At 44.5% G+C, this 947,800-nt stretch overlaps 114 protein-coding genes, 12 long non-coding RNA genes and 6 other non-coding genes across 305 annotated transcripts; 62 read left to right on the top strand and 70 right to left on the bottom strand.

Annotated features, from left to right (window-relative positions):
• The first annotated feature begins 288 nt into the window (after nt 1-288).
• Nucleotides 289-4,220, top strand: sost (sclerostin). The gene is made up of 2 exons (XM_088359589.1): nt 289-591; nt 2,832-4,220. The coding sequence occupies exons 1-2, from the start codon at nt 381-383 to the stop codon at nt 3,245-3,247; spliced, it is 627 nt and encodes a 208-aa protein (XP_088215715.1). The 5' UTR covers nt 289-380; the 3' UTR covers nt 3,248-4,220.
• A 21,083-nt stretch (nt 4,221-25,303) lies between these two features.
• On the top strand, nt 25,304-35,529 carry meox1 (mesenchyme homeobox 1). Its single transcript, XM_088359587.1, has 3 exons — nt 25,304-31,841; nt 33,697-33,869; nt 35,108-35,529. The coding sequence occupies exons 1-3, from the start codon at nt 31,352-31,354 to the stop codon at nt 35,228-35,230; spliced, it is 786 nt and encodes a 261-aa protein (XP_088215713.1). The 5' UTR covers nt 25,304-31,351; the 3' UTR covers nt 35,231-35,529.
• An 11,501-nt stretch (nt 35,530-47,030) lies between these two features.
• On the bottom strand, nt 47,031-70,126 carry usp54b (ubiquitin specific peptidase 54b). Of its 2 annotated transcripts, XR_015853985.1 has the most exons (21): nt 69,952-70,126; nt 64,642-65,115; nt 63,458-63,550; nt 61,565-61,699; nt 61,344-61,457; nt 61,180-61,262; nt 61,013-61,118; nt 58,704-58,850; nt 56,687-56,836; nt 56,216-56,408; nt 55,453-55,635; nt 55,078-55,297; nt 54,618-54,995; nt 54,418-54,545; nt 54,026-54,178; nt 51,912-52,065; nt 49,655-50,334; nt 49,443-49,570; nt 49,222-49,359; nt 48,950-49,095; nt 47,031-48,834 (listed from the first exon to the last, which is right to left on the bottom strand). XR_015853985.1 is itself a non-coding variant. In XM_088359630.1 (20 exons), exons 2-20 carry the CDS (start codon nt 64,795-64,797, stop codon nt 48,748-48,750), a joined length of 3,426 nt encoding a protein of 1,141 aa, XP_088215756.1. In that variant the 5' UTR covers nt 64,798-65,115; nt 69,952-70,123; the 3' UTR covers nt 47,031-48,747. The 2 variants fall into 2 exon arrangements, 1 of the variants encoding a protein (XP_088215756.1); XM_088359630.1 differs by lacking the exon at nt 48,950-49,095 and having other exon boundaries at nt 69,952-70,123.
• A 452-nt stretch (nt 70,127-70,578) lies between these two features.
• On the bottom strand, nt 70,579-74,502 carry myoz1b (myozenin 1b). 3 transcript variants are annotated; one of them, XM_088359633.1, is made up of 6 exons: nt 74,202-74,502; nt 72,983-73,069; nt 71,880-72,046; nt 71,749-71,818; nt 71,455-71,635; nt 70,579-71,035 (listed from the first exon to the last, which is right to left on the bottom strand). In XM_088359633.1, exons 2-6 carry the CDS (start codon nt 73,065-73,067, stop codon nt 70,801-70,803), a joined length of 738 nt encoding a protein of 245 aa, XP_088215759.1. In that variant the 5' UTR covers nt 73,068-73,069; nt 74,202-74,502; the 3' UTR covers nt 70,579-70,800. The 3 variants fall into 3 exon arrangements, with proteins under 3 accessions (XP_088215759.1, XP_088215760.1, XP_088215758.1); XM_088359634.1 differs by having other exon boundaries at nt 71,749-71,815; XM_088359632.1 differs by lacking the exon at nt 74,202-74,502 and having other exon boundaries at nt 72,983-73,127.
• Nucleotides 74,503-76,033: 1,531 nt separating this feature from the next.
• Nucleotides 76,034-82,890, bottom strand: LOC148382603 (synaptopodin 2-like protein). Its single transcript, XM_088359631.1, has 4 exons — nt 82,635-82,890; nt 81,068-81,453; nt 80,517-80,884; nt 76,034-78,674 (listed from the first exon to the last, which is right to left on the bottom strand). The coding sequence occupies exons 1-4, from the start codon at nt 82,734-82,736 to the stop codon at nt 76,336-76,338; spliced, it is 3,195 nt and encodes a 1,064-aa protein (XP_088215757.1). The 5' UTR covers nt 82,737-82,890; the 3' UTR covers nt 76,034-76,335.
• Nucleotides 76,652-83,232, top strand: LOC148382602 (uncharacterized). The gene is made up of 4 exons (XR_015853986.1): nt 76,652-80,749; nt 81,081-81,272; nt 81,741-81,838; nt 82,650-83,232. It is a non-coding gene; the product is annotated as an uncharacterized LOC148382602 (long non-coding RNA).
• A 234-nt stretch (nt 83,233-83,466) lies between these two features.
• sec24c (SEC24 homolog C, COPII coat complex component) lies at nt 83,467-93,290 on the top strand. 5 transcript variants are annotated; one of them, XR_015854158.1, is made up of 26 exons: nt 83,467-83,652; nt 84,700-84,876; nt 85,104-85,184; nt 85,339-85,468; nt 85,547-85,713; nt 85,898-86,479; nt 86,554-86,696; nt 86,946-87,014; nt 87,537-87,645; nt 87,719-87,846; nt 87,934-88,072; nt 88,143-88,258; nt 88,327-88,451; nt 88,638-88,829; nt 88,905-88,998; nt 89,070-89,186; nt 89,285-89,455; nt 89,536-89,632; nt 89,923-90,068; nt 90,144-90,282; nt 90,364-90,482; nt 90,643-90,822; nt 90,895-91,080; nt 91,190-91,279; nt 91,494-91,882; nt 93,218-93,290. XR_015854158.1 is itself a non-coding variant. In XM_088360670.1 (25 exons), exons 2-25 carry the CDS (start codon nt 84,708-84,710, stop codon nt 91,632-91,634), a joined length of 3,630 nt encoding a protein of 1,209 aa, XP_088216796.1. In that variant the 5' UTR covers nt 83,467-83,652; nt 84,700-84,707; the 3' UTR covers nt 91,635-93,290. The 5 variants fall into 5 exon arrangements, 4 of the variants coding, with proteins under 4 accessions (XP_088216796.1, XP_088216798.1, XP_088216797.1 ...); XM_088360670.1 differs by having other exon boundaries at nt 91,494-93,290; XM_088360672.1 differs by lacking the exon at nt 85,104-85,184 and having other exon boundaries at nt 91,494-93,290.
• Nucleotides 93,291-93,345: 55 nt separating this feature from the next.
• Nucleotides 93,346-120,534, top strand: LOC148382600 (calcium/calmodulin-dependent protein kinase type II subunit gamma). 17 transcript variants are annotated; one of them, XM_088360676.1, is made up of 25 exons: nt 93,346-93,389; nt 94,580-94,679; nt 97,069-97,288; nt 99,064-99,158; nt 103,314-103,373; nt 104,255-104,309; nt 104,450-104,515; nt 105,481-105,553; nt 106,655-106,757; nt 107,368-107,451; nt 107,821-107,915; nt 108,206-108,328; nt 108,441-108,524; nt 108,847-108,889; nt 109,494-109,556; nt 112,091-112,131; nt 112,622-112,705; nt 113,804-113,848; nt 113,932-113,977; nt 114,143-114,223; nt 115,970-116,113; nt 116,669-116,744; nt 116,829-116,923; nt 117,110-117,346; nt 117,677-120,534. In XM_088360676.1, exons 3-24 carry the CDS (start codon nt 97,224-97,226, stop codon nt 117,340-117,342), a joined length of 1,854 nt encoding a protein of 617 aa, XP_088216802.1. In that variant the 5' UTR covers nt 93,346-93,389; nt 94,580-94,679; nt 97,069-97,223; the 3' UTR covers nt 117,343-117,346; nt 117,677-120,534. The 17 variants fall into 17 exon arrangements, with proteins under 17 accessions (XP_088216802.1, XP_088216801.1, XP_088216803.1 ...); XM_088360675.1 differs by having other exon boundaries at nt 113,932-113,986; XM_088360677.1 differs by lacking the exon at nt 109,494-109,556 and having other exon boundaries at nt 113,932-113,986.
• A 402-nt stretch (nt 120,535-120,936) lies between these two features.
• On the top strand, nt 120,937-135,772 carry LOC148382598 (cerebellar degeneration-related protein 2-like). 6 transcript variants are annotated; one of them, XM_088360697.1, is made up of 24 exons: nt 120,937-121,460; nt 121,988-122,021; nt 122,738-123,067; nt 123,179-123,418; nt 123,497-123,619; nt 123,700-124,496; nt 124,565-125,532; nt 125,605-125,795; nt 125,912-126,111; nt 126,182-126,322; nt 126,412-126,515; nt 127,595-127,812; nt 128,431-128,505; nt 128,730-128,840; nt 129,848-130,465; nt 130,570-130,667; nt 130,953-131,050; nt 131,132-131,164; nt 132,001-132,094; nt 132,568-132,680; nt 133,273-133,421; nt 133,541-133,690; nt 134,451-134,679; nt 134,766-135,772. In XM_088360697.1, exons 17-24 carry the CDS (start codon nt 130,970-130,972, stop codon nt 135,297-135,299), a joined length of 1,383 nt encoding a protein of 460 aa, XP_088216823.1. In that variant the 5' UTR covers nt 120,937-121,460; nt 121,988-122,021; nt 122,738-123,067; nt 123,179-123,418; nt 123,497-123,619; nt 123,700-124,496; nt 124,565-125,532; nt 125,605-125,795; nt 125,912-126,111; nt 126,182-126,322; nt 126,412-126,515; nt 127,595-127,812; nt 128,431-128,505; nt 128,730-128,840; nt 129,848-130,465; nt 130,570-130,667; nt 130,953-130,969; the 3' UTR covers nt 135,300-135,772. The 6 variants fall into 6 exon arrangements, with proteins under 6 accessions (XP_088216823.1, XP_088216819.1, XP_088216822.1 ...); XM_088360693.1 differs by lacking the exon at nt 130,570-130,667 and having other exon boundaries at nt 129,848-129,907; nt 130,948-131,050; XM_088360696.1 differs by having other exon boundaries at nt 129,848-130,667.
• LOC148382599 (neurotrypsin) lies at nt 121,520-129,505 on the bottom strand. The gene is made up of 14 exons (XM_088360674.1): nt 129,205-129,505; nt 127,791-127,833; nt 126,395-126,637; nt 126,161-126,299; nt 125,906-126,084; nt 125,612-125,759; nt 125,306-125,484; nt 124,924-125,065; nt 124,575-124,795; nt 124,286-124,427; nt 123,829-124,119; nt 123,485-123,607; nt 123,141-123,403; nt 121,520-123,040 (listed from the first exon to the last, which is right to left on the bottom strand). The coding sequence occupies exons 1-14, from the start codon at nt 129,280-129,282 to the stop codon at nt 122,652-122,654; spliced, it is 2,580 nt and encodes an 859-aa protein (XP_088216800.1). The 5' UTR covers nt 129,283-129,505; the 3' UTR covers nt 121,520-122,651.
• A 135-nt stretch (nt 135,773-135,907) lies between the features above and the next one.
• LOC148382597 (uncharacterized) lies at nt 135,908-142,130 on the top strand. 6 transcript variants are annotated; one of them, XR_015854165.1, is made up of 6 exons: nt 135,908-136,425; nt 136,496-137,518; nt 137,627-139,221; nt 139,313-140,268; nt 140,347-140,584; nt 141,348-142,130. It is a non-coding gene; the product is annotated as an uncharacterized LOC148382597 (long non-coding RNA). The 6 variants fall into 6 exon arrangements; XR_015854163.1 differs by lacking the exon at nt 141,348-142,130 and having other exon boundaries at nt 136,496-136,530; nt 136,950-137,518; nt 140,347-141,268; XR_015854162.1 differs by lacking the exon at nt 141,348-142,130 and having other exon boundaries at nt 136,496-137,088; nt 137,382-137,518; nt 140,347-141,268.
• A 3,839-nt stretch (nt 142,131-145,969) lies between these two features.
• mpp2b (MAGUK p55 scaffold protein 2b) lies at nt 145,970-162,605 on the bottom strand. Its single transcript, XM_088359420.1, has 19 exons — nt 162,272-162,605; nt 159,598-159,698; nt 158,950-159,102; nt 158,705-158,860; nt 158,400-158,627; nt 157,521-157,652; nt 157,343-157,445; nt 156,460-156,528; nt 156,226-156,387; nt 155,947-156,149; nt 155,742-155,870; nt 153,953-155,669; nt 153,593-153,801; nt 153,488-153,524; nt 149,279-149,396; nt 149,175-149,208; nt 147,630-148,835; nt 146,492-147,538; nt 145,970-146,416 (listed from the first exon to the last, which is right to left on the bottom strand). Exons 1-12 carry the CDS (start codon nt 162,360-162,362, stop codon nt 155,493-155,495), a joined length of 1,704 nt encoding a protein of 567 aa, XP_088215546.1. The 5' UTR covers nt 162,363-162,605; the 3' UTR covers nt 145,970-146,416; nt 146,492-147,538; nt 147,630-148,835; nt 149,175-149,208; nt 149,279-149,396; nt 153,488-153,524; nt 153,593-153,801; nt 153,953-155,492.
• On the top strand, nt 149,959-152,314 carry LOC148382596 (abl interactor 1-like). Its single transcript, XM_088359421.1, has 5 exons — nt 149,959-150,417; nt 150,646-150,813; nt 150,910-151,089; nt 151,165-151,235; nt 151,316-152,314. Exons 1-5 carry the CDS (start codon nt 150,283-150,285, stop codon nt 151,731-151,733), a joined length of 972 nt encoding a protein of 323 aa, XP_088215547.1. The 5' UTR covers nt 149,959-150,282; the 3' UTR covers nt 151,734-152,314.
• A 4,125-nt stretch (nt 162,606-166,730) lies between the features above and the next one.
• pyyb (peptide YYb) lies at nt 166,731-170,920 on the bottom strand. The gene is made up of 4 exons (XM_088359422.1): nt 168,201-170,920; nt 167,910-168,100; nt 167,311-167,391; nt 166,731-166,998 (listed from the first exon to the last, which is right to left on the bottom strand). Exons 2-4 carry the CDS (start codon nt 168,086-168,088, stop codon nt 166,974-166,976), a joined length of 285 nt encoding a protein of 94 aa, XP_088215548.1. The 5' UTR covers nt 168,089-168,100; nt 168,201-170,920; the 3' UTR covers nt 166,731-166,973.
• A 1,644-nt stretch (nt 170,921-172,564) lies between these two features.
• tut1 (terminal uridylyl transferase 1, U6 snRNA-specific) lies at nt 172,565-177,847 on the bottom strand. The gene is made up of 10 exons (XM_088359419.1): nt 177,617-177,847; nt 177,198-177,388; nt 176,913-177,119; nt 176,681-176,795; nt 176,419-176,543; nt 176,126-176,352; nt 175,928-176,037; nt 175,168-175,290; nt 174,857-174,949; nt 172,565-174,517 (listed from the first exon to the last, which is right to left on the bottom strand). The coding sequence occupies exons 1-10, from the start codon at nt 177,690-177,692 to the stop codon at nt 173,436-173,438; spliced, it is 2,349 nt and encodes a 782-aa protein (XP_088215545.1). The 5' UTR covers nt 177,693-177,847; the 3' UTR covers nt 172,565-173,435.
• Nucleotides 177,848-178,186: 339 nt separating this feature from the next.
• Nucleotides 178,187-185,218, bottom strand: mki67 (marker of proliferation Ki-67). 4 transcript variants are annotated; one of them, XM_088359416.1, is made up of 15 exons: nt 185,036-185,216; nt 184,644-184,746; nt 184,366-184,447; nt 184,102-184,217; nt 183,677-183,822; nt 183,191-183,403; nt 182,886-183,112; nt 182,227-182,803; nt 181,976-182,106; nt 181,731-181,908; nt 181,519-181,662; nt 180,663-181,438; nt 180,454-180,577; nt 180,049-180,375; nt 178,187-179,958 (listed from the first exon to the last, which is right to left on the bottom strand). In XM_088359416.1, exons 2-15 carry the CDS (start codon nt 184,730-184,732, stop codon nt 178,445-178,447), a joined length of 4,644 nt encoding a protein of 1,547 aa, XP_088215542.1. In that variant the 5' UTR covers nt 184,733-184,746; nt 185,036-185,216; the 3' UTR covers nt 178,187-178,444. The 4 variants fall into 4 exon arrangements, with proteins under 4 accessions (XP_088215542.1, XP_088215541.1, XP_088215540.1 ...); XM_088359415.1 differs by having other exon boundaries at nt 180,049-180,372; nt 183,191-183,822; nt 185,036-185,218; XM_088359414.1 differs by having other exon boundaries at nt 183,191-183,822; nt 185,036-185,217.
• Nucleotides 185,219-185,887: 669 nt separating this feature from the next.
• Nucleotides 185,888-255,001, bottom strand: LOC148382591 (retinoic acid receptor alpha). Of its 5 annotated transcripts, XM_088360071.1 has the most exons (12): nt 254,606-255,001; nt 245,960-246,029; nt 236,658-236,783; nt 226,773-227,002; nt 226,458-226,629; nt 195,733-195,881; nt 192,107-192,248; nt 188,958-189,118; nt 188,707-188,883; nt 188,393-188,597; nt 188,157-188,315; nt 185,888-188,069 (listed from the first exon to the last, which is right to left on the bottom strand). In XM_088360071.1, the coding sequence occupies exons 5-12, from the start codon at nt 226,609-226,611 to the stop codon at nt 187,873-187,875; spliced, it is 1,344 nt and encodes a 447-aa protein (XP_088216197.1). In that variant the 5' UTR covers nt 226,612-226,629; nt 226,773-227,002; nt 236,658-236,783; nt 245,960-246,029; nt 254,606-255,001; the 3' UTR covers nt 185,888-187,872. The 5 variants fall into 5 exon arrangements, with proteins under 5 accessions (XP_088216197.1, XP_088216196.1, XP_088216199.1 ...); XM_088360070.1 differs by lacking the exon at nt 245,960-246,029; XM_088360073.1 differs by lacking the exons at nt 236,658-236,783; nt 245,960-246,029.
• Nucleotides 255,002-265,681: 10,680 nt separating this feature from the next.
• LOC148382590 (uncharacterized) lies at nt 265,682-270,462 on the top strand. Its single transcript, XR_015854249.1, has 3 exons — nt 265,682-265,767; nt 269,723-269,796; nt 270,016-270,462. It is a non-coding gene; the product is annotated as an uncharacterized LOC148382590 (long non-coding RNA).
• Nucleotides 270,463-274,623: 4,161 nt separating this feature from the next.
• Nucleotides 274,624-275,853, top strand: gpx9 (glutathione peroxidase 9). The gene is made up of 5 exons (XM_088359839.1): nt 274,624-274,852; nt 275,037-275,130; nt 275,215-275,345; nt 275,420-275,550; nt 275,621-275,853. The coding sequence occupies exons 1-5, from the start codon at nt 274,703-274,705 to the stop codon at nt 275,676-275,678; spliced, it is 564 nt and encodes a 187-aa protein (XP_088215965.1). The 5' UTR covers nt 274,624-274,702; the 3' UTR covers nt 275,679-275,853.
• A 250-nt stretch (nt 275,854-276,103) lies between these two features.
• ndufb8 (NADH:ubiquinone oxidoreductase subunit B8) lies at nt 276,104-277,450 on the top strand. Its single transcript, XM_088360326.1, has 5 exons — nt 276,104-276,249; nt 276,464-276,590; nt 276,773-276,872; nt 276,972-277,127; nt 277,301-277,450. The coding sequence occupies exons 1-5, from the start codon at nt 276,159-276,161 to the stop codon at nt 277,391-277,393; spliced, it is 567 nt and encodes a 188-aa protein (XP_088216452.1). The 5' UTR covers nt 276,104-276,158; the 3' UTR covers nt 277,394-277,450.
• Nucleotides 277,451-277,575: 125 nt separating this feature from the next.
• Nucleotides 277,576-286,162, top strand: sec31b (SEC31 homolog B, COPII coat complex component). 2 transcript variants are annotated; one of them, XM_088360324.1, is made up of 27 exons: nt 277,576-277,730; nt 278,423-278,519; nt 278,605-278,728; nt 278,810-279,005; nt 279,099-279,194; nt 279,270-279,410; nt 279,491-279,633; nt 279,718-279,817; nt 279,891-280,052; nt 280,121-280,273; nt 280,348-280,578; nt 280,668-280,742; nt 281,054-281,146; nt 281,266-281,377; nt 281,452-281,630; nt 281,716-281,842; nt 281,916-282,061; nt 282,434-282,607; nt 282,690-282,818; nt 282,948-283,128; nt 283,199-283,591; nt 283,699-283,737; nt 284,089-284,147; nt 284,221-284,346; nt 284,418-284,537; nt 284,805-284,876; nt 285,338-286,162. In XM_088360324.1, exons 2-27 carry the CDS (start codon nt 278,441-278,443, stop codon nt 285,515-285,517), a joined length of 3,630 nt encoding a protein of 1,209 aa, XP_088216450.1. In that variant the 5' UTR covers nt 277,576-277,730; nt 278,423-278,440; the 3' UTR covers nt 285,518-286,162. The 2 variants fall into 2 exon arrangements, with proteins under 2 accessions (XP_088216450.1, XP_088216451.1); XM_088360325.1 differs by lacking the exon at nt 283,699-283,737.
• A 2,451-nt stretch (nt 286,163-288,613) lies between these two features.
• scd (stearoyl-CoA desaturase (delta-9-desaturase)) lies at nt 288,614-293,148 on the bottom strand. 3 transcript variants are annotated; one of them, XM_088360103.1, is made up of 6 exons: nt 292,986-293,148; nt 291,567-291,838; nt 290,198-290,328; nt 289,920-290,125; nt 289,288-289,520; nt 288,614-289,099 (listed from the first exon to the last, which is right to left on the bottom strand). In XM_088360103.1, exons 1-6 carry the CDS (start codon nt 293,051-293,053, stop codon nt 288,900-288,902), a joined length of 1,110 nt encoding a protein of 369 aa, XP_088216229.1. In that variant the 5' UTR covers nt 293,054-293,148; the 3' UTR covers nt 288,614-288,899. The 3 variants fall into 3 exon arrangements, with proteins under 3 accessions (XP_088216229.1, XP_088216231.1, XP_088216230.1); XM_088360105.1 differs by lacking the exon at nt 292,986-293,148 and adding an exon at nt 292,009-292,176; XM_088360104.1 differs by lacking the exon at nt 292,986-293,148 and having other exon boundaries at nt 291,567-291,969.
• Nucleotides 293,121-297,123, top strand: dnajb12b (DnaJ heat shock protein family (Hsp40) member B12b). Of its 2 annotated transcripts, XR_015854043.1 has the most exons (10): nt 293,121-293,434; nt 294,060-294,228; nt 294,314-294,459; nt 294,534-294,701; nt 294,772-294,842; nt 295,085-295,194; nt 295,271-295,443; nt 295,511-295,664; nt 295,955-296,069; nt 296,466-297,123. XR_015854043.1 is itself a non-coding variant. In XM_088360106.1 (9 exons), the coding sequence occupies exons 1-8, from the start codon at nt 293,302-293,304 to the stop codon at nt 295,630-295,632; spliced, it is 1,092 nt and encodes a 363-aa protein (XP_088216232.1). In that variant the 5' UTR covers nt 293,121-293,301; the 3' UTR covers nt 295,633-295,664; nt 295,955-297,123. The 2 variants fall into 2 exon arrangements, 1 of the variants encoding a protein (XP_088216232.1); XM_088360106.1 differs by having other exon boundaries at nt 295,955-297,123.
• A 724-nt stretch (nt 297,124-297,847) lies between these two features.
• On the bottom strand, nt 297,848-299,699 carry ddit4 (DNA-damage-inducible transcript 4). The gene is made up of 3 exons (XM_088360746.1): nt 299,545-299,699; nt 298,744-298,906; nt 297,848-298,648 (listed from the first exon to the last, which is right to left on the bottom strand). Exons 2-3 carry the CDS (start codon nt 298,901-298,903, stop codon nt 298,176-298,178), a joined length of 633 nt encoding a protein of 210 aa, XP_088216872.1. The 5' UTR covers nt 298,904-298,906; nt 299,545-299,699; the 3' UTR covers nt 297,848-298,175.
• Nucleotides 299,700-306,511: 6,812 nt separating this feature from the next.
• Nucleotides 306,512-307,664, bottom strand: anapc16 (anaphase promoting complex subunit 16). Its single transcript, XM_088360643.1, has 4 exons — nt 307,457-307,664; nt 307,132-307,276; nt 306,791-306,865; nt 306,512-306,722 (listed from the first exon to the last, which is right to left on the bottom strand). Exons 2-4 carry the CDS (start codon nt 307,271-307,273, stop codon nt 306,613-306,615), a joined length of 327 nt encoding a protein of 108 aa, XP_088216769.1. The 5' UTR covers nt 307,274-307,276; nt 307,457-307,664; the 3' UTR covers nt 306,512-306,612.
• Nucleotides 307,149-313,591, top strand: ascc1 (activating signal cointegrator 1 complex subunit 1). Of its 7 annotated transcripts, none has more exons than XM_088360631.1 (15): nt 307,149-307,827; nt 307,912-308,014; nt 308,093-308,190; nt 308,284-308,462; nt 308,531-308,664; nt 308,734-308,853; nt 308,918-309,042; nt 309,760-309,833; nt 310,072-310,189; nt 310,289-310,366; nt 311,851-311,992; nt 312,067-312,116; nt 312,186-312,414; nt 312,480-312,818; nt 312,903-313,591. In XM_088360631.1, the coding sequence occupies exons 1-9, from the start codon at nt 307,713-307,715 to the stop codon at nt 310,186-310,188; spliced, it is 1,065 nt and encodes a 354-aa protein (XP_088216757.1). In that variant the 5' UTR covers nt 307,149-307,712; the 3' UTR covers nt 310,189; nt 310,289-310,366; nt 311,851-311,992; nt 312,067-312,116; nt 312,186-312,414; nt 312,480-312,818; nt 312,903-313,591. The 7 variants fall into 7 exon arrangements, with proteins under 7 accessions (XP_088216757.1, XP_088216756.1, XP_088216758.1 ...); XM_088360630.1 differs by having other exon boundaries at nt 310,289-310,534; XM_088360632.1 differs by lacking the exon at nt 310,289-310,366.
• LOC148382581 (nuclear distribution protein nudE-like 1-A) lies at nt 310,642-316,804 on the bottom strand. Of its 6 annotated transcripts, XM_088360636.1 has the most exons (10): nt 316,743-316,804; nt 316,638-316,672; nt 313,408-313,504; nt 313,005-313,158; nt 312,695-312,843; nt 312,487-312,623; nt 312,213-312,380; nt 312,052-312,146; nt 311,836-311,978; nt 310,642-311,656 (listed from the first exon to the last, which is right to left on the bottom strand). In XM_088360636.1, the coding sequence occupies exons 3-10, from the start codon at nt 313,491-313,493 to the stop codon at nt 311,563-311,565; spliced, it is 1,026 nt and encodes a 341-aa protein (XP_088216762.1). In that variant the 5' UTR covers nt 313,494-313,504; nt 316,638-316,672; nt 316,743-316,804; the 3' UTR covers nt 310,642-311,562. The 6 variants fall into 6 exon arrangements, with proteins under 6 accessions (XP_088216762.1, XP_088216764.1, XP_088216763.1 ...); XM_088360638.1 differs by lacking the exons at nt 316,638-316,672; nt 316,743-316,804 and adding an exon at nt 313,953-314,189 and having other exon boundaries at nt 312,246-312,380; XM_088360637.1 differs by lacking the exons at nt 316,638-316,672; nt 316,743-316,804 and adding an exon at nt 313,953-314,188 and having other exon boundaries at nt 310,642-311,653.
• Nucleotides 316,805-317,218: 414 nt separating this feature from the next.
• Nucleotides 317,219-332,618, bottom strand: arhgap44b (Rho GTPase activating protein 44b). Of its 2 annotated transcripts, XM_088360625.1 has the most exons (24): nt 332,537-332,618; nt 331,535-331,926; nt 326,553-326,592; nt 326,344-326,463; nt 326,103-326,179; nt 325,903-326,014; nt 325,624-325,700; nt 325,422-325,539; nt 325,278-325,346; nt 325,123-325,204; nt 324,906-325,033; nt 324,698-324,809; nt 324,540-324,621; nt 324,380-324,460; nt 323,809-323,922; nt 323,278-323,369; nt 323,028-323,208; nt 322,541-322,558; nt 322,105-322,296; nt 321,522-321,578; nt 320,929-321,417; nt 320,161-320,267; nt 319,703-320,086; nt 317,219-318,700 (listed from the first exon to the last, which is right to left on the bottom strand). In XM_088360625.1, the coding sequence occupies exons 2-24, from the start codon at nt 331,585-331,587 to the stop codon at nt 318,534-318,536; spliced, it is 2,952 nt and encodes a 983-aa protein (XP_088216751.1). In that variant the 5' UTR covers nt 331,588-331,926; nt 332,537-332,618; the 3' UTR covers nt 317,219-318,533. The 2 variants fall into 2 exon arrangements, with proteins under 2 accessions (XP_088216751.1, XP_088216752.1); XM_088360626.1 differs by lacking the exon at nt 332,537-332,618 and having other exon boundaries at nt 331,535-332,523.
• On the top strand, nt 332,139-335,380 carry stx4 (syntaxin 4). The gene is made up of 10 exons (XM_088360641.1): nt 332,139-332,375; nt 332,928-333,032; nt 333,108-333,207; nt 333,299-333,373; nt 333,550-333,620; nt 333,712-333,820; nt 333,905-333,978; nt 334,227-334,364; nt 334,526-334,636; nt 334,702-335,380. Exons 1-10 carry the CDS (start codon nt 332,346-332,348, stop codon nt 334,777-334,779), a joined length of 891 nt encoding a protein of 296 aa, XP_088216767.1. The 5' UTR covers nt 332,139-332,345; the 3' UTR covers nt 334,780-335,380.
• Nucleotides 334,177-354,421, bottom strand: srcap (Snf2-related CREBBP activator protein). 3 transcript variants are annotated; one of them, XR_015854148.1, is made up of 34 exons: nt 354,183-354,421; nt 352,807-352,883; nt 350,292-352,615; nt 349,782-350,012; nt 349,368-349,694; nt 349,054-349,246; nt 348,418-348,587; nt 348,165-348,258; nt 347,936-348,025; nt 347,614-347,793; nt 347,326-347,537; nt 347,058-347,235; nt 346,831-346,967; nt 346,589-346,758; nt 346,144-346,473; nt 345,886-346,072; nt 345,614-345,783; nt 345,321-345,517; nt 344,868-345,083; nt 344,432-344,590; nt 344,221-344,349; nt 343,762-344,079; nt 343,314-343,534; nt 342,757-343,073; nt 342,356-342,558; nt 342,000-342,169; nt 341,634-341,830; nt 341,365-341,479; nt 341,159-341,284; nt 340,854-341,030; nt 340,633-340,716; nt 338,322-340,544; nt 334,678-334,883; nt 334,177-334,572 (listed from the first exon to the last, which is right to left on the bottom strand). XR_015854148.1 is itself a non-coding variant. In XM_088360624.1 (33 exons), exons 3-33 carry the CDS (start codon nt 352,398-352,400, stop codon nt 336,549-336,551), a joined length of 11,331 nt encoding a protein of 3,776 aa, XP_088216750.1. In that variant the 5' UTR covers nt 352,401-352,615; nt 352,807-352,883; nt 354,183-354,420; the 3' UTR covers nt 335,082-336,548. The 3 variants fall into 3 exon arrangements, 2 of the variants coding, with proteins under 2 accessions (XP_088216750.1, XP_088216749.1); XM_088360624.1 differs by lacking the exons at nt 334,177-334,572; nt 334,678-334,883 and having other exon boundaries at nt 335,082-340,544; nt 350,292-351,005; nt 351,078-352,615; nt 354,183-354,420; XM_088360623.1 differs by lacking the exons at nt 334,177-334,572; nt 334,678-334,883 and having other exon boundaries at nt 335,082-340,544; nt 354,183-354,420.
• A 632-nt stretch (nt 354,422-355,053) lies between these two features.
• Nucleotides 355,054-365,730, bottom strand: fbrs (fibrosin). Of its 3 annotated transcripts, none has more exons than XM_088360319.1 (18): nt 363,984-365,730; nt 362,865-363,041; nt 362,617-362,643; nt 362,476-362,505; nt 362,358-362,406; nt 361,772-362,111; nt 361,482-361,705; nt 361,093-361,391; nt 360,980-361,024; nt 360,319-360,420; nt 359,991-360,074; nt 359,792-359,830; nt 359,231-359,302; nt 358,994-359,147; nt 358,703-358,783; nt 358,537-358,620; nt 358,185-358,404; nt 355,054-358,075 (listed from the first exon to the last, which is right to left on the bottom strand). In XM_088360319.1, exons 1-18 carry the CDS (start codon nt 364,284-364,286, stop codon nt 356,506-356,508), a joined length of 3,900 nt encoding a protein of 1,299 aa, XP_088216445.1. In that variant the 5' UTR covers nt 364,287-365,730; the 3' UTR covers nt 355,054-356,505. The 3 variants fall into 3 exon arrangements, with proteins under 3 accessions (XP_088216445.1, XP_088216446.1, XP_088216447.1); XM_088360320.1 differs by having other exon boundaries at nt 358,185-358,401; XM_088360321.1 differs by lacking the exon at nt 359,792-359,830.
• Nucleotides 365,731-365,966: 236 nt separating this feature from the next.
• Nucleotides 365,967-367,835, bottom strand: mrm1 (mitochondrial rRNA methyltransferase 1 homolog (S. cerevisiae)). Its single transcript, XM_088359042.1, has one exon. It carries the CDS (start codon nt 367,620-367,622, stop codon nt 366,576-366,578), a length of 1,047 nt encoding a protein of 348 aa, XP_088215168.1. The 5' UTR covers nt 367,623-367,835; the 3' UTR covers nt 365,967-366,575.
• On the top strand, nt 366,127-370,113 carry chmp2a (charged multivesicular body protein 2A). Of its 2 annotated transcripts, none has more exons than XM_088359052.1 (6): nt 366,127-366,294; nt 368,685-368,852; nt 368,939-369,118; nt 369,206-369,336; nt 369,397-369,458; nt 369,581-370,113. In XM_088359052.1, the coding sequence occupies exons 1-6, from the start codon at nt 366,265-366,267 to the stop codon at nt 369,700-369,702; spliced, it is 693 nt and encodes a 230-aa protein (XP_088215178.1). In that variant the 5' UTR covers nt 366,127-366,264; the 3' UTR covers nt 369,703-370,113. The 2 variants fall into 2 exon arrangements, with proteins under 2 accessions (XP_088215178.1, XP_088215179.1); XM_088359053.1 differs by lacking the exon at nt 366,127-366,294 and adding an exon at nt 367,997-368,153.
• Nucleotides 369,980-374,882, bottom strand: msl1b (MSL complex subunit 1b). Of its 3 annotated transcripts, XM_088359039.1 has the most exons (10): nt 374,030-374,184; nt 373,888-373,945; nt 373,210-373,816; nt 372,513-372,712; nt 372,072-372,376; nt 371,882-372,006; nt 371,733-371,800; nt 371,373-371,497; nt 371,231-371,303; nt 369,980-371,112 (listed from the first exon to the last, which is right to left on the bottom strand). In XM_088359039.1, the coding sequence occupies exons 3-10, from the start codon at nt 373,777-373,779 to the stop codon at nt 371,022-371,024; spliced, it is 1,557 nt and encodes a 518-aa protein (XP_088215165.1). In that variant the 5' UTR covers nt 373,780-373,816; nt 373,888-373,945; nt 374,030-374,184; the 3' UTR covers nt 369,980-371,021. The 3 variants fall into 3 exon arrangements, with proteins under 3 accessions (XP_088215165.1, XP_088215162.1, XP_088215164.1); XM_088359036.1 differs by lacking the exons at nt 373,888-373,945; nt 374,030-374,184 and adding an exon at nt 374,725-374,882; XM_088359038.1 differs by lacking the exon at nt 373,888-373,945 and having other exon boundaries at nt 374,030-374,187.
• A 261-nt stretch (nt 374,883-375,143) lies between these two features.
• Nucleotides 375,144-377,379, top strand: snf8 (SNF8 subunit of ESCRT-II). Its single transcript, XM_088359049.1, has 8 exons — nt 375,144-375,521; nt 375,767-375,817; nt 375,910-376,048; nt 376,131-376,235; nt 376,308-376,380; nt 376,464-376,605; nt 376,680-376,754; nt 376,815-377,379. Exons 1-8 carry the CDS (start codon nt 375,468-375,470, stop codon nt 376,950-376,952), a joined length of 777 nt encoding a protein of 258 aa, XP_088215175.1. The 5' UTR covers nt 375,144-375,467; the 3' UTR covers nt 376,953-377,379.
• On the bottom strand, nt 377,271-381,021 carry calcoco2 (calcium binding and coiled-coil domain 2). 2 transcript variants are annotated; one of them, XM_088359041.1, is made up of 11 exons: nt 380,827-381,021; nt 380,358-380,533; nt 380,051-380,153; nt 379,397-379,566; nt 378,510-378,635; nt 378,342-378,446; nt 378,172-378,282; nt 377,961-378,077; nt 377,770-377,893; nt 377,674-377,705; nt 377,271-377,606 (listed from the first exon to the last, which is right to left on the bottom strand). In XM_088359041.1, exons 2-11 carry the CDS (start codon nt 380,499-380,501, stop codon nt 377,442-377,444), a joined length of 1,197 nt encoding a protein of 398 aa, XP_088215167.1. In that variant the 5' UTR covers nt 380,502-380,533; nt 380,827-381,021; the 3' UTR covers nt 377,271-377,441. The 2 variants fall into 2 exon arrangements, with proteins under 2 accessions (XP_088215167.1, XP_088215166.1); XM_088359040.1 differs by having other exon boundaries at nt 380,358-380,502.
• Nucleotides 378,728-378,799, bottom strand: trnaw-cca (transfer RNA tryptophan (anticodon CCA)). The gene has a single exon. It is a non-coding gene; the product is annotated as a tRNA-Trp (tRNA).
• Nucleotides 378,973-379,044, bottom strand: trnaw-cca (transfer RNA tryptophan (anticodon CCA)). Its single transcript has one exon. It is a non-coding gene; the product is annotated as a tRNA-Trp (tRNA).
• On the bottom strand, nt 379,235-379,306 carry trnaw-cca (transfer RNA tryptophan (anticodon CCA)). Its single transcript has one exon. It is a non-coding gene; the product is annotated as a tRNA-Trp (tRNA).
• Nucleotides 381,022-381,924: 903 nt separating the features above from the next.
• On the top strand, nt 381,925-388,374 carry ttll6 (tubulin tyrosine ligase-like family, member 6). The gene is made up of 18 exons (XM_088359035.1): nt 381,925-382,096; nt 382,786-382,971; nt 383,118-383,249; nt 383,429-383,548; nt 383,608-383,648; nt 383,711-383,826; nt 383,931-384,061; nt 384,132-384,288; nt 384,388-384,531; nt 384,596-384,681; nt 384,751-384,976; nt 385,037-385,215; nt 385,301-385,489; nt 385,715-385,856; nt 386,365-386,571; nt 386,640-386,705; nt 387,478-387,592; nt 387,983-388,374. Exons 2-18 carry the CDS (start codon nt 382,961-382,963, stop codon nt 388,171-388,173), a joined length of 2,253 nt encoding a protein of 750 aa, XP_088215161.1. The 5' UTR covers nt 381,925-382,096; nt 382,786-382,960; the 3' UTR covers nt 388,174-388,374.
• LOC148382565 (uncharacterized) lies at nt 387,443-394,836 on the bottom strand. The gene is made up of 3 exons (XR_015853869.1): nt 394,724-394,836; nt 393,010-393,092; nt 387,443-388,169 (listed from the first exon to the last, which is right to left on the bottom strand). It is a non-coding gene; the product is annotated as an uncharacterized LOC148382565 (long non-coding RNA).
• Nucleotides 389,542-392,727, top strand: hoxb6b (homeobox B6b). Of its 2 annotated transcripts, XM_088359051.1 has the most exons (3): nt 389,542-389,842; nt 391,041-391,449; nt 392,124-392,727. In XM_088359051.1, the coding sequence occupies exons 1-3, from the start codon at nt 389,747-389,749 to the stop codon at nt 392,384-392,386; spliced, it is 768 nt and encodes a 255-aa protein (XP_088215177.1). In that variant the 5' UTR covers nt 389,542-389,746; the 3' UTR covers nt 392,387-392,727. The 2 variants fall into 2 exon arrangements, with proteins under 2 accessions (XP_088215177.1, XP_088215176.1); XM_088359050.1 differs by lacking the exon at nt 389,542-389,842 and having other exon boundaries at nt 390,865-391,449.
• Nucleotides 392,803-394,809, top strand: hoxb5b (homeobox B5b). Its single transcript, XM_088359043.1, has 2 exons — nt 392,803-393,810; nt 393,877-394,809. Exons 1-2 carry the CDS (start codon nt 393,213-393,215, stop codon nt 394,122-394,124), a joined length of 846 nt encoding a protein of 281 aa, XP_088215169.1. The 5' UTR covers nt 392,803-393,212; the 3' UTR covers nt 394,125-394,809.
• A 2,774-nt stretch (nt 394,837-397,610) lies between the features above and the next one.
• Nucleotides 397,611-400,627, top strand: LOC148382564 (homeobox protein Hox-D3-like). 2 transcript variants are annotated; one of them, XM_088359045.1, is made up of 3 exons: nt 397,611-397,701; nt 399,329-399,580; nt 399,661-400,627. In XM_088359045.1, the coding sequence occupies exons 2-3, from the start codon at nt 399,409-399,411 to the stop codon at nt 400,194-400,196; spliced, it is 708 nt and encodes a 235-aa protein (XP_088215171.1). In that variant the 5' UTR covers nt 397,611-397,701; nt 399,329-399,408; the 3' UTR covers nt 400,197-400,627. The 2 variants fall into 2 exon arrangements, with proteins under 2 accessions (XP_088215171.1, XP_088215170.1); XM_088359044.1 differs by lacking the exon at nt 397,611-397,701 and adding an exon at nt 397,917-398,195.
• A 454-nt stretch (nt 400,628-401,081) lies between these two features.
• hoxb1b (homeobox B1b) lies at nt 401,082-402,518 on the top strand. Of its 2 annotated transcripts, none has more exons than XM_088359047.1 (2): nt 401,082-401,779; nt 401,907-402,518. In XM_088359047.1, exons 1-2 carry the CDS (start codon nt 401,290-401,292, stop codon nt 402,215-402,217), a joined length of 801 nt encoding a protein of 266 aa, XP_088215173.1. In that variant the 5' UTR covers nt 401,082-401,289; the 3' UTR covers nt 402,218-402,518. The 2 variants fall into 2 exon arrangements, with proteins under 2 accessions (XP_088215173.1, XP_088215174.1); XM_088359048.1 differs by having other exon boundaries at nt 401,083-401,779; nt 401,910-402,518.
• A 5,323-nt stretch (nt 402,519-407,841) lies between these two features.
• Nucleotides 407,842-433,129, top strand: skap1 (src kinase associated phosphoprotein 1). 3 transcript variants are annotated; one of them, XM_088360946.1, is made up of 15 exons: nt 407,842-407,981; nt 408,450-408,539; nt 408,636-408,755; nt 409,403-409,508; nt 409,845-409,870; nt 410,161-410,277; nt 420,038-420,118; nt 420,262-420,345; nt 420,422-420,546; nt 420,643-420,706; nt 421,410-421,628; nt 423,223-423,276; nt 423,352-423,455; nt 429,988-430,090; nt 432,519-433,129. In XM_088360946.1, exons 3-14 carry the CDS (start codon nt 408,716-408,718, stop codon nt 430,078-430,080), a joined length of 1,113 nt encoding a protein of 370 aa, XP_088217072.1. In that variant the 5' UTR covers nt 407,842-407,981; nt 408,450-408,539; nt 408,636-408,715; the 3' UTR covers nt 430,081-430,090; nt 432,519-433,129. The 3 variants fall into 3 exon arrangements, with proteins under 3 accessions (XP_088217072.1, XP_088217070.1, XP_088217071.1); XM_088360944.1 differs by having other exon boundaries at nt 423,349-423,455; XM_088360945.1 differs by having other exon boundaries at nt 408,596-408,755; nt 423,349-423,455.
• snx11 (sorting nexin 11) lies at nt 430,924-434,200 on the bottom strand. Of its 3 annotated transcripts, none has more exons than XM_088360943.1 (8): nt 433,998-434,200; nt 433,800-433,905; nt 433,221-433,325; nt 432,835-432,921; nt 432,280-432,380; nt 432,053-432,148; nt 431,759-431,986; nt 430,924-431,628 (listed from the first exon to the last, which is right to left on the bottom strand). In XM_088360943.1, exons 3-8 carry the CDS (start codon nt 433,239-433,241, stop codon nt 431,022-431,024), a joined length of 1,140 nt encoding a protein of 379 aa, XP_088217069.1. In that variant the 5' UTR covers nt 433,242-433,325; nt 433,800-433,905; nt 433,998-434,200; the 3' UTR covers nt 430,924-431,021. The 3 variants fall into 3 exon arrangements, with proteins under 3 accessions (XP_088217069.1, XP_088217068.1, XP_088217067.1); XM_088360942.1 differs by having other exon boundaries at nt 433,800-433,865; XM_088360941.1 differs by lacking the exon at nt 433,800-433,905 and having other exon boundaries at nt 433,998-434,198.
• A 429-nt stretch (nt 434,201-434,629) lies between these two features.
• On the top strand, nt 434,630-438,860 carry cbx1b (chromobox homolog 1b (HP1 beta homolog Drosophila)). The gene is made up of 7 exons (XM_088360947.1): nt 434,630-434,832; nt 435,643-435,730; nt 435,894-435,964; nt 436,171-436,327; nt 436,402-436,555; nt 437,519-437,613; nt 438,413-438,860. The coding sequence occupies exons 3-7, from the start codon at nt 435,916-435,918 to the stop codon at nt 438,552-438,554; spliced, it is 597 nt and encodes a 198-aa protein (XP_088217073.1). The 5' UTR covers nt 434,630-434,832; nt 435,643-435,730; nt 435,894-435,915; the 3' UTR covers nt 438,555-438,860.
• A 174-nt stretch (nt 438,861-439,034) lies between these two features.
• Nucleotides 439,035-445,735, bottom strand: nfe2l1b (nfe2 like bZIP transcription factor 1b). Of its 3 annotated transcripts, none has more exons than XM_088360938.1 (7): nt 445,421-445,735; nt 443,833-444,581; nt 443,476-443,670; nt 443,223-443,312; nt 442,919-443,050; nt 442,157-442,798; nt 439,035-442,063 (listed from the first exon to the last, which is right to left on the bottom strand). In XM_088360938.1, exons 2-7 carry the CDS (start codon nt 444,379-444,381, stop codon nt 441,419-441,421), a joined length of 2,253 nt encoding a protein of 750 aa, XP_088217064.1. In that variant the 5' UTR covers nt 444,382-444,581; nt 445,421-445,735; the 3' UTR covers nt 439,035-441,418. The 3 variants fall into 3 exon arrangements, with proteins under 3 accessions (XP_088217064.1, XP_088217063.1, XP_088217065.1); XM_088360937.1 differs by having other exon boundaries at nt 443,476-443,703; nt 445,421-445,731; XM_088360939.1 differs by having other exon boundaries at nt 443,223-443,273; nt 443,476-443,703; nt 445,421-445,729.
• Nucleotides 445,619-451,950, top strand: LOC148382557 (proline-rich protein 15-like protein A). Its single transcript, XM_088360949.1, has 8 exons — nt 445,619-445,773; nt 446,477-447,009; nt 447,120-447,227; nt 447,328-447,615; nt 447,691-447,819; nt 449,777-449,898; nt 450,066-450,431; nt 451,382-451,950. The coding sequence occupies exon 8, from the start codon at nt 451,407-451,409 to the stop codon at nt 451,704-451,706; it is 300 nt and encodes a 99-aa protein (XP_088217075.1). The 5' UTR covers nt 445,619-445,773; nt 446,477-447,009; nt 447,120-447,227; nt 447,328-447,615; nt 447,691-447,819; nt 449,777-449,898; nt 450,066-450,431; nt 451,382-451,406; the 3' UTR covers nt 451,707-451,950.
• Nucleotides 446,208-449,353, bottom strand: cdk5rap3 (CDK5 regulatory subunit associated protein 3). Its single transcript, XM_088360940.1, has 14 exons — nt 449,196-449,353; nt 449,058-449,103; nt 448,704-448,835; nt 448,484-448,584; nt 448,358-448,406; nt 448,087-448,265; nt 447,883-448,019; nt 447,665-447,809; nt 447,496-447,591; nt 447,292-447,370; nt 447,129-447,217; nt 446,743-446,948; nt 446,444-446,615; nt 446,208-446,314 (listed from the first exon to the last, which is right to left on the bottom strand). Exons 1-14 carry the CDS (start codon nt 449,199-449,201, stop codon nt 446,249-446,251), a joined length of 1,503 nt encoding a protein of 500 aa, XP_088217066.1. The 5' UTR covers nt 449,202-449,353; the 3' UTR covers nt 446,208-446,248.
• An 879-nt stretch (nt 451,951-452,829) lies between the features above and the next one.
• On the bottom strand, nt 452,830-458,073 carry LOC148382556 (uncharacterized). 3 transcript variants are annotated; one of them, XM_088360936.1, is made up of 13 exons: nt 457,929-458,073; nt 456,846-457,382; nt 456,434-456,729; nt 456,181-456,361; nt 455,706-455,845; nt 454,950-455,518; nt 454,604-454,877; nt 454,340-454,532; nt 454,085-454,269; nt 453,912-454,007; nt 453,690-453,848; nt 453,522-453,615; nt 452,830-453,429 (listed from the first exon to the last, which is right to left on the bottom strand). In XM_088360936.1, the coding sequence occupies exons 2-13, from the start codon at nt 457,370-457,372 to the stop codon at nt 453,366-453,368; spliced, it is 2,778 nt and encodes a 925-aa protein (XP_088217062.1). In that variant the 5' UTR covers nt 457,373-457,382; nt 457,929-458,073; the 3' UTR covers nt 452,830-453,365. The 3 variants fall into 3 exon arrangements, with proteins under 3 accessions (XP_088217062.1, XP_088217059.1, XP_088217060.1); XM_088360933.1 differs by lacking the exon at nt 457,929-458,073 and having other exon boundaries at nt 456,846-457,481; XM_088360934.1 differs by lacking the exon at nt 457,929-458,073 and having other exon boundaries at nt 454,950-455,515; nt 456,846-457,473.
• LOC148382555 (uncharacterized) lies at nt 453,867-458,284 on the top strand. The gene is made up of 7 exons (XR_015854244.1): nt 453,867-454,290; nt 454,371-454,570; nt 454,664-454,881; nt 454,966-455,221; nt 455,320-455,483; nt 456,537-456,737; nt 456,872-458,284. It is a non-coding gene; the product is annotated as an uncharacterized LOC148382555 (long non-coding RNA).
• A 3,072-nt stretch (nt 458,285-461,356) lies between these two features.
• Nucleotides 461,357-475,798, top strand: LOC148382553 (retinol dehydrogenase 13-like). Of its 5 annotated transcripts, none has more exons than XM_088360137.1 (11): nt 461,357-461,430; nt 465,832-465,878; nt 467,257-467,458; nt 468,687-468,832; nt 472,071-472,328; nt 474,148-474,266; nt 474,377-474,532; nt 474,604-474,708; nt 474,802-475,014; nt 475,119-475,220; nt 475,361-475,798. In XM_088360137.1, the coding sequence occupies exons 5-11, from the start codon at nt 472,309-472,311 to the stop codon at nt 475,666-475,668; spliced, it is 1,023 nt and encodes a 340-aa protein (XP_088216263.1). In that variant the 5' UTR covers nt 461,357-461,430; nt 465,832-465,878; nt 467,257-467,458; nt 468,687-468,832; nt 472,071-472,308; the 3' UTR covers nt 475,669-475,798. The 5 variants fall into 5 exon arrangements, with proteins under 5 accessions (XP_088216263.1, XP_088216262.1, XP_088216260.1 ...); XM_088360136.1 differs by having other exon boundaries at nt 467,558-468,832; XM_088360134.1 differs by having other exon boundaries at nt 467,257-468,588.
• sbk1 (SH3 domain binding kinase 1) lies at nt 465,254-472,395 on the bottom strand. Its single transcript, XM_088360132.1, has 4 exons — nt 471,835-472,395; nt 468,555-468,808; nt 468,277-468,479; nt 465,254-468,016 (listed from the first exon to the last, which is right to left on the bottom strand). Exons 1-4 carry the CDS (start codon nt 471,867-471,869, stop codon nt 467,192-467,194), a joined length of 1,317 nt encoding a protein of 438 aa, XP_088216258.1. The 5' UTR covers nt 471,870-472,395; the 3' UTR covers nt 465,254-467,191.
• A 586-nt stretch (nt 475,799-476,384) lies between the features above and the next one.
• Nucleotides 476,385-479,001, top strand: decr2 (2,4-dienoyl CoA reductase 2, peroxisomal). 2 transcript variants are annotated; one of them, XM_088359745.1, is made up of 10 exons: nt 476,385-476,539; nt 476,811-476,912; nt 476,994-477,062; nt 477,154-477,205; nt 477,266-477,401; nt 477,583-477,707; nt 477,789-477,882; nt 477,951-478,055; nt 478,127-478,315; nt 478,650-479,001. In XM_088359745.1, exons 2-10 carry the CDS (start codon nt 476,812-476,814, stop codon nt 478,679-478,681), a joined length of 903 nt encoding a protein of 300 aa, XP_088215871.1. In that variant the 5' UTR covers nt 476,385-476,539; nt 476,811; the 3' UTR covers nt 478,682-479,001. The 2 variants fall into 2 exon arrangements, with proteins under 2 accessions (XP_088215871.1, XP_088215870.1); XM_088359744.1 differs by having other exon boundaries at nt 478,127-478,379.
• On the bottom strand, nt 476,967-488,922 carry LOC148382551 (uncharacterized). Of its 2 annotated transcripts, XR_015853995.1 has the most exons (4): nt 488,592-488,922; nt 485,855-485,981; nt 481,473-484,162; nt 476,967-481,397 (listed from the first exon to the last, which is right to left on the bottom strand). It is a non-coding gene; the product is annotated as an uncharacterized LOC148382551 (long non-coding RNA). The 2 variants fall into 2 exon arrangements; XR_015853996.1 differs by lacking the exon at nt 481,473-484,162 and having other exon boundaries at nt 476,967-478,661; nt 488,592-488,868.
• rab11fip3 (RAB11 family interacting protein 3 (class II)) lies at nt 479,713-493,340 on the top strand. 2 transcript variants are annotated; one of them, XM_088359742.1, is made up of 14 exons: nt 479,713-482,116; nt 483,881-483,974; nt 484,502-484,578; nt 485,828-486,000; nt 487,708-487,908; nt 488,632-488,769; nt 489,345-489,380; nt 489,455-489,548; nt 489,622-489,866; nt 489,989-490,070; nt 490,145-490,282; nt 490,354-490,509; nt 490,574-490,714; nt 490,781-493,340. In XM_088359742.1, exons 1-14 carry the CDS (start codon nt 480,743-480,745, stop codon nt 490,892-490,894), a joined length of 3,063 nt encoding a protein of 1,020 aa, XP_088215868.1. In that variant the 5' UTR covers nt 479,713-480,742; the 3' UTR covers nt 490,895-493,340. The 2 variants fall into 2 exon arrangements, with proteins under 2 accessions (XP_088215868.1, XP_088215869.1); XM_088359743.1 differs by lacking the exon at nt 488,632-488,769 and having other exon boundaries at nt 479,715-482,116.
• A 268-nt stretch (nt 493,341-493,608) lies between these two features.
• telo2 (TEL2, telomere maintenance 2, homolog (S. cerevisiae)) lies at nt 493,609-499,309 on the top strand. The gene is made up of 21 exons (XM_088360198.1): nt 493,609-493,759; nt 494,228-494,584; nt 494,671-494,948; nt 495,049-495,117; nt 495,332-495,479; nt 495,561-495,663; nt 495,730-495,798; nt 495,904-496,045; nt 496,126-496,262; nt 496,333-496,418; nt 496,549-496,659; nt 496,806-496,894; nt 496,963-497,054; nt 497,287-497,403; nt 497,503-497,574; nt 497,650-497,808; nt 497,894-497,985; nt 498,069-498,168; nt 498,244-498,308; nt 498,381-498,496; nt 498,785-499,309. The coding sequence occupies exons 2-21, from the start codon at nt 494,244-494,246 to the stop codon at nt 498,904-498,906; spliced, it is 2,508 nt and encodes an 835-aa protein (XP_088216324.1). The 5' UTR covers nt 493,609-493,759; nt 494,228-494,243; the 3' UTR covers nt 498,907-499,309.
• Nucleotides 499,310-499,695: 386 nt separating this feature from the next.
• On the top strand, nt 499,696-514,371 carry ift140 (intraflagellar transport 140 homolog (Chlamydomonas)). Its single transcript, XM_088360197.1, has 30 exons — nt 499,696-500,044; nt 500,471-500,630; nt 500,723-500,944; nt 501,063-501,184; nt 501,254-501,384; nt 501,516-501,691; nt 501,776-501,867; nt 501,940-502,046; nt 502,131-502,273; nt 502,339-502,542; nt 502,678-502,750; nt 502,949-503,040; nt 503,126-503,253; nt 503,321-503,438; nt 503,513-503,634; nt 503,706-503,841; nt 503,954-504,085; nt 504,708-504,922; nt 510,906-511,083; nt 511,166-511,356; nt 511,699-511,794; nt 511,866-511,998; nt 512,064-512,207; nt 512,300-512,428; nt 512,616-512,798; nt 512,859-513,062; nt 513,221-513,430; nt 513,510-513,673; nt 513,756-513,897; nt 513,974-514,371. The coding sequence occupies exons 2-30, from the start codon at nt 500,484-500,486 to the stop codon at nt 514,151-514,153; spliced, it is 4,314 nt and encodes a 1,437-aa protein (XP_088216323.1). The 5' UTR covers nt 499,696-500,044; nt 500,471-500,483; the 3' UTR covers nt 514,154-514,371.
• On the bottom strand, nt 505,507-510,290 carry tmem204 (transmembrane protein 204). The gene is made up of 3 exons (XM_088360199.1): nt 509,271-510,290; nt 508,891-509,046; nt 505,507-506,468 (listed from the first exon to the last, which is right to left on the bottom strand). The coding sequence occupies exons 1-3, from the start codon at nt 509,548-509,550 to the stop codon at nt 506,224-506,226; spliced, it is 681 nt and encodes a 226-aa protein (XP_088216325.1). The 5' UTR covers nt 509,551-510,290; the 3' UTR covers nt 505,507-506,223.
• Nucleotides 514,372-520,667: 6,296 nt separating the features above from the next.
• On the bottom strand, nt 520,668-525,167 carry metrn (meteorin, glial cell differentiation regulator). Its single transcript, XM_088359605.1, has 4 exons — nt 524,871-525,167; nt 523,708-524,150; nt 522,343-522,402; nt 520,668-522,036 (listed from the first exon to the last, which is right to left on the bottom strand). The coding sequence occupies exons 1-4, from the start codon at nt 524,957-524,959 to the stop codon at nt 521,723-521,725; spliced, it is 906 nt and encodes a 301-aa protein (XP_088215731.1). The 5' UTR covers nt 524,960-525,167; the 3' UTR covers nt 520,668-521,722.
• On the top strand, nt 521,483-532,160 carry LOC148382545 (uncharacterized). 2 transcript variants are annotated; one of them, XR_015853967.1, is made up of 8 exons: nt 521,483-522,075; nt 522,145-522,250; nt 525,474-525,524; nt 526,195-526,305; nt 527,549-527,631; nt 529,334-529,412; nt 530,381-530,562; nt 532,058-532,160. It is a non-coding gene; the product is annotated as an uncharacterized LOC148382545 (long non-coding RNA). The 2 variants fall into 2 exon arrangements; XR_015853968.1 differs by having other exon boundaries at nt 530,381-530,441; nt 532,058-532,144.
• A 1,470-nt stretch (nt 532,161-533,630) lies between these two features.
• On the top strand, nt 533,631-537,980 carry stub1 (STIP1 homology and U-Box containing protein 1). Its single transcript, XM_088359606.1, has 8 exons — nt 533,631-533,788; nt 534,362-534,593; nt 534,668-534,866; nt 534,959-535,124; nt 535,210-535,285; nt 535,363-535,419; nt 535,575-535,691; nt 536,400-537,980. The coding sequence occupies exons 2-8, from the start codon at nt 534,480-534,482 to the stop codon at nt 536,523-536,525; spliced, it is 855 nt and encodes a 284-aa protein (XP_088215732.1). The 5' UTR covers nt 533,631-533,788; nt 534,362-534,479; the 3' UTR covers nt 536,526-537,980.
• A 155-nt stretch (nt 537,981-538,135) lies between these two features.
• Nucleotides 538,136-548,182, top strand: crp1 (C-reactive protein 1). The gene is made up of 3 exons (XM_088359607.1): nt 538,136-538,919; nt 538,984-539,047; nt 539,216-548,182. Exons 1-3 carry the CDS (start codon nt 538,908-538,910, stop codon nt 539,824-539,826), a joined length of 687 nt encoding a protein of 228 aa, XP_088215733.1. The 5' UTR covers nt 538,136-538,907; the 3' UTR covers nt 539,827-548,182.
• Nucleotides 548,183-549,257: 1,075 nt separating this feature from the next.
• Nucleotides 549,258-555,892, top strand: prr35 (proline rich 35). The gene is made up of 4 exons (XM_088359604.1): nt 549,258-550,673; nt 551,378-551,424; nt 552,806-554,230; nt 554,375-555,892. The coding sequence occupies exons 3-4, from the start codon at nt 552,936-552,938 to the stop codon at nt 555,147-555,149; spliced, it is 2,070 nt and encodes a 689-aa protein (XP_088215730.1). The 5' UTR covers nt 549,258-550,673; nt 551,378-551,424; nt 552,806-552,935; the 3' UTR covers nt 555,150-555,892.
• A 621-nt stretch (nt 555,893-556,513) lies between these two features.
• On the top strand, nt 556,514-562,373 carry LOC148382541 (uncharacterized). Of its 2 annotated transcripts, XR_015854209.1 has the most exons (7): nt 556,514-556,639; nt 556,710-556,744; nt 557,592-559,251; nt 559,349-560,384; nt 560,462-560,527; nt 560,590-560,893; nt 561,716-562,373. It is a non-coding gene; the product is annotated as an uncharacterized LOC148382541 (long non-coding RNA). The 2 variants fall into 2 exon arrangements; XR_015854208.1 differs by lacking the exon at nt 561,716-562,373 and having other exon boundaries at nt 560,590-561,585.
• Nucleotides 562,374-564,651: 2,278 nt separating this feature from the next.
• On the bottom strand, nt 564,652-569,903 carry LOC148382540 (uncharacterized). 4 transcript variants are annotated; one of them, XR_015854108.1, is made up of 7 exons: nt 569,708-569,903; nt 569,556-569,639; nt 568,680-568,773; nt 567,472-568,599; nt 566,489-567,411; nt 566,166-566,405; nt 564,652-565,354 (listed from the first exon to the last, which is right to left on the bottom strand). It is a non-coding gene; the product is annotated as an uncharacterized LOC148382540 (long non-coding RNA). The 4 variants fall into 4 exon arrangements; XR_015854106.1 differs by lacking the exon at nt 564,652-565,354 and having other exon boundaries at nt 565,404-566,405; nt 569,708-569,901; XR_015854107.1 differs by lacking the exons at nt 564,652-565,354; nt 568,680-568,773 and having other exon boundaries at nt 565,404-566,405; nt 567,472-567,545; nt 569,708-569,900.
• Nucleotides 569,904-569,945: 42 nt separating this feature from the next.
• On the bottom strand, nt 569,946-576,248 carry polr3e (polymerase (RNA) III (DNA directed) polypeptide E). Of its 3 annotated transcripts, none has more exons than XM_088360463.1 (21): nt 576,082-576,248; nt 575,131-575,206; nt 575,001-575,051; nt 574,794-574,871; nt 574,606-574,721; nt 574,237-574,319; nt 574,013-574,120; nt 573,890-573,939; nt 573,682-573,801; nt 573,519-573,604; nt 573,156-573,200; nt 572,979-573,070; nt 572,701-572,821; nt 572,548-572,629; nt 572,353-572,412; nt 572,070-572,227; nt 571,938-571,999; nt 571,249-571,712; nt 570,870-570,947; nt 570,627-570,749; nt 569,946-570,529 (listed from the first exon to the last, which is right to left on the bottom strand). In XM_088360463.1, the coding sequence occupies exons 2-21, from the start codon at nt 575,167-575,169 to the stop codon at nt 570,473-570,475; spliced, it is 2,073 nt and encodes a 690-aa protein (XP_088216589.1). In that variant the 5' UTR covers nt 575,170-575,206; nt 576,082-576,248; the 3' UTR covers nt 569,946-570,472. The 3 variants fall into 3 exon arrangements, with proteins under 3 accessions (XP_088216589.1, XP_088216590.1, XP_088216591.1); XM_088360464.1 differs by lacking the exon at nt 576,082-576,248 and adding an exon at nt 575,968-576,000; XM_088360465.1 differs by lacking the exon at nt 576,082-576,248 and adding an exon at nt 575,850-575,974.
• A 130-nt stretch (nt 576,249-576,378) lies between these two features.
• On the bottom strand, nt 576,379-576,460 carry trnal-aag (transfer RNA leucine (anticodon AAG)). Its single transcript has one exon. It is a non-coding gene; the product is annotated as a tRNA-Leu (tRNA).
• Nucleotides 576,461-576,748: 288 nt separating this feature from the next.
• eef2k (eukaryotic elongation factor 2 kinase) lies at nt 576,749-584,257 on the bottom strand. Of its 3 annotated transcripts, XM_088360530.1 has the most exons (20): nt 584,161-584,257; nt 583,748-584,018; nt 582,792-583,050; nt 582,261-582,317; nt 581,492-581,592; nt 580,565-580,625; nt 580,455-580,492; nt 580,216-580,387; nt 579,995-580,144; nt 579,794-579,926; nt 579,603-579,730; nt 579,331-579,529; nt 579,162-579,229; nt 579,019-579,096; nt 578,835-578,891; nt 578,190-578,321; nt 577,913-578,101; nt 577,715-577,839; nt 577,393-577,571; nt 576,749-577,212 (listed from the first exon to the last, which is right to left on the bottom strand). In XM_088360530.1, the coding sequence occupies exons 3-20, from the start codon at nt 583,032-583,034 to the stop codon at nt 577,103-577,105; spliced, it is 2,220 nt and encodes a 739-aa protein (XP_088216656.1). In that variant the 5' UTR covers nt 583,035-583,050; nt 583,748-584,018; nt 584,161-584,257; the 3' UTR covers nt 576,749-577,102. The 3 variants fall into 3 exon arrangements, with proteins under 3 accessions (XP_088216656.1, XP_088216657.1, XP_088216658.1); XM_088360531.1 differs by lacking the exon at nt 584,161-584,257 and having other exon boundaries at nt 583,753-584,155; XM_088360532.1 differs by lacking the exons at nt 578,835-578,891; nt 584,161-584,257 and having other exon boundaries at nt 583,748-584,155.
• Nucleotides 584,258-584,524: 267 nt separating this feature from the next.
• trnal-uag (transfer RNA leucine (anticodon UAG)) lies at nt 584,525-584,606 on the top strand. Its single transcript has one exon. It is a non-coding gene; the product is annotated as a tRNA-Leu (tRNA).
• Nucleotides 584,607-585,084: 478 nt separating this feature from the next.
• LOC148382535 (uncharacterized) lies at nt 585,085-587,279 on the bottom strand. Its single transcript, XM_088360612.1, is given in 8 exon segments — nt 585,085-585,401; nt 585,473-585,665; nt 585,762-585,899; nt 585,987-586,172; nt 586,285-586,373; nt 586,470-586,553; nt 586,969-587,227; nt 587,229-587,279. Coding segments are annotated over 8 exon segments (1,296 nt in total). The 3' UTR covers nt 585,085-585,105.
• A 470-nt stretch (nt 587,280-587,749) lies between these two features.
• Nucleotides 587,750-589,878, bottom strand: LOC148382534 (uncharacterized). The gene is given in 8 exon segments (XM_088360613.1): nt 587,750-588,064; nt 588,136-588,328; nt 588,409-588,546; nt 588,634-588,819; nt 588,940-589,028; nt 589,121-589,204; nt 589,562-589,815; nt 589,817-589,878. Coding segments are annotated over 8 exon segments (1,287 nt in total). The 5' UTR covers nt 589,864-589,878; the 3' UTR covers nt 587,750-587,768.
• A 3,721-nt stretch (nt 589,879-593,599) lies between these two features.
• On the bottom strand, nt 593,600-605,086 carry socs3b (suppressor of cytokine signaling 3b). Of its 6 annotated transcripts, XM_088359617.1 has the most exons (7): nt 604,271-605,086; nt 603,721-603,840; nt 602,308-602,404; nt 601,003-601,100; nt 599,637-600,769; nt 597,271-597,556; nt 593,600-596,665 (listed from the first exon to the last, which is right to left on the bottom strand). In XM_088359617.1, exons 6-7 carry the CDS (start codon nt 597,397-597,399, stop codon nt 596,150-596,152), a joined length of 645 nt encoding a protein of 214 aa, XP_088215743.1. In that variant the 5' UTR covers nt 597,400-597,556; nt 599,637-600,769; nt 601,003-601,100; nt 602,308-602,404; nt 603,721-603,840; nt 604,271-605,086; the 3' UTR covers nt 593,600-596,149. The 6 variants fall into 6 exon arrangements, with proteins under 6 accessions (XP_088215743.1, XP_088215744.1, XP_088215745.1 ...); XM_088359618.1 differs by lacking the exons at nt 603,721-603,840; nt 604,271-605,086 and having other exon boundaries at nt 602,308-602,462; XM_088359619.1 differs by lacking the exons at nt 602,308-602,404; nt 603,721-603,840; nt 604,271-605,086 and adding an exon at nt 601,238-601,372.
• Nucleotides 599,561-607,055, top strand: pgs1 (phosphatidylglycerophosphate synthase 1). The gene is made up of 11 exons (XM_088359612.1): nt 599,561-599,852; nt 600,590-600,785; nt 601,026-601,103; nt 602,849-602,948; nt 603,032-603,221; nt 603,298-603,476; nt 604,309-604,505; nt 604,749-605,040; nt 605,219-605,367; nt 605,456-605,576; nt 606,674-607,055. The coding sequence occupies exons 1-10, from the start codon at nt 599,719-599,721 to the stop codon at nt 605,573-605,575; spliced, it is 1,635 nt and encodes a 544-aa protein (XP_088215738.1). The 5' UTR covers nt 599,561-599,718; the 3' UTR covers nt 605,576; nt 606,674-607,055.
• On the bottom strand, nt 606,988-614,668 carry LOC148382531 (cytohesin-1-like). Of its 3 annotated transcripts, none has more exons than XM_088359613.1 (12): nt 614,419-614,668; nt 610,828-610,910; nt 609,903-609,967; nt 609,614-609,680; nt 609,364-609,482; nt 609,048-609,241; nt 608,824-608,972; nt 608,443-608,554; nt 607,985-608,061; nt 607,847-607,918; nt 607,612-607,766; nt 606,988-607,455 (listed from the first exon to the last, which is right to left on the bottom strand). In XM_088359613.1, the coding sequence occupies exons 1-12, from the start codon at nt 614,513-614,515 to the stop codon at nt 607,377-607,379; spliced, it is 1,269 nt and encodes a 422-aa protein (XP_088215739.1). In that variant the 5' UTR covers nt 614,516-614,668; the 3' UTR covers nt 606,988-607,376. The 3 variants fall into 3 exon arrangements, with proteins under 3 accessions (XP_088215739.1, XP_088215741.1, XP_088215740.1); XM_088359615.1 differs by lacking the exon at nt 614,419-614,668 and adding an exon at nt 612,989-613,199; XM_088359614.1 differs by lacking the exon at nt 614,419-614,668 and adding an exon at nt 611,561-611,630 and having other exon boundaries at nt 607,985-608,063; nt 608,442-608,554.
• A 1,841-nt stretch (nt 614,669-616,509) lies between these two features.
• timp2a (TIMP metallopeptidase inhibitor 2a) lies at nt 616,510-623,192 on the bottom strand. Its single transcript, XM_088359674.1, has 5 exons — nt 622,834-623,192; nt 619,110-619,210; nt 618,937-619,045; nt 618,620-618,744; nt 616,510-618,553 (listed from the first exon to the last, which is right to left on the bottom strand). The coding sequence occupies exons 1-5, from the start codon at nt 622,961-622,963 to the stop codon at nt 618,356-618,358; spliced, it is 663 nt and encodes a 220-aa protein (XP_088215800.1). The 5' UTR covers nt 622,964-623,192; the 3' UTR covers nt 616,510-618,355.
• A 185-nt stretch (nt 623,193-623,377) lies between these two features.
• On the bottom strand, nt 623,378-627,717 carry sfxn2 (sideroflexin 2). 4 transcript variants are annotated; one of them, XM_088359671.1, is made up of 14 exons: nt 627,319-627,572; nt 626,976-627,011; nt 626,188-626,263; nt 625,665-625,867; nt 625,419-625,589; nt 625,246-625,344; nt 625,098-625,173; nt 624,955-625,040; nt 624,734-624,794; nt 624,596-624,662; nt 624,474-624,523; nt 624,347-624,396; nt 624,207-624,254; nt 623,378-623,969 (listed from the first exon to the last, which is right to left on the bottom strand). In XM_088359671.1, the coding sequence occupies exons 4-14, from the start codon at nt 625,820-625,822 to the stop codon at nt 623,870-623,872; spliced, it is 966 nt and encodes a 321-aa protein (XP_088215797.1). In that variant the 5' UTR covers nt 625,823-625,867; nt 626,188-626,263; nt 626,976-627,011; nt 627,319-627,572; the 3' UTR covers nt 623,378-623,869. The 4 variants fall into 4 exon arrangements, with proteins under 4 accessions (XP_088215797.1, XP_088215798.1, XP_088215796.1 ...); XM_088359672.1 differs by lacking the exons at nt 626,976-627,011; nt 627,319-627,572 and adding an exon at nt 627,593-627,717; XM_088359670.1 differs by lacking the exon at nt 627,319-627,572 and having other exon boundaries at nt 626,976-627,191.
• Nucleotides 627,718-628,158: 441 nt separating this feature from the next.
• arl3b (ARF like GTPase 3b) lies at nt 628,159-630,354 on the top strand. The gene is made up of 6 exons (XM_088359675.1): nt 628,159-628,319; nt 628,767-628,910; nt 629,047-629,163; nt 629,238-629,288; nt 629,425-629,610; nt 629,700-630,354. The coding sequence occupies exons 1-6, from the start codon at nt 628,317-628,319 to the stop codon at nt 629,745-629,747; spliced, it is 549 nt and encodes a 182-aa protein (XP_088215801.1). The 5' UTR covers nt 628,159-628,316; the 3' UTR covers nt 629,748-630,354.
• A 782-nt stretch (nt 630,355-631,136) lies between these two features.
• Nucleotides 631,137-638,087, bottom strand: trim8b (tripartite motif containing 8b). The gene is made up of 5 exons (XM_088360379.1): nt 635,830-638,087; nt 633,610-633,705; nt 633,269-633,534; nt 633,086-633,201; nt 631,137-633,010 (listed from the first exon to the last, which is right to left on the bottom strand). Exons 1-5 carry the CDS (start codon nt 636,433-636,435, stop codon nt 632,349-632,351), a joined length of 1,746 nt encoding a protein of 581 aa, XP_088216505.1. The 5' UTR covers nt 636,436-638,087; the 3' UTR covers nt 631,137-632,348.
• A 415-nt stretch (nt 638,088-638,502) lies between these two features.
• LOC148382526 (U5 spliceosomal RNA) lies at nt 638,503-638,616 on the bottom strand. The gene has a single exon (XR_015854251.1). It is a non-coding gene; the product is annotated as a U5 spliceosomal RNA (small nuclear RNA).
• A 28-nt stretch (nt 638,617-638,644) lies between these two features.
• On the bottom strand, nt 638,645-642,093 carry LOC148382525 (alpha-N-acetylgalactosaminide alpha-2,6-sialyltransferase 2-like). Its single transcript, XM_088360229.1, has 9 exons — nt 641,925-642,093; nt 641,236-641,476; nt 641,014-641,176; nt 640,788-640,950; nt 639,895-640,033; nt 639,726-639,829; nt 639,433-639,516; nt 639,259-639,358; nt 638,645-639,188 (listed from the first exon to the last, which is right to left on the bottom strand). Exons 1-9 carry the CDS (start codon nt 642,020-642,022, stop codon nt 638,973-638,975), a joined length of 1,308 nt encoding a protein of 435 aa, XP_088216355.1. The 5' UTR covers nt 642,023-642,093; the 3' UTR covers nt 638,645-638,972.
• Nucleotides 642,094-643,233: 1,140 nt separating this feature from the next.
• On the bottom strand, nt 643,234-646,127 carry LOC148382524 (alpha-N-acetylgalactosaminide alpha-2,6-sialyltransferase 2-like). Of its 4 annotated transcripts, XM_088360234.1 has the most exons (11): nt 645,982-646,127; nt 645,740-645,900; nt 645,146-645,283; nt 644,974-645,076; nt 644,728-644,890; nt 644,423-644,585; nt 644,216-644,354; nt 644,053-644,156; nt 643,772-643,855; nt 643,584-643,683; nt 643,234-643,481 (listed from the first exon to the last, which is right to left on the bottom strand). In XM_088360234.1, exons 2-11 carry the CDS (start codon nt 645,838-645,840, stop codon nt 643,308-643,310), a joined length of 1,269 nt encoding a protein of 422 aa, XP_088216360.1. In that variant the 5' UTR covers nt 645,841-645,900; nt 645,982-646,127; the 3' UTR covers nt 643,234-643,307. The 4 variants fall into 4 exon arrangements, with proteins under 4 accessions (XP_088216360.1, XP_088216357.1, XP_088216359.1 ...); XM_088360231.1 differs by having other exon boundaries at nt 644,974-645,283; XM_088360233.1 differs by having other exon boundaries at nt 644,423-644,522; nt 644,974-645,283.
• On the bottom strand, nt 645,902-648,667 carry mxra7 (matrix-remodelling associated 7). 2 transcript variants are annotated; one of them, XM_088360236.1, is made up of 5 exons: nt 648,040-648,667; nt 647,324-647,476; nt 647,209-647,242; nt 646,896-647,004; nt 645,902-646,255 (listed from the first exon to the last, which is right to left on the bottom strand). In XM_088360236.1, the coding sequence occupies exons 1-5, from the start codon at nt 648,313-648,315 to the stop codon at nt 646,141-646,143; spliced, it is 687 nt and encodes a 228-aa protein (XP_088216362.1). In that variant the 5' UTR covers nt 648,316-648,667; the 3' UTR covers nt 645,902-646,140. The 2 variants fall into 2 exon arrangements, with proteins under 2 accessions (XP_088216362.1, XP_088216361.1); XM_088360235.1 differs by having other exon boundaries at nt 647,209-647,476; nt 648,040-648,665.
• A 564-nt stretch (nt 648,668-649,231) lies between these two features.
• On the bottom strand, nt 649,232-652,017 carry srsf2a (serine and arginine rich splicing factor 2a). 2 transcript variants are annotated; one of them, XR_015854045.1, is made up of 4 exons: nt 651,486-652,017; nt 650,868-651,180; nt 650,049-650,145; nt 649,232-649,645 (listed from the first exon to the last, which is right to left on the bottom strand). XR_015854045.1 is itself a non-coding variant. In XM_088360127.1 (3 exons), the coding sequence occupies exons 1-2, from the start codon at nt 651,809-651,811 to the stop codon at nt 650,892-650,894; spliced, it is 615 nt and encodes a 204-aa protein (XP_088216253.1). In that variant the 5' UTR covers nt 651,812-652,017; the 3' UTR covers nt 649,232-650,145; nt 650,868-650,891. The 2 variants fall into 2 exon arrangements, 1 of the variants encoding a protein (XP_088216253.1); XM_088360127.1 differs by having other exon boundaries at nt 649,232-650,145.
• A 376-nt stretch (nt 652,018-652,393) lies between these two features.
• On the top strand, nt 652,394-660,741 carry rnf157 (ring finger protein 157). Of its 3 annotated transcripts, XM_088360121.1 has the most exons (20): nt 652,394-652,877; nt 653,781-653,899; nt 654,944-655,032; nt 655,214-655,363; nt 655,436-655,553; nt 655,638-655,704; nt 655,782-655,825; nt 655,895-655,942; nt 656,017-656,088; nt 656,157-656,316; nt 656,388-656,500; nt 656,567-656,796; nt 656,867-656,969; nt 657,040-657,148; nt 657,495-657,712; nt 657,844-657,894; nt 657,965-658,013; nt 658,260-658,370; nt 658,821-658,855; nt 658,999-660,741. In XM_088360121.1, the coding sequence occupies exons 1-19, from the start codon at nt 652,790-652,792 to the stop codon at nt 658,853-658,855; spliced, it is 1,974 nt and encodes a 657-aa protein (XP_088216247.1). In that variant the 5' UTR covers nt 652,394-652,789; the 3' UTR covers nt 658,999-660,741. The 3 variants fall into 3 exon arrangements, with proteins under 3 accessions (XP_088216247.1, XP_088216248.1, XP_088216246.1); XM_088360122.1 differs by lacking the exon at nt 658,821-658,855 and having other exon boundaries at nt 657,594-657,712; XM_088360120.1 differs by lacking the exon at nt 658,821-658,855 and having other exon boundaries at nt 652,395-652,877.
• A 149-nt stretch (nt 660,742-660,890) lies between these two features.
• On the top strand, nt 660,891-663,768 carry LOC148382520 (5-hydroxytryptamine receptor 3A). 3 transcript variants are annotated; one of them, XM_088360124.1, is made up of 10 exons: nt 660,891-661,251; nt 661,328-661,488; nt 661,892-661,936; nt 662,023-662,132; nt 662,271-662,440; nt 662,557-662,717; nt 662,783-662,993; nt 663,070-663,198; nt 663,302-663,372; nt 663,442-663,768. In XM_088360124.1, exons 1-10 carry the CDS (start codon nt 661,110-661,112, stop codon nt 663,673-663,675), a joined length of 1,434 nt encoding a protein of 477 aa, XP_088216250.1. In that variant the 5' UTR covers nt 660,891-661,109; the 3' UTR covers nt 663,676-663,768. The 3 variants fall into 3 exon arrangements, with proteins under 3 accessions (XP_088216250.1, XP_088216249.1, XP_088216251.1); XM_088360123.1 differs by having other exon boundaries at nt 662,253-662,440; XM_088360125.1 differs by having other exon boundaries at nt 660,891-661,488; nt 662,253-662,440.
• Nucleotides 663,769-664,008: 240 nt separating this feature from the next.
• Nucleotides 664,009-666,241, top strand: lrrc59 (leucine rich repeat containing 59). 3 transcript variants are annotated; one of them, XM_088360209.1, is made up of 8 exons: nt 664,009-664,191; nt 664,289-664,395; nt 664,499-664,558; nt 664,819-664,977; nt 665,066-665,170; nt 665,244-665,316; nt 665,378-665,587; nt 665,795-666,241. In XM_088360209.1, exons 2-8 carry the CDS (start codon nt 664,294-664,296, stop codon nt 666,076-666,078), a joined length of 993 nt encoding a protein of 330 aa, XP_088216335.1. In that variant the 5' UTR covers nt 664,009-664,191; nt 664,289-664,293; the 3' UTR covers nt 666,079-666,241. The 3 variants fall into 3 exon arrangements, with proteins under 3 accessions (XP_088216335.1, XP_088216337.1, XP_088216334.1); XM_088360211.1 differs by having other exon boundaries at nt 664,285-664,395; nt 665,798-666,241; XM_088360208.1 differs by having other exon boundaries at nt 664,010-664,191; nt 664,285-664,395.
• nat9 (N-acetyltransferase 9) lies at nt 665,678-667,758 on the bottom strand. Of its 3 annotated transcripts, none has more exons than XM_088360214.1 (6): nt 667,575-667,758; nt 667,164-667,273; nt 666,959-667,099; nt 666,837-666,896; nt 666,586-666,680; nt 665,678-666,486 (listed from the first exon to the last, which is right to left on the bottom strand). In XM_088360214.1, the coding sequence occupies exons 1-6, from the start codon at nt 667,649-667,651 to the stop codon at nt 666,316-666,318; spliced, it is 654 nt and encodes a 217-aa protein (XP_088216340.1). In that variant the 5' UTR covers nt 667,652-667,758; the 3' UTR covers nt 665,678-666,315. The 3 variants fall into 3 exon arrangements, with proteins under 3 accessions (XP_088216340.1, XP_088216341.1, XP_088216342.1); XM_088360215.1 differs by having other exon boundaries at nt 667,714-667,753; XM_088360216.1 differs by lacking the exon at nt 667,575-667,758 and adding an exon at nt 667,339-667,485.
• A 151-nt stretch (nt 667,759-667,909) lies between these two features.
• On the bottom strand, nt 667,910-671,779 carry syt15 (synaptotagmin XV). Its single transcript, XM_088360207.1, has 7 exons — nt 669,487-671,779; nt 669,297-669,427; nt 668,952-669,232; nt 668,719-668,886; nt 668,524-668,632; nt 668,273-668,458; nt 667,910-668,145 (listed from the first exon to the last, which is right to left on the bottom strand). The coding sequence occupies exons 1-7, from the start codon at nt 669,684-669,686 to the stop codon at nt 668,006-668,008; spliced, it is 1,215 nt and encodes a 404-aa protein (XP_088216333.1). The 5' UTR covers nt 669,687-671,779; the 3' UTR covers nt 667,910-668,005.
• On the top strand, nt 669,993-671,976 carry LOC148382516 (uncharacterized). The gene is made up of 2 exons (XM_088360206.1): nt 669,993-670,151; nt 670,252-671,976. The coding sequence occupies exon 2, from the start codon at nt 670,272-670,274 to the stop codon at nt 671,967-671,969; it is 1,698 nt and encodes a 565-aa protein (XP_088216332.1). The 5' UTR covers nt 669,993-670,151; nt 670,252-670,271; the 3' UTR covers nt 671,970-671,976.
• A 1,386-nt stretch (nt 671,977-673,362) lies between these two features.
• LOC148382515 (chymotrypsin-like elastase family member 2A) lies at nt 673,363-674,720 on the top strand. 2 transcript variants are annotated; one of them, XM_088360212.1, is made up of 6 exons: nt 673,363-673,496; nt 673,566-673,675; nt 673,748-673,842; nt 673,912-674,192; nt 674,266-674,429; nt 674,502-674,720. In XM_088360212.1, the coding sequence occupies exons 1-6, from the start codon at nt 673,373-673,375 to the stop codon at nt 674,679-674,681; spliced, it is 954 nt and encodes a 317-aa protein (XP_088216338.1). In that variant the 5' UTR covers nt 673,363-673,372; the 3' UTR covers nt 674,682-674,720. The 2 variants fall into 2 exon arrangements, with proteins under 2 accessions (XP_088216338.1, XP_088216339.1); XM_088360213.1 differs by having other exon boundaries at nt 673,386-673,483.
• Nucleotides 674,701-676,492, bottom strand: timm23a (translocase of inner mitochondrial membrane 23 homolog a (yeast)). Its single transcript, XM_088360217.1, has 7 exons — nt 675,964-676,492; nt 675,812-675,870; nt 675,640-675,733; nt 675,438-675,522; nt 675,290-675,348; nt 675,112-675,222; nt 674,701-675,039 (listed from the first exon to the last, which is right to left on the bottom strand). Exons 1-7 carry the CDS (start codon nt 676,067-676,069, stop codon nt 674,915-674,917), a joined length of 639 nt encoding a protein of 212 aa, XP_088216343.1. The 5' UTR covers nt 676,070-676,492; the 3' UTR covers nt 674,701-674,914.
• A 3,633-nt stretch (nt 676,493-680,125) lies between these two features.
• qki2 (QKI, KH domain containing, RNA binding 2) lies at nt 680,126-692,000 on the bottom strand. 5 transcript variants are annotated; one of them, XM_088360655.1, is made up of 9 exons: nt 691,399-692,000; nt 690,139-690,287; nt 688,916-689,032; nt 686,799-686,942; nt 685,791-685,878; nt 685,318-685,602; nt 685,010-685,033; nt 683,674-683,751; nt 680,126-681,780 (listed from the first exon to the last, which is right to left on the bottom strand). In XM_088360655.1, the coding sequence occupies exons 1-9, from the start codon at nt 691,538-691,540 to the stop codon at nt 681,758-681,760; spliced, it is 1,050 nt and encodes a 349-aa protein (XP_088216781.1). In that variant the 5' UTR covers nt 691,541-692,000; the 3' UTR covers nt 680,126-681,757. The 5 variants fall into 5 exon arrangements, with proteins under 5 accessions (XP_088216781.1, XP_088216782.1, XP_088216784.1 ...); XM_088360656.1 differs by lacking the exon at nt 685,010-685,033; XM_088360658.1 differs by lacking the exon at nt 683,674-683,751 and having other exon boundaries at nt 691,399-691,999.
• Nucleotides 692,001-692,219: 219 nt separating this feature from the next.
• Nucleotides 692,220-708,435, top strand: bicral (BICRA like chromatin remodeling complex associated protein). Of its 6 annotated transcripts, XM_088360645.1 has the most exons (15): nt 692,220-692,384; nt 692,914-693,061; nt 694,236-694,334; nt 696,525-696,734; nt 701,160-701,344; nt 703,086-703,151; nt 703,514-703,559; nt 703,640-703,688; nt 703,809-703,874; nt 704,063-705,217; nt 705,325-705,407; nt 705,489-705,634; nt 705,711-705,805; nt 705,877-705,982; nt 706,048-708,435. In XM_088360645.1, the coding sequence occupies exons 7-15, from the start codon at nt 703,519-703,521 to the stop codon at nt 706,407-706,409; spliced, it is 2,103 nt and encodes a 700-aa protein (XP_088216771.1). In that variant the 5' UTR covers nt 692,220-692,384; nt 692,914-693,061; nt 694,236-694,334; nt 696,525-696,734; nt 701,160-701,344; nt 703,086-703,151; nt 703,514-703,518; the 3' UTR covers nt 706,410-708,435. The 6 variants fall into 6 exon arrangements, with proteins under 6 accessions (XP_088216771.1, XP_088216775.1, XP_088216774.1 ...); XM_088360649.1 differs by lacking the exons at nt 692,220-692,384; nt 692,914-693,061; nt 694,236-694,334; nt 696,525-696,734 and adding an exon at nt 700,653-700,744 and having other exon boundaries at nt 703,640-703,684; XM_088360648.1 differs by lacking the exons at nt 692,220-692,384; nt 692,914-693,061; nt 694,236-694,334; nt 696,525-696,734 and adding an exon at nt 700,653-700,744 and having other exon boundaries at nt 705,880-705,982.
• Nucleotides 695,278-698,677, bottom strand: prph2a (peripherin 2a (retinal degeneration, slow)). The gene is made up of 3 exons (XM_088360663.1): nt 697,826-698,677; nt 696,519-696,765; nt 695,278-696,038 (listed from the first exon to the last, which is right to left on the bottom strand). Exons 1-3 carry the CDS (start codon nt 698,404-698,406, stop codon nt 695,832-695,834), a joined length of 1,035 nt encoding a protein of 344 aa, XP_088216789.1. The 5' UTR covers nt 698,407-698,677; the 3' UTR covers nt 695,278-695,831.
• tbcc (tubulin folding cofactor C) lies at nt 699,155-700,583 on the bottom strand. The gene has a single exon (XM_088360664.1). It carries the CDS (start codon nt 700,296-700,298, stop codon nt 699,282-699,284), a length of 1,017 nt encoding a protein of 338 aa, XP_088216790.1. The 5' UTR covers nt 700,299-700,583; the 3' UTR covers nt 699,155-699,281.
• A 296-nt stretch (nt 708,436-708,731) lies between the features above and the next one.
• Nucleotides 708,732-710,770, bottom strand: LOC148382509 (uncharacterized). Of its 2 annotated transcripts, none has more exons than XM_088360660.1 (5): nt 710,578-710,770; nt 709,467-710,249; nt 709,112-709,213; nt 708,916-709,032; nt 708,732-708,834 (listed from the first exon to the last, which is right to left on the bottom strand). In XM_088360660.1, the coding sequence occupies exons 1-5, from the start codon at nt 710,585-710,587 to the stop codon at nt 708,806-708,808; spliced, it is 1,041 nt and encodes a 346-aa protein (XP_088216786.1). In that variant the 5' UTR covers nt 710,588-710,770; the 3' UTR covers nt 708,732-708,805. The 2 variants fall into 2 exon arrangements, with proteins under 2 accessions (XP_088216786.1, XP_088216787.1); XM_088360661.1 differs by having other exon boundaries at nt 709,112-709,210.
• A 269-nt stretch (nt 710,771-711,039) lies between these two features.
• On the bottom strand, nt 711,040-716,309 carry LOC148382508 (guanine nucleotide-binding protein subunit alpha-13-like). Of its 2 annotated transcripts, XM_088360654.1 has the most exons (5): nt 715,900-716,226; nt 714,635-714,861; nt 713,136-713,186; nt 712,860-713,060; nt 711,040-712,779 (listed from the first exon to the last, which is right to left on the bottom strand). In XM_088360654.1, the coding sequence occupies exons 1-5, from the start codon at nt 716,180-716,182 to the stop codon at nt 712,408-712,410; spliced, it is 1,134 nt and encodes a 377-aa protein (XP_088216780.1). In that variant the 5' UTR covers nt 716,183-716,226; the 3' UTR covers nt 711,040-712,407. The 2 variants fall into 2 exon arrangements, with proteins under 2 accessions (XP_088216780.1, XP_088216779.1); XM_088360653.1 differs by having other exon boundaries at nt 712,860-713,186; nt 715,900-716,309.
• rgs9b (regulator of G protein signaling 9b) lies at nt 715,015-723,246 on the top strand. 2 transcript variants are annotated; one of them, XM_088360651.1, is made up of 19 exons: nt 715,015-715,122; nt 717,775-717,871; nt 718,234-718,284; nt 718,351-718,457; nt 718,736-718,787; nt 718,856-718,914; nt 718,994-719,070; nt 719,161-719,242; nt 719,515-719,577; nt 719,779-719,808; nt 719,886-719,947; nt 720,036-720,149; nt 720,208-720,323; nt 720,390-720,477; nt 720,550-720,688; nt 720,752-720,834; nt 720,905-721,028; nt 721,748-722,115; nt 722,186-723,246. In XM_088360651.1, the coding sequence occupies exons 2-19, from the start codon at nt 717,796-717,798 to the stop codon at nt 722,346-722,348; spliced, it is 1,854 nt and encodes a 617-aa protein (XP_088216777.1). In that variant the 5' UTR covers nt 715,015-715,122; nt 717,775-717,795; the 3' UTR covers nt 722,349-723,246. The 2 variants fall into 2 exon arrangements, with proteins under 2 accessions (XP_088216777.1, XP_088216776.1); XM_088360650.1 differs by lacking the exon at nt 715,015-715,122 and adding an exon at nt 715,152-717,055.
• On the bottom strand, nt 721,373-723,321 carry LOC148382506 (uncharacterized). The gene is made up of 3 exons (XR_015854149.1): nt 721,778-723,321; nt 721,645-721,703; nt 721,373-721,559 (listed from the first exon to the last, which is right to left on the bottom strand). It is a non-coding gene; the product is annotated as an uncharacterized LOC148382506 (long non-coding RNA).
• An 893-nt stretch (nt 723,322-724,214) lies between these two features.
• LOC148382505 (parvalbumin, thymic-like) lies at nt 724,215-725,967 on the top strand. Of its 3 annotated transcripts, none has more exons than XM_088359472.1 (5): nt 724,215-724,302; nt 725,103-725,195; nt 725,274-725,406; nt 725,483-725,592; nt 725,757-725,967. In XM_088359472.1, the coding sequence occupies exons 2-5, from the start codon at nt 725,135-725,137 to the stop codon at nt 725,783-725,785; spliced, it is 333 nt and encodes a 110-aa protein (XP_088215598.1). In that variant the 5' UTR covers nt 724,215-724,302; nt 725,103-725,134; the 3' UTR covers nt 725,786-725,967. The 3 variants fall into 3 exon arrangements, with proteins under 3 accessions (XP_088215598.1, XP_088215595.1, XP_088215597.1); XM_088359469.1 differs by lacking the exon at nt 724,215-724,302 and adding an exon at nt 724,345-724,447; XM_088359471.1 differs by lacking the exon at nt 724,215-724,302 and adding an exon at nt 724,361-724,444.
• A 1,078-nt stretch (nt 725,968-727,045) lies between these two features.
• Nucleotides 727,046-729,887, top strand: LOC148382504 (parvalbumin beta-like). The gene is made up of 5 exons (XM_088359437.1): nt 727,046-727,187; nt 727,355-727,421; nt 727,615-727,747; nt 729,239-729,348; nt 729,505-729,887. The coding sequence occupies exons 2-5, from the start codon at nt 727,361-727,363 to the stop codon at nt 729,525-729,527; spliced, it is 327 nt and encodes a 108-aa protein (XP_088215563.1). The 5' UTR covers nt 727,046-727,187; nt 727,355-727,360; the 3' UTR covers nt 729,528-729,887.
• A 1,195-nt stretch (nt 729,888-731,082) lies between these two features.
• On the top strand, nt 731,083-733,133 carry pvalb9 (parvalbumin 9). The gene is made up of 5 exons (XM_088360462.1): nt 731,083-731,281; nt 731,760-731,827; nt 732,163-732,295; nt 732,577-732,686; nt 732,936-733,133. Exons 2-5 carry the CDS (start codon nt 731,767-731,769, stop codon nt 732,959-732,961), a joined length of 330 nt encoding a protein of 109 aa, XP_088216588.1. The 5' UTR covers nt 731,083-731,281; nt 731,760-731,766; the 3' UTR covers nt 732,962-733,133.
• Nucleotides 733,134-733,709: 576 nt separating this feature from the next.
• Nucleotides 733,710-738,438, top strand: ccz1 (CCZ1 vacuolar protein trafficking and biogenesis associated). Its single transcript, XM_088360394.1, has 17 exons — nt 733,710-733,865; nt 734,185-734,260; nt 734,342-734,438; nt 734,534-734,631; nt 734,709-734,802; nt 734,912-734,992; nt 735,078-735,125; nt 735,275-735,358; nt 735,500-735,675; nt 735,749-735,830; nt 735,903-735,964; nt 736,670-736,781; nt 737,138-737,171; nt 737,238-737,355; nt 737,548-737,706; nt 737,773-737,900; nt 737,970-738,438. Exons 2-17 carry the CDS (start codon nt 734,247-734,249, stop codon nt 738,023-738,025), a joined length of 1,443 nt encoding a protein of 480 aa, XP_088216520.1. The 5' UTR covers nt 733,710-733,865; nt 734,185-734,246; the 3' UTR covers nt 738,026-738,438.
• Nucleotides 738,439-738,841: 403 nt separating this feature from the next.
• On the top strand, nt 738,842-743,152 carry dlgap5 (discs, large (Drosophila) homolog-associated protein 5). 3 transcript variants are annotated; one of them, XM_088360391.1, is made up of 16 exons: nt 738,842-738,969; nt 739,437-739,675; nt 739,788-739,969; nt 740,174-740,254; nt 740,330-740,369; nt 740,500-740,574; nt 740,660-740,737; nt 740,803-740,874; nt 740,944-740,981; nt 741,074-741,453; nt 741,521-741,609; nt 741,672-741,832; nt 741,906-742,010; nt 742,088-742,625; nt 742,793-742,833; nt 742,930-743,152. In XM_088360391.1, the coding sequence occupies exons 2-16, from the start codon at nt 739,447-739,449 to the stop codon at nt 743,035-743,037; spliced, it is 2,217 nt and encodes a 738-aa protein (XP_088216517.1). In that variant the 5' UTR covers nt 738,842-738,969; nt 739,437-739,446; the 3' UTR covers nt 743,038-743,152. The 3 variants fall into 3 exon arrangements, with proteins under 3 accessions (XP_088216517.1, XP_088216518.1, XP_088216516.1); XM_088360392.1 differs by having other exon boundaries at nt 739,427-739,675; nt 741,077-741,453; XM_088360390.1 differs by having other exon boundaries at nt 739,427-739,675.
• rsph10b (radial spoke head 10 homolog B) lies at nt 742,902-746,736 on the bottom strand. The gene is made up of 17 exons (XM_088360393.1): nt 746,467-746,736; nt 746,314-746,389; nt 746,025-746,093; nt 745,787-745,954; nt 745,596-745,681; nt 745,379-745,499; nt 745,055-745,234; nt 744,888-744,990; nt 744,699-744,796; nt 744,450-744,639; nt 744,276-744,384; nt 744,128-744,207; nt 743,891-744,039; nt 743,714-743,818; nt 743,574-743,633; nt 743,446-743,491; nt 742,902-743,359 (listed from the first exon to the last, which is right to left on the bottom strand). The coding sequence occupies exons 1-17, from the start codon at nt 746,592-746,594 to the stop codon at nt 743,235-743,237; spliced, it is 1,893 nt and encodes a 630-aa protein (XP_088216519.1). The 5' UTR covers nt 746,595-746,736; the 3' UTR covers nt 742,902-743,234.
• Nucleotides 746,737-746,861: 125 nt separating this feature from the next.
• Nucleotides 746,862-750,948, bottom strand: pms2 (PMS1 homolog 2, mismatch repair system component). Of its 4 annotated transcripts, none has more exons than XM_088360336.1 (16): nt 750,753-750,948; nt 750,533-750,612; nt 750,320-750,462; nt 750,166-750,252; nt 749,997-750,099; nt 749,735-749,918; nt 749,480-749,647; nt 749,313-749,410; nt 749,151-749,250; nt 749,003-749,087; nt 748,778-748,930; nt 747,951-748,713; nt 747,707-747,874; nt 747,518-747,618; nt 747,263-747,432; nt 746,862-747,197 (listed from the first exon to the last, which is right to left on the bottom strand). In XM_088360336.1, the coding sequence occupies exons 2-16, from the start codon at nt 750,544-750,546 to the stop codon at nt 747,054-747,056; spliced, it is 2,481 nt and encodes an 826-aa protein (XP_088216462.1). In that variant the 5' UTR covers nt 750,547-750,612; nt 750,753-750,948; the 3' UTR covers nt 746,862-747,053. The 4 variants fall into 4 exon arrangements, with proteins under 4 accessions (XP_088216462.1, XP_088216464.1, XP_088216461.1 ...); XM_088360338.1 differs by having other exon boundaries at nt 750,320-750,459; XM_088360335.1 differs by lacking the exon at nt 750,753-750,948 and having other exon boundaries at nt 750,533-750,746.
• Nucleotides 750,949-751,160: 212 nt separating this feature from the next.
• eif2ak1 (eukaryotic translation initiation factor 2-alpha kinase 1) lies at nt 751,161-755,382 on the top strand. Of its 2 annotated transcripts, none has more exons than XM_088360339.1 (15): nt 751,161-751,496; nt 752,186-752,353; nt 752,425-752,561; nt 752,660-752,703; nt 752,799-752,898; nt 752,979-753,059; nt 753,145-753,238; nt 753,320-753,362; nt 753,433-753,823; nt 753,904-754,012; nt 754,092-754,198; nt 754,274-754,388; nt 754,469-754,548; nt 754,625-754,858; nt 754,963-755,382. In XM_088360339.1, the coding sequence occupies exons 1-15, from the start codon at nt 751,328-751,330 to the stop codon at nt 755,077-755,079; spliced, it is 1,989 nt and encodes a 662-aa protein (XP_088216465.1). In that variant the 5' UTR covers nt 751,161-751,327; the 3' UTR covers nt 755,080-755,382. The 2 variants fall into 2 exon arrangements, with proteins under 2 accessions (XP_088216465.1, XP_088216466.1); XM_088360340.1 differs by lacking the exon at nt 751,161-751,496 and adding an exon at nt 751,892-752,050.
• A 549-nt stretch (nt 755,383-755,931) lies between these two features.
• On the top strand, nt 755,932-763,588 carry usp42 (ubiquitin specific peptidase 42). 3 transcript variants are annotated; one of them, XR_015854081.1, is made up of 19 exons: nt 755,932-756,095; nt 757,289-757,535; nt 757,843-758,049; nt 758,154-758,264; nt 758,399-758,498; nt 758,599-758,666; nt 758,737-758,807; nt 758,896-758,978; nt 759,069-759,180; nt 759,262-759,402; nt 759,502-759,602; nt 759,715-759,883; nt 760,000-760,635; nt 760,754-760,836; nt 760,987-761,952; nt 762,082-762,347; nt 762,421-762,496; nt 762,609-762,653; nt 762,739-763,588. XR_015854081.1 is itself a non-coding variant. In XM_088360333.1 (18 exons), the coding sequence occupies exons 2-17, from the start codon at nt 757,298-757,300 to the stop codon at nt 762,456-762,458; spliced, it is 3,390 nt and encodes a 1,129-aa protein (XP_088216459.1). In that variant the 5' UTR covers nt 755,932-756,095; nt 757,289-757,297; the 3' UTR covers nt 762,459-762,496; nt 762,609-763,588. The 3 variants fall into 3 exon arrangements, 2 of the variants coding, with proteins under 2 accessions (XP_088216459.1, XP_088216460.1); XM_088360333.1 differs by having other exon boundaries at nt 762,609-763,588; XM_088360334.1 differs by having other exon boundaries at nt 755,969-756,095; nt 757,315-757,535; nt 762,609-763,588.
• Nucleotides 763,589-764,739: 1,151 nt separating this feature from the next.
• LOC148382496 (cytohesin-3-like) lies at nt 764,740-777,974 on the bottom strand. The gene is made up of 13 exons (XM_088360343.1): nt 777,631-777,974; nt 770,980-771,062; nt 770,807-770,871; nt 770,396-770,462; nt 770,190-770,308; nt 769,536-769,616; nt 769,349-769,461; nt 768,768-768,916; nt 768,538-768,649; nt 767,486-767,562; nt 766,612-766,683; nt 766,372-766,526; nt 764,740-765,506 (listed from the first exon to the last, which is right to left on the bottom strand). The coding sequence occupies exons 1-13, from the start codon at nt 777,647-777,649 to the stop codon at nt 765,434-765,436; spliced, it is 1,185 nt and encodes a 394-aa protein (XP_088216469.1). The 5' UTR covers nt 777,650-777,974; the 3' UTR covers nt 764,740-765,433.
• A 2,815-nt stretch (nt 777,975-780,789) lies between these two features.
• LOC148382495 (ras-related C3 botulinum toxin substrate 1-like) lies at nt 780,790-784,005 on the top strand. 2 transcript variants are annotated; one of them, XM_088360347.1, is made up of 7 exons: nt 780,790-780,901; nt 780,999-781,088; nt 781,567-781,638; nt 781,714-781,831; nt 782,541-782,603; nt 782,702-782,861; nt 782,969-784,005. In XM_088360347.1, the coding sequence occupies exons 2-7, from the start codon at nt 781,054-781,056 to the stop codon at nt 783,097-783,099; spliced, it is 579 nt and encodes a 192-aa protein (XP_088216473.1). In that variant the 5' UTR covers nt 780,790-780,901; nt 780,999-781,053; the 3' UTR covers nt 783,100-784,005. The 2 variants fall into 2 exon arrangements, with proteins under 2 accessions (XP_088216473.1, XP_088216472.1); XM_088360346.1 differs by having other exon boundaries at nt 780,797-781,088.
• Nucleotides 783,390-786,414, bottom strand: crym (crystallin, mu). The gene is made up of 8 exons (XM_088360345.1): nt 786,200-786,414; nt 785,647-785,797; nt 785,515-785,577; nt 785,343-785,444; nt 784,538-784,721; nt 784,347-784,468; nt 784,180-784,264; nt 783,390-784,113 (listed from the first exon to the last, which is right to left on the bottom strand). The coding sequence occupies exons 1-8, from the start codon at nt 786,364-786,366 to the stop codon at nt 784,046-784,048; spliced, it is 942 nt and encodes a 313-aa protein (XP_088216471.1). The 5' UTR covers nt 786,367-786,414; the 3' UTR covers nt 783,390-784,045.
• A 392-nt stretch (nt 786,415-786,806) lies between these two features.
• On the bottom strand, nt 786,807-787,912 carry LOC148382493 (NHP2-like protein 1). Its single transcript, XM_088360349.1, has 3 exons — nt 787,688-787,912; nt 787,416-787,536; nt 786,807-787,213 (listed from the first exon to the last, which is right to left on the bottom strand). Exons 1-3 carry the CDS (start codon nt 787,688-787,690, stop codon nt 786,951-786,953), a joined length of 387 nt encoding a protein of 128 aa, XP_088216475.1. The 5' UTR covers nt 787,691-787,912; the 3' UTR covers nt 786,807-786,950.
• Nucleotides 787,913-788,149: 237 nt separating this feature from the next.
• uqcrc2b (ubiquinol-cytochrome c reductase core protein 2b) lies at nt 788,150-792,353 on the top strand. Of its 2 annotated transcripts, none has more exons than XM_088360341.1 (14): nt 788,150-788,311; nt 788,844-788,945; nt 789,098-789,247; nt 789,417-789,481; nt 789,574-789,630; nt 789,766-789,890; nt 789,967-790,064; nt 790,146-790,203; nt 790,289-790,384; nt 790,540-790,739; nt 790,850-790,930; nt 791,021-791,097; nt 791,296-791,449; nt 791,751-792,353. In XM_088360341.1, exons 1-14 carry the CDS (start codon nt 788,279-788,281, stop codon nt 791,832-791,834), a joined length of 1,380 nt encoding a protein of 459 aa, XP_088216467.1. In that variant the 5' UTR covers nt 788,150-788,278; the 3' UTR covers nt 791,835-792,353. The 2 variants fall into 2 exon arrangements, with proteins under 2 accessions (XP_088216467.1, XP_088216468.1); XM_088360342.1 differs by lacking the exon at nt 788,844-788,945 and adding an exon at nt 788,721-788,807.
• A 295-nt stretch (nt 792,354-792,648) lies between these two features.
• Nucleotides 792,649-795,392, top strand: LOC148382491 (uncharacterized protein C16orf52 homolog B-like). Its single transcript, XM_088360348.1, has 3 exons — nt 792,649-793,305; nt 793,960-794,172; nt 794,455-795,392. Exons 1-3 carry the CDS (start codon nt 793,200-793,202, stop codon nt 794,637-794,639), a joined length of 504 nt encoding a protein of 167 aa, XP_088216474.1. The 5' UTR covers nt 792,649-793,199; the 3' UTR covers nt 794,640-795,392.
• Nucleotides 795,393-796,324: 932 nt separating this feature from the next.
• Nucleotides 796,325-797,400, bottom strand: birc5a (baculoviral IAP repeat containing 5a). Its single transcript, XM_088360332.1, has 4 exons — nt 797,213-797,400; nt 797,000-797,109; nt 796,666-796,783; nt 796,325-796,583 (listed from the first exon to the last, which is right to left on the bottom strand). The coding sequence occupies exons 1-4, from the start codon at nt 797,318-797,320 to the stop codon at nt 796,491-796,493; spliced, it is 429 nt and encodes a 142-aa protein (XP_088216458.1). The 5' UTR covers nt 797,321-797,400; the 3' UTR covers nt 796,325-796,490.
• Nucleotides 797,401-797,884: 484 nt separating this feature from the next.
• On the top strand, nt 797,885-822,775 carry faap100 (FA core complex associated protein 100). 12 transcript variants are annotated; one of them, XR_015854066.1, is made up of 24 exons: nt 797,885-798,164; nt 798,339-798,457; nt 798,664-799,493; nt 799,607-799,763; nt 799,874-800,729; nt 800,854-800,976; nt 801,117-801,203; nt 801,358-801,426; nt 802,447-802,490; nt 802,566-802,727; nt 802,812-802,934; nt 804,279-804,461; nt 804,621-804,813; nt 814,705-814,821; nt 815,240-815,303; nt 817,518-817,553; nt 819,471-819,558; nt 819,675-819,860; nt 819,929-820,377; nt 820,723-820,819; nt 820,897-821,977; nt 822,037-822,170; nt 822,266-822,322; nt 822,398-822,775. XR_015854066.1 is itself a non-coding variant. In XM_088360315.1 (8 exons), exons 1-8 carry the CDS (start codon nt 798,015-798,017, stop codon nt 801,493-801,495), a joined length of 2,460 nt encoding a protein of 819 aa, XP_088216441.1. In that variant the 5' UTR covers nt 797,885-798,014; the 3' UTR covers nt 801,496-801,577. The 12 variants fall into 12 exon arrangements, 1 of the variants encoding a protein (XP_088216441.1); XR_015854070.1 differs by having other exon boundaries at nt 814,705-815,303; nt 819,929-819,986; nt 820,197-820,377; XR_015854063.1 differs by adding an exon at nt 813,707-813,773 and having other exon boundaries at nt 814,705-815,303.
• fscn2b (fascin actin-bundling protein 2b, retinal) lies at nt 801,779-808,874 on the bottom strand. Of its 2 annotated transcripts, XM_088360317.1 has the most exons (7): nt 808,280-808,874; nt 807,641-807,739; nt 806,757-807,483; nt 803,280-803,436; nt 803,047-803,168; nt 802,798-802,965; nt 801,862-802,720 (listed from the first exon to the last, which is right to left on the bottom strand). In XM_088360317.1, exons 2-7 carry the CDS (start codon nt 807,731-807,733, stop codon nt 802,515-802,517), a joined length of 1,473 nt encoding a protein of 490 aa, XP_088216443.1. In that variant the 5' UTR covers nt 807,734-807,739; nt 808,280-808,874; the 3' UTR covers nt 801,862-802,514. The 2 variants fall into 2 exon arrangements, with proteins under 2 accessions (XP_088216442.1, XP_088216443.1); XM_088360316.1 differs by having other exon boundaries at nt 801,779-802,720; nt 802,798-803,168.
• Nucleotides 822,776-826,913: 4,138 nt separating the features above from the next.
• On the bottom strand, nt 826,914-831,107 carry LOC148382487 (uncharacterized). 6 transcript variants are annotated; one of them, XR_015854153.1, is made up of 9 exons: nt 831,006-831,107; nt 830,450-830,935; nt 830,004-830,100; nt 828,964-829,923; nt 828,789-828,899; nt 827,863-828,022; nt 827,729-827,778; nt 827,534-827,653; nt 826,914-826,999 (listed from the first exon to the last, which is right to left on the bottom strand). It is a non-coding gene; the product is annotated as an uncharacterized LOC148382487 (long non-coding RNA). The 6 variants fall into 6 exon arrangements; XR_015854156.1 differs by lacking the exon at nt 826,914-826,999 and having other exon boundaries at nt 827,056-827,653; nt 830,450-830,505; nt 830,895-830,935; nt 831,006-831,070; XR_015854157.1 differs by lacking the exon at nt 826,914-826,999 and having other exon boundaries at nt 827,056-827,653; nt 830,450-830,505; nt 830,887-830,935; nt 831,006-831,060.
• Nucleotides 831,108-838,592: 7,485 nt separating this feature from the next.
• Nucleotides 838,593-907,949, bottom strand: bahcc1b (BAH domain and coiled-coil containing 1b). 6 transcript variants are annotated; one of them, XM_088359195.1, is made up of 30 exons: nt 907,819-907,949; nt 906,910-906,979; nt 906,554-906,681; nt 875,872-876,203; nt 861,582-861,740; nt 858,189-858,299; nt 856,204-858,117; nt 855,534-855,645; nt 854,909-855,096; nt 854,696-854,836; nt 853,667-853,839; nt 853,231-853,579; nt 851,243-852,094; nt 849,335-849,501; nt 849,072-849,208; nt 848,761-848,865; nt 846,749-846,821; nt 846,256-846,442; nt 845,992-846,153; nt 844,994-845,158; nt 844,684-844,907; nt 843,559-843,727; nt 843,337-843,454; nt 843,180-843,255; nt 842,977-843,085; nt 842,792-842,905; nt 842,595-842,723; nt 840,791-842,154; nt 840,482-840,718; nt 838,594-840,324 (listed from the first exon to the last, which is right to left on the bottom strand). In XM_088359195.1, exons 4-30 carry the CDS (start codon nt 876,041-876,043, stop codon nt 840,115-840,117), a joined length of 7,917 nt encoding a protein of 2,638 aa, XP_088215321.1. In that variant the 5' UTR covers nt 876,044-876,203; nt 906,554-906,681; nt 906,910-906,979; nt 907,819-907,949; the 3' UTR covers nt 838,594-840,114. The 6 variants fall into 6 exon arrangements, with proteins under 6 accessions (XP_088215325.1, XP_088215321.1, XP_088215324.1 ...); XM_088359199.1 differs by lacking the exons at nt 906,554-906,681; nt 906,910-906,979; nt 907,819-907,949 and adding an exon at nt 878,694-878,950 and having other exon boundaries at nt 838,593-840,324; nt 844,994-845,155; XM_088359198.1 differs by lacking the exons at nt 906,554-906,681; nt 906,910-906,979; nt 907,819-907,949 and adding an exon at nt 886,322-886,552.
• Nucleotides 844,190-846,902, top strand: LOC148382486 (uncharacterized). Of its 3 annotated transcripts, none has more exons than XR_015853897.1 (3): nt 844,190-844,275; nt 844,756-845,196; nt 846,651-846,902. It is a non-coding gene; the product is annotated as an uncharacterized LOC148382486 (long non-coding RNA). The 3 variants fall into 3 exon arrangements; XR_015853896.1 differs by lacking the exon at nt 844,190-844,275 and adding an exon at nt 844,308-844,416; XR_015853895.1 differs by lacking the exon at nt 844,190-844,275 and adding an exon at nt 844,415-844,547.
• slc38a10 (solute carrier family 38 member 10) lies at nt 907,362-918,154 on the top strand. 4 transcript variants are annotated; one of them, XM_088359203.1, is made up of 19 exons: nt 907,362-907,567; nt 907,689-907,938; nt 908,892-909,009; nt 909,330-909,375; nt 909,456-909,549; nt 909,624-909,767; nt 910,092-910,216; nt 910,697-910,821; nt 912,208-912,310; nt 912,377-912,559; nt 912,848-912,959; nt 913,766-913,872; nt 913,937-914,087; nt 914,791-914,961; nt 915,022-915,402; nt 915,485-915,553; nt 915,877-915,897; nt 916,154-916,294; nt 916,371-918,154. In XM_088359203.1, exons 3-19 carry the CDS (start codon nt 908,951-908,953, stop codon nt 917,459-917,461), a joined length of 3,123 nt encoding a protein of 1,040 aa, XP_088215329.1. In that variant the 5' UTR covers nt 907,362-907,567; nt 907,689-907,938; nt 908,892-908,950; the 3' UTR covers nt 917,462-918,154. The 4 variants fall into 4 exon arrangements, with proteins under 4 accessions (XP_088215329.1, XP_088215327.1, XP_088215326.1 ...); XM_088359201.1 differs by lacking the exon at nt 910,092-910,216 and having other exon boundaries at nt 907,363-907,567; XM_088359200.1 differs by lacking the exon at nt 910,697-910,821 and having other exon boundaries at nt 907,363-907,567.
• A 151-nt stretch (nt 918,155-918,305) lies between these two features.
• ndufaf8 (NADH:ubiquinone oxidoreductase complex assembly factor 8) lies at nt 918,306-919,048 on the bottom strand. The gene is made up of 3 exons (XM_088359204.1): nt 918,759-919,048; nt 918,492-918,602; nt 918,306-918,429 (listed from the first exon to the last, which is right to left on the bottom strand). Exons 1-3 carry the CDS (start codon nt 918,837-918,839, stop codon nt 918,409-918,411), a joined length of 213 nt encoding a protein of 70 aa, XP_088215330.1. The 5' UTR covers nt 918,840-919,048; the 3' UTR covers nt 918,306-918,408.
• Nucleotides 919,049-919,348: 300 nt separating this feature from the next.
• On the top strand, nt 919,349-922,635 carry tepsin (TEPSIN adaptor related protein complex 4 accessory protein). Of its 3 annotated transcripts, none has more exons than XM_088359665.1 (13): nt 919,349-919,461; nt 919,771-919,843; nt 919,934-920,025; nt 920,087-920,180; nt 920,251-920,318; nt 920,384-920,465; nt 920,537-920,608; nt 920,689-920,877; nt 920,951-921,137; nt 921,209-921,322; nt 921,406-921,484; nt 921,565-921,699; nt 921,766-922,635. In XM_088359665.1, exons 1-13 carry the CDS (start codon nt 919,423-919,425, stop codon nt 922,141-922,143), a joined length of 1,602 nt encoding a protein of 533 aa, XP_088215791.1. In that variant the 5' UTR covers nt 919,349-919,422; the 3' UTR covers nt 922,144-922,635. The 3 variants fall into 3 exon arrangements, with proteins under 3 accessions (XP_088215791.1, XP_088215790.1, XP_088215789.1); XM_088359664.1 differs by having other exon boundaries at nt 920,942-921,137; XM_088359663.1 differs by having other exon boundaries at nt 921,565-922,635.
• Nucleotides 922,636-922,676: 41 nt separating this feature from the next.
• LOC148382481 (uncharacterized) lies at nt 922,677-924,366 on the bottom strand. Its single transcript, XM_088359669.1, has 3 exons — nt 923,764-924,366; nt 923,387-923,492; nt 922,677-923,311 (listed from the first exon to the last, which is right to left on the bottom strand). Exons 1-3 carry the CDS (start codon nt 923,778-923,780, stop codon nt 923,054-923,056), a joined length of 381 nt encoding a protein of 126 aa, XP_088215795.1. The 5' UTR covers nt 923,781-924,366; the 3' UTR covers nt 922,677-923,053.
• arsg (arylsulfatase G) lies at nt 924,303-933,926 on the top strand. Of its 6 annotated transcripts, XM_088359659.1 has the most exons (18): nt 924,356-924,407; nt 924,800-924,873; nt 924,959-925,247; nt 925,336-925,509; nt 925,604-925,732; nt 925,996-926,159; nt 926,226-926,402; nt 926,633-926,766; nt 930,537-930,773; nt 930,833-931,068; nt 931,170-931,284; nt 931,686-931,838; nt 932,063-932,238; nt 932,299-932,379; nt 932,445-932,553; nt 932,704-932,824; nt 932,955-933,045; nt 933,159-933,926. In XM_088359659.1, the coding sequence occupies exons 3-18, from the start codon at nt 924,959-924,961 to the stop codon at nt 933,437-933,439; spliced, it is 2,667 nt and encodes an 888-aa protein (XP_088215785.1). In that variant the 5' UTR covers nt 924,356-924,407; nt 924,800-924,873; the 3' UTR covers nt 933,440-933,926. The 6 variants fall into 6 exon arrangements, with proteins under 6 accessions (XP_088215783.1, XP_088215786.1, XP_088215787.1 ...); XM_088359657.1 differs by lacking the exon at nt 924,800-924,873 and having other exon boundaries at nt 924,303-924,407; XM_088359660.1 differs by lacking the exon at nt 924,800-924,873 and having other exon boundaries at nt 924,353-924,549.
• On the bottom strand, nt 926,855-930,020 carry LOC148382480 (monocarboxylate transporter 7-like). The gene is made up of 6 exons (XM_088359666.1): nt 929,831-930,020; nt 929,053-929,283; nt 928,794-928,937; nt 928,583-928,711; nt 927,680-928,525; nt 926,855-927,589 (listed from the first exon to the last, which is right to left on the bottom strand). Exons 2-6 carry the CDS (start codon nt 929,279-929,281, stop codon nt 927,321-927,323), a joined length of 1,617 nt encoding a protein of 538 aa, XP_088215792.1. The 5' UTR covers nt 929,282-929,283; nt 929,831-930,020; the 3' UTR covers nt 926,855-927,320.
• LOC148382478 (WD repeat domain phosphoinositide-interacting protein 1-like) lies at nt 933,693-937,725 on the bottom strand. Its single transcript, XM_088359668.1, has 12 exons — nt 937,284-937,725; nt 936,893-936,975; nt 936,547-936,716; nt 936,386-936,482; nt 936,227-936,324; nt 936,061-936,153; nt 935,921-935,991; nt 935,730-935,837; nt 935,264-935,428; nt 935,089-935,196; nt 934,868-935,007; nt 933,693-934,794 (listed from the first exon to the last, which is right to left on the bottom strand). Exons 1-12 carry the CDS (start codon nt 937,361-937,363, stop codon nt 934,682-934,684), a joined length of 1,326 nt encoding a protein of 441 aa, XP_088215794.1. The 5' UTR covers nt 937,364-937,725; the 3' UTR covers nt 933,693-934,681.
• A 569-nt stretch (nt 937,726-938,294) lies between these two features.
• On the top strand, nt 938,295-943,145 carry prkar1ab (protein kinase, cAMP-dependent, regulatory, type I, alpha (tissue specific extinguisher 1) b). Its single transcript, XM_088360370.1, has 11 exons — nt 938,295-938,456; nt 939,441-939,650; nt 939,739-939,906; nt 939,972-940,063; nt 940,218-940,279; nt 940,341-940,387; nt 940,458-940,616; nt 940,689-940,749; nt 940,826-940,947; nt 941,036-941,117; nt 941,365-943,145. Exons 2-11 carry the CDS (start codon nt 939,477-939,479, stop codon nt 941,535-941,537), a joined length of 1,140 nt encoding a protein of 379 aa, XP_088216496.1. The 5' UTR covers nt 938,295-938,456; nt 939,441-939,476; the 3' UTR covers nt 941,538-943,145.
• fam20a (FAM20A golgi associated secretory pathway pseudokinase) lies at nt 943,146-946,668 on the bottom strand. The gene is made up of 11 exons (XM_088360368.1): nt 946,147-946,668; nt 945,635-945,828; nt 945,523-945,573; nt 945,361-945,439; nt 945,205-945,297; nt 944,861-944,976; nt 944,323-944,503; nt 944,137-944,246; nt 943,984-944,065; nt 943,854-943,913; nt 943,146-943,779 (listed from the first exon to the last, which is right to left on the bottom strand). The coding sequence occupies exons 1-11, from the start codon at nt 946,488-946,490 to the stop codon at nt 943,509-943,511; spliced, it is 1,581 nt and encodes a 526-aa protein (XP_088216494.1). The 5' UTR covers nt 946,491-946,668; the 3' UTR covers nt 943,146-943,508.
• Nucleotides 946,669-947,800: the final 1,132 nt, after the last annotated feature.

Below are 947,800 nucleotides of genomic sequence, written 5' to 3'. Positions count from 1 at the left end.
GGGTCAATTTGACCCGACTTTCTGGGTTGGTCCAAGTTTTCACCCTGCAGTTTTAAGGGTGTAGTAAGACGACAAACATCTGGGGCAAAAATAAGACCAGAAGAAAAGCCATGGTGCCAGGATTTTGAAGGACTCGCAATGCGGTGACGCAACAGCGTGGCCCACCAAAAGGAAAAACCTGCAACATCATGAATTCACTCTGAGGCCTTGGTGCCCTCCCTCTCCCTCTACGTCACCGCCTAATTGGCAGCCTCTTGCCAGAGGCTTTAAAAGGCGTGAGCGCGTCTCTCAGCTCTCCACAACAAGCCCACCCACCCATCCACCGAGCACCACCACCTCCCCCAGTTGCCCCACTTCGCTGTCGTCCTCCTGGCTGCAGCATGCACGCTGCTCCCCCGCTGCTCCTCAGCCTGCTGCTGCTGCTCCGCGGATGCTGCTGCGCCTCCGGAGCCGCCGCCAAGGCTTGGAGGCAGGTGTCCAACGACGGCACGGAATTCATACGGGACTACTCTCACAACAGCAATAACAACACCATGAATAACAACAACAGGGCCAAAACAGGAGGAAGAACAAGCAACTCAGTCTCTTACAGTAAGTGATTATTATTCCTCATGCCTGTACATTTTTCAGTACCCAGACAAAGATAGGAAATCTCAGCTAGTGTCATCCACGGTGTGTTTATTTGAAATGTTTGATTGTTGGAAAGCCCACAGGCGAAAGGATAAAAGAGCTGAAATCCACCAGATTTTTTTCCAAGTAGAATATTCCTGTTCAAAGCTTTGACAATCAAATTTAAATACTCGTTAAATCTAGACAGTGATTAAAAATCATTACAAGCGTTTAACAATATAATAAAGTCATTTCAGCATAAGGCAAGATCATTTTTAAAATTATATTGATACCTTCTCTATTTTAGTTATCAAAAATGCTTCAACTTTAGGTTGCTTATCAGCAAAAATTTTTGGAACATCACATTTTGACTATTTGAAATATTTAACAAAAAAACATCTTAGTTATCACACTTCAACTCTATTTTTTTTAATTGGATTTGATTATGTCAGAATCAGATTTACACGCGCAATCCTGCGGTTTCTTTTCTGACACAAGGGGAAGTGGAGCCTACACACAGATATCGGAAACCCCTTATTTGTTCATCAGTTCATTGCCCGTCTCGCTTGACACTATTAGTCAAGCTCCGCTTAGGGATGCAAGCTTCTGATTGCGGTAACATGTCGGCCTTAATAGAAAACACCGGCCCTCTTCTGGCTGCGTATTTCCATGAGGGAGTCTGGAAATTGCTTTTTTAACGCTACGCTGCCTTTGAGAATGATTCCCACCTGTGGCCTGAGAAGGGAAAATGAAGATATAACCAAATGCCAGGTGTCAGATTTGAGGTCTTCTTTCGCCTGTGTGCTTTCCAAAACACTACATTGCCGTTTTCAGTCAGCTCACAAGGTTTTAACTTTTCCCTGACGACTTTGTAGTTTTACTTTTAGACAGATATTTTTACAACAGGATAGCAGCATCATAGAAGAATGCCACTAGGGAGCTTTAACAACAATGACAACAGTATTGGCGAATTCCCCATCTATGGCTTTACTTAAGAAAATTCTTTGTCAGCTACAAGCATAATTCATGACAAATCCGTAGTGTCAACCTAAAGTCCTCAATATTTTAAAATCGTATCATACCCCCTGAATCGAGAATCGTTATCAAATCGTCTCTTAGTAGCAATGCACACCCGTAATTATTTTAAGGTAATAAAAACAACCCTAAATTGAAGCTACATCTTCAACATGCCCTGAAATGCCTGTGGGTCATGACTTTTTCCTTAAACGTCCAGAGTCATTAAAAATGCGGATACCGAGCGATCGTGCGAGCCGTCGTTGTGTACTGCAGCCATAGAAAGAACATCGGGATCGGGTTTTCTCTAGGAGAATAAAACGGAGGTTACTTCTCATGCATCTTTTTGTGAAGTGGGCCCACAGGAAAGCAGATCCCTCGCCCGTTGTTTGGTCCTTTTAATACACCGCTAAAAGAAACTCACAAAACAACAACACAATAGCCCTTGCATGCGTCCGTTGAAAAGATGCGGCCGAAACTGGAGATGACATTGTTTTCTCCGTTGTGTTTGTTGCTTTAGACGGCCTTTTAGTCTTTAGTTCGAACATTACCGAAGGCCAGCACGACTGTATGTGCCAGGCTCAGAGCTCCATTAATTTTGATGGAGTGCTTAACTGGCTCCTCCGCATCAGCTGATGGCTGCCAGCTGGACGTCTGCGCCTGGAGGCCGTAGCCACCAGGGAGCGTGGATGAAATTGAATTAACAAACACTTGACTAAATATGGTTGTTTTTGAATCTCGAAAAGCAAATCGCGCTTTAATGTTCTGACCTACTTTTGCAATTAGGGATGGGTATTGACATTGAGAATTACCAGTAGGCGTCAAGCCATTTCCATTTAGAAAAAAAATCCTATTAATTTTTGATACACCTTGAGCCATGGGTAACTGGAGCCATGAGCGTATTAAAATTCTAATTCTAGTGTTTTTTAGGCTGGCCCAACACATTTGCTCGAATAAAGCCATGGATGGAAAATATATTTGTTTTTCAAATCTGTTGTTGATGTCAATGCTCCTGCTGCATGTTCCGCCCCCAAGATCTCAATAAGTCACAAACTTAGCAGAGGTCGACTTTACCACTCTATTTAAACTAAGTACTGTTGAGTCATTGAGCATCAGGTTAGTCAGTGATGAGGCAGTTAGCCGATGTATTTTTCCAGTGTTTGTCTTGTAAGCGAGCGTAACGGCAATATCCCGCTGTTGTTTCTCAGGCGCCTCGGAGCTCAGCTGCAGGGAGCTGCTTTCTACCCGCTACATCACAGACGGATCCTGTCGTAGCGCCAAGCCGGTGAAAGAGCTAGTGTGCTCGGGCCAGTGTCTACCCTCACACCTCATGCCCAACTCAATCGGCCGTGGCAAGTGGTGGAGGACCAGCGGCGGAACCTCAGACTACCGTTGCATCCCGGCGCACTCGCGAACGCGCCGGGTGCAGCTGCACTGTTCCAACGGCAACACTCGGACTTACAAGATCCGCATGATCACATCTTGCAAGTGCAAGCGCTTCCGGCCGCACCACAACCAGTCCGAGGCTAAGGAGGTCCCGCGGTTGCCCCGCAAGAAGAAGCACGGCCGCTCGTCCCAGGACCGAAACAAGAACAACACGCCCTTGACAGACAACTCGTATTAAGAATCTCCCGAGTACACACAAACCTGACCGATCTCCGAGGAAATGCAAGAGCGATTTCACCCCAGAGCGATTTCACAAGCTGAGCTGACTTCAAGTGTTTTTCTGCCAATCTCAGTTTACTTTTCTGCATGACAAACCTTAAATGTCCGGGACTCGCTATGAGGGGACGTCGCAGTGGGTCCTCGTCCTGATATAAATGCATCTCAAGCGTAGCAAACATCCTCCCCGCCGGGCCCTCAAAGCCATCTGTACAAACACACGACGCTAGCTCCCCTGCTGCATTTAAGACCGACAAGGTGCACCAAAGGGGCCGTAATCCATCTACATCTGTCTAAACGGGACACTGGCAGCTCATGAGGGTGAAGGGGTTCCAAAGGAGGGATGGTGACAGCTTCGCAAAGAGGCCTCCCACCTCTTTGCCCCCCCCCCCAAGGCCTCAATAGCCCCGTGGCGCTCTCACGTGATGACGAGCACTCGGCATTCCTTGGATTTACCAATTCAGTGAGCCCACGAATGGACCTGATAGAAGAGTGATCCTCCTCCTGCCATTCTGTAAATACGCCAAGAACACGCTTCGCCATTTTTCTTGTGGACGAGGTGGGCATTTATCCAGACATACCCCCCCCTTTACCAACGCACGTGTCATTCCCCACCGATTTCAAAGCATCCTGATGATGTTTGCTTGTTTTGGGGGACTTTTAAAAAGAAGCAAGTGGAAAACATTTGTCACTCGTTGTGCATACCTGAGTGTTGCCCTTACCAGGCTGGGGGGAATCAGGTGGGAACCAGTGACTGGCGAGAGGGGACGATTTCCACTAACGAAAGAACTGCATATTTATTTTTTTCCACATTTAAATTATTTATGCAACCTTTTTTGTAGTATATAATAATCGCCATTATTGTCATATAGTACGACAGCGCAATGAAATACTGTGCAGTACATGAATAAAGCCAACGCAGATACATTTGAAAAGTGGTGTGCTTGTTTTATTCAAATGTCATGCGTCGAATGTGTCTCACTGACTTTCACGTTGGATCTCGTGACAAACTTTCTTTACCGTAAGTACCTGTGACTCACAAATTTACAGGTAAGTCAAAAACTGTCATACTGTTGTCTATCGCTAATGTAAAAATTTAATTTTGTCATAATCCAGGGACTCCCTGTAAATGCCATATGGCCATTGAAATCAGTTCATTTAGGAATTTTTATTCAGTCTTTCAAAAATATAAGGTGCACGCACAAAACGTAACTCTAGCGTGGGCGTTATCTGGGAGCATTTGATTTCACCACATCATCCCGAGCGGGTGGTCATTATGTCATTGCCAAGTCTTGTTTTCCTGGAGAGAACAGACATGCCCCCCATTCGTTTGCTCGTTTGGCCAGAGTAAAGAATGTGTCCCTTAGGAAACCTTAGACTACGGCGCGGTGACGCTGACAAAGCATCTGTCCCGTGTTAACGTGCGCACAACACCGCAAACTCCCAGTGACCCTTTCCCAACCGCGGTGTAGGAGACGTCAAGCGCAATCTACTCCCAACCAATGCATCATGTCCACCGCGCTCGCTCTAAGTGTCATCGGAGGCGCTCGGAACTCCAGGTGCACGCGTCCCATAGGTCCCGCTCGGAAAACCGGCTCCTCATATCGCCGCAAATGCTGTCGGCCTTGAGAAAATATTTATAGAACTGACACGTTGACCACAATAAATGCTCACGGGCTTCCTTTGTCCTGATCTGGGAACGCAAGTGAGAGAAGTGGGAGGAATTCAGTCGGTCCCAAAGCTGTCGGCGGGCTTTCAATCACGCCTCCATTGTACCATTTGTAACTCCAGACAAACGTACAAAACATGCTCCTGCAAAAAAGCCTTGCTCCCAAAGTTGTTTATTTAGAACCTGGGGTTTTGTTTAACCACCTCAAAAAAATCTTTGGTCAATACTGCCAATCAATTATCGTTTTGGTGTCATGATGTCATAATGTGAACTGCACGATGATTGCTCTTATTGAACCAAGAAATGTATTGGTCAATTTATGGATCTAACACCTGCTGTGAATTTTGCCTTGTTGAGAACAACAAGGGCGTAGTCTTGAAACTCTAAACACGTTTGAAAGTTTCTTTCACATATTTAGAAAAGGTCAAATGAAATTCATCTATCATGTTCTAGTGCATTTAAGGTTCATCCTGAAATTTCACCTAAAAGCCAAATCTCCCCTGCAGCATCTGTTTTATAAGTAGCATAAATCCTTTACATTGGGTCTCATTTTTGGGGGAGTGATTCCTAAAATCTGAAGACCTCTAGAGAATTGGAGCTAGGAATTCTTGAACATTTTTGGCGCTAGGGAGCACTTTCGTCTGAAGAAGATTGAATCAGATTTGAGCTCTTTTGTTTCAGCCACTTGCTTGATTTGTTTTTAGGCCAGATGAGAAAATCTTCCCATTAATCCGGTTTCTGCCCTCCATTGGCAGGGTTTTGGCGCACTGCGAAAGAATTTGGCTTACGCTGCTACATGAAAGGTAGCAGCGTGTACCGCTTTGATACCATACTTCTTATTTGGAAAAGAACTCTTTGAGGTGAAAGGAGGCTTCGTAGCACTAACTAGACCTGCCAGAATTTTCTTTATTAGCCTATCATCAAATGCATGCCTTGCTAGAGTTATTTAACTCGTAAAAGCGAGTACGTCAACAAAGTGACGTCCACATGAAACGGGATCGATCAAAAACATTTTTACACAACAATTCCTGCGGCCTGCCAAAGGCTAACCTAATAAAAGTTGGTAATGTGTCAAATATCTTCATCGACAGCTTGTGCAAGCAAGAGCTCTCCAGGAGGCTTTGCGTAGATGAAAAACATTTTACTGGAACTGCAAACACGCCGACCTTCGATGGCGATTACGCCACGTCAAGATGATTCCGCCCCCGCAGTAGTTTTCAATCACGCTTTTCCCAAGACTGCAAACGACAGCTGGAATCAAAGACGTGTGTACGGTGAAGGATGATCAAACTGAGTTTCTTGCGGCAAAACATTGAATTTGAGAATCCTCAGCGTCTTAGACAGGAGTTGAGGAAGTGGCTGTCAACGGGAGAGTTCTTACTCTGAAGTTCTTCAGGAATTTCCGCGTCGTTACTCATCATCACCTGATAGGGATCCTGTTAAAAACGTAACGCTTCTAAGTGAAATATGTTCAGTGCGGGATTAGACAAGCACAGTTTGTTTTACTCGTCGACATGTTTGACCTGAAAAGCGGCTCGGAGCTTCGGCGTGACGTGTTTACTTGCGGCAATCCTGGATAAGCTTCAAAAGTAGCAACGGGAGTTTACACAATGTCACTCGGCAGTTCGCGTACTGAGCGGATGTTGACTCTGCAGAGATCAGTCCGACCATACACACAACGTCCCTAAAGAGAGTTTGTAACTTGCTTCTTGAGACTATTCGATAACTGTGTTTGTCTTTCTCTACTGTTGTTTCTGAATTCTTATCATCTAAGATCATCTAAGTAATTGTTCTTTAAAAATTCCTTGGGTTCTAACGGCTTTCGCAACGTAACCGTAATCAAGTTTCATTAGGGGTGGTTAGATGCTGCACCCATCTGAGGTCAGGTCCAGCCTAGGCGCTGCCTCGTAACACACCTCCGAAAAGCCGCTTCAACTCTTGTTAAAAGGTCTTGACAGTTGGGCCTTCCCCAGGGAAAATTCCTGGTTGTGTTCCCACCCTTTTGCCTTGCGTCACGAGCTAAGTGGCTAGCAGGTTAGCATTTAATCGGGATGAAAGGGCTCCATTCATATATTAGAATTCAGGATTGAGCAGTGGTTTCAGCTTGAGTCAATCATGGAAGATTTAAAGGGAAGCAGCACGTGTGTGGGCGGCGGTCTGGCTTGTTTTGACAGGAGATCGTCCGACGCCCGACCAAAACCTCTCCTCCCGTTTTGAATGGCGAGCAAATGATGAGTCAAACGGTTCGTCTCCATGTCATCAGTGTTAACCGCGATGACGCTGGAGCCAGACAGGCTGCGACTGGCGAACCTTCCCCGCCATCACACTGCTTGGCCTAATGCTTCACGACGCCTCTGGCACGTAAAGACACTTTGGAAAGTGACGAGCAACCTCAACTAGTTTGTGTTTGGACTTGATTATTAATAGAGGAGACAAACGTATTCTCAGTTTGTACTGAAAAAACACTTTGCTAAAAGTCAAAGTGAAGTATACTTCAAGTTTGTAGTTTTAAAGCTGTTAGCAAAAATTTTATGTAGCCTCACTTTATGTGCTCTGTAAAGAAGCTGACATTAGCTTAGGTTGCTACATATGCAGCATGACTTGCTTCTTATTTCTGCTATGGTTGGCATCTTACCCCACTCTCCCCTAAATTAGTTTGGAGCTTGGTCCCAAAACGAATTTGGGACGCTGCCAATAGCCTTAATCTAAAAAATTACAGACGCCACGTTAGCTCGTCTGCGATATCGAAGGAGACGGTAACCAGTGGCGTAGGGCGCCTCTCAAAACAACAAACCCCGAAGGCGTCGTGTCCGCCCGCGCAGACAGGCCGGTGCCTTTGTGCTTGTTTGTATGTTTGTCGCAGCGTTTTCCTCTTTCCCACTTGATAATATTTCCCGTTCCCATAAGCACGCTGGCTCTTGGGCCCACATGGAAACGGTTTTAGTTTCACTTGATCCTAACCCGCCTTTGGATGAGGATTCAGCGCAATCAGCTCCAAAGATTGCCTCCCATCCTTGTGGCTGAGGCTACATGACCCGGGAGATATCTCCTCCATCTCCACAGCTTAGGAGATCACGATCACTCCCGCAACTCCCCCACAAACCTTAAACACCCTGTCCCGGTGTTGACCCCGCCCGCAAAAACGCGGCGGCGATATTTTCAGTTGTCATTAAACTGTCGTTCCACCAGATTAAGTGCTAGGAAGAATATTGCAATTCTTTCTGCATTTTCTTCATTTTTTTTTGGGTGAGGGGAAATGTGATTCCTCCCCCGAGTCCCCAAATTCGTAAACGACATCATGACATTGACATGTAAATAAATGACTGACTTTTTTACTCTAACAATAACAGAAGCCTTTTCCAATTTTCAGGACCCACAAAATTTTGTTGACCCTAAATTTGGGAAATTCAGAAAACGTTGATGTCGACTTTATGTTGACTATTTTTACTCCATATGATAAAATGACAGTACAGTAGCATTTATATGATTTAAAATCATTTCATTTGTAATGTGAAACTAAAAGCTATGACCCTAACTTGACAGGAAGTCCCCTACCATTAGCATCTCCTCACCAACAAATTTGTCTAAGAGCGTTCGACGCGGGATGAAATACGGCTTGCGGAGTACCGCGCCAAGCGTCTCCTCGCAAAAGTGGCGGACGAGGCTGTTTTTACGATGCCATCAGTCATCTTTTTTTGCTGCCACTTGGCAAGCGCGCCAGGCACTTTAAGAAATAGAAGCAATTAAATATAAAGAGGGGACAGCGGTGGTGTCACCAGTTAATCAGCCGCACCATTTTTTTTTTGGGTCGCTCCAAACTGGAAAGTGAGTTGTCTGCATGAATCTGGACGCTGATCAAACGAAAGGATTATAAACCCAAAGAAAAGTCACATGAAGCTCTGGTGCTAAAATGTTTAATTCCAGTCATAGGTTCTATTAGGGGCTTTTTTTTGCGATATCAACAGAAGTGCACAAATAGTTCACTTTTTGTGGAGGAGCAATCGAATCGTGCTTCCTGTTGATTTGTATCAGCATAAACTACAACATATTTATAGATTATGATAGATTACCACGCATGCTTTTCATTGGACGGAGTTGATATATAAATCAAATGACATCATCAGTGCACCTGCTCGGCCGCTGTAGATAACAAACGAGAATATTTGCAGTTGATAAATGTCTTCTTTTCGGGCCTTTAAGTTCAGTTTTCCTGAATCGCATGATGATGATTAAAAACGAGCCATGAGCGCTGATGACCGAAACAGACCGGATCGGGATCCTTGGGCTGGAGTCCACCTCTGGGATGTCCCCGCGTTGACCTTCAGTCTGAACTGTTACAAGTTGAGCCATGGCATTCAAACGCGGCACATGTGGCCACGTGTGCGCGCCCATAAATATTCCCCGTGTAGATGGCTGGTTCATCCATCAGCGGAGGGCCCGGAAGCCTCCGTGTTCCCAGCAGTGTGGGAACCTCCCAAAAGGTCCTCGTGTACACGTCAACAGGTTTTTCAATTAAAGCTTTTAGTCCGCAACTCGGGAACATTATCATCCTGATTTAAGACAACTTCTTCTGTGGATTAAATCGTCAATGAGAGAGGTTCGCATGGGAAAATTGCCCATTGTTTTTATTTTTGTTGGTTTCCGGGGTCAAACTGTCATTGTCATAAAATCTTTATAGACTGTACAAGCAATGTTTGAAGGAACATTCTCAACGGTCCTTATTCTACCTCTGGTAACAGTCCTTGGTGGTTTAGCTTGTTGGCTTCCATTCCTTCCAATAGGAGTTAGGTTATAGGTCACAATGATAAATACACATTTTTAAAGTATTTGTCAGTCTCAAGTTTAAAAAAAATGACATTTGAACAGGGGTGTTTACACGTCGCCTTTCATCGTCTGGACCACCTCATTGTCGAAGCCCCCATTTATGTCATCGCTAGGTGAGCTTTTCCGTGTTCTTCCTGAGAGGGTTGAGATGTCACACGTGTCAACAACTAGCCCCAAGAGCAACATGTGTACCCGAGCCAAGGATAAAAGCGAAAGAGGTCGCGGCTGTTTCCTCCGTCGAGCCAGAGACATAATTTGACACTGACCATCCTCTTCTTCTTTTTTTCTTCTCTTTCATGATCTTGCGTTTGATGTGCTCCACGATTGTCTTCACTGCAACCGTCAACAGCTGGCGTCAATTTACGGAGGAGCGATGAGGCGTCCGTCAGAGGTGAGCAACAAGACACAAACAGCAGGACATACAGTTGGAAAAAATCAAATCTTTCCTTAACAAACAGTTAACTGTATTTTTATGATCGTACTTAATACAATAGACTTAAAAAAAATGAATGATGAAAAATAAAGCATGTGATTTTAATAAAAGAACACAACTCCAGTCAAGCCGAGTGTTTCGCCAGCCTGGAGATCCCAAACAAAGGTTTTCAGGTCGATTTCATGTTTCAAATTTAAACTAAAAAGAGAGCCAGCAAATTTCATCAAGCTACAAGTGTCAAAATAGCTAAGCAAACATTCCCGTTGATGTTCCAAACACGCGTCCTCTGGTGAGCGACAGTATGACGCCGTTCAAGACAGAAACCGGAGATCCCCCAGATGGGAAACCATCGCATCTTTGCTTTGGGCGGGGACGAGAAACCGAGTGCAATCGGACTCCTCCTGTATCCTCCGAAGCTCGCAACGGGGATGGGACTGACGTTCCCGGCCACCGTCGTTCCGCGTCGCTGCAGGATCCATTAGGAAAGGCGGACGAGCAGAGGAAGATGGCACATCAGTTAAACATCGTCAAGAGAATCGTTCTCCTTGTTGGATGGCTTGTCGAGCTCTGCAGCATCTGTTTTCCAACAAAAAGTCTTTTGTAGCCTCCCTCATTACAAGATCTGGCACATAAAATATCGGATCCAAAGCGCAAAACCAAGTATCTTGTCCCGGTCCAGTATTCTGGAAGCCGCTCCAAAATGGAGCATATTTCCCCGAGGTGCCTTCATGGATCTTCAGTGAAGCCATACTGCGTCAAAAACATACGCGAGGGTCATAAAAGTGTCCACCTGATGTTTATGTAGCGGATAAAGCAGGCGTGACACGACATCCAGAATCGAAACTCCTTCCTGACCACCAGCATCTGTTGCTCTGTTTTCCAGGATAACTTATTTTGTAGCCTCTATCGATCATACAAGTATATCTGATACAAAGTAAAAAATAAATAAATAAAAATAAATCCCCTTCTAGTCTTCTGTAAGCTGCTTCAAAACTGAACTCAAAGAATTCAATGATGTTCTTCATCTAAGCTAATGTAGCGTAGCCAGCTAACCAAGCGTGACGCAAAGTCCACAACAGGCTAATACAAAGAACATAACTCATCCGCGACTGTGACCTGACAGACTGACGCCATTGTGCACCTGCAGAACCGAGGTGGGGTGGTGTCCCCCGTTGTAGCAAGGCCTCCGGGAACCCCGTCAGGTCTAGTGTATGTGAAGTTTGTCTCCCTGTAGATTTGCCTCCAGGGGTCTGATTAAAGTGGTCAGCTGTGCTTGAGGTCGAAAGACTTCATTAGTGTATTATGGAGCTTATATATATTTTTTTATACATTGTTATAGCACGAGTCGGTTTCACTTCATCCAGATATGTGTGCTGTAAAAATGAGCAAAGCTTCCCTTGTTGGATTCCACCGCCAGCTTCTTCCCTTCACATTCCCGTCTGATGATCCCCATTCATCAAAAACGTCGGAAATCTTTCCCTTTTTCTTTGGAGGAGGGGTTGTGGAAACAAAAACACGCAGATAAATGAGGAAGAATTTTGGATCAGCTCGCTTGTGTTCTTGGATCGCCATCCAATGTGCAGGTGTTTCCACGGCAACAAGCCATCCATTTTCCATATGCCGTTCAGGGTCACCTAACCCCAGATGAATAGATCCCGAACTGGTCGCCAGTGGATGGCTTTGATATTTACAGTACATCTGATAAAGTTTCAAGATGGGACTCGGGTTTCACATGAAGCGGATTCAACTACATTCAAACTCTACTTCAAATCCCAAACCCTTGAAACCTTTAACCTATTTTGGAACCTTAACTCGGACTTGAAGTCTTCATTTAAAATCTCAACTCTGTTGTAATCCCGGAAAAAAAAGGACCCTGTGTTTGAATTGTAACCCACGGCAACGGCCTCAAAGTCAACGATGTGAAAAAACTTTTTTCGTGACAATCCAACAAGTGAATTTAGCGGCACCCTGGCCTGAACTACGAAAGGAATGAAGAACAAAAGCACATCAAAGATTTAAATGGATGCGATGGCTCATTTTTATGATAACTTCCATATTTCACTTTGAAAAAGACGCTGGGAATTGATGCGTCTGCATGTCGCTTATTGGACGTATTTAACGTGCTTATTTTGGCAAAGCTTCCTGTGAAGTGCGTCCAGAGTGCAGTTGATTAAACAACGACGGGTAATAAAGGATGGGAAGCAACCCCCCCCCCCAAAAAAAAAAAGCAGAACAAAGACCAGCACACGTCAAGTATTTCAACCCGCTGGTCTGCCGATGACATTTATGCGTCTTTGTTGTGCATTTGCAGCTCTTTTGCAAGACATCCTGCTGGCTGCTGGCCAGCACCGCCACACGAAGACCCCCCACCACTGCACCCCCCATTGATGTGATATCATACCCCCTTTTGAAAAGAAGACCCCCCTCCTCTTCTCCATCATATCACAATAACAAGGTTAGTTTTGCTAACAACGTGCACGGCACACTTGAGCTAGCAACATGTTATTACTACGGCTCTATTTATTTATGAATTAATTATTTTATTTATCTATTAATTACTGGCTACAAAAAATAATTTTGCATGTTTTTAAGCCACAAACAATTAATTTGATGTCTCAAACGGACAACCCCCTTTCCCCAAATCCCTCCGAGGTTCCACCGAAGCGGCTAAAAATAAATCCCGTCACGCGTAGCGATGCTCTCTCGACTGCCACGATGACATCGCTCGCGGTCCCGGCGTTTCCATCTCAGGAAGTTTGCTTCCTGGCAGGACGTGTTTACACTCGTCTGTCAGCTCCGGTGATTTATTTGTACTCTGACTTTGTCCCAGAAGAGTTGTAACAGCAACAAGCTGCCTGCCCGCCCGCCCGCACACGCTAGATGATCACTGACATCCATCTCAAACAATTAAATGTGTTTATTTTTCCCTTTGAGAGGAGAATTATGACTTTAGAAAAACATTTACGGCACATCTAGCTAATGTTTTATGCTAATGCGTCCCATGTTAGCCATGCATCTCAAGAGTCCCTTGTCCCTGAAATTATAATTTAAAACCATGGCTCGAAATCCAAGTCCCAACTTGAAAGCTTTATTTGAAACCTTATCTCTGTCTTGATACCCCAATCCTGAACAATGTAGATCAGAAAATGCAGTAATTGAACCTAAGAATGTCATCTAATACCTAACAGGGCAAGGATCAGCCAACCAAATGTCGTTTACACGTCACACCATTCCACATCATTCAATCAGTCAATCCCGTTTTTTCATTTGTCGACGCCTTGCTGGCAAATGAAGTGTTTAACGTTGCGTCGCTGCTAAGCGTGTCGAAACGATTGTGTTACATCACGCTGGCCCCTAGGCTCCTCAGTGGCTAAAACGACAGCTGGGATTTGGAATCACATCCTCCACCTCCTCTTCCTATGCGTTCGCGAGCGTGTTAAAATGCCGAAGTCAAAGCAAAAAAAAAAAAAAACGCGAGGTTGTTTTGAATTTTGTCAGACGCAAAACAGCTCAAAGCTTTTTAACGATCGCATTTATCATCACAATCATAATTAGGGGGGAAAAATGTTCAGGCCCATGGGAGGGATTGGACTGGTGTTCTTCATTTGGCTAAAGAGCTCGGATTCTTGCATCTTACGTACGCACACACATACACACGTGCGCACCGTGGTCCAGGGCGTGTCTTCACTTTGTTCAAGTCGAGCACCTGATTGGAAACATCGGGATTCATATCCTAACTAGGCCGTTTTAAACACTCTCATCTGTGCGTGTGCGTGTAGAGCAGGTGAACTGTGAAAATGCAGACACACACACTCACAAGCACACACCGGGAGTGAAGGATGCTTCCTCTGACTCAGGCGTTTCCATGGATTATCATAAATCGTATTGCAGGAAATCCGATTCTGCATTTCATCCGTGCTCTGGTATCGGTCTAAAAAAAAGTGTAAATTAGAGATTAGAAAACCAAGAAAGACCTGGAAACCTTTTGCGCAGGTGCTTGGATTCTTTCATCGCCCCCTACAGTACATTAAGATGTAGTGCAGATACTATTTAAGGTACCGTACACATCAGACTGACATCAGGTGAAAACTTGCGCAACAAAAATACTCAACTACAACAGCAACAAAAAAAAAAGGAGCGAACGCTCAACGCGAGCCAATCTTTGCTCCGGGGCGTGTCCTAAATATGCTTCCAATCAGTGTATCTCATCAAAAAAGAAAAGCATCTTTAATCAGCGCAATCGTTTCGGAATCAAACAACATGTTTGTAATCAGTACGCACTCGCGCACGCAATACGCTGACACGGGTGACATGATGGAACCTTCACGTCATTGTACATGTACAACAGATGTTATATTCAATATAATCATGCCCTGACAATGATTAATGCTATCAATTCATTTCCCTGCTGCTCTGTGTGCGCCTGCGGTGACACTTAGGCCAGTCAGCGTGAGGTTGGCGATGCTGACGCATACAATCCATGATGGATGGACGGACGGATGGAAATTCTGCTTTCGCAAAAGTCCCCGGCTGCCATCCCGTGCAGTGTCCATGGTGATGCGGCCACTCGCATTCCCAGGCCAAGGGTAAGGTTTTAATTCAGGCCAATTCAATTCAAGCCTTGGATTAGCGTTTTAAACAGGATTCGATTTTTAAATTTTGGCTCTCAAACTAGTTTGAAATTGGGTTTTTTAATGAGGGTTGAAATTTTGAAAATTGTTTCAAATAAGCGTTCCCAGATAAAGGTAAGTTTCAAAACTGGGGTCTCAAACAAGATGCTAGTTGTTTGCTACTTCTCCTCTGGAGGGGCTTTAAATTGTAATCAGGTTGCCATTGTTGTGGAGCTTTTTTTTTGGGGGGGGTTCGAGTGCCACCCAAGTGGTCTTGAGTCCTCGTCGAAACGCTGTGGAACGCTCCCAATCCTCCCCAAGTGTTTGAATTCAGACGCCGCCATCACGTAAATTCCTGGCAGGCGCCGCTTTGAGAGGAGGCTCGTTTATTGGAGGGCGTGTCCCCGCGGAGACGCTCGGACGGGCTTTTTAAAGGATTTGGAGCTATGTGAGGGGGCTTTGAAGTAGCCCCTTTATCATTTTAAGTTTGCATCCACTAGTGGGCCAGTAGTGACGCATGCCTGGATTGTCTTAAATTGGTTTCCACCCAGCAGTTTAAGTTGACAAAGGTGGTATTAACGTTTCTTATCCAAATCTGGTTGACCACATTGTGGATCATCGTCTCATTTCAGCTTAGCATCCATTAGCAAGCCTCGGTTATGAGAAATCATGTTCAGAGTAATGTCTCACCAACAAACAAAAAATAAACTGCCGGGTATAAAATGAGAAAAATGTTGTTTATCCAGAAAACAAACCACATCGCTCAAATGAGAGTTGTGCCCACGCTTAGCACAAATATTTTGCTCCAAGTCTCACTGGGAGCCTTAAACGGACAAAAGCTATTTCGCCATCCGGGCTCCCGGAATGTGATTGTTTCATTAGGGGGACCTTAAGTACCCCACCATCACCCCCCCCCCCCCCCCCCCCCCCCTATTTTTAATTTCTGCTCCCAGTGGCACTCCTGCCTGGGGCCGGCCCGTCTCGGAGGTGCCACGCTGCCAAAGGTTAGCGGGGCCGGCCGGTTCTCAGACGGCGTGAGTGCCAAGGCCAACAGTCTGGTCCTAACGGGACCCCCTCATAACGCCCCCGTGCCAGGATACTTGATGTTTCCTAATATGGTCCCAGCCCTCCTTGCTGTAATTTGGATTTGTAATTTGGAGAAAGTTTGTGGACTTGGCTACTTTGATCCCATCTGCAGTCATGTGGTCTGTAAGCAGCAATATTGTGACATGACTGGATTAGCTGTCAACTGAAGTACGCAATGAAAACCCTTCATCATCCCATCAATCAAACCTTCCCTTGAGTCACTCGGTCATCTTGAGTGACACTTGTAAGGACTCAAGCAGGCGGCTCAGACTCGAACATGGGACCTGACCACAAAACTGTCAATCATCCTTTGCTGGAACGGATGAACATAAATAAATATATTTGATGTCCGAACAGTATCTTGATATCCTGAAATAAATCTGTAAAAGAAGTTCTAGAATAATGACAGGTCTTGGGGCAAAATCCGATGACACCGTATCTTTGTTTGTTTCCACTTCCTCCGTTAAAGCCTCAAGTGACAAAATGAGGCGTCAGTGAGGTGAAAAATAATCCCCGGTGAGCGGAAGTGGCCACCGAGGAAGAGGAGGCCCAAGCTTTGTGTGCGTTCAACACAATGAACGAGCGTAAAGTGAGCGTTGAGTTGATTCATTGTTCGGCCCCTCAAACGTGCCGCTTGAAGGCGGCAGGTCGGGTAACATCCGAGAAGAGGACGAGGTGCGGAGTTGTTGACTTTTTACAATTGTCGCTTCTAATGTTGTTGGCGATTGTTACCGTTGTAGACACTTGAACTTGTCACTTTATCTTCCCAAACTTCAGATATTTATTTTCTTTCTGTCTTTCGATTTAGCGCTTGATTATATAATCCCGTATATTGTACTCGTATATAATAACCGTCATTATTTTGCATTCAGGAGCCTTGGGAAAAAATCTATCAGCGCTACAACTGCAGCTATCAATCAGCGCTTTTCTTCATTGAGGCAAACTGAAAGACATTTCGAGTAAAAGTGCTCAAGGCACTGAGAACCAAATCTCATCGCGCTTGTGTTGCTGATTAGTGGGATGTCCCGGAGGAAATGAGAACATGAGAACCAACTGTTTGGCCGCAACTTTTCTCTCTTGTCTTTACTGCTTTTTTTTTTTGATTGGAAACAAATTCCAGTTCAACTCCTGTTGACTTCAAGGAACTACCTGCCAGGTAGATAAGAAACTGGAAAGTCTTCCATCGCCACGTTTGCATCATTTGGCGTGCGTATTTCCTGTCGGCTTTTGTTTGTGCGTCGTCAACAAAGCGGCTCGCCCCTCGCCGCCGCTTTTGATCTTGCCGCCAGCCGCCGCCCGGACGCTTCATTGCCATGTGGAGTCAGCGCAGAAACATTTGTGTGTTAAATGTGAGACGACACCGAGAGCCGCCGCCGCTGCTTTATGTTTCCCTCGTTTGAGAGGGAGGAATCCGGAATCCAAAAGAACAAAGAGAAGCTTTCCAAGGGATTTTTTTCCCCCCACTTAAAAACCACAACATTGCTCTTGATTGACTTAATGGAAGATGTCATGTTAGTGTTCGTCGTGGCCTTTTGGCTTCCAATCAAGACGTGATCCCATTTGATCCCTGCTTGATGAGCGCCTTCAAAGCCAGCAAGACAGACAAAAGTAATGAGACAGTCAATTAATGAATGGAGCCGAGGTTGGATGACAGCCTGAATCTCAATTGGTCATCCTAGCAAGACATATTAGGCACGTTGTTTTTGCGCTTTGGGCGAGTTCCTTTTCTGTTTGCGGAGAAAGCAACTCTGACATCCATTGGGACATGATTGGGGCAAGCAAAAAAAATAAAAATAAAAAGGAGCTTTAGAACCCGTTTATTATTTAGAGCAGAGAACAAAAAGAGCGAGGGCCATGCGCAGCTAAAGTGTTCTGCAAAGTGTTTCCATGGAGATAATATAGAGCCTCCTTTGTGTACGTGAAAGAGAAGACCGCACGGCTTCACTCGTGACAAAGACAAGCCATCATTTTTGGACTAAACATGTCACAAAGCAGGAAGGAAGGAAGGCCCCACCCTTTTGCTCTACCTGACTGCCATTGAGGCGTTTGGGGAGGGTGTCACGGTGCAGGATATTGTTACTAATAAAGACGAAAAGGAGGTTAAGCGCTGCCAGCCAGCTGTAATTAATCATGAATACTGTGATTGTGTTGGTAGGCCGAGGCGGGCGGGACCTGACTTGATTCACGGAATCCCCGACGACACGGATCCCCGATAGGTGGCTCGTCTTGGCCGATTTATTTTAATCATACCATCAGAAAACAAACTTTTTGGGGGAGAAATGCCAAGAATCCAAAAGGCGTTGCCACGTTTCTCCCCTTCCCGTCCAATCTCTCGCCCGGAGGTCCGAGTCCGCTCTCTCCTGGTGTAAACAGGAAAGCTTGGACGGACTCCATTTAACACGCAAGCGGCCGTCCACGTGTTTATAGTCTTATAGTCCTGCCTCCTTTTGATCCTTTCGCCACGCCTGGCGCGGGCGTGAGGATCCGCACGGCACGCTTCTCGCTGAAGATGCTGACTTTACCAGTCACGTGTGCTAAATGCTAAACGAACAGCCCGAGGGCGCGCCGACCTTCGTAATCGCTAAATGCCATCGTTTGGCGGTACCTTTGCTTACTTTTGCTGTTCCTGCGATTAGTCCAGGAAATGGATGATTATAATTTGGGCCAAATATTTAATGTTCCCATTATTTGAGCGTGAGTGCGTCATGGCCAGCCCACCACGTGTACAATAACACTGGGCTGGATTCCCACAGTTAGGTTGGAGACACACACACATAGCCGGTTTCACTTAGCAACATCAAAATAAGTAGGCATGTCAATCTGAAGTAAAACAACAAAAAAAGTCAGAAGGAGCCCAAAATGACAAATAATGCCTTCCATTATGGTTTTAAAGTTTCGCTTGGCGTGTTTTTAAAATTTAGGAGAAATTTAGGCCTGGAAGCTAATAAGTTAGCTTTGTCTTATAATGCTACAAAGTACTCCCAGTGATTATTGGCAACAAAATTGACAGATGTCACATGGCTCAAATTCCCTTTCACATTCGGGGTTCCGGAATCCTCAAGCCTCGGGAACGTCACCGCTTGCAGTGCCCCAACTCACTCAGCAGAAAGCGGCCATGTCGCTCGCAGGGACTGAAGCGCAACATCTGTTTCTCGGCACTTTGTGGCGCACATGTGGTCTCTTAACCTTAACAAAGACGTCTTCATGTGGTTGACCATTTATTTTCCCAGCCAGCAAAGCAGCACATACGTGCCATATTTTCTAATCAAACCAAAATGCTCTTTTTTTGTCTGATGTGAGGGGAAACCACATGAAGATCCATGAGAAGCTCTTTTAATTCCCTGAGTAAACTCAGGTGGAGCTCGGCGACGTCGGCGAGCAAATCCGCGCCGACTCGCCGGGATTAACGAGCGCGCCGCAGCCACTCGGAGCGCGTCGGCATATTGTTGTGTGTGCTGTCAAAGGGTCACAAGAATTCCCGCTGTGCTGCTGAGGCTGCAAATAACAGTTGTGTCTGCACATCACCTGGGATGTAAAACGCTCCAGAGCCTTAATTCAACACGCTCATGGACATACGAGACCACTTAGACTACATTAGGGATGGAGTCGTACTTAAAAAGGAAAGTCAAAAATTATTTTTCCCACGTGGACGTTGCTTCGGTGATTTTGCAATTTGACATGAGGCTTATTGGCGTTTGCTGTGAAACAACTTCATTGATAGCAGCACAAGCGTGTGTGTGTGTGTTGTGACTCGATGGGCGATATTTCCTCTTGCCAGCTTGCTATTTACAGAACGTCTGTAATGACTGGACGGCCGATAGCAATCTGCACGTTCTGGCCCGCGGCCAGTCCGAGACGCTCGAGCGTGACCGCCCCGCTGCAGTCTTCCACGAAGACAATGCATTAAGTAGTCGTGGGATTCCCGACGAGTCGCAAGGAATCTCTTGCGACATCTGCAAACCACTACGGGTGCATCGTCTTTTTAAAACATCAATCATGTTGTCTTCTTTTTAATCAATTATGAAATAGTTCAGCCCTGTCTTCCGAGAAAAACGCAGCTCTATTTTTCTTATTACGAAACTTCAATAGAAATTTGCAACGGTGTTGAATTCCGAAAAGCGCCACATTCATTTTTTTCTTCTTTTTAGGAAATAAAGGCTGCAGACAAGAGTGGCAATACCAGTTTTCCACAGACTATTGTCATGGTGGATATGGATAAAGTGGTCTCATGCGACCCGGCGTCTCGCCTCCAATCCAAAACCAGCGGCCGACTCGCAGCTCATACTTCACCTCCACTTCCTCCCTCATTTCCTGCTCAGCTGCCAGTTGAGTGCAGCACATGTAATTGCCCTGCGCTTTTCTCCATTCGGGCGCACGGGGACTCATCGGCGGTGAACCCAAACGGGCCTAATGATGGCGCTGTATCTAAATGACCCCCTCAGCACCTCAATGTGTTTATGTCTGCTGGCCAGTAAGTAAACTCTGGCGTTTGGTGGAGAATGCAGCAGATCTCTATCGGCCCCTCTGTTCAAATTTGCGCAATCCAGAGCACATGAAAATACATCATTGGAGGGAGAGGTATGACCTAACTCCTCTCTGGGAGGTGGACGACATGGACACGGCAAACTTGTGCACTCACAGCCAGAGGGGATTTAGTGAGACTGAACACTGCAAGCTAACTGGGTGCGATCCAACAAGAAAGTGATGGAAGGAGGCGAGCGAGCCAGCAAACCAAACTAACTGCACCCAAAATGTCAGCAGACACAAATATTAAGAATAATATTTACAAAAAGGTCCACCTCCCCATAAGAGCGGGAAAAACATACTACTTAGCATGTGCTTCTGCAAATATATCAGCTCAGGCTGATTGTTCCTGACACCATCAAACCATCAGAAGTGCCAGCCAATGACATCACGGTCATCATTGGTGGACATCGACGATTATCTTGTGGAGAAAGTTGGGAAAAAAAATCTCGTGAAATGCCTGCTGGAGAGACTGTCGACGTAAAAGTAAGAGGCAATTTTATTCCCTTTCAAGCTTTAACACACACCCACGCACACAAACACACACAAAGACCAGGTCATTTAGCTAGCTAAACATTTCCCATTTAGAGGCCATTTTACCTCCAACCCTTGCCCACACATTCACATTGAACATCACAAAGCAGACAAACTGTCAAGACTTTCAACGTAAAGGTAAGTGCATCATCTTCTCATCCAGGCTTGAAGACACACACAAAGACCCAGGTCATTTAGTTAGCTAAACATTTCTCATTTGGAGGCCATTTTACCTCTAACCCTTGCCCGCATGTTCACATTGAACAAAGCAAGGGGTCTCAAGACCCAAACCATCAAGACTTTCGACGTAAAGGTAAGTGCATCATCTTCCCATCCAGGCATGAAGACACCTGCACACAACCACAAAGACTAGGTCATTCAGCTAGCTAAACATTTCCCATTTGGAAGCCATCTTGCCTCCAACTCTTGCCCAAACATTCACATTGAACATATAAAGCAGGGGTGTCAAATTTAAGGTCCGTGGGCTAGAACCAGTCCGTGTAGATATGACACAAATAGACCAAATAGAATGTGTTGTTAATTTTGCCCACAGGAGGGCGCACTGACACCCAGCTAACTAACAACCTACCTGAACTAAAATGAGTTTGACACCCCTGATTTAAAGAACTTCCTCACTCTTTCCCTCCTATCTATTCATGTTTTTGCTGGTGGTTGCTGTCATTGCCACTGATGTCATTGTTGTTGCCACTGCTGCTATTAGGGCCCGACCGATTAATCATTCTGCCAATTAAATCAACCAATTATAGATCTTTTCAAAATATTCAACATCGGCCCAAATTTGGCTGATTATTGTGTTAGTCTTGCATAAAACATTTCGTACATGCTGAATGGTGTCCTTACACTGTTTGTCCACTAAGTGAATGGAACATCCCAACAGGTAAGTTTGGGAATGGAGCATTCCAACAGGTAAGTTTGTGAATGGAGCATTCCAACAGGTAAGTTTATGAAATGAACAGTGGCTCAACACTTTGGTTTTTTTCTTTGAAATTTCGGCATCGGCCTAAAAAAATTCATATCGGTCGGGCCCTAGTTTCATGTTTATACAGTATATTTTTATTCTTGCCTTTGATGTTGCTTTTTCTGCTTCTATTGCTTCTACTATTCAATGTATGCCTTTTTGCCTTTCTCTGCTCATGCAGAACTCTTGACACAAACTCACATCAAATGAAAATATGCCTTTAAAGCAGCATGTACTAAAACCCAAAATGTTCTTATGTCTCGAGGGGAATTTAAAAATCCGACGTGAGCGAGTGAACTTCTTATGTGAAGTTTCATTTCAATCTTGCGCTCCCCTAGAGTGATTAGATCACCACTTTTTCGACGGCCAAAATCTCTTTTCAAAGGCATGCTGTTTAGTGATGTATTAATCATATGACTTTTTATTTATTATTTTATTACTTAAAAGGCAATTAACCTCTAAAATAATGTTGCAATCTACTTTTGGAGTTAATGTGTATGCAAAATTAGTAATTAATTACCCTGCGGTGAACATGATTAGACCGTGCTAATGTACTTCTATTAGCTGCGTGTCTGCCAGGTTCCTTACATGGTTCCCATCAAGTAAAGTCACCAACAGTCTAATTTGAAACCCAAATAATACTTCCGACCCCAGCGAGAATGCAAACAAATCCGCCGCGCCCGCCAAAACTAGGGAAAGCGGCGCTGACGGACATGATGTGAAGGCCCCCATCGGCGGCTTGTTCCGGCTGGTTGGGACGGGGAAGAAAATTTCCTTTTGTTGAATTTGTGTGTCCGACACGCCGAGTAATTTCTCCCACGCTGCTTTGCCCCTCGTTTGGTGAAGTGTCAGTCTTCCTGTGTGGTTTTGGATAGTTGATATAGATATCAATGGATTGATATTTCCTCTTCCTTTTTGCCCCTGGGATGGTTTTCCCTTCTCAGTGTTGGCACCAGTTGCTCTCTCAGAACCTGCAGCCTTGTAGCGCAAGGTGATTAAAACCATGTGAGAGATGAGGCAAGTTCTGGAATCGTTTTTCCGAATGAGCTAAGACCACTAAAGTCCGCCCCTGAATAGAGCCTGCAGCAGGTGCCAGAACGGCAATGTTCCCCTTACAATGTCACCTGACTCTGGGGGTCCGCCAGTTGCCATGGCGATGCTGGCCCCGGACTACGTTTGTAGTAGAGGTGGACTGAAGTACACATTGTTGCGACTTTACTCTTTGAAGGAAGCCACATCCCTGCACAGCCAATGATGCTGCGGCTTGCTCGAAAGTGTCATGTGATTACCTCAACTGACCTGAGATGATGTCAGCGAGTGCCATTAGCATCATCATCAGTCACGCTGGTGTTCAAACTGTCAAACTTGTCGCTCCTCAAGCGCACCATCCAGTCAGCAGGAAACGCCGCCAACGCCGCACCGCGCTGTTGACATGATGGCGTTTGTTGGCGGGGGATTGGTTGAGGGAGGGGTCAAGGGGCAGTTGAGGGGGGTACTGTACATGCCGAGCGGAGGGGAAGTCAAAGCGAGCCGTCGGGGTGACTAAGAGGAAATTGTCGCGCTATCAGAGGAACACAAGCCTGATTAGAAGTGGGCCATTATAGTGCAAGGCGCAGATAAGAGCGCTAAAGGCTTTGGGCCAACCATACACTGCAGATTTGCAAGATTGTGTCTCACACAGCATTTAAACCAAACGCAACACTCCATCATGCTCAATTGAAACACCTGGACACTTCATTAGGTACACTATCTCAAACCCTGCCGATTCAGGGTTAAAATCCCCAAGTGTAATTCACATTTGATATTTATATGACGTGTATCTAATGTGTTCACTTTATGAATTTGCACGTAACAGAAGCCAAATATGCCATCAAATTCTTTTAAGAACACTAAATCACTTGAACGGCCTACTCTTTGTACTCTTATCAAGAACATGAAGACGATTTATTCAAAGGCTCATCATCGGTCTGCTGTATTATTCACATTTATGGCTCGTTTTAGTGTTATCTGGCGCAGACTAAGGACCACTTAGTCAATTAAATTGATCTGGGAGGGCCATCTCATTGGAAAAAGGCCTTTTTTATCACCTCAATGTCCATAGTGATGCGTGTTACACAGACTGGCTTTGAGTGTGTGGATAATTGAAATTAGTATCATTAGTGACGCCACGTTTGAGATATTCCCACGCTCTTAATCTAAAGTAAAAGATTCATTTTAACAATTTTATTGTTTTCATTTGTACCTTCTCTATTAGGATAGACTTAGCCTGTGTATTTAAAAAACAAAATGCCCTTGAACACAAAAGTTTGCCCACAGCTCCCACTGGTGGCGCTGTGTGCAAACATGCATCAGAATCCAAGTTGGGAATAAAAACAAAGCTCGCGAGCCACCAGGAAGTCCACTTGGGAGGAAATGGCACCGCACTGTTTCGTAATGTCGGCCCTTCCTGGCGCCGGTGGGGTATTGGGGGCCTCGTGCGTCCAACGGCGTTAAACAAACATGATACACAAATTGTGTGTACGATGCGGTCGCGCTCGGCTTGCCATCGATTGGAGTCAGATGTTTGTGGCCAGAAGACGAGGACACCGTCATAGGTGGCTGGCCAGAAACCTGGAGCCTATTTCAGCTAGTTTTGCTCGAAAATGATTATAGAAAATAAATAACAAAATTAATAAAATGAGTAAGTATAATTGGAGTTCCTGCCATCCCCTCCCTCCCTTTTATATCAAGAGAATAGTTTTATTGGACGAAATAAAAGTCACTCTCACTCGCGTTATCTTAATTGTGTTCCCTCAAACATATTTGTCCGTTCTCCAAGGTTTCACAAAGCTAATAATAAACACAAGACATAAAACACCAACATGCACTTTTTATGCTAATTGCACCTTTAACTGTGCCAACACGTGCACAACACATGCAGGAGACCAACAATTGTGCGCCACTGCGCCCCCTGCTGTACAAATGCGTATTTTCTCACAATTTCAGTGGATAGACAAAAGTATTGGGACACAGCTTGCAGTCGCGCACTGAATAATTGTCCTCCAATGGCTGTTAGATGGCCAGCTGGCTTGTTTGTTGTTTTTTCCAATTTTTTTTTTTTTAATGATTAGCTGTTTTAGTTGAAAATGAGGACAGCTAACATTGGATAAATGTTACATTATATTGACCCTATTGGGGACAAGCAGTGAAGAGATGGACGTGTCATTCCATTACTTAAAAAATACATTTAAAGCACATCATTTAAATGATGGTTGATAAATGTCCCGTTTTAAAAACTTACTTGAGGCCACATTTGACCTCTAGGTGGCAGTGCTGTCCTCCAATCTGCCTTCAATGCAGTTTTTTGAAATATGAAATATATTTTTCCAACTATAAAATAATTTCTATTCAAATAAGTTTTATGGCATAATTATTTTTCTCATGCTGCATGTTTATCCAAATTAATGTAGTCTGCATCGTTTAACCGTTTAACCTTACAAATGAGTTACCAAAAAATAGGTCTCAATAGTGCAAGGTGTGAATACATAAATCATTTTTTTAAAACTACAACCAACAATTCTCTCACAGATTTCTGCTATTTTGTCCAAGTCCTATGATATTTCAAACTTTACGAATTCTCACATTGCACATTTATAGGTCATTTATTTCTACCGAATTTCAGTTCAGCATCGTCATGTCAGCAGACAGAAAATACATCCAGGACTTTTCTTGAAAATATAACATTGCACAATTTGAAATGTTTTGTACCCTCATGATGACCTGTGCGCCGTGTATCAGGTTAGATCTTACATCATATGCGTTTACCGGTCGTCTCTCGTCTCCACACGGGCCTCATGGCACCGCCGCCGACACACGAGCCCGTGGGCGAGCTGTGTCTGCTTCTGCTCAGGTCAAAGTGAAAATGATGCCGGACATGTTGTCCTCTCGAGGGGGGGGGGAGTTGCGGTTGTGCTGCTGATAGAGCCAAAGGCAGGAAGTGAAAACCTTTCAAATGATGTTTTATTACATTTATTCAAGTTTTCTACTTCTACTTGTTTTAATTTTATGTTTTTTAATTGCTTAAAAGTGACCTATAATCTCTCTTTAAGCACAAAAGCTTATCAGTCCATATATTATTTATTTGGGTTAAATAAATACACCAAAAAGTAAAGTTGGGTTATTTTTTTTACCCGTAGCTGTGACCAGCAAGGAGCTATTTTACAAAAGCACCGTCAGTGCTGCCAAGTCTGCGACTTTTCCGACCCCTCTCGCGGCCATTTTTCAAAAAAGCAACTAGCAACTCAAATTCCTGCTGAGAAATGGACAACACAAGCGGAATCAGTTTTCACATTGTTTTCCATATGACAAGAAATGAGCCTATTGCGAAAGACATTTATTTATACATTGTAAAAACGGTCATTTATCCACAAGTTGGCCCGGAGTATTTGCTTCCTACCCGCAAATATTTTGTTGAGGTTGCCTTGCCACCAGCTCTACACATTAAGACCAGGAAAGACGCAACATTAGCCTAATCATTATATCATTAGCTTAATGGCTTGAATGGTTTGGGAAAACCAGGAATAAACAACTTTTAGCAAGTGTAAGTGTTTTGTAGTTTCATAAATTATGCTGATACGCTTACGATAGCACAGTTAGCATTGTAGCTGCTGTGCAGGTGTGCTGTACCCAACGAAGCGGTAGTTGTTGTTTCCAAAAAGGACGTGGAAGATGTGGATTTGAAAGTCTTCCCAGAATTCTTTGCTGCCCGGCCAGCTAATGCGTTTAGCAGCATCATATACACGCAAAGCTCCAGTGGCCTCAAACCGGACGGACTTGGACGAACTTTACTGTTGACATCTGGAATATTCTTTGCTTTCCCTCCTCCTCGTCTTCTTCATCTTCTGTGAAAGCATCAGACAGATAAATGTTTGAGTGCACAAGATGGCGAGCGTTAACGGCGGGCGTCACTCGTCATTGACATCAACTCATGTCACACTGTTACTATCCTATCAAAATCACTTAAGTCTTCATTGCCCAAATGACATCATGACTTCTAATTGTAGCTTCTACACAGTGTCAAGCATAAACTGGTGTTCTGTTGCAGACCTTTTTCGGTGCCTTTTGGGGAATTTTCCAGTTCTTGCTGCCGTGGTTCTCTTCTTCTTAAGTCTTTTAAGTCCTCACGACTTGCCTGCCTATTTGAGCTTTCTGCTCTGAACTCTGATTGGACGATGCAGGCTACCATGGCGATTTCTTGCCTATCTGCCCGTCCGCCTGGATGAACCAAAAATTTCCTAAGCTAAACCAAAAAAAGTTTGAGGTAATTTTTGTATCTTTGAATATTGAACCACAAATATTTGTACACTACGTATGAGTGTATTTTAGGCCTACTCTTTCCTAACTGTAAATTCTTTATGTCTGACATGGATTTTTATGGGAAATCATTCCATTGGGGGTCAGGATTTTTGAAGAAGAAAGGTTTTTGAGTACCTTTGTAGACTTGGCTTAAAAAGAGACACTTCCCGTCTCTTTGTGGCACTTTAGGGTGTCCTATACATTGCGTGCGAGCAGCCCGATGACTGAAACTCAGCCGGCGTGTCTGCAAGGCGCCTCGGGAACCCCTCAAAGATGATGCGCTTCTGTTTGAGGGGTTCTGCCGAGCAACCCCTCTGAGAGGCGGCTCGCTCAATGCGGGCCTCTTCAAAGAGTGACTGCTCCCCAAGCAGGAAGTCCAGCCCTGTGCTGCTGCTTGGGAGCGGGAAGGAAGGTGATCTGTGATCATGTCACAACGCCAAAGCCCACGCATGCCAGTGGTCTGGAGACACCTCCCAGCAATCACTCTTTTAATAATAAAATAGGATCTGGATTACGACATAATAGCAGAGAGCTACAAAACATACAAATGCATTATTGGTATTTTAAAATGGTCTGCCTCGTTGGACCAGAGATATGCGTCAGCGATGCTGTCCTACTGTGCAGCCCCTGTTGTATTGTAATATAACAAATGAAGTGAACATTATGAATGTGAGCTCATGGATGAGAAGAAGTGCATCTTGGGAGATTCCCCCCTTAAGCCAGTTGTGAGCATGAACTCCACAAGGAAGCTGTTTCACTGGAAAAGAAGAAAGGTTCCAATCAGTCCAATCAGTTGCTAAAATCAACTCATTTGTCCCGAAGAGCCACAAAGCTGTTCCAAGTACAAACCGCTAGAGAGCAGTCTTTGCGGAGCAGCTATTAAGTCATTACGTGTTTGGAAGAAAAACCGAAACGGCTGCCAGGAACATCTCAGCGTGCCGCAGCAGGCCGGGGAAAAAAGAGATCTTGTGGCGCAGTGTCAATGAGATGTTTTCATTGTTGTAACTCAAAACAACACGGACTACACTCGCATACACGATTGTGGTCAGTGTGCTGAGGGGTGACGTCGTCTTTGTTTTTTTTTTATTTCTTCCTAAAACAAACTACAGTCCTAACTCATGTCTGAGTTTGTACATTGTTGTGTTAGCACTTTTAGGTCACGTTAGCACTTCTTCACAATGCACAAGATTGTGTCATCACTTCCCTCGTCAGTGTAAAAGGTCATTTTAGCACTTTACACACGTACAAAGTCATTTGAGGCACTTTATCGAAAATTTATTTCGAAAGAAACGCTGCTGCTGTTGCATTCACATCCATAATTTTATCAAAACACATCGCCAGCTACTGGCCTGGCATGCTTATTACAGAATGTCAGTGTGAACTGTGATCGGATATAGTAACTGTGAATATGCAAAGTAGCAAAAAAAAACAGTTTGAGGAAAAGTTGGCCCGGTCGATATTATCTTGCGCAAAGTTGCGGGCGAACTCTCACTAACGTCACTTAGCCTTGGATGCGTGACACGCCACTAATGTACCTCCACTACGTGCACTCTGAAGGAACCTTTGCCTGCACATGATTGCAATCATGCATGATCGTTTGCACGTGTGAGTGCTTTATCTCCCCTGCCACACGTACGCACACGTAGCGTTTAATGTGGGTAATGTAAACACAGCGGAGTGAATATGCATATGTTTAATTGAATCCCACATGGAGCCTTGGGGCTAATAAAGCAAATTATAGTAAGTAGTAGTGTTTTCACATTTTATGAAGCTACAGTAGTCTCGGTAGCCAACTCTCGGACCATTATGGTAATTATGTTGTCTCTGTTTGGCTAAACGTCGTTTCCAAGCGAGACGTGATGTCGTGCTTGCGTAATTTCTACTCGAGACTTTTGGGCTTTCTTGAGGGGGTTGTGATGTCATAGAAAGTGAAATGTCGGCACTGGTCATGGTTGAGGTATTCGACCACGTGGATAGTTTGTGACCTCATCTCCCACTTCCTCAGTTACGTTTAAAGAAAAGTAACTATATGGCTAGCGCACAATGGGAACGTGCTATCCAAATGCACAATAATAAGCTCCCAATGACAAACACATGGCCTGCTTTGTTATTGTTGGTTTTGAAGGACAAAACCACCAAAGCACATTACTACTGGAAAGTTTTAACCCCCCCAATAGAGTTGTTATACTAACTTGTCGAACTTTTTAAATTCTAATTCATATTATTCCGGGAGTATCTATGACCCTCTCCCCTTCCATTTTTTTAACTGGACCTTCCCGGCACAGTAGTCCAGTCGGATGCGTCAGTTCCCAGGTGAAGATATTTTCACCAGGGGTTCTAACTGTCAGACGGTCGAGATGAATGGAGACTCCTAATCTTGACACTGTGACGGAATACGTACACATGCACACAGGCGAGCTGAGAGTGACAGTAACAGGTTGTGGGCCTGGCAGGGGATTTGGAGATGTGACTCATGGCCAGTTCATTTATTTATAATGCGTCACACGTATTACTGAGGTGTGTTTCTCTTAAAAGAAACACGTGCACAATAAATTGAGATAAACACCCAAAATATAGTTTGGTCGTTCAAAAATAATCGGTGATCAGCAGCTGACAAAATCAACATCAGTTTCATCCTGTGCTTGCTAGCTGGCTTATAAGCTTAGCATTGTATGTTGTGGAACAGTTTCACATTTACCAGATGACATCACGGCATTTATTTTGCCGCTTTGCAGGTCATCCTTATGAGATTAACATTAGTTATGGTTTATTTTCATGGCTTCTAATTGGTATTTGTTGACGACAGATCATGACAGGAGCGGTGTGGAACTTATCAACACAAATAGACCCAGACTCCCATCACACGCTGACACACACACACACACTGCGGCTTGTGTGTATTTACTCAGCACACACGGAGGGAGGCGTTCTAATTGATGGCGACACACAGATGGCCGGCGGCCTGCGTGACCACAAGAGTAGTGGAGGCTGGCTCCCCGCCGTGCGGCCAGTAAAAAGAGGGAGCGATGCTTCATGGCTCAACAATTCACCGGGTGAACGCAAAGGCCGTCCTCCCATTTGCCTCAGACTTTGGAACCTTTTCCACTTTTTGTGGGAACGCGGCAAAGCCCGAGTTCACAACAATTAAAAAGTAAGCTTTACAAGGGCATGTGGTGCGAAGGCTGAAAATGACTGAACTGGACAATTCTGAAAAAAATTACAGATGGCGATTCATTGCGGCACATCAGGCGATTGAGTCATGCGTATTACAACATCCAGCGATTGAGTGCTTTAAAATTTGGTGATACTTGCGGGAAGTACGTGATTGTGACACGGGTTTGGGTAAGCAAATTTGGTTCATGCGGCCACAGCTGTTTGCTGTGTGTTGAAAAAAGTCAGGAAGCATCCACCAGAAGACTTTCCTTTTTCCCCAAGCCAACATCCCACTCATGTTGTTGAATCACAGCCTTGAATTTCCATATCGTGCATGTCATCGATGTGGGAGAGAAAAAAGGGAATGCCGCCAGGTGGATTTGCGCGCGATCGAAACACAGAGGACAGCATCCGGGTGTCAAAAAGCAACTTAAGGGGGGTGTCCATGAGCACGAAGGAGCTGGAAAGGAGTCGGCTGGACTGCTCCCATGTGGGTGGCTGCTTTCTCGCCGGCAGACAATGTCCCTTTTAAAATGGCCGCGTCTGGAAAGCCCATTAGATGTGCATATAAAATTTCCCTTGTGATTAATACTAGTGGATGCGGCAGGCCAGCTACTCCAACATGTGGCCGAAGGCCTGCAGACTCCGCCTCCGGGGTGTCGCGTTTCCCTCTACCATAAACTGGCTGTGCTTTCCCACCTTGAGGAGGAGGGCTCACTGTCAAGGAGGCCTCACCAGACCTGTGAAAAGGGCCGGCCCCAGCGCCTCAGCCCAGCAGTTGAGCATCCAGCTCTAGCAAGCCAGTCCCAGAAAGCACCCGAGGACCCCGCAGGAGTGCGAGCGACGACGGGGGGGTCACAGAGGCGTCGCGTCCTCACGCCGTCAAGAGGGACTTCATTGACTTTTTTCCAAGTGCCACCATGGACCAGCCGGCCAGCAGCTGCATGAGGAGCGCCCACCCCAGCAGCCCCATCTGGGGGTGCATGCGGAACCCTCACTCGGGCGTCCCAGGCGCCAACCTGCAATCACCCTACCAGCAAGCCCCTTTTTCCCTGCACCAGAAGCCAGAGTTTCTGGCCTACACGGACTTCTCCGGCTCCTGTCTGTTGCCGCATGCCGCCGCCTATCCCCGTGACGACAGGCTCTACCCGGACAGCCAGGGAGGCTACCAAAGGCCCGACTGGCACTTCAACCCTTGCGAAACGCGGGGTCGGGCCCTTGAGGCCTGCCCGCCCGTGGTCGCCTCCGCCGCGGTGGGGGAGGGCGCGGGGTCCGAGCTGGACAGTGTGGGAGCCGAGCGACTGCCGGGGAACTTGCCTGGGTGCCCCGAGGGGGAATACTCGCCTCAGAGCGTGGCATCGGGCGACTCCGACAAGAAGAGCGGCGGCAAGAGGAAGAGAGATGGCACAGGTGAGGAGACACATCATATTAGTTTCTCCACATGTGTAGAAATTGTAACAGTTGTACGATTTAATTGCAAACGGAAAATTTATCTTTAATATTGATAGCTAGATTCTATTGTATATCTAGCTAGAAATACATATGTAGCAAATATATATGATCTATAAAATATCTGTAAATGTATTTAAAATACTGCTATATTCTATTGCTAGCTCGATAGCTAGCTACTGTAGCTAGATAAATAGATAGCATCATTAAACTGTTATTCTTTTAATCAGTTTTTAATCACTCATGTAAAGGTCCTAATGCGTATTAATTGTAAAATTTCCAAATGTGCATATAATAGTAAGTCTGTTATTGAGCTGTCTTAATGCAAAAAGAGCAATGGTAGTTTTCTCCTCACAATGTCATAAGAACGGCAGCTAATTTATTTTAATTAATTGGCAGCAACGGTTGTAAAATTACCCCTGCATAGGTAATCTGTGAAGTCACGCTTCTGTGCTTGGCTGTCAAATGATGTTAATTGGTCCACAGACAATTTGTGGCTTCCACTCAAACAGTTTGCGTGCCCCTCCGCCGCCCGCTTGCTTTTACAGCAGCTGGCTGTGCGGAATATTTATTGGGGGTGGGGTGTCGGAAGGTCCCACCAGGTGTTCGGTCCCGCAAGGACGTTGCCGGCCGACCTGAACGCCATTAAGCGCCGACACCTAAACTTAAGTGTGACATTTCTGGCGATTTGTTTTGTTTAAGTGCACCATCTGCACTTACACATGTATTAAATGCACATCTGGATTTGCAGAAGTTCACTTTCTGGCTAGAACTTCTGGCAAAGCTAACAGTTGTCAAATTAGCGTTGTTTGAAAGTTAAATACGATGACGTCATTTTGTTGTAGTCCGTAATATTCCATCACTCGTGATTTGTTTACACATTTAATAGTCACTGCAGACCGAAGAGCTGCTGTTTAACGGTTTAAATGCAGTATTTGTAAAAAGGAAAAGATAAAAACAAATTTAATATAAATTCTTGCGCACATAAAGAAACTCCAAAATTTAGAGAGAGAATGATGTGGTGTTAATAATAATATTAATAATGAAAAAAAGGCGACGATTAAAATTTTTAACAGACAGTTTTTTTCAGGGAGGAACATTTCATTAAATGATTTCTTGTTGACAGCTTAAGTTTTTAGATTTTTGTTTTCATTCGAAACAAATTTGTCATTGAAACTTTATTTTTGGAGAACTTTTTTAGAGTTTTTTTGGGGGGGAGGAAGATTTGTTTTTTTATAGATTTTTTGAGAAAATCATTAGAATTTTTTGCCACTAAGTTGCTCTTATAGAATTGAATAATAACATTGTCACAGGATCAGCTTCAAATTGCAAATAATGATAACAATCTTATATTGATGCGACTATTATGTTCTAAATATATTTTTAAAACTGCAATTTTTACTGCGGCTTTTTCTGCCTTAAAGTGACATTGTTAAAATATGCCAACCCCTGTGGAGACGTTTGAGGCATCTCCTGATGGATGTGTTGTCAGGTAGAGTTGAGTTAATGTAGGGGTCTCCGCGGGACTCACACACACAAACACACACACGCTCATCTCTGTTCCTTTGTTGGCAGCTTTAACGATGTTCCGCCGCATTCCTCCACTAAGTCGGTCCCCGTGTGGCTTGCATGGCCAAATGGACAAATTAGCCAAATGTCGACCCCGCTGTGTGCGATTCTCGGTGGTCCTAAAATTAGCGTGCCCTGACCGTTAAAGTTTGTTGGTGTCATAAAAATTAAAGGCGCTATTTTTTTTTTTTGTCTTGCTTGAAAAAATGTCCCAGCCCAATGAGTTTCTCTTCTGATCCTCTCCCAGACACACCGGAGTCAGGGTGCAAGGCCGACACTAACTGCAAGGCCCGCAAGGAGCGCACGGCCTTCACCAAGGAGCAGCTGAGGGAACTGGAGGCCGAGTTCACCCACCATAACTACCTGACCCGCTTGCGCCGCTACGAGATTGCAGTCAACCTGGACCTCACAGAAAGACAGGTATAAGACCATAAACAATATGTTGGTATTCTGCATACGTGGGAAAGGAGAGAAGCTCATGAAGAGCTGCTGTCAGCCACAGCTCACGGCCAGACACTCACATGCAGACTTGCGGTCATCACATTCAATGCAACAGGCCCCGCCTCTTAAAGGCACTTAAACAAATTGCATCACATCGCCTACAATTACGTACTATGCTAGCGGTTTGTTTCAATCAAATGCAGGAGGACGAAAGCTAAAAAAAATAATTGACTTATTCGGTCTGTTTTTCCCAGTTTGTACTAAAAATTGTTTTTGCACAAATTGATGAAAACTTCATTCGTACAAAATGAAGTTTGGCCAGTATTCCTTTTGCAATGCAACTGGAATCGGCGAAAATAAAACCTCCCGCTCCTTCCGTCACACGAAGTCATTGCCGTCGTCCAAATTACAATGAGCAGATGTTTTCCTGCCCGGACTCTTGCGGTTCTCTTCGCATGACGTGAGGCTTTAGTGAGGGGGCGCCATCAAACCGGGCCGGCTATATTAAAAAGTCCGGTGTCCCGGCTAATGAGACAGCGGTGCCACGGTGACCGCACGGAACGGCCGTCTGCTTCTCAAAATGGAATTCCCAGACAGCTGGAACGCGACGGCGGCCGTGTTCCATCCTCGACGTTGTTGTGATGTCCTTTCCATCAGTCGTCATGAAGGACAGTGGACGGCAAAGAAGGGGGATCAGGATGTTGGAACACATCATATGAGGATGGATGAGGAAGTGTCCATGTCCAACTTCTACAAACTTGATCCAAAAAAATGAGGGGAAAAAAATAAAAAGGATGATCAAGTTCTAGTTTTCCATAAAAAAGAGGACAGCGAATTGCCTTCTTGTTTTGATTTGGCATATTTCACTTTAAACGCTATTTTTAGATGCTCGGTTTTTCATAATTAAAAAAAAAAAAAAAGCAAGCACGAGTCGAAGCAAGAAGCGCTTGAGTGTCACCATCCACTCATTTGTTGTGATCCATTATGAAGAACTTCCTGCCGTTCCCTGCTATTCTCGGTGTCAAAGTATTTCCTATTGACGAGTAAGGAAGATGAGTGAACCGACATCCTGTGTCGGTAAACGAGATATGTTGAAATAGTCTGACTGAAAGGCTTTTGAAAAAAAAGTCAAAACTGAACAAAATTCAGATTCTGTCATAATACGGCGATACAAAAAAAAACAATTACTAATAATATATCTTGTATCTTTTCTCCAGGTGAAAGTTTGGTTCCAAAACCGGCGGATGAAGTGGAAGCGGGTGAAAGGCGGACAGTCGTCGTCACCCAACGACCTGGAGAACGACGACATGGACTCGGCCGCCTCGCCCAGCTCTGACTGAGAGGCGGCAGAAAGAAAAAAAGGCACCAAGACGGAACGCTGGTCAAGTCTGACCTCGCTACGAAGGAATCCAACAATTCCAAAGACTATTTTTAATTTGTGTTCCCAGGAAGAGAAGTATGTGTGCTTTTCCAATGTACATAGTTGATTGATGTCCACCATGATCTCAGTTTTGTTTGTGAGCCATCCATCTTGAATATTGTGAGAAGCCTCCTGGATGGGCAAGACTGGATGTCATCGCCATTTTTGTCACGTGACTGCAACAATCTGCAGAGACTCAATAAAAAAAAGTGCATTTTTTTTTCTGTGTTTTTTTTATACTGTTTGAATGTTAGCGATAAAAACAGATGTTGACTGGTTTTTTTTTGCGCAACTAGAATAAATCCTCTGCAATAAAACTGGCAAAATATCTTCAGCATTTATTTCAAATGCTGCACAAACAGAAGCAAAATGAGTTTCATGAAATTATTTTTTAGCTTACACTGTCCTTATTTTTTCCGTAAGAGAATAATACATAAGATTTCAGTTGCACACCATCCATTGTCCGTGTCAGATCTGTACCTCCTGGACATTCCAGGTCGGGTATAACAGCCAAGTCTTCCTGTGTGGGGGTCACGTGAACTCATCCTGCCTAATGGGGACCATGGCTGTCCAAGGCGTCACATAAATCCCTGCCCATGGTGGCGTAATTATCATTAGTGATGTCACGCAATCCTCTCAGAATGAGTGCTCATCAAGTCGCCGTCATCCTGTAATGCGTCTTAATCCCAGGAAATGTTTTCACGCTGCAACAAGCATTACTCACACCTGACAGTGCACCCTATAGTTAGCAATAGTGTCCTCCAATGACATCATTCTTTCTTGTTTAAAGTTAGATTTATTATAAAAGGTATTCATTTATATATATATGTGTGTCTGTCAATTCTATATGGCATAGTGGGGTCTTGTGGCCTGACCTTGAGGGTGTTGCTACTTCCTGTCCTAAAAAGTACCTCTGAGGCTGTTACGTCATCGTTTAGAAAGAAAACTTGGATGGAGAAATAAAATAAAATCTTGCGTATGTGTGTTGCGTCTGATAGCATCATTCCGGGCAGCGTCTGACTCCCAAAACTGAAGCCGCCGCACACTCTTTAGTACGGAAGCATCTGGATGAGGCCAATTTGATCTCAACCTGAGTGAAACTAGACAAGCCCACGCACAAGGGAGGGGGGAGTGCGAGGTGGGTCGGCACCAGAGGGAGATTTAAAAAAGAATCTTTCTGCCTGACCACTTGCGTATGATGGAAAAGGGAAATAATAGGTGGGTATGGGCGAGAGGACGGCTTCTCAAGTACAGGATGTTGTTGTAGCAGGTAGCCAGTCATCCAATTTCCTGCTTCCCAAAGAAAACAAGCTTTTGAACGGCGCGATCGTACAATAGTGGGCCTATGCTCGCCCCGCGGACCACCAAACAAAGCCTTTGGAGGTTACTGCCCTTTGGCTCCGTCTGCAGGGACCGTGTTGGCGGGAGGGGGATGAATACACGCACACAGCAGAGGTCAAGTGTTACTGTACGCCTGACCGGTGCAAGCCCCCCCCACCCCCTTTGCAGCTGCTGGGGGTAGATCCTGTGCCCACCCCCACATCTGAACCTCTTTCAGACTCTATTATTGTATTAGGGCTAATAGTAGTCCAAATAAACCGTGTCCAATTGTAATCATAGTATTAATATCAGCAGTGTAAACTAATGAGGCTGGAATGTTGTTCTTGCGCCGTGGAGGCTCCTCTTAAAGGCGTAGCGCGGTCAAATTAATGGATTAGTTGAGTTTGGCGGTTTGTGTGATTGCTGCATGTTGAGGTAGGCATAACATTGGTTTCCTCTTCCATTTAGCTGCGGGAGAGACTAAATATTATCTCATAGCTTCGTTTTTTTTTTTTTTACACTGATTTGTAATGACCTCATTTAAATGAAAAGGCCGTGTGATCATCTTTATTTAACCCGCCTGCTAAATTGTGGCTCACAATTGACCTATGGTGAAGTCATTGGTGTAATCAAGTGTGAATATTGATTGAAATTGTGAATAATGGTTAATAATAAGGTGTGATTGGTTTAATGATTTCCCCCAAACTAAAAATATTGCTTGTAATGGTGAATAATGAGGTAATAATGTCTAAGTCATTTTTATTAGACCTCACCATTCCTTGATACTTAATAATATACTCATCCTCTCACATCATCTTAATTGCTTTTGAATAGACGGCTGAAAATGTCGCGTTTGTGGCGGCAAACGTATGTTGCAGTTGTGAGAGCAGCTGCGCACTTTCCATTTAAAAAAAAAAAAAAAGTTTCCAGTGATGAATGATTCATACCGAGCAAGTCGCTTTCATGACAAGGCGTCAAAGGCCGCTGCAAAGTTGAAAAGACTGAAAATTACTGGAACAAATTATGAATATTTCACAACATGTACTTCTGATTTGATTTGTTGGCAGCAACGATCTCGTAGTGCTACTTCAGATTTTGTTTGCGGTCAAAAACATTTCAAACCAAAAATAGCCCGAAAGTGGCTACAAACTCAAAACCAAATCATTTTTCTTACATTTAAAGGCTATAAAAGTAGTTAGGGAAGACCCCTATTTAAAATTTTTACCCTCCGTTTCTCATTGATTTGTACTATGTACGCTTTCATCCTCCCACACATGTTAGACAGAACTCAGCCAAGTGCAGGCGTGACAGGGGTTGCTGGGGGGCAGTTAGTGTATGGCGTGTCGGCCGCACATCCTCCCAAGATGGCCGTTGAGTCCAAGGGAAGCATATCAGGAGCATGTGTTTGCGTGTGTCTGCATGCCATTGAGCTTCTTTTGTGGCTCATGTGTTTCTGAGTACCTGCGGGCAAAAAATCCAACCTGATGAGTGGACCCTCGCACATAATGCAGAAGGATCCCGCCATCACCCCCCAACTCTATCGTCTCATGTGATTGGCGAGTCCCTCAGGAGGAATAAATACTACACTTTCCGCAGCGCAATCCGTCAAAGCTTAGAAGCCGAAACCTTAAATTATCAGACTTCCTGCCAAATACTGCTTTTTGGACGTCGTGTCCCGCCCACTCCGGCGTTTGCTGATGCTGACCCGACACCCCCGGAAGTTCGACCGACGGTTCTACTCTGCGAAGCATCACGCGACCGACCGCTCCATCACCGCGTGAAAACACTGAAGGCCTTGTTCGACAGGAAGCTCACACGCCGGCTACTGCTCAGTGTCCGACTTCGAAATATTCCCAAATGTCATTGTAATTTTTTTTTACTTTTTGGACCATTCCAGTGTCCCATCCCTGGTCTCGCTGCTTCTTAAGTAGAAGTTTGGAACGTGCCCAAAATGGGCTCCAAACCAACATGGCCAACTTTCCGTTCCATTTCAAGCTTGGGTCCTTGAGACTTTTTACAATGACAGATGTCTCCCGCACTGCTGGAGACTTCAGGAGCCCTGAGTATTTTTTTTTTACGCAGTCAGCTTCCAGTCAAGAGGCCGTGTTAGTCTTTAGTTGTCCCAGGCTCTCTCCGGCAGCCGTGACACTTTTATGATGGCAATCCCCAGTAGCCCCAGTGCACTCTGGGAGCTGACGGGTGATGGATGAGTCCTCTGCTACCCCATGGCACCCCCCACCACCACCATCACCACCAGGACTGCCAGTAAAGGTCGTCCTGTTTAGATAACAAAGTTGAAGAGGTCAGGCTTGGATTCTTTACTGTCCACTCTTCTGAATTGTCTTTTTGGGCACCTTTGCCGATTATATTGTAACACCTGACAGAATAAAAGTATTGTCACTATAGTTGGTGTACAAGATTAAATTTCCGTAAATTGCTTTTATTAAAATTGGATATATTGAATGTGAGTTATTAGTGTCCCACCTCTTTTTTGCTTCATAGTCTCGGCATGCAGGTGGACCGTTTGACGTGCTGTTCAACAACAGCACAGTAAAGAACCCAATACGTGATTTTCCCTGACGTATTGTTCACGTATGATGTCACCAGTCGGAGTTAATCACCAATTAACCTTTTACGTTAGCATGAAAGGCAGTTTAACGCGTTTCAGGGCTGCTCACGGTTGCTGAGCATCAGCCGCACGTTTAACGGCCCCCCTTGTAATAAATTCCAGGGATTTGGGTTTCCACAGAAACTTTCGGACCCTGAGAAGGCAGCTATTCCAGTACAGGTGTTGTCATTAAAAAAAAAAAAAAAAGAGGAGGAGGACCCAAGGCTGCATGAGGTCATGCTGTCAAAAAAAAGCTGCAAGTAGGTTTACATTTTTTGTTTGAGGTGAAAATGTGCTGCCGGGCTTCGGAGCACAGTAAACACACTTTAGTCATGGGAACAGTGAGGCAAAGCTTTTATAATGTCCTCAGCCATATTTTTATGTCTGCATGTGGACTCACGCCAGCTTCTTCCATTGGGATTCTAACCACGTTTATAAATAATTGGCAGCGCTGAGAACTTAGGTCAATTTTCCAGGTATCTGTACTCCCTTTTTTTTTCCGGACTATTTACTTTAACTCCTTGCATTTGAAAACTCATATCTGTACTTTCTACAACTTACTTTATCAAAATGTGCTTGGAATGCTAACACTTGTTTGGAAGGATTTTGTAAAGTTGTTGTGTAAAACCTAAAGGACTGCACGTTAAAGCGTTTAGTAAATAAACAACTTAAATAAATTAGCTTTCATATAAATTCATGGTTCATTTGTCTTTATTTGTGCGTAAGCCGAACCTAAAAGAAAAATATTTTTGTATTGTCAATGTGATTTAATTTATTGTTTGTTAAAAAGAAACACATGGGGAGAAAAAAAAGTAATATTAAGTTGCAATTGCAGTATATAAAAGATCCCACGTTTTATCAATTATTTAAAAAAAATTCAGTCTCTGTGCTTTTTCATTCTGATTTGGTAAAGGAGTTAAATCAGTACTTCAACTATTACCCTCCACTTTTTTACATAACTCACGTCTGTTTAAGAACAAAGTGTGAGTACTTTTGCCACCTCTGGTAATTGGCTGTATTGGGGAATAATACCTCACCGGCGTTGCAGCTGACTTCAATAAACGGACATGCAGTCACCCACTTGAAAGGGCGCAGACGCTCGCTTTCTTTTTTTTTTATAATGGCGTGCAAGCCAATAGGGCGCACCAGCTCTCGGCCTGGCTTCCATCCAAAGCAGCCTCAGGAGAACCAGGCGGCTGTGTCCCACCCACCTCCAGCCCCGCATCCGTCTGCCCGTCCACCAGCCGGGGCCCCGCGAGGCCTTTGCAAAGCCTCTCGCGTGACTTTCGAATGTGTGCGGGAGCCTGGCGTTTGTTATTTTTCCCCGCACTCACACTGTCTTTCATCAGAACGTCGTCCTGCAGCCCACAGACTCTCTCTCGCTCTTACTCGGTATACGGTTTCATGGTCTCGGGCCCCCGTCGGCTGCAGCACGTGGGCGGATGATTTCTACCACATGGGAGCCCCGCGAGCCCACGCACTCGCTGGAACAATAGCCGAGCTGTCAGTATCGGCCTCGAGCCGGAGGAGGACGACGAGACGGGCGGGAATGAGGTCAGCATCCTTCACACCCGCAAAGAGTAAAAACACATTACGTCGCTTCCATGCGTGGCGGCGTACACATGAACCCTCAAATCTCATCTGTTGCACTACAGCCAAAAGCCTTAAGTACCAATACCTAATATTGGCAACCTCCACCGGTACCCAATAAATTGAGACAGCCCGATAATGGAGATGCTGGTTAATTTTTTTTTTTTTAATTCACGTGATGTGGATTAAACCAATGACAAAGCAGAGTGGGCAGTCAAACACTCGCCAGACTTTCTTTTTTACCCCTTTGGCATAACTAAGAACAGCAGCATCAAATTTTCACTGAAGTCCTCTTTTCAACATCTTTATGAAGCCGGAAGCGCTTTTTTCTCCGACGACCCAAATCCTAGTTAAAACCCCAAGGATTAAGCCCTCAGAGCGCAGCCGTCAGCCAGCTGCAGGGCCGTTGGAATCGCACTCCGACTTCCTGTGACACCTCAGCCTCCCCGACAAGTGAGACACGGCGTTCCAGACACGTGTGCGCTCTGCGGATACTTTGCGTGTTAGCGAATTGGCGGGTGAGCCTCCCCCATCTTGGATACGGTTTTATCCCGCCGTGACATTGTTTGTCAGGTCGGATGTGGATTCTGCCGGGGTTGAGGAACGCCAAGTTTTTGTTGGACAAAGGGCAAGACGATAGCCCTCCACCGTCTACTCTTGGTGTCTGTTTCTGGACAGACATTTGGCTCACGTCCTCTTAATTGTCTGGAAGCAAATTGAGGAAAATAGCAACAGGCAATGGGATGGGAAATGGGAAGTAGGGAGAGGGAGGGGGGAAAGGTGAGTGAAGGTAGTCTGGGTGAGGAACAACGAGCAGGAAAGCTGGCCGGAGAGCGTGGAAGGTAATTCCACTGTAGGGGGTTCACAATGGGTCAAAGCGTAACAATATGCGTCTAAGGCCATTGTGTGATGCTGCTAACATCCACGCCCAATGATTGCACTGGGAAAAAAGTCCTCACACACTCCCAGAGAGAGCGAGAGTTCATTTTTGTTCCCTCTCTTGTTTCTTTTAGCATGCAATAGACACGTTACAATTATATCATCTGATGGTAGCCTGAACGACCCGACAGTTTGTTATGCCAGTCAGCAGGAGTTAGCTCCAACCAAAACAAGCGCGGGATCACATTGGTGTTTGTTTCACTGTTTTCCCTGGACATGGTTTTTACCCCACTGCCCCCGAGCGATAGCAACACGAGCCATTAGCACCAACCATCTGTGAACGTGGATTCACGTTGACCCACCGCGCCGAAAACAGCGCCGTGCTCCGTCCAGAGGGAAGCAAAGACAACATGGCCGCGGAGGAAGCGTGCTGTCGGCAGTTCCTGGAGGCCCGTTTAACGTCGAGTCACGTCAGCCGTGAATAACACCATCAAACATAACATTTTTCATCTCAAAGCAGTCAACCGCTTCATCCTCTCTGCACTTTCTTCCTCTCTAAGCTCTCACAACATGCATTTTTGTACTAAATGTTGTCGTACAGTACCCCTAAATTATTTGCAATTTTTTTAAGAGCGCTGAATTAACCCCGCATCAAAAGGTAACGGGCCCAGAGGCGGGCACCAGCTGACGGGACACCAAAAGGCCATATCGGGTTCCACGGTGCCGTCCCCGCAGAGGGCAGAACTTTCACCAAGGCTGTCGGCACCTCTGGGTGACTCCCCCCCCCCCAACCACGAACACCCCCCCTCAATCTCTGCGTACTGTCATCATCACCAATGTTCATAAGCTTGCACTCTGCACAGTGCGGCTCCCCCGCTCCATCATCCTCGGCCACTCTGTTCACACAAACACCGAGAACGGGAACACCGATCGCATTCCGTGCTGACTTTGGTCTGAACGGGAAGTCTCAGCTAGTCAACTAATTCCTGCCAGGCTATCATCTTACAACCCCAGTCTTTTAGTTATTACAACACGCCTGTTCAGCCCGACGTGGTCTGCTTTGGACCAACCCCCCTTGCCCCCTCCAATCAAAGAGAGCTTCCGCCGCAGGTGTCTGGACCTGGCTGGTCCTCCTGCTGTCAGTCCTGCTCTCCTTTGACGAGCGCTGAAACTATGGCGGCCTCCCACGCTCCCTCTCCGGCGTCCAGCCCGAACAGATTGTTCTCATTTGGACCGGTTCGGGTCGAGGGCTACATATACTCACACCCACACGTGCACACATGAATTTTACAAGTGTGAGCAGCTGGTTTGGGCCGCAAACCTCAGTGGGGAGTTGAGATGCTTCGATATACCAAAACCAATGCTGTATAGGCCTCAACATCAATGTTAACAGGGCATCCAAAGCAAGACCCAAATCAGTACTTGGACCAAAATGTAAACATTGAAAGGTTCTACTCAAAACATTCATCAGCCACCTGAGCCCGGAACCTTAATCAAGACCCAGGATGACATCTTAAGCCTAAAACTAGACACAGAGTATACCTAAACTAAGACCTCACCCCTTATGTGTGGAAAGTGGAGACAACATGAAGGCTTTTGTAGTAATTAAAGGTAGAAAGGAATGAAGCAACCTTTTGATAAAAGCAAAAACTAATTCCACTGTGACATGAAGATCAGAAAGGAGGACTTGCTCCAGCACGGTAGCTCCAACACCAGCACCACGACCTCGTCTTCCACCACCTCCTCCTGGCCTCGCATGGGAGACCATGTTGTTTGTCTTGCATAAATGGTTTCAGAGCGTGACAAAATCACAGTCTCCAGTTCCATATTTGCCTCAGACTAATCCCTGCCGTGCTTTATCTTGGACGAGACACGGGCAAAAGGAAAAGCGGGACAGTGGTGTTGTTGAGGGACTGGGGGGGGGTTATAATACAGTTGGAGGGGGTGGACGTCTCGTCTGGACACACTCTGAAAAACACTTTTTTGAAGAAACCCGATCAGCAGCGAAAACAAGAATGAAGTCAGATCTTTATTGAAGGTGGCCAGCAGGATGTGAGATCTCCAGAGGAGAGAAGACGAGGAGGTCGAAGGGTGGAACCCAAGACCCCCACCATCCCCCCTCACCGCCCTCCTTCCCCCATCCCAAACTGTTTTCTGAACGCTTGCCAGGAAAGTTTAATGGCTGTGGAATTTTGACAGGAAAAAGCAGCACTGGAAGTTTGACAGGAAGTGGGAATTTGTGTCTCACCAAGGCAAGAACGCGCAGGAGAGGAAGAGCGTCAGTGCGCGTTTCCAACGGCGTCCCCCGGGAGAGATGGAGGGGGGGTGCTTTGGGTTTTTGCGGGAGGCTGCAGACTGACAGGACGTGATCATCTGGCCTCAAACATACATGAACGCCCGTGAAACAATGCGCATACGCAAAGAGCACACACATCATTTACATCGCATGCGGAGCTGAAACAAGATCTTGAGTTCGACGCACACTCATGTGGAAGCTCGCAGCAGCTGCTTCTGACTCACGGCTCCCACCGCAGAAGAACCTCCGCTCTACTCTACTTCAACATACACCAAACGTCAACCTACTACGAGGAAAACATCAGCGTCAATCACATCCAGCGACGGTGGCGGCGCGGCGCTCTCGCAGCCTCTCACCATGTCACCACTTAATGTCGGCACATGTGCTCCACTCCCCATCCTTCAACCCACACCTCCCCGCCGCCTGGCCTCCAGAGACAGATGCCGAGACATGGGGACAGACGGGCCCGGCGACCCCCCACCCACACCGACCGTCCAGACGATCGCAGAACTCAGCATCAGAGTGGGCGCTGTCTTAAAAAAGTGTTCAAGTTGAGTTTCCCATATCTGTAAAGAAATACAAGTCTTTATTGAGTGTGATGCTGCTCACTTTGAAAGCAATTACACAAAACGGCCTCACCAAATGGTCCCAAAGGTCGGCCCGGCACTAAAATGTTGCCGTCGGAGGCATGTGTAACATTTGACACGGCAGACGCAAACTTTTGGCACTGTTGTACAAACGGTGAGCTCAGCTGGACGTTGAAGGAGACTCGAGGCTACTCAGCACAAATTTGTTGTACACAATGGGACATTTTGAACACAATCAATGTGAAACTTGAAATGGTCATGCAGGCATGAAATGAAGTCAATGAAGTTATATGTAAGATCAAAAAATATGTCAATACAATGGATAATAAAAGTCTACACACCCTTTTGTGCACTCATGTTTTGCATTTGTATACTACAAAGGTTTTTAGTATTAATATTGATCATCAACTAAAAAGTAAAATAAAAAAATGATAATATTGATGTTTCGAAATTGGAAAAGACAAAGCCGTATTTCAGCAATGAGAGAGATTATGCACAAATTGCTTGTGTTTCCTAATGGCAAGTCCAAGTCTGACTATCAAATCCTTATAATAAAAATATCGTATAAAAATGTCTTTCCTCATTTGTTTTTATGCTGTGTGATCTTTTCCATGATTTTACTTTTATTTTGTGGCTGTTGGGATTGAATTTAAAGTGTATAAAAGTATGTGTTTTATAATGAATGTTGGGGATCATCGTATCCACATATCTCATTTGTGTCCTTCACTTTGAATCAGGAAGCATAAATTTGAAAAATATTTTATACCATTGCGTGCATGTCTCCTCCTGCCAGTTGGCCTGCAGTGTATACAGGTGTGTAATCCAGTTTGGAATGTCAGAGACACTTGGGCCAAACTTTTGAATTTCTTATTCGTTTTCCTTGTGCTCCTATTTTTTTTTTATCGTCATGGCGCATCACACGGCAAATCTCAGCACAGGATCAGTTGCTACCTGTCGCCAGGTTCGGGGGCACGAGGGGGGGAGGGTCTCGGCGGGCCCGGGACGGCGTCCACGGTAGCGGAGGGTCCTGTTTACTCAGCTGCGCAACTCCAGAGAGAAGAGAGGATGTGTTTGGGGCATCATTAATCACGGCCGCTGCGGAAGAGATAAACAGGCCCGACCCAGCAGGGATGCTGCGGCTACCACCGTTAAGATGGGGTGTAGCGGGGAGGTCACGCACGGGATGGGGGGAGGTAGGGGAGTGGGAGGGGAGTGTTGTGCACACCAGGGGTTTGACCATAACACTTGCTCTTTGGTTCCACATCTGCATGCCTGTGCAAGCTTGTAAATCTGCATTCCTGCTCTGCAGCGGCTGCAAGTGCATGAACCTAAAACAGCCTTTTTTCCTCCTTAACAGCTTTGCCGTTAAACTGCACCTCATCTAATCAATATGCATTTTATTTATGTATTTTTTAGACATTTAATTAAGTAAGAACCCCCTTCCACCCACCCATCCATCCATCCATCAATCTAAAGTTCAGTAGTCGTCAAGAGTGTTATTTGACACCGAGCAGCTTCAGGGTTGGTTCCAAAAAGCCCCATTAATATTGCAATATTAGTGCTCCAAAAGCCCCCTATTACCACTAATATTTTTATATTATATGTCAAAACTTCCTCACAGATGCTGCGCTGAAAACTTGGCCAAGCGAGCAACGAGCCAATCAGTTCGGGAGCGCTGACAAATGCAATAAGCCAAAGGCTCCTTCCAAATGGGTTTTAAGATATTGTATTACTCTGTTTATGTAAGACTACTTCTTAATTATAGCGCGTGTGTGCGCGCCAGAGTCCTTGTGCGGCCGTCTAATTGCTCTTGATAGGCTTGGAAAAGTGACATCATCGCTGCCGCAGTCTGCAGAGGTCATGCTGGGGGTGAAAAGTGAAAAGGGAGTGAAACAAGCAAAAAAAAATGACTGCAGACATCATAGACATACATATACAGTACGTTTGGATTTAAAAAAAAAATAATAATGGGGTTATTTACTTGCTGTAATAACTTATAAAACATTGATTAATTAATTTGTTAATGCCTAATTTAACAGCAAAAATAAGAACAAAAGTTTTTGTTTAGCTTATTTATAGATAACATTTTGTATGTATGTTTTATATGACGTTAAATAGTTTTGCTTTTACTCTGCAAGCTGATGCTGGGCTGGGTAATACAAAAAGGAGGTCACCTTTGCCACCTAGTGGTCACTTTGTTGTAGTACAAGGCATTTTTCATATAAAGTTGATTCGCTAATACATAATTGTAATGATGATAACATATATTTGCTGGCGGTTTGGAGGAACTTGGAGGTGCATTGGACAGATTTTGTATTTTGTAACGCAAAGACACAGCAATAGAGGCCTTGTTATGGTGGTTATACTCCCTGTGGGAGTGCATTAGTAATAACTTTATTGCAAAAATACAGGTTCCTTTTTTAACCCCTTTGACCACCCTACTATCCCCCCCCCCCTTAATTTGACAAACACACACACACACACACACACACAAACATCGGCTTCTTTTGCTTCCTCGTGCGCTCTGATCCTTTAGTTTACATTCATTCCCTCTCTTTCTCCCTTTTCTCTTTTAGCGTATTTTGTTTTTGCATTCCATTGGTTGAAACTATAGCGTAAATAGATGCAGAACAACAAAGTTCACCAGCAGCATTAAACATGAAATCTTGTGGTGGGTGGTGGGCGTTTTGTTGTGAGGGTCCTCCTGAGGAGGCTCGACTTGCATAGCGGACTGAAGCGCTACAATTGGGCTACATTCTCCCGCAACCTCAAAACAACATTGAAAATAAAATAGAGAAATGAAAACATCTCTGGTAAATAATGCCAACCTTTGGTTTAGTTACAACGATCTATTTTCACTTTTTTTTTTTTACTTTACATGAACAGCATAAAGCATAATAATGTAGCTTAGTAAAGGGGGGGCGTGACTGTACAACTGCTTGACATCTCAGCGCGTCACCGGCTGAAAATAGACCTCTTAATACAGCGTATAAAGCAACGTGTATATCTTAGCCTATTCAGTATAATAAAGTTTATCACGGATTTTTTTTTTAACCTGAGGACCATTTAAAAGTGAAACAAGCATCCCCTTTTCATTCAAGCAGCCTTCCTGAAAAAAGTGCACTTCTTCTACCATCGCATCCGCTTCGCAAAGTGCACTAGAGTCAAAGCTTGGTTCCGTTAAGAAAGCCCATGCTACATTCTCACCTGGTCACGCCTCGCTACTACGGTTAAGGTTCACCCAGACTGACAAACACAGAGTGGAAATAAAAAGTCTACACACCCCTGATCAACTTATTACATTAAAACTCCTGTAAATCTTAATTTATCTTCATCTATTTTTCATATCGTGAAAAAATGGCATTTAAAGAAGGGTGTGAAGACTAATTATATCCATAGTACGTAACCCTAGACTGTTTTTATGCAACCTTAACCCAAAGCCTAACATTAGTCTGACATATCCCCTCCTATTTGGACGAAAATAGAGCAAAAATTCAAAAAGGTGTCAGAAATGATAAGATTTAACAGAAGAGGCGCTTTTCTTGTTCAATCTCCCGGTAGAAACGGGAGAGCTGTCATTCAGGTAGGTGAGCTTGGGGGGAAAGTCAGAAAGAGGAGGAGGGCGGCGGGGTTGGGGAGGGGGGGGGGGCAAACAATGTCCTGCTTCGACACTTGTGAAGTGCACCCCCACTTCTATGTTGAATATTCTTTAACATTCCATAAGGTCTTATTTGTTAACATAGTTCATACATGTTCTGTACACGGCCTCGGGCAAAAAAAAACATAACAAAAAGAGAAATTATGGCTGTCTATCAGATATACAGTTCCGCTGCTACGTGTGTGCGTCCACCAGGAAATGCCCGTGGAGAAAGAGGAAGAGGCGTGGCTACTCGGAGCGTCCCCACATCTGCCCCAGAAAAGTGTCGTAAGGGGAGCAACATCAGGAGAAGTTTGAGGTTGTCAGGGTCAACTGTGACTGCATAGACAGAGTAGTGGGGCAAGGGACGAAGGTGTGGCGGGGGAGGGGGCAAAGCAGGGGGTCTCTACGTTGCGTTGCAGGTGGGTGTGCGCGTGCGTGGGTGTTTGCGTGTTAGCGGCATTCCGGGAGAGGAGCATCTTTCGTCCGATCCACACCCGTCAAAGCGGGCTGTTAGGGTTCAGTGACGCTGAGCACGACCCTGGTTGGAGGACAGTTTGACCCCGGTCAGACACAGCCAGAAACTCCCAGCGCTGCCCGACAACTCCTGAAATCACAAACGTTCCAAATATAGACACTAGAAAGTCACAAGTTTTTGAAAAATAGAAAATAGAATCTACATTGTTCAGGATTAGAAAGCGGCAACACAGTGTGATGTTTACCTGTGAGGTAAAGAAGGGAGGTGGTGATGACAGGGTTTTGGTGATGAAGAGGATGGAGGAGGTGATGGCAGTGGAATAGCAACAGGGACTCAGGACAGAGGAAGCAAGCAATGGGAGGAGGAGGCACTGACATCAGCCTGCTTTGCCTTGGAGACAAGACAGACAGAAGAAGAAGAAGAGGAAGAAGGAAAAGACACGAGACGAAGAAACCAGGCGAGTGGCAGTGTGTCGTCATGCTGAGCCACAAGGGGGCGACAGAGCGCGGTACTCACGAAGCTGCGGGTGGCGGTCAGACGTGCGTGTCTTGGAGTCACCACTACTGTGCCGCTCAGGCTGCGTCCCATTCTCCTCGGGTTGTCCCCCTCCTCGTTTGGCCCCGGCCCCAAACGCAGTCCCTGCAACATCATTGGCTGCAGGGAGAGAGGAAGAGGACATGTCAGACACGTAGATGAAAATCGTGACAAGGTTGGTGAGGGCATGGGGAAAGGATCACCTTGTTGAGGTAGGTGGGGGTGCTGGCGCCGTCTGGCCCAAACACGCTCCTCTCCATGTCTGCGTTGGGGGTTCTAGAGCGAGTTGGCCCTCCAACCCTGGAGATGAGTCGCTCTGATGGGCTGCAGCCTGCACCGGAAGAACAACCATATGAGGAGTGTCAGTAAATTAGTAAGGCTTTTAAACCTTACCCTAATTGGCCAAGGTCTGTACCTGTCCTCCCAGCCTGCAGACTGGCCTGGTAAAGGGTGTCAAGCTCCGTGAGCTCTGTTAGTTCCGGCTCCTCACGGTCACAGCCGTGTTGCCCCGAGGCATACTGGGAGCCGTAGTTCCCCCGAGTGGGGTACCGACCGGGCCTGGGCGCTTGCAAAGGGATGGCGGCGTAGCGGTCCGGTGGGGTGTCGTAGGGTGTCACCATGGCATCAGGGCGATCTAGACTCCAGGAGGACCAATGGCGGGTGGCTCCGTCGGAGGGCGGCCAATGCTGAGGGGCTGAGGTGGAACTGGGCTGGGGGGGCTGCCAGAGAGGCGTGATAGGTTTGGTGATGGGAGGCGGCGGAGGCGGGGGGAGCGTAACCGGCGCCTCCCAAAAGCACAGCGGAAGCGACGGCAGGGAAATAGCCAAGTGCCTCCCCAACGGTCTGACGCTCACCCCCCCAGCTTGGAGAAACTCACACAGCCTCACCCCCCCACTGACGTCACTAGAGGGGGCGCACGGGTGGGTGATGCTGAGGGTAAGCGCTGGATGGGGAGGAGTCACCGGATGGCGATAGGGTGGAGGTGGAGGCAGAGGAGGCGGGTCTTGGCTCAGAGCTACGTCCTCTTCCTGGTCATGGTCCTCTTCCTCCTTCTGATTGGGTGTCAGCAGTACTTGGACCGGGCCTGGCTGTTCACTGGAGGGAGGGGGGACACAAAGAGTTGTTTGGCTGTCAGCTGGTTTGTGGAAAGGTCACAACAAGCACACAACAGGGTAAACAAGCCGGCAACACACACGCAGCCTGGTGATGTATGGCGAGGGTTCTCAATCTATTTCGGTCCAGGATTATTTTTTTCCAAGGACCCTCTCATCATACAAACTATTGTGTCTTAATTATAAAAACATACAATAATAAGAAATTTAACAGGACGTAAGGGATGAAATAGTCATAGTTGATTAATTGCGTGGCTGCTTTTATGTGCCTTTACCACCAGGGAGCAGTATAACACAAAGATAGGAATATACATGGAGATGGTCACAACTGCTGAGTAAGCTGCAGTAACAACACCAACCCACACACACACTTACACACATCCTGATGCCAGCATATCATGCGCTGTAATCAGACTTTCCAAACAGCCATTTTAGAGCAGCGCGTCGTACGTCAACGCCGCGTAAAGTAATTCGCTCTCAGCAGGCCGCCATACCATTTCATTGATTTACATGCAGGCAAATGATGTATGTGCAACATTAGTGGATCCTATTTGCGCCTTATCTGTGTATGTGTGCGCGCGTGTGTGTGAACAGCTCGTGCATCAATTTTTGCTCCTGTGTTTGTGTCTGCACGTGCACACACACATTCCAGCACCCCTATCAACTCTTTTCAGCCTTAGTAATTACCCAGAAGGCTTTGCAGCAGCGGCTATAAATCAGACCCTAGTGTTGATCAATAGAAAAGAGGTGTGATGTCAAATTAAAAAAAAAAAAGGAGAGCGAGGCAGAGAGCACTGAACATTTCACCCCCTCTTCCTTTCTGCAAGCAGTTTGGCTTGAACAGTAAATGGGGGGCTTTTAATAGAAGAGGAAACTAGGGCTACACTTTTGAGGCAGTAGAACCATCAATTCCTGCCCATCTGCAAAAGCTTTGAAATATTTTCAGTTCAAATGTAAATGACATTTTTGATTTTTTTCAGATACATCAGAAAAATCTGTTTTGTTGATTATTTTTACTGAGGAAAATAAATTGAAATTTAAAAAAATCATTAAAAAAATAAAAAACAATTTCATGCAGAATAATCAGAAAAATCAATGTTTTGTCAATTATTTTTACTGAGGAAAATAAATAGAAATAAAAAAAATCCTTTAAAAAAGTTTTAAAAATTTCAGATTAATCAGAAAAATCTATTTTTTGTTATTTTTACTGAGGAAAATAAATAGAAATTAAAAAATCATTTAAAAAAAGTAAAAAAAAAAAGCTGTAGATCCAGCCATCTCATGTCTACCCCTTCTAGGTCTCTGCAGGCTAACACCCTGTAGCCCTGAAGCACAGCAGCATAACGTACAACACAACACGAAACAAATGCAACCGCCATGGCACGGCACAGAGTGCTACAAAGAGGGAAAGCAGAAAAAACAAACATACACAACTCTCTTTCTTAGCCCAGCCAAGCTACACAACAGGTCACACACACACTGACACAAAGACGAGGTGTCCAGCAGGGTTGCGGTGGGAGGCAGGTGGGTCTTTGTGGGTCACAGTGGCGGCGTGTATACCTGCGAGGCCCCTGTGGGCAGGGGGTGCTTCCTGACTCCCGCTGTTGCGCTTCCTGTTCCTGCCTGCCTTTGAGCGGGCCGCCAGCGCTCCTCATGCACACGGCTACGGTCGAGCCGCTCGGAGCGCTAGCCTCATGCAGGGGTCTGAGCACAGCTGAACCCGCCACGTAGGAGGACAAAGTGATGAGGAAAAAGAGAAGAAGAGGATGACAAAAGAGGAGAAAGAAGCAGGTAGAGTGGTTATGATGTTATACGCAGAAGGCGGGGTGATGCAGGTGTACCTAATCAAGCGCCCGGCGAGTAGTGACGCATCATCATGTAGCCTGCGGTTAGTAAGTCAAAAAATTCAAGGTCAAGGGACAAGAGACTGTTTTGAACGAGGGGCCTTGAACGCATCGGATGCTGCACGGCGGAGCAAAGGCTTATGTAGGCGCGCTGATAGTGAAGCCATCTGTCCACTCGCTTGTCGTCCTCGCACTTCATCAAGGTTACTTGTACTCGTAGAGGTGTGTGTGTTTTAGTTTCATCAACACGCTAAAGCATACGCACATAAACACGCGCACGCACACAGGAGGACAGACAGGACATAAATCTAATAAGCCCACGTACAGGTTTACTTAGTGCTGAGCCGGGGAGGGAGGGGAGGACCTTCACACCTGCAGTTCAGAGAAGGCACATACACACACGCACAACAATCTCAGTGATGACTACTTGTGCAGGCTACAAACACACACATGGCATGTCCGTATTTTGCCACTTCTTTGCTGTGTGGGCCACAAAGACACATTCATACACATCCTTGGGGATGACGTTTTGCAATCTCGATGCTGTGAGCCTCAAACTTTTTATGTCGCTGTGAAGACCACAAAAAAAATGAAATTCCCGTGTGCCACAAACACACACAATATTTATTTATATTCCTTTGAGGGCTGCATTTTTTAAATTCTCTGCTGTGGGCTACAAACGCGTAAATAAACTCGTCTTTTAGCTAGAGCGGCGCAAAACCAAAAGTTGTCATTAGAGGGGAGTAGAGCACTATCGCGCATTTCCAATCACACACACAAATCCATAATGTCCTCCAAAAATGGATACCAGGATGGAGAACATGCATTTCCTCGCCACTCCGAGTCTAGTCAAATTTTTTCATGATTATTTTTGCTTAATTAATTCATGCCGTCTCACATCCTTTTTAATGAACTCTTGCAAATGTAATGCCAGAGTGCTGCGTGCAATTTATTATTCAGCCATTCTGCATTTTAAAGGGAGTACTCAAGGAATTATAGCGTGTTCCAGAATATTTCATATCTGTGGCAATTAAAGTATATGCAAATTCATCAACTACAGAGACCAAGTTGAGTTTGTTTGAAGCTTTGAAGGGATTTTTCTCTTTTCCATTTAAAGCAGTTACCAAGTGCCTTAAAAACACGTGGCACACTTTTTCCAAAATACCTCAAGGATCAAGACCTATTTTTCCAGCATATTTCATATGTGATTAAATCTGCTCGTTTTAGGGGCGGCTCTGTCTCACGCTGAGCCAGCCACCATCTTGCCCCACATACTGCTTGGCCAATGGCAAGCACAGCTTTCATTAGATTGGCAGACAGTGGGTTGCATTTTGCTGGCTCGTTCCTGCTGGCATTTGGCCATCTCCTCTTCCGCCTTGCTCTACCGAGAATGTTCACTGCGGCCAGCTGCTTGCTTCTAATAGCCGAGGCCGAGCCCAGAGTGTGGAAAACAAACAAGCAACCAATAATGTGAAATCATTTTTCTCCTGCATGGAAACATCTCCAAATTCAAATAATGCTGCCCATCCAACCACTTCGAGGAGTAACTGCAGTTCAAACGAAGCTAATGCTGTTATCTCCCTGCGAATCTTAATCTCGATCGGCAGATGTGTGTGTCACGGTAACAAAAAGATAAGCGTTGGTTGGTTACCAAATGGAAGAGACAGACGAGCAGATGGGAATGGGGACCGGAGAGCCTGCGGAGCTCAGACAGAGACATTTACATATGTGAGTGACCTCGCAGTGACATCACACAAGCCAAAATTCATCAGGCTGAATTATCCGATTAGAGGCCCTACTGCTACCCCACAGACGTGGAGTTAGTCTTACCCTGGTGCTGGAGCTGATCCAGGTCCATGTATTTGCTAGGTTTGGGGTTGAAGCCCATGGCCGCCTCTTGCTCTGCCTCCTTGCGCTTCTGCTGCTCCTGCTGGCGGGCTCTCCTGGCCACTTCCTCCTGGAGCTCATCCAGCTCGCTGCGTCCTGAGACCCACAAATGAAGTCACTTGATGAGAATCTTTGGGAAAATGGTTGGGAAGACTTACAGTAAGTTGTAAATTTTATGACTTGGGGATCTGCTTGGCTAAAACATGTGAATGCAAAATGCTCTTCCTTCTCTTTGGGCTTGAGGTTTTCAGAGAAGGCTAAATCAGTCTTGGTTAGGCTTGAAAATGTTCACTTTGAGTTAGTGTAACTGAACGTGAGACGAGTATGAGCGTTACCAGGGTTGGCGGTGCGACACCAGCCAGGTGAAGGTGACTCCTGTAGGATAGCGCCGGTGCTCTTTGACTTGGGCACTGAGCGCCATGATGGTCCGGACATTAGCGCCCGTTTTTGTTGCCCCACCTCCCTGAGGAGTAGAAAATTAAAAAGCTGATAATTGAGTTGTTTAGACGGCTGCGTTAGGCGAGTACTTTGCTACCTGTCAGGGCTGCTGCTGTTTCTCTCGCTGCTTTCGTAGCCGCTCTCCATCCTCTGTATCAGGCGAGGTTGGTGCTCCACCCCCCTCAGAGGCGGAGGAGCAGGGGGGCCCATCGTAGATCTGGGCTGCCCAATCAGCCTGGATCTGGCCTCCAGCACTGCAGCCTCCCTGCCCTCCGAGGGTTGTGAGCTCCGCGGTGTAGGCGTGGTGGGCCGCAGGCAGGGTATGGCCGGCTGGGGTGGAGGTGGGTGAGAGGGTCCCGGCAGGGTGTGGTAGCCCTGAGAGCAGATCCGTTGACTGTGGCCCGAAAAGATGCTGTCGATGTTCAGAGCTTCTCTCCTGGGCCTCCAGGTGGGGCGATAGCAGCCACCAGAGGAACTGAACCACAAATAGAAGTCTTATTTAAAAATGCTTTATTTCAAGCATTGCTTTCCAGGACTTCCTACAAGACGATCAGTACCTGGACTTGCTTTCGCTGCTGGTGCTCTCATTCTCCCAGTGAGGCCCCCCAACCCCACTCTCACAGCCCCCCACCCCCGAAGAGGAAGAGGAGGACAGGGGCCGAGAGGAGGATGAAGAGGAAGTGAGCGGCCGCCGTGATGAGAGCAGGAAGACGGCCGTCTCCTTGTACTCTTGCAGGGGGGGTGAGGGAGGCCGGGGAGGGCCCTCCACTGCTAACGCTGGGGGGAGGCAGAGTTATGTCGGGAAAGGGGAGGAAGGATCTTAAATGTCGTTTAATCTTTCATAGATCAAAATTCTCTAAAATGTTAAGATGGCTTCAAGATTGGGTTAGAGTAAGCAACATGCTATCGTTCAACAAATAATGAAACAGTACCTCCTGTGTCGGCAGTGTGTGACGGTGTTCCGAGATCGTAATTGGGGACCACGGTGGTCTGAGAGTCGCTGGACAGGTGGCTGCCCGTGGACTGGTGCAGCGGCCGGCTGCGGTAGGCGCGGTGGCTTGAGCTGTCCGTCGATGAGTCCGTGCGGGTGTCGCTAGAAATGGAGGGCTCTCGACCTAAAGACAGACCTTTGGCGCTTAATCCCCGACTCCAATATGTTTGGGAGAAATGATCCCGAGGGGATTAGGAGGTTGAAGGTTGACCTCCGGATGATCAATGCACATGTGTAATCCAGGGGTGGCAAATGTTTGAGATCAAGCACATTTTTATTCACTTTTCTACAATATCTACAGTTAGACCATTTGAAGAAGACGTATGAAATGATACATTATGACAAGCTGTTTATTATCCAAATAACTGCTACACCATGAATGGGTCACCAGTCCTGCAATGGGCTCTTCCTGTAATGTCCTAAATGCCACAAGATGGCGCCAAAGTCTTGTCTTATTGGAGTAATTGTCAAAGAAGTAGGTTGTCTTGACTGTTTAAGACCTTTACGTGTCGAGGAGCCAAAGTTATGGAGAGTCTTTGCTGCATTTGTGTAGTGGCAGTGATTTCTAAGGTGTTTGAATATATATCATAGTTGTTTGGGATGATCGTCTGTGGTAGGTTTGCTGTTTGAATGAAACATGTTTGAGTCCGTAACTCTAGTTTATTTGCGTTTCCCTGTGATGCGATGTGTGGCAGCGCATGTACCCGAGTCTTCGCTGTCGTAGCCGGCCTTGCTGCTGCCGTGCTGGAGCTCCAGTTGCGGGTCGGTGCCGGCGTAGGGGCTTGCGCTCTCTTGCAGTATCACCGGCGTCCCACGGGGGTCGGCGTAGAGCAGAAGCAGTGGCTGATAATGGCCTTTGATACAGCGGGACACCACGTCCTTCCACTTAGGGCCAATCTGAAGATACATAGGAACACCCCCCCCACCGCCACCCGCCCATAGACACACATATGTAAGGCGCGTAAATGAATCCATAATAAGAAAGACCGTGTTGAATTTATCGCCTGAAGCAGAAGGTCAGAGACATCTGCAGTGTTGCCATCATGTGAACAAGGACGTATAGCTTCACTTCCACTCACTGGCACATTCCTTCATACCACACATCTAAATGACCTTAACACGCAATCATGTGTGGACAACAACACGCATACACGGGCACACACAGCCGGAGTCACCTCTTTGACGTGGGCATCGTCGAAGTACATCCATTTGCGTATCTTGGTCTGGAAGAAGAAGGTGGAGTAGTGCTTGCCGTAGTAGCACACCATGCCCACCAAGTAGAGCTCTGCCTGGCGAGCTCGCTCCTCTGTCACACGGTAGAACAACTACAGCGAGGGAGGGAGGGAGGGAGGCAGAGGGAGGGATGCGGGGAAGAGAGGGAGAGGTGTGCAGCGTGAGACAGATGAGTTCACGTGAATGCCAGCAGCAATTTTTTTTCCTCTGCTTTTCTTTGCACCACAATGCCGTATGCAGTAATCCTGCGCAGTCTTTCCAATTGTTTGTTATATTTTGGTTTTATTTCTCTAACAGGAATAATCATCTATTTGTAATATTTGTAAATAACTATAGACATATTTTCTGTTACGATTATATTCATGCAGTTTAGAAAATGAATGGCTGGATTGATTGATGAATGTTTTTAGTTGTAATCAATACAGTACATGGGTCAATAATTGCTGTTAATGTTGTCATTGTACCTGTGTTTTATTTTTTTATGAGTATAAAATCAAAATATGTAAACCATCTCAATGTGAAGGAGTCTCATAATTTAGTAGCATTCTCAGTTAGATTTGATGTAAAAAACACACAGACACACATCAGTGACCTTCAACCTCAAAAATGTGCAGCTGCAAAATTCGGTTGTCTTTCCAGAAGAGTAGAAGCTGTTATAGTAATTCCCCAGGTGTCCTGATTCATATATATTTCATGAATATTCCAAATGAGCCAAATTCTACCGCTTCCTTTTGTCTGAAAACCCGATGCGATTCCGTCAAATAGCGTGTTAAGCGGCACACTGTCTCTCATTCAAGAGGCACGACGCACATGATTATCTAAATTGTCTTCTATTTATCGCAAATGGGCTAATCGTCTCGGCGACGGAGAAAAGACGTAAGAAACGGTGACAGGAAGTGGAGGCAGCGCTGCGGGGGGGAAATGGATCCAGTATTTGTGATATAAAAGCACAAAAGGCATCACGCCTGCTTCATCTCAGGGTTGAGGAATGACAGACAGCAGGCGGAGAAAAGCCGACATGATGGAAGGAGGAGTTGGCAACAGTGGTGGTGTTGGGGGGCAGTAGAAGAATTTGACACGCTATAATGCTGACTCATGCATTATTCATGGGAATCACTTCAGAATGAGTGTTCCTGAGATGCTACAGCGGCATTGAAATGCAACGACATTGCTCGGTCATGACACTTTGCAACACGTGTGCACGTGTTGTGTGAGGGCCGCCCGAGGAAGTCCCTGAATCATGATGGTGCCATTTCTTCAGTGATATGTCTGAGGGTGGTCATAACAATCACTTCCTCAGTAGAGCCAAAGGGTATGTCCATCACAATTATGTGATATGTTTTAAACAATCATTCTATGTCTAAAGGTGTTTTTAAAAAAACAAAGCCCTACCTCAGGGTATATATGGGTTGAATTGATTCACTGGCCTCATCAGACAAGCTCCCAAAATGTGTCAAAAGCCAACTGGACAGCGGGTGAAAAAAAAGATGCCCTGTTGGCATGACAACCACATCCCCTCCTCCCATGCCACAATGTCCACCAGGGTTTTATCAGCTCAGGCCACTAACCACCTCCCTGTCCTCAATTTCAAGGTTAGGGAAGCGCCGCCTCTGCTGACAGGTCCTCTGGAGGTCAGAAGAAGAACTTTTTCATATTGAGATAGAATGAGTGGAGCATGTCAGGAAAACCAAATCCGGTTTAGCTACAACAAACACTCCCCCAGGAGTATGTCTTAGGTTGCAGGAAAGAAATCTTGACTAGTTGACCATAGTGGTATCTTCAGGTAGACCAAAGTAGACACAACAAGCCCTTCCCTTCAGTGATATCGGTTTGCACTGAAGCCAAGTTGTGGCAGCAAACCAGCAGTTCGCTGAAAAAGCAGTGTGACACTGTCAGCCCCTAGCATTGTACTGCACATTACTGCCACCTACTGGACTGGAGTGGAAGAACCTCACTTACGTCTCCCAGGCGCAGGCAGGTGCCCAGGCTGTGTATGACGTCCTCAGCCAGGTCCGAGTGGTCCGAGTCCCACACCAGCCCGATGGAGACGATCTCTGGCGAGTTCATCAGCACGCGGCGGATGCGTAACACCTCTCCGCAGTTACTCTGGGAAATCAAAAAGTCAGTGAGAAAAGGACAAAAGTATTAGAAGAGTCTTCCTTTTCACTCCCTGTATGTCGTTTTGCGCATGTCATGTGACGTGTGCGGATCGCGGCGATGTTAATAATGGTGAAAGGGTGCGGACGTCGCAGGGACATATTTGTCCCTGGAGGTCGTTGCCAGGTTCGGAACTGCATGTACTGGATGCTTCCTTTTGAGTCATGACCTACCACAGAGTTAGAACACACAAATAAACACACACACACATGCAAACATACACACAGAGCGTTGGCATAGCCACCACGGAAGCAGCCTGAGAACACCCCGGCGACCGTTGGGCTTTGCCAAAACAATCCTCCCACACACACATATGCAGTACACAGTGGACTCTCTTTGAGGAATTGTGGGGCTCGTGTGGCGTGGTTGGCGGCGGGGAGCTTGCTTGGCTGATCTTTTTCCAGGGTCTACCTCTCCATTCGCAAGAGGACCTTTCCAGCATGTTATATAATTACACTGGCGGTCAAATGAAAGTGTTGGTCTGCAGAATACTGATCATGGAAACTCCTCGCAACTCATTAGACACCACAGCGAGGAGATAATCCACATTTAATCAATCACGAAACGAAGGAGCACTAATGATGATTTATTATCTTCAAAGCAGCCAATTGTAACTATAGAGCACGTCAAATATTCAAATTTATATCGAACTAATACAGTTGGTTGCACAAAACCTATGCAGCCACACTTTAGATTTTTTTTTTTTAAATAATGCATAGGACACTTCATTAATTAGTACTTAGCTATAGTTTCAAGGTGAGCCAAACAAGCACTTCCCTAAATAATGACCTAAGGTGCTTGGCCATCTTAAGCCGCTGCAAAGTCTTCAGGTCGGCAAAACAAACGCGCCCTCAGTGATATCATAAGGTGGGCATAACAATCACTCCCTGAGTAGGCCAAACTGTCATGCCCTCAGTGAAATATCTTAGTGTAAGCATAACAAGCCTTGTGATGTATTCAGGTGGGCAGAACAAGCACTCTGTCAGCGATATGTCTTAAGTTATGCAAAACAAGCGCTCCTTAAGGGATACGTCCTAAACTATACCAAAAAAAAACCTCTCCTTCAGTGAGGACTTCATTAGGCAGAATAGAGACTCAGCCATGTCTTCAGATAGTCAAAACAAGCGCTCCCTGATTGATGCGCTGCCTCATGATGTCCTTACTGATGTCTTAAGGTAAAGAAAACAAGTGCTCCCCGAGTCATAAGTCTTAAGGCAAGCCAAACAAGCAGCCCCCCTGCTATTACTTGAGCGGGGCAAAACGAGCCTCACTGGTGTCTTCAGTCGGGCAAAACAAGCACTCCATCAGTGATATGTCCTAAAGTGGACAAAAACAAACATTCTCGCAGTCATTTCTCAAGGTGCTCGAAACAAGCGTTCCCTCAGTGATATCTTAAGGTCGCAGTTGCTGCTTCTAACATTAATCCCTTAAACTTATCATTACAAGTGTCAATCAAAAGTGCGCATTATTTTTCCCAGCATTTTTGGAGAGTTGGTGCAGCAGCAGCTCAAGATGAAGGCAGGATGGATGGGAGGGGGGGGGATAGTCCAGGGGGTTCCAGAGCTTTGTAAAAAAGCCCACAGAGGAGCCTCTTTGTGGGGGACACTTTTTGGCAGCGAAGGGCTGCCGCCGCTTGAAGCCAAGCTGGATCCATTCGCTTCCCCAATGTGGCAGCACAACACACGCCATCCTCATGGAGTCCCTTTAGCAATCTATTCCAAAATTCTCTGCTAAATTCAACAACAACACTTGAATGTTCTCCTTCCAAATTGTCTCCAAACATATATAGAGCCTCGCTTTACAGCAGACCGGCGGGTCGATGAGGACAGGTCCGGAAAAAAAATGCTTACGGTGACAAAAGCGGCGGAGAAATTTGTCGAACGTGCAAATGAGCGGTTGGTTATGTAAGCAACACAAAAAAAAAATCTGCGATTACATTATATAATGCACACGTTATTATTTCATGGTCTTTATTATTAAACGCATGTAGATAAAATGGATGACTTTTCTGCAAACTCAATTAAGTGCGTTAAAATGGGGTGCAACCGCTGGTGAATGTGTGTGTGTGTGTGTGTGTGTGCGTGTGTGTGTGTGTGGCGAGGCGCTCTCACAGGGCAGTTGCGCAGATCTCCCATGTTGCTGGCGTTGCGAAGAAGTTCCCCGAACATATCCGGTGTGGCTTTCTCACGACACTCCAGCATCTTCACCGCTTGGTTACTACGGCAACACACAACCGTTACATCATTACTTATTTGTGCATGTGTGTGTGCGTTCTTACCATAGGGACGTGGTAGATATGTAATGAACCATCTGAATGAAAGGTAGCGGGTCCGACGTGGCGCCGCAACTGGTACACACGCACTGCGGGTTGAATCACAGTCGCTCAGTTAATATACGTAGATATTAAGATGTTAGCGTGTGTGTGTATGTGTGTGCACACGCCTGCTCAAAAAGGGTCATGGCAAACTTCTGGTGCGGGATGCAGTGTTTGGCCGTGCAGATATCTTCTCGGCTTTCCGCGCTGATGTGGAAGTGAATCCGCATCAGAAGATTTTCCTAACAAGACAAAAATGGTATTGGTAATTCTCGCCGCAGCACAATTTTGAGTGCATCACCGGGTCTCCTTCAATCTAACTTTGCCGCAAGCTTATTGTGTGACTCACAAAGCACTCCGCCGCGTCGTCCATGATACCCAGCTGGAAGCGCTGCTCGTCCTGGAAGGTCTTGGCCAGGGCGCTCCGAAGCGCGTCGGACGGTAACACCCGCTCGCTGCTGAACTGGAACTGGGCAAAGATGCTCTGTGGATTTGAAATCAGATGGAGTCCAAAAAATATCACCGTGTAAAAGATAGTGGAGCCCAAACTGATTAGGTTAGGCCATGCCGTATATATTTCTCGTAAAAGCTCAGACCAGTATGATTCAGGAACCGAAGCGGAGGAACAACCCGTCAGAGTGCCGAGCAACAAATGTGTAGACCACGGAGGCGGCCGGGCCTCCGTAGCAGACACCATCAATAATACATTTGCGCTTATTCTCCCGACAAAAACAGACCGCAGAGTGCTTTGTGGTGGCAAAATAGAAAAGCGAAGCAAACTGTTGCAAGGCGAAAAAGTATCTTTAGAAGCCAGACACACAAAAATAAACACCGCTTTACAACAGACTTTATCTGACCCCAAATCATGGCAGTGGCTACAAACGTGAAGTGAAGTTCATCGCCAGATCTAAAATGGATGCCTGGAAAAGATGTGTTTTTTCCACAATTAAAAAGATTTCCAGTTATTTTGTGCTTTTGTCAAAATACTTTTAATCTCAACTTTGTCCACAATCACTCCACTAGCAACTAATAGCTAGCTTTAGCTACAATCTCTGCTAGGTGACGCTCCATTAATAAACATTTGGGAGGCAGCGGAACAAGATGGCCGCAGTCATAGTACAGGAAGACGACATTAGAAAGCAGTTGAGGGGCTTAGCTGGCATTGGGAAAAGTAATGTCGTCGTGCTGATACTGTGTGTATGTGTGTGTGTGTGTGTGTGTGTGTGTGTGTGTGTGTGTGTGTGTGTGTGTGTGTGTGTGTGTGTGTGTTATGACTGCAGCAATGCGCCAAGGAGAATGGAGGGGGAATATACCCTACAGAGAGAAAGGGAGATGGAGGGAGGTTGAAGAGGAGGGGAACAAGGAAGGGAAGGGGTGGAGTGAGTGAGCGTGCATGTGTGTGTATGTGCGTGCGTGTGTGTCTGTGTGCGTGTGTACACGCGGCAGTCCAATTGCAAAGTTTGCAGCCATCTACAACAACTCCCACATTCATTCATCTTTCTCCTTCACTCCCCTCCTCCTCCTCCTCCTCCCATCCCATTCTCCTTCTCTAGTGGAAAGAGATGAAGTGTTGCAGCAATTTCCAGTGGGCCAAACGCCACGGGATGCTAGCCTTTTTGGCTAGCTCCCGCGTGACTTTTTCAACTTTTTCATCGATAGCTCGCGAAAATATGAATCCATCGCCCCGAAATATAAATTTGGTCCGGAGGGATTAAATGTATCGTTCATTTTCACACACAAAAGTGGATGCGCGTGGACTGATTTGTGTGTGGAAGAGGCAAAGTGTGTGCGTGCGTGGGTTCTGCTTAGCTCAGCGCTTTCGGTCAGGCCAATTAATTACAGTGGAGTGCTGTGGAGACCCACCAGTGTGTTGCTGCCGCACTACAGCACATTAGTCACGGCGCTACGCCTTCGCTCGGGCCACATGTTGGTCACCACTGGAGCAACAAATGTCTTATTGAGCAGCTATAGTAACATTTTAAACATCTTCTTTTGAAATTGTAAATGCTCTTTATTCATTTTCATCCACTCTGTACCCAAATAATATTTTCTAGCATGTTCTAGTAACCAAGACGTAGTTTACCAGAAGAAGCAAACTAATTGCCCGCCATCACTGACCATCCTCATCACTTAGAGTGAGTCACTGTCACTGTGGTTTGAAATGCATTATGGGCAGAAAAAAAATAATGTATTTCAAACCACAGTATAAATATATGATATAAATACTTTTTTTTTTTTTTACCTTGAGTGCACAGAAGATGCAAGAATCCTCCATGCATTTGTGCGTGGTCAGCTGGCGAAAGCTCCTGCGGAAGATGTCAAGATGCCACAAAACCTAAAGAACAAAACAAATGCAAAATAGTTTTATCGTGGCATTCAAATGTGATCATTTTCAGGATTCACCATGAGGTGTGCCAACCCATTTTATTTTCCTTGTGTCTTCTTTTTAGAAATGCCAAAGATAGGGAGCTATTACATGCGCTTCTTTCAACAGTAATCAAATGTAAACATCTAAAAACCTTTGCCGCTGTGGCTTGATGCTGGCACACAGTTGCCGTGGAAACACGACATGCTTTTTCCCAGCACGTTGCCTGTCCAGGTGCGTTTTGCTGTAGTCAAAAAATAGCAAGCGAGGAAGCCAGAGAGAGGCGGAACTACTCGAGGGGATCATTTGTTCCGACAAGCGGCGGCCATTATCAGTGGAATTTCTGGCGATAAATAAAGAAATAAAAATGACAATGAGATCAGATAACAAATAGAGCAAAACAAGCCCAATTTGCTGGTGGATATTTTTAATTGATAAGAAAAAAATATCCGCCGAACATCAAGTAGTTGCGCTGGACTGACTGTGACCTGAATGGCCAATCAACACTCTTCCTCCTCATCCCTCTTTTTTTTTTTCTCCCTCCTCCTTCAACAGCTCGTCTGCACTCTCTCCAACTTCCACTAAGCTTCTGCTTTAGCTTATCACTGCATCCTCCATCTCCTCATCTGGAGCATGGAGGTGTGTGTGCGCGTGCCAGCTGGACGTCTTGAGAGGTCCACGTGTGTGTGTGTGTTTGCGCGCACGCACGAGCTGAGTAAGCATCTCCGCAAACAAACACACAGTCGCTTGAATGGTGCCAAAAGCAAAGCAAAACATGCAAACACTCATTAATACGAAGCTTATCTGGCTGCCATGTTTAATTATAAGTTAACGGCAATGTGTGTGTGTGTGTCTTAGTTGGAGTTGTCACACTTGCAATGAAGTAAGCTAGATGTTGTCATTATGGTGAACATCCAGCAATTTTACTAAAGGCAACAAAGTGCTGCATTATTGTAGAAAACAAACACAGGTAAGGCTTTGAGTTTTGGGTTAGGAATTAGTTCGGGTGAAAGGTCATTGTAGGTGAGGGCTTATGGTTTCCGAGTCACCGCGTCACTGACCTGCAGGGCACTGTTCAGGAAGCAGCTGTTCTGTCCCGGCTCATTGCTCAGGCCTTTGCTGGGCGCGATAGAGGTCATGGTTCTTGGGGTCGCCAGCCCCTGCACCCCGCTGACCGCTCCGCCGCCGGACGCAAAGTAGTTCCTTTTCCACGACATCCCTACGTGGACGCCCCCGTTCCTTCGGAGGCTTCTATGTCACTCCCATGAGAGTGACAGAAGGCGAATGGGAGAAAAGAGGAGGGAGGACGGAGGCGGTGGACGGAGGCGCAGCAGTGTGTCTTGGACGGGGATTTGGCCCCCATACAAGCCGGCCCCTCTCCAGCCGTGCTTTACTTCTTCAGAATCCGCCTGCTCCCTGCCAGAGCCGCTGTTGGCATCTGTTTGTCACTTGTCCTTTGGCAAGACGTCCTCTGGCGGCTCCTGTCAAACGAATGCTGTTTGCGCCGGCCAGACGCTCCCATGTCCTTTCCTGCCCTGCGAGACACAAAGAAGACCCAGCTGTCAGGCCGCATGGGTCAAACGCTGTCTACTTTGTGCAGGTAAACAACAACAGACACCGGAATTCCCACAGGCGGGTCGATGATTTGAAAGGTGAATGGAGGAATCAACTGGCACTCGCCACCATGACTAATGCAGACCTCTATTGTGAAAGTCTTTAAACAGGAAGTTGTCCATTTTGGACCAATTCCAGAGCGTGTGCTTTAATTAAGTCCTACACAGGAATTTGGTCAAATGAGCCCCAAATGGAAGCAGGTAACCTTGACGGATGGTTAGTTAAGTTTAATAGCTCATCGGGCCATCCAATCGCCTGCATCCAGCAAGCAGACTCTGCTCTGAAAAATGACCACCTTATTGCTCATTATCAACTCAAAATAGTAACTAAAACATTGCGTCCGTTATACTACACTGATAGAATGTTTATTAAAACAATAACATCATGATTCTTGCCATAGCTGTGTTGCTCCACCGTTGGTGAGGTCTGAAGTGGACTGATCTGTTTAATGGACACTGTTGGCAGCCAGTGGAGTTTTCATTCGTCATTCCGCTATGCATATTTGACAGTACAAACAGAGAACAGCTTTCTTGGTCTGATTTGGAATCTTATGAGGTCTAAAATTGCATCAGTAATGGGACACGGAAATCAAAATCTATTCATAATCACGATTTAATGACAAACCTGGAGCTTCTGCCAGCGAGTGTGTGTGTGTGTGTGTGTGTGTGTGCACAGTAAGCACACAAGTGCACACAATTGCATAACACCACGGGGCAGCAAGCTAGCAGAGCCGCAGTGCCTTTCGCCACTTTTGGCAAAGTTCCCTTCCGTCTTTTTGCCAGCTTGCAGTGCGGCCACAGCACCCTACTTTTCTTTGAAAGAGGCCAGAGGGCTATTTAGCTAGATAACCAGTTACCCCGCTAGCTAGCTATAACTAATTAGTTTGCTAGATATATCCATCTAGAAAAAAAAAAATCACATTCAGTGCAGCTGTGCATAAACACACAAAATCCAACTTGCCAAACGGATTTATGGAGGGATTTGGCAGCCAGTGCTCTGTTTTTCCATTTTTCCTCTCCCAAACAGAATCACTAACTTCTGTTTTAGCATACAGTGACTGTTTGTGCATGTGTGTGTGTCACCAAATAAGTGTAGAGAGTGCAATCACACATCTTCTTTTTGACTGCACCCTACAATCTCACACAACCAAGATCACTCGAGTGCTGTTATTTATGGCCCTTATGTGTGTGTGTGTGTGTGTGTGTGTGTGTGTGTGTGTGTGTGTGTGTGTGTGTGTGTGTGTGTGTGTGCGCGTGAGCATGCGGGTCCCCGCTGAGAGGGTGTGGAAACTGCGATCACACATCCTCTTTCTGACGCTACCCTACAGCCTCGCGCAACGCACAAGTGCTGTTATAAACGATGGCCTGTGTGCGTGCGCGTGTATGTATTCCAGTATTTGGCTCGTTACCATGGAAATAGGCCAAGCAGCAGGCACGCGGGAGGAAAAGCCGAACCATGTGATATTAACACAAACACACTCGGATACACACGGGCACACACACAGACACATGGGGCCGGCGAATGATGATGATGTGTATTGATGGTGGAGAGTTCCTGGAAGCCAAAGCGAGTCAAGGCGCTAGTCAATCAAATTCCCTGACCCTGCACTGGCGGCCATTAGGAAAGCAGAGGAGCGGCGGCAAATTTACCCAATGAAGCATTCGGGATCGCCTTTGTTGCTATTAAGCCAGACGGGATCCGAAGAGTCCACGTCCGTGGCTTTTTTTGCGAAGCTTGCGCTTTTTCAGAATCATCCAGGACTTTGATTGATAAAAGCTGTCAAGTTCAAACCGAACAGAAAGTTATTTGCTTCTGATGTGTGATATTCTTAACCGTATGTGATTAAACGCCAGGCGGCCTCATGATGACGTTCACACCCGTGAAGAGCAATCAGCACGGCCGGCGTGAGTCACACCGCAGAGTCGTGACGCCGCCTTGGGATGTCAGAATAATCCCGGGCGCTTTGTCAGGACAACCGATGATTACTCGCCGATCGATAGGAGCCGGCGAGGGCACGGCCGGGAGCGCTGAGGAAAGACATCTGTTTCTAAACCGTCACAAGTGCCGCTAGCACGAACACCGCGTCGCAAACGTACGTGTGCTGCAGGTGTGACAAGCTACACCTGTGCTATTTAATCACATTCCATAAAAAGTACACAACACTAAGGACGGACATGATCGTTGTCAGTAACATCTGACTTCGGCCATTGTTTTCAACGTTTGGGTCAGCGTGTCAGTGTACCAGTGTCGCCGGGAACAAAAGCTCTTTGACACGCGCACGAAAAAAAAATAAACAATCAACCTGAATTGAAGCTCTCCGTGTTGCTTCGTTCACTTTTCTCTCCAGTGACCTCTACTCCCCGCATTCATCTTTCTTTTCCGAAAAGAAAACTTCACGTGTGACCTCACGTGGATTTCCTTGTAAGTGGGTTATGTGTAACTTCAAATAGCCCCTTTTGACAATAGCGAGAGAGCTTCAAGTTCATCCTCCCCTCCCACTTTTATATCAACTTATACATCCACGTGCAGCGTGTAGGCGTGTGAACGAACGTGCAGCCAGAGTCTGGGATTTTCTTCAAGGTCATTTTCCCGCATAGACGGCGTGACCGCACGACACAAGCGAGACGCAGCAAATCGCGGCACGTCCAATCACACGGGCAGCAAATCGAAAACGGCCAAAGAATGCGTTTAATACACAGGCCGTTACATAACGGGACGTCACGTGAAGATGTTGGGGTCGCGCAGAAAACAAATCGAAGAGGAGGACAATAGGAATGAGCGGGGTGTTAGATTCAACCTGTCGTGATTGGTGGGGTGGAGAGAGTTAAGGTCAAAGGAGACGTTGAAGCATGCTTTCCTTATCCCTCACCCCTACATCATCCTCTCACTATTGTCTAATCTGCTCCCTCTTAAACCAAAACGTCTGTGTAATCCCGTGCATGCAGACTGGGTGTGTGTGGAAGGGGGGGGGGGGGGGTCCACCATCGAGGCAGGAATGCTGCAGTTTGAAATGTCAACAAAGGGGGGGATACGCACGACAAGTCGTATCCGTGTGACTGATTTTACACGCTGAAATATGAAAGCAATGTCGAGATTTGACAAATAGATCCATTACAATTTGCAAACATAAAAAAGCATGGACCATAGAAACACCCGACTCAGACTTTGAAGGACATTCAAGCTCACGACTAAGCATTTGGGAAGAAGTATTAGACTTTACCCCTGCACAACTTTCTGTTTTAGTAAGAATCGGCGTACTGCTGAAACAGCCAAAATCCAGCCTCAGACTCTTTCTGATGTTTTAAAAGGACACGGCTGGTATTGTTGGAAAGTTCACCTCTCAGAATGCAAAGGTGGATCCATTACTTCCCTGACAACTTCTCGAAATGGAAGAGCTGAAACACACATTTTCAGCGTCAAAACAATGCCTGCTATATCGTATTGACTTAAACTCCAACGGCAGCTTGTAAAAGACGACGATCGTGTGTTCGAGGTCCATGCCGTCCTTCGTTAACGGTCTGTTAATTGTGTTTAATATTAGATGAGGTAAACGGCATAAAACCGCAAGGCCACAGCGGGAATATTTTCTTACCACAGATAACAGGGACCACAAAACAACAAAATAATAAGTCTTGTAAAAGTCAGTTAAAATGATAGTTTCCAAGACCCCCCCCCAAAGGGCATCTGACAGTAAGGTTGTTTGAGTAGGCCCGGCCGGCCCGCACTACATCAAAACAATGTTCCCGGTGACCACGGAGAAGTCGTTTAATAGGCTGATTACATCTCGGCAGGCTGTAAAAACATACAGTAAATTCACCGAGCCATTATGTTGGTGTTAAAAGAAGACGCTCATAAAACAGCTCAGGTGGCTTTTAAAATACTTTTTTGTCATCCGTCATCGGCTTCACGCAAGCTGTTGAAACTTTCCTTACAAAGGCGTTTCGCCGCGTACTCAGACTGTCAGCAGTCACTGTTAGTCTAATCAAGTGAATCGCTCCTAAAGCTGGAATATTTTTAGGATTAAACTCCCTCCCCACCTCCTGGATACTTTCCGCCGGATGAGCCATAGTAGCAACAACATTTGTCCAATTAAAAAAAAAAGATGACACTATTATTATTATTATTATGCAGCAGCAGCAATGGCGTCCAAAGTCATCAATCTCAGAACCGCAACGTTAAATCAATGAAGCAGCCACCCGGCAGCGTGTGACAGCGTAGCGTGAATTGGGCCCCGGTAAGAGGCTGCGGTTTGTTGCCCATCCATCAACAAGTCCAACTCCTCACAACCTCACATCTAGCGATGCAGGAGACGGACTGGACGTGAGGGTGAACTTGAAAGGATGCCGGTGTAGAAATGAGCATGCGCACGAGAAAGTAGTGACCCTGCAACCTGCACCTTCCCCGCCTACCACACACATACACACACATTGCTGGTAAAAGATTTGTCGCTCATCCATCAACAAGTCCAGCCCCCCCTTGCATCCCTCCAACTAAAAGCAAGACCGACCCATAAGCGTAAGAACATGACTGGACACCTGTGACAGGATGAACTTGAAAAGGATGCTCATGCACGTTTAAGGGGAAATGCGCTTGCACCAAGATGAAATAGTGACCCTGAAACACACACACGCACTTACAATGATGATGGGCAACACACAGACTAAATCCCCATTACACGCGTGTACCTCCGCAGCATCAGCCATAGAGCCAAGTGCGCACACACACACGCACATCCACAATCTGTTAATATTACTCACCCCGGATGCAGTCGACAACAGTCCGCTCGCGTGTCCCACCGTGTGATTTAACGGCGGAGAGGAGGCTGAGCCGTGGGCGTATCCGCTCAGCTCGGCTCCACGCAGCCCCCACCGGCGCCATCCATCCAGCGCTGCGGTCGCGCGGTACGCCGCTGCTCTCGCGATACCTCCTCCCCCTGCTCCTGCTATCCTCCAGTGTGCACTCATCGCGATGCCGCCGCCTACCGGGCAAGCTGAGGTGCTCAAATATGCGAGGGGTGACGTCATCGCCCTGGGTTACCTGCGTAGCCTTCACTCACAGTGGCAGTTTAAGGGGACATGTGTGTGCGCTTGCCACTACTTCTCTCTCTCTCACACACTGATTGGAGCTGCTGACAGCGACATGCAGAGGACATCTGTCCAAAATTTGACACCCGCCAGCCTCGCTTTGCAGCCACAGCCTGAGCCGCCGAGCGTGAGAGGTCACGCGTACCATAATACTCCTCGATTTGGATCCTGTTTCCATCACCATTTGCTGGCCTGTCATTTAATAATGCCGGTGGGTGATTATCTTAGGCACAGTCTCAACCTTTTTTCGACTAAGGCAGAAAAATGTCACTGCACACACAGATAAACATTCTAGACAGTGGCAGGGTATTTTTATTTTCAAATAAATGTGTGGGGCAGGTTCGGCAGAGTTCACCACAGGGCCCGCCAATAATGTGTTATTTTTCCTCTCAGATTGCCCCCACCAAAAACACTCCACGATTCTTTTTTTTTTTTTAAGAAAAATAGTATTGAGTACGTTTCATTCCCATGCATTAAACAGAAAACAGCGCTATTCTGTTTGATATAAACAAATGTGTAAGTTCAGAGATCGTCACTCTCTCCGTCAAAGGGGATGGCGTCCAGATCCATGTGGATGTGCGTGTTGTCCTCGCTGCACACCCAGCCGATGGGCGTTCGGTTGAACGAGGGTCGCAAGCGGATGTCGGCCTGTAGGAGGGGCAGCGGCTCAAGCTCGTCAAGATCGGCGCCGAGGTCGGGCAGCTTGAACGGCATCAACTTGTAGCGCTTTTCCGCACCGTCAAAGGGCAGCGCAGTCCTGTCGTGAAAAGAACTTCTTTATTATGATACTATTATATACGGTATTTATTTTACGTACAGGGCAAAGATGTTAAATTTGAGGGAGCAAAAAAGTTAAGTCTAATTAATCAATGAGCAGTTTTGTCCCAATACTTTTGTCCACCTCCTGTCCTTTAAATGTCATTGTACGCCTGCTGCGATTCTTAATGCCACAGCGTGGTTCTCACCCACATCCACCATTAAGAGCCTTAGGAGAAGATCAAGGGATCACATTAGGTTTGAGTTAATCACGTCTGGGTCGTACATGCTGTCTCGGTGGGAAACCTCATTACAGGTGTGTTTGCGCTGCACCGACAAAAAAGCTTTTCTCTCTGTTGTCTTAGCAACGCATACAGATTGGCGGCAATGTAAACAATGACTAGTTATTTTGGGATGTACCTGTTAAAGCTCTTGTACTGAGGAAACTGGAGCCTGCTAGGTCCAGGCATACTGGCTCTCATGGTTTCCATCAGTTCCTGATTGCCCTTCATGGCTCGTTCCCATGGCGACACATAGGTGCGAACATACTCCCTCCTCCTTCGCTCCTTCTCGGATTCCTTGGCCTCATCTTCAGGAACCGCTGAGGACGAGCGATAAGACAAATGGACTGAGAAAAAAATATGTTTTCTCAAAGCTTATCGAAAAAAAACGATTTATTGGTCAGTCCATGAAAAGCAGTCCATGTAGCCTCACCGTCTTGCTTTGGCATCTCAGGCTTTGGCGGGACAGGGGGAGGTGACATCAGAAGGTTCTGCAGGTTCTGCTAGAATACAGAAAAGAACATTTAGTCCCAGCCTGCCAACAACTCCATACTTTTCTCCCACCATGTTCTCGTTGGTCGTGATGAACTTGTCGACCCGCTGCTGCCTTTTGCGGAACATCTTGGAGCCCTTGTTAGTAAGCAGCGAGAGCTCCTCCAGCATCACGTCTTTTGGAGTCTTGATCTTGGTGCCCAGGTTCAGCTCGGAAGCCTCGGGGTCAGACTCGTCATCTAACATTCAGCAGAGGAACACAACCAATCTCTTTATCATGACGTAAAACAACACTAAGATGGCGCCAAAGGAACACTTTTATTGTCTTGGCCTGAGCACAAAACCAAGATGACATAATTTTAGAAGCTTTTTTTCGCTGTAAATTCATCTGCCTTGTTCTGACTGAATTATAGCAAAAACCTGTCAGATGACGTTAGGGGATGTAGACTTGTGATACCGGGGGGAACACTAGGAATCAGTAGGTCAAAGTAATCAGAAGGTTGGGGAGGGGATGTCATGGTTTGGTTTTCATGCTTGGACGGTGGGAAATCCTGAACCACGCCGCCACTCTCTCTCTCTCCAAGGGATGTGATGGATTTTTCCGCTTCCTACAAAACAGGGAGTTGGCATTGCAATGCTGCGGAGAGCCGTTCGCCGGGGGGCTCGTAAATCAGACCTGTGCAAGTGGGTGTCTATGGAGTGTGTGTCTGTGTGTGTGTGAGGTGAGAGAGAAAATAATTGAGGCTGCTGAGCAAAGTGAACTCTCCCGTGGGGATATTGATTTGAGCGTTAATTCAGAAGAATGTGAAAGCGGAGCTTGACTGCTGACTGTGAGGAAAATGGACAGACGGGTGGAGGTAGGGGGTTTTGTTTAGGGGGTTTCAGACAGACGGACAGCGTGGAGGCGGTGGGGGGGGTGGTGAAAGGCCTTGCAGTGACAAGAGATGATGGATGGATGAGTGGGCATTAGCTGGAGCAAAATACGAGGATAAAGCGGGATAAGCCGCCGCATGAGCGAAAACACACAAATGTCGTGTCGGCGCAGATGTGATGACAATGAGAAGACGTAAAGAAACAGCAGGTCACTACCAAAGTACGTATTTGATGTTAGATACATTGCATGCCACCCAAAAAAAAAAAATGGCACAAAAAATATACTACAGAAAGATATTTACCATTCTGGCTGATGTTGGTCAAGTCCGTGATAATCTTATTGGCCTTCTTCCTCTTGTTGGAGGAGGCCGCACTTGTCAGCGACATGGCTGAGGAAGCACACAAAAAAAAGTCTTTAAGCGCGTTGTTTTGCCTGCATGCACTCATTCATCCTCTTCTTGGAGCTAAACTCATTTGGAGACAAGCATTTAAAGCAATTAGAGAGACACAGGGGAGTAAATAGTGGGCTTGACTCTTTTGGGAGGCGATTTGTCACCAGCAACAAGGAGATGTAAAACAACACTAAGAATATCAGCAATTATTATTGGTTAAATGTTGACTTGCGTTTTTGCGATTGGGGCTGGGGGTAAATCAAGGGAGAGGGGGTGTCATGACAGAATTAGCAACATGGTGCTAGTGAAATGTGATCCAATTAAGACTGGAATGTGGCTACAGCGATAATAAATATAACAGCACATTGTTGATGATAATGTTACACAACTTGTTGCCAACTCCGCCATGATTATGTCGAGGACGCTGGTAGGGTTGTCGGTCGAAAGCAATTACGTACGACTGGAGGTGAGTCCCTGTTAGCGGTAGAAGGGGTCTGGTCCACAGGGAGACCGCTTAATGTAATTGCGTTTCATCCTCTGTAATTGAAGCCATTTCCCAAGCCTGCGATTCAGCTACTTGTTCGTGTGCGTTAAGACGAACACACCATAATGACTGCTTTTTTTGCTTTTCAGTAATATTCGGCTTTGAGCGAGGTGCGAGGAGTGAGGAGAGGTCTTGTTACCACATAACCCTTCCACCGCACTTAACACCCGCCCACCCAGGTACTTGTTTTAGCTCCGAGATAATTCTTGGAAGGGGACAGCTGGGGTCGCATAAAGTCAGGCATGGAAACTTATATTTTCACTGGTATGAGTCCACTCCAATCTCTAAAAGTTCGACTTCCTACTATTGGCCTACGTTTGGTGTCTTTTGAAATAAACCTGAGCGTCGGTCATTTCCTTATTTCCGAATACATAAACCGCATATGAGATGAAATTGGTAGCGGTGGGGTTGTCTCTTTCAAGGCCTTGCCAAAATTTGCTGACCGCACAAATCAAATGCATCTGACTGTAAACAAGTCCTTGAACTTAAACTGGCTCTTGAATTATTCAACAGCTCCAATTGCATCAGTGCCAGATCAGCGCTCGAGGCCTCTGTCGCCCACACATACAAACACGTACGTCTTACCTAAGAATTTTGATGTAAAACACAGGAAGTCTCAGGTCCCGTGAGGTTTTCCCCACTTCCAGGTTGACTGGATTGTTCGAGTCTTGCGCTGCCAATGGACAGAGTGAAACCTTATCGGAAGGGTCGCTCTTTAGCTGTGGACATGTGTCCTCCTGTGGATGGTGTGAAAGAGGGGTGGGGTCGCCCAGGGTGGTGGGTGTGTTGTTTCAAGTTCAGAAGCAGGTTACTGATGTCTCACTCAAGGAAACGCCAGTGGAAGCCCGTCGTCAGATTTGACTTGATCAAAATGATCACGTGTGTTCCATATATATTTAAAAAAATCTGCTGGCACTTCTAGAACGTTCCAAAAGTTCTACTGCTCAAGACGCAAATGACAAATTGCACGTACGATATCCCTGTTATATTTATTTAAACAATTAATGACATGAAAACAGTTGCGTGAGGACAGAGGGAAACGTAGGGACGAAATGAGTCCCCTCACCCCTTCGTTCTCAACCATGGCGCGAAAAAGCCATCAGAATTAAGAGTTTAACACCGTGCCAAATAGCCGCAGATTAACGGCTCCAAAAATAGGTGAAATGGCCGATTGTGCGCAAGGCAGTGAGCCGTGATTTAATAGGGAAGAGCATAGCGCTTAAAAAAAAAAAAAAAAAAAGTGGTTCAAGAAGCCAGCCGGTCCCTTGACATGTTTAATTTCAGCCCATTTTGGTGCCAATCACGCGGTAGCAAAACCAGGAGCCAAACTTAGCCCCAAAGTCACCTGATCCCAGTCAAAGGTTGTATCCCCTTTTTTATTTCCACTGGTCTGCTTGGCTTTCACAACTTTGAGACCATCCAGTAAAATGTAGGCCAGCTACGTTTTAACTTCTTTTATAACACTCCAAGGCGAATTTCATCTTTTAGTGGGGGAATCATCAAACGTGGTCTCACCCAAAGATGAAAACTCACAGCTTTCTCAACTGCCATCCATTCGTCTAGCAAATCCAGGTTCTCCATTCACAGCATAGGTTTTCTATTGATTTTTGCGACTCATGTTTTGGTGTGAATTGGACACCCTTGTGTATGATAAAAATATTTTCTCTCTTCTGTGATTGGGCCCCAATAAACAGTGAGTCCAAGCTTCTGTGCCAAAGGCTGTGTTGAAGCATATAGCAGTGAGCTTCAAGTCTCTGAACAATCTTACACTGCCCCCATGTGGTGGTGATCGGAAAAAATCCTCAAGGCCTCCAAATTAATAGGCATTAAAGTACAGTACAATTAAAACTGTGCTGTCAAATTAAGTTTGCACCTATTACGTGAGAAAGAAATAAAGAGATGAGGAGGATTGATGACAGATCCGGTGTAAAAGGGGCCGATGACGTAGGTAACAGGAAAAAAAAAAAGAGTGACAGCTGAGGTGAGTCATGTCTATTTTTATTTAGCCGTCTTGTCTCGGTGGGCAAGAAACAAAAAGGACACATCTTGTTCCACATAGGTGCAATTAGCGCTTTTTGTGTGACATTTATGGAAAACAGTACAGAAGACAGAGGTGGGAGTAAGTCACGTTCCGTCGTTTTCATAAATTTTAGCCAGGATAGTCCCAGTTTCCAAACTTGGTGACTCACCTTTAACAGAAACCAAAGCTATCATATCAATACTTCATAACATTAGAAAGAAAATAACAGCATGTGTTTGGATAATTACAAGCAAGGTGCAAAAGGTATGACTACTTGGTGCTTCTACTTTGAATGTTGCTACAACATGAAGTTCATTAGACTTCATTGGATCTTATCGTATTTCATCCACCTTCTGATCCTCAACTAAAATTCTCCTGAAATAAACTCAAAATCTCCTTCCCACATCCTCCACACTTGATTCAACATCTTTACATTGACTTTCAAATCTGCTCATCTTTTAATCTCATCTCCGGTACATTTGCAAAACTACCATGTTGCCTTTAAATGTCAACAAACGGCATCAAGATGCCAAAGTATGCCAGAAAGAAAGTGGATCATATTCTCTACCTTGTTGCCAGTCGAAATTGCTTCTTAGATCAAACACGTGTCCACAGAACAACTGTTACCAAACTCAAAACATGTGGACTCCATTTTGAAATGAAATGGTTTATATTCAATCCAGACTAGAATGTGTGAGCTCAGTGCGCGGTGGAGCCGGGGCGCCACACGCAAGGCTGTAGGCCCAGGTTGGAAGTGCTGAATCTGGGTCTGGGAACCCTGGTGTACTGGCTGCCAGTGGATGTCTGCCGGGTAATGCCAGGGGGTCCATGAGGGCTCAGATCTGGGGCGCTTTTAAACTGCCTGTCAGCTTGCTGGGGGTAGGAGAACATGGGGGACTGGACTGCATTTGGAGGTGATGCAAAAGTAGGGAGCTGAGGGAGGGGAGCTGTGGGGGCAGGGGGAGGTGGAGGGGATAAAGGCCCTGGGCACCACTGAGATTGGTAGGTGGTGGGAGGCGTTTGAGGATGACAGGGGATTTGGGGTGGCGGGGAGGCGACGTCGGAACGCCACAGTGGTTCTCCGAGAGTCGTGGCTGATCGAGGTACGATCACCTTCAAGGCGGGGCTGGTGGCTTTCGGAGGGGGTGTGGAGAAGCGTTTCACCTCATACACTCGTGCCGTTTTCTGAGGACCACCACTCTGCTGCTGACTGGCAGACACATCCGGTGGACCCCCGTAGGTAAACAGAGACGAGTTAAGCTGGTAGGGCTGGTGGTTCATGACATCCACCTGCTTTTTGGTGCCTTTCTTCCCTTTGGATCCAGCTGGTCCTGACTTTGTCACCTCCACCTTCTTTTGGGCTTTGAGAGGGCACGAGGGTGACAGAAGAGGATTGTAGCTGATGGGAGGAGGGGCACGGATGTTGGAAGAGTACTTCCAGGTAGCTGGGAGTGACGGTGTGGGTGAAGGCTCCCTGGTCTGGGAAGGAGAGAATGGTGCCGGGGCAGCGGAGGGACTCCGTTCAACAACATAGCGATCCATCCGATTCTGTCGGCGGGCAAACAGTTGACCCCCTTTCCCTCCCAGTTGAGGTGTCTGAGGGGTGGTCGGTTTTGGAGCCACAGGGGGCGGTCTAGGTCTCCGCTGAGCCTGCATAAAGTTGCAAGCCTCTGCCCCCAGCCGCATCCAGTCCTCCTCAGGTCCGGACTCATGGCCGGCCTCACCACCTGTTACAACAGTTGACTCCACGCCCGCTGTTCTCACAAAGCGGTCATCCATGTTTTGCACCATGGACATCAAGGCAGGGTTGGGAGACACTTCTTTGCTTCGAATGGCACTGAACATTGGCTTGTTGTTGCTGCGACCGCGGGCGTTATGCAGGATGCCAGTGCGAGCAGCTGGCACCGAGATGCGCTGCTCGCGAGTAGCCAGTGAATCAGAGGCTGAGATTTGAGGGGTTGATGCTGTATTCTTGGCAGCTAGGATGCAGGGATGGGCCGCTGGGGAAAGTTGAGTAGGGGGAATCGTGGACACTTGGACCGGGGAAGTTGGAGACAGTGCAGAGGTGGGAGGTGTTTGAAAGGAAGGAGGGGAGTGAAATGGCTGCGGAGGGGAGAAGGGTTGAGCAGCGTGGATTGGGGAATCATGAGGAGTGACGAGGCCAGATGGACACAAAGACGAAGGAGGGGAGAGGGCCGAGGAGCCGGCCGAGGGTGCAACGCCATTGTTGCGAGGCGGGATATAGAGTGAAGCGCTGGACACCGCTCTCCTCCCATCCACTGCTGGGTAGTGAGTAGGCGTGATGGTCACCATGGAGACGGCCGCTGCCGGTTTGGGCTGTGGAGGGCGGAACATCACAGAGGTCACGGACGATCCGGGCGTCGTAGGACCGGAGGTGAAGGGGCGAGCCGTGCGATTGAGAGCAGCAGGACTTAATTGGTGATCAAGGTTTGGACTGAGATCGACATGTCTGCCGTTTTGAATAAGCGGGGGTGTCAAAGGGGGGCTTAATGTAACACTGGCCCGGCTTATGGCAACTGGACCCCCATTAACAAGAGGTACGTTTGGAGCTGAAGACATAGCCGTGTCTGGTTGCTTCATGGTCTCCAGGTCGAACACCTCCAAGCTTGGAATTTGACTGACAGGTGCCACAAAGGTCAAGTTATCTAGCCCCGGGCTGTGATTAACAGTGGCAGACGGGCAGGCGGCACTCCTCCTGTCCAGCAGGTCTAAGTAACCACTATCCCACGTGGGGTCAAACGAGGCTGAGAAACCCTCCTCGTCCACTTCGGAGCTCTGGATGGAGCTCCCACCTTCCTCTTCCGTCTCCCCTTCAGTGCTCTCACCCCCTTGGTCGTCCTCAGCCTTGCCAAAGCAGGTCAGCGTGTACTTCTTGGCTCTTTGCCGCCGCTTCTTGAACATAAGCACCCCCTTGGAGTTTGGATTGGGTGCATCAGTCAGCAGCGAGGCAATAGAGCGGCATTTGGTGCGAGCTTCTTTAACCTGCTTCTCCACCAAACTCTCCCCACGCTGCAGCTCTGTGTAAGAACAAAGTAAAAGGTCAGGACAGGCAAAAGTAGTTACAAAAGCCACAAATACTATTGTGGTAGTATTGTTATTGTATTGCAGTATTGGTGGCTGGTATCGGAAGCTGCCCCCAGTCCCCGATACCTTAAAATAAAGTCGTATCGGCCTGATACCGATACCTGGTATTAGTACACGCCCATCCCTAATCCGGCTTCCTGGTTCTGAACGGTGACAGGGAGCTTAGTGGTGACAGACAGCCATATGTATTTAGGATTTACAAAAAAGAATTCCTGCTGCTCTCCAACGATGAGCCACACAGTCCAGGATGGTTAGATCACAGACTCCATTCTGTTTTGTCCCGTGTACAGAATGTAACCCTGTTGAGTCCGACACTATTTAAAACTATGATAACATTTTGCTAGTTTCACGTGGATTACAATCAAAATAATACAATAGATACTAATTTAAACACAAAAAACTTAAATATTGTCACTGCCCAATTAGTTTTTTGAATTTTTTTTCTTCCTGAACTCAAATCTTACAAGGATGAAAACAGAAACGCCAAATTGTATGGTTACTATTCTGAAAGAATTGGTCTTAAAATACTATGAACAGAAATTTACAAAACTTTAAGAAAAACTATTAGTCGCAATTTTTTTTAACATAAATAATTTATATATATTTATTAAATCACAAAATTTAGAGCTATATGTTTTTAATTGAACAGCAACAAAATTATGCATGGGCTGTTATTTAAACAATATGCTGGTTTAATTCTATTTTGGGATGTATCCCTAAAGCTCTAAATACAAATATTAAATAAAAACCGTGACTAAATCAAAATAATGCAACATGAAACTTTCGATTTCATAAACATTGATAGATCGTTTTTATCTTACCTTTGTGTCGCCTTGTGTGTCCAAGTTCTGAATGAGATGTCGGGTCCCTCATTTTTCAAGACTAACTTTATGTGTGTGTATGTTTAACCTCCCCCGGGACCTCCTACAGCACTCACACACACACATTCACACACTGTGCTACCCTGAGACACTTAGTGGCTACTCCCTCTCTCGGTGTTAAAGACCTTTTGTTGTCTCCGTCCCGCCACCCAAAGCCACGAATGATGTCAAGCCACTATTCCTGTCCGCCTGACCAGCATTAAACACCTGTCACACACATAGAACCAGGAGACCCCCTCACCCGGAAATATTTAAGGAGCCATGTCATCATTGGGCATGCATACAAATAAGAATCTAATACAGTATGCCGGGAGAGGTGTGCCAAAATGTTTTGCATTGTTAACTCAAATATGTGAGCCATAATTTGGATTTTAAAAGGCCCTGTTTGTTTCATTGCTTAATTTAAATACTAGTCACTTACTATCAAAGACATGCTGACTCCCACATTGCTGAATGTGTAATGTGTAACACGAGAAACGGCCTGTCCCTGAACGCCTCGCGCAATATTTTACCCCTACTTACGTCATATATATTCAGCATTTTATGACACATGAAGTCACATCTATCAACTATCACAACATGACTGCCTAAGATGAGGTTTATCACACTCATTGTAAACCTAAACATCCCAAATGTAAACAAGATGATACATATTTATGATCATGGAGAATATGTGCATTCATGTGGCTTCGGGGTGTGATTCTATAAATACATTTATGTAAATAAGGCTTAGCATAGTACTACAAAATCACTCAGGCCTGGAATAGACCTTGACGTCATGCGGTAACTGCAGTGAATGGCCAGTAGAGGGCAGTCAGGAAACATTTGTTGTTTTGTCACTCCTACATGTTTATATGTCTGAAATAAACGGTTGATTGCATTTTATTTACTCACTGGCTTGCCGAGCTTTGTCCATGTAGGTGGTGGTGAGCTCCTCGCTCACGGGCCCCTGCTGGGGTCCCACCATGGGTACCAGCTGACTCCCAGACCCCAGCATCAGGGCCTCTTTGGCCCGCTCGGGAGACACCAAAGGTGGGCAGGCGGCGAGACCCACGGAGGCCCCCGCGTCCTGGAACCCGCTGTCTCCTTCGCCCTCAGTCTCCGCCAGGGCCCGCTCCGGAGTTGGGGTCAGTGAGTGCGGGGTGACGCTGGAGGTTGGGGTGGTCCATCCCAGCAGCGGGGGCTGGTAGATGAAGTCCTTATGTGGAACACCGTGCCACTGGCCCTGCATTGGTCCCCCAGCGTCGTTAGCACTCTCATAGCTTCAAGGTCAAAAGGGCAAATCAGGAATGGAATGAATGGAAATGCAATTAATCCTCCAAAATAATGTTCTCACAAAGCGGCAAATGTTAAAAAGCTGTGCACCATTTTAATATGCATGATTTTATCAGAATATATTTTCTGAATTGACTTTGACCGTGATCCTACTATCCTTTCTTCCTTACCCACTCATCTCAGATGTCTCCTCTTCTTCCCCGCGGTTGTCGTAACGGGCGGGTGAGCGAGCGTGAGGAGACGTGCGGCGCTGGCGGCGGTGCGCTTGCGAGAGCGTGTCGGCATCGCTATCCGTCTCTCCGTAGTAGGCCTCGCTGTCCGGCGGCGAGGTCACACCGCTGGGTTCGGTGGAGGAACTCACAGAGAGAAGCGGAGGTGAGCAGCGAGCCGGGTACGATGTAGACCTTTTGACCCTCAGGTGCAGCGTAGCAGTCTGAGTATCGATAAGGATCATGGCCTGGGCGTGGCTGAGGTCAGCGCACGGGTGGTCGCCGATGGCAACCAGCTCGTCGTGCTCCTTCAGCCCCGCCTTGCATGCTTTGCTGCGACGGCGTACCTGCAAGAACAACTGCATCTCGAATGTTTGCAATGTTACACCCACGCTCACAATCTATTGGCATGCAGCACATGTGAGCATAATGGACAGCTGCATCATCCGTAAAGCCCAGAGAGGGGCATGCCTGTCATTCAACCATATGTCGCCCGCATACCCAGAATAAAGCCTATTTGGGAGAAATCAAAAGCAAATGTAGAAAGTAACATGAGTAAAATACAGGAACATGTATATGTGCTGTGCTGTGTGATGTGTGTGCATGATGTGTCTATCTTTGTGTGTGTGAACAGGAGGCCTTTTTCCATGACTGGCTTCCAACTCCTCTTAAAGAGGCTATTCTTATCCTGCAGCTCTGTGACCCATCAGTCCCCGACCAGGCTTATCTGAGGTATGCCCCCCCACCACCCCCCCCACACACACATCAACAGCTGGATGCACGCTTAGCGTCGGAGGGCGGGAGCAAGGTCACAATCCAAATGTCCTTATTACAGAGAACCCAAAAGGCATTGAGATGATTAAACTTCATTTTCAGACTAGCATGGAATGCATGAAATCCAAAGCACGTTCACGATCGAAGGTCGAACAGCTACCACTGTACGTGGCTCAGTTTGAAACTTGACTCCACCAACGTGTGCAACACACACTGTTTTGTGACCCACAAATGAATCACACGGGGGGGGTTAGATATTGAGTTGTGTTGAGTAGCACTTCATGATTCATTTTTCAGTCTCTTTGAGAATAACTGGCTGATATATCGTCTCATTGGTCCTAGTCGCATTAACAGTGTGTCTATACGGGGCGTCGGATTGAGGGCGGATGCTATTTTAATAAAATGGCAAATAAACACCCTTGGACCTAGAGAACATAGCCAGAAGATTCAAAATAAAGAGAACCAGTCATGTTTCTCAATCTTTCCTACTACTTCTTGTTTTGTTCTCAATGCTGCAAAAAAAACAACCTCATTAAAACAACAAAGCTTGTAAGCAACTGAACAATCTGGAAAAATGAATTACTGATATGTTAATAGATCGGTTCCTTAGGGTCACCTGAGTTTTTGGAGATTCAAGCAATGAAAGAATTTAAAAATTATTCTAAAAGAGCCTTCAAGCTGTTTGTCACTCCCAGTTGAAATTTACTTGCAAATAATTAGTAGCGTACATCTAAAATGGATGCCTGTGCCATACCTTTGCCACCTGCAGAGGCTTCTGCTGCTCCCTTCCTCCCTGGAGCCTGAACCCCCACGGGACGCCCCCAGAAAGGGAGACCACGATCTCCTCCGCCACCATCCCTGCTCCAGGTCTTCTTGTGGGGGTGTGAGGGTCTTCGCTTGCTCACACTTTGCGAGGAACGACAGGCGTTGGGGCCTTGCTGGCTTGCATCTGCTTCCACGGGAATGCGTCGTTGGAGGGTAAGCAGCGTGTGTGTGTCTGTGTAAGTGTGTGTGCCTTCATCACACCCTTCTATTCAACACATGCCATGTCATTCTCTGAGGGGATGCTTGCTTGTACACCATCCAGAAATAACCCTCCCCACCCACGCACACACACACTCATACTTTGTGGGGGGGCTCAGCAAGAGTGGGCCTGGGTAGGGGTGGGTCTAAAATTTCTCTGGGTGTATTGTCTTTTGGGCTATCTTAGATAATGCCGTCAAACTGTTTTCTTGAATAGAACCATGAATATTTTGTCATTAATGCAGTTGACTTTATTTCACTCACAAAAGGAGCATGGCTATTTACGAAACTATAGGTTTGTTGGTCAGTAATAAAAGTAAAAAAGACAAATAAATGTGCCAAAAAAGTACCTGAAAAATCTACTTAATTAATTTGAAATTGTTACTTTCCACCACAGGTGCATAGACGTTTTTTTTTTTATTAGTTAGTAAAACGGCTATTGTAAAAATGCCATTTGTTTTTATCTTTTTACATTTATTTTAACACAAATATCTACATAAATAATATTGACACTTCAATCACCTCTGAATGAGGTGAAATTGGGACCTGGAGGCGGAAGTGGCTCCGCGCAGTCCGGAAGTGGACGTGGCATACCGCTGCAGCAGTTCCGCTGAATGTCCGCTTCTCGTTCCAAGGGATTAGGGAGAAACACCCGGGGACGACATCCATTTTTCCTTTAGCTCCAGTTGCTAAACCGAGTCAGCGGTTCACGACGAGGAAAGTGACGCCTTACTATTCACACATTGGAGGTAGGTTTTGATGTGAAAAAATGGTGTAACATGTGAGCGTGACATCCATGTCCGGCTTTTTTTTTTTTTTGCCTTGTTAGCTTGCTATTGCTAATTAGCATTGGCTAAAGTAGTTGCGGTGTAAGCAAATGGATGTCACTTGGGTCTAGCTAGCATGCTAATGTGCTAGCTCCGGTGGTGGTGGTGCGCACAGCTGATTGCAACGCCGCTGTCATACGCGACTTGGCCGAGTAGCACGAGTTAGCCAGTTCCATCACTCTGGACTTTTGGTAAGTCAACAGTGCAGTACTTTGTACCCGTCGTCGCCAGTCAAAGTATGTATTAGCTTGTGTATGTTGTGGCTACGGTTCTGTCAGGTTCGCCGGGCTAGCGAATTAGCCGTAATGCCGCAGTAAAGCAAGCACGCTGTTAGCCTCAATAGCATTCTCAATTGTTGTGTTTACCTCATCAGCCACTTCCCATATTTCGAAATTACTTGTGTTTTTATTTTAACACGCCCTCAAAAGTCCCAACACTGTGTCTCTGGCTACAGGCCCCGACACGCTCCAAAATAACAACACGGCGATTGTGTTTCTTGCCGTAGTTGAATTATTTAAAACCCCGCTCATTTATCCCGTGTTTGTCTCGATAGATGATACCCTGGTGTAAAAGTTAGTTCTCCAGTTGAAGTGCCTAAATGTCCGCCATTGGAGCACATTTGTTTGCTGAGTGATTGACACTGAATAGATTGTAATGATTTTTGTGTGTCTGTTGTATGTGTTAGATTAAACAAAGTACTCTGAACCATTTGTTAGCACATCTTTCTCACAGTGATGAGGTTCATGGTTTGATTCTTGTCTCCATCATACAACGCAAATATGGCTTTCTTTGACCTGGAAATGTGAGTGGCATTCAGTGGAGACTGTGTGTTCCAGTCTAAGCAAATAAAGGTGTTGTCAGAGAATTTATAAAAGTAGCATATTATGCTAAGCTAGTTTGGAGATAGTTGACGTGTCTTATCATAGCTGCCATCTATACGGTTGATAATGTTGTCTCGGTGTCATCCAGATTTAGGGATGAAGGAGAATGTAAACCAGCACACTCCCATGGCCTCTCCTTACGTCCAGCCTCAGCCTGGTTACGGGCAGCAGCCCGCCTTTGCACCCTTGGACGGCGGGTGCCCGCCGCCCTACGCACCTTACAATGGCCCTATGTCGGCCTACCAGCCTGGAGTGCCACCGCAAGGTAAAACTCGGCACACGCTTGGCTAGGGTAATTTTACTAGGTCCTTATTTTACTGATGTTTAATTTTAGATGATGGCGCTTTCACACCAGTAACCTTGTTCTGCTGTCTCCTATCACACTAACCACAATCTGAGTTGCCTTCACTTGGCCTGATATTTTCACCCCATCATTTCTCCCGCCATTACCAACCTTTTTTTCCCCCCTGTTGTTCGACTCTTGTATTTCAGGTTATTCATCTTTCACCACCTTCCCTTCTAAGGCTGTACCAGCCAACCCCGTCTCAGAGCTGTCCTCTCCTCTTGACCTAGGTAACGCCCTTCTGTCACTCTTCTCACTCTGCCATCATTCAGTCCTCGCCTTACCTGTTGGCATAGTCATGTGCTCCACAAAATCAGACTTTAGGGACAGATGAGGGTTTTGTTGTTATTTTAATCTCAAATGGAATTTCTACTCCTTTTCCAGGTCACGGCAGGGCTCCTCCCACTTCGGGGCCAGCGCCTGTATCTGCTCCTCAAGCGTACAATCAGTATGGCGGTCATCATCAAGGTGACATGCAGAACGGACCCCCGCCCTTGACACAGGCGCCCCCAAGGTACCGATTCTATTTTCTCATTCCAATAGTCATTGTGAAAAAAGGCACAGGGATTCTAATGTTTTGTGTTGTTTCCAGGCCAGTTGCATCCCAGTCGTACAACCAAGGAGCAGCCAATCTGTCAGGGCCGCCCACTTCTTACTCCCAAAACTACGGACCCCCACCCACAATGCAACACTTCTCGAGTCAGATGAGCGGCTTGCAAATTAACGCCGGGCCGCCCAACGCCGCCGGGCCCGGATACGGTACGAATACTTATCTGTGCACCCAACAACATTGCCGCCTAAGTTATTTCAGTTTAAACTTCTTTGGTCAAAATTACGTAAAGAAGTCAAAGTATGATGAGGGGATTAAATCATTACTTTTGAAACTCTGCTCATTTGAATATTGCCTTTGTCGATTGACACCCCTTGGCGTGTGTCTCCTCAGCGTCACCTCACAGCTCCCAGCCTCCCATCAGTCGGTCCTTCTCAGCCGCGCCTCCGCCCACCTACACGCAAGCTCCACCCCCTGCATCATCCGCTCCCACCCAGGGGCCACCTGCCGTGTCTCAGCAGTACTACGGAGGCCCCCCTCCGCCTTCCCATTCATTTTTGCCTGCTACTTCTCAACAGCAATTCACCTCCCCTGCTCCTCCTCTGCCTAGCAATCAGCCATCCTTTGCTCCTCCTCCCGCGTACTCGGCTCCCCCGCCGGCTCAGGCTCCCTCCCCGTCCATGTCGCAGCCTCAGCAGTCCTTCGCCCCCACCCAGCCACCCACCTCCACTCAGTATCTTCCGACGTCAGCCCCCTCCAGCCAGTACCCAGGCCCCTTGCCACCTCAGCAGCAACCCCCGTTCCCCTCAGGTCCCCTTCCCCCCAGACCCCAGATGCCCCCCTCGTCCATGTCTCAGAGCAACCACTTACCTCCAGGACCACAGGGCCCGCTAGGTCCTCCTGGACCGCTGCAGCCGCAGCAGATGCCCCCACCCCAACCTGGCATGCCAGGAGGGTACCCTCCCCAACAGAATGGTGAGCAGACTGAGTGCATATCACCTCTCTACTGTACATGTGTGTTTATCTGCTCTCTATTCTTCTCCCATCAGGTGCATTTGGTCAGCCAAGAGGGCCTCAGCCCGGTTTCATGGGACCTTATCCTGGCCAACCCAATTACGGCGCTCCGGGACCGGCGCCTGGCTCTGCCCCACCTGCACAGAAAAGACTGGACCCGGATGCCATTCCTAGCCCAGTAAGAAGCCACAATACACATTTTCCACGCAAGCTCTCTCGCCACTGTATTATTTCTCTCTACTTGCGCATGACGGACAGTATCAATAGCCACTTCGACTGACCACTTTCTGTCTGAATAACAATTCTTGCAACATCTCGCTACGTTTTCACACTGCTGCTCCTTTTTTGCGTCTTTCAATCTGTGGTGTTGATTAACTGTTGTCCTGTTTTGCACAACCTTGCCGGACAAACTTTTTTGAATGTAAAGCAAGCGTCTGACATGCCGGCCGTGCAGAAATCAAGACATAGAATAGACCCAGACGCAATTCCCAGTCCAGTAAGTGTCCACGTGTGGCTCTTTCCCTCGCCCTCGTGCTGGCTTTCCAAACGCATCCCCACCACCGCTTGACCTCGCGCCTCCTGTCAGTGAAAAGGGACACTGCTTTTTGCGTGTGTGTGTTTTGGATCTCTTGGTTTTCACATGCTTTTATTTTTAGAGTCTTATCAGTGTTTTGCCCGCCCCCTGCTCCCCTCACCTACATTCTCTCCATTTGCTGCATGTTAGTCTTCACTTGCATGCCTGTGGGGATTTACCCTCTTTCTTCGGGATGGAATTTGTTTTATGTCAACATTCTTAACTGTGTCCTTGGAAGCTCAAAGACTGAGAGCAGAATTGTGTGGATGATTGTGTGCGTGCGTGTGATAGAGGGAGGTCATGTAAGGGAGGCTGCGTAAGACTTTGGATTTTTCATTATAGCTAATTTAAGTTTGACTTACTAAGTCAATGCGGCATGTTTGTTCAAAGTTGCCGCTGTATTATTTTTTTTTCTTCTTCACAATCTTTTTGTCCATCTTGTAGATCCAAGTAATCGAAGATGACAAAGCCAAGAGCACAGAGCCATTCAGCACAGGCGTCAGGGGTCAAGCGCCGCCACTGGTCACCACCGACTTCCACGTCCAAGACCAAGGTGAGACCTCCAACATCCCCCGAGCTGGTCATCACTCAGAAGATGCGATTGTGACGTTTGTGTGAATTTTTAGGGAACGCCAGCCCCAGGTTTATCCGCTGCACCGCGTACAACATGCCCTGCACGGCAGACATGGCCAAGCAGTCTCAGGTGCCGCTGGCCGCAGTCATCAAGCCCCTCGCCACGCTGCCGCCGGATGAGGTCAGGAGTGCAGTTCAGATTTTTTTTGTGCATGTCAAAAAAGAGAACCGTACAAAGCATCTCACTACACAATTTTTTGTGTGATAGGTGCCTCCATACCTGGTGGACCATGGTGAAGGAGGTCCCATCCGCTGCAACCGCTGCAAGGCCTACATGTGCCCATACATGCAATTCATCGAGGGAGGCCGCCGCTTCCAGTGCGGCTTTTGCACTTGTGTCACAGAAGGTGAGTGTGTGCGCGTTATGCCTTTAATGCAAGTTGCTGATGTTCTTTGTGGATATGTGTGTGTGTCTAGTCCCTCCTCATTACTTCCAGCATCTGGACCACACTGGCAAGAGAGTGGACTTCTACGACAGACCGGAGCTTTCGCTGGGTAGCTACGAGTTCCTGGCCACCGTTGACTACTGTAAAGTGAGTGCTCCGCTCTTGCGACATCCTAACATACTCGACAAGTCACTCACCTGGCTTTTTGGTTTTAGAACAACAAAATTCCTCAGCCCCCGGCCTTCATCTTCCTCATTGATGTGTCCTACAACGCCGTTAAGAGCGGCATGGTTAAGATTGTCTGCCAAGAACTCAAGACGCTTCTGGACCAGCTGCCCAGGTCGGTGCTCATCGAAGAAAACCTCCTGTTAACCATTCGACTATATTTATAGAATGCATTGAAACAAATATATTCCTGGCACAAAACCCTTTCAGCATCTAATTTGTAGATCAGAGAAAAAAAATATTTTCAGCAATTACCTATTTGGCAGCAGTTTGCTCTCAATGTCATGGTTTTGTTCTCCAGGGAGAACCCAGACTTGGACTCGGCAGTGCGAGTCGGTTTCGTGACCTACAACAAGGTGTTGCACTTCTACAATGTCAAGTCCAGCCTGGCCCAGCCTCAGATGCTGGTGGTGTCGGATGTGTCCGAAATGTTCGTGCCACTGCTGGACGGCTTCCTCGTTAACGTTGGGGAGAGCCGGCAGGTCATTGAGAGGTGGGCAAAAAGAACAAATGTTTTGTAATGACTTTTAAATGGATCATGTGACATAATTTCTTTCATCTTCTGCAGTTTGCTGGATCACATCCCGGAAATGTTTGCAGACACTCGAGAGACTGAGACAGTCTTTGGACCTGTTATACAGGCCGGACTGGAGGCGCTTAAGGTAATTTTTGTTTGTCCGGGTTTCGGTGGTTCTGCGCCGTGACGGGTGTAATACTTCATGATGTTCCTCAGGCGGCAGACTGCTCTGGGAAGCTGTTTATGTTCCACACCTCGTTGCCCATTGCCGAGGCCCCCGGCAAACTCAAGAACAGAGAAGACAAGAAGCTGATTGGCAGTGATAAGGAAAAGGTAAGAAGTTCAATATTTCCCTGACCTACTATATAAATGTGTGTGGCCCTCCTCATCTCCAAATACTTCTGAAATCTGATGTTTGGTGTCTTGTCCAGTCTTTGTTTCAGCCTCAGGTGGCCTTCTACAACACACTGGCAAAAGAGTGCGTGGCACAGGGCTGCTGCGTGGACCTCTTCCTCTTCCCCAACCAGTACGTGGACGTGGCGACACTCGCCGTGGTTCCCGTCTCCACCGGAGGCTCAGTCTACAAGTACACCTACTTCCAGGTTGGACATTCTTCAGGCTACACCCTGAAAAGTATTCTTCAGATCTTGTAAGCTTTAATTTATTATTTCTATCTTTCCAGGCTCAGTCGGACCAGGAGAGGTTCCTAAACGACCTTCGACGAGACGTTCAGAAGCCGATGGGCTTTGATGCTGTCATGAGGGTTCGAACCAGCACAGGTGAGTCACTATTTTCATTTGTTATTTGGGGGGGATGAGGCTTGAGCCCTTTCATGAATAAGATGGCGGGAAAACTTTGCAATCAGACATGGCTACGGACTGATGAAAAGAAGTTCCTTTGCCCACTTCAACATAGTTATTTAACATCATGATGCCACATGATAGCGGCAAAGACAAGGCTTGAGCACAAAAACATGAAATTATTTATCAAATACCAAATCGATTCCAAATTTTTATTTACGTTTCTTTTTAGAAATACATTTGTTTTCTTCATTTCTTGTTTTCCTCAGGAATACGAGCAACTGACTTCTTTGGCTCGTTCTACATGAGCAACACCACCGACGTCGAGCTCGCCGGGCTCGACTGCGACAAGGCAGTCACGGTGGAGTTCAAGCACGACGATAAGCTCAGTGAGGAGACCGGGGCGCTCATGCAGGCGAGTTGTAATTCTTCCCGGGGAGCTGCTCCTTGTTTCTTTCATTCTAAACTCGTTGCTTGTGCCCCCCTGCAGTGCGCCGTGTTGTACACCAACTGCGGCGGCCAAAGGCGCCTACGTGTCCACAACATGGCTGTCAACTGCTGCTCCCAACTGTCCGACCTTTACCGCAATTGTGAGACGGACACCATCATCAACTTTCTCTCTAAATATGGTGAGGACCCGCAATCTCTCTTGAACTCTTTTGAGCTCATTTTTTGCGATTGTCACATATCACGTTTGTCTTTTATCACAGCTTTCCGCGGCATCCTTAACAATCCCACGAAGGCGGTGAGGGACACTCTGGTCAACCAGTGTGCCCAGATCCTGGCCTGCTATCGCAAGAACTGTGCCAGTCCCTCGTCGGCTGGTCAGGTACGAGTCTAAAATGTCCACTGTAAGATATTCTTAAAAATCCCTCGTCCCTTTGAAGGAATGCTATAAATCTAAACTGTTATAATTGAGTCCCCTCATGGAATACATAAATCTGTCTATAGCTTCTCCACCAACGTTTTGAATAATTTTCTTTCTCTAGTTGATCCTCCCCGAGTGCATGAAACTGCTGCCCGTCTACCTTAATTGCGTGCTGAAGAGCGACCTGCTGCTGCCCGCCGCCGACGTGTCGCTGGATGACAGGGCCTACTTACGACAGCTCATCAGCTGCATGGACGTGTCCGAGACGCACGTGTTTTTCTACCCACGCCTGCTGCCGCTGGTATGTAATTTGAAGGAGAAAAAAAAAAATTAGCATTGTGGAAATCTCTAAGAGTGGTTACTTTTTCCATAGATGAAGCTGGAGAGCGGCTCGTTGCCAGTGGCGGTGCGGGCGTCGGAGGAGAGGCTGTCTAAAGGGGGCGTATACTTGTTGGAGACGGGCCTGCACCTCTTCCTGTGGGTGGGGGCCAACGCGCAGCAGGAGCTGCTGCTCAACATTTTTGGAACATCTAATTTTGGCCAGATCGACGCGTCAATGGTGAGACAATGCTGGTGGTGTTTTCATTTTGGATGTTTCTCTTCTACAGCATGGTATTTTGAACCAGATATGTGTTACCTGGAGAAATTATATTTTTTAAATGTTTCAGACGTGTCTACCTGTCTTGGATAATCCTTTCTCGCTAAGACTCAGAGAGATGATCGACTCCTTCAGAGCACAGCGGTCACGATACATGAAGGTATACCTCTAGATTTAGAACCCAAGTATGAGGCACTCGCCATTTTTATGATTATTCATTTGAAGTCATGGCCATTTCCAGGGTGTCCCTCAAACATTTTAGAGATTTTGTCTGGGGTTTAACAAAAATGCAAAACTTAAATAACAGCCGAAATTTAATAAATTAATATGATGCATTTGTGCTGTTCCACCACACACACACTCTGCTGTCACAGCTGGTGGTAGTGAAGCAGGAGGACCGCTCTGAGCTCATCTTCCGACACTTCCTGATGGAGGACAAAAGCGCCAGTGGCGGCGCTTCCTACGTGGACTTCCTGTGTCACATGCACAAGGAAATCCGCCAGCTCCTCAGCTAGATTGGTCTACGCCGCCATTTTCTTCTTTCCTTCTATTCTGCCCCTTCTTCCCATGTCTTTTTTTTTTTTTTTTTTTCACCTAATGATCTCTTCATTGTCAGCGGAGCACCACAGCTGGCACATTACATTGTGTGAGCGTATGAGGAAATTTGTGTGGGTGTGAGATAATCTGGTGTTAATAGAGCTTCACTCTGCCTCAAATCGACTGCGAGGGAGGACGAAGAAGAGGGGGAGGAAGGGAGGGTGATGTATGTATATACACACACACACATACACACACACACACACACACACACACACACACACACAATGAAGAATAATGTATGCAACCGGACTGTATGTATTGACTAGCACTGACTAGAGGCTGTTTAAAGCGCCCTCTCTCATATATGGCTTTTTATATAGAATCCAATCCCGTTCTATAGGAGGTCTCCGTGCTAGCAAGACACCAATGAAATCAAATAAATGCTGTAACCTGATCTCCGCCACTCCCCTTAATCATTTATCGCCTTAGAGCAATCCGCTTCCTCTGTATGTGTGTGTGTGCGCCTGTTACTGTATTTATTAAAAAAAAAAAAAAAAGGTTCAGATAAATGCCACAGTAATTAACATTGGCTCTCTTTAATGTCACCAAAATTGAGCTTTATCTTTCATAATGGCCCTTGTGCTGGATTTTGCAGCCATGTTAATGAAGTGTCTTCACCTTTACAGACTAATAGGAGTTTCTGATTGAGGCAAAGGTAGTTAACAAGTTGATCATTGACAACACTCGATTATTAGCGTTCATTAAGTGTACCTAATGAAGTGTCCCCACTTTCTGTAGCTAGGGCTTGTTTATTAATGCGACGGGAAGCATCGGCTAATGGAAACACCTTTGCTCGTACTTAATCGTCCTCCGCTTTCACGCGTTGACCGACCGTGATCAATTCGTCACGCCACAACCACATTTTGTGTGTGTGACGCCCCCTTGTGTCTGATTGTCCTGACTGAGGTGTACCACTTGACACATGGAGGAAACTGCAATAATTAACGAAAAATAAACAAACTAAGCGTTTTATTTTTTGCAAAGCTCCAGGTTGGTAGATCCGATTGGTGGTGTCCCTAATAGTTCTCACTTCCTGTGGGGAAGCTGCAGGCCTTCTCACACCATAATTTCTATGTGGTGTGAGTAAAGCGAACGAATGGACCTGCACTGAGTAGTCTGTGTGTTTATATATATATATATATACATAAATTTATATCAAATATATAATTTGTACAGAATTCATAGAGAAGAAGCCTTCTGATGGATTGTTTTGCCATCATAAACAGAAAATGGCTTTTACTAATGAAAGGGGTTTAATGTCACGACTGATTTATTTTAGTGAGTGAGTGCATGCATGCGTGTGTCGGTCCTGGTGAAATTTCGCCTGAGGAACAGAGGGACCCTCTAACGAACCTACCAAAATTCAAGTCAAAATCACCTTGTGTTCCTTTGCAAACAAAAAGATGTACAAATGTGTTTGAAATCTTTTGTTCTCTGTTATTTTGATTGATCTTCACTGTATAATCTTGCTTGTTTTGTTCCCTTTTTTTTTTTGTAGCCCCCGCCACCCCCGTTTCTCATTGCCTCTCGGGACTGCTAATAAAAATGATTGTTTCAAAAGTGAAATTCAACACGCGTCTTCCCAAGCTGGCTTCATTTTGAGAACTGTACATGGCAGCCACCAACCTAAAATGGATGCAGTACTGTAAGGCTGGAAAAAGAACCATGAGGTATACCCCCAAATCAATATAACATAATCCTTTTGAATTATAAATCAGAACTATTTATGATAAAATGTCTTACTGTTATCAATATTTCTTGTCTGATTTGAGAAAATATTCTAGCAATCAAATATAGAGCAGATAAATACATATACAAAAATAGCAATATGAAAATGTCAAAATTACAGATGTAAAAATAGTCTTACCTTAATTGTAAGGCACTCGACAGGATTTCTCCCAAACAATGTACGTATTTTTAACAATGAAATAGCTTGATTTTAAATGTATATACTTAGAAATAAATTACAATTAGGTCAAATGAATCAGCAATTTCCCCTAATTAGCCTATTTTAAAAAATTAAGGCTTACATTATCACCCCCATTCCTTTGAGAAGCTATAAAAAAAAAAATTCACATTGCCACATTTCAAAGTGCACGATGATACCGTCCTCTTAAATAATACAACTGGGATAGAATTCCCCTCAAATAGGTCATTCAAACTTGCACTTGGCAGAGGACCCAAACCCGCTAAGCCGCAGTGACGGGAAATAAACAAATCACTCAAACCCTTATCAGTTAAAAAAAAAAAACAAAGAAAAAAAATGGATTAATTTTGACTCTCCTGATTTTCAACCAAGCGGGTATTTATGGTGCATCTGTCAGGTTGTTGTTCCAGCTCAGTGAGCATGGCTGACATTGGTCAGGATTTGACCGCACGCCACAACTAAATGTGTGTGTGGGTCCAGTCACTTCCAATCTTTTTAAAGGAGACATTCTGGATTTAAAACTGTTCTATTAAAATTGATGTGCCTTGAATTTTTTTCCATTTTGAAAATATACTCATCATATCCTGATGAAATTGGCTGACTGAGTTGTTTAATTGCACACTTGATGGCTTTACAGGCAGCCCAGAGACTCCAGACACAACGATTTGTATACAAAACATTTAAAAAGTCAATTTTCCATAATAAATAAGAAAAATAGCAGCATTTGGCTACCTCAGCAGAAAAACCACCGGAGGTCAGCAAAAGCACACTTTTCATTGTTGATAAATCACTCCCAACTTTCCAAATGGCATTTTGAAATCAATAAAACACTTTTTCCTCCTTACGATAATGGAGTCAATCAGTGAGTAGCAAGCTTTTTATGTGCTTAATTTTTTTTTTTTTCTTTTTCCTTCCTTGCTGCTGTTTTGACAGTCCATCAGTGGGAAGAAGCGGACGCATAGACTGGACAAATAAATTGGGACACATTCCAGCCAGCGTCATTCAACATATGAAGAACCAGCCAACGCTACAGGTCTTTTACTTCCACACACTCAGTCACAATAAAACGTGATGATGGCGAACCCAAATGTTCAAAAATAATGTTATTTAATACAAAATTAAATGTCCTCCTCATATTTGGTAGAATATGTCACGTTAAACAATTCCGACAACTTATTTTTCACTCCGCCCCTTGTTCTCATTGTCTTCAAAGTAGTACATCTAAACTTAAGAAAAAAAAAAAACAAGAGGCAGGAGCGAAGGAAGCGTGTTATGACTCAGTCCAGTGGCCCCGTCCACCCTCTCATTATTATCATCGTCATGTGGTGATGTAACGTGCAGATTGCGTCGTGGCCCCTAATATCAGTCACAATGTTTTATTTTTTAGAAACCCATAAAAGACACAAAGGTAATGATCAAATAAAATGCCATGTCGATCATGACGCTGTGCTTCAAAACGATTACTACTTTTCATTTCGACGCCTCCTCTTATAGCTAATAATAGCCGTGGACTACGCACACACGCAGACTGGAGGACTTATGTGATTCATTAAATGACTATTTGCCAAAAAGAACTGTTACTCTTGCTCATATCCAAATGTGCTTGCCTTTGCATATGCAGCCAGTCTGTGTATATGACAATTTATAATCCGACTGAGGAAAGATAAGCGTATCGCAAACAAATGTCGAGAGTAGAGGGTGTGTTGAATAATGTCTGCTACTTCAGTACCACGGACAGCTCCATAGATTTATTGATAGGCCATTGCAGAAAGCACCCTAATGAAGACGCTCGCTTTACAAAGTGGATGGATGGCTAAACAAAACCATCACTCTTCTTGTGCTTGTCTGTTGACTTAGTGCTCAAATTTCCTACTCTGTGTCAGTCTTTGAACGCAGCGTGCGAGCATCCTCTGTGTGCCTGCTCAGCACTCTGAAAAAGAGCAAAATGCTGATTTTTTTTTTTTTTCCCGAGGCTTGTCAGCACGCAAACACAAAAAGAAAAGCCGCAACATGGAAAAGTTCAAATATGAAGTGGTAGCTGCGTGCGCGCGATGCAGAAAAGAAGGCCGACTCTCTCGCACGCGGCTGTGTGTGTGCGTGAAGACAAATGAGCTGCGCGCAGAAAACGTAGGCTGATGGCCTCGCTCCTGCCCTCCTTTTCCTACGTGCGAACCCGGCCGCCTCGCCTCCTCTTCCGCCACCTCCTCAGCCTCCACACGTTGTTACATAATGCTCAACTCCTCAGCCCTTTGTTAGCGCTCGACGACCACACACTGCATGCCTCGGCCTCGCTCGACGTTAGATGGAGGAACCACAAGTCTCCAAAAGTCAGAAGGGAGGGGTAGTTGGTAACTAGAGCCAAAATGGACACTGCATGCTGCACTATAAGCAGCGAAGCATGTGAGTTGCGGGGGCATCATGATCCCCCTCCAGAGCTCCACAGCCCCACCCACCCTGGCCAGCAATGGCCTCCTGCTCACGCCACATTAAACATTTAGCAAGGCACTCTGACAGCGCGCGACGGCGTCTTTTAGAGCCGGCCAGCTCACGGTGCTGCAGCCCATTTGCGTGTTGCTAGCTTGCCCCCCCCAATCCATTTTCCGAACTTTGCCCCCCTACTTCCCCTCCCTGACTGACACAGAACCATATGCAAAAGCAAAGTCAATGACTTGGAAAAGGGCAACTATGTTCAGAGCAAGACCTGCATTAATCAATATTGATCCATGCTGTGTGTATCTCTATCTGCCTATACTTATGCAATGTGTGTGCGGATGTGTGTTTGAGCAGGAGGCCGCCTTGCTACAGCAGTCAAGTGTGACAGAAAACAGTTGGACACTCAGGAAATGTGTGAATGGTTGGCTCTCTACCTTTATAAGCATTAGCATTATGATAAAAGTTGACCTCTCAGCATTTATAACATACATTAGCAAGAGTCTGACTGCTTGTCTTGGCATTCACTTGCTTTTACAAGCATTAACATTAGACTGAACATTTGCAACATTCAGCCATTTTTATACCCAAATAAAATTGGTGCAATTGTAATACTAGTGCATCAAAATGTTAACATTATTTTAAAAGGAATCAAAATTCATATGAATGTCTCTCCGCATTCATTCAAATTAGGTTTCCCACTCATTTCGTGGGAATGCTTGTCTCTCAACTTGCATACAGATTTCTTTTTAATGTCAGTGTGAACATTCATCTCTTTGCAGTATTCGTGATGTGACAGGATTAAATGAAATAGTCGATTCTCCGTATTAATAAAGCAAAGAACTAAGCCTTACACATGTTCACAGTTTATTTTTTGGGTTGGGGGGGTTATTTCCTCACATCTCGCGAGAACTCCTCCGCTCGGCTCACACGCGCAACTCGCGTCACTCCTCCTCTCAATAGCCCCTCCCTTTCTGTGTGTGCGTGTGCAGGGCTCTGCTCCTCAGACTTGCCTGCCTGTCACTTCGCTTGTGTCGGAAAGCTAGGCTACGCACCCCTCTGTCGGACCACCGCACGGAGAGCCAGCCGCCGTCGAACCCCCACCCCCTTCCCCCGAGGCTTGGGCTTGCCCCTCACGGCACCAACCATGGCGACCACCGGAACGTCCACCCGGTTTACTGACGAGTACCAGCTGTACGAGGAGCTCGGGAAGTAAGCGGCACACACAAATGCACCGTGTTCGTCTTCCAGTCTCCCCCACCCCTGCAACAACCTCGTCTCACTGTAATGCAAGGCTGGCCGGCTTGCAGGCCAACGTTTTCGGGTAGCTTCGGGAGGGACCTCCGGGGCTTTTGCAATATGTCGCGCTCGCTCGCTTGTCCGCCCCCGCTAATGGCTGCAGCTAGACGGGCTAGCCGCTCGAGAGCGCTTGTGTTCGGTCACCAGCCCCGCTGCTATAGCGGTGCTCCACTAGCCGCGTTAGCCTCTCTTCAAAATTTTAAACGCCCCCGAATGTTGGTTCGTGAACATAGAGTCAACCACCATTTTGTGCCCTCGCGGAGCCCCCTTCAGCCGCTGACACCCCCCTCCCCCCCCTTTACCCCCACCCCTGGCCCAAGGCTTCTTTTTGACAGCTCCGCGCGGGCTCCCTCGTCCGGAGGCTGTACTCGCAAGGCCGATCTCTTCTTCTGCCCCCCCCCCCCTTCCCCCCCCACCCGGACCACCACTACCCACCCACCCCCAATGAGCAGCTGCAGATGATTTGTGCTCCCGTGTTGAGTAACGTTACATAGCCCTGGATCACCTAATGAGGAAGTCATGCGGTCCCGGCCGCTTGTATTAATGTTTGCGCCGTAACGCCCCGCGCACCAGCTGTTCCCCCCCCCACCCCCCTGGCGCAGGTCTGTGAACACATCACGGTGCCTCCCTCTCTTCTCTCACTTTTTAAAATTGGAGCTAATAATCACGCGCACGTTAAGAAGCGGTGACGCGCGTTTTCTCGGTATTTTGATGACGACATCACAACTGCTGCTGTTTCATCATCATCCTCTTCCACATCATCATCACCACCCTTCCCTAAAAAGGCAGCATCAGCCATGTCTTTGCAGATCTCGAATAGTGGCTCTCCTTCAACACTGACCACTGTTTTTTTGAACCCTAAAGCCGTCTTTTCCGCCATCTGTCATTATCATCAACTTGTTTCACGTGGGGCCTCTTGTCAGCCGTCACCTCTCATTTGCTGCTAAATAATTGAAAGCAAGAGGAGAGTGCTGGTGGCGGTGGCGGGGGAGTTGAGTGTGGCGGCGGCGGCGGCAGTGGTGGACGCTTTCATGGAGTGACAGGTCGCCCGAAGCCCCCCTCCCCTGCAACAGAGTGCTTGCGCAGGAGATGATAGTGCTCGGAAAATGATGGCGCAGAATTGCACTGTGGTAGACCGTGAGGGGGGCGGGGGGGTGCAGTTTCCATCTGGGGTTCGTGTGTAGAATAAACATTGGGCAGTATGATTGTGACAAATGTAATTCCATCGTAGCATTGTAGTTGCGTGTCTATGGAAGATTAGTATTTGGTCGTCCATGAGAGGTCCGGTTCATTTCATGGCGGCGGCATGGTGCGGAGTGGTTAAATCCTGACCTAAGCTCAACGACAGCCCTTCGACTGTCTACACTTTGGTATGATCAAATTTGAGCCAGGAAAAACCTTGAAAGTTAAAATGCAATGTCCCTCCAAAAGTTCCCTGATCAGATGTTAAAGTTTTCATACTAGTTTTTGCTGTCCTTATGTTGAGATTTCACCAAGCTTGGGATGTTAACTCAAGGTTAGCAGTGTAATCCTTTTTAACCCCGATAAAGCAGCCCAGAACTGAATTTTACAAGTGGTCCTGATAGATAAAAGCTATATTTGCAATTGTTTCGGCTTTTAAGAAGTTTTGGTTCGTCGAGTCTATTGTGAAGTGCCTATTTCATAACACTGTGGTCTTGTTTTCATAGGGGAGCTTTTTCAGTGGTGCGCCGATGTGTCAAGAAATCCTCCGGGCAGGAATACGCCGCCAAAATCATCAACACCAAGAAGCTATCTGCACGAGGTATGCTAACACACACTCGCGCAGAAATACACGCATTACATCTTTGCTCTGTTTGTCGAGTTTCAACGGTGCATTCAAGCCCGATTAATCCCCCTTGAATTAGAACTCGAGCTCTTAAAGATGTTTTTTTTTTTCTTTTAATATAATCCCTTGTTTCACGCATACTGGTTTGTTAAATGTGAAAATGTGCCAGTGTGCCAGCATGTACAGTATTTGTGTGTTGGATGTGCCTTTAAGGGGTGTGACCTAGTCAGGAGCCCGATCAGCTAATTGGCTGAAATGAAATACATGATTATTAAAGAAAGCTTCAGCCATATGGAATCGGTTTTCACTGAATCCACTCAGATCATTCCGGTTGGAAATGTTCGGTCCTTAAATCGTGTCGCACTGCAATTGTTTTTTATTGGAGGGATGCACACCAATACAAAACGGCATTGTGACTCTCGCGGTCTTGGTTTTTGTTTAGATTTACTTGTTTTGAACAGGCAGACTGCACTGCATCACGCCACGAAGAAATTGAATATTTTGTTTAGCCGATTCAAACGGCGTTAGCTCGCTGACTGTGTCAATCAGAACAGATGAGAGGATGCCATTAAGGTGGTGCGGGTGTACCTAATGAATTGTCCAGTGAGTGCCGCATGTTTCAACGCAGCGCGCTTGTGTCCATAATTCCAACAGCCGAGGCGATATCCAATTCAATCACAAGGTCTTGTGATCACTTTAATGATCCTGCATTTATTTTTTTGCAAATGTCCGTATTAAATAACTCAGTTTCTCTCAACATCCTCTGTGCCGTCAATTGATCCAAATTTCCAGCGCGGGTTGGGTGTGTGTGTGTGTGTGTTGTCGACTGGGCTTGCGAGGATGAAATAAAAAACCGCAGCGGTAGCGGCGGAGGGGCAGGATGTGAATCAATGTAATTGTTGCTGTGGCGTCTTTGCGTAGCACTGCAGCTCTCGGGGCCTGAATTTTATATGCCGCCGCATCGCCGCGCAGCTCCACGCCCACGTGCGTGCACACACGCCTGCTGCTGCCATGCTGTACGTGTGACGCGGACTTGTGTGGCACCTCCCCTGGCAAACCTAATTGCCCCCCCCCCAACCCACCACCACCCAATTAGGCTTCTTGCGAGCATTAACACACAGACACACGTCTCCCTTTGTTCTCATCAAGTCCGTCGTTCACTTGTCTTCCTCGTGGCCTCGCTCTTGTCTTGCTGTAAAAGGGGGATTGAGGCTAATCCACTTATGCTAAATGTATCTCGTCAAACACTAAGACCCCACAGATTCCATAGGCGCCTCCCCGTTTGCCCTCCCGTCGTCTGACGGTATGCGTGAAGTAACACGAATATAGCATGCATCGGCGTGCGCATGTCGCCACAGTTATTGTTCCATCTCTGGTGTCCAGCGACGGCCATCTTGGTGCGGGGCCGGGCGATATGGCCTTAAGATAAAATCTTGTTTCAATTGTTTGCGTAAAGCTAAGTCGACTTGCCTAAGGCAAAGCTTTGTGGTTGTTTTATCTATACAACCTAATCATCGTCTTTATTTAGGTTTGGTTTGACGCTAAGCTTTAACTGGCAGTGGCATTAAACAGCTTGAAGGCTCTTTATTGAAGAATCGTTTACTATCTGCAAAATCGCTGCTTGTTGAGTCGTAAGTTATTTTCACTGTCACCATAAAGCTGGTATCTAAAATACTAGTCAAAGTAAAAATGTAAAAGTTGTCATGTCATTAGTATGCTCAGTCAACAGGGGATAGTTTTGCCTCACGGCCATTATGCACATTTAGAGTTAACAAATTTTTTTTTCAGTGCTCCTTGTCGCTCTCACTTGCACAGTTCTGCAAATAAGAAGACAAGTGTGCTTGCTTCAAGCTGTTCGCCACTCCCAGTCAAACTGACTCGTAAAACCAAATGAACTAAACAGCGTTTATTTGAAAACAAATGTTTAACCAGACCATGTCATTTCATTTCGCGAGAGTTTGTTAGCTTAATGCTAACGTAACACAAAGCCATAGACAGGCTCATGAAAGTGGTTGTTGGAGGTTTCACCCGATTATTAATTGATTTATTAAATATTTTGGTCCTCATTCAATGACGCTGGGGCACCTAATATTTTGTCTGGTGAGTTTAGAAAGGGCAGATCATTGGCTCGTCGCAGTGGGACATCAAGGTGAAGCGGGACACACAATAGAGTCAAGTGGAGAAACAAACACACACATGCACACACACACATAGCAACGCAGCGTGTGCGGCTGCAGTGAAATTCACCTACACGCACTACGGCAAACACAACATGTACTAGTGACTCCCAGGCAGGCTCTGCATGAGGATTTGACTGGTAGGGGTTTTTTGTTTTTGTTTTTTTTTTAGCCTGATGGGGCAAGTGTGACCTCACGCGTGGCCTGGTGGGTAAGTCTCTCAAAGCTCTGGTAAACACTGCAGTAATCTGAGGAGAGGAAAGGGGGGGGGGCTGAGCAGCGAGGCAAACGGAAGCGATGGAAACAGAAAGGAAGTGCTGTTAAAGACTCACGATTTTTTTTTTCGCTGTACTTTCTGTGAGCGCTTCCTGACTAAAGGCATTCAGGGAGGCACGTCATTTCCAAGTTTGGCGCAGTTTCACAATCCAGTAAAATCTCCAAAAAGATGTTTGCGTGTTTCCGAAATAATTATATTATATGGGGATTTTTTTAAAAAATATTTGCCAGAATCATTTACACAATTTTTTGCTCAAAAGTAGATCGGGCGCCTCCGATCGTCCGTGATGTAAGATGGCCGCGGGGCCCGCCCCCTGGCATCGCAGATGGCCAATTAGAGAGCAGCAGGAAGTGCCAGTGTAATTACCCTCCATCCCTCTCTTTTCCCCATCTTTTACCCCCCCCACACACAACAAATAGGGGAGATTGAATGAATTAGTGAATGCTGCAATGACACTGCACCACGCGGGACACACACACACACACACACTCAGGGGAGCGTGTGATCCTCTTCTAGCAAATGGACGCTGCGTGTAATCCTCCCTCCTTCTCGCTATCGGTCTCGGCGTCCTGCGTCAGCGGTGTAATTAGGCAGCGCTTCGGGTCTCTCCCTCCATCTCTGGAAATCTACACCTTGCGGGGAGGAAGGCAAAGAAAAAAAAGAGAGACAGCTTCGAAATAACAGACTGCGGCTTTAAAAGCTCTCCGACGGAGCAACAGGTCGGACGAAGCGAAACAAAGAAGCCACATGACAGCTGGAGAGTGTGGAGGAGTGGCTCTTGTTTTATTTTTTATTTGTCATACCATACCGCTCTTATTGCGCCCCTTTAAATATGCCTGTTGTCTCCCCGCATTCGGTTCAGGTGATCGAAAGTGAACGCCAGACAAGAAGCGAATGCAAATATTTGTGTGCGGAGGCCTTGGGGGGGCACATTTAGCTGCAGCGTATAACATGCACACGCCTACTCTGACTCATACCGGATCCGGTTACCCCCGGTCACCCGTCGCTACATGTTTTAGTGGTAACATCTCAAGCCGTCACGGGCAGGAGGTCATTTAAAAAAAACTCGTGTACAGTGAGCCCTCGACAGGCACCTTACACGAATAGCACAAAAAATCCAAGTCATGGACACGCCCCCTTATATTGTGAATTAAAAATGACTATCAAAGTGGAAGGGGCTTAGAAGGGATCCCTGATCCAGTCCCACCTTCACCTTTAATTCTTTTGTCACGCCCGCAGCACGCTTGATCACAGTCCTGCAGATCTCATGATAGTCCTTTCCGAACATAAAAAAAAATGTGAAAGGAGTTTTCCGAATTAGCAAGGATTTATTGTACTCATACAACATACAAACATCGAGTAAAATCTGTAAAATCCTTAAGCCTATGTGTGCCTTCCCATCCAAAACGTGCAAACACAGCAATATTCCACATGGGGACGGTACACGCCCTCATTAATTTCCACTTAGCGTTAAATTAGCTTAAATGAGAGCGCACGTTCAAACCTCCGCTTCAGTGCACCTTTTCCTCAGCTGCATGATTGCGATATTAATTATCTGCAATATTTGCCTTTACGCACGTGAAATATGTCACAAGTCATCTGATGATTATTTTTTTAATAGTATTTTAACAGTCGATGAGATTGTGTGAAGTAAAACCCTCCATCTTGTCTCCTCAGACCACCAGAAGCTGGAGCGCGAGGCTCGCATCTGCCGGCTCCTCAAACACCCCAACATCGGTGAGTTTGCTCCAGTGACTCGCACACCAAATAGACGCCTCGCCTCTAATGGAGATGTTAAAAGGGCAAGGAAGGAGGAAATGACTAAATCAATGACACCTTTCTGGTGGCGCTTGTCGCTCACGTCCTCCTGTCCCACTTTTTTTTGTGTCCTCCTTTCCTGTTTTCGCTCGATGGATTTTTGCTCTTTCACTCTCCGTTTTGACACATTTTGGCACGGCCGCGTTGAAAGTTAGGACAAAAGAGGGCACAAGAAAGAGACAGATGGAGAGACGCGAGCGAGGAGATGGAGACAGATGGAGGAAGGAGCGAGAAGATGGAGGAGGAGAAGGAATGAGCAGCCACTCTAGTTTCTCGCCGCGGGGCCAGCCATCCTACTTGGCCATATTATACAAGTGATATTTTTATTTTTTTTTACGTAACCAAAAGCCTCGATAGGCTGACACAAGCCCTCCGCCATGTCTCGGCCTGGCTGTCGGATGGCTGCGTGTGGCTTGAACGATCCGCACAATTTCAGCTTGGATGGCGGGAGCTGTACCAGCGACGTCATAGCAGCGCAGGGAAAGAGGAGGAAGTTGACACGGTAAACGTGCTAACCACTTGGAACAAAATCGAATAAGCAAGCTCTGTAATGACTCAAGGGGCAAGCTGCCAAAACCACAAAGGAGTTCATCAGGTTTGAAGTCTTAAACATGCTCAGTCAGTGTCCAGACTTAAACCCCATAGAGAATGTTTTACCCGCTTGAATGGAGTCAAAAGTACAATTCATAATTTTAAGGAAGTTTTATTGTTACAAATAATAGTGTCTCCTCTTGAAGTGTGAATTGTGCTAATCCACAAGTGTGAACATAACAGTCACCCCCCCCGCATGTGTCTTTCAGTGCGACTGCATGACAGCATTTCAGAAGAGGGCTTTCATTACCTCGTCTTTGACCTGTGAGTATATTGTGAATACACACACCCGCGCACACACGTTGACATTTTGTCCATGCGCGTGACTGCGGCTTGTTTGTGTATGCTAAGCGCACGCTCTCCCTGCTAACCTTCCCCCTCGCCCCCTCTACTCTCCCCCCCAGGGTGACAGGAGGGGAGCTTTTTGAAGATATCGTAGCCAGGGAGTACTACAGCGAGGCCGACGCCAGGTACGCACGGGCGCTTCATCAATGGCGTCATTTATATTTCATGCCCGCCTCTCTTTTATAGGCCTTGTAAATTCAACGTCGCCATTCACGATGACAAATGAGGCGTTTCCGAGGCCGGGCCGGGGCCACCCTGTTCGCGCGCGCTGGCCGCCTTGAATATATTTCGCCGCGCTTTCCTGCCATTTTGGTTGACATTTAACTCCTCGAGTTTCCTCTCCCGCTGTCTGGGTGGTGCGCAGCTTAGAGACTTTGCTGGACAACCCGATTAGCGCTTTTTGTGTGTCCCTGCACACCAGTAGGGAGTTTAAGATACAACCCCCCCCCCCCCCCCCCCGCACTCTCTTACATTCGAATTAGGCCTGAGCCGCTGTTCTCCGGCGACCTTGCCGACGCTGACCTTTTACAGAGACGTGACACAAACACGAGCCCGGAGCACGGGGACTCGCCGAGGCCTGACACTGCAATCCGCGTAGGGCGGTCGTAATAAGGCGATCGGGGCTGCTGGCCAGAGGGTTTTTTTTTTTCTTACTTCTTTCTTTTTTGTCCTCACGAGGCGAGTGTGAAAACGCGGAATAACGGCAGCTTGCGCGGACGCCCCCGTTATTAAGATGGCTTCCCACACGCGTTCCGGGAGTATCGATTGTTTAAACTGCAGCGCCTGTGTTATGTCTCCGAGGGAGAACGCCTTGTTTGCTAAAGGCTCGTTACGCAACTTAGTGCAGAGTGCACTCTTTCTTTCTTCTTCTTGCGTTTGGACATGATTTCATGCGCATTACCGCCATTAACGTTGCGGCCCATTACGGTTCATTGCGCCCGCAGTTGCGCCAGTGAAAACTCCCATTCTTCGATTTCTTTGAATATTTGACAAATGCGAAGTCATGCATCTGTGAGATGAACATTTTTGTTTTACCGCATCTGACGTGTCTCTTTGCCCCTTTTTTTTCTCCCCCCCCCTCCCCCCACAGTCATTGCATTAGTCAGATCTTGGAGAGTGTCAATCATATCCACCAGCATGATATTGTGCACAGAGACCTCAAGGTGAGTGGCTGCCCGTTTCCGTGACAACCGCGCTCTCTTACACACGCACGCACATGCACACACACCTCTGCTCGTGGCCATGGCAACACACAGATGGCTCCCGGTTGCTCCATCGCTCGCTTTCTATGGCTCGTCTTTTTTTTTTTTTTTTTTTTTCCCCCGTCCTGCTTTTTCTTCTTCTTCCCTTTCGCATCCGCTGGTTCATCCTCCATATTTGTTCTCGCAGTTGATGAGTCATGGCCACGTGACTAGTGCGCGTGTGTGTGCGTGCGTGTGTGTGTGTGTCACCTATGGCAAGGAAAAAACAAGGACACACATACACATTACACTGACGTGGGTGGGTGCTGGCGATATAGATGAACCCCTGAAGTTGCCAGGACAACTCGAATGACATCACGCCACCCGCGGAGTAAGCGGGGGGGAGGGGCTTAGTGTCTCGTCGGCGTGCTGATTGACTTACACGGCTCCTTTTGCCTGTCAACCTACTTTGAGACGATGATGACAACGTGGCCTCGAGTAAGGATTGTTAAAATAATAATAATTTTGCGGTAAAAAAAAGTGATTTTTTTTTTTTTTCCTCCCCTTGGAGCGCAACGCTATTATCCCAATGCGGTCTGGTCGTCTGATTTGTTGGCCTTTTATCCTGAGTGGGCTTTTACCGCAGGCCCTTTATGTCCTCCTGCCCAAACAACGGCCATTTAGAGCGCCGCCACACTCGCCGCCTCTCGCTAAGTACACTTTCCATTTAGCATGCCGTCTACGGCGCTGCCTAAATAACTCCCCGGTGGTTTCTATGGCGACGGGCTCACATCCATATAAGGCTGCTGTTGCGGCTGCTGCTGTGGAGATTCTCAACCCACCCGTCCGCTCTCCGCTCGTGCCCACCCTTTTTTCCCTGCCATCACTGCGCGCTCTCGCACCTTTACCGCCCCCAACACACACACACACACACACACACGAGCCACATTGAATTCATCAAATATGTTTGAAAAATGGCTTCGGTGGAGAGCGGCTGTCACTTGCTGTCTCTCACAGTCTTGATCTTCTGTCCTGCATTCTGCTTCACCATGTGTGTGTGTGTCTGTGTGCTCCTTTCCCCAGCCTGAGAACCTGTTGTTGGCCAGTAAGATGAAGGGAGCTGCAGTGAAGCTGGCAGACTTCGGCCTGGCTATTGAGGTGCAGGGAGACCAGCAGGCTTGGTTTGGTGAGAAAGCACAAACGGAAACGCTCATCTCGGCAATGCGGGGAATCAAAAAAAACAAGCTTGCCCAGTATTGTTCAAGACACACGTGAACGCATTTTCATAAAATATGCAAATGGATTCATCCTGGTTGACTAAGTGTTCCATTTAAATGACATGTAAAGTAAAAAAATGAATAAATAAGTTGTATATTTACAAGTCGTATGATAAGTTTAGTCAGGAGATTTAAATGCCAACGAGGGCCCCGGTGACCGCGTTGCACGAGGAGCATTTGATCAAAACTTGATGTGAGCAAATTGGTGTGAATGTTTGTTTCTTCACGCGCACACACACACACTGATTCCAGTTCACGCTCAGTTCACTGTGTCTTGGCGCGGGGCCGATCGGCCAGCATTTGGCTGACTTTTAAGCACAGGCCAGATGATTAACGGGCGTTCGCTTGTGACTCGGCGCCGTCATAAGCTGGCCTTGCATTAGATTCCGGGAGGGTCAGCGAGGTAGTACGACCCTCCCCCCCCTCTCGCTCCTCAGAAACGCACAGTAAAATATTCTTGATGAGCAATAAAAAAAGATCTTGCTTCGTTGTGTCCGCTGACATTTTTTTGTCTGGCAGGCTTTGCGGGCACGCCTGGCTATCTGTCCCCGGAAGTCCTTCGGAAGGACCCCTACGGCAAGCCCGTGGACATATGGGCTTGCGGTGAGTCGTCTTCCATGAGTAATGGCTTTTAATTTTTGCAGCGACAAGATGGTTTGCTTGCTCCGATGACGTTAAATGGGGACAGCATACTACCAGTCACCAGTCCAGCCCAACAACAAGCACACGCTTACTAAACTCAGTGATCTATGCTACTAGCAATGAATGCATGACTTTTAAATTCCATCTATCAATTTCATTCCCTTTTAGCGGCCACAATTCACGAGTGGAATTGTCACTTTTAGTTACCGCAATAGATTTTGGTGTAAATGACTGTTATTTATCGCGCCGCTCTTTTAGGGACTTATTGATCAAGTGTCTTTAATCAAATGAAGGAATTGCATCTAACAGTGCTTCTCCGTTTTCTGGCAGGTGTTATTCTCTATATCTTGTTAGTTGGTTATCCTCCATTCTGGGATGAGGATCAGCACAAGCTATATCAGCAGATCAAAGCCGGAGCCTACGACGTAAGTGTCCGTCGTCGTGTGTAACGGGGGAGATGTTGCACGGGTGCAGTGCAGGGCTTTGCTAAGCAGTTTTGGAATGTTTAATAGTGTCCAATTGAGCATTGGTCCAAAGCTATTGATCCAGTCAGCCTCCCTGACGCATTGCAGAGGCGTGTGTGGTCGCTCGCTCTATCTTAACCCCCCCCCCCCCCAAAACGCGCACTCAATTTAAATTCTATACATTTGAATGTGTATAAATTCTCAAATACACATTGCATCGGTTATTAGTCACCTCTTGTCATTCTTTTTAGTTTCCTTCTCCCGAGTGGGACACGGTGACCCCCGAGGCCAAGAACCTGATCAACCAGATGTTGACCATCAACCCGGCCAAGAGAATCACTGCCGAGCAGGCTCTCAAGCACCCGTGGGTCTGCGTAAGTAACTCTGAATCACCCGCTCATCGAAAAAAATTCTGAATGGATGCCCAAGATATTTATAACACCCTTGTTATATGTGTAATCTTTTTTTCTTGCTCCACCTTTGCAGCACCGCTCCACAGTGGCATCCATGATGCACAGACAGGAAACTGTCGAGTGCCTCCGCAAGTTTAACGCTCGCCGAAAACTCAAGGTACGCTCGCTCTATTTTGCATTCTTCATGATGACTTAAAATATGGCCCACAGTCATCTGTAATTGTCTGTCTTTATTTAGCTTTTCACTTCACAATATATCCCGAACAAAGTTCATTTGACTCAGCTAGAAGTTGGTACCGCCACCGAGGCAGCTTTGAACAAATCCAGCGCGTCTAAAAACATTTCAAAGCCGCCGCGGTAGTCACTTTAATCACATAAGCGTCCCGAGTCACATTTGGAAATGGAACACAGAGAGGTAGGAAGGAGAAGAAGCATCGGCTGCTTTTAATGTCCTCCCTCGCCTCTTCCTCCTCCTGCAGGGAGCCATCCTCACCACCATGCTGGTGTCCAGAAACTTCTCAGGTGGGTGTGCCCTTCGCCCTCTGCTCCCCACGCAGCACAGAGCAAGGAGAGTTGGATAGTCGGAGTCCTCCTCACCCCCCACCTCCCTCCCTCCCTAACACACACATGCACACACTAATGCATAAAGATAATGTATGGTAGTAGACATCGTGTTATTGACTGTATGTGGACACCACTTGTATCTTTGTCCATGCTAATATGTTTCTCCCTTTGTGTGTGAGTGAGTGTGTGTGTGTCCCTCTTTCTCTGCTGCCTGTGGAGAATTTGCATGTTTGCGAGATAGTCTAGATAATCTTTTTTTTTGTTTTTAATGTATATACATAGGGACAAGTGTGATGCCGTCAAAACAAGATTAGGATTTTTATCTGAGCCTGCTGCTGAGGTTGGCTTGTTTTGGGGCCTTTTATTTATTCCATGGGTAACATTTCGACTCCGGGCCTAGGAATCCACGGGGTGCACATCTTTTTTAATTTCAGTCCAAGTCCACATCTATGATGTAGTTGGGCTTGAATCCACGCGCCCCCCGTGGCTTCCTAGGCCCCCCCACGGTCAAAAAGTATCATTTTCATAGCCCCTCCCAACTGTAGCGTTTCTCGTCCAATAGTGGGCCGGCAGCATACCAACTCTGCTGCTGCCGCCTCCTCCACTGCCTCACTGGCTCAGGAAGGTACGTCCCAGAAGACACGCCCATCCACCTCCTCTCTAAACTCACTCACACAGACACGCACTTTTTTTTTTGGTTTGTTTCATGGGGCTGGTGCATGGGGCTTCACCCTCCGCTGGCATCTTCAGGACCACACATCTGCATGCGCAAACATTAAGCTCGTCTGAAAAATATCCACTCATATGTGCATCTCGATAAATTAGAATATTGGTTCAGTGTCGTGGGGATTCTAATTCATTGAGATGTGCGTTAGATGATTGAAGCCATATGGCCCTCTCCAAATGTCACATTTGATAAGTGCGAGGCCTTTAAAAGTGACTTTTTTAAAACTCGCAGATGCCCTTTCCACAAGCAAATGGTTATCCAATTTGATTTAATGCGCCAAAAACACATTTATTGCTCATCAGTTCACCTCTAGAGCACTTTCTTTTTTTTTTTTTTTTTTTTTTTCCACATCGACAACTCACCTCACCTCTGCCTCCTCATCCCCCCTCACCCCCGCCCCTTTCCCACCACGCCAATTCCATCCCCAGAAACGAGCCATGTCACCACAAGCTCCATTCCGACCTCCTGCTGACCCCCAGACCTCGGGGGCGGGAGGGGATGAGGAGGGGCGATGTATCCTGGGGGCGGGTAACTGAAACTGCAGGGGGCCGGCAAGAGCTGGGTTGGCGTGCTGCCATCGTCGGACCTGGGTTTTCCAGGGGAGGGATAAGGTGCGGATGACGGAAAGGGGGAGGGGGTTTCTGGGGAAGTCAGACGGAAGACAGGCTTCCGGATGATTCTCTTGTTCCCCCACCCTTTCCCCCCCTCCTGTGGTCTGTTTTTAGTACTTGCCCCACATGCCGCCATGAAGGAATGCTTCAATCTTGGGCTGAATGTGATTCATTCATGCCCAACTGCAACCCAACATGGACTACACACAACGGCATGGATTGTCTTGAATCGGCGAGTACTGAAATCAGACAGCTCTCATCCCGCCGGGTGGGAATGTGCGCTGAAGGTCGGCGATTCCGATGGTGGCTCCATTAGATTTGAGCGCAGGAACAGTGTAGAGCGCAGCGGGTTCTCCGTCATCGTTGTCTGCCACACGGGAGGGTCTGCTCTGCTCTACACTGCATGAATCAGAGTGCGTATGAAGGCGGATTCTAAAAGGGAGGCAGGTGCAGGTGCGGCTTTGGGAAATGTCTGAATGGTGATTCTAGTGGGTGCTTGTGAAGGTTTGGTTGTCAGCTGTGCAGCCCTTTAAAGGTTTGCGGGCTCCCTGGATCAAGTTTTGTAAGTTGTTTTTTTTTTTTCCTCAATATCAAGTTTGACATGAGCTCTCCTGTTGTTTAGCTCTTGCTTTTCTTTCCCCACGGATGCTATCACTCATCACTGATACTCTAAACTGCTTCCTTGCACCCCCTTTTTGCAGACGCAGGGTGTGACAGCTTGAGCATCATGTTGCCTTAATTATTATTATTTATTTTTTGCCTCAATGCCACACGAGTGTGTATTATGTTCCATGCAGGAGTGTTTTGCCTTGCTGCTTCTCGCATGCGCGGTACGGCGGAACCTTTAAGGTCAAATGCAATCAGTTCGAGACGCCGCGGACGTAATCCTCGTCTAATTTGACTTATTTGGTGGGAAATTTTTTAACTCGCTACTAATTCAACAGAATACCCGTTAGCTGGTTTGCATTTCACATTGACTAAATCAGAGCGAGAGTTATTCCACCTGCGCTACTTTTGGGACATTTGACGTTTAGAGGTTCCCGTGTGTTTTATGGAATGTTCTCCGGAGGCAATATCTTTGCCGCTGTCCACCCTTCGCCGCCGCCGCCTTCTTAACTTTGGCACGGGTGAAGGGGTGGCCCCGGATGGCTGAAGAATGCCCTGACCCTGGTTATCAGGAATGTTTTTCTGTGCTTGCTGCATGGCAAGGTTCAGATAAAGACAATTTAAAAGCAGCTAAGAATACAAAAGCATGACTTTCCTTTTTTTTTTTTTTTTTTGGCCATCTTTCAACTCTGTGCCCCTTATCTTTGTTCTGCTGTGTCCACCCCCCACCTCCTCCCCACCCCTCTCCCTTACTTTTTCTTCTGGAAGGTAAGAAACACAAGATTGTTTTTTTTTTAATTTGTGTGTGTGAATTTTAACATTGTGTCGGTTGAAAGGTGACCAGGGCCCTTTAAGAGAAATCGATGAGTATACATTAAGCCAGCTTACGGCTTTCCTTTTAGTTGTGCTGGGGTCCTTCCTTCCAGACAGGAAATGGATTCAGGAAGTTTACACTGCGCTCAGGTTTCTTCTCGTATCCCCAGCTGACAATGAATGGATTATGATGGGAATGGATTGAAAAGAGGTTCGCCAATTTATGTAGCTGAAGGGGGGGGGAAAAATCCGCCCGGTCGACACGTTTTGTAGGTTCCACATGGGTGACATCGTCCTGTCGACCGTTCATTCCATGGCCAAATGTGAAACTCAATTTTTCTGCCCGTTTCTCTCCCTTTCTATCCTTCTCTTTTTTTCCCCCTTTTCTCCTTCTTTTTGCAGCATGCAAAAGTTTACTCAACAAGAAATCCGACTCTGCTAAGGTAAGAGTCCTTTGAATTATTCTTGAGTCGATTGTTCCTGTTCCTGTTTTTAGCTCGCGTGTCCACTCGTTTTAAGTGGACTCCTGAAAATCCTTCGTGTCCCAAAACGGGATTTTATTTCCTACCCCTTTGATGTATCAATCTAGTCTTTTTTTAAATATTCCTATTTTTTCGGAAGCTTTTTCACCGCTTCTCTTTCAAGAAATCCATCTTTGTCCACTATTACGCATCATTCCCTCCTCCTGCCTACCTCTCGTCCTCCTCTTCCTGCCCCTGGGGTCTCTGTGCAGTTAAGTGGTCGAAGCATAGAGAGTTATTGAGGCAGTAAAAAGGATGATCTAAAGGCCATTCTGTGGCACTCACCCGCTCATTTGCCCTGTTAGCTCTCAACAGCTCGCCAGCCTTGACTAACATTAGCCCTCCATTTCCTAAAAGGAGCACCATTCTAATCCGTGTGTGTTCACTTTGAGTGTTTGCGTTCTTGTCCCAGCCTTCCACCAACAACAGTAAGAACAGTATAGTGAGCGCCATCAATGCCCTGAAAGACAGCAACATGGCAACCAACGCCCAGATGGTACAGTAGGCCCGCCGCAGTCTTGTTGGTCCCTGCATTTTAACACCAAACCCCCAGTAGATGTTTGAGCGCCATTGTCATCGTGTTTGTGACTGTCGTCGTCCCTGTTCAGCCACCATTTAGAAAGTGTTGCACGCGTCCTCCATAGGTTCCCCTGCTGAGGTGCGCATGTGCTTCCTGAATTCAAAATACAGACAAATCTTAAAGCACTTTTTTTTTTTTTTTTTTTTTTAGTAAGTCTTTTTTTTTCCCCCCTTCCACAGCGCTCAAGTTTAATGATGCGTATGATGAATAAAAGTGTAGTACAGGGGGAGATCAGCAAGAAAGGTGAAGAAGAACCAGAGATTGGAAAATACTTGGTCAGCGCGTGCAACTCTTGTACGGGCAACATTCCGACTAGGCCCGAGCGTTGCTCCTCCAAGCACTCAGGGATGGGAGGAGGGGGCCAACTAAAAATTGGAAAGGAGTTGGTGAGCATATGCATCCGACCTGAGGCAAACTTTGGCTGGGCAACATTCCAAGTAGGCCTGACTGGTCCCTGTAGACTTCCACCAGCAAAGACAAAAATGTATGTTGAATCTCATGGTGACCTGTTAGGACATAGAAAAACGTAGTAGGGCCGCCTGGCTCCAACTCCTCTGGGAAAAATTTGTTGGAATTATCTATCAAGTCATCCAGAAGAATAGCATTACCATTACTTTCTTTCCACTGATGACATTTAAATGTCAGGATGCACATGTTCACCTCGTTTCGACGTCACCGGGTTCAACTCGCCACGCCCTGCTTATTTTTATTCTACAACGTGAGCCCGATCAGTTTCTATCCAGTTTGATAAATAACCCTTTCCTAAGCATCTGCTAACGTCATCCTCCACATTTCGGTGCTTGCCTAGCATTCCTCCTCTCAGTAACCTGCTAAACCTGACTGTTGTGTTGCTACGATGTTGGGACTTTTTTGGGGGAGTAGCTGGCTATTAGCTTAAGGGCTCTAACAGTACATGTGTTCATGTATGCTAGCAGTTTCATTTTGGATGTTGTAAATGAAGCAAGCTTTTGTTGCCTAACGTGTTTGCATGAATGACTTTGTTTTGCGTGGCAGGAATCTCAAAGCACGGTGGTCCACAACCCTCCTGATGGCATCAAGGTGAGACGCAAGCTAAAAACTCAGATATTTGTCACCTGGAACCGGTTGCAGTTCTAACTTTTTTTTTTTGGGCGTTACTTCAGGGGTCAACAGAGAGCAACGCCACCAACGACGAGGAAGAAATGAAAGGTAAGCAAGGTAGTCCCTTTTTGCTTTTTGACTCGCTTTAATTTGCTCTCCCATCCTTCGAGGCGCGGTTATTTGGGGGAGACACGCTCTTGATCGTGTCTTTGTACATGTTGTGTGTCTGGCTGCGTCCGTACGCGCATGTGCGCGCGTTTGTGTGTGTTCTAGCGGACAGTTCAGCGCTGAGTCTGAGCAGCGCCACCGAGGAGATGCCCCCACTTCTGCCCTCACCTCAAAGCTCACCTGCCAGTAAGTTTGCTTTAAAACAGGAAGCTTTCTGGTGGAGCTAACAAGCAAGACCCCCCCCCCCCCCCTGCCCTCCCCTTAACTTAAACCTTAAAACCTCCCACCCAACACTGTCACTTCTTCCTGCGGTCACCAGCAGCGATTTCGTGCACATTCACTCACTCACCCGCCAAGCTGCGGGTTCCCACTGTTATGGCGTTTTTCTTTTGATTTATTTTACGCTTCGGACAACCCTGGGATCAATTTGTTTTGTCTCGGCTTTCGTGATTCCGTACAAAACGAATGCGACGGTTGAGTAAACCGGATGAAGTTGACAGTCAGTCTACAATTTGGATGCCAAGCACAGATGTCAGTCCTCACCCAGTTTAATCCGCCGGTTAATAATTTGGATTTGATCAAGGCCAAATGTACAGACTGGCTTTAATAGCCGAGTTCACTTTCCCCTCACTTGTGCGATGCCGCTGCGTGGAATACAATAATTGGATCTTCCCGCCGAGGCCGGAGTTGTCCGGCGGTGTCAGCATGTTCCCAAATCGTGTCATGAAATGTCATCTTGACCAACTCTGGCTGCTTGAAAATTATATGGAAGAAGGAAAAAAAAAAGTTGGGACCCTAACTTGTGTTGAGCCCCCCTAGAATTGTGAGTACTCCCAGCTTTGGCATACACTCCAGGCACAAAGCAATTGAAGCCATCAGGGCCACTGTGGGAACCCTGAAGTGTGTGTGTGTTTTGAGTGTGTGTGTGTGTGTGTTGTGTTATCCCTGCATTTTCCCCTCTTGTTCCTAATGTGACAGCTCCAGCTGGACGACGCCCTTGCTCCCCTTGCACCCACGTGCTTGTGAATCTTTTCACACTCACTCTTTCTTACACTTTATACCCCAAACATGTCTGATTCCTTTCTATATTTGTATTTGTTGTATTTTATTTTCGGGATGATACGTTCCTGCAATACTATTTCCTGCTCACTTGTTGCTAGGCGGACTTCACATCCGATAACCGCTGTAGGTTTTCGAGGGAGCCGTAGCCTATTGCAGTGATTTGCTACTCTGTATTATTTATAAACGACATAGTGTGCTGAAGTGAAAGTTAAAAGAGGTCACCGAAGGCGCATTTTGCCGATTCGCATTTGGTTTTAATGTAACGACCTTGTGGTTGATAGCGCCACCTGCTGCATGGGCATCATTTTAGGATGTAGCCTTAATCTTGTAACCCACCTCTATTGTATTCTAAGAGCTCCTTCCTAATCTTCCCCCGTCTTGTCAGAAAAAGCTGCACGATCGTCCCCATCACCCCACCCCACCCTTACCCGCAGGCAACGCCGACGTCGCCTTCTGTCCTTTCTCCTCAGAGGACACTGTTGCGTCGTGGCGAGCATTAAGAGCAGAGTGCGCAGGGCCAGCAGTTGCATGACTCGCACGTCATAATCGGAGCCGCACTCATCCTGCTACCAGCTGCCATCTTGCCCTCCCTCTCCCCTTGAGTCTGTCTATCATTTGTTCTTTCAATTGGCAAATTAAAAACTTGTCATCATCAAAGTTTAAAAGCAAAATTCACGTTGTCATTTTTTTTTAATTGCCAATTGAAGATGGACCGAACAAATGTTTCTCCTGGTGACCTGCTTGTTTTGAACAAATCTCAGTCTTGCTCTTAACTGCATGGGATGAGCATTTGGATGATCTCCATGACCTCTCCCCAGTGTCTGTCCTTCCATGCATGTGTGGGTGTTGACCATCCATTGTTTGTTTCAGTACCACCGCATGACGTAAAGCGCATGGCTTGGAACAGCACGGGCAACAGCGACTCGGAACTGTCCTGCGCGCCCGCCGTCGCCGCCACCGTCGCTCCAGTAGGGGGCAACAACTCTGCCGCTGCTCAAAGCAACGTTAAGCAGAGTAAGAGCACATCAGACACTAACCAACCGGTCGACCACCCGTCTGCCACTTACTAACTCCACCCCCTGCTGGCCATTGTAATGCTCACCAACCACTTCATGCTTTGAAACAAGTTAAGCCCGACTTGAAAGCATATTTAAAAATCCTAACCCTAATTCCAAACCAACACATGATTGAAATTCCTTCCCCTTTGCTAGCTTGCTTGAAACGTGAACGCTGGCCGACTGATCCTATGAATTGTGAAGCATACACTTGTCTGAAATGATCGATTCAGTTTATTTGTGGGATGACCGCATGTTCAACTTGACAATGAGTAGTGTCCAAATACTTTTGTGCATTTCCCGACTGGTTCCCGCCGCCCTTGCGTGAGTATAGTTGTGATGTACGGTGGCGCCCTTTGCAGCTGGAGGCCTGCTGGCGATCGTCTGCCAGACGGGATATCGCAGAGAGCGAGTTCAGTTGACACTTGTCTCGCGTTGTTTTCGAGACAAGCGGCAAACTTGTTAGCGCTCGGTTAGCATTTGTCACCCAGTCTGTCCACCCCTGCGTCCTCAGGCCGCAAGCAGGAGATCATCAAGATCACTGAGCAGCTGATTGAAGCCATCAACAACGGCGACTTTGACGCCTACACGTAAGTGACAGCGCGCTCTGTGGCTTTACTACTTACCGTCTTCTTAATTCGCACACCTCTTTGCTTTGGTCATTCCCCGCGCAGGAGGATTTGTGATCCCGGGCTCACTTCCTTCGAACCCGAGGCTTTGGGAAACCTGGTGGAGGGCATGGACTTCCACAAGTTCTACTTTGAAAACTGTGAGGTCACAGTCACAAATGGATAACACGTCACACACGTTTTATCAAAACTATTTTTTGAAACACTGACTGTACATTTTGGAAGCTCCTCTTGGGATTTAGTCTTTAGGTTGAGCAGTCACTAGTTGAGAGCAGCACTAACAACCCTGCCGCGTGTTCGAACCCCGTCTGTCCGCATGAGCGCAGTGCTGAGCAAGAACAACAAGCCGGTGCACACCACCCTGCTCAACCCGCACGTGCACCTGATCGGCGAGGACGCGGCGTGCATCGCGTACATCCGCCTCACGCAGTTCGTGGACTCGGGCGGCCGCCCGCGCTCCAGCCAATCGGAGGAGACCCGCGTGTGGCACCGCCGCGACAGCAAGTGGCTCAACGTTCACTTCCACTGCTCGGGAGCGCCCGCCGCGCCACTACAGTGATCAGGTAAGCCTCATGGGACCACGCCTACACGTTACCTGGCTCCACTTACAAGGGAACTAAGATGTCAAAACTGGGTGGCATTTTCAATGTGCACATCTTTATTTGAAGCTTTTCACGCAAGGGTAAGTCAAGTCAAAACATGAATTAAGCAGAAAAACCCTTTTTATTTATTTTCATCCCCGGGGCGGCCGTAATGACATCATACCACCACCGTCTGCTGTCAACTTAAATGGCAGTGTCCCTCCCAATTGACCCTACTTTGATATCCGTTGATTGAATTTTTCGTAAAGATTTCATGGTGACGTTGCGTCCCGGTGTCGTTTGTCCCCTCAGTGGTCCTGAGCCTCCACTGTGCCGGTGGAGGCGTTTTGGGGGGCAGTTTTTTTCCGGCGAGTGTGTTTGGGGGGGCCCCAACGCCCCCGCGTGGATCGGCTAGCGCCAGGAGCCCGGCCGGGCCAGACGGCATCCCTCTCCGCGACCACCAACCGACCCCCCCCGTGTCCTCCTTTGACCCCGCGGGGGGGCGCCGGCCGAGCACAAGACAACGCCCGGCCCCCCCTGCCGCCCGCCCCCTCCTCCCACGTGGGATGTGATGCATGCATCTTGGCGCCCGCCTGACCGCGGAGGGCGTGTCTTTGCCCTCTCGCGCCTCCCCTCGGCGGCCATCTTTGTTCAGCCCCGCCCGCGCCGGACGAGGCGTCGCGGGGGAGGAGGCGACTTACACTTGTGACAGTTTATGAGTATGAGTTATGAATATACTATGTAAATTATGACTTAGATGTTCCAGAAACCCACCAAAACCCCAGCAAGCATTTATCTCGTCTGTGTAATGAGGGAGAAGCAGAGACGTTGGATTTTGTCGCGGCGTAAAAAGCACTTGTGGCTTATGAAAGGGAACGGGGGAGCGTGTGGACGAGTCTGAGTGGGTGATGACGAAACTTGATATCATGAAGCACCAAAGTGTAGAACTTTAGGCGTTCTGCGTGTTTTGACCGTTTTCTCACCCCCACACTTTGGAAAGCCGATTTAAGCTCGTGTTGTTTTTAGAGTTCTGTGACGAGCCTCGTTTTATTTTATTTTTTGTCCTGTTGTGTTTGTCTGACTGGCTACTTTTCAAAAAGTGCTTTTTAGAAGGGAAAAAAAAAATCAGAAGAGGTGTTTTTATCGTGAGTTTGAAAACGCTTCCCGCGTACGTCCTGTCCTGTCTTGTCCGTATGCCGCAATGGGGTGGATGGGTTTGATAATGCGGCAGATAGAGGGCGCCGCTGAGAAAGGGACTGCCTCGCGTGAGGCGATCGCATGCGCGCCCTGACCGCCTCGTCCGTCCTTCGCCTTCCAGTCTGTTATTTTCCTGTTGGGCCTGGTTTGTTCCTTTTCACTGTGTAAATACAGTGTGTGTATAGATGTATGTAGAAATGTGTATCATATGTACATGCATCCTGTGCACCTCAGCAGTTTCTTCGAGTTTGCAGGTTTCCATTCATTTTTTTTTTTCTGTTTTGGGCGGCCCAAAGTTTTGTGTCCTACCACTTTTTCAACGTCATAACGCGCACGCCTGGTGCTGTTTGACGTATCCGCCCCACAATGTTGTTTGATTTGCACCTGCACCTCTCTGTAGTGCGGCCCCCCCACCCACTGCAATGTTTTCATCACCCCACTGTTGTGAGCCACACCACCACATTCTTGTGTGATTTGAGCTCACCCCACAAAGTTGTGATCCCCATCACAACACTTAATGTTGTCATCTGCACACGCCTCACAATCTTGTGTGATCTTCAGCCACCAAAGTATGTTGTGTAATCTTGACTGCTCCCATCATTGTGGTCCACTTCACCCCAAAATGTGGTCTTCTACCCCCCCCCCCCCCCACAATGTTGTGTGATCCCCAGCCATCCCATAATTTTGTGATCTTCACTTGTCCAATGTTGTGTAATCTACACTCCCACAATCTTGTATAATCCTCCCATCTGTCCCACACTTTTTTTTTTTTGGTGATCTGTACCTAACCCATAATGTTGTGGTCCACTGCTTCTCACTAAGTTTTAGTCTCCTCCCGTCCAAGAATGTTGTGATTGTTATCCGCCCTACAATGTTGCGTGATCTGCACCCACCCAACTGCGTTAGGTGCGCACACCCCACAGTGTTGTCATCCAAAGCACTCCAAAATGTTGTGATACACACTGGCCCAAAAAGTTTTGATCAGCACCCCACTCCACAATGTGACGTGTTCCATCCCCACAGTGTTGTCCTCCAAACTGGGCCGGAACATTGTGATGGACACCGCCTCATTATTTGGTGTGATTTGCACTCGACCCACTATGTTGTATGCCCCCCCCCCTCAAGCTTAGCACTTGTCTGCCCCTCCTGAACTTTGATGTTGCCTCCATTCTCTTGGCAATGTTTTGTCAGTGGCTGTCAATTTTTTGTCTTTTTTTTTTTTAATTGCCAAGTTGCCAAGCTGGAGTTCTGCACGCGACCCGCAGGAAGTTGGGCTAGGAAGTGATTGCGACATACACACACATGCACGTATTTGATTACGATTGCAACCGAGAAAAACGACCTCTGGTGGTTTTAAAAAGAATTGTGCCTGCTCTGTTCTGGACGGGTGGGGGAGTCTCTAAAAGAGAGAGCGAGCAAGAGCACTAGTTACTATTATGCATGTTTCAGTTACGCATTTCTACCATGTACCTACCTGAATGAGGACGGAGCTCTACTAGTGTTAATAATATTATGACGATACTTGCATCTTTTGAGATTTCCTCCATCTCGAATGTTGACTAGGTGACATGATAAATAAACTTTTTTTTTTTTTAAATCAAAAAGAAAAAAAACAAAGGGAAAAAAAGGATGCCGGAGCCGACGCTTGGTATGAGGCCCTCGATGTTTTTTCCCCCTGCGTTGTTTATGGTATGATATTTGGGCTGCGCTTATTTTCTCCCCTTGCCCTTCCACCCTCCCCGCCACCCTTTACCTTACCTTTCCTTACCTTACCCAGCCTTCACGCGGACGCTGGACTTTTTTTTTTTTTTTTTTTTTTTTTGCATGATCATGATGTACAATGAAATAACAACCATTTGAATTGACGACTATAAAGTGTTTGTCTGAGTGTTAGTTGGTCTTCATCCTAGCTTTGTTATTCTTCAGACTTGGATCTTGAAAGTATTTAATAAAAATACTATTTCAGCACCCCGCTCCGGACCCGCCCGCCTCATTTGCGCTGCCTTTGCTTCTTCTTTTCAATCACAATGCCTTTGACATGTTTTTGTCAAATGATCGGGAATTATTAAATTATGTTTACATCCTCAGACACACACTTAGAGAGTGCCAATAAACATTTAATAGCATTATCACATGCAGCATTTTTTCACCAAGCACTTGTCAAATAATGTAGCTGTGTGGCGCATGACCAAAGACAAACACCCACGAAGTCTACAACTTGGCCGAACATTCGACCAGAAACTAATGCTAATGCAGCTCTGCTTACCTATGAGCTTTGAAGAGACAGGGCTTACACCACAAGCTAACCATTAAGCCATAACCTCAGCAATTACAAAAATCATTTTTCCCCATAAATTAATACTGAAAGACTGCAAAACAACAACTAATCCCCTTAAATAACCCCTGTGAGGCCTCAACCACTGACAGTTTGTTCATCACTCGCTGCTCCTCTTCTCAGATCTTGAGTAATGGGGTGGGCTTTTTTTTTCTTTATAAAGATGTTATTTATGACAGCGGTCCAAGCGATGTAGGACAGCTCCCCCTGGTTCATCTGGCGTCCGTGATTAATGAGCCACGGCGCTCTTTTTTTTCCTCTCTCAAAGACACCCAAAGTCAATGAAGTCTGCAGGGACACGCTCTGGTTAGCTCGCGGTGAACTCCAAGTCAGGGAAAGGTCGCTGATTGGGAAACCGAGAAACTGCAACAGAAATAGTTCAACGATTGAAAAATCATCAGAGTTCTTGCTTTGGCTGATCGGGCACAGATCTTTTAACCATTTAAAATCAAAGGAGTTTAATGTTTCTTTAAACACTCCATTAAAATCAGTAGAGTTCTTGTTTCAGTGCCAAAAGATCCCACAAAGTGAAGACCTCCACCTCACCCTCCCATTTCCAAAGAGGTAAGACACACAACTCTCATCTATGGAAGCTTTAATGTTGATGAATCAAACACTGTTGATTATGTTCAGAATTGAAATGTTTATTATTTACAGTTCACCAGACGTAATTAGCATGATCTTTGCCGACCTGCTGTTGGAAGCTTGTATGTACAGAATCGTAAGAGAATATCACCTTTGACCTGCTGATGGAAGCATTAATGTTTATTATGTCCACGATCAGAAATACCGGTTGTCTCCGGTGACGAGATGTTGGACGACATAATGAGTCACAGCACAGGATGCACAAAGTCCAAACAAGTAGCGTACAGTTTACAGTAGAAAAGAAAAGGCGATTGAGCCATCTAGTGTTCAGAAGCAATATTGTCATTGAAAATGTTCACAGTCCACATTCACACACAAAAATGTCGCTCTACTCTAGCTGCACCATCAGAAACACTGTCAATGGCTTTTCGTCACATTCTGTACATTTAAGGACCGTGCCAGTGTTTGTATTGATCATGATTACACCTTTCATGATTACCTTCCAGATACCTGCCTGCTTCATAGACCACCAGCTTAAAGGTAAGTGAGGCAAAGCCAAATGATTGTCTGTCATAAATCTCATGCAACGCAGTTAAGCAGCTTTTAAGCCTTGTTATTTCAAGTAAATACAAAAATGAAATAACATGTTAATCATGGCAATATGATACATTCTATATTGTACAATCGATCACCAATACTGCAATTATGCCAACCTTGATTACTCACTTGCCACAATTTTACGTTAGTGCTTTGGGCGAGAGGGAGGGTACTCCCATCAAGTTTCCTATTTAAAAGATAAAATGCATTCTCTGTAGGGTTTGAGTCTGGAGATTGACTTGAACTAGAAAATGGCTGGTTGTTTGTCATTTATGGTGTCGAAAACACTGGCACGGTCCATATTGGAACTCAGTCATTCGTTATGAGCCTGTTAAGAAGAGCCCTTTTTTTGTTGACGTCGTTGCATGTTTACCAGCTTTACATGAATTAGCTGTTAGCGGCGATGCTAATTGTTCTTAATTGAGCACCCTGATAGATAATTTACCGATAATTTAGGATGCGAAAACACATGCTGATCGCCCGTCTTTGTTTGGCCTTGTTGGGAAGGAAGGCATCCACCAATCAGTCACAATTTTATTCTGGTGTCCCGTGGCACAGCCAATGAGGTCTCGATCAAACCACCACCTGCGAGTGATGTGTGTGTTTTACATGTCCAATGTCGTTTGTTTCCTCCCCTCGGCGGCCATTTTGGGAATCAGCCTGGATGGCGTCGTCGATCCAGCTGCGGAAGCGGCTGACGCGCGTGTACAGTGCCGGAGTAGAGGGGTCCTCGCAGCCGTAGGCCCCCGCGACCACCCCAGTCAGCACCCATCGGCCGGCCTCGCCCTGACAGAGCAGGCCGCCTCCGGAGTTGCCACGGCAGCTGTCACCGGTGCCATGGAGCAGACTGGTGTCCGGGGGGCTGCCAGCGCACACGGTGCCGTGGCTGGAAAAGCTGTCGCCGTGACGCTTCTTGCATTGCCACGACGACATGATGGGAACCCACGACGCCAGGACAGAGTCTAGGACACAAAATGTTCGGTTCAAAAGTAAGCTTCAACATTAGCTTTCAGTGTTAGCTACTGCTTGCCTTCAATGTTGGAATTTAATTGTGCAACCCACCCGGTGTGCTCCATCGTGTGGTCACCATGACAACACAGGCACCCGGCATGCTGCTGTGGTCGTCATCAGGCAGACACGCGGCATTGACGTGGGGGTCAAACGTGAAGCAGTGACCCTTCTGGGCACCGGGCAGCTTGAGCAAGGCCAGGTCGTGACCTCCACTCTGACCTTTGAACTTCTTGTGGACCACAATACGCTCCGGGGCCAAGGTCCGATCAGATGCCCCTACCCGTATAATGTACTTGGACGGCTCCGTTCCAAACCTGATGGAGGGTCATGTATGTTAGATGCTCATCACTGATATTTGTAGTTAATGCTCTGGTGTTTACATATGTGTGTGTTACCTGGCGAAACAGGTGGCGGACGTGAGCGCCCAGCACGAGCCAATCAGAGTGGCGCTGCAGAGAGGGCCGCCGTCTTGACTTTGAGACTGAAGCCACACAGACGCCTGCCAAGGCCATGACGTCCTGCAATAAGAGGTTAGCATGATATCAAAATATCTGTTGGTGTATATTATTTAATATGTTTTCTATTTTTTATTTTTTTTTTCCCAATCCAGGATTTTTTTGGGGTATTTTTTCCAAATGTAGCTGAATAAGGAACATTTGTGAAACATGTAGTGACCCAATAGATCCACCAGATGAAGCCATGGTTTAAAAACTGCAAACTCAAATGGAATAGCTCCAACCTGAGCATGTTTCCGTCTCCCTCTTGGGTCTTGGTCTCACTGGCCTCCTCTTGAAGCTTCCTCGCACCGCAGCTGTCTTCCAAGTGGCGGACTTGAGCCATTGAGTCGTGCACTGAAGCAGCGGAGGCGTCACACTTGACCCCCGCTGCTTGCCCCCGCCTACAACCCATGATGTTCAGGCCCAGCGAGGGACACTCGCCCAGGAACTCCTCCTTGCCGGTGCATCTCACTTGGTCCAGGTGGACCGGTCCTTTACCCTGGCCGAAGCCCCCAGCTGCCAGACCTCCGCCACTAGAGAAAAAGGAAGACCCGTACGGGTTAGCTTCAAATCTGAAGTTAGCCTCCAATGTTAGCTGCTAATGCAACCCTACCATGGAAAACTAAGACTCAGAGGTTATGTTGGAAGCTAACATCAAAAGCTAAAGCTGAAACTAGCAGCTGCAGTATTGCTAGTCACCTGTGGCCTAGCTGCCTGCACACTACGGCAGCATTTAGGTCATTCCACCCTGAGTCACAAATGATCCCCCAGTCACCATGAAGATAGACTTCCACCCGCCCCTCCTTTCTGGTGAGGCCCCCGGCAAGACGCAGCAGCGGACCTGACAACATTGGGGAAAAAAATATGAGCTTCTATTGCAGTGGGGAAAGAAGGCTACAACTACAAGAGGGTTAGTAAATATTTTGTTTGAATTTTTTATTGCTAGCTTATATCGACATGCCATATGCTCTTCCGCAGCCAGCCTCACCTGTAGATGGTGCGACGACGGGCACGTCGTTGGTCTCGTCTTCAGGCTTCCCTCTGCAGCGCACGCCGACGTCCTCGGCGTGGGAGCAGTCGGTGTGACCCCAGATGCCGTGATTGCAGTCCAACAGGGACGTCTCTGAGCCGGTACAGTGGACGTCATCCAGCAGGATGAGACCAGCGCCCTCACCGAACGTCCCGCCCGACATCACCTCAGCGTGACCCCTTCGAGGAGAGAGAAGGGATGGTGAACTCCTTGAAATATAGATAACTGTAGAAAAAGATTGACCTGGCAAATAATTTACACTAATAGTGTCTAGCCAACCCTAATATTCACATATGTGTACAAATACCTGTATCCAAGTTGTCCACACACCACCTGGGCGTGCTGTTGCGTCCAGTGGTCGTCACACACCGTCCCCCAGTCCCCGTTGTGGCGCACCTCTACGCGGCCCTCCCAGGGGTCGTCGCCTCCCACCAGACGCACCACCCCATCTGAAATTGTTACAATCAAAAATTGATCATTTTTTAACCTACATTCCTGTATACTGTTTTCATCTATGGGCCATCGCTCTGAGGACAATGTAACCTGAGATTTTGTGTGTGCGTTGTTAAGCAGCCAGTCTATCACGAGAGCTGTTCTTTGCTTGGTAATGATTTATTGATGTGCAGAGGGTATAAATAGAAACTTTTAAAGCTGAGCGTATGCATTGTGCGTGGGTGTGTGCGTCATGCCTGTGTACGGGCTGCAGGAGACTCCGGCGTCCTCCATGTGGTCGCAGTTGTGCTGCTCCCAGTGTCCATGTGGACACTCATCCAGGAACAGTTCGTTTCCCGTGCACTTGACGGCGTCCAGCAGGATGGGACCTGAACCCTGACCAAAGTGAGCCCATGACCACGCCTTGGCCACGCCGCTAAAGCGCACACACATACACACCAAAAAATTGTTGAGCCTTCACTGGGTAGGTTTTGAGTAGATTAGATACTTTTACCGATTTTTGGCATGGTTGTAATCCTAGTGAGTGAATTGGCAGCACCCACCTGAAGCCCAGCTGTCGGCACACCACCTCCGCGTCTCTGTCATCCCATTGGTCGTCACAGACGGAGCCCCACCTCCCGCTGTGGAACACCTCCACGCGTCCTTCAAAGTCTTCGTCACCTCCAACCAGTCGTAGCGGAGGTCCGCTGCCTGCCAAATGACACGGTGTACATCGTTATAGTTAAGGTTAGTATTTTGCGTGACCAACCATTGAGACAAACTAGTGAGCTCATTGATGATGATGAAATTATTTGCCTGTGTGTAGGTGAGTGTGTGAGAGAATTTTGCTATCTGACCTTCAGGAGGGGCACACAAGACAGCCGCCTCGTTTCCATGGTTACAGTCCCCTGTGACGAACGTCCTGCTCCTGCAGGCGCTTACGCTGTTCTCGTCGCCGCGGCAACCCAGACGCTCATAGTGGAAGAGGCCAGAACCTGAGGCCAACTGAGAGTGCCGCAATGTCGTGCCAATGTCGCTGCCCGGACCAAAAAAAAACGCCCCGGTGAGTCTGACATCCCTGATGTGGACGTGACAAGATGGAAGCATCCTACCTTAAGCCCACCTGCCTGCAGACCACGCTCGCATCCCGGTCGGTCCAGTGAGAGTCACACACCGCTCCCCACTGGCCGTTCAGATACACTTCAACACGCCCACTGTTGGACGACGAGCCACCGACAAGCCTGGTGGCACCTAGTGGATGAGAATGATGGAAGGTATGTAAACATCAGACATTTACAACCTTCAATGAACCATTGTTGTTTGCTAACATCAGAAACGTTTCATACCCTGGTGACAATCGCAGTAGGCCCATCCGATGGCGCCCGAGTTCTGCCGGAAAAAGCACCAGGGGTTGGACTCACGATCCGGGTTCCGGCAGTAGCTGTGTTCGCCCAGACCACGGCCCGGGTACTGCACCACGTAGTCGGGGAACTCGGTCCACCTGAGGCACGGGGCACCCGAGTCCGTCTGGGACACGGTGCCGTTGTAGTAACCCAATTCGGTGAAACCCTCAGAGCAGGACAGAGGGACTGGGGGGGATGACAACATGAAAATTGACATTTAATGGATTCTTCTCCAAGTAGACCACTATTGGCTATTAGTCTTCCTTTCATGCGACATTGCATTTCGGTGTTCTTTTTTTGTTTGTTCTGCAGCCAGACTGCATCGAAACTGTGATTAATGGCGTTTGTCTTATCACACTCACACACACACACAGACACAAGTTAGCAGAAGAGGAAGCAAGTGAATCAGAGAGAAACAAGGAAAGAAAGAACCAAAAGCGAAGATCAATAGACGGTACGCAAACAGGAGGAGACAATGAATCGTTCTCGGCTTGCAAAGTTAATGAGGATTGAATGAACAACTCCACGAAAGGGGAAGGCGTTGCGATTGTTTGGTATTGTCGCACAGTCACGTAGCTTGTATTTTCAGCAGCAGCTTGTGTCCCGCTAGAATTCGACTGTTTACGTATCACTCGACTATCTTGCACTTCATCATTAATTCATGTCAGGCTGCTCCTCTAACAAAGTACAATGTGAGTGCAACTTTTAAATGGTTCTCGGACTCTTAAGAGTGATTTTTTTAATACATCCTAAAACTAATGTATTTTTAAAAAGAGGAAAAAACACAATTACCAGACCTAAATCTTCCACCTCCCCCATCCTGCAAAACACACACATTCTCGCTCTCCATCATCGCCACGACAACAGCCCTCTCCTCATCGCCATGGGAACACTCAGCCTCCCTGCTCGTATAATCCATTTCCCCGCCACAAAGCACATTTGACACGCTCCACACTTGCTGTATTAACGGGGAGTCTTTAGCTCAAGGCGAGGGGGTGCATTTGATTTGGGTTGGGTGTTTATCCACCACCCGAAACCACACACCACAATGTGTATTAATGGCTTCACTCGCAAATACCTGCAGGTGTACATTAAACTGAGTGTGAAAGCGTTTACGAGCTTCTCTCCCTACCCCCATCACAGACCACCACCCCCTTCGAGATGCGGCTCACCCCCCTCCTCCAAGAGAAGAGAGAAATTAAAAAATGGTGGAAGGCTTCCAGCTGGAGGGGAAGGAGAAAGAAGAGCAGCCTCCTTGAGTCCAAACAATGCAAGAATAGGAAATGGCGGCAAGGTGAATTGAGGGGGAATGGAGATCATCATCCGTGCGGTTACGTACCTGAGTTCTGGACCTCGTTTAAGTACGTGTCGTCAGCTACCACCTGAACACACACACACGACAATAAATTAGAGCAAAAATAGTCCAGTTTCTAATTTTCATCTTGCATTTTATGTGTTTTTCATTATGATGTTGATGATGTTCCGATTTGATAAACACGCATACCAGCACAGCTATAATAGCATGAGAGCAGGAACTTGTGACCCATGCTGGTGAGAACACGGATGGCAATATCGCCAATCATGTCAATCACACGCCTCCGCTACCAACCTAATGTGCTCAGATGCACTTGCACCTGCTACCTCCACACACACACACACACACACACACATACACATGCAAGCACCTGATTCAATTTAAGGTCCCAGAAGGGACGCAGAGTAATAGTAAAAAAATATATATATATAAAAAATATATTTATAATTTGATTTTGAATGGCTAATAGAAATATTGTATTCCTTCTCTGTATTTTAAAAACATTATACATTTATACTCAAAATATGTATCTTAAAAACATATTTTTTTATTGAATTCAACTTCGGCCTAAAAAAATAAACTGAATAAAAATCATATTCACAAGGAAGTCTATTGAAATGAAACACATTCCCAAAGAGTCAAACTAATGTGTGTTTATTTGTAGAAACATCTTGAGCGGGTTGTTGTTGTCTTCATTAGCGACACCGTGGAAATCTACCCGACTGCCGTCTTCTATTTGGTGAGTATCATTAATTTCCCGCACCATGTTCTCTGCTAATGATTACACACACACGCACTTGTACAGCACCAGCACCAAAGCGAAAATGAATATTATCTCCCGATTAATTGACTCCTTGATCGTTTGCTAATGTCGTCTCAAGTAAATTCAAACATTTTGTAGCCCCGGGGTGAAAATCTGCAGCTTGACTTGTCTCATTCCCAACCTGTCGTGATTTCACACAGATGGGGTCGACCGGGGGAAGGAAGAAGGAGGAGGAAGAGATGGAGGATCTCCAACTGGGAGCGTTCAAAAGCATAAATGTGACCTTAATTGGACCATGTGGAGAAACCACGGTGAGAAAATACTGTAGCATGGAAAAAATATTTAAATAGAAGAAAAAGACAGTTACCACGGCACCACACAGACGTGTGTGGCACATTTAAAGTCAATAAAAGCAACCATTTTTGTGTTCACACCCACAGCAGCGCAAACTACTCTTAGTTTGATATGCTAGTTTTGAATCAAAATCAATTTTACTGCCATCGTCAGTGAAAGTTGCAACCCCACTTAGGATTTTTAGATCAATCCATGAGCTAGTTTTCCTCTTTTCCTTCCTCCCCTCTATTGGTTTGTCACAGAACACGGATCATCATGCTCCTCATCCTCAATCGACATACGTACTGGACGTACACATATAATAAGAGGGCTCGATCGTACCTGAGCGTGCAGCGGGGAGGGCAGCCCCAGGCAGGCAGCCCCAATCAGGAACAAAAACGGGCGGCTGCTCGTAGACATCGTTTCCCGCCTTGCGTGGCCGCCTCCGCGTCCGTCGCTGGCAGACAACAACACGCCAAGTGACGTGTGACGACGACGACGTGAAGGATGCTGGTGGCGGTGGAGAGCTCTAGACCGAGCAGAGGGTGCGGCACCAGAAGGAGATGCAAGAGTGCACGCGCACACACATCCAATCTGGATGGGAATAGTGTTGAGCTCTGCAGAAAGCACCCTCTCCCCCTTACATCGCTCGCTCCCTCCCCTTGTGTGTGAATGAGGGTGGGGGGTTCGGACTAGTCTATAAAAAATAAATTATTAACCTGAATATATTTGCATTCATTACACCAAAGTGAGTAAGTTAAAAGGGGGTGAGCTTTAATGCTTTTCTGAATGGGTCACACTGATAGGAACTCATTCATGAATGGTATGTGGTGAAGCATAAATCATGTGCGTACAGAAATTTAATTCAATGGTCACAGAAATATGAATTTGTTGTACATTTCCCATGTATCGTTGCATTTTCGAATATTTGCAGTCGTTGCAAGAATATTGTTTTTATGTTTGTGACCTTGTTTTGTCTTTTTAGATGACGCCTGTGCAATCAAATGATCAACTTCTTCCTGCTGTTCCTTCCTTCAGGTGGCTAGTAGGTCAAAAACTCATCCATATTCAGAAGCCACATCTTTGTTGTTCCTTTTTCTTATCTCTCTTTCTGCATGCCGCGATGCCTTCGAGCTGTGAGCTTAACTCAACTCATCCGTTTCACACATTTTGCTTGTACCCACTCGCTGCAGGCTGGGAGATTAACTTTTGTGATTTTCTTTTTAAGTTTCATAGGGATTTTTTCCCCCCTGCCAATGCAAACAAGCGCATTGGCAAACCCAAATTGTTTCAACTTCCATGCTCTGATTATCTCGCCTGGGTGCCATTTAGTATATTTTTCATGTTAGCAGTTATTATGCTAATATACAGCAAGATAACAGTTTGGGTAAAGGAAACACTACGGCAGATTTTACTTACTATCTCTAATGTGGATTGATAAAATGATAACATGCTAATGGCTTAAACTGCTAACATATACAGCAACAAGATAGCAACCCATGTGTGTTTAGATTAGTCTCTTTCATGTTTTCAGGTCATACCCCACCCAAAAAAAGAAGCTGGTTGCCACGACAACATGCCAGCCTCCCTTCAAACTGAGCCTGTACTGTATATCTCCAACAAAATCTATAAATGTGTCATAAATTAGTTTGTTGCACACACACACACACTGTGTTGACGCTCGAGGCCTTTTTATCGCCAATCCAGTTACACGCTCCTTGTCCCGTGATGCTTGTTGCCACGGCAACCGGCATGGCGACGCAGCAAATTCTGCCGTAACCGTCAATGTCGGTGAGAGGAACAATGTGAGTGTGAGAGGTACACATTGTGACACACACACACACAAGATGTGCTACCCCTCGCTGTGCTCTGTGATGTTTCAATTTTCTTCCCTGGTGTTTATCGGACTTCCTCTCCCTTGAAGATACATCAGATAGCATTCTCTCTCTGTCACACACATACACACACAAATGTATCAAATAAAGAGTGCCTGTCGGTGACTTTGTCGTTTTGAGTGGAAACAAGAGGGCGTTCGCAGATCAGTAATGTGCTTTCTCTCACTATCCCCTCTCATGTGTCTCAAAGCACAGATGGAGGAGGACAGAAGATGGATGGAGGACTGACAAATGGGTGCTGGCGTCCAAAGCGGCATGTTGTTGATTATTTTCACATTCAAAGCATGATTAAGGTTTGAACACTGTTTGTAATGAATTATAAACACACAAGGTCACTGATGGCGTAGTGGTCCATTGGCCTGACTTTTGTGCAGGCAGAGTGGCTTCAGTTCCAGCACAGTGACAGGGTGAGTGTGAATGGATTGTCCATCTCTATATGTGCCATGTGATTGACTGATGACCACTCTGAGGTGTCGTCTGCCTTTCGCCTGAAGTCAGCTGGGGCAGGCTCCAACTATCGACTACAAGGTGTAGAAAAAAATGAAATGTAGATTAAACCAAATTTTTAGACAATTCTCCCCTTTCATATAAAATGGATAAAGTGATGTATGTCTCGCCATAGATTTAATTGACTGCATTTTGAAGTATGTATGTACAGCTTGATTTGCTGCTTCAGCATCTATTCCTTTGTCATTGTAGCAGCGCCCTCCTGTGGACAAACAGACTTAGTGCACAGTTAATGATGCACCTACATGACTGCAGTTGCCGGCGACCTGAACGTTAAGTTTATCTATTGGCACTGCAATACCGGAAAATAAAGCCAAACCTTCAGCGTAAAAGCAAATGCTAATAATATGGATACACCTTTTTTAAAAAAACTCATGATATACGTCAATAAAGATGTAAGTATTGTAATAATACTGTTGTGGATACTAAGTCGGGCCTACAAGTTTTGCTTTTAAACATATTTGAAGTGATTTACCATGCCTGTTTAAGCGGTTTGTATTATAAACTTTTAATTTGAAGTCGCCTAACAAGACGCGCTAGTTCTTGACACAAATTATTTTTATCGTTATCCGGTGATGTTCGGACAACCGTGCACCGGCTGCAGCGAGCCGGAATAGCGAGTCGCCACCCTAAAATCATCATCATTAAAAAAAAAAGAAGTCCCGCTTTCGCCATGCTATTTCGGAGAAGTAATTGACACGAAACGAAGTCTATTTTTTTTTTTTTGTAATCGTAGGCGTCCGCCGAGATGTTAACGGACATGAGCGTGGAAGAGGAGTTCGAGTTGAAGGAGGAAGAACCCTGGTACGACAAGCATGACCTCGAACACGGTAACCTTTTGCAACCTTTATATAATTAACTCACTTAATCACGCCTGCACAAATGGATCTCATTTCATTTGTCACCTTTTTAATTTAATGCTTTTATTATGCAATGTGGATGCTTTTGCTTGACTTCAGCATGGTTTTATCTGAAAAGATCTACTGGAGGAGAAATGACACCTCAACCATGCTTTTTTTGTTTATTAGTTATTTGACTATAATTTAATTTGAGGAACGCTTAGTTTTGTGCCAATGGGCCTAATTAGGTCCTGCACATTAGTACTAGTGGGTCAGTGGATCACATTTGTGTCTGTATTGATGTCCAAACATTAGGTGTCCATATTGTTTGTGATCAAATTGTAACAGTGTCCACATCCATGTTTTGTTTTGGTTTACGTGTGGCATAGCGTCTCAATCTGATATCGAGCCATCCCCCTGGGCCCAATCGCTGTCTGTATCTAAGCGTGTTTTCCCTCCCATAGACCTCCAGCTGGCTGCAGAGCTGGGCAAGTCGCTGCTGGAAAGGAACCACGAGCTGGAGCAGGGACTCCAGCAGATGTACTCCACCAATCAGGAGCAAGTGCAAGAGATCGAGGTAAGACCCCCTAGAGAGACCCTGATTACGTTGCGTCGACAACAAGAGCAGATGATCCACCTCCCTGTTTGAAGGCGGAAGTGAATATTTAGCGGCATGTTTGGACTGGTGTGGATTACTTTAATGTCCTTAAATCGGCTTTGTCTGAGTGAAGAGGCCTTTTCCACGCTGACATGTTCAAGTAATCCACGTCCTAACAGTTGACGTCAAAGCGCACACAGTGTTGGTGCTTCTTGAGCTTGTGTTGTTGGCTGAGTGAAGGCAATGTCCCTAATTGCTATCTGATAAGATAAAAGTTTATCCGTCCTCTGTACTGCTAATGCTCAGTCGACGCGTTTTGTCAATAATCTTAATCGCTTAAATATTTTTATGTACCTAATGACCTGGAACCTTATATTGTCTTTGTTTTTTTGTTTTTATTATTTCAATCTGTGTGTGGCTTTTCCCCCCCCATTACTTTATTTATTTATTTATTTATTTATTTTTGTTCAAGTTGTGTTTTTGCTAAATCCTGCATCCAAAACTAGACACACAGTAGTTTTGTGTCTTTTTATGGCAATTTATTTTTTCTGGTTTTGTTGTTGCCGTGCAGTACCTGGCAAAGCAGGTGGAGCTCCTGCGGCAGGTGAACGACCAGCACGCCAAAGTGTACGAGCAGCTGGACGTGGCGTCTCGCGAGCTGGAGCATAGCAACCGCAAGCTAACTCAGGACGACCGCAGTGCCCAGCACAAGATCCGCGGGTTCGAGCACAATGCAACACAATGCCATCTTTTGTTGGATTTAAAAGGAGAGCTCAAATCAGATTTATAATTTCAAACGATTGATGAGAAAGTGTCCTAAGTGTCTTTTGTCAACGCAGGCTGATGGAAACAGTAGAAGTGTTGCAGACGCGCGTGGACGAGCTGCAGCGGCAGGTTGACGACATGAAACTGGGACCCTCGCAGCTGGCCCAGGGGGGCCGGCGGAGGTGGCCCGGCGCCCAGAGTCTGGAGGAACTGCAAAAACTCAGGTTTGATCATGCTCGCCTGTGACTGACCTGTTGGAAGTCCACTGTGTCAGCGTGTCTGGCTAATTCTCTGTGAGTGTAATCAGGGGCTAAAAGAAGCCAGGTCACGCTGAAAGACACGGACTATGGAAAAGTGGATGTTTGTTTGTTTTCTAAAATACATAGAAAACAAACTTGGTTTGGCATAATTTGGGAATTTCAAATGGGTGCCAGACACATTGGAATAACACTGGAAAAAAGCGACGTGAATGCTTTGCGGTTGCACTCTCAATGTTACGTCAGCAGCTTATCGCCTCCTGCTTGTCAGGACATGGGAGATAAAACTTAAATACGATGGTTGTTATGCTGTATAATATGGAAAATGGTGTTACCTCAAGAGTGCAAAGTGCTTGCTTCATCATCTCCCTTCCCTGGACTTTCACTTTCAGCTTCCAAACCAAGTTCCTATCATTTCTTTGTTTGATTAGTACACATTTGAGATTTTGAACCAAATGTAGCTCAGTAATAGAACCACAAGATAAAAGAGCGAGCCTACTTTTAGATAAGATATTAAAATATTTTTGTAATTTTCAATTATTGCACATTTGAGATATATATAAAACTTCAACTTAAAAGTCTTGTTAATATTAATATTTTTGTATTGTGATTTTCAGCCTGTCCTATTAGTTACAAAAGATTTTTGTAAAAAGGATATTTTTTTTTTAGATGTTTTTATCTGTGTATTTAGTAATGCTCTGTGCTTTGCTCTTCGACAATGGTGCAGGCAGTGTGACGGTGATCCGGAAGAACCTCGTCTTAGTGTTGAGGGGCACGACGGTGTGCAGCAGTGGCACGAAGAGCAGCAGACGTCGCTGCGCCGCTCACTACGCAGCCTCCAGGCCCAGTACGCAGGAGAACGCGCCCGGCGGGAGGAGGCGGAGCGTGAGGCCGGGCTACTGAGCCGGGAGAGAGCCGTACTCGAGCGGCAGCTGGCTGGCATGGAGACGTGCAGGGTACATCAGAGTCACGTTTAAATTTTATGCATGGATGGATATGGATATGTATGCCTTTCTCACTCGGTTTGTGTTTGTGCACGCAGATGCGAGTGTCTGAGTTGGAGCGAGAGGCCGAGGAACTTCGCCACCTCTGGAAGTCGGAATCCTTTTCCCGCCTGAACGTGGCGTACGCTCTCCCAGAGGAGGAGGAGGCGGAAGAGGAGCGTGACGGGGAAGCCAGTGGGCCGTTCCTCCGAAGCCAGCGACCCCTCAAGCGATGGGCAAGCGAGCGTCTCCTCAAGACCAAACACAGCGCCGACCTCGCAGGTGAGCACGAGTGCTGGTGCGCCCAGAGGGCCGGGAAAGCGGAACGTGGCGGTATCTCGCTGCTCAACGAGGTGGACGCGCAGTACAGCGCCTTGCAGGTCAAATATGAGAAGCTGCTCAGGCGCTTTGGATTACAGCAACATCAAGAAGAAGAAGAGCACGAGCAGCTAAGTCACAAGACTGTCCAGACAGTGGACTACAACGGCAGCTTTCACCAGCCTGAGTACAAGGAACTATTCCGAGAGATTTTTGCTCGCATCCAGAAGACCAAAGAGGACCTGGAGAAAAGGGCCAGGCCACCTTGCACCTGATGCAATATGCTGAAGCACTTGCTAGGGAAAGGGGGCAGGTAGGTGGGGTGCAGTTGAGTGAAGTCTTCTAGTCTTCAGCACATTGGACACTCTATGAATTCCAATGGAAACCTTTATTTATTGCCGTTTCATTTGGCTCAGGGGATCTGGCCTAAATGTAAACTGCTATATTATTCCTGCTATTTTTTTTGTTGTTCCACAACATACAGTTGAGCACCGTGTCTTTGTCAATGACTCCATGGTTGCCTTTCTCCAGGCTCCTTTTTTTGACATATGCAAAGTAACAGTTGCTCCATGGAGCGAGCAACTTAAGTTAGAAACTGCTTTTTTAGATGAGCTGTTTACACCGAGTTTGTTATTGGAACCAGTGCATGTCGGTAAAGACTTTTTTTTTTTACATTGCTTAGTGTCATGATATCTAATTGAGCATATTTACTGAATCGGTGTCGCATTAAAAAAATAAAATTAAAAAATGACCAATTAATTACCTTTAGCCACTGCAGTACCCTTTTCAAGATAGGTGTGGTTCATGACGTGACCAAGTATATCATGAATTACACAGGCTGCGTCTCTTTTGGTCATTGAATATTCTGTTTGGATGCAGACGTTAAACATTGAAAAATGACTGGTTATTAGAGTTACGTTATAAGCACCAAAATATAAATATCACTTAATTTTATTGTTTGTAAAGGAGGAAAACTCAATCCACAGATTCATTTTTAATTTTAATCCTTAAACAAAAATGGAAAAACGGCTCTATTTGCTTGGAATTCCCAAAAATTGTCACCGCCTGCATTTTACATACTGACCAGAAGATGGCGAAAGCGCGGTGTCGGAAGACAGTTCTGTAATAATACGATATGATGCCGTAATTTATGGCACGGTATGTGCTTTTATTCTGTGCCCTGAAAGCAAACATTTCCAGGTTAAACCAACGCAGTTATCATAAGAAGCCGCCGGGTGGCGCCAGTGTGCAAAATGCTGTTTACTCAGCAGGTGGAGAAGGTTGCCTTGGATTAGGGAAGTGACGTCAGGCACTCAGGTGAATTGATGACCGGTGTGCACAAGAGGAGTCATCAAGTACTGGCGAAGCAAGATGGCGGGCGGCAGCGCGGCATTCTCTCAGGTAAGCGGGCACACGAGCAAATGTTTGTCGTCCGTTGTCGTTTTTCACGACGTCTTTTTGCTTGTTGCAGGATTTTCGCCCTTGGAGGACGCAGGAGCGTTTGAGGTTTGAGCATAGCACGTCACAATTCACTTTCTTTTGCTTCATTCAGCACGGTACTTGGGTTCTTTTGCCGCTAGTATTTATTTTATTTTTTCCCTCATGCTAGCTAGCGCGTTTGCATTCTTGCATTTTAAGAACTATAAAAGTTTTGTTTGAATGTTTCACAAATTATCTTATGAAGTTAACTGTGCAAGCAAAACGTTTTTTCACTCCCTTATATGAAAAAGGCCTACAGCATTTGAGTGTTCCATTTTGCCAATTCATGTGTTTTTTGTCAAATCCTTGACGCTCCAAAGCCCTTCCGCCCCAAATAAAGCCATAAGTAAATGCATAAATACATTAACCATTAAAAAATACATAAATGAATAAATGCATAGATAAATAAATACATGAAAACACCAATAAATATATACCCAAAATAGATTCCTCCCTGCCGGTTGGTACATGGCCAATACAAACTTTTGCGAGCACTCCGGTGTCCGGTCGGAAGGGATGCATCATTTTTCGGACCCCAAAACTCAACTCGTGGACTGCAAACTTGGATCATCTGTCTACTGTGAGGTAAGTTAAGTGCAGAAAAAAAGTATGTCCCTCCTTATTCCCCTCCTTATTCTGTATGTCATGGCCCCTCTAGTTAGTATCTGTAATTAAATAAGTTTAAAAAAACATGTCGAGTTTAAAATGGCATTACTGATTATTTCAGTTTTTATTATACAGATGAAAATACGTCCCTCCTAATTCTGTATGTAATGGTAGTAATGGCCACTCTAGTTAGTATCTGTAATTGAATAAATATTAACGTGCTGAGTTAATGTTATTTCATATGATTTCAGTTTATTTTATTGTTTTTGTAGACTTGGAAATGAACACGCAGTGCTTCTACCCAAAGTCAGCAGCAATGGCCCTCTAAACCAGGGCTGCTGGTGTGGGCACTGATGGGCAAGGTCACAGTGAGAATGGGAACGGTGATGAGAAACGGGCTCCGCAACAGGTGAAAATAAGTTTGTCGAGTTGAAGCTTGTGTGTGACATTTAGAAACCTAATACGTGTGCAAAAGATGTTCCCAGCACAGGCTTAATGGCGCATGTGTGTTTTGCAGGCTGGAAGAGGAGCCAAAGTGGATGTGGATAAAGGACTAGTTTTGAAGGCTGGAAGAGGAGCCAAAGGGGATGTGGAAATGGAACACTTTTGCAGACTGGCATAGGAGCCAAAGGGGATCTGGAAAGGGAACAGTTCTACTCCAAGTCAAGAATCAAGCAGGATGCCAGCGTGGAAATGTCATGTGTGACCAGGAGGGGGCAGTGTTTTGCTGTGGTTGCCTTTGGTTATGGGTGCACGCTGGAAAGGTTGCCTTGAAATGAGAGCAGGTGTTTGGGGGGTCTGATGGTTGGACTTGCTTAAGAGGTGCGCTGTAGTTGTGGTTGAGGTTGTGGCTTGTCTGGATCCAGAGCAGCTTTGTCTTGTGCGAGGATCGCGGTTGAAAGCCGGCCGGCGCATTGGAGGCTTTGGGGGAGGCCCTTTGAGACTTGACTGTGATTTGGGGCAATAGAAATGAGCTTGACTTGACTCGGTCCGTCACACCGATCGACACAACCAAATCCTTGTCGTGTTTTACCCCTTTTATGTTTCAGGTTTTGTGCAGGAACCAGCTTGGGTACCACAAGCAGAAGCCCAATCTTGCTATAAGAGCAGCGTTGTCTTGTGCTAGGATTGCCATTGACGGTGCATTGTAACCTTTGGGGGAGGACGGTGTCACGTTGATGGACACAAACAAAACTTTGATGTGGAGCCGAATGTCTAATTTTGCAATATGACTTGTTGACCATTGTAACATTTTGTCTTTTCTAACCTACCACTGTTGTATTTGCATTCTTTATTCTCCCTATGGTGTAGGGTGATGTTGGAGCGAGCCGGTTAACAAGCTGCTGGAAACACAGAATTTTGACGCGGAGCCGAATGTCCAATTTTGCAATATGACTAACTGTAACATTTTGTCTTTTTCCTAATCTACTACCACTGCCGTACTTTCATTCGTTGTTCTCCCCTCAGTGTAGGGCGGCGTTGGAGGGAGCCGGTCCACAAGGTGATGGAAACACAAACAAAAGTTTAATGTGAAGGATGTCCAATTTTACAATCTGACTTGTAACATTTTGTCGTTTTCTAACCTACCACTGTCGTACTTGCGTTCTTGTTCTCCCCTCGGTGTAGGGCGGCGTTGGAGCGAGCTGGTCCAAATGTCCAATTTTGCAATGTAATTTGTAACATTTTGTCATTTTCTAACCTACCACTGTCATACTTGCGTTCTTTGTTCTCCCCTCAGTGTAGGGCAGCGTTGGAGCGAGCTGGTCCCGAATGTCCAATTTTGCAATGTCATTTGTAACATTTTTGTCTTTTTCTAACCTACTACCACTGTCACACTCGTGTTCTTTGTTCTCCCCTCAGTGTAGGGCAGCGTTGGAACGAGCTGGTCCCGAATGTCCAATTTTGCAATGTAATTTGTAACATTTTGTGTTTTTCTAACCTACCACTGTGGTACTTGGTTCTTTGTTCTCCCCTCAGTGTAGGACTGCGTGGGAGTGAGGAACCACCGCTCAAGACATAATGATGCGAGCAGCACACAGCTCTTAGCCTGCCTTAGATCTGCCTTTTGCAGGCTGAATGCAAAAGGGGGACGCACGGCCTGACCCGGCGACGGTAACAAAGAGTAGCTAGCCGCTGTGATCTAGTAAGCAAGTGACCTCCAACTTTGGTTGCTCTTTGAGTTTGACATTGTGTCTGTGTGCAGATGGTGACCGGGACATGACACAATCTGATCCGAGGTGGACCGCTTTCCCGGCTGGTCGGGTGGCATCACTCCGCAGCCAGGTTCTGAGGGAGACCCGCTTCCCTGGAGACGTCGACCTGCGCAGCTTCAATGCGTGAAATGGAGTTTTTTTTCTTCAATTCACACCAGTGGTGTCCGAATGTTTGTTTGAGGGCCTCCTACTGAAACCAATTCAAAATTCTTTGACAAAAATTCATTAGATTCTAATAAATTGAGATTTTTCTATTGTTAAAATGTTGTGCTACCGCTACAAAACGGTGTGTTAATTTTGAAAGTCAATCATGAGGTGTCTTGATAAATCTGACACCGCAAAAATGAGGCTAAACTACTGTGAGTGAAATTTTGAACAGAGGATTTGACTTGTAAACAGCGTATCTTAATATTCTGACGCCCTTACTCAGTCGAATTTTGGCGCTCCCCTAGTGGCCCGTGTCCAATGGCCTTTTGTCACAGAGCCCCCATGCCGCAGTCTGGACACCAATGGTGAAGTGTGTGTGTGTGTGTGTGTAGGGCTGCACGTGTATTGGAAAACTGCCATATGGTGGTATACGTTATTGGCATGAAAAGAAGTCACTGATCCAAGTTAACATCTAACTGATCTCATTCAGTTCAAATAGTTCATATCCATCCCAAGTTTTTGCATAACTTTGCACAATGCAATAGTCTGGCCCAATCGTGCCATACCACTGATTTTCCAATATGTTGTGCAGCCTTGATTGAGTGCAAACGCACAGCGACGGCGCAAGCGAGACTTTGGTGCTTGTGTCTTGCAAGGTGGAAGAGAAGCTGCACAAAACGAAGAGCCAGCAGACAGAGGCCATAAGACCCGGGATTGGCGAGTGGGGCGGCCGCAAAGGACGAAATCACCTCAAGAAAAGCAGTCGCCATGATGCATGACTGGCCAAGACGGGCCAGAGGTGACATGGCAATCAAATATTCAAGGATAGTGTACACACTTCTTTTTTTAATCGCATTTCCTTATTTGTCTGTCGCAGGGCTCGCTCGCGTGGCGTTGGAGGGACGGGAGCAGTTCCTCAAATGAAGATGAGTACCATCTGCTAGTCAGTATGTCTACAGAAGTGAACCGCATGCAACTGAGTGCTGTCTGTCTTTTTGCAGTTGTGCGAGGAAGAGGATGAGTCCAACGACCCTTCAGCAGACCGTCGCCTTGCCGAGCGGCCTACATGAGGCGGGTGCAAATGCGGCGAGGGCGAAGCAGCCACCATTTAGGGAGTATGACTTTGTTGTTCCCTTCCGCACTTGCTTTCCTTCCCTCCCTCCACTTTTTCACTGGGTGTGCACACTGTCTGCATGATGCCTCTTTCTTCTCAGTGCTGTCATTGTGCAATATTGTTTTAAAGTGTTTTTTTTTTTTAAATACATGGAGTGAACTGTAAAGTTTATACTGTATTAAATTGTGAACTGAATTCAAGTGGTCCATTTTCAACATTGGCATGTAAAGTCTATCCATGCATATTTTGAGTTAAATGACAACATACAAACTGTAATACTTTGAAACATTCTCTATAAGGCAATTGAAAAATTAGTCTCAAACAAGTCAAAATAAGTAATATGAAACCTGCAGTGTCAGGCATTTCTTTTTAGAGTGTAAAGAAATGCTGTATGCTTTCAAAATTGTTGACAAAAGCCAAGTAGCCTGACAGAGATAAATGCAAATGACAAGCTGTTGAGTAAGCATCAAACCGGACTGCGTTGCGACCAATGAAATTAATCTTTGGCAAACCTTTTAGCAACCCTGCCATAAAATGGCCACTGAATTCAAAATCTTGCTCAATGTAGGTGCATTTCTTTTTGTACGAGTCTGAACCTTTGTTTTTGCGGTTGAATCGTCGTGGGTGATTTTGTGAATAAAGTTGACTGTCTTGTTCCTGTGGGTGGCCTTTGAAAATAAAACCAACTTTGTCGTGTCAGTCATTCATGATGCAGTTGATTCTGCATCTCTTGGAACTTAAACTTATTACATGTTTTGTTGCAGGTGTTGAAGTCTTCGTTTGCAGTCTGACTACAACGGCCTGTTGCTATACACTGGAGACGGAAGCTAAAGTAAAATTTTAAACCTAACATGCAACTTCTAGGATGTTAGCCTTCAATTCAAAGTACTTGTTACATGTTGCTTAACAACACTGCCAACTTTGGTACCAGTCCTGCATAATACCATCCAGTTAAACGTTAAACCATCACAAATGTGAGTGAAGGCCACACCGCAACCTGCTTAGGTGGTATGCAAGTGGGCCAGAAAGCTACTCAATACCGGCATCTTTATTAAATTGTCCTTTTCAGACAGGTTAGAGGAATTCCAAGTGCTGCCATCTAGTGGCGGCAAATTTGCCCCGTCTGACGCACCATTACTATGCGAAAATACTTCATTTTTAACTTTAAACAACATGGGTAAAAATAATAGGTGCCCTAATTGGGCGGCTGGGTTAATGCGACCTATCTTTCGTAATTTGTTTTACCCAAAAGAGTATAACAACACATAAATACTGCCGCTGTCTCTCCAATGTGCATGTGTGTAAAACGTACAAAATAATTTGCATCATTTATAGACCACATGCTAAAAATATGACCTTCATGCAGCTGGTCTTGTAATCCACAGCTTGGTAAAGTGCTTCCGGTTGAGCATGGCCGTCCGTACTCGAACCCGAGTCTGCGGTTTGATCTCCCGCCCTGTCGCGCACCAAACAGCGCGTCCATCAGTGATTTAAATATATATATATATATACATATACACACACACACACACACACACACACACACACACACACACATACATACATACATACACATCCACCTATGACATGTCCTCAGCACTAACGTTTTGTGCCGGTACGTACACTATATGAAGTAAATGACGGGATTGTTTTCACCTCATTTAATATGCATCAACCATACGAGTTGGTGTTTTAGAAAAGCCTAAACTAGTAAGTCACAAAAAAGTTTTAAAAAAAAAAAAACTTGCTAAAATTCTAAAAAGTTAATTGTCCTTTTCTATTGAGAGAAGCGTCCAATGAAATGTGGTTAATTCGGTTGGGGGAGAGAGATGTGATTAGCGTTAGTACATGCATGGTTAGTGGTATGGTCGGTCAGTACAGCGTTTGGATAGAGCAGTGCATGGGTTAGTGCATTCATGGTTATCACACGACAGAACATTTCGCGGCGGCGGGGAGTCGAACCCTGGGTCTCAGGTGTTCTAGCGCAGCGATCGAGCCACTCGCCCATCGTGGCGAGCTCGGCGGTCACCCCGCTTTTTCCTCGAGTCATTCTTATCCGTTCAGTATTTCGTTCCGCGCGCGTTGGGTAAGTACAAAAGAGTGCAAACGGCCGAGAGCTGCCAGGTCGACATAGCCGTGTGGTCTATGACACGGCCTCTTGCCCCGAAAGAACCTGGTTCGATCCCAGGCCTCAGCTCATGCTTGGCGGTGCTTTTGCAATTGGAACCTCGCTCACGATAACAGTACGCATATGCAAATAACATTGCATATGCAAGTATTTATGTGTAAATACACGAGGTGGCCCCGCCCCCGAGTGGGCGGAGCCACCCAACGGGCCACGCCCACTGGCCACGCCCCTGGAAGGCGCTACAAGCCCCGCCCCTGGGAGGCGCTACAAGCCCCGCCCCCTACCCTAGCGTAATTAAAAATGAGTAGAAATCTAGTCGTGTAGGGGGCGGGGCGAAGCCCCGCCCCCTACACGACTAGATTTCTACTCATTTTTAATATAAATGATAATATAAATATATATATATATATATATATATACAATATATATATATATATATATACAATATATATATATATATATATATATATATATATATATATATATATATATACAATATATATATATATATATATATATATATATATATATATATATATATACAATACAATACACATACATATACAATATATATATATATATATATATATATATATATATATATATATATATATATATATATATATATATATATATATATATATATATATATACAATACAATACACATACATATATATACATACAGTATATATATATATATATATATATATATATATATATATATATATATATATATATATATATATATATATATATATATATATATATATATATACAGTATATATATATATACTGTATATATATATATATACAGTATATATATATATACAGTATATATATATATACAGTATATATATATATACAGTATATATATATATATATATACATATATATATATACTGTATATATATATATATATACTGTATATATATATATATATATATATATATATTTATATTATATATATAATATAATTCGCCCCGCCCCCTACACTACTAGATTTCTACTCATTTTTAATTACGCTAGGGTAGGGGGCGGGGCTTGTAGCGCCTCCCAGGGGCGGGGCTTGTAGCGCCTCCCAGGGGCGGGGCTTGTAGCACCTCCCAGGGGCGTGGCCAGTGGGCGTGGCCCGTTGGGTGGCTCCGCCCACTCGGGGCGGGGCCACCTCGTGTATTTACACATAAATACTTGCATATGCAATGTTATTTGCATATGCGTACTGTTATCGTGAGCGAGGTTCCAATTGCAAAAGCACCGCCAAGCATGTGCTAAGGCCTGGGATCGAACCAGGTTCTTTCGGGGTAAGAGGCCGTGTCATAGACCACACGGCTATGTCGACCTGGCAGCTCTCGGCCGTTTGCACTCTTTTGTACTTACACAACGCGCGCGGAACGAAATACTGAACGGATAAGAATGACTCGAGGAAAAAGCGGGGTGACCGCCGAGCTCGCCACGATGGGCGAGTGGCTCGATCGCTGCGCTAGAACACCTGAGATCCAGGGTTCGACTCCCCGCCGCCGTGAAATGTTCTGTCGTGTGATAACCATGAATGCACTAACCCATGCACTGCTCTATCCACACGCTGTACTGACCGACCATACCACTAACCATGCATGTACTAACGCTAATCACATCTCTCTCCCTCAACCGAATTAACCACATTTCATTGGACGCTTCTCTCAATAGAAAAGGACAATTAACTTTTTAGAATTTTAGCAAGTTTTTTTTTTTTTAAACTTTTTTGTGACTTACTAGTTTAGGCTTTTCTAAAACATCGACTCGTATGGTTGATGCATATTAAATGAGGTGAAAACAATCCCGTCATTTACTTCATATAGTGTACGTACCGGCACAAAACGTTAGTGCTGAGGACATGTCATAGGTGGATGTGTGTATGTATGTGTGTGTGTGTGTGTGTGTGTGTGTGTGTGTGTGTATATATATTTTTTTTTTTTTTTAAATCACTGATGGACGCGCGGTTTGTGCGCGACAGGGCGGGAGGTCAAACCGCAGACTCGGGTTCGTGTACGGACGGCCATGCTCAACCGGAAGCACTTTACCAAGCTGTGGACTACAAGACCAGCTGCATGAACGTCATATTTCTAGCATTTGGTCTATAAATGATGCAAATTTTGTACGTTTTACACACATGCACATTGGAGAGACAGCAGCAGTATTTATGTGGTATGATTGCTTAGGGCAAAACAAACTACGAAAGATGGGTCGCATTAACCCAGCCGCCCAATTAGGGCACCTATTAGTTTTAATCATGTTTAAAGTTAAAAATTATCGCATACAGTTAAATGGTGCGGATAAATTTACCGCCACTAGATGGCAGCACTTGGAATTCATCTAACCTGTCTGAAAAGGATAATTTAATAAAGACGCCGGTATTGAGTAGCTCTCTGGCTCACTTACATACCACCTAAGCAGGTTGCGGTGTGGCCTTTACTCACATTTATGCAGGCTTAATGTTGAACTGGGTAATATTACGCAGTTCTGGTACCAAGGTTGGCAGTGTTAAGCAACATGCAACGAATGCTTTGAATTGAAGACCAAAATCCTAGAAGTTGCATGTAATGTTTAAAATTTTACTTTAGCATCCCTCTCCACTGCATAGCAACAGGTCTTTCTCAGACAGACTGCATATGAAGACATCAAGACCTGTAACAAAACATGCAATAAGTTTGAGTTTCACAACATGCATCAACTGAGGCCCATCGTGAATGACTGCTGACACCAAAGTTGACTTTTTCTTTTTTTCCACAAAGACCACCCACAGGAACAAAACACACCAAAGTCAACTTTATTCACACACTGACCCACATGACTGAACCGAAAAAGAAAAAGTTCAGACAAAATAAAGGCTTTTACTCTTACAAAAAAACGCACCAACATGGAGCAAGATTCTGAATTCAGTGGTCATTTTACAGCAGGGTTGCAAAAAGGTTTGCCAAAGATTAATTTCATTGGTCGCAACGCAGTCTGGTTTGATGCTTACTCAACAGCTTGTCATTTGCATTTATCTGTGTCAGGCTACTTGGCTTTTGGCAACAATTTTGAAAGCATATAGCATTTCTTTACACTGTAAAAAGAAATGCCTGACACTGCAGGTTTCATATTACTTATTTGGACTTGTTTGAGACTAATTTTTCAATTGCCTTATGTTTCATAGTATTACAGTTTGCATGTTGTCATTTAACTCAAAATATGCACAATAGATTTTACATGCCAATGTTGAAAATGGACCACTTGAATTCAGTTAACAATTTAATTCCGGTACAGAGACACAGTTACAGTATAAACTTTACAGTTCACTTCATGTATTTAAAAAAAAAAAAACACTAAAACAATATTGCACAATGACAGCACTGAGAAGAAAGGCATCATGCAGATAGTGCACACCCAGTGAAAAAGTGGAGGGAGGGAGGAAAGGAAAGCAAGTGCGGAAGGGGAAAAACAAAATCATACTCTCCCTAAATGCTGACTGCTTCGCCCTCGCCGCATCTGCACCCGCCTCATGTAGGCCGCTCGTCTCGGGCGAAGGTCTGCTGAAGATTTGTTGGACTCATCTGCCTCGCACAACTGCAAAAAGACAGCACTCAGTTGCATGCGGTTCACTTCTGTAGACACTCACTGACTAGCAGATAGTACTCATCTTCATTTGAGGAACTGCTCCCGTCCCTCCGCCACGCGAGCGAGCCCTGCGACAGACAAATAAGGAAATGTGATTAAAAGAAGTGTGTACACTCTCCTTGTACATTTGATTGCCACGTCACCTCTGGCCAGTCTTGGCCAGTCATGCATCAGGCTCCTTCCTCTTCATCACATGGCAACTGCTTTTCTTGGGGTGATTTCTTCCCTTGCTCCCCAATCCCAGGTCTAGTGACCTCCGTCCGCTGGCGGTTTTGTGCAGCTTCTCTTCCACCTTGCAAGACACAAGCACCAAAGTCTCGCTTGCGCCGTCGCTGTGCGTTTGCACTCAATCAAGGCTGCACAACATATTGGAAAATGAGTGATATGGCAGGATTGGGCCAAACTATTGCATTGTGCAAAGTTATGCAAAAACTTGGGATGGAAATGAACTTTTTGAACTGAACGAGATCAATTGGATGTTAACTTGGATCAGTGACTTCTCTTCTAAGATAATTTGGCAAGAAAACAGTGCTTATTTCATTAGGCCAAATGACAAAGAAAATCTTTCGTTTCCTAAAGTGCATGCCATTAACGTATACCACCATGTGGCAGTTTTCCAATACACGTGCAGCCCTATATACACACACACACACACACTTCACCATTGGTGTCCAAACTGCGGCATGGGGGCTCTTTGTGACAAAAGGCCATTGACACGGGCCACTAGGGGAGCGCCAAAATTCGACTGATCAAGGGCATCGGAATATTAAGATACGCTGTTTACAAGTCAAATCCTCTGTTCAAAATTTCACTCAACACAGTAGTTTAGCCTCATTTTTGCTGTGTCAGATTTATCAAGACACCTCATGATTGACTTTCAAAATTAACACACCGTTTTGTAGCTGGAGCACAACATTTTAACAATAGAAAAATCTCATGATTGATTAGAATCTAATGAATTTTTGTCAAAGAATTTTGAATTTGTTTCAGTATGAGGCCCTCAAACAAACATTCGGACACCACTGGTGTGAATTGAAAAAGAAAAACTCCATTTCACGCATTGAAGCTGTGCAGGTCGACGTCTCCAGGGAAGCGGGTCTCCCTCAGAACCTGGCTGCGGAGTGATGCCACCCGACCAGCCGGGAAAGCGGTCCACCTCGGATCAGATTGTGTCGTGTCCCGGTCACCATCTGCACACAGACACAATGTCAAACTCAAAGAGCAACCAAAGTTGGAGGTCACTTGCTTACTAGATCACAGCGGTTAGCTACTCTTTGTTACCGTCGCCGGGTCAGGCCGTGCGTCCCCCTTTTGCATCCAGCCTGCAAAAGGCAGCTCATGCTAAGAGCTGTCCGCTGCTCGCGTCATGTCTTGAGCACCTTCGAGCGGTGGTTCCTCGTAGACCGACTCGCTCCCACGCAGTCCTACACTGAGAGGAGAACAAAGAACCAAGTACCACAGTGGTAGGTTAGAAAAACACAAAATTACATTGCAAAATTGGACATTCGGAACCGGCTCGCTCCAACGCTGCCCTACGCTGAGGGGAAAACAAAGGACGCGAGAATGGCAGTGGTAGTCGGTTAGAAAAAGACAAAAATGTTACAAATGACATTGCAAATTTGGACATTCGGGACCAGCTCGCTCCAACGCTGCCCTACACTGAGGGGAGAACAAAGAACGCAAGAACAGTGGTAGGTTAGAAAATGACAAAATATTACAAATGACATTGCAAAATTGGACCGGCTCGCTCCAACGCCGCCCTACACCGAGGGGAGAACAAGAACGCAAGTACGACCGTAGAGAGAATAAAGAACGCAAATACGACAGTGGTAGGTTAGAAAAGACAAAATGTTACAATAGTCAACAAGTCCTATTGTAAAATTAGACAGTCGGCTCCACATCAAAGTTTCATTTGTGTCCATCAACGTGACACCATCCTCCCCCAAAGGTTACAATGCACCGTCAATGGCAATCCTAGCACAAGACAACGCTGCTCTTATAGCAAGATTGGGCTTCTGCTTGTGGTACCCAAGCTGGTTCCTCCACAAAACCTGAAACATAAAAGGGGTGAAACACAAGGATTTGGTTTTGTCGATCGGTGTGACGGACCGAGTCAAGTCAAGCTCATTTCTATTGTCCAAAATCACAGTCAAGTCTCAAAGGGCCTCCCCCAAAGCCTCCAATGCGCCGGCCGGCTTTCAACCGCTATCCTCGCACAAGACAAAGCTGCTCTGGATCCAGAAAAGCCACAACCTCAACCACAACTACAGCGCACCTCTTAAGCAAGTCCAACCATCAGACCCCCAAACACCTGCCCTCATTTCAAGGCAACCTTTCCGGCGTGCACCCATAACCAAAGGCAACCACAGCAAAACACTGCCCCCTCCTGGTCACACGATCCCCACACGTGACATGTCCACGTTGGCATCCTGCTTGATTCTTGACTGGTTGTGGAATTGGTCCTTTCCTCATTGCTTCTCTTCAACCCTGGAAAAACATGTCAACCGGCAGGCAGTGGAGGAATTCAGATACAACTTTTTGGGCTATATTTGCAGCCGAAGTGTTTGGTGGTATTTTGTCACATTCGATGTTTACACAAATTTACAAACATTAAAAAAATGAATTGCATTAGAATAAACAAGCTACCACAAATAGGAAAATGGGGGTGAGCAATTGACATGCATATATAACATTTGAAATACATAATCAGGGGGGGAAAAAAAAGCTGGGCAGCACAAAAAAAGAAACACTTCAATGGAAAAAGAAACAAGCTCAATGTGCTAAATCAAATAAATGGAAATAAATTGTGACAAGATACACTCAAACCTCAAACGCTATTGTGTCCCTCAGTGTGAAAATCCTGCAAAAAGCAAAATCATATTGTGAGAAACGGCAATAAACGCCAAACATTTACTTGTGTGCTCATTTACCTGAGTAGGTCCCACGCGGTCGAGCGGTCGCACCTGTGCACTGCTGCACTTGATGAATCTGCCCAGGGCGTGGCGTGAGGTCCACCAATCCAAGCCAACCTTTTTCTGCGCATGCTCGCTGGAAGCCATATAAAAAAAAAAAAAAAAATCACGCATAATTTGCTGGATATATATATATATAAAAAGAAACACTTCAAAATCGCGCATACGTTTGTGAATCTCAAAATCACATCAAAATTACGCATCAGTTTTAGATGCACCAAATGTTTGAAAGTGTGCGAAAGCTGCAGAATTTGAACGGCGCGTGTTACGTCATATACTTACCGCCATGTTGGATATGCCTCAACGAACACGGCGACGACCGGTGCTATTTTTTAAGGCAGTTGGGGTGCTTAAATTGAATTTTAAATTTCAATAGAGTGACTGTAAAGTAAAATCTCGTGCTCGGGTTTCCAGTCGATGGCAGCTATTTCACCTATTGCACTAATTTACGGCACCTGCGCCAGGTACTGCGCACGCGCAGATGATCTCTCCTGGACGGCAATCACATTGGGACAAAAATCTAGGTGACTACAAAAGACAAGTAAAAGTTTGTGATTTGGAATTCATTTTAAATGTAATAGCATAGAAGATGCTAGTTCGACATTTACAATCAAAAAGACATTGTTTTTCAAGACATGAAAAGTGTACGTGACCGTTGATCCGCAAACGTCCATCCAAAAATTCACAAGCAAAATTAAATATTTGCAAATGCTCACACGAGATTAACAAATTGTAAATGTCACATATTTGTCAATCTCAAAAACACATGCCAAACATGAATATATATGTGTAAATTGAAGTTGAAGTTATCTTAAAATTCCTTCAAGGAGAGCAAAATCCCTCCCCCCTTAGTCCCACCTTCCTCAGCCAGTCAGAACCTAGAACCACAACCATCCTCCTCCTTCAAGTAGCAACATGAAGTAGTCTGAAGTAAAGGATTTTAAAAACACTTTTAAAGGGCAATGGCGGACACGAAAAACGTTTCTCAGGTTATTTCTCAAATTTTTGAAGAGGCACCAACGGCCAGGAAGAAGCTGATTGAGAACCAGAGCAACCTGCAACAAGTTGCAGACTACTGCGAAAACAACTACCTGCAGGTGACAAATGAGCTTTTACCATCCACTCAAACATGCAGGACACTTCATTAGGTACACACAAGATAGGTCTTTAACAAATACATGATGCTTGATGCTTCCTTTTGAGGCAGACTGTCAATCCATTAAGTTCATGGAATATGATGTAGTGTATAAATAAAACGACGGCATTTCAAAGTAATTGGAGTCGACTTGTAAGGCAATTGAGGTGTTTTTAATGAAATTCTGCAGGCAGATGAGCCAACAAAGGCTCTTGAGGAGGCCAAAGCTTTGACCACTCAGGCATTGGCAAGCGTCACCTATCAAATCAACAGCGTGGCCACTTTGCTGCTCCGACTTCTCGACTCTCAGGCCATTCAGGTCAAGAACATGGAGTCCTCAGTTAATCTCATGTCACTGGTAAGAAGCGCCGTTAGCCATGCAAACATCATTTCCAGTGCCTGCTTTCCACCAGTCCTACTCAAAGTTCAGTGTTTTTCCCCGCCTTTGGTCCAGGCTGCTTCCATCCACTACGAGAAAGTAGCCAGGAGAGAAATCAGCATCTTCACTACGTCCAAAAAAACCACACATGCCGCTCTTGTGGCTCCGCCCACTTCGGGAAGGGAACTGGAGAGAGGCTATTCACGACTCCCCATATCATACTCTTGCTTGGACACCACTGGACACAGTTTCCAGGTAACCCTAAAGGTCACATATCGAGTGTCATATGTTGCCTGTATGGCGGAACATCTTCTGGTGACCCCCACACAGGTCTCTCAAGAGACCCCCGGAAGCAGGACAGGGACTACTGACAGCATACAGAGAAATGCAGATGCCCCCATGTATGTCAACAATTTTTTTTTTTTTTTATGCATGTGCCAAGGTTGAATACAATACAATGAATGTATTTCTGTTTGTTTAGATCCAACCAAGGCATCGCTGTGCCTCTGCCATCAGTCCCCACCTTGCCTGCTGAAGCTAACCTCCCTGATGACCTCCCACCACCTCCTCCTCAAGCTACAATTGACGCCGGTTCATCTGCTCCTCCACCCCCTCCTCCTCCTCCTCCTCCTACCAGTTTGGACAGCGGACTGCCCCCTCAACCTTCTTTGACCTCACCAACATGTCTGCCACCACCACCACCACCACCACCACCACCAAGCAACCTCTGCTCACCGGACTCACTTCCCCCTCCACCTCCTCCAGTTGCAGGAGCTTTTTCTCTTCCTTCTCCATCTGTGGCGGGAGCTGCCACTCTTCCTCCTCCTCCACCACCACCGCCCACTGCCACTTCTAGTATTTTGCCCCCACCTCCTCCCCCTCCCCCTCTGCTACATTAACATTTTTTTTTTAATAGCGTTTGTTCGTGGATGAGCTGTCGCAATAATTGTTTGAAAGTTTTACAATATACAGTATGACAATGTACACGTCTTCATAGACTTGTTCTATAGAGCAGCAGCAGAGATACCTTCAACATGTTTCAACACCGGCCCCTTAACATTCCAAAACGACAAGTTCAAACGGATTCCTCACTTTCTCCTTCATTGACTTATTCCTTCCTTATTAGGTCTCTGTTAGAATCATTTCTATTCAGCAAGTCCTTAAAAAAACCTGTGATGACAAGTGACAGAGATAATATACTTGTTAAATGCTTATCTCGGCAAGTCATGATTACTTTTTACATGCCGTGCAGGGGCTGAGCCTAAAGGCAATCGGTCATTATCATACAATCACTATTTGGTAATTTAGGAACATATTATGTTTAGTTGTCCCAGGAATGAAAGCTGATTATAAGCTTTTATTTGCCAAAGGGTATTGATTTACAATGCTTTTTTGTGGTTGTACTTTTTATCACAAGGATATCCTGCTACATAATTTTATATATGGATAATTTCTCTAGCAAAATAAATTGCAACAAACATTTGTTTATCTTATTTCCAGAGCAAAAATATTAAGTTTGCCATCAATGCCTCTGATGTCATCACCTATACTGCTTACAACCACTAGAAGGCGTATTTTAATGGCATCTAGCACATTTACTGCTACTGCAATGTCTTAGGCCAGGATTATACAGTAATGCAATTGAGTCAATGCACCTTAGTTGCATCAAACAGGATGATGAGCATTTTTTTTTTGTTTTGTTAAAGTGGGGCAGTTACACATTCATTGAGCAACATAAACTTCTGACATCCACCCAGGATATGTCCTAAACAGGAAGTTAAAAGTCCTGCGGCTTTAAATGAGACAATAACGCTATAAAAATCAGTTTTATGCTTGGAACACATTACCTTTTTGGAGCCACGCACAGAACAAAAACATTTTAGGTTATGTGAAAAATTCCTCGACAAGGTAAGACTCAATATAAGTAGTGCATATATATTGTCAAATATATTTTGTTTCAATTTGGTTTCAAGTTTTTCATAGAGTTATAAAAACTCAGCGGATACTGAAAGGCACAATGAGCTACCAATTTATAGGATGAAGGTCCAAAGAGTATGTTGCTCATTTCTGTTACAAACACATTTCCAATGGTACACCTATCTTAGTGTTTTGAATATAATTGTCATTGTAAAGCCTGGAGGGTCATTGTGGGGTCACAAAAATATGATCTGTTCTAGTTTGTTTGCATAAAAGGAGGCGTGACACAATGTTGAGACATTGAATAACCTGCAAGGCTGTGTAGTGTTTACATTTTTGCAGCACGCTTGATTTATTTTGTTATGTAAAGTTAACATTGCAAAGAAAATCCAATTTATAGTTTTTTTTTTGTTTGTTTTCAACAGTGTGCGGGACCATGACCATTGTGAATATATTTCAATATGTGTAAGTAGCCGCCATGACGAATAACACAGCAGTGTCTTGAGATACGAGTGTGCCAACTTAGTTTTACGAGACGTTAGTTGTCATTTAGATGATTTTAAAAAAATATATATATATATGAGCAAAATTTTGAAATGCGAGTGCTATATGATGGCAGTGAATGCAACACTCTCCCAGATTAACTTGATTTCTAAACTAACGAGTAGCGTTTATGTGACGGTGTTGCAATGCTTTAACGAACAAACTTTTTAACATAAAATAAATTCATACTCACAGACATATATTCTTGCTCTTCTTTTCGATTCATTTCACTGGGGGGGGGACCATTTCAGAGTGTTTCAAGTTAGGAGCTTGGTCACAGAATGAATTCAACTCGTACCTCAAGACAGTGCAGAACACAAAAGTAATCACATGATCCTAGTAGACCAGAACTTGTTCCCAGATTCCCGAGCTTGGTGGTGTCCATCGCCGTGGTGCTGCTCTGCTTCTACTTGCACGCCAGGAAGAAGAGAGCCGTGTATGACATCACCGTGGCGAGCACTCAGGAGGACAGCGGCATTTCCATCCAAGCCATTTCGCTAACAGAACCTCAGGAGGGGACGGCGAGACATTACGAGAGACTCCCACCGAGCTACAGCACCATTGATTTTCCGCCACCTTACTCACTGGTGGGTAAACCTTAAATGAACAACTTTGGACTAGGGACTTTATTTGTGAAGAATGAGAGTGTTGAACTCACCAGTGTCGGTCTCCTCATCTGCTGCCATGATGGTTTCAAAAAGCACTCCTGGTGCTTGATAAGGATCTGTAAAATATAGCTTATCAGATTGCACATGGATTTCATTTTGGACTAGCCTATGCTTGAGCCGCAAACTAATAAGCCGTTAAATTGTCAAGAATTCTTGTGCGGTTTATATAATGTTGAAATTTCTTTCAGTTTGACCCCAAACTGACAAACGTTTGGCCAGGGGGCCCGCCTCCCGCCTACGAGATGTATCCCATCACGCTGCCTCTGGCTCCTCATCACTGGAGGACCCCCTCGACCAGCACTTGCGCACACCCACCAGCGTTTCTATGACCAATAGATTTTTGTTACTGTGCATCAAAGTTTAAATGTAAAAAGCTACACCGACACTTGTCTGAGTGATGGTATAGTTTTTATTACGCTACTTAAAATAAATATGAAGACGTTGCCAGTATTGGTGGAACAAGTATTTAAATATTCAGTAAATCCTTGGCTTTTTAAAACAATATTAAGGCAAAATATGTACTGAACTGCTTGTATGTGACAAATAACGACATCAGCTCTGATTGAAATTTGTCTTCAAATTCATTTGTCTACTTTCTGCTTCGCTCATGTTTACTTGCTTTGCAATTCTCAGTAAACCAAACAGGTTGTAGTCAATATTGGCTAGTTTGTTGATATTGATAACTGTCGTATTGTGTCAATAGGATTCTATTGCTGTCTATTTTCCAGATGAGTGACGAAATACAAATAAAGCACATTTCTTAACAAATACAATTATACTAGTAAATGGTGCTAGGGTGGGAAAATACATGGAATTTCATACAAATATCACATTTGGTATGTTACCGTCTGTCTTGTAATAATTCAATGTAAACATGACACTACGTTAGGTATTTGAAATTTGGAAGGCTAAAAGATTTCGACCCATGACTGACCTACCTAAAATACATGACTCTTTACAAGAACTGGCCATTCCACTACATTTTCTTGGTCAACTACTAGTAACAATCAATACTGATTAAATGTTCATCTTAAAATATTTGTAATGCCAATCTTTGAATGTTCCGAACTCCTGCGCAAAGGTAACGTGGATAGCGCTTAACGTCCTATCGCTTCTTGCCGTTGTTGCCGGAACCAACAGCGCCCCTGCTGGCTACAGTCAAGTAGTACGCTCCAATTTGCCCCAGATGCATCAAGATGTGTTTAGCGTATTTCAGATAGTTTTTTCTTTTGCCTCCCTATAGGACAGAACAAATTGTGGGGGTCATCGCCAACAAGTCCCACATCATGGAGCAAATTATGTCCCGCCTCTATACTATACATTTCTTAGCAAGTTGGCGCTTAGCACACACCCACTCACACGACGCCGCTAAAAACCGAGAGCCAAACTGCTTCAATATCGACAGAATGATGACAAATTAAGTACAACACCAAGTCGGTCCAAAGAAACCACTTCACATTTATGCCCCCCTGAATGAGGGGAGGAGGCGTCAACGGGAATGGTCCGCTGTTCTATAGCTTTTGCTGAAACTCAAAAGACCCAGCTGACAGGCACCCACTGTTGCTCGTTTGAGAGTTTTTCCATGGCGGAGCGTAGACTTCGGAACGTGGCTTCTAGGCTGTCGTTGATGATGCAGAGGTCAAAGTAATGTCCGTAAGCCCTCTTGATGCGCTCGCTCTCATCCACCGTCCTCTTGAGCTCCGAGTCCTGAAGGGAGCACGTCAAAAGGGGGATGCGTATAGGCCGTTTGGTTGTCTTGAGTTTTACATCGGCACTCACCGTTAACTGTTTTGTGACCACTCCTGACTCGATCGCCGACCTGTTCATGGCCTTGAGGACCTCAAAATCGGGAGCCTCGATGAACACCACGTAGGGCAGGAACTCAGACGTCCGTAGGATTTTGAGAGCCTTGGAGAAAATTACCGCTGTTGTCAAAGAGTTCACGTTATCCTGAAAAGTAACTTTCGTGCATGATTCCACCTACCTGGGGGTTGACATCCAGGATGCAGATCTTTCCCGTTTCCGTCACCTCGTGTATGGAGTTGATTTTCGTACCGTACAAGTTGCCGTCGTATTCGCCGTGCTCCAGGAAACGGCCGTTTTTAATGTCGCACTCCATTTCGCTGCGTGTCATGAAGGAATACATCTGACCGTCTCTCTCGTCAACCTTTGGTTTTCGGCTGGTGACTGGAGACACAAAAGTCAACTCAAGAGATGAAACATCATGATCAGGACATGCACTTGATTGCACATTTGCACTCACATGGGATGGTGGTGCCGTATCGCTGAGGATCGAGCACCAGCAGCTTGTTCTTGAGACTGCGACGCCCGACACCCTGCGCACCAATCAGAACCAGCGTCTTCCTTCTGAAAGGGGGCACCTTGGCGACCTCCTCATAGATCCGCAGTTCGTGACGATCAAATTCTTTCAAAGATTAATACTTGTAATTAACACGCAGCCCAGTCCAAGACCCTCTTATGTTGGGATTTCAAGTACCTGCGTTCTTGGTGGTTAAATACATCATCTTTTTCTTCTTCTTGCCACCCATTCCAGCACACAAAGGTCCTGTGAGAAACCAAAACAGATTGCTTGTTTTTGCCAGCTCGTTTCATAAAGTGTCAGCTGTTATAAGATCAGATGTTATATGCATATATGACCACTAGATGTCGCTGCACAAACGCTCTGTACTGTCCTTTTGTGTTAGCTAGTTAGATCCAGGGAATGGTATCCTTTGTGTTTCCAGCTTTCCTTCCCCCACTGGAACGACATTGGAAATATTTGGAATTTGTTGCTTTTAGATCAAGAATGGACAACGATGCGTCCTTCCCTGGTTCTGAGAGCTCTTAGAGTCTGTCAGTGGCTGTTCTCCAAAAAGTGTAGCGCAATTTTGTGACTCACCGCACAGCTTGGCTTTACTCTGTTGATGACTGCAAAATTTTTAAACAAGACCGGGCAAGGTTTGTGCTTAAGGGCCATATTTAAATTTGAAAATGAACAGATGGAGCAGGTCGTTCATTATTTGAAAGGTGTATATAGTACGTCACATATTTTTTTTTATCAATAAAATGATAAAATGCCAGCCAATTTTTATTTGTGAAAAGATGCACATCGTCCGTCAATGCAAAATCCTAGCTCTGCGGATTTTAATAACCGCCATCTTTAAGTCCTGCTGGTGCTCATTACCAGAATTCGGGGCGCTCGCAGACAGACTGGAGAGGTGACAGCGCGGGTGAAAAATGCACGCATGTCGTCGAGTGGAACAGATGTTGTCTTTGTTCCCTGTGTGTTTATGCAGCAAGGGGTCAAATCTGCATAATTAAAAAGCGTTCGCTTTGTTGTTTGGGCGCCGCCGAGAGGAGGCGTGTCGTCTCGGCCGTACCTGAGGTAACGAGCTCCAGATCTCGTTTCACAAACGCTTTCCTCTTCTCCTCGAGGAGCTGACTCGGAATCAAACCGGCGCTCCCTCCCTGGATGTGGCAGGCCTGAGAAAAGACACGAGTTGAGAGCAACAAACGGGGCCCCCCTGTCGTGTCGCATATGTGGGAGGCTGTACCGACCTGCCACCAGTTCAGGTCTTCCTGATTGAAAATCTGCAGAATGTCTCCGCTGCAGAATCTCAGTCCAGCCTCTTTACATGGAATCAGCGTATCGTGCGACGGGTCATAGTCAAAGTGACATTTGACAAAAGCCTGGAAAGACATATGGGATGATCTACAAATGAGTTTAAAACAAACTGGCACATACTTTGCATGCTGTTTAATTAATTCCGTGCATGACTGAGCGTTATTAAATTTGGCAGAAGAACAATCAAATCTACTCTCCGTCACAGTTTAAGGCTGATAAGCGCAACGTTCAATGATAGGACACCAACAGAGAGAAACAAGGAGAGAGGCGCCAGAGAACTCCAGCCAGAGTGAGCCAAAACGCATCGCCATGGAAACCATTCCCTCCCCTTTCTGCACTTGACGCCTTTTCTAAAACTCCAATGATGTATGATCATTATTAAAATAAAAAAAACAAAAAAAAACACACACAAACTATATTGGTGGAGGTTCAGCTCAGGACAAAAAGAGGCTTTTTAAGCAGAGCGCTGATGCTAATTGGCTGACCAGACACAATTGGCAGCCACTTTCCTCTTCGCTGAAAAAATGCTAATATTAAAACGCTGGCTGCATATTTGATCACATGGGAGTAAATGTCAGACAACGAGTACAATGCCAAGTGAATTGGATAACTGTCTGTTTTGTAAACTGCAATTTCTGGGCCATTAAAAGGTCACTTTGCGTTTGGTTAAGTGACAAAAAAAAATACAATTCAGATATCAGAACATCGCACTCCAGAATTAGATTTTGTGAGGCTACTCAAATAAATGCCTAACTCATTCTCCATCCCTCCCAAGAAATGTCCTACCTAAGATTCCAACAGTCTGGACTGACCTGTCTGGGTGTGTGTGGCTCCTGATAGCTGGGCAGGATCTTCAGGACCACGCTGCCGCTCGCCTCCTTCAGCATCTCCTGCAGGACTTTGGGGTCGTTGCCCACCTCCTTGCCGTTCACCTCCTTGATGATGTCCCCCACGTGGAGCAGACCTTGCTGGTCGATCATGCCGCCGTGGAGGATTCTGGCGATCACCAGCTCGCCGCTCTCCACGCGGAAGGTCACTCCCTTTGCACGCAAGCGTTTTGTACTGAGCAAAATGTAATTGCGTCAGAAAATCCAGTGCAGGTTTCTCATCCACTCACCAGGTGCTCGCCAGCCACCTTGCGGATGCCCACCATCCTCACGGCGTCAGGTGGCACCGGTTGGTTGTTGAGGGCTGCGTCCATGAAAGTACAAGGGCTGGGAGGCGGAGTCTCGTAGTTTTTAGAGGCCACGGAGTCATGAGTCTCCAGGAGCGACTTTTAAGGTGGCGAGGGATGACAGAAAATGTTGATGGCTCCAACACTATCTCCAAATCAATCATCACGGTGAAATTTCCTTTCCACACCTGAAAGTGAGGCTCCTTCAGGATGCGGACCAGCTCGTCGGCTGCCTGGCTCCTGTGCGCCAGTGGGCTGAGCTCCTTGAGGATGTCCTGGACCAGCTCCACGTTGTTCTCCCTCACCGCCTCCAGCTTGGGCTCCTCAAAGCGCTCGTGAGCCTTGGCACGGATGAGGAGAAAGCAGATGGCATCCACACATTTGTCATGACATTATTGACACAGGATAGCTCTCATGTTGCGCTTCTGATGACTCCAATCACTGATCTGATTCTCTACACGGTTAGATTGCTTGATTCTATCAAGAGCGCCGGGCAATCAATGCAATTCACCATCGCGCACGAAATCACTTTTTTTCCTTCCATCTGGCTTCCTCGCTCGGCACGCAACAGTGTTTATGGATTTACCAGTGATGTCAAAAGTGCCTGTATCAATCAACGAGCCGCTTTCATTCACGGCATGCCTGAGCAGATTAGCCTCTTTCGGTTAATCGCTAAATTTCCTCCAAGGTGCTACTACACTGCTAAGCCTTTAATGGCCCATTTTAACTGGATTGTAGAAATAAACAATCATCATTACTCACAAAGAAGACTTCTCATAAACAAACGTCGTACCAAACTGCATCTAACTTCCTGGCAACTATGATTTGGCTCTCACCACTGGGCTCTCCATGATGCCTTTGAGGAAGATGAGGTCCAGGTCGTTGGCAGTTGTCGAGCTGATGCTGTCACTCAGCGTGTCCAAAGCCTGATGCATGACTGCAAACAAGACACAAAGAAGAAAAGAACTCATTCCCGCTCCAAATGATTCAAACAGTTTGGGGTCCTTTCAGTGTAAACACATAATGGTATAATTCCCAATGAAATGAATTTACAGCTACGCAGTCGAGACAAATATTGGTTGTTTACTGAGCCTGTCACCTCAAAGCACTACATATAACTAGAAAATATTGACTGGAAGGAAAATTCAGAATCCATGTACAAGAAAAAATTACAGCGCTATTCTACCCGGCGCAATTCCCAACAGAGGAAATGAGGAGACTGACACTTTATTCGACAAAATTTCTTGAGTGATTACAAGCACGTGAACAATGCCCGCTTCTCTTCCGAAGCGCATCTTAAGCTGCCTCTCAAAGTCGGAATAAGGACACAAGTCACATCTTGGCTCCGTCTCCAAGCGAGACACAAGCCAGGCGGGCAATAACAGTGACGGAAGCTGACGACCTTGATCGTTCATCATTACGCAGCGCTTCCTTTCGTTTCAAAGTAAATTAAGTTACTAATTGCACGAGGCTTCTGCAGTGAAGTCTTTTTCTTTCTGCTTGGCCTCCTCTGACAAGAGTTCTGCTCCATATTGCCAGATTTGCACCTTGCAGAGCACATCAGAGCGCCAGACTCCGTTTTAAAGTCTCTTTAATCACATTAGCCTCTTTCTAATCACACTTTTTGTGTGACGCTCTCTGCTCCACCCAACAAACGTGACAACGTAAATCACTTTTTACCAATACCCTATTCTATCTTCTATCAGCTCAGCGATTAAGAAGTAAAACCACCAATAAACGCATGATTCATAAACACCCTCGAAGGAAGGATCGCTAATAATAATGATGATAAAACAGCGGGATGTCCTCTGGCATCACTCAGCAATTACAAGCAAGGCAAATTAAAGGGAGCCGTTGTGCCCTCCGAGAAGGGCTACAATTAAAGCCAATGTCACGGAGGCCGCTAAACGTTATTGTTTGTGCAGGAGGGGAAGACCGTGAACCTCTTACAAAGCATTTAGTGAAGGTTGCCTTGTTGCTATGGAGTGCTGTGAAGGGACTCCGAGAGGTGCGCAGGGCTGATTCTCAAGGGGGCCTCGCATCCACGATGGGGTGCAGAGTGTCATTCTCTTGTTGTACGTTTCGAACTGACAAGATAACGTGATTAATAACTCAGCTTAGCTTCTTTGAGATGGATGTCGAAGAGAGAGGCCGTAACATTTTATTGTGGTTTGAGTCACCGGATGAGTCATTTCTGACTTAATGAGGTGTTGAGACTTTCCATGCTGATGCCAATCGATCGGGAGCTGAAATACAAAAGAATTACAAGTGGAGGCCTTCAAAAGTTATTTATGGCCATTTTGAGGTCATATAATAAGTTAGTTCCCCCAAAAATGTGAGGCAACTGGAAACATTTAAAGGAGGACTGGCTGACTCCAAAATTAGCTATACGCTAACTCAAGGTCAGCCACATCTGCCATTAAAGCCGCCCGACACGACAATGCGGCCACAAATGTCACAATAAAAATTTCATCCCCACCAAGGCGTAACTTTTTTGTTACAAGCCTGTCCAGTTTTGTGTGCAGCTCGAGCGCTATAATATATTGCCCCGCGGACAAATGTGGGCGAAATAATTGTAAGTGTCAGCACATTATCACGTAGACTGAGCCCAAGCCCATTTCAATTGTCCCGTTCTCAAGAGAGCCCGCAACGATCTCAGATGGGCTAAACCGACAAAGTGAAAGCAAAGCGAGCGGCCTGAGTTACACCCTGAGAATTGTATGATTTCAAACAGATGTAAACAATGTGACCTGGTGTCTGATTACAGCATGATGGCGTATGAATGAGCTCATCAGACGCTCCCACCCTCCCCTCCTGAAAACCGGATTCATTATGGCTGTCCCTGCTGTCAAGTCCCATTACAATTGACAGGCTTTGTCGCAAGCCAGCACCCAGTGTGGCACATGCACTTTCAACAATGTAACTTCATGCGTATTTAAATGGACGCCGTGAGCCGTGACACCACCTAACTTCATCTGGCAACCACCTTTAACAATTTATGGCAACCCATACATGGGTCACGCGAGCCAATTTATGGATGCATAAATAACACAGCGGTATGAAACAATATGTAATATTAATGAACTTTGTCAATTAGGAATGGCGTGTCTATGGAACTCCAATGTAGTTCAACATTTCATTTTTGAAATGACCGAAGATCTCAATCCAGCCGTACAGTTGAAACAGTCTTTGGAGGAGAGATCAGAACTTTCCACAAGCACACGCTAACCTTCTGTCTCGACACAATCAACGCAATGCAACCACCTCTGACTCCGATCTTGCCATCTTTCTGCATCCACGGCCGCCCTTGTACTTTTGCTCCTCCCGTGCATTCCAATGCCGCCCTGGGGCCTATTCTGTCGGGACTTGTCATCGTCACCGAAGATGTGCCGACAGACTCCCCCTGGTGATTGACTTAACCGTGATTTGCTGCATTTATATCATGTACTAATTAAATCCATCCAGGTCATCCTGATGAACATGTCGCAAAGTAGACAACTGTGGTCTTACCTTCTTCCCCAAGCTTCATCTCCAGGCCCTCCAACGAGAAGGCCGAGCCCCCCTCCTCAAGGGAGAGTCTTCCAAACAGACTGCCAGCCATAGTGACCAACACCTCACTACACCGTGCCGACACACACTCATACACTCGCGGCAAGACGCCCAATACTGTGTGTGAGGCTGCGCTCCTCCTCCTCCTCCTGCCAAACGGCTCCTGGCTCTTTTTCCTCCCTCTCCACCTGCTCTTGACGTGAAAGTGTGTGAGCTACGCACGCCTGACTGAACGTCCTCTTCTCCGCATGAATGAATGCGGACGACAGGCTTGTGTGCAGGAGTAGACCGGAGAGAGAGAGAGAGAGAGAGAGCGAACGACACGTAAAAGGGGAGCGTGCAAGAAAATAGAAAGTGTGACGCTTACTCTGGGAGGAGGGGGGGGGCAATTTTCCTGGAGGCTTCCCTGTGGGGGTTAGCTGGGCAGAAGAGTAGCACTGAGCTGGCTTGTGAAGAATCATAAATGAGTAATAAACAAACAAGGCAGACGTCAACGCTAATCGTGAGCCTTGAGGAATTTAAGTGAAGGCGGAGAATAGGTGACCATTTCTCCAATTCTCCCTTCAAGTCTGTGTCAAAAAAAAAAAAGCTTTGTGAAATATAAAAAAGTACTTACTCTGGCTTGTTTTGTAATGCCAAGCTGAGTCCTTGGCTCGAGGACAACTCACATTTTAAGCGGCTCCCTCTGAACCTGACTGCTTTGTGTGAATACTTAAGAGCAAAACAATACACAGAGTACTCAGAAACATTAGAATGCGGATCGAATGGATTTTTTTGTTTTCTAATACTACAGGATAAGCGGCAGGGAGAATTGATGGGTGGCGCCATGTTTTTGTGGTTCAACAAACTCGAATCAGATGTCTCTCAGTCTACCTGTGACGTAGACTGGATCAGAAAAATCCTCCTTGAGGCATGACTAATTTAAGACGGGAGTTGAAGCGAACCATTCGCCAGTTCATTAAGTCACATTAGAACTGGTGAGATGAAATCCACGTCTGGAGTGTGGGATTAGCTCCAAAGCTTTCACTATCACTCGGGCTCTTTTGACGTCTTCATAGCTCCTCAAGGCACTCAACGTGATAGCTACCGCTGCGTTGTCAAGATCTTCTCCGACAGTGACCGTTATATCGCGAGTATAATTTTAGTCTCGTTTTAGCCGATGTTGACAAAGCCACTTACCGGTATCAGAAAAAGTCGTTGCCACGGGCATTTTAGGACGTCTTCCTTGTGTCCTCCGCCAAATTTGCTAGGTGACCTGCAAAAGCAAACAGACTTTAGAGGGGGAAAAACTCCAGACAAAACTGAAGTATTGATTAGCAAACGATTGCAACATCTCCGGCAGGAAGGCACTTTTGCAGAAAATAATTTCCTTCCATCATGGAGGGCCCAACTATCGTGTTTTCAATCTGCCTAAACAAGCTTCCCACCCACATTAACTGCAATCCAACTCACTTAGGAACTATTAATAGACGTCCCTGCAGTTAGTGCCTTTGTGTCCGTGGGGGGAATATTACGAACAGATGGAAAGATTGAACAAGCGGGTGAGTGAGCAGGCCAGCCAACGTTTGGCTTAGAGAGGATCTGTTGATTCTAATTGATCCATTTAACATCAGGCACCATGAGAACCAAAACCGGGAGTTCCAAAACTGGACTGTCAGGTGACCTGGTAATGTAGGAATGTAAACAGAGAATAGTCACGTGATCGGGGGGGGGAAGAAAAAAAAAGACTGCTAGTAGTGGCAATATGTCAAGTGGGCGGGTCGAATACGAGTGGGTTTCAATAACAGGGATGAAGAAAGTGCACAGCTGTTGAACTGGAGATGCCGGCATGAGAAGATGCTAATTTTTGGTTGCTATGACAACATATCGCAATGGTAAAAGCAGTGCTACGGCAGCCCCGGCAATGTCACTGTAGGGTCACACTTGTGTACATATCTGAACCTCAGATTAAAATTTAAAATGATTGTGCGCACTGAATCGCACAACAAGGAATACAGTTTGACAGATGTGTTTACACTACAAGTATTGATTATCATTATCACATGCTTAAAGAGCTTTGGGGGATAAATAATCAATATGGATTTGCTCTTTAATGCCACATGAGCCTTCCTTCCGCCCGAGGGATGTTGTGTTTGCGCAGGGAAATGCGGAGCTTGTTAAAAGTATAAATACAAGGATTTCTATGAATTCTTTTTTTTTTTTAATGCCCTCATTTTAGCATTATGGTAAAATGAATTGGATTCTGATTGCTTGCTCTTTGTTGGTGACACATTTTGGCTTGTATTTTTTTTATGACCTTTGCAAGTTTCCATACAACAACCACCTAAAGGCGGCAGCATGTAAACACGCAACACACATGCACAAAAGCACCGGCCAAACAAGACTTAATCCACATATGGAGCTTGGCGTCAGGCCTAAAAATAACCCCGTGCTCCCACAGGTTCAACTCCTCTCATTACTTTACAGGGAAAACTGCCGTATCCAAGACAACTGTGAGCGGCTCCTCACTGCCCCCCCCTCCCTGTGCATTGCCATGGCAACAGGGGAAATGGCGTAAAATAATGACGGAATTAAAACTCATGCTATTTAAAGATGTGACGAGCTTAATTAGAGTTGATCAGATTTACAGTACATGGAATATTCGCATAGCAGCCACAAAAAGCTCAAATATCAAGAATTGTACATTTAAGTGGGAAATTAAAAACTAAATAATGAACCAGATAAACACATAGCATCACCACACATTAAGTAACCGCCATAAAATATGAGGAGCTAATAAAAAATGAAAGTCATGTATACTGAATAGCACCATCTGGCTCAAGGAAACAAGCTGAGAATCCCCCTAGGAGAATTTGTTTTGTATTCACCAACCACGACTAATGCCCCCATGACAGACCATCCATTAGTTGCTGAGATGTTTTGGTGTGTGTGAGCGTATGGGGCGTTTGAATAATTTTAGCATTTTCTAAAAGTAAACGTGCTATTTTTAACTGCGTATAGCACGTAAATAAGAGATGATTCAGTCAGAAGGAGGTTCAAGCGATGCTGACGACTGTTATGAATAACACCAAAACATGGCGCTATAAAAAGGTACCTCTATGATTAAATCGAATGTATTTAAATCTTACGGTGGCAATCTGAGGTCAAGAACACACTTTTTAAGTACTGCATTAAGAATACACACGAGTCATGGAAAATTGTAACATTGCACTCAGGAGATTTCTGAGCCAATTTGACTTAAAACCTTAAACATCCAAATTAAAAACTGATAGGAAATATCTTTAGTATCGGGTCTTTAAAATGAAATTTATGAAATATATGTTGAATATAGGATCATTTTTGTGCTTTTCAAACATTGAATACAACTGAGATCATATGGTTGCACAAGTGCGCACACCCTCTTATAACCGAGATGTGACCTGTGTTCACATTCAAACTCAGGTGACTCAGTTTAAGGATGACCACTTATGAATTCGTTTTTCGTCGACCCCAATGTTTGCAATGGGGGTCCAAAACAACTGTGCACGTGCCCTGCAGGCGCGCATGCGCACACTCCAGCGTTATTAAAAATACTTTGGATATTCAAATATCGACGTTTACAGATGAAAAAAAACGTAATAATGTAAAATACCACTAAACTGCCAATGTTGCAATTGGATAATGAATACTGTACTTCACGGTAAAGGCGACACATGACGTCACTGGACAGGTGCAATGAGGGCAGTTATGCTCACACAATACATATTTATTATTTATTACGGCCACTATTTAGCGTGTTTATAAGCATTGGGCGGAATCTATGTAGCTATTTGTGCGTTACTGTGGACTTATAGGTTCGGTAAAACACAATTACTGAGAGAAAAAAAAAAAAAAAAAGACAAAAAAAAAAAAAAAAGACAAAAACGCATTGATAACAAATTGGCCGTTTTTGTGTTCGACGTTCCCTCCATGGAAGGGACTTGCCCGCTCACCTTGATCCCGGAGTCGCGTTCCTGAGAGCGGCTTGTGAATGCAACTCGGCTCGGTGCAGCTGGTGTCGGCGGCAGGTCTTGGTTAATCCTCGCAGTTACTTCCAGACGTCAACCGCAACCCACTCAGCGCGCTTGCCTTAAGACGAAGAAAAACACTTATTTGATCTTTGAATCGTACCGTTTCTTCGATCTTCTTCAATAAGGTTTGCAGATGGAGAATAAACGTCACGGTGCAGTACAACAATACACACACATACACGAGTCGACAATGGATCGGAACCTCCTGTCAGCGAAATTAATGAGCTGCCTCTTGGTAGAACAGTGACCTCTTGTGGCGCTATTTTGCATCACACCCATTATAGATTACAACTAACCAGTTTTAAACTGACAGACCGTAATTAAAGAACAGAGTATGAACAATCCAAAATAAAACTGGATTGACTCATAACTTTTATGCCATTATTTCCTTTATTGTAAACTTATTTTTCTCATACAAATTATTTACAATGTAGGCCACAAAAACAAAGAGGTGTACAAAGAGAAGCAATGCAGACAAATAGAACAAAAAACATGCATGCATATCGATCAATTGAAATAGATTATTTAGATGCAGGGTGACCCTCCAGGAAAATCACAGCTTTGATTGTTGTTGGATTTTTTTTTTTAGGAGGACGAGTCAGCGTTTTCATCAATTACCATCCACTGTTATAGTCTAAACTGTAAAAAAAAAAAAAAAAAAGAGAATGGTTAGGCACACTGCAACCACATTCATTGTGCCTGTGCTTCCATAAGTGTAATGCAATTGAATAAAATTAAAACAATATTTAGATGGACAGTGAGCCCTGACATATCGTGGTGGATAAGCATACTCCAAATGTTTTTGAACATTAAAAATTTAAATGTATATTTAAAATAAAAAACTATTGCATGGAATTCTGAGATGAAACATGATACATCTGGAGCCCACTGTGATTAAATTAGGATGATATTTGATGGAATTTAGTGATGATCTGAATCTTGATCACTCACCGTGGTTCAGTGTCTTGGCTTGGATCTGCACCAAACAGCAGCCATGCCATCGCCTGCTCAGGGGATGACCTTTTCCCATATCTGAACAAAATAAAAAATATTACAGGATACTATCATATAGTAAGGACTCATTTTCGGCACAGATTCGGACAAGCTTGTCTGCCATTGTCTAGCTTCCAGAAATCAATGCTTGACTACTGAGGAGTAAAAGCCGCATGACACTATGATAAATCTAGCCTGTGTAATTACACAGCAGGAGTATAAATGATGCCTAGTGTACTAAATAACACCCCATTGTGTGTGTGTGTGTGTACACTCTTGTACCCGTGCGACCAGTTTCCACTTAATGACTCGAATCGGTGATGTAATGTTTGGCAAAGCTGAAATATGAGACTTTGTATTTGATCAGGGAGCCGTTAACCTTTTAGACGAAGACACTTTATCACAAATTGCTCCTATAAGACGTCAAGCGGTAAAATGACAAAGCTGCTACACAAAGTTTGTAAAAAAAAAAATAATCAAATACTGTGTAGAGGAGGGAAATACGTTTTGTAGCTTTCTTCTAATTATGCAGAAAAGTACAACATGTTGTGTGTCACCTCTGCCTGGTGATGAGGTTGACATAATGCCTGACGGCGGCCTGGTACTTGGCCCAGTCCTCCGGAGAAGCGTTGGTGCCGGGACTCTCGGGTTTGGGAGGGTAGGCGTCGGCCAAGCCGCTCCAAAACACCAACAAGCACACGAGGAGTGCGGCGAGCATCATGCACGGTCTCAGCATGTTGGATGGACCCTTGAAGAGGAACAACGCAGCAGTCATGCACAGTCCTTCTGGGTCGCATGGTTGTATTAATATATCATCACATAATTATCAAAACAAAATGAAAACCTACTTGTTGGAAGTCTCCTGGAGAGTATTGGATGGTTGATAATGATGCTGGTGGTGGTGGTGGTGGTGATGCTGGTGCCCCGACTTGCTCCTCTCCTCCGTTTGCCGCCCTTTTATAGTGAGGCGCGCATACCTGATGCGTGCTGCTGAGTAACACTAAACCACACCTCTTACTTTTCCCGCTACTCTGCCACGCGGCATTGCGTAACTTGGAATCATCCGTTCATTAAAGATTATGTATGCTATTGCTCATCATTTTTTTTTTAAGTATTTTGGTGACCATATTAGCTCAACATATTTTAAAAAGCTTTCAGTACAGTGTACTATTTATGAACGATTGTACATTCTGCCCTCTAGTGGACGAACATGGAATTGTTCTGCCTGTCACTATATGTCACTATCATAAATATATGAATAATCCATCCATTTTCTGTACATCAATGATGAACACATTTAGATTTTTTCTTTTTACAAAAAAAAAAATACAATATCAATTTGTGCTTAGGGTTCATTTTGAGGGAGATTGTTGTCGTCAGGATCACTAAATTGTTTTGACTAATCTGATCTGCAAAGACTGAATATATTTCTCTGGGTGGTAATGAAATGATGCAAAGGATCAAATCTCTCTCAGGTGGTCAAACTAGTCGATTATGTTTTTTATGACCTTTGCAGAAGCTCCAGTTTATCTTGGATCTTCACAGTCTGCTGTTCAGGTTGCTTATCGTTGCGCGCGTTCATCTGTTTGCGTTCGCGACAGAGATAGATATGCGCATCGATGCTTTTGTTATTTGTCTTTTTTTTTATTGCTTAATCGCTTGGTGCCATTTCGCGGGGTTTATTTGCTTGCTGTGTTGGGGACACTTGCTATTGCGTTTTTTGTTAAAATGATGCTATGGAAGCAGGAGCACGTTTTTCTTATGTCACCTCACATGTCACAAAAAGTATAGAAATTAAGGCAAAAAACTGCGGTCACTATACACCAGTGGCATAGAAAAGATGAACAAAGAAACAACTCATTTGTATCATTTCAAACTATATTATCATATTATCTGGAGTAAAAGACTAATGATTTTCAGACCAATTAAATCAAATTGGACAATTTCCCTCGGCACATTAGTGGAGCGCTGACGAGACGCACACCACCTCTAATGGGATCGACACAAAAGTCGCCGTAAAAATTCTGCCATTAGGAAGATATTAATGTTCACTGCCGAGTGACGCCATCGGAGGTATTGCAATAACGAAACACGTTTATTGTTGTGGTTGGAGGTGCTTTAGGGCTAGGAAGGATGATTTTATGAATTCACACCACGCGGAGTTTAAGATCAATATTACGGGAAAAATGTGGTTGTTTAAGTTAGTTTGTGTATTTATTAAACTATCAAGTAGCAGCTGAAATGGGCCTAATTATGTTACAAAAATAGTCGTTTTTAACTAATTGTCCATTTATATTTGAGCGAGTAATACACATGTTGCAAATGCAACTTTAAAAATGAATTTTAAGGGATAAAATCATGTTGCTTAGTAAATGAAGGACACGTGTTGGTCGGGGGCTCCCATGAGACATGAGACAGTTCTACAGTCATGAGCTGTTTATAGAATAGTAAAAAAACATTTTTTTTTTTTCTTTCTCAAGGCTTGTCCCCAAGCGCTTGTCAAAAACACAAGTCGATTTGGGCCGAACTCCCAGCTGGTGGCCTCTGTGGACCTCCTGCTGGCAATAAACAAGCAGTGCCATAAAAGGCTGGAAGTGGATTCTAAGATTACTGATTGATTGCTCGGACCATCTCTCAGCAATTATTGTACCATCGTTCAAAGTATGATTAGAGGAAAGCCCAACTGAAGTGAAAATGGATTAAAAAAATACATTTTGAGTAGTCCCGGGGTGAAGTCGCCCTGTTGTAACTATCTGATCCTTAACGGTGGCCTTTCCGGAACATTTCAATTCTACTCCAGTAATCAACATCTCAGCGTTGACTTTCCGGTGCTATAAAAGTCAATGGGAAGAAACAACGATGTGCACAGGACAAACTCATTAGCTGTCCGCAGTGTTTGCATGTGAACAAGTCAGATAAGAGCAAAGAGGCAACAGTTCAATTTTTCACACGCCGCTAGCGCTTAGTTAAAACCCTCCCGTGGAGAAGCTCTGATAGAAGGAAACTTTACTTGATCGCCAACTTTGCCATGCCTTGTCTGAAATTTGACCTTTTTCTTAGCCGTCAAAGTTCCACTCCGGATAAAACATCTATTTGCCTTACTCAAGCAGTTTACACACGCAAGCATGATGGAAGCGCAATCTCCCGGGAGAAAATCCGACTCCTTCCTGTCAAACGCGTGGAAAAGGGGGGTAATGATGTGTTTTTATTCCGTCTTATCTCTGTCAGTGAGACACTTATCTGAACAGAGTGCTTTTTAGTCGGACATGACATGAGGGAGGGGGAAAAAAAATTAAATAATTGCCAGAATCGTTATTACATGCACATACAATGATGAATTGGAGAATTTCAAATGGTAAAATTCACTCTGGTGTTTCGCTACCCTACATTTAACTTAGCATCGTCAGTGTTGCATTATTAGCTAGTCATTGTCCACCATTAGCAATAACAATATTTGTCATTATGTACCCCAATTGAGGCAAGGATTAGCTAGCCAGATGCAGCTCACATAGGAAACGTTAGTTTAGTACCTAGTATTACCCCATTTGTGCTTTTAGTGACCACATTTGATTTTTTTTTTTTTTTACATAATGAGGCATTGGGAGACAAACTGGAGAACTGTTGATAATTTGTTGCTGTATACTCTATGTTGTCTAAATGGATCCTCTGAGCGTCAGTGAGGAGCGACCGCTGGGGGGGAAAAAACTCGTCATATTTCTCCGGGCTAGTATGTTATGGACACTGGCTATTTACTGGCATAAAGACTGAGACCGTGCACGTCAGTTGTTTTCCCAAATAGCGGCGTCTCGTGTGATTCTCCCGTCCCAAGAGGAGCGCGGCTACTCAAGTCTGCTTCTGACTAAGAACCATTTGTCTTTGCCGGGAAGCAGAGCGGGCCAATTACAGCGGCGGGCCCGACTTACTGATGCTTTCATGAGCAGGCCGGCAGCTTCAGGTAACTCTGATGGATGACGCAGGCGACCGGCCTTACGAGGCTTCAGGAAAAAGGTTGATTTGATTTCGAGGGCGGTTCTAGGTTTTCACTCGTCAGTACCATTTTTAAGAGACTATTTGAAGGATGGAATCAGCTTTTGATATCTTCTCCATCAACCTGTTATGATTCCCTGGCAACTTAGTATTTGCGTTTTGCTAGTAAGAAATGCACCTATTCAGATTTCTTTGCAAGCTGCCACAAGATGGCGCCACATCTAAGTCTAATAGTAAAAATTGAATTGATAGAATGGAAGGGGGGGCTGGAGTGACCATCTCATTTCATCTAAAATCTTTACATGTAGAGGAGCTAAGTTTGGCCCGGGTTGTTAGCGGAAGATAGTCTATATCAAGATTGTAACAATATCTACAAGAACAGAATAACACGCCTCGATCTCGATCAGAAATGGCGTGCAGCTTGTGATAGTAAAATCAGGTCAATTTTTACTAAAAGTGGAGAAAAAGATTGACGTTACCTGTTAGAAGCCACGAAAACCTCGAGTGTTTCTTTTTTCCTCTTCCCTTGCTGATGGATCTAGCAAAAATCGATTCTGGGAAGTAATTACAACAAGTGTGATCCACTCAACACTGAACGTCGTTAACAATGTTCAATAAGAGCAACTTACCCTTTTCCCTTTCTATTCCAAGTGGCAAATTGATTCATTCTGGTTGAAAGCAAAACTCAAGGACTTTTGTATGGATCAACATTGGTAGTTAAGATCTGCTTTCTTGTTTTGTGTCACCTGAAACACACTCATAGTTTGATATCAATCACTTTGACTCTGGCTTGGAGGTACGAGTGTACCCGACTGGTCTTATATCATTAGTGGCTTTAAAGAAACACAGACAGGTAATATCAGAGTAGCCAGAAGCGAGTTTGACAGATACTTGCCTGAGAGATAAACAGAAAAATATTGAGAATTCAGTCCATGAAGATGAACTGTTGGGAAGCATTTATATACTTATATTTAAGTGGTTCAACTTCTTTTTCTTGTAACTTTAGATATTCCTCTATTTTCCTGATCGGCAAATTTAAAATGCAAATAAGCATCCCGTCAGTTGCCTCGTGTGTGCACTTACGTAAAAGATGAATGATATAAATCGGGCCGGGCATCTTTCACTTGCACCAATAAAAATGTCTGCTTGAGTAAGTAATGACTCTCATTTGTCTGTGCTGGATCAGCGGCCGAGCTCGCTGGCGAAAAAGTTATCACGCTGCCAATACCACAACCAATCAACCGCTTTATAAAGTGAGACATCACGTTACAAATGTTTAATTCTTTTCAAAGACCGCTTCAAATAAGTTTTCCTCAGAGCAGCAAAATTTATGAGCATTATTTCTACCAACATAAATGCACATAATAATAACAGAAAACTATCAAACTAAGCAGCGAAATATACATACTCTTTGACTGGCCATGATTATTCTTGTTTTTAATTTGTTTTGTTGTTTTTAATTGTGTAAAATACACGGTCACAAAATTTGCCATTCAATTCCTTGTGAGACAACACCGAGCTGGGAAGAGAAAAAAATTGAAACAGTTGGACGTGCATTTAAAAGTTTAGAGAAGGTCAAATTAACAAATTAATTACATTCGTATATATACATAGCTCTCGGACATGATTTTATAGCAAGGTCTTTAAATATACTTTTAAAACAACAAGAACACAATCAAATTGAGAGCGCGAGAGCGATTGATAAGACAAAAATATTGACGGAGCAGTAACTCTGTTTCAGCAGTTTTTACAAGCTAACAAACTTCTCACAAATAAGCCCAAAAATGAAAATTTAAAATTAACCTACAGCAGTTTCGGTCAGCTTAAAAAGCAGGATTAGAGTGGACGGTCATTTTCAATTACTACTAGGTTGCGTCGAAATACTTCCTAATTTGTTTGTCTTTCAAAATGTACACCTTCTCAAACTAAATAGGCCTGAAATTGCGCGTGAAAGCCCGATAGCTCAAACTTTTTGCAAGTAGTGTATTATGAAAAATGGCCAGTCAAAGAGTGAGTTCATATGGATGAGACACCTTGTGGCTGTGCACAATAAAAGCGGCTCATTCTGGCTGTCCATTCTGCAGCCAAAACAAAATTTAACAGTGATGTCCCATTTTCTCCGCTTCTTCAGCTTCTTTCTCCAACAGCGACTCCACCATCTTGGGAAGGAAAACTTCAAGAAAATGAACCAAGTCCTGAAAAACTCCAGATGGGTCGCTGCACGGCTCCAAGCTCAACACTACCTTTGTGCTTTCTGCCTCACCCACCATGTGGGGCTGAATCTTGAACTCCAGCGGTCTCTCGATCGCCACTTCTTTCTCAATGATGCGATCTGTGACTTGGGCCTCGAGCTGCATGCAGCTGCCTTCGGGCCTCAGGTCGGTGTCTTTGATTAGTTCTCGCCGTACTTTTCTCCTGCCGGCCCACACGGCGTGTTTCTGGCCCCACAGCCAGTAGGGCTTGCCCCTTTTGGACATCCTTGGTTTTTTGCCTTGAGGGGAAACCGACATGTCGTCGTCGGCAGCAGAGAGTCGCCGCTTGGCGCCCACCGCGGCGAGATTCTCCATGCTGCCGTTTACAGACATGTTGAGGGAGTCTGAACTGGTCTCCATTTCTGCTGAGACGTCTGCGGCCGAATCCCCAGAAAAGCCAAAACCCGATGAGACAGTGAGGTCACATCTGAGGACACTTTGGAAGATCTGCTCCACAGCAGCGCACACCTTTTCGAACCACACCGGGCGGAAATCATCTTTGGCCGTGCGGAGGGCTTTGGGAAGCGTGGATGGTTTGAACGGAATGCTGATTTTCAGCTCGTCTTCTTTGGTTTGCGCCACTCCGCCGCTGGGGGTGAATAAACGTACAAGGCCCCAGGACTTTCCTTTGGTGGACTTCTGCAAGTACTGGAGGCTGCGGCAGTACTTCTCGGCGTCCTGGCAAGCCTTCTGGAAACATCTCTGGGAGCGCTCATTCAAGTTCCCTGCTACGTTGTGGGAAAGCTCAAAGGGATCCAAAACATTGAGGGGGCCTAGTTTAGGTCCACGCTTGGTGGGGCTTTCCTCCTCGTTATTTTTGTGACTCAAGTCTGTGACTGGGATTGCATGCCCCTCCCGCAATGATATAACACTACTTGCAAAATCAAACTTGGCATAGAAGGAGAAGAAACCAGCCAAAAGGGTGCCTGGCAGAAACGACATCGAAATTCATCTTAGGACTGAACGAGTTTGAAAAACCATCTAATTGCGATTGTTTTCTGCAGTTGCATTCTAATATGTAATTTTTTTTCAAGGTTCTCTTTCAACGTGTTATTTTAATAATCACGAGGACTAAATTCATTTGTATTGCGATAAACTATATCAGAAAAACTAATCTGTTGTTCCTTGTGGAGTGAGTCGAGTTCATTGCCACCACATACTAGTCAAATTGCAACTCGTACCTTAAAAAAACTTGCGAATTGGGTCTTATCCCAAGGCACCATTGTATATTAAAATAATGACGGAATCACGATGGATGGACTTACAGAGATCCTGGCTGTTTCCACTGGGGGGCACCGCGATGGGCTGACTGGGGAAGGTGCAGTTCCATCCTTCAATCACACATTCCTCTTCCTCACCTACAAGGTCAACAAACCTTTCACACATTGGAACTGGTACATGCCAGCCACACTTGCTTTTCCAATGTAAATACAAGACTAAATCAACTTGACTTGTTCAGAAACATTTGTGTATGACTTAAAAATGTTGCATTAGCATTTTATTATTTACATTATGAGACACAGCAAATACGTTACTATGATGAGCTCACTATTTGGCAGAGCCAGTCATCACTTACAGGCCATGTCTTTGAGGCGCTCCACAGTGGGGAGAACGGGAGGCTCACAATTTTGCAGGAAGAAGATGACAAGCAGCGTCAAAGCATAGTTGTTGAGCAGTGGACCGGAACCGCTGGGGTTACCTTTGGGTTACAACACAAACCTTGTGACAGGAGATTTTACTGGAATAATACGTTATCAGCAAAATCAGAGTGACTGATATTAGAAAGTTCTTCAGGCAAGGACAATGACTTCTCAGCAGGACTTTTAATTAGGTTGTAGGCTGTGCCTTTCACTTCGAAAATGAGAATATTGTGATTTTTATTAATCCTGTAAATCAGGGGAGGTTTTGTGTTGTAAAACGTGATTAAATACGGTAGTTTATTTGAATTGGGGAGTGGGGCTGTCATTTTTTACTTTACCAATTTAATATAAGTTTAAACAAAACATTTACTAGTAATACAAATGTATACAAATGTCTTCATTTTGTATAGTATGTATTATAAACAAAAATATTTAACCTGTTTTTAATGTACTACATGAAAAAATATGTAAAATGACTTATTTTAAAGGGGAAAACATTTTAATGCAACACACAGCACAGGATTTCTGATCATGTAAAATGCCCGGTGGGCCAGATAGAATCCAAAATAACAAGTAAACAGAAGTGAATTTCTACTGACATCTAGTGGCCAAATATAAAACAAAACCTAAAGAGAAGAATCAAATCAATGTGTGTATGTAATCCACTTAAAATTCTCACTGAATTGGAAATTTTACCTGCCAGTTGGTTCTGTTTGGCCCAGTAGCGTATTGTGAACACCAGAGGCCTCAGTCTCTCGTCTATTCCTGAGCATAGCTGAAGGAAGCGGGTGTTCCTTACGGCCAGACTGAGGAGGCAAAACAAGTTTTTAAAAATATTACATTAATATTAAGAAAAATAATAAAAGAGCATGAAATATAATCATGTAAATCAACCTGTTGTTGATCGTGATGTCCCCTTGCAAGTTGAGCTCGCGGTGATGAAATTTGACCACCGGGAGGCGGGCACTGCTGACCACATGGACTTTGTGCACACTGGGCACGCAGCGCCTCAAGATGGTCGCCACCAGGTCCAGAATCTCGGCGGGGGAGGCCGCGGACAGGTCGATGTCAGACAGGATGGAGTCCTCCGAGTGGCCATCGTCTGACATGCACTCAACTGCCTGATACCGGAGGATGACAAATCAATCCAAAGTAGAAGACGGACAACTATTTAAATTATGTCGCACCTCTGATGTACACTTGGCCCGGGCCTGGAAGACTTTTGTGTTCTCCAAGTCCAGAACCAAGTCCAGGTCACAGGCGTGAATGCCAAATGTGTTGACAGATGAGCCGAATGGGAAAATCTGGCTATCTGTAAATTGCACATGACAGGAGACTTATAAAAATAAAGTTGGGGGATGTTTTTATAATATAACTTTTTTGAGTTGAGCCTTTTTCATTGCCAACTCAAGCTGAAACAAAGAAAAATAATAAAAGGATTTTGGATACCTGGAAAAAACTCCACAAAGACCTCCTGCAAGAGTTGCACCAGCAAGTTTCGAGCCTTTTTCTCAGTATCTGCAAGCTGGAACCGGTCCTCAATGTACTGCATCTGAGCATTAACCTAACGGAGACCACATTAGTTAAAAAAAATCAAGTCTAAAGAGGAACTAACCTGTTTAAGAAATCCTTGCTTTGGCCTCACTCGTGAGTTTAAGGATAGATTTTTAACATTACTTACAGAAGGAAGCTGACAGAGTTGTGGTTTTAGGTGATCCAGAACTTGCTGCAAGTTCTGCATGTCACACTTATTTTTGGGGATGTACTTGAATTCCTTCTTCTCCCGGGGTTTGACACGCAGCTTGAGTCCTTTCATTTTATGCTCGACGCAGGTCAAGGCTGCCTGAATGCTCTCTGTCTCATTGAATTGCACAATGGCAAACACACCCTGGAGATGCAGAAGGTCACCGCGTAAACAATTTGAACTCAGTTTATGAAAAAGATCAAATAAAAACAATCGCCTGACTTTGTCTTTGTCCACGATAACGTCGGAAACGGCTCCAAATTGCTGGAAGTAGTCCACCAGGTCAGCCTCTGAGATCTCTGGTTTTATGCCGCTGACAAACACGCTGTGCTGCTCCTGGTTCTTCCTGGTGGTTCGCACATTGCTTAATGTTTGGTGCTTTCGCCCTTTGACATGCTGATCCACGCTTGATTCTAAAGATGGAGCACCACAAACAGAAATTAAAGGGAGAAATACAGAACAGGAATACATGGCAACTAGGCTTCTAACTATGAGAATTAGTTCCACATGGCTTAAATTTCACCACCCAGTACTAGTTATTTGTAAATTTGTTATTTTACTTTCACTTCAAGTTTATATTTAGACATTGCTGTGTAAAAAGCTAGCTAAAGTAACGAAGCTCATTTAGTGGCGTTGCTTACGGTTTGGTAGGTTGACGTTGCATAAGACACAGTGAAAACCCCTAGGCGTCGTTTTAATGTCACTTTTGGATTCCATAACTTATTTAAAAAAAAGAAACTGAATTACAATTATCTTATTAAATACAAAAAAATGATGACAGGAATACTCAGTGTTCCATGTGTCGCTCAAATCTCCCTCCAACGCGGGACAAACGTTAGTTCCGGGTTTACCTCCAAAAGCTTCCGGGTTGTTCCAACTGCGCTTGAAAAGGTTCCGTGAATTTAAAATCTCAAGGACAAACAAAAACGCATCTTTTAAGTACTTATACATAAAACATATACACACACCCATACATAAAATTATGTATAAACACTTTTTTTCTTAAAGGTGTAGCTCATACTGTGAGAAAATCATAATTATTGCCAATCACATGAGTCTTAAGAGAAAGCTTCATTTTGTTTTTAAAAATTCTTGCTCTCTGAAATTGCAATTTTTCACAATAAATGAAAATGATTCAAATAAACGCCCACCAATTTTACAGGTGGAAAACCTCTAATTCAAGTGAAAGACATTGTAAATCAGAAAAAAAATACACAAAAACGCAATTTTATTTTCTGCCACAATTATAACACAGCTCAAAATCATGTCATGACAGAAATACGTTTGAAACGTAATTTAATTAAATTCCCTGATGTTAAAAACAACAACATAACACAATGCTTAACTTTTCCTGATAAAAATTCAACATAAGACATAATAGTGCCAACTAAAACACTTAAGATTAAAAAAATAAGAACTCATTCTGAAAAATTGCTCTAAACAGAGGCGCTCATTTCTACTGCTTTTACTCATTTCTTAGCTGATCTTCCTCTTCTATTTTTCGGCTGAGCCTCCGTCTCATCAGTGTTGACCTTGCTGGTGGACTCATTTGCGACCTTTGCCCCTCGCCTAGCTCTCTTGGCAGGCTGAGGCTCCACTGCTTTTTCTGGGAGGTCATCTTCAGTTTTATCTGCACTTTCAGACTGGCTTTGCGTCTCGGTGTGCACACGAGGGTTTGACCTCTTGCCTCTGACCACTCTCGTGGCTCTTTTAGGGATCTCTTGGACTTGGACCTCCATGTTCCATTTCACTGTTTTTTGTGGTTCTTGCACAGTGGCGTTTGAATGGCTGGTGGCACTTGACTCTTTTTTGTCGATTTGAGCCATTTCTGTTGAGGATTTAGCAACTGGCCGTCTCCCCCTTTTGACTGGTTCTACTGGAGCTGGAGCTGACTCTGGAGCTTTTTGGGCCTCCTCGCAGGCAGAGGCCAGCCCTCGTCGCACTCTCTTAACCGGAACGGCTTGTTTCACGTCATCTTTCAAACTGGTTTTGATTCTTCTCCCCCTTTCTTGCTTGTGTTCATCTTCCGTTTTATCTTCTGGCACCTCTGAGATGGGAGCATCTTCGGCAGGTTTTGCTCTGCTGCTTCTGTGGGATTTTTTGGGTGGGTCATCTTGGTTCTCTGCGGGAGGAGGCTCAAGTGCCGCTTGCTTTGGTTTTCGCACGGCTCGTTTTGTTTTTGCAGAAGCAGGTTGACTTATCTGCTCTGGTTCAGAAGCCTGTGGTGCTTCTGCTTCAACTGGGTTAAGATTTTCTCCATCAACATTTTTCTCAACCTTTCTGCCTCTCCTCAAAGTTTTTGGAAGCTGCGGGGTTCCAGGCTGTGCTACCATGGAAGTCTGCTCGAGCTCTTTTTCACGCTTGGCGTTCCGTCCTCTGGTTCCTCTGGCAAGAGGCTTGGACTGAGTATCTGTTTCCTCAGAGGTGACTTTGAGTTCCTCTGGCTCAACCGTCTCAGCGATGACTTTCCTGCCTCTTCCTTTTTTGTTCGTGGGTGCTGGTAGCGGAGCTTGTTCCATGTCAAGTGTTTCTCCTGGCTCGGTTAGATCAACGGGCTCTTGCTTCGTTTTCCTGCCCCGGCTAGGCTTCACGATCGAGTTCTCTGCGGGAGTCTTGGAATCCTCTTGGCTGGTGTTAGTTTCTGAAGTTTCGGTCACCGCATCTTTCTCTGGCACTATTTCAGGCGGAGCGTCACAAGTTTCTGCCTTGGTCTTCCGACTTCTGGTAGTTTGCCTCCCCGCGGTCGGGGCGGTTGCTTGAATTCTCGTCTTTCTTACGGCCCTGATTGGAGCAGAGAGGACCTCTTCCTCCACCGGTTTGCTTCTTCTCCCCCGAACAGACTTCTTTTGAACAACAGGGACGTCTTCCTCTGCTGCAGTCTCCACTTGTTGCAAACTCTCGGTGGAATTTATGGCTTCCGTTTCATGGTGTTCAGTTGCCATCTGCTCCTGGTGGTCATCACTAAGTTCCTTGATATCTAAACCTGGTGAATGCAAATGAGAAACGTCGGCGTAATTTAACTTAAGGAAAAAAAACATGTTAGGTCTTGAATGATAATGCAACGTAGGCTCACCTTTGGGCTCTGGCAAAGCTTCGGCGGCAGCTTCAACTTTTTTAGCATATCTTCCTCTTTTAGGCTTGGGGGCAGCTTTCGGTTCTTCAGCGGGTGGTTCAGTTGGCTCTACCTTTCTCCCCCTTCTTCCTCTGACAGGAGCAGAGACAACGGGTTCCTGAGATGGTTCCACTATTACCGGTTCTGCCGCTTTGGTTCTTCTGCCACGGACGGGTTTCTTGGGTTTGGTTGAATCCATGGAGGCCGTGTCCATTTCCGTCACTCCGGAAACTTCAGAAGACTCACAACTAACGGTTGGAACAGCTGCTAAAATCTCAGTTGTCTCTGCTGAAACAAGATGGGGGTGGAAAATATTAGACATCTTTAATTTGTGCGAGTCAATTTTATGATTATGACGTGCCGTACCTTTAATGATGTCCGTTTGACAAGCGCTATGGTTCACACCTGCTAAACTGTTGTCCTGTGCTTGGACAGAAAGTACCGTACCTTCTGCTACGTCCATCTCATGACTCACAAGCTGTTCTCTAAACTGTAAGAGATGCATAAAATTGAGAAATTAGCAATGCATGCAGCCAGATATCACTATAAATTCTGTCCCTCATTCCATCCTTCACCTCAGCAGGTTCCTCCATGAGCTCTTGAAGCCCCTCAAAGTCCTCCACGGGATCAATACCCCGCAGTCTGGGTGACCTCATGAGCCGCTTGATGCCAAAGTGCTCATCCACCGGTTCACTTCGCACTTTGGGAGTCTTCATGAGCCTGTCGATTCCGAGGGGGCCTTCAATGGGAGCGTGTTTTTGCTTCGGTGTTTTCATGATTCTCTTGCTAGCTAAGAGGCATTCCGCAGGGGAGCTGGTCACTTTAAGAGTTGACGGCTCTTGAATTTCTTCAGCTGTTGTTGGTAGCTCCTGCAAGGCTTTTGTCGGTGTCTCCAGAAGGTTTACCACCCCAGTGAAGGAAGCATCGGCAACTTCAGTTTTGAGGACTTTCTCTTGTAGGTCATTGGCTTCACTCTGTTTTGGAGTGGTGAAAATTCTTCTGACTCCAGTGAGGCATTCTTGTTGCTCAGCTTTCTTCTGCTTTGGTGTTTTCAGGAGGTTCCCTCTCAGATCCTCCAGAGGTTCAGCCTTCTGTTTTGGGGTCTTCAGGAGTCTCTTCACACCTGTGAGACACTCTGGGAGCTGCAACTTCTGCTTCGGGGTCGTTACGGCACTCGTCTTCATTTCGGTGCTTGGCTGTTTGGCGAAATCGGTCATCATCTCCATAGATGAGGCACCACTGATGAAGCTGGAGTCTTGACTGCCATTAAGGAGGCGTTTCACCGCCTCTTTGTTGTATCGGCCCACTTTTACCTTCGATCCGAGAGAGAGCGGCGACACGGCCATCTCACCTGAAAATGGGTCGAGTCGTGATTTTCTTTTCTCCTCCCACTTGTTCCGAGTTCACATTCGGTCAAAGTGGACACCATACCTGGCTCCTCGGGAGTGTTCAACACAGAAGGATCAAATCCAGGTTGTTCATCAAGTATCAACGGAGCCGTCACGGAGCTGCTGCGGTTGACTTCCGATCTTCTCTTGCTCTCTTTTGAAGGCGTTTTAAACATTTCCGAGATTCCTAAAACAAAACATGGGATATAAAATGGAGGCCCAAGAAAACAAGACCAGGCGTAAGAATGTAATTACCTGACAAATCCTCATCCATATTCAGTTTTTCTCTTGAGATTGCCGTGTTGAAGATGAGTTTTGGTGCAGCGGCAACTGGGTGCGGAACTTTCTGCGTGAACGCTCGGCCCACAACAATGGTAGCAGGCGAGTCGGCATGTCCGGTGCTCGCGTGGCCCGGCTGCTTTCTCAGCGGAGTCTTCGAAAGTCAGACTAAGGTCAGCGCATGAAAAGATAACCATGCTTTGCTTGGACAGTAAATTTACCTGTGCTGTGGCCGCCGTCTTCTTCGCAATCCTTTTTGTCGGGACAGTACTTGTGACTGCATTTCTAACAGGCACAGGCGCTTGAACTTTGGCTCGGCCGAACTTGACCGTGTCAGCCCAAGACATCGTAGCTGAAAAAAATGTGGAAAAGATTTGACGAGGAAAAAAAAACAGTATGATGTAAATAAAACAGCAAGTTGTTTTGATGACATCATCATCATGTTTTTGTTCTTAATGCAAGTTAGCGATACCTTTCAGCGATGCTCGGGAAATGCCGCTTCTCCTTAAGAATTTAATGGCACTGTTCGTCAAGGGAGTCTTGCATGACTTTCTCTTCATGCTCTTCCTTCTCAAAGGGATTTTGGGCGTCGCCGTGACAGACTGCACCGGATCACTGGCGGCGGCGGCGTCTTTGGCAATCGGTGACGGGGTTTTGATGCGAGACACAGAAAACCGTCCTTTCAAGGATGGAATCTTCTTTTGGGAGCCCTGGGGTGTTTTTTGGTTGACATTTTCCTGAGGGGTAGGCCTGGGGGACATCCTTTTCACACTGGTGGGTGTTTCCTTGTTAGTTGAGCCCTTGGGCAAAGGCGTTTCCAATTTATTGCCGGAGGTCGGTGTGTTGGGTTTTGGTGACTTCACAGAGGGAGATTTATCTTTTGAAGAAGCCTGGGCCGAATTTGGCGACTTACGAGGAGAAGGTGTCCTGGGTTTTGGAGTCTTCTTTAAAGCAGATGGCTCGTTGGAGGATGGGGATTTTCCCTTTGGAGAGTTTTTGACAGGTGTTTTAGGAGATCGAGGGCTCTTCTTTGCACGACTTTCAGGATCCTGCAAAAAAACAAATTGGATTGTCAAAAAATAAAAAGAATCGCACCATGCACATTTTAAGGTTCAACCACAAGAGTCTCACATTTGGCAGGCCGATGACTGACGCTCGTCTCAGCAGCGATTGTTTGGCTTGAGTAAGACAGAAGCTTCTTCTTGGATTCTCGCCTTTACGCAAGGGAGTATCCGGGGGCAATTTTTTGTCAAACAACTCGGGAACAAGGTAGCTTCCGAAAGAAACGCGTTTCTTTTTCATCCGTGATGCCGGAAGATTGAGCAAAAGCTCTTCGCTTTTGCGTTTTCTTGAGACTCCTTGAAGAATAAAAACAAATTGAATGAATATCAGTTTGATCGGGAGCGGGGATAAATTGTCAATAATATAACGTTTACCTTTTTCAGTAGTTCTTGGTGAATTTTTATTTCGTGGACTCGGCATCACTTTGTCATCCTGGGTTGGTGTGACCTCCTTACTCCTACGTCTCATAGGCGACTTGGGTGTTGGAGTACAAATTTGCTGAACAGCGTCACTGCTGCTCAACTTCTGAGTATTGACATTCTGACCCGTCTGGAGTGAGCTCACTTCACACTTGAGATTTTCTGTACCTGGAGTCACCACATCAGAGACAAGAACCCGAGGGCAACTCTTACACTTTTTGTCAGACATCGGGGTGACAATTGTACTCTTAGTCTCTGCTGTGACTTCGCCATTAGAGACTTCGGCCGTTGATGTGTTTTGATTTGTGGAAACATTGCTTTTTCTCGGGGTCTGGAGGAAGGTGGCAGAAGATTTCTGAGGGGTCTTAACGTCCAGAGATTTTCTGATCATTTGATAGAGATCACTAAAAGGAGACGCCGTCTTGCTTTGCTGCACTTTACCATCTCCCTTGGGGTCCTCCCCCTTAGCCTGCTCCAGTGACCGCTGGATGCCGCGGTTGGTTCCATCTTTTAGATGGGGGTTGGGGGTTCCGGGTTTGCTCCCTTTGGCAAATTTCTTCGGTGTGGGAGGCGGAGGGTATTCAAACCTGAAATTAAAATCCATTCAGTATAGACCATCCGTTATCCATTTGGACTTTGCTGCTTTGTAATGTAGTTTGCCAAGGTATTGGCGCCACCTTGTGGCTACTTGCCAAATCACAAGATACACTGTTTAAAAAGTGAGTTCCTGGAGATTTAAATAATGGCCAACATTTTAAGGTACAATCATAGCCGCAGGCTCAGCGAGTACTTAAACAGATGCAGGCACAAAAACAAAAGAATGATAAGGAGTTAAAATATTTATGCCACCATTTTGTATAACGCACCTGAAAGAACGATCAACAATGGTTATGACATCTCCACCCTTTAAACGCTCAGACTTTTGTAGCACCTCCCCATTGATACGGGTCGGGTTCACTGAGCTCAGATTGGTTAAAATAACCTAGGAGAAAGAAAGGAAAAATTAAAATGCTTATTTTTAGCATTAGGACCCCAATTCAATGAGGAATAAAATAAGATGTATTGAAAATAATTTCAAATGCAACAACAGCAATAGCCCAGGCATGCACGTTCAGTGTCACTTGTGTTACCTCTTTATTTTCATTCAAATCAATTCTGCAGTGTTCCTTAGAAACTTGGGGAAGCTGAATACGAATGTCACAGTCAGCTTTCCTGTTGCAAAATGGACGCGTTGATAAAAATAAGTCAAACTACATAAAGGACTTGACAATATTTATAAAGTTGGAAACTTGAGTCAATTATGAAAAAAAATCACGATTATTTTGAATGATACTGAAATTATGTTTAGAAATAACATAAAATGAATGGTACAGTACAATGAATAATCAAATTGTGCATTTGAGCTCACCTTCCAAACAAGCACGATGCAGTAAGAGGAAATTCAGTGCCATCTCCTCCAGTCCGCTTAACCACGACTATCTTTCCATGCAGTGGCATTCTGGCAACGTTACCTTTAACCGAGAGAAAGATATTTGTAATCGTTAAACAAAACCTGCGCTAATCGGGGGAAACAAGAAAACACCAACAAATGAACAATCATCGATCGAATTATAACCTCGTGTACATTACAGTACGTGTTAGGAATTATTTGCTTCAACTCGAAACATCGCTCTACATTTCGCACAGAATCTTCAACAGGCAATTTAAATCAAAAATGATTTATAAAATATTAGCAGAAAGACAATAAGTGAAACTTCGTCAGCCATGGTATATTTAATAAATAATAAAAAGTAGGCTTACCTGGATTCTTTTAATTACACGTCGACCTCGGAAAATCCATACACGTACACACGGGGTTGTTGCGTAAATAAATGGTTAGTAAAATACTAATATCATTACAATAAGAGATTAAAGCCAAAACAGGTTAACCACGCGTAGCTAACGCAAAACTACTTACTACGAGGCATGCACCGGTTTTCTTTTTTTCTGAGCGAAGCTGTAGTATCCCTCCGCTTGTCTGTACAAAAAGCAATCTTAACATCAATATAACACGTCGACGTATGTATCAAGATGATTTAGAGAATGATTGTTTTTAAAAAATTAATTTAAAATCATTTTAGGTAGTCTTTCTACAATTCTATCGTTCTTTGAAGAACAGAACTATATTGTTTACAAATTTCGCGGAGGGATAACCCTTGTCTTATAGCGCTATCATTTTAAAACATTTGAAATTCCGCGCGAAGGACTCTGATTGGTCAAAACGCCACAATATCTGGTAGGCGGGGCCTGTCAGATAGCAGGTTTTTTTTTTAAAACGTGACGCATAAAGGACGTGACGCATTTATGCACAATATTTAGATTGTTACGACAAGATTACAGGTATAAACAAAGATAAAACTGATCTCATCTAGAGAGCAATTTTACCATTGACTGAATGAATGCATGAATGTAAACACAATTTAGCCAAATGATTTGTAGTTTTAATCGTGAATGGGGTTGGAAGGGGGAAAAAAGCATTGAAGGAGTTGTTGAAAGAGAAAAAATACACATTTCTGACACACACTGACCACACACACATTGTATTATTATTAAATGTTGGTTTTATTTTATTTATATTTTTTTATATTTTTTAAAATTTTCTTTCTTCTTCCCCCCCCCAAATCGCTTGATAATCTTGACAAAAAAATGCAACATATTCCATATTTCTGTCGTAATCCAGATAAGCCACAGAGTCAAGTTGCACGCTCTTTCGGGCAGTCCTGCATGTCGAGGGAAGCAGCTTGGACCATATGGATGTCGCTGGGTCGCTTTCAGTTTTTTTTATGTGTGACTGAAGGAAAATATCAGGGCTCAGTAGCAGAGTCTGTATGTGATGGAGGGGAGTGCAGTACAGAACATATACAAAGGACAGGCCAAGCATACAAAATGATTCCTTCCTGAGACGTTGGCGTGCGTGTGTGTGTACAGTAATGATAATCTAATCATGATGGAAGTGAAGGCGTTTTGGCGTAAAGTGATCACAGGGTGCAGGGTTGGTTAAAAAGTCATTCTACAAATCAGGTATCGGGACTTTAATGGAGTCTTTGGACACCCACTATAGCAGGGGTAGGGAACCTATGCCCTGTGGGAACATTTTAACCAGCCAATTCTAGAAAATAAACCCTCTCAAGGCACCACTGCATCAGAAAAAAGTTCCCTACCCTTGCACCACTGATGCAAATCAGCAATAAGTGAGACTCCCTTGTTTTTTCAATACAGTGTGTACAGTCCACCACTCTTCACATTTGAACTCTGAAGCTGCAAACCTGAGCCTGAAAAGCTACAAGTGGCATCCATGTTTTTTTTTTTCAAGAGCAAAAGAAACCACCACATTTGTTTCTGCTACATGGCCCAAAAAATGCTGGAGTGCTACTGTTATGAATACACACGCAAAGGTGGACAGCCAGTGATGTGGAGTGTGTGTGTGTGTGGGGTGGGGGTGTTAAGGGTCTGTCCAGTATTTAGTCGGACACAACATGAAAGAAATTCCTTCAGTAAAGTGTGCTCAAAATGTATTTTTTTCTTGAATCACAAACCCATGAACAAAACACATAAAAGGTATTCTTTAAAAAACAAATCATGTGAAGCCTAAAACTCTTCATAGTTTTAAAGAAATTAATACAGCTTATATACACAAACTCAAAAGGCTACTTAACCTTAATAATGAATCTTCATTAATTGGATTTCTTGAAAGGACCTGTGACCATATCATACAACCGAGTTCATACAATCATTTGTTTCCATGTTCCTGGAGGCAATAAAATAAGAAAGAACCTGGAAGAATAGGAAGAGATGCTCATTGCAACTTGTTTTCTGTGCATATTAGTGTGTGCGTGTTTGCATGTGTGTATGTGTGTGTCGTCATCTGAGGACTGGAAGGAAATGTCATTCTCTTTTGCTTTTTTTTTTTGTTAATTAGAATAATGTACACGTGTGATCAAACTATTTTTTTCCTCTCATGATGGATAAAACAGTGAGGGGAGTACAACAATCTGTAATCTCAGAAAACACACCCTCGTTACGGCCTCCCATTCAATCACGATAATTCCTGAACTTTTCTATATATTTATATATATCTGTGTACGAAATCTGTTTTATTTTTTTTATTTTTTGAAGCTGGGAAAAGAGAAAAGACCCAGAGTCTCTGAGGTGGAAGAAGGAGGCAGAAGAGGAGGAGGGTCTTTTGACAAGTCCCGAGCTTGTAGTCTGCATCTTCAACAGCAACGACAACAACAACGAAAAAAAAAAAAAAAAGTGTCTTGTGTTGGTCAAATCTGTCCAAAAGTCTGTCACATCCCATCCTGGCTGCTCTCACTTCCTGTGCTGCTTCAGGCGACTTTCCAACAGCCTTCTGGAGAAAGATGGAGGAGCAGCGGGAGGATGGGAGGGGGATGTGGGGGTCATCAGCAGAGTTTACGGTGTTGTCTCTGGGAGGCGGCGCGGCGATCCCCCGGCCGTACCTCCCCTCACACGAGGAAAAGCAGACCAGGGGGAAGGTCTCCATCTGGCATCAGTCAAGAACTTCTCCTTCACACCTTCTCTGACTGACCGGCGTGTGTGAAAACAAACAAAAACAAAAACCCCAACGTGGGCCGTTACTACGGCGATTGTGTGGCTGGACTGCTTTGGGCGGAGCTCGGGGACAAACTGGGGCTGCAGCTGCCCGGCGGAGTGGCGCAGGGACGGCCCCCCGAGGCGCCGCTCTCCAGGCCCTCGGAGTTCTCCAGCATCTCCTGGATGAGGGGAGGCATGGAGCCCGGGATCTCCATCTTTAGCGTGATGACACGCTCAGCACCTATTGAAAATAAAATAAAATAAAATTAAATTAAAATTAAATTAAATTAAAAGAAGGATTGAGGTATCCCTCATGTTGGGTACGCACCTTTAGCGCTGATGCTCCTCAAATCGGTTATCTTCATCAGCATCTTGGGGAACATGTGCGGTTTGTGTGGCCTCCTCTTCCTCACATAGATCTTCAGTGCCTCCAGGAGAGGTTCCTGCAGGACGTCCACCTTCTCTGCTTGTTCCAGATCCTGACGATCTGTCCAGAGAAAACAAATTGGTCATGTCTCCAGAAGGCCACCAGATCTGCGATGACTTGGGATGAATGTCGCGTACCACCACACAGCAGGCAGATGGCGCTGAGTAGCCCGGTCTCAGCATCGTCCATCTCCAGAGGGATCAGCTGGTTGGCGAAGGCGAAGACCAGGTCGGTGAGCGGTCCGAAGCCGGCGTTGTGCATCTGGGTTCGGTTTAGCGTGAGTCCGTCTGAGAAGGTCATGGTGTCTTGCTCTGGCGTGTAGCGCGTACAGATCCGGAGTATCTGTGGGGACAGAGCTTTGAATGAGGTTCAAAGTAGGACAGCCTGACATTGAGGTTCATGAATATTTCAAACGTGCGCTCATCATCCAGTAGCAGGCTGTCGTCCTCACCAGGATGTCCAGACAGGCGGCTTTGAGCAGGGTGATCTGATCGGCGATGGTGAGCGTGGTGAAGCCGGGAAGCTGCTTGGCGAATTCCACCGTCTTGATGATGCATTTGGTGGACAGCTCGCTGAACTTGTCCCAGAGGTCCACGTCCAAGGACACGCGTCGCTCTGAGCTGTTGTTCTATCCGGACATTAATACAACAATTAATTCCACGCTCGCACTTATTACGACATCACCGGCGTCACGTGACCGACCGTAGTGTATTTGCCGAGCTGGCAGAGGGAAGGGAACGTTTCCTTGTGGGCCTTGCGCACCCTGTCGATCATCTGCTCCGTGTCGGGACTCAGCACGTAGCTTTCCGTACATTCCTGCTTCTTTTCGTCCTTCTTCTTCTTGTTCCGGTCGTTTCTAACAGCTTCAGAAAAAAAACAGGGAGAAATCATGAGGAGGGGGGGGAAGCGGCGTGCACCCTAGAGGCCCAAAAACACGAGATAGGGTGTTTAGCATTGGAATCCCATTACCCCCCCCCCCTACCCCAAGGCGTCCAGAACGTGGTGAAGCTTAGCCTGTGCGTGGGTGGTTTGGGTGCTGCTTGATAAATAGTGCTGGGGGATGAAGCTATCCATAAGGCTGACAAATCACCGCAGCTTTCATTAGTGGGTGCCGGCTAATCTAATAACATGATATGACAAATATCCCGCCTCTAATGGTTTTCCAAGGGTTGGCTTTTGGAGGCGAGAGCGGCTAAAGCCTTCCAGCGCCTCGCTCTTAATGTGACGGCGGGTGCCAATGGTAACAGACTTACAGTATATTCAAGATAGAATCATTTGAGTGAATCAGGTTTGTCTCTTCTGCCCTCCAGGAAGCTAACCTTGGATCAGATTTGCTCGTTTTAATCCTAACCTTGATTGTTAAGGGGCAGAACATTGGGGCCGATGGGAGATCAGTGACAGAAGGGCCTGGCCCGGGGCCACGGAGGAAAGCGCTCCTCTGTGCCGCGACTCGTTCATCAGCCCGCCAGGAAGAACACGAAGACGGGTACGACTCTTATTGTGTATCTTATTGTAATTCGGTTTTTAAAGATCATCCCTGCTCCCCTGTTACATAAAAATGGAGAAAAGCAAACCAAATTTGGGTCAGCAGCCTCAATGTCCAATTAATTCCCAAATTAAAGTGGGGCAGCCCTTAGTGCGCACGGACATTACCCACGTTGACAAATTGGCGGCGCCATCATAAGCCGCACAACACAATTTAATGAAGTCATTAAAGAACTATTAGGACTGACTGGCAATCTGTCACGCTGAATTGCCACGTGCAATAACTTGAGGAGGAAGGCGGGAATGAAAGAAATATGGCCTATTGTTTCCCATTGTTTTTGCCAGTGCGAGCGATACATCGTATGAAATTAACAATGCTAATCGAGAAACTTTATGCATAAGGACTTTTTGTGGCGGAAATGATTTACAGTAGCAGCCGAGGACGGAATGCGCTAACACACGTCATTCCATCATTTGTTCTGATGCGAATCTTGCCTGAGCCTTTAGTTAATAGACAATTCCTGTTAGCGCTCGTGTGTGTGTGACAGTGAGAGGTGTGCAGACGGGGATAATTCGAGTGAGGGGAAAATTAAAGCGCTGGCAGCTCGTCCATCACGCAGATTAAATTCAATGAAAAGATAAAAATGTCAGCGTTCCCGCAGTGCGCCGACAATAATGACACTTTCCCTCTCTTTATCCTCCAAAGCTCGCGAGGTTTCTTCTCACGCATTCAGTAGGCTGAAAAATGCCATTTTGTGAAAAGAATTAATAATAATGATTTTTCTTTAACGTCAATGATGAAAGGCAGTCATACCAATCCCATAATAGTGATTTTTTTAAATTTATTTTACACCCCCTCCTCCAATTCTGTTCTCTTTGGCACGGCCACCTGGCCGCAGGCCTGGCGCTGTCGTCTGGAGCTGTCTGCCGTCGGACACAAGGTCACCCAGACGTCCCCTGGCTCTCGCAGGAGCTTCACCTTCTGTGCTCGAGGAGGATAGGGGGGCATTGTCATCGAGCCTGTGCCGCCTTGAGCCGTTTGAAGCGATATCTTTATTCATAGACACCTTTTTATTTGTGCGTGCAACGTGAAGTGCGTTAATGTGTGCGTGACAGGCGGAGACAGATCGAGACTCCCTACTGTGCCCAGATGGCATGCCTCTCCTTCCTCACCACCCCAAATTCACTTGCCAAAGTCACTGCTGAGGACACGGGATAAGCAATCTGCACAATTTACAATAAGTGACCCAAAAAAAAAAAAAGGCGAACACAAAAAGGCAGGAGAAATCAAGCAAGCAATCTTGTTTCTATTTCAGATCTCAATTTGAGCCATTGATAGAAATATCCACCACTAGGTGGCTCTCTAGCTCCATTTGAGAGCAAGCTGGCTGCTGAGCTCCCTCTAACCATGATTAATGGCCCCATTCAAAGGTAAGTAGCTCAGAGGATAACTTCTTTTACTGTAAGCCACAGAGCGGTGGCATGGGGAGTGCCCTCGCCCACAATGTGACAGAGAAACGAGCTAAATAGCACAGGGAAGACGGGAAAATGACCATGTAAGGGAGTGGTGTCAAATTCTGGCCTGCAAGCCAAATTTGGCTCACAGTGTGATCATATTTGGCCCGCAAAGACAAATTATGCAATTATTGCAAATTGTCTTCCCGTTTTAAAAATACAGATGTTGCAAAAAAATACATACCATTTTTAAAAATTTAAAAAGTTCTTATTGATTTCAAAACTAGTAAGTCATCATTTTGTTGTGTAGCCTATATATGCATGAATTATAATTAATCGACAGTAATAATGGTCCTCCAAAAAAACAATCTTTGACACCCCTGAGTCGTAAGCTGATTAGAATTGAAGTGTGTTAATCAGTACAAATGGGTGGTGCACACACATTGGGGTCATGTATAAAATGTCATCAGCTCTCTGTTGATCACACCTCAGACAATTATTTCATCGGGTCGAGATGTGGATGTGTGTGTTGTCACACAACCCCCACCCCCCATTACACGCCTGCTCATCCGCTCTCGGCAGGTGAGAACATATTCATCAGCGGCTTGCCAAGCCTGGCGTCACCCTGACGGTGACTGCCAGACTGCATCACGTTTACGCTGAATATTCTCGGCGAGGCGCGTTCACTCCAACCGGAGCATTATGGGATGTTGGGATAAATTTCAGGGTGAACTTAAAATGCTAGTAAACTTCATTTGACCTTGAAAGGTATTATTTTAAATATGATTATTAAGTGTATGGGTGGGGCTGGTGAGTGACGTGGGTGTCAGCCAATGAACGCAAACCCATGTCAACGACAAATCCTTCTCCCCCTGCGAGCCAGATGTGTCAGCGGGTCATCGTGTACTCACACTCCTTGGACATTCCGACTTCCAGGCACTTCTGAAGCCGACAGTACTGGCAGCGATTTCGGGTGACTTTGTTGATGATGCAGTTCTTCTCGCGATGACAAGTGTACACCATGTTCTTCTGGATGCTTCTCCGGAAGAAGCCCTTGTGTGGTGAGGGGAAAAAAGAGATGAATGAAAAAAAGGATTAGCACTATTGTTTTCCCCTTTTCAACACGAGCCGACAAAAAAGTCCCGGGTGACATTTATAAATATTCCAGTAAATAGGCCAAGTAGAGCGGATATGGCAGCTGCAGTTAAAAGGCGATGAACATTTTTTTTTTTTTTTTACATTTTAACATCATAATCATATTATACCAATAAAGCCTACAATGATGAAAACCGAATGTCCTTGTCTCGATGCAATGATGTCATGTAAAATAATCCAAAGGCTCAAGGTCACGTCAACATTGTGATTGTGCGGAACAGAGGGAGAAAAAAAAAAGTTCCATTTCCTGTATTTCTCCTTTAGAAGGGGACAGGATATAAACAAGTGATTCGTTAAACAATTCAATGAGATCATCCAGCTTGGTTCGATAAAAAAAAAAAAGATGACAGCCGAGACGTTGATCAGTTTTGTAATTCAAAGGAAAGCCTTTTTGCACACGGCGTGGGGTTGTAAGCCGCTCATCAGTGCTACGAGCCCCCAATAAAATCAATGTTCACCTCAGTGGCTGCATTATTGCGGTGTCAAAAAGATAAAAAGAGGTTAATGCAGATCAGCCACAAGTGAGTGAGCCCTCAGTAGTGATGCAAACACGCCGCTGCACACATGCAAAACAGTTCAATGTCGCTATTGATCACACGCAACGGGACGCTAGTCTTTGGAGGGGCGACTGGTGGTTGGGTGGGGCAGTTTCCAGCCAGCCCCCCCATCACGCTACGGGATTAGCGTCACTTGCCAACAGATGGCCGCTGGACCTAAACCCGCAACTTGCTTTTAACGGATGGCGTGAATCCCGGCGGAGCGATTCATGTTTCGGAGCGTGGCGAGCGGTCGGAATGAATAAACATCAGTCCACTAGATGGAGTAACTTGCACGGGCTGAGAAAAATGTGTGTGTGTGTATTTTGACCTATTTGATCCAACGGTGCCCTGACCCTGACCTCGTTGTCAGTAGGGGATTGACCTAGTCCCTCTCGACAACACCAGGCTCAGGTGCCCTCTGACAGGACCGCCCCCACTCGTGAGCCAGTTAATTGTCCCCGCCCCCTCCCCCCTCCTTTTCTTTCAGGAGTCATTGCTTCCTGCGGCCCATAAGCCTCTTTTTGTATCCGCGCTTAATCCAGCCGGCGACAAGAGCCCTCGACGGGCCTGTCAGCCACCCTGCAGTTTTAGAGCAGATGAACGCCGCGAGGAAAGGGACGGCGAAGGGGGCGGGGCTTGCCAACGGTTCAAAAACGACTTTCACGACCTCGGTACCTGATGTGCGTTTACGAGCCTTCGCCTGGCGTGTGTGTGTGTGGGAGGAGAGGGGGAGCGTGGAAGGGGTTGGCGAGTTCACGAAGGAATCCTCTCTTACGTGACTTTCGCATTGTTGCCAGATTAAGAGTGCTTCCCAGCCACCTACTGCGTTTTTCACATGTGCGTTTTTATGCTCCGGGGTGTCAGTCAGCGTTCTCGCAGCCACGGCGGAAAAGTCACGCTTTAAGAATGCTAAAAATGGATGACGGATTTGGAGGCCAAGAAGTAGTCAGACGACTTGAGAAACACGAGAAATATGAGTCGTTTACTTGATTTATGATAGGGGAGGGAATTAAGAGTGAAAGAGAGTGAGGGAAAAAAAAAGATTTTTAATTTTATTGCAAATTAACACTTTTGTTGAAACAAAAAGACAACAACCTTTATGGTCGTGCCCTCATTATTGTAAACGGGAATAAATCGCCCCACTACTGATTGCATCATTATAATTTCGAGATTAGAGGTAGACATAAACCAGCTTTGTTGACATAAAACAGCTGAAGTTTTTTTTTTATGACTTACAAAACCAATCAATAAATCAAAAGTGTCATGCCAAGTGCTTGTGGAAAGAGTTGATTTGCTGCTCTGCCGGCGGACACGAGGAAGCGAGTTCTCCTGCTCGCCGTCATGCCCCCGAGACAAAACCATAACTGTGACGGTGTAAGCATGCATATTTAATGTTCAAGTCTTAATATCTAAAGGTGCAATGCCGTCGAGTGTGTGCTGGCAGAGGGAGTTGAACAACAAACAAGCCAGCTGTCTCCAAGTAAGAGAGCTCAACCCTCCCTTCCCTCCCTCCTCCATCAGCATCTCACTCCCGTATTCGCTGCAGCCCGCAGGAAATGCCTTTGTAGTTTGGCACGCTGCAGCAAAGTCGACGCGGCTAACCCTCAACTTACCCCAGTCTCAAATGAGACAAGCATATACGTTCTCGCCTCGCGTTGAATTATTGAATACGCTTTGCCAAGTCATCTCCTCTGTAGTCAGAGATACGGAGGAGGCATCCTGAATTTTTCAAATTAGCACTGCGGATGTGCACCATGTAGGCGGACGGCTAGCAAACAGGGGGCGCTATGTAGCGGGACGAAAATTGTATTTATTTAAGGAGGCAATTCAGTTTTTGTTTAGCGCACTGATTCCTAACCACCCGGGGGATGATCCAGTTTGACTTAATTGGTCTGAAAAAGTATTTATTCAATTATTTATTACGATAAATAATGTACGATTGTTTATCTATTTATGCCAGTGGCGTATGAATGTCGCCACCCGTTAAAAATAGCTTTGTTTTCAACTACAAAGGCAAATGTCAAATTGTGAGGAAACTCAGGCAAGAGTTTAATATTAGTTTAAACTCATTTAAATGCCTCCCCCCCCCTCACACCATATGGTACATCCTTCCGTGATGTCATCGGGTTCAACTGCGGCCCCTCGACCCCAACTAACTGATTTGCAACCCTTCAAACCATCCCCATTTCCTTTCTTCCTTCCTTTCTGCGTGTCTGTCCACCACAATCCCATCGTCCGTGCCATCTAAGTGTCTTTTTTGTGAAAGTTTTATTTTATTGTGTCTTTTTATTTGGTAGCTTTATAGACTCGGGGTGGAGGTTGTTCCCAAAGCCAAAACACCTGGTACTTACATTACATATGAGTGAACACAAATAACGAAAAACCAGAATGCCAAAGGCTATTTTTTTTTTCTTCTTGCCATTTAAAATCTCTAAAAATCTTACCAAGAGCGAAAACATGTCATCTAAGACTTTTGCACCACTGTACCTTTGACAGCAAGTGATAACACAGCAAGTGAGAACACTGATCCGCACACATCAGCAAAAAAAAAAAAATCGACTTGATTGCGTGCAAATGTACACACGTACTGTATATGATGATAAGATAAGGATTTTATCTCATTTTTGAAAATTCCATCTGTTTGCATTATATACTTGAAGACTCTGTAACTTCCTCTAACAACACAGATTAATTTAGGATCTTATCACACAAGAAAAAAATTGCACTTCCAAGTATTGTATGACACCCCCCCCCCGCCCGTCAAGACTTCAAATGACGGTTATGAGTCAGTCAAATAAAATTGCTGGCGAAGCAGATTGCGAGAAAAGGGCCCTGAATCTCACCTTGCAGCCTTCGCAGGCGCTGACACCATAGTGGTACCCTGAGGACTTGTCCTGGCACACAAAGCAGGGCTTGTAGACGCGGGGCGGCGGGGGAGGCGAGGGTGGGCTTGGCACTATCTCCTCCGAGCTGGTACTCTGCGTCTCTATCGCTGCGGGGAGAGAAAAAGCAACAAGATGAGGCGAGGGGGGGACTGGGGGGGGGCTAAGCCAAAAAGCGCTTAATCGATAAACGGTGACATTCACGGAGCGGCACCTTGAACACGCACACACTGCTTGAATGTTCGTTTTGAAATGCGGCACGCACCAACACACCCCCGGATCATCAAAGAAATAGCGAGCCCACCCTTTGCAGTTTTTTTCTCCCCCCTTGGAGCTAAAATGATGTCTTGATGCGAGGAACTGCATTGCTGGCAGGGTTCAAACAAAGTGCTTCCCTCTGATACACGGCCTGCAGTTGCTCTTTTATTTATTCTTATATAATCAAGCCTTTAAGTAGGGATGCTTAGCAACTCGTCGGATGAAGGGGGGGAAAAGAAACTGCAAGCGAGTCTAATTGCATCCCCCACCTCCACATCTAGAACGGGAAAACTTGAATAGAGCCTACAAGTCATAAGAATAAAACATATATGCTTAGCTGTTGTCTTCATGTAATATGTATTGGACTTTGACCTCAATATCCGGCGCGAGTGTTGACAGATTTTGTGCACGGCGGAACACGGATGTCAAATATGAAAGAAGCCACACACTGTGGTAGAGCAAATAATGCCATAATCCCCGCTAGAGCTCAGTGCACGAATGCAACTAGGCCATGTTGTCTTCCACTTTTATTCACATGCCAATATGATGCCTTGGAATGACGTCACGCTCAATACGACGTCGGATGGGATAGACACGCGAGACCACCTTCCTGTCAGATCTGCACCAACGTTTCAGCCCAGCTTGCCAACCTCCGTGTCGGCGAGGCAGATGGTGCGCGGACGCGAGATTATGTTCGCCGCTACTAAAATAAACACTGCCCAGATCTATTTGCGGTTTTCCTAGAAGAAAAACATCTTGCCTGCTCAGCATCAAACAATGAGAAATATATTTTTTAAAATAATTCAGCCCTAATTTGGAGACCGCAGGCAGGAAGTGTCCGTCCTTTGCCTTTCATTGCACCTCTGTGGGTGTCATCCGGAGCCCACGGCGCCCGTCACGCCGCCGGGCCGCGCGGCCACTACACCCATGTCAAACAAATTAAACCCCAAATAGAGCATGTCTTACATAACGTGGCATATTCTCTCATTAGCAAGCGGCCATTCACAGTTTTTGAAGTGGACTAATTAAAGCGCGGCTTTATTCCAGCAAGAGCGGGCCTCTTCATGCACATTAAAAGCTGCCTTGATTAGAAACATACAGACAAACATACGCTGTGACCCCCCCACCCCCCACCCCCGCCTCACATCAAAATGACATCTTCATCGACACATGCATGGGATTTTCCTTATCAGTGGACTCTCTCTCTTCCTGTCTCTCGCACAGTCTTAATGAGAGCATCCATGGAAATCTGGGACACGAGGACATGAGTCTGTGAAGGGGAGGGGGGGCTGGCAACTGTAATTAAATACAATGGCTGGCTTCTGGAGTCCCGTCAGGCCGAGACATGAAGCAAAACAATGGCAGGCCTGTGGCTGCAGAAGCTTCTCGCCCAGCCTGCAGCTCTCCACCGGCTATTATTCAACACCATCCAGTCTCTCAATCAACACTGCCTATTATTGTCCGAGCCGCACAATCATACAACGGGGGAAGTGACTCACGTCGCCCGGAAATCAGCTTTCCGGGTTCTTGCAACATGCTAAAAACGCTTCAAATGTACACAGGCGGACTTGAACATGAGTCAAAAAACCGGTAGATACGGTCTTTCACTCTCTACCGCGCAGCTAGCATGCTAGCTTAATGGAATGTGCTGCATTCGAAGCAATTATTTAATTACGTTCATGTGTGAGCGGTTTGTAATGGCGGTTTTAAGATTCACTCGACTAGCCACAAGCGCACTTAAGGGGGTGGTGGGGTTGGGGTTGTAGGGTTTGCACTCAGCCACATCCTCCTAAAACAATTACGGCATAACTCCGCGCAAACGGACAAACATGCGCCAGACATCCCGATGATGAAGCGGCGCGTGCAGTCGTTCCGTCGTTGGAGTAGTCTGGCGAGCGTCAAGCACTTCAAAAGGAATCAAAACACACACACACACACATAGAAGAAATCCCCAGACTGATGTCTGTCTCGGTCCTGTGCTGCCGAGCAGTTCTGGAGGTTCAGCTTTGGGTTAGCCCGTGGAGATTTGATTAGCTTTCATCCCCACTGGTGACCGGGTCCAGCTGTCCGCCATATTGATGACATTTCACCGTCATTAGGGGCCGGCTAACTACGTTAAGCAGGCTGGCTGCTGGGCTGGCGGGACTCTGGACGAGAGACTTGAGGGGTCTTGAACTGGGGTCGTCCACTTGTCTTGTATTAGGTTATGTGAACACACACACACACACAAGTGTGGGATACGTAGAAGAATATAAAGAGGTCCATTTGTCTTGCAATGCAGCGAGTGCACGATAGAAGAGATCCTAGACAGACCCCCACGCCAAAGGCTTGTAAGTCGACTCAAAATAATGAAGTGGGACAGCCAATGAAAAAGCCTCAGGGGTGCAAAAGAGTCCAATGAAAGGCAGCCAGTCGTGGGCTCATGCATCAAACAATTGGCGGACATTTTTTTGCTTTTATACGTGATGAAAGTGCAACAAGTGAGCAGCGAAGGCCATTAGTCATTCATTGACTGTGTTTGAAAATATTTTTTTTGGGTCAATCAAGATGAATCAACAAATATGCACATTTGGGTTTCCGTGAAGGCGAGTTAGGAAGATTAACAAAGACCTCCCCCACCATTTTCGTGCTCCACCTAAGCCGCTACATGTTTATCTTGCAGTCTACCTTCTCAGGATAGTGACGTCAACAATAGCAGCATTCAATGCCCTGAGAATAAAAAAATTGTCATCGATGAATGTTATATTAATTTTGATTTCAGTTTACTGATAGAGTGGTCATATCACGGCAGCCAATTATTCTGACTTTTTTTTCCCGTGGCAAATGACACATCATGTTTGACGTTTCAAAGAAATGACAGTTTGTTTTGCAAGCGCTGCACTTTGCGCATATTGCAGCAGGAGCACAAATGGATGTGACAGCTCGACTTGTTAAAGGCCCCCGCGCAGTATGTTTGAAGACCACGCAAGCCCCGACACCTAAATTTTGATGGATAGTGCGGCAGATTGGTTCCAAATGATTAATGCCTCCCACTATGAGCATGGAAAAGCACATGTGTGAGTGATAGATGAGGGTCCGAGCAGAGGCCGAAGGGCAGGGCGTTCTGGGCTAAGGAGTTTTTCTAGCCTGTTACCGCCATCCCAGGAAGTGGAGATGTTTGTGTTGGGCCTGAAGCAGGAGAGGAGGGTGGGGGGGTCGTTTAGCCAGGACACGTGTGCTTAAAATATGGCGAAGATGTGCAATAAATATTCTGTTTGCATGCTGTAGGTATGAAATCTTGCAAATCAACATCGGCATGCTCCGAAGGGCTCCCAGATAACTTCCAGAGCTCTGAAATAACAACATAGCTATCAGCACCGCCCCGGCAAATGGGGGCCGCAACCAAGAACATGTGTGGATGAACTGGGGGAGGGGGCACCAAGTGGAGCAGATGGCAAAGGTGAGGTCTGCAAGGACTCAATGTTGTGCAACAATCGCTGCTGCTGCCTTGTGAGTAAATTTTTAAAGACAATAAAGCGCTGAGCATGTTGGACGCAAATGCAAGAAATGAATTATAAACACCAGCCGGTCGGTTGTGTGTTGTTGGTGGGGGGGGGGGGTGCAGTAAGTTCCCTGGCAACAACGCGAGGAACATGGTGCAACTCTAACCGGCAGCTGTTTCGAGTGTGCTGAGTGACAGAGAGTCGATGCCAGTTGGCATTTGCCCCCGGGCGGCTGAGGACACTTGGCCGGAGCTGATGAAGCGGTGGGCACACCATGTGGACACACACACATGACTGTATTTTTGTAAGCTATACAATATGGGTACACAAACCTGTCAAGCTAGAAGACTTCCTTCACATTCCTGCAAATGGACGCTAGCAAATATTTCAAAAAGAAAGTCTCCCCCCCCCTCCTCCCCTCCCCAAACAAAGCTGTGCACGCCGACTTGTTTGCTCTCTGACACGCACACACGCTCGGCTGGCAGAAGGCGTAACCTCCCTTTGTCAACTCTCGGCAAGTGAATAAATCGGCCGTTGGTAAATCAAACTCAGGTTCGTCGCTGGATTATAACGCAAATCCCGCTGCCTTTTCACAATGTTTTGAATCTTAAAAAATGAAACATTAAAGCCTCTCGGTTAAATTGCCTTAATTGTAGAATATTATAGCTGCACCAGGGGCGGCGCTAGAATAAAAAAAATCAAGATCATCTCTGTATAGAACATGACCTTTACTTGTACGCAATGTCGACCTAGCGCTGCACTGCCATCCGTACACATTAACCAAACTCTATTCATCTTTATCGGGCTGGGTGTCACACACAGTGCCTCTCTGTTTCATGGGGGGGCCAAAGGGCCTTCGTGAATACTCCCACTTGAGTGTTTGCTCTCCACTCACTCTAACAGAGAGGTTATCAGCACATTGATACTCGCTAATCCGACGTGACTGACAGCATTGAAAGCCTTCGTCCTGATTCTTAAGCGCATATTCAGCACGAGTCATAAATATGAGGAGCTATTTTACATGAGAGGGCTGAAGTGGACCTGGAGAGGAAGCTCTGGGAAGCTCATCAGAGATATGGAGAGAAGAGAAGATCACCGGGGACAGGCTTTGTCATGTTAAAGCACTTCTTTGGACTCGGTTCTCCCTTTGCCCTCCTCGCTCTTTCCCCCGCTCCCCCGCTCACACTCTGGGCGGATAACACAATAGTCAATCACAAGGGGAATAGATTACCGAGGTTTGATCTTCTCGACTTCAGAGCGGAGGCATGACAGTGGAAATGAGGGAGAGGTCAGGAGTGCAGCGTGTGCGTGACTCCCGACGACACTGTGTGCAACGATGCTAAATAATGGGCTAGCACGGGCCTTTTCTCTTAAACGCGCTCGTGTTTGTTACCACGGATTCATCAACGCTCGCCGGGCAACATGGAGGTACAAGCCCTGACAGGCTGAAACGCATTCCATCCCCTAATGATAGCATGTCCCTTCATAAATTAGCTCAAAGTGTCACGCTCGGAGTTGAAAGCATATCATTGCGCATGTAAATGGAAGTATTTGCGCAGGTGCAGACACGGAGATGCGGCAAACATAGAATTATCTTGTCACTACTTTGTTAAAGCGCTTCTTGATGCCAGAAAGTTTGTACGCCATTAAAAATGTGTCGACAAGATGTACAAAATACATTGCTACGCATCAAAACAAATGACCTGATCATTTTTTTATTTTTTTTTTCTAATTATTTGAATTAATTTTTTTTAATTTTTCCAAATTCAATTTTATTACATTGGTTTTTAATTATTTTTTTTTAAATAATTACTTGAATTATTCTTTTTTAAATTAAGTTTTTCCAAATTACATTTTATTACATTGTTTTTGATTAATCCTAAAAAATTATTTGAATAATTTTTTTTAAATTAAGTTTTTCAAATTAAATTTTATTAAATTGTTTTTTAAAAAACATTATTATTAACTGCTAAAAAAAAGTGCATTGTTTTTCATTAATTTAAAAAAATATATTTGAATACATTTTTTTAAATTAAGTTTTTCCCAAATTAAATTTGATTAAATTGTTTTTTAAAAAACATTAACTGCTAAAAAAAAGTGCTGCCTTCTTTAATATATATAATTGATTGTACACACACAGAAAAAAATAAACTACAGCTGTCATCACGCAACCAAGCAAGTGTATTCTTTTCAGGCTGCGGCCGCAACGTGAGCAAATCTTGGCAGCATAACGAACCGCAGCTAAAAGCATCAGGATCCCCACGATACCTTTTGCCGGCAGCCGGCCACCCCTCTCCTAATGATGACTGATGACACGCAGTTGCCTCCGCTGTCTGATGTGCAGTGTCAGGGGGCTCCTTAGCGGAAAATTTAAAAAAAAAAAAAAGCAAGAGACAGACTCATTTGTCTTTAGTCACGTTGGTATTTGAGACCATCGGATTTTGTAGACAACATCGGGAGGCTAAGTTAGCAGCTAGCGGAGTCATCAAGAAAGCACAGTGGGATGTTACCCGAATTTAATGAAGGACAAGTTAAGCTTCTCGTCTGTCTGTGTGTGTGTTGTCTGTGCTTCTGCAGACACCAATTTCCTGCATGAATCCCTGACCTTTCCGTGTAGCCTGGAGGGAGCCATTTGATCATTTCCAACACACACAATTTTCTAGCCTCCATACGACGACTGGTTTTCGTCAGCCGTGATATTTTGGGTGAGCCTCGGCAGGAAGTCGGTCAAATTCCGCCACCTCGGAGGAGCGCTGATTTAAAGTCACTCGTGTGGCTTCTTCCAAATATTCTGTCAGAACCATAAAATGGCCGATTTACCGACGGGCTTTTTTGCAAATAACTTCAACCGAGGTGTCAGGTGAGCTTCCACTTCTCTCCTTTGTCCCTCAAGGGTCCAGTTAACCCCAGCCGGCCTCTGTTGACTGTTCCGTCTCTCGGCCTTACGACCGGGGTCCTCATTCCGACCTTGTGGGAAAGCATTTATTGTGACCCACTTGGACGACCAATAGGAGTTCCCAGTTAACTCTGTCCATTAAGCTAAGTGGGGCCCATCATTTATTCAGCAGTTGTCGATGCATAATTCAGGGAACAAAGAGGACTGTCATGAATCGGGCAACACACAGGTGAGGCTTTGCACGCATCTGCAAACACTTGCCACTCATGACTCTGCAGGAAAATAAGTGTTTAACTGGAAGCAAATTCAAGTGAGGGAAAGCCAATTTGAAGTGCTCCCCTCCTTCTCTCTCTACTCACGAGCACGGGTCCTGTGGGAGCCACTGATGTTAATACAGTTATTAAGCCTCTCCACTGAAGCTGACTCCACCTCTTCAACCCTGGGCATGAAGGGTTTCTCTCTCGCTCTGCCTGCCAGGCAGCAGGCAAGCTCACTCGCTTCCACAATAAGATCAAAGAGTCGGAGCGGAGCAGCTCAAGGGGAGTCTGTGATGGGGTTTCCCACTGAGCGCTGAAGCAGGTTGGGGTCGGATGCATCGAGCCCACGGTGCATCCCAGCAGGCTTTATGGAGGGAGGCGGGGAGGGCTTCCTCCATCCTTTTAAGTCATCTGACAGAGATTCCCATGCATGTCTTCTAAGGTGTTGGGGATTAGAGTCATGAAAGGCTTCGACGAGTGAGTACTCGCCAGTGGATCTTACCGGCATCGAAGTTGATCGCAAGTGGAATAAGGGGTGGCCAGGTGAATAGGTAAAGCTGTCCTGAAGGGAAAAGCTTTTTCATCAAATGTGGCATGGGTTTGATCATCTACATTACGTGCAATGATTTATTTACATGAGTGGAGCAACTTTGCACATTTGGGCAGCCATGCACACTGCACGCACTGTGCTTGATATAAAAGGGCCGACTGCTCACATATTAGACGAGCCTCTTTTATCAGCAGCATGACCTCATTTCAAGAAGGCGAAAGGTAATGAGGGGTTTCCCATGAAAACTGGGCCACACACTGGCAAAATGGCAGCATTCATGCCGGCTTTTCGGTTTAATCTTGACGTTATAAAAGGGACGGACGGACGGAGGCAAATACTTTGCATGGTTTTAATAGGACGAGGATTTGGGTCATTTTGTACCAGCCTGTTGGTAGCCATGGAATGCAGGCCAAGTCTGTCACACTTGGAAAAAAAAGATTTCAAGCCAACCTCCTGTCTACCTTTACTCCGTTTGCTAAAAATATATCCACAGATATTATCATTTGAAAATACCAGGCCTCCCAAGGATCAGCTCCCCCCCTCCCTCCCTTGCTGCCTGAGATCTCTGTCCTCGCTCTCGTGTTTTCTTTCGGCTGAGAGGTGCCGACAGCCCAGACACAATAATCCAACTCTATTGTAAGACTGCAGGCAGCACTGTGAACACGGTTCCCAGAAATGGCGAAAAAGAGCCATGAGAAGATGGAGCCGGATTATCGAGCGCCGCCAAATATTTTGGTTCAATTTACAAGCGATGGGCATAGTCGATTTCCTCAATTAATGGATTGCAAAGGATTTGCTTAAATGCCTGAAACATAAAATTCATTAGTGGTGTCCCTCAAGGATCAACCTTAGGTCCACTTTAGTTTATTTTTATGAATGACCAACACATTCATACAATACAAGAGCATTTCTTCTATATTTTATGGATTTCATATATAATATGTGTATGTTTTAATAAGTATAAATGGTTGCCTTGTCTGTGCTCTTAACAGGAGCCATTTTGGCTTGCAATGCGGGGTGTATGAAGACAAAGCACAACATTAAGAATTCAAGCATGCACAGAGGATCTATGACAACAAAAAGAAAGGGGCCCACAATTACCAAATAAATATTTCAAACATATACTTGAGATTAAGTGTCGTGTTTCCTATCAAGCATTTATCTATTTGGCTAAACATGAAAAGCTTGGGCTGCTGCATACAAAAGTCCCCTTATCACCAAGTGGCTCTATTCATAAACATAATCCCCCTTCTCCGGTGTCCTGTTTTAACCTACATGTGTTTGGAGTAGTCAAGCTTCAGGCCATCTCTCAGTTGACACAATAGTTCTATCACAAACAAGCGGGCCGGCCGGTAACCCGATCGCGTCTGCCTCCGTCGTCGCGACAGACCGTCCAATCTATCACGAAGCGCTTATGCACTCCTCCTTTCCATCTCTTCATGTTGGCAGTCTATTTCATCTGGGTCCCAGGTGGGCCTTTAAGAGTCAAATGTCGGGAGGCCGAGTTCCAGACGTACAAGTAATGAATATGAAATGATTGAAAAGGGGCTGTGGGAGCAGAGCGACATTTCGGAGGGATTGAATCAAGATGGGCCAGTCTGCTCTGGTCTGGTCTTGTCCCGTGATGGAGCCAAAAAGATGAAGATACACAGTATGTATATCTAAAGTTACATTACAAAAAAAAAAAAAGGCTCCATAAATCCAGACATAGAGGAGGTCCTTGTCTTCCTCCAGGAAGGCACTTAGACCAGATATTACGATAGCCGGCCTAAATCAGGACAGTAATGAGATTATCTGGCAGAGAGCAGTTATCTTGTCTATCTTAGAAGGAGGAATGCTAGCTAATCAAAACCACAATTGTAGCAAGGGGGGTTTGTTGCACAAATAAAGATTAAGCTTTGAGTAATCCCGTATGCGCTTTTGTTTCTTATAAAAGACACAAGCCAGGAAAAGGGCCACGGCGGTTGGTTCTTGTGCCTGCTGACTGACTGAGACGGGCGCAGTAACGCCGTGCTATTTTCTGCGCAGACAGCAAAAGAACCGCCGGAGCTTCAGTATTTTTAGCACGCTAAGCTCGAGCCCATTTTCTTGGCTTCCCCACTCTCTAAACAGGATGGCATTCCATTGTGGTGTTTGCGTAGGTACACCCGACAGTCATGTGACCACTCCTGCTTTTAATGTAGATGATTTCCCAGTCTTATTTATTAAATACAGAAAATTAAAAGGTGTGCATTTAAGGATTTATAGTGACACTGACTGCCGAGCTTACAGCCTGGCAGGTTGCAAATTTTACCATATAGATACGCGGTGGGTGGGTTGGAGGGGGGGAGATAAAGTGAGCCGGAGAAAGGAGACACTTTGGGAATGAAAATGCCTCGCAGATGAATTCTGCGGTGATGAATGTACCAGGTTCAATAGCCAGATGAATTTATATGTGTTCCATTATGAGGGGATGGCTATGGAACATGGAGATGGGAGAGGGGGGTGGAGAGAGCCCTCCGTGGGTGTACTGAGGAGCTAGCCATGCACGGCGCGTTGCGAGCAAGCCATCTGTAGAGATAAGTAAAGAAGTGATTACAACAGGGCCAGCTCCATTTCTGACAGTTGACGCTTGGCTGCGCCCACGCTGCGAATTGATTTAAATGAAGAAGCTATGAATATTTTAAAGGGCACAACCCTCAAACACCCGAACCCCCCCCACCTGCACAACACCAACAGACACAAGGGGGGAAAGTAATTATTGAAAGTGAGATTACAGTTATTTCCAGTCCCTCGATGATGAATCAGGTATACTGTCACATAAAAATAACTTTTCATACAATTTAACGCACGTTTTTGGAATGTGGGATGGAGAAAAGCCACTCAATTGTGAACAGGAGAGCCTGAGCTGAGATTCGAACCCAGAACCTCTCTACGAGGCATAAACGCTAATCACAAGTCTGCTAAAATTCCCCCCAAAAAACTGAAAAATATATCAATAAGATATAAAACTGCAATATTAATGCTATTCGTTAGCCTGTCTATGGCATTTTACATAGTTTTTTAGCATTAAGCTAAACAAAACGACGGTCTCATTAAAAAGGTGCAGCGAGCAATCTTGAAGGTTGGTGACAAGGTGCTGTTCCGGGAGCGAGTGATGGCAGGTTGCGAAACGTCGCCCCGCAGCCTTTACGGCAAGAGAACAGTTGAACTCCCTTCAACCTTTTGCTATTCCGAACATACCCCGATGACAAAAATGGATTATTGACGTTCGGCCGCAGGTGAAAGCAGGTGTGTTTCTGTGGACATAACTTGAGCCCACTCTCTCTTTCTGTCAAGTGTTTGCAGCGTTGCAAGCAAACTAAATCACTGTCGCCAATGGCTGAAAAACAGCTCGGGCATGTTGCACAATAAGGGGCCTGTCTGACGCCCCCCTCCACCCCACCCTCCGGAAGAATAGAAGACCTTGTCTCAATGCCACTTCAACATCTGCGACCGTCCACGGGTCGCTCTCTCAATATGGATGCAAAAGAAAATCTTCGAAGGCCGAGGCACTAATAGCGCAGTTTAGAATATTCATTTTGGGGGATTTCCCGACTTTATGTCAACACAGTCGCAGATTGCAATTTTCCTCATGTAGAAAGCTGCTTTGCCAAGAAACCCTTAAGTGGATTAATGACGACAAGCAAGTACATATTAAATGACCTCTTAGTCCGGATGTTTGGGATAGCGAAATTCCCATCAATGTCAACGAACTGAGCGTGCAATCACTGTTCCTAATAATATGAAATAGAGGGAATGGGGGGATGTAATGTTCACAGTTTGTTTGCATGCTTGACACTAATCTGTCGCCCGAGTCTAAACACATCACCCGCCGCCTTTCCATGTTTCCGTCTGTCAACCGTGAACAAAAGGACACTTAAGATACAAATCTTTTTTTTCCTGACGGAAAAAAAATGTCGGACTGACCTCACTTGGCAGAAGAAAACAAACTTTTTTGTTCTTGCCTCCCGCAATGCTACTTCTATCCTTAAATAGCACATGAGTCAGATTAAGCCACGATTCATTTGACCTCCCCCCTCCTCCTCCCAAGCTACCCGCTAGCCCACTTGGCACTCTTAACTTCAGAAAACAACCTAGCTAAAGCCCCGGAACACTCTCGATGAAAAATCCCTGGTGAGCACTTTGTTGTCATTCACAGGACAAAGGCTTGGAAAGATATTAAAATAAATAAATAAGACAAAGCACAAGACGCCTATGCGCTGTTGAGCCCACCATGCAGCATAACCCCCGTTTGTGAGTGTGACAGTCATGTGAACAAGGCCACGCACATTCTTTCATGCATGAGTCCGTAATTGCTGGAAGGTTTTTGACGGGCATTTTAATCTGCAAGTCCAGCCTTTCATTCCACACATTCAGCATTATGATGCTTTGGGTTTGAGTTGACAATTGACATTTATTCAACTGTTGGTCAATTCAAACTGTGGTTTTGATATCAACCATCTCGAGGCTTGTCCTGTGCTTCTTATCTGAGCAACAAGAAACCAGCACGTCTGAGGAAAAACAACAAATCAGAAAAGGGGGTGTGGCTTATGAGGTGTTCGCCATTATCTGTTGGACATGCAAAATCAAACTTTTGTAGTAGCACAGCACTATGAAAAATCTTCTGAAGCCCGATGTAGCAGGTCATATTTTTTTCTATACATTCCCACATATATTAAAATTAAATGCAATCATTACAACACTCACTAAATAGAACTAAAAACCTTGACTCCCTAAAATTAAAACAGAACATAACATTACCCAGAGACAAGTGGTATTTTAAGCATCAGCTTTTTACAAAGAAAAAAAAAAAATAAGGGAAGGCCAGAAAACCAGAATACCAGTTTTGGGAAATTGTTTTTGAACCTGGCTGCTTGGAATTCCTGCTTAAGAAGCAGGGTGACGACAGAGAGCTGCTCTGTTTTGTTTTGTGGGTCTTCTGATCTAATGAGTCCCGCAACCATGTGATGACACCCTTGCTGTCTCCACTAAACCCACCACCGCCTGTCCCCAGTCGCCCACTATTTTTTTATTACCTGTGAGGCAAACCGAGGCTATAACGCCCCACATCGACCCACCCAAGCTCTGACGCGCAGCGAATGCACAGCAGAGCTAAACAATGTGGACTGAAGCGAGGGATCAGAGGTCTTTTCCTGGGCCAAACCCCCACACGGTCTCGACCGAGCTCACATGGTTCGAATCAATGCTGCCACTAAAGCTGTTTAGTGGGCCAATTCAATAATGACTATCAAGCTCGGAGCGTATCATGTTGGCCAGAGGGCGCTTATTTGCGATATTAGGCAAACACAAGATAGTAGCAGAGTAGTTGTGCGGGCTTTTATTGCTCCCACCACACATCAGAAAGTCCCTTTTAAAAAAAAAAAATCCCTTTGTCATGTGGTTCTAAAGTCTCGAGTCAAGGAGGAAATTGGCCCTTAAGAGCCTGTGGAGATTCCTGCCTTTTTTTTTTTTTACACTCCTTCAGCTGTGAAAGACAACAGAGCCATCTCTGGTTTAAAGGTCTCGGTTTTGCAGAGCTGCCAAAAACACTTTGTTGTTGCAATAAAACTCGATTGCAGCACCACAAAAAAAAAAAACTTGCAATGCACATACAACACAAACTATTCCCTTAAACTCGGACACCGTAATATGTTCATTTGCGTGTTTTTGGAACACGTGAAAGCCACAGGATCGCTCGGGAAGTGTGACTTGTGGCCACGGAGATTACCAAGAGGTTGCAGACAGGCAGCTAGGAGCGGTTTGATCTAATTAAAGTCGGCATGCCTTGCTGAACCATGTTTGTATGAAGTGCATATTTCAACCTTGTGGCCCCAGACTGAGGAAAAAGAGCCAACGCGGATGCACACACACAAGAAGGGGAGGGGGGGGGGATAGAAAGTGGGTCAAGTATATATAATGCAGATATGAAGCTCGGGATTAGTGTGAAAGGGTGCACTTGTGGAAATAAAATCAAAATGTAAAGGCTCTGGATTAAATTCCATCACGTGAAAGGTAATCCACACAATTCAATAGAAGTGTGAGGGGGAGAGGGGGGGGGGGGGGGTACCTACAGTGATTGGAACCGTTCCAATGCTGGTTTCTGACGGACGAGCTGTAAGGATGAGGAGCCCCAGGCACCAGTCCTTTCTCCGGGAGCAAACACCCTCTGCTCTGGTTGTAGTAATCCATCATCAAAAAGGGGTTCGGGCTGGGGTTCAGTCCCACTACGTCCACGCTTTCGTACATCATACGGACCAAACAGGGGGGTCGTTATCCCACCCCCCCTGCCCTCCCAAAAAAAAAAAAAAAAAAGGTATCAAACTAGTGCGCGCACCAGCCGAGGTAGAAACAGAGAGCACCAAACGGGATCAGAGCAAAAGTGATAGATCCATTTGTTGTTTTTGACGCGATGTGAAGCTACTGGAGGACATTTAGATCATTCTGCATGCTGCGACAGCTACGCGCAAAAAAAAAAAAAAAACATGCGCGCAATAAAATCCCAAAGAGGACCGCGCACGCAAAATAGTCAAGGGAACCCCGTCCAATTGCAGCTTTTGTTTTATTCTAATTATTTCTTAACAGTCCGAGTCTCCCAGCCTGGCGCGCGTCGTCCACTGCGCGAGCCCGCAATTCAGCAAGCCGACCCGACCCGGCGTCCGTCCGCGGATTCCTCAGTATCAGCGCGTCGTTTGCGTCCGTGCGCGTACAAGGATCAAGCCTGCACGGAGGGAGCGTGTCGCCGCTATCATGTTCTGCAGCAATGTGACAAGGCGCAGCAGCTGAGGGCTGAGGCTCCACCCCCCCCCACACACACACTAGCCCCCCTCTCCATCACCCCCTCCCCTCCGCATCCGTTGCACCTCCTCCGTTTTAACCCATTCAACGCGTCACGGCGCTTCTCCACAGAGCATCCCGAGAGAGGCACCACCGCAAAAGCGGCCTCCTTTCGGTCTACTCAAAGTTCTTAAAAACATGTGATACTTTCCAACATATTTCCCATCCTGGTCCTGTCCGTCTATCTGGTTCAACCCGGTCCCCCCACCTCCTACCATCCTCTCGTCACTCCCAACCCTCACATTTTTTCCCCCAGTCTCCCTCATTTGCCTAATGCTATGCAGCTGAACTTTTCCTGAACCCCGGCAAGTAGGCAGCCTCACCTCCTGGTGACCCGCCGGATGACTTGGATTCGCCTCTCCGGCTCGCTCTCATCTCACCATTATTCAAGAGTTCCCACCTTCAACACTCAATGCAACACTATTACACCTTTTTTTTTTTTTTCCTCGAGTGTGAGGCGCCTCACTCGGGAGACCCGAGCATTTAGCATCTAGAGTCAAGGTGACCGACGCTTTTTTTTTTTTCTCACAGTAATTACAGCCTCGGTCCAATCCAGCTGCTTTCCATCGGGCCGCCAACTTGCGTCACATCCCTGAAAGCCTTGTCGCTCCTCCTCGACATTGCAGCATTCCATACGACATTGTTGCTACTTGTTATGCGTAACTTTAGGAACAACCAGACATTTAGATATGGAAAAGCACTTTTTCCCAGAAATAATCTTAATCAGGGTCAAACAGTCACCATTATAAAACCATTCTAGATGCTGGATTTTCAATCTCTCTGTGTGTCATGTGATCCAAAGTACAGTTGCTGGTTGGTACAGCTCATGCGTGCAAAGGTATTTATTCCATATTTCACATCCACATACTTAATATTTTCTGTACTATGAAAGACGTTAAGCCTGGACACTGGGATGCTTCTTCGCTTTATCAGCACGACTGAATCACCTATCCCATTACCTCGACAATGCCCCCCACCCTCCTTGACCAGAACCACAGCTGGCTCTCACCAACAGCATTTGGGATTATCTGCAGAGGGGTGTGTACGTGTGGGGGATGTGCTCCGCCCCCCACTCGCTGTGACACTTCATTCAATGCAGGCCGGGCTGTGTTTACTCAATGCGATAAGAGCACAGTGTGCAGGCCTGAGCTGTGGCGACAACCCCCCCCCCCCCACCCCCACCTGCACAGATAGCACACTCATGGATTCCTTGACAGTATTAACAGAAGATGCTAATTTTCCGTATCATGCCTAAGAAGGTGAAACGGCTTCAAGCAAAGTCTGATAGTGTGAGATTAAAATCTTGATCTGCTAGATTGATAGGAGATGGTCAGCATCAGTTGGGTGGAAAGTTCAAGCAACGCAACGGGTCCCTCCCGATTAAAGCATCCATCAAACGTGCGGCAATCGGCGCTTATGTAAGCGATCTGGAGCAAAGCTGAAAATGAGTCTTTGGTGGAGAGCGAGGGGGGAGGGAGGGAGAATGGAACGACGAGGAGGTGGCGGGATTTTAGAATTCAAAAGGGTTTTATGAGCAAGGGTGGTGAGGAGATTGCTGGCTGGACCTTGAGGGTGTCAAACTATTTTTACTACTCCTTCTCGCTGCCTTTCTTCAGGGGTGCGAGGGAGCAGTAAAGAGCGCTCCCAAAAACCATTCCTCTGACGAGGAGATGAGCCGTCAGGTTAAAACAAACAATAGGTCGTTATGTCATCTGGATTATTGTGCGTGGTAAAAAAAAAAAAAAGTGGAGGAAGAGCAGACCAAGAAGATCTCGGGAGACCCGTCAAAGCGCTCAACACTTGGTTAGACTAAACACCGTCCCGTGACCAGATAAGGCCGGACGCTTTTGAATTCGACGAGGACTTATTTTGGACTTCCTGTGCTCCCCCCCCCCACCCCTGTCGAGCTCATGTGCCTGCAGATGGCTAATGCCCAGGCGCTAAAGACATTGGGGCAAGCCCTAGCAAAGCCTTCCTATCTTCCCTAAATCTTCGCAGCGGCCTAATAAAGAAGCTCAGTGGGGCAACATCGGGAAAGAAAAGTAGCGAAGGAAGTCATAGAATGGAATGAAGTCAGAAAAGCATGCCACCAGTGTGTACTTAACAGGTACGGGCATGTCCTCCATTTTCCGGCAAGTGCTGTCAGTATAGATGGAATTGATAATGGTGTCATTCAAAAAAAGCCACTTCGCATCCAGTTGTCAGTTGAAACTTTTTCGGTTTTCGTGCGTGTACTGTCCGTGTTTGTTTACACAGCTGATTTTGGTGCTACGGCCAAACTCGACAGCTGTGCCGTCGTGTAATGAGAACGAGAAACGTTCTGTCAATCTACTCAACAGCATATTCACACCAAAAGGGAAGAAAAAAAAAAAACACAGGGATTGAAGCCAAAATGCTTTACGGACCTCTTTGCCATAATTTCCTTGGCGACCTTCTTTGGAAAGCTCCTCCCTGTCATTATCCCTTTAATGCTGCAGATTCCAGCATTTATGGTACAGGCCTATATCTGCCCATAAAGCCTTTTATTGTTAAGTCCAACTCTGTGGTGACCGTAACCTGGTTTTCCCATTTTTTATGGGGACCTTCACTATATCACACCGGAGGAGGACAAAGCCGTCCACCATCGGTGTTTACCAAAGTATGGCCCGCTCATAAATCCATCAGGGCCGGCGGCATTCTGGAAATACCTCAGCGGAACGAGGGAGGGGGAGGTGTGTGTGTGTGTGTGTGTGGAGGGGGGGTTATATAGCTTATTGTATTGCTTGTAATCTTCCACACTCTGCGGCCTTGAGTTGGAGAGTCCATCTCGGCGATGATCATTTAGGTTTCTTTGAGACCATCACTCAGCAAATCAAAGAGAAAATTGCTACGGAGGAATAATAGCTCAGGCCATGCGGGACTTGGAAAGCCCCGCCCCCATCCAGTTGGCAAGTTTACATATGAAGAAACAACAAGATATCTAGATATGGAAACGAAAGAAAAACACTAAAAAGTCCCACGTTGGTGTTAATTCCATGGACTCAGAGTGACTTGCAAAAAGACGGAACTGATGCAACCGACACATATGCATGGGTCGAAAATGGAGAAAGGCTGGAATGGATGAAGCCTGGAATTCAATCTGACCTTCCCTGACTCATAAAACACTCAGTTGACGTGCACAGTGGAAGCTTTCTCTGATGTATTCCGAGTTTCCATTCTCTCAGTCTTGACAACGTTCCTTCCAAAGTTTCTTGAAGGTATCCAGTTAGTTGAAGAAATGATAGAAGCGGAAGAAGATTTTTTTTTTTGTACGCCCCCCCAAAATGCAGAGCTGGTTCAAATGTTAATGAAATGTGAAAGGCCCTCTGCTTAGCCAGCAAGTTGGGATGGGGGACAACAAAGGCCATTGGGTGGGGGGTGAGCGACAGAGCGCCACGACTGCGAGCATGACAAATGCCCCTGCCATCGCCGCCGCTGTGGCCTCTGTTGCCCTGCATCATCCAGCAGGGCGGTTAAGGGAGGGGGGGTTGTTTGGGGGTCCGCCTCATTCGGACCCGGGGAGGCCAGCAGGAGCAGGATTAATGGAATGGATGACTCTGCCGCTTTAAAAAGAGAAGGTGATGACGGTGAGGGAGGAGGAGGAGGAGTGATCAGCATTTCAAAAGGGAGGACCGCTGAGAATGGAGATGGAGCAGCTCAACTCTTCTGTTTGTGTGTGTATTGTTGTTGTTGGTTGCATATGAAAGGAGACCTAGTGTGTGTGAAGGTCATCTGGGAGTCCCGCACTGACAATGGAAGTTGTGGCAAGAGCGTTTCATACAGGAACTAATTCAAAGATGGAAAAAGGAAGTGGAAAGCAGCCATCGACGTGCGGCGTGTTGTGTCAAAACGTGAATCCGCTTCTGTCAACACCAGATGATTGATATGCCGTTGCTCAACAATGTTGCACATACCTTCGCCCACTGCCAAGGGCAACATTTTATCTGCCCAATCAGTCTTCTCTGACATTATTGCGTCTCCATTTCAAAATCTGAAGCTCCACTCCAGTTATAAATTACAACACACGTCGGCCAAGGCTGAAGTGTTCCAGGGAAAATAAATAAATTATAAACGGCTTCACTTTGTGTATTTGTTTGTCCATCTGGTCAAGTTAGGATGACAACATAAGATGTTTGAATTCCATTTGTGGCCAAACTTCCCAGAAAGTGAAAAGAAGCACAGAGGGGCTCTGGGGCTGACAGAAATGAAGCTGTGCAGTTACTATGGCGACCCGAACCATCTGTGTTGTGAACCCATCGAGAGGGGGAGCGCCTCAATAGTAAGTAAATAGGCTAATGCGAAAAGTGAATGGCTCTGAAGGGCAGATCATTAGCGGGCCGCGTCTCCGCCATTCTCTCGGCGTTACCACGACGGGTGGGGGGCCCGATCGCCAGAAAGAGCCCTGATAATATTTAACCAACGCAGATCTATCATCAATCTGGACCCCCTCCCAGTCCTCACCCCCCCTAAATCTGGCCTATTGTCATTCACACCCCGACTCCCTTTCACTCCTTATTCAATAATTTTGAGCCATTGTTCCACCTTACATGCCCCCTCTGAACTACATTACTTCTCCCACTCAACTATGAAAGGAGCGAGGGCGGCGGTCGGAAAAAAAAAAAAAAAACATCATACGTTACAATGTCAAGCCGAACAAAAACGTCAGCCGGCCATGGCTTTTCTCAAGACTTTGACTATATCCCAGCATAAATCGTTATTTGCAACATGACGTTCTCCATTCCATCTTTTTTTTCCCCAATGCTCCCAGTGAGCCTTGAAGACACGAGAATATTTGCGCTGAGTAAATAGAGAATGAATCCTATTTGAAAACACTGTAGCCCGACTGTCTAGACCACATGTAAGAAGAAATTGAATGCTTTCAAGTCTGTGTTTATCTGCTATGCAAAATTTGGATGAGACAAAGCTGGCAACATCACGATAACCTGAGTACGCTTCTCGCTTTTTTTCCCCCCTCCTGGATCCAAAATACTCGATGGCAGAACCACATAAGTAAACCATTATCTTCATTGCAGCATTCCCGACTGCTGATAAGTTACTATATAGGACTATTCCGCTGATAAGAAGTCATTTACGTCCTCCGAGACATAATAACGTGAACAAATGACAAGGGTCATGTCAACAAAACATTTGAATTGGGAGACGGAAGACTCAACCCTCACCATCCTTATCCGGAATCATGTTCTTGTTGCGAAATGGCTGTACGCAACCCAACTCAATGACGCAATACAGTATAGGCAATACACAGAAAGACGTCAACACAACTTGCTCATGAGCAAAAACAGTGTCACAATGTCTTGACTTCCTCTCTGGTCTCAATATATTTTGCAAAATTCAGAAGTGGACTCTAGTCACGCATAAAACACAAAAATACTCCAATAAGGAGCCATTAAAGTGGATTAAAATAATTAAAATACCAATACTCAAGGAAAAAACAGCCTCCCTTAATACAAAGGTCTTAACTAGAAAAGCACCAAATAAATTATGGAGGTAGATATTTGCATATTAGAAGATAAAATGTTTCTAGTACATTAAATATTGTTGATACTGGCTTGAAAGCAAAGCGTGGGGAGTCTCTGTCACCAATGTCCAATCAGAGGTTCTGCTTCATCCTTGACAATGGCGCCATGTTTTTGTGCTTTAAGTATATTTTACGTGGAGTTTCGAATCAACACGGCAACATCCATTCATCTTTAGATGTGACGTGAAGGGATTCACCTCCTGGGCTCATGCAGAAATCCTCCCTTAGCGAGATTACGGATTCCAATTTGGGAATGGGTCAATATCGCATCTGGCTAATCAGTTGGAACGCAAAGGACTGCCCTGCACGTTCCTGGGAGGCGTTGCTTTGCTGACGTATTTCCTAATCTATAACTTAACAGATGAACATCACGTCGTCGAATTTCCTGACGCTAACGATTACCATGTGACATAGCACTTCAAACCGCGTGATAAGACGAGCCTGCTCCCGGTGTCCGGGTAGACCAGATTAAAACAGAGTCGTCAATACAAGAGCTCAAACAATCAATGATGTTATTGAGCCGCAAGCCGCAAAGGAATAGACCCCCCCCCCCCACCCGTGCCGGGCGACCTCATTTCAAACACTGTAAATCGTTTCAAAGTGAGCCTTCATGTTTCAGATTGGAGTGCGGCTTGTCATGAAGCCACGTAAGGTACTTTGTTACAATCCGCCGCTATCGCACGCGGGCACTCGCACACTTACGGACGACAAATGCCATCATCAGCACAATGCAGGTGCCCGATTATTCCAGCAAAGGAGGCAACAATGGTGGCCGCCCGCTGTCTGCCTGTGCCAAAAAAAATTCAGCCGTCTGGCAAAAAAAAGCTGAGTACGGGCCGCATCGTCCAAGGTATTTCTGTTGTGCCAAACAATGGTTGACCGCTTGTCAACATTGAAACGACCGCTCACGCTGTTCCCTCTAACACAAAATTGTGGTAGAACCAAACTGAAGGAATATATCACACTATCTCAACGTGGCAGGTTCTTATTTATAAAAAATGTTAAAAATTATAAAAAATACATTCCTAAAAATTTGCAATATTTATTATCATGTAATATGGAGACCAATAAAAATTTACGATGGCGTTACGATTATACAGCTTCCATTCCCTTCCCCCTCCGAGAGCTCCATTGGTCCCTCGTGCCGGTGCCCGCCCTGAGGAAGCCTCCAACTCTATATAATCAACTTAAGCGCTTTGCCGTATGCCGCTATGCTGAGCCGCCATGAGGTTTGCTGGTCACAGGACCGCACTGGCTCGGCTTATCTCGCGCGGCGCAGCAGTCAAGTGGTAGCGAAAGAGGAGCCGGCCCTCTCGGTGGTTACGCCGATTGAGCGGCGAACAAAAGAGCGTATGACAGCGTGTGTGTTTATGTGTGTGTTAAGAAACACTATATTTAACCATGCGTTGCTTTTTAAAAAGAAACAAAAAGCCAATTCTGGATTTTCTCTTTTAACCATGTAAGTGCATGACGGTGGCAGCACTAATGCTTTTTTTAAGTCCTGAATGACCTAAGGGTATGAAGACAACTTTCGACCCCTTATTTAAATACAGCAAACCTTCCAAATTGCACAAATCAACCTGTATTTGCATCATACGGTTATGAAATAAGATCCGTTTGCTGTTTGCTTGGTAATACAAGTGCCAAAAATAACTCGGGCAACATTTGTTCTCTGCTGTCGTATTTCATCGAAAGGAAACGCTGGTGAAGGTCTGGTTTCCGTTCTCTGTTATTGTTGCCAAGTTGCAAAATACTGCCAGCATTACAAAGCACACCCAGTTTCCTAATAATGAAAGCCACCTTTTATAGGCGAGGGGAGGGGGGGGGGGTGCTTCTGCTGTGGTAGCACGAAAGACATTTTGTATCATGGCGGGGTAAATTACAGTTTGTAATAACAAGACTGCAACAGGATGTCCCTCCAAAAAATGTGCATGACGAAAAAAGTTTGCTTCACATATCGTTCCCTCCGTCCTTTTCGATTCACTCGGCCCAAAACTTTATTGGCTCTGTGTCCTTTTCCGCCTCTTTTGTCACATTCTCTGGAAGCCCAGTAAAATACCTTTATCTCTACCACCCGCTCTCACCCGCCTCGCTTTTGGGGGAAGATCAGTGCCGGCGAGGAGGTTTATTTGTGTAATTTACATCCTCTTCGACAGCCTTGCGCGGCCCCCTACAAACCCTTGGCTTTTACAGCAGCCAGACCCCCTCGTAAAGCAGCGGTTCTTTGTGATGGGCGGGCGGGCCTGGCTGACGGAGCTGCGATCCAGAGAAAGCTGGTTGTAAAAAAAAAAAATAAAAAAAAACAACGGTATTGCTTGGCTTCCTGTCTAGCCCGGTGTGTGCGTTCGTACACGTGTGTGTGGGCCGTTCGTGCCGAGCCGGCCCCATACGACCGAGGCGGGTGGGTTACTTGAATAAGCTTTAGTACAGTAGATCCAGCGATCAGGCTTTAATCCTCCAGCCATCAGACACCATCTGTACTAGGCCACCTCGCAGCACTGGCGAAAGGTCAAACGTTAATCCCATTAACAGGTGATACGGGCTCACCTGGAGAACCGGCATCAAGCACAGGAGGGAAAACAAATGAGAAACATGTGGACACATGCTTTTTATGGAATCTATCCTCAGCTGATTGGGAAATAGCTACGCATAAAAAAGAGATAATTTCAATATTGTGTTCATTTTGCCTTTCATTCTGCTATCTTAATGCTAATGAGCTAACAATTAGCATCCGTGTTCCATGTGATGGCGTTTTTAAGGAACAGATATTTAGACATAAAACACAGACAAACTAACAATGCTCACAGGCATATATTCTTTATCATCTGCAAAAAAATCTATTACCGCAGATTCTTGAGTCACTTACAGTAGTTGAGTGATACTCTTCATATGTCTGCATACTGATAGCCAGTGCTAGCATATTCTATCCAATTACGTTCTTACTATGGGTGTCGAAATTAGCACGTTATCAATGAGTGGCAACTGCAAAAATAGTTTTGCGCTTCGCCCCCCCCGAATATACATCGAGATTCAAAGCGAGGTTGGATTAAAGAAAAAAAATCATCAAAAGGAGCTGAAAGATACGATCGTGAACGAGAGCTCCGCTAACAAGTACGAAGATGTTGCGAGAGAAAGCGGAATGGAACACAGTAATGAGGGCAAAAAGACGCACGTCAATGAGAGCTAGATGAAGAATTGGGGTGACCTTGTGGAGAGGAGAGAAGGAGACAAAAGCCTCCGTGAATACAAAAAGTAAAGACGTAATACCCCTGAAAAATTTAAATGGGGGGAACCGATGAGCACATTATCAAAAAGCAGTGACCCAATCACCGGCCTTGCGCCAAATCCCTCAAAGTGATGCGTTAATGAGCCAGTCAAAATACACACACAAGCGGAGCATCGTATCACTGGACCTCGGGGAGAACAATGACCTCCAGTGGCTGTACTGATTTACAGGAGCAAAAAAAAAAAAAAACTCATTAACAGTATTTGGATGCTCAGCTCAGAGCGTCTAAAAGCGGTAAACAAGTTGCGCGCCCGCTCGACAATGTCACGCACACACGCGGCTCGGCGCAGCCCGCCTTCTTCTGCAGGCGACGACATATCAAAAGCAAGTGCGGCTAATTAAAACAGTGCAGACAGCGCCATATGCATCCTCCTTTCATTACCCCGCGTTCAAATCGGTCTCGGCAATGTAAGGGATCGGGTAGCAAAAGTAAATGTTGCAACATTTCTGTAATGGCCGTGAGGGGGCAATGGCAAAGACATTACAAGTACACACAAACAAAGTTCTGTGTCAACATCTACCTCTGCTTAAGGCTAGCTTAATGCTAATGTAGACAGACAATAAACACACTCTATTCTTTATCCTCTACGTAGAAGTATTAGTGCCGTACTGATGAGCTGAGATGCCTCAGTAAACTGTATATCAGGCTTATACTGCCCCCAGGTGGCCGCAATGTTCATTAAATCCATGCACCGGTTTGTTTTTATTCAATTTAGTTTAGTCATTACTTTTCACACTTGATGTTGCCTGTTGATACTTGACTCGCTGCAAAATGTCATTGTGGCGCACACACAAACTTAATTACAGCTAATCTAAAAAAATGAGTGTCCCCTCACATTAACATCACAGCGGAGCCATGTGTCCCCCCCCCCCCCACCACCCTCGCCGGATGTATTATTTTATTCCGCCCGGCCTGCTCCGATTAATTATTCATCAGGCAGGTGAATTGGGACGCCCACAGGTAGAAAAAAGGGAGGAACACAAAGTCCCTCTGATTGAAAGCTTTAGGGAGAAAAAGAGACGAACCCAATTGAAGGCGATGAAGGGCGTGCCTGTCCTAGTTTTATCATTTTAATATAGTAATACACACACACACATGCGCAGAGCGAGGCCTGTGTGTGTGTGTGAGTGAACGAGCACGTGTGCCTAAGCAGCTTTCAGAGCGGAGACAGAAGGCAAAACAGAGCGCCCCCGCTGGCATTCTCAGTGGTGTGACACAGAAAGCTTGTTGGTCGGGGCATTAAATCTTAATGCACAGCAGTGCCAGCGAGAGGATGGAGCAAATGAGAAGATGAGTGGGAGAAAGTGGAAGGAAAGGAGTAAGAGGTAGAAAAAGTCGAGTCGAAAAAGCCCAAGATACAAAGCCTCGCCATTTGATGCGCTTTCAAGATCCAGAAATGGTTCTTGTTCTATATGCAAATGAATCCCTCTCTCGACTTTTCCCTTTCCCCGCCTTCCTCGGCTGAGTGATAAACGCCGTCTACGGGTTATAAATCCAGAGGGAGTCCCGACAGGCGTCCCAATAAAGCGCTCTATTTTCTCCCTGTTTGTCGGCGGCCTAGAGGAAGTGAGATAACATTAAGGGGGATGAAGAGGAGGAGGAAGAGTGAAATTTCATCAGTGGGACACACACACAGGCAGGCACAGGCACACAAAGGCCGAGCGACAAACAAACGGAGGGGAGAACAAAAGAAGATGCATGAGTCGGCGGTGTCCAGTTCGCAAAACGCAAGCTCCTTGTCGTCAAGCCATCCGAGTTGGAATGAAAGTAGAAAGTAGATTGACCTTTTTTTTTTTTGTAGTCAAATAATTCAAGTTATTAGCAGCATTGACAGCTAAAAATGTTCAAACTTTCCTGTACAGTGTAGGGGACAGTTTGATCTATTTTCCAAATCCTTAAAGGGGAAAAAATCGTATCAAATTTCGAACAAGTCCGAAAGACTTTTTTTTTGGCTCCATCACTTGTGACAATATGAAAATTCCAGCAATGCATGTCAAAGTATTTGATGTTCTGGCAGCCTTTCTATAATGGCTGCAGCAAGCTTTGGCGTCCGTTGAGTCGTTCAGCCCGCTGCCAAGTACATCTTTAAAAGTTATTAAAAAAGTTTGGAGAAGGCTGAAAAGCAGTATCGGAGTGAAAACGATTAGCTGGTGTGAATGTTTAGTTGTTGCCGATCGGCGTTTGCAAAGTCATGTGTTTGCAGTTATGCATCCCCACGCAGAGATTTTATCTTAAGAGGTTGAGATATGAGCAAGGGTGAAAGCTCCGAGGATTCATTCCGAGTCCTCCCCTGCTCCAAAGAGGATTCCCACCTGGTAACAATTGAACCTCGGCCCGGTGGAGCGGACCCCGATGAGCGAAAAAAAAAAATGTCTGTCGGGAAAGCGGTTTCATTTTTCAATCAAATAAATCATGACCTTACAGAAAATAATTTTTGTCTTTTAATGGGCTCCCTCGCGTTTGAAGTTTGTCGGGGGACAGCTCAGCTTTGAAGTTCGTGAGGAGGCGGAGCAAACTTCCCACTAAGCGAGTGTGTGTTTGAGAGCGAGCGAGCGAGTGAGCAATCATATCGGCCTCCTCCACACGTCTTGCAAAAACGAGAAGTCCTCGGCACATGATAGTTACCCCGGCATATAATTTGCCTTCACGTTCCGGGAGACAAAAACACAAGCAATAATCAGAGTAGTCCGATACCAAGCCCCGAGTCCAATAAGCCAATCTAACTTTACGTCTTATCTCGAAACCATGAGTAAAAATGGCCCATTGTGGTTTTTCTGAGAGATGACCAAGTGGAAGCCAAAGATCTTTTTTGACCCACAAAGCTCTCCGTCCATTCATAAGCGCTGTATTTTTGTTCGCTACCAAGCTACAATTTGAGAAAAGCTTTGCATAAGAAGTACCAAAATATGGACAGTAGCAATCCTTTCATGTCTACATTTTGGCAAAATGGCCAGAAGCACATTTATGGAGCGGACAGATGTGCAAACGGTGCGCTAATCCACGCAAGCAACAAGACAAACTTGTGGGAATAAAGTACAAAGAGTCATCCGGGCGTGCCTTCCCGATAAAGACTTAAATATCCCTTCAAAAACGTTTCCCCTGGAGCGCTCGCACTACTTTCCGTGTGTACCTTCAGTCCAAGCGATCTGCTTTTGACATAAAGGCGATTCTTCAAAGGTCTGGAAGCGGCCCACTTTGACAGCACATCTGCCCGGGACGGAGACGCCCTCGCTTGTCTGCGTTGTGGGAGGAGCGCGGCGGCTATATACTTCGAGCTAATTCACTCCCCATAGCAAGCCTGCACTTGCCGTTGGGGCAGGAGTCACGCTTCGGATAGAAGTAGTATACGGCGCCGGCTTCACAAAGACTGACACGCAGTAATTTATAGACTTTGGGTAAGAGAGGGGGAGATGTCCATTGAAGATAAAAAGATTTTGAAAAATGAAAAGCAGATGATGAAAAGGGGAGACCTTGAGGAGATAAAATAAAAGTAAAAGGAGGGCAAAGAAAGTAAGCTAAAGTGCTGACAGGAAATAGTCGTGTTTGGTGGGTAAATATTGAATCGGCGAGATGTCAACTGTTTCCCTCCAGAGTCGTCTGTGTCAACGGCAAATAGACGCTTTGGCATCAAAACATAACGTGTCAACACGTTTATTTACCGAAGCGTCTGGCTCGGGTGTTGGCGACACAAAGGAAGGGTGAAAATTAGAACGGTATTCTTTTTTTTTCCGTCAGCACATGTCTGGAATTCGTGTGTGCGCTTATCGGTTAGATTTTATCTCGACAGCGGCTGATCAGTCAATGCCACCGACCGTGGAATTCCTTCGTCCGACATCTGTCGACAGTTTCGGCGCAAAAACAACACGAGGATTGCTGGACTTGAATGTTGCGTCAGCTTTTTTCTGTTTTAGTTTTGTCCAAATGTAAAGGTGATGAAACACGTGACATGCTGTTGAAAAACCACTGCAAAGGTTTTTATGTTCAAAAAGTGTCAACTTATTACAATTTTTGTGTGTGTTTATTATATGCACATACATATAATTATAATAAAAGGGACATTTGGGCGCCAGAAGGGAAAAAGAGGAGCGAGTCGCTTTCATGTGCCTCGCAGCACAGATCGCAGTGCTCAACAGCTGTTTGCCTCTCATCGTAAATGAACAGAAAATGGGAAGAAAAAAAAAAGACCGTGAAATGAAGAAACGAAAAAAGATCAAGTGAAAATTAATTACAATGAGAGAAAAAAAGCAACGATTTCTGAGTTTCCTTTTATTGAAAGCAATTATTATTATTTTTTTTTAAACTGCAAATATTGATGCTAATGCTATTGCTAGCCGCGTGATTACGTGTGGTGGCCGCTGCCAAGATAAAGCCGGTGGCCCCATAAGCTGCAAGCCTGGCCGAGCTCCTTTAGAACTTTTTGCACAACACAGCCCGCCATTGTGCTACAAAAAAAAAAAAAAAAAAAAAGCGCATTAGCTGCTGAGAAAAGGGCTTTCCCCTCTCAAACCCCCTCGGACAACAAGCTTGATAATTCAATCGCTCTCCGAGGCCGAGGATCCATGAAACCGCTCGGAATCCACTCCCCCCTCCCATCAGCTAAAAACTCCTTTCCCTTCCTCCATCATCTCCTCCATTAGGTAAGCGGCCTATATTTTGATCGATGTCGTCATTCCCGGCTTATCAAAGGACAATAGAGGAACGCCGCCTCATTGACATTTGAATGTACGGGTGAATTATGACGGGCGTCGCTTAAAGGCCGCTAAGGAGATAGCCATATATATTTGTGTGCGGACGAGAGATAAAAAAGGAGAAAGGGGGTCAACGTTGAGAAAGGGTTGAAGGAAAGGATACACGCTGAAGGAGAGGGGGATGAGAAGAAAAAGGAGTTCTTATCGCGTTGCCCTTGTCTTGACTTCCTCGCGGGGGCTTTGATGAGAAGAGAGAGAAAAAAAAAAATACTCTCGCTGGCACATCAGATTGAGATGATGCCAGCGTTTAGCCAAGTGAGCGCCGCGAGGCCGCTAGCGACAGCCTGCTGTTTTTCAACCAATCGCGGCCCAACCACGGCTTAGCCTCTCCTCGTGTGAATGTTCACCATAGATACGATACCTAATAGACGATGGCGTCCGGCTCGGAATGAAGCCGTCCGCCGGATTACGAGTAGACAGGATTTGCATAAGCGGCCGTGGATGTAACAAAAAAAATGAAAGAAAGACGAGGAAAGGAAACACAGAGAAGGGGGCTTAGAGAGTGGACCACACTTGCCAAGCCACTCGGGGATAAATCCTGCGGTTAGGATCAAGTATTCCCGGCAGCGATTTGGCCCCAGGTTGCCTCAAAGCAAAATGGAAAATAACAGGCTGGGAGTAAATAGGTGGCCGGGTAATGATAGCTCTGTCTAAAGTGGAAGAGTGCGGACAGATGAGGAGAATATCGGGAAGGAAAGAGGAAAGTGTGGGCCGAGGAAATGCGGCGGGGGATGACAAAAATGGGATGCGCTTCATTTTTCAAGCTTCCGATAACGGTTAATTAACAAGGTCAATAAGCGAGATGGGCGGCCATATTGGCACGCCGTCTTTAATAAGCTTCCGTTGTCGCTATCGGACGTATCGGCGGCCTTCCAATGGCTTTCCGATAATGACAAGCACCTCCTCCAGCTGGGTTCTTCTTCTTGGGTCAATCACATAAGACACACACACACATTGGACAGCTGCCAACGGGGAGCACCTCACGAGCATCATTAAATCCCGAGTGTTTGTATATTTTCGCCACCCACGGAGCTCGCTTGCATGTCCCCCCCGCTTGAGTCGTGCGGACCACCGAGGCAGAGAGGAACCACCTGTCCATCCAGGAAGCAGCACACACACACACACTCCAGCCAATATTAGCATATCCATATTTACTCACAGCTACCGCGTGCCTCGATGGGTTTCTTAATGGCTTCGCTTCCTTAAAGTCTGAAAAGTACGTTTCTTAAATCGTTTTGAAAACAGGTTCCCTTGCTCATCTAATCGCGACAGACAATGGAAGGCATTAATGATAAGAACGGGGATCAATAGCCGGGTCGGGTTATTGCCCGCAGGCTCCGTTTTCATCAGGGCGAGCGTCTGGAAAGCTTTTTAATTGAAAACGCTGCGCCCGTGGTGTGTAATGAGACATTTGATTGGCTGTGTAATAATATTTGTTGAAGTTCGATACCAGCGTGACGGCTCCCCGGCGATGATACTCTGTTAAGCGTTAAAGCTCCGGGCAATAAATGTGATATCAATACCTGCTCCAGAGTGTAACCCGAGCCCATGATGACTATCAGATAATGTAAAGACGTAAGACGGGATGCTCGAGATGCTGACAAATAGCGACAGGGGGAGACTGGCCAAAGCCTCGGCTCAATCTGTCGGATTGAAAATCCCTCTCTCGGAAACGTCGAGAAACGACTGGCTCGGAACTCGAGTGTCTTTCGTCGCTTCTCAGCGGCGGATTAGCTTGGAGATGGCTTAGGTGTGACGGAATATGGGGAGGGGGGGGGGTATGTCTGAAGTGGGCAAAGACTGTTGACGCTTTCGTGTGTGGCAGAAGAAATGTGCGAGGAAGTGTCCCAAGCTCTCTCTGGTGTTTACTGACAGGAAATGTTTGTCCAGGCATACGAGAGGGGAAGCTCGCCGCCCCGTATCGCAAACACTGGGAAAGTGGCCCAGCACACACACATATACACACAAGCGTGTAAAAAGGGGAATCTGACGGAAGCGCCAGTCTTTGTGAGGGAGGCGCGGCGGGGAAATGGAAGCGGGAGCTCGGGCTACTATTGCCGCGTTCCAGAAAAGCGGGAAGTCGGAAATTTCCGACCTCTGAGAAGGAAACATGGAATGGAATGTCAGTGGCAGTTGAAAGAATGCCCAAAATAGCAGTATGGATAATTTTTCAAAAGTCTCAAATGTATCAAACTATTATCACTCGTTATTGCCTTCAAAATATCTTTCAATCTTGAATAATGCTGCATAGCTGAGAGGCAAGATTTTTGTTGAAAACTTTCAATGGGTTCATAATGTGAGGAAATGACAGTCGACATGCACGTCCTCCCTTATTAGATTTGTTTTGATCATCCTAAAAGTTGGATTTCGCAGCACGGCGAGAAGAGCAGGCCTAACTTTTGAGTCAGCGCACGACTGCAGCGACAATCTCTTTTGAAAACAAACTTTCTCACCTACTTAGACGAGAAACTTTGCGCGACACTTCTCCCGGCTTATGATTGATTGCAAAAAAAGAAGTTGGCAACAATGATCGCGCCCGCGCGTGCGTGTGTGTGTGAGAGGTTTATTCCGGGAGCGCTTGCCAGTTTTTGTCTTCTCGGCTGTCCTGGCTGATGTTTTGATTTGTGTGTGTGTGGCTCGTAAACTAAAGGACAGCCCTTGAGGCCGTGTGAGCACGTGGGCGTGCATTCGTGCCGTTTACCGACACACATCTCTCTATCAGTGACGAGAGGACGCTCACGTGTGTGAGCTCGGTCGCACGCGCGTCACGGTGAGACAAAAGAAAATCGGACTTACTGGCAGGCGACGGCGTGCTGTAGCCGCTGAGAGGAAGTCCTGGCAGAGCCGGGGGCGACAAACTCCCCAACATGTGAGGGAAGAAGTAGGAGTAGGTGGGCATTGGGAAGCCGTTGAGGTGCGGGCCCGGCATGGGGTTGCCCTTCCCAGCCATGACGCGTGTCAAACCCCCCTGCAGTTTGTAACAGAGCCAAAAAGTGAGTCAGTGTCGTTCACTGGGCTGCTTTAATCCCCCCCCATGGGAATGCGGGATTAGTAGCGCGTAATCCAACAGTGTCCGGCGAAGGTCGGCGGAGGTTAAAATCCCGTACTTACTGAGGGAACAATGGTTGGGGTCTAAAAAGCAGCGCCAGGGTGTTTTGATCCTTGTGTGCCGCGCTGGCTCATGAGGAGGTCGGGTCCGTCGCTTCGACAAGGTGATGCTGATGTTGCACGCTTTCTCTACGGGGTTCCTTCCTCGCTCAGATCACATGATGCCACCATGTTCTCCCGGGACGGGCCTCCTCCTCCTCCTCCTCCTTCCCTCCCTCCCTCCTCCGCAGCCTCTGTCGAGAGAAATCAAACAAAAAGGGATCATTCGTTTTTTTGTTTTTTGTTTTTTGTAGACAGAGAGCTAAACCGTGCTTTTGTTTGGACGCTAATTAACGGTAATGTCTCGTCTGAAACCTTACGAAAACAACCCATCTGCCTTAATTACCTAATGGCGTGTTAAAAGTGAGGGGAGCGGCGGGCGCGAGATGTTTCCTCGCAGCTTTTGCGCCCCGCTCATTAACAGTGACAGGCTGCAAAATAGTACGTGAGACGAGCAAAAAAAAACAAAAAAACACACAAACGCCAACACAAAAGGAAAAACTTGGCTAATTACACGAGTTGCCGAAGCCAGAGGTGAGACCCAAGGTGCCACTCTGGGACCATCAGAGATTTGTTGCTGCAGAGTTTACTTTCAAAACAAAGACGCCGAATTGTTATCGGCGCAAGAGAGCGAACGTAATTGCTATCGAGAGGTACGTCGACACGGCGGCGTAAACAAGATTAAGAGAGTAGCGGGGCTTCAAAACAGCTTGTCACAACACAAGCGAGGTTTATTCTTTCCCGTAATGAGCCGTTTACGAGTCAGTATGAGGCAAAGTGGAATTATTGGTGAGGGGCGGATATGGCTTTGCATGAACATTGTTGCGTTGGAGCATGAATCACAAATGAACTCCCGGGAAGGGGGAGAGGTCAAGGCAGACATGTTGCCGCTTGTTTGGAGTGCGTAAAGCATCGGGATGTGACAGCGGCGTGTACAGATGGGAAAGCGACACATCGGGGAGCGTCAATCACTTGGAGACGATAAAAGGGAATGAATTTCAATCGACGTTGCAATTTTGTGACGTCATTTTCCAGCTGCGACATATACATGGTTACAATAAGAGTGATGTGTCAGCTCTAATAAGTCTCTTAATCAAACTGAGAGGTGACTTTACGAGCTTGGCCCTTTCTACTCATCGAGTTATTTTTATTGATTGTTTTGCTAGAGTACTCTTGTCACTTTGTCAGGGCGAGGTGGTGTGCGCCCCGGTCAGGCTAGAGGCGGAGCTTGTATTAGTCTGAAAGCTTAAACGCCATTTTTTTTTTTTAAATATAACCCATGGGAGGTGGTTATTGTAGTATTTGCTTTTAAAAGCCACTCTGTCTGCTGCCATTAAATCAAAAGTGAGCTGAGTGAAGTGATGCTAGCGTACTTTCAAAGCAGAAATGTTAAAAGCAACATGCTATAGGATTCAAATGAGCAATTGTGATTCAGCCTATAGTTGCCCGAGGGCTCGATTTATGCATTGAAGATTTTCAACTCTATTTTTAAAGCACTATCTTTGTCTAGCACATGTTATCTTCATTTCTGTATATGTTCCTGTAAGTGCACAACTGTACGGCGGCGAGCTCCAGGGGGATCCTAAGTGATCACTAACAGTAGGGGAAAAATAAACAAACAATCTGGGTCACTTGGTCTTTACTGTGGCGGTGGCATGTAACAGCCAGAGAAGAGGAAGGTTCAGAGGTCGCGTGGCACCGGAGAGCGTAATTGCTTGTGACAGCAAACTTTGAATTAATCATCGGCCAAGCAGCAAATGGCAGAGCGAGGTCGGGGGTGGACGGGTGGACAATACGGAGAGCGGAGCCACGGGGGACGACCGATGCAACGCATGACATACAGTATATGGCGCGGATATAAATAGACATGAGCAGAAAGCTTATACAATCCTGACTGAAACTGACATGAAAAAATAACAGCAGATGCGCTAACCTGCCTGTTGCTGGACAAAAGGCCCGCTTAGCAAGCGATGAATGAAATATGAAATATCGTCCTTAGGTTTTAAAGCGACATCTGGCGATACTCTCGTGAGACGACGTAGCGAAACCCGCCGGATGACTTTGAATTTCACTTTGAAGGCTTAAGTGTAAAACAGCCGGTGGGGGAGAGCACAAAAGGCTGTTGAACTTTTTTTTTTTTTACATGTGCTCCATCATCCATGTATGGCAAAGGTGCTAGTAATGGAAGTCGCTCAGGCATGACACCTTCAAATTTTCATGAGGATCGCTTTTGTGCGCTTCGATACATGTCACTGGATTCAGTCGCGAACGCACGGATGTCCAACAAGTCTAGATTTTTTTTTTATATTATTCAATAACATATTTTTGTCCCTCGTGGAGATTCACTGCAAGAGCAGCAAGTGTGGGAGGGGGGGGGCTGGCGAGTATGCGAAAGTGTGCTAAGTGCACATCCAAGCCGGTGAGAAACGTCAGCTCTTTTGCCAAAGCCCCCCCCTGTGGCTTGGATGCACTTGTCAGCGAGGCAGGCAGGGTGACATTTGTGCCTCACCTCAGAAAGGTCACACGCTAATTATCTCAAAGGACAGCGAGTGGCCGGACCTGCAAAGAATAAAAGCCCGTGTAGAAATTGACCATCTGCACCGCCCTGGATACACACATGATATCATATTGAGGTATACTCGGTCAATATTTGCAAGAGGCTATGGTTACGGAAAGCTCACGTGCTCATAAACACACAAGCCTGGAAGGTGTATACACAAAAAGTCCCACTTGTGCTCAAAGAAGGTCGGAGTTACAAAATGCCATAGATCAGCGATAGCAACGGCCCGCGGCAAGCTCCTTGTGTCTCGCTCTTCTGGACATTTTTCCAGCTCTGTAAAAACATGAAGGGCTGGGCTCCATTGTTTACACAGCTGGCTCTACCGAGCCGCTTGCTTAATATGAAATATGAAAAGAGCGGAGAGGTGAGAGGGGGAGAAAGAACGACGAGGAGAGCCAGGGTAGAAAGGCGGGCTTTTTCGGAGGGGCAATCCAAATGACCGTGATGAAGCGCTGACCCGATTCTGACACGATAAATGTATAAAAATTCTCTTCAATAATCGTTTGATCTGACCTACATACCAGAAAATTGAATTATATTCTACTCACGGAGAAAACAAACAAATGTTTGTTATTTGCTTGACCTTTTTTTTTAATGACATTTCCGATAAAGATTTTAGATTCAGACAAAGTGTCCGCGTCAACCCGAAAAGGCAGAACATGATAAACATGTGACGTTTATCCAATATGTTGTGACCTTATTAAGACATGTCATTTTTGAAAAAGTGCTTTTTTGCGTCAAACAGACTATGAAGTCATCAGAGGCCATTTGTAAACACTCCACAAAGTTAATAACCACGAGGTCAAGCCAGCTTTTTGCAAAACCCTCGCAACAACACTCAACCCAGCTCATATTAAGCTCGTGTTTCTCACGAGAGCGTTAGCAAGGCGACACCATCGCTAACCTTGTTCCAGTTAGCCGGAGAGGCCCTACGTAAATGAAGACCACATTTCTGACCTGGACTCCAAATATACAGTACCGAGTCAAAACACTTTTTCATACACACCTCCGAGCCAGATATTTACACGACTTTGGAGTCTCACGGGGGGTGAACACAACACGGATTGTTCAACACACATGCGTCAGGCGCGCTCACGCAATCAACATACATCCGCGTCGGCACACAAGGTTGTGTCACCTTTGAATACCTCCATCCAGGATGTCAAGCTAACAATGTTTTGAGAAGGACCTGAGCACATATTTCAACACAGAAGATCCGATGACACGAGAGTGAATGACGCACTTGAAGGCAGGGCCCCCTTCCTGTTTATGCCGCCGCTCGCCCGCTTGAGGATCAAAAAAGAAGCGGCTGTGCACTCTTGAAGGAACGACTGCAAATAACCTTTTTTTTTTGCATCACGGAAAAAAAAAAATCACTGTGATTAGTTTTTAATCATCATGCTTTTGCTACGCTTAGTAAAATGGAAATAGAATTGCAGCAATATGAGTAACATGCCAACATAACACGTGCTCACATAACACACTGTGACCTTTCTAGGACATACACGCAAAGGCTAGTAAACACAAACAGCAAGGATCCGATTGAGTGACCCAGAGGTCACAGATCCAAATAGAAAAGCTTTGAGATTAAGAGCACGCATTAAGCACATATATCTACTCTATATTTGTTTACATACATACGGTATAACGCTGAGATCGTGCCAGCTGGAAGCATGCAAAATAAAATTCAATCATTCGATCGCAGCAGCTGGATGGCGCCAAGTACGACCGAGGGGGCTTTAAAAGGCGGCTGCGCGGGAAAATCGTGTCTTTTTTTTTTTTTAATCTCGCGTGAGTGTGAGCGGTGACTCTCAACAGCTCCTGCGTGACTATTTATATTGTCTGTCTACAAATGTTGCTGCACCATTTGTGTTGAGCCATCCTAAAAAGGCTCAATGTAGGACTCTGAAGAGCAAGTGGGACACTCATCTGGCCACAGTTAATCCCCCTCTAATAGAAAGACATCAACAAAGACGAATCTCTCCTTGTCCTCCCTCGGCTTCGCTCGCAGAGTCATAAAACTCCCATTTGAAAATGCATGGGCGCCATAAGCTGCCAAGCCTTTCTATTAACCGCGTTATAGCGTAGGTGACTATAGCTGCTGACGACAGCCGGGGAATTCGGCTTTCCATTAGGATAGGGGGAGGGAGGGGGCGAGGTGGGGGTAGATGAGATGCGAGGATGAGAAATGAGACAGAATTGAGTCATTTTTCTCTTTGGCGCGGCGCTGCAATCCGACGCCTGGATGCTTGAGCGCGTGGAAAATGGCAGCGCTTATGAAATAAGCTTAGCAGCACATTTGCTAATCGTTAAAACGTGCGTATTTATCGGCGCGTATTTACGAAGTCTCGCGTACCTCTCCGGCGACGGCAAAGATGGATTGATTGGAGGGTTCCTCTGAGATCACCCCCCCCCCCCCTTCCCCGACACCCTCACAGTGTCCTTAGGCGCTCACCAGATGACTATTGATCGGTTAATTGATTGATTGGCATCTGGCCGACAATGAGTCAACAACATCATCGCTCTTCCGTGGACTCGGGCGCTCAGCCCCCCGCGCGACAAGAAATTTAAACAGCTACATCCTGAAGACAAACGTCTGCACGAAATTTCTTTCCCCTCAGGATGACGTTCAATAACTCTTTGATGCCAAACTCGTGGAGATAGTATCTTCCCCGAAACCACACTAGACTTCCCCGGCAACTTCAGATACATAAAAGGTACTATTTACTTACCCATAAATCTTTTATAATCCAAGGCAATTTCTCACGTCCTTGAACGTGACACTAAACATCAACCTGCACTTGATAAGAGCATCTGCTTAATGTCTTTGAATTAAAATGTAAATGAGATTTCAATGGTTTGGGTGAAACTCCGACATGCCAGCCTGGATTTTTCCCCTCATAGTTCACCTCGTCTCATCCCCGCCTCCCTTTGGCGCTCGAGTCAAACACGGACTATGAAAATTAATGAGGGAGCTGCTAAAGCAGGGTTGACACTCGAGAACAAGGCTCCCGTCCCCTCTAATGGACCATATAGACAATGTCGGACGCATTTCAATTAACAGACAATGGGATTACATGATATTGTAACACATAGGGAGGGTCATGTGACTTAATAGGACGACGTAAAGGGGTGAGTGACACCGAGGAGAGAACATCTTAATGCACCGTCGCCACGGCGATGAATCGGGTCCGGCGATGGGGGGGGGGGCGGTATCCGAAGGCCGCTAACGGCCGCCGCCGCTGTCAGACTCGCATTAACCTTGAGAACAGCCAGGGGAGCGTATTAGCCCCGCTGACCTCTCCGCTTCACAAACACACAACCTCTGTTGTGTATGAGTGAAGGGTGTGTGCGCGCTTTGTCAATCCGCTCGCCAGTGTCTTATAAGCGCCATCAGTGGGATTAAATCAGTCCATCAAAGGCTGTCTGGGTTGAAGTGAATTCGCCTAAGTCTTTCCTTTTGCCCCCGAGGTGAAGGTCTGTGTCGAGCAGTAATAGCACTCCCAAAGCTAATTTTGTGTACACAGGTGCGCCCGCCGGCCACCAGATGCGCTCACGGTTTGACAAAGACGATGACGAACATTTGTCCGAAGTCTATGGAATACAAACAAAAACTTCCATCTGATCCCGAGATGACTTTGAATTCAATTGAGCTGTGATAATATTTGGATTTTCACTGGCCTATGCAGAGGAAAAGAAAGTAAATATTTTGGGAATATTTTTTTTTGCTCCGACGGACATCAAGGCTTGTTGTCGACTTCCAACAAAATACATGGACGCTTTTGTGCCAGCCTTGACATATTTTTGCCCACCAGACTGTCCTTCACTCACACTCCCAAGGCCTTGGGGGGGGTGCAAAAAGCTTTTAAAGTGCATTTGTGCCTGAGTGGCCAGAACATTGCGCTGCTGTCGCTTCACCACGCCGGACGGCGCTAGTGCGCATCCGCACGGATCCGAACGGTATTTTTAGAAAGCTGCTGACAATATCATGTCCCCGAATGGGTGTAATTGTATTATGCTGGAGGTGCTAAAAGCTTTGACTTGGGGAAAACGCGTCACAGTTCTCAAGATGAGAAGCTTTGAAGAAAAGTCAGGAGCGGCGCGTGGAGGACATACATACAAAGTCAGCATTAAAAAGAAAAAAATACTCCGGGAGGAGGAAGAAAGAATCCTAAGGGGCCAGTTTTCTAAGAACTCGAGAAGACAAAGGAGGATGATTTTCCATTTTGTGTAGGGGAGTAGGGGGGGCACGTGTTGGATGGCGCTTTTGGTATCGGCAGCTCTTGAAGGTTCTTAACGGCCCTGTGATGATAGATGAAAGACTGAACTTTAATCAGAATGGTGCCTGAAGCATTTTCAGGGAGGTAAACAGATTATCAGTCAAGCCCTCCTTCCATCTTCCCTCTCATTCTGCCGTCCTCCTTCCTCGGCACATGACCACTTCTGACACCGGCGTGCCATTAGTCTCTTTCCCATCAGCACCTTCCCTCCTCCACCATATGCCCCTCATTTTTACCTCCACGCTACTTGTCAGGAGAAGAGACCACCTCCCTCCCCCTTGCAGTCCGTCGGAACTTCAAAGCGCCTGCCTCATCATCCGATTTTTATATCTCATAGCTTCATCCACCATGAAATTATAAGGTGCGAAATCTGTATGAAAACACGGGCTATTCATAGGTTGTTGTAATGGATTATTGTCATTTTTTTATTCCCCACTTGCCCGGATTATGTGTTGGAGCTAATCTGCAAGGATGTACATTTAAAAAAAAAAAGCTGTATTGAAGCTTGTTTAAAGTTTCCTCTCCAAAAGGATCAATAAAAACTTTACAGGCAAGCTAGCTGTGCGTGAGAAGAAAGCTCCACGTTCTAATTTGGGAGCTGTCAAAATGTGTCTTCTTCTTCTACCCACCATCATTTTGTCATGCAAAGAATTGCACATGTTGCCTTGCATAACGACGCCGGCATCCGTGTTCCTCGTTTGAATCGTACACAAAAGCACCTCAGGAGAAGGAAAATGCTAATAAAGCTATTAATGATAGATCCGCACGTAATTCAAAGTGGCAGCGTGCGAGGAGGAAGACAAGATGGGGAGCATCGTCTTAAGAGAAAACCGGCGGGAAAAAAGGGAACGTGTGGGAGTCTAGAGAATGCCGGATTGGGAAGAAAAAAAAAAATCGCTTGTCGGGAAATTGAAAAGCTCGTTAAGCACTCACATGCTCGGAGATAATGCACTTGTACATTTAACGTACACATCAGAAGGGGAGGGGGGGGGAGTGTGAATTGAGGCCATTACCTCTTTTTCAACAACTTCCCTCTCAAAGCATTAATTGTTTTTTCATTATCTGGTACATTCCAACGAGCGCAGTCTAATGAAGGATGCCAGATCAGAAACTCACAGAATGTCCACCTTGGAGATAAAATGCGGCCATTTCTCAATTGAACGCCGCTAATACGAGAAATGCTATCGCTATTCTACATGTATTTATTTAAGAGGACCATAAGACAATCCTGACTCAGGGAGAAAGGCTGAGGAACATAATCTGCAGAACAGTAACGAGTTTGCCGATTCGTTGGAAAGTTTCCGACCCTTCCTGTTCCCTTTAAAACAACATAGCTGTCTTATTTGATTTTTTTTATTTTTTGAAGCGGATGAAGTCTGTTAAGAAAATGAACGAAGACTTTGGTGACTGCGGGAAACTACTCAAGTGGAGCTGAAAAGGAGAATAATAGGTGGCTCTTAAGAAGGGAGGAAATGAACAACTGAAAATCAATAAAGCTCCAGAAAGAGAGAATAGGAGAGCGACAGCAGATGAGACACGCATTGATTTTTGTAACGAGGCCGAGCGGCGGGCCGGCGTGAGCGATGACGGCCGAACCCGGCCCTAAACAACCAAAGTGAAACGGACAAGATGAAAACAAAAGAGAACACAGGAGAGTAACAAAGAGAGACAGGAGGGGAGGGGTGGAGCCAACGAGTGAGAAAAAGGTACCTCCTTTACCTCCGTCTCAATTTGCACAAAACTTTCATTACTACCAATTTGGACCAGGAGCCGGAGGCCGGGCCATTAGGCAAACTCGGCATCAATCAGCCTAATCGCCCTCCCAGGCTGCTAAATTACAGCACCCGCTTGCTTATTAAAATTTGTCGCCTGTCTTCTAACGCTGTTGGAGATGAGATGCCCCCCCCCCCCCCCGCCTCAGACAAATGGCTTCTAAAGAAGAAGAAGCGAGAAGGAAGGATGGGACAGGAGAAGGTTATAAAAAAAAAAGAAGAATGGGCTCGCTGGGACTGAGAGGATCACAGAGCGAGTTGGGGGGGGGCGATTATCTGGCTTGATTTATACACTCAAGTAGATGCGCTGTGGGTTCGCACACACACACACACATTCTCCCAAATTCATGCTTGTCAAAAGCAACACACACACATTTGTAAAGGAGCTTTGCCTATTGCACACTCAATCAAAGGCGCTCGACAGATAAGACACATGATGAATGGTGTAATTGAAGGCGGCGGTGGCGGGGTAATGCCGAATCGCTCCAGGTTCAGGCGGGAGGGTGGAGAAGAGCGTTGAGTAAATGATTAGCCGGCGGGATTTATTTTTATTGCCCGGTATTATTATAAAATAGTGACACCGCCTGCCTCGCCTATTGTATCACGCCTCCGGATTCACTTTTGGGATGTGAGGTCGGATCAACAAATCACAAGGTCATTTAGTAGAGTGGAAGGAGGCTTGCTCCATCATCGAAATAATATTTAATATCTGATCTGTCCATTTGTCACGTGCTGGACTGTCCACGCGGTTCTTCTGTAGAGGGACTCGCTCTTCATCTGTCCTCTACTTGTCTGGTCCACGGGATGACCCTGATTTACGGCGCTATACTTGTCGGCGCTTAATCGCTCTTAATGGATCTTGATTTGTGGCACATGAGGAGATCATCTCGATTAAGGAAGCACGCTAAGTTGTTGACCTTCTTGCATCATTTGAACTAGTCAGTCTGAGGTGGCCAATTATTTACGCATTTTGGACTAAGGGGGAAAAAAAAAGTTCATTTTGGTCGGACGTGGGTGATGTCACATGACACGATGATTTGCAAATCAATTGCAGAAGCACTGGCGGGACAAAAATACAAGCGTTAGCTGGTGCAAGCGTGCTGCGGTTGCAAGAAGCGTGTCGAGCATCAACACGTACAGGACACGGTAAACAGAACGAGGGGGGGAGAAAACCACATCGCCCTCTGTGTGCCAACCGTGACCTCACACAAGCGGAATCATCACACGGCATTTCTACCTCTGTTGGTCTGCAGCGGCCTTTTTTCTGTGTTGAAGTTCACACTGATTAAGAGGCACTCTGTTCAGCCAAGTGGGCATCCGGCCGGCAGACTACCCGCATCGATTGCTCGGACCGCCTCGCCTCCTGGAAGTAGATGGAAGGGGGGGGAAGACGAAAAAGGGGCAATATTAGCTTAAATGAAAGTTTATTAGCTGCATCAGTCAGTCAGGTGGAGGGGAGGGGGGGTGCCCCAGGCTGTTCTCTCTCAATCTATTTCCCACTCGCCCCCTCCTTTCTCATGTGTGAGGGGAGGGGCAGGCATGACGGGAAAACATTAGCTCGTTGGCAAGCCGCTGGTATACCATCCAGTAATTGGCTTGGGTAATGCTCCTGTCCAAACAAATGGTGTGCGGCCTAACCTTGTTACCAGCGACCCGCCCTCATCGTGCAATCGGTGAGCGCTGACGTTTTTCTGTTGACATCTTTTATTCAAACATACCCAAATTGCATTTGAGGGAGGAGGCGCCATCGAGACGGAGGAAGAGGGAGAAGTGCCATTTTTTTTTTTTTTTTTATGCTCTGCATCTCATCACCCGGCTGTCTGCCTGATCGCAAGCTGAGACGCTAATGTCTGTTGTGTGTGTGTGTGTGTGTGTCTATGAGTCATCTCCATCTTATCATCCGGATAGTACGTGAATGAAAAGAAGACAAATAACGGGCATAGAGTGCAACGTTGTATGCAGAGCCATGTGTGTGTGTGTGTGTCATGGCAGCCCTTCACTCAACCAGCTATCATCTCCCACCAGACGGGCCCCACCAAGCTGACCCAGCTGGATAATGAGATCCATTATGATTTACGTGCCAAGAGGACAGCGAGACAGAACAAAGACACACACACACATCGTCGGGGTGTACATGTCAAGGTGTGCGCCGATCTTCCGCTGGATGTGCTGATGAGCTCTGCCGCAGTTTCATATTTCACTTTTCCATTGTGTGCGAGTGTTAAGAGCGCAAGTCTGGTACTTGGACGACTCGGTGCCGGTGAAACCGGAGAAGTGAGACTCCACAATGCAAATTCACCCTCACACATTGCCCAAGGGGTCTTAGAGGCCAAAAGGAAAAAAAAAGGAAGCGGGGATGTGTTCCTGCCAGGTATTTGTGTGTGTGTGTGTGTGGTCGAATTTGTTGGCGCTGCAGCGGCTGTCAAGCAAATTTCACAAAAGCAGTCGGCACATTCCGAGAATGGAAGCCGACGATTTGATCTAAAATTCCTCAAGTCGTTTCAATGTGAAAACAAAGAGTGTACACAAAGATGATTACGAAACTGATGATTATTATGAAACACAAATGACCCCCCCCACACACCATTCTTGGTTGCGGGAATCCCCTCCTCGCACAAAAACATCAGCGCTTTGAGAGCAGGGCAAAGAAAACAATGGCAGGATTCTCTGCTGTTCCTGCTTTGCTCGGGATTCAAATGACGCCAACTCAATTAGTGAGCCCAAATGTCAGGAGATGAACACTGCCGGGGAGCAATAAGGACACCAAAAAAAAAAAAAAAAGTACAAACACCTCACATTCCTGCAGCTCAATATTGAATTTTTGGACGAGGTGAAAACAAGGTAGATGAGAAGGAGCTGACAAGCTTCAATAAAAAAGTCAAACAAATTAAAATAACATCAAAGTGAATGAGGATGAACAACGCGTTGGCTCAGAGGGTGTGTTGTCGCTAAGAAAATATGAGGCGTGATAATTGCTGTTAATTGAATTTTAGCTTTATTGCTCTATTGGCGTGGATTCAACTCATACGTGAAGGTATCACGAGATGGCAAACATTTGTTCAGTAGCAACTTTTTATGTATCCCCACTAGGACAAATTTCAATATCCTCAAATATTCAAAGCTTCATTTCGCCAAGTATATATATTTTGACATGACTTAAAAGTGATTTGGAGAGCAGGCTATGTTAGTTTCATAGGATTTAAAAAAAAAAAAAAAGGTATGTGGTATTTTTCTATGATTTACAAGAAGCCCGTGATGGATTTCCACGAGATGTTTTTTGGATTAGAGTCTTAGAATACTCATAAATAGCATGTGAATTGTATCTTGTGTTTTTGGCTGGCGCAAAAGAAGCATACTGAATTTCATTGGATGTTTTTATGTTCCAAAAAACACGCAGCAATAAAAACTCGCAACCCATCTAGTCATTATCTCAGTTCTGCGTGCGTATGCAGCGATACGCTATCCCGAAACGGTCAGCTGCTCGCGCTGCTATTTTCAAAGTGTTTAGTCTGCTGGGGGACTTTTGGAAGCCACATTCACGCTGTTATGGCACCGCTCGGGCCTAAGTGCGCACGCTGCGACCAAAATAAGTCCCCCGGTGACCGAGCGCAACAAAACAGATCTCGGGGAAAGGTGCGTCAATACCCCCCCCCCCCCCTCATCCTCCGCCGCTTAAGAAAACTCACAGTGGTGCCAAATCTAATCGGTTCCTTCAGCGCCAGGTGGTTTTCATTGACGGAGGTCCGACGCTCGGACGGAGGAAATTGGCTCCTCAGCGCGCGTTTATCGCTCGCCCAATCCGGAGAATGTGTTCCAAACACCTTTTTCCTATTACGCCCCACCATTAAGCGCCATTGTGCGGAATTAGACGCAGTCTACAGAATAAGTGGAATCTAATTCATGGCCTCTTTTTCACGGCCAGTGGCTGTGCTAATGAAGAGGATGAAAGAGAAGTGTTAATCAAACTGAGCATCTCATCTGTGGAGAAGAAGGAGTGGAGGAGAGATCTCAAAGTGGCTCCTCGGGGATGTTTGCAGGGGGGGAGGTGCGAAGGATCCCCGGCATATTTATCTGTTGTGTTATTATCTTGCTAAATGAATACTAGCTTTGTAAACTGAGCTGTCGGTTCAACAAAATCTAAATAAAACAAGTCCCCGGGCCCTGCCGCTAATAATTGCGCGGCGAGATCTCCACGGGGGCCGTCCCTGTCCGCTCGCCGCCATTGAATCCCTCCCGGGCTCGTCTGTTTTGGAATACCAGCGCTAACGAGGAGGGTCTGATTAGATTGAAATGTCAAGAGAGATAGGGACAATACAGTTATCTTCCGAATTATGGCCTATTAAAGGGCCCGAGCGGCGCACCTCCCTTTTCGACTAACTAATCACCGAGTCCATTCATCATCCGCAGACAGGGGCGTCGTTTTTGGAGGGCACATTCCTTTATTCCGCCCCGTCATGTTCAACCTGGTTGAACGTATAGAAGGAATCATATTGGAACGAGTTGCAAAAGCACGTGATGTTGCAACCGAGGCCCGAAGTCTCCAAAAAAACTGCCAGAGAGGGAGAGGAGGAGCTTGGAGTGTCATTTCTCTCTCTGTCAGCTCCCTGCCGCCCCCGTTGTCCCCCTCTTCCTAAGTCCCCCATCACCCCCGTGAGATGTGGCTGCTTGGTGGGGACAATTACCGACTGACACTTCATCATGGGCCGCCCGACAGGCGCTGACGGCCCTCGTCCAAACAAATGATGCCGGGGTCGAGGTTGCGGGCCTGCCTCCGAGTCTGCCTGCCTCCAAGCCCCGAAGCGCGGCCCTGCGCCGCATTAGCAAACACGCACACACACTAACATTAAGAGAGACTCCTTTAAGAAAAACACATTTATCAGCATGTGTGTGGGGGGGGGTGATGGAGAACGGGGCGCTCGGGGCGCTACACCGCCGTCAACTCCCATCCTCCGCCGCATTTATACGCACCCGGCGAGATTACACATTTAAATGTAATCATATGATGGGGTTAAAAAAGCCAACAAGGTAAGATGGCCATCAATCAGCGGCGCTGCGACAAATGCAGGAATCAATTAGCCTTGACATCCCTCTCCCCAGGCAAACCATCCACTCAGCCATTCGCCTTGGGTGAGGAGCCGTCACCTTTATGCTCAAAGTGGGTCAACAGCTAATTGTCAAAGGAGGAATATTGCGGTTTAGAGCTAAACATGAGCTCACAAAAAAAAAAACAGGACTGAGAAGAAGCCTATGATGGGGAAAACTAGACGCAACAGGTATCGACACATACTAGTGGTATCGGTACTTGGTATCGGCGACGACTCAACAATAACTCAAACTAATACCAGTGGAAAAAAACTAAAACAACTATCATCATTCATACAAAACAAAACACCGCCATCTAGGGGGCTCTGTTAATTATTACAAACATGAATCCCAAAGACACAATTATCAAGACCCTCTTCTACGCACACGTTGAAAAACTCCATGAAGAAACCCCTGTCTAGATGCCTTCAACATACTTCCTTGAGACCAATTACTACTTTCCTACGAGTCCAGGGTTTTGGCGCCATCTTGTGACAGCAGGGTGTAAGTTCAAGAGTAACAAGCAAACCACATTTTCCACATCCGAATGCGCTTTCATACGTCTTTTCTCATTATTCTGCGATTTTCCCCCCGTTTTTATTATCACATTCTTTTCATCTGTGTAACTGATGTTTTCCCAATTGATAAATGTGTTTATGTGTTTACAAGCCACTGTCGAAGATAAATAAAAAGCCGAGGTACTGCGGTGGGAGGGTAAAAATGAAGGGCGAGGGAGGAGGGGGGGGGAACCAGAGTCATGCGTCATGTTGGAGCGGCCCTTGAGAACACTCTCAATCTTTCTGTCAATATTCAAGCGCGCCGGATTGTGTACGCCATCATTAAAAAACGGACACGTCCCTGTTTATTCATCATAAGGACAAGCCCTTGTAAACAAGTTGGGTGTTGCCAGTGTGTGTGTGTGTTTAAAAATGGCCGCTCGTTGGACAGTAATGTGACGCTCGTTAGTCATGTCGGCGAGACAAAGCTACCGCTCGCCTACCACATGTGAATTTAAATACGATGACATCATACAATTGCTTACTTAAAGAACAACAGGTGAGAGCGGCCGCGGAGAAACAATCAGGGGGGGGGGTCGTGCTTGACATATACGATTCATGTGGTGGTGATGTTGACCTGCCAGGGTCACTGCTGGCTCATTCCTGCACACACAGCCCCATCATCCGTGTAACTGGACACTAGCAAAACAGTGACACACACATACATCAGTCACAGAAAGGAAGACAAGCGGAGCATCCCACAGGTTGGACCACATAGGTGGGCTTGGGAAAAAAAAAAAAGACAAATGTGTTCAGTATGTGGTGTCAGTGCGAGAGCTACAAGTTGTCTTTAAATATTATGCAGGTGGGTGCATTTTTTTTGTCCACCACTTCAAAAGCAATTGTTCAGCCCGTGTTCACCTCGCACTCAGCAACAGGAGGCGACTTCATACGCTGACAGCTTTGTGGTAATAATAGAGCACGGGCAGGCGGGCGGGTGGGCGGTTGGGCTTGGGCCCCTTGCTAGTACGAGTGGCATGCTCAGTCAAGCGGAGACTTTGCCTAAGAGAACCCGCATGGACTGTAATGAGAACGCGGGGAGACGAGAAGGTTGGGACAGTAGAGGAGAGACCAATATTTGGGAAGAAACCAGGCCAAAGTTTTGAGGTTTGGGATTGGATGATGCTGTGATTTAAAACATTGTCAGTGCAATTAGTAAAGTCAACAAGATTACTTCTATTGCTCTGGAAAAATAAATTGACTTCCTAAACTGAAGTTTCCACATTAGAGGTGAACCTCGATGGTTGAACAAGAGTTAAAGCGTTATCCAATACAAGGCCGTTAAGGCCTTAGGCCAGACACTAAATCTGACATTGAAGCAAAGAGAAAAGAGAACAAGGCAGGCAAATCCAGTAAATTATAAAGTGAATAGCTCCGCCCCCCTCGGGGATAGGCGATAAAGACTAGATTGGACGCATAGTATCTTTGGGTAACTAGAAGAGGAGGCTGATAAAAACTATGACTGTGGAAAAGTGAAACAAACCACAAAACTAAAAAGCCTTTCAGTGTGAATTATTAACATGTTCACAGTTTAATTCAAGAAACACAACGGCCGTTGTCCCATTTGACCGTCAATCCTAATCAGCGTGTCTATTGTTAACAGTCCCCAGCGTATTTTCCACATCAGCTTTTAAAACCACACCAATGTGTGTCAAACATTCGGGGATTTGGATGACGATGAATGCGAACCGCAATATCGGCGCGACCCTGTTAGTCAATTTCGAGATTTGTTGAAACCTAAAAACACATGCAAAGTGTTACGAGCGCCTCATTGTCAGCCCCGAGTGTAATACGGTGAAGAAGTCACTAGGTTCTTGAGGGGGGAAAAAAAAAAAAAAGCAAAAGTAAACATGGCAAGTGTGAACACAACCTAACTGGATCAACAACAATAACTTTCTGTTGGACGGCTTCAGTTTCTGCATGGCTGCTCGCTGCCTGACTCCTCGCTCGGCTCCCCGCAAGCCACAGTTAATCCCCGTAGAGCCAAAGGAAGGCCTCAAGATCATCCCGCGGGAAAGCCGAGAGAGGGAAAAAAGGCCGGCGAACGACTCTTCTGAAGTCCTCCGTCTTTCCTCTGGTGTTGCTGTTGGATGGTGACCTTGCTGACCAGCTGCATCGTCTCCCGGATGGGTCGGCCGAGCTAACCCGCACCGCGTCCCTGCTTACACTGGCACGAGCCTTGAATGTTGGGCGGAGGCGCTATTCGTGTAACGTTGAGGTTTTTTCGACAGGAACATCTCGTTCTCAATCAAAGCGGGAGGAATATTTGGATTCGGAATTATTAGGAGGCCTGTTTCAGGTCTTCATCAATGTATGGACAACTTGTGACTACTGCAGTTTCTGTCCGTCCTCTCCTTCTCCCCTCAGGGATTCCCCGGGGTTGTCCGGAGCACATGTGTTTTGGTTTAGCTCCATCGGAGTCCTATCTCAAACCCGGAGCGGGCCAGAGGCTTTGTCAGTGGCACCATTAATCAAGTGTCCTTTAACAAAAACAGAAAACCAGATGAGAGACAAAAGGAAGAGGCATGGGGGTGGGGGGGGGCGCTTATTTAGGTGGGGGAGGAAGGGGGGATGCTTGACCCAGATAGACGCCTTTAATAAATCAAGCAGTAACAATAATAAGCAAAAGTTTTCACGTAGCTCGAGGAGGTATTAATGTGGGAGTCTTACAGTAATTGTGAAAAAGCTCTGGAGAAAACCGGTTTAGGTTTAGGATCTCAGTGCCTGTTTGGATTAATTAAGGAATTCGTCTCTGCAGAGTCTGTCCAAACGCCAATATAAATTGCCATCCAGCCAAAAAAGTATTTCGAGACGTCGAAGCCTTAGCTAAATTTTCCGCTAGCCGTAGAGCTTGCAAGCTAGGATCACATGCACGCTATTTCATCAAATAGGTATCAGCATATTTTACACACACACACACGTGAGTGCCTTCTTTCTCCGTTCCCAGTAGTCCCATCTCAATAATGGCCCCCCCATCGATCCTGAAACCTCCTTGTCCGCACTCATTGCCCATCGATCGGCACCTTGCAAAGAGTCTCCGAGGCCTCCTTCACATCCTCACCTTGTGTGTGTGTGTGTGTGCATGTGTGTGTGCTCATCACTTGATGCTGTCTCGGATGGTGGGAGGTTTTACTTGATGCGAGTGAGCACACTCGGTAACAAAGGCATGTCGGGGATATACAGTGCACGTGGAAGCTAATGGCGTCTCTGGGGAACAGGTGGCAACCCCCCCCCCCCCCCCCTTCCTGGCTTGTGTTCCCAATATCTGTTTTAGCTCCTTCAAAAGACCTATTTTTATTTGTAATTGTGTTTTTGGGTACAAATCACAGCGTGAGGTCGCTTTTATTATAAGAATATATTCTGTTTTATGGAGAATGAACGTCGTGTTCGTATTAACGGTTTACAAGCTAGGCGAGATGTTCTCCCGTCGTTGTAACCACGATAGGCCGGCTGGTTTTCTGTTTGAGCAATCTGGGTTCTCTTTGGCTTTGGATCGGCACCAAGTCAGGCTGCACAATACTCTACTGTGTTTGGCGAGCGGCAAAGTGTACGGCGGAGACATATGTTACGGGACCTGGATGGCATGCGGGAGTGTATTTTTGTTTGGACGCCATTCCGAGAACGTGTGTTATGGATTGGAAAGCCGTCGCTAGTTACATCATGATCGCCGTGGATTTTCGCATATGCTTTTTGGGACACTTGGCAGAAGGTTCTTCCCCCTGAGGCGGCGGTAGATCGCGGGAGATGAATGACAAGTGCAAGGAGAATCTGGGAGTCCAATAGCTGACATGTATGGCAACATGTGGGAGGGAAGGGGAGGGGGGGAGTGCGCCGCCCAGCCTGCTTGCCCACCACAAGGAGTTTGTTTTTGTTTCTGGCTGCCAAGTTCCTGTCAGGAGGCGCCCCGAAGAGCAACTGCAGACTACTCCGGCTACACCCTCTCGTCTACACCGTCGAGCTGATTTTCGGGCGCTTGCTTTATAACAACGCTCTGATTTAAAAAAGATTCCAGATTTGCTATCAAGGCGTACTTTGAAGAACTCCCCCGTTTTGTTTGGCGGCTTCATTCATAAGTTATAACGAAATGCGATTCCAGCTCGTTAAAAGATTTACACTAATTTACACGTGGGGATAAAACTGCACTTTACGACGCCATTTGTTATGTTGCGGCTATCGTAAAAAAACGGCGAGCACTGAATTAAACTATACAAGAGGTTTCTGGCTATTGTAAAAATGGAGCAGCACTACATAAACGCATATTTAGTCAAGTGATTATGGTGAAGAAAAAGCGGAATGATTCAATTATTCAGTAATCGTTTTGTTTCGGGTGCCACATGGAAAAATTTTACTGTAATTGAAAGCATGACAGCAGTTAGCGGGATGCGCACATATGTGTTTGTGTGAGTGAAGGAGAGGTCAGACGTGGTCACATAAGAAGCCGAGCCACCCGAGTAGGCGAGACAAGAGGAATCGCTTCCGCTGTCTGTATAGAGAGAAAAAAAAAATTGGAGCAAGAAGAGGGGAAAAGATGGTGGCTGCGGTTGATGGCACAAGGCGGAAGAAAAAAAACTTGATCAAAAACAAATATGGAGTGCCACGCGAGACAACGAGGTGGGCAGGCGAGGCAGACCGCCGTGACCTAAAGCGCGCCGAGTGTGAATCACTGGAGGCATGTGTTCCACATCAACCGCCGGGGCCACTTCCCAACCCACTTACAAGTCCCCATCTAAATCATGACTGGAAGGAAGGAGTGAGATGGGCTGGATGGAAGAGCGGTGAAGATAAAAAAAATTCAAGCCAATGTTTGAAACAAAAACCTCACAATGCTGAAGATGGAGTTTGATACAGAGGGGGGGATCCAATTATGTGGAGTTGACAGGAGCGACAAATTCGAGCTTACCCCCAAAACGTCAATCTGGCCGTCTTTGGATGTGGAAATCTCCCCTCCAATCGATTGCGGCTTTTAAGCTCTGAGAGATGGGAAGAAAGAAAGGGGAAGATGTGAAGAGCTTTGTGTGCTTCTTTAGCCACGTGTTTCAGCTTTAGTGACTCTGCCGGAAATCACCCTGTCGGGTTTTCCAATCGCTCGGACCTTCTCGCGCCTCTTATTGGGACTCCTGGAGTCATGACCTCATTTCCTTCCTTTACTTCCTGTTTGTGGATCTTAAGTGTATGTCGACTATACTTGATGGCGTGAAGCCATTTTGTGCAATGGGGTGGTCTCTGCACGATGATTGGAGTGGACAGGAATGGAGTCTTGGGGGAATCACATCTTCATCCCTGATGATCGGTGAAAGCAACGTGCTGCAGACGTTCACCTTTAATGCACACATAAGTAGAAAATGGGGCCCCATCGCTGCTGGATCCCAGCCAGCTAGGTCCATCTGCTTTTCAAACGCGACACCATTTACCACATGTGAAGGTCTCAATTGCGGCGAGCGGAGAGCGGTATCTCATGATACTCAATGTCAGACCCATCACTGGCACCCGAGACTGTGATTTGTGTTCCTCAAGAGCTTCTGGTTAAAAGGGTTTCATCGTAGCCGCTTTCACACTCAAGTGAAATCAATCATCAGTTGCGGGACATACTGTTAGTCATTGTGACAGCGCTAACCCGCCACTGCCAATCAGGAACCGGGAGAGCGCAGGTGTCAGGTCACGGCAGCCCATCAACATGGAAAGCCGCAATTTCAATTTCACCCGACCCCCACTAACAATCTGGCTTCAGTAAAACGCTATCAGCAACTATAAACAATCCGAGCCTGCCTCTGGATCTCAGCAGTGGAAACCCCCTTTAGTCACATATGGATCACATGACCTTTCTTGACATAGAAGATCCCAATGGAAGGATGCAAATTCACACACGCTCCATCCAGACTCGCCTTTGTCCTTTTAGTCAGCCGAACAGAACAATGAGGAGGGTCACGCAATCCTTCCCAGCGGGATGGAGCACATCCACACTGAGAAGAGGAAGAGGCAGATGTCACATGGTTGCCAAAAAAGAACGACTTATTTGTCATCAAATATGCAATGGCGGGGTCATCGAAACAAAATGAAAATCATCAATTATTAATCGATGAGCTCTTTCTATGCAGCAATGTGCCATATTATGAATTATAACATCCTAAAAGAAGGAAAAGCAACTTTATTTGTGGTGATGTGAATCACTCATTACTGCTGACTAATGCTTATTTCATGACGATCTTTGTTGCCATTATTCATCCACCACAAAACGTAATGTAGCCGCAAAGTGTTGACAATAGATTTAAAAAAGACAGCGGTCCTCTAAACTCTCTTTCATATGCAAATGAGGCTTTACAGGCTTGGTTGGAAATGATTTAGGGTGGCAACCAAGCTCGGGGTCTTTATGTTTGGTCTAGTCGCGGACGCTCGTATATCACTCCTGATCATTCATCAATTAGCATCTCGCGGCCACCTGTCGGACACATCCTAGCATAAAACATTCCTCGCTCGGGCAGTTGCTATACGAGAAAACACACCGATGGATTACGTAACCGACATCCCAATGAGAAATACTTGGAGTTGTTACTGATTTTCAAAATGTGGAGCCTACACAACCTCAAAAGTTGTCTAGCTTGGAAAGCAACTGTTGTGGAAAATTACACAGCACCAAGTATGTGAAAGGTAAAGTGTTAAAAAAAAAAAAAAGTTGTGTTTTGATGTTCCACCAGGCTTTATGATCTCAGCGCCCGGAGCCTCCCGAGACACTCCGTGATGGGAGCAAAGGCAAATAAAACATTTCTCAAAGACTTGAGGAATTTTAACTGCTGCCTGCCCAAGCTACACAGATCCCCATTTTTAGAGATTTGTATGCAAATTTGAACTTTCATGCAAAGCCCTTCGCTGGCACTAGACAATACCTTCAATCTCAAAACCGCCCCATAAAAGCCCTTCAAACTTTTTTTTGCGTTATTTAGAAATACTAAAAATGTCGATAAATGGCCGAAAAATCCAGGCTCAATCATCAAAGCGCAATGTAAGGACAAAATAGATTTGCCAAGTCTTCATCAAACATTATTTAAGTCACGCTATTAGCAGTGAAATTGCGCAATCAGTCTCGAATGAGACATTAAAGTTGAGAAGAGGAAGGGAAAGGAAGAGCATGCTTGGACTTCATCCAGGAAACTTGACGGTGGAAGCAAGATTCATCATACCTGAGATAGAGTTGCCCTTGAAAACGACTTAGGCAATAATTGGGCATTAAATATGACAAATAAAAGATTAATATTGTGGTAAAATTAGATTTTTTTGTTTTTACACTGGAATTAGATTCATTCATCTTGTGCGTCACGGCTGTGTTAGCATTAGGAGCACATGAGCGCTACACACAAAGCCACCGATTGTGCAAGCAAATGTAATTTACCGAGCAGTACATTCGGTGATATTAATTACAAATAGACAATCGGACATTTGTGCTGCTAGCAATCAAAAGTGCCTTCACACCAACGTGTCACCTCCTGAGTCAAGTCTGTACGCTGAGAAACATCTGAAGGTCTGCCGCAACATTGCACCATGCCTTGAAACCGGATGGAAAATTCCAGTGACTGGTCGACCACACCCCGGACTGGTCGCCGGGAACATAAAAATTCCCGCTGTGATTCTCCAAATGGAATCACTTTTCGAATCAATGAATTTCCAGAGGCTACGTGGAAGATAAACAATCTCACACTTGGCTGCAGACAAGGAAAGTGCATAGCGGTGTCATCTGGACAAAATATTGCCCGAGCAAGATAAAGGCTATCCGCGGGGTGCTGTTTGAAGACAGCAGGAAGGAGGGGGGTGATGGGTGACCAGGAAAAGGCTTGACCTTTGGGGCCAATAGGTGATTAGTAACATTTATCATACCTGCAAATCTGCTAAACGAGCAGCCGGACAGCTTCTCTCGGAATGATTCCGCCACATGTCAAAGTACAAAAAGGAGCCCACCACTGGCAACCCGTGTTTATGAGACGGACAAATATTGGAATCCCTTAAGTGGAAAAATATGTCTTGCTGGCTGGCACACAGCAGCGGCAGCGTTACATCATTGACACCATTTTGAGAGCCTGGGTTGGATCACGGGTTTCAACAGTGCCAAGCGAAAGCCGTGTATTTCATGCATGGTGAGCCAGGCTTCAAACTTGCGTTCATTGGAAATGAAAACAATAGTCGGAGGATGAAGAGACTTTGCTTTGTGGTTAAATAGGAGGCTTACGTCTAATGAAAGCCAGGCAAGGTATTCGCATCTGCACACAAGCGAGCCACAGAGACACGGTTCAGTCACATGGAGGAAATGACAAAGAGCCAATTGAGTGCAGGAACCAGTTTTGGCTCCACCCCCCCACCAGCAGCACCCCTGATACCCACCCGCTAAATTCATGGATTCTTGGGCTCGGTGCCAAACAAGAATGAGAAAATCCTCCCGACGTGGGGCACTAATAACAAACTTACGCAACGAGCATCCTTCAAATGATTTTGTAATTAAAACAAACACAGTGGCGCAATTAAACACTTGCGCTATCCTACTGGACATAAATTAAACAAATTGGAAGTGACAGTTCGATGTCATTTCCCACACTCCGACATACATATAAAAAAAAAATAATAATAATAGGAACGGCTGAATGCAAGTCAAATCACCGTGGAGGAAAAAGGAGCCCCGCCTGGAAGCGAGTCAACATATTTCATACATGTAAGGTGTAGAAACAACACACTCGGGGGCGCCCGCCTTCATTTAGATGAAAATACACCTCGACATGAGGAAATAAAAGCATTTTGAAGCCCCCTCTTGCTACCGAGCGGCCTCCCGTAATGTGCCCAGTCAATGGACTGTGGGTCTATTCAAGTGCAGACGGGCCTCAGCACAGCTATAAATAATGTCGGGCGGCTCGCGTGAAACCCTAATCACCATTGTGCTGTCAGGCAGCAGACAGGACCGCTTGTTTAATTTACTGCGACACATCTGTCTCAGTTCTGCCCAATTTAATTCGGCAATTTCAACGAGTAACTTTTGCAGCCATTGATCAATATCCGTTACTGCGGCGAATCAACAAAAGTGCAATCTTCATGTATCTTCGTCGGATGTACTAATGCTTAGGTGTCAAACTCAAGGCCCCGGGGGCCAGATATGGCCCGCCAGATTAAATTCGTGTGTCATTACTAGAATTGCAAATTGTCTTCACTTTTAATAATATGTTTTTTTTTTATATTTGACCAGTTTTTACTCGTCTGATTTGAAAACGAGTTATTTGTCAATTTGTTTTGTAGCTTTTACTGTAAATAATGAAGTGCTCATACATTTATTTGGGTTGACAGTCATAATGGCCCTCCGAAAAAGCTACGACGACAATGCGGCTCGGCAAAAAAATGAGTTTGACACCCCTGTACTAATGGTTTCGTAGCGAACCGGTTGTCATGCGGCGAGAAGCGAAAACAACAAAAAGGCGAGACTGCCGCCATCAACGCTCGATAACCACACCTCATTATTGGTCATATTACCCGCACGTCATTACATTACGATTCCATTAGCGTGGCTGCATTTGCATACCGCAGTCACCTCTTTATGGACGCCACGATAAAAAATGATTACCGCAATACAAAGGTGAAATTGTGATGCCAAATAAATGTATGGCCGGAGTATTTGAAGGCATCCACACAGGTAACAAGTTGCACACCAGCGATCATTTCACTCAATCGTATGAGGCGGTAATTCAGGCTCGGCAGCTGGGAGCGGAGAAATCCAGCCATCCAAAAGACTCTTCAGTGCAAGATGACAGTGATAAGGCCTGATGGCTCATCACCCAGTCTGGCTGCACCATGACGACAGCCCGCACGGACAAAATAAGTGGCTCACTAGCTTTATAGTCGTGACACTCACGAGCCGAGGCAGCGGTGCAGTACGGGTGGGAGGAGGAGGGGGGGACACGCTGCCGCCGAAGACATGCTAGCTGCCGCGGCTAGCAAGGACTCATCCCGGACCCATTATCTCCCCCCGCCGCCGTGCTCGCTCGGTTCTGATGAATGCAAGCGCGCAACTTGAGCTAATATGCAAGCAGCTGCGACTGCACCAGCTGGCTAACACACAGTCAACGCACAGGAGGCATAATGGAGAGGATTTGTTCCAGGGTCGGAATGCTTTGCACTGCGTCGTGATTGGAAACTGTGCACGTGTGTTATGTTTTTGCAAGGTCTTACAGAGGCTTTACGAAGATGAAGGATAATGCAATCCAGACAATAACTGACGCCATCCGGTGCAAAAATATCTTGTCTTTTGCAATTCCACTTTAATACGTGGCCCCGATCTCAAATTCCATTGTATATTAAAAATTCATGGCCCTGTTGGCTTTCTGATAACACAACATCATAACACCAATAGAGCTCTTTCACTTGATCAAGCTAGGCTAGCCTTTTGTGTATGGAAAAAATAACACAAATTCTTTATCCTCTGCGAAGAACGACTATTATTACAAAGCTGCTGCATTGTACTGCCCCCTGGTGGCTATGACAAAACAGCAGGGATGAATGTTTCAAGTTACGAGTGTGGCGGCAGAAGAGAATTTGTATCTTAAGGGCATCGCTTTCATGAGTGGATCCGTTCGACTGACAGAAAAGCAATACAACAACTCAAGGCAACTAAATGTGTCAATGATTTCAAGGTCGAGAAAAGCAATTTATGCCGTGGAACGCAGTCCCAATCGATAAAAGGATAATGTGTTATATGGGTCTTTATCTCAACCTCATTAGGGGGAGGGGGGGGGAACGTGGCCTGATTCTTGAGGCAAATTAACATAGTTGAAGAACCTAAAATATCGCCAGCGACGATCCATTCTGGGACACTTTGTCACCAGACATGCAATGGAGAGATTAGCCATGGAAACGCAGACTCTTGCCGTGTATTGATGAGCTTCGACATTTATCTCTTAAGGCTTCATGGGAATTATCTTCTAATTTGTGCATATGAGCCGCCTCCATCTATAGAAACGATTTGATGAAGTCATTTAGAAGCAAAAAGGAGATAAATGTAATTTCCACAATGTTATATAATTTACAGTATGCAAATTTGGGCATGACTCTCATATATGTTGTTAAAGGTTATCTTTCTAAAAATAACCTGGATTGACCGTAAAAATCTTTCAAATTAATCAGACATTCCTTGGAAAGACACAAGGTTCTTTCAGCGTGTGCTTGGATAACCTCGCCGGCCTCGGACCGCTTTGCAAGCGACCCTCTCCGGGCTTGAGGTGAATATCAAGCACGAGGTGTCCTGCCGCTTTAAGGCCGGGATGAAACGGTTATTCTACCAGCCTGACCTAATTGCGCTCTCGCTCCGCTGACGCGAACACTGCGAGCGGTGCACTCTGACACGTAAAGATTATTTAATACCATCAAAGCCATCAAAAGAGGAATGGAAGGAGAGTTAAAAGAGAGGAGAGTTTTAACCCTGGCGTGTCTGAAAAATAATCGGAAAAAAAAACAAAAACACATCAGTATGCACAAGTGGGCCTGCCTAAGTGCCGCCGGCCAACATGAGTGGAGCTTTCACATCTCAACATCACAGACTCTTCTCCTCTTCCCAAAAAAAAAAAAAAAAAAATCCCACTCGGCTGCAGCTACATTCTCTTGGTATCAGCTCCCGCCCTTCTTCCCTCTCACTTTTCCCACACTCACCCCAGTCCCTGAGGCTCTGACGACGTCATTGGACACCACAGCCAAACCACTGTAATATAGCAATTTATTTTAACTTACTCGGGCAAAGTCGGCCTTGTTTCGTTTCGTCTGCCTTATTAGCGTGGAATACTTTTACTTCGATTTGAACTTTTGCAAGTGATGCTTTGAGTGAAAACAAAGAGGAACCAAAATAGTACATTTTGACAACGTGGGGGCAGGACTGGGTGGAGGTGTTTACCATTAAACAAGCTCTAGGTGACATCTCTGTAGGGAGCACGTCTCACCTGTCAGTGCTTGGTGTGTTTGTGCTGCATGGCCACAGCTTTGGGCTTGTCAAAAAAAAAAAAAAGCAGGCGAGCTGTGGCGAGGAGACGCGTCGAGCGCTGCAGGCCAAATTAAACCAAAGCACCTGTCACTGGGCGAGACAAAAAAATGAGAGGGGGCTTTTCCACCTCCATCCAAACTTTACCACTAGTTCAACGAACGCTTCCTGTTTTGCGAGTTCGAGCTGCACGACAATGTGACAAAATGTCATCGGGGGAGATTTGTGCCAAGCCAGATGAGGGTACAAGATATGTAAACAAAAAACGTGAAGAAAAAATGTCCAGTAGTGGAGAAAAATATGGCAGGCCAGTAGGAAGACATGAGTGGGCACTTCCAGTGTGACACAGACGCCACCCTGATGACACATTTCGTCCAACGTGATAACCAAGGCGACCAACGACACCTCGTTGATGCATGTCAAAGAGGCCCAGATGTATGAACTCGATTTACTCCCAACTCAGAAGGGCAATATCGTGAAATATTCGTGGAGAAAACACATTTCCGTGATAATCGAACGGCATAACTACGAGCGACACCCACCAGGAAAAATGACAAGGTAGGAAAACCCTCAAAGACACTAAACTTCCCAAAATATGACAAGCTGTCAACCGCATCTTGTCTGAATGTCACCGGCTGTCAAAGGAAACAGGAAGTGGGCTGAGGTGTCATTTCGTGTGTCGCAGGAACGTTACAATTCAATAAATCAAACGTCATACAGTGTGTGAGGTGAGGTGTGTAAACACAGCACAAGTGCTTGTTACACTTGTTTAATAAAATCTCCACAGACTATAATCTGTACTTTTTACGAGATGGAATTTTACAAGATAACTCTGCCGGGTTACAAAACTACAAACAGTGCTGACATGTTGGCAGGGTTTAATACGAGGTGTTTACAAATTGGAATTGGGATTTGGAGCCAAGTCACTGATGCAAGAGTGCGTTTCGGGACTTGACTAACTTTCACCCAGTTCAAAATTGCACATTGTATATTTGAGTAGCTTGAAATAATGCTAGCTTAATGCTAACACAATGCACTGCAGAATAGGGCGGCACCAAATTGGAAAAACCTGCAATATGGTAGTTGAATATCACAATATTGATATTATTGCAATATATTTATTACTGTTATTATTATTACATGCTGCAAAACAAGAAAGCTACAAATATTCTTACCTTATTAATTGGAATTAACCTTGATAATGTTCAACTACTAGATGAATACAATTGTATGCCCAGAATTTATTGACTTCAGGGACAATGCATATAAAATATTCCCAAATATAGTGAGCATTTTGTTTGTGCAACCAAGATTACATCTCCATGCCAAGCTTGCTGACAAACAAACCAATCGACGCCGGAAAATATTCGACAATAAAAGTCCAATTTTCGCCGACTTTCACACAAAGCAAGCCGGTGCACGAATGTTTATTATTTTTAAATAAAACACACGTCAAATTAGCGAGTGTCAGTCTGGAGCGCGAGGTGATGGAGGTGGCCGGCGGCGTTGAGCCGCGCGTTATCAAGTGTTGACAAGCTGTCAGAGTTGGAGAACTACCTGGGACCTGTTGGCTCCTCCTCGATAGTCCTCCTCCTCCTGATCCCTTCCGGGGCTGTTCGGTGGAAGTTCGGTCACGCAGCTTTGCCTCCACCCCCGCTTGTCCTTCAAACTTTGCCGGCTGGGGCTCGATATTCTCCTCCCGAGCGGATCGGTTCGGTCCCCGTGCGTAATGAGAACCAGTCGGTGCGTAACGGTGCGTTTAGGGCCGGCGCACCGCGTTGGGAGAACAGACGAGTTTGGAGCGCAGCTCCTCTCGATAGCAACCATCGGCGACTCGCTTCGGTTCGGAAAGCCAACCCCGGCGTTGAGCCCGCCCCTTTCCTCTCATGAGGTCCAGTGGTGGAGAGTGGACGTCCTGCACTTCTTTGCTCCACTCCAGATGTGCACGGTGCTCTGCACGAATAATAATATTCATAACAAAAATCATAATATTAAACCTTTGCACATTATGCGCGGTTTTTTTCCCACAATTTAAAGCGATAGAGCACTTATTTGGCTATTTTCCGCAGTAAAAAGTTCATATTTATACCATAATTATTTTTGCTTACGTCACAGAACAGCTCATACACGCTCATTTTCAGAAAAGCCTGAGATTTTGGTTGTTGTTTAATTTCATGCTTGATGGGAGGGTCGGCACTCCAGAGACCCAGCTATTTATACACAAAAGTCAATTTTTCCATAATATGTCCCCTTTGACATTCCCACAATCATATTAGGTTTTGAGTCAAAGGGTTGTTGTGTAGCTAGAAAATGTAAACACAAGTTAAATGTGTATTACTCTGCAGGCTATGTAAGCGAGCTGAAAAAAAAAAAAGATTATATCCACCCATCATCATAAAATGGAGAAAATAAGTCAGGGAGTGTTCCGAATGTCTAAAGTACGGGTGGGAAAACTTAACTCACTGTACATGCAATGTTTTAAATTATGGCAAATTGTCTTTTTTATGTTTGTATGCAAACAGTTGGGTCTCTGGAGAGGACGCCCACCCATCAAGAAGGAAATTAAACATCTGCCTCTGCCTTATGCAGACCACAAATATCGAATGCACCACACAAGTTATAAAATATCTAAATGAAAGCCTTTTGTTCACAAAACTTGGTCAATATCGACTCTGGCTGAAAATCAAGCCCAAAGAAATGGGAACAAAAGCAGGGAGCCTGCGCTTCTAAAAACAAATAAATTCTCAGAGCAACTGCCAGAAATAGCCACAAATGCTTACAATATATAACATTGCAATATTTATTTTGCCATTGAATCATTATTTTCATGAATTTAGTAGGGTTTCTCATTTCTGGCTTCAACCCAAACAATAAGATTTTGTCGGTTGTCATAATAAGTTCCCGATGCCATTCCACTTTGGAGCCCAAAAGCCGAGAAACGACCACTTTGGAACGGCGAGATGCCTGGCTAGCGTTATGGCTCTATTCAAATACGTAGGAAATGTTTTGCATTAAATTTTAAACAACCTGGTCCCTCCTCTGTTGCGTGACTGTGCCGCTGTGTCCTGCTGAGAGTGCCATTAAAGCTGAAAATATCCTCCACAGATTCTGCGGTGTGACTTTGACACAATGTGCCTTTGGCTTTTCTCCCATTCTGTGTTCTTATAACGAATACACTAACACAGTTGTTCTTTTTTCTGCGTACATTCATTCAAAGATTTGTTCAAAGATGGCATCTGGCTGACGTCAGTTGGGTTTAGTTAAGTCGTCAATGCTTCAAATAAATAAATAAATAAATATATAAATGAAAGATACATTCTCATTCCTTGACACCCGCGGCACTCACCGGACCTTTTAAAGCCGTACACACTCAAAGTCACAGGTACAATATAAGAATGGTAACCTCAAGTAGACAAAAAATGTTTATTGTATCTAAAATGCACATTGTGCAAATTTTATTATCGTGTTGATACGGCTACAGAGAGCGTCTTGTTTCTTTTGCCGTCTTAAGAGGCTCTTATGCTGTGAGTGGCACTAAACTATGTCAGTTGTCACACATCACCATGTATGTGTGGAATGCGGCGCTCGAGGGGGTGGAGAGCGTTGAGGTGACAGGGCACGCACACACACACACACACAAGTAATGTAACATCAATGCTAAAAGCACACACTGGTAGAAGTGCTTGCTTTACTTTGACTTGCTAGCATTGAGTTCCAACCTAGCTTGATCTCCTAAAGCGCCAGTCAAATGAAGGAGATGAGTTTCCTATAAACACATCATGTTCATCGGTTGAAGATATAACCGCAGATAGATCCCGGTTAGTTGAACTCAAGGGGACGTACGCAATTATATCTCTGTGGCTTCAACTAAAACATGCAGCGACGGTTAGATCTGAAAAAAAAATGGCGGGGGCACCAACCACTTTGGTGGGGCACGTACCACAAAAACTGCACAACTCTGATGTGCTTCATAAAATCTGGTTTCAAAAGCATTCAATGCACATAAATTAAAATAATCATATATTAAAATATTATTTTTCCTGCTCAATTTTGATTGGCTCTGAAACTGCAGTTCTATTCGATTTATTTTTAATAACAAAATTTGAGTGATTCAAAACAAACCTTCTCACCTTTCACTTTACAAGCTTCCTTACACGATCCACTTTGCTCCCAACCGCGAAACGGCCTCGGCACGCATTTACTATCCGGTACGAAAGTGCAGAACTATTTTCAAAGCGTTGTAACACTAGCCGACCCGATCGATTCTTTCACCCCCCCAGCATGGAGCCGCATACCACATGTGACAAGGTGGCAGAGATGGAGAGGGGGCTTTCCCCTCTGTGCAGCCAACAAAAAAGTCACCAGCTCCCTTAATGTCAGTAAACAGCGGGGCATCCAATGCAAAAATCTCGGCTGGAATAATAGCAGGTGTCAATCTTCTCTGGAGTGAGTGCGGCCATAGTTGTGGCAAGCTTATGTAAAGATTTGTCGGATAACTTGAGGTTGAGGTCATGCCAAGGTTTGGTGGTCAATCACCATCCTCTGTGAATTTTCATTCCTAGTGTCTGCCACTGTCTGTTTAAAGCCGCATATTTATTTCAAACTCCAGACAGCCTACTATTCATCACACTGTAAACTCGCTTTTATTAGTTTGTCATTCAAACTATAAGGGGGTGGGGGGTGTCACTATTCTCTGTGGTAAGACCCAAGGCCACAAAATAAACTAAAAAGATATATGGACAAGTTGCACTGAAAAGCTACTTGAATTTCAACTTGTTCCTTCTTATAGCATTGGAGTGCCAAGATTAAGAATAATTGATGAGATTGCACGGAAATGCCCCGAAAGTTACCTTTGAACTGTGTGAAGCAGGCCACAAAAACATGTTTGCAAACATTTTACCACACGCAAAGTATCCACCCAATCACCTGCAAGAGGGAAAAAAAAAAAAAGCCATTATATGGTTTAATTTTCTCATTTTTTCCCTTCCCGGTAAAAAAAAAAAAAAAAAAAGAAAAGAAAAAAAAAAGATTTTTCAAACCTCTGACAGCCGAGTCTTTCGCAGGATTTAGTCCATCTGAAAACATGTGGTAAGCCTTGTGGAATGTTTCAAATGATTCCCAGATGTGGCTCACAGACAGGTTTAACCCATTCTTTTCCGGTTCAACGGCAACGAGGAAGGAATCCGGGACGTCTTGCACGAAGAAAGTCTGAGCCGTATCAAAAATGTTTATCCCGTATTATCTCCAACTTTGTTGGGGCCCGCTGAGCTGTTCTCAAACGGCGTAAACGAAGCTAAAAATGTCATCTTATGCTGGATTACTCAGGACCGAGTGCAAAGTCATTCCTTTTTTTTTTTTTTCCAGATGACTCAGCAATTGCAGGGTTCCGGTAAAGTACTACAAATCAATTTTATAACGAACAAAGTGACACTTTCTCACTGTATTGCTTATTTTCCCCTCCACAGCAAGCAACAAGTAAAATCACATCTCTCATGTATGCCATTATTAAGATATGTTTTTTAGCTTATGCAAGACTTTTTAAAGGCTTTTTTTTTTTTCAAGGTGCAGACTTCGAATTGCCGTGATGGATTATTACTGCTGTAGGAACACCCCCAAAGATGGCAATTTCAAGATAGGGAGGGCGATTAGAATCGTGCCAAGTGAGCTGCGAGATATGAGCAAGAAACTCGTATGAACTCCCCCCCCCTCCCCCCTCCACGCTGCCTCTCACCAACCCAGCCATCTATAAAGTAGTTGGCCTACATAGCCGTCAAGCAACATATTGGGGAGGCCGATTGTTAACTCGTGAATTGGACTGCGCACAATCATCCGTATTTGATTGACAAGTAAGGCGGAGCTTATCCCAGATGACATAGTTTCGGACTAAAGTGAAATCGATTAAAAATTGGTTACAAAATATTAAGCCTATTTTTGCAGATTGTTTGATGCGGAACTAAGCTAGCTGCAGAAAAAAAAAAAACGGAGAACATGGTAGCTGTCACTGGAGAAGCAGGATACTGTAGGCCATATGAGGCCACAGCAGGCTGGGAAAGCTTGTTACTGCTTTGAGCTTCCACATGTAAATGCACCACAACTCCCCCCCTCCCCTCCTTTTCTCCCTTTTAAACCCCCCCCCCCTCCCACAAGCCTCCCTGAGGAAAAGAACTGTGTTTTAAAAGAAGCGCAAACAGCTGCCAACTCATTTGCCGCTGCCGTTTTTCTATTTTCTGAAGGAGAATCGAGATGTAATTCATGCAGAATGTCTTCATATGGAGATGAACTTGGATGATGCAAAAGACATCTTTTCATATTCGTCACAGATATATATTTGGCACATGAAAATACAAAAAGTAACCATTTGAGCACAAACGCCGAAGCAACACATGTAGACGGATAAAATCATAATATGTATTGTTACGATATCTGGATTTAAAGGTTTCTGCATGTATTTTGTGTATCAGTGAACTTTATCAGCACAGGTGGGTGTTGTTTTCTTTTAAATCCAGTCAAGCCAGCATTTTCCCGAGGGCGTCGGTGTTTATGTACGATTGAAACCAAATGAGTGAAAGTATTCTGGCTCCATACGCGTTGCCTTACGGTGTTCTTGGCAAAAAATCCGTCCGCTTCCATATTAGCTTCTGCTAAATCTGGCAGAGATGAACACAACGCGGCAATGAAAAAGATCCTCCTCCCGGGCATCAATCCCAAACAACCATGTCATATGATAATGTCCTCCCATAAAACATGACTAGACGTCTTTCCCAAACAGCCCCCTGGCAACCTCGTATCACACAAAACGTTAAGTTACCGACTTTCCCATTTTGGATCACCGGGGTGCCAGATGCCAACACGTCCCCCTTCCCAGCATCTCATCCGAGGAAACCCAGTGAGTATGTCCCTTTAATTAGGCCGCCCGTGAAAATAATGGTGCATTAATGACATTTCTAGGGGGGCCAATGAGCTGGAACAACTGAGAAAAAACTAAATCACAAATCAATTCCAACAAATGTAATTAAGGTTTAATTAGCCCCAAGGGTGCCCGCGGGAAGCTGGGGATGGGCACAACGTGGAGGAAGAGCTAGAGGGAAAAGAAATTTCGGGAAAAGGGAAAGAAAGCAGCATCCGTGCGGGTCATGAATTGCTTGGTTTCTATTCCAGTAGTGTGGCGCAATATTGACCGGACAATGGTTGAAATCATAGCTTCCGTATGCTAAATGTGTGGCTGTTGGCACGTGCCTGGTCGGGGGGGGGGATTTAAAAGCGCTGCGTTGGAACGTGCTAATTCTCCATAAAAAAAAAAAAAAAAAACAGCAGCGTGTACGCTTAAAGCGCAGCAACATTGTGGTGTTAAAAAAGAAAGCAAGGGGGTAGAGGGAAAGAAAGAACAAGAGGGGGGAAAAAAAACATGCAAAAACCACAGGGAGGTTTGGAGAGGACTTGGTCCGCCTCTCGAGATGCCAGATCACACAACCTCACACTCCCACGCCAATGAATGAGCTTCATAAACTGCAATTAAAACCCCGGGCACTAATTAAGTGGAAATGGAAGGCTGTGATAAAAAATAAAAAAATATATCGAAAGACAAGGGAATGAGGTGCTAGCGCTTAAATAGGCTAAACATTAGCTCATATCCCAGGACAACAATGTAAACTGTGAAGTGATACAGTTAATATGCTCATCAGGCATGAATGCTTGTGTCATGTGACTGCTCTCTCGATGCTAAAAAATCAGCACTCTGGAAAAACTGCGTCTATTCCGTGCAAGAATTCCTTGTAAAAGAGCCGCTATTCCTTCACACAGGATGGGTGGTTTCAGCACCTCTTCCTGCTTTAGGTTATTGCCAAGTATCGTCTGACATCGGGCGAGCTCGTCTTCCCCCTTAAAGGGCTGATTATAACCCACGAGGCTTTATTATAAGCTCTATTTCTTCATGCTACTTGCACGTGGAACTTACTCAAATGTCATCTGTAAAATTACAAATAGCTCCGTGAAGTCAATAAAAAAGATCAAGTATCCCTAGCTGAGTGAGGTTTTTTTTTAAATCGTGGAATCTGAGCAGGATTGACTCGCTTTAATAGCAGCCCGACGTGGTGTCCCAGGTCACCTTTCTGCTACAGGTTGTTTAATTGATTATTGATTACTGTGTCCTATTGTGGCACTAATTTAATGGCCCAATGAAGATTGCTGATCATAATATGTCTGACTGTCAAGGCAGCCAGACTTGACAATAAAAATAACTGCATAAAAGGTTCTGTAAAATTGTTTTGAATGAAATTGTTTCTCAAAATCTAATGTATTATGATTTGGTGTGCCACAAGGCTCTTTCCTAAGCCCTTTCCTATTCAAGCAAAAATACATTGTTTTATTTTGCTGTTATTTCTAAACTATTCTCACATTAGAGCACTACAAAATATAATATATTTTGATCCTAAAAACGGTATGCCACAAGGCTCTATCCTCTACCCCCACTCATTCTTGCTAAGACATATTTTGTATTATATTTTTCATAGCTGCCTCAGGGAGAAATAGGTCTTTGTCTGATTAATAATGTAAGGTGTGCATTAGGAGGCGGCTGGTACAACACACCGGGATCATCACGTCGACAAGGCGAGGTGCGAAGGAGGCCGCCATGACCGTGCATCTGGAGTTGACCAGATGCATTCGGAGCTCAGTGACAGGCGTAGAGATTAAGGTCACACTGTCTCACTTGGATGAGCGCCACGCGTCACATGATGCTAATGGCTCGGCAGAGGCGAGGCGTAGGTAGGCTGGCAGATGTCCACGCCAGGCTCCATGTCTCCTCCGCAAGCCAGCTCTTCTCAAGCCAAACAGATGGATAATGATATACAGAACCTCAGCCAGAGCTTTGAAAAGTCCTAAAATATTCCAACCAGCCTTTCCTTTATTATAGTACACCACTGCATTACTTTTGTTTCCCCACTTAGCTGCAAAAACACTAGTGTGCGGACAAAAAGAGGAAACAGTGAGGGGAAGTCAATTTAAAACAGCACACGACAACAATAAAATACAAGTAATATAAATAGTAAACAGTGTGTCTAAGCGGGCATTGCTGCTTAAAGAATAATCCTAAATTTACTTTGGGATATATTTAAAGACGTGCTGTGGTGTAATGCTCACTTGCGCTTCAGTGATCCTAAAAGCAGACGTTAAACAACACGAGAGGCGGCTAGCAGGACAGCGGAAGCGGCCGGTGGGCAGAACTGAACCGACTGCGCTTGTAGTAAGCAGCCTCCCGGGAATCACTGGAAACAAGATCATGAGTCCACGTTTCTCGACAGTGACTGTCCTAGTTTCAAGGATATAGTCTATCCATTCTCTCTCAGCCCCCCCCCTCTCTCATTTTTTCCTGTTTTGTGTCATTGTTAGCGGCTACATGAAGTTGGCTATCAAAGGTCACTGGATCACACAACTGATGATAATCCAAATTTTGAGAATTTGGTACCTTCTCTCTCTCTGCCTCTCACTTCCTGTCTTGTCCACAATTTCTTTACGATATTACGGTTGGCATGGAAAAGAAAAAATAATTACATCTGTATTTTTTTCAGGTAATTGATTCCAGTAGTTGTGAAACTCTTCTATGATTGTTTCGGCATTAGTGCTCTATACTGCCCCTTAGTGGCCAAGTCGGCACGCCAGCATTGTATTACATTGACATTCTATTTCCAAAGGCTTGTTTTCTTATTATAACACATTCCAATTTTTTTATTGTTTTTGGCAAGGAGGCTGGAAATGATTGCTGTAATGGCATCCATTTATTTCAACTTTTTTTTTTCAAAATTGTCACAATTGTGCAACTTTTTTTTTTCACTGTGGCTCAAATGCTCCTGCAAAGGGGATATGTTGAGCAAAAAAAAAAATGAAAAGATAGAAAAATCCATCCAGTCCAGGCAGGCAGCATTAGCGCGCTTTTCTGTCAGTCTTTCCCTCCTTTTTAAGGATGTGAGAAAAACCAGCCAGAAGAGAGGGTTTAAAAATCCAAGCGTGGAAGGCGCCAGGAGAGTTTTTCGAAACAGCTTGGGTAAAAAGAAACACTCAACCTAAAAACTCCGCCGAGGTTACACGAGGACTGAAATATTCACAGCGTGTTCTAGTTTAGCTTATAAAACTAAAAAGAGGGGAAGGGAGGACAACAGGTTTGTTCATTTGTTAATCCCCTAAAGCTCTCGCTACCTCTCATCTGTTCATCCTCTCGCTCCGCGAAGACCCCCAACCCACTTTAGTATGATAAGATTTCCCCGGAGATGCTTAAAAATTCAAGGTCACCTCTTCACAAAGTATCACAAAGCATTTTGCGGCCATTTTGATATGTGGGATAAATTGTTTCAAATAAGCTCTTATGCAATTGTGATATGATATGAAACTCTTATTTGGACACGTTAGCCACTGACAGTGACGTACGATTTGGGGCCGTCAGCCAAGTGAACATCGATCAGCGCCGGCTGTCGGCAACACACCAGCCAATCAATCACGTCTATTGATCGAGCCCTCGTTGGAGGAAAATATGTGTATAGTCCAAAATGGCCGCTGTCTGCTGGTATAAACAGGATATAATTTGAGTGTCAGGTTTAAAATGACAAGAAATGAGTTGCTGAGAGATCCAAATAATCGGCAAGAGGGATTTCAAGCACGGGTGAACACATCAAGGCCTTACTCAAGGTCTCCATACATACGTGATGTATGCAGGTTATTATCTGGGACAAGGACGCTCCGTTTCCCCATTAAAGGAAATATCACATGACCTACAAGTGAGGCCCAACTCAGTGAGAAGAACCAAAATTGAATATGAGCCCATCGTTCATCTTCAAAATTCCAATATCAACACAAAACACCAGGATCGGATCTTAACCCATCCAAATCATATCTTATGAGCTGCTCCGCTCAGATTCGAGCGAACTCGGTATTGCGACGTGATGAATGATAAATAAAATTTTATTGGAACAGCAGTGGAAAAAAAGATTATGCGATTTGGGCCAGAGACTGCAAATTGCGATTATCTTGCCTCATGCCCCAAAACAAATTAGAGCCAATACTTCTCTTGGCGCCTCCGGAGTGTGCAATGAGAAAGACAGAGTGAGAGAAAAGATAGAAAGACGAGGAAGAAAACACAAATGATGGCTCGCTAGCGGGGGTGAAGTGCACACCGGCTCATTTTATGCATCCGAGGGGGGGGGGGGGGGCAAGGAAAACGCAGCAATCAAGCACGGGGCCTTAAAAAAATGCAGGAGGGGAAAATTAGAAGACCTTCCCTTTCTTGAAAAGGCCAGAGGAGAAAAGCCCGTCTTTTATGGGTCGTGAACAATATCCTGCATTCTTTCTGAGAACTGCAAGACAAGGCGCTTTGGCGTACTCCCCCCCCCCCCCCCTCCCCCCTCCCTTCCCGGGTATCCTCACACATATGTTGCAGCACATAGGTGTACACACACAAAAAGGCACGTCACACATGAAAGGATGTGGGCTGTCTGTGAGAGTCTGTGTCTTTTTATCAGGTGAGGGCCAAGCAGGGAGGGGGCGGTGTAAGATTTATCTGCTGCTGTCGGAAAACTTTGACCCCAAAGTTGTAAATCTGTCAAAGGAGTCTAGCCAGCTCAACAGGAAACACGGAGAGGAAAGGGGGAGGGTGTGGAGGGGGGAGGGCACTGGGGGGCAAAAGGCACACCCACGGGCTCAAGCGTTTCAAAAGGGCCACCTTTCAGAGTGTCCCTCCCGCCATGTTTACAATCCTGAAAGTGATCTCACACAGCTGGCAAAAAACACCCCGTTGCCTCCAGGCACCCCCCCCCCCCCCCCTCGCCCACCTTCAGATTCAGCACAGATTCATTTCCATTGAGTCAAGTACAGGACAGAGAATGAGGTTAGTAAACAACTCAACTGCGATCACACCCACAACGGCGCAAACGCTCCTTTCTGTCTATACCAAAAGACGCATGTTTAGTAACGAGAAAATTTCACCGTCAAGGCGTTGAATGGAAACACCCCACTCGGCCCCTCCCACTGTGGAAATCCAAAAGTACAGTTCCAAACAATTGCACGGGGGAGCTCATTTTACTTGGGCGGAGTTGCGGCACGGGTGGCGTGTTATGACAGGCTGACGGGACCCGGCATCTTTCTGTGCCAGCTGTGCGGGCCAATGTTACACATTCGTTGGGGGAATAACAACATTTATGAGTGTGTCCTGGGAAACCTCTGCACCATGGCAAAGAGTGGCATGCGGCCTGGGAATAGTTCAGTTAACCATCTGGCCGCAAGCTCCACTTTACAATAGTGAGTCTGTGGGCAGTCACCGAGTTGCAGATTTCCCTCAAAATCATTTACTGAGATCATCCCAGAGCGATTGCTCAACATTAACCTTCACATTGCATCACCTCCATCCCCTCCCGAGAACAAAACGACAATGAAAATCTATCGTGTCACCGAGTTCAACGGAGGACATAAAGTGTGGCGGCCCGGTGGGATTGCACATAAACGAAGCTGTGAAGTCCAACAAACAATGGCCCGCTGTTTGCTCTGCCTTAATTTGGATTGACATGGCTGCCTGCTGACAAACAAGGGGGTGGGTGGGTGGGTGGCTGGGGGGGGGGGGGGGGGAGTCCACGGCGGCGGCTATTTCTGCAAGTGCGTGCATGCACAGTACAGTTAGTGTGTAAATGACAAATAGAGAAGCCAAAGCGGGTCAGAGCTCAGCTAGACAGACACTGAATGTAAGCGCACACACACACACACACACTTCTCACATGACTGTGCACGAGGGATTTTCATGCTTTCACTGACTGAAAGAGAGAAAGAGAGGTGTGAAGCCTCAGTCACGCGATGCCACTCTGTCTGGCCTGGTTTGCTGCGTGTGTGTGTGTGTGTGTGTGTGTTTGTGTGTAAGTAAGGGTGGTGCAAATTCAGCAATACGACACATGCACACAGGAAACCATCATTTTGACACCACCTTTTTTATTCTTGTAAAAAAATCAAAAGTAGCAAGAATTTGCACGACCAAAAAAAAAAAAAAAAAAAAAAAAAAAAGAAAAGGGGGTTTATTATGATTAAAGTTTGCTGCCCAAGTCAAATTAAAATACGCCATTTAGCAAAAAATCACCACGACTAGTTCTTCCTCCAGACTTGTCGGCAGCAGACTTGGAGCATGTAAGCGTGTACACAGGCACATGTGTTGGCACGGCGGGAGCGACGGAGCTACAGAGGGCATTAGAGGCCACGTTTGGGGAACTTGTTATGGTAACAGATACATGTGTGCTTTCATACGAGGGGAAGTGAAAGCTGAAGGCTGCAGCTGTTGGCTTCTCTGCGGTTTCTGCATGCGTTAGTGTGTGCGTGCATGTGCGTGTGTGTGTGTCACCCACAAGAGAAAGGAAGTGAAGAGCAGAAATTGCTCATGTGCCACAATTATTGGGATCTGGGTATGACACTTCTGTTTTTTTTTTTTCTTTGGGTGAGCACATTGGACGGCCACCAGAACGAAGACATCAGCTCCATGTAGGCATGAGTCATCTGTGCTCTGAAATTTTTAGTACTTCATAAGGTCATAATGACTGCTACTTACAAGCAAACCCCCCCTGAGAAAAAAAAAATGACCCCATTGTTTTTTCTGTGCCCCTCATTTATAGGAGCAAACACGATTGTAGACAGAGAAAGAAAACACGCTTGCATTTGCACGAAAAAAAAAAAAAAAAAGCAGACACACAACGCAGACTAGTTGAGCGAGGTGGAGGTTGACGTTGGCTTGAACCCAAATACCCCCGCATTTTACAACCCCCCCCTCAGACTCCCACTCTTAAGCCCCGAGCTCCACTATGAAATCAACAACGGGGCTTGCAGGAAATGAGAGATCTCCACAGGAGATAGTGAAGGAGGAGACGGCTCGAAAAAAAAAATATAGCCCGACTTTTCACGATTTGGCATGCAAATGCAAAACTGTTTATAATGTGCTTGATGTGCGTCTGGCCTTCTTCTTGTTTTTTCTGGCCGTTGAAGTCAAAGTGGGCGAGCGAGCGAGATTTTCCAACATCTCGAAGAAGAGGTGGGGGACTCAAGTCACATGACTGGACTTACTTCTATGTAAAGCGCTTTATTGCAGCTATTGCAGGCCTACTCCTGCTTTTACTCTCCCGCCTCAACGACGTGAATTCCGGGTATGGGAGATATGATTATAATCTTTCCCGTAACTCTCACACGCAGTGGTTCCGTGTTGTAATTTTCATGTATGCGCCAGTGTTTGCAGCCGCAGATAAGCAAGCACCCACGCACTTGGGAGGGGGGTGGGGGGGGAGGCTTGGGGGCTCGCTTAATGGCTTTTTAAATTTCCACCGAGTGAGTGACTTACAACTTTGGAGGAGAACAGCTGTTCCTGATTTGGGGAACAAAGAAAGGGGGGGGAAGGCAGCGATCTGAAACTGGACTGGCCTCTACTTTAATGGCCTAAAATCCGCCTGTGTGTGTGTGTGTCTGTGGTCATCTTTCATGCTCTGACTCTGCTGTGTAATCTCTCCTGTGTGTGTGTTTGTGCACGTGTACACGTTGGAGGGCAACAGGATACAAGTCCGCAGCCATAGATTACCGTCACAGAGCGAGCGAAAGCAGAATTACGGCCAAGCGACACTGAAGGTCAACTCATTTGGGGCTGAAAAGAGAGAGAGGAGAGGAAACAAGAGGGAAGGCGAGATGCTAAGCAGGGGAGGGGGGTAAAAGGGAGATGAGGAGAGATTAAGGCCATCCGAGCATTGAAAAATCTAACGTCAGCCAGGTGGAAAAAGTCCAAGTTGTTTTGATCCAAGTCGAGCGAGGCTACGGGGCGGCAAGTTGAAACGTCGTCTCGCCGGCTTTTTGGAGTCGAACCTTTTATGGCCCGGTTCCATCTCCTGAAATACTGCGGCGTGACCCCACCCAGCTCACGCTCACTCGCTCATTTTGGGATTTTTCAGAGGCTTACAGTCATTTCCGGGAAAGTAACCTTAACTATTTACTTGCTCAGACCGTGACTCTCTCCTCATTGCGGTCACTTTATCCAGCGGGGGTCCTTGGTTTACGACAGCGTGCCGTTTCCATGGCGACAATGTTTTTATACCTAAGTCATAATTAAGTGTATGAAAAACATTTTAAATGACTCTAACTCTGACCAGTCAACCTCCTACTAATTGTACATTCTCTAATTAAACTGCATGCATTTTAGATTTAATACAGAGCAGAAGTCTGCATCGCCAATAACAGCCGATTCGATCCATTTATATTAACGAGCTTTCGATAATTTGCTGAAATTTATTGCCTACTCTTAAATATATACCTAATGTGTAATTAAGTGCTTGGTCGAAAAATAAAAGTGACCAAACGTCTAGCACGCTCCAAAAACGGAGACCCACAAGTGAACAAGCTGTCCCTAATTAAATGCACGTTGGTTTGAAACATGTCCATGAAAGTCACACACACCCCACGCTCGGTTTCCTGCCGCTTGCTTTTCCTCCAAGGCCCCCTTGTAAAACATAGTAGGTCATGTCCATTTTTTGTACATTTTCCACTTTGTGTAGTTGAAATCACTCTAATGTGTTTGAGGTGCTTCAAACCCAGTGAGTGATGACGCTCCCTTTTCGAGACACCCGCCTCTGACTTATGAGAGCTGACGTGCATATGGCACACACTCATCCTGGTAGTACTCAAAGAAAACAAGAGAGTACATTATGTAGAAAAAAAAATCACTCGTATGTCAAGGCAGCACTTTGTGACCTTACAAAGGTCACGGGCTGTCCCTTCAACGTCAATGCGGTTACTCGTCTGTGTCACGCATGTCCTCTTTCGAGTATGCACCACTTTGTCAAGATGAAGTCTGTCAATGTCACGCCGGTGATGCTGAAGTGTCCTTTGCAAATACCTTAACCCCGGCGTCCACCTCCTCCTCTCGCTTCATCTTGCTCGTCCCACATGTCAAATCGTATTTTTTTCAAGCAGCTCCTTTAAAAGGGCAGAAGCTCGGTGAATTGATGCGGGTCGCTCACACGGGGGGGGCAAGGACGAGAACACTTGAGCGAGCATCGGGGGAGGGGAGAATAGGTGGACAAAGACGATGCGGAAAAAAAATCTAAATGCATACAAAAAAAAAAGTAGAGGACTCACTCAAGCTGATGCCTCTTATTATTTAGTTTGCAGTCAAGCTGTGCAAGGACAACCCCTGTTGGTGGATAATGTGCACTGTTCTAAAATGGCAACTGGATTATATTTTTGAATTCCTTGAAATCTTCTGCCAGGCTTTTCTGCCATCTAATTGGTTAATGGAGGGAAGAAGGGCTTGGTGTCAAAAGGGAAATCCCATGCGCCTCTCAGGCTTGCTCCATGCCCACTGGACTGGAACAAGGCCAAAATACAGTAGAGGCAGCCTCACATGCCATCCACCCACGCGTCCACTGGACTGGAGAAGATCCAAGATGGATGCCTCCGGCGGGTGGCAGTGCTGTGAAATGCACACTATTAGACATGGAAGTGGCCAGACAAGGTCATAGCGCGTTTAAATCGAGCACTTTACATAAACCCCCTGCGTCAACAAAATGCTCTGACTGGTGACGCCAGATTCCACAAGTGGCGCCGCCAGCGTGTTGGCTTTTAGCAAAAGTAAAAACACAGGAGTTGTTTTTTTAAGATGCTGCCTTTTTTTTTTTTTTCAAGCGCACTGATCCACAATGCTCGCAAGACGTCCCCCGAGGAGAGAGAAAAACACACAAGATGGATGCAAGGAGGAGGTAGGGAGAAAATATAGACAGGGTGTTCCGTCTTAATATAGATTTGTCTGCATGAAAGGTCAAAATTGGAAGCACGCTTCAGCCATGACACAAAATAACTTCAATAAGCATTGGATTTAAAATGTGCACAATTTCTGATATATTTGTGGTTTAAATGTGTGGTGAGAATTTTTTTCATGCCCTCTGTGTGGTGCAATAACAAGATGTCTTCTTGCATAGGAAAATCTACAACAGGCTGCAAAATATTGAAAGTAAACTTTCAGTAAAGCTTGTTAAAAAAAGACGGCAATATGAGGCGAAGTGTTGCACCATCACTCAGCTTTGACCAGACACTCGCCGCCAGCTTCAAAACTTCTCCTTGTCTGGTGTGAATATATAAAATACAGAAAGAAGAGAGCGAGAGAGAAGATGGTGTTGAAAAATCCCTCTCTCCTCATCTGACCATCAATGAAGGAGCAGAGGTTAAAGATGAATCGGGGACACCCCCCAAAATGTCAAAAGCCTGAATACCGAGAGGAAGAAGTGGGGAAGTGAAGAAGAAGATGTCTCGAGAGGCCGGGTGGATGAAGATATTAAAAAAAAAAAGAAATCTTGCATAACAGGATGTTGCATAATGCGTCCCACTTCTTACAACGTCACTCTCGGATGCACGTTAGTACCCCACGCGAGACGGCGAAATGGGGGTTTGCAAGGGAGGGTGGGCTGAGGGGAATATGGAGTCTTCTGTCTCCGAGCAGAAGATGTGGAGTGACGGAAGTCGACAGCCAATAGGGTGAGGGCGCCGTGCAACACAACGGTGTGTGTGTGCGTGTGTGTGTGTGTGTGACGGTGGGTGGGCAAGTATGGTCCGTACTGGTATTTCTGCCCTGTCACATCGTGTTAGTGGCCAGCCGTGCACAACGCAGCACTCTGCACACAAACACACACACACACACACACTGTAGATACCACAGGAGGACATCCAAAGCACCAACTTCCCTCCCATCCATCCACTCATTTATCCATCAATATGGCAGCCCATAATAATCCTCATGCACAAGTATTTTGCCCCAGTTGGGAGTCATGTCAAATTCTTCACGCGTCATTAAAAAATAAAATAAAATTACATTTTGTGGCACTCTAATTCTATTTTATTCTTATTTTTTGCATTATTTTATTTTGTATTTATTTAATTTTAAATTTCCCTTTGAGGGATTTTAAATTCTTATAAAACAAGTATACAATATTCTAAGTTGGGATACTGAAAATCAAAATTAAGCCTTAAAAAATGCTGAATATTTACATAGCATTTAAAAAAAAAAGGAATGCGGCTGTTTGCAGAGAAACGAACACGGTGTAAACAGGAATATTTTATGGAAATTCATTTTCCACCTGCTGTATACAACTTTTTTTTAATATATATATTGCATGAATTACCCCACGCATGACAAATGAATTGCAGATAAATGAGAAAGACCAGTGAAATATGGAAATTTGCAAAGGCGGGTAATCACCACAAATTCATCAGTTGACAAGGAAATATTACTGCATACATAAAATCACTCAATTATTTGCAAATTGACTTCAATTATTTAAACATCTTATAATTAAATATAGTTTTTCCCACCGTGCTGATTGGCTCATACTCAAAAAAGTCCCGCAAGCAGTTTGGTGCCAAAGAATGAGGCGGCAAAACCTTCTTCATCATAAGACTGCAGAATTTGTACGAGTGGGCAGAAAGGTTTAATGTCAGCTTGGGGAGGCAGGTAGGCAGGCTCTTAATGTCTCATTCGAGTTGGAAGCAAAAGAAAGAGAGCGAGAGACACTTCCAGAAGGATTTCATCACTTCCATCTCCCGCTGCATGTCGTTTTGAAAGAAGGCGACGACGCATGACCTACATTTTTGAGGCGGGCTCCGGTGGCAAGGCCCTGCGCGCAATACAACAAAAATAAAATAAAATAAAAACACACCACCAAAGTGTCATCATAGGGGAAAGAGTTTTTTTTTTTTGATGAGTGGGGGAAAAAGGTAGAGAAGCAGACGAGACAAGGAGGAAGTTTTTGACGCTAATCCTCCTTCTCCTGTTTATATAACGCACATCTCCTATTCTATTCCGTGCACTTCATAGCTTTGCTAATCTGCATATATGATTCATCCAGGGAACAGCAGGAGGTGTGTGTGCTCATGCAAGTGTGTGTCTGTGTGTGTTTACTTGTGGGAAGAACGTTTGAAGAGTCTTAAGCTTCTTTGCAGCGTATTTAGACGACTTTGGATGCGTGACTGTTCAAATCTCCTGTAAAGATTTGCAAATAAAATAGTCAATTGAGAAAGATTGACGCCAATGAAATGAAAGTATCAGAGGTAATAATTGACATTCAAGAACAGGCACATTTGATTTTTGTAGAGATTTCTCAAAATTTGAAAGTTTGGAAAGGAGAATTTGTTTTGAGGCTACTACATTAGCAGGAATATGCTCACATAGCCACTAGGTGGTGCTCAAGTATGAACGACCGAAAGGTTTGATAAAACAAATGTCGAATTAATGAATGAAATGTTTCATTTATCAATTAAATATGAAATATGAAAGTTCTGGGGGTTTTTTTTTTACTTCTTAGTCATAAAACCTGTCCTGAATTTAATGAACACTTAGGCCTACTATGCTACTATTCTAGTTGAGGTAAAGGGTTGGAAAAGTCTTGCTATCGCTGCACACTGACTTGATTGCTGACTTCACACAAGATTTAACTTTTTGTTTAACTATTCCCCTTTCCTTCCTGGAACGATTGGAAAAAGATAAATCAAAACCCAATTTGTCCATCCTTCCATGATAATTCATTCCACTGTGTGTTCAAGTTGGAGCCATATCATACATAAGCCGATGTTCTTGGCGCCACGCTTTGATCAAAACAGGAAATCTCTTGTTATGAGAAGAAGCCCTTTAAACACAGATGTTGCACTGACGCGCGAAGCAGCACACTAAGCATAACAATTTACTTAATGGACGCGTAAAATGCAGAGCCAAGACGAGCAGCCAAGAAGCATTGTTTGGTGATTGTCTTCGTCCCTTCTGCTCTTCCTACACGCACACACAAAACGAGGTTTAGTGGGGCCTAGCCCGAAGGCCTCATGCAATATTTTTCTTGAGAAATTGAGGGAGACAGCAAGAGAGGCAGTGGCAATATGTCACTGTAAATGCTGCCATCACAAAGCACACCCTGTGGCGAGAGAAACGGAGGAGAGGTGGGGAAGGGTTGCGGGCTGGAGGTGTGATGTGCGGTGACGTCGTTCACTTAAGAAATGACATTAGGGCGGAGAGAGGGGGGAGGTATTTCGGGTCCTGTACTCTGGTTTCACAGTCCAAAAAGATTCATGACAGGCTTTAAAGGCTAAATTCTCCAACCATTCTCCACTTTGGTTTATTCTGCTTGGTGCCATGTACTGGAAAATATAAATATAAATAGCGCTCACTTTCTTCAGAGCCACGCTGCGGGGCAAAATGCCACATACACGTAAGGTACTGGACTGCGTAATCGGGTGAAATAATGACTGAAATGATGTTTTGCATTGTACTGTCGCCCCCTTGTGGTTAAAGTCTGAAACACATGTTTAAACCATCAAATACATATAACTAATGAAACTATAATTATAACTATAACAAGATAAATATAAATATAAATATAAATCGCCCTCACTTTCTTCAGAGCTATGCTGCGGGGCAAAATGCCACAAACAGGCACTGGTCTGCGTATCCGGGTGAAATAATGACTGAAATTATGTTTTGCATTGTACTGTCGCCCCTTTGTGGTTAAAGTCTGAAACACATGCTCAAACCATCAAATACATATAAATAATATAACTAGTGTAACTATAATTATGACTATAACAAGATAAATATATGAATATACATATTTTATATGTGGATATGTATATATGGATATAAATACAAGTATGCGTAACCATGTGAAATGATGAATGATGATAACTAATAATATAACTACAACTATATAAATATAAATATTTTAACTCGTCGCGGGGGTTAGTGATGCGTTCATGGTCATGATCGTGGGTTGGCAAATGAAAATTGATTTTGTTATTTATTCATATATCTACCTAAATATAACCATAAATATAAATATAGTATATGTATAAGTGTAAGTATGAGTTTATATTTATATATTATTATTATTATTATTATATCATTATAATATAGTATTATTATATAATAATATGTTTTATTATTATGTGATATATCATTATATAATAATATAATAATATTATTATAATATTATAGTAATATAATAATATATTGTTATATATTATATATTTTTATATATATTTATATATTTACCTTGTTAGTGTTATAATTATAGTTACATTAGTTAAATTTGTTACATGTATTTGAGTGATGTATTTAAGCATTTGTTTCAGACTCTCACCACAAGAGGGCGACAGTACAATGCGAAACATCATTTCAGTCATTATTTCACCCGGTCACGCAGTCCAGTGACTTATGTGGACGTGTCATTTTGCCCCGCAGCATGGCTCTGAAGAAAGTGAGAGCTAAGAACGACGTGTGCAGAACAAGCGTACTAGTTTACGGTACTCCATATAGGCTATACTAATATTTATATTTATAGACCCCCTATAATCTGGCCCTAAATGGAGTTGTCAATGCTTTGTGAGTATAGTAGATTTAAATTCTCCAATATAGTCTACATTTATTTTGATATGGTTTGCACCCCATGCAGATGTTATTGTCCTATTCCTGAACAAATGACCAATGTCCTGCTTGCTCACCTCTTCCCACAAGAACAAAACATTCAGTCACGCCGAACATTTGCTGACCCATGTGTTTGTTTCAGTGAATGGAGTCGCTTAGTAGAACTCCTCACTCCCGGGCCAGTGTGTGCTAGCAAAAACATTTGCATGAACTCAAATAGGAACATGGCGAATAAATCGATCTACGATTTTTCTGCCGAGACTCTTGACGGAGTGACTGTGCCGCTGGGCGATTTCCGGGGTAAGGTGCTTCTCGTTGTCAACGTGGCCACCTTCTGAGGGTCAACTATAGAGGAGGTAATCAATCTTCCGGACTCCGTTTGATAGATTTTTGTTGTCCATCTTCTGTGTTCAGCTAATCTTCCAAAGTGCTTCAGAATCAGTCGCACTGGCTGATGTAACTTAATACACAATATTAGCAATGGAAATGTTTCATTAACCAATCTAAAGTCGATTTTTTTAATCCTCTGGTTGGTTTTAGTACCATCGACTTAATGCACTCATGGACATGTTTGGTGACCTCAACTTCACCGTGCTGGCCTTCTCCTGCAACCAGTTCGGCCTTCAGTCGCCTGGTAGGTCCACTCATTCTATTGGGGCCATGTCAGTCCTCCTCACCAGCATGACTCTTCTGTATTTGTGCTTTTTGTTTTTTTTAGAGGTGAATCATGAAACATTAAACCTCCTTAAGTATGTGAGACCTGGAGGGGGATTTGTGCCAAAGTTTCCCATATTTGGTAAGGTGGAGGTGAATGGAGTCAATGAGGAACCGCTGTTCTCCTACCTTAAGGTATTACGAATGAGTCAATCCGTTGAGATATTTATTGTAAAATGGCAGCTTTTATCATTTACCTGATCTCACAGGAATCATTGCCCTTTGTGAATCCTGTCATTGGGGACATAAAGAAGTTCTACTGGTCACCAATTACGGTCAATGATATCCGATGGAATTTTGAAAAGTTTCTAATCACTGCTGACGGCAAGCCCTTCAACAGGTAAAGTTGCTTCAAGTTGTTTAGAGATAATAATAATTTTCACAAGAGTGCTTAATTCACTTTGCCACAGATATGAACTTCATTGTCCCATTGACAAAGTTGAGATGGACATCGCCGAGCTTCTCTAACCGACTCTTGTCAGTCTATCAGCGGTGGCAGCGTGACGATCCCTCGGTAAATGCACATTTGTGCCCCTGAGTTGGATCTGATGATGAGGAGGAACAGGTCTCGGAGCTAGAGTGCATTCACTTTGGGAACAAATTCCTCTCCACCACCAATAAAAGACTATTAAATATGAATAAATCAATGCTCTGCTTTCTTTTATGACACTCAGAAAATAATTATTATTTTTATATTATACTATAAAACAATAATAATTCTATTATTAGATTTATTATAATAAACACTCAATTATTTGAATTTGTGTCATAATTGTCTTAGTATTGTAGTAAAACAATCGACTTTAACTTGCATAAATAAAACATAATTACAGTACTGTACTGCATAGCGTTATATCGGACTATTAGTTTTGGCTCTGATGGAGACCCGTACTTCGGCCTCGCGCATGCGCATTTTTTTCCCCGTCGGTCTACAAGGCAACAGTAAACATGGCCGTCGTCGGTTTACGGCGATGGGCCCAAGCTCTTTCAAAAGGGCGAGGGTCCGGAATTTCAGCTCTTCTTTCTGGATCAAGAGCAGGTAAGATTAGCTGTTGCGTTTAATCATGTGAACTTGATTATTGTAATCAAATAAACGCGTTTTGTCCACTGTTTGGGAACCTAAATCGACATAACCTTGACATGCTAACGTCAGTTTGAGCTAAGCAGTTAGCGACGTCTGAGGGTGAAGAATTACAATAGTTATTCAGCGTATTTTGAATCATGTTAATGTTTTTTATTTTTTATTTCTTCAGCATCTGGTGCTTCAAAGGCCGATCTACCCGGCGCGTACCCTAAGACTGCAGAGGAGAGAGCTGCTGCAGCAAAGAAGTACAACTTGAGGGTTGAGGACTATGAGCCGTATCCAGACAAAGGAGAGGGGTACGCCTTGATTACTGCAATATTAATTTAATTTGGTTGAATGTAACTTTTATTTATGGGATTTTACAGTATACTCCACTGTATTGTGGGAAAGTAGGCCTACTGCCACCAGTGCAGTTTTCAATGCCATTTTGTTAAACGTTTTCTCATCCTGATCTCTTAAATTTGTTTGATTCTTGCAGCTATGGTGATTACCCTAAACTTCCTGACCGATCTCAGCATGAGAGGGACCCCTGGTATCAATGGGACCACCAAGACCTGAGGAGGAACTGGGGAGAGCCGGTAAAAAGCACAAGATGATTAGCAACTTTTTGTTCTTCCACATGGAAGTTGTGTGTTACAGTCAATCAAGCATTTCTTTCTTTCTATATATATTTCTAGCTACACTGGGATTTTGACATGTACATCAGGAATCGTGTGGATACATCTCCCACTCCTGTGTCCTGGAACAGCATGTGTAAACAGCTGTTTGGTTTCATCGGCTTCATGTTGTTCATGTTTTACGTCGGGGAGAAATTTCCTTGTTACCAGCCTGTTGTAAGTACAAACCACAGCACTTCAATATTTACTTTATCATGTGCCAATAGACCCTTCTACTGTGTTGTTACTGTAAAATTGTTGTCTTGTTTTATGAAAAGTTTAATGATGTATTGTAATTAGTGGTATTTTTAAGTGTTTATTTAATTAAACAGTGATTTTCTCCATTCCAGGCACCGAAACAGTATCCCTACAACAACTTGTACTTGGAGAACGGTGGAGATCCTGAAAAACAGCCTGAGGAAGTGAAGAATTATGAAATATAAATGCTATTGTCCTCCATGTGTATATACATTGTCAAGAATAAAAACTTCTACCTAGTACACATTTTTTCCTGTCGTTAGTTTACCATTTTGCTTGTCGTACCAGTAATTTTAATATGGTAATGTAATTTGTGTCAAGTGCAAAGTGACTTCATTTTAAGAAGTGTAAATGTGGTTTTGAACAGGTTTGCGTATGGGCAACCTTTTGCTCCATGTCGGCCGCCGTAGCCGAGTGACAACTCGTCAACACTCGGGTCAGACTCCGGCTGCTAAACGATTAGCTCGGCTACAGCTAACGTCAGCTCTGCTTGTGGGCTGTCCGGCTGGCATACAAACTGTTGTAAGTGACAGTTACATGAATTATTAATGTATTTTGTTTGGCGAGTTTAACATTTTAGGCACGCGTCGTTTATTTTTTTATGTGAAACGGAGCAACAAGGGTGTTGGCTTCTTAGCTGTGCTGTCATTAGCCGCATAGTGATAGTCGGCTCAGGTTTAGCGTGGAATTATGAATACGGCGCTAGCTCGTAGCGAAATGTCCACGACTATGTATAATTTCTTGAACAATTAGTTTTTAAATGCGTTGCTTCTTAGCTACCAATTATTAGCTACTACTCCTGTCTGAAGCTAATGCTAATCACTAGCCTGCATTGACTTCGACTTTACTCAAGCGAAGGTATTCTTCGCCACTCTCCGCGGCCTTATGATACATTTTCTTATTAATTGCAAAAATGTGCTCACAAACACAACGTTTTGCGTCCTTGTCATTTTTGCCGCTATTTAAATGACTCGCCAGTTTGCCCACATTTTTTAAGGAATTATCCTTTCGCTAGCAGTCGTAGGTGTGACTGAGTCCGGTTTATTGTGCAACAAAATGTGTTGAGTCAAATACTCAGTTAATGTCTAATATCATTTAATAACCACTCATGATACTCTAGTTTTTTTGTCTGAACAAACAGTGGTCATTCAAAGACCCACTGTAGTAGGTTATCTCAAATGTACCTAATTACAAATAAGGTCATATATTTTAAGTGTTCAAGGTAGAGGAAGATGCGGCTGAAAGAGATTCAGAGGACTGCCCAGCAGGCGTGGAGTCCGGCCGGACACCATCCCATCTGCTTGGCGTTAGGTACTTGAACAGTCTTTAAGAATAATTAGCATTCTGTCAGTGGATGTTTTGGTCAACTGAGCATGCTGCGGTTTCTCTTCAACAGGGACGTCGGCGCAGCAACTCGACGCTTCGTTCAACACCACGGCGGCCTTGGAGATCTTTGAACAGGATTTTGCTGACCCATCTCTAGACATGAAGCTGAGAGGGTCACTGTGCATTACAAATAGGTAAATTGTAATAATGGTCATGGAGGAATGTGCCTTAAATGTTGCCCAAGCATGTTTTATCTACTGTACCAATTTCTACAGGTTGCACAGTCTGGTGTGGGTCAATTTTGGGATGGGTGAGGATGCCACTGGAGGGAGGCTGGTTGCAGGCAGCGAGAATGGCACATTAACAGTTTATGACCCGGAGGCCATCTTAAACTCCGGTGCTGAGGCTGTGGTCGGACAGTGCGATAAGCACACAGGACCCGTGCGAGCACTTGACTTCAACCCTTTCCAGGTTTGTTTTCCCGCTGAATACAGCAATGCATGTTTTTGAAAAGGTCTTAATGTATTACCATATGGAAATAATTTTGCCCGTGTTATCCCTCAGAGCAACCTTCTTGCATCTGGAGCGAATGATTCCGAGATATATATTTGGGATCTCAACAACTTCAGCAGTCCAATGACACCGGGTACAAAAGCGCAGGTGAAAATGTTATTACGAGCATTTGAAAAAGTTGAAACTACTTACTGGAGTTACTGTAACCTTCTCACTTTCCAGCCTGCAGAGGACATCAGTGTGGTGTCATGGAACCGGCAAGTGCAGCATATCTTGGCCTCGGCCAACCCCAGCGGCAAAGCTGTCGTGTGGGACCTGAGAAAGAACGAGCCCATCATCAAGATCAGCGACCACAGCAACCGGGTTTGTAGGCCCCTTGGATTTGAAAGCTCCTCGCAGTTCAGCAATCGTTTTAAAAATGTGTCTGGTGTGTCCGACTCCAGATGCATTGTTCCGGGATGGTGTGGCACCCCGAGGTGGCCACTCAGTTGGTGCTGGCCTCCGAGGACGACCGCTTACCCGTCATCCAGATGTGGGACCTCCGTTTTGCCACGTCTCCTTTTAAAGTGCTTGAGAATCACACACGGTGAGGTTAAAATGGATTGTAAAAAAAAAAAAAAAAAAATCATCTTTTTCCAAAAGACTAATTGTTTCCATGGTTTCCTCAAAGTGGGATTTTGTCCGTCTCCTGGAGCCAGGCGGACCCTGAGCTCCTCCTGAGCAGCGCTAAGGACAACCGCATCCTCTGCTGGAATCCAAACACTGCAGAAGTATGGGAACAGATAATTTACTGCCCTGTTAATTAAGTTAGGTAAGTTAATGTTTTTTTTTTTTTTTTTTTAGGTCATCTACGAGCTTCCTACGACTAACCAGTGGTGTTTCGACGTCCAGTGGTGTCCCAGGAATCCCGCCCTGCTTTCGGCAGCCTCCTTTGATGGGAGAATTACCGTTTATTCTGTGATGGGCGGAAGCTTGAAGGCTCAGCACCAAAGTACCGCTGATAAGGTAGAAGGCTCTGTCATACAAAGTGTGCAATGTATTTCATATTTTTTGACACTTCTTTTTTTTTCCAGATTTCGTCCTCATTTGATACAATGGATCCCTTCGGTACAGGGCAGGTGCTCCCTCCCCTGCAGGTTCCTCAGCCTACAGTGCAGGACACCATAGTTTCACCTTTGAAGAAGCCGCCCAAGTGGGTGCGCAGGCCAGCGGGGGCCTCTTTTGCTGTAAGTGGAAAAGCTCCTCGAGTGCAAAGCTGCGTGTCGCCGTTGCTCCCGATTCAACCTTTGTTCTGTCGCAGTTTGGCGGCAAGCTGATCACATTTGAGAACCCCAAGATGGCGCCCGTGCAGACTCCCCAGCCCGTCCCCAGGCAGGTGTTTATCAGCCAGGTCACCACGGAAACGGAGTTCCTGCAGCGGTCCAGGGAGCTGCAGGTGGCACTACAGTCTGGTTCTTTTAACAATTACTGCCAGGCCAAAATCCACAGCGCCAAGTCCGAGGCCGAGCAGGACATATGGAAGTTCCTTCTGGTAGGGCGCACTTTATCCATCTATGTGGAGACTTTACATCACTGTTAAGTTACTGTTTGAACCTAATTTTGGGGGACGGGGGTTAACAGGTGAATTTTGAAGATGAAGCGCGTATCAAATTCCTGCGACTTTTGGGTTTCAATAAAGATGACCTGGAGCAAAAGGTAGCGAACCTTACTGCGACATCTGGAAAGTATTCACAGAGCTTTTTTTTTTGTCAAGACTTGAATTCAAAATTGAAGAAAAAAAACCCTACACAAAACACCCACAGAGTTCAATTTTGAGCTTTATGGAAAAAACGAAAGAAAACATTTTCCTTCTGGGGTGTATCATCTACTTTGGAATCAGGCTGTTACATAAAACTAAAGGGCTGTGGATACTTTATGGATCCATTACAATCTATATTTTATTGTAAAACTGAGAGGTGTTAAATACCACAATGTCATTAACAAGCATGCACACTAATATCCAACAGATTTCTAAATGCTTGGGGAAGAATTTTCAACCCAATGGACACGCCGTGGATGCTGAGGACCTAGCTAAAAAAATGCTGCAGCTCTCCACTGAGGTCTGTAACTCACTCACTAGAACTTCCAAAAATTCAGAATAATTCTTTGGACTTGAACTACAAAGTTCTGGTTGTAAAACTCTCTTGTAATCTTTTCACTCTTCCTGTTTTGTTCTCAGCGGTCCAAAGAAGCAGAAGGCGACGTCAGGACGTCAGGCTCCGTTTCACCTGCCGACTTTTTCAGCCAGGATCGGCACGAAATCTCCAACTTTCAGATTCCCGTTTCATGCGGTGCGCTCAAGCAGATCTGGTGATGGCAGCAGACGAGCGGCGTGTGGCTGACGAGCAACATTCCTTTTCATCAGATACGGACGGTTTGATAAGCCAGGCGCTGCTGGTAGGCAACTTTGAGGGGGCGGTGGATTTGTGTCTGAGCGACGGCCGCTACGCCGAAGCCATCCTGCTTTCCATCAGTGGTGGAGAGGAGCTGCTCAAGAAAACCCAGCAGAAATACCTGAGCAAGCAGAAAAACAGCATCTCCATGGTGAGACATAAAATACATCCTATTGTAAGAGTTCTATTATGTAAAATATGAGAATTGTTTGAATGGGTGTGGTGTTTCTCCATAGCTCATATCGTCAGTGGTGACACAGAACTGGAGAGACATCGTGCAAAGCTGTGAGCTGGACAACTGGAAGGAAGCGCTTGCCGCTCTTTTGACCTATGCTCACCCTGAAGAATTCGCCCAGCTGTGTGGTAAGGTGACGCGGCCTTGGCAAAAATGGCGTCTGGGCTTGAGACATTACGTAATTGTGTGTGGCCGGGCTAGATACCCTGGGGGGCCGCTTGGAGCGTGGGGGGACAGAGAAACGCTGCCTGCAGGCGTGCTTGTGTTACATCTGCTCTGGAAACATCGAGAGGCTTGTGGAATGTTGGGCCTTGCACAGGGATTGCACATCTCCTCTTGGCCTGGAGGTAAAAAAAAAAAAAAAAAAGTTGGAAATGTTTATTATATAACATTTATTTTTACTTCATTAATTTAATAAACTTTTTAATGTAGCTGTACACACATCTCGAGTCATGTACAATTGAATATTCCAATTCTCATTAATATGTTTTTTTAGTCCATGCATAAATTATTTTAGGAATTTATTTGTTGTTTAATTCTAAATAGAAAACACTTTTATTACTGTCCTGATAATTGTTTGAAAATGAATCAAATTACAGGATAAACATTTTTACGCACCTTCTGTTTTAACTACTTTAGATTCACTTCAGATTTTGGAATTGTTTTGGTTGAATCCTTTAACTCTGAGTGCGTTGTGTTTTGTCCTTTTTTTTCTTCAGGATCTGGTGGAAAAAGTCATGATGCTGCGCAAGTCCATCGAGCGCCTCCGCAACAGCGAGGTGGCGGTGCAGAGCCCCGTCCTGGCTGAGAAACTGACATGCTACGCCGGCATCCTCGCTGCAGAAGGCAGCCTGGCCACTGCCATGTCCTACCTGCCCGACAATTCCGATCAAGTAAGGTTTGATCCTCATTTCCGCACCAAGTCAAATTTGATTTGGGTTCTGATTTATGTATGTGCGTGTCTTGCCTCCCCAGCCTGGAATTAGCATGCTGAGAAACAGACTGTTCCATGCTCAGGGAGAGGTTACCAGCCCACAGCAACCTCCAAGCACAGCCAAGACAATTGCTGCATCTCGCACTCCTACACAGAAAGCACAAATCATGGTAGGGATTTGCTCCATTTCTGTATTGCACTTTATCATTTGCGTCCTTGCTCCGTACAGTCTGCCTCTTAAAGGCAGATGCGTGGACATTGATGCTAAAATCAATACGTTATTGTTCTCTTAAACTAAGGATCAGTACCGAGCTCCTCCTGCTGCTCATCACCAGCAGCATCAGCAGCCTCCCATGCCGACATCAGTGCTATTCCAGCCTCAAGTTGCTCCAAGCAGCTCCGGCCCTGGCCTGCCCCCCTCTTCTCATGTGCTGCCGTCCTCAACCATGAGGCCCCCGTACCCACAGCAGCCAGCACCAGGTATGGGCAGACGCTGATTCATCTGTCACATTTTCAGTTTCTTATAATTGAATTCATTTGTGTCTTCTAGGTTTTCTTCCACATCAGCCATTCCAGCCGTCCCCCATGGGCGGACCCACAGCCTTCTCCCCTCCAGGCCCTTCCATGCCAGCAGCTAACTTGTCAGGACCTCCGCTGCTGCAGCCGTCGTCGGCCCCCGGCGGCCTCCCGGCCATGCCCAGCCCCGGTGTACCGATGACGAGCTTCATGCCTTCTACCTCCATGCCGGCGGGCCCCATGCCATCTAGCTCCCAGCCTGGAGCCCCCGTCCCCATGTACCCCGGGGGGCTCCACAGCCAGGGGCCCATGCCCCCCATGACAAACGCTCCCTATGCCCCTCTTGGAACAGGTTACCCACAAGGGGGCCCCGGCGCTCCTGCAGCAAAGCCCTTTGCGGCTTCAGCTGTGGCTCCTCCTTCTGCAGGTTGGTGCCCCGTCGCTCACCTCAGCTTCAATCTTTCTCACCTCAGCCCATGTACGTATCATTAGAGACAGCTATGTTACACTCAGCTGTCCTCATGTGACTTGCAGGATTCTTTCCATGGCTGAATATCGAGTCTGCCCCTCAAGGTGACAGTGTTAGCAATGCATCTGGGATAATAGTTTAAGTGAAGCCAGAAAAATAGAAACAAATCTGACAATTCGCTATAATTTACTAATTTTTCTTGACTTTGGCATTGAAAGCTCTATTTTTCTGGACAAATATCGTACGTTTGCCGCCGCTTGCTTTTGCTGCTGGAAATTCAAAATAATAGACATTCTAAAGTAGCTGCTTGATTGCTGTTGGGTGATTATTAAGCAGGCGCACCAAATGTTCTCGCCAGCTTATTTGTTTCTTTATTGCTTGTTAAGATTTTTTTTCCCCCCAATTGAATTTAACAGGATGTTCTCAACATACAATTTTTATTGTCTTTGTTTTAGCGTCTCAAGAAGGCTGGAATGATCCACCAGCAGTACGAGGTGGACCCAGAAAAAAGAAGGTCAACTTGAAATCACACAAATAAAAAATTCCAAATATACCTTGCCATTTTAATAGTAGCGTGTTTCAAACAGGTCCCTGACAACTACACTCCACCCGCCCCCATCACCGCCCCTGTGATGGGTTTCCCAGTGGAGGCCCCTCAACCGCACAACAACGCCCAGGTGCCCCCCGGAGCTCCCCAGGAGCCCAACATGCAGGTCAGTGTTGGTGTCCTGCAGCATACCGCAAGCAATCATACAAATTCCACCTGACCCTGTGTTTGCTACAGCTCCTCCAGCAGTTCCCAGCAGAGCGAGTGGAGCAGAAGGAGATCCCCGCCGAGCACATGGTCCTCAAATCCACCTTTGACAGTCTGGTGCAGCGCTGCCAGCATGCAGCAGGAGACCCAGTAAGTCTGCCCAATTATTCACCTGAAGGAATTTATAATATAGAGTGACCCTAACCCTTCGCTTTGATGTACGCCAGCCTAACCCATGAGACCGGACCGTTTATCTGTTAAAAATCGGATATTGTTAGTTGTGATACAGATTTTGTCGTTTCAGTTTATTCCACCAAAGAAAATCGATTTCATACTTAAGTAAATGGAGTTGTTTGGAATGAGGTAAATTTGTAAGTCAAGTTGTCATTGTATTTATCGAATTGCTCTCTTTCACAGCAAACAAAAAGGAAGCTCGATGACGCAGCCAAGCGTTTGGGATGCCTGTACGACAAGCTGAGGGAGCAGTCGGTAAGAAAAGGATAAATGCATAAAGTCGTTTTGCCTACTTCCATAAATTGTCTTGAAAAATCGGCTGAATAATCCAGAACCATTGTTAAAAATGTTGCCAATCGTGAAGGCTTAATTAGCGCCTACATTGAATTATATTTCCGGGCAGCATATGGTGCCATCAAGATTTACTAGAAATTCAAAGTAAACATTTAAAAGTTAGGTGCTACCGCACATTTCTAAATAATGAATGTAAAGAGTATTTTTTTTTTTTATTACAATCATTGAAATTGGGGCGGGGGTTGCTTAATCTTGAACCAACGGGATCCTTTTGACGCTGTCGGATCTTTCGCGACTTGATCTCCAATCCCCCAAACGGAAGCTTCATCTTTCTCGTCACCGCCATCAACGTCATCTTCTTGCGCTCTTAACGTGTTCCCCCCCCCCGCTTGTCTTGTTGTGCGTCGGCGACCTCTTCTCAGCTCTCGCCCAACATCCTGAACGGCCTGCATGAGATCAGCCGCTGCGTGGCCGGCCAGCACTACCAGCGCGGCCTGGAAGTCCACACGCTCGTGGTGAGCAGCAGCAACTTCAGCGAGATCTCCGCCTTCATGCCCGTCCTCAAAGTAGTCATGACCATCGCCAACAAACTAGGCGTCTGAGTAAACCAACCAATATCATATTTATTTCCGTTTCTTACGTGAGCGGATCTCATCGAGGGATGGGTCAGATGAATGTATCCTGAAAGACGCGGCGGCATAAACGCAAAGCTCGATGTACAAAATGCGAAACATTTGTGTGCTTAAATGCGTTTTTTTTTTTTTTGGGTAGTCGCCAGATGATTTTATAGTGACTCAAAAAGGCAGGCATAGCAGGACGTATGAAATAAAAACAATGCGAGCACATCAGTAACGATGCGCGGATCCGGTCATGAATTGTGCCATTATCTCTTTCACCCCGTTCAGTTCGTTATTTAGCAGTGTATAAATCACAAGCGTATTCATTTCATTCAACGTTCCTGCTGTAATCCCCACCCGGGTGTGTCTTCTCTCTCTCTCTCTCCCTTTTTTTTTTTTGTAACGCATTCCTACAGTAAATGGCCTCGTTGGAAAGCAGTGTGTATTCTGGTGGGATTGTTTGCCGTATTGTGGAAGCAGAAGGCAGTAAAGTGCCTCCCTGTGTGATTGAGTGCTCATTTTTTTGTCGCACAAATGTTTATACAATACAATCCATTGCGCTTATTTAACGCGGGTAAGACTTTTTTTTTCCCCCCCTTTTCAAATAAAATGTACCTTCTTCAATTTCAAGGGTCGTCGCTCTTCAATCATGCAGCAAACAAGTTATTAGTTCAGAATGTTTATAATTCAAAAAGTTTAATTTTTGCATAGCGGTGCCTCGATGTGAGATTGCAATAGGAAAATTTAAATTACTTTGTGGAGACAACTCTAATTATAATTCAAGAAACTACCATTAAATTTGAAATATTTAAATATTGCTTCTAAATTTCATTTTTTAAATGCTTTATCCCAAATACCATTATTAGATCAATTACTTTGAGTATAAATAAAAATATGTAAATGTCACTAAATAGCATTATACCCATTTTATTTTTTAAATGCTTTTAAAAAGTGACATTTTTGTGATTTTGTAATTGATTTAAACTAAAAACTAAGCTATAAAAAGACATTTTTTGTTTAAAGTAATTTTTTAAAAGTCAATACATTGTTTACAAAGTTCAAAATGTAAAAAAAATCTGACCAGTTTTTATAGAATCATTTTTAGATTATTTGTAGGTGTGTCATCACTGTAGTAAAAATGGCAATTAAATTTCTGTTTGCATTCGTCTAATCCAGTCACTTAAAATTGCAGTGATATTTGTAGTTGTTTAATGTTCGACAAATTTTAAATGACGCATGAGTACAATCGTAGTTTGCACTTGAAAAATATCAGCCACACCATTTTTTTTTTCCTTCTCCCAAATACTTTCCCATTTCACACCTCGCTTGAAGGTGCTTCACTGCACCACCTGCGGGATGGCACAGTGTGCCGACTTCGAGGTCCTATTACGTAACCAACATTGTGCACTTAGGGTACGTTGAGACAAAAGTGCTCTGCTGCCATTGGTGAGAGTCTGATCATATGTCAGGAACTCAATTCCTCATTGGCCACTTGCAGCCAGACTGTGAACGACGATGGCACGTGTGTTCATTTTGGAACACTGAACTGTAGTAACCTCCAGTCATAAAGGCGTGGAGGTGGGTTAATATCCCCAAACATCACGCCACACGGAGCAGCAGTCTGAGTCATGCGTTTCCTCTCAGACTGCAAACACTCAATTATGAACCCAGAAAGAGGTCATCATATTAAAATCTCAAATGCTAAACCAGAGCAGGAAAATTATTGTTGATTAGGGAAAATGCAAAAAATCACTGCTCTAGACTGAGCTGTTGCATTATCAATTATTTTTAGCATTGTTTCCAAAAAAGTAGTTAACTAAATATGTGGTCCTTGATACCCAGATGCCCCCCCCCCACCCCCCCCCCCCGCCTGAAATTTTGGACACAAGCACTGTATTCATCAGTCTGTCAGGGGTGTTACAAAATAATGTTACAAAATGTGCGCCCTCTTGCATGCACCAAGGCCTCCCTCACATTCCTCTCTGTCTTGTAAAACCATTAATGTCATTTTTAGATTTCTTCCTTCGCTGGCAAGCTAATGCACCATGAAATATTTTTAAGTAGCCTATTCAAGTCGGTTTCTACAAAAAAAAAATATTTATTTTGTGCTCATCGTTTTTCAGCCTAAGAAATTTCACAAAATTCCCAATGGACACAAATAAGAATGACACACGCCTTGAAAATATTGTGAACTTTATTCCCAAAATGAGCAGTTTGACAAAACAATTCAAGAATTCCAACCTGTCTGTGATCTTTGTCACTTTTGGGACGATGTAAATTTGGGGCGGGATCTGCTTGCGCAACGTGTGGCATTGCTAAACAGTTGGTACATTCGTTCTGAGCGATGCGGAGGGCAGAATTTTGTACGTGACCTTTGATTAGTAATAGAAATTTTCCCCCCTCCCCCAGTTATACAAGTGCTACTTTTAATTGTAGTGCCAACTATGTCTCTGTAAACATGGACTTTCAGTTTTGTGGGTTTTTTTTGTCGGGACAGAATGTGTAACCATCAGGAATGAATTCAAGTCATAAGGCATTTGGTTGTTTCCTGACTTTTGTAAAAGGGGGGAACGGGAGGGAACAAACTAAACAAGCGCTCCAATTTCAGATAGAAGATACGAAACGGGTTACAAAGGCTAGCGTTGATCCATTTCAGCCAGTAGAAGAAAAAAAAAAAACCTCTGCAACAATAAATACATAAATAAGACCGTAGATGCATTCTGTAAAACCAGACACTCGAAAAAGGGGCTTGAGGTTAACGCCGCTCCCCGAGAACAAGTACGGTATACCATCATCCTCATCATGCATGGATGGTCACATGACTCGGCTGCTACATCTACCGGTGGGGATGTTGCATGAAACGCCGTGTGAGACGAAGCGAAGCCACGGACGCCACGAGAATATTCAAAAACATCCACAAAGCGCACTGAAAAGGAAAACCAAAATAAAATTGGCACTAAATAAATGGCTTGATCGTTAAATTTCACAACAAAAGGAACCATTTGGTTTCGTTGTCGTCGCGGGACTATATATGGGGTCAAATGTGTGGATTGTCGTTTTTTTTTTTAAGCAACCTTTGAATACACAGCAAAGAATTTTTTTTTTATTCACTTCAAATCCAAAAAACATTAGAAAGTTGAGAGCTTAACTAGAACGTGTATATATTATTTTCTTAATTGGCTTCACAAATTTTAGTAACAGCTACGAAAAAACCACAAAAACAAGCAAAAATGTGGTCGCGGCCCCGTCGTGAAGCGACTTAAGACTCCACGTGGTGGATGAAGAGATGAAACGCCGTCCAAAAAAAAATTACTTGTGGAGGTTTTTATTTTCCGTCTCAAGCTCGGCAAGGTCGCTCGTTGGGGTTTTAGCCACTGCGGTAGCTGCCGTCGCCCGTACGCTGCGCTCTCGCCAGCACCATCTCGTGGGTCACTCGTTTGCGGTCCTTGGCGAGGCCCAGGAAGCACATCGCGTCGATGAAGCAGGTGGTCAGGTTCATCTTGCAGCCGAACTCGCTGGTGGCATAGTCGTACGGGAAGGTGTGGTGGTAGTTGTGAAATCCTTCTCCTGGACCAAAATACATTAGGGCACTTTATGAGAACAGTAGGCTGATCAGAATAGTAAAATAAAAATATTCAGATAATGATGAATAAAAACAAGCGCTGATTTTAAATCCATTCAAAAATGACTTAAATGGAAAGCCCAAATCAATTTTGAATTTGTGGAATTTAGCATTTGTTTGTATTGTTCCATACCTATGGCGCTGAACGTGACAAACTTGTTCTCCCGGGGGTTGATGCTCTGGTCGTACGGCCGGTTGCCCCACATGTGCGCGGCGCTGTTGACCAGCCAGGTAGCGTTGAGCACTAGCGTGTAGCGCAGCAACGCCGGCACAAAGTAGGCCACCCACAGGGACTCGCCCCAAAAGTACCAAGGCACGAACATGGGCACCAAGAAGCACATGACCAGCACTGACAGCTTGTAGTGGCTGTTGGGAGAAAAGAAATGTGTCATCCAAACTAAAAATCACATTTTATAAGTTTGAAAAGCAACAATTATCAATTTTGCCTTGGCTTAACCCAAAAATATTAATTTACACTACTTACATAAAAATATCCCAAATCAAAAGCTCTTAAAATTTAACGCAATTGCTCATTTTTGTGACTTTCTAACTTGGTTAACTAGATGGGGAAACAATGATTCTTGAAGGGCACAGAGGACATTCTAAATTTTGTATTATCATCAATCAATGCATGTTTTTCTTATCCAATCGATGAACTTCTGCCCAAAAATTCGTCCCCACCAATAAGCGTGTCTACAAGCAACCATAGCAACACGGAATGAGATAATCCCCTCAAAAGCCAAGTGTTTTCCCTGAAGTACTCACTTCCTCTGAAACATGACCACCTTGTCGGCCAGCAGGTCATGAAGCTCCAGTTTGCGTCCCTTCTCGATGACATCGGGGTGTTTGCGCACCAGCAGCCAGCCGATGTGGGCGAAAAAGAAGCCGCGCACGGCGTTGTGAGGGTCGGCGTCCGTTTCAGAGTACTTGTGGTGGACCCTGTGATCGCGAGCCCACTCGTAGATGTCGTTCTGCCCAGCGGGGGGAAAATCTTATTAACAGCCGAAACGTGATAATAGATTTGAATTATTTTGGGAGGGTACCTGAAAGGACATGGAGTTGGCCATGGCCAGGAAGATTTTTAAAGGTAGAGTAGCCTTGTAGGACCTGTGACTCCACAGGCGGTGAGCACCTGCCGTCACTCCTAAAGCACTTATCAAAAAGCAAAATGTGGCTGCAAAGAGACAAAATGCACATAAATACAAATTCATACCTCTCAAAAAGCTTTGTCTGAAAATCTGCACCTTTCAAAAATATGCAAAATATTTTTGGGCTCAACAAATTACTCAAAACCGTATGTTAACATCTATTGACAAAAATAATTAATTGAAGCCCTAGTCAAGTTATAAACTTTTTTCAAGTTACATAACTAGTTTTTTTTAAACAGCAAACCGTGTTTCACATGCAACTGAATAAGCGGCGAGCGCGTCAAGGCATGTTACGCAGTAGTGTGACCTGAGTCATACAGCACATGATCACTATTAATAATTTTATTCAATTTTAACAAACAACTTCTGCAACGTGCATGTGGACACTTACTTAGAAATTAATTTGTATTTTACAATATTAGATTCTGATAACTGCGCAAAAGATACTGCAACATTACGTCATTAGAATTAGCGCTCTAAGATGACCTTTCATGAAACATTTGGGTAAATAACCTCAAGGATGTCACAAAATCTTACTTGAAGGACCCTTTGAAGCTTTGGTTAAAAGGTGCAAAGGACCTTTGTTATCATCAAAGTCTAGAAAGCAATGCTATTCCAGTTTGGATCAGATTACTTCCAGGATCTTATTATTTCATAAATACAACTTTGAGCAAAGTGAAAAGACTACTACGACTTCTTATAAGGTCTAGTTTCCTTCATTTGCGATGGATAATTTTTGATTTTTTTCTTTTAAACCCTACGTAAAACTCACACAACCAGTTTTATTGCCCCTGGGACAAAATTAGATAAAAAAATTAAAATAATCACCTGAAAAATTGGCAACAACAATACGCCCTATTTCAAACTTCTGTTTCCCATGAAGAAAAATTGAGCATGATATATATTAAGCCGCACTCGTTTGTCATTAAAGTCAAGAGTAGGTGTTTTGACTTTTCCATTAATAATTCCAAATTTCCATCAAAGTCAAAATAGTGTCAAAGTGTTTTAATGGCCAGAGTTTGGTCATTCCAAGTCCCCTAAGGCAATTGGACTGAAATGGGAGCGTGGCATTCACCTTTGACGGTTTCCACTGAAGTACAAAACATCTCCTGTCCCGTCAATATTTCGTATTTATGAATTTGTGTCCGTCTCAAATCGTGCACGTTGGTGCTATTAAACCAAGTTTTGATTCACTGCCGGTGTTAGGAACGGACGGAACACATGATAGTGAACAAACGATATGGCGCGACAGTTGTGCACTTACACCAGAGCAGCGTAGAGAGACTGGCGCTGGGGATGAGGAGAACGCCGTACAGCGCGCCTATATGCAACAGGGTCATGAGGACGACGTTCCTCCATACGACGATCGTCGGCGGCTTGGGGCCTTGCTTCTCTTCGTACGTGTGGTCGAACGCGTCTTCCGTGGCCTCCATCGGAGAGCCGTTGCAGGATGCGGGCTGTTGTTGTTGCTTTTCCGTTTGCTCCCCCTCCTCCGTCATCGCGGTGCTGTCGGTTTGGTTTGACTGCAGAAATGCTCTTCGAATCAAAAAATACAAAATGATGACAGGCGTTAGAGTGGTGGCGAGTCCAACGGAGGCAAGAGGCGACAGAGACGGTGATGCTCAGACCACTAGGAAACGTTGCATAACGTCAGTATGACAGGCTCCTTGAAATCAAGCGAGGGGGTGGGCACTTTAGCAACTCACCGGAAATGGGATTAAAGAGGTCTTTGATGCAGCGACAGCTAGACGATCGTCTTGTTTTAAACGCAAAATTAAAGAGGACGAGAAGTGTGTCGCATCAAAACCAAAAGGGATGGGGAAGCGCGAGGTGCCTCAGCGGCTTCCCAGCCAATAGGCACGGAGCTCCCTCCCACTCGCCACTCTCTGAATGGCTGCAGGCACATCTGCTGTTCGCCACCACTTTAGCTCTCGATCCAGATGTTTAATCGTGTGCCCCCAGTCCCCCCACACACCCACTTATGCCCCACTGTCACAGCACCGGAGTTAGATGTGGGAACGGAAAAGTTTGTTTAAATTGGGAACGGCTCCAACAGTACGTCCATGCAAACTGACGTACAAGTTTGGTATACCTGCACGATCCAATCAGATTTGAAATGAAAGACGTACTGTTGCATTGTTTGTTGAAAATTTCTTATTGGCATATTTTATTGTCAATTTGACCCAACTTCCTTGGGTTGTTTTGCACAAAACAGCCCATTTTTTGATCAAAACCACGCAAAACATTTTTAGTTTGGTAAAATGTCAACAGGATAATGAGAGGACTGTTTAAATGCAAATTCGAACTGAACCGTGAAATGTATTGGTCAATTAGAGCGGCTCAAACTGCTTCTGTGATTTTTTTTTTTTTAGCCTCTTTGGGAATAGCAAGGTGAGCAAAAACTATTAAATCAGCGTACAGTTGTGTATCCAAAATTACGAGGTCAAAATAAGTTAACTTCTTAAGGTAATAGTGTATTTTAGGTTCTCCATGAAATTTCACTTGAAGAAATATCCTTAGCTTTTTTTGAATAGTACAAATAGAAATTGAAAATAAAATGAAATACATCCCAGTTAGAACAAATGAAATCAACTCAAAGAATGAATAATATACCTACACAATTATATGATTAAATAAAACAACATATAAACAACAAATAAAACAAGTACTAGTTTCACTATACCTTGTCAATGAATTAATTGGATATTTTTTAAAGTCCTCACTGGGTGCCAACCGCTGTAAATTCAGCATTCTTTGACCTATAGATATTTTTAAAGATTTGTCTCCCTCTAGTGGACAACCTAATCCACCACACCATCGGTCATCCCTCGCTAACTGTGCTAAACCATTTCTTTAAATCCCGTTATACGTTTAAAGGGTTGCAAAAAAAAAAGACGTCAACTCCACTGCGTTTACCAACGTCAGCATCTGTATGACGTCACCATCACGTCGCTGTCGACTTCCGGTCCTGCTGCTAACCACCGAGGTCCACCACCACCATGGAGGTGAACCGGGATGAGGCGGAGCGGTGCATCGACATCGCCGCTGCGGCGCTGGGCAACGACCAGCCGGATAAGGCGAGGAGATTCCTGGAGAAAGCCCAGAGGCTCTTCCCCACCGAGAAGGCGAGGGGTGAGTCGAATCTGCTGTCACTTGAACGCATCATCTGTTTTTTGTTGTTGTTTTTTGCATGGATGTCGATGTGAACATACAGTATGATGTACAGTACATGTAAGAGAGGGGGCGCTTGGTATTATAAGACTGCAAGCTAAAGCTATCACAACCAATGAATCACCTGCAATACACATAAATGCATATTTTAAAAACAATTCATTCAAAATTAGTGCTTGGACCAGAGGCCATTTTGGACAGTTCAGTTGGAACAGATCAGGTTGTGGAAGAACAAGCTAAACAAATAGCATTCCCAACCTTTATTAATTTATACTGGGGGGGGGGAAACCGTTACCAGAGAGTCTGTTGGTAAATAACCAAAATAAAGAATTATACATAAATTACAAGTTAAAAAAAAACAAAAGTGACCCTTTCTGTTTATTTCACTGCGTTGCGAATATTTCTGAAATCCTAGTCGTCAATATTTACTGAAAATCTTGGCTATGAAATACCCAAAAATGACACAAGGAGGCGTCAAAGTCTTGGCTAATTAAAGAGTCGTCCATGTCCATAGTTTTTCCCCCTTTGTGGAGCAAGATCAAGAGTGAACAAGACAAAAACTGTCCGCAATGTTGTTTGTCCATAGTGCTACTGAAGCTCATCTCCAAGAATGGCTTCACACCCAGACATGCGGACTTGAATGGAGACTCAGGACCTCGTCTACGACAGAACCAAAGTGACCATGACGGAGGTGAAGAGAAACCCTCTGAAACTTCAAATTCCTACACCGCAGAGCAGATGGATTCTGTGCGAAGGTATCTAATAAAAAAAAAATTAAGATGCAAAAATATCACTCCTAGCACAAGACTTGTTTGATGAATCCCCGCGTTCTAATTGCAGGATCAAGAAATGCAAAGATTTCTACGAGATCCTCGGCGTACAGAAGGACGCCTCTGAGGACGAGCTCAAAAGATCATATCGGAAGCTGGCGTTAAAATTCCATCCAGATAAAAATCATGCTCCCGGTGCAACGGATGCATTTAAAGGTAACACGTCTTTTTATAAACTTTGCACAACCATAATAAATAATTAGGTCTGTTACTGTTTTTCAACTGAGCAGCCATCGGGAACGCGTACGGCGTGTTGAGCAACGCAAACAAAAGACGACAGTATGACTCGTGCGGTGAGGAGAAACGCCATCCTTCCCGACAATCGGAAGCCAACTTTGACGCGGATATTTCTCCTGAGGACCTCTTCAACATGTTCTTTGGAGGAGGTTATCCAGCAAGTGCGTCTCACCTCTATCACCTTTCAAATTTTATTGACCGTTTCGTTATTCAGTTTGTATTATGATTTAGGTAGTAACCACGCGTACACAAACGGGAGGATGCGTCAACAGAGGCCACAAAGAAGAGAGCGACCACGAGACGTGAGTATGCTTTGGACATTAGGAGGCGTTATTGAGTCATGTTTATATATACTTTGGCCACCAGGGGTCAGTATAATGAAGCTATTCATAATAAACGAGTTTCAGATCTGAGTAACCCAGCATAGGAGTTGTTTTATTGAAAGGATAAACAATATATATTCTTTGGAGAGCGACATGAGGCTTTGTAGGTCTAATTTGCAAGCTAATTGCTATGATCATCATTTTTGTTATTGTTTCCTCAGGGGGGCCTCGCCCTCTTTGTGCAAGTCATGCCCATCCTCATCCTGGTTATTGTGTCAGCTCTCAGCCAAATCATGGTCAAAAGTCCCGTCTACAGTCTCAGCTATCGCCCGTGAGTTAGAAAAGGAAAGAAGCTTTATTTTGCCCTAGATTCGTCACCTCATATCTCCTTATCACGCACGTGCTAGGTCAGCAGGCCACACACAAAAGCGGCTGACGGAAAACCTGAAAGTGGCCTACTATGTGGCAGAGCACTTTCCCAAAGATGTCACCGATGGGAATCTCAAGCACTTGGAGCAGACGGTGGAGGATGATTATATCTCCAACCTGCGTAACAATTGCTGGAAAGAAAAACAGCAAAGTAGGTTGTAAACTCAAAAACCAGGTAGCTCCTTTAGGTTCATATTTGCATTCTCTGTCTTGCACAGAGGAAGGCATGCTCTACCGAGCACGCTATTTCGGTGACACGGATCTGTACCAGAGGGCGCAGAGGGCCCGAACGCCGAGCTGCGCCAAGCTGTCAGAGATCACCGCGTCCGTACACGGCTGATGTCGCCCTCGCCGTCCTCCTTATTTTGACAAGTAAGCATTGGATCTGTCGATTAATATACACTTTGGGGTTCCAAAAGTTGCTATACACAAATTATTTATCTGGCGATTTGTGAAAGTGCTCAAAATATCAACAAGTCATAAAGGGTGTGCACGTTTGGGATTGTCGACTTTTTGATTGACGTCCATTTCGTCCAATGACAGCGGTCGATCCACTGAAGGCGGGGCTTCATATCAACAATGATTTATGTCGGGCAAAAAGACAACAAAAGGAAACAATTATCTGTTTGTATTTGCTGTATTGATCTATTTGTTTTTTCTAGGCTGACCTGGCTGTAAATATCAGCTTACCTTCTAGACAAGACAATTTGACATGCAACACAAGACAAAGCAGCGCCTGCTAAACTGGTTAAAAGCGACGAAGCATTGCGAAAAACGGTAAGGATTAGCTCTAGGCCACTAAACTAAAGTTTCATGAGCCTGTGGCGCGGGACTTCTTTTTGGGGCCGTTTAATTGAATCGACAAGAAAGTTTGAGGCATTCAGTTGTACCTTGGAAGCAACTTTTTAAATCTATGCAGAAGTCATGGGAAAACACACTCGTGTATTGTCCGTCACGTCAACTCTGATGTCTCTTCTACAGTAATGTGCAAAGGTTTTATGAAATGCACTCTTGCCGATTATCACATTAGTAACATTAACGATAAACCTAATCCTGGAACTCCAAGCCCTAAAAACCCAACGCTAACCTTTAACCAGCGGTTGTCCTATCTCCACCACTAACAACCTACATCCATACACGGGCCCATCATCTCTTCTCGCATCTATTTGACAGAAGGTTATTCCAGAAGGCGACAGAAGGGTGCAAATTCCCCATACAACCGCCAATGATTCACATGCCGCCGATACCAATAGAAAATTTGTTGCACGTGTCTTGGCATCCACAACAGACGCCTCGCTGAAAGCAACCGCCCCGCAAACAAGCATGTGGAAATGTTTAACTAAAAATGAGGCCAGTATCCAGAAGTCTTTCCTTAAGTATAGTAGAAACAAGGTGGAATGATAGTTGACATGTTACTATTGACTATTTATTAACTTGCTACTTAAGCTTTACTGTCATTTTTTGTTTTTTAACCTCAATCAGAATTGTGTTATTCAGTTCTTTGTTCGTTTCCACCTGATCATCTTGTCTTAACCCAACCTCAACCCTAACACTCTTAAATCCTTAACCCCTAACCTTAACCCTCTAACACAAACCTAACCGTTAACCCAGCTCTAACCTTTGGGTTAATCACTCTTACTGCAAAAAAAAAAAAGTCATTCAAATGAGTCTATTGGCGGCTTGAGACTTTTGCACAATACTTGTTTTTAATGTTTTTAATGATTATTTGGGTTGAGAAAAATGGTATGATAAGCCCCGCTTGAAACTCTTCCCACCATGTTTTTACTGCGCGATACGGGAAAATAAAATAAAAAGTGGAAATGCTCAACAACGACGTGGCCGCTTTGTGTTTCGGAGCTGAACAAACAAGAGTTAAAGCAAAGCACGCAGTCAGCACTTTTTTCAAGGCCGCAGCTGGGATCGCTGCTCCCCGCACGTTCACATTACTTGGCCGACGTGCCGCATGTGCTCGGCAGGAAGTGCGGTGTCATATTCTCAAAAAGGCCTTCCTCCTGTGTCGCCAGGCAGACTTTGACTTCAGGTGGTTATAGTGGGGGTGAAGCGGACACACATCAATCTAATCCTAACTTCTTTTTTTTTTTAATTATTATTTATACGTGTATACACAGGCTAGAAATGTTTGATACCACTTTTTATATATACTATGTATATATAAAATAAAATAAAAAAATAAAATATATATACTATATACATATATATATATATATATATATATATATATATATATATATATATATATATATATACACATACATATATATATACACATACATATATATATATACACATACATATATATATACACATACACGTATATATATGATATATATACTTCATGAGTAGTCCACTAGTGTTTTAGATCCATAAAATTTCCCAAAATATACAAATAATTTTAAAGAAAGACCAATATATCCCAATATTTTTTTTTTCTATTTTAATTAAGTCAACCATCATCAAGAGTATATATGAGTGTTAAACAGTGTGTTGCGCTTTAAAATCACTGATAGAATGCAGGAATAACAACAAGGACTCAATTTATTAAAAAAAATAATTTATTCTTTGCGTCTGTGAAAATACAAAAAGCAAAACAAAATTTGTGCAAACAAACTGCAATGTCATGAGTATTTGAATATCAAATAAATAAGCGTCCACACTGGTATGGAATGATGTCTGATGAGAAGCTGTTATGGCAAATGATATGGTTTTGTTTTCTTCTTCTTTTTTTTTTTTTTTTTTTTTAAATGACCATATATAGCTGTAGCTGCCATTTGGGCGGTTTCCATAGAAACTGAGGTACACACTTGAGAAAGCTTCACTCGTACCAGGTTGACATCCTTCTTTTTTAGAAGGTTACAGTCATCTTCAGCATTCCTCAATCAGCAGATCCTCGGAACAATACAGTTTTTTCTTGATGACGCGGAACCCGGTGCTCAGCTTGATGGCTTGCCTTCCCGCTGGCACTTTGGAACTAAAAAGTCCTTGGATCTTGGGCCACAGCCCACCGGACTCTAACCTTAGCACCAGAGTCAGTTGAAAGGTGGGCACCAGGTAGGGGTCTGCCGAGAGCTGCGCCACGCTCTCGCACAGTGCCCCCCGCTCCACGCACAGGTCCACCAGGGCGCCACGCAGGCCGCACGGCTCGCTGGCCGCCAGGTGCAGGAGTTCACCCCCAATACGCTCCAGGAGCCGGTCGGGGATGAGGAGCTTGGCGCAGCGCAGGGCGCACGCCGAGTCCTTTGCCTCGCGCAGGCTTCGCTCGATCAGCTCCACCACCTTCTTCAAGACGGCCTCCTCGGTGGGGTCATAGAAAAGATCCTCCTCTGACAGGTCAGACGCTGTTAGGATCAGAAGGATAACGACATTAGAACCCAGTGAGTGGAAAAAAACAACCCCGGAGTTCCCCCTGAAGTCCTCAGCGCGTTTTACCCACCTGAGTCAGAGAGGTCGCTCCTGCTGCTGTTGTTGGACCTGGACTCCATACTGTCAGTCAGTCTTTGCACCAGGTTGCCCCAAGATAACCTCCTGGGACTGCTGTCCACCGGAGACGGGGGCAAGCTGCCGGTTTGCACGTTTGAGGCACTCGAATGCATCGCCTGTGTTGAAAAAGAGGCCACCAAACAAGAGGATGAGATCACTGTCGAATTTGCAGACAAAGGAAACTTGAGCGCTCAGAATGGCACTTAATTATGGAGCTCCTGGCATGATGTTGGGGAAAATGTTTAATAAATCGTGGCTACAATGAACATATTCATTTGTGGATGCCAAATAATATGCACACAAAATAATAATACAGATTCATTCATTTCCCCTTCCCCCCATGTCATGTCTGAGGCTCCATACTTATGATTTTTTTTCCTGCACGGTCTTTTGGAAAGTCACTGTACAGTCACTGTACACTTTTTTTTAACCGCAGGATACAGAAGGTGCAGTACATTAGAATAAAATCTAAACTATACAACTCTGGAGTTAAACAATTTTTTTTTAAAAAGGGATATTTTTATGTGTTTTGACAATTTTCATTTCCTATAGCTAAATGCTCCGAATGATACTATTTAGAATGCTCTAAACAAACCTTAAAATTATAAATAGATAAAACAAACTGATCATTTTGCAGCGCACTTATTTTTACAGAGCTATCCATTTGAAAAATGAAAAGAAAAAATAGCAGTATGAAAGTGCACAATGACTTTGCGAATACAGTGCAATCGATTTTTAATATCAAAGTCCTTACCTTTAATGACAAAGCAAAAAATGTCAGTTATTCGGAGTTTTATTGTCTGCAGAAAGCAACCATCGGACAACTTCCTCGTCCTCTCCTGTACTTGTCAACCAGCTGTCGAAAAGCTCTGCGGCTCCGGATCACCCCGCAACAATGTTTATATAGTCTTCTCGAAGCCACGCCTTCTTTGATGGCCTACCAACCAATCAAAAAGAAGAGTCCCGCCGGACACGCCTCCTAGCCGTATCTTGCCTGGTAACACGCCAGCGATGAACAAAAAAAAAGAAAAAAAGGGGGGCTCGTGTTGAATAGCATACCCCCGCTGCTGTGGAAATGTACAGAGACTTGCTTGGGCTTGTCGGTAACCGTTTTTTTTTTTTTTTTTAATCTTTTGTTTTACATCAAAGCTTAGCGGACATTAAATGACAAAAAGTCGCTATCCGGTTAAACTGGGAGCGTATACTGTATGTCTGCAAAAGCATGACATCACCTGTTTTGCTCCTAAAGCATTACATCACATTTTTTCTGCTGCAGAGCCTCGAAAACAACACTGCAGCAGCAGCAGATCCGTAAAATGACAATAAAACGCTCTGATTTAACAAATATGCATGACATTACAGCTTTATGTTCATGATGCACATAAACATAACATACATTGTCATGTCCATTTTTTTAATCCATCTTAATTTACATTGCCAATCATTGGTGACTATAGAATAATTGCTGTATAAATAAACATGAAATATTTTACATACAAATTGCATATCATTGCATACAAGTGTGGAATGTAACTAAGTACAAATACTTTGCAATTGCGCTTAAGCACATTTCAGTCTGTGCTTTTTTTCTTTTACCAAATTACAGGACTTGATTACTTTTGCCAGTATGTTTTTAAAACCTTACTTGTACTAAAATACAGTGTGAGTACTTTTGGCACCTCTGCTCTTTACCCCCCAATTGTAAGTCAAATTGTAGTAACAAAAGATTTCAGAAAATGAAAGTTGCCTTTCATATTCTCTAAGACACAGGTGTCAAAGTCAAGGCCCGGGGGCCAGATCCGGCCCACCAAATAATTTTATGTGGCCCGCAAAACCAAATTATGTCAACTCAATGTTACTGGTTTAAATGCCAAAACTCAAAATTGTCTTTCCTCTTAATAACAGTTAGATGTTGCGATGATCTTTTGTTAAAGCCACACTTTCAAAGTGAATTAGAAAAAACTATTTTTACTGGATTTTATTATGTGTATGCGATAATATAAGTCATTATTGGCCCCATGAGGGAAACCATAATGACAATGTGGCCCGCAACAAAAATGAGTTTGACACCTCTGCTTTAAGATTACCATTTTACAGACAAGGGACTAGTGCAGTAGTTCACAATCCTTTTTTACACAAAAAAAATATTGTCAACTAGATTATGTAACAATCTGTCTGTTCTACAAATGGGATGTTCAACGTCAATGTGTACCAATGACATTGCATCAGCCATCAGCTGACTGCTCAAAAACATGTTTTGCAGCCTCTCAATGCCATAAAGATGACACTAGCAGCTGATTTGTTTGTTCTGAGTTGCGCACGTAGCATCACGATGGTCAAGTGGTTTGCATGTCTGCCTCACATTTTTGAGGTTTGGGTTTCAAGACTCATCCCTTCAGTTTCCCCCTACATTTCCAAAACCTGGGTTCATTGAAGACTGGTGTCATAGGTGTCAATGTGGATTGACTGGCGACCAGTCCAGGGTCAGATGGAAGATGTGCATTCACGGTGTTAAGTTGCAAAAGAGGAAGTTGTTGGTGTGTGTGTGAGAGGAAGTTGGGAGCAGTACTTTGGTGGGGACACGTGAGTGGGCGTGGCTGTCTAAACAAGACAAACACCACAAAGCACACTGTGTCCCAATAGGGAGGGCGGGGGGGTTGGCCCACGTCTTAGTGTGGTGCGGCCCACTGGCGACCCCCCAAGATTATGTAGGTCAATCTTCTTCGAGAATTGATAGTCATACTGTATTTTTTAAGACATATACTTTACACTCCTATGGATGTACGCTCTTTGCCCAACATGTCTATCATAAAAACCAACATTTGAAAAGGGGTGTGAAGACTTTTCATATCCACTTTTTTTTTTTATTTAGAGCACAGAATTAAGTTTTTTTTTTTAATTACCCCAACACACACACACGTTCATTTTTTTTATGTGTGTGCACTGAGATTCCAAATTTGATCAGATGAACTTGAGATGGTGAACTTTTATTTCCTGACGCCTGACTTCTTGACGGGCACGCCAAACTTTTGAACTCTCTCCATGGGATTGAATTCTGACTGCGTCCAAAGGCGTGCCTTTGCCAAGCGCCTGGACAGTTTTTCTCCAAGTACATTCTGTACGCTCCACACCCTCCTCACTGTGAATTAAAAAAACACACACACGCTCATTCACTCGGAGGAACAAAACAGCGTGTTTGCTCGCTGTCAACACAGCACGTCTGCTGATTGATACGAGACCCGTGACGTCACACTTTGTTCAACTAGAACATGTTTGTGAAAGAGTGCAGTTAAACTCAAAATAACAAACAGCTGACACAAAGAATGTACGGCTTTTAATTACGTGCATGAATGGATTGTTTGTGATGGCTTCTGTGTCACGCGCTCATAACACAAACCCTAACCCTAACCACAGCAAGAGCAAGCCTAACCCTAAGTCTCAGCACAGCAAAAGCAAGCCTAAGCCTAACACAAACCCTAACCCTAACCCTAAGCACAGCAAGAGCAAGCCTAACCCTAAGCCTCAGCACAGCAAAAGCAAGCCTAAGCCTAACACAAACCCTAACCCTAACCCTAACCACAGCAAGAGCAAGCCTAACCCTAAGCCTCAGCACAGCAAAAGCAAGCCTAAGCCTAACACAAACCCTAACCCTAACCCTAACCACAGCAAGAGCAAGCCTAACCCTAAGCCTCAGCACAGCAAAAGCAAGCCTAAGCCTAACACAAACCCTAACCCTAACCCTAAGCACAGCAAGAGCAAGCCTAACCCTAAGCCTCAGCACAGCAAAAGCAAGCCTAAGCCTAACACAAACCCTAACCCTAACCCTAACCACAGCAAGAGCAAGCATAACCCTAAGCCTCAGCACAGCAAAAGCAAGCCTAAGCCTAACACAAACCCTAACCCTAACCCTAAGCACAGCAAGAGCAAGCCTAACCCTAAGCCTCAGCACAGCAAAAGCAAGCCTAAGCCTAACACAAACCCTAACCCTAACCCTAACCACAGCAAGAGCAAGCCTAACCCTAAGCCTCAGCACAGCAAAAGCAAGCCTAAGGCTAACACAAACCCTAACCCTAACCCTAACCACAGCAAGAGCAAGCCTAACCCTAAGCCTCAGCACAGCAAAAGCAAGCCTAAGCCTAACACAAACCCTAACCCTAACCCTAACCACAGCAAGAGCAAGCCTAACCGTAAGCCTCAGCACAGCAAAAGCAAGCCTAAGCCTAACACAAACCCTAACCCTAACCCTAACCACAGCAAGAGCAAGCCTAACCCTAAGCCTCAGCACAGCAAAAGCAAGCCTAAGCCTAACACAAACCCTAACCCTAACCCTAACCACAGCAAGAGCAAGCCTAACCCTAAGCCTCAGCACAGCAAAAGCAAGCCTAAGCCTAACACAAACCCTAACCCTAACCCTAACCACAGCAAGAGCAAGCCTAACCCTAAGCCTCAGCACAGCAAAAGCAAGCCTAAGCCTAACACAAACCCTAACCCTAACCCTAACCACAGCAAGAGCAAGCCTAACCCTAAGCCTCAGCACAGCAAAAGTAAGCCTAAGCCTAACACAAACCCTAACCCTAACCCTAACCACAGCAAGAGCAAGCCTAACCCTAAGCCTCAGCACTGCAAGAGCAAGCCTAAGCCTAACACAAACCCTAACCCTAACCCTAACCACAGCAAGAGCAAGCCTAACCCTAAGCCTCAGCACAGCAAAAGCAAGCCTAAGCCTAACACAAACCCTAACCCTAACCACAGCAAGAGCAAGCCTAACCCTAAACCTCAGCACAGCAAAAGCAAGCCTAAGCCTAACACAAACCCTAACCCTAACCACAGCAAGAGCAAGCCTAACCCTAAGCCTCAGCACAGCAAAAGTAAGCCTAAGCCTAACACAAACCCTAACCCTAACCCTAACCACAGCAAGAGCAAGCCTAACCCTAAGCCTCAGCACAGCAAAAGCAAGCCTAAGCCTAACACAAACCCTAACCCTAACCACAGCAAGAGCAAGCCTAACCCTAAGCCTCAGCACAGCAAAAGCAAGCCTAAGCCTAACACAAACCCTAACCCTAACCACAGCAAGAGCAAGCCTAACCCTAAGCCTCAGCACAGCAAAAGTAAGCCTAAGCCTAACACAAACCCTAACCCTAATCCTAACCCTAACCACAGCAAGAGCAAGCCTAACCCTAAGCCTCAGCACAGCAAAAGCAAGCCTAAGCCTAACACAAACCCTAACCCTAACCCTAACCACAGCAAGAGCAAGCCTAACCCTAAGCCTCAGCACAGCAAAAGCAAGCCTAAGCCTAACACAAACCCTAACCCTAACCCTAACCACAGCAAGAGCAAGCCTAACCCTAAGCCTCAGCACAGCAAAAGCAAGCCTAAGCCTAACACAAACCCTAACCCTAACCCTAACCACAGCAAGAGCAAGCCTAACCCTAAGCCTCAGCACAGCAAAAGTAAGCCTAAGCCTAACACAAACCCTAACCCTAACCCTAACCACAGCAAGAGCAAGCCTAACCCTAAGCCTCAGCACAGCAAAAGCAAGCCTAAGCCTCACACAAACCCTAACCCTAACCCTAACCACAGCAAGAGCAAGCCTAACCCTAAGCCTCAGCACAGCAAAAGCAAGCCTAAGCCTAACACAAACCCTAACCCTAACCCTAACCACAGCAAGAGCAAACCTAACCCTAAGCCTCAGCACAGCAAAAGCAAGCCTAAGCCTAACACAAACCCTAACCCTAACCCTAACCACAGCAAGAGCAAGCCTAACCCTAAGCCTCAGCACAGCAAAAGCAAGCCTAAGCCTAACACAAACCCTAACCCTAACCCTAACCACAGCAAGAGCAAGCCTAACCCTAAGCCTCAGCACTGCAAGAGCAAGCCTAAGCCTAACACAAACCCTAACCCTAACCCTAACCACAGCAAGAGCAAGCCTAACCCTAAGCCTCAGCACAGCAAAAGCAAGCCTAAGCCTAACACAAACCCTAACCCTAACCCTAACCCTAACCACAGCAAGAGCAAGCCTAACCCTAAGCCTCAGCACAGCAAAAGCAAGCCTAAGCCTAACACAAACCCTAACCCTAACCCTAACCACAGCAAGAGCAAGCCTAACCCTAAGCCTCAGCACAGCAAAAGCAAGCCTAAGCCTAACACAAACCCTAACCCTAACCCTAACCACAGCAAGAGCAAGCCTAACCCTAAGCCTCAGCACAGCAAAAGCAAGCCTAAGCCTAACACAAACCCTAACTTTTGCAGTGCTGAGGCTTAGGGTTAGGCTTGCTCTTGCTGTGGTTAGGGTTAGGGTTAGGGTTTGTGTTAGGCTTAGGCTTGCTTTTGCTGTGCTGAGGCTTAGGGTTAGGCTTGCTCTTGCTGTGGTTAGGGTTAGGGTTAGGGTTTGTGTTAGGCTTAGGCTTGCTTTTGCTGTGCTGAGGCTTAGTGTTAGGCTTGCTCTTGCTGTGGTTAGGGTTAGGGTTTGTGTTAGGCTTAGGCTTGCTTTTGCTGTGCTGAGGCTTAAGGGTTAGGCTTGCTCTTGCTGTGGTTAGGGTTAGGGTTAGGGTTTGTGTTAGGCTTAGGCTTGCGTTTGCTGTGCTGAGGCTTAGGGTTAGGCTTGCTCTTGCTGTGGTTAGGGTTAGGGTTAGGGTTTGTGTTAGGCTTAGGCGTTAGGCTTAGGCTTGCTTTTGCTGTGCTGAGGCTTAGGGTTAGGCTTGCTCTTGCTGTGGTTAGGGTTAGGGTTAGGGTTTGTGTTAGGCTTAGGCTTGCTTTTGCTGTGCTGAGGCTTAGTGTTAGGCTTGCTCTTGCTGTGGTTAGGGTTAGGGTTTGTGTTAGGCTTAGGCTTGCTTTTGCTGTGCTGAGGCTTAAGGGTTAGGCTTGCTCTTGCTGTGGTTAGGGTTAGGGTTAGGGTTTGTGTTAGGCTTAGGCTTGCGTTTGCTGTGCTGAGGCTTAGGGTTAGGCTTGCTCTTGCTGTGGTTAGGGTTAGGGTTAGGGTTTGTGTTAGGCTTAGGCTTGCTTTTGCTGTGCTGAGGCTTAGGGTTAGGCTTGCTCTTGCTGTGGTTAGGGTTAGGGTTTGTGTTAGGCTTAGGCTTGCTTTTGCTGTGCTGAGGTTAGGGTTAGGGTTATTCAGCACGCTTTTGTTATACTTGTTTACTTGTTTGTCTGTTGTGGGCCATGTCTTGTCACCGTGGGATAGGGGGGAACGAAATTTCGGTTTCTTTGTGTGTCTTTGGCATGTGAAGAAATTGACAATAAAGCTGACTTTGACTTTGACTTTGAATTACTATTATTCCTTCCCTGAGCATGCTTGCGATTGTACTCATCTCAAATCGTCGTTCCCTATTAAAAGGAATGGAAATGCCATTAATTCATTCATTCTAGCCTCTCCCAAAATAAAAAAGTTTTTTATCCGGGAAAATAGCACTTTAAAATATTGTATGTTACCGAAGCCAATGAATAATTAGAACGTAAAGAATTAAACAGTTTATACAATCCTCTTTTTTCCTGACATTTTTACTTTCTACATTTTAAAACTTTTTACCTTCTTACTCCGTCATAATAGGCTTGTTTTGTCTTCAGTCCAAGCACTATGCATGATAAGAGGTAAATAATTTTGTGTGCACTTTTTGTTCGTTTATTGTACACAATTGACAGTAAAGTTGAATCAATACTTATGTTTGTATCAACATCCTTTTTTTTTTTTTTTTAAACAAGTACCTTAAAGAACAGAGTGTAGATACTTTTGCCACCTCATTTTATTAGATAAATAATTTTTTTTCAAAAAAAGAAAAAGTCCTTGTTTTTTCCCCTAAAAAGGCATCTCAGCTTTAACTTTTGTTTACGACGGCGTGAATCCCAGGAGCTGTTCGATGGGCTTGTACCGCCACTCATCCGCTTCCAGCTCCTCCACCAAGCTAGCCAGTTTCTCCATGCGAGAAACTTGTTGATCTGCCGGGAGATCAACAGTCAGCCAAAAAAACAATAAAAATATTTAGTGCTGTGTTTCAGTCACATACCGTGTTTGACCTGCTTCAGTGCCGACGCCACTTGGTAGCTGAATACAGACTCGCACAGAAACCTGTCTGAGCCGTCTGTAAAAGGAAATACAAGAGAGTTAGGCAACTTGTACATTGGTGTAATGAGCAAGTTCTGGATAAAGTAAACTCAAGCCCTCACACGGAGAGCCAGTTGCTGATTCGGCTGAACATTTGCAAAAAACTGCTGTAGGCCACAACTCACATCCAGCCTCACAATGAAATATCCCACACTCTAGCACCTTATGTCACTTAATTACTTAAATCTTTTATTTTTTTAACAAAATTCCTACTGAGCAGATTCACACTATTCCTCTACAAACCTTCCATCATTTCACCAGCTCCTTTAGGGTAGGTGTACAGGACCTTCCTGGGAGGAATGAGTTCCGAGGCGCTGAACCCCGAACCGGTCACCGAGCTGCCGCTTACGCCTCCGGCCGAGGAGGACGAAGAAGACGCCGCCATTGCCTGTGCAACATTTTTTGAAACACACACTTGTCACTTGCATTGCAATCGAACGTCACTCAATGAAAACACTAACGTTAGCTCGCTTAGCATTGGTTAACAAATAAAGCAGCCGATCGTGGATATAGCAACATTATCACTTTGGTAAACATCGTAATTTGATCATGTTTCAAAGAAACTTACACCCAATGCGCGTGATAACCTGGAAACTTTTATTTTAATCCGCCCAGTTGATGCTGCCGTTTGTTTCGCAGAAAAGCTACCCTAGCTGCACTTTACGACAAAGTCGGCCGTTTACGGCAAATAACAATATGGCGGCGATGTTGACGTAGCAACGAGCACAAATTCAAAACAAGTTAAGATTTCGTAACGCGTTTGTATCTCGTAATTTACTTGAATTGCACTGCTTTACTCTGCTGGGGTAACTTTTGTTAACAAAATGGACGTTTTACGCCCTCCTCTTATTAATATAAATGGTAGAATATATCGAAGAAACGTTCAAGAAGAACAGTATGAGGAGGAGGAGGAAGATTTCTCCTACATGGGAACACCTGGTAGGTGTAACGTGCATTATGAACTCTGGGAGCAAGTAAAAAAAAAAAATACAAGGTCAAAATTTGTTTTTATTTGTCATGCAGTGAGCGAGGAATTCGAGGCAGAGGAAACCTGTGATGCTCACTTGATTGAACAGACTGAAAGAGGATTCCGATGTGCCATCGACGTGCCAACTGTCTTGTACAAGTGAGTCACACAAAAGTATAAAAAACACACCCAAAGCTCTGAGAATATTCATCTCTCTGATTTGTCCTGTTCCGACAGATATATCATCGGTAAAAAGGGAGAAACTCGTAAACAGCTCGAGTTGGATACAAAAACGTCGATTAACATCCCCAAACAAGGTGTGGAAGGACAAATAGGTACGACCATTATCGGCGCCTCACTGGAAATTCTGTTTTGAGAAGTCTAAAAGTAATTATCATCGTAAAAGTAATTTATTTTCATGTTTTCAGTCGTCACAGGGCCGCACAAAGCTGCAGTCTCCTCTGCCGTCACGAGAATCGAAGTCCTCATTGAAAACTTCCGGAAGAAGCAACCTTTCACGCACTTCCTGTCGTTCCCCCTCAATGACCCCAAAATCCATAAGGGATTCTTGAAGTTTAAAGATGATGTCTTGGAGCAATGTTCACAGGTACAATAAACACAGACTGCATGGGAAAGGTATTTATATTTTTTATTTATTCATTTATGATCGCATAGGACCACGGACTCGATGAAAGCATCTTTCAGAACCCGGCAAAGCTTCACCTGACTGTCGGCACGCTCACGCTGTTGGATGACTCGGAAATTAGGAAAGCATGCGAGCACCTCCAGAACTGTCAAAACTTTATCAGGTATGTTTTTGATTTGTATAGAGCTTTAATGAATAAAAAATAAAAGTTTTTCTCATTTTTTTCTGTCAGGGACATCACAGGAGGAAAGCCTCTGCCATTACAGGTGGCGGGCATCGAGTATATGAACGACGACCCCGCCATGGTGGACATCTTGTACGCTAAAGTCAACGTGACGGACGGCTCTGACAAGTAATGGAAGTACCAAAAAAAAAAACAGCTTCTTTGTATTCAAATTTATTGTTTACTGCTACAGGTTGCAGGTGATTGCAGATCACCTAGTGGAGTATTTCGTCTCCGTGGGCCAAATGACACGAGAATGGGACAGAGTCAAGCTGCACGCCACTGTGATCAATACCCTGTTCAGAAAAGACACCACTGGTACATAATATTGTCAATACCACACACGGTTTTTCACTATAGCTCTCGGCAATGCTTTAAATGGTTGGAATCCGTCAATATATAATCATACACTTTATTTCTATACATAGCTCAGTCTTTGTATTTTTTTTTAAGGAATCCTTTGGTAACATTCTCAGGAAATCACAATGCACTATTTTTAGAACAGGCCAAGATTAGCCCTTATGCCAAACAAAACCAAAACAAAGCAAAAAATTTGAACAATCGACAACAAAACATTTTCCCCCAATTTTGAGGGCCAATGTATGTATATAGAGATACAATTAATAATAATAAATAGTATAATAGTAATATTGAAGAAGTAAATCTTCAGCTTGTTTTTCAACTGTCGAGCTGCAATGTCGAAATTCCGCCAGAGACATTTGTGGCATCTGCAGCTCCGTTTACATGCGTTTACCGCAGCATGTTTTTCCAAGTACTGACAAAGACTCGATTCATCTTGGCCTGGGATCAAGCCCTCCCCACCCTCCAGATTTCCCAAGCATTTCCCAACATGTTTACCAGCGCATGGTCAACGTCAATTATGGTCTAAATTCCAACCAATAGAACTAACCTTGATTTTGTGCCCGCTGCATCACCATGGAAGCAAGTCGATTTAACGCCGTGTTGTGTTTGGAAGTCTGATCCCAACCTCCTTGTTTCACATTCCGTTTTTTTTTTTTTTTTTTTTTTTCCCAGTGGAAGAGGCCAGCGGGTCAGGAAGACATGGCAAGAACGAGCGAGAGGCATTTGATGCCAGAAATATATTAAAGGTTAGAGAAAAATACTGTAATAAATTTCATTTAGAATTCAACCATTCCTAAAGTTATACAGGTCATCAGATTAATGTTTGAGAAAATAACCAAGGACAAAAGCATCGTATTAGAACAAATCTTTTTTTTAAAAAAAGTCATAATGTTAAGAGAATAAATGGTACAACAATAATTATTTTCATTCTCTAGTCCACAATTTCATATCCCAAGCCCTTTTGTGTGTTCTTCTCGAATGCAGACATTTGGAGCTTATCATTTCGGAGAGCTGGATCTGAACACGGTGTCACTGTCGCAGCGATATTCAGCCGATTGCACGGGCTACTACGCCTCTGCAGGAAGCATCAGCTTCTCCTGAGGTATCATTTGACAGACTCTTCCAAGCCTCGATATGGATTTCTTTTTGCCAATGTTGGGGGACAGCAAATCTTATGCTTCCCCTTCTCATAACCATCGAGTGGGCTGCCACTGAATAGAAATGTGGAATTCCTGCAAATAAAAATCATGCCAATATCAACATAACCTCCTTGGCAGAGGTAAGTGAAATCTAACTGTGATTTGTGAGCTTGATACAAACTATTTTGATCCCTGCTGTTGGCTTCACCTGACGGCCCACTTGGAATTGTTATGTGACCCACATTGAGGCCCAACTTTAGCCTTCAGCTGTCAGCAATGAGGAGTCTTCATTAATAAATCTCAGCAGGGTAAGCCACACGTCTGCGTTGAGAACGAAGCCCTCTCCGTCATAAAAAAGAAAAAAAAAAAAATTAAACAGTTAAATGTCAAAAAAGGAATTTAAGAGCCATCAGGATTCAGTTTCACTGATTTCATTTGATTAATAAATAGTGCAATTACATCACAACAAGTCGACAAAGGCATCACAATTGGACACTCATGTTTAATGTTTCCTAAGAAACTAAACTCGTTGGATTTCATTGGTGACCTCAATGTTTTTTTGTTCACCCAGAGCCATCTTTATTGACAAAATAAAAACACACCAGGAGTTTGTTTCTGGTTTTGTCAAATAAAGATTTCTTCCTTTGTCCAGAAAAGTGCCATATACATCTGATGCATTATTAGTAGCGGTATTGTTGTATTAAAAAAAAAAAAAAAAGTCATGCTCCTCAAACAGGACCCTGCAAGTATCCAATTTGAAATAAGCTATCCCTTTTTCATATTTTGGATTTTTTCAGTTTCTTCTTCAAAGATTTGCATTTCCAAATGAGCAGAAGTTATGAATTCAGTAAAATACCAAATCATTTTGGAAAAAATTCTTAATTCAATTGAATATTTCCCTACATTTTTTTAACAATTTTACTGTTCAATCACTGACATTTAATGAACACTTGTGATAATTCCAATTTTAATTAATTACACATTAAGTCACACACATACATATATATTATTTCAGTCCATCATAGCCATTAACTGTTTTAAGTGGATGAATTGGTTTTCTGCCACCTCTAAGTGGAACGTAAACGATCAATATGACCAAAACTGACACACATTTTAACAAAAAGTAAATAAAATGAAAAAGACCACCTCTCTCTTAAGACTTTAAACATATACAATCCTCAATAAATAAGATACAGTTAGTCAGGAAACACTCCAACGCGCATGTGAACACTCGCTTTGACTTATTGCCGAGTGATGAGTGAACACATTTGCATATCAATTTGTCTCGTGGTGCTGTGAGGTCTTTGTTGGGGGTCTGTAGTGGTTGGTACGGTGTTCAAATTGTGAGGGGCACCAAGCCGGCAGAAGAGGCAGCGGGAGGGACTGTGATGACTGTGAGGGTCCCTGGATCAAGGCTGCTTGGCCCTCTGCTGCAAAACCAAAATGAAGTTCCATTAAATATCCCTCATTTCCCATTAAAAACATACCATTCAAATTATTTCCAAATTCATCCTCTTAACTTAGATTACCCAGAAATTTTCCACACTCTGAATTTTCTTTTTACTCATCCCGTCACACACAAAAAAATAAATCAAAGAGACTCACTCACGCTTTGTCCAAATAGGTGATACGCAGTGACTGAGAATATGCGCTATTGGCATTGAGGATGTTGCCATTGTCCAGAGCGTAGTTTTTCTTGGCCTGCTGCTCTTTAGCCAGATTCCTGCACGCAGCTAGTTTGGCCTCCAGAACCTGCCGGACATGAGGTTTGTAAGGACCAAAAAAACAGATTCGAGGGGTTTACAGAAACCCAAAAGTAACTTACTCCGACTTTCCTCAGTAGGTCGCTGACGATGTTGAGCGCTGATATCCGTGCTGATGGAGTCAGTGGTGAGTGACTGGTGTAACTTGTGCCAAGTCCTGCAAAAAGATCCGTGTCCCATTACTTTTGTCCAAAAGCTGCAAAATATGTGAGGCTGCACAGACCTGTGCCATCTGCGAGGAGCGCGTTGTCCAGACCTTTACTGAGAGGCGTGGCAGGCGTGGAGAGCGACGGTGAGACCATCTTGACGTCGTCATGCGTGGGAGAGCCGGAGTCCGATGTCCGGCTCACGTCCGCCTGACGTTCACGCACTGCAAGCTCCTGACGCAAGTCTGACCAAACACAAACCTTCGTTAATTAGTCGAGGTAAAGATGAAGAACTTCCGATTTTATTTTTTTAGCTTAATCATAGGCGACCCCCTCCTCCCCAGCTCTCACCTCTGGCTTCATCTTTGAGTCTCTGAACGGACTCGAGAAGCGACTCCTTCTCATCCAACTCGCTCTCCAGAAAGGCGTTCCTCTCGATGGCCTGGTTCAGACGCTGCTCAAAGTTCTCCAGGGACGAGATGGTCGCTCTGAGAAACAAAAAAAAACCCCACATGGTCAGAAGCAAAATACAACGCTGACCAGCAAAATGTTTCCAGACCTCTTGGCTCGTTCCAGGTCATCGTTGGACTGTTCCAGTTCTCGCACGTATTTGTGGAGGTGCTCCTTGATACTGCGCGTTTGCACCAGGTCGTCCTCCAGAACGGATATCTGCTTGTAGCTCTGTGAGTACTGCTGCTCCAGCCTCTCCTAACACAGCATATTGAGTAGCCTCATACATTTTTCATAATGATTCTTGTCCTCCTCAGTTGTGACCAACATTGATAAACAAAATAGGGTACGATAAAGCCCAGGCATTCACAACCAAAGCTTGTGATGAAGATATTCCAGATATCTGGCTCCGCCTTTACCTTGAGCGACTCCACGTCGTTCTTCAGCCTAAGGTTGTCTGATTGGAGGTCCTTCAGGCGATGCTCGGCCTGGCCCAGCTGAGCTTCCAGTTCAGCTTCCAGCTCCCTGCTGCCCTCCTGGAACTCCAGCAGCTCCTCGTGAGCCTCCTGGTAGCTGCCGGCAGACAATTAAGAGGACACACGCGGACAGACAAAAAGAAAGATGTCACGCTAAAAAGAACATTCTGATGAACGAAGAAGGCGCATCTAAAAATGGAATCTCCTGGTGCGATGCATCTGTCACATCAGCAAGAATATAAAGCCTGCTCTCCTCAACTGACAAGAAGTAAGCTGCAATTAAACTCCACATTTAATCATTAAAAGCTTAAATAGGTAAAAACTCACAACGTTACGTATCACATACTTTGCCTTATACTTGACGTAGAGCGCTTTCCAAAAGTTGATTTCCTCATCCTTGGAGGAGAATTTAGGTATCTTGTCCGCTTCCATGGCAATCGCATCTACGCAGGAAGGAAGTTATCGATATTATCGATAATCTCAACTGGTTAAAAGGGTCTAATTAACGATTAAGATTTGAAATGAATGAAGACACCTTTGCATTTACTGTAAATATAGCCCGATAAGTAGTTCGCTACATACAAGGTGTATTATCGACTCATTTGACGTCATAGTGCCTGACTCAGATTTAGCTCAAACGACGATTAATGTTTAGAAACATCTGATCGGCAAATATAAAGAAAACATGAGCAGATATTCATCTCAAGACATTATTGGGAGTGAATAAAATCACTAAAACTGTGAAAAGACATGAGGATTACTGACATGAATCGACACGAAGGCAAAACGTCAAACATGGCTGAATCATTTCAAAACCAATCCACCGTGAATTTTTTTTAAACAATCGCGCTTTTACCTCGATGGAAAACAAGAAATAAGTCGTCAGTTTACCTGCTGAACATCACCTCATGTAACGAGTTATTTGTCATCTAAATGAGATATTTATCGGAATATTTAGCTCGAAGCTTGAGAAAATTGTGGAGATGCTTCTTGCTCGTTGAGTTATACGGCAGCTGGCGAAGATACAAAATGCAACATTGGCGCCCCCTGCTAGTCATCCTTTGCAAGTGCGCTAATCGGACAGGGAGCATGTTAGATATTAACTGATAATAATTGTTTAGGTTTATAAAAGACCTTGTTTTCTTTGTCTGAATACAAAAATACATAGGCGAGCCTTATGTTTATAAGAGCTTTGATACATTGCTGCGTGTGAGTCAAATGTACGATACGTGCTGTAACCTACGATGACGTCATTACACGCGCTGTGTCTAAATCATACAGATTTTAAAGATCGGGACATGAGTGGTCATTTGATTTTCATTTTGAATTAGAAACCCGAAATTAAATTACATCTTGCGCTGATTATTCTCCAGAACAACTAAGGAAACGTCTAATAACAGGTTGATATTCCATTATTAATAAATAAAATAGAATATATTGATATAATAATAAATAATTATTTCTCCAACAAAAACAGTATTGGTCTTTTTTGGTGATTGGATATTACATTTGGAGGCAGATATTAAACGTAGAAGACAACTGGTTATTAGCAGTTTAAAATAGAATCACCAAAATTGGACTACCTTCTGATTTTTCATTTGATGTCCGGAATAAGGAAAAGTCATCTGTTTGGTTTTCAATGTTTATTCTGACAGCAAAAATTGAAAAAACAGAATTAGTCACAGATCACATGTCGCATGTTGACCAGGAGATGGCAAAAAAAAGAAAATGTTACAAGTCATATTGCAAAATTGGACATTCGGGACCAGCTCACTCCAATGTCGTCCTACACCGATGGGAGAACAAAGAACTATAGTATGACTGATAGTTTTGAAAAAGACAAAATGTTACAATAGTTAATATGTCACATCACAAAATTGGACTTTTGGCACCACAGCAAAGTTTTGTTTGTGTTTCCGGCACCTCGTTGACCAGCTAGCTCCAACGCCGCCCTATACTGAGGGGGGAACAAAGAACGCAAGTACGAACGTGGTAGGCTAGAAAAAGACAATGTTACAAGTCATACTGCGAAATTGAACATTCAGGACCGGCTCGCTCCAACGTCGCCCTACACTGAGGGGATAAAGAATGCAAGTATGACAGTGGTAGGTTACAAAAAGACAAAATGTTACAATAGTCAAGTCATGTTGCAAAATTGGACATTCAGCTCCACGTCAAAGTTTTGTTTGTGTCCATTGACGTGACGACGTCCTCCCCCAAAGGTTACAATGCGCCGTCAATGGAAATCCTAGCACAAGACAACGCTGCTCTTATAGCAAAATTGGGCATTGGGCTATTGGTACCCAAGCTGGTTCCTCCACAAAACCTGAAACATAAAAGGGGTGAAACACGACAAGGATTTGGTTGTGTCGATCGGTGTGACAGACCTAGTCAAGTCAAGCTCATTTCTATTGCCCAAAATCAGTCAAGCCTTAAAGGGCCTCCCCCAAAGCCTCCAATGCGCCGGCCGGCTTTCAACCGCTATCCTCACACAAGACAACGCTGCTCTGGATCCAGACAAGCCACAACCTCAACCACAACTACAGACCACCTCTTGAGCAAGTCCAACCATCAGACCCCCAAACACCTGCCCTCATTTCAAGGCAACCTTTCCGGCGTGCACTCATAACCAAAGGCAACCAGAGCACAACACTGCCCCCTCCTGGTCAAATGATCCACACACGTGTCAACTTCTGCGTGCTGCTTGAGTCTTGACTGGGTGTGGAATTGGTCCTTTCCTCATTGCTGCTCTTTAACCCTGGAAAAACATGCAAGGCGCCATTCATTGAGTGCTGGAACTACATTTGTGCTACAGCATTCATGTACAAAAAAAATGTGAGCCCACAGTTCACCCTTACACCCTGTCATCTGACCAAAATTAACCAATCGGGAGTGAGCAGTTTAGGCAGATGCAAGTGAATGAGTAAATCTGTACATTTTCAAAACAATTGTCAATATACATTTTTGCAAATTAACTTTAGGAGTCAATTTAGAATTTAAGTTACCGTTGAACCCAATTGTGAACATATTTTTTAAAAATCAAATTCGTCTCTCTAGCCTTTTATGTTGGATACAAGTACACAATAAGACGGAACATCGCCATCGTTTTATAGTCATTCAACTTACCTCACGTCGGGCGGATGATTCAAGTTTGCAGTCGACAAACGACGGCGTAGTTGAGCCGTCCAAAACGGGATGTCCGGAGCAAAACCGAGAATACACGCTTGCAAATAGTTCCAACGTATGAGAATGAATGCAGGGGCCGTTTTGGGCAATTTTTGGAGCGAAAGGGTTTGATTTGGAGGAGGAAAAACTCGCATTCATACATACGTTGGCATAACATGAAATTAAATACCACTCTTAACAATTACAATTAAAAAAAAACATTTTTCTATTTATTTGACTATAGTCAAACAAATACTTATAGTTCAACCCCCAAGTAAAAGACGTGTCATTCATGAGTTAAAAATGAAACAAACGAAAAAGAGCTGCCCAGCATTAAAAACAAACGAAAACGTTTTGGAACACTGCTAAATTGTGCAAAAGCAAGTGCATTGAGACGCGCTGCGCTCAAACCTCAAACGCTACTGCGTCCTCCAAGGTCGAAAATCCTGCAACAAGCAAAAAGACGTCGTGAAAAACAGCAACGGACAACAAACATTTGCTCGTGTACCCGCTTACCTGAGAGAGTGCCACGCGGTCGGGCTCCATCTTGCTTCACTCGTATTTTGTAACACCCTGGTGCACACCTGTTTTTAATTAACCTGAGGGTCTGACGTCACTTCCACCAAATAGCAAACTTCTTCTCCTGCATGTCGAACGACGCTTTGCACGCTAGCGCCACCAGGTGGCCTGTAGAGGTGACTGATTCGGTTTACCCTGGAAATTAAAGTGAACGAGCAGCCTGCCAATTATTATAGAACATTAGTCTTCAAGAACCACGCTGTCGCCATCTCCTGGTCAGCATGTGAAATGCAGTTGGTGACAACTGGGAATCCCAATCAAATAGAACCGTGTTTCCATTTTCGTTGGAGGACTAAATATTGAAAATCAAACTGTAGATTGACTTTTCTCTCCTCTTATCAGACAAAAAAAAAAACCCCGAGAAATATTATATTTCAAGTTTAGTGTTTCTAATTCAAAACGAAAATCAAATATCCAGTCATTTTTCCATCTTTAATATCTGCTTCCAAATGAAATATCCAATGACCAAAAGAGACACGGACCCTCCACCACAAAACACACACAACCTGCCAGTTTTACATTCCAGTGAATCGCGTAAAACACAAACAACACAACATAAAGGCGGGTGATTATTTGACTTGTTCTACAGTAGGTTTAATCAAATATTGAAATTGTAAACATTGCAGATTAGCCATTAATTCATATTGTGAATCGAGCTCTGGTCTGTTTTTGAGCAGTTCAGTCCCACTAATTTACATGTCCAAGTCAACATGTATTGTCCATTTCTTTTATCAAATAAATATTCAAATCAACCCAAGGGTGTTAATTGTGTAAAACAATAGACTAATAAGTGCTAATATGAAAAATGGAGACAAAACAATGAGTGTTATCTTCATGTGTTCATTTCAATCCAGCCAGTATTTCTATACATCTACATATATATTTATACTGAAGTCCCTATATACATAGCATGTATGTACAACAACTTATTTACAGTCTTTTTTTTTTTTTTTTGCGTGTGTCAAGTGAGAGATATATCTGGTCCCACGTTTGAAAGCTTCTCCTTGCCCACATGGGTGTCAAGTAAAAAGCGTTTGCAAGAAATAGATCTGTATCATAAATACTCTGCTGAAAATAAACAGGATGCTTTGCACATCTATGCCTTCACATGTAGTCATCATCCATGTAGAAAAAAAGTGCATCCATCAACTGGGACAAAAATAGTAGGGCCCCCTCTTGGTGATGAGAGCATGTTTTCTTCTCGTTCACCTCAATGACCTTCTCGATCAAGGGTTCTTCTCAAAGTGTGGTGCGCAAGCTCCCTCTAGCGGTACACTATGGAAACACTGATTTAAATGGTCAATCTGTTAACCGTCTTTTTCGGATGTATTATGTGTTCTCCTGTCAATATAAAATATGATCTGATGTTTGATTGGAAATCATAAACTCTGCAAATGTACAGTATAGACAATAAATAGTTTTCACTAAATTAATTTTAACCACCAAGATGTTTTTTTTTGTTTGTTTATCGGCTAAGTATCTACAACGTGCATGTTGGTTGATAATACGCACGCGCACACACATGCAGTGCACACTCAGGCTTGATGTCCATGCCGAGAGGGGAATAGTTGTCGATATTCCTTGCAGAAGATTGGCGCGCTTGTGTGTTCCTTGTCTGGCGTTCAAGTCATCAAATAAGGCAAATAGAAACCAAAAAGAGGGGGGGGGGCAATCCAAATGGATGAATACATTAGGGGAGAAGGAGAAAGGAGGGGAGAGGGTGCGGCGTCATAGGACCGTACTCTCCGAATCCTCCCCCCCCTCCGACTCGGTTGTTCTGAGGCGGCTCGAGTCCAGCAGCGCTACCGAGTGCCTGAGGTGGGTGATGTGAGCCAAGTCCAGAAGGCTGTCCAGCTCCATGTTAATGACGGGAATATCTAGGTTGCAGAAGGAATCTGCAGGAGCAAGAGGAAAACATTTACTCATCATTCAGAGAGCCTTGGGATGCTGAGAAGATTCCAGGTGGGGGTTGGGGCCATGCTGGGCGAGGAGTGTGCGAGTCCAAATCAGGCATGGGGAAGGAAAATAATATCACAAGATGACCAGAGAATGTTTTACAATGTTTCTACCGTGTCCACTCATCCGTTATGTAAATATTTGATTCTATATTTTCAAGACTGAAGAAATGACACTTGGCTACGAACGTCATAAAGTAGTCCAAGTACAGGTTGTACAACAATGTACATTTACTACTCCCTCAAAATACCTCAGATAGCCTAAACTGTCCAATTTGGGTCAAAGTGTCAACATTGTTTTCCAGCATTGACTTAAAAACTGATGGGCATGGAGTTGAACAGCGCTTCATGAGTTGCCTTTGGAATGCTCTTCAATATTTCCGTGAAAACATCACAGAGCAGGAGGATGTAACTTTCTGTTATACAAGATGTACACCGACTACCTCGTAGCAAAGCCCAGTCCAATATGAAATAATATTCTGTAGATGCACACATGGAGGAGTGGGGAGAGGGAGGGAGGGAGGCGGTGGCAAAAGGTGGGAGTGACGCTCAAAGCTGGCAGCAGGAATTAGAGGGACCAAGCTGTGTTTAGCTTCGTTTCATTTTGTGCACCCATCGTGCCCGCATGAGCCATGCAAAATGGGCGCAATGAGACATTGGCTCTGATTTATGGTGGGGGGGGGGGGTCGCCATGTGGCCAAGATGCAAGTTGGAGGGATGGTGGGGGTTAAATGAAGTCCTGCTTACCCTAAAAGTCCCTCAAACAAAACGACGGCTCAAACGGCTGCAAATAATCAACAACAATTTCACATCAGAACAGTTCAACCTGTTGAGTGGTCATCGAACACAAATACCGACTCACAAAAATGAGAGTTTGACCCTTTGAGTTTTGATACTCTCGTAGTGGACTTAAATCTTATTGAAGAAAATGACAGCTCGTACCTGTGGACATGCTTTCTCCAGGAGACAAACCATCCAGCAGGCCCGACGAGTGCTCCAGTGGCTGGGGGCTGGTGCCGGGTGTGGAGGGCGGCTGAGGCGGAGGCAAGCTGGGCCTCTGCCGGGGCGGCTTGGGCGTGGGCCGGACTTTGGTGAGCGTCCCGGCCAGCGAAGGCGGCGAGGACAGAGACGGCGTGCCGGCCATCTGGACGTGTCCCAGGGAGCCGATAGTGGCGTAACCCTGCGGGTAGCCGAAGCCGTATGGCGAAGGGGTGCTAGGGGGGGTGGGCGACAGGCTGACAGGAGACGGCTGGCCCGTGGATTGCTCCGACACAGCCCCCGTCTGGCTGTAGGGGACTTTAGGCGGGATTGGAGCAAGCTTCTTTGCTAGGGGATGAGATAAAAAAAAAACATCCAAACTTTGAGGTTAACTAGAGGCACATGTGATGACATCATCTTACCTCTCCGTAGTGTGTGTGGGCTGTGCTCAGACTGGCAGCCAGAAGAAAGTGTCCCCTGGAATCCCTTCTGCCCAATGACTGGAGACAGTTCTTTGTTCTTCAGGGTGCTGAAATGAAACATAAAGCACCTCTTTAGATTCCAAGATGACCTCACCCATCATACTTGCACCCTGCATTATTGTAATTATAAAAAGATCTCACACCTCAACTTACAGGATAACCATAATGAGGGTTGAAGGGCAAAAATGGCTCGACAGAAGTTTCCAGCAAATGAGGATGACTGCAGTGTTTCAAATTGGGGGCGGAGCCATGCAAATGAGCCTTTGACATTCACATGATACGACGTCACAACCATGCTTTCCTATTTTTGCGTGTGGAGTGGTGGAGTCTCACACATGCTGATGTGACTCATCACCACCCACTTGTCATAATCAAAAAGTTCAAGCTTTTATTTTGGACCCAGGCCCAAAGGTAAGGTAGAAAGTAATTGGTTAAATATTTCTGAAATGATACAAGATCACTTTGCGGACTCCTGTTTCCTGCCCACACGTAATCCCCCTTTCATCACAGAAGGCTTTGACTCTTCCTTGTTGCCTAGCAACTGCCTCCTCCGCATTTCCTGGCAACCAGCACGTAGCAGCGATGACTTGCATTAAAGATGCATTGGATAACGGCAAAAAAAAAAAAAAAAAATGCTGCTGCTATCCCATCACCCACCTCTTACCTGTGTGTGGGGGGGTAAAAAAATAAGGATGTTCTTGCATTTACCTAGCGGCCTTGCGTCCTCGTTCTCGGCTACAGGTGGCCCAAGGAGGGGGGGCGGATAAGGGCGTGCCAGGGGGTTTGGGGGAGCCCAGGAATAAATCGTGGCGAGTAAGAACGAGCGGGGGTTTGATGTAGAGGGAGGAGCCGTTTGTGTCGGCAGGGGGCGCATGCAGGGGCTCGGCTAGGGAGGCCTGCTTGTGCAAGGGCGGGGAGCTTTGGGCTCGTGGGTTGGAGTTGATGTCAAGGGGCTGCGGGGACGGGCACAGGGAGTGGAGGAACGGGGGCGGGCTGTAGCCCGAGCGGCGGGGGACGGGCGACGGGCCCATGGGCACGCATTCGGGACTGCGGGAGAGCGGGCGCATACCGGGGGGTGCTCGGGCGGAAAAGTGTTGGGGAGGGAGCGAGAAAGGTGAGGAAGACGGGTAAGGGGGGGGCGGCCTCTCCTCCTCGGGGGAGGGGTGAGCGTTACAGGCGTCCGAAGCGTCATCCGAGCTGGAATGAAAAAGAAATCTTTTACGGCGAGCGGGGAAGCTGTTGGAGAGGAGAAATGGGTAGGAAACATCACCCGATGGTGAGGAAGAAAAAAGAAGCGTCACCTCATCCACTGCAGAGCCTTGCGACAATGGAAGGTGAAGCTGTGAAACATGCGGGGGCTGACGGCCAAAAGACAACATGAGAGCGCCGCACGTGCAGCCGTGGCCCCTTTCACGCCGACGCAATTGGCGCATCACAGGAGTACAGTTGCATCGCCGAGAGTTGCGCTTCTTTTGACGTTATCTCGGTGCCGAGGAACTATGTTGATGTGAGAGGAGAATATTGCAGCCTTCCCACGCAGGGTTGCAATTTGCTAGTAATTCACTCATCTCTTAGCAGAGTTTTGGAATTTATTCGCCAATATTGACGGGAAAAAAAAAAAAAAATCCTATTACCGCAAACCTTGTACCATCTTGTGACATCTTACAATAACTGCGAAAACACCGTAACGCCTCCGATGCGCAAATATGCTCGGAAGGCAGCGTGAAAGGGGCTAAAAAAACATATTCAAGCATGTCTGGGGTCAAAGGTTAAAAAGTTGAAGGAAGATCTTTGGAGGGGCACTAGTATGCAGTCAGCTGCGGGGCGCAGGTTCGGGGGCTGAAATAGGGGGAGGTGGCCTTGGGGGTGGCACAACAGCCTTACCTGGCTCGCTCGTTGTTAGTGGGAGGAGGGGTGGGGGAGGGTGACCCCGAGGGGGTTCCGGGCGGCTCGGGGGTGAGCGCGTCCGTGGGCGGGGTGGGCGCCCGCACGCTGGGGGGCGTGGATGTGGTTTTACGCGAGGACGACGAGCCCCTGCGGGACACCCAAGAGGTGTCCATCACCCTGACTCCCATGCTGTAGTGGGACACAGACGCACAGCCAATCACTGCAAAGGAGGGCTTGAGCTTGGGGGGAGGGGCTCGTTCGCGGGATCAACTTCCGACGTAAGAACACGGATACCCTTGCGTCTTCCCGTCGAATGAATCCAAACATCACAATGATGCAACTTGGATACACAACTTGGATAACGAGTCCACCCAACACCGACACAACACACAAAGAATCCGTAACGAGAGGGGTGAAAGGGCGATTACGCTACCTCTGGATCTTCCTGATGCTGCATGGTTCAAATTGAGAGAAAGAAGTAGAATGAGGACACAAAGAAAGGTCAATCTGTGAAACTTGTGTTGGGGCTCAACAAAGATGTCCTTAAAACAAATTCAATCTGGTTGGGACTCCTTCATAAAGGTGATCCATTCTTCAAAATAATACTAAGAAAAAGTATTCAAGAGGGCCAAATAAGTTGAACAAAATTGATTATTCGTATCACGCTCAGATACTTTCACGTCAAATCCTTTACAGCTAAGACTGCCGCTGGCTACGGATCAGAGCCGGGTCCGGGTTAATTAGCCGAGCTGCGCCGAGACGCCCCGGTGGGACGGATAAGAGCTTTAAAAGAATGGTAGGAGGATCACAAAAAGGGAGCGAGACATAATCCTTTGTCACTTTTGACTTCAAGTCCCTTTCAGAACCACTAGTTACGTTAGCCAATTTGGGAGTATTTTTTTGAAAACCAACAGTCATACCCATCTTTCTTGTAGAACTCCAGCATCATGTTGTCAGTGGCCACGCTGAGGGGTCTGCGGCTCTGCTCGTTCTGCCGCCGCTCCATCTGCTCCATGTCGGGAGACGGCATGGAGCTGTAGTTGGCGTTGTGGTTGCTGTGCACCGGACTGCCGTAGTTGCCCGTCACGTTGAACTCAATTTCTGGTTATAAGAAAAAAAATGGAGATGGGAGCGTTGAAGATTATATTTGAGCAGGTGTGAGCACCTCACCTCCGGGGAAGAACCAGTCGGCGTGCTGGATGATGGGCTCGATGATGCCGACGATTTGCAGGGACACTGTGGTCATCATCTCTGTGATGTTGCTGCAGAGGACACAAGGTGAACGACTCACACGATGTCTTGGACCAAGCTACCAAAACAGATTTGTTATAAAATTGACATTTTTTTTTAAGCCCAAGTATCTGCACTTGCACCATCTGCAGAGGAAACATTAGCAAAGCTGTTAGAGAACTTGATAGATTGATAGCCGAGACATTTCGAAAGATGCCAGGGAGGGCGACTTCTTCTCAAACTGCTGCGTCACCATCGTAAACAGACTCCAGCTCGGAAACGGTCGTCCGGAGATTTTTATCAGCACATCCGAAAGGACGATAACAAGTCTGAAGGTGGTGCTACTGTCTTGAGATGTCATCGTGGGATTTGTAATTATTCAAAAGGACGAATATGGACGGTCGTTTTTAAATGAGGTATAAAAAAAAATATTCAACTAAATATTTTTTTGTAAATGTAACCTGGTCCTACCCGTCGCTGTGCGTCCACAGCAGGTTGGGCCCCAGCACGATGGCGATGTTCCCGGGAGTCATCTTGTTCACGTCCTGGTATTCCGTCAATTTGGACAGGAACTTAATCAAATATCTGCAAACATTTGGCAGGGAGTAAGAGCAAGGTCGTCACGCACATTTGCATAACCTACTTCTCATTTCTTCATTTCCCGGCGGAGCCAGAAGAAGAAAAACACGAGATTACTGAGCTGTGCAAGTTTCCCGACAACCAAGTGGAGCCGCGTGTGATAAACTTCCATAAAAGCCTCCCAGAGCTAAACACAACTCCCCATTTGAGAAGACCCTTGAGGACACAAAAGTGGGCCAGTGGGCCGGCCGTGTGTGCTCGTGCGAGCATCAGGCGGCTCGCTATGGTGAGCGACGCTGTCTGACATCTCCTCTGAGAAGAAGCGCTAAAAATAAACTCCATTTGTAAGATGCGACAGATACACGCACGCGTGCAGTTTGCGCTCCGTCTCATCGCTTTCATCACGGGCCTCCAGCAAATATCCAAAAGGAGCCAACAACTGGAAGCCTTTTTTCAGTCTCACCTGAAGTTGTTGTTGCTGGCTGGCGGGAGTTTGTCACAAGCGCCGCGGAGAGCCTGCAACCTTTTGTCCTGGTCTGGAATACTGTAGGAAGCAGGACCAAGTTAAAAAAATAATAATAATAATCAGACAATTCCACCCTGTAGATGTAAAGGCTCCTTACTTTGAGGCCTGAATCCAGTCGTTGTAAAGCTCAAAGGTCATCAGGGGCTCGGGGAGCTCACGCAGGTAAGATTTCAAAGCGCCTACAGGACAAGGATTGAATTTATGGCAACGACATTCAAGCCATGAGAATGCACACGTGGCAACACAAGAGCTCACCTGCGATGGCGTGCGGGTCAGCCGAGTACTCCTGAACGTCCAGCACGCCGCAGTCCAAAGACGCCTTGAGCTTCTTCAGCTTGGAGGCGGACGGAGCCACTCGGAACAAACCCTGAAAACACATCACTTTTGAGCGTCATGGAGGTCAAATGATTTTGTGTGTGCGTGCATGACATCATCTCAGCTAGCGCACATGTGTGTGTCTGACCTCCTCTTCCATGCCGCACTCCAGCAGCATGGTGACACAGGCCTCGATGGGGAAAGCAATATCTCTCCCGCTGAGCTCTAAGTGCTCTTCCAGCGGCTTCCCGTAGCAAGGCTTCTCCGCCCACGACTCTGACAAAACACACACGCACACATTAGATACAGTGTTCCCCACTATACTGCTGATTTTTCTATTTTTAAAAGCAGTGTGTGTTGTTTACCTTGATGAGCTTTAATCTGAGGCAGAATGTTCTGCAGCAGCTCCAGTGACTTCCTGTGGTACTCGGCCTGGACTTCAATCAGCTGCAGGACACACAGCAGGCGTCAGTGTGGGCGTGTGCGTCGGTGTGGGTTACGCTTTATTTTTTTTACATACGGTCTGGAAATAGCTTGCATAGTCGAGTTCTTTGGCCATGGAGCTGTACATGTCGGCGGACAGCTGGTCCTGGTGACGGCGAGCAAAAACAAATGAATATCGGGTCCATTGGAGAAGTCAATTGCGTCAAGGTGAAGCCCTGACCCGACAGATCTCCATGCGATTGGCGGCCTCCTCCATCTCCTCCCTCAGGTGCTCGGCCTTGCCGCCGCTGGGCTGCAGGTTGCTGGACAGGCCCGACGACTTGCCGGACTGATAGTACCTGTGGTTTCAACGTGAAGGATGGAAATCAGACTGATCTCAGGTTTGTTTCTCACACACACATCTACAATGGTGCAAGACGAACCGCGTGCGAGCGGAGTCCATATCCAGGACCAGTTTGGTTAAATGTTTCCTTTGTTTCTGGATGTTTGGGATTTCCACCTGAGGGAGGCAAGGAGAGTTGACTTTTGTTGTCAGCTGCGACACACACACAGTCAATCATGAGCGCTGCTCTCATGCGGATTCTTTTACAAGCATGCAGGTGTCACATTGAGGTAGAGCGGCAAATGCAAGGTCACAAGCATTTCATTACCCCCCCCCCTCCTCCTCCTCTCCTGCCAATTTTCAAGCCTGGCTATACTACCTCGGCGAGGTCATATAGCGGGTCCATGACGTCTCTCTCGATGGTGCCTTCGAACAGGACGAGCTCCTGGGACAGTTTGTCCTGCGTCTCTCCGCACAGCTTCAGCATCTTCCTACGGCAGCAGAAGCGACGACGGCCATTTAGGACTGGGAGTATGCCAAGCACTCATAGCTCCGCCACCACCGATTCCCTGTGCTCACCCAAGCATAGACTCGTCCCCGAGCAACGCCGCCCCCTCCACCATACATTGTGCTAGCGTCGCGAGAGGAAGTTTCTTCTACATGAAAACACAAAAAAGATCACAATGATAACCGGCTTCACATGAGACTTTTACTGCCGCTTCTCCTCTTCCTTCTTTCCTGCAGTGCCACCTACTGGACTGGAGTCCAGCACGTTTAATCTCAGTCAATGAGGTCAATAAACAAGTGTTTGTCTTCTCACCGACGGCGACCTGACCGACTTCTTGTCCACCTCCACGTTCTGCTGACCCTGCAGACACGCCGCCAACTTCTTGTGGGTGCTGTGCGACACCTGCTTGACCAGCTCCAGACGTTTCTCCGCCTGACATACAACAAAGAAGAAACTTACAATAAATCCATCAAATTATTTTCATTCATTTGAAATGAGCGCGGGTGTCCATTAGGACATACCTGCAGGAGGTCTTCGCTTAACACTTCGGTCTTCTCAGCCCTGCGAGGGAAGAAAGAAAAGAAGCCTCGTTGTGAGTCAGGCTCAATTTGGACGGATATGGTTGCTATAGCAACTGGGAAACACACAGATATTACATGCATGTCACAATGCCATTCGCTGCATTTTTTATGAATATTGTAGGAGGCAAATGATTCATTGCTAGTTTCAGTGTTGACGCAAAGACTCGTGGGACCCCCCCCACACACACACTTTTGACTTCAGAAAAGTCCTCAATGAAAAACCATGTTCTTCAAACTTTTGCAATACAAAATCTGTCGACAACAAAGCAGTATTCTCGCTGACGTCCGTCTGTCAAGCGGCAAGCGATCAATAAAGTCATCACCCCACTTGGGTTGGTCCTTCCTCACTTCTTGTTCGACATAATATTAAAACAAAAAACACAAACTCACAGAAGTGCAGCTCGAGCCCTGCTCATCCGTAGCTTTCGTTTCCACATGCCCTCACCAGTAGGTGGGACAGCAAGTGCTTTCAGGCCCGTCGAGGCATCAAGTGAGGAGGAGGAGGAGGAAGCATAGGGAAGAAAGAATGAAACCTGACTATCTGGTCCTTTCACTTTACCTCATCAGCCATCAATCACTCTGCCACCCAATGGACATATTTTTGTGTGTACATATGCTAGCCAGTGTTAGCATGCATGTGTGTTAGCGTGCGTCTACTTCGTCCACCTCCTCATAGACACACTGTCACAGCCTCAATGTCAGGATTAGCAGTGATGTGACTAATAGGTCTTTCAATCTGAGCCCATTGTTAACCAGCCAGTGGTCTCCATGGCAACCGCAGAGCGGGAGGAAATACTTTCTGGGATGATGTCACCGACAGGCAGGCAGAATAGTAGTAGCGGTAGCAAATGCAAGACTTTTAAAAATTGATTTGGGCAAAACTAGTGGATCCCCTTTGCCCCCCTGCACTGGTGCTGTACTGGTATTGCATGACAAACATAGGGGTCACGTGATAATCAAACCCGGCCCGGAGCTGGAGCTGGCCCAGAAAGAGGAGCTCATGAAAATGCTGCTCACGACCCAACGTTGCCCCCCTCCCTCCATCCCCAAGGCCTCACTTCTCCAAACTCTCAGCACATAGACAAAGCGGGCTGCGCTCCAAATTCCACCGCCGTACCCCGACCCACTTTGGTGGCAAGACCGTTTTGAAACATGGCGTCCAATCTCAGCTAGCATCTTCCATTTCATTGTGTAGCTCACCTGCAACCCTAACGGATAAACGGAAAGTTTCAACTCCCCATCGTGGAGCTGGTGAGTAAGTGCTGAGGTTCTGATTCTGACACAGAACTTGCTGCAGCAGCTCCAACTTAAAACTTTAATGTTTCTCTCAACGACAGCATCAATAATTCAGCCGGGCTAAAAATAACAACAACACTTCCACGCCTCTACTCAATACAGGAAGTCGGCAGCGTATAAAAATGTGCGGCTTTTAAATCTGGGCAATATGGACTTCATCCCTCAAGGTTAAAAAAGAAAAAATAATCACACTTTCTGACATTAATTTATAAGTGACAGTGTATCTGATGAAAGGCTTGTTTGTGGTTGTTAATGATATTGTAACGTGCTCGATTTACAAAATGTGGCTGCGGTGGCGGCAGGCGTGTGCAATATGTACTCTCCTGTCAAAACATCATAAAAAAAAAAAAAAAAAAACAGGTGACGATTGACGAGTAGCTCAAGGTTGACATGTACTTAACTATGGAGGCAGGCTTCCAAAAAAAGCAAACATACCAATTCCTTCAACTACAAACGGCAAAAATATAGTTTTAGAATATTTTTGGAAAAATAAATGCTCATAAATTTTTGACCACGGATCCTGATGTTCACCTCCTTTTACCCCATCAAGCAGGTGTGTTGCAAGCACAAAGTATCACTGAGCAACATTTTCAAGGACGCTCTCTCTTTCTCTCTCTCTCTCTCTCTCTCTCTCTCCTTTTGTGTCAAGGCAGCTCAGCATGTTTGGTGAAGTAAAGAGAGAGGAGGATTCTGTGCGTTTTTCAAAGCGCCAACTGCCCTCGGGCTCCCTCTCAGTTCCTCTGGGTCCGCGTGGACTCGTTACGGCGAGCTCCCAATAAAGCAGCGGGCGCCATTTAAAGCAGGGAGATATTTACGGCACTCCCCGCAAGGCCTCTCCTCCTCGTTACGACCCACATTCCTCGTTCCTCGATGTTATCAGGAACGTGTAGATATTGGGGGGGTCTTGCTTGCCTGAAACTTATGAAAGATTGAACAATTGAGAATGTCACGATAGAATCGAATTTAGTGTAGCTAATTAATACAAGTACAAATTGCTAGCGGTAAGAGCAAAATGGCTACTTTACAAATACATCCAAGTTGCTCCCAGACAGATGCACTCATCAGTCCTGAGAAGGAACGAGGCGGACGGTGGGAAAGTCCACTGAGCTCTGACTCATCTGAGCCTGACTCACACGAGCCGGCATTCTGGGACTTGACTTTTTACAGATCCGTATCGTGTAAATGAATGATTATAGTACATACACGTAAACATTGCTCGTGAGGAAAAGTCAAGCCTTTTTCTTGGAATAGAATTTTCGTAGATGGACGTAAATCGTTATATTAATATAGCTAAGTGGTCCAGGAGACACCTTTGCAATCTGACACATTTGGAGCCGACTAGCTACGGATGTTGCCCACGCGTCATGTGATGAATGCCCTTGGGTCGACTTTCATCCGTCGACCATCTCAGTATAAGATCACACTAACACATGGACATGGGGAATCACACAGATAGCCGTTGCCATGGTCACAAGAGGCCACAACCGTTGCCATGGAAACACCTAATCGAGGTCACGCATTGCAAGGCGCCCGTATGTGACTCGACAAAGGCTGCCCTGATTGCTGCAACAGCTCTAAATAAAAGATGCAGCTGCTTTTCGACATTCCCCAACAAAACATTTCGGAGGCGGTCCTCATCAAGGGTCTCCGAGCATGTGATGTCATTTCCTGTCACGTCTGTGCTCTCAAGAGCGCGCCGACAGTACAGCTGGCTGGCTAACGTCACCTCGAGACAACCGGGCCCCGGTCGCCACGGCAACAAAGGCATGTTCCACCACAGCTGCATCAGACACACAGTCGACACGCTCGAGTTTTAAGGCTCGCGTTGGAAGGTCACAGGTCACCAGAGTGCAGATGTTTCTCAACAACACTACAGGAGAGCACGCATAGATACACATAAAGTAGTCACGACTTGTCATGAAGCTAGCATGCCATGTCAATTTTGGAAAGTTAACAGAAAATCAAAATAACAGAACAGCCTAAATGGATTCTGTTTAGGTCGCAATGTGAAGAATAGCACCAAAAAAAAATTAAGCCATTAAAGAAAAAAGTCATTTCAAGTCACGTCTTCACTCACAGGAACCGGCAGCTGCTAATGACTTTAAAATGCAACACAACTTCTCCATTTTTATAGCCTGCAGGCTTCAATTGGTTCATCAAAATAGTCATTTTTACTCTTACTCCATGCCTCATTAGGTGTACTATGCGCACAAAATAATTACCAAGACGTCCAAATCCACAAATCAGTATTTTGTGCACACGATACCTCTTTCGTGACAACAAATTCCTCACGTCATACTTCCGCCTCCATCTTTCTCTTGATGGCGTCGTTGCCATGGAAATAGTGAATGAAGCAAGAAGAAGACATGTCATCCTCCGGCACTCATCCTCCCCTCTTTGGCTTTACACTTTGTCGCTCAGTCACACAGTTTAGGCAGGATTAACGCTGCACGCTTGCTGTTTTGGAGATGAGCTGAACTGCGTCTGAACCTCTGGCGACCCACATCTGGATTGGAGCGACGCCATTAGGGGGGAACAAGTTTTGGTGGGGAAAAACATGGTGGTGCTAAATAAATGCAACAAATATTGCAAAACTTTTGGTAAAACAAAAGCATGATGATGAGTTTCTGTGTTTCACTAATATCTTTTCATTCAGGGCTGAAATTCAGCGCCACTGTCTGCAGGCCGGCGGTCCCGGCTTCCGTTTGAACAAACACTGAGCTCGTTGGTCAATGAGAGGCGACAAGTCGACCCACTTTCTTACTGTGTGGTCGACACGTGCTCCAACAACATGCAAGCCTGTACTATAGTGGAAATTGGGTAAATATAAAACCCACAAAAACGAAAAGATTTCAGGGGGCACCATGGAGATCCAGGGTGTTTTTCACAGATGAATATTAAGACAGAAAAAAAAAAGCTTGCATCCATCATGCTGTACAATTTGTGCCAGAATTTCACTCCCATTTCACCTGAGAGCTAAGCCGAGAGATGAGAAGAAAAGAAGACAGGTAGAAAATGTCAAGTGTTTCTACACTTTGTGGTTTTAGGCAGGATGAATCACATCCCTCATCAAGCGTGACGTGTCGCAGTGTTTAACTGGTACGGCCACAAAATACTTGGACAGCCGGTTCAAGTCCGGGATTAAAAAAGCTTTTCTGGAATGCAACAACTGAAGAAAAAAAAATTGCATTTTGTCTGCTGGGACCAATCTAAACACAAAAAGACGCGTTGACTTCATAATCTACAATGTCGCAACAATGATGCACATTGGAAAAAAATAAAAAATACTACAATTGTATGACACATAAGGTATGTTGAATATCATCAGTCACAATTCAAACTCATTTAGGTACACCCATCTAATGAGAGCCAATGACAAAAACAATGTTTTCTTTTGAATGACTATAGTGAACGTAATCAAATGTCCTCAGTGGTGATTGTCAGATCAATACGTGACAGCCATGCTAGTGGGACCATCCACCCCCCACCCCCACTTATCACTGCAGGGTGCCGAAAGGGTGGGGGGGGGGTTGGGGGGGTGCCCAGTCATCCACGGGCATCATGTCCGCGCCTGTGCGTGTACGCCCACGCCATCAATCACACGACCTCCATTCATTGCAGCCTACCTGCCCACTGTTTGGTTGGCGAGCTGCCTCATTCGGTTGAACTGCTTCTTCATCTTGTCGTCGTCTTCTGCGCCACACAAGCTCCGCGGGGTCTCATGGATGACGTCCGCCGCCGTTACATCCACGCCGAGCAAGCGCTTCTGGCTTCATTGCAGCAGCGGCGACGAAGGACGACGACGCGGGCGGACGGCCGGCGTGTGTCCGTGGGTCGCCTCCCTCACTCGCTGCTCCCGAGGTGTTCACGGTGGTGCTTGTCGACCGAATTTGGACGTCCGTGCTCGGCCACTGACAGCTCTCGCTCTCCCTCCCACTTGCGCTTGACGCTGGTGCCGCGGTGCATCATGGGAGGTGAAGTCCATCAAATCAAGAACGTTCAGTTGAGCCCAGTAGCACTGTCATTGAAAGTGTCGAACAAAACATTTGTCTTAATAAATACATATAAATTTTGAGATGTCATATCCAGGTCTAAAAAGTAGAAACCCTGCCAAATATTGGGTTTTAGTCAAAGGTGCTTATCAACCGACAGTTAAACCGGTTCCGAACAGGTACTACACTATGTTGTGTATGGTGAGATTACACTGTTATGCCGCTAAACGGCGCTAATGAACCAATCGTTCATCTCTGATAATCAGCGGAGGTGAAGAAGAATGAAAACCGAAGCCCACGAGTAAACTTGTTGAATGACAACCAAACTATTAACTTTCCACATTTTCATCGCTGACGTTACTTCACCCCGCTGACAAGTCAACACACTTCGGCGTACAGCTGCGGCGTCTCCGGCATTACTCTGCGCGGTTAGGAGCCAACGAAAATGCGGGATCGAACTAAAGAATTGGGCAATGTAAGTGTGAGAAGACTGCAGGAGTGATTAGCTTTAGCACATTAGCATGCATTTTAGCACGCAATCGAGTAACGGTCGCACATTTTATCTTTCTCCACGCGACAACTTTCCCATTGGGACAGAATCGAAATGCGTTTGAAATGCCCTTAAGACAATTTGACCTTTCGTTTTGTCTCGACGTCCGCTTTGGGCGTTGTTTTATCGGCGACTTCCGTTGGAGGATGTGCATGAGCAGTCGTAGTTCTGTATCAAGGCACATCATGATTTGCATACGAAAAATCTAACGGCACACTATATACGTCACAAAAACTGGACATTCGGGTTAAACGTACTTTTTGATATGTAGTGGAGAAGATCATACAATTATGTCACTTTAGACTGGGGCAATATTGCAAATACAATATTTTGATGGAAACAACTTCTGGTCAATTAACCCTGCAAAATGTATACACAAATAAGCCCAACTAAAATTAACCCTGCATAAAAAAATTGCAAATTCTTTGAAACTTAACAGTGTTGTCTCACTCTGGTTTACTTTTCCCATGTTTGCAGAAAGGCGATGCTTCAGACGATGAGGATGAGGGCAAATCGCTGATGATCAAACCTGGAAGCTCCTCAGCCAAGGAGGAAAAGGTCAATGAGAGTTTCCTTAAAAAGGTGAAGACAATTTTTCATGAGATCGTAAGTGATTTAGAACAGTGGATCTAAAACTGGGTTGTTTGTCGTGTGCAGGTACAAGAAATCCACGAGGGTCTCTTCACCCTGAAGAGAATGGTGTGCGATCTCGAGAACAAGCAGAAAACGGTTCTGGGCGTGGCGCTGCCAGAGGAGGGTGAGATGTACTTGTGTTTTTATGTGCAATGTGTCTAATGTACACAAATTAGACACAACTTCATTTCTAAGGCGTGGTGTCATCTTTACAGGTATGAAGAAAGAGCTGCAGACGCTACGAGACGAGATCAAGACGCTGTCCAGTCAAGTCCACAAGAAACTGAAGAGTAAATGTCACACTTGAAATTAACTGGACTTAATAGGTTTAAGTTTCTTAAAGTTAAGTCTCCGATGACATGCACTGCTTCCATTAACAACATGGCCACATTCAGGAATCATTTTATCAGAAAATTTGAGATGTTTTTTCTCCGTGTGTGATTGACTGCTTGCTCATGCAACGCAGGCATCGAGTCCAAGAAGGGAGACGACGATGGCAAATATGTGTCCGTCAATGCTCGCATGCAGCGAACACAGGTGATGCCATGCATTCTTTTTTTTTTTTTTATCTACTCCTAAGCACTTTTTGAACTGAGATTTCTTCTCTCCATATTTTTTTTGTGCACAGTATGCCGTCCTGTCCAGGGAGTTTGTGGAACTAATGGGCCACTGCAACACCATCCAGGAACAGTACCGAGAGCGCAACGTGGAGAGGATAAAGAGGCAACTCAGAATTAGTGAGTTCCACGTATTGTCTCCTCTCGGCTGATTTTCGTTACTCATGAGATTATTTATTAAACGACGTTATCTTGCTTTTATAGCTGGCGCAAAAGTGACAGACCAGGAGCTTGATTCAATGTTGGAAAGCGGCCAGACAGACATTTTCACACAAAATGTGAGTATGGGATAAATGTGTTGTGAATTATGTATAATAAATTTTATATTAGTTATTATACTACCGGTGTAATTTATTGCTCGTTTGTTAAAAATGAAAATATTACATTGAAAATCACAATATTTGGGAAAAGAAATCCCTACTGGATTATTTCTCAAAATCGTATAATATATGAAATATTTTATTTTGGCAAAATATTTGGATCTGTCTCTGTATTCCTAAAACCAAGTTTTTAATTTGTGGGGAAGATCCTGAGCGACGCCAAGGCGACCAAACAAGCACTGAACGAGATCGAGTCGCGGCACGACGAGATCCTCAAGCTGGAACGAAGCATCAGAGATCTTCACGACATGTTTCAGTATTTGGCCATGGAGGTGGAGGCTCAGGTGTGACATTCAACTTCTTACACACACAACTCAAACACTCACGGATATGTCTGAAATGCTCAGATATATTTTTTTTTAATTTTCATGTCGCCCATTGACATGTTTTGGCAGTACATTTCATTGTTTTTAAAGTGCATGTAATTACCTCTTGTGTCCCGCAGGGGGAGATGGTGAACCATATTGAGCACAACATCAAGCAGTCCTCCAACTATGTGGAAAAGGCCAAGGACCACATAGAGAAAACAGTCACGTATCAGCAGAAAGCACGCAAGGTAATGTTACTTCCTGTTTACTTGAGAGGGGGCACACTTACACAACAATTTTTACTGTCACGCAGAAAAAGATCTGGATCGCAATCTGCTTGGCCGTGGTCCTCATCATCCTCGCCATCTCGCTGGCCGCCACCTTCTCCTGACGCAGACGGCCACCTGAAGAACTTTCTCCGGCTTAGCTGGGAATGTGCCCAGCGCCTCACGTTTGCCTCTCTAATATAGTCGGCCTTCCCGGTATCGCTCGTCCCTGTAAAAAATGTTCAATCCATCAAGAGCAGGACTGTTACCCCCCCCGCTTCCCCGAATCAGACTGGAGCCTGACCGGCGTTGATCGATCAGTACTCAGGAACATTTTTGTTTTTTTTAGGACAAAGGGGGATTTTTTTTTTTTTTAATTGTACATGTGTATGGTGCTGTTCACACAAACTTTTTAAAACAAACTGCCTTAGTGTGTAAATACAGATGTTTGTACATCCACCACCCCTTTAATAGCATCACGGACCAGCTTTGGTATTTTTCACTTGAACGTGGAACGTGTGAGATTCCTAAGAGCACATGAAATTCTTCTTAAATGTCTCATCGTGCACTGAAACGGTCTAAACTTTTTTTTCCTTCCTCTGCTTAGTCAAACACAAGCTGCAGTTGCATTGAAACAAGTTGGGAGTTTCATTTTGGAAAAAAAACAAGTATTGAATTGTATCACTGTTGCTTTGGTCTTAAAATAAAATGCTGCCAGCTTCTGTAGTTTGGTGTCATTCAACGAGAACAAGAGTACAGGTGCCCACAAATGCAAAACATGTCAATGTACCTTGCTAAAATAATACAAACTTTTTGACATTTAACATTTTAGAGTAATTTGATTATTTATAACAAAATAAAATAGTAAAAAAATCCACATGTGACATCTTAAATCAAATATTCAATTAGTTATATCAAATGCCTGACCCATCCCTTGCATAAAGTATTAATTAAGCTTTTTCAAGTTCAGTACAAAATACACAACCTAGTCTGAAAATGAGTAGAAAGAAAACCTTCGTATTGGGGGGGAAAAAAAACAAAAAAATACATTTTTGGTCTTTTTATTCAATAGTAACTGTCTTAATTGTTCAAGTAAAACAATGTGGAATTATTACAAGGGATTGAAGGAATGCAACAAATAAATTTACAACCCCCCCTCCCCCAAAACAAAAGACCATCACCGAAACTAAACGAACCGTCCTGCACCCTCAATCCCACACCAAAAAATAAATTCCATCACTGGTCACCTTCCATTCACACGTTTGTACTCTTTGTACTTTACACAACAAAGACGTGACAAATAAATCAATTTGGTAGTACGCAGAGAAGGTTGCTTGATCATTCCCAATTTTTTTTTCTTGTTTTGATGAGGTGGGAGGGGGGGATTTTTTTTCACAAGAGAGAAACGCTCAACAATCCATAATCAAGTGCTCCACAAGGCAGACAACTCAGATGGGAACTTTTTCACAAGGCCCAAGAGGCACTGACGCACTAGAAACACTACAGTAACTTGGCCTCGGGGGCTGCTGGGACCACATCACACATCTTTGCTGTGATGAGATGAACCGAAGATGGAAGAATGGAAAAGAAGTGAGATGTGCAAATAAGAAGACCGGAGAAAAAGCAAAGAAGCTCCAGCTAGAATCCATCTTTGCAAAACTTCTTCAGTCCTGAAATGATGACATTACACCGCGGACACGCTTCGCCTCCACTCGGCCACCCTGCCTGCTCTCAACGTGGATCTTTTCTACCCAGTCCGGCCCCCCTGAGCCATCTTCGTGTGTAAAGGAGGGGGAGAGGGCCTAAGATGCCGGGAGGTCCCTGGGCTTATGCGGAAACCCCGAAGGTCCGGACGCGCTCTGTGTCGACACCTCATGTTCCAGGGCTCTGGCGCTCATGTCTTGTTGTGGCGTTGTTGGTTGGCTGAGGATCGCGTGCTGGCCGCAGGGGACCGGGCCTGGACGGCCGCCGCTGCCGCCACACTCCTCAGGACGCGGTCTGGCGTGCCGTCTGCCCCCGAGGCGCCCGCAGCCTCCTGTGATAGCCTCTGAGATTTACGGCTGCTTTTTCGAAGGGCATGCCGGTCCTTGCCGCCCCGCTCGACGCTGCGGTCTTGGTCACTGCCAGAGGAGGCTGCGCGAGAGCTAGCCCCCTTACGGTCCGTGTTCCGGGAACTGACACTGCGGGCCCGCCGGCTGCTGTCGCTGCTGCTTCGACTTCGGCTACTTTGTGGCCGCCCGACATCTGCCCCGCCGCCACTGCTGTTGTCAGACCGCCCACTATCCGGCCGTTCGGCGTCCACCTCACCGTCGCTACTGCATGCGCTGCGGCCCTGCGCCACCTCCCTGTCGCCCTCCTTCGCCTTTGCCACCTTTTGACTCCCGGCATCCTTTTCATCCACTTTGGGTCTCTTGTATTCAGGCCCCTCCAGGGGGGGCACAAGGGACCCTGGGCACTGCCTGGTGGAGCGAGGCACGGAGCGACTCGCCTGATTAGGCGTCGAGGCTTTGCTATCGCTTTTACTTTTGGTAACAGAATTGTTTTGAAGAGAATCTGTGACGGTTTTACTTTTGGATTTTGGGTTCTTTTGGTCAGGAGACGCAGCAGCAGCAGCATTCCCTGCTGCTTTAGGGTCCTTACGGAGGGTGTGACCAGGGGTGTCCACCCTTCCTTTCATGGCGAGAAGCTTGGCGGCTGCATTGAGTGCAGAGCACCGCTTCCCCAGGACTTCAGGCTCCGGGTGCTGTGGGGTCACGCGGCTAGCGGCAGCTTTCTTCTCTCGAGAAGACCCTGCTATTCTCCTTTTGATCCTCGCAGATGAAGAGTCGCTGCCAGAGTCACCGCCAGTGGATGTGTTGGCATTGCTGTCTGAGCTGAGGGCGGCCTTCCTTCCCCGACGCTTGCTGCTCTGCCCCCTGACTTTGTCCTGGTTCTGGTCCCAGTCTGGCAGCTGGTGAGTCAAGCGGCACTCCTTTTCCCTCTCATCGTTGTCTGAGTCACAAGAGGACGAGGAACCGGATCTTTCTTGAGATAAAGTTGCAGCAAGGTCCCTCTCGCTTTCGTCCTCTTCCGGTTTGACCGCCGTTGCCGTATCAGAGGTGACGTCCACTCGCCGCTTCTTGGTAGGAAGTCGGTTCTCGTACGTCCTCTTGTGGTGAGCGTGACGAGTGAGAGTGGACGTGGAGCAACCGGACGAGGGCGACGACGAGCAAGCAGACTCCTGGCTGCTCTGACGACTGAGAGATCTTTTCGGAGTCTTGAGCTCCTCACTGGGTTCCCTGACTCCACTCTCAGGAGAGGAGGCAATTTTGTCCCCCTCGGCCACTTGGTTTTCTTTCTCAACGGGCTCTGCCTCGCCACAAGTCTCCACCTTTCTTCGCTTGATCTCCAGCTGTGTGTCCTCTTCAGCCTGAAGACCACCCACCTGGCCTTGATTCTTTTCAGACAAGGATGGGTTTGACTCTGTACGAGAAGGGGTCTTTGCAGATTTGGACGAAGAAGGGGCTGCACCTAAGGTTTCTGCTTGTGACGAAGTGACCGCGGACGTTTGAGGAGCGAGTGCTGTCGTCAGTGAAGTGGCCGAGACTTCTATGTGGGTCACGCTCGTCTGTTCTTCGCTGGGTGTGGTGCTACTTGTGGGAGACGGCGTGACGAGTTTAGAGCCTACCTTGTCAGATGAAGCAGCAGAAAAGTCATCCTGGGATGTCGAGGTTGTGACTGTGCCGGTGAATGTAGAATCTATGGTGGTCGCTGCTGCTAATGGAGTGAAGGTTGGTGAGAGTGGAGCCGATGTTGGCAAGATTGGATTTGCAAGTGGCTCGGTTGTTGACGGCTCCACAGGGTGCTGTCCGTCAACTGCACAGGCTACACTGACCATTGCCGACGTGGGTTCGCTGGTCTTTGACTGCGCCGACACGTGTCCAATCAGGTCTGGTTCTGTGTTCTCCGCTTGGGTTGATGAGATGGGTGAATCGTGGTTGAAAGTTTCTGTAGTGTTGGCTGGCAGATCGGTAACAGCGGGCGGGACAGTGGCTGATGTCGGGTCTGCCGTTGGTGGTGATGGACAGCAAGCAGATGATGTCGCACCAGTGGTGCTTTTGGCAGAGTCCGGTTCTTTTGATGGCTCAGATGGAGCCTCAGATGATCCAGAATATACTGGCGTGGGATGAGGTGACAAGACGAGGCTCACGGATGGTGATACACTTGTGGTACTTTCAGGGATGAGGACAGTGGAAACCTCATTTGGAGTCGCCGATATAGTGTCTTGGTCTGCGGAAGGGATGGAGACCGGATCAGAGGAGGCTACCTGAGGTTCTGGTGCAGCATCAGCTTGGACTGTTGAAATTGAGACTGAAGAGGACGTTTCATTAGTAGGTATTGTCGGCAATGCAGCTTCTACAGTTTTTGAGTCCGTTTCTTCAGCTTTGGCAGGCAGGATTTGCTGATCCGTGTTGTCCGACTTCAGTGGATCGGGATTGGATTCAATGGAGTCATATGCAGCAGGGGTCGCTTTTTTAGATTTGTGTGAATCTGAAACAAAGTCTGGAGTATTCATGAGGTCTTTTCGGGGCCGACCTCGCTTACGCTTCGGGGAAAGACTTCCATCCTCACACGGTGAGACGTGTTGCGTACGAGGAGGAGATGCTGTAGTGTTGAGATCAGGTAACCTGGAGGAACATTTAGGGGGCCGGCCCCGCTTTCTTTTTGTGGGCGTCTCAAGGGAATTCACACTGGTCTCGGAAGAAATGGGGGAGGTGTCTTTACTCAGCGGAGAGTCCGTTTTCCTGTGCTGGTTCCTCCCTCGACCCGCATGCAGATGCTCTCCAAGCTGAGCCGCCATGCGAGATTCCGTTTCCAGCCTGCGACGCACCGGAAGATTCCTCAGCACGGGCATGTCCGGGGACAGATGGGGAGGAGAATATGGAGGATAGGCTCTGACAGGCTGGAGGTGCACAGGTGGACTCGAAGTAGAGTCTTGGTCTGGACAAGATTTAGTCAAAGTGTCTTTCAAGCTGCTGTCAGAGACCAAAGATGGAGTGTCTTTATTTGGCTCCTCGCTTGAGTTCTCCTCCACTGACACTTCCTCTGAAGACGCTCCAGCTCCACTTCCTCGCCACCTCTTCTTCCTCGGCTCTTTATCCTCCACCACAGTGACGAGTCGACCCGGAAGCTTCCGCAGGACTTTGGCTGACGTTGAATCATCCACAAGGCCCTTCAGGACTTCATCGTCGGCGGACTGGCGCTTGCGAGGTGAGCGACAGCTGGTGGAGGGCGGAGACATGGCGCTTTGGTCTTTAGCCTCATCATCTTTTGCTTCATGGTCCAGCGGACAGACGGATTCCAGCGAGGATTCAGAAATCCCGCTTTCCTCTTTGCCTCTCTTCGTAGTCTTGCTCTCAGTCTCTGCCGCGCTCTGTTGCTTCCCTCCAGGGGGCAACATTGAAGGGGAGGAAGGCACTGGACTGGCCGGAGTCTTGATTATGACGGCCTGCTGGTCTACGGCATGAGATGACGAGGCTTTGGAAGATTTGGAGGGATCCTGCAGCCTAGTTGTTGGTGTCTTTGGAGGGTCTGTGCGAGACGAGATACTAGAGTCTTTGGCAGGGGGGCGTCCTCTTAAACCAGCGCGGGCAGGCACTTCTCTATGTGTTGTGGGCTCGGGCTCAGTTTCAGGCGAAGCCCCACGCAGACGACCACTAGTCCTTGTTGAAGTGACAACCTTCACTTTGTCCTTGTCCTTGGGCTTACGTCCGCGTCGTGCGGGAGCAGGCTGAGCGGGCTCTGCAGAGGCTTGAGCCGACAAAACCTCATCTTCATCAGAGGACGCATGCAGCCGGAGGCCGCCCTCCTTGGCCTGGTCCAGACCCTTTCTGGCAGCTTCCACTTGTTCCTGACAACATACAAAAGATCAGATGTAGAAACTCTCGTTCAAACTCAAGTGCTGGGAGCCAGTTTCCACCAGGCTACCCAAGACTTACCTCAGCTTGTTTCAATTCTTCTTTGCAGACGTCTTCTAAGGAAGCTTCCAGAAAGTTCATAGCGTAGCGCTCAATAGGAGTGAGCTGGAAACATTAAGATGATAATTGAGATGTTTAAGAAAAAAAGTAACAGGTGTAAAATCATTTTTTTAGGGGCAAGAATCATTGTTATTATTGTTATGTGAATACAAGTCTGAATACAAGCAGTAATGTTACGTCACCTGTTCCACCAAAGCGGCGATTTCCTGCTCCGCTTTTGAGAGCTCCTCCACTTCTTCCTGCTCGCCTGCGTCGTCCAGTGGAATGTTCTCGTTGAACTCTGCCAGCTCTGCCACCTGCTCGGCTTTGGCTTGAGAGGCGGCCACGATGTCCTCCTCGTCTTCCGCACGACAAAGCGCCTGCAAGATGGTTGTGCCACTTGGCTCAATGAACTCAACTTTGTTTATAAAGCACTTGAAAAAGAAGCATGCCGGCGTCCTCGGTCCTTGAGGTGGCACTCCTGAGGGTTAAGAATGACTAATCTAACCTGCTCCAAAATGGTGGTGTTCTGCTTGTTGCCAGCTTCCTCATCCTCAGCGTGAGGCATCGACACCTCCACAGCCGGCTCCCTCCTCTCACCATCGTTGACGTCAAACAGCTCACGGATAGTTTGCTGAGGAACAAAATCGGGCAACATTTATTTCCAAGCTTTTCACACGTCATTTCATCGGTTACGTGGGTAGGAATTTGTACCTCTTTGAAGAAAGCAGTGGTGAAGTTTCCTCCTTCGATGGCCATATCTCCCAACATCCTTTTCTGGTTGGCTTTTTTCAGAATGTTCTCCTCCACGGTGCGTTCGCTGATTAGCCTGAAGACAAGGATCACCATCGTCATCATCACAAATACGAGTGGAGGGTAACATATATGTTCTTGTAATGTGGAAGAAAGCCAGAGTAAAGCACGGGGGAGAAGATGAAACCATCACAAAGGAAGGCACTTGGTGAGATTTGAGTTGGGCCCACCTATAGATGTGGACGTCTCTGGTTTGTCCGATGCGGTGGCAGCGGTCCTGAGCTTGAGCATCCATGGTGGGGTTCCAGTCACTGTCATAGAACACCACTGTGTCGGCACCCGTCAAGTTTACTCCCACGCCTCCGCTGCGAGTTGACAAAATGAAGCAAAATATCCGCCGATCGGCGTTGAAGCGCTCCATCAAAGCCTGGAAGAAAACAAGAAGGTTGAAACTGGTGAGAGGAAGTAAGAAATATTCTTAAGTCTTAACCTTCAAGTCACAAGCAAGAGCCAGGTTACTGTGGCAAAAATCAAGCGAGTAAATATTAACCAGACAAGACTGACGTTCCCCTCCACTGAAAGACATCTGCACCAACCTGTCTCTGCTCCACTCGTGTGCTGCCGTCTAACCGCAAGTAGATGTGCCCGTGATAATTGAGGAACTGCTCCAAGATGTCCAACATGCGAGTCATTTGCGTAAAGATCAGCACTCGGTGGCCGCCCGTCTTTAGGTTTCTTAACAGCAGGTGGAGGGTCTGCAGCTTCCCTGAAGGCAAAGTACAAAGTCAGGACGATGACTGTGTAAGAAGTACATGACCTCAGAGAGTGGAGTTAACTTTTTTTCTCCTTCTCTAGCTTTTTGTTATTTTTTCCCTTCAGAATTTATTTGCTTCATTTCTTCACTGTTTCAACACTTAGGTTTCACCGGAAAACCCAATATGCAAAAACTTACCACAGTCATACTGGATAAGCCTCAGATCAGGGAACTGGGTCCTCATGCTGCACTGGATGCGATGGAGGCTGCGAGTGAGCGGTGCCACGTGGGCCGAGAGCTCAGAGGAGAACGCCCCCTCCTTAAGGCTCAGAGAGGGAGGAGGATGGCAGCAGTGCATTGTGATGTGAGCGGCCTCCACTGGCGGGATGACAAACGTAAACCTGACGATAAAGAGCACAATTTCGGTTTTTCTACACAGCCGCTTGGGTGAAGTTAAAAAACAAAATAATAATAAGCAACCAATAGAATGTTAGATGTTTTAAATTTGTGCCATAGTGACATTTTATCTGTATCAAAGTGCTTTACGCAAGTACAGTGCATTATCTTCCAATTGAAACAACTGAGGATTAGAAACCAACCGGTCCACGATGTCTGACAGCAGCAATAACCTCTCCTCGATGCTGTGGATGGCATCTCCCACTGAGTGACTGTGACTCCACAAGTCGTGCGGGTGTCGCCACTGTGACATCAAACAGCTGCTGTGACCCGAACGCCTCCACTCGGCCTCGGCGGGACGCAGAGCAGCGGGCGAGGGCCGGGACCCGGGTAGGAATGTCAGGAAATCCAGAACTTCCTTGCCAAACACAGGCTTTGCAGCGGAGTGGCGCTCGCTGACCCTGAAGATGTGGTCCAGTTTGCTGTCACGTTGCTTCTTGAGGGTCTCGGCCAGCGAAGGCTGTCAGGTAGAAGGGGGGGGGGGGGCATATATGAAGAGTGATGACAGGATGGAGACGACACACTTGACAAACTTTTTTTTTTTTTTTAACACTCCTGGAAAAAAAAGGGCTATTGGGCCTGTAATATTTGTTCTAAATTAAATGGCATCTCAGATTTATGTGATGATGTCAGAATAGAAGTTAGTCCACTACAATTTGCATGTTGGTGTTGACGTCATTTTAAATTTATTTAAACTTACAATGTAAAAAGGAGAGCGAGGAATCGGTCGAGGCCTTCTCCTGGGTGCTGCTTTTGGAGGAGCGCTGGGTTTAGCCTTTACTGCAGCTGGTGTCTGACTCGTGCTGGCGACTGCAGCGGTGCTTGGAGTGGCAGTGGTGGTTCTGGTACTTGTTTCTTTGCTGATGCTATCTTGAGCGGCCGGCTTGGATGCAGCACACGACGTTGTCGCCTCTGCTGGAGCTGAAGATGAAGAGAGCAAAGACATCAAATTAAATGATAAGTAATCAAACAGTGGAAGAGTGATGTGGGGAAAAGAGGACTGAAGATCAGCTGCCAAGTGAAAAAAAATTGGCACCTTTCGTCCAACTCGAGTCAAATCATGTGACTCAAGTCCCCCACTTCTGGTGCTGATCCACATCTGCTCATGCACATGCCATATTAAGAGACAAAAAGTCAAGTTCTCTCACCTGGCTTCTCTGTGCAAGGTGGAGGAGGCTGCACTATTTTGAGGATAGGGGCCTGGGGCTGGGCTTGGTTGGGGGTGGTACTGGGAGTTCTAGGGGGCGCTAGAGTGTAGTGGACGGTGGCAGGACCAGGGGTGCGCTGGGCGAGCTGCAGCGTGGCCGTGTTTCGGACAGGGGTTGCGCTTGGGCGGGGGTGGGAGGGAGCCACGCGAGGAGACGGGGCTACAGCCAGGGTGGGAACGGGGCTGCCATCCTTGCCTGCTGCCTGACGCACCACGATCTTCACCACCCCGGCGCTGCTCACCACGGCAGAAGACGGCACTAAGAATAATACGTGAAATATTTAGAATCTGGAGCTGTCATCATATGAACAACTTGTGAAGACGCAATTGAACTCAAATATGAATGAATCTCAAAAAGCCTAAAAAACACTGCAATAAACAAATAAGCCGAGACAGACACCTTGAGAGGAGGCACTGGGAGTAATTCGGTGGGCAGGGGATGCAGCAACTGGGCTCTGGACGGTCAACTGGGCTGGTTGGCTGATGAGATGATGCTGCCCTCCGCTGGACAACAAGTGCATCACATTGCCTGCAGGGAACAAAATTTGCAGGTCAGGAACCAAAATCAGGTTGTATTAAAAAATGACAGTGCGCCCTAAAAATGTAGATACCTTGTAGAGGACGTGGGGGTGGCGCCTGGTGTATGGGGGCTCCTGAGAGGGTCAGTTTGTTGCCCTGCAGCTGGAAGGTGACGGGTTTACTGCCCTGACAAGACGATACCGGGCGCCCCGCCAAGGAGGCCAGCTGCGCTATGCTCACCACCTCACCAGCTTGGTGCAGACACAAGGAAATGACCAATTAAACCAAGGGTATTAAAAACCTCTCACATTTTTTAAAATAGTTTCATGGAACCCTACTGAAGAAAAGGCATTACTGAAGTTACTGTTTGGTTTGGTTGTGTCAATATACAGAGTTGATTCTCTTGTTTGATGCATCAATTTTACAGTAAGCTTCAGTCGGGAGTGAAAAGTAAACAAATTGAAGCAAGCGCATCGATTTCTTGTTATTTGATGGCAGAATGAGCTCGAGTTAAAGTGAAGGACTTACAGGGCAGCCTGGCTTGCATGTCTGGACTGAGCAGAACCCTTTGTGGCATGATGCTGCCGGGGTTGGGAGTCGGATGAGCGGGAATGCCGGTGGTGCTCGGAGCAGGGGGAGGGCGCACTGTCAGTACCTGCTTGGGAGCGCTGGATCTCACGGCCGTTTGAGCACCGGGAGGCAGAGGGGTGCGGGGAGGGGCTGCGGTTGTCACTGAACAAATCACTGTAATGAAAAAAAAAATGAATTCAAACGAGACAATGCGATTTCTGTTGAACTTGTGTGTGGATGTCGAAAAGCTAGGCAATTTCTGTTGAACTTATGTGTGGATGCTTAACAGCTGACAGTGAAAATAAATGATGTCAATTTAATTATAATGCCGAAGTACAGTCGTGCCTTGACTTGCAAGTTGAGTTTGTCTGGAAAGAGAAAATGTGATGTCATCACAAGCATAAGACATACCTTGCTGAACAGCAGGGGCTGGTGGAGGCGCAGGCATGGGTGCTGGTGTAGGTGTGGGCGCAGGCACAGGCGCAGGCGCCACTGTGGCCTCTGGGCTCGGAGGTTTGGGTGGCTGAGTTGCAGGTGGCACGGAGCAGGTGGGTTTGCTCATCACAGCTGCAGAGCGGCTGTCGCCTTTGGGAGGCGGGATTGGAACCCTGAAACATCAGATGTCATCATTGAGTCAGGAAAATAACCTCTCCAAATTTCTTAAGATAAAAAAAAAAAACTTGGCTATAAACATATTTCTGTACCTGTTGACTTTCAAGTGGATCGCTCGAGGTCTTGGCAGGGGTTCGGGAGACTCCGTAATCTCCTGAATGAGCTGGCGACTGACTTTGCGGTTTGGTATGAAGACGTCAGCCTGGTAGCGAGTCACACGGCCCTCCAAACCAATGAGGTCGAACATAGAAAGGTCGCAGCGCTGCATGCGGATGAGAGAGACAGATCGTTGTGTTGCAGCACATTTTTGTCTGGTGAGAGATCATCAGGTGTGTTGGGAAACGCTGTTTGTGGGGATACCAACCTTCAGAGGAGGCACTTCCAAGGCGTCCAGCGCCAGGGAGGCGGTACGGAAAACAATCGGCTTAGTGATGAAGGGCGATTGGATGGGTCGAGGGTCAAACAGGTTGGGATGGTTGCACACCTTCCGGAGCTGCATCAGGATATTGATGACGGACATGAAATGCCCGCTAGCCAGGGTCTCCTTGGTCCTGAGAGCAAAGAGATGTTTTGAGGTGAGACTACATAGTGACCCAAAAGTTCCAATGTGTACTTTACTCACGAGGCCTGCGCCATGAAGTCATCGTAGAGGAAGCGCTGCCTCTTGGAGAGGCGACAGCGCACCACGTGCTCGTACTTCTTAGGCATTTGCTTCTCCACGTCGGCCTTGATCCTCCTGAGCAGGAAGGGCCTGAGAACCTTGTGGAGCCGCTTGACCAGGCCCTCGTTGTACTCCTGGCTGCCCTCGATCATGCCCGTCAGTGGGTTGGAGAACCACTCCTTGAACTCACGGTGCGACTGGAAAACGTGGGGCATCAGGAAGTGCATCAGAGACCACAGCTCCATCAGGCTGTTCTGCAGAGGAGTTCCTGTCAGCAGTAGACGTCTGTGGCTGAAATCGAGAAGACAAGGCCAAGCTTTAGCTGGACTAATTTGATTGTTGTTGACACCGATACGTGCACTTGGACTCTTGATGGAATCTCAAGTGCTCGTGCGCATCAAGAGACCTATTGAAGTTCAGCAGGCTCTGCCAGCGTTGCGACTTGAAGTTTTTGATGTTCTGCGCCTCGTCGAGGATCAGGTAGCGCCAAGACTTGCGGCGGAAAGCCTGGTGATCCTGCAGCACCAGCTTGTACGACGTGATGCAAACGTGGAAAGCGTTGGGCTTGGTCCAACCCTGTCAGGAAAAACAGAAGCGGTTAGAACATCGTGTCTCAAACATATTCCTAATAAGACAACGGTGGATTACCTGTCGCTTCAGCTTCCTCTCCTTTTGGCTGCCAAAGTAGGTGAGGATTTTAAAGCCGGGACACCAGCGCTTCAGTTCCATCTCCCAGTTTAACATGACACTGGTGGGGACGATGATGAGGTGAGGGCCCCAGTTACCTGCAGGCAAAATCATCAGAAAACTTTCATAAAAAAAAAAAAAAAAAAAAAAAAAAAAAAGTGTGTTTGCGAAAAAAACATCAACGCTACTTTTTTCGCAAGCGAGGTGAGCCAGGAGCGCGATGGTTTGGATGGTCTTGCCCAGACCCATCTCGTCAGCCAGGATTCCATTCAGCTTCTTCTCAAACATGGTGACGAGCCAGTCCAGTCCTATGTGCTGGTACTCTCGTAGCGTGCCGTGAAGCAGGAAGGGGATGGGCGTCTTGACCTTGACGACACAATAAAGTGAGATCCAAATGATTAATTGTCACTTTCTGTATTCAGCTTGCGTCCATTTGATGATGTACAGCAAGTTCACCTTGGTGGTGGCTAACGTGTAGCCTTTGGGCTGCAGACTCTCCGCAGTGGCGGCGATGTGGCTGATCTCTTTCTTCGGCCGTGAGCCTGATGAAGACGGGCTGTGGTCTCCTTCCTTGAGCAAGACCTCCATCCCTTCATCAGCACCGTCGTCCTCATCCTCACTCTCATCTTTCTCACTGTTTTCCTCCTCATCGCTTTCCCCTGGCGAGTCTGACAAGACACACTCGTTCATCATCAGGGAGGCGAAACGCCGTTGGTTGATTCTCGTTAAGACTCTTGTCGATACCTGAGGAGGAAGTGTTGCTTTCCACATCACTCTCATTGTCACTGTCCTCGTCCTCCTCCTCCTCTTCGTCGGACGCCTCCCAATCAGAGCTTACTTTGGAGCCAGAAGCAGAGGGCTCCTCAGCATCGGAGGTGTATGCTCCTTTGTACTTTTCCAGGAGCTCCTCCATGCTCATGTCTCCTACAGGGAGTAGACAGAGGTGCCAACCAGCATGTAAAAGCAGACTGGATGCCAATGAAAGCTCTCATCTCACAAATTTGACATCCCTGCAAGAATTAAATCAAATCAGGGAGCAGAGGGTTTTTGAATAAATTCAACACACCCTCTTTGGCCAAGTCATCCAGTTCTTCTGCATGATCCACATCTCCCTCTGCCTTCTCCTGGGCAGCTATGGTGTCTTCCTGATCTTCAGCTGGAACACATTCAAAACAAACAATTAACTCCCATCAAATGTCCATGTTAACAGTCAATGTGAAACTTTACCATGTTTGACTTTTTAACTTGACAAACTTTCCACAATACAATGACGTTCATATTGAAGGCAATCTCACCATCCTCTTCATTGGCAGCAAATTCTCCATCTTCCTCTTCTTGCTCTGCCGACGAGGATGATTCATGCGAGCGTTCTTCATCTGAGACGGAGTCCTGCGCAACCCAATCAGTCATTGTTCAGAGACTCGGAATGTGCCATTCATTCTCCACATTTTTCACTATTCTATTTTTTTAAACCATCATAACAAGAAAAACGGTCTGGTAACTCCTGCCAATTATTTTATTGGTGATGGGCGCTGATGGGTGTCACACCTGCGTCTGTTGCAAAGTGCTGAGGAGTTGGTCCAGGGGCAGTGTGCTCTCTTCCTTCAATAGCTCGATCTCCCTACGCCGGCTCTCGGCATCGTTGCCGTCCTGCTGCTCCTCCACCTCGATGGTCTCCTCGTCGTCTTCCTCCTCACACGGAGGCTCAAAGTCTCGATCTGCATTGGATGAAATCAGTGAAGTGAACAAGAATAGAGATTCAAGGTCAATCTGAGCTCATGTAGTCGTCCTCAATCAAGTGCGAGTCATGTGAGGCTGCCCTGGTGGAGGAGGAACGATGCGTGAGTAATAGGACGACGGCAGCGGCAAACAGGTTAGACGGGTCATGATGGCCAAGTCCTGCTCCTGGGCCTGTTGTGTCACTTTTGTCTGTCGGCTTCAAATGCATAACAAGTGCTCAGACCGAGACTAAAGTACACTCACCAGCCATTGCTTCTATTACTCAGTGTCCGTGATGTGTAACTATAGAAACGTCCCTGTGGGAGATCGGCTTCACAATGAAGACAGAGATGTTCGAAGGAAGGTTTTTAACGTCTTTTGAATAAATCTCTGAATTGATTAAATAAGATCCCATTTTCAATTTGAATCGGTCTTGGGCGGGCTTATGTGAAAGACAGCGCTTACCATCTTCGTCTGCGGTGGCGGGCACAGAAGTCTTGGAAGGCGACGGGTTAGGTTCGGGCCGAGCGGCGGGCGCGAGAGATTTGCTGAGGAGGTCAGAGTATTTCTCAGTCTGTCCGACGATAAAGTCCAGCTGGAGGTCCAAAGCCTTCTTCCTTTTTTCTTCCAGCCGAGACTGCTGCTTATACTGCACCACCTTCACCCGTGAACAAACAAAAATGCAAAAGCTCTTAATCCTTTTGTCATCATCAGGCAGTTTTGCAACCCGAACCAAACGGCACAACTTGGAAACAAATAATTGGAACAGCATCCCGCACCTTCTCTACGCTGCTCCAAAAAGCCCGGACCTCCTTGGCGATGGAGGATGCTACTCTTCTGATTTTTGCATGCTCGTCTCGTTTGGCCTTTTCCTCTTTCTGCCTCAATTCCTCGTGGTGTCGCATCACCATTCGGACCACCTTCCTCGCCACGCCCCTCTTCCAGCGTCTCTCCTGGGCAAAGTCGGCCGACAGCCACTGCATCTCCTCGCACAGGTAGTCCCAGTGCACTTTGGGCCGTGGCGGCTCAGAGAGGCGGTTGAGGCGCTTGGTGGACCAAAAACCTTCTCGCTTCAGCGCCTGGCTTCGGTGCTCTATGTCAGCCTCCTGCGGGACAGCCAGAAATAGAGCATTACAATGTAAACCTAATAAAGCGACAAAAGAATGCACAAAGTATTGGAGTGGTCCGCTCACATGCTTGGCCAACTCAGCCATGTCGGAGCGCCGCTCTCCACGCTGCCGATGCGGGGTGGACTGATCGGGCGGCGACAACAAGGAAGTGTATCCCCCGATGGAGGTGGGAGACACAAACTTGCCGTGAGGTCCTCGCAGCAGCGACGACTTGTCGCGGCGGGAGCCGGTCCAGTCGCCGCCGAGTGGCGGTTCATAGAAGGAGGTGGAGGGTGAAGCCCCATCTGCTCGCCACTGCCAACACAAAGAGGACGGCTGAACGAAAAGAATCTTTGTGTAACAATTTTCTACTGCACTATCTAGTTTTACGATAGAAACAAAGTTAAAGTGTGATCAACAGCAGTGAAAAATATCTAGACCAGAGGATCTCTAATTTGGTCCCTAAGGAGGTTATTTGAACAAGAAAGTGCTTTTAACAAGTGAATTTTTAACTGGATTATCCTTGTAAATTATGTATTTCATTCTGGAAAAGATGCCTTTATTCCATAGCATGTCGAGTGTTTGGAAAAATACCTTGCGCGACGAGCTTTGTGTGGTCATTTCCGGTCTCTCCGCATCCTCATCGCTGCCATCTTCTTCACTGCTGACTTGTCCCGACGCGACGTCCAAGGCCTCCGCGTCCCCCGCTGGTTCATCTTCATCATCATCGTCATCATCGTCCTCTTCATCCTCTTCCTCCTCCTCGTCCTCCTCAAAGGGGGAGTCGCGCTCAGTCGCAGGGTCCTTGGCGCTGGATGAAGGGGTGATGGCACTTTCCTCACTAAAAGCGCGAGGTGTCAGGTTTGAAGTTTGAATGACATTCGAGGGCTCCGATTGGCTACAACGCAAAGCTGTTGTGGTCCTTCTGACGATTGGCTTCACTTCGCTTTTTCCGTCACCCACAACGGCAGGTGAAGAACCGACAGTGGGGGATTCGACGGACGGCGGGGTGCCCTGATTGTCTTCTGGTTTTGAGTCCACTTTCTGCTGGAGGAATGAAGTTGTCTGCTTCAAGAGAGATGCTGCTCCCGGTTGGATGAGCAACAGCTTTGGATTAATACCTCCCGCAGGGTGAGCGATAAAAGCCTCTGGTTTGGCTCTGGTGGAGGCAGCTCCTTTCCGGGATGAACCCTCAGACAGAGATTCTTTGGTACCTGCAGAAGAGGAAACGCAAGCCTCCGGCGTGGCGTCGGAAACTTCCTGCTCACTTTTTGCAGCATCTATGAGCGAGGGCTTGTCCTCGCTCACCTGCGGACAAGACGTCAAGACTTGTGTCGGAGTCTGCTCCACGGGGAACGAGTCCACTTCCAGCAAACACACCTGGTTGGAACTGGCGTCCAGGAGCAGGTGTTGTCCCACTGCAGCTACGGAGAGACTGTGGACATTGTTGGTGGAACAAACCTGTGCTTGGCTTGCATCACGTTCCTGCTGGGATATAATGACTGTGTCACTGTCAGTAATCGTGTGGATAGAAGGTTCGAGGTGAGATTCCAGGTCCTCGGAGGGGTCCAGCAAAGCGTTAAACAGGTTGACTTCATATCCCGGAGAGTGAGGTATCTGCACACTGGTACTGACACACACCGTCTCCTCGCCCACTTCCTCCACCAGACCGCAGAACTGGTACACTTCCACGTTTTGCGCGTCCAAGCCCATGTCGGCCCGCACGCTCTCCTCGTACAGCTTGGCCTCGGCCGGCGTGTGCTCTGTGACGATGGCGGCCTCGCACACGCTACCGTCGGCGCGTTGCAGGAGGTAACCCTGCTTCAGGTGCACGTTGGACCAGCCGCCGCCGAGGTGCGCCGCCTCGCTGACCACCACGATTTCCTGCGAGTCAGCGGAATGCACCAGTTCAGTAATCACGGGCATTTCCGTTAAGGGTTGAGACGGTCCTGCCTCGGCCTGCAAGGACACAAGCAGGTCCGAGTCGAGCACCGAGGGGACGGCCGAGGACTTGGGGGAATTGTCGCTCTGTTCGTCAGTCACGCAGCGTGTGTGGGCATGTCCTGTGCTGTTAAACAACACCGCCGTATGTGGAGAACCTGATCCAAGTTCTCCTGCGTTTGGAGTCTCAAGTGTTTCAGCCGTGGGAGGAGTTGCTTTGTTTGAAGCGTCCTCATTAATGTGGACAACATCCCGCTGGACCTCTTTGAGGACCTGTGGCAGGTGAACTTGTTCCCCACAGTTCGAAGCAGCAGACAAAGGCGTCGTCGAATCCTGACGTGCGCTCGCTTGATCTGACTGCTCAGTGGCTGTGTTTGAGAGGGATGAGGCCGTGATGCATATCTGATCTTGTGCGGCAACAGTTCTGCTCGTGTCTTTGCTTTCAAGTTCCAAATGTGTTTTAGTTTCCGAGTTACACTCCAAACTTTCCTGCAAACCAACCACAAGTCCAGCACCGGCTTGGGGAGGTTGACTATGAAGCGTATCGCTATTGGACATGTTTGTCTCTTTAGAAACAGTATGTAAGCCATGTTGCAACCCTTGAAACTCGCTGGTGTTTTGTGGATGTGAGGCGAGGGGGGCACAAGGTTTGAAGTCCTCAGGGTTGGACGAACTGATGCCATCAACTTGGGCGATGCGCTCGCCCTGTGGGACGCAGATGTCAGCAGCACCGGAAATCGGGACTGGAGAAGCGGTTTCCATAACGGGAAATGCAGAGTGGACGCTCTCTGGCAAAGGAGGGAGCGGGCGGGGGGCAGCGGCGGCGGGCTGCGGGACATGTCCAGGTGACTCCCCAGACACATTGTGTGCGGCCTGGGGCTTGCCACCCAGCACATCCACAGCCGGAGAGGCTCGCTGCCGCACTGCCGCCTCCCCGCAGCCTCCTTCCTCGCTGCTGCTGCGGCCACACGTTGAACCTGGAGATCAAAAATCAAAATGACAACTCAAGGAGGAAAACAAGACTTAGACCGTTAGTCTTGACTATAAGTAACAATAGAACCTGAATTTCTGACTTGCCTGTTGAGAAGACAAGCGATGGACCGCGGTAACAAGTAACACTGTACATGCAATCACATTTGTGTATAATATTTGACCACATGCAGCTCACCTGTCTGTGGAGTGAGACACGGATCTTCAGAACTTTCTACTTCCAGGATGCTGAAATTAAGGTCCCCTCCACATGTTCTTGGGAAACAGAGACAAACAAGTTTATTTGTGCTTGATATTAGCGCTGAGCCTATTGTACATTATGTGAGAAGTTACACAGAGGGCAGCTTAGTAAAGTGTCATCTCATCTCAAATGTCACAGGGTGCGAGGTGAATGAATAGCAGGCTAGCTCACTGCTGCTGCCCCAGTGTGCTGAGCTTGTGTGTATGGAGTGTGCATCCTGCAGCAGCAGTTAAAAAAAAAAAAAAAAAAAAAAAAAGAGTGAACTTGTGTTTGCTGCATTCGCCCACAGGAAGACGTCTGCAGCACGCACTTTCGCACAAGCCGGCGATTCAGAGTGTTGCCCATTTCTCATACATCTGAGTCCTTTTTAAAAGGACCACCATCGACCACTGGCCGGACCTTGATTACAAAGACATCTCCAATGGAATCTGCATTTAACCATTTCACATCTATGCTCGATGGATGCACGAGCATTGGTGGCTTATATAAAATGCACAGACACGTAGCGACAGCGGTGAAAAAAACAACACAGTCAAAGAAAACACCCTTTCCCCGTCATAAAAGATGACTTAGATTTGGTGTTTTCGCAATGCCGGTTTGGCTAACGCGGTTAGCTGGTGAGCTAGCTAGCGTTGTACAACAACAGTGCTAGGGTGGCACTAGGCAGCTAACTAGCAAGCTAACTGGAGTTAGTCGGCTGTGTTCGTGGGACGCGCAGGCGCCGCGTTCCCACCCGCGCTTATGTAATGCTTTCATTTTTGCTTTAAAACGTGACAAATTGTTTAGAAATGGGCCACAGCAACTGAAAATGTGCCATTAAAACCCGCTTGTGCATGTACTTTAAATGGGGGACAATCGCTCGTGACGTCAGTACGCTGGGGGTCAAATGTTTTAGCAAAAACTAAACACGCTTATTTTTTTTTCTCATTTATCATGCCAGGTATTTGCCCTTGTAGTATAAGTGAAAATAAAAATTAAGTTGTTAAATTTCACATGCATTTCACAATTTTATTAAGGGGGTTCGCTGAGTCCGACTGTTGGCGCTTTAGAAGCGACCACAATGATAGAACACTTCAACCCTCGTTTCTTCAGATAACCACTGTTCAATTTAATCTCAAATTCAAACGACGACGTGGAAATAACGTGTGTGGTCATAGTTGCTTTTATATTCAGACAACCACTTACGGGTGCAAAGCGAAACAATGTGCAGGGCGCTAGTGTTGTGTCGTCAGTCGGAGCTTCCCCCGAGTTTCTCATGACTTCCTCTTTGGCCCCCTCCCTTTCAAAGTCCGCCATCTTAAGTTCCCACCTACCTGAATTTTCCGACCAGTTTTCTTTTACTAAATTCTCGCTGAAGGAGTCGTCATCCGTGTAAAATCGCACTCTATCCGTGATGCCGGTGGCCCAAACTGCCTCCCGGTACCCAACGAGGTAGCAGTCGACCTCGATGAAGAAGTTAAAATACGGACCGGGAGAGAGTGTCTTTCGGCTCAGAATGTAGCGGTCGCGGGGAGGAGACTTAGCGCAGCGAAATGGTGGAGTGGCGCCGCTCCTCGCAAAGTACACAACACACGCAACTCTCGCGATACTTCAAACGGCGCGACGCTTCAAACGTCGGCGAGTTCGCAGTGGAATTAGCGCTTTAAAATAAAAAACAAAGCTCCGATTTGCAGTTTTTTAAAAAAAATATATATATATATATATAGTGTATTTGATATACATGGTGTATTTTAAATATCTATTTATATAGAACTTTATTGAGGGAGAAAAACACTTACGATCCGGCCTGCCGCATTAAACTTATTTACTAAATAGTTCTTGATAGTTGGGAGTTTATTTTATTTTGGCAAAACGCTATCACATAATTGCTGAACTTCCTTTACTTTCAATAGAAATGAGCATTTTTAAACCAAATTGCTTAACATAACGAACAATAATTGTAGATTAAATATTTGCAAGCTCTATTTCCCATAACATTTCACACAAATTAACATTAAATATAACCAATTTCAGCATCAAGTACAGCACAGCTTTAATGGCCCTCCATTTGTGGTTTGCAATTGATTCAATGTAAACACATTTTAGTCAGCATTAAGTTTGACATTCTTTTCATTAACTATTTGACTGATAAAGTATTTAAGCCTCCTTTTTATAAAACCAGAACAAAAGACCCACACCAGAGAGTAAACAACAGTTCATTTAATAATTAATCTTTGTGGTCTCTAGGGGAGGGATTGGAAAGGTATAAAATGGTCATATTAAAATAATCGACCCAGTCTTTCCCCTCTCATTACGTCCACTGTGGATGTCCTTTGTATGCCTTTTCAATTCTTCAGCAGATGTCCCACTCATCCAAGTATATAACTTATTTTTTTTTGTCAGCAACACAAACTGTGTTCCCAGATCTTACTGTACAAGCCTCTACAACATCATCCCAAATGGATAAAACACACAAAGCAAGGGCACACAGTCAAATCTCCCTGTGAGCATAATAAAGGCATAGAGATGAGATCCTTGAAGAGTCCAAGGGCTTCTCTTCAACCAACATTTCAACCTTTAGTGTGAAGCAAGCCTTTTTTTTGCAGGATGTGCAGTATTACTACCTGGAGGGACAGAGAGAGTACTAGTGCATACCTGAAACAATGACAATAACATAACAGTGAATATATTTATTATTATAGAAGATAATGTTAAGAATAATAATTACAAAGGCATTTTGTCTAGACTACTATAATCTGGTCCTGCTCATATAGTCCAGAGGAGAGTGGGAAATGGAGGAAGCTCTAAGACGCTGTGCGAGTGAACACAACGTTGCACAGTTCATTTCGCCATCTATCCCCGGGGGGAACAAAACAAGCCCAAAAACAAACTGAAAAGGGATGAATGAATTTCATGTTTCATGACGCTGAGGCTTTGGGGATTTTTGGGTAAAGCAAGAAATTGAGGTACAATACTGACTCATGGATTGGTCTCATCAGTATTCTGTCTTTTCACAATGACAAACGTACACACAAACACAACGTGCCTCTTTTAACCATTTCATGTCTACACACTCTCTTCCCCAGCGCCGCCACGTTTTACAGATTGAGACTCACCCCCGATGAGAATCTGAATTCTTGACATTTTCAGGTGCACGGAAGTCACCGCTGATCCACGGCAAAAAACAACAACTTATTCAAAAACGTGCCACCAATGACGGCCTTGCAGTAACCGACTGCCCACAGAAAACAAAACTGATCAGATGCCAAGAATGTATCATGGAAAACCATTTGAGCATTTACTCCAAATCCCTGATATTAAGCCTCAAGTCCATTTATACTTTTTCTCAAGAGTAAAAGCTGTTGGCACATTTACTTGTTATCCTTTTAAGGTCCACGTAGCTCTTTGTCCTCTCAATAGCAATTTTTGTACCACGCAGTAGTCAACAAGTACATCCAGACTTGAAGTTGGATCTCCAGAATAAATGCTCAAACAGTGATCCATAATGTATTCTTAATTGCACTGGTAACACATGGGTGAGACTTGCATCTCTACCAGCAGCTAGGCTTCGCTTGCTGAGACTACTTTCTGCGAGAGACTGTTGTTAGCGAGCAGCACAGTGTTCCTGACATTTCCCTTCATCTCCTTCAACCTGTACTATCTGGACTCTCCGTCTTTGTGGGCGCCGAACAGCGTCAGCTCGCCGGGGCCCATCAGTCTGGAACCGCGGGGCGGCGTGGACGCCCGGCTGGTAATGGACGGTATAAGAGGTGGCGGCGCCCCCATTGACAGAGCCCCCACCAAACCCGCGGGCGTTTTTGCCAGAATGCCGTTGGGCACGTGGTGTGCGTTAAGTGGGCCCAGACGGGAGTATAGAGACGCGTGATGCTGGGAGGCGGCGGCTGCTGCTGCGGCGGCCCCTGGAGGCAGGTGGTGGGATAGAAGGCCAGGGTGCAGCTGCTCCAGGTGAGCAGCGGTAGCAGCATGAGAGGGGCTGGAGAGGTGAGAGCCTGGCGGAAGATGGGGGTGCATGCCGAAGAAGCGCGCCCTCTCAAAGTCTTCCCGCAGGATTTGTGCACGCTGCTCCTCGTCCATCAGGCCCCCTCCCGGCGGTCCCAGTTGGTGAGGCCGGTCGAAGTGGTGGGCCATGAGGGCGAGCTCCTGGCGGACCGCATGGCTGGAGGCAGTGGACGTGGAAGGGTGGTGAGCAACAGCCGCAGCCCTTTCCGCTTCCAGGAAGCGCTGGTGCTGGAGGAGCCGCGCCAGGTGGGGATCCGAACGCAGGCTGAGGTGCGGGTCCGAACGAAGTGCCATTGCCTCCCTTCGATGTTGCTGATGCTGCTGGGCTGCAAGCTCTCGCCAGGGATCCCAGGTGAAGCTGTGGGGACCTTGCGCCGGTCCCTGAGGTGTCCCATGGGCGAAACGATCCCCACCCGGGCCCATGACCAAACCGGACCCTGCCGCGCTACCCAAATAGGCTTCAAGGGCCCGGGAGCGATCCAACAAGGAAAGGTGGGAAGGCGGGTTGGGAGTGGGCGGAGGGAGGGGAACACCCGGAGTGGGAGTCAGTGAAAGAGAAGACGAGGGCGTACCAGAACTGTGGTTGTGTGGGTGGCTGTTGGGGCGGTCAAAAGCGTTGTTGGGTAGCGGGGCAGGCAGGGAGATGGGGATGTGCTCTGGCTCCTCTTTACGCTCCTCCTTCACTTTAACCGGCGCCAGGATCAGGGGCGGCTTGGAGACGGGCGTCATGGTCCGATCAGACTTCTTGGCCTGAGATAAAGAAGTGACGGAGGCGGAAGCCGCCGAGGATGTGGGATGGGGGCCGTCTCTTTGGGGGTGTTCATTGTGATGGACGTGTACTGCCGGGCCGAGCTGGCGGGGGTAAAGGTCCAATGGTGATTGGGCAGAGCGGCTGGCAGGCGGGGGGGTGTTGAGCACGGAGGAGGAGGAAGAGCGCGGTCTGTCTCTGTCTGCTACTAAAGTGGAAGAGCCATGGGGAAGCCCTCGTGAAGACACTGTCGGCAGCGGCCTCTTTTCCCCGTCTCTGTCCCGCTCGCGTTCTCGGTCTCTGTTGAGACTGCGAGTCGTGTCCTCAGCAGGCCCGCCTCCTGGGCCCAGGGAGCTGCTGTGGCCGTTGATGTGAGAGATCGGGGTGCTACTGCGGGGCTTAAAGGACGGCGCCACAGGAGACATCCTGACAGGTGGACGGCCATACAGCGTGTTGTCTCTGCAAAACACAGTTTTACTTTTAGCAAATCAACTAAGTCTTTAGGTCAAGAAAAGAAAGGTTTCTATGGATACAAAACCATTGAATAGATCAAAATGTGACATCCCACCTGTCCTTTTCATCTTTGATGTGTGGTATGTCTCTCCGCTCGGCATCCTTGGCGCGGTCCCTCTCGTCTCGCTTGTCGCTTCCTTTGGCCCAGCTGGGGCCCGCCGGGAAGCCTGCCGGCGTGCCGTGGAGTCGGTTCCATGCGTCGTGGTGGTTGGAAGCGTTGGATAAGCTTCCCACCACGCTGGCAGGTGAGTCCTTAGGACCGAACATGGAGCCTGCTGCAAACCAGATGTTGTCACTTTAACTGGGAGTCCAATCTATTTCACATCGATAGCTATCATAACTAATAATAAGTTGATTCAAGTCAAGCAGATGCCAACTCTTAACAAAAATAGGGACACGAGACTGACCAAGTGTTGGGCTTCCCAGTCCTCCAAAGGCACTGGAACCGAGGGCTCCCAGCGGGGTAAAGGGTGGAGATCGGCCATATGGATCTAAAACGTGCACGCATAAATGCCAATCCAATCGTTAGCCGGTGAGTGGATCAAAGCAACTCCGTCGAATGAAGACTCTTACCCAAATGTGCAGGTGGGGCGAGGAAAGACGAGTGCGGCGCTGATGGGGCGATGAAAGGAGCCGAGGACGGATTGACCGCACCTGCATGAAGGAAACGTGAGTCTTAAAACGGGAACGATCAAATCCAGTTTTTCCGACTACGACTCAGCGATGAAGCGCTTGTGATAGTGAGGAAAATGATGACATCAAACTTTTGAAAAAGTACTTCTGCAAGTCCGAATTTGGAATTGTGCGCTTTCAGTTTCGAGTAACTTGTTGAAAGGTTGGTGAGTGCTGCTTGTCTGGCTGCACCTGTCGCTGAGAAGAGACCGGGAGGTCTGGTCAAGTCGTGACTTGGAGGCAGGGGGCCTCCCATGGGGCCCATTGGGCCGAGTCCACCGGCTCCAGGAAGACGAGCCAGCAGGTCACTGCGGAAGTCCAACTTGTGAGGATCAGCCTGCATCAGCTGTGGGGAAAAAAAAAAAAAAGATTACAGCACAAATCAAACATCTGCTTTTCTTTTTTTTTTCTCCTACTACTAGGACGTACCTTTACTTTCTTCTGATGGCTCAGGATCATCCAGGCCACATATACATGCATAGCACACCATTTTCCAGGTTTCTGCACGTTGCAAAAACAAAAAAAAATCGGGGCTTTGTTAATCCATCAATTTGGCTGTTACGTCCATACATTTTTCTCTACTCCAGGAATGGGCAAACCTGAATGCTCAAGGGCCCTGTCTGAATTTTAAAACATCCACATCAATCTTAGATGAGGTTTTAAAAAACCTGTAAATGATTTGTGGGCCAAATTAAAGAATGTCGGGAGCCGTATGTGGGCCCCAGACCATAATTTGCCCACCCCTGGCTACTCGAACTAAATGACACATTTCTAAGTGATCTCTCAACAACTTTTTACTCTTAAGTGAGTGCGGCAATCGTGGAGGACAGGAGAAGTCAAAGCATTGTGGAAATATGAAATATCTGACTGGTGTGCAAGGCCACTGAGCGAGAGCAAGAGCAACATGTTGAGGTTAGTGCGGCGTGAATGAAGCAGTGAGAAAGTAAGATAAGTTGAGCCAGTGCATTCAAAACATCAGTTTGTGCTTACATTACTGATTTTCAACGATGTCCCGAATGGATCAGTTAGCTACGAGAGAACACAGTTGTAAAGCCACTTTAAATCCACATTTCTCACACTGCACAGGAGAAAGTTGTTTTGTTTGGAGTACAACTTGACAGGCTACATATTGTGGTGCAATAGGTCGCTCGAGAAACGACAAGCCCGGGTTGACTCAGGCACTCCTTACCCGGTGATCTTTGGGCTGCATGTGGTGCGGCACGACCCCGAGGCGAGCGCTAAGATCCGGACCGGTTCCCTGAGGGACAAGAGGCTGTTGCACAAAACGAGCCGTCAGGCACCGCTGGCAGACCAGCAAATCAACAACTATGAATATAAAATGTCCAAGTGTGTTAAACAGTGTTATCAACATGAGGCCGTGACTAAGTCTTCGAAGAGGAAGGTGAGCCATTTGCCAGATTCCTCATACGCGTTGGAGAAAACCGCAAGCGGCCGCCACCCACTTTTGATTTCATGAGTCAGGACAGGTTGATGTCAGGTATGAACGTTCTTCTTACCTTTGGCTGAAATGCTCCTTGCAGGGAGCTAAAAGGCCCGGTGGGAGGAATCACAGGCTGGATGTTGGGCACTGAGGGCGGCGGCGGGTATTGCGGGAAGAACTGTCATGACAGACAAAACCATCATGACCACTCCAACATTCAATCAAAAAGCGCTCGCAAACAATGACAAAGTACGTGCTTCCTTCCTATTTTCAGTTTCAGATCATCACACTAACTTTCACGTCGGACAAAATCAACGCGAGCAAATCTAAAATTCCAATCCTATCTCTGTAAAACCTATTTGGCCCCTGTGCATAATAAGTTGCTGTTCCGCCCTTGGCAGCATTAACTGAAATCAAACATTTGCAATGCCTGGTGATGAGTCAGCATCGCTGTGGTGAAATTTTGGCTGACTCGCCTTCGTAGAATTGTAACTCATTTATACTGCATTGTAACACAGCATTGGAATTACATTTAAGTCTGGATTTTGACTTGGCTACTCCAATTTTTTTTTTTATCACATCACTACAAACCTTTTGGGCCGGGTGGCCATCAATTACTCGCACATTAGTGGTGGCAATCTGTAGTGAGCCAAAACATTTAGGTGTGATGATAAGAAAAAGAAAAAAAAAAACAGAAGGCAGGTGCAAATACTTTTTCACACCAGTGTGGTACTTACAGGATGCCGGTACAGCCCATCCATTTTGCCAGGATACTTATCGAACTGAAAAAGCCAAAGTGAAAGGGTTAATCAACACAATCCAGTCCACATGTGACAAGGATGCTCCTCACCAGGGGCGGTGCGGTGGCCGTGGGGTGCAGGAAAGGCGTGAAGTGTTGGTGCGTGTGCGTATGCTGGTGCTGGTGGTTGTGCTGATGGAACTGGTAAGCCAGCGGTTGGACGCTGGGCTGGTTCTGCGACGTCCGACCCGTGGATCCAGGCGTGGAACTGGACGCCGACGCCCCGCCGGGAGTGGAGCGACCCGCGGCGGCGGCGTTACTACCTTCGGCCCCGGGAGCGCTGCGTCGGCCCTCGCGCTCTTGTGCGTTCAGGAAGTGAGAGTTTAAATTCTGCCGCAGCATTTCCTGGTCTGTAGTGGATCGCATTACATCAAGACAATTAAAAAAAAAAAAAAAAAAAACACTCGGTGAAATTAAAAGATGTTATGTAATTACTGTACCTGCTGCTGAAGAGTGGGAGGGGCCCTGTAGTAGAGGCGGAGGGGGAGGCAGGCCTGGTGAGGAAGTAAACAAAGCCCCCGAGTTGGCTCGCGATGGGGGTCGGAGGGGCCCCGAGGACCCTGCGCCCCGGATGTAGGACATGGAGACACTGGTGGAGGGAGTTGGAGGGCGCATGGAAGATGAAGATGATGCAACAGATGGAGGTTTGACTGGAGTGTTGCTCCTGGGGAAGGAAACAACAGAGTCCCTCACACCTCTGCTACCTGGACAGTGAAGAAGTCAAACAAACCTGTTGTAAAGGGTGTGAGAGCGTCCCGGCAAGGTGAGGAAGGGCTTCGGTTTGGACAGCGGAGGGCTGCCGTTGTGGTGACGCCCGCCGTTAACGTTGACAGAGCCGGGCCTGGGAACCGGCCCAGCCGCTGAGGCCGGGGAACGGGAGGGCAGGCGGGAGAAGGAGGCGGAAGAGGTAGAAGATGAAACGGCCTCCGGGTAATGCGAATCAAGGCTTTTCTCCTGACTCCGCTCCAGGCCAGAAACTCTGGGCGTCACCATCAAGCGTGGGACGCCACTCCGTGCCGGCATGCCCGCCGAGCAGCTTTTGTCCACAGTTGAGGGCGGAGGCTCAACAACTTAAAAGAAAAATTCAAATTGACCGGTTTGGCACGCGCACACAAGAACAAAAGAAGACTACAGGTTATGTTGGTCATCAAATAAATTACTTAGTAAACCTGTCTAACGGTGAGAACATTTTCATGAAAATAGGCCAATCCCTAGTTGGTTCAGTTGGTTAGATCTTCTGATCTAAATTTAACCTCATGCATCAGGTAAAGGTTATACTGGTGTCAGGTGGATGCAGCACTTAATAAGACACCAACCTTTTCGGGTGCTGACGGTGAACACTGGATCCATGTCATGGTCCGAGGCCTTGAAAAGTCAAAGAAGCTTATGAGACCAAATGTCGAAAAGAGACAGGTGAGTGAGTGCAGCACATACCTTGTCTCCAGCATCGCTCTCCGTGTCACACTGAAACAAATTAAGAAAAAAAAAAAAAAAAAAAAAGTCATTTGGAATTAACAGATCAGATCATGTAAATCTGCAAAAATGATTCTATATTATATTTTAATTGACACTTACAATATAGCCAGTCTCCAACGGGTGTCCCTAGAGCAGGAGTGACATTTTAGCAGTTGTTTATAAAATGACACTTCAAACAGTGTTTAACATTTTAAAGGGGAACTCAAGAATTTCCTATACAATATTATACTCTACTTGCCCCCATTTATTAATCTGGCGTTGGTGGAAGAGGAATTAAGATGAATATTCCACCCATGCATACCGTGAATCAGCTGATAGGACACCAGAGCCCGAAGGATTTGTCTCACCTCGAGCTTCCTCCTCTTGTTCCTACACTTGTTCCAACAGCTGCTGGAGTAGCTGTGCGGAACGCCTTCCTCCGGCTCGGACAGCGGCCCCCCGCCATTCTCCTCCGGACCCCTCTTGCCCTTGTTCCTCCTTCCCAGCATGTCGTTGTGCTGGCCTGGCTTCATAGAGCAGTCCATCTGAAGAGAACAAACATTTGGGTAAGCTTAAAAAAGGGGACAAAGTAGGCTGAATCATCAGCACCGCCATCATTAGTATTTCTGCACTGAACAATCACAAGAAAACCATTGTCATGACGTAGAATAACATGAATGTGTTTGTGTGACGACAAATTGATCTCATGGATTTAGGTCTGCTCAGAATCATCCCACTGAACAGCAGCTGATGAAGGCTCAGCGCTGCTCCTGTTTGTGCTTGTCTCCATGGTAGCGCTCTGATTGGCTGTAATTAACATCGAGGTTGACAGTAACCCTTTGCCGTCCACCGATCTGTTCAAATCAATCGACTTTTTACGGCTACTCCGCTTATGTATTTGTCTATAATGTACACGTGATTTCTGACTTATGATGATCACCAGGGCCGTGCATTCAAATGAGAAAATCTTTGGGGAGAAAAAAAAACATTTGCCGTATGAAATTAAAAACTCACAGTTGCCGTGGCTTGACAGTGACACTCTTGTTGAGACACACAAACACATAAACGGCCGCGGGTCATTTCTCAAGCATTTTTCTTGCAAAGCCATTTGGCAGCTTATCAACACCTCCCGGAATGAGTGCATGAATAATTGAGGCCTCTCCACAAGCCATCAACTGAGTGGATTGCATTTTCCAAGCAAGGAATGGTGTCAGGGTTGAGGAGTTCGACAATGGGTGTGAACTTAAAACGCGCTATTAGCTCTAAACGTGGAATTAATTTGACATTCTCAACTTTTGAATACACGAGGGCAAATGTTCAGTAGTTCTTGCACAGCTTTCTGTTTTCTGAATAGCAAAATGCACACAGGCCTTTGCACATTTTTTTTCTTTTTTTTTTTTTTTAAATATGCCCTAGTGGAATAAAAGTTGTAAAACAACAGCAAAGAGTAAATGTCAGCTACTGTCAGCATGCAAATATTTATTTACCTCCAACGCCTCCAAGCTGACAAAGCTGGCAATAGCGAAGCCATCGATGATGTCTTCCTCACACGACACCGACTCCCTCTTTCTCCGACGCGGGGGTCTGTGTCGACCAAAACCTGGCCGGCCCTCTTTCTCCCCCGGACCGAGGACCTTGGTGGCCCCGCGATCCTCCCGATCAGAGCCCGACGACAGGGACGTAGCCCGTTCCTCAGGCAGGTTGACTGTCCTCCGCCGCCGCTCCCTGTCGCGCTGGGAACGGGAGCGGCGGCTCTGCCTAGATGCAGTGCTTCGGCTCGGACCCTCCATGTCCTCCAAGCCTTTTGTCCAACTCCGATGACGCCAAAGGCACTTAAATTAAGTCCCGGTCTGGCGGAAGGTGGCACCTAACCGCAAAGAGATGACACCAGCCCCCCCGGGCCGTAGCTCGGAGCCCCAGTGAAAATGGCGTTAATTGAATAGTGGTCGTACTATTTCCCTTGCTTTGACAACAGTCTATTGGCATCGGGGCCTTTCTTTCGGCGGAATTTGAGAGTCATTTCAATTATTTGCAACGACCCGCGATGGAAGTGAAGCACAATCGCAACGATCAGGACATCTTCTAAGTGGCTAACATTAGCTCGCTAGCAAAGAAAATTAGCGAATAAGCATGTAAACAAAAACGACAGTCCCGCTTGGGTTGATGACCAAATCAACTAAACAGTCTCACATGGGTTTGCTGTTGAAAATCGGGCCATCGCTAACTAATATTTCCATCAACAATTTGCTGACAATTGATTTGAGTGCTAGCACAAAATTGACACGGTTAGCTAGTTAGGAAGGCCCAGAAGCCAAATACTAGAACGCCAACACACTGTCTGTCGTGACATTGTGATATTAAGTCAAAACTACACCAATCATTCACAAATCTCAGATCTAAGGATAAAAATGTGGAACAATACCAGCTTGGTGCGCGACCGCCTGCCGAGCACTCGGCTAGGCTTGACTCCAGCAAATTAGCATTTGCTAATTCAGATAGCACGATTTGGGCTAACTTCAATACATCACAATATATTCAGACAGCAACCTAAGAATAAATACGTTTTTTCCGACATCAACGCACGACTACCAACTGGACAGTTAAGCGCGTGGCCGAATAATAATCCCGAGTCGATTAATCTTTTTTTCAATTATCGATATGTTTGACGGGCGATAGTGATGGTTTGAGTTTGTAACCCATCAAAAGAAAGACGTAATGTTAGCAACACAGCTAGGTTAGCATTAGCCAATCCAGCTGTTAGCTAGCGGGGGTTCATCCTTTTTTTGCCTCCAAACGAAACTGGAGGAATGCGAAGCCACTTCTGACAATCACTCGTGTAATAACGTTATATTAGTCCTTCACGCACGAAAACACTTCTGATCCCCCTCCATCACTTGGAACAAAAATTCAAGGCCCGTTCTTGAAAGCCTCGGCGTCGATTTCCATAAACGAGGGTGTCGGCCAACCCCCGTTAGGCTGGGCAGCTCCACCGTGAAGCCTTCACTGTTTAGATCCAATGTTTAGAACAAGTTCAACCGGTCGCCGGCGTCCACTGCTCACGATTCCATTTCCTGACAAAATCCAGTGTGTAAAAATCATATGTGGGGGGCACGCCGTGTCCCCCTCCGCTTCCTTTTCACGCGTTTCCTCGGAATTGTAAATGTATCATGGACATCGGGGAGTCGCACTCCTTGTCAGCCGTGCAATGCATTGTGTGCGCACGTCTTCTTCCGCCATACGACGAGTGCCTGATGCCACTACTGTTTGGTCACACTGCCATCTTGTGGTGGAAATTGAGAACGTGCACTTTTTAAATTACACGACAAAATGAAATTGTAGCTGTGCTAAGTCAAGTTGGATTTTGCTTCTTTTCACCTCCTGCCTTTCTCATCATAATGTTGTGGCTAACAACAAAATTCTCTAAAACAGCAATGCTAGAGCAGAAACCAAACAAGGACATAAGACGTAGGTTCAGAAGCACAAAGTATTTATTTGTCTTTAGCCATCATTTTTATCACATTGCCATCCTCTTCTATATGTTGACCTCGTGTTTTGGACAAATTGCTTTGATTGGCACTTAGTGACATTTCGCCTTGATGGTAGTCTTTGTCACTAAACCAGCACGCAACAAGATCATGTGACTGCTTACCCGTTTTTAAAGCGTGGCTTTGATTTGACCTTCTTGTTCGTGTGGATTGTACAGACAGTTTGCTGACGAGTTTTTATCGCAGAGTTTCTGTTGCATTCTTTATTACGGTATCTTCAGACATGGCTGATAACAGTATGGTCGGGAACTCGGTAAGCTTGTCCTGTCAAATGGTGTTTCTGTGTAAGCCATCTTTTAACTGACAGTGCTCCGCCAGTCTCCGTAGAATTCGACACGATCCGTCCTTGACTGGATGTTTTAAAACCTTTGGCAAACTCTGTTAAAAAATTTGTTCTTGGGTCCTTACTTAACCCACTGCCATAAATGTTTACCACTTGCATAACCTTTATAAAGATGACAGACACCAGGCATGTGCTTTATACCAGGTAATTTTAAATCGTGAAAAGTTGAAAAAGTTGAAAATTCTGCAGTGTCAGTGCCTGATAGAGGCCAACAGCGAGTGCAGTAGAATCCCAGTGGCTACAGACACATTGAGCGACTCTATGCCAGGTAGAAGCTGTCTCCCAGCTGGAATGGTCACAAGCGTCTGACACAAAGCCAAAAGCTTCCGGGACAATCCATCACCCTCCCCTCCAATCAGGAGCAGCGTGGGTGCGGTCATCCGGAAGTCCGAACACGGCATGACGGCAACGCCGGATTCCGGCGCGTCGGCCGCCACGGTACCGACTACCCGCCAGCCTTCCGCCGCCTTGACCCGGACCATGTCCTCCAGGTCTTTGTACCCGTACACGCCCATCACTTCCATGATGCCGGCGCTGGCCTTGCTCACCACTGGGGTCAAAGGGCAGCTGTTGTGGATGCTGCTGGCCACTCGGTCCACGCCAAGAAAATACGCAGAACGCAAGATAGCTCCAAGATTCATCGGGTCTTGAATCCCGTCCAGGACTAGCCAGAGAGATGTGGACTTTGAACTCTGGGCCGAGTCTTCAGTCAGGTAGCTCAATGGAGTAGCTTGCAGGCAAACTCCTTGATGAACCCGACCCAAAACCATTCTATCCAGGTCTTTCTTACTGACCCGCTGGATCGGAACTTGACGCCGGTGAGCCTCCTCGTAAACCTTGTGGAGCGATGACCTGTGCAAGGCCTCGCCGTCTTTCACAAATAGCTTCAGGGCCTTCCGGCGAGTCTGAGTGAGAGCCAGGTGACAAGGAGCGACTCCAAAAACAATCTCATGCTGGTTTGAAGACTCCATAGATGGCTTGAGTCTCTCAGTCTTTTCCCACTGTGACGACAAGTCTTCCCCAGCCAGCTTCTGAAGCTCTGATGATATCCGTCTTTGATTATTAAGTTTATTTGGCAATGCTTTATCATTAGGAAGCCTTCCTCCAGACATTTTAGACTTGCTGGGCGTCTTGAAATTGTTCCCTCTGTTGTCCTTATGGTAGTCCACAACCTTGGGAAATCTCCACATCCTCATAAATAGCAACCTGTGATTAGAAACATTATTGAATAACCCCATATCGGGGCTTTCAATAATGTCCTTTAAAACGCCAAACGCAATGTCAGTTAAATATCATAAAATATTAGCACGCAAACAGATTTTGACCTGAAGACTGACTGAGAACTAGTTGTAACCACGTTGGTCTGTAACGAACCGATAGTGTTGTTATTCGGACAGGACGAGGGTTTTGCACTACAAAAATAAAGTGTGAACAGTCAAATTGATGTTGCACACTTCACAATGGTAATTTTATGATTGAAATAATATATGTATTGAACTATTTTTGTAGTTTTAACAACACATTTTCAACAACAAAAAAACTCAATGGTACTTTATCCACCTATAATTTTTATTTTGAAACAAAGAAATGTTTCTGAAAAGCCACTTCCGACCGATACGGGTTACGTCACCTGTGACGTAATGGGTGAGATCACTAACCGGAAGTAAAACTGGTAACGCGGAAGTAGCTGCAAACAACCAAACAATCGTTGTTTGAGAAGCTCGTTTGTCGTTTGGATTCTCGTGCTGGTTCGACTAGAGCGCATCAAGGTGAGCTGCGAGACTTTGTTACGGCTAACGCAAGTAGTAGAAGCTAATAGGGATGTGTCGATGAGGTAATGACGGCCATAAATAGACGTCACCAAATGAAAAGGCCTTAACCCACTTAGGTGTCAACAATGTTAAACTGGGTAAACACTTTTTTCAAATCGAATTTGGCCCAAACTGTCATTTGACGTAAGTTTTGATAATTACCTTTACACGCCTTAAAATGGGAACTCCCCTCTCCGCCCTCTTCTTAAATGTAAATACCCCATTAAGAGCAGAATACAGAGAAAATATGAATTTAGATGTGTTGTTTCCCAACCTCAATTTCACATATGAACAAAAAAGTGGACTTGAATCTCTACTATGACGTTCATGTGTGGGGTTTCCCCTGTTCACGCCGTCCTTGCGTAATGTTTTCATCTTGCATTCCAAAAACATGAATAGTGAGAAGTCAATGAGGCTGGTGACAAGTTCAGAGGTTACATGCACCATAGAAAATGTGTCAATTTTACTGTATTGTGTGCTTCCAAACAGATGGAGTTCCTTTTCGGGAAGAGAAAAACTCCGGAGGAGATGCTGAAGCAGAACCAGAGGGCACTCAACCGGGCCATGAGGGAGCTAGACAGAGAGCGGTCAAAATTGGAGCAGCAGGAGAAGAAGATCATCGCTGACATAAAGAAAATGGCGAAACAAGGGCAAATGGTGGGTAAAGTCTTATTAGAAAGCAAAAACTGAAAATACACAAGGTGATCAAATCACATACATGGTTGTGATTGAAATGTGTGCAGGACTCCGTCAAGATCATGGCCAAAGATTTGGTCCGCACGAGACGCTACGTGAAGAAGTTCATCATGATGAAGGCCAACATTCAGGCTGTCAGTCTGAAGATACAGACTCTCAAGTCCAACAACAGCATGACGCAAGCCATGAAGGGGGTCACCAAAGCCATGGCCACCATGAACAGACAAGTCGGTTTCAGTCATGTCAAACACTCGAAGAAGACATGACAGCATGTGCAAGTGGTGCTAACTGATTACCTGCCTGTTCCTCCGTAGCTCAAACTGCCTCAGATCCAGAAGATCATGATGGACTTTGAACGTCAGAGTGAGATGATGGATATGAAAGAGGAGATGATGAGCGACGCCATCGACGACGTCCTGGGGGACGAAGACGATGAGGATGAGAGGTGAGCCACATGGTGTTTTTACCTGTCATTTCTGTGCTGACTTTTTTTTTTCTTCTTCAGTGATGCCATTGTGTCCCAAGTCCTGGATGAGCTGGGTCTTAATCTCAATGACGAACTCTCAAGTAAGAACAAAATAAAGCTAAAAGTTAGCGCTGCTATGTTAAGTAGACATTTGGGAATAAATTTAGTTTGATCAATGAAATTAGAATTTAGGTTGTAAATTGTCCACTGTGTTGCTTTCCAGATCTCCCGGCGACTGGCGGAAGCTTGTCGGTGGCCAGCGGGAAGAAAGCGGAGCCTCAAGCGGCCCTCGCCGACGCGGATGCTGACCTGGAGGCGCGGCTCAATAACCTCCGCAAAGACTGAACGCAAACGCATGTTGACATTACGTCTTGGTATTTCTTTGAAGCAACGTTAGCCCTGATGGTGGATTTTTTTTTTGTTTTGTTTCCTGCGGTGGTTTATTTGATGTGGGGTATGTTATATCAAACTTACGAAATAGGTCCTGTCTCATTTATGACAATGCCAGATTTTGTGTACTCATTTTTTGTTATACTTTCAATTAACACTAATGATTAATAACCCGAGCATTTTTTTTTTAAATATTATAATCATGTGGAAAAAAAAAAAATCTAAATCCAAATCCGTGAAGCATAGAGATGGTCATTTTATTCCAAAAAGAAAAATGCAACTTCAAAACTTTTCATCAACATACAATCATTGAATTTTGAATGTACGCAACACGTTCCACATTAAATAATAAAAAAATAACAGCCATGTTTTATGTACATTTGTTTGTGAAAGCTATGTACAGAACATTTCCAGACCGACTCACTTGTACAGAATAGCGCTTGAAGCAGTCGCATCTTGGAACAAAACAAACCGACTGCGAGGGAAGAGCATGGCATGTTGTTACAACTACAAGCTAGGAACTTTACCTTCTAAAATGGACCCCTGATGTTGAGCTAACTGCTCCTGGAGGAGGAGGTCATTCACTATTTGTGCATTAATATTCTCCTACCCTCACTGGACGCTTGCAGCCCCAAGTCATGCTTACGTCTTTTTATTTTGCTTCAGAGCAAAGAAGATCCATCGAGGGGTTAAGCCATGCTACCATTGCAGCTAAATAGAACCCATGCAATTCACATGTCTACTCACAAAAAAGATTTGGGGTGAAATTTCATGATGTTTAACGTGTCCGTACTTTTTTGCAGAACGGTAGAGAAGTGGACAAAAATTGCAACTGAAAGCCCGTTTACTTTTTTTGTGGGTGGTGTAAAACCAAAACAAGTAAACAGAAGGAACAGATTACTTCAAGTTAACATTAGGACCTGTCAAGTTTTTTTTTTTTTCTTTTTCTCATAGATTCAGGCTTTTTTTTCCCCCCCGCTCTATAGCCGGATGGTTTAGCCACAGATACACAGCACCACAGTTAGATCGGGACATTTTTTTTAACCAAAGTATCGCAAAATTTAAAGCTGTCCAACGAGGTCCAACATTTTTTTTTTTTCTGGTCTCAGCCGAGTGCAGTAACAGTGATGTGATGAAAAAGTGGGAACAGAGCTACCGCACAACAACGAGTGATATGTGTGACACGACCTTCACCTCCGCGCAGAAAGCAACCGTAGTTACACAGGCGCGTATGGAACTACCGATAAATGGCGGCGTCTCCCATTCGGCGACATTTACTTGCGACAGGTCCGGTGAGGCGTGTGTTTCTTGGGCACCTCGATGCGACAGCGGCTGCGCTCGTCCAGCCAAGGCAGCTCAAAATTCCTGAAAGGGGGGGGAAAACATTTATTTGTCAAAAATAAATAGTCATAGTTTTAATTTATAGCCTAATGTAGGAAGTCACATGACTGATATAAAGGACTTATAAAATGTTCAAACTTACTCTTGTGAGAGCTTGGGCAACGGCCGACCAAATGCGACCACTGGCAAGAAGGGCGTGATCATAATTGCTTCAACTAGAAGGAACAACAAAGAAAATTCAAGCTCCGGAAAACGATTTTGGCCGAATATGAACCATGGGGTACCGTCTTCAGTTTCCGGATAGAATGACGAAAGCTCAGGCTCCGTTTCCGGTATGATCTTCTTCCTGTTCATGCGTTGCTGCAGGCGCTGAAACATACGCTGCTCTCGGATCCGCTGGATGTCCCACCTGTGTGCGGGAATTAAGAGCAAGAGGACCAATTGGTCTTTAGAAAACAATTGCACCAATTTATCTGTTTTAAATTCGTTTCGTTTTAGCCTATTATTGCGCTTTAGCACCCTCCATTGCCACAAGGTGGCGCCAAAGCCTAGCACATTAAAAACTGAAAAAAAAAATCCCAAAACAAACTGCTTTTGATCACTCAATGTAATATTTTCCCCTTCAAAAATGCCAATGTGGTCACCTCTTCCTCCTTTTCTCATCCAGTTCCAGCTTGGCATGGCGCTTGAGAAACACGCCGTCATCCAGCGGCTGGAGGCGCAAGAAAATGCAGATTTAGCGAGTTTGACACCTTTTTTGCCTCTCGCGCCCGGGCCTCTGCGACGTTCTCACCTCTTGCGCGTCGACGCTTAAATCCTCACCCAACGCCTCGATGACATTTTCCCGCCACGATGGAACCGAGAGGCGGCACGAAGACGGGAAAGGGAAGTTAATCATGGAGTGTGTGTTGGGTGGATCTGAAGGACATAAGCAGCGGAAGGTTAGGCTTATTAATTAGCAAATTGTCAACTACATCACTCACTGGCCACTTCTTCCTCCTCCTCCTTCTTGGGAGAGGTCTCACGTAGAGGCGATACAGGCGGTTGGTTCCAGCAGCACAGGTACATCTCTGTAGTGGACAGGAAGGGAAGGTCGTCCATCTGGCAGCTCAGCTCCGCCGCCTCCTCTTTGCAGGGCGGCCTGGTGGGGGCGCTCTTCTCCGGCGTCTCCCTGCTGCGAAGCTCTCGCTGAGACGGAGACGCTGGTTGACTCTCCGGCTTGTGAGGACTCAGCTTGGCGCTTTTGCCACGAGATTTCTGGAGTTTGGAGTCACCGAAGCAGGATTTTCTGTGGGAGAGGACATGTGACATGAAAAGCCGGAAGCTGTCAAATTGATTTGAGTATAATACAGATTTTCTTGTCTTCTCCTAGTCTCACATTGGATGTGCTAACCTAATTGGATTTCAGTTCAGCATTTCTTTACCTCTTTTGACCTTTGCTGCCTCGACTTAAGGGCACTAGGGCAGACGGATTGGGCTGCGGGTTTTCCTCTACTTCTAGGTCCCACATGTCCTCCTTGTCGGGGGTCCAAGGCTCCAGCGGCTGGAAGAGGCGCTTGTCGCGTGGCGGGTCCTTTTTAGTGAGCTGCAGTCGACGCTCCATGCGTTCAATGCGTGCCAAAAGCTACACAAGCAGAGGAAAAATGTCATTGCAGGTGTATCATTGCTTAGCTTAGGAGTGATTCAAAACTTGAAAATATAAACAAACATGTCTATCTTATTGCTAGTAGTCAATGGAAAACAATAGATGGACAAGATTTATTCTAATCTGTGAAATATTTCTTCAAGATGTAGCTTCATGCATGTAATGCACACTGCCCCTTAGTGGCCAAGGTGTGCACAGCAGGTATCTATTTCTGTGCAGGGTTTTTGGGTTGTTCTTCCAAGTTCTACTTAAAAGTTGACTATTGCTGGTGCTCTGAAGTTTTGAAATGAGTGAATACGTGTGTTTATCAATTATGATTTTAATATCAATCAAAAATGATCTTTTTTTTTCCATAATGACTCAATCCTCTGTAAGAAGTCTATCAGCCAGTCAGGGGTATGAAATTGGATTCCAATGACAATGATTTTGTTGAGAACGTTAAAAAATTGCTGCAATATATTTAATGTTTTTCATACCGTCTCCTTGTCTGCTTTGAGATCATCAATCTCCTTGTCTTTCGACTGCAGCTGTTGCTGCTGTTGTTCGATGAGGTCCAATTGCAGCAGCAGAATCTGCCGCAAACAGTTGGCCTGCGCGTGAGGGTTCGCCGGGCTCTTCCGGAGGTTCTTCCACTTGCCCTCGGATGACACTTCGATGGATGCGGCGCCGACGACACCGTCAGCGTCCTTGGGCGTGTTGTTGTTTGGCGTCATCTGAGGATTTTCCATGTTGTCCACGGAGAGGGGTTTGCCTTTCACCGGGGTTCCCTCACCCCCCATTGGTCCGACAGGGGACAGAAGCCCCACGGCAGCGGTGGCCCGATCTGCTTCGACGACTTCCGAGACGTCACCGCTCATGTAAGTCTGCTCCGAGCGCTTGGACCTGCCCGGGATCTTTTCGGCCCACCGGAAGTCTCCTGGAGCATCCGAGGGTGAGCCACGTGACTCCCTCCTGAAGCTCACGGGAAGCAAAGAGAACGTCCCGCCTATGGCGTTAGCGTTAGGCTTGGATCCCAGTTGCAGACCCGGGGAGGCTCTCATGCTCATGGTGACTGTTCATGGTGCGACCGTAGTTCGCTGCCCCCTGGAACGTGCACACAAAACAAGTTTATTCCACTTAGATATTAAGTTTGGCTACCATTAGCTCAAGCTCACCCGCAACCCTGGTGAGAAGTGGTATAGAAAATGAATGCATGGATCCTTTTGTGCAATCCTACGCCAGCAGAGCTTAATTTAGTCAGGCCATAACCTCATCATCTAATAAACTCCTTTTCCACCATTTTTAGCAATAACAAACCTTTTCGTGTGGACGTCATGATCAGAATGGCTCGGTCCCTATGTATCTTAAATGTGGATTACACCTTTTGGTTCTAGCTTTTCAGATGAGTCTCGTGAAATACGAGCTTTTTTTTTTCCACAAAAAGCGTTTCTTCGAGCTTTGCATACAAATCTGTGATCAGAATTTTACCACCTCAACCTCAATTTGACCCAGGAAAAGTCCCTGTACACCTAAACAAACGTAGAGACACGGTTTTGTTTGTGACACTCACTTACGGCCGCGTCGTGTCCTGTCTGAACAAATACGCTTGCCTTCATTTTATTACTTTACGTCAAGTCTGCGTTCTCCTTCCTTTTCATACGAGTCACACGCCGGGGTTTGAAATTCCAAGCTAAGCTACACAAGCACGTATACGACACACAAACACGCGAGAAATAAAATACTTCAACGACTTCAACTAGCAACAATCTAGCAGGAGTGACAGGGGACGTTCAAGGACCCGGGAGTGGCAGTGAAGCAACCTCCATTTTAGCTCCTCCATTTTAGCTCGCCGTGAAAAAAACAATAACAGCTACCTAGCCCTAGTGGCTAACCTGCTAGGTTAACCACACACAGAAAAACGCGCGGCCAAAGCGCCACCACCACCGCACCGGTTGCGTTTAAACACTCAAATCCCTCACAAACAATCCCATTGAGTTGTATTGTGAGCTTACCCGGGCTATTAGTGAAGTCCACCAACAATGCTCGCCATATTCCCTCCTCAAGTCAAGTTTTAAAGCGCTCTATACTGCGCATGCGCGTTGTGTTGGATAGCCATGTCTCGCTTTGAGGTTTCCATGAGGACATATTTCACTATCATCATCAGTCACCCCGGAAATATGACGAAATAGTGAGGCAATCCCGTTCAAGTACATAACGAAATTATTCTGCGCACAACACCATGCGCATATTTAAAATGCTAGTAATTTTCATTTTTATTTCCTCGTGAAATCATTTAAATCGATTTCATTTTTTTCCAGAAAAGATTATAGTTGTACTAAAATACACTGTATATTTTTCCCCGCAAAAAAAATCTAATTTTCAATTAAATTTAACTGCAATGACGCATTAAAATGAAGGTGCAATAATCGCCGGGCCACCAGGGGGCAGTCATTAGAAAATAGCTATTTTATTCCAACCTGTCAAAATGGAAACGCTTGCACGGAAGTAGCTCCAATATCTGTCAATCGTAGCAAATTTTTGAAAAAATGTCCAATTTTATAGCAGTTTAACTTGAAACACACAACTGAGTTGAAACCGTGGAAGTCAAAGGTTTTCAATAGTTGCGTACCTCGGTGCTGTTACGCTGATGTAAATATTACTTGAGTGGTTTAGCTCCTTCGTAACATAGAAAACTGTCGTCATTTTGAACATAAACGATCGTTTTAGTACTTTTTCCCCTTTTATTAAAATTAAAATGCACCGGAGAGGCGTCGGTGCGGGCGCCATCGCCAAAAAGAAGCTTGCAGAGGTAAGAACATTCAAATGTTTTGTAAAAATGTGAACACTGAAAGCAAATCTAATGGTAAGTAACTAAAAAGGAATGCAATGAGTCCAACTAATCATCAAAATGATGAGGACAGCTCTAAAAATTTAAACTATCCATCAAAGTCAAGTCTATACTTTGACTGCAATTCAGGGAGCCTGCATGAAGTAAGATGTTTAAATGACACTATTCTTAAGAGATTTTTTGACTGACTTCCATTTTCCTTTCAGGCCAAATACAAAGAGAGAGGAACTGTTCTTGCAGAGGATCAAATCGTTCAGGTACGTGTGTTGGCTTAATTACATGAAGTTTGTCCATCTTTGTATAAGTGATGTAATATTACACGTTTTTTTTTTTATCCCTTCTGTGTCAGATGTCCAAGCAGCTAGAAACATTCAAGTCCAACCTGGAGGAGTTTGCCAGCAAGCACAAACAGGAAATCCGCAAAAGTTCCCAGTTCCGGGTCCAGTTTCAGGAGATGTGCGCCACTATTGGAGTTGACCCGCTTGCCTGTCAGAGTCACTGAAAAAGAATCTTTGAGCATATTCTTGAGTGTTATTTTATTTTGAAATGAAAGTTTTGCTTTCTTGACAGCTGGCAAAGGTTTCTGGTCAGAGATGCTCGGGGTGGGCGACTTCTACTATGAGCTTGGCGTGCAGATTATTGAGGTTTGCTTGGCCCTCAAGCACAGAAACGGAGGTTAGTGATAAATGCCACTTTATCAACATCACCTTGGCGATAACAATGAAAGGCTTTTATTTTTTCTATCAGGACTCATGACTTTAGATGAACTGCATCACAGGGTTCTTAAGAGTCGCGGTAAATACGCTCAGGATGTCAGCCAGTAAGTGTTTCCAATACAGATTTTAAAAAAAAAATCAAATCCTTACACATTTCTGAACCTCACATTGCTTTATGTGTCCCCAGGGATGATTTGGTTCGAGCTATCAAGAAACTCAAAGTCATGGGCAACGGTTTCGGGATGATTCCAGTGGGCGGCTCCTACTTGGTGCAGTCCGTTCCGGCGGAGCTCAACATGGACCACACGGTGGTCCTGCAACTGGCTGAAGTAAGCCACACGTACCCCCAAAACAATAAATTAAAAAATGTCTCTTCTTCAAACCCATTGTCACGACTTTGCAGAAGAAGGGCTACGTGACGGTGAGTGAAATTAAGGACGGTCTCAAGTGGGAGAACGACCGAGCGAGTCACGTCCTGGTAAGTCAACGTCAACATCTCACTCACAAGACATCTCTTGACCTGTGTTGTCATTGGTAGGACCACCTGCTGAAGGAGGGCCTGGCCTGGCTGGATTCTCAGGCATCGGGCGAGCCGCAGTACTGGCTGCCCGCCCTCTTCTCGGAGCTCACCTCCCGTGATGTCACGCCCGAGGAGGCCAATCAGATGAGCCCCTGACCAAACCCTGGATGAGGATTTAGCCCATACTATGCCAGCGCAAGGGTGGGGGGGGGTTATGGACACACGTGACAGTACAAAATGCCAACCCCCATGATCAGACACACCCGCAATATGTGATAATTCACGATATAAGAACGCCAAAACAACACACGGAGCAAACAACACTTCTCTGCCTCTTCTTCTTGCTCCTAATTACGCCGCTTCTCTTCTACAATTTCTCAGTACTGCTCATCCTGTTGTGTCATAATTTGATACTGGCTTACAAAACTAAAAATACTGTAAACACTGATTCAAAAAAATACATGCCTAACAATCTGCAATGTAGCCGGAAAACACTGTAATGTCTTCATATCAATGTCAAATGTTTTCAAGAACAGTTGAGCTGTTTTCACATGAATAAAAATACATCTTGTGATTTCTTTAAGACTGTGTAAAGCTTTAGCAACATTTCAGATGTAATTTAAATTTAGCGGGTGCTTTTTATGGTCACATCTCGTGACTGTAGACATGGTCTTCAAACACATTCTGCTCCATGTCGTCGCAGATGAGCGTGCAGAAAGGACACACTTGGTGAGTGCGCTCGTGACATTCCACCTCCGCCCGCGTACTTCCTGGGAAGCTCTCCAGGCAGTGACGGCACATCAAGGTTGGCTGGAGGAACATATAAAAACTGAAATTTAAGACCAGTCACTATTGAATAGTCTAATCGAGGGGTTACCTGGTCTTGCTCATCGTTGTCAACAATGCTCACTGCAAAAAAAAAAAGCCAAACATCAGATTGATTTAATGTACAAATTAATCATGCTAAACATACCAACAGGTGTGTCATCTGAAATGTCACACATCTCCGTTGCTTCTGGCTGCACCGAGCGTGCAGTCACCGGTTTTTGAAGGTCATCTAAAGTCTTGCGCAGCTCCTCCATGTCATCTGTGAGCTTCTAGCAATTAAATGGAGTCCAAAGTGAGGACAGCAGTAATGTGTGACATCAACAAGTAGGTATTTACTTGGTTCTCTTGAGCAAGCTCCTGGTTGTGGCGTTTCATCATGGCCATCAAGTTGTTCTTCTCCTCGATCACGACGTCCTTGTTTGCAATCATCACTTGTGCTTCTCGGAGTTGCAGCTGGAAGATCGAAAAGGAACGCATGTAGATGAACTATAATGTAAGATCAAATTAGTCCTGACATTTCTGAGGTTCAAAATCTGAATCCACCTACCTCAATTTGTAGCAGCAGTCCACCGTCGTCACCTTTGTGATCAGACTCTGTGCACTCGGCAAGGTTCTGTTCCTGAAGTTCCACCTGATTGTTCATGTGGGTCAGCATCTCGTAAAGACGACAAACAGCACAATGTTGACCCTGTCTACAAGCGTAAATGGAAATCAAACCTTCAAACGTTGGATTTCTTTTTGTTGCTCCTGCCAAGTACTCAAAAGACGCTCGTGCTGCTGCTTCGTCAAATAAAGTTCTGAGGCCAGTTCATCGTGTTTGTCCTGTGAATGCATACAGTCAACTGCCGCTCATCCATTAGCATCACACAATTGTTGTTGTAAGACCTTCAAGATGGCGGCTTCTCGTCTCTCTTCCCGCAAAGCTGTTTCCAACTCTTCATTTTGCTGTCGGATGCGATGCGCCTCGTCCTTCAACGCTGCAATTTCCCGATCGCTCTGCTCCACCTCTTCCTGGTGGCGCACAATATCTACATGAGGATGACGATTACATACAGCTCTAGAAAAAACACTTTTAGGTCAGGAGATATGTCGAAAAAGGTCACTGACCCTGACGTGATTCGAACACGCAACCTTCTGATCTGGAGTCAGACGCGCTACCGTTGCGCCACAAGGTCTTGCTACAGAAGATTCCATGAATACGTGGTGACACAAAATTTTTAAGGGCGAGATTTTGGAAAACATTGGAATTATGGAGAAACTCATCTTTTGTTCCTTGGTACTAGTGGAGAGTTACAGAAGGATCAGAACTGGTAGTTTTTCAGTCCAGAGATAAATCAAAAGAAGTCACTGACCCTGACGTGAGTTGAACACGCAACCTTCTGATCTGGAGTCAGACGCGCTACCATTGCGCCACAAGGTCTTGGTGAAAGTGAGTTTCCAAGCATAACCAATGTGGCATAGTTAAGCTTGTCAAGATTTCAGAGAAGAGTAATCCATCTGAAGCAGCTTGGTGATGTGTTCTGTACTGAGGTTCTGGTGGAGAGCTATGTTTGTGTGGAAGAAATGGAACCAGCAGTCTTTCAGTTCCAAGATGAAGGAAAATAATTTTCTGATCTTGACGTGATTTGAACACGCAACCTTCTGATCTGGAGTCAGACGCGCTACCGTTGCGCCACAAGATCCATGCAATATTAAAATTTAGGAGTCTTCCTATTCGGTTCTGAAGCCCTGGTGGAGCTCAGCTGGGAGGAATTTTGCACATGTATGTGTACCTGCGTGGTAATGACCATCAGGTCATTGTCTGAGCCATTGGCTCCACTTTGCTCGTCGTTGGGATGCTGCGATTTGAAGCAGAAGGGCGTGCTGGCGCCACACACTTGTCCTGAGCTGTTCACGTAGCAGAACTGGTAGAAATCCAACTCATCCTTGGGCAGGTAGTATTCTGTTTAACAAATATAAATCTAATTTGAAGGCCATATCACCAGATGCAGATGCCAATTGTGATAAGCCACAATATGTGCGAATATAAATATAAATGTGTATTTTCACACTCAACTGCGGAACGATTTGAATTGATGATAAATAACGCTCACTTTCGTATAAACCATGTTTTGAATTGTACTGTCGCCCTCTTGCGGTGAAAGTCTGAAGCACATGCTTAAACCATCAGATACATATAAATAATATAAATAATATAAATCTACGCATATGTGTATTTTTGCCCCACAGATATCACCCACTCCTACTTAAAATATTATATGTAGATTTAATAAAGGTTTAATGGTGGCCAGTTTGATCCTGGCATGGAGTAATTCACTCTACAGTTTTTACTATGGCTATTCTGAGTTGGAGATGTTTGACTTTGGAGAACTTGAGTGTAGAGGTCAATTAAAGAGGTCAACAATTGAATAATAGTGGTGTCTCACCTTTGAAATAAGCGTGCCTTGTAGATGATTGTTCTTGGTTCGAGTCCCCGCACGACTCCACCCACATAAAAGTGTGATAGTCCTTGATGGTACTCCATCCCACCTGGAGAAAACAGGGAAAATAAGTTCTAGTAGCTCAGAATACAGAAGGTCCTCAAATGCACCAGAGCTCTAAATAAAAAAAAAAAAAAAATAAAGCAGTGATGGTAAGTAATCAAGTATAAAATCATCACCACTACTTGGATTTAGAAAATAGTTTGGCGTTACTATTTGAGTCATATACGTTTGCCATATATGCAAAAATTACCTTAAAGATGCCGACCCAGTCGCGTGGACTTGGTTGGAAGTGTGCAGCGAGTGTGTAGCAGCAATTAATTGTGGTAGCAAGTGGGTACGATTGCGGGATGTCCGTGAACGCCACCTGGGAGAAGGCGTCAGTGGAGATGGACATGCTGGAGTAAACAAATGCACGCAGCGATCAAGCTGGGGTGAGTGAAGACAGCAGGTGTTACCAAAACATAACAGTGACATGACACTTCCTTTAAAAGTCTCTTTCCCCTTGGTTGTCTTTTTAATTATTATTATTATTTAGCAGTCTTGTCTGCACTTCATTTTCTGTTTACAAAATAAACCTGCAGCGATTGTTTAAACAACTTGCACAATTTGGTCAGATGTAAGATAATGATCTCGTTTGTTATTAAGCGTCACACTGATAAGTAATAGATCAAGGAGAGCTGATATGATGACGTAAAGCCTGGAAGAGAATTAAAACTTACATGTTTTTGTTGTTATCACCGCGCTCAACGAGTGAAGTCTGCAACTTGTTGTGTTCAGGGACCCTCGGATCAGTGCTTTTTTCTGGCGATGTTCCACAAGACGGGTCTATTTGTTGCTAAAAACAAAATTCTAACTGTTGTTTTCATCTATTGAACGATGTGGAAGTCATCATGGCTCAGCCAGCATCTTAAATTGAACTTTGATCATTACGCCACTAGGTCATCTAGTCAGATAACATTTCGATCGAAGTCCTATTTGTTACAGGATTGAATATATTTACATTGTAAAGCGTCTATCTACCACAAGAGGGAGACAACCCCATATAAAAATCAGTTCTGTTGGTCTCTTTGCACATTTAACTTTTAACTGATTAAAGTATAAGCAGATTGATTTATATTGTCTTTTTTTCTGAAATGATACGCAAGAGAGTAGGCCTACATTTAATTTAGTATTTGTACTCTTATTATGATTACATTGGACATTTTCGCCAAATGTAATTTGTTTTTACTTATTGTCTTATTTTTTATTATACGATAATATTTATTTTAATAATAGTTATTTTTATTTATTTTGTAATATTTCAGTTTGATTTAATCCACATGTAATTCATACATATTCTTTAGAGATACACAGAGTATACATTAATATTACATTACATTTGTATAATAATTTCATTTTATTTAACTGCAATTTATTGGTTTTTTTTTCCAGCTCTATAAATATACACCAGGCTGTTCATTGAGTAAAAGAAAAAAGTATGACATTGACATTAGCGACATCTTTTTAGTTAATTTGTATTTTACAGACGTTGCACTTGATATATTGTAAATATTGTCTCAATATTTTCATTTATTTTTCCAAATTTTAAAAATAACAACACAACTAATAAATCAAACAACTTTAAAATGTGCTTTGATTGAAATAGAATATATTACTGTCATCATAATCACGGTACATTTAGGACATTCTGTATTCATAAATTATTGTAAAATATCATAGAATTAACCATAAATACAAAAAAAGAAACATGTTTCCCCAAAGGCCGCAGGGATCAACGACCAATCAGCGACGAGCCACCATCCAATCAGAGACGAGAAGGCCAGCGATGTGACCGTGTTGCTGATTGGCTTACATCAGAAACGTCCTTGTTCGCGTCAAACTCTAGTTGACTTGTTGACTCTTTGCCTGTTTGTGTCAAGAACAGCAACGCCGAAGCCAAAAAAATCCAACAAAGCGGCGGCGGTCTGGAAAGTCACTCAATCAGAGCAGGTTCGTGACGTTTAATCCCGTCTAAAGCCATTTTTCAAGCAAGAAAGCGAGCTAACAGGCTAGCAGCAGGGCGGTCTCCATGGAAACTCTGCAGCATTTGGTTTCCATGGCAGCATGACAGCAAAGCGTAAACTAGGTTTAACCTCTTTTTTACTCTCGCAAACTTTACAACCTCAATAAACAGGATATATGCGTGTGAAGTAGTTAACCTTGTGATGTTTTTAAATAATTACCCTTCAAGTGCAGTCTGTGAATGATTTTACAGGATTTCAATGATTTTAGCTGAAACACTTTTATAAAATGCATTTCACAATAAAAACAGCATAGCAAATTTCACACTAACTGCTCAGGTGACCTAATGCATTGGGAAAGAGTGTAGGAATGGAGCAGCTCAGAGGTAAGATGAGGCCATTTAGAGATTTTAAAACAAATGGCCCAATCTTGAAATGAGCCCTAATGTGCACAGGTGTAAGGAGGTCAGAGGTGAGTGGAATTTAAGGGCAGCATCACTTCAAATATAAAGTATATTTTAGTAATAGAGACATGTAGTAGTAAATGCAAATTTAATGTCAATGTTGATTTTCGAGCTGTTGGTTGCCATGGCAACATTTGTACCCCATCTGAAGAGTGACTGACTTGCTCTCTGTCATCATATTCTTTCCCCTCGACACTTTCTAATTGCTCACCAGATCCCAGCGATGCTCGTCTGACCCGAGCTCGCCATGACAACATGATGCCTGCTTCCATTTCTCCAGGAGACCGCGGCTCAGGGCTTCATCTTGACCCATTTCGGCATCTCCTGCGTCGGCTTGGCCATGCAGGCGAAGGCGAGTGACTGAGAAGGTCACTTGGAGGCTGAAATAAATGAATCAACTGTGAGTGCGGAAGGTAAATTTTTCTAATTCCAATTTTTTCATTCTTGACTTTTTAATCATAATTGAAAATGTATTCATCTAGCTGCGCCTGTTGAATGTGAAATGGTAACACAAATCCCGTAACTAAAGCCAACAAATATCATCAGGCAGGCTAACTTGACCTTGAGCGACCCTGAGCATCATCCACATCATTGGATCCCGACGCTGACACCTGGCACCTTGAATTTGTACCTGCGATGCGCCCTAAAGCCCTGCCTAGCGTCCATAAATGATTCACAGTAAGAAAACACGTTTGTAAACTCATCGCTAAACTAGACTCTGAATTGAATCTAATCTCGGTGATCATACTTTTATCGTTCATAACTATGACCAAACTAACAAGTTCCAAACAAGATCTATTCATTTAACAATATTTATCGCATAACGCATTTATTTCGTCTTAATTTGTCGCATTCAGGATGACTCTGCCGTTTGGATGCAAACAGCAAAAAAAAGGACAAGCAGAAAATATCAACCAAGCGCAAAACGCGTCAGGGCTGGAACACGCCCTCAAGAGGCGCAAGAAGTCCAAGAGGAGGTAGGAGAGATCTCCTTACCTTCCGAAAGCGCTTTTGACCGTCGTTTCTTTTCTTGCAGATATGTGTGGATTAACTTGAGCAACTGCAAGTATGAAAGCGGTAAGAATTTAAATACATTGCATCAGTAAGTGAACACACTAAGTTTGTCTTTTAAATCCCAGTGCGGCGTGCCGCTCGTCGCTACGGCCTCAAAGTGACGGAGGGAGATGATTGGACGCTGATGTGGTCCGACTGTTCCGTATCTCTGGAGAGGGTGAAAGCCATGAAGCAGTATCAGGTAGTGGTCCAAATCTGGAGTACACCCTGGCCTGGTTCTAAGCCCTTTCTTTGTAGTGTCATCCAAAGAAAGAAACCTTCACACGTGTGTTTGCCGCATTCCAGAAAATCAATCATTTCCCGGGGATGATCGAAATCTGCCGCAAAGACACTCTGGCCAGGAACTTGAACCGCATGTTGAAGCTCTTCCCGAAAGATTACAACATCTTTCCAAGGACGTGGTGTCTTCCCGCAGAGTGCGTTTGTTTTCTACCCCACCAAACCATCTCGAGTATTCACCTCGCCCTTCTTCATTGTCTTTTGTAGCTACTACGACTTCCAGGCCTACACGCGTGTCAAACGGCACGCCACTTTCATCTGCAAGCCAGATTCTGGCTGTCAGGGACGCGGAATCTTCATCACAAGATCCAGGAGTGATATTCGGCCTGGAGAACACATGATCTGTCAGCTCTACATCACCAGGGTGGGTTGCTCAACACATCCCAATGACTCACATAAACCGAAAATGTAATATAACCTCATTTCAACACACATACTCAAATTATAAATGTCTTGAATTCAGCCTTTAATCATGGACGGCTACAAGTTCGACTTGCGTATCTACGTGCTGGTGACGTCATGTGACCCGCTCAGGATCTTCCTGTTCAAGGAGGGACTGGCTCGCTTCTGCACAACCAAGTACATGGAACCAGCACTCAGCAATATGGTGAGGGCAGACGTTCTTCACTTTTGGAATGATCACAGATGAAATGGTCATTTTCTCTGATTAGGATGAAGTGTGCATGCACCTGACCAACTACGCCATCAACAAACACAACGACAACTTCATCCGTGACGACGAGACCGGCAGCAAACGGTGCATTGACAATATAACACGACGGTAAAACGAGCAAAGTTGTCAGCGGTCCGGTTTTGGTTCCTCCAGGAAGCTGTCGACTCTCATCCAGCAGTTGGAGGAGGCGCGCGCCGACGCGGACAAACTATGGGGCGACATCGAGGACATGATCATCAAGACGCTAATCGCCGTGCAGCCCGTCCTCAAACACAACTACCACACGTGCTTCCCCCACCACAGCGCCGACAGCGCCTGCTTCGAGATCCTCGGCTTCGACGTCCTGCTGGATCAGCGCATGCGGCCCTGGCTTCTCGAGGTACTACCGAGACCTCTTCACTAATTGAAAGTTCTCAGCTAATTTGTGAAGTGTCGATAGGTGAACCACTCGCCTAGTTTCACCACCGACTCACCGTTAGACCGTGAGGTGAAGGATGCTCTGCTGCTGGACACGCTTCTGCTCATCAACTTGAACGCCTGCAACAGAAGCAAGATCACCAAAGAGGAGCGCAAGCGCTCCAAGGAACGTCTGCAAGAGAACCGGACCAAAGCGGCAAGGTTAGAACTCTGCAAATTCGTCTTTGTGTTTCGAGTCGTCGTTTCACTCGAGTCCTCTTTTTTTTTTTTTTTTTTTATCCGTAAGGACCGAGGAGCTGCTCCAGCGCCAAGCCGCCTCGGCCCAGCAGATAGAGACATATGAGAGCAATCACATGGGAGGCTTCCGGAGGATCTTCCCCAGGGAGGGAGGAGATAAGTACGACAAGTTCTTCACACAGGGTAGCTCGCTGGTGCAAGCCACAGAAGCTTCCAGAGCGCGACAGGAGTGTGCCAGGTACCTGAGAAATTTCCACCAGCCAGCTATGGGGAGAACGTTTTCTGTATTATCCAAAACCAACAAAAAATTATTGGTTAATAGTTAAAATAATCACATGGATTGATAAAATTAAATGGATTGTTTAAATTAACATAACAATATACAATTGGATAATTTAGTAAATAAAATAGAAAAATAAAATATTTATTTTGAAAAATAAATCCCATTGCTGTCCATGCAAAGGCAACTACTACAAGAACTACACGACAGGCAGAAGACCGTGAACACCTTCCGGAATCGGGACTCTCAGGGCGAAACGGCAGGAGAGCGCTCCAAAAATCTCAGACCTCGACCGGCACCACACAGACCCCCCGCCACCGAGACGGTGATTCTCCAACGCCGCCGCAAGAGGGCGTCCGCACGCTCTTTTGTCCCAGGATGAATTGGTGGCCTTCTCTTTGACCCCGCTGGCAGCATTCAAATGAGCCAGATGATGCTTGCACACTTTTAGTGTCGCCACATGCAAATGTACAGAGCCCCAGACGTGACATGGGGGGGGGGGGGGGGGGGGAGAGAAAAAATTATTGTGGCCACGCTATACATAGAACGTGTGAAAAAAATGATCGTGTGAGGCCATGCAACACTAATTTGGAATAATATGGAAATAATAATTGCGTTCCTGGAGCGAACCTTATTCAGGGTCGTTTTTAGTGAAGGTGCGCTCCATTTATTCACCTTGATGTCCAATAGTCAATTCACAATAGAGCGTTTGTGCACATTAGACCTTTTTCATGGCCGCCAATTATTACTTTTACAGTTTAGTTTTTTTTTAAATTATTTTTAAATTGTACTTAGAAATATCAGCCCAAGAAAAGTATTTTTCTTTCCTCAAGCCGCCTCCTGCAGTCAAAACCTGCGAGGTAGATGAGGAGAATGATGAAGAGGAGGAAGAGAAGCGGGTCAAAGCGTTGATCCAGAGGAAGAAGCTGCTTCTGGATCTTGGGCTGGTCCAGCACATCCGCCAGCTGCTGCAGCCGGAGGGCCGAGACGCTGACTTCCCCCGCCAGCAGGGGGCGTCGGTCGTGAGGCAACCTTTACCGGTGACTGGCTTGTCCGTGAACGCCTCGCCAAAGCGTTAATGTTGATTAACTCAGACTTTTCCCCGCAGGTGGACGCTTTGACTCCACTTTCCGAAAAAACCAAGGCGACTCCTTGCATACTGCCATCTCGGCAGGTAAGTGACTGACAAAAAAAAAAAAAAAAAAAAAACACAAATACAAAACATTATACCTGATTTCTTTGTGCATCATTATACACATATCTGAAAACATAAAAAAGGATGTTAAATGTGTGGAGTGTTTTTATTTTTTTTCAATAACAGCTCATCTGAGGATTTGTACATTTTGCATCTCTGTGGCCCACGAGCCGTACTTTTCCCACCTCCTCATAAATCTAGCTTTTAGCGCCACCTGTGGTTTGGGCACTACTTCAGAGCTGGCAAATGTTTTGCTTTATTTGAACCAGTGGCTGATCCTGGAAGAGGGAGGAATGTTTGTATTTAGAAAAATGTGCATGTGCAAGATTTATGCACTCCACTGAAGTGGAACTTTAAATTGATGTTTCTTTTTCAAGAAAATAATATCACAGATGTTTCTTGCCTGGGATGATGTGTTTTTATACGACTGATCCACCGACCGCTAAAAAATAAGCTTTTTTTTCTTAGTATATCATATTTCCTCTCATTTGTGTTCAATAATAACAAAACGTGTCCTAAATGTTAAATCATTCCTCCGTTTTGCTTTCTTATGCGTTTGTATTACTGTACAGTGGTATTTTTTTATTTTATTATTATTTCGTTTTATTTTCTTTTGTGAGTAAAATCTGAAACATTTGAGAAACTAAGTAATGCCCTCATTGCACTTCAACTATTTATTGAGTGGGACAACAATGAAAACACTCGCCGGGTTCTGATTCTGATTCCAAAGCGTGTTTTATTGTCCCACAAGACCTCACTGAGGACTTCAAGTACCATCAGGAATGTTCGAAACGCCTCACTCCAGACAGAAGCCTGCCACAAAGACAAAGGATGGACCAGGACTACCGTGAAGGTCCCCGGGCCAGGTGAGGACCTGGATTTGGTTTTGTTTATCTAATTACAGTGACGTCACAGCCACCATTGTGGGGAATTTTCAGAGGTGGCAAAATTACTCACGTAAAAATGAAGAAAAAATACTTTGATAAAAATAGTTCTGATGTGTTCAATAAAATTTTAAGTGGGGCAATTTATCAAAATAAGGTTTATTTTGTACTTATTTGTATTGTTCCCAAACTTAATAACTTAATATTTTATAAATGGCAAAAATGTATTTTTAGTCGTTCCAACTCAAATGGATGTATTGATTGTTTTTTAAATACTCTCATATATAAGCCTACCCCAAAAAATAATGCTTAATAATAATTATCGTGCTACCCAAGTTGAGTAACAGGCCTTTCTCTGTGCTCGTACTTCAGGCCCACGCTTGCCAAACGTCCGGGTCCCGAACCCGCGGCCTCTCGTGAGGGGGGTCCCCAAAGGACGGAGCTCCTGCGCACAACGCGACCCCGCGGACCCGCGGGGCCTCCTGGTCACCTCCACGCGCCCCCCTTTACTCCAGAGACCTCGCCTTGCCCGATGGCCCCCGCATCACAGGGGAGGACCCTGAAAAAAAAAAGGAATTTGGTTGGGGGGGGTCAGCGGGTCTGCATGCCCACGATTTACAGCAAAACTGTGAACGTCAAAATTCACTTCGACAAGATTTTTGATTGCTACTTTTTTGTGCCAATTTTAACACAACCAGACCTCAGGGCATAAACGTCTCACTGGGACTTACGGAAATAATAAATTCCTATTTGATTAAAATGAATGTGCGGTCGTTATTGCAGGAATCTGGGCCTTTCATTAAAGCGCAAAAGTGAATTTTATGGGACATTGTCGTCAATATGAGGCTATTTTTAATCCAAGAAATTGTCATGTGATATTTAGAGCAATGTCCTACTCATGTATCATTCTGCATTTTTTGTACTGTGACCTTTTTTTTTTATTAAATGAAAATGCACGTGTTAGCATTTTGTCAGAGGCCATAAAACTTTACAACGTTTGTCAGCTGCTATGTTTGTGCTCCGAAAACAAAAACACAACAAATTGCCACTTGTCAGCGTTTTGGTGGCTTAAAAATGTATTTTATCGTGTTTAAATTGAACGTAAAAATGACGATTAAATTGTCCAGTTTGAAATGAAATGGGCTTTTGTTTTATACAAGGCATTAACATTGTCTTTATATTTTTGAACAATTTAAAAAGAAACGAAAATAAATTATTTTGCTCTATCAAATACATTTTATGAGCCTATTCAATAACGAATGCACTTTGTAAACCTGTCGTTGCAATGACGTCTTTATTTGCAAACATTTTCCGCTTTTTTTCTCCTAAGTTTTTAGGGGCGCCTCAAAGCGACAAACGTGGAATGTGTGTCAGGAATTTATGGTTTTATTGCGTGTGTAAATTCCGGAAATCCTCTTTCATGCCGGCCCACGGCTGGAAAAGGCATTTGACGCAAATGAGATGTCCAAAATATTAAGAAATATGATCAGAACGTTTGAAAGGATTTGGAGGGGATTTAATGTGAATCCAAGCAGAGGGGAAAAAAAATAAACTTTTAGCCTGAAACGGAATCGCTCAGAAAAAGATTTGAAATTTGGGAATGATTTAAGAACAAGACGAAAGAAACATATCATGGCAATTTCTGGTTTTATAGGATTTCTGATTTACCCTTTTTTTAAATTAATATTTATTATTTTTGGCGTTCATTTTGTTCTAAATAAAACCTTCACGTTGATGTTATTTCTTATTCCCTGCAGAAATATCATAGTAAAATAAAAATAACTCTTCATTACACATTTGAATATGATTTCCCGGCTTGGAGGAGGCTCAAAATGGCGCACATAAAAGGGCTGCACTTTATGAAAATTTACAACTTTGCCGTTGCAAGTTTTACGACTGGGGCGGCTCGGTGATTGGCTAGCGGGGATCATGTGCGCAGCTAGAATGACAACTTCTTGTTCCCCAACAGCTCGTCGTGCAGCTGCTTTTTGCTTCTTATACAACCGCACTCTATTGCAAATTTGCAACCGCCTTTTTTATTATTATTTTTTTTTTTGCGTGGGACGAAATTGGGTCAAAGGATTTGGGCCCAGAAGTGGACCGTGGGTTTTATTCTGAGGATATACGAATGGAGTCATGGCGGCGGCCTGCACAAGGTGGGATTCTACTGGACTTTCTCGGGGAGACTGGATCCGTGTTGTTTTGGGGCACACAATGGCACGGTTGACGTATGTGGCACTGAGGTAAGGCCGCCATGTTGGCAGCAGGGAGTCCTGCATGCGTGTCCGCGGCTTATTGTTTGGTTGCAGAATGTCAAAACAGCAGTGGCTTGTGTTTAACATGACGCGTGCACGCGCAGCCCGAGGGTTTGCAGGTTTCGCGAGCACGCGCAGGTCCATTTTGTTGATGAGGTTCGAGTTTGGGATGTGAGACTGAGTGCTGGTTGCGTTCATAAACAAATTAAAAAAGAAGCTTTATTTTCGATTTTGTAAAAAATGTAAAAAGAAATATCCTAATAGTTTTGTAAGGTAAAAATTGAAGCAAAGAAAAAAGATAATGTAAAGTGAGGATACTTTTTGAATCATTAAAATAACAAATCATGAACAAGAATATATATGAAGCTTGATTGTTGTCGTTCTGCAGTCGCCATCTTGGCCTGCAGTGCCCTGCACAGTAAATTGATGTGAATTAATTCTTATAACAGAACAGTGTTGTTTTTTTTAAAATGCTGCCTCGTTATAATCATTTGTGTTGTCTTATTAAATATTCTACACGACTCTGAATTTATGCTGCATTCTGGATTTGCATTTTGACTTGAAAAAAAAATGTCAGCAATGCAGGATGAATTGAAGTGTAAACATCACAATATTCATTTAAGGAAGCAATTGATGATCATTGAAGCAATCTGGCCTCATTGATCAGGGGAAAGAAAAACATCAAAACAATCACGTTGTCGTTAATGATGTCATTGATCGGCGTGCCGTCAAAAACGTGATCGGGATGATTGGTGTGCTGAGTGATGATTTGCTGGTGATAATTTGGACGGAATTTTGGAATTCAACGCGTGATGATGACGACGATCCACGCTAACGATCGTGTTTTTTCCACGCACTTGATTTGGAGGCACCCGGGACACGGTGCGCGCAACAAGACCCCCCCCACCCCCCCAAACGGGCGCAGCCGTGCACGCGCGGACGCCGGTGATTGGCCAGAGGTGGATCAGATGGTACATTTCCCCTCTGTGTTCAGTGGCACCTCACAACCACCCCCCTCCTCTCAGCAAAAGGCAAATCTCCGATAAAGTAATGGCAAAAGCACTTGGACTATAAAAGACAACAAATCATTTTCCTCCGGAGTGCGCCCCGTTGTCCACCCAATGAGTTCCTATTTTGTCAACTCAACTTTCCCCGTGTCTCTATCGGGAGGACAGGACTCTCTCCTGGGCCAGATCCCCCTCTACACGTCGGGATACAGCGACCCGCTGAGGCACTACTCCGGCGCGGCCACCTATGGAGGCGCCGCCGCCGCGGCCGCTGCCGCCGTGCAGGACAAGGTCTACCCGGCCTCCTACTACCAGCAGACGGCCATCTACGGCCGGGCCGCCGGCGGGGGTGCGTGCGACTTCAACCCGGCGGGGGGGTTCTATAAGGACGCCGAAGGGTCGTGCGCCTTCTCCGGTCGCGACGACGCGCCGCAGCCGCCGCCGCTTTTTGGAGCTCAGGAGCACGGGCAGCGCAAAGGCGAGTGCTTGGGGGATCAGGGCGCGGGCATGAGCGTGGACGACAAGTCCTCCGCGCTCATCTACCCGTGGATGCAGAGGATGAACGCCTGCTCGGTCGGTGAGTGCATGGCACCCTCGCACGCACGCACGCATGCACGCACACGCTCCCACGCGCGTCTTTTGCACGTTTGCGTCTCTTTTGCGTTGCGCGCTGACACACGCGCACAAGCACACGGGCCTGCTAGACACAAACAAACAGCTGTCGCGACTACTACGAAAAGTAAAAAAAAAAAAAAAAAGAGTAGACGGTAACATGAAACTACAGCGCGTAAAATTTCTTTTCGGATTTGGACTGCAACTCTGTCCATCAACACACATAGACTATGACGCCATCTTTATTAACATGCATGCAAAAATAATGTATTTTAAAAATAGAGAAATTAAGAATTAAACGAACAAGAAGTGCGTGTGTGTGTGTGTGTGAGTGTGTGTGTTTATAAAATGGATGCAGCAGGATCAGGCATGCGCACTAACACACATTTGCCTGATGTTGCAAATATGCAGGTATACAGAAACATTTTATTAACCTCGACATAATTTAATGCTAAATGTTATCGACTGTGAGTTATTAGATTTGAACTAGTTTATATATGCATCTATTTATTTTAAAAAATTGAAGGCTAAATTAACAAAATCCGACGTGCGTCACCGGCAAATCTCGTTGCTATTTCTGCACGACCAAAGCGGTGCACAACATGACCCAAACGTGCGTGTGTGTGTGTCCGAACGCAGGCCCCTTCGGCACCAGCGGTCGCAGGGGCCGCCAGACGTACACCCGCTACCAGACGCTGGAGCTGGAGAAGGAGTTCCACTTCAACCGCTACCTGACGCGCAGGCGCCGGATAGAGATCTCGCACGCGCTGTGCCTGACCGAGAGACAGATCAAAATCTGGTTCCAGAACCGCAGGATGAAGTGGAAGAAGGAGAACAAGCTTCTCAACCCGCCAAAGACGCCCGACGAGGAGGAGGAGGAGCAGGCGGAGAAGAAGAGTTAAAAAAAAGGACACTCGACGTGTACAAAACATGCTGTAGATATTATTCATGTGTGGCGTGCTATCTCCTAGAGCTGCTTTTAGATCTCTCTTTGTGCTGTGTCTTGATTTAGAGACTATGCAAACATGTACAGAAATTTGTAGTGCTTTTGGACCATGTCGTTCCTCGTATACGTCCTGTTGTAGGCCTCTGTGCACGTGTTGTACTTGTTCTTCCAGCTTGTACATAAAATGTCAGCTTTATATATCACGATGTCATTATTTATTGCTGTAACGTGTTTGATGCAATATTTTGTTCAGGAAAAATTGTATATAGAAAATAAAATGCCTTTTGATGTATAACCGACGGCCTGATGATGTTTTTTTTGTTGTTTTATTATAAATATTAAATATGACAAAACGCGTGTAAGGGTTGAAACAATCGAGGGATTGTGTCGAATCAGTCTAAGGATGACGGATGACTGTCGAGGCCCCCGTGACGAGTCGGAGGTCGCTTCTCTATTCAGCCACAAGATGGCGCCCTCACCCCGCGCGGCTTTGCCGGTGCGCGCGGCGGGGAGGCACCATTGACTGGAGCCTAACGACCATTATTTCGTCATCATTTGTAAGCGGCGAGCATGAATTACCTCTTGAAGTCATCAGTGAGGATTTACGACTGGTCAACAAAGGCACGTGATTCCCGAGCGCGCTCCCATATTTGGCGGCATACCTGGCAAAGTACAGTAGGGCTTCATTGCTTATAATTCATGATTGCGTCCATAAATCGTGCAAGCACACAAGGATTATAGCGACAAAGATCTACAAATCGAGGCTTTAAAAAAGCAAGCAAATGAGCTCGTACTTTGTAAACTCGTTCTCAGGGCGCTACCCAAATGGCTCCGACTATCAGTTACTAAATTATGGGACTAACGGCGCAGTGAGCGGCTCCTTCAGAGACCCTGGCACCATGCACTCCGGGTCCTTCGGCTACAACTACAATGGCATGGACCTAACCGTGAACCGAGCCAACAGCGGCGGAGGCGCAGGCGGCGGAGGAGGAGGTGGCGGTCACTTTGGGGAGGACGCCCGGGGCTTCGGCTACCGCCAGACGCCCAATTGCTCGCTGTCGTCCCCGGAATCGGTGCAGCCTCCGCCGCCGTCGTGCGCCTCCGCCGGGCGGGACCTGCGGGAGGTGAAGAGCCCCTCCCCGGCGTGCGAGCGGAGCGCCACTTCGGCGGCCAACAAAAGCACCAACAACGGGGGATTCACGGATATTGAAGACCCCGCGGCCACCGCCGCTGCCACCGACACCGAGGACCGCGGTTCAGGCTCGGGCGCTGCTCAACGGGCGCAGGAGCCCAGCCACGCCACCTCGTCCGCCCCCGCCGCAAACGAGTGCCACGCGCCGCAGATCTTCCCCTGGATGCGGAAGCTGCACATCAGCCACGGTAAATAAACCTGCCAGGTGTCGCTCGAGTCAAATTCCACTTCGAATTTTTAATTTATCCTCGCAGATATGACCGGCCCGGACGGCAAGCGCGCCCGGACCGCGTACACCCGCTACCAGACGCTGGAGCTGGAGAAGGAGTTCCACTTCAACCGCTACCTGACGCGGCGGAGGCGGATAGAGATCGCGCACGCGCTATGTCTTTCCGAGAGACAGATCAAAATATGGTTCCAGAACCGCAGGATGAAATGGAAGAAGGACAATAAGCTGAAGAGCATGAGCCTGGTGACGGGCGCCAGCGCCTTCCACAACTGAGCCAAGACCGTCGCACATCCGACCCCGCCACGGCCAACCTCTGCAGCCGCTGCAATGGAGGTGAAAGCGTTCTAATAATATTCACAATGATCATCATAATAAGAATAATAAAACGGAGGGTAAAAAAAAATACTTGTAACGCTCTGAAGCGCAGCACCTTGCAGCATGCTATTGTTCTAGACGACAAAAAAGTGTTCTGTGGTTCTTTTTAGTGGTAGCGTGTAGGTGTCATGTCATATTGATGTAAATATTAATATTTGTCTCTTGGACGTGAGCTCTTTCTCGAAGTGGAGTGTTTTAAGAAAAAAAGTCATAATAAGAAGAAAAAAATAAAGCTGCTGCCATTTGAATGTAAACATGGGCCCATTGAGAAGGCTTGTTGTGCATACTCGAATTGTTTAGGTGTGTGTGTGTGTGCGTGTGTGCGCGTATGTGTGCGTGATGTCAACTTTGTTTCCTTCTCGCCAACAAGCTTTTTGTATGTAGCTACACGTGAACTCATAGCGCTTGGAAATAAAACTTTCTCTCTCATGCCTGGACTTTTCTGACACTTTTTCTACCCGGTTGTATTTTAGCCGATAATATTGAAAGTTTCTTACCTTGTAGTGGAAAGATGTCCCCGTGGGTGTTTTTTTTCTCCATGTTTTAATCGCCCAAAACGTCCCCAAAAGAGAAGCAGAGATTGTCTTAAGCGAGTACAAGTAAAAAATCCCTCTTTGCAAAGATTGTAAAGGCCCTATATGACATACAACAGTACGCGGCAAAGTCACGTGAGCTCCATAAAGTTGCTTTTATGGTTTTGGGGAGTAGACAATGTTCAATATAATTCACGGGGGCTTGAATGAGAGTGACGGCTTAACGGCGTGCAGGGGACCGAGCTCGCGCGGACGCTCATATATGTGGACCCTCAATGTTTCAATAAAAGTATCGAGAGGGCCCGCGTTTTTATTGCCTTTTAATCGCATCTTATTCTATTTCACCTTACATCCTGCTTGCGTCCACATTTGACGCAGCTAAATGGCAATTATTTGACTTTTTATTAGACTGACAATATTCCCTTTACATAAAAAAAACATTTACGCCGTTTTGTTTTGTGCTGTTGCATTTTTTGTGTGGAGAACTTGAGCGAGGTTCGGCAGTGATTGATGCCCACCAGGCGAGTCACTGGGCGGCCAAAGGTGGTGCACGGGCCGCATCCATGCAGGCCTGTTTGTGTATTTTTTTCAATCCATGATAGAAAAGTTCAAAAGGGAAAAAGTAAGCTGGACATTTTGCACATATTCATAACAACTATATTAAGTGGCAATTTGGCCTTCCTGTAATGACTATTGCATATTGATAGGGCTAATGTGGACCCGGATATTATGCATTATTCATGACGATGGGATCATCCGGGGGTCAGGAGACCAAATGGAGGCTGACATGTTTTGCACTGTCACTGTGCAAAGCAATATTTAAAATCATTATTACAATTATTATTATTATATTTATATGTAACGTGTATAGAACAGAATAAAAAATGTGGGAAAATAATTTATCCCTCAGAAAAAACTAATTTCAATATTTAAAGCCTATACTGACACATAGGCCTTCCTAATCATTTGACTATTTCCACGTAATAATTAATTATGATTGAATCCTTTCGAGCCAAGACTGAATAATTTGCATTCTATTCATTATGACACTATGAAAATAAACGAAACGTGCTTGAAATGTGTTAATTGGCCCGAAAGGAGACGTCAGGTGTGGTGTAATGAGACCTTACTGACAGCAGAGGGCGCCTTAGACCGGCCTGCAGGATGATGGATGTTTTCTTTTTTCCTCTTTTTTTTTTTTTCTCTTGTTGGTCCGGGTTCTTATCTTGGGCAGGAAAAGGGGGAGGAAAGGTGGTGTGGGGGTCATGTAGGTTAGAGAAGCCAAGGGTTTCTTTTGGATTAACATTTGGATCCTTTTTTTTGGTCGAAGCAGAAAAAAGAACTGATGGGTCAAAAATAATCAGTTATGGGTCAAAAAGGGACCGACAGCTACTTAAGTCGATTTGACATGATTTTATAAATAGATATTTTTTAATAGGCATTTGCGAAAAGTGTGTGTCATAACTCAACTGTATTTCTAGAGCACTTTAAAGCAACCACGAAAGAAAAGAAGCACAAGAAAAAAATTCCACATGATTCCAGCAACCTTCAAATTATGAATCCAAACCATATTCCCACTGCATTATAAACACATTTCAACAAATCGGCACACATTCTGGAATCGATTCAATAATTTGGCCTCTGATAATGTTGGAATTCAGAAGACCAAGAAATTATTTTTGTATTGGATGAGGGAGCACAATGGGATACAATTTCCAGCATTTATGAGTCCATTCATAATGGCAATTTCACTTTGGGTTTTGCAAATGTGCCATATCACAAAGCTTTGGGATCAACTCAGAGATTTTACAATTGTCTGGTGCACACACTTGCGGCAAACATTTTTCCCAAATGCTCCCTGTAGGAATTAATTACATCAAATCGACTATTCACGGAGCAATTGAAAGCCTTGTAATTACAAAAATGTGTATTAAATATCAAGTTATGCTTCCTCTGTCTTAAAATTTTGTCTTATTTACACAAGTAGGCTACATCTTGTTAGCATGAAATGTAATATTTTGTATGACGTTTTAAGTGATGACCTCAAGAAGTTTCAAATAGGAGGAGGAATGAAAGTGCTTCTATGTATTTGCATGCAATCTTTAGAAAGTCTTTATCTTCAAATATTTATTGCTGGTCATTATGCTAATTGGCGTTTGAGAAGCACCATATATATTTTTTGGGGATGGCAGCCTTGCCTCCTGTGTTGTGCAGAAGATGGCGTGTGTGAAAGTTGCCTTGAATGGAGGCCATTGTTCGGCGCATCATTTGTCACCTCCTCCATTCACGTCTGCACTCCACACGAGGAGTTGGAGTGCGCTGAAGACACTCACAAATGAGAGAATCAAATTAATACAAGCAAATAAACATACTGTTTGAATAGTCAATCAAATATTTTGATCGGTGTGAAAGTCAATATATTAATCACCGATAAAATGATTTTTGTGACTATAATTTTTTGTGTGAACTTGTTAATATAATTCATTCTATTGTAACTTCTTTGTGGTATGAAATATGTTTCATAACCATTTGTTTTTCCATATATCATAAGTGTTTTATGGTTTGTTTGCCTATGAGTGTGGTCTCAAATGAGATGACCTGAGAAGCAATAAATCTAATCACGTGATTCCTGGAGGTCCTTGGAGGGGCGCTTGTTCATTATCTGACGTCATACTTGCCGCAGAGATTAAAATTGTCTTTAAAAAAAAAAAACACGTGTCCTGTTTTTTACATAACAATTGAGTTATTATTACATGGGCAGGTCACACTTCACTGATGAAAGCGACTCGTTGGTGTCAATTAGTTAAAAATTACCTCGACCAGCCAATCACATCCATCGACATGCCCAGCGTGAAGACGAGAAGTTAAAAGTGTCTCAAATCGATGCTTGCGTCACTAAAGCGCGTCCAGGCCTCTTTTCATCTTCCATCCGTGCTTGTCAGGTATCATTCTTCATTTTATTCTTATAAATGGACAAATATTTGATGAGGTCAACGCTAAATATGACAATGATTTTGAGAGAAGTGCAGGTTGTGTTTATCTAAAGCCACTTAAATAACAAAACAGTCCATCGTGATGCTGTTTAATTTCCACAAAGAGGCCATTGGGCGATCATAACAATAAGAAAAAGCTTATCATTGTTATCACAGGCTACATTAGCTCGCTCACATGCATGATGACCACAAACGTTTTATTCGTTCTTCTCTCGTCTCGTCAAACACGCACGCGCAACGCTCACGCGCAGACAGAGTGTGTGTGCTGCACAAATACTGTCCAGTCCGTTTGCATGGACGCAAACGACCACAAATGCAGGCTTCAGATTCGACCCTCGCTGCTGGATTATTTGAATTTTATCGTTAAAAATAATCAGAAGTGGAAAGGAAGAGGGACGCGTCGTTGTTTGGTGCGCGCGCGGGGATGAATGGAGCTTTCCGAGGTAAGGCGGCCGCATGCAGACGCGCTGATGTGTCTTTATGATTTACGAGCTTGACTCGAGGCTGCTCGGTTCAAGCAGAGTTCATAAAGCTGCATGCCTCCACACTTCTTCTTCTCTTCGTCTTTGGCTGCTGCTTCATCTCATTAAGAAGACAGTGCATGCAAAAAAAAATTTTTTTTTTAAATCCCTTTTAGATTTGAACAAAAACTGCTCCGCACAATGGGGTCTTGTTGAAGGTTATCATTTCGATAAATAACACTTCGATTATATTATTACGTCATCTTTTATTTTATAGGCACATAATGGAACAAAAGGCAGAAAACAAAACGATTTAATATTGTCGTTTTTTTTAGAGGGTTCATTTCTTGGCATCTTGACAAGCGTTTATTTTTTTCTGAACCAAACAAAAATGATTTGTATTTTGAAAGATGTACTTCGAATCATTATTTATTTGTAAATGTATTGAACAGAGACAAAGCACATTGATAAACACTGCCGTTAGTGCGCCAGAATAATGCAGCATCATTTAGCATCATTTTCTTTCTGCAAAAAAAAGAAGAACATAAACAAAATACAAAATTCTTTGCAAATATACAGGACTACAATGAACATTAAAAATGACCTCTATAAAATAAGTATACTTCCATGGTTGAGTCAAATGTGAAAATGTATTCCACTGAGGGCCAAGAATAAACATTTAATATATTTTAGGATATTTTAAAACAAGCATGTTAAAAAAATAGCATATGTACCTTTGATACTGCTGAGTTAAAAATACATTAAACTCAATTAGGCTTGTAAAAAGTAAAGTTTTAACTCGTATTGAGTTACCCAGTTCGACTGCACAAAAAGTAACATTTTAAATGACCCATATTAGCTAAACATATTGTTTTTGTTGTAGCCATTTATACTTATATAATTCTAAATAACCCATGTTAGATTTCTTTGCACATATCTTTTAATGAAACCTACTTTTGTTTATTCAAACCAGCAGTTTTAAGGTTGTATTTGGAAACTTTCGTCCCAGTCTGTCGTAATATCGTGCAGCTTGTGTGCAGGCTATTCATGTCAGCACACTATTGAGTTGATAAGATGGATCATTTGGTCTCCTCCCTGATTCTGCCTTCTTTCAGGCTCTCTGCAAAGCTGCCATGTGACATTTTGGCTGCCGGAGCCTCGTCACAAGGTCAAAGGGCCTCTCTGTGTGCGTGTCATGGAGAGCAGCCAGCAGCAAAGACAGAAGCAGCAGCAAAGCTTCTCGTTGCGTGCTGCGTTTGCTTGCAGCAAGCAATCAGTGGAGCAGAAGTTTGCCGCAAGTAAAAGCATTTTCCCCTGGATGAAAGAATCCAGACAAGCCAAGCACAAACCCGACAGGAGACGTACAGGTTAGTTATTCACAAGAAAATGCAAAGAGCTGCATACAAAGTTTAAGAATAAATCAGACTTTGCATTGTTGGTCTGGCAGACCTTGGAAGTCCCACCAGCACCAGCGACTCTCCCAGCTCCAGCACGCCGGCGTGCAAGCGCACTCGCACGACCTACACCAGCGCACAGCTGGTGGAGCTGGAGAAGGAGTTCCACTTTAGTCACTACCTCTGCAGGCCACGCCGGCTGGAGATGGCCGGCCTGCTCAATCTGGAAGAGCGGCAGATTAAGATCTGGTTCCAGAACCGCCGGATGAAGCAGAAGAAGGACGAGAGGCTCCTCCAGCAACAACACGCCTCCGCCTCGCCCTCCTCACCCGGGTCTTCGCCCTCTGCCTCGGGCAGCCCCACTCTGTCCAGCCTGGGCTACGTGCACTTGGGCGGGGACTACCAGTCGACCTCACTTCGGCTGGAGTCCCAGCAGCAGTGGTACGAATATCCCGCTCCGAGCATGACGATTGACGCGCACTACGACACGCATAACACCGCTCAGGCGCAGAACCCAAATGAAGATTTTCATTATTCGTGCAGCCCTCATGACAGAATCATGCACGCTCCTAAACTCACACATTTGTAATTGTACTTCCATATACATGCATGCACTTTTAATATTAGCTATTATTGTAGCAGCATTGGACATGGATGGGGCAATTATCAATGTGATACAAGAACGAGCTCCACCACCCCTCTAGTGGTAAGCAAAAGACTCACCAATTCAGTTGTATTTAACTTATTTAGTGTAACACATTTAAGCTTTCATTTATTTTTGGTACAATTTGCATTCAAATTACTTGCAATACATTTAAATGAAATCAGTCTAGCTGCATTTTTCCCCCTATTTTAAGCTCTCTGTCAATGTTCAAACAGCATAATGTTACAGTGGCTTTCAATAATATTAAACATACTTGTCACTTTTTAAAAGAACACTTAGTCCCACTACACAACTATATTTAAATTGTGGCCATGATAAAGATTGGAATTTATTTACTCTGACATATTTCATTAATAAAAGAGGATTAAAATTCGTTTTTTTAAAAATGCATTCACATTATCACTTAATTACAAGGCCTTAAAAGAAAAGTCATGTGATAAGAATACATTTGACATGTGAGAAGAGTCATTGTTCTTTTGAGGGTCACAGAAGCTGTCTTCGTTTTTTAAGAGCTCATGATGGATCACTGCGCTCTCATGGCAGTCAGTCCAAAAAAAGGAATTTCTCCCGACAACACATTTCTTCCCATATAAAATTGCATTTTAAACACATTGCATTTTCCTGACAGATAAAAAAGATAAAAGGCCACACTTAATGTGATTTTTACCAATCGCGTTGTTGAGATTTGGAATTATTATTATTCAGATATTTTTAAGTCATGCACGAAGCTCATTAAGAATTTTAGAGGGGCAATTACTTGTCATTGCGCCTCGACGTTTGTGTTCTTATCAGATGGATGAGCGCGTTTGATTGAAGCGTTTGTCATGGAAATGCGAGCCGCTTGATGGACGAGCGCGTCGGACGTGACAGAGAAGCCGGTGGGCCGCGCGATTGGCCCTCCGCGGATCACGTGGTGTGTCAGGAAGGTGATATGAGGGGTAGAGGGCACTTTTTACAGCTTTGACATACTACCTCGGGGTTTGGGCGATTAATGACTCCTCTGGTGTGAGCAACCACGATGAATTCCTACCTCGACTACCCGCTTTGTAACCGCGGGCCGAACATTTTCAAGGCCGGCTACCACAACCTCAACCATGGATACGTGACACCCAACGCGGATAGTTACGGTCAGGAGGGCCACCAAAATCTTCCCTTGCACCAGCACCACCAGGTCAACCTAGACCTGCAGTACGCGCCACCGCCGCCGGGAAACTCGCTCTACGGGTCCCCTGTGGAGTATGGACACCAGTACGGCCTGGCCCCCGAGCAGGACCGGGGCTACATGCACGCACAGGTTTCGCCTCTCGGAACCAATATGCCGCCTTACACCGCGGACAGGTGTAGCGGCGCACAGTACGTGCAATACGGCGGCGCGGAGCAGAGGCAACCGGAGTATCCTCCAGAGAATATTTACACGGCCCAGCACAAGGACAGCGACGCAGAACACGTAGAAGAAACTTCCAAAACTTTTGACTGGATGAAAGTGAAGAGGAATCCTCCGAGAACTGGTGAGGCGAAGCGATGCGTAAAAAAGTTCTCATGCAAACTAAAAATTTCGTCCACCTTTCATTCATTCATAAAAAAAAAAGTTTCACGTCTTCCATTCCATCCATCTCTTCTCCCTCTTGCTCCCAGCAGCGGTTCTGTCCGAATTTGGTGTCCCGGGCCAGCACAACGTGATCCGCACTAACTTCACTACAAAGCAGCTGACCGAGCTTGAGAAAGAGTTCCACTTCAATAAGTACTTGACGCGCGCCCGGCGAGTGGAGGTGGCCGCCAGTTTGGAGCTCAACGAGACGCAGGTGAAGATATGGTTCCAGAACCGGCGTATGAAGCAGAAGAAGCGCGACAAACTGGGCTGCGTGGCGGGCGGTGGGCCCGCGGAGAAGCTCCCGGGGCCTGACACCCCTCCAGCACCGCCCCCCAAGGCCAGGCCAACAGAATGAACTAAAAATACGCGTGAAGGATTTCAAAATTGGTAATCAAATGCACGTGGACTTACGGAATTTCAGGGTATATACTGCAAACTACGAATGTGATTTTTTTCTTGCTTTTTAAAACTTAAAAAAAATTCTTGTGTATGTTTATGTCCAAGCACTGAGCTGCTCAGTGTCACTGTTTGCACTATTTATTTGACAGGGTATTTTACAACCAGAGAATTTAGATGAATAAAGATGATCAATTAAAAAAAACGAAACATTGACATTCCTATTGTGTTGAAAAAAAATAAATTCACATTTGTTGAAATTTTGAGTTCATCCAACATTGTATAAGAAGAGTTGTCAAAAATGTGGTGGTCTATATTTATTCCCCTCTTGCATAATGTGACAAGAGGAATCTTTCACAACTCACAGGGTGGTTCCTGGTGACCTATTCACCTCCAAATACCTCCAGGGGCTCTAAACATGACAACAAACTGCAGGGTGCATGCAGGTCTCCATTTTTGTTATCCAAATCCTGCACTCGATCGTTAAATTATTATCAAAATAAAGCAGTATAAATTGATATATTTTTAAGGAACCTATCATCTCAGTTTTCGGACCTTATTTGTGCCTCATTGGGCTTGATGGCAAAGGAGGGGGTAGCGAGTTTCAATATTTGCACTGGGGAGTGGGTTTGTGCACAAACAGCCACACGCTCATACTGGCCCGGCAGCACCGGCCTGTCGGCGGCCTTCTTTGCTAACGCCCGAGGTTCACGCAGAGTTCAGCCACAAATGAATGCAGAGTCAATCTGTCAGGACACCAGGGTGGCTGCAGGCCATCTCTCTCACAGCTTTAGAATTTGAGGGATCTCTCATCGAAGTTTCGCATAAACACGGATATTAGCGACCTCGTGATGTATAACAACTGGATTTAATTAGGTGGAATTTCGGCCAATGGGATGGGAAAAGCAAATTACATTTTTTTGTACTGTGAAGTAAATTAAGCTTAGTTTGTAGATTTGTAGTTTATAAGCTGTTTCAGATGAGTCACAAGGCCAAGTACCGTATCATCAATATGGTTCATGGTGGCACATTGGACAAGAAGGAAGCGGCCGGCGCTGAAGACAAGTGTGGGATTTTATTCCGGAGGTGTGATCCCTGCCATCTCTGTGGGTAATACCTCAACGCTCCCAGCGGGCTTTCCATCTGGACGTGTCAGAGTTGGCGGCTGCGGCCGACGCCACCGAGACAGATGTTCACCTAGGGTGGGGGGACTCAGAAGACTTCCTCTGGACAATGCAGGATGAAAGGGGGGGGGGGGGGACACACCACTGTTTAAGAATACTACAAACAAATGTTATGGACCGGGTAATGGAAATTAGCGATAGCGCTCGATACCATTATTTAAGACCGATGCCATTCTTAACAATATGAACATAGCTGATTTGATATCTGCCATATCTCCAGATGACCCCCCCCCCCCCCCCTTGAGCTGACTTTGAGGTCAAGCCAGTGCTGTTTGTACCCCATGCTGCTCGCAGTTGTTGCAGGCTCTTTTACAAGTCTATTGCCGGGCTCACTTCCTTGGGTTTCTACCAGTTCCTCTGTCGCACGTCACCCGGCAGGGACCCCCTGCTTCAAAGGACCAGCCGGGTCCAGTATTCATGGGAGAACCGGGGGGGTTTCTCATCTCACAGATGCCTCAGAGGGTCTTGTGTTTTTAGGCTAATACGGTCACAGGTGAGCATATATTTGTTTACATGTTCTCAATCTAAACATGTGACTTAAGGTTAAATTGTTTGACCCAGTTTTTATTAAAATGATTAACTGAAATTGTACAGTGAAGGAAAGCCGCCTCGTTATGATCAGCGGCTTCCCTTCTTCCTTTGTTGTGGAACTGAAGCTCCGTTTAACTCCAGACCCTTCCCCCATCTGTGTCAGGCTCTAATGGATGTGCAAGCCTCAAGGCCCGGCCTCTCGGATCCCCCCAGCGGCCGCATCCTTTCTCCGCACCGTCAGTGCGGTAACTGGGAGAGACAGGTGACTTGGCCATGGTTAACGTCTTAATACTCGCTGGGATTGCCTCCAGGATCCGAGCGGCGAGCCCTAATAGTTTTCCTCCTGTCGAGGCGGCAAGAAAAACAAGACTAGCAAGGAGGCGGAGCAGCGGAGCGGCACCGTGGAGTCGAGTGAGCCTCTCTCCCTCCGTCCAATGGCACGGCTGCTTTAGAGCGCCTCATTGTCGGCTGTGAGTACACGCAATTTTTTTTATTTTTAACTTCTGAACTAAGCTGACTTGGCTGCTTTAGAGCGCCTCATTGTTGCGGCAGCAATTAATTACGAATAAGCAATATCGTGAGGTGAGAGAGTTACGTGAGGTGTCAGGATGCAGGAGGATGCTCCTTGTGTGGACACTCGTGGAAATTGGAGCAGCTCCTTCCAGAACTCAATCAGTGTCACGTCACATGGTTCAAAGCGGCCAATTCGCTGGCGCCAGCAGGTTGAGAAATGCAAGGTGACAGTTCATTTTACCACTGACAGTGTGTCGGTCTCGCTTGCTGGTTCCCCAGTCAATTCCCAGCGAGGAGTGAAGGTTGCTGGAGACAGACAGCAGCACCCCCCCCCCCTTCCAACACTCCCCCATTCTCTCTCTCCTTCTTCCTCAACGTCATTCCCTCATCGACCTCGCTCTGCTTTGTATTCCAATTAAGTAGACGGGGAGGGAGGCGGCAGGATGGCAAGTGCGGCCCAGATACGTTCTCCTGGCGTCCTTCCAGTATCTCAATCCCACTTGTATCAATAGCGCTAGCTCACTTGTTTCAGCGGGATAATTCATGGATTCTTCTGGAGCAACCCGCCTCTAGGGACAATGTCTTGGTGGTGAAAAATAGGCTGCTCTCATGCATACATACATCACATGTAATGGAGGTATGTCATCACTCAGTGAGCGAGCTGCAATCGCTATGCTTAGCGGACACCTCAAATAATGCTGGATTAATATTTGCACATGGCTCATATATTCTACAATAATACAATCTCCTCACCCTATACGGCGAGGAACGCTACGCACGTAGCGTTAGCTCTTATTGTCTTCTGTGTCCTCAATCTGTCATCGCTTCGGAAAAAAAAAAAATCCCCTTAGCACTGACATGTGTGTGAGCGATGGGTGGGTTGGGAATACAAGTATTGTGAGGAAATACGAAAACAAACTGCTTCTTTTTATCTCCTCTGGCAGCGCAAACATTTGGCGGCGACCCTCGGAAGTGTCGGATGGAGCGCCTCGCTGATGAGGGTTTGGATTTAATTGGCCAGCAGGGTCAGCGAGGACAATTGGTGATATAGCCCCAATACAGGAACTTCACCTGAATGCTTCACGAGTGTGTGTGTGTGTCACGGACACACACTCCAACACCCCGAGGAACCTCCTGACTCTCTTTCCTGGTGCTATCAGATCAGAAAGACCCGCTGTCCCTCCCCACACTGCAATGCAAATGAAAAGGAATGCGCTGATAAAAGGCCAGATCCCAAAGATGAGAGGGCAGGAGGAGGACAGAGCTGGTGAATTCTAGAAAGGGGGGGGTCAAGGGAGCTGAGAGATGAGAGGTGGCCAAGGAGTCAGTGTTGGTAGTAGTGGGAGATCATAGCCTCGCTCCCCCTCAGCGCCGTTTGATACAAGGCTTTTGTCGCTCATTCAGCGGCGCATTGTTGCCTGGTGTAATCCCCGTCGGATTACAAAGGGCTTCCCTTTTCATATGGGGCTGACCCAGCAGGCAGGTGGCTGCGGCTCTGTGGAGCTGTCAAGGGGAGGGAACCTCTTTTCCAAGGGAGGGGACCCCAGTTCCTCTTACCTTCACAGGGGCTTTTTGCTGGGAGGCCAGTCAGGCGCAGGTCAATGTGGGGACAATTCCGACGCGGGACTCAACTCGGCCTGACCCCGCGGCTTCCTGCGGGGACGCGACAGTGGCCGTCATCGAACTGCACTATGCATGAAAACTACAAACAAAGACACAGAGATAGATGTGTTATTGGAAAAAAAACATTAGCATTATATGTTAGCATCATCAGAATAAATTATCTAGTTTGTTTGAACATGTTGGTGTTTTAAGTGTCAGTTTTACACACAACTCCAACTGCTTGAAGCACGCTCATTTTGCATCTTGATTGGAGAACTTTGGTCCCTCTTTATTAAAGAGGGACCACAGTTCTCCAATATAGAGTCTATATCATGGATTTTCACCTATTGCGGAAAAGTCTGGAATACATCCCACGGCTGACTGTTTACATAAAACAAAACACAGAGATGACGCAAGTCGTTACAAACACTAGCTTACACGAACAAAAGCGTCAGGACACACCTACTCATTAAAAACTCAATAAAGGGGTTGGACCAAAACCATAATGACTCTCAATCTTCATTGTTCATTTTATTAAGACAATTGTAGTCTTCCAGTGTTGTGGGAGTAATTTTGGGATGTTGCTTCTCTGTTCCCAGTGCACAAAGCAAGGAGGAGCAGATGATTAAGTTTCATATTTAAAAAGGAAATTAAAAGCTCGGGCTGAGTTGGTGCCGCGAGCCATGTGATTGAGCAGGGGTCATTTGATGGCTTCCCTTGCTGTGCGTCAGTTGTGCTTTGCGATCAATAAAACGATAGGCGAGGCCCAGCGTGCGTTCTATTCATTTTACACTCCCTGTTCGCGTTCAAATTGTTTTTGTTCTGTCACACATCTACTGCTGTTATAAATCATTGTTCAGATACTGTGAGGGACCAATTTAGAGAAGCTTGTGATGTCACAAATATCCTAATTAGTTTCTCAGCCCACATCGGAGAGCCATCATGATGGTCAATACGATGATTAAAACCCAGGGTGAGGGAATTAAATCTATTAAAGCATTTGCTAATATGTGCTCTTCTTGGTGAAGGTAATGTATGGATCCTTTCAAAACCTAATCGGCTAAGACGAAGACCAAACAACAGTAGCTGTTGTGTAATTTCTAAACACAATGCAGCAGCCATTATTGACTGTGAAAGAGAGTAGGCTTACCACTTGCAGAAATGCCAGCTCGCAAATCTGCATGGTAACTGCAATTGAGCATAATTATACCATTCCCAAGTGTTGGTGAATGTCTTGTATGCATACTCAAAGCAGCAGTATTTTCTCATTACCATAAAATCACAATGGGCAACAGATGCAATAAATTCTTTCTTTAACAAAGCATCCAGTGAGGGTATGCACTTGATGTCAAATATACCAGGACAGCCAATCTATAATGAAACGTTTTGGTGCGATTACCTCTAAAGGAAAACTGTGGCTTTATTTTAATTGTGATTTCCGATTTCGCTAAGATTCATGAATGCAGCATCCGCAACAACACGGAAGTAAACGTCTCGTACGTATTTAACACAATTTTTTTTATTGCTTTTTTTTTTGTTCGATCTAAACGTTTGCTAGAATTTAAACAGGCCTTTATATTTGACTAGTTTAAAGCAGACACCTGACATAATTTGGATTTGTGTAATGAACCGAACAAAAGATGAACAAAACACGAAGTAACAACTGATACTGTGTAAAATTTTTGAAAGTTTTAAAGTGAAGTTTTGAAATTATTTAACTGTTATAATTTTGCAAAATGTATTAATTTATTTTTAATTCAAACAAACGTTTCCGGGTGACTAATTAAGGTCACCTGGTTAGCTGATTAGCTAATGCATTACTTCAAGATGGCGTCGGTCCCGAAACAGCGCCCGGTTCAACAAAAGTAACGTTCGATCTGATTAAAAATAAAGGTAAATAACTGTTACACGTTTCAAAGTAGTTGTTACATATAAACACGTGACCTAAAGTGTGTTTCTGTCAAATGTATGAGTTTCATGTTTAAAAAGGGACGTCACAACAGTGGCTTCGTTATTTGTCGCCATATTTCAGATTTAATAACCTTAATAAATACCGTGATCCTTAATATATTGATCTACTAATGTGAACAAAATGATAAAAACATATAGATAATTCTCATGAGATACCCTTTTGTGATGTACTGTACTTTCTTTAGGTTCATTTTGTTTCATAAGTGTTTTACGTATATATGCCGGTGTTGGATACAGTAAAATGATATCTCGCTTTGTTTTTATATGTATTCATACACTTATTTTTTTGTATCCACACCAGTATAGTACCTTTGTTAGCAAATGGCACCATTTGTTCAAAACAATGTAGTGAGATGGCTTAATGAGTTTTGTATGGTTGTGATGCTACAGTATGAAGCGGTGCCTTTGTTTCCTGTCAAACCGGTTGTCGGCGTCGACTGAGAAACCACAGGAAGTTATCATCTTGCTCACACGCCCGAGGTAACCCATCGTCGCCTGTGCACCTCGATGCTACTAACACGGAAATTGTGTTTCAGAGTGCAGGTGCTTCTTGTTTCTGTGTCAACACTGTAACAGGACGCCAGGTCGGGTGTTCGAGTGAAAAGGAAAAACTACGCCTGGACGAGAGCAGTGTGTTGCAATTGTGGACGTGAGGAATGGGGACCATCCCTAACGACATCAGGAGACTACTGGATGGTAATTTTTTCATTACTTAGCTTTACATTTTTTTCTTTTTTTAAAACACATCTGCAGTGGTTGAAGTGGGCCAGTGAAAACTATAAAATTCAATGTTTAGCAAATTGGGAGTGATTCAAAACATATCGCTTACCATGAACAGCAAGGATATAGCACCATCCATTTGCATGTGTGATCTGGTGAGAGGGTGAAGGAAACAAATCAGATTAGTGATGTGGGCCAACCTGTTTGCTAGCAGCATCACAGAAATGGCCACTTTCGTATGTGGATATCGCTTCATGCATTCCATTAAAATCCCAAATTTCTTTTTGGAAAGTTAACGCGTACATTGAACGATTGTATTTGACAAAAATCCAAATTGGCAGTGTGAGTGTAGCCTTACCCTCAGCGACAAAAGACAATGACCCTTTCAGTCACTTCTTCTCCTTTTTTATTTGTAATCAACTAAAAGATATAGATTTAATAATAATAGTACTCTGTTTTTAACTGTATGATATTATCCCCAAGAGTTTCATGACTCAAAAGAGTCTTGTTCCAAATTTGAACACACTAAAGCACCATTCACTCATTTTCCTAATGGAGCTAAGGTCTATTGAGTACTCGTCACTATTCTAACAAGTTTTTTTTAACTTTTTATTGGTATTCAGACTGTGAGCTGTTTGTATCCGAGATACTCGAGGACGAGCGGCTGAGTGAAAATGCGTCCGAGACCCGCAAAATCTTACTGAATAATTTTAGGGTGGTGCACGTGAGGTAAGAGTTGACATCATCAGTGTTTAGATTTTTTTTTTTTCTTCCTTTCTGAAAGGTCCACTCAAGCGTCACAGTGTAATTTCATGGCCCAATTATCTAATGTTTGTTGCTAATACTGAACAAGAACTCTAATTGGTGCTGTAATTGCCTTAAACACAGTTTGCTGCATTCAGATGAACTCATTGAGTCTAATGGTTTCGTTGCTTATTGCTGTTATCAGTTTTTACGAGAGAACCTTTTTCTTATCATTTCCTTTTAATTTGATTCAATTTGTGGATGCCATAGTGACATAACATGATACCAGAGAAACTTGAACGTTTTTTTTTTTTTTTCTAGAAACCCTCAGGAATTCCCTTTCCTCCGTAAGTATCATTCCCCGCATCTCTAACACATGACCTTTGTGTGCACACGCCATTTGCAACAACCTGGTGGGGTGGTGTGAATGTTTGTTAGCCTCGCTGAGATGAGAAGATCAGACATTGGTATTTGTAGTATTGGTGTATTTATTTTACAGAGACCCCCTCCCCCCTCAGTTTACAGCTTTGGTAATACTTTTTCTTGAGTGTGTACTTCTCCTCAAGTGTATCTTGTGAGTCCTTGAGCCAGCTCTGCTACTGTGCTTGACTGCAATTTCATCCACCGCTTCATTCAGCTGAGTCGAGGGAGGAAGACGGTTCTGACGACAACCGCAGCTCCAGCCTGGGTCGCTCTGCACCGTCGGACGACGCCTCACTGGCTTCTGACAACCAGGACGACGGGCCGATTGAGTGTGAGTGCCCACAGTCTCACTTTCCATCTGCGTGCGTGTGTTCTGTTGATCGAGCGAGGCAATTAAAAGGAAGAGTTATCGTTGGTTTCCTTGGAGAAAGCTGCCCTGCCGCACTTTTAACACCCTCTCAGATGGCCTCTTCACTCCACAGGAAGCACACATTGTTGTCCTAATTTGAGAAAACAGATCACGCCATACCTCCATGACATCACTGACTCCTCCCTCTAAAGACCCCCCCCCCTCCTCCTTCTCGCCATCATTGGCTAGTGAGCAGGTGGGCTTTCTGCCGCTTCCTCACAGGGCCGATTGGTGAGCTAGAGCGCCCCCCGGTGACCGTTGGGTGCTGTCCTCAGCCCGCGCAGCCAAGAAGGCTGTGTAGCTGCGGGCTGCTGTCGTGATTGATTGAGCCCCGGCCCCTCTATTCTTTCACAAGCGGGTTTGAAATACAACACTGTACCTGAGGGGCCATGTGTGTCCTGGCCCTCTCTGGCTTTATCAATCTTCCCCTCCATCTTACATCCTCCCTCCTCGTCAGAATTTTTGTATTCCCAACTCGCCGCGCCAGCTAATCGCCCTTGACATGCCGCAGGTGGGCATTATTGACTCGGGTGCCTCTGGTGCCCATTTCTTTTATATTTATTTATTTCGGGGAGCACATGTAGACGATTCCGTGCGTACGGGGGGAAAATGTTTACGGTGGTTTTAGCGCACTGCTCATTAATGCCAGCTGGTTGTCGTCAAATATGGCTACGTGAAGTCTTGCGTCTCTGCGAGGCGGGGAAAGTGGAGCAGATGGCGGGATGATCATAATTATTTTTTTTCTTCCAAATTTCCTTTAAAATAGGCAGCGCGGTGGACGAGCGGTTCGGGCATCTGTAGAGGCTTTGGGTTCGAATGTGGGCTCTGACCTTCCTGGTGGTAGCTTGCACGTTCTCCAGCTTCTTCCCATGTCGTAAAAACACGCACGTTAGGTTACTAGAAGACACGCAATTTCCAGTTAGACAAATAATTTCATCGCATTTCCCCCCCACTCAATATTGCATTTGCGACGTCCGATTATTTATTTTTTTTCTCGTGTGTTTTTGAAGTAACACAAGCAGTACATTAATCAGTATTATAATAATCACAATTATATTAAAGTCTTTTGTTTTGTTACGTTAGGTATATGCTAAAATAAAGGCAAATGAACCAGGCATTAATATGAAAGACAATATATTATCCTTTTCAATTAGAGTTGGGAACTTACTAAACAGTTTGACTTGTGTACTGTAAATAAATAAATTAAATATAATTAAAAAAACATGTACAGTATACACAGAAAAAAATACAGCCTGCCAGCAGATAGAAAATCCCCCCCATTTTTTTTTCTTCAAAATTTCAGCCTTTCTTAGTTCAAAATTGTATTCTATTACATTGTAATTGTAATTTGAATTTGATTTAATCCCTAGAGCCAAAGTCAGGTGCGATGGTCTCCGGCTCGCTCGTGACCCTAATAAGGACAAGTACAATCGAAAATTGATGGACTTGCTTTAAAATGCCTTCAAATGCTCTCGAAGGCTTCACTTTCAAATCTTTTCCGATCTTCGACGTACACATTTTAAAACCTTGCTGTAAATGCTTTTTTTTTTTTTCTTCTCCTCAGTGTTAAATGTGAGCGATAGCCAATTAGGCCTCCAATGTGCAATTTAGCCCGAATCAAACATCATCAGATAGCTGGACTTGAAACGTAAACATTTTAGCGTGGCATTAACAAGCGCAACCTTTGCTTCCCTGAGAGGAGCCTCCGGCGTTGTGTGCTTTTTTTTCTCATGATGGTGTTAGCGTAGTGAATGGCTTGTGTCCTCAGCCAAAGGGCATGCGGAGTTCAAAGTTCAACCTGTGTTCACCGGGCGCACTTTCTTGCAGGGGTAAAAAAAAAAAAAAAAGACGCTTAATGAAAATCAGTGACATCATACGTCAGGCAGTGCTCATTTAAATTCCCTGGGGATGGATTTGATTGGAGTAGAATTAGTCGTGGTCGTATTCTTGGCTGTGGGTGGAATCCTTCACTCATTTTCTACTCTTTAATCACTATATCGAGATTTTCATGTAGCAGACTATATAATTCACTCATCAGTCGGATGAAAAATAATTTTGAAACACACGCTTATTACGTCATTGCAATTATAGCTTACTGGGTCAACGTCAGGTAGATTAGCATCTGTAATAAATATTGACCAAATCGATAAATTCTAATAACATTAGGTTGTTTTAAACTGAGTGCATTCCACAGAATTGATACGAGCAAATGGAGGTGCAACGGGTAATTGACAACTAATCGATTATCCAAAAATCTATTATTTTGAGATTGGATTTATTTTGAATTATTTACTTGATTATTGTTATTTGTATTTATTTATTATTTAAGCGCGATTATCTTATCGTATTTGCGAGTTCCTCAAGGACGAGGATGCATCAATTGCCGGTTTCTCGTCCCGAACCGGAGAGTGAGCGAGTGCCAAGCGGGCGGCTGCGTTTTCTACGCCTCGGTTTGATGAGATGCGGCGGGCCGTTGTCTTCGCCGGAGCGGCTGACACCAGATTTGTAATGGCTGACGGGAACAGATGGAGGCTCCATTGTTTGGTCGGCTGTCTGCATGCTAATGTGAACTGAGTTTCACCCGTTGACCGCACCGCTGACCCCTCAGCTCGCTTGCGTCCTCGCCGCGGCCTCGTCTGACGCAGACCGTGCCCTCCACCTCACGCTCGGCTATTTGGGGCTCATGCACCGTGCACCATTTTTCACCCGCACACACACACATGTGCAAGCCCCTCCTTTTTGCATGCATCACATTCCTGCACATCTAAATACATAAACACAGAGGCACAATGTTTTGTCCCATGAAACAAGACACACACACACACACAAACACGAACTAGACTGATGGGCCTGGTCAATTTAAAAAAAAAAAAAGTACAATATTTAATTTTTGATAAAATAATGATTTATAATTTTGCAATTTATTCATTTTTAATTGTAATATTTTGAAATAGAAATTTCATTTGACCATTTTCTTATATTTCCAATCAATTAACACTTACTAGACTGGAGGAGATAATCTAATAACATGACAATGTATGTTTTTATTCTAGCTATTTAATGAAATTAGAAATTGAAAAAAAAAAGGTTAACGTTACTATTCCATTTGATATGCAATTAGGGCCTGTTCTAAAAATAATCATTTGTCGTCTTGGGTGTTGCTAAGCTGTACCTTGTAATTGTTTTTTACTCTTAAAAGCATAGCCGACTTGCCTCAGCAATCCAGCAATAGTGTGTTAAGAGCTCTAACGTCATATATTTGGCGATTGGGTAAGGGCAGGTGTGTTTGACGCCTCTTTAAGCAACGCCAAGCTTTCCTCCAGCAATTACAGTATTGGCAGAGGAGTTTAGCGGCAATATAACCAGTGTGAAGCGATGTTTCACGGCTTGCTCATTTGAATACGAGCGGCCAATCTGCAGTAACAACATTATTGCACCGAGCTGGCAAATGGAATATTAAATCTAAAGGCTGTCAGTTTGGAACGGCGTTACGAGAGCCGGTGCGCTCGAAAGCGAAATGTTCTCCATCAGCAAGCTTCTCCATGCCAACTGGCTCCTGGCGGCGCGAGGCGCCAAGTTAGTAAGTCATGGTGAACTTTGTGTGAGATTGTCTGACTGGTTTTTTGCTCTCAATTGTTTATAAAAATGCTTATCTAGTCACAAAAAAATTCCCTCACACACAGTGAAATCATTTGTGTTATTTAAGAGCTTCCCAGCGTTAGCTAAACCTGAAGTGTATAACAAAAATGCTAAATTAGCTAATTGGTAAATACATCGAGGTTTTTATGCTTGCATCCGATAGCTGTTCAATGAGGCGTTTCTTTCTCTGTCTTTATATCCAAGCACCTTTTCAACTTTTGAACTTCACTCAACCCCTGTGAGGTGCCTACATTGGCTTCCGCTGTGAGAAGTTTGCGACTTGATCGCAGCTCTGGCCACGTTTGGCGGCAGCTCGTTTACGACCGAGGCAACAACTATGCTAATGACCTCCACGCCGGCTCGTTCCCCTCCGCTCGCCGCGTTCGGGCGAGCGGCCATTACGAGGCGGCGACAAGCGCTTTGCATCGCTGCGACTGTTCGCCATCAGGGTTCAAAAGTTCACTGCGTTCCCCCGAGGGCTACTGTGCTGCTGTTGCTGCAGATGCTGATAGTCTTCTCTTCACACCCCCCCCTTTCTCTCTCTCTCTCTCTCTCCTTCTCTGTTTACACTATTAATCTTGTGCTCTCTCTCTCTCGCTCGCTCTCTATCTCACACACACTCATTCACACTGGCTGGCAAGACGAGAGCGGCTTGAAGGGGGGATTTGGACGTATTTAACCAAAGGGCATTCATCACTCTCATCTCATGGTAACCCCCCCCAACTCCCCTGCCATCACCCCCACCCTCAACTCACAACCGCTGTGCAGCGGTTGCATCCTCCCCGTTTGTCTCACGCAGCCTCGGTCCTCGTTTGCTTTTGTTTTATTGTCACGCTCGTTCTAATTACAAGCGGCGCTCGCCTCCGGAGCGGCGCTCTCCAAGCGCTTGTGGTGGGGGGTGCGGGGGGAGTAAAAAAAAAAAAAAAAAAGGCAGAGGGAAATTGTGCTGCAGTCCATCTGTAAGGCGGCGCGCGGGCAGAATGCAAAGTGGGAAGTCCTAATCTCCCCCAGAGCTGTCAATGTCACAGACAAATAGCAAAACTATCAGATGCGGCGGGTTCACGCAGAGGTTAGCGGTCCCAGGTACCCTCCCGCGCGCTCTCTCCTCCTTTCTCTGCCGCCTTGCTAATGAGAATTTGATTTTGCCCTCCACTGGAATCCATTTCTGGAGATGAATGGAGTTGCGATGCCAAGCCCAGGTGGCCTCACTGATTTCTTAGGGAAATAAATGAAGATGGGAGATTTGCGCCGGCCCGCTCGCGCGCGCACTTTGCCGACTCCCTAAGCCTCTGGGATCCTCGTGTTTAATTGTTGCTCTAATGAGCACTTTAGGCTCATTAACATGCCCTTGTGGACTTATTGGAGGATGTTGACGATGCATCCCTCTCGACGCCGCCGGCCAGAGTCCGACCCAAGTGGGCCAGCGCGGTCGTGCCTTTGTTTTCTTTACTCTCGCGTTTCGAGTTAAAGGACGGCGTTTAGATGAATTCTTTTGGCATAGGAGAATGGCTTGTTTGTTAGCACTTTATTTAAAGGAGCCATGTGGTTATTTTTTTTACCTTTAAATATTTTGAATAGAAACTGAAACCCATTTGAACTGACAGAAAGATAACAAACCCAATTGAATGTATTTCAATTGACAGAATTGTTTTCAAGTGTATTTTTTATAATTGTAATACTTAGTGATTTTCATATTAAGCAGTGAAAACTATCCAAGTAACATTCAAGCGTAATTACAAATAATGTTTGGGAAAAATTTCTGATTCATTAACCTGGAGACATTTTTTATTATGAATTGATTTTTATTATGTATCTAGTTTCTTCAGTGGCAGTTACATTAACTTTAAGTGTTTGTGTGTGCGTGTGTTTATGTAGATGTATTAAGATTTTTTACATCTTTAATTCAATTTTGTAAATATTTTCTTTTTTTTAAGAGCATTACTCTTTAAAATGGTGAATAATGGAATTTCAAATAACATTTGCATTTTTGTTGTTTTTGTTCTATTAATACCATGTTTGAATTTGACATCTCAAAACTAATCATAAGTCGCAAACAACATATTAATGGTAAAATTAATGAAAACAATTTGTTAAGTTATTATTAAACTATTTTTATTTATGAATAGGAACTGTCTGGAAAATTCATACCATATAAATTCTGTATAACACATTTACATCCTTCTAATTTTAGCAACTTTTTCATTTTATTTTAAAGATGGTAAACATAAAACATGAGTGAGGAAAACATTGGAATTATTGGAATTACACAAATTACAATAATTAATTTCGATCTACTTAAAAAAATAAATACTGAGCTTTTTAACCCAAATGAAATTTTGTCACCAGATATTAGTACTTTAAAAAGCTATATTGCCATATATCTTTTATTGTAAATAATAATTGGACATTGTTTAAAAAATGACAGTCCTATTACAGAAGAACAGCAATAAGAAAATATGTACTGAGTATTAGTGCCATTTCAGTGGAAATAAAATCAAGTACAAATCGCAATAACTGTACATTTAAACGTGTTGATTTTTCCAAAGTGTTTTAGCCTCCAGGCTGGTTTTGACGGCCCCGTGTCCCGTTTTTATCGCCCATCCGACGCCTCTCTTGTGGGCCCCGGATGCCTCCGTTGTTAGTATTTATATTCTTTTTTTTTTTTTCCACCTCGGCCGTCCAAGCGGCTGAAAAGCGTCCCCTGCGATTAGAGGATCATTGTATCTGCACTTAAGCATTTGAATGGTGGTAGTAAATCTACAAAAGGGAAATTCAGGGTCACCGTCGACGCCGCTTATAGCTGCCCAGGGGGAAGCCCGTGTCACGTAGTAAATTTAGCCCCTTAGTGTGCTTCGCGTCGGCCATGTGCGGGTTAGAAGTTTCATCTTTTATCCCATCGTCGAGATGAAATAACTTTTGTTCTTTTCAAATTTTGTAAAAGTACAGAGTTAGAGCAAAAATGATTAGTTTCTTCTGAATTTGCTCACATAACTGTTCAGTAATGATTTTACCATTTACTGTGTGGCCACAATTTTTTTTTTTGCGCACGTTATATTAAATTTATATTCCTTGTGTGCATATCTGTATTGTGGCCCATGTCAAGTCTCCATATAAAAGTGTTACTATGACGATTGAAGAAAAAAACAGAAAACTTCCTGTGTTCAAAACTGGAACCAGGAAAAATTGCCCAATCACTTCTGCTTTGTATCAGGGCCTTGGAAGGCTTTTTACCTGCAGAGATTTGTGACTTAATCTGATTGACGCGCCTGATCAAAAAGCCCATCATAAATTGCCGGTGCCATTAAAGCTGATTAGATGACGACGCAGGCATCTCCCAGGCCCGCCGTAATGCGTCGCATGTTTTGTGTGCATTAGGAGCTTCTAAACACGCTCTCTTGTATCGACGACTTGGGCCCTAATCAAATCAGGCCGAGGGGAGGAGGGAACGGGAGGACGCGGTGCCCTTAACCTTAGTGCCTGTCGGTCTGCACGCTCGCTGCAGGGACGCGCCGCAAAGGCCTCCCTTCCGTAATGAGGAAAAATGCGTCAATTTGGCTTGGGCCTGTGCGCAGATTGAGCACCGGGCGGGTGAAGGTCCACCCAGTGAATCCTTTTTCCTAATCAAGGACGCCATCGGAAAGGCTCTGCGGTCGCTCGCTCGCTCCCTGGAATCAGCAGCATTCCTCCCCGCAGCCCCCTCAGGGCCGAGCCGCCCCTCTCTGCCTTCTGTTTCACCTCATCAGCAGGGTTCACGTGGGGGTCACCCCCCCACCCCACCCCCTAACACTGCATTCAATACAATACCTCTCACATCCAAGGACTAAGCACAGGAGAGAGGAAACATATGACAACTTGATGCCTACCTGTGCTTTGTCACCTCCTGGGATCATCTAATGAGTAGAAAGAATGAATGGAACAAATAAATTACCAGAACACAATTCAACAATTTATTACAACATCACTGACAGCATTTAATATCAATATTTGTATTCTGCGGGATGGTGAAATGGCCTTTTCCAAAGCGTGACCACCTGCCGTATGTACCGCTCCACTCCCGCCGCAGCATCCCCATATTCTTCTGCATCAACTCATCTGGAGCTCTGCTGCTCCTGCGCGTCGTGGTGGGCATCAACATTATGACCACCGTTAGTTCTAATGCGGCGTATTAGCTGCGCCGCCCGAGCATTTCCTTCCATTCCTGATTGACTTTGAGCTCGACCGGAGTGGATTTTAATGAGAGTAGTCATTAAGCTCCTCTGCCGCTGCCCCCGTCATCTGTCATCCATCAGCCTTCAGTCTTCTGAGCTGCTAACGTCACGCTGGGACGGTGTGAATAACCAAATGAGAGACGTGCCAAACAGCTGGCCGCCCCATGCGTTGTTCTGTAGACTCTCCTCAATGTGAAAATGTCTCACTATCCATCCATAGTGACCACAATAATCAAATCATCTTTCACCATTGAAATGAATGGAAATGTTATTAATCCGTTCCATTCTCACTAACAGTCTCTATCTCACAAACTCGCTGTTCATTTTTGATGTTTTGAGGCCTTTTGTTGCTCCTCCGCATCACCTCCATTTAGCCAACACGCCGCATCCGTTCTCGTGTCTCTGCGGCTAATTGCGCTACGCTAAATAGTTTATGCGGGAAAGATCGATACGTCGCCATCAAATTAATGTCAATAGCCGAGCTGTGGATGGTGCTAATTAAAACTCAAAAGGGGATGAAAATGAAGTCGTGCTATTGGCTTGAATAATTGATCGAGCAATTTATGATTTGTATGAAAGAGTGCAGCCGTCTGCTCGCCGATTTTGATGAGGCCTTAATAACATGCATTAGAGTGCAGGGGTGGACAAAATATGGCCCGCGGGCCATGTGGGATTCATTTTGTTCTTTAATCAGGCCCACTGAGGATGATTGTTTTTCTTGCATTCCTTAGGCTAACTGATTAATGCTCCTGTGGATGCTGCTCCCTTGTGGAATCATGTAGAACAATCCCATTTTCGTGAGGCGGCGGGAGGTCAGGTGACTTAAGAGTGTACTTTACGCCCAAATGTGTGATGTTTATTGACTCAAGCATGTTGCACCTACTTCGCCATTAGCCGGGCTCGACCTCTTGAGACGAATGAAGCGCGAGCTAGCAGACGGATGAGGGGATTATAAGGCGGGCTGCCGGCGGATAGATGAGGTGGGGAAGCGTAATGGCCGCCGTTTGTTATGATGGACTGAATCGGGTTCTTTGACAAAGCCGCCCCTTCTCCCACCTCTGTATTTATAGTGTCGGCGGTCAGTCCATCCACAAAGGCGGGATGACGATTCGTTAACGCCTGCGCGACACGCTCATTTGTCAGAATCGTACACCCGGATTGCAGGAGACGTTACAGAAACTCCGGTGAGCGTCCGGAAAGTTTCAGGGATCAAATGCTCCCACCTCTGAGACTGTATTACCCCCTCGGCTTCTCAAGCGGCAAACGCCAGGTGACGAATGATTACGGAGGAAACTGAACTTTGTTTTTGACACGCGGAAACGACACATCACAACCTGACCCCTGGGGCCCACCTTGGGTCAGTTTCACCATTTTTTTTTTCCTCCAGCTGAAAAAAGACACCAATGTACACATTTTCGCTCCCGGCCCTTCAATGCTAATGTAAACAAGTACTTATTAGCGAGTTTGTCAAGTAGTCACAGATGTAAACATCACATTGAAGATGTGACTTTGCAAACGAATCGAGCCGAGTCGGTGCAGCGTAAGCAGATGAATGGCTGCAGAGCTCAGCAGCACTGTAAATGTATCGATCCCACTTTCCCCAAAGCCTTGCGGCCATGTATTTGATCCATAGTGCGGAGGGCTACATCGCCATGATGACTCGCCTCGGGAATAAAGCCCATCCTGGAAAGAACCGCTGCTGAAACGATCACAAGATGAATGAAAAGCTACAAGCCATGATGAATGGGCTCTTTTACTCCAAATATTTGACACAGTTGCCGCTGACATTAAATGGCAGAGGCAAAAAGTAAAATGAATTTTTTGGATGTTTCCAGATTCTGAGGACATCCCCCTCACAGCAGCTCAAGACCTCGACACTATCCTGAAGCAGGGCTACTTGGAAAAGAAACGCCGAGGTATAAATTAAGGAGGTCAGGGCCAGTGGGCAAAGCATTGCTACCGCTTCAAACTCAACTTGATAGTATTTATGAGATTTTGACTTGACCTAGACTCCCTCCGGTGGCCATTACCCTAAGAGGAATTTTGCCTTCCTCTGCAGATCACAGCTTCTTTGGCTCCGAGTGGAAGAAGAGATGGTGCGTCCTCAACAATTCCATCTTCTTTTACTTTGGCAACGACAAAGGTTGGCTAGCAAACGCACAAGCAGTAGGTGAGCGAAATTGGTTCATGTCTCTCATTCGCCGCATCTCCCCCTGCAGATAAACAACAGAAAGGCTCGTTTTACATCAACGACTACAGCGTTCAGCTCGTCAACAACCTGAGGAAAGACTCCAAAAGAAACGCCTGCTTTGAGCTGTTTTCTCCTGGACGGAGAACTTACCAGGTTGGCAACACATGACAATTAAGTGCAAAAGTAGGGGTTTGGCGCCACTGAAATATGCTTGACCTATATTTTGGATAAAGTACTGTTTCTCACCAGTTCACAGCCAGCAGTCCTCAGGAGGCTCGAGAGTGGGTCAACTGCATCAGCTTTGTTTTGCGAGGTAAGCGCTTTCAGGAACACACCCGAGGGATGGGCGGGATCAATTTGTTTAATTTTGGTCCAAAAAAAAAAAAGGCCAATCATCTGTAATCTCAACTCTCAACCAAAGGCACATAACTTGCATGTCATTCTCCGTCTCATACATTATGTCGACCCCCCCGTTCCCCTCCTACTGAATTCCAGCTTACAGGAAATTGATTTGTAGCTGTTCTGGTTATTCTCCCGTGACATTGATTTCTGCTCGGACCTGATACCTCGTGTTGCAGCGGCCCCCGTCGCCTACAATGAGGCCGCTCGTCCATCTGGAGCCAGCGAAGGGCCGCCGTGCCCTCCCCGCTACGCTAAAATAGGCTCGGGCTGGGGCCGCACCACTTGCGGGAATTAACGGAACACTCAGCAGTTTGTCTTCGTTTTTTTTTTTGACGACAAAAAGCAGCCCGATGATGGATGGGCCTCCTCAATTCGAAAAGCTGCACTATATCTTCTGTATTTTTTTTTCCTTCTTAAGAATAGCAGATCAGACCAAATATTTCTATATGGAGGATCATAAGCAATATATCAGATAGTAGATTCAATTTAATGAACATTTGAGAGACCTTTTGGAAGCGCTTGGCATCTTTGCGTGCATTGACAAAATAATCCGAGCCAGATGGAGCCCGAAATCTAAACACAAGCTCTTTTTGTGAACATTCTTCCATCATCAGATCTGAACTCCAGCACTATTCCATTCGATGAGGACGAGGAGAATGAAGAGGCCGACGAGGACGAGGAGGAGGCCCCATATGACGACATTGAAGGGACAAGTGGGCCGACCCCCATCTGGCCAGCAGCCCCTGTCAGAAACCGGGCGTCTCACAGTAGCACTGGAAGGCGAGAAGAAGATGACGATGACGACGACAGTGACATTTACGAGGTTCTGCCAGGTATGCAGTCTCATCTCAGATTTTTGCACACCTGCCTGGACATAAATATCGAGGGGAAAAAAAAAAAATCAGATTAGGACCCATCACTAGAGCCATATTTGCAATGTCCGCAAAGTAGAGTTTGGGTTAAAACTGCCCAGCAACAGCAATTTAGTGGAAGTAGTCAAAGTCCGTCTGGGTGCTTAAAATAGTTGGAGCTCTTTATGTCAAGTCGGGGATAAATTTGGGTGATTTGATGGAAAACGTCCCTGCAAGTCCACGCTGAGGGCACACGCGGCCTAGTGTCCGGCAAAAAAAAGGACAAAAGGCGCGATCCGATTTTCTCAGGGCCATCGTCCATCACCGCTTCTATTAAATAAGATACATCAAGATTCAGTTTCACTCAGTGAGTACATTACCTTTGCCAAAATCTGCGCTGAGAGGCTGATCAGTCTTGTGTGTGTCACGCCGCCGTTCAAAGCCATCTGGGAGGAGGTACAGGGCCCGACCACAGATGGCGGATCGGATGACGGCCTCTTTCGTTCACATTCTCACCCCGTCACTTATCAATCAGCGCGCGGCGCACTTTGCTCTCTCGCGGCCCGCACGCGCTCATTACGTTCTCTTCAATTCGTATTTATGGTTGTTTTCATGCGGCGCGATCGCAAAGACTAATGAAAGCGGCACGCCTTTGTAACTCAAGAGTTTGCTTTTGCAGGATTGTCCTCAATTTTTGGCTTGCACGTTTTCTGGAGAGCTTTTCAGGGGGGAGCAATAAACCAGAACCATGTCAGAATCATAGTACGAGCCATAACCATATTTGTAGTAACTGCGTGTAAACGTATTGAACCATATTAAACCCAACCATAATTTCTGTGGTTGGAACAATATTTTTAGTCCCATTTGAACGACTCCCTAAAGAAGCCTACAATATTAGAACCATGTTTTTAAGATTCATCTTTTTAGTGTTCTGTTTGGAGCAGAAGTTGCTGACTCAGGACAAACAAACCGCAAAAAAAAAAAAATCAAGCGGAACATTTGGACCGACAAACGTGTCAATTATTGTAGTGTGTGTGTGTGTGTGTGTGTGCTTGCATTTGTGTGTGCGCGCCCTTCTCTTCCTGGAAGCTTGGGTGCAGCTTGCTGGCAGCCGTATAGTGTTGCCTGGCGCTGGCGTGGCTGTCATCGCCCGAGTGTCGACGATGGATGTGCGGGACCGACGACGGTATCACTGTGTCCCAGCTCGGCCCACCGGGTGCGCCACGCCCCCCCCTAGCCCCCTCGGCCTATGAAGGCGCGGCAACATCCTTATATTGATCATCACTTAGGAGGGCAGTCTGCGGCGAGAATAACGAATCATCCCTCGCCGCATTCACGTGAATCTCACTTGGACCCCAGATCCATTTGATGTATTTTTTTATCGTCTTCTTTAAAAGATGCGCATCAGCAAATGTTAGCATTGAGCTGCGTCGCTTTATGCGACTTTTTAATGCCCGTGTGAAATGCTGCCCGTCAATATAAAGTGTCAATACCAAAGTGTTGTACAATTGATTTGAAAGAAGAGATGAAACCAAAACACTGACTGCCATAATAAAAATTGTCTTTATTTACTTAGATGAGGACTTTCCAGATCCACCAGCTGACTGCTTGGAGTCAACGAATAAAGCAGGTGGGAATATCACATATTTGATTCATTCATTGATTATTAAAAAAAATACTGATTTCCCCTCTTTGTCCTCAGCAGAATTGGATTTTGCCAGCTACTACCAGGCTGTGTGGGACTGCCAGGGTGACGCGCCAGACGAGCTGTCCTTCCACAGAGGAGACCTCATTTGGATCCTCAGCAAGGTTGTGTGTGTTTTATTTGAAGGGTTACACATTTAGCATAGCATTTAGCTCATCAACAATCACTATTCCATAGCAGCAAGGTTATTATCATTCACAAAATAACTTAAAGATTGAAAAAAAGCATATATGGGTTTTTGAGGTTAAAACGAATGAAAAAAATGAATAAGAAAAGTCAAATTTTGAATCGCAACCAAACTTGTTGATCACGCGTAAAAACCGGGCACACAATGCCGTGTGGCTCGGCATGCTGCGGCTATTAGCGGCGGCATTCGCTGTCAGTGAGCAGCCAAATTCTCCGTTAGAAAGCCATGAAATTCGCCGTTGGCGAGGAGTGGAATACCTTATTACGGTAGTAACATTCCCCACAGAGCATGTGCGCCTCAGACAACTTAGCGGGGGCATCATTCTCCTCACAGGCACGATGGCCAAGTGCCACGGCGGCGCTGGGTAATGGCGCTGTTGTTCATTATGGCGACGCCATCTCGGGGCTTAATTGAGTCTGCCGGCAGCTTCTTTCTGTCTTCCTTCCCGTTCTCGCATCTCCCTGCAGCACCCCCTTCTGGTAATCAAAGCCTTACTTCTGCTGCTTTTAAAATAGAAACATCATCAATATGTACGCCGTGTTTTTCAAATTGTATGTTTTACAGATAATTGACAATTACAACACACGGAGCAAATACGCTTTACACAAACTACGATACGTAAAATGTATTTTAGGGGTTAAAGTCTTGATGTCATTTCAAATAAATGTGAGAGAGGTCTCCTTTTGAAAGTCAGAGAATAACATTGGTGCGTAGCTGAACAAAAGTCTCTCGAGTTGCGAGAGTAGGCATTTAATCAACATTTAAAGACACTTCAGGGTGTTTGTGGCTGACACGCAGGCACGCGAAAATAAGTTGGCAGCTCCTCCTGGCACTGCCAGATGGATGAAATGTCTTTTGACATTTGCCGCCGCTACTGATAGGCTGAAAATGTCAAAAGGACTGCCTTGCGTTTATCTCTCTCAACGTGCCGAATAATGACAATGCATTTTTGGCCATGACTCTCGAGTGATATAAAATAAAATGCCCCTGTTTTGAACACGCGTAATATTGTTAGAAAAAGTGACGACTTGACTTCCCCTCTAAGCATCCGCGAACGGCCGGTGTAACTCAGCCTCAAGTCAAAGTTCACTTCCACGCGTGTTTTGGAAGATGCGGTCGTAAATTGCATGCAGACAATCTCCTGTCGTCTCCTAAGTGTCTGCTTTGATGACCCACGTCCGTATAACACCCCGGCTGAATAGCACCGCGCCGATTATAGCCCGGAATCGCCTATTTACTTTAACGAGCCCTCTGGGAGGACTTCCCCGCGTCTTGTGCGAGCCGTCGACTTTTACGGCAGGAATCCGAAGAACCTTGACCTCTTGCGGTGAAATACGGGCCTTGGGCTGGGACTCGACTCTGTCGCCTTTATAACTGGGAGCCACACACATGAAATGAGTGTAATAAAAGCTCATAAATTGTGTGCCGGGCGGGGGGGCCGCTTGTCCGCGCTGTTATGTCAACACGGCGCATAATTACAAGGTAATAAGAACACGCGCTAAGTGCTAAATCAATGGCGCTAACAACGTGTTGCGTTGAAGACCGAGTGTCGGCATTGGGGAATGGACACGCGGTATCATGTGGCTGTGAACTGAGCGGAACGTGCCCGTTGCACACAAGACCCTCGTCCATCATTATTGATCTCTCACTTACTGTAAAGTGCGTACATTTTTACTGTATGTGTGTGCGCATATCAATGACAAAGTAAATAAATTAGGAAGAACACAACTCATGCGAATCCCATTAGATGGGGAGAATTCATCTTTCGGGCGCCACGACGCTCCCCATGCATGCAATGCGGGATGCTGCCAGATCCTTCTCTGCGTTGTTTACGCTGGGATCTCATTTAGGATCGCGTGCGTTTTTCATAACGTCAAAAATAGGACTCGAACGTGGGGAACTTAAAATGTAGCCGCAGTGTAGCAATAGCATGCATACAAAATGAAGGCCCAGCATTTTGATGAAATCTTTTCACCAGATGCAAAATCGGCATTATCTTTTGCCGATTTATTCTTGTAGGTCAAAGATAATGACGTTCGTCTCGTAAAAAATTTGCAGATATTTGCCGACTTGTCGCATCTATATTGTGACCAGTTTTTTTTTCCCACCTCCCTCACGTCAAGTGTGGGGTTCCATAGCCCGCTGCTCCAGCGCCGATTGATTATTGATTTACACGCGGTTCCGCTATTGTTTGAATTTGTAACACTGGCTAAAGGGCTGTTGTTTCACATGTGCCCCTCGCTACAACATCAGCTTGTCCCCGCATTCTGCCCCTCTAATTTATGTGCCCGGCGACGTGGACTCCACAGGTCAGCTGTCACATTCCAGTATTCCCACGGGCGCTCATGGAGAACGGCGGGATGGACTGGGAGGAGATTTATGGCGCAAACCCGCCTCTCGTGCCTCTCCCGGTTTTTTGCTGCCATGTCTCCCCTCTTCCTCAGAGCGGCGGCCAATCAGAGCCCGCCCGGGGCAAGGGGAGCCGTCCAATGGCGGGCGAGACCCAAAGTGTCCAGCCGCTTGTCAAAAGAAACTAAAGAGCGTGGACGGCAGCGACACCTCGTGGCGCCTTCCAACAAAATATTCAAATGGGTATAATGAAGTGAGGAAAAGATGGCGGAACCGTTTAAGTGATAAAAAGGTGACTTAAAAAGACGGCCATAGGCACCCAAACAAAGATTTGTATTGTCTTTCAAACACAATTCGAAACCTTAATTACAAACCCTAACCCAGGCCACAAATACTATTTCGAAACCCTACTTTGAAAGGCTACTGCAGCCTTGAAACCTTAATTTGATTTGTTAAGATTTTGGAACAGTGTCTCTCCATTTTTTTTTTTTTTTTATTACATACATTCCATTTTTCAATTATAAATGTTTTTAATTTCCATCACTTCATTAAAAGACGTGACGACGTAAAACATTTAAGTTACACAACATTTCCAAATGATAAATTCATTATTAGAATGTTTTTATCAAATCTGTAATCAACTACTCTCAATTAATTGGTGTATTGCACCTCTAATATTTTCAACTTAGTGCGTGCCCGCGTATTTTTTAAGTGATTCCAAATTCCCCAAAAAATCAAACCCGGGTTCGTAAAAAGTCAAAAGTGGGAGACAAAAGGGATGCTGAGGTCTCCCTTTCTTCTTTTGTGTGAACTCTGTCACACCCCTCTGCTCTGTCACACAGCCATTTAAGAACCCCTGCTGCTATTGTGGCCATAGACACCAAGCAAGACATCCTATTTACCACCCCGAGTAGCAGGGGGTGAGTCTGGGGTCCGGGGTCACGCAGGAGGCAACGGTCACCGTCCGGTCAACTACAGTACGTCATTATTCAGCCCGGCCGATAGCCCGATCCATTCTGCTTAATTATTATGAACGCGAAGGTTGGGGGGGGGGGGCGTAAACAGCCGTCATCATTACAGACGCTCGGTGGCATACACAAATGCTCTTTAAATGGCCATTAGCTTAAGCAGCCGCACATCGTCCCAAAGCACACTTTTCTTTTCATCTCATCTCGTCGTGCAGAGATCTTTGCCGAGCCTCTCCTTCGTCTTTCCGAAACGATTCACGGCACTAATTAAAAGCCCTCTCGGAACAAAGACGGACGCTAAGTGGCCCTTTGGATGTGCGGAGGTGCACAAGTGGCATTCATATTTCTAAAATGCTTCTTCATCTCTTTTGATACACGGTGATCATCTATATAGAGACATTTATTAATTTTAAATTTTAAAAAACGTCTAAAAGAAAGGTTTTGATTGCAGGTTTTTAATCATGTTGAATGGATTTTATGTAGCAAAAGTAATTGAGTGACAACTAGTAATATTCTCGGTCTAAAAAAAGTACAACCATCCCTAGTTTTAGATAAACATTTTTATTATAATAAAACATTTGTAAATATGTTCTCCCCTAAATTGCAACTTTTCCATCAATCAAAGCGACCGCTTTATTTTTTGCCGAACACAAGTAGCTTGGCGTCTGTATTGTACCTGATTGCAAGTTACAGACGATAGGGCCTCCTCCATGTTTCTTTGTTAGCGTGATGGAGGAAGTGCCGTCTATCTTAGCGCAGGCGAGGAGGAAGAGGAGGAGGAAGAGGAGGTAGGCGGAAGGGGCGGGGCTGGGGGGAGCGTTAGGCGGCGGGTTCAGCGGCGGGGCAATGAGAGACTTCCTGCGCTCCATCACTCCCAAGGCCTGCCTCAAGTCAGCTGGTGGCCAGCAAGCACCTCTCATGTACCATTATTAGCGGCAAAATTGCTCGAGATGGATCGAGCTAAATATCATGGATAGATACTAGCGATAGATACTGTTAAATCATTTACATACAGTAAATAAAATACATATTGCAATCGCTCACCTTAAAAACAAAAACTAAACTGTCAACTTTAACTTGACATCTGTAATAGTGACGTATTAATAGACAAATAGGGAAAGGCAGCGAATATGAGGAAGGTGGCGGCGGCTCTTCACGTTCCTCTTGGCGGTGAGTGATGTGCCTATCAGGACGCCGCCATTATCCTGCCCCCCCCCTTCCCCAAATGGTAAATAAAGGACGGCGGCGGGCACACTGCTGCTGTTGCCATGGCAACTCACTCCTCTCGGCAAGACCATTCCCTCGATAGCGGAGGAAGAAGTCACCAGGAGGTCAACTAGTTGACGCGCTACCACTGCCGCAGCACGGCGCTGTTGGTGCCGCTGAATGCCCTCATAAGTCACTTGACCCCTAAAAAAATAAAAAAATAAAATAGATATGATGAGCATGGAGGTTCCTCCAAAAATTGCATTTTACATTTGGCTTCTCCTGTTGAAGTTTTTATTGTAATTTTTATTAAAGAGGAAATCCAGTCCAAAATATGATTTCAAATAATATGTCTAACCAAGGTATTCCAATTAATATTGCGTTCATGGAATATGAATTAAGCAGAAAAAAATCATCACGGGGGGGCGGCCATTTTGCCACTTTGCATCGACCGAAAATGACATCACAGTGCCTCGGGGCTCAGCTTGCCAATGTCACATGACCAAACTCAGAAAACAGGTAGGCCGTGACGGTCGTTACCTGAGCCCTTTTGCATTTTAACGTCATTTTCACTCGACAGCAGGGGGTGGCGTAAATGTCAAAATGGCGGCCCCCTGAGATGGATAGTAACGGGTGGATTTTTACAATGTTAAGCGAGTTGCTCAATCACCGGCCCCCTCTCAGCCCTTGCTCTGCCCCCAACTCGGCCCTCCCGCCATTTCCCCCTTAAAAAAAAAAAAAAAGGACATCACACAGAAGGAGGAGCGCGTAGTTTTTGTCATTTGGATAATTCACTCAGGGATGTGGCCATTACAGCAGGTGTACTCTGGATGAACCCGGCGCGAGCGTTTGGAAGATGGACTCTGCACGCCTGACAGACTCCCGCCGCCATTGGCTCCGCCACTCCGCCTCATACCGCGATGCTCGTATTAAAATGGCGCCACCGATAATCCAAAAGACCTTTCCGGGGGAGAATTTGAGAGTGTTTTGCACAAATGGATGCTGCAGATAAATACAATTCTCTTGTCGCTGCGAGAAGTCTGCGATGACCCCCCCGCCCCTTGCCACAAACGGAATTTGAACATACACACTAGCAACTGTAGTTTTCGAACAGCTGAAAGTTCGTCCGCTGGCGAGAAACGTGCAACGGAAAATTTGGTTGCTCGACAAAAAAAAAAGCACAAAAACAAATCACATTGCTCACATACGATTATTTCGTCTTCTATTTCCCAAACAGCTTCGACACCAACGGCAGTAATGAAACAAAGTTCAATTAACATCTGTTTGTCCACCTGCTGGCGGCTAAATTGTTTCATTTAAAGTTAATTTTCTTCATATTGCACCGCACAAATATATTGTTTAAGCGCTCAAGGCAACGGTTGTTAATCATGTTTAATACAGCAAACAACAGGCCAAATGCGTTTTGATATGCAATTACACACAAATCGGATCAAATGTTAAAAAAAAAAATTCTCATTTAACACTTGGTGAGTTGCTTGACGTTTTGTAAATTTCAAAAAATATACAAACGTTTTTGCTTTTTTGGTTGATTATAGTTTAATTATGACTAACATAAAAATGATAGTTTACTTGTGGATAAACTGTTTTTGTATTAAACAGTGTGTGAAATAAATTTACATGTACATTTAACATTTTAAAATGTTGTCTAATATTGATAAATTGTAATCATGATATGAAGTCTTGTAAATTTTTTGTAATTTTCACATCATGAAATAATTGGTTAGCTAACCATCATGGTATAACTAATTAATGTAATAAAATGTTATATAGTATTTCTAATTTTATTATTGGTATATTTTAGATATTTCAATCTAATGTAATGATTTATCTTAATTTGGAATTGTTTTGAAATCTCCAATTTTTACAGTGGCAACGATTGACATGTGTTATGTTTCATTTTTCCAGGAGTACAACATCCACGGCTGGTGGGTCGGCGAACTGAACGGCAAAGTGGGCATCGTCCCCAAGGACTTCCTGCACCCGGCCTATATCCTGTGAGCTGTAGCAGGTACGGAGAAATCCACAATCCCCCAAAAAAGTGACTTGAATTCTAAAAACAGACACCACAAAGATCTTCTCCCACCCCTATTGTTCTCTAAATAAAATCTCATTATTTAGAAATATTACTAAATAATGTAGATGTTCACCAGTCACTAAAATGCATTGCAGAGTCAAATATTTTAGTGGAGATGTTAGTTGCAGGTTTCAATGTTGGCCACAAGGCGGCAGGTTTTCTCGAAGAGTCAATGGAGACGCATTCAAACAGCAAAAAGTGTTTATTTGTGTTGATCACATTGACAGCGGGCAAAATAAAATAAAATAAAATTGTGCATTGGGAAATAAAATATCCGTGAATCGCCCTGTTTAACATTTCAGCAAAATATTTAAGACTAATTGAAATTAGTCCATTTTTTGATGCATGAGAGAATAGAACTGTCCCTTTTTAAACATGATAAAAATTATATTCAAGTGTCTGCAATTAAATTGACTACATGTGGAAGTTAAACGACACAGTTTAATCACTTTTCTGTGCCAGGGTGTGAATTTTGGGTTCCCTGTACTTTCATTGATTTTTCTGGCTTTCTCCCACATAAAATCATGCACATGAGGTTAAGTGACAACTATAAATTGTCCTTCAGTGTGAATGTAAAAGTTTATTTGTCCAAATATAATTAGCTGACAGACCAGTAATTTTTTCCTAAGGCCCAAAAATAGATAAATTGCTTAATTTAGTGCACAGCTAAAAGCTTCTAGAGAACTTTAGCGCCCTCTGCGGTCCCAAGCCAGACATGACATTCAGAATTGAGGGGCATGGCATATAATATATATTCCTAAACCGTATAATTTTTCAAAAATATTTATTAGTATTAGCTTATAACGCAAGAACTGAGGAACCTTGCCATCAAGCATTAATACAGTTTTAGGTTTTAAAAAAATCTTCAGTCTTGCAACTGGGAGTCTTTTCCGTGAGCTACGTCTGGAGCGGAGCTGCACGCCAGCACACTAAAGTCGTTCTCAGGAAAACTAACATCCAAAGAGTTACTCAGCTCCTGGTCATTACGACCATTCACTTGGAGGTCCACGTCGGACACCTGCGGCCATTGATCGTCATCTTCAGGAGAGATCTTGGCAAAGGCGTTTGGTAACAAATGCTCATGGCTGACCTCGTCCTCCTCATCGGTGACTTGTACGATGCTCTCGTTGGACGACGAGAGCAAGGCGCCATCCTCCTCGCTAACCGCTTCCTGTCTGGATCCGACCGCCTCAGGCGGAAGCTCCTCTTCCACATCGGAATTGCTAACCAGGACCCCCAACCGAGCTTCCTCCTCAATGCCAGGAGAGTGGACCTCCAGGAGGGTTTCAATGCAACTACTCCCCGGCTCGCAGCTACTCCCCGGCTCGGCGTCCCCCAAGTAGAAGATGGCTGCCGTGGCTTTGTCCTGGACGCTCATGTCCCGAGGTTCAAATATGTCGTCGTCATCACCGGATGAGAAGAGCATCGGGCTATCACCGTTTTTGTTAGGGCGAGGCTGATGAGGTCCCGGGCTGTGGATGGACAACAAGAGGAATTCAAGTAATATTCAGGAATTTGTTATTAAGACTCAATATCAAAAAATTCAACCCCGCCCAAAAACAAAACTATATATTCAAGTGGTTGCGACAGGGACGCCCTCACCTCTCCATGGACTCGTAAGACACAGTGAGACTTGGCTCCTTGGCAACGGCGTCCTCCTCCTGAGCCTGAGCCCAGCCCCGATTGGATGAGGCATAGGTCAGAATGGCGTCTGTCACAGAGTAGGGCGTGTGGCCTTGCACGCAGTCCAGGATATGGCCCACGGGCAGTTGCGTCTGCAGAAACAGGTGAAGCTGGCTGTCCGATAAACACACAGTCATGTTCACCACCCTGGAACACCAAAACAGTCACAGATGTAATCGAGGAAAAACAAAAGTGTGCGAAGGCGGGACCGACTTGTCCAGGAAGACTTGAAGTCCGTGACGCCTCCGCTCCAGGAAGTCCTCATTACTGAAGGAGAAGAAGGACTTTCCAGGAAGGTCTGGAACTGGCCTAGAGAACCACAAACAACGCTAGCACAGTTCAGCTATTTACAAGTGATAGATCCTGCTGAGCCTACCATGCCAAAGCACTATTTTATTAGTCCTCAACTTGCTTCAAAATATTTTCCACCAACTACTCACACCAAGCCGGCATACTTCTGCAGCCTCTTCTTAAGCCACGCAAACTCGCTGTAGCGTCGCCGCACACACGACGTCTTGGCAGTGAACGCCTTACTGTTAGTCTGCAACATAGAACAAAACACACTTTAGCATCCACCACTGAGAAGATGCAAGTCAGGTCAGCAGCCTGCTTGTCGATAACTTGCGTTAACCTCAGTTACAGAAATGTTGAATGTTTTGTATAATTCTTTTGTGTGCAGTCACGATTCAAGCTGACGACAGTGACGCAAGATCACGAGAAGGGGGCTTGCTGCTGCTGACTCGACAATGCTAAAGAGACGGTAGCCGTGACGACAACACCAGGAAAGGATCTGCAAATGTCCTCTGTCTCAAAAAAGATGTGAGATGCCCAGTTAATAGGATGAATCTGAACTATAATATTTGATGTTATTCTAGAAAACCATTACAATTTCAAATATTTATTATTTTTTAAAATTCGTAATATAAATGGGTGGTGGGGTTAACGGCGTCGTCCTTTCTTAATGTTTTTTTTGAAGAGTTAGAACCGACACTCACGTGGAGGAAGATCTTGTAATCCACGTACGAATTCCACAAGCCTTCGTTCTGTACGCGGGGGTCTTGAACCCGCACGGCAACAAACTCCTGCATTGAGGTTAAAAGAAAAATTGCATCTTTAAATATTTATAGATCGCATCGGAAATTCTAGAATCGTTGAGGTGTTATAACTGGAAATCATCATGGAGGGAATTATTTATAACACTGCCATTAATGGTGGTCACAGTTTGTCCCTGGAACTAATTATTTCCATTGTTGTATAACTTTCTATGGGATAAAATCGATCTTAATGCATGCATTGGATGACATACTTCATTATAAAAGGACATGTGGGAGGGGGTGTCATATGGGAACTCTAAATGTCTGACTATGATGAGGTTATTTACATCTTCGTGATTCATGGTCATTGGTGCAATAGTGCTGGCGTGCGTAGAGAGAGGAGACGCAAGTGGTTTCAATTCACATCCTGCACAGTGTGTCCATGACTCATCCTGTGAAGCAAAAAAAAAAAAGAAAGTTAACTACAAATATTTTCCAACTTCCTTCATCCACAAATGGTGACCGATTCAAATCATTTTAATGTTGAGTTCATCTGAGACATTTAGTGCAAAGCTCCCAAATTAACACAAAAGACATTTATCCATATTTACCTTCTCGTTCCACATGTCTGATATTTCAATTTTAAAGTGATTTCCTCGCAGTTAAGTTCAAGTCCCCAGCAATCACGCGCAAGTTCTACAGGAACTGTACCTTGTGGTTTCCATTTCAACACTGACATCAAGCTCCAACAGCTGGCTATCACAAGGCCAGGGAGGGACAATAATCGATTGACATTAAATGAGTTGTGTTACTGTGACGTGGTGCATAAAATCGGATGGTAAGGCTGGACTAACTCCAGGTCTAATGACCGATCGTTTTTAATAGAATGATTATTATTCCAATTACGCTTCTGTTCAAGGACTCACCTGTCTTGTTTTTGCGCGTGTCAAACAAAAGATCTCATCAACTTCCAAATTCTCACTAATTCCCAACTGGTTGACACAACAAAAGTCATCTTTAAATGAATTCAGTCTAAAAAGATTATTGGTGTAGAAAAGGTGTCAGTGCTGAGTAGGTGTTTCGTAATGGCAAACAAGAGCTAAAGGTAATCCAGATGGACTTACTTTTTACGAAGAGTTTGCTTAAATTAGCAAACGGGCGTATTGTGTTTAAAGTCGGCCCGCACGTAGATGTTTTGTTCCTCTGATAAACAAGCGGCTTGTTAAGTCCAACAAGCTCCGATCTCCATTTCGCAAGTCACACAAAAATACAGTATGGTAGCCTGTGTTAGCCTCGCGACTTTATGACGTCACCTGAGTGGGTGTGTCCTCCAGGGGGGTCCCCTGACTCCCCTCCGCAGGGCGTTCCCTTCAAGCCTGTTACTTTTTGTGTTTTTCGTGTTCGAGTCATTTAAACGGAGAAATTACTTCTCGCGTTTAAAAAAAAAAAGGGGGCAAACTGCGTTGGCTGCAACGAAAAGCACAGTCGTCATGTCGGTGTTATTCAAGCGACATCACGCGAGACTGGTGAGTGATTGGTTGAGAATAGGGAAGCGAGCGGACTAATAAAAATATATATTAAAGTACTAGGATTTAAATCATCGCTTTTCTGACTCGTTGTTCATTTTACCAAATATCCAGGGTCATTCCGTTGAGCTGAGCTAAAAAAAAAAAATTGTTTATACTATATATAAAGCGCAGACCCAGTGAAAGGCCATTGCGCTTGCGCAGTGACCGCCTTTTACCACCCCTTTCTCCTCCACTGTCTTAGACGAAAAGGGGCGGGTACGCTAGGCTACCTTAGCCCCAAGCTAATCAAAAGCTAGCCGAGCTGTGTTACCTACCAGGTAGAGAAAAAACACATTCAAACGCCGACATTATTGGCCTACAGTAAAAGCCTAGTGTGGCGGTGTGGTCCTTTATGGGCGGACATCTCCCATAAAAGCAAACTGAGACAGCGGTGAGTTGATTTTTTTTCCCTCCAAAAGCCAGCGCTTTTCAACACAATGTGTGTGTAAGCGAGATAGAGGCAGACATTGAAGCAAACACAACTAGCCATTAGCCACTTGAATTAGCACATTTTCATTCGGCCCATCACAGGAATGCGCTTTCATCGAAAAATAATCATAACAAAAAAAAAAATCTAAATGACGTTAGACGACGCGATGTATTCGACCGGAGGCGAAGGCTGCAAAACACAATATGGAGGATGGATGGAACGTTTCTCCTCCGCGTTAGCCGCCGCTTGCAAGCATGGCTTTTGTCGTTCTCCGCGTAGATTCCCCCCACGCTATTTCGCGGCGGCTGCAGCCAAATATAATGCTTAAAAGCTTTGTTTTAGTTTCCACACATCAATTGCCCGACGTGTTCTTTGCTCCCAAATGCTGTTCCGTTATTCTCGTGCAATATTTTTGCTTGAACAGGTGGTTGCTTCCATCTTTTTACAAACGCATGCACTGGTTTTTGCTTTTATTTGTTTTGCCCCAGGGTAATCTTTTTAGTTTGTTTCCTTTTATCACTTCTTAAAATGATATAATACTGTACAGTGGTGCAAATACTGCATCTCAAATCATCTTTCCCTTTTGAAATGCCTTTAATCTGTTTAACCCATCACCCAAAAAGGGCTATGTTTGTTTTTAACAAAGAGAATATATACTTGATAAAACCATACATGCATACCATAAACAAAATGTAAACGACTAATCATCTTTTGCAGATAAATATATTCAAGCCACATGTGATTTGTGTTTTCCTTGTTTTTCTTCAACAGTACACTTCAACCTGGAGGGGTGTTAAATCGCTTGAAGCCTCCTTTGTGAAGAATTGTTCACTCTTTGCAAACCGCTTCTTGTTTTGAAGTAAGTTGAGTGAAGCAGTTTTGAACGATACTAGTTGCATTACAGTCTTGGTACTGAACAAATTACATTTATGTATTTCATTATTATATTGCGTATCCTGTTTGTCTCAGGAAGTGAAATAGATTGTTTACAATGCTCTTTTCTTTCTTATTGCTTTGAGCAGGACCCAGGTCTACTTGAAGAGTATGAGCTTGACTACAGAAACCCCCAATGATGGCCCCAGTGTTACAGAAGGTTTGGGCATTTTTTTATTTTATTTTTTTTATCCAAATGTAACAAAAAATGAATAAGAATGTTTTCAATGACGCACAGCATTGACTGTTTAAGTCTGGTACACGTGCTCCCTCTTGTGGTATGCAAAAATCTGTGCAAGTACGGTTAAGTTGTATTTACTTTTTAAATGTAAACACAATGCCTAACTGCACGTTGTTGTCCTCCAGAGAGCAAGCAGCCCACGGTCGAGAAAAAGGACAAAAAGGCGGATGATGTAGCCGAGGAAGAGGAGGAGGAGGAAGAGTATGTGGTGGAGAAGGTCCTGAATCGGCGGGTGGTCAAAGGGAGGGTGGAATATCTCCTCAAGTGGAAAGGATTTTCAGAGTGAGTGCTGTTGAATTTCTTTTCACAAGCCTTGTTGTTTTTGATTGCCACTAAATTGCGTTTGTCACGCGCAGGGAAGACAACACGTGGGAGCCAGAGGACAATCTCGACTGTCCTGACCTCATCGCCGAGTTCCTCCAGTCTCAAAAGTCGGCACAGGAGGGCAAACGAAAGGCCTCCACTGATGGAGATGGCGAAGAAAGCAAATCCAAGAGGAAGAAAGATGATGTGAGTTGAAAATGTGGGAGGGGATCCAACTTGTTTGCATATGTTGCACCTTACATAATAACACATGGGTTATCAAATGATGTTAGTTTATTTATTAAATCTGCATTTTTTTCCCCCATGTTTACACATAAGTTATCACATGATCTATGTTTTCAAATCTGCATTTTTTTACACTTTACATAAGACATGGGTGATCACATGATCTTAGTTCTTTTAAAATCTGCAATTTTGATGCTTAACATAATGTGACAAAGTAATTGTGTTTTCGTATTGTGTGTAAGTAAATGTGTGTATATGTTTAGATAGATTATATACATTATAGATTTTCTTCTCTCACTGGAGGCTCTTGAATGTATCAAAAATGGAGGTTCGCTTTATCAACAAAGTGCTTGGAGTGTTACCGTCCTAAACCTCACGTTGGCGTGTGCATATTTGTTGACACAAATATATTAGCAGTATATTAGCGGCAACATGCTAACCATGGAGAGTGGCGATCAAATGAGCGTTTATCCGTCTGAGTGAATTCGCATCTCACTTTAATGAAAGAGGAGATGCATGCGCAACCCGAACGAGATATTGGATATAACTGATCGATCAAGCGCCGGGAATGCATTTTTTTCATCCAACTGATGGAGAGAATGACCCGGCCAGATATCTACAATTATCTTGTCAAGTTTCCTCTTACTACAAAGGTGAGTGCTTGTGATTATACAAAGATTTGAAAGGTTACTAGTTTGTGTAATCCGTGTGATCGCTATGCTATCTAAGATGTCTGTTGACATCATTTAATTGTAAACTATACGATCAAGGTTCATCTACATGATGAAATGATTCAGTAATTGATAATGAAGTACACAAGCAATAGTTGCTGTTTCTACTTGACGTCAATGTTCGGAGATCTATGTAAAGCCCTCTTCTGTAGAAAGGATTCCCTGTGACCATTTTTGGTTTGTTTGTTGTCAGACGGAGAAGTTAAGGGGCTTCGCTCGAGGTTTGGACCCGGAGAGAATCATCGGAGCCACCGATTCGACAGGAGAGCTTATGTTCCTCATGAAATGGTTCGTACTCATGTTAGTTATTGGCACATTGAATGTACCGTAATTTCCGGACTATAAGCCGCGCCTTTTTTCCAAATTTTTGAACCCTGCGACTTATAGTCAGGTGCGGCTTATATAAGATTTTTTTTGTGATGACTTGATCACTTATATACACTCGTAAAAAGGCTGTGGACCACTGTTGTGCGGTATCTTGAAGAAAAAAACAACAAAAATACTATTTTGAAACACTACTATGGCTGCTGCTTATTCTGGCTGTGTTGCTTGTGACAATTATGAGCTTTAGTAGGAATGCACGCTAGGTGACCTGCGTCAAAGGGCTCTAAACCCTTTCTCTTACTCTGACATGTGACTCAGAGATTACACAAAGCAGTGGCGCTTTTTGGACCATCTGCATTGTATTAAAACCCAATCAATCAGCATTTAAATTCAATTCTTCTGACATTTTGCTCACCAAAAACAAGTTGTAATGAATGTGAACTTTTAATGCATTTTATTCAGAAGGTTACTTTGAACCCTGAGGCTTAAATGGCGGCGCGGCGTATTTATGGATTTTTACGGCTTTCTGTGTACTTTCTTTCTTCGTAAAAAACTCGTGTACGTGCGGCTTATAGTCCGGTGCGGCTTATGTAAGAAAAAAACTAAAATATCCCTTAATTTTAGCTGGTGCGGCTTATAGTTCAGTGCGGTTTATAGTCCGGAAATTACGGTAGTAAAGTCCTGACACATTTGTGAGTCGAAACGTTTATTTTGCAATCCTGCCGTCAATGCTCACACTCCAAACGAACTTTTCTTTTTCAAGGAAAAACTCTGACGAAGCAGACTTGGTTCCAGCCAAGGAGGCAAACGTCAAGTGTCCGCAGGTGGTCATTTCTTTCTATGAGGAACGGCTTACCTGGCACTCGTACCCCAGCGAAGATGAGAAAAAAGATGATAAAAACTAAAATGTAGTTTTGAACTTGCTTGTACTTTGGGTTACAAGGGAGGGGGGGGACAAGAATTTAAGTGGGGTGAAAACACTTCAGTTAGTCTGATGTGATTTTCTGTGTTTAGAACGTCGTCGTCATGCTTGACACCGTATCCATGCAGTGTTAACATTTTCCTATTATGCTTATGTGCCATTTTGCTTCATTTTTATTTTTACATTTTAGCAATCGTTCTTCTGTGATGACTTCGTGCTTGGTGATGTTATTGTTGTTTTTCCTCATGTTTCGCTGTCATTTTTGGACAATAAACTTCACTTTTTGTTACGCCTTCGTCTTAGCTTGGTCATTAGTTGTGTCCTGGCAAAGCAAAATGTAATCGATCTAACTTGTATGTATGACTTTCTGAGTCTCAAATTTCTGAATCTAAGGTAAGTCTACTAAAAGTTTTAAACTATTTACTGGAATTTGATACAATTGAAGCACTGACAATGCAACAGGTGGAAATAAAAACACTTTATGAATCCATAAAAACAATCTTGATTGCCAGCAAACATGGAACTACTTCTAAATCAAAAGGTGGCATGGGGGGGGGGGGTTGTTGACACACAAATATTTACAGGACAGACAAAAAAAAGTGCTTAAGTTTTAGCAGGATGCAAGAGTTGGCGACAGTGAGAAGATGCTTTCACAACCATTATTAATCTTCTACGGAACCCCAAACATGGAAAAAAAAATGTAAATTGGCCACAATATAAATAGAACATGCGCACAAAATGCTAACTTGTGGCCACGAATTAGGAATGAGCACAATTTGCATATTAGTGGCTATGAAATACTACAACCACTAATGAGGTGTAACATGCACAAAAAATTTAATTTGTCGTCACAGAGTAGCGATAATGGCCACGCAATACATACACCATCCCTGTTTGACACTTTGATAAGCAATTATTGAATGTGCGTTCCATTTTTATAGCCAGACATGATATTAAACCCGTCCGTGGCCACAACCTAATATTTTATGCTCAAGTTCTACTATGGCCAAAAACCACCCACCCTAATTCCATCTCATGTTTTGGGGCTCCAATCTTCATTCACCCTCACGTGCTTCAATTTCATTTCAGTAGAACATCCAGACAAACGAGCTTCCCCGTCACAACACGACATTCCAAACGACAGTAGTTCACACTCACCCAAACTAAGAACAGTCCCTAAGATTTGAGACGGATGCAAGAGGTTCATTTTAAAAACCTCCTGGCACTCCCCCTCGTCCTGATGATTATATTTTGACAACTGAGGGAAAAAAAGGTGCAGACTTGTCATGTAAAGCTGACTTGCGTAGACTACAATTGTGTTTCTCGGACCACCCATGGTCCGGTATGGTAATTTGAGGGTTCACAAATTAGCAGTAGGCTATCCGTGGCAACATGTGCTTTTTGTAAACTGTTTTTTGCAGCTATGTTTTAAATTAGCATTGCATGTCAGCTAGCGACAATCAGTAACCAAACTTAACTGCATTTAATTGAATCTTTTGAGGTGCGGATTCCAATAAGCCAATAACAAGGCGCATTTTAATTTGTTCGATTTTGATTTGACATTCCACTATTAAATGACGCATATTTAAAGTTTTAAGCGTAGCTAGCTTTGTTAGTTGTTATTGCACCAGATAAACAGCTTTAGTGGGTCACCAAAAAACATGGCAGACCAAATATGGCCTCTGGAATTTGAGTTTGACACCCAGTCCTAAATATCTACATTGAAATGTTTATTAGGATACTTACTGTATTTTTGATTTGTGGTAAAGTTATGGAGGGGGCGGGGGGTCCTTGAAAAAAAATGTCTCCCTGAACCCAAAAAGCTTGAAACCCCTGGATTACATACTATGTAGAGTTAATGTCAGCAGAGAGCATCAAGCCAAACATCTTGGAAATGGCGGTACATGTGGATGGAAATCTAGAATAACGTGGATTACACATTGCAAGGCAGCACTACTTCTTCAAACCCTTGGCAGACTTCCTAACCCAAAGATAGATGGTGGAACAGAAGACAAGGCATAGTCTTCTTTATCACCTTCTTTGCCATCTCAGAAGTCCGGAAAGATGAGTGGACGAGCGAGGAGAGCGAAATAAGGAGAAGCTTTTGACTTCTTGGCCGGAAGCTCGTTGAAACTCCTTCATTGGGAGATTGATGATCTTGTGATGAGGATCCAGAAGCTCTGGTGGAGGCAGAAGTTTTTTTTAGGTTCTGCTTCTTGGGGGAGCTGCGGATGCTTGGTGAAAGTGGATCGCAGCTCTTCAGAACCTTCCTCGCTGACTGATTTATCTAGTGATCGGCCTCCACTAAGCATTCCTTTTTTCCTGCCTTGAAAGTCCACAAGAAGTGGTCAAGCAAAGAGCTAGGTCAAAGAGGAGCAGCAGCTCAAGTTCTAGGCCAGAAGCTTGATGAACTAAGTGGATCTTCATGACCTCGTTGTTGGATCTTGATGATCGTGTCATTAGCAGAGTCTTCATGTTCATGGCTTGGCTTTTGTTCCTGGCTCATGCAGGACTCTGCCCTTGAGCTCAAGGTGGTGGAGGTGGCAGTTTGAAGTTCTTGAGGAGTTCCGGGTACTTTATGAAAGTGAATCCCAGACCTTCACAACCTCCGTGGCTGACTTTTTGTCCTCAGACCGGCCTTCATAAAGCAACCTCTTAAAAAAAAAGTCCTTGCAATCCAATTTCCCGCCTTGGAAATTCGGAAAGATGAGCAGTCAAGGGAAAATACTGAGGAGCAGAATGAAAAAAAAAAAAAGGGGCAAACAAACACGGAAAGTCAAGCACGGGCAGGTTGGCGGGCCTTGCCTCCGTCGCGTGTGCATTAAGTCCCCTAGAAGATGGATGGCCTCACTTCTTCTTGTCCTTTGTCTTCTTGTCCGACCTGGACCGGGTTTGCTCGCTGCGCGGTACCACCAGAACGCTGCCGTCTGCGGCATACTGAAGAGAGTACCGACTGGGTGGGTAGGGCCGGCCCTGCTCATCCCGGACTTGAGCAAAAACCTCCTGGCACAGACTCTGCATTTTCTGCTTCATTTGCCGGATACAACGTAGAAACTCCATCTTTTCCTTGAGTAGCCGAGCTTTGTCACGCCTTAGCTGGTGTACACCTTCCTCCAGGTTGATGATGGTGTCCAGCTTGCGTTTGCGACAATTCTGCGCAGCCATTTTGTTTTTACCACGCCTGCGGATGTCTCTAACCAAAGCCAACTGCGCTTCGCTCAGCTGGTGTTTGGCCAGAAGCTCGTTGAACTCCTCCACAGGGAGGTTGACGATTTTTTCATTGGAGAAAGGGATCTTCATGGCGCGGGCTCGCCGCTCGTCCCGGCTCGAGTGCTTGTCCATTAGCTCAGATGTTGGAGGAGGAAGCTTGGAGTTCTTGGTGTTCTGCTTCTTGGGGAGCTCTGGGTGTTCGGTGAAAGGGTTCCCAAGTGGGAGGTTGTAGGTATGGTTGTGGTTGATTCCTCCTAACTGGGGGAGGCCGTGGAAGTTGTCCTGAAACGGACAGATAGGATTAAGAGAAGATGGTGAGATAGATGGGAAATAACAAGATAGATACTTCAGTGATTCAAAAGTAAATTTGTGAACCTGGAAGCTCATGCGGCACAGCTTGCTGTATTCAGGCTGGTATCCACCCACAGCTCCTTCCTCCGAGTCGGATGCGGCAGTGCTGTAGCCCACGGCGCCCTCCTCCGAGAAGGTAGCTGAGGTGGATGAAGATGAGGAGGAGGATGTTTCTGAGCTGCTGGGGGACGCCGGACTGCGGCTGGAGTCCAGGGACAGGCCTGAATCCGAGTCCAGCTCGTCACGCAGCTGCGAGGCCTGAGCTTGGCTGAATCCCTCCTCCATGGCCAGGTCCAGGAGGCTGATCTCATCTAGCATGGATTCCTCCAAAAGCCCGCCAAACGGGTCCGGCGGGATGGGCGTGGAGGTTAAATTGGCACCAGTGGCATTGAGAACGGGGGGCAAAAAGAGTCCAGTGAGGTTGGTTGTCCCAAAAGTGGCATTGATGTGACTGGAGTTGCTGGAGGATCCTCGCATCCCGCCGGCCGAGTCCAGATGAGGTGGGAAAACCGTAGGAAACTCCTGGCTGCAGCTGGCTAGCGAGGCTTGGTGGAGGCTCACGTCTTGGTGGATGGGTGCCACGGGGGGGACCAGTCCAAAGTCGGTCGGCAATGTCCTACTGATGTCAATGCTGCATCCTGCGCTGCTGTTGTTCACGTCCATGGCCTTTGACACAAATTAGGGAAGTATGATTTCAAACCCAGTATGAGTGGGTGGATTGTAGATGTTTTAACTAAGCATCAACAATTTGTGGTTGTGTAGAAGAAGAGATCAGCTTTTGCCTACTTGGAGCTCCATGACAGCCATGATATCCTGCCATTGCTGCTCCAGGTCCAGCTGAGGCGCCAGGCCCTGAGATGTGGACGGTGCTTCTGTACCGGGGGTCGCCACTTCGGGTGGTGCTGCTGGGGTGGGGAACTAAGAAAAAAAAATAGACATGGTTATAAAGTTGTCTTTCACTGTAAAGCCAGCCGCACAGAGGGGCGCTACTAACTAATAAGGGGTTGCGTTTTTCTGTTATTGCAAGAATTAATTTGGCAATTGTCCAGTTTCATTTCGTTTGGCCGCTCGGTGTAGGTCTGAGCTTTACCTCGGGATCTTCTCCGAAGGGGAAGGTAGCCTCCAGCAGCCTCAAACACTCCTGCAGAGACAGGGAGGTCTGTGAGCCGGCGGCAGGCAGCTGCACACCACGTACACCAAAAAGTAGAATATGAGTGAAATCTTAAGGCCGCTGAGATGACGAAGAATTTAAGATGTCGAAATTGCAATAGGCACTCGGCATCACTCTGGCTGGTACTATTTTCAAAATAATATGACAAACAAAACCTAGGAAGCTATTTAACCTGCTGCGGGATGCTCTCTCCCGTCTCAATGTCCACAGAGCGAAGCGTCTGGAGGTTAACGTCGTTCCTCCAGCTTTCTCGCTGCTGCTCCTCATTGTCCTTGCTCTCTTGGGCCGGGCGAGGCTTGTCCTCCTCGTTGTCCTTCTCCCGTCTGCTGTAGTTAAACACCTCCCTGCCCGCGCCCAGGTCGATGTCCTGTCGCCACAGGATGTCAATCAGGTCGATGTCCTGCAGTACAAGAGTTAGTATGTACTGTAAATGATTTGTGTAGTTTCACTCTCACCTTAAGTCATCTCTGGGAGAGACTCCATCTGATTTGAATAGTGATGTGAAAAATTTGATTAATTTCTCAACTACCTCTTTGCTGAGGTCGTCATTGTTGTCCTGCCGCTGGTCACCATCGGATGCCACTGCCCCGAGGCTGCCGTCGGCTACGTTGAGGTTATACGTGGTCTCGGGTGGCCCCCCTTCGCCTTCTCCAGTCCCCCTCATGGCCGGGGCAGCGTCGAGGTCGTTCACGTCCTCGAGGCCGCCCCCATTGTCCAGGGCTATGCTGGCACCGCCCGTCTGTTCGCTCTCTGCGTCGCGGTGCACCAGCCAGGTATCGAGCTCGGGGCTGGGCACGGAGAAGCGATCCAGCTGGCGCACCCGATTCAGCAAGCGGCGGGTGGCAAAAAACTGGTCTAGGTCCACGCTCTTGGGGTGAATGCCATAGCCGTCCAGCGTGTTGTGCAGGTTGTGGAACTGAGTGGGCGTGTAGGCTGAGCTCGGGCCCAGGATTATCTCCCTCAGGGGTGGCAGCTGGCTACTCAGATAGGTGTCCACGTCCACCCGCACCCCGATCAGACTCAGAAGGATGGTGAACTGAATCAGGCCCTCTGTGAAGTACTTTTTCAGGTAAAGCATTTCTTTACAAAAGGAACAAAAAGGTGAAAGTAAAAATAAAAACGAAATTTGGGCCTTGAACTAAGAAGTACAAGAGGACTTTGGATCTTAAAAATGAACTAGGGAGAGTCCAGAGGGAAACGTTTTTAATCTCTGGGGGGGCACAAACGTTTCCACTTGTGTGAGAGTCCACGCTCCTTCTTCATATGATTTTCATCTTCCTGGCAAGAGAAACAACCGTCAATGCTCCACGGAGCTCTGAGGAAGCAGCAGACATTGCAGACATCTCTTCAAAGCTCGGCTATATTTGCACATTTTAAGGGCAGGTCGGCAGGACTCAGTCACTCGCCACGCCGCAGTCAACTCCCAACAAGGTCGCTGTCATTCTTTCCTTTTAAAATGAATCGAGGAGCGGTTCGAGCATCACCCTACCCCTCCCTTGACGGGACAACTTGCGGTGCGGCTGAAGGTGAACGCTGGCCGAGCAGCAGACAAGGTCCCTCCCTCTCTTCTTCCTCCTGATGGCTACCATTTAGCCTCTTTATATTTTTTTAACCTTCCGAATATGCAACTCACGATGCAAGCAAAACTCGCCATTGTCATTGACATGCACGTGTTACGATCACTGATTTTTATTCGCCTTTAAAACAAAGTGAGAGGCGTTGTCACCGTATTCGAGATGACAGCGTCAACAATCTCCTTAGCAACAAGTGGTGATTGACGTGCGGGAACAACCATTCGCCGCAGCCCAAACGCGGAAGCGACACGCCAGTGCAGCCGTAACCACCCAATTAGAAATTAAGTGTGGGCGGGACTAGAGAAAGACTCAACTTTCATTGGCACTCGCGGCTGTCACTCTGCAGTTAGCCTAGTCGGGCTACTTTTTGCTGTCAAAATACCAAATACCCCTGAAACTACTTGACTGAAAGAGTTATTTGTCTGCATAAATATAAATCCACTTTCAAATGTTAGTTCTTGATGCACGCGTAATCTAACGTCACGATGTCTTTTGCCCTGATGTACCGGCTTATGCATTTAAAAACATTGCTTAAATACTCACGTCAAGAAGCGTTCTTTTTTTGTCTTAAGTCTCCATGCCACAAAGTCCACGAAACGCCGCAATTACAATCCAGCCTGATCGTGTTGTCCTCGTCCCATTAAGCGCATCCCACCCAGCCTTCCCTCTTTGGATGGCCCAGCATGACTTGCAGAATTGCTAGCTCCGGCTAGCATTAGCTTAGCTGCGGCGCTTGACACCAAAACACGTTTTCGCACGGCGCATGCGTAGAACATTCTAGTCGCCAGCTTTCATCATCCAAGTGAAATTCCCCTCCACGGATTTATAAATATCATCAGGCCATACGCGTCACGGGGTAGAACTCTCCCCTCTTCAGAAAAACAGCTTCTACTCAGGTTCATGAGTCATATTTTGCAGTGTTTCTGTTATTGTTTCACTCAGTGATGTCATTCAGTGCAACATGTTACTGCTCTTGTTGCTTTATGTCATCATCACCTTCAAACGCTGTATTTTCTTACTTTTTCAATAATAACTCATTTGTTTCATTGTATTTTGTTAGAATTCTGGTTACACCTTCTGAATTCAATTTATTTTAGACACAGCTAATGCTCTAATGGAGTTAGTCCCAACCACCAATTTCAGTAAATTTGGTCCAATAGTTATTTACTACAAATTAAGCTTTTTGGTAATCCAGCTAGACTAGCGGCCTGCAGTGACAGGCAGAAGAAAGTTCAATGAATCAGTGAAAAAAAATTATAGATGTGTGGACAGTTTTGGATACACATGTTGGACCTCGGGAGTTTTAGACTAAACAGAACACACAGGGCAAGACTTTTTAATAAAACTTTTATTTTGTCCTGGTTAAACTTTCTATATGATGACGCCCATCAGGTTGACTGGTCGGTTGTTGTATCGTTTGGAAATGTCACTTTCAATCTGTGAGGAATACATTAAATAGTGAAGCACTTATGAGAAATCTAGAATATTTAAGTACACCCATTTTTAGCAATAAAAATTTTGACAGCGTCTAGACGCTCCTCAGAATTGGCACAATAATGTGATTACCATTTTTTTTAACTCCTGTGTGCGTTCTATCAGCAGGTCGACTCGAGGCTCCAGCCGAGACTGTTCCTCCAAGGCTTCCAGCCTCTTCTCCACCATGCCGATGGCCTTCCTCTCCAGAATGTCGGCCTGATTTATTTTCTGCCTTAGCACCTCTGTAACACGCTCCACATACCTGCAAAAATTAGCGGATTAGCTTCGGAGCTAACATTCATCTGCAGCCCCCTGTGGCACTGCAAAACAAACTGTATATGAAATGTTCCTATTCTGAGCCCAGTTTGTGCAGCGCAGGGACAGCGTACCGCGGCGAGGCCAGGATCATGAAGAGGTGCTGCATCCTGAGCGAAGTGAGCCGGCCCAGCAAGTCCTGAACGTCTGACAGCATGTTGCGAATGCGCTCGCTGCTCTGCATTTGGATGATGTTCGGCGCCGACTGGAACTGACTTATGGCTACCACGTCGCTCTCTTGGCTCATCTCGGAGAGGCGCTGGCTGAGGAATGTTTCCAGCTGCGTGGGAACAGGAACAGGGTGCTGTGACTGTCAACCTCTTTTACCGTGACATTATCAGGTATGGCGTGAGATCTTACTATTTAATTTATTTGGTTCGAAATTTGTAATTCATGTATTTGATTGCTATAAAAAAACTGTATTCTTGTTCCCGACTCAATATTTCTGCAGATACGTTACCTCCATGAGTTCATCAATGAACTGTCCGCGGGACTGAGCGTTCTCCAGAATGCTTAAAGCATCGGTTCCCTTCGCCACGCCCTCGGGACCTACAACGATGTACGTCTTTAAGAACCAAAAATCTTCAAGCAAGTCTAGTTGGTACAATTGGAAGCTCACTCACAGTCTGCGCCCGCTTGTACAATTTCAATCTCAACAGGAGCGACGTCGCCGTCCCCCCAGTCAATCGCATCTCCACCGCCCTGTTGGCAGACAATATCAAAAGATCTCATGCATATGCAGTTGTTCAATTTTGCCACATTTGATTTTTATTATTGGAAAAAAAAAATCACAACCATTCTTAATATTTTTTTTTTGTGGATCAGACCTCAGAGCTGGGCTCCACACTGATGCCCCAGTCGATCCCATCCTCAACTGTGATTTCCGAGCTAGGCTCCTGAATGCTGAAGTCTCCCCAATCGATCTAGTGGACAAAAACATGTTCAAGGTAAAAAAAAGAAAATTGTATTTGTCACTGGTAGTATTTTGTTACTTACCGTGTCCTCTGCTGGCACTTCAACAGGTGTCCCCTCCACATGCGGCCTCTCCACCACCGTGGGAACCTTCCCAGTTCTCCACTCGTAGAAGGTGGCGTTCCCTCTCTTCCGCGCAAAGGTCAACAGAGGAAGAACCGGCTCCGACCTGCCCACAGGTACTCCTCGGCTCAGGAGCAGGAAAGAAAGGGGCTTTTTTTTTTTTTTAAATACTCACTCACCACTCGCATACAAAGTTGGTGAAAGCGGTGTACAGTTGGATTTTATCTTCGAGCTTGCTGGCGTCTGCCCCGACTTTGTCAAGAACATCTGGTAGATCTTTGACCAAAGCCTGCAACTCACGAGGAACGTTGTCTCCCTGAAAATAACCACAAAGTGTTAGGGAGATACTCAACACAATTATGTCTACTCTTAAATGAAGTCACCTTAATTCCGTACTGCTTGCAGGCAGCGTAGTAATGCTCTCGCATGTTAGTGGCCGAGCTCTGGCACTCCACCTCCCGCCGGCTCATGTCCTGCTGGAGCTGCTTGGCTTTGGCCAGCTGCTTTCTTAGAGCCGGACCCTCGTAGCTTACATTGCGAGTCAGCAGGCTGGCCACCTCGGCTGGAAAACATAAACAACACACAAAAAAAACCCACTTAGCTAACTTCCTGCTCCTTTCCCACCGTTTTTTTTTTTTTAAATTCTGTGCTCACCTAAATAGATGTTATCAGCCTGGTACAAGTGCAGAATCTCTTGCCAGTCCTGCAAACACACAACCAAAACATCAGGAAAACTTTTGAACTTATTCCATAACAGTAGCGGCTTTTGGGTCTTCTCACTTTCATTCTCTGCGAAGAATATTTGCCAAAGATGTTCTTGGATGATTGTTCCGTCCCCTTCAGGATCTCCACTATTCTCAAGCAGTGAAAATAGTGAATGTCTGTGTAACATGAACAATTGGGCTGTTATAAAATCTTGTACTTTACATCGTCAATGAAATCACAAATCTTTCTCAGTCAAAATATGTCACACATATGCCAACCATGCATCGTGACTTACAGGAGCCTGAGAGGAGCTGTTTGATCTCCTCATTCTCTGGCATGTCTTGCATTGCGGCGTTGATTTTTTCTCTGATCCCTTTGACAGCATTCTGCCACTTGAGATTGCAGTGACGCCTATCTATCAGCCAATCTGCAAATATGCATGAATACACACACGCATATGAACATTATTTTTGCATTGGCAAATGCACAAATCCAATCTCGTTGCAATTAACATTGCCACAACGAAATTCGGATACACTGCTGTACGTATGACAGTGAATGCATCACCGACTACTTTAAAGCATTGCATTTTAACAAAAGTAACTCCGTGTATGGCTTGCCAAGAACAAAATATTATTTTCAGCCTTACCTAGAAGTTTGCTGGTTTGAATATCAATTGGTACGTTCTGTATGTTCTGTTAAAGTAAGAAAATAGTTTAGACAGCTCGTATTGAGCTTTAAAACGCTTCGCTAACTCTAATCGAGCTTGTTGTTTTATTTCTCCTACCTCCATTATGACTTGATCTTCTGTTAAAGTCTGTTTTATAGCTTTATTTCATGATTATCTGAAAGCTTTCTCTGCAGAAGTAGTCATCATCCGGTTTTGACACATCATGAGAGTGACGGCCAATTGGAAAAGGCGATGTTACGGTACCGACAGATCCCGCCAATCAGATCTCAGTTGGCTGAAAACGGTCTCTGATTGGTAATTGGCCGAGAATTTATTTTCGTGTGGTCTGCCAATAGAGGGAGACAAATCATCATGGTTTTGTCATTTGGCTCCACTTTAATGGGAATTAATACCCCGTTTTAATACTGCGTTTATATAATTTTGGGTTTTTCGTCTGAGCTTAGTATTTTACCAAACAAGGATAATTATTTTTGCACTTTTATTCACAACCGAGATGCCATCTTTTTCAATTTCATTGGTTGAATCCCGTTCAGCATCATCAAGGCTGAAGAAAGAAGTTAACTGGGATTTGAAAAAAAGTTAAGTGCAATAGTGGTCTGAGTCCAAACATTTGACAAATCAATGAATAACATTCAATGATACTAACTGGCAATTATTTTTTTATTATTTTTTTGCAGGGAGTCAAGCCTCATTGTCATTGGCGCAACCATGTTGCCATTACGAGTTGGCCCAATGTTGCACGGATGAATGAGGAAAAGCAACCTCTAAATCTTGATTTAGAGAAATATTAAGCTGAAAGGTATCTCCTCTTTTTGCTCTCTCAAGTTTTCAGTGGCTCAATTCATTCAATGCATCAATCATTTGAATGTCTGGCAAATTTGCAAAGTGTGCAAAGCCCACACACATTATGCAAAACATGACTCCATTCACATTCATTTTTGTGTTTGTGTGTCTGTGCAATCCCAGTTGTGAAACAGGAGGAAGACAAGTCAAACACTTTATTCTGAGTCCAAATTCCACATTAGGGCTCGTCTGGCGTTTGAACCTGATCAAGGGAAATTTATGTGCAGTTTTGGAAAGCCTTCAGGAATCTCGACGTGGATCGAAGGAAGGTCTCACTGAGTCACCGTCACCCATGCCTGCACTCAGCTGGGAGGGACCAAGGCGTGTGTGTGTGTGTGTCAGGTGGCTGCAGGCTAACAAGGTGAGACTGTGGTAGAAGACAAGCGGACAAGAGAGATGCTGCTCACCTGACAGGAAGACCACAAAAGTAAGAGGAAAGAAAATTTAAGCATGGCAGCACACGTCTGACCATCTTCTTCAGCCAGCAAGGTAGGACATGACTGAATGGCTCAAATCTCTCTGCCTATTGTTTCTCTGTATCTACCGTATCAGTGTTATTGTAACCATGGTAACCAACTTGGATCACTTAAATCAAAAGTTGCAATCACAAAACTAGCGTGGTGTATCAGTCTAGCCGAGCCGGTTAGCGAGTTGAAGAAAAAAGACAAAAAAGGTACGCGCTGTTTTTTTTTTTTTTGTCTGGCTGCTGTGATGTGTTGAGGCATGACAGACCACACACGGTAACTTATTAAAAGTTAACCATAGTTAGGCCTCCCGTAAGTCAACAGTCAAAAGTCCGACGCACCCGGTGGAAATATGCACATTGTTCAAAGTTATTCTCCGGAACAGCTAACCAGGATCACAAAAGATGTATTTGCTTTTGGGGACTCATTATTCCTCTCAATCACTAACAAAAACAATTTGAAAAAAAAAAATCTTAAGACGATAATAAACAAAATATTTATAGCTTCTATATTAAACAAAAACACACGTGACTTATTTAAGCTTGGCCCACAGCCCTCTTAGCAGCATAAAGAGAAATAAAACATTTACAACTTTCGGAGTCAACACTGCAGATCAAACAATGTGGGACCTTTGTGCCGACAGGTGTGCACGTCGCTGATAAGACCGCCGTACATCTTCGCTATTTGCATAGCTGCTCATATGTAACAGAGAATGCACTCTTTCATCGTCAAATACGACGACAATCCTATGATAACAACTTCGTAAGTGTAGTAATCCAATAGTAGAATGAGAACGATAGATAAGAGCTGCGTAGTGTTGTTACTTCATCCGGAAAGTGTTTGAGTGACATCACATCAGCTCATATGAACACAAGATACTCATTCATTAAATTATTGATTCCATCATCAGTTGAGAGCCAAGTGTCAGGTGACCCTACACACATGAACCCAACATCCTTGCTGTGCGTCCCCCAGGTCTCTCATCCGTCCCGCCGCCATCATGTCTGACCCCAGCTGGTGGAAGCTCAGCTTCTCCCGCAAGAAGAAGTCAGAGTCTAAGGTGCTGTACGAGATCCCGGCGGAGTGCGGCAGCAACACCAAAGACTCCCAGGGGGGCGGCGGGCCCACTCCGGAGGCCACCGAGTTCAGCGCCCGGCTGGAGAAAATCGTGGATAAGTCGGCCACTAAGGGGCGCCATGTCAAGGTTTCCCACTCAGGACGCTTCAAGGAGAAGAAGAAAATCCGGGCCACGCTGGCCGAGAACCCCGACTTGTTTGGCGAGCAGAATTTGGCTGAGTAGAACCACAAGAAGAAAAATGACAAGTAGCTGAAAGACTCTGGACCAACTTGTGCCGGGCCAATGGAACCAAATGAATTTATTTTAATATCCTAATGTTTTATTCTTATTACTCGTGCTACACAATCAATACACAAGTGGAGGAACCAAAGCAGAGAAACATCTACTATTCTTGTACATATCAAACAAGAGGGTGTCTGTGGATTTTCTTTTTGTTACATTCAACAAAGACATGATGTAAACGCTTCTTCTGTCTTTGTGATTATTTACACATTTTCTGCATGTTAGGTCTCTCAAGGATCTCCATCATCCCCCCCCTCCCCTCCCTGTAAAATCTTTCAGGACCGCCATTATATTTTTCCTGTATTTGACCTGCCTACCGGGAAAACAAGATGACTTCATGCAAGCTTCACCCGTTGCTGCCTTCATTGCCACAGTGACGGTAAGCAGACACTTCCCAGGTGGAACTTTACACTGCATGTAGTCATACAAATGATTGCAATACAATTAAGGGATTGTTTTTTAAAATTTAATTCAAACCATAACGACGAGTGGCCGGTTTTGTCATTGTATGCAAGAGCAAGTTTTTCAACATTTTTTCAGTACAAAAAATAACATTACGCTACAATTTAATACTGCTGTAAAGGCTCGATGTAATTAAATATCCCCTATAAAAATTCTAATTATCTTATTCAGGGTGTACAACTACAATGCAATTTCCCAAATTCACTTTTCAATATTGAACAGCTACAGACACAAAAAAGATTTGACAGTAAATACATTGAAAATGATTTGATAGGATAAATTCTGATCAACATATTTAGTAATAAATGCCAATATTTCCTTTTTAAGGAAAAAACGAGTTGAATTACTTAAAAAAAAAAGATTGAAGCTATGTTGCACTTTGAGTTGACATCTGTGTAATTGCTTTAAATCCGACGATTGTATACAATCTAAAAATATATATTTCTATTAAACTGCAGCTTTTCCTCTACCAAATGAGGATTTGAGCTTTAAAAAAAAAACACACAAGGCAAAACGACCATTTCTGTCGTACTATCAGCATAAACACACCCACACTCCATATTTATTGTAAGTAAACAATTTTCATAAATGACTCTGCACGTCAAGGCTTGCGTCCCTTTTTTTTTATCACAAGACAAGAAAATGTAAACAATTCGATTTAAGTGAGCATGAAAGTGGTAATTCCTTCACATTTAACAAATCTTTGTAAAAGCTAACAAATGTAATGTCCTAATTTCGCCACAAGACGGCGCCGCTGCTGCTTCTAAAGCGAACTTTCATCACCCACTTAACAAAAATACATCGCAAATTGTGTACAGTAAATATGTTTAAACGATTTTCAGTCATTAAGTGGCCCTCTGAAGGAAAACCACAAATACTGTCCTTGTTTAAACCACCAATAAGAGCAACTATAAACATTTACTACAAGCAAATTTACAAAGCAACAATCATTCTAAAGTATTTTTCTTCCACAAAATGACTATTTCTGTCAAGTATTAACCCTTCCCCCCTTGAGTACCCTTTTCCCTTTCATAGTAACCAGCACTGTTCACATTGACCTTTATAAAAAAATATTTTCTAAAACAGCTCATTTTCATCAGCGATCCCATTTGAAATAATCCTCTGATATTTCCTGGACTATAGATCTGAGAGACCCTCTGCATGCTCGCTCAGCTCCATGGTGGCGTAGTCCAGAGGACGCCTAAAAGCAGAAACAGACTTTAAAAATAAAATCCCCAAAAATCCGAACTGGGGTTAATCATTCCTACCGTGAACAAAATAAAGAATACGTACGTTCTTTTGTAGAAATACATGAAAATAGCCGCGCCAAGCGCGAGTAGCACGAGCACCGCGACTACCAGACCAATCTGTACACCCAGGCTGGGTCCTAGGAAAAATAAAAATATAAAAATGAAACTATCTTTATTCTTCAGGTGGACCTAATGAAGCGACTTGACTGACCTGTGCTGATGTGGCGGTTCGTGATAGGAGCGGTGCAAACATCAGCATGCGAGAAGTTCACAGTGGAGGTCTGGATGATGAGCGCCCTCTGGTGGTCCGAGAAGGCCCGAATGCTTCCCCACACTCGCAACCAGCCGAACACACAGGAGAAATTGGCCCCTTGAACAGAAAGTAAGCAATTCAAGTCAAAGTTACATGATGATCCATGACAGTTGGTTTTACCTTGGAGTGATAAAGCGGATATTCCGCAGAGACACCTCTGCTCCAGATAATGGGCTACTTGGACCATCCTCCTTCCTAGAATGAAACCACTGCAGTCTGAAACGCAGCAGAAATATCACATATTGGATTATTATTTATAGTTTGTTCATACTTTGCTATATTGTTTCATTCACCTCCTGAGTTTTCCGTCCAGCCTCTGGATGACGGTCCGAGGCAAATGTCGATGTGACTGGAGAAGTCCAAGCTGGGGCAGATGTTAGCATTTTGAGGTGTCGACGAAGACGTCGTCCAGGAGGAAGGGCTCCTCACATCGCAGCACGCACAACGGCTGACAGAGACTGCCGCATTTTTGACAGACCTGGACACAAAGAGACAAAAAGTAATCAAATCTTCAAACAAAAATGATGTAATCGTCACTTAACACTCACCTGAGGGCTGGAATAACCTGGCTCCCTCTAGTGGACGTTGAGGAGAGCAGCATCTGGACGTCACTGAACATCAGCTCGTCCCGCCGACTGGAGTTGGTCAGGGCGGTGGCGGCTCTGCACACGCTGAAAAGGTCGTAACACAAGATGACCGTTCCCCGTGCCGGCACATCCACGCCTTCTGGGAAAGTCTGATCTATGCAGAGAAGAAACATATGAGCACGGAGAATCAGGGTACAGAACAATACTGGAAATGTCTGTGCTCACCGGCGTCAGTGACGTTCCCGATTGTGTAATACCCATCATGGGTGACAGCTCCGATCAAAGGAAGCGCGACGATCCTGCCGCTGTGTTCCTGGTCTAACACCACCAGTACCAGACCACGCAGATTGATCAACGGGGGCCCGTACAACTCCACAAAGGACCTCTGCTGGCTGTGATTGGTCCAATAGCGGCTGGCCACCTCGTTAATGACCACGCCCTCGGGAGGCGGAGGTGGCCGAGGACAGCTGTTCTCCCTCAGCGGAGTAGGCGGAGCCACCTGTGTGAGTTGATAAAGAGAAATGAAAGAATCGAGTAATAAATTTTGTCTTGGTCAAATTTATGTACTTACTGAAAATGCTGACAAGTCATGAGGGTAAAGTCCTCCGCAGCGGCTGAGCGCCTCATCACCAGGAAGAACCTCCGGGTCCTCCAGTAAGGGAAGCTGTCCAGGCGTCAGCGCCTTACTCAGCTCCTGCGCCTCCTGATCCGATCCCATTTTGCGATACACCACGGCATCCAGGAGCCCTTTGGTGGGGATCCCCCTTTGCTGTGACGACGGCGGGCCCAACGGGCTGCGGTACAGCGCCACGGCGTCCGGTCCGTTCTGGATGGTGTTGGGAGGTAGGCGGAGAGAAGGTGCCGGCACCAGCCTATCGCTGCCCAGCAGGAAGTATCCCTTGGCGGTGGTGAAGTGCCCACTCAGGCTGATCTCTCTGTAGGGTTTGTTGTTGTGGGCACTGAAAAGCAGGATCCAGATGCCCTGCAGGGACACACGACGTCCAGAGGGGTGCCACAGTTCCACGTACTCGCCGTCCTCAGCCGCGCCGGGGGTGTCCGTGTTCAGCTCGTTGATCAAGAAGTCACCGGGCCCCCAAGATGGCAGGTGAGGGGACGTATCCGAACCTCCTCCCGGAACTACTTAAACAGGTATTAAAACCAAAATTTTATGCTTCATCGCCCATTGTGGTGCGCCATCTGATTCGTAACCACCAGAGGGCAGTATAACACTTCCACAGAAAATGACAGGAAATCATTTGTGCCAAAGCTCCTATCCAGATCGTAAATTATTTACATATGCATAACTGCAAGTTGACCCAACACTCACCCAAAGTGTGAGGGCAGATTTTTGGCCAGGGGCACTGGTTGGGTTGCCCCGGGGTTTGCGGAGCCTCCCAAAAGACGCCGGGATCTCTGGTCCACATGGCCATGCCACAACGGCTGAGGTAGAAGCCTCCCTCCTTTAAACTGATCCCAAAAATTCAGATATTTTAGTAGGCTATCCATCTTTTTTGTTTGCTCCATTATATGCTCATTTAGCTGAAATCAAAAAGAGAAGCTGTTTTGTCGAGTGTGCCACAAAATGATGATAGCGTAGTGATGCAGCATGACTAAGTACGTATTTAGGACAAAAAAACAGGAAGGCGAAGGTACCGCCAAGAGGAACACTGGTCACTAGATGAACATCAAAATCCCCTATTCATACAAAAATTGTGTTGCAATTGTAAAAAGTACTTTTTGGTCATTTTTGTAACATTGTGTGGAAATGTGCCTTTATAACGTCAATGCTAATTACTACTTGCCTGTTGCTGAGCTGATACGGCTGCCTGCCGGGGATGAGGGTCTCCGTAAGGTTGGCGCTGGGCTTGTCTCCGGGGCCGGCGAACACAAACGAGTCCAGAGGCTCGATCAGGCTCAGCGGGCCACCTACGGGAAACTCCGAAGTCGTACCGCTGTATACGGCGACTCCCCCAGACTCGTCTCCTAAAAGAAGAAAAAAAACGTCACCATTTTGCAATTATAGACACAATTTTAATATAGTTGGGAAACCTTTACCTTTCATAAACCTCTTGTCTACAATCACGGAGATGAGTCCGTTCCTGGAGGTGCTTACGTTCACGTTCAAACTGACGCTGACTCTATCCGTTTTCCCGTTCAGCACCACCAACACAAATGGCCCGGCCTCGGACGGCGACATCAACTCCACGAAGCCGTCCACCTGACCTCCGCCCAGCTTCAGCTCGGTGATGACGGGCCGGCTCGAAGGCACGGCGGACGGCGTGCAGTTGTTCCTCTGGCCCGGGGAGGGAGCGGACACCCTGGAGCCCCAGCGATCTTCAGACAACAAACACCTGGATAGGTAGATGAATTCCACTTTGTCAACTCAATTTTATTTATTTTGCTTTATTAATTTTGCTAGCAAAGGAACCCTGTATAGCACTGTAGTTCAAATATTCCTCTTGAGTACCTCTCTATGGATTCGTCCCCCTCCAGGGCGGTTTCATCCTCGACAAATGCCAGCTCCCCTGGCGTGAGGATATCTGCCAGGACCTCAGCTCCGCCTGTCTTGCGTGTGGTATAAACAATGGCGTCCACCAAACCCATGGAGGTGACGTTCATCTTCTCAACATACCGCGCCGCCGACGAATGATAGAGCACGACGGCGTCATCCGGACCGTTCTGGACGGTGTTGGGAGGCAGGAGGATGGCAGGTTTAGGCAGCATATCCACCGAGCCAACCAGGAAGAAGCCCCTGTCGTCCGTGCTATGGCCCCTTAGGTCTAAAACTTTATAAGCCACGTTTCCGTTCCCGTTGTAGAAGACCAGAGTGTATCCGTCCAGGGAAGACCGTTGTCCGCTAGTGTGGTACAACTCCACAAACTCGCTGGTGTCCAGTTTGGGGTTGTCGGCGTTGATCTCGCTGATGATGAGGCAGGGGTCACCCCGAATCGGTGCCGCGAGGAGCAGACACAGCAAAGTGAGCACCATCATCATGAAGCACCTTCTGCAAAAACAAATTTTCTTCAGTCTTTTTTTTTTTTGCAAAAAGAGAAGACATTGGTGACTAGGCCATACTTTAGAAATTGAAAGCATTGACATATGCTGTGCACATGGTGCAATGTTAAACACATGGCATGCCGTACTAGTGGATTGTATAAACTGAGATGGAATCAAAATATTATTTAAAAAAAAAACAAAAGGAGCAAATGTTGAGGTCCAACGTCCATTAGAGTCACTCATCATAACAGCATGAAAGAGTCCTCTGTGTGTCCGTGTGTGTGCGTGGAATGGTGACACCGGGCATTGCACGTCTTTCGCGTGAGTCATGCATGTCATGTTGCGAAACGGAAAGTTTGCATGCATGAACAACATCTCGAGTAAAGTCGCTTCACCGAGTGGGAAATCAGAAACGCGCCTCCAGACGGAGTTGCGCATCGTGCATAGGAATGACCAATCATTATACGACTCTTATTCCGGTCACGGTTTGGCTGCCGTGCATGCATCTTTGCATCCTAAACCGCACACACGCGTTAAAAATTGAGCGGGTTACCTAGCGTGGGCTCCCGTGTCGCTCTGCGTGTGCCGAGGAAGCTTCTTCACCCCGAAACGTGGAGGAAAAGAACGGCGTTTTTTCTTCTTTTGAAAAAGTTTGCTTTCTGCCCCTTCCGCCGCTCCCTTTATTCACAAAGCAGCACTTTCTCCCCCCCCAGAGTGGGCGGGCGGTCAGACTGTCTAAGGGGGGGCTATGATGATGATGATGAGTAAGACCACGATGATGATGATGCATTCTTCATAAAAAGTTATGTTGGATTTATTTATGTATATATTTGAAACAAATAACTTTAATTTGTGACAAACTGTCAAAAACCTGTGAGGTTAGAATCCGCTGTGAGACATCCAGCAAAGGTGAAGCTGAGAAAATTCTGTTTTATTTATTTATTTATTAATTCATTTATCCATCCATCCATCCATCCATCCATCCATCCATCCATCCATCCATCCATCCATCCATCCATCCATCCATCCATCCATCCATCCATCCATCCATCCATCCATCCATCCATCCATCTCTCCATCTCTCTATCTCTCTCTCTCTCTCTCTATCTATCTATCTATCTATCTATCTATCTATCTATCTATCTATCTATCTATCTATCTATCTATCTATCTATCTATCTATCTATCTATCTATCTATCTATCTATCTGTCTGTCTGTCTGTCTGTCTGTCTGTCTGTCTGTCTGTCTGTCTGTCTGTCTGTCTGTCTGTCTGTCTGTCTATCTGTCTGTCTGTCTGTCTATCTATCTATCTATCTATCTATCTATCTATCTATCTATCTATCTATCTATCTATCTATCTATCTATCTATCTATCTATTCATTTATATATTGGTTTGTTTGTTTGGTTGGTTGTTTGTTTGTTTGTTTTTGTTTTACATTAAAATGATGAGTTCACATGATTAAAAACACTGCAGCAAAAGTCAATATGTAAAAAAAAATATTGGACACTTTAGGAGGTATATTGATGTTTTGAATTGCTCTATCGCCATCTAGCGGTTTAAATCTAAAGTACATGCTTAAACTATAATGAATAAAATAAAATTAAACTAAATGACGAATTAAATATATTACACTATTTTATTTTATATTATACTATTTTACATTATTCTGTATTATATTATTTTATATTATGTTGTGTTATAACATATATTATATTATTATTAATATAATATGATATATATTATATGTATAATATATATAATATATATAGTATTTTATATTATCGTAATATAATATATTATTATACATTAATATAATTTATTATATTATTATTTATTTATTTATTTTTATTTATTTTTGTTTTACATTAAAATTATGAGTTTACGCGATTAAAAACACACAGCAGTAAAGATTTAAACCGCTAGACGGCGACAGAGCAATTCAAAACCTCCGCCCACCTTCTAAAGTGTCCAATAATTTTTTTACGTATTGACTTTTACAGCAGTGTTTTCAATCGTATTTTTGTGGTCAAAGTTTGAATCACAAACTTAAAACATAATAAATAAATAAAAAATAGAATAAAACACCTTTTTAACAATTTTAATAAAATATAAAAAACATAATATATTCAAAATTCTACCAAAATTTCATACTTATATGTGTATTTTTGCCCCACAAGCATGAGTGTACAATACTCCATCGGCTATATTGGCTATTTATATTTCCATATATACACCTTTACATTTAAAAATGATTTAATTCAGGTTCATTTACCTACCATAATCATTCAATATATTTATAATTGGTTTCATACTCGAGGCGGGGGCGAAGCTTGACTATGCTGAACTGCAGTTGACAGCTAATTCATTATAAGTAGCACATAACTGGATTATGGCGCATCCATTCATTATATCAACTCCAATTTGTCACATTCCGTGGACTCTTAATAATGATTAAAACCACAATTAGGATAACCTGAACAGTTTCACGAATTTACGCTTGCCTGTTTTTAACGAGGGACGAACAGCGTTCATAAAATCAGCGCAGTGAAAAGTCCGAGCTCAGCAAAAATGTGTCATCTTTTAATGTGTCACTTGTTTGAGACTTGACAGTACAGCGCAGTGAGTCATGTCCTGAGTTGTGTTGACTAGAAGCACAGTAATGTGATGGCCTTCATGTCTTTCCTTTGGAACATTCCCCTTCAAAATAGCTTCCATTGAATTGTTGTCTCTCCATCCAAATCCTTTTGGCCTTCATTCAATCCTCCTCGCTCAGTTGTGACCTGGAAAAGACATCAAGCGTTTCTCATCATCACTGGCCTTTTGAATGATCCCTTTTATGTCGAGTATAAATACACAATGCTTAATCCCGTCCCAAAAAACATTTCATGTTGTTGCTTCCAAAAGCTTCCCTGGAGATCCTGCAGCTAATTTTTCACCTCATTAGCCTGGACAGACATTAAAAGTGGGCCACTGTGATGACAAAGACAGAATTAAACAAAGGTTTGATAAGAAAGGCTTGGTCTGATTTCTCTCCCTACCACCACTCTGTCTCACAGCGAGAGAGGAGGCTTTATTTTTTTTCTTTCTTTTCCTTTCCTCATCAGCATTCTGCATGCACTCACGTGCGCTCACCATAGTGATGTGTGTGATGAAAAAAGACAAGCGAGGAGAGCCCCCTTTGTGTCACGCTGAACCCCCCGCCACCCACTACCAAGGTCAATAAAAAGCTGAGAAACAAACAGAGATTATTCTGTATATCGTTAATGTGATGCATTTAATAATCCGGGGAAATAATCTCAAACCAGTGAGGGAGGTCCGCAAAATTGTCCCCCCCCCCTCCTCGGGGTTGCAAAGATTGCAGTCTTGTTTGATTCTCAGTTGCTATGGCAACCGGCACGGTGGCACCACACCTGACCTACATATGGGCTGTATGTAGACACACCAACCATCTGTTAGCATCTTCATACGGAGGCTCTGAGGGAATGTGAGTGAAAGGACGCTGGATGACTCGAGAAAACAAACAAGACGAGACGGCGGGTCATTTTGTTGACGTCAAGTAACCAGTGGCTCATCCAAAACAATCTTCTCCGCTCATTGATTGGGCCCGTAGCAGGTCAATTTCCCGTATGGCATTCTGGGTAATAAATCTCATTCCAGTCGACGCACAGAGGCTCAAGGGAGAATTCTGGCCCACTTTTTTTTTTTTTTTTTTACACCTAGACATATTTATCAGGAAAAAATTGGTGGAAAGTGGGCCAAAAAGTAGCACTGAGTCCTAATTCTCCATTCTTCTACTTTGCTTTGTAGCAAACTAAAATAATCCTAAATCCATCTACGGTTCTGGGTTTATAATTGGTGGATTTTTTTTATCCAGTTTCTTCACATTTATTTGGAATGTAATTCCTTTAATGACTACTAGATGGCGCCACACTTTTGTTTGACACAAAATTTGGGTAAAGAAGAATGAAAACAGGAAGTATTTCTGATCACATGATTTTTTTTACAAAACAGCATGTCAATCCTACTTTTTAAACCTACAGAAATCACCACTTGTAAGTTCCCTTTATATTATACATCTTTGGGTAATGACATTGTTTATATTATATATGATCATTTTATGTCTTCAAAAACACATAAGAGCTCTAAAAATCTGCCAGGTGTATAAATAGATTTTTTTTTTAATATATATTGGTGGATTACTTACTGTGTTAATGGAATCCCTATAACATTACATGAGGGAAATTCAAGTGAGAAAAAAAAGCGTACCTTGAGGTATTCTGGCGAAAATGGGCTTGTCACTTGCACTTATGTTAAAGCAGCACAGCACCTGCAGCAAAAAATCAGCCCTTTATTTCACAGAGACTTGCTCACATTTAACGCTGCCCAGGGCCAATATGCAAACTAAAAACAAAAGCATGTGTGTGTGTATCATGCATTTTCAACACTTTTTATCTCTTAGCATTTAGCATAAAAAAAAAAAAAGCCTTTGGTCACACTGCCACAAGTGATCTCCACCTTGAATATCTTGAATTAATAAACTGCCCGCTGTGCCCTTTTAAATTCAATTGTGTCCCTCGAGCTCTCCTGCATGAGTGCAACCTTTTCTCGAGGGTTCATTAAAATTTCAACATAGTTCACACGCAGGAAATTATGTAAGATCACACAGTGAAAATATTTTGTTCCCAACTGTGGTGAAAGTGAATGCAAGTCTTGACAAAAGTGCTTTGGTTATCTTTTAATTTTAGGTTAAGGGGGTCTGAGGAAGGAAGGAAGGAAGAAATGTAGGAAAGGAGCTTTCAGGATGCAAGTTTGAATTGAGATGTTATGTCATATACGTTTGTATTCCCATCCCATATGTCCCAATAATATTTATAGTAACTTATCTTCGCCAAAACTGCAGAACGGCGCCAAGGACAGATGGCAGCTTTTTAGTAAATGACGTGGCATGAAATGTAAAATTGACAGAAAATATTGTTGAATATAGTTTAGGCCATAAAAGATTCAAATTTGAGGAAAAATAGCTGCTATTTTAAACCCACGTTTGTCCCACTTTCTTTAGTTTACATTCCCCCCTTGGGATGCTTATTAAGTGCTGCTGACGTATTGCCACGGAAAGAATGACGCAGATGTGTTCAGAGGAGGAGGGGGGGATTGGGGGGGTCGTCCTCAGGGTGGAGAGAAGGTGCAGTGAGGGTGTGATGGGGGGGCGAGAAATGAAAAGAGACAAAATGGGAAATGTGTGCAGAGGGGAGAGAGTGAGACAGACGACGAGGGGGAGGGAATGTGTGCAGTGACAGATTGATGAATGAATGTTTGCGCAAATGGCAATTTACTACATCAAATGACTGCTTCAAATTGAAGCCATGAAGACGAATCCCAAAAATGAACAGAAAAAAAAAGGCCCCTCAGGTTTTCTACAAAGCGTGCAAGTTTCGATTTGGACCAACAAGGGTCAGCCCGACAAGCCCGAGCACTTAGAAAACAATTAAAATTTAAAGGGCCTTTTTTTTCCCCCTAACCCTCCCTTGCATTTTAATTTCATGGCAATGGTTTGAGGAAGCGCTTATATAACGTGACAAAATTTAATCAAGCTCAGAGTGTGTTGTGTAACAAACACACACGCAAGCACGCCAGAACCTGAAAACATGGAACATGCAGTATTGTGATTGGAGGTCAGGTGGAGGTCATCGCGGATCTGATGGAGTGATTGAGCAAATCATTTTGTAGATTAAATTCTCATTTCTGAAGATAAATGAAAAATTTCGGAACAACAAAAGTTATTTACTTTAGTGTTGTGTTTCACTTTTTCCACAAACTCTCCATTTTGATCACCTCAACTTTTAAATCCTCTTCTTGCAAATGGCTTTGTGCACTCTTGACTTGTTGCCAAGCAGAGATTTGTCTGTGTCACCTTGGCCTTTTTTTTAAATTTTCATTAATATTATTAATTCAACTGTGCTTTCTTCCCCTTGCAATTTATATTAATAGAAAATAATCAACCAGGCAGTGGTGCAGTTGAATCTACTCCCCCCCCGACCACCCACCCTTCACCATGTGATATCTTTTACGAGCTCTCAGTAGGACTCCCGCTTGCTTCATTAAAAGCCGCATCTCGTTTCCGAGCGTGCCGATGAATTGAATTGACGACGGAACACGGAAATTCAAAAGAAACACTTTCAACTGCATGGAATATGTTTACATTAACAACTCAATGAAACCCTGCAGTGTGTGTTGTCACAGCCCCCCTCTTCTCCACACACACACACAAACACTCTCTAACAATATCTGACCTTAGCACACGGAGTTGACAACATCACAATCTCACAGGAAGCTTCACCTCATTACATTTTCTGCAGCTGTGACTCACTCAGGTGTTAGTTAACTTGCGGCATGGTGAGTTGTTTCACATTTATTCCAGGCACTATGCTTCTTTTTTTAGAATTGAGTTCGTTACAGTGTCATTTCACGTTGTTTTTTATTATCATAGATGAAATTGTCACCTTAGAGACATCTTAATTGAGAGTGGGAGGGCTGCGCCGTTGTGGGAGTGGCCACGGTTCAATTTAATCTTAGCCAATCAAAGCTGCTCGTTTCATTCCCTTTAAAGTCTCCTCTAATTATATGTGTCAGTTTTTTCATAATAGTCAAGCCAAAGTAAGAAATATTGACTTGTATAATTACACAGACTTGTCAAACTTGACATGAATCACTTTTAGCCGCCGTGTGACTGTCGCAGCCGCATAGCTTTAAGCTCACCTTAGTGTCGCCCCAACTCATTAGCGCATAATTGAAACGAAATGATCGTGAGCTCGACGCGAGCACCATTCCCCGGGGTTCTTTGCGATTTTACACGCCGGTAATGACAAGCCCGCAAAGCTATTGGTGAACACAACTCGGAGATGTTTACTGCACAGGCGAGGAGAGGAAATAGCTTGGGGGGGGGGGGTGATCCATAATGTTGCATTGCAGCATGATGAATTCATCCTGCCTTCCAAGCTCAGGCGGGTTCCTTAAGGAAATAAATCCAATCAAAAGATAACGTAACAACATTTCTTTAAAAAATCGACTGTGTAAACAAATTTTTTGTCACACACTTAAAGTTGATTCTGAAGATGCGGTGTTGTTTGCGATACTCCGTTGCTATGGCAACCCCATCCGATCACATAGTCTGAGAGTGTAAAAAAATAAAGGAAGTTGCACCATTAGATGTTATCAAACAAACACTTCCTGCATGATTCTAGCATTCTAAAGCCATTTGTCTCACTCTGGCCCCTCCCTTCTCCTTTTTCTCCTGCCAGACATTCATTTCCCTCTCTGGTCCCTTAGCTCACGTCTCCAGCTGTGATCTGACACGGATTCTCCCGATGTAGATCAGACGGAGTGGAAAGAAGCGTCCCTTGAAACCATTGGCTGAGGTCACTATCTGGATATCTGAAGATGTTGTGCACAAATAAAAAAAGATAATTGCAATCGAGGAGAGTAGAGAAAGGAAGCTTTGTCTTCTCAACACGTGTCACGGATGACCTTTCCTTTCTCCGGCTGTCGGAACTGATTAGCTTGCATCAGACATATTCCGCGAATCTCTGTCAAAACTCATAAACAATTCTAGCCGAGGTCTGCACAATAAGACGAGACGAGTGCTCGTTTTCAGCCGTATTGAGAAGAAGAAAAAAAATTATACTGGGTTTGTGTTGAAGGGGGAGTAGATAACCTCTTATCTGCAGGCAAGTTAATTGAACTCGGAGAAAAGGAGGAGATCATATGAAAGAAAGTCTGGGCGCCAAAGCATCAGGAAATCGTCTGTGATTTCAAACGACCTTAGCGGGTGTCCTTCGTTGATGAGGTCAGAATTTGAAAAATAAAAAACTTTCAGGACCAGTGGCGCATCATTTTATTTTATTTCAACATATATTAACATCATTATTTTTAGTAAAGACACAGAGTATTTACAAGATTATATAACGACTTTCGGTGGCCCCTCCCAAAAATTTGGTTTTGCTTATTGCAATGTGGCTGATCGAGCAGGCTGTGGAAAATTATCTAATTTTACAGAAGGAGTCTAAAATAATTTTTTATGACATACAAAGAATCTTTTTCAGCAGGAATTAAATGCACTTCCGCTAGGTGGCAGTAGATACAATTAACCTTTGCATTCAATGGTAACTGGCGGTCATGAGTCTTCTCAATCGGATTTGACGACCTTTGACCTCTGTTTTAACAGTCAATTTGAATTTTATCCTCAAATGGGAATGACTAATTCCTCCACTCCAGACAGAAGTATCAAATTGAAGGTGGTGTCTATTTCTGGCGCTATTTATACGCCCTCTGACCAAATCCATATGTGGTGCACCCAAGTGAAAGTTAGTGCTTGGGGGAAATTAACGTGGCAATAGAAAAGGTTATTGCCGCTATTGAGGGGCACGGACTGATTTTATTATTTATTTTTTCCCTAGGTGGGTCATCTCATCGAGAGGAGGTGGGGATGACTCATCTATCTGAGGTAAAACGGTGAAACTTTTACAACTTGGGATTATTAGTTTAGCATTAGTGCCGTTTTGACACTGACGGACAAAAAAAAATCTCTTTACAATTTACATTTATTATTAGATTTATTCCATGTGCTCGGTCGTTATCGTATTTTTGTAATAAATGTTTAAATTGGAATGAGACTGTTTTATCTTTATCTCTACCACGCCGCTCCGCCGAATTAAACCGAGCAATTGTTCCGAAACGTCTGAGCTTGTCTGCAAACTTGTTTAATTTGGGCTCAATTAGACTCCAGAAGGACAGAAGCCTCGACGACAGCGGCGGTGAGGCACTGTCGCTATGGCAACAGTGCTGATGGGCTGTCAGCGTGAAAACATAGGAGGGGGGGTGATAAAAACAACACCAAACATGAGAGGGTCATCTGCTCATGGAACAACAATAGATGACACGGAGGGCACCTGCTCGGATAACAAATATCTGGGATCCGCTTGGGAGGGGGCGAGAGGGTCGTTTTAAATCAGCGGAGGGTATTGGCAGCGTTTTTCCACATTTTATCTTACAGCCCTATTCTAAAATAGAATAAATCATTTTTTATCTCTAGCCAGTCACTGTACTGTACATTCCGTCCTATCGAGTTGCTACATACAATGCGTTAGTTAACCTGACAGTGACCGAATCCCCTGATTTTTTTCGAAAAATGAGTACAGCTACATAGATGAACTACCTGATATCACGAAGTACTCAAATCTATCTACAATATGGAGTGAGATTGTTCACCTTTTAAAAACATTTTGTGCTTTAGTGTCGGAAACTCACGCATACAACACATCCGAGCGCTAACACGAGTAGAAAAGGAAAAAAAAAAAAATACGAAACATATTCTCTCCCTTTTGTTATTGTTCGCACCTCTTCGCTCATAAAATGTTCCTGTAAATGGAATGGATGACTAATGCGACGGGAAGTGATCCACTCCAGTGTCCTGAGGTGACGCGCGTCACTGCGACACAAGAAAAAAAAAAAACGTGTCATACACACTGCTACATGGACGTCCATCTTAAGTGTGCTAACGTAGCCGATGATGAAGTCAAATGCTGCTTAAGAATCGCTGAAGTGGACTCGGAAGGTGTGAGAAACCCTGCTGTAGTGACAAGTCATGGAGAAGTCAGTGTCTTACTACGATCATTAGCACCGCCAGCAGCGTGAATAATGCTAGCCGTCACCATCTGGACGTTCTTCGTTCCTCCATCCTGGTCGTACAAGTATTGCACCTTTGCCCCGGAGTCAGCTTTAGTTCCTTGACTGACCCAATCAAATTTTGGAATGTGGTTACACGCAGATTTCAATGGCAGTGGCCATTACCATCTGGCTTTTGTTCTTGTCTCGTCCTGAAGGCTGTTGCTGTCCAGCCTCCTCTCTGGAGTCAGAAAGGACGCTCCGCTTGAGGGGTGTTGGGCGGAGGCAGGAGGTTCCTGGAGGCGTGGAAGGCTCAGGGTGTCTGTGGGAGGCTCGTGAGGAGGAGGAAGAAGTGGATGAAGATGAAGTGCAGTTGCCAGTGCACACCCCCGAGCTGGACCGTTCGCCTCTTTTGGCACGGTAGGACGCTCTACGCCTGAGCTCGCTCACCAGCTCGTATTTGACGAAGCAAAAGACGTCCTTGACCCCGCAACGTTTTTCCGGCTCGGCGGCGAGAAGCCTTTGGAACATTCGCAGGGCGTCATCGGTGAATCGGCGCCACTGAGACGGATACGTTCCCACGGGGCATCCGGCTTTCTGCCAACGTCGAAACTCCTCGTAGAAGGCGTCGCTTAGCAGCGCCGCCTCCCAGGGGAAGTTACCTGTCAGCATGCAGAAGACCAGAACTCCAAAAGCCCACACGTCCAGACTGGTAGCCACCAGGAAGCCCTCGGTGCGGCCGGCCCGGCACACCTCCGGAGCCGTGTAGGGGATGGTGCCGCTCACCCTTTTCACCCGACAGCCCACCCGGCGAGTCATGCCAAAGTCGGCTAGCTTGATGCGGCGACACTCGCGGTCGAACAGAAGCACGTTTTCCGGCTTGACGTCCCTGTGGACCAAACTTTTGCTGTGCATGAAATCCAGAGCCAGACCGAGTTGTTGCATGCAGCGTTTGACCATTTCTTCTGGAAGACCCACCTGGGAGGAAGACAAAAACACTGAGTTGTTCAAAGCAAAACACAGTTCAGGGAGAACACTGATTTTCTCCAATAAGATCTCCAGTCTCGCAATTTTAATGAGGAAGACAAGCCAAGTAGTTCTAAAGCAAAGTCGGAGCTGCCGACAAAAGGCTCCGGCTCTCAGGAGAGCTTGTTAAAAGCGCTCTGTCTAGAACATGAGTGGAGCAGCTCTCTCGGACTCAAGATGATGATTGTTGGAGACAAGCGTGATGGCTCTACCTGTGGGGGAATGATGTCGAAAAGGTCCCCGGCGGGAGCGTATTCTTGTCCAAATACGTAGCTGTCTTCCGTCTCAAAAAGCACGTCCAGAACTTTGATGATGAACGGGCTGGAGCTAAGAGAGCCCGTAAGACTGTACTCCCGGAGAAAACTCTTGAGCTTGGTTTTATTTTTGGTAACAAATTTGAGTGCCATTTTAGTGCCTGGAAAAAAAAAAAAACATGATCTTTAAATATTTTGTCGAATTGCTCAACTTGTATTTTGATTCAGGAACTCACCTTGGGTTCTGTGGGCCACCAGATCCACTTTACCGTACGTGCCCTTCCCCAGCTCACGAATCTGCTCAAATTGTTTGGCTACATCGGCAGCAGACAGCGAAGTAATGGCCAAGGCTTGCATGTCCTCCACAGGTACCCCGACTCCACCGGGGGCCATTTTGGATGTAGGGGAGCCCCCGCCCCCGCTGCCGCCACCCACCCGTCCCGGCCCGGTCGGAGAAAGCGACAGGCTGGCCTTGACGCTGTGCGGCAGACTGATGGAAAGGACAAAAATGGAGGTCAGTGTGATTTTTTCAGTTTCGTCTCATGATTGAACTCCATTTTTTAAATGAGCGTTTTTAAAACTCGGATACGAATGTGCCCCAAGCGCAGAATATTTTTTTTTTTCCTGTCACCAAATAAAATTCCTCGCTGTACAGTTTAATAGGCTCTAGCTAATTGCTCTCAAGTATTTGCTGGCGCTTGTCCGCATGGTCTTCTTTTCATATATCCCAAAGGAAGACTAAATCAGAAGGGCTTTAACAGACTCTCATTAGCATGAAATCCATTTCAGATGAGGGAGGGGGGGAGTACATGCGTCGGACATCGCTTTGTAGCAACGAGAATGACTAGTCTGGCAGCACTTACTGGCGCACAGTGATGGGAAAATCAATAGGAGCAGGTAGAAGAGCCATCAAATGGAGACAAATGGCTGACAGTTTGGAGCTGTATTCCGGTAAAATATGCCACGTGCTGTCTGGGAAGCAAAACATCATCACCTGTTGCTTTTACATTTGGATTCATACGCATTGGTCTCTCTGTTAAATTAAATCTGGGGTGTAAATTGGAGAAAGGATGCATCGGTTTAAATTACCACGTAATCATCCATTCAATCACTAGAAGCAATTTTCATGATGGCTTGTTTTGCTGTTCCAAGCTAACAGATAAGCTTTTTTTTTCTCTAACCCACTTTCTCGCTAGAGCTTTGTTTGCTCCATTAGGCCCACCTGCACCGGCCAATATAAAGGCCGCAATTCATATTTTCATATTCTAAATTCTCCCAAAGCCTGTGTGGGTTTTCTCCCACACTCCAAAAGTAGAAGATTTAATTTTGTCTGTCCTGTTTAAATGCTAAACCAATAAAATCCAAGATGGGGAGCCCGATCAAGTCTTTTCGGACTCCCTGAAGGCAACTCGCTTTGGAGTGGGCGCAGTCGGCGAGTGTAGGCAACAGGATTCATAGCGTCTTATATAATCATCTCCTGGCTCAAATCAAGACGTGTGATCAGTGACGATACGTGTACATATGGAAGACGTTTCTATTTTCTGACATCTTTCTATTTTCTGCACCCGGGTTTATTTGCTTCCTGGACCGGAAGATGGCGAAGCCAAGAACAAGCGATGCAAATTGTGACATCATGGATGAACGAACAAATATGCAAGGAGTGTTTTACTTTAGAATAATATCCACAAACTGGAGTGTTGTGCTTTTCTGGCAAGATGATTATTTGGGAGGCTCAAAGTGTGACATAGAAGGGGGCCTTGTGTTCCCCCAGCAGCTGTGATTAGAAGCGGCGTAAGCCAGCTAAGCACCTGTTTGGATTATTTTGTTGATGTTATTCATTTATTTTTAAGCTAAAGCTTTTATTATTCATTTTATCTGCAATATCATGACAGATGCTATTCGTTAGCCTGTCTTTGGTGTTTTGTATTGTTTGTTAGCATTGTGCTAAACAAGCCAATTCAAAAACTATCCGTTTTTTTTTTTTTTTTTAAACACACTCACTTCCTGTCCTCTCTCCAGGCACAGTCTGTGGGTTATTAAATCCATTCCCACTCATTCTAAATAATCTGTAAACAATTTAAAGCTGCTCACGCGCTTCTTATACATGTTTGTTTCCCCTCGACAAATTCTCAATCCCCGCAACATCCGTGTAAAATACAAATCGCTTTATAACTCTATTTGAAAGCAAGTGCAGACAAAAAAAAAAAAATCTCTAATCCTAATTCCTGAAAAATCCAAAAGAGAACATAAATTGAGTGTAATCTGATTGCCCCCATTATATTTCACACAACAAGGATGTGTCCAAATATTTTTGAATAGGCCAGAAATGACATTTGAGATGTTAAAGAAGATACAAAATTGAGGGTATGATGAGGCAAGAACATCATCGTATCTAAAGTGGGCCAGGGGATCAGAGTCAGCAGCTTTACACTGTTTACCCTTTTTATAGCGCCGTCCTTGTCCCTCTTGTTTGTTCTTATAAACAAACAAGGGACTCAGGAAAAAAAAAATTGATTTTACCTCAGTTTCTCTCTGTGGTCTATCCTCAAGCAAATAAATTATATTAAAAGAAAAACTCGCATAATCTTTTTGAGTAGCACATGAGGAATTGGATGCTAGAGAATGCATGATTGAGGGGGAATCCAATGAGAGCGACGAGGGTCCCTCCCTTTGTGCTTCATGCTTTGATGGCTGGGGGTTGGGGCTAGCGTATGAGAGCTACTGAAATTGGGTCGGGGGGGGGCGTCTAATGAAGGAGCCATTTCACCATCCACATCAAGGCAAGTAATGAGATTTGGAATAATAATGCAAAATCACAAATGACCCCCCCCAACTGTCAACTATTTAACTAATTGCTTGCTGTATGTGCAAGCACTGAACAGACACAAAAGCGAGCAGCCCTCATTGGCACAAATAACGCTTATTCCAACCCTTTGTACACTCAAACCTCGCATGAGCTATTGATTGACAAGGCTTATAATGATATTATATTACACAGATGTTTCCTCCCAGATGGCGACGGCAGGTTGGCTGTTTCATTTCTTCGATGACACAGATGTTTGGAGACTTTGGAGGAAATGATATGCTCACTTGCACAATGTTGGACAAATATTCACATTTGTGCTAGTCTTGGATGATGAATAGGTGTTTTCTTTTTTTTTCCTACTATGTGAAACTATCTGTGGGAAAAGCTGCACAAGCTCAATAGTTCTTTTTTTTTTTTATCTAAAAGCTTTTCCTGCTCAGGTAATGAGGAGATGTAATGCGTTTAAGAATTTATGAAGCGGAATCATGTTCATTCTAAAAGTGTATGAGCACAAGAGAATTTGTCAAATCTGAGCTGATGTGTGTAAGAATTTTAGAAGCCTCAATTATTCATTTCCAACAGAGACATCGTTGCTTCTCTAACACAATGTTGGTCTCTGCTTTGGATCCATTTGCGCTTTATTATTAGCATACAATAGCAGCCGACTGCATATAAACAAAAATGAGTATTTAGACAATGCCCTCCCTCACCTGCTAGGGACTTGTCTCTCTCCATGGTCCTGCATTCTCTGCACAGCACTGATCCTCAAGAACCTTAAGCACACAGGTGAAATAAACCAAAAAAGAATAACACAAAAGAAAGAAAATCCTAAGAATTCTGTGCAGGTCCTTCAAAAAAAAAAAAAAGCTTTTGGATCACAGACAGACTTGATGAAAAGCGCAGATGTTCTTCTCCCTCAGTTGACTCTCATTCTGTTCCTTGAAAGGCTTTGAGATGACTTGTCCGGAGGCGGATGCTGCGATCGCATCATGCTGGGTGCTGAGGTGTGCGAGCTCCGATCATCGCTCCTCCGGCAGAAGGAGGGGGGGGGGCTGTTTATCTTTGGCTCCTCCAGTGATCCTGCATGACCCACTTCAATCCCAGTCATTCACAAAGACAGAGGAGACAGAAGGAGCTCGCACATCCGGGGTTGATGACTTCCGTTCCGTTCGTGTGTCTCGGGGATGAGGAAGACGGCCGTGAGGTTGGAATCTGGTTTGTGGCTCTGATGTTGCTCCTGTGCTGGTCCTCACTACTCTGCTTTTCTTCATTGTTCGCCCTCTGCACTGCTCACATGCTCAGGGTCCTAGTGCCTCCCTTAATTTAAACCACGACTCACTGAGAAATGCATTGTTTGCCATATTTGATATTTTTACAGAACACTGCCAAGGAAAAAAAAAAAGTCATCAACCATAGTGTCGACGCACTACTACGTCGGTTATTGTAGTGATTTGAGCTCTCGAAAAGGAGCAAGCTGCTCCACTCTTGCATAATTCAACAGCTTGAGCACTTCACGCCGTGGCTTTGCCAACTGTCCTTATTAGGCAATTAATTCACAGGACTTGCATGTCCCCTTAACTGTACATGATGAACAACAGCACTCCTGCCAGCACTGTTTAAGATGAGGCTAAGATGAACAGATGAGACAGCTTGGACATGACAGGAATGACCTGGAAGAGCCATTTTGATCATTAGTAGGTGGCTGGCTGCTTGCTGTGCCAAAGAAATCACACGGCATATGTCATAAAAAGTATTTCCTCACAATTTATGTTCTTATAAATTCATTCAGTGAGTGAATGAATGTGCATTCAGTGGAGAAGAGGATCACAACAGATGCATCTTCTGCATTGTAGAAAAATTGCTAAGACTATTCTTTGTGTGATCAGGGCTAGCACAGAAGCAGAGCTGCTATTAATCATAGGGAAGGTCAAGCATTCACGCTGGCAGCAGGGAATACCGAAGGTCAAGCACACCAAGGGGGATAAAACACCTTCAAACTATTAAAAGATGTAATAGAAACAGGCTGCTCTGCTCTGGCCACTCTTTCATCTACTTTTTGCCACACAGCGGGCTCATGGCCTAGTTTTCCGCGTTAGGTGTGTCGCTTCAAGTTTCCACCTGGCCTTGTTTCTTACTTGTTCCCAAATCTTCCTTCCTGAAATTGCTTCTTGTGTCCTCGTTGGCCTATAAACATCAGTGGCGCTACAAAATACAAGCTCAAGTTCTTTACTAAAAGATTCTTCAACAGCTTTTGGTTACGATGTTGCTATGGAAATAACTTGAGTAATGTCATTATCATTATCATTATCATTATTATTATTATTATCATTATTATGATTATTATTATCACTATCATTATTATTATTATTATTATTTTATTATTATTATTATCACTATCATTATTATTTTCATTATTATTATTATTATCATTATTACTATTATAAATATTATTATTTCATTATTATTTTTATCACTCATTATTGTTATTATTATTATTATTATAATAATTATTATTATTATAATTATTATAATTATTATAATTATTAATTACTTTCTGAAAGTGCCTTCCGGCAATCACACTACAATTCCCATGATGCCAGATAAGCCAATGACGTCATAAACAAGCGACCCATAACCTTGTGTTGTGTGCACTGCAGTATTAGCTGAACAAACTGCTCAAAACGTTTTATGTAGAATATATTTATCCACAATGAACAAATATGTGTTGCCAGTTTCTGTCTTTGGAACTGTTATTGGAGGTGCCGTCTTACTGAAGTGAGTAGCTCTTGAATGAGCACTGTTTACCTTCATACAGTACTCTGACTTACTGTATATGAATTATTTTCGATTTGTTCGTCATTCCAAGTCAAACACATTATAGTCCAGGAAAGACTAAACGTAATTGTATGGATTTTAATGCTATGCATGAATTTCATGTGCATTTCATTTAGGATTGTCTTAGATTCATGAAATATATGCTAGAAAAAGAACAATAAAATCTGGATTTAATTCTTTTTTTTCAGGAACCACGTGACTGGGGGTCGGTGTCCCAGCAAAGCCAAGCTAAATGGGAAGACGGTGATTATAACAGGGGCCAACACAGGGATCGGCAAAGAGACGGCACAGGAACTGGCCAAGAGAGGTCTAGAAACGTCACAATTAACGATTAGGAGCTTCAAAAATGTTCCTAAATGTTATAATGGCATATTGTTGAGTGTTTACTGGCTTTCCCTCACTTTTCTTTATGGTCAGGGGGCCGGATCATTATGGGATGTCGAGACATGGAGAAGTGCGAAGCGGCCGCAAAAGAAATCCGGGGCAACACCCTAAATCCTCATGTTTACGCCTGCCACCTTGATTTGGCCTCCATGAAATCCATACGGGAGTTTGCTGACAGAATCAAAGAAAGTCAGTTCGCACACATACAAAAAAAGTTAACAAAAAAAAAAAATATTCTTGAACATGATATTGTCTTACAGAGGAGCAGCGTGTGGATGTACTAATAAACAATGCGGGCGTCATGAGATGTCCCGCCTGGAAAACAGAGGACGGCTTTGACATGCAATTTGGAGTGAACCACTTAGGTAAGTTAAAAGTAGAAAATGGATGGAAATGAGACATGGTGACCAACTATTTTGAATCAAAGCCAATTAGAGTGATTCTTCTGTGCCATCCAGGCCACTTTTTATTGACCAATCTTCTGCTGGACCGGTTAAAAGAATCCGCCCCCAGCAGAGTGATCAACTTGTCCTCGCTTGCCCACCTCGTTGGAAAGATAGACTTTGAAGACCTGAACTGGGAAAGGAAAAAGTTTGACACGAAACAAGCGTACTGTCAGAGCAAGCTTGCCAACGTTCTCTTCACCAGAGAGCTGGCCAAGCGTTTACAAGGCAAGTTAAGCAGCATGTGGGAGGGAGTACTGCTTTTATTTTTGTGTATCGCTACTTTTAGTCCACCATGTTTTGTCAACAGTGTTCCTTGTTGTATGTGACAGGCACAGGAGTCACCGTAAATGCTGTGCACCCTGGCGTTGTTTCCACTGAGCTTGGCAGGCACACTGGGCTGCACCAATCCCAATTCTCCACCACGGTGCTCAGTGAGTACAGCAGAATTCTTAAATTCTTTTTTTTTAAATGGCTATAATACTGAAAATGATGAGGGGCTCAGTTTTGGATCGATTTACAATTCAAATCAGCATGATCCTAATACAACACTCGCCAATGTTTCCCCCCCCAGGTCCCCTTTTCTCCATGCTGGTGAAGAACCCCGAACTGGGGGCCCAGCCCAGCATCTTCTTGGCTGTGGCGGAAGAGCTAGAGGGGGTGACGGGACGCTACTACGACGTGTTGACGGAAAAGGAGCCAGCTCCCCAGGCCATGGATGAGGAGGCAGCTCGCAAGCTGTGGGAGATCAGCAGCAGGCTGGTGGGTCTGAAGGAGGATGACGGACAGTCCAGCAATCCTTGCCAGGCTGACCTGCCAGCACTAAGTCAACAGACACATGGACAGAACCCAGGACCAGTTGTTGGCACCGTGGGGTTGTAGCACGTCTGTTATATTACCTCAGCTCGGCAGCGATGTGGACCACAGCGGTGCCTTGAGGTACAAATTTACCACCTCCCCATTGAAATGAATGGAAATGCCATTAATCCATTCCAGCCCCCCCAAAAACACCCATGAACAATATTTTATTACTTATTTTAAAACCTACAGTAATAATAAATGAATGTGAAGAATTAAAGACTTTGCAGGTCATGATTTATTTTATGCTTTAATTCACTGAGCTCCGAACAAACAGAATACCATTGCTGACTAAGCTGCAGTAATATTAGTCCTTTCTAGCACAGGATAAAGAATATATGCATGTAAGTAATGGAGTTGCTGCAAAAACGAGCCCAGTTTGGTAATAACTTGTCTAGCAGCGTCACCTAGTGGTCATCAAGAAATTAATACATATCAATAGTTTCCCACTGTATTAAAGAGCAGTTTTCTAGCAGAACCTACACTGAAAATCTTATAGCTTATTAAAATAACTCATAATGACAAATCAACGATATTTTTTCAATGATTGATGTAATTATACTGCCGTTTATTCATCAAATATAATACAGTAAAGTAAAATATTAAATAAACACGTAAAATCGTTCAAAATGACATCACCCAATCTTATAGAAATTAAAATATATTTTACAGCAGCTTGTTTTCACACCGCATCCCTTGTAGACTTCATTTCCCATAATGCCCTGCGAACGGACGCCGAAAACTAGCGTCCAAGGTACAAAAGTTAAAAAAAAAAAAAAAAAAAAAAAGAACGTGTACTTAAGCCAAACTGGCAGACTAAGCTCGATAATTTGTCTTTTAAATCTGTGCTTTCATAGTTCTTTTCGACTTTCCTGGCCTGTTTTCCCTTCGACAGGTAACGAAAAGATAGGCTAAAGTTAGCTAATACTTTCATTGCATAGCACAAAACCAACATGCTAACCCAAGTTTTGCTTCTAAAAGTTTATTGGCAGTATGAAAATAAGATTCTGTACGACTGTAAAACTGCTTTAATCATTACAAAATAGTCATATGCCTCGAAATGATGTAATTACCGTACTGTTGATTACATTTTGCAGTACATCATTGTGTACATCCATGCATTTGTGGCTATCTTATTTAAATTATTTTCCATATTTTTTTACTAGAATGGCAGAACCACAACGACTCTGTGACCTGCTACCTGAAGATATTGCTTCTGATGACTGCCTGACTTCATATACTCATATCTACAGCCCAGATTTGCTCAAGTAAGTATTCAACAAGTACTTTATTGGATGAAAATAAACAATGGAAATCTGGCATGGCGATTATGATTATTTTATTTTCAGAGATCAGGTAGCATTTATCACAGGTGGTGGATCAGGAATTGGCCTCCGAATAGCAGAGATTTTCATGAGGTGAGGGAAATAGTCGTCAATTTAGCTTCTATGGAATATAAGTTTAAAAACCATAAAATTCCCAGCATTTTTTTGTTATCTTTTCTTTCAGACATGGCTGTGACACGGTGATCGCCAGCAGGAACAAAGACAAGCTCACTGAGGTAATCTTGGAATAATTTTTGCTAAAATGTCAGTCTCTGATGGTTTTGTGTCTCTTGCAGGCGGCGAAGAAGCTTTCCGCCGTTTCTGGACGACGCTGCCTTCCGTTGTGCTTGGATGTGAGGCAACCTTTGAGCATTTCAGCGGCTGTGGATGAGACGCTCAAAGAAATGGGCCGCATAGACATTCTTGTTAACAGTAAGATGAGTAGTACAAGGAACAAAGATCAAATATGAAAGATTTCAGCTTAATCATCAACTTTTCTTTTATCTTTGCATGTCAAGGTTGTTTTAATCAGCAGCACAAGATCGTGTTTGAAATAGGTTACCGGTGTTTTTTTCTGACATAACACAAAATAAGATTTGGCGTTATCTGACAGATGCTGCTGGAAACTTCCTGTGCCCTGCCACTGCTCTTTCCTTCAATGCCTTCAAGACGGTTCTGGAGATAGACACCATGGGAACCTTCAACACCAGCAAAGTTGTTTATGAGAAGTGGTTCAAGGTACAGGGGTCACCACCACGGTGCAGTCAATAATTCAATTTGGAGCTTAACTTAGTATGAGAGTCTAATTTTTATTTTCAGGATCATGGAGGCAACATTGTCAACATCTCTGCAACACTTGGCTACAGGGGACAAGCGCTGCAGGTGCATGCAGGATCTGCCAAGGCTGCAAACGGTGAGATTTCTTTGAATCTGATTTCTTTAAAGTTCTTAATCCTCGTCTGCTTTTTCTTCGATTCCTAGATGCCATGACCAGGCATTTGGCTGTGGAATGGGGACCCAGTGGGGTGAGGGTGAACGCCGTGGCCCCTGGTCCTATCTCTGGCACAGAGGGATTCCGTAGACTGGGTAAAGAAATTTGCATCCTTCTCTATGCAGGATTCAACCTCAATATAAAATTTCATTTTTTTTTTCCTTAGGTGGTCCGAGTGGGGAGACCGCCGGTCTGTTCCAGTCCATTCCTTTGCAACGATCAGGCAACAAAACCGAGATGGCCCACTGCACACTTTTCCTAGCCAGCCGGGCCTCGTCCTACGTGACCGGAGCCATTTTGGTGGCGGACGGCGGCTCGTGGCTGAGTTCAGCCAACGACGTCTCCAGGCTGATGGGTATAGCCTCCTCTAAATCTGCTAAACTCTGAGCCGGGGTTCTACTGTCCTCCTCCTGACCCAGGTGTGTAGGAGGAGGTGTAGCTTTTCCAAAAGGCAAATGCATTTCTTTGGCGGAAATAAATGTCACAGCAGTTAAGGTGAATTGTAATTTCTGCCATCTAATAGAAAACTTATGCATTGAATTGTTCTGCCTGTCACTATAAATCGCTGTCATAGAGATGAACAAAGATACATTTGTACATTAATTATTTTCAGACTAATTATGATTTTTTTTCTTCAATTTGCTTCGGTGTCACACAGCAAATAAAATATTTCCTTTCTTTTTTTCCAGGTTATTGGTCATCTGAAAAGAGAGACAAATAAAAACAAACAAAACAGTAACACTACCCCAACGCCCGCAGTATTTGATTCAGGCTACCAAATTGGAGACTGATACATTAGTATTTGTGCTTAATATTATCAGTGTTATACTACAAATAAACATATTTTAAAGAAATACATTTACATTTTCTTCAACTTTAATATGCAGATGTAACATCCTCAATATTAATGCCAGCATTTGTCATGCAACACTTTTAACCTTTATTGTGTTACTATGCATTTCATGTCCACTCATGTTCACATTGCATTATGTGATGTTCAGCTGCTTAATTAAACTATGATTATATTTAATATCGATTCCATTATGTAGTATTTTTCTGAATGATCCAGCTGCTCTGGGGACTCAAATGCAGTGATTCCCAACCACAATGCCATTGATCATAATTATGAGAAATATCAGCATTGGGCTCAGGTTTAATTGTTTCAAGATATGTGTATATATTTTTTTATTTATCATAATGTGTATTTAGTCATATCTGTTCAATGGGAGAGTCAATAGTGATTTATACCACGTAGGGGCGCTATAACACCACAAATAAAAACGATGCATCTTTCGCATCCACCTTAAAGTGCTTCTGTCGTTTTATTGACAATATTGCAGAAATCAAAATTAATGTACAATAATTTGATGTATTTGTGTGTTTGTAGAGGGCGTGCAATTCTTGATGGTGTTACAAGTTTGCCATATTTTCTTCACTTGATAATGATGACTCAACTGTGTTCCATGGTAAATTTGGAAACTATTTCCTCCGAATTATTATATATTTATTGTAGTTTTTAATTTACCATCATATATTACTCGTATAATTTATGCCAATCAAACATATGAAGTCATATTCTGCGCTTTCATTTGAGCAATAAATATGCAAACTAAATTAACGGGATTATAAATTGAGTAAATCTTTTGGGAATATCAATTTAATGGGGGAAAAAGGTGACAATGCGGAGTGTTTTGTACGCTTGCGTCAGACGTCAGCGTGTCTGCGGCGACAGGAGGAGGAGGAGGAGGATGACGAAAGGAAGAAGGGGAGGAGGGTTGGGATGCTGATGCGAGAGACAACTCCTACGTGACAACATCAGCGGCCATACGATGGAACATATTCTCGTCATTTAATCCGTTTTTTATTTAATCGGAACACGAAGGCGTTTTGTGCGGAAGATTTTGGGGGGGGGGAAGGAATGAGCAGATTTGTCACGGTCTGCGTGGGTTGGCCGTATTTTTGAGTCTTGACACAGGTGGATTCCCGTCGTCAAAAACTAAAAAGGTACATCGCATCGACGGAGACAACATCGGAGAAACTGACTTTGAAGCTGATTGGGTTTTTTTAATCCAATAATTTCCCCAAGGACTTGAATGGCGGACGGATCGTTTGGCCTGGTCGCGAGCGAACAGGCTAATTTGGGCTAGCTCGACAGCTAGCCAATGACAGAGGAGCGGTAGGATGCTGGAAAGGAGGAGTTATTCTTAGTGTTTTCTTTTTCCTCCATTCCTTCCAGGATAAACGCTTGACACTCTCGTTGCAATGCCATTTAAACGCCAATGTGTGGGATAATATTTCAATTTTGAAACGGTTTGTTATTCCCCCCTCCCCACGCCCTCATCGTTTTTTGGGATCGCTCGCGAGGGGACGCGATGAGGTGATCGGCTAAGCTAATAATGTTGTCAAAATACTTGCTAGCGTTTTTTGTTTCGCAGCCAAACTATTACTCACGTCTTTTTTGCTAATTTCTCGACTAAAACGTTTGACGATGTTTGGGCAAGATTTTGGAAAAGCCATGCGTGGAACCTGCCATGCCCGAAAGGCACCAAGTGAGTCAAACCAGCTTAAAGATTTAACAACTAAACATGACTTATCGATAAACATTTAAAAATGACTTTTATATTAGCTATCACGTTCGGTGAGTGTGGTTGCCGATCTGTCAAGTTAAAAAGAATTTAGTGCTTTGCGAAACATTTTCACACGCAAGTCGGATGCATTAATATGAAGTCATATTAATATAAATTGAAATATGGCATGTGAGTTTGTTTTTGAGCTGAAATAGATGGAACCCACGGTGGTGTCTAGCCCTTTGGGGCATGCGCAGTGGGAATCGGAGCAATCGTTTCCTCTTGGATTTCTCACCCTGGACTCAGACAATGGAGGTGTCCTGTGTCCAAACAACAGCGGGCAGACAGGTTTGCATTTTGGCGAGCCCAATCTGACATCCCAGAAAAGTGAAATGAACAAAGTCTACCAGGACACTCCAGTAGAGTTGGATCAACTTTTGTATATTTCCGATTATCCCTGTGGAGATTTGTTTTTTGAAGAGCGTCACTCCACTGCTTCAGAGACTTCTCCCTCGGAAGCAAACAAGGAACCTGAGGAAACCAGTGACTTCATGCTCTCGTGGCTGTTTTCTCCTAACCTTACTGATGTGGTTGGAAAAAACTTTGCATTTGAGGAGGCCTCTCTTCACACCCTCAATGGACAGACTGAGATAATAATCAACAGTAGCGCTCCGGTACTGTCTTCCCAATCCACGTGGGATTCTGAATCAAACCCAGGAGATTCACTTCTTTCCATAGCTCCTCCCTCAGAAGATCAGACTTGTGTTGCCTCAGAATCATTGGGTGTGTCACATGATATCAGTGAAGGACTGCCAGAAGTGTCACAGGAGGAGGCTCCGGTCCAGAGCAGGGCGACTTTGTCACGTGAAACTGGAGACAAAGGTTTATTCCTAGATCAAGTGACAGCGCCACTAGTAAACAGTAGTTTGACCCCGCAAGAGCTACCTGAGAACAGTCTTCCACGTAACCACAGCAGCACATCACCAACTTGTCCTTCAGAATCTTTATTGGATTTAGATGGTCTAGAACTTGACAGCGACCATCCAACAGGTCCACAGCTGGATCCAACCCAGGATGCCACCCAAACACTATTCAGGACTTTAGCTCTCCAAGACCAGAGTGACTCAGCTCCTGTGATTTGGTCGCTGACAGACTCTCCAGCTGAGGATGTCTTCACCAACGGTGACCTCATCTGCGGGAGCTTCTGTGTGGAAAGTACGTCAAAAGATTTGATGGAAAGCAAAATATGCTCCAATGAGGAAATGGCTTTGGATGGAGCGTGGAACTTAAATCCGCCGGAGGGAGTAAATGAGGAACCTGCTCCTGTTAACAATCAGCAGGATTTTAATGTCCTGGATTTGAGCGGTTGTCCTGAAAAAACTGGATGGATGATTGAGCAGAGTGTGGAGACGGTTTCCCTCTCGAAGATGGTGGGAGATGACTCACTGCCAATGGTTTCGGCTGTGAACGCAAAAGAGCAAGATGCCTCGCCTCTCAAAACTGTCTTCGATGCGTTAGACCAGGACGGAGATGGATTTGTTCGCATTGAGGAGTTTATGGAGTTTGCTACCGCCTATGGCGCCGATCAGGTAAGATGTTAGAAATTAGCTTCTAACCTTTCCACAGTAGGATGTCACTTGTGTGTATTTATTGCCAGCTCAGCGTCACATGACTCAAATCAGCACGGGATTATTTTTTCCCCCCCCAGCGTGAGGATTTGGGTTATCATCTAAATACGGCCGTCAAGCATATTGCTTGCATTGGCCAGGCATTTCCTCCGTATGTCAAACGCTTATCTTCTCATTTGCATAATATTTGCATAAAGGATAATCTTCTGTGAAATATACATGCATGAGCCTCAACTATTTACTCCGTCCCACCCGTCTCATTTTAATTTAAATAGACAAATCTGGGGGATTTTGAAGTATATTCAGTTCTACATTTCAACAAGTTTAAGCTAATTGTAGTAAAACAACAAGGTTATATAACATTCAATGTGTATGACTTTTACTTTTTTTAAATTTAATTCAGTCTTGCAAATAAGGCGGCAAGACAACAGCTCGGTATTTGCGTACTTGAGCATGCAAATGTTTTCTCCAGAATTATTTGGGAATAAGGTAGCCATTATATTAAAATACAGAGTCCCCTGCCATGAAAAAGTTAGCTAAAAATTAGCATGCTGGTGTTGTGAAAAAAGATTCTTTCAAATGTTTTCATCCTCTTGCTAACCGCCACGCTCGCTGCTTTTGACCCCAATTGTGCACAAAAGCCGCAGCTAGCCGTATTGTGGCGGCAACTGGCTTGTCCGTTGACACTCCCAACTTCACTTTGAGCCAGCCCCCCCCCCCTTTTATGTGCTGCCCCTCTAATCCACAATGGAATGTTCACTGGCCTGAACTGTCCCCTTTTTAGCTCCTCTTGTCTCGACTGTATGAACTATTTTTTTCCCCCTCTCTTTTGCTTTCAGCTTATCTGTCAACCCATTGATCATTTTATCAGTGCGTTGGAAAGGAAACTATTGTGAGCACACCCCCCAAGGGAAACTCCTAAATTCGTTCTGAATAAGTGCTAGGGGGGGTGCACTGAGGCGTGCCCCATCACTGATTAGACACAAATAGAGGAACGAGAAAAACCACAAGGCCCTCGAAGCTCGGCCGACCAAAATGTTTACTTATGGATGGCTCCTCAGGGCTGTCTGTGTTAGTATTGAATATTTCACAGTGTCATAAGGGAAACGATTAATCCACTCGTTGGATTAAGAATTGATTTTCACACAAAACAATGTTAAACAGCATTCGTTGATCTCTGCAGGAATTTATTAGCTGCGTGAGTTTTCTTAGCCGCCTCAAGTCGGAGATCAATACCGCTCAGCAGATCAGCTTGCTCGCAAGAGTAACTGATACCAAATTATACGTGGGGTGATTGTGCGATAATCACAGGGTTGTGTGGTGGTGTGTTATTTGGGCGTCCATTTTGATTGTTTGCAATTAAAGGCAGGCCACGATCAAGCTGGGATCGGTGATGGACCCGGGAGTTTTGGCACTTTTTTTTTTTTTTTACCCAACACAGATTTCTCCGGATTTATGTTATTTTTATTCTCCGAGGTACTCCAGCATGCTCTTGTTGCTAGGTTACCGCCTGATAGAATATACAGTATGTAGGTGCTCTTACGTAACACTAGTGTGCAGATATTATTTTAGATGCACTTTGCACATAACATTCTTTATTTTTTTTTATTCTAAGGGTCATGTGGGGTCAACACATTTTTTTTTTTTTTTTTTTTGCAAGCACATATTTTTCTGTTTTGATATTGTGACTTTTTCTGAATATTCTGCTGTGCTTCTGCTTTTCAGGTAAAAGATCTCACCAAGTTTTTAGATCCCAGCGGTCTGGGAGTCATCAGTTTTGAAGACTTCCACCGAGGGATTTCCGCTATCGGCAATGGAGGCGAGTGAAACGCATTGTTGTGGTAAAGTTAAATTAATTTCTGAAGGTAAACTGAAATAAATCAAAAATGAATATTACTACCAGATTACTGCTGCGATGCATCAAAGAATCGCTTGACTCAATCCATTCAGCCATGTTGATGCCATTAGACTTTTCCAGAGTTTCCAGGTTGAATAGGTCTGGTTACCCTGAGACATTAATAAAACATGCACTTGAAAGCTTGAGCTCCACCAATACTCGGGGCATGTCGGAGAGGGCAGAGAGTCCTGTTCGCCTAAATAATTTAGAGCCCCCACCGCCTTCTTTTTTTTTTATTGTTCTTCCTTTTGGTTGCCAAAGCTGGCTTGTAAATGCACCTTCAGGAATCTCAGCCCGTGTTGCGCTATTTTGAAAACAACACGAGGAGCTTTTTCGACTCCTTTACGAAAGTGGCTAATAGCAAAGTACGGCCGTGTTTGCAGAGCTTCCTTTGCACAATGATGTAATGTTTACACGTATGAAACACGTGTTGCCTCTCCTATCCGCAGGTCCCGAGCCGCAGCTGTACAGGGCAAACTACAGCCCGGGCGACGGAGCCGTCGGTTGTCCGGAAGAATACGACGAGGTGAGACGCCGTGCGCAGTGGTCACGTGCTACTTCCTGTCGTCGTGGTAACAAACCGAACTGTCGGTGCACTCTTGCCGCCGCAACTGAGCAAGCTATCATTACCGCTCGGAGAATATTCCGCAACACCAAACAACCTGCTTTGGCTGACATTGAGTAGCATCTGGCAGGCTGAGCTTTCCAGGATTCTTTGATAAATATTGAATCGGGCGGATCACAAAAGAGTCTTACATGAGCTTGGACTGTTTTTATACTTGCGGTTAGCATATCTGACATTCCTGACCATGTGCTCCATTTGTATATTTAACCGCCATATTGTTGCTGGCCTCTGCAAAAATGTAAACGTTGTGCATTTTTTGAACAGTGGAGTGTGATAATTAGTGTTGCCTTCACCTTTTGCTGGCAAAGAAATATAGTTTTTTTTGTTTAAAGAAAATATTGGTATAGGTTTTTAACTGTTTTAATAATTGCATAATAAATGGCCTTGTAGAGTGATGGCAATCAAAGCAAATATTAATCCAAAGTTAATTATTGATCCAAAGCGATTCCTGTGTCTGTTGCTTGCCTGCTGGCTGTGAGCAACGTTTGAACGTCCTGCATCTTTTTTGAAGTAGTCCCACCACCTGTGTCCACCGACTTGTTTTTCCACTTTGGGGAAAAAAAAAAAAAAAAAAAAAGAGTGCCTCCTCAATGCTCGCACTGTTCCGCCACTGTTTGCTTTCAAAACAAGCGAGGTGACGCTGTACGGCCGAGGGGCAAGGACCTCTCCACCCAGTTTTTCCTTCACTCCCCATTTTCCTCCTTTTTTTTTTTTAAATTAAATGCTTACATTTATTTTAAAATCAACAGCCACCTGTAATGCGGTCGCTCGACTGGAACGCTTACCTAACACTTTCATGATGTGCACTTTGAGATATGGCAGATTCATAATCATTGTAAAAGCATTGAAGCCTAAGAAAGATTACGTCGTCGTCATGGTGACGGAACCTTACTGCTGACTAACTTTTATAGACTTTGGTCTCCTCCCCCCTGACCACCCAGCGGACCTGAACGTGTGTGTACAGTACTTTCCATTTTTCAAAGCAGCTCTGTCTCAGTGGAGGAGAGGAAAGCGTTTTTGGATGCTGGAATGGCACGCCAGCTTTTCCTGTCCTAGAAGAATGATTTTAGACATGGTGGCTAGCTTAAAGATGTTTTTGATGCATTTTAGATTTTGAAACTAATGATTTTTTTTTTTTTTGTGGCCGCAGCAAAATGAGGTGACGGACAGCGCTTACCTGGGTTCCGAGAGCACCTACAGCGAATGCGAGACCTTCACGGACGAGGACACGGGCGCCCTCGTGCCCCCCGAGATGCACGAGGATGTGGACACGGACAGCGGCATCGAGGCGGCACTTCATGACCCTGAAGAAGCCATAAACAGGTTGGTTCAAAATTTTTCTGCTTTTTTTTTTTGTCATATGTGATTGAACAACCATCATGACTGAGCCAAAGGTTAAGCTTCCATTAGTAAGTTCAGTGACCCTTGGTCATGTGATGTCCGCGCCAGTCGTCCCGGGTAAGTGACTTCGAGTTCTATTTGGGTCAGCAGACGGGCAGATTAATGGGAAGGATAGGTTGCTATTCTTGTGGACTTTCTGGAATCCCATCTGTATTTTCCTGAATGGCCAGCAAAGTTTTCACACTAGCCAAAGCTGAAGCACTTTCTCAAGAGATCCTTCCAACTTTGTTAAACAACTCTATTATGTTGTCATTCTTTTTGGCTGGGAAAAGTTTGAGATAAGACCACAGAAAAAAAAAAAGTTCATGGCAGTTTGGAGTAACAGGTGGAATTTATTTGGACTTGTCCTGGTTTTTTGTTTTTTTTCACCCTTTGGAAATTTTTTTCCAAAATGTGTCATGTTTAGGCCAAATGACAAGTGCTGACTTTGTGATCTGCCTGGATGACTGATAACTTCCAACCTTGAATTCCAGGAAGTGTTGAGCTCAGCACTTTTGTTGTTTCCCCCTCATTTTTTTTTTCTTTCTTTCTCTCGGAATAAGCCGTTTTCCTCCATTGTCCGTTCAGGAACACTTCCAAAGTCCTGATGTCTCCTGACTTTTTATTCATCCAAATGTTGAACCTCATGGCTAGAATAAAAATCAATTGATTTATTTCTGGCTTTTTTTTCCCATCATTAGATTGAATGCAAAGTCGCAGGCAATGTGATTCTCATTTAACTACGAGGCACTGTCTTTAAATTGATTAAGGTTCTGCTAGCCAAGTACGTTAGCATGCTAGTACGCACTGAGGCGGGGATTAAGACTGTAACAGGATTAGCCTCCCCCAAACCACTCCCCGTCCGTCAAAGTGTTGTGTGCCCACACACATTTGGCCCTCGGTCGATCGGCCGGACTGTCTGATGACCGTTGCTTAGCCCTCAAATCCGTAGTCATCCCCGATTCCGTTTACTCTGACGCACAAATGGACAACCTCGCCTGACATCTTAACAAGACCGTCTCACGGAAGCTTTGGTTTTGTTTGAAGTTAAATAGTAAGACTTCAGGATTCCACTTTGGTTGGCCGGGGTCGTAGCCCCAGTTGCTCCTCGGCTTTCTCGCCAGAGCATTGGAGGGCGTTCGGCGATGCGTTCTCTTCCCTCGTCCACCCTCTGCGTGAGGGAGATCAATTCGGGAAGATGTTCCAAGAACTCGGGTAAAGGGTAAGTGGCTTGTGAATTGGCGGTGTTGCTTAGTCTAATATTTGTTTGGAGCGGTTTAAAGTGCTTTTAACACCCACCCGTCTTGGCCTTCAGATAGGAAAACAACACTTGATTTGTGATGATTTGGTCATCCTGAGTGCTCTCGTGGTCTCCTGTCGGAAAAACAGGAAAAGGCTTCTCTCTTTTCAGCTTTTAAATAAAGATCAGCGGGCATTTTGTTTCAGGCAAAGCTGCCATTTAGGATTAATGTGAATTAGCAGATTAGCCACTTGTCCAGATTGCCGCTCTTCTTGTGGCTAGATTAATTGCACTTGAGTGAATTGTAAAATTGTTCCTCTTTCTTCGGCCTGTCCAGTGTGGTTTTTTTTTTTTTTTTTTCTATTTCACAATATGTTGAATTTAAAAATGACTGTTTTGTGTATGGCTAGGTTCTCGCTCAACTCGGAGCTACACAACCCCTCCCTAGTGGCGGTCATCGGTGGCGAGGAGGAGCATTTTGAAGATTTCGGGGAGAGCAACACCTCGGAGCTGCTGCAAGAAAGCACCGAGGAGGGCGCCGATGTCTCGCTCGACTGCTCTCTGGCACAGAGCCCTCAGCAGATCGATGTCTCCGCTCTGCTCTCGCCGAGGTACGCTCTTGATTTAGTAACGACATGTGGAAATATGGACATCATTGTGCCATAAAGGGAAATTTATGTGTTAAATCAGTCCTGATAAGCGATAAATAAATACATTAGCACAGTGTATACTTTTGATAAATAGAAAAACAAGCATGGATTATTTTATTATGAAAATAAGCTAGTTTATCCATAAAATGTGAACACCAAAGTTTTCTCACCCCTGTTTTAGAGACTCTAAGGTCAAAACATGATAAGATATCTTTTCTGGCGAAGGGCAAGATAAATATTGGCTACGTAGTTTATCGTCTCTTGTGACACGCTCACTACAAGCGACGCTGACGAGAAAAGTAAAAAATGATTTGAAAACAAGTGCATCCCACAGATTTCACCCACTGGGTGTGAATGCGTCATGCTTAGCAGTGGCGGCCCACACACACATGGATGAACTTCTAAATATCACGACTGCTAAAGAATTCGGCTACATTGGTTAGTCGCTATAAATACATCATTTTACTTTTGGCTTTGAAAATGATTCATTCTAACATCTCGCAGCAAGAATGAAAACATTTTCTCCACACTGACTTTCCCGACATCCTTCTCAAGGAGTCTTCCTACCTCTGAAGTACCTCATGGGTCTTTTCCCCACCTTAACTCACCCCCTCCCTCCCTCCCCCTGCTTGTCTGTCACTCACCACTTCCGTTCTCGTCCTCTTCCTTCCCTCCTTCTTCCAGCGCAACCGCTCCTCTCCCAGACTGCTTTCAGAGCTTCCTCAAGGAGGAGGCGCTGGATTTTTTCTGTAGCCAATGTCACAAACAAATAAGTCGTCTGGAGGACCTCTCCACCCGTCTCAATTTCCTAGAGATGACTAGGTAACGCTCGTCTGCTCTGTGGCGCCGTTTGCAGTGTTACGCTGGTGTGTTAGATAACACGCATGCTCCCGTCCCGTGTGTTTGTTGTGTTCCATTCCCGCACACATAGTATCACCATGACATATTTTGGCTACTCCCAAAAACGCTTAACAGATATCACAGGTGAGTCATGGCTTTTTTTTTTTTTGGCTGCCTTTTGTTATCTCCCGCTTCACATTTTGAGTTACACGTTGAATGAAGCTTTTCAAAAAGTTGATTAGAAAAGACTTGCTGATCCAGGATTACTAGACCAGTAGCGGAGTTACGCTAACCCCCCCGAAAATCCCATTTGATCTGCCTTTGGTAGTAAAATGGTGCTAGAAAAAAACATTTTGATCAATTTTCCAGATCCATTATGGAGTGTTTGTGTTTTCAGTATTTTGTTTTTGATATTGATAGTTTTAGAATATTTTGCTCCACAGTGGGGAATCCTCCGCTAGCAAAGCAGCGATGGCAGTGATAACAAAATGGTGTCTCCTTTCTTTATCAGTCGTCTCTTCCTGACTACTTTCCTGTTGTTGTTTCTCCCCCTCTAGTGCCGGCAAACGATTGTCCAGCAAGAAGGTGGCAAGGTAAGCAGATTTTGGATATTTTGGATATTTTCAATCTGGCCTAAGTGTGACGTTAAGCTATGTTTTGCTCCTAGACATCTTCTGCAGAACAACTCGATAACGCTAGACACGGTCAGCGACCTCACCCGTGACATCCTTGAGTTGGCTGACAATGACATCACAGACAAGGTGAGCCGTCATACATTAGTCGCAGTTCGAATAAACATCCGCACGCTAATCGTTGGCGTTTAATTCTCGCCAGATGCTACTACTTGAGCGTCGTGTGGGGGAGCTGGAGAAGGAGTCGGAAACTTCGGGGGAGCAGCACGCGCGCTTACGGCAGGAGAACCTTCAACTGGTGCACCGCGCCAACGCTTTTGAGGAACAGCTGAAGGAGCAGGAGATGCTTGCCGACGAGCAGCTGGAGCACGAGACCCGGCGCCACAAGGAGGCCCTGAGCAAGCTGGAGAGGGAAAGAGGTCTGGAGATGGAAAACCTGCAGTCCAGGTACATAGAATATGTTTTGTTATGATCCTGCTAATAAGTCAAACTGTGAACTGACTCTATACTGCCTCCATGTGGCACTGAGCTGCAACTAATTTTGACAATGCTTTGTATTGTCGCCACAGATTGCAGCAGCTGGAGGAGGAGAACAGCGAGTTGAGGTCCTGCGTTCCTTGCCTACGAGCAAACATCGAGAGACTAGAAGAGGTTAGCGTAAAAGTTATTTTCCATCGAAAACATCCCAGTTGATCTCGGCCTTTGCTTTTTTTTTATTTTCGCAGGAAAAGCTGAAGCTGGAAGACGAGGTAGACGTCATGAACGACAAATGGCGGGATGAGATGGAGACCCGACAGAAAATGGCCGACAAGCTGAGCCATGAACGCCATCAGAACCAAAAGGAGAAAGAGAGCACGCAGGAGGTGGACCCGCTTTGTCCACGCTCGGGGAATAACGGACTCCCAATAACCGCTGTCCGTCTTGTCTCCTGCAGTTGATTGAGGACCTACGGAAGCAACTGGAGCACCTGCAGTTGTACAAATTGGAGGCGGAAGCAAAGCGAGGCCGCTCGCCCAGCGCCGGACTGCAGGAGTATCAGACCCGAACCCGGGAAGCAGAACTGGAACAGGAGATCAAACGACTCAAACAGGTAGAAATTTAGACATTTTTTTTTATTTCGTTTTTTTTTTCTCACCGTCTGACTCCCTCCGCAGGACAACCGTAGCTTAAAGGAGCAGAACGATGAGCTGAACGGCCAGATCATCAACCTGAGCATCCAGGGAGCAAAGAGCCTGATGTCCGCTTCCTTTTCCGACTCCCTGGCGGCCGAGATCAACTCGGTGTCCCGCTCTGAGGTGATTGACTTGGTTATCGCTCTTCTGTCTTGCTCCATGTCTGAACTTCCTTCATGTACATCACAGTTGATGGAGGCCGTCCACAAACAGGAGGAGATCAACTACAGACTCCAGGACTACATTGATAAAATAATCGTGGCCATCATGGAGTCCAACCCCTCCATCCTTGAGGTCAAATAGGCTCCGACTAGATGGCGGGGCATGAAAAGCCACACAGTGACCTCATCATCTAGAATAAGTAATCCAACACCATAATAGAACATTATGATATTTGTGTGTGTGTGTGCGTGCGTGTCAAGCGCTCCTCAGGTTCTGGTGACTTCCATGTATTTTGGTCAGAGGAACCCGAGCCTGCATGAATGAACGCAGCACCCCCATCCTTGAACTTTGAACTTCAAAAGGAAGGACAATTGTATACCTTGAAGGCCTTAAACGCAGAGGTGGTCAAACGTAAACCGGAAGCGTCGGGATTCTTGTACCAAGCTGCTGACTCGTGAGGATGAAGCACTGGTCTGATTTTTTTTTTTTTCTTTTCTTAATTGATGAAGGACCTTGGTGAGTTAATGCATCATTTGTTTCTGTTTGTATTTTTTTTTTAAGCAATGAAACAAGGGTCCTGGTCTTCAGGTGGGATGGAAAGTGAGAAGGAAAATTACACAAATCTCACAATACAGTTCCAAGTAAAAAAAAAATAAAAAATTATCAAAAATATTTTCAGGCCAATTAAGTGGTGATGGATAATTTTCCCCAGTGGTAAAAAAAAACAAAAAACAGCTCCCACCTAATTCCAGTGTTCTCTTGCTGAGTGTTTATGAATTATTGTCAATGAAACTGTCGAGACTGAAAAGAAGTTTAACTGGTTATATGTGAAGAGTATGGAAAACCGTTTGAGCATTTATAATGAGAAAGCTTGCTGAGTGCAGTTTACGAAAAAGTTTTAATTGTGCACTTGTGGCGGGAAAAATGTTACGAATTAATTAGTTCTATACATACTCAAACGGTTTTTATACTGGAGTAGAATGGTTGCACTTTGCACTAAATTTTGTTTTGCTTATATTGTGTTTTTATATTTTTTTTGTCCAAGGGATCAAAATGTAATTTGACAAGTTTGCGGGAATTTAAAGCACGCTCAGGTGTGGGCTCACGCAATGACCAACCTACGAGGCAATCATAACTGCCACATTTAATCGACTTTGCTAAGTTCGCGCAGTCACGCCTCAAGGTTTACGTGGACTCGGCCGAAGAGCCAACCTTGAAGTTTTCTTTCACCCACGTTGCACACGGATGCTGCACCCATGTGGACAAATGAACAATTGAGTAAGTCTCAAATCTTGCTGGGGTGGGGAAAAAAAAAAAAGTCCAGCTTTGCTTTGTGCACAAAATGTCCTCATGCTCACTTTGTCACTCACAACGCTTTACCTGCCACTCCTCGGAATATGGCCTTGGATGTAAATGACTTGTAAAGTTTTTTCTACGCTCATTCTAGATTGTAGGTATTTTTTTAGTCAGATGGGAATAACAACAACAAATTATTTTCTCATCTCCTATGGTGAGAAAAATTGCTAAGGCTGCCTATATTCATTTCTAGCATGTAGCGTGTACAGTTTATGTTCTCTTGGAATCACACAGATATTTATTCAATATGTGACACAAAGACATCATCTATTCATTTTTTTTGTTATTTTAAGGCAATATGGAATTTATGGTGACTAAGAAACGTGCGTATCATCTCAGCTCGTTCGTAATAATTTGCCGCAAAAGGTTATTAGTTGAGGTATTCTGTATATTATCGTGACCGCTCGAGGGTCTTTCTCATAGGTATACAACTTCTAGAGTCGTCTTCCCGTTTGGAGTCAGGTACTGCATGGAAACACCGATTTTCATTGTATACTTCTTAAATATTCAGGCTACTGACATTCTCACTGTCACTGCGATTGGAACTTTTGGGTTTTTTACAGATATGGTTCTCAAATTGTTCTGAAAAGTGATTTTAATTTTACAAACAGGACACGGAATGACGCCAGCTTGCTGAGCATGAGTGATGGTTGACGCACGAATACTTTAAACAGTGACATGCAACATTCCTTTATTTTTTTGGGCAGAGCTGATTGCACTTTAACCACATTTTATTCTTTAAAAGTAAATATGTGCTAATATAACCCCAGTTCATCCGAACAGGAAAAAAAAAATCACTCTGCTAGTCTAAAACACTGCCTATAAACAGGCCTGGTAGGAAAAGCACTGACCACACACACGACATTGTTAAATCATCAATTGTAAAACCTTTGCTGTAAATATCAATTGTCATTTTTGTGGATTTGACTCCCACGCTCACTTCCAGTGTCCAAAGAAAATTCCAGGCACCACCATCACTATGCGTAGTGTATGATTTGACATTTATTGTATGACATGGAAAGATGAAATATTGTAGAAAGAAGAAATTGTAAAACATATTCATATTTTGCGAAATAAATGTATAAATTATATCAGTATGGGTTAAAACAATGGTTTATTTTTATGTTTGGAATATTTCCTGTACTTGGGGTAAATACTATAATTTCAGTCATTGTAAAAAGAGAAATTATAAAAGTAAGCAGTGAGTAGGATAATAAAAGGAATAAAGTTACTGGCTGGGTCTGATTTATTTTTATTTCAATATCATACATATTAAATAATTTGTCCATTCATTGACAACACCTTACTGTTTCCAGAGTGAAGATATTTATAAACCAAAAAAGTTTAAACAATGTCAAATAAAGTGTCCAGATTTTGAGTTCTATTTTAGGGTTGATTAAATTGGTACGATTGCAGCAAATAAAACAATAATGTATGTTGAATAAAGGACGTATTGAAAGCGTAGTTAACACAAAACACCGATAAGGGGCACTAGCGTGCAACATGTATGTCTTCCAACCTGGAGAAATAAAACAGAAGAAGATGAGTGACGATGCTTGCTAACAAAAATTTATTGAGGTAGCACAACAGTTGAGAAATTACTTTTCTTTTCCATCATATTATGTGAAAGGCTCATCTGAACACAACCAAGTAAGATTTTCATTAAGATGAATATTTTTCCTTGTTTTAAAGGTATACGAATATTACGTTAGAGCGATAACGTAGATGCTAATTCAACTATTTCGAAAAAAAACCCTTTAATTTCATACAAATTCGTACCAAAAAGAGCAATATAGATAAACGACATATTTTTTGTAAATTAAATAACTTGTCTCATTTTAACTTACCCCTGTTGAAATAAATAGAAAAGCCAATAATCTATTTCAGCCACCCAAAAAAACCCACCAGCATTTTATTATTGTTTTACAGGGCGGAATAATTAATTGCATATACTTCAGAAGATGAATCAATCACAGTTGCATTGTTGAGGGGGAAAAAAATCTCAATTAGGTCTGAAATCAGTCAGCCGATTTATCGGTTGGTTCTTATATCTATCCATAATAAATAATAGCTTGAAGAAAAAACACAGTTTATGATATTTCTCCCTTTTTCCCAAAGGAGTTTTTCTACAAAGATGGAGTCTCCTTGCCTGACTACTGACATCCGCCTTGAAGTGTCCCAGTGTTTCCGGAGTCTGACCTTGTCAGCCTCAAAACAAGATGCCATCCGTGCCCTTCAAACCCTCCGCTCATACTTGGAAGAAGCTCCTGAGAATGCGAGCACTTCGCTCCAGAAGGCAGAGTTCCAAAGGTCTCACTTCACTCGCACGCTTCAAGTCCTGATAAAGAACATGCAAGCTGACTGGTTCCACGACTTGACTGTGGCACAGCACTCTGAATTATGGGATGTCCTTTTCTTGCGAGGACCTCCTGAACAGGTTCTGCTGGTGCTGATGGAGGGAATTGGTGAGCTAAGGTACGACATGCACTGATGCGTTTTTTTTTTTTTAACAAAAATGAAAGGAATCCAATTTTTATGATCTACTGTTATTGCCTTTCCAGACCTGGTTCAAATCTGGACCACTTGGTCAGCATCACAGAGAAGTTCATCCAGAGCGGTCGACTGGCCGACCTCCTGTGGTCCTACTGTCTGACCACGGGTCCCGTTGACTCCCCCCAGCTCCGAGAGACCTTGCTAACACGTATCGTGGCGTTGCCTGACCTCACTGCCAATAAATTGAAGCACACCAACAAGACCACCTTCCTTCCTCAGCACTACTATCCTCTGTTGGCTAAAGAAATGCTCACTGTCTTGGAGCGCACTTGCAATGCACTCAAAGGTCAAATATTTACAGAAGCGGGTTGCAAAAAGTTTCAAGAGAGTAGATTCTACCTTTTACTCGAGTATTTTTGTGAATATTCTGCTGTTATATTTGACAGGTGGCACAAGCTGCTCATTGACGTTTGTGGCTCAGACACTCGGAAAACTCTGCGCCCAAGGACATAGTCGTAAGTTTATATCAAGTATATATTTAATCAAACTTAAATTACTCTTTTTTTCCGAAACGGTGTGCTTGAGGAATTGAAAAAATATTCATGATTAAATAGATCTGGATGTGAATTTCAAAAACACATATTTGAGAGCCATTGTGAGTTTTTCTCTAAATTCTATTGACCAATTCTCCCCTTTTTTTTATTTTTTTATTTTTTTTACTTCTTACAGGTTTGTTGTTCGCAGTGATGGCTCCCAAAATGTCCAGCTCCACGCGCACAGACATGGTGTGGCAGAGGGTTTGCTGCAAGCTGCTGGAAAATGTTCCCCAGCGCTGGATGGAAAGCGTACTTATCGGCCTGGTGCAGGCCGTTCATGGGTGAGGGCGCTTATAAACATATTTTGGATGTTATCTTAAATTAATGCAATTCACCAATCTTATGGGTCTTTCATTTTTCAGGCCTGATGCATTGGGTAGAATCATGAGCAATCTTGTGTTGACAAATAAGACAGCCCAGTTTGTCATCACACATAAACTACTTTTGCTACAATACCAATATGAGGTAAGATATCACTTGGAGCGTAAATCATTGAATAAATTTGATTTTTCAAATTTTTTTTTCATCCAGACTGGAATGTTGAGAGTTGTTCTGGGTTACCTTGCTGCTGACAAGGACAGAAGACCGCTGCTCATCCAAGTGGGTGCAGAGTGTTTGTTTTTATTTTACAAGAACATCAGGAAGACTAAAATAATTTTTTTTTATTTTCTCAATTTATTATAATTTTCTTTTTTGTGTTCTTAGGTGTTGCGCTCCGTGTCCCAAGCGTGGGCCAACCCAAGCGCAGTGAAACACACTCCCGTGGAGCAGCAGTTGTACGTCAGCAAGGCACTGCTGCTCTGCGTCGGTCTGCTGGATGATTCTGAGCTGCAGGAGCTACGTTCAGGTGCAAGTCTTGTATGTGCCTAAAAAAGGATTCTCACTTTTAATCGTATGAACCGAGATTTTTTTTTTTCACCCCTTCAGAGCTTCTGCAGTGCCTGCTCGGAGGCATGCAGAGCCACCTGGACAGCAACGTGGTACGCATCAGGCGTATGGGAATGGTCGTGGGCGAGTGCCTGAGCTCCCGCATGAATATCAACGGAACCAAACTTAAATTTGAGGTCCGTGTTTGATTGAGATGTTGTCAAGTGCAAACATTCGAACCTCATTTGTACTGATTGCGTATTATAGTACGAACAGGATGAGGAAACACGAGAGCTGCTTTCTCTTCTGACTCCTTTGAACGTGGACGAATCAGAGCTTGAATCTGAAGATTGGTAAACATCTGCACAATTTCAAGCTTTTCACCGTCTATGCATTTATATGGTACCTAAATCTATTAGTAGAAAAACCTTGCAGTGATGTATGGTTGTTTGTGTGTTTTTTTTTATTTAATATATCATGCAGGGTCAGCCCCCCTGAAGAGATCCGAGGAAATCCATCAGTTTGCAATGATTCATCAACAAATGGACAAGAAATGACATCATCAAAAACTGAGCCAGACTCTGACCTTGATAGGTAAAGTATTTGCAGCACATCCGTACACCATTTCAGTGGAAGTAAGATTCATCCCCAGTTTGGTGCTTTTCTTGATAATCAGTTATGCGTTACAAGATAAATAACATTTTACTCAGTGTTGTTAAGAACTTCTGTTACAATTGCAGCGATGATGAGTTCACGCCTTACGACATGTCTGGAGATCAGGAAATAAATAAGGCGTCGCCACCACGCTACCTACGAGATTGTCTGGAAAGTATGTTCCCACACCGGCCCCCCCTGTCACAATATCATATCCTGCCTGACTTTTTCTTCTCCATCCAGATTTAATTTCCTCTGAAGATCCAGAGCGCGTGGACTTCAGTTTAAGGGTTGCCGAGGGACTGGTGAGAAAGAACGCTTTTGCGACCAAAGAGGTATGCACATAATCCAGACACAAAGGAAATATGTTTTGCTTACACAGATTAAATATGGAAACTGAACTCTACATTAAAACTTTAAGAGGAGCTTGTGTTCCTTCATCGAACGTCTCTATTATACTGCCTCCTGGTGGCCAAAGCACATACACCAGAATGAGTACAATGGACATTGAATGATCATGATGGTTAGTCCAGTAGAAGGCAGCATTGTATCTTTTTTTATTTTCAGATCAGTGTCCAGCTAAGCAAAGTTCTTCTACACATGGAGGATAAGTACAGCATCAATGGCTTCCTAGCTCTCAGGCAGGCCACCATGGTGGCGATTGTGGTCAGTGACTGCATCCCGGTATGCTTCGCCGCCTTTTCCACATCAGAATATCATACGTTGATTTCATGTCTTTCTCCATGCCTTACTTTTTTTTGTGTGTGTGATGATCGATTCCAGGTGACCGAGTTCCTGAGCACGGAGTTCTACTCCTTAAACTACAGCCTTCGTCAGCGTCTGGATATCTTAGAGGTTTGGAAAAAAAAAAAACTTCAGGCCAAATAATACTTAGATTGAGTCTCGAAATAATTCTTTCCTTTGCACCAGGTTTTAGCTTTGGCAGCTCAGGAGCTGTCCAAGCCAAATTCGGACATCCCAAATCCAAGCGTCACCACAGATTTAACGCCGTACTCGGCTGACAACGCTGCACACTGGCGGCAGGTCATTGAGGAGCGCATTCAGGCAAAGACTAAACGCATCAGTAAGGTATTTAAACCACATGCACTACTGTTCCAAAAAAAATTTATATGTAAAAAAAGAAAATACAAGGGACATTCATATGTTTTTCCAGGGAGCCTCCCAGCCTCCAACAAAGGCCACAGCTAACCGCTACGCACTAGTTGCTGGATATTTCTTCTTTCCTTTACTCAGAAATTATGACAAGTAAGTCAGAAATTTACCACCCTCTTCCAATACGAATGAAATTGAATATTAACTGAAATGTACATTCACCTCGTGCTTATCAGGCCTCAGGTGACCTTCGACTTATTGGGAAGTGACCACCTGGTCTTGGGCAGGCTGATCCACACCTTGGGTATCTTCATGCATCTGGCAGTGAATGCACCGGTATTTGAATGTTGTCTCCAAAAGTCACTTTGCTGGTGGTACTGATTACATCATTTTCATTTTCCCCCTCTGCAGGTAGCTGCACAAATGGGTCGTGCTCTGCTGGACTTTGTGTGGACGTTGCGTTACCACACTGACCAGTAAGTAAAAAATTTTTTGATTTATAATGTTCTGATTTTGCCTGACACCCATCTTTAATTTTTTTTGGGAAGGATGGTAAGACGAGGCATCCTCTTTGCCGTCTGCTCCGTGTTCATGAGCATGCCCAGTCAAAACATTTTGGTGGACCTTGCAGACCAGCTTTTTGAAACTAGATCTTGGCTGGCAGGTAAGAAAAAAAAGTGTTTACACAGAAAAGGGACATTTTCAAAATATACACGCAGCTGCACTCATTTCTGGGAAGAGGACGAGGATCCAGGATGTCCTGCAATGCAAGCTATGACGCGATCAGTCTATTTATTTGTTTGTTTATTAAATCTGTCCTGCAGCTAAAAATAGTTTATCATATTAACCAGGGGCTGAAATTTGAATCACCATAACTTTAATCACCATACACTCGGAGAAATCAAATTTTATTTTTATGATTGTTTCCTATGCTATGTGTTATGTTGCCAAGATGTGGCTGAGGGTGACCTGGATGCAGATTGCAGGAGTTTGGCCATGCAGAGTCTGGTGTTGATGGATAAGAGCCTGAAGAAACAGCTTCAAAGTCCACACGCCCTCGGCATTGAATCATGAACAAAACTGGACCAGGTCAAAGTGAGCACTCTGTCCTCACAAAGACTGCAGATGTTGATTTCAGTCAAGGAAGTGGATGACTTCAAACACCAATGTCCCTAAAGGTGGGATGACTTTTGCTCTTCCTGGAACATGAGGTCAAGCAAATGAAAACGAAAGCTTGTGTTGTCCCCTGGCTCTATATATAAAGGTACACACTTGTTCAAACCAATTGTGGCTTAAATGACGAAATATTTTGTGAAGAGGATATCCTCAATTTAGTTCAGGTATATTCTTTTGTCTTTCCTGTACAAGACGATCTCGCCATTGGGTTTGTTTGTCCGCAAAGGACATCCTGTGAATATTTATGGACAGTACGTAGTCATAGACTGTAAAAATAAATGATGCTTCCTCCTGTGACAAATGGATCATTCCACATGAGAATGAGTTCTCTGAAATAGTTTATCTTATGAGAAAACTGCAAAAGATCAAAACAATTCTGTTATTCTGCATTGTCAATAATAAGACATTACTGTTATTGGAAAAAAAAAAGATAAAGTACAGTACAGACAAGTGTGTAATGGTACATATTTGTATTTGGTACACTTGTGTCCCATAGAGTTCACATGGTGTCAGCAAAATTAACATCAAGCAACAGTTGCAATACTTTAGAATACTATTTTTAATCAATAAAAAAAACAACCAAAAACTCTTTTTTTGGGGGGGGCTGAAATGGATGAATGGCATTTCCATTCATTTCTCGGAAAAGTGACTCGTCACACCTCGGCCATGTTCGTTAATTTCCGTAACTCCTCCTCCAGTTCAATCTCGGATGTTGTCCGTGGCAACTGCCAGGGACGCTCTCGTAGCCACACACAAGCGAAAACATTTGACAAATAACGGCTGAAAATTAACATATAACTTGGTGGTTTAGGCAACTCTTGTAGGGAAAACAAATCCGTGTCTTGATATGTTGTTTAGAGGAGCGCTGTTGAAGGTTTTGGCTAAGTTTGGGTAATGTATCTTAGCTGACCGAGGTGGTAAAATCCAAAATGGATGCCGCCTGGAGAGAATATGTCGAGCTAGCTCCCGAAATGTAAGATACCTCAAAAAAGGAACACCTCGGATACTGCGTTGGGAAGGAAAGACGCTTTCGAGGGTATGTCTATCTCGTGTGTAAAAAAAAATTAAAAAATGACGTAAATGACTAATTGTAATGCGAGTCGTGAAATGTTCAGACAGTAAAGAGTTATATGAAAACATTTCTGTCGTCCTTATTCGATAATTATGTAATAGGAATAACTTTCTTGCCACTTTAAATTGCAAGCAAGGCTCATAAACTCAAACAAGGAATTTATAAAGTTGGTAGCACCAGGATGCTAACATGCCCCATCAGTACAAAGCTATCAAGTCGTTGTGTCAATTTAATTAAAGCATACTGCAACTACAGGTAAACACAATAGAAATCAGAACAAATAATTTAACATGTTTTGACGTCATCAGTGTGTTAGTGGGTAGCATTTCTTCCTCAGCAGATTCCTTGTATGAATTTGACATGTCATTTATCTTTACCTCACCAACTTAGGTACACTGAGAACATGGCGGTGTATTTCGACCACCGGGTTGAGACCCCTGAAAATTGTGAGGAGCCCATTCAGTTGATGTGGCACTCGACTCTGTCCATACTGGCTGTGGCCTCACGGAACTCCACCACTGGAGGAAATGTTAACATCTACTTACAGCAGGTATATAAGCATGGAGAATGTCCATTATTTGACAAATAGATCATTTCTCTCTGTCTTCCCATCCATTTAAACAACTACCTCTCCAAATGCAGGGCGAGCATGTGGAGAGCTGTCACGTTGAGCGTCCTCACCGCCCCACAATGCTTTGCTGGCATCCCATAAAGCCCGTGTTGGCTCAGGGTTGGGAGAATGGCGAGGTGCTGCTTCTATTGCATCCTTCTGGAGATCAAAATGTCCTGCCGAGCACACACACGGCACGCATCACGCTGTTGGAGTGGAGTTGCTCGGGAAGTCGCTTGGTAACTGGGGACCAGGCGAGTGTCTTATTTTTCCAAAATCTGAAATAAATATAAAACTACAGATCTGAGGATGGCAACATTGAAGACCTCTTAGTGCCTAATAAAAAAATTCTTTGCATGTCTCCACCATCAGAGTGGCGCTTTAGCTGTTTGGAAGGTGGATGCCAGAGGGAGACTTCAAGGGAACCATCAAGTGAAGCATGGATACAACTCCCCCATCACTTGCTGCTTATTCAAACCTGCTCTGCCTGGAGAGTAAGCAGGATATATGACTAACAGTGGGTAGGAAAAATATATTTAATTGAGTACAACTATTTTTAACAGCGACGTGAAAATGCTGGCTCGTGCGTCAGTGAGTGGAGATGAAAACGCTTTGGACATGTTCAGCTGGAAGGGTGCGCCTCTCAAGATGGGGCCGCAGGAGGGCCTTGCTTTTTACGTCAGCACTGCAGATGGTAAGAACAATTCTGATTTTTTAAATGAATTTAGAAATTTGTCTAAGGCTACGGACACTGTCGCTTAATTCCGATTTTTTTTCTTGGGTAAGAGTGCACTGGTTGCTTTCTAAAATCAGAATTCATTATAGGTAAGGTGCACAGCGTGGATGAGCACGGCAAAACAAGCATGCTCCTCAGGATGGATGGTGCCATCAAAAAAATGTACTACCTGGAGACCAGGGAGGTTCTTACTGTGATCACTGACAGTATGATGCTGTCACAGTACACTTTGGGACCAGAGGGGGATGCCCAGGAATTTCAAAAGGTAGGCTCAACAGACAAAAAAAAAAAAACCTTCTTCCATAGTACCTACACACTTTATATTGTTCCCTTGAAAATACTTTCCAAGGTCAAGCTGAGCAGTAAAAGTGGCCAAAGCGTGGACATCGTTTGGGCGCACAATGGTCTTGTTATCACAGCGACAGGGGAGCAACTTCTCAGGTTCTGTACACTCAGCGGACGCAAATACACACTTGCTGGCTTTTTACATGATGTTCTGTCCTGGTTTCGTAGGCTGTGGGATCTCGAGCGAAACGAAAACTACGCCTTGTCACTTGATGAGAAGCTCGGCTTTGAGAGGGGCGAGATGATCAACTGTGTTTCCTATTGTGCTGGGAAAGGTCAAGAATATGTTTGACTGATTCGGATTATCACATGACTGCAATTTCTCAGCTCACATTTCCCATTGCCTTTCACTTCTCCAGAAATTCTGGCTGCAGGTACCAGTCACGGACGCGTAGCAATGTGGAAAATGACGCTGCATTCGGAGCGGAGCAGAAGCGACACAAAAGCCCAGTGGAAGCTTCAGACGCCCACGGAAATCGAAGGAAACGTTACTCAACTGCAGGTACTCCCTTCACACACTTTTTTTTGTCTTGTTATGTTTTTAGTAAATATCTGCTTGCCTTTTAGTGGGGCACCAATCTGAATCTGCTGGCGGCCAACAATTCCAACACGGTGGTGATCCTGCACGAGCACGTGATGTCAGCCCACTGTAGCCAGCAGGTGGCAGCGGTGCAGTTGACGCCGACCCAGCTCAGCATCACTCAGTTCCACACCGGCCTGCACCTGGCTCTGCAGTCCGAAATGCATATTAAGGGTGTGTGTGTGACAAAGGTAAGCAGCCGAGGCCTTTACAATCCAATCAATAGATCCAGATGGATGTCAATAAAATTATTTGTTGTTTTGACTTTTACTAGGTCCTGATAGTTTCAAACATTTCTAATTCATTCTCCCTGTTTATTGTGACAGGATTCTGCCACAGTTTGGAGTGGCAAACAGGTGACTGTGTTTGAGATGTCGGGGGCTGCCCTACATAATAAAGGTACGCCGACCACACCGATTCCGATATTTGTCAGAATAAAATTCCGACAAGCAAATAATTAGCCGATGAACTGAAAAATAAAATTTGGCCATTTTTAAAAGAGCTAATATCAGCAAATTAAATTGACCAATTTATCCGTCCATGTTTTTATCTCCGATTTTCAAGAGCAATCATTTTTTTCGTCTGTTAATTCCGCAGGATCATTCCCTTGTGACTCTCATGTAGTAGCTGTCCATGGTGAGAACCTTTACATGGTGGAACCGAATAGAGTCCAGATCCGCACACCGCAGGTTTGTCGACCCCTCTTGGGGAAGCTGTGGGTTGACTGATTTAATAATTTAACTAAATTATAACCAACCCATTTCCCATGTTTAGGGCACAGTGAAGCAACTCTTGACTTTCTCCAAGGCTGAAGGCAACCCAGTTCTGCTCAGCGTGTGCCAGTCTTACCTGGTGGTCGGCACAGACACATCGCATATCCGAGTTTTTGATCTTACCCGGAGGTTTGTTAAGGTCAATGTTACTCTCGGTAAAATACTTGTTCTGAATCAATGTGTTTTTTAATTATAGAGATGCTAAAGCTCACTGCAATGCCAAGAACCTGGCTGATCAGATTCCCAATTTGGGAGCCCTGCGTTCAGTCAAGTGTAACGCCAACGGTAGCCAAGTCAGCGTTTTAATCACACAGGTGAATGAACAACACCCATTCTCAATTTTCATCCATTTAACTATGAATTCACCAATGAGGCACTTTCCTCTTAGGTGAATGGTCGACCCGACCAGAAAGTGTACTTCTATGACATTGAAATGGACACCGTCACACACTTTGACTTTTTCACTGGGAGACCATCCAGTGGTATCTCACAGCCTGAAGACTGTGAAAGGTAAGTCAAGGTGCTTTTGCCCTTCTGTGTCTGAATTTTTTTTTTAAGTCTGGTTCTGTTTTGTTCCCCAGACAGCAGTTTCAGGAGAGCGAGCTTAGGGGCCGATGCCCCGTATCGCACTTCTGGGACGAGAGCGAACCTCGACTCTTTGTGTGTGAGACGGTGCCGGTCAGCTCAGAAACCTCCTCGTCTGGTTACTGGGAGACGGTAAAGTTAACATTGAATTCATCTTCTGGCTAAATCAGCTTTTGGAGTGTCATGGGTCAGAAATAATAAAGATGATTATTTAACTTTGCATGTCCGTCCTTTGATTTCCCAGGTGGACGTGTCGGTGGTTACGCTCTTCTGTACTCAGGAACACGGCCTCCTTTTGCAAGACTGCTACCACAAACCAGCAGGCCTGCAAGCCCTCCTTGCTCTTGACGTGCCTTATTATTATTTTAGCTGCAAGGTGAGATTGGACAATCCTCTTGTTCCTCAGCCTCGACACGCTGCTTCTGTTTGGAAATCTTGGTTCAAATCTTTGCACCCGCCACTACTACTCTAATGCGCGACTTTGTTTGGTCTAACGTGCACCCCAGCTATTATTTCGGAGGGGTGGTGTCCTTCAATCAGACGTGAGTGCCTGTCCGTGCCTTTCCTTCTGAAAACTAAACATTGTTGATTCCCGGCAGCACAAAAGCGTCCCTGTGTGGTGAATATAGCTTGGTTGTTTTTTGCCAACGCTGTAGTTTGCTTTGACTCCTTCTGCCTTACACCAAAATGGAATGTTTTGGAAATTGAAAGTTTTCAGAAGCCTTAAGATGTTGTGATAACACTGACTACTATTTTAATTTTCGTAATGGCTATTTCGGCCATAATTCCATCGCTCTCATCACAAAAAGAAGTCAAACATGGTGGTGGCAGCATCTTACTGCTGCAAAAGCTGTTAAAAATAAATTAAAAAAAGGTTTTGAAGAAAATAATAATTCATTTTGGGAAAAGGCTGTAAAATGTGGTGAAGCGCTATAAACAATATATATTAATGTAATTTGTATAAACTTCAAATCATGCTCCTCGCTTGTGTTCTAAAGGAGGTTTCCGCCACATCAGCACCAGCAAATCAGAGCCAGCCATCACGGGGCTCCGTTGCCCTCTTCCCCCAAATGGTCTCCAGGCGAGCGCTCAGGGACTTTGAAGGCCTGGAGAACTGCGACAAGTCCACACGCGACGCCATGCTCAACTTCAGCTTCTACCTCACCGTCGGTCACATGGACGAAGCCTTCAAGTCCATCAAACTCATCAAGAGGTAAGAAGTCGCTCGTCCGGTCAGCTCAGAGTACTTTTATCCGGTCATCGTGTTCTTCGGCAGTCCGGTCGGTCCACGGGGGCTTTAGTTCAAAGACCTGACTAAAGACCAACAGGGGGAGTATTGTCATGTTCGGCCTTGACTCTCTATTGGCGTTCTGCACAATAGTTTGACTAACTTCCTCATTGATATCTATTTTTACTACTTTTCAAAAGACTGACATTGTGTTTGATGAATAAAAATGTGCATCTCTATGCGCTTATTGGTAATGGATGACTCTGAATAGAGATCCAGAAACTAGTCCATCTCACTCCGACCTCCTGAGAAATTCTCAGTTGTCTTATTCATATAAACATATGTAGCTCTACTGGAAAAATGCTTGACAGAATTCCTCGAAATGGAGCAGCACTATCAGATACAGACTGGAATGTTTGTATCTCAGACTCGGCGATTTCCTCTTATTCATGTCGTCCTTGAGCTGCAGGTTTATCACCCACCTACATTGCCATTTAGAATATAGACTTCAAAACAGAAGGCGCAATGACAAAATGTTCTGTAGGATGATAAAACAAGAAGATAACCGGCACGTTTAACTTTGACATTTATTGATAAAATATCTGTATTTATTCAACCCTTATGTGGTTTGAAATATGGAAGATCCGTAGGGGTTCTTTACAGATGTAGGATATAATAATCGCAAATATTACTACATCTTAATGACAGCCCTGTTTAATACAGTTTACAAATATTAAATTAGTATATAGATGTACCACAAACAAATGATGTCTAAGTGGATTACAAAAAGTATTGCCTGCTTTTACGTAGAAGTGCATGTCGTTTTAAAGCTTAGGAATAATTTATCCCCTTTCGTCTTAAACATAACTAGAGTAAAATGCAAGTTTCCTATTAAATATTACTTTGACGCATTAAGAAACTTTGCTAGGATGACTCGAATGTTTTAACCTACTAAAGATATAGTAACATTATATTTAGATATCCCGAAGTAGGGGAGGGGGAGAGGTATTATGTTATGATGCTTTATATTCATTCTATCACAACTCCAATTCATAGTCATGGAAGAGGACTTTTGAATAAGTGCACGTAAAATAATCAAGGTCCAGCTTGATCTTCTGCTTGGCGGGAGTTTAAACATCTCAGGCCTGGTCCAAATGGAGCCACCAAGAAATCATAAAGGAAATATTGATTACGTCCAACAGTTGCAGAGCAGCAAACCAAGCACGTTTTATCTCGATGTATGTTGAGCCACCGGAAACCCAAAAATTGAACAGAGGATTTTCTGCTCAACACGGAGAATCCACGTAATCATTGTCCAGGCGGGGGTGGAAAGGGGACGTGAGCGAGCGACTGATGATGATGACCCGCGGCGCCAGGCAATCGTCACGGCGGTGTAAAATGTTCCAGATGAGCATGGCCGCCGCCATTGTAGCCAGCAGGCACGCGACGATGTCCACATAGCAGGAGTAGGACAAGTGTGTGTATGGCCCGATCCTGTAGAAGGTCACTAGTCCAATCACCAGCACAAAACCTATAAAAATGCAAAGAATCAGATTAGCAAGTGACAATTTGGCCACCTTCAGATGTTAATGGCAGTATGGCTTTTTTTTTTTTCCCGATCGTAAATATCTTTAGTGTTGCGCCATGAATAGACACGATAAGACATTTACAAAAATACGAGGGGTGTGATCACTTCTGTGAGATCACCGCCTTTCCTTTGGCACAAAACTGTCTCCCAATTGAATAAACTCCATGATAACATTAAAACAAAGAATTACAAACATTCCCCTGGCTGCATATTGATGCTTGTTTTACATGGTTACTCATTGATGGCTATTTTTACCGGTTCATTGTGTTTGATTCCCGAAATCCTCCACCCATACGATTATCCATTGCCCACCGTACTAATTTGTTTCCCTAACTGCATAATTTTACGGCAATTTTACTATGTACCCAAGACTATCAATCTATTCTCAGCTCCCCAGTGTCAAAACAATCCCAAAAATAATCGCTGGAAATGCGGTTAGTCATTTTCCTGCGTCGAAGGCCAGACTTCATTCATTCTCTACCTACACGCGAAAACGATTTTCATTGTGTCAATCTCTCAAACTGAAACTTCGCAGTGTTTGCTCAGTGGCTCGGTGTTGAACCCGCCTGGCTCCTCATCCAAGAAAATGAGTAACCTCGTCCTGTCCAGGTCGCGGCCAGGGTGGGCTGTGTGAACCTCTCGTTTTGGCACGCACTTATCTCGTCAGCTTCCTTCCCCCTCTTCCTCTTTCCATCCTTCCTTCCCACCCCTCCACACCCTGGCCTTCGAGGCTCTTACATTTACTGGAGGTTTGATGTTATCGCTCACAGAGAAAAATCGGAATAACATTCCTCTTGAAGATTTTTTTTTTTTTTTTAAATTAACATTTTCTAAATGCAAACAATTTATGACCAGCAGTAATAGTAGAAAAAGTACAGTCTGTAAATGAAGTGGAAATTAAATTACTACCCTATGACCTTTTATGACATGACTTTCCAGGGGTGAATAGGTCAACTGTACAGTAAGGGGAAAAAAAAAAATCACTGAATGGACCTGAATGTTGTAAGTTCAACAGTCTGTGAGCGTGTTTGGCACGTATCAAAATGAAAACAATCCAGTGAAAGAAGTTGATAAGGCTTAAAAATATCTCCATTCAAGCTGGCACTCCATTCACTACTACTAGTGTTGATGGCTTGCGGCACGAATTTAATTTCCAGTATTATACTGTTATTTATAATATTTTTGAAGGAATCTTTTTTAATAAGAAAGATTTGATTTGATAGAATCGGACTTTACATACCACAGTTTTTATGTCCTTTTTCAGAACTGTATAAAAGTGCCTGGCGCCCAATCTACATTCTTGTCCATCCCAAAGGTCCTTCCGCAAACTTTTCCCACAAAGGCATTTTCAGCCATTAATATCCGTTGTTTGGTTGGCTTTGTATGTCATCCTCAAACTGCTTTTTCGAACCATATAAGGTCAGACACTGACCTCGGAAGATGCCATTTTTTTCCCAGGAAGCCTTTCTAAATTTAGATAGGAAATAGGTGTGCGCTGTTTCCACCGTATTGTCAACATACGTGAAGACGGTGTCATTGATCATCTCTGACTATCGTCATAAATAGCTACTTAATCATCTCCTAGACATGTTGGACAGGCCACTAAGTCTTGCAATGTGATTCAGTTATTAGTGGGGGTGGGCACTTATGATATAGAATTCATCTAGAGGGAAACTCGTAACTTCTAAAATCCCCAATCACAGCACACACAGTGTCAGAAACAAATCTCCAGGCAGTGTACACACACACACACACGCAACACACTGTCGAAAGTGTCTTTCCCGTGCATTCCCCCTCCCGGCTTTTTCCTTCTTCATCTCGGGGGTTTGCATAACAGGTAGTCACAGACATTTCCTCGTCCTGAGCAGGGATATCCTGGCGCCCACCAGTCGCTCCCTGACTCGCTGCAGCTCTGCCTCATGGGCTCTGGATGAAGACTAAATTTAGACCCCAAGCAGACTGATACGGAGCCAAGTGACGGAGTGTCCCTCGCCATGCGAAGTGGGACAAAAGTCTTGGGACACGACTTCTGATTAAGCAATTTGTCAGTCAAGAATTGGGCTAGTTCATACTAGAAGTATTAAATTAGTAATTGATTAGCGATCAATTTCATCAAATCTATTGATAAAATCACTTCATTGCTTTGTGGTACCTTAAGAAGTGTGAGTGAATTTCCTGACACTTTTTTTCTCACTAGCACAAGTAACAATTTGCCCCCAAGTATCTATTGATATCTTTTATTATTAGTGTCAGGTATCGGCGGCATTCATGAGTACTCGATCGTTTCAAATAAGCGGGCGCCTCTATTTTTGAGCACATTTTTCCTTCTGACTTGGAGTTACTTTACAGAGGTTTGGGCACTTACTGGCTAACTGGAAGAGTGCAGCAATGGCCTCCTCCCACCACTGAGATTCTGGCGTGATGAAGGGCAGCTCCATCAGGCCTAGGAGGAAGATCAGTTGACCCGCCGTCAGGGCCACGGTCGCCATGAGGTTACACGCCCGCATCATGTCGAACTGCACTTGAGGGACCACAGGGGAGACTTGTGTTATCCCACCAACCATCCATGGGCAAAAAAAAGCTTATTGCACATTGGATGAAAAATTGAAGGCCTTGATGTTGTATTTGACACATTGAGATGTTTTATGGACAGGTTATATGAATTAATACAATGTCAGTCTTTTGAAAACATCTGGTTATCACGTTCAATATGTTGAAACAAGAAATATGTTGTATAATGCTTACGTTTGACAGAGCTGCGGGATTCTTGATAGCCAGCATACTCAGAGCCCCATCCCAGACCTTCACATTGTCTCTGAGCCACCTGAGCCTTTCGCCCCGCCTGGAGCTCATCCCGGCCCCTCTCTCCTCCGGTGGGGCACATCTTCCACAGTCCCACGCTCCTCTTACGCCCATCTTCCAGGGCTTGCAGGACCCAGCTAGGGGTGAAGGCGGCCACATTGTTTAGGACCAGGGACAGCAGTGCGACCGCGACCGCCGCAGCCACCAGCCTCTGCACAGCCATGTGACACCCGGTGCCCGCCACTACTCCTCCGCCCTCCCCCTCGGCGGGTTCCGACCCTCGTCCTTCCTCCGGGTCCCGGCTGCTCCCTCGCCTGTCCTCGGGAGAAGCTCCGTGGTTCCTCGGAACCGCCTCCTCCACGGCTGCCACCACCTCCTCCTCCAGCGGATCGCTTGCAAGTCACACAAATGCAGAAGAGGCGAGGGCGTTTTCTTGATCTTTAGCTAAAGAACATCTCCGTTCATCCTCATTCACCAGTCGCCAACTCCTCAGCCTTCCTCTGGTATGCTTGGATCGATCCGACATACGCTGAGGTCCATTCCACTGGCTCCGGATGGCTGCAGCTTGACTTTCGGATGTTGGTTCCTTGGGTCCTTTTCTTGCTGCCCTCACGCCTTCACATCTAATCTTGACTTGTGTGTGTGCAAAGTCCACAAGAAGGATTGAGTCTGCACTGTTGCTAAGAAAAAGCCTGCAAGAAAAAATCCCTCAAACCCACCTCCCCCAGCTTCCTTCTACCAATGCCCCTCTCTGCGTTCCTCACAGCAAATTTTACGAGGCTAGAGTTGATTTGTTGCAGATGTTCAGCGTGCATTAGCAGCAGGTCATAAGCGGACAGCTCCCTCCTTCACAGCCGCTTTAAATGTGCGTGCATGCCAAGGTTTTGCTTTGGCTCAAATCTCCAAAAAGACCCCCCTTGTGGACGTCACAGTCACGGATTCTTTTGTCTGAAGCCCGGGAGGAGGTGTGTGTGTGTGGGGGGGTTCACTTGAAGTCCTCTCTTGTGTGCAACAAACACGTCGGCCACCACAGTCGGCCAGCAACAGGATGTGTTTCCTGAGAGGAAAAGAGGCTGGGAAGAGGGGCCAAATGTGGACCTGTTCCTTCTCTTGTCTTTCCTTTTCTGGCTCTCGAGATGTTGCCGCTCCCCTGCATTTGGAAGCATTTCTCTCATTGTTTTCGGGCATCCATACAAGGCCTGACTATTTCTGACAGGTTCTACACAGATTATCAGGCTCGCCATCGTTTTAGTTTGTACGCCGGTGGCCCAATTGTACATTGGGGGCCTCGAAAGATTTCGACTATTTCCTGTTGCTCAACTTTAATAAACAGCACACATCTGTAGCTGCTGAGGCAATGCCGAGCCAAATAGGGAACAGATGGCTCAGGAATCTTGAACGTTACACAATCACAAAAAGGGGTTCTCCCTTTTGAGCTATATTTGCAAGTTCAAATTGAAATCAGTCTGTAAATATGACTGATATCTCAATCACTTTTTTTTTTTAATTGAATGTTCTATCTGATGACAGATCAAATGCAGTAACCATTTTGCGGATTTTTTTTTTTTTTTTTGCCAGCAAAGCAGTATGGGAAAACATGGCACGCATGTGTGTGAAAACCCGACGGTTGGACGTCGCCCGAGTGTGCCTTGGCAACATGGGAAATGCCAGGGCAGCCAAAGCTCTAAAGGAGGCCGAGGCAGAACCGGAGCCCGAAGCCCACGTGGCAGCCTTGGCCATCCAGCTCGGAATGCTGGTAGGACACCAACGCATCAAAGCTGTATTTTTCTTCCTTTCCTTCATGGAGATGGCGCCCTATCCTTGCTGTTCTCTTCCAGGAGGATGCTGAAAAATTGTACAAAAGCTGTCAACGCTATGACCTTCTCAATAATCTCTATCAGGCGGGCGGTCAATGTGAGAAAGCGCTAGAAATTGCTGAGAATCATGATCGCATTCATCTACGCACCACCTACTACAATTATGCCCGTTATCTGGAGTCCATGGGTGACAAAAACCTGGCCCTGGAGAAGTAAGATGCTTTTGTACTACAGTAGTCACATACATTTATTAATCATATCTAGTCACTTTTGTTTTTCTTTTTTGTGGAGCCTCTCTCCAACTATTCACATTTTTTTTTGGGTCCTCTTTTTAAAACACACGGCATTTATTTTTCAGAGTAATAATTTAGAGTAATAATTGTATTTTTTAGATCGATAATTGGAAAAGGAATTTAAAAATATGTTAAACTGATTTTGGATAAAATTTCCAAGTATATGTACAATTTAAGTGAAGATATTTTTTTTATTGTATATACTTACAATGCTGCAAACTGTTTGGATTGCCCTTCTAATTTGTCCACTCATTGTTCCAGTTATGAGAAATCCGACACCCACCGAGTGGATGTGCCCAGAATGCTTCAGGATGACCCTTTGTCTTTGGAAATCTATGTTAACAGGATGAAAGACAAGTATGTCTACTTAGTATAAACAGACACAAATATGTCCCAATTACATTTCATAACATAATCAATCAACACAGGAACCTCTACAAGTGGTGGGCCCAGTATTTGGAGAGCCAGTCTGAAATGGATTCAGCTCTGGACTTCTACGAATCGGCTCAGGATTACCTCTCGCTGGTTCGAGTTCACTGCTACATGGGGAACGTTCAGAAGGTGAGACAAATTCTTTTGGACAGTTTAAAAGGTAGTTCATTTTTTGAAATGGATTTGTTTGGCAGGCATGCGAGATAGCCATCGAAACAGGTGACAGGGCAGCGTCCTACCACCTGGCTCGGCACTACGAAGGTCACGAGGACATCAAACAAGCCGTTCACTTTTACACTCGAGCTCAGGCCTACAACAACGCCATACGCCTCTGTAAGGTGAGATCATTACTAGCTGGTGTTTATTGATTGTGTTGAGCTGGAGAAAGAATTTTCTTTTTTGTGAAATCTCCACTCGCATTGCCGAATAGGAGAATGGTCTGGATGACCAGCTGATGAACCTGGCTCTGCTTAGCAACCCGGAGGACATGATGGAGGCCGCCTGTTACTATGAGGAGAAAGGGGTCCACATGGACCGAGCGGTTTCGCTCTACCACAAAGTATGTCACTGTTGGTTTTACTCCAGGAAAAATTCTCGGGTTGTTTGCATTCCTTTGTGCATTCCACAGTTCTCCACAAGAGGGCAGCATTAGATTGGATTAGCATAGTTTATAATAGTAGGGCTAGCATGGATATTGAGGACCAGGTGATATAATCTTTGACCTGTATTGTGGCTTTTTTTTGTAGGCTGGTTACGTCTCCAAAGCCCTGGAAGTGGCCTTCGCCACAGAGCAGTTTGCAGCACTTCAGATGGTTGCCGAGGACCTGAATGAAAGCTCGGACCCTGCCCTCCTGGCGCGCTGCTCTGAATTCTTCATCCAACACTCTCAGTATAAAAGGGCTGTGGAGCTGCTGATTGCGGCCAGGAAGGTACCGGTCTTCGTCCGTCTTCATCCGCTGAATTTCATTTGACCGTGTTCTTGTTCTTAGTACCCTCAGGCTCTGGAGCTGTGTGTAAATGAGAACCTGACCATCACAGAGGAACTTGCTGAGAAAATGACAGCCGCCGATTCAAAAGACTTGTCAGAAGAGGCTCACAAGCAGCTGCTGGAGAAGATAGCCGAGTGCTGCGTCCGTCAGGGAAACTACCACCTGGCCTCCAAGAAATTCACTCAGGCTGGAAACAAACAAAAAGTAAGCAATACTTTTAGGTATTTTCTTAAGAATGTGTGATTATTCTTGTATAGCTTTATTTATTATAAAATATATTTTTATGGTGCATCTAAAAAAAATCATCAGGAGGAGGTGGAGAAATTTCAAATTACCAAAGCAATTTTTCATTTTCCTAACAGGCAATGAGAGCTCTCCTGAAATCAGGCGACACGGAGAGGATTGTACTTTTTGCTAATGTTTGCCGTCAGAAGGAACTTTTCATCATGGCTGCCAACTACCTCCAGTCGGTAGACTGGAAAAATCCAGAGATCTTGAAGACCATCATTGCTTTCTACACAAAAGGGAGAGCGCCGCACCTGCTTGCTGGCTTCTATGAAACCCGTGCACAGGTAGGACAATGTTCCTTTCGCCATTCAATGTGCAACTATACAGACTTTTTTTTTTTTTTTTTTAATAACCATAACAAAGGTGGAAATCGATGACTATCAGAACTACGAGAAGGCTCTGGATGCTTTGAGTGAGGCACTTAAATGCCTCTCCAAAGTAAAAACCTCAGACGGACAACAGGAAACCAAACTGACCGAGCTTCAGCGAAAAATCACCCTCATTAAGAAATTTGTCCACGCACGCAAGTAAGCGGACGCACTGCTGTATCTGTCAAACAAAGACATTGACCTCCAACTTTTTTTTTTCTCTTGATTTTCTTGCGTGCAGATTGAAATCCGAAGATGCTGAGGAGGCACTTAACATTTGTGAAGGCTTACTGACGGAACCCGAGTTGGACGCTGCTGTCAGGGTTGGGGATGTTTTCGGTTTCCTGATCGACCATCACTGTCAGCATGGCAACTACAAAGCTGTAACTATTAATATTTGGTTAAGCTCTCCAAATGTAGTTCAATACATGTCCTAGCTACCCTGTATGTTTTCTTCAGGCCTACAGCAAGCTGGAGGAGCTCCAGAATGTGGTTCCATCACAAAACATCCGATACTATGTTAAACAGGCCAGCTTGGACGCCCTGCACAAGCACATGGGTCTCACTATGCATTCTGGGGACCACAGAAATAACGAGAAAGAGGAAGATGAAGTCGAAGAGGACTTGAATGTCACCTAAAATCACGTGAATGACGTCAGACTTTTAAAAAAAAAATCTTCACTAGGTGGCGCTGTTGTCCACGTATCGAAGCCATGCAGACAGTTACTTTCTATGACTGAAATATAATAACAAAAGAGATATACTATACCAGCCGAATTGATTTTCTGAGCACAAAATGTTCTGTGTGTAGATAAATGTTTTGATGCTTTTTCTACAAAGAAAATGGGTCATTTTGTTGTGAAGACTTCACGTTGTGGTGTATTGAACCTTGGCAACATTTCGCTGAAGGACACACGGTGAGTAGCAAATACTCTGCAGCACTTATGAAGAAATTGTCAATATGGATCCACTAGAGCCTCGGTCATGTTTAAATGAAGCTAGATTCAAGAGGAAAACGTGAGTTGGGCATTTTGCATAGCGATACAATTATGTCTGCCTGATTTGATTATCCAAATGTAGCCCCAAGTCAAGAATGAGCAACGTTCCATCAAAGTAGACTACCTGGACAGCACCTCGGAAACCATAAGGAGATGCTGGACTACTTGAAGTCAAGGCAACTCGGGGAGAAGATGTGAGGAATGTTTTGAATTATCTTTCTAAAAACAGAACAAGCTTGTGAAGATGGGGGTGTTCACTCCAAATGCGCATCTGCTCTTTGATTTGATTTTCTGTTGTGGTCTCATGACTTCCTCTTGTGATGTGGTTTTTTTCCTTTCTTCTGTCTTGCGGTTGTAACCGATGTTTGGCCATCAGTGGGGCGATGGGAAAAGAGCAGGAAATCCAAAACAGCCAGCAGAAACCATCTGAGGAAACTAAGATCACAGTCAAGTTCAAACTTTCCAAAATTTAGTTTTTTTTTTTGGGAGGGACCAAAATCACATCTAATCACATCAGCCTTTCCCGTAATGCAAAAAAATAGATATATACATTTTTTTTTTTATTATCAAGAAACATGCTCGTTTTGGTTGTGGCAATGTTCACATATTTGTGTTAAAAAAAAAAAAAAAATTTATTCATAGGACACGTTGGGCTTTTCCTTTTCCAGGTGGCAGTCGTCAAAACGCCGACCCGTTTGACCAATCAGCAGTGAGTGTCGTATTTCCGTATTTTGATATGTGACGAATGTCATCAACTGTCCATGAAAACTGAACCTTCAGCAGGATGCCAAAACCGGAGCAGATATTCCAAGAATCCTGGTCGGTCTTGAGAAGCAGCTGAAGAAGATAACGGATTCCACGATGGTACGTGAAACCTTATCAGCTCTGCGAATCCACCGTGCTCAAAGATCTTGCATCTAATGTTTTTTTTTTTTCCTAACAGGGAATCTCCAAGAAGGAGCACACACTTCTCATCGCCAGAGCAACAGGTGTCCCAGTTGCGAGATAACAAACATCTTGACAGGTCGGAAGGTCACACGATGATTATTTTAGTGACTACTTTTAGACAAAATATCAAGTTAGACATTTTGCATGCAGGTATAAACAAGAGATTGGCAAACATTAATTACATTTTTTTTTTGCAGAAAAGGGAGTTATTTTGCAGAACAAAAAATATCCTAGTGTAGGAAGCAATATCTTTTATTTTAAGTACGCTACCAATGTTTTTCTAAGAAAATGATAGAATTCATTAGAAAAAAAAACCTGGTATTTAAAATGCACATAGGACTTAGTGAAGTTTTAAATGTGAGCTGCCTGGCAAGATTTGGGAATGGCATCCCATTCCACATTTATTCATGTGATCACTAGGTGGTGTGTTTTTGCCCCCTGTGCTCTGCAATTGCCAGGAAGAAATTGGGCCTTGAGAAAAAAATGTCTGGAATGTTTGTAAAGCTTATGTCAATTTCACGAGCTGGGGAGAAGAAAGCGCGGCCACAAAGAGGGGTCACCCTGGTGAGAATAATGTCATTACATGTTACCCAGACGGGTACACGCCCGTCCGTGAACACTTTCCCCTTCAATGCTCTGATGTGAGCGCTGGCATTTTTTTTCCTCCCTCAATGAACGTTCATATATATTGCCTCACATTAGTTGTGAAAGGCCAAAGACTCCCTTTAAATCTCTTTAACCCTTTAGTGGGAATGCATACTTTTTTATTACATACGATTATTATAATACCATTTTTAAATGTTTTAATCATTAAAAAACGTTCTACTCAAAATATAGAATATAGACCAGAGTTTAAATTGCAGTCTTCAAGCTTATGATATTTTTATAAAGTCTACACACCCCCGTTTAAATGCCAGGTTTTTGTGATCTAACGTGAAATCATTTCAAAATCTCACCTGACCTGTACAAAAAGTAAATAAAATGTAAGATGCAAGATATTCCAACCTGTGATAACTGGTGACCGAGCTGTTTGAAATTATTCCAGACACATTTAAACGTGTCACCAAATAAAGTATCTCAATACAAAGCAAAAAAAACTACAGATGTTTATTTGACTTTCCCGTGTTACATAGTATGCAAATATACCCACATAAATTGTATTATTCACATTTACTGATTGTTTACACTCGCAAAGTGTATTACATAACTCACTTGTGGCTATTTCAGTTGATTCAAGAAACTATGTTTACTACGAATTAAAAAAAAAAAAAGTTTATTGACACTAATAAAAGAGCCAAAAAGGGAAATCTGGCTTGAGTCATATAGATAGATATCTTCCAATTGAACCAGTCTGGGGAATTATGGGAACATTGTCAGGGAGTCATACAGACATGTCACCCCAATCCCCTTTTGAGGGGGCACAGCTGCCCCCATCAGAGGAGGGGGTGTGAAAAGTTTGAGAGGAATGGGAAGTGGGATTTTGTTGGTAATGTATTACACTCCCAGAGCCCTGGGAAAGAGTGTATGTGGTTGGGCTGGTGGTGTCGGGGGGTGCAGTTTGGGCCTGTGCCAACATAGTCACTGTGCCAAAGAGCTTGTGGGAAAATCAAAAAAAGCAGGTTGCTTCTTTGCTGACGTGCCAACAAAGACGCTGTGTCGTAATCTGTGTGAAAGAAACTTCCGTACATGTCATTAAAAAAGGCAGGAGAATTGGAATATACTTCCAACTTTATTTACAGTACATGTTTACAAAATGCTTCAACAGAACAGATAATTAAATCGGCGTAATATTTGTTATGTGGAATTGGATATAATCGGATTTTAATCTGTGTTGCTATATCAATGTAAAATATTTTTTTAATTGAATTCTTCTTTATAAAATTACTTTTTGACATTTGACATACAAATTCTAAGACTTTAAAAAATCTAAGTCTTACACATAATTTAGCATTTAGCTATTTAGTATCTCATGCTAACTCAATTCCGCCTCTGTTCTGTGTGGTTGTTGATACTTTGCGACCAGATTTGTTCTGTGACCAGCATGGTGGGGGGAGATAAAGCTTCTGTCCTGCCCAGGATGGGAAGCCATGCAGAGGAAGTACCTCGCATGGGCCGCTCGTCAAGAGGCCCTTTGTTTTACGAGGTTAATGCCTAATTGATACGGGCTTAATGAGAACAGGGCTCGCGGGCTTGCAGTGTGTGAGCCCGGGGGCCGGACAGGCCGGCCGTAATTGGAACGGACAAGCCTTGTGTGCCCCAGTGCGCCGGGAAGGGATTTATTGGAACGCAAGGAACAGCCGGAGAGAGTGGGAATGGAGAAGGAAAGGTGACAATGACGAGGAAGAATGTGGAGCCAGTGGGAATTTGGGAGGTTGGGATTGGGAATATCATGAGAACCAAGTCTGGTAGAACGGCAAGTAAATAAGTAGTAGTAGGTGTGTGGAATTATAGAGATCATTTCATCTACCGGAAGTGCAAAAAAGAGCTAATGGATAAAATTGAGGAAATTGAGGCGTGATCTTTGCCAATTAAACTCAATGTACCATCGTATCAACAAAATGCAAAACTCCTCCATGTTAACCTCAACTGCAATTTTCTCCGACACCTGTCTCTTCTTTTTTGGACAAGTTGTCTTTTTGGCTCTTGCTTTTGCATTCGACTATTCATGCAAAGAGTCCCCCCAGCTTCTCTCCAGACAAGCTTTCAGCACCCGGACTGGAGAGGCACTAAAAGGGTGGGGGGGGGGGCTGTTTGAAGGGGTCGCTTGCACTTCAGCAAACCTTGAAGAATCGGGAGTGAAAGCTATAGAGATTCTGGGTGGCTGCATGCAAAAAGAAATAATGACAAGTAAAATAATAAAAAAAAAGGACGAGAGGGGAGGTTTGGAAGGAAAGCTTGACTCAAATCAAAAGTAATTCAGAAAAGGAAAGAATCGAGGGTGAGAATAGTAAAGCCGAGGTACAGTGAGGGTGAGAAAGACAGACGGGGGAGGGATGGACCCGAGCGAGTGAGAATGAGGCTGAGGGAAGGAAGGAGGAGAGAGACCCCTCTGCTTTCCCACACTCACGCCTGTTCCCACACTGGACCTGGCTAATCCCGGTCTTAATTGGAGGAGAATTCCAGCGCACATGTTTGCTTCGGCTGAGCGAAAGGCAAAGCTGGAAAGATTGGCTGGATACTTTGGGACACATCATCTGTGCGTGTTCCAGCAAATGTAGCACTGATTTATAAAAACAAGTAGAGGATGCTGAACATTATTGAATGTGAAATCCTTTTCAATCCTTTTTTTTTTTTACGTCCACAGAAAGCAACGATTCATTTTAGAACGCAAGCATCATTATTAATTTATATTTCACAATCATTCTCACGTACTTTTCCGACACATTTCCAGTCAGTATCAGTTGACGCATTTTACCCGGAGGCTACAAAACAGGAAAGGGGAGGAGGGAGTGCAAGGAGATACTAGTAACAGAACAAAACAAGCTTGATTGGCAGTTTCGTTCCTTCCTACCTCTTTACTCACCAACAAGTCCTACAATAGGAGGTAACTTAAATCTCCACAGTCCGGGACAGTACAAAGGAACTCAAGTGACCTATCAAGAAACTTTCATCTTTTAATCCAAATTCTTGTGATTAGGGGTGTGTAGACTTTTAAGATCCACTGTAAATGCTTGTTGGGCCACCATTAGTTGAAATCTGGTTCATTGGCCACATTCAAATCTCTAAGTGGTCTTATTAGTGTTTTCTGGTTTTGTGGTCAGACCCCTCTGCTGACTCACGTCCTCCTCAGGGATGGCAGCTGTGAGGAGTTTACCCCTTCATCATTCACTCCCTTAGCCTTTCATTAACTATTTTGGCGGGAGCATTCCCCAGCACGCTTCTTTGAACCCCCACCTCCACGCCGCTCCACCATGTCCACTCTTGTCTTGATGGATTTTCGGTGCACATTTTGGAAGGGATTTCAGCCATCTGCAGGCTCTTGAGGAACAAAAGGGGCCTCCTCACTCTTCTCCCTTTACCACTTCACAGGGATAACATGGCCACGTAAACGTGCCGCTGCTTGTTTTCCATTCTGACCTCACCTCTCAACCTGGTCCTGAAATGACCACATTGAACTCGACCCCTTATTCCGAAGTGGCTCACTTAATCCATAGGAGTCAATAGAAGTCCACCTGCACAAAAATGTGCAATTTGTAGTCTAGTATATTTCATACGTGTGTTTTCCAGCGGAATAATCAGCAGATTAGATGGATGAAACACATCATCCATCACCTTCAGTTTTCCTGTAGCTTGACGGATGGAAATGATTGCATGGCCGCGTCACAGAATTCCCAGCCTGCGGTTCCAGCTGTCCGAAGGGTGTAATGGGAATCCGGGATGCCAGTGTGCTTGCGCTCAGCTGGTGGCGGCTGATCTGAGGCGGACACACTAGACTTGTCCTGTTTGGTTGCCAAGGATACAGCTGTTTATTCGTCACTATTAATCAACCATATGCTGAAACGGGACACAAGCCATTAAATTCCTTCCTTCTGTTCTGGAGAAGATGAATTGTCACATAATAGTTTAAAGATTTAGAGGGATTTAAATGGCGGGGGGGGGGCTTTTTTCAAACTTCTTCATTGTGCTTTTATTCTTCACAGTGCCATCTGCTGGATTGGGTAGGGCAGTGCCCCAATTGCCCACTGGTGAAATTACAAGGCAGTTTCTGGCCATTTTTTTCGGACTTGCCATTCAAGAAATCAGCAAGCCCGATTTCTAATCCCAAAGTGTTTTACGTCAATACGATTGCGCCACGCTGATGCGTCAGATGCACTTTTCAACTTGCCCTTAAAACTGACACACACACACACAGTCAGGATGGAACGAGCGACTGTGTGGCACCTCAGCTCAGACGTGCCTGCCACGGCGCTCGCTTCATGGCAATTTATTGCTTCCTTGCTCCTGAAAATGGCAGAGCCAGGACAACAGAATTCCAACGTCTGTTTTCCAACACACGCGCACACACACACAGGTTCACACACTCCCTAAATCTTGCTGGCCTTCTAGTTGTGTGCCTTTCGAGGTCGTATTCATGGCTACTCAAAGTGACTTATGTGTGAGAAAGGTTTAGCCTTGAGCTCAAACTGAACCTGAAACACTTTGAGCTGACTTTTTCCACCCTTCAATTCGTGTTTTGGAATGGCAATAAAATACACACACGTCAAAAGTGTTTTCTTAAAGTATATTTGAATAACACAGACTGAGAACATAAAAAAAAAAAACATATAGACAATAGTGACATATTTAGAATTTCTTATCCACATATTTACATTTGTTTGTATTCACATATACACAGCAAATGGGCACTTAAAAGTCATTTGGTACGATCTCGTCAATGATGTAGTGCACATAAGAAAACATTTGTCAACTTCCTCCGCCCATTCTTGATTTGCTTTCTCCATTTGGAAACATTTTGTCAGCAGTTTCATTGAATAAACTTATTTACATGTGATTGACAAAAACAGTCAGAATGGGACAACGCCTAATTATTTCTGCTTACAATATCGGTATGCACATATATTAAATTCTTAGCTGCACGTCTGTGCTACATATTCTTGCTTTTTATATTTCTTTTTTTTTCTTTTTTGGTTTTTTAGTGTTTGCAGCATCACGATTTGTTCCCTTTCTTTCACTCAGTGCAATTTCCTCTTTCTTCTAATCTCCTTAATACCAGCAATTGTCCGCTCATGTAACCGACTAAAACTCGTTTGACTGCCGGGAAGTATCCTGTGTCCCGGCTGAATTCATTTCCGTACATTCCCTGAGTTTCAGTGACTCTCAATGAGTCTAAATGTAATTTTTTTTTTTGTTCTGTAAAATTGTTTTCATTTATACGCTCTTCATTTTGTAGCTTATCTCAGAAATGTCTTTGTCCAATTAGATTTCAGCCTCTGTGTTGCCGTGTCAATTTAATCTGCCTTCAGAATCAATAGTGCTCCATTTGATAGAAGTGGGGCAGTATTGTTCATGTTTTTTTTTGATGGCCCATCTGGCTGAAATAATTTAACCCCTAACAAACTGCTTCTATTCTCCATGGCAACCAGGAAGCTGTCGACACAGCTCCACGAGTTGTTATTGCACTGAAATGGCTTTTAGGAAAAGACCATTTTTTTCACAGCCCCTTTTGTGTGGTTTCTCCCACAGGTTGAATGAAGCGGGCCGACCCGGCGTTCCACTCCGCCTCGGTTCTGCATGGTAGACAAGCGGCGATAAACTTTCGGGCTCAGTCTACAGGAAGTTCGCATGGAATCTGCTGGGCCGCTTTGGCGGTGGTGTAAGCCTGCAGGAAGTCCTTGTAGCGAGGGGCGCAGCCCAGCCAGGCCTCGCCAAAGTGGACCCGACCGGTGAAGAGGAAGCTGCCGGGCCCTGGTTTGACGCCGCACTGCAGAAGGGTGCGGATCTCCCCCCGGGCGGCCATGCGACCGTTGCCGATGAAGAGGGCGTACTTTTGCCGGAAGACCTTCGTGGCGCTGACCTTGATGACGGCGGCACGCAGGTTCTCATCCTCTTCCACAGTCCTGATGTTACCTCGCACCACTGTGGAGAAACAAAACACGATTGTCACCATGAGAACAGGTATAAAGTGTTGTTTTATTCTCTAAAGCCATCTTGTCTGCTCATAATCTCAATAGTTCTTCTATGTAGATTCTCAAGTCATCGCGGTCATGATCATGCACTAAAATTGCATGGAGGCAACTGGAACCGTCTTGAATTTTTATGAGCTGCCCTGGTGGAAACTCTAAAATTAGTGGTGAGTCTTTTCCTTCCTTGTCTCCTTCCTCAAGATGACTTGGTTTCAATTTGATTTTAAATCAGGGCCAAAATTCCCAATATTAGGCTTACCAAAGTCGCTGGTACACACAGCCATGAGGATCTCCGTGTCATTGCAGGGTCTGCACGCTTCTGAGGATGAAGGAGAATCGGTTAGCGAGCTCGCATAAATCTTTTAAAAAAAAAAAACACATACCGTGCATACTAATAAGGGAATCAAGATGAAAAGCACATGCTAAGGAATGTGCGCAACAAAGCTAGGGCCAACCGCTAACAGGCAGCTGCTACTTTTACAGTTGAGGCTTTATAGGTGCACAGTTCTCTCCACTGCACAACATTTACAAGCTAAACTACCCCCCCCCACCCTAAAAAAAACTTTCTGGGTGTCTGCAATCACACCTCGACAAAGCTTTCAGGGGCCAAAAGAGAGGGAGCAGGGCTGGACTTCAAAGATACAAACCACAGTCATTGTCATAAAAAAAAAAAAAAATTGAATGACTTTTACTTTAAATAGCAAAACTAAAGCCAAACCAGGGAATTTAACTGTCGGGGTGGAAAAAAAGACACATTTTAATAGTTCTTGTGGTTCACTGGAGGCCCTTATCCCACATTCTCCACAGTGAACCCCCTCTTGATAAATGAGATTCCTTCCTCTCCAGTCCCAAAGCAAACTTAATGTGATCGGCTAAGGGGGGGGGGGGCTGTCGGTCTCTGGCTGCAGACAAGTCTACCCACAGCGAGGCAGCTCAACAAAAGAGCGGAGCATCTCAGCTGGGGAGAGGCCTCTGTTACCTAGGAGACGGCAGTAATCCCAGAATGTTTCAGCAGCATGCATTCAAAGAGCTGTGGACTCTGGAGAAAGCCCCACATAGTGAGCTTTTGTAGCCCCTCCCCCCCTATTCCCTTTCTCACTCCCTACTCCCCACTTTTTCTGCTCCAAACCAACATGCCTTTAGTCTTGGGAGAGTTTGCCCACTTCCTCCTGGAAAATCCAATCAACCCACAGAGGCCTGCTCGGAATTATCAATCAGGCGTTATGAGGTTTTGGGGTTACTTTCCATCATGGCTGTTAGGTTAGACACGCGTACTTCTTGATCAAATAACAGGAGCGGAATTTTAAACAGTGTCGATCCATGTATTTGTATCTCAAATCCTCGTTTCCCATTGAAAATGCCATTAATCCGTTTCAACCTTATCTCCAAAAAGCAACCAAAATTGTATTTTAATCAGGAAAAATAATTCTAATATTGTTCTCAACTCCTCTCTGCTTATCAGTACGGCACTTGTAATCAGTCATTCTTTGCAAGAGGAGAAAGAATCTATGACTGATTTCGATGATATTATATATTGTTTGTCGTGTTCAATTTGTTCCTTAGCATGGCAAAATACTGTATGTGCTATTTAGCACTAGCATTAGCGTTCACTTGAACAACTCACCAACAGTACTGATCTGGTTGGAGTCAAGTGACAGTCGGGCAGTCCAGTCCCCCCTCAGCTCATATCGGAAGGACGCGATACGCCGGCTGATGTCTTGGTGAGGCGTCGCTTGCATAAAGAGAGCCACCTTCTCCCCTGGCTGGCGGTTGAAGCAGCGCACCCTCGGCGGCGGAGACGACTCGGGCCGGTCCCCGACCAGCAGCTCCAGCACACCGTCCCTCTCCAGGTAGAGTTGGGCACCGTGGAAATGCTCTGAGGGCTTGACGCAGGCCGTGATGAGGCCCGAGCTGCCGCCCGCCCCGCCCCCGGGGCCTACCGCCACCGAGGGCAAGCGGGGGGATAACGTGAGGCGAAGGGCTCCTTTGGGGTACAGCCAGTCCAGGGTGCCCTCGGAGCAGTGGAGGGAGATCTGCTCCACGCTGCCTTGCTGCTGGGACAAACCACTGAAAAGAAGAAACAGGAAAATTATTTAACCAGGAAATCTGTCAACAATTTTAAATCAAAGCTTCAAACTCAGAACAGCAAAACTGTGAGACGAAAATGCCAACCACTATCATACCGTGCTGTCACTTAAAATTCTCAATTTTAACTGTGACATATTAATTGGATCGCTAAGGTCCGAGGTGAGATTCAAACCCAAAACTGCGAGACAGAAATGCTAACCGCTATGCAGCCCATTAAAATACAAATTCAAACTATAAAGTTAAATTTTTGTCCACCTGATATATTTTATATCATTTAATTTTTTTTTCTTCTTCAAGCTGTCCAACTGAAGTCACCACGTGTTCCTTCATTAACTTGACAGGATTCTTAATTAAGAACTACTGAGGCCGCCTGTTGGCAAGTTTGCGAATCACAACCCTGCTCTCCACATACAACCCCTCCCCCCCTTCCAGAATATAACAGTTGGAATATTATTCCTAGTCCAGCAGTGCATGAAGACTGCATGCTCGCAAATTAATCCCCTCAGTCTCCTGTGTGTCTGGACCCCTCCTGTCGTCAAACCCCTCCACCACCATGAGGATTTAAAAACATGTAGATGGCCCTTAATGGCCGACACGTCTCAACTTGTTGCGGTCAGACAAGCACTGTCTTGCAACATTTAAACCAACCACCTGCAGCACCGATTCCAAAATAATAATTCAGACTAAATGAATACTTGCCTCCCTCTCCAGCTACACTGATCCTCCGAATAGTTGCACAGGGTTGCGTGGAATAAAATCCAAATGGTGTAAATTCCCAAAAGATGCATCCTCAAATATAGCTGATGCAAACTTGAAAACAAACTATATCAAATAATCCAAATAAGAGCTCCTTTATAAAACCAATCTAATGTTATCTGATTTTACAGCCATAGTGTTGCATCCTCTTCAGATAAGAGAACTTGTCTCCTAACCGACCGACCCGCCTGTCTGTCTGCGCCACACTGAGTCAAGCTCCAAAGTTTATTCCCCCCTAAAGAAACTTCAGCCACCAATCAGAAGCGGAGGCAGGAAACTTTAAACCACTCTCACAAGTGGGAGGGCGAAGGGTGGAGTTTGGAGGTGGGGCACTCATGAGGACCAGGGGGTGATATGGTGTGACCTGAAGAAGGAGTGCACAATTCTCCATTGTGTTGACCCCCACACTGCATATACAGCAAAGTGAAACAATGTCTTCCTCCCTCTCCCCCAACTCTACGTAAATGTAGTTTAAAATATTTGATCTCAATTTGTGTTAAGTGATGCCTGATGATAAACATTTCTAATTGCTAATCTTATTTTCAGATAAGCGTCGGTGATAGGTGGTCCGGTGAACCCCCCCGCCTTCATGCCGAGGTATTTAGAAGCAAATGAAATATTCTTTTGTCCACCTCCATCCATTTCGCCGACTTAGTGACTTTTGGGTGTGCGTGATCAAAGTCAAGGCCCGTTGATGGAGTTATGACAAGGCCGCTGGGCTGGCACAAAGGCTCATGTGCAGAAATCCAACTGCTTTATTGTCTCCAGCGGGATGGAGCTTTGTGTTTCAAAGCCCACCATAGATGGGGGGGCTGCAAAAATGAATCCATTAATGTCAAAACTCGGTGATGGACTACACTGGGATGTCAAGTGGATTGACCAACCTGACCGAATTTATCAATATAGCTCAAATATAGACATCGTATAGAAAAAAAAAAATGATCTGGACATTTTATGAACAGAAACGATTTTCATTATCTATCAGTATCGAATAAAATGTTAGTTTAGGTGTCTTTTCCACGAAAACAATGCTGCTTTTGATGGCACACCGAATTCCCAACATGGTCTCACCTGCACGCCAATGTCTTCAAACAGCGTCGCTGTACGCATACGAGAGTTGCCGTTCAAGTGTGAGACGTTTGTGTATTTGCTCAGTGTTCTGTATTCCAGTGTGTGTTTGTGCGAGTGCAAACATGGGGAGGATGTAGTAACAGTGTGGTGTCAACAGTGTTTATGGGACCTTGACATGTGTGTAACTTTCCCTTAGCACTTCCTCATGCTGAAACATTTCCCAAAGAATCGTTGTGGGAAGTTTTGCTGTGGGGTGGCTCGCGGGACACGTACGTCGAACCCCCCCCACCCCACCCCCTTGAATCAGGTACCAAAAATTGTTTTCATCATTTGTATAATATATGTTGCTTAATGTAATTGTTTTCCAGGAATTGGTTTATTGAAATTTATTTATTTGATTTTAAACTTTTATTCACTGATCTCGACGATTTTTAATATAAATTTTTCAAATATATTTTTTATATACACATACCAAAAAATTCAAATAATCATCAATTGATAAAAACTGATTTTATTCATTTTATTTACATGTAATTTGTGAATTAGTAATAACATTCATTTTGACTCAAATAAATTCGGTTTATTAGAAATATATTTTTTGTCATTATTGTGAAACTAGACTGGCCTTCCCTGCTTTAAAAATAATTTGTGGCCCTTGAACTCCTTTGTTCTTGAATCAGGCACCAAAAATGGTTTTCAACATTTGTATAATATATGTTGCTTAATGTAATCGTTTTCCAGGAATTGGTTTATTAAAATGTATTTATTTGATTTATTTTAAGCTTTTATTCACTGATCTCGATGATTTTTAATATAAATAGGTCATTTTTTAAAACTTTTTTTTATATACACATACCAAAAAAATTCAAATAATCATCAATTGATGAAAACTGATTTTATTCATTTTATTTACATGTAATTTGTGAATTAGTAATAACATTCATTATGACTCAAATAAATTAGGTTTATTAGAAATATATTTTTTGTCATTATTGTGAAACTAGACTAGCCTTGCCTGCTTTAAAAATAATTTCTCAAAATTTGATGCTGGTATTGAGAATTTCATTCAACGATGCAAAGTGAATATTCAAGTTAGGTGCATCACAAGGCTTGACTGTCTCGAATTCAAGTGGATTCTTGTGCAAGATTTCAATACGCCCAAGTTGAACTTGCATCATTTGAAAAAGCGTTCAATGCAAACTTGAGCATTTCCCATGACTGTTGGCTCGCTTCCCATGGCACATCAGCGCTAATCCGTCTGATCTGGCCTGGCTCCTGTTTGTTTTCCAGCACTAAGTCATCTATCTATCTGCTGGTAATGAGATCTTGTCGCACCACGCCGATAATCAGCATTCCTGCACTTTGCTGGCAAACCTTGACTGCTTTTTTTGCATGTTTTTGTTTGATTTGCTCGCTTTGGTCATGGGAAAGCCAATGAAGGTTTTTACATGACCTTGTCATTTTTTTTTGAATGAATGAAAAGCCCATTATGTTCTAGCCTCCTAAAAAACATCTGTGTGTTTTAAATCAGTTTCTATTCCACTTTCCAGAAATTGAACAAACATTGTGCTGCAGCCTGCCTGGAAGCCTCAGTTTATCTCAGATCCACGCAGAGGATAAAGAATATATGACTGTGAGTACTATTAGCCATAGCAGGAAGTCAGATTTTTATTGTTTTATTTATTTTGTCTCACCCCAGTAACTTGGGACTTGCTTGCAACTTGAAGGCTAAGACTTATGATTTACTCCCACCTCTGATTTTTACTCCCAAGCACCCCCCATCGTGAGAGTCACATGTGAAAAATGACACCTACTTTCTCATTGCGCTTTCTCAGGATCTTGATGCGCGTTTGTTTGTTTGACAGTAAATTTCTTTTTTTTGGGGAGGGGGGGGGAGTACAAGTCAGCAGATAAACAGAAAGCCCGGATGGCAAACGCAGCTGGAAACGCACAGAGACGCCATGAGAACGCCCCCTAATGCTTTTCCAAACATGTAATAGATCACTTAGCTTCACTGTCACAATACTCGCATGTCACCCTGGTGTGCTTTTTATCTTCTCCACCTTCAAATATCCGATTTTTGAATCATTGTGGTAAATGTAATGTAATCAATTTTAATTTACTCATTTAATCCTATTCATCATTGTAGTACCGAATATTTCAGTCTCTTGAAAACCACTTTTCCGTTCGTGGCCTGCGCTGCTCTACCCTTTGACATTTTTCCCCACTTTACGCATCCGTCAGCTCTATATATAACCTAATTATAGCGTCTGGGTTCAGAGGTCACAGCTGTGTGCCCCCGGGGACAGTCCATTTGTTGAGTGAAGGGATGAGGCAGGCCGCAGGTGTCCAAAATGAACACAAGAGGCTCTTCATTTAAAAACAAGCCCAAAAAAATTATTCTGCATATTACAAATATGCTAAGTAAGCGTTTCTGTAGTTTTGGTGAAAGATTATCCTGAACATCTTCATATCGTTATCGACTTCTCCTTTCTTTGTTTCATTTTGGAGGGAAACCCGCTTGCGCTTTCACTTCCCGTTCACGGCTCTCATTGGAAACGTCGACTCCCCATCCCGAGTTTTGGAATCCAGCTGAGTGTATTGTTATCTGCAGGCCGGCCTCAGGCCTGCCGGGGGTCTCGATAGAGGCTGTTGTTTGAGCCCAGCTGGGTGTGGTGGGGGGTCAGACAGAGGTTCACCACTGTCTGCAAAGTCTTTAGCTTTTTAGAGAGGCCACCCTTCCCCCGCCACTGCTTCTAATTGGCCGGATCAATTTGGAGGGAAACTTAACTCAAGACGCAGGGTCCCTCTAAAAATTGACAATGGCTCGTCTAAGTGCTTTGCATATGTCCACAAGGAAGACAGATGTTGGCGTTGCCCACCACGTCCACATTTGAATAGGGCGTTATCGAAGCACAATGGCGAAGACGACAAAAGCTCGGAATTTTGGCGCTCAGGCCAGATGCATCATTTTGGCGGGCAAAATCGGTCCTTAAATTGGTCCCATTGCGACTTGATTATTTAAAACTTCAGTCATCTTCATTTTTAGTGATTGTGTAATCTATTTGTGTTTAAATCCCACCCCGTAGTTAAATCACATTTTATTTATCTGACGGGTGCACACTGTCTTATCCAAAAAAGGCTTCTATTCCCTTTTGGGGAATTTAATAGCACACCATTATGAAACAATGTCAGCTTCCAAGAGCATTTTTTTTTTTTTATGCTGACCTGGACTCATTTAAGTGTAGACAAATTTCACCCTTGCACACTCAAAGTGCAACAAACTGCAAAAGCCCAAAAGAATGCATACTCAGTTTTTCCTCCTTTTGTTGCAGGACTATTCTTCCTCTCCTCCTCCTCATCCTCCTCACAATTGAGTGCGGTCAGCGAAGGTCATCCTGGGCCGTGCACAATGTAATTAGCCTTCCTGCACACATGCACAAACAGACTTGGAACGAAACTTTAAGACCCCCCTCCTTCAACAAGACCCTGCACTGACAATGGACACATGCCAATGCGCTGACCTATGAGGGCCCATTAGGGACATATTTCAGAATTACATCTCACACACACACACTACTAAAATGCTCTCACACACTACTGAACTACCAAATTTAGTAGTGTGTGTCCATGTGTGTAATGCTGAATTATATCCCTGATGGCCCCTCATACTAACCTTGACTTCATCCCTCCTGTTCTAACATTACACACAGTCGGGTCACATTTCATGCGGCAAAAATTGATAAAGAACTCGACAGCTGCTCAATCTCACCATTTTCCTGTGGAGAATGCGGACGGCGGTCGGCGTGACGCTCGCCGCCGTCCCCGTGGGTTGAATTTCATTTTCGAGACGTCATAAAATTATACGACTCTGAAATTCGCCTCGTGAAACAATGCACGTCGTGAAATTACTTTTACGACCACAGCATAAACAATGTATCCATCCTCTATCTATCCATCGAGCTAGCTAGTTAGCATCGTGACTATATAACTTATTAATATTACACGATTGGAATTGAAAGTAGCAACTAGAAATAACACAATGACTCTAATGCTTTTTAAAAAGTAATTTGGGAGGATTTTGAGAGTGAAAATAAGAAGATTAAAGTTGGTCATAATGGTCCTTCAGATGATAATTCACCTTTCAATGGACGCTGGCTGTGAGCGTAATTGCACACCGAACATGAATGTGAAGCCTCCGTTTTATGTCGCGCTATCTTTCATCAGCGCCATTCAGTCTACTTTGGTGACCTAAACCACATCCCAAAGCCCCCACCCCGCCTCTCCCCGGCGTTCTCTTTGCTTTATTACCACCTGCACCTCCAAACAAAACAAAAAAATCACCCGCGGCTCATCATTGTTACCTGTCTTTTTTTTTTTAGGTGTATCCACTGGTGCTTCCATTGTTAAAAGAAAATGGGGAGCCCTGGGGTGACTCGACTGGTGAGTTCCCCCCCCACCTGTCTCTTTCTTCAGGGGTATCAGTTCACTCGTCCCTCAGGGTGCATTGGTGTTTGGCGGCAACGTTCTCATGCAGGCAGGTGGATTTGAAAGCTTCCAACAGGTGTGCACGACAAGTATACACACACCTAATATATCTCGATACAAACCGGATAACATTATATTATTCAGTTGTGTTTCACTTTAGTGCGAAGGAAAAGCGGATGCAAAAAGGAACAGAATAATTGGAGCATGGAGGATTGTCCCGAATGACGCTGACACATTCATGCGTGCACACACACACATTCGGTCTGGCGGATTTTGGGCCTATCTGCACATGTATGCAGGCTAATCAGGGCCTCTTCACCGACAGAAAGCAAAGGGTCACTCGGGGTGAGATGTTTGTGATGGAAATTTGGACGGCAGGCGTAGGAAAACAAAGCTTGTAGACAGGACGTTCCGACATACTTTAATCATGACATAACGCATCTCGGTTTTGGGGGGAAACGCGTCCCTTGATCGGGATAGTTCCTGGTGTTAATGATAACGTGAGGCAAAGTTAGCTGATCGTAGTTATAAGAGAAGGTTTCAAATTTCATTTCGGGAGGGTAAGTGCAGTCTATGTCGAGGCGAGTGCATCGATTGGAACCTCCATGCTACAAGGAGGAATCACAGAAGGAAACTTTTTAATGGTGCTTCGATTGAGCGGCTCTGAAAGCGCCACCTTTGACCTGCCGGCCCCCGCCAGTCCTCCAGACCCCCCAAAATCCCTGAACCATTGCGACTCCTCCTCTCCTTCAGGGTTCGGTGCTTGTTATTGGTCATTAGTCAAACCCCTCGCGCTGATCTGATTACTGTCCAATTTGGAATCTGACGACAACACACTTCCAGGTTGAAGACGAGCCGTATTCAGTGAGGTTGAGTTTGAGAATTTGATGACTTTGTAAAGACGTACCACATGATACATCCAAAAAGTTAGAATTCCATACATGTCACGTCTCGGCATGCTCACACAATTAGCCCCAAGCTCATTATGCATGTCTTTGGCTGGGGGGGGTTGGTGACCCTGAGAGCATGACCCAAGGGGACATTCGGGAGTTAAAGGGGCAGGGAGTGAAGGGGGGGGGCAACAGTGCGGTGGTCCAAGAGAGGGGGCAAAGTAACTTCTGGGTGCCCCTGCTGATTGCATTCACAACTTTCAAGATTCCTCATAGATTGTGCAAATGTTAAAGAAGTGTTATTCAAGTGAGCCTACAACCATAGAAGTTAAGATTTTTTTTTAAAGAGAAGTGAAAAATGGGATGAGAACTTTCCCCAGCAGAAGTCAGTCACAAGAGGTTTGATTTCCCTCCAAAATTTTACCTCCATTGTGGACGAGTCCCCCTCCTCCACCGCATGCCAGTCAAACCACAACAGCAGCCGCCATCCAGCCCCCAAGCCGCCACATATCAATCCACGCTGTGTGGGTGTGTGTTTTACGAAGGTGCTGTGCATGTGTGTGTGTTGTCTCCCCCCCCCTCGAGGGCTGTGGAGGGTTTTTGTAAAAACAAAGCAGCTTTTTCAAAACAAACAAAGCTTTTTAAATGGAAGTCATTGTGTGTTTGTTTTTTTTTTTACAGGTTACATGCAAGTGATCCAGTCAACTTGCTGGAGAGGAGCTGCAATCAAGGTGTGTGTGACTTTTGCAACACTTCTCCATTTTTGTCAGGAAGGGAAACAGATAAGGAAATATAACTCATGATAAACAGTGAAATAACACATTTTTCTGTTTTAATTATTTTAAATTTTCCTTTTCTGTTTGTATGCAAATGTCCTCTCCTGCCATGTTAAGGGCGGTTGCAAACTTTGTGAGCAGGTGTTAAACATTTGCATTTTTTTTTTTTACACATTTATCCAAAAGGTAAACAGATTGCCCCGTGCCGCTCGTGTTGTGGGTAAAACAATGGAGGCTAATTAGCGGAACCACGCGCGCTTTCTGAATCACCACTGTTTCCTCAACTTGCATCATTATTTTACGTCGGCGTTCATCCTGCATTCAACCACTTTTGCAAAGAGTCTATGAGCCTCTTCCTCTGTCAAAATGAGCAAACCCGCTCGGCAAAGGGCCGGCCATATAGATGAATGGTGCTTTTGTTTTGCCCATTTGAACCTGAGAAGACTGTGTTCATCCTTTTTGGCTTGTCAGGCGCTTTTTTTTTGGCACCCTAACCAAACGGGAAAGCGACTACGGCTCACATAGGGAGAATCAATCAGGAAGTGGCTGCCTTTGAGCTGTGCCAGAGGAGCTGGGCAACTTCCTCATCTTGTTGCCAAGGTGACGGGAAGCTCAGCCAGCTGGTGCAGCGGGTTTGAAGGGAGTGGAGCGGCAACGGCGGTTGGGACAGAAGACACAATGACGACCGGTTTAAATGTAAACACTTGAAACGACTTTGAATTCCTTCTCAATGCTGCCAATCTATTACGATGACCTTGTAGCCAAACATTTAGCATCCCTGTGCTAGTGGTCCTAGGTTGGGTCGGACTTCTGTGGGATCAGACTGCCGTAAATGAGTAAACACAGCTGGGGGGACACACAGCAGTGGTGCATGTACCCCGACACCCCCCGCCTTTACTCCACTCATTTATTTCCCAGTGTGTTTGCTTTAGGGATGTGCACTAATCTTCACTCAAGCCTTTGCAGAGGCTTCGCAACCTGGGATAAAAGTGACAATCACTAGCTTGCTAAGTCACCCCAGGCTAAATCGGAATTTTCTTTATATTATAAAGGCCCATAGAGGGCACAGGGGGTCATCTATAGATTGATGTGTGTTGGCTGCATTTTCTTCATGGGTGGGATGCCCCTAGAAAAAATAATATTACTGATGTGACTTGATGCGACTTTAATATCATTGCACAGGATCTTAAGCCATAATAATAGGAACAAGTCAGAACCTATTAATTAAATAATGAACTAAGATACCACTGTGGACAAGTGGTAAAGGATCTTCCTCATCTAATCCTAAAACCAAATTGATTTGTAATATAGATTAGTGTAGAACGCCCTCTTTTGGTTTTACTCTGTACTGCACCTTTTGAAATATGCTCAGGTTTTTTGTGTGGAATATTATATGGTTTTTCTCTTTTAATACAGTATACTGATAGATACACGCAAAAGATGGACTTTAATTAATGAAAGGTCATCTAATTAATCAAACCAGCGTATAAAGTGCCCATTGCGGCTTCCGTCGCGTGACGTCACCAGAACAACAACCTGTCATGATTGCTCACTAGAGAGAAATTTAATCCAGAAACATTGTAAAACCAATATTTATTTTTAAAAAACAGTTTGAATGTGAGCCGTCTCTCGATAGGTGAGCAATTTAACAACCGCTATTCAACACGAGTAAACTGAACTGCTGCCGTCGCCATGACATAAATAAAAGCCACCGAGCGTTCGAGCTAATTTAGCGTTGTTGTTAGCTTAATGCTAATCGGGTTTTTAACGACCCGCTGTTGTTTTTGGATGACTGGCTTTGACCAACTGTGGTTGAATTAACAGTTAATTGTCTGCAGTGTTAATATCATTGCTTCGTCTATTATGCGTCGCCAAGTGAATTGTCACGATAGCATTGTGCTAGGTGGCTAACCAGCGAGCGTCCATTACTCAGCGTAAAGTCAACGCTTTGATAAACGGACGCAAGTGGCAACCTTTCCACTTGCTCCGTGTGTGTTTTAAACTTGAAAGTGTTTTGTTTTCTCCATATATTCCTGACGTCCGTCTCACGAAGAGTTAACACGTCGGTTGTCCTCGCCCCGCTGTCTTTAATGCCTGTCAGTCAGCGAAATAACCCCAAAAAATCCGCTTTGTTGCCTGTTTGCAAAAAGGACACGCATTGCAGTTGCATTGCGGGAACTAACCCACATGCTGTCTTTGGGGTGGACAGTGTTGGAGATCCAGGCGGGGACAGGGCCTTTTTGAGCCTGTCGGTTGAGCCAGCCGAAGAGACGGGGAACAGGATTGGGAAGCAGGGCGAGGCGGGCCCCGCGGAGCCGGTGGAGAAGATGGCCGGCAGCCCGGAGAAGAGTTCCACCGCGCAGGAGCTAAAGGAGCAGGGGAACCGCCTGTTCCTCTGCCGCAAGTATCAGGAGGCTGCGACATGCTACAGCAAGGCCATTGTGAGTAAATCCTCTTGTCATGAACACATATGTTCCTTCTATGTGTAACGCTGGTGTGATGTCCTGCCTTCCAGAACCGTAACCCCTCCGTGGCAGTGTACTACACTAACCGAGCCCTTTGCCACGTGAAGCTGCAGCAGCATGACAAAGCTCTAGCCGACTGTAAGCACGCTCTGGAGCTGGATACCCAGTCGGTCAAGGCCCACTTTTTCCTGGGCCAGTGTCACCTGGAGCTGGAGAACTACGACGAAGCCATCGGGAACCTGCAGAAAGGTCCGAATAAACTCAGCAGTGGAAAAACAATAAATCACAAATGTCTTTAAAATGTGGTTTAAAAATGTGCTGTTTATTTTCGTTTTTTGTAGCATACAATCTGGCAAAGGAACAGAGGTTGAATTTTGGTGATGACATCCCCGGCGCCTTGCGGATCGCCAAGAAGAAGCGTTGGAACAGCATCGAGGAGAAGCGCATCAACCAGGAGAACGCGCTTCACGCCTACTTGAGCAAACTCATACTTGCAGAGAAGGAGCGGTGAGGGCGGCTTGTGAGCAGTCGTGGGGTTTTTTTTTTTTTCCTTTCTTCAACAGATGACTAATGCTATCACGTTGTACCGCAGACAACTTGAAGACTACAAAGAAAAGCAGGATGACGATCACATTGGTGGTGATGTGGCCAAGATTGCATCCAAACATGTACGTTTGTATAATTTGGTGACCTTCTTTTCCGTGATACATTTTAATAATTACTTCCTAATCTATGACCCAATCAGGACAAGTACTTAATGGACATGGATGAGTTGTTCTCACAGGTGGATGAAAAGAGAAAAGTGAGTAGCAAAGCAATCATGACACTTTTTTTTTTGGTTAATGATAATTGAAATTTAAAGGCTGCAGTCACTAAGGGCCTTTTTGTGCATATTAAAATTTCACAAAGTCTTTTTTTGAGTGAGTCTCAAGCACTGCCCGCATCCTGTCCCAACAGAAACGGGAGATTCCCGACTATCTGTGCGGAAAGATCAGTTTTGAGTTAATGAGGGAGCCGTGCATCACACCGAGTGGGATCACCTATGACCGCAAAGACATTGAAGAACATCTCCAGGTACTAAATACACTCACTTAGCAGGGGACTAGCCTGACCAAATGTTAAACAAGTCATCTAAATAGCTTTCTGGTCAAAGTTGTGACCTGTTAGTGATTTGTTGCTTTAAAAGGAAACACAATTCAACATAGCAGTTATTAAGAAACCTGTAGGCAAATCTTAAACATCAAACAGTGGAGCATTGATTTGCCCCAACTTCAAAGTTTTTAAGTTACAACCCGTTGCTTGGTTGAGCTAATTTAATGTGAGTGCATCGATAATCAAAGAAATTAATTTCTTTGGTGTTTGAATGAAATGTCTTGTTTTCAATACTGTCAAGTAAGTTCATATCTTAAAATGACCTTTTGAATCCAGCTGCATCATATTGAATCAAATCGTAATTTGACTCGATTGAATCGTCGCGCTTGAAAATCTACCGTTCTTGTATTGGTGCGCATGTATCGAGATATGTATCAAAAATAATCTTTCAAGAAGCTCTGTTTGCAATTTTTTGCAACCGCTTGCATAATGTTAGAAGCCTTGGCAGAATACCAACATTCTCTGAGTGCAAACTCTCCCGGCTCAGTGAGATACGAGCTTCATAAGACACTCGGCATATGGTTGGTCCCGAAAGCAAAATGGGGAAAAGGGAAGAAAAAAAAATCTCGCGAGTAGAACACAAATGTGGTAGTTTTGCGGCAATTTCAACATCCCGTTTTAACCCTTCAGCGAGTGGGCCATTTCGACCCGGTCACTCGAAGCCCCTTGACCCAGGACCAGCTGATCCCCAACCTGGCCATGAAGGAAGTCATCGATGCCTTTATCCAGGAGAACGGATGGGTGGAGGACTACTAGATGGATCCCGTCTCCCTTTTTTTGTCCGTCTGGAGTTTATGCGAGACTGTAGAGAAGATGTGGCGCCTTGCCTGGATGTGAACTGTCACAATTTGGCAGCGGGAAGCCGACGTGGACCTCGTAACCCGTCCCGTTCTCTTTGCGTCCCAAATGTGTGAGGCTGTGTTTGTGGCCTGCTACTCCCTTTAACGTTGTCTACTTCAGTTTACTTTTTCGCTCCCCAATGTATGGTCGCTCTCAGGTCTCTTCCCTCTACTTTTATCCATTTTTATCTCCAGTGCCACAATCACCGAATGCTGAACGCTCCCGTGTCGGTCACGTGACTGTCAAAAGAAAACAAATCAGAATTATTCATTCTTAACACTTTGACCTGAAATGGTAACTATGCCAAAAAAAAAAAATCATTATATGTGACCACTTTGTTATGCAAGTTTACACAATGTCATTGGGGAGCGGTGGTTAAAAAAAAAACGGTGGCAAAAAAAAAGATACTCCAAGTTAAACTGTGTTTATCAGTTGTCAGCTCCACCTGTAGGTGGCGCCACAATCCCTCACCCCAAGCTGTGTGCGTTGACATTTTTAGTGAGTTCTTGTCGCATCATGCATGTGAGCATTTATTCCATATCCATCTTATGAACTGTGTACTCGTATCCTCTTTGTCCTCTTGAGTAGGACTTCTTTGGTGTACCAGAACACGTTACTAGTGAGGTGAATTTCACACCAATTGCACGCTACAAGATCTTGACAAGAATAATTTGTTATATTTCTCTTCACCTCATGCTCATTTTTGCGTCACTAGTAACATGTAATTGTCCCACTTGTATACTGAAGTTGTTTTATTAATTAAAGCAAAGAGTGTAGGAGTACATGGACCATAAGATGGATATTAAGGCTTGCGAGCCACTTAAGTGCAGACAATTGAGATGAATGTATGCATTCTGTGTTTAGCGCTAAAAAACCTCTTTCAACAGGACACTTTTTGAAATCAGAGCAGCGTTCACATTGCTGCATATTCCTTAATGTCAGCTGAGGTTGACACATACACGAGCTTTAAACGGCATGGTTTGTCACTTGTGCCGTGAAATCTCCCCCGAAGTGACTGCTCTCTTTACTACAAACACAAAAAAGCATTTGATTTGCTCGTCATTGCTGTTCATTTGAAGCGTCTCCTTGACGGCTCGCAAAAACAATCAATTGGGAGCGAATCCATACGCCTAAAATTTCCGTGTCATCCTCCAATTTGTTGAAAATGCTGGAAGCGCATCGTCTGTCATGCATACTTCCGTTTTCCCGGAGGTTCTGTTACAGTTCTTTGAGTTGACGGAATTTCTAGCCCGGTGGCTCTCAGAAGGTGTAAAGAATTAGCTTGTCTTAGTTTTCGACAAAATATGGTTCTTTGATTCTCTTGACGTATTTCAGCTTCAAAGTGTATTAAATGTAGATATGTTGATAACACGAAGGTCCTGTTTTTCTTTTTAATGCGGTATTGGACACTGAAGTATCATTCGAGACGTCAACCCCCAATTTTCTTGAATATTTTTTTGTGCAGCCCGACGAGCCGAAATAGTGTTAAACAGGCAAAATGCACCTTTTTTTTTCTATCCATCTCGGGGAGGCAATTTTGCCACTTGCAAAACCCGTTGACGGCAACTGGCAAAATGGCTGCCCCCGGTGATCGATAAAAACTGGTGAATTTTGTTGCTTAACTCATTCCACTAATGCAATATTAATCAGAATACCGTGTTTGGAACTAGAGGGGGCACATGCAAGTTATTTAAAAAAAAAAAAAAATTGAGGTTGACTTTCCTTTAACCCTTGCTCCACATTGGTATCGTATTTTTCGTATGGCTTCAATTCAGAAGGTTAACGACAGTCATACAACATTGCAGATGACATGAGCCTGTGAATAAATGACAGTTATTTCAAATATTTTGGAAATGATTTGTTTCTCTTATAGTTTGCATTGTCAAACGAAGGTCCAGAAATCATAACTTCAAAAATCAAGTTGCTTCTAAATTGTCATTTTTGAACACCAATGTTAACTTAACGTCATATTCAGCTCAGTACATACTAATTTACTAGTTTCACAGCAAAAAATACTTTGTAATTATATTTTTTTTAAAAATAGACTGCTTACATTGACCTGCAGCTATTGAACTGTTTTTTAAAATGCTTCAAACAATTTGAAGCGGGCTCTCCCCTCGTGCTTTTATTATTACGCAAGTGGCATTGCTAAGGGTTGGACGTCAACACACTTCTGTGAAGTCTGTGTGTGCGCGTATCAATCCCTCACTGAGCCTATTGTCTTTGCCGACATCACGGCTGGTACAAGGAGGGTAGAGGACAGAAAAGGCCATTACTTTGACTAGACCCTCGCACATCATGGCCATCATGGTAAGCGGATTTTCCAACAAGATTTGGTGACTTCTACACTGATACCGGTGTGTGTTGTTTGCAGATTATCCGTATGTTAGCCGTGCTTCTATTTGCCATGTTTGCTTTGGCCTACTCAACTAGGAAAGGTAAAATGTCGTAGATCCTGGTTTGGTTGTGTTGCTTTGGATCTGTCTTGTGGATCAAGCCGTCGAAGGGTTGTGGCCTAACTTATTTGTGGTATTCAAAAACACTAACAGTTGTGTAGTCTTGCGATTGTCGGTGACAAAATGACCCCCTTGTCCCATTTGCTCCAGTGGGTCTCGCCAACAAAGTCCTGGTTTTCCCTTACGAGACGGATTTCAGCTACGTGACGCTGATGCCGCAGAAGGAGATGGCGCTCAAGGCCTTCACGCTGTGCATGCGCGTGGCCACCGAGCTGCCCGAAGAGCGCCAGATCATCCTGTTCGCCTACCGCACGGCCGACTACGACGAGCTCAACGTGTGGCGCGAGAAGGACGGACGCGTCTCGTTTTACATGAGCGGAGACGGCGTTTCTTTTGCCCTCCCACTGCTGGGCACGTTTCGTACCAGCCTCTGCCTGACCTGGGAATCTGTCGCCGGCCTCGCTGCCTTTTGGGTAGATGGGAAGCGCAGTACCTACCAAATATACAAACCGGGACACAGCATCCGTCCCGAAGGCACCGTCCTCTTGGGGCAGGACCCCGACAAACATCTCGGTGGCTTGGAGGCCCTGCAGAGCTTCGTCGGGGAGATGACTGATGTGAATATGTGGGACTATGTCCTGTCCGGGAGCATGATCCAAGCCTGGCATTACGGCCACAAAGTCCCCAAAGGCAACGTCTTTGATTGGGCCACCATTGATTATGAGCTTAATGGCAATGTTATGGTGGTGCAGGATGACTGACTAACTGTGGAGTCCTGTGGAGAGAAGCGGAACATTGGAGCTCCTCTAATATGTGTCCTCGCGTTAATTACATTTCGTCTTACTTTACATTAGCGTCGCCATGTTAGTGGGTTTCGAATGAGTGTCTCGTAGGACGAGCTCTCGTTTGGATGAAGATTTTTTTTTTAAATGCGTGTTACTTATGGAGTGTAATGAAACACACTAAACCAAGTTAACGATCTTGTCTAAATTGACACTAAAATGTAATAAGGTTAAAGTATGTCTATTTAAATGTGCAGTGTGTGTTGTAGGGTTAGTTTTAGAGTTAAATATGAAAACAATTTTAAACATTTTTTTAAAGCCTGGTCCATCTTTGTTAATCGAATAAAAATCCAATGTGGCCATTGAGCACCAAAGTTTGCCCTAGTTTGATGTCGATCACGTTGCTATTGTTTCTTCCACTTCGTGTTTGGCTAAAAAGAAAGTCCCCAGTGACTTTTTCTTGTCACCAAGATGTCAGGCCTCAGAAACGTTTGCCAAAGACACACCATAGTTGCATGTAAGGAGCAGAAATGAAATCATATGGCTCTGCTTCCCTCCCAAAGACGTTCTCCATCCAAGTGTAAGTTGCAGCTCGCCTTCTCCATTGGCGTCCATGGCTCTTTGCACTCATTACCCCAGCCAGCATCGTGACCTCCTTGCAGAAACCACAAAGAACTTTCTGCCGTACCGTCCGGCCTCCCTTGAGGGTGGGAAAGTGCCGTGTTCCCAGCGTGTATGTGAGCGCACACGTGTGCCGTTGGCGCCGTGGCTGCTGCTAAATAAGGAGAAGGCAGGGCCGATGAGTTGTGACTGCGGGTCAGCAGCCAAATGTTCCACCTTCCTGGATGTTGCAATGCATCAATCGCTGTGCCCACTCACTGTGTGCTAACACCTTTGTGGACCATCTGGTGGACCGGGTCTGGCATCTCAGCTCTCACATACACAGCATGCATGCCTTTTTGTGTTTCCGCCCCAAAAGGAATGCTAAGTACTTAAGAATTCTGCGTACTTTTTTTTATTATCACCCTTCAAACCTTTTAAAGTAGAGAGGATGAAAAGATAGAAGAAAATTGTTAATGGGAAAATATTTTTTTTAGGTCGTTTTAGTGGAGATGCTGTTGTATAAATATTCCTCACGCGTGTTCCGTGCAAGTGAGCAAACAGTCGCAGCCCCCCCCCTCCTATCGTCCCCCCCAGCCTGCACGGGGCCTGCCAGATCTGCATATTGGCCCCACGGTGCTCGGATCGGAGGTGCCGCAAACTCGGGTGCGTGCGGAGCTGGTGAAATGTCTTCCACGCGAGAGGAGCTAGACGAGAGGAGCGCGTGAGCCGGTCGAGGGGAGACAGAAGGCGGGCCGTTCTGGATTCCTTCGAGCAACTCCAAATAGATTTCCAGGCAAAACATATTTGCATACGGCAAGACAGTGCTACGAGCTATCCCGGCGAGCTGAGGCATGTGTGCACTGAACAGATGGATAATGTTTTTAGAGCTTTCTTGCAGAAATTTCAGCCCATTAAATTGAGATCTTGGGCATTATTCAGCCGGCGTTTGTTCACCGACATGACAAAGAGGCAAGCGGATCAAGCTGCTCTCGTTAATCACACATCGTTCCCGATAGACCAGGCCCGGGTGGCTTTTCGGCTCAAGGGCCACATTTGATTTGGACAGATGGGCCAGGTCAGTCGGAGATGAGCATTAAAAAATATGTAAAATGGTTTCTTTAAATAATAAAATGAGAGTTTATGGTTATTTCTGCATTGTATTACAAATCTTCAACCAATTAATCAAATAAAAATAAGTATTGTTTTGATTTTTTTTAAATGAAAGATTTTTTTATTTCTAATATTAATTTATGATTAAAAACCTAACTATATAGTACACTGTACATTGTGCACATGTATCAATTGCCATTTATTTTATAAAATAATACACTTTTATGAAAAACCCTTTAATGAAGTAGTTTAGCAATTTAATTGTACACAATTTATAATTTAAAAAAGTAAATTAATCTTGAATATTTTGTGTTTTGTTTTTTATTTACAAATTTTGCATTAATAAATACATTTTAGGGACAAAAAAAGGATGCTCGGTGTGTCAGTCCATATGCAGCTTGCCTGCAATATTTTCCCCACCTTTGCTTGCTTGCAAAATAGGAGTAGGAATATAAAGACCTCAATGTTAGTTTTGCCCTTCCCTCTCTCTCTCTCTCTCTCTCTCTCTCTCTCTCTCTCTCTCTCTCTCTCTCCAAGAGCTTGTAATGCGCCAGTATGGCCCCTCGTCGTCCCCCTCTGGGCTGTATGAAAAATTCACCAGGGCCTCCCATTAGAGTCATTCCGAATCAGGAAGCAAAGCGTCTCGATGGGCCGACACCACACTTTAACGTCTTCGCACTTATCAACGCAAATTGTTCTATTTACAAAACACAAAAATCACAGCCGGTTGGCCATTATGGTTTTTCACAAGATTTTCTTTTCCCCACCTTTATTTATGTGTACTATTTTGCTTTTTTTTTAAAAAAAAAAACAGATTCGTCAGTCGTGAACATTTAAAAACAGATGGACAATACCATTTTTAGCCGTCGCCTTTCACACTAACTGTGCAAAGCCTGACCTTTTAGAGCGGTGAGGGTGAGAGTTCTTGGCTTCCACCGGTGCAATACCTCCAGGCAGGGACACTCAAGCCAGTCGCTTATTTTTAAAGTCTTTAAAGCGACAATATAACAATTTGAGTCGGCATCTTTATTTCCAAATATGCCCCATGCATGTTTTAGCATTGGCCCCTTAGTGGCGTGCCTTAGTTGACCTCCTCCAAACATATGAGCGCTGCCACAATGCACTATGCTGCCAGGCGTGTTGTGGCCTCCTGATTAAATATTACAAGCCTCTAAATGGATGGAGATTAGCCTATGTGGGAATGTTAGGGTCTAATTTACCCCCCGGCCACAAGAGTCCTCTGTGTGTGTGTTGTGGGGGAAAAAAAAGAAAGGAGTGGAATACATGGGTGAGAAGTGGCTTGCGTGTTTTTTTGCAGGACGGCAACAGGAAGTGACTAAAGTGCTTTTTAATTCTTTCTATGGATTTCAATAGTCTGTCAATATACTGTAGGTATTAAAATTATATTTATTTCATCACGAATAATAGGTCAAGTCTATGTAAATGAGACTGCTGGGCTTTTATTACTCTTTTGACATGTATGATGCTGAACCTGTGTTCAAATGTGACACGGCAATTCCCACTTGCCATTCAAATTTTGCGGAATGTTTTCAGTGTTGTGTTATGCCAGCTCAGCAATGGGTCCTGAATTATTGATGCCTTGGTTTTGTAGTTCACCACCTATAAAATGCTTTTAAGGACGCGAGTGCATGTTTTGAGGTCTTTGCATGAAATGCTTGAACTTTATTATTTATAAACAAACATTTTATGGAAAAGGGAGGCTGCTTTTTTTTTTTTTTTTGGCTCATGTTATCTCTAGCTAATTTGTGACTACAGTTTTGTATTTTGAAATCATTTGGTTGCTCATTACAGCCCCCTAATTGGTACAAATTAGTACTTTGTGGCCACAGATTAGCGTTTTGTGCCCATGTTACAACTCGCTAATTCATCTACGGCGATGCGTAGCGCATGTAACACTGCGAGGCCTTAATTCTCTCGTCATTTTTTGTTCGTAATGGGCAAACACATCCATCACGCGCGGATGTTTGTGCAGCATCCTCAGACAATAACCGCACACACACATGCACACACCAGCAGCCTGCGCCACTGGGCAGAGACTAGCCTGAAAGATTGAAAGCAATTAAAACTATCATCTGCAGTGGCTCTGGGCTGGCCCGTGGCTGCGAGGGGGGAGCTGCCACTGTGCATCAGCCTCTCGGTCTCCACGACGCTCTGCGACGGGAGAGCCCAAGTGGCAACACACAAGAGCTGACACACTCGGCAATACAGCGAACCCCGTTTAGTGCGAGGGTATGTTTCACACCCATCTGCGATAGTTAGACAAAATACAAATCATTTTACCACCTTAACTCACTTAAACTAGTGAATTAACCTCCGTTAATGACGTTTTAAAAATGTGTTGAGAATTGTGGTATTTTTTGTCTACTTGTGTTGCTGCACCGTTTTTGTGGAAATGTCCGTTGATTAAAGCGTTATAATGCTATGCATTTACCCCTCCATGGCATCTTGCGTCATTCGTTAGCTAGAAAAAGAAAAAGTGAAGACGGAAAAACTTTTTCCGAAGCGATATGAAAACTTTGTGCAGACCGCCTGCAGTGATATGCGCGTCTTTTTGTAAAAGTCTGAACATTTGAGCAAATACTCCATCCCAACTCAAAGCACACCTGCATAAACACACACACACACGGAGCTCGGCAGTCAGATATCATTAAGTTGGAGTAGCGTAACTCCAAGCTGTTTGGGACAGAACCCCAAGCGTCTTCCACGTGTTCCTCCGTCTCGCTCAGTTCGGATTGGCCCTCAGCAAGTTTCCTCAGGACAATCCCACCGCCGCCATTATCAGCTACCGTAACCGCTCTGTCTTAGCTCTCCGATCAGCTCTCAAGCTGTCACTCTCACTTACCGTCGACATTAGCACCGGTACTTCCCTCATCCTGGTCCTCCCCTCGGTGTGTTTGAGTACATATCTCCGCGATTCGGCCTCTACTTAATTTGACAGCTCCCTGTTTTGTCAGTGTGACAGGCCCATAGCGAGACACTAATAGGCCACGGAGACCACCAGCAAAGGCACCAGCCACGGAGGGCCCCGCGGTGCCAGTCCGCATCACCCTCCACGTCTCTCGGGGCGATGCGGGCTGGAGCGCAGAGTGGGTCAGGGCTGGAGTGGTCAGGCGGCATCGCTGTCACAGCAGACTGGACGTGGCCTCAGTGCTGACACCCGTCACTATACTGTAAGCAAACTCGCGCCCTTCCACCATCACCCAGACAAGAGGAGAGTCAAAAGAACAGCCAGTGGGGGTATCTAATGACTGGGCCTGCCAATCTCAGACAAAAATGCAGTCAGGGAATTACCTCCATGTTGTGTGCTATTTATTATCGGCGTGAGACAAGTTTGATGCATGAAGCTGGCAAATCTGACACGATGTACATTAATACTGTACAACGGCGCCTTGAGATTTTCAAGTGCTATGGCGGCAGTGAACTCAACTCTCCTGACTAGTTTGGCAAATACATTGACATTTTTTTTTCCAAATTATGACATGTAACAGAAAACGTGCACGATGAGCTAGTTATTTTTCTGTCAAGGAATATTAATGAAGATCAATTCAAAAAATATTTTTATCTACTTGACTTTGTCAGCAGAGCACAGTATTAAAGTGTGACAGGAACATGGGACGTGGGGATCTGCCAGGGGGACTTTGGTGTGGTGAATTATTAAGGTTTACTAATACTTGGTAAATCCCCTCTTTGTCCTGTCCATTACCGACCTGTCACATCCTCTCACCACTGCTAGACTGACTCACTTGCTTCATCTAGATGACAGAAGTTAAACTGTGTTCCGGAGGAGATGGGAGGAGGGGTGCAGTCGGGGATGCGGAGGGGGGCACTGTAAGTAGGCTCCAGGGCTGGATGGTTTGGGAAGCCCACACGAGTATTTAACACTGCCTTGTGCATTGCTTTCTTCTAACCAAACTAGAGAATGCAATTTGTGTCGAAATTGTTTTTCAGTAGTTAACTCCTCCACCTACATTTGTCACACTTGATATTGAAGAGCATTCACATAATGATGCAAAAATGCTTCTAAAGACAATGACGCAGTGGCTGGATGAGCTTAGCCAACTCCTTCCCCATCCTATCTTCCTCATGAACTCCTCTCGCATCCACACCAGCAGCGCTCTCCTTGTGATGCGCCCCCATCCCCCCCTCCTCCTCCTCCCAAAACAGCAAACCTTGCCTTGCCTTGCCTCAGTGCGTGCCTGGCGGACTCTCTCGGCGGTCTCGACAGCCGAGCTGGTCGTTGCCCCGAGCGCCGTGAAGCTGTCGCCTCTTGTTAGTGTCACCACGCCTGCCTGCTCCTTGATTAGAGAGAGAGAGGTGCATGGAAAGGAGTATATGTGTGTTTATGTGGTTGTGTGTCTTTGCTAAAGCATGGGGGTGCGTGGTCACTACTCCCCCCCCCCCCCAACACGCCTTCGCCTTGTCCCCGCAGAGCTGCTTTTAAAGATCAGTGATTTGGTCAATTGGGATGGCAAGTCCAATCCCGCGGAAGGTCACTGATGACTCAATGGAGCGGTCAGTGAGGCCGGCTGTCATGTCATTGTGTGTGTGTATGTGTGTGTGTGTTTGTTTGTGTGTGTAAACTAAGGTTATTCTAGCTAATGAAAATTGAACAAAATGAAACTAAAATGAAAAAATAAAGAGAAGTTCTGTTACATAAATAAAAAAATAACTAAAACTACATATTAGTGCTATTGTGGTTTAATTTATTTGATTACGCAATACTTAATGACTTTTTTTTTTTAAATCTTGCAACCCAACTATTTCATCGTTCCTGCCTCGTTAGCGCTTGCTTTTTGTTTTGTCACTGGAATAGTTAAAGCAGAGCGTGACCTTGGAGCAAACTTTGGACTGATGTGATAGTCAGGTCAGTGAGTTGCTGCACCCCGAGGGGTCCAGAAGTGTGTGCACGAGTCCACTTCCTGAATGTCGTGCCCAAGGCGCAGCTGTCCATTTGTGGACAATTTCTCTGCCCAAAGGGACCGCTGACTGTGGTACTCTCTGGACCTTGTATACACACACACACACACACACACACACACACACACACACACACACACACACACACTCTTTCCATCTGTTTGGCTCTGTCTATCATTCACCCCTCTGGAAAACACAAGTAGACATCTTGGTTCATCATGAATTTAAAATACCGAGTGGACTATGACGATTTATTGGAGTGGACTAAGGAGTGGCTTTGGTTTTCCCTCTCTTAATAACTGAGAAGAAAACCGGATAAGTAATTGCAATGTCTTCACTTTGCTAACGTTGTGACTAACAACTTAGCTAACGATGAGCTTGTATTTGTACTTTTTACTGCCCGCCTCTGAGATTCCAGTAACAGCTTAGCGGCAGTGAAGAGGCACGAGGCTGACAGCCTCCGAGAAGCAAACAAGCCTTCTCCCCCCCAAGCTATGGCTTCCTGACTTGTTTATTTGCTAACTGGCTGAGAGGGTCTGTGCTGCTGCTCTGCTAGGGGGCAGAGGGAGAACATATGGTTTGCTAAAACATGAACTTGTAGTTGCGAGGCCGAGGCACCCTAAGGGATGAGGCTGACGGCCTTTGGTCCCTGTCTCCCTCAATTCCTGCCGCATGAAAAGCCAGCGACGCACAGGCGTCCTCCAGGAGTTGGCGCTCTCTCGCCACCCCCCCAACGAAGGAAAAGTGATGGTGGGGGGCCGGGTCGCAGCTGGGAAAGTGACTGACACCAGGCTCCCCAGAGTGTGATGCTCCTGCATTACTGGGGGAATACAAGCCTGGTCCCGGCATGAGGCCGCACTGGTTCGCGGGTCCCAACACATATGGACGTTTACCATGCGGTCGTGTTTCGATTTTGACGCATTTGTCAGGAAATGCATCTTTGGCGCTTTGGGAATTTCTCAGGGGCGGGATGGTTAGATTCAACTGTACATGGCAGTCATCAAATTATTTGTGTGGTAAAAATCAAGTGGAGTCCCCACTAAATTTTTCATACAAGCTCGCTCAGGCACAACATGCACTTTGCACTCTGTGTGTGTTATTGCATTAGTTGTCGTCATCATGCGATTATAAAGTAAATAACTGGCCAACGAGTTCAAGTTGTTGAGGGTGGTCGTCCGCCGAGCTGGCGGCTATGTCAGCTAACTTACACAGATTGCTGCGTGGACATGGAGACACACACATACACCCCCGCGAGGTGTTCACTCACATATACACGCACACACACATGGTCTCGCACACCCTACATTGATGAACAAACACATGCACTCCCTGTGGGTCAGTGACTTAATATGCACATACTTACACATTGTTGATACAGACACACAAACACACACACACACACACACACCCTGAAGGTCAGTGCTGTGATGGACAGCAGTAGTGATGCGCTGTGACACAATCAGCTGCTTCCCTTCATTCCCACTCGCTTTTCCCCCGTCAGGTAACACCCATGAAATAAATAAATTAATAAATAAATAAGTAAATAAATAAAATACCCGACCCCCTGAGGGTCTAATGGGTGCTAGTGTGTCAAGTCCAGAAGCAGCAGGTTACCATCTAGTCAGTCCGTCTCCCGTAAAGGTGGTTGCAGACTACTGAACGTTTTTTTTTTTTGTCACAAAAACCTGGCTTTTGAACAAAGACGTTTTGTAACAGTATATGAAAACAATAATGATCTCATTTACTTTTCCAGAGTGAAATCTGAGCCCGTTTATTTGAACACAAAGTTATTTTTGTTTTCCGAATGGCAACAGGTGGATACACAAATAATTTGTACCTTTCGCCATCTAGTGGAAGAGCATTGAATTATTCTTCCTGTCACGACATGTCGCTGGCATAGATAGATGAACAAATGTGTAGCAAGTAAATCATCATCACAATCAATAATCAGTCATAGTGTTGGGAATGACTGTGTTTATGCGGTTAGCATCGCAAAGAGTAGCAGGTCGCGCGGAACTAAAACATCCAGTTTCGTGGCAACATGCGTTGAGACCAAAGAGAAGGGCACAACTGTCTGCAGAGGAAAAACCCCAACGACTCATAGGTCCCGTCATAGCTGAACCTTGATATCTGCCCTTTTCACATATGAAGCCAGCAGACTTTGAAGGGCTGCCTTTTTACACGCTGGACAGCGGCCAACGCTCGTCCGGCCCTCATCTGTATAATTGCCTTGTGTGTTCATTTAAGAGTGAAAGTGGAAATGTCTCATTGTTTGCTCCCAGCGGCTGCAACTGACATAATGTGAGGGCAGGTCCTCTCAGTCAAAGACACTTTGCACGCTTTGTATGTTTTTTTTTTCTTTATATTTAATATCAGCCTTCAGAAATCTCTCGTGGAATTATTCTTATACAATATTTGCTCCTTTTTTGACGTTGATAAAAACATTTGCTCGGCAGCTAACTTGCGGTTAGCTTAGCCTATCTTAAAAATTCAATTTCTAGTGTTGAAATTGTTTTTTTTTAGTACGTAAAAAAAATTTCTAGTGCTGGAAAAAAAATTCTAGTGGCAGAAAGTGGACAGGCTACTCAGGCTAATACAGGCTTTTGTATAAAAGTAGTATCTTGGTCCAGTTGCCTCCACCTAAATCTTCAATAAAGTAAATGACTAAAAATTCTCAGCAACATAGAGCACGGAATAGCTTTGGGGTGTTGCTTTCCTTTGATAAGGAAGTTGGGAAAGGGGCTTGGGGGTGGGGGGGGGGGGTCTGTGGTGAATAATTGATAGTGGCTGAGAGCGATATGAGTTTAGTTAATGTGCCCAGCAGCGCACGCTCAGAGAAGAGCTGTTAGCCATCCCACCTCAGGCCTCAAACTCACAGAGTGGAAGGAGAGAGGAACACTCATCCCGAGTTGGAGAAGAGTTTTCTATTTTAAACAAATAGTCCATCTTATAAGACACGCGGCAATATGTGTGTGTTTGGATGCATGCGCACAGCTGGCTCTGCCTGGTGGGCGTGTTGTCGGAGCCCTCCAGTTCCTTTCTCAGAGCCGTAATGGACTGCGACTGTCAGGCTCCGCAGATGCCGCTCCATAAGGACGCTTAGCTCATCCTTGTCTTCATCCTCCTCATCATCTTTCAGTCTCTTTTCAATTTACCACTGCATCAGGAGGCCCATTTTAGTATTAATATTGGAAGAGCATGACAGTGACAATAAAATACAGAAATAAAAAATTTAATATTTAGACTAAAACCTTAAATTGGGAGAATCTCAAGAGTAGCTTCTCTCTGTAGCAGGACAAGAACCTGATGTCTGAAGTAGACATGGTCCAGCTTTTTCAGAATCTTCTGCCATGGCAGTCTTGCTCAAGAGTACGTCAAATGTTTAACATCAGGGTCCCCCCCGCAAGTCAGTCATCTAGTCAGGGACCCTTCGAGAGGCATCAAGCTGCCTGTCGTGCCGATGCGGCCAAATGGAGGCTGACAGGCCGCTACATAGAGCCTAACCATCTGGAGCAAATGTGACAGCGGGGGGGAAGACCATGTCTGCTCAATCAGGAGGAAGGGCAGGAGAGCTCGGTGACACGGACGACCAGGAGGAGAAGGTAGATATCTCGAAAGGCACACGGGAGTTCCTTTTTTTTTTTTCTTCCGAGTCAAAGAAGCTGTTCACGATTCACGACAGCTCAGCAATATCGGAATCGTAGGTCGTTTGATAATTTAATGGATGGATAGCTACGCAGATATCTATTATTAATTCTATTGGTCCAGTATCCTTAATTCATTCAGCTTCCATTCAAAGTGCCTAAATGTGTTGGTAATGAGGAAAATAGCAATTAGTACAAAAGTCCTCATCACGGATGAATTGAGAATCACGTCAAGTATTAAGATGCCATCACTCACTGGTGTAACCTTTAAGCTCAACTTGGCTGCAAGGTCCGGAGAACATTTGAGAAGGCAAAGTGGAGGTGCTTGCAGGGTAAAGGGGTGGAAGGGTGGGGTTGGGTAGGGTGGCTGCTTTATTGTAGTGCCTGAGGGCCACGCTCCCAGTCAATATAAATGTGCACGCTCGCTCCTGCTGTGCTCCCATTTGAGTCCAGGGACGGACGAGAGGCAGACAGACAGCACCGGGCGGGATAACCGCATCACTTCGACGAGACACACACTTCACACTGCAGGTAACTTGTATTGTTTTTATTACAGGTCTTCTTGCGTGTCTGGAATCATTCAAGAGACATAATATTAAAAAGTGGCTTTTATTCATGTTATTTTTTTTCATCTTCAATGAAATTTTAACTGAAAGTAATAATGGCAATTTTTGTTGTGGTTTAATGCTTAGGAATATTAATATTTTGTTAAGTAATCTTGCATGGATTGTTAAACGAGGCACTTTGCGTGTGTGTGTGGCTTTGGAGACATTTAAAAATCTTTTTTTTTTATGTCACTTTAGTTTGAACTGAAACAAATTATTTTAATGACTTTGTGTTTCATATTTGATGCAAATATTGCATTTTATATTGAGATTTGTATTCAATTTAATTGTAATGAAACGTGTGTGCGTGTCGTGAATGGGGAAAATGGAAATGAAAAATGAAATATAAAGCTGGGCTTCTGCTTGGAAGCAATGGATGGATAAATGGGATCATTTTACAAAAAGCAGTTTTACAAATTATAGTCAATTTTTCACAAGTGTGATTTTCAAAATGCAAAGAAATAGGAATTTAAATCATAGACAATTGACTAGTAATATTAATCATTGCAATAACTGTTTTGAATAAAAAATAATAATACTGTTATTGTTATACATAATCTTTGAGGAAAAGGTGATAAATTAAAACCAACAAAACAGATCATTTAACAGTTTTTTTTTTTTCTGTTCCAGGACTGTCTTGGAAGGAGACGACTCCCAATCCCTGAAATCATAACAAGGTACTTTAATAGAAATAAATACGTGGCCATTTTTGAATGCTTGCCTGCAGAGTGTCACTTTTGGGTCTACTGATGCATGCCAAAGTGCTTCGAGTGTGTCCGTAATTTTGACAATAGATATTCAAGTGCTTCATCGACTTTAAAAGCCCAAAACAAGACCGCAGGCTTGGGATATGGGGTCGGGGTGGGGGGGGTCTCAAAGTGCACAGTCAGATAGCGAGTGATCCAGATATAGTGGCCTGAAGAGGATGAAACTGTACTGTAAAAAAAAATGTTTTTATTGATTGTCTGGTAATAGCAGCTGTTCGGCTCCATTATGAGATAAAAGGGGGGGGGGGGGGTCAGAGCCCCGAGGCGGACAAGTGAGTCAATGAATCGGGCTTCAACAGAACAACGAAAGCCGCCAACATCTACGGGCAGAGGTGGCGAAAGTACTCACACTAAAGTACGGTGACGAAAAGACTAAACTTGTTTTTTATGTTGTGTCGTCATAAATAATGAATAATTCGATTGACTCGTTTGACACAAAACTCCACACAGGAAGGCCGAAGCCCATATTGTGTCCCCAAACCTGCATTGTGTTGCCTGTGTTTGGCTTCAATTAATATATATTTGAAACATTTTTCATATCTTCAGCTTCTCTCTTTTATCTTCCAATGGCCTGCGGATAAAGAAGAAATGAAAGCCTTAAAGCGGAATCTTTTAAACGGAGGCACCCGGATTCAGCGCAGAGCCCTCCCTGAAGTGAAACAAGATAATCGTTTCAATTCGTGTCAATTTGTTATTGACGGCAATAAAAATAAACAGGACGTAAAAGTTCTTAACTAGCAAAATCAGACCTAGTTCAGGAGCGCTATTGAACTTATTCACCGTGTCTTGACCCAGATCCCAGATCCCAGTCCTGCCGCTAATGATGCCCCTCAAGGCATGACGCCAAGTCCTCATTAGTAACCACCCCCCACTACTTTATCTTCTTTATCACAGTCTGGACTCATCTTGCGTGTTAGTTGGCCTTCAAGGTTTCTGGTCCCGAACACTAGGGGCCATCCCTAACCCCGCCCAGGTGCACAGCCCCACTGTCGTGTCCCATTTGCCTCCGAGGCTTTATCCTCACTCTGGCCTGGTATTCTGGTGGAACTAATGAGGAGTGGCAGGTACAGTGAGAAGCTCAAGTTAGCTTCATGGTGAGATGACCTTTTCCTCAGGTAGACAACACATGCAGTCTTAGAGAAAGAAAAAAAAAAGACAACATTGCACCTCAAGGGTGATGTGTATACTTTTGTGCTCAAGGGCTGCGTTTGATTTTTAAACGGACAGATGGGCCAGGTCAAATGAAATGTCAAAATGTAACATTCAAGAAAATCATCTTGTCTCTTCACAGGCACTAAGAAAATGCATCTGAACGTCGGCAACCGTCCTCAAAGCTGAGGGGCAAATGATCATAAATCTATTGCAACTAGTCTCGTGAACGATCCTAACCTGAATACATTTCTGAAATATCGAGAGCAGTCATGTCCAAGGACGACGTTTGCAAAGTGACATCTGCCAGCAAACACAAAGAGCGCAAGCCCAAGAAGCCTCACTACATCCCTCGTCCGTGGGGCAAGCCCTACAACTACAAATGCTTCCAGTGTCCCTTCACCTGCATGGAGAAGTCCCACCTGTACAACCACATGAAGTACAGCCTGTGCAAGAACTCTCTGTCCCTGCTCATCGAGTCAGACTGGCCCTACAAAAAGGGCAACAATGTCTTGCACCCTAACCAGCTGCGGCCGCTACAGCAGAGCCTCCGTGGGGCGGGGAAAGAAGCCCAGGACCAGGCGACACAGATTGAGGAGGGGCAGCAGAGGAGCGTGGAGGAGCAAGTGGACGATGGGGAAAACCAGAGACAGGAAGCAGAGGAGGCTCGGACGTTGGCGAAAGAGCGCTCTGAAAAAGGGGACGCTGGAGAGTGCAAAGCAGATTCTCAGTTGTTGATGGCAGACATGCTCTCCCTGGAAGACCAGCTCCTGCGAGCGCGCTCTGTGGAGGTGGAGGCCCAGTTGAAACATTACAAGACACTATCCAAGACCTGTCTGACAGCTCCCGGGTCGCTCTCAGACCAGTGGCGCCTCCTAACCGCCAGCAAGGCCAAAACCGAAAGCACTCAGGCGGGAATGAACAGTTCGATCCCATGTTATCCTCCCCCGTCAAACCTGGCGGACTACCAGGACCCCAATGGGCTCAACCTTTCCGTACTCGGGGTGGGCTATCCCATCGGTCCGAGTCTTTTCTCCTACATGAACTCCGCGCTTCCCTCCACTCCAACCCACGCGCAGCTCGCCCAGCTCCCGTTCCTGGCTTCTGCCGCCCAACTGATTCATCCAGCCTCTGGCAGCCACACAGACAGAACTCTCATCCCCTCACGGCTCTACTACCCTTTCCTGTGCGAACACAGCTTTGGACTGGCGTCCAGTCAGAGTGATAGCAGTAAAGGACACAAAACATCCACAAACACTGTCGATGCACTTTCTTTATCTGGTTTCCAGCCCAAAGTCAACCTGTGGAAAGTGCCCGCCTTAAGGCCCGGGGCCGCCACGGTTTCCCCTGTCGGTCGGATGTCACCTCAGGGAGGTTCTTCCGACCCGGCCTACAGGCTGGGGGATAAAGCGCAAGCCAAAGAAAGTAAAACGAGTTGGGCTCTCAAGAGGACGGGCGGACCCTTAGAAGTTCCTGTAGAAAAGAAGCCGACGATGGGCTTCACGTTGGAATTTCTCAAGAACACCCAGACAAGTCCTACTCTAAATATGACATCAGACAAACTTGGGTAAGTGTTTGACTGCAAATTATTTTAATAACAGCTGAAAAGAAGTTTGCGACAAAAAAAACCCAACAACCATAGAGTAAAAGCAGAATACTTCTGAATCACTGCTTGATCATTTTCTCTTCTTTTGAACATTTTACTTTTCAGTTCACAGAATTTGCACCCCAAGACCAAGTCATCAGAATCCTCGTATGCAGATCATCTCACCAGTCCAAAAAGAGAAGTATCCTCTCACAGCGGCCAAGATCCCATGACCACGCTCCCCAGAGGGGACGGGGCCTCGGAGTCAGTGGCCACTCTCCTCAATGACCTCTCAAAGGCCTTGCAGGAGTATCAGGAAGCCGAGCGCAACATCTCCCACCTGGAGAAGGAGGACCTCCCTGTCCAGTACCATCTTTGGGAGCACCTGAGCAAAATCCGAAACGAGCTCTCGCACATCCATCAAGCTCTGGAGCGAACGACTCGCCAGAGCGACGGCCCGTTGGACCTTTCGTTCAAGAGAGACTCCACCGACTCGAAGGGTTTCAGCCTGAAGGACACCATCGCAGAGACGGATGAGGAAGAAGAGGAGGAGGAGGAGGACAAGGTGGAAGAGGAGCGGAAAGCCACGAGAGCTTCGCTGGAAACTCGTAAGCAATCGCTGGACATGCTGATCAAGATAAGTAACCCCGGAGCATCAGCGGTGACCTCGGACGTCCTGACTCAAGGAGCGCTGGCAATCAGGCACAGCCCCGCCGAGGCCTTATGGCCAAGCAGAACCACAAAGTGCGAAGCAGACTCCAGCGTGCTGCTCTGCCCCGACGGCAGATCCGTCATGTTTGCAGACATCCCGTGTTCGGCCAAAGCAGCTAAAAGACCGTCGTCCATACAGCGAGCGGAGGGGCAGTGTCCGCAGAGCCCTTTGCAAGCGGCAGACAATTAATCACATTGTGGCCACAAAAAATATCAAGTTGTCTAAGGCTCTGTACATTTCCGATAAAAGACGCGTCTCACACATGCACTATTAACTTTTGATTGTCACAGGATTGTCGGCACAATCAATTTGAGAATCATTTCCACCACTTTGTGAATAATGTGTAAAGAAATCGTACACTCTTTTAAAGGGTAAATGATTTTATGAAGACAATTTTATGTCTGTTGTGAATTCACTGAAAATAACATTGTATTATACACACTTGGAATAAAAAGAGGAATAATAAATTTGAATGTCATTTCAAGGGGGGGGGAACTCAAAAATATGTTTGATGTCCTTCTTGTTCAATACTGCAATTTTTCTAATATTAAATGTGTGCCTCATCTCATTGAAAGCTGGGTAACACTGACCTGATGAAGCGTCCAGGTTAAGGTCTGTCAACACTCTCCGCTATGAGGTCGGACGTAGTCAAAAAGTCAAGCAGCTCCTCAGGCTAAATCACCATGAGTGTCACCTGAATCACCTCCTGCAAAGGTCAGTGATCCCCAAGTTCATCAGTGGCAGGAGAAAGAGGGAGAACGGAGGACACCCAATAAGGAGCAGCGCTGCGTCCTGTGGCCTCTTCAACACCGAGCGAAAGGTCAGCTGACATAACTGCTAAAGCCCAAGTATTCACTTTGCTTTACATTTTGCAACTTTTTCCAAGGTAGATTAAGGTCATTTTCACCTCTACATGTGAAACCCCGTAAGGACAAATGGAGAAATGTTTTGTTTATTCAAATTTTAAAAATGTATGTTAAGAAACGAATAATAAAAGTCACCTATGAGCCTTTTATTGACAGGTGTGCATTGCCAATGTAAGTGCTTGAGTATTTAAGTATGGAATACATCGACCAGTATTCAGAAAGAAAATGTAAATGTCGCAGTTCCCGAAAAATAAAACAATCAGGTGGATTTATTAAAAATGTGGATTATTGTACAGCAAATTTTTAATTCAGGGCTCTCAAAATTGTTTCCTAAACAAGCTTTCTCGCATCTTAATCAGATACCTGGTCAGAATAGAAATATGACTTGATTTTCTCGTTTGTTGTCTGAAAAAAGGGATGAAAAGTCAATCAACAGTCTGATTTTCAATTTTAGTCCAACAAAAGTGGAAAAACGGCTCTATTTGTTTGGGATTCCGGAAGTTTTCACCAACTGCATTCCACATACTGACCAGGAGATGGCGACAGCGTGCCGCCTGAAAACAATATAGTGTTGTGTAATAGCCAGGTTGCTCGATCGTTTTTAATTGCCAGGGTAAACCGAAGCAGTCATCTCGACAGGTCATCTGGTGGCGCTAGTGTGCAAAGCGCCGTTCGACATGCAGGAGAAGAAGTTTGCCCTTATTCGGTGGAAGTGACGTCAGACACTCAGGTAAATTGAATACAGGTGTGCACCAGGGAGTCATCAAATACGGAAGAAGCAAGATGGCGCCCGACCGGGTGGCATTCTCTCTGGTAAGCAGGCACACGAGCAAATGTTTGTCGTCCGTTGCCGTTTCTCACGACGCCTTTTCTCTTGTTGCAGGATTTTCGCACGCGATGGACGCAACCGCGTTTGAGGTTTGAGCGCAGCGCGTCTCAATCCACTTGCCTTTGCATCATTTAGCAGTGTTTCAAAACTTTTTCGTTTCTTTTTAATGCTGGGCAGCTCTTTGTTTGTTTCATTTTTAACTCATGAATGAGACGTCTTTTACTTGGGGGTTGAATTATAAGTCTTTGTTTGACTCAAGTCAATATATTTGACTATAGTCAAACCAATACAAAAATATAACTTGCTTATTTTTTATTGTATTTGTTAATAGTGTGGTATTTAATTTCACATTATGCCAACGTATGTATGAATGCGAGTTTTTCCCATCTTGAAATCAAACCTTCCGCTCCGAAAATAACCCTAAACGGCGCCAGTATTCATTCTCATACGTTGGAACTATTTGCAAGCGTGTATTTTCTCGGCTTTGCTCGGGACATCCCGTTTTGGACTGCTCAGCTCGACACGTGCAATGGCGTCGTTTGTGCACTGCAAACTTGAATTATCCGCACGACTTGAGGTAAGTTCAATGAATATAAAACGATGTCTATGTTCCGTCTTATTGTGTACTTGTATCCAACATAAGTGGCTAGAGAGACGAATTTGATTTTTTTTAAAAAGTTCACATTTAGGTTCAACGGTAGATTAAATTCTAAATTGACTCCTAAAGTTAATTTGCAAAATATGTATTTACAATTACGTTTTGGAATTGTGCGCATTTACTCATTCACGTCTCTGCCTAAACCGCTAGCTCCTGATTGGTTAATTTTGGTCAGATGACGGAGTGTAAGGGTTTAAGTGAGCTGTGGGCTCATATGTGGAAGAATAAAGCAATGAAAACATTGTTTCTTTATTAAAGTGTTTTTTTTCTGTCCTCAGTGTCCTTGTCCAATAGGAGAGCCAGACTATATACCAATATGCAATGTTGATCTGTGCCGCATCAAAACAATGGGATAGCGGTTGTAATTCCTCAAGATAGCTTTCTGACATCAATAAGAGTTTCTGTACCTGAGATGGGAATGGGTCTTTTTTTTGTACATGAATGCTATAGCACAACTGTAGTTACCAGCACTCAATTAATGGTGCCTTGCATGTTTTTCCAGGGTTGAAGAGAAGCAATGAGGAAATGACCAATTCCACACCCAGTCAAGAATCAAGCAGCATGCCAACGTGGACATGTCATGTGTGGGGATCATTTGACCAGGAGGGGGCAGTGTGGAGCTCTGGTTGCCTTTGGTTATGGGTGCACGCCGGAAAGGTTGCCTTGAAATGAGGGCAGGTGTTTGGGGGTCTGATGGTTGGATTTGCTTAAGAGGTGCGCTGTAGTTGTGGTTGAGGTTGTGGCTTGTCTGGATCCAGAACAGCGTTGTCTTGTGCGAGGATAGCGGTTGAAAGCCGGCCGGCGCATTGGAGGCTTTGGGGGAGGACTTCAATTTTTGCACATTTGAGACTTGACTGATTTTGGGCAATAGAAATGCTCTTGACTTGACTCAACTCGTCTTGGTCCGTCACACCGATCGATACAACCAAATCCTTGTCGTGTTTCACCCCTTTTATGTTTCAGGTTTTGTGGAGGAACCAGCTTGGGTACCACAAGCAGAAGCCCAATCTTGCTATAAGAGCAGCGTTGTCTTATGCTAGGATTGCCATTGACGGTGCATTGTAACCTTTGGGGGAGGACGGCGTCACATCGATTGACACAAACTTTGACGTGGAGTCGAATGTCCAATTTTGCAATATGACTTGTTGACTATTGTAACATTTTGTCTTTCTAACCTACCACTGTCGTACTTGCATTCTTTATCCCCTCAGTGTAGGGCGACGTTGGAGCGAGCCGGTCCACCAGGTGCTGGAAACACAAACGAGTTTGACGAGAAGGATGTCCGATTTTGCAATATGACTAACTGTAACATTTTGTCTTTTTCCTAATCTACTACCACTGCCGTACTTTCATTCGTTGTTCTCCCCTCAGTGTAGGGCGGCGTTGGAGGGAGCTGGTCCACAAGGTGATGGAAACAACAGTTTGTGAAAGATGTCCAATTTTGCAGTCTGACTTGTAACATTGTCGTTTTCTAACCTATCACTGTCGCTCTTGCGTTCTTTGTTCTCCCCTCAGTGTAGGGCAGCGTTGGAGCGAGCTGGTTCACGAGGTGCCGGAAACACAAACAAATGTTTGACGTGGCGCCGAACGTCCAATTTTGTGATATGACTTAACTATTGTAACATTTTTGTCGTTTTCTAACCTACCACTGTCGTACATGTTCTTTGTTCTCCCCTCGGTGTAGGGCGACATTGGAGCGAGCCGGTCCCAAATGTCCAATTTTGCAATATAACTTGCAACATTTTGTCATTTTCTAACCTACCGCTGTCGTATTTGTGTTCTTTGTTGTTTGGGCGGCGTTGGAGCGAGCCGGTCCACGAGGAACCACCGGTCGAGGGTGTTCAAGACAGAATGATGCGAGCGGCGCACAACTCATTGCATGTTCCGCTTTTTGCAGGCTGGATGCAAAAGGGTGACACATGGCCCGATCCGGCGATGGTAACCAAGAGAGTAGCTAGCCGCTGTGATCAAATAAGCAAGTGACCTCCAACTTGGGGTGCTCGTTGAGTTTCTGACATTGTTTCTGTGTCTGCAGATGGTGACCGGGACACGACACAATCTGATCCGAGTTGGACCGCTTTCCCGGCTGGCCGGGTGGCATCACTCTGCAGCCAGGTTCTGAGGGAGACCTGCTTCCCTGGAGACGTCGACCTGCGCAGCTTCAATGCGTGAAATGGAGTTTTTTTTTCTCAATTCACACCAGTGGTGCCCAAGTGTTTGTTTGAGGGCCTCATCCTGAAACAAATTCAAAATTCTTTGACAAATTCATTAAAGATTCTAATCAATCATGAGATTTTGCTATTAAGTGTTCAAATGTTGTGCTACTGCTACAAAACGGTGTGTTAATTTTGAAGGTCATTCATGTGGTGTCTTGATAAATCTGACACAGCAAAAATAAGGCTAAACTACTGTGAGTGAAATTTTGAACAGAGGATTTGACTTGTAAACAGCGCATCTTAATATTCTGACGCCCTTGATCAGTCGAATTTTGGCGCTCCCCTAGTGGCCTGTGTCCAATGACCTTATGTCACAAAGAGCCCCCATGCTGCAGTTTGGACACCAATGGTGAAGTGTGTGTGTAGGGCTGCACGTGTATTGGAAAACTGCCACATGGTGGTGGTATACGTTATTGGCATGCACTTTAAGAAACGAAAGATTTTCTTTGTCATGTGGCCTAATGAAATAAGCTCCGTGTTTTCTTGCCAAATTATTTTAGAAGAGAAGTCACTGATCCAAGTTAACATCTAACTGATCTCATTCAGTTCAAATGGTTCATTTCCATCCCAAATTTTTGCTTAACTTTGCACAATGCAATAGTCTGGCCCGATCCTGCCATACCACTGATTTTCCAATATGTTGTGCAGCCTTGATTGAGTGCAAACGCACAGCGATGGCGCAAGCGAGACTTTGGTGCTTGTGTCTTGCAAGGTGGAAGAGAAGCTGCACAAAACGAAGAGCCAGCAGACAGAGGCCATAAGACCCGGGATTGGCGAGTGGGGCGGGCGCAAAGGACGAAATCACCCCAAGAAAAGCAGTCGCCATGATGCATGACTGGCCAAGACTGGCCAGAGGTGACATGGCAATCAAATATTCAAGGATAGTGTACACACTTTTTTTTTAATCGCATTTCCTTATTTGTCTGTCGCAGGGCTCGCTCGCGTGGCGTTGGAGGGACAGGAGCAGTTCCTCAAATGAAGATGAGTACCATCTGCTGGTCAGTGAGTATGTCTACAGAAGTGAACCGCATGCAACTGAGTGTTGTCTTTCTTTTTGCAGTTGTGCGAGGCAGAGGATGAGTCCAACGAACCCTCAGCAGACCTTCGCCCGTGACGAGCGGTCTACACGAGGCAGGTGCAGATGCGGCGAGGGCGAAGCAGCCAGCATTTAGGGAGAGTATGATTTTGGTTTTCCCCTTCCGCACTTGCTTTCCGCATGCAACTGAGTGCTGTCTTTCTTTTTGCAGTTGTGCGAGGCAGAGACTGAGTCCAACGAACCTTCAGCAGACCTTCGCCCGTGACGAGCGGCCTACATGAGGCGGGTGCAGATGCGACGAGGGCGAAGCAGCCAGCATTTAGGGAAAGTATGACTTTGTTTTTCCCCTTCCGCACTTGCTTTCCTTCCTTCCCTCCCTCCACTTTTTCACTGGGTGTGCACACTATCTGCATGATGCCTCTTCTCAGTGCGGTCATTGTGGAGTATTGTTTTTGTGTTTTTTTTCAAATACATGGAGTGAACTGTAAAGTTTGCACTGTAATTGTGTGTGTCTCTGTACCTGTATTAAATTGTGAACTGAATTCAAGTGGTCCATTTTCACCATTGGCATGTAAAGTCTATTGTGCATATTTTGAGTTAAATGACAACATGCAAACTGTAATACTTTGAAACATTCTCTATAAGGCAATTGAAAAATTAGTCTCAAACAAATGAGTCCAAATAAGTAATATGAAACATACAGTGTCAAGCATTTCTTTTTTGTGTAAAGAAATGCTGTATGCTTTCAAAATTGTTGACAAAAGCCAAGTAGCCTGACGCGCATAAATGCAAATGAGAAGCTGTTGAGTAAGCATCAAAACAGTCTGCGTTGTGACCAATGAAATTCGTCTTTGGCAAACCTTTTTGCAACCCTGCTGTAAAATGACCACTGAATTCAGAATCTTGCTCCATGTTGGTGCATTTTTTTGTAAGAGTAAAAGCCTTTATTTTGTCGGAGCCTTTTTTTTTCCGGTTCAATCATGTGGGTGAGTGTGTGAATAAAGTTGACTTTGGTGTGTTCTGTTCCTGTGGGTGGTCTTTGTAAAAAAAAAAAAAAAAAAGTCAACTTTGGTGTCAGTAGTCATTCACGATGGGCCTTAGTTGATGCTGCATGTTGTGAAACTCAAACTTATTGCATGTTTTGTTACAGGTCTTGATGTCTTCATATGCAGTCTGTCTGAGAAAGGCCTGTTGCTATGCAGTGGAGAGGGATGCTAAAGTAAAATTTTAAACATTACCTGCAACTTCTAGGATTCTGGTTTTCAATTCAAAGCATTCGTTGCGTGTTGCTTAACACTGCCAACCTTGGTACCAGAACTGCGTAATATTACCCAGTTCAACATTAAGCCGGCATAAATGTGAGTAAAGGCCACACCGCAACCTGCTTAGGTGGTATGTGAGCCAGAAAGCTACTCCTATTACCGGCGTCTTTATTCAATTAGCCTTTTTCAGACAAGTTAGATGAATTCTAAGTGCTGCCATCTAGTGGCGGTAAATTTATCCGGTCTGACGCACCATTTAACTGTATGCGATAATTTTTAACTTTAAACATGATTAAAAATAATAGGTGCCCTAATTGGGCGGCTGGGTTAATGCGACCCATCTTTCGTAGTTTGTTTTGCCCAAAGCAATCATACCACATAAATACTGCTGCTGTCTCTCCAATGTGCATGTGTGTAAAACGTACAAAATTTGCATCATTTATAGACCACGTGCTAAAAATATGACGTTCATGCAGCTGGTCTTGTAATCCACAGCTTGGTAAAGTGCTTCCGGTTGAGCATGGCCGTCCGTACTCGAACCCGAGGCAGCGGTTTGACCTCCCGCCCTGTCGCGCACCAAACCGCGCGTCCATCAGTGATTTAAAAAAAAAAAAAAACGGGATTGTTTTTACCTCATTTAATATGCATCAAGCATACGAGTTGGTGTTTTAGAAAAGCCTAAATTAGTAAGTCAGTCACAAAAAAGTTTAAAAAAAAAAAAACTTGCTAATATTCTAAAACGTTAATTGTCCCTTTCTGTTGAGAGAAGCGTCCAATGAAATGCGGTTAGTACGGTTGGGGGAGAGAGATGTGATTAGTGTTAGTACATGCATGGTTAGTGGAATTGTCGGTTAGTACAGCGTTTGGATAGAGCAGTGCATGGGTTAGTGCAATCATGGTTATCACACGACAGAACATTTCGCGGCGGCGGGGAGTCGAACCCTGGGTCTCAGGTGTTCTAGCGCAGCGATCGAGCCACTCGCCCATCGTGGCGAGCTCGGCAGTCAACCCGCTTTTTCCTCGAGTCATTCTTATCCGTTCAGTATTTCGTTCCGCGCGCGTTGGGTAGGTACAAAAGAGTGCAAACGGCCGAGAGCTGCCAGGTCGACATAGCCGTGTGGTCTATGACACGGCCTCTTGCACCGAAAGAACCTGGTTCGATCCCACGCCTCAGCACATGTTTAGCGGTGCTTTTGCAATTGGAACCTCGCTCACGATAGGAGTACGCATATGCAAATAACATTGCATATGCAAGTATTTATTTGTAAATACACGAGGTGGCCCCGCCCCCGAGTGGGCGGAGCCACCCAACGGGCCACGCCCACTGGCCACGCCCCTGGGAGGCGCTACAAGCCCCGCCCCTGGGAGGCGCTACAAGCCCCGCCCCCTACCCTAGCGTAATTAAAAATGAGTAGAAATCTAGTAGTGTAGGGGGCGGGGCTTCGCCCCGCCCCCTACACTACTAGATTTCTACTCAGTTTTAATATAAATGATAATATAAATATATGTATATAAATATGTGTATATAAAATATAAAATATATATATATATATACACAGTATATATATATATATATATATATATATATATATATATATATATATATATATATATATATATACACTGTATATATATATATACTGTATATATATATATACTGTATATATATATATATACTGTATACATATATATATACTGTATACATATATATATACTGTATACATATATATATACTGTATATATATATATACTGTATATATATATATATACTGTATATATATATATATATACTGCATATATATATATATATATACTGTATATATATATATATATATATATATATATATATATACTGTATATATATATATATATATATATATATATATATATATACTGTATATATATATATATATATATATATATATACTGTATGTATATATATATATATATACTGTATGTATATATATATATATATGCCCCGCCCCCTACACTACTAGATTTCTACTCATTTTTAATTACGCTAGGGTAGGGGGCGGGGCTTGTAGCACCTCCCAGGGGCGGGGCTTGTAGCGCCTCCCAGGGGCGTGGCCAGTGAGCGTGGCCCGTTGGGTGGCTCCGCCCACTCGGGGGCGGGGCCACCTCGTGTATTTACACATAAATACTTGCATATGCAATGTTATTTGCATATGCGTACTCTTATCGTGAGCGAGGTTCCAATTGCAAAAGCACCGCCAAGCATGTGCTGAGGCCTGGGATCGAACCAGGCTCTTTCGGTGCAAGAGGCCGTGTCATAGACCACACGGCTATGTCGACCTGGCAGCTTTCGGCCGTTTGCACTCTTTTGTACTTACCCAACGCGCGCGGAACGAAATACTGAACGGATAAGAATGACTCGAGGAAAAAGCGGGGTGACCGCCGAGCTCGCCACGATGGGCGAGTGGCTCGATCGCTGCGCTAGAACACCTGAGACCCAGGGTTCGACTCCCCGCCGCCGCGAAATGTTCTGTCGTGTGATAACCATGAATGCACTAACCCATGCACTGCTCTATCCAAACGCTGCACTAACCGACAATTCCACTAACCATGCATGTACTAACGCTAATCACATCTCTCTCCCCCAACCGTACTAACCGCATTTCATTGGACGCTTCTCTCAACAGAAAGAGACAATTAACGTTTTAGAATTTTAGCAAGTTTTTTTTTTTTTAAACTTTTTTGTGACTGACTTACTAATTTAGGCTTTTCTAAAACACCAACTCGTATGCTTGATGCATATTAAATGAGGTAAAAACAATCCCGTTTTTTTTTTTTTAAAATCACTGATGGACGCGCGGTTTGGTGCGCGACAGGGCGGGAGGTCAAACCGCAGCCTCGGGTTCGAGTACGGACGGCCATGCTCAACCGGAAGCACTTTACCAAGCTGTGGATTACAAGACCAGCTGCATGAACGTCATATTTTTAGCACGTGGTCTATAAATGATGCAAATTTTGTACGTTTTACACACATGCACATTGGAGAGACAGCAGCAGTATTTATGTGGTATGATTGCTTTGGGCAAAACAAACTACGAAAGATGGGTCGCATTAACCCAGCCGCCCAATTAGGGCACCTATTATTTTTAATCATGTTTAAAGTTAAAAATTATCGCATACAGTTAAATGGTGCGTCAGACCGGATAAATTTACCGCCACTAGATGGCAGCACTTAGAATTCATCTAACTTGTCTGAAAAAGGCTAATTGAATAAAGACGCCGGTAATAGGAGTAGCTTTCTGGCTCACATACCACCTAAGCAGGTTGCGGTGTGGCCTTTACTCACATTTATGCCGGCTTAATGTTGAACTGGGTAATATTACGCAGTTCTGGTACCAAGGTTGGCAGTGTTAAGCAACACGCAACGACTGCTTTGAATTGAAAACCAGAATCCTAGAAGTTGCAGGTAATGTTTAAAATTTTACTTTAGCATCCCTCTCCACTGCATAGCAACAGGCCTTTCTCAGACAGACTGCATATGAAGACATCAAGACCTGTAACAAAACATGCAATAAGTTTGAGTTTCACAACATGCAGCATCAACTGAGGCCCATCGTGAATGACTACTGACACCAAAGTTGACTTTTTTTTTTACAAAGACCACCCACAGGAACGAAACACACCAAAGTCAACTTTATTCACACACTCACCCACATGATTGAACCGGAAAAAAAAAGGCTCCGACAAAATAAAGGCTTTTACTCTTACAAAAAAATGCACCAACATGGAGCAAGATTTTGAATTCAGTGGTCATTTTACAGCAGGGTTGCAAAAAGGTTTGCCAAAGACGTATTTCATTGGTCACAACGCAGACTGTTTTGATGCGTACTCAACAGCTTGTCATTGGCATTTATGTGTGTCAGGCTACTTGGCTTTTGTCAACAATTTTGAAAGCATACAGCATTTCTTTACACTATAAAAAGAAATGCCTGACCCTGCATGTTTCATATTACTTATTTGGACTTGTTTGAGACTCATTTTTCAATTGCCTTATAATGTTGCAAAGTATTACAGTTTGCATGTTGTCATTTAATATGCACAGTTGCCCTTACATGCCAATGTTGAAAATGGACCACTTGAATTCAGTTCACAATTTAATACAGGTACAGAGACACACACAATTACAGCATAAACTTTACAGTTCACTCCATGTATTTAAAAAAAAAAAAAAAAAAAAAACGAAAATAATACTGCACAATGACAGCACTGAGAAGAAAGAGGCATCATGCAGATAGTGTGCACACCCAGTGAAAAAGTGGAGGGAGGGAAGGAAAGCAAGTGCGGGAGGGAAAACCAAAGTCATACTCTCCGTAAATGCTGGCTGCTTCGCCCTCGCCGCATCTACACCAGTCTCATGTAGGCCGCTCGTCACGGGCAAAGGTCTGCTGAAGGTTCGTTGGACTCTTCCTCTGCGTCGCACAACTGCAAAAAGAAAGACAGCACTCAGTTGCATGCAGTTCACTTCTGTCGACGTACTCACTGACTAGCAGATAGTACTCATCATTTGAGGAACTGCTCCCATTCCTCCAACGCCACGCAAGAGCCCTGCGACAGACAAATAAGGAAATGCGATTTAAAAAAAAAAAAAAAGGTGTACAGTCTCCTTGTACATTTGATTGCCATGTCACCTCTGGCCAGTCTTGGCCAGTCATGCATCATGGCGACTGCTTTTCTTGGGGTGATTTCGTCCTTTGCGCCCGCCCCACTCGCCAATCCCGGGCCTTGTGACCTCCGTCCGCCGGCTCTTCGTTTTGTGCAGCTTCTCTTCCACCTTGCAAGACACAAGCACAAAAGTCTCGCTTGCGCAGTCGCTTGCCGTCGCTGTGCGTTTGCACTCAATCAAGGCTGCACAACATATTGGAAAATGAGTGATATGACAATGTTGGGCCAGACCATTGCATTGACCAAAGTCATGCAAAAACTTGGGATGGAAATGAACTGTTTGATCTGAAGGCGATCAGTTAGATGTTAACTTTAACTAACTAACCCTAACTTTAACTTAAAATACATGTCTAACAGACCACCATATGGCAGTTTTCCAATACACGTGCAGCCCTATACACGTCACCATTGGTGTCCAAACAGCAGCCTCAGGGCTATTTGCCACAAAAGGCCATTGGACACGGGCCATTAGGGGAGCGCCAAAATACAACTGATCAATGAAATCAAATATTAAAATATGCTGTTTACAAGTCAAATCATCTGTTCAAAATTTCACTGACGCAGACATACAGTTTATCCTCATTTTTGCTGTGTCAAGGTCAGGTTTATCAAGACACCAAAATGTCGTGATTGATTAGAGTGTTTAATGAATTTGTGTCAAACAATTGGGAATTTGTTTCAGTATGCGGCCCTTAGATGTTTGGACACCACTGGTGTGAATTAAAAGAAAAGAAAAAAACTCAATTTCACGCATTGAAGCTGCGCAGGTCGACGCCTCCAGGGAAGCGGGTCTCCCTCAGAACCTGGCTGCAGGATACTTCAGCGTGATGCCACCCAGCCAGCCCAAAGCGTCCACCTCTGTCAGATCGTGTCATGTCCCAGTCGCCATCTGCAGAAACACAATGTCAGAAACTCAAAGCGCACCCCAAGTTGTAGGTCACTTGCTTACTTGATCCCAGCAGCTAGTTACTCTCTTGGTTACCGTCACCGAGTCGGGCCGTGCGTCCCCCTTTTGCGATCAGCCTGCAAAAAGCAGAACATGCAATGAGTTGTGCGCTGCTCGCGTCATTATGTCTTGAGCACCCTCGACCAGTGGTTCCTCATGGACCGGCTCGCTCCAACGCCGCCCTACACAGAGGGGAGAACAAAGAATGGAAGTACAACAGTGGTAGGTTAGAAAAAGACAAAATGTTACAATAGTCAAGTCATATCTTAAAATTGGACATTCGGCTCCACATCAAAGTTTTGTTTGTGTTTCCGGCACCTCATGGACCATCTCGCTCCAACGTCGCCCTACACTAAGGGGAGAACAAAGAAAACAAGCACAACAGTGGTAGGTTAGGAAGACAAAATGTTACAATAGTCAACAAGTCATCCTATAATTGGACATTCGGGTCCACATCAAAGTTTTGTTGGCGTTTCCGGCACCTCGCGAACCGGCTCACTCCAACGTTGTCCTACACTGAGGGGATAACAAAGAATGCAAGTATGACAGTGGTAGGTTAGAAAAAGACAATGTTACAATAGTCAACATATCATATCCTAAAATTGGACATTCGGGTCGACATCAAAGTTTTGTTTGCGTTTCCGGCACCTCGTGAACCGGCTCACTCCAACGTCGCCCTCCACTGAGGGGAGAACAAAGAATGCAAGTACAACAGTGGTAGGTTAGAAAGACACACAAAGTGTTACAATAATACAAGTCATATCGCAAAATTGGACATTCAACTCCTTGTCAAAGTTTTGTTTGTGTCCATCGACGTGACGTCCTCCCCCAAATGCGCCGTCAATGGCAATCCTAGCACAAGACAACGCTGCTCTGGATCCAGACAAGCCACAACCTCAAACACAACTAGAGCGCACCTCTTAAGCAAGTCCAACCATCAGACCCCCAAACACCTGGCCTCATTTCAAGGCAACCTTTCCGGCGTGCACCCATAACCAAAGGCAACCAGAGCTCCACACTGCCCCCTCCTGGTCACATGATCCCCACACGTGTCAACTTTTGCGTGCTGCTTGAGTCTTGACTGGGTGTAGAATTGGTCCTTTCCTCATGCCATTCGGCTCCTCTTCCAGCCTACAAATCATGCATCACCATTAATTTTGTGTTGGTAACGTCAATTGCCATGAGAATGTGACAACCATAGATGAACTCACCTCATTTTGAAGTGCATTATCTCTGTCCTCACTGAAACCTCCACAAATGTTGCTTCTCGCTTTATATAAGAAAGCTGCAGTGGTTATTTTACGGCTACAAAATAAAAAAGTCAATGTTAAAGCCAATGTCAACAGAAATTGTGTACGTATTTAACAGGCAGTTTCAGGGGCGAGCGTTGCATGTAGCTGCAGCATTGTATGTGCAGCACGAACGACGCCATTATGGTAAAATAAAATGTGTTCAAAATTACTCATCGGCAATTCAAGTGCACAAGCCGGAACATTTTTTTATCCGCCGTATACTTGCAGCATCGTACCCGCAGCAGGAGCTGCGCCATTATGACGGAATAAAGTCAATTAACATCTAACAAATCTCAAAATTATTTATCGGCAGTTTATATGAGCGACGCAAGTGCACAAGACGGTACATTTTCTTATCCAAACGCAACCTACCTTGAGGCCAAAGACGATCCAAGTTTGCAGTCCAAAATCGGCTGTCCAAAGAGGGCGAGTGTCCGGTACAGGCGGAAACCCGAGGAAAAAATGTTTGCAAAGGTTTTTTTTTTTTTTTTTTAGGTACGAGTTTGTCACATAACCTTGAGTAGACCAATACCGAAAGTGGACGAATATTTGGTTTTGATAAGAATTCGCAACAATCCGTTTGGCAAAAAGCACATTCAAAAGTTTGCTTGGAAACCTTGAATAAAACACCTTAATATTCAACAGAATCAAGAAACCCGGACAATTTGTCAGACAAACATTTGCATTCAACCCTTCAGTAAAAAACACCACGTGAGAAAAAAGAAAAAAAAAGAGCTGGCCAGCATTTAAAAAACAAAAAAACATTCGAAATAATGGCATAAAAACAGAGCCCACCGTGCTACCTGCAGCAAATGGAAGTGAACTGTGACTTTACTGTGCTTTGCTCAAACGCTGTCGCGATCCTCAAGTATGAAAATCCTGAAACGAGAAAAGGCATCGTGAGAAACGGCAGCAAACGACAAACATTTGCTCGTGTGCAGACCTACCTGCCAGGTGGCCACGCGAGAGGACGCCATTTTGCTTCACCCGTATTTAATAATTGCTTCCTTGCACACCGGTCTTCAATTTACCAAATTGCCTGACGTCACGTCCGCTAATCCATGGCAACCTTCTTCTCCTGTTTCTCCAACGGCACTTTGCACACGAGCGCCACCAAGTGACTGCTTTGACGATCAATTGCTGACCCACTCACTAAACTGATGAATCATGACGTCTCTCATCAAATGTTTTTCATTATTTGATTTTATTGAGCAGCCACAACCGTTTTTTGTATATTCAATCGAAAAGGAAACAAAATGCAGCTGTCAAAGGTTTGTCCCATCTTTTGAATCACTGCCATTCTGACCACAGGCAGCGAGCGATGCGATCATTTGGAAATCAACCTTTTAACGGTTTCAGTCTTGTTTTGGGGTTAGTGATAAAATAAAAAGTGCCTTCAGGTGATTTATAGGACTGAAGCTATTTGTGTCTGGTGGATTGCTGCATTCTAGTATGTCCACATGTTAATAGATGAACGCAAAATGGCAGCCGTTTTGCCTTCAGAAACATCCATCAGAAAAAAAATAACCCTTAAATAATGAGGCATTATGTGTTTCGCGTGTTTCTCCTTCAAACACCTCTTTTCATCGTTCCCAGCGACAGACGATGGCGTCATCATTGTCGTGACCAGCCGCGACCGGCTCTCACCTCGGCCGTGCTCCCTTGGGACACTGTGTTTGGCTAAAAGTACCCTTGGGGGCAGGCTGCTTGGGTCAGGACTGGATGGTTCCCTTCAGGTACCACATGCCGGCATGACTGCTGCAGCATTCCTGATTAAAAAATATTAAAACGAACTATCATTTGACTGTTTTTTAAATAATATACGGATGAAAGAACCCGCTACCCGTCTTGGTGGAAGGTGCTCACCTTGAGCAGCCGGTCCACGTCAGCCTTGGAGACGTCGCCAAACTCTTCACTGAGCCGGGCTTGCACTGCGCTCCGTCTCAAGTGGTATGATTTGGTGAACATCTCGTAGAGCAGGCGCCGGTGCTGCTCCCACCCCAGGGGAAATAAATGAACTTATTATAAAAATTAGCTTTTGCTTACTTTTGTTACAGTGGAACCTATCCATTGTACCCCCCCCTCCTCCACCCCACCCTTTCGGTTTACCTTGTCCACTTCGTCTCCGGTCTCCCACAAGCCGAACACCTTTTGCTCGTCGGCAGAAGCTGTGGTCAAAGCGGGGAACTACATTTAGAGGAGAAACAGTGTTAGGTTTTGGCAAGGCAACGATACGTATATTTCATTTAAAGTGCAACTCAATGTGCTTCACACAAAATCGAATAGAACCACTGATAACATTCACAGAACAAAGTAAGCTACTTTTAAATTAAAATTGTTAAATGTACTACTGACCTTTAAGCACAATTGCAACCAAAAGATTTAAGAACATTTCAAAGCAAATGAAATCAAAAAGTAGTAGCTTTCTGAAATTACTAAAAGACAGTTTCGTGAAATTGGATTTTTTCGAAATGCTTAAAATACGCACAGGCACCATGATCCGTTTGCAGCGGCTGAGCAGCACGGCGTCCTGCAGCATGTGGTCCGACACAGGTCCGAAAGGAATGTGCCCCGCCGGCACGGTGGCCAGGTGGAGGCTGAAGAGCCTCTTGAGCTCATTCAGCGTCAAGACGGGATTCTTCCCGAAGGTCTCTGTCACAAAGTCCAACAGTCGTGGCGAGGGCGTGTTACTGAGGGTGCCGCCGTTTACGCACTCCATGCCAGCGTAGCCATTGAGCGAGCCGTTAGGGATGCCCGAACAGGACGGCGGAGGAGAGGACGTGTCCATGGGCTCGGGCTCGCCGTCGCTTGGGGGCTCCTGTTTAATGAGGATGTCAGAGCCGCTGCTTCCTGCTCGCTTGGCGTCCAGGTCCTTTTGGAGAGAAGCCTGCTTCTCCTGCGCACGGTCCTTGGCCAACTTGAGCCGCTGCTCGCCACTGATGTGGACCGGCGCTGCGAGAGCACACACCCAAAGCTTACGACACTGATATTCCAAATACCATACCGTGAGAATCTGAATCAGCTCTATTGTCCAATTATTTTAATAAAGCAATAAGCAATTTGGCTCTGGTAGTGTCAAGTCAAGTATTAAGCAAGCCGCTATGACATTTACATTTTTCTATGGAGGCTCTATTCACTTGTCAATGTTTATACTGCGTGAAGATGCTCACTACGCACCAGACTGCGGGGAATTCTTTGGCACAAAGTCGTCCTTTGAGAAGTGGAAGACCTTTTCCAACCTTGAAAGTCAAGAGACCGAAAATATAAGTTGAAAGAATTTCCTCAGGGAAAACTTGAGGCACGACCCACTTGCTCTGGATGCCCTGCCACAGCATGTGCTGCCGCTGGGCCACGTCGGCGTGCTTCTTGACAAAGTTGGTGTCGGCGGGAAGTAGGAACTCCCAGCCGCGGTTGACACGCGGCACCGCCACCTGCTCCAGAAAATCCTTCACGTCCTCCGGAGGAAGCTGCAAAGTGAGGAAACACATTTACATTACGTTCACCAGAATTATTCAGTTTGAGCATCTTTTGTTTTGTTCATGTTTACTTCTTAACGTAGCTACATCAGGCTAATTAAACCACCAGGGCTTACTTTGATCACAGCCGCCACTTCCTTCCTCATCAGGGAGCGCTCCAGCGTAAACCGCCACATCTGTTAAATATAAAAATAAATAAATAAATAAATAAACACTGACTTCTCTGATCATACTTTATGAGTGAGGTATGAAGACATGCAGTTAATTCCAAGGCTTCACAAATGTTTTCTAGCAACGTAAAAATTCTTCACCACAAAGTCTCGCCCCCGACACAGCACATCCGCTGCGACGCCGCTGTGAGGACTGCACGTGTTTTTGGGATACAGGACGTCACTGAAAGGACACACCGAAAGTTTGAAACCAAGCCGGATCGGATTGTCACTGAGCTAGCTGGGCCTTGTTACCTCTTCACCACCCAGTTGCCCTGGACTAGCAGCGCCACCTGCTGGATGCAGCGCAGCACTGCAGTAGAGTCTGTGCCTGATGCCAAAAGACCCATCAGACTGGCGAACTGGATCACCTTGACTGCAGACATGCACACAGGGACAAAGACAAATACAAGCCAGCAAGTGGCATGTGTAACTATCATATTGTGACTTGAGACTGTACAAATATTCAGAAACAGTCCTTATTGTCTTGATAACGTAAATGCACGTGAGCGCCATTTGTGTTGTTCGCTCACCGTTTTTCATCAGCGTCTTGATCTGCTCGCCGAGCGGCAGCGTGCGCAGCTGGGCCATGGAGAGAACGTTGCTCGGGCCGACGGGCTTCACGCTAGGGTGGACAAGACAGCGGGTTGTGAACATCCTTCTTTAAAAAGTGCCAAAACGGTGGTGGGAAACAAAAGATGAAGACTTACACTTTTTCCTCTGCTAGAGGCGGCATCAGCATAGTAAGGTACTCCCTGGCGGGACAAAGAATTTTCATAGTTATTGCAACATACAGAAAGTCATCCAAATGAACAATTATTCTGTATTATTTTTTCTTTTTATGTAGATATCAGATTGTAATGGATCTCCATTTTATGTTCAATGCCCCAGTGTAATTATTGATAGGTCTGCTAAGTTTACATAACGACGACGTAGACCTCATATTTGATTAATACTGTAGAAGAGAAATGTCTGCAAGGAAGTTGAGTAAATAAATGGTCCAAAGGGCACATTGAGGAAAATCCGCTTCCCAATTTGGACACGTGATGTAAAAGACGCGTTGGAGAACTCACTTGGGCGTTTTAACCAGCTCAGTGTTGTCAGAGGCGTCCACACGCTGACTGAACAAATACTGACGTTCATGTTCCGACCGCCCGTCCTGAGGCAAAACAAAATGGCGGACTTATTAGCAGCAATTCTGACGATACTTGGCGGCGACTCGTGGTGACAAGTTACCCTGACGCCGTGATACTGCAAATGGATCCAGGGCTCTTCGGCCTGCTTCTTCTGGAGGAACTCATACGACTGGATCCTCCTCTGCCGTGCTTGCTCTGACTCTGGCCGAGAATACCTCACCTGAGGGCACGAGGGGGGGTTAGGGTGGTTGTGAAGTTAGATTGTGACAAGTTGATGGGGTGGCACTTGTTTGTGTTCGAGCACTCACCGAAACGGCTTTAGCTTCTTCCTCGCCTTCTTCCTGGGACGAGTCCCCACCTGTGTGGAAGGGAATACAGCAAATGGAAGAAAAGAAAAGACAAATAGAGGGGCGGACAAACTAAAGTGGTACCCTCGTTGTCCGCCTCTCGCTCTCGGGTTTTGTTATCGGCCTTGTCCAGGTATGCAAAGCTGGGCCTCATCTGCAGGATCCCTGTCAGCGGCGTCAAGTGAAGCTCACCTGTGGACAACAACAACAATTCAATCAAAACTTCTACAAGAGTTAATCAGAAATTCTTAAATGACCACCATGTATCCTTAGATTTTTTTTTTTAAAGAAACAGAACAAATTGAGACCTTTTCGAAAGATGCCAGCAGCGTATCGGGAAGTGTTAGTGGTGGCCTGGATAGACGAGAAGGTCTGATTGTCCATCAGTTTCCTGCACAAAAGACATCAATGACTGAGAATTGACTTTCACTACCTCTTAATTGCTGTTTTATTGAATACAATAAGAAAAATAATTTTGTTCAGTGACACCTAAGAAAGCATAAAAATACACATTGTTAGAAATTTCCTTAAGGAGTGGAAAAGGGCAATTCTGTGTTTGTGAATTCTTGTTAGGAGGACCACTGAATTGTGCACTGCGACATCTAGTGGAGATGTTCCAGCATAACACGCGATAGTCAAAATGCTCGCCAGCAAGGTAAACTCGCTGCAAAACATACACTGAATATGTGTTGCTTTCCTCATAGCCAGTGCCGTCCACATTCAGTGCAATCTGCTCGCCCTTGCTTCTGCAGTAGTTGGGGCTCTTGGTGTCCATACCCATCTGCAACTCCACCTAACAAAAAGCCAGCGCCACAATTAAGACTAAAGGGAATAGTTTTTAAGTAAAGTCAGGTTTTCATTTTACCCGTTGCTGTTTCGTTTTGATCTTAGCAGCCAGAATGTTGACATCGTCGTAGGTCATAGTGGATGGTCGCACGGGGTACTGAAATGGGAGATAATTAATGACAGCAAGGGCTTTCTGTAATTCAATTATCAGCTATTTTAGATAAAGACCTTCCATAGGTCATGGTGGCAACTAATTTGCATGGGATGCAATACCAACTAAACCCACCTGGAGTAGATAAAGTTTCTCTGCAAGGCTTTTGGCGAGATAGACGTCAATCTGCAAGGGCAAAAAAAAAAAGTGATCAGTGCCGCTTGACTAACCAGCAAGTATTTTTGATTTTCCACTGAGCACATACCTCCTCTATAATGGGGTCGTCGTCATCCCCGCTGGCCATATTTTAGGGAAGGTAATATAAGGAAAGTGAATCCAACCTTTTAAAGAGAATTTTTTTTAACAATTAAAAACAGAGCGATTAAGCTGTCATTCATGATTACAGTAGACACTTATATGAAAATAGGCAGATACAAATTATACGAGTTGTTTAATTTTACACTTAATACGGGGACAGATAATACAGAGAACCAAATATGTGCGCAAAAAACGTCAAAAACTCAATTTTCCATGTTAATTTCAAAAGGACACAAAACAGCTTTAATTGAACATTTTCCCCAATTCTGTAAGCAGCAGCAGCGCAAACAATGTTTCAACTTCATGAAAATCAACTGCTATACGTGATAAATCTGTATTTTAGTCTAAAATAACATTTACGTGATGGCTCAGGGCTAAAATGCTGAGGGAAGCAGGTAAACACTGATAATGATGAGGTCAAAATGATGATGCAAGGCCCCGTAATCGAATTTAAATTACATTCCAAGGTCTAAAAACATTTTAAAAATCCAACTCACAACACTGGGCAGCGATTATTACTGATTATAATGCCTTTTGAATCATTACTCTCCATAATATATACATTTCGAGGTGTGTTAGCACAATAGCAAAACACAGCAAATTGCCCAGACGGCCTGCACTAAACTCCGCCAAACTAGTGAAAAACCAAGAAGCAAAATATTACACCGTGTGTATTATAAAACCAGCTGCACGAAGACCACGTAAAGTTTTATGTTCTAGTAATATTCGTAAACGTGACGAATGAGTTAAAGTAGCCACTGGTTAGCAACTTTAGCCTAGCTACCTAGCTTTGCCTCACACACGCCGGTTGAAATAACATCAAGCTAGCGGACGGGGGCCTGCTTTTAAGCGTAAATTAGCCCCTCTAGAATATTCTACCATCATGATATACGTTTACCTGCACTTTGCCGAGTGTGTTGAGCTATCTCAGAAACGTGACATCTGTCCGACAACGCGGACAGCACAGTGGAAGAAGCACAAACACACATGAAGTGGAAACCATGTTGACTCGGATCCACATCGGACACGTGGGGAGCGGAGACGAGCCCACAATGCAAAGCGGGTGATGAAATATTAAAATATAAATTTAGTCGTTTGTTTATTGTATTCATGGGTAGTTGTCAAAAGCAGGGGGGCTATTTTAAATGTAGGAATTTAAATGTGTGTTTTCAGTAGATGCGAGTCCAAAATGTGATGGCAGCGGTGGGATTCGAACCCACGCCCCCGAAGAGACTGGAGCCTTAATCCAGCGCCTTAGACCGCTCGGCCACGCTACCGTTGGAAGCAACGAGACCTATACAGGTAATAAAATCGCGCAAAACAAAATCTGCCCTGAAGCTTTATTCTCACTTTAAAAATGTATATAATTTTGAAATCCTTACTCATCTTTGAAGTAATTAATTTATTATTATTATTATTGTCATTAGAGGGTTTACCTGCTGCAAGACATATTTTTGGGTTTGTTCCACTTAACAAACCACAAATTTCCCCAAAATTCTACAATAAGTATGCATCCATCCATCCAATTTCTAAACATCTTTTCCTCAATAGGGTGACGCAATTCATGAAATTCAATGCAAACTTTATTTTTTTGCAGTCACATAAGTAATTATTGTTTTCATACACACTCTTCTAATAGTAATGTGTTAGGTAAACAATTGCATTGGTTTTGGCTCCATGGACGACATTCACAGAAGACAAACTCAACATGGAAACAGCAACTTTCCCTCAAAAAAGAGAATCTGGCGCAGAAAACAAGATGAAGCTTAAATGCTGGAAGTCTGAATTAAACATGCAAACTCGCAAAGCACTTAACTAAAAACCTGTTATATAAAAAATGATGTAAACGCAACTCGTTTTGGGTCAGGCGGGACTCTTGAAGCGCTTTTCTTTCGTGGTAAAAGTGTGCACAAGTCGAGTTACTCCTCTACTAGCGCCCACGCCTCTTCGGCTTTCATGTAGTACTGGTTTGCCGAGCGCCCTTTCATGGCCTCCATGGCAGCTTCTGCGGCTTCAGTAAACAGGTCGCCTGCAGGGAAAGACAATGCGAGAGGTTAAGGGTGGGGTTCAATCTTATGATCTTCGTGCCAAACAAGTATATTCAAGTAAGTTGAGGAGCTTCATATAGTGCTTTTCCACCATCTTGCGGTATGTGTAAGCAATTGTAAAAGTTGATTATATTGTTGTGGTTGCTTTATGTGGCTCTCACCTGCTTTCTGTGGGTCCGCCGTGAGGTTGTTGCCCCCCACCATAAACATCTCAGCCTCCCTGGCCAGCAGGAGGTAACGAGGCTCGTCCTGCATGCCGTCGAACTCGCCGCCCTCGTCGTGCTCATCCATGTTCAACGCGCTGTCGTACCAGCGGATTGCCTCCTGCCAGTCCTGATGTCTGTTGCAAAAAATAAAAAGTCATAGAATTGAGGCTCAGTCAATACTGGAGAAATATTTTGCACCAATGAAGCGTTTCCTCTAGAGGGCAGTGTTAGAACATCTTCACACAAGGAAACATAGACCTCAAAGAGCTCTACCCACCTGTCTGCCGACAGATTAACACCCGTGTCAAAAGCTCGGGCCAAGATGATCATAGATGATCGGTCGCCTGCTTCGGCAGCCTGCAGCAGATACTTGAAGCCTTTCATTCGGTTTCCGGCGTTGTCCTGAAAGCGACGCAACAACTTTAATGGTCAAACTGAGGTCAGAGAGAAAAGAGACAGGACAAGGAAGTGGCACCTCCAGCTCCATATTGGGCAGGATGTGGTGGGGTAGCTGCAGGCAGCACTGGCCGATGGCCACGATGGCCTCCAGCTCGCCGCACTGGGCGGCTCGCTCCAGGTGAAACATGGCCGAATCCTCATCCCACTGCTCGTCCTTCTCGCAGAAGCGTCCCGCCTCATGGTAGCGCACCATGGCCAGGTGAACCTGGACACCAGCAATGTTCAAATCAAAACACCGTATAGATATTTTCTCGGGACCGTGTGGATTATTTTTCTCAGTTTTGTCATTTTACTTTTCCAAGGATAGACTGCCCTATACGCTTCTGCATTAGCGAGTTGAGTCGCTCCATCTCGGTGGCAACGCAGGAGGATCTGTGCACGTGAGCGCGGGACGAGTGGAAGAAGCTCCACTTTTCTTCCGTCAGCTGTGTGGAAAATGCACACAGACATACACACAAACAATTTATAGGCGACTTCTTAATGGCGCCACCACCGATGAAGCACCCTTAACTAGCTGTACCCCTTGATCAACTTGAGGAGCACATGGCAGGTATGAATGGGGAGCACACACACATGGCAACAAAGGCAAAGACACAACACACACACACAATAACGCAGGAGGTAGATGGTTGGTTTGATTTTTCGGTACGTTACAATTGCAACCAAATATTTCAATGTGGATCAACACTATAAGGACAAAAGTTTTGGGACAGGCTTTTAGGGACAAAGCAAGCTGCTCATAAGACTTTTGTCCATATTGTATTTGGCATTAGAGACACAAAGCTCCACAGGGCCATGCCACGCATGCTTTTTGTTTGAATTTTAGTTCTCGTAGGCTCTCGGTATCGCAACCAGCGCCCTCTAGTGCACAAACAAGGGAGGGGTTAAATGATCTGTTGATTAAACACAGCACACCGGCGTCGCGTATGTTGCTTTACCCGTCTGACACTGTCCTCGTCCGACTCAGAATAATGTCTTTGGTAGTGGTGGCGGGCCTACGGTGTTTTGAGATAAGACATGCATCATAAAAACGACTGCGTGTGGAGAAAAAGAGAGTAAAATACACAACTGCAGCAGGGTTACAATTTCTGAACATAAATATGTCTGTGTCGGATTGTTTACCCCATCTGGGCGGTCGTTGGGATCTCCCTCACTTCTCTTCTCGCTGGGGTATCCGCTGTCCCCGCCGCTGTCCGACTCCTACACACCCAAAATGTGAGTCTTCAGCACGCTGGACTCCACCATAAAAAGTTTCATCTGGTTACCCTGTGATCCCCTGCGTTATCGATTCGTTCCTGTTCGTACATCCCGGTGAAGGATAACCCTGTAAAAGCTGAACAGAGATTGAATGGTGAAGTTCGAACTGACTGATCGATCAAATTAATCCTTATTGGAAAAAATAATAGTTAAATTAGCAATAGTTGGGATACACACCGGCCGGAGACCTCGCCATGTAGGCGGGCGCCACCAGCGGGGAGCAGGGCACCGAGTCCGTGTCGCTCATGCTCTCGTCCATGGATGATGTCTCGGACAGGCGGGACAGCAGCGGCGGCACCCGGCTGCCGGACATGGTGCGGACGCGAGGAGAACCACACTGTTCCTCGCAGCCTCTCAGCACCGTCTTGGCTGATTTCTAACGTGAGAGAAGGGCAAGGTGAGGAGAGCTGAGGCAGGTTGGAAGCTGCGAGCGAGGGGCGGGCGCCAACCAGAAGTTTGTTGGTGCAGTCCAGCTGCTGCCTCTCGACCGGGGACAGGTCGAAAGGCGTCAGGCCCATGCTTTTGCAGATCTTGTTGCAGAGATGAGAGTGGAAGAAGAGCGCCATACCTCGCACACCTGGCCACGCAAAAGATTCTTTGAATTCAACCCATATGATGATAAAAAAGTAGAGAGACGTACCCAGATTTCCGTCGCCAAAGTCGGTTCCCTTTTCTGTGTGAATCTGAGGGTCGGTGTAGAGATCACCAACGCCCTGGATGTCCACTACGATCAGTTGGTGGCCAGAACGCTCAAAGCTGAAGTGACTAAAAGCCTGACAACAGATCAGATTGAAAGATTCACAAATGGCAGAAATGATTTGCAGTTTTGCCATCAACTCACCTGTGGTGTCAGTCTGATGTTGTCGTCCCTCACAAAGCCTGAGTTGGAGTTATACTTGATGTACTTGCCCTCGATGTAATGCTCCAGGTGGAAGAGTGGCTTTCCGGGCCTCTCGGTCATCTCCACCACGCACATCTGCATGATGTCCACCTGGCCAACATTTCCAGATGTTACGACCTCCTCTGCCTCAAAGCGTAATCTTGTCATGTGGTCTCATCTACCTGTTTGGGAGGCCTGTGGCGATTGAATTCCTCACCCCAAAGTTTAGCCTCCATCTGGAGCCGGACGTCTTCAAAGTAGACGTTCCGGTCCACCGTCTCCATGTAACGCTTGGCCACATAGTTACAGGCAGTCTTCCAGTTGTGGCTATGCGAGAAGCTGGACAGCTTCTTCCTGAGAGCCGAGACCAGTTTTACGGCTTTAAAAACATAAACATGGGTACTCGACTCGTTCCACTTACGTTCTGAAGCACTCCCTCATGGCTCCTCTGCCAAATGGCTGTGTTGGAGATAAAAATAATCAAGTCTTAAATAGAATGAAACTCCATCTTTCTTTATTGATAATTGATACCTGTGCAGCCATCTTGATGTGGACTCGGTCTTGAGCCCACTCACCTGTGATGGCGTTATACCTGCAATGCATTTTGATTGTTAAAGCATATGCAATAAATAGCTGAGAAAATGGATGCATCTAATATTTTTAATGCACAAAAGGGTTGTACGTAAAAAAAAAAGCCAGTCAATATTGAAAAAAAAAACCCACTGAAAATGGCTGACTATAACAAAAAGATGTGATGTATATTTTTAAAGCAACTAACTATGATGGAAAAATGTTGTATTTAAACAAGTGGCATTATCACCAAAGTTAATCTTTGCCATCTTCCGTGAATGTGTAGCAGCAGGTTAGCGTGCCTGTTTATCTTGGCACTGATGTGAGCTTGAGGGAATGAGTAAACGCTGTTCAAAATGGAGGAACTCAACTCCACAAACATTTCAAGACTTGTTTTTGCCTTGCAGAGAACACAATGTGCTCTTTGGCTCCACGATACTACAGTGAAAAAAAAGAGGAGGAGCAGGAGGAGGAGGAGAGCACATGAATAGCTGCCAGTCCTTCAATTTGTGTGGCTTATATAAGACATTCTACGTGAAATAAATCCCTCCTGCATTGTTCGTCTGCCAAATGCTTTTTATGGCGCTACGTGTCTGAACCAGATGCGAGCGAGCGGTGAAGCTTTCCAAGCTTCAGCTCTTTTCTCATACTGGTTGTAAGACTGTAAAAAGAAATTAGGTCAAAGGAGCATTTCTATTTTTTGCGGTGACATTAAATTTGCTCAGTTCATTTCCTGTTCACAAGGGAAATGTGTCCCAAAATAGCACACAAAAGCCATTTCTCCTTTTGCTTGCAAGAATGTAAGCAATAAAGGAGATAAGTACATATAGACAAGATGATGTCATATCTTTGACTGGTAGCACAAATTTTTCAAAATGTTCTTCCCACCTGTAGCGCAAACAGGGTTCGGTTTCTTTGTCCTCCAGGTGAAATTCGGCCCAGGGGTCCGGCATGGCTTTGGCCTTCATAATAGCGTTTTTCCATGTCTCCTGTCGTAACAAGCACATAACTATTATTAACAATTAAAATGAACTTGTATGTTTGTTTTTCAGTCTTTTTTTAAAAGTGTGTTCAAAGTGGATAGAAACTGATTTTTAGATATACTGCTACCATAGTTTGCTTTCTAACTTATATCTGTAATTTAAAAAAAACAAAAGTGTTGCACTGTTTTGATCATTACATGTGATGAGTTGCACATTATAACGGCAAATTGACTTTTTTTTATCAGTCAGTTTGATGACACACCAACATAAACAAGCGCGAGTACGACTTGTTTGTATTGGTCGAGGAAGCATGTTGGATGACACGTTGTGTGAGTTCTCTCAGTTATCTGCACCCGTGTCTTAAAATAACTTCCCTAACGGGCGGGGTTGGTCGTTCATCATGTCAAGTAAGTTCATGCATTAGCGGCCGGGGGTAAGGCGCACGTCTCCCTCGTACGTCGCCACGTTCACTAACTACTAAACTAACCCTTTACGAGTGTATTTAATGAAGTCAGTTCCCAAAAATAAATAACGCAGATGAGAACAGAAAACAGAAAAATGTGAAAGATGAGAGATACAAGGAACTAGACAACCCAAAATAGGGAAGGACAGTCGTAAAGATGATCAGTAGTGAAAGGACGATACAGAATAGTAATTTAAGTTGTATAACATACCCGTGCACTCTCAGACAAAACGTGGTACGAACCTTCCGCCAAATGCTCTGTTTGATTCTATGTGAGGGAAAAGGTGGAGAAAACGCACCACTTTTCATCAGCAGAGCACAAAATGCAACAAGACAAACTTCAGCAAAGCTACACACACAAAAAAACACACACATTTTGTTCCTAGTGACAAAAAAGTCCTATTGAAAACAATTAAATAGGGCATTTTTAATGCCAGCTTTATCTTAACATAAAATAAAGCTAAATTATAAAAACTAAATTATGTTTATAATTTCTATTTTTTTTCGTGAATTTCATTTTCGTGTCCACTAGATGGCCCTGCTTTTTTCACATGCAAAGCATGCAGCAAAAATGTCACACTTTCTAGTATATTCTGTATAGGTGCTTTCTTGTTCAAAACTTGTTCAAAGTGGCTACAAATACAAAATATTTTACAGCACTTTTGTGTATTTTTTTTTTCACTAGGGACAAATAAGAACCACTTCGGATTCGAGATGTATAACGGGGGCGACGCATTCTCACCCTGTACAAGAATTCTGTCTTGGGCAGCGAGTTTGAAAGCTGGTGGTTGTTGACCATGTTCTGCATGTAGTGGCAGATGTCTCGGACAGGGTCGTCCAGGATGGAGCAGATGAAACCGTCGTCCTCCTCACCGTCATCATCGTCGGTGAGCGAGGACACCCGATGTTTGGGCGCGATCCTTTTGTCCGAGGACCTGCTGCTACTGCCCTCCTCCTCCATGCTGAACATCAGTTCGTCCTCCATTGTGTCCACCGATGCGCTAAATTAAAAATAATAATAACTACATTATTGTAAGTCATGGAACAGGAAAAATCAACTTTTACGAGTGCACCAGACTGCAACCTTCCCCCCATTCAAAGCATGCAATATATTAATAAATAGTAAAGGCCCTGTCAGAATTTTTTGTGGCTCCAGTGAAGCCCCTCCAGCATTTTAATTGACATCCCATCTATCTCAGCCCCCCTATGTATCAATCAAAACCAAATTTGGCCGCAGGAAGCAAAAATACGTGAACCTAAGAACGGTTTAATAGAAGAACATTCAGAACTCAAGATAAAATGTCAAAATGTAAAAAGAATATATATAAAAGGGCATTCAGAACACAAGAGATAATGTAAACATGTAAAAAGAATATATATAAATGGGCATTCAGAACACAAGAGATCATGTAAACATGTAAAAAGAATATAAAGAAAAAGCAGTAGTATATGCAAGATATCTACAAAGATGGAGTGATATGGGAAACGTCCGTGCTTAGCCACTAATCCACCCTGTTGTACCATTCTGCAAGCTGATTCTGCATGTTTTGAATAGTGTGCTGAAGCTGGGACAAAAGTGGACCATGCTTGTCATGGATCCACTATATTCAATTGCAGCATACTGCAAAGGGAATCTCCACACTCAAAACGGGCATCAAGATTCATCCAATATGATATGCATGCGTTAAATGAACCCACCAAACCTTTATCTTGACACTGTGTTTGAACAAGCGCTCCTCTTGAGTCGAAAAAAAAAAACCACTCTCGGCGACTAGCTGTCACACAGTTTGACGACTTCTCCCCGACGAATTCCTCCCGGCCTCTCCTGCGAGCCCTATGGGTCCCGAGGCAAGCGGTTCGATGGGAGGGCTTCTCGCGACGGTTCCACCAGCCGCCACACCGATGTGGACTGTCGGCACGTAACAATTCAGTGACAGCCCCGCCCCACACGGTCTGCAGCCTTTTCAGGCTGTCGGAAAGAGCAAAACAAACGCCCCACGAGAGAGGCAGTAATAAATAAATACATAAATAAATAGATGCAATGGAAGCTATTAAATAAATTAAACACTTTTGACATATTTTATACAAATGTGACACTTTTAAACACCTACTATCATGGAGAGATGTATAATTCGGAACCCGGAAGCGCTTTGAGTTGTGTAGCGGAAATGGTCGCACGTTGAACACTTGAAAGCCAAAACCCCGTCACTTAGCAGTTTTGGTATTTTTACAGTTAATAGTTTTTTCAAAGCCTTTGTCTAAGAAAATCCCTTCAAACGTCATGCCCTGCCTCGACAGTGTTATTTCAACAGACACCATTTGCCTCGGCTTGTGTCTCCTTCCTTGTTGTTGCTTCATTACATTTCGGATTCGCTAATTCGACGTATAAAAACATGGCTACATTGTGAAACGAAATTAGTCGATATTTTTTGGTCACATATGTAATGACAAATATTTGCCATCTTTACCGTCCACGGTAGCGTGGCCGAGTGGTCTAAGGCGCTGGATTTAGGCTCCAGTCATTTCGATGGCGTGGGTTCGAATCCCACCGCTGCCAGTACATTTTTCTACACTCGTCAAAAAAATAAACAAATAAAGGTACACATCTAAACTTATTCGGTTGTTGATTAATAATATTATTATCGACATGTATGACGTAGCTGGCTATAGTCAAACTATGTCATTAAAAGTAATGCAAAATATTGGATTTAAAATTCATGGACATATATTAGGTTATAATAAGATTTTTTTTGTGGTGAACGGCTTCATTTGAATTTAAAAAAGAACAGATTATCCAGGTTGGCTGTAGATTGGGTGAAAAAAGTTCAAACGTGTATGTAAATATATAATAAATACATATAATTTGTAACTTAATTTTACTACTATTGATTATAATTTAAAAGAAAATAAATAGTTAAATTCATTTCATTTATCTCATTTAACAATTTGTTGATTTATTCATTGATGTGTAAATGATAAAATAAAGGTTCCTCTGTTTATGCTTGTCTTTCAAGAGATTCTCAAGATAAGAGACAAACATTTTACAAGCTCCTTTATTATTTATTCTTCAAGCACTGCCGGGCGACAAATTGCAATTTCCTGATGGCCAACTGCGTATCTTGGGCCGATATGCCCACATGCCACACGGCTCTCACAGAATTCCGAAAATAAGGGTACATGAGGACTTGTACTCCCTGGCCCAACGCGTCTTCCTCTCCATCTCCGACTTCGGCCATGCGGTCGCAGAACTCCGCAGGACTCAAAGCGGGTTCTCGGATTCCGAATCGCAGAATGTTTGTCTCCACTGCCGCCATGTCCACGGCAAACAGGGGCGGCTCGCACGTTTGCAAGGCTATTAGGGGGGAAAACATTTTGTTGTAATGGCGACGGATAGCAGGACTGTGTGCGGGTTCTCAAAGACACCTCGAGCGAAGGTTCTTGCGTTATCATGATCTTCCTGTAGTCTTTCGACCATGTCCAGCAAAGACAGTTTCCCTGCTGCTGCCAGAATGCCGGCCTGACGCATCCCACCCCCCAGAGCTTTACGGCACCTCACCGCCTGGGAGATAAAATCTCTGGGCCCAGCCAGCATAGTTCCTACCGGGGCACCCAGTCCCTGTTAAATTCACACACACAACTACCGTAATTTAGGATTAGCTAGGATTAGCTTTCTAGGATTAGCTAGCCTTGATGACTAACAAGCAAATGTCACCTTAGAGAGACACACACTGACAGTGTGTGTGTGCTGCAATATGTCCGTCACCGGGACCCCCAGTGCCACTACAGCGTTCATCAGGCGTGCTCCATCCATGTGCACTGACAGGCTGTGTTTGTCGGCGAGAGCTCGCACCTTCGGAGAGAGAACACACATGAGCTATTAACCAAAACAGCAGTTGCATAAATAAATGCCCCGCGGATACTATATGGACTCGCACACCTCTTGCAGGAAGCTAAGCGGCATGACACGTCCTCCTTGTATGTTATGCGTGTTCTCCACGCAGATAAGTCTCGACCGGGGGTAGTGGGGGTCCGGGTAGTCATGGCGGATCTTAGACTCCAGCTCGTCCAGGTCGAAGGTGCCGTCGGCGAGAGTGTTGGCTGCCGTGGCGTGGACGCCGGCGAGCTGTGTCGACATCAATATAAAAATTTGAAAAAATATAATATATATTGCATACGCAGGTATATTAAGTAAATATATTACATATATAAACACAATTGATCTAAATTCAGTTTACCTGAGCGCTGCCTCCCTGCTCATAGATGTGCAAATGGGATCGGTCCCCCACGATTATCTCATCGCCACGCTCCCTGCAGTGCACCATCACTATTGTGACCGAAGCATGATGGTCATTTAAACCTCTACCCTGACCCCCCCCCAACCGAAAAATAAAACAGTTGGGAATAAAGTGTTTCAAATCACCTGCGATGAGGTTACTCATTGTTCCCGAGGGGACAAAGAGCGCTGCCTCCATTCCAAACATGTTAGCTGCAATTTTCTGCAACTCTGCAATAAAGAGGCAAAACTCCTTTACATACTTAATATGTAATGTATTTGGAATGAAAATGTGCCGTAATAGTAACAAAAGATTACGGATTATGTGAAAATAAAATGAAAATAAATAAATAGAATACAGAAATAATGCAGTTAAATAAAATTATGCTCATGTTTTGCTCTTTATTTATTCAGTTAAAAATCCTGATTTCTTAACCGTAAACAATTAAAAAGATAATAATATACATTCAGGGTTTATTTTTTCTATTATTTTATTAAATTAAAAATCAAATTAAATAAAAACGAAACATCAAGGTTCGTTTTTTGTTAAGTGATAGTTTAATACACAAGACAAAAGAATGAATTGTGCACTGAGTGTTCGGTACTAGCTGGTTACCGGGCTAACTAACTCGTAATTCAAAGCTACCGTTCACTGTGGGGTCTTCGCCCATCACATCGTCTCCGACTTCGGCCTCAGCCATGGCCCGGCGCATCGCTGGTCCTGGTTTGGTCACCGTGTCGCTGCGGAGGTCCACAACCCGTACATGAGTCGTCCTGCAGGACTCGGATGGTCCGGAGCTCCCGGTGTTGTAGTAACTTCGTTTCCCGGCATATGGTCGAGCAACGACGCGACCCCAAAAATGAAACTTACAACAAAATGTTTTGAGGGACATTGCTGCAGCGTAAACAGTATGAAAAATTGGAAGTGAACTTTGGATCGATTGCATCGATAATCATTTACTTGACCTCATGCAGAACAGTTAACTGATCCCCGAATAGCTGGTCAAAATTGCACGTGTCAATAATGTCCACTGGGTAGCGCCACATACTCATTATAATATACAAACATAACGTACTTATATGATACAAAATATATTATCTTTTTTAAAATAAAATATTTGTATACTCAATATATTAGGTTATAATAAGAATTTTTTTGTGGTGAATGGCTTCATTTGAATTTAAAAAAGAACAGATTATCCAGGTTGGCTGTAGATTGGGTGAAAATATATTCAAATGTGTATGTAAACATATAATAAATACATGTAATTTGTAACTTAATTTTACTACTATTAAATAAATAATTAAATTCATTTCATTTATCTCATTTAACAATTTGTTGATATTTTCATTGATGTGTAAATGATAAAATAAAGGTTCCTCTGTTTATGCTTGTCTTTCAAGAGATTCTCAAGATAAGAGACAAACATTTTACAAGCTCCTATATTATTTATTCTTCAAGCACTGCCCGGCAACAAATTGCAATTTCCTGATGGCCAACTGCGTATCTTGGGCTGATATGCCCACATGCCACACGGCTCTCACAAAATTCCGAAAATAAGGGTACATGAGGACTTGTACTCCCTGGCCCAGCGCGTCTACCTCTCCATCTCCAACTTTGGCCATGCGGTCGCAGAACTCCGCGGGACTCAAGGCGGGTTCCCGGATTCCGAATCGCAGAATGTTTGTCTCCACTGCCGCCATGTCCACGGCAAACAGGGGCGGCTCGCATGTTTGCAAAGCTATTAGGGGGGAAAACATTTTGATGTAATGGCGACGGATAGCAGGACTGTGTGCGGGTTCTCAAAGACACCTCGCGCGAAGGTTCTTGCGTTATCATGATCTTCCTGTAGTCTTTCGACCATGTCCAGCAAAGACAGTTTCCCTGCCGCTGCCAGGATGCCGGTCTGACCCATCGCACCCCCCAGAGCTTGACGGCACCTCACCGCCTGGGAGATAAAATCTCTGGGCCCAGCCAGCATGCTTCCTACCGGGGCACCCAGTCCCTGTTAAATTCACACGCACAACTACTGTAATTTCTTTCTAGGATTAGCTAACCTTCTGATGACTAACAAGTAAATGTCACCTTGGAGAGACACACGCTGACAGTGTGTGTGTGCTGCAATATGTCCGTTACCGGGACCCCCAGTGCCACTACAGCGTTCATCAGGCGTGCTCCATCCATGTGCACTGACAGGCCGTGTTTGTCGGCGAGAGCTCGCACCTTCGGAGAGAGAACACACATGAGCTATTAACCAAAACAGCAGTTGCATAAATAAATGCCCCACGGATATTATATGGACTCGCACACCTCTTGCAGGAAGCTAAGCGGCATAACACGTCCTCCTTGTATGTTATGCGTGTTCTCCACGCAGATAAGTCTCGACCGGGGGTAGTGGGGGTCCGGGTAGTCGTGGCGGATCTTAGACTCCAGCTCGTCCAGGTCGAAGGTGCCGTCGGCGAGAGTGTTGGCTGTCGTGGCGTGGACGCCGGCGAGCTGTGTCGGCATCAACATAAAAAGCCATGCATTTGAAAAAATCTAATATATATTGCATACGCAGGTATATTATGTAAATATAATACATATATAAACACAATTGATCTAAATTCAGTTTACCTGAGCGCTGCCTCCCTGCTCGTAGATGTGCAAATGGGATTGGTCGCCCACGATCATCTCATCGCCACGCTCCCTGCAGTGCACCATCACTATTGTGACCGAAGCATGATGGTCATTTCAACCTCTACCCCCACCCCATACCAAAAAATAAAATAGTTGAGAATAAAGTGTTTCAAATCACCTGCGATGAGGTTACTCATTGTTCCCGAGGGGACAAAGAGCGCTGCCTCCATTCCAAACATACTAGCTGCAATTTTCTGCAACTCTGCAATAAAGAGGCAAAACTCCTTTACATACTAAGTATGTTATGTATTTGGAATGAAAATGTGCCATAATAGTAACAAAAGATTACGGATTATGTGACAATAAAATTAAAATAAATAGATAAAATTATGCTCATGTTTTGCTATTTATTTACGAAATTAAAAATCCTAATTTCTTAACCGTAAACAATTAAAAAGATAATCATATACATTCAGGCTTTCTTTTTTCTATTATTTTATTCAATTAAACATCTAATTAAATAAAAACGAAACATCAAGGTTCCTTTTTTGTTAAGTGATAGTTTTATACACAAGACAAAAGAATGAATTGGGCTAACTAACTCGTAATTCGAAGCTACCGTTCACTGTGGGGTCTTCGCCCATCACATCGTCTCCGACTTCGGCCTCAGCCATGGCCCGGCGTATCGCTGGTCCTAGTTTGGTCACCGTGTCGCTGCGGAGGTCCACAACCCGTACACGAGTCGCCCTGCAGGACTCGGATGGTCCGGAGCTCCCGGTGTTGCAGTAACTTCGTTTTGGTAGAGCGACGACGCGACCCCAAAAATTAAACTTACTACAAAATGTTTTGAGGGACATTGCTGCAACGTAAACAGTTTGACAAAATGGAAGTGAACTTTGGATCGATTGCATTCATAATCATTTACTTGACCTCATGCTGGACGGTTAACTGATCCCCGGATAGCTGGTCAAAATTGCACGTGTCAATATTGTCCACTGGGAGGCGCCACATACTCATTATAATATACAAACAACGTACTTGTATGATACAAAATATATTATCTTTTTAAAATAAAATATCTGTATATTCAATATTCTAGCGTAATGTTAACATAATAATCATAATACTATAACTATAATACTATAACACTAAAAATGCAAAACAATCAATATTACGTATTATACAGTATAATGTACAGTATCGTATTACAGTAATCCAAGACAATGTTTTTCTGGGTTAAAACTATGATAGACGCATGCAAATAGTGTTATAAATTAAAACCTGGTGACGATAGTCAGTGGTGGTGTGGCTCACGAGCGCCCTCTATGGACCATCTGCTATTGACACACACGCACTGACACTGCAGTACAGCTGCACATGTCAAAACGTCAACTAGCGTGGGACTCGTGAATCCACTGGATCAAATTCCAGTCGCACACACGCACGCACGCACGCACGCACGCACTTCCCACTCTTGTGCGATTGTAATCACTTGATAAGAGCGTGTGCGCGCGCACGTAGTGCCAGTAAGCGGGCGTCTGCTTGTAATGTAATGGGGCCATCCAGCTGCGTGACGCTCACACACTCGAGTCTTTGTGGCCAGCGACTTTCATGGCTCACAGAGAAAAATATTGAATAAGGCAGAAATGAAGCAGGAGAAATATTGACCCCTTTCTGGGAAGAAGCAATGACGAGACGGCAACGCCTTTCCAATAACCATAAAGCCTGTTGGGGGCCTGAAATAGACCCACCCACCCCGGCCCATCCCTTCATTGGTTCTTTCACTATCAATTGCTGCACAAAAGCAGGTGTTTATGGGAAGTCTTCACACACACACACACGCACATCGAGGCAACGATGCTCTTTGCTTAAAAGGTGTTGACATCAATGCTTGAGACTTGCTCACATCTGGTTCGCATTAAGCCCGATTTCACCCATCCCTTCCTCACAGAGACTTTTCAGGGTACTTCCCAACGCAGGGTGTCACCCGTCCAGTAAAATGAAGACTGTAATATTGGGACACACCTTCGTAACGTCTCTTACAAATGGGATTTTTTTTTTACTCTCCTCCCACAATCTGAATCATATAATCGCTGCATTATAGTTTATCCCAATCCAATGTTGATGAATGAGCTGTTCGTTTGCGGCGGGGCAAAGGGATGAAAGATGTTTCCATAGAAGCCTTGAAGCGCTTTCCTCGCAACTACTTATCCACTTCAAGAGGAACAAGCGTCTCATGGCAATTTTGTGAATCATCTTCATGCGAGCAGCGCTCCGTTTCCAGGAAGCACGTCAGTACCGAGGTTAAGATGACCTTGCGGGTTCCGCCACCTTGACCAATCTGTCATTGAGTCGTTCCCCTCACCAGACCTTCTTTACCCTTTCTGTCACCTCCTTTTCACTCATCAGTCTCCCCCACCATCGTCACCCTCCCTCGTTTTCTCTCTGGGAAGTCACGTGACTTCTCTGAAGCCGAACCCTATAAACCAGTAGTACTTGGGGGGCTTAGTCTCTGTACCACACAGTGATTGGCTCTTTATATGCAGCACACACACACATGCACAGAGGACCCCCTGTTTTCTACTGACGGGAACACAAAGCGTGACCCCCTCACGTTAAGATAGAAGAAAGGGAGGAGATAAATAAAAGTATTCTGACTGGGAAGCACTGATTGTTTTCAGTGGAGTTTCCCGGCCTTCCCAGCATCCCGGACCGTTTTTCATCCTACCGTCACGGGCAAAGTTCACACACACGAGAATATCGGGAGGAAAAGCTACAAATAAATCGGTAATGCGGTTTCAGCGAGGGCGGTCGCGGAGTGACCACAGCGAGGTCAACACTTGGCGGCGGCACAATAACGCGCGCGTTCAACGATACAGCGTGTGCATGCTCACCATATGGTTTTTATTGATCCGCATCCTTATTATACCCCCCACCCGCCTCCTTCACTTTGTGCGCGCAGAGATGGCGCTGAAGGAATGATGGAATGCTTGGAGGGTAAATCTCCGCTTTCCTGGAAGCCGCTCGGGCTTTATCAGAAGCGGCTGTGACAATACTGGCGCTGATGGGCCGGCCCCGAACGGCTTTCCTATAAGCGCTGATCGGCCAACAAAAAAAGGCCTTCCTGGAAGAAACAATCAGCAAAGCCTCTTCCTGGAAGAGTGCCGCCGGAGCGCTCGTCGCAGGGGCGCGCTCAGAGTAGCCGCTTTTTGCGTATTTTTAAACGACAGCTTGGGAGTTGACGGAGCGATTTTTTTTCATTTTTGAAACACATTTTCAATAAATCAATTATTCGATTGAAATAAAGTAAACATTGATGATCTATTCTGAAAACGTGAGGGAGCCGTTGCGCACCTCCACCAACTGTGACCTGACAGTGGAGCGAAGTAAAATAAAATCAAACGATTCAATGTTCGTGCTGGAAAGACTGTGACTTGGCGAAAATGATGCAGGGAAGAATTATGGTATGTGGAGAACTTGAGTCACAGCTGAGCCCCTTTGTACATTAGACTACTTGCACTCTTTGCCTTGGAAGTGTTGAGGAGGAAAAGGACGGACGGAAACTTTTCAGACTTTTATAGACATCTAAGGGCATAAAAATATCCAAAAGTGAGTGTTTTTTATTTTTATTTTGTCATGCTTTTATTTTAAAAAATGCATTTTCAAATTTGCATTTTACATTACAGTAGTACTTCAAAATTTTTAATTAAAATTTTATTCTTTACCGATTAAATTTAGTTTTTTTTAAATATCTTGCGTTGGTGTGACATTATTTTACCGCTTAACCTTGCGCGACATTTGCATGTGAACGAATAGTTGTTTGCAGTCAAGAGTGTCCTTGTGTGTGTGTGTGAAGTGTGTGTGTGCGCGCGCCCGAGTGCCAGGAATGCGCTTCATAATGACTTTTACATCATTTCTCCGCAGCTGAGGGCTTTTTTTGCGTCATTGAAAAAAAGTATTCTTTCTCCACGTCAACCCCCCCCCCCCCCCCCCCCGACACACACACGCTTTCCCCACACACGCACACACACAGTAACACCAGGCAAGCCGTAAAAACTCAACTCAATTAAAGTGCCTCTTTCCTGGAAGCCAGTCACACACAAAACACTAGGTATGCAGGGAATGGGAACCGCGTGTATGCGCGTGAGCGTGCGCGCTCCCGTGTGTGTGAATGAGTGCGTCACTTTTGAAACGGCTTTACGTTAACCTTCGAGACGGACGTTTTATGTGCGGCTAATGTCGGAAATGTCCCTTTCACACATTTGGCCTCACATAGGAACATACATACACACTCCCAAATATATACATGTATCTACCCGCCCTTTACAGACATGCACACATCCTCCTTCAGCCCCTCGGGCAGGATGTATAAAAGCCCGACTGCATTCCTTTCCAGTTAGGTCCGGCCCAAAATGAGCGTTTTGCACAGTAAAGCCTGTGTCCAAGTGTGCAAGGGCTCTTCTGGTAATCCCTTTGTTACCGCCACCCCTCCTTCCTCCCCCGTCTTTCCTTTCCTATAGGCCTGGCTTTATGGAATTTACCCACAAGGCTTTGCAGCAGCTGAGGAGGGGGGGAAAAACAACAATTCTAACACAAGAGGGAAGCCCGAGCTAAGCTAAAAAGCGCTCTGTGAAAAGGAACAGGCAAACAAAGGCAGTTGGCTTTTGTAAAAATAGTGCTCTTTAATATAAATTATTGAAATATTTTAGAAATATAAATATGTGCAACGTTCCATTTTTTTTGTTATTTATTCTTCTTGCTTTGTTTTTGTTGTTGTTGTTGTTGTTGAGAGATTACAGCTTGTGTTGTGCCACACTAAGTGGCCACCAGCCTGCTGCGGTTAAGTAGAGTCTTTATAAAAGACAAAATGATTTTACATACATACACATGATGTGACGTTGACAGACAGGTCCACCGGCACAAATGTGTGACTTTTCTTATTTTGTTTTTAGTGTTTGGGACGGCAGCAGAGAGCCTCCGCTGCCGAATAGGTCACAGGTTAGCTAGCGCCGTTCCAAGAAATATTTTTTTGTTTTTTTTTTGGCAAAGATGACTGTTAAAATAAGTAAAAAAGAAATCCCTTTTTTGAAGGGGAAGGGAAGACGTGCTGCCGAGAGGTTTGAGTGGGATGAAAACAAAAAATACACACTTTGCTCTCCCGCTGTCACAATAGGCTGCTTTGAACCAAAACGGCTTGCTATTCAACTCGCATGGTCCCGTGAGACTTTTATGTGCGTCCTGTTATGTTAGACTTGTCTGCTATATTTAAGATCGATCAGTGAAACCGGTGTCCGGGGCCAAATTTGACTAACTTTCTAGCAGGCATTAGCAGGGTCATGTTAGGAGACCCCATCGATTCATACATTTCCACCAGTGCTCAAAAAACTTGAGCTTTCAGGCATGTGATTGAGTCGTAATTGCACCTTTAATTTGGTGACCGTCATGTGTCAAAGAGAATAAAAAAAAACTTTTATCTTACTGCTAAACTTTGAAATGTGGGGAGTAATAATGAACAAAGTAACAGGTTCTTACTCATACTTTGTGTGAAAAGCATGCGTCTGGGTTCATTATTAATATTTTATACAGTCTTTTAACAACTGCGCCGTATTAAATCAACTAATCAATGCTCGCCTTTGATGAATTAATGATACGGACGCTAAATAAGTGCGCGGACTTCGTGGGGCAGCACTCATGCATCTATGTATGTACGTGTATATATAGTTATATTTATATATCGTCATTTGAAAAGCACGTACAGGGGTCCCTCGATTTATAACGGTCCCAAAATATAAGGTCTCAAGGTGCCTGCTTTTCTTTGCATTGATTTATATTTATGAGCTAAATGTGTTTGTCAGACAATCATTTTCTGAAATTATGACTCCGCGTAAACTCGGGTTACATCTGTGATGTATGAAAAAAACTTTTGTAAATTGAGGATGCCCCTGTATTGGCTTTCAAGTTTGTCCACCAGGTGGCGCTACTTTTTTTTACCCCATTCAAAGCATGCAACTAAATCATAAGGTTTTTTTTTGTTTTTTTAAAAACTGTTTTCTACTGGGTTGCCTCGCTATTGAAATAACAACTGTCGCAATTAATCTTGGGTAATAGTGTGTCAATCAGTCAGTCTGGAGACAGGGCCAAGACATGCCGAAGAGGTCCTCGGTTTACGAATGTCCCGATATACGAGGTTTCAAATGGCATGCGATAAACTCATTGGAATATGTGGTCACATGAAGGCACACTCAGTTACTACCGTACTTAATTGTGATAGCTACTTCTGTGCTAGCATAGGTTAGCGACGGCGTAAAAATTTGGCTTGAGTCGCTCTAAACTCAGGACACCCAGGATATTAATTAGAGCTGAATCGTGATGTTATTGTCGGCCAAGTATCGCAATTATGTTATTTTACATTGCATCGTGATGGGCACTTAGAAACTACCTTTCGGCAGATTATTCTAATCTCAACACTGCCCCCATAGTTTCTGGTGGTACTGCAAAGTAAGACATTTTGATATATCTGATTTCCTAGAATTCCTTGGTTTACGATGGTCCTGACATAAAAAAAATTGGGATTCAAATGGCATGCAATGAAAGATCCAATTTGTGCTATGCTATAAGAATCTCGTCAGACGAAAAAAAAAGGCACGCTCAGTTACTGCTAGACATTGGACTGTGTTTTGCAAACAGTAATTCTGGCTTTACTACACTAGTGATTTGGCGCATTGCAAATGGTGAATTCACGTTACATCACTGTCATAAAAACGGAACTGTGTCGTAAACCAAGGACCTTCCTTATCTCCATTTGTAAAAGCCTGGACACACGTGTTTTATGAGAACTACAAACAAAACAAAAACATCTTAAGACTCCACGCCATTTTGACTCTGGGGCATCTGCCTGTCATTTCCTCGAAGCGCAAGGTGTCTTTTCTTTGTACGACTATGCCTCGACGACTTCTTAATCCCATCTGCTACTTTTCTGCTTTCTCCATCTGCAAGATCATGGTGGATTTTTGCAGCCGGTTTTGGATTAAAAGAGAAAAAAAGTAGAGTTTGGTCCCGTGTGAACATGTGTACATTTCTTCTTGTTTAGTCTTCTATGAGGCTTTGCTCGGCGTCTAAGTCAGTCATTGGGAGAAGGTTGACCATTTACCTCTTCTCTCTGTCACGTCCACCGCCGAGAACTGGTCCGAGCCTAGCGTCTGGTAGCTCATATGGGGGCGTCGTACTCCTCCAGGAAGTCTTTGAGCGTGTGTGGCAACCGCTCGGCCCCGCCCAGGCCCTGGTTGTTCAGGGTCCTCCTGCATATGTGCTGCAGGGACGAGAGAGAGTTGAGGAGGGGCCGCTGCAACTCCAGCGGGATCCGCTCGCCGCCAGTGTGAATCAGATAAACGGTGCGGCTGGAGCCGGGTTCGGCGGCGTGGCTGGCGGGGCCCTTCCCCATGTAGTGCGCGATGAGCTTGAGCACGCAGTCGAAGCGCGGCGGCTCCTGAGTGCACTGTGCGTCGGGCTGCAGGAAAAAGCCGCTGCTTTCGCTGTGGATGCGCAGGTTCTTCGTGCCGCGTGCCGTCTGCACCGACAGCGTGAAGAAGTGGCGGTTGTCCGACGAGTCCCGAATCAGGAAGGTCCCGGGGGGCTCTGAGCGGAGCAGGGAGCTGGCCTCGCGGCCCCCCACCGCGCCCCAGTAGAAGCCGCTCTCCTGGAGCTTACCCAATGCGCGCATCACCTGAAACAAGTGATTTGTTGTTGGGGTTTGTTCTACTTAGTTTTGGGATTCTTTCAACCCAACTACTACGTTTTGGGTCAAATATAAGTTCATTTCAGATTTTACTGCATCATGCATTTTTTGGGAGAAATATTTCCTAATTATGATCAAGGAACATGATTTGTGAAAGTTAATGTACGAGATGATTGAAATGGTAAATAATGGTTGTATTTGTGGTCGTTTTGACATCGTGTGCTGCTCATTCTGTTGTTTGATCCTTGGCCACCAGGAGGCAGTAAAATACAACAACGACATGTAGATTTGATGACAATTTCATTTAAATTTAAAAAATATTAGTCGTTTTTTTTGTAAAGGATCAAGACTATTTGTCTGCCTGTATGATTAATGTTTAGGTTGAAATATAAGTTGTTTATAACTCCCGCAGTAGTATCACTAGTTTTGCTAGACCAACTCTGTTGTTCCCTATTATGTGTTAACGTGAACTTTGGGCAAAGTTATGCAGTTTGGTTAAATATAACTACATATAATTGTTTTGCGCACAATTCCAGCTAGGAGATGTCCTTAAACAGAAGTAACGGGAAGTGTAAAAAAAAAAATTCACTAACCTGCTGGTAGTGTGCATGTGAGCTGAATGGCTTGAAGTGATGCGGGGTGCAGTCGGACTGCGGGGCCCGTCCTTCCGAGGGGGTCCCGCCGCTCATGGCGAGGGGCTCGCGCCGACGAGAGGCCACCATGGCGCCACGGTCCGCCGCCTCTGGGCAAAGGACGGGCGGCGGGAAGGCGCCGGTCGCGGAGGGGGACAGAGGGGAGGACGGCGGGGTCACACACCGGGTCCAGGGCCCGGGGGCAGAGGAGCTGGATGCATCCAGAGAGTGGCTGGGAGAGACACACCTGCACAGTAGACAGATGCTGTTCATGAAATCAATGCGAGTCAAATGGCACAGATTCATGAATGGTGCACAACTTAAGCCTTTCATACTGTTCATTTTCCATGCATGCAGAGTATTTTGTGGGCCAATTTCAGTCGTATGCATGACTATTCTTGTGCTGTTTTACATTTGTACTATTTCAAGATTCCCCTATGGCCCTTTAGAGACCAACAGGTGCACATTTCTGTGCAAAGCTAGGCAAATGTGACGACAACATAGTTCTCAGGACTGATTCGACAATGGTAAAACTAAAAACAGCCTCACTGCTAATAATTTGCATACACAATTTATCTGCGGATTTAGGGGGTTATTTTTGGAAAAGTCGTCACTTTTGAGGGGAGAAATTTTGATCTCAAATAGTGTATGTAAGGGTTAAATAAGATATTGTCATGCACCTTGCAGCCCATTCAGCAACTGGAGCCTGATTGCAATCGATCGTTAATGGGGGGGGGGGGCGTTCAAAAATAACGGGGTCACTGCCCTCTCTCTCTCCCCTTCACCCCAGCCCGTCTGAATTACAGCCACAGTGGCCCCTTTCTCCGGTTTCACACACAGATAGGGGGGCCCCATGCATGTCTGCACTGGAGCCTGGCGGTAGGGGTACGGAAAAGCGGGGAGGGGGGGGTTCCCCGGCTAGACCCCTGTTCCAGCTCGGAGCCGCCATTTCAGCCAAACCATTTAGACTACAAAGTAGCTAAAACCCAGTGTTGAATTTTCAACATATTTTAACGCGGTCTACTTTGCGCACGAGCCGTAACTTACCTTGCGGATTAATATAGCCCCTCGCCGCAGCTCGTCGCCAAAAGATACACTCGGCAAACTACCCGAGAGTAGTGCTAGATGGAGGAGGATTAGCTCAGGCATTAAAATCCCCCCGCCGGAATATTCCGCAAAAAACATATGCCGAGAACGGTCGTCTTCGTCAGCGGCGGCGTTGCCGTCTGCGGGACAGGAGGTAGACAGACCATATGTGTGTGTGTGTGTGTGTGTGTGTGTGTGTGTATGAGTGTGGCGGAAGGTTACCGGAGGTTGTTTCCAGTGAGTAAAGCCGATCGTAAGGCCCCGCCCCCTTCTGTCCTGAGGTTCTTCCAGTAAACGCACGGGTCCGCGCGCGCGCACGATCTTGGCGCGCGGGCACGCGTGCATGCTCGCGCGGCTCTCGCTCTGGCGGATTGCCAGTAAATAATCGCGGTGACCTTTGCAGCAGGGTCCGCTTCCTGGTACCGCTCGAGCAATTCCATGCGCATTTTACACGGCATGAAATATTCATCGTGATAATTCATTACTCTGTGTGCGTTTTTTCTTCTTTTTTTGGTTATAAGGCGTACTTGTACCATTAAATTTGTGCATTCATTGCACATGTTAAACGGTACTGTCATTAACTGCTGGCTAATTACACATATCAGGGGTGGGCAAACCTTTGTTCTCCTTAGGCGTTTAAAATGGAAAGATAATTTATTGATAAGATTAAAAAAGCTATTTGAGTAATGAAATGATCATGTATAGTCATTTTTTCATCAATTATTAAAAGAAAATATGTGTTTTTAAATTAGGACTTATTAGGTATAGTTTAGAACCGATTCAGTCAATTTTTTATTCTTAAGATTGAGTGGGTTTGATTCAATATTGATGTTGAGTCGATAAGAAATTGCAGTCCAGCTAGAGTACCCGTTGAAAGTCTTCAAAGATTTATTTTCATACCCATGTGTCCAGATTCGGTATATGTCACCTCATTCAATAAAACCTATGTTTTGCGCAATACACCACAAGCCCACATACACGTACATATCTAAACATATTTCTTCTCTTTTGCATATGAATTAAGTGTGCAAACAGACACAAAATTAGGATTTATAAAAGAAAATGTAATAATTTTGTCGGTAAAAGGCATAATACGTGACAAGTGCATCCGGGTACATGTGGGATGTATACAATGTTATGAAAGAAAATGCAAATGGTGTATCCGGTTGAGGCTGACACCTCCTGTGTGACATTTACTCAAGTTATCATTGTGTCGAACGATGCCGGCTTGTTCTACTCACTGGAAGCCTTCGCAGGTTATCTTGTCAAGTGTCCACTGCTTTGTGTCAATAAAGTTTTGCGTGTTTTTATTTTTTTCTTCAAATGGTCGCTGCGATAGCAATGGCGGCCCCCATGTCGTGGAGGAGGCTGGTGTACTCCGTGTACTCGCCGGCCCTGGCCGGGGTTATCACGCGAATATCTGATCGGCTCTTCCGCGCGCGGGACCGACGAGGCGGGTAAGAAACGATGTCCAAATAAAATGCCGAAAACAGAGAGAAATCCGACGTTTCGTGCAGTAAAATAGGCATCCCGTTGACAGAAGCAGTTGCAGCCTTTGAATGCTAATGTGGTAACACTGTGTGTGCCACTTAAATGCTGCTGTAAGCTTTAAACGTCCTTATCCCTGGCTGGAGTCCTTTAGAGTCCCCCAAAAATATTCCCACAAAAAGACACAAAAATGTGTTTCTGATCATCGTTTCACGAAGTTGCGTTAATCGGGAGAACTCGTGAGCTATTTAAAATGCTTCGAACGACACTCGTTATTTTTCGGCTCTCCTCGATAATCATCGGCTCTCCCAGTGCTGCGGCGCTCTGATGCCTGATTGGTTGTTATGCTGTGGGACGGCATTGGCTGGATTCCCTGTGTGTCCCGCCTAGTTTGTAAAGTCAACAACATTGTGACGTATCCAATGTAAACAAATAACCGCCATATTGATTTGGAAAATGAATGAAAAATGACTATTTGTAATTACACTATAATCCAGTAGCCCCCCCAATACAAAATTACATTTATTAAAAAATTTTTGACTAAATTATTAGAAAGTGCTTTTGGCACACAAATAATGGATTTATATATGAGTCCAATTAGACATTTCTTACTTAGCCTGCGTATTACATCCTCGCATTAGTATTCAGCACAGAGCTTTCAGCATTCTATCTCTGGTTAATAAATTTTCACATTTTGTTGGCGCAGCTCCTCCGTTCTACTTTTAGCGCCCTTGCTGGCCAAAGCCGAGCCTGCTCCAGAGAGCCCCGCTGCTGCGCCAGGCGCGCCGCATAGCCTCCACGCCCACTTCCGATGGATGGCGGAGCGAGTACCGGCCTTCCGGGTCAACGGCGCACGTGTCCACGTCCTCACCTCGCCTGACCAGTTCTACCAGACGCTGAAGGTCAGTTGGAAGACAAATACTGTCTGTCTTCCGCTTCAACTAATTGAGGAAATACTTTCCGTCGTGTTCAATTGCTGTAAATTATTTAATTAAAGTTCTTGAATGTAACTTGTCTCTTGGCACCTCTTGAAAGTAATGTCGCATAGAAATCATCTCACGGCAAAATCCAACACAACTCTTGATGAAATTCACGCCACATCTCGTGCTACGTACTCACCTTTAGGGTTTCTTCCTCATCAGGCACGTGTCAGGACCGCCAAGAGACGAGTGGTGTTGGCTTCCTTGTATTTGGGAACGGGTCAGTTGGAACAGGACCTGGTGAGAGAGACGTGGTGTTACTGTGTGTGTGTTCTCAAGAGAACGGCCATCTTTAGTTTGGGCAGGTGAGAGCAATATCAAAACACAGGCCCTGGCCAAAGAAGCCCTCAGAGATGCCAGAAAAAGTGAGTCACCGTTCACTCTAGCACAAGAGGTTCAGAATGAAAACGTTCCCGGCACCAACCAAAAGCAATGACTGCAGAGTGTTGAGGTTTTACGGGTATAAGGACACCAGTGCTGGCCTGTGCTGGCGTGCTGTTCTCCATGCCTGGAAGCCCAGCATAACAGTATGAAAACCACAGTCTGGGCTGAAGTTCACATTCAGCTCTTTTCCTTTTGTTTTTGTTTGAAAAACACACACACACATACACGTATACACAAAAAGTACGCTGAGTCACACGGCGAAAAGAATCCGAGTGAGCTGGCGTCGCTGCCAAAGTCTTTGAGGATGAGTCATTCACCCTCTGAAGAAATCCCAGGCGTCGTCGTTGTTGTGTATGAGATTGTGATGACGCGCAAATATGATAATAAACGAGGCGCGTTACCGCCATTCGATAATTACATTTGTTGTGTACTTTTAACAAAGTGAGGTGTAGCCAGGGAGTTTCCGTCTGTTATTCTGCGAGTACAACATTGGGTCAACTACAACCACCCCAATTCCACGTCGGTACCCTACATCAGAGTTTAATTGGGAAAAATATCAGGCAAACCAAAAACAAAAAAGTACTTTACTGAAACAATGATGATCTCCACTGTTGTGCAGTTTGAGAAATACAATGGTTGTTCAGGAAAATCCAAACATTTTCCTGAAAGTCCCAATGGCCACCACGCCTCTGGTTTTGCATACATAGCTGGCATAATAGAGAAATTATTTTTGTTACTTTGCCAAACCTAATTAAATGAGTGGGCTGTTTTAGTAAAGAATTTTGGCATAAAAAAAAAAAAAACGTGTGAGACTCTCTGTGGGGACCAAAGTCACAACACTGTGGTTAGGAATCACCACCGCCTAACACAAAGAACAGCTAACCTGGAAAATAAATTTTTGATGGCATAAAAGGGAAAAATATGCGGTTGCTTTCCTTTGCGGCTACAACAACTTCCACTCTTTGCGCCCTGGCCTTCCCCACACTGTTCCCACTAAGTTGGAGGCATGCAAAACCGTGTGGCTAAGATGAAGCATTAACATTCAGGGGAGTGTACCTACGTGTCACTGCTAGAAAGAGGAAGGAGTTGGCTGCATGCATTTGGGCACCAGATGTGCTACTTGAGTCATCATTATAAAACACTCCTCTCCTGGCTGCCTGGAAAGCAAAAAAAACAACAAAATAAATAAAATAGGACAGACATAGCCAAAACAAATAAAGTAGAACACTATCTAGTACCGGCATTGCCCGTTTTGTCATTGCACACAATGTTGCTTGTTACACATTTAAAAGCGCCACAGTGCTATTAACCCATCATTGTCAGCTTGCAATTATTGGTTGGTAATTAGCGTTTTGTTGTTTTCGGAAAAACCCGAGGGCATAGAGCGAACAGAAAAGTGCACAAACACATGCATGACATAAAAACACCAAAACTAATCTTGCAAGAACAAGAGGTTCTTCTATGAGGTTCTCTGATTTATCCAAATGCCTCTTCTTAATCATTCTTGACATGTAGCGCTTCACCTCGAAGAAATTTTTGAAAACTTAGTTTTGACTGCTTTCCGAGTACATTTCTTAGTGCTTTTTGTTACTATGTTGCAGGTGGACTGCTTGCAGGAAGCGCTGGAAAACTCACAGGAAAACAAACACGCACCCGACCTTAAAGTCTCTGTGTTGCTGGACTATACACGAGGTTCTCGAGGTCAGTGGTCATCCCCGTCACCGTGAATAAGTCTACCAGAGGGACAAAGGGGCTCACCCTCCCCCGATTGTTCCTCTCCGCAGGGCAGGTGAACTCGAGGACCATGCTGCTCCCTCTGCTGCAGCGCTTCGCCTCGCAAATGCGCGTGTCCTTATATCACACTCCCGACCTGAGGGGCCTCCTGAGGATGCTGGTACCGCAGCGGTTCAACGAGACCATCGGCGTGCAGCACATCAAGGTCTACCTCTTTGACAATAGCTTCATCATTAGTGGGTAGGTGTATGCATTTATCATTTTGGTGCATGGAGGCACAATAAATAAATAAAACGCTTGGATGATATTTTTCCAGGGCCAATCTGAGCGACTCCTACTTCACTAATCGTCAGGACCGCTACGTCCTGCTGGAGGACTGCGGCGAACTTGCGGACTTTTTCTCTGAGCTGGTGGAGGCTGTCGGGGACGTTTCGCTGCAGCTTGGGCCTGATGACTCGGTGGCCATGCAGGATGGCATGGTACACCCATACCAAGGTAAATGTTCGGCTGTTTTGAACCATGCAGGTGTTTGTATTATTTTGGTTGCCATAAAGCTGATTCTGATGTGTGGATAATTTTAGATAAATCTTTTTTCAATTTAGAATAAGGCTGGAAGAAGTAAAAAATTGTAAAAATACCCTGGATGCCTCTAGTGTTATATAACACACTTTTAGTTTTGCTTCTCACATTACAAGTTTACAAGAGTACAAAGAAGAGTCTCCCAAACGCACTCACTTACTTGCATAACCGGAATACAGATTTCCAAGATGCCACCTCTGCAAATGACATAATGTCTGCTGGAAACCAAACGCTGGGAGCGGCATTGTGATGTTACAATGTTGCTGTAAGATGATATGCCCTGGAAGAGAACACACACATGCAATTAGTTGATAAAAATACAATTGGCATTTCCTCATAGATGAGTAAACACGTGAGCCAAAATGAAGGCAAACCCAAACTGTTAATTATTCTGTAATGAGTGATGAAAGCCAAAACAATGATGACTATTAACAAAGCATCCGGAAAGTAGGTAAAAGCATGTGACTTATTCACTTTTATGTTCATCCCATTCCAAAATAGAATACTTTTGATCATGTGTTGACACTTTCTGTTTTTACTTTAATACACTTGCAAAAATCTCAAAACGTTTTCGTGTCATTCCAGCGTATTGCATAGTTAAAAAAAATCATTCATGTTGGAACAAGGTCAAAAAAACATAAAAATACTGTAAGAAAGTGAGGTGCTGGGTAAAATTTGTTATTCTAGTATGATGCGTGAACCAACAATACATGCTCAGCTGTCTTGATCCTCTTTGGATCTCCACCAGGTGACAGGCAGGATTTCTCTACGGCGGCGAGCAAGCACATCATGGAGGTGGTGGACATGGCTCGCGTGCGCCAGCAGCTTCTCCTCAGCCAGCATCAACACACCGGGGAGGAGGAACAGGAAGAAAAGGATACCTGGGTGTTCCCTCTGGTCCAGATGAAGCCCCTCGGCATCCGGGTGGACGAGCAGGTCACACAGGTGGGCGAGAGTGGCGTGTTTGTAACCCTGCGCGCGTGACTCAGAGTAAAAAGATGACTAACAGCGGAATATTTGAGCACAGTTAGGTCACATTTTCTGGGCATAAACTCAGACAACAATCGCCAGCGCAATGGAATGTAAACTAGTGCGTCAACACTGCAAGCTTCGTTTGCACAATGTATTCGAACTCTTTCCATAATATTCTATCATAAATGTAAGGAAAGACAATCTTGCCTCCTCCAGCGTCTGTTGCGAGACGCGGGCCAGGACTCCACCATCTACTTGACATCGGGCTACTTCAACCTGACGCGGGCGTACATGCATCTGGTGCTGGGGCCGGGGGCGGGCTACCGCATCCTAACTGCCTCGCCGGAGGTCAACGGCTTCTTCGGAGCCAAGGGCGTCGCCGGCGCCATCCCCGACGCCTACACGCACATCGCCAGGCAGTTCTACGAGCGCGTGCGTCAGCTGGGCCAGCAGGGCCGTGTGCAACTGCATGAGTATCACAGGCCGCAGTGGACCTTCCACGCCAAAGGTGACTTCATTTTCAATCTGGTGAAAATCTGGACCTTGGAAAAAAAATACAAATATATCACCATATCGAGCGAGGAGGGGAATTGCAATTTCATTATTTCTCTAAATCATCCAACCGAGTGCCGTCCCAGTCCACATTGATAAAGCCTATCTGGTGATTCTGTGCCCTCGTCCTCCAGGTCTGTGGTACTACCTCAGCGAGCAGGACCGGCCATGTCTCACACTAATCGGCTCCCCCAATTTTGGCTACCGCTCAGTTCACCGCGACCTGGAGGCCCAGATCGCTATCGTCACAGAGAATGAGCAGTTGCAGGACCAACTGCGAGAGGTCTGCTTTTATGCCGTCCTCACCCTAGTAAGACGACATTCCAACTGAGTCTCATTTAGGTATTTGACCGTCTTGTGTTATGAAACAGGAGCAGGAAATGTTATACCGGCGGTCCTCGGAGGTGTCGGGATTGACATTTGAGCAGCCAGACCGTCACGTTAAGCTTTGGGTCAAACTGGTCACACCGTTCATCAAGAACTTCTTCTAAGGTAATAGGATCAACATGCTTGAGTACCTCCATTGCAGCTTAGCTTACCTTTTGGCTAGCATGGGATAGCATGGACACATACAGTACTGTGTCATATACAGGATCTATAGTGCATAAAAGATTAATGCACCGGAAAGAAGAGTACACTGAAACTTCTTTCGAGTTTGGCTTGCTTGAATGTTTTCTGTGACATCATCCATACATGGAAATGATTAATAGTCTTGGACTGATGCACAGTCACCAGAATCCAACCGGCAATTTTCTAAAGCAACTTCCAGAGTCGTTGCGGCCCGTCCCGAACCCCTGTCCTCGTCTTCCCAGCAGAACACCCCCCCACCCAAAAAAGCGCCACGGCTGACTCACCCCTTCTTGTTTTGACTCACTCACATTTATTTATGACCGCCATCTTTGGAGGCTTACCTCCAGTGTCGGCAACACTGTTTGGTGTGCGTGGCAACAAAGAATGTGACCACAGTAAGTTGTGGAAAAATAAAAACAATTCTTTTGAGTCAGGGCCAAAACTTTGCTTTGATGTTTATCATATTTTACCCAAACGTATGCTTACTAATTTTGTTTAAAATGTCTTTAAAATATATATTTTTAGCATCTTCTCAAAATTTGCATTAAAAAAAAATGTTCAAAAAAATCTGATAAGAAAACAGCATCTACCTTTGTATGACCTCAGAACAGGAGCCATTATTAGACACGGTGTGCTAGCCACGGTGTTTTGCTTCTGCTATTTTGTTGTCCCTGTCAGGAAAAATAAAAAAATCAATACCTTTGCACCAGACAATTAAAAAAAGACAACTGTGAAGATCATTATCATCTGCTGAGAGACGGGACGGTGTTATTGTTAAGAGCACTGTCAGGAGATTGTGAAATTAGCTTTTGGATCTAATCCAGGCTTTGTGTAAGAAATCCACAAGCAGAAAATCTTTGTGACTCCAGCCTGGAGTCATGTGCCTTCTAGTGGTGAAAACAGGAATTGTCTCAGACATTGAGACAGACACTTCATGTTATCTTTTTAGACTTCAAGTTCAATTTTTATTTTTTTGAAAAAACCTCACCAGCCACCATGTCTGTGTTGTCGTTGCGCAGGTGGAGAGCATCGAGGGCAATGCCGTTTCAGCTGTTACTGCACATGTCAAAGACAGACTTGAGTATCCCTGCCAACATGTTCCAGGAATTGAAACACGCATATACATAGTTTCACATCCATAATACATTTCAAAAAAAATCTTCTGCGCCGGAGAAATGAAACGGACTTCAAGAAGATAATGGACACAGTGAAAGAGAAGAATGTGTTATTGTTCATTTACAGATGTACTTTTGTATGATAAAAAAAGGAGTGTGGGGTTGTGTGAAAGCCCTCCTGTGAAATTCACGCCAAAGAATGCAGATATAGAAAGAACCTGGTTGTAAACTTTTAATCAGGCAAAACAATAAATAAGGACAAATAAATACCAAGCAACACCTTCAATCACCAGTTCCACGAATTGTGCTTTGAAAGCATTGGGGGGAGACGGGGGGACAAAATGTGAAAAGAGATCCAGTTTTTTTTTTGTGCCGAATTTAAATGAATATCTCCATCGACTTTCATGAAATGTAAAATGCTCAGTCAGCTTCCCACCCACAGACGCAACAAACGAAAACAGGCAGAGGATGGTCCTCAAACATACTGTATGCGTATAAAAAAAAGGAAATGAGTTGAAGGTGCAACAGTGGTTCATTGATTTGACAGTTTGAGCTCGATTTGTTTCCAGCAGCACTCATCAGTCAAACCTGAGTGTGTTTGCGCACACTACACGCCCTTCAAGGAGGAAACCTTCTTTTTGCGAGCGGCCAACATCTCGTAGAAGGGGTCCTTGCTAATGGCGGCTCTGCGAGAGGCACATGGAGGACATGGCATGGGAGCAGGATGAAAATGAAATAAAAGTTCATCACATTGTGCAACTGACTTTTGTTTCTGTCCTAAATATATGTGATAGCTACAATTGTTTCAGCGCAATTACAACAAGACGACAAATAAAACTCACTTGATGCTGTTGATCCACTCATCCTTCTCCTCTGCGGTGGGGGCGGAAATTCTGTAAAAAGTGTGGTTGCCCTCGACGACGCGGCCGTCCGCCTCCGTCTTGCAGGCCTTGATCACCTGATCTCTGTGGTCCGGGATGAAGAGCTCGAAGCAGTTCTTGGGAACGGGACGAGGAGGAAGAGCGCCAGTGAGCTGTGTGAAAACCACATCCAGCTTGCATAGTTCAAAGAGTTTACCGGTTTCTTTGAGTCATCCACTTCGCGAATGCTTAGATTTTCCAGGGGAATGATCCCTCTCGGTTCTTTGTCCTTTACGGAGAAAAGTCATTTCATAATTAGGGTGAGTGGCGCAAAATGTTATTAAAGTGTACTTACTGTTGTGAACTCAAAATAATAAAGGCAGTTATCTGTGAGGATGAACCAGCGCCTCTTCCAGGTCTTTACTCGACCGCCTGCGGACAAACGACTGGTCAGGCGTGAAGATCCTTCATATTTGCGGTTAAAGCAGGTTAAAAAAAAAGATGTTTTCACTAAAATAGGGGATCAGAAGCCAGCGTTTGTAAGATTAAAAGCACAGCATGGGAGATGGAAGCGTGACGTAGTTTGGGTGCTAGCGCATGAGCTCAAAGCTAATTAGCACACAGCGGTGAGGTGAGGCAAGAGCGATTAAAGCCGAGATGGGCGGTACTTACCTCCTGGTTTCATAAAACAGAAAAACAGAAGAGAAAGAAAACAGTCAACTCTTTTCTAGTCACGCCCGCTGGCGTTCACACGCTATCTTGAGAGCTTCTCTTAAGAGAATCTACCAGGTGGCGCTCCCGGCAAACGCGTACCTAGTTTGAGCAGCCAGCCCTCTCTGTCGGGATTGAAAAAAGTGTGCGTGAGGTCGTTGCCGTCATCCTCCGGGATTTTAAAGGGCTCGTTCTTGATGCTTTCAAAGAGGTTCTGCACACAGAGAGCCAGACAAAGAGTTACGCACGAGCTCATACACGTTTTCACGATAACAGTCGCACTGCAGCACAATAGAAATATTAGGATAAATGTACTACATGCCAAAAAGTTTCTCAACTACTGTCAGCAGATGCCTTTTTTCAGATGGCCGTTTCTACGACCATATAATTCATGTGATTGACTCTCTCCCCAGTTTTTCCAGTCGCCTGGCACAACAGGAATAAACAAAATGATGGAAAATCAGGGAAAGTTAAGTCTCTCACTCGGAGAAGCTCGTCTGGCAGGTCTCCACCGTCGTTAATGCCTCGATTCATGGCTGTGAATCTCTGAACGGAGGGCTTGTCCTTCACGTTGGGGTTGTGCAAACTGGTGTTAAGCATGATGACGGCAAAGGACAACACGTAACACGTGTCTGCGGGAATAACAAGTCCTTGTTGTTACAAGTGCAGACCCATCAGAATGCCAAGGCTGAAGCTCGCCCACTCACCCGTGCTCTGAAACACGCCGGGATTGCAGTAGCAGTATCTCCGGGCGAAGGCCTCCATCATGCGGTCGATCTTCTGCGCCTCGCCGGGAAGCCGGAAGCTCCACAGGAATTGCCGCAGGGCCTGGACCAGGTTCAGGTCGGAGAACTCGTGCAGCTGGAGGAAGGCGTGCAGCACTTCGATGTTGAAATCGTCTCTGCCACGCACACACACAGATTTGTCAATCAGTGACTCAAAATAGTAGACACTGAGTAACCAGCATCACTGATGAGCCAGATGGGAGAATTGTCTGAAGGTAGCATCCGAAAAAACACTGACCTCTCTCCGAGGTAATCGCCGATGGCCGTCTTGTTCAGGCCCTCGCCCTTGTAGAGGAAGCGTGCGATGTCGTCACTAGTGTTTTTCAGCAACGAGCAGTCGATCAGGAACTGGATCCCCTTAATGTTACAAATGCATACAGTCATAATTGATCTACTGCTTCAAATGTGCAGTTGTGAAAACAACGTTTTTTTTAATCTCAAATACATGAAGACTATTTTATTGATTTGCTTTCATGTACTACTCTCACCTTCTTGGGGTCCATGTTGAACTTCTTCCGGCCCATGGCCATCTGTTTATTCCTCTGCATGCTTTTCCTAATGACGCAGAAAATAACATCAGCGACAAAAATATTATAATAAGGTAACGCTGTCCATGATAATGTACAAGTGCCAAAATGCAAATCTGGATTAAGTTGAGTTAAAGTCCATTCTGGATCCAAAAATGGAACTAGGCCACTTGCAAATAAGCAGACAAAATGGTGTCACCTTTCATAGTCTGCACTCCCACACAAAAATGTTTCTAGAAAAACCTCTTACCTTTCTTCAGTCAGACCCAGGTTATCAATTTCACTGGTGACCTCGGCTATCTCATTCTTCAGCCTCTATAAGAGCATAAAGAAAAGCACATAAAAAAAAAACTCCAAACATAGATTGAGTGAAACCCTACAGCTCTCTCTCAACTCCTCTGTGGGAGCTGGAGCACCTGTTCTTGGCTCAGCCCGGCGACCTTGCTTCCCCTCTCCTCACGCTTTGACCCACAATCACGAGTCTGCTCGGCCAGACACCCCCCCCCCCCCCTCCCTCCCTCCTTCCTTCCTTCAACAGCCCCCTGACAGTTGGCCCAGAATGGAGCAAGTAGGGGGGGAATGCAGTGACGAGGAATGGCAAGAAAAAGAGGATAAATAAAGAGACGACAGCCTGTAGGAGCAAAAACATGATAGGAAAAAAATAGGATGAGGACTGTGTCTCCGATTAGGAGCTGCCCAGACACAATCCCCACCCCGAGTAAATAAATCCAGTCTGTGTCACCCTGGTGACAAATGCCCCCCCTCCCTATAAAGCAGCGGCGTCCCGTGTCTCCATTACTGGAATATTTGACGGCCCATTGCCCATTTGTCCCGAGGGCACGTGGAAGCCACACTTAAAGCAGACAAGTGAGGTTCCAGACTTACCAAGAAACATTTCAATTCCTGTGAGTGCTTTTTGCTTTTTCTTAATTTTCTGTTCATTTCTTTTAACACTTGTGTGGCAGTTAATAATAACATTACTTCAAACATCAGCTTGAATAAGAATGAACCATTTCATTTCGCATTATTTTCTATGGGGAAAAATAACATGTGCAACCTATCCCATTCCCGTAACTATCCGGTCTGTGCAGAACATTACGTTTAGCAGAAAAGTGAGACTGATCGGTCAAGTATTTGCCACGAGGTAGACTGTGTGCATCTGTGTTTGTGTTTACTTGTATGTCCTGCAGTAGCTCCTGTTTCCTGCGGCGGATGCTCTCCAGCTCCTCTCTCTCCTCTGGACTGAGGTCATCGGGCACTGAGGGCCAACAAGAATGTATAAATACAACAAACCGACAAAGAGATTGGTCTGGGTTGCTATGGTAACAACTTTTTGTAACCATTATGTATTACCCCACCCACATCCATGCAAATCGAAATCTCAATTCATATAATAAAAACAAACACTGCAGCTATCTAACCATTTCCAAACACAAAACCCTGAAGACACAAAACGACAGCTCTTAAATTAGCTCCATCTTGATTGTGGAACTGTCACTTTGATCCGGCATTGGCATTCAATACAGTGATTTTGTCTTTTGATCCGGTGGTTGGTACTTTCTCCGCTGGCTAAATGAATGCGGCATTACATGCCTTCTAAAAAGGGCAAACACATGCACACGACTCCCAGACAGATGTACTTAACCAGACTGAAGTTGCTCTTATTATAACCCAGGACAAAAATAACAGCACACCATTGTGAGAAAAAAAAAAGTGCAAAATACTTGACAGAGGCACATTTAAAATGACAAAGTTATAACAGAAGAGACAACAGGGCACTTAGTATGTTTGTGCGTCTCGCGGGACTTCTTGTCATAGCAGTTCACACGCACAAAAACATGAATAAAATCAATTTGGAAAATGTTAGCACCGAAGTTGGCGCCTATCACATGTCACGCTGCTTCTTACCCACAAAAGAGTCAATCCGATCCCATCCACCTGTCTTAATCTGAGAGTTGATCATTCCACATGATGGCCAGCATGGGAGAACAGACTGATGTGCGACAGCCAGAGAGGGGTGAGACCCTTTAACGTCACCCTCCCCCAATTCCGCCCCCCTGCGTTAAGTCTATCTCCTCCCTCCAAGCGTGACCTTCGAGTTGGGCATCATGAGCCGGCCGAAAGTGGAGTTAGATTTATTCAACCCAAAGCAAGACACTGTATTCCAAATTATGTTTTTCCCTTATTTTGGGTGATTAGTAGCTGCCGATATGTGGGCAACAAGTCTCCATGTTGTTGGCTCTATTGAAATTCAGCGGGAAATTCTGTTCCCGCCACAACAACATTTTTTTTTTACCAGAACGAGGAGCCTGGACAGCGGTGGTCATCACATGCCAGCAACCGCAAATTAAACTTGCGCCGCCTTCTCGGCTCAGCCCGATCTTGTCCATCTTACCCCTTTGGGACCTTCAGACGCAGCTGACATGGCACCCGAGGCCAAGCGGGTTTATTTGGGGAGAAAAGAAAATGATGTGTTTGGTCGTCTCGCTCCACTCATAAAGCGAGGATTGTCTTTGCCACGGCAGCTGGCCCCGAAGCTAACTGGCTGGGCACGGCGTGATATAATCCAGTGGTTACGGTGAACTCCCCATGGAGACTGGGAGGTATTCATCACCAGAAAGTCCAACGTGTATTCAACAGCAGACATGTGGCCAGAGAGAAAGAATGAGGAATGAGATGGAGCTGGTTTTGGATGCAGGACAAATGGCACAAACTACATTAACTGCAGGAAGACCCAACCTCACAAACACCTGTCATAAAAATTAAGCTGCTCTTTGTGTAGTGAACAATAGAAATATTATTGCAACTGCTTTTAACATTTCCTGTTCCAAACCAACAGAGCTGCACCAATTCTGATGATCCCATGTGTTCATTAATTTCCCTAGCAACAAGGCAATATTTATTTTTTTAAAACACCAACTTGTTTTGTGTTAACGCACAAATTGCCGGATCAACTTTGATAGAATGATAGACAAACAACACAACATAGCACATCAACTTTTACAAAACGTCACAAAAAGTCCAATGTCCAAAACATCCTTTAACGACGTAAAAAAAAATCTCAAAATGGATGCTGTGGTTAAAGTGCTAATAAATGAACACAGTACCTCATCAAGTGTGGCCTCGGTCCAAGTTGACTAATAATGGCTGACTTGTCTAGCCACAAAGAGCTTTTATAGACACACTCGGAGACGAGTTATTTACTTAAATAAAAACGCGAATGATTATTTTGATGGTGTATTCTGAATTACATCACGTTAGCTGCTAATTAGCCCAACTCGCTGAGCTAACTTTGTTACCCTCGCTGAAATTAAAAGGACCCCCAAGGCAACTTACCGACGCCGTCTTCCGACTTTAAAACCATGTTCGCGTCGCTGTTCAACAGCCCGCAGATGAAGCAAGGCTCGAATGAGACAAGAATTAAAAACTTTGAGTAACTTTAAAGGTTAAAAAGGGGATTTGTACAAGCGTTTGGATGGAGTGAAAATTTGACAACGGTATCCATCAAGACAGCCGGTGTTGAGGCTCAGACGAAGGGGCGTGACTTCAGCAGAGGCAGCCAATCAGAAGGCGACTGTATCTGACTCAATATCTGATTGGAGGAATAAAAATAAAAAGTTGAATATATTAAAACAATTTAATTTCATCATGATTTGATTTTAGCTTTCATTCGGCTTATTCAATTGATAGCTTTTTGATCAAACAAGAAGTCATAAGTTTCTTTGTTTTTTTTGTGCCACAGTTAGGTAAATAGCCAGTTAAACACATTATTTGAATAACTTATATTATGAAAAAACACTTTTTCAGTCGTTTTCTGTGTGGGATGCAGCTGTCGTATTGGATGTATTTGGATGGAAACAACGGAGCCAAAAAGCATTGCAGCTGTGTACTTTAATCAGCCATTTTGGACACGATAACAACAGGATATGCTGAGGATGGGTTAAAGAAAGATCTCAGGAACTTGCTAATGGCCTTTTTCCTGAATCTGACAAAGAAAATGATTTAATCTAACCTCTGAGTGGAGCAAACTTGTCTCAGTTTTACCTTGCCGTAAAACAAGACAAAATGACAAATAATATGCCCATAATCCAGGTCCACTCTTTTTATCATTTATTTTGTGTCCCAAATGGAGTTTGAATGAGGTGAAATGACACACAAGGCTATAAGGCGAGAGCAATGGGCCGTCGTGGAGATGGTACCACTCGGGCACCCACTTGAGAGGAGGATCCATTCTGGGCCTGAGAGGATGACGAATGTGCGTCACGCTCTCAAATGGAGCCCACCATCTCGTGCACGCAAGTTTTTGCCTGACTCATGCGTGTGCGTGCACAACAAAATGCCAAATAAACAAATGAACTAAACACAGCATGGTACGCACACACACTCTTGGAAATCACCATGGCAACGGCTGCAACATGTTGCCCTGATATTCACATGAGATGGAGATAAACTGTGTTTAAATTCAATTTGACTGTTTTGACAACATCAGTGTAAAGTGTAGTTATGCCACACAGTTTAAGGACTATTTTTTAATTCAGATTTTGTGTGTGATTATGTCAGACATAGATTTGAAGTTTTTTTTTATTACGCCAGCCAAGATGTAATCAATCGGGAATGATAGTTTTGACTTTCCACAATTGTTTTGATTTACAAATGTGCTGTCACACTTAGCTTTTTGAGAATGATTGTTTTGATTTCAACAGGATATGATTATTCTATTACACAGATTGTTTTACTAGTGACAATTAAAGTAAACAATTACTCACCTTTAGTAGCAGGAGCAGCAGCAGACTCCAGAGCTCGTATCGTCGGGCATAAAAAAGCCTGAAAACTGGAAGCGCACAATTCGCTAACACTCCCCATAACGCAATCCCTCTTTGGTTGAAGACTCACAGCAACATCAGAATTTTTCTCCGTCCACTGACACCATCACTTTGCGATGGACTCTTCCACAAACATGTTCTTCTTCATCTCACTCTCTCTCCACCGCTCACACACTTGACCTGACTCTCAACATCCACGCTCATACACTATCACATGGACACCCAATATGACACTCTGAACAGTTGCTCAAGTATTATTGGAAGTGATGATGACAAATGGGCGTGCACACATGCACACCAACTCTTTCTCCCACTCGCGTGCGCATACATACATGCAGCTATTTTAATATCAGACGTGAAGGAATTTGCTTGCAAGAATTTATGCTGTCTCTTGGCTAATATTAATTTATTTTTTTTCTGGACCAATAAAACATTAGATTGAATAATATTTTTATATATATTTTTTTAAATATATTTTTTTATCTAAAATAAAAAATAAACATATTAAATTTCTGTGTCATACTGACATTCACTTTCCCTTGCACTATTTTGGTCCAATAATAACTCTTCTTTTCCCTGCAGTGTTGACCTCGTTCTGATAACCTCTCTCTTGAACTTTTTTGCCACCAGACATTTCACCTCTTTCCTTCACAGGTCTTCTTTTGCTTTTTGATTATTTATCTTCATCTATTTACACAGTCGAATATTTTCCCTTTCTGCTGCTTTATGGTAATGACAACTGTGCGTGTAGGCGGCAAAATGCAAGCAGACTCGGCCTGGTCATTTGCATGCAGCTAAAGACAACAATCCAACAATATGACTCATCAGGAAAAGTATAGGGAGGAAAGTGTAGACTAAGAGATACTTTTCTTCACTTTCTCTTCAGAAGAAAAGCAGCCTGAAAGATTAAATGTTTCCTTGGAGGAATTTGGTGTTGAAAGACAAGGTCAAAAAACAAGCAAGAAGACTGAAAGAATTTCAAAAATGATCAGAATCCTCTCTTGCATCCTCATTTTCCATTGTGTAGCTAATTCAAGAATCAAATAGTACAACTGAATGAATACTAACCAGGCACATTTTGGTCAACTTAAAATGTATAAATATATCTCCAGAATCGCAGCGTTCCCGGTTTAAAAGACAATAACACATATAATTTATGTATCAGTGTTGCTATCAATACAGTTTTAGGGATGTATTATTTTTTTTATATTGTAAAAGACTCACATTACGGCTACTGTACTTATTTTTTTATATTGTAAAAGACTCACATTACGGCTACTGTAATGTCAGTCAATGGCCTTTCATGATACTAACAGCGGTATTACCACGGGTGGCCACAAGAGGGCGACAAGTCACAGATATTCAATTGGAAAAGTTTTACATAAAAAAATGAGTAGTTATACTGGCTAACTATGATACAAACGTCTTTTACAATAGAATTTACATCTTGCATTGAAACCAAGACATTTTGAAATAAACAAGAGTTTTTAGCATAAAAATCAGTTAAAGGGGGGGGGTCAAAGCAGGGCGTTTGACCCATTTTGCAGCAAACATCCGTAGGGCAAAGTCAAAAGCAGATCACATGCGGCTGTCTTGACATGCAAGCGCACGCAAGCACAGACACAAAAAAAGCGTCCGCGTGCACAAACAAAAGCACAAATTCACGCCCTCACAAGCTCCAATATCCCCCTCAAAAAAAAAAAAAAACTTTACACAGGAATGAACAGAAATGACAAAACCTGCTCCCTGGGCTGGGCTGCACATTTTTCAAATATTTTCCAACTGGAGTCAAGTAACTCTAGTGATTTTTCTGCTACGTCTTTCACAACTGCTCGCAACCTAACTGAGGATTAGAAACGTATAAACAGCAATTAAAAAAAAAAGTTGATTTATTTTTATGTAAATTTGAAGTTACTATGTGTAAACTACATGAAAACAAATTATTTTCAAAATATGTTATTGTACTCCTTATACTAATTTTACTGTGTTGTATTTTCAGCAAAGTGAGAGAAAGAATACGCAAGAAAACATTGATCCTTTCAAAGATGTCTTTTTATTTGATAATATGGAATATGTGTGTCCTTTCTTACCGGACGTACACAAAGCCTCAGACACATGCACGGTGGTCTATTATTATTATTATCATCATTATTATTATTATTCACACACACAAAAAAAGAGATGAATATTCTCTCTTCACTCTCACGGTGCTCCAGCGCAAGAGGACCTCGCCTCGACGGCTAAACAAATTTTTAAGACAATGATTATGGAAAAACCGCCAAAAACGCTCACAAAACAGAAAACAGAATGGAAAATTTGAGTTTAAATTATGCCTCTAATACTCCTTTACATTTATACTGCATATAAACAATCACTTGCCAATTTATCTGGTACGCCTTGAAGAAAACCAAAAAAGCATTACTTTTTTTTGGGATGCTTTACTGTAGTTTAAATAGTTACAGTGGATATATGGGAAATTTATGAACAGTTCCAAATACCAATCAGTGCTAGCACAAAACCTTCAGGAAAGAAGAAAAAGAACCCACATACACAGCTTTAAGCGTGTGCACACTTTTGCAACCAACATTATTTCTATTTTGCCTCTAAAAATAGAGTTGTACGAGTTATAGGTCACAATAAGTTTTGTTAAAATGATTTATTTTGGTGTAATTTTAATAAAAATTTGAACAGGGGTGTGCAGACTTTTTAAATCCACTGTATATATTATAAAATCCCTTGAAAAATAGGTGTTCAAATAAATTGTGTTGGTTTCTATCTTAGGGCACAATACCTTTTAAACTAGAAAGTGTATGCAATTGTGTGTTTTTCTTTTTCTTCAAATGTTTCCTTGCGTATAAAGCAGCGCTGCAGCGAGTAACTTGGTTGGAGAAAAAATGTAGAATAGGAGGGGCACGGCCACACCGGACCCTCCGTACATTGGCAAACGGTGAAAATGCACATACAATCAATAAAGAACACTAATATAAGCCATGAAATTAAAAAAAAAAATCCCTTTTTGTCTTAATTCCTTTCAACAAGCCTCTAGGAAGCTCTGTGAACGCGTGCCTTAACCATAGCAATACTAATAATTGTGAAATCAGTGTTCAGGTCTTTCTGCATGGGGGGGTAAAAAAAGTGCAAATCTAGTAAACTAACGCAGTGAATAATTCATCAAAAATAATAGTCAAGTAAAGACTAAAATGCATAGATGTAGAGTGGGACACTGCAGATTAGAAGGTGACGCAATTATTAGTTGATTTAATAAAACGTGGTATATTATTGTAAGTCTTGCTCCCATTTAACATATTCCATGGGAAACGGGAGCAAAGAAATGTCGACCTTTCTGGCTGTATACATTCTCACACACATGCACACACGCACATCATAGACTGGTCCAGTGAGTCATTTGTCACCAAACGAAAATACTGAATTGTGTTGTTTCGAAAGGAGATGAGCCTGACGTGGGCGCGCTTTTGAAAAAAAAAGGACACAAAAAAAAATGGCAAAATAAAAAAAGGCAACTTGGAATATTTGCTTTGGATAAAATGGAGGTCATTGAAGTGACTCATCTTGCGCAGCTCAGGGATCGATTGGTTTGGACTTAACCGAAAAAGAGCTTCAGAGGAAGTGCTCTGTTGCTGCCCCCCCCAAAAAAAACTAAAGTTATGTCCTCCTGACGCCAGCCTCAGGAGGAAAAAAAAAAAAAAATCACTTGACCAGTCTCATGCCTCGAACGTGACAACAACAAAGAACCCTCATTTGGTTTAAAATGAACACAGAGAGGCTACAGACCCCCTCCCCCCCCCTCCCCTCTAAATCAAAATGGCCTGATGTTTTTTTTTTTTTTTCCATGGGGGTGTGAATTAATACTTGCAAGGCCCTAGGGGTCCTCCGCGTCCAGGAACTCCTTCTTGGGCGGGGCCACGCCACGGTACCAGGAGCAGGATCCGTCGGCCCGCTTGACGCAGGCGTAGTGGTTGGCCTGACGACCGTACACCTGCTTATCGATCATCAGGTCCGTCCACAGGCACTCCTCGGGGGCCGAGATCTCGCAGGGCAGTGAAGGGCAGCGAACAATCTGCAAGCCCACCGCAATCATAAATTTTTTTTTCAAAGGATGCCCGATAAAGTCACAAAATCCTACCTTGCACTCGCAACCCATCTGGTAGCGTTGGCTGAGACTCTTCTTCTGGGTGTTGCTCAAGAAGTCCCAGGGCATGATGTAATCGCACAGCGTCACGTGCATTTGTCCACCGGCGTTCGACTTGCCTGTGAAAAACACAGAAGACGACAAATCCATTTTTTTTTGGGAAACATCTGCTGCGTTTGCAATCTTCCGAGCGCTCCCGTTTTGTTGACGACGCTCCTTGCAGAGGAGGATGAGTCATGGCGGCATCAAATAGCAACGTTAGGGCTGCTTGTCATTTTAGTATGGAAAATTCATTCTTCTCGAGTACACACCAGAGATCAAGTACTCCTTCTTGCCGCTGGTGTCCAGGGTGACGCCGCACACGGCCGACACGGGCGCGGTGAAGATGGTATCGATGTCCTGATTGGGTCCTTTGAACATCTGCGATGTGGAGAAAAAACTGAGAAAACAACACACACACACTCGATAATTGATTCGCATATACCTTGATCTGCTTGATTTCATACTGAATCTTCTTGATGGGGTTCCCGTAGATGTCGTTGCCGGAGTCGACCTCTCGTTCGCCAACCACCTTCGCTCGGATCACTGTTAACAAAAACACAAATTAAAATTGATTTTCCATGCCAGTATGAGATCTATTGGACCTAATGACCTTTGGCCTTCTTAAATAAAAAAACATGCTAGGGGCTTTTTTTTAGCGCTGCTGAGGCTTCCTGTTTCCAGACACGCTGAGCTGAATTTGCTATATAATGACTGAAAAAGGCTTTTCATTCTGCTCTATTAAAAGAACCTGAAAGATGATACGAAAACAGTGTGTGCGCGCGAGCGACGACGTCCAGCTTCAGCTATGCGTACGACATTAAATTCTCAATGGAAAATGTGAGCAAGCGAGTCAAGGGGGAAAAAAAAAAAACTTCAGAAGTGGAGGAAAACACACACACACACTCACAAAGTTTATTCACACACTTGAATGTCATACTGTAACTCCATTGATGTCATTTTTCCAACATAATTGGCACTTTAACAGTCATCGGCACTGTGTGGTACTTGAATGCAAACTTTTTGCACAGGCTGAATAATGCTCAATGCTCGGAACTGTTTGCAGACCTCAGCCTTTTCAGTCCCACTCCGCAAATATCCAGCACATACACATGCACACGAGTGTGGTTGTACCTGGCTGGCGCTATGGCTTGCATTCCTCACCCCCCCCCACCCCGCTTTCGCTTCCTGACCTCATTCTGAGTTGCAACGAGCAGAGGATTAAGCTGATAGGAAGTTGCTGTTAAATTCGCGGTGTCGGCAATATGCACGGTGTAAGCCAAAGACCCCCCCCCTGAAAAAAGTCACTCAGTAGTGCCCCCTGGTCTATCAAGACTACACAAGAAGATGCTAAAAGTCGAAGAAGACAATGTGAATAGGAGAAGATAAATCACAGACTGCAGCTGTAACACCACAAGGTCATGTGATCTGCGCCAGGCCGCCAATCCGACAACAAACCACCAAGTGACCCACATTTCGATTGTTAGCGCTCTTAGGATGCAGCAGAATGACTCAGACGTGCATTTTGGACAACTTTTCCATGCAGGATGACGCCCCCCCCCCTCCATTCAGCCCACCACCACCATGACGACCCTCTTCCTTTTCCACATGTTGAGCCAATTACATCAGGCTGCTCTAAAACTAAAACGTCAGCTGTAATTTCCGTCACGTCAGCCGTATTCCGTCTGCAACGCTAATGTGCAACAGCAGCGTGTGAACAAATACCTTTATTTTGAAATGTCCCAGTTTGGTTTCAACTTCCTCATTTACTACTTAAGCTCACCATATGTTAAATGGTGAAATCTAAATGTTCCTCTTCGGGGGGGATGTTGTTGCATCATTTTAGACAGAGGTGCTAACAAAAGAAAGCTCTGGTCTACTACGTTGCCATCTACACAAACCAGCCATTTGTACATAACAGTAGCAATTCAATTGTGACATATTGGATGATTTCACGATCATTCTAGTGTCCTATAGGGGCAGGGCATAGGTCATCTATCATCATTTTTGTAGGATGGAACCGAGGAGGAGCAAATACATTGAAAACAGCAAGGGCTCCAAAACAGATCCCTGCGGAACACCTAGACTAATAAAAACTGGAAACCACTCTAGCCCGCTAAAAGTAATACCAACCTGGTATTGTATGTGGCCCAAGTTGAAATGGAAACAACATTGTAAGCATTACTGACTATTTTTCAAAATATATAATTGGGCATGAGTCCCAGAAATTCTGCCGAGCCAGCCGCGTAACCACAAGAGAAGCATTGCCGCACTAACGAGCAGATTATAATAGTATTGTTTCCAAGATTTGCGGCGGGAGGATGACACCGCATAGCCGCTGCGGCTTGCAGCATCAATGAGCACGAAAAAACAGCTGATCATACACGCTGGTTATTTACAGTATGGAAACCACGACACAAACACCGCATCATTTTGCAGGAAGCACACACAGACTTGCGGCTTAAAAACAAAAATCCTGTCTACAACTTTGTTGCTGTATCACGTGTGAACTCCAAACCACATTTTAGACTTCCTGTAATGGTTTATTGACTCACGAAAGAACACACCGGCTTACCAAATACAGACGGACATCCTGTTTGTCAAGGCAAGAAATCAAAGTTTATTCGTCAGGATGTATTTATAGTTTTAGTTGCTGCCAGAGTTCAACGTACTTCCCCACTGACGAAAACAACACAACACTGGAACTTTCATTGCCCAGCCCCTCACTTGAAAACACACCCTGGATGTCATCCAGATGTCACCCGAGCTGCAGAGCTCCGCATCATGCGTTGCACTTCCAGCATTATTTTTTTTTTTTTGGGCGGGTTTTAAAGTTGCAAAGCATTCCAGTAATTCCAAAACTTGCACCACCCCTCCTCACAAAAAGGAGTGGAAATCAAGTCAAAAGACAGACTAGGTAGAGAGGAAAGTTTGCAGTGTGGTTGAGATTCGATTTCTTCTCAAACGCCCCCCCCACCTCCCCCAAACCTTGAGACCGAAGCTTTCCACACTGCTTCTCTCTTTTCCCTCCGCGATGCCACGTTGACCCAGCCGAGCCGCGTCGGCATCCCGAAGGCCTCGTAAAGGCGCCATCTCATTTCCAGATTGCGCTTACTTACCGAAAACAAAAAACAGGAAAAAAAAATGACAGGCAGGCAGAAAGTTTTGCTTCCACATACTCATGGAGCAAGAACATGAAGTCAAAACTACGGGCACAATATTATTCATTCATTTATATTCGCAAAGATAACACTCCTTATGTTGTTTCCGAGGCAACTTGAAGCAGACACACTGAAGGTCACTTGAGGACTATGCATACACTTTAATGTCACAACTGAATCACTATTTTGTATTAAATGTTCCCCACCTAAACTGAAGGGAGCTTAGAAGAATGGGCTAAAGATTTGAATCATATTTGGAAAAATAAAAAAGTATTTTGCTTGTGAGGGAGGAGCCAAGTTTAGCCTGGGTTGTTAACAGTTAACAGCTGAGTTGTTGAGGGGTTTTTTTTGGCTCAACATTTTTTACAAATTAAATCATTCATAAAGTACTTATTTTTAAGGATAATGTAAAATGAGCATGGAATATTTCAAAATAAAAAATATACAGCATAATAAATATTATAAATATATTGAATATTTCAATTTGGGGATTCTAATTTGTGGGACATTTATTGACATAAGCAAATTTGTTGACCCAGTTTATCTAACACTACCATAATAAATACAAATATTAAAAAAAAATCTCAACAAAAGTTCCTGCTCGGGTAATTTTACTTTACTACAATTTTACTACACTAGCTTTATCATATTTGGGTTTTGAGGCAAGCTATGTTTGCAATAAATCTTGCCAAATCAAAGTTTCCTGCTTCACTGGCTGTCAGATTTACACTAAATTAATATATTCTCCATGTAAGCCCGGTTTTTACAGAGTAGAGAGGTCTGTGGTGGTCTCGTTTGGGGGGGGTCTGCAAGAGCAGGGGTGCTGCTGTACAAATCAGCATGCAAACCGAGTCGTGGCCTTGAGCAGCACACCCACCACTAGAACGTTAAACAGATCGATGACTAAGCTGCTTTTTAGTTGCTGCATGTGGAACAGACACAGACAGCAAACAACAACAACAACATCACCACAAGCGTGTCCGGGCATGAGAGGGGCGGTGTACTCACCCACGTCGGCATTGCAGAATGCCTGTTGCGGGTGCACCGGGGCGCAGCTGCACGCCTCGGTCAGCTCCTCCGCCCGCCACACGAGCAGCAGTGCAAGCGTGCACAGAACGCCGTTGACGCTCAGCGGCATTGTTGATGCAGACACCGCGATGCGAGGTTATCTCTTTTTTGGCAGCGTAGGAGATGCAAATGAAAAGTGACTCGTTTGTTGTTGTTTTTTGCTTAAAATATTTTTTTCCTCATAGAGCGAGTCAAGACGACAACGGCGTATGTCACAAACGAGAAGTTTCGTGCTGCATTCAGGGTCAGTCGAGCTTCGAAGTGCCGTTCAAGGACTCTTGTTATCGTCTGATGCGCGACTGTTTTATACAAGCTGCTGCCTGGTCACGCCCCCTTATGGCTACGGCAAGTGGAAAAGGCCAAAGTAAATATAATCGCATCAACAAGACGGTATACTGTATATCCATTTATAATAATATATAAATACTTTTGGTCCCACTGTTAATGAAGTTGCTCGACCAAATAAAATCTGCATGCACAGCAATTAATTTTAAATATTATATTTTATTCCAACATACACTGTTGATTGTACATAATTTTGTACATAATTTCAGATGAATCATGCAAATCACAGTCCTCCATTTTGCACAACACCTTTATTTTTCCAAACCAGCTGTGTCGTTTGTCCATCTTGAGTCGTGCACAGAAGTGTTTTAAGAATGTCCAGGAAGCCTTTTTGCTTTAAAAAGAATGTCCAAGGCACGTAAACGTTTTAAGAGCGAAAAAAATGTACCGGGAGTTGTTTTGTTCAGTTATGAGCTTGCAAAGTCATAAAAAGAAAATTCCTGAGAAGAGATTATTTGGTTTGTAATGAGAGATTAACTAAAATCATCATAGGTGAATTTAAAAGCATTCATCAAAAAATCCCTCGTGTATACCGTATTAGTTCCACATGATAAGCACCTTTTTAAAAGTCTGAGTAACAACTGAGGAAAGAAGGAGTATAAGGAGGCAGTGAGTCCTGCAGGTGGGCTTCTCAGAGGCCTTTGTTGAAATAGACGCACCGCACGCTGTCGCCGTACTTGGCCGTAATGGAGTCGCGGAGTTCGGGCTCGAGCTTCGACACTGCAAGGGTGCTGCGAGACAAAAACGAAAGATTATATACATTTGAAAAATAAATAAGTTGTTAAGACAGACAATCAAATTGGGCCCGCGTTAACTATTTTGAACTGATCAAATGTAATAAAAAAATGATTAAAATGTAATATACTGTTTTAAACATATGTATATAAATATAATTATATCTAAAATAACAATCAACAAATACTTCTGGAATAATAATAAGTATCCAAAGTAAATCAGATGTGAGTTACCATCTTTGCGGGAACAGAGCGCAGGCTGCTGGTACCATGAAGGTCAAACTGTTTCGAGACAAGCACAACAAAAGCGAGTTGACCCCTACACCGAGAACTTGTATCCTTCCATCGCCCTTTCCGCCAGATGTTGTACTTACAAGACGCCCACCATCATCACTTGAATGGGCCCGTGGAGGTACGTGATTCTCTGCAAAGGAGAAGAAAAGCCGTCACGGGATCGCTTTCAACAAAGAAAAGGAGGAAAAATGTAAAAGAGGATCAAACCTGCATGAATTTGTATTTTTCCAGTCGTTGCATGATGATGGGGAGGATGACTGTGGAGGAGAGTGCATGTGAGCGGGGGGGGGGGGCAAAATAAAGAGCTTTTTTTTTTTTTTTATACATACTCATTCCCGGTGCAGCCATGGTGATCCTGGAGATGACCACTTGTGTGATGCCTTTCATCGCCGCTTTCTGCATGAGTGAATTAAGGACGTTAAAAACAAGTTTTTGCTTCAAAATTTACATTAAAAAAAAAATCTCACCTGTGAGTGGCCCAGCTTGTTGCCGTTTTCATCGGTGACAGCGATGCCGTTCAAAATTTCCCTGAAAACACATTTTCAGTCAGAAGAAAATATTTATTTTTTTAAATTAGCTTTTTTTCTTAAATAGTTGAGTCTTTGGGTTGATCTGGCTAATTGTCGGAGCACACCAAAAGTGCCACAGAAAAAGCTCCTCATCTTAAAAGTCCTCAAAAGAGACTCACTGTTGTCGCATCATGGGAATGTTGACACAGTTGGCCGCTGCCACGGCCGCAAAAGGGACCCATCGTGCCACCAGCGGGGGGGCTTTCTGCAACAGAGAGACTTTACACACTTACGCACTTTGCATAATTTGTGACAATCCTACCTTGGTGTAGAGGTTAAGTCCCACTGCCGTGGCTAAAGCCGTGCTGGTGGCCGTCACATAGGCCACGCCGATTTGCCTGAGGCGCACAATGGTGATGTCATTCCAAGCCTGCAATGGTGGCGGATGTAACGAAGGCCTGACGTCTTACTTAGGGGTGATGGGCGAGGCGGCGTTGCGGTTGGTGTAGTTGACCAGCGCGTTGAAGGACTGATTGACCCACTGCCAGAAGACCACCGCAGGCACAGTTCTAGAAAGACAGCCATAAAAAGACTTTCAGTCCCTTAACACACAACATTTGTGGTGAAGTTTGTACTCGTCTACCTGTAGAACTGGAGCATACAGCCGGTGATGGCCATACCTCCGGGGACCTGAAAGGACATGCGGCCGATGATGTTCATACGGTCGCCCGAGTCGGGGTGAAAGGCCGAGTCGTACAGCTTCTTGGCGTAATGGAGTTGCTCCTCGGTGGTACCCGGTGGGATGGAACCCGCCCTGGAACACGGAAGGTGCAATCAAACCCATGTCATGTACAAAAGTAAATTTATTTTAGGGGGATGTGTCACCAACCTGCAGCTGTCCACCAAGGCTTTGGCCTCATCCAAGCGCGAGTCGGGCAGGAGCGCCGTTCGCCAGTCGGTGATGTTGAAGAAGTGTTTAAGCCGCCCCGTGAAGGTGGACTGGTCCCATCGCGGGGCGTCAATGTCAAACGTGGGGCTCAGTGCCATGGTGGAGCGCTGATATTTGTCCTCCAGAAAGGTTTGGCCAAAGACCTGAGGAAGGAAGAGCAATTACATTTCCACCAGGGGGAGAGTAGAAGTTGATTTATGGGTTCAAATTCAGTAGCGATCATACAAAAGTAAATCTTTTGACAAATAACGGAAATGACCTAAATTCTCTTACTGCTTGCATAACAAAGCCACTTTTTTTTTTTAATTCAAACTGCTTTAGGGTATTCATTTAATATTCAACTACAGCCCTGAATTATCACGTAAGAAGATTTTGTAAAGTTCATAAGGGGCAAATGTGCCCTTTGTTACCTCTTCAGACAAATTCCTAACCAAATCCCCTGCTAGAAATAATTGACAAGCACCTAGTGAATGGTTCCTCTGGTTCTCTAGCTGCAGCAGCCTTCCAATACCCGACCAGAACCGGCAGAATCCAGCTTCCTAAATGAAAAAAATAAAAACATAATATGCAAATTATTCACATGTGAAGTTAGTCACAGATGTTGCAGCAATTGTGGCTTTTCAGAGACTTTGTGCAACCTCACCAGGCTTGAGCTGGATGGTTCTGGATCTGTTTACTTAAAAATGTGAGCTTGCGTCCAAAGTCAATAATTGTCGTAACACTGAGTTTTACGAACAAGATTAGAACGAATAGGCCTCTGCAGGAAATTTCGCAAAAAGCTTCTTCGAGGTTGTCACGTTCAGGTGTGCAGGTGTTTAGTTAGTAAACAAACGCACGGATCATGGTTTTAAACGACGGGAGTAACTTCATACAACATATCTCTCTTAATTAATACATGTATTAAAAGTATAGCCATTAAAAGAAGCACTTCTGTGCACACCTTGACAAACTGGATCTACAAGGCGGAACGCATCTGGATAAAGTCCACGCTGTCCTTAGAAGGTCTAGGCGTTAAATACGAATTTGATTGCATGAAAAAATAACCGAGGCTGTGATTTAATTGCATTCGAGAGTTGACAGAATTGGGTGGGTGGGGAGGTGATGCCAAAAAGAGGAGAGAAAACATATGTCCGGCAGACTGATGCAACTTGTGTCTCGTATTACTGGCGCCCTGCCCGCGGCGACGAGGAAAACAAAATGGAAGTGGGACATTTTGATGCTTTAGATTAGAAGTTAGGACGCAAGACTCACCTTTGAGCGGGTGGTCCGCTGCCTCTGTGTAAAAAGCTGTCAGGTCGGGTCAAGAAACATTAAAAAATGTTGCACGTGGCAAGCTCTCCGCCAATGACATGGTGGGGCAGCTCCCCGCGACATAGTAATCTGCTGGGTCCTAATGCCTGAAATTCACTCAGTACTCTCGTCTGCTATACCGTTAAAATCTTTAAAAATAAAGATCCACGGCCTACCTACTCCCGAAATAGTATTCATATAACACGTAGAGTCACAAAACGCCATACAGTTATATCTACACAATCCTCTAACAGATAGACAAACATATATTTGAAAGTATATGCTAGACAAGAGAAACGACAACCTTAAAATCTGGGGGTACTTGAAGCGACAAGACGCGAGGGCTGCGTGCGAGAGGCTTGTGATTGGTGGAGAACCCGGAAGCAAGTAAATGTGGAACGAGTTCGCGTGCGAGTCGAGTAATTGTTGTTTTCGTAGATTACGAGACCAACAGTGACCTATCGGACATTTGCAATAAACCTCAGAAAAATCACCAGTGTCTTTAAAAGTCGTTCTTACTGCTGCGGTATGACAAACAAAACACATGTAGGCACGACACGGTGGCTGCGTGCGCTTACTTGGCTGTTGTCAGGGAAATTAGCCCCGTTGTCGCCACCTCTGGTGTGGCGTGGTATCGTAGCTTCCAGAGAGTTGCCTGGGTCCTAAAGACCGCAATAATTAAAACGAGTCTGGTGCTATAGCCTGCGGGGCAAAAATACACGTACACGTACTGGACTGCGAAACCATGTGAATTGGTGGTGGGCGGATGTTTTGAATTGCTCTGTCGCCCTCTCGTGGTTAAGGTCTGAATGTGTATTTTTGCCCCGCAGCATGGCTGAGTGCTGCGAAGATCGACGTGCAGTAAAAGAGTACTACGTTTACTGTACTCCATCGGCCATATGTATACAGCTAAAGCTACAGCTAGCGTAAACCACTACTCCGCGTGACGCCACACTCCAGGCCTATATCATTGACGAAATACAACGAACTGATTTATGCGACTAAATATAGGTAAAACACAAAGCAGTTGGTGCAAGCAATTTCAGCCTCACTGTCGCCACCTGTGGATGGGAGTGTGAACAACATATTGAATTTTTACGTCTAGTAGTTAGCTTTTTTACAATCACTTTTTGAGTATGACCACTTATCGTATTTAAGGCGTGGGGATAATATCATTAAAGTGCTTTCCAAGCACTTTAGCGGCTTGATAATAATTACTTACTCGGGCGCGTTCCTGTGCGAGTGACGTCATAGTCCTTAGTAACCCTCCGCAGCGGCGTCTCCACGACACAAGACAACAAGATGGTGAGTAGCCGTAATTCCTTCGTAATGACCGTTAACTAGGTGAAAACGGGTCAAAATGTGCTCATTCAAACATAGGCGGGATTGCAAAATTGTTAAGGCTGTTTGCTGGAGCAATCCTCAAAAGCCATCTTGTTGCGTTAGCTTCAGTTGCCGGGGGGAGATTAGCAAATTAGCCGCGTTTAGCATCTTCCGTACCGTCGATATCCGGGCCCAAAGCCAGTCAGTGAAAAGACAACTCAGATGTTATGAAGACCAAAAACGTTTAGATTGTGCACTGAATACGTGTTTGGAAGACGTCTGCATCACAGTTCTGAGGTTTGGGGTTCGAATCTCGGCCCTATCGCTAATCTAATATTGCTCAATGAAAATCTGCTATCAACATCACGTTTGGAAGATGTGCAACAATGGCAGCCATCGTTGTTACATGTTCGTTAATGCCATTTGCAGGGATTGCTGTCAATCCTGCGCAAACTGAAGAGCACACCAGACCAGGAGGTGAGGATATTGCTGCTGGGGCTGGACAACGGCGGAAAGACCACCCTGCTCAAGCAGCTGGCCTCCGAGGACATCAGCCACATCACCCCCACCCAGGTAAGCAATGATGCACTTTGGCAACTCAGCTTGATTGCACTTTTAAAAATGCTTGCCTATTTTACCAAAGGAAGCTAACAATGTCATCGTCCCGTGATGGCTCCCCTAAAAAGTCACAATTTCTCTCCTCCTCCAGGGCTTCAACATCAAGAGCGTCCAGTCGCAAGGCTTCAAACTCAACGTTTGGGACATTGGCGGCCAGAGGAAGATCAGGCCCTACTGGAGGAACTACTTTGAAAACACTGACGTGCTCGTAAGCTCGTAACATTATCGACACGTCTTGGAACTGCGTCAGGGTTTGTATGGTAATTTGTTATTTGTTTACAGATTTATGTCATCGACAGCGCTGACAGGAAAAGATTTGAGGAGACGGGGCAGGTATGTGAAGTTAATTGAGACTTTGGTGACATTATTCACGCTTCAGAAACATGCTACGAGTTTTGTAACCATCATCTGATGGCAGCCATTTTGAGAACCCCTGTTATGACAACTGACTTTTGTATTATCTTTTCAGGAACTGGCCGAACTGCTGGACGAGGAAAAGCTGAGCGGTGTGCCCGTGCTGATCTTCGCCAACAAGCAGGACCTCCTGACGGCGGCGCCGGCCTCCGAGATCGCCGAGGGCCTCAACCTGCACACCATCCGTGACCGCATCTGGCAAATCCAGTCATGCTCTGCCCTCACCAGCGAGGGCATCCAGGTCTGCCATCTTTTCCTTTTGTCATCAAGCAGTTATTTTTCCATTCCTTTGCTCTTTTGTTCATTTTTTCAAACTCACTTAACCCACAGGAGGGCATGAACTGGGTGTGCAAGAGCGTCAACTCCAAGAAGAAGTAGCTCATCTTTTCAGTCGTCTTCTCCTCGGGAGGACGTGCGGCAACGTCTCCTGAGCCTTAAACACTCCGGGGTACAACCTGTGAATGTACACACTACAACGAATCCAACAAGGAGGGTTTTTAACTGCTGCATTCCCGCCCGTCACACTTTTAACTATTTCCGTTGAGCTGCTGTCTTTCAAGAGGAAGATTGGAAGTCAAAGTGTGTCATTCTTTCCGAATCGTTCCACGTGCGCTTTCATATGGCTCTGTTTGACGTGAGGTCTTCTATTTTTGTAAGCGTTTTATTTATGGCAGAGTTAAGTAGAGTGTGCTTTCACCACCCTAAACCCACTAAAGAACGATATTGTATATGATATGTATAAAAAGAAATTAGATGAATTAGAGGCGTTTTTAAATCCACTGTAAATAGTGTGGGGATCCCCCCCATCCCCCCCGCGTTCGTATCTTTTATGCGCATTACTCGGCTCTATTTTGTAGTCCTCATACTGTACCTGCAGATTGTTTTTGTTTCACTTCTGTGACATTTTTGGGGATTTAGATTGATATTCTCGAATGTAATCTGTGCTAAAGGTACTGTATGTGAATAAAAGAAGAAAGAAAAAGTGTATGCTTGCCTTTTGTGCTTATCAGCTGTCGGTGTCAGTGAAGAGGTCTCGGCAGCGTGTGTGGGAGACAGCTCGACTCAAACGGACAAAAAGATTCATGGATTATTTCAAATGCTATCGTGGTGCATTATTGCGCAATCTAGGTCAGAGCATCATGAAAAAGACAAAATGCTTTTAACGTGGGCTAAAGTGCTCGTCTTACACAAACATCCCTCACTCAAACACGTGCACTGAAAAATACATATTATATGTTTGACATTTGTATAGTGGTTAACTAAATTATTAATAAAAAAAATGACACACAAGTGAGAGGTGGGCAACTATGTTGCTCTTTCCATTGCATCCGACAGCTGCACGACAGCTGTGCATACTCGCATGGGAGAATGTCAGGAGAGAGAATCAAGGGAGTGTTTTATTACTATGTGGGCGTACTGTAGGAAGTGAGACGAATCATTAAAAAAAACTTGTGTGGAAGGTTGGGGCACACAGATGGGAGTGGCAGGAGGGTGGGTCGGGAATGTGTAGTGTTCTTAATAAGGTTTGCCAAATAGAATGAACACAATCATATCATGGACTTTTAAGACAATATTTAGCTAGCCATTTTTAGCAGCTAATGCTAATCTGTGCAAAGATTGCAGCTCTGTTTATTCTTCACTGATTCTTTCTCCTTGAAACTTCAACCACTTTGTTACCATTTTAAGAATTAAGAAGATTAAATTGTAATATTAACTGTTGTGAAAATTCTGTGAAACATTGCTGTTACTTGAATCAACCAGGCAGGAAAGATTTAAATTCCTTTCTTTATTTGGAATTCTCCAAATCATGTCGTGTCATTTTTCCATTTCACAAAATATTTACAAAAAAAGATACTTTCAAGTTGTTGTTTTTTTTTGTACTTTCTCTCACAGTCAAGTGTCCTTAATGGCTTCTATGTAAGAAGGATGACCGGTCCATTCTCATTCTTTTAGAAAAAGTAGATCATGATACAGTCCTTTTTTTTTTTTTTTTTTTTTTTTTAAACTGCATACAATGTCTCTTCTTCTGAGTGCTTAAAAAAAATGTCTTCCTTTGCGTGCTTACAGCAGCAAAGAGGAAGCCAAGCGCTATCACGTATGTGTGAGTGTGTGTGTGCTTACTGAGTGGAAGTGACATCATCGCCCTGAAGGAAGTACGTGAAACAGCGTCGTCAGATCCTCTTCCACTTGACGCCTGATTGGTTTGGTCTCGCCACTCTGGGCTCTTATTTCTCGTGAAGTTGAGGGGGTAGGGGGTACGGGAAAGCGTCCTACAAGTGCATTGTGGGTATTGGGTGGAAGAGCTTGGGAAGCAGTAACAAGTGCCACAACAGAGGGGACCCCCCACCCCAAAAAAAAAACAAAAAAAAACAAAGGCTTTCATGACAACGACGTAAGGCAACGGACCTCGGTGGATGCTGAACCGGGAACACTTGAGTCTTTTTCCTTTTTTTTTTTGGCCCACCCATTAAAAGTTCATTTCCATCTCTCACTCTATAAATAACAGCTCCTCTTCTGCCTCCTCCCTCAGAGTCTCTTAAAACAGTCGCTCGGGTTTCTCGATGCTTTCCTTTTTAACGCTTTCTTTTTAGTTTAACGTACATTTTACAACACTGACGGAAAATAAAATCAAAATAAAAAGCAATCGACCCTGCCCCCGAATGTGTATACATTGTATTCTAGAGGTGTGTGTGTGTGTGTACAGTTTAAATGTGTGTAGGCTATAACGGCTTTAAAGCAGTCTATCGTAATCCCCTGCATATTTGCGGTTCAAATTTTTGTGCTCTTTCTGAACAAAAAAGGGCCAATTTATTTTTAAGGGAAATGTAAAATGAGTTAGAAACGAGGGGAAAAAAATGTTGATATTGTTGGTGGGAGATTTACAGTTTAAACTACTATTAGGAGGTCAGCCATTATTTGCAAATAGCAAGGGATTACACATTTTGCTGTGTGTGGTCTGTATGTGTGAGTATGTGTGTGTTAACTAGTGACGTAGTGCTTTGCGGAGGGCTGCCCGTACAGCCCGTAAAAGTCGGCGTGTCTGTGCGACTGCGAGGCGTCGATCCAGTCGCGTACTGCCAGGCCCTGCATGGACGGCCCCCCGGAGGCCAGGCCGGGCGGCGGGGGGTAGTCCTGCGCGCTGACCCAGGGGAAGGAGCCCGAGCGCGGGTACGGCGGGTGGCCGCGGTGGCCCGACACGGACGGCACCCCGGAGCAATAGCAGTTATCCATGGTGCACACCAGGATCTTCCGTCCGCCGTACTGCGGCAGCACGGTCTGCTGGGAGGAGTGCGAGGAGCCCCCGGTGCCGCCGCCCCCGCCGCCGGGGGGGAAGTGTGAGGAGCCGAAGACTGAGCCGGAATGGTGGTTGGCGCCGTCCGTGATGTGCGGTGGGCCGCAGGGCTGATTGGCAGACTGACCTTCTCCGGAGGACGAGGAGGAGCCCAGGTAGGGCTGCTTGCTCGAGGAAGAAGAGGAGGAGGAAGAAGAGCCATCTTTGAAACTCGCCGTGCCGTTTTTGCTGGAGTTTCCTTCCGGGAAGGCGGCGGAATGTTTCCGTTTCTCTACTCCCGAGGCTGAGCTTTGGTAGCTGGGGAAGGCCGGGACAGATTGCAGGAAGGTGGAGGGAGGGGTGAGCGGAGCTGAGGGTAGACACGAGAACATGTTCATGCAAAACACTTCAGGAAGGACATTTTGACACCTCTCCCAGTTTGTACCTTCCAGCGTTCTCTTCAAGCTTTTCTCCCGCTTGGAGATCTCCGAGAGGAAGAGCTTGGCGTTCAAATTGCCCACCTTGTAGGGCGGCAGAGTGCTCCCCACGCACGCCTGAGACCTTCAAAACATTCCAGATGAGACCCCGAGTACAAGCTATAAGACTGCAACACTGACACCCCTTATACCTGTCAGTGAGGATCTTGACGGGCTTGGTGTTCTTCATGAAGCCCAGCTCCTCCGCCTTTCCGAACGCCGTGTTGATGGCACTCAGCAGCTTGTGCGCCTCGTGCCGCTGCTCACCCAGCGCCAAGACTTGGGCGGCGTTCTCCTGGCAGAAGCGTGCCTGCGCCCGCTCCAGCGCCTCCAGCGTGCGACCCAGGTCCTCCTCCAGGAGCTGATGCATGCGCTGGTACTGCAGGCGCACGTCCTCCTTCAACTCCAGCACACGGTCCTTGTGGAGGAGGAGGACAAGGAGAGTCAACACAAAATGGAGGCTGAATTGTGCAGTTACAGTGCGCAAACACACCTCCACCACGCACTTGTCCGAGTCTAGCTTGCATAGCTGCTCCTCGATCTCCTGCACGCGGTCCTCCACACGTTCCTGCTGCTTCAGTAGGCTTTGCTGCAAGGTGACAGAAGAAGAAAAGCAGAGGAAAGAAGGTCTTTAAAGAGTGCAACAATTTCCCCCCCCCTCCATCCCCGCTTAGTTAGTCTCAATCCGACACGCACAATCCCCACAGGAGGGGAGGACCATGCTGCCATGGCAACCCGCAGCTGTTTTGTGCTTGCACAAGTGTGTGTGTGTGTGTGTGTTTGTGTTGGGGGGTTTGAATTGATAAATGAACCAACATAAGCAGGCAGGAAAAGCTCTCCTCCGCTTTAGTGGCCAGCTAAAAGCATGACGTGTTTTCATAATTCAAGAGAGAATGGAATGCTTTTCATTTCTAGTTGTAGCGGGTTGTTTCATTTGGGCAAGGCAGTCAAATTAGCACATCCAACTAAATGCTAATGTCAGCAGACAGACATGTCTCTGTGTTCACTGGGCCCATCTTTATCCGGATTCCACTATGTTAGCGTGTAGCACGATAGCATGCTAGCCCTTGCGACGAGTGGAGATGGGATTGCAGAAGTGTCCGACATGGTTCCAAAAATCTTAGCTGATTTTATCATTGGTTCCCTGGCTGAAAACCACTGGCCTAGATATCTCTCTCACACACACACACACACACACACATGGTTGCCATGTTACATGCAGGACTGTGACCTGGTTGTGCTGATTGATTGAGTCGGGCTGTGAGCAGAAAAAAAGCTGCGGGGTCGAAGGAGAAGAAGCTTAGCAGAGGGAGGTTGCAGCTATGGATACGTAGGGCAGGCAGGGGAAGGGCGGGTGAGATTGGGCACTGGGGGTCAAGGGAGGGGGGGGGGACTCGGGAGGGCCCCTCTTTAGCTGTCATTTCAGCATAGTGTCTTTTCCATCAGGACCAGGGGGGGCCATGAAGAAGGTCTGGCCGCGCCTGGAGGTGCAGGGAGGTGAATTAGACGTGCGGGGCTGATGGAAGTGCAGGGGAGGGGGGATGGCGTAGCGAGGGGGTTGAAATCATATTAAAGATGGCTGATTGAGCTGGAATCAACGATTATTCATAAAGGGGCGGCTGGCAAAGAAGCGGTAGGGTGGATTTGGTGAATATGGAAATATATGTTAAATAGACCCTCATATCTACATACATGAATGCAGAACACAGTGTAAATATTCGACCCTAAATAATTCAGCGGGCTCTAATTAGCGACCATCCAGAGCATTAATAATGTAGGAAAAAGATGGCAAAGATTTTTTCTTTCAGGGGGGAGGGCAGCATGGCTTCACAGTTCAGATGGGCAACCACGCCCCCAACCCTAACCCCTGTCACCCCTCCTGCTGACTCATTGCGACAGGAAGTACAAGGCGGCGTGACAGGATTGACACCGAAAGCCGGCGTCATGAGTCAGTCGACGCCTCACGTTTCCCCCCTCTGACTAATCCCCCCCCCCAACATGCATATTCCTTTGAAAAATGCACGTGCGTTAAAAAAAAGGGGGGTCAAAACACCAGGAAACCAAGATGTCATTTAAAAATAAAATCCACACAATCGAGTGACGAATCACTATAATCCCTCGCTGGCGATCCCCGCGCAAGGATGCATCTGTGGCGGGGAGATAAGAACCCCCCCCCCCCCCGTCACAATGAGGGACCCTCATTGTCCCCTCCACCCGCAGCCCCACACCCTCCGCCGCTCACTGCATTGTGTGGCATTCCGACAGATGAGAAGGACGACTGCAGCAAGCTGGATGTATATTGCGGCCTTTGCAACGGAAATGTGACCATTTCAAGGACCCGATTTAAATGTACTTGTTGTTGCTTAGTGACTACACGAAATGTAAAGTGATCGCTTTTGCCTGTGTGTGTGTGCGTGCAATGCTTCCAAGAATGCACAAAAGCACTTATTGATTATGGATAAACTTGACAGAATTCCCTCAAGATGTCCGACATTCCATTCTATGGATAACGTAGATTTAGGTCAATGTGGTAAGGAAATAAAAAAAAAAAAATGCTCCGGCCTCTGTGTGCATGAATTCAATCTCCCCAAGTTAAATTATCAATGGGACTTCTCAAAAACCCAAATTCGACTCACATGGTGAAATAGCGAGTCCACAATAACCTAAACAAAGCAGTTACGAGGGGACTGTGGTGAGTGCGCGGATGTCTTACTCTGATGTCGTTGCGGCGGAGCTCCACGTCGGCGACGGCGTGCCCGTGGCTGGGGTGACAGCGGGCGAAGCAACAGTATTGGCACACGGCAGTCTGCTCAGCCTCGCAGTGATACAGCCGGTACTCATCGTGCTGCGGGCACGTCCACGCCTTGACCGCCTCGGCCTCCACCAACAGATGCCCGAGGGCCGAGCACGGCTGCTGCAAGTGCGTCTGCACGTGCGACTGGCAGCACGGCGCGTTGCAGCGCAAGCACACCTTAACGGCGGGCAGCGGGGGGCCACGTCGGCACAGAATGCATTGAGGCGGCGGCACGGACGCCTTTTCCACGCTGAGGGCATTGTATTTCTCCACGATGTTGGAAAGCTTGTGGTTCTTCTCCAGGCTGGGCTTTTGGCTGTACGCATGGTTGCACTCGGGGCAGCGGGCCAACGTGGAGTCCTTGGCCCAGGCCTCGCTGATGCACGCCCGACAGAAATTGTGCTTGCAGGGCAGCTGGATGGGCTCGGAGAAGACGTGCAGACAGATGGGGCAGATGAGCTCCTCCTCGAAGCAGTTCTTCCACGTCTCGGCCATGTCAGACGCCATGGTGGCGGGAGCAGGCATACAAAAAAATGCCTCGGGGTTTCGGTCTGCGTTCTCACGAAACCCGAGCCTCCACCCCACACCACCCTTCCCAGAAAAAAAACCTGACACTGTCCTTAAAGTGTGCGTTTACCTTTGCGCTGACACCCTGACTTGTTAGTTATTGCTGCGGCAAGTTCCGGAAAACTGACCAAAATGAGAACACACAGAGTGAGGCTGACGTTACAAGATTACTGTAAACTGTGACACACAGGGAGTGATTGTGTGTGGCCTACAGGAAGAAGCAGCCTGCAGGTAAAACCTTGGAATCCAAACAAGGCACAGATAACTAAGCCAGGGGGGCAGCCAAATATGCAAATGAGCACACGACCTCCTGCACGTGCACTGACAGCTGCCAGGGGCGTGATTCGTGTACCTGCTCCCACACCCTGATTAATGCTATTTTTTTATTTTTTTAAACCTGACACTAAACCTATAACAGTCACTCTCCAGAAATACCTAACAGAGCAGCACAGGAGGCTCGGCTCGGTTAAGTGCACAGCGGCCCACAACAGATTCCGATTAAAAACGCCTCGGTTTTGTTTTGACGTGATACGCCATTTCCATGAGATGAATAATAATCCAAACACTCGCACACATACAGACAAGGCCGCGGCTCTCTCTGGCACTTTCCACTCGATAACAAAAGGGCCTACTAATCTTATTAGATGGAGAAATCATAAATGCATAGCCGGGCCGTTGCTTTGGATGCGGTTTCACTGCATAGTTGTCGCTTTTTTAAGGGCTCCGATCGAAACCACTGAACAAAAGAGTATTTATTTAGCTTAAGGATCTGCAGGAATGTTGCTTGCTTCGACACTCATCGATCGAATAAGCTCCTCCCTCCTTTCACAAAAAATACAATTATTCTTAAGTTATTACTTAAATCTTACTTTCTGCTTATTCGCCTGCTCTCGCCCCCGCCGTCGACCAACAACATATTTAATCGACTTATCTCGACAAAAATCGTGGGGGGAAAAAAAAACGAAGTGACTCACCTCACCATTTTGTAGCACAGGTACACATTTTTTAAACCACACTGTCCTCACAAACGCATCCCTTGCTTGCATACAACATGTACATTATTTTCTTAAATATATATTTGTAACCGTTCCAGGGTTAGAATATAAAAATATGAGGATATTAAAAGGGGAAGTCGCTCCGCTGTCCTTGTTATACGGGCTAGCTGCTGTCATCAGCCATCTTGATATTAAAAAAAATAATACAGAGGATATCCACCGTGAAAAAGGTTGGAGGTCGTTTCACCGAAGCCTTTCGTCTATTTACACAATATTAACGACGACACGGTTACTAAAAACGGTCGGGTTTTTTTGGTTTCTGTTTGATCATACTCCTCTCTTCAGGTCCAAAAGTCGACAGTCCTGACGTACTTGCTATTTAGTCACGGCCCATATTTGGTCACACGGTCCGGTGTAAGAGTCGACTATTCCTGATTTATAAACATCCAACTCGCTTTGGTGGTAAGGGGAAAACAAAAAATATAATTTGACGCCTTCTTCTTTGATGGCCTCCTTTCTTCTTGTGCCTCACTCTGCCCCAACGAGGCTGTCGACAGAGGAGGAATGCGGGCGAGCTGGACGCTTCCTCCCGTTAGCGTCAATACAGACGAGCGGCCCAATAGGCCACTTCCGGCGTTTCAGAATTAACTATTTCCTTTTTCTGATTTTCAAAATAAAGCCCTGATAATGAGTACCGTTTGACTCAGTAGTGTTACCACTGCACTTAATATTAGGGTAAATAATGGAAGCTGATTACATACCAAGGAAAATCAGCATCACGCAGACCATTGTCACGAGCAGAATAAAAACAAGTGCAAGTGTTTTTTTTTTAATAAAAACTAAATTCAATTAAGTTTGCGTCGATAATTAGATGACAATTGGTGTATTTTTGTATGTTTCTAACACATGTTTCCTTTCCTGAGCACTTGAACACCTCACAATAGCAAATGACCTTTAACGTATGTTGCTGGAGGAGTGAGACTGCACTCTGGTGGTGGTAGTAAGTTTCTTTTTTTTAACATGTAGAGGAAGCCCCACTGTAGCAGGGCATCAAAACATTGAGAAAGACTCTTGTTGTTCCTCCCCACGGAAATCTTTAGTAAAAGGCGAAAGATTTATGCGATCTGAAGAGAAACAAGAGTGTACTGAGGACTCCAACGCGAGGCAAGGGACCTTATTGTAAGCCATACAATGTTTACTAACGGCAATTAAATAAAACTAACTCGACATCCACGCATCATAGTAAAAAGAATAACTCCCATACAAAATGAATACACCAAAGTCAGATAATTCTTAACAAACATGTATAAATCATTGAAATAAGAGTCTTACAGCGCAAAGCATGCTGGGAGATTACAGGATTTCTGAGTCGTCTACATCACTCCCGTGCGTCATGCTGCCTGTTAGCTCCTCTCTTTTTAAAATCAGAATCAGCTTTATCGGCCAAGTTAGTGCATGCCAAACAAGGAATAAATAAAGTTTAAAAAAAAGTCAAATCTGTCAGCCATTCTTCCCAGTTATATTTTTGGAAGGGAGTTCCCTTTCACTTCTTCGATACATGCGCATGATTTTGCTGTTGTGCAGCTTCTCCCAAGTTTTCATTTCCAGAATGTAGTCGTGATTTGCGTAAAAAACCACCCGGCTCTTGTCATGCCTCTGGAAATAATAGTTGGAGTACTTTGCGTGGTCTCTCGTCATGAAGCCGTATGCATCAACCTGTGTAGAACAAAAAGTATTGGAGGATGATCAGAATTTCAATCAGTCAGTAAATTATTGTGTTACTTACTATATCACATGTTTGGAGAGCCAGGAAGAGTGCAAAAGCACCATTGGTCGGTCGGACTATTGCCCAGTAACGTTTGTTCAAGTTGGGAGATTTCAGGAACCTGAAAAGTGGCGCAAATATACTTGCAGAAGGAACAGTTTGGTAATAAAATATAATTAATGAGTGAAGCTCGACCTGTTGCGCACATATCGTAGAAAGTCTTGATGCAGGACGTAAAAGCGGCTCTCATTGTATTGGCCCGAGTAGTAAGTCCGGGGCCTGGATGTGAAATAAAAAAAAAAGGAATAATACAGCTTTAAAGTCAAAAGATTTATTTTACAACTTTTAGAAAACCTGTACTTGGATTTTTTAAGATTATTGAAGAACATGACTATACTTTTTTAATGTAATATCTATAATAATAATAATAAATCTTCTGAAATCAGATAGGACATGCTCAATAAAATTCAGGCCAGGGTCTTCATCACCGTTTGTTTTTGTACGGGCCAAGCTGGACCCTCTCTCCACGGAGGAGTCCTTGAAGCCACTGGAAGTCCCTCATGCCCTCTGGAATCATCACATATTTGATGCCCTGCATAAAATAAGCTGTATGAATGACCAATTGCGATATTGAATAAATAAATCGTGTGGGCTTACCTCGTCGTGTGGGGCAGACTTATAGCCATATTTCTTGAACAAATACAAAGACGTAGTGATGGAGTGAGCAGTGTGGACGTAGACGGATGTTCTGTTCCCCACGTCGTCCTCGTAGCCCGTGGTGACCGCGCCGTTCATCCTGACAAGCATGATTAGCATTATTTTGTGTAGTCATCACTTCCACACAATGATAAATGGACAATTGGAAGTTAAGTTAGCATGATAAGTTTCAAATACCTGGCTGGACAAGAATGTCACTTCTCCTGTCCAACAAGCAAGACACTTTTGTCTGTGAACTTGTCATTTCAAAACAAACAGCAATCCTTTCTCACTGATTCATTTGATACCATTGCATTCCAATGGGCTGAGATTCATACTAGCATGAATACAATGGACAGCTTAAAGTATTGGGGACACCTCATCATCAATGGAGGCATGTCAATCAATAAATGCAGTTGTTTCATTCGACCCATTTTGAATGGATGTTAATTCCAACATAATCTCACCATTGTGTGGTACAGGACCAACCCACATACAAACCTTTTCTTCTGAATGATGCATGCTGAAAAACTGGTTTTCCTATTTCATTTCCTCCATTGTGCACTAGTGTGGTGTTGTGCACGCGCAACTTGAGCAGTATTTATTTAAAACATCCTGGAGCTTAGAGGATGTTAAGAATGTTGCTGACTCAGATAATGGACTGATATAATATTGCATGACAACTTGTAATTATATAGAGCTTAAAATTAGTCTTCAGTGTAAACTCATTCCACTTTAGGATGTTCTTCCCTTTTAATACATTTAACGTGCTATACAGTATATCATTGGGGTTTATTATAAAACAGCGAGGTGATAAATCAACCAAATGGCTGGAAATCAAAACAAAATTTTACCTAAAGACGTAATCGTGCGCGTCAATTTCTTTGCCCATTTTGGAGCCGTTCAGAATGCCAGCAGTGCCCACCACAGCGCAACGGATACAACCATCGCTGCCAACCTTTGGAGAGAGGAGAGGCTCCTTTGGCTCCGGGATCAACTTGACTGAGGACATTACATCTGATAAAAATAGGAAATTATTATTAGAGTCATGGCAAATCTTTAATGGGCAAAATGCCTTACCATTATAAGAGTAATCCATGAAGCCAAACGGGTTGTTGAAATGGGAGAGTCTGTTCCACTCACTCATGTTGAGGTTGTTCTTGTGTAGGAACAAGCGAATTTTGGGGAGGAAAGCTTTCTTGAAGGTCTCGTCCGTGGAATTCCTCAATGATTGTTGGCACATCTAAGGGGGGGGGAGGGAATATAAATTTTCTTTTCTTTCATTCCATGGTGTGTACTTACTGTGGTTGTGGATCCATCCTGGTTGTACACGTCTTCAAAATCCCACACAGGAAGTTTGGAGAAGTTGGATCTAAAGAGGATGGGCATGGGGGTGTTCGGATCGATGCCAGGTGCGGAGACATTTTCTTTAGATCGTTCCAACTCCGTGACGAGTGCATTTAAGGTGGTACGTCTGGTGACGCTTTCTTTATAATCCTGTTTTGAGGTGAGAATCTCAAAGTTCCTAGAGAATGTGGTCCAGCTGGATTGGAAAAGAAAGTGATGTCAAGCAAGCAAAGGCTGCAATTTGGATCGTTTAAAATTTAGTAGGTATTGAGTTTCACAAATGACTTAATTAACTGCAGTGATATTCCTCTTTTTTTTTTTTTCAAAAGATGAAGAATACATCATATGCCTAGTATATCGTCTGTTGTTCGAACACAGTGACATTTATGCTATTTGGTAACATTAAGCTAAACAGGCTATTGTAATTTATAAAAGAAAAGCTAGAATTTTGCTCAAAACAAAAAACAACTGTACCTTAAAAAAAACATATTTCTAATCACCCCACGTAAAGTTATGACCTTTTCACTAAACCAGACCATTTCCAAAATGCTGTTTTGAGCAGTAAATCATAAATTTACATCATCGTTCCCACCGCCCAAATACAAGCCCTGCCAAACCTTTTGAAATCACCAAAAAAAACTTACTTGTTCACTGTTAAATTTTCTTGAAAGAAACCAAAAAATAGAAATCCAATTGAAATGGCAATCAGCCAAGTAAAAATTCTGGATATAGGAAGGGTCATGTCACCTGGAACCTGGCCGGCTATGAGAAATGGCTGCTCTACTGAGGTGGAAGTGGCACTTAGTGGCAAATACATGCTGGGCAGGGCCTCAACTGAGCACTTGCACGCAAACACACACACACACACACACACACACACACACACACACACACACACTGGAGTGTACATAACAAGTCACACCTATATATAACAAGAATAGTCCAAAAAAAATTGTTCGGAAATAGTGAAAACAAGTGATGGTCGTGTAGCGGCACAATGATTTTGATTCCCGCATATTTGTTTATAAATCTTTATTTAACCAGGCAAACAATGGTGATATGTGTGTGAGTGATTAAACCAAAAAAAAGTGATAGTCTAATGAAGCTTTTTTGAAGTATTGAACCGCTTTGACCAACTGTTTGTTAAACGGGTGATTTTTTTAAGAGTAGGTAACAGCGACCCCTCCTGGTGAAAATTAAGGATGCTGCAGATTTGAATAGATCTTTACGATACTGAAAACAGCTCACATACTATGACTGAATATCATGTTCTATTTACAAATGAAGTTGTTTGATGTTTTCAATGATAAAGTGCTGGGCTGGCGGTCATAGTTTGAAGAAAAAGAATGGACTGTTGGAAAAAAAATTAATGTGTTGATTACAAATGCTCATTGATTTTTGGTAACTGGAAATGTCTTGACTTACCATTATAAGAGAAATCCATAAAGCCAAAAGGAAGGTTGAAATGGGAGAGTCTGAATTTTAATGCTTGGGTTTAGATTTAAAAATAACTCAAGCTAAAATATTGAAAGACTACAGGTTATGTCTAAAACGATGTGGCAAAATACAATAGAGTAAGTACTTGTTTTGGGGCTTTTTTTTTTTAATTAGCCTCATCAGTTATTTGCAGATTTTTGCTGGTCCATATCTCCTGCAAATAGTGTGACAATTTTAATAATAAATGATTTTTTTTTCCCAAATAAGAAATATACACTTACTTGTACACTGCTAGGTTTTCCTGAGAATAAATAAAAAAGACAATTCCAATGGAGGTGACAAACAGCCAAGCAAAAATACTCGATTTGTGGAAGCTCATAGTGACAGCAATGTGCACGACCTGCTCAAATCAAAGACTTGGTTCTCTGGTGCAACTACTCTGCAGGTACTTGTGAAACCAAAAAACTTCACCAGGAACCAAATTGAACTAACGCCTTTTAAACTGGCCACATATAATATCTTCCACACTTGAGTGTTATACTTTATTACCCTTGTTATAGAATTCATTTTACGTTTTTGCCATTTTCTTTTTAACTTCTTTGGTACAGACAAATGACCGTGCTGTTGTGCAGTTTCTCCCAGTTTCTCATTTCCAGCTTGTAGTCATGGTTGGCGAAAAAAGTCACGTGGCTTTTTACGTTCCTCTGGAAATAGTAATTGGAATACTTGGCATAGTCTCTTGTCATGAAGCCATACGCGTCCACCTTGGACCAAGAGAGAACTGGATGAGTAAAATGATGCCCGGAAAAACTGTTAATGTGACACGACATTGTGTGTATATTGTATCTCCTTTTGATCCAACTCACTGTGTCACACGTGTGAAGAGCCAGGAAAATTGTAAAAGCACCATTAGTTGGTCTGAATATCCCCCAGGAACGTTTATTCAGGCTTGGAGATTTCAGGAACCTGTTGGCAATGAGAAAAGTGCCAAATTGGTTTAGCGGGCACAATGTGGAATGTAATTTTTCCGAAGGTTGCATAAGAGGAGCACGACCTGTTGCGCACGTATCGCAGGAAGTCCTGATGCAAGACATAAAAACGGGTCTCGTTGTACTGCCCCATGTAGTATGTCCGGGGCCTGGGAAATGTGACAATTATATAGCTGTGAAATACATACATTTAATTATATTCTACTATTCCTTTTATTGGGCAAGGAATCACATTTGGTAAGTTGTTGCACAAAAAATAAAACAGAACTAAGTTCTATCTATTTGACAAGAAACACAAAACGGGGAATCCACACATAATTTGTTATGGCATCTCGATTTTCATTACCATTTTTTTCGGTACGGGCCAAGCTGCACCTTCTCTCCTCTGAGGAGTCCTCCAAGCCACTGGAAGTCCCTCATGCCCTCTGGAATCAACACATACTTGATCCCCTGCAAGATGCACAAATTATTTTAAAAAATGGAAGTGCCATTGAAGGAGTACTGATTACCTCGTCATGGGGGACCGACTTGTAGCCGTATTTCTTGAATAAATTCAAAGACGTAGTGATGGAGTGAGCTGTGTGGACGTAGACGGATGTTTTGTTCCCCACGTCGTCCTCGTAACCCTTAGTGACTGCGCCGTTCATTCTGATGAAACACCAAAATCTCTCTGGAAGTGCATCTAAGCCAAATAGATAGACTTAGCAGAAAAATACCGAAAGACATAATCGTGCGCGTCGATTTCTTTTCCCTTCTTGGAGCCGTTGAGGATGCCTCCGTTGCCAACCACGGCACAGCGAATGCAACCGTCACCACCTGGTTTAGGAGAGAGGAGAGGCTCTTTCGGCTTTGGAATCAATTTGACCGAGGACATTACATCTGAAAAACAACAAGACCAAACATATGAGAGATTTTTTTTTTTTGGCACACATGAATTACTTCTGATGTAACTTTTAATCATAATTCACTGTATGGGTTCCCTGCCAGATAAAAAAAATACATAAGCTGGTTGGCTTTGCACCATTGTAAGAGTATCCCATGAAGCCAAATGGATTGTTGAAATGGGAGAGTCTGTTCCACTCGCTCATGTTGATATTGCCCTTGTGCAGGAACAGACGTATGTTGGGCAGAAAAGCCTTCTTGAAGTTCTCATCCTTAGAATTCCTCAGGGACTGTTGGCACATCTACATGGGTGGAGTGTAGCAAAAACAAAAGCAGTTATGTAAATCTCACCAGGCATGCATATTTCCATAACTGACTATTTTACCGTGTTTCTGGGTGTGGCATCCTGGTTATACACATCCTCAAAATCCCACAGGGGAAGTTTGGAGAAGTTAGTCTTCAAAAGAATGGGCATGGGGGTTTCTGGGCTGACAACACGCAAGGTGATGTATGCCGTTTCATTACCAGACTGTCTGACATGCATGGAGGTCACCCACTTGGTGGATGTTGTTGTATTGAAGACATTGCTGGCTGTTGCCATGGTGGTGTTTCCCTCATAATCCCATTTTGTGGTAATCATCTCAACCCAAGGGTCATCTGCTACTAGATCAAGTTTCTTGAAAAAAGCGGTCCAACTGATTTGGAGGCGAGACAAACAGCAGCAGATTAATTGAATGTTTATAGGAGGAATTCGTTTTTATTAAAAACTCACTTAGGTTTACTTTTTACAACCCCAAAAATACTACCGTTAATTAGAAATAATTGGTATGACGTCACAGAACTCAGCAACGGAGCTGCCATTTTAGCTGTTGGCCAGAAAACAGTTTTAGGCTATTCATTTTCATAATAGCCCACTTCCCCAGAAGTTAAATGTGAGAAAAAGCAGACACTATCTATCCTTTTTCTCTTCAAAAATGTATATGTCACACGTTTCGATAGTAGTCTTATCTGTTATTTTTTTCTGTCTAGTGTACAATAGAACTTTACTTTGCTAGTAGCTAGGCTACTTGGGGAGTTATCTTTTTTTTTTTTTTATTCCCAACTTGTTCAAAAGCAATATGGATGTTACCAGCAAAAAAAAAGTAACTTACCTGACTTTCACAGAGGGGTCTCCTTGAAATAAAACAAAAACAACAATGCCCAGGGAGCCTATGATCAACCAGGTAAAAATCCTGGCGGTGTGGCGGACCATCGCGTCACTTTGCACCTGCCCGGCGAGACCACAACGTGGTCACAAACACACAAATTCCACCTGCATGTTCAGTTTATATTTATTATACAACAGCAGAGTGCTACACGGGTGAAAATTAAGTTTATATTTGGAGTCGCTCACTTGGTTTCGGGGAACAACGGCCAAAATAATACAAATGGACCACTTGTTTCTGTCATAACAAATTAGCGGCTGCTGGAATACTGTCACCCAAGTGTTTTAGTGAATTTGGTCGGCGAGGTAAGGCAGCGCAAGTGACGTGGTGGTTGTCTCTCTTCCTCCTCAAATGGAGTAGAGACGAAGCTGATCCTCCATGTCGCCCTCGGAGACGTCGCCGAACGTCTCCGTGTTGTCCTTAAGCAGCTGGAAGATGGCGGCCAGCTGTTCTCGCTGCACCCTGGGGGCGGGGGGGGGGGCGTCTTTACTTAACATTTTTTAAATAAATCTTTCATTTCTCAAAAGATATATCGTTTCAAATCAGCAAGCACTTACCTTTCACAATAAAACAAAAACTTTTTTTTAAAAAAAAAGACGCACTGAATCGGCCGAAGTAGCGGCCATTTTTCAAAGGCGACTATAGCATCCTCTAGCGGTCGCTTAGGGGCAGTCCATGCAGGGGTATATATTACTATCATGGTTAATGTTTTTTTAAAGTATTTTGTTTTGCTTATAATTTGTCTTTGTAAAGGCAGCATTTTTCATACAGATTACACTAATTATCTGGCCACAAATCAATGAAAACTGTGGCCACAAGAGCTCATTATCGAAAGGACAAATGAGCAAGTGACTCCAGGAGAGCCAATCAACACTTGGATGGATCTGTGACACCTCTAATAAACAACACGGGGAGGTGATGATTTCTAAGCAAAATCCGCTGGGTGAGTCAACACTCGGCGTCACGTCCTTCGGTCAAACGTCCTGCAAGTTGGCAGGGACTCAATCTGGCCTTAAGTGAGTCTAGCCCGCATCGCACGGCAGCTTAAGAGCTGAAAGCCGCCAGTGAAAGCACAGAAGGTCACAGCATGTTTTGAACTGACCTTTGTTCCTCCTCTAGCTCCTCTTTGGACATCATCATCTCCATATGGTGGGAGCGCGACTTTCCGGGGATGTACTTCAAAGAGTTGTTGGCTTGGAACTCTGATTTATCTGCAGAAAAAAAAGGATACCGTTGAATAAATAACATGCAAAAAATGTCCCTACGTCAACTAAAGTGGTGTTCCTAATATTCTGCCCATCCTGTGTGTATGAATGAGGAACATCTAATCCAGCTGTAATCATAATGATGGTATGCACGCTGACAGGTACGTGTAACCTACTAAATTGTAACGAGAGCTCTAATTTGAGGTTCACCATTGACTTCCGGGCTCTCTGTGTCTCCGTTGGTCTGGGGGGAAGAGAAAGCACACTTTAGGAGCTCCTGATCAGAGAGCCCGATGAAGGAGCGTCGGCCGCGCCCTGACGATGCCTCGGACGATGAGTCAAAGCTGGCGTGCCTGGAGTCGGGCTGCGGTACGGACAGGCTGGATGCTGCCGAGGAGGAGGAGGAGCGCTCGGTCACGGCCGCCGCAACCGGCGCTGGCTCCGGCTCCTCGCTGGTGGGAATGATTTCCGCCTCCTCCTGTGTGGCAGAATGAAGCGGCGGGACAAGAGACAGAGAAGAGGCATCATCTTGGAGGGATGCTGATGTGGCTGCTCAGCATCCCTCTTCGGATGATTGAAATGATTTGAGCCTTTGTGTCTATAGGCACCCACTAGTATTAGTTAAAACAAAAACAGGTAAATAAATAAGTGATTTTGCATTGAGTCTTTGTTTCTCTTAATACCCATGCTAACTTTGTACAACAAATAATTTCGAAAGAGTATTTAACTTCGGCTTCTATTGATGAAATATAATTGATTGCAAAAAATAGTCTCCACTGGTATCATGATTGTTATGTACGGTGTAATAAACTGCAAGAAGATGAGAAAGAAAATGTGCACAGGGCCATTGTTTGTTCTGGCACAAAAGTGACAAATTAATTTGCAATAATAAAATGATTTCCAATGTGCATAGAGCCAGGTCAAGACGAACTTCTGTTGGTCCTGACTGGATAGTGGGAGGGAAAGGTAAACAGCTTAAGAGAGTGACGTAGTTTATCACATCTTTAGCACAACAAACAACTGTGGATGGACGACACTCACTGATAGCACAGATTTGACCACGTCCCAGTGGTCGTGGGAGCTGCCGCTCAGCTCACACCAGTCTGCCGTCTCCTTAGCTTCCCCCTGCTTGGTGTTCTCCGGTATGTGTCCGTTCTGCTTGGCCACCGTGTCGCCTTCTTTTCCGGCGTCCGCGATCGGTTCAGACGGGTAACTCCCGGACGATGACGACCTGGAGGAACCGTTCAGCAACGACGTCGCGACCACCAGGGCAAGCAGCGTGAAGATGACGGCTGATAAAATGAAAGTCACATCCATAGCTGATATTTTGTTGCTTTAATTGTCCGGCGAGGTTCCACCGGCAGCCATAGCGACGATTTGAGGATAATCTCCTCTAGACTAGCTGGCTAAACAAGCAGCGTTTACTGGATCAGGCGGGAGGCTCTGTTCGGGTATGATGTCACAACACCTGGCCCCGCCCCCTTCCTCCGATGGCGATCAGGCGCGCCAGCAACGTGCTTGGCCCATCATCTCGGTGTTAAGCTCATCAGCAGCCCAATGTCAACAATGTACCGCGGACGGATAGCTTGTGGCAGCACCCGTGTAGGCGCAGGGTGACTAAGAAAAAAGTCATGCACAGGTCAGCGGAAGACTCGCCCTGACCAGATTGACACTTCCGGGGTAGGATCACGTGACTTGTTCCCATGACGACAGCGGTAAAAAAAAAAAACTCGCCTATTCTGTTTACAACTGGCACACGCGTTCAATACGCATTTTTGCATAAACGCATTTGGTTTTGTGCATTGAAAATAATCTATATTTGTGTAAATACATCAAATGGGCTATCAATTCAGTTATTTACAAAGTGGGCAAGCCTAAAATGAAAAGCTGCAATAGAAGGCAGAACATAGCATCAGGAAAATGTTTGACCATGTGCTTTTGGTAACTAAAACAAACCAAATTCAAGATGCTTATATAAGTCAGTAGTTTTCTCTGCCTGCTTTATGAACATTATGTGGCTCTATATGTGGATAAGGCATATACATTTTCTATATTCAAGCCTTTAATTCAGTGCAACAGCAGTGTGGATAGTTTATTTAGTATGTATATATAGTAGGGTTCTAGTATAAATGTAAAAACAAACCCAAATAAATTTTCAACTTCTCAACACGGAGCCATAATGTCAAAACCATACCAATAAATTGCTCCACTTTAAAATAAACACACAATCAGCCTACTTCCAATTACATTTATTAGCATTCACCTAAAGAAAATGCACAAAAACAGAGGTTAACGTGGAATGCGTAGCACAAAAAAAATTAATGAGGGGGCTGCAGCAGCCCCCACTTTTTTTCTAAATAGTAAACCCTTCAAATGTGAGCCCCACTGGACCCACACCCCCTAAAAAACCAAGTGATGAACCAGACATGGAGGGGGGGTGAAGAGGGTGGGAATCAACAAGGACACGGGGACGGAAGGTGATCTGCAACAACTGTGATCTTACAAACCGGCAAACAGCAGCGGAGGGTCGAGCGCCCCGGAACAGTGACCGGGCACTCAGCACCGCAACACGCCACACCATGTCACCACTGCACTGCACCGCATCTTAACAGCTAACCAGCATTACTCAACTGCTACACAACTGCGCCTAGTGCACAAAAGATACACAAGAAAGAGGGTTAGAGTCATAGGAAGCAACTTTAACCAGACAGCAAGAGTTGACAGGAGAACAAAATGTCATCAAGAAAAATGAAAACACATTGATTAATATACATATAAATCTGTCCAATTGAGTGGGGCAACAAACCAATATTTTTAATTGACAACCTCCTGCCAAGAGAAGATGACAAGGTCTTCCATTACAGAAATTAACTCCAAAAAGGTTTATTGGAGAATATAAATTCAAAAATAAAACCAGCTATAAGAGGGAACAAAAAGATACATATTTATTTTGAGATGCTCAACTTGGCGCACAACCAACATGACATTTATTTCGGTTGCGTAAGTAAAATGAACTATTTTGAAAATGTTTAGACAAAGTTCCAAATAACCTTTCAATTATCTTTCAGTGGCAATAGTGGAGTCCCCTTGAACATGGAGAGACTCATCCTGATGTCCTCAACAAAAAGTAGCTCTCATCCGAGAGATCTGCAAGAAAAGATAGAACAGAGTTAGAAAGGAAATCTAAAGCGACCCCATCGTAACTCCTGACCCGTGCATTGACATTCTACGAATACACCTCATGTATGTTTACGCACCTTCCGTGGTACCACATCCCCAAAGACTAGCTCTACACAAGACTGGTACTGGGGGCATTACTTTCAAACAAACCTTTGGGTCGAAAGGCAGGAGGGCAAAGCGCAGGCGGCGGGTGGAGGGTCCGCCCCCGATCCCCGCGAACGTACCTCACCACACCGCCTCAAACGCCAACTGACAGCCCCGCAACGCCGCCATGACCTGCTCCCGAGCAACAGCCGTGGCCCCCCCCAGCAATGGGCAGGTGACATGGCCAGCTCACACACTATAACTGCTCTCACACTGCCACACCCCCATCTCCTCCTCCTCTCTTTGCAAACAGGACTCAGCAGCTTGGAGGAAAGAATTTCACATTAAGTGAACGTTTGGAGTGAAGCACACCCATATTTACTCATACGAGCCAAATTCAATCCCTCTTATGCGTGTGTTTGGAATCATTATGACAACACGCATGCTAGAGCCAAATTGTATTTGTTTGTTGTAGTTTTGAATTAGACATAATTCTGCTGACTTGGTTGCTTGTATAAAATTTGAAAGTGCAACCTCAAGAGAGCAGAATACTAAACATCTAATCACGCATGTATTCATGACATTCAATCCATCTCACTATATACCATCACGTCGCATCCAGTTTTGCGCTAAGGCTCCGTCCCGTTGTCCTCTGGAGACTTGGGTCGGCTCTTGGACTTGGACCTGGATCTGGAACCGCGGTTGGAGGGAGGGGTTCGGCTCCTTGACCTGGACCGGGAGGGGGACTTGGACTTGCTACGCCTTGGGGTCCTGGACTTGGATTTAGACTTGGAGCGGGACCTGGATCTTGAGTAGGACCGGGACCTGGAACGGGAGTAGCGACGACGGCTCCTGGATCGGGAACGGCTCCTGCTCCTGGAACGGCTGCGTCTGCGGCGACGGGGGCTCGCTGAACGTCTGCAAAGAGAAACAGTGAATGACGTTCCATCTTAATTATTGCTTTATTGTAGTCTGCAGAGGGCAAAGTCAAGGAGAAAAAAACTGCAACCATTTCTTTAATATTTGATTAGTACATCGAAACAATAGGGCTAGATGTCTTCTACTAAATAAGCACGTTCCGAGGAAAACAAAATGGCGGCTAACGTATACAAAACATTGATTTAAAAGAATGTTACCGGAAACGGCGACGTGGGAAACCACAATTTCAGCACGCGACAATTTCACTGCATAACTCAATTATGATCTTAATTTAACCTTCGTACCGTCGCTGTGGAGCTCCTCTCCGGCTGTACATAGAGTCTGGCGGACGGCCGTAGCGGGCCATCTGCACGCGGAGCTCGCGGCCGTCGAGCAGGGCTCCATCCATGGCGTCCATCGCGTCCTCGGCGTCACGCTTGTCGAAGAAACGCACGAAGGCGAAGCCGCGGCTATCCTTAGTGTACCTGTCCCGCGGGATGTACACATCGCCGACGCGGCCGTACTTCTCGAAAACACGGCGGAGCGTCTCCGGCGAGGTCCGGTATGTCAGGTTGTCCACTTTGAGGGAGGTCATCCCCTCCACGTCTGGCGGCGGCCTACCGTAACTCATTTTCTGTGCGAAACCAACCGAGCTCCACTAACAAAAAAATACTTTTAGCTATAAAATAACAAGTCGACGGTGGTTCTGGAATCCCAGTGAGACTCAAAACCGAACTTAGATTTGAACCGCGCACATGTGCGCAACAAGATCCGTGCGATACCTGTACGCGAAATGGCGGCAACAAAGCTTGCTCTCTTTCTTCCCCGCCCGTGGTGGCCTTCTCTGATTGGCTGATAGCCTCGCGCGTTCGCACCCCTGGGTGCTCTTCACTACCTCCTAGTGGCGAGGAGGGTACATGACTATAACCTGCCGATACTGAGAAGCACCGCTGTTGCTAGATATAGCAACTTTTCACATTCCCCAAGCAATAAAACCAAATCATACATTTTTATTTAGCTTTTACTACATATAAGATACAATTATTTGCATAAGTAGATCAAGTTAAGTTTCCCTCGGTAGTGTTTTACTGCTACATGCATGCTGTCCCTGCATTGCAGTCTTCGCCGTATGGGGGGGCTTAGGCTACATAGGATGTGGCTATGCTAGCTGCTAAGAGAGAGGGAGGGGGGCAAGAGGGGGGGGGGGGGGGGTTACTGCGCCAAAACCAGGGTCCGGATTTTGTGACGTCACAGGATCCACAGCCCTCTGACAGCATCGACGCACTGCTGCTTTTTGGTGCTTTAAAAGTCCAAATTAAGATCGTTTTTAAAGGGAATCCCACGATTTCTGCTCCCCCTTACCCCCTTCAACTAATCAACCGAGCTCCACCGTTGACCGGCGAGAACAAACAACCGGTCGAAAATCCCCGGGACGGTCGCATCCACGGTATAGAAGGGGGAGATCGATCTCTTTTTCTTTTTTTTACAAGAAATGGATATAGACAAGGATCAAGCGGATTAAATGAGTCGAAGTAATCGTCATCGAGGGGGTTCGACAAAGCGAACCTTGAATGTCCATTTGGTCTTTATTACCGTCATTTGACTGGAGATGGGGGCTTTCGCGAGCAGACAAAACATAGGCGTGGAAGAAGTGGATATTCCATCTAATTCGGTGTACCGTTATCCACCGAAATCTGGTAAGACACTAACAACAGGTCAGCCCAATGGGTGTGTATGTGAGCGTGTATTGGAGTGTGTGTTTACCACCCTGCAGAGCGTATTGCAGGGGATTGTGTTTTGCGCTAAAATGTGGAAAAAGTAATACATACATGATCACAGATGCTGCTGAGAAACTGGAAAAGAGCTACTGAGAAGCCTTCAAGGCCGACATGACATAGCGTGTGATATTTTTGTAGTGTAAAATTGCTTTGCAGTTACTGTAAATAATAATTGGTGAATTGAACACAAACCTCCTGTGTGTCTGTAAAGGTAATAAAAATAAAACGTCACCTGCATAAGATCTTTGCATTGCATGATGAAATATTACAAACAGTTCTCTCTCCCCTACTCGTGCAATCAGTGGCGGTCCTAGCTTGAATGGGACCCCATAAGAGACCCCCCCACCCATCACGTGCATACAGAACCGAATATTTTCTTAAAATTTTTTTGTTGGCTTCTAAATTAATTATATGTTCCATAATATGCCCCTATTAAAATGTAATTCTATGGCAAATCATTGTTTCTCATCATCTCGTCAGTGTTAGAAGAACGAAGGTTGTCGATGAAACTGATCTGTCAGACCCAGTTCCTCACAGCGGGATCTGGTGACAAAGCTGCTGACCTGCTTCAGGAGCTGTCATTCACTCTTGTTCTAGTCTGCTGGCATGTGAAACAAGTCTTGAAGGTGTCAGACTCGATTCCACACCTCCCACAGCCTGTCAAATATTTATCCGAATTGTTACGATTATATTCTTGTCATGATTCAAAGCCAGCTGCACACCGCAAAAAAATTAAATAAATACATGTGAATATTTTACAAGCCAAATTTGGAGGTCTGTGTTGTCACTCTTCAATTTGCAATCTCTCATCTGGGTCCACAGGAAGTTACTTCGCCAGCCACTTCATCATGGGTGGGGAGAAGTTTGACTCAACCCACCCAGAAGGTTACCTGTTTGGAGAAAACACAGATCTTAATTTCCTCGGGACCAGACCAGTAGCGGTGAGTATTCTCACTGTAACTTGTAAAGTCAATTTAGCTCGCTATCCTTGAATTGTTATGACCATTTAAAAAAAAGTCTATAAAATCATAAAATCAATCTGATGTATTTGTTTTTTTATTATTCATTTTACACAATCCACTTGATGACTTTCATGATTTTACATTTTGAAAAAAGAGTTGTTGAGCGGTTTACGTTCTGTTATAATTTCCACACCTTCACCAAACGACTCTTTTTACTTAACAGCCAACTCCATCATCTGGCATTCATTTCTTTTTAACGCGCAGTACGCAAACTCACTCGTCCACACTTGACGGCATCCGTTTCGCAACCTTCCACATTCTGCCCGATTGCAATTTACACAAATTTGTCAACCGTTCAGTGTAATTAAATATGTCACGCAATGAGCCGTCCGTTTACCTGCGGGGGTCTCGATTGCATCACCAAAATGTTAAACTCCCATTTTAAAATCAACCTTGTGGTCTTGTTTATGTCTAGACTCAGGCTAAAATTAGCAGTAGTGTTTTTCCCTCCCCGATTATGAGACCATTTAAATCCTCCCGCGGGCTCAGAATTCACCAAAAAGCATTTCTCTCCCTTTTTCATCTCTCTTCGAACGAGACGCTCAATGCGGCGTTATATAACGCTCGGTGGCTTGTGAGCAGATGGCGTGGTAAAATCATAAACCCAGCTTGAGTTATTGCACTCTGACTCTCTTGCAAATACGATCACGGACAAGCTATATTTAGAAACACACACACACATTCCCCTACAGGCAATAATCTCCCATAAGGAATCGAGTGTTTACAAAAGCTGTTTCATACACACGAGCATGAATGGCCGCTGTGACATTTCTAATAAGACCTCCACTGTCGTCTACTGAAAGGCTCGTGTGTGTGTTTTACGAGCACGACTCCAGATGTGTAACGCCACACATGGATATTGCGTAGTGTGTGGAGTTATGTTGCCACATCCTAGATTGGTCCTTTTTTTTTTTGCACAGTCAGCAGCTTGTGGCTTTATTGAACTAACTCAAATGCTTTCAGTTCCCATACGCAGCCCCTCCACCTCAGGAACCGGTGAAGACGCTACGGAGCCTTATAAACATCCGCAAGGACACACTGCGGCTTGTACGGTACGTTGTAACACAACCCCCCCCCCTCCCCTTGCAGAAATGCTGACTAAGAATGAACAGCAACCGCTAACTCGAGGCTTTGGAATTGAGTTAGCAAAAAAGGCTTTTAGTATAAAGTGTCGAGCTAGCATCAACGACACACTTTTTTTTTTTAAGGCAAGTTGTTGCTCTTACCTTGCAGATGCAGCGAGGACCTAAAGTTGCCCGGCGATGACGAGGCGGGCAAGCAGCGGGCCTGCTACAACGTGGAGTTCACGTTCGATGCCGACACGCAGGTGGCCATCACCATCTACTACCAGGCCATAGAGGAGTTTCACAACGGCGTGCCAGTGTAGGTTCTGAGATAAAGAGAAAGAACATGGTGGTGGAGCTTGAATTTTGGATTTACGTTGGTTCCCTTTAGCTACCTGCCCCAGGACAGCTCTCTGCAGTCGGAGACGGTGCACTTCAAGAAGGGGGTGAGCCAGCAGTTCTGTCTTCCCTCGCACACCGTCAACCTCAGCGAGTGGGCGGACGAAGAGGTGACATGATGATACACTTTGTGGAAGACAAAGATCTCCACCGTGTGTGCTAAAGTATCCACGCCCCTTGTTTGTACTCCTCAGTTGCTGTTTGACGTGGACAGGGAGATCTTCCCCATGGTGGTGCAGGCCGTGGTCGACGAGGGCGACGGTGAGTTCCGCTCCGACGCCGACCTGTGGCTTCAAATGACATTCTGAGTGAATGTCTTTGTGTTTTTCTCCACGCAGAACATCTGGGCCACTCTCACATCCTGCTGGCCACGTTTGAGAAGGTAAACTCGATCGCAACAAGGTCTTTGAAGATGACGTTGAATTCCTCATAGTCTGGTTTTCTATGGCAGCACATGGATGGCAGCTACTGTGTGAAGCCTCTGAAGCAGAAACAAGTGGTGAGCACCTGTCAAAAAGTTTTTTGATATCCCCCTGGAGACGTGACATCATTTCTTTGTTTTCCATTTCCCAGGTGGATGGAGTGAGTTATCTTCTGCAGGAGATCTACGGGATCGAGAACAAATACAACAGCCAAGAATCAAAGGTAAGAGGCTTTTTTTTTTTCTTCTTGTGTGAGTTGATACGACCCGCGGGTTGTCCATTCATCTCCAGGTTGCCGATGACGAAATCAGTGACAACAGCGCAGAGTGCGTGGTGTGTCTGTCAGACGTGCGCGACACTCTCATCCTGCCGTGCAGGCACTTGTGTCTCTGCAACGCCTGCGCCGACACGTTGCGCTATCAAGCTAACTGCTGTCCCATCTGCAGACTGCGTGAGTCCACGCTCGCAAATACGGGGAGGTGCTTTTTTGCCAAACATTCCCATACGCTTTGTTTGTTTTAGCCTTCAGAGCTTTGCTGCAAATCCGAGCGATGAGGAAGAAACTCAGTCCTTTGACGCCGACCAGCTTTAACCCCGTCATCACTTCACAGACGTCAGACTCGGAGGAACACTCGGTACGGCTAATATGAGCTAATGTTTGGACACGGATTTTAAATATTTGGGGGTTTTTTTCTTTGAAGGCATCCGAGCACATCCCCCCGGGTTACGAGGCCGTGTCCCTGCTGGAGGCTCTCAACGGCCCCCTTGCTACATCCTCCGTGGCGCCCCCCCTTCACTCCGGACCCAGTCACGTGTCAGGGGCGCTGCCCACGTACGGCAGCGAAGCCCACCCAGGGGCGGCCCGTTCCATATCCCCTCTGGAGCATTCCAACTCAAGTCAGGGGCTCAAACTCAAGAAAAGCGGTTCCAAGTGAGTGAATGTCATTATTTTTTTTTTACTTCTTTGAAGCCGATCCAAACCGCAGGTCTGCGTATTTTAGGTCGCTTTCCCAGAATTCCTCAGTGCTTCCCGAGGAGGAGGACGAGAAGTCTTGTAGTGAATTAGAAGGTCGTCGCCACAAACTTGCGGTGGATCCGCAGGAGGTGTGTATATTTTTACAGATGTTTCGTCAGGTTGGAAGCTCCTGTTACAACAGCCGCTTTGGTTTTACAGTGCGGCGTCACACCAGACAGTGAAAATCTAACTCTCTCCTCCTCCGGGGCTATCGACCAGTCGCCGTGCACTGGAACGCCGCTCTCCTCCACTATCACTTCCCCTGAAGGTAACACAAAACGGAATCCATGAAAAGTCATCTCACAAAGGAAGCTGCTATCTCTACAAATAGTTTACCGCGTGTCAAAAGCAGAAGCTGTCGGGAAGAAGATTCCAAGATCGAACGGTTTCCATTTCAGTAGTATTGACTAATCACATTTGAGTCGTAGAGGGCAAGTTGTATATTTCCGAAATGGAGACAAAATGTGGAAAGTAAAACCCTCAGTCCGGTTCACGGAGCGTTTTAACATGAATAAATTATAAGACGGTGCCATTGCGGCATTGGGCGGATCCGACGGGAGGATTTTTTTAAAGATGGCGTCGGACCGTGATGTGTGTCTCCGTGTGTCTGCCAGACCCAGTGAGCAGCAGCCTGGCCCAGTCAGTGATGTCCATGGCCTCGTCCCACTCGCAGCACTCCCACATCAGCACTGACACCATGTCCTCCATGTCAGGGTCCTACCTGGCTGGGGCGGACGGCGAGCCCGGGGGGGGCCAGGAGGGGCTTGACGCCCAGGGCGAGGAGAACCGGGACACCCGCATGGAGAGCCGAGGACCCTCGCAGCTGGAAGGGGTAAAAATTTCAAATACAATTTTCTGATACCGCTTAAAAACTCATTCACTGCCAGCCCAAGTAAAAAAAAGACCTTTGACCTCTATAGTCATTTTGTTTTCCCTGACTTTTGATCCTCTCCCTTTTCCAAGGAGTCAACAGAATTGAATTATTCCGTGGCTGTCGATGAGCAGGACTCTGAGGTGACTGGCCTATAATGACTCGCATGAGTACTTCATGAAAACTTTTTATTTGAGCTCTTTGTTTTCTTAGGGAAATGATGTCACAGAAGAGGACCGCTCCTCGCCATCCAATGGCAAAGGTAACTACGGTGACCACTCCTCACTTGACACATTGTACAAAAAAAACGAAAAATAAAGCCACTGCTGTTCCACTCCAGTCCTGTTGGTGGCGGTAGTGCACATTGCAAAAAACAAAACACCACGAAACGCAACACATTCAGCAATGCTTCATTCTCGCATGGCCGACCACCTCCCTTCCCGCCTGTCCCCCGTGCCCCGCCCGCTGTGCTTGGCTGCTCTTGTTTGACCTATGCCCTCGCTTGCAGGTGGGCGGAGCAGGTGTCCCGAGTTGGCCAATAACAATCAGGGCGTGGCCCTGTGTGACACGCCCTCTTTGGGCTTGGACAATGAGCAGGCTCCTGACGGCCGATTTGCCGGTGAGTGGACGCCGACCAGAAGTGATGCTCGAAGTTAGCTTGCTAGGCTAACACAAGGGAGAAAGAATGGCGGCAGAGGCTAACGCAGGCTCCTATTTGTCACTTCTTTCCTTTGCTGCTTTCTTGCTTGTTGATACCAAGTAACTGCGCGCTCCCTCCATCCTTAAGCCCTGATGTGTTTGTGTTCATGTGTGCTTCATACGTGCATGTTCTCCGTCAGTGTGTTTATTTGCTTTGTATGAACATTTGCCTTGACATCCGCCATCTTCTTCACAAAGCCGTTTTCCTTCCCCATGTGTTGCGTTTTTCTTAGCTCAAATGTCGTCTCTCTCTTTGTGTCGTAAAATGTCTTCTGTTATCTCTCCCTTCTTCCTGTGAATTCCTCCCATCCCGTATTCTCCTCCTCCCTTCCCTTTCTTCCCCTTCTCTCGCCTTCTTTTGGATGGAAAGATGAGGAGTCGTGCCCTGTACATATTGAGGACTAGGTATGCGGTGTTGGCTAAGACTCAAGATCTGACAACTGCTCTTCAATATATTTATTTTAATTTTGGGTCTTAACTTAATTGTGCATTTATTTTCTCTTAACTTAAACAGGATCGTCTTTTTCCATTTGTCATCTCTCGTTCAGGTTTGATGTATCATGGCGGCTACAGGCCCGTTTTGGACTCCACCAGCAACCGGGAGGAACAAGGGGTGGAGAACCGGGAAGGCCAGAGTCCCAAACACCCCCGCCGTGGACCCCTCATTGTGTAGCGCGCTCATACACACACACCCAAACACAACTACTACGACTACTACTTGCACTTCCTACTCAGTGCTTCATTACTGGATAACGGCTGAGCAGGGAATTCCACCACCACCACCACCACCTCCAGGTTCTTCTCCAATGAGGCGTTATCTGAGCACTTTTCAAAATATTTTTTCCCCCCACGGTCTGTTCTTATTTATTACTCATAGATCTAACTTACCTGTGACAGTTTCATGTTGTGACTTTATGTAGAAGTTGCTGCTGCTCCACCACCACCACCAGCTAATCAGTCAGGGGCTACTGTGATCAATTACAATGTCACGTGGGCGATTTCAGTGCTGCTCCTTTTTGGACGATTTCTGCTGAATGTGAAACAAAAGCAGACATGGACCTGAACATTAAACGAATGTAGGAACCCAGAAGGGTCGGATGGGCATCGTTTTCCTTCATTATGTGGAAAATTAGCATGCAAATAATTCATTGATATACACTACTCCTAAAAACTAATTGATACATTTTAGGATGAATCCAAAATGCAATATAATCTCTCAAGGTGAATTTGGGTTGAACTGTGAAAATTTTAATGCTTTTGTACAATTTGCTCTTCTCTAACAAGAATTGACCACTAAAGTCAAATTAAAATTTGGACTCTTGCAAGATGAAACCTGATTGAAAACCTGATGATTTTGTCATTCAGCTTCGTTTTGGAGATTTTGGAGAAAAGCAAATTATAAAAATATATATACTGAAACATTTAACATTTGGATAGTGATGATTATGCCCATCCCTGGCTACATCAATGAACTGGAATTAAGCTCCGCCCACCCAGCCGTATTAGCATGTCAGTATTGTTGCAGTGCAACTCTTGAAGCCACCACCCAGCAATAATAAAAGGCTTCATCTTCTCATCAGTTTGCACTGAACTGCTAAGTTAGTTTTTTTTTTTTTTTGCTCTTGTATTTTTTTAGTTAACCTCTTCTCAATGTTGATTTGTGTTTTTATCCGCTGCAAAGCACTGTGTTGTTGATTAGAACGTGGATTTAACTATGAAACATTTGTAAAGGTTTACACATGCTCAACACTTAACTCACGTACTGTAGCTGGTTGTAAAGGGATATTAATGCACTATTAGCCGTTTCCTAGGCGACGTAACGTTGCATGAGGCTGAAGTTGAAGCATGATACATCCAGGTGGCTGGTCTCGCGTCTTTTTAGGTGTCAAGTGGCCCTCAATTTCCCGAGCTGTCACGTGATCGGTCACAGTCTGAATGTGTCGTGAATCAGAATTTTTTGTAGGATTGTAGGCGTGAAGGTGAGACGGAAAATAAAGTGTTTTTTTTTTTTTTTTGCAACTGACCAATCGAGTTTGAAAGTATTATTGTTATCATTTTCATATTTTAGTTGTGATGTTTTTATTAAAGTAATGCTGTGCCGGTTCAAGTGCAAGGTTCCAATCAAATGCACAGATTCTATTGTGCATAATTGGTTTCAGCGAGGATCTATGATTTACCCTGCATTGTAATTCCGTGTTTGCGTAATTCCGGTTGTGGCCACAAGACGGCGACACAGTATCATGTTTCAAACTAAATTTCTAAAAACGAATAAAACATAAATTGAACTTCAAGTCCTTCAAACCTGATTTACGCCGAAAGAAAGCAACGGTTGTATGTTCATTTTATGATGGGCCATAATTATCGATGAAGATTATGATTAATTAAGAATTATATAATTGATCATATTAAAAAATAAAATTTGTAACACTGCCTCTAATTTCAAAAAAGTTGATCACTTCCTTATGTTTGATTGCCAAAACAACACAGCCAGTCTTGCATTGACCACAATAAAATACAATTATATATATATTTTTGAAATCAAACTGTGATATTCAAGCATTAAAGTGGTCAGTCAGACAGAAAGGGACGGAAATGACCATTAATGAGAAGGCAATGAGCATTTACTGGCGCCACGAATGATTGCATTTCCAATTTGGACATGTGGGAATTAAATGTGGTCCAGCCCATTTTTCTTTTTTTTTCTCCTAAGTCCACACCAACCAAAGAGAACATTCTCACAAATCACTACATCATGATGCCAGCTTCTGGACTCTTCTTCTTTTTCATGCTCTTCCTCACAGGTGAGCTTATGATGCTTTTTATTTTATTTTTATTGTTGTTGGAATATATTTAGCCAAATATTGACATGCTATGCAGGAGTGGAATCCTCGGAGCAAGTGTGTTCTTACCACGAAGTGTTGAATCATCTCAACTTGACCACACAAAGCACTTTGTACTACATGACGAGGCCGGTCAAAGACTACAAAAAGCCAACTGTAGTTTCGCTGGAGCTTATCCTATACGCCATTCTAGACGTGGTTAGTTTCTTTTTCTTGACTTGTCTCTAAAAATGTATTTGTTTGTATATTTATGTTATTTTTACAAATTATTGACCAATCTAAAGTGTTAAAAATGGCTATATATGTAGATATGAGGAAGGGATGCTATTCACTAAATGATAAATGCAGTAAATTAAGTCAGTGGTTGCCAGGTGACATCATAAATAAAATGGAACGTTTCCAAATCTTTTTGTGGTTAATCAGTCAGACACTGATGCTGCTTGATGGCTTTCTAAACTGTAATAAGTGGCTTCCATCATATTGGATGAATAATTAACCAAGGCTGGAAAAATCCAGGAATGCTTTTTTGGTTGGTAGATTAAGGGTAGGTCATCTTTTCTTGAATGCAATTGTTAATTTTATTTTTTTTGTCTGTCAACAGAGGGAAATTGACCAGACCTTCATTCCCTATGTTTGGATTTTCACGGTTCTTTCAAAAAAAATTTTTCCGAGTTGATTTAAAAATTGCCAGACTTTTTTGGGGTAATTATTCTAATTGTGTTTCTTGCACAGAGCTGGCACAATGATCACATCTCTTGGGACCCCGAGCAGTTTTGCGGGATTAAGAACGTCTCGGTCCCTACGGAATTGTTTTGGAAACCAGATCTGACCATTGAAGAAATGTAAGTACAACACAGTTCCAACCAACATCTTCACATTCTAAAATGCTAATCTAACCCAGTAACCCAACAATCCTAAACCTCAACTAAAATTTGATAAATTCTGATGCCTGACATCTGCAGCGTGATGTTGCCATGCAGGATCGAGAAGGACAAGGCCCCCCCGAGCCCTCACCTCACCATCTTCAACGATGGCCGCGTGCACGTGCAAAACGACCAAGTACTGCTCAGCACGTGCAAGTTGCACATCTACCAGTTCCCCTTTGACCGCCAGAGCTGCAACCTCACCTTCAAGTCTGTGGTCCACCCATGTAAGGCTCACCAAAAATTACATATTCTACATGGCAAATCTAAATCTGTTTTGTGTAAATGTAAAAAAAACCTTCAGAAAAATAAATACTCGAGTATTGCTGATACCTCCTCTCAGTGCAGGAACTCCAGCTGCTTCATTCGCTCAGCTCCGCCGAGGCCACCCAGTGGTCACGGGAGGTAATGCGCACCCAGAACGAATGGCTCTTTGTCAGCATGACCGTTGTCAACAAGACCAGCAGCGAGTTCGGCATCCAGCAAGACATGATTGTTTATACTGTGAGTAATTTGTCACAAATACTCTTTGAGGATCACTTTTCCTTACCACCAATGGGATGTCACAGATCAACATGAAGAGGAGGCCGGTGTTGTACATCATCAACTTCCTGTTGCCTGTCCTCTTCTTCTTGGCCCTGGACTTGGCCTCATTCTTCATCTCAGATAGGGGCGGCGAGAAGCTGAGCTTCAAGGTGACCGTGCTGCTAGCCGTCACTGTCATGCAGCTCATTCTCAACGAGATCCTCCCCTGCTCATCCAACAGAATCCCTCTCATAGGTCAGCCAGATGTGAAATGAAATATAAAATGACTCGCTTTTCATATTCATTGACGTCCTCCATCCGCTACCTTCAGCCGTCTACTGCATCGGTATCTTTGCGCTGATGCTGGTCAGCCTGCTGGAGACCATTTTTGCCATGTACCTGATGGAAAAAGATAATGGCGGGGAGGATGTCACGGTCAGCGTGGATCAAAATGCTACTGGTGAACAAGGCTTTTTGTTTTCGTGTTTCAAAACTTTTGAAAATTGATTTTCCAATAATATGCTCCATGGTATTCTGATTCATCTCATTTTGTTTGTTTGCAGCAAAGAAAAGCCGAAGTTGTGCATGCATCTGTAAAGGGCCTACGGATGAAAATTCATCTGAAATTATAAAGGTTTCTATAATTCTCCAAAATGTTCTTTATCAGGCAGATATTCACAATAACCCAAAAAATCCATTGCAGGATGGCCGTCTGACCGAGTCTGACTCTCTGGAGAGACTCTCCAACGAGACGAGGGACTTGATGAAGGCCCTCACGCTGCTTCTCGAGAGCAGGAAGGAAAAAGAGGACAAGCCCGGCTACTGGACCAGACTCACCTTGAAAATCAACAGAATCTTTTTCATCATCTACGTCACTGCTGTGTCTTTGTTTTTAACCGTGTTGAGCTTCATTTGGCACACAAACTACCAAGAATGAAAGATTGATTAAAGCGATACCACAGCGGGCTTTAGATAGCATATGCATGCCATTGCTTGATGCAGATTTACTTTTAAATATACGTGTTACGTGTTTTTTAATTACAAGCATGCCTGAAACAAAAGCTGTATTCATGCATTTATGTTCACCATCTATGAAATTATAAAATGTAATACACGCAAATGCTATTTTCTGCTTTATTTTTTAAACACAGAGTCAGTTTTGATATATTAAATGCTATATATAAAAGGAGTAATTGTTATATAAATTAATTTTTTTGGTGGGTGTAATGTGTCCTCCGATACTGTAGGGGGTGCTGCTCTCAGACTCGCCTCCCCTGTGCGGCACAAATCAGTGACGTGGATTTTCATTCAGAGTCCGAGTCGCCCCGAAACTCGCACTACAGTGCACCTCAACGCCTGATTTTAGGTTACTTTTCTTATATTTACAACAAATTCCTGTAATTTTTGTCGCTAACCTTGCTTCGAAACATTTTTCACACGGTGTAATAAACAGGTGAGTGCGTCATTAACTAAAAAAAATGGTCAAATGTTTTAATTAAATGCCACCGGATAACCGTGAATTGATGCATTTTACGTGTTTGCACAGGTAGGCAAAATGAGTAAAAGCAACAAAGTGTTTAATTTAAAAGATAAACTAAATGACAAGGAGATGGATTTGAGTCTGTGCAACCTCACCGAGGTGCCTGTCAAAGAGCTGGTGAGTTCACGCGTGTGAGGGGTGATCTTACAAAATTCACTCATAATATTAATTAAAAACTATTAAAAAAGACAACTAACGAATAATAACTTCATACCAACAGGCTTTATTCACCAAAGCGACGTTTTTGGACTTGTCGTGCAACAACATCACCTCTCTGCCGGTAAGTGCATTTTTTAAACCTGGAACTGTTTTTTAAAAATGCAATATGGGTAAATTTTCTAGTATAACATTTTTTTCATCTGCTGAAAGGATAGAATCGTCCATATCTATGTAACATTGTGTATAAATTTATAACCCCAGTTTGAAACCATAATCCGGTTTAAAAACCCTACTTGAAAATTCTCTGACGTCACTCATAAACCATGCGTTGAAACTCTACCCCCGGGCTACTATTTTTCCTGTGTATTCTTCACATGGCAGCCTGAGTTCTGCAACCTAACCCACTTGGTGAAGTTGGACCTGAGTAAAAACCAACTGACCTGTTTGCCGGATGACATTGGAAACCTTACCAGTCTGCAGCACTTGGATTTGTACAACAACAAGCTGAGCACACTGCCTGTTAGCTTCTCCCAGCTGCGGGTAAGTGGAAGTGCATATATAACAAAAGTGGCATTTTTTTTCCTTGTCGCTAAGCTAATAGCACAGGTTTTGTTTTTTTTGCTGTCAGAGTCTGAAGTGGTTGGACCTGAAGGACAATCCTCTGGATGCGGGGCTGGCCAAAGTGGCGGGAGATTGCCTGGATGAGAAGCAGTGCAAGCAATGTGCTACCAAGGTATGAAAGACATGCAGAAAAAAACACAGGAAAAGATGTCAAGTTAGTTAAAATTTTTTTTTTTTTTGGTCAGGTTTTGAAGTACATGCAGGTGCTGCAGGAGGAGGCCGACCTCGCACGAGAGAAGCGACTTTTGAGGGAGAAAGGTCAGGAAACAATGTTTGATCTTTCCCATATTGAGAGTTTTAAAAATGTCTTTTCCATTAGAGTTGGAGAGGAAGCGAGAGGCTAAGAAGCGGGAACGCGAGGCCCGTGAGAAGGAGGCACGTAAGCGTGAGAAGGCAGAGGAGAAAGAGAAGCGGAGGAAGGAATACAACGCCCAGGTGGCCGCTGCCGCCGCCGTCCAGGAGCAGCAGCAGCAACAGAAGAAGAAGAACGAGGAGAAGAGGAGCAAGAAGAAGAATGGACATGCCACAGGTTAATTTTTTTTTGCGTTGTAAATTCAAATTTGTCAATACATTTTTGAGGGCTATACTTTTAGATGTTACTCAAAAACATTTTCATATATCGGTGCAATATATTTATTTCTGTTGTCAAAATCAGGCATACATCCAAAGATTTAATTTAAAAAAAACAGGTAACCATTGTTTTTAAAAACAATCTCCTGTCTTTGTGTCACGTCAGCAGGGAAAAAGACCGTAGCGGTGTCGGCGTCAAAGCCTTGCCGCTCAGCCTTAGGTCTTCTCTTCAAGCTCTTCCTGCTGCTGCTGCTCGGCATGGCCGTTCTGACAGCCACCTGCCGGCTGACGGAGCTGCGGCGGGAGGACGTGTGCGTGGCATTGGACGCCGCCCTGGATCGGGGCCTGACTTGGGCCCGTGAGCAAGAAATCATCGTCCGCCGGCTCCTCGGCAATCTGTCTGCGGCTGTTAAGGACTTTGTGGAATCCATGCAAACGTCTAAAAGCTAAACTGGGTTTTGAAATGAATCTTTCTCATTAAGATGGCCACTGCTGCCGCTTGTCGTTGACGCAGAGAGACAAAAACGTGTGAAAATTCCTATGGAATTGTCGCTCTTTGTACAACTGTCTGTTTTTAAAAAAAAATAAAAAAAATTCTGTCTTCTCACGCCAATTTGCGGCGTTCTTCTTGCAATGTGATCACGTCTTGAAATAAACATGCTGACTCCACGCCTTTGTCAAAAGACCTCATTTGGAAATGTCCGTGGCCGACTGTGACTTTGGTTCCGGTCTTCGACCGCAAGCTGCCAGGTAGTCCCGCTCGGACATGTGACCTACTTGCTGCAACAGCATCCGGCGAAGTGACTCGTCCACCGCTGTCTCCAAAGTGACCTCCTTGAACACCTGACACACTGACACCTACGGAATCATCATGCAAACCATTAATAGAGAAAATACAGAAAGAAATATCTCAAAGATCTCATCAGACAAATTTATAATTATTAATATAGATTTTACCTGTTGGAACTGTAGTTTCTTGAACAGAGCAATGCTGACTTCATTATCTAGGCCGATTTTGGCTTGAAATTTGCTGATACCAAGTTTAGTGACCCCTGGTGGTGGACAAGGCACTCATCAGCGAAAACTTATTTTTGAATAAATTCATGTGAGAAAATACGCCCACCCCCTTACGTTATGATTTTTATTTCAAGTGTTATTTTTCATCCTAAAAAAAAAACATGGAGTAATAACATGCAGTAAAAGCTCACCATAATGCATCATCATTTGTGTCACCTCCTTCCCGATGCCTTTCCCTCTGTAACTGGGCTCTGTAAATAAAATAAATTAGGTAAGGAAAGACACAAGAAGAAAATCTCGGTTATTTGTTGACCTGCTATCATGATCTCCAGTTCGGCCAGGGAAGGATCCGTGGGATCGGTCAGGAAGATGTTGACGTCTCCTATCATGCATTGCACCTCCTCTGCTCCAGAATCCGCCCAGCGCCGTTTGTCCAAGATGATGAAGGTGCACTCTGGGAAAACCAGACATTGAGTGAAAATCTGCAGATCAAGAATTCAGTTTGCCAAACAACTTACTGTCTGCGTCTTCCCTCCAGCTGCGTTGCATATCATATTCCTGCTCCAGTGTCAGAGGTTCTGAGGCAGTCAGTTGTTGCAGCTCCTCAGACTTCATCCACTCGTGGTACCTACACAAAGCAATAAATTAGAAACCTTTCCTAGGATCTACTTTTAATTCATGCATCCTTCCTACCTTTCTTCCTTCCATCCTTACGTGCTCAGACCCAATTACTTGCATACTTCCTAACTTTACTTAAGACTATTTGTCCTCCTTTCCTTTTATTCTTGCCTTAAACCTACCTTGATGGACCCTGTTGAAAATATATATAAAACATTTTTTTTGTACAACACAACATCTTTGATGACCTGACCACTTTATTCTGTGGATAAATTATCAGTATTCTTGAATTACGTGTTAGTTGCAATTACCTTGGTACGTGCTCAGCATTGTACGGGACCAACATGACTTTATGTCCTTCCAATAACGTGTTCTGATTTATTTTCATGATTAAAATCTGTATTAATGTCTAAATGAAACGTGGCATCGTAATTAAATGCAGGAACTTACAGGAAGGGTGTATAAGTTGACGCACTTCCGGGTTACTTCTCACTCTACGCTACTAATTTAACGGCACGGGAAGCGACTTGCGCCGTCTTGTGGACATTAGCGGTATTTCAATTTTTGCATTTCAACACCTTTTCTCTCTAAGTGAAAATTTTCACCTGAAACATCTAAACACTTATATTGTTTTGTTCCATTTGAATGAATTAGTATATTTTCATTTTATTTAACCACTTTACTGAAATATATTTGTGTATATGTCAAATATATTGCAGATAGACACTCCACACAAATGCCTTTAAGTGGTTGTGCAGAGTCCATGCCACACTTTGACCGGCTGGAGTGGTGTGTTGACCATGTCCATCCAGTGTTGCAGCTGCGGACCCCTGGCGTACATGAATGGACCAAGCACCACAACTCCCAGCGGAACTGAAGGTTCTGGATGTGTAAGACAAAAGGAAAATAGGAGAAATAGTTAAGCTAGTTAGAAGGAAAGACTGAGTTATCCTGCTCGTTTAGACAGTACAATGAAAGTGTAACCTCCCTCTAGAAGATGATGAGTTACCTGAGGGAACGTGATCGGTCTCCCGCCGCACCTCCAAGCGGAGGCAGGCCTCGTCTACATGTTCGGCCCGTAGTTTGAAACTCGTCCTGAGCTCGAATTCCGGTTCGCCGTCCGCCTTCACGACGCCGCTGCTCTTGATCTTCACCACCTGAGTGTGAATTTGCAAGCTTGCACGCACGCACACACCTGAGAACAGAAATGTTGAAATAAAGCACATTGAGTATCAAGAGACCACCCAGAAGACCTCCCACCTGCATCCATCAGAGGTTGCATTCCTCGAGCTTTTGGAACCTCCACTGATAGGCGCTGTAGAGTCGGGTTGTAGCTCAGGGACACCAAGACCTCACCGAGCTCTGAACACTGACAGGAACACGTAACAAGCTCCAGCAATGTGAACATCAATTAATTAACTATTAAATTAATCACGATGCCATCTATGCACATACATGATGGTGGTTTTCAGTGTCCAAGTCTCTCCAGAGTACCCTACCAGCCTGTCCCAGTTCTCCTTGTAAAGGAAAGAGCACCTGGCCCACTGCGTGGCGTTTGCCGTCATGTGACACGCTCAGCACGGACACACTGAGCGTGCTCCGTGACACACGGGCTGCTGTCACCTGGTCATGTGGAGGACAAGAAGATTGGGGTCACATCATCAAGTGTGCCACGATCACATTCTCACCTGGAACAGGAAGTAGTCATTAAACTCCGGGTCGGGCCCGGTGCCCCTAGACTTGGCCTGGCGGGGACGCCGGTCATCGGGTAGTAGGCGGAGCTGCACCAGGGTGACGTTACTATGGAAACAAGGCGGCAGGTTGCCCAGGCGGAACAAGGAGACGGCTAGCTGCTCGGCGCCGTAACGGTACTCCACTGAGAAGCAGAGACGTGTTGCCATGCCGGGCGGGGGTCCCACCACCTTGCCAGAATACAAACCGGCCAGCACAGTCCCCACTGGGTACCAACCTGGAATATTAAAAATTGAAAATGGGATGTGCTACCAATCTGAATAAAAGCAGTGGGGACTTACTTTGAACACAAAGAGAGCCCCGGTGAGCCAGAAGGTCCATCTTAGTCACCTCCGCCTTATCCTCGCTTTTTTCCATGTCTTTCAGAGGTATTGGGAAGCGAGGAGGCAACATGAACGGAATGTCGCCGGGCCTTAAGACAAACACCAAATTGTGAGAAACGAGTCAACAGTACTTACTGATAGTACTGACTTGGCACAGGAATCTTGCGAAACGGGGATGACCAGAGGAGTGCATGATGGGACCTGAGGCACGGCGGCAACCAACTCCAGGTATTGTCTGCGATCACGCCTCCTCTTCCACCTCCACAGACAGAAGATCACCAAACCAAGAAGGAGAAGAATGAAAAGAAGCAGCACCAGAAGTCCTGCAATGAGGCCAACGGGAACCATCGAACCCGAAAAACAGGAGACGCAAAGTCAAATGTGTGTCCATATGTGTGAGGTGGACACAGCTGGCTGCTTCTCGTGTGTACACACGCCCTCTATTGGTCAGTCATTTTATTAGGGATAGTACTTTGGACAGCAAATGTAAAGGCAGATTGATTATTCTTATCCTGTACAAGAATAAATGCTTTGGAATCCTGCCAGCTGACCTGATCTTAACTCTTTAGCCACACACACGGAGTCCAGAGATAGGCTGTCAGCTAATGGGATGACAGGTGGCCGGTTAATCCTCGGGGCCCAAGATGCGACACACCCCACGGCACTCGTTCACTCATGCACGCACTGATGATTGATCGGCACCATTTTGATGCGACAGGTTGTTCACCCAGAAGAAGTGTTTGTGGGACTGGAAAGATGTCGGAGGGGAAACGGGACGCCATTTAGCTATACAGAAGAGGACATCACTTTAAGGTTTGAAGATTATATTCCCATCGGAGTGTTGTTTAACTAGGAATTATTATTCCAGTAAAATAATCTTTTTTTGTCTAAAAAATGACATAATCCAATTTAGGTACTTCTTAAATTGTTGCCATGGCAATGAAGCCCGTGCGACCCCATTCCGAAATCTACCCGGCTGTGTGTTGTTCCGTCAGTCCATCTGTGTCCTACTCCAGTTTGATGGAAGGACCGATGGACGACGGTGATGCCAACACACCCATCTTCTCAGTCTCCAAGAGCTCCATGGATGTTTTCAAGCGTGACCCGACGTGGACCGACCTGGATCTACACCGCAGCTCCAGCGCCAACGTCGAACAGGGCACGCTGCAGGAGCTCCACGAGTGGCGGCGCGTGGGAAGCCTGCAGTCGTCGGATGGCAACAACCCGGCCGCCATCAGCGAGCGGCTGGTGGCCAACATGCGGCGCTGGAGCCGTTGCAGTGGCGGAAGCAGCGTGCACAGCCGCAGCAGCACGCCCGACACGGTGGTGTGGGGCGGCAGTACGTCGCGACCCGGCAGCCTGGCGAAGGACGTGGCCTGCTGCGCTCCTTCTTGCTCTTCGACCACTCTCACCTCCTCGCCATTCATCTCCCCGCTGCTGACACCCACTTTGCCATCCGTGGAACAATACGCCTTGTCCCCGGCGTCCCCTCTGGCGTCCACAACCATGCTGCTACCTGAGCATGGAGACTCTCCAGGGTCCCCCCTGGCATCCACCACCCTACCTCCTCGGCCCTTTTTTCGGGTGAGGAGTACAGAAGATGACACCTCCAGCGGTAACCGCTTGCTTTATTTTCAGTATCCCTCCCCAATGGCGTCATCCGTGTGCTCAGAGGAAGGCGTATCACCATCCCCTGGATGCCTCCCCGATGAGGAGACACCCCAGATATCCGATGGCCAAGTTCAGGTGTCAACATCAGTGGATGAGGAGCGAGAACTGGATGAAGAAGCTTCGGTGTGCCACCTCCAGTTGCCGTGGCAACCGCAGCCAAGGAGGTCGCCTCTGGTCTCCTCGCTGAGCGACTCGCTTCTGGGTGAGGGGTGTAGATGCTCCAGAGGAGGAGCCCAAAGGGAGCCCATCTTCAAGGAGAAGGCCCAGCAGAAAATGGTGGACGCTGCCGTGCAGACGCTGTCCCCCACAGGTTCATGGTTGGACCGCCACAGTAACACCTCCCACTCTCTACTGGGCTCGCCTCCCGGATCCAAACTAGACCTGAAGGCCTCTGTGGACTCCAACTCTAACCTGGTGTCACCCTCCTCCAGCATGATCCCGCCGAGCGAGAGCGAGGAGGACGAGAAGCTGAAAGACGATCTGGGGCGTAGAAGGTCGTGCCTTAAGACACAGGCCGGGGAGGAGAAGAAGGAGCCGGGGGGGAGGAGGCGGAGCAGCATGAAGCAGGTGCAGTGGGACGAGGACGGAATGACGTGGGACGTCCACGGCGCATCCATGGAGCCGGAAATGTTGACCGCGGCCATACGGAAGCACCTGGAACTTCACAACAGCCCCCAAACTGTCAAACGGCCCTCAAAGAAGAAGAGCAAAGCTCCTGCTCCTCCTTCTGTGGTGCTCCCCGACGCCACTCCTCCAGACAACGGAGAGGAGATGATACAAGACAAAGGAGATGAAAAGGAGGAGGCGCCTCGTGAAGCGAGCAAAGCCGAGGAAGGAGACGTGGTTAATGACAACATCCCAAAATCCCCCTCGCTCTCGCGTGGGACCATAAGGAAGAGGAGTGTTATTAGGTCACTAAGACCAGGGTGGTGTGGAGGCTCAAAAAAGGAAGTCGACTAAGACAAAAGATGAGATCTGTTGAGTAAATTCACTGATTACTGCAGCGCAACAGATTTAAAATATGCAATGTAAAAAAAAAAAGAAAAAAAATTGAGAGTTGATGAAAGGTCTCAACAGCAACATTTTAGAATTGCAACATTGTGGTACATGAAAATACACTGTATTGCTCTTTGCATTTTAAGTCACATTGAAAGTGATGTTTTGTTATTAATGTATTAAATGTACATGGCCGCTCTATTGCTGCTCTTTGCACAGGCAATTTAAAACGATAATCACTAAACTAATAAATTTATTGTAATATTTTATTCAGTTACCCATTATTATTTTATGTGTTAATTATATTTATTTAATTTATGCTTATTCAATAAAGAATGGGTCAGAATTTCTGACTAACCGATTTCTTAACAAATGCAAAACAAGAAAATCTATAAAAAAAAAATGTTGCTGAGAGTTTTGCTAATAGTTAACAATTCTTCAAAAAAGAACATTCCATCTCTGTATTGCCACTCACGGTTGAAGTTTACTAACTCAATTAAGCCGTCTGCCTGTATTATACTGCCCTCATGTGGCCAAACAGGGAACAGCAAAAAGAGCAGCACAATGGTGTTGGAGTAACATAACATCGATATCAAGTGAGTCATGAATTCTAGCCCACCCTATATTTCTTATAATTATATTTGGCATTTCTGTATTTATTTATTTATTCTGTATGTTATCATTTATGTATAATTCCATGATTTTATTGTAATCAAACTTGATTTGTGATAGAACACGTTTGTTTCGGTTCGTTGGGTGATGCTAGCTGTTTAATTAAAAAAAGTAGATAAATTAATTACGTATTAACATAGCTCGAGTGGCGTCGAACTTTGCACTGCTTTTATCATATTTTATAATATTCTCTAAACGTCCACAACAGTAATAACATCCACGATGATGCGGGTGTACCTAATATTCTGCTCTTTAACTACAGTCAGCTTGTTGAACCGTATTGAGGTGCTGCGACCATTCAGTGTTTCAGATGAGCGTGCACATTCCCATTCAGAGTAAAAAAAACCCTGTAAAAACTCACTGGTGATTTCCAGATAGCTCTTTCTATACTGTCACATTATCATATGATCAGTAAAAGTGTAAAAGTGTTTTTATTTTAAAGGGGTGTTTCACTTTTTGTCCATAAAATACACTAATATTTGTGTTGTTTATCCCCAGAGGTCATTTAAAGTTCACTATGCCACTGTAGTACGTCACCTGACATGTTTGTGTTCACGACTACTACTGTATGTGTGAAAAGGTTTTTTTTTTTGTGAAAAGTCATCACAGCAGGAGAACAATCCAGCGCCAACTCATTGTGTGTTTGTGTGTGCGTGTACCTGCTGCTATAAAAACGGCGGGTTGCGCGCGGCCTGATGATTTTTACACGGAAAACGATGGCCGCCGCGCTTCATGTGGTGTGTTTGCTGCTGCTGCCGCTGCTGCGGGAGGCTGCGTACACGTACACGCCTGGCAAGCAGCATAAGGTCTTACACCTGGGTGAGAATACACACACATATTAAAATCACAACAGGGTTGACATGTGTGTTTTTTTTTTTTTTTTTGCAGATTGGCCCAAAGATTGCGGGATGGCCTACTTCAAACCCAACATGGTCGAGAGGATCGTGTCGGGCAACGAGGCTAGACCGCATTCCTGGCCTTGGCAAGTCTCTCTGCAGGTATATGAAAAATTAATATTAATAATTAATAATAATACACCTACTGAGGCTTCTTCTTCTGTTCTTTGCCAGGTTCGACCCAGAGGTAGTAAACATCACATTCACGTCTGTGGAGGAACTTTGATCCACAAGAATTGGATCCTCACTGCTGCTCACTGCTTCCAAAAGTAACCCAGAAGATAAAAAGAACATTTTGGTACTGTTAGAAACTCGAGTGATTAAAACCGACCTTTCAGGGGAAAAGCTGAGGACCCCGGCTCGTGGAGGATCGTGCTTGGCAAGCATCGGCTGAGGCGCTCCGAAACAGCTGAGAGGGTCTTCCCAGTGAAACGCATCTACCGGCATGAGAATTTCCGCTACCCGGCGCATAGCGAGCTGGACTATGACATCGCTTTGGTGAAGGCAGCTGTTGACATCCTCCCGTCCAACTTCATCCGCTACGCCTGCCTGCCGCGCAAGCAGACCAGCCTTAAGCCGGGACACTACTGCTGGGTGACGGGCTGGGGTGACACTCGGGGTGAGTCTGAAGGAACTCTAAAAGATCTTTGTTTGGGGGAAAAGTGGACAGATGTTTTGTTGAAATACATCAGGTGGGAAGGAAAACGTTTCCCTGGCAGAGGCTCTCAACCAAGCCCGCCTCCCCATCATCGACTTCAAAACCTGTCGGCAGAAGAAGTTCTGGGGTGACCGCGTGCGAGACTCCATGATCTGCGCTGGCTTTAGGGACATCGAGGATCCGCCCGCCGCCTGTCAGGTTGGCTTCTGTTCCCTTCCAGCCTCATGAGGAGGGGTGGCAAATTATAAATCAGAGCGGTGTTCTTTTCAGGGGGACTCTGGAGGGCCTCTTTTGTGCCAGCTGGGCCGTGAGCATTGGGAGGTCCACGGCGTGGTGAGCTTCGGCCCCATCGGCTGCACGGTGGAGAACAAACCCAGCGTCTTCACCCGCACCGCCGCGTACATCCCTTGGATCGAGGCCACACGCATCCGAGACTTCTTCCTGCACTGACGTCGCTTCCACAACAATAAAATGTTTGCTTTTTTTTAATGGTATTTCTCAATTATTACATCAAATGATGGGAGACGCACATTCAGGTTCTTGCAATACAGCTTCTGATGATAATCACGGTGAAATAAATACAAGAGTAGAACCAACTGTAAGGCAAAGTTCATCATGAGAAGATCCACTTGCAGATAATTTGGCCCTAACATCAGAGGAAAAGGAGGATGGTGAGGAGGAATTCAGTAAAGCCTAGAGGAGGATGGTGACGACGTTCCTGTCAGATGCTCCCAGTTGTTGTAGACGGCGTAGGCGCCAGACAAGGCCAGACCGGCCAGACCCCCACGGGCCACACCCTTGACGCCGCCTGCCAAAGCAAAGATAGTCAGATATTATTCATCCTGTATTATTTAATTAATTGGGTTTACTCGAGACCTACCCGCTGCCTTGAAGAGCATCCCCGTCAGCGTGCCGGCTGCTATTGTGTTGATGTCGTCCTCAGCTCCTCTGACCTTCTCGATCACCACGCCGAACGCGCTGTACAACAAGGCTGCGACACAATAACAGATGTCAATGCCGCACAAACGACTTTGTTTGCATAATAAGTTGGGTCTTACCGACTGAACCCAAAGTGTTGGCCCACGAAGCACCTTGCCTTGTCACCATGTTGATGATCCTGGTGAGACAACAGAACATTTCAACAGTCATCATCTTATCTCTGCTGCATAAACTAAGATGATACAGAATACTCGGCGCCATACTTACTGTACATTTCGCGGTTTGGACCAAGCCATGTCTCTGGTCTCCTTCAGGCCCATCCTGAGACCATTTAAAGCACCAAAAGAAGCTCCTGTAACAAAACAAAGGGCAATTTGTAACATAAGACAGAGCTTATGGTTGTGTGTCGGAATGTTGTTGCCGAGTAGTGAAGTTGAATTGCCGACAAGTCGCTTCAAGATCCATTTACCTGTGATGCAAGAACCTCCGATTGTGAAGAAAGCCAGCTCGAACCTTCCTCTTGTCTTATTGGCGCCTGTAGGCAGAATGAACTCGTCTGTATCCTGAAAACACACAATTATTGACATTGTTTTATCACAATTTCAGCACAGTACATTGTCTCATCTAAATTTCTGCATTACCTGAATTAAGTAACGAGGGTCGACGTTAAGGTAAGGCGACAAAGGGCTCATTCCAGTCACTAAAATGACAAAAACAATGCAAAGTCAACACTGACTTTAACATGCTAGCCGGTGAGCGGCTAAGCTAGCCGTGGAGGTACCAGGTTGCTTACATGGAACACCGGCGAGCTCCGTGTTGGAATATTCAGGTGATCCACCTCCGAAGAGACCACCGAGACTCGCCTTCAGTCCCCCGGAGCCTTGTGTGTTGTTGTCCATGTTTGGGTGGATGGTGGGAATTAAAAAAAAAAGGTTCTTGCTTCGGCTAAGCAACACTAATTATGATGTAACGACTTAGATAATCCACGCTGAACTGTTGTGTTCAATGTCAATATAATAAAAACAATATTATAGTTGGCGGATCGTTTCTATTTTATCAAGAAAGCAGCATATTTGTATTAAGAACTCGCTGTTCTGTCATGCCGCTGACCTCCACACACATTAGCCGCACGCTCTTGCCGTAAAGCGATTTTGTCAAATTACGTCACCAAGAGAGAAGGAAATCACGGTGTGGTAGAAAATATCAGTTGAAATCTTGAAATTTCACGACCATATGTAAGGTAAGAGAATCACGAAAGGCGTTTTCAAACAGTTTAAGGTAAGTCTTGTTCACTTTAGGAGCCACGAATATTGCATCTGTTTTACGGCAGGTGAGGATGAATTACGGCAGGTAGCCCGATGCCCGACAACTCAATAATAATTATATTTTTCTTCATATTGTGAGAGATGTATGTAAAATTCAAACATTTATCCTTTTAAAATACACCGTATTTTTTTTATTGTGTGCACTGCATAAATTTGAAACGTGTCACGTTATTGTTTGTTTACTAAATATCTACCACAAGAGAGCGCCATACCCTGCAAAATTAACTAATCTGTGTTTGTCAGCTATATTGATAACAAAACAAAGCATTTTAATAACGTACAATTTCCTTATCTCGCCAACTATTCATTGACCTGCATTTTTTCAAACCATACGTACATTACCACTGATAGTTTTTCATTCAGTTACTAGTGTGTCCAAAAATTTTGAATGGTTGTGCAGATATAGAAGAATAAATATGAAAATGATGAATGGTAAATATATATATTCTAATTTTATGTTGATCTTTTCTGTTCTAATGAATGCATTCTTTATTTCCAAACTTTTACCCAAAGGTAAACCTTCCATTTTCTTCCAGTTTCTGCATAGTTGCTTCATAGTAGTACCACATACACATCTTATCTGAATTTACAGTATATTATTAACAGAAGATAATCTGTGCTAACATTGCAGCTCTGCTTACCCTAGGGCTTTGATATGATGCTTCCACTAAATCAAAGTGGTTCACTCTAGAACTGTGTCCTGCCAAGATAATCATGTAATTGGTAGAGAAATGTTATGTTAATTAGCTCCACTGCTAGCTAACCTTGGCTACGTGGTTGTTTTGTTAGAAATATTAAATGATTCCATGATATGTCTCATTTACGGCCAGTTTTCTCTGCTTAACATGATGCAGAGAAGGTGTTTAACTTGGGTACATGTCAGTCGGCCTTTTCGCACCTTTTTTTTCCTCCCCATGATGCAATGGCGCAATGGACCACACGCACGCTCCCATACGTGCACGTTTTAAAACCGCGGGCCCCCCTGGAGGCCCATCTGCTGCTCAAAGCGCCACTGAAGGAATTCAGTGTGCCGCTGCCGAATTTCCCGAATAACACGGCATCTTAGCCGGGTATTCTGCCATTGTGTGTGTGTGTGAGTTTGTGACAGAGAGTGTGTATGTGTGTGTGTATTCACAAGGGGCCAAGTGGAGCGATGAAGTTTGCCATTGTCGCCCAGTGTGGGTGTTTTTCAGACTCTCTGGCATCATCTGTGAGTTAGTGTTCTCTGTGTTGCTGCCCAGTGTGCCCACTGTCTTCCCACAATGCCCCATTCAGGCCCCGGGGCCTCACTCTCCCACTCTCTCTCTCTTTCGTCCTTATTCTGCATCCGTTGGGAGGAGGGGGTGCTATCTATAATCCTCATCATTTTTTTTTTTTTTGCAACATAGCCGTGATGTCATCTTTTATTTTTGTTTTCATCCCCTCACTGTCTCTCATTCTCTCCTTTTCCTCCTGTCTTTCTACCCTTTTCTCTGTCTCTCTCTCTCTGAGCTCCCAAACACAAAAGACAAGGGGAGGCCACGACAGGACCCCAGTGTATGCTGGTTGCCGGGGAGACAGTGTTGGGTCTTTAAACTGCCTTCACTGAGGGGTGTGTGGAGTTTCTTTGGTGGGGGGGGGCTTATTTACATGGGAAGAGGACAAGGGTGAGAGCGAAGATTGGAGATTTTAAATACTTTTTTTTTTCTCCCCACCAACCTCGTCGTTGCTGCTAAAAAATCATTCCGCCGCATCAAATATTTACCGAGCAAAGGAAATGTAGAGCTGTTCATTATGTGGAGAATGCATAGCAGTCTAAATCAACCTGTCACACACATACACACACACTCTTTGATTGTGGTGGGAGCCTTGGTGTGTGTTGGCTCGCTGGCCGGAGCTGACTGCAGAATATATTAGCCAAGCGATTTAACCCCCCTTGTGTTGTCAGATTAACCCGTTTGAAAGTTAAAGAAATACAACACAAATGAAAGCTGGCTTCCGTCGGAGCAAATTGATAGAAGCCCAAAATGGTTGCTCCAAACCAAAATGGTTCTGTCCAAATTCAGCCATATGTGCGTCAGACCTTTTTAAGTGTCCTAGATATGTCCACCGATTTTTGTGTTGATGGGTGAAATCTGTTTTCACTCAAAATGGCCGCTCCCCAGATGGATAAAAACAGGTGGATTTTTATTCTTAATTCATATTTCAGAATAATAAGTAGAAGACCTTATTTAGCCTAGCGAAGGCCACATAATACAAGTAAAATAAACTTGTCTTTTTCAATTGTGAATTTTTCTTCCCAGGTTAACAAAGAAATGTATGTTTTCTTTCTGACAATTCAAATCCGCCTCAGGTCAAATCGACCGGAGAACATTATTGCGCTTCCTGAGAAATGGAACAAGAGGCTTAGAAGACGATTGAAAACAGGAAAAAGAGACAAGAGCGCACACACCCATCCCAAAACATGCACGGAACCCCCTCCCCAGCCACTCACACCCCTCTTAAAAAAAAAACCCAAAACCCTTTCCCTTTAGTACTATCTTCCTGTCCAGAGGACTGTCAGCGGCGGTCACATTATGTTCTTTCTCTCTCAGTGATCAGGGGAGGGGGTGAAGCAGGCTCAACTCCAAGCCTGAAGTTCAATATCAAGCCCCCGCCACCCCCTCTCCAGCCCCCCCACCCCAACAAAAACTCCACAATGAAAGCAGGAAGGGCAGGCAGAGGACGAATGAGCCACCCATGGCTGCATTCACCGCCGAAAACGCTGTGTTGTTGTTTAACTTTGGGATTTAAAGGGAAACTTTGTTTTAAGCGCACGTGACGTGACTATATTTTTATGTCGAGGGCCCGAGCAATGTGTGCCAAGAAGGCCCCTCTTGAAAGTGCTTATTTTCTTCATCCTCCTTTAAAGGCTTTCCCATACTCCAAAAAAAAAAGTAAATCCATTTGAAGCAACCATTTTGAGAAAAGTAGCCTCCAAAGTCAGTTTCATTTAAAAAGAAAAAAGTCTGAAAAGACTCAAGAAGTCGGCCATGTTGGGTTAAAATGGCCATTTTATCCTATTACAAGCAAATTTTAAGACTGACTTGCTGATCATTTTAAATTTTCATGATATCGGAACAAGTTTGCAAAATTGGACGACTCGCCATAAAATCTCAGCCCCATAAGGTCGAAGCTGGGCCAATGGCGTGATGATGATGCTCCCGTCTTCGCCTCGAATCTCTGGACCAGCTGTTGTTGTAGGAGTTGCACTACTCGCTGTGATCCTGCGCAGATGTTTCAGGGCGCGCTTGCGTAATCAATTTCCCTTATATTCCCTCGACATTTAGACTTTCAAACCTGACACTCGCCCCCACCTCCTTGTTATACATGTGCATGCCTCGCAGAAACCATGGCGAGCCCGGGTGTGTTTTGTTCTCTCTTATTGCACAAATATGTGCAATGCCCTCTTCGAGAGGGAGACAGGATGGAGAGAAGACAAGGAAAAGAGGGAAGTGGGACGGAACTTTCATGGCCTTTTCCCTGCATTTCGTCTAAAGGGGGTGTGTGTTTTTATTGTGTGGAAAGCCCTTGTTTTTGGTGATTAGTATGCAGAAAGGAAGCTCATTTGCATAATTAAGTGCTACAGAGAGAGTGAGAGAAGCAACAAAGTTGGTTAGTTTTTACAACTTTAATGATTACAATGTTATTCCTGTTCACAATGTTAAAGAGTCCATCGTTACCATAGCTATTTTTTTTTTCAAGAACCCCCCCACTCAAAAAGACAGATACAATTAAGTGGTTAAACACAGAAATGTTTAGTAGAGCCTATACAGTGGCTGCTGAAGGGCAGATTAATATGGAACTACACTGTTAATTGTCAAAAAATAAAATGAAAATAAAATAAAGGCACAAGAGGCAAGCGGTGGTGTTCATCTCCAAGGCTCCAGTTAACACATAAAACATATCCAGTATTTCAGGACATAGATATATATAGTAAGGCATCAACTCTGAAAAGTTCATTTAATATACAAAATAGCATATAAAAATACATATAAACTCGTTACAGGTGTCACGACCCCCTGATGTTTGATAGCAAGGCCTCGGTTGGCTGTGTTGCATGTGCTCGTTTATATAATATGTGCGGGCTAAAAAAAAAAATAATAATCATATAACAGTGTTCCATCCTCACACATAAGTGAAAAGACATCAGTGCGTAATACTGTGTGGCACTTGGGGAGGGATTGGGCAGTAAAGAGGTAAATTGTAATAAAAATGTAATACTGGTGAGTTGATTTTTTTTTTTTAAGGCACTTTTGTTCAGTTGTTGTGCAAGCTTCCTTTCAACTTGGCATTTAAACCTGCCGTGTTGATTCACAGACTTGCGAAAGAAGCATTAGAATGCTTGACTTGATGACTACGATACTTTGGCCTTTTTAGATTTCACTTTTTTTTTTGTTTTTTGCGGAGCGAGAGAGAGGATCCGCCTTGGCATTTTACTTCACTTGACGAGGTTAACAGAAGCATAAAATTCAATAAGGCACTCCTTAAAACGTTAGTGACATTTAAAAGAAAACAAGGAACATTTCAGGCCTTGAGTTTCTTTTTTTTTGTTTTTCTTTAAAGGAAGGATTAATCAAATCATATAAAATAAAACCTTAGTGGAACTGTTTTAATCTCTGTTGTTGGTATTACTTAGAGTTTGAGCGTTATCATAAAAGGATACATTCGAGACCGTAAATAATAATATATATATATATATATTTTTTTTCTTTATCCAGGCCTGTTAGTTAGCTTTTTTTCAAATGAAAAATGCTAATTGGTATGCTAACGATAAGGATTATCCTGCCGTGTGGTCGGGTATTTACATCAACATCAAAGAATTTATCAAATGCTAACATGTTAGCATTTGTTTGTTGCTGGTAATGAAGTAGAATGCAGACTAATCAACACCTCTCTCTGTGAATCGTTTGAGTGCAGGGTGAAAACAATTAGCATCTTCAGTAGTTGAGTTATAAAAGAGTAGTAATTATTGCTTATGCAGGAGCTCGTTTGGACCCCCACAATGGTGATGGTGGGCGATATGCAAGAGGAAGGCACGTGGGCTAAAACTTCGATCCCTGCTGGGTTATCGCCACCGCCATCCGCTGCTGGTTAGACCGAAGGGTCGCTCCCGGCGCCGGCTTCTGGTTGGCTGAGCCGAATTGGGATGGGAGGGGGTGGGGCGCGGAGGGATGGGGGCAGTGTGAGGGGCAATTGGCCAATGGGTTGGGGTCGGGGGGTCATCAGTGGGTGGAAAAGGTGTCATGGGTTAGTTGCCGTGGCAGCTAAAGTTAGACGGGAGACAGACAGACCAGGAAAGGAAACGGAAACAAAAAAAAGAGGGCACACAGAAGGGGACATAAAAAGAAAAACAAAAGATAGAAGAGAGATTAGTTTCAGCTAGTGGCGTCGGGATGACAACAAGGCATTTTTTTTTTACGGCAGTTTCACACGGTGCTAGGGGCAGATGCTTTGCTGCCCCCAGCGTCATGTGACCGCCGCTACCGTGACGCTACCCATGCTACCAGACGGTGAAACCATGAGGCAGAGGAGGAGACGCTGTGGTTACCCAAAGTGCACATGTGGGGGTGTGTGCACTGGCCGCCATCATTAAAGTGTATCGAAAAAATAATTACTATACTTGTGAGATTACAATTTTTTTTCTCAGTGTATTTATGTACCTTTCTGTGAAAATGTTTTTCCTTTTCACAAAAATATACAACTTTTTTAGTCGCATAATTTTCCCATGAAAATTAGCATTTTTGTGATTACGGCATATCATTTGTCCATGTGGTTGCAGATTTATCACCACCTGCACTTTGGGTAAGCACGGACGGCATGATTTCATGTAAGTGAGAGCGTGACCCTCTCGTTGTAAGTAGCTAGATTTGCGAGTAAGGCTGACTGATTATTATTAATATCGTTTATGCTTTTGCTCCAATGGCTAGGAAGTATTAGCAGAGCGACTAATGGCTACTGTGAGCAGAGAGGTGCCATAGTAAGAGACAGCGATGAGAGGTTAAAAGATGGTGATTTCAAAATAGACAGTCTAACTACAAGAATTTAGAGTCTTTAGGTTGTCTTTGGAGATTTATTTTGTTCTCAATAGTCGTCTTTATTGCCTTTTAGTGTTTTTTTTTTCTTTCCGTTGCTTGTTTTGTACAACAGGAGCACCACCGCTCACACACATACATATTGCAGCTAGCTAGTCCATGTCTATATTGCATAAAACAGTCATGAGGCCTGTGCATTGAGAAGGTCACCTCATCTTTTAAAAACAACAAAATCAAAAACAAAACAAAAGCACACACACTAGAGCAACAACGCCGCCTTCCAGGGAACAGTGGAAGCTACACACTCGGAATAGAAGTTTTACATGGAGACACTTCATCTATAAAAAGCATACCGTAAAAATAAAAATGTACAAACTAAAAAAAAAAAAAAAAAAAAAAACCCTACAAATACTTTCAAGCGATTTTGTTCCATTAGCTTCATATAAGCACTTTAAAATCCCTATATACAAATGTATTTTTCTTTTCTTTGCAGCTAAATACATGGCAACAGCACCACTCTGGCTAGGAAATATAATATGAAAGATGTAAACAGTCCCAATGATAAAGTCCAGTGGGCGACTGATAAGACCACAAACAATAGTATTTCATACCAAAAAAAAAAAAAGAGCTTGGAACACAGACTTCAGTAGTCATCACACGCTGTGTTTTAGTAGTAAAACGGGATTAAGTGGCGTGTAGTCATTGGGCACAACACTTTTGATCATTCACACCAAAATACGGGAACTTAGTGGAATGAAATCTTGTATAAATAATAGGTTCCCAAAGGACGTACTGGGTAAAAAGAAGTAGCAGAGATTTAAAAAAAAAAAAAAAGGGAAAAAAAAGGACTCCCAAGTCCAGGAGTCACAAGGAAGGGAGTCACATGAATGGAGATATTCACACTAATTAAGACGTGCCGCCTAGGTTATTGAACAAGAGATAAGCGCACCCCCCCTCATCCTGACATGGCTCCTCCCAAAATGTCACTCTTACTGCAACAAGACTGTTTTCACATTTGATCTTGGCATGCCATGCTAAGACAAACTCACAATAACTGGTCCCTTGGTCTGCATGCACACACGCACGCACACACACACACATAAAGTGGCTGGTGAGCTAACTAACCTCTGTCTGTGGTCACTACCCTTTGGTAAGGATGGATTCTCTTGTCTTGGCGGCGTACCTTAGCGGTCATGGCACCTGCTAACAAGCGCGATGACGTTGGCCAAAACAGAATACAGAAGGTTACTCATCAGAAAAGACACATCACAATGTCAGCCGCCACTTCTGGGAGATTTGACAACGTGCACAAAAGGGGGTGGGTGGGATGGGGGGTTCGGGTGGATGAAGATTTTAACCCTCCTGTTATGATGTGGGTCAAATCAGATTCTTATTATTCTGCGGGTCAAACTGATCACTTCAAAAATCTAGATTTATTTTGTAAAAAAATGTACTTCTCTAGTCTTCCCTTTTCTGGCCGTAAAAAATAATAATTTAAAAATATACAACTTTTTTTTTTTTTATATGTTGATTACACATAGAGTGGGGTCACATTGACCCATAAACATTCTTGGTAAGGGACAAAGACAACAATTGTAGAATAAAAAAATTCTTATGCTGGCCTTACTCAAGCTTAACTTTTTCTTTAAATATAAAAAAAATAATAATTTGCATTTATTTGTCATCATTAAACTGGGATTTCGAGCTGCTGGCCTTCATTTTTCTTATATATTAAAAAATAATAATTTGCAAATACCTCCTTTCTCATACATAACCTGGCAGTGACACAACAGGCTAAAAGCGAGACGTCAGAAACGGTCAATTCTATTCTGTCACACACACACACACACACACACTTATTTCACCTCAGCCATAAATGATAAGCGTTCATACATAACAGGAGGGTTAAGTCATTCAAAGAGGACCGTCATATCGTGTTGTGGTCTTCTGTTCTCTAAAAATGAATCCAAACCACTACTTTCTATCCAAAATAAGTTTCACTAGTAGCTTCAAAATCACACTGATGAGGCACTGGAATCAATAAAATTGTTTCTTTTTTAGAAAAAAAGATATATTAAATCACAAAAAGCGCGCTAGAACATCTACGCTAGAAAAAAAATGTTACAATTAGAAGCGGATTTTTTTTTTTTTTTTAAGAAAAGGTTAGAATTGAAGGCATCACACCACCACGCTAGTCAGCTAATAGAAGTCACGAGCGAGAAGAAGCCATGGACACTCGACTATAGCGCGAGGAATCTGTCGTCCGACAGTGTGAGCAAGCTGTGAGCTTTTGCTCCGTAGCATACTGGAAGCGTTTAAAAGGGAAGGGGTGGTGGGATTGGGGTGTTGGTTCTGGAAGGGGAGGGGTCGGGGAGATGGGGAGGGGGGGGTCTCTGCAAGCCAGTCCGTGTGCGCTAAGACGTATAGCTAATCGCTTAGCCTTTGGTTGGGAAAGCCATACCTGCGAAAACACAGGACGAAGGGACTATTAGCCCGACGATAAGCTTCTGCATGCTGGGGTTACACGTAGACGGATGTATTACGAGAGCTGGACACTGATGGCTGCATTGTCATCATTGATCGAGTAAAAGCCGAGGAATCAAAGGTATCTGTAAAGCTGAAGCTCACAGCAGAGTTTCAAGAACTCGTAAATTCTGATACTAATTTCTGCGAGCGCTTTTTGGGTTGATGATTTGGAGCCAAGTATCGAGGTCTCATAATACACCCATTGTCCATGTAGGAACATGATGAACCGTGGCGATTATTTACCTAATACGCCGGTCGAGTCGATGGGGTATTCCAATATGGAGGGCGTCAATGTGTAGGGGTACTCGTAGGGCGTGTAGATGATCCCCGACTCGGGTCCTTGAGGAACCAGCGCCGGATGCGGGTTGCCGCCCGGTACGAGGGCGGAGCTCTGGATCTGACGGATCAGAGGCATGATGGTCGGCGTGGTCACGGGGGCGGGGTTGCGCAGGGCAGGTGGCAGGACGGGCGTGGGGCCGGTGATGATGCGAGGGGCCTGCGGGGTGCCGAGTGGGAATCCGGCGGTGGCTGCGGGACACAAGATGCACAATGATTGTGTGTACGCACCCACACATAAACACAATGGACAGGGGACGAAGAAGGGACAAGCAGTCTATGTTACAAGGAACAGAGGCATTGTTTGTATATACAGTGGTCTCCTGTGAAAGACCCCCCCCTCCCTCGCGGCCCCTCCCATCCTGTGCTGTGATTCTTACGTGTCTTGACATTGGCGTCTCTGTAGGTTCCATTGAGAATGGCCAACTCCATCAGCTGCATTTTCTTCAAGTTGTCCTCGCCTTCAGCCTACGCAAAGACACACATCTCAAAATGGACGCCACCACAACAATGAGACGTTAGCAAATCGGCTTAAGAGTTTCGATATTCAGGCCTCATTTTTATCCCACTTTGACATCATCTGGCCTAATAATGTCTGCAAGTAAACATTCTGTCATCGCCCAAAAGTAGAACACATACAGTAGCGCCAGCTAGACACTGTGCGTCCAACAAGCTAGTTGCACGTTAGCTCTGGTTACTTCCCGCTGCGAAGCACATCTGATTTACTGCTTCAAGGCAAAGTTAAGCCATAACGTATTATTAGTCGGACCCAGCGCACATGAACGGTAACAGGGAATGAACAGGTGCTGGTGCTCCTGACGACCACGACGTCTGACGGCCTTAACCTTTTCGCCTCGACGGCAATAGAATTCCCCCCGCTGTTCTTTTCATTCTGACCCAGTTGTTGCAAGAGGAAGCGATTTCGCAATCTACGTGTGTGTGATATTCCACATGTGAGCAGCGGAGGGAGGGCGGGACGTATGTAGGTGGCGCCGGAGAATTCGAGCGATGCGGAGGACTCCAATCAAAACGGGCCCTTGTGCACGTACAACAATGACGACGAAAAAAGATTGGGGTAGTGTGGGGGGGGGGGAGAAAAAAGGAATATTGTAGCCGGTCGTTTGGAATGAAGTGAGTTGTGAACGAGTGAAAGGAGTGATGGAGTGGGGAGAACGAGTGAACAGACTCGCCATTCATTCGCGCAGCCTTTCAAACAACCCGGTGTTGCCGTGGCAACCTCTTTTTGTGCGTGTTCCCTAATTACCCTAACCCCTTACACATACTCACACACACACTTTTGGACCGACAATCCCATCCGACCCCCCCCCACCCCTTCCGTGCATACCAAAATGCTAAACTCTCATCCCCGTTTTGTTTCGGATACTCACAGCGGGGATGAGGAGTTTCTTGACTTCGTTGATGGCCCGTTGCAGCTTGATCTTGGCCCGGTTGTGCGTGTCCTCCACTGAAATCAGGACATGAAGGTCCTCGCTCAGGTGCTCCCAGTTGGGCTTGCCTCGGTTCATCTCCTCCTGGAGGGAGTACACAAACAAGCATGCTCGGTTTGTATGCACGGCGTGGGCCCGTTCCCATTCACGCGCTACAACGAGCGACATGTAATGAGACTCTGAGGGTGTTTTTTTTTTTTTTTAAATCCTGTTATGTTACGGGTCAATGTGACCCATTTTGAATAGGAAGTCAAATAAAAAAAGATGAATATTGTCTTTCATTCAATATGAATTAAGAGGCAAAATCCATTTATCCATCGCAGAGGCCATTTTGGCACTTGCTCTTGACATAATGACATCACAGGGTTCAGCTAGCCAACGTCACATGACCAAAGTTAGCAAAGAGGTGACCCGTGATTGGTCGTCACCTGATCCCTGAGCAACTGTGATGTGTTTTTCAGTGTTAATAATGAGATATGATTACAAGAAACAAAGGTATGTTGATTAGAAATAACTTGTGCAACTTTCTCAAACTCCCTAAATGACGAAGCCTTCTCGCAAATTTTTTTGACACCTCATCATCGCTCCGACACCCTTATTATTGTGTCATTTATCTCGGAAGACTATTGTGTCAAAGTCGGGTTGCATTAGGTTAAGCTTGTTGCGTTAGCTTGTGATAAAAAAATGTTATGATGTCATTAAGAAAAATTGCACCATTGGCTCTTTGCATAAAGTGTGAGTAAATCCCAGTGTCACTTTTGATAGGCTCTTCATGAGCAGTAAAAAAATGGATGCATTACACCGCAAATGCTTAACACCATTGAGGCAAAGGATCGTGAACAATTTTAGCATCTCGACTCTAGTTCATATTTCATAACTTGTAAAAAAAAAAAAAAAGTAATAGGAGATGATTATTGGCTGAAACCACATGCTGGCGGAAAACGAAGTTACGAAAGCGTCCGTCGCAGTGTGGGGCGTGCACGCTGGGTTGAGAGACGGCCCGCTTTGCGAATGTTTTGTCAAGTGAGATGTATCGTTTTGAAGAGCACTAAAAGTCAACATCTTTCTCTTGGCCTCCTCTCCCACTGTGTCTCTGTTTTCCTTCCTCTGTGTGTGTTTCTCTCAGAGGGTGTGCGGGGTAGGGAATGTTCTAGAGAGAGAGGAAGGGAGAGAAAGAGAGGTGGGTGGGGGGCGTCGCATGGAATGCTGGACTTGCTCCACCTGCCGTTTGGAAAGCTGGAACCAGCCAACGGGAGGAGACAACAGGGGAGAGGGAAGAAAAGACAGATGGACGAAGCAGCGGGACAAAGTGAAATCACATTGTGGGTGGCGACTATACATGGAAAGATGGATAAAGGGATAGAGATGTGAGGAAAACTATGATTTCAAATGCTCCCTGAAGGCAACGCCCAATTTTATTCGGTTCTGTAGTTTCGCCCATTTCCGACGTTCGTCTATTGTGCAATCTTGACTTGTGATGTCTGGACATTTTTTCACATGAGTCATTACAATTATTTTGAGCGTGTCAAAGAAAAAAACATTTTGTGTGAGAACGGGAAGTGAGACCTCGCGATTGACCTGAAAAACGCAATGTCACCTTTAAGCAGAAATATTTCGTAATACATTTGAAATTGCTGCTATTCAGTGTTGTGACTTGCTGTGGTTGGACAAATCAGGGGAGGAGTTTCCTTTAGTGAATCCTTTCAATAAATGCAATTAAACCATGCACGCAAACATTCCTGCCGTAAATTAAGGACAAACAGAACTGTTGCATTCATTGGGTTCTTTAACTTCTGTCAAGGATGCTTCATAATTGCTCCTAATTGACGTTCATAGAAATTGTCCAATGACAAAGAATAAACAATAAAATATCCTGTTAGCGCTTAGCATGTTCATTAGCCAGGCTTCTGTGGGAGAACTGATGAAATGATGTCACAACTCAAGGGGGAGCCCTGGAGCCACAGTTAACAGATCCTTTAATCGGAGATCCTTTTTAGTAAACGCAATAAAACAAGATCCGCAAACGACCCTGGAGACCGTTAAAGAGTGGCGCGTACCTTCTTCTTGTCCCTCATTGAGCCTTTCCCGCGCACCATGATCTTGCAGCCGGTCTCCGCCTCCAGCTGTTTGGCTGTCAGTCCTCGCGGGCCTAGGATCCTCCCGACAAAATTAAACTGTAGACCAAAGCAAAAAAAAATAAAAATAACATCAAGGTGGTCGCATATGACACGAGCCCACTTGGGGTCGGCTTGTGTGATGTGTTTGCGTTACCAAGCGAGACCAAAAATAGATCATTATAGGTGGCATGAGAGGACGGCGGCGCTCGCTTAACCTTATCTGTCACGAAGACTGAGTGATTAACAAGACAGCTGGCCCGTGTGTGTGTGAGCGCATGTGTGTATACTCGTCTCACACACGGTCCAAACACACAAGCGCACGCACAATACTTTCACAGTGGCTACACGTCGATGGCGCGCTGACCTCTGACTCACATGGTCGCGTACACAGCGATAGAGACGAGCGGCTCCGACTAAATTTAACCTTGATCTCAAGCGTTTGCCTCGCCGTCATGTGAGTGAGGACAGCCTGTCATTGTACTGGCTGATTGGCGAGCTGATGCATGGAGGAGGGGAAGTGAAGGGTAAGGAATAAAAAAAACAAAAAAAACGATATAAATTATTGCAAAGAAATCATGTGAGCCCTTCAATCTGGATCAACACGACTCATATTGGAGTACTTAACTGTACTTGGCAGCAGTGGCAACGATGTGCCGGATGCACGCGGGCCTAATATTTACTCGCAGGGGAGAAGACTTAATCCATCTATTTAAACGGCTCTAAATATGGATGAGATACGACGTCACGCTGGCAAAAACTGCATAAATAATCAGAATTTATCAGCAAACAAAACTGGGGGAATGAATACAGTGTTTTGATCCATTGGGATGAAGACAAAACGTTTTCTTGGGCTTGTCACCTTTTTATGACATCACAGCTCATTTTAGAAATTAATTTCTTACTATTTTGGCAGATTTCCCGTCAATTGGATGGGTTTAGAAATTTCACTGTCTCCTTTTAATGACATCACAGTTGACTTTTTTTGCATATTGATTTTAGAAATAGGGTCGTTTCTTCTATCTTAATTGTCTCCTGAAATTTATAATGGGTCGAGGGAGGCCCAACTGATTTTTCATCCTCCCTACCGCCACCGACAGGAGATAAAAGGGAAAAGTAAACAACTGGCAGAAAAGTTCGAAGGTCACCCGCCGGCCCCAACTCACGTCGGGGTACTCTTTGACCGGCACATAGAGCTTCTCTTGCAGCTGGGCCACCGGTCCGACGGCTTCGGGCAGTTCCTCCATATCGCGTCCGTTGAACATGCCTCCGTTCACCGTGTCGTTGTACATGTCCTTGCGTACCCGCCCGATTTCTGCCGGGCGAGAAAAAAAGTGACTCATGAGACAGCGCTGACAATTTCTCCTGCTATGTTGACACATGCTGTTCCCTTTTAACCCAGTAAATATGCTCGGGAGGTCAGTGTGACCCAATAACGAAACTGGACAATACGGATTTGCTCATTTTGAAAAAAACATGCAATGTCTGCTCTTATGCGGCTCCATTAAAACACTGTCATGCTTGTAATGTTTGTTTAGGCTCGACCCGGCGGCCCACAATGCCTCTGTAATGACACCCCGGCGCAATAATAAGTGCTTGCATGCCGAGCGCACTCACGCACACAAACACGAGCCAATGGCTGCCTTGAGGTGCAAATATCGTCTGACCTCAGCAACCCTTAACAACCTATTGTGACCCTCCACTTTTAGGTCATGCGTGGCCACATTTTGAGAAGTGAAAGAAAGCCATAGCGAAACGTCATCGTCAAGTCATCTTGTTTTTAGTTTCATGTTACAAATGAATAGTCGTCATGTCAATTAGCAAGATTTGATGCACAGTACAGCGCGTGTCGTCATAATATGGACTAAAGTGTGTGCGGCTGTCTGATCTGGGCGCCTGTCCACATAACTCTGGCCAGGCCAGAACACGCCGAACACGGGCCACTTTGATTCTAAACGTGGCTGTCACGCTATCATGTGGTGTTGCCTTTGTGTTTTTAAAATAATGACTGTCACTTGACCACTTGTAACAATTGGTTTCTTTCCAAGAGCAGCAAGCTTGAAAAAAAAAATTGCAGATGACTAAAGGACACGATTGCAATGATGTGATTATTTGAGTGTTGGCGCTTTCATGAAGAGAAATGGAACAAGTTGCCCAGTGACATGTTGTGTCGTTCCAGTACAGGGATGGGCTGCATCACTCCCACCATAAGCCTGCGCATTAGGTCACTGGCAAAGACTAACAACTGTCTGTTTGTTCCCATCACCAACTCACTCGCTCACTCACACGCTCACTCATTCACTCTGCATGTGCGTAACTAATAAAGCACAGAAAATAGCATTTTATATGAGATGTCAACTTTATAAATGTCACATTTGATTTGTTCAAAGTGACACGCTCGAGACCCCCCGTCCCACCCACCTTACCTTCATCCAGCAGCCGCTCCAGATGCGTGAAGATGCCGCTGAAGTTTGGCAATGAACTCATAACCTTCCGATCGTTCATCAGTTGCATTAAATAGTCCGGGTTGGACTTGGGTCGCTCCTTCACCTCTGTCTCCCCGACCATGGCTGAAGCGTCGATGCAAAAGCACTCTGGTTTGATTTATTATAAAAATATTGTATGGTGGAGCGATGGTGGGGGGGTTTATCAAACAAGCAAACAAACAAAAACAAAAACAAAAGTCTCCAAACGGACACCACGGGTCTTCCGTCCGACGAGCGTGTCTCTCAAGCGGCTATTCTTCAAATCACAGCCGCCCCCCCCCCTGCTCGGTTCCGAGCCCAACTCGTCTCCGGATGATGCGAGCCCCTCCTCGACCACCCCCGGCGACTCCAAAGTTGTTTTTAAGGGAGGGGGTGGGAGAAAAAGTTCCCTTGAGAGTTGTTCGAAGTGGACCGCGAACAAGTTGCTGTCGGCTGCGGTGTTACGGACCCCGGATCGCTATCATATGATTACAGTAGTGCGGGTGAGCACGAGTGGGGCTCTGGGGAGCGCGCCGCGCGTCACCGCCAACGCCCGAGGGGTGGAGGCTCGTGCTCGCGCTCCCCATTGAGAAGCGCTTACTACAAACGCCTCCTCCCCTCCCTTCCGTGTGGCGTCGCGCACGCGCACGCACAATACGTACAAGCGAACGTGAAGGTATGCGCATCTGTTGCTTCACCTCAACTGTCGCGTTAATTCGACCTGGGGCGCGCGCGCGCTACTTTAGCGCGAAGGTTAGCTAGCTTGCCACATCGATTAGCATACGGTAGTCTGTTACTTTACAAACTACAACACTTTTATTTTATTGATTTAACATGAATATTTCTTGACTTTTGATTTATATTTTGACTTACTGATAGATTGTCATGCTTTATTTAGCATAGCTGGCTAACTAGCTTTATGAATGAATGAAGCCCCCGGGAAATATGTGAGTTTTTGTTGCAAATAATGTAGGATTAGCTAAAAATGTGACTATGTGAATGTTAAAGGACAAATATGAAGAGGTTCGCTGTATCTTGACATTTTAACATAATAAGCATGCATAGCGATAGCATAGCAAACTAGCTAATTGTACAGTAGGTTAGCTAATTAGCTTTACTAGATATCTATTGTACAGTTCGATCTCTATAACTAGCCACATGATTAATCAATATATTGATAAATTGAGTTTCAACATGATACAAAACATTTAAGAATCTTAGCATTAGGGACTAGCATAACTATCAGATATGAATGTTATGGTCTGGCTTGAGAACTTGTGTTGATAGACACTACTGTTTTACAATATTATAAGCAACATTTAAAAATAACAGCACAGGTAACTATAACCAACCATCATGCTTTAGCTTGATAGCTAGTTTGATTATTCTGGATAGTTGTTGTACTATATAGTTTATCTTAATGTCTAAGACAAAAAAAGTGATGATAATGTGTTCAATCTTCTGTTTTGTTTCCAGTGAAATAAGGCCAGTGGGGCGACACACCCCAAAGTCCTGCGGCTGTGCAACCAGGTGGACGCTTTGCTGAACTAACAAGGCGGCGCAAAGTGTGCGCTTGTTCTCGCTGGGTGGCTGCCTGAAATGTCAGCGCTGAAGGAACAGATAGGTGCGAGAGTCTAAACATAACGTGCTGTAAATCACAAGCACACACACGTAGGTGAGACAATAAATGTGTGTGGCTGCTTGAGGGTGGGATACAGCCTTGTCTATATCTGTGTGTGTCAATTGTGACGGGGCAGCATGGTAATGGCTGGTCAGCTGGTATGGCGAGTATTCAGGGCGGGGGCTGTGCATTGTCCTCTCATGGCTCCCCAACAATGCCCCTCTGAGCAACTCGCCACACATCCACCAGTCACGGGCCTCTCGCTCGTCCTCTCTCTGTTGCTTAGCTTTCTATCGGCCATATTTATTCAGCCGGGGCGAGGCGTAAAGTGAGACGCGATGGTTGTTGTGAGACCCGGGGTGCCCCGAACCATTTGGACGAAGGTCAAGCAGCTCGAGACCCCCCGCTGCCCTCACACCCACCCCTTCACTCATCATACTTCAAATGTAAGCACATGTCATTCACGCTGGAGCTGCCAAGACATATAGTACTTACTCCCGACATACGTCATTACGTGATGCACACACTGAATAATTTATAGCTCCTTGTCAGTTCTGAAAGACCTTTTTCAAAAATAATCAGCTGCCGTCAAGCATATCTACAAATAACCGATGACGTTTTATGTATAAGTGCCAAAAGATTGATTTTCCATCTAATGTTTACGTCATAGGAACGCCAACATGTAAGTATGTCATAAATGAAAGAGCCAGTGAAACCCAATAGATACACCATCCAAATGTCTAGAAAGTCAACAAGGCTATGTAATCTTTTTTTTTCAAACACGTTTTGAAATACAAATTAATTTTCACATACATTCAATCCACTTAAATATTTTAAATCATAACTGAGTTTCAGAATTAAATAATTATTTTACTGTATACTGTGTCCATAATTAAGATGTCCCTTCATATTTCAGGACTTTTACGTCTGACTAACTTAAATATTTCAGATGAAAATGTAAAAGAAATATCTTGATGGGATTTGAAAACATTTTGAGTTTAATATGAATAACACAAATATTCAGAATAAAAAGGGCAAAAATATTGACTGCCTGTCTCCTGTTTGTCCTATCAATGCCAACGAATTTTTGTTTCTGTATCTAGGGCGATATAAATAAACTTGACATGATTTGACATGAAATGAAGTGTCTTTACTTTTCCACATTTGTGTTTTATAGTGAAGGCTTGTAAAAAGACGCCTTCTTGTGGACAATGGGTGCAACTGTCTCGGGTCAAACTGTGGAAGAAGACACAAAAATAAAGAAAACGCAGAAAAGGTGAGTGTTTTAAAATGTATACGCGGCAAATTGTTGCCGTTGATTTCTAAAACAATCTCAAACTAAGTGGGTGAATAAACGTTTCGGTGCATTACCTACAAACGCCTACAGGGGGCGACATAACGACAAGGTAATGGCAGCAGCTTTCTGTGATTAAAAATACAATTATTATACTAGTTAGTTAAATAATTGCTTACTCTGGATTTAACTTAAACATATTTTTATTTATATTGGATGTAATGTATTCAGTAATCTACGTAAATATTTTTCTCCCTAGAAATAAACAGACAGATGGCTGGTGGCATTAAGTCAACTCCACTCCCTGTTTTTTATTTCCCCCGTGGGCCTTCCGCTCCCTAACTCTTGCATGTCCAATATGTGACGCATAAGTGCTTGCAGTTGGACATCAGCCGCTCACCTGGCTGACGGGGACTCAAGCTAATCTCAAATCCGATTAGGCTCCTTATTGACTCAGTCCTGCTTTTATGTGCTTTGGAAGCAACTGAAATACCGACGGCCTCTTTCATTCTCACTGCATCAGGGAACAGCAATGAAGTAAATAGCTAGACGAGTCATAAATGGCCAAATAAATATCTCTCAATGATGACTTAATCAAACATTTTGGTTCATTTTCAGCTTTCAAACTTTACATTAAAGTATTTGGAACAACTTGGTGTGGAGGAACCCTCGTTAAAAAGCCAAAGGATGGTGACGGACAAACTCCAAATATTTTTTTACATTCAAATCACAAATAGTTTTTTAGACCACCACACACACATAGGTTTGCTAGGTCAGGGGCATGTTAAGAGTCATCTCATGTCCGTGCATGTGAAAGCAGTAAAGAGCATAATTGCCTTGATCCGTTTTTCGAGTTAATCGGGAGCCTTGTGGCTCTCGCTGTGTGCCGGGCCTCCTTGACGCAAAGTCAAAAGACGAGCAGACCTTTTCTTACACAAACTCTAAGTGATTTTATTAGTTTTTCCCGTTTTCTAAACACACAGCCCATATACACACATTTACATTGATATTTATATATTTATATATTTAAATAGACAAAGTACATTATATTAAAAAAATGTTTTTATCGCCACCTTTTCTACACTATGTACAAAGACCGCCCACCCCGTTGTTAAATATAAAGAGACTGAATAAACTTCTGATAGGGGGATTGTGGATTGCTTTTGGGGAATAAAATATTTAGCTGCCAAATTTATTCGTGGTATCAACAAAAATAATTTCCTCTTCAATTGGCTTGTGAATGTGTTGCGTTTCTGCGACAGGGGGGTTGCATAGTAACCACCATCCCCATCCAAATTTCTTTGCCCGAATCTCATTTGCATTTAATGTCTTACATTCCCTTGGTTCACTACGCCTTTGTTTTCACTACTGCAAAGAGCCAAAAAAAAAAAGAAAATCATCTCACAAGTCCTTTCACTTCCATTTGGGCGTGGTGGCGGTGTCAGTTTTGGCAGGGTGTGAGGGGAGTTGATAGATCGCTCAGCTCACAGTGGCTACGCCGCCCTCTTCGCCCCCTTCCTCCACTTTGCCGCCTTTCATGGCCTTCATTTTGGCCATGATGTCGGTGAACGTCTCCTTGACCGTCTTCTCCAGGAGCCAGCCCTCGCTCTCGCTCTCCGGGTCTTCGGGGTTGGCCAGAGTGGACAGCGAGGTGTCGACGTATTGCAGGCCCACTGTCACGGCGATCTGTGGCAAGACGAGGAAAAGGTCGTTAAAAAGTTTTTTTGTCCGGTAGACCGACAATAATGCATCCACTATGACTTCACTATCTGCCAGCAGAGTTAACTTGCATAACTATTTCCAATCTGGGTTTTGTCCAAGTGGATCAGCTTCCAGGGAGTCGCCCTCCATTCAAGTTTCTACTGTCTGCTGGATTTAAGACATTACCTAAAAGTGTCTGCTGCCAAGACTAGATTCAGGATATCGTTACAAGGGAAGGAAGAATTATTATTAGGTTGTTTAGGGAAATGAAGAAATCAGAGGAAGGAAATAGCAGATGGGAACGCCAAGTGTTGCTCACCTTTCACCATACATTGTGTTTCAAAAATATTTTGTTTATACCAGGAGCGCCCCAAAAAAATGTTTTACCTTCAGCCTTTTTGAATTATTTTTTTACAATTGAATAATATGTATGATTGATGGTGTCATTGTTATATGTTCCCTGACCTCTAGCATGGTGACCAGCAGCACCAGCGCGCCGATGGTGGCCATCATGCCACCATAGTAGGAGAGCAAAGCATCACGACAGCCGCTCTTCCACACGTTGAGGTCCTCGGTGTGGTGGTCGTAGCTGTAATGCGCCGAGTTGTTGGTCATCTGCAGCTGGATGCACGGCCGTGGCGAACTCGGGTTACAACAGCTGAAGGGCACGCCGTCCATCAGGTACTGGCCGTCCACGTTGCTCCCGATGCGGCTAGGAACCAAACATTCCATTTTCATTACTCTCTACAATTTTACAGTTGAGAGTCAACAATGCAACGCAAAGCGCAGAGTGACATTTATGGGTCAGAGTCGGAAGCACTTAATCCAAAACCAAACCGAGTAAACCTCTTTGATTGTGCAGGCAATGCGACATATAGGTCAAGGTGTAGAACTGCAACCAATTTGGGTGTTGAAAACAATCCACAAAGTGAAACTCTTAAAATGTTTAATCAGTCACATTTCACCTCGACCTCATGTCATCAACACACTTTCCCTTCTTCTCAATATAACTGCAAAGCTGTAAAAACTTCAAATTAGCTTTCCTGGAGTCCTGCAGGGCTGATTGGAAAGGACACTGATGCTTGAAGCGCTAATCCCAGCGATTTAACAGTCATGGTCTGGGAACTTAAAAGAACTGGCACAGCATGTGACAAGTGTTTTGATTATTTTGCACTTCGATTCTAAGCTAAGATTCTAAGCTAAAAAATAATAACAACATGTAATGTACCGACTGTATATAAATAAAAGTAAAACTAGCTGAAGCATTTTTGACTGACCTCATATTGGCTTTTACCCGCAAGGGTACCGAATATTACGGTCAGCACAAATGAATTGACATATACTTTAAATCCCCCCTTGTGCTACTTTGACCCCTCTTATCTGTTTCTGCACTTAATCCCCAAACTAGCCTCTCATACATCACTGTGGCAAAACTGCCCAGTAACCTCCACTCATTTGCTCATTTACCATCACCGATTTTGTCACGCTAATCCGAGAATAACATACTTCCCCTGACCTAGCCTCACCCCAAATCCACTTATATTGAACTCAGTTTCAAAGTACCACCGCCTCCATATTCCTTTGGGTCAAACGATTAGTGTTGTTTCTATTTTACCACTATCAAAACATCGACCTAGATTTACAATTTAAATCGTTCAATCCGATTGTAGATTTGTTGTGCTTATTTCTATAATTGTGAACTGACCTTGGCGGTATGAAGAGGTGAATTACCAAATACAACTGAAATGACACGTCATAGGAAGTCCACTTACTCTTTGACCTCCTTGGAACTGAAGTCCAGGTAGCGGTTGCTGACCCACTGGATCTCGAACCAGTCCCTGTAGTTGTCGTTGCCACAGCAGCGGAACTCCATCTGCATCAGGTCCAGCGTCCGCTTCATGTAGCAGCGTCCCGGCGTGTCCGTGTCCTTGTAGTAGCGCATGCCGTTGCGCAGGCCTTCGGCCAGCGTGAACTGCAGCGGGATGCGCATGACGAAGCACAGCAGCGCTGTGAGCACCAGCAGAACGTTGAAGACCACGCATCCCACCAGAAAGGTCTTGAGCATGGGCTTCCACTTGACGAACTTGGTGGGATCCAAGGAGTCATAGCAGACCTTGCCACCGAAAGCGTTGATGCCGCACGCCAGCAGGCCCATCAGGATGAGCAGGTTGGGCAAGAAGTGGCTCTCGTTGTTGTCCATCAGCTCCGAGCGCTTACGCAGCTCGATCTTGAAGAAGAGGCCCATGCTGAAGACCAGTATGCCAGCCATGACGGCGAACCAGAAGAGGAACCAAACACTTTGGGCGAGCTTCACTCGCTTTTTCAGATCAAACTTGACCTTCATCAACGCCATTGTTCAATCAGAGACCGTTAGATCCTAGGAGAACTTCGAGATGGTCTTTTTTGAATAACCCAGTCACGGTTTGAACTTCAACAATTTCCTTTGGTGCATCAGTAATCCATCAGCAAGCATTCCTGCCGTGCCCCGGTGAAGCCCAAGTATGTTATTGATTCAAAGCGAGCGCCATTGCTCCCCAAATCTTCCCAGATTCGACGCCTTCACTTTGCTTGGATTTTACCTGGAGGATTTCTGCGAGGATTCTCATGACTAAACTCACCAAGATGCAGTACGTCACACTAAGCTCTTGTAAGCGGCCTGATCCAATTTGTGAGAAAAAAATCCCCCAGCACAAGATGAGCCCGATTTGACGCCGCAGTCCCGGGAGCCTTAATTGGTTTGAGTGATCACGCGGGTCGCCTTGGTTACCTTCATGACAGGATCTCTGAAGATGAGCGGCAAGGAAGCAAGGCTATTCCTGGCGTCATTCACAGTTGCAGGTCTGCAGGTTCAAGACTAAGCGGATGTCTTATCTGCCGGAGGCCATTAAGACATCAACATTGCACTTCACCATTTCAGTAGCTAAATACACTTCCGGAGTCAATTAGAAAATCTTCAACTTGACGATTGAGGATTTTATTGATCAACAATACCTCGCCATAGTGAGGCTTGGAACTGAACACCCTTAAAGGGCAGCGGGGTATGAGCTTAGACTAAGTCACATGTTGCAAGAGATACTGAACGTGTCACAGAAAGATAGACGTTGGATCTGTATTGATTTAATAAATAATCAGACAAGCTTTATTACAGGAGTTTACTTCTCAATGCATTCTACATTTTAGCTATAACTTAGTCGTTGCGCTTTGTAATTTAAAGGCACTGAGGGGACACTAGGGGTCCCATGTGGTCTTCCGGTCTGCTTCGGGAATAACCGTCCAGTTAGGTGACGGCGTCCCTACGGCAAGCCAGTTAAAGTCATCCACCTGCTCCCAATTGTTACAATTTGGGTCCAGGTCAGCCGCGCCAAAGTCTTCATCCAGGTTGGGGTAGGACCAGGTGTATGGTGCAAAGCGGACGCCGTGACAGTCCTCCACGATGGCACGGCTGGTGACGTGCAGGTAGATACAAGTGTCTTTGGTGTTGTGGGTACGCAGCTGCTGGCAGGCCACAGCCAAGGTGCTGCTCTGACAGTGGTCCACAAACACTGAGGTGGCCACAGGCCCGCATAGGATCTCGCAGCGGTCGATGTGCTTCAGGTGCAGCGTGCTGGGCGTACCATAGAGACGCACCTTGCAGTTGGACAGGTGGGACAAGAGCACATCTTCTTTGTTGATCTCTTCTGCGGTCTTCACGAGGACCATGTCGCTGATGTTAGAGATGCCGCACTGTGGACCATCAGGGTCTCCATCCACTTGTGCAGCGCTGTGCTCTACAGATGGAGACACGACAGCGTCCTTCACCGTGGCTGTTGACGTTTTGGTGAGGCCCCGAAAGCCGAATTTCTTCTTCGGCATGGCCTGCTCCCTTGTTTCATTGAGACGTGTCTGAAGCTTCTGAAGGGCCATCTGGGCTTTCCGTTGGTCGTAGGTGGTCAGAAACACCATGCTGTCGTTGAGATACTTTTGCAACTCTACAGTTTTGCTCGAAGCTTCGTCCAGCTTCTGCGCCACCGCGGTTTGGTCCGCGTCAGAGCAGGCGCAGAGCAGCTCCTCGACAGCAGCCAGCTCGCCGGTGAAGGTGCTGAAAAAATAGACGACATTCTCCTTGGCGACCGATTGGTTCTCTTTGGCTTCTTTGCGCCGCTCCACGTCCTCAAGCCTTGCTTTGTTGCGTTTCTCCAACCGCTCCTTCATTTTAATTGCGCTTTCCAAATCGCTCGCTGGAACAACTTCATTAGGCACATCCATGTTGTCGCCTGGTGATGACGTCAGTTTCTTCTTCTTCGCTCTTGTTGATATTGATGGCGTCTTGCGCCGCTTAGCGGCACTACAACGTAAACAGTAAATATAGACTGCGTTTTTGGCATGAGGTTTTTCTTTAATCAGTTATATTATTATCCAACTATCAGTAAAAAAATATATTGTTTTGTCCACGGGTACATTGCATAGTTGTTTCAAAATAAAATGACAGTTCTTATTGAAACCAGGTAGTGTGTGTTTCACCAAGTCAAAAACCCTAAAATGACAAATAAGAAAGAAGTAATATATATTATTTTATGGATTATTAAATGAAATGTTAAAAATATATTAATTTTGGCTTAGAGGAACTGACTGACACCGGGAGAGTCATACAACACAGAGACCTCTGTCTTGAAGGGAGATGGGTGTATGACAAAGAGACAATGGACATGAAAGTGAGTAGCTTGCCTGTGAGAACAGTTTCGTAATTGAGTCGTGACATGACTCGCAAAAACGTTCGATTTAATTATTACATTACTGTATGTTTTATAATGTACAAGCATTTTTTGCGTGTGGTACTTGGTAATAAAAATCAAGGTTTTGGCCAGCAGGGGGTAAGCGTGCTCGTTTGAAAACAGACTGCAAAAAAAGATGATAAAATTGGTATGTAAAACTTTCTGTCCTGTGTATGAAAGATGAACACTCGTCCCAGGTAACATTTGCCACACCTTTATATACAGGCACTTGTCATGAGTGACGTCACGGATCACAGGCCCGCCCTCTACTGTTGGGAAAAGTTCACCAATTTCAATCAGGCGTGGTTTTTCAATTCAGTGTATATTAATTTCTCTTTTTTTTTGTCTGTACCAGATTCCCCCCATCATGTCAACTTTTATTATGGCACTAGCAGGCTTGTGGAACGGAGGGGAGGGGGGCCGCCGGTGCTGCTGTGCCCTCCTTGAACTTGTTCTTCCAGCGGCGCGCGCGCTAGCCCCCACAGCCCGTGCAGCCATGGCGAGGAAACCCCGTTGACAAGGCACTGCTTTTTCATGACGGTGAGTTCCCCCTTTGAGTGTATTATCATTTTGGGATAAAAATTGCAAGGGAAAAAACACACACGGCCTCCTTCCCTCTTCCTCCTTCGGGGAGGGTTAGGGAGACAACTTTGAAAATGGAGCCGAGGCAGCACAGTGTGGGGAGACAGGAGTGAGGCGAAATAACACGAGTGGTGGGAGAGAGGGAGAAGAAGGAGGAGGAGGAGAAGGAGGGGGCGAGCGAATTAAAAGTTGGCCAAATGGAGATATTGGGTTTCAAGTGGAGTGGAGAAGGGAGTAAAGAAAAAAGGGTTTGCCTCGGCGACTCTTTATGTTATGCTAATCGGGATAAATATTTATAGATTCGTTTTCCGCCAAATTGCGCCTTCAAGAGGGGAGGGCGTCGACGACAAGTCGGCAGGCTAGCTAACCGAAAAGTCTGTCGTTTGGCCGTCAAAATATCTCCGGATTCAACGGAGCCGACTCGGACGAGGACCGGGTTCGACAGAGAGTTTACCCGACTGGCCTAGCTTTGGCTTCGGGGGAAATGTGACGTTTTACGCCGCTCGGGACGAGTGGGGAAAACCTTGGCCAAAACGCGTCAAGGCAACCACGTCGACTGGCCACCGGACTGCGATTATGTCGATTCTGTGCTATTTTGGGAAATAAAAGATTGCACGCTGCACATTTTACTCATTTTCTCGGCTCTTTTTTGAGGCGTTTTTGACCAAATGCGTCCGGGACAAAATGGCGTACAAGCAAAGGCGATTTGAAGGGCAATTCGAGCTTTGTCCTGCACATTAGTGGCACCGAAGCTGGATTGTAGTTGTCCTTGATCCCGAATGACGATATATATTGTTCCGTAATGTTCTGTTTAAACGATCTTGTATTAAGGACACACTTTCACTATTTCATTTTTTTTTCTCATGACGCCATTTCAAACGACACTCATTGTTCCTCGGACACGACGCCATTTCGAACTCGTTCTTGGGTTTCATGTTAGACCTTTGTTAAATTCATCTTAAAATGAACGGCGTCCTTTTAAAGTTACTGCAGAGTTGTTGTGACCTAAATGTCGTTTTTTGCAATTTTTGCATTTCTTCTAAAATTAGAATCACCTTTGACGATTTAACGTTTAATTTTCAGTAATATACGATTTCTGCAGTGAAAACAGCCCTTGCAACATTACATTGAGCTCTGTCGATCAAACTGGTTCATTGAATCAGCCTGAGCAAGGCGTTGCACATACAAAACGACAGTCTGGCTTTAACAGCAGCCATTTTGTCAGTTTATTTTGCCCACTGTTGAAAATGTAACCCCAGCCACGCTTTACTCACTGTAGCATGTAATAAGCATTTCCTTCTTGCTCTGAAAAAAATCCACATTCCACATTGCTCCTGAACCTATGCACACCAAAAAATCCAAACGTGAATGTTTATACTCCTCGAGTGATGACATAAATTAGCAGGCCTGCTTGTCCTTTTAATTCTTTGCTACACAATACACTTGATGGCTAAAATAAAGCCAGCAATCCATTATGTCTGCCCTTCGAGGTTATTTAGAGCATAGTGTGCTTACTTCCACCCAAATGCACTTTTTCACCATGTGGAGGTGATGGGTGGGAGTAGTGTGTCACAGTACGAATGTTCTCTGAAGGAAGGCCACACTGCTCTCCTATGGTGATATATTGCATTGTCTTTTTAGCTCACCCATACTGTCTGCTGCCTGACTTAACACTTGTCATTTTGTGGCACCCCTGCAGCCCAACCCTTTACTGGAAACAACAAGGGTGTTACATGACTGGATCCATGCAGCCCGACACTAATCAGTGAGTGAGGCAAAGTTGTGAATACACACGTTTAATAACATTTACTCTTATAGGGCCAAATAACTGAATACATAAGGGTAGAGGTGTCTTATACGTCTACAGAAGTGAAGAAATTAATCAAATTTCTAAAGTGAAAGTACAGATATTTGTGTAAACGTAGAGGTACTCTTATGTTGCTTTAAATACAGGTTAGAAAGTACAGACTCTGGAATGTACTGAAATACAAGCAATAAAAAACATAATAGTACTATCATGTCAAGTAAACTTTCAAATTACCCAATGAAGAAATCTGTGATTGTATAGGAAATTAATGTTCAAAAGTGGCTTTTGTACATCTCACCTTAGTCATTCTTTGTCTTCAGGTGTCATGGATGATGAGGACGATCGCCATCTTCTGGATTTTTTAGGGTAAAATATAAATTTGATGGCGGCATTATTAGAAGCAACCAAGCATAAATGTGACCTTGACAAAGTTATTTTGTTTTCAGAGATGTGGATGCATTGAATGACTATCTACACGGCAACAACAGCAAGTCCGTGAGTGGCTCTTTAAAAAAAAAAAAAAAAAAAAGATTTACAGCCACACACATTTGGCATGTTTACGTGGAACTTTGAATTCTTGAGGTAGATGCTAGCGTGTGTTTTTCCCCCATGCAGATTGAAGAGGACGATGTAGCCAATGCTGCATATGGCTCAGATGCATCTTTCTTCTCTGGTGATGCTGTAAGTGTACAATTTTTTTAAATATATTATTCCAAAGGAATAAATTCATTACCCTCCATTTCCGTTCCCATTCCACTCATTAATCCTTAAAACCACTAAAGCGTACAATACAAATAACAAGTAAAACACGGTGAAAGCCACAACACCCTCCAAAATTCTTCCTCAGTTCTCTAACTGCTTTGTTTTAGGCAAATACTGGACTCAAAGATGATTCCTCCTCAATGGCGGAGTTTGGAGGTGATCCGGCTGGAGACAGCCTACATCTTTCCAGCAGTCTCTCCTTCATCGAGGACCAGCTGGGGTCTGGGAGCCCTCCTGGAGCTGGCGTCGACCTCGGTGAAGACCAGCCCTTTGACATCCTCCAGAAATCCCTGCTGGAGGCTGACATCACGGAGCAGACGTTGGCACAGGAGGCCTTGCTGGAGACGCAGCCCGCACCCACCCTCGTCCAGGCCCCTGTGTCCCTCCCGTCCCAGAAGGTCTCTGGGGGCTACGGAGGGGGTGTGGTCACTACACCGGCTGCGACGTTACCAGCTGGACAATTCCTTCAAGGCGTGTCCCCACTCCCTAACGGTTCCACGCAGCACATTCAGGTGTTGGGGTCGTTCGGGGCGGGAAGGGGAGTCATGACGCTGAGTGGTCTGGAGAGAGCTCCTCAGATTGTGCTGAGGCCAGCAGGCCCCATCGCTGCTGCGGGCTCTCCGGCTCCAGGCGGGCAGGTGTACGCTCCTACACAAGGGCATCTCGGGCAAGTGGGCTTTAAGAACATTCCCCTCCAGAACGTCATCATTCAGAGAGGTCCGGGAGGAACCCAGACACTTGTTAGGCCGATCCAGCCTAAACCTCATCAAGCTGGGGCTCAGACTGTCTTCAGTTTACAGCCCACGGTCTCCCAGTTGGCAAATGTGACGAACAGTGCTACACCGCAGTACACCGCCAATGGCTCCATGGTAGTCGATCAGCAGCAGGCACAAGCCAACATACAAACGGGACAGTTCTTGCTGCCCGCTTCTTTGGCGGTCCACAATGGCCCCCCTGTGGACCCTGCTGCCCCTACTGCCCATATCAATGCCCACAACGCAGTGCAGATTGTCGCCGGGCAAAAATTTACAGCGCAAGCGGGTGGGCAACTCATTTTGAATCAGGGCCCTGCAAGTGGCGGCACGGCCCAAACGTGGAAGACCGCTGCATCCACCACGAGCGCACCGGGACGGCTTGCGCTGGTCAGTCAGGCGCAACCCTTGGGTAGCCCCGTGCAGCGCCTCCTGGTGACGCAAACGGCTAACTGTACGTCGTTGTCCCCCTTACCTAACGCGGCCACGCCTGCACAAGAACACAGACAGGTGAGGATAGCACTCGATTATTGGTTCCTTAGCTATGTTTGGAATCACGACGCGAAAGTGTATTCTATTGGCAGTCTGATCTTATGAATCATTTCCTGACTTCCCAGAACGCTTCTGGCGCTGCCGTCAAACAAGTGCAGCTCAACGCACAGAAGAGGCCCGCCCCAGCGCCGCTTACCAAAGGAGGAATGTGAGTTCAACCTAGTACAACAATAACAACAGAACAATTTGAAATGATCAAGTTATAAACGTCAAGTTTTTCGAACGGTAGGATTTTACAGCAGCTAAGGGAACATCACGAGCGGGTGGACATGCCCGATCGGCGACACTTTACATCGTTCAGTGATGTGCTGCAACGGCTCCTGCCCTACCATGTGTTTCAAGGCACGCCACCCAACCAGGAGGAGTTCTCTCAGGGTACCTTGATTTATTTTTTTACCATTTTGTTTTTTTGAAGCATTTTAGGCTAATCTGTGCTTTTTTTTATTGCTAGTGGATGAAGAGTTTGAATCAGTTGCAACGCACGTGTTGATGAGGACGCAGGCCATGATCAATAAGTACAGACGACTGCTTTTGGCTGAATCGGAGGTATTAGACACATGTCATTTATATTTTGCCAGGCAAGTCAGGAAGTGAAGTCATCCTCTTTCCTTTGTAAGCAGCATTCCAGTCCTTCATCAGAGATGGTGATGATTGACAGGACCTTCAATCAAGAGGAGCGCAGCTGCCTTACCCAAGACAAGCGCATGCTGCTTGTCGATCCAGGTACCAGTCGTCCACTGCTTTGTGTCTTGAGTCCATGGAAGGTCTCACTGTCCCTGTTCTTCTAGACGCTTTCTTGGAGGATTTCTGTTGTGGGCTGAAATCCAAACGTTTGCAAGATCCTGTCCCCTCTCCGCCACCGCCGCCCGCCACACACTCCGAGGAGCCGGCTTACAGAACAGACTCCCAGCCTGGCTTTGGAGACCCAGGTGGAGGTGGTGGTACTCCACTTCAAGCTTCATCTGCGGCCAACAAGAACATCCTTGAGCTGAAGCGATCCCAGCAGCAGCAGCACTTGGGACAGGAAGGTAACCACTCATCTTTTGCGGCATCTGCAGGGGGTCACACAGACCACCAGGCAGCCTTGCCGCTACACCTGGACACAGACTCTGCTCTGGAGGCGGCCGTCAACAGCATTCTGGAATGTTAACAAACCACAAGGAGGTTCGTTCTTGTTCATTTGTCCAGTTTGTTCTGCTTTTTATGTAGCACTGTTATTTTATTTTGGCAGATACATGGGGTCCTCAGTTTACGACTTGACTTTTCTTTCTAGATAACCTGAAATTGTCGGAAAGTGTAGTTGTCTATTACCTACACTGATCTATTCATAGAGTCAGAATGACCGTAAATATTTAATTAAAAACACATGTAGGCCATAAATATAAAATAGTTCCCATGATAAACCGTAAAATCGGCACTAACTGAGTGTGCCTTATTGTGCTGTGTGACGGCGTTATTACATTACTACAAAAACGAATTAATTTTTAAACTCGGAATGTCACCATTACAAGTATAGGAAAAGGTTCGGCTATAAATATAAGACAAAGTACAATACGTAAGCGTACTGGGTGGCGACCAATTCTTACGCTATTGCAAACTCATCATAATCATAACTGCGGTCAATATTTGTGTGAAAAACACTTTTAGGCCGTAAATGAAAAACAATACAATGAACCCCACACACGGCACTTTGTGAGCGTGCCTTATTGTGCCGCGCGACGCTGTATTCTTACACTGCTATGCAAACTCGTCCGTTACGTGCCAACCATAACCTCGAAATGTTAGCATTACAGAATGTGTGGATGAAAACACTTTTAAGTTGTTAGAAAACAAGTGTACAACAGGAGTGACTGAGCGTGCCTTCTCGTGCCATAATTATCATAATTTAATAACTAATAATGACCACTTTGTGTTAGGTGTAAATGCCGTATGTCATAAAACGAGGACCCCCCCGTACTCTGAAGACAGGCACTTCTTATAATTACCCACAATGCTGTGGGAATGTGCAATTTAGAGGCTCCACAATTGTTTTTTGACGGCCAGTTTGCTCGCTTTGGCAACTCCGTGCCTCCTCCTCGGCTTTTATTACGAAGGGTTTACATGAAGAATCCTACATTTCTTTGATGAATTGCACTAAAAGCCGTTTACATGCCGCACACAAGCGTCACGTAAGCCGCCATGCCCCCCTCGCTCACTTTTATTTGGCATTTTCTTTGCCCCCCCCCCCTTTCTTTTGTACCTTAAAGGTACGCGAGCCCCTACACATCAAACACGCAAACTCGCCTATCATTTCAATGTGTTTGCGTTAGGGGGAAGATTAATCCTCAGATTGAGGATGTTACTTTGTTCATATTTTTTTAAACAGTGTTTTTATTTACTTTGGTTTTAAACTGGAGAGTTTGTCGATTGTATGCTTTGTCTTGTTTAGGTTTTTTTTTTTCCCATCAGCAGCACAACCAAAAAAAGCATCTTTTGTTTATTTCAAACGGGACTATAACTAATTTAAGTTGTTACATATTGAAATTTAAATGAGTCAGACTGAAGAAATTTAATCCAGTCCATTTCTGCCAAAGTTTAAACCTGCTAGTGAGCTTCAACAGCAGATTGAAGGCCTTTAAAAAAAAAAAAAAACATTGTGTACTAGTGTTTAGTGCATATGCCTCATACATAGCTCCGAGGTTCAGGGTTGAAATGTATACATTTGCATGTCCTCCTTGGCATACTCTGGCTTTGTCCCACATTTCAGATAAATGCAGTTTAGGTTAATTGACGACTGTAAATGGTCCTTAGTTGTCAATGGGAATGATTGTTGGCTCCAGCTCATCCGCATCACTTAGGTGTACTGGCGCTATAGAAAATTGATGGACGGATATTCACTCTTCTTCTATCCGCTTGCTGCGCATTAAACAAAATGTCTAATTATGGTTTTTAAGTAAGGATGGAAGGATTTTTTTCCCCACTTTCTATCCGTATTGTCTGACTTGATCTGTATAGTTTGTTGTTTTGTATAAACAAACAAAAATGAAAAATATTTATAATTTTTCTATGAAAGAGGAGGAAAGAAAAGAATGTTTAAAAAAAATGAGAAAATGGCAATTATTTTGTATAATTTAGACGTCAGTTGGTCATTGTTGTGTTGCCCACAGCAACAACAATAAATTCAGTTTGAATACAAATATGACGGCGAGTCTCTCTTGCTATTTTGGTCAAGCACATAACAATATCTGTGCTGGCATAGGAGGAACTTTTAGGTTGGAAAGCCCCAAAAGATACAACATCTGGTCTAGAAAATATTCATCTAAAACATTTGCCCGTTCCCTTTTAAATTTTATCAAGGTAGCACGCGTGATGCATGACGCAACAGCGACACCCTGTGGAGATTTAAAATACTGTCAGGTGGGTGTGAATTGAATAAAATGACTTAAAATTGACTGTAAGGTGGCAATTGTGAATAACAGACAAAAAAAAGCCGTTTACTGCGTAATTTAATCTTTTTTTATTTTACCTCAGTGAATTATTTGTAGTTGATATAATGCATAATAATTCTTAATGGTACTTCCTCCAGCGCTCATGTTCTATAAAAAAAAAAAAACAATTAAACACTTTAACCCAAAATGTGACACTGTAAAGAGACAAGTGTTCATATGTATACATACTAAGATGAGGGTAAGACCAGACGTAGCCGAGCATACAATATCCGGCCAGCAGCATGCCAATGCCGCCCACGCCGCCTTTTCTTACGTCGATATACTTCCTGTAGTACCACTGCCAGCCTGTAAGAGGCGCACAGTGCAGATTATGAGAGGTACCTAATGATGTGGCAGTTGCGAGTATACAGTATTTATATTTTACCTCTCAGCATCATTTCCGCCGCGTCTCCTGGGCAGCGTGGCGTCTTGCAGGCCAGCCACTCAGGAAGCTCCCGTAGAGTCACCTGACCTAGGCTCCGTCCTGCTTAACAAACTTTGATGATGTCAGTATCATGATTATAAGAATAAAACAAACAAACAATTGAACTTTATATTCATGATTTTGTATAATATTTATGAATGGAACAGCTTGATTTGTTTTTTCCAAACAAGTTATATGGGGCATTTGAGATCCTAGGTCAGATTTAAATATTTTTATAAAAAATAATTTGAAATTGTAATTCACATTTACATACAACAGCAATTAACTACATTCATTTGTACTGCCACATACTGACCTGATGAGTTGTTTTTCCTCATTTCTATTGTTGCTGCTGTATCTACAGTTCTGGACTGAAAGTTCGAAAGGTGTCCTGGCAACACTGAAGTGAATTCTGGCTGTTGAAAACCAACTTTAGATGTTTTGAGGTCGGGCAGAATCGAAGGCTTATAGGAGGTCGCTTTGGATCCACTCACATTATCTTTAAGCGTAAGTAGAGAGTTTTTGGGTTGTATAATGATTTTCAAACTAGCTGGACTTAAACCTGATTTAGTGTTCGTTTGAGTAGTTTCAATGGAAGGCCTGTTGGTCTTGGCCCGGCCCAATGTGCTGCCAACATGCTGGACCGTAATCCTGGGCATTTCCTTTCCGACGGCCATTTCTTTTTCTGGGCACTTGATTTGTTTCCCTTTAGAGGCACTTTTGGGTTTTTGGGACTCTGCAGATGATTTGGACTTGGTGCTCGTGGATCTTGAAGGTACTGTCTCTAGACTTTGTGGGGCTGAATCCGTACCTGGAGAGGTTTGGCTGGATTTTGCCGCTTCTATTGTGGCACGAATGCTCTTTTTCTTTGGCTTCACCTGTGGTGACAGATGTCCACTTTTCCCAGGTGCTTCTGGTGATGTCTTCTTATCAAGCTGTGGCGTTTTCTTCCCCTTTATCTTAAGCGAGTCTGCTTCTAGTTGTCCTAGTGGTGAGGCCACCATGGGCTCATGGTGACTTAAAGGGGTCTTGGCTGCTTTGCAGTAGGGCAAGTGACTCTTTAACCGCTTGAAGGATTTCCCACAGTACGGACACACCTCTGTAGTTGGGAGGAGAAAATAAACAATGAATGGAATTTGAAAAACCGCATGTTGATAAATGCACATGCTGCTGTCATATGCTGAAATTAGTAGCAATTCCCTTCAGGCGCTTTTCAAAATTACAATACTCATGCTACTGTGTATCCACAAAGTATTCAGCACTTTGCTTTTTCCACATACAGCCTTATGCCATACTGGTTTATATATATGCTAATATGAATATTAGCTATTACTACTATGAATAATACCAAAATTACTAAAACGAGTAATAATTCATTATTAGAAATAGGTAGTTTAGGTCACGTGACTGTCGTTATCGAAACTTACCGGGGCTCATTTTGCAGGTGGTTACGAGAAAAAAAAAAGAATATAAGTTATTTTTAAAAAAGACTTCAAAACGTGAATTCAAATCGGCACAAGTAGTTCATGTTACAAATGCAAATAACTTAAGCGTCAAACGCGGACTTGCGTTCACGATCATGTTATGATAGGCGAATGGAAGAAGGACCCAAGTTGCTTTTAGGTGGCCAACCAGAGGCCTAATCAGAAATGTGTGGAATTTTATGTATAAACGCGGTTCGTCATTTTAGGTACCTCGAGTGATAGATTGTAATTAACTAAATTAAATGTGATTCATTTAATTTACGGGTGTGACGTGATTTCGATGTATTAGTCAGGCGCATTTCCGGTTTGTCGTAAAAAAAAAATCCCCTTACAACAAAAGTGAAAGTGATCTTTTTTTAAGGTACAGCAAGTGGGCGAACTCAATGAGAAAAATGTGCAACCAAATATTGTAACATTTCTTTAGAAAAGTGTTTTATTGATAAACGTTAGAGTGGCATGAGAGTTGACACAGGGCAATTAATTTCCAACAAAAGATGGCAGAAAACAAGTGTCAGAAACCGAAAAGAAAAAGAACTATTGGGAAAACGCAGTGATTTAAAACAAAAACGTTTCTAGAACCATTTACATACAAGAAGATAAAACTAGGTATTATTTACAACAAAAATGATTGGGCTATGTACAACGAAAAGCTTGTCTTTTAAGGGGGGGGGGGGCAACTGGGAAGCTCAGAGAAGACATTAGTGGTGTTCACAAAGAATAGAAACAGTATGGAGCTTTAATGGAAATTATTTACTGAATTTTAAATCAACCCTGAGAGAAGTGTCAGCTCGTGTCTGTTATTTAGCAACAAACTACTGAATTAACTAGTAATAGAAAGCTGTATATTTGTTGATAAGTAATATATCATTTTGGTACCATCGTGGTGCCAAGGAACTAAATTAAAGAGGCCATAGTTTGATAAAAGAAAGTTATGCTTTTCCACCATCTTGTGGTATACACAAGTAACAGAAAAATTTAAAAGAGAGCCCATTCCTTTTGGTCAAATTTGTTTGGTACGATGTGAGATTTTTCCAATGTAATATATGTGCATTAGCTCAATAAAGGTCAGGCAACACTGCAATCGATTGAGTGTTCCCCCATCTTTATTGAGCCATTGTCAAACATCACATAACAAGCCAAACAAATGTGACAAAAAGCAGATACACTGGTTTATTATGCATCTGCTGGCATCAACTGTAAGAGCATTTAATTATTTCACCTGGCATAGATAAATGAACACAGAATGTTATTTCATAAATAATTTTTGAAACTGGATAATTTTCTGCATAGCACCTGATCTCTTAAGGCACACCAGCTGGGAATTACTGCAGGCACAAATGCAGAATTTTAAACAATAATTTGGTCCTTATCAAGGCATCAGGTTCAGTCAGTTTTTTTCCTCGCAGACTTATGAGCGAGAAGATCAAGACCGGGAAGATACCGGAGAAACGGACTGCTGTTCATCAATTCACAAAGTAACACGGGGCCTAGGGGTGGGGTAGTGCAACAACTGATTGAGTTACTTGCCTGAATTCAGTGCTCGGACCCAAAAAAAAACAAAAAACACAGACTAACCGACGCAGCTGATACCTTCGAGCGTCCTCTTGATCCCCCCCCCATGTGAAACGTTCTAACCTAGCCAAAAAACGTCTCATTAGGGTCGGGTCGGCCCCACGCCGCGAACTACCAATCCACGACTAACTTACAAAAGCAGCCGATGCGTTCTACCGGATGATTCTTCTAGAGTCCCCCTTTAAAGGTCACACACAAGGGTCATTGGAGCATGAGCTGCTTGAGGTTGTCATGAAGAATCGTGTCCTTGACATCCCGGAACACCAGTCGGATGTTCTCCGTGTTGATGGCGGTGGTGAAGTGGTGGTAAAGCGGCTTCTGGGTGGCATCACGTCGCTTGGCTCGAAAGCGCTCCACCAAGAAGGCCTGCACGTCAGGCAGACTGTGCTCCGGGCCGTTGTAGTCGGGGAAGTAGTCCTTGAGAGGCACGCTCTTCACCTTCTCCTCCAGCAGGTCCGTTTTGTTGAGGAAGAGGATGATGGAGACGTTGGCGAACACGCGGTTGTTGACGATGGTCTCGAAGATGTTGAGCGACTCACACAACCGGTTGGTCTGGCGGTCCTCCATCAGAACCTGTGAGCCAATTCATAATGTCTTCATTTGCTATCTACCCTAGTGAGATCTGGAGAGAAGAAAAAAAGTCCCTTCCTTACCTGGTCGTACTCGGAGGAAGATACGAGGAAGAGGATGGAGGTGACCGAGTCAAAACATTCAAACCACCGCCGTCGCTCGGACCGCTGGCCGCCCACATCCACCATCTTGAAGGGGACGTTCTTTAGCTCAAAGTCGTACTCGTGGACTCCCTTGGTGGGCTTTCGTGCCAGCAGGATGTCCTGCTGACTCGGCAGGTAATTCTGGCACACGCAAAGACATAATGATTTCACTTCAAAGTAATAGTAATTACTTAAAAACAAGAAAAAAAAACTTACTGGCTCGCCAAGCTTATCCAGATTATCTAAGAAATACTTGACGGACTCGCCCTGCAAGATACAAGCACACGCATATTACATACATGTGGATGATGCAGTTGGACAAGACACAAAAATGGAGACACTAGCATATGTGGAACTGTGCTAGCTTCTGTGGAAGGGGCAATTAATGCAAGCCCGGACACGAAGCCGGAGAGACTCACATGCATTCCTTTATCAGCACGCGTGTGTGTGTGCGTAGTGATTTTCCTTATCGTTTTTCCTGGTGTCTCTCAAGGGCTTTTAGTTATGCTACCACATCTCACTGGAACAACCTTTGCATGCATTTTATGATAATTTCTCGATATCCTGGTGACACGTATGCCAGACGTTTCAAAAACCACTCAGACGAGAATAACCTGTGTCTGTATTGTGTGGGCGTGTACAGGGCTCCAGACTTTTTTTTTTTTTTTATCTTAGAGCAAACGAGCACCTAACCTTAAATTTTAAATTTAAAACCTGACTGTGAGAGAGGGAAAGGCCGCTTAACATGAAGGACAGGCGCAGGGTGACGTTTCAAAATTGTCGAAAAATCAGTCAGACAGGGCGAGAGAGGGAATAAAAAAAGGAGAAGCGAGACAAAAACGAAGATTTTTCCGTGTGCTGTGAAGGCAAAACTAGAACATGATTGTGTATCTATATATGTCATTGCCCACACACCCACACACACTTCCTTGCGTATATAAAACCCATATCTGACATTTCGTCCAGAATATACCAATTGAAACTTACAAATGAACGATATATGTGCGCCATCCTTTTACGGGTGACGAAATTAATCCACCTCTAAGGATGTCCTAATTCAAAGGCGCCTTCAAACATGTGATCTTACCGTTGGCCTGTTTAAGTAGAAAACTTGTAGGACCTGATTTAACTACGCCCCCTTTGAGCCTGCCTTTTGTATACATTCAACTAAAATTAATTCTGCTGTCCATCCAGGGAACTTCACTTGAATGACTTCAATATTTGCAACTGGCATTATAATTTATTTCTTTTTATAAGACCTCAGAATAAATTAAATATATGTATATATAGCATGCAATATTTTTTTATGTAAGAATGTGAGTGCTCAAGTAACACTAAGTGGGCAAGCTAAGGCCCCCTGTTTGTAAGTATAAAGCAGTTTAACGACAGATCAACATTCCAGCTCCAATCACACTTGTGTCTGTGGCCGGGCATTAACAAAACACCATTGAGAACCTGCTGCAGCAGCCTTGTGCAACTCACACAAACCCATTTAGAAAAAGTACATTTTCACGAGAAAGCGACATGGGGAAGTGTCAAGACGTCGCAAAGGGCGGACTATCTTTCGATCCCTGGCGATAGGTTATAGTAAACATCTGGACGAAATGTCAGCATCTTACGAGAGGGCGGAAGGTGTAAACAGGAAGTTGACCGAGTCACATGACTGTCCACTTAACAGTCATCTGCGAGGAAGGTTCACAATTATTTCGACTTACCAATTGAAACTCGCGACGGCGGTCGTAGGCATGCTGGATGCCGGTGTCGGCCCACAGGGCTTTGATGGCGGGCAGGTACTGCAGGAAAACCGACGTCTCCAGCAGCCCGCGAACCATCTTGGCCGAACGCGTGTCGAACGCCATCAGCTTGTCGCCGAGCTGCTGGTTGCTCGGGTTCCCCCATGGGATGTGCAGTTTCTCACGGGCGTCCACCAGCACACGTATGCCTGCCGAGAATTAACAGATTCATTAAATACAAAATAGTCTGATATTAACGACAAAATAATACATCATTTATTCATAATGAGGAGTAGCAATATATTTTTACTGTTGCTATTTAGTACTTAATTATACTTTATTCATAGGGATGCTGCCCTGCGACTGGTTGGCGACCAGTTCAGGGTTTACCTTGCCTACCACCCTGAGACAGCTGGAACAGGCTCCAGCACGCCCGCATCCCTCGTGAGACTAAGCAGTTCCACGCACTGGTAACACTATTGGAATCTTTTACCGGTACTGTACTTCTGTACTCAACTGTTAAAAATGCTCTGATACTACAAAATCGATACCATTTCACCAACCTTACATTTAGAAGCCATGTCAGCTACATGCATTACAAATTTGCTCATCTAGCTATATCAGCAAGAGTGAAAGAGAGAAAAATTTAAAAGTTTTTCCGCCACAGTGTAATTAACCTAATTAACATTTGGCAAATGTGAGATTTGTATCATGCAAAATGTGTCTGCGGTTTAACAACGGTCGAGAAACACTGGATTATGTCAATGTACTGCTGCCAAGGTCACACGCCTAAAGCACCAATCTAATGTTGTAAATAAATTCAATATATGAATTCAGAATCAGATTAGCATGATTATGATCGAATTTATTACACTTCTGTGGTGACTCCTAGTTTATTGCAGGTCGACCTTAGTCTTATTTCCCATGACAAAGTGGCCATACAGGAACACCTCATTTCGATCCCATTTGAGCTATTTGTTGAGGAAAAAAATCCCACTATAGCTAATTTCCTCACTTTTAAAAAGTAAGATTAAAACTAAACGGCGATACAAACCGATAATGTATGCTTGTAAACAGGTTTAAACAGGCAGAAGGGGGCTCTCTTGCAGGGTGTGTCGAGGACTGTTTATGTGCCTCTCTGCAAACTTTTCCCGGCCATTATTAACCAACAAAAAGCGAGCCTCGCCTTGCATTCACGCGTCCCAAAGGCGCAATTTCAATGCTTTTTTAAAAAAGTTAAATTTCACCTTTAATAACGTTGCTATAAATGGTTGCACGGAAGTCCTCGCGGGCGGTTTGATCGAAGTCCTGGCCGTGGATGATCCGCATTTGTTTGAGGAACGTCGACTTGCCGCTCTCGCCCGCACCGAGCAGCAGTATCTTTACCAGGCGCTTGACATAGGTTTTCTCTCGGGAGAGCCGCCGGTCGATCTCCTTGGAGCGGCGGACCTGCTCCACCTCGCCGCTGTTGAGTAGACACACGGGAAGGCAAACTTTAAGCACGGAGCGCGACGGCAGGAAATCCGCCATGTTCGCGAGAGCCTCATCGATGCTAATTTGGCTGCGCTGTACGCGGCGGCGTAAGGAGGCACGGGACCAAGCCCCTTCCCTGCACTCAGGAAGTAGACTTGTTTGGTCGGCTGTCTGCGGTGTGTGCGGACATGGCAAGATTAGTTCGTTAAAAAGCTGACATATCTTCCGATCGCTCAAACGTCCACGAAAAATAAGTTTTTATATCGAGTAGTTTATCCATATAACGTTTGCAATGAGGAGAACCCCATGCAAGCTCAAACGAAGGTTTTGGGTGTTTCAAAAAAATCACGACACATTTAAACTAATAAGTGACGAAAAAATGCATTTAGTTTTTATTATTAAAAACTGGGACACATAAAATTAAACTTTAAACTCTTGATAATGCAACACCGCCCTCAAGTGGGCAGTTGTGTAATTATTCTGTGGTTGAAAAATGCCGTCTCCTCATTGGTCGAGTCCTCTTAGTTTTTAGTTATGGTGCGTTCAAATACAAATGATTTTAGCATTGCTGTTATAAATGGTTACCGTTTACAATCGAAAGAATTTAATAGCACCTTAACCTATTTTAAAAACGCACGTGTATTTTGTTGAAAATGTAGTAATCCATCACTAAAATATCGTCAATTTGCCCGCTATTTCAAAATCAAACCATTTCCGAGCTCGTTGGGAGCACGGGAAGGCACCACCGATATTGATTATCCCAAGTCCCCATCCAGCCAGCATCCCTACACGACAGCTCGCAGTTGCATTGAGTGCGTGTGTGTGTCTGTATGTGGTAAGTGGACATTATCACCAGGCATCATGACAATTAGAAACACTCTGCGGGATCACGGACAGAGATATCGGCCAAGGATGGCGTGTCTTAAAAAGGTAATATTCTGCTCATCTCATACAAATCACAGTATGTTCCCAGGATCTTCAATATTATATTCATGGGTATAGAAAACAAAACATGTATTGTCTTGGTAAAAAAAAAAAAAAAATTGTGCAATATACAATATTTAGTTTCACTAGCTCCCGTGATGCTGTTTGCATGGCTTCAACTGTAAATGTAAATCAATAAACATGATTAGAAATGCATGACATGTTATCAGAATGTCATCTCCTACTTACTAAACTTCACCTCGTCATTCTAATAAGGTCATGTAGTTTAATAGGTATTAAGACAGGATCATTGTCAGTGATGCAGCCCCCATGCAGAAAGAAGTTAATCCAGCTACTGGAGCTTGACTCATCTCACCTACGTCACGTGTGAGGAGGAAGGCGTGGGCATCTTTATTTACACTTTTGTTTTTCCTGTAATATTTAAATTGTAGTGTTGAAAAGTTGTTCAAAATATCATTGATGATCTATTCCTATGTAAAATTGAGATGTAAATCCCGTTTAGATTGAAAGCATGAACATATTTTTTTTTAATTTATTCTATTTTACCCAGAATGTTTTTTAATTGCATTATTAAAGTTCTATCATTAAAAGAACCTAGAAGTTATTTAGCCCACAGCTGCCCTCGCAATCTGTTGTCAAAGCAACCCATCCAACCACCATCCCCAACGTGGGTTGTCACGGTAACCTCTTCCTCCCCCCCGCAGGCGGAAAAGGTACTGCTGGAGATGCAGGATCCCAAATCGGGGGTGAAGTCTCAGCCGCAGCGACTGGTCATCACCACCATACCGCACGCTATTACTGGTGAGCGCACATACACACTCGCAAACTGATCAGCAGTACTCACTTGATGCTGAGTGATTGTGTAATCAACGGATATTAGCCGAGACACGCTGCCTCAAAGTCGAGAGCTGCAGATTTTGTCGCCATGACAACTCCGCGGACTCGTCAAAGTGAGGGAAAAAGTCGGAGGAGGAAAATGAAATAATGATCTGAGACGTAAGCAAAGGAATACACATATGGGCAGAGGAGGCGAGTCGAGAGGGAGAAAATATATCTTCCACTTCATATTTCTCTCCTACTGCGTGTCGGAGGGGGGTCTGGCATTTACCCTCATGCACACACTGTCAGTCAAAAATAATATCATTTGCATATATGATCTCTAGGCGAAGATATGGTTGCATGGCTGGCAGACAGATTCCAAATCGACTCGAGAGGTGAGTTAAATACATTAAAAGTTCACACAACAAGGTCAATTTGTATCTCTGTATCGCTGTGGTCAGAGGCCAGGAATTTGGGGTCCATGCTTGTGGCGCTGGGCTTCGTGTACCCGCTGCAGGACCACAAACGTTTGCTGCTCAAACCCGACGCGTCGCTTTATCGCTTTCAGGTAATGCAATAAAATTCTAATTGTCTTCATCAGTGATCCCCAACGGGAAATTATAATTTAACAAATTGACTACAATTTTATCTTTGTTCATCTAATGCCAATAGTGACAGGCAGAACAATTTAATGCTTGTCCACTAGAGGGCAGAATTTATCTAAAGGTAACAATTTGAGATTTAGCGTAGAATTAGCAAATACATGATTTATAGCTTGTCATTCTTGTGCATTGAATCAATAGCTAGATTTCATTTTCATCTACAAAAATACGCTTTTCATTTCAGACGCCGTATTTCTGGCCTGCCCAGCAGTGGCCCGTGGAGGACACAGATTACGGTGAGTGTGTGATCAATTTTCTGCACATCACCCAATGATACACTGCGTGCTTCAATACTGTGCTGCAGCAATCTACTTGGCCAAGAGGAACATCCGCAAGAAGGGAATCCTGGAGATGCACGAGCAGGTCAGGGAATAAAAACACGACTGCAGCTTTTGCTGTTGGAGGCCCTTACGGTTGTTTTATCATCTCCGGGCATCCTCAGGAGCAGTACAATCGCCTTCACAAGTGGATGAATCACAAGTGGGACTTCATTGTGATGCAGGCGAAGGAACAATACAGGTAGGAACTGAACACGAACCATATTTAGTCCTGTAGTGTAAAATGAATGCAAAAATACAATTTAAAAAAAAAAATGTTGTGCAACCTTAGGGCTGCCAAAGAGAGGAAGAAACCAGACCGTGTGGTGTTTGACTGTCAGGAGAGGGCCTACTGGGTGGTCCACAGACCCCCGGTGAGACAAATGCACTCACTTCGCCGTACATACACATGCCGACTAGAAATAAATTGCGCCTCCATTCTTCCCGGGGTATCTCATTATCTCTACCCACGATATTGCATGGCCATCAGCGCCAAAAGGTCACGCTCGATTAATATTTCACATCGCATAGGAGAATTACATGGCTTCCATTCCAGCCTCGTGTGACAACTTGTTGTCAAGTTCACGCGTTAAGTCTGTTTTATTAATTGCCAGTAAATGTTTTTTTTGTGTGTGTGTGCATGCAGCCTGGCACCGTGAGCGCCATGGACTACGGACTCGATCGGCATATCGATCCAAACACAGATGAGGTAACAGGTGAGTGGATGTGATTTCTATCAGTTTGCCTTAAATCCATAATACTTCTTTTTTTTCTTCATACTAAGCATGTTTTCCTTTTCTGTCTCCTGCAGGCTTTTCTCGCTGCTCTTTCTTCTAAAGTGATCATCTTTCACACGTTTTTTTTTTCTTCCATCTCTTTCATCATACTTTCTTTTTTTTCCTATTCGAAGGTGAAAACGCCCGACTACTATGAGAGAATTGTAAGAGTCCCACATCTGGTTTTGTTTAAATGGATAACTCCTCTTGACTTATATTTTGTCATATCTCCTCTTTGCAGATGATCTTCACCCAGCAGTCCATCATGAGGCCCAGAGTCAAGTCATCAGTGTCCATTGGAGCGTATGTTTGTCATCCATATTGTCGATTTCTATTGAGCAAGGCAGCGATTAGATTATTATTTTTTTACTGGAAATTATTTGTTATGCAGATTGGTGAAATATAGCGCCACCTACAACAGCCACGACCCGTTCCTCTCCAAATGTCTTCCCAGCAACCCCTGGCACACAGATGACGTCACATACTGGACGTTGAACATGCCCAAGTAAGAACAAAATCCCGCTATGATTCGACGACTTTGAATTTATTCCTCTTTTCACTAGTGTGGAAACGCCAACCAAGATGCGTGTCGAGCGCTGGACGTTCAGCTTCGGCGAGCTGCTCTTGGACCCTCGAGGACGTGACGACTTCAGGCGCTTTTTGAAGAAAGAATTCAGCGGTATGAATGTAGACGATGATGATTATGGAAGGCATTTTGAAATATAAAATGCTCGCTGGGTTATAGGTGAAAACTTGGCATTCTGGGAAGGCTGCGAGGATTTAAAGTGGGGCACGGCGGCGACCATGCGGGAGAAGGCCGAGCAGATATATAAGTAAATCAATTACTCATGCAAATCTTTATCTACTTCATGGATTATTTCTTCTTCTATTTCTTCGGATCCAAGGACTTTCCTGGCCCGCGGTGCACCAAGGTGGATCAACATCGACGGGAAGACGATGGAGATCACGGTGAACGGCTTGAAGCATCCGCACAGATACGTGCTGGACGCCGCCCAGACTCACATCTACATGCTCATGAAGAAGGTCAGTTAGGACTTTGCCGGCGTTTTCCTTTCATGGAATTCATCACTAAGTGTGGAATTACAGGATTCGTATGGCCGTTACATGAAGTCTCAGGTGTTCAAGGACACGTTGAAGAAGGCCATTTGCCCTGAGGAGCACAAGTTCACGTAAGTGGCCAACTTTTGGACTCAATATCTCTCCGGAGCCTTTTTTAAAATATTACTGATGCTCTCCCAGGGACACCCAGTTGGAGCAGAACGCCAAGAACCGGCGGCCCAGCCTCAGTCCCATCATCCTCCGGCAGCAGGAGCTGGAGCAGCGTGCCAAGATGGCTGCCAACGCGCCCGTGGACATTACGCAGGTCATGAGCAAACTCAGCAGGCAGAAATGAGAATGCTGTGTGTCAGGTTCCAGATCACATTCATCATTTTGAGCAGTTTTGCAAATATGTTAATTAGCGTATTGTTATCAGTATTATGATTGCCCACAACATATAAATCACCTTTTCCTCCATATTTAAATCAGCCAAATTCCTAATAAATATATCTAAAAAATAAAATATTTTATTGCATGCAAAATATTTGATAAAATACAAAATTTAAGACAATAATTTAATCTCAGCCCCACAATGTATCGCTTTTTGAAAATTGCCATATAAAGCAACATCCTGTCATGTTATATTTCTGTATGTTGGTTCTGTTTTGTTTGTCCCCCCCAACACTCCCCCATCCATGATTCCACGTACAATTTGTACTGTCTGCATGCATGTCACGGCGACTATAATAAAACATCCAGCAGCACTTCATCTGTCTGTCCCATCATTCCTCCGCCACCGATGTCCATCTCGCCGATGATGACCATCCTCATTAACTCGCATTGTCAACTGAAGAGTCTAATGATGGAGAAACGTAAGCAAAAATCAAACTGATTTATTGTTTATCCATTTATTTGTACCTTGACATATGTACCACCCATACCTATAACATGTTTATGTAAATTCCGTGTCCTGTCCTAGTGTCATTGTGAAATGGCCCTGCTGTTTGCGGCCATCTTGTAATTTTTTTTTGTTTGATCCCGCAGCTATGTCGCTTCACCACGCCAGTGCCCCACCTGACTGTATACTCCGGCCTCATGGACTCCCCCACCGCCAACGCCTCATCCTCCCTCGGCGTCCTGGCCCCGTCCCCTGTCAGCGTCGCCCCTTACAGCACAGAAGCAGGGGGTGAGGCAGAGCGGGATGGTGATGCGGCGCAAGACCCCACCTGTAAGTCGAGAGTGGTACTTTCGCTGCGGCGGCTATTGAGGCGGGGTTGCGGCGTGGGCGGCGGACCCTCCTCCATCTTCACCAGCCTTTCGCCCAAGTGCCAATCGGTCGCCGGGGCCAGCGGACGAATCCGGCCAATTAGTCCGGATTCCTCCAGCCAAGCCCCGCCCAGGAGGATTGGCAAGTGAGTGTAAAGATGTGTCACAAAATGATGATTTTAAAAAAAATTCCTAATATTAATCCCTGTCTGTCAGTTTTTTCCAGCTGAAGGTAGACATCCCCCCGGAATGTCGGATCTATCCCATCGAATCCGAGGACGAAGACGATGAGAACCGAGCCTCCTCCCAGGGTGCTTTGGGGGCCAAGGAGATCATCTGCCCCTGGGAGAGCCTCACCCCTCACAACGGGACAGGCTAAATCAAAGACAAAAAAAGGTACTGAAAGGATTTTTTTTTCTTTCAGTCTTCTTGTAACATTCCACCCAAAAACAAAAAATGGGATCAAACTTGCCCTCTAATATTTGAACGTCTGAGAAGCATTTCAAAATGAATTGTAGCGTTCACATTCAAACTTCATTCCGAGTAGCCCCACTGCAGCCTTATTAATAATTATACGCCTTATTTAGCTTTTGCCTTACACTTACACTATAATTAATTATATCAATTGAAAAACAAACTTACTTTCTTAATATTGAATGACTCTAATTATAAAGCACCAAAGATAACATTTGGCCTGAGCCCTTTGGTGTTATTTATTTTCTAGTATTGTTGCCTTCCAATAAAAAATATGCACATTTTGTGAGTTTTTTTCTTTTATTAACTAAAATTATTCAATAAAGTGAAAAAAATGGAAGTTCTTTTATTTTTATATATTTTTTTTAATAATAAGAAAAAAACTCCAACGTGTCGATACAGTGTTCCCCTGCTATATCTGTTGTTTAAAAAGAGTGTTAAGTGGTTAAAGCATGTGAGAATTGCAAAATAATATTATCGTTTTTTAAATATGATATCTCTATATTTCAAATTTGTATCTACTTAAACTGGGGGTTGACGGTACACGTTTTTCATTGGTAATAATGTACATTGAGACGAGTTCTTGTACACATGGTGAAGTCATTTTAGCAACACGTAGTTTTTAATGTGGCGCTGTTTTTGTACTATAGCAATGTTCCGGTGCTTGGCGTGAGCAACGCTAGTATGTTTACAAATTAAAAAATGTACATTTATATTTAAATGGTGTGCTGTTTGACGGGTACATTCTGCAACTTGTGTCAAGTGCCTCTATGAGTATGTGAATAAATAACTTGTGTCCTTAACATGTCTTATTTATATTAGTAAAAAGGGAAAATATCGGCGTCGAAATTTATATTGAAATAAACTTGGCTGATGGTGTCCTCCCTCTGGCAACAAAATCACTGATGCTGGAGTTCTGCTTGCCACACCCAAACAGCACCAGGATGTTGTTGTCAGAAGTTAGCAAGAAAGGAAAAGATCCTGCAATGAAAGCAATAAATTCACAATGACAGCTGGTCTCTTAGCAACAAGTACGCCATTCCTGCTTCGACATGATACGGCTTGTTCCCGTTGTGTTCCACATTCTATTTTCACATGGGGACTCGTGATGGATTGCTCCCCTCTCAGTTGCTTAAAATTTGATATAGCTCGACAGCGCCTTGTGTCCATATGTCACACCGGATTTAGTTTCAGTTCGACTGCCTGCAAGGAAATTCAGGAAGAGAAATTATGACCCGCAGTGTTATACATTTTATTAGCAATGAAAAAGTATTTGTGCCTTTCTTGATTTTTATCACAAGTTTCAGATTATCAAGACAATACTTCCATTTTTTTTTCAATATTGTTGTGATGAGCAACACACACACAGTATAAGTTTCAGTGGCTAATCTTAAACGTGATGAGGTACACAGGATACAGTGTACTATATAACCCTGGTGATTTAATAATTAACATTACATTCATTGCAAACTAAATTAAAAAAGGAAATGCATTACTATTATATTAATAAAATAACCAATTTTACACAATAAATCACCATATTAGTCAAATAGTTGATTTTGTATTTTATTAAATCTAATCATAAAGTATTCATACCTGTGTTTTGACTCCCGAGTCCCAAAATGACCTCTCGACCTCTTCCTATTTAGCTTCCTCTTCCAATCCAGCTACATCTAAATACCGTGCAACCACAAAATCTTTCATATCACTTCTTACACGCACAGAACCAAAAGTGCAATTGCCAGCCATCTGTCTCTACCTCTGTCCCATCCCCCTTTTCCCCCCATTTCGTCCATCACACAGGAAACCAGGTCTTCCTGAAAACAAGCCACGGGAGTAAGGAAAGGCACAAGGCCAAGGTTGGGGGGGGTGCAGATGTGCGAGGGAGGGGGGCAGAGGATGTTTTTGTCGTTGCACCGCTTCTCGCTGGTCTCACCGTAGGCCCATCCTGAGGAAACGGGGCTCGCGTCACCGCGTGGCTGAGCCAGAAGCATTCACGTGGTGGTAACGTCGTAAAATCCGATTCGCTCTAGTATTCCTTCGTGCATTGGATTGTCACTAATGTGTCTTTACAAACTTAAAATCAGTATTATAGTTCAATCAGTATAATTGCAAGGTGCATGTAGAGACATCAACTTCAGACAAACATGCTAACCATGCTGCTTGCTAAAGCTAAATATCAAAACAATGTAAAACTGTGATTCCACATGCTAAATGTAGCATGAGGTAATGGAGAAGACATCTCCATGGAGCTCAGCCTGACCACGATAGATAATAACAGGATGTTTACAACTTGTGGAACTGCTGCATGGATGATTAAGAGGATGGCAAGGAGCCAGCGAGTAAGCTAGCAAGGAAATGTTAGCATCACATTTGCACCAAACTTACCTGACACTGAAATATATATTTTTTTTAAAGAAAGAAGCCCAATTAGAGAAGAAGTTTTGTGACTTAAGATGTACTTATGACCTCCCACCTCTGCTCTGACGTCTTTCTTGATGCTTCAGCGGGCCATACGTTGATAACGTCTTAAGTGGTCAGGTGTAGGTGACAGCGGACAGAAGGACGCTGGTGGTTTTTGACACTCGGTGGTGGGGGTGAAAGCTTATTCACTCCACTGCCTTGTTTCTTTTACCACGTTGGCGTCAAACCGCTGTAGCTTCCACCTCAACCACAACGATCTCCGTCGGTATGGCCATCACTGATGTTCTCGCTGTCTCGGACATTACCTCAGCGATTAACGCGTGTAAAGGTATGAGCTATTTTTCTAAAGCCTGGAGGTGTTAGGATAAGATTAGAATCTTAAATATTTGTGTTTTTCTTCTTCCAGCAAAGGATTCCTTTAACCCAAAGATGTTTTTCAAAGTCGTGGGTTTATCAAAAAAGACTCCAACCGAGATAGAGAAGGTCTTTAACATCTTGGACCAGGACAAAAGTGGCTTCATAGAGCAGGATGAGTTACAGTTGAGTTCAGAATTCATTTTCCGCCTTTAGTTTGTTTTCTTCTCTCGAGTGTGGTATTGATCATGTCGCCATTAGACTCTTCTTGCAGAACTTCTCCAAAGGAGCCAGAACGTTGACTGCTGCTGAGACCAGAGGCTTCCTGCTAGAAGGCGACTCTGACGGTGATGGCAAGATTGGATGGGAAGGTATTTGACGTATTGATTTACTTTTACAATTTTGAGAAAGTGATGCCAGTTCTATGTTAAATATTATAGAAGTGTGCTCGAAATAATCTTCATAAAAACTGAATTTACCTGTTATGAATGTAATAGTAAGATGATTTATTTTCCCTTTTTGTTTTGTATTTCAGAGTTTTCCGCACTGGTCAAGTCTTCATAAGAGCAACCTGACTCGATGTCTCTATGATTTATTGTATGGTAATAATCTCAGGATGGATGTTCTAAATTAGCCACAGACACAAGAGCTTGAGTAGAAAAACATTCCAAGTGTTTAAATGAATCTTAACTGTAATGTTATTCCTCATACTGGTTATATAAATAAAGACACACACCCTCAAAAAATGAAGTTTTGTCATTTTATAAGCTTCAGTAAAAAAAATTTGCAATAAAAAAAAAGATTTATGATGTTATTGATTCTGGTAGTAGTCATCATAGTCGTATTTATGATTGACAGTAATCGGTGTGGTGTGCAGGTGAGAGTTAGCAATCTGGCAGTTTGACAAGGGAACCCTGAATTCTGGCCCAGCCTCAAAATGTTTCGAAATGAACTGGCCAGCGGCACCGCGGTTCTGTGCCAGCACATTTCCTGCACTTGTGTCAGTGAGGCGTATTTATTTAAAACTTTCACGCTCGCAAGCAGACGAGCGTAAGTAGATGGCGGCGAAACATCCACGTCGGTATCAAATTACGGAATGAATATAAGTTGTAAAGTTTTATTCTGTTTCATTTCAGCGTCCGTGTTTCTTGACAGATCTCGGGTTATTTACGGCCCTTTTTTGAATCCGGTCAAGATGATGTTTGGAATGGTTGCTTGCTTTAAATGCTGCTGTTAGGATATTTGTAATGCAACACGGATATTGAAGTAGGTGCAGGAATAGTTACAGTCTCCGAGGCCCCGCGTCGTCCGAGGTGACTGACCTCGCTTGACCATGACAAATTTTAAATTAACATTGTAAGTTGATTCAACCAATAAGAACTTGACAGAATTAAATATCATATTAAACAGCAAATCAGCGGTTGAAATATTCATTCGTTATTACTTGATTTCTCTCGTCCATCCATCATTTAAATCTATCACGTTTCAAATTAAGGAGGAGCAAGTTGTGGACAAATCCCGACTTAGAGGGAACCGGTTGCTGCGATACCAAACAAACCCACCCAGCTGTCAAATATGTCGACCCGATGGCCTCACGCCAAACCGAGTTGGCCCTCGTGTCTGTCTCTCCGCTCTCGAGCGCGGGTTTCACCCCAATCAGCAGCGTGTATAATTAGCCCGGCGTGATACCAACCACTTTTCAACATGGACCCTTTGCACGCCACGTGGGCCTACCATTTAAGCATCTTCATTTAATGTACATATAAATAGAACAGCTGTGTCTACTTGACACATTTTTAGCGTCTGCTTCGACCAGTCTGCGAAGCGTGTCGATTACTTGGCCTATGCATCATGTTTCGGCCCAGGGCAGGTATATAAGTTGATGCAATATCGCCGCCGGGCCCCACTGCAGTGAACAGATTCTTCTCAGTGAACCTTCTCGAGTCTTTTGAGATCCAACCACAAGGTGAGTTGAACTCTTTCTGGGCTTAAGGTCTTCAACTTCACACGATGGAAGTCTGGGAGTTATGGAATCAACCACAGGATTTTTTTATTTTTTATTTTTTTTGGGCTGCTTTAAATGAGTGGAATCCAGGTAGATTTTGACATGTCCATCTTTTGCCCTTTTTACAGTTAAAGATGGCATTCGCCGGAATTCTGAATGACTCTGACATCACTGCAGCCCTTGCTGCTTGCCAAGGTAAAAATTTCAATGTTGTCAAAGTCACACATTGAATTGACTTGTGATATGTAATAACATTTATTTACACGTCATAATACGCTTATAGACAAAAATAAATCGGCCTTCACGGTGTTACTCCCGCACTTATTCTCCTTGTCAGAATGCGAATGATATGTGAGAATGTCCATCATGCCTACATGTCTCCTACCAGCTGCCGACTCCTTCAACCACAAGACGTTCTTCGCTAAGGTCGGGCTGGCCGGCAAGTCCGCCGAACACATCAAGAAGGCTTTTGCCGTCATTGACCAGGACAAGAGCGGCTTCATCGAGGAGGATGAGCTCAAGTAGGTGACGCCCCCTCCAAGACCCCATCCAAACCCCTACCACCCCTCTTTCAGCTTAGATTTCATCTTCTCAGAACCTTGTGCGTAGATTGGATGTCTGGAATGAGAATGATGTCAGCACCGTGCAACATCTGAGAGGATTTGAACGGCTGGGTGTTGAATGGCCTGACATGCAGATAATTATGGCATGCATGTTTGACTTACAGAATGCAGTATTTTATTCATTATTATGTCATGTCGATTTTAATATGAATCTGAATGCGAGGACGCCATAACTCCATAACTCTATAACTATAAGTCTATAACAATATACCTATAACTATTGCTATAAATATAATAAATAACAGTGACTTTCTTAAGAGCCATGGCTCTCTGCGGGGCAAAAATACACATACACGTGAGGCAATGGACCGAAAAAAAACATGTGGATTTGATGGTGGAAGCATGTTTTGCATTGTACTGTCGCCCTCTCGCGGTTAAAGTCTGAAGCACATGCTTAAACCATTATAATGTAATTAATGAAATAAAGTAAAATAAATAACTACAATAAAAAAGAAATAATTATGAATATAATATATGATATAGTAAAATATAATAAAATACACATTATATTCATAATTATTCATTTTATAATTTAGTTATTTTAATTCATTTTAATTTATTTCATTTTATTGTATTACATTATAGTGGTTTAAGCATGCTTTAGACTTTAACCACGAGAGGGCGACAGTACAATGCAAAACATGCTTCCACCATCAATTCCACGTTTTTTTTTCAGTCACGGTTTATATATAAAATAAAAATAAATGAATAAATAAATAAAAATACATAAGAATTTACTATATTTCACTATATTGTATTTTATTATATCCATAATTATTAATTTTATAATTTAGTGGTTTTAATTTATTTTACTTTATTTCATTGTATTGTATTACATTATAATGGTTTAAGCATGTGCTTCAGACTTTGACCACGAGAGGGCGACAGTACAATGCAAAACATGCTTCCACCATCAATTCCACATGTTTTTTTTCAGTCCAGTGCCTGTCCAGTGCGCAACACGTATATTATATTATATTATATTATATTATATTATATTATATTATATTATATTATATTATATTATATTATATTATATTATATTATATTATATTATATTATATTATATTATATTATATTATATTATATTATATTATATTATATTATATTATATTATATTATATTATCCATCCATCCATTTTCTGTACTGCTTTGTCATACTCTATTCTATTCTATTTTATTCTATTCTATTCTGTTCTATCATATTATATTGCTTTACATTACATTACATTACATTACATTACATTACATTATAATAAAGGGGTGTGTAGACTTTTTTTAAACAATCATGGAGCAAATAAGGAGACTTTTTTGACAGCATGTAAATATTAACATGAAGCAGAACTAAAAATGTTGAGAAAGTCTGTTTTTCCTGTGGTCCCGATGCAGGCTCTTCCTGCAGAATTTCTCTGCTAGTGCCAGAGCGCTGACTGACAAAGAGACCAAGGCGTTTCTCCAGGCTGGTGACACTGATGGCGATGGCAAGATCGGAGTTGAAGGTAAGAACGTGTCACGTTGTGTCCCTGACTACTTTAGGATAGACTTTTTAAAAAAATATTTATTTATTTATTTATTTATGTATTTATTTATTCATTCATTCATTTGTAATGATATGCACTATTTAATCATGTGTATTATATTCTCATTCTCCGCAGAGTTTTCTGCTTTGGTCCAGTGATAAACCAACAAGCTGACCAACATCTTACTTGACTACTCTTAAGGAACAACTTGAGCCCAGATATTCTCTTCTTCTCTCATACTTTCTCCCTTCAACTCCATTTTTTTTTTATACATTTGGCCATTGAGCTCTGAAGCCAAATCAAGCCGCTCCGCCTCCTGTTGGTTGTGCTGCCCACAATGAATGTAGCTGACTGTGTGGTGTGCGTGTGTGTCTTCCTTTCTTTCTCTCTCTCTCTCAAATACTTCTGACGTCATCGTTGTACTGTGACCTTTGCTTACTGTGACATCAGTGCTGGTGCACTTGAATGGCAAATGGACGGACGATGAGAACAACAATAAAGGTGCTTTTTCAGTACCACATCTGACCCTGGTTTTTATTTAATCAAGGTAGTCTTTTGTTGCCTATTTCTGAGACGTTGTGCACTTCTCCAGTAGGGTAATAACCACCCCCATGTCCAAAAACGCTCTATTGTAGTATTGTTACATTGTCTGTTCACAAGTGTTGCCGCACCATTTGTGTTCAAATATGTCTATGTTAGCAAACTACATACTGATTTTATACATATTTTATTTTGAGCCCACGCTTGTATTGACAATGCAAGTGTACCCAATTTAAATGCTGATTAATTTTGGAATTTGTCATCACAAGGTGGCGCTGTAGCTCCGACTTGCTTTTCCAAAGTTGTTGAAGGCCTATTGATTTAATCGTAGCAATAGTTTCTGCTACTAAATATCAATAACACTAATTAAATGAACACACAATAGTGGCGCAGTACTAGCAATGCTGACACACCAAACCCCAGAAGAAGAAACAGGGCGAAATAATGACCTTTATTCCCTTGCTTCTCGTTATTAAATAAAAAAAATAACACCCTACCTGTGCTGTGTTTGACAGAAATGCTGACTAAAATCACCAGAGATGATGCTGCTGCCTTTGCAGAGGAAACCCATCAGTGAGAAAGTAGCTGGTCGTCACGGTAACCATGTGTCATTTAATTTGTACTGCACCCGTGGAATTGTTCCCAATTTTATTTATGATTATACGCTCTATTTTTTTTTCCTTTACAGACTTTAAGTAACAGCTGATCTTAATGCATGTCCACTCGTGATTGCTCAACCGATTGGATTGTTTTTTTTTATGTCGTGAGCTGGAAAAGCATCTCACATGATCCATAGGGATGTGTACATAATGCATTTGTGCTGCTCTCATTTTATCCTGCTTTAGCGGCTTACTGTGAAAAAGCCTACAGAACAAGAAGGGCCCGCATAAGGCCCCTCCACTTTTTAATTCAGGTGTCTAAATACAATATAATAACAGATTGACATATTTAACTTGTTTTTTTTTAACCTCATCCACTGCCTCTTTTTACCTCTTACCTCATCTATCCATTTTAAACATCAAGCCCTGATATACAGCAGATTAAAGCACTTTGCTTAAATGTGATATGTGTATAATCTCCAATATGCACATGCGGAGCGAGCGAGGGAGGGAGGCTGGAAGAGAGAGAGAGAGCATAGAAAGAGAGGGCTTGGAAAATTTGATTGGAGGAAAAAAATCAGTATGCGTTTTAGCTGAAAGGAAGAGTGAGCAGAGCTATAAAAAGTTTATCGGGCAGGTAGAGCAACACGAGCTGTGAGGAACATCTGATCCCGGGGTGGAAATTCAAGCAGAGTCTATAAAAGTGAAGCTGCCACCACAAAGACTGTTATCTGCTGTTGTTTTGGACCTGAGAGGACATCAAGTCCACAGAGGTGAGTCGCATATTTGGGGGACATGGAATTTGCATCATAATATGCCATATTTGGAGGCTCTAACTGAAAACTTTAAAGAAGACTTTAGAGTGTGTAGGAGTAGGTTGCACACTGCACTCGATCAGAGGTGAAGGGTTTACTCAGATTTTGGTTTCTTTATTTAGGAGACGAATATTGGATGATGCAATGCAGTTGTCCGCCTCTGTAAACAACACCCACAATCTTGAACATATTTAAATTAGCTTTATAATCTTTGCAGCTTTTGCTTCCCAATAAACCAACCCTTTTTTTTTTGTCTGCCAAGATATTTTTTTTTACCAGGCAGTTTGTTAGAAATAAAAATGTGATCAATTTAAGTGAATTGAAATATTTAAAGTTTCACAACTTGCTTGCTAACTAACACGGTTGGCATAAATGTCAATAATGAGGGAAAGATGAGAAATGTCTCATTTGCAGGGTTTTTCTTTTCACTCCGCAGAATCAGCATGTCCCTCACTTCCATCCTGTCGGCTGAAGACATTGAAAACGCCGTGAAAGACTGTCAAGGTGACACACAGTACCCAAACTATAATATAAAACAGATCAATCTGCGATTGCCATAACCTCTAACAAAAGACAAGGTTACTTATCTTTTTTCTGGCTGCATTAATTTCACTTTTGTGCAATACAGTACCATCTTATCTGCACCTCCATGATTGCAAAAGCTTTTCAATCATCCTGTCCCTTTTGGTGGTTGCATGACTTTGCTATACATAAAAAAAACACAGTCAAAAGGTCAAAACTCTCAGCAGTGGCATCCATTGTAAAAAAAAAAGAAAAAATTAAATTAATTCTGTTTATGATGTTACTGTTTGTTTGTTTGCATCTGAAACTTTCTACAGCTCCAGACTCGTTCTGCCACAAGAAGTTCTTTGGACTATGTGGCCTCTCCTCCAAGACACCCCAGGAGATCCAGAATGTCTTCCAAATCCTCGATGAGGACAACAGCGGCTACCTGGAGGAATCGGAGCTGAAGTGGGGACATATTTTCTGTTGTATTTGTTGATTTCAAGATCTCTTGTAGTAAAATGGAACAGTGTGCATGACAGAGAGATTAGGGCCTACCTAATAACTCACACAGCTGTATTAAAGCCATCCCTTTGTAATCCGTGTGGATTATACATGTTTAAGTGTTATGTTTTTGGTGTTACATAATTCACCTTTTACCATGTTGGGATGTGATAAAATAGTGTGTCTTTGTGATTTGCCGTGTTTGAATTATTAACACAAAACATCTTGATTGATATTTGTGTTAGGTTTTTCCTGCAGCGGTTTGTCCCCGGAGCAAGAACGCTGACTGAGGCTGAAACCAAAAGCTTCATCTCGGCGGCGGATGACGACAGCGATGGAAGGATCGGAGCTGAGGGTTAGTATCTGATTTCATGCAGCTAAACAGGCATTCAGGCACTTTTCCTGCAAGTTGCTACTCTGACGCACTCAAGTTTAACTAAAGCTTTTCAATTATTCATGATGCTGGACAAATTCCACAGTACAGTTTGGTCTGTTCTGATAAATAAAATATACAGATTTTATTTTGGGTGGATCGTTATACATGTGTATGCATTGAGTGATGTATTTTCAGATGTTCTATTCATGATGTTTTGTTTCTGTTTAGAATTCCAGATGATGGTTCTGTCCTGAGTCTTGCAATGTGGATCAATTTGCTTCCATTTCCATTGATTTTTTGTTTTTGTTTTCATTGGCTTGTATTTCAGAAAATTATATACTTAATTTCCTTCCTAGCACTCATTAATCGACAATAACTATTAAAGTTTGTCCTTCAAACCTGTGACAATGAAAGAAATGAAATGTGTGGGCTCTCTGTTTTATCAAATAGTTTGTAGCAATGGATAGTCAAGCGCCTTGCAACATTATGTTTCCAAAATTCCTCTTCGAATGTCTCAATGTATCTTTTGTAGAAGTACAAGTTGCTTCTCACTAGCAAAGTAGCATTTTAACCCTTTTATCTGTTTTATTAGAAAAGAGTGTGTGTGGGTTTTGTTTTTGCAAAAAGAAATGTTAGTTTCACACCAGTATTTTTGGTATTCTCCGTGGGGAAAATATTCATAAATATTAGGAAATCTTAAATAATATAGAAATATCACAGATACTCTATATATTCATAAATATTAGAAAATCTTAAATAATATAGAAATATCACAGATAATCTCAATAATTTTGTTTGATGCTCCACCACCATAATCATGAACATAAATTATTATTATTATTATTATTATTATTATTAGTAGTAGTAGTAGTAGTAGTAGTAGTAGTAGTAGTAGTAGTAGTTGTTGTTGTTGTTGTTGTTGTTGTTGTTGTTGTTGTTGTTGTTGTTATTGTTGTTGTCACGTCTAAAACTGACCGGGTGGAAAACAAGGCCAGCACAAATGCCTTGTTTTCCTTCCGGTTGGTTTTAAACGTGACACTCAGCTGTCAAAAGCAGGAAGTAGACGATGTGCATCGTCTCTCCTCTAGTTAAATTACATTTTCCTCCTGGTGTAACACAACGGCGTGCATACGAACCCTTTGATTTATGCACTGTAAGGTGAGGATTTTACTTTTTCATGAACGGTTTTGTTTTTGATTGTTGTTTTTACGCGTTGGATGTCAGCACACCAAATCATGCTAACTAAGCTAAGCTAACTTGCTAAACGTCCTCGGATTTATTTATTTGGAATATTCCATTCGTTGCACTTTTTATTTGCCGAGTGGACTTATAATAACAGGAACATAATCAAAAACGGTGTTAAAGCCACTGATATATCAATTTAAAAAATCCAACGAGATTAATTCTACATGTACATGTTAATTTTCAGGAAATCCTGTCAAAATTCAATTTCCCACTGCTTGTTTCACTTCTGCAGGCAAACGGCATGCTAGCAATAGAATTATTCGTGCAAAGTAAATCCAGACAAACGTGACACTGATGCTGATGATAAGGTAAAAACAGATTCATTTACTCCATAAGGTGACAATATGAGTTTATGTCCAGCTACTTATTTTCTCTTTTTTGTCTTGTAGCCCCAGAATGGCCTCAGGAATGCAAGAGAAACAGTTCACAGCATCTCTACTCAATTTCTTTGTTTATAATCCCACATTTGGACCACGGGAAGGAGAGGTGATTTTCAATTTGTGTCTGAATTGATCCTATTACCATAGTTTTACCTCTGTTTTGAAAATTACTGATATAAGGTGATATTTTTACCATGTTAGGAAGAGAAAAAGATCCTGTTTTATCATCCCAGTGACGTGGAGAAGAATGAGAAGATCCGAAATGTGGGCCTTTGTGAAGCTATTGTCCAGTTCACGAGGTAGTCTTCTTAAAAGGGAAATATTGTAATAGTGATGTACAGAAGTGTGGTAGCAACTAATGTTTTTTTTTATCTAGAACATTCTGCCCAACAAAACCAGCAAAATCCCTGCACACGCAAAAGAACCGTCAATTTTTCTTTGAGCCTGAGGAGAATTTTTGGATGGTCATGGTAAGAATTCAAGCTTTTCACCTATTTAACATAATTACTGGAATGCGATCAATTTTGTTTACAAAGCCAACTTGTTTTTGTGTACATTTTTTATTTATTTTTTGCTCAGGTGGTTCGAAATCCAATGATTGAGAAACTAAACAAAGATGGAAAACCTCCCACGATAGAGTATCAGGAAGAGGAAATACTTGTAAGAGGTTTTTTATTTATTTATTTATTTTTTTTTAATACTATCGGCTTTGAGTTGTTAACCATGCTTCCCTTACTCCCCCAAGGACACGGTCTATGGTGCAGTGGTAAAGCAGTGCTACAGTATGTATAAGGTAACAACCAACCCCGTCTCAAAAAAAAAAAAATATATATATATATATATATATATATATATATATATATATATATATATATATATATATTTTTTTTTTTTTTTTTTTTTGTTTATAACCAACGTGTGATGTCATCCCTTATGCTGCAGCTTTTCAACGGTACCTTTAATAGAGCGATGGATGCCGGCGGAGTAGAGCTGCTAACTCAGAAGCTTGAAAAGTTCTTCTACAGGGTAAAACCATATCCAGTCCTTCCTTAATTGTTTGCATTTTTATATTTAGTTTCAAATTGGCCCTACCCTGTGAGCACATTTTTAAAGTGACATATCGGCACATCAATGAATCACCGACTCGTCCCGTTTCTCCATCTTCAGTACCTGCAGACGCTCCACCTGCAGTCCTGTGACCTCTTAGACGTATTTGGAGGCATCAGTTTCTTCCCGCTGGACAAGATGTCCTACCTGAAGATCCAATCCTTCGTCAACCGGGTGGAGGAGAGTCTCAGCCTCATCAAATACACAGCCTTTCTATATAACGACCAGCTCATCTGGTAACAGGACGGATGCGTCGGCTCAGCTCGCTCTGATACTTCTTCAGGTGTTGAAATGGCTTTGTATGTGCAGGAGCGGCCTGGAACAAGATGACATGAGGATCCTGTACAAGTACCTGACCACCTCGTTGTTCCCCAGGCACTCCGAGCCAGAGGTAAGGTGCTGAGGATGTTGTTAGTATATATTTGCATATCCCCCTCATTTAATTCCATCTATCCCCGCATAGTTGGCTGGCAGGGACTCTCCTCTGAGGCCGGAGGTTGCAGGCAATTTGTTGCATTATGGGAGGTGAGTCCCGAAACCATGGTGTTAGAATGGTGCTCACTCTAACTTATTTTTGCAAGAACCACACGGGAGACAGTATGCCCTTTTTAAGCACTTGCAAGTGGAGAGTCATTTGTCGCTGTGTGTACAGTGATGATCGAATGAGGTCTGATTTTGGATTCTTGCAAGAGAGTATTTATTGAGAGAAATCAGGGTTGGGGTGACATTGGACATGTTTGGTGGTCACCTCAGCAACTGGTTAATCAGTGCGGAGGGTCCCAGCTCGTCGTTTTACAAGGTCGTGGAAACAGAAACTAGTGGAGCATTTTAGATGACTAACTAAGCAAGAATATTTCCACACCATTTGGGAAGTTTCAACAACTGAATGGTTAAACTTTTCAGAGTCAAGGAAAGGTAAAAGGTTTAAACAAAGTTAATAATTCTAGTCTACATTCCAACATAATAGAAACTAGTGGAGCATTTTAGATGACTAAGCAAGAATGTTTCCACACCATTTGGAAAGTTTCAACAACTGAATGGTTAAACTTTTCAGAGTCACGGAAAGGTAAAAGGTTTAAACAAAGTTAATAATTCTAGTCTACATTCCAACATAATCATACGATCAAAATAATCTGGAAACCCTAACACATGGTTGAGTAAATTTTGTCTTCAACAGGAAGTCAACCCAAGATGTTCATCAAATATACTTACACACAATGTCCTCTCCAGATTTTTGACAGGACCATCCAACCTTAAAGACCCTGAAGCCAAATTCCGTTTTCCCAAAATATTTGTCAGCGCCGAGGATGGCCACGAGGAGCTGCATCTGATTGTGTATAAGGTAATAGTGCAGCTAAACCTCACTTAGCGTTGGGAATCCCTCAAGGCCTATATAATTAGTATAAGCAATAGCAACATTGTTCCCACTAATTGATGACTGAAATGTGTAATTGATTCCAAATGCATTAAAGAATGGATTATTTCCCCTACACACAGTTTGACTCCATGAAAGGAATGTTCCTAAAAGCCTTTCAGCGTGTGAGTGGATGAAATGGGTGCGAAATATGCTGCAGCCTTAACTGAGGATATGGATTTTTCAGGATTAGACTTGCATTTTAAAATAATGAGGATGCAGAACATCAATGTCATTTCAAACCTGTGTGACCTTGTTTCTGGGTTTGACCTGCTCTCTTTCAGGCGATGAGCGCTGCCGCCTGTTTTATGGTCAACGGTAAGCATCTAAGAGTGCAGTTTTTGTTCAAAAGCTACTTTTCTTCAACACTTTCTTTCGACGCAGCCTCTGTGGAGATGACGAGGGAGTTTTGTGAGCAGTTGGATGGCTTGGTGGGGCCGCAGCTCACTTTGCTGGCGTCGGATATATGCGAACAATTCACCATCAACCGCAGGATATCAGGGTTAGTTCTACTTTAGAACTGCTTGGCAGAACTAACTCGCAGAATTCATCCTTTAGCATGAAAGGACATTCCTAAGGGAAGTCACAAATCAGATTTTGTGACTATTAGCCGTTTATAAAAGGATCATGCTGCACAGAATGCGTGTCGTGCTTGTTTTGTTGTCTTACTTCTGCAATGTCGCCTTCTATTCAGGCCAGAGAAGGAGCCTCAGTTTAAGTTCATCTACTTCAACCACATGAACCTGGCAGAGAAAAGCACGATACACATGAGGAAGACGGCCAGTGTCTGTCTCACGTCGGTTCATCCTGACCTCATGAAAATCCTCGGGGACATCAACTGTGACTTTGCCAGGTAAACCAAAAGTACATCGACAATCTCAGGAGGAGGTTCTGAAAATCATTTTTATGCGTCTTCCAGAGTTGATGAAGATGAAGAGATCATAGTCAAAGCCATGACAGACTACTGGGTTGTTGGTAAAAAGTCTGACCAGCGAGAACTGTACGTGATCTTAAATCAGAAGAATGCCAACCTCATTGAAGTCAATGGTATGTGTGTGGCAAACTTATGTCATACCAACCTCCAGGCTTCTATAAATATGTTTTTCTCTTCTGCAGAGGAGGTGAAGAGGCTTTGTGCGACACAATTCAACAACATATTCTTCCTGGACTGATGGAATGAGCACAAAGACTCTTTGACCACACTACAAACTGTCAGTGTTCCAGGGTATCACGGCAGCATCAGTGTAATGCAACAGTTGCATTGTAAAATAAAAATGGGGGGGGAAAAAAAAAAAAGATTTCTCATCGTTATTTTTAATTTAACCTTTAAAATGTCATTCCCTTTTGTAATTAAGTGTACAAATATACTTTGTCATATCATTGTCTTTGCACATAATTTCTTTTTAGAGAGTTCTATTAAGATTTCCCTGTATGTCTTCTCATTGAACACCTCTGTGTCTCAAACTGGTGTCCGCATAATTGCTGTTTCAGGCTGCTTTCATCGCTCACTTTTCACTATAACATCAAATCTTGTTTGTAAACAACTCTACTAAATTTGAATAAATTATGTTGTAATTTTGCAGTACTGAGAAGACTTTTTTTTTATCTGGAGAGTTTGTTTTATCTTAGTACAACTACTGAGAACATATTGTTTTCCTAAAATATTACTAGAATCGTTGTCAATATTATATTTATTATATAATTAGTACTGCAGTAAATGCAAACGTTTATAGCATCTAAATAGCTTATTTACTTTCACTATCTGCTGCTAGAAACGAGAAAGCACTCAAAACTTTGAAGTTGTATCCCATTTTAATGCCTTGGATGTTTGTTTTTTAGATGAAGACATTTGACAGTTTTGGAAGTTTTGTTTTGTTTTTGGTATTTCCGTTTGTTTCTGTTCGATAGTTCAATAAAGATTAATTGAAAGAGAATAATAATAAAAAGTCTAAACCGGAAGTACAACACTCAAACAGCCAATGAGAAGTCACCAGTTTCGCAGCGTTCAGCCAATCAGAGCCATATAGATTGAATTTAAATTTGTAACTTAAGTTGCTCACGTTCGTTTGAAGACGCAGTTGCGTGTATTTGCACTCTTTTTCTTCTCAACCAAAAAGTAAGATAACTTTATCGTAATTGTTTGCCATGCAGTTTTGAAACGTTGTATTTTCAGTCTTTTACTCGCTCGGTGCAGAGCCTCCTGAAAGCTACTAAATGACCTTAAGAATCGTAAGGGACCTGGCGATGTTAAACTAACATAGGATGTCTATGCTGTTTTCTTTTTACTTTAAAGTCTCGGTCACAAAACCATGCATTTAATTGACCAACAATTCCATGAATTTTACATCTTTGGGTAATCGTTTGATTATAACCAAAATTGTAATTTGTAATGTGACTTAAGTCGAAGTACATAGTGTTTAAAAATAAACACTGTTAATAAAGATTCCAAAGGACTGAATCCTAAATGTATTTAAGTACAATAAAAAGCCGTCAGGAAAAAAATAAATACTCACAGTATAGACTCATGAAAAATATTTCCATATATAATATATTGCTGCCCACTGCTTTCTCAGTTTACTGCAGGTGAATCACCATGGAGTCTCAATTTTCTTACTTGAGACGCCGGGACAGCAGTGTGGATATGCTGCGGATCAAAATGTCCCGGAGGATCAGTCAGAATCAGAAAGAGAATCGAGAGCGGGCAATGGATGCACGAAGACAACTGGACGATCTCCAGGAACAGGAAATGGATGCCTCTTCTGTGTCAATCACATCACCAACAATGAAAGACCTAACAAATGTCCAGAAAAAGTCTGCAAAAGGTTTTTTCTTCCACCTCCATCTCACACACATGCATGCATGTGCAGTTTGAGTCTATAAATATGCACCTCGTTATTGCTAAACTGCTTCATCTCAAATCATGTTTATCTTCAGACAAGGCCGCAGAAGAGAAACGGAATCAGCTTGCCCGCTGGAAAGAAAGAAAAGCGCTTGAGAAAGAGAAGCAAAAGCGAGAGCGGGAACGAAAAAGGGTGTTTAAGACTGGTCTCTATCATCCCAAAGACACCGTTTTCTCTTTGATTACAAAATCGGAGGCCTCAACCAAAGCAAAAGAGGTAACGGCTAATTTAATAATGACTCACTACCCAGAATCTTAGCTGCACTGTGTTTGTTTGCAGACTAGTTATATAGCAAGAGTGTGACTTGGTTTCACCTGTCCCTTAGTAATATGCTCCTCAAACATTTCATCACCTGCAATTGTATTGATGATAAACACTTTGGACAACCGAAGAATTGACCTTGTAATAATTTCATTACAGACCACAACAAACACAGCTCTGTCACAGAACAGCAGAGTCACCCGGTCAAAGACACGACAGCAACAGCAGCAATCGCAAAAGGTGCCACTTTATCTAATTTCAGATTTTTTTAAAAATGCTTAGATTAGTTATAGCTAAAACGTTCTCTCTTTGTAGCCTTTGAAGACGCCCAGTTCAAATATGGCAGCAAAGAAAGGTACGTTGAATTTTCCTTAATGGGGACATTTTTGTTTGTTTACTAGTAGTTGATGTCAAGTGTGTTTCAAGATCTGGGGAAAAAAAGCCTCTTTTTAATAACTGCTGAATTTTTACTCTCCTGTTTTCAGATCTAACTGCTGCTCAGAGACCAACCAGGGGACAACCAGTCATTACAGCGGGTAAAAAAAACGAAGTCCGTGCAGGTGAGAAGCACATCGTTAAAGGTGTATTATAATTTTTCCACACCACCTCATGTTGTTTCTCTATTTGCATTGGTTGTTGCACAAGGACCCTCTACCAGGGCAGCCAACAAGGCTGTTCAAGCAGCTCCTGCAGCAAAAAAACAACCTAAAGACACCATTCCAGGTATAATTTTTTTTTTTATTACTAAAAAAAAAATTACTTCAATATGTTCTACTATTTTTACTTAGATCAGGGAAACAAAAAGACACTAGCCGTTCTCCCTTTGCCCCGAGCCTCTGCAAACCAAAAGAACTGCACAGGTACGGAATTGTGGACTCGTTTGGTCTCCTTATCAAATGAGAATAATGAGACTCGTCTTTTTGTTGTAGATGACGGCGAGTTGGATGTCCATCCTCTTGTGTCGAAGGTAAGCATTTGATACCCATCCTGCTTTATTATTATTATTATTTTTTTTGTAACAGTTTTAATGTCTCTATTGGTTCTTTCTGCTTTGTGAAGCAGCCAGAGTTAAATGTGGCGGACCATCTGGAGTCGGAGGACGAACCTCATGAGGGCGAGACTTGTAGTTCTGAGGAGGATCCCGTGCCGTCCTCGTTCGCTCCCAAGGGTTTTGTGTTCCAAGCGCCCGCCGGCTTGGAAAACTTCTCTTTTGTCCCGCTCACACCTTCCTCGGCAAATCGTTTTTTTGCACCGAGGCCGATGCCGCAGTACTTGACGCGCTCGCGCGTCAGCCTCTGCGATGTCGCTGTATTTCGAGATGCGTGTCTTGCTGAGCCAAGTCAGTCCTCTCCCCCAAAATCTCCTCACCGCACTCCTCCTCCTCTCCCGGTGACTTTGGGCGGTCTCCTCGACTCAAAACACGATGTGGCATATTTCAGGTAATCAAGCCACCTTCATCCCCAGAATCTGATTTGAGAGTTTTTAATGTTCTTTTGGGATGTCCAGGTCACAGATGGACAACGAGACAGACAGACTGACATCGCTGTGTGATCAGTGGAAGACAAAAGCTGAAGATGAGTCCATCCCTGAAGAAGGTGAGTCAACCAACTTCTTCATACAGGTGATTTGTTTTGATTTATTTTTCTTCTGTGATTAGTGAGAGGCCACATCCGTACAGCGGTGGGCCAGGCCAGACTGCTCATGAAAGAGCGCTTCAACCAGTTTAGCAAACTGGTGGATGATTGCGAGCTGCGCCGAGGAGAGAAAATCACCACCTGCAGCGACTTAGAAGGATTTTGGGACATGATTTACTTCCAGGTTAATCATCCATACGAGGGCTGTGTTTGTTTACAAAATGGCAGCGAAAGACGTCCAACATTTTGTGTGTCAGGTCGAAGACGTTAACAAGAAGTTTGATGCCCTCCAAGGAGGAGAGGCGCGAGGCTGGGTGGAAGAACACAAGCCACCGCCACCACGGCAGAGGAAAACAGTCAAGGTGACAAATTGAAGATCTTCTTCGTGGCACCTGTGTTCCACATTGTTGCATAGTATAACAAATGTTTGTCACAACAGAAACCAGCTGCAGCACCTGCCAAGCCAACATCAACCAAAGCAGGAGCCAAGTCGGGCCTAGCAGCGGTGAAAGCGGCCATGAGAGCCCAAAAGAAGGCGGCCGAGGCCGCAAAGGCTGCCGGTGGCACCACTGATGCCGAGTCATGCCCGTCTCAAGGAGCACAAAGCAGCTCTGACACTGTGGTCTTTGATGGAGGCTTTTTCCATGTGGAGAGCCCAGCTAAGACTCAGAATTGCGTGAGGAGATCCAGCCGTCTGAGCGCCGCCGCGTCTTCGCACCTTCGCACGCCTCCCAGCTATCCAACAACTCCAAGAAGAGTCACTCGTCAATCCCTCGCATCGGGACAAACGGCCGCCACTCCGGTTCAGCACGAGCGCGCTCTCACTCCTCTCCGTCGTGTCGCCAACACGAGCTTCAGAAATTCACCGGAGCCGCTGCCAGTCACCCATCAGCCATCCCAAAGAGTAAAAAAATCCACTCGCTTCTCCTTTCTTGCGGGCATACCTGCATCTGCGCCTCCGACTTCGCAGGAAGACGGTATGATGATGATGACACAAATTGCATGTTTGTATTTGTAATGGCTGCAGCTTTCTTTTTGTATTATAGCTAGTTTGGGGATCACTAGATTTAATCAATCATTACCCCATGACACTTAAATTTTAGTCCACGCTTGTTGTAATCTGAATTGTTCCTCTCTTCAACAGTTTTGCTCGATGACGTCAAAGAAAATGCACAGTCACCACAGGTTTGAAAGTTTTTCTCTTATGACCTTTCTTTGAATTAACAGGAGCCAAGGGTTTCTTAATAATGATCACTTTATATTTTGGTGCATATATTATAGGCGGAGACAAATCAGGAGACACTGCTACTTTTTACACCCAACACGAGCAGCAAGATACGCCAGTCAACATGCCCCAATGACCTCATTTACTTCACTCCGCCATTGTAATATATTTATCTAATGTCTTTTGTAACTCTGTTTAAGGGAACAACAAAAAAATCTTTTTATTTTGGAAGTTTTGTAACTTGTTTTATTTACCGTAAATAAAGTTCTATTGAGGAAAGGGTCTTAGTCTTTAGTATGAAAAACTCATAATTGGTGTAATGACGCCCTCTAGTGTGCTGAACTCTGTTACAGCTTGCTAATCATAATAAATGGAGAAGGTCAACGGCAGGGAAGAACATATGGTTGAAAAAGTGATTGATCTTATGACTCCAAGCATCCAGTTCACGGTCTTGGGCTAGCGTCTGTTGCCACTGACGTGCTAGTGCTGGAGAAAATTAAAACATAATACACGTGACACACACTACTTTGCATATTAGCTTACGGAATATCACAATTGTTGTGTGCACAAACCTGAAGAAGATCGAGACGGTCTTAGCTTGGGGTAAGGACCCGTCATCTGTTGAGCAAATAGTCTGATGTGTTACTGTGATTCATGTAATTCAATTTTTTTTATGCAGTAAACAAAAACAAGCACTCACCTGCTGACACTTGATCTCGCCGCAGCCAAGGAGAACCTCAAAGAATTCTAGGAATATAATCTATAGCACAAATAAGAAGAGCATAAGCAAAATCTCGATAGATGCATAGTTAGCATTTTAAAATTTTAATTGGAGTGGACCTCGAATTCCATGCAGGCGGATCGGTTGCCCGGGTCGAGGGCCTCTGCACAGATGATCTCGATGACCCTCACGATGGTTAAATTACTATCGTAGAGCTTGAGATCCTACCGTGGCGGATGGAGAAATGGCGCTAACAACTTGTGTATTCAAATGCATGATTAAATACAAGTTGTTACCTCATACATCCATAGAAGTTGGCGATTGGTCATGGTGCTGTCAACCCTGGGAGATTTGTTGACCCTGGAGTAGGCCTGAAAAACCTTCCAGCTTTTTGTTAGGAAATCCACAGCCACAATGGTACGCTCCGGCGGCTTAAAAAGAAAACCTGGCCACGACAAAAAGTTCCCAAAAAACAACGCTAAAAATACATGGAGCTGGACAAAAAAACTTTAAATAGAATCTATTCATCCTACCTTTTACATTTTTGGCATTTGGAAATATATCATCAACCAATAGTTTTGAGAAACATGCTGCAAGAAGGTGAGTTGATGACCTACAAAGATTTGCAAATGAAAAGTGACTACAGAGTAAAAAAATAGATTTTTCTACATTGTTGCTTACTCCGTATCGTTACGGTAGATGTAATAAGCGATGATCACGAGGGAACTGAGGAACCGGCTTAGCATTATGGGAGTGAAGGGGGAGTGAACTTCTGCTGGATCTGGGTTATCTAAAACAGGAGAGTCAATCAGTTAAGCATGGATGAATTATTTGTTTTTTAAAAATCGACCTGACCTCGTAAGTAAAGGTCAATTTCCACCAAAGTGACGCCGCGATGGTGGATGTAACAATCTTTAAGCATGCGCCACAGCTGCATGCGGGATAGCAGGAAGGCGCCGCCCGGAATCTGGGGTTGGCCCAGTCGGCTGTAGAAACGATAGATGGACCTCAGCTCCGTCTTGTGCCTCAGCAAAACAAACCTCACCTGGTCAATGAACAACAAATTGATTAACAAGTTGATGTCAGAATATTGTGCAAGCTAACCTGTTTGTGCTCAATGTCTCGTTTTTTCTGAGGTATTTCCTCCAAAAGGACATCGATGTTGACCGTCATGTCTGGTCCAAGAGAAGATTCATCCATACCTGGTGACATTCATTCATCCATTCTTAATAGCGTTGTCATGTAGCGTTAGCTTAATCCTTATTAGCGTGGCTGGAAAATGATGTTGTTTACCAAGTAGAACAGGAGCTTGGTTTGCTGTCATATTGGGGGTCACCATTTTGTCATTAAGGAATTGTCCTTGGAAAACATACCCGTCCTTGAGGGTAACTTTCCCCTAAAGATTTAATACAAATAATCACAAATGATCAAAAACAAGAAACAAATATAGATGAATTCACCTTCCCGTGTTTTTTATTGTCCTGCCATCCACCCTCATAGATGGCACCGCCAGCGTAATAAAAAGTACCCGGTCCGTGTCTGTACCCAAGGAAAAAATTCCCCGTGTACTGATTGCTGGGACGGAATTCAGCTCCGGGTTCTGTTCGCTTCATGAGCCACACGTGGGTACCGTGACCTTGCTGCCGGAGAAAAACAATAAGTAAAGCGGCATCTTGGTTTACACGTTAATACTCTAATGTACATTTTGGAATAAATTAAACTGACAGAAATCCATTCCAGCCCTCCTAAAACCACTAGGCCCATTACTACTTCCCATATTGTACCTGGACTCCATCATGCCAGTTCCCAATGTAGAGCTGTCCCAGGTTCAGCCATCTCATGGTGCCCTCTCCATTTCTCAAATTATGCTTCCACTCACCAAAATAAATATTACCAGAAGGGTAGCTGTCATGAGAAATTCAATACGGCAAATAGTAAATTGTTTTGAGTAAAATAACAGACGGAAACCTGAAAAAATATTTTAAATTTGTGACATCTTACCGTCTTACTCCCCATCCCTCTCTTTTGTTCATCACCCAGTTGCCTTTGTACCAAGAAGTCTCTTCCTGGTTATAATACACTGTGCCCTAACAAAAACAACAACAAAAAAGATAAAGATTAGTTTCAACTACATCTGCAATCTCAGATCCTGCAGATATTAAAATAATTTAATATTAAAAGTGTGGAGTCACCTTTCCGTGCCTCTTGCTGTGATTCCATTGACCTATGTAGGTGGCATTGCCACTTTTGTGCGTTCCGTTGCCATGCCTGACGCCATTGCACACGTCACCTTCATAGGTGCTGCCGTCTGGCCAACTGTACTTGCCTTGGCCCATCGGTATGTTGCTCACAAACTCGCCCTATTGACAAGAAATACATGACACACTTTTCTAAACAAGTCATATTATTATTATGATCATTATATCCTACCTCATATGTCACCTTGTCGGCCCATGTGAAGACACCGGTTCCATGCATTGCTCCCATGGAGAACATACCCTTAAAAAAACAAAACATGCTTTAGCTTCTTTATTATATATATTTTTTTAATTTCTGTGATGAAGTAACAAATGTTTGGAGCAAACAGAACAGTAATGTATTTAATATGTATTTATTAAAAGTGGGGAAAACTTCATACTGTAGTCGAAGTTAAAAAATATGAATGATACCGCTAGTTTCTACAAAATGTTTTATTTATTTCTTATTTATTTATATGTACCGTATAAGAATGGCCTCCTTTAAACTTGGCTCTGCCTCTCCCATGGAAGTGCCCGTCTTTGCTTTCCCCCTCATATCTGTTAGTGATAGCATGACCATATTCATTCTCTGTTGTGCTATTAAGTGCAAAGCAGTAATATTTAAGTTTATTTACCTCTGAAAAGTTAAAACAAAGAACGAAGGGAGTTCAAATAAGCCATCGTCGTGCTGCTGCTCGTCGTCATCGTGATGCGCCTGTTTCGAATATCTTACTAAATTTGGACTCCCGTGTAGCATCTCCATATAATTTTTAATTGTTAGAACATTAAATATTAATGTGTTGTCATTGTGTACAAAGATTGTTGCCAACTTAAGACCAAAAAGTGAAACGTGAACTTCTAAAAGAACGAGAACACGAAAATAAACAAACTGGTTTCCATGGCAACTAGTAACATTTAGCGTATGATTTTATGTCAAGCTAACCGCCATATTGAATGGGGCAAAAAGAAAACAAGCATAGGTAACCCACAAATAAATAAAGGAGTGCGATGAGAAAACATACCAATAAAATAACATTTTCCTTTTCTTTTTATTTGTTCATACTGTGTGATGTCATGGAACATTTAAAATAATATTTCAAAAGAATTCATAGGTAAAAATGCAACAATCATGTATGATTTAAGAAAATTATACACAGTATCTGTTTGGGGTCAGGTTTTGATTCATAAGCGAATCATCAATTAAGATTTCTCTTCTTGTTGATCAATTTTGTGAGAGGAGATCCAGGTTAACCAGGTGTCTCATGGTGGGCCTCCCGTGAGGACAGTTCCATGGCTGCTCAATCTCAGCCATGTGACCCACCAGTTTCTTCATCTCGCTTGTATTCAGTGCCGTGCCAATCATAACCTGGACAGGAAAAACAAATATATTGACTGCCTAATAAGTCAAATTGTAAACTATTAGCAACTCACAGATTTTCGACAAGCTCTGGAGGCAAACATCTGCCTGACGCGTGATGGCCGACACATGACCCCCGGGCTGTCACTGAGCATGAAGATCAGCTCCTCAATGTCGGTAGGACCAAATGTCCAGTTCTTACTTGTGGGCAGAGATACCAGCTTGACCCTCTCCATCACTTGAGCTACATTGGGAAATGCATTTAATGTTTACTCATCTACGATAGAATTTTTTTTTTTTTTTTTTTACTTGAAAACTCAAAATCGCACCATCTTCATCAATCTGAAATTCAAAGCCGTTCTTTTGAAAGATCTCAATATTTTCCATAAGTACGTTCTCGTTAACTGCAGTGAGGTGAAGTTTTTGAGGGCTGAAAAATAAACAAATACATCAAAGTCTAATTAGACCTAATTTGTTCGTTTCACATTCAAATTCATTTGAAATGTTTGGATACTTGCACAATGAGTTTTTGTCCTTGGAGCACTGTGTGTTGTTGCAGCATTTCAAAGTTGTATTTCTCATCTGTAGCATGCTGGTCGATCATGAAGATGTCCGAGTTGAGTTTGGTGATGATAAAGCCCAGATTAAACTGGCCTACAATTTCCATCTGTTTGAACATGTCTTTGCTGTTATGGAAGGGGGGGGAACAAAAAGCAGATTAACCAATTGCCATAATAATGTTGAGTTTATATATGAGCCCACCTGATCTCCTTCTTCAGCTCCTCCTCTGCACATTGGCTTTCTCCCGGGTTGATTTTGGCTCTGAAGCGTCGGTATTGAAGCTCCTCACTGTTTTTTTCCTTCTGCTTGCGGTCCTGTAACCTTTTTATCTTCCCAGTCAGGTCTTGCAATGAGAAATAGAGCGACACTGCCCTCTTCTGTAAACTGACCGGAGCATCCACCGCCCAATCTGGATTCTCTTTTCTGGCTCTTTTCAAATCTGGACTCAAAGAGCGACACTCAGCGGTTGGTTCGATTTGCAGGTAAGACTCCTGGAGAACTTCGGTTGTCTCTGTCGGTTCTTCTTTTTTTAAGATCGGTTCTTCCACATCAAAAGCAGGTGAATGTGGGTCACAATTCTGACTGTCTGGTGAAGGAATGTCCAAACTGGATGGAACAATGTCCTTGAAGTCACGACCTTTACCATATCTGAACCCATCCAGAACTGACCTCCCTGCTGAGGAACCTGTCTTCAAACTACACTTGAGGGTGAAAGGAGATTTCCCACCTGGATTACAGGAGGTTTTTCCAGTTTCTTTAAAGAAAGACTTGATGTTTTTTTGCGCTGGAGAATTATTGGCAGCTTTTGACAAATTGGACTTGACACCAGAATTGGAGTTGTGGTGATTCGAAAAAGCAGCTTTTAGACCAGCCAAGTTCAGGGATGACTTCGTGCTCTCAGTCACGAGTCGTGTGTTATCTCCAGACTCAAACATGTTCTCTTCGGATTGTTTCGAGGCAGTCGCTGGAAAATAATCACAGGAGATGTTACAGTCAAGTTTTTCTTGAATGAAATAATGCCATCTTACCGCTGCTGGGAATGAGAGTATTATTTAGACTAATTTTATTGACTCCGGCCTCAAACATGCTGATGAGACAAGACTTTAAAATGGCCAATAAGAGTTTCTCCTCCTGGAGGAGAATCTGCCGCTTGTCTGGGGTAACGTTGACATCCACACACTCTGAAATTTAAAAAAACAATAGTGAATACTAAAAAAACTACAATGCTAAAAATTACCTTTTTTTTTTTTTACCTGAGGCAACTTCTATGTTCAGGGCAACAAATGGATACTGATGTCTGTTATACATATGATAGACTTCATTCACAAGTTTGGTCACCTGTAAAGGGAGAAGAACCAGAATTCAGGTTGGAAGCAAAAACCCCACAAATCCATTACATACCTTTTGGGGGTCACATGGTCGCTTGTTTATAAAAAAGAATTGTCTGTCTGTGGCACTTCTTCCCACACCGTGGTCTGCTTGTGACACAAAGCCTGTGATGCTGCCAAAATTTCAAAATATTATTATTGAATCCGCAACATCTACATTAACAGTGTTACTCACCAAAATAATTTTTGGGGGAGTTCCGTGTTCTCAAGACCATATTCTTCCAAGACGTTATCATTAAGAGGCACGTGCTGAAAGGGGAGAAGGTTCTGTAGCTGCAGAAATAATGGGAAAAAAAATCAACAACTTCAACATGTCAGTGTTGTCAAATTCTATTTTCCAACCTGTTTGGGTCCAAATATAGCTCCTATGTTGTCTCTCATATTCTGGCTTCCACTTGTGTTTACAACAATGTTGCGCTTCCCTTGTCCACTTTGGTTGGAGCAGGTAATGCGCACGCCAGTAGAGATGATGCAGTAAGACTGCAAAACATGCACCATTTTGGTGAACTCCTAAAAGAATCAACGACAAATCAATTCAGTCTAGATCCATTAATCAGGCCTCTTTTGCGTATTACATGAAACAAATATTCAACTGGCCCTTTTAATATTGCGCCGGAACTCCTTGTGTCTGACGGGTAGGGTTAGGAAGAGCTGCTGCAGGGTGACTGTGGTGCCTTGCTGCCGTGGATGAGGTAGCCGCTGAACCAAATGGCCCTTGTGGTCAAAGACCAGCTTGGTCCCAACGGTGCTGGATTCATGGCACGTCACCACACTTACGTCACTGGTGGGAGAATAGCAAAGTAAGTACAATTTAGCACTCATTATAGAGATTTGAGGACAGGCTGTCGAGATATATCACCTTAGTGCACATAAAGAACTGAGGGCTTCACCTCTGAAGCCAAATGTCTCCACATGGAGGAGATCGGAAAAATCCCTCAATTTTGAAGTGTGATGTTTTAACGCTATGGGACAGGTGACACATGTCATCATTCAAACATCTTAACGATTTTAAATTAATAGATACGTACTCAATCCTTCAAAGTTGGCCTCCTCGACACCTTTTCCATTATCAGATACTTCCACAAGTTCAATTCCGTGCTCCTTCAGTTTGACATCTGGAATATTTAGTAGTTCTACTAAGTATTGTGCTGATTCATGTAATTTTCCATTTTCTGTTCTTACCAATGTTGGTGGCCCCAGCATCAATACTGTTCTCCACCAGTTCTTTAACAGCAGTGGCCAAGGTCAGCACCACCTGACCTGAGCAGATTTGATGCACCGAGTTCTTGTCAATGGCCTTGATGGCTCCAGCAGGTTCCAAGCTACTAAATGCAAAACGGGCAATTACAAAGACTGCACACTTATTTCCCTTCCTCTTATTCAAAATCAACTCACCAAGTGTCAGTCATCTTTCAGAAAATGATGCAGGGATTGACCCACAACTACGTTCAGAGGTTTTGATGTTAAATAGAAATCTGATTGGTTATAAAACGCAATCATAGAATAAATTATTAGCCCATTGTTAACTTTTGATCATTTACTGATATTTTAGTGAAAAAAACAGCCAAAACAAAGGTAGCCATGATGTAAACAAACATGAGGTCTCAAACCGTACCGCGCAGCGTAGACAGACATTAGCAGAGTCACCGCTGCGTATTAGATGCGCATGTCAACAACCTAAGCGCATCACATGTACCTTTAAAAAGAGGGGAATTATTAATAAAAACTTGTTTGTAAAATTATAAAAATAAAAAAACTAACTCACTACAGAAATAACTTATCTCTAAATATTTTATCGCACTGTAACATTTCATCACCGTCAGAGGCCCAATGTAGCTTTAGGGCGCACGTACAAGTGACACACGGTTGAATGTACAAATAAAGTGTCATGGGAAGACACTTATTTTTCTTCATAATTGATTCAAAATGTATATTTATTTAGATTTTTATAATCATATGTGCGTTTTGTAGAGTTTCATTTTGTTAATAACAGCAAATAATATTTAATCACAATAAATTGTATTGGCTGACGGTGCCTTCCCGAGTCTGAGGAAAGATGGCCGCCACCTTACAACTTGTGAGAATTGTTGTCCAATTATATAAACATATAACCAAGTTTGTTTGAACCAATACAGATAGTATTTGCTCGCCTAAATTCAGATCCTCGTTTATTTATTATGTTCAGTTAACATGTACAGTTTAACGTCCGCTAGCAGGCACTTGCGATCGGAGGAATGTTCTAGTAGCAGTAATAAGAGTCTTCTTCCCCGAAGCAGTCTGCTTAAAGCCGTTGGTAATCATGACTGCAGTAGTCTGCCAAGTCTTGCCACCGAAGAGGACGATGAAGTACACTTTGACAGTAAGCAGCTTTTCTTAATAGTTTGTCTTATGTAACATTTACACACGTAATTTAAGCAGCAGGTAACTATTCAGGATTAGTTTAAAGCGTTAGCCCTGTTGTTGCTTTCTGTATTAAAGATTCCAAAACGTGCGTATTACCAGTAATTTGTAAGTCTTACAGAAAATTCAGATGTTTGGCTTGAGAGACTTAAAAGTCTACACGTATTGACAAAAGTAAACATAGATGATTCAGCAGATTTGGAGAAGCAATGTATTCCCCCAACACAATGACTGTCAGGAGGTTATAGAACATTTATTAATGAGACAGCTCTGCATTCTGTAAAAATATTATCTCATTATATGCTGCCTCCCTGTTAATGGAACAAGGTGGAGGTCTGGTCCTTCAAGATAAGGATGGCAGCAGTATACGCCCCCTTATGTATAAACAAGATGAGTATTGTTGCCTTAAAATGTTTCAAGACACTCAGTAGTGCTGCTCTGGGTGTTATTATAAAAAGATGGACCAAAAAGAAAAAAATATTGTTGAAATACTAGCAAAAATAATCGAAGAAGGTAAGAGAATTTGATATAACGTCTTTTCTTTCAAATGTAATATGAGAACTGGGATTTTTTTATACTTTTAAAATTTGGATTAAAAATATTTTGTCTACTGTTATTACCATGCCCTTAGTTTTATTTCTCGCTCAGCTTCCGACACCGACAGTCACCATGAAGTTCTCCTGGCGGGTAGACGCGACTCGTCCGTCCAAGAGTTTGCCTCAGCTATCCCCAACCACCTCCTCATGGGCTCTCTGCTGGAGCTTCTGTGCTTTGTTTACGAAAGTAATCCAGCACGTTCGCGAACATTATTTAAAGGTACGGACCGCAATGATGAAATAATGTAAAATCCTGCCACCTGAACTTTTGCCTTTTTTGTTTTTTATTAGTTATTGGCCAGCGGTTAGCTTCTATGAATCTTCTCTCACCTTTGGCCATAAGTGACGAGTTCAGCACAGTCAGACTCCAACACAATCGGGCCTTCACCGAGCTGCTAAATGCTGTTAGCTCCTCACCGTACTCACTGGTAAAAAAAAATTAAAATCTTTTGATCTGATAGATTTGTTGAACATTTTTAATTTAACCCCTAATCTCTATTGTTTATGTTCTTTTCTTATTTTTCAGGACCAGCAAAGCCTTAACATAAACACACACAATCCTGCACTGAGGTAAAGATAACTTTTAATAGTTCAAAAAACTTGAAGCATGTTAGACTACTTTAAAAAGTGCCACCTGCTTTAAGTTGCTGTTTGTCCTCCCGCAGACAAAAGGAGAGACTCTTTCAAGCCCAGACGTCCCGTTATTTGAGCGAGTTTGAAGAAATTGGTAGAATTGGAAAAGGATCTTATGGGAATGTTTATAAGGTGCTTACTACATTGTTTATGATGTGGCTATTTTGACTGTTGAGTATTAGTCACCCAATTTCTTTTATTCTTTTACAAAGGTGCTAAACAAACTGGATGGGCAGTGCTATGCTGTGAAGAAGATTCTCATTAAAAAAGTCTCAAAGGAGGATTGCATGAAGGTTAGCGGTCGACTTAAATTTTATATTTGCTTTCACGTCCAAGAATCGGCTCATAACTGCAATGTTCCTGTGGATTATGAAATAGGTGCTCAGGGAAGTGAAAGTGCTGTCCAGTTTGCAACACGTCAACATCGTCGGCTATCACACAGCGTGGATGGAGCACGTTCAATCCACGACGTGTAAGGAAACTCAAATTATTTTTGTGAATGGTGTTGTAACCCCTGGACAAAGATGTCATGGCAAAATGCTTCCCATTGCAGATGCAGAGAATCGCCTACCTGAACTGGCTACACAAGAAGACATGTAAGAGAACTAAAAACAAGGCTGCACAGTTTTGCACACAGTCTGACTTGTATTGCCTTTTTAATTGCAGTTCTGACGAGGACCTTGACAGCAGTAGCTCAAGTTACTCTGTAGTTTTCCAAAGCCGAAGCCAGCCGCAGGTGAACGGTTCTTCAAACGCCGCTGTGCCGCCAAGCGATGGCCCACCTGGCAACCCGCTAGCGCTGACACAAGAGAAGGGTCAGGAGGTGTGTCCGAGTATGATGCGACGGATCCCCGAGAACTACGTACCCTGCGTCTTCCTGGGACAGAGAGGGCCTATTAAGACCTCAAAATGTCCCGCCGTTGGTTGGGACACGTCCGGACTGTTGGAGGCGGAGTCTAGCAATAGCGGGATTGAGGTCAACAACATTTCCCCCTGTGTTGAAAAGAAGTGTGAGCAGTATAGTGAAAATAAACAGATGGCAAAACCCGCTAAGGAGGTAGGTGAATAAAAATGAACACAATTTTTTTTTTTTTTTAATTGCTATATCAATAAAGTTGTTCCGTATGGCGTGCGCAGGTCCACCTCCACCTGATGCTCTACATCCAAATGCAGCTATGTGAACGTTCGCTCAAAGACTGGATGACTGAGAGGAATTCCAAGCCCAAAGAGGAGCACATTTCAAGATGTATTCACTCCGCATCAAATTCACATTTGTCGAAATTACTGGATGAGATTTGTAACGTTTCCAACAATAATCTTCGCAGGTCCTTACGGATGCGTGAACGCTGAGAACACGTTCAGTCTGCTCAGAAAAATTCTGGAAGGGGTGGAATACATTCACTCGAGTGGAATAATTCACAGAGACCTCAAGGTAAGTGCTGTGCACTGTATATTAATGGCACTTTGATTAATCTTTTTTTTTTTTTCTTTCCCCCCCCCCCCACAGCCAAGGAACATTTTCCTCAACGGTCATGAATGTCACGTTCGTATTGGCGACTTTGGTTTAGCTTGCAGTGGTCTAATACTAAATAGTCATGAAAGCGTCATTTCTCCCATTGATGGTAATATCTCATTGTTTGCAATACTTTACCTCCAGAATAGTCAATTGTTAGTGGTGTCATGTTTCTGGTGTACTTTTCAGATTCCCCACATACGACAGGCGTGGGTACATTTGTCTACGCGTCACCTGAGCAACTGCGGAGCTCCCATTATGATTCAAAGGTATTTATAGCAGTCGTAGGATAGTTGAATAAAAAGATTACATTTTGTTTGCTCAACTTTGTTTTTTCTCTTCTAGTCAGACATGTACAGCATCGGGGTGCTCGCTCTGGAGCTTTTTCAGCCCTTTGGTACAGAGATGGAGCGAGTCCGGACATTAGGGGATCTGCGAGAGGGGAAAATACCCGAGTCCTTCAGCAACAGATGGCCTGTCCTCGCCAATTACATCTCAAAGCTGACAAGTATTGAGCCCAGCACGCGACCCACGGCCAGCCAGCTTCTACAGAGTGAACTCTTCTGCAGTAAAGATGTGGTATATAATTTAAAGCAATCAAATCTTGTTGATGTAATCCAGTTTTTTTTTTTTAATAAATTCAACAAATATTCATGTGTGTGTGTGTGTTTTTTCCCCTTCAGGTAATCTGTGGTTTGAAGAAAAAGGTTGCAGCACAAGAGGAAGAAATTCTTCTTTTGAGGAAACAAATACAGCGGCTACAAAGTTCACACAGCACTTTTCAAAATTGTCAGAGTTAGGAAGACACTTGACGTTTCAAAGGTTCACAATGTGTCTTGACTTGAGTGATTTAATTTGTGCGATTGCATTTGTGTGGTCTTGGAAACTTTTATAGAAAGGTCTATTACAATCAATATATGTGTCATATTAAATTATTTACAGTGTTTTACAGTATTGGGCAGGTATTGTTTTTATTTTTTTTTGCTCTTGTCAGCAGCTTGAAAAGCAAATGTATAGGAGACGTTTTGCAGACTCATCTTATGGCAGAATTCCAGCCAGACCTGGAACCTTAAATAAAGTTAAAGGAATTACAAACAATTAAATACTTTTAAGACTTACCACGTTTCTTCAGCTGTCCAAGCAAAATAAAATAACAAGAAAACCTTACCCAAGTATCATAAATTTATTTTGGGTTAATCAGGCACACTTTATGGTGGCAGGTAGGTGCTGACTCCTGCTTAAAGCAAGTTTGAAAACTTTTAATTAATTTCTGCACAATCATCTGTCAAATTAACACTTTTGTACATTATTTTTTATCTTTTTTGTTCGGAAAATGAATGCGAAAGACTCCAACCTGTATGTTTTGATGCCTTTGTGGATGTTTTTTTTTTTTTTTTTTTAATGTTTGATCAAATCAGGAAGTGGACACCGTACATTGAACTTTTTAAAGTTGAAATATTTGAGCCCTCACTTCCAAGGGGCACTCGAACGTCTACGAAGATAGTGTAATATATGCGGTAACGTCAGTCGAAATGTTTTTCGAATCCATCGGCGTCATGTATGAATTGATTTGTATGTGGAACGCGCACGGTGATGAATGTGCATGTACACAAAGGTCGGTGGCACGAACGTGCGACGGATCTGCACGAAACGCAGTCAAACGGTCGAGGGAGCCAATCACAGACCTAGTTTGATCCCAGGTGCCCGGATGTTGCCGTGGAAAGCTCATCTACGTCATTGTTCACCGCCGGACACCAGCTTGGAAATAAGGAATGGCTTTACAATCGCTTCAAACGTGCTTTTAACAATATTCCAGGTGAGTGTCTCGACGCTTTTATGATCAAGTGGGTATTCAACGACACGGCCGTCGCGTTCTGGTGGACCCGAGTCGCTCGGATTTGTTGTGGCATCCTTACACCGGTACTGTCATGTCTCCTGGAGAGGCGCAATGAACACACGGCTGCCGGTGTCGAGCCCCTCCTTTAGCTACGCGTTCGTGAACCAAGGCCATTATGCTATACAATCAAAATACTTTCAAGTTTTCCAAAATCGAAACCGAAACGTAGTGTTCGATCGCTAAGAGACTCGCTGTGCTCTCCGCCATGTCAGCCCCGTCCATCGTGCTAAGTCGGCTAACGTTAGCACGTCTTGTTAGCTCTTTAGCTTTTGCGTAATGGTCGCCGTTTCCATGGTGTTCGTCTTTATAACATTCACACCAATTTGTTATTCAAGCTCGGTTGACTGCGTGAAGAAATGTTTAAAATCCATTATTGTGTTCCTGCAACAAACCATTCATGTTTGAGGAATGCTTTATTGTGATTGAACGGCTGTGCGCGCGACAGGCCTAGCCGCCAACGTGAGTCAGTAACGGGGAGTGGGAGGGAACAGCTGCTTCCCAACCAGGAAATTCGCCTTTTTTTTTTTTCACCCCACAACTTTATCCAAGAGAAAATAAAAAGTGAAAGCGTTTTTTTAAAGTTCTTTTTAACAACGCGTGATCATTTTTTTATGACGACGCTAGTACGTTTTTGATCTCCCAAGAAATGCTATTTAAAGGCAAATGGAGCCTTTTACGTGTGAATGATCACATTCAGTATAACTTCTTTGCTGTTTTGTAATAACTAAAAGTGAGATTGTGTAACGATTTGTCAAGCTGTAGCGATTGTTTTGTGTGTACGTGTCTCTGCTGATGAAATCCTATTAAATTTTCCACAACTTAATGGGGAACCGTGCAATCACAGCATATGAAAGCCACATTTTGATTTGGTATAAAATTCTTTAAATCGTAGGTTCATTTATTACTCTAAAATATCCATTAGTGTGAATATGAAAGAAAGGTTGTGTACGTATGTCCTGTGATTGGCCAGCAACCAGTCCAAGGTGTACTCTGCCTCTTGCCAATGTCAACTCATGAACCAAACATTAGAGCAAAAGCGCTCTCAAGAATTTGTAAACTGTGATTCTTGCCTGCCCTAAAATCTTTTATGTTTCCCCCCCCCCCACCCACAGCAATGAACTATGACCATTGTTGACAGATCCTCCGAAAATTCTGACCACGAGTCAGTCGGTTGCAAGAGATCCCCCTTCACCAGTGGAGACGGGATGGACAGCAGCTGTTCCAGCAGCTGGGCAGTGGGTCCCACCCTACCCACTGACTCGCCGCGGCTGAAGGTTCCGGGGGGCTGCTTGGGCCCGACGCCTGGCGCCGTTGTCTACAATAGCACGCCTCCCTCCGTGGACCGGCCCAAGGAGCATGGTAGGGGGCCTAATGAGTGTGTGAATAATAATTGACAAGAATTCAAGCTGAGCTGAATAAACCGTCTTTGATCTATGCCTTGTGTCAACTAAGAGGAATAGAAATAACTTTTCACAAAGGCTGTGCTTTGTCTTTAGATACCTTTACAAAAAGTTTCAATTTTTAGAACATGTTAAATATATGTACTTAATGGCCCAGCTTCCTTTTTCTGCGCTTAATAGGCAATGCAGCACAATAGCAGGAACTGGTCCTATGAGCTGCTCTTGAGAAATGTACTCGGTCTAATTTTAGTCTGTTGTGTGTCTAGTGTTGTGCAGCGGCGATGGCATTGACATGCCGCAGAAGGTCCTCTTCTCTCCCGAGCGTCTTAGCCTAAAATGGAACCAGGTTCATCGCATAGGTGCCGGCCTGCAGAACATGGGCAACACTTGTTTCCTCAACTCGGCCCTCCAGTGTCTCACCTACACGCCGCCATTTGCCAACTACATGCTGTCACGGGAACACTCGAAAACATGTACGTTGTTTTTTTTTTTTTTTTTGGAGTCAGGGTTGTCTGCCTTCTAGCTATCAGTCATGTTTGATGTATTTTTCTTTTTTTGTTGTTTTGTGATGCCACAGGTCACGAGCCAGGGTTCTGTATGATGTGCACCATGCAAAACCACATCATTCAAGTTTTTGCCAACTCTGGGAACGTTATTAAGCCACTTGGTGTGCTGCACGAGCTCAAAAGTAAGTACAGGCGTTTTGTATTTACCCAGAGTGAACGACAGGTGGCGCTGTTTATCTGTTTACTTTCATGAATTTGGAGGGAACTGGTTTTCCGGTGCTAGTCACTTTCTTATGCTGTACTCTTCCCAACGCAGGAATCGCGAAGCACTTCCGCTATGGAAGCCAGGAGGATGCCCATGAATTTATTAGGTACACGGTGGATGCTATGCAAAAGTCCTGCTTGCCTGGAACCAAGTAAGTTTTATCCTTAGTGGAGGGTTTGCAATAAACACGACGTGAAAGTATTTAGTTGCTGCATTTGTTTGTGAGTTAACTTTGTGTTGTTGTATGGCAGATTGGACAGGCAAACGCAGGCGACCACTTTTATTCATCAGGTATTTGGTGGTTACCTAAGGTCCAGAGGTAAGTTCATCAATTTGTGGATATTATTTTTTTATAATATCTTTAATCTCTGTTTATGTTTCTCTTTCAGTTAAATGTTTAAACTGCAAAGCAGTGTCTGATACATTTGACCCTTTTCTGGACATCACTCTAGAAATCAAAGTAACTCCACAGAATAGATTTGTTTTTCAGCATGCTTTGCTCATTTTTTTTTGGAGGTATCTAACCTGTCGATTGCTTCTCTTTGCAGATGGCACCCAGTGTTTCGAAGGCTCTTGAGCAGTTTGTCAAGCCAGAGCAGCTGGATGGCGAGAATGCCTACAAGTGCTCCAAGTAGGTCTTCACACAATGATAAAATTTTTCCGAGGCATTTTTTTACGTGCTGTTTTGTTTACTCACAAAAAAAAATAATGTTTTCCCCAGGTGCAAAAAAATGGTCACAGCCTCAAAGAGATTCACGATCCATCGCAGCTCCAATGTCCTCACCCTGTCGCTGAAACGCTTCGCCAACTTCAGTGGAGGAAAAATCACAAAAGTGCGTTCCAGTAATTCAACTCAATTACAGACCGCTTCCAGTGTTTGCAGGTTATTTTCATATTTATCCTTTGCTCATTAGGATGTGAAATATCCCGAGTACCTGGACCTGCGGCCCTTCATGTCGCAGTCGCAAGGAGAGCCACAACTCTACGGGCTGTTTGCTGTTCTGGTCCACTCTGGATTCAGCTGCCACGCTGGACACTACTTCTGCTATATTAAGGTACGGTGAGCCAATTTGCTGATTTGTTGTGCTAGCCGCAAGCTCGCTCTCGTTTCACTATGGCTAAATACTGATGATCCAAAGTTTTGTGTCTCGCAGGCAAGCAATGGTCAGTGGTTTCAGATGAACGATTCGTCTGTGACTGTAAGCGACATTAGATCTGTTCTTAACCAGCAGGCTTATGTCCTCTTCTACATCAAGTGAGTAAACCTTTTAACATGAAATAATTACCTTTCAAAATTTGCGTATAGCAGGTATTTCATTTGCTGTTTATCTTTCGTCTCATCGCTAATGTTCCGGCTCTTTCACAAGGTCCAGTGACGGAAAGAAAGAAGGGGACTATGGTCACATGACCCATAACTCAGCTGCACCTGGCCAGTCATCACCTCGACCCGTAGTGATTCCCCGCATCAACACCACCGCCCATCACAACAACAATGGCGGCTTCATCGGACCACAGCTGCCCCCGCACATGAACAAGGTAATGCTGATACCAAAAATATGAATTATGAATACTACATTTTCAGTATCCCAATATTATTAAAAGAAATGAACCAATGTTATTGGTGTTTGACCAAATTTGTGTCCCCTCTGTAGAATTCTCTCCACATGAATGGGAACGGGTCTTTGAGGGAGTGTCCCAAGCCCAGCACCAGCAGCAGCATTGCTGGAAAACCCAACCACGGCGCGGCCTCCTCTTCTTCCACGTCGCACTTGGCCAGCCAGCCTTCAGCGATCCCAGAGCACGAGAAGCGCCTGAAGCTGTCCTTCTGCATCGGCCAAGGCAAACCGAATCGTCCGGCGGCGGCCTCCTCCTCGTCATCGGCCAGCAGCTCCACCGCCACCTCGTCCTCGAGCTCTTTACCCTCCTCCTCCCAGTCTACCTCAGAGGCTCGCTTCATCCCACGTCAGGTGAACCACGTCAACGGCACGCCGAGCAGTAACGGGGAGCACCAGGCCGGCGGGAACGGCTCGTCCTTCTTGGTGCCCTACGGCCAAGAGTTGTCGGAAGAGTCGGACCAAGAGAACGGCGGGTCCCTGGATAATGGCTGCTCAGTGGAGAGTCACATGAATGGTAACAAAAGAACAAGGGAGGACTTTTCCAATGGCGACTCTGGCGTGCACCACAATGGAAACGGTCTCAATGGGATTTCTCACAGCATATCTAAAAACATACAAAATGGACACCATCATGGACTTCAAAAAGTCAATGGTCATAATAGTGTTGAAAAGGTAAGCTATAGTTTTCCTTTTAATTCTACGCTCACATAATGTAATGAAATGTAATGTGCAGTCCCACAACACTAAATTCTGATATGTTTAAAAACGACCTTGTATTTTTCCCTTTCAGATCTCGGTCAGTAGTGAGGGAAGTTTGTCATCAGAGGGAAGTTCGACTGTGAATGGAGTAGACACTGATCACTCTCAACCAAGGTAGCTTTCCAAATTCAACTCTTTTTATTACATTAGCCTAAAGCTCACGATTCAGTTTTTAATTTCAATGCTTATGCCTAACTGATGGTTTATGAGGTTCGCTTCGAGCCGCTCTTGACCTTGTCTGTTTTGTTGTCGTTGTGCTCGCAGCAAAGAGTCGTTGTCATCCCAGGCTAGTTCTGTTCCGAGGGTCCAACCCGCCGCCAGCGAAAACCAGAAACTCTCCCCAGACGTAAGGGCGACACGAGTGACCGATCCCCCGCCTGAGCAAACGGCCTGCGAAACCTCCTCCGCTTCCACCAGCAAAATTCATTCCTCGGCATCTAGCGAGTCCGCGTCCATCAGTCCCCCAGCCACCTCGCCCAACTCCTCCCACAGCACCAGCGGCACGTGCGCGGCTCTACCGAAGAGTCCCGATGAAGTCACGAATGCCCCACTGACCAACGGCTCATCGGCGGCAGCCTCCAAAGGCCGTGCAGAGGTGAGAGATCATCTCCGGGCCAGTCCGCCTTCCAGAAGCTACGAAAGACAGTCATCGCGGGAAAGGGGTCGGGACCGGCCGTACTCATCTGACTGGAGCAGGGACAGAGAGCGAAACTACAACAGGAGTCAGGAGAGGGACGCAACTCATTACAGACGGGACAACAGAGACCACCATTACAACCACCACCGCTCATACAGGGACTATTACTACCGGGACTGGGAGAGCGAACGTCGCTGGGACAGAACTCCCTACCACCCTAGGGAGCGGGACCACGACCGCTGCTCGCACCACTACCACTTTTATCACCACCACCGATCCAGGGAAGACCGTGATTACCAGCGCAGGAGTTACGGCAACTCCTACCGCCACAAGTCTCACGGCCAATGGAGGCGGGATCAGGACAGCTGGGAAGTTCGCGGGATGAGGGACGATGGCAGGGAAAGGGACCACCACCACTTCTATCGGGGGACGCCGCCTAACAGGTCGCCGTATCGGCACGTTCATCCGGGGTCGGAGGACCAGAATCCTCGGCGGAGCGGTCGCTCTGTGAGCTCTGAGGAGCGGCATAGCAAAAAACACAAAAAGAGCAAGAAGAAGAAATCAAAGGATAAAGAGCGACATCGTGACAGTGGGTAAGTCAGTCAACCTGAAGCGAAACTCGTTTTCGTTACTCGTCTCGCCAGACCAGGGGAAGGCAAACCTTTGTGCCACATTTGCTACCTCTGCATTAGTCTCAACAGTACTTATTGGATTTCTTTCAGGAGCTCCGACTCAGACCGAGGCTATGAAGTAAAAAAAAAGAAAAAGAGGCGGCACCAGAGCGAGCAACGCAGCCCGGACGGCGGCCACAAGGGCCGCAGCAGCGAAGAACGTGAGTGCCGCAAACGCCGTCACTCCAAGGATGCCAAGCAGGACGAGGACAGCTGCTCACCAGACAAACGCCGCCGCCTCGATTACGACCACAATGGCACTTCCACCGCCGGACCTGCACACGGGCCATTTCACAGTCACCTTAATGGATACGCAGGTCGGTTCATTTTATTCTCAAATTACTCGAAGGCAAACAAAAGTCCGAAATTAAAGCTCACTGTGTTTTATAGGAAACGGTTACAGCCAAACCAACGTTGTATCCCACTAATGGTCCGGTGTGCTCAGAAGTACCATGAAGCACTGAAAGTGAGTCACGGGTCACATTTTGAACTTAACATCCACTTACAAAAATCATTTTGTGTGTTTGTCCACCTCTGCTTTCCATCTCTCATTATGTTTTTTACTTATGTTGTTCCAGACCCCCTTGCCTAGACATACAGCGGAGGAATGATTCATTGATCTGGTGCTTCATTGGGAGGGGGGGTTGTATTTTTACCACACGTCAAGTGTTATATATATATTCACTTTTAAAGCATTGATTTTTTTAGTTGCAGTAACGCTCCTACTCTCGTCGGACGTGAACGATGACAAATATTAATATATTCGTGTATGGGACACACAAAAGCCTGGAGCTTAAAACATCTCGACTGCTGCTCAGTGGAACTCAGGACTCAAACTCATCATCCACTCGCTTCACGTGAAAGGGAAATACAAGCGCTGCTGAAAACAAGTTTGGAAGGTGGGTACTACGTGCGTGGATGGTTTTGAGTTTCCTTCATCTTCACTTCTGGGTTTGGGGGGGGTGGTAAATGGGTGGGAGGTGTGGAAATTATGAACAAACAAGCAAGGCTTCACTCACTGATACCTCCACGATGCCCTGGACTGACACATTTCCCCTACGTTTGTTTAGGTTCTCTTCTAACACACTTTACTATTTTAAACTTTTTTCTCTTCTTCTGAGTCATTCCTTTCTGTCTTTCTTTCAGCTCATGTTCTATTTTAATGATACCGAAAAAAAGATTATGTAATCGCAGTTATAAATGGGAAAAAAAAAAACTACAGAAAATCCTGTTTGCGTCTACTAGCATCATAAGGAATACTGTGAATTTAATTTTTGAACTGTACTATCAGTTACTTTTATATACATATATATATATATATAAAACTCCTGTATCAGGATTATAAATAGATGTTGTTTTGCTTTATTTGTTTTTAGACAAACGTGTTAATTCTGCTCATATTCTCTGAAATTATGGCAGCCATGAGTACGGATTGTGTTTTGTTTTGCAACTTTTTGCCAGAAGTTGAAAACTTGTATTATTCCTTTAATTTAGCATGTCAGCATTTATACATTGTACAAGGTAAATGCCTTAAAATACATTTTGTTAATGTCAGAAATTGTACTGTTGTTTTTGTGTGTGGAAAACTGCACTGGAATAGCTGGAAAAGTGTTCTAAATATTTGAGGGGCGATTAGAAAACTTTTTTGTATTTTTCACAAAATAGATTGTCATATCTATGTGTACACCATACAGTAAAGAAGCACTTAAATGAATAATAATAACCTGTTGAAGGGTCTAGTCATTAAAAAAAACCTAAAAATGGCTTATGAAATAACCAAAGAACTGCTCAGTGATCATACTAGATGTTTTTTTCCAACATCCTATACTGTATATTGTTTTTTACACCCCCACCATCATTTTGCATCCTTATTCTCTTGCTAATGTCATTCAAACACTTTTCCATGATTGTAAAGTGCTGAACTAAATGATGAATGGTCACTCAATCACTTGGAAAATACAGTACATAAAAACAAAAACAATGTACATCATATACATGCAGATTGTAAATTGATTTTGTTAAAAATTAAGGAAATAAATTACAAAAAAAATTACAAAGGTGGATCATCAAATTTGTGTTGCTACTCTAAAGACACCAAATAATACAAAAGTGCAAATTATTCCCAGTCTGCTAACTAATATTCCAAGAACGGGAACACATATTTCACAAATAAAATACACTACTCCCCAAACATTTTTTAGCTATTTGGCTTTTAGGTAGGATTTTAGGATGAAACTAAAATGCATTTAAATCAAGTTTTAATTCAAATGAATGGAAATGCTATTGTGATCCTTCTGTTGTGTATACCTGGGCCGCTAGGAGGCAGTGTAATATGGACGTCCAACCAGGCGGACCTCTCACGTGATCACACTTGACGTCACAAGCGCGAAGAGAAGCGGGCAGGTACTTCCGGGTATACACCGATACTTGCCGAATGTTCGTAAATATTTCGTGGAGGAGCGTTGTAAGATGGTATTGTCGACAAAAAATAATTTGCTCTGTAAAATGCTCTTTGGGGAGTCTAGTTTTATACAAAGAACGACATTGGGTAAGGAGGACATGTTTTATTTATCACCGCCTCCTTGTTCGTTAGTCAGGGCGCTGCTTCAATTGGCTACGCTCTCTTGCGTCACACAACGTCGGCAATTGTTAAATTTCCTATATTATTTACTATTTGCCAATAAGTAGTTGGCTTTCCCCACACACAAAAATGTTTTAGGTCTCAATTTATTGAACATGTTTAAGCTCTAAATACACCTCAAACATAATGATAATCTTATAACGATAGTCGAACATTATGCGTTCTTGGGCGGGAAAGGGTTTTCATGTGTTCACCCACTTTGGCTTTTTGACTAATTTACTGTTTTTGCTCTCTTTGCGGTTGTCCCATTTGCTATAAGTGAAGCGCTTTGTTACAGGTGAGGGTGTTGTAAACTGCGCTTTATAAATATATGTGCATTGGGTTGTATTGTATTGTCCTTAAGCTCGAGTCACTCGTAACTCAAGGCAGCGCTGTAATGCATCTTGTGTTCATCCTGAAATTGCATCTAGAAGCCCAATATCCTTAATAGTTTCGAGTCTATTGGGGTTTTGTGTTTGTCTATAGCCACAAATAAGTCAGTGCATTTTGCATATACAAATCAGACCAGCTGATTTTGTTTGAGGCTCTCATCAAGACAGGATTGTTCGGAATGGTACCCATCAGCTGAGTGAAGTACATGTCATTCCTCGTAATATCCGCCAGAGGGTGTTAAAGTCTTTACAGACGGGTCAAAGTCTTAACAGACGTGGCCCACCAAAATGTTGCCCATAGTGCAACTCCTGATCCTCAAGTGAAAGTTTGATTTTGCTGGACTCGGACGTGGCAGTGATCCAAAGGAAAGAAGTTGAAAGATGCCTTTGGTTATTTCTTATTGGCTATCCTCCTCTTCCTGGTGGCCAACATATCATAGAAAGGATCTCTGCTGATGCTGGCTCTGGAGACATTGGAGAGAAAGCACATCTGATGTAAAAAAAAAAAAAAAAAAATGAATGCAAAAAGATGCACTGCTGCAAGAGATCTATTCTGATTTCTATGTTGTATTATTCAGATTAATGTATTGCACATGCCAGAAACCACCCTTGATTTCATATATAACTAATACATTATATTACAGATTTTAATTGTTTTAAATGGAGCTAGTCTCACAAATTGTTCCACAATTTTTCAAAATTAATATGTACACTTATTTTTTTTTGGGTAAATGTTTGCAGTCATGGAAACACAGCGTAGTAGTACTTAGCATGTCTGCCTCAGTTTTTCTTTGTGAAGGTGAACTCCAACACTAAAATTGCTCCATTTACATGCACGTCAATGCTAAGTGGATTGTAGCACCATTAGAGAGCAAGAGGGAGGGTTTAATAAAATTTAGAGCTCTGAAATCCCATCTATCCATTTTCTACAGCCTTTTTACTCATTAGGGTCACATCAGGGGGTGTTGGAGTATAGGTAAGTATGGTGAGTTCACACAAACTCCACAAAGGAAGGCCAGTCCCACACATGCTAGCCACTAGGTCAACATGTGTGCACGTGTGTGTCCGTTTGCTCGCGCTAATCAAAGGGAAGTGAGCTTATCCAACAAAGCAGAAGTCACCTCGTGCGTTATCTGTGCCAGGAGTGTGAGAAACAGACTCCTGTTCGGTCACCAGTGCATGTGTGTGTCTTTCCATTGTGTGTTTGTATAGCCACACACGTACAAGTGGTGTGTCATCGTCAAGGTCACCCATGAGAAGCCGACACATGGGATGTGGCTAAGTGCCCCTTCGGTGTAAATGGATCCGCATAAACACAGCCAAGCTCACTTGATGGATTTGATCCATTCCTCCTTCTCCTCGGGCGTGGGGGCCGAGATCCTGTAAACCACGTGGTTGCCCTCCACCACGCGTCCGTCCGCTTCTGTTTTGCAGGCCTTGATGACTTGCCCTTTGTGGTTAGGGTTGTAGAGCTCGAAGCAGTTCTAGGGGACATAACAGAAAAGCCAAGGGCGTGTGAAAATCTGTCTCCAAGAAAGAAAATGTAAAGAATTTGACATGTGTTTTTACCGGTTTCCTAGGTTCATCCACTTCACGGATACTCAGGTTTTCCAAGGGGATAATCCCACGGGGCTCTTTATCCTGCAAAAATAAACCTCAGCGTGACCTAGCCAGTAATAACAATTAAAATTATGTCACTAAACAGTCAGTGCAACATAATTGTTTTATGCTTTAATTCAATTGGCCTCCTCCTGGCCACCAGGGAGTAAAATGTGTAGAGACGTTTTTCACAGAGGATAAAGAATATATGCTACATGTTGCTGTAGCGCTGTACATGAATATGCATTATACGCCACAACATCAATGCCAGTTTCGGTAGTTCATCATGCATTGGTTGTTATCATTAAGTTAGCAGACTTTTGTAAGGCAAACAGATTTGTTGATTATTCTTTGCATGTAATTCTTTTGTTTTCTTTCCAGTCAACTGAGAATGGCAGTAAACAGCTTCAAGCTGTTTTTTTATCTTCAAAGAATTGTTCTTGGAACGACCAAATTGCTGCTTGTTGTAAAGTGAGGTGAGTGAGTTCGCTGCAGCTGTTTAGCTAGCCAAATATTTTCCAGCTTGTTTCAGTAAAAAAATCGTGAGTCGGGGCATCGCTATATAATTTTGCTGTTATTTGCTGGCATCACGAAACCAAGGAACTGTTGAAATTAATTGAATCAAATCAGATTCAGTCCAACTGTCTAGTAGTTGTCCTGTATATAACATCATTGTTTTGTCCTTAGGTGAAAGCTTACAATGATGGTAACAGCCATGATGTGCCAACACCGTTCGTCGAGATCCAGGAGCAAAAATTATATTAACAAGGTAAAATAAATATTTAGTCAAATATTTTTCACCTTTGAGCCTAGAAGTTCTGTACATATTGAATTATTTACTTACGGTTGTGTATTCAAAGTAATACAGGCAGTTGTCTGTCAGTATGAACCACCTCCTCTTCCACGTCTTCACCCTGCCGCCTGCTCACATGCAAAAAAAAAAAAGTGCAAGGCTTAGTATAAAATGTGAAATTCTTTTATGTTTCATTTTGAAAGTCAGGCTGACGAATAATCGCCTTGGCACAGAGTTGGTGGCAAAAGTACAGAGTTGCTTTTCCCTTAAAGGAAATATCAAGAGTCACAATCCCGCCATCTGCTCGCATCGTCTAGTGAAAGTAGATTATTCGGATTAGTGGATATTCTGTGCTGTAATTAACCTGTGTAATAAAAACAAGGTTATGGCTTAGCGCTATGCACATGTCTGCCGCAGACTGCACCAAGCAGCCGTTAAACTGATGTAATCAATATGTAATGTTCGCTTGACCTAGATTTTCTACAGGGCATGTGAAATCAACGCGTGAAAAATAAAATGTTGCTTTTGCTGCTCAGAGTCTAAGTTTCAACCCAAAAAATATGAACTGAAATGTATTTTCCTGGGAGGGAAACTGTACTGGCTTTTCTTTTTCTTTTTTTTTTAAATTATGAATTAAATTTTGGAGGCAATTGACAACTGTTAAGTAGTCAGGCAAGCAGAGCAGGACCAGAGGGAGGATAATAAAAAGGCGAGAAGGTCTCCATTATTTCTCTCCATGAACAGCCACACAGCAGTGGGCACACATTCCCCACCAGTCCATTCTTTAAAAAGTTCAGCATGACTGTGTTTTGACAGGACCCTTTGTCTCTCTCGCTTTTTTTTTTTTTTTTTTTTTTTTTTAAGGGCAGCTTCAACTCATATCTATCTTTAAAAGGTAGCCTGTGGTCCTTAATGCTGTTGTATAATGAAGAGAATGGGGCTTCACCATAATTCGTGAAAAGCTAAGGTGACAAAATGGCAATTTTCACATTTTCACTGCGTGGGTCGCCCTCCCACGAGGCTGAGTTAATGAAAACTCCAACACCAAATTGTAGGCAACATTAGTGTTGTGATGATTCTATTATTGCTGTCCATTTACATACCAAGCTTTAATAGCCAGCCTTCTCTGTCGGGGTTGAAGAAGGTATGCGTCAGATCATTCCCGTCATCCTCCGGGATCTTAAACGGCTCATTTTTTATGCTCTCGTAAAGGTTCTGCAGAAAATGGCGGGAGAGGGGGTGGGGGGGTACGGTTTATCAGAGTAGAAAAAGGCTCATTTATGGCAAAGGAGGCCACCGCCGTACACAAACGCTCCGTGCGACAAATCCTCACCCTGAGAAGCTCCTCTGGCAAGTCTCCGCCTTCGTTGATCCCTCTGTTCATGGAGATGAAACGCTCCACGGGGGGCTTGTCTCTAACGTTGGGGTTATGCAGGCTGGTATTCAGCATGATGATAGCAAACGACAGCACGTAGCAAGTATCTGGAAGCAGTTGATGTTACGTTTAAATGTACGTAACTTCCCTCTGCTTTACCTCCTCGTGCACGCATAAGGAACCTCTTTCACGCTGTAAAACATCTTCAAATATTTACGAGTGTGTTGTCGTTCCTGCGTTCGTCACCAGACTGCGTTCTCACTCAGCCAGGTCGTGTCTTTGTGAATTATGGATGCAGCGGCTCTTTGCTCATCCGCCGTGCGGAGCTGTGATGTTACTTAAGTCTGCTTGATCCTTATTGAGCCTTAGTTACAGCAACTCGTGCATCTCATTGTCATGTTTTTAAGCGTATTGGATTTAAAGGTGGCTTGTGCAGATATAACAATGTTTTCAAGCCATTAAAAAAAACAAATCATTTTTATAGGATTATTTTGGCTTGTAACCAAGCTTCTGTAGGTCATTCTAAAACGTTCACATACCTGTAGACTGGAAGACCCCCGGGTTGCACTGGCAGTAGCGGGAAGCAAAGGCCTCCATCATGCGATCGATCTTCTGAGCTTCACCTGGCAAACGGAAACTCCACAGGAATTGCCTGAAAGACAAACAGGAAGTTGGCGTCACGAGCTGTCAGGATGTGTTTAACGACGTGTGTTTTTTTTCGCTGACCGTAGCGCTTGGACGAGGTTGAGGTCAGCAAACTCGTGTAGCTCCACAAAAGCCTGCAGCACCTTAATGTTGAAGTCATCCCTGGTGGGCGAGCAAACAGATGCCGCGTCGGAAAAACAAAAACGCAATCCGCATGCAACTCGGTAAACAGGTGTCGAAATGGGCCTTCCCTCAGCATTCCTGGCGTGATTACTAATTTATTCGCACAAGATGCTGAGAGGTGGCGTGTGGAAGCAATTTAAACAGCTGGCCTGTGCTTTGCATTTCCTCGGCCCTCAAGGCATTGGCGCATGTGCCAGATTGATGAAAAACAGCTCAACCCCAAACCGCACACTGGTTTGTTGGGTCGTTGGTGGTTTCTGCGGTGAAACCCGCTTATACGAGCCTCCGTTGTCTTTTTATGAGCCAAATACTTTTGTCTATTGAGCAAAGTTTCGAAACGATAACATTCCTCAGTTATTTAAACCGGGGGTTGTGTTGTCTTTGAATTTGTGCACAGTTCAAATCATCTGGAGCCAGACAAAAATCAAGCCAAGAACAACAACTTCCATTTGTCGGCTATTGAAGCGTTTCATTTTGCATAATTCTATAGGTACCCAAATTAAGTCAACTAGCACAGGTCAAACTTGGCAAATCTTCAAACCATCATCTCACCGTTCGCCGAGGTAGTCTCCAATGACCGTCTTATTGAGACCTTCTCCTTTATACAGAAATTGCGCAATGTCTTCTGGCGTATGCTGAAGGAGGTCGTTCTCAAGTAAGAACTGGATTCCCTGGAGGAGAGGAGGTGAACTTCATGAACCACTTCAAGAGCATCTGAACAAGATGAAAAGGTGAGGACACTCGAGGAAGAAAAGTACCTTTTTAGGGTCCATGTTGAATTTCTTCCTGCCCATTGCGATCTGTTTGTTTCTCTGGGATGTTTTACTGGAAGATAGGTTTGAGTTGGACAGTTAGAAAAATATCTGTACAAGGGCTGCAAATAACGTTTAATTTTATAATCAATTAATCTTTCGGTTAATCGATGAAGCAGTTTTAAATAAAACTTTTTAAATTCCATCCCTTTATTAAAAAATAGGACATTAATTCAAACCGACAACAAATTTAATTGTGATTCAATTTGGTCGCTAACATGTTGGGGAATAGGCAAAAAATGTTGATCTTTGTTTCTTAAAGTTAAAACAAATCTTTTTATTTTGATTCAACATAAGAATAGTCTTCTTTCATGGAGGATGGCAACAATCAGAAAATATTTTCTTCTAAATTCTTACCTCTCGCCAACACACGTCAGCTGCTCGATTTCTGTCATGACCTCGGCAATTTCAAACTTCAACCTCTGCGCGACAGACATATTAATGTCGATAAGTTGGCAAAGTAGTTCAAAAGTAACCCAAATTGGTTCAAGATTGCAACGTCAGGTTTTTTAGTACAGTTTCACACACACCTCAATGTCGTCCAGCAGCTCTCTTTTCCTACGCCGGATGTTGCACAGCTCATCCTTCTCCTCCAGGGAGAGATCCTCAGGAACTAAAATGCATGATGGAGAAAACACAGCTCATTTGTACACAGTTCACATCCTCCGCTGCACACGCGGCGACAACGTGCCAACATCAAACAGCAAATGGAGGGATGGCGTGAAGTCGAGGGAAAAGAGAATCCAATCTGGCAGCCTGGAGGAGCTGAGAATGATCAGCAAAACATGGGAAGAAAAAAAAAAAAAGTGTTTGCTGCCTATCGCTGCTGCTCGACTGACTGTTTCACCTCCTTTAGATGGAGCGAGAAGCATCGCGAGGCGATGTCTTGAGTCTTAATTAACTCCAGAAAGAGGTTTTAATTAATCCACTTCAAAGTAACTCAGCCCACTCCTCCTTCTCCACTCGGCCCGAGGGATAATTCTATTAATAAAACCAATCCAGATTAGACGACACAGGATTCTGCGATTTAACTCGCAGCTTCAGGAAAAAAATGAGAAAGCAGAACGGACGGACGAGTCACTTCTTGATCTCGATCCATCCTAGTAACACATTAAGTATGTTTGATCTCGCTTCATTAGGCTAACGTGGCACAAATCTCTCCGCGGGGCTCATCTCGCCTACATTTCGGGAAAAAAAAATAACATCACTCCCTAAATTTATCCTTACAAGATTACTCTGCTGTTTGTATCAAATTAAGATTAGCCTTCACTGTACAACTTTGTAGCACCTGTACTTGTTGTTAAATTTGAAAACTAGCCAAATATGCACTTGTTTGATCTTGCTTCATTAGGCAAAAGCGGCACAGAGAAAAAAAAAAAAAAAATCACCAGTTTTCCTTACTCCCTCAAGATAAGTAAAACAAGGTCACTCAGCGAAGAGGAAAACATTCATCCCACTTTTACTTTGACATCTTGTTAACAGAAGAGTTGCGACACATTTCAATGACCTCATTGACCGTACATATTCCTGAAGCGCTGTGTTTAGAGTTAAGGAAACTGTCGGGGGGGAAACAGCTGTGGGATTTCCTGTGTGGGAACCGCGTTTAACACGTCTTAATTTTGGGGCCAAGCTTCGTTTTATCCCCATCTGCTGTCAAAGCACCGCGACAGAGAATAAAGATGTTAATTAGTGGTTGTTACCGCCGGCACTTCTACAACTATGAGTGTGGAGGATATTAAAAGCCAATTAAGGACTCATAATAGAAAAACTTTTAATGCTGTTCATAATTTTATGAGAGGGGGTTTCCGCTCCAAATTTGTGCGGACATTTCTAGCTTATGGTCAAGTCAAGATGCACGGATACACTATCGCTGAATTGTTAGGGGTCACTTAAAAATATCTGTTTAAATTGTGACTACACTTGCATCTCAAATCATCTTCATTAAAATTAATGAAAAGTGCCAATAACTTGTTCGTTGTCAGCAAGTCAGCAAAATGCCAAACATAATGTGGAAAAGCATCCCTTGGTTATTATTTATATCGATCAAAAACGGGCACCCAACGGCTCCCGCATTCTACTTTCCCGAGGCCCTACATTAGCTAATGAGTTAATGTCTACTCACGGCAACAACACGCATGATTACAATCTTGATTCATTCCAAATCTAATGAACGGTAGGCATTGCTCCATGTCATAAAAGGCCATCACTATTATTAGCCGACTGCTACCATCATCCTCCAAGGCTAGATCTTATTGGTCTCTCCAAACTCATAAAATCCACTGTACAATCAGCACTCACATCTTTGTGCCAGTGGATAATCTCGTTTGGCAATGGTGGATGGGCTTCTCTGCCAATTCCATTATTAACACTCTTCCATCAGTGACCTTCCAGGACTCATTTCTTAATTGGGTTTCTTTAGGAAGCAGAGAAGAAGCCCTACCTGGACTCACTTGATATTTTTCCCTCAAAATTCTCCTGTTGTGTGTAGAATTTTGAACAAGGCAATCAATCATTACTTCATTCATTTTTCAGCTGCACTGTAACAGTGGTTTGAGAGAGCCCAGAAGATTTAATGTCCATCATGTGCCCAATAACACAAGTGGGCTCCCATTGTAATCTCACCCACTACCCCCTCAAAAATAAATCCCCCTAAATCTACTTTTTGGAGTAAATCCCCTGCCTCTCCGTGCACCCGAAGCAAACAACTGTCCCCCATCTAAACCACCCACTGGCGTTTACAGCTTTTCTTTTTTTTTTAATTGAATGCATCCAAACCTTCACGTTCATAATTTTTTACGAGGTGACGATTGTTATAAACTACACGGTTTCACTTAATTACTCTCCAAAAAATGATCTCTGTTCATCTATGTCTGCAATCGATAGTGACAAGCAAAAATAATTAACTATTTTAGTAGCAGTGGTGAAAGACTGGAAGCAATGCTAATTGCTAAACTATTGACAAATGAAACATTGGCTGACTTCTTTTGTAACTGTTGGTATATTTTTTTTTAAATTGTGGATTAATTGGTCTGTCCCTTTTATAAAAAATTGATAAAAAAAAAATTTGGGTGGTGTTTTGTGTGATTTTTCCAATGTAAAATCCAACATATATATAAATATGCATTGGCTCAGTAAAGGTTGCGACACATTATCGAGCACACCGAGCTTGCAGAAAGTGAGAATCCCACGCTCACTTAACATGGGCTGCTGTGTGACTGCGAGTAGATTGAGCCAAGCTTCCCTGGCTTTATTTAGCGACTTAACGCACTGTAATGCTTTAAAAAAAAAAACAAAAAAAAAACATCCCTGTTGCTCTGCTTGGCAGTACAGCAAACAAGTGGGCCTCTAATCTAACCCCCCCCAATTGCCTCCCACTGGATAAGCATTCACATTACAACCCAGGTCATATAGACAGACAGACGAAGAACACACACACCCACCCACGCACACACACACACGGGAAGGCCAGCTGGCACTAATCCCGCACACTCCCCCTCCCCCTCCAAAACCCCCAATAGAAGCGGAAGTGTGATGTATGGCCGACCTGTATGCAGATGTTGCAGCTGCCCGATTCTAACCTACTTTGCCTCAGCTGGATAAAAAGCAGCACGTGGAGCAGCAGATAGGCCGTTTGGTGTTGTGCGCTACTCGGATGTTTGGGCCTGGCGCCACGTCGCAAAAATATGATGGGCTGTCATGTCATCATAATGCAGGAGGTGGAAGTTATTCATAGACTTGCAAGGCTGTCAATGATGCAGAAGGAGCTGGAATGTGAAAACGGCTGAGAGTGAATGTAAAATACATTTTGGGCGTGCAAGCATATTGCTTTTTGGACTCGCCGTGTTTTACCGGCTTATTAATATGGAGTCTCGCATGAGTCCCCCCTCCCCCACATTATAAAAATTGTAATGCTTTCATTTGCATCACTGGTTATCTGGTGCAAATGTGACATCCAGTTAACTAGCTAGCTATACTGTCGTCCACAAATGCATCTTCCCTTAAGATCGTATACTGGCGTGACCGTTTTAGAGTGCCTCATTGTGCACCAAAATTGTGTTTTTTTTTTTTTTAACAAACAAAATATTTGAATATTTCCTCTCCTTTCATGGCAGCAGCTCTTTTCTTTGCGTGAGAGAAAAGATTTGGGAGCTTCTAGTTTTTCTTTTAACTACCTCACAGAGGATATGGGGCTCAAAGAAGCTGATTGCTTGGGTTAAGCCGCAGTTTTTGGGGACGGGCGACCTCCCGCCGAGAACGTATTTACAACGGGGGTGGTCCGCCCATAATGTCCTCATTCGATCACACATCTGCTCAGCATCAGCGCTATCATAATACAGTATGTTGGAATCGACGGAAGGATCTGAGAGGTTTTGCCGTCCTATGTTGGCAGGCCAAAATAATCAGCATTTGATCGGCCTGAGAATGAAACATTCTGATGTTTTTTTTTCTTCTAGCATCTGGACAGGGTTAGGGTCAGTCCAAACATCTCTGTTGTGGTGACTGAAGTGAAAAGTCTTGTTTCTTTTTGTGCTTTAAGAAGTAAATTTGAAAATGTTTCTTCTTATAGCCAGTGATGTTTTCAAACATGCAAACACAAATTTGGATGATCATTTCCTGATACACACCTCTGCTTGCCAGCTCCAGGCTGTCAGTCAGGTGACAGACAGGAAACAGAATGAATGTAATAATCCGCCCGATACGCTCGGCGACATTATTGCGATGTGTATCCAGCAATTTTGAAATGCTATCGTGATGAGTTCTCTGATATCGTCTATAGTTGGACGGGAAACTAACACGTTTCTCACCTCTGCAGAGACCTGCTAGCTACTTGTTACTATTCTAGTAAATTTCACAACGCCTTTCTCTTCTCTCCTCTGCACAGACTTGGAGAGCTTCTCCTTTCCACAAGCAATAAATCCACGTGAGACTACCTCTTTGCTGAGTGTTGCCTCACTCGCCAACCCATCCCATCCACCTACACACACACATTTAAATGCACTACCATGGTGATGGGAACATGCAGGGAAGCTTTCTCAGTTTCTTTCCTAATCAGCTCCATATGTAGTCTCCTCTCTCCACTCTTGATTGTAAAGTATTTTACAAGCTCCCCTTCACTCCCATTTTACTCGCTGTTACTATCGGTGAGTTCAGGAACATGCGCCATAACCTACACTATATTTAATCTTCTACTCTTGCCCCACAAATGTAATCTTGGCAGTCAAATGCAATTTGCAGTCTTAAGAAAATCTAATCTTAAGCCCTTCAACAACCAGGCAAAGATTTTTGTGCAGTAAATCTTCAGACACACAAAGGAGACATTTTGTTTTGGATGGGGTGAATTCAATCTGGCTCAATGCGTTTATAGCAAAGCTTTTTTCCCCCCCTTCAGCCGAGCCAACAACAGACATTAACGAGAAATCAAGATTTTTTTTTTTCTTTTTCCCCAAAATGACTAACGTGAAAATAGCGACCGTCACAAGACTGAATTGATTAGTTGCATGTTTTGTTTCGAGAGTTCTGGATTCCTTTGACTCTCTTTGTTTGAGCTATTGTTATCAAACGCCTGCAACTCATCGGGATGTCAGCACGATTAATCTACCAATTTTGGAGTGTCTGTTTATTGAAGTGGGAGCCAAACTTGAAAAATGCAGTCAATGGCGACCTGCCCCAAGTGACTGTCTGCTGCCCTCCCACACAGTGCGCCTATAGCCACAACAAAGATCGCACAACTTCCCCTTCGAAGCCACTAATTCCCTCCGAGGTGCGGCACTAGATTCCCAAAAATCACACATTCAGTGAGTGGATTCCAGTTTTTACAAAATCTGGCATGTCATGTGACATATTGTCGTCTATCTGCTCTCAGATGACAGGCTGCGGTAGCGAGTAACTTATCGGCCTTGCGACGCCCCGCGTGCGGAGGTGCGCGTGTGAGCAATGCGAAGTGACGTGTGCGGCGGTGGCCCTGTTAGCACTCGAGCGAGAATCAGGCGACGCTCCCCGTTAGTTTAACATTTATGATAAGTTATCTGAATAATTCATTCGGCGCAGGGGCTGTTTCCCGTCTGATCACAAACAGCACGTCTGACAGCCCGTCACATGGTCGACATTGACTATGGGGGGGTGATGGGGAAGTGGCAATGACGATGCCCGTCAGCTCTTGCTAATCTCTCACAGTTTAACCGGCAAACCGTTATCAGACTCAAGTCCGTTTGTGTTCAAGGTGGGTAGCATTATCTGATGGAGGATGTATTTGCATGTGTGATAAGACAGACGGTTGGCAAAAAAAACCCAAAAAAATTGATTGCAATTTGATATTTGTTGGAAATCTACTCTTGGTTAGTCTCTGAAAAATTCACCTGTTTGCGGTTATTGGGCCCCAAACTAGGTCTAATATAAAACTATTGCACTATGTTGAAGTGATGGGAGTAGCTTCATTTCGTTTTGCCCCATGGAAAAGGGGATTTGCTGCCATCTTCTGGCCTCTAAAATTAATTCCAAGTATTTTTAGGTAGACTTTAAATTCTCAGATTTTTTTTTTGGGCTGCAGTTTTCACTGTGGTTGAAAAAGTCATTTGTTAAAAACAAGCTTGTTTGAGAATTTGAGATGCAGAAGGAGGGCAAAAATATATAAATGACTATACTGACGGTCCCGTTATGCAGCAATGCTGTTTTAAGTTCTAAATCTGATATCGCAAATAAATACATAATCTAAATTGCTTTCCAAAAAGTGTAGGTAACGAAAGCAAGTGATTTGCATGACACACTTTTGCCACTAGCGCATTATCAGTTATGAAGGGACATTCGGCGGCACTGGATTTCATCAGCAAACTACAAAGGAGCCTGAGCACTTGTTTGTGTGGCTGCCATCCATTTATCTTATCAATTCCACCCAGTTTGCAGACTTCAAATACAAGATTGTGTGCAAGAGAGAGAAAGAGGGAGAGAGAGACTTTCAAGCTTTGCTACAGGGGGCTTCAAACAGATGGAAAATTATGTTTTTGTTTTGAAAAGAGCAAGTGCCTTAAGCAAGGAAATTGAATTACCTATAGGGAGGAAACTAGTACTTGTAGCTGTTTTTGCATAAAGGTGCAACCAATTTAGTAGTGCATGGATGTACACATCGAGCATCCATCCATTCATCCATGCCAGAGCGAGTGCTGAAGGAGGAAAAGCATCCTTACCATGATTGTCTTCATCCATATTGATCCAAGCGGTGACAGGGCAGTCCTCCTCAAGGTGTGTCCGGATGGACCCCTGCAAATCTATATTTTTCCTCTCTTATTAGGATTTTTTTTTTCTCCCTCTCCCCCCGTCTCTTTCCTCGGTGACAAGCCGGTGTGTATGAGTCTGTCAGACGTCTGGAGACAAGCAGATGATGGTGAAAATGAAGGAGTGCAAAGTGGCAGCAATCTGCCCACAAATGAATGTTAATCAGATCCTTAATTGTGATGAAGGACGCGTGAAATGGAATTGTGTCCACGCGACGAGACTATTCTCCCCCTCCTTCGCTCTCTCTCTCGTCTGATTCATCCTCTGCGAGTGTGTTCACATTCGCTCCGCTGCAACCGCTTCGACGTCCCAAGCCCCGCCCCTGCAAGCAATCGACGCGCGCACACACACATTCCCTGCTAAATGAATGAGAGCTCATTGTGTAAAAAGCTGACGCGATGCTATTGTGCATCAGAAATAATATTCAGTTAGAATACACATAATATAATATAATAGTGTATTGTTTTTTCTTACCGGTGTAGAAGGCGGATAAAAAAAAAAATCTAAATTACAACATCTAAGTTAGTTCAATTAAAAAAAAAAGTATTTTTATCTTTATTTAAAATGGCATTTTTGTCATGCATCTGCTCGTGTCCTACCCTCCCAAGTAGCCCTGATGAAAATCCCTAATATTGGCTACACACCCTCAAATGACATAAACATGACATATAAAAATCAGGACGTCCAACCTAGTAGAGGGCGCAGGATGAGGGCGTCTCCGTCACTTCACTTCCTCAAACTTTCTTCCATTGTCCCCTGTGGTGTGGCACAATGAGTCCTCTGCCTCACCCCTCTTCCTGGACTCTCAGCTGCAAGCCGGGTTTAGGGATCGTCCCTGGAAAAGTGAACTGAATCACGAGTTCAATTGGACAGGGACACACAGGAAGTTTTGCTTTAACTCGCATCATGTGCCTTTATAATTGTGGAGAATATTTGAAAAAAAAATTCCTCTACAGACTATAATAACAAACAGATTGTTAAATGAATCCTATATGGTCTAGCAAGAGCTTGCAATTTACTTTCTGACAGTTAAACTCTGTCCCCCCCCCCCCCCCCCCCTAGGGCATCACCAAATTCTACAGCATAAGCAGTCACAAGTCATTGGAAGCATGTGACCATGTAATTGCTCCAACCTCAGAAGCCACCAACTGCTTTCTTTATATGAGACACTTACAGTAAGTAGGTTATTCCATGTTCATATGTCCAACATCCATATTTTCTCCTCCAGAATAAATCGGATGGGAACGTTCCTCTCCAAATCCCACAGTTCAGTCGTGCCAAAGTCCTGCGATCAATGAAACGCTAACTTGATGCATGTGTTGTTCACAATGTGCACCATTCTAGATCCAAAGCACATGTCCTGCAAATCAATTTGGATGTGCAAATACCATGTGAGAGTCAGACTTTTGATTCATTCCTTGCTGATTAATTTCTGACCCATACCAGCCGCCACTAAAACATTTTAAGGGGAAAATAACAAATTCAGATGGATGTGCTGCAAGGGAATATGTGTCAGCCACATTAAGATCCGTCATGCACACATCTCGGGAGATGAGGGTGAAGTGACCCGGAGAGTTGCTGAGTGCTTACAGATGACCACGTTGGTGCGTGGCAAGGCCGGACACACGCATGCAAGCCCATACGGTCATTTTGTTTGCCATGATTCGGATGATGAAAGCCTCTTGTGTTGATTTAATGCAAAGGGAAAGGAACATAACTCTGCAGGGTACTCTTACATTTGCAGTTTGATTTAAACCGCACTCAAAAGTATTGTCAACACAGTCCCGAGGCGATTGGAAATAGATCTTCGTATCTTGGTTTCATGCAAAGAGTTGTTGACAAGCCTTCTGGGAAATGTGGCGCACAAAAAGCAAAATCAACAACATGTGATCGAAATAACCACAAATTCAACTATTTATCACAAACACATTTTCAGTTCTTATTTTTAACTGGCTGCTCATTGTTTTTTTCTTTATTTTATTTATTTTTAAAGACGCTGAACTTCTTTGGTTGCGCTTCAAGAGCTTTGCTGGAACTATTTCGGAATATCTACCTCTGTCATTTTTGGAATCGGCAACATTTCTGCTCAACAGGTACGTTTTGGTTTTTCCAATTGATTCTACATTATAAAGGTCTCATCCGTTTCTATCGTGGGCTTATTTACACTTCTGCTAGTTTAGTTTTGCTAGCACTACAGAAGCGCTTGCAGCATCTTTCCGAATGGGTGAGTTTTTGCTTTCAAAGTCTTACCACGGCCAGAAATTTGCCACCATATCCAGCATCAGCATGTGACTCACCTCACGGCTCCGTTACATCTGATCCAATCGGATCACAGAGATGACTCATGGCCTATTGTTACCATGCTGCGTTTTCTGATCAGATCAGATAAACATAGCTTTGTGACTCCATGGGACCTCACCCCCCCCCCCCCCCCCCACCTATGATGACTAACAATCTGCATGTGCAAAAAAAATTGAGTTGTTCAACCCTAGCTCAGAGTAGTACTGTATTCCACATTTGCATCAGTTATGCAGGATAACTACTCCTCCAAAGCAACAGCCTCAGCTGGGTTCAACCATCTGTTTTATGAGCTCATCGAATCGGGGGAAATGCTTTGCAGGCATGTACTTCATCCCCGATTGCGCTTTTGAAATGTTGACTTTCCCCCCAAATCAGGTAACTGCAGACTTCCTGCGCACCCCAATATACATTTGTGAAATTTGTGAACATCTTGCGTCATTTTACATCCTGGGTTTTGTTTTACAAGCCCCCTAATGGGTTGGTGACAGAGCTCTTTCACCTCCTTTTTAATCACTCACTTTTGATAGAACTTGATTATTTCTGGCGATTTTACTACTCAGGCGGTGTCTACATTGGCGTAATCTATACTCTTGTTATTGGTTTAAAATAATAAATCTGGCCTACAGTATCCAATACAGTATTTCTGCCTACTTTTAGTAAAATGAATCTGATCCTGCAGTCCCAGTTCTAAGCAGTAGGTGGCAGCATTTGCCTGTCACGGTTTGACCGGATGTGCCTTGCAGGGATTCTCCGGCTTCATCTCTCCACAAAGTGCGGCTGGTTTTCCTTTTAATCTCGACTCCAGTGTTTTTTTTTTTTTCTTCCTTGGGTGTTGCCTTCCCTTTTCCAACTTTGGCGTGTCTTTCTATCTCGTCTTGCCGTGTAAGCTTTGGGAGTGGGCCGAATTTCAAACATCTCCTTCATTATCCAACTGTTTTCTGTTGAAGCGCTGTCACGTTCACGTTACCGTTTTTTAAAGGACTTGTTGATTTTCGACTGGCTAAGCTAACTGAGCTAAGCAAGGAGCGCTCCCGATGCAGGCCATTAAGTGTGTGGTGGTGGGTGACGGGTGAGTTCAACTTTATATTATCCTTTTTCGCCAACTTCTAACACAGTTATAATCGCAGTTGAGAGTTTAAAGTGTTGTTGATGTTGTTTTCGTTTATTTATTTACGTTGACCCAGTTAGCGGCTAACAGCTGTTGCTTCAGATAGCGGAGCAGTCATGCCTACTTATCCTCGCAAGTCTAACTTTGTCATAACATCTCATACATAAAATCAAATGTTTTCACGTATATGAAATTAATTATAGTACAATTATACAGTGTAATGCTCATTCTTGAAATTTGATGCCAATTTCTCATGATTAAGCAATCACATTTATCCAGCAACCTTTGGACCCAGGGCCAGTTACTATAGGGCTGGCGATATGCCCCTTCAAAATGAAAATCGTAATCACAATTTCTGATATCTATTTTTTTCTCTCATACAAAGAGCAAAATGGTATTATTGCAGTATTCAAAATAACTTTTGCGTTGTTTTTTCTAGGGCTGTGGGTAAAACCTGCCTGCTCATCAGCTACACTACCAATGCTTTCCCTGGAGAGTACATCCCCACTGTGTAAGCCACATTCGAACACAGAGAGAATTAACAAATCCCCCCCCAATGACTTTTTTTCTCTGTGTCTCCCTTCAGTTTCGACAACTATTCCGCCAATGTGATGGTGGACGGTAAGCCGGTAAACCTCGGCCTCTGGGATACTGCGGGACAGGAGGACTACGACCGACTCAGGCCACTGTCCTACCCACAAACCGTACGTAGACGAGGGGCGCTTGCTTGTCGCATGCTATGCCATCACGCCTTCAGCTCGTCACCAACAATTTTGAGTCATTCACAGCCCCAGACGGGAGTATGCACGCTCAGCAATTTCGAGCCTTGTATCCATAGTACCTATACACAGTCTGGAAGGCAACTGGAGGGAGTGAAAGAAGCTCTTGTTTACTGGCCTTTGTCCTCACGACAAATCTGTCTCTGTGCCTCAGGGAGTGGGGGTCAGGTCTTAAGAGAACACATAGTTTCTGCAGATTTACAATGCCGGAAAAAAAAGCATTCACTCACGTCTTCACTTCAGATTGTCTTAATTTTTCTTTTTCTTTTGCAATGTTATCACACTTAAACATTTTGCATCTTCAATCAAATTTTAATCCCTTGCAAAGGTAAGTAAGACATTCGTTGTACCTCGACTTGTAGATGACCCGAATAACTAGTTTTTCAGGATGATGTGAGAATCAGAACATGAACAAAAGCAGCAATTTGCCAATTATTCAGAACAATTCTCCAAAAAAATGCTTCAGGTTAAAAAAAAGATGCTTGAATTTGTGTATTGCCACTCCCAGTTGAAATTCACTGCCAAACTAAATGGAAAACAAAGACATTATGTATTTAACCAAATGACATTTTCTATTTCTTTAAAATGTAGAAATCTGTTTTTGTCTAATGCTATTTTGTTTCCCCCCTTTTAGGATGTCTTTCTGATTTGCTTTTCACTAGTTAGCCCCGCTTCTTTTGAAAATGTCCGGGCCAAGGTAAGATTGCGGCCTTTTCGTTTTAATAATAATTTTTCCATGTTCAATCTTTTGGGGTCTTTGAAAGTGCTCATTGTCTCAATGTTTTTGCTCACCAGTGGTACCCTGAGGTAAGACACCACTGCCCTAACACCCCCATCATCCTGGTGGGCACCAAGCTCGACCTGAGGGACGACAAGGACACCATCGAGAAGCTCAAGGAGAAGAAACTCGGGCCCATCATTTACCCTCAGGGCTTGGCCATGGCGAAAGAAATAAGTCAGTGATGTGCACAATTTGCATACACAATCTATTGTTAAAATTACCTCATCTACAATTCAACTGGCCTATCAGTTTTAAAAATATTTATTTTTTTCCTCCACCAGGTGCCGTAAAGTATCTAGAGTGTTCAGCTTTGACACAGCGCGGCCTTAAAACAGTGTTCGACGAAGCCATCCGGGCGGTCCTCTGCCCACCGCCCGTCAAGAAAAGAAGAAGGAAGTGCAGCGTTTTGTAAACGCTGGAGCCTGGAAACGATTGCCATCCAAACTCGTCCAGCAACATTTGAGTTTGTTGCCCTACTTTCCTGATTGTTCTTTGTTTGTTTTTTGTTTTATCAACACTCATTAGATCAGGCTAGGTCCTTATTGAAAGTTTGATTATTGTTGTTTGATCAAGAGCATCTTGGTCATTTTCTATTCAATGTTTGGATTATGAAGTAAGACCTTTTGAAGATATTTTTACTTTAGTTAGAAATTCCCGAGGCCTTCATAACTTAACTCCATAAGAGGAAGTGTTTTTCATATGTTCTGTTAAATTGGGTTCAGCACGCCCCGAAATCCACCTTCAGGCAGTGGTTAAACCACTTCTCAATTAACTCTTTTTTATTGTTCAATTGTGATCGAAGGACCGATTGTTTACTATCTGATTTTAGAGTCAGCAAGCAGTAAAACAATGTGTGATTGCTTATAAAGAAGCTGTAGAATGCTTGCTGAGAAATGACGCCAGAGAAATGACTCGTGTTTTAACAGCCGTACGTGACGCTCAGCACAAAAGTGAAGTCGTTCATATAAAATCAGTATTTTCAATGCTCATGCGGTTGTTTATAGTGCAGATTTTATTACTTGAATATTTTACTTTAGATGCTTTCCCAACAATTAACATATCCCAAGCTCTTTTTTTCTTCTTGAGATCCTGCCTGTTGCAACATGAGGAGCCAGTACATACTACATACGTGATCATCAGCTGGCATGTAACCTTTGAACGCATTCCCCACCCTGCTCCCCGCCCAAATGAGCAATGATCAAGTTGACGTCTTGGCTTCATGTTTCAGTGGAGTCTCATTGCGCACACTTGGATTTACAGTTTTGCCTAATATGGTATCAGTTCATGTTTTATAAGTAAATAAAATCCTCAAAAATAAGTGACTGCATTAATAAATTTATAGGTAAGTGACGCCAATGTTAGTTGGTTGTTGATTTCCATTGTTCAAACACCAGCTTGGCACTCACTGCATCTTCAACTCCCATTCCTGTAAAAAAAATAAAAATAAATGCACACTTTGTTGTATGAGAAGTGAGAAGTCAGTAGTACTTACCAAGCGATTTAAACAATGTTGTTTTTTCTCGGAGTGCAGGTTTTCCTCCACTGATGATTTCTCCGAGTTCTGCAAACACTTCCACCTAAAAAGATGACATCACCTTTAAACTTCAACACAAAGTCCATTGAATTGAAGCGACGAATTATAATAAATGACTGGCTGACCCCGGAGTGGATGATGTCACCAGACTCGACCATGGCTCCCTCCCTGCTGTCAACGTACACCACCGCCTCCTTCATCAGAACATCATCCAGCTCTCGATATTTTGGGTCGCAAGCTCCCACCGCTGCCCGCCCGGTAAGATTTTTTTTTTATGGTTTGCAATTTGGGGGTGTTTTGGTGTTTGGCTCCTCACCTGCCACATGAGCTCCCGGTTTGACCCACTGTCCAAAGAGCACCGGCTCAGAACTTGAGGTGACGGTCACTATGACGTCAGCTCCCGTCACTGCTGCCTCAGCGGAGTCGCAGAGGGTAACGGGACCACTGACGGAGCTCTGAAATCTTGACATTCCTTGTTTTCTGTGGCCCCACACTCGCACCTTTCACCAGAATTCAAGGTTAAAGTAAACATTCTTAAAAAGGAGTAAACAAATACTGTTTTTTCCCAAACCTACAAACGTGACAATATACATCACTAATCATAGTTAGATAAATTGTACCCAAAAAATAATAATAGTAAACCTGGAGCTGGTGATGGAGGGGGTTTTACTGGACACATACTTTTGGTACCCAAGAATTAGAATTAACTACAGACAAAATTATTTACTACATGTATTTTGGGTACTATTGTGTTCAGCACCATCTATGCCAAGTTCAGGGTTTAACGGTTACATTTCTTTCGGACTTGCTTAAACATTACTTTAGTAGATCAAACTCGTTTTGAGGTCATGTTAATATTTGACATGCTGGTTAAATACTCAAAGGTTAATCAACATCTGCTCATTTCCATGCCCATGACTGTTTAACATAAAATATTTGGGTACCCTTGGGCATGAAACTTGCATAACCAATTTCTACTGAAGAAAAAAAACTTTCCAGCACAGAATATATATTTTAATTTGGGAAAAATGTATTTTATAGTTTTCTGATGTGGGTGATTTTTTTTAACAGTAATTACAACAATAACAAAAATCTACCACATTGTGTGATAAACTATGTACCTCATTAAATGAAAACATCTCAGTGAAGACAGTGTAGTGGCTCAGGGCTTGTTGTCCTGTACCCAATATGGCCAGCACCTCTGCTTTGGGAGGCATTAGCAACTGCACAAAATTATTTTGGCACACTCTGAATGGCTGCTTTCAATGCCAAACACAAACAGAGAAAGCAAACCTTGGCAGAAATTGCAGAGACCGCGGCTGTCCTCATGCACGTGATGACGTTGCCCTCCATCACCTGCAGATTGTTGTGACCGTTAAACATTCTGATGTGTAGCTGTCACATGCGCCGAAGAGCGCCACTCACGGCCTTCATGCTTCCAGTCTCGGGGTCCAGCAGCACCACCGTGGCTTTAACTGAAGGCAGTTCGCAACCTTTCTCCCGATTGTAGACGCCCACAAACTTTGTGCACAAGATCCCGTTGTTTTCCATGTACGTCGGCATCAAACACATGTTTCTGTTTAAAGGAGAAAAGTTTTTTTCCACAAATCACATCTGTAGCATGATTTTTTTTAACATCAGAAACACATTTTTATTCTATCTATCTATTGTATCTAATTAGTTACAGTTAGATAATTTTTAGTTACAGTTAACTAAGTTTACAATAATTTCATTGCAATTTGATGTTATTTTTATTTAAAGTAAAATGGGATTATTAGGGGGAAATTATGTAATAGTTAAGTCCATATTTCTCAGCGCAATATAGTTTGGCAAAACGTCAGCGTCTGGAACCTGGCCCTCGCGAATAACGGGGGTTTATCACACTTTCATTCGCGAGTGAACAGTAACTCCAATCTTAGCTCTCCTGCAGAATCCGGACAAATAGTCAAACTGTTTCGTCAGCATACTTTAGGCTTACCCGTTAAATTTCTGCAAATGCAGAGTAGACCTTACAGGTTGAATCACCTCCGAACTGTCCCTTCGGGAATATTTTGCCAAAGCTTCCTCCAGACGAGGGATGAGCTCCTCGTAGTGTAAGAGACGAGAAACTTCATTTTCCGAAATGACAACGGGTAGCTCGGCCATTGCTGCGAGTTTGCTTGCGGAGTTGGGATTTTTTTGCAGTCGTGGTAAAATTCTCGGATTGAAAATGCGTTTACCTCAAACACATGAGCGTAGCCTAGTGGTTATTCCGTGGACGACCGGGCTTAGTGAACCATAGCCGCGCGGTCGTCAAATATATATTTTATTTTTAGCTTTACCTATAGAAACATTGTACAATATGGATTTTACTATGCGGTGTAATTTAAAGCGATTGCATCTCTGCTAAAGATCTCACCTGTTGCTGAACTTAACCTTTTATTTAAAATTCAGTCTATCCATTTTGTGATACCTACCATACACTACCAAGTGAAAATGCAAGCAATATCTTTTTTGATTATACTAATTTTGAATTTAACAGATCTAAGGCATTTGCTAATGAATTGTGTGCACTGTACAGCATAATGCAAGAATACAAATAGAAAAATGTTTATAAAAGTTTTATTCTGAATCAGGGAATGCTATGACAAACAAATATACTAACCATATAAACATAACTGAAGTATTTTCTCATTTATCTAAATTGAAAACTCCCTGTTCTGTATGAACAACAATTACAAAAAAAAAAATTACACAAGCAGTCTCTCAATAGCCATTTGGACACTCTGGATTTGGGGTTTCAGCTGAGAGCCCTCCTTTATTGTGACCGAGGTAGCGATGACGGCTCGGGACGCCCCACAGGCGCGGCCCAGGGCCTGTTTGGAACGTACAAACACATACGGGACGTTTTTGTCCTCGCAGAGCAAGGGAAGGTGGAGGATGATCTCCAGTGGTTCAGCATCAGCAGCCATGACGATGAATTCAGCAATTCCTCTGTTCAGGGTCTTTGTGGCTGGGAGAGAAAAAGCGTAATAATAAATAAAACGTCAGAAACCCTTCTAAATCGTGTTTCTCAAATTTTATTGAGACAAGGCGCATTTGAACTGAGCTGCAACATTTTTAGGATGCAGCAGGACCAGATTGACAACATAGCCAGACAAAAATATTTTATTAATATTTCCCAATTTTTCCCAGATACAAATTAGCACCCGCACCTTCATTGGCTCCTTTCCTTATCTGCTTGTAGTTGGCGGCTTGTTGCACCAAATCCAGGATGGTTTTGGTGAGTACGGCGTCGGCCAGCGGGTAGGCCTTTGGGTTCACTGGAGCTTCACTCTGCACACAAAATACATTTTTTTAATCTAAATGTAAAATTTGTTCCGCAGTGATCTTAAAACTGAACTTCCCTCAATGGTTTAAACTTTGACGCTAGCGGTTAGCATGCACATGGTAATAGCATGTTTGGTCCATTCAACAAAACCCTCACCATTGCGGTTCTTGGTATTTCTTCCCTCTCGGCAAAATGCTTCACGGAGGAGTATTTCCCTTTTGGTAGGGATAGTGGATCAACAAAATACGAAATTGAGAGCTTTGCTCTTTCACTGCTACGAAATGCACAAATGTTTCAACTTGTCGCTAGCTGAAACGTTTGCTTCACGTGTAGCCTAATGTGCGTACGCAGTTGCTTGCGGAATCGGAAATGAAACTTCTTCTTCAGGTGCCTTTTCCTGGTCATGACGGTGCGTTTACGCCACCTATCGATTTGGAATAGAACTGCTACAATTGAAAAATTATGCAACTGATTTTTTGTTGTTTTCTTCTGTTCATTTGGATCATTATATTAATAGTTGCTTGACGTTGTATCCTCTTTTTTTATTTACATTTTGATTACATGGAAATTATTATTGTACGTGTTATTGTTTTAAAAATAGGAGCGCGTGACCGAGCCACTCTCCATACCAGTAGATGGCAGTATTAAATCATACCAACACGACGAAGAAGATGTTGAGCTCAGTAGGGCACTTTGACGCCGCCATATTACCCTGTCGTCCTGGTCTGAAGGAGAGAGCGAGGGAAAATGAAAGGGTTCCGGGGACTCACGCATTTATCGGTAAGGACTACTTGTAAACCAAACCTCTTATTTAATGGGTACGGTTTCTCACTTTGTCGCCGTCTTTTTCACGCTGTTTGTGTGGTGAATTCTTCCGAGTTCATGTCCCGACTCGCTGTGGGAAAGGGGCTGTCACCTGAGAACCTCAGGAGGACTGCCGCTTCCTTGTTTACCATTTATGCTTTATTATAATGTATAATAATAGTATATAAATTAATCTTCACAATAGACAGGTTGGGAAAAGTAAACGAGAAAATATCCTACACAACTTTAGAGCATTTAAGATGACCTTTCTGTGCTTCTTATCAATATAGGTTCACTGAGTTGAGAAACAAACTCATGTTAAGTCATTTCAGATTATGTGTAATGTTCTACCTATCATCCCACCTTCCATTTACTATTTTCTCAGACCAGGCTTTACGCGGCGCAGGCTGCTCGTAAGGTGGAGACCACCAGGGCTGCTGAACATGTTAAATTTCAGCCGCAAGATGTGCAGGTCAGTGGTTGTTGATATTGGTTTTCTTCTCCACAGAGACGCTACTATGCAGCTGTCAAAGCAGGCCGCTCTCTTGTTGAGCCCCTGGGTGGCCTCAAACTGACTCCAGGGGCTGCTCACTCCATCCAGGATGTTCATGTATGTTGCGCAGTGAGGAGGAAGGCTGGGTCCCAACAGCATAGTTCTGTGTTATGTCTGTAAAAGATGTTAAATTTTATTTTAAGGCTGTATTACCCACTTTCATCTTTCCTGATGGAAATGATCTGAAATCTCTCGTTGTCCTCTTACAGGTGAGCCGACTGCCCAGTGGACTGGTGATCGCCTCCCTGGAAAACTACTCACCAGCTTCCAAGATTGGTGTGTTTGTTAAGGCTGGCTGTCGTTATGAGACCCTTGACAACCAGGGCGTGACCCACGTCCTCAGACTGGCTGCCAACCTGGTATGATGTGTTGCTATAATCAACTGTCAATTTTTTTTTCTATTTTAGTATCAGTGTGTCGAGCTCTGCCATCAAAATCTAAAACCTAATAATAATTGATGCATCCTGTATACTGCAGATGCCAAAACATGGCAGAAAGTGGAGTTTAAATGTCGTGCCTTTTTTCCAGACTACCAAAGGAGCTTCAGCTTTCAAGATATGCCGTGTTATCGAAGCTGTTGGAGGTAAACTGAGGTCAGTGGCCATGAGAAGAAAAAAACAAAAAAACAATTTAACATTTTTGGTATTCATTCCTTTTATTCTTTTTCACATTTGTGCCTCTCTAGTGCTTCTTCATCCAGAGAGAACATGATCTACACTGTTGACTGCTTGCGAGATGACATGTGAGTAAGCACCGATCATGCCAGATTATTTTTTGTCCTCAAAATCCAGATTTCCATCATTTTTAAAATTTCCTGACAAATTCCAAAGCATTAGGCCATGTGCAAGTATTTTATTTTAGTGTCCTTATTCAATAGCGACACAGTGATGGAGTATCTGATCAATGTGACAACGGCGCCAGAGTTTCGCCCGTGGGAGGTGTCCAATCTCACACCCAGGGTAAAGGTTGACAAGGACCAAGCAGGACAGAGTGCTCTCATAGGTGAGTGGCTCAGCTCTCTCACATTACACACATGCAAAGTATGATATTGAGCTTGCTGTCCATTGTTTTGTCCCAGCTGTGGTTGAAAGTCTCCATGAAGCCGCCTACAAGAACGCTCTGTCCAACTCTCTTTACTGTCCTGACTACATGGTGGGAAATATCCAGTCTGAGCATGTGAGTAATGTCCCTCTATTCTACTTCCTGATAGTGTCAAGCTCAGCTCTCAATTTGATTGTTGCTCTCTTTTGTTTTCAGCTTCACCAGTTTGTCCAGAATCATTTTACAAGTGCAAGAATGGCACTTGTTGGACTTGGTAAGGACGTATCGTAGTTCATGTAACCTTCTAGTACACTTGGAATTAGAAAAAAAAACAAAAAGAGCTTCAATGGTGTCTACAGGTGTGGATCATACCGTTCTGAAGCAAGTAGGAGAGCAGTTCCTTAACATCCGCGGTGGCGGCGGAACATCAGCTGGCCAAGCCCGCTATCGTGGAGGTACGGGACACGTTGAACAATCTTGACAGGCTCCAATTTTACCATACTAATCATACTTATGTGGAACACAAGTCATATTATAGAATTCATGATGTCAGAATAAGTCCTCCAACTTGTCTTATTTTATTTTTCTCGTATTTCTGTATGCTCTCCAGGTGAGGTCCGGCTGCCGAGCACCAGCAGCCTGGTCCACTCTGCCGTTGTGAGCGAGGCAGCAGCTTCAGGCACCAGTGAGGCTGTGGCCTTCAGCGTTCTGCAGCACGTGCTGGGAGCTGGTCCGCGGATCAAGAGGGGCTCTGATGCCACTAGCAAACTAGTGCAGGGGGTTGCCAAGGCAACTGCTGACCCCTTTGATGTGAGCAGTTGCCTGATAGGCACAGAACGGCCTTGGAGTGAAATTGCACATCCCCCCGCCTCCAATTTTATATCCAATTTTCGTTTATTGTTATTTTTTCATCTTGACAGGTGAGTGCTTTCAACGCCAGCTACTCTGACTCTGGGCTGTTTGGAGTCTACACCATTTCCCAAGCAGGATCTACCGGCGATGTAAGTATAGTCATTGCCGCGATCCGTACAATCTCCAGCAGCACGTCCCAAAATTTGAGAAATAATGTTAGATTTTTGCATGCGCTGCAGGTCGTCAAGGCCGCTCTTGCTGAGGTGAAAGCTGTCGCTGAGGGCGGAGTCACAGCTGCTGACCTCACTCGGGCCAAGTAAGAAACCTTGCAATTGGAAGCATTCAACTCACACAATTGTTTCCCTTTATAATAACCCAACAAGTGTACAAGGTGAAAATACTCAAAGATAATTAACAAATATTTGAGGGGTTAAAAACAAGAGTTTTCAATCACCCTGAATGTTTGAAACTGTTGTTGAGCGACTCTTGTTTTTTTTTTGTTTTTTTTGTGGAGGATTTCCCTCAAGTCTCAGTTGCTGATGACTCAGGAGACTTCAGAAGGTTTGCTTGAGGCCATGGGCACTCAGGCACTGGCTAGTGGCTCCTACCAATCCCCGGAAGAATTTGCCAAAAACATCGACAATGTCTCTTTAACGGATGTGGCCAACGTAAGACCCTTGTTTGCTTCTTTATTTGTGCTCCGATAAATCTGATGTAAGACAATTTTGTATTTTTATCTTAAATCACACTTTTCTAGTTTAGTTGAGATAGTAGTAGTAGTTTGTAATTTGTTGTATCTAGTATATTTATAGAATATTTTAAAATAATTTGGACAAAATATAGAATGATCTTAAATGGTAAAAGTGTACCGAATGAGTGTATATGTGGCTGAATTTCTTATTCTGTCTGTAAATTTCCTCTGTGACTAAAGCACATTTTAATGATCCTCATTTTTGCATTTATTCCCAGGCTGCAAAAAAATTTGTGTCTGGCAAAAAGACCATGTCTTCCAGCGGGAACCTTATCAAAACACCCTTCGTCGACGAAATCTAAAACCAGCGCTTGCTTCCACCACCTCCTCGGCTTGTCGTTTCACTTTGGAATTTGTTTCCTCCACTATAACAGAAATGCGCCGTTCCTGCACTGTTGGTCTGAGAGGTGTCCTCTAGATCTTTATATATGTTAAGATTTGTTTTGGGGTCATCGCAACATCATTTCTCATTTGCCCTCATGCAGTTTAATGTATAGCTCGTGTAAAAAATAATGGATAAATTCTATCTGCCTGACAGAGTTGTGGTTTGTCATGATGCTGTTCATAAGGTCTCTATATAATTAAAAAAAAAGTATTACAAAACCCAAATAACTGATGAAACTGAGTATGTATTGCTTTGTTTTTTCATCAACAGGGTATTTGAAATATACAAATGCAATGTGATTGAAAACTAAAAACCACAGACTTTTTGAATAATTCAGATGTATGTATTTCATCTACGTCTTTGGATACACCCTCCATGTTCAACCCCGCATCAAACGTGGCAAGTAAGAAATACTTGATTACAAGCAGAAGTCAAATTTTCAGGCTATTGTTTCTTCTTTCAACCTCTCATTGTGTCAAGTTATTAACATGGTTAATTTAAAAAAAATACTTTAGTACTTTTCAAAGTCTCCTTTATTACCTTGCTTCAGTGTTTTATATATTTTATATAGTTTATATAATTTTATATAATATTTGTTCAGTTTTTTCCCCATGAATAGGAATTGACAGTCAATGCTCACTGGGTTTGTTGATGTAAATTTCCTCTTTTATTTTATTTACTCGTTTCATATCAAACGAGATTTGGGGGCACCTCCTCCCGTATGATATCGCGAGATTTCCCGTTGACAGACGCGAAGAAAGCAAGCTTGCTGGATTTGAGTTTGTTTTTTGCATCTTGAACGCGTCCTCTTTTCGTAAAAAAACACTACGTCGTCTATCTTGATCGTATTTAATTTAATTTCAAAAATAGTAATAGTGACAAAGAAGTGAACGTAATACTAATATTTTGTTTTTGACAATTCTATAACAAGGGGAGAGTGTTACGGTGGGCTGCAGGAAAGTCGACTGCATGGATTTGGTATGATTGCAGAATAATTGTAGCGGCTAACGCATCCACTTTGTGTGACTAATCCAGACGTTTTGCTGAGGAATATTTGTGGGAAAGTTGCCGGGATGGCGGTACGTGAAACCAGGCGATGAATCCCTCCTCCGAGGGCTGCATGGCAAAATCATCTGGAGGAATAAAAACGGTTGTTTTGGATGGAGCACTTTCACACTGCGATTCAACCCCATGAGCGTGATTCACATCTAGCTGTGGACACTTAAGGTGGGATCGAGACAAAAGCCCGGACCACCAGCCCCACCTGTGTGTGTCCACGGACATGGATAAACTGACAGTCATATCAGGATGTCTCTTCCTCGCTGCAGAAGTCTTCGCCATCGCCAGCATCGCGAATCCGGACTGGATCAGCACCGGAGAGTCAGCCGGTAAGAAATCATCTTGCAAAACTTTTACTACTTCCCACGTCATGGCAGTTTAAAGGAGTCCTCTTATGGAAAACTGAGTTTTAAATCATTGTCTCTAGAGTGCATACCCACCCAAGTTGACCAAGTACAGCGCCGCCTAGTTGCGGATAATTGAGGCTATTTATTCACCTAGTTGCTGTTTTACGCTTTTTCCAAAACGCACGAATGCCACAAGATGGCGCCAAAGCCCTGTACAAATTAAAGGTACATTGGTAGCTTAACTTACAAGTGCCTCAGTTTACAAGTTTTTAATATCAAAAGTACTAGCAGTATCCGTGAATACTCATCGGTCTGAAAAATATGGTCTTGAACATCCCTAGAAAAATGTGTATCATGTCTTACACAGTAAATATGACTGTGAACTCACCACCCTTTTTGTTGGCTTAATTATTTGCATATAATTAAGGCGAGAAGTGTTATGAAGGACAATGTGTGACTTTTAATGAGGTCTCTTGGGAGGGTGAGATCTTCCACCTGGAGGATTCAAGCCGTGTGACTCATTTATTTTGTCTAAAGGTGCTCAATGTACACAGAAGTACAAAGAGAAAAAGTAAAGTCAATGTTCTCAAATGATTAGTAAGTTATCAATGGTAACACTTGTTTTTCCCCATCCAGGCTCTCTGACTGTCGGTCTGGTCCGACAGTGCCAGACCATTCACGGCCGAGATCGGACGTGCATTCCCCCTCACATGCCCCCGGAGTGGGTCACAACCCTTTTCTTCATTATCCTGGGCATCCTCTCGCTGACTGTCACTTGTTGTCTGCTGGTCATGTCCCACTGGCGTCGTGAGGTCATCCGATATGCACGCTGGATCGCCTTCACAGGACGTAGGTGTCTCGCCGATTCCTCCATCCTCAATTGCCAGTGAAAGACAACGTCAATTTATTTTGTATTGTTGCTTTATTTGTCTTTGTAAATCTGGCAACTTTTTAATTCATATGACCTTTTGAGCTACTTGTGGGAGATGGCGTTAGAATAGGAAAAAAAAATCTTACTGGAAAGGTCTCTGGCCTTAAACAGTGCTCATAGTTCCTCCAATATTTCCCCACAGCAAGTGTGAATCCCTCACGTCTGCCAATTCTCACGCTTTCCTCCTTGTCTTACCTCAGTTGTCCTCTTCTGTATGGCCGCCCTCATTTTCCCAATCGGCTTCTACGTCAGTGAGGTTGGAGGACAGCCATACAAGCTGCCCAACAACACCGGGGTGGGTTCCTCCTATGTCCTCTTCGTTCTGTCCATATTTTTCACCATCGTGGGCCTGCTGTTTGCTGGGAAGGTTTGCTTACCCGGCTGATGTACTTTATACACGGGAACTCTTGGCCATTTGGTGGCCGAAGAGGCAGACTTTTTTTTTTTTTTCCTTTTCGTGTCCTCATGAGAGGTTTGGCACAACATTTCCGATACATCCGTCCATCTGTTTGCTCAGAGGGAGTGAGTGTCGTCCTGAAGGAGCGCACATGCAGGGGAATTTTCCAAAGATGGATTTAAATAAGGGCGTAACCATCTTATGAAGGAACCAGATAACCTCTCTCACCCCGTTTACAAAAGCAGCACAATCCAATCTGTAACAAATTCAGTGACATTTTTGTATTTATTTTCTTTTGTAATTCTTTTGGAGTAAAAAGTAATATATTCCAGTGCATAGCCACCATTAACATGTAGGGATCAAATTGCCTTATAAATGTGCATTCGTTTTGTGCTTTAGGATTTGAGTGCACATTTTTCTTTTTTGTCATGGAAACAAATAGCTGAATACAGTGAACTCCCGCTATTTCACAAATAACTAATTACAGTTAAATAATTAAATACAATATAAAGCATTCGATTCTTCACATTTTTGCTTCAATTCATGGGTATTGTGATGCCACGTCTGGCCACGTGGGGGCAGTATAATTCAGGCATAGTCGATGTACAGTCACTCTTAACAAAGGATAGAGAATACTGTATTTGCCTGTGAGCATTGTTATATTGTGTGGGGGTTCACTGTGTTACAGAATTTTTTTTTTTTAGTAAACACTCAAATAAATATATTTTCTGTGTCATAATGGATGTGACTCAGGTGATTTTTTTTTTAAGTTCAAGCTACAGTGCATTGCACATACAATTTTACTCTGTATAATATGTATTTATTAGGTCCATAAGGTTGAATTGAGTCAGGTTATTGTGTTTTCTGTATCTGTAATGAGGCAGAGCCTCACCACATCCTCACATCTACTCCCCCTCCTCTTTTTGTCTGCACAGGATCTTAAGGTTGCCATGGGAACATCATAGGATATGGCAATAATGTATCTTTATGAAAGGATCCTGCAGCAGGAATCCAGTTGTCTGTGAGTGTGTTGTGTTTGTGTGTTAAAGTTCCCGTTCAAAGTTCTCTTTGACGTTGCGCATGAATGTGACAGACACAAACATGTCTATTTTAAGGCCCGGCGAATTGTTTCATGCAAGCGAGCCAAGTGAAGAAGTGAGAGCACATGGAAACAGGATTTATCTTTATCTGCTCGTTTATTTGCTTGTTTTCTCAAGCACAGACAAACACACAAAGCCTTTGATTGGGTTTGGCGCGGATGGGAAAAAGAATGTGTGCAACAAATGTGTGTCAGTTCTTATTGAGAATTAGCAGTATGACATACTCAGTTGCAACCCTGCATTGTGTTTGGAAATGTTGCACTGGTTGGGAGGACAACAAAATAGGGTAAATCTCTTGCACGCATGCGTTCTTCTGTTAAATAATTTCTGAAATAATTATCTGTCCCCAACTGTGTGCTTAATGCTTCTGATGCTGAGGCAGGTTAGGGTCATGGTTCACTTCAAGTGGGTGAGCTTTGAAATGGCATCTGTTCTGCCAAGTGACTCCACAAGAGGGCGCAATATGTCCTTACGCAATCCTTTTGAAACTGGGATGTTAAATTTACAAGACATCGGTAATCTAATTGAAGCGTTCATTCCATTTACGCTTATATATTTACACATAGACATGTCTGAACAAAAGAATCTGTTTATATAAAAAAAAAACAGATTTTGTAGTAAAAGAGTGTCAGCATAAACAGAGGTGAAGCAATAAAAATAGGTTGAATGAATGAACACACACAAAGTGACACAAAAGCCAAAATAGATACAGAAATGACACACCGGTGTACTCCATTAGCTAATCTTGACTCTGAAATGACTTGATTATTTCTGCTCTTTTCTCACTGGCCTTCTCCTTAAACTTTTGGATGGCCTGGTTACAGGCTTTTTTCTGCGAGTGGAAGAAAACATGGCATTAGATACACAGATGTTTACAAACATATATTTGTAAAATCTCATTTAGAGTAACATACAACTTCAAAAGTGTGCCTCTCCAATTGCAGCTTTAAAATCTCTTCCACGGTCAGCTCTTCCACGTTCTTCTTCAGGGCAATGAAGTGACATGAAGGTGAATGGGATTTGTGCTCCTTCCTGTCAAATGGAGACACAATTGAGCAGTTGAGGAAGCAATCTTAAACATTGAAGGTACTTTTAGACAAAGTGTTTGTATTTTGTGATGTTTTGTACACGGTGCTTTTAAATACTTGGATTGCAAACTTGCATGGCTCAAGTATTTTGCTGTGTAAGAGCAGAGTATCAAAAAACTGCTGAGGTGTGTAGAGCAATATAGCAATGTATACATCTTACTCTGGGTCATCATCGGGCTCCCAGCCTTCCAACTCTTTAAGGCAAAAGAAACACATGGCGACATCTGGGCTGTTATCCGAAGGCGTATGTATGAAACCAGCCTTTGCCATCTGTGGAAACGCATGATCAACACATTTGATTACATTTTTGTTTTAAACTTGTTGCTATTCAACGGCTACGTGGTTAGCTCAGGGCTCAACAACAAATACTCACGTTTTCCGGCGTGCAAGCGCAGTCTTTGTCGAATGGCCACCCCTCAAATGTCTGCAGCCTATTCTCGTAAATGTACATTTTAAAGGTATCGTCGTGAAACGGCTCCATTTTACGTAGCTCAGTGATTTTTGTGGGTGTGAATATATTTTTCGCCACTACGGTTTTCAAATTCCAGTCGCCTTTAAAAGTATGCGTTTTGATTGGATGATGCTTTCTTTTTCTTCAAGGTGTAAAAACAGACGCGCGTTATGATTATTGCCACCTAGTGGTCAATCTGCTTCGAGTTGAACCAAATCATTTTATGCAACATTATATGTAGTAGTTTGAGGAAAAAAGTATTTTGACATTATTATGGATTAATTTTAATTATTAACTTTATTGACACCAGACATATTTCCTGTTGTTCTTAAAGTGCTCCATAAATAGAACTGAGTTCCGTTGTTTGGTATCAGGTCAAATTCCAGAGCGAAATGGCAATGTTTATATACACTCTGAGCTTTTGCAATAAGCAAAATTGTAGTATTATTAGGCCGTATCAAAATTAATGTAAACTACGTTCTTAGGCGTAATGTTAATGACTATCCAGTCGGTGGCAGTAATGCGTCGAACTGCTATTTACCAAGTGCCATTAAACACCAGAGAAAGAATGTTCTCAACTGCTATTGGTCAGAATTCCACGCGCGAAATTTTCTGTGTTTTTCTTCCGGTGTCAATAACCAGCATACATTTTTGGACATAAGCGACGTCAAATTTTCTAAATTTATTAATTGTGAATTTCACCCACGTTTAATTTTCTTGAGTTATGGTGATGCAAGGCAGATGTGCAGTTGACACGCTGACAGAGTTCGGCTTTTCTTCAGCGTCAAGCACCCTGAGAGTGGGCTCCCATGTATTCCTTTGCACTGGAGGTGACGAGGTTTACGTATACAACCACCAAGACAGACAGTTGAAGGCAAGTTTAGGATGTGTTTTTATAATTTCTCAAATTTTAGGGGACATTATATCCTACCATAATGCCACAGTTTTGGGGGGCAAGCAGTGATAACTTTTTATATCACTGTTAAAAATGACCCATGGAAATTGAATCGAATCAATCAATGCCCCGCTAATAATTCAATTCCTCCAGGTGGTCTTCATCTTTCCTGGCCCTGTGAGAGACCTGGTATTGAATGAAGACAAGCAGACCCTCTACGTGGCCTGCTGCAATGGAGTTTATGGGATCTGTTTGTCATCTTTACCCTCCAGGTGAGAACTTTTTTTTCCATATATCACTGGCCTGCACACTACTACAACTGCTGTTTATTGATAATCATCTTTACAAGCAGAAGGGTGCTCACTGTATCAGAAAGACAGTATTCATATAACGTCATGGATGTAATTATAGTAGCGTGGAAAAGGGAATAATGTTTGGGAAATACTGCCCTAATGCAAGTGATTTCTGTTCACCTCAGGGTTCAAAGCTTGGAAGCATCCTCTACTGTGCCTCGTGTTAATGTATCCTCCAAGCAACTTGTTATCAGAGAAGATGGAGTATTAGCCCTACTCGTGATCAACTCTGTGCTGCTGAACCTCAAGCGGACTAAAACATCCTGGCTGTTGACACGCTACAAAATAGCTGAAGCGTCAAAATTCAATAGCTATGAAACACTTGGTTCATTTAAAGTACCATTGATATCAGACTCAGATGAGTCCGGCGAAAGGAGGCCAGTGCTGATTTGTGTCCACTCTGCAGATTCACCATCCTCATCGAGCTTACCGAGTGGTCACGTCTCCCTCGAGCCGGTCCTGTTCAAACACCTATTTGGGATTGACGCTTCCCTAGCCAATTCACCGGTTGTTTTCTGCGGTCTGCCGGACGGCCGTCTGTGTTTTGCCGCTCATCGTGTTCCAGGATCACAGCTCAGAGTCCTCCACAGCCTCGAGCAGCCTGTGGTGTTTGTCGGTTCACCTCCCGGGACCCGACCAGAACCGGTAGGCTCTTTGGTGGCACTAGGTGAACAAGGCAAAGTTGTGCTTGTCACATCCAAACAAGCAGGACGGGAAGGAGGAGGCGTCAGAACTGCTTTTACCGAGGTGTGTGTTCCTGGAGCTGTGGTGTGTGCCTGCCTTGAAAGTTGCTGGCTTTACTACAGCACTGGTGCAGACTTGCTGGGTCTGGATCTGTCACTCGCTTTCACTGAAGAAGCAGGATTGCAAAAAGTAGCTGCCGCCTTTCCGAATGTCATCAGTTTAAATGTGTGTAAGGTCGTAGCCTTGACCGGACATGCAAGGAACGCTGAAGGTAAGAAAACTCAGTGAGTCATAGAATTTTGACATGGAATCACTAAGAACCAAAGGTAAAAATAAATTCAGTTCTGATGTTGTGACTCAAAAGTTATAATATTTCTGTACCAGGTCAAGTTCAGCTGCTAGGACTGTCCTGCAGGGGGCAGCTCCGAAATATTAGTTTGCCTGTCAGATTGCAAGATGGCGGATCATCCCATCTTCCTTCGTCACATGTTGGCCGCAGCATCAAAGATGTCCTGTCAGCTATTGGAAATGTTTCTAGAAGGTAAGGATTTTCCACATTGCTACCGTAGCATTGAACCAAATTTTAACATGCTGGGGAAAAAAAAAATCAAGTGTCATTAAAAATTCTGTTAACTTATTTTTCCTTTTTAGAGCATCAGTGCTGAAAGCATCAATCAAATCCAGAAACCAAACCCTGAAGAAGCTGAATCATGTGCTCAATATCAGCTTCTTATTGAAAGCTGGAGCAGACAGTGGGACGCTTCCAATCCAATGTCACGCCACTACCAGCTGGATCACTTTGCTTCAAAGAGACTCTTTGAATTTGAAATGCATCCTGGAAAATGGAAGTTGTCATATTCTGGAGCAAGGATGGACCTTAAACATCACCACATCTTCCCTGTGCAATTCCACCAATGAGCAAAGCTCTTCTACACATTATTCATTCCCTCTTCAGAATGTTCAACCAGGCGAGAAACTGGAGATTTCCCTGCCACTGGCGACTGCAGAAGACTCCTTGTTACCTTGTAGCGTTTCCTTCTCCCTCACTTTCTCCCTCTTAGACCTCCTTGAAGAGGAAGCAACGACGGAGCTTCCAGATGGCGGTCTTGTCAGTTTACCGTTGAACACGCTGGTGGTGGATTGCTTGCACGGTCTGAGGGTGGCCGGTCCGTCAAAGAGAAACGTTGCATCTCGACTATACGACGTCACCACGACGGACCCCTTCTGGGCACTTTTAAAATCCCGCCGTGGCGAAGAATGGAATGCCGGGAAGCATCAGCATTCTACGACGATTAAGGTGTCGTCGCAGTTACTAAGGGACGTGTTGAAACCTTCAGAGGGGAGATCGAAAGAGATGCCTTCAAACGTGTGTGTCACGCTGCTGGACTGGCTCCTCTGTGAAGGCCACGGAGCCGTGAAGATGCAAGGAGACAAGATGGCCATCGACAGCTCTATCGTCCACGCTCGAGCACCAAACGGGCACACAATAAAGCTGACGGCTAAAGAGGTCATGCACATTTTGTTGCTTTAATATTGCAAAAGGCGTTTTACCTGATTTGTATTCCGAATTATTCTTTTAGCCTTGAAAAATGCAAGTTGCATGCCTGATGGGCTTTGGCTTTCTCGTCCAGGTTGACCTAGCAGAGGTCGGTGCGGTGGAGAAGGAGTCCCTGACCATCGTGGAGCTTCAGGTCAAGAGCTGCTCATTGGGAGCTGTGTGTGGAATGCATCATGCAGTCTTGCGGAGAATACAGGTTACAAATGCTCTTCTGCATTTTGGACCGAATGCAGGAAGTAGAAATCTAATGAGTGGTCCAAAAAAACCCAAAAAACATTTATTCTGAGTATATTTTGCTGCCTTTCGGAATCAACATCTCTTTTGCCTTTGATACAGAATTTGTTGCAGAGGGTGCCTGAAAAGCCTTCTTCCACAATCAGAATACGGAATTTACGTATGAGAGAGTCCCTACAGTGTGCTGAGGTAAGACCTGCAATAGATTGTTCATAACCAAAACTGCAAAAACTCACTTCTCAAATTGTCTGTAATCATAGTAATTAAATGTTTTACCGTAACGTTCATCACTAAACATTTTACACATAAATACAAGATCTGTTTTTGTCCATCTGATTGTCAGAAAATGTTGCAGCAGCTCCGGCAAAGTCGAGTCTCCTGCAACTTTGGTGAAGGCATGTCCACGAGCAAGGTGACGTCATGTCTTCTTAGTGTGTATGAAGCACTCAGAGAAAATGAAAATTCTCTGCTTATTATTTAACAACTGCCCAAGTATACTGTCTACATATATTGTAATTGGAGATATGAATCATTTGACAGCAATAAAGTGTGTCTTCTGATAACTGTGAAAGAACTTCCATAAAGAAATCCTGCTAAAAATATCGCAAGATACCGTTTTAACAAATGAGACGCAATTAAAAAAATATATAAAAAAAAAAAAAACGGACCACACTTAAACAATGATCGCTTAAAAGGAGTATTGGTGACTCATACATCAATATTCCTTTAGGGGGCAGCATATTACTGTCAAATGTGTTTATCCAGGCAAAGTCAGCAAAAACATGTTTGTAGTAAATAAATAAATGAAGAGATTGAGACAACACACAAAAAGCTTTGATCATAAATTAGAAAAAGAAAACAAATGTGCTGTATTGTCTTCATTGCAAAAGGAAAAAACAAGCATAGGAAATGATCATTGCACTTTGTCATCGGTAATCATAACACTGGTTTGAGTTGATTAAATTCCAACAGGTACAAGTGAACTGTAGGAACGTGCTATAATTTCACCACAATTTCTAGTCAAATATCCATTACTACTTTGTCTACATTCCCACCAAGGGAAGAAAAAAAAGCTGTGACTATTTAATGTAGTGGGAATGAGTGTTAATTACAGTCCAGGAGAATCTACTCTTTCTCGAAACCTGATCTCATGTGCTAATAAACTCCGTGGACCACTTGTACCACACTAATGAGGACTCTGTCTAAAAGGTGACCTCCATTTTCCCTTGACAGTCCCTGTGTCTTTCTCAAATGACCCCCCACGAGCGGGAGGTGTCATGACACTTTCCTTGAAGAAACAGCGAGGGGGAAATAGACTGCTTGCTCTTAAAAATATGCTAAAGGTTCCATCATGATGTGAGGCATTTGAAAACCTACTAATTGGAATAAATCATAAGGGCCTCCATCTTGTACCTCGAACTTCAATTTCTAGGCACTGCCGTCTCCATGACAACAGAACCAACAGCGAGGTCACAGGTACGTTTTCTCCCCCCCTTTTTATTAATACTCCCACAAAGCCGAGCTGTTCAAGCTGAGTCCGTCTGCTTTCAGCGTGCCTCCCTGGTCGCCGCGCAGATAGTGGCCGCTCCTGCTGCGAATGGCGAGGCGGCCGCGCTCCGGGAGTTCCACGCTGAAATCTTCAGGCACTTCACCGTCCGAGCACACCAGCCCGCTACTGTTGACGTACCAGAAGCGACCGGTCGCACCTGCGGGGTAAAAACAATCCATTACAGCACAGAATGATTGACAACCATTTCATTCAAACCCAATTTGGCGTGCTGACCTTTAATATGGTAGGCCCCGTTGCTGAATTGCAGACTGAAGATGTCGTAAACAGATCTGCTCGCATCCAAAGTGTTGGAGTTCTTGTGGTGGCAGATGAAACCATTCTCACCTCGGAGGATCAACGTGGGCCGGTTGGTTAGTTTCAAACTCAGCTGTTCGTCCTCCCCTGACAAAAAAAACAAAACACCGACTTTACTCAAAAAAAATAAATCTGAGATGAGATTTTGTAAGGAATTTAAACTCTCACCTATAGAATCACTGACAGCTAGCAACTGTCCATTCTTCTTGGTGCAGATATATTTACCATTGTTTGCTTTTAATGCGATTTTGTGACCAATCCACTCCATTGCAAACATGGTGTTAGCTGAACTGCATAAAATAAGAAATATATTTTTTTCCATTGGCTGTTTAATATTCAAGTTGAAAGTAGCCCACTGATTGAACTGAATGAAGACATCCAAGAATGAGTGCACCACTCACACTTGTGTGGCTGTACTCTGGATGCCTCCGTGGTCCACCAGGTCCCAGTAGTTGCCACGGCTAGTTCGAAAAGTACACTTGTTGCTCTCCTTGTCCATCTCCATCTGAAACGTCTCCGTATCCATCTCGTCTTCCTGGTTGGCGGCGAGGCTTACGCCTGGGAAAGAAAAAGCAAAGTTCCATACCCGTTTAGTGAAAATGTCACATGACCACGAGACAGACAGATTGTGCAGGTTTTAATTAGATGCATTGCGCAATATCCCCCATAAATATTACTAAGCTCTTAACAACGGTCCGCTTATCTCGCTCTTCTTTCTGGTCATCCTTCTCTAATAATCTCTGTAGCTCCTCACCCCTGACCCCCCCTCCCTCACCCCAACCCCCACCTTTGCCCCACCTTTGGGGCCTGCCTATCTGCCCTCTTTCACAGCTGGGTTTCGGATATAATCAGCTTTCGAGTGCTGCCCGTCTAGCCCCTCAATCTCCTCAATAAAAGAATCAAGCAAAAAAAAAAAAGGAAGAGCGCTGGATTTATAGGTCCACACTTAGCAGGATGTGCAGATAATTGGCAACGCCACTCAACTCTCAAGAAAGCGATGATCAAATGTAGGCAGAACAAAAATGAAAGTGCATTTATGTTAATAAGCTAATTTAGGAAAGGAAAGAAGGGCTTTTCCAAAGCCTGAAAGCTTATATTATGTATAAATGTATTCAGAGGCGAGATTTGATTTGAGTAAAAAAAACCTGGTTGCTATTTGACAAATGTTGACCTTGGACATTTTTTAAACTAAAATAGTTTTGAGTGAAGAAAACCACCATGTGCCTTGGCTCAGTAAAGGTAAAGAACACTGCTTTATTTTCTCACCACCATCACGCAATCTATAAAGACAATATGGATGCAAATGGAGATGAATCTAATATGCCATACTATCACTTCTCCCTTATTATTTCAGCAGATTGCATTCATTTTCTGATTTTTATTTATTTTCTCTCCCCTAGGTGGATTTTGATTTCAATTACATGTGGAAGGAGAGACAAGTGAGAGTGTGACGACACGCGACAAAGATGTCACGCCCGCTCTCTGAGCTACCTGGACACGTTAATGCCCATCTTATTAACTCGTGATAAATCAGGCGTCAGTGGGGGAGTTCGTGTGCAGGCGTGACTCATCATTGATATGAGGTACGTATGTCTGAAGCGGAGTGGCGGCCATGCCAGGTAGAAGGGGGGGGGGGGTTACTTTCATATAGTCTCCTCCATCCTGAGTCAATGTCATGCTTTGTCTACCTATTCCATGTGTCCATTTCACACTAATTCAACCCAGAAATGATCCTCCGTCAGGGCTCAGCTGGACCTCGCAGCCGGTATGCCGTCTATGGACGGGAGGACTGAGAAGGAAAGAGATTGGATACGCTGAAATCTGAGGAACCAATCTGAAAAATATCAAAAGCTGTGCTGATGGCCATCGCAAGGTTTGCTCAAGCATACAGAAGAAGAAGAAGGCCTCGCCGTCGCAGCGGCGATCGGCTTTCAGGTACGTAAGTTCACTTTCCTTGTTTACAATCGGGCCCTCGGATAGAATCTTAGCATGCTCCTCCGTTTTGGGACGCCGCCCCAGAACGGTCTTGTCCTACCTGCAGTCTGAAAGTGGAGCAGGTCCAACTAATCCATCAGCTCTGCCATCTATTATTAATGGCAAGCTGATGCCACTACCCCCCCCCCCCCCCCCTCCTGCCTCTCTTTATTTCTTCTTTCCCCCAATCTGCTATCCTGCTCTTCTACATTTGGGCTTGCTTTTCATGTTGCTCCTTTCAGTTCCACTTTCTTCCTTGGGTCCGTGTGAGCATTTGAGAGGTTTGGATGGAAAAATAATCTTTTGCTCAGGCAACACGATAAGCGTAAAAAGCCAAAATGAATAAATAATAAAAGACTTTATTGTCATTATCTTCAGCATCTCTCATCTTAATAACATCAAAAGCCTCTTTGATGAATGGACTCGCTGAGTCCATTAGTAACAAGAAGGCGCGCAAAGTGAGGTCCGGTGACTGCGGTTCTTAAGAATCCCCAAACACCATGTCGTCTACTCCCTTGTCCGCTTTCCCTTTCACCTCCCTCTCCTTTTATCATCTCGTCGAGCAGCAGAGGTACACTTCTTCGCTTCTCTCGACTAACTCAACAATTTCTTGTGGCAAATGAGTAAGACGGGAACTTGCGCTCAAGGGCCACATTTGATATGGTTGGATGGACATTCATAGATGAAGGTAAATAAAATAGAATATTAATAAATATTTATATGTCAGTACTCTCTGTAGCGTAAATCTAATATACTTTTTAAAAAATTTTTTTGCTGCTGACCCCTTCATGAGTATTTTCCGCCGCATTGTTAGGGAGTCAGCGGTCAGTGGGTTAGGTTAGATTAGGTGACTCAAGAAGCTTTTGACCAAAGGGGGGGCGGGGGCTTGTGTTTCTGAAAGCAGACGCTCTCTTTACCTTCCAGGAACAGGGGACTAACTTCATTAATAATTCAACACACTTCACCCCCCACCCACTCGCCACAGCGGGACATTATGTTAGTGTGTGCGGGCCTGTGTGATTGTGAAAGATGAAGCTTTTGTTTGTGCAAGGAAAACCTACTGTAGGCATGATGCAAGGATGGAAATTTACACCGAATGTGCAGAGAGAGCTGTGGCGGACTCTCTCGCCGTTTCCAGTCCTTCCCTTCAGCCAATCAATCTTAACGCGCTCCCGGTCATTTGGTTTCTGTCGGCAGCCCCCACCCCACTTCGCTAACAATGAACGGGGGCCAGATTGGGTTTCACCAAACCGGGGTGGAGTAACACGAGCCCGCAGACAAGAATCTGCAGCCAGTGGCTCAGCATGCTGACAGTATGCTAATCCATCCCCAATCAGACCAGCGCGTGCCTTTCAACCCTCAGCAACCAAACACTTAGCGAGCACTTGTAGCGCACTTCTACTTGGGTGTAAAATGAGCCCCGCAATCGCAATCTTGAGTTTTTGCACACGCATGAAAGAAACGCGGCCTTGTTTCGGACGAGAATGGACTTTGAAGCTGATGCGGAGCAGCTGTAATCCATCAACGCTGCGCTGCGCTGCCATGTCCGCCCTCGCGCTGATCAAATAACCCACTTCAACTGCCCTGTGACAAGACCAAAGCATAAATACATAATGCAATATCAACACAATTCTGCCACGCGCAATATAGGTTACAAGCAGCTGTTTCACAAGGCCCAGCAGGAAAAAAAAAAAAAAAAAAAAAGCACATTAACAGCATTAGCCAGCAACGCCACAACAGGGAAAGCCAGAATTTTTTTTTCTTCTAAAAAAAAGTACATTTCTATGATTGATTATGTGGTAAAGGACTCGGAAAACAATGCTGTGCTTTCATACCTCGGAACAACACAATTAGACGTCGGATCTGTCGGAGTTTCATTTGTATTTAAGGGGTGCTTTACCTACCTTGCCTCATGGAGACGTGTTTCCCATTGGCTGCCGTCAGAACCACTTGCGGTTGGCTCTCCTCCAGGTCAAATAGTTCGTCTTTGCCCGGTTTGGAACAGCGGCCGGACCTCAAGGTGCCGCTAGGGCCCATGGGAGACAAATACTTCCCCTCACAGTCTTTGAAAGCCAACTTTCCACACTTGAGCTCTAGCGTGTACGTAGTGGTCCTGCCACTTTGCTTCACCAGCTTCCCATCATTGCTGAGGAAGCGGCCGTCGCAGGTCTTCAGGCAGTACTTGCCGCTCTGGTAGACGAGGGTCAGGATTGCGGCCACCCCCCAGGGAATGTTCATATCCACCGAGATCTCGCCGTCCTCCGCTGAGAGATGGGCGTAGCGCTTGCGGGCCACTGACAACAAGTTGGCCTGCGGGTGGAGAGCCAGGTGCAGCACCCACAGCTCGGCGTCTGTGACGCCTTGAGCGAAGCAGGACAGGTAGTCCCTGGAGCCGCCGAAGAAACGGAGGTGCTGTTCGGATTGAAGAGCCCAGCGACCGTCCGACTGGGCCGCGATGAGGAAACGGCATTCCGAGTGGCGGTCCTCCGCCTCGCAGCTCACCTTGCCGTCCTTGTCGGAGGCCAGGTAGCGTCCGAGGTGGCTCCGCAGGTACACCACCCTGGTGTCCTGAGACTCCTGCTCCAGAATCCAGATTTGCTTCTTCTTCATGCTTGGAGCTGAAGCATTGAGCTGACAGACAAGGATAGCAAAGTGTTAACGGCACCTGTCATGTTTTCAGGATAGTCCAATTCGATTGCCTTTAGCCATGTTGGGATCGATTGAACTTTTGATTATTATTTGTATTTAATTCATTAATTGAGACATTGATTGGATTTTCTTCCCCAACCTTAAAGCCAAATCTCTCAGCTGTGAGGTAGCAGCCTTCGTGGTTGATCAGACCGAACTGAAGCGTCAAAGCATGATTCCCATTGGACGGCATCTCGACCTACAATCAAAAACACAAGATAGATGATATAAACTTTCTCCAAACTGTTTCCACAAAGTTGAACAGATAAAATTTATGGCCTTAAAAAACAGCAACGTTCATGCCGCTTGTTCCAATTTTTTTTGCCCTTTGTTTGCCGCACTTGTCTAACTTCAAATAATTCTTTCAATCCGTAGTGGGAGAGAAAACTAAAATTCCATTTTATAAATTAATGGAAGTTGTTACAGTTAATTGCAGCGCTGACAAGGTAGATTTCCTCCATCCGACAAAATTACCAATGACTCATGCTGTTGTGGTGGAATTAGCATTTAATTTAGATTTATTCCTTTCTTTGTAGCACTCTGCTAAATCAACAGGGGCCGGGGGAAAAAAAACGAATAGAGGTGATGTCATGGGGAGTGATGAAATGCAAACATGGCTAAGACAGGAAATCAATTCATTAAGGTACAGCGTCGAAAGCACTCCAGAGACCGCCAAATTCCGACCCCCACCCATGGCTTTCGCGATAGTTTTCCAGCCGCAGCCTCCTAATTTACTTACTGTGGTTTTGTGGCTTCCTCGCCGCTGTTTCTTCAGCTCTAATTCCGGCTCCCAGATTTAAGAGTCTTCTTTCACCAAATGACCTGTTGTAATTCCTGCCTTGGTTTTCCACCTTCCCTCCCAGCCTCCACTTGCCTAATCAGGTTAGTCGCGGCGAAGGCTTGAGTCAAGCTCCTCGGCGGAGAGCCTGTCGTCAGTCTCTTGTGCCGCATGGACTCATTTTGCTCTCAACCCCTTATCTCCTCATCTTCAGCGTGCCGCCTCCCCCTCTCGCCTGTTGAACCCGTCCAGCTTTTTTGACTGCTTCACTCTTAAGCTTCATTTGCTAGTCATCTTCTGCTCATTTTCTGAACTTGAGCTTGCTCTACCAGGTTCTTTAAGTGTGACCAAGGTGGAAGAACATCCTCAACCATCCAAGTATTCCTTTTTCTCCGATCATAAGGTGTCCATCACAAAAGGATGCCTGCCTTTGTCACCTTTCCCATCTGGCTATGCTTTGACTCCTCTGCTCTTTTTCGCAACTTTTGCTCTGTTCTTTACTCTCTGGCACATGAAGACGAGGCACAGGCTGATAGTAACCAGAGCACTCCTTGTGCCTGCTCTTCTCCAGCTCCCCTTACCCTCTAACACAGAGGCTTTAGTTACACACCTTCTCTGATTGCACACTCCCTGGATCAGCTCTAATAGGACCAAGTAGCAGACTTTTGTGTACCCCCCCCCACTCCCACCCTATGCGCGTGCTTGTGTGTTAGTGCGTGTAATCAGCTTCCCCAATCAGCCGATTGTTAGACTTCTTCGTCGGGTAAACAAACGTGTCTCTTCCCAAAACCTTTTAATCCTCAACCCAATCATCTCAACGTGGCTAATCTACCGCCGATGCCTCACCCGACTATTTGGCGAGGCATATTAGCACGCACCATAGTGAAGTCAGTAAACACCGCCCCAAGATTCAGGCAAGATTCGAACCCAAAACATCAGAACAGCGAGCCAGGCATCCTAACCACTAGGCTGCATGGCAACCGCAATTAATTAGGAAAACACATTTGAATGCACTGAATCCTCCCTTGTCATGACATCCACACTTGTGATGTTTGCGGTTGAGGTAACAAAAACACTGCACAGAAAAAAAAGTCATACAGCGTTATTGTCATCAGCGCCATTATTTTCATTACTGTTACTATTATCACTTCCACAGAATTCCCCCTCATGTGTGTTCTATCTCACGCGCCATTAATTCAGGCCGCGCGGGCCTCGGGGGCCCGCGTCATCGTCTGCTGATGTGCCGGCGAGCCCGCCGCTGTCGGCACGCGGACGCCTGTCGATAGCCTGCCAGATGTTTTTTTTTTTCCTCCCCTTCCCTCTTTATTGTGCGAGGTGGCCGTGCCAGGTTCACCGTGGCAACCGTGTGATGGTGCTTTATAGGCCATTACATCGGCCCTCTGATGACACTCAAATAGCTATCATTACACCTCCTCCAAGGAGACACAGAGCAGGGAGGGGGAGGAGAGTGGGGGAAAAAAAGAGGTAGATGAGCGGGACCAGGAAGAAAGAAGAGAGGGCAAGGCAAGGAGATGGCGAGGGGAGAAAATCTGAAAGGTGAACGGTGGAATGATGGCATGAAATTGCACGGGAAGACGGGATGAGAGAGAGAGGTGGGAGTGACCGGGAGGGAGGATTCAAAAATGACCGTTTTGGAGTTAACAGCCTACAGGCCTTTTTTTCCTCCCCTATTAACTTCTATTCTGCCATTACTTGGGACTGCGGGAGGCTGGCTCGCACCCCGCAGCGTCCCGTTATACTTCCACAGCCCCCCCTCCGGTCCCATGTGTACACACCCACACGTAAGCTCCCCACACTCCTTTTCCAAATTGCAAACAGGAGATCAGCTGCTTATTTGTTTTTGTTTCTTCTTTTTCACTTGCCCTTTCTCTCAGTCCATTCATCCATCCATCCATCCATCCATCCATCCGTTTTTGGGACAGAAGGATGTAACGTTTCCCACTGGAATGTTGCGCCCCACCTTGGTCCTATCTATTGCATTGGAACCTTCTCCTTGTGATCTATTCTTCCTGTCAAACTTGGACTTTGCATCTATGGTGCCGTTTGTGCGTTCTTGCAGGTTGTAGTACCTACAGCCACCGCTAAGTGGCGGTATGAGCCTTGTATTCCAGCAGGCAGTTGTATGTGTGTGTGTCGGGGGGGAGAGGAGGGGGGGTCGCTATACTTTACTGTACATCTCTTAGAGGTGGAAAAAAACGGGAAAGAAGATTGATGCTTGTTTCGTTACTGTTGGTGCCTGTGCGACTGCACAGCCCTGAGAAGAATGAATGAAGAAGCCCTTTTAAATGGCTGCTTTTAATGCTTGGCTTTTTAGTGGGGGTAGGGGCAAGTGGGATGGGGATGGGGGGGGTCTTACAGAAGCGAATCAAACCTGGAACATCAATGCAATTAAAACAAGGCTGTCGCGTTTGCACAACAGGAGCGCGTTTTTTTTTTTTTTTTTGACCCACAAAGTTATGTGTGAATTGAATCTTATGGTTTATTCTGCGCCGCATGCAATGCTTGCATTTCTCATGTGCTTTTAATATCACCGCTTCTCTTGCATGCTAATTTCATTATGATTAGGGAAAGGTTTAAAAAGCAGCTCCTGGTGTTCCTTTCTTTTAAATCTGTCCCAAGCGAGGCTTTGGAAGAGTCCGGATGAACTGATACATTGCCTTTCTAAAAACAAACCGCCCCTGGATCATTCATTAATTCACATTTGGCTATTACAGTGCAGGGTTGTGTTTTATGGGCAGAGCGGTTCCTTCCTAGGTGACAGACAGGAAGGAGTTAATATCAACGGGCTAAACGTGATGAGTGAGGGAGACCGGGACACACACGCAGCCAATCGGCGCAAAGATTAACACCTTAGTCGGTTTTTATTGGTCCAAAGCCTGATATTGTCCTTTGGCAAATCAGAGCCCACGTGGGGTGGGGACCCCTCATCCCACCGTTCATTGGCCTAGACTCCAAACTGGAAGCCCACCTCACCACACGATTGGCCTTCCCTCCCCGTAGAGCCCCTCCCCGGCTTGTTTTCCCTCCGCAAGGAAGGGAAATATCCCTCTCGCGAGCTCCGTGGGCTCGCTTGCGCTTCCTCGTCTCGGCGCCGTGGTCTCGCTTCACATTTATCAACATGTCACAGCGAGCCTCTTTAACGGCGACAAAGTACGAAATACACGACTACCGCGTGATATTTAACACTGAGTCAACGCGTCCCGGCATTCCGTGTTCGTCTGTGTTCACCTTACCTGAGGATGCGCACAGTTTTAGTGCATGATTTATGTCCTTGTGACATCACGTATATGTGACACACACACACACGTCGTGACACGGCTAACCTTTAATGAGGTCATTATATTAGGAAAGATGAACAGGCAGGAGAACTTAATCCAATTAGTCTTTATAGCTACAGCATCCATCCATTCTGGCATCCATTCGCACTTGAAATGAATCAACCATCCATCACTTGTTCATTCCTATGAATCTACCTATCATCCGCCCATGCAGCATCCATCCATCCATCCATCCATCCATCCATCCATCCATCCATCCATCCATCCATCCATCCATCCATCCATCCATCCATCCATCCATCCATCCATCCATCCATCCATCCATCCATCCATCCATCCATCCATCCATCCATCCCTCCCTCCCTCCCTCCCTCCATCCATCCATCCATCCATCCATCCATCCATCCATCCATCCATCCATCCATCCATCATCCATCCATCCATCCATCCATCCATCCATCCATCCATCCATCCATCCATCATCATGCATCAAAACAGCAACAAGGACTTAAGATGATTCCAATTAAAATAACAAAATGCACCGCAAAACCAAAGTACATATGTAGAACCTTGACCATTCGCTCTTTAAACGTCCGAGGAAATCGTGCGTCATCGGAATATTGTTACTCACATGAGGGCATCAGCAATACACGACAAAAGCTTTTTTCCCCTGCACAGTATATGAAAATTAATCGCCTGATTTAGTCAGCTCGATTTAAGTCTATTAAGCACTAAAGCCTTGTAATGGTTGACCTTATAAGATTTACCAGTTTCAATTATCTTCTGTATTTATTGTTTGCTCGCTCTCACAACTACACTGCCCCTAAAGGCCTTAAACATTATTGCTATTTTAATCAAATGCGGGTCTTAAATTCCGACTTACTTGTTAAAAAACGTGTAACAAAGTAGAAGATGTGTTTTAAACAGCAACTCTTTCAGGTTTGTTGATTTTTTTTTTTTTGCTTCAGTTTATTTTACACAGTTGCATTTTGTTAGTTCAAGTCCACACAAATGTTAGATACAAAATAGGAACTTAAATCAGTGATTTTTATTTTTTGGGCGGTGACATGAGTCAGTCAACCGATGCACTTTGCGAATTTTATCTGGCTTCTGATCCGGTGTCAGCAGGGCGCAGCGGCTCTCGCCGTGTGGCGTCCCGCAGGAAGGGGACCCCTCTTATGTGTCCTGGGCGATTGTCGTCACGGCGATGGCGGCCATAGTGCTGGTTGCCAGGGAGATTGCTGGCTGCTTGTCTTGACCCGTCCCCCTTTGTGCTGTCACCGGCGTTATTGATGCACGCCGCTGCTTGCTATTGTGGGAGTGTAGGAGGGAGGGCGAAGAGGACAACGTTTAATGAGTTCAGGAGGAAGAGGGGCTCTCCCTCGACCCCCCCCCCCCCCCCCCATCCTTTGCCTCTCCTTCATTTCTCATGGGGGTCTGCCTTGTGTGAGTGTGCATTAAGAATGGGGGTCTCTCGTTATCCATCATGGTAAAATGCACTTTGCTTTGCTCAAAAATGCTCACACACCCGAAACCCTGCATGCTGCTTTTATGGAGAGCGCTTGCAAAACATTCTCCTTCACCTCTTTGGGAACCGTAAACACACACTGTCTCTGTCTCTCTCTGACACACACACACACAACGCTGCCTGAAGCTAGGGGCAAGATTAATAATGACCCATCTCCCCATAGACAGACCCAAATATACATTGTTTGAAGAGGGGTGGGGGGGTCGGGGGGGACAGGTACAGACAATGACAGGATGAGGAGAGGAGACTAAATGGTCATAACAAAGAGGAGGAAAATTGGTCCCCGGTAAAAAACAATTAGCCTTGTTGGGGCCTGTGAAACAGGTTATGTTAGTTAAAGCTAATTCAGGCCTCTGAAATTGCCCATCTCTGGTCTAGATTACTACCAACATGGTTTATTTTTTAAAATTACATCCTCTACAACAATGGTGCAGCTTGTTTGCATAACAAATAAACAAAAACAATGCATGAAATGTGTTTGTCTCCCTCTCATCAGATTTAATTTGATTTAACCGTATAATATTGTGTACAGTTTACGCATAAATGTTTTGTGTATCACAGCTGCAAGGTGTCGGCAAACTCAAAACAAATGGATCCTGGAATGTGCTTGAATTTGACCTTGAAAAAGGTATATGAACCTTGTCTAAAGAGTGTAGAGATGGATGAGGAAGAATCTGAATTACACTCAACACACAAGCACATATATAAATACACACACACACACATGCACACAAAGAGAAGCATCAGTGTGGATTAATGTCTTTGCCTCAACTATTTCATTTATTAATGTCAGAGGCCTTGGTGATGAGGGCATTTTTCAGGTTGCTAACCATTATTCCCCCAAGGCCCCGGGCTCCATAGGTTCTCAAAGCACCGCGCGTGTGTGTGTTTGTGTACGTATATGTGTGCATACAACTATACATTCGTCTACAGTAGTCTCACCAGCTTGTGAGACTATTGCTGTTTTTTTTTTTTTACCACTGTTTTGCACACAACACAAGCCTTAGCAACTCCCAAATTTATTTTTGTCCTTGAAATGATGTTTTGTTCATTCAAGCGCATAGAATGTGCTGAGTATGCAGCAACCTATCATGACGACCTGAGAGAAATTCACGAGTGAGACAAACAACATCGTGTCTCAATAGACTTTTTTTTCCTCCTGACATTGTTTGTGGTGTGTGATGACATTAATAATGTGGCATTGATGCATTCTTTCTTTTATTTTTTTTTTCATAAAATTGGCAAACCCAAATTGGAAAAAAATGCAGGGACTCAATATTTGTTTATCAAAAAGCTACATATTTTCTTCTAACATTCACAGCGTGAGTGTTTTTAAGCCAAAGCTCACGACTGAGGTGTTTAATACTGCAGCACAAGTTGTGAGTTAAACATGAACCAAGAATTTAATCAAACTTCCAAGCCCCCTTTTGTGACCTCGCGTCAGTCAACACAAACACAGCGCCTATTCAAGATCCATATTCACAACCAACACAAAATCCAACATGCAACATGCTGGTGAAGAAAGCTGATCCAATGAGATCTCTTGGTGTTTCTTTCAGATGGGAAAATGGAGTCCACGCAGTCGGCCGTGAGGTCACGTTGAAGACATGGCAACAATACAAGGAAACCCACGTGTGTTCCTCATGATGTTGCGCTCCCTTCAAGCAATTCAAGAGGTATGTTTTTATCTCTAATTCGAAAGTTGGGAGTCGAATTTCTCTGGTGCTGCGGTGAGTGCTTGAAAGGATGTGACAAGTAAAGAGAATGATAAGTATTCCGATGCTTATCACTCATATTTTGTTTGATGAAGAGAAGTAAACTGATTATATCTTTTAAAAAAAAATTGCTTTTTTTTGCTGAGCAAAATGAAGTCATGTGTTTCGTATTTCATTTCCTTGGTTACTGTATGATTAGCATCTCTTTGTTCAATGAACTGCAAATTCTGTTCCTGATACCCACAACATGCGAGGAACACGCAAGTTGCTGCTAGCTAGCTAGCTTTACACGGATAAACATATTATCCTATGTATGTGTTTATTTGCATTCTAATTCTTTTCTTTTCAAAATTTCCGTTTTGGGGCTGGCCCCTCTGAGGTGGACGGACGTTGTAATGACGACAACAGAAAATGGATGAATGGATAATGACAATTTAATGACGGTATATTATTATATTGTATTATTCCGAGTCCTTAAATCTGCCTGCTTCATCTTCTGTGTCCTTTCCCTTTTTCCTCTCCTCACTGTAAATCCTCCCCTCTTTTCATCTGGATTCAAACAATATTATTTATTCCCCCCCTGCAACTTCATCTGTCTGACGGTCTGCCTGCATTTCCGGCCATTCATCCAGCATCACGGTGTTGCTGATGTGGTGCAACGGAGGTTGCATGGAGGGAGTAAATAAACAAAGCGGGGGCCAGGATTCCGAAAAGATCTTGTCTTTGCATGAATGACGCTCATTCATCACCGCCCTGCCTCTCCCTCTGTATTTCTTTTGTGTATGGGAGAAGATTTATCTTTAATTCTAATGGAGAGTCGAATGATGAAGGAGGGGAGGGAGCGCGAGTGGGAGATGAGAAATTATTAAATGTCACCTCCAGTTTGATGCCACCAGAGCCTGAGATGTCATCTTTGTTTGGTGGGCTTACAGTTTAGCTCTGGTCTCGGGGGCTGGAGAGCATCCCAAAATGATTGTAATTTCTAGGAATAATTTGGAAAAATGACAAATCAAACCAGTTGTACAGGTGTGATGCAAAAAAAGGCCATAGATATGTGAACCTTTATTTTATCTGATTTAATTGTCATTACTTACGCTTCATACGTCTTTGTAAGCAAGCGGTGGCGGTGCTAGCTAGAATCGCGCACTGTGAGAGACCCCGCCCCCTTTTCTCCCAGCAACTCAATGCTCTACTTCCTGACACACCTAGCATCATTTTTTAACAAAGTTGCTTTACTTTTGACACCGTGTGTTTCCTTATAACTAGTGTTGAACTTACCTCAACAAAATCAGCTGTTCCCGATTTGTCTCATCATAACTCAAAACTGATAAAACACGTTTGCGGCCATGTCATTTCTAATCACTTTCCATCAACAACTAGCTTAAAAAAAATATTTCCTATTTCCTTGACCTTGATGACCTCTCCCTCTACTGTTCATTAGCAAAATCCTTTAAAGTACCCTATGTCTCCACAAGGGGGCGCAAATTCCCCAAAGAATGCTAAATAAAATGCTGCCCTGTACGGATATACTAGAATGCTAGCTAGATAGAAAGATAAAGTCCCCATCCACCATCTTTCAGCCGCCCCACCTACCATTAGCAATTAGCTGGTAGTCCATAATGGATGCTTGTTTGCTATGTTCACCTGTCAGCCGATTGAATTAGCGCCTCCAAAAGTGTGTGCGTGATCATCTTAGTCCGGTAATAAAACACAGTTAGAAATGACTTCAATCCTGTTAACAAAACAGCACCTGAGTGCAGGCCGCTAGATAAATCAAAGGTGGGTCATCACCACGTCAACTGGAGGCGGTTGAGAATCATCGTCTTAAACAGCCGCATCATGGCTATGCAAATTCGACGATTTATCACAGGTATGCTTGGATGGCTGATTTCAGGAAGATGACAAAAAAAAAACAGATTTTTTGTCGACTCTTGCGATATTTGCTACGTGAGTCACTGATTCATCACACCAGTTGCAGGCCGTGCATTTTATACCTGGCCCCTCCAATGGGGATTTACCCGATTTAATCCATCTCTTAATGCCACCACCATCATGTCGCAATTATGGAAATATAGAAAATATAGAAATCAATACTAAAATGCAATATAATAGCATGCATGAGTAGAGTGGATATTAAAAGTCTACACACCCCTGTTCAAATGCCAAAACAAAAATAATAAGACAATTGGACAGAAAAAAAAATCTTAGCACTGGATGGTATGGGATCTAGACAAATGCTACAAAAGCAAAAGAACAGTCAGTTTGGAATAAATAAATAGAATTAGGTTGTAAATATTCATCAGTGCGGTAGCGTTAAAGCCTTGCTGGCTCCTTTCTTTGTACAGACACAGAGAGAGAGAGAGAGAGAGAGAGAGAGAGAGAGAGAGAGAGAGAGAGAGAGAGAGAGAGAGAGAGAGAGAGAGAGAGAGACATCCTCCAATGCTCACATACTTAATTGTGGTAATGTTTGAATCTTTCAAAGCTGTCATTTTCCCACATGATACCGCCTTGTTTTCAATTACTTGGGAGCACACGGCTCTTAAACACGTACACAAAGCAATACCTGTCTCATTGTGTGTATGTGCATGAGTCTGTATTCATGGTATTGTTTTTGTGTGAAAATGTGTGATGAACTAACTTTTTTTAATTTTTTTTAGCTCAACGCCAATGACGGAGGATGAGGTGTTTTTACGGTACGTTTTGATCAGTAACTTAAATTTCAGCTTTACGATCTGTGTGTTGTGTGCTTGCGTATTTGCACAGGCAGCGCAGGCTGTCAACAGCCAGTCGGTTGAAAAATTGAACATCACCACCACCTCATTTTTATACATGTCCGCAATAGTTTTTGGTTACAGTCACTGATCACACCTCATCAGCAGTTATTGTGAATCTACGACGAAGAATTTTGTTAGCGTGTCGACACACACAAAAGCACACACATTCGTGCGCCGGGGAGCTGAGCATGAGTCAACATTAGGGGACTAAGAAAAATAAAAAGCACATAGTCCACTCATTACGTGCTGAGCGGAACCCAGTCAACCAGATCAGAGGCGTGCGTGTGAATGAGAGTGATAAAGAGGCTGCAGTGTGTGCGCTTGCAAATGTGTGCGTGTGTGTACTCGTGTCAGTCATCTTCTTTGCACTGGTCCGCTGCTGGAATCTCAGTAGAATGATCAAGATTGTTCATATCTGTCCTGTAATCTTGTTGGTGTCAATCTCAGATCCGGAGTCTATTACGCAATGATACGGAATGAATGCTGAAACAACTTTCCCGTACTAGTGTTTCGTTGATGAGTGTTTAGGGAGGTTCATCTTCTTCAACTGCTTCAAAAGCCACACTCCTATTTAGTCACAAGTGAAACTGATTAAAAATATGAGCCATAGAAGCCTTTTGTTTAGCGCATTTGCCGATGGAAATCTATTGTAGTGCTTGCTCTCCTCCCCCACCTGAGGAGGACGAATGGCGTCGCACAAAGAGCAAGCGCATTGACATTCCAAAAGCACAGGTTGGGGCTTTGGATACTTAAAATTTGAAATTATAATCGACATTGTCAATAAAGCAAGTCCCCTTAACCCAGCTCCCCTTTTTTGCACCCATTGCGGCCTTGTAAAAAGCCGGCTTGGGCTCCTCCTCCGGCCGTATATCATTGCGCAAACATGCCCTCCGTCATTATGAGGCTGCTTGTCATTTTTCTCAGCAGGACGGTGCATCTCGCAGCGCTTCTCATTGATGCCTTTGATTGAACTTAAAGAGATTAATTTAATTATCTCACATAGGTGCCGTGAATAAATATAGCAGCGACTAGGAAGGAAGCAAGTGCAGAAAATGTTCATTATCTGTACAAAATGCAAATGTGCTTACTCAAATGGTAAGAAATCCAATTTTCTAGAAAAGGGATTTGAGGTAGAAGGCATCTTCTCAACCCTGGAACACACCCCCACCCCTCCCCACCCCGGTTCTGCTTTTTCACTAAGATGAGACTAAACGGCATGTCAGGCGGGGCCTCGACTCTTTGTAAACAGGCCGTGGGTCCGGTCAAGGCTGTGAGAAGAAAGGACAGGCGAGGAGGGGAGACAACTGAGCTTGTTTGCCATCAGGTGTGTGTGTGTGTGAAGATATCTCCAAACATTTGGACCCGGGAGATAACAACATGCCAGAGAGACGAGGGTGGGGGGAGCGAGAGATGAGTGTATTTCCCCAGGACCACCTAAGCCTCCTAATCAAGATATTCCCAATCTTACTCGTTTGTGTGTGTGATGTGTGTGTGTGTGTCTGTGCCAAAGATAAAAGGCAGTGTATCAGAAGTGTCCCTCATCAAGCTTCCTCCTAGGTTAGGTTCATACTGCAGGACTTAATGGTTAGTTTGAATTGTTGGGAGGAATATGATGGGTTTTGTTTTGGCTTTTTTTATTGTAAGCATTTTTAAAAAGTGACCTCTCTCTTATTGAAGATTGAAAGTGCCATAAAGAAAAACAACTTTAAATATTTTGATTTCAAAATAATTGGTTTATTAATTGTATAATTAAAGAAATACATGTCATTAAGTGTATTGCTTATGACTGTATGTGAAAAGATATAATTTTTCAAATTTTATGTTCCTGTGTTGCAGTATTTAGGAGGTGCAAAGCTTTGGCGTAATGAGACGATCGCTTCTCAATGTCATCAGATGGGAACGTCTGTTGAACACCACTAAAGATGTGACGTAGCTTTTCAATTTAGACATAGCCTCTTACTATCACCACAAATGTACACTTTAATAGTTTTTCAAGTGGGTTTAAATTCAAGTCAAATATTCACACTCACAACTTTGCAGATGAAACGATGAAAGCGAGATGGCGCTAGTGTGCGAAACGCCGTTGGAGAAGCAGGAGAAGAAGGTTGCCATGGATTAGCGGACGTGACGTCAGGCCATTTGGTAAATTGAAGACCGGTGTGCACGGAAGTAGTCATTAAATACAGGTGACGCGAAATGGCGTCCTCCCTTGTGGCCACTTGACAGGTAGGTCTGCACACGAGTAAATGTTTGTCGTTTGCTGCCGTTTCTCACGATGCATTTTCTCGTTTCAGGATTTTCAGCGTTTGAGCGAAGCACAGTAAAGTCACAGTTCACTTCCATTTGCTGCAGGTAGCACGGTGGGCTCTGTTTTTGTGCCATTATTTCGATTTTTTTTATGCTGGCCAGCTTTTTTTTTCTTTTCTTTTGCTTTTTACTGGGGGTTGAATGCAAATGTTTGTTTGAAAAATTGTCCGCGTTTCTTGGTTCTGTTGAATATTGAGTGGTGTTTTATTTGACGTTTTCGTACAAACATTTGGATGTGCATTTTTCCTCAAACAGATTGTTGCGAATTCCCATCAAAACCAAATATTCGTCCACTTTCGGTATTGGTTTACTCAAGGTGTGACAAACTCGTACCTAAAAACGCTTGCAAATATTTTTACTTCCGGTTTCCGCCCGGACGCGCCCTCTTTGGACAGCCAATTTTGGACCGCAAACTAGGATCATCTTTGGACTCGAGGTAGGTTGCGTTTGGATAAGAAAATGTCCCTTCTTGTGCACTTGCGTCGCATAAACTGCCTTAGTAATTAAGCTATTTGTTAGATGTTAATTGGCTTTACTCTGCCATAATGGCGCAGTCCGTGCAGCAACTACGATGCTGCAACCACACGGCAGATAAGCAAATGTCCCGTCTTGAGCACAATTTTTAACAAGTTTTATTTGGCCATGATGGCGTTGTTCGTGTTGTAAAGACGATGCTGCAGCTACATGCAACGCTCGCCCCCGAAACTGCCAGTTTAATTTGTCTCTTATATCAATGTGTACACTATCTGTTGACATTGCCTTTTTTTTTTTCAATATATAGCCATAAAATGACTACTGCAGCGTTCTTATATAAAAAGTGAGCAGCAAGATCTCGAGGAGGTTTCAGTGAGGATAGAGATAATGCACTTCAAAATGAGGTGAGTTCATCTATGGTTGTCACATTCTCAATGGCAATTGAAGTTACCAACACAAAATGGTGATGCGTGATTTGTAGGCTGGAAGAGGAGCCGGATGACATGAGGAAAGGACAAATTCTACACCCAGTCAAGAATCAAGCAGCACGCAAAAGTTGACACGTGGGGATCATATGACCAGGAGGGGGCAGTGTGGAGCTCTGGGACGTCCTTTGGTCATGGGTGCTCGACGGAAAGGTTTTTGTGTGGACAGTGTTTGGGGGTCTGATGATTGAACTTGCTTAAGAGGTGCGCTGCAGTTGTGGTTGAGGTTGTGGCTTGTCTGGATCCAGAGCAGCGTTGTCTTGTGCTAGGATTGCCATTGATGGTGCATTGTAACCTTTGGGGAGGACATCGTCACATTGATGGACACAAACGTACTTTGACGTGGAGCCAAATGTCCAATTTTTTTATATGACTTGTTGACTATTGTAACATTTTGTCTTTTTCTGACCTACCACTGTCGTACTTGCGTTCTTTGTTCCCCCCTTGGTGTAGGGCGGCGTTGGAGCAAGCCGGTCTACGAGGTGCCGGAAACACATACAGAGCTTTGACGTAAAGCCAAATGTCCAATTTTGCGATATGACTTGTGACTATTGTAACATTTTGCGTCTGTCAAACCTACCACTGTCATGCTTGCGTTCTTTGTTCTCCCCTTGTTGTAGGGCGGCGTTGGAGCAAGCTGGTCCACGAGGTGCCGAAAGCGCAAACAAAACTTTGCCGTGGCGCCGAATGTCCAATTTTGCAATGTGACTTGTTGACTATTGTAACATGTCTTTTTCTAACCTACCACTGTCATATTTGCGTTCTTTGTTCTCCCCTCGGTGTAGGGCGGCGTTGGAACGAGCCGGTCCCGAATGTCCAATCTTGCAATATGACTTGTAACATTGTCTTTTTCCTGACCTACCACTGTCGTACCTGCGTTCTTTGTTCTCCCCCAGGTGTAGGGCGGCGATGGAGTGAGCCGGTCCACGAGCAACCACCAGTCGAGGGTGCTCAAGACATGACGCGAGCAGTGCACAACTCTTTGCATGTTCTGCTTTTTGCAGGCTAATCGCAAAAGGGGTTGCACGGCCCGACTCAGCGACGGTAACCAAGAGAATAACTAGCAGCTGTGATCAAGTAAGCAAGTGACCTCCAACTTGGGGTGTGCTTTGAGTTTCTGACATTTGTTTCTGCAGATGGCAACTGGGACACAACACGATCTGATCAGAGATGGACTGCTTCACGGCCTCACTCTGAAATATCCTGCAGCCGGCCGGCTCCTGAGGGAGACCCTCTTCCCTGGAGGCGTTGACATGCGCAGCTTCAACACGTGAAATTGAATTTTCTTTTAATTCACGCTAAAATCGGCAAAGTCAACAGTGGGTTTTTCCTCTTGCCTAAACCACCACAATGTCTGTTTTTCAGGGTTGCCGGGGCAGCGAATTGGATGAGCACCTGCACAGAGAGGGACTGGACCTGACTGTGAGACCAGGGGGTAGATAAGTACGTCGACAGAAGTGTACCACATGCAACTGAGTGCTGTCTGTCTTTTTGCAGTTGTGCAAGGCGGAGGAGTCCAGACATTGAACACCTGCCCGGAGCAGACACGAACCTTCGGCAGACCTTCGCCCGTGACGAGCAGCCTACACCAGGCGGGTGTAGATGAGGCGTGGCCAGGAGGGCAAAGTGCCCAGCCAGCATTTAGGGAGAGTATGACTGTTTGTCCTTTCGCACTTTCTTTCCCTCCCTCCACTTTTTCACTGGGTGTGCACTCTGTCTGCATGATGCCTCTTTCTTCTCGCCACTGTCATTGTGCAATATTGTTTTAAAGTGTTTTTTTAATACGTGCAGTGAACTGTAAAGTTTGTTCTTTAATTGTGTGTGCCTCTTTACCTGAATTAAATTGCGAACTGAATTCAAGTGGTCCATTTTAAACATTGGCATGTGAAGTCCATCTGTGCATATTTTGAGTTAAAAGACAACATACAAAATGGGATAATTCTGTATAAGACAATTGTAAAATTAGTCAATCAAATGAGTTCAAATATGTAATGTTAAATATGCAGTGTCAAGCATGTCCTTTTACTGCGCAAAGAAAAGCTGGATGCATTCTAAAATGTTGACAAAAGCCAAGTAGCCTGACACAGATGCAAATGCCAAGTGTTGAGTAAGCGTTAAAGCTGTCTGCGTTGCAACCAATGAAATTCATCTTTGGCAAACCTTTTTGCAACTCTGCCGTAAAATGGCCACTGAAGTCAGAATTGTGTTCCATGTTGGTGCATTGTTTAGTACGAGTAAAACCTTTATTCAAGTTCAAGCTTTTTTTTTTGGCGGTTGAATAGTCGTGGGTGTTTTTGTGAATAAAACCGACTTTGGTGTGTTTTGTTCCTGTGGGTGGTCTTTGTAAATAAAGTCAACTTTAGTGTGTTTTGTCAGTCGTCATTCACAATGTGCCTCACTTGATGCTGCATCTCTTGAATATGTAACTTCTCGCATGTTTTGTTACAGGTCTTGATGTCTTCATTTGCTGTCTGGCTACGGAGGCTTGTTGCTGTACAGTTGAGAGCGTTGTGAAAGTAATTTAACTTTATAAACATTACATGTAACTTCCAGGACCTTGGGCTTTGATTCAAAGCATTTATTGGTTGCATGTTGCTTAACACCACCAACCTTGGTAACAGTACTGTGTGATACCACCCAGTTCAGAGTTAAGCCTGCAAAAAAAACGTAAGGCCACACAACCTGCTTAGGTGGTATGTAAATGAGCCAAAAAGGTACTCTTATTACCGGCTTCTTTATTAAATCGGCCTTTTCAGACAGCTTAGATGAAATCCAAGTACTGCCATCTAGCGGCGGCAAATTTGCCTTAGCCTGTCTGACTCACCATTTAACTATATTCGAAAATACTTCACAACTACACTATTAAAAAAACTAGCTGTCTCCTATGCGCATGTGTGTAAAAGTAATACATTAATTTTCATAACTTCTACTAAACCACATGCTGGACTTACGTGATATTACTGTAGATATTTTCTTCAGTTAGAGTTCTTCTAGTCGAGCATTGCCGGGCTCGAACCCGAGATTGCGGTTTGCACTGTCGCGCGTTGAACCGCTCGGCCACCACTGCTTCTATTATATATTCATCTATGGCCTTACATGTCCTCAGCACCTTTTGTGCCGGTACGTACGCCATATACAGTAATGACGGGACTGTTTTTACCTCGTTTAATATGCATCAAGCATACGAGCTGGTGGTTTAAAACAGCCTAAACTAGTCGGTCACAAAAAAAAAATCAAAAAAACTTGCTAAAATTCTAAAAAGTTAGTTGTCTGTTGAGAGAAGCGTCCAATGAAATGTGGTTAATACCGTTGGGGGAGAGAGATGTGATTAGCGTTAGTACATGCATGTTTAGTGCAATTGACGGTCAGTCCAGCGTTTGGTAAGGGCAGTGCATTCATGGTTAGTGCATTCATGGTTATCACACGGCAGAACATTTCGCGGCGGCGGGGAGTCGAACCCTGGGTCTCAGGTGTTCTAGCGCAGCGATCGAGCCACTCGCCCAGCGTGGCGAGCTCGGCAGTCACCCCGCTTTTTCTTCGAGTCATTCTTATCCGATCAGTATTTCGTTCCGCGCGCGCTGGGTAAGTACAAAAGAGTGCAAACGGTCAGCAGCTGCCAGGTCGACATAGCCGAGTGGTCTATGACACGGCCTCTTGCCCCGAAAGAATCTGGTTCGATCCCAGGCGTCAGCACATATTTGGCGGTGCTTTTGCTACTGGAACCTCGCCTACTATAAGAGTACGCATATGCAAATTAAATTGCATATGCAAGTATTTATGTGTAAAAACATGGGGTGGCCCCGCCCTCCAAGTGGGCGGGGCCACCCACCGGCCCCGCCCCTGGGGAGGGGTTACAAGCCCCGCCCCCTACCCTAGTGTAATTAAAAATGAATAGAAATCTAGTAGTGTAGGGGGCGGGGCGAAGCCCCGCCCCCTACACTACTAGATTTCTATTCATTTTTAATGTAAATGAAAACAGTTTTTATATATATATATATATATACATATATATATATATATATATACGTATATATATATGTATATATATATATACATATATATATGTATATATATATGTATATATATATATATATATATATATACATATATATATACATATATATATGTATATATATATATACATATATATATGTATATATATATATATACATATATATATACATATATATATATATACATATATATATACATATATATATATATATATACATATATATGTATATATATATACATATATATGTATACATATACATATACATATATATGTATACATATACATATACATGTATACATATACATATACATATACATATACAGAGAGAGAGAGAGAGAGAGAGAGAGAGAGAGAGAGAGAGAGAGAGAGAGAGAGAGAGAGAGAGAGAGAGAGAGAGAGAGAGAGAGAGAGAGAGAGAGAGAGAGAGAGAGAGAGAGAGAGAGAGAGAGAGAGAGATTTCTATTCATTTTTAATTACACTAGTCAATAACGCTAGGGTAGGGGGTGGGGCTTGTAGTCCCTGCCAGGGGCGGGGCCGGTGGGCGTGGACTGGTGGGTGGCCCCGCCCACTTGGAGGGCGGGGCCACCTCATGTTTTTATACATAAATACTTGCATATGCAATCTTATTTGCATATGCGTACTCTTATAGTAGGCGAGGTTCCAGTTGCAAAAGCACCGCCAAGAATGTACTGGCGCCTGGGATCGAACCAGGCGCTTTCGGGGTAAGAGGCCGCGTCATAGACCACTCGGCTATGTCGACCTGGCAGCTGCCGATCGTTTGCACTCTTTTCTACCTACCCAGCGCGCGCGGAACGAAATACTGATCGGATAAGAATGACTCGAAGAAAAAGCGGGGTGACTGCCGAGCTCGCCACGCTGGGCGAGTGGCTCGATCGCTGCGCTAGAACACCTGAGACCCAGGGTTCGACTTCCCGCCGCCGCGATATGTTCTGCCGTGTGATAACCATGAATGCACTAACCATGAATGCACTGCCCTAACCAAACGCTGCACTGACCGACAATTGCACTAACCATGCATGTACCAACGCTAATCACATCTCTCTCCCCCAACGATATTAACCACATTTCATTAGACGCTTCTCTCAACAGAAAAAGACAATTAACTTTTTAGAAATTTAGCAAGTTTTTGGGTTTTTTTTTTAAATCTTTTTTGTGACCTACTAGTTTAGGCTGTTCTAAAACACCAACTCGTATGCTTGATGCATATTAAATGAGGTGAAAACAATCCCGTCATTTACTTCATATAGTGTACGTACCGGCCACAAAACGTTACAGTGCTGAGGACATGTAGGGCCATAGGTGTATATATATATATATATATATTTTTAATTTATTTAAATCACTAATGGCCGCGCAGTTTGGTGCGCGACAGGGCGGTAGGTCAAATCGCAGACTCAGGTTCGGGTACGGACGGCCATGCTCAATCGGAAGCACTTTACCAAGTTGTGGATTAAAAGACCAGCTGCATGAACGTCATATTTTTAGCATGTGGTCTGTAAACGATGCAATTTGTTTTGTACGATTTACACACATGCACATTGGAGAGACAGCGGCAGTATTTATGTGGTATGTTAGATTGCTTTGGGTAAAACAAACTACGAATGATGGGTCGCATTAACCCAGCCGCCCAAATAGGGCACCTATTATTTTTAACCATGTTTAAAGTTAAAAACGAAGTGTTTTCGTATACAGTTAAATGGTGCGTCAGACGGGACACTTTGCCGCCACTAGATGGCAGCACTTAAAATTCATCTAACCTGTCTGAAAAGGACAATTTAATAAAGACGCCGGTAATGAGTAGCTCTCTGGCTCACTTGCATATCACCTAAGCAGGTTGCGGTGTGGCTTTCACTCAAATTTGTGCAGGCTTAACGTTGAACTGCATGGTATTATGCGGTACGGGTACCAAGGTTGGCAGTGTTAAGCAACATGCTACGCGTGCTTTGAATTGAAGGTCAACATCCTAGAAGTTGCATGTAATGTTTAAAATTTTACTTTAGCTTCCATCGCCACTGTATAGCAACAGGCCTCCGTAGTCAGACTGCAAATGCAGACATCAACACCTGCAACAAAACATGTAATAAGTTTCAAGAGATGCAGAATCAACTGCATCATGAACAACTGACACAAAGTTGGCTTTATTTACAAAGACCACCCACAGGAACAAGACACACCAAAGTCAACTTCATTCACAAAATCACCCACATTATTCAACTGTAAAAAAAAAGGTTCAGACTTGAAAATACTTTTCTCGTACAAAAAGAAATGCACCTACATTGAGCAAGACTTATAGAGAATGTTATTAGAGTATTAGAGTTTGCATGTTGTCATTTAACTCAAAATATGCACAATAGTCTTTACATGCCAATGTTGAAAATGGACCACTTCCATTCAGTCCACAATTTAATACAGGTACAGAGAGACACACAGTTATAGTACAAACTTCACTCCATGTATTTAAAAAAAAAAAAAACACAAACATTGCACAATGACAGCACTGAGAAGAAAGAGGCATCATGCAAGACAGTGTGCACACCCAGTGAAAAAGTGGAGGGAGGGAAGGAAAGCAAGTGCGGAAGGGAAAACCAAAGTCATACGCTGCCTAAATGCTGGCTGCTTCGCCCTCGCCGCAGCTGCACCCGCCTCATGTAGTTGGCGGCTCGTCACGGGCAAAGGTCTGCTGAAGGTTCGTTGGACTCTTCCTCTGCGTCGCACAACTGCAAAAAGAGAGACAGCACTCAGTTGCATGCGGTTCACTTCTGTCGACGTACTCAGTGACCGGCAGATGGTACTCTTCATTTGACAAACTGCTCCCATCCCTCCAACGCCACACGACCGAGCCCTGCGACAGACAAATAAGGAAATGCGATTTAAAAAAACAAAAAACGTATGTGCACTCTCCTTATACATTTGATTGCCATGTCACCTCTGGCCAGTCTTGGCCAGTCATGCATCAGGCTCCTCTTCATCACATGGCGACTGCTTTTCTTGGGGTGATTTCATCTTTTGCGCCAGCCCCATTCGCCAATCCCGGGTCTTGTGGCCTCCGTCCGCCGGCTCTTCGTTTTGTGCAGCTTCTCTTTCACCTTGCAAGACAGAAGCACAAAAGTCTCGCCGTGCGGTCGCTTGCGCGCTTGCGTCGCTGTGCGTTTGCACTCAATCAGGGCTGCACCAACATATTGGAAAATCAGTGCTATAGCATTATTGGGCCAGACCATGGCATCATGCAGAAACTTGGGATGGAAATGAACTATTTGATCTGAATGAGATCAGTTAGATGTCAACTTTAACTTGCATCAATCTTCTAAAATAATTACAAGTACTAAGGCAAGAAAACAGAGTTTCAAATCTTTTGTTTCTTAAAATACATGTCTAACAGACCACCATTTGGCAGTGTTCCAATACACGTGCAACCCTACACACGCCACCATTGGTGTCCAAACGGCGGCCGAGGGGCTATTCGTCACAGGCCATTATACACGGGCCACTAGGGGAGCGCCAAAATACGACTGATCAACGGCATCATCGAATATTTAGACATGCAGTTTACAAGTCAAATCTGTTCAAAATTCACTCATACATACAGTAGTTTATCCTCATTTTTGCTGTGTCAAGGCCAGGTTTATCAAGACACCACATGAATGACCTTCAAAATGAAAACCGTTTTGTAGCAGTAGCACAAAGTATATAGAGCAAAATGTCGTGATTGATTAGTGTTTAATGAATTTGTGTTAAACAATTGGGAATTTGTTTCAATATGCGGCCCTCAGACAGATGTTTGGACACCACTGGTGTGAATTAAAAAGAGAAAAAAAAATCAATTTCATGCATTGAAGCTGCGCAGGTCGACACCTCCAGGGAAGCGGGTCTCCCTCAGAACCCGGCTGGCTGCAGGATACTTCAGAGTGATGCCACAGCGGTCTGTCCACTTCTGATCAGATCGTGTCGCGTCCCGGTTGCCATCTGCAGAAACACAAACGATCGCAGAAACTCAAAGAGCACCCCAAGTTGGAGGTCACTTGCTTACTTGTTCACAGCGGCTAGCAACTCCCTTGTTACCGTCGCCGGGTCGGGCCGTGCGTCCCCCCCCTTTTGCGTCCAGCCTGCTAAAGGTAGACCACACAATGAGTTGTGCGCTGCTCGCGTCATGTCTTGAGCACCCTCGACTGCTGCTTCCACGTGGACCGTCTCGCTCCAACGCCGCTCTACACCTGGGGGAGAACAAAGAACGCAAGTACGACAGTGGTAGGTCAGGAAAAAGCTGTTTGTGTTTCCGGCACCCCGTGAACCGGCTCGCTCCAACATCGCCCTACACCGAGGAGAGAACAAAGAACGCAAGTATGACAGTGGTAGGTTAGAAAAAGACAAAATGTTACAATAGTCAACAAGTCATATCGCAAAATTGGACATTCAACTCCACGTCAAAGTTCTGTGTTTCCGGCACCTCGTGAACCGGCTCGCTCCAACGTCGCCCTACATCGAGGGGAGAACAAAGAACGCAAGTACGACAGTGATAGGTCAGAAAAAGACAAATTGTTACAATAGTCAACAGGTCATATCGCAAAATTGGACATTCAGCTCCACGTCAAAGTTTGTTTGTGTCCATCGACGTGACGACGTCCTCCCCCAAATGCGCCATCAATGGCAATCCTCGCACAAGACAACGCTGCTCTGGATCCAGACAAGCCACAACCTCAATGCACCTCTTAATCAAGTCCAACCATCAGACCCCCAAACACTGTCCACTCCTGCAACCTTTGTCGTGCAACCATAACCAAAGCGCATCCCAGAGCTCCACACTGCCCCTCCTGGTCACATGATCCCCACAACTTTTGCGTGCTGCGCCCATAACCAAAGCGAGTCCCAGAGCTCCACATTGCCCCCTCCTGGTCACATGATCCCCACACGTCAACTTTTGCGCGCTGCGTGATTCTTGACTGGATGTGGAATTGGTCCTTTCCTCATACCATTCGGCTCCTCTTCCAGCCTGCAAATCACGCATCACCATTAATTATGTGTTGGTAACTTTAATTGCCATGAGAATGTGACAACCACAAATGAACTCACCTCATTTTGAAGTGCATTATCTCTATCCTCACTGAAACCTCCTCGAGATCTTGCTGCTCACTTTTTATATATGAAAGCTGCAGTAGTCAATTTTTGGCTATATATGAATTTTAAAAAAAAGGACAATGTCAACAGATATGTACACATTGATGTAAAACAGACACGAATTAAACTGGCAGTTTCGGGGGCGAGCGTTGCATGTAGCTGCAGCATCGTATTTACAACACGAACAACGCCATTATGGCCAAATAATTTCTTCAAAATTGTGCTCAAGACGGGACATTTTCTTATCTCCAATGTAGTTGCAGCATCGTAGTTGCTGCACGGACTGCGCCATTATGGCAGGGTAAAGCCAATCAACATCTAACAAACAGCTTCATAATTATTCATCGATGAGCGACGCAAGTGCACAAGACGGGACATTTTCTTATCCAAACGCAACCTACCTCGAGTCCAAACACGATCCAAGTCTGCAGTCCAAAATCGGCGGAGTGGAGCTCAGCTGTCCAAAAAAGGCGCGTATGGGTGGAAACCGGAAGTAAAAAATGTTTGCAAACGTTTTTTAGGTATGCGTTTTTCATGTATCAACCTTCAGTAGCCCAAAACTTAAAGTGGACGAGTATTTGGGGCCGAAAGTTTGGTTTGGATACGAATTCGCAACAATCTGTTTGGCAAAAAGCATATTTAAAAGTTTGCATGAAAACGTCGAATAAAACACCAGTTAATATTCAACAGAACCAAGAAACTCGGACAATTTGTCAAACAAACATTTGCATTCAACCCCCAGTAAAAACCACCGCGTGGCAAAAAAAAAAAAAAAAAAAGAGCTGGCCAAAACGATAAAAAACATTCAAAATAATGGCACAAAAACCAAAGAGCCCACCGTGCTACCTGCAGTAAATCAAAGTGAACTGTCCACAAGTGTGAAAATCCTGCAACAAGCAAAAAGGCATCGTGAGAAATGGCAGCAAACGACAAACATTTGCTCGTGTGCAGACCTACCAGCCAAGTGGCCACGCGGGAGGACGCCATTGTGTTTCACCCGTATTTAACAACTACTTTCGCGCACACCTGTCTTCAATTTACCTAAAGGCCTGACGTCACGTCCGCCAATCCATGGCAACCTTCTTCTCCTGCTTGTCCAACGGCGCTTTGCACACTAGCGCCACTAGGTGACCACTCATGATGACTGCTTCGGGTTTGACCCTGGAAATGACAGCGAATTTGCAAATCAATCCGTATTTCTGTTTTACTGTTACTATTTTAAAACAAAAATCATAGAAGCAATCGTTTTCTATTTTATCTGATAACCAAAAGAAACACGGTCTCTTATTCGTGTCAATTTTATTTGCATTTCTTAAAGACAGTAAACAAGCTCAAGACAATGTAAACGTTCTTTTAAAACGGGTTACGCGAGTGGATTTTTTCAAACCTCCAGGTGGCGCTTTACAGCCCCCTTCAGCGGCTAATGACATAGGGACATGGTGATACCGAACTCTCCGGAGAAAAGTCACTACTTGAAATAAAATATAAGGTGTCTTCACAAAAAATGTAGAGTCACTTCTATAGGTCATATGTAGTTACTTAGGTGGAAATGTCTTAATCTGTGTTCATATACCTGCAAAAAAGCTTCTTTCAAAGACGCAGAAGCATTTTTGCACTGATTTTTATATTCGTTTGTGTGTGCGTGTGGGCGTGCGAACGCTGTGATGCCGCATTAATTGCACGCCGAGTCCTTTCTTAATAACGGCGCGACACGGCAACTCAATCACGCGGCCTCGGCTGCATTCGGGTTTTGTAATTTGGCTTTTAAATGAAATAAACGAGCTATCTGGGAGATCTCCGGGATTACAGTTATCATTATCACCCCCCTCCCCCCCCCCTCCCCTTGAACGACAAATGCCACCCTCTGATTGGTTGATGACTTGCTCGTGAGTGGCACTCGTCCTATGTGGTTGTCTGGCGTGAGCGGAATGCAGAGGATAATGAGGCGCAATTACAAAGTGTGCATCGCCCACTGTTTTCGTGACCACCCCTTCACCAAGTCATTCATGCGCTCACATATTACTGGCATATTAAAGGGAGATGAAATTAAAAAAAAAAAAGATTACGAGGATTTGAATAATTATTCAATCAAGGCAACTGGAGAACGCCCCTAATGCTTCTCTTGCATTGCGCACAACACGAGCCTACTACAGTTGCAGATTCAAAACAGGCACAACAAAAGCGTTTGGAATGATGGGATGAAGATGTCAAACTCACGTAAAAGAGGTCATATCCTGTTTTTGGATGAACGACAACAGAGATTATTTATAAATAAAAATAAAGTGACGTCACTTTTTCAAACGAGAGGTTTTTTTTTTTTTTTGACCCACCGCTATCTTGCACAGCTCCTATGCATAAGTATGTACAAAGAAGGTGTCAATTAGACTGACTAATTAATGGACAAATGGAAGTCCATCCTTTATGTCCATCCTCAAAGGGAAGCTGAAGAGCTTTCTGAGTGCAACACATCTAAGAGAATGATTCCTTTGCGGCCTTCTCCTCTTCCCTTTGTGGCTTTCACCCTATCCTTCTCCCATTGTCTTCGACCTCTGCAAAATAATCTCACTTAGTCTTTTTCCCTCTTCACGCTCGAGCCTTCTCCTTTGCCCCAGCGGAGCTCTCGATGGCTCTCTCCCATCCATCGATGTTTGCCGCTCCATCAAGGCCCCTGTGATGCTTTTCTTCCTTTTAGCTTTTCCCTTTGTCTCCCACCTTTTGTGTTTCCTCCACAGGTAACGCACTCTCCCGGTGATACACAACATGTTGTACATATACCACGGACTCAACGGCACTGATGGACGTCAACGCTAAAGTGTGCACAAATCAGATTATATTAGCTTGGAAATCTTCTCGAGACCACTGGGAAATATGCAAAGTAGAACATGCTACAAGGGGATTCGTTATTTCCTCTGTCAAGCATAAAATTTGGCAGCTTAAAATTTGATAAGCGTTTGTCGGGTCGTTTATTTAGTTAACAAGCCAAGGAGGACCCGTTGAGTTTTAGCCCATCTCTCATCGTTACAGTCCGCTTGCATCGGGCCAAGTGAGGTAGTGACCCGTGAGATCAGAACTACTTGTGAGACGTAGCACCCCCTACAGGCCTGGAGTGGAACAAAGTATGGCCCAGGGGCACAAGCGGGGACGTGGAGAATTACATGCAGATATTTTTTTTACAACTAAGATATTACTGCAGTTTAACGAGTCCCTGACAGTAGTTGATAGAAAGTGTTTTTTTTACCTTAATTCAAATCCAGCTTGGCATGGTTGGAGTTCACATAGCTGCGTTGTCGCCATTCTGCGTGCCTTCGCTAGGTTATTGGACTCCATCAATAAAGCAGTTTATATCGCATGTATTTTGAAGCTCCGCTCTGTTTGGGATCTTGGAATGGTCCGAGCTTTTCCTTCCCCGACGGCGCCGCTTCTTTATTTGCACGTCTCTCTTGAGAGACATTAAGGTTCCCTCTCATCACTTTTCAGGGTGGAAAAAACTTAGAGGTCATCGCAGTCACTCATCAGCGAGACAACCTGGCAGTAAGGTTGCAAAACAGCTTTACTTCTGTGAAATCGCAATATTCAATATCAAAAGATCCTCGGAGTCCGATGTCATAAATACCACCTAACCTCAAACACTAATCACCAGACGAAGCCATTAAGACAGCCTCGAGTCTTGACGTTCAGTCCTAAGCTACTGTGAAAACATAAAACACAAATTTGATTGAACTCGTCGACTACCACTGCTAAGGTAAGTTGAGGTCGCGCCATATCGCGACCCAGCCAGTCAGCAGTTGCCGACTTCATAACAAACATGGACGAGTGAGTATCTGAGCAGAGGGGGATATTTAGGGAGCGATAGAAAAGAAGATGAATGATGGTGAGAAAGATGGATGAGCGGAAGATGTGTAAAAAGAGAAGGCCGGTGAAGAAGAGAAGGGAAGAGAGCGTCTCCTGCGTCTCAGAGTTTCTTTGCATGTGGGCGCATGATACCGGGTATTTATTTTTATTTATTTTTTTATTTCTATGCCGTTTGATGGACATCTTAACGCCAGGCTTGTAAAAATGTTTCACATGCCGAGGGACATGCAGAAGGGGAGGGGGAGGAGGCGGTCACTGACGCACACATACACGTAAACTTACACACAATAAACGGGAGGTGTGGAGTTGCACCGTTATTTATTAGAGGTCATGTGATGCGGGTCATCAGTCACCGGGTGGAAGGGCATCAACGCAGGCTAAAAGCAGAGGATGTTGTTTTAACATTTTACCCCGATCGGTAAATTCTGCAACATTTTACCGTGGGGGCCACTTAAAAACATTCTGCAACTTTGCAATTTGTTTTTTAGAGGCTTGAGCAACTAAAGTGAGCGAAGGTCTGGTAGCAAACTTGTGCAACATACACCCACTGGATATTCCAGTCGGTGTCATAAAATACAGCAAAAACAGGGCTAAATGAGGATATATTACGTCATTTCAGCAAAAAATAAAAATTTCCCAATTTTGGACTGCAACCCCTCAATAGCCTCTCCGTCATAATAAGAAGCCGCCACTCAAAATGCCTCCAACCAACCTGCAGTTTATTGCGTCCGCCGGATGAACCAACTCGACTGGGATTCGAGTCCCCACCGAGCGACGCCGTTTGCTAAATTGAGGGGAAAGGGTCAGAGAACAAATGTTGAAAGTGAAACTGGTAGGCCTGCAAAGAAAAATTAGAGAAACACATGTATTATCCATAATGAAGCGAGGAAGAAGAGGATGAGGAAGAAAGAGCAGGGTAGGGGTGAGGGAGGGGGGGGGGGGTTCAGACAGAGAGGAGACGTCTTGTCATCGCTAAAAGAGAGCCATGGATAGATGGACAAAGGCGACGTCCTGAGGGACTGTGCACTCATTCGGCATGGCTGCCTATCCGTCACCATGGCAACTGTACCTGTGTATACATTTGTACGCGCCGTGGTGACCAACAGCAAGCTGCGTGAGGGTGTTATGGGGAGGGGGGGGGTGTAGGTGCCGCCTGCTGTGTTAGCAGAAAGACTTTGAAAGTGGCTATGATCACATTCCACGTCATACACGTCCGCGTTTTACAGTCCGAGCGTGTCTGGAGGTGGAGAGATGTTATCGTTTGAAAGCGGGGCCCACGGTCGATGAGTGATCCGCTGTGTGTTGTGATTGATGAGGGAAGGACTGATGAACACTTGATGGGATGAAAGAGTGAGGAGCAAACATACACACTCAGGCCTCAAATTATCATGAGGAAGCAGTGCACCTGAAAGCCCTGCCGGAGCGAGGGTTTTTTCTTTTTGGGGGGGAAGTGCACCCAAGCACCCCCCTCTAGCATCGCCAATGCCTGCAGAGGAACCGGGTTGGCAAAGTTTTGTTTTTCAAGATATAAAGTTAATCATACATTCAATTCTATTGTAAATAACCAAATAAATGTAAACAATTGCTAAATTAATCCATAAAATAAACAAACGGAAGCGTTTTACAACAGGCTAAATAACCCACATTCAGTCAGACTACTTTCCCCCGCCGCCCATTTTGATAACACTGTAAATGTCGGCTCTTCATTCATGTCATGACTTCAATCTTACACTTAATAGTACAAATTATAATTACGAAATATGCGAACGTGTGAAAAGTGGCGACAGACCGAGTTAGCCTTACACGTTAATGTAAACGATTAGAAGTCCTTTCAAACAATGTAAAGTGATTCTTTCGAACTGTGCCCTTATTGAAAACTTGTTCCCATGTCATGACTGAGCTGATTTATTACCTATAATAAAACAATAAACACGCATGCCCACGCCCCGCTTGAACATTGACGGGCCCTCATAAACACACCCGTAGTAAAAATGTTTTTCTTAAGCATCCATTCATTTGTGATGAGTATCATTTTCCCCAATCATAACTTGAGCTACATGTTGAGATACTGTACTGCTTTATTGAGAAGCACAATTTGAATCTACATTTTTTTTTTCCTCCCCCAAAAGGTGAAGAGTTCCTCGCACAAGCATTCATGGCGTGTTGGCTCACGCGATGTGCATTAATCTTAATCCGACGATGTCAGGTGGCGTGACACGGCGTATACGACCTTGAAGCGAATCGCTCGTGTTTACCCCATAACGCTCTTTGTGCGTCCTCACACCATGAAAAAGTGACAAAGGCGCCTCCGTCAACACCACCGCTAATTACATTTCTGGAAATTTATCACCATGGTTACCGCAATTTGACGTCAACATGGTTTGAATGGCGCTTAGGCTTATAATATGTTCAAAGTCTCATTTTGAAACGCAGGGAGGTCAACAGGTAACGTGAAGAATCTCATTAATTACGATTCCTTTCACAAGACAAGGTCTCTCAGTTTTTCTCTCGTGACGATTGTTCAGTTGAGCCACGCAAAGCTCATTCAAGTATGGAAAGTCAATAATTCATGTGCAATATGGAATTTTTCCAGCATGTTTGCTTTTGTAAACGTGAGGTGCTAGAGTAGATAAATATAGCGACTAGCTTCATCTTTTCTGTAAAAATAATTATCTCAACTAGCTCCATCTGTTACCGGGAATTAGCTAATAGCAATATTTTTCGATGTGTATTTATGTAGCTATTGCTCTCCTTCCTTTTGTATAAAATATTGTTTGAGACAATGCACAGAATGTAAATATGATGATAAAAGCACATGTTGGGAGAAACGAGACAGTCACCCAGCACTAATATGCAGGCGGGCGTATGCTATTTAAATCCTCCCCTGCTGTGTATGGCAAAGAAGGGAAAGGTTCATGCATACGCACGTTGCATCATTAGTTGATAGAAATACACCGCATGGAAGATTTGGAGGTACAGATGCGGATCAGATAGTATAGCTTGACTTTTGTCACCTAACACACGCATGCCGGGACAAGATGGATACGAGTGACGAGCTCACGCGGGCTCATATGAACGATAGATGGGGCCATGCGGAGAAAAGAGCTGATCTTCTTACACTTACTTTCAGTGACCTGAATGTACCTCAACACACACACACACATTGAAACTATCTGCTAACATGCACTCATCTCAGAGCAGCTGGCAACCATTTATTTACCTCGGTGACAGGTTCGGCCTGTATCTAAATGGAGAGCTTTCTCCAGACTCGACACACACACACACACACATGCACGTGACTATTTCACCTCTCGCTCAGTTTTTTTTTTGTCCCCCCCCCCCCACACAAATACACTGCTACATCAATACTGTACTCACTGTAGTATTTGTGACTTTCAGGGGTGTGGCCTGAATAAAATAAAAAATCTTGAGTGCATGAAGCTATGAATACCTGAACACGCAGACACAAAATGAGCCTGCGGCATGTTTGCTCCGACTGCATAAAAAGCCCTCCCTCATTAACCCCGGAGGGCGCCCTCATACTCGCCCCCCACCTTTGCCAGCCTCCCATTGTGCCCCTATCTCCTGCAGCATTCTGGGTAAAGTAGTCTTAACAATGTCAGGCTAGATAAGCTCAATGCAAAACCTGCTGATAAGGAGTCAGACTGCACTTAAGGTTTGTGTGCTTTCAAGGTGGCGGTTGATTGGGGGAGCCAATGAGGAGGACCCGCAGTGTGTGTGTGCGGTCACGTTGGCTGGATGCGGTGTTCCATATCTCTGTAATCACAAGCTAAACGGCGAAAACATGCCAGGCAAAAAGGAAAGTAAACACATGGTGATGGACAAAGGCATGTGAATGTGTGGGTGATTTTTAACTGTCGCTAGTCTCATTAGCAATGTTTGTTTTTTCAGAGAAAGAAATGGTGAGTCATGAGTTACTTCCTTGACTATCAAAGCCTCCTTCCAGACATTCATGGCGCAATAAGATGTGTCACTCCTGTTACAGTGCCAGAATAAAATTAAGGCGTGAATATGTTACAGGAAGTCTCAAATAAAATGCGTGTAAATTGGCTCACCTTGTCCCAGAAATGGGCGGCTCGAGATGATCTCAATGTTCCTTCCAGTGGCCTGCTTGCACACACAAAAATGAATATAAAACTCAAAATATTTTTTATGTCCAAAAACCAATAGCTCCGCCTCTTTGCTGTCTCAAGATTCAAAGTTTAGATATTTTTATTCACTTTATAGTTTTGAAATGCAACTTGAAGTTTAAGTAAGACTACAAACCTGTAGGTGGAGCCCTAGAGCAAAGGTCAATGGTTACTTGTGATTGAAGTGAGTTTGAAATCTATGCACAGTGAAAGTTAATCCCCTCGCCTTTTGTTCCTTTAATGGTCGTGTTCCGTTTTGATTCCTGTGAAGACCCGACCCACCTGTACAGCCTGCCGGCAAGATACAGTTTCGCAATTCCACCCCTCCGCCATCAATCAACTACAGCTACAGTTTCAAATAGCTTGTTCCTCTCTCAAACGACCCTCCCACCCCCACCCCATTCTTCCTTCTCATTCTTTTGCGCTTTTATCCCATGGTCCGTTTTCCCTCAGCTGACAAATGATCGCCATTGAAGAACACAAGGCGCTATTCAGAGCTCAAGGAAAAAAAAAAGCAGTGAAATAAAACTTTTTTCTCTTTTTGGAAGAATTGTTTTTTTTTAATGAAACACAAAAAGGCAATAAAATTAAGATAAATATTTTTTTCTTTTTGTACATATGGAAATATGTAAGAAATACCTCCGTGAGAATGAGTGAAATAATATTTTTCCATCTCAACCATACAAAGCGGGTTCCAGTGGGAGAGGAAATAAACAAAACAAAAAATGTCGCTTCCGTCGAAATGGGATGATCAGAAGTAAATCCAGTGTTTATCTTTTTTTTTTTTTCTTACAAAAGTTTCACATGTCAAAAAAGTGTTTGTTGCCAACGTAGTCGTCAAAAGTCAGTCAAAGCCCTAAAAAGAAAAAGGCATTTGTGTTCTCCCCCCTGTACATCCTATACAACAGTCATCACAGGCTTGCATAAACGGTAAGACCACGGTGAACTAAGAAAACCGGCGCACACACGCACGCACACATTTTTTTGGCAAAGCAGGAATAAAAGTGACAAGAAGCATCATTTGCGATTTGATCCTTTTTTCTTTTTTTTGTCTCTCAACATTGTCCCATTGATTGGCGCTGATTGTCCTTCACAGTCACGTGATGCCATTCTGGTTGTCATAGAGACCTCAAGTGCATCAGCTGGGCAGTGTGCAGACAATGTCGCCGCGACGTCTCTCCGAGGCTGTCATAGCAACACTGAGACGAGAGGAACTCTACTTCAAATACCTCGGTGATTGATTGCAGGGGTCCCGGATTCAGATTTGATTGAACTTATTTTTCTTTTTTTAATCATTCTCATAAAATTTTCTTGTAATGTGATGGAAGTGTAAACACGCGGGTGCTTTGGTATTTTAGACGTCGGATAAATATTTACATTTACGTCTGACTGGATTCTTTCCGGATCAGTGAAAAGCAGAAACTTGGTTTCTTTTCCAGTAAGAGTCCGACAGGAAATGGATTAACCCCCTAAACGGGGCTGCCAACCACGCCGGGCGGACATTTTGACCTCATCTGTGATTTTGTTCAGTGCATTCATAATTCAACCTCCTCCCCATCCACAAAGCCGCTGATATAAAAGCATCTCGGCTGCAAAGAAATATTATACAAATATCTATGTATAATATTTACATTATTATACATCCACACGAGGCCACTTTAAGCCAATCACTCACCCAAGCACACGTTTGAAGAAAAAAAAAAAAAGCAATCCGACTACCTGTACGTGTCTTCGCATCCGAATACAAAGATGCAAGAGAGGTATTGATGTGTATGGCTTGAGAGGGGCAAAACATTAGTAGGCGTGACATGACATCATCTTGGCTTGCAACCAATCAGCTCGTGCGCACAGTCCAAAATGACACCTGGAGGCTCCATTGTTTTTTTTTTGGTCCTGTTAAGAAGAAAAGCAGTAAGTGACCTTTCCAACCTTCCCAAAACGACTTGTGGCGTCCTGTGAGTTTCCTCCGTCTCGTGATCCAGCAGAGAGATATCCCATTGGCCCCGCCCCGCCCCATCGGGAAGCGGTTGGCCGAACAGCTTTGGTCACACTCGCTACGAACGCTAGGATACGATCGCCGTGCCGTCGGCACCAATCAGTTGGCCGGTGGTGGGCTCGTACGTGCCGGCCAGGTAAAAAAGATCGTTGGCCGTGGCGCCGGACTTGTGCTCGCGGATCATGTGATCGTATTCGGACCTGCCGACCACCTGACAGCGATGCGAGATGGTCTGGACGTCGTTCTCGTCCTCGTGACTGGACTGGTACAAGGCGTTCTGGGAGAGAGTCGGTCACAATGTCATATGAACCTTTTGCCTTTGAGAAAACCGGTTAACGCGGGAAATGGCACGGAAATAAAATTCTATTTTGTTCATGTAAAAATTCGAATGAAAATCTCATGGCTCTTCCCACTTTTCACTTTGAGGTCTTTACCTTGCCGTCGCAGTGTCGCTTGCCCAGGCGAGTCTCCTCCGGGTGGTAGAACCACTTGACCCTGACCACCATGCTGGAGCTCCACGACTCCCACAGGCTCTCCACCCTGCCGACGTAAGGCAGCTGGGGCCGCCCGGGCGACAGAAACACGGCGCAATCTCCGACCCGCACGGTCTCCTTGCCGCGCACGATGGCCTTGTAGAAGAGCTTGCGGGCTTTGCCCTTCAGACCTCTCCTCTGGTGGTGGAAGAAAACTCTTAATAGTTATCTCAAACTTGACTTTGATTCCGATTAATAAGCTTCTCTTACCTGTGTCGGGTTACCGGACCATTTCCACAGCTGGCGTCCAGGCAGCAGTGGAGTCACACTGCCTTGAGGCTCAGGCGAGGACATCCTCTGCCTTTTAGGTGCCGTCGGGTCCTTGGAGGAAGGTGGAGGACCACTCGGACCTTGATGGTGGCTATTCGCAACTCCGTCCTTTCTTTTCAATTGGGTCTTGGTTGCACTACTGTTTGTCACCACGCTTCCTTTGGAAATGTACTCGGTCCTGTCGTCTGTCCTCCCCTTTGACCCGGAGTGGGTCATTCCGGCCTTGGCCACATAGGGGAGAGCCGCTGCCGTGGCGGGAGGGGTGGCATTGCTCGACTCTGAGCTCAGGTTCTGTCTGTGTTTGTGTTTGTCCTGCTGGAGCAGTGCGCGACGCAGGAGAACCGATGACGACTCTTCGTCAGACGAGTAGGAGGAATCGTTGTCTGAGGAACAAAGGGACGAGGACGATACGGAGCTGGAAGAAGACGATGACGAGGAGGAGGAAGAGGAGCAGACTGAGAGACGGGAGAGAAAGCGGCCGCTACGATGGGACGCGGCCGTCGTTCCTCTTCTTCGCGCCCTGGCACCTCGACCGCCGTCTTCGTCATCCTCATCCAGCTCAGAGTACGAACTCGGGCCGTCGCTGTGGTAGTCCAAAGTGTAATCTGCAGTTTGGCCCCCGTGGCTGCTAGCCGGTAGATCTTTCTGAAGAGGGTCCGGCCGGTTCTCTCGATCGCTTCCTCCCTTCTTTGCGTCCTTCACCAGCATGGCGGGGTGAACGTATCGGAGCGGCGCACCCGCAGAGGACAAAGTTCTACCTCCTTTGCTTCCATTTCCGAGTCGAAGTAGAGCCTTGCTGTTCTTTGTTTTCGGCGAGGTCACCCCTTCGTGATCGAGCTTCACCAGGAACTGTTTTCTGTCTCGATCACTAAGCGGCTTCTTGCTCCCTGCTGCTATCGTTGCGGCGACGACTGAGGAGCAAGTTGAGATGTCCCGGGGCCCAGAGGAAGAGCCCGTGTTGGCGTGTCGCGCCGAACCGGAGTTCCCGCCGCTACCAAAGGCGGAGTAGCCGTTAGCAATGCTACTAAAAGAGTCAACCGCAAAAGGGGAACCAAAGATGCCTCTGAGCGGACTTGTGGAAGTGAGCGGGTGGGAGGCAGGGCGATGAAACAGGCCCAGGTCTCGCTCTCGAAATCTCTTCTGCGTCTTACGGGAAGTCCCGTTGAAGAGGAAGAAGTCCACCGGGGGTCTTTTCCTGGGCGCGGCGGACCAGCTCACCAAGGGAGCGTTGCCTTTGGTCCGAGAGTCCGTCTCCGCTGTGCCGGCAGTCTTAGGAACGGAGTGGATTTTCTTGGGCCTGCCAACTGAGCGAGGAGATGACAGCAGAGAGGAGTCGGAATCAATACGACGTGACAGTTGTTGGGAACAGAGCGAGATTAATAGTGGAGGTAAGAGCTCCGGAGAAATTTAATACCATTATCTCTACCGGGCCAGGTAGGTTTGGACATATCCGATACCTGTCTCTACCTGAAGCATTATCGCGATGAGTGACACGCATGTTTCTGACGACACCTCATAAAATCATGATGAATGTGGTTATACAGAGCATAAAAGGAATTTTCTTCACATATCTCCATTGACAATGTGCTCCTCTCTCACTCACAGTTGGAAACGTGAGCCTATCTGTGATTGCGCGGAATGTACAAACTAAGTAAGACAAGAACGTTTGAAAATGCACACACGTCCATCCAAGTCATGTGCGCCAACTTGGAGGAAAACGTGATAGCATAGCTGCTCGCCTCACCTGGTCTCTTCTCTTGGGGCTTCCCTGCTGGCTCCTCATTGGCTGTGGCCATGTCCTTCTTCTCCTGTGTAGAGCTGCGGCGATATCGCCGGCCCGGTGTGACCAAAAGCGCCGGTGATGGTTCCGCACCTGACAAGAATGTCGCGCTCAATAACGACTTCTATTTTGTCGGTGTGACCCCAAAATATTATACTCACAGCAGATTTGGTATCCAGGTGGGAGGAGTCTGATGTTGGCTAGTGTAATGCGTCCTCGGTCCCCGTCGTCAAACTCCACCATCACGCTTCCCTCCTTCTCGTCGCCTGCACCCCCTGCAGAAAAGCAACAAGTTTTTTTTGTTTTTTTCTCGGTGGTGTGTTCCGAGGATTTGTGTCCCACTCACCTCGGTGGACATAACCGGGGTAAAGACACCGTGAGCGCTCACTCCAGTAGGCACAAACTCGCGTCCCTGCTGCCAAGATGGCCTCAGTCTGGGGCCGCACATCCAGAACCTTTGACCCAAATACAACAAATAAGAAATACAGTCCATCTGGCCAGACGCAAATAACAACAATGTGATCTGAATGAGGATAGAGTGAAACTCACAGCTTCTTGTAGGATTTGCTCCAGTGAATAAATCCGGGGGCGATTCCCGCGCTCCCCTTCTATGACAACACTAAAGCTAGGAGACAAAAAAAAAATATATATATATAACAATACAACCTTTTTAATACATCTTACACAGTAGAAAGCGTGTTCGTACATATCAGGTAGGTCCAGAGTTTGCACCAGGGCTGCGTAGAGCAACTCGTCCTCCTTGGAAATTAAAATCTTCAGGCCGTCGACGAGCATCTCTTTGCTGAGCACACAGTTGGGCAAGGCTGATGAGGAGAACATTGAAAAATTTACAAGATGGAAAATTACTATGTGAGGTCATTGGTTCAGCACGCTGTTAAAATCTTTTAATTATCGGCGCGTCACCTACCGGGTATTTTGCAAGGCATTTTAGGAGGAAGGTGCAACGCTGTCTGATCGTCCTCATCTTCCTCCTCCTCTTCCTCCTCTCCCTCAGAGAAGCTGCTCTCTTCCTCCAGGCGAAAGCCATCGTCGGCGGTGAAGCTCTGCAGGAGTCGGCTGACCGCGTGACCCTGAGCCTGCAAATGTAAATAAGAATAAATTGAAATATATTATGTTGACTAAGGGACAATTCATTAGGCACAAGTCCAGCCAACATAACTCTTAACATCTACACTGAAGTAATAATGCTCCATTTCCTAAATATTCTATCCTACTTTGGTTTATTGTTCTTAATGGCCCGACCGCAAAAAGCAGCTTTCATTTAGGGCGGCTCGGCTATTCCATTGGATGGTGGACAGAAAAGCAACGATGCAGGAAATGATGCACTAACATGGCTTCAAAGCACTTACAAAGCATCCAGTCGGATTGCTCCCATGTTAATCATGTAATGCTCAAATGGTGGATGCGGACAGCTCTGCTGTGTACTGATGAACTTAGTAGCAACAGGCCCGTTGGTGCACGTGCAGGAGTAAGGACCGCCTGCTTCCGGACAAACTAAAGTCTCATTTATTGTGCTCACCTTCCCACACACCTCCGACACTACCCATGCCCAGACAGGTTTAGGCTCGTCCTTCTCCAAGAAGACAACTGATGAGTGATGATGAAAAGTCACCTCGTCCAACAGGTTTGTGCCTGTATTTAGTCTTTCCACGCCGCGCTAAGTGTACATGAGCTGGCGTTTGGGTTGAATTTCCCGCATGCGGCCGGCATCTTGTCACCACCAGAGGCAACGCGTGATTATTCTCCCACTCTCGGCACCGATAGCGTGAGTGTGTGTTACATGGGTGTGTTCCAGGTCTTGCGCCAAACATAATCTATTATTATGCTGCTATGGTGACTCAAGCATTGAAAAGAGGTGGAGGGGTACTTGGGAGATTGGACTGGTTTCCTATCAGGGTGTGTTGTTTCTTCAAAAGGAATCAGCTTTTTTCTTTCTGCTTTTTATAATCCGGGACGCAACAACAATTGACATCTCTGTCTTTATTATTTGAGTTAAGCGCAGATTCTGTGTTTATGTAAATAAGAGTCTCACCTTTCCCAGATGACTGTGCATGTCTAAGTCTCTCCTGGTGACTTCCTTGCAATATTTGGTGTCGTCTTGCAGAGCTCCATGGCCGTCTCCAAAAGGGCAGCCCAGTGAAGAGGCCGCCCAATTGGGAAGAGAAGTTCTTCTCAAACCATGGTGACGTTCACTTTTGCAATCGGCCAGGCATTGTTTCCTGTGGGCCTTCGTCTGCTCCGAGATAACTACGTTTCCTGAGTGTGAAAGGGAACCCAAGTTTTTTTATGTTAAATATCACCCCTAAAGGTAAATTAATGATAAATATGCGTTAAAATCTCACCTGGAGCTCCCGGTTTCTTAACACTGTTTTTGTGGTTTGAGTGGAGCCTCGACGACTGGGCCGAAAAAGAGCCGCCGGCGTTTACGGCAGCGTCTTTGGCGGATGAGCTAATCCCGATGTCATTGGCTCCCTCGTCGCTGTTGCAGCTGCAGTCCTCCTCGTCTTCTGCGGAAGCACAACGTCAATAGGATCAGTCACACAAGGTTTGAATGATCTGAATGCAAACACCATTAACTACGTCCGGGGGACCCGCTTGACGGAATGTATCGACAAGCGACTTTCAATATTCCTTTAGCGTCAGCGCGCGTTTTGAAAAACCTCCGTAATAGTAAGTAGGCTCAGCGGCCACAATATTAGGAACGGCGGGTTCTTGCAGGGATGGGAAGCCAATTTGGCCTCGCACGCACGTCTGCATATGCCGACCTTGATTTGCACGCGGGGGCGCGCTGGCATCTGATAGTTATTGGCAGCTGTGTGTCACCGACAGCGAGGATCGTGTCGAGTGTCGACACATCCCCGACAAACTTGTCACTTACGCCGCCGTCGTCAACACTCGGCCGCGCACGGTCACACATACTCGCTCGGTGTCATTAAAGGCCACAAGGTCAACCAGGAAGTTTCGCATCCCGCGTGGGTCGAATCAAAAATGCTTTCCGAGGAGGGAATCCTCGCTAAGCCGCGAGGGTGAAGAGGAGCGACGAGGACATGGGTGCGACATTCTGAACAGGGCCAGAGCGGGATCGTGTTACCGTACAGTGTCGTGGGGCCTCGGGGTGGCGGCGAATTAAGTTACGAGAGGGAGCGGCATGGCATGCCCCGCGGCAAGTCGTTAACAGTTTGAACGTTGTGACAGAAGAGCCGAGAAGTGAGAAGAGGCCGCGCCGTGTGCCGACAACTTGCTTTTGCACAAATCAAGTGTTGCATCTGTTTCATTATCATTGTGAAAAATTACATAAATGTCATAAATGAATTAAAAAGAGCAAATTCGTCAGACTCACCATGCCCCGAGCTCTCGCTGTCACTCCTTTCCCTGACTTCCTGCTTCTCTGAGGTGCGGGTCGAGCCGGGCGCTCGGTTTGGGTCGGGGCTCATCAACGCCTTTGGTTTGCGACCCCGCTTTCTCTTAACCATCTGACTGGCCTCCCACTCCTGTTGTGAGTCTTAATTTGGAAAAAGGAAAAACAGCAGGAAGTAAGTTCCTCTGGAAGAAAATCATTCTTTGGGTGCTTGGAGATGAAGTCCACAGCGCGCCCCCTCCTCACCTGCTCCTCCGTGTCCGCTGTGACTCTTTGGTCCGTCTTCCGCACCGCCGGCGACTCGGCAGTGCGGCGCGTTGGCCGAGGATGCGGCGCGCTGGGCCGCGGCCTTCTGCTTCAGCTGGCTTTCGCGTCTGGCCAGCCTGGAGCTCAGAGCGCTGGGGCGACCTCTGTGCTTGCAGCTGGCTTTCAACTACGGAAGCGACACGTTGGCTACTGATTAAGCAGCTTTGACTCTTTGCTCCGTTGTATTACTTCTCGTTTTTCTATTTCACATCAAGTCATTATTTACAGGATCTACTTTTTGTGACATTCAATCAAGATTTTCAAAAACGTTTCTAATTTGCGTTGTATTGTTACGAATATAAGTCGCCTTCTTTCTCTTTTTTCACCATTAACAGACCACTTGTGAGGTAATTGCCGTGTTGAGTTGACAAATATCCTTCCAGTAATGGAAAGGTAACAGCCGAAAGTGGACGTCTGTGTCTGTGGGACTGACCTGTGTGGCGCTGAGGCTGCTGAAGTCATGCTTCCTCCTGACTCTTTCTTCATCCTGTAAATTAACACCAGCCCTGGAAAAACACATCAGAGGGAATATATAGTGAGAGAGTGTCATAAAATAAAATAATAAAAATCACACATTTGCATCTGTATGCCCTTCATTCCCGTCATTGTTACGTTATCCACTCTCCGGTTCCCCTCAATCGACCCTGTCTCATAACTTGGATGAGGCAAAATATTCTACTGAATCACCACATTAAAAGAGTGATGATGATGAGGATGGTGTGTATGTGTGTGTGTGTGTGTGTGTGTGTGTGTGTGAGGAGGCTGGTTGGTAGAGGAGGGAACAGGCGAGATGAAGCAGTCTCCAGGGAGTCTGTCCGTTGACCGGAGCTTCGGGGCTCGATCAATAAACACTAACATCTATTGAACACTACACCACGGCGCCTCCGCCCCCACCCGCCTCTCTCGCTGTGTCCTTCCTTCATTGTACGCTGGCGCTTCCGCGCACACGCGTGCACACCCACACACGCACCGTGTTCGCGGCTGGTGTCTGAGGCATGGGAATCTTATATTCCCACAGAGGAAAGCGTCGGGCCTCAGCATCGAGTGAGCCCAGTTATGAGAAATTGTAATGCTGCAGCACACAAGTGTTTGGAAAAGCAGTTTTTGCACAGGGCTTGAACTCGACCCTTAGCAACTTTTGGCGTGAAGCACAACGCCGACATTTTATTTATTTGATTATTCTTTGATTTTGTCTTTACGTCCTTACAATAATTGACATAATTATTAATTGTATGATAATATTCAAACTCTCGTCTGAATATTTAGCGATTCGCTTCCTTCCCTTTGTGGCTTGCGCTCCAAACACTCCCATCAAGAGGAAAGCATAAACAAATGGCTTATTAATAACAAAAAAAAAAAACGTGTTCAGGCACGTAGCAGCTAGCTTTCGTAATTAAACCAACTGTGCTTGAGAATGTGCCGAAGAATTGCAAAGGCATGTGCGAGTAAAGCCTTTCATTGGCATTCCCATTAGCGTTTCTAATAATGGTAACTGTGACAAACCTGGAGTTTCTCTAATCATTTTATCTTGGCGAGGGTAGTGGGAGGGGGGGCACATGCCAACAGAGGTGGGGCGGCATGAGAAAACACATTCATCAATAAGCGGGGTGGAATACTTAGTGTGCGTGTGTGTCAGTGTGTGTTAGCGCGTGCCAAGTAACGTGCGGTGGTGTGCTGCAGTGGGCGCGGCCGGTGTCGAGTCGTTTATCACTGTAATAACTGTACATCAGGACTTTGCCCGGCTATATTAATGCATGCTAATGGTTCACTGGGAAGCGGGACATAATCAATGCGAGTGATAGATATGATTAAAAGTGATTAATGATGATTAATGAAGGGTCTTGTCGGTTTCATCAGGACTCCTCTCAAAAATCCTGCCAGGCGTAATAAGTAAACTCGCATTCAATTTCTCATGAGCTTAGCTTACTGCTAACAAACTATGCAAAGCGCCGTTGACATGCTAACAGCTAGCTTTTTTTTTTTTTTTTTTGGCTCTTACAGCAATGCATATTTGACCAACCCATGAAGATGAAAAATGCAACACTACTCATGGGCATATATTATTTATCCTCTGCAAAGAATGACTAATATTACTGAAATATGATGGGATTATATGACGACGTTCTTTTGAGTTACAATGGTGGCCATGGAAAATCTTAAAGTTGTATCTCAAGGTACCATTGTACTTTGTTGACAACAACAATGCCAAAGTGATGAGCCGCACTATAACTGCCAGTGTGTGTGCACACAAGCAGCTCTTTCCTGCGCCCAATCAAGCAAATCATCAGCTATAGGCGGCGCGTTGAAATCAATTGATTTGAAGAAGTAGAACTTCTTGAAAAATCAAGCGCGCCTTTCACTAAAACCACAAACACAAATCAGGCCAAATGAGCCCCGGCTCGCCAATCAGGCTGATTGTGCGGGCGCCACGTCGCGGGACCTCACCTGAGTCTTTTGGAGGCGTCTGGAGCCGACGCACCGGGGGTGGACTTGCGCTTACGGGGCCGGCCTGGCCCCCTGCGGGCAGGGCTGCGAGACGTTTCCTCTTTCCTGGAAAGAGGGAGGCAAAAGATGAGAGATTAAATGAGGAGAGCGGGTCGACTACAGAGGGAACTTGTTCTGGCTGCGGGTCAAACTGTGTTGAGGTGCGAGAGGGGGGGGGGTGTTGGAGGGGGGGCGGGCAGCATGACAGCGGCATTGTGGTTGTTGAAATGTACAGCAGTGCAAAAGGTGCACATGCATGTGTGTGTGCTTACTGGTGGTCGTGTTTCCTCTGAAGCTTGGCCAATTCTCTCTGTTTCTCTTTGTAGCGGCGCTGTAGCTCGGCCAACTGGACACGCATGGCCAGCTCCTCCCCTCCCATCGTCTCCATGGAGCCCTTCGCTGGACACACCTGACAAACACACACACACAAAGCAAGGGGATTCTAAAGCTGAACCCGAACAAAAATGTGCAGTGTATTATTTACATACATAGCTGCGTACCCTGAACCTCAAAACTCTTGAAACAAAAAGCTCACCGGCTCATGTCGAGGCGTCCAGTTGCACTTCCTGCGCAAATTCAGCCTTTCCCTAATTTGACATCGTTGCTCGGCTCCGCCGTGACGAGGCCCTTCCCCCATCTCCAAGGCCCGGGCGGCCGCCAGCGTTGCCAGACTGTGCAGGTCAAAGGTCAGCATACGCTCACCTGGGGAGAGACGGTTGACGGGCAGGGGTGGGGGGGGGCGGATTGTTACATCGCTTCAGTGACAAGACGGCTGACGGCGTTCTACAAACATGTTGCGCGCGGCGAGCTGATTTATTTTGCTAGCGCCGTAGCCGTGCCTTGAAGAGTGGTGATGTTTACGATATTAGCTGTGTAGTTTATTTGATGTATACGGCTGCTCCTGCCTAATCGTGCACACAAACAACACGTGCCGACGAGAGGGGGGGGGGGGGGGGGGGCGTAGAAGACGTAGAGCGCAATCACTACATCTGTCAATGTCATTAGCTCTGTCATTGTCACGGCACCAGCAGATGAAACAGAATATTCATGAGACTGTCCACACACCTTTGTACATGAAATACACACATACAGTAGTTGTGCTGAGGTGCGCAGACGGCATGCGAGCGCAGAGGAGGACACCAGACGGGAGGAAGGGAGGGAGGGGGAGGAGAACGGAGGGAGGGGAAGCAATAAGAGGTAAAGTGTTTATTGAGCTATCTATTTATTCTCCCACATCTCCTCATTACGGACATGGACAGAAGCCAATTTAGCCTTTGGAGGAGACCGACCGGAGTGGAGCATCACGGTCTCTTCTACGAGGTAGAGGGGACATAAGATGCAGTCTAACGACCATACTATGACGCCATTGTTTACAAATCATTTTTCGTTTCAAAGTGGACTGCTGTTGTAAGTTGGCTCTTTTTTTTTTTTGACCAAGTAGTTTTTCCGAGTACACTAACGTATTAATAAAAGCAAAGCCGGTGAGAAATTATTTGTCTACTATATTTAATGAGTAGAATTTTAATAGAAAGGAAATATGAAAGAGAGAAAAAAAAAACTCCCGATACAAAAGCTCCTGTCTGTGCGCCAATAAAAGAAACGGTGCTAATTTATACAGAGGAGGAGGTATCTTGATTCCGCCGCTATCTGTAATTGCGATCTGCAGCCAACGTCTGCGATATTCTTCCGCACCGAGAAGCAGTGTGAAAGCGTCGGCCCGGAATCGCTTTCATCTCCCCCAATGTTGCAATGACAAAAATTGCCATCAGCGGTATTAATAACAGCGGTTGCGATTTGGCAAACGTTTTGCGAGCCGTGACAGGACTTATTGATTTCACGCCTATTATTACACATGCGTGTGAAATGTGTGTCGCGTGCACTTGTAAACAATGCACACACCATGTACGTGTCACACATATGGACAAAAGTGACGTATGATTTTTACAGGTGTTAATTCTGTTTTGGGAGATGAGGGACAAGATTACAATGGCTTAATAATGAAGAAAAAAAAAACAAAAGGTGTGGTGAAAGGCAAAAAAAAAAAGCGTGAAGCGGAGAGGCGGGAAGCAGCCTAGTGGGGAGACAGAGTCTGATGGAAGAGAGCGGGGATTCATCTGGGATTACTTAACAGCTTACACACACACACACACTCGCTGACACACTCGCTCGCACGCGCACACGCGTTGGCATAAATAAAAACACTCTCTCTCCGAGGGACAAGAGGAAAATAGGAGCGCTTACAGGAGAAGTGTTTAAAAGGAAAAGGGTCTAATTAGCAAAGCAAGACGCCAGAGCCTGGGGGACATGCATGCGTGTGCGCCCGTGTTTTGTGTGTGTATGCGTGTGTATATGTGTGTGTGTGCTGGCTCATTTCCAGAGCGTGAGCAGAGTCGCCACAATCTGTACTCAAGAAAGATTTTTGAACACGCCGCTCGGTGGTCACCTTCATCTTGGTTCTCTTTGCTCTCCAGACTCCGCTGCTGAATCTCCAGCTCAGCCAGTTCCCCCAGGATCTCCATGCCGTGGTGGACCAGGGGGCTCGGAGCTCGGGCCGCGGGTGCTGGTGCGTGCAAGGCATCTCGGGTGGCGCACAGGGCGGCGGCGATGAGAAGCTCCAGGCTCCACATGTAGGCGCCTTGTTGCTGGGCTGCCGTGCTGACACAGGGAGATGGAGAAGGCCCATCCGAGGATGGAGAAGGAAGTTGGGATACTTCCGGTTCCGCTACGCTTCTTTCAATCTGCTTCTCTTCGTCACCGTCGACGACCAACTCTTCATGTTGATTGGTCTGGTCTTCCTCCTCTTTTGTCTCTTCTGCAGGCTCTCCCAGGAGAGAGCAGTCTGTTGCTTCGCACTCCATTTTGTCTCCTGCAAGCTCCTCTTTCCCGCATACCTCATCGTCTTTGGATATCTGGGATCGCTGAAGGGCTTCGCTCGCAGCCGGGCCGGCTGGATCCGGGACAGAAGACGGGGGCAGCGGGCCAGAAGTGGTCTTTTCATGCTCGGCAACAGCGAAGCCACCCCCTTGACTTTCCTCCCCCTTTTCTTCTGTGGGTCCACTGTGGGATTCCACCACTTCACAGTCTTGCTCCTCCGCCTCTTCTTCTTCTTCTTTGTCCCTCCTGGTCTCATCTTTAGTGAGAGGCGGGATGTGGGGAAGAGGCTGGAGAGACTTTGAGTCAGGCTCGGCCAGCCGCGCTTCCTGCGAGGCTTGCTCAGCCAAGCGGGCTTCGGGCGGCGAAGGCCCGGCCTTGAAACCCATGCAGAGCGGAGGGAAGGCGTAGACGGGTGGCAAGTCTGGTGGAAAGACAAGAAGACAAAAGCCAATGAAACTTTTCCCACCCAAAAAAACTAAAAACCCAAAACCAGCACATGAAACATTTTCAAGGAATCAAACAATCTTTAGGTGGGGGGGGATTGTATCATCTGTTCATTTTTCATTTTTGTTTGAAATGTATGACCATTCAGCTCTGGCAGACAGGATGAAGAATGTGATTAAAGTTGGCATAATACACTGACAGCAGGGTGCAGAAGGAAGGAACAGTGTGAACGTTACAGTATTCGCTACTCTGTGTGTGTGTGTGCGAGTGTGTGAGCAGGATATTGATGACACTCTGCCATTTCCCTGTGATTGCAGCACCAGCCCTGTCAGCCTATTATTGATGGTATCCCTCCACCCCCTGACAATGCAGCCAGATGAATGCTTATCCTTCCGCCTGTACTTCTCAAGGACCCCTGAAGGTTAAGGAGGGCAGGTCTCATGCTTATACACACACATATATGGTATCCCCATCCTTGACCGCCGGCCCCCTTTAACATGCATCGAGGAAAATTGCATATATTCTACTCAGGATGTTTTAACAGTACCAAGACAAGTTGGAGTGGTCAAGACATACCTGGTGAAGAGTCCCTTAAAATATTTTGATATCCCAAAAATTTGTTTTCCTCCTCCTGTCACTTGACAGCCGACAAGTGAACTTTGGCTGGTGTGGCTGCTTTAGAGGTTCTTTCATTCTTTTTATTGTCTTTCTAACTTTCATCTTTCATTAATTTCTTTTTTTAATTTTCAAAGTGTGAGTCATCAGCCAGCTTGTGAACAGAGCCTTTGTACTGGTGTTGCTACTTTTGAGCAACTTGTTGCACTGTGGAAAACACCCGCCAATTCAATTCTAGAGCTTGATTTTATTTTATAGAATAGATTTTGTTAGCATTTTTTTTAATATTGTTAACAATCTGCGTGGAACGTCAAATTCAGAAGACAATTCACATTTTAGGGACTTTTAGTATCGTAACGAAATACTCAATTTGAACTTCTGGTTATTTCCCACCGCTGTTAAATATTCACTTAGATATTCACTTAGATGCAGCCTCCAATTTTTTCTCTCACCAAAGCTCTCAGCATTTATCAATTAATCATTAACATTCCCACTCACCAGGCTCGAGGGATTGCGGGTAGTCCTGAGGTGGCTGCCCCTCTCCCCTGTCGCTGGTCCTCTCCAAGCCTTTGGGTAAGAGCGACGGTGCGGGGCTGAGTGCTGGCGAGCGGGGAGCCGCCGCAGCCGGGCTGGGGGCGGGGGTCAAGGGATTGGGCGGGTGGCTTCGTCTGGAGGGGGAGTGGTAGCACGGCGACTGACGGCTGGGACACAGCCCCGGCGACGGCGCCGACGTCTTTGGCGGGGGAGGCGTGTGCGAGAAGGGTTTGGCCACATGGGAGGACGTGGTGGAAGAGGATGATGAGGTTCTCGAGTCTTCGAACGGAGCGGCTTGCTCGTCGTGTTTTCGCTACGAACACAGGGAAAAAAAAAAGTTTTCTCCCGTGAGAGGAGATAAAAGTACACACGGGGGCCAAGCTGGTCCGACATGTGGTACCTGTCCCAAGGAATGGCGCTGCAAATGCTCCATGGCCCGATGTTGTTGTAGCGCGTAGAGTTCCTGTTGCCGTAGGAATGAGGAACGGGAGTAGACGGGATGATGCTGAAGGTGAGGAGGGGCCCCGCGGGCTCCATAGACAGAAGGCCACAGACCCGATTGCTCTAAAACGTCTGCGGGACGGACAAGAGAGCTGGTCTGGAGATATTGACTTTAAAGCCCGACGTAGTTGCTTTGTGAAGAAGAAGTCAGCCATATGTGTGTGTGGAGCGGCTTCAAAGACAAGTATGTCACAAAGGTGCTCTTTGTGGATGCTTGGCTGAGGCCATCTTCCCCAAACCACCACAACTCCCCCCCCCCCCTTAACTATTTAAAATCGGGTGTTATTCTGTTCAGCCCCGCCCTGTCCTCATCACACACACACATGGTCACACACATATGCCTCCTTGGCTGCTTTGTCACTGGGAACCTTTGTTCTGCGAGATTAGCCTGAGTGGGCTAATGTTTCCCAGGGGAAGGGTTCAGTGGATGCACTTCCCTTCTCCGCAGGAACTCCCACGGAGCGGAGCGAGGGAGGCGGGAGATAATTAAATTTCACAGCCTGTTTGCAAAGAAGGATTCAGACACACTCGCACGCACATACACACGCGATCTGACTTCCCGAAGATGTAAACCAGAACCCTTAACGCTGATCAACGTCTTATGTCGGTCCAGACATGACGACACAACTTAGCTTGTCACGAGAGAGACGAACGTCAGTTGAAACGCTTTTGCATAATGCCGGGGGCCCACGCTGCTGAGGGCAATGGAAATAGCTGCTCCGATTAACGACGCTATAAAACACGCTCGCACTGACAGAGGGACTTAGTTGAGCATTATATTATGATTAGCCAATGATACTAAAACGCTGGGAGAGAAATGGCAGCAGTTCCATTGGCGCAAATGGAGAGAAGGAAGGAGACGAGATGGGAGCTGGCGTTCGGACGGCGGCGAGCTTGCCATGTACTGTGTGTGCGCGTCGGGACGTACCAAGGTGATGATGAGGTCCAGGCTCCGTAGGAAGGACCATCAGCGGGGAGCTGGGGTCTTGGGTGAGCGAGCCAAGCACAGGCTGGAGAGGGCTGGGTAAGCCCGGGGGGAAACTGGCACTCATCCCCACGTGGTTCAGACCTGGAATAAAAAGTGCAATAGTGCTCTCAGCATACCGTCGTCCAAGCCAATGGGTGAAAAATGTCCACTCACTATATGAATGTCCCATCCAGAGGGAGGGACTTCCCGTTCTGTGCATCCAGTGATGGTGAGCGTGAGCGGCGGCGGCGTCTGCCCCCAACTGGCTGGCGCCTCCGGGCACCAAGAGGTGAGAGGTCAGGTCACCGTGGCAACTACTCGAAGGGTGGATCCTGGCAAACTCGATGCGATCCTTGCTGTCCCTTTTCAACCGGACACCAACTTTGCTCATTATCCTCATTAGCTCATTCGACATCGTCACAATTATCATCATTACCATCCTTGTGATCTTCATTGCCACGACAACCATTATGTTCATCAAGGATGAGTGACAGCCAACTTTTTTTTTTTAAAGGCCCATAATAGAGCCGTGATACTTAAGAGACATTTGTATTAGTCCCCATACCATTAAGGCATCGAGGCCCATCTCAGACTAAAAGGCAGACTAAGAGATAGTGTTTGTGTGTGTGTGTGTGTGTGTTGGGGTGGTACGGAAACACTACATCAAAGGCTGAGTGGAGTAAATGGAGTGAGTGAGGGGGTGTAAAGAGACAGCGACCAAAAACCGTGGACAAAGAATAAAAGGCCTGCGACGAGAGAAAACAGATGTGTTCATTCATGCTTTGGTGGAAGTACGTACCTCATCATCAAGTCTCTGTCCCTGTCCAGGTGATGAAGACCCATCTGATCCTCTGTCATCCTCTTCCTCTCCTCTGCCTCGCGGCCGAGTGGATACATGGGTCGGGACACCCCTGGAACACAAATGCGGCTAAATGCTTACAAATGGAGAAATGAACAAGATCATTAAAACACTTTGGTGTCTTTGTTGTTACTTCCTTTGACTGGAAATTGTAACGTGTGTGCTAATTGGATGCTAACAGCCAACCAGGAGTGTGTGTATGTGTTTGATTGGCCAGATTGAGTGGACATGGAAAGTGCATGAAGTATGCTTTTCCTGAAACAGAGGCTCCTCTTAAACGCCCTTGGGAACTTAACTGAACTAAAAGTGTGACTCAAGAGATATTTCCCGTGAATGCAATCAAAATACGTCTTTCATCTCCTTTCTCCATCGTGCAAAATGACACGTCGACATAGAAGCTGCTTTCAGTTTTGATTGTGAGATTCTGGTGTGCTGGGGAAAAAATTGTCTGCCTTGTTATAATTGGCCGGCCTGTTGCGTCCCCAATTAACATCAAACGGACCAAGAAATGGAGGCGACACCAACAGCTCCTATTTCTGTTCAAATAGCCCAAAGGCCCAAAATAGCATGAATTGACTTTGAATGCAAGGAACATAGAGCAGCGTCTGACCTTTCATGCTGGGCAGCACTCTGCCCTGTCTGCTGTGTCCAGGGGTGTTGTCTGGAGAGCGATGGGGGGGCCTGGCCACCGCTACTGCAATACCCACCGGAGGCTGCCTCACCTCCCCCTCTCCCGCCTCGCCAGCCTCCCTCCCGCCTTTATCGCCCTTCTCTCCCTCGTTAGAGGAGCCTCTGCGAGGAGGGAGCGACTGTTTGGGTGGGTCTTGTACGCCGCTGTTTTTGCCTCCGCTTCTCTCCCCCTTCTCTGATCTCTCCCCACCTTGCTTAAGGCAGCCCAAGCCCCCAAAGGGGCTCCGCTGGGGCAGCAGTAAAGGCTGCTGGGAACTGTAGTTCATCAAGTTCTTCATGGCGTTGCCCTCCCCTGCTGTGCTCGGCGACGAGGGATGGGATAGCGGAGTAGATTGGTTGTTGTCTTTGTTACAGGCTGATGTACCGGCGTGACGGGACTCTTTCTTCTGCTCATCCTGTGGTCCTCTTCGAGCACTCCACGATGTCGTCACCTGGCCATCTCTTCCCTTTTCTTCCGTGCCGTGGCTGCGGTGCTGTTGGTGTCGTATGCGGGCGACTTTTTGTCCCTCCCTCTGAATCGCTGACCCCGCCCTTCCATCCGACTGAGTGCAGTCCCTAAAAGGAGGAGAGCCAGTCTTGGACGTGGACCAATGTCCAGCCCCGGGGTACGTCCCGGGGGCATCTGGAGGGAGCGAGGGCCGGCAAACATCCTCCACAACCTCCACGTCTCGGAGGGACGAGGCTGTTTCCAGGCTGCAGGATCGCAGCTCAGGCTGAGAGCTGGAACTGGGATTGTGTTTTTGGAAGTGCTGTGTTTGTTGGCTCCAGTCGGGGGGCTTGTCAGCCTTGCCGTATCCCAGCTGCTGCAAATGTGTTTGGGATTTGTCCTTCTTCTGGCAACTGCTAAGGCGACTGAGGTGCTGAGAGGGACTTTCGTAAGCTCCCTCTCCGTTTCTGTCCTCTCCCTTTTTACCGGCGCGACACTCGGGGGTTGCCAGATCTCCCAGCGCTCCCACAGAAGGGACAAACGTCGGGCCTATGATTTTAGCCTCCCTGCTGGACCCTCCAGAAAGCGTCTCTTTGGAGGGTACGACGGTAATAGGCGCCGGGTGGCAGTAAAAATCGGGATGCGGATGGTGATGCGGATGAAGCCAGCTTCCTACCACTGCTGAGCCCATGTGCAAGCTATGAGTTGGGGGTGGGGGCGGTGGAGGAGGAGGCATGGAGTAGGAGGCCACAGAGTGCGGAGGTGCCAAGATGGCCGCTGCAGCAGCCGTACCTCTTCGTATACATTCCGAGGAAGCGCCGGAAGAGTCGCTGATCCTCATATCCCCGTTTATGGGCTCTTTATAGCAACGCCTACTTCCTCCAGAAGGAGTTCTCCCTGCCCCGCCCCCGCTACAGCTGCTCAACGTGTTCCCCTTTTCACTGGGGACAGTCTCCGCACCAGAAACACTGGAAAGTTTGCAGGCACTGGTATGTTTCCCTCCCTGGCTGTCGTTGTCTCTGTGCTCCTTGTGACGCTCCAGAAGGTGTCTGGAATCCTCCTCCCTGCTTTGGAGAGTGAGGTGAAGCATGGGAGGAGCATGGGAGGGGTGCGGGTAGGCTTTGTGCTGGATGCTTGATGGAGTGGGAGCAGTCGTTTGATGAGGAGGAAGCTGATGTTTTTCTTTATTGTCCTGGTGACGCTCTTTACTGATGGATCTGTCTTTCTCCTTCGATAAGGACGCGACAACCTTCTCGCCCGCGTCCCTGGCGCTCTTGCTGGCGCTGTCCGTCTCTCGGCCGCAGGAACCGAGCAGGTGGCCGGAAGCGGATCTGACAAGCGGGGGAAGGCTGTGATTGGTGGAGAGCAGAGGGGGCTGGGTCGGAAGGCCTCTTAGGTAGAAGTGATCTGGGAGAAGAGAAAAGGTACCTTCCATCACTGGGCCAATCAATCGCTCAATCGATCTCTGCTAAACGTACCTTTTTGAGTTTCATAGAAGCGGTGCTGTCCATACAGACTGTTGTTATGGTGATCCAGCGGACTCATGGGAAGAAAGGGGGAGGCGAGACTTCCTGAATAGCTGGGGTACCCTGTCAAAGGGAGGAGAGAGCATTGACATTCAGCAGCTCTCTAAACATACAATTTATTTCGACAATCTATCACAAAATTGCCGCTTTGTAAAACAGACAAAAACAACATGGCTACATTCACTTTTGCACTAACATGCCACATGACTTGACATTATTTACAGTGGACAAAGTGGTGACAAAAACCACAGCAGGCAGCTTCTGCCAAATGTTTGCAGCATTTAAGCGGATGGAATTTGCTAAACTCCAAAAGATATTTCTTCGCCCCAAACGCAAGACAAATATAGCGTGAACCGTCGCAGCGAGCCTCCCGGGAGGTCGCCGGGAGGTAAACGGTCGTTCTCCTCTGTCTTCAAGGACGTTGAACTGCATTGTGGAATTGGGATGGATCAGAAAGTGGCCAAATCACAACAACATGCGAGAGGCGCCCATCTCCCAAGCGAGTGGGACCAAAAGGCTCCAATTGCGTTTGCGGCCGTGCTCTGTTCTTCAGCAGCTGGTTTCATGCCCCACAGAGTGTCCTTGCTGGCCCGTTAATTGGCAGCCGTTAAAAGTTTAATGGTGGTGGCCAAAGTAAACAGCACTCCATAAAAACTCATCCTACGCATTCCACAGTCGCACTGCAAAACCGCCGACACCCCCTTTTCTGCTCCGGCATGTGTGACTGTGTTTGGTGGAGGGGGGGGGGGGGGGGGGTCTTGTTCATGCGGCCATGTAAATGCACCGACGTGTACGCTCCACTGTGAGTGAATGTGTGTGCGTGATTACTCTGAATGGTTAACAACCAGTGAATCTAAATGGCAACAATTAGCCAAAAGGCTCTATCAGCCATCTAAAGCCAATCCCCCGAGTAATGACAAGTGATAAAATTCAGGAGGGTGGGAAGACGAGAGGAACAAAGAGCAACCAAGCAAAAGTAGGGGGGACCAAAAAGGACGAAGGCTAAGAGATGGAATAAATGACAAAGCGGGAGTGCGAGTAAAAGAAGAGGGGCCTGTCAATATGAAAAGGCCGTAATGCCATGTTGCTGCCGTGCCGGGAGGCAGATGTGGCTACGTTGTTGTTTGGGATGGAAGATGAAGGGAGGAGTGAAAGGAAAGTGCACAGCTTTGAGATGGAAGAGATAAGAGGATGGCGGCAAAGAAAGTAAGGAGAGGAGCCATGAAACAAGGACAGGTGTGTGTGCGTAAATATGTCATACAACTGTGCCTTTTTGTGTGTGAGTGTGTGTCGGCCAGGTCTCTCCTCATTGTGCTGGCTCCACACTCCACTCTCTGGACAGCGGCCAGCTGGCAGCGGGCCCGGCGGAGCTCCCCGGCTTGAATTCTTAAAAACAATCATTTGTAGTGTGCCGGCGTGCTCGTGAATGCCAGCGCGCGTGCGTGTGCACACGTGTTGGGAAAATCAAAAGCTGAGCCACGGCAGGCCCAAAATCTGTCTGATAGGGAACGCTCACACACACACACACACACACACGTGGGTGCTCTCCATTGGTTGCTATCCCACCACCGCCGTTTCTTTCTATGAAGCTGATTTATAAGACAGCCACTCTAGGAGACAGTGGCGCTCATTTCCCGGGCTTAAATGTTGCTATTTATTGCTAGATGAGCTACAAATGAGACGACTTGTCTTGTTTCACAACTGGAACCCTGAATGGAATTTCTGCGGTCCGACAGTTTGATAGAAATTTGTCACAAAGTTGAAAGCGTCAAAGAAACCGTCTCTCCTCCGTCTTAAAGAGTCAGACATGCTGTTTCTTGTCATTATCCATTTAGTTGAAAATGTAGTCATTAGTTAGGATTTCCTGTCACAATTAAATTGCCTTTGTCACTGCAGGGCTATAATATTGTTTCCACTTTTATGGGTTGCACGTCTCCTCTTAAAAAAAAAAACCCGCTACGTACAAAGTCATTTTGGCCCAACATGTCACTGATGGGCCAAAGCTACCAAGAAATGGGTTACAAGCAAAGCTGAGCTTAATAAAAACAAAAGCTTTACTACAACTTTAAAACTGCTGGATCAAAAACAACCCCCCAAAAAAAAAGGCTAAACTCTACTTGAGTCAATTTGACCCAACTTTCTGGGTTGTTTTAAATAAAACAACCGCCCCAAATTGGATTGTTTTGATAAAACAACCCACAGTTGGGTCAAATTGACCCAAGTAGCAGTTGTTCCTTTTTTTTTCTCTCCAAAGTCAGGGTTGTTTTTATTTGAATCCTGTCGAGAATTATAATTATATCATTCAATTTCACACATTAAGGTACGAATGAGTCAAATGATTCCTGAACTGTCAACTATCAGTCAGGCACGAACCTAAAGCCCGCACTGAAAAGTAAAGATAACCACGTCAAACTCATTGTTTGACCACAAACGGTTAACTGCCAAAAGACGACACGTCGTGTAGATCTTTGTGATCAGGAAGGGGGCCGTTGGAGGTCGGTTTGCCCACAGGGGGGGGCTTGAAGGTGGGGACAGGGGTGGAGGGGCTGCCTCACTAAAGTTTCGCTCTGTGCTCTTCCTATTTGTGGAGCAAAAGGTTGAGACACACACTGGACTCTTCATTAGGTACGGCATATACATTTAAAGAGATACAACGTCTGGATGTTGATTTAAACGAACCCATAATTATCTTTTATTTACGATACATCTATCGAAGTGAATAGTTTGTGCAGGTGCTGCGGGATCAGTGAGGACACACCTGTCTTTGGGAATGAAAATTAAGCCCGCCATAAAGTATATCATTATGTTTTAGGGTCGAGTCTCGGTTTGCGGTTAAATGCCGTTCCCAGGAAATGAATGTAAGTCAATGTAATTTCCTCTGTAGCGATGGAAATTGTATACGTGTGTGTGTGTAACGAGGGTGGACGACCTCATAAAACCCTCAAAGTGGGTCAGGGGGCGAAGGATGATAGGTGAGAGGAAGTCAATGGAGAAAAAAAAAAGAAAACGGGTGTGTGTATAGTGAAAAATCTGATATTGACTTGGCTTTTTTTTGTTCAAGTTGCTATTAGAAGGTATTTTTTGGGGTCAGGGTACTGAAAGGCGGCCAAAACCGGCGCGTAACACAAAGCCACATGCTTCTTGTGCCAGATGAGCTCAGCGAGTGCGTGCGTGTTGTAAGCGGCGTCATCCGAAGCATCGCAGCTTCGTGTGTTTGGCCTCGCTGTCGCTTTAAACCACTTAATGGCTTCATCGCCATCTAATCCCAAAACCAAAACCTTGGATTAACCAGAGAGCAAATGCTACGCGTGTACGGTTACACGCGTGTGCGAGTGTGTGTCTTACCTTCGTGTGAATGAGGGAACCAGATCGGGGAAGCGTTGGAATGGGGTCCGGTTCGATACGAGGGAGAGGATGGGGAGGAAACGGGTCCCGAGGGGTGAGGCGGGTGGGAGGCCGGCGACCCTAAACTGCTGGACAGGAAGGAACCCATAAAGGAAGCACCTGAGAGACAGAAGGGGAAAAAAAGGTCAGAGGTCACGGTTCTGAACATTGCTGATTAAATTTGGCTCTGGAGAAGAATGAAAGCAGGCTTAATTATGAGAACAGATGTGCAGACAAACTTCCTTTAAAGCTACTCGGAATCTTAGAAGAATGATATTTTTCTCCGTCGCTGCTGGTTTAACACGTTGAGGACTTGACAAGTCTTCCCGAGACAAATCACGGAGGGATTCGGCGGTACTGATCCACCGCGCACACACGACCAGCGCGAGCGATCGGGCTGTGTTTAGTTTGGCTCGTTTGAATGTATCCGCGCTTATCAGCACGCTCTCATTTGGCGGAACAACCTGAACAGTTGTCGGGGGGAAGGAAGAAACAAATCCACAGGGAGTCAGGTAATTAGTCGCTGGATGCGGAGACGGAGCAAGCGCGCCGGGCTGGGTGGTTACCCGTAAACATTGCCTCGCCGAGACAATTACGACAACAGTTCGCGTCGGAGAGTCGAGCGCGCACGCGGTGCACAGGCGCACGCATGAATGAACGCTTGCAACCTTCACTACCACACGCTGAATCCAGGCAGTTACGCTTTGGCTTTATGCAGTAATAGATGATTCAGAAAACCGATTCATTGAAAAAAAGTGTAGAATGAATAATTATTTTTGGTCCCTTAACACTCACAACACACACAAACGAACATTTGTTAAAAATGCAAAAATCGATTTTTATCAGATTATTCGATTAATTGATGGGATAAAGAAATGCATTATTTGTTTGCTTGGTTGTGATTGTTTCTCATTTTGTTTTATTTACACTTTACTCTTCTCGGCACTTTGTAAACATGATTTTAAAGCGTTGTATAATTTTTTGGTTATTACAATTATTTGATTGATTCATTGATAAAAAGATGTACCCCCATTGCTTTTTGTCCACATAAGACAACAATGAATTTGGCACAACTTTCCCTTCTTGATCTATTTGTTTCCCCGCTCTGTTCTATTTTTCCTCGCCAAGTCAAAATGTTTCGGAAGATTTTTCTGTTTGTTTTACTTTTCTTTTTTTTTTTTTTTTACTTGAAGCTGCAAACCACACTTGTACGACAGTAGATCAGTGGCCTTTCAGCCAGTCATAATAAAACACAGCTCATATACAGTACGTCTCGAGCTGGTTTCACAAGGCCCCCTGGCAGTGTGGGCACACAAAAACGCACACACACACAAGTGTGTGTCAAAGAGAAAATGATAGACTCACTGGTCTGTCTGTACCTCATCTTTTATGACATACAACAACAGCAGCAAAGAAAAAAAGGTCTCTTATAAGCTACAGTCCATTTTTGAAGTTACGGCCATCTTAAAATGTCTGGAGAAGACATAAAAGTTCATGTTGATGAAATAAGTCAATAAAACGTTTGATTTCAAACACTCGGTGATATTGATTAGCGCTCTAAGAGTTGAAATGCTTAGCATTCCAGCGCGGCGGCCCCTTCTTCCCACAGCTGTTCTTGGGTCGCAGCTCCACCCTTCCCCCTCGTCTCCATCTTTTTCCATGTACTTATCTTGGGCCCATTTTGCCCCTCTTTCCTGTCACCTCCCTGCCTGCCCGCTCAGTCTGTTTTATGTTGGGGAGTTGAGGAGAAAAAAAAAAATCATATTTGCCCGCTTCCCCTGGCCCGCTGATATGGAAAATCATCTGAGAGACCAGCCGCTAACAGAAACCTTACTCCCGTCCGCTTGCTTTTTTTTCCCTCTCTCTCCTCCCCCCCACCTCCCCTTGGTCTCTTCCTGCCCTCTGTTTCCGCTTTTGTTTTATCCCAATCCCAACATTCCCTTTCCATCTGTCACCGTTACATCCTCCCGTTGTTTCTCCCCCCTCCCCCGTAGTTCCGAGCCTAAACGGCGAATGATGAATGCGAAAACGGCGTGCGTAAACTGACGGGATATGTTGGAGGAGGCCTGCGTGAGACGCAACGATGAGCTAAAACAAACGCGCCCTAACCCCACTCAGCCAGGCTTTTGTTCCTCACGTCAACCGCAGACATGCATGCACATGGCAAAGGAAATAAATGCATGCGTGACCCGAGCGACCTCGAGATTATGCGGTGCGCGTTACGATACATGTTATTTGCTATAAACGGAAAGTGCTGTCTGAGAAAGACGCTATATTCGCTCTCTATAGTTTGTGATTAAAGTGGAGAACGCGCGGCCCACTCTCCCAGATGGCATCATGTGATGGAAGCGTGTCAATACCGTCTCGTTGAATCCTCCCATCAGATGCTGACAAACCAAGACGGCAAAAATTAGGACGTTCTGTTCGCTTTAATTCCTTCGGCTGTTATGACAGTTTGAGTTGTTGCTTTACGCTTGACAGTGACGCTTGACGAACGCTTGCTTGCACAGGCGGCGGCGGAGGCAAAGTAGTCAACCAGGTTCAACTGCTTTGCAAATTTTTGGTGTCATCCCCACAACGAGTTTTAATTCAACTTTATTGCAAAAAAAAAAAGTTAAGCACTACTGGTTGATTTTGACCAAAGGTAAATCTATGCGCTTGAAGAAAAATTGTAATAAAATCATTTTGGTGTTTTTATTTAACTGTAAAACAATCTACCTCAGTTACACTTGAAAACAAATCTTTATAGGAATATGTCAATTCCAAATTTGATTTGTTTTTTGATTGCGACCCAAAAGGTTGATGAGAAACTTTTGAGCGCAAGGCGCATTGTACTTAAGTGCCCTCGGTTTCACAGGTACAAGGCAGCCCTTTTTTTGACGAGTGGCAATTTTAATTAAACGCGGTTCAATGAGGCCACGCTGTCAGTTTAAAGACGGGAGAAGGATAAACGCTTTAAATGCAAAAATCCGGGGAATGTGTCAAAGGATGAAAAGCAGCCAAGGTTAGCATCTTATTTTTGGATGATAACAACTCTCTTTTCTCGCATTTATTTTAAACTACTTGTAATAAAAAAAATATGTGCAGAATGTTGCTTGAAACATAAAACAAGAAAAAAGAAAGAGGTGGGCGGAGGGGGGAAAAAAAAGAACCTGCGTGTTGCACGTCTGAGCAAAGATCGAAGGTGAAAGCTAACTGAGAAAATGAAAGATAGCAGTCCTGATGGTCACAAGGTTTCTCACTCATCTGTAGCGAAAGGAATTTATTTGAAAACGTTAAGCTTAAATTTATATTATGTTTAAACTGGATCAGGCAATCACAGCAAATCTGAAATCTATCAAATAAGTATTAGCCTCTTGTTTTATTTTCACTTACACATTCCCCGTTAGCTTATCGGTTAGCACGGCTTTTTGTGTTCTCATTTTTTGCTTCTGTCAACACACATCTACATGGAACTCACTCTTACACACACGCACTCACTACTGAAAGACTCAGTCTGTACGGTCCCAGTGTGTGTGTGTGTCAGAGGTTCTGACTCTCGTTAGTTTGGCTGCTACGCCTATTGCCGTACACTTGGCAACCTCTCGTCAGGCCGACCCTTTCATAAGCCTCCAACCACCAAGGGCCCTGGCAATGAGCCTTGAGCCAGCGTGTGTGTCTGACTACGTGTGTGTATGAGTCTCTCCGTGCGTGCGCGTGTGTTTGTATTTAGTGGCAGGAGTCAAGCCAGACCTTTCTGATCTGTTTTGACACCCCAGAATTGCACAAGTGACAGGGCTACTCAAACAAGGCGGTCGCGGAAGGCTCGAAGACTCACGCACGCACACGCGCACGCCGGCCCGTGGGGGTGCAAACACATTCAGTGTGTCAATAAAGGACTGAACAGTGCTTACAAAGAATATGTTCGCGAGAGGACTCCTTTTGCTCGGCAACATTCAGATAGCATTTTCCCTTCTGCTCTATCTTATTATTCATCAACTATTCCTCTTGACTCATTCATGTCGGAGTAAGCGGGGAGGGAGGGAGGCGCGCAGGCAAAGCATGGCGTGTCATCTGGGACGAGCGGCTGCACTGCATCACGTTACGGCAAAGAAAGAGGGGAGAGAGAGAAGACGGAGAACGGAGGAGAGAGAGTGGAGGGGGAAAAAAAATGAGATGAAAGAGCAACAAATGAGAGATTTCCCTGCGAGGCGCATAAATCAGCAGACTATGAACAGCAGCTCAAAGCCTGACTCCCAGATTGCGGACCAGAGTCTCGCCACACACACATTAACACACCCTCACACACAGAAACTAATGTCTCTCCACACACACAACCAGCTAAGATCCCCAATCTCGACGGCAAGCCCCCCTACAAGACGCATCACCTGCTGGCTGGGAGTGCCTGCTCATTACACAAAGCAAAGAATCAATCATAAAAACGGACTCGCAGGTCGAATTCAATGAAGAGAAAAGGCCACTTTGAAAAAAAAAAAATTCTTCCCTTGACAAAGGTGAAGACAAAATGCTACATCAAAATATGAGTAAGAAGGAAAATGTTAAAATTGCTCAACACAGACTTTTTGGATAACATGCACGACCACCTGAATAAAAAGTCTACACACCCCAAAACAAAAAAATCTACACTTTTTTCCAGCATTAATTAAAAGCTGTACTACACAAACTGATTTTTTAAAAGTCTTTTAGAGATGCAAAGCAAAAAAAAGAACAAAATAGCTTGGTTGCACAAGTGTGCACACCCTCATACAATTGAAGATGTGGCTGTGCTCAGAATTAAGTCTCGACAAGTAGCAGACTGTTAATATTTTTATTCTATTTTATTTAATTCTTTTTTTTTTTTACTAAACTTAATGGAAATCTTTTCAGAATTTAGATTGTAACAAACCCTGCCATTGGTTAAAAAAGAGGTGGGCTACAAAGGGACGTAGGGGGGGTATCAAAGAACATCAGGGGAATTTGGAAAGAACGGGTCATACAAGACTGGGTCGGATTGGTATGCACACGCACACGCACACACGCGAATTAGAAGCATAAGGTTACAGATATATTTAGGAATGGCTTGGTAAGAGTCAATAATGCAATTTCATCTGGAGTGCCTGTGTGCGAGCTTGCTCTGGGAGTTCTGGTCCCTCTCCGCTCGAACACACCCAATCGAATACGCTCACATGCACACAAAGACGAGAGCGATGCGTCGGACGACATCCACCTGGAGGTCCAAACGTAAAGCCGTCGGTGACAAAATCCAAGTTTGACACATTTCGAGTTAATTAGAGCACAATCCCAATTTAAAACCGTGTTCTGTGGTGCTGGATTACGTCGCTGCTACGCCTTTAACATGTGTTCCTCGTTACAATTACAGCTTGAAAAACTTTGGTGCAAAAATATCGCTCTAATTGCTCTTCTCTTTCTTGTATAAACATTAGCCAGAAATTTTTTCTTCGGATAACACAGTCACATTTTTGGTGACATTTTCACACGCGTAAAAAGATCTTGCCGTCAGCTGGGACATGCATTCGCAGAGCCTGATTTGTAAAAATAGAACATATTAAAAGTACCAAAAAGCATCCTCAAATGTTTTTAGAGTCAAGTCTGTTCTCCAGAAGTGCTCAATTCTACAAGAGTTTTGGGAGTATTTTCATGTGAATAAGATAAAATATTCCTATATTTGTTCCACATGGGTGTTTGCCATTCACTTTTATAGTGAATATAAATATTAAAAAAAAAAAAAGTCTACACACCCCTATTCAAATTACACTTGAGCTGTAACTGTAAAACTCAAAATTTGAATTATTTATATATCCACAGGGGAAGATTATAGGGACGAAGTGGGAATTAAAAAAGAAAAATTGAAAAAATACTCAATAGTCCAGTTTTATTTATTTTCCACTCATCTGGAGTATGACAGCCAAGTTGTCTTTTTAAATTTGCCTCAGTTGCTTGAAGACATCATTAATCAAAATTGCACAAAAACAGCTGAATATGGAGAAACTAATCGATTACCATACTTCTCCACAAACACTCGAATTGCCTGAACGGGTTCAAAAACACTTGATCCGAATTCAGTGTCAAATAATTGTTCTAGCCTAATGAAGCCATCTGTCTCAATACTTTTGCCCCAGTCGTAATAAAATAGTGGAAACAAAACCTACGAGCTCATTTTCATCTCGGGCTGCCAAAGCCAGGCAGCATCCACTCTGCTTAAGTGTCCTTGGGCAAGACGTCCTGCCACGTCTGCTAAGGTCAATTACCCAAAAGGGCGTGAAGGAGGGAGGGGTCAAATATACATTATGATTACAACAGAATACTACTCCTAAGCCATCCACGCCACTTCTACCGATCCTACACCTCCGGTCACAGCGCAATATCACCCAAGCAGGATGTGTGTGTGTATGCATGTGTGTGTGACTACTGTGTGTGCTTAACCGCAGCGCTCCGTATCAACCTCCACCATCGTGAGTTGAGGGGTTGTGGTTCCTAGAGAAGCACTTTACTTAAATTAGACTCTCAACGGCTCCACACGCAGGTGTCAGCCTCAGCATGCATGTGTGGATGTGTGTGTGTGTGTGTGTGTGCGTGTGTGTGTGTGTGTGTGTGTGTGTGTGTGTGTGTGATGCCAGTGTGCGCGAGGAGACTAAACAAGACAGAGGATCGGCAGACAGCGAGCGCAACAAGGGAGCGAGCAGAGAGGGAGACGATTGGAGGCTGTGATGAAGACAGAGAGATGAGAATAACCTAGTGTGACCTTATTTCTGCGCGCCATTGCCTCCTCTTCTCATATGCCTTCATATTTACGGAGGAATAACAAAAGATTATTGGAGGGAGTCATTGAGATGAAATTAAAGATGAGATGAAGAATAGTGGAGGGTGGGAGGGAAAAAAAATAAATCAATTCGAAATTCTAGTCAATTAATAGGAAGTCAGTCAAAATTGTGAGCTCAAAATTTCAAGGCAACAAACCGGTAAAATTTGAAGTGGAGCGATTCTACTAAATCGTTTTTGGCTTTTCTATATTTCAAAATAAATAACTAATTATCCCTTGTATTGTCCTCCAAGTTACTTTAACTCATTTAAATGTCACCTTCAATGTCACCAATTTATCGTCTGAAGTTTGGATTTTTGTTTGAGTCAGAAAAAATACAAGGGTAGTTTTTTAAAAATGTGTGTCACCCAAAAATACAAAAACATTCATGATTTTATGTCAGGCTGATTTTTTCTTTTTTTTATTCAAACTCTTTCATAGTAGGTACAATATGTGTCTCGGTAATTGCATTTAATCAAAAATATGCACATAATTAACTTGTAATGACATTGTGGCTAAGGGTAGGATGAAAAGCGCCGCACAATCAAGTCAACCTTAGCCACAAAATTCGGCACACTCCAACAATCAAACGACATGGCTGCATTTACAAAAACAATAACGCTCTGTGATGACAGGCAGCAATTCATAGAATGCAAATTTGTGTTTTCTTTTTGTTAATACCGCAGCGAGCTGTTTTTGACATTTTGCACCCGAGCCAAAGAGCAAACTCCCTTCCAAAGATCCTTTACGCGACTTTAATAATTAATCGATTAATCAAGTTATTTTACAGATAAGGGAGCGTATCAAGAAAAACACAAAACATTTTATTTAATTTTACGACCGCTATTTCAAAACCAGTACTACACGAGCCTTTTTTTGTCATATATGCAAATGAAGAGTAATGTGCTTCAATCATTTATTTATTATTTATTCCTATCCATACAGTGATAATGGGCTCCTCTTTACACCAGCCAGAGCCTCACTTCCTTCCTCGGAGTGCCTATTAAACCGATTTAAGAGAACGTCTCCAATAGACAACATAAGCGTCACTAAAATTTCCCAGTTGAAAGACGAACGTAAACTTCCTTACATTTTAGCAAAGATCAGCAAATTATGTGTCGCTTGTGAAATACTTGCCACACTTCTTCATCGTATGACCTTTTTTTTTTTTTTTTTAAATCCATGTTTTGAACATATCTAACTGAAATTTGAGTTGGCTTTGCAAATAAGGCTTAAATGTTGGAAAGGATAGATGATTTTAATAAACACACACACACACAGCATGTGTGTGTTTATATAGGCCAAATCAGACTCCATACATCAAGCATGCACGCATACTTCCAAACATTACAAAAACACAGATCAAAACGACCGAGAAAGACACTGGGCGGTTATTAAAGAGACAAGAAGAAGAAGTGGAGACACTTTAGCGGCAATCAAAGACCCGCACAAGTAAAGAGGGACTGAAAGAGAGAGAAAGGCTGCGAGACACATGCCGAAGTGGAGCGTTTCGCTTTTAATCAGGCCCGATCCAAAATTTAGACAGGCACACGTAGAGGCACAAGGAGCCCCGGTGGGATTAGGACCTCGGATGCGTGTGCGCGTGCACGTGCGTCCCGCGAGACTGATTAGCCATGAATGACTGATGACGGATCTTTGTTGTTGTTGATCTTTTTTTTTTTTTTCTCTCTCTCTGAGCTCTCTAGTTGTTTTTTCCCCATCACTAGTCTGCGCGAAGGGAGGAGATACGCAAACACACACACACCTACACATACGAGCTCCATGTATATTCAACAAAGGCTTCTGAATATACTTAATGCTTTCATGTGTGTCACTGTGTAACGATCCATGCTGTTCCACACAGCTGCTTCTCTCTATTTCTGATACACACACACACACACACACCCAGCCACGTATTACCTATTTAATATCTACCTGTCTGTCACACCAATCTGTTCCGTCTACACGACAGTACGACGATGGAGAAACCTCCGGCATCGTGAAGGCTTTTTAATCCTCACCTCCAGATGAACCTCCACCCCCCCCCCCCTTTCCCTCTATCCATCTGAGCCCCTGACAGCAAAACAAACTGGACATAGACCCGCCTGAATGGGATCCATTATAATATGAATGGAGCAAACAGCTGAAATGAATGAAGGAGAGCGGCGCAACACAAGAAACGCATCAAACAAGTCCACTCCAGTGTCTGCGAGTCAGGATCTAAATGTGACCTCGAGACGGATAAAAAGGCCGGCTAGTCTCAGGTGTAGCCCGACGGAGATAAGGTGATGGCTTTGTGTGTATGGATAGGAGGCTGTGACATCATCCGCACTCCCCCGCGCAAAGTAATGTCGCCTCTCGGTCACATGGCATAAGCAAGGGGATTGCCTTGACCCCGAAGACAAGAGCCCATAAAATAGCGGTGACTGCAAACACACACATACACACAAATCTTTTCATTGATTGTGGCACTTACATATCAGAAAGGAGACGATCATAAAAAAAAAAAAAAAAAAAAAGCACTTTGTATTGCGGTATTAAATAAATAACTACAACGGTCTTTGAACGCTTCTTGTTTACTGGCCTTACACTTGAAAAGTATTCTTATGCTCTGACGAGAAAGAGTCTGAACTTATAAAGCAATATAGGTGAAGGTGTCAACAGGAACTTATTAAAAAGTATTATGGCCTACGTGCCACCTTATAGGAAAAGAGGACTTGGGGTGTGAGGGAAAAGCATATTGTAACATAATAAAATATTCTACATTGGCAGCAAAATACTATACTAGTATAATACTATATATGTATATATATATATGTGTATATATATGTGTGTGTGTGTGTGTGTATGTGTGGGTGTATACACATTTTTATGAGACCCAAGCTAAAAATATATATATTTAATTATTTATTTACAGCATTTGGATGCATTTTGTCACATTCCACCAGTGGCCATGTGCAGTTGAGCACCAAAATGAAGAAGGAGAAAAAAAAAAAAAAAAAAAAACAAGGAAATGATTTGAAATTGAGACAGAGATTGGAGGAGAGCGTTTGGGTGGAGAGGAACTAGATGTAAGAGGTGTGTGGAGGGTGAGGGGGGTCAATTGAGAAGAAAAGAGAGTGACAGCGGAGTGTAGCGCAGGGAGGTGCGGGGAGAAGGTGAAGGAGGAAGAGGAGGGAGCCCTGAGGACCACTCGAAAGAGAGAGGAGCAAATGCGGAGCGAAGGGGAAGTGAAAGAGGGAAGCAGAAGGAGAGGAAGAGAGGGAGGAGGAGGAAGGGCGAGCATGTGGTGGAAGAGGAACGAGGCGGAGGGGAGGGGAGGTCTGGCCTGCGAGAGAAGTGGGGAAAAAGGGGGGAAGAGGAGAGAGGAAAAGGAGCACATGGGCCGAGAGAGTCTGGCACTTTCCATTCACATGCCAAATCATCAGATGGCGGCGTGCGTTCACAGCCCCGAGATGTTGAAACCGAGCGGGCCCGACTCCCTTCATATCACCACCGCAGACAATAAGCAGCTGTTCACATGTTGGATGCGAGTTGGAGGCCAGACAAAAGTCTTTCTGTCCTCCAAGCAAACGTGCCTGGGAACAAACATGCTCTCCACTCAAGACTTTGACATCAAAAAGACTTGCACTCAATATAGAATTGTGTTTCGTGATTGGATGAAGATAAGTGGCACATTATGCGCCGTGATTTCGGTTTCATTTTTTTTTCCTTTGTCTAAATAAATTTGGAAGATACAGTAACCTCCCCGAGGGAGGGGGCGAGATATGTTAGGGACCCGCCTACTCTAGGTAAATTTCCGATAAATTCCGCAAAAGCATTTTAGATATGAAATTGCATTCTAGAATATTGCAAAATCAATTCATTCCGAATTTTGACAATATGTGGAAAATTGAGCGTGCACAATAAATCCTTATTTGAATAAGCAGTCGATTGTACACCTCCATCTACGCGTCTCCTGCCATGACACTCTGCAAAGTTTTTGTTGAAATTGGTTAAGAGGCTTACGTGTAATCCCGCTAACTAACAAACAAATACGTACAGTATGTTTGAACAGAAGTGAGTTGACAGTTTGCCGTGTCCAATGGCAGCTCAGCTGGCTGCAGCCTCCACCAGCTGTCCCCTCCCCACGGGGGGTCGTCTTGCGCGCCGCACCCGGGACGTGCCCCCCGTGCCCTGGGCGCAGTCGAGACCAGCCCGGTCTGTCTGAGACGCTCATCCGTTGCTGACTCATCTCACATATACACCCCCCGTCTCTCTCTCTCGCTTTCACTTCCTGTCACTCTTGAGAGGTGGCGGAGACGCCAGCCCGAGGAGACAGGGATGGCGGCCGGCGGGTGCCGTCAGGCGATTGTAATCCGACTGGATTACCAACCAGGTGGAAACATTCAGCCTCCTCCTTCCCTCTGCCGTCCCTCCTTCGTTGCCATTCTCATTCATTTTTTCCAGCCTTTCCGTCTCCTTTGTGCATTTCAATACGAGTACACAACGATGCACTTTAGCTGACTCATCCTTACAAACAATACACATGCATTGTCCTCCTCCCCCCCCAAGTCATGCGGTTAGAGTAGACTGAAAGGAAAAGCACACATTTTGTATTTTTTTTAGAATATTTTAAGTTTGACCAACTTGAAATGATAGTGAGCATAACAAAGTAAGCAAGTTGTTTGCTCCAAAACAATTTGCTGGGTTGTTTTTAGCGTATAGCAATGAAAGGCTGCCAATGGATGCTTCCATACGCCGTGGAGGAATGGTGAATGGAGGTGCGTCTCAAACATGACCGAGCACGAGGAACGATGGGGTGCGTCGAAGGGAAGGGGGGGGGTCAACACGGGGAAGAATGAGAGAGGGGGGGGAAAAAAATGAGAGGTGATGGAGAGGTTATCTGCTCCTACAGAAACATTGCGATTATGGTTTATTACTTTTTCAAAGCGCGCACGCAGTTTCCGATGTGTGGCTGTGTGTGCAGCTGCAACAAAAAAAAAAAAAAAAGCTGTTCTTTGTGTGTGTGTCTTTGTAGGTCACACACACGCACACGCTCCCACACATCCACGGTCATGTAAACAAAACTGCTGTCTGGGAAGTAACCCACCTGTTCAATGACAAGCCGTGCCACGCCCTCCATAATACTGCACACCTGTGCTACTGCAGGCAAAAAACCTTCTCATGCACGTGCACGTGCACACGCTCAGCCACTGCCCAGGGCTAACCATAGAAAAAGAGAAGAAAGAAACTAGAAGAACAGCACAGGGGAGGAAAATGAGGGGGCAGCAAGGCAGACAGAGACAAAGGCTTGCTTCCCATCCTTTCTATCAGTAATCACAACGCCTGTGTAATATCATTATTGGGTTTTATCAAATTGGGGGGGATTGGCGGGAGGGGTCTCGGGGCGTTGGTATGCAACCATCATTCCATCACCTTGTCAAGCGTGTCGATATTCAAGCAGACACCATGCTGATGTAAATAAGAGGCTTCAGAAGAATTGATGGATTGCATGCTTTTCCGGGGGTGGGATCCATTTTTCCGATACGCTCAATTAGATGTTTTTAGAAAAAGGGGAGAAGATGGTAGGAATTGTGCGTATGCTTTGCACACACTGCCCTTCCTCCTCCTGTCCCACTTTAGCCAACTCCAAATCATATTTCGCCCCTTAGTCAAGGCCTGGAGCCAGCTTGCTAAATCTCCAAAGAGGGGGGGCAGGCACAAAAGGTATACCACCCCCCCTCCCCTAAAAAAAAAAAACCTTCACCTCCAAGCAAATATAGCAACCCCCATCGTCAAAACAGCAATCCTCTATGCCCGTCATGTCAGTCAAAAGCCCATCAGAGACATGCATGGAGAGTCTGGATATCTGCGAGCTCAATACAGTGTCATGCACCTTGAGACCCAGCGAGAGGCCCCCTTGAATATATTTCAATAGCATTATCAGCCGGCATTACTATGCTTTCTCCCCCTCCGACATTACAGAATCGGGTTTAAATTGGACCATAATGCATGTGGGCGAGCGGCGCTATCAGTCTTTGTGCACAATAATCTGGTTAAGGCGTTATGCAGGTTAGAAGTGTGTTACTTTAAACAAGCCCATTTTGCATGTATAAACGGGATTTTATTTGGGGAGGGGGTTCAGTTGAAGCAAGAGAAATACAGTACATTTGGACAATGAATTTCATAATCCATATGGCGGAGTTTGAAAGTTCACAACGAAGAACAATTATTAAACAAAATCCATAATTACGTATTTACACCATGAAGAGTGTTTTACATAAGAGCAGTACATAATTTAGAAACTATGTTTAATTCATCAGACATTAAAATTAAGCAGACGTGCTCATAAATTGAAGGTACTTTTAAACTAAAACGTATAATTTGAGATTTGTATTCAATGACTTGGAACATATTTCAAAAAATATGCCCATATATTAAAATGGTATTGGTGTATACCGTATATTTTTTCTTTAATTAAAACTCCAATGAGAAAAAAATATATGTATTTATATGTTTCTAAATTAAATAACATGGGTCGTGTACTTGATAGCTACATGATAGATATAGATATATAGAGATAGATAGAAATCTGTGATTTGAGAGTGTCTTTACAACTAATGAATATGCAAATAAGATGAGCTAAGTGGGTCCTATACAACAGGACTGAGTGTCTCGGTCCATTTTAAAGAATCCGCTGCATTTGCAAGCGTTAATTAATGAGCTCGCTCATCAGACACGTTCACGTGCATCCAGTTAATCGCAGTATTTAAACGCTTATATGGTTTGAAGTCGTTTTTTTTTTTCTTTTTCCTCAGGACCTCCACCCGCGGATATGAGCACACGGGAGGTTACCTTCCCATCCCCCCCTCCAGCCACCCCCCATTGAGACAGGATACCAAAGCTACTTGTTAAATCTAATGCATGCACTGTCAACCCATTCGCACCCCGTCACGTCGGCGCTCAATATAGAAACGGGATTTTCTGGTATTACCCGCACCTCCATTAGCCAGAGAACCCCTCGAAGCAGCACCCCCCCCCCCTTTTTTACAAACACTTATATTTGCCCACCAGAACCGAACCAAAAACCTCATACAACGAGCTCCTCGTGCACTGGGACGGGCGCAGTTAATAGCCTTAATTTATTGTTTAATGGGAGGTGTAAGCAGTGGAATTACCCAATCTTAATTAATTACATCGAATGACAATGATAAGTAGTTTACTAATTGATGAATCATATAAATATGTGACAAGATTATGCCGGTGGAAACCATTTTTTAATCCACGTGTGAGAAATGGGGGTTTGGGAAATTGACTAAAAATGCGCTGTTACGAAATAATGACCTAAAACGTGCGCGTTTCCAGCACATGCCCGTCTTTTCCAATGTTCCTAAAGTTTGCTTATTGCAACCTTTTCGCTTTTTTTTTAGCATTCACACGGAAGAGAAAACAATTCGGTGCAGAACTGACCTGAGTGCGGAGCCATGGAGAGATGGGATGAGTAGTACTTCCCCGTCTGGAAGTGAGCCGGGTGCTGCACGGCGCTGTGGCCGCCTGGCGCCATCCGAGACGCGGCGCTGTGCACCAGCGCGCTCCGCTCCGTCAGGAGGTGGTGCGGAGGAGTGAAATCACGGCTTTCCATCCGGCCGAGAAGCGATAAATCCCAAATCCCAAGTAAAATCCGGAGGCACCGAAGGTCTCAGGCGCCCAGATGCAAATAATCCCCTTTATGAACTTCGAGATCCGCTCGCATTGAGCGGAGTTTTGGCTTGGCAGGGTGGAAAGTGAGTCCCCGTCATCTCCTACAAAGGAGAAGGCAGGAGACACGTCAAAGCTCTGACAATAATGAGTCAAGCTGGGATGGAGCCATGCAGAAAAGACTCCGCTGACATACAGTTTGCTGCTCAGATGTTCACATGCACGAGAAACATTATATATATAAAAAAAAAAAGTACATTTACGCGCTAAAACCACAATCCTGACTGAGAAACATTTTGGAGAAAGGTGAGCTGGTGTCCTGTGAGCAACATTTGGCCCCAGGATGCAAGATCTATTTTGGCCCCCTCCCTTAGCGCCGCGCACTAGAAGCTTCCTGCATGCATCCATCATGTAAATACACCCCCCACACACACACACACACACTTAGATTGTTCAGAAATGGAAAAACAATCAGGGCCAGCATGCAAAGTTGGCGAAATTTGTCTAAATTATGACCATTGTTTTGCAAACTGCCCCCCATCGTGCTCAGACCTCATTTTGTTTACAATGATAAAATTGCATTTGTTCTCCCACTTATCACAAAGGAGGGGGGGGGGGGGGCGACGACGAGGTGCTTTCTATTTCGTTCTAATTTATTAATTTATTTATGGCGTATTTTCTCTTTTCTGCCTTTTTCCACTAGATGCACTGCGCCTGTTTCTTGTATGGCAACATCTATGAAAGCACATTTCCATCAATGTGGAGGCAAATGCAATGCATGTGTGTGTGCGTGAGTGTGTGTGTGTGTGTGTAGCAGCAGAAGCACACACGCAGCAAGCAGTGTAATCACAAATCAAATCACCTTTATGCCTCGGTGCGATGGGGTGCGTGGCAATAAACGGCGAAATAGTCGGAAATCATCGACTTTATATGTATGCCTTGCAGCCCGGGTCATTTACTTAAATAGGGCTCCCTGTGACGCTCGGGTGGGGAGTCATCTATTGGGCCTTTCAGTGTCCATCTAGAGCTGCTAATAGAAGCTCCCAGGAACCGAGGAACAAAGAAAACAAATCTGTTTCTTGACTGGGTCAAATGTTTTGATGCTAAAGAATATAAGAAGCATGCGCACGTTTCGAGTCGAGGGGGGAACTTTTAAAGTTGCGTAACTTGATGCGTGTCCGTGTTGCGAAGTGCATGCATGTGCAAAAACGAAGAGCGAGTGGTGGCACGTTTGATATCGTCAATTAAAAGCACATTTTAATTGTGAACTGTTTTATTTGTACGTCTGTGGAAAATGACGACGTGCGTGATCACAAGAGAAGAATTGCGGGCCGATTGAAGCGCGCTCCAAGAGACCAAAATGGACTCTCCCTTGTTCTGCGTGGGTTCGACACAATCTCTCTTTCTCCACGGGACAGCGATCATAAACAACTCTGCTCTGACATCGCTCTATACATTTTGCATTTTTCCCCCCTTCCTCCTCAACCGTAAACTCACGTCTACGTGTTTACGTTCCACGTAAATAGAGAGCCACTCGGACTACATTTTAACAAGCTGAAGCGATGTCTCGTCTTATTGCACGGCCACGCAAACGCGCACGACGACGTACGTGGATCTCGTATAGTAAAGTCAAAGAAAAAGACCATTTGGACGCAATGCAGTGTGTGTGTGTGCCTGCGTGTGTATGTGTGTGACGGGAAGACGCGTACTGACTGACTGCCACGGACTCCGTGCACACACGCCTCCCCGTCACACACGCATGCACGCACAAACATGCACTTTAGCTTTCACACTCTTGTAAAATAAAACAAAATAATTTAATTACAATAAAAGTTTACTTACAAGATGGAGTAAAAGTGTCGAAATGTTCTACGGTGAATATTCATCCCCATGCACGAAAGAGGAATGCAAAAAGACTTAGAATTTACTGAACCCTTGGACAAACCGGTAAAAAATGCATGAAATTGACACGTGTCCCCGGTTAAAACGGTAACCCGTTACGCTGAACAATTCGGAAATAAAGTCGAGTCACAACGCGACAACGCGACACTAAATCCAGAACGTTCTATGGGGCCGGCTGAACCGGAGGCACAAGCCCAGCCGGGGTGAAGGAAGCTCGGCGTCAGCACAGCCTTCGCATCGGGGAGAATGAAACTATGGTGTGATTATCTTGGACTGCCCCCCCAAAAAAACATACATTCACAAAAAAACACACGCATATAACCATAAAGCACTCAAGTCAAATGTCTAATAAATAAAATATTTTTCAAATTAATTAATGAAATAGACAGAAAACCTGTAAAAGTGGAACCAGTCCAAAAGTGACACATCATGCAAGAGAAATCTGCACTCGTGAACATTCATGTTTTGTTATTCTTTTAGTTAAAACCGCACTGAAAACAACATTAAGTTCAATAAGTTTCATCTACAACAAAATATTGTTTCAAAGATTTTTTTTTAATACAATGCATCCTAGTACGATTTCAAGAAAACGCCGCATTTAAACACTCCTATCGCGCGAGCCAGCAAAGGGTCACATTTTAGTGATGATGTTAAAAAAATATATCTTAAAACAATACACATTTGCTACTTACTGCTAAGTTATATCCCTTGTCTGGCCGGTGGTGTCTGAACAAAAAAAAGCAAGAGTATCACAGACGAAGCCCTAAAAATCATGCAAAATCCCCGAGTCGCCGAGATGAAACATGTGGGATTGATTACATCCTATGCTGCTGCTGCTGCTGTTGCTGCTGCTGCTGCTGCTGCACACTGTGCTGCGCACTCACTGGAGGTATGGCACAGACGCGCCGTAGAAGTTCGGGCTTGTAGTGAATCGAGACTCGTTCATGCAACCGGGGACTCAGACACGCCGGGGGGAGGAGGAGGCGGATGGTGGGTGGTGGTGTGGGGGGTCTGTGTGCGGGGAGGGTGAACGCGCGCGCCTACTGGTTTGAGGACGACAATGTGAAAGCGTGCCCGTGAGGCACCCCCCCTTCCTCTTCCATCCGCCCTTACCCCACCCTAGGTTTCGCTACACACACACATACAAGCACCCCCCCTCCCCTCCCAGTCGTCGGTAAACACCCATCACCATTGGCTGCCCATCTGAGCCAATGAGGATGTTGCTGGACTCGAGGAGGGAAACAGCTCAGGGTTTGATTTGGAAGCCCGTAATCGGAGCACTGCGTGGTTGCAAGTACTACGAGGCCCGCTCAGTCAGCAACTATTCCGACTTAAAATCGGCTCAAATATTGCATGATCGTCTATTGGATGTCAGTTATCGCTCGTTTTATTGCATGTTTACGACATAATGTCATGGGCATAGCAAACTAAGGCCCGGGGGCCAAATCTGGTCCCCTACGTAATTTTTGTGGCCCATTCAGCCAAATCAAATGGTGAAGTTTCTTGCTATTTTATTTCTTTTTGGTAGAATAACTGCAGAAACTGCTTTTTTATTTTTGTCTTTGTCCTTTCACCGAATCCCTTTTTCAAATTATAAATTGGACACTAGTACAGTATATGAAAATATTTGCTAATGATTACCAACTATTAGGTCTGCTGAGGTAAGTCATCCAATTTCATGTATTTCAATTAACTTTATTTTCAAATGTAAATAAGTGAAACCCTAGGCTGCTATTATATCATAATAACGTAAAGACAACAAAACTTGAAAATAAGTGTATCCTGTTAATTTTGGGGATCTGTGATTTTTACCATAATTATATCAATAAAAACAAAGCTGTATTTCAATCTATTTAGTTTCTAATAATTGGTTAGAAAATTATTTTCTACAAATATTGTATCATCTATCTATGTAGTGACAGTAATGCAGTAAATGATCTTCCACTACACATAAAAAAATCACTGCATACTTTCTGTGACATTCTTTTGCTGTTGAAACTTTATGTTTAACAATTAATTTTAATTTTTGCTGTTTTGAAGTCAAATTCCTTGTTTGGCACACTCAAACATGGCGAATAAAAAAAACCTCTTGAATCTTTTTATGGCTGGCTTAATGTGTGGCTGTAGACACACACGAACACACACTAGCTGGCTTCTCCGCGACTGTCCTCGGGGTTAGCGTTCCCTATGCTTGAGTAATTTAGCCCATTAAAAGTGTAAGAATACGGCCTTGTACGCTTCCACATCGAAATATATGAGCTGCTGTAGTAACCCGTCTACAGCATTCCGTCCGGTTTTGTTTACACTGGCACTTGAAGAGTTAACGCTAGGGCCGTGCAGATCGATCCAAGTGTCCATAAAAATGATACTAATGTGAGTATCGGTATCGCATCAATTCCATACAGCTAGTATCGATCCTTTGCATTTAGTAATTCTTTTTAGTGCATGTTTTTATACATATATGTGCCCCGCAATACAGTTACTTTCAAATAAACATTTTTACAGTGACGGACATTTTACATTCAATGCTTTGTTTTAGCTTTTCTACCTACCAGCTGTTTATTTTTGTGGCACAGCATAAAATATACTTTCTGAGTGATAATAGCTTAAAGTTAACGACAGGTAAACTACCTGCAAGCAGAGTTCGCAATTTTTTCTTGTGTTCTCTCTAACTGGGAGTGGAAGGGAAATCAAAACAACGGGTTGCAGTGATTAGTTTATTGAACGAATCGAATCCAAATAAACTAGGAATACTGTCTGGGATAAAGGAATTTAAGAGATATGCAGATTACTACGAAAGACAGTCCATTGAAGATATTATGGCAGGGTTAAGCACTCAACAAGAGAGTTTAAATTGCACAAATCATGTTATATATTAGGAAAAGCAATTTAAACTATTTTTTTTATTCTAAAAGTACTTGGTATCAGTATCAATATTGACGATACTGGGGCCTGTATGTTCTGGGTAGTGATCGATACCCACATCTCTGTATCGCAAAGCTCTGGTGGTGAACGCGGCTCCGGCTCCTTACGCGCTTCCCGATTGGCTGGCGCGCAGCCATTGCGCCGTCCATCAGAGAGTGTAAACAAGGCTCTGATTGGCTGCTGGCCAGTCCGCACTGTGCTGCCTGAAAAAAGCAATTACTGCCCCCGCGGTTTCAAGGCGACCCGTTCTGAACGACGAAAGGAGATAAGGAGGAGCGGTTTCAAGGCGTCCCCCCTCACCCCTTGCGCGAAGCCCCCGTTGGCCCCCAGAGCAAAAGGAGTCAAGAGTGACTAAATCAAAGGGAATACGGTAAAAAGGGGGCAAATTGCACGCCGTATGAAATGCAGAGGAGCTCGGTGCAACGACAATAGGTTTGTGTGCAGGAAACGAAGAGGGGAGCACGGCGACGCGGAACCGAAAAGGAGCCGTCAAGCGCGTGGGGGTCCCACCAAAAGTTTGCACGCAGAGATTCTCGATTTTAAACGCGGTGAGCAGCTCTCGCTCTAAATTTGTTCTATCGATGATGTAAACCGCTTGATATTGTTTTGCAACCGCTGCGTAAAATCTGCGCCTTAGATGGGGCACAATTATGAAATGCACGTGTTCTTTTCTTTTTATTATTTTCTAAATGCATCTTGACAATAATTAGTTGCAATAGAATGAGACATTTTTACCACAGTGATGCAAATCATTGATATAATTTAATGTCCTGACAAACGGAAATACAAATGCCTGAAATAGTCGAGGCAGACGTGAACGTATCATTTGCTTTGGTCCGGGCCCAAACAAAACACGGCATGTCCGTACAACCACGAGATGAGTGACTATGACACACTCTTTGCGCTTTGAGAAGAAGACTTTATAGGAGAACAATTTACATATAAGCCTGTAATTTTAAGGAAAAATGTAAGGGTGTTGGGAAGCAAATTTATTAGGTCTGTAATTAGATAATCATTACCATGTTTGCCTATTTCACTTGCGTTGAGAATTGCACAACGTTGCACTTATATAAATAAGGCTGCAAATATGTAATTTGCAATATTTATAATTTGTTCTATATACACAAATAGAACTGCATTGTATTGACTTGAATGTGAGTGTGGAAAATAAAGTTGACCTCATCTCCAAAGTTGTTTAGTGTTCACTATATGCTGCTAAATAATGCTAAATTTGATTGCAAATAAGCTGAGGCAATTAAAGATATTCTTTGTTTTTGCATTTATTACTTGAATGATGATTTGGTGGCAAATTAAATACTTAAAAATGAGAAGCAACCTGAATCACAAATGGCAATTGTTAAGGTCAGAGGTTAAAAATGCTCATACATATTGATACAATTCAATACAAGGTGGACTTCATCCATTCACTGCATACTAAATAATGAAGTGATTTGCTTCTGTGTGCTGGACAACAACAAAATATACAGCAGAGTGTAAATTAAAGTTTCGCATGACCAACTATAACGAATGATTTTTTTTTAAGAATATTAAGATTTTTTTTTTAAAATATGTTCATAAGAATTGTGTTACAGTACATAGCATATATTTATACACATTTGTTTACATTTACACAAAATTTAAAAAAATAAATATTCAAGTTTTTTTTTGTCCCGTCATCCTCAGCATCATTTTAAGCATTTACCCAAAATAAACTTACATTTCAGGTCAGATTTTATTTATTTTTTACATTGCTATTGTAGGTTCTTTTTCCACGTTAAAGTGGGGGTCGTGCGTGTGTGTGCGTTGCCCTGAGCCCGCGTGCCGAGGGTGGGGGTGGTTGGACGATTGAGTAGTAGGGGGTGCAAGGGTGGTGGTGGGGGGGGGGGGGTGTTGCGGGATAATTAATGCGGATTGACTGATTGCTCTTGAAACAGAGCGGTCCTGCACTAGGATTGTCCTCAAGCAGTGAAGCGTCCCTGACTGACACTTTCCACCTTCCCCTCGCGGGTTTCTATTCTATAGGGGCCTTGCTCCTCTTCTCCTCACACTCCAGCCCGGTTTGCAAGGCTCCTTCCCCGGCATGTCCCGGGCTACTCATTAAAGCACATTTGAATTAAAACATAGTTAAGTGACTTTTTCCCTATACAGATGGTGTACCTAATTAAAAGGCCAGTGGTGCATGATGAGGAATGTTAGATTCTACTTAGAAGATGGTGTTCATATAAGTTGACTGCACTATGGACATTTAAAGCTCTCATGAAAGCCGAAATATGTTTTGATGTGAAACTGGTTGGTGACGGGCGTTGTGGTGAAAAAATAAATGACATCATCGGTTGATCGACTACAAAAGGAGTATTGCAATCTTTCATGCATCTCGCATTGGATCAGATTGTGCAGCTGTACCTAATGAAGTGACTGGTGAGTATACATTGCCAATGAAGGTTTATTTTGGAGGGGCGGGGGTGTGTGCTAAAATGGCATTTTAAGTTGGAACAACTTTAAAATATAAATTGACATTTAAATTTTGAGTTCAGACTTGTTTTTTATACTTGTAAAAAATTTTATTTAAACTTATTGTATATTTACATTTATATGGTCAAATGAATGTTATATATAGAAATTATTTTACCCCTTTAATGGAGCTAAATCAAAATATTAGAAACACTTCACAATATGATGCAGTACGGCGCTCACACACACACAGACACACACAGTCCCTCTTGAGCCATTCAACTTCCCTTTCTGGAAGTAGGCGAATAAAATATTTCCTGCACATTAGCAGCAAATGGCTAAATTAACCTAAAGTAGGTGGCATGCCAGCCACCTTCATGTTAACTGACCAAACTTTCTGAAACGTCTAAATAAGACCCCTTTGAAAAGTCATAATTCACTGCCAATGGGAAACATGCCGGATTTAAACGAGCTCCAAATGGGGGGCGGGGGGGTCCGGGGGGAGTCTCCACGGGTGCCACTCAAGGCAAGAGACAGCCGTCCCCTATTTCTGATAGAATTACAAAAACACAGCCGTTCATTTGAGAGTGGGCTGCCCTGAAGGTGCCGTGGCCATCTCGTGAGACAAAAGACAGGCATCGGACGACAAAATAAGCTTTGAGTGAGCTCGACGGCATCGTTATTGTACTCTTCTGGTGGACGAGCCTGTAAATATCGCTCGGCACACTCTACGATGAAAAGACAAGACTGGACGCAAACGCAACATGACCTTTCGTGGGATCGTTGCTGCTGCTTGCGATCATGCAGACAAATGAAATGGAGAGCAGCTCATGGCAAGTAAACGCAAGACGCCCAAGAGGAGATAGATGGTGGTTGAACGTGGGGAATGGTTGGGCGCCAAATTAGTACCTGTCACATAGATATATATCCGAGTGTAATCAGATCCAGGCCTGCGCGGAGACGACACCGGCATCTATTTATGGGCCATCAAAACATGCAGGTAGAGGCTGTAATTATCGTTAGGATTTATGACCTTAGCGTGTTGTCTTGCGTGTGTTCACATGGTAAACTTGCGCAATTTGTAATCACGTTTTTTTTTTCTCCCTTAAATCTCCACATTAAATTTTAAAAAATTATTTTTTTCTGCTTGGTAAAAAGTGACAAATCAACTCGGACAACTCATGAAATTTTACTAATATTTTCTCACCGGGGGTAAAATGTATAGAAAATAAAACTCACCCAAGCGCCTTAACTGAAGATTACAAACATGTTTTGCTAAACTCTAAAATGTCCGGGAATGTTTAGGTTGGGTTTAGCACAGTGGCTCTGTAGGCCACCGTGGGGTCAAAGGGTCACATGACCCTGCGCAACACAGCACTCATCTTTGGAAGATTCTTTAAATTATTTCAACAAAAGCTCTTTGCATAGCGCACTCGGTACTTTAGTGGATGCATTTAAGGTAACTTTTATCACAGAGTAGCTGTTGACAATTATTTTAGACTGAGTGTCACAAATATAACAAATATAAAAATACAGTGATATAGTAGGCCTATGTGATCATCAAGTACTTGGCAAGTTTGTAACATTCTCCATTGTTTGAATATTTAACACTGCTTAAATATAGTGGAAAAGTATACAATTGGAATCAATTGAAAAAAATAATGCAAAATATATTGTATTTGAAACTTAAATACAACTGAACTGTACTTTTTAAAATATATCTGTGATGAGACTTAAAGTAGCTGCTTGTATTTCGAATTTGAGAGTAGGGACAATTCTAGTTTAAAAGCAAGCATGACGTGATGCTGACTAGCTGGTTCTTACGATAACAGCGTGCGCGCGAGATGCAAATAAAGAGCTCGGTGTGCAAGCCAAGCTCGCGCCAAGCCTATATGACGTGAACTCAAAAGGGAGAGCACATTTGACATGCTCGAATCGGCGCGTACGCGCCACTCCGTGACACCACATTGCCCTCGAGAGGCCCCAAATTGACAAACCTTCCAACATTTACTCGATTTCCAAGACAAATCTGTCACGTAAGAGCAATAAAACACCCATCCGTCCATTTGCATTGACTTAATTGGCAAGCATTGAAAAGACACGCTCAACTGCAAAACACGCGTCCTGTTTAGTTATTGGAAGCGCACGGCAATGTTGTAACTGCGCGTGCTAAGTTCTATCATACGCTTGAATTAAAAAAACGCACAACACACCTACCTAAAGACAACTTTTATCTTTACAGAACTTTAAAGTTGCGGAACCTGCAGAGCGCATCACCTCAAACGTCTTGTGCTGAATTTACACGCCGTGGGATTTCCCCCGAAGACAAGCACCGGATCCTGCGGACGCGAGGCTCCGTGACATCTTGTACTTTTCAATTTACGTCACGCTCTCTCCCACAATAGGAGCAACGTCGCTCCCCTACCTTCTCTTCTTGCGGCTTTCTTGATTCTTTTTTTAATCGTGGAAGGGGGGGGGGGGGGGCACATCGTGGTGCGAGTTGCACCCACTTCCGCTCCTGCCGGCAAATATTACGCACACACCTCTTCCGAGTGTTTACAATTACAATACCCCCCCCCCCCCCCCCCGTTTTGTTTACTATTGGGCAATCGGTCTTTGTGGATACTGTGACAAAAGTCACTTTATATGTCATGTGTTTGTTATTTATTAATAGTTGACCCAATAATAGATCTAAACTTCCGTCTGGAGGTCAGAGTGCAGCCGGTGTTAAAGCATTAAGAAAACCCACCGATACACTGCTGGAGCTTTTACAAGCATTTTGGACGCAGACACGTACACGCTGGTCCAATTGGAGGAGAACTATAAACATTTAGCACGGGCGTTAAAGTCCACGGGCATTTTCCACGCACTTGAAGCCCCCGCAGCCTTTGATCACTTCCAAGCGGTCCGGACAAGTTTGTGCGTAAAAGTGAATTGAACTCACGGTTCGAGGGAGAGTGGGGGAAGTTCATCCCCAGCTCTGCCGCGTCGTAATGAGTGCCAACAGGCGCGCCGTAAAACAACTTAAAATAAAGAATAAAAAAAACACGCAAACAATTTCCACTGGTGGGTCACTTTTACGCGCTGGATAAGTGGAGGCGTAAAACAAACGACCAGCGAGGAAATAACTGCAAGAAACGAGGCGATTGTCGCACTATGCGTCCTTCCCGCATTTTCAAAACAGTATAACCCCCCCAAAAAACCCCCCGCATTGCTCCCGCGGGTTACCGCTCCACCAGCACCACGTCACCGTCACGTTAACCCCTGCGTGGCCGCGTCCGGAACGCGGGTGCGTGTCGAGTGGCCGGGGATGTAGACAAGCATTTAGGAAGAGAGAGCGAGAGAGAAGAGGGGGGGAATGAGGGATGTGGGGGGCTGCAGTTCCCACGCAAAAAAAAAATACAAAACAGGTTTCCTTCATAATTTAAATGAATGGGAATTGTCTATTACAAAGTTTTAGTTTGACTTCCTTTGTGCTGCATCACATTATTGCTACAGTGTGTCTTTTATATTGTGCAATTAAATGATTAAAAACACTTTTTTCTTGGGAAGATGAAGTGGATTCGAAACATTTCCATTCATTTCAATAGGAAAAGATGTTTTGAGATGGTGGTTACCAACCAAATTAAACTCGTATCTCAAGGCACCACTCTACCAATAGTGACCGATTGACAGTCTACAGGCCCATCCAGCTTGAAATACTAAACAACATAGAGAAAGTGGGAGGAAAAAAAAGCCTTGGAAAAACATTTAACCGCGTAACATCCACCAAAAAGGATCAGCCCTTTACAGGCCCCGACAGGCAACTCCGTTCAAATAAACTTGCCAAGCCTGAGCAAAGTCGTTCTATTCCAAAGCAGCCCTTTCTCTATGTTGAAACTACTCTGTCCCCCCCCCCCCCCACACACACACATATTGGTTTTGCGTGGTGATGATTGATGAGGTGAGGAAGGTGTCAAGATTGACCTCACCCACTCAGAAGCTTATTTATATTTGACTACCACTACATTACAGAGGACACAGGTAGTATCAGTCCTGTCTCATGAACTGAATTAAAAAAAAAAAAAAAAAAACTTAAGTGTCAACAGTTCTTGTTGAGATTGGTGTTGTAGTGATGGAAAAAAACATCTCCATTGTCTGATTCATCAAAAAAACTAAAATCTCTCCAGAAATTATCAAACCTGTTGCAACATTTTGGCAAGAAGTCGACAAACTCACAAGAACCGAACGCTCAACCTTTTTTTCCCACAAAGACACTTTAAGACATCTGTTTGATTTAAAAATTCCTCTGCCGGAGCTCGCGGAAGCTCCTTATGTTTTCTTCCTGTCATAATCCAAATGCCCCCCCACTTCCCCACCCGATTCCTTGTTTTCCAAGCGAGCTGTAACAGGAGAGCGCGCTCAAACTGACCCCGGACTGAATGGTTAAATAGATGCCATCCACATTCTCACCCCATCCATCTATTTCAACTCTGATGAGGAACAATTGTGGTGCGTTCAGTCAAACTCGGAACGCCCGCAGCCCTGAAACTCGACCCTTCGCTCCTCATTAGAACAATCCCGACCAAGGCTGCTTTACCGCCCAAGTCCTCTCCCTTTCTCTGGCTGTGTTGGCTAAACATACTTCAGTGGCGTAGTCCTACATGTCAGGTTCTTCTCATACATAAATACATATTTGTGAAATTCCATTCTTGTTCTTAGGCCAGCAAAAAAAATAAATAAATGGCTTTGAAGCTGCCAAAGGCTTGAAATAGTAAAAATGTCCAGTGGATTCACGGAGGGGCCTTATCATTATGCGGCAACCACATGTACGCAGGAAACATCTGCAATATTCATCACTAAACAATCTAGCTTCTTTGGAGACAATGGTTCGAAATACTGGGCAGTAACTGGACCCTTCATTAGGTACACCATACACTATTAATTACGTACAAGAGAGAGAATGTTATGATTTATATATATACATACACATTAGCGGTGTAACAAAAAACAAATTGAATCGGTAAATCGGATTTGATATAAAAGATGTGCACGGCCAAATCTGATTGTTTCATAGTGTGATGGCCGCCATTTGCACACCCCAGCGCACACACACACACCTCCCAGTGCATCCCTGTTTCTTACATTATCGGTCTACATGTGTTGCTCCACTGTTTGTGTCCAAATATATCACCAAGCTAACTGTTAGCAGGTCAACTGCGTTTCGCATTGCTTGCAAGCATGACACAAAGATATTTTGTTTTAAATGCACAATGTGTAATTATTTTTATGTTCACCATGACAGTAAACATAAGGCCGCTTTTTTTGAAGAAAAAAATAATAAAATAAAACTCTCTCAAGCTGCTGCTTATTGTGGAGTTGAACTGAGTTCACTGGAACCATTTAGTAGGTATGTGCGTAAAATTAAATCATGGTGAATTCAAACAAATGCGGAGGATTTACATCTGACGCTTGTCATTTGCCATATGCTGTAATACCGCTGCGAAAATGTGCGTGCGTGTGATATTCCTGTGTGCGTGTTTGTGACACTGCTGTGATACGTTAAGAGTCAGACGTTAAACTTGTCTCTGGTTCCAATTTTAGCTTCCAGCTTCTTTTTGGCAAATGGAAAACATTTCGAGGTGGCACCAGACTTGAAGATACTGCCGCTTTCTACGGTTTTTACACGGTCCTGCGATTTTTGGAGAGCGGTGGTTGTTTGCTTCAGAAGCAAAGTCCACACACACATATACACACACATACACAAGGCCCTCCTTCAAGTTTATAGCCGTCCCCATAGGTGAGTAGCCAGAGCCACAAAAGGGGGTGAGCTAAGCCGGCAAAGCATCCTGGGATGTGACTTCTTGCCAGTCCACTAAAACGGCTTGGTCTTCCCACACATTTTCGAAGCCGTCATAAAAGACGATGACATCACTGGACGCACAGTGGTTCCTTTTAGAGTTGATGGACCACACTGTATGTCTCTGTGAGTTATGCATATTCCGTGCAGCAGCATTAAAATGCATTGTACTCCAGAGACAAACAGAGACATCACTTTAACGTCAAGCAGGGCAACCCATGCCATCGTCCATCCATTTCTTTTTTTTTTACATTGCAGCTGCTAATGGAGCAGCCGGAAGAGGGACAAAGCTAGCTTTGTCAGCCCCCGCCCCTCCTCGCTGTCTGCTGATGAGTCCACTTGTTCTTCTTGTCCCCCCTTTAGCAGTCTTTCAATCATTTAAATAAAAAAAAAAAGAAGTCTTTTCTCCTTTTTAGAATTCACCCAAGCCTTGCCCTCCAAATCTACAGCGAAGTCACGAGGAACGGCCGGCCAGTCATGCGATCTCAGTCACGTCTTTGCCGGGGAAAAAAGGCATGTGTGTGTTGCAGTGGACATGTGAAAGGGTCAGCGGTCAACTCGAGGCCGATAGCATCGGTTGGACTCAAAAAGTGGGTCAACTTGATTTTACTCTACACCAGCGGACAATAACAGGTAGAACAACTAAATTCTCTTCCCCTAGAAGGCATATAAGAGCAGACCACGAGTGGCCCACGGGCCTTACTTTGCCCACCCTACCTAGGTTAGCCTAAGGTCAGTTATATGCTACTTCAAACATACCACATGAGTGAAACCAATAAAAACCAAAGTCGGTTCAAATGCGATAATTGTTGCACTGTGTTTAAAAAAAACAAAAAACTCACTTGGGCTCACAACCTTTACTGATCATGGGACCGAGTGAATGCGATGATACGAGCAGTGACGAATGACTTGAGTTGAGAGAGAGTTCAGAGGATCAAATGTTCATGTGCTAGTATTCCATTGACCCACATGAGAAAACAATAAAACACACAAGCGCTCTGTGAAGCCCAATCAATGTTCGGGGCGGGGGTTTGATTTAAAATAAAAGTATGATGGTCTATGTAGTTATGTAATCCATACACCACAAAAATAAACATTCAATGACCACCCTCCCTCTCTCTGTCAATCAGATTACCATAACACGGGAAAACATGCTAACGTCAGTTAGCCGCATCTACAAAACGTGTCACTCCTTTCTATTATCACGCAGACAGATGTGTCTTAACAACAGCTCTGTTTAGGTGACATTTTACAGATGCATTCAAAGATCCATCTTGCGTGTATGAAATAAACGCCCCACCATCGGTCGACGCTTCCCTCGGCCAGTTTTCGTCATATCCAGCAACAAGTGGCCTCTTCCCTCGATGAATTTTGACATAATGCCGTCTGCTGCTACGCTGCTGACATGGGGCAGATTGAGCAAGAGGGGGGGCATTGATTGCACTGAGAAGCTGACGGAAGAAAAATATTGCGTCTGAATACAGATGCCTTAAAGCCACCCCTGCGCCGTTTGTTTTTTTTTTTTCCTCCCCGAGATCAACCTGAATGAACGGGCCTATACTAAAATAAAATTTTAGTGCTGCGGTAATGTTGTGGAGCAGCATGGCGCCGAAGCTAATGGGGGGATCATATCTATATCGCTGTTCCTACACCCCGCTTCATGTTCAACCCCGAGCGTCTGTCATCATCCCCCAGCACTTGGCACAGGATCCAACTAGAAGGCAAAGTTCAAACAAGCGCGCATAAAATGAAAATAGAATTACAACAACGTGATAGTCCTCCTCTATAAATGCTGGCAAAGAAAGTCGGTGGGTTTTATTTTCTGCTGCTTGCGGTTCTCCGCAATGGCTTTTTTTTATTTGATTTGAATTTGGGAACACTCATCACAGAGGGAAAAAAAACATGAAGGCATATTTCAAAATGGGATTTGTTCTTTGCAGAAGATAAAGAATATATTTGTCTTCAAATTCATTTCTACTTCAAGGATTATGACACGGCAACTCAAATGCTATTCGTTAGCCCGTCAATAGGATTTCCCATCATGTGTTAGCGTTAAGCTAACAGACTTAAAGGCAAAGTTATGCGGTTTGTTTTAAATACACATGGTTTAATGTTGCGTTTGACACTAAGCTTCAAAATAATACTTTATTTAAATAGAACCTATCTATATGTAAAACTTTATAAGCTCATTTGAAAACGTGAAGCGTAGAGTGCATTTATTTCTATTTCCATTATTTCTTATGGCAAATTTCAATCCTGCTACCTTGGTGTGTGTTTTTACTCTCCATTCACAAATTTAATAATGAATGTTCCCCTTTTCTGCCTTTATGGACTTGATAATTAAATATTACAATGCGGCTGAAGGTGAAAGTGTGTGCGCATCATTTGAGTGGGGTATTATTAGAAGCCATTTTGGGGAGTTATCCATTAATTGGGGGTTAAAGTCCATTTGCATCCAAACAAAGGGGATATGGGCCATCCATCTCCGCACGTGGGGAAGGGGGTTACTGCGGGGCACGGCGAGAGAGGAAGAGGGTGAGCTGGGTTGGGCTGCGGGGCAAGCGTGTCTTTACGCAAGCGTGGGGGGTGAAGCAGATAAATCTGTTGCCCTCAGGGGTGCATTTACATAGGTGAGGACTGACGGTTGGGCAAGCGGAGAGTGATTGAAATGAAAATACCAACACAAACACACTCTAGGCCGCTGTCTCGCAACCTTTAATGAGCCAAGGCACATCTTAGACTTCTCAAAGAAAAATTTCAGAAAAACTCCATTTAATGGATGTAAAAAGTCGACACTCCCGGTTCAAAGGTTATTTTACTTATCAAAAACTTCAATTTTAGAGACGAAAACATTTAAATGCTTTTGAGAAAAAAAAGTGGAACTACATATTTATAAAATTAGCTGATTTGTATTTCAGTACCATATACAGTACGCTGTATATGTTTATGTAAAATATATTCCTTGGCTCAATCAGGGTTCGAGCCCTCACCCTGTAAAGTCCCAAAGAATGTGCAGATTTATTCAAAGCCTGTGTGCGCATATGAATACACACAACAAAGCCCTGCACACACCAAAAACGCCCTACATACTGTGTGCACCAAATCCTTACATTATACCTTCAAAAAGAACCAAGAAACCAAATCTATATTTGAAACGAGATGATTTTTTTTTCTTTCTTTCTTTTTTTTTTTATATCTTGCAGCTGCCTTCTTTCTCACCCTGCATGTATCCTCCCCTCCCTCACGCACAGAGAAAGGATTTCCTAGCAACCATTATAATGCGCGCACACACACAACATGCTGGGGCTCCCTGCGTGGGCTTCCCCCTCCTTTCCCTCCTCCTCCTCCTCCTCCTCCCCTTCTCTCCTCCACGGCGCGAGAGAAAGAGAGAGCGATCCCCTCTTCACAGCTCTACCACGGAAGCCCCCCGCACAACAGCCCGCCTGCCTTCCACGAGACGCGGTCACACCGAGGCTTCGAGGATGCACGACGAAGCGAGGAAACCAGCTGATCGTTCCAAGGCGCACGAAAGAGAAAAAGTGTCGGGTGGACGACGATAGAAATTTTGACGATCCTCGAGGTGTCGTGGAAGAAAAACAAGCGGAATGGGTGGGGGGAGGGGGGACGCTCAGGAACGAAGCGGACAAGCGAGCCTATCTCCGGGGCGCAACAGCACCGCGCGGTCCCGCATCTCTTCCAACGCAAGGGCGACAAGTCAAGCAGTGTCTGAGCGCGTTTGACGAATTCCAGGGACAGTTTTGAAAATTCTCCGTGTGTGGGGGGGTTGGAGGTGCAAGAAGAGACTGCAGCTCCATATTGGAGACGCCCCCCGCCTAGCTATCACCAGCATCTCCTCCCACAGACGCCCCTCTGCGGCTGAGCGCCATTTTTCGAACGGCGTTTTCTGCACGAGATTTCTTTTGCTGCGGTTTCATGTTACACTTTTGGCCAAGAATGTGGACGGACGGCCAGGACATCACCCTTTGTTCTTCGTTTACTTTTTTATATTATTTGCACAGGTAAATTATTTTATTATTACAACGCGCAAATATTGTCAATGTATTTACTATCATATATGCTTACAATAAGCTATTTTTGCACGTGTTGAGTAGTATAGTAATATATACAATTGTAATTGTAAAATATAAATATATTGTACATTTGCACAATATCGTCCTTACGATATCTAAATTTTAAATAGGTGACCGCGGCGTGTATCAATCACTATTTTGCGATCCTGCATGTGTGTGTGTGTGCGTGTGTGTTTAGTTTACCCTAAATCAAGCAGTATTACTGTGACCTTTCTATTTCCATTTCAAGCGTAATTGACTTGACATTTTTATTTTTCGTCAACGTGTCTAGATTTTAAATGAGGAAAATCAAACTGAATTCCAATTAAAATTTTCAACGTAACTTGACACAGAATGAGAACATAATCGCATGTGCGTGCGCGTGTCCGCGTGTGTTTAGTTTATCCTAAAGCATTCAACATGCCCCCCCCCCCCATTTCAACTATAATTGTCATGACATTTTAGTTTTTTCATGAACGTGTTTTGATTATAAATGAAGAAAAAGAACACCGAGTTGCAATTAAAATCTTGAACTACTACTCGTCAGCAGAATGTGTGTGTGTGTGTGCGTGTGGGTGTGCTTACGGGAAGAAGCTCCACAACGGAACTTTAATCTAGTCCTTTTTTTCCCCCCTCCAATATAGCAAAAACAATTTAACTTTAAAAGGGGGAGCTTCCTCTCGGTTTTGTTTCATTTGATGTTGCATAGTCGTCTAAATTCACCAGACTTCGGCAAATGCGAAATTACAGGCTGGCTGGAAGAGCTTAGCACCACTTTACATAATTACACAGCGTGGACTGGATTTTTTTCAAGAACACGCTTTTAGTTCTACTCATCCTCTCACAACCTACACGACCGGTTTATTAAAATGCGCGTGTATTATCCTTATTATTTTATTCGCCGTTTTGGATTTCACGATCACATTTTGGGCTAAAAAAATCCACATTCTCTTTCTCCGTGTGCGTGTGTGAAGATCACACGCTGCACGAACGATCTCTGGCAGCTTTGTTGCAATAATAACACGCGCGTTTGTGTTTTAGCGTGGAAGCTTGATCGTTTATTTTGAAAATTCTAATTTAGCCTGCTCATATCTGTTCATTAATAAATTAATTTAAAAACAATCGAGCAACTTTTAAGTGATAATCAACAAGAGGCAAATAATAATTTAACATTTAATTTGCTTTTTGAATGCATCACTTTAAATGGAATGTAATGTTATTTTTTAAAAGAAAATAAACCAGTTTAAGTTTAACAATATACTGCACTGTATTATGGGTGATTTATAATGAATGCCTGCTTTTAGATACAATAATTGCGCTTAAAGATTTACATATTGGGTCAGAATCGGTGAAATATGAGCAATTTTATCAACAAATATAATGTTTATGAATGAAACTTTTGAGTTTAATTTGAATCCTGTTACAAATAATGTTATGCCTGATTGCTCACAGACCTTACATGTTATGCCAGGGTGTGTAAACTTATGAGCATAACCGCATATTCTCTATTTTTTATTCATTAAACATTTTATATTACGTTAATATATGGATCGCTGTTATTTGACAATTATAATTTAGAATTATACTATTGAACACACAAGTATGTGTGTAGTATGTGTGTGTGTACATGTGAGTATACATGTGTGTGTCTCGTGAGCTGTATAATGTGAAATTATGGTTTTTCGGTTAGCATAAGTGTTTTCTTTTTGTAATTCAAATTAATTGTGTTGTCGGCGGTAAAGAAAAATAAAATAAAATGTATTTCACAATAAGTGGTAGTGTGTGTTGTGTGTTCTATTGACTGCGAGTCCTCCGGGTCATATGCGAGCATGTCGGGGTAGTAGCGAGCCGAACAGGACCCATTCGGCAGGTTCTGCCGGCCCAGCTGCAACTGACTGACCAGACAACAATCACGTGATCCATAGCCAGTGTCCTATAATGACATCACAGTCCATTAAGAGAGGCAAATGAACTAAATGATGAAGCTTTGAAGTGGAATATAAGAGAGCGTCATTAAGTCTGGGGAGCCGGCCTTTTTCATTACATGCTGCTAATAGCAACACAACAGTTTCCTCACGTTTGCTTTTGATGAATAAGACGTCCTCTGTTTTCTTCACGCTGTTTTCCCCATTTAAACACACGAGTCAGATTCAGCTAATTAAATGAAAACATGGTCAAATGAGACACCATTACCATTTACTATCTTCTTCAGAGGAAGTCTTTTATCTAAAAAGTTACTTTTATGCAAATACACACTTGGCTGCCACAATATTAGGGACACCCAACGTGATCTAGTGGAGGCGTATTAAAAAATGTCAGCTAACGACCTTTTATTTGTAGCTTGGTCGTAGAAGCCCGACGCAGTGCATTCTTTAATACTAATCAAAACAAGCACATGGACAAACTTTTTTTTTTTTTTAATCAAACACATCTTTATTTTGTCGAAACCTTACTTTCCCAAAAGCAGTTATTTCGACGTAGCTTTATCATCGTGCAAGTGGCCTGTGAGCGTACTGCTGCAGATACAAACACATTATACATGAGAGGTTTTCACTAGTAGTTAGTCAGAGGCGGAGCTGTCAAGAGGTAGTGGTGGAGGGGTCCCGGCATCCCCCCCCTCCCACCTCCCCTCGGCCCCTGCTGCTGCTACTGGGAGAGCCTGGGAGAACCCCCCCCACCCTATAGCGAGAAGGCACCCAGCTAAGAAATACAATATAAACTCAATTAAATGCAGTCTCCACTGCGATTTACTGCAATGAATGATAAATTGGCCGTCGTCCCCGCACGGTGGGATCTCCAAATTTGCAATAATGGACAGAAACATTGGAGGAAATATGCAAGAGCCCGCATGGTTTACCAAATTTAGTCCGGGTGGGGCGACTGTCCGTGTGTGCCTTTGTTCGAAAAGGCCTGCTCAAATAACCGGGTTTGCCTCGCATGTTGCGTTTTAGGTCAAAGTGGCTTAAATTGCTCATTTGGTGACATGGGCAGGCTGTGAGAAAAAAAATTGTCTGGAAAAGCTCACGGCATGATATTGGTAAATGGCAAAACCGAAAACAGTGTGAATAATAGTTCGGGGGGAAAATAAACGAAAATGGGACAGGGCTGTAAACAATTCAGACCTGTTTTGATGATCCAATTGTCATGCAACGAGAAAAATATAGTTTTGCATTAGTTTAGTTTAATTAATTTAATCTCAGTTTTGAAACACCCAAAAAATATTTCATAAGACTACTCGATTGTCATCATTTTTTATTCTTTTCATGAATCAAGAAAAATATTTTCAGCATCGAGAGTCCATGTTGCCTCAATTCAACCTTTGTATTTTGCCATGACCTCATGTAAAAATAAAAAAAAAATCTATCACATGAATGATGATGTCACTCTTTGTAAACAGATTATAAAATGCAAGCAAACTCGATTGATAAAAACAGTAATCCATGACGATATTATTCAAGAGTTTAGAAGGAAATCAATAAAACATTGTGCCACCATGTTTAGGACAGCGACACACATTTGAATTTGAATCCATTTTACTGTTAGTCGGAGCACAAAGACGATTTCAAAACAGAGTCTTTCGGAGCTTTTTAAAAAAAAAAACACACACAAAAATGATCAAACGGAGCCGATTCACACACAAGTCAAATACTACAATTCAAAACGGATTTGTCTAATTAACTGGGAAGTTTAACTGTCGCTCAGACGGCGTCAAATTTAAGTTCTGATGGGGATGTAGCGCTAAGTCCAACAGCAAAAGAGCTTTATCATAGAGGAATATTGATTTTTGCAGTGGATTGACTGACACACACACTCTCTCATACACACACACACAATTCTCTTCCCTTTATTCCATTAATCTCTGTGAGCTGTGTAAGATACTGGAGGGTTAGTGTAACATTGTGCAGCTCTAATGTATTCCAGCCCTCACGTTGCCTGTGGCATCCATATGTTTAATTCCACTACAAATGTTTTGACAGCAAATGAAACTCTTTTCCTTTTTTTTTTTTTTTTGCTCCATACTTTAGGTTTGTGGGGATTTTTTTTCTCCCCTTCCCACCCCCGCCCCCCCCTTCTTTCTTTCTCAATGCATCTAAAGGGATTTTCTCTCACAGTGATGCTTTATTTAATTAGTTATGGACCACCTGGAGTTCGAACATCTCCCCTGGTTGATGTCAGACTCCGCCAAGTACGCAAAAGAAAACAACGGATTAAATTTATGATTACGAGGTGCAACGTTCATTAGAATGAATGCGGGGGACTGGGCTCGCTGGTCACAATATTAGGTACAAATGCAAAACTTGGATTATTCTGAAATAACACATTTTACATTAGGAAAAACTATATAGAGTGGATATTAAAAAAAGTCTACACACCCCAGTTCAAATGCTAATGATATAATGATGATGACGGGTGGTGGCAGCATAGATAATTAAATAATTTCTACGTAAAATGGGCAGCACAGTAGAGCAATGTGGTCAGTCAATTAGTATGAAGGATTTTAAAATAAAAGAATTGATTCAGCTTGCAAGAATGTCAGTGGAAAAGATTTTTTTTTTTTTAAATTAACGTTATAGGTTGTCGGGCATGGATCATAATTGGTTTCATGTGTTTGACCTTTTGAGGCAAGCACTTTAAACACAAAAATAAACAATTGTCAAATAAAAACCTCTGACAGATTCAATTAAATGGGAGTATTTTTTCCTTATGGGACATGCCTTTGAATTTAGCTGCGGACGTGTAGTTCAATATGAACTTTACCTTTTGGGGGGGAAAAAAAAAAAAATTGCACGCAAGGAGACAGTTCAAGTACGACCCGATGGCTGGTCAAAGAAACATGTCTATTTCTCCGTCGGTGAGGTCATACTGTATGTATGTACACACAAGAAGAGGCAGTTATCTTCTGTGCACAACACCATCAACGTGTTGGGGGAAGGAGAAGAGAGGCAGTCAGATAGAGAGAGTGCGGGAGAGAGCGAAGGGCTGTGTGTATGTGCGCGAGTGTGTGTGTGTGTGTGTGTGTCGGGCAGGAGGTTTTAACGTGTGTTTCCGGTGCAGGATGGCCCATTCATCATTCTCACATAGTGGGTTTACTTTGCCAGTGATAGAGAAAGCTACGAGGAGCAGCACTACAGGGAGAATTAATGTGGCTGTCTTGGGAGGAGGGGCACGTCAACTGGAGCCGATGGCCAAAGCAGATGTGAGAGTGTGTGCCGGTGCGCGTGTGTTTACGCGGCGGGGTGTGTCGCAGGGTCACATGTGCTTCTCCGTTCATGTCCTGTCATACATGTCCAAAGCCAGCACTTTCTTTCGTCCTCATAAAATTAAAAGGAGGTGAGGTGAGGCCACAGCTGAGCCTTTCTTCATTCCTCTACGGCCTGACACTCTCCCCCCCCCGCGCACACACACACACTTTTTTAAAACCAGGCCTGTGCTTTAAATGCTATCACACCAAATTGCGCGAGTGGGCGCGCGGGTTCAGCATGGGGTCAGGTGACATAACTGATGAGCCTGCGACGCCTTCAAACAAACCGCCGCCGCCATGGCAACTATGCTACAACTTGACAAAGGAGCGGGGGTCAGAGGTCGCACGGGGAGGACAGATGAGGAGTCGCATCCTTATAGTCGGCGTACGCGCTGCACGACTCCACACCTGCGCCGCCGCAGGTTCCCGTCCGAGGGAGCTCGAGTGGAACGCAGGGTGACGACCTCTGACCTCTGAGATCAGCCAGTCTCATGTTGTAGGGGAAATGACAAGCTGGAGAGCAAAAGGGTGAGCCACAGCCTCCCCTGCTGGCCCCACGCTGAACCGCAAGCTCACGTAAAAGTGGCGACGGTTGAGGTCGGACCCTGAAAGTCTTTCTGATTAAACTTTACTAAGGGTAAGATGGGGGACACGGGAGAGTTGTCATGGTAACCGTGAATAGGGAACACCTGTGAGGATCTGCATTTTGTCATGTCTTAGTCATGCCTGAATACAACGATAATGATGCACAGTCAGTGTGGACGTGCACGCACACGCACAGATGGATTGTTTGAGGTCACTCATAGGGGCACTGGAATTAGTTTTGAATGTTCACATTATTATTGGGTATCATTTCACTGTATAAATTGAGTGCAGATGTGGGAAGAGCATGGCCCTGAGGCCATTCCACAATCCAACCCACAGAGCATTTACATGATCATTTGTTTTGAATATTTATTGTATTAATTTAGCCAAAATTGGTACATGAAAGTGTATTTAGTCATTTTATTTATTGACTTTTTGAATTATTTCAGCTCAAATTATTGATTTATTGTGAATTTGGGCATCACTGGTGTACATAACGCGAGATCTCAATTTGTGTAATTTTTTGGTGCTATCTATTTAACTCTGTTGGCATTAGTGTGTATGTAAAAAAAAAAAATCCCTACTGCTCATATGATAATAAAATACTTGGAATGTTTTTGACTGGTATGTTGAAAAGGACGCAGGGCATGTTCTGATGGGGTAGGTTTGTGCGTGTGTGTGCGTGAGTGCGGCTCTGAGTGACTGCAGAAGAAATGAGGGATGATCTTTATGTGGCAGCCTATTTGCTTTTGAATGCACAAAGTTCAGAGGCCTCAAACGAGAGGTATTGAGTGCAGTGGGTTGAGGGAGGGGGGTTGTCGGAGGGGGTGCAGAAAAGGGGCGTCACGTCACCGACTGTACTGTCAGCAGACGCAAAAAAGAACACGCAACTTGCTGCGGGCCTGTGATCAGCCCTCGTGAGCGTCACTTCAGAGGATGCACCGACGACGCAAATTCACATGCGGGTACGACTCAGGATCCTCCTTAAGCATCCTCGTAAAAGGACAAAAGATTTTGCCGAGTCTGCTTTTTCCCCCATTACATGCTAATGCAGTTTTTGTATTCACCTTCTGACAAAGAGTCAAATAAATTAATCCCATAGGAAATAAAAAAAGAATTTTGTCATGAGGGAGTTTAAATCAAATCAAAAGAATGTTGGGCTATATTATACCCAAATCCTAACAGATGCTGGCTATTTTATTCCCTTCATTCAATTTTGTGGCAAGGACAAAGAAAATAGCGATTCGATACAAAACTGATGAGATTTTCTTCTTGATAACGTTTCATTTTATATCAGCTGAAAACAACAATTCAAAACTGAAATTAAAAATAAGATCTTTCAGAAAAAAAAGATTTCCTTACTGACATCCCCAAGATCAATTTAGGAAAAATACAAAATGTTTTTTTTAATACAAAATGCCACAGGGTGTTTTGTACAATTCCCCCCCCCGCGTCCCCCAAAAAACATTCCCTGGTGATTTTTCTAAGGAGCTGCAGTCTGTCAGAGGTCTGCTAGCAATGAGAGTCTCCTTAAAGGTCAGCGGGGGAGTCAGCGGAGAGAGAAACGCATTGAGAGAGGGGGGGGGGACTGCTAGGTCGCCAGCCTGGCCTGGGGACAGCCCGGGTAGGCCTGCTGACCTTTTCTGACGCTGGCGAGGCTCTGGATGAGGAGAGTGGACCAATGTGTGCGGCCTGAGGGGGGATTAAAGGTGGGTCGTATCTAAATGCGCCCACATGTTAGGGAGACTGCGCATACTGGCATTTATTGTTCATATTGTCAGCGGGTGGGGGAAGTAACTAAGTATGGATACTTAATCACTGTACTTGAGTAGATTTAGTTCACCTTTCTGACGACTTTTACTCCTCACTAGGTCGGAAAACAGACATCGGTTCTGCTCCTTACGAAAGCGTATTGTGTCAAAATCAATCTAATACCAGCAAGTTCCTAATTTAAGATTATTTAGAGATGGCTTTTTTCATTGTGCCAAGATATTAAAATGGCTATTGTGTGGCAGTAATTATGAAAATATGGTACGCAGGCTCCCCCTAGTGGCACGTGAAAGAATCACCGAATTAAAGTTGTGAATAAAAAATTACAGTTGCTTTAACTTTTCTTCTTCTTGGCACTGTTAAAAAAAGTATTACGGAGCGTCCCTATTATGAGAGGAATAGAGTACAGGTTTTTTTTTGTTAGTAACAACTCTTTGTACTCGAATAGTAAATTTCTGTCTTCTTTTTTTTACTTTTATCAGTACAGCAGTTGAACCAGCCCTTTTTCCAAACGCATCAGTAGAGAGTGAGCACCTTTTGCCACGTTTGCCATCGACAAGGGTTTGAAATGTTTAGCTGTCGTATCTGTGAGTAAATCACATACAGTATATTGAAAAGGCAGGGGGGGGTTGTACTTTGTCAAACAGGTCGTTTTACTGTTTTGGGCCGACAGCTTGGCACAAGCTGAAAGGCGCAGAGTAAATAAAGTGGCCGTTATGTGTGGGCTCCACTAAATAGCTGCTCTCTTGTGTCTCCAAAAGAGAGGCGGAAGACGTGATCACGAGGAGAGCCCGTGTCTTTTCTTCTCCTCGCCGCTATTAAAGGCCCTCTTCTTCTCGCCGCCCCACTTCTCCTCTCAGCGTTCCCTTTCTGCTCCCTGCGTCCCCCCACTTCTGTCGTCCTTATCCTCCCCGCTATCTTGCCCCCACAGCCCCCCACGCCAAAAAAAATCCTCAAAAAACACACTGGGCCCGCCCAGCAGCTCTTAAACATGCAGGAAGGCGAGATCAATGGTGTCCACGGCGAGGGCTGAATTTCGATGAGAACAGAAGAAAGGAAGAGGAAGGGGGAACAAGTAGAGGCGGGGAGGGAACGTGAAAAAGAGGAGGGGGGGCAGAGGATAGTATATCCCGCACGGGGGAGGAAGAAAAAGAAATGGGAGGAATGTTGAAAGCTATGTCGACGACGGAGTGAGTGTCGAGTCTCACAAGGCCCGATCCTGAGATGCGTCGTAAAAATCTGTCGAACGAATCGTGCTTAACTGTGCAGGTTGCATGTCTGTTTAACGCAATTGCGTGATTTTTTTTTTTGTAATTGTCAAGTCTCCTAATTTAAAGCTATGACATTTTAGAAAAATAATTTCCACCTGTTGCTAACCCTTAATTCGTAAGTTACTCAATACATGACAATATTATAAATGTCAGGGAGATATGCGAGAAAAGTTCCAACATCTTGATGTCATCCATATGTTGAAAAAAAAAAAAGTGTCTCCTTGGTGACATCATGCACTTGGGTAAAGAGCTAAAAAAAAAGTCAGCTCAAATGAGTAGGTAAGTTCTTCTTCAAGAACTGTCAGATACTTAGGCGCTCAGTCTCGCCACAACCCTAGCTTCTCACACACCGACTGAAGAACAAGTCCTGAAACATTTCTGACACCCTTCACGTACAGTACACACGCCGTCCTGTTTCCACCGATTTCCCCTCCAGTTGCGGCCCACTCGGACAGTAAATTATCACTCCCCTGCGTCTGAGGTTTGCAGCCGTGCGGAGTTGCCTGTGAGACCCTCCTCTGTCTTGAGGTGAAGGAATTCCCACCCTCTGTGTGCCAAACCCTAAACGCTGCAAAAAGGAAGCTATGGAGCATGCAGCTGCACGCCCGCGCCGACACGCTCGCTCGCAAAACCCTGATTTAAATGCGTGCAAATGGGCACAAATGTTCGTATATGCTATATAAAACTCCCCCTGAGCGATAGATCATTGGCAACAGGTACACACACACACACACACATACAGGCTGTAGATCATCACAGTGGGCCGGGACGTCAGCACTCCCGTACACAGCAAGCCTCAGAGCAGATTTAATAGAGGAAAGCCAGCATGAATTCCCGCAGTCATTCTGTTCCACTCAAACATACCATTCACAGCGCACTGCCCCTGTTAATGTGTGTGTGTATGTGTGTGTGTGTGTGAGTGTGTGTGTGTGTGTGTGTGTGTGTGCATACAATATGCATATATGAATAAAAGTCAATGTGTTCTCATGCAAATTCGACATACCTGTGTGTGTACGTAAGGCGTTGGGGGTCATGCATCTTGTATGAGAGTGCATGTGAGCGCGTGCACGGGTGTTGTAGCAAGAGAGGCTATATTGACCCATCAGTGCTGCTCTGTCACCTCGTCTCTTTACGAGTCTGGCCTTTGAAAAACAAACTGGATTTATGGTCAGTTCGAGACTGTGTGGATGTGTGTACGCCGGCGTGTGACGGAGAATGGGAGGGAGGGGTTGAGCGAAAGCCGGGGCAAATTGGTAAGGACGTCGTTCCCAAACGGTGTTTTAGAGCAGAAAATGGAAAATAATACTGGCTGAGCCAGGAAGTGATGATGTTATGAGAGGAGTACAGTAACATTTAACAACTCTAAAAAAAAAAATACAGTACAGTATGGTGCCGTGAGCTACAAGTGATACGACTTTTTTTTTTTTTGCTTTGGTATTGTGTATTTAAAACAACTTTGCCTCTAAGTTTGCTAGCTTGATGCTAACACAAGAGGAAAAACCATATTAACAAACAGCATTTACGCGGCAGTCTTGTAATGCTAACGGCGATTCGAACAATAACGTGAAGCAACACATGTAGACAGACAATATAACTATATTATAGTATTCTTTATCCTCTGCAAAGAATGATTACTGCTGCTACCGTTGTGACTGTTTTACATGTGTTGACCTAAAACCGGGTTTTTCTTGGGGGGCAGAGGGGGAGCATAATTTTACGCATAAACATACAGTTGATAAGATGTCGATATGAACACGTAAACGCTGCTCTGCGTGCGTGCGTGGCGTGCAGATGGCTACCTGGCATCTTTCTCTCCCGCCCGCATCTTCAAACTGCTTTGCTTCAAAAATTGATTTCACACTTGCGACCACCTATACCCCCGCCCGCCCTCCCTTGGAGATGAACAGAATACGCTTTGCCTCTCTCTTTTTTTTTTAAGCTTAAATAATACCAGAGCAGACGTGCAGCATTTTCTGGGAGCCTTTCTTTTAAATGAGTCTAATGTGTGGTCCATTTGCCTCATTAATGAGACTGACACACGCCGCTCAGCCAAAAAAAACGCCTATTGTGCGCTTTACCTTGGAGTTGCTAATGTGCGGCGTTATCCGTTAGTGCCTTGCTGATGGTCAACTAACAAAGTCTTAATAGAAGACAGAGGGGACGGCCGGGACAAAGGTAGGCAATGTGGAGTGGGACGCGGCCAATTCCAGTGTGAGAGGCCTGCCTAAAAACGCTATTCATGGGCCGTCTAATGCTGGTGTGTAATTAAATGTGATTACCGGAGCAGAGGGCTCCTCTCTGCTTCTCCGTGGGCCACACGCAAGCTGCGGAGGAGGCGGCGGCGGCGCGCGCTCATTAAGGAGCCGCTAACAGATGTACACAAGCGGCGTCGACCACGGGCCGACCTCGAATCTTTCACACTCGAACATCAGCGCACGCGAGAATGAACTCTCCGTGATTTCGAGATGCTCTGGAATCAGGAGGGATTATTTGAACGGGAATAAAATGGGTACTGTCATGACAAAGTTTCCATGAGACAAACTAAATCTCTCGGAGAGTGCAGGAAAATCAAACACACCCACGTGGGAAGGTCACAAATAAAGAATCAGGGCATCTTGTCAGGGATAATCACACATCAAGCAACTTGAAATCCAAACAAAAATCAATTACGGTGTACGCGCGCACACGCACACGCCTGGTCTCTCCGCCTCCGGTTTCCTGGGCAGACGCGGTCCCCTGGCGCTCATGGGAAATAGCGAGCACGGCAGGCCCCCACAAAGGCGTCCTTTCAGCCGCCCGCATGCTTGACCTGCATGGGGTCACCGCTCTGCTTTGTGCCCCGTGACCCCCTCGGTCACTCTGGGGGTCACAGCGAGGACCCCGGGTCAAATCCAGATGCCTGCGTCTAATTTCACCCAAAGTGGGTTATCTGTCCAAATCTGCCCTAAAATGTGCCCCTCGCCCCGCCCCGATAACCCACGACTACTTCCAAACACATGACTGACCCTTTGGAATATACATCGCTACGCCGCACTCTTAATTGGACTACCGGGGAGAAGAACTCAAGCATTCACACATACACACACACAGGCCTGACCCCTATAACTGCGGCAGTATACCTCCACTCGTGGCTTTTGCTCTATCTTGAAGGATTAGGTGCAGAAAGACACACACACACATACACGCGCGAGCCAGCGCGCGCGCACACGCACTTATACGCAGCAGGCCTGGCCGAGGGTCCACCTTGAGGGATTAGGTGCGGAAAGACGGGACCCTCCAGCCAATCAAGTGGTCTGTCACATTGATTTGGAGGGGTCATCGGTGCACGAGGAGCAGGGCTTTCCTGTCTTAACCGCTCTGATCACACACATATGCACACACACATCGATAAGACGCTGCATTTATCGTGTACTAAATTAGAATCGTAGAAGGTTGTCAGTGACCGTATTTTGAGACAACTTATTTTGTCCCTTGACCACTCACACAAAATAATCGCATCTCAAATAATCTTGGCCCAATTGAAATGAATGGAAATGCTATCAATATTTTCCTGGGCTACCAAATAACAGATTGTGCAACGTGTGTTTTTTTTTTTAAAACAATATGTGTAATAAAACAAACATGAACAATTAAAAAGTTGCTTTGCAATGGTAAATATTGTAAACATTTGTAACGTGTACATAGGCGCAATGCAAACAAGCATACTATAAAACAAAATACTAACATCACTTTCATTTTTTAGAATCAAAATTCAAAAACTTACCTGGTTTTCCACTTACCTGTACTTCTTATTTGCAATTCATTTTTCAAATGTTTTAACAATTGTTGTATTTTTCATTAATTATACAACACACACTTTGTCCCCCCCCCCCCCCCCAACCATCACATCCCAGCCTCAGAGTAACCTTGATCTTTGGAGATACAGCGTAACCCTTTTTGAGTAAAACTCTCCCCCCGTCCCCCCTCCCACCACCGCTTCAGTCTTTCTTCCATTTCCTGGTCAAACAACACAATAGTCTTCTATCTGAGAGGGCACCAGGCAGGCAGCAGGAATAAACCATCACAAGTTACATTGAAAGTGCTGGACTTTAATGTTTTTTTCCCCCCTGAGTACATTTTAGGGTTTGTTCTTTTTGGTGTGTTTACCTTCACACCTTTAGCCTCTTGTTTCCCTTTCCTGACCGGAATTGGAAGGCTGGGAAAACAGGATCCACTTATATACATAGATATATTAGTGTTGTTATGATTACAAAGCCAATCAGTGTAAGAGGAAGTCGGCCGCACTTTTTAAGTGCAAGGGCCCCAACTGTTTTAAGTTTGGTCCTATATGACCCATTTTCAACGCAATTGAGTCCCTAATGTCCCCGAATTGTATTACAAATAATAAAACATTTCTTACCTTATCTCCATGTTGGTTTGCATACTTTTGTCCACGGAATAACCACAAAACATCAAATGCACTCCATGTTGGTTCATGGCAAAACCACAAAACATCAAACGTCGGTGCCATTATAAATTGAGGTCCACCTGTAAATATAGCAATATTTAAAATGACTAAATATATATATATTTCTTCCCCATATTAATTTTGTAACTGTTTTCACTCACAACTCTATATTCAGGTGCTGGGACAGGTCATACAATGGTATTATTAAAGTAACAAGGAAGAAAAACATAATAAATGCTTGGAATAGTTAATGATATGGACCACAAGCAGTTAAATAGAACCATCTGGAAGGGGGTCAGTGATGCTACCTGCTGTTAACTGCTCTCAACAGAGACATCTGAAACATGGCATCGGCATCTCCATTTATCAGATGAAAGTCTGAAAACATTCGAAACAAATGACTAGATTAGATTAAACTTTATTGTTGTGACAGGTCACAAGTGCAACGCAACATAATCCAGATCACATCGAACTATCTTGTTACTTTCTTTTCAAGCTTTGTGGATGATGTCATGATGTAAACATTTATTAGAATGGGTCATGGATATAAATTGACAGTTGGGAAAAAACACACACAGATTTTTGCATGCAAGTACATTTTGGTTTCTATACTTTTATCAACGTATTCCAAATTTGAACAGTGCTTTTTTTGGACTTTCTAACAAAAGTACAAGCACTATCGACACGCTAGGAGGCGTCCGAGTGTTTCACTGACATGGAGGGCGCAGCCTGTGTTGTCTTTATTCACTTCCTCGACTACAGTCGTTACTTCCTAGTTACGAGTGTGAGCTGCTTGGGGGCAAACCACTCTGAGCGCATTTGATTTACTATTTCCAACAGTGTTTTTTTATTTTATTTTTTTTAAATAACATCTTGCACGCTACTTTGTAGACAACGTCGCCATATTTATAATTCATGATTACATAAACAGGTCGACGACGCGCTCGGTGTACGATGAAACTGACGGTAAAGTTCCTATATTTGTTTTTTGTTGATAAAACCTTCTTTGTAACGTATACATTCACGTTATACTATGTTTTATATTCTAAGGTTGAAAGTATTTAACGTATGTTTACTGTCCCTACAGCGCCACGTCACTGACAGAAACTGATGAACCCCGGAAGTCAGACGAACCCCGTGACAACTGTGACGTTTTGACGTTTACCCCTGTTATTATATTTTGGTTTTTTTCCTCGTGTTGTTTGGAATTCGCCTACCGAAGGAAAGAAGAGGTAGCCTTTCCCAAAATGACGGCGTCGAACTGGGGTCTCATCATGAACGTGGTGAATAGCATCGTCGGCGTGAGTGTGCTCACGATGCCCTTCTGCTTCAAACAGGTGTGTTAATGATGGCGTGCGCGTGCTCGTATCACCTCAAAGTGAGTGCGGGCGCGCACACGTTTCAAGGCCCGCTTTTTAAAACTGAAATTAACTTTTTAAATGTTTGTTTTCATTTTTTTTGCTCATTACTATTAATAACGATATTAATAATAACTTATATTTTTGAATAGTTGGCTTTTTGGAGTGCCTTCCCACTCATTAAGTGTACAATAGGTCATGAACTTTAGTAATCAATCAAGTGTTTTTATTTATTTGCCACTAAGATGTTGCAACAACTGCAAACTCCCCTTTTGTGTTTATCATAAGAGACCAACATACAGCTTAAAATAAAATTAAAATCTTGGCTATACTCATCCAGTAAATTCCATCCTCTGGGATTTGATATTTGTTTCAATAAACAACAGTTACCACACAGTAATCATGTAAATAAACATTTGTTTTGTGGGAGAAAATGAAGCTTGGCTCTGGATTTTACTACGCAAATATCCCATTGGATATTTACTGCAGTGATTAGCTTGTTTTTTCGTCAACAAGTTAATGAAGCTCAGTAGCGTCTCAATCGTAAAACATTGATAGTCAATGACATAGCCCAAGGTGCAGGATTTTTATTTATTTATTTTTTTACAGTAGTTCCTCATGAGTCAAATTAAACCGGAGGCCTTCATTAAGCAGGAAAACAAGGATGGGGATTCTTTAAAAGTACTTTAGAGGAACACTTATCATTGAGGTTAGTTTGGAAAGTTTACTTTTCTTAATGGAGGATGACCTTTTACTGCAACATTGCACAGGAATAAATGTTGTAACAATGTAATGCTGCAGTCAAAACTAGAAGAGAGCTGATGAAATGATGACGGGCGAAGCGTCGTTTTTATAATAAAATCAAATTGGTTATGTATGCGCAATTGTTCATGGTTGTGTCTTTGTTTGTTGTCTTCCTGTTTTTGTCTCAGTGCGGGATCGTGCTGGGAACGCTCCTGTTGTTCCTTTGCTCCTGGATGACCCACAAGTCATGCATGTTCCTCGTTCACACTGCCAGCAATACCAAGCGAAGGACCTATGCGGGATTGGGTGAGATGTCATCTGGGAAAATGTGCAGGAATTACAATTTTTTTTGTAATATGTGAAATAATACCTTCACATTTTTCTGTTTACCATAAAAATCTATTTTCTGAAAATATTATCTAAATGAAATCTATTGGAGCAGGCAGCAAAATATTAGAATTCTTTTTTATGTTTAAAAAGTGTGTTTAAATGTGTGAGAATTTCTTTTTAGTGTGGCATGCTTTGTTTTGCTGATTCTAATATCAAAAGAGAAAGACTATTTTTAGACATGGCCTTGTGTTTGTACACAGATTGTTCACACGCTGACGTCATATTTGTTTTTGCAGCTTTCCACGCTTACGGCAAAGCAGGAAAAACTCTGGTGGAAACCAGGTGAGTCAATACGACACATTTATGTCTGCGTTTACACACACAATATATTTGACATGCTGCGGCTTCTCGTGTCCTTGCAGTATGATCGGCTTGATGTTGGGGACGTGCATCGCCTTTTATGTGGTCATTGCCGATCTGGGTTCCAATTTTTTTGCCCAGCTTTTGGGCTTGCAGGTTTGCATGAATATCAATGCCAGAATTTAACATAGCACGAGAACAATTTGGTTCTTAAAATTTTTTTTATCTAGGTGACGGGCGGTTTTCGCGTGCTGCTGTTGATTGCCGTGTCGCTCTTCATCGTGCTCCCATTGAGTCTGCAGAGGAACATGATGTCCTCCATTCAGTCCTTCTCGGCTATGGCGCTCATGTTCTACACCTTCTTCATGTTCACAGTGAGTCGATCGCTCCACTTGGAACGTGCAATGCCAAATAGGGGGTGTGGGGGGGCTCTTTCTTGCCTGTCGTATCTCATCTGTGTGTTTGTGCACTCACAATGTACTCCTGCTTCCACAGACTTCTCACCGCACCTTGCAAGTAACTTATTAGGTCGTGGCGACAACCTGGAATACGTTTACTGATCCCTCTAACAATCACAAATCTCCTTCTCATCCCTCCCACTCTTTCCTGTCCCTCATTTTGACTTTCTGCCCCCCCTCCCTCTCCATTCTGACGCCCTTCTCCACTTTCTCCCGCCGCTCTCCCCGCTGCTCATGTAGATAGTGTTGTCGTCCCTGCGCTACGGCATAGTCTCGGGCTCCTGGTTGGAGCGGGTTCACCTGTGGCGTATGAAGGGCGTCATTCAGTGCCTGCCCATTATCGCCACCACCTTCTGCTGTCATCCGTAAGTAAACCACAGGACCCCCGTCTCACACCATCAGGAGGGCAGCGGAGGAGGAGTGGGTGAAAGAACGTTCAGTTCGCCAGCTTCTCCTCAATTTCTCACCCTTTGATTTTCCTCACGTGTGTGTGTGTGTTTGTTTGGATGGCAGTAGCAGTGTTAATAGTCAATATTTTAGACCCCTTCTTATCTTGTTGAGCAGGCCGGGTACAGTTCCAAAGTGGTTCCACGGATGAACCTTTCGCTCGCCTTCTTTCATTTTTATTCCTTGTTTACTCTCATTTTATTTATTTCATTGCCATCCTCATCGTTTTGACTTTGGCAGGTTTCTGCGCAGCATGGGCTGTCCATGTCCTCATTTCTTCTGGTTCTCTCCTCATTCATGAGTTATTTATTGCATGGGAGCCCCCCCCTTTCCCTCTTCCTTCACCTGTCTTAAGTTGGTTTGCACTGTAACCCCCTTCCCCCCCTCCTTCCCCTTAGATGGTGCTGTCTTCATTCAAACACGGGCTGCTCAGTGGCCGATGGCTAGGGCAGGTCAATGTGGTGCGCTGGGAGGGGGTGTTTCGCTGTCTCCCCATCTGTGGGATGGCCTTCGCCTGTCAGTCGTAAGTACGCCTCTTGCACAGGACTGGACTGTAAACGTCTCACAAGCTCAGTGACTGACATATAGTGGTCCCCCCCTAAGACCCCACGGTGGATGGGTGGTCACATTTTATCCTTGCATGATTTCTGGAAAGCGCAATCTGACAATATGCAGTGCAAGGGAATTATAATTTCACCACGACGCTGCTGATTCTTCTACTGTCCCTCTCACGGTCACACAATTGATTATTTTGCCCATTATGGCTAGACAGTGGGAGTTTCACATCATCTTCTCATTCAACTTTTTATTTTCTTATCCCGCCTTTTATCCGTAGCATCAATATGTTTAACTTTTAGAGTTTTTCTTCTCTCAAAGTCATCTGCATGCTCTTCTTCTTTGGTGTCTTCTATGTTAATCGTTCCTATGGGTTATTTCACGTCATGTAATTTGAATGCAGCAGATTTAGAGTGTGTGTGTGTGTATGTGTGTTTGTGTGAGAACGAGAGGTAAGTGACGTCAAGCCTGTGACTCAGGCGACAGCCTATTGAGTGAATTCAGAAAAGAAAAAAATAATTGTATGCATTTGAAGGGAAAATGCTCCATTGGCATCTTTATAATTATGTGGAAATTGGAAATGACAGCAATTGAAACCTCATTTTATATACTTGATTTTTTTTTTTTTAATCATTTAAATTGGGCATAATGGTAACAACACTCTTCTCTGAAATTCAAATCTCAAATTGACAATTTATTCTCACTTTAGAAACTATAATAGGAAAAAAAACCACATTTGACTGCAGCTACGTGCAATAAAAAAATTAGTTGCGCACACACTCAAATGCTTTGTGTGTCTGGGTGCCAGGTCCCACTAGTGGCGCTGAGTGATAGTTGGCAGGGTGATGTGTTTGGCCCGTTGTCAGGGCCCGAGCGATGCGGGAGCGCCGTTAGATGGCAGGCAGGCATCTGAAGCCAAAGCACGAATCAACACGCTGGACTGTGGCCCTCCTACGCGCCAACGCTGATGCAGTCACGGCCTGATTAAATAGCTTTCAGCACATTGGAGTTTTATTACATTCATGAACCGTGTTTACTCGCCGTTACATCATTACTTAACATTGCCATTATGACCGAATGGGAGCTGGCCTTGTTTTTTTTTTTAAAGGCTTGGGTGCAAAAAAAAAAAAAAAAAAAACGTATGCCATTTTGTTTAACCTTGGCATTGAGATTTAATGGTTTGTGGATGAAGCACCGAGTGGGAGTCCAGGGCAGTTCTTGCTCATAAACTTCCAAGCGTGTGAAAGTGAAACAGAGAAGGACAGAACATGAGATAACAGAACAGAAAAGTAATTTCCTTTGCTACGAATGCTCTCGCCCGCTGTTTCCATGTCGGTATGCTTGTCTCTCGCAGTCAGGTGCTGCCCACCTACGACAGCCTGGACGAGCCGTCAGTCAAACGCATGAGCACCATCTTCACCTCGTCCCTCAACGTGGTCACAGTCTTCTACATCACCGTCAGTGCCGACACGCCATCTTTTTATTTCACGCCGACGATTAAGACTCCCATTTCTTTCCTCCAGGTGGGATTCTTCGGCTATGTCAGCTTCACGGAGAACATCGCCGGCAACGTGTTGATGAACTTCCCCTCCAACCTGGTGACCGAGGTCATCCGAGTGGGCTTCATGATGTCCGTGGCCGTCGGCTTCCCCATGATGATCTTACCGTGCCGCCAGGCCATCAACACCATGCTCTTCGAGCAGCAGGTGACTTTGGAAGTTCTCTTCCGTGACCGCAAACAGTATAGCGGCACGCTCAGCCTATCCATGCGTGTGTTTGCTGTGCTTGATTAGAAACCGCTGCGTCATTCTCAATGGCGTGACCTATATAAGTCCTCAAATATACCATCGTGACCTCAATTTCACCCGCCCCCATATCTACACGTGAGCTTTGGTACACAAACACAGCTGACTTGAGCGCCATACATTTGCCGTACACAAGTGAGGAACATCCAAACGAGTGTCTAAGTTTGTCTTCTTGTCAACCCCTCGCAGCAAAAAGACGGCACGTTTGCAGCCGGCGGGTACATGCCCCCTCTGCGCTTCAAGATGATCACGCTCAGCATCGTGTTTGGCACCATGTTGGGAGGCATCCTCATCCCCAACGGTACAGTCGCCGTTTGTGTGTGTGTTTCATTGACTGGAGGTCTGGAAAGGTGCACGTGCTTCTTTGTGTGGGCAGAGTCACTGGGACACTTTAACGACCCGTGCGAATGTGACTTTATGAGGCAGTGACTGTCACACCGCAACGCAGTCCTTAAATCAGGGCTCTAACTTTTATCTCCTTTCAGACGGGTAGACAGCGGTTGGGGGGGGGGAGTGTTATTCGCAGCAGTTCCACGTACGCACGGCGGCAATGTCGCTGACTCGGCATCAGGTCTGAATTGGTCCCGCTCACGGTTCCAAAATGGCGCAAGAGTTGTAACTGTTAGAATGAGTTTTCTTGCATTCATCCTTTTTATGGCCACTGCGTGTTAAACCTTTGATAGGTTGGCCGCTGCAAAAGAGAAAACAAAACACTGTGCTTGGCTCTTTGTGTTTCTAATCAGACTAATAGACTGAGGAGAAGGGAGGTAAGGACCCCGGGGGAGAACAGACACTAAATCTGAGGGAGACAATATGATGTCCGTCCTCTGGATAAGCGATGCCTTTCGGGTGTCTGACATCCAGCCAACTCAGTGGACGGATCCAGGGGGTGGGCCGAGGGCGGTCTGCCGCCAGGAGTTGGATGCCAGGGACGCGAGCCCAGAGTGAGGGGCTGGGCGGTGGCTGATTTTGAATGGCGTTACAGATAAGGAGCATGCATCTGGGGAGCAAGAGGCGACTCCCCTTTTTTGCCATGGTGACATCATTGCTGATCGGAAGGCATTGTAGGACTACAATGTCAACTTGTCTGCTTCTGTGTCTCTTTAGTGGAAACCATTTTGGGTCTGACTGGAGCCACTATGGGTAGCCTCATCTGTTTCATATGCCCCGCTCTGATCTACAGGAAGATCCAGAAGAGCAGCATCATCGCTCAGGTGCCAGACGTCGTGTAACAACATTTTTGAAAGTCAACTAAGAGTTTCTCATCTTCTCCAATAGCTCGTGCTTTGCGTAGGTCTGGGCATCCTTCTCATCAGCACCTTCACCACATTGTCCATCTCAGCCCAAGGCCCCAAAGCCCAAGCTCCGCCTCCTCCTCCAGCAGCCGACAAGAGCAACATGCAAATACATGACATCATTGAGCTGCACGGTAAGCCATCGGTGGCTTTAACACCTTCACTAATGACGCTAACATTTTCATCTGAGTCCAAGCAATGTAAGGAAATTGCGATCCAGTAGTAAGAAGAAGGAAAAAAAAAAAAATACACGACATTATTTCTCATCTCATGCCCAACAGAATGACTGATAGGGAGACAGGCCGGGCAAGAAGATAAGACTTTGATAGTATCTCTGAGCATCTCTGAGCGTGTGACATTGATGGAGCAGGAGTGATGCCCTTCAGACCGAGGCAATTTTCTCAGCACCCCCACTCCCTCATTTCCTCTCGACACCCTCCCCCCGCTCCCCAACAAATTCCGTCTTTACCTACCTTCTTCCAATATCCCCCTGGGCGCCTCAAAAAGGCCTTTAAGCTGCGTCTATATCAAGGAAAGAAGGAAATATTAGTTTGCCAGGGAAAGCAACTGGAGGTAAGAAAGAAAGTTGATGTGCTGAGGTTCCTGATAGTTTCGGGGTTTTTTTCAATATCAACTTAAATGTCTCTCGCACTCGTTTCCTGTTTGTCACCTCCATTTCATTTCAATGCCATTGCTGCAATTTGCTTTTTTTGTCCATGTATTGAACTGCCACCTAGTGGTGAGAGCTGCTCAGATTTAAATATGACGTCATCGGCGTAGAATTGTATTGGCTATGTGTGCCAAATTGGAAAATTAATTTTATTTGTCCGCACGTAGAGAATCTTGCTAATGTGAAAGCAATCGACATCGACAAGCCTGAGCTCCCGGCTGTGGATGAGCTCCAACCTAACAAAAGGCAGCCGGTGGAAGCCCCCCAGATTAAAGGACCTGTGGAACTTCCTGACAGCAAGAAGGAGGAGGAGGTGCAGTTGGACCGCCCCGATGCAGGTAAGGAAACTGAACCCGGGGCAGAACACGACATGGAATCCCACTTGTCTGTCTGCCCAGGTGTAGCCATGCCAGAGGGAGAAGCCCACCGCCATGAGCCGCCCATCCCGCGTGACGAGGTCCACGTAGACAGCAGGAAGAACAATGCCGAGTTTGAGGAGGCGATGAAAACAATGGAGGAAGAGCACAAACGAGATCAAGAGCCAGACGGAGGTCAAGATGCCGTGAAAATTGAAGAGAGCGAGGAAAACGTCCTCAAGCCTGAAGTCGTGGTTGTGAAGAAGGAGGACCTGTCCAATGAGGTGCTTGAAAAGTCAGCAGAGAAGAAACAGGAAGTTGTACCCCCAAAAGAAGTGGAGAAGCTCGATGTGGCCAAAGACCTGCTCGCTGTACACGAGGATGAAGACAAAGTGGACAAAGCCGTCGAGGCTGCAGGCAAACGTGAGTAGATTAGGCCAACGTCAAAATCTGTGGCTCAAAGTTGGAAAAGCGCTCCAAGCTTGATACCTTGATGTGATTGTAGCGCCATCTGCTGTTGAAGACGCTCAAGCTGCTGATGGCAAAGATGCTGCCGGAGATGAGAAAATGGACGGTGAGTGCAAATTACACGTTGAATTTATTCACAATGAACGAATACGTAAAGACAGTTTACAGTTAAATTTTTGTGTTTGCCACTTTTAATCACTCTTTGCTTCTTTTGTCATCGCTTTGATCCCTTCTTGCTTATTGCTTATTTATTAAATTTGGGGAGGGGGGGAAGCTGAACCTTTCTCTGACAATGCAGGATACACGCTTGGCATTTATTTTTATTTTGGCGCTTTCTCATTTTGTTATTGACTTCTGCTCCCCCCCTCCCCTCCTTTCTTTCTCCTCTTCAATCTTTACCTCTTTGCTCCTTTCTCTGCCGGATCACAGTGATAAAAAAGCTGGTTGCAGGTATGACATCCCTCCCGCTCCACCGTCTCTTGGTCTATCACTAAAATCTCTCAAAACTCACTATTTATCATCCATATTGATTGGAATAATATAGCGACATGTGTGATGGACTAAACTCACCATTCCCAGTCGTCTAACGTAGTTCTTGTAGTTTTTGATATGCTAGCGTAGATTTTGTACAAATAATGCATTCATCACCCTCGGTCGTTCTTTCCTTCCACGGCCTCCTTTTAAGTCGCTGTCTCCGTCCTTGTAGAAGGCCAGCTGGACCACGCCGTACTACTGCAGGTCATCAAGGAGCAGCAGGAGCAACAGAAGAGACTTCTTGATCAGCAGGAAAAGCTTCTGGCAGTCATAGAAGAGCAGCACAAAGAAATCCATCAGAAGCAGCCAGGCGGTATGTTTTGTGTATTGTCTTGTGGATTTAGATTTCGAAATCTAATGTTCATCCGTGAAATGTGCTGCTCATTCAGACCTCCAGGAGCACGCGGAGGAAGCAGAAGGAGGAGCGGGGAAGCCCAGAGATTCAGCCCTGGTCTCAGATGCGCAGGAGCCGGCAGATGCCGGGGCGCCGCAAGTCGTCGGGGCGCCGCAAGTTGCTGCCGCCGCGCTGCCGAATCTTGTTCAGATTGAAGCCAAAGCACCCGAGCTAGCCAAGGTAGCTCCTCCGGCGCCTTACAAAGAGAACAACGCGGTCGAGTCCCATCAGCAGAGCGAGCTGGGGGCAAGAGGAGTGCCTCTCCTGAGGAAAGTACCCGAGGTCCACCAGCCAAAGGAACAAATTGTCAGGGATGAAGACAACAAGCTGGATGATGAAAAACAGAAGATGGAAAGCGAGGCCCAAGCCAGACTGGAACAGCTCGAGAAGAAGGAAAAAGCAGCGCTGGAGGACAAGAGAGCGGAACAAGAAAGATTAGAAAAAGAACAGCTGGAGAGGGAGGCAAAGCTGGCCAGAGAGCAGGAGCGACTTGAGAGGGAGAAGATCGAGAGAGAAGTGCAGGCTCGGGTGGAAAAGGAACGACAGGAGAGGGAGATGAGAGAGAAGCTGGAGAAAGAGAAATTAGCGCAGGAGAAGGCCGCCGAAGAGAGACGCCAGCAGGAGATTGAAAAAGCGGGCAAAGCTTTGCTTGAGAAAAAAGAACAAGAGGCGCTGGAGCGAGCCAAAGAAGCCCAAAACGCCGGCAACGCCGCACAGGGGGCTTCCAATGAAGACGGCGAAGCTTTGAAGAAAGGAGGACGGGACCTCAAACAGGAAGTTGCTGCTCGGGCGGACCCGGGAGAGGACGGCAAAGCCGAGCCGGTCAAAGCCCAAGCTCGCCCTCGGGGCTCCCATGAGAAGGCGGACGACGAGGGAGAGTTGGATCTAAAGCGGAGGCGCCGGGCCCTGGGACCCGTCCAAGACGCCGGGGCTCTTGAGGTGCCCAGGGCCGTGCATGGGCTGGAGCCCCTGCTGGAGCTGGGGGGGCCCGACCTGCACGTAGCCCTGGAGGAGAAGCTGCTCGCGGGGGCCATGGTGCACTCGCGGCAGATTAAGCAGGCCTCAGAGGACAAGAAGATGAAATAACTCAAACATTCTCTTTTCCACTTCTACCTGGACAGCCTCCAGATATACAAGTCGTTGCCTTAGATTTGCTTGCCTTCACAGATGCAGTGGTGCCTTCCAGGTGTGAGTTGAATTTTTTTTTTTCTAAGTTATATTGAAAGACTTTATGCGGCGAATGTTGAAATTGTCCAGTCCTTATTAGCTTATTAGTTTGTACATATTAACTTATTGTCTCGTGGGGCAGAATTTGAGTGATTATTAAATTGTTTAAATGTACATAAATCTATGCAAATTGATTCTATTGACTATTATGAGTTTAATTTGCCCATACTTGTTCCCCCCCCCCCCTTCAAATTGAGATGTAAATACTGTAAATATAATACTTCTTTAATTTTGAGTCTCAATTCAACATAATGCTGGAGCAGCCTGTTATATTAACGGTAATTTTTTTTGTATGGTTTATTGAAGCTACTTTCTATTTTCCTCTTTCATTTCTGTGTCTTGTAATCCATGTGCAGCAACGGTCATGTCAGCTATTTTTACTGTCTGATTACAGAAATATTTTGGACAAGTATCAGTATTATATCAGAAATGTAGTTCAAAACATTTCATCAGCACATGCATCGTTTTTGTACAAAAGTATTTTTTTGACTATTTTTCTATTTACAATGCTTTTACGTGTATTCAAATGATAATAAAGGCTCTGTCACAAAATTGTGTGATTCGTTTTTTGGGGGGATGCTTAGGACCAGCAAATCAGGACACATGGACAACCACTCATACACCTAAATGCAGAGAATGAGATTTGAACCCAGAACTTCAGAACTGCGAGACAGCTCTATTCATCACTCAGTTTATCAAAATGGTCATTCAAATATTTTTATTTTTTTACGTGACGTATAGTCCTTTTCTGAGTCTGACAGTCATTCAGTCCTCTGTTGACTTTATTGCAAATCCGGATTTTCCACTCATCTGGAGTGTTTCTTGGCCTGTAACAAAACAGTTGTCAATAAAGGGGACCTGTGGAACAATTGTAGACTAAATTACTTACAGCAATTTCAAAACACATCTTGAGGGCTGCAAATTCTTTAGCACATTGGTCTTTCTTTAATTCCTGCCTGTTTGTTGTGGTCGCTGCAACACATTTGCCATAAATTGATGCCTGGAATACAATCATAGGACAATAAACAACGCAATAAATAATAAAGTCATCATTTCTGTTAAACATGCAATCGCAGATATTAAATACACATATACAAGTTGTGGATTCAATGCAAGAAATTTCATGTACAGCGATGAGAAATCTTTCAATGCTTACCTCCTCCGAGCATTGTGCAAAGAATTCTGAAAAACGTCTCAATTTATCTCGGCTACGATGCCAAACATTTGACCCTGACATGATGTTATGACTGAAAAAGCAATTGTTTTAGCTCAGCCTTGCAATAGTAAGAACCCGAAGGTTCGGGGAAGTTTACTAACTCCTCGTTTCCCCCTTAATGTGTCAAATATTTCTTTTAAATATTAGGAAACAGAAAATTACATGACTTCGTAACTATACGGACGCCGCCATTACGTTACATGCGTAACAAGAACGCAGCGAAAATTCTACATTTTGATTCGCTCCTGTGTTTGTCAATCAAGTACCTAGCCGTTCTGCGTTTTGTGATTGGTTGTCTTGGCTTTTTGGGCGTTTCCAAAGCGGACGTCACAACTACTAACTCAATATATTTCTAAAATTAATAATTAATAGAAAATAAAAATACCTGATGGGCTATACTATTTCTGGATTCTGATTTACTCGTTTTTATTTCCACCAAAAGTCTACCCTTCAGCGATTGGTTGTTTCGGTTTTCTCAACAGCCAATTGAATTTTATTCCGAATGTTGACGTCCTGTCCTCTGATTGGCGAGCTGTCACAACCAGCCCCACCTCCACTGTGGTCCACTGAAAAATGAGTAACCCGCAGCTACAATTGCTAAATCATGGCTTCTTTCATGGAACGGTTAGCTTTCCTTCAGAAAGTAAGTGACAGTTGTTTTGATCATTAGTTATTAAATCGTGCATTAACGAATCGCTCGCTGGCGCATTTGGCATTTTGTCTACGTGTCACAGAGGCCATCTGGTTATGCCATTAGCTACTAGCTACACACCCTGCTAACTAAAACTGAGAGTATAAATTATTGTCATTTTTACTCATCATTGCGTGTTGTCATAGTTTCAAAGGAGCAGGTGCATAATGTGCAACACGACAACAGACATTTTCATTTTTGGATTAACTAGTGAATTTACGTATAAACAAACGAGATTTCTCTTCCCACTCTCTACTGAAGGTCCCAACTTTGATGAAGGCAACAGCAGATGATGAGAGCCCTTGTCCTGGGTACATTTTCCAAGAAATTGGAAGTATCCTTTGGCAGCCCATTTTGCAGAAACTTTAAATTAAGCAGTAATGTACCATGTCATTAAAAGCCCTTAACTGTCAACCCTTTGCAGAAATCTCCCACGAGTCTTTGGCAAATGATCAATGTTTATTGGAGTACCTGCTCGAGAGGCTTCAGGTTGAGTCTTGTCATGTCAAACTCAAGGTGAATTAGTTTATAGATTATATAGAATCTCCATGTATTTATTCCAGTAATGTTGTTTCAGGTGCTGAAGATCTTTGTTCATTTGTGCGGCCATGGCTCCAAACATTTCCTCACTGAACTCAGGAGGAATTCCACCTTCATTCAGCAGGCATCAGGTTGGACGTTTGATGATTCCCTTCTGTGCCTGCAATAACATGAATATTCTTTTTTTTTTTTTTTTTTAAGTATACAGTGGGCCACCTGATCCCATCCACGGCACGGCTTTGTATCAGAAAGTGAGAAACACTGCACAGGTAAAATAAAAATAATAATAATAATCATACACAAGGTTAAAAAACCGTAATGTCTTTGTTTGCAGGAAGTTGCGCGACTACTTTTCACTGATTCATTTTATGTGAAAACTGGTGTGCTGCCTTTAAACATGGCAACTTCAACAATGGGTGAGTGACCATCATTGACCACATGATTGATTTTTGTCAGAATTTGCTTCTTTATGTGTCTCTCTTTTCAGGTATGGGATCAGCAGCCACCCACAAGGGAGGAATGCAAGGCTTTGGGTATAATCCAGGAAAGCAGGGGACAGGTGACTCACTATTTGTTCAAGTCACATCTTTTTTTTTTTTTTTTTATGATCCTTATTACATGATCTGTGTTTTTCAACAGGCAACGACTCACTTCTAGATAAGATCCAGAAAGCTGCAGAAGTAGTGGCCAGTGCCGTCCTCCCTCCGACGGAACACCAGGGCATCCGTCTCCACGACAACCACTACCGAGCTGTAGTGGCGCCATCTGCGCCAATAGAAGTAGCTGTACCAGCATGTGCCTACAGCCTGCCTGCTCACAAACTTAAAGGTCCAAAACGAAACATTTTCAGGATCAATCTATTTTGGGGAATTTATTGAAATGGTTTTTTTAGTCACTACAGGATCAACCCAGCGGTGTCCAGGGCAGATTGGAGGTGGCTGGGAAGAGACTGACAGCGGCAACAATTCCTCTCACAACTCATCTCAGGACATCTCCACCAATAGCAGAGCCTCAGCAGGTAGCAAATCAGCGTGCACCGGGAGCCAATCAGGGGCCAGCAGAGAAAGCAGCGGAGACCTATCAGAGCGGTGAGCCGAGAGACCCGTTTGTAAAAAATCACCAAAAAGACTTGCAACTTCAAGTGTTGTCTGTCGGAAAGGGTTGAAGCGTTGCAGTTGGGCGACTGCGGCCAGGAGATGGCGCTCATTAGCAAGTTGATGGAAGGCTCCAGGGTGTTTCTATCCAATGAGGAGAGCCAGCACTTTACCAAAGAGTCAGTACAGACAGCAACTTCATTCAACTCATGTGGAACCATTTGTAGTTTTTGACATGAGTGCCTTTGTTGAATCCTGTCAGGTGCTCCACTCTCAACTGTGAGGTTGTGGTGGAGTTGCTCTCCAGCAGGCTACAAGATCCCTCCAGCACTGTTAACATGGTAATAACCATTATCTATACTGTCAAGCATTTTTTGGATAAACTACCAACTCATACTGTCCTTCTCATTTTGACCTCCAGAGGGCGTTGTGCGCTGTAGCCTGCCTCATGACTGCCGACCTTCTGTCTCTCGAGCAAATATTTGGAGCAACGCAACGTCGGCTCCGTCAACTCAGTGAGGGCCCTCCAGGACCAGTGGCCAACAAATCCATGAAGGTGTGCGAGCCAGTAACAATAATTCAACAGGAGATCATATTTTCTTTTCGTATCTGCTTCTACCAGATCCTGAGACAGTTCAAGGCCCTGATGGGTGGCGTTCACGATACCCCCAAACAGGATCCAGCCAGCGACAGTCATCAAGTCAACCAGACGTCCAGCCAACTACTCATTTCCCCATTAGTTGTGGGCAACTGTGAGAAACCGCCCCCGGCTCCTATTAGGACTGAGGTGACTGCCATTCAAGACGACGAGGGTATTGAGCCATGTGCCGCCAGACTCTCCCTGTTCAGTGGTATGAATTTGGTGAGCAGGGCAAAGACTCCCGAGTCCCACGTGGACCCAGACTCACTACAGGACTCTCTAAAAGAGAACCACCCCAACCCCCCAGCTTCGTCTGAGAGCAGCCAAAAGTCGTCCGCTTTCTCGTTTCTCAACTCTTGACCTCTGGCGAGGTGCTTTACACCTTTTAAATCTCTTACAGAGATGTCATTGAGTATTTGTTTTCACGTCCAACTCTCTGCACATTGTTGGACTTTGTCTCTCCAAAAATTGAGTGAATCTGATGATACAGTATGGTTTATTGAATTTTATCTCAGGATTCATTTCAGGCTACAAAAACAACCTCTTCAACACATTCAAGTTGCACTCTGCTTTGCACTAAAATCATTTTCCTGAAGACCTGCTATCCTAGAGTTGTCTTCCAGTGTTTGCTATCATACTAATGCAAATGTAGGAAAGATTATTTTATATCACCATCTTACTATTATTTATTGTGTTTACAGCCGGTCGATTTATGCAAGTGGTGCTCGAGTGCATGTCTACACTTGGAATTGTTTTGTGTGGAACCAGAGAAGCAAGAGTCAGTATATAATGCAAAATATTTGCAACAATGGCAGTCTATCATGTCCACTAATAAAAGATCCCACTTGGGTATAGTGTGATGTTTGATGGGTAAGAAAAACTGCAGACATCTTTTTTTGAGTAAAGTGCATCGCTTTATTTACCTTTGCAAGCACTTTGGAACCCACTTCTCTCGTGATTAGCACCAATGAACATGTCCACACATCAAATGCACGCATGTCAAGAGAATGATACCTCTTTTTAAAGTGCACAAGTCGTGTCCACACACACGCGCGCATACACACACACATCAATACTGCACAATAAACCACAGTGGCTGGGCCGTGAAAAGGCAAATGTGCTTATGGTCTTCACAAATGGTATATGGCAAGGGCGGGGATGAGCCATACAGCCCATAATATGTAAACGTCCCCACTCTTCAATCATCCCGATTAGACCCGGTGGGCTACGCTGGACTCGAGACGTCAAACGGCGTCAGCGATGTCGTCGGTCATGTCGAACCCGGGCTCCCTCTCGTCTGTAGACTGCTGAAGTGCGCCTCCCTCAGGACCTTGTTGATGGAGTCGTAGGAGAAAGTACTGCCGTCGCCATGGAAACCGTGCTGCGCCGACATCGCCGAGTCCTTGGGCTTGCCGCTGGGCGAACACTGGGGGATGCGGTCGCTCTGGCTGTGGATGCACGGCCTGCTCGTGACTACCATCGGTCTCTCCGTACTGCAGATGCCGCTGCTGCTGTCACTGCTTGAAGACTGAATACAAAACAGAGAAAGGAGTTTTTTTTACTTGACTGCTAAATAAAACATTGCACAACATCGCTTATGTACCTCGGAGTCCAAATCGGATACGAGCAGGCTCGGACCCCTTCCTGACCTCTTGGCCTGAGGGCTCAGCTGTTGATTGTCCTCACTGTCACTGCTCCGATGGCGTTTCCTGTACATAGGGAAACAAATGGAAAATTTTCAGATGTGAACGAGTGTGTTGGAAGGAATGATGCAGTGAGGAGTGGAAAGGAGGGGGGGGGGGGGTCGTGGATCTAAAAGAGCACTGAGAAGAACCAAAAATAGCTACGGCTACACACAATCACTGCAGTTACATGATCACGTTATGACTGTGATGATTCACTCAGCTCTTTATGGAGTTGATAACATGACATTAGCATGGAATAGGCAAAAGATGGCACACAGAAAAGTAGTTACTGTACCTGTTATCTGTCAGCATTGCTGCAGTCTTGCTAGATGTGGCAAAGAAAGGTGGACACTCCCTGTGAGCTGAATTGGAAAGTAAAAAGCTTCTGACTCGGGCTATAGCTCCACAAGTATGCTGCAAGACATATTCCTTATTTGACGTTTGTGTGTGTATGTGTGAGAGGCTGCAGCCGGTTCAAGATGCAAGATCACACTTCCAATCGTAGTTCCGTCGCTGTCGAATAGCTTTTAGTGGAAATTTTTTGCAAATATCAGCATGACAGTAAAGCCTGGTTGACGTTGGCTAACTGTGGGAGCTAACTAACCCCCCCCAAAAAACGCTGCACTGTGACCAAGTTCTTCCGCTGTCGTATTCCGCTAGCCCTGCTGAAAAAAGAAAACGGGAGCTTGGCTGTTCTTCGGAAAGACCCAATAACGGTCAGATCTATAAATGAATCAATTTAGCACGATAATTTTGAAATTGTCGAGTCATATAAGCGACATTTTAGCTTTGAAATGACATGGGCTTGCCAGCTCGTGTCAACTACGGTAGTCCCAAACGTTTCCTTGACGTCACAAGCCCCGCCCCTCTGTTGTCATGACGCCATCGAGCAATGGCGGAAGTAGCGACGTTGCATGAAAGCAGCTTGCGAGTCCCGACGTAATATCCTTTTATTTGCTTCATTTTCGTAACTTGCATGCTGTTTCAGTTATTTATATTTATTGCCTTGCATTTTAATCGCTTATGCAGCCCAAAAAAATCTATTTAGATTGTTTTGATGGCGTCTAACTCAATCTGAAACGTACGTGCATATAAAATACGTGGTCTCAAATGACATGTTTTGTTTTTGCTTTATTCACTTATTTAATTTTTACTACATTAAATTGCCATTGCAAATGAGAAAATGTTCTCGAGTTGCCTAACTCGAATAAACAAAGATTAGCGGTATTCGCGGCGTTAGGAACAAATCTAATTGACGTGCAGTGGGAAAAATATAATTATATTAGTTTACAATTCCAAATAAATACAGCCCAATTTCCTGTACATGCCAGAAATGATGGAAAAGTGCCACAATAAGCTTCATCAAAATTCCTTGTCACCAAATAGACACTTTTAGATTGCAAAGGTATTTTAGCATTTTATATCTACTCGCTATTCGCTCCACTATACATCAATGTCATGTCGGGGGTGTTTTTTTTACATTTCTACAGATGAAAGTGATTCACCACTCTCCAGAGACCCTGCAAACAGCATTGATTTCCAATTGCAAGGACTTGACTGAACTCTATAAACAGTACACCAAAGAAGAATGTCACCTTTTAGAGCAAGGACTGCATCCAGGGCAGCCTGGTTCCGTTTTTCAACCTGTGACTGTTCATTCAGACTCAGATTGGATTCCCTCACATCCTGAGAACCCTCAAGATTTTGAAAGTTTTTATAAAGATCCTCACAGAAAGACCCCAAGTGCAAGCTGTGGCACGATTTACATTCAGACCATAGGTTAGTTGATGATGGTAGATGATTTTCCTTTGTTCGAAAGTTGATGGGAGTTTGTTAATCATAGTTTGACCTTCTTGTTTTGTTGCAGGTTCTTTTGGCGAGGCCGGGCCCCATACAGAGCAGTACGTGGAATGGCTTCGAGAATACTGCCAAGCATTCTTCTATGGGCTGCCTGTTCATTGGTTACCAGCTGTCACAGTTGCACAAACAGGCTGCTCATTCAGAATTAACCAGAGCTCACAAAACCTTCAGCTGCTCACTGGTAATTGGAAATATCTCCTTGAGGCCTCACTCGACAGTGGTGGGGTTTTTTCTGAGCTATGCTTTGTTTGCACTATTTCCATATCCTCTGGTAGGTGACCTGCTTCAGTTTTTATGCAAAAGGAAGCCAAAGGATGCTTTTTGTGTGGTTGGAATCACAATGATTGACCTGTACCCAAGAGACTCCTGGAATTTTGTATTTGGACAAGCATCTCTTCATAAGGGTACAATTTTACTTTTGTATTTTGCTCAGAGAATCAAACAAATGCAGGTCAGCGTGGTAGTCTGTGTTGAGTTAGCTTTGCAAATAAAAGGGGCTTTGTAAATTAAATTTAATATAAAGTAGCCCAAGGGCTGGATATAAAAATACTTTTAAAAAGGTGTCTACTAATATCGTGTAATTTGGTTGTAACACCGCTAGATGGTGCTCCAGTGAAATAGTTGTATTTCTCAGCCTTGTGGGAAAGTTAATTGCTTTTTTTTGCAGGAATTGGTGTTTTCAGCTTTGCCAGGTACGATGACAACTTCTACAGCAAAAATTATGCAGGAAGGGTGAAGAAACAGCGTCAAGTAAAGCAGGGCGACTATTCCGCCTTTGACGGCCATTACACTCCCCCCATCACTAGCACTCTGCTGTTGCGATCCTGCAAGGTTGTACTAACACGCTTTGTCTAAATTGGGGGAAAAAAAGAAAGTAATGGAATGATTTCTTGCCAGACGATGACGCATGAAATCGGCCATATGTTTGGAATGAGGCACTGCCAGTGGCTGAGGTGTGTCATGCAAGGTTCTAATCACCTGGAGGAGTCCGACCGACGCCCGTTGGAGCTCTGTCCCATCTGTTTACGCAAACTTCAGACCTCAGTGGGTTTTAACATAGCTGAGAGATACGAGGTAAAAATGTGGGCGTCATCTCACATTATGTTTTACAATGTTTACGCTGTCATCTTATTGGAATGTTGCTAGTCTTCTACACCACAACATCTTTATTGACCCAAGACATATTCTGCATAAATAAAAAAGTCAATATACAACCATGTGGACTTCACAGGAAATAGATTTTGATTAAGCCTTACCACATAATTGTGTATTTGTATTTTAGAGATTTTTTTTCTGCTTCACAGGCCTTACTGCACTGGATGGAAGAGGAGCCAAGGTCACCGACGACGGTGACCTCCTTTCCCAAACCTACTGAAGCTTTTCATACGGCCAAACTGTGGCTGAAGAAGTGCCAAGATATACTGAACGTCACTAAACGGTAACAGGGATAATATGTAACTTTCCAAATTTGATATATTTATCTTAACAGTCAGATGAAAAAAAAAATTTAAATAAAAAAAATAGAATTTAATGAGTAAAAACATTTTATTGCTAGCATATTTTTCTTAAAAAAATAGTGCATCTTTGACATCTCATGTGCGCTTTGGTTAAAAAAAAAAAAATCAATCGTACGAGTCTCCTGAGCTTGGCGGAAGTAACACAACCATAAGAGTCAATGTTACAGACGTGCAATTTCATGTACAGTATTTGCTGCTACATTGGCTTCACATTATTAGATGGTAATTCTTCTTAAAAGACTATTTCAAATATTTTTGTAAATTAAAGCCATTTCAACCATACAGTTGCTCTAGAAAGAAACACTTTTTTGGTATATCTGGTATGTATCATAGATTGCTGCTAGAAAGCTCATCTATCCTCTTACCATTCCTGTTTTATGTGTTTGCCCAACATTTTGATCAGACAGTCACACAAAACAGTGAGGACATAAATGAGCTTTGCCAGCATGTTCAAGCGACATGTCAAACCCGCATGTCAGGCTACGTGACTGATCCCTCGACATGATTGTCGTTCTTCGTGCGCCTCGGCGCTAACGTCAGTACTGCCTGTGAGTTTTTCCGCTTCATTGACGCCTTCTGTCACGATATGAGGTGTGTCATTATTTGGTTTGAATGTTCTCTTCGTGCAAAGACGTCCTTTCTTGGCAGGTCTCACTAAGCCTAAGAACACAGCGCTCACCGCCATGCCAGCTGCGCAGGAGTAGAAGGCCGACCCGTAGTTCTCAGTCACGTCCACTAACACACCTAGAGACGAAGACAAAAGTGTTAAGGGGACGCATCGAGCACCGGCGGAGCTAGACGGGGGGCCACGGGGGGCACAATTTCAAAACTTACCTCCGAGTGGGGGTCCAGCCAGGCCGGCAAAGCTTTGTATGAAAACGTAAACTCCAGCAGCAGAGGACATTCTTTCCAAGCCCACCACGTCATCTTCTGCCAGCATGGGAATATGCGTGCACGCAAGGGTCCCCATGAAAAACCCGTAGACAGCGCAGCATACCGCTAGCCCGTAAAATTCCGTGACTAGAGTAAATCCCACCAGGTCCACAGTCATGGAAATCACACAAACCAGGAGGACGAGAAGCTTCCGATTCTGGATTCGATTCAGTGTCAGGACCCATCCGATTAAGAATCGACCGAGGATTTCAGCCACCGCCATGGTGGAGAGCATGTAGGTGGCGCGATCGCGCTCCACGCCTCGACTGACGCTCAACTCGATGATGTAGAGTTGAGGGGCGAAGAAGCCCAGCGTGGCAAACAGTCCGAAGAGCGAGTACAAGATGAAGCTGCACTCTTTGAGGATGGAGAAATCCAGAAGTTTGAACATTGAAGGTTTCCCATTAACTTCGACATCGTTCTTCTGCCCTTGAGCTGGATCGAAGTTATTTTTTAGACTTGGCTGCACATCTGGCCTCACTTCCTTTGTTAGTAAAGTCTTCTCCTCTGGGTTGCAGTTGACCTTCTCAACGGGACAATTTCTCACAAAATCTTGTCCAATCAAGTCTGTGCTTTGGGCTTCCTCGTTCTTTGGAGAAGATCCAGCAGTCTCTGTCTCTTGTATTTTTTGTGGTAGGATGATGATTGGCCGAAGCAGAGCGCCGCAAATAATGATGGTTCCCTGCAAAGCTCCGATCACCGCCATGGTGCGACGCCAGCCGATAAGATCCCTCAGAGAGGAGAAGGCTGATGATAAACAACGACTAGTAAATCATCCAAAGTAGGAGATGATTCTAAACTTACCCGGGGCGAGAGCAAACATGGACAAGGCCTCTCCAGTGGACGCCACGGCGATGACTAGTGATCGTCGTCGTGAAAAATAATGTGAGAGTATCGTCACCGTGGGTAAAAATGTCAAGCAGTACCCGAGACCTGCCAGCAGGACGACAAAAGGCGCAATCAAAACCACGACTCATCTCAAAAGGCCATTTTTTAAAAAAGAGACATTTCAAACCTGCCACTATGCCGTAAGTGATGTACATTTGATTGACGGAAGAGGTGAAGCTTGTAGTGATGGTTCCCGAGGAGATCAGTACACCTCCGGTCATGACGACGAGTTGGAAACCAAAGCGGTTGGTCAGCACGGAGGAAAGAGGACCTGCGTAGTTAGAAATTGCTCCGTTGAAGTTAATCTTTCACATTACCGGTTAACTTGTTCTGACACTTCTTTGGCTTCATGTTAAAAATTGATTCATGTATTTCCAAACACTCACCGTTGAAGGTCATGACAAAGACACAGATGGAAACAATCCAGGACACCCGACTGTTGCTCTCCCCAAATTCCTCCATCAGCACTTGGAGGAAAATCCCAAAGCTCTTGATGGTGCCATAGGTGAAAACTTCCACCAGGAAAAAGGCCACGGCCACCACCCACCCCCAGCCTCCATCTGGGGGCTTTGTGTACACGTTAGGCCCCAAGAAAGTTGGTCCACACAGCACCATTTCTAAAAAAAAAAAAATAATAATAATTAAATGCTCTGAAATAGTTACTTTTTTAATTAAAAAAAAAAATTGGGGTAAACTGAAACAATGTGACTACTCAATGTTCATTATGGAAATAATGAAGACAAATTTTCAACCAGAAATATCAACCATCTTTCAAATATTACACACAATTAAAACAAACACAAAAAGATCAATTCTAGCATGGTAATCATACGCTTGGAATAAACAACAAGCCACGTGTGCATATTTATGGAGCTTCCATATATATTACACTACATTCTATTTACGGTTCGGTTGCGTTTTATTATAGGGCAAATATTTCTATTAGAAGCGCACATTAAATTCAATAGTGACGCTCCGACGGGGAAAGTTTAAGTGAAAGCCGACGCAATCTCTCGCGCGTGTTTACCGGTTCGATGTCCCAGAATCTCGAAATACTCTTGCCACTCTATTATTAGGTTGAAACATATTTTAGAGGGCAAAAAAACAAACGCTATATCATTTCCCAATTGTCAAAATAGAAGTGGTAGTAAAGTCCCGTCTCACCTGTGCGCTCCTACTCGCAGCATAGAAACTAGTTCCTCGTGTTTAAACTGCTCAACCCGCTTTACTTTTGTCCGCACGGCACATGTTGCACGCTTCTCCCTTACCCCTCATGGGAAAGCGAAGGGTTAAAGACAGATCTGGATCCAACCAGTTTTCCCTTGCACAGGCACCCAAACAACATCTTGCAAACTATACATGCATGGTGTGGAGGCGCTGTTTGCGCCCGCGAAGTTTTTTGGTGCGCTCCAGTTTTGAATTGCGTGTTTACATTGAAGTCGTTTGCACGAAATGGCGATTTATTTCAATAGGTAAGCGTGGACCAGGCCAGGGGCGTATAGAGATGTTTGGGGGGCCCAAGGCACACGCAGTCATGGGACGTTCCAAATTAGTGTACTGCGCTGGGCATGAAAGGTTTTATTATTCCATCAAAGATTTTTAATGATCAAATCTAAGATACACTTTTGATAACATTTTTACTATTTTTTTTAAATCAGAGTCACAAGTAAGGGGGGGGGGGCTCTATTTTTGAACGTTATTGGAAAGCTTGATAAACAGAAAACAAAGATGTTTGAAAGCAAAAAATAATAAGAATATTCGACCGCTCTCAGATTTGTCTCAGATTGTTTTAATTGGTTGTTTGACTTTCATTTAAGCAAACAAAAACATGGAGGATGTTTTTTTTTCCCAAAACATGACTCTTTTTCAGACTTCATCACAAAATGCCGGCGGGAGTGACGCCGCTGCTTTTTTGTGCGATGCTGGCCGGCCTGTATTTCCACCTGATGTCAGAGCGGGGATCAGGGGTTCCGAAACCCAACAAGAAGCCCAACTTCATTCTCATCCTGGCTGATGATTTAGGCTGGGCTGACTTGGATGTGAACCTACCTGAGCAGAAGGCCAACAATACGCCCAATCTTAACCTGATGGCCCAGCAAGGATTAAGGTAGAACCGAATTCTTAAAGCGGACTCATGGCAGTCTTCCCACTAATATTTTCACCCAGATTTTTAGACTTCCACTCTCCGGCCTCAACCTGCTCACCATCCCGGGCTTCCATCCTGACCGGCCGCTACGGACTCAGGAATGGGGTCACTCACAATTTTGCCGTGGGCTCTGTTGGCGGTCTGCCTCTGTCCGAAATCACTTTGCCTCAGCTCCTGCAGCAGGCGGGTTACTATACTGCCATGATCGGGAAATGGCATCTGGGCCATAATGGACCATATGGCCCGACAAAAAGAGGTAAAGAGGACTTTGACCTTACCACCTAGCAACCATACAAATGAGGAATTTGGGTTTCTGTATTTAGATACAAAATAACCCGTTTCTTATCTCCTGAGCAGGTTTCGACTACTACTTTGGAATTCCTTACAGCAACGATATGGGATGCACTGACAACCCTGGATATGATCTTCCACAGTGCCTCGCTTGTGACTCATCTGACCCACAAATTACCAAGTGGGTGGGACTCGATTCTATTCAAAATCCACATGTGCAAGTATTTGATGAGCTTTGAATAGATTTCGAAGTAGTTAAATGAGGTCTGTATTATCTTGTTTGCTTCAGGCAGGGGTGTCCAACTCATTTTTGTCACGAGCCACATTACATAGTTTCCCTCAGAGGGCCATTAAGACTGTCTTCGAGTTTTGGGGACTAGTAAAAAACTGTTCAAATAGTTTATAACATTAATGATCATCAAAATTGCTAGTAATATCTCTATTTTGATAAAGACAATTTGTCATTTTAGTAATGCAAAATTAATCTTAACGGGCCGCATAAAATGATGTGGTGGGCCGTATCTGGCCCCCGGGCTTTGAGTTTGACACCTATGGCCTGAAGTCTTCTCATCACAATTGTAGATTGAGAAGGAGCGAACGCAAAGCGAGGAGCTGCTATTCCAAAGTGGGCCTTCCTCTGATTGAAAACAGCAGTATTCTGGAGCAACCACTCGACCTGTGGACGCTTACGCAACAGTACCAGTCTGCTGCTCTCAGAGCGATGACCCACGCCAGGTAAAGTAAAAAAAAAATCATCTTGAGGCCCAACAAAACAAGCGCAAAGTCTTTGAGTCCACTTGCTTAATGCTAACACTAAATAGCATCTGTGCTAAGCCACAGATTGAACACAAATAATGCAGCAACACATGTAGACTGACAATATAACAGCACACACAATTATTGTCCTAGCATGTTTTTGTCTTCAACTGAAATATATTTTTGTGTCTTACATCTTGCAGAGAGCAAGGACAGCCGTATTTTCTTTATATAGCGCTCGCTCACATGCACGTACCTTTGGCCCCAGCACATAAACCCACCAGCCGAGTGTACGCCGCCAGCCTCCAAGAAATGGATCGCCTGGTGGGGACCATCCGAAGTGCTTCGGACGCAGATGATACCCTCATCTGGTTCACCAGTAAGTCCCATGTGCTGCTGGTTTTCACTCGTGGTCTGAAAAAGACTTTCTTACATTTAGGTGACAACGGTCCTTGGGAGCAGAAATGTCAGTACGCAGGAAGTCCAGGACCTTTTCAAGGAAAATGGCAGACTCAAAGAGGTACACAAGTAATTGAGTTGCGTTCAATTTAGCTTAAAATGTAACTGCGTGAATTTCCTCGCTAGGTGGGGGCTCAGCTAAGAAGACCACTTGGGAAGGAGGCCACCGGGTGCCATCTTTGGCCTACTGGCCCGGCGTGATCCCCACAAACGCCACCAGTGCGGCGCTGTTGAGGTTTGTTGGCTTCACACGAGATTAAATTCCTCCAACATGTGAAAGCAAGCTGCCTTCCTGTTGCCGTTGTTTACACGAAACTATTTATTAGACAATTGCAAGCAGATTTTTCCTGTGTTACTTGAATCAACCACGAAATCATTTTCACAGTGGAATGGACATTTTCTCGACACTCCTATCACTGGCAGGAGTGACGCCACCTTCTGACCGGCGCTACGATGGCATCGACGTGACAAATATCCTCCTGCACGGCGTGCAAACTGGTCACACGGTAGGTACCGAGGCTCGTTCCTTTTTTTTTGTCTTTGTGTCTGCAATAAATGTGGACGTTGGGTAAAACGAGTTAAACGGGTTAAGAGGCAGGTGTGAACTGTTCTATAAATCCACTGTTTTATTTTTAGGTCCTCTTCCACCCTAACAGTGGCGCTGCAGGGCGGCTGGGTGACTTGCAGACAGTACGGGTTGGGAAATACAAAGCTTTCTACCTGACCGGTAGGTGTCATGTTTGCTCAACACCAGCTAACGCCCAGATGTTGTTATGGAGATTAAGGTGTGATTGAATAGCAGAAATCTATTTGAGCTTGTATGTATCTATTTTGTTATAGGTTCAGCCGAAGCGTGCAACGGTGATATCGGAACGCAGGAGTTCCACGACCCGCCGTTGATATTTGATTTACAGCGTGACCCGGCCGAGGAAATGCCCTTAAAGGTCGGGACACGTGAATACCAAACCACAGCGGAAAAAGTCGCTCTCTGGAGGGAGAGGTTATTATGGGACATCGCCACCGACCCGTCCGTGTCCGTGGCCGACTACACGACGGACGATTCGGCCTGGCCTTGCTGCGAAGCGACGCGGCCGGTTTGCCGTTGTCTCTCTCCGGGTTGACATCAAGAACATTTCGAGGATGATGAAATGTGTGCTGAGAAGCTTGTAGGTACAATGTCCAGACGCGATGAGGAGGGGTGTAAACAAACAAAAAGAGCAAAGAGAGAGGCCTGTGTGATCAATAAGGCAAAGAGAAAATATTTGATCAGCATTTGTTGGCCTTTCAGAACATTTGCAAAACAAAAACACATTTTCTTATGTCCTCAAGGTCTTTGTTCTTTCTTTACCGCTCAGAAATAACACAACCTTCAGGTGAATTGATTCTCACTCTTTATTGTTTCTTCATTGTCAGTATACAATAGCTGAAGGTGTCCCAACAGCGCCACCTTTTGGCAAAATTTAATGTCACCTGGAAGCACGACTCACAAAAAGTCTCTAACTTCTTCTGTATGTTATATACACATTTTACATAAAATTTAAAAAAAAAATCTTTAAAATATGCATGGTCATTTTGCGTTATTGTGTAATAAAAATAACCATCTTGAAATTCAAGGACCCGTCCGTCCTTTTGTCGTGCACCGTTAATTAAGCGATTCACATTTAACCATTGGCTCCTTCATGTGAGAAATTCTCATTTTACATACGTGAGAATCTTTAAGTGTCTCTGCTTTCCTATCACAGTTGCATCCTTAAGTTATACAATACTCCAAAGATTGAAATGTGCTTATTTGAAACGGCGAGGCTTTTGTTAATTCAAAATGCAAATGCCCGTACGGAAGCGAATACAAACAAACTTAGCGCGTGTCAAACATCCAAACTCTTGCAGACTTCAACAGGAACAATTACATAATTTGCAAGAAGCCTTTTGCGTAGAAATATTATTAAAAAAAATAAAATAAACAACCGCCAGTGAGAAGATTTTCAGACACATCCTTTGGTTTTGTTTTCAGCAGGACAACTCTGCACAAAAGCTACTTTAGAATTTTCTTTCAAATTAAGACTTTTTAAACTTACATAAAATGATAACATTATTCTTTTTCAATCGTGTCCCACATAATTGTAGTGTTATTTTTCTCATAAAACTTTATACCCTATGGCGTTATTAGTGTCATTCTACCACTTCTACTATTTTTATACATACAAGGTCCACTTTGGGGAATGTTGACCTACTCAGAAGGTCAGCGCTTCTCGTATGTTTCTGGTAAGATTGGTCCCCTTGACCTGCAGGGGTATGCGTGGAAGGAAGAATCTGCTTTTTAAGCCCCTCCCCCTTATCTTAGGAATCAGTAGTGTTGAGTTATTCTAGTTACTGACTGGAGGAAATTCATTTTCATCATCCAGACGCACGGGGCTCTCGGCGAACTCGTGCTCTGGGATGACGTCTCCCTTCTGGGCTCCGCCTTCCTCGGAGTATCCTGGAAATTGACGAAAAGGTCGATTGAAGTCGGGGCGAATATCCCGAAATGTTTCAGTTGGTGGATAACTCACCCAAGAGTGTGGCAGAGCAGGGCGGGCTGGAGGGAAGTCCCACGGTGGCTGCGTACGATTGGCCGGCCGGTTGGTTGGAGACCTCTGCGGGTGTCTCCTCTTCCTTTTGTTCCACCTGCTCCTCGCTATCATCAAACAACCTGGCCGGGTCAAAATTCCCATCAACATTATTGTTTCGTAATATTTACCGAGCCAAGCTTTACTGTGTTTGGTAAAGACACCTGTGTTTTTGCACCAGCGTACATTCGCCTCCATCTTGTGGATCGACATTATAGATATAAAGATGGCCGTCCGAGGACGCCACGAGCAGGCGAGGCAGCTTCTGAATCCTACCGTCGAAAATAATCAAAAAATCAGATAAGAAGTTATTTTGTTTAATACTTAAGATGAACTTACGTAGCCAGCGCGCAGATGTTCTTCAGGCCGCACATGTTGAGCCGCACGGTGGCGAAGGCGCGGTCCTGATGCATCATGTCGGACACCTGAGCCGGCAAGTAGGTGCTTGCGGCTGTGAACATTTTGCCCACGTACGCAGACCATGTGGGAGACTCCTCCTCGTGACTAGAAACATCAAGAAATCGTCAGGACTGTAAAAAGTCACTTTGAAAACAGACGTGTGGATGAAAGGTTTGTAGACACATGAGTATGAGTAATAAATCTCATTCTCGTGGTTTGGCGTGATTTAGCCTGTTTAGGAATTTAAATATGTTTTTCTTCAGAAAAAGCAAAATTGTTTTGGTGCCATCTGGTGGCATCTTATTGCCAGACTTGAGTAGTTTATACAAAAGTAGTCTTTGCCGCCATTTTGTGGCATCTATTTGTCCCTGTTGAGTATAATCACAGCTGATTTTTTGTTTTTTACCTGGGGCTGTGCTGTTCCAGTTTGAAGATGTGAACTGTCTCAGTGTTGCTGGAGGCACACAGGAACTGAGCATCGGCGCTGAAGGACAGCGAACTAATACTAACATATCTAAGAATAAGACACAAATTATTATCTCCTATTTAAGCCATGGTGTCTTAGCTATTTTGACCTTGTCTGATATATTTGCTAACCTTTTCATCCCTCGCCGGAATTCAAACAGCCTCTGTCCTTCGGGAATACTGAACACCCTGATAACAGTGCCCTGCAGAAGAAGATGGACATCAGGTTGGCCATGCCCGGTGGATGCGAGATGTTACAGAGAAGGACTCACCTTCTCCGAGGCGCTAGCTAGTTTGGTGCCGGAGGTGTTGAAGGTGAGCGCTGCCAGAGGACTGGCGTGGGCTTGGATCAGCGTCACGGTGCTCTAAATGAAAAGGGACTCGATTGCGTCACCGGCGTCATGACTTGCTGTTATATTTTGTTAACTGAGGCCTCACCAGATTGTTTGCATCATACACTGTGATCTCGCCAATCGTGGCGCTACCGGGGTATGCCAAGAAAGAGTTGCCGTGATTAACGGAAAGGGCGCAGAGACCTGGAAAGCAGAAAGCATGCCATTACTTTCTGATTAACTGCGGCTTTCATTCCATTCCTACCTGACGGGTTTGTGGGCGTGTTGAGTAGAGTCTTGAGAAGTTTCATGTCCTTGATATTGTGGATGTAAATGGACTCCTCCAGGCAAACCACCAGTCGCTGACAGAGACGGCAAATTTAATCCTGATAAATGCCGACCCAAAAGACCGTTGGAGCATCTTACCTGCCTGTTGAGCCTGACGGAGAGGATGTTGTTGGTGTAGCTGTAGTTGCAGATTTCGGTACCTTTCTTGAAGTGATAGACGTTCATCCGCCGCGGCATGGATTGGCTCACCACTACCACCAGGCTGCTGGAGAACAGCCGCTCCACGATGCAAACGTCGGGACACTCCACTGGGTGAGAGGGATTTTTCAAGTTACAGGGCCTTAATTTAATGTAATTAGTGAATGCTGTTGTTTTTTGGGTTCACAACGTGCTTTATGGTCAGCTCCATTTTGAATGTTGCGAAAAGAGAGTTCATTGTATATACCAACGATTTTGTATGCATGAGGAGACGGCGCTTTCTTACCTCCCTCATGGATGCAGTCCAGTTTGTCCACAGCGGTGACAGAGAAGAGACGGTAGCCGGTTTTGGTGCCTACTGACAAGGAGCTAAACACCCACGCAAAAAAATAAAAATGAAAAAAGGAACAAAAGCATTGGAATAATTTTCAGCGCCAGATGGTTTGGCCAGTTGCAGTAGCACTGCTGTCAGTGTCAATTAAGGAGGATGCAGCTGAGATGAAGTAGGGAGTGATAACTTTATACTATGCTAATGCAGTTTTAATGACTTTGAGGAGTTGAAAGATTATCTAGTTTACCAAAAATACTTTTGAGTTGATGACCATAAATATCTGCGGTGCAGGTGCGTCAAGGAGCTTTCGTTCGTGCAGGGCAAGTAAGGCCCTCAGGTTGCTTACGTGGTGTCCTGGTTAAACGAGGCACAGATGAAGCCTCGGAGCATCTCGGGGCCGCCGTCCCCTTCGTCTTGCGAATCCATTTGAGCCGCCACTTTTCCCTGTCCTCTCACCGACCGAGCTCAGAGGCCTCGGGCTTGACTCGATCCACACCGGGGGGCACCCCCGCTTTCCCCTCCTCCTCTGCCCCGACTCCAAACGCCACGCTCACAGTCCTCGGGGAGAGGAATGTCCAGACGGACTAGCCCCGGATGGTACGCATACAAGCGACGACAGCGAACGATCGCCCGATCGCTTTAAATTGTGGACGAGATTAACGGTACCGATCGTGTCGTTTTGCTGTGACACACAACGACGGTACTGTTAATATGAATATTAACTTGCAGGCTCCATACAGCAAAACAATAACAACTGATGGGAGGACGCGTCACTCTAACATGCGTTCTGATTGGCTGGGAGACATACAGAAGCCCCGCCTTCTATTTTCGCACGCAAATTTGTATAATGCATGTAGTTGATTTGTCAAAGAAACTGTCAGTCGAGTAATTTGACGTAACAAACCACTGATTGGTCAACGTCATGCTCGATGGACTGTTTTGGTGATTCCATTGGCTAACAGTGTTATCAATCTGTTCACTGTGCTTTTGATCGGTTTTATGTCACAAAACTCAAACGAAATTCAAATAAAACGTCAAACAACCACATCTTTCAAATCTTTGTGTCTCAAACTTAAAAGGAATGCGTTAAATCGTGCACCCCTTTGCCACTAAAAAGTGGCCTGAGGCAGTTAGTTACGATGTAATCTTCATCATACTAACATATCAACAATCTGCAAACATTATTGCATTGAAAAATCTGTGCTTATGATATACATGATTTAATGTTTTAAACAACTTATGTGACTTTTTTAAGTTCAAGCTGAGATCCTTGACGTCATTGGCTTGGACTTGGCCCCTTTAAGGTTGCCAGGGGTTACGGGCTCACATGTCAGAACGAGGAGAATTGACGTCAGTGAAGGCCGCTGATTGGCTCTCAGTCGTATCCGGTGGGGCAGCGGTCCAGGGCTTGGGGAAAAAAAGATCGAACCGAGCTCAACCTGCTAACGGTTACAGCTTTGACATACACCACCCGTCCCGAGTCGCTGTCGAAGGGCTCGGTAGGATTTTACTACATCTTGTGAGTATTTCTCTTTCCCTTTCGCTGTCGCGCGGCATGACCTCTGTGAAATATGTTTTGTCTTCTCTCGCGTTTGTTTATGATGGAACCCAAGATGGCGTCAAGGCAAGAGGGCTTTGCCTTTGCACGAAGCTAGGAAGCTATACGTCAAAACCTCCATCGCGATTTGAACGCGGAATTTACACTAAGTGTATAAGTAAAGCAAATTTAACCACAGCGTTTTAGTATCTAATGGAGAATATGTGATGCTCGCGAGGTTTGCGTTGGCCAAGCACTCCCTGACCTAGACGTCATTGCATACTGCACACAATGTTAACTTGCGAGATTCAGTATTTATTTCATATTTAGATTTACCATCCGCATTGTTTTTGTACTACATATTCAACCGCTGCTTTTTAGGCAAGGTCACGGAGCATCGTCATGATTTTGATATAAAAGATTGCTGGATGTTTAAATAAGATAGAAAAGGTAATGGTGCCTGATAGTGTTGCAAGCACAGGATGGATGTGGTTTGCACTTTCAGTTTTCAAGTAGAACTGTCAAGGCTTTCCTGTTTGATAAAGGCCAAGCAACTTCTTGTTTTCTAAGTGTTTGATCATATGATTGTATTTTCCAAAAAGTATAGAACCTCCAACGAGAGGCCGGTCACACTTTTGCTATTAATTGAAAGAAACATTGTGCATCCATTGTTCATGAGACACTTTCATAGTCAGACTTTGTGATATCAAACTTGACTCGGGGGGATGAAAAATGTTGCGGTTTGAAAACAGACATCATATGACCGTCTTCTGGCCTGCTGCTAAACAACATCACACGTCTTTTCGCCTTCTCACTCTGGTTCTATTTCTCTCACGTTCTTGTTATTTTTGTCCATTGGTTACACAGAAACTCACATTGCTCATTTATGATCGTGCAACTTGTGGCATTGAGAAGATCTCATCTGCCCCCCCCCCCCCCCCCCCTTCCTGTTGGCTCATTCCCAAGGTTAGAGGTCATAGAGCAAGATTGTGGTTTGTCGTCATGGCTTCTGGAAGCACGAGCAGCGAAGAGGAGCGCAGCCTGAGGGAGTGCGAGCAGTACGTGCAGAAACACAACATTCAACAGCTGCTGAAGGACTGCATTGTCCAGCTGTGCACCTCCAGGCCCGAGCGGCCCATGGCTTTCCTCAGGGAGTACTTTGAGCGTCTTGAGAAGGTACGTACACGCTCTTTATGGAACGTTACTGTCTCCACACTGTAGGATTTTTTTTTGTTTTAATTCTTGCATCCCATCTCCCCACCAGGAGGAGGCTAAGCAGATCCAGAACCAGCAGAAGGCCAGTTCGCGCTCTGACTCCCGTGACGAGGAGGTGTCCCCGCCCATGAACCCCGTGGTGAAGGGTCGCAGGCGGCGGGGAGCCTTCAGCGCTGAGGTTTACACGGAGGAGGATGCCGCCTCTTATGTCAGAAAGGTACACAAATGTGTATAGCGAAATGTTTGGTTGAAGCGGTTCCTTCAGTCGCGTTGTCTCTTCAGGTCATTCCGAAGGACTACAAGACAATGGCGGCCTTAGCCAAAGCTATTGAAAAGAACGTGCTCTTCTCGCACTTGGACGACAATGAAAGGAGGTACTTGATTTTTTTTTTGGGGGGTCCAGGGAGCATTTAATAGAGCCCTTCCTGGTATAAAAGTACTGCTTTGGTGCCCATTTTGTTGCATCTTGGAACTATGTTGAAGTAAGGGGAGGAATTGAACTAACTCTCAAACGTTTCTTTTTTTTAGTGACATCTTTGACGCTATGTTTCCTGTCACCTACATCGCCGGGGAGACCGTCATTTTGCAGGGTAGGATTGTTTTGCCAATAATATCAAATCAAGACCCGTATTTACAATTTTCCTTCCGCAGGTGATGAGGGTGACAATTTCTACGTTATTGACCAAGGAGAGATGGATGTGAGTAGTTTCTCTTATGATGACCGGAAACTAGCAGGAAGACTTTGCCTCCTCCTCTTCTATGGTCCAGGTGTACGTGAACAACGAATGGGTCACGAGCATCGGCGAAGGCGGCAGCTTCGGAGAGCTGGCGCTGATATACGGCACCCCGAGGGCCGCCACCGTCCGGGCCAAGACCAACGTCAAGCTGTGGGGCATCGACAGAGACAGCTACAGGAGAATACTCATGGTGCCCAAACGTCAGCGTTTGGCTCACATGGCGGCCAAGAATATTAACTGGAAATTTTGTGTTTGAATGTAGGGAAGCACTTTGAGGAAGAGGAAGATGTATGAGGAATTCCTGAGGAAAGTGTCCATTTTAGGTGCGTCCTTTTTAATATTATTCTCGCACTGCGTGAACTCTGGAGTGTTTACAACTGAGTGCTTGATTCCCTCCAGAGTCTCTGGACAAGTGGGAGCGCCTGACCGTCGCCGACGCCCTGGAGCCGGTCCAGTTTGAGGACGGCCAGAAGATTGTGGTGCAGGGAGAACCTGGAGATGAGTTCTTCATCATTTTGGAGGTAAATGCAGCCGTTAAGAGGAGCATGCAAAAGAGCTGCGGCGGTTTCACGCTCGGCATCATGCGTGTTTGTTGCGTGCTCACTTCAGGGTTCTGCTGCGGTGCTGCAACGTCGCTCGGAGAACGAGGAGTTTGTCGAAGTGGGAAGATTAGGACCATCCGACTACTTTGGTAAAGAAATATTTTATATTTATATTTGGGACTCATGGTTTCACATTGTGTTCATGTTCTAGAAATAATTCCATTTGTTTCTTTTATACTGCCCTCGTGTGGCCAAGCTGCGCACAGCAGAAGCAGAACATTATTGGCATTTTTATTCATTTTGAAATATGGGGAAAAAGTATGAAATTGGGACAAATTTGAAGAATAGTGACAGCTCTGAATTTTCCTTTTAAGAGCCATTGCACTTTTCACTCAGGTGAGATCGCGCTGCTGATGAACCGCCCCCGCGCCGCCACCGTGGTGGCCCGCGGCCCCCTGAAGTGCGTCAAGCTGGACCGGCCTCGCTTCGAGCGCGTGCTGGGCCCGTGCTCGGACATCCTCAAACGCAACATCCAACAGTACAACAGCTTCGTCTCGCTGTCGGTCTGAAGGGGCTCGACCCCCCCTCCCCCCCCACCCTCGCCCTTTTCGACTTCGGGTCCACCAACGCAATTTGCTTTCCGCCACTTCCTTTCCTCTTTTTTCGCCCCTCCTCTCCTGAGTTCCCCGTGTTTTTCTTTCCCAGCCGCCCGGAGGTGGCTTTTAGCCGTTCACCAGCGCTTGTACCAGCCGCTGTAACGTTACCGTGTAGGCACAGTTGCATTCACGCCGCTTTTGTCAGATACGCGCTGGGTTCCGCTTTGTTTTTCGGAGAACGCAAAGCCACATTTGTTAGGAGATCCGGGCTCTCAAAGACAGGACAATCAGAAACCTCACATGGGAAATTTGTTACAGACGGATGTTTTCTTTTTGGAATTTTCCCATTAGACACGTGCAGCAGAGGCTTGCCAGCATAGGAGATGATTGCACCAAATGTCAGTCAGACCTTTTCTTTTTTTTCAGCTTCCTGAGCAGTAGAATGAGTTGAGTTTTAGTGTGTAGAGGCTGGTGCCAAATGTTCATTCCACCTGAGATGCAATGTTACCTTCTATTTGGAGCATTAGACAGGATTTTGGTTTTCCCCTCAAACCCTTTTTTTGTGCTAATCAGTAGAACACCTTTACTTGAAGATTAAAATCAGAAAATATATATAGAAAGGGTAAAAAAAAAAAAAAAAAAAAGCAAGTATTGTATATTTCAGTATTCCGTTCTTTTAGTAGACACCAAATAACTTGGTCACTTGCTTTGTAATCAAAATGTTCTAGTTAAATGACTCAATAACTATTCTTAAATTTATGGTTTGGAGTGATGGTAATCTTAAAAAAAAAAAAAAGATATGTTCTCTTGTCTTTTGTAAACACTTATTTTTCCATAAATTCTATTTTAGCTGTTCAGTGCCACAAAGTAAATAAATGCTTCTTGTCTATTGACACAACAGTATATAATTGTATTGTGTAATAATGAGTTGCGATTTTTTTTTTTTCTTTCCCCGTTCCCCCAACTTACGAAATTGCGTTTTGAAAAATATTTCAGGACATTCAAGGTATTTATGTATTAAGAGCGAGTTATTTATTGAAAACTTTTTGCTTTTTTGCCGACTGGAAAACGCCGCCTGTCTTTTCCACCCGCTTGTGATTTGTTCTCCCCGCTTATTCGGAATAATGTTGTTTGGCATCCTCGGCACGAGAACGACAAAATTTCATTTGTGACGTCATGGCGATTTGATCAAAGTGATTTCAGCCCACCTTCAATCCTGCGACATTTTTACCTGAAAAGATAACACGACGTTTAGTCACTTCCTGTCCATCTCGCTCCACAGGGAAAAGTTTGTCGGACGAATGTCTCCGTGTATATAGCCGCAACCTCAGCAATCGGTTTTCGATGTTTTAGCCACACCGTAGTCGTCCCGGTTTGCCTTAGCTGAACTTTTCCTGGGCTTACAGTAGTCGTCAGTCACCCCCGCTGGTTCCAGCGGGTATCGGTATGGGCCATGAGAGGACCGTTCTTTTTCTATTCTTCCTTGTGTTCAGTTTGACCTCCTATATGTGGAAAGATGTTTATCCTTTTTGGTATAGATTGTTCCAGATGGCAGTTTAAGCAATAAAAAAGTAAAAACAATCTGACTCAAGCGGTTTTTATTTTGTGTGTTATTCATGGGCAACACATGTACTTCAGGGAGCCTTTATGAAAATATTTTCAACTCAAGCCGCTAGAGGGAGACATTGAGGCTTAAAACGTCTACCCTGTGTCTTTAGCGAACTTTATATTTGATGTGCTCTGTTTTTGTTAACATTCATGTGCTTATGTGCAACAACAGGCTATAATGCGCAGATCGATGCGTTTCACGCGGAACCTCCTCAGATTCCTTCACTGGAGCTTTCGCAGCATCTCGTATTGATTCTGGCTTGTTCCATTAAAATCGAAACGACTGCACTTCATCATGAAGTCTTAAGGAGCAGAGTTGACTGCCACCGTCTGCTGCTACCTGGCCTTTTTGCTCTCTGCGTTGGCCCGAGGGTTCACCGTAGCTCCGATGAAGTCATTGGTGATGACCTGGTCGGATCCCAGCTTGCGCGTGCAACGTTGGACCGCTCGCAGGATCTTCACGAGGCGGCGATCCAGGGCTGAGAGATGCGTTTCTGTTAGGATGGGCCGCAGGGGGTCTTTTTGCAGAGACTCCCTCATCATGTCGCTCAGTCTGAACTGCGGTTGGGCCAACAGCTGGAGCCGCAGGAGAGTGGAGCGCTTTATTCTGCCGGGCAAATAATATAAACATTTATTTGTGACGAATGCTGTAGAATTTTTTTTTTTTGCAGTTCAACTTACATGCAGCACTGAGAGAGTGGCGCAAGGATGGACATCTCATCTTGACTGTGCTTCCCAAATCTACAATCAAGGTACTACATTTACATGTATATATTGATTTATATATATATATATATTATTATTATTTTACCCTCTGGCGTTATCCAAGTGAAGAAGAAATCCTCCATCGCCAAATTTGGTGAAAATCTCATAGTGGTGTCTGTCCATGTTGCCTGCATAAAAAAAATAATTTATTCTTTTGCTATATATTGTAATAAAGAGATTTCCCACAATAATAACATACCTATAAGAAAGTCAAAGACGGCCATGTCGATTATGTTGAGGAGCCGGTTGCCTGAGTTGTAAGGATAAAGCTTCTTTATGTTGTCGCAGTAGGATGGATTCACCTGCCATCTTTTCCAGAAAATGAATAACATGATCCAGAATTTTTTTGATTTGTTAATAAGATCGATTAAAATGGGGTTCTTACTCTTCCTGGCCGGTGAAAGTGTAGGAGCGTATCCAAGGGTTGGGGATGGAGATACGGGGGGCGATGCTGAGGCTGGGTAGGTAGGCGGACAAAGAACCTTCCAGTAGGTCGGGGTGTCCACAAACTGCGTATTCTGTCTTGCACGTGTACAGGCATTTGGAGAAAAAGCAAGTGTTGTTTGCTGTAATGAGATGAGAAAAAAAATTTATATTTATATATAACTTTATTTCATGTGGCCTGCTTAATTTAGCTACAATTTAGGCTTCATGCATCAGGATGTGTGCGCTTTGGCGTATTTGTAGAGTAAATTTGTTTTTCTAATATTTACTTACGGAAAGAAAAACGGAAATGTTCTTTCGCTCGAGCTAGATGTAATGCTGTTATTTGTCCGCAAGACGGCGCCAAATCCGCTACGAATAATACAGCATACTGTCGACGATGCCGAGTTCAAAAGTGTCAATAAACTTGAATATAGGTGAATAAAATAAATATTTATTGCATTTGCAGTACTAAATGAGTTTATCTTTTTTCTTTTTACCGGGTGAGGTGAAGAAAACCGCCCGTAGGTCATCATTTCGGGTCACTTGGAGCACTTCGCCTGTAAGGTTCAGATACCGGCCAACCACCGGTGGAACTCTTCGAAAGTCCAAGATCCTAACAGAAAATCACAAAAATCTGTAAGTAAATGTATTAATTTATTTATATATTTATTTATATATTTAAGTTATTTATTTATTTATTTATTTATTTATTTATTTATTTATTTATTTATTTATTTATTTATTTATTTATTTATTTATTTATTTATTTATTTATTTGCATTAGACCACTCCTATTTTCCGATGTGGCTAACTGAATTCCTTGGAAAGATGTGGACGGTACCTGTCCAAGTGAAAGGCAGCAATCTCTGCATTGTGTCTCTGGACATCCACAAAGAAAAAGACATCATCTGAAGTCTCCTCGTCTCTCTCCTGCCTGACACAGAGGCATAAAAACATCATTTACGAGTTTGAAGATGGTTAATGAGGCTGCGCTCACCTCATTGGCTTGAACATGGCCTTGCCAAAGTTCTGCATCTTCAGTGCCAGTTTCAGGTGGTGCCCACTGGGCTTCACCACTGAATAGATACACAGCAACCATCCATTATCCTAAAGTAACTTTTAAGTGGACATGTAATGTGAAAAGGAGGACTGACCTTACCTTGGCTGCAATCACACGCTCCTTTCAGGGCCTTCTCATCTTGAGTGTAATCTACAACAATTTCTCAGATTACAAATCGCGGCGATTTGAAAAGTGAGTCCAACTGTCTCACCTGCGTTGACCACCATCATGTCCCGCATGTCCGCGAGCAGCCGCGTGATGGCAGGGTCATGGCGGGAGTACAGAGCATGGCGACTAATTCCCATGTGGAACTTGAGCCAGTTAGCGTCGACGTCAAAGTCCACTCGGTGCTGGGTCATGGTGATGTTGGAGGTCGACGCGGCTTCGTTGTACAACTTCATGTGTCTGAGGAAGAGTCTCGACTTTAAAGGCAACCTAACCACAAATTGCTTTCGAGAAGTGGAAATAGCCATAAAGTAGAACTTGACTGCTCGTAATTCTTGGCCCTTTCCACCTCAAGTGTCCAAAAATCTCCCACTCTTGCTGAATGAGCACACACACAAGCTAGGACAGCTTTGTCTTTTTTCAAAAACCTTGTTTGTGATTTCCCAGCTGCATTTGTTATCATGCGCTGATGCCAAAGTGTGTTTATTTTTGCCGCTGGGTTGAACGGCCGTAAATTAACACTCGTGTGAGAGGGATGCTAAGAAGACAAAAGCTGACCTTTCCCATCGTGATATTTTCTTCCTGTAGTAATTCATCAGGAGGTCCACCTGGAGCAGCTTCTCCTCTGCTTCCAGCGTCGGGTTCTGGATGTTATACAAAGGATGGGCGAACAAGCTGTCAAGTTTGGAACCCCCATTGGGGAGTCCAGAAGCGTACACATCCTGGAGCGGGACAGAAGTCCAGTTGGAGAACTGAGCATGGAAGCTGAAGTTGCCACGGCGACACGAGCAAAACTGTCCCAGTCCTTCAACGTTGCGTAGCTTTGGCAGGAGGATGAAGTAGAGGTCAGCGGAGAAGATGGCGATGAGGGTTACGGCCAATAATAATCGTTCTTTTCTCATTGTTGAAAAGGGAGGAAGAGGAACAATCGGGGGCTCTCACCGGGGTGGGCGAGGCATCTCTGGTGCAGTCGCTGAAGAACTGAGAGGAGCAGTGAGCGTGTATTGGTAAAAGTCGCCCACAGCTGGATCGTTTCCCGTGAACTGCTGCACTGAGAGTGAGGGAGGGAGGGAAGAGATCGTGTGCATCCGAGAGAGAGAGGGAGAGAGAGTGAGGGAGGGAGGGAGGGGTGGAGGCGCCTGCGTGCAGGTATGTGCAGGGTCATGTTGGACACAGGTCCAACTTTGGCTCTTAGTCAAATAGTGAATGTTCGGAAATCATTTACTTGGCAAAAATAAATACCTAGACAAATTTGTTGCTCAACTTCATGGAGGGCAACAAGTAAAATAAACATCTCTCGCCTGTTTTTTATGAAAACACTCGACTTGGCACACGCACTTGTGTTGTCGTGGTATTTTGGAACAAGTGTCGCCGGTTTGAGGCTGTTTACGCGTCTGTGCACGCGGGTGCGGCTGCAGAAAAAAAAAAACACACGTCAGTGTCTGGGTGTTGTTTTAATCGTTCTGGAGGAAAAACAAAGTGAGAAGACTTTTGAGAGCTAGATCAGAGCATGCATAGAAAGTGATTAGGTGGATATTTAGATGTTGATCAGGCTTTCTGTGTGAAATGGAAACTATGCAGTTAAAATGGTAGCTGAAGGGAACACCCGCCCTGACGTGTTGAGAGACTTATCGTTTGCTACCCATTCATTAAAGCTGAAATCTATAATATCAAGAAGTGATTTATATGTTTACACTGTTACAGTGAGGGGAAACTCGATCGGGCTGTTTTTGTGCAAATGATGTTTTCATTCCCATCAAAGCATTCCTTCCGTTTTCACTTTTTTTTTTTTTTTTTGAAAGCCCACAGAAGTCTCGACGGCTGGCACTCTTAGCCACAAACACAAAAGCAATGAAGAATAGCCCAGACAATGAAAAATATACTGATATTGTTTTTCTCGTTCCACATCAATTGCACCTTAAATATAACTTGCTTCCTTTCTTCGCGGTCAACCAAGCACTCTGCAGCTTGGCACATTCCCGCCTGCCGACTTGATCGTTCCTTTTATAGCTGACCGCTGCTGGATGTGCACAAGCCTGAACGTGCACACATGGCAATTATTCATACAGAGAATATGTAAACTGACTTTAGTGGGATTTTTAAAAATGCAGGAGAGTAATAAAGAAATACTGTTTGTGGAATGGATTTTTTTTTCTCTTCTTCTGCACCTCCAGATGTACTTGACTCATCACGACAATTCCTCAGGCTAAAA

This window comes from Syngnathus floridae, chromosome 18 (genome assembly GCF_059516105.1).
Source record: "Syngnathus floridae isolate MCC-2025c chromosome 18, RoL_Sflo_1.0, whole genome shotgun sequence".
In the NCBI taxonomy this organism is placed as follows: domain Eukaryota; kingdom Metazoa; phylum Chordata; class Actinopteri; order Syngnathiformes; family Syngnathidae; genus Syngnathus; species Syngnathus floridae.
The sequence above is the reverse complement of the archived record's forward strand: the minus strand, read 5'-3'. Positions and strand labels throughout refer to the sequence as shown.

Excerpts from the sequence above, each read along its gene's own strand:
- sost (XM_088359589.1), top strand. The coding sequence starts at position 381 with ATGCACGCTGCTCCCCCGCTGCTCCTCAGCCTGCTGCTGCTGCTCCGC. Across the intron at positions 592-2,831 it reads AAGCAACTCAGTCTCTTACA|GCGCCTCGGAGCTCAGCTGC; the intron begins GTAAGTGATTAT and ends GTTGTTTCTCAG.
- meox1 (XM_088359587.1), top strand. The coding sequence starts at position 31,352 with ATGGACCAGCCGGCCAGCAGCTGCATGAGGAGCGCCCACCCCAGCAGC. Across the intron at positions 31,842-33,696 it reads GAGGAAGAGAGATGGCACAG|ACACACCGGAGTCAGGGTGC; the intron begins GTGAGGAGACAC and ends ATCCTCTCCCAG. Across the intron at positions 33,870-35,107 it reads TGGACCTCACAGAAAGACAG|GTGAAAGTTTGGTTCCAAAA; the intron begins GTATAAGACCAT and ends TCTTTTCTCCAG.
- usp54b (XM_088359630.1), bottom strand. The coding sequence starts at position 64,797 with ATGTCGTGGAAAAGGAACTACTTTGCGTCCGGCGGCGGAGCGGTCAGC. Across the intron at positions 61,458-61,564 it reads ACGACGCGGCGGAGTGCTTT|GAAAATCTTCTGATGCGGAT; the intron begins GTGAGTCACACA and ends TTGTCTTGTTAG. Across the intron at positions 50,335-51,911 it reads TGCCCACAGGGGCCTCGCAG|TGAACAGCCAGGCCCGGTCC; the intron begins GTATACACGCCG and ends CCCTCCCTCCAG.
- myoz1b (XM_088359632.1), bottom strand. The coding sequence starts at position 73,127 with ATGAGTGCATGCAGGCAAAACAACGCGCTTAAAGACTTTTTTTTGTGT. Across the intron at positions 71,819-71,879 it reads TCACGACCAACGAGAACATG|CAGAACCTGCAGAACCTTCT; the intron begins GTGGGAGAAAAG and ends TCTGTATTCTAG. Across the intron at positions 71,036-71,454 it reads CAGTACAAGAGCTTTAACAG|GACTGCGCTGCCCTTTGACG; the intron begins GTACATCCCAAA and ends TTTTCACGACAG.
- LOC148382603 (XM_088359631.1), bottom strand. The coding sequence starts at position 82,736 with ATGGTGGCGGAGGAGATCGTGGTCTCCCTTTCTGGGGGCGTCCCGTGG. Across the intron at positions 81,454-82,634 it reads AGCCTCTGCAGGTGGCAAAG|GTACGCCGTCGCAGCAAAGC; the intron begins GTATGGCACAGG and ends TTGTTCTTGCAG. Across the intron at positions 78,675-80,516 it reads GGACAAAGCTCGGCAAGCCA|AGCTGCAGCGTGGGGAGAGT; the intron begins GTGAGTAAATAA and ends GTTCTTACACAG.
- sec24c (XM_088360670.1), top strand. The coding sequence starts at position 84,708 with ATGAAGGAGAATGTAAACCAGCACACTCCCATGGCCTCTCCTTACGTC. Across the intron at positions 85,714-85,897 it reads CGCCGCCGGGCCCGGATACG|CGTCACCTCACAGCTCCCAG; the intron begins GTACGAATACTT and ends GTGTCTCCTCAG. Across the intron at positions 87,847-87,933 it reads CCACGCTGCCGCCGGATGAG|GTGCCTCCATACCTGGTGGA; the intron begins GTCAGGAGTGCA and ends TTTGTGTGATAG.
- LOC148382600 (XM_088360675.1), top strand. The coding sequence starts at position 97,224 with ATGGCGACCACCGGAACGTCCACCCGGTTTACTGACGAGTACCAGCTG. Across the intron at positions 105,554-106,654 it reads TTGTGCACAGAGACCTCAAG|CCTGAGAACCTGTTGTTGGC; the intron begins GTGAGTGGCTGC and ends TCCTTTCCCCAG. Across the intron at positions 116,114-116,668 it reads TCAAAGCAACGTTAAGCAGA|GCCGCAAGCAGGAGATCATC; the intron begins GTAAGAGCACAT and ends CTGCGTCCTCAG.
- LOC148382599 (XM_088360674.1), bottom strand. The coding sequence starts at position 129,282 with ATGTCTACGAGCAGCCGCCCGTTTTTGTTCCTGATTGGGGCTGCCTGC. Across the intron at positions 125,760-125,905 it reads CTTGTGTGCCCCTCCTGAAG|GCAGCGGACCTCCGCTACGA; the intron begins GTCAGATAGCAA and ends GTCATTTGGCAG. Across the intron at positions 125,066-125,305 it reads CTCCTGCAGCCCGTACACAG|ATGGGGTGGTGCGTCTGGTG; the intron begins GCATGACGCACA and ends TAACAATTTCAG.
- LOC148382598 (XM_088360693.1), top strand. The coding sequence starts at position 129,867 with ATGATCAACTTCTTCCTGCTGTTCCTTCCTTCAGGTGGCTA. Across the intron at positions 129,908-130,947 it reads TTCCTTCCTTCAGGTGGCTA|CACAGATGGAGGAGGACAGA; the intron begins GTAGGTCAAAAA and ends TGTGTCTCAAAG. Across the intron at positions 132,095-132,567 it reads CAAGCATGACCTCGAACACG|ACCTCCAGCTGGCTGCAGAG; the intron begins GTAACCTTTTGC and ends TCCCTCCCATAG.
- LOC148382596 (XM_088359421.1), top strand. The coding sequence starts at position 150,283 with ATGGCGGACACGAAAAACGTTTCTCAGGTTATTTCTCAAATTTTTGAA. Across the intron at positions 150,418-150,645 it reads GCGAAAACAACTACCTGCAG|GCAGATGAGCCAACAAAGGC; the intron begins GTGACAAATGAG and ends GAAATTCTGCAG. Across the intron at positions 151,090-151,164 it reads CCACTGGACACAGTTTCCAG|GTCTCTCAAGAGACCCCCGG; the intron begins GTAACCCTAAAG and ends ACCCCCACACAG.
- mpp2b (XM_088359420.1), bottom strand. The coding sequence starts at position 162,362 with ATGGCTGGCAGTCTGTTTGGAAGACTCTCCCTTGAGGAGGGGGGCTCG. Across the intron at positions 159,699-162,271 it reads GATGAAGCTTGGGGAAGAAG|TCATGCATCAGGCTTTGGAC; the intron begins GTAAGACCACAG and ends TCTTGTTTGCAG. Across the intron at positions 157,653-158,399 it reads AGCCACACACACCCAGACAG|GCTTTTGTCAAATGTCACTT; the intron begins GTCAGTCCAGAC and ends ATGTCTTTCCAG.
- pyyb (XM_088359422.1), bottom strand. The coding sequence starts at position 168,088 with ATGCTGAGACCGTGCATGATGCTCGCCGCACTCCTCGTGTGCTTGTTG. Across the intron at positions 167,392-167,909 it reads AACCTCATCACCAGGCAGAG|ATATGGGAAAAGGTCATCCC; the intron begins GTGACACACAAC and ends TATTTTGTTCAG. Across the intron at positions 166,999-167,310 it reads AGCCAAGACACTGAACCACG|TTTAGACTATAACAGTGGAT; the intron begins GTGAGTGATCAA and ends TTTTTTTTACAG.
- tut1 (XM_088359419.1), bottom strand. The coding sequence starts at position 177,692 with ATGGAATCCAAAAGTGACATTAAAACGACGCCTAGGGGTTTTCACTGT. Across the intron at positions 176,796-176,912 it reads AACTCTGTCAGCTTCCTTCT|GTTAATGCTCAGATGCAGTA; the intron begins GTAAGTAATGTT and ends GGTCTCCGTTAG. Across the intron at positions 174,518-174,856 it reads TGGAAACAGCCAGGATCTCT|GCACCCTTTTGGCTGGTTTC; the intron begins GTAAGTCCATCC and ends CGTTTCTGCCAG.
- mki67 (XM_088359414.1), bottom strand. The coding sequence starts at position 184,732 with ATGCCACTGCATGGAAAGATAGTCGTGGTTAAGCGGACTGGAGGAGAT. Across the intron at positions 182,107-182,226 it reads TTCCCGAGCATCGCTGAAAG|CTACGATGTCTTGGGCTGAC; the intron begins GTATCGCTAACT and ends CATTTTTTTCAG. Across the intron at positions 180,578-180,662 it reads TCATGGAGGAACCTGCTGAG|TTTAGAGAACAGCTTGTGAG; the intron begins GTGAAGGATGGA and ends CATCTCTTACAG.
- LOC148382591 (XM_088360069.1), bottom strand. The coding sequence starts at position 209,484 with ATGATGTACGAAAGCGTGGACGTAGTGGGACTGAACCCCAGCCCGAAC. Across the intron at positions 189,119-192,106 it reads AGTCGGAATGTCCAAGGAGT|CTGTTAGAAACGACCGGAAC; the intron begins GTGAGTACACGA and ends TTTTTTCTGAAG. Across the intron at positions 188,884-188,957 it reads AGCTCGGCAAATACACTACG|AACAACAGCTCAGAGCGACG; the intron begins GTCGGTCACGTG and ends ATGTCCGGATAG.
- ndufb8 (XM_088360326.1), top strand. The coding sequence starts at position 276,159 with ATGGCCGTCGTCGGTTTACGGCGATGGGCCCAAGCTCTTTCAAAAGGG. Across the intron at positions 276,591-276,772 it reads TATCCAGACAAAGGAGAGGG|CTATGGTGATTACCCTAAAC; the intron begins GTACGCCTTGAT and ends TGATTCTTGCAG. Across the intron at positions 277,128-277,300 it reads TTCCTTGTTACCAGCCTGTT|GCACCGAAACAGTATCCCTA; the intron begins GTAAGTACAAAC and ends TCTCCATTCCAG.
- sec31b (XM_088360324.1), top strand. The coding sequence starts at position 278,441 with ATGCGGCTGAAAGAGATTCAGAGGACTGCCCAGCAGGCGTGGAGTCCG. Across the intron at positions 280,053-280,120 it reads ACCAAAGTACCGCTGATAAG|ATTTCGTCCTCATTTGATAC; the intron begins GTAGAAGGCTCT and ends TTTTTTTTCCAG. Across the intron at positions 280,579-280,667 it reads ACATATGGAAGTTCCTTCTG|GTGAATTTTGAAGATGAAGC; the intron begins GTAGGGCGCACT and ends GGGGGTTAACAG.
- scd (XM_088360103.1), bottom strand. The coding sequence starts at position 293,053 with ATGCTGAATTTACAGCGGTTGGCACCCAGTGAGGACTTTAAAAAATAT. Across the intron at positions 290,126-290,197 it reads CCAACTCCATGTCCTTTCAG|AACGACATCTACGAGTGGGC; the intron begins GTACCCTCCCAA and ends CCCGCTGGGCAG. Across the intron at positions 289,100-289,287 it reads TGTCACGTTCAGCGCCATAG|GAGAAGGATTTCACAACTAC; the intron begins GTATGGAACAAT and ends ATTTTGGTCCAG.
- dnajb12b (XM_088360106.1), top strand. The coding sequence starts at position 293,302 with ATGGAGGTGAACCGGGATGAGGCGGAGCGGTGCATCGACATCGCCGCT. Across the intron at positions 294,460-294,533 it reads TGCAACGGATGCATTTAAAG|CCATCGGGAACGCGTACGGC; the intron begins GTAACACGTCTT and ends TCAACTGAGCAG. Across the intron at positions 294,843-295,084 it reads GAAGAGAGCGACCACGAGAC|GGGGGCCTCGCCCTCTTTGT; the intron begins GTGAGTATGCTT and ends TTGTTTCCTCAG.
- ddit4 (XM_088360746.1), bottom strand. The coding sequence starts at position 298,903 with ATGCATTCGAGTGCCTCAAACGTGCAAACCGGCAGCTTGCCCCCGTCT. Across the intron at positions 298,649-298,743 it reads GAGCGACCTCTCTGACTCAG|CGTCTGACCTGTCAGAGGAG; the intron begins GTGGGTAAAACG and ends TGATCCTAACAG.
- anapc16 (XM_088360643.1), bottom strand. The coding sequence starts at position 307,273 with ATGGCGGCGTCTTCTTCGTCCTCCTCGGCCGGAGGCGTAAGCGGCAGC. Across the intron at positions 306,866-307,131 it reads AGCTGGTGAAATGATGGAAG|ACGGCTCAGACAGGTTTCTG; the intron begins GTTTGTAGAGGA and ends TTCCTTTTACAG. Across the intron at positions 306,723-306,790 it reads ACTGAAGCAGGTCAAACACG|ATCAACAAGTTTCTCGCATG; the intron begins GTATGTGACTGA and ends ATCTCCCGGCAG.
- ascc1 (XM_088360634.1), top strand. The coding sequence starts at position 307,713 with ATGGACGTTTTACGCCCTCCTCTTATTAATATAAATGGTAGAATATAT. Across the intron at positions 308,015-308,092 it reads GTGCCAACTGTCTTGTACAA|ATATATCATCGGTAAAAAGG; the intron begins GTGAGTCACACA and ends CTGTTCCGACAG. Across the intron at positions 308,665-308,733 it reads AACTGTCAAAACTTTATCAG|GGACATCACAGGAGGAAAGC; the intron begins GTATGTTTTTGA and ends TTTTTCTGTCAG.
- LOC148382581 (XM_088360636.1), bottom strand. The coding sequence starts at position 313,493 with ATGGAAGCGGACAAGATACCTAAATTCTCCTCCAAGGATGAGGAAATC. Across the intron at positions 312,844-313,004 it reads ACGACGTGGAGTCGCTCAAG|GAGAGGCTGGAGCAGCAGTA; the intron begins GTAAAGGCGGAG and ends ATGCTGTGTTAG. Across the intron at positions 311,657-311,835 it reads ATCACCTATTTGGACAAAGC|CAGAGGGCCAAGCAGCCTTG; the intron begins GTGAGTGAGTCT and ends TTGGTTTTGCAG.
- arhgap44b (XM_088360625.1), bottom strand. The coding sequence starts at position 331,587 with ATGAAGAAGCAGTTCAACCGAATGAGGCAGCTCGCCAACCAAACAGTG. Across the intron at positions 326,593-331,534 it reads GCCAACCAAACAGTGGGCAG|GGCTGAGAAGACCGAAGTGT; the intron begins GTAGGCTGCAAT and ends CTTCCCTCGCAG. Across the intron at positions 326,180-326,343 it reads AGTCGGTCAGGTCGCCGTCG|AAGAAACTTCCTCTCGCGAC; the intron begins GTGAGAAGACAA and ends GTTTTCATGTAG.
- stx4 (XM_088360641.1), top strand. The coding sequence starts at position 332,346 with ATGCGGGATCGAACTAAAGAATTGGGCAAT. Across the intron at positions 332,376-332,927 it reads GAACTAAAGAATTGGGCAAT|AAAGGCGATGCTTCAGACGA; the intron begins GTAAGTGTGAGA and ends CCATGTTTGCAG. Across the intron at positions 333,374-333,549 it reads AGTCCACAAGAAACTGAAGA|GCATCGAGTCCAAGAAGGGA; the intron begins GTAAATGTCACA and ends CATGCAACGCAG.
- srcap (XM_088360623.1), bottom strand. The coding sequence starts at position 352,400 with ATGGAAACCGCTTCTCCAGTCCCGATTTCCGGTGCTGCTGACATCTGC. Across the intron at positions 348,026-348,164 it reads TGCTGCCAATGAAGAGGATG|CTGAAGATCAGGAAGACACC; the intron begins GTGAGATTGCCT and ends AATGTGTTCCAG. Across the intron at positions 345,784-345,885 it reads TGGAAGTGCCTCCTCTGAAG|CGCTGCGACCTTTCTATGTT; the intron begins GTTGGTATCCCC and ends ATCCGCATGCAG.
- fbrs (XM_088360319.1), bottom strand. The coding sequence starts at position 364,286 with ATGGAGGGTCCGAGCCGAAGCACTGCATCTAGGCAGAGCCGCCGCTCC. Across the intron at positions 362,506-362,616 it reads CGTTGGAGACTGGCTATATT|TGTGACACGGAGAGCGATGC; the intron begins GTAAGTGTCAAT and ends AATTTGTTTCAG. Across the intron at positions 360,075-360,318 it reads AAGGAGCATTTCAGCCAAAG|CCTCTTGTCCCTCAGGGAAC; the intron begins GTAAGAAGAACG and ends TTTGTGCAACAG.
- chmp2a (XM_088359052.1), top strand. The coding sequence starts at position 366,265 with ATGGCTGATAACAGTATGGTCGGGAACTCG. Across the intron at positions 366,295-368,684 it reads ACAGTATGGTCGGGAACTCG|ATGGAGTTCCTTTTCGGGAA; the intron begins GTAAGCTTGTCC and ends GCTTCCAAACAG. Across the intron at positions 369,459-369,580 it reads TCTCAATGACGAACTCTCAA|ATCTCCCGGCGACTGGCGGA; the intron begins GTAAGAACAAAA and ends GTTGCTTTCCAG.
- mrm1 (XM_088359042.1), bottom strand. The coding sequence starts at position 367,622 with ATGGGGTTATTCAATAATGTTTCTAATCACAGGTTGCTATTTATGAGG.
- msl1b (XM_088359036.1), bottom strand. The coding sequence starts at position 373,779 with ATGAGCATGAGAGCCTCCCCGGGTCTGCAACTGGGATCCAAGCCTAAC. Across the intron at positions 372,713-373,209 it reads TCAAAGCAGACAAGGAGACG|CTTTTGGCACGCATTGAACG; the intron begins GTATGAAAAACA and ends CTGCTTGTGTAG. Across the intron at positions 371,801-371,881 it reads TAAGCGTCGACGCGCAAGAG|CCGCTGGATGACGGCGTGTT; the intron begins GTGAGAACGTCG and ends TTGCGCCTCCAG.
- snf8 (XM_088359049.1), top strand. The coding sequence starts at position 375,468 with ATGCACCGGAGAGGCGTCGGTGCGGGCGCCATCGCCAAAAAGAAGCTT. Across the intron at positions 375,522-375,766 it reads CCAAAAAGAAGCTTGCAGAG|GCCAAATACAAAGAGAGAGG; the intron begins GTAAGAACATTC and ends TTTTCCTTTCAG. Across the intron at positions 375,818-375,909 it reads CAGAGGATCAAATCGTTCAG|ATGTCCAAGCAGCTAGAAAC; the intron begins GTACGTGTGTTG and ends CTTCTGTGTCAG.
- calcoco2 (XM_088359041.1), bottom strand. The coding sequence starts at position 380,501 with ATGTCCATCTCCACTGACGCCTTCTCCCAGGTGGCGTTCACGGACATC. Across the intron at positions 378,283-378,341 it reads AAGAAATCCAACGTTTGAAG|GAGATGCTGACCCACATGAA; the intron begins GTTTGATTTCCA and ends TGTCGTCTTTAC. Across the intron at positions 377,607-377,673 it reads ACAACGATGAGCAAGACCAG|CCAACCTTGATGTGCCGTCA; the intron begins GTAACCCCTCGA and ends ATGTTCCTCCAG.
- ttll6 (XM_088359035.1), top strand. Across the intron at positions 386,572-386,639 it reads TCGTGAGGCAACCTTTACCG|GTGGACGCTTTGACTCCACT; the intron begins GTGACTGGCTTG and ends TTTTCCCCGCAG. Across the intron at positions 387,593-387,982 it reads CGTGAAGGTCCCCGGGCCAG|GCCCACGCTTGCCAAACGTC; the intron begins GTGAGGACCTGG and ends CTCGTACTTCAG.
- hoxb6b (XM_088359051.1), top strand. The coding sequence starts at position 389,747 with ATGGCGGCGGCCTGCACAAGGTGGGATTCTACTGGACTTTCTCGGGGA. Across the intron at positions 389,843-391,040 it reads CAATGGCACGGTTGACGTAT|GACTCTCTCCTGGGCCAGAT; the intron begins GTGGCACTGAGG and ends TCGGGAGGACAG. Across the intron at positions 391,450-392,123 it reads GATGAACGCCTGCTCGGTCG|GCCCCTTCGGCACCAGCGGT; the intron begins GTGAGTGCATGG and ends GTCCGAACGCAG.
- hoxb5b (XM_088359043.1), top strand. The coding sequence starts at position 393,213 with ATGAGCTCGTACTTTGTAAACTCGTTCTCAGGGCGCTACCCAAATGGC. Across the intron at positions 393,811-393,876 it reads GAAGCTGCACATCAGCCACG|ATATGACCGGCCCGGACGGC; the intron begins GTAAATAAACCT and ends TTATCCTCGCAG.
- LOC148382564 (XM_088359044.1), top strand. Across the intron at positions 399,581-399,660 it reads ACCCGACAGGAGACGTACAG|ACCTTGGAAGTCCCACCAGC; the intron begins GTTAGTTATTCA and ends TTGGTCTGGCAG.
- hoxb1b (XM_088359047.1), top strand. The coding sequence starts at position 401,290 with ATGAATTCCTACCTCGACTACCCGCTTTGTAACCGCGGGCCGAACATT. Across the intron at positions 401,780-401,906 it reads GAGGAATCCTCCGAGAACTG|CAGCGGTTCTGTCCGAATTT; the intron begins GTGAGGCGAAGC and ends TCTTGCTCCCAG.
- skap1 (XM_088360944.1), top strand. The coding sequence starts at position 408,716 with ATGGGGACCATCCCTAACGACATCAGGAGACTACTGGATG. Across the intron at positions 409,509-409,844 it reads TTTAGGGTGGTGCACGTGAG|AAACCCTCAGGAATTCCCTT; the intron begins GTAAGAGTTGAC and ends TTTTTTTTCTAG. Across the intron at positions 410,278-420,037 it reads GGACGACGGGCCGATTGAGT|ATTCTGAGGACATCCCCCTC; the intron begins GTGAGTGCCCAC and ends GGATGTTTCCAG.
- snx11 (XM_088360943.1), bottom strand. The coding sequence starts at position 433,241 with ATGACCATGAATCACGAAGAT. Across the intron at positions 432,922-433,220 it reads TGACCATGAATCACGAAGAT|GAGTTTGTTGCCGTGCGGGT; the intron begins GTAAATAACCTC and ends ACCTCAATGCAG. Across the intron at positions 432,149-432,279 it reads CAGAAGTATGCCGGCTTGGT|GCCAGTTCCAGACCTTCCTG; the intron begins GTGAGTAGTTGG and ends GTGGTTCTCTAG.
- cbx1b (XM_088360947.1), top strand. The coding sequence starts at position 435,916 with ATGAGCTTGACTACAGAAACCCCCAATGATGGCCCCAGTGTTACAGAA. Across the intron at positions 435,965-436,170 it reads TGGCCCCAGTGTTACAGAAG|AGAGCAAGCAGCCCACGGTC; the intron begins GTTTGGGCATTT and ends GTTGTCCTCCAG. Across the intron at positions 436,556-437,518 it reads CCAAGAGGAAGAAAGATGAT|ACGGAGAAGTTAAGGGGCTT; the intron begins GTGAGTTGAAAA and ends GTTTGTTGTCAG.
- nfe2l1b (XM_088360937.1), bottom strand. The coding sequence starts at position 444,381 with ATGCTTTACCTGAAAAAGTACTTCACAGAGGGCCTGATTCAGTTCACC. Across the intron at positions 443,313-443,475 it reads GAGAGAGCATCCCGCAGCAG|CTGCCTGCCGCCGGCTCACA; the intron begins GTTAAATAGCTT and ends CGTGGTGTGCAG. Across the intron at positions 442,799-442,918 it reads TGGCTGTCATGGAGCTCCAA|GCCATGGACGTGAACAACAG; the intron begins GTAGGCAAAAGC and ends TTTGTGTCAAAG.
- cdk5rap3 (XM_088360940.1), bottom strand. Across the intron at positions 448,836-449,057 it reads TCAAACCAGCAAACTTCTAG|ATTGGCTGATAGATAGGCGT; the intron begins GTAAGGCTGAAA and ends GCATATTTGCAG. Across the intron at positions 447,592-447,664 it reads AAGTGCCAGCAGAGGACACG|ATCGATTGGGGAGACTTCAG; the intron begins GTAAGTAACAAA and ends TTTGTCCACTAG.
- LOC148382557 (XM_088360949.1), top strand. The coding sequence starts at position 451,407 with ATGTCTGACCCCAGCTGGTGGAAGCTCAGCTTCTCCCGCAAGAAGAAG.
- LOC148382556 (XM_088360933.1), bottom strand. The coding sequence starts at position 457,477 with ATGTCAATGCTTTCAATTTCTAAAGTATGGCCTAGTCACCAATGTCTT. Across the intron at positions 456,730-456,845 it reads GGGGACGAATCCATAGAGAG|GTGTTTGTTGTCTGAAGATC; the intron begins GTACTCAAGAGG and ends CTACCTATCCAG. Across the intron at positions 453,849-453,911 it reads ATCCGCTTTATCACTCCAAG|GGGCCAATTTCTCCTGTGTG; the intron begins GTAAAACCAACT and ends TTTCTGTTCAAG.
- sbk1 (XM_088360132.1), bottom strand. The coding sequence starts at position 471,869 with ATGCAGGACCATGGAGAGAGACAAGTCCCTAGCAG. Across the intron at positions 468,809-471,834 it reads GAGAGACAAGTCCCTAGCAG|TCTGCCGCACAGCGTCAAGG; the intron begins GTGAGGGAGGGC and ends CCTTTCCATCAG. Across the intron at positions 468,017-468,276 it reads TCGACATCATTCCCCCACAG|GTGGGTCTTCCAGAAGAAAT; the intron begins GTAGAGCCATCA and ends TCTTCCTCCCAG.
- LOC148382553 (XM_088360133.1), top strand. The coding sequence starts at position 473,835 with ATGAACAAATATGTGTTGCCAGTTTCTGTCTTTGGAACTGTTATTGGA. Across the intron at positions 474,533-474,603 it reads TGCTGACAGAATCAAAGAAA|AGGAGCAGCGTGTGGATGTA; the intron begins GTCAGTTCGCAC and ends ATTGTCTTACAG. Across the intron at positions 475,221-475,360 it reads ATTCTCCACCACGGTGCTCA|GTCCCCTTTTCTCCATGCTG; the intron begins GTGAGTACAGCA and ends TTCCCCCCCCAG.
- decr2 (XM_088359745.1), top strand. The coding sequence starts at position 476,812 with ATGGCAGAACCACAACGACTCTGTGACCTGCTACCTGAAGATATTGCT. Across the intron at positions 477,708-477,788 it reads TTTATGAGAAGTGGTTCAAG|GATCATGGAGGCAACATTGT; the intron begins GTACAGGGGTCA and ends TTTTATTTTCAG. Across the intron at positions 478,316-478,649 it reads CGACGTCTCCAGGCTGATGG|GTTATTGGTCATCTGAAAAG; the intron begins GTATAGCCTCCT and ends CTTTTTTTCCAG.
- rab11fip3 (XM_088359742.1), top strand. The coding sequence starts at position 480,743 with ATGGAACCCACGGTGGTGTCTAGCCCTTTGGGGCATGCGCAGTGGGAA. Across the intron at positions 482,117-483,880 it reads CCGCCTATGGCGCCGATCAG|GTAAAAGATCTCACCAAGTT; the intron begins GTAAGATGTTAG and ends TCTGCTTTTCAG. Across the intron at positions 488,770-489,344 it reads AATTTCCTAGAGATGACTAG|TGCCGGCAAACGATTGTCCA; the intron begins GTAACGCTCGTC and ends CTCCCCCTCTAG.
- telo2 (XM_088360198.1), top strand. The coding sequence starts at position 494,244 with ATGGAGTCTCCTTGCCTGACTACTGACATCCGCCTTGAAGTGTCCCAG. Across the intron at positions 497,986-498,068 it reads TTACTCAGAAATTATGACAA|GCCTCAGGTGACCTTCGACT; the intron begins GTAAGTCAGAAA and ends CGTGCTTATCAG. Across the intron at positions 498,309-498,380 it reads TTGCGTTACCACACTGACCA|GATGGTAAGACGAGGCATCC; the intron begins GTAAGTAAAAAA and ends TTTTTTGGGAAG.
- ift140 (XM_088360197.1), top strand. The coding sequence starts at position 500,484 with ATGGCGGTGTATTTCGACCACCGGGTTGAGACCCCTGAAAATTGTGAG. Across the intron at positions 500,631-500,722 it reads TTAACATCTACTTACAGCAG|GGCGAGCATGTGGAGAGCTG; the intron begins GTATATAAGCAT and ends CTCCAAATGCAG. Across the intron at positions 503,254-503,320 it reads GTTTTTGATCTTACCCGGAG|AGATGCTAAAGCTCACTGCA; the intron begins GTTTGTTAAGGT and ends TTTTAATTATAG.
- tmem204 (XM_088360199.1), bottom strand. The coding sequence starts at position 509,550 with ATGGCTGTGCAGAGGCTGGTGGCTGCGGCGGTCGCGGTCGCACTGCTG. Across the intron at positions 509,047-509,270 it reads ATCCCGCAGCTCTGTCAAAC|TGCAGTTCGACATGATGCGG; the intron begins GTAAGCATTATA and ends TGGTCCCTCAAG. Across the intron at positions 506,469-508,890 it reads TGCACTCTTCCAGTTAGCCA|GTTTTGTGCTGGTGATTGGA; the intron begins GTAAGTGCCCAA and ends GCATTTTTATAG.
- metrn (XM_088359605.1), bottom strand. The coding sequence starts at position 524,959 with ATGCATCTTTTGGGAATTTACACCATTTGGATTTTATTCCACGCAACC. Across the intron at positions 524,151-524,870 it reads CAGTGTAGCTGGAGAGGGAG|TGGTTTGTCCCAGCAGCAAG; the intron begins GCAAGTATTCAT and ends TCTTCTTTTCAG. Across the intron at positions 522,037-522,342 it reads TGTGTGTACCAGCGACTTTG|TGGTGCGAGGTAACATCAGG; the intron begins GTAAGCCTAATA and ends GTTTCTCCACAG.
- stub1 (XM_088359606.1), top strand. The coding sequence starts at position 534,480 with ATGGCCGGCAGCCCGGAGAAGAGTTCCACCGCGCAGGAGCTAAAGGAG. Across the intron at positions 534,594-534,667 it reads CATGCTACAGCAAGGCCATT|AACCGTAACCCCTCCGTGGC; the intron begins GTGAGTAAATCC and ends CCTGCCTTCCAG. Across the intron at positions 535,125-535,209 it reads ATACTTGCAGAGAAGGAGCG|ACAACTTGAAGACTACAAAG; the intron begins GTGAGGGCGGCT and ends GTTGTACCGCAG.
- crp1 (XM_088359607.1), top strand. Across the intron at positions 539,048-539,215 it reads GGCCTACTCAACTAGGAAAG|TGGGTCTCGCCAACAAAGTC; the intron begins GTAAAATGTCGT and ends CATTTGCTCCAG.
- prr35 (XM_088359604.1), top strand. The coding sequence starts at position 552,936 with ATGTCCAAGGACGACGTTTGCAAAGTGACATCTGCCAGCAAACACAAA. Across the intron at positions 554,231-554,374 it reads ATGACATCAGACAAACTTGG|TTCACAGAATTTGCACCCCA; the intron begins GTAAGTGTTTGA and ends TTTACTTTTCAG.
- polr3e (XM_088360463.1), bottom strand. The coding sequence starts at position 575,169 with ATGGCCAGCGGGGATGACGACGACCCCATTATAGAGGAG. Across the intron at positions 572,413-572,547 it reads GTCGGGGGCGAGACTTTGTG|ATGTGGCGGTTTACGCTGGA; the intron begins GTGAAGAATTTT and ends TATATTTAACAG. Across the intron at positions 570,530-570,626 it reads ACGTGGACCGGCTGCTCAAG|GAATGCTGCAGCAGTCATGC; the intron begins GTGAGCACCTTC and ends TTTTTTAATCAG.
- eef2k (XM_088360530.1), bottom strand. The coding sequence starts at position 583,034 with ATGGAGGACGAACTGATGTTCAGCATGGAGGAGGAGGGCAGTAGCAGC. Across the intron at positions 579,530-579,602 it reads ACTGCACCAACAAACTTCTG|AAATCAGCCAAGACGGTGCT; the intron begins GTTGGCGCCCGC and ends CTCTCACGTTAG. Across the intron at positions 579,230-579,330 it reads CATGGCGAGGTCTCCGGCCG|CTTTTACAGGGTTATCCTTC; the intron begins GTGTGTATCCCA and ends ATCTCTGTTCAG.
- socs3b (XM_088359617.1), bottom strand. The coding sequence starts at position 597,399 with ATGGTGGCCTCTCGTCGGCGCGAGCCCCTCGCCATGAGCGGCGGGACC. Across the intron at positions 596,666-597,270 it reads CACATGCACACTACCAGCAG|GTGATGCGCGCATTGGGTAA; the intron begins GTTAGTGAATTT and ends CACTTGTTTCAG.
- pgs1 (XM_088359612.1), top strand. The coding sequence starts at position 599,719 with ATGGTCGCTGCGATAGCAATGGCGGCCCCCATGTCGTGGAGGAGGCTG. Across the intron at positions 601,104-602,848 it reads GTCAGTTGGAACAGGACCTG|GTGGACTGCTTGCAGGAAGC; the intron begins GTGAGAGAGACG and ends ACTATGTTGCAG. Across the intron at positions 602,949-603,031 it reads CTATACACGAGGTTCTCGAG|GGCAGGTGAACTCGAGGACC; the intron begins GTCAGTGGTCAT and ends TCCTCTCCGCAG.
- LOC148382531 (XM_088359613.1), bottom strand. The coding sequence starts at position 614,515 with ATGGGGAGTGTTAGCGAATTGTGCGCTTCCAGTTTTCAGGCTTTTTTA. Across the intron at positions 610,911-614,418 it reads TGCTGCTCCTGCTACTAAAG|TGCCCGATGACCTCAGTCCA; the intron begins GTGAGTAATTGT and ends GTTGGCCCTCAG. Across the intron at positions 608,555-608,823 it reads TGCCAGACGAGCTTCTCCGA|AACCTCTTTGAAAGCATCAA; the intron begins GTGAGAGACTTA and ends CTCTGTGTGCAG.
- timp2a (XM_088359674.1), bottom strand. The coding sequence starts at position 622,963 with ATGCCGCTGAGCGTCAACGGCGTTCTGTGCACGCTTGCACTGCTGCTC. Across the intron at positions 619,211-622,833 it reads ATTCTGCAATGCCGACGTGG|TGATCCGAGCGAAGGTGGTT; the intron begins GTGAGTACACCG and ends TTTTGTTAACAG. Across the intron at positions 618,554-618,619 it reads AGATGGGTTGCGAGTGCAAG|ATTGTTCGCTGCCCTTCACT; the intron begins GTAGGATTTTGT and ends GTGGGCTTGCAG.
- sfxn2 (XM_088359672.1), bottom strand. The coding sequence starts at position 625,822 with ATGGCACTGAGCCCCACGTTTGACATTGACGCCCCGCGATGGGACCAG. Across the intron at positions 624,397-624,473 it reads AAAAATACAAATTCATGCAG|AGAATCACGTACCTCCACGG; the intron begins GTTTGATCCTCT and ends TCTCCTTTGCAG. Across the intron at positions 623,970-624,206 it reads GCTCTGTTCCCGCAAAGATG|CACCCTTGCAGTGTCGAAGC; the intron begins GTAACTCACATC and ends TTTGTCTCGCAG.
- arl3b (XM_088359675.1), top strand. Across the intron at positions 629,164-629,237 it reads TTGAAAACACTGACGTGCTC|ATTTATGTCATCGACAGCGC; the intron begins GTAAGCTCGTAA and ends ATTTGTTTACAG. Across the intron at positions 629,289-629,424 it reads GATTTGAGGAGACGGGGCAG|GAACTGGCCGAACTGCTGGA; the intron begins GTATGTGAAGTT and ends TTATCTTTTCAG.
- trim8b (XM_088360379.1), bottom strand. The coding sequence starts at position 636,435 with ATGCCTGCTCCCGCCACCATGGCGTCTGACATGGCCGAGACGTGGAAG. Across the intron at positions 633,535-633,609 it reads CGGACAAGTGCGTGGTGGAG|GACCGTGTGCTGGAGTTGAA; the intron begins GTGTGTTTGCGC and ends CTCCTCCACAAG. Across the intron at positions 633,202-633,268 it reads GTCAAGATCCTCACTGACAG|GTCTCAGGCGTGCGTGGGGA; the intron begins GTATAAGGGGTG and ends AATGTTTTGAAG.
- LOC148382525 (XM_088360229.1), bottom strand. The coding sequence starts at position 642,022 with ATGACCCTTCCTATATCCAGAATTTTTACTTGGCTGATTGCCATTTCA. Across the intron at positions 641,477-641,924 it reads GAAAATTTAACAGTGAACAA|CTGGACCACATTCTCTAGGA; the intron begins GTAAGTTTTTTT and ends TTTCCAATCCAG. Across the intron at positions 639,189-639,258 it reads CTCTCCAAACATGTGATATA|GTTGATGCATACGGCTTCAT; the intron begins GTAAGTAACACA and ends TGTTCTACACAG.
- LOC148382524 (XM_088360231.1), bottom strand. The coding sequence starts at position 645,840 with ATGGTCCGCCACACCGCCAGGATTTTTACCTGGTTGATCATAGGCTCC. Across the intron at positions 644,157-644,215 it reads AGTCGGTCCCCCATGACGAG|GGGATCAAGTATGTGTTGAT; the intron begins GTAATCAGTACT and ends TGCATCTTGCAG. Across the intron at positions 643,482-643,583 it reads CTCTTCACACGTGTGACACA|GTGGACGCGTATGGCTTCAT; the intron begins GTGAGTTGGATC and ends TCTTGGTCCAAG.
- mxra7 (XM_088360235.1), bottom strand. The coding sequence starts at position 648,315 with ATGGATGTGACTTTCATTTTATCAGCCGTCATCTTCACGCTGCTTGCC. Across the intron at positions 647,477-648,039 it reads TGGTCAAATCTGTGCTATCA|GAGGAGGCGGAAATCATTCC; the intron begins GTGAGTGTCGTC and ends TCTGCCACACAG. Across the intron at positions 647,005-647,208 it reads AGAGAGCCCGGAAGTCAATG|ATAAATCAGAGTTCCAAGCC; the intron begins GTGAACCTCAAA and ends TTTTTTCTGCAG.
- srsf2a (XM_088360127.1), bottom strand. The coding sequence starts at position 651,811 with ATGAGTTACGGTAGGCCGCCGCCAGACGTGGAGGGGATGACCTCCCTC. Across the intron at positions 651,181-651,485 it reads AGAGGAGCTCCACAGCGACG|ACGTTCAGCGAGCCCCCGTC; the intron begins GTACGAAGGTTA and ends TTCTCTTTGCAG.
- rnf157 (XM_088360120.1), top strand. The coding sequence starts at position 652,790 with ATGGGGGCTTTCGCGAGCAGACAAAACATAGGCGTGGAAGAAGTGGAT. Across the intron at positions 653,900-654,943 it reads TCGGGACCAGACCAGTAGCG|TTCCCATACGCAGCCCCTCC; the intron begins GTGAGTATTCTC and ends AAATGCTTTCAG. Across the intron at positions 656,317-656,387 it reads CTGTCCCATCTGCAGACTGC|CCTTCAGAGCTTTGCTGCAA; the intron begins GTGAGTCCACGC and ends TGTTTGTTTTAG.
- LOC148382520 (XM_088360123.1), top strand. The coding sequence starts at position 661,110 with ATGTGGGAATTAAATGTGGTCCAGCCCATTTTTCTTTTTTTTTCTCCT. Across the intron at positions 662,133-662,252 it reads GATCTGACCATTGAAGAAAT|CGTGATGTTGCCATGCAGGA; the intron begins GTAAGTACAACA and ends TGACATCTGCAG. Across the intron at positions 663,199-663,301 it reads CGTGGATCAAAATGCTACTG|CAAAGAAAAGCCGAAGTTGT; the intron begins GTGAACAAGGCT and ends GTTTGTTTGCAG.
- lrrc59 (XM_088360209.1), top strand. The coding sequence starts at position 664,294 with ATGAGTAAAAGCAACAAAGTGTTTAATTTAAAAGATAAACTAAATGAC. Across the intron at positions 664,559-664,818 it reads ACAACATCACCTCTCTGCCG|CCTGAGTTCTGCAACCTAAC; the intron begins GTAAGTGCATTT and ends TTCACATGGCAG. Across the intron at positions 665,588-665,794 it reads GAAGAATGGACATGCCACAG|CAGGGAAAAAGACCGTAGCG; the intron begins GTTAATTTTTTT and ends GTGTCACGTCAG.
- nat9 (XM_088360214.1), bottom strand. The coding sequence starts at position 667,651 with ATGAAAATAAATCAGAACACGTTATTGGAAGGACATAAAGTCATGTTG. Across the intron at positions 666,897-666,958 it reads ACTGGAGATCATGATAGCAG|AGCCCAGTTACAGAGGGAAA; the intron begins GTCAACAAATAA and ends TTTTATTTACAG. Across the intron at positions 666,681-666,836 it reads ACAAATGATGATGCATTATG|GGGTCACTAAACTTGGTATC; the intron begins GTGAGCTTTTAC and ends GTCCACCACCAG.
- syt15 (XM_088360207.1), bottom strand. The coding sequence starts at position 669,686 with ATGGTTCCCGTTGGCCTCATTGCAGGACTTCTGGTGCTGCTTCTTTTC. Across the intron at positions 668,459-668,523 it reads GCAACCTCTGATGGATGCAG|GTGTGTGCGTGCGTGCAAGC; the intron begins GTGGGAGGTCTT and ends TTCTGTTCTCAG. Across the intron at positions 668,146-668,272 it reads GACCGATCACGTTCCCTCAG|AACCTTCAGTTCCGCTGGGA; the intron begins GTAACTCATCAT and ends TTACACATCCAG.
- LOC148382516 (XM_088360206.1), top strand. The coding sequence starts at position 670,272 with ATGGCAATGAAGCCCGTGCGACCCCATTCCGAAATCTACCCGGCTGTG.
- LOC148382515 (XM_088360212.1), top strand. The coding sequence starts at position 673,373 with ATGATTTTTACACGGAAAACGATGGCCGCCGCGCTTCATGTGGTGTGT. Across the intron at positions 673,676-673,747 it reads CTTGGCAAGTCTCTCTGCAG|GTTCGACCCAGAGGTAGTAA; the intron begins GTATATGAAAAA and ends GTTCTTTGCCAG. Across the intron at positions 673,843-673,911 it reads GCTGCTCACTGCTTCCAAAA|GGGAAAAGCTGAGGACCCCG; the intron begins GTAACCCAGAAG and ends CCGACCTTTCAG.
- timm23a (XM_088360217.1), bottom strand. The coding sequence starts at position 676,069 with ATGGACAACAACACACAAGGCTCCGGGGGACTGAAGGCGAGTCTCGGT. Across the intron at positions 675,871-675,963 it reads GGAGCTCGCCGGTGTTCCAT|TGACTGGAATGAGCCCTTTG; the intron begins GTAAGCAACCTG and ends TTGTCATTTTAG. Across the intron at positions 675,223-675,289 it reads CAACACTTTGGGTTCAGTCG|CCTTGTTGTACAGCGCGTTC; the intron begins GTAAGACCCAAC and ends ATTGTGTCGCAG.
- qki2 (XM_088360655.1), bottom strand. The coding sequence starts at position 691,540 with ATGGTCGGGGAGACAGAGGTGAAGGAGCGACCCAAGTCCAACCCGGAC. Across the intron at positions 685,603-685,790 it reads AGACGCCAATGTCAAGACAC|CCACCGCCGGATTCCCACTC; the intron begins GTAAGAATCACA and ends TGTGTCCCGCAG. Across the intron at positions 685,034-685,317 it reads CGACTCGACCGGCGTATTAG|TCCCTTCGTCCTGTGTTTTC; the intron begins GTAAATAATCGC and ends TCGGGCTAATAG.
- prph2a (XM_088360663.1), bottom strand. The coding sequence starts at position 698,406 with ATGGCGTTGATGAAGGTCAAGTTTGATCTGAAAAAGCGAGTGAAGCTC. Across the intron at positions 696,766-697,825 it reads AGTTCCAAGGAGGTCAAAGA|CCGCATCGGGAGCAACGTGG; the intron begins GTAAGTGGACTT and ends TTTGGTTCCTAG. Across the intron at positions 696,039-696,518 it reads TGCTGGTCACCATGCTAGAG|ATCGCCGTGACAGTGGGCCT; the intron begins GTCAGGGAACAT and ends GTCTTGCCACAG.
- tbcc (XM_088360664.1), bottom strand. The coding sequence starts at position 700,298 with ATGGATGTGCCTAATGAAGTTGTTCCAGCGAGCGATTTGGAAAGCGCA.
- bicral (XM_088360645.1), top strand. The coding sequence starts at position 703,519 with ATGGATGATGAGGACGATCGCCATCTTCTGGATTTTTTAGG. Across the intron at positions 705,408-705,488 it reads CCGCTTACCAAAGGAGGAAT|GATTTTACAGCAGCTAAGGG; the intron begins GTGAGTTCAACC and ends TTCGAACGGTAG. Across the intron at positions 705,635-705,710 it reads CCAGGAGGAGTTCTCTCAGG|TGGATGAAGAGTTTGAATCA; the intron begins GTACCTTGATTT and ends TTTTATTGCTAG.
- LOC148382509 (XM_088360660.1), bottom strand. Across the intron at positions 709,033-709,111 it reads GGCGGAAATGATGCTGAGAG|GCTGGCAGTGGTACTACAGG; the intron begins GTAAAATATAAA and ends CGCCTCTTACAG. Across the intron at positions 708,835-708,915 it reads CTGGTCTTACCCTCATCTTA|AACATGAGCGCTGGAGGAAG; the intron begins GTATGTATACAT and ends TTTTTTTTATAG.
- LOC148382508 (XM_088360653.1), bottom strand. The coding sequence starts at position 716,182 with ATGGCGGATTTCCTGCCGTCGCGCTCCGTGCTTAAAGTTTGCCTTCCC. Across the intron at positions 713,187-714,634 it reads GCCGTCGCGAGTTTCAATTG|GGCGAGTCCGTCAAGTATTT; the intron begins GTAAGTCGAAAT and ends TGTATCTTGCAG. Across the intron at positions 712,780-712,859 it reads CTTCCTCCGAGTACGACCAG|GTTCTGATGGAGGACCGCCA; the intron begins GTAAGGAAGGGA and ends ATTGGCTCACAG.
- rgs9b (XM_088360650.1), top strand. The coding sequence starts at position 716,987 with ATGACAATTAGAAACACTCTGCGGGATCACGGACAGAGATATCGGCCA. Across the intron at positions 719,948-720,035 it reads TCATCAGTGTCCATTGGAGC|ATTGGTGAAATATAGCGCCA; the intron begins GTATGTTTGTCA and ends TTTGTTATGCAG. Across the intron at positions 720,150-720,207 it reads TGGACGTTGAACATGCCCAA|TGTGGAAACGCCAACCAAGA; the intron begins GTAAGAACAAAA and ends TCTTTTCACTAG.
- LOC148382505 (XM_088359472.1), top strand. The coding sequence starts at position 725,135 with ATGGCCATCACTGATGTTCTCGCTGTCTCGGACATTACCTCAGCGATT. Across the intron at positions 725,196-725,273 it reads AGCGATTAACGCGTGTAAAG|CAAAGGATTCCTTTAACCCA; the intron begins GTATGAGCTATT and ends TTCTTCTTCCAG. Across the intron at positions 725,407-725,482 it reads ATAGAGCAGGATGAGTTACA|ACTCTTCTTGCAGAACTTCT; the intron begins GTTGAGTTCAGA and ends TGTCGCCATTAG.
- LOC148382504 (XM_088359437.1), top strand. The coding sequence starts at position 727,361 with ATGGCATTCGCCGGAATTCTGAATGACTCTGACATCACTGCAGCCCTT. Across the intron at positions 727,748-729,238 it reads ATCGAGGAGGATGAGCTCAA|GCTCTTCCTGCAGAATTTCT; the intron begins GTAGGTGACGCC and ends GTCCCGATGCAG. Across the intron at positions 729,349-729,504 it reads TGGCAAGATCGGAGTTGAAG|AGTTTTCTGCTTTGGTCCAG; the intron begins GTAAGAACGTGT and ends CATTCTCCGCAG.
- pvalb9 (XM_088360462.1), top strand. The coding sequence starts at position 731,767 with ATGTCCCTCACTTCCATCCTGTCGGCTGAAGACATTGAAAACGCCGTG. Across the intron at positions 731,828-732,162 it reads CGCCGTGAAAGACTGTCAAG|CTCCAGACTCGTTCTGCCAC; the intron begins GTGACACACAGT and ends AACTTTCTACAG. Across the intron at positions 732,296-732,576 it reads CTGGAGGAATCGGAGCTGAA|GTTTTTCCTGCAGCGGTTTG; the intron begins GTGGGGACATAT and ends TATTTGTGTTAG.
- ccz1 (XM_088360394.1), top strand. Across the intron at positions 734,632-734,708 it reads GCTATTGTCCAGTTCACGAG|AACATTCTGCCCAACAAAAC; the intron begins GTAGTCTTCTTA and ends TTTTTTATCTAG. Across the intron at positions 735,126-735,274 it reads AGTGCTACAGTATGTATAAG|CTTTTCAACGGTACCTTTAA; the intron begins GTAACAACCAAC and ends CTTATGCTGCAG.
- dlgap5 (XM_088360391.1), top strand. The coding sequence starts at position 739,447 with ATGGAGTCTCAATTTTCTTACTTGAGACGCCGGGACAGCAGTGTGGAT. Across the intron at positions 740,370-740,499 it reads AAATATGGCAGCAAAGAAAG|ATCTAACTGCTGCTCAGAGA; the intron begins GTACGTTGAATT and ends TCCTGTTTTCAG. Across the intron at positions 742,834-742,929 it reads AAAATGCACAGTCACCACAG|GCGGAGACAAATCAGGAGAC; the intron begins GTTTGAAAGTTT and ends CATATATTATAG.
- rsph10b (XM_088360393.1), bottom strand. The coding sequence starts at position 746,594 with ATGGAGATGCTACACGGGAGTCCAAATTTAGTAAGATATTCGAAACAG. Across the intron at positions 744,797-744,887 it reads CCAAGCTCCTGTTCTACTTG|GTATGGATGAATCTTCTCTT; the intron begins GTAAACAACATC and ends GAATGTCACCAG. Across the intron at positions 744,640-744,698 it reads GAGACATTGAGCACAAACAG|GTGAGGTTTGTTTTGCTGAG; the intron begins GTTAGCTTGCAC and ends TTCATTGACCAG.
- pms2 (XM_088360336.1), bottom strand. Across the intron at positions 750,253-750,319 it reads TGCTGGGGCCACCAACATTG|ATGTCAAACTGAAGGAGCAC; the intron begins GTAAGAACAGAA and ends TAAATATTCCAG. Across the intron at positions 749,919-749,996 it reads AGTTCTTTATGTGCACTAAG|TGACGTAAGTGTGGTGACGT; the intron begins GTGATATATCTC and ends TTCTCCCACCAG.
- eif2ak1 (XM_088360339.1), top strand. The coding sequence starts at position 751,328 with ATGTACAGTTTAACGTCCGCTAGCAGGCACTTGCGATCGGAGGAATGT. Across the intron at positions 753,824-753,903 it reads TGGCAAAACCCGCTAAGGAG|GTCCACCTCCACCTGATGCT; the intron begins GTAGGTGAATAA and ends TGGCGTGCGCAG. Across the intron at positions 754,013-754,091 it reads AGAGGAGCACATTTCAAGAT|GTCCTTACGGATGCGTGAAC; the intron begins GTATTCACTCCG and ends TAATCTTCGCAG.
- usp42 (XM_088360333.1), top strand. The coding sequence starts at position 757,298 with ATGACCATTGTTGACAGATCCTCCGAAAATTCTGACCACGAGTCAGTC. Across the intron at positions 758,265-758,398 it reads TGTGCTGCACGAGCTCAAAA|GAATCGCGAAGCACTTCCGC; the intron begins GTAAGTACAGGC and ends TTCCCAACGCAG. Across the intron at positions 759,403-759,501 it reads ACTACTTCTGCTATATTAAG|GCAAGCAATGGTCAGTGGTT; the intron begins GTACGGTGAGCC and ends TGTGTCTCGCAG.
- LOC148382496 (XM_088360343.1), bottom strand. Across the intron at positions 770,463-770,806 it reads CTGACGTGTGTTGGCGAGAG|TAAAACATCCCAGAGAAACA; the intron begins GTAAGAATTTAG and ends CCTATCTTCCAG. Across the intron at positions 769,617-770,189 it reads GGAGACTACCTCGGCGAACG|GGATGACTTCAACATTAAGG; the intron begins GTGAGATGATGG and ends CTCGCCCACCAG.
- LOC148382495 (XM_088360347.1), top strand. The coding sequence starts at position 781,054 with ATGCAGGCCATTAAGTGTGTGGTGGTGGGTGACGG. Across the intron at positions 781,832-782,540 it reads CACTGTCCTACCCACAAACC|GATGTCTTTCTGATTTGCTT; the intron begins GTACGTAGACGA and ends CCCCCCTTTTAG. Across the intron at positions 782,862-782,968 it reads GGCCATGGCGAAAGAAATAA|GTGCCGTAAAGTATCTAGAG; the intron begins GTCAGTGATGTG and ends TTCCTCCACCAG.
- crym (XM_088360345.1), bottom strand. The coding sequence starts at position 786,366 with ATGGCCGAGCTACCCGTTGTCATTTCGGAAAATGAAGTTTCTCGTCTC. Across the intron at positions 785,798-786,199 it reads CATTTGCAGAAATTTAACGG|AAACATGTGTTTGATGCCGA; the intron begins GTAAGCCTAAAG and ends TCCTTTAAACAG. Across the intron at positions 784,265-784,346 it reads GTGACATCATCCACTCCGGG|GTGGAAGTGTTTGCAGAACT; the intron begins GTCAGCCAGTCA and ends TCATCTTTTTAG.
- LOC148382493 (XM_088360349.1), bottom strand. Across the intron at positions 787,214-787,415 it reads AAGGAAAGGAGCCAATGAAG|CCACAAAGACCCTGAACAGA; the intron begins GTGCGGGTGCTA and ends TTTCTCTCCCAG.
- uqcrc2b (XM_088360341.1), top strand. The coding sequence starts at position 788,279 with ATGAAAGGGTTCCGGGGACTCACGCATTTATCG. Across the intron at positions 790,065-790,145 it reads GAAATATCCAGTCTGAGCAT|CTTCACCAGTTTGTCCAGAA; the intron begins GTGAGTAATGTC and ends TTTTGTTTTCAG. Across the intron at positions 791,098-791,295 it reads GCTGACCTCACTCGGGCCAA|GATTTCCCTCAAGTCTCAGT; the intron begins GTAAGAAACCTT and ends TTTTTTGTGGAG.
- LOC148382491 (XM_088360348.1), top strand. The coding sequence starts at position 793,200 with ATGGATAAACTGACAGTCATATCAGGATGTCTCTTCCTCGCTGCAGAA. Across the intron at positions 793,306-793,959 it reads CAGCACCGGAGAGTCAGCCG|GCTCTCTGACTGTCGGTCTG; the intron begins GTAAGAAATCAT and ends TTCCCCATCCAG. Across the intron at positions 794,173-794,454 it reads CTGGATCGCCTTCACAGGAC|TTGTCCTCTTCTGTATGGCC; the intron begins GTAGGTGTCTCG and ends GTCTTACCTCAG.
- birc5a (XM_088360332.1), bottom strand. The coding sequence starts at position 797,320 with ATGGAGCCGTTTCACGACGATACCTTTAAAATGTACATTTACGAGAAT. Across the intron at positions 797,110-797,212 it reads GCGCTTGCACGCCGGAAAAC|ATGGCAAAGGCTGGTTTCAT; the intron begins GTGAGTATTTGT and ends GCGTTTCCACAG. Across the intron at positions 796,584-796,665 it reads AGAGGCACACTTTTGAAGTT|AAAAAAGCCTGTAACCAGGC; the intron begins GTATGTTACTCT and ends TTCCACTCGCAG.
- faap100 (XM_088360315.1), top strand. The coding sequence starts at position 798,015 with ATGGTGATGCAAGGCAGATGTGCAGTTGACACGCTGACAGAGTTCGGC. Across the intron at positions 798,165-798,338 it reads ACCAAGACAGACAGTTGAAG|GTGGTCTTCATCTTTCCTGG; the intron begins GCAAGTTTAGGA and ends CAATTCCTCCAG. Across the intron at positions 799,764-799,873 it reads ATTGGAAATGTTTCTAGAAG|AGCATCAGTGCTGAAAGCAT; the intron begins GTAAGGATTTTC and ends TTTCCTTTTTAG.
- fscn2b (XM_088360316.1), bottom strand. The coding sequence starts at position 807,733 with ATGCCGTCCAATGGGAATCATGCTTTGACGCTTCAGTTCGGTCTGATC. Across the intron at positions 803,169-803,279 it reads CAGAGTACAGCCACACAAGT|TTCAGCTAACACCATGTTTG; the intron begins GTGAGTGGTGCA and ends TATTTTATGCAG. Across the intron at positions 802,721-802,797 it reads CGGGGCCTACCATATTAAAG|GTGCGACCGGTCGCTTCTGG; the intron begins GTCAGCACGCCA and ends TTTACCCCGCAG.
- bahcc1b (XM_088359195.1), bottom strand. The coding sequence starts at position 876,043 with ATGGAAAGCCGTGATTTCACTCCTCCGCACCACCTCCTGACGGAGCGG. Across the intron at positions 861,741-875,871 it reads CTCCATGGCTCCGCACTCAG|GTGCTTCCTTTATGGGTTCC; the intron begins GTCAGTTCTGCA and ends TCTGTCTCTCAG. Across the intron at positions 852,095-853,230 it reads CCCGCAATCCCTCGAGCCTG|ACTTGCCACCCGTCTACGCC; the intron begins GTGAGTGGGAAT and ends TCTTTCCACCAG.
- slc38a10 (XM_088359201.1), top strand. The coding sequence starts at position 907,849 with ATGACGGCGTCGAACTGGGGTCTCATCATGAACGTGGTGAATAGCATC. Across the intron at positions 909,010-909,329 it reads AAGGACCTATGCGGGATTGG|CTTTCCACGCTTACGGCAAA; the intron begins GTGAGATGTCAT and ends TTGTTTTTGCAG. Across the intron at positions 913,873-913,936 it reads AGAGCAGCATCATCGCTCAG|CTCGTGCTTTGCGTAGGTCT; the intron begins GTGCCAGACGTC and ends CTTCTCCAATAG.
- ndufaf8 (XM_088359204.1), bottom strand. The coding sequence starts at position 918,839 with ATGTCAGGGTCAAATGTTTGGCATCGTAGCCGAGATAAATTGAGACGT. Across the intron at positions 918,603-918,758 it reads TTGCACAATGCTCGGAGGAG|GCATCAATTTATGGCAAATG; the intron begins GTAAGCATTGAA and ends ATTGTATTCCAG. Across the intron at positions 918,430-918,491 it reads AGATGTGTTTTGAAATTGCT|GCCAAGAAACACTCCAGATG; the intron begins GTAAGTAATTTA and ends GTTTTGTTACAG.
- tepsin (XM_088359663.1), top strand. The coding sequence starts at position 919,423 with ATGGCTTCTTTCATGGAACGGTTAGCTTTCCTTCAGAAA. Across the intron at positions 920,609-920,688 it reads TCCAGGAAAGCAGGGGACAG|GCAACGACTCACTTCTAGAT; the intron begins GTGACTCACTAT and ends GTTTTTCAACAG. Across the intron at positions 921,138-921,208 it reads AGCGGAGACCTATCAGAGCG|GGTTGAAGCGTTGCAGTTGG; the intron begins GTGAGCCGAGAG and ends TCTGTCGGAAAG.
- LOC148382481 (XM_088359669.1), bottom strand. Across the intron at positions 923,312-923,386 it reads TATCCGATTTGGACTCCGAG|TCTTCAAGCAGTGACAGCAG; the intron begins GTACATAAGCGA and ends TTTTGTATTCAG.
- arsg (XM_088359657.1), top strand. The coding sequence starts at position 924,959 with ATGAAAGTGATTCACCACTCTCCAGAGACCCTGCAAACAGCATTGATT. Across the intron at positions 931,069-931,169 it reads ATATGGCCCGACAAAAAGAG|GTTTCGACTACTACTTTGGA; the intron begins GTAAAGAGGACT and ends TCTCCTGAGCAG. Across the intron at positions 932,825-932,954 it reads GCGTGCAAACTGGTCACACG|GTCCTCTTCCACCCTAACAG; the intron begins GTAGGTACCGAG and ends TTTTATTTTTAG.
- LOC148382480 (XM_088359666.1), bottom strand. The coding sequence starts at position 929,281 with ATGGTGCTGTGTGGACCAACTTTCTTGGGGCCTAACGTGTACACAAAG. Across the intron at positions 928,938-929,052 it reads CTTTGTCATGACCTTCAACG|GTCCTCTTTCCTCCGTGCTG; the intron begins GTGAGTGTTTGG and ends CTAACTACGCAG. Across the intron at positions 927,590-927,679 it reads GGCTGGACCCCCACTCGGAG|GTGTGTTAGTGGACGTGACT; the intron begins GTAAGTTTTGAA and ends CTTCGTCTCTAG.
- LOC148382478 (XM_088359668.1), bottom strand. The coding sequence starts at position 937,363 with ATGGATTCGCAAGACGAAGGGGACGGCGGCCCCGAGATGCTCCGAGGC. Across the intron at positions 935,008-935,088 it reads ACGCTGGTGCAAAAACACAG|GTTGTTTGATGATAGCGAGG; the intron begins GTGTCTTTACCA and ends TGACCCGGCCAG. Across the intron at positions 934,795-934,867 it reads CTGCTCTGCCACACTCTTGG|GATACTCCGAGGAAGGCGGA; the intron begins GTGAGTTATCCA and ends GTCAATTTCCAG.
- prkar1ab (XM_088360370.1), top strand. The coding sequence starts at position 939,477 with ATGGCTTCTGGAAGCACGAGCAGCGAAGAGGAGCGCAGCCTGAGGGAG. Across the intron at positions 940,064-940,217 it reads TTGGACGACAATGAAAGGAG|TGACATCTTTGACGCTATGT; the intron begins GTACTTGATTTT and ends TCTTTTTTTTAG. Across the intron at positions 940,280-940,340 it reads GGAGACCGTCATTTTGCAGG|GTGATGAGGGTGACAATTTC; the intron begins GTAGGATTGTTT and ends TTCCTTCCGCAG.
- fam20a (XM_088360368.1), bottom strand. The coding sequence starts at position 946,490 with ATGAGAAAAGAACGATTATTATTGGCCGTAACCCTCATCGCCATCTTC. Across the intron at positions 945,574-945,634 it reads CATGATGGTGGTCAACGCAG|ATTACACTCAAGATGAGAAG; the intron begins GTGAGACAGTTG and ends AAATTGTTGTAG. Across the intron at positions 944,247-944,322 it reads ACTTTCACCGGCCAGGAAGA|ATGGCAGGTGAATCCATCCT; the intron begins GTAAGAACCCCA and ends TTTCTGGAAAAG.